The sequence below is a fragment of the Struthio camelus genome, chromosome 6 (genome assembly GCF_040807025.1).
Source record: "Struthio camelus isolate bStrCam1 chromosome 6, bStrCam1.hap1, whole genome shotgun sequence".
In the NCBI taxonomy this organism is placed as follows: Eukaryota; Metazoa; Chordata; class Aves; order Struthioniformes; family Struthionidae; genus Struthio; species Struthio camelus.
The window spans coordinates 16,688,879-17,806,217 of NC_090947.1; the positions used below are offsets into that span (position 1 = coordinate 16,688,879).

At 42.5% G+C, this 1,117,339-nt stretch overlaps 1 protein-coding gene and 3 long non-coding RNA genes across 5 annotated transcripts; 3 read left to right on the forward strand and 1 right to left on the reverse strand.

Moving 5' to 3' along the window:
• The first annotated feature begins 6,286 nt into the window (after positions 1 to 6,286).
• Positions 6,287 to 34,779, forward strand: LOC104145399 (uncharacterized). The gene is made up of 5 exons (XR_694317.2): positions 6,287 to 6,359; positions 25,518 to 25,740; positions 26,250 to 26,447; positions 28,824 to 28,971; positions 34,699 to 34,779. It is a non-coding gene; the product is annotated as an uncharacterized lncRNA (long non-coding RNA).
• Positions 34,780 to 34,882: 103 nt separating this feature from the next.
• Positions 34,883 to 90,561, forward strand: LOC104145398 (uncharacterized). The gene is made up of 4 exons (XR_694316.2): positions 34,883 to 34,951; positions 59,507 to 59,723; positions 67,562 to 67,694; positions 90,480 to 90,561. It is a non-coding gene; the product is annotated as an uncharacterized lncRNA (long non-coding RNA).
• Positions 90,562 to 101,563: 11,002 nt separating this feature from the next.
• Positions 101,564 to 121,687, forward strand: LOC138067708 (uncharacterized). The gene is made up of 4 exons (XR_011142087.1): positions 101,564 to 101,837; positions 109,377 to 109,568; positions 115,260 to 115,365; positions 121,602 to 121,687. It is a non-coding gene; the product is annotated as an uncharacterized lncRNA (long non-coding RNA).
• Positions 121,688 to 213,618: 91,931 nt separating this feature from the next.
• On the reverse strand, positions 213,619 to 752,646 carry ZNF804A (zinc finger protein 804A). 2 transcript variants are annotated; one of them, XM_068948362.1, is made up of 4 exons: positions 752,533 to 752,646; positions 623,925 to 624,068; positions 223,898 to 224,028; positions 213,619 to 221,544 (listed from the first exon to the last, which is right to left on the reverse strand). In XM_068948362.1, exons 1-4 carry the CDS (start codon positions 752,641 to 752,643, stop codon positions 218,256 to 218,258), a joined length of 3,675 nt encoding a protein of 1,224 aa, XP_068804463.1. In that variant the 5' UTR covers positions 752,644 to 752,646; the 3' UTR covers positions 213,619 to 218,255. The 2 variants fall into 2 exon arrangements, with proteins under 2 accessions (XP_068804463.1, XP_068804462.1); XM_068948361.1 differs by lacking the exons at positions 623,925 to 624,068; positions 752,533 to 752,646 and adding an exon at positions 237,940 to 238,015.
• Between the last annotated feature and the right edge of the window lie 364,693 nt (positions 752,647 to 1,117,339).

Sequence of the window (1,117,339 nt, forward strand, 5' to 3'; positions counted from 1 at the left end):
AGGACATACTAAAGAGGTTGAATTGGCATTTTTCTGTGAACGAATTGATGAGAAATTCAAGCTGTATACACAGAGATTCATTATGGAAACGGCAGGAAAAAAAAAGGGGGGGGGGGAGAGGGAGGAGGAGAAAGGGAATAATTTGACCATAAAGGTGAAATAAGGGATTGCCAGCTCTTACTCTAGTAACCGTAGCAATAGAAGCAAACAGGGCAGATTATGCTTTGATGTGACCTTTTAATTCTGATCCAGACTTGGAAGGTAAGTGGTCTAATCTTCTTCACCTAAATAAGTTCCCTGAAGGCGTGAAATAAAATGAGAGTTGTTGTATTTCAAATTTGGAGATTAATTTTTAAGATCAACAATACTCAACTGAATTGTTTTAAAATAGGCAATAATACTGTTTTGATCAGGACTCATTTTTCTGTTGAAACTGTTTTGATAAGGACCTTCACTCTTTGCTTCTCATAGTTAAGACTGTTCCTTATAAAATTATCATCCTTGATGTTATGAATAATTAATTTGTCTGGAGCCACAGGGCTTAATTTTAGCTGTTATATTTTCTAAACAATATGATATATAGTGTGATACAGAGAAACAAGACTTACTTAAGTACCCCTATGGTTTATTTTCTTTATTGGGGTGGGGGAAGAGTTTGAAGGAAAACAGAAAAGGTTTCATTTGGGAATGTTAACAAACAAACAAACAAAACCTACCTGTTCTTCAGACTTTCTAATTCCATGTATTCTTTCAGTACTGCAATAAAAAATTTCCTTTACCCTCAGTATCAGAGTTCTGTGTAGAGATAAATAACTTACAGAATAATCTGATGATAATTACACAAGATGGTTGTGACTCACTTTTTTATCTAAGAAAGTATTTTAAAACTGTTTTTAAAAAGGTGATTACTGTCCATTGACACTTGACATTTCTTACATTTAGATCTGAACTATATTCATTTAAAATGGTTGAATGAGAGAATATGAGTGTGCTGTGCAGGAATTTGTGCAAACCTTTGAGAACTGGCATGATGCTTGAGCTGTACTAGCTCTGTATTACTGGACTTGACTAAAATGGTGCTTCTTTGGTGAAGGTGTCCCAGGTTTTCTGATTCCATAATAATTCTGGATTTCCTAATGAGTCCCATGGATGTAATTCAGAAATAGTACATTTCTTACCGTTTTAGATTTACATAGCCAGGCCTGGTACAGTCTTCCTACATGTAATTTTAAATAAATTGCATTGTTTTATGAAAACAAAACTATGAGTACAATCTAATTCTGACCCTCATTTTCACCAGCTTTCCTTAAAGTCAAACAGCTGTCACAATTCATGATGGTTTCACAGGAATGGTAATCCTGTTTTTCCTCTGCAGTCTCTGAGAACATTTTCTCCAGGCGAATAAACGTAAGTCACCTTATGACAAAAGAATAAGCCAATCCTTACATTGTGAACGGTAAATATAACTTAACAATTTGTATTTAATGCAAGATTCACAGAACAGAGCTAAAAACTGAAAAATTCTACTAACCAGAAGTCTACAGTGAAGAGATATTGGAAGTCTTGTGAGCAGAGCTGCTTATGTATTTCTATAAGGTTCCCCCCAGCAAACAGTATAGAAAAATCTTGATTTCACATGTTGGTTTCAAGTGGGAATGGTTAGAACTAATTTTAGAGTAGCATGTGAGGGCACTGCACTGTTGTATTGATGCCCAAAACTTTTGGCACCTTAAAGAGCCATCCTTAAAGAGCTCTGCCTAACCAACACACTAACAGGATGAGGCCTATAAAATATGAGCGTGATGTGAATTCCCTCTGTTTTCATATTTCCTGGGAATTATGTGGATTTAATCTGTTTTCTATCTGTTTCATTCTGTTTTAGCTCTTTCTTTAGTCTTCTGTTCTGTTCAGCCTTCTCATTCCTGGGATCCCAATCAGCTGCCTTAAAAGTTAATCTTTTCTCTTTAGCCTATTCTTGTCATGATTACTAAGCATTTTGTGCCATTGGTATATGAAAGTGTCATATGAAAATAAAGCCTTTTGTATTAAACATTTAACAGATTTTTTTTTTTATAGTCCTGCTTTCCTAAAGCTAAATCTTATCTAGACAAAAAAGGCTAAGTGGAAAGATAACTGAAGGAACAAAGTCTTTTTCGGTTTGGAATGCATATCATCTGGCATGCTTTGTTCCAGGAAGCACTTGAAATCCGCTTCTTAGCTTGTCATCAAGGAAGCAGCCTGTTCACATACTTGGAATAGCTATGATTATCCCCTGCAAAGTTGGGCTTGTTTGATCTTACTAGGGCTAGTCTCGATATTTTATTACGCAGTTGGCGATTGCCACAATAAAGTAAAAGAAGATAAATCCCCTGCAGTTTTTCTAGTTAGCTAGCACCTGGTTGCAGAAAGTTATTGGTTCAAAAATCAGCTACTAATCTTATTGAAAGATGCATTTGCGCACACAGGTCTCTGAAGTTTGTCCAGTGATGCCCCTCTGCCTTCTCATTCATGTTTTTAGTCTTCATAATTACTTTCTCTCACTGTAGTATGATATTTATTTATCAGTAAGAAGGCCAATGGAATACTGAATCTAAAGACCTTTTCTAAAATAGTTCCATATCAATTTATTTTCTCCCACTTTGTTATTTAACTTGTAAGCAACGTAGTGACACTTTACACTCATTGCATGTTTTTTTTTAAAGGTCTTATGAACAAGTTCCTGGCCACATCAACACTTTTGTGCTTGCATATCCATTGTTTCATATGCAAGTTATAGTGTCCAGTGGCTGCAGTGTGTCCCTATCTCAATTTTTTTGTGTGGCTTTCAGTTTTTTTCAGCAATGGTCAGATTCTGCAAGAGTCTTGAAATGTGTTAAGCGCAAGATGATTGACTGTTCTTCAGTTCAGCTGTCTTCCCTCACTGATCTGCTTAAAAACAAAAGCCTTGACAGGCATATTCCAGATTCTTTTAAGTGAAACGTTTCATATAGGATAAATTGTTAATAGTACTGTGTAGAGAACTTCATTCCTCAATCCCTCCTCCCTTCCATTAAAAAGTCAAGGGAGAAAAACTTGAAGTTACTGCAGTCTAGGTTGTGGCTGGCCTCTGAAAATCAAGGTCAGGACCTTGAATTGATTGTCAGCACTTGTGTAATGGCTTGTATGAAATAAATAAAACAAAAAACATTTCCTGTGGAAACATCTATATCCCTATCTGTATGTGTCTGCCTGCCTGTGTGCTTCAAGCCCATAAACTTTTCAACTGTTAAATTTGCTGGCTGGTTCAGACAAGAATGACAGAAAATTAAAACCCCCAAAAAGAGAAGTTGGGTAAATAAAGAGGTTGTGTGTGTCCCATCTTTGGCATACTGCAGACTTTTACAGCTGTTGCAGTTGCTGGAAAAGCTTGGTTGTGTGAGCCCATAAGCCACAAAAAAAAAATTTATAGGAAATCCATGTGCTTACAGAATGATACCTCTGGTAGGGGGCACTGGAAAGATTGCAGTCTAAACAGGAAGTTTAGCGTACAGGAACTGGCATGTGCCGTTGAAATGTTCCTCCTCAAGCAAGATACAATTTTATCAAGCAATTTAGCATTCATGTGACTGAAAGACCTGTAAGCCATTGTTGTTATTCAAGTTGTCCCTGTACTTGTGTAATCACCCTGGCAATTGCAAATGGTACCACTGGAGAATATAATACCTTGCAACCTTTTAATCAAAACTTGCAGGGTACTCTATCCATTATAGCGTAGTTGGGCAGACAGGATATCACGTTAATGTTTCCACTGGTCTTTTAAGTCTTTTAATGTCAGGTAAAAAGGTTTTGGGAATCATTGTCAAGCATGATTCGAATGGCATGTTCATAGGTTGGGGGGGAAAAAGGTAACATTTAAAGAAACTGTGGAAAGAAGTAAATTTAGGCACCAAAGAAATGATCATTGGAGTAGATTGTTTGCAAATTACATCCAGCTTCTTATAACTTGAAACATTAGCTGCATATAGATAAAGTCTGTAGGTCCCAAAATGGATGGAGAAGTACCATAAAATCATAAAATTAATGCATGACTTGCTTTTTCTTGTCATCATATATGGTTGCTTAATTATTCTGATTTTGTTTACATGAAAGGTATTGAAACACAGGCAATGCTTGCTGCGACTGCCATGAGCATTCAAAGAGAAATCTGACCAACTGCAGACACCTTGCAGTGTCATAATACCTCTTTGTTTACTCGCACCAATACTATCTCATTTTTGTCTTTTTCCTTAGGTTGTTTATTATTATTAATGATCTTTTGCTCTGGTTTTGTTGTTTATGTCTGTTTCAACCTCTTATTGAACTGGTTTCATTGTTCTCTTTTATATTTTCTGCTTAATTCCTCTCAAAATAGGGATTATTGTCTCAGGTGTACAGCCTTAACCACTGTGCATGTTGCAGTCAGCTGCTATACTCAGGTGCACATGAGAGGTTCAAGAAATGTTACCTCTAGTCCTATTGTTATTAGAGTTGGTCAATGTATGTCACCAAGGAAGCAGCAGTAACTGGTTTTAGCTCATACCAGGGCAGTTTTTGCAATTTTCTATTCCCAGTTCAGCTGTATATTACATTATGTTACTTTCTTTGCTTTCCTAATCCAAGTAACTGAAAGTATTATAATCCTTAAAATGTGATGTCAGATATGTTTGAGGCTTTTTTCTGTACCTGGCAGATTAAAAACTGTCAGCTGCAGGGATTTACCTTTTGTTTTGCTACTGCTGTTTTTGTGGTGATTATGTCTAAATGCGTCTCTAATAGTAACAATGACAATTTCTCTTCAAAAAATCGTGGCAGTTCTTTTAAGTGTCTCTAAAATGTAGTAAGACGTTCTGAAAATATACCTTGTTTTCTGACACCTTAAATGGAATCTAAAGCCAACAGAAAACCTAGTGCCACGTGCCCATGTTCACCCCTTTAAAAATAGGCATTTCTTATTGCTATGAGGTTTTTAGTTTTTTGAATGAACTTGGAAAGAGAATGTACAAACACGGGCGGCAATTGTAGATTAGCAGTTTTTCCTTTCTCCGCTTGACTAAGCATAGTTGCGGCAGCTTGTGTAAACTTCAAAGAACAACAAACAAATGACTAATCTGGGGAATAAAAACCATCAACTAGTGATTTTGTAAAAATTATTCTACACAAAAATGAGCTCTCCAGGGCATGCATGCTGTGGGCGGTTATGTTCATGTATTTCTTAGAATGCTGATTTTGCCATTTCTGGACATTCTTCCCATGAGAGTCTTGAACATTTAACTAGTGTCATATGAGAAAAATGCATGATATCATCTAGAACGTAGATAGTACCTGGTTGGTAAATCTCATGGGATAAAGAACTTGTTATCTAAAGTCTGTTCTAGGCCAAGAAGAAGAATTCTGATGTTACCCTGTGTGAGGAACATTTTCACACTCTCGTTTCTCAGTGCATGCACTGTACATACAAGATCTTTCTAAGACGACAAATACATTACCCATATAATAACACTGATTAGACAAATACTAATTTATTTGCATTACCCTCAAATACAGTGCTTTGATGCCGACTCAGGAACTGAACTGCGCTGTGCTCCATCAGTGACTGAATGCAAGTAGGAGCACTGAATCTGAACCCTGATGGGAGAAAATACGGCTGTGCAGGAAAATTATCCCCTTGCAGAAACACAGAAGAGCTCATAATACTTAAGACGTAAGTTCTAGTGAAAGCAAAGAAAATGTGTGCTCTTGAAATAGTTTCCATTTAACAGTATGTAGCATGTTTCATTCTGATATGATGTATTGTAGCATATGTATAAAGAATTTTTAAATTAACCAGATAAAACTAAGTGTATACAGTCTATACTGTATCATGAAGCAAAGCGTGAAGAAGTAGATGCATTAGTGACTTCGTGCAGCCTATGTATTTCTGCCGTCCGAACAAAGTCCTTTAAGGCAACCTCTCCCAGGAAGAGGCACTTAGAAACAAAGCACGTTTGTGGGCAATATGTTACAGACGCATCAGATTATGTCCTAGTGTTGTCACTGTGTCAACTGTGTGGATCTTTTATAGATGGGTTTTTCCTGAGCCAAAGTAATATTACTTGCGTAGCATGTGTTTAAGATGTGTGTGTTGGGGGGAATGTTTTCCACAAAAATTGTTACTGGAGGGTAGCTTCAAGAACTTCTTCCTGTCCAGTAAGATAAGTAACCTACAGTGAGTATTTTTAAAGTGTAAGTAGCTATTTATTTCCTTTGTTTTAGCTCTGCCAAAATACACCTCCTCCCCCAGGCATAACACACAGATTGAACACCTTTGCTCTGGAGGTACTCTGCCAACGTAACGGTGAGAGGTAGGCCAAGACTCTGACAGAGATTAATTACGCTGTTCCTTCAAAAAGAATTGAGCAATAAAGTGTAGTTCATTTACAAAAGTAGTACTGAAGTGGCAGAATTGAGGAGAAGCTTTGTGTGCTCACGTATAAAGAGGAAGCCCTTTCTACTGATGGTACCTGCTTTTAGTATGTTTAGCCCATTGAAAGGCAGTTTCATGAATTTGTGTTTCGTCAGGATTGTAAGGTATGGGAAAGGGCGTTGCTGATCTTTGCCCTTTGTCTAGAAGGGAAAGGTTTTCTTTCTTGGAAAAAAGTGAGTCTGAGAGAATTCGTTAAAAGCTGGCCTGCAACCAGGAATTTGCTCTTTCAAATCCTTATTTCTCCTGTTGTTTTCATGCGCATCCAGACATGAAGTGACATTTCTAGATGCTGAGGTGTATTTGGAAAATACACCAAGATACACATTCTTCTTTGTAAAAAGTAGGTTTTTGTTCTTGTATGTTAGCAGGCAGCATATTATTCATAACAAGAGTAAATTTAGTGCAAAGTGTCATCTTTTCAGAATGTAAAATAAGGAGACTGGCTCTAGAGTTAGCATAGCACTGTAACTGTCAACAAACTCAACAGGGGTGCCAACCGCTGTCAGTACAGCTTGTTTTAGATCTAACCACTGAGAGAGGAAAAAGTTGAGACTTCGTTGTCTGTTCTCTGCTTTCTAATTTGATCATAAATAAAAGTAGAAGCCTCATATTAAGGATAAGTATTAGAAATGAAAGTATTTTATCCAAAACTGGGAGGAAATAAAATATAACAATTCCTTGCCCTTTATCTTAACTATTTGCTGAAATATCATTCATCTAAAAGATTAAAAGTATTTTTAGGTGTTCTGTTTAAATACAACTTGACTGAGAGGGAAGTCGTTCTGCTTTTCACTGTGCTTTGATCTTATAACCCAAATTATACTAGCCCTTAGATCGGGTAATACCCAAATCATCTAACAGAAGCTGTAAATTTTATCATCAGTCAGTTACTGTTTGCACTTGCTTAACTGTTAATCTGATAACTAGAATGATCAGACTGGCTTCTTAAATGGAATCTTTTATGAAGAAACCTTTATGAGTAGGAACTGACTTAGTAATTGCCCGCAAATACAATTTCATTACCATCTTGTACATCGTTTACTTCCATGTATGTCTTCATTGCTTGAGTTTAGATTTGATTTAAAAAATCAACATAGAAATAGAAAACAGCTTGAGTTGGGGATGGTTTAGAGAATTTTTTTCCTCTTTTAGAAAAGATTGCATATTTACCTTCTACGACTTTGATTTTTCAGTACTGATAACTTTTTTCATTTCTTTTCTTTTTTAACAATTATATTCAGTTAGCTCATTGAGTTCATTTACTTATCACATTGGAAAATAAAAAGATAAAATATATTTGGAGACTAGAATACAATTTGAAGGCAGATTTTAGTAAAGATAATGTTCTAATTTCTAACTCTTAATAACACAGTAATTGCACATCTAAGATTATAGGGGGAAAGTCAAGAGTTGTTGGGAAGGGGATTAAATAACATTTTTGACTATTTTGAAATGCTAGAATGATAAATTTCATGAAAATATATTGCATTTCATTTTTAATCATTTTAATTGGGAGTTTCAACCAGAAACACTATAACATGTTGTTAAAAGCCTGAAAAAAGAAATAAAGCAACTCTACTCTTGAAAGGTAACAGGAACTTTCAAAACAATCCTCAAAGGCTTAGTGTTCAGATCATGGCCAAAACTGCAAAATAAGAGCAAGTATCATCCTTTTAACACTTGGGAACCTATACAGATGCCTTTGTTCCGTTGAATTAATAAGACAGTATTGCAGAAGAGAGGAAAAAAAATTGTGGTAATTGTTTTACTGTAACTGAAAAGTTGGGCTTTTTACGGTTATTATATTCCTTTTTAAATACTCTCTGAAAACTGTTACATGATTTAGATACTGTTCTGCCCATCAGAAATTAAATGAGAGAGAGAGAGAGAGAGAGAATGTAAGGGATATAGTAAATGTTACGTCATGGTATTATCCTTGATGAAAGATAGTGAAAACACTTGATAGTGAACTATCAATAGAAATTTCAACTGAAGTATAATTGCTATTATATATCAGTAGCATTGACAATAACAAAGACTCTCTTCATTCAGGCTTAGCCATCTCTAGACAGTTCTGCAATCTTAAATTAAAGGGAAGGTTACATTTGGGTGGAAAGAGAGATACCTGATGTTAATGCTGCAAAATAAACTTTTTTGGTGTAAGAGAAAGGAATTCTCAAGGTAATGCAAAGTAAAGTAATGAAGTGGTGAAGTAATATGGCGCACATGAGTTGCAGAGAGGAATTTGTGAGCAGCACAAACCCTGATATGTTTGGTTTCTTCAAAGGTATTTGCAAAGTAAATACTTATAAAATGTGTTAGTTCTTATGAAGGTGTGCAGAATAACCTCTGAGGGTGGTCTAGTAAGCTGGAAACATGCAAACTGCTTCTCATCTTATAGGCTCAGGTAGAGGCAGTTGTTTGTGTAAACGTTTTCTTGGACAAGAGTACCTGTGTCTGCATTGTTTTAAAAATGACTTCTTGGTACTACGTGTTTTCCTACTATACCTCCATAGCATCTTTTATAGGGTTAGATGTTTCATAGTGGGCTTTCTGCTGTATTATGTACTTTGAAGGTCCCAGAACACCATTTGTACCTCTGACTGGAAGACTGATGTGAAATGTTTATGGTCATAGGGCAGCCCTTAGGCTAGAACAGACTGAATATGTTAAAAGTTGTATTAGGTTTGGTGCTGTAATTCAGTGGTCTTCATGGTAGCTCTTGGTGCATGAAAAGATAAAAGTCCCCAGGAAAATTTGATTACTTTGAGGTTGTGGGGGAAAAGTAATAACTGTATGTTATCAAAACATGCTACAGTTGCTTTTTCATAGCAATTTGGTAGTTTTCAATAGTTTAATAAAGAGAAAGAGAGTGTATCTGCAAATCTTTCCTTATCCAATGTGCAGATTTTCTCCTCTAGACCCTTCTTTATCCTTCTCTGAAGTACTATTTTGTTTTTTGCATCACACTTTTCAGCCCAGTCATCTCTGTTCGTTAGGAAGAAATGATGGAGGAGATAACTGGGTGGTGTTTACGTGCCAGTGAGCTCTATATGTCTACTGCTTTCAGACCTGCTGTGGAAATTGATTGTTTAACTACCAGAAACTGGGACATGTGGACACAGTGGGCAGTCATCAGAGACTGGGTAGATGGAAAAGAAATAATGCTCAGAGGTTGTGGAAAACAATTACTAAATATGGCAAACACTTTATTGGTTGCTTTCATAGGTGTTTGTCAGCCTTGTGTGAACAGCATGGTAAGGTTTTGACTAGATTCACAACCGCTAGCTATTAGAGGATCAAATAATAGCTGTGTCCAAAACAGCATTTTTCTGCCTTCCCTCAAATATGAGATTCTGACTGTTCTGTGTATCTGACTATTGTGATTCATGTCACCTTCATTCTGTCACCCTAAAATTAAATTGTCACAAATTAATCCACTGTATCATCTATATATGTTCAGAAAGAGAAACTAATTCAGAAAGAATAACTGCAACATTACCAGGTTGAACTTACTATAAAAGCATGACTTTAGAGGCCCATGTTATTTGTATCTTGCGTGTATAGATGTATATGGAGTTGAAAGTGGGTAGCTTTAGATCTACCGTTAAAATTGATATATATATTTGCACACTTGCCTACACTAGTCTGAATCATCTGAAGGAGTTCCATCTTTAATATGAAAAAATAGGGTATTTTTCATGTCTGTTTGTATAGTATCAAATAGAAAGATAGCTGCACAGAATGTAGCTGTGCTGCGTTATGCCTTTAAAACTGCGGTAACATTGAATGCCAACATTTCAATAAGCATAAGAGACCAAGTCCTAAACAAATGAGAACACAGAATCGAAAGAAATCTCTTAAATTACCCGTTATTATACGGCATAACTGCAGATGATATTAGATGATTTGCCTTGTTATTCTAATTCAGAGGTTATTCCAGAACTTCAGTGTTCTACTGGCTAGAAAACTTATTTTCAGTCTAAACTTATTGATGTCTAGTTAATAGTTCTTTGTTCTAGCGTTAATATTACCTTTTCCCACTCCCTCTTATTTATCTTCCTGAAGCACATCTTTTCTCTATTTTAACTCTGGGAAGCTAAAGCCCACTCTGTTTCTGCAATATTTTCTTATTTTTCATTTCAGCTTTTGCATACTCTGTCTAGTGGCAGTACAGAAATACTAAAGGCATATTTTTATAGTGATTTCTTCTAATAATAGTAGTAAAATCTAGCCTTCAGTGAGGGAGAAGGGAATTTAATTCAGATTTCATTTATTAGGGTGCGTTTTCTTCTCTCCATCAAAACTCTAAATTCAGATGAATTAAAGAATGCATGAAGACAGATTGGTATAAGGCAATTGTTAGCTCATATATCCTTGAACTTAATGGTAGCCAGCATTTCCAGTAATGGGGACGAGGGAGGAGAAGGAAGCTGAGGCCTTTAAAACAAATGATAGTTACTGAAATTTGCCCATGAAAGCCATAGAAAGCACTGAATGAAACTGCAGATTTTTTTTTTTTTTTTTTGTTCATTATAGCATCCCCTACATCCTGGCCATAGAATCACAGAATCATTTAGGTTGGAAGGGACCTCTGGAGATCATGTAGTGCAACCTCCCTGCTCAAGCAGGAACCTCTAGAGCACATTGTCCAGGATCACATCCAGGCGGGTTTTGAATATCTCCAGGGAAGGAGACTCCACCCCCTCTCTGGGCAACCTGTTCCAATGCTCTGTCACTCTCACAGTGAAGAAGTTTTTTCTCAGGTTCAGGTGGAACTTCCTGTGGTTCAGTTTCTGCCCGTTGCCTCTTGTCCTGTTGCTGGGCACCACAGAGAAGAGACTGGCCCCATCCTCTTGACACTCCCCCTTCAGATACTTATACACGTTGATCAGATCACCTCTCAGTCTTCTCTTCTGCAGACTGAACAGGCCCAGCTCTTGCAGTCTTTCTTCACAGGAGAGATGCTCCAGTCCCCTCATCATCTTGGTAGCCCTCCGCTGGACTCTCTCCAGTAGCGCCATGTCTCTCTTGTCCTGGGGAGCCCAGCACTGGACACAGTACTCCAGGGGAGGCCTCCCCAGGGCTGAGGAGAGGGGCAGGATCACCTCCCTCGACCTGCTGGCAACGCTCTGCCTAATGCACCCCAGGGTACCATTGGCCTTCTTGGCCACAAGGGCACACTGCTGGCTCATGGTTAACTTGTTGTCCACCAGCACTCCCAGGTCCTTCTCGGCAGAGCTACTTTCCGCAGGTCAGCCCCCAGCCTGTACTGCTGCATGGGATTATTTCTCCCTAGGTGCAGGACCTTGCACTTGCCAGAAGCTTCCTCTCTGCCTAATTCTCCAGCCTGCCCAGGTCCCTCTGAATGGCAGCACAGTCTTCTGGTGTGTCAGCCACTCCCCCCAGTTTAGTATCACCGGCAAACTTGCTGAGGGTGCACTCTGTCCCTTCCTCCAGGTCATTGATGAATATATTGAACAAGACTGGACCCAGGACTGACCCCTGGGGGACACCACTAGCTACAGGCCTCCAACTTGACTCTGCACCACTGACCACAACCCTCTGAGCTCTGCCATCCAGCCAGTTCTTGATCCACCTCACTGTCCACTCGTCCAGCCCACACTTCCTGAGTTTACCTATGAGGATGTGATGGGAGGCGGTGTCCAAAGCCTTGCTGAAGTCCAGGTAGACAACATCCACTTCTCTGCCCTCATCTACCCAGCCACTCACTCCATCAGAGAAGGCTATCAGATTGGTCAAGCATGATTTCCCTTTGGTGAATCCATGCTGACTACTCCTGATCCCCTTCTTGTCCTCCAGATGCTTAGCGATGACCTCCAGGAGGAGCTGTTCCATCACCTTTCTAGGGATGGAGGGGAGGCTGACAGGCCTGTAGTTTCCTGGCTCCTCTTTCTTGCCCTTTTTGAAGACTGGCGTGACACTGGCTTTCTTCCAGTCCTCAGGCACCTCTCCTGATCTCCAGGACCTTTCAAAGATGATGGAGAGTGGTCTAGCAATAACATCCGCCAGCTCTCTCAGCACTCGCAGATGCATCCCATCAGGGCCCATGGATTTATGGATGTCAAGTTTGGACAAAAGATCTCTAACCTGATCCTCCTCCACCAAGGGAGAGTCTTCCTTTCTCCAGCCTTTCTCTCTTGTCCCCAGGGTCTGGAATTCCTGAGGACTGGCCTCAGCAATGAAGACCGAAGCAAAGGCAGTGTTCAATAATTCTGCCTTCTCTATATCCTTTGTTACCAGGGCACCTGCCCCATTCAGCAGCGGGCCCATATTTTCCCTAGTCTTCCTAGGGAAGACATACAAGATATCTCCCGTACAAGGCTCCTATTGGAATGAAGAATGGCCACCATCCGGGGTATGCTCCTGGGTTTCTCCTGTATAGAAAAATATATATGTGGAATGCAGCAAGGGTTGGATGGCATGTAGAAGAAGTCTGGCCCTACAAGGATTAGGGTTGTGGCTATAACGGCTGATCAGCATGAGTTGAAATCCAGGCCGAATGAAGGCTGAAGGTAAAAATTAAGAAATCTGAAGCAAATAAGGACAGAGCTTACTATTTTAGAACTAAGACTTCTTAGGAAGATTAGGGAATTTCTATCATGTAGTGAGCAGTTTGACTCTTAAGAATAGTTTTGATACAGCTGAGGTACAGTGAAGGACTAAATGCCCTTTGAAGGTCCTGTCAGTCCTAAGATTGTCCTGAAGTTAAGAATTACCAAGGTTGTCAGAGATAAAGGTGTAGCCTTTTTTCCCCAGTTTACACTCTCATGAAAAAGTATAGATTTTAATTTCCAAAATAACCACTAAGCATTGTAGTACTGATTGATGGAATAATATCTTTCAGGAATTTAATACTCTCCCCTGTATACAGTGATTTCTTTTTTAAATTGTGTATTCATATTCTGTTCTTCTGCATAAGGTCTGGTTGGAAGATATTATGTGGCTGTTGGAAGCATCCAATTATATTATTTCCGTATTGCTGTAACCTACATAACTATTCTGAAAAGCTTGATAGTCATAACAGATGATTTTTCCTCTCTTAATTATTCATCCCTTTTAGGTATTTACTACTTAGAACTTTACTCGCTGATAAAGCAGAGCAGTTTCAGTATGATGGGGAAAAAAAAATCTAAACCATCTCAGTTAAAAGAAAGCAACTGTCTCTTCTTAATAGATTATGATGAGTTTGCGTTATTGAGGGGTTGGTTTGTACCCTGGCCTGTATGTTAACTATTGACAAAGTGGAAAAATACTTAAGGAGACGAAGAAAATTCACTCAGTAATGTAAAAGCTGCTTATAAAATGTATGCTGAAGTGCTCTGTGTGACAGATGGACTAAGCAGCATCAAAGAAGGCTCCTGCTGATTCTGTTGCACAACACGTGGCTGCATTGCACAGGCTTTACCTCCTTAAGCAATTATAAGAACTAACAGCACAGAGATACAAAGGCAGTTTCATATAGCTATCTAGACATGATGAACTCACCTAATTAACGAGTACCCTTTGATTGATTAACCCTGAGAAAGGCATCTGGCATTTGAGATTAAGGTAGACCAGAAACACCTGACTGTGACAAGGATACCATCAGTGACAAGACCTTCTGGAGAGTTTGAGTAAAGGTGTTAGACTCACTGTAACTGAACAGTTTATACGTTGAGGGTTTGTTATAACCAGCCATAATCTATTGTCCTTAGCCTGTCACACGCTTTCATATACCTTCTGTTTAGCCATGCTACAGGCAAAAAGTAGTTTGTCTAGATGTAAACTTCGTCATGAGATTTTTCTAAAACCTGTCACCTGGTCTAATTTCTACCAGGGAAAATAAGGGATCAGTTTCCTATCGACTTGAATAGATTTTGTGTTAGAGCATTTTGAAAACTTCCAACAAATAGAATTTTTTTTTCTTAATCATCTCCCTCCTCACCATGAGGAGGAAATGCATTAGGATGTCAGGATTCATATACAGACATATCTGTGCTAAGCCAGCCCTGTGGTGGTCACTGTACAGATTTGTACCTTCTTTACTGATATTTTTTTTTTTTCCTTGTAACCCCTGAAACACTATTTTCACTCAACATCTCACATTAACGTGTTTCCTCAGTGTTTGGAGTAAATCAGTATTTGTCATGAAGCCCTACACTAACTGTAGGCTTGCAGTAGCTTTTTGATAGCAAGCACCATCCATTCTTCTGTCATGTCAATGGGAGAAGATAGGAGCTTTCTGATCTTCTGAAGGGCAGGGGCAGAACCTTATGTGCACCGTGTTAGTCCACGATGCAAAGCCCTGTTGCTTACAGCTCCTACTTGCATGCTATCTATGTATACGCATTAAAATTTCATTGGTATCAGTAGAAATACTTCATGCAAAATAAATTCAGAAACGTGTCTCTTATTATGTGTGCACATTCAATGAAAGATGCTTCTTGTTAATTGAACAGTAGAAATAATGGCACTAATTACTCCGGATTCAAATGGTCCACTGTGACAGCTACTAGCTAGATTTATATACAGAAGTTGAAAGTCTTCACTTCCAGGAGGCACAGGCAAACAGAAGCAAGCAGAGTTTGCTTTTCCAGCCTTCTTCCTGGCTGTGGCCTGGACCCAGGCCCAAATGACAGCAGTGCTTGGGTGATCTGACTGCTGAGCTCATGATGGGGGGCTCCTCCTGCTGTGCTGTACTGGGGTTTGGGCAGCCCTGAGAGTAGGGATGGCGTTGGCAGGGTCCTGCAGAGGAATCGCCTCTGGGGTGGCGGGCGTTTGGGAGAAGGGGATATGGAGCAAAGTGGTGAAAGAGGAAAGGTTATACCTTCTCAGATTGAAGTCTTTGGAAATTCGCATGTTGTTTTTTTTTTTTTTCCACTACACTTTCTTTTCACTTAAAATAAAGGCAATGAAAAGTAGCTAAGAAGTAATGTGTAGAGAAATAATAAGTATTAAAAAGAGTTGGCAGAAAGCTGAAATGTGGAACCAGAAGTTGAATACAGTATGCTAATGGGCGCTTCATTTTTTTCAAAAATCTGGTCTTGAAATCTTCACCCAAATGAGCATCCTTGTCTTCCCTAAGAGCACTACTAGATCATTCACAGATCTAACAAAATCTGATTAGATTTTTGTAGCAGAAAAATTTCAATGTTTGTGTTCAGGATAGAGGGTGTCTGTGTATGTGGTTGCAGATATGTATGCATGCAGTAGGGTGCATGTATACAAAGTAGACTTATACTTTGTCTTTGCTGCAAAAGACTAAGTTTAATTCATTTTGATAAGTATTGCTTTTCCCTATTAAAGAGGATTGTACTCCACTGAAAAAGGATTAAACAATATCTCATTGTTAAAGAGAGTAGCTGAGAATGTCCATAATTAAAAACAAGCACAAATAAGTGTGGTCTAAATCCAAGTAAATGGCACATGCACAAACCGCGTTGCCTGTATTTTTAATTTAGAAACTTTAAGCCTTTTGTCAAGGTATTTTGATATCTCTCGTGTCATGTGTAAGCATGGATGAAAATATATATTCACTTGATAGCCATTTCATGTAACTAACAGAGCAAATCATATTTTTTAAATAGATATGGATGTATATCACTGTTTCTAAAAATCTTTTTTCCTTTTCTATCGGAAACTAGAGATGTACTAGTATGGCATTGGATAAATTTTGCCAACTACAGTGTCTGAATGACTGAACCAGCTGGAATACCTATAATAAATACTATATCTCTTGCAGTGATTGGCTGTGTAGGTTAAACCTAAGATGAAGAAATGAACTTTTTACATTTTATACCATAAAACCTCACAGACAGGTTTCTATTCTCAGATGGTGATAACGTGATTTTTCTGGCAGGTTGTATTGGCATACAGTTGTCTCTGAGGAACTCTTGACAGGCAGTTCAAAAATGTTTTTCAGAAATTAATCTTTGCTCAAAGTTTTGTACAACAGTGGTCAAACTTCCTGATTCAAGGTGCTATCCCAGGACAGTGTCTGTTACAGTACTGTGTTGCAAAGTTAATTACTGCAGGCTTAGTAATTAATATTTATTTAAAAAAATAATTGAAATTTGAAAGACAAATGTTGGCTGTGTTAGAAGTCCTACATGAGGTAAAGAGTACTGACTTAGTATTTTGTTACACAGTATTTTCAATTTTTTCTTCACTTTACCTGCATCTCATTAACCGTGGCAAAACCAGAAGTGTGTGTGTACGACCATATGGAATTCTCCTTTTGTTGTGTTTCTGGAAGCCTGCCTCCCATGCACGCACATCCCGAAAGGTTGGTGAAGGTCTTCCAATCAATCACTCTGTGTAAATACTTATTAGTTATGGACCTTGCAGGAAAGCCTACTGAGGCCTATTGTCTTTTCAGTGAGAGACAGTTTTGCCTGCTCATCTGTTTTATTGGCCTGCAGTGCTAACCTCATGCCAAAATTGTTATTGCTGTATAAATTAATGAGAACATGTTATTGCCTCAGCTTCTCAAAGCTGCATAATTGCAAGCACTAGAGACATAACTGAAATAACACTTAAAAAAAATTAGTAGTTTTCTGCAAATCTTTCATGACAGTGCTATTCAGAATAATTTCTGAAAACAGTAAAAGCTTGTAGCAAGCTTAGCTTTCTGCAGCTTAGCTGATAGAATTAACTTTTTTTTTCTTTCTTTCTTTCTTGCCTGGCTATGCAGACTAGTAGATTACATACAGATATACAGGTTGATAAAGGAACTACCAAAGTTCTCTGAAGTCATTGGAAGCACTTCTGATTAGAAGAAGGTCATCAAAAATGTCAGCTGTCTTATAGCGTTGTTTGTTTGTTTGGTCGTCCTATCCCCCTCTTCCCACCTTGGAGCCTACTGAAGGAACCGAGTTTCGTGCTTCACCGTGTCCTTGTTACTCATTAACCTTTTCCCCCCTGCTGTTTCACCCACTTAGCTTCCACTTTTGATGCCATCAGTTTCTTTGTGACATGACAAACAACAAGGAGAGTTTAAATCACTCTTATTGAAGTTTCTCTGCAAAGCATAAAAGCATCCATTCTCTGTTCTGGCCTTGCAAAGATTATTCGTACAGTTGGAGTGTGTGAATAGCCAAGTAATTGTTGAAATCTTTTGGACTGCTCAAACGTCCTGAAAAGTAAGCATCATTGTGAAAGTCTGTATAGTACCAGGGACGTGGTGGTGGTTGCTGAAGGTCAGAATGGAACTGCTTCATGTTCTTCGATAATGCACACCCTTGATACGGTTCAAGAAATCAATACAGGAGTTGCTCTTGAGAAAAGAGCAGGTCAGAAAGTCAGACAATAGTTTGGCCAGCTTCAGAATCAGACCACTGAGTATGTAGCTTTTGCTAAACTATAGGTAAGAAGGATGTCAGCAAAGGTGGGTGTCCAAAGCTCTGGTCAGCATCATTTGGGGGGGGGTTTGTGGTTTGATTAGTTGGCAACTTCGCTATGGCTGAAAAAGGAAAAAAGTTACAGGGAAAGTTACTGCTAGCTCTTGTCTGAGTATCTGTAACTGGTAAATGAATGACAAAGCGCAGCTTCTGCCACCACCTTCTTTAAGACTATAATGATGTAGAAATCAGAAATATACTAATTAAAAAAAAATTCTCTTTTAATTTAAAAGATTTTTTTCCACTGGAAAACTAATTCAGTTAGAAGGTGGGGAATGCTAGAGCACCCATCTAGAATGCAGTGGGGCTAGAATCCTGTAATGATAATAAACTTCTTCCCTACTTCTGGGATTTGCACTCCCAAATTTTGTGAAGGCATGTGTATAAAGCATGATGCCTGATTCATATTGATCTATGCCAAATCAGAAACCAAAGAAAAGCTCCGCAAAAATAACAACACAACCCAGGATGTTTTTTCACTCTCTGAGGAATCTGAAGGAGGAAATAGGTGTCCAACCTATGTCATCCTGAGCCTGCAAAATATGTTTTCTTCTTTCTCACTTAGAAATTCTTGACCCAAGTAATTTAGAAGTGACAGTGATCCTGGAAAGAAATATGAGGAGGCCATTTCCTTCCCACCCTTCCTCCAAATATTGTCTGTTTTAGTATATCATCCTACCTGTGGGCCTATTTCTCTGCTTTCCTGGCCAGCATAACAATTCAAGCTCTGTTTTAATGATGTTAGAAGAACACCTTTGTTCAGAAAATTCCTTAGTGACACTTTACAGACGCAACAGGTCCTCATCAAATATCCAGCACTATGATCGCTGGCAGAGTTGGAGAGAATGGAGTAGCAATATGAGTGACTACGTCTATATGGAGGCTTCTGCCAATGCTTTGCCATGAATAGAGAGACTGGATAGGATAGTAGGTTGACAACAAACCAGCCCAAGGATGGGGAAACTGCTTAAAATAAATGTTCTAGGGCCCTAGGTTTGATCTGGGCTTAACTTTAGTACGCTGAAGAACCTCAATCAATACTGATCAAAGTCGGTAGTTTAGTAAGTCTGTTTCTGCATGAAAATACAAGGAATGAAATAGTGGAAAGTTGTTACTGTTTAGCAGTACAAATCCTGATACTGATTCGTCAGGAGCAACAGAAAGGATTTCATGCAAGAATGTCTTTCACATTTCTGGACAAGTCCTGCAGACATGGACGGGCATGGTCTTAGTTCTGAAGCTGTGCTCAGAAGGCCTCTTCTGGCAGCAGCTGAGGAGGTTACTGGATCTGGTTGCTTGTTATAATCACCCTGTGGGGGGGGAGGGGGTTCATTGCCCTGAGCAGCTGCACCTGAAGCAGAAGTAATAAATCCCTGATCTTTCTTACAACTGCTCCCACCCCCATTTACCAGATTAAGCACTGTTTTAGTCAAAATTAGATCAACATATGATGAGTTTGAACAGGCCAGGGAAAACAGTTTGAGAACACCTTAAGAAGACTTTTCTATGGGATCTATACCATCAGTTCTTGCTATATCCTCACCTGTGAAGATTCTTATAGACTGTGTGATAGTAAACCCTAATAGTAATCATTTCACAAGATTGAGAAAGATCTCTGCAGTACGAATGATGTAGGAAAAAATTTATGCCCTGATATTACTGAAGGTATGGGATAATTGGTTGTGACTACTAAAATCATCTTTGTTTTCGTGATTATACGAGCTTTCTTGTAAATGTCTGTTCTTGTGAGTTTACCATTGATAGCCTCATTGCAGAGTGGTGCTGAGAGCTCTGCCCTGCCCTACCTGCTTACCTAAAATTTGTCTTTTCTCCTCCAGTCCTTTTGCTTATTCAAGCCTTGCAAGCAAGTCAGAGAATCTGCTCAAAACTTCTCTCCCTTAATGACTTTATAAGGTATCATTGGGTACTTCTGTTTACCCAACCCCAAAAGGTAGCAACTGTATAATCACACACCCACAACCTCCCACCCCAAGTGAAGCATGATCATCTGTGGAATTTGCTGCTAGGAACCATCATGAAAACTGAGTAGCATTGGGTTATGTAGAATGACATCCACAAATGCTCAAGAACATCAGAGAAAATTTATCTCTGAGTACATAAAGTAACAATCTAAATTTAGAGATGCATTTTCACATGGTTCTGTTGCTATATATCCTCTGTTTTTATCTGGAGATTAACAAAATTCAGGGCAAAGTGAGATTTTAAGGAAATGAAATGTTTAATATGGCACAGTGAAAACGTTCACATTCCATCTGCCCCTGGATTCAGTAATCCTAATATTCCTTTTTTTTCTAGTAAAGCAATCAGTCAAAACTATGTTTTCCTTTTGAAACTTTAAACTTTTGTACTTTTGCATATAACATTAGATTAAATCGTTTATGTTTAATATGATGTTTTGTTTAGCCATCAGAAACTTTTTTTTATGTGTTGAAGTAGTCCGTAGGGCGTGTTTATTTACATATGAATGTCCTTTCAAAATCAAGTCTGGAGAACAAAATTCTTGGTGACAATTATGGAACTAATGGTGTGGAACTATGTTAGTTGTAGGATCTAGATGAAATGGGTTGTTTGAAATACCACTTAAGGAGTAACTTGTCATGGATAACGTTAACGTATGTAAATATAATATTCTACATCTATTACAGTTCTGAAAAAGATCTGTAAGTATGTATGCAAATACAGACCATAATCCATTTTGCTTTTGGAGTTCTCCACTGCTGGCTATGAAAAGCTGGCTAACCATTTCATTAAAATTCTGTGCATACAGTTATCACTAACAGTAATGAATGCCAACCTTTCTTAATATTTTATATTCACTTATGAGCTCTGCTAATATACTGAAGGAAGGAGGGCTGAATGTATAGCCAGCGTTATACTGTCAATAAAATTTGAAGGAAGCATTTAAGCAAATTCACTGAGGCAATAAACTAACTAGAGTATTTTAACTAACTTGATAGAAGCAATTGTATCAACTAATGAGAGTCTACTTGAATATATTAGTATTTGGGTGTCACTGTTTTAACACAGTTTTTAATAATGTACAATTAATACTGGAAACAACATTGACTACCACAGCAAATACAGCTGGTCCAGTCACTGAACAAGAGCAGTGTCAACACATTCCTGTGTAATTTAAACAATAGCGTAGGCAAGTAATTAGCCTGGCAATAAACCGTGCTAAGTCTTCTGAATATTTGTTCTTAGACTGTTAATGAAATAATCAGTAAATGCGTGTTTGGGAATCAGTGATGACCTTTTTTAATTCACAAGTCCTCAGAATGGGAAGAATGATTTGAGGCTTGATAAATAAACTGTTTTCTTCAAGAGACATACAAGAATAAATTGGCCATTAGTGGAATAGATGATTAATCTGGATCTGGTTTGGAGAAGTATTTGAAGCTACAAAAACAGATTTTCTTGGGTAATGGAGATGATGTTCCTCTAAGCTTTCGTGGTGATGCTGCTCTTAGATAAGAATACTAGGTGTAGGAAATGTTTGAAACTGATTGTGATAGTGATCCCGATGGCTGAATGCAGTCTGTTTGGGATAAATGTTCCCTTCCTCACTTTTGAACTCCTAGATTCCTTATGAGAAAATCACTTCTACCCAAGCCCAGCAAGTTTTAAGTATATGCAAGCTGCAGGTGTATGCTAGCAGGGCTTTTGCTACAGGACGGTAAAGGGGGCTTGTATGCTGACAGTTGCAAGGGATTTTTTTGATGCTATTGAATGGCAAGGATCTCTGTTGTGCTGGACAATGCCAAAGTGTGCATCTTGCTGCAGGCATTTTAGAAGGAATTTAGGACTAGACTCCTATTTTGTCATCTTTACCTGGGGTCTTAATTTATATTTTCAATAGAATAATATTTTTTTTCCTCTGCTCTTGAGGATCATGGTAAATTTTTAGTTTGCTCACTGTAACAAGAGCATCACGAACCTCTAATATTGAATGTAATTATTCAGTTCTATGGCTCTGCCCACTGGATGCAGTTTAGCTGTTAAGAGACTTACACAGCAGGTTGAAAAAAGATGATCACAGAGAGAAAAATCTCTCTTGCATGAAAATGGGTTATACAAATCATTCTTAAAATAACTTCCAATTGTAACAATTGACATAAATCAAATTTTCTCTTACGTAAGTACATCTTGCACAGTCCGTAGTAACCTACTGAGGAAGGTGTATAGTTTCAAGTCCACAGTTTCCATTGTTTCTGGTAGACATCTACTTGACTCATTACTGAACAATCTAATTGGAAATCAGACTTGGTCTGTTGTTTAGGTCTTGCGAAAGGAGAGAGTCTGAGGTTTTCCATCATATTTCCAAAGTTTGTCCTTTTTCATGGATCAACCTTGATTTCCCATGGTTAATCATATTTCATTGAAATGGCAAATGAATATAATTCAGTTGTGAAATGTAGTCTCTTCTACATCCCCTTGGAGCATTGGGTAAACCTAGCTCAGGTCCCTCCGGCACCCCTTTACTGTTTTTGCTGAACTCCAGCAAATTATCTATTCCTGCTGCTCTGAAAAATCTCAAGTTGTATAACTCTACCAATTTCCTGGCAGCTGTTTCTAGGTGATTTGGAACCCATCTAATTCCTTTGGAGCAAGGAGCTATATTTCTGTTCTATTCCTAACTAGTATTTCATTACTGAGGCTGTCACATGTAGGCAATGTAAGCATTAAACACAATGACACCATACCTGCTGCTGACAGCTGTGCATATCTGTGCAGCATTCAGTGACATCTGCACAATTGCTCTCTTTCCTAGTTCTCAATTAATCTGATGAGGAAGGTGCACCATTCGTATTCTACAAATCATCTAGAAATGGTCTCGTTCTGTCTTCTGACTGCATTATAACAGTGTGCTCTTCATGTGTTCCAAACACTTGCATACTTTTTTGTGCAGCCAACAAAGGATGGTTTTTATGTCCTGAGAGCCCATCTGCCATACACCCACTGTATTTCTTTAATCGTTACTGTAACTGCCTCTGTGCAATGGGAAACTGCTCCCTTTTGTCCTTACTGTCTCCCCATGCTCCCTCTCCCCTGCTACCAGTTTGGATACAATTATAAGATTCCTTTATAGCAGAGTATAGCTCTGATTTGGAAGGGAAAATAAGAATTCCAATATAAAGAATTTTTCTATTCATGTGATGACTTCAGTAGGAGGATTTTATTGGTATTAAGTATCCAGGTTAAAAAAAAAAAAAAAAAAAAGGAGGGCGGGGAGGCCCAATGTGTTCAGTGTTACCTGAGATATTTAAAAATCTCTTTTTTTTTTTTTCCTTGAAAATTTTTAGGAGAATTAAAAAAAACCACTTCAGATGTCTTACTTTTGCAAAGCGTTATTTTGTTCAGAATGTCATTTTCTTTAGAAGCCCTTTTTAAAAATCATTGCAAAGCTTACTGGAAAGAACAAAAAATTTCATCTGCCTTTTTCTGAAAAACTTTAATTATATATATATAAAAAAATATAGTTTTTAATGTGTTACCTATAAACTGTTTAATTACACCACATAATTTATATATTATGTGTAAATACAAGATGCATATAATTGTATATAACTATATATTTAAAATTATATATAATTGTTATAGAAATATATATTATAAAGACTGTGTGTATGTGTATATATATATTTATAAAAACCTTGACAGGAACCACTAAATAATCCGTGATTTTTGTTAGTGGCTGAAACAGAATAAAAAGAATTCTACTGTGAGGAAAAAAACCCAACAACTTGTAATTCAATAGCTTGACACGTTCTGTCTCAATGCTGCTGTACAACAGATCAGTCACATCCTTATTTTCATTGATATTTGTGTAGTTGTAGAATGGATAAAGAATAACCCTATATCTATGGTTTGTATGTTTTGGAACATTTCTGAATATGGACTATAACATTGCATGCTTTTTGTACATGTTGGAGAAGTGAAGATCAGACACTTCTAAAGAAAAATTGAGCTCGGAAACAGAAGTTGGGCCTTTTGACATGTAGTGTTGCAACTTTTTTAGATACATGCCTGCTGGTAGAACAGCATGGCACTGAGCTGCTTGGTGGCAAATTTTGGTAAATCTGCAAGTAAATTCCCACTTGTTCCTCCCAGACATAGAGAGCACCCTTCTGTTGCCAAATATTTGGCTTTTCTGTGCTTGTTTTCACATTGTGTGACTTAATACTATTTTTCAGTTGAGTGTCAACACTGTTAGACCATACCCTGCCAGCTACTCTTCCTCTCACTCTGGTCTGTAGGCATGCAATGGGACACAAGGTGCTTAGAAGGGGAGGGCAAGTGCAACATGCTCCTGAAATCCCACGAGCTTCATGTTTGGAGAACTAGGACTGCAAGGCATGCTGTAAAAAGCAGCTGCCCTGTTAAACATTTGTACTAGTTGATTCTAAGTTTGGGGCAGATTTTTGCTTTCTGAAGCCAGATAGCTCTCCTTCAGGAATTTTTCTAAAGTCATTCCTAAAAACTCCTGTCAACTTCAGTCATTCCGACTGCAATTGTTTTGTCTGTATGGCATCACTTGCTATGTGGAATGTATACCTTATTTTGCTTTATGTGATCCTTAATGAGATATAGTGTGTAGGCAAATAAAGTGATCTGCAATTCAAAAAAAACAAATTTAAGGTAACTGTTACTAGTATAATTACTATTATTTTTATTTTATTGAAGATTTTTATTGACATCTTTCTCGCTATAGGAAGCTTTTGTTTTATCCCAATGGGATTATTGGGATGTCCTGATTTGCCTCTGTAGAGCTATTTATGTAACATCCATTGCTGTAGTACCAGACTACCATATTTCTATGTCCATTGAATACTTTTTCATCATTTCACAACAATCACCGTGTGAAAAAGCTGACCTGTGTGAATGCTGATAACGGTTAACTTCCTATTACACTAATGCGTGCCAGGTTAATGCTTACTCTAAGTAATTCTATGCTCTTTATGATTAAAACATCTCATGTCGTGAGCTCGACACTTGGAAAAGATGTTTATAAATTGACAAGTAAGGGGGCAGGGTTGGGGTGGGTGAAGTGGAAGGATCAAAGAAGAATTTGCATCCTGATTGAACTTTCATCTTGGAAATAACTTACATTGAAGCACGGAAATTCATTTAGGGGAATTCCTTATTTTTACAAAGGATAATACTCTTTGCATCACAATAATAGAATCATTAATTCTATGCTACTGGGTTTTAAATATTCCCCAGTTCAAATATATATGGGTTAATTTGTTTATATGGACAAGAAGTCCATACCAAAGTACAGGTTTTGGATGTATCAGAAAATGCACGTATAATGGGTGGTAGGTTTGCATAGGAGCTTATCCTTATTTAGAGACACTGCAGATGTTACAGTACTTCCCTGTTCTGTTTTGTTTCTCAAACTGCTTTCAAACAGCAGACATTTAAAATATTGTTTTGTATCCCTCTGCCATCACCTAGACTATATACTGTGACAGTATTTCGTGATCCAATCTGTCTAATAAAATTATTTAATGAAATGCAAATGTTCTGTGTCTTACTGAATTATCAAGATGTATAGAAGACTTATCCTTTCGCAGCAATAGAGGAAAACCACATTTTTTTTTTCCCTTCAGTTGCAATCCTCCGATGTGTGTAGCATCAACAGTTGTCAGTGCCCTCTGAGCAGCATCTGCAGTCAATGGACAGCTAGGAGGGAGCTCTCCAGGGCTCTCGGCGGGACTTCAGGGATCCTCTGGTGGCTCATTTCCTTTCACCAAGCTGGCAGACGTCCCCAGCCTGTGAATTGACTGCGTCCTATATCATCGTGGCCCAGCTGCTTGAGCTCATCCTGTGGGAGTACTGGAGGCTTTCTCTTTTTAACCTTTTGGCTAACAGCCCTAAATAGGATCCCTTTTTATTTTGGCCTGCTTGTGCTTTGGATAAAAACGGCAAATGTTCTTCCAGGGAGTCAATGGGAGAAGAAATAAGGGAAAAGTTTAAAGGCCATATACATCTGACTGTGATAATGACTAGCTTAATTAGAGCTGAGCCAGCATGCTGCTATTCAGTAGCAAAAGACTACTAATGATTGAATTAAACAAGGATAAACGTGCTTGTCTTGATATCAAGTTTTACTTTTTCCTTAACTTTGTCTAATTTAGCCAGCTGTTTCATTTAAAACTCTCCCTTTTCAGTGGAGTTCAGTTTAAAAATGTCGAAGATCTTTAACGGTCTAACTAGTATATTTCTGCACTGGCACTTATGGTCTTGAAGCACTGTAATTTTCCCACTGATACTCAGTTTATTCATCAGGATCTTGCATCAAAATGATGAATTTCAAATAAACAATTAAAAATTTTTTTCAGGGTTTACTGGCATCTTTCCCTCCTGGGTTTTAGAAACCTGCAGAAGTATCTGGAGAGAAAAACACTGAAAGACAGCTTTCCTCTGGGAACCCTAACTTGAAGTATTGAAGCAGAACGACGTTATATGCCACTGTGCTAAATGATATAGGGCCAAAGCTGAGAAATTGTGGTTTGTTGGCAAAACTCTGCAAGACTCAGGTACAGTGATTCTGAATGTCTTTCTGAAAAATGCTTTCCCCTGCTGCCTTTATAAGTTTTTACTAATGGGAAGCACAGATATAGCAATTGAGTTTTAGATATATTTCTTGTAAAAAAGTAATATCTTTAGCAAAAGTGTAATAAATTGAGAAATAATGCTATGTTATATTTACATAAGTGATTATATTTCAAAGGCTTAAAAAAAGCCTAAATATTTTAAGAGCTTAGATATGATTCATTAGTGCACCGAATGGCTGCTCTGAAGCACTTTTGAAAGCCAAGTATATTGCTCTGAGCATCGTAACATTTGTCTCTTTTGGTAAGATGAAGTTAAGGGAAGGTATTAACTTTAAGTAATATCATGACTCGCTATACAGCTATGAAAAGCGCAGAAACCATTTCTCAAGTTCCTTGTTGCTCAGTTTTTCAAGTGTTAAATGAGCTAAATCCACAAACTATTGTTATTTTCAAAGTGGAGAGAATGAACTGTAGCTCTCTTCCTTCTATCACTCTCGTTTTTTTGCAACTTCACAAATTCTCTACTTTTTATTAAACGCTGAACAGCGCATAAGATGCAATACAAGATTGACTGTTCTGTGACAAGTTTATATGGACTACAGACAGAGTGACGTTTGAGTGGATGGCTGGGACATGACTAAGATTGTGACTCCTTGTGTGTTTTGAACTCTTTTTAAAACATGAGTCTCCTTTGAATACTTGATTTGTGAAGCTCTGTGATATTTCAGGTGGGAGAATGTCTAACTTACATAAGTGAGTATTCCTTGGATGAAGGGCTTGAGTTTTACTCACCTGGGATGCCAGAAACCACTATGAAGGCAAGGAGGAAACTTAGGGTGGGAGAGGATAGTGTGGCTGGAGAAGTGGAAAGAGAAGGGAAAAGAAACAGGGAAGGCATTAATGAGGGGAATAATGCAGGCAACTGTTGGTTCAAAGGCTCGGTGAGTATGTGTTTGAGTGCCTGGAAGTGAACAGCAGTGAACACCAGTGCTCCCGTGGAGGAGGGGTATCACGCTGATCTGCAAGATACCAAGGCATCTGGTAGTATCGAATGTGTGTTACTTTTACACGTACAGATATAAGCACAAGTGCGCTTATGTGTACTGGAGCGCTTTTAGTCACAATGGCGCTCGAGTAAATCGAGTCATGATTTAGTTCATGGAGATGTCACTGTTCTTCAGGATCCAGAAAAGTATGATATAATATATTAAGTTAGTGTAAGGCTGAGTATTTGGGTGGAGGCCTTGAGCTGCATGTGATTTTATAGGGTTTTTTTTGAGTAGTCTTATGTAAACAGACTAAATGCAACACTGACAAACTTCATCTGCTATCTTTTCTTGATTTTAAAGATATACAACTATTAGCTTTCCTGAAACTCCAAAATGAAAGAAATAGTTCAATTATTATTTTTTCCTTCCACTGTGCAATAGTATTTTTTTTTTCAAAACTTTCCTTTGGCAGAGTACTAAAAAAAGTGCAAAAGAAATTTTGTGGTATAAGATAGAAAATTGATCTGAATAAATAGTAGCACATAAATAACGTTGACAAAAAAAAAAAAAAACCCTTGGTGTCAAGTTTTAGTAAGATGTAAATGAACAAGTCTGTTAGCTTCCTAAAATGGACCTTTAACAGGAAGTTGCAGACAGATTTGTAAATACAGAAGCAACATTAGTCACCTCTCTAATGGAAATGTCTAATAGCATGCATACATTTATCAGGATAATTACACTGCAAAAAGTTACCAGATGGCACAGAGGTTCATATACAGTTTCCAAGTGAATTAAGGTTGTGGAAGCCCAGAGAGAAGCTGTTAAAAGGCAATCCTGTACATAAGCTGTGAAATCTTTTTAAAAAAAAAAAAATTCTTGTTGAGGGAACAGTTAAAATAATTACAAAATAAATAATGGAACCTCTAAGAATCTGATTTTTTTCGAACGTGAGCAGTAATACAGTCTTGTTAACATGCTGTTTTCAAGAATATAGTGAAATAACCATTGAAAAATTACTGTCCCTTACTTTAAACGCATACAGAATATAAATCAGCTAGTGATCAGCCAGGTCTGCCTAAAACTGCTTTGCACTGTTGCTATCTGAAATTCCATATTAGCCCTTTCATTGCTGGGGATAACGATGAAATGTTAGCATCAGGTAGCCTGTTTTCTTCTGGTTACTGTGCCGAGAATCCTGTGCCACATCTTTCTGAATAATCTTGCATTGGTGAAGTAGATGAGGCAGTGAAAAGCTTTTGGTAGCTGATCAATCAGTGAGGGGTCATCAGAGTTTTGGTAACAGACATATGTCTCCTGTGTGCCTGCTATTGCCATAACCTAAGATAAAGGAAATATTTAATTTGTTTAGGATAAATTGTCCTGAAGGCGCTGGCAATGGGAACAGAAGATGAGTACGAGTGTGAGAATGCCTGTGTGTCTTTCAGGACACTGAAAGGAAAGAGTTGTTAGCCCTAGGCATTTTTCAGAAGGTGTTGATGAAACTTCTATGCTGTAAGGTAAGTGCTGGGAATCACTATAGTTGACTGGCACTTTCGTTCCTCCATCTGTAATAAGTCAAGTAAGTCTGAGTGTTTTTTCTTAATTTGGGTCAAGAATTCAGTAAAAGTGGAGGAAATCTTTGGGAAGCATTTATCAAAAACATTTTGTCAATATTTGCATTATTGTCCCTGTGGAAACTATTTCAGGACAGAAACATGGGCATATAGATTATTCGGATACTATTTCAAAATTGTGAATATAAAGGAGGAAGAAATCTCAAGTCGATAGGGGCCACTATCTTTTTGACAGATTCGGGTTATAATTCCACAGAAGTAGTAATCAATGAGCATGTCCATTTATTGTGATGGGCTTGATCGGCTGGTGTTAACAGAGATGTGAAGATCGATTAGTTATTGCCATTCTGTTCTGAGAGAATCATCTGAAGATCTGCAATGGAAATATTGACAGAGTGCCAGTTTTTTTTCTGTAAAAGCGTTAGGGGCACTCGCATTATTAGATGGTGGAAGAAAGCAGAATTTTGAACTGCGACTGAGATGCCAAGGGTTTTATTCCTATATCTTCTATTGGACTTACGTATGTCTGGAGACAAATCACTTCACTTCTGTGCTCCAGCTCTTTCATCTGTTAAAATGAAGCTAATGATAGTGATTTTATACATTAAACACTTTCAGATTACTAATCTAAACTGCTATTTAGGAGTTAAGTATTACTTATTACTAAATTCCCTATTACTTCAGTGATCCCTGTGCAGAATGCAAGCCTTGAGAACATGCTTCACTGACTCTCTAAATTGAAAGAGACTGAAGCATATGTTTAACATCTGTCCTTAGCTGGGGACCTGTAGATGGAGAAGAAGCCATGAAGCATTTTCAAGTCTCTGATTTCTAAATCTGCTTCCTTCCAACCCACACGAAAATTCATATTTGCTCATCCTCAGGGGAATATTGCAAAGCTCATCTTTCTAAGTAGTCATTTCCAAGACAAGTAGCGTGTGCTGTCTGAAAGGAGTTTTATTAACAAAGCCAGTTTATGAATGTATTTAAGTACTGTTTATACCTTTTTGTTTTACAAACTGGTGTGCCTAAAGACAATTACGTGTATTTTGAAATTATTGAAAAGAAGTTAAATGTATCTACTGTGGTGCAATAACAGCCCTGCCCATAAGATATTTAAAAGAAAAACTCTGCAATGTGAGAAGCACTTCTGAAACAGTTATCCTTATGAACTGTTGAGTTACTGTTTTCCTTCTCTATTCTGAACTAGCTAAACAGTTTTCTACTCTGTTTTTCAGATTGCATCCATTATCATTCTACTCATAAATTCTATTTATTAATTCTTAGTCATCTTCAAGCTACTGACTGAGTTGATACTGGTTTGTCATGGAGATTTTACCTTTGGATATATGGTCATGACACCATCTGGCCTCATTTCATGTGGTCAGTCTTCTCCTACCTTGAACATTTTACCCAAATACATCATCCCTAACGTTAAATAGGTTGCACAGTTCATAGAGTCTTGAATGAGTAAGAAATCAAATATTACTGTTCCGTTGAACTTTTCAGATTATATACAAGGTGGTTTCCAGCCCGCTCAAATGAGATGGAGAATTTCAGCAGTTCAAACTACTAAAAAATAGAAATAGTAGAAATACTTAAGCCTCAGTGGAGCTTTGCATCGCTCTCCACAAAACAGAAGTGCAGTGCCTTGGCTTGGAGGTGTTATCATGGTAGCTACCTTTGTGCCTCTAATAAAGAGAATATTCTGTAGTAATTACTAAGTATTTTATAGATTGCTGTATTCTGTGAATTAAAGAGTTCTTAAAATTATGATGTTTTTGTGAAAGATGGAAGACGACAAGTTTACTAAAATGCTAGAGTGCAGCTATTCCCTAACCTCTGATGTATTTTTGAGGGGAACATTGGCCTCTTCCTTTTAAAGAGTAATATGTACTTTTACCAGCAAAGTAATTGAGTGATACCAGTCTGAATGCTTGTACTAGACAAATTGGGGGTCAGGTCTGCACACAGGCTGCATGGGATCTGCACTTTAATCCTATTATGGCAGTATACTCGTGGGATTTTCTGCTGTTTATTATGAGGTTGCAGTAAACGGATGCTGTGTTTGCGCTAGCTTAAGGCGTAAGAGAGGAAAGTGAGGTTCAGATAGCTGTGTTTGTATATTACAACTAGGTTTATATCTGTATCTCTAGAAGCAAATTTTTAAAGAATTATTTGAAAATTGGAGCACATTTTAGACATCATCAGCATTTTTAAGGATAAAATACTATTTCAATATGAATATTAAAAAAAAAGACACCAGGATGATTGGTCTTGAGCGGAGCAAGGCTTACGATAGGAGGCTAAAAATCATGCTTCATTTGAATCCAAACTTAGCAAAGCCGGTACCGATTAGAAAGTAGCTGTCATCTTTCCTTTGAGGAATGACTGATGTGCTTGCTGTGTTTGCTAGCTTTTATGAAAGGAATTTACTGCTGCCTTTGAATATTTTGAAAGCACTAATCTAATTATTAAGTGGGTAGAAGTGTACGGACCATCATACTGCTTACTTAGTAAATGAATTTTTTTTCAGGGTTGCTTTTTGGAAACAGTACAATAAAGCTTATTAAAATTGCTGTAATGTAACAAAGAGATTAAATGCATTATCTTCAATGTGACAGCTACATTTTGTTCTCTAGGGAGTGTTTTGAGGCATTTATTCCCTGCCAGAAAAAACTTTTGGTCTGACACATTGAAGTTTCGCATAAGAAATAATAGTGTAAAATTAGTAGACCTCATCATGAATAATTCAAGATTTCTAATTTTGTCTGAGGCCTATCTTTACAAATTAATTTAATGGTATACTTAATGGTAAATACTGATTTGAATGAGATAATAGGCTTTTTTTCTTTATAAGAAATTTAAATACTAGGACCAATTATAAAAATTAGATGAAAGAGAGAGCCAAAGTTTTTTAACTATCCACCTATTCTTAGTTCTATCCAAACCATCTAGTAATGATGTGATCAGGAAAAATAATATCAATTGATTACAGAGAATGATTTGAAAGAGGAGAAGAGACTATCTAGTGACCATGAATATTCCCTGTGCAGTGTGATTTTTTTTTTAAAACCACTCAGTAGTCTTATTTGGATTAAAGCAACTGTTTGGGCAATTAAACATCTTAGCTACATATTTAGAAGAAACAGGGCTTTTTATGTTCTTCTATCATTTATGATACAATGTAGAATGAAGATATCCAAATACTGATGGTTCTCCAAACCAGTCTAGCCACTCCTCATCACAACCCTAAGGAATCACTCAGGAGCCTGGAAAACTTGGGGATTTGTAGCCACAAGCTTTCAGACGCTTAGGACCTGCACCATTATGGGAAGAAATACGTATGTTTCAATATTTCAAAGAACTCCAGCTACTTGCAATTCCAGAATTTGCAATTCAATTGGAAGTCTAAGTTGGAATAAGCATGGACTCCTAGGAAGGTAGCAGTAGAAGGAAGGAGGGAAAGTATCTCTAATCTTTATTCCTTTTGTCCTGAAAGTCAAGTCAACTCTTCTACTGTCCCTCACTCAGATATAGCTTAATAAGTGTATAATCTATCATGTAACATATATACCCTGTGTGTGTATGTGTATATATATGTATGTATGTATTAAAAAACCTGCCTCAGGGCATATTCTCGTTGAATTTGAGAGGATGGCAGAGTAAATGCTTACCATTGTGCAGAATGAAGGCCACAGAAGGCAAGCACAAAGTCTCAAATGTAAGAAATAAAGGTTATATGCCTGCTAACGTAGCTGAGAAGAAGCACAAAGTTCTGTTCAGGCCATTAAGATAGCCTAAATAGAGACCCTGCGCTTCTGTAGAGGCGTATGAGAATTTAGTTACTTGAATCACAGGCAAAGTGATGATGAGAATCCTAGTTAAATCCTGATGGGGACCACCATGTGCTAATGGAATGAAATCGTATTGCTAAAGCCCTGAACCTGTCTGAACCTGCTCTTTGAACCTTATGATAATTCCTGTTTATTTAAATCTGCAATCCTGGGGATACAGGCTGCAGCAAGTGACAGTAAGTGGCATGGATGTGAAGGCTAGCTGTGTTACTATTGAGGATTCAGTCTGAAGCTAACGTGTTGTGCTCTGTTGCTGGTATACCAAGTTCTGCGTAGCAAAGTTTCTAGGAAGATAGTTTTGTCGTTGGTTTTGTTATGCGTTTCCTTTTTTAGTAAGAGGAATGTTAGCTGTCTGTCCCGTTCTCTAATCTGAGTTAGTTTAGTCAGCAAGGTTATGAGCAGAGCTAGGATTTCAGGGAGGTAAGGTGCATATCTTTTGATTATCTTTGTCCTGCAACTGGTAGTTATTATGCAAAAAAGAACAAGTTGCATGCACAGTACTTCCCTGCCCTTTATTACTGATATCCCTTTCTGTAACAAGGTGACCTACAAAGCCTGAAAATCTGTTCATACCATGTAGAGGATAATGTTAATGTTAATGATAACATTGGTAATGATAATGTTATGATAATGTTAATGTCAGGATGTGTAGTATATACTTGATTTTAAATGTGGGAGTAGTCTCCTTGGAAGTTAATAAAATGACTTCTGTGTTTAAGCCTATAGATTAATGTGTAGAACTAACGCCTTAATTATTGGGTAGATGTGTATATAAAAATTTATATACTCATGGTCATGCACATACACATATAAACTGTTAGGCAGAGATAACTACAGAATATATTAATATTTAATATCCAAATGAGGGGGGGAAACAAATAGTCTCTAAGTAGTTAGCATAGCAAATGTACGAATAAACAAAAAATCAGACTTGTGAAACCTACTGGCAAGTATTTGAATTCTCTTTTGGGTCTTCTATATGCTGAGCATGTAACTGTAGTTTTGTTTATGCTATTCTCTGAGCCCTGTGCATTTTAGTATCCAGAACAGCAGCAAATTGAGTGTCTGACAGCTCTTGAAGCCCATGTTCTGTTGCTTTCAGGTTGAATACATTCTGAAATCAATGAAAGCAAATGTACGATTTTTATACATGTTTAATATATTTCTACAAGAAAAGGTCAAATGAGGTGGAACATTTCATTTTCAGTGATCGTGTGTTTGTGGTAGCAGATAGGAATTATGATGATCAGATCAAGCTGGTAGGCTGAGATACTCTTAAAATGGGTAAAAATGTTTGTGCCTCAGTTGGGGGTGGGGGGGAAATGGTATAAAACTATCATATAAATATTATGACTATATTAACCTATGCACTTAACATACTGCTTACTGATTCAACGGGCTCTGGTTAATTATGTATATGTTTAACTAAATGTTTTATTTTGTTAAAATTTAAGTATTACAGCCTTATTTTTTATTGCTTGGTATGTACGTAAAGTAACAGTAGGGGGGTGCATGCATGTATGTGTATATACACACACACAAATGTGCTTAAGGCATCTTCCTCTGGATGGCAACAACATCTAAAACATCTACTACTTAACGTAATGCTTGATAAATCTATTAAGTAATTTGATATCTAATGTATGCATGGAATTAAATGGACTTTAGTACTATAAAGAGAAAGTAAAGATAACTAAAATTTACTCTCTAATATAATTTAATACCCGTTTTAGCCAGTAAGAGAACTGATGCTAGCTATCTGATTTTTTCAATTATTATTTTTGTTTTATTTTTATCTTCTTTCTTCAAGAAGAAGAGAAAGAAACTCCCACTAGCTGCGGTTAGCAACAAGACTCCTGAAGACAATGATATGTGAATGAAAAAGACAGGAACTAATTTTACTCTATTATGTGAGTTACGATAAGCAGGGTCTCATAAACAAAATTAACAGGTATCGGCATAAAACACAGATGTTTTAAAATTCTCATCTCTTTCAGTTATTGAATGTCTGGGTGGATTGACTAAATGGAAAACATCCAAGTCCAGAAGATGAGAATTTTCTGAAAGTAAGCAATTTTCGTTTTCTGTGATTTATACTGCCTGTGTTTTGAATTTGGGTTCAGAACAGTTTTATTTCCTCAGTTGTGCTTGCTATTTTTAGATTCAAAGCAAAGCCCATCTAAGAAAGCTGAAGTTCCCTGCTGAGAAACCTATGCTAACGTTACAGAGCTAGGACCTCTACTTCAGATCTGTAACAGACTGTAGCTTAACCTATTACAGGGTAGACAGCTAGAGATTTTACCAATAATCTAACAACTCATCACGTTTCGCATGTTGGAAGTTGCAACATATCTCCTGAATGAGCAAAAATAGTTTGGTAGTTTGCCCTATATATTTAGGGAAGCAGACTGTCTTAGGAGGAGATACATGGTTTCTCTGTCAGACCAGCTCCATCAAAGTAGCAGTATAAACTTCTATCTTCAGTGACTGTTGTGATGACCTCTGGCTGCCCCTTTTCTGCCTGCACCAACAAATCACCTTATGCTGCTGAACAGATGTGACGGATGAAGCAGAAGGAAGGACAGTCGTCTGGAAGTCTTGGGTCCAATCTTAACTGTTTGTATCAAAGTTAAATTGACTTCCTGTGTACACTGAAAAAGGAAATATTTTTCTTCCTTTGAAATTTCTGCCCAGTTTCATTTGGGGAAAATTTTACAGTGTAAAGAGATAGATCACCTGCTATATTTCATTTTGTTGGTAAAAGGCCAGAGTATGACTTGTTATCTGAATTGTGCTGTGTGCTGCAGAAAACTGCAAAAGGTGCCAACGTTGGCTTAATAGATGCTTATTTTAGTCATAGCTACTGTTTAGTGCCAGACTAGCGTATTACCTATAGTTATACCACTTTGTCTATTTCTCTTTCGTGAAACAGTGTTTATGGCAGCTTTTCTGAGCCATGGTTTACCAAAGTATTTAATCACAGAGAGAGTAACCCTTTATTTAAAGCAGTAGTGGCCAACTTCTGCGTGTTTAGTGGTCACTTTTTTCTCTTAAACATCAAGTACAGTGGAGTCACCAGGTAGGTCCCAAACTTTACACCCAAATCTCTCTGTTTTCCAGACTAAAATTTGGTTTAGATCTCCTCGAGATCTTTAAGGTGTAGGATGCTTTGGGAAGCCTGCTGTAGAGATGCTGTCCATGTGGTTTCTGCTTAGACTGCTCAGGACTTATTACTCTGTTAATCCTCTGTACTTCCAGTTTTTGAAAGGTTTTATTAGATTGCAGCTTGGGGAAAATGCAGCGACTTAGCTTGAGCGTGGTTTGTATCCTAGTCCAGCTAAGTGATTTTGCTTGGGTCAGTCAAAGCTTATTAGTTTAAATGCTGCCCCAAAGAATGGGTTCAGCTGCTCCCGGAAGTAGCACAGCTGTGCATCTGACCTGAGAAGTCGTCCAGACGTGACCTTGCTTATTGCATCAGTTACAAGGGCTCCTGCTTGTGAATCTGCTCCCTGAAATTCTTCTTCCAGCCCTGTTTCCTAAGGCACAGGCTGTGTTACTCTTCGGCATATGTAGATTTGCGTAAGCAGCTTGTAGGCTGACGACTCATGGACTATGCTTGCAAAAACTAAAAAGTGCACATCAACAATAAAATATAGAAGTTGATTTTGGAGTTAAAGAGCAGATGATAGTATATCGTAACGTTTCATAAGAATAAAGCTTGATTCTTGTACATAGTATGAGTATGTAAGCTGCACCCAGGACTGCTACTAGAGACGCTAGAAAATGAAGGCGTGCTAGCACTACCACTATAGTTCATTAGTGTGAGCTAAAGGGACTGAAGGCCAGGTTGCAAGGATAGGCAATAGGAGTAATGTGATACAAAATAGTTACCTACAGTGAGCTTTAGTCTAGCTAAAGTAAAAATTTGAATAATGGCACCTTATTTATTTGGATAGTGTTGAACTGAACAGAAATATCAGAGGGGAGAGAGAGAGTCAGAAAGCAAACAAAAAAGAAAACACACCAAGATGAACAAGCAGAATTCTACTTCATAATCAGCTGATGCTCTGTTCAGTGCATAATGTGAACTCTGACAGATACATACTGCCTGGACTGGGGTTAAGTTTACCACAGTGTTGCATATGGCATTATTGCAAGAGTTTAAAAGACCTGGCAACGGAATGATAAATGAATACTATATGATAGTCAGGGAGAGGGCAGATCTTAAAATGACATCCATATTCATATCCAAAGAGCTTGAAGTAAGCAACATACACAAGATCTTTTGTATTTGTATATGCAGGCCGCATATCTGGCGTTATGTGGGTGGATCACAGTGCAGTTCTGGAGGGGAAAAGTGCCTGTAACCCAGCTCTAGTGAACGGTATTCACGTTCTTATGCTCCCTTTCTTCAGTGGTGGCAACTTCTGCTACGTGTCCTTTGACTTGCTGCATAGGATTTTGTGGCTACCTGTGGTTGTGAATGGGTATGACAGGACTTTCCATCTAGCCTGTATGTGATGGTTTTTAAACAAATTAATGCAAAGCAATATAAAGATCTTATTATAGGGAAGTGAAAGCGTTTACCCCAGGACTCAGTTCACCAGCTCTTTGAGGTATAATCAGTAATATTAATTGCAGCTTAAGTGGTATGAAAGGCTTTGTACTAAAGCAAATCACAAATTCAACTTTTTTTTTTCTTGCTTCTAAAACCTTTGCCTATCTTAAAGACCTTAAAAAAAGTGCTGAAGGGAGCTGCTGTTTAGGGCGGGGGGAGGGGGAAGCCTGAAGATTTCACTTGAGCTCTGAAGGCACTAAACGCTGAGCCTTCTGCTTAGTAGAAGGCTTTTGGTATACACCCCGTGCAACCGCTTTTGGTTGGCAAGAGTGCGTAACCCCTGTTCGTCCTCTGTAGGTGGAATTGTCGTCGTCTGCAATATTCTGTGGTGCCTGTATTACGTCTTGATATCATGACTGAGTTTTAACTATAAAGGAACTGGGCTTGATCCAAAATGTAATATAGCCAAAACAAGTTGCACTGATGACCGGAGTGCTGTGTTTCGCACCCTGGCAGCGGTGTCCCGGAGGGTGCGGTGCTGGCTGCTGGAGCAGATGGATGCTGACAGGCACCGAAGATCTTGTTGGAGACTTTGCTGTGTGCCCATGCATTTTTTCGGAGCAGAGGCCTCCGCCTGGAAGGTTGCCTGAGGTGAGGGAAAATTAGGGATATCATGGAACTTGTATGGCCCAGGGTAAGACTTTACTGTGACCGCAGTATTTGGAGAAAAAAATCTTTTAAATAACATCATTCAGTTTTTTGCATACTTTGCATTGAGAGCGAATCTTGTTTTAAAGTTGCCAGAGGCTGGGGCCTGATAACGTTTTTTATTCTAGTAGTATGTGTTTTGGTGAGCAGGAAGGTTCAAAAGTGCTCAGTTTTATTGTAGACTGGGTTAGGTTGTCTTCATAGGAAATAGCTGTGATTTAAGTAATTTTTAAAAGTACAGATTTGAATTATTATTCTGTCAAATCTTAAACAGCTTAAATTTCTGGATGCCACAGGTACAATCCCTGAAAACTTACCACTTCTCTTTTCCCTGAGCCCCTGACCCTCACATTAGGATGCATAGGGCCTCATTTGAAACAAATTACTTTTAAAACCAAAGCTCTTTTCAGCCCCAGGAGGCGTACATGATTAGAGAGTTACTAAGCACTTTAACACAATCACTCAGGCCATAAGAAAGAAATATATTAATGGAAAGAGATCAGCAAGAATCAATAATTTGCTGCAAGACCTCAGAGAGAGGCAAAAGAAGTCCCTCCGGCTTTTAATTTTGGAGTCGGCTTTAAGATGTGCTGAGTACTCATGATCCCCATGAGATTTGTCTTTCATTATTAACAGTGGTTAGAATGGTTTTGTTTGTTTAAAAAAAAAAAAAAAAGTGCACGTGACAAGCATGGAGGAAAACTCAAAGATGCAAGTCTTGAAATAATTTAAAAAATCCCTCTAAGTTGAAACATAAATGTAGCTGCCTATTCTGTGGCCATGAACTTTTTATGTCATACCAAAAATAACACAATATCTCTTCCTCCCATTATGATTACCAGTGTGATATAATAATTACACATCTGGATATAGTGCAATTTTGAGTTTTCTGAGAGTGAATTTCACAATGCTTCCACAGCTGTAAAGATGATCTTATAGTAGAGAATTTGTCTTGAATTTTCTAATCTGGGGCACACCCTGCTCAGTGCAAACTAGTCCCTTATTTGTGTTTTCCTGACTCTTGGAAGCACAGGGGATCCATTCATACGAATGTGTGTGTGTATGTGTATACACATACAAACTTTTTTTTAAGCTTACTGTCAGCTCTCTTTGGCCCTCAAAGCCCCTCTGGCGTGACGAGATTACAAAATGACTGCATGACTGCTGTGTCCAGCTTTGATACTGTATGATGCCTCATATCTAGTAGACTTCTTGCGCATTCAGCCGTAACCACTATGATTAACTGTAAGCCTTTTCGTTTGATATGTGAATAGGTTTATTTTTGGGAAGCAGCGCATAGGTAGTATTGCATTCTTTGTGTCCTGTTTTTATTTTTTTATTCATATTTTTGACCGTCTGTACAGTCCTGTAGGCTGTAGCTTGTGATTTTTAACACCTAAGATCAGTTTGTATTACATTCACTTACAAATCAGTGTGAATCCTGATGACCTGCATTAAACCTGATGACCCTTCTTGTAGTTGGAGAAAATCAAATCAATAAGAGGACATGCAGGAAGCACAAATTCCATTTTAGACTTGCATATTATAAATAGAAACAGATGTGTCACAGAGGTTACTGAGTTGAAGTTAAAATTACTGAGCAAAAACCTGGGAGCTCCAAACTGAATCTTACAACTCTGATTCCTAAGAAAGTGGAAAGAAATCGATAGAAAGTTAGTCATCCATTTTCACAGAGGCCCTACTTCATTTTCGTTCCTATCTTCCTGGCCAAGTTTCTGTCACTGTTAGGTGGATCAGACTGCCGTTTGTCTCCAAATATAAATTTTTCTTCATCTTATATCACTGAAAGCTTTTGCTTATGTTGTGTGTGATCTCCCTCACTCTGGTGTTTGGATGAATAGGCCACCCTCTAATTTAATAGATGCTCTAGCAGAAATGTTGTTGGTATGACATAGTTGACAGGTACTTAATTTCTCTATCTTTTCTCATTTTGTGTTGAAACACTTCTCTTCCTCTGCTTTTTCTCATGCAGGCAAACATGTACATATATGCCACTGTGCGCAGTAGAACGAGTGATGAGGTGGTGTGATATCAAGATTTTAAAAGTTTCATCACTGCATTTCTTTTGATTGGCAGGCATATACCATAATGCTTTGTGCATGCTAACAAGGTAGAAATACAGTCGCTAATCAAAACAAAAAATCCTCTCTGCCTTTCTGCAGAGTCCAAAAGGCCTTTGGCAGCAGGGAGAATGAAATACGGTGTGCAGTTCAAGTGACGAGGACCTCAGTGGAACGCGCTGTGGTGCAAAGTCAAGCTCTTTTATAGGTCTTTGTGTGCTGATGGTGTTATAGCAAGAGTAAGGCAGAGAGAGAGGGACTTGATTCACTGGTCTTTTCTTTCCATGGAGAGCTGATGTGAAAGCTGTTGCACCTACACAATTTGTTTTGGTCAAAATAATGACTAAGGCAGGTTTGTAGGTTTGGGTCAGGAGGAAATAATTTATTTTGGAATGCTAATCTGTGTGGAGATGGACACGAAGAACTGACTTTTAGAACAAAGTGTTTATAAATGGTTCTTCACTGTGTGCTGTGAATCATCACTGAATTTGCAGAAAGCAGGGCTGGAGCCTTATCTCTGTGAACTCCACTGAAATCAATAGATAATACTTGACATTGATAGGGCTTGATCAAGCTTCTGGTCTGTAATTATAGTGGCCAGCATAAACATATTCATGTAAAATTAGATATAATGGGAGATTCTCTTGTTTTCATTCTCTGTGGTGATGGCTGTTTCTGAAGAGTACTGAAGACATTAAAAGAGAAGAAACAAGTTAAAATAGAAGAAAGTGTGGCAAAGGTTCATTCTCAGCAGAGCATGAAGTAAAAAGTTCGTATTAACAGAAAGAAACCTTCTGAGAATGTATATTATTCAGCCCTAACAGTAACTACTGCAGTGCATCTTATCTTAATGCAGTAACCGTAAGTTTGCAGGAGAAGCTATATAAATTATCCCAGAATATCAGCTCCTACCTTATTTGTTTACTTAGCCAGAAATATCCTGAGCTTTGTGTATACAGGGCAGAATTCTGCTACATCTTTTCTTTCTAGCAGAGTTCATCCACAAAGCTGTGCATTTACAATTTGCCATCTTTTAACTTCTCTGAATTTTATTTCTACTTTTATTTTCTCACTCTATATTAAATATTCAGTATGAGGTTGAAGTTTTTTCCATTTTAGTTTTTTCCATTTTCTGTTTGTCCCTGAAACATAAAAGAATTAAACCTGAATGTTGCAGCAGTAGTAAGGAATGAATAGCATTTGGAAGGGGTAGGGGGGTGAGGGGGGGGAATCCAGTATGGTTAAAAATGCCTGTTATTACCAAGGCAATTGGTCTCTGGTCTTGTACTCAAAACCTAGAATAAATCAGTTACTGCTTTCAGGAAGGATTAGGAAAATCAAAAAGAATAAAAATACAAGATAAAACCTTTACAGCATGTATTTAGCATCTTAGAAACCGAGCAGGTGCTGAAAGTCTGGAAATTATTTTCCAAGTGGAGATGAGGTGGAACAAAAACAGTTTATATCTTCTCAGTTTCATTTACTTTCCACCCAACCACAAATAACCTATACGACTTAAAATTACTTGCAAGCTTGATTCATACTACCTCTGACCTCTTATTTGTCTATTCTCAATTGATTTGCTAATACCTTCTTTTCAGCTGATGCCTTTGGTTGAGAATTGAAGATTTCTTTCCTGTAGGTTCTGACTTCAAGGGAGAGCACAGCTCCGGCTCGAAGGAGGCAAAGCGATTGCGGGGAGAAGGGAACAGGCTTGGAAATTCGTGCAGCTGCTCCTTTGTCACCCAGGCTGGGACCAGCTGCACCGTGAGCTGCTAGTGCTGAAGCTAGGGCTGCCTTGGACTAGCCTTCTGGTTAAGTCCTTCAGTGCACATCTGCAGTTCTTGTCAGCTGTCTCTATCCCTGTTCTCCCCTCTTCAGAGCTATGGCTGGTTTCTGTTTTATTAGAAAAAGTCTGAATGTGAAGTTCTTTAAACAGAGAGACATCTGTAGAGGTGAAGATACAGCATAGGCAGCTGTATGCAATCTTTTTGGAACACAGTGAAGCCCTCTTGAAAGTTACTGCGCTCTCCTTTTCTCACGGGGGTGGGTAATCCTGCTGATCATCATGTGCTGGAAGCCCTGTGCAGCTTTGGCAACTCTGAACATAAAATTTAAACCTTCCTGAGTTAGGTCTGTCTTTTTAGTTAGTGTTATCGTATATACCCTTGAGTTTTACAACCATTTGGAAAAAAAAAAAAAAAAAACTACAGCTGTTAAAAGTTACTTAGCAGTTTCCCTGCTCTTTTTAACCTGAGATTTAATTATTCCCTCTGATGTTTTTAAATATTGAAGAGTTTGTGTATGTAAAGAAGGAGCTTTGAGCCCAAAAGCTATAAACCTGCAAGACAATAGTAATTCAAGACAGAGTAAAGGATGAATTTCATGTTGTTGCTATATGTGCTCTTCAGACCTTTGTAGTTTGGGTAAGTTTTCCATTACAAATTCAGATTTGAAGGTCTCTGAAACATAACATAGTTCATTCCAGGAGAATGAAAGCACTGATGGTAGACCTGGGGAAATAGATTTTTTTTTTGGTTTGGGAGTTTTTGCTTTTTGGTTTAATAAAAATATAGGGAGGATTGTTTAGTTTTTCTGTTTTTTATATTTGTTTTTAGTGAAAGTTTTTTTTGTGGAAGATGCATCTTGAATGTAAGTTTCAGGATTAAGCCCTGACCTTCTGAAGTTAGTGGCAAAAATGTGGTATTTAAAAAGCGTACCTCTAATTTCCTTTTGAAAAAAGTGTTCTTTTTATATCTCTAATGGTTCAGGCAAATGAGCTGGAAGAAGAGAGCTTGCTGCAGAGAGGTGAAGTTAACTCTGTAGCATCCCTTAAACATTATCTTATATATACTTTTCTTAGGCTTATTTTTATCATTAATATTTTAATGCTAGTTCTACTGATATGTCAAAATTTTTTGACATTCGAGAGGTTACTGAAGAACAATCAGCTTGTGCCATTGCTTTTATTTTAGGTGGCATAAAAAGCCATAGCTCCATTTAAACTTCAGGCAAGCTGGGCTTGACTTAAGCAGCAGAGCTGCAATGCTTTTGGTAATATGTAAGAATATGGCCCTCAGGATTTGCTGTATACAAAGAAAATTGTAGATAAATTGTAATTCTTTGAAATACTTTTGTATGAAGATACAAGATAAAAATAAGTATCCATGGCAATTTGACAGAGAAGCATAAAAAAAAGATGTTGATAGAATTTCAGTCTGAATTTTAAGCTGCTCTTCATGTGCAAGGTACGACGTTTTGAGCTAACTTCTCTTGAAAGAGAACTGATATTTGTGCTGCAGATGAGTAAAAACCTTTGAACTGTGAAGAAGATTGGAGTTGAAGTGTTTTAATATAGCATTGTGATATTTTCTATTAATTTATTCAGACTAGGAAACCCTGGGACTACAGATCTGCAAATGTATGAAGTACTTCTGTTTGGTCAAATAAAAAAAAAGTAATTTCAAGCTAAAGCTTTTGGGCTTATAAGCATTGCACTTTTTTATTTTCTTGTTGAAATGAAATCCTGAAGAAAAACTTTGATTTTCTTTTTTTTTTTTCCAAAAGGAAACTTTGGTTTTCCTTCTTTTTCTGTTTTTTCTTACCATTCCATTAAAAAAAAAATTGACCTAAAAAGAAAGATGAAACAAACTGTTTTTTTGTGGAAATTGCTAAACAAACATACTGGAATGGGCATAGTTTTTCCTAATCCACTTTAGGAGGAAAACATATTGACATAACTGAAGTATTTCAGAAAAATCCAGAAAGGTTGGTAGCTGGCAGAGAAAAGAGACCAGGCAGAAGAGTTGTTCAGTTAATGTCATTGCTTAGCGCTGCAGAGCGAGTGAATACGGAGGACTTGCACTAAGGGAGTCAGATGACTTTGCTGGGCAGCGAACTCGGCTTGTGGTTACGGTGTGTGTGTTTACAATATGTCAGTCTGTGGAATTAAACCAAATTAATAATATCTTCAATTTGAAGAAACTCCTTAATTGTTTAATAATATCTTTAATTTGAAGAAACTCCTTAAACAATCTTATCTGCTGAAATTTTTGCATGAATCTATAGAGCCCACACTAACAGTTGAGGGACAGTAGGATCTGTCACAGCAAAAAATAGATAAATTTGAAATGTGAGGAGAGGAGAAGCCTCCAAGTGAACTATAAGGATGCTTGCTTGATGAAACGGCCTTCTTACTAACCAACATCAGAGTGCATGTTTTTGCTAACATATGTTAAAATTGTTTGGCATCTGTTCAAATTTCTCCAGATCCAGAATGTTCTGCAACAGCTGATGTAAAAAGCTAGTCATTGGGTGAAATCTTGTTTCACTAGTATTGACAGTGTTTTCCCATCAACTTCAAGTGGTTATGTACTGCATTACTAACTTCGTTAATCAGTACCAATGCGATGGTGAATAGGAGAGCTAAATCAGAAATCTTTCTCCTCAAACTTTCACATATACTAAAGTAATATTCTTTTTTTTTTAGTTAATCTTTTTCCACCACTCATCTTTTCTCGAATTTCTTTTCCTTTTTTCATTTCAAGCTTTCAGATGTATGAGTTGTTACTTAATAGGCAGAATATCTTCATATATACGTATCATTAAAAGCCTATTTCTCAAGTTTTAGGTTTCAGTGTTTCCTTTCTGACACTATTGCACAGTGTAACGTAGTGTGGCTGGCAGACTTCATTTCAGTCTTTGGAGCAAAACCAGCAAGTGAACCTGTATTTTAATTGCTCCAAGCGAAGTCTGAGTCTTGACTCAGACTGAGTCCAAGTTAAGATGCTTATGGGTTAAGCAACATACCTCTAAGAAACTAACAATACCTTTACTAATAAGCACAGAACTATTGTGTGTTAATTCACAATTATATCACTGCAAGTAATACTGTGTTATAATGCTATTGCTTATCATTAGTATTGGTATTGATGCACGGTTTTATGCACATGAATGCACACAGACGTGCAAACAAACAATATTACTTTGTAATTCTGTTTCTTTTCCTCCTCCTGCCCTCAATATTAAGGTCCAAGTGTATCCCTTACAGATTTCCTTCCTTCTTACTCCACCCTCCCATGCTAGACTTTTGCACCTAGGCCTGATGGAGAGTCGGGTGGATTGTCTAAAGGGGTCCTTCCACTGTCCGGGGGGTTTGAGTCTGCAGGTCAGCCTCTCTGTGGTGAGGAGGGAGGGTGTCTGCCCTCCTGCCATTGCAGATTTCCCCCCCTTCTTCATTCTCCATCTGGTTTTGTACCGTATTCTCCAGTTTGCTTTTCCTGAACCCACCTTTTCACCACCCTGGCAGCTTCTTTTTTCCACTTGGACGCCTCCCATATAAACAACACACTCATAATTACTTTTTTCTCTTTGGTCCAAATTCATACCCACGCTGTAGCCTAGGCAATCTTGGCTTAGTGTGATATTACTGATACAGCTAGCCAAATGAGGGTGGCCGTACATCCCAAGACCTCCTTTCTGACCCTGTGGTTCATGCTAATTACCTTTCATCTACACCATACGCTCTTTGGATAGCATTGTCTGACTCTAGTGTTGACTCCCCTACCTGATTCTAATTAAGCATAAGCAGTTTCTTATCTTAAGGCCAGATAGCTTGTATATCAGAGCAACAATAAAACCCATTTTGAGCTCACACCGTATCTCTACCGTTAAATAGTTTTCGTCATACTCTGGCTAGTCTGGAGATCTGGTGTTTTCAGCAGGATGTGTTGCTCACTATTTTGTAAGCATGATATATTTTTAAGAATACTAGTTAACACCTACTTTTGAATGATTTAGTTTATTAATTTATATTGGAGACTAGATGATATAAAGTAATTCTTATGTTTGTTTTGAAACGGACTGAAGACTTCTAGGTATCCTTGTCATATAGCACCGGCTAAAAATGAAGGTGAAAATCAATATAGTTAAACAAGACTGGGTATATTAAGATCTTTACATGACTTCTCTGATCTCTGTGAATCTGAATGCATAATTCTCATTAATACTGATAGAAGTTGTCGGCTTTAGCTCAAGGACATAAGACCCAATAGCAAATTAAATATTCACAAAAGGGACTTCATAATTAGGATTCCAGACAGCATGTTATTAAACATTTGTAGCTGTTTAATGCCTGCTTTGGGTGTGATGGAAATCTTGCAACCTGTTGTGGGATGAAATGGTTGTATAGAGGGAGTTCTTAAAAAGAACAGTTTATCTTCAATCTGTAGCTCTCGTAATTACCTACTTCCTCCATCTGTCAGGTTCCCAGGACAGGTAGGAAGTGGGATTCCTGCAAAGATTTTCTTTTGCCTTAATCCACTTGGTTTTTACTAAAGGAGAAGAAATTCTGTTCCCTGTAATTTACATTTTTCTTTTTTTCTTTTTTTTTTTTCTTTGAGGTTGAAAGTGTATACTAGAGGGCATTAAGGGTTTTAGAAACAAACGTGGAGGTATTAGGTTGTCCAAGAGAGGCATACAGGGTAGGTCAAATTCATGGCATTCTCATGTTCCAGACTTTTTTTTAGCAGGCTATAACTCAGTTGCAGTATGTTTTGTAAGCTTTATTATTTTAAATACAGTTATAACAGACGAAAAGTTGGGAAGCTAACTTCTAGAGCAGACATTGAAGAACAAATAAGCATGTGAGAAGGAGAAAATAAATGCTATTTTGAAAAGGACTATTTTGCTTTCACTGAGCAACTTCTGTACTGGTTTTCTCCCTAACCCTTTCAAGTTAACAAGGGAGATGATCGCTTACTGTTCTGGCATTGCTAACTTACCTGAACCTTGAAGACCTCAGTGGTGGATAATGTCTTTACAGATCCCTACTGGCAGTCCCATTTTCATGAAAATAAGTTTTTCAATTTTATTTTTAATTAGTAAATGTTTATAATATATGGAGCTAAAATGTCTCCTGCTCTGACAAGTATTTCAGTCAGGGCATTGCACTTTATATGGTGTCCATGGAAACTAGATAATTTTAAAATACAGTCGCCTATGGTTCCTGGTCTTTTAAAAATAAAGCTATGCCTGACTCAAATAAGAAACCAGCAGTTTGGAAAATGTAGGCAAATGTATTGAGAGTCCCTACTAATATTGCTTGCATGGGGTGGTGAAACAACAATGTGTGATCTCGGGTTTCTGTTTGTTCTTTTTGGTTTAACTGACATGAATGCTAAGCATGTAATTTGTATGTATTTAAGCACTGTTAACCTGTAAATTATCCACAGGATTAAATGTTAGTGTTAAATGAATATCCCTAAAAATAATTACACCATCACACACTAAGAAGATAATGGAAAAGTTCAGTACAGCACAGACCACACAGGTGCTAGAACAAATAATAGAGTTCTTGTTTTCATATGAGTGACCTGCATTGCATCTATAGGTTTACTCTTTTATTGTTGTTCTATCATGTGAACTTTAAAAAAAAAAAAAAAAAAAAGAGCGTGATAGCTTGTGTTTTCCCGTTGTAAATGTGTGAACTCATCCCTTGTGGATGAACTGAGACATCAGTTCTTTGATCAGTCTCTGCATCTTGTTTTCAGTCCTCTATATAGGAACTAATTCCATCTAGAAGGAAAGGGAGTAGTCAGAGTTTTTAGTTTTGGACTCTTGTGAAAGCATATTGTAGAGATCTGTGGTAGAAATGGTAAAATTTGTATGAATGAGCTATGAATGGGACCCTAAGGGTGTGGAAGAAGGTTATAAGAGGCAAAGTTTGAAGGCACCTAGATCATCAGACCACCAAGATCACAGCACAGATAAATGAAAGGTTTTCTAGACCCCTAGATGGGGAAAACAAAGGATAGACAAAGGGAAATAAGGGGCAGATGGAAGATATTAGGACGATGGAGGGAAGATGAAGAACAGGAGTAAAAACATCAGACACCCCAATGAGGAGGCAGAGCTTAATCCCCCTAGGGACAAGACAGAATGGAGGGACTGAAGGTCACAGTTGCTGTCAACTCATAAAGGGTACATAAAGCATAACCACATGACAAAGTCTTGATAGTTGGTGTCTCTTCTCTCTGACGGCATAGTGAGAACGGACAGGCAAGTTCAGTACATGTGTTTCGCTGCTTGTGAATATGTGGATATGAGAAAATGAGTACAAATGGGGTTTTTTTGTTTGTTTTCATATGATCACCTTTCTCCCTTTATTGAGGTCTCACATTAAGCTTTCCTACGTTAGTTCAGCTTTGTTGCCCCAATATTGCTATGATATTCCAAGCAAATGTTAGTCCGCAGAATTGCCCTGGTTCTGGCAGCTCAGATCTCAGTACATGGTTCTGGATATGGGACACTTCAGTAAGGGTTTTCCATTTATGCCAAAGGAAAAATTATCCGTGATTTGTTCAGGATAGGTGAAAATCTTACAGATACAAGGCTGTAGAAATCTTCATCTAATTTTGTGTAAGCCCAAACTTTTCCGACAGGACTTAGGAAAGATTTGTGCAATATTTAAATTTTACCAGTTAAAAAAAAAAAATGTAAAGTTCATGTAACAAATGTAGTCCTATTCTAGTGCCACTCAACTTATACATGTTGTAATACATGTATAACATTATTTATGTAATACAGATAGGTTTCTGTTTGTATTGCATGTTGTTTATAGGATTACATCCATGCTTTGTTACAGATGGCACTTATTCTGACATAGACTTTGGTTACATAACTATGTACTCTTTTTATTAAAAATAGTGGTTTTACAATGTGTAAAACCATATCTCCCTTTGGATCAGGTTCAGGCTGAGTATGAAACAAGAGAAGACCAGAGAATGTGTATTTCAAAGCTACTATTACCACACTATTAGAAGTACAAATCAGAATCGTTATGTCTAAAGTGCTATTCCACATTCTGAATTAACTATTTTTTTAATCTCAGTGAGCAGACGGTGCCTAATTTTAATGCCATGTTGTCTCATGTTTAACATATGTTAATCTATCAAACCTTTATTAGAACTCTTAACATAATTTGCTTAAAAATTGTTTTTTATCTAGGTTTCTTTTGTTGTGGGCAGGATCAAGTGTTTTTTAAAATTTAATTCCCTAATACAACTTCTTCCAAGTTTATGGATTTTGTTGTTTTGTTTTTAGTTTTTATCCCCTCAATAATAGAAGTAATCCTGTCTAATCAACTAGAAGTGTTTATTTCTAATGGATTAGGGCAAGATCTAGAGTTTTCAGTGAAGCTTTGCATTGGGCAGAGTAAATAAATAAAAATGTGCATTTAAAATAATGGAAAAATGTATCCAACCCTTATAGGAGGTTTAATGAGGAGGGTGATCTTCCCTCTAGCTGGTAGCAATGCTGAAGATGCTAAAACTGTCTGTTCTAGACTGATATAAACAAACATGAAATTATTTTCAGTTTTCTTTAAGGCATTTCAGCCATCTTCTAAAGAACTCCTATTTTTGTCAGCTCACAATTTCAGTGAAGCTAAAAGAGCTCTGCCTGTGACTGTGAACTTTCAGAGTTTGGAGGATTAATATATTAATTATTAATTTATTTAAAAAGATAAAATTGGATTTACTGTTGTAGAATCGTGGCCTACAGAGACTCAATGCATCTGAGACAGGTTTCTGAATGATTTCTCTGTAATGCGTCTCCTGTAGTTGTATCACAATTACAGTTAAAAGGTGTGAAAATGTCAAAAGCTTGATACTCCTCTGAAGGCTGGCAAAACAGTCGTCCCCCCCCCCCCCCCATTTTTATTCAGTTGAGCTATTTGTTGAGCATCTCTAATTACAGTGACTTTTAAAAGTGTGCTCATTGTATAGCTAATCTACTGGCTTGTAGAATTTTCTCCTATTCAGATGCACAACCACGGAGCTTTCACTGTGAAATGTATCAAATATGAAATTGGGCTGTGCTCTTTGATTAAAATTCTCCAGTTACATGATAATTACAGGTTATGATTACAGGTATCAAAATTAATTACAGCATTTCAATTATACTGTTTTATACAATGATGGTGTTATTTACATGAAATTGTAAAAATGCTTGGAAATATATTGATGGAAAATATGACAAAATCTCCATCCTCCTAGAAGAGGAGATTTAATCATTTGGAGATTTTGATCAACACTTTGAGAGTGAGGATGCTTGAATAAAAAAAAAAAAATAGTGGCAGAGAAGACAAAAGATACATGTTTATCTGATTCAATTAATGGAATGGTTCAAAGCAGCTCCTGACCAGATCAGTGGGCATACTGTGTTTTATTGTAGGTATAGAACAGTGTTTTCTGGAATTGAATACTAGTTTGGTGAATGATGAATAGGGCAGGATGAAAAATTATTATTATAGCATCTCTGATTGTTCAAAGGGAGCTGCTGGAGCACAGGAAGGCTTTCTTTCTAGTTTCCTGGAAGTTTGACTTGGCTATGCTACTGTTTCCCTTCCTCAACTACTTTTAGGGTAAAATGTTCTTGTTTGTTTGATGGAATTACAAATATATCATCTGTAAATACACATAAAAGTGCATGCGCTTGCATACACGTATTTTTTATTTCTTTTCTGACTATGCCTATACCTTATCAAGTCGTTGATGTTTAAGCATGGCGAAGACCAGAGCATCACTATTTTTAGCATTTTATTTTTGTATCATGATTTCATTGATTTTTTTTCCCCCTCATTTATGATTTTTTTAAAGGTAGCTGTCATTAAAATAAATGGAGGTACTTTTCTGTTCATTTGAATGGCAGTTAATGTCAAAACAAAATTTGTTAGAATCTATTTTACCTTGTAATGAAATTTGCAATGCTATATTTGCTACATAACCAAGAACATTATGAAAATTAAGTACTGCACCTGCTCAGTATTTAATATTTATTCTTGCATAAAAATATCTAGCTCATTTCAGATGTTTTCCCTAAAACACCAAAAGGCTGCTTCTCTTTTAAGGACACTTAATATACAAACTAGTAATTTTTATTTACCATCTCCCTTTTATGTAGAGCAGAGAAACAACGTGAACTCAGGTTGTAGGCATGTTTTGCAAGGTTCCAGTACACAAAACAGATTAATGGGTCTGAAATGTTTATCCTGATTCCTTGTGATAAATTTTGGGCTGCGGAGGTTTGAAACCCTTAAGACAGTGACTCAGAAAATCTATGTTTATAATGAAAACACCAGCTCAGCCTTACATCTCATACTGCTACAAAAATAAACAATAGCATTTTGATGCTAATGAATCCTTTTTCTAAATGAGATGTCACTAAGCAGATATTAAGTATATCAGAGTCATGACAAGTTTTTATATGTTTTAATCTCAAACCGTTGTTAGTTGCAGAACACTAAAGATTACATAGCATTTCTAAATACATGTAATCCCCAGAGTCATTGAAGCTTGTGACACGTTATAAGCGTTCTTATTAAATCTGTAGAACTTCTGTCTGATTTTTGCTTTGCCAGACTCCAAAAGTAAATAATAGGCTGGAAGGGTGATGGTATATCTATAAAGAAAAGTGAATTCCAGGAAGAACTGGAATAATATGTGATGAAACAGAGATATACATTAGTGCTATATCTGTATGTTGTCTTGAGGTTAGATTATGTATGTATGTATGTGTTGTATAAAAAACCTAAATTGGATTACTGTGCTTGACTTAGCATATTTGAAATGAAAAGAGTACAAGCAGATTTTGTACATCAGCAGCAGCCTGCAGTGCAGTTATGGGGAAGACCTACCTGTATGGTATTATGGACCTGTTCAGTGGGCATGCATAGGGTCTTGCTTTAGGATACAGAAAGTCTTCTCAGGAAGATTTCTGGGTAGATTCTGGGAGAAACCAGATTTTCTTTTAAATGGTACCTTCACAGCTCTGTCAACGCAAATTTTGGGTTTACGATGCAGTATTCTCTACTATTTGCATTTTATTTTATAATGAAAACATTACTGTCGTCTTGTTAAGATGAAATATTTGTCTTTACCTCTTGCACCGTTGACTAGTACTCTTTTGTTTACAGATTTGCATGTGCTGCACTATAGGAAGGATGATTTGCTTTAATTCATATATATGTCAAACAGTTGTTAAACCTCCCCCTTTACCCTCTGAAAATGCTACTTTTGCCCTTCATTTTTCAGAGTGCTCCTCCGTTTTCTTTTGGATTGGTAGGGTTTTTTTTTTTTAATTTTTCTTTTTTCCTCTTTTAAATTCTGGTAGCTGTAGTAGCACCTTGCATCCCTTCTAATTCCCTGGAGTCTGGCTAATTATTAGGCCTCCTTTCCACTGTTAACTGGGGTCAGTTTGTACTCGGTTTGTATATGGCTACATCCACTTACTACAGCAGCTCTTACCTTTTGAGTCAACTGTTGCAGCTAGCTGCATTCCTTTTCCCCCAAGGTTTTGGTTCTGCAGGCAGGCTTTGACCCTAATGCTTCTACTGTCTTATGCAAATAAATGGCTGGGTACATTACTGTTAATTCATACCTGCCAGCAATATGGTTGAGGCCTGTAGTAGTAGTTTAAAAAAAAAAAAAAAAATCATAGCCAACCAGTCAAACCATTTATTTGCCTCAAGACCTAAATGACACTTAGAGCAACCCTATTGATTTTACTCAAGTTATACTGAGATTTCATTTCAGAATCTCTCTTTTGTTCTCCCTAATTCAGACTGTAATCCTTTTTCTTTTTATTTCTAATATTAGAAAGAGCACAGTAGTCTGTAGCATAGAAATTAATTTTGTAATTAATTTGTATTTTGTATTTCTTTAGTGCCTTCCCAGTCTACTTTTATGTATATTGGTAACAAGTGACAATGTAAACTGCAGCGTTTGGCTTCTTACAGGAAGCTGTAAATGCTATGCAGCCAAAAATGCACCCCATTTGTTCAGAGCAAACAGGTGAACTACTGTGAAGTTCGAGAAACCCTGCTTCTCTCAGGCCAAAGAGTGGGGAAGCAAACTGAGAGCTGCTTGAGGTCTTCTGATCACCAGCTGGAGGGTCTAGCTTATTTCAGGCACCTGTTGAAACAGGGAAAGACAGGAGTCAAACCTTAAAACTATGAATTTATTAATTACATGATTGCTTACACCTGAAGGTAATTAACAACCAGCTCAGTCCATGACATCTTATTAATTGCTGTGTAGCATCCCTACTGTAATGTGAAGTCACTCTTGTGCACTAGTGTTTGCAAGTTTTTAGAGTTCAGTTCAAGTTGCAGGATAGCTCTTTGTAGAAGTTAAATTCTAGTAGCAATAAAGTCTATGAAATCTGATGTGTGGTTCATAACTAAAAGACTGCAATTCCTTTTTCAAGCACCGGAGAGGAATTTGGGCTTTAGTAAAAACTAAATAGTATCTGTAGCACATTGCAGTCTAGGAAGCCGGGAAAATGAATATATGCTAGAGAAATTACGGACGTCCAACAATGGGCTTCCCTACTGCTACATGTAAAATATGTTATTAAATAGAAAGGATCACTGTGAAACTTCCAGAAAGGTTCTTGGGCACTGCTGGTTTGAAGTTCAATTTTATTGTGAGGTTCCTCAGCTGAGAGTGTTTGATGATGTTCTTTAGAGAAGCTCTTTAATGCATAAAGTACATAGAAGGAAATACTCCAAGAAATTTGCCTGCTCAGAAGATTGCATATTTCTTAGAGAAGGAGAAGGACAAAATAACTTGAGGAAAGAAGCAGTTTCCTGAATGTTTACTTAGTCCTGTGTGGAGATCTGAGTTACTTTTGGGAGCTGAAAAATAAACTTTTATTTCCCATAAGGGGAAAATATTTTCACTATGTTTCATGTTTTTAAAAAGCCTTAATGATACAAGTAGAATTTCTATAGAATTTCCTTTCTTATTTCCCCCTTTCTTCCCTCTTTTTAGTCCTCGTTCTTCCATTAAACTTGTATAGCAAATTACAATTTTGGGGTATTTTAATACATTTTTGTTGTAACGATCATCTATTTCTTAAGCCTAGGACATTTTAAATTAAAATATACTTGCTTTATACAGTGGCACACACACACAAAAATGCTGGCTGATTTGTTTTGAGGTACAGACGGTACTTGATTCGAGAGCAAAAATCACCTTATAACTAGTGGAAAATAAAATGGTTAAGGAGGAGAGGGAACTATTACTGGCCTAAGCCAGGAAAGCAATTAACATAATCATAACATTTTAAAAGGCATAAGGTTTTCTAAGAAAGTCTCCTTAGCTCTATTTAATCTGTTACCATTTGGCATACGAAAGAAACTGTGTTTTAATGACCCTATAATTTTGTGTGTGTGTGTGTGTGTGAATAAAGGGAACAGAACTTATGAGAGAAGTAAGCGTGGAGCAGGAGTGGACTTTGTAGCATCTGCCTAACCATAACTAGATTAGGAACAGTCGTCTTCATAAATTGGAGGGTTGTTGTAAGAAGTGTCCTTTGAATAGAATTAGTTTTTGCCTGAATTGAATTATGCACATGAAAAATGATTATAAGCAAGCCCCAAGACTAAAAAAGATTAATTACAGGCCTATTATTAGAAGCTTCTTTTGCATAATCCTATTAGCTTAATCACATGTTCATTTTCCCCATATTTATGGGAACACATTTACTAATTTTATGTAATTGAATACACTGCCTTTTCTTTGTTTTTATATGTTGATTTTTTTTAGCTTTTTTTTAACAATGTCATTTCAGTCTCTTCTCCCTCCTCAAAGAATGATTTACTTTAGATACAACGCAGAACAGTTAACAATGAAGAGCAATTTCCTATATAAAGTATTAGGCCTCTTTCCCAACAGTGAACCACTATATTGGAACATTAGACTTATTTTAAAAAAAAAAGTGTAAATGTTTGGTTTTGGTATTTTATCAGATTTATCATTATGATCTAAAAATTAGACAAAGTAACAGCTGGCTGTTATGTCGTCATATCATAATTATGATCAGCTCTGACTTCTGCCTTCAAATGGAAAACATTTTATTTGACTGATACAGTATGATTCTTAGAAATCATGCAGAGAGTTACTCTTCTGAAAATTAATTGCCCTGAACATTAGATTTTAAACCTTTGGCTGTCTCAAGAAAGGCAAGACTGAATCTATTGGCTTACTCTGTTCCTTCCCATGGTTGGCATACTCTGGCTGTCAAATCGTAGGTATATTTCATGGAAATTTTCTGTCTCAGATGCCGTAGCTTATAGCATGCTAATGCACTGGAGGCAGGTACATGTTTGTAAAGCATACTAATGATAGCACCGGGAGAAAAATGAGGGAAGTAATTTTTTTTTAATTCAGTGCAGGGTGTGGATGTGGACATGATGAACTGGACTGATAGTAGCTTCTTAGTGTATGGAAATCATCTATGGTGTGCACTCGCAGAGCCAAGACAAAAAATCCAGTCATTTAATGAATAATTGTGTCATATTGTGTACAAGAAAGGAGTAGAATTAAAGCAGCACAGATGCAAATGTTTCTTAGCTTCTGATGGAATTTTCAGTCTTAATCTCCTGGAAACATTTCTGGGAAGTAAACAGGAGATCATATGTATTAGAACCAAGCGCACCCACTGCTGAATGGCTGGCATGAATCAAGAACGCTCCACAGGATGTTTGAAGTAGTGCTGAAAAGGAGGGGACATATGTAAGTTGGGTGGGAGCTGCAAGCAGCGGAAGAATCGGTACCTTCTCTGCTCTTCCATCCAGAGCAAAGCCATGTGTGGACCCTCAGAGGTAACTGAAGACCTGTCTGTGTACTACCTAAATAGCTGTTTCATGCTAAATGTCTCGGGCTTTCCAAATCCCAGTCTGCATGTGAATGCTTTTCACTTGAAGCTGTCTTTGCAGGGTTTGGTACAAAGTTCTCCCCTTGAGAATAGTTATTGCTCTAGCCTGTAGCAGCACTAGTTCACGCTGGTGTGTTTTCTTTCTTCTGTGCTGAAGTAGAGAATATATTGCAGAAAATAGCTTTGTGGAACACATTTTTTCTTATCCTTTCTGTCCCCACATAAATAGCTTGTCTTCCTGTTTCTACTTAATAGACTGTGGGTACTTGCAGATGGAAATATTAAAAGATATAGCAGGAGGAATCAAAATGTAATAAATCTGTTTCTAAACGGTCATATGTTTGCCAGATTTTTATACATCAGGCAGAATACAAGCCATAGGTCTCTAGGTTTTGAAATTTCAATAATTTCTTAGGTAGTAAAGTAATAACTGAATCTTGTTAGCTCTGGGCCAGTTTGTTTCCTGAGTGCACTCTAATATTAAAAACAAAGCAAAAAAAACCCTCACTATAATCTAAAAAATGTTTAGAAAACTCACCTAGCTATCCATCAAACCAAGAAGTTTTTCTGTTGTGTTGCCAGTGAATAGAAACTGTTGGTTCATATAACAGGGAGAATAGCATTTAATATGTTTCTAGTTCCCAGCAGTAAACTCGAACAATTCCCAGCATAACCTCTGTTGCTGTCTTATCACTCTTCTTGGCATATATAAGTCACTGCTGAAAGAAGATACAGCTTCTTGCATTTTTTCAGGGCATAAATAAATATAGGTATATAATAATGGTATATTAGAGATATGTATTTATAGATACATACTGCTGGTATATATATGTATAGGTATGGACTGTTTTATGACGCTTATTTTGAAATGAAAATTGAAATTTGTTAATGCAGTAATAGAAATGAGATATAAAATGAGAGAAAACATAGGCTGTACTTTGTCGTCTTGAAAGAATTTGGGTTTTTTCTTTTGTTTGGCAGGTTTTGGATCGTTTTGATTTTTAAAAATCCTTTTTTCTTGTATATTTGGCCTGATGCAATGCAAAGCCAGCTTAACATGGTTCATGTTGGTAACAGTAGAATAAACAGTTCTATACAGCAGTATTTGCTTGTATGTAGTTTATTAAATCAAAAATGCTGATGTTCCCCCAAATTAGTCATACTTGCCTCCTTCAAAGCATTACCTTATTGTAACAGAATACTAAATAAAAGAGAAAGTATTATAGTAACGGAGAGATCCTACCCTGGCTGGTTTTGGTGATACAGTAGTAGTTGTCACACAGCCAGCAAACAGTAGAGCTGTTAACTAACCATCTGTTCTTCGAATACTGTCAACAAAAGAAGTTGTATTTAGGCGGCTGGATTTCCCCAAACAGTTGGAGGTGGTGGGGAAGATAACTTTTTTTTTTTTTTGGGGGGGGGGTTATTTCCATCTTGGTCTTTGTGGCAAGAGTTCCTGCTGTCTAATTGGGTGTAAAATGTTCCTATATGCTATTTTTTTGTCCTTTGTTTCTATCTGTCTGCAGTCTCTTTCTCCTGTTCCATTTGGTTGTGATTTTTTCATCTTTGAAATGAAGAGCTAGCTTGGGCTCTGCTCTGGGTAGTTAAGGAGGACCAAGGCTAGCTGTCCTAATGGCTACGTGTGGACTAGATGGGAATATTTAGTGCTGGAGGTTGGGGGAGAAAAACTTTCCCTTGGAACTTAAAGAGGAGGTGCTGTATGGAAGGAAGTGGGTAATTCCTGCACATGCAATACTGTTTCTGCTCATTTTTGTAAGCTGTTTTTTTTTGTTGTTGTTTTTGCTTTGGAGCTGTGTGTATGAAAATAGGACTATTGCTTCTGTCAATCTTTTGACTCAGGGTTTATATATCGTATTGGATAGAACCTGCTTGCAAGGTGTAGAGGCATAAGATGAGGGCAAATTGCTTTCTTCATTTCTCTGTGTTCACGGTCCTGAAGGAAGATTACTGCTTATCCTGAAGTCTGACTGAAGCCTCTTCAGTTTAGTGTTCAAAAGAGTTTTCCTTTTCTCCAAGTCTTGTTATAGCATTCCTTTGTAGCGGATGCCTCAGTTTTTCTGCCTGCCTAGCAAAAGTCCAGGCTCTGGGAGGATGATTTGTCTTCAGTTTGCTGTTCTTTCTCTTTAAAGCAAAAAAAGCTTTCATGTGGTGGTTTTTCAACATATGCATATATCCCCTGCTGTACCTAGAAATGCAACTTTAGTTAATGCAGCCACACTGAATTGGCTCTATGAATGAACTTTAGCTGGCCGAGTGGTGCTGTGGAACTGTAGCATAAGTAATCTGTATGTGGACTTTTAGGTTAAGACAAAAATGGGTTGGAGGGAGCAAAGAAAACAAAGACAAACACCTGTGGGTGCTCTCCTTGTCAGATCATGCCTTGATCTTGGATATGCATGTGTGTGTAGAGTTGAAGTCCTTGGTCTGCTTGGCCATAATGAGCTAGCAAAACCTGTAAGAGTGACCTTAAAACCTCCTGACGCAAATAATTACATCTATGCTGAAATGTTCTGATGAGTAAGGATGGGATTACTTGACAGGATGTGTTTTATACTTATTTTTCAAATAAAGCATGTCTTCAAAATCTTAGGAAACATTGCTGCAGCTGCTGTACAGTACCTTTAATAGGTAGGGTGGAATAATGATAATCTGTTTTTTTAAAAAAAAAAAAAAAAAAAGGCTTTGTGTTCCCCTAATCCTGGTGGGGCTGGAGAGTTTCCAGGCATAATTCAGGATTTTCTGGAAGTCTATTTTAATTTGATTTAATTACGGCAGTCTACTTAACACCTGCAACACAATAACAAAACCTTTACAGTATTGCATGACACACATGCCTGAGGCTAATGTACCCCTACAAGTTGTGCTTCCACTTGAAAGTTATTTCCTTACTGTAAGGAAAATGGCCTTTTCAGTATACTAAAATGACTGTTTCGCAAATTGTACATTTTAAATATTGAAGTTATGTGGGTTTTACTTTACCTTTTCTGCCTCATCTGTGATTGACTATGTAACTTAAGCTGAAATAACCAGAAGACTGTTTTTTTGTTTGTCAGTTGTATTTGTTCACAAATTAACGTGAAGATACTGTGCAGAGTAATGATAATTCACTTTCTCTGAGAGAAGAATGGACTCTGGCAGTAAAAGGGCAAGGCTCATCACCAGAGAGGAACTGGATCTTTGAAGTAAGGCATCAGGAAGCAAAACTGTGACTCTCTGCAGAGCGTTCACTAGAGGGGAGTCTTACCCCGACTATAAACATGACTTTTAGAACTGTTTTACAGCTCTTGCTTGAGTCACAGGATACACGGATGACAAAAAGAACTTTCAAATAAGAATTTGTTTTTTCTACGTCCGTTACATATTTTTAACTGATTTCTTGACGTCTTGGTCAAAAGGAAAAGAAAATTCTGTCAACAGTAGCACTTAGAGTTCTTACATTTGTTGACTTTTCCGTTCCTTAGTATGTGGGCACACAATATGAAATAATGATTAATTTTCATATCCCTTATACATTTTCATTTTTTTCTTCTCAGTCCACGCAAGGCAAAATATAAATGGGAATTATTCATTGGTGTTCAAATCCGTGCTGCCTTTTCCACATCTCATTTCTGAATTCCAAGGACAGTTTTCTGCAACAGAGACTTTGACAAAACTGACAGAAGGTGCTGCAGTCGGGAGGTACTACTGTAACATTTTGATGGCTTCTTTGCCCCTGAGTGACAGACAACAGTTTTTTCCAAGTGGGTCAAGGTGAGTTTGGCATTTATTGGTGAGTAGGAGTACGCGGCAATATTAAACATGTATCTCACAGGGAAATTTGAATGGCATAAAAGGAACGTGACACGAGGGGAGAGACTCCGTTTTCTAGGAACTGTCATCGCCACCAAATTGCCATGGTAGGTAGGATTCTAATGCCCCGATGCCTTTTCTGTTTAGTAAAAATATATAGAGCACATGTTTTATTAATTTGAGGTCATTCTAGGTATACCATAAAGAAATATGAGAGAAAACTTATTTTTCTTAATGCTACTTTCTTTGTGCATGTTTTTGTTCTGTACTTTGGGATTTTTAAAAGTGCTCAACTTGGCTTAACACTGGTATCAGTAGGAGTAGCAATAGATCGACATAAAGGGCTTCAAAAAATCTTTTCTGTATGGTATAAAATTTCTTCTCAGCTGGGTCCCATACTGCGATTAGTGCCTTACAAGTGACTTTTGTCTCTCACTTATGGCCTGAGAGACTTCCTTTCATATAGGCTTAGTCAGTGTACTCTGTATGGGTCTCCTCCGCAGTAATGTGAAAGAAGAATGGGAGGTTGTGCTATTTTAAAAAAACGTTTTAATATGGAAGTATAATTGTGAAACCTCATAATTTAACAGTGCATTTGTAGGCAGTGAAATATTACTTCTGTTTTAAGAAATTAAATTTTAGTTGATGTAACTGTAAGTTATGGGCTAACTGTATACCCATATATCTGCTTTGAAAATATTCTATTTTTTTATTAGGTAAAGGGAAGTGCCCTCCTCCCCGTCATTTGGCAAAGCAAAAATATAATTATTATGTTAAAGGACAGGCGAGCAGATTCTTGTGCCAGAAGTGGCAAATTTATCTTGAGATTAATTTTTTGTAGAAAAGTTGATGCTCCCAGAAAACCATAAGCTAGCAGTCTTTGTTAAAACTCCTAGCTTGCTTTGAAAGTCCAAATATACAAAAGTAGCAGCTTAGAAGGCCCTTGGAGATCTTCCAACTTACCCGTCAAATAAGCCTTTTATTCCTCTTAAACCAGCTGTTAGGAAGCAAGGAGAAACATGATGTTTTATGATGCTGATTAAAGCAGTAATCTAGAGTCTGCTTTGATTCAGCACATAAAGATGCGCTGATGAAACAGCGATAAGCAGTCAAATGACTGCCTCAGGTTAACAAACCTGCAATCAGCTCTATTTTTTTTTCTTCACCTCTCTAGAGGCGTTTTTTTTCTTAGCCTTCTTGAACAAATATATTTTAGTCTCACCAGATGTTCAATCATTTTAGTCGAACCATTGCTAAATATTCGGTGACAACAGAGAAATTTCAATGCTGGAAGGCCTGGCCTTGAATTCTTAAAAACACCCATTTCAATACAAACTTGGTGTGTAAGACGTGATAAATCAGATGCTAATTACAATTACTTTAACATCTGTGAACTGCAGTGAAATCTTTAAAAGTAAGCTGATTGCATTTCACACAAGTGCGGTAATCTGTCCAAATATATGAAATCGCAGGCTCATGGCCACAGATGTTTTAATTTAGTATAATATTTAGAGATGTTTAGAGGTCTTCCTTTATGTAGATTTCACTGTTATGGCAGATTTTTCTTCTTGGTACTAATTTCTCAGTAAAAATGTTGTTGAATTAATATTCTCTAACAGTGTTTATGTTTTAATGAAATTACTATTTTTATTCCTCATTAATGGGGGAAAATACATATCAGTATAACAAACACAGCTTGCTATTATATTTTCTTTTAAAAGTCACCTGGGGAAAAATTTGAAACCTACTTTTCATTCTAGTTACTTTGCAACTGCTGCACTTTTGTATATACACGGGCATTAAGTATTAATAATGGTGACTTAGAAGAATTCAGCCTATTCATATCAGCTGAAGTACTTGATACTTTTTAACTTCTTGAGGAAGAACTCTTTTTGAATTGATGGCCAGACACTGCTGAGAAGGTGGTTAGCTGAAATGTGTTATTTCCAGCCAGTCAAAGACTTTGAGTGGTTTAGCTGACTCTGTCCAAGAACTTTTTGCCACTGATATTAGAAGAACACATTCCATAAATTTCAAATGATTGCCCAGTTTCTCTTCAGAAATAGCCCTCAACACAAATGCATAATACCGAACTTCTTTCAGAAGCAAAGTAGTTGGAGCAGTCAACGCTCTAGTTAAAGCCTGATTAAGAATCTGCTTTAGTAAGATGGGAAGAAAGTCTTATTTCTAGGCATCTGCCAGTGCAAAAGCACAATGCGTTATCAACTGTTGAGTTAGGCATAGACTTCCACCAACTCCTATTTTAAACTTAATGGGCTAGACTGTGCATTAGCAGGCTCAGTCATGTTTACCTTTCCTGCTTATCAAAGGGAAATTTGATTAAAATGTCCCTTTAATGTAGAACAGCTGTTATAATTTACTTTAAAATGTCAGGACTGAAGAGTGCTCTGATATCTAGGTACTGCATAAGGTTATTACATTAGCATGTGGTATTAGCTAAGGACATACTTACAATTTCTATGAAAGAAAATTAAGCAATAGAAGATCACAGTCTTTATAGACTGCCATAAAGTCATATTTAGTAGCCCAGAAACCTTACTGTCCCAGATAGGCACTGAAAGTTTGTAGAACAATGGAAAAAAAGAAAAATAGCTTTGAAGGCTGACTAACTAGATTTTGTAGAAGCTTTGCATAGTTTATTTATAGTTCTTTTGTTTCATCAATGTGTTTGACTTTTACATTGTGTCCAGAATTGACCAAAAAATGTCATTTATCTTTATAGTATTTTGACTTTATTCGGTATAGTATAAACTCAGATTTTACATGTTTTTGTAGACACTTTGGTTCTGCTTTATTTCAAAGGTTTTTCAGAACATAATAGTAAATTTAAACTAATAAAATAACTTCTAGAATGTCAAATCCTCAGATATAACTTAAATACCACTGTAAAATTGCCCCACACAGCCAAACTATTGCTGTGTTAAAAATCTCATTCTACTGGGATGATGAAAAAGGTCAAGAAAAAACCCTAATTCAGTCTACAGCTTTTGTGCCACATGAGGATCTGATCCAAAGCTTTTGAAAGTTAATTGAAAGATTCTCAGTATTATTTGGTTCAAAGCAAGTGTTAGAGAAGTTAACCGTGATGTGAATTTGTCAGAGACTATGAATTGATTTCTTTGTAGTTTGCTAAATATCTAATAATTTTAGTAATTTCTGACTTGCCTATATTTGAACATAGGCTGGGTACTTTCAGTCACTGGTGAAGTGATTTATTACCAGTAATTGATTATTGCAGACTTCTGTACCCTAGCAATATAGAAGATCAAGGCTAGGAAATGGATCATGCTAAAGCTTTAGGATGGCTTTCAGAATTCAGACCTTAGGGCTACTTTTTGTGTTATCTTTCTTCCTGGGAATTATAACATCTTCAAACACCTTCTACATCTTCAAACTGTTCTTGGACAGAAGTCTGAGAGCGATTGTCTGATCTGATCTTGGGGGTGATCTGTAGTCTAGGGTGGCTCCAAAGTCCACTACAGTAATGAAAATATATAGAAAATCTGATAGGGAAGCCATAGACAATCTTTTCATGCCGGTATCTTAATGTCAAATGGAAACAGTACAAAGCAAACAGGTTAGTCTTAGTAAAGACCACCCATTTGAACAGGCATTCATGCTACTAACTACTCATTCTTAACTTCAAAGCAAAACATCGTTTAAGGTGTGGCAGAGGTGGATGGGAATCTAAGAAATTTGCCATTTCTTTTACTGGGATTGAGTTGCTCTATAGCAATTTCTTCCTGTTTGTGCTCTCAGACAGGTCAACTCTGGACATGTGGGAAATGTCAGACTCCTCCTAGCATGGGAGATGGAGAGTCAAAGTAAAAGTAAAAAACAAAACAAAACAAAACAAACTCCCAGCAAAAACAGAAAGACTTTCTGGAACAACAGAACAAAACACAGATAGTGTGAATGTACCTGGAAGGGCAGGCAAAAGCAGGCTGGTCTAGTTTTTATGCGAGGCATGGCTTTCAGTAGCCAGCCTTTTCAAAATAAAAAGGCAAGGTCAGGTTATGCTTCAGTACCTGGGGCCTGCCTCAGGAGCACGAGGAAGTTGTCAGGCAACAAACCCAGCTGGTGCTGGAAGGATACCGCGTGGGATAGTCAGCTTCCGTGGAGTCTCCGTCATCTCTCAGACTTGTATGGTTTCTCCAGTAACACGCGTAGGATGGCTGATACTATAAATGAGTAAAGCCAGCTTGTTCTTGGCTGCATTCCTTTTTGTGAATCTTGTTACTCCGGTATGAATTCCGATAGCCCTTGTCCTCACAATAGTACAGACAGCTTCTGTTGATGAGTAGGTAAAAAAGTCTATCTCCTACTACCCACTACCATACTACTTACATGCATTAATATAGTACAGTATTATACAGCGTATAACATCTGTGTGTATATATATGTAGCTGTAGTACACAGATCAGAGTCATCACAGACCACCCCTGGCAGTCATCTTTTAAGACCATATTACCTATGCAGGATTAAAGGAGGACACTTGTGAGGCGGTTAGATTTCCAGGCAATAAGATCAATCAAAGCTATGTTGGTTCTATATTAACTTGTTAGTTTACATAACCATGTCTTTTTTTAACAGAAATGAAAGAATATACATTTTTGGACCCTGAAAAGGTATAGTACAGGCAAACACTGTGGTGTTAGGTTATGTTTTTTATTGGAAGACCAAAGTCTGAGAACGTGGTAGTGAGGATGGTTAGTGTGCTAGAAAGTAAAACTGCAGATTTCCTAAGAATTGGAGAAGAACTGTTTGCAGGAAAGTCAGCAATATATTTCTTGTTTTCAAGGATATTGGCACCAAAAGCAGTCCAGTGTAGGAAGTCAGATAAACACTTCATTGTTATTCAATTTAGACTGTCCTGGAAATTTTTATATAGATGGAACATGTTTTCCCTGCAATGATATAATTTAATATGAAATGCTTTGCGCAAATGACTTAAAATGCGCTCCTTTTTAATGTAGCCTATATGAAAGAGGGTTTAAAGGAAGAAAAAAAAGAGATTGATTGAGGCTGACTCTAAAACTTTTTTGGTATATGCATTCACTTGTCTTTAAAACCACTACATTTAATACAGGGTACACACACACAAGAATGTGTGCGTGCACACAACAAGCAGCACCTGCACCTCCTTGTGGGGTTGCAGGGATGTAAATGAGCGTATGGAGAGTGGCGTGGGTAGGCAGAAAGCTGCTAGAGCACCTACATTTGCTATGCAAGTGGTAGGTATAAAACTCCCGGAAGAGGGGCTGCGAGCTTGTACCTCCCATTTCCTGGGAGGAGTTATGTGCACAGGGCTCTGTGTGTGACTACAGCTTCTTGGAATTAGTTATAGATGGGTGTTTACCATCTGTACCGGTGGTGTATGTATGGTGGTTTGTCTGTTTTACTGCCAGCATTGATCCTGAATGTGTAGTTCACTGATTCCAGTTAATAAATCAATAAACTGCTCTGATCCTGATTTGACTTCTTCAAACCACATGAAGAAAGCAGTTTTTCGCCTGCGGCCCCAATGAATCTTTCACTTGATTTTGTAAACGTGCACAGAGCAATGCTTTTGTTTTTAAAAAGTGAAAAATTGCTTAACAAAAAATGTTTACGCTTCAGCTTTCGTAGCTAGGCAGTGTGTTTGAAAAGAAGCCAACAAGTTCTAAACATCATCAACTTTAATGCTGCGTCCTGTAAGCTTCATGAGCCCAAGGACAGCCTTCAGACAGTCTTTTCACATGTGGTACCCTGTGTGACTAAGAAAAATAGGAAAAGTCAGTCACTTGAACAGACCGTTCAGTATAGTCATTTGTTCAAAGCATCTAGAGCCCATTGCTTCAGCTATATTAAAGTGTGCAGTATGTGTTAAATTGCAGTGAGCAGTGATGGTCACACTAGGAATTAATGGTAACAGAAATAAATGAATTAAATTCTAAATGTTATGGGTCACTAAAATTGTCCCTCATATCAGGAGAGAGTTACCTAGCAGTCATAAATTTTAGATGTATTGAAAAAAGCTGAGAATAAGCATATGACAAAATACTTGAAGAGCGAACAGGTCCTTTTTTAATTGTTTTACTTTTCATTCTAGCAACTGCTGTAAAAGTGCAAAGAACAAAACCCTAACCAAGCTTGCAGAAAAGCTAAGCTGAAGAACTCATTAACAAACACAATGCTGAAGAAGCCTAAAGAGTATATTCTGTGTTGGACCAGATAGTTCTGCCGCTTCTAAAACTGTAGGCTATCAAGGATAACCAGAAGCATCCACAGAGAATCTATGCAATTCGTATATGCTGCCACAGAGTCCCTTTCATAATAATGATAGTGAGGACATAAAATCATTGCAAGGGGCATACTTGCATACAGTTGAAGCACCATGCTAGAAGGCTGGGGTTAGTGCACTTCAATTGTAAACAGAAGCAGAATATACTCCCCCATTGCAGATGCATTGGTTGCATGATCAGTGTTGGCCTCTGCCGCGCAGGACATGATGTAGTTCCTTCTAGTAGGTAGCCGGTGAAGAAACAAAGGATTGGTAGGTGTTACCTGGGGTTTAAATCTCAGGGTGTGAGGGGCAGAGATGGAAAAGTGAACAAACTGGGAGCCTGAAAAAAGATTATTGCAGTAAAATCATAAAGCCTGCTTATATCATACTTTCTGACTACATGGCTCCCTAGAAATTCAGTATATTTAGCAGCTGTGTTATTAGTGGCCAGGCCTGAGGCCACAAAACTGCTCCAGTCTGGAGTTGTGCGTTCCTTGTGCGTGACTTCTGGGAGAGGCATGTATTTTTTGGCTATCTTTCATCTATTTATAGTCCTCCCACCTGCACTGCTGTCAACATCTGAAGCTGCCTCTTGTCTGTGCTGCTCTGACTCTGGACTGTAATTAAAATAATCTTTTTTTTTTTTTTTTAAAGTGGTCTGCCAGGGCCAATTGTTTGTATATATAAAACAACCTCTAAGTGTTATAAATAAAATTTTCTTTAGCTTTTGTTGTTTTTTCTGTTGCAGTATTTTAAGAAGAGCTGTTCCTCTAAATGAATTTACCCTTTCTGATAATCCAGTTGATGAGGCAAATGTATAAAAATCCCACTAATGTAGGCTGGGACATGTCCTGAAGTAGCTTGCTTCTCCAGTCAGAAAATCCAAGAGCACTTAATAATCCTTCAGTCTTCTTGAGAAAATGTATAATGATATTATGTTTGCTCAGACAGATTTTAGTTAATCCTTTCAGAATATTGCATTAGACGTAGAGGCTATATTTACTCTTGTGTGTTTCCAGTTAGCAAAGGATAAAGTTGGAAAAAGGAATTTAGGTTAAATTGACTCCTAATAGGAAACTATTCTACTGAAACTCAAAAGTGAATCTCTGTGTGTGATAAAGGACTGTGTCACCTTGACTTCCAGTCATGTGGCTAAATTCTTCTTCAAGACATATTTAGGGAGGTACCGTTTTCACACTACTAGGATATCAGTTTGCTTTTCGCTCTTAGGAGTTCATTCTAATTCTACATACACAGAGGCAACTTTTAAAAGTGGACATAATGAAATGATTGTATTTTCTAGGTTTTTTTAGAACCTTGTGTTTTCAGTTGTGTGAAATTAAAAAAAAAGTTTTGCTTTTCTAATGGATGAGTGAATGAGAGCTTCATACAGTCTCTTAGCTGAAAGTAGTTGGTAGCTAGTATCTGCTACAGGGTGAAGGAGTAGTATCATAAGTGCTTGCCTTTTTTTGTTTATTTAACCTTTCCCTTTTTTCTTTTTTGACTTCCCTAGCTATCATCTTCTGGCTAGTAACAGAGACAGGACACTGGGCTAGATGGTCTCTTCTTCTGACTCAACGCGAGTATTTCTTTCATGCTGATATGCCTTACCAAGAGATGAATCAGCCCTATCTGCATCATTCCTGGTAATCTTTGTCAAAATTGTTTTCTTCTACTGTTTTTGTAGCAGTGAACTTTGCCTGGATACACTTAGGGGAGCATCTACTTTGTTCTTGTCTTTATATTGTTAATTCATCAATTAACGAAGAGTACACAGTGATGTGCTAACAACCACAAATTTTGCCTGTCTCTGTGTTAAGGCCCTCTGTAATGTTTGCATTCCCTATTCTTTGCTGCTTTGTGAGCTGGAAAGAAAAATGCACAAATAAGCATCTAGTGAAAGAGATTCATTCTGGTTAGACTAAACTTGATGAAAATCTGCTTGGCAAAATTCAGTATTGCAGGGAATCAGTATGAAAAATAGTAATCTCTTGTTAGCATATTGTTATCAAGAAATCTTATTTTAAACAATAAAAGTCTTTTAGTCTTTTAGAAAAAAAAGGAAGTGAAAGTGAAGGGCTATGTCTGAACTGACTCCATGTTTGTTTCAGCATCATAGACTCTGTTATGCCTTTGAGGATTGAATTATTATTGGCAGTAAAGTTGTTATGCTGCAGTAAAATAATGCTTTAGAGGGTCCTCAGTTCATCCAATTTCTTGACTCTGCACTTAGATCTGGGACCAATTTCAAGGAACCATTTCCAGTGTTTACTTTCTGGAATATCTGCTTCTCTTGTATCCTTCCTACACCTTTTAGGTGAACAACTCATAATATACATAGGGATAGTCACTTTCTGGTCCTTCCGCAAATTTCTTGTGAATCCAGACTGTTCATCACTTCAGCAGTGGTCCTCATTTGTGTAATTTTCCTGGCCTGCAGTTTGTCTTTATAAGAAGTAAACATTAAATACATGAAAGTCAAGCAAACATTCTTTGCTATAAATGTTGGAAAATAAGGAGTGGAAGGGAAAGATTGGGGGAGACTGGATGTGTCTTCCTGTCTGTGGAGTTTTTAATAAAAATAAAAATTCTTGGGAAATTTTAAGTTAACATCAAGATTTGAGAAGTCTTTGCATGTGGGGGTGTGTTTTTTTTTTTTTTTTTTTGAGGGAAGTATATGTATTCTAATGAAAATGTGAATCAAGGATCTTTGAGTACAATACTTCATCACTGGTGTTTTTGTTAACTACCTTACAGAATTTATTGAATCAGTAGGCTTTTGTTATATTTTGATTTTTGCTTTTTAGTCAGAGGACTATATTAACATAAAATCTGTTTGGAAAGCCTCCTGGCACAGTGTTTCTCTGAATGAAACTGATAATGGAAATTGATCATGGAAAAATGTTGATGTGAGTAATAGGCTTTAAAACAATACAAGGAAATTTCAAACACAATTTTTTTTTGCTCATGTTTTTCTTAGGATGGTATCATATACAAAAGGAAATAGTACATTATTGAAGTCTATTGCATGTCTAACTCAACCCAACAGCACAATTTACCTTGTAAAATTATGTCTTATACAAATAAGCAGTATTTTCCCACAAGGGGAATATTTACTTCTACTTGAAATATGAAGTAATAAGTCCAATACAAGTAGGAAGGCATAATATATTGTAGAGCTATTTTGTGTACCAATAGAATTTCCAATAAGCTTAGCTTTTGCATTCAGAAACTCTGCTGTAAATAATTTACAATTGTAATGGATATTACAAGTTTTATCTTGGAGAGAAGGGGAAAAAATTATGGCTGTGACTCATAATTAGCACTGGATTTGATGTATGATTTTTTTTTAAGGTATGTGTGTGAATTGTCAAATAGAAGGTAAGAACTGTTGAAGTTTAATTGCAGTCTCAGCAGTGTGAGACTTGCTTTTAGTGGATAGATGCTTGGAGAATACAGGAAGAGTGTGATTCTGTTTACACTTATTATGAAAAGGTCTAACTCTGAAGTAAAAATGTCTATAGCAGATTTTTTACAAAAACAGGATGAGCTGATCTTTCCTTCCTATTCCTCTTGTGGCTTTTCAGCAGCTGGTGACCAGCTAGAAGGAATAGAGCTAGAGATGAGGCTTCTGTATTTAACAGCAAAAATAAGATGCTGTTTTGACTATTCAGGGGTTGATTTTATTTCATGTCCTTTAAAATATGTCAAAGAATAAACAGATTGTGGATTAAATCTGTCTTAATGAAACGATTTGATTTCTCCAAAATAAAACTCCTTATTATTGTAGTGTTCCTTTTTTTGCACAAGCTGATATCTCAGATCCATTTTTTTCTTGACTTGATTAGAATTGCATAAAGAGTTCTCAATAAGCTTTTAACAATACATGAATGTATTAAAATATCTGAAAAGTAGACCTGCTGCTTCCTAACATTTCTTGGAAATGCCTTAGCTGAGGAATCCTAGGACAACATTTGTTAACTCCTGTGACACTGTTGGGTCGTGGCTGGCCGCTGGTTAATTTGTGTAGCGGCCCACAGAGCAACTTTCCCTCTTCAGAGGTGTCCAACTGATTGTTAAAAAAAAACATTTTCCTGATTTCATTAACAACTTTGTCAAGGTTTGACTTACGGCAATTCTGATTTTTCATCATTATGGCAATAGAAGAGTGTCAATCCTATTTTGCTATTAAGAATAATAATCACATCTCTGCTTGTGCCAGATTTTACTTCTACACAGTACTATGGTAGCGTCATAAAAATATCTATAAAAACAGCTTGATATCTGTCTTTCTGTTTAGCTTTTCTAAATTATGCTGAAGTGTTAGAATGTGTCTCAAATCACTTCAGACTTTTTGTGGGCATAGGGGAAGCTATCCTATTTCCTTTCCCTAGGCAGGAACCTAAGCTGACTGATCACTATAGTAAATAACGATTTACTATACTAACTCTGGTAAAGGCAACGAATAAAATTAGATTCGGGAACGTTGGGGCCTACCATACCTATCATTACTTACATAAGCAAAGTATCCTCTAAGGAACATTTGCCTGAGTTCCTAAGTGTTTGTTTATTTAATGAAGTAAAGCGATTTGCAGTATCTCCCTCTTCCTCTCCCACTCTCTCTTTCTGTTTTAACCTCTTTAGATGTAGCAAAAAACTAGCAAAACCTGCTTTGCTGAATTGTAAACTATAGACCAAGCAAAGCATATCTGGGACAAGCAGATAGATGAAGGGTACTGAGAGATGGGTGTTTTATCTCCCAGTCGTGTGGTACTGCTGTTATGGGGAAATTAAATTTGTACAGATGCATGTGTGGATAAGCTAAGAGTAGGGACCTTGTTGGTGTTTCTGTGGTAGTCTGCCAAGGTTGGAAATGACTATGTTGAAAGGAGAACCTCGCATATATTTTCCGTGAAGAAGTAACAGGTAGCAAAACTAGTGAGAGGGGCTTGCACAGTAACATTGTTCGCTGGAGTCGTCTTTGAAGATCTTACTATGAAGGAAGCAACGTGATATGTGGAGCGTTTCAAGCTCAGAGGAATCTGAGAGCTGTATGAGCAGCTGAACCATAGCTAGCCATGCCTTTTAACTTTAGTTCAAGTAGCATGCTGTCCATATTTTTATAAAATGCGTTTGCATTTCCAGAACTCTATCTCACTGACCCTTTTCATCGTTTACTGCTGTTTCCATACCCTTTTTGTTGTCAAAATGATTATAGCCTCTTTCATGGGTATTTCTTTGCATTTATTTGAGGAAAACATTACGACTGTTTTCTTTAAGTGTGTGTGAAACACAGCTATTTCTCTAACAATTCAATGCCCTTCCTTTGAAGGGAAATCCAGAGGGGAAAATAGTGACTTTGGCAGAAAGTCTTGAAGTTTCATGTCTGTTTTGCTGTGACTTCACTAACAATCTCTCCTTTTTTAACCTTATAACTGGAAGAGAAGGAACCACCTTGCAAAAGATGGCAGAGAGAAATTGATGACTTTAACTCCCTGCTAATATCTTTGTGAATGAAAGAGCTCCTCTGAAGACAGAGTGCAGCAGCAAGTCTAATCAGACGACAGATTCTGCGGTAGTTGGGGCACTTTTTAATGACTTGGATCCTTGAGGGGTCATGACTCCACAGTTGGAAAAAAAGTAGCATTTATGAAGGGACGTGAGTTCTCCTGGCTTAAAAGTCATCTTCTATTCCTGGATGACTGCTCTGTAATTGAGTTAAAAGAGCAACTGTGTTGGTTCAATAGAAACATTTTTATAGAGAGTAGTACCATTAATTCCTCAGAGGAACAAATATTCTGCTAGCAGAACAATGTTCCATAGTACTGTCTTCCCAAATCAAGAATTGGGAACCAATTATGGAAGGAAAAAAAGGTGTAAGGAAGTGACTAACAGCTCAGTGAGCTGCAGTTTCATATACCAGAGTTATGAACATATTGACTTTGCCAGGTTCAGATAAAAAACAGGTCTAGAGTCTACACTTTATGGCTAGCCTCTCATGGTGGCTCTCTCCATCTATCAGAGGTGTTCATGATGCGCTGATTTAAAGTGAAATTTTCCTTTCTTCCTAGATCAAGCTTCAACACACTATTATCTCACACTAAGCACTTCTGTGGAAGTTTAGGACTTACCTTTTAATCCTGCTATTTGCTTTGCTACTCTCTCTGCCTCACAAGCTTTGCTCTTAAAAACTGACAACAGTAAGAACAGAGACTTCACTAACAGTAAAATAAAGTTCTAGATAATTAAGTAACAGTTTTACCAGAGTTTATATGTGTTGTTTCAGTCATAACTGATTTAGAGAATGTAATGACTGACTATGAGGGACCCAGGCTCTTAAACTTGTTACCTATTAGTGAAATGCCAAAAATTGTGGTTAGTTATGCACATTTCAGTACTTCCTATTTTCTTCCCTTTTCTGGGTTTGTGTTCAGTATCTCTATGATAGACGCCCTTCTGTTGGATACCAACAGCGGGAAATGACATCTTAGCCATGTCCTATCTCTGCAGACAACTCCAGAAGCTCCCTGCTGAAAGGTGCAAATATTTGATGATCAAACACTGATGACCTGACTGGCCCCAGGTGTCCAACTAGAAACCGGAATGTGAACTCATTGTAATACTGGTGACCACCACTCTGTTCCTTATGAGCGTACCTGGCTTTTGGATAGCACTCTGTTTTTTCTTTCTGTAGAAGGAAGCAGCCAGGGTATTAGTGCTGTGGGAGGATTACATAAACCATAGGGAGATTGGTCCAGCCCATTTGTAACTGGCTCTTCATAGTGCTGCTTTCCCCCCCCCCCCCACCCCGTTTTTATAGCTTAAATTACCAATTATTTTATAGATTGGAATCTGTCTGCTGTTCCTGAATAAAACTCCTATTCAATTCAGTTGGAGGTTTGACTACCAAAAGTTGAAGTAATGACAGGAAAAATTAATCTTAAATGCTTTTGAAAACACTGTCTCTCTTTTCAGATATGACTGTAATACACTTCAGAGAGTATAGTTTTCCTTTATGAAGTATGCATAATTTGTATTAGCCATTGTTTGTTGGGACTGTGGTTAGTACTCAAGTGGTAACTGAATAATTTAAAATTGCGGATGTGAGTCATTAACTTTCTACTCTTTTATCAGATGCTGACCTGTACTGAACCTGTCTGCAAGGTGCTTGAAAACCCAATACCGAAGCTTTGGTTAGCGCTCCGAACTGTTCTGTAACCAATTTCTCTTCACTTCTGTGATAAACATAAGTGTATTGGGAAAATACAATACAATTCTTCTAGGATTTCTAGACCCTCTTATTAAAAGCTTGGTCACAGCATGACACAGGGAAGAGATTGATCATTCTTTTTTAAGTGTTTAAAAACATTAACTGTAGTTTTGGGAGAAAAAAGAAAATCTGTTTTCTCTTGTTTCTGCCAGGAGGTACTGGTATTTATCGCAGTAAGAGGGGGCACCAGGTATTTGTGAACTCCTTACAGGACTGTACTACCATCTAGAGAAATGGTCTCGGCAGGTTGGTAACTGAAAAAATAAAATTGTGTGTCTGTTTATGGTAAACAGGAAAGCAGTTTTTCCATGGAAAACACTATATCTTGAGGGGGACAGAACATCTTTTTCAACTGCAAGCTGGTTTTGGTTTATGTATTTGTTTTTTTCTTGATAATGAAACATGCTCTAGAGGCCTGCAATAAGGCTTAGTTGTTGTAAATACCACTTAAGTGAAGTTTTGGAAGTTCCTACTCCATACTTTGTGCAAGAATATACCTGAAAGCGCGTTCACTAGGGAGAACAGCTGCATTGTTGGCCCAAGTGGGCACAAGTGTCTGCTGTGCTGGTTATCTGTATTTGCCTCTTTTAATATTCAACCTTTGTCTCAAAAGCAGCGAGCAATCAGGCAAAGTCCTGTAGCACTCAGTGAATCTCATCTGTCTAAGGGCAATCGTCCTGTGAGATATTATTCACCCATTATAAACTGTCAAATGGTGACACTGAGGTAAAGCCAGACTAAAAATCTTTTTAAGCAATAAATGTAGGCTACTGTATATTTTTATGTATTTCACCAAAGTAAGCACCTCTTTGGCCTCATTAACACGCATTACTAGTCTGTTATTAGTGTGGCAGGCATTGATTACAGGTAAGAGCATGTGCTTCGAGATGAATTTAGGAGTTACAGGTCTCCTATGACTTCAGAAAAATAACTTTACTCTTGATAGTGTTGTAATAATGATGCTTAGCAACCAAGGTGAATTATAATACTACAGATACGACTGCTGATGTGTTTGCTGAGCTCAGTCAGTGTACAGAACAGCCAGTCTGTCAGACCATATCTACTGGGGTCTCCTGGCTGACACACTTAGGAGTTGGAGAGGCGCAGAGCCCTAAATTGTTAGTCCTTGTCATGTACCATGAAAGGAGCACTCTGGGGATGAGAACAGCTCTGAACATAATGCTAATTCATGGTCACGTTGCTTGTTGTGGAAGCCTGACAAGATGGATATGAAAGTCAAATAGAACTACGATACTGAAATTTCCCAAGATCATTATTCTGTGATGTCTTGGAGACTGCTTAATACTGTTACTCTGCATTATGACAGCAATTTTACAAAACTGCAAGGCAAAGAACAGATTATGTTTTCCTGTGTGACTTTTTATAAATAAGATTCTGAATACATTTAAGCTCCATAGCTCAGTGTTTTATTCTTGCACCCAGTTAGAGTAGTGATCGCATATGAAATAGCGGAAAAGGCTGTTAAAAATAATGCATGGTGTTTTATCTTCTGAGGCATGATTAATGGGCAAAAAGGTTTCTGTCCTGTTATGTTCCTTTTCAAAACCATGTGTCACGTGGAAATTATTTTAAGAATTTGCAGTCTACAAAATGGTGGGTTCTATATATTATATACCTATATTTAATTTACTTTATAGGTATATGTACATATAAAATATAGATATATATGTATAAAACATATATATGATACTACCTTTATGTCACAATTAATCTATATTTAACCACCAGATTTTGTAGATGCTGTTTAACCATTCTGTTAAAAGGTTGCCATCTGTAAATCTGTACAGGACTTTTTCATAAAGGTGTCTAATCGTGGAGCAGAAATAAGATTGTATTAGCATTTGTATCGCTGATTTTCTTAGTCTTATGACTCACTATGTTGGTTGTCAGCATCTAGCACGCAACTTCTGACACAGTCTCAGATCTGGCCTCATTAACCTCCTTGGCCCATTCAACCTGATTCTAAATGGGAAAAGTGACTTCCTCTGTCAGGCTTTTGGCTCATATTGAGAACTTGCATGCATACTGGGGCACAAGGCCTATGTTATTGGTCATACATTATGTGTTTTTGGTATATAGGTAAGTATGCAGTGGAAAAAAAATACTAGAAGAAAAAGTAGAAAAGCATGCCATTTGCCATCTCATTTTGTGAGATGTGAATAATGTGCAAAGTAATCTAGATGTACATGAGCCAGTTATTCAGATAGGTCACTGAGAGGCCCTCAGGCAATAGCAGTTGAAGAGTACTGCAGAACTCTGCAGTTTTTAGTAGTTGAAGTTTTGGATCATATTTACTTTTTTGTTTTATTTTAAGTTCACGTCTTCCCTTCTTGGAAAGCAAATACTTAGCCAAGTTATTGCTTTTAAGGCCATGATTACAGAAGAGTTTGAAGTTCCAGGGTGATTCTCAGATCTGAAACGTAAGTAGCTTTTGTTAAAGATGTTTGGGAAGACTTTTGGGAGTACTGTCCTAGTTGTGACCTTCCGTGCATGAGAGATCTCAGTTTGGTTCGATAACTGGGGTTACTTCCTGATATTGATACTTCTGAAATGTCAGAATCTACCAGTCATAGAAGCTTGTTTTCAGATCTTTAGTGTGTCTTTGTGATGGCACTGAACCCCTAGTAATGTAAAAACTCTAAAAGCTTGTTTTTGAATCTTGCTAATTGTTTTGTGTTGTGACGCAAAAACAAAACAAAAAACAGAAAAAAGCCTTATAGCATTCTCAGAAATATTTTCCTCACTTCCTAGTAATTTAAATGACTTACTTAAACATAGCAAGTGATGCTTTTTGACTGTAAGGCAGTGGATTCAGAAATAAACCACTTCAGGAATGTATATAAAGATTATTGTATGTCAAGAATGACTTCTCAATAGGATGGGTGAAATAAACAATGCATGATAAAGATATGCATGATAAATTATACAATAAAAAGTTAGCTATACGTTCCCAGAATGGGGAAGCAACTGAATTACTCTAAGAATTTACAGTTATCCAAAGTAAAGATAACCTAGGGGAAATATTCTTTTACGTATAATGTGGTGCTTCAATTAAAGCAGAACTTTGTTCATGACAGGACAGAAATATACCTGCCTAAATATTTAGGAAGGAGAAGATGACATGCTCACCACACATTCCTGAATCGCTGATAGTGTATAATATTAACTTAATGGTGGATGACCTCCGTATGCTGTAATATCCCATTTTATTTTATCTGTATTGATTTTGAACTAACTAGAAATCCCGACGTCTAGTATACCTAGCTGCTTTCTCCACAGCTTGCATCCTACAGGTGAGTCTATTGGTTGAGAGGATAACTTAAACAACAGCTCATTCTCTTAAGAATTTATTGGTAAATATCAACAATTAATTAAAATGCTTCTGAGAGAAGGTGACTTCTAAATGAAGGTATCTTTCTGTACCACTTTAATAGGAAAACACAGGATAAATAAAACAATCAGCTGATGTAAATTAGCATCTCCCTTTGCCCGAGTGTAACTCTAACCATTTACATTGGTTGATGTTTCATCTCTTTAGCTTTATATCTCCTGTACCTCCCTTCTCTTAAAGATTAATTACTTTTAGTAAAGCTTTCGCCAGAGCAAAGACAAGGTAGCTATATGAAAGAAAACTTCAGAAAACTGCTTCCAAGAGTAAATAAGCTCAGTTTTCCAAAATGTCTTTCACAGTTATTAGTCTAAAAATCATAGAAAAAATCAATGGGTTCTAAATTTCTAAACACCAAAAAGTTGTGAAAAGAGTTGGGACTTAGTTGTGTAACTGCCACTTTCTATGTCTAAAGTTTAAGTAGGATTCTTCAAGTTAGGTCATAAGTGCCTGGACCATGTGTATTTATATCTTTTACCTGACTATCTTACCGTGAATATCTTAACTCATGAAAATATTAGAAATATTTTGTATTTTCCAAAGGTGAATACCAAAAATTCAGAAAGTGATTAGTCTGCTAGAATGTAGCATATTGTCTTTAGAATCTACAAAGAATAATTGCTGTCCTTACGCTGCAATAAATTTCAACATACAGCATTTTATGGAGGGGTTTGTATTTCATGCTGATATGTCATCAAGTGAAAAATGGAGCATGAATTTGCAAGGAGGGAGAAGCTGCCTCAGCTTTATCATAACAGTAGTTCACTCTGTAATATGGTAGATGCTAGAAAGGTCACATTTAGTTTACCTTAAGCAGCATGTTCATAAGACCTGCCATTGAATAGCCAGTTATTTATGGAATCCAACTGCCCTGGAAAAAATGTGTTCTGTTACTCAGCGGAGTCCTCGGAAATAACACTGACTTCCTACACTGGTATAATATACAGCAGATTTTGGTTCTTAATCTCAAGACGCTGGAGTTCTAGTATAATGTCAACATTACTCTGAGCTACTGGATTTTACAGAAGCAGATTATAATTCTTTTTAAAGAGAAGTCACATACCTTAGAAAATAACAAAATGTGGGCATTAGCAAACACTAAAAATAAACATTTTTGTTTACTCAGAGGTGCTGAGCTAAATGTAATTCCAGTAAGTGATACATGATAAAATTTAATTACATAGCAAAGATCAAGCTCAGTTACTGATTTAAAAAATGACTGGATCTGAATCAGTAGGTTTTGTGGTTAATTGTAGTTTTCCAAAAGCTACTAGTTACTGTATGTGAAAACAAATGTGCAATTTATTTTTAATGTAGAAGTGTCAAAGAGTGAACATAAACATGTCACAAAAAAATCCCTTCTGTTTTTCTTCTGAGCTAATATCCTTAAAGGTTTCCAATCCTAATTTGTCCAGTCCTTTCCATAAAGAAATGTTGGAGGGTGGGGGGTGGAGCACTTTTGGGTGTTTTGGGTGAAATTTTAAATGGATTGCCATTTTAAATTAACAGCTATAGTAGCAACGCTAATTTCGGTCTAGAAGTGCTGTTGAAATACGTACTTTAATGGAACAAACAAATGATCTTTTCATGGTTAGGTTTATGAAATGCAGATAAAACAGCTTGTAAAAAGTTGTTTGTATTGCAGTGACTTTAGATGAGAAACTAGTAATCAAAGAATGTGATTTCTTTGTCTATCTCTGCAACTTCTCAGGTAAATGATATCAACCTCCTTTGGAATTCTTAGCGTTCTTCGCAGTTTTGCCATCGTCCTCCTCATCAGAGTCAGAATTTTGCTCTTCCAGTCATGTAATAATGTAATCTTATGCATTATAGAGTAGGATATAAGCCACTTCTGTGAAATACTTAGAAATCCTTAGATGAAATGGTATAAATTAGTCGAAACAAAAATATTGTTACTTTTTACTGAAAGAATTTCATACAAAAGAGTTACCTTGGTATACTGCAATATTCTTAGTGATGTGAAACATTTTCTTTATGACTTTGAAAACATACTCCCGTAATATAAACCTCATAATTTCTTACTCCATTACTCAGCAGAGAAAACCTACTGTTTTGCTAACACTGAAACTTAATTAGTTTATTTGCAGCTGTCACTGTATATACATTTTGGGCTTTATCTTTAATCTATAGAAGAATCTATTCCCTGTTAAAGTCTGTACAACTGTTCTTGAAATCAAACTGAAATCATAACGATGTTTGGCTGTAAAATTTACCTTATACCATCAGTTCAGAAAATTCTTCTCTATTGTTTTTTAAAAGTTAGAAATAAACTTCTGAGTCAGGTAAAAATTACTTAGTTCTAAAGAAAAGTACTGAGAAAAAAATACTCTAATAAGAAAGGATGAGTTTTAAATATTAAGTTTAAAATTATATTTATTGCTTACCTTAATTTGGATCCGTTTAATCTGGAACGGTCAAATAACTAGTTTCGAAGCTTATCTCTCTCAATTGTTTAGTAAAATCGTAACTTGAGAATTCATTATATAAGGTCAAAATAGCAGGTGAACCAAAGACAAAATGGAACATTATGAGCAAATGTGCAGGATAAAATCATGCTTTCCAGAAGCAATTCTCATTTTGGGCCAGGGATATTTCTACTATATATTCATTAATTTCATGCATGCTAAAAAATGAATAAGAACAAGAGCAATGAATAAATAATTTTTTAAGGCTTTGCCTACAGTGAAGATAGAAATGTTTTATTTGAAATGATTTCTAGTTTAAATAGCTGTCTATGCTAGAACTTTATGTTTTGGTCTTATTCACTGTAATGTAGGTATTCTCTCTCAAGTAGCTTTGACATGTTCCATATAACCAGGATGTCAAGATAGAAATAATTATGATTTTATGAGAATAATGGAATTACTGGAAGTATTCACAGCTTTCAAAAGATACTTTACAATACTAGAATATCAAATAGATAATTTAGAGCTTATTTTTCTGTATATTTACAAAAATAAAAGAAAGAGAACAGACTTACCTGAGAGAAAATCTAATAACTTTCAGAGGTAACAAAGTTTGAAAAGTTTGAAAGTAATACTGATGAAAGTATTTAGGCATTATGAAGGTTATCTTAGTACAACCTTTTCAGCAGTCCAGTAAGAAGTAAGGACTTGATACAGGGCAATAATTGTGGGATGGCTTCTTGGGGAAAGACAATTTTAATCACCAACAGACATCTCTTCTTAAGAGATACTGTGACAACCTTCACATACAAGACAAGTCCCCAGATATCAGGAAAGGCATAAGTGCAAGCCCAGATTGCCTGTAGATCTTTTTTGTAGCTTCAGTATGAGAGGAGTTCTTTTTAGCTGAAAGTCTAAAGCCCAAGACAGACCCTTCTTTCTCTTAGATCTTGCTTTACCATCATGGAAGTAGACATTTACCCTAATTAGGGTTTTTTTTTTATCTCTGAAATAAGACCAGATTCTCTCCAGTGATGTCAACTGATTTAAATTAGTTACTGGTCTGAAGTAGTCTGTAGTTCAGAGTGAACATGTTGCTTGAAAACGCAGCCTTCTGGAGGTGTCATGGGAGCATCACAGCCTTCCCTTGGTCAAGAGCTGAGTTAAGTGAATACAATCTGCCCTGGCTGACAGGACAGCGCACACAAGAACTGGGTGTGATGAGCCTTGGGAACCGGCCCTGGCTCAGCAAGTGTCCGGAGAACACCACCTGGAAGTGCTGGAAAGGTACAGCGTGATATCACTGCCGACTGATTTGACTGGTGACCTGTACTGACATCTAGTTATAAACCTCCAGTAACAGCCAGTGGTGGGTGACGTTGTGCAGCCGTCTGACGCGGCGGGAAGCAGAGTGCACAAGGTGGGACGTTACAGGTTGGGGTCGAACTGCGGCCCAGAGCCTGGCGCTGAGACTGGCCAGAGCGAGAGCAACGACTGGGGCAGGTCTTCTCGGTTGCCTGTAGCTGTATATGTGTGCGAGTGAAAAGCTTTCCCTGATGCAGCCTGTCTTCTGCTTTGCACTCTTAGTAACTGAACTTAGGCATGTTGCGTTGTCTGGTGATCCTTTTCCCCCTGTGGCAGGAAAGAGAAAAAAACACCAAACTTTTCATGTTACATAGGGAAGATCAGCAAAATTGTGCTCAATTTTTCCCTTATGATAATGTGTTACACAGTATAAGAGCAATACTTTGTTTTGTTTTGTTTTCTCCTCTTAAATTGTTGGGATTGGGAGGCAGATTGGAATTCATACCAAAGCTTTAAAAATAATGAATTTAGCGTGTTTGATCTCTTTTTTCAGGCAAGTGATGGGTACATCACATAATCCTCGCATGAGGTGCGTACATATATGCATATCTGTGTGTATATGTGTGTGCCTATTTACATACGCACATAGGGCTGTCCGCAGGGGAGTAACAGAAATACAAACCCATAGAGAGATGAAGGAAAGCATTGACATCTTCAACACACAGTTAGTATAAAATGATTTTTGAAGTGCATTTTTAATGAGGTATGAGCTAGTTTGCTATTTTTGCCAGATACAGCTATCTAACATATAGGAAAAACAGGCATTTGCAGATACTGGTCTTGATCTGTAGCCAAAAACATTTGCATGTCAACACAAAGACAAAACATAAATATGTTACACAGTGCAAGGAAGGATTGGTGAAATAAGTATTTTTATTGTTCATTTAACAGGTCTATCATGAAGAAATACAGGATCTGCTCAGTCTAAAAATCAGAAATGTAGAAGACCTATTAAGGTTATTAACCTAACCTGTTGGCTATTGTCTATTATTTCATGCATAAGATTTTTGAGATTATATGCTTTGAGCAGTGGTACAGTAGAGTGATCACCTCCTTTAGGGTTTAACTGATTATACTGTTAAGCCTTTTCTCTGCGTTCTTAGCCTTTTCCTTTGCTTTTTTTTTGTTTATTCCCAGTTATACTTAAGTGGTCTACTAAATGCATTATTTTCAACAATACTCACCTCTTCTTGTTTTTTAATTCTTCTAAATATTTATAGATGGTTACATTCTCACTTAGTAGGCATTTGACTAATCTGTAAAAACTTTTCTGCTTTACAAATTATTCCTGTTAGCCCCTTGCCACATTATGTGTAACCGTAAATTAAATGTACTTCTAACTTCATCTGTCAACAATCCAAAAAGAAGAACTCAGCTTACTGAAGTACGATGACCTAAGCCAAAAGAACAGAGAATTTAGTTTTTCTAGATGAATCATGAGAGGATCTGGGAAATACACGTAAGTAGCAAAGCAAAATAAGCATCCCCTCCTGTGCTGATCAGCCATCCAATGAAGTGCTGAAGGTTACTGCTCCTTGCTTTGTTGGCTGCGTTTCAGCTCTCTTTGAGACCTGACCGCTGATTTGAAACTGACCCACACAGATGGGCAGCCATGTGCTGCCCAGGAGCATTTTAAGCAGAAGATTCCCTGAAGCCCGCAGAACAGATCAAGGGCCCAGACAAACTGTGTATAAGCAAATATAGAAGAAGACAGAGAAGAATCAAATGTTTGGCAGTTCTTTGAGCAATATTAGAGAGCTGGTGGTATTCTTCTGCCTGAGGGCAACCTGGAAACTTGCTAATTATTGTGATCCTTCAGAATTAAACAGAACAAAACCCAGCAACATTAACAACATTTTAAAAAGCTTTTCAGAATATCTAATTTTTAGTTTCAGATGCTTCAATCTTTTATCGGCAGCAGCAGAAAAATGTTAAGTGTTAAAGGTGTTTAAGCTTTTTGAAGTTTTTTTTATGGAGAGATTTCATATATCCACATGGATTTTAAAGGTTTGGAGGTTTTTCAATTTAAATTCATTTTCTGGAGAGAAGAAAAAATATACTGATTTTTGCAAATATCTACTGCAGGAGAGCATATCCAACAGTGTGATTCATGCTTAATTACATAGTGACTGTCAAGTATACCTCTTGAGATTATCCCTTCTTAGAGTATTTGGGCTTGACTTGATTCAGTATCAATTTTATTGTGATATACATGAAAGAAAAAATTAAACTTCTTGGTATTTAAGAGCAATGGAGAGATGTCTATGGTTTGGAAGTAACATCTGTGGTCAAACTCCCCGGAATCAGTGAGAAGATTCCAGAAAGATTTTGTGGCTTTGGATCCAACCTGTCTATATAAAGTTTGGGAGGAAATTTGCATGCATATCCATTTGCCCATGCAGATGTCTATTTCCATATTCAGAATAAAGAGTTGCACACATCAGCAACTGTTTTCACTTGCAAATAAGGGTTTCTGTGCATATGGATTTTATAGGAGCTTTATGAAAAAAGTCTCTTTAATAACATAGCTAGTAGTGCCTCCTACTTCAATGTCACTGTTCCGGAAGAGTCATTGCTATCACAGTTGCCTAACAGTTGTGAAATTTTATTTCTGAAAAGGTTCATTTGCAGATCACCTAAAGGACAGATTTGGAACAGAGTAAGATAAATAGTAGTTCAGTAATGAACATGATCCGTAAGTTTAAAAACTTAACGTTTTCTTAGCCTCAATGACCTTTAATTTTAACCATCTGAAAGTTAAACTTCTGACCTAATCTAGTCATCTCAACTCACTCAAGGTAACTGAATGAGTAAGGCATTGCCACTGGGACTTTATGGGCATTGTCGTAAGATAGAGCTGTAGGACATCTAGTGAGTTGTAGCTTCTTTTAGGAGGTGCCTATCTTTCTGTAAGTATCCAGAGGACTCAAGGGCATGAATTTTACCTTCGATCTTGAGTTGAGCCTAAAAATACTAATTTTCTCTAATTTTTGCAAAATGTTTTTCTATCAATCAGCATATATTCTGTGGAAGGCTGGAATTTTACCTGCTAGAATGTGGGAAGTGAAAGGGAATAGAATACGTAATAAGAAGCACAAAAGATCTTACTTAGTTTATTGGATGTGGTCTTTTGTTTTCCCTCATTGCAATATAGAAAGCTCAGCCTTACAAAAGTGATTATTATACAGCTTTTTGGCATTGCTGCTTAGATGAAAGGATCACTTGAAAGTATATTTTGCTTTTTAGACACGGTGGTAGGGAAGTCCTACACCACTCCGAGATGATTAGAAAGAAAGAGTAATCTATTTGAACCAGCCTCCTTCCTGTTTCCCCCCTTGCTTCAGGGAATTAGTACTTTACCGCTGGCCTAAGACAGCAAACAGCTCTGGTGCCTTCATTCCCCTGAGCTGCTGATTCAGCTGTGGGGAGGAGGGACTCGCTGGCATTGCAAGGCTTGAGAGATGCATGCCCAGACTGAGTGGTCGTCATGTTGCCTGCATTAGTGAGGGCTAACAACTGAGCCCCAAACACTTACAAATAGGTTTAGTTTGGATTCAAAATCCATAAATATTATATAAAATAGTATTTTTTCCTAAACCATCTCACAGCTGCTGTGGTTGAATATCCCTGATCAGGATGCAGACATGACATTTTTCTTTGTCTGTAGCATGCCTTCTGTCCATGAATCAGAGCAGAGAGAGGCTTTATATATCATTTTCTCTCTCTCTTTGCTGGAAGCACAAAGACTGTGCCACATTTGTCATATGGGCTGATGGAAAGCATATGGATATAGGTATTCCTTGTTGCGGGCAGGCATGTTCTGCTGACAGAACATAAGAAAAATCTCCAGGCTGCTGCAATTTTTCATACTATCTGTGTTTGGCATTTAATGCCACAATTATAGCAATTTGGTTTTATTATGCAGACTAGAGGAGGATGTTTAACTTCCTAATGTTTGGAATGGCTGCCTGTTTGAATCTAACACCTCAGGGACAGACTGGGAACCCTTTTTCCTCATCAGATCACAGAGAAGCAGCAGGTGCTGTATGATGCAGCCCGAACAATTGCTCAGCTCCTTGTGTAGCCAAGGCCCCAAAATGACATGGTCCTTCCTACAAAGGCTTTGATGCTTGCTGCTGTGAGTTACCTGAATATATGCAGGCTTTTGCCCCACATGTAAACGAACTTGTTCTCCTGTGAAAGGGTCATTCACAGGAAGGTAGATAAGCTCCAATAATATTATATATGCCACAAGATAGACAGTTGTACAGCAGAAGAGAGCTTTAGTTACTCTGACTTACTCCTAAGGGAAAGGACAGCTCTTGGCTTGTAGCTCACATGTCAGCTCAATAAGGGCTCCCGTGGCAGTGCTGGGACTGCACTTGAAGGCACATGCGAAGAGCTGATGGGATTTGAGAGGCAGGGCTTGGAGAGCTGGGATGTATAGCTGGAGAATGAATGCAGAAGATCAAGATCCTCATCTGAGGGGTGTGATATGTTTTAGAAGCATCAGAAATAGAGAACTGGTGGCCTATTTTGGCTAAAAAGCAGGTTAGTCTACTGCAATAACAGAACATATGACAGTGGCGGAAGAGAGGTTGAGAATTTCTGCCATCTTCCATTGTCAGGTAGTTGAGTGGGTCCTTCCATTATTTTTGGTGGGCCTGAGGGTAGAGTCCTAAAATTCTCATGCAGCACATTGCAGGTTGCAATGTATTTTACATAATCAGCATGAGGTATTGTTATTCAAAGAGTACTGGAGGCCATGAAACAACCCAGACAGTTGCCAAGCAAGGAGTTGAGAAAAAGCTGACTCTGCAGCAAAGAATGTATTCCTTGCGTTTAACCCAACTAACTGTTGAAATAAATTAGATTGAAGTAGTCTGAAGGGTGCAGAAGGTAGGAAAATGCAAATTGTCAGTGAGCATGGCAGATGTGATAAAGCCCTTTGCCGGATGGAAGAAATTAGTTCTGTTGAGCATTTCAGGGCCTATAAAGAGTGATAGGGGCTGGGAGGAAGGCAGGAGAAATGAGGAAGGAAACAGAAAGAAAGGCCTGAGTTAGGAATGTTAAGTATCAAGGGAAAAATGTCAGGACTTGAGAAGCAGCACAAGAACCCAGAATCTCTAAGGTGATGCATGAGCTGTGATCAGATCTCATTTAACTTTGCTCTGCTTTTTTTTTTTTCCTAAGAAATGTTAAGTTAATGTAATGTATCCTGAAGTTGTTGATAATAGTCACATTAGGCAGCTGGTGACATAGTTTGTCATTCTCTCTGCTTTGAGGAGTGTCATGGTAAGCTGCAACAGCTGTTGTCCCTTACTGTAAGGGATTCTCTTTCCCATCTGCTGTAAGAACAGCTGTTCAGTGAGGCTGGAATATTCTCTCCGTCAAGCTGGCCCCCTTGGTGAGTGGCAGTAGTCCTCAGCTGGTGTGTTACGGGAGCGTTGGGGTGAGTATGGTTATCGATGGTAAATATATAAAGTACGTATGTATCTTGCATACATTTCTAATGGGGCATATAGCTCCATATAGACTTTACCTGACTTATAAAGAGAAAATCAGATATCATTAAACTGAAATAAAATTATAAACTAAAAGCCTGAGGGAGAGCCGTAATGGTTTTTACCTTATCTTTAGATTCACTAACACTCTGATCCAGTCCAGTCAGGCAGATGATTAGGGTTGTAGCAACTTACTCTATAGTGGATGTTTACTTCATATAAGAGCATGTACAAAGACAGTGAGATACCACCAGTGCTCTCTGATTTCACACTGAAAACCCTTTCAGTTTGAAGGTGCAATCATATTTTGAACACTGGAAGAATTAGAAACGAAGAATGAAAATCAGACCTGAAAACAATATATGCCTCTCACTGTGTATCTACACATGTATTAATGCGATGGAGATTGAATTCTGCTCAGACAATTAGAGGTCTTTGTGTGGCTTTGTGAGTATTGGGGTCTTTGTGTGGCTAAAAGTTTCCAGTTAAGTGTTCCATATACATACTGATTAGGATATATCAAACTCGTGAAGGGAGCTGAGAAGGGAGTAGTTCCTTTGAATCCTCTGAGAGATGCCACAGAGAAAAATTACATATTTCAGGACTGTATGCTTTCTGTTTTCTGTTTTCTGTTTTTTCTCCCTTACAATTTGTGTTCTTTACGGAATCTATCTTCCTTCTGGGTGGTTTCAGTGTAATAAATAAATGGTATGATATTAAATGATTAGACACATTTGTTGGGAACCTGGAGCATTTATCACTAGTTATTTGGAACTTGTGACAAATTCAAACATATCAATTACCTAAATAGACAGGGTATTTAAAATCATCCTCCTGGAGGCAAATGTTGCATAACCGCAACTATCCAACTCTCTATAGACATGTTTCTACAGAGTCTAATCTTCATTTCTTTAAAAAGGCAGAGAGATAAGGAAATAATTTGAACTCAGGTAGCTCAATTTATTTCAGTATGCAGTATGATTGTGGAAGTTTGATCTGAGTTCCAGGTTTGTTTAGAATTAACAGGAGTTATCTGACCTATATGCTTATGATTTTCTTATGATTATAATTACTAGCAATGAAAAGCTAAAGCATAAAAATTACCCAAAGAATGAACACCAGCCTAGTGAGGTCTCTTTGATTTTCGGTGAGTATTCCACCAAACCCTCAAACAGAGCTGATCTGATATGCTCAATGTTCATGTTTCAGTCAATATCTACATCCAATCTCTTCTGTTTTTTTTTTTTATCAACCTACAATTTTTCATGAAATTATAGCTATAGAACTAGTCAGATAATGGAGTAAAAAATCTTTCTACCAACTGCTACCAAATTTTTCAAAGCCACCTCTGTAATATTTTTTATTCTCGACTGCATTGATAATTTCAGTCTAAAATACTTAATATTACTGTCTTACTCTGAAAATACTTTACAAGAAGACATATGTTCTTATCTCTGCTACAGATGTTGCTAATGAAAGCACTAAGGGTTAAAGTATTTTAGAATACAAAAAACCTTCAGTGATTTCATTTTGACATTAATTCAAACTAGCTAGTAGCTCAATGGATACAGGGATACAAGGAACCTGGGTCAAACGCTTCTCCAAGATACATCTGTGTATAAGACTAACTATGTGTATATGACTATACTATGAAGTATTCTGGATTGATCTTAATTACATCTGAAACCTTTCCTGATAGAAATTTGAACAAACTCTATTTCTCCCCATAGAAAATACTAGCTGATCATCCCTACAAACATTTTGTACAAGATAACAAAGCAACAGCAAGGAGTGAAGAGCAATATTGGTGCATACTTAATATGTCATCTCTAGAACTGAAAAGAATAGGTCACAAAAACCTCTAGCAGTGAAAACTACAAACCAATGAAATGGAAATATTTATTCATGTTTGTGGTTCTTATTTGTGTAAGAAATCATGTTAAGGAATATCAGGAACCTTACTGTCAAGGAAGAAAACCTTGCTTTTCTTCTTCATCATCTACCTTTTATTTCATATTGTAATGTTTGGGGTCCCTCCTGCCACCATTCTCTGTACCTTCTCATTATGAAAACTTTTTACAGCCTGAAGAAAGACAAAAAAGAAATTATAGGAAGCTATTAGGGTAATACATCAAGTGCCCTATAATGTGTCTGTACTACAGACAATGCACTATATTTAATTTGTGTGGGATTTATGGGTGATGACAGTAAGATTTTTGAAAAGAATAATAATTTCACTTTTGGAAGCTCAGGCATCTCAAGTTTTTTGGCCTGTGGACTTTATAGTAGACATTCTGTGAGGTAATGCTTCAAACACATTAGCACATCTGTAAGAGAAATGTTAAAAACATTTTATACTCAGTAGCGTGTTAATATTGTGAGTGCAATTAGGAAGATCTGATCGAGAGATACTATGAGAAATAAAAATGATGGCAGCATCAAAACTTGTCCATTTTTATTTGCATGCTGACAATTTTCTGGAATGTAGTGAAGAGACGAAACAAGCTTAATATTTCAGCTTGTGATAATTTCCCCCTATCTATTTTCTTCTGTGTGGGCTTTAAAAAAAAAAAAAATCCAATATTTGATTAAAAGTATAAGCATGTTAATAACTGCAGTATCATATACTTAGCTACTATTTAAGGATTTTTCCTTCCTAACTTTAGCATGTTAGTCTTTTTTAAATATGATTTGAACGGTTGAATTCAAATTACAGTAGTCTACAGGATTGTCATGCATGTGCTTTATTTCCAGTATAAATTACTATTTATTTTAACATCTTTACATTTTTGATATTGTTTGATATTGTGGATGGCAGCGATATTACAGGCGCACCTGTTTATATCATTAAAATTAGGGCTCTCTGTTTTACTTTAGCTTTTGCTTATTGTCTCCTTTATGAAATACTACAATATCTATTTCTAAGGCTTTTGTGTGTTACATACTTTAAACTCGGCATCAGAATTATCTCAGTTAAAAAAAAAATTTCTCATACATGTGCTCGCTTTTAAAACCATGAGCTTTCAAAAAGTCTGTTTTACTAGAAATGTAGTTGGAAATAACGTTGAAAAATCTAAGCTTTTATAAGTGGAAACATTTTAATATAATCACAATATAAATTCTGTTACTCAGCTTGTGCCAAAAGACCAAAGAGAAATAGTATTATATCTTATTATCTGAGAAATAGTTTTATCTGGATTTGTAGTCACTGTTTACAACTCAAATTAGTATTTTAATTTTAGACAATGTATGTCAGTCTTTGAAAACATAAAAACGGAGAGCCAGTCAACACTTGTAATTGCATTTCTTTACCATTTAAAGTCAGTTTTCTTCAGTCTTCCAATCTGTATGCAGATTAGTAAAGCTTACTGGAGTGGGAGTGTCTAATGTCATGCAGTAATATAGGAGCAAAAAGTTACAACCTTTTTTTGGAGTCTGTCTTGCAGTCTGCATATTATTGTGGTCTGGCTCCTCAGGACTGCGTTCTTTCTTTTTTAAGTTATTAATTAATCCTTAAAAGTATTAGGAAACATCCTGGAAAGGAGACTGTTTGGTGTATGTAAACTGTGTTTGTCACAGTATCACTGGGATACATTTACATGCTAGTTCAGAGGATCATCACTGATGAAGATTAGGCACAAAATGTAATTGGCACTGATTTGAGGAGAAGAGGCAACTTTACTTTTTAGTTCAAAAGTATTGATTTTAAATATATAAATGGTCAGACTGTTTGTTTGAAACCAAAGACTGCCCAATACTTAATGGATAACTTTTATATGTGCTATGTGTATCTAGTCAAAGGTCATTGTCTTATTGGGTGAAAAACTGTAAAAAAACATGCAGGGAAAGGAAAATGCTTGCCTCAAAGGACTTGCAGTTTAAATTTCTTACCAGAAACTTAACCAAGTATTTTTAATAAATTGTATAAACACAGGATAATATTAGCATAATGCAGTGTCCTACAGTGCCCTTCATTTTAATTGCTCTTCTTGATGTGTTTATCGTGAAATAAGAAGTTTTCCTTTAATGATAAATCTTTGCAATGCAAACTTTTGAAATCCAACTTGTGTTTGACGAAATCTAATCCCAGTATGTTACCATTAAAAAAATTGCCCCTAAGTAAAAAGAATTTGCACTTAATCTTCCTAATAAAGTCAGTAAAACAATGCCTCTCTAAGTCGTTGAATATAATTTAAGTTATGTGTTTGCATAATGATTAATAGTGCATTTTTACTACCTAAATATGGAGTGTTTAGACGTGCAGCCAGCTTCAGCAGGAAATGTTATTGTTACACCTGGCAATGGCTTTTGCTCTGCCCAAACACATTTTTATACAAATGTCAGTTGTAAAGTGCACCACATGGGAAAGAAAGCTAAACTTTCTTAATCATATCCTAAAACTTTGCATTCTGGTTCGGGGAAAGCTCCTGAAAAAGAGGAACGTTTTTCTTTCACAGAAACATCTGGACTTGCTTCTGCGTGCTTGGGAGAAGTCTTTAGTGAGAAAGAAGCAGTGGGAGATTCAGGAGAAAAGCAGGGAGCTATTAGGCAAAAGAAATCCTCTGAGGTCGGGGAAGGAAGTTTTTACCACTACAGAGGACTTTATGGAGTGTGTTGCACCCTTGAAAACTGCTGGACAAGAGGAGATAATCCGCTTGTCAAGGACAAATCAGGTAGGCAGTGCATTTTTTTCAAACTTTCAGTGCAGTTAGTCTCACTCGAAGTATTTGAGTTTCTTTAAAAATATATATATTTGATCTAAAAGCATACTTCTCTGATGCTACCAGGAATACCTTGTTCTATTTTGTGTTCAGAGGAGACAGGAAAAAAAAAAAAAAAAGAACTGAGCCATTCATGTGCCACAGCTGAGAGGAAAACTCATGCAATTTTCATATACCAAGCACAATATTTTTTGACATAGTCAGAGAAATATTGCAAAAGCCCTTGGTTAGCTCTCATCTAGAATACTGTAAGCAGTCACCTAAAAAATATATTGCTTTATTGGACTGGATGAGCAAAAGATTTGCTGTTCTGTTTAACAGAAAGGACAATCTAGCTGATGAAAAAATCTTGCAATAACTTTCCTAGGCTTGATTAGCTTAGTAAAATGAAAGTTAAGGAAATATAACAATACCTTATGATTATATCCATGCAGCAAATACCAAGATTAGAGAATAATTATTTAGTTTAAAATACTGGTACACGATTAAGTACATACAGCTCGATCATGAATCAGTTTAAACCTGATGTTAAGAGAAAGTTTCTGACCACCTGAAGAAGGTATCTCTTTCTAAGTAATTTGGGATTTCTGCGCAGACTCGTGACACCAGTGATTCTTTTGGATCTTTGCTTCCCAGGAAGCAGCCTGGGAGGGAGATGAGAAAGCAAAGGAGTGGGTGAGCTTCACAGCTCAGTACTGTGGAGGTCAGACAGGTGGGACTTGCCAAAGAGAGGTGTGCTGATCCAAGTGAGGTGCGTAGCACCGGGAACGTTTTACGTCTAAGCGGAGATTATGCCCTTTAGAGCATTTGTCTGCCAGGTTGTTTTTCAGCGCTGAATGTGGGCATTTCTGAGGCCTTTCATTAACGGTGTGACTTCCAGGCTGACTGCTGCTCGTTGGCGTGGGCAGTTATGATGCTAACCTTCGCCTGACTTAATGATCCTATAGCTGTATTGATCTAAGAAGGTTTTACTCAGATAAATTCATAGCTATGATATTTGCATATCTTAGTACCTAAACCTCCTATAGCTGGTGTGCATCATGACAAATCGTTTTGCTGGTCAGAATTTTCATTTATTCATATGCCCTTTTCTCTTTAGGTATAGCAGAGTTAATAACCCAGAGGCATACAGTCTCCCAGCAGACTTTAGGTCCATTTGAAAGAGCTGTGCCAACTTCCATACAAATTAAATGAAAGAATTTAAGATTGCTTTCAGTTGCACTTAAATAGTTGCACTGTTTTGTTAGTCCCTGGAGATGCTTACCAGCCCATGTTTGCACTTAGCAATGTACAAACACCTCTTCTTGTACAAACCCAATCATTTCTCCCAAATTAACTGATTTATTTATTCAGTAACATCTAACTTTAAATGCTTTTTCCTTAGCATCTTTTGGCATTGTCATTAGCTTTGATAGGCCTTTCCAGCAGTTTGACTGTAATTACTTGTGTCGTACATGTATCTATCAGGTGGCTTGTGTTTAGTGAAATAGGAAGATTTTAAAGGGCAGTGAGAATCACCAACTTATTTGAAGTGGTTTGGATATATTGTCTTCATGAGAGTCCAGCTGATCCGTTCATTGTGAATATATCTCACTTTGAAAGTGACAGCACTGTTTGCCAGACAAAATACAGCAGAGGTGCAGCTGGCATTTCTAAACAACCTTCAAATGAGCTTGCTATAAAGAGAAATCAGAAGCAACTGACTGGCCTAGGAAAACACCTCAGGGAGCGTGTTCTTTTGAGAATGTATCTGATTTACGTACTTAGAATGAAAAATCAGTAGACATAGTATATGTGATCTTATTTGTCAGTGAATCTTCAGTTAAAACATCGTTGACACCTGATTTAGGGCCAAATTCTGAGCCCTTCAGTTACATCAAAGAATAGAGTTGCGAGGAATGTTTTCAGACAATTTTATTTTCACAGATTTTTAAGAAATTATACTGTGATTCATCACCAAAGATACAAATACCACACCTGCACAATTACCTGGTGATTTAAAAAAATCTTTTTAAATTTCAAGAAATTATAACAATAAGATGTATTTAGTCAGGCATGGAAATAGGCACCCAAAAGGCGTTTGCCTGCATTAACAGTGCTTGGTATAGCATTTACTTTCTAGTATGATGGGGTCACATTTCTCCTGCCCTTCTAGTCAGATAAGGGCTGTGCTTTACCATGAACTGTTACAATCGTAATCATTCTGAAAGAAAGTGATAGAAATGCTTAAATGGTGCAGAAAGGCTGATCATCCGCTGAACTATAACTTCATACTTGCTTAGTTTCAGCAAACATGTTTGGCTAACCAGTTAGTGAGCATGTAGAACACAGTTTGATGACAAACTTTGCAGACCTACCTCTTTCTAGTTTTATAAAGATACCTGTCTCACTTTTGACGCTTAGAGACAGGTTTAATTTAAATTTTGAACTTGAAAAATTAGACTGGACAAAAATACCAACTGGGATTTGTATTCCATTACTGGCAAATGCCACAGGTCTTGTTTACTTGCAGTGGACTACACTCTTACTGGATTTTTTTTCCTCCTATGATTTATATGCATTCATATTACAGGTTTTATGGAGTGCCCCAACACCAGTTTCTACTTATAAGTCTGATAGTACCTTACATGAAATAACCTCTGTCATTTTGAAAATTAAACCCATTAATTCTGTGTTGTTCTTCCATTTAAAGACACAATTGCTCTAGCAGTCAGTACGAGGCAAGAAGGATGGGAACTGCACCCAAAACCTAGTTTCTGTAGTGCCTTCTGGACCTAAAACTATGTATTCAAAGACATATTTGTGTATGGTATAGTCCAGATTACACACCAGCTAAGTATGCTCTTGGAACAATATGAGGACATATAAACCAAAACAAAACTTTATCTCTGTTCATATCACTCACTTTTCTGGTCTAAAATATGAGTATGTGAATAAGTATTGAGCTTAATTGCAAATTATCTGTAACCTCTAAATCAAAAGATAAATTTTGCTAGAAAAACCAAAAACATCAGTCAGAATTGGAGCATAGAGATTGCATGTAACTGAGAGGGATATCTCTGATTCTAACATTAGAGGGAGGGCAAGGCACAAGGGCTGGAATCTGAAGGGTGGTTAAATTTGACTGTCAGGTGTCTCTCCATGGCTTTGTTTTTAACTTTTAAAAAGGATATGCCTCTTACATCACTTTAAGTATTTAAATCAGGTTAGAATATCTTGTAGCACTATCAGGTGTTATGCACCTGATATAAGGACCACTTAGTCAAATTCTACAGCTTGTGTCAGGTGCGGAAGTTAGATGAGAGCATAACATCTCTTCCAGGTTTAAAAATCTGTGAATTACTGATATAAAACAGGAAGATTGTCTTGCTCCCAATTTAATCCCTTGATAGGCTTGGATTCCAAGTCATAAACAAGCTTTCAAAATATCTTACATTTTATATAAAATTGATATATTTATTAGCAAATTGTGGGCAGGAATGTCTTGCTGGGCCATAACATGCTGTGCTTTGCCAGCATTTATGAAAAAGGAATTACTGGTACATTTATGGCTTTATTTTATTTATGGCTTCACTCTAGGCAGAGAGGTTTTGAACACTAAGAGTAGCTCCAAGAGAAAAAGATAAATTAGCCTTTTTCTTTGCCAAAAGCTAATAAATACGGGCATAGTGCATGTTCTTAAGGTATCCAATTTCTACTACTAAATAGGAATATTATTCTAAAAAGGTCAATAGATGGTACTTATGTTGCAAGATAATCTGAACACAGGACAACATGTTTTGACTCCTCTGGAAGGTGCTGGTGCACACTATTAAAGCATGAAGGTGAAGGAAGTTTATAAATTACCCACGGTGGATTTAGATGATAATAAAACTGAACAAAACCTCTGCAAGCTACTCGGAGAAAACCCTCATTTTTCCCACTAGGTCTCTTAGGACTACTTTGGTGCAATCCCACAGAACTTTTAATGGCCTGGAGGAAAAAAGATTACTTGGCTGTGACCAAGGTTTTTATTATTGTGGGGACATTCCAGCTAGAGCACAAGCTGCTTTCCAGCTGCTGTCGTGGAGGCGGTCTCACGTCACTGTGTGATCTGATGCCTCCCTCCTCATAGGCCAGCTAGACACAGCTCCAGGATACTGAGCCTGGACATCATCTCGCTGGGCCAAGACATCGCTCTCGGTGCCTATTTTGAAAAAAAGGGCACTTGAAATATGTGGAGAATGTCCCTCTATATTATAATAAAGGGAGGCTGCCTTAGTGATTAGAGGTACATGTGTTTAATTAGGACACACAATTTATGCTTGGCACTGTCCTTAATGTGCTGGTTTAAGGTATTCTTCACAGTAACCCGTAGAATAAAGCTGCTTGATTTCACTGGGTTCTTTTTCTCCTGCTTACCCTGCCTATCCTTGCTTTGGACACGAACCAAATTAAACAGTCTATAATTTCCTTGGAATTAGATGAATCTGTTTTGGCAGGCTTTACTGAAAAACTTGAGCCCCTCTAGATGAACCATTTAATTCATAGATTGCCACGCAAAATCTTGTCTGTATGCTCATCTCAAATTGTGCCACTGGAAGGGAACAGTTAAATTCTCTGTGCAGAAGAGAGACACCGCACCCCCCCGCCCCGACTTCACCCTCAAGGGGGCTTTGGCAGTTTGCTAGAAATACGAGCATCACAAAAGGGTATGTGGCCCATATGCAAAATCATCTTTCTTTTGTGACTGGGCTCTCTGAAGCCAGGGTCATACTGAATTTTCACTTTATATTATTTTCTCAGAAAAGTGGAAGATATTTTATGTAGCTTGGAAAGGCTCTTTCCAAGTTAATTCTAAAGATCAGTGCCATCTACATGGAGGAAATTGTTGGTGAAAAAAGGTAATTCTGAATTAGGCAAAAGATCTGTTTGATAATTAAGTTAGCATCAACTGCTGATGTTTACTTGCATAAAGGAAAATCAGTGTCATATAGAAAACAAATGACTAGACTGATGTAATCTCTTTCCCTAACAGTGGTGCCAAACGATGCTATTGTATAACAAGGTGTTACGTCTCTTTATGGCTTGGAACATCAGGTAGAATTCTGTGGTGCTTTTGTAGCCAGGAGATCCTGATTTTCTTTTGGAAATACCCCCTTTGCATCGTTCATAAATTACAAGAAATTAATATTTTGCTAGAAATAAATAGCACAAAAGGCTCCTAGAGACTTTGTTGGTGCGCTCTGGGAACTGTTGGATTTCTGTGGCCCGCATTTACGATCTATGTTGACTACATTCTTCTGCTGAATGTAAAAATTTAAAGCCTTTATTCACTTTTATTTCTACAGTGCCAAAGAAGTCAACAAATAATGATAAATAAAACGCAGATGAGTTTACTCCCAATGGCTTTAATTTAGATAAAATTTACACAGAAGGTCAGGTGCTCAGCTGATGTAAATCATCATAATTCCATGGACTTGATGGAGCTACAGCAATTTTATATCGGCTTTGTTTACAGTGGTATTTAAGTAACAGAAATGTAACAATTTTCATAAATGCTTTATTCACTGACTGTCCATGAAACAGATCAAAAAACAAAATAGGATTGACTTCCTCATTCTATACTTTACTTGATAGTGCACGTCTCTCTATGGGCTCAGGTTATGCAATGACTGAAGCACTATGTGTAATATTAAGTCTGGTAAAATCTAAAGGCCATACTGTGAGTCTGTTACACTATCAGATTGATGTTGCTCGATTGGTTTCAGTGGGACTGCTTATGAGAGTAGCATCCTCTTAATTCGAGGAACTGAATCAGAACCTTGCATGTTAAAACACTGGTAATGATTAGAAGAAATTTGTGGATCTTTTGATATAGTGTCAGATATTCACCTGTTACAAATCAAAGGAAATTCACAGAAAGCAAAAGAACTTTTCAAAATGCAGCTCCGTTGAGGGTGTCCACTTCTGGCCCTTATTCTAATTTCTTTCTATGAGTTGGTTAGTATGTTCCTTCACAGTTCTAAATTCATAGCTAACACTTACCAGAATTTGACCCTTAAGGCTGCTCTGCTTTCACCAATCTCCATCCAAGTCTCATGTGATTCTCACGCGCACACACACACACGTGCAGACACACACACACACGCGCGCTCTCTCTCTCTCTCTCTTCAGATTACTTTGTTGATAGAACCTCATTTCTTTTAAATGCACTTTTGGATCTCTGCTTCTGTGGAACAGGCTGGGAAACTGATGGTCTCACTGTGTAATCAGAGCAGGACAGATGAAAGCAAAGTGGAAAAGAAATAATGTCCAGATGATCGCATCTTCTAAGCCCCATGATGCAGGACGATGCTTAGATTTTAAGCAGATTAGTGATGTCAATCCACGTTTCTCCATCTGATGTTCAGCTTTGAGCAAAATAATGGTCACACAAAGAAATCACTCTTGATACATTTTAATGTCATTTTTCTGTGGTATTTATATCACTTCATTAAAGAATAATATTGATTATATTATCCAAATTAGACTTTCATATTTAAGAGCTCTAGTTTTGAACAAATCTCTGCACACCTTGTAAAACAGATTATGAAAATTGTATGTTAATATTATCCAATGTGTGTTTCTTCCTTAAACCACACAGATTAGTAGTTGCTTATATACCTTTCTTGGCTCTTGAAACTTGTCTTTTCCACAACTGCAGGGACACATATGGTGAAGCAGATGCACAAAATGAGGAAAGAACTGGCTCAAACAAGCAGAATGTACTGCTCTGTCATGGACAAATAAAGACTGGATTTTCTAAAACTATATGATTGTGAGTAAAAATAGCACTAAAGTATGAATTCATAACTGTACCAAATAGGCATTTTGTTAATTCTAGTGAAAGAAAATCTTATTCTAGTTTCTTGATAGAACCATATTCTTTTATACTTTCTGGCACTATTTCTTACTTTATTCAAGTAGAATTTACATGACAGTTCATAAACCTGTTGTAGAAGCTCTGTTCATGTTGACAGTTTATATTAAATTAGATTCAGTTCAATAAAAAACTCTGTGTAAGCAAATATTTAATAACCTGAATATTTAAGAGCTCTACAGTCTTGCCCTAGATGTTCATAATGTAAACAGAGCTGGTTAAAAAATTCTGAATACTGAATTTATGCCTATAATTGCCTAGGCTAAACCTTTAATGTATGTAAAACAAATTCCATTTTATCTGCTTTTGGTAACGAGGATAATACTTAAGCATTCTTTTTTTTGTTCTTCTTCTTTTTTCCAATTACAATGATTGCAGAGTTGCCGCTGCGGACTTTGTGTTCCTTTTGTTTGTGTGCAGCTTTAGGGGAGGATTGACACTGATTTTTTTTTTTCATCTTAAAAGCGTATAAGAATCCAAACATGCACTGTGTGAGTTCTGTGAGGCTGTTCGTGAGAAGGTGCGGCGGCTGAGTCTTCAGGGCTTAGCAGTCTGCCAGCAGCCTTCAGAAGTGGCAGGAGCGCTGAGCACTGGCAGCATCCAGAGCAGACTGTGTTGCGCCCTCCCACGCTATTTGTAGGCTAAGAAACCAATCTGTTTCTCTCCGCTCTGCCCCAATGATAGAGATTGCCTCTGTTGATAAATACAGTGTAAGGTTTAGAGTATACATTAAGCCTGGTCAAAATTAAGGAATTCCCTGAGCCAATATTTGAAATCTGTGCTTCTGTGGATGGCCAGCCAAATTCTGCCCAAATGCTTAAAAGCCATCATGCATCTCTTAGATTTCTTACGGAAAAACATTCTCTTTCCGATATCCCCTTCTGTCTGTCTGATTGGAGATTGAGACACATTTGCGTAATTGAAACGGTGATGATTTGAATTAAGGCATGTAGGCTGTAAATGAGATGCGACAGTTTGTAGTATCTCCCATTTTCATTACTGTTTTTGTCATCGTGATAATGAATACACGTTGTAGCATTTTCTCGTCTCATTACAAACTTTCACATAAAGATGATGCATTGGTATTTTAATACCTGTTTCTCTTTAATCATGAGACCATGGCATATAAGCTTGACCTTTCAATTTTCTGCTGCTTATTTTTCTTCTTTCAATTTGTTATTCCATTTTTTACCATACAGATTAATTATGCTCTGAAAAAAATGATGTTATTAAATATCAGACCATTCAAAAGCAAATACCAGAAAGATTAATACAGCACAGCCTTTTGCTAAGTTTCTATTTCTCTCTCTCTTTCCTCACTTACACAGAAATAAATATAGATCAAGCAGAAAAACATAAAACCATTTTAGAAGGAGCAGTAAGGAGAGTTAACATCCTAGGACTAATTAAGTGTGTTTTGGAGTCTGAAAGATCAAGTTCAAATGCCTCTAAAGGTTTTCATGTGCTAATCAGGGACTGGCAATAATGCAGAATGTATTGTATCACTAAACAGCACTTCATTTGGCCAATTGAGGAGCTACGCTGACAGATATTCTTTCATGTTTTACTGTAGCCTGAAGGATGGTCACCAATAAAATAAATTTTAAAAAAAGTGAATAATCAGGTCCCACAGATGTAATAGGAAAAAATATTCTGCAACTGATTATTTCATTCAATGAAAAGCATAGTTAAAGCTGAGCTGGATCTTCTAAACACTTTGGATACAGATTATATTGCAAAAATGTATGTGACTGAAGAGCCATGAATTGCACTTAAGAACATACTCATCACCTCACACAGTGTGCCAAAACTTGAGGAACAGAGTAATTTATTCCTAGTTTATTTCTACTCTCAGATTGGTGGTGTGATTATTATCTCTAAGATTCTGTCTAAGGGCTGGTATAACATGATTAGCCAAGACGGATAGAGATATTTGGGAGAAAGTTCTTAAGGAGAAACTGAAGAACTTGAGAATCACAAAGTAGAACACATAATATTTGCTACAGGCTTGTGCAGGCATGAGTGCAAATAGGGTGAATGATCTAGAAACAGATAGAAATAAGCCCAGATTTGACATCGCATGCCTTATGGGTGTGCATAGCCATAAATAAATAAAACGAATGTGTATATATTCTTACCAGGCTAACTATTCGCCTTCTCTATGCCTTTTTACCTTTTTGATTCACCAGTTTCAAACTCCTAAAGGACTAAGTATTAGGTGTCTCTGAGCTCCAGCTTCTGACAAATTTTTAATCAGTCGATCCTATTGCAGAGGCATTCTACGTTAAGAGAAGCAACTTGCAAAACTACCCATCTTGGAATACTTTGTAACACAGAATTATTGGAATGTTGTGCCTTTAGGTGGTATCCATCCATAGTGACAATCCTTGCTGAGAATCAGGAATAGGAAACCTGAAAGCATACTGTATGGGGCTCTTTATGGTGTTGCATTTAAGGCAGGATTCAGATACTGACTAAATCTAGTAAAGTATTAATATTGCTATAGCCAGAACAAAACTCTTTTTAGTGTTACTACTCTTTTGTTTGTCTTGCTTTCATTTTGGAACTTACCTGATTTTCTGTCAGATCTTTAGCTGAAATAAAAAGAGAAACTTTTTAATAAATTAATGTATTCCATGGCAAATGTGCAAATGTGTATGACATGATCCAAGCATGATCTTCGAAGCACAGAGAAGGAGAGAAACCATTAGCATTTGTACTGGTTAGTGACTAACGATTTAGATAGAGATGAATATAAGCAACTGAAGAAGAAAAGACTTGCTGTCATAAAACTCAGCTGGATGGAGTGAAGCTGGAGGCAATCTTTGCAGGTTTTGCCTGTTTTTTTCCCCTCTTCACACTATTAATAGGGAGAAGGACAATATGGTCCTAAAATAGTGTGTGAAGCCTAGCAAAACCTCTCGGTTTCTGGTCATTCATCATAGACAGTTTATACAGAAAACATAGAACTTTTGCCAACACTGTGGTCGTCTTGGCTCTCATCTACCTGAACCTTATTAAAAAGTTTCCTAGGTCCCTCTGAGCGTTAACTATGATCCGTAATGAAGGGTTCCCATCACTAAAGTTTTTTTGCCTGTATGTAGTTACATCTATTGCTGCAGTGTGGTGAGTATTACTTCCTTCTGCTTGCAGATCCCAGATTCTGTACAACAGAGTGAAAAACAGATGGCTGAGGTCTCCTGTAATGCTTATGGAAAGCAGGAGTGATCTAAACATAGGGAAGTTGACGGAGTCAGAATTTTCACTACCTGAAAGTTTGTTCTGATAATTTGAACCTGCAATCCTTGTATTTTCAAATGTAAATAAATTATGGGTACAAACCAGAGTTGAGGACACAACTTTCAGACCTACAATCTTGAAGAACAAATGGCGCTATTATAAACTTGAAGATGTGTCCTGAGGGCAGTTTCTAATTCTGTTTTGTGCAATAGTGGTTACAAATATAAACCTCATACTTTAGTGTTCAGAACTACTGATAAGATCTGACATACAAATAGTAGATGCTCGTTTGCCTTTTTTGACATATAAAGTGAGCAGAATAATAACATGCACAACTCTGTGCATTTATATAACTTCTATATAACTTTTGAACTGCACTGTAAAGACTAGAGGAACAAATACCGATCAACAGACTAGTGCTCTAGCCATTCTCGTGTTCCTGCTGGTATCACAGAACAGCTCATTGCTACCAGCTGTAGTCAGTTTACTGATTTTAATGCTTACAACCCACCTGGTTATGCTGGGAGAGAGCAGTAGAAGGAAGAACTTCCCTTTTATTTTCGTACAGTGTATCCGATGTTGCATTTAGATAATGAATGTAACAAAACGTGCATGCTGTGCTAAGTGAAATTAAGATTTTTCAAGAGTGCGTTTTCCCTGTCTCTCTGTTTAGGTAAACAGGTGTCTTCCTTCGTCCCTTCCTTGGAACTAAGTGCTGCATCCTTGGCATGGTTTTCTCTCAAGCTTTTTCCAGCAAGAAAAGGGAGGATAGGGAATAAGCCCAGGAGATGTGCAGCAAAGGACAATCTGTAACAAGCCAGGAGCAGCCTTCCAGAACAGAATGGCGAATAAGGAAAAACTGGAGAATAAGTGGAAAAAATGGAGACGTGTTAGAGGCAGGAAGTCAACGCACATCAAACAGCAGGAGCTTAAGAGACTGAGAAGCCAAAGAGGTAAAAGAAAGATTGAACCTTCAAAGGTTTTTAAGGTTTTGTTTCCTACTACTAGCTTCACTTCTACAGCTGAATTCAAACACACACCTTTGTAATTTGTGTGGTAAGTTTTATGACTTATTTATTGACCATGCCATCATACTTGGTAGTCATGTTCATTATGAATAGGAGGATAACATCAACTTCAAGTATGTATGCTTGCTGTTACTTATGCTGGGTACTGTTAAAGCTGCTGCACCTATCTTAAGCTCTAAGAAAGGTCAAATGGGGACTGGAACCGTTCAAGTTTTTTGTTTTTTTTTTTTAAGTTTGGAAAAAAATGGTGACAGAGGAAAACTATAATACGTAGGTACTTGCCAAACTTTATTCTGTGTTTCATTTATTGCAGAGATATATAGAAAAAAGGCTTAATTATAAATTAACTGTGAAGGCTTCAGAAAGCTAACAACCTTTAAAAGTCAGAGAAAGCTACTTTATATCTTATTCATGTTAATTAAATACATTAAACTGGACAAAAACTATGAAAGATCACAGAGAAGGATATATAGATGATGGAAGTCTGTACTTACCCACAAATTTCCAGACACTGCTGTCTAACTGCCTTCCTGTTGCTTTAATACAGCACTGCTTTAGTCAAACAAAACTGTTGATAAATCATAATCCATGTTTAATAGTGTTATGAAATATTTATGCTGACACTTACATGCCTGCTATCATCATTATTTTAAAATGCCAAAATAATTGTATTGCTGTTCCTTAACACAGTAGTAGATGCAGTCATATAAGAGGGTGCCACTTCTTTTTAAATCCATTAAAGGAGCAACAAAATACTTGCAAACACAACAGAAAGAAAAAGAAATATTTAAATTTAAATGCAATCTGATTTTTACTAGGGAATTTAGAATAATTGTAACTTATTCCAGTTGTGCATGGCACTTTACCAGTGTGGCTCCAAGGTCCCAGCCTAGTTACTGCTAGCAGTTATACAGATGAATAATGCCTTTGACTCTTCCTGAACTATGTTTGCTTAGAAGATACATATCTCCTTCCTGAACTGCTTCAACAGAAAGAGACAACTAGTGAGAAACTAGAGACATACTCAGAACTTGACTAAATTCAACAAAACTTACATGCCCCGTTTCACATGACTATTCTCACTAATGTCGATCCTTTTTTCAGTTGTTTAATATACAGTGTTGGACAGGTTTATTCGGGATAGATTGGGATAAAGATGCATCTGTGCAGTAAGGTTATACGCATGCCTGAGCAACGCCTGCAAGCACAATTGCGCCTGATGTTTATAAGCATAGCTGGCCTAATTATTGTTCCTGGGCTTTGACAAGAATAAAGGAGCAATTTAAAGAAATGAAAACTTCCAAGAAAAATTCTCCATTCTTAAAGCTCAAAGCAAAAACATTAAAATTTGGTCAGGTTTGGTCATTTTAAGCAAACAGAAGTTTTGGAGTTCTGTTCTGTAGTCTGAAAGGACACACATTAAAATAGGCTGATACTCCAAGAAGAAAAGCAAGGCCAGATAAAATGATCCTACCATTATGCATGAAGGAATGACTGTCATGAGATTCTCTAGAGAACTGCCTCACCTGAGTTTTACTGATGAAATAAAACCCAATGTAACTGATGAAGTGTAGTAAATGAAAGGATATTGCCATCAAAATCCTTCCTATTTGGAAGTAAACTTGGAAAGATATTGATTTTCCTATATACTGTGACGAAATGCCTGCATTAAAATACTCTTGAATCTTCAAGAAGAAACAAAGGAACAAACCTTAGTCATTAAAGGCCCTTGATGTGAATTGCACGGTGCTCAAGTGAGTTGAATGAAGTCAGAAAGTAAACCAGAAAAAAGCAGCTGAAGTACTATTTTGCATGGATAACTATGAGTAGCACATAGTTTGTGTCCCAATTAGATTTCAGTTTAGCAGATATTAACAGAGGGCAGAATAAAACATGAGTAAAAAGCCTGAAGACATTTTCAAGTATGTGTGCATGGGTAAGTTTTAAAGAAACTGTACACTTCTTGTCTCCAGTTTACTATTTAATAACCATTTTGAAATATGTATATATATTTTCAGATGTGTGTATTTGTGTATATAAATTATGTGTACAGTGTGTGGGCACATAGCAAATAATTACTAATGGCATCCCTTAAAACCTAATGTATAGCACAGGTATAGAGTGAAGAGGGAACAGCTGGTAATGACAGTAAGAAACTTTGGCAGTAATAAATCATTTTGAGTTCATTCTCTACAAACTTTTCGGGAAAGTTCTGCATCACTCATAACATACTATAAAAGATTTCTATGAATATATTTCTCAGTACTGTTAGGTAATTGAAAAGAAAAAAAACCTGGAAAGAGCAAGAACGCCATAGGAACTAAATGTGCTGAACAAAGGCAATAAAAATGAATTAGTTACCCCAGGTGCATTTCCTTTTTATTATGTTTGCTGATTATTATTGTTATTAAACCTAGCAGGTTTGTTTGTTTTTGTTTTATTTGGGAACACAGCCAATTTATGGCTAATTTCTATGGGCAGGAAAACAACAACCTTTTTTATGCATTAATAGTGCATGGTGAAAATGAATGCTTTTCTGCCTTCCTTTTCTTATTATCATTTCACCCAACCTGATCCATAGTGTAAAAAAGGCCTTCTTGGGTTTGTCCAGGTCAGCAAAGGAAAGTAGTGCACAATCTGAATAATATTTTCTAACAGAGCATTTTTTCAAAACTATAGCAGTGGCAAAAATATGAAATGTATGTAAATTGTGAAGAGCTATCTCCTTTTGTTTTATGTGCAAATCTGATCAATAATTAATTGTAAAACTACAGTATTTGGGTGCATTCTCTCATATAAACTGACATACCTCTAGTCATACCATTTTTTCTCAGTGGAGGGTTGGGCATATACAAATTACAGTAAAAAAGGAGTATTTAAAAAAAAAAAAAGAAGGGGGAATATATTTCATTACAACTAATGAGGAGAGGTCTGTTTAGGTCAAGATGCTTAACAAGCTGGTTTAATGCCAAGAACTGGCAAAATCTTCAGTTTTCCCACATTACTTAAGTTTGCCCTTCGAGAGCAAGAGAGGAAAAAGGGGAAAGTTTAGATGACTGATCTGGAGAGAATCCTCACCTTTGATGCGTGCTTGGCAGGCTTTGTTGGAGAAAAAGATTTGAGTCTACTTTTCTTCATCAGAGCCTGTTGGTACCCTGAGGCAAACTTTTCCTCAGTATAACTAAGAATAACCCAAAGTTATGACTTCATCTTGAATCCATAGGGATGTCTCTTTCTATGAACGTGCTTCCCTTTCATAACAATACGAATAGAAGGGAAAAGGCAAGGAATCTAAGGCAGGAAAAGAGTAAATCATCCACTTAATTCAAGTAGAAAGCTATATATAACACAGAGTTAGAAGAAAAGTTAAAAATCATACTGACTAACAATGTGACATTCCTACCCTCTCCCCAGCCTTCATTTGTGAACCTTTATGTTATCCCTGAATTGAGATCATAGGGAACAATTCTTTATTTGAATTTGAACAGCACCAGTTACTGTGTTGAGTAGTTAAATAACAATTATTGTGATGTGTAGAGAGCTTAAACCCCTTAGATTCACATCTAATTTTATGTCAAAGTAGGGTATTGCCAAAGCAGAGAAGAAAGTGAATACCTAATGACTTCTATCATTAATCCTAGCTGGCTCAGCTCAGGACTCAAAAATATACCATGAAAACCCGCCTCAACAATTTTCATGGACATCCAGATAATACAAAAAGTAAATAAAGGTCACATCCTACTTCATTAAAACCTATAGGAGACTAAGGGATTTCTAAAGAAACACTGCATGTTACTGGAAATTGCATGAAATGAGGGATGCTATAAGTGGCTGTTTTCAAGTATTCTTTGCGCTGAAAACAAAGATTTTACACAGATCTCACCAAGGACTAGTTTCTGGCAGTAGCAGAACATTAGTTTACATGCTACAGGGGGACAAAACAAATAAAATATCCATCAGAAAACAGAAGTACCTGTCAGTCTGACACTGGAGAAAATTTTCTTCACAGACTGGCCTCTGAGAAACAGTTAAGAGCCTGTTATGAACTAACAGTTCTATTGAAGGGCTGAGGAAAATCTCAGCTGAGGAAAACTGAGGGACTTAAAGGAGCTCAATTATTGTAGTTTATTTAAAAAAAAGATAATTGAGCTGTAACTTGATTTGCTTGTGTAAATACCTTTATTTGGGGAAAATAAAGTACCAAAGGGCTCTTTAACCTAGCAGAGAAAAGCTTATTTAGAGCCAGTAGTTGAAAGCTGGAGACAGACTTATTTATATGAAAATGTGTATATAAGCATGTATTTCAAAGTTGTTTATGTCTCTATTATTAGAAGCTTTTGCAAAGTCTTATTTTATCTTCTTTCATTCCTTTTACTTGGAAATTGGTTACAACTTGACGTTGTTAGGTTAGTTAAAGGCCAAATCTGAGGAAAAGAACAGAAGCGTCCATCCTCTAGTGATCATTAAAAATCTACCTAGATTCCCTCCTAATGTTCCTCTAGAAGTCCCATTTAGCCTAAAGAAGCCAAAACATAAAAAACCCTCTCTCTGTAACTCCTCAAACTTTCTAAATACCCAACTATCCCGATAAAATTATGTAAATTCTGAATTTAAACTAAGCCGTTTATTATTGATTTAGGCTGTTTACTATATGTTTTAGTTTTGGGCTCAAATCTTGGGTCCCTTGCGAGTTTTATGCCACTGACGTTAGTAAATGCTGAGGTGGGTTATAGAAATATAAATAGGTATCTCTTTAAAACAAGATTATCCATCTGTGGTTCAACAAATCAAACATTGTCAGTGAACGTTATGTCCCTAATTTAATCATGTCATGCTCGGGGTTTGATTTTATGCACTCCCTACAGTGGTTACGTTCTCATTTTATTTATTGTCGTGATTGCATACTGCAGCTAAGATCAATTCATTCTGGTGAATATTTACAATGTCACACTCAATACTAACATAAACCAACAGCTTAGAACTCAAGGGGAAGCAGATTAAGAAGCTTTCTCATTTGTTCTCTGGCAGAAAATGCTATCACAGTCTTTCTGACAAGAAAACAGTCATCTAGTTGTTTGCATCTCTTCTTACATATATAGCTAATGTTCTTAGAGTTCATATGTGCATTTATTAATCTACTGTCACTGAGAAAAACATCTAAAAACCTACCCATGACCCTGGAAACCAATGCTAAGACGACGTTCTTGCTGTATTTTAAGATGCAGTCTCAACCTCTCCTTGCCGCTGTTTTGGGAGAACTGTTCCATATTCTGCACTCTTCAGATGTTTTTCCCAGTTGGTATGATGCAAGCAAAAATAAAAAATCAATATTACTGGCAAGTTAGTGCAAACATACAATGACTAGTTGACAGAGCATATGTAAGTGGGCCTGAATTTTATAAGGGAAGCTTTACAAAACAGAGCTTTCTTGCTGTCGCTAAGGCTTGCTGTCCTTATGCTATATCTTTTGCTAGGAGTAATGAAAAACACTCAGATATGACACTATTCGTAACAACATGCAATTGGTCATACCGGAGCAGGGCAAACATCTGCCTAGCCTGTCCGTGGCAGTGACCATTAGCAGACGCTCAAGAAAGACTAAGATGAGCACAAGCACAAAGTAATATCTCCTTCCCCGGAAATCCTCCCAGCTTCCTGATGTCGGGATTTAGAATAAGGATGACAGTAGTAAGGGTAGCATTTGGTTGCTTGTTTGTGTTTAATTATTATTCGGAATAAAAATTATGTTCAGTCAGTTCCTAAGCGCTTGCTTCAGCTTGTTGTGACATGTGTGAAAATGCTCTTTTGATAAATGCAGATGGTTTATGTTCATTCAAACCTGCTGAATAATAACCAAGGTAGGTTTGTACATCATTTTCACGTCAAACTGACTTTAGTTGCTTTAGATACTACTCAGGACATCTGCAAGCTGAGTAATGGCCTCAATTATATGTTTTCATAACAAGTTTAGGCAGGTTATCACGATCACATAAATCCATTACAAAATAATCATTTCAAAATATTCACGTCCCACACAAACCTGTTTTTCAACGTGTTCCAACTGGCAATGGCTTGGATATTTTACTGGCCACAATGTCACAACAACGCCTGTAAGCTGCATGCACAGTTTAGTTTTCCAAATCTTACTGTGATATGGTTTTCCCCCTACCAGTCTGTGATACTTTACCTCTAAAATATTTTACTTAGACCCACCTGTTTTACAGATAGGTAAATCACCTCCGTTCTGTTTTGCTAGGAGGATTTATTCTTGTCCCAGCCCAAACAGCTGATGGGTTATGAGAAAAATCAATGAGCTCTACATTTCTCAGTATGTTCAACTCAGCTGAACAGTTATTCTCTTGTATCCATAAAACCAAGTCAAATTGCTTTAGGCAAATATCAGGACACTTGTAGAAGCAGCTACAATTGTCAGCACTGGTGACATTAACAACACAAACAAATATTTATGCTGACATCCTACACTATATGTAATAAAATGTCCTCTGCAATGCAGACTTTCTGAGATTTGTGATATCACAGTTTATCATCTAGTTGATAACAGTGGCCACAAAAAACAAACAAACAAACCTGAAAAACAAACATGTAACTTCTCTTTCCAGGATCTCCTCTTTGTATTCTGTCAGCAAAGTGATGCATTGTGTAACTTTGATAGGTCTGACATGAATGAACTCTGACAGGAGAGAGACTTTGCGAAAGGCTGAAGCTAGTAATATAACAAATTGATACATGACTCTGCATCACGAAAGAGTAGGAAAGAGCACTGATTACAGCCGTATCACTGAACCACTAAACAGTGCTTCTGAAACATCTGATATACAAGCTTTTTCCCCCCCTGCAAAATGGAGTATTTAAGAGCATACATAGTAAGTTAAGTCATCCAGTTACAGCCTATAAATTGTGACACGGAGTTGCCTCTTGGTTATTAAATATCTAATAGTACTGAATTAGAAATGAGGGAAACTTTGACCTATTCTCCCTGTATATTTGATTCCATCAAAAGGCGAAAATTCCTATATATTTCCAATTTCATCAGGGATTGAAATGAGTCAAGTTGGCCCTGCTCTGAGGAGGCAGTTGGACTGTATAACCTCCAGAGGTTCCTTCTAAGCAAAATTTTCTGTGATTTTTTAAATAAAATATGAAGTTCATGACACCATTGTCCTCACAGATTCCAGAGAAATTGATTTAAATGGAACTAAAATAGGTCTACTGATACTGAGAAGCCCCTAATAGCTTTTTAATTACACTTGGGAATGCTGCATTATTACTTCTGTTTTTTCCAGAGATTGTTTCAGCATTGAAGCTCTCTATCAGTTAAAATATATGCACCCACCAGAACAGGGTGTGGTTTTACTCTTCACATATCGCAGGCATGACAGAAATAACCTGTTCAGGCCAGAACTATCAATAGTAATTTAATTACAGACAATTTCATTTTTCCAGATGTATTCTTTTGAAGTGGGGAACAGTAAAGGCATCAGGGGCAACTATGCAGCTCATCTTACCTTCATTAAAACGTGCAGAAATTCTGCTCCTGAGTTCTACAGAGGCAGGAAGAGCTTAGCGGTTTGCAGCTGTGCACCGTGAAAAACGAAACGGTGTGGTTGCCCTGTTTTATATGAGGTGAAACAATAGGTAAGTGCCTAGCACTGGCAAAAGCTCATACAACCTTGTAAAGTAACCATTACTTGCACTTAGTTAAGTGTGTAGTTGGATGCAGTTGATAAAATCTGTTTTCTGACTGATAAACTTCTGATAAATGGCACGGCATTAAAGACCTAATAAGAACTACTTACTGCTAGAACTGCTAAAGACAGTAAGAACTGCTAAACCATTGCCCTTTGTAATCAGAAAATCAAAAATAAGTTAATATAATGATCTTGAAAAATCCTGTTGTTCTGAAAGGAGCAGCCATAAATACAGCTGATAAATTTACTTATCTAGATAATATCTTTCATAAATCTTATAACTGCATGTAGAATATAATAAGTCCTATAGAAAAAACACCTACATTTCAGAAATTCATTCAGTATGGAAGTCTGATTGACACCATTTACAAATCTCTATTATCAATTTGTCAAGCATATTTCTCTAGGATACTGACACAGGTGGCATGGACTGCTGTACCTACCAGACTCTGTGCCTATGGAAAATGACATCAGCTTTCCAGTTGTGCTTCCGTACTGACAGCAAGTAAAGAAAGACTCTGTGGGCACCTGGAAACTCTCTAGATGAGAACTCGAGCTGTATTTCCATAATTCCTTATTTCATACATCATCTGAGAAGTTAATTTACTTGCTTGCAGCACAGGCCCTCAGAAGTTACAGTATTCAGTCAATTCCATCAGTACCTATCATGCATCAAAACCTGCTTGCAACCTGCTAGCATTTGCACAATGACTTTACTTGGCCTTAACATTATGACCAGATTTCTAGAAATAAGATCTATCTTTGTGTGCTGGTCATTTTACGTTGCATACCATACCAGCCCTCCCCTCCTCACTACCTGTGATGAAGTGTGACTCATTCCCATATTGCCTGTAGCAGTCCTTCAGGAAAAAATATTCTCCATTTGAAGCCTAAGTTGTCTAGATGGTTTGATCTGCCTGAGATCCTAAGAGCAAACAAACCATCCGCAATGTGACCATTCAGTGGATGCTGGTACACAGGAGAAAATGAACCACAGTGATAGAATAAGGGATTTTCCTTTGTCATTTTGTATATTACCCGCCTGTTTAAAAATTAGAAGAAGCGGTATGCAATACTGTGGATAGTGGTGGCTTCTAGTTTTTTTGAGTCCAGTCGAAGAATAATGTTGAAAACCTAAATTGATAGTTAAATGAGAGACTGTATTTTAGGCATTCACTTATTGTTAGAAGCTGTTTCATGAAGAGAGCGATGGATTGTCCAACCAATATGTACCATACACCTGTCAATTCTCTATTAGCATTTCTATCTGTAAAGCTTTTAAAAGAAAATTTGAAATAGTTCCCTGTTTTATTACAAATTGTGGGCTGAAAGAGAAAAATTCTGCATAGAAGGGGGAAATTTTAAAGTTAAATCTGGACATCATTTGATCCATCTTCCAAGCTAGTAGGATCCACTGTGTTTAGAGAGCCATCCATACACAGACCAGTAAAACTCTGAAAGCAGAGGTTCTATAAGCAAATAGCAGCTGCTTGAACATTTTCATCATTTTTTCTTGCAGTTAATGATCTTTATTGATATTATTAACTTTTTCTGTTATTTTATGCCCTGTACTTTAACATCAACTTCTTTAAGTTTTTAGTATTCATTGCATAGTGTGACATTTAAAATACTGTTTTCTTGTAATTACCAACTATTGCAGAACAATAACTTTAGAAAAGCACTCCTATATAGAATATATTTTTCTAAGATTCATATATTATGATGCAATATTTCTCCTTATTTTCTGCAATTTTAAGCCATTTGTCTTTTTTTTTTTTAGCAAAAAACACAATAGGAAAAGATGAGCAGCATGAATCAAAGAGTAGATCACAGGCACATATTTATGTTTTTGCAACATTTTTAATTGAATTGTCTAGTTCCCCAAAATCACTCAAGAAAATGGATATTCTTGTTTGCTTGGATTCCTGCATTGCAGTTAGGCAAATACCAAGAAATAGAAATAGAAAGGCTAATATGATATTTCATTAGCAACAGTTCCCCCATAAAAGTCAATGGGAAAACGTAATCATATCCAATTGAATATGATTCACCTTGTTAATAATAATAATATCACCTTGTTAAGTGAAGATTTTGTTTATTGTACACATGGAGAAGAGAGTCTCAAGCAGCTGCATATGAAATCTGGCATCATTGAACTCCATAGCCTTACCTTTAGTCCCATATTTGCAAGATTATCAGGCCATATTCTGCCATCTTCATTATGTGGTTAGTTACCTAAATCCTTTTTTAAGGATAGTGCTCCTTAAATGGCGTCCAAGATTACAAAGGCTTCCAAACATATTCCTGAATATACATGTATGTCTACATGAACTGGTATTTGAAACAGTGCATTTTTTTCTCTGAACTCTCTTTTTTAAATATTAGAAAAGGTCCCAGAATGGCAAATAACAGAGGAATTGCAGCAACAGCCAGCTGCTGCACTTGGGCACAAAGATCAGGAGAGACTTTCTGCATCCTCTTCAGTGCACACTCACTGAGCAGCTGGATACGGCTTGGCCTACAGCGATTTGTCATTTTGTATGTGATTACTCAACTTAAGATACAAATTCATGTAAGCCTTAAGCTGTGAAGTCATAAAAATGATAAAATAGTAGTGAAAATAAGATTTATGAGATACACCTAAGGTGTAAATATGAATAAAATAACCCCAACACATACATAGTTAAATAAATTCTGCATTCCTACACTTATTCAAAATTGCCACAAAGTGAAAAGTCTAATTTATAGCTTGCTATCAAAACTATGTGAAAAGTTACCACATCACATTATTTGTATGGAAACTTGATAAATGCCTGCATTCTTTTAACTGTTTAGGCAGGGTTTGAATTTGATTCAAAGTTTTTTTTTTTGTTTTTTTTTCCCTGTGGACCCATAAATTTTACTCTAGGAAATCCTGCATAGAGATTTGCATGTATCTATCTAAAGTTTTTGCACGAAGCAAGATCTGTTGTGTCTGGGGCATATGTATTACATAAAATAAATATAAGGGCTATTTATAAAGGCTGTACTGTGACGCTTGAAATCCTGCACAAGGAAAGGGAACTGCCCGCTGAGGTACCTGGGTTCCTCATGAATGATGGCACGAAAGAACAAGACAGGCTACAAGCCTCTCTCGGCTACTCCGGAAAGTGGACATAAGCTGGAGAGAAAACGAAAGCAAGGGGATGAGGCTATGTGGTCAAGAGCCAGAATAAATCTCTGAACTACAGCTCCTTCTTTAAGATACTCCAGCGATGGCCCAAAGTGCTGCCTGATGAAAAAAAACTAGCACACCAGAACTGGTACTTAGTGGATTACACCCACAGCAATTTAATACCCCTTTTCTCTGCTAATCCTTCCAGATCTCCCCACAGGAGGTTTTGGAAATATATATTAGGGACAAATTGCTAGTCCCTCCTAATAGACTAGAAAGACATACTTATTCCTCAGTCTGCAGCTTAAAGAAACAAATCAGTCATAATGTGTCCCCGCTGTGCTGGCAAACTCCAGTTAGGCTGTAGTCAGGAACGCCATCCAGAATGCAGCTGAGTCAGGAATTCACCACCGCTAAAGTTGCTTTTGAATATCTTCCTCAGTGGAGTTTGCCACCCTGTCAACAGAGATATTGCACTCAAGAGTAACTGTATAGATAGCTGCTCCCTAGCCCACACTTGTCCAAATGCTGTAGGTTAAAAACATTTTCCTATTACATATTTTTAGAGCTAATCTAGATCATTTTGACATAACTAGGTTAAGGAGCAGTGATAACTGCCTTTATGTCAGCAGCTCTGAGCAGGATGGGGTGGGAGGGAGAGAGAGAGAGAGAGACAGGACATGCAGGCAGCAGCATGGTGAGGTGCAGTTGAACGTGGAATAAGAGCATTCATGTTTTACCCTGGGTCTGGCACAGCTGATCGCAGCGTTGGCCATTGAACACAATGAATCAATGTTTGTTGCAACTACCCTGTGAAATTCTTAGTTTTTAGCTAAACATCATTAGGATCTGCTATAAGGCTCAGTAATATTTAGATATGTGACAGATCTTTCGGTATGCAAACATTGCAACTTACTCCTGGTTCAGTATCAGTAATCTAGCAGTTGATCAGTCTGCAGGTAGAACTAACAACTAAAGGAGATGGAAGAAATGCTTGTTTCAGAGAATTAGGGGCTATTATGAATAGATGTATTTACCTAGTAGGGCTGCTCTGCCTTCCATCTCCAGGATCACCTCATTTCAAGAGTCATGATGGTGATTCTTAATAATGGTATCACAGCGTTAAATGAGCAATGACCAGTGACATTAATTCCCTGAAATATTTGAAGCCCATGACATACTTGCACCCAGCAGAGTGTGGCTCAGAGTTGCTTTTATGGTCTTGCTGTTGTATGGTTGGTAGCAACACTGTGGTGCCTGCGTTATCTAGTTATGTTTTATGAAACGCAAAAAATAAATTATAAAACCCTACAGAAGAAAATTTGAAACTAAATTTTAAAAGAAATTATTTGGTTTTGTCCTGATTTTGCAGTAAGCTTGACATGGAATCAGATGTATATCCGTGCCTAACTTGGTATCGGTATTTCACATAACCTGTGACCACAGCAAGACCACCGTCCTTCTGCAGTGGTGTTCATTGTTTTCTAATATGTAAAACTACAATTGAATAGTGAAATAAACAATAAAGGAAGTTAAAATTTCGTAGAGGAATAAGAGAATCCTTTTACGGAAGAGTAAAAATGTAGAGGAAGGCCCCTTTCCATAATGCTTCAAATTAATCCTCAAGACTAAAACTCATGCCCCCAGTCTCCTCCTCATGGTTCACCAATTTATAAACTTACTGGATCCCTCCTTCCTAGAAATGTATCTCTGAAGTTTTGAAACAATGAATACCATCAGAATTTCTGCCAATTAAGCTTTACCAGCCCAAAAGCTGCAATGTGTTCCTACCCATATAGATGAAGACAGACAACAAAAATTAACCACGTAACTGCTTTAGCAAAAGCATAGGCAGTGTGCCAAGGAAAGCGGTTAGTCCTCGTTACTGGGCACTCATGAAACCATTTCCAGGATGCTATCTTCAGGTTTGTGCCTCCCAGTACCACCTGGAGAAAGTATGCTGGAGGGCCATTAAGCTGGTGAAGGTTCTGGGACACATGACAGATGAGCCGAGGAAGCTGCATTTGATTAGCCTGGAAAATAGAAAGCTAACAGGGGCAACTAGATGCTGTCTTCAGCCTGTCCTTGAAGATTTTTAAAACTTGCCTGGACAAGGTCCTGAGGAACTTCGCCTTAGAAGTTGGTCGCTTTTCTATTATTTTAAATCACTAGCTGAAAGTTCTTCCTCCTCTCCCCTGATACGCATCATTAGGTTAAGAACGGATATCCCGGGATCTGTAGAATCTCCTCCTTTTATGGGGCCTCTGGGAACACTGGAGACAAGGCGGTACTGCATGTACCCTGATATAAACCCTGAGAAAGCTATATTACTTCATCTCTGTCTTCTGCTGGGGACACTGAACTTCATGAAGTCAGGCCTATATACTATAATATACTGTGCACTAGCTCTACATGACAAAACTAATATATTGTGTTCTTTAGTTTCTCTCTCACTGACCTATAGTCTTCCTGTCATGAGCTCAGATGCACTTTGGGAACAACCTTGAGAGCAGTGTTACAGGGACTGCAGCTGTTACAGAAGATTAGGAGTTGTCCTTCTCCTTTAAAAAACAGTGTTCGACTTGATCAGGTAAGAGTCTCATCTTTAATTCGAGGTTCAAATATCCCCTTCAAAGTTCCCTTTCCTGGTTTGCAATATCTCTCCTTTTCCTTCTTTTATTCTCAACATGGTTTGGGGGGGGGGGGGGGGGTTGATAAATAAATAAGCATTAAATCTGCTATAATAGATAATAATAAATCTGTTATGATCAACTTAAAAAAAAGGTTGGACTGTGAGCAAAGTAATTAAGGCATCAATTTCTAATACTTTTTTCTAATATTTTTAATAATTTCAATAACTTGTAATTACTTGCTAGCAGCTTTACAACATGAACGAAAAACATCCAAAATGATCAAAGGAACATAAGATTACTGAAGATTATTTCATCTGAACTGAAAATGTTTTGTTGCAGGACAAATATAAAGTGCAAATTAGCAAATTAATTTCCCCCATATAGTCTTTACTTTATGCTCCTTTTATCATTTTGTACATTTTTGGTTCCTGTTGTAAGGCTATCGACAAGTATGACAACTTATTTCATATGTGAAATAACATGTTCTGAATGTGTACCAAAATAAACTTACTGTTCCATATAGTGACTCTTCATAAATATTCATGTACTTCAGAAATATATTGGAACTGCAGAGTAATTAGGGAAGTTAGTATTCAGTTATATTCAACTAATAATCATAACAAATGCTTGAAAACTATTCATTATGTCTCAGACAAAGAACATGTTGCCTTTACATATTTAAACTAAACGTTAGCTTAAAAATTAAATATTTTAATTCTGCTGCAGGTTATCTAGTCATTTGTGTAGTGCTTTATTTTAAGTATCATGGGAAGATAATCTAGCATTATGGAAAATTAGGGTATTCTTTACAGAGCTTTTTAGCTATTTTTCTCATTATGACTTAGTAGAGATGGAATGAAACCACATATGCTGTTATGAATAGGTTCAACTTATCAAGAGTTTCCTGTATTAAAGACACAGAATATTTAGCCAGTGCCTTATGGAGCCCTGTCCTTATCACTCCTGGCCATGCAGTTCACACTTCAGCACCACATTTCTGCTTACGTGAATTAGCAATTAAAAATTGCAAAATGAGCAGTTTCAGCAGTGAAAACTTCTTATTCAGGAAAATGAAAACAGTGCATACATCTTCCCTCTTAATAAACTAGGACAACGTGGAGTAGACTAAATCACTGAGGCAAGCACACATACAAGAGAAAACGTGTATAAATGTTTTGCTATCAGTCTTGGAGCTTAGAAGACATTTGTTTAATGCGGCCAAATGAAGGCCAGAAGAGGATATAATTTCATTTCATAAATACATCGGGGAAACATCAGAGCAGCTTCAGCTCTTCAATAGCATCAAAAACAGTGCTGAAAACAGTGTGGACCCCAAACCTGAATAGTATAAGCTGACTCTGAGGTGAAGAAATCTTTAGGCTGAGAATTGCAAGGAGATTTCTAAAACCGGAGGAGGAGAAAGTCTGCAACGTTCTGCCCCGGAAGCAGGGGTAACAGAGAGCTGAGTGCGGAGTGGGACACGACAAAATTACAAAGGAGGACAATGTGATGGAGTCACACACCTGGCGGGTTGTAGTACAACTGATTGGGTCTTTTTCCTCTATGAAAACATCAGCAAGTTTGGGAGGGGAAACTTCATGCTGCACGGAAGAAACAGTGAAGACTACTCTGACTCACAAAGTTAATCTGCTTAAAAAAATCAACACGGAGAAATTTTGTAGTGAAGCAAAATTTCTACCAAAAATTGTGAAAATTCCCCCTCAGAATAATTTGATTGCTACAATGAATGTAAGTTACTCGTTGCTATATCACTACAATCTCATAATAAATTAACATGCTATGTTGCTTACTCATCAGCATCTGCCAAACTATTGACCCATACCTTCTCTAAGAGCTTATGGCCTCAAATTTCCATACTATAATTTTCTGAGATATAAACAAGAATTTATAAAATAGTTTTCAAAACCATTTAACCAGGACTTAACTCATGTATTTTGTGTGCAGTCTGGGGTAATTTAGGCATGTTTAATTATATGAACAGCTAAATATCTTTCTGCTAAGTCTATTTATTCTGACCTCCCATTGGGAAGTGTAGACCCTTTGAATGGAAATCATATCTACTGTCTTCATTAGTCCTCCATACACTTTGCTACTTCTTTCTCTGCCTTTTCTGGAAATATACTATTGTATCTATTAACATTTTTTGATTTAAGTTATTTTTTATGAACCTTTTATTTAGGAATTATGTAATCTTGAGGCACAACATCAGTCAATGAAATATGTTCCCTCCCACAGTAACTAAACTCCAAGGATTACTATATAGGTAAATTTTATTAACATTTAAGTATTAAATTAACCACGAAAGTATGAGCCTAATAGACAAATCACATTAATGAGCATATACACTGGCAAGATGTCAATGGAAGTTCAACTGAATTACTTTGCTTATTCATAGCTCAAGAAATTAGTGGTATAATTAATCCTTTGTCACTGCTCCTAGACTGGAAATATCAATAGTGATTACAACAATATTTTACAGTAGCCTGCAAACATTTGTTTCTTACATTTTATTACATTTTTTGACGTGAAGAAAACAGGCCTCACATAAGGTATTTTAATATGACAGATTTTCCTATAGTTTTTCCATGGGAACACATAGATATTTAGGAAAAAAGGGTAATCTGTAAAGAGCTCTAATAAGAACTCTCATTAAGTCTTTATGTGCGAATTCTTAAAGTTACCTTGTTCTCCAGTGTAATTTGCTGTATTTTCTACAATATCAGGAATAACAGAGGTTGAAAACACACTGTCAGTCCCTGCTCTTGGGGTTTACAGTATCTTACTCCGTTCGTAGTCACTCCGACCGCACCGCAGACGCGCACGAAGCGTAGCCCCTGGCCGGGCCTCGTACCGCGGCAGGCCGCAACCCCCTGGCATGTTCAGGCTTGCAGAGGGGGGAGTGAGGGACCCTCCGGCGCCTGCCCGACCCGTGGTGCCTCCCCTGCGGGTGGCCGTGCCGCAGCAACGCGGGGGCTTGCTGCGCGCGCAGGTGGAGCCGGGCAAGGAGGCCATCTCCGCAGGCCCCGCGGAAGCGGTACGTGTCTGCTCTGCAGTCATGGCCTTTGCATTGGAGCTGTTGGTTCATAACCCGTTACTAAGCATGAATTTAAACATCGGAGTCAGAACTGTGAGAGCTGCTGTGCTAAACTGGCTTGAAACCGGGAAGTTCGGGAAATCTTGGAAGAATAATTTTTAGCTCCGTGGTCTGTGAGGTCAGTCTGCACCAGAAGGTCTCCTGAGAGGAAAGCTGAGGGCATTCATCTGTTAAGACTCGTTATATTGGCAGAGGGAAATAGACATAAACTATATCAGGTAAAATGAAATCAGACATATCACTGGACTATAACTGCAATACCCCAGATAACACTAAGTAGCTTATTTGCCAATTAATTACTTCTCAAGACAACATTAACTTTTGTGAAAACTAAAAAATGCTCGTCACCCTTGCAGCCTAATGTGAAACTCGCATACAGCTCAGCAGAGGATATTAAAAAGCCAGACACTGGTTTCCTTCATACTGAAGCAATGTCTTTTTCTTCCTCTTAGTGTTTTACTCCCCCCTCCTATCTTCCACTCATGCCAAGTAACAACTGCATTAAATAAATAAATAAATAAATAGGAATAATAATATTTACTTGAACTTCAGTGCTTAAGTCGCAATTTCCATTGTGACCCTCTTCATTTTTATTCAAGAAAATAGAATAAAAACATAGTGCTGGTTATGGTGATTTCCTTTGATGAAAGAGGTGAAGAAAATATGTAGATTGTGCAAACTGATTATAGAATATAAGTGTACTGCAGATTAAAAATTCAAACCCAAACTTAGAGGAGTAAACCATCAACATTACTGCCTTGCATTCATTCATGGTCTGAAATGATTATGGTAGATATCACAACAGCCCAGCAATTTTAATAGAGGATTTAAGGACTGGGTAGATAAAAAGCAGAGTTAGACAACATATAGAATTAATTTTATTGAAAATTTCTGAGCGCAGTTTTAAAATATGGGCACTACCTTGTAATAGAGACCAGCTTCTTCAGAAAACAAAAAATCATCAACTCATCATAACTGTCATATAACAACTGACTCTTTGAATGAAACTGTAGACAGAAAAGAAGAGACAAAGAAAGATTTACTCATGAGAAGAAAGCTAAAAAGGAGATTAAAAAGACATCTTGAAAATTTGAAATGCCAGGTTCATCTAGTAATCACCATAGTAATCAGAAGGGGGAAGATAAGTTGGAAAATATATAGAAAAGAATATGTATATTTAAAATATGTGAAATATTTAACCTTGTAAAGATTCTCATGATACCTGGTGTTATGCGCTAGTTTTCCTTTCTGAAGAGTTTTGGATATTCTGCACACAAAGGATTAAATGGTATTTTTGGTTCATCAAATATTAATTCTAACTTGATCCAAAGGACTTAAGAGACCACAAATCTGTATGAATCTTACCTAATATGTTAGCCATTATTCTAGTATATACCATCAGCTTATACTAATTTGGCAAGGGAGTTTAAAAGAGATGTTCAAACATTTTCTTACCCTTTTTTTAACTATTAATTCTTCAAGAAGTAAGTAGTTCTCTTTTTTCCTTGTAGAAGCTGAAGAAACAAGCAGGAGATGAGCACATTCCTGATAAGCAAAAATATCTATTTAATTGCTATTTAAAGCCGTAACCAAAATATGCCTTTAGGCTTTACTAAATGGATGGTATGCAATACATATGCTGAAGAGATGCTTTTATTATGTGCTGGTGGCAGAATATAAGGGAGACCAGTCAGAAGCAGATCATATGGTGATGGAGAGTGCATATTGCTTTACAGCGTCTTTTCTGTTTTATACACAAACCCAAACTGCTCAGAACTGGCATAGGCGAGAGAGGAATCAGGACATTCTTCTACATTTTTATATTTACCATAAAGAAAAATTCTATATTTTGCATAACAATATCCATAAGCTTTAGAGAGCTATTAATATCTAGCATAGGCACATCTTTATTTAACAATGTTCTGTCACACATTTCAAACCCCTTCTTAGTGTGTGAGAAAAGGGATTTTAAAATTTCATTATTAGTACTGATTTTGTCTTCTTTCTTTTCAATGCATATAATAGATAATCTTGTTATCTACAAGATTATCAAAAAAAAGTTCACTTTACGCCTCTGACTTCTGAGCTGCAGGACTAATGGCAGATCAGATAAAGCAACTTCTTGCTTAATTTGGCTAATGTCAGGATGCTCTGAGAATTAGCTAATAGTTGGGCCTCAGATGCATTGCTCTTACACTTATATAAACATCCAGTAAAGGTTCAGAATTAGCTCCTAATTATAAGTGAGGCAATTAGTCCCTTTTCCAATCTTAATTATGTTTTAATCTTTTGAAGCTGGAGCTGAACAAAGATCCTTTCCCTTCTTCTTTTCTTCCTTCACCATGGAGAATTTGTCTAAACTTTGTTTAGTACAGTAATGGTCACCCACTGCCGTTCCTTTGCGTTGAGTTTTCAGCACATCAATCACCTAGATTGGACTTTCTGAAATAGAAGATGAAATTGCATACGTTGGTTGTCAGTGTTTAATGAGACACCCTTGTGATAGCTTCAGTTCTGCTCCCCTGTCTTGGATTCCACTTTTGTTTATATAATAACTAAATAGCTATACCCGACAGTCATTTCTGCTGACAGCTCTCATGATTTTAAGCCTCAAAATAATGCTTGTTTTCTTCACAACACCAGCACATTTGCCCTTGTGACCTCAGCTGTCATTGTTTTCAGAAGTTGTCCTCGCCTTCAGGATGAGAATTATGGAAATGGCATCTAAGCACCCCTTCGCTGAGTGGCTCAAACCAAAACCCACAAGAAAAGAGCCTGATTTTAATTTATTGAATAAAACACCCATCAAAGTTTTTTGGTTTTAGGTGCTCACTCTTTCTGGTTTGACTGTTTGAGGTTACTAATTCTGCTGCCCAGAAAGCAGGTGGAGTCAGGCAAATAATAATAATCTCTAAGTGTCACAGGCCTCTGCTTTGGCTACAGAAGCTTGGGAAAAAAGAGCAGATTGAAGCTGAATCCTATTGCCCTTTCCTCTGCCTACTCACACACTGAAGAGACTCCTTACTGTGATAACATAGCCACACATATGGTATAAGCACTTTTTTGCTTTTTGTATAGGTATAGTGAGCAATGTGACCTCCAAAAGCCTAGAAGATGTATAGCTGAACGGAGGAGACATGGAGAAACATGTAAGTATTCCCAGCGACGGAATTTGCAAGACAAAGAAAGACAAGCACAAGGGACTGCAAATATGCAGAAAATGCTGCAAATACAGAAGAAGGATGGATGGCAAAACTAAAAACATGCTCAGCAGCCTGGTGAGCAGATGAGATTTTCCCCCCCACACACACACTTACCTTTTTTAGGGAGGGGGAGTGGGCCAAGCAGCACAAAACACCAACAACGAAAGAAGAAAAGGAGACTCAGGGAAGCCAGCGGGTGCCCCCTGCAGTGCCCACTCGCCTGCTTCCAAGAGCTATCAAGGCAGGTCGCCTTGGGCTCAGAGCCCTCGAGGGTCACGGCCATCAGTGCCAGCTACATGGCGTCAGCTCCAAGGTATTGTATGCTCACAGCTCATGTAGGATATGAGTGTTGAGAACTGAATGGTTTATATATGAAGTGAAAAGCTGTGATCATGTGTAAGAACTATTAGCTTAGAGTGGGTTGTTAATGACTGTCAGTCTAGTAAAGTTTTCCCTAATTTTCTCCTTATCTTCCTATTATGGTATTTTTCTGTTCTGGCAAACCTGCAAGCAGGTGTGCTCCATGGGACTGACACAATAATATGAGATATCCATCCAGCTCTGTCAATTATAAGAAAGACCGGTAATGACAGGGGAATTGTCAGGTATTAAGTTGAGGTCAGAGCAACAAATTTCATGACTAATCTGCAGGCCGAGAACAATCATTTGTAACAACCTTGTATCCTGAGAAGATTAGTAAGAAGGATTGTATTTCCTGAAATTGCATTGTGTTTCCTTTCCTGTGTGTTTTTCTTATTTAACAAAGGTGGCAGAAATCTTTTTTTTTTTAAACATAGCTGAAATTTAAACAACGGAACTATTTTTATTTCCCCTATTCACTTGGCAAAGTAAGAGACTTAAACCAAAATCTTCCCATCAGACAAGAACTGTGATAAATAATGATTTAAGGTTATATTTGCCTAACTCTCTAATTTCCTTTACTTTAACCCATTTGTTTTCCTTTGTGTATTTATTTTAGATGTTTCTATTTTGATTAGACTATAATTCTCTAGCATACAGAAAAAAAGAGTATATTACACACTTACTTTTCCAGTATATTGACATTGGCCTAAGCAGGCTGAGGTCCCTGCAGAGAAAATATCAAGTAACTGTTTAATACAGAATAGTGACAGAGTCACAGTATTAATGTTGACACTCTGGGATCATGTATTTTGTAAATTTTTAACACAGCACTATTCCCCCCATACTGTTGTGATTAGGGTTTTGGCAATTCATTTCAGGACTAATGATTGTTGGCTGACTTGATATGTGCTGCTTTCTAATTTATATTTTAAATTAAGTTTTCTATTTTGATGTACTATTATAGCCAATAGCTATGCTGATTTTAGTCAGTACAGAAATAAATTATAGAGAGCACTTTCTCCATTCCCAAGTATTTTAGTAGAAATCAGGTCCTCGTCTGAAGATAAGTTAGCTGTTGGCCTAGTGCACAGCAAGTTGCGGTAATAAGAAAGCACTACAGCTTCTTGTGTACACTACAGCAAGGTTTGTACCTCAAAGTTATCAAAATCTCAAATTTTAGTTTCCTTTCTTTCCTGTCAAGTTGCTTAATAGAAAAGCTTGTTCTATCAGTAGGCTTCAGAATAATATTTAGCTGGGCTGGAATTTGAAATCTTTCTTCTTTATGATGTTGTATAATATCTGAAAATGCCTAGTTATTTTAGGTGATGTTGCTATGCAACCAGTTCACCTTCCTTTCATGCTTTTAAAGAGAAGCAGATAGTAATTCACGTCTAAACATTTTAACTAAACTTGCAAACAACCAAAAAAATATAGAAAGCTGTTTTTCTATTGCTTTTATAAGTACGACTTTATTTCATCTAAGTTTAAGACCTCTAAAAATAAAAAAAATCTCCGTGAAATATTTTAAAGCTTTTTTCAGTGAAATGGCATTTTCTTAGGAAAACAGCCCCATAAAAAAGAATAAGATATCCAAGTAAAAATATTACAAAAATAAGTCAACCCGTAGAAGGTGAAGAGAGAAACTCTTCCCATTAAAAAAAAAAAAAAGTTCATTTGTATACAAACACATGACTTCATGAGAGAGGTATTGAAAGATTTCATTTCAGCAAAGCATATGATTATGATTATGTAAGTTCATAAACAATATAAAATTAGTGATATAACAAAAATAAATGAAAGACAATTTGATGTGTGATCTGTATTTTTTTGTATCAAATGGTAGAGTTCTTGTTTCAAATGGTAGATGTGCCTATATTTAATAAAATGCTAGACAGTTATTTTAACAATGGTTAAGCATTGTATTTTTGTCTTTCTACTGTAGTGGTAGTAGTGAACATTTAACAAGACTGCCTATATTAGTGCTTAATACTGAAATGGGAGGAAAAAAACGTATAGGCAGAGGACATCTTTCTTTCAAGAAAATTAGCATCTTAGGAGTTTTAGCTATGATGAGTTTGTCTTTCCTGTCACTGATTTGCCATTGATCCATCTACTGAAATTATCATATAAAAATTCTTCTTTGCCAATACCCAATACATCCTTGCCAATTATTAATTAATACATTGCTAAATTAAGTCTTAATAGTTTATTTATAATAATAGATTGATAGAATAATTTAGGTTAGAAGGGACTTCTGGAGATCATTAGTACGACCTCAACACACAAAAGGGATAACTTAAAGTTAGCTGAGGGTGCTCAGTGCCTTGTCAAGGCACACTTTCAAAGAAAAATGTCTTCAGTTCTATAATCTCTTTGGGAAATTTGCTCAAGTTTTTAAGCAGTCTCATCATGAAATTTTTTTCCTTATGTTCATTTGAAATTTTTCTTGCTGGAGTTTGCACCTGTGGTTTCTTCTCTGTGCAGCCCTTCCCTCAGTGTATGAATTGCTCTGCCAGTAATTTAGGGAAACCATCTTCCAGGCCTCTTTTTCTAGCGTTTACCATCTGATCACTTTAGATGTCATAGGCAGCTTCAGACATGGTATTACAGACTGCATGTACCATAACTGTCTTTAATATTGGAAGAAAATGGTATACCTGGGCACATCTCAGGTCAGAAACAGTACATTTTTTGTCTTGCTATTCGTTTTCTAATCCTTTGGCAAAATTTCAAGGACGGCAGAAAAACCACTAATCTTTTTTGGCACTTCAGAAGCGTATTACAGAGCAAGGATAGTGTTTGTTCTTTTCATTCAGTATCCTATAATAACCTTTTAGGATGTGGCACTTCTCCTTTTCAAGACTATATCAGGTACATAGATCAGGTGCTGCACTGCTGCATTTTCTTTTATACAATAATAGTGCAATCCACTATTCCTGCTTCCATTTCATCCAATTCACAGTACCGTGCTTTTCTAACGCTTTGTCTCTCCCTCAGCTTTCTTGTGCCTGCTCTAATCCCTCTGATGGGTTTCATACTCTCAGCCTCCAAGTCTTTCACCTGACATGCTGTGGTGCCTTCTCCATCCCCTCTTATACTGTCATCTTTGCTCAGTAAAGGAAGGATTGAAACAAGGAAAAAAAAAAAGAATTAAAAAGAAAGAAAAATAGGGAAATATGAGAGCTGATTATTAATTTCCATTAAAAGAAAGAGTGCCAAAATGTTTTTAGTGCAATGTAGAGTACACACCTCCTTTTCAAATCAGTATAGGTGACCTTATGACAGTTGTAATAAAAATATATAAGGACCCTGACTGGTTCAGTTTCTTGTCTGCTATGGAAATACTGTTAGCATAAAATAAATTTATTATAAACTGACTTCCACGTAGTTTTTCAGTTGTGTTGTGAGATTTCATCTACTAAAATTGACCTTCCCATGTTTGGTACTTTTAATCGTATATAAGGTCACAAGCAACTGTATGTGCATATTTAAAATGTGCATGTTTAAAACCATAAGTTGTCTGAAAAAGCATTTCGTACTGTACACCCAAAAGTAGTAGATAATTTTTACCTATGTTACTACCTTAGTTCTTCATTGGTGTGTAATTCTACGCTGACAAAAAGATATTGCATAGATTAGTTAATTCATGTTTGAGAAGTACTTGGCTATTGTAGTGATGAGTGCCAAAGCAAGAGTGGGGAAAAAAATGAGAAAATTAAGTAAGTGCTTCATCTTCAGAGGGAGTTTGACTAGTGTGTAATAAAGCCTAGAAGCACTCAGTGAACAAGGCAGACCCCCCCCCCCACACACACATATGTATGTGCAAGGGACTACATTAAGATTACAGAGACAACCATAATTCAACTTCCGTACATGATCTGTGAAATGTCAATAACATCATTTGGTTATGCTCTCTGCTATGTAAATATGTATACCAATATTTTATGTTTTTTTATGGTTTGTAACTGTCACAAGTCTAGATCATGAAGCATATATTTTTCCAGTTCAGTACATTATTCTTGTGTCTTCTTCAGCACATACACGTGATGTTTGGTTATTAGTTTTATTAATAAAAAAGTTCCTGATGGTGTGTTATTATGAAGGAAAACCAAAGATCATTAGAAATAACTGTGCTGAGGCTGGATAAGCTTTTCTGTTTATATTAACGGTATGAGGTTAGCTTTATTTCTTTGAAGTTGAAGAGATTATTTGGAGAGGTAGATTAAAAAGGGTTTAATCTTATTTCTCTGTGCCTGTTTATTAGAATAAGGATCATCAGCTTAGTGCCTGTCTAAAGAGATTTCCAGGAAAATACAGAATTCCATCATCTGGTATCTCTTCAAAGAAAAAGGGCAGTGTTTCATTACTCTAAGTGGTTATTATTTGTGAGGCGCTATTAGTTTCTAGAATTCCTGCAGAAAGGAGATGACACTATTGTTAGTGGATATTCCATTCAGTCTCACTGCAACGTTCAGGCACGCATAAACACGAGTAGGGCTGATGCTCTTTTTGGTCCAGATTATACTCTACACAAACTCTTCTTTGTCTTTTCCGCAGCATCTCATTTCAAGATGCTTCCTGGAATAAGACTTGTGATTGGAGGATATTGGGTAGCTTCTATGAAATCTGCAGTATCTTGAGGTTGTTATTTTCATTAATTGCTCTAGATGTTAGTGGTCATTTAATTGTATGTTGTGTAATCCAGCAACCACTATTTTGTAAAGGTTAATGAAGCCTTTAGGCAATTATAATCTTTCTTTACAATATTCCCTGACCTTTGTATAATAGCTTGTTCCTCTAAAAATTGCTATTGACAGTAAGTGTTTCACTTAAAGGGGAAAAACCCTGCCTTTATAAAAGTTGGGCGCAAATATGGAAGCAGACAGAGGAAATAAAATTCATCATTAGACTTTTCAGGGTATATCAGCAGAAGCATTCACAGAAAATATTCATAAAAATTGATCACAAATGCTTCCAGATAATTGCCTAAAAACAGTGAATACAACCAGTGATAGCACATATGGCACAGGCCCACAGAGCTCACGTCCTGGACAGTCAGTTCAGAAAACAGCTCCACGGCCTGCTGCGGCCGACTGCAGCGTCTGAAAGGAGCCCCATGAGAGCTGCCGTGCGTTTCTCACGCAGGAGGTTTCTGCACGTGCACAGAACGCACCACAGTTCCTGCCGGAAACAGTGGCAGTGCAACAGGTTCAATCCATCTTCATCTATGCCGTATTTAGAAAAGCCCTAAATGTTAAGATGGCATTGAGTTTAGCCCTCTTTTTCATGTTCAAAAGCATTGTTGATGCATCTCTTCCAGCAATTTTTTTTTTATTTGTATGTTTTTATTTGCTGGCTCTCTCCGATGAGCAACCGTTTGTGCTTTGTTAGTTATGGTACTTATCACTACATGAATTAAAAATACAGTTGAAAATTCTGGTTTTCAGCAATGCGTATTTGTAGGTATTGCCCATTCAAATTTTGGGTCTCTACAAATGTAGAAAGCACATGGATCTGGAAGATGTAAATCACGCCAAAATTCACAGGTAGCATTTGGAAAAAAAAAAATGTAGTGCTGCTATGTTTCAGAAATGTAATCCTAGAAAGGAGCTGCAGCTCTCCCTACATGCCAGTTTTGCAAGATAGCCACAGTAAATAGATAAATAAAGGGAAGGGTGGAGAAGCAAACTGAGAAACATGCTTCAAAGCATGTTTAGTGGAATGACTCCTGTGATTTGTTGATCTTCCTTCTTAACTGGATGTTTTCCAAATGAATTACCAAATGTGGAGAAGTGTCTGCCGTTCTGACTGTTTTTTCCAGCCTTGTCTATTTGCTTCACTCCTTTTGATTTTTAAATATTTTCTTAAGTAAACTGTTGCACTATTTATAAATTTGGATATGTGCTTGCTTTATGCATTTCACAGGTAGGATCAGGACAGCCAGAATGAGATGGGATAAATACAGTATAAGAGTTTATTGCAGTCCCTACTGGACTCCATTGGTAGCATCTGACAACTATATAAGGCCTTGAGCAAGCAAAATTCATAAGGAATGTAGTTAGCATAAATGAGACTTTAACACATTACCATATTTTTAAGAGAGTTTGTGGATCTCAGCATAGATCGGCCATGACGTTCAATTTATTGACTTAATTTATTCATTATACATACCTTGTAAGGACAGAAGAAGCATGCTGTCAGAGCTGCATGTCTCTATGCCTACTAGTTTCGTATACAGAATTAGTTGACTAGGCAAGGTCCAGGCTGAGGGGAGCTGTTTGGCAGAAATGGCAGTATGCCCCATGGAAAACACAGCTGATGACAGGCTTGGCAGGCTGGTTCAGCACTAATGTGAAATACTAAGCGGGCTGCGCAAGTGGGAAAGACGATAGTGCGATTTAACCTGAGCACTGTGAGGCAACACATGGCAAATTGATGCTATTAACCTAAGCCATAAAGAGTTTCTTGTGTGCATGTGTCTGTCCTAAACGCTGCTGAATAAGAATGAAATGCAGCCAGGTCCAGTCCTGAGCCGAACTGCCATGGCTTCAGTGCCTGCCGTGCCCAGTGCCCGGCCCGAGCAAACAGCCTGTACCCCCTGCACTCAGGCAATCCAGGCACGCGCTGCAGAAACAGCTCTCGGCCTGTTTCTTTCACTTACGCCATCAGTAGTACTCAAAACGCAGAGTGTCACATCTGTGGGATCTGCATTTTCTTTTCATGCGATTGTTCTTTGTTCAGGATAATTAGACTTCTTAATACTCATAATGCAACATTTTATGTCTAGTGCCACTTATATGAGTGTCATTAAATCCCTTTTGAAAATAAGAATGCCAGTAATAAATTAATTTCAAACTTCAGTAACAGAAAGCTGTTCAACATATTGATAGCTGACCAGCAAGCCAATTTTACTCCTAGAGGCTTGTTGTTTGCATTTCTAATTTGTCATATGATCATAAAATATAATTACTATCCAAACTGCCTGAACTCCAGATTTCTGATTATTGTTATGAGGACAAGGGCCTTTTGTAAAATTATTTTTATATATACAAAATATACTACTGGTTAGAGGGGAGAGTGGTGACTGTAGTTCGGCTGTTTAACACACACTGCTAAAAATGGGTGTATTTTTTGAAATTATGTCATTAATGTATGGCACCTTTGATATATGCCAGACTGAATCCTCTTCAGTTACAGAAGAGCCTTTTCATTGTCCCATGTAATTAATCTCTCACCTCACTTGTATTCTCCACAGGAAAAAAAAAAAAAAAAAAGCTCTGTCAGTCTGCCAAGATAACAATTTCCTGGAAAAACATTTGTAGATCATCTCATTCCAATCAATGTTTGGAGTAATTGAAGCTGGAGAAGGTGGAAGGCAGCTGGGCTGGACCTAGGAGAAAAGGAAGGTATCATGTGGCAGGCACTCAACATATTCAAAATTGTTTAATTCACAACTGCAGGAAAGAAAAGGAGCTCATAACAGTCCACCTAGAATTTCCCAGTAAAACCTTTTCATGAAAAAATACTGACTTGTTGAAACTAAAATGTTTCGTGAATGTATTTTGTTTTGACAAAACTCCAGTCCAACACAGGCTGTTGAGAATTGCCTTGTTCCCTCCATTTCATCTGCCGTGCCACTTGCGAGTGCAAATATTTCAAAATTGGTGATTCTAAGCAAGAAAGCAGTTAAATTTACAAAATCCTCTGCGCGAGGGAAGTCTGAGTCCATCGCTGTATGGCACTTGCTCTGACTGAACGGCTCCAGATGGCCAGCCCTGGGACCTAAACCGCCAACACATTTAAAGTTTTGGAGCAAGCAAGGCAGGTTTTCAAGTCCTCACAGAGGAGCTGTTTGCTAGGCAGAAAAGAGGCAGCTGGGAACGCAGGAGGTAGAAAACTGACCTCTCCGGACCATCAGCCAATCAAACATTGTGAAAAGTATTTCAGGTCCTAAAATCTTGGGCTTCTAGCAGATGGCAGAAGAATTTCTGAGGAGCTGAGAGAGCGAGCTACAAGAACAAGGTAGGTTCTCACCCTCTCTGCTTTGCATCTCCACCAGACACTGTGGAGGAAAATGTAAGTTTTTGAAATGCTCTAATAAAGCCTATTTCATATACACGGTGAAATGTAACCTCTGAAGCTGAAAACATTTAGTTTAATTTGGCCTTGCAACTGTTTTGGTAAAACTTTTTTTTCATAGAGAAATAACCCTAGACCGAAGAGACCTGCTGTTGACAACTTTTTGTGTACACCAAACACTTCTGATCAAGTTTATAAATATTCATGGCAGAAAATCTTAAAGTCCTTCAGGGTATTATTTTTGCCTACTGCACTGATTTTCTACCTCTATAGAGCTAATCCAAATCTTGACCCGGTCACATACATAACATTTTTTTTTTCCACAGGATCACATCAGTTTGTTACATGACTCATTCATTTTAATAGCAGTACTCAAAGTACTGAAAAAACTAGTGTCTGAGCTCCCAAGTATGCTAAGCCGCTGCAGTAAACTTAAGCTACTTAACCAACATCTCTTACTGCTCTTTTTCTTACTTATTGAAAAGTGCCCAATCCAAGAAAGTTAAACCAATATCTTGAAAGATTTCTTGCTCTATTTAATGATTTTCATATACACACAAAAATGAAGAACATATCCAGTAAGTAGAATCCCATAACTTGCAATCTCACTGATCACCAAGAACCTGTCCATACTTACCAAGCTAATCTTGCTTCAGTGACTAGTGCCTTTGAAGGAAGTGAGACTTTTTAGTTGAGGACTATTTACGAGTTACTCTAGTACTCGGTATTTGAAAGAAAAATATTTTAAGTAAGTTTAATAAATAGTAAATTTACAAGCTACACATTTTTCCTTCAAATTCAATTCTACTAGGAAAAATAAAAAATGCTTAAAGTGGCTAGGAAACTGTAGCTTTTATAGCCTGTTATTCCCCAGGATTTCCTTACAGTTACCTTATACCTTTTCTTATACCGATTTGTTTCAGTCATTAAATATAACTTCTATATTCTTTGGAGCAGGGGATATTTTTCTTCGCTATGTGAGACAAGTTTGAGAAGAGAGTTAATATCTTTTATTAAAGAAATGGATCAAGGTAGGAGAAAAAAAGATGAATGTTCAGGCATACAAGCTGGCAACAGCAGTATTTCATTGCTTGTGCATTTATAGAGGAAGACAAAAACTTAAGTGGAGCCTTTGGAAACTGCTACAAAAATGGATTAGAATGTAAACTATACCTAATTTAAATAATGTTTCTCATATCTAGACTGCCAATCAAGAGTCTTAAACTATGCCTGCAAAGGCAAAGAACTCAGCACTGATTTTCACTTCATGATAACTGTAAATTTATTGTAAGATAGTATCTTATAATGATATTTAATTCAAAAATAATATTACCATTTTTAATCTACAAACTGTAGAAATGTTCAGAGACTTCAAAATTTCGTATGTATATGTTAAGGTTTTGAAGAAGTCATCTAAATTACTTTTCCTTGTGGCATTGTGCTAGCTCTACTGTACTTCAAAGCTAAAGAAAGTAATGGCATGCAAAGAAGTGCCACAGTAAACTAACTAATCATACCAAATATTTAGTCAGTTTTTTTAATGGGATGAAAGAATGCTTACCTTCTATGTCAGTGTTTTTCTTCCAATTTTTAGATAGGACTTTAACATTCCCAGATTAAGACATAGTACTTGAAAGGCCAAGTTATCTCCTCTAACAAGATCTAAAGCACTCCTAAAATAAAAATAAAACTAGCCTGAAGAACAATAAAACATGAAATCCCAATGAACTGCAGCAGGAATGCAATTTACTCAGATATTGGCTAAAGCAATAGTTCAGCTTACTACTACTGTAATGATTGTTTTTGTGAAAACAACAGAGACTGTAATTGAGAACATCAGAAGGGGAGGACAAATGAAAAGTGAGGAGTCAAAAAAAATATTGCATACTCATAAACCAAATAGGATTGGCCATTTTTGCAGCACAAAGCTAAGAATACCATTACTGATTTTCTCCTAATACTTTTATACTAGCAAATGACAACATCAAAAATGGACCAATCAGCTGACAAGAGTCGGTTGAATGCTCTTTATATCTGATTGACTTTTTCTCTTTCACTACTCTTCTTGTTCCAAAGCCATATGGGTTTTCATTTGTTTGATCCAGTCACAGAGTGAGCAAATAGAAGTATTAAAGATCTTTTTTCATATTTTCCGATTAGCTTATCTGAGAAGGTAAGAGGAAGAAGAAGAAAGGTTAATAGATAATAGCTAATGAAGAAGGAGAGAAATTGTGACCAAGTTGTACATGAGTAGATGCTTGTCTTGGCATGACAGAACTTTTAGGTCACCACTTGTCCATACCTAACAAGCACCAGCATAACAATCCACTGCTATGAATTATCATTAGTTACTCAGAAAAATGATAAGCATCCTTTCATATCAATTGCTGCAGATCTGTGCCTGTACTTGCGTGGGAAGTATATTGTGCAAAGGACTGTATTAATTTTGCAAAGAAAGGTTGCCTCCTTGTTGCCATGGATGAAAGACAAAAGGAGACAGGGCTGTAAAAAGAAATGGTTTGAATAAAGGTAAGTATACGAGTAGTAAAAGAAAATCGGAAAAAAAAATCCAGACACAAATGTTTAAGAAGTAGAAGTGTTCAGATAAGCTGAAGGATCAGGAGTATGCAGTTTATAAGCCTGTTCTTCAAATGTCTCTTATGTTGTGTTGTTCTTAATCTTGACTACGTTCTTTTCCAAGCCTGCCCCTTTGTTTAGCAAGAATTATATTGTGTGCTAATTTCAGCATACTTTGAACTGAAAATGATTTAAAATTGAGCACTGTAACAGAAGATTTTTTCCTCCTCCTCCACTCTACAGCTATTATAGTTGTTCCAGCTCATATTAGTGCGAACTGTGAAAGCCAAAAATGGTTGAACAGGCACAGAGCAGACCTGCCAGGTTAAGTTTATATCTTATTCTCTCTTCAGGGGAAAAGATCTGTGCTAGCTCTCTGCTAATTTTTAGGAATACCTTTTTTCTGTTCACCAGTTAATCTTAGATAATACCAAACAAGGTTTTCCCCTTTGGCTTTTACTTTTTTTCAATTTCTGGAGGGCTTTGACTTGAGTACATAAGGTGACACTGCTAAAGGACAAATTACTGATTGCTATTTTGCCCCTTTACCTTGAACTAGAAATAAGAAAAACAATTAACAATCATGAACTCAGAGAATTCTTGGAATGAACCTAATATTTTTGCAACCGCTACATATAGTTTCCTCAAGAGACGAGTCTTTTTTCAGAATGTGGCAATATAAAAAATGCTTAGTGCTACGAAACCGACAAATGGTCTTAATATGTGCTTATGCAAACTCCACTTTATACATAGAGTTTGCTCAGTGGTGGTAGCAACCCTCAAGAGTTAGTCATCCTCTTTCTTTGTATTTTAAAGTCTTTATGGAATTGGTTAATATTTCCTTTGGTTTATTACAAGCTATCTATTGTAAAGTATTGGTGTTAAGACTTTCAAAATGAGGTCCATATGCTTAACGTCTGTAATTATGCATCTAAAGAGAGAACTAGTGTTCCATAGTGCTGAGATAGAGAGCTTTAGTCTCTCTGTGTCTGTAATCACTGATGTACATATTGTTCTTACTGCTGTCCCTGTCATTTTTTTATCATTGCGCCACTATCATCTTTGGGTGGATGAAGGCTAGCAGGGAATATACTTCTGTATTTGTCGTATTGCATGCCAATTTTGTTTTTCAGTCGTAGGTATCAGCAAGCCTCCTTAAAGCATACTGTTCCTTTTGCCAATACTGTACATATAAGTCTGCTTCCAGAAAATCAGTTTCCATAAGGAGTTTCAGTAAAAGATCTTTCTAATGTGTATTTTTTGTTGTAATTTATTCTCCAAAATTGATCAGCTTTTGGATCAATCCTCAGGACAACACCAATGCTTTCTGGATGTGCAGTAACTTGACTTTCAAAAAGTTGTTTTCTTCCATTATTATTAGTATTGCTCCTATGCTACTGAAGACTGAGCCATGCCATGCATTTTCATTTTGCGCAAATGTCTAGATGTATGCTATGCAATGTCTGGTTTACAGCAGAAAGATGGGAATAAAGAAAGTAATGGCCATATTTAGTGGATGAAGAAGCTGAAGTGGATGAAGTTCACTGAAATCAAAAGAAATACATTCATGGGTCTTGGTAGGATGCAGATCAGACCCAGACTGGTTAATGGATTAAGTAAGATCACAATAAAAGTATTTGCTAAAGATGTAACTAAAATCAGATTTCTAGAGCCCCAGTCCGTTACTTAGTATAAGCCTTCTCCCAACTTACCACTATCATGTGAAGTCTGCTCACACCAATTTGGCCTCCTGACTGGTATGAATTAGAAAATGACTGTCTGGACAAAATGGGCATCTGCTCAGGAACAGTGAGAATTGTAAAAAAAAAAAAAAACATATGAAACAAAATGCAGCCAGTGTAATGATATCTGAATAAGCTGTGATGTTACTGCGGAGTTTGAGACCATTGTTGTAAAATATTTTGGATTTTTTTCCTAGGCTGTTAGAATAAAAGATTTTGTCACTCCAATCACAGTCAATAGAATAGAAATTTTAGCTAATTTAGATCCTGCTCACTTCTGATAAATAGGACGTAAGCAATAACAACATACAACTTTTGCTCTCTGTTATAGCCAACTCTAGGATCAGCAGGAAAAAAAGACTAAAGCAGTCAAACAGTGAAATGAATCAATAATACTGAAAAGGTAAGTCACACACACTTATTTTTGTCTTAGAAAGACACTATAGATGAAAATGGTATCTATTTTAACTGAAGTAATGCAGCAAACAGGGGTAACACCCACAGAGATAAGTGTCTACAGCAATCTCTCCCAATTACAGGCCAGCTGTTCTGTTCAGCACATCTCTACAAACGATTGAAACTGTAGACTGGAAGGCAGCAGCAAGAAATCAGACTTCAAATCTCGGAAGTGCATCACGAACCAGTCACACCAGCCTGACTTTTGAAAAAGGCCTTTGAAACGTTACTTGGAAGCCAATAAAGAAAATCTGAAAGTTTTCTACAGCATATAATTTTTTTTTTACATGCTTTGTTTCAAAGTGTTACATATGATCTTTAGATTTGAGAGCCTGATATTTTAACTTATGCATATTTAGTAATCTAAATTAATCAACAAAATAGTGAGAGAAGTTCAGGCTCGTAGCTCAGTCAATGTGTCACTGATGCAAGTTCCAAGTTTGCGTTTTTTCCATTGGCTAGATCAAAGCCAAGGGCAATTTGACACAGCGATGAGGATGCAGGAGGCACAGTGAGCAAGCATCAGGAGCACATCTAAGTGCAGTGAACACTTCTTCTCTCAATATTAGTCTTCCTCTTCCCTACAGCATATTCCTAAGGCCCCAGGTATTGCACCAGGTTAATGCTACTGAATATGTATAATTCCTTAGTGAAAAATTTAACCTATGTTTCTGATCCATAAATTTCAGGATCTGAGTACAATCTAGTGTGAAGATGATATGTTTTAATATGCAAGGATGTACAGGTTATTTCTGAGAATTTGCAAAGTTCATACTAGGTCAAAGTCAGATTTGTGTTTGGAAATGCTGAATGATAAATATATGGGAAAATGTGGCCACTTTTGGATTTGGAGGTTTGGGGATTTTCTTGTATATCTGTTCCTGGGGTAGAATCAATACCTTAAGAGCCAAGGATTGAAGTGATCCATCTGAACACGAGATTTTTGGTTTTGAAGCCTACAACTGTAGACAGTTGTAATGCATTTAAAAACTGATGTAATTTCGCCAAGTGAATTCACATCACAGGTTTCACTCTCCAGTCTTCATTTCCAAAGCACAAAGGTCACTGACAGCAGAGTTCTACCCAGACCTAATATTTTGCTGGAGCAAGAAGAAGCTGGTGCTTTTTCTTCTGAAGCTCAGCTGTCACGACTTTGGCTATGTTTCCAGGTACACATCCTGATCTCATCTTATAACCATAGATAGGGAAAGATCTGGGTGCACATAAGCCCGTTTCTTCTATGCCCTCTTTGTTACAGACCATCTGGATTATTAGGAAATTAGTGTTGAAGAATGTTACCCTCTGGACCGAACACAGCCATAGAGCAACTTCCTGGCAAAAAACCACTTTCTTTAATACCACTTAGTTTGCTCACCAAAAGAAACACTCCAGCTATCCTATGAAAGTTTTGTTAGCCTAGTTCTTTAAAATTGCCAGTTAAGACTGTTGTACTTAAAATCAACTTGTTGATCTGATTAGTTTTGATCTCCTCAGTCTGGATTAAGAGTAAGTTTTAGTTAAGTTTACTGAATACTCTCCTTTTGCTCTATCTTTTTTTGATTTCTGCACAGTGTGTGCACTTACTATTGGATTTCTTTGTTTTATCCAGCATAGCCTGAATCATCACAGGGAATCTGGATTTGTGACTTTCTTCTCCTTTGTCCTGGTGGCTGCTTAGGCAGATTAGCTTTTAGATCATAGAAGCTGGATGTCAAAGATTCAGCGATCCTGTCTTTATCTATCTCTGGCATCCTGGAATTTCATCACAAATGACACTATTTAACTTTGCTCAGATATTGTTTTGTTCATGACAATTTAAAATTGGCCAGTGAACAGTTCAAATCCATGAGGTGAAGGTAAAGATTGGCCAATCAGACACAGAATTCATGTTTCTTAATTGACTAGAGATACAAACATCATTCTGGATCTATACGTTCTGATATTGGTCAACGGTGATGGCACATATAAAATGTCCTTCACAGAACTAAAGCTAGGAGGAGGTTTTGTTTGAATGTCTTCCTCCACTTCCCCCCAGTTTCTTAAATATCTGCATGCCTGCAACCCAGTGTCAGTGGAGGAAGCCATTTTAAAAGAAATCCCTTAGCAAGACGGGGGACAAGAGCGCACAGGCTTTGTGCTCACTGTAATTCAACCCTGCTTTCATGGACTCTAATGAGAGCAACAATAAAAGAGACTTTAAAAAAGCAACTGTCACAATAGAGGCTTGTGTATTAATTTCTGTCTACATACTTGTGCTACATTTAGAAGTAACTCCAATTTCTGAGACGGTATATAAGATCATGCAAGAGCACTTGTCTGGTATGCATTTGCATACCTCCAGAATCTCATTTAATTTTAACCTTTGCAGAACTGAAGACATTATAGCCAGACTTTAATCCATAGGTTAGCTATCTAAGCTAATCAATCTAATAGATGTATCTAATCAATATACATTGCTTTTCCATGTAAAATATTTAAAAAAAATCCCTTTTTGTGATCACACAGTCTGTTTTTACTACCGTTTTCAGGATCCCACTGAAGTCCTCAGAAGAAAATTCACATGGGGTTATGGAGCTGTGCAGATTTCACCCTGGCTCTCACCACAGGAACATAGATGGCACCCAGCAGTAAATTCTCAGCCACTTGGCCCTTTTTTACTGATAGCTGCTGACCAGCTAGTACTGTGATTTTGCCATATGCAGTTCCCAGCCACTCACTTCTTTGCTGCTAAGGTAATAAATATATTTCATTCAAACACCTATAATGTTCAGGCATATAAACAGGGTTCTGAAAACTATCACCTAATTTGTACCAGACAGTATCTATGCATTTCACCGCTGTCATGCCTGCTTCATGAATCACACTCTAATATTCTAAAAAAAACTGATTTTGTCAGAAACAAGCAACAAGTATGCACATAGAAATACATAATTATTTCCATAATTATTTTTGTGTGGGTTAGTGATATTTGTCAGCATTTGCATTGTGCCTGTTGTGCATATCGAGGAATTTCTGGGGTTAAGAAAGATCAGCAGAGCATATCTCTGAAAAACAGGTTATCTCCTCAGCCATCTGAGAGTCAAAAATGCAGTTATGACAATTTAAAGCAGCTGAGTGGATTTTAAGTGCATTTTTTTTCTTACCATGTGAACATAGAAGTACTCCAACCACAGCAAATACATGATAGATTTGAAATTAAAATATACATATATAAAATCTCAAAACATTTCATCTCAGTTTCCAGTGTGATAGGCATTACTGTATAAGTAAGTCCACAAAATGTTGAGAAGTAAAATGCCCTCAACCCCCAAAACCAAAGACATTTCAAGATAATGTTCTTTGCTGTTGTGAATCGGCAAAGATAAAAGCATAAATAAATAAGTAAACAAACTAAAACCAAAGGGTTCTTTCTACTCACTTTTAAGACAATATTACCTGGGTGAATCTTTCCAACCATGCTAGATTTCCATCACAGATCAGTACTTTGTCATTTTGCCACCATTTTAAACACCATCGTTTTAAATTAAATGATAGTCACAAAATAAGTACCTGACGTGTCCAAATGATGAACCACCAACTCTGGCCAAAAACAATAAGGAGGCAACACTTACTATCTGCTGGGTAAACCACCCCACTTCTGTATTACAGAGCCATTGTTTCATACCTAAAAAATGACATGTCACCAGCATAGGAATGTTTGCAGTCTTGAAATTCTCCCTTCTCCGTCCCCTTTCTGTGCTCTCTCTTCCTCAGCCAGGTGTAAGAATTGGATGGGAGTAGAGACAGTTGGAACTTTTAATCTCTCTATTTTTTTCCAGCAATCTTTCCTAGTCATTCACGACCATTTAGCATGTACCTCTGAAGGAACTGTGGGGTGCACTATCTGCAAAAATGTTGCAAATTATACGGGCTGTGGAAACAAACAGGTGTTTGTCTCATCCTTTCACTGAACATTTGAGAGATGTCTGGAACAGCAGCAGCCCGTCGTCTGTGGACAAAACACCTCCTTGCCAATGGACTCGGCACCAGTCACGCGCTAACGTGAAGGAGGGGTGACTGCTGCGGAATACATGCTGTCAGGATCGGCAAAGGGCGTGATTTCATCCCAGACCATAAGGTCTCAGAAGCGTACCATTGGGTCAGATTGAATGAATTAAAAAAAGAGAATGGAAATAATCGAATTGTCCCTAGCATAAGTGCAAACTGCAGTGAAACGCTTGAAAAACTAAGTAGCGCCAAACAGACTGATTTATCTCATCCAGGAGGATTTTTTTATTTTCTGAACATGTAACATCATGTAACAATCGCTTTTTTACAATTTTGGCAAAATACTTTTATTCGTTTACTACACGCTTATAAACAACCCTACACCACACAGCTAGATATGTTTTACATGTGTTGGGTGGTGTCATTAATGCCAAATCCCATTGCCGCCTATGTTGCAGAGAGCGACCCTGTTGGACATAAACTGTGAGAAACCAGGATACCCTCATCCTTTGCCAGGACTCCTGGCAAAGCACAGAATGCCTGGGAAAACCAGGCTTCATAGTCCTCATAGCTAGTTATTCCTATGCTACATTGCTGCTACTGGCAATTAATGTATAGGTCAAAGATGTACTTTCCCTGGGGAAAGGCTGCCATGAAGTCCTTCCTCCCTTGGGGGAAGTGAGTTCAGATTTTTGGATGAGGGTGTTTCGAATGGAGGACTGGAAATGAAGAGCCTTCTTAAAGCAAGGCTCACATTAAAAACACATAATGTTTTTCACATTAAAAAGCTAGCCATGAGAAATATGCATCTCTATGGGGTTAACTATGTTTATACATTCCACTCTAGTAACTGGTTATTTGGAATTTCAGCAAAGACAGACTGACAGATTTTTTTTTTTCCTGTTTTAAGCAATTAGTACTTCCTGTGACATGTTAACCTTACAGGTGAATTTTGAAAATTGCCACTGCCAGCTAAAGCTAATGAGCATAAGCAGTAATTATCTTTTCTCTCCGTATAAGATTGAACGTAGGTAAATTAGTTAAAATACAAAATATCACTTCAGAAAAAATAGAAATCCTATAAAGTCTCAAAAAAATTTGCCTCGTGAAAGCTATGTTTGCCTTGTGAACTCCATATCAAAATGTGGTATCTTGACCGTGAAATACACTGGAGTTTTGGTCATTTGGCAGACACATGCTGTTTGGTTCTAAGGAAGATCCAAAAAGATCTAGGTTGAAAGCATATCCACAACTTAAAATTACCTCAAGAGGGTTGCCACTTAGTTCCTAAAAAAAAAAAATTGTTTTTTTTTTCTGTGAACAGAAACATAAGGCATCCTGCTGGTATCTGAAAGGTGACGGTAGCGGTGCGCCACTTACCAGCTCGACACAGTGCCCAGTTACACCTGAGGCTCCAGACCCTTTCACACAACTTCCGCTGAAGACGGTTCACACAACTTCCGCTGAAGACGGTGCTCTGCCACTTCAGTGTCCCAGTCAGGCTTTTTTCATCTTTCAAAGATCTTCGATGCCTAATCTGTAAAATACAGTGTAGGGTAAAAATACATGAAACTAGCTGAAGAAGTCAGAGCAGCACAAAGCAGCTAGATAAACGAGGCCGTGTGGCGCTCTGTGCTGCCTTGTCTAGGCTGGTTAAAAAACAGCACTAAGACTGTAGTGGCCTTATCTGTCAGGTCACAATATTTGCTTAAAAAGAGCAAAACTGTGTGGGAGGTTCCTGACTGAATTCAAGTTTTAGCCCATCATCTGTGGATTTGAATAATTGCCTCTGGCACTGAGCAATTACTCTTTCTTTTTGCTTAGCTGCTATGTCAGACCCAGTGCTGTAATCTTCTGCAAGTGGTTTTTTTTTTTTTTTGGCCAGATATTTTCTCTGCTGCTTTCTGAGAAATATTCATGCAACTGACATTTGCGCACTAATAAATGATTGCTCTTATATTGCCACCAAGCATAGTGATATAGCCACTCTTAACCAAAACCTGTTAAGGGGTTTGTACCTATCAAGGTTGTTTTATTTGACTTAATAGAGCCAAAAATTAAGGTGGCTGATAAAGGCCTCAGTTGTACCATGCACTTTGGAATATGTGGCACTCTTTGATTTCAGTCCAGTGCAGATATCATTAAGCTGTGAGAACACATCAAAGCAAGCTGTCCAGCAAAGCTGTGCTTTGTTTTCAAGGTAACATGAAGTTCAAAGAGATGGTCAAGAAAAAAAAATTGTACTTCTAAACAGAATTCATGATTCTAAACAGTATTTTCCTTTTTCAAGACCAGTGTACGTTAGCATGAAGAATAAAACTCATATACCTCCTGCCCATTTTATTACATGGAACTGAACATGTAAAAAATTTCATTAATGGAATTTTGGTAAAAGTAACCTTTTCCACAACAACATTTCAAGTCGCAGCCATTTCTTACCTATCACTGCTTCATACTGAATAGTGTAATGCTCCCAGTGGATGTTAAATGCTTCTTTATGAATGAATACAAGCAATGCATCCAGCACGGTTTTCCTGTTACTGAACATGTACCATCAGTGTAAAACCCAATGCATGTATGCATACATGTTTATATTATTTTTTTGTAGGAAGCATTCTAGTATATTTAGTGTAGCTTCTGCACATATCACCAGCTGGTAAAGGATAACAAAAGAAAACATCTTCTAATAGCTCATTTTTCAATATATATTCATATATGTATTCATTGATGGATAGTAGGAAATACTGCTGTTTCCAGATTTCCATAGCTGCAAAGAGCTTCTCTTGGCTGGTACTGCAGGCTATTTTTGACATCTGTTGTTTCTCGAATTCAACAGCAAAAGTATTTCCTTTAAGAAGTATTAAATCATGACACACTGTTACTTTTTCACTCAGCATTGCTGTCAGGGCTTTCAACTACAGTTAACAAGAGGTTTTTTGCAATTGTGTGAAGTTTTTTACCCTTAGCAATTCCATAATGGATATAAAAAAGTTGCTTTACAGCAGGGGTGAAATAGGCAATATTTTTTCTGTTTTCAGTTTTCTCAGGTGAAAACTCAAAAGAAAAAAAAAGCAAAAGAAGAGCACAGTTTTGCATTGAAACGTAGCTTTTTTTTTCTCTCTCAAAGTGTCAGTGGCTAGTTCCAAATACACATTACTGAAGTGAGTAACACAAGCTCTCCTGAGGATGCTGAACACTATCTCACCTGGTCCAAATTAAGCCCTCTGAACAAAGCTTTGTTCATTTTGCTTTGTTTCCTTTGATCATCCAATAGTAACATTAAAAATATATATATAGCAATAGGAGCTATATAGTCACTATCTGACTTTTTTGCAGTAGTGTAACTATCATGCACTATACCCCCCCGAAAAAAAACCCGTGCTCACCTTGACATTCTTTCTGTGCTTCAGCAGTGCAATCTATAGCCACTGAGGTACCATGAAGTATAAAAAGTATAAGACTAGCTTTAGGATAGTAGTTTAACAGCACATACTGGTCAGAACAAAATCAGCTCAGGGGAAATGTCATTTCTGCCAGCAAAAAGTGCTGGCATCAGTCAGGAAAATAAGTCAAACGACTGTTGTTGGTGGCATGGAGAAGTCTCCACAGAGCCCTGGAGCCCAGTCATCCAGTATTCTGACCTGGGAATCAGGCTCAAAGAGCGGCCAAAGCTGAGACTGGACTTCAGCAACCAAGTAGCAAATGATTGCCCCATTTAATCCCAGCTCAGAACTGATTTACCTGCTTTCTGCCTTGGTAGGAAATTTTATGCAGTTTTGGAAAAGCTTGAGTAGAAGGTTTTGGAGACAGCAATGAATACAGTACCCTTTAGCATGCTTAAGGTCCCTTTTTTTTAAAAAAAAAGGGGGGGGGAAGATTCTTATAGCATTTTGGGAGAGAAGAAAGATGATGACAATTTCAAGACTATTAGAAACATCTTCAAATAATGATTTTTCCACTTGACAACAACTTATGTATATCAGTCTATTAAACAAACTTTCAATCTATTTAAAAGCATATTTCCCTGATATGTGTATGACTCTATTGCCAAGAAAATGCCTAATAAAATAATGGTCCAAATGAGGCCCTTGCAGAATGCTGAGTGTATCTATTTTCAGGTGAAAGATTGAGGAGAAAATCTTTAAAAACTGACTCTGCACAATTTCAGTCACTGGGCATTTCTGCATGAGGTCCCCCGATCCCAGATTATTATGGAACCAGCAACTCTCTGTGCAGCCTCCAACACACATTCTGCAGCTCATTAACAACATGAAATAATGTTTTAAGCAATTTTTGAAGCTTATGGTTACAGAACAGATAGTCTTACAATTTTTCACCCACTCATTTTTGGAAGTCTGCACACTATAAGCACTCTTCCACAGAACAGCCAGGTGAAGGGTTATTGGTATAGTGCTAGTGTTTAATTTTGTTTGCATAGTCAGGGGATAAAAGATGTTAAAAGAAATTGCTTGCACAAATCTACTTGGGTGGGATGATCTAGTGAAACCTTAGCATCTAAGAAAAGCTTGTTGAAACTAATACAGTTATTTATTTGGAGGTCTATGCCTCTCCTGGAAATAATCAAAGGGCACACAGAAAAACTGAAGTTGCTAATATATTTCTGAATAATCCATTCTACAATAGCATACTAATCCAAGAATTTAAAGGTCTTCCTAGGAAGGTATCCAGGAAAGCTGTTATTTTATTCCATTGGTAAGTGGTGATGAAATGTTAATGGTATGTTAGTGGGGAGTGATAATGTACCAAATAATATTTTGACAATTTTAAGTGAACTACAAATGGGCTTCTATCCCTTTAGACTGAGTCTGAGCAAATGCAAATAGGGGAACCAGTGACCTTTAGATCAGATATTAGGACAATATAGTACTGTTGGAAGTTTTGCTTTTCCATTAAGCACCTGCAAGAAATTTGGCTAGTACTTTGACAAAATTTAGTATCCCTCATTTCCTCGTCCCCATCCTGCCCAGTAAAAAGCCCATGAAGACTAAAAGCCTATGAACTCTTATTTGTGATTCTGGAAGATGCTCTGATCAGATGATAAAAGGAAGATAGTGTACAATTCTCTCTGAGGTTTTTTTTCAAACTTATGTAAAAAATGTCTACTGTTAACTTTCTTAGTGTGTTTATTTTAAATCCAAAATGTTGTTCTTAGCCCTCCATCATTTTCTTTCCCTGTGTTGTATGACATGACTGACCCAGTCAGAATGAATTTCACCTTGCAAGACCTTTTTGTGACAGTTAAATACAAGGCAGTGTCTATGAATGAAAGGGTTTGCTTTTCACTAACATCACTGGAAAATAGGAACTAAGCGGCCATAAATTTTCTAGAGGAAGGCAGACAAAATTGGTGGCCAAGAATGACCATTTGTTTCATGTTTTGTACTTTTAGTCCTCCGGAACAGGAACTGACAGCCTCAGAGAAAACCATTCTGCCCTTCTCACTTCAGAATTCATTATTTTTTCTCCTCATAGTATGAATTTGTCAGCTTTTCTTAAATGAAATTTTAACAGCAAGAGTTATCAATGACTTGCTTTTCTCTCAAGCAGAATGTCTAAATAGGCCATTTCCGTGTCAGAGCACTAAAACAAACGTTGATTTAAGATTCTACTATCCTTCTTATATACAGGCAGGTTGAATTCTGCAACATATCTGGAATGAAAATTCTATAATTAATAAATATAGTATATTAAAACAGCACAGAGGAGTGTAAAGTATTACAAATTTAAGTCCCACTTGAATCCACTGTATTTTTAGTGTTTTTTACCTACCTTTCTCACTTATCACCTTCACCTTTGGTTTTATACTGTAGATCTACATTCTGAAGAAACACTTGGTCTGGCTTACCAGAAAATTTATGCAAGCTACTTTTGAGAAAAATTATGAATATAGTGAAATTTCAGTTTCAAATTAAAGTCACACTTGCCAACTAATCCATTAATATTTCAGACCCTAACAAGGTACCTACTTCCATTTTACAGAACACTACAATTAAGTTAAGACTTGGAACACAGATTGAGCTAGCAGTCACAACTCATGCAAATCCATTCTAGAGATATAACTGGCGTGCTGGGTTCAGTATCTCCAGATAAAAATGGAGAGCAAATGACTAATGTTGGTATAACTATCATAACACACAACCCACTATACTCAGCTGAGAAGAAGAAGAATGGAATTCTTGTTTATGATTGAGTACACTTAGCTTTAACGCATTAATATGTCCCTATGAAAAAATGCCAAAATAGAAATATTCTTAGTTTCTGTATTCGGGAATGTGTTTGGAAACAAAATACCAGGGATATTAAAAAGCTATAAACATGCAGCGAGATTTTAAAAGCATCAGTAGTAAGTAGGGCCATCAGTTTAGAGTAATTTGGGTTGGACGTTCAGTGCCGGAGGGTCAGCATAACAGTATAATGTGCTCTTCCCATCTCCTTTTTAAACTGTAGGGCAAGTCCTTTCTTGCTATAAATTGTCACTAGGTGTTTACTAACCATTAACTTAAAAGTAGCTATAATTTCTCAGCATGTGATTAGTGATGGTGACTAAATCTGATCAGGCATCATCCTGTCAGCTGTCTCAGATTATGAATGCAAGGCATCTCTCCTCCTTTCCCAGTCATGACAATTCATTAGTTCTGCTGTTTGAGAGCAGCTGTACCATTTGAGATGTAATTTATTCAGATTCCCTCAAAATTATTGCTGAAATGTGGGAAGATAAGTGATTTGATGAGGCTATGTATTTACTGTCAGATAACATTATAGGTTGGATGTGTGGTCAGAAGTGATAGGAGATTATGTTTTGTCAGAAATATTGCCCTTTTTAAGGCAAAAGATTAAGTTAGATGAAGCAAAGAACAAAATGCTCTAACATGTCAGTCATGTCTCATACTGTTAACCATAAAACACTCCTAAGGAAATCTTGTCAAGATCATTAAAATTTTACCTTTCCACCTCAGTTTATGTATGTGTTTTGTAAAAGCATCTGCTTTAGTTAAACAAAACCATTCAAGTGATAAGAATATATAAAATGTTCTGCTTCATTAATGAGTAGGGCGGGACAAGCAAAATTCAAAATTACTTAAATGCCAAGCCAAAATTGATAAATCTAGAATTTAGGGATTTTTGTCTGTGCTCTGAGAAGTAAGATCAATGTACAACTTCTGAACAGACAAATCTACAATACTTAGAAAACCCAAGGCTGTAACTTGTGTCTGTTTTTTAACCACCATGACAATACTCACTGCTGTACTTGGCAACGTAAAGCCTACTCAGTCAGATTCACCAAGCAGACTGAGGAGTTCTCCTAACCAGCTCGCTTCCCTGAATTGTCAGTTTCTAATTTCATATTAATAATATACCATAAGACTGGTCATACTGGCTCAGACCCATACCGGGTCAAACTGTCTCTGATAGTGGCAAGGGAGGATGCGAAGGAGGCGTACAAGAACAGGGTGAGCTTATTGTAGCACCTGCCAGGAATATCATTCAACTTGCACTTAATTGCAGCTAAGGAACTTCTTGAGCTTCAGGTGGTGTTTTTCTATTTAATCGTTCTCAATGAGTTTCTCTTTTGTCAACTTTCCCATCCTCCATAGGATTTTGCTACAGGAAATGCTGCAGCCTAAACACATGCTTCAGCAAAAACTGCCTCCTTGTGCTCGTTTTGAATCCAGCAAATATTTACTGTGGCCACTTACTTCTTATATAAGAAGATAGTGAACGTAAATCACGTATCACGAACATCAGTTAAAGGTCAACATGGTTGATTCATGCAAATTAAAGACTTTCTAAACCACATTTCCCATTAAAAGTCGAAGGGACGTAAAGTTCTCAGTGGCTAAAATGTCAGTGATTTTTTTTTGAACTTTACTAAACTGCATAAATTTATTCAGAATAAATATAAATGGAAGACTCCTAAATTCTGTTTCATCTGAATGATATTTCCTGTATTTTTTTCATAATATATACACATTCAGACTAGCTTTTGGTCCCCATGGTTGACTGCAGGCAGCTGAGGATGCTCAGTTGTCTAAAAGAACAAGTTTTGCTATGAATTTGACTTAGACGTTTGCCTAGCATTAGCATCCAAATATATATACACATCAAGTACAGTGCTATATTTTTCCAGCAACGAAATGTCATGAATGTTAACAGCATCTTCATGGTCTTAAATTCAATATCCTGTGGCCTCACTGACTTCTGCATTTTAATTTGCTATCCCAGTGCACAATAATTTCTGCGTATCTATGTCATAGTATTAAACACATTTCAAGCTGAAATTCTGACAGGTTGTCATGCTTGTAAAGAACAGGTGTTCTAACTTTTTTTGCTGTTGTTCTTCTATCTCCACTTTCAAGTTGAGTGCTCTGTGTATGGAAGTTTAATCTCTGACCGTCTGTAATATGTACATCTTCATATCTCCATTTCTTATATATACATGTATAGATATTAATTTTAATCAGGAAAAGGTAAGACAAAACACCAATAAAGGGGGAGTTGTTAGGCATGACATTTCATTTATGGATACAGCTGGGAAGATTAACGTCTGAGCCTGCAGCTTGTCCATTACTATCCTCAGCTACTCAGAAATGAAATGTCACGTACGGCAACTCGTTCCTCATTGCTTAAGAGAAATTCTTCCTGTCACTTCGTTCTATCTCCCTAGATTTATCTGTACAATAATAGTAATTAAATGATGAAATTAGATAATTTTAAAAGAAGAAATTCTGAATAAGCCTTTTCAGGGAACATGTGTAGGTGTGCATCTGTATATTTTCTTTTGATTAATATTTCAGATGTCTTTAACATATGACTTATTTGAAAGAAGACTAGCTTCTCAGGACTCTGCTTATTGAAAAGCTTCAAAGCAAATCAATATACCTATAACTTGCATTCACTAAAAGATTGAACTAATCCCCTTTGAATATTTTATTTGGCAGGAAATAACATTTTATGGTTTGATCATAAACAGCTAACCACACTTTACTAGTGATGTCCTTGCTTTGTAACATTATAAGCTACCTTTGGCTAGATACACAGGTATTTATTATTCGTCTACCTGGCCCATTAGCAAGAACAGAAGTGAGAAGCAAATACTAATAGTATCTGAACAACATGAAGATTAATTAATTGAAAATACTTAATGAATACCTTTAGTAGTGCATGCGTGTAGAGAGAGACAGACAGACAGACAAAGAAGGTACAGAATTAATATATTGTCTGTAATAACTTGACAAATTGCTTTGGCCAGAATTGATCACTGCTGGAATGCTTTCTGTTATGCCAGCTCTCATCTTTTGAAACCCATTCTAGAAATTGTGCAAGGATAGGGGTAGCCTGAGGGTTACTGATTCAAATACAAATAAGAAAGAAAATAATTTCATTTTTCATTCCAAGTAGCCACTACAGCCTCAGCACAATACAGTCTTCTTAATATAGTGATATTTGCTCAAGCTTTACCATTCATGAAACAAACAAAAAAAACCCCAACCCCCAATAGCAAAACTATAGCCGAGACGTAAACATCAGAGGGCTGTAGATTCCATCATTATTCCAATTCACATTGCTGTGGCATAATGATGAGTTTTTGATGGTGAGAAATGAAGTAATATTTTCTAACATAATTAAAAATCAAGTGGTGTGCATGTGTTCAAAATATTTTTCTATGGTTGGCGCAGATCAGAAAGAGGTAAATATATTTATTCAATTCTACTCTACCTCAAAACAGTTGAACTGCTGTGGTAGCTCACCATGTCAGGGAGGCCATTTCTAAATCTATGCTTAATCTGAAGTGGATTTTAAAAAGCTTTTGAAAGTTCAGTGCTGGAAAAGCATATTTTCTGAATGATTTATTCCTGAAGTCATAGAATATCTGTATTGCACAAAGCAGTATAGGCCACAGGCCATACTTCTCCCAGAGACCCCCAACACATCATCACTGGCTCACTTTAGCTGCTCACACAGAATAGCATAATAAGCATTAAATGTAGTGTAGAGTAAAGCCATGTCACTGCAAAAAAGTAGTTGAGCTAATTAATTACATGTATGTCATGTCCTAATTAGGCCTCAGTAGCTCAAAAGCAAATGCAGTGCCATGCTACATGCTTTCAAACGTGGAGTACTCTCATTCAATAACCCAGGGATCTCTGTACTATGTACTACTAAAACAAAATGAAAATAAAAGCTACAGCATTTCAAGCATGGAAACTTGCCTGACACCTGTGGTGTGCTCCTCAGAGCGCAGCATTGGCTCGTACTGTTCCAATGCGCCTGCCGGCAAGGCAGGGGGAGAAAACTCAGTGCAACACTAACCCTTAAAATAGATGCAGCTGTGCAGGAACCTGCAGTGTGTAAAAACATAGTCATTGCTAGAGAGTGAACGGCATGTGATTGCAGACTCCTTCTGGAAAGGAAACCCAAGTTACCCACTGATGGGACAGCTGTGGCCAGTAAGTAACCTGAGCTGCTTTTAAAAGCGTGGGTGTTGGCAGCCCATACCACTGTAGAGACACAAAAACAGGAATCGAGTTTGAAATGATACCACCCTTAATCTGCTCCCTGCAAACTCAGGTATAGTTAGATGACTCTCAGACATCATGGTTTAACCATAATTTTGCATGTCAACAGGAAGACTACTGTGTGCCAGAGATTTTTCATGATTTCTCTGGGCATAGGGGGCAGGGAGGCACAACAAAACCGGTGGACAACTCCACTGTCGTCCCAGGCAAACTCTAAAGAAATATATTTGGGGGCAGGACAAGAAAGGGGAAAGAACTGGGGGAAGCAGAAGCCAAGTGAGAGCATGGGTGAAAGTGCAAGTAGATTTGTTTGCATCAGAGATTAACCAGAGGTTAATTGCCAGTACAGTTATTTGCATTGTACCCCTCTCTAAAGCATGAAAATATCAATAGACAAGTCATTTTAGTAAACATTCTTGGAGGGAAACTAAGGCACAAAGCAAAAAAAAATCAACTGCTCAAGCTTGCACAGGATCAGTTAGGAAGTGACCTTAAAGCATCCTAGGTCCCTTTTATTCTCAAATCTTTATATTCATGTTGTTTAAAAAAAAAAAATCCTTCTATTAGTACGGAATGAGAAAATACACTTTTTAGAGAAAAGAGTGAGTAATACATAATGTAGAGCACATGGAAATGCAGAAAAATCCATTTTAATATCTCTTTAAACAGGGTGATGTCTTTCCATTTTATCTTATTTAGCTGATGAAAAATGTATTGTCTAACTTACCTAGCACATACGCATATACCCACATTGCTTTAATTCAGCCAACAGATTAGAAGGAAAGGAAAACCTAAGCAGATTTATTTGGAACAAAATTACCAAATGAAGCACTTCAGAATCACCACATGAATGTAAAGTAAAATAATGAAATAATACCTATGTGTGTGGGAAGAGAAAAGGGAAAAGTTAAAGCAGATGATCTTTTCCCCTGAATTTAAATAGATATTTAACTAATACATAATCCAATCATTGTAATGGTTATTACAGCTATAACAAAAATCTTTCTGTAAGTGCAGAGGTCAAGGGTATTTTTAACACAATCTTGTAAAGGTATATCTTACTGCTTTAGCATAGAACCATGCAAGTGCCATCCCAGTAGTCAGAGCTTCTTACTGACATCACATGTATGGCATGTTCACAACTACTTCAGCAGTAAGATTGGGATTTTTTTTTATGTTATTTCTAAAAATCATTTTATATATATATATATATATACACACACACACAACATTTGCATTTTTTTTATTACTCTACTTAAGTGAGGATGGAACCAAGGTATTTCACTGCTACAGAAGAAACTTCAGTGATGGGGGAACCTACTGTTTATTGTCAAACAATACAGTGGAACAATATGTATGGAACATAATAAGTTTTTTTATGGGGGCATCTTCGGGTCAGTCTAACACTCCTCGATGTCCATGGGAAAGACAACCGAAAGGACTTGTAACATAACTGAGCTACTAGCACTTTTGCGCATGTATTATAACATCATGTGAGCTGTTTAAAAACAGTCCTTAAACTTTTTCTCTGGAGAAAAAGATAAGAAATAAGAACTTTCTGCACCTGTACAGAGCCCAGCTCCCAGGACGACGGTCCGGCTGTCGTTGCTCCGGCGTCTAACAGGAAGCTGGAACAGAGACACCACTGCCGTCATTCATGCGCATCCCAGCACGCCACCAGAATGAGCTGCCACCGACACCACTGTGGGATGACGCGTTTTCCTTTCTATGGTTACCTGAAGAATCTTGATTTGGAAACCTCTGTGATGAAAGAAGTTCAGAGGTGCTGGGTGTTTTGAATCTTTGTCCAGGATTGCAGTCCTGTTTCATGAACGTTGTCTGGAAGATGGTGAGAAAATCCAGCTTGTTCAAATACACATCCATGCATCCCAAGTACCAAAAAGGCTGCCCCTGCCCTTATGAAACGTTATTTCTAAAAATATTTTGTAGATTTTATCTAAATATTTCACAACTGTTGTTCAGCTATCTAGCGTACATATGATAACTTGACATCTTTTGTGTTTTTCAGAAGGAGTAGTTTCACATAAGGCTAGCTAGGCTTGGAAAGTGGCATTACAGAAAAACCACTGGAGAATGAATGCTTACAGTGACTATGGGTTTCTTGAGCTTTTTCTCTTTAAGAAGATGCAATGGCTGCTAACTCCAGCTATTTCAGCATGCCGCTTTTTGTCCAGTCAAGAGCATTCTTCCTGGAAATCCAAGATGTTAGACGCTTGGCAGACACACTTTACATTTGCCTCATTCCTTGTTACTGGAATTGTTTTTAGTAATAAAAAAAGAACTCAAAGCCAATTTTTCCACTAGAAGTATTTGTCATCGTTTTGGACTTCATGTTCAATGCGTTTGGAAAATTCAGGGTAAACAGCCTGACTGACGTTCAGGTTGCTCCACAGTAGATATTTCATAACTTATTTGTGATGCCTATCACAGAAAAAGGTGGTTGTGCTGCAATCAGTTTGTGTGTGTGTGTAGGACTCCATGCGTCTGGAGAATTAAAGAAAGATGACAAACGAGTGATGATTCTAAGGAAAAGCTATTAACCCAGAGAAAACAAGGCACTTGCTCAGTAGCACTGCTTATACATTGATGCACTACTGGAAACAGATTGAATAGTCTCCATTTTTCACTTCATGTCTGTGTATAAGAATGAACATTTTTAGATGTAAAGAAAGTTTCTTCAGGGTTATTATACCAATACACCTTCACCCTTCTGATCTTTTAAATGTTAGCATCTCTAAGTCTTTTAATATACAATTAACATGGCAAAGGCAAGTGGTGAAGTGACTCCAATATCCTACTTCTGCAGCAATTTTAATTTATAGGGAACTTTCATTAATTTGAATGGGACACGGGACGGACAGACCAGCACACTTTCAAAAATAAGTCAGACTGCTACCAACAACAGCTGATATTAGCTGTCAGAAAACCACTTGTTTTTCTTCAAAACAAACACCAGGAAATTAAATGCAAGAGGCTAGTGAAGTAGAGTAAATTAATTTTTCTTATAACTCTTAAGCAAGACATTCTTACGGCAGTACCTATCTCCAACTCTAGATTCTTTCTTTCTAGAAGAGCTATCACTGAAGGTTGCTTTCTTTTTTAGCTTATTATCTAGAGACTTGTGTGCCCTCTATATGAGTCTGTACATGTAAGCTAGTGAAGAATAGTGGAAAAGAAGCTTTGTACCTCCTCCTGAAGAGGAATGAAAGAGGGACCATTGTGGAAGACTGTTCTCTGCAAGAAGTGCAATTAACGCACTTTCTCTTCCCTGTATCCGCAATATACTCCTCCTAACAGCATAGTTATTTATGATATTTTAAATTAATGCATATGTTCATAGTATGGTCACCATAAACACCATCACCAAGCCGGGTTCCTTTCTGCCCAGTACTGCACAAACATATAGCGTATAGGGAAAGATGAAAAACATAAAAGAAAAGACACGTGCAAGATTGCTTCCTATTGTTCATTATTAGTATTCCTTGACCAGGAGGGCTGCTTAAGTGGAAGCTCACTTTCAAAGACAGAATTCAAGGACTCTCGCTATCTAAGCCCCTTACCAGAAAGGCAGCCAGACCATGCCTGGATGTCCTGTATAGATAGTAGAAAAGAGGACAAAAATCGGGCTGGTACTACCAAGACCTACTTCTTTCTACAAAAAGGATAAGTATGGTCACGGCATAGATAAATCATCCCATTTCCCTACCAGGGAACTGCTGCGCATCTAATTCCAAGGAGGTTGTGGTCCCACTGTTGCAATAACATAATTCTTAGCTACTGCTGTAGAGCCAATGCCATCATATAGGTATCACTCACCTCAGCTGCCTAGTGGCTGGCACTTGGCCACTGTAACAGTGCGACTGTAGCAGTAGGGACGCACAGGATTTCTTTTCCTGCTGAGTCCAGACGAGAATAAAGAGACCACCAACCAACTAACCAGTTTAACTCCCAGGAATTTAGCAAGTGTGGAGGCTCATAGAGAATTTTGATTTTCTGTCCAAATTACTAATTTTAGCCTTTGGTACATTTATGGAGGGAGTTATTTTTAGAGTTTAAATAAAATGAACTGCTGAATTCTCCTGAAGAAACCTAGGACAACACCAAATTACATGTGTATGAGATACACAACTGTATTTGGACTCTCTAGGAAATGCTTAAATATTCTTTTGAGAATCAAGTCTTCTACTCTCAAATTAGTGCCAGGCAATGATTTTTGTGCTGTTATTGCAGTCAACACCTGCCAAGAGTCTGTCTTTATATATTCCACCCCATTACTGTGTCATCAATATCAAGTTGAAAGGGGAAACTCATAATTTTAGCCAGTGTGAGTCATCACAGCGCGTTTAGAAGCTGACAACTTCATAGTGTTCTGTAACCCTATAGTTTTAAAAATATTTCAAAACTTAGAAGCCCATGAGACTCCGTAGGATTTACCACCGTTTAGGAAGAATAAAATCAAAAAGCAAGCTACGCGCCACTAATATTTTTCCCTTTTAATACACTCTCAACTATTTCTGTTGACCAGGCAGTTAATTCGGTGGTTTGAGAACAGTCACTATGCTAACATACAGAAATAAATATGAAAATTATAAAACTGGTAATTTACTTCGCACTGAGACATCCTCACCAAAAACAACAATGTAGCGTTTCAGAGTTTTTCTGTACCAGCTTCCCAGTCCTAAGACCCTGTTTATATTGCTCTACAAACAACTCCTCCCCCTCCCCCAAGCCAGCAATTAGTTATCATTTACATCTAACATTCCTTTCTGGGAAAGCTCACCTTCCAGTTGTATCCCTGAGCCATACCGAGATGCTTTTCAAGTTACCTAATTACAAACTTTACTATTTCTACAGCTGCTTTCATGTAAGACTTGCAAAGAACTTCAATAAGAAATTGCATTAAAAAAATTTGAAAAGGGATTTTATTTTTGGTTAATCAAAGCATTGGGTCTCATAAGTTGCAGGCATCATTCTCATCCCTGTTACAGGCTTCCTGAGTAATTGTAGGGGAAATTACTTGTGTTCTTTGTGCTTTAGTTCTCTATTCATTTAACTGAGATAATATTTCCTTTCTCTGACCTTTTGTATATTTTCTGTAAGCCTATTGTAAATCTTACTGGGCATGTACTGTTTCTTGTTACGTGTAAATTCAGTATCTGTTAAAATAAGACCTTGATTTCAGCTGGGACTTCAAACAGCTATAGAAGAAATAATAACATTTGGACATTTCAGCTGGAAGAAGTCCCCCCCTCCAATACAACATACTTCTGCTGTGAAGTTTTAAGATGAATGAGGGTACAACACGGGTATTTTAATTCTATAATTTGTCTTGTAATGCCACTTCATCTTGCAGCCATCCAATGTTATACATGGAAATCTCTCACCATACATAAAATATTACTTCTAGCAACCAAACTAGCATTGATCAACTCGTATATCCTTTTTAAGCCCTTAAAATTTTATTGACTACGTAATTCATTTTTAGACATAATCTTGAGGAAAGTGACTTCTGATGTATGAACAGCACCAAGCCGCTAAAACAAAGCCTGCAGACAATTAATATTAATTATGTGATCTACTATTGTATCAGGATTGATTTACATCCCCCCCCCACCAAAAAATAATAAATAAATAAAGCCATAGGCAGAAGCATCTTCTACTTAATCCAGAGATGTGAAAATCAAAGGGCAAATTAGAAATGAAAGAAAAGATTTCTGACTGTTCTCAAGAGATGCATAGCACAGTTTCAGGGAAGAGATGACTTTCAAGGATAGACCATTAGAGCTAACTTGGTAATGCCATCCCTCCCCAACTATATGAATGCTAAATACTAGCCTTTTCAAGGGTTAATTGGAGTATTCTGAGGACAGATTTTGATCACGGAATAAGAAGTTTGATATACATCAAGGAAAGAAGAACGGTGATGATAAGCACTGTATTAACCAGCTGTCTTTAAGTGAATCATTTTCCTGTATTTCAGGCCCAATGTTATCTGGAAGGCCACTGGCAAGTTACAGTCACACAACAGTGAACTTTGGTGGATTAAATGTTCTTTAGGGCTGCTTTACACTACCGTAGAAATAAAGACAGTCTCAAAAACGATATTTTCCTAATGTCACCAGTCAGTAGGACTGGAAAAGAAATCACTGTTTCTGAAACCAGTCATTTCCCAAGACTTGTCCTTCTCTGTCCTACATTGCTAGTCTAAATAAGGTAAGATCTTTTTTCTCTCCTTTCATGAAACAGACTTTTCATTTCCCTTATTTTCTTAGTTGCTCATTTGCACCTTTGTCTGAACTCAATCATCTTAGACATGAAAGGCCAGAAATCATTTCCAGAGGCATCCACAGCAGTCAGCAGAGTTCTACTAGCATAATATGAAACCAGCTGCAGTAAATTAATTTTAATATTAACTTTTCTATTTTTTAATAAGCAGAAATATTTTCTGCAATTGTTTTTCTTAAGGATCAAAAAAAAGATAAAGAGCAAGGGGATGGAGAGTTTGCAGTGTTTGCTATGACAATCCTGGCTTGTAGCACACAATCTCCAGATGCAGGCTCCTGGATTCATGACTCTTTAAATTGAACTTAAAAATCTATGTTTATATAAAAAAGTGAAATCTCACTGAAAAGTTTACCATTTTTGTCACAGCCAGGCAGCGCTTTGACAGGAGTGAAAAGAGGGTTGAATCTGAAGAAACTACTAGAATATTCTATTCTTCTTGAGATAACACTGTTCCTTCTCCAATATTTCTCTGGAAAATTAAGTGGTTTTTGTTATATGACTACCTCAAGTCAGAACTTGTCTGTGATTATTTCGTACTTCAGAAGTATAGTACAAAGACTTACTAAAAACTTTTCTAATATTCAGTATAATAAAAGTCATTAATGTAACAGTATTGGGTATCCTCTAGGTTTATATGACTGGTTAGTATTTTTAATACTAATCTCCAAGAAAGTGTAAACTGCAAACTAATGAAATTCATGAATTAGAAAAAAAATTAGGACAGCTTCTAGGAACTTGAAAATATGAGTAATATAAGGTTGTCCTCTTGCAGCACAGGGGAAGCTAAAGATGTATTCACATAGAAAGCATTATTCAAAGACAATACACTCAGGAAATAAAAACATAGCTATTTGCATCTATGCTCTTGTCAATGTTTAATTAAGAAAAGAATTACAACCCATATTAGGTCTAGGTCCCTTATATAGTATTAATTTGTGGATGATCCACATATTTAACCTGACTATCAAGACAAATAACCCCACACTATTTTTGCCACCAAAGGAACAGTCCCCAGCCCTTCCTCTCTTGGAGGAAACCGTGTCCACAGAACTTCTAGGAGATAAAAGTCAAAGAAAAGCCTGCCAGATAGCTTGTGAATCACACACATATACATATTATGACTATTGAAAGGAAATGCTATTCTATCGAAAGTGGCCTGTAAACTTCTGGATTAAATAGCCCATCTGATTTTATTGTGCAGCTAGCCTAAATAAAAGACCAAAATAGTGCAAGTGGGGGCAGAGGGGGTCTCAATCAAAAAATATGAAAGCTTTACCTTTTAGGTACAAACCCCTACAAGTGTTGGAAGAAGTTAATAAAGTAAATTACAGAAAGACTAAATTAGTAAATAACTAAGCAAATTAGGAGGGGAAAAAAGGGTAATACATTGGGAACACTGTGGCAGGAGAGAGAAGACCCACTGAATCCCTTGACAGCTTATTATATATAAATTTGTAATCTGAAGTGGCAGCACAGGAACGTTAGTGTGATGTACACTGTATTAACAGCAGTTTCATTCTGTAGACAGACTCATTAAGTGTCTTCTCCTGGGAACAGGTGAGCCCAAATTTACCATACTGCACAAACATCAGATGCCACCCAAAAAAATACAGACAAACTGGAAGTAATTTGGCGGGGTAGGGGGAAGAGGAGAGAGGGAAGGATATGGCTAACTATACGTGAGGAACAACATTAAGGTGTGGAATTGTTTAGATGATTTAAGAGACAAGTAGCAGACTGAACATTTACCTTATAGGTGATGTAGCAGTACATAACAGCGAAATAAAGCAGAAAAATTACAGATAACATGTAGGAAAACGTGTAAGGAGAAAGGATGTTGTATCAGTCAGAATAGTCCTGTACCAACCCAAATCGTAAATGAAAATTTGATTCCCTCAAAAGCTGAAAACTCCAGTAATACTTCCAATTTAAGGACTTGTTGGAATATTCTTGGGAAAAATCTAGAAACTTTTCTTAGACTTATGAAGGGAATTCAGCCTAAATTAGCCCTATTCTGCCAGGAACAAGGGACAGGAAATATCACACGTTTTCTTCGTGCCTAACCTCTATTCATAACTGATTCTTATAATCACATTGGTCTGATTGCAATGCAAATCACTTTAAATTGGAAACATTTCTTTCAAGGCACACAGTTGAGAATTGCACAGCACTGTCGTGGCAAGCTTAATATTTACCTTCCATATCCAGGCCTTGTCTCTGTGTAACATGACAGGAAAGGAATTAGTCTGTTTAGACTATTGCGTGCAAATCTGAAACAACTGACACCACCAATAAGAAATACCCTTGAAGGAAAACAAAAATAACCCCACACAGAATCCTCTTTTGCTCCCTGCTCGCCTAGGAAGAGAACATTAGCATTTATTGCATTATGGGGAAGAAAGAGATAAAGCAGAAGATGGCTCTATTATCTTTCTCCATATTTGATATACTTTAATATTTCTCCTTTGAGGGATATTGCTGAACCAGTTGTCTTGGCAATAATCTAGAAAATGAGAGACTATCTGCTCTTCAGTTTTCAGAAAATCTCTTTCTTAATGCTACATTTTATTTCAGCCATAATTCTGTCCCTGTAAAAATCAATATAATCAATAATATATGTATAAGCATATATTTATGTATTTGAATAGACTGTCTCACTACCATTCCCATAGGTAACAGATTTGAACCTGAGCCTGAAGAGCAACAAAACACAAAGATGTTTCCAATTCAAAGTTTTGTGTTTGCTGTTGGAACACCCTTAGGAAAACATTTATAAGAGTTTTCATAAACTCTTATAGAGGGCATTCATCCACCATAGCGGCTGATCACAGCTCTGCGGAGAAGGACTTGGATGTCCTGGGGGACAGCAAGTTAAGCATGAGGCAGCAACGTGCCCTTGTGGCCAAGAAGGCCAATGGCATCCTGGGGTGCATTAGGCAGAGCGTTGCCAGCAGGTCGAGGGAGGTGATCCTGCCCCTCTGCTCAGCCCTGGGGAGGCCTCCCCTGGAGTACTGTGTCCAGTGCTGGGCTCCCCAGGACAAGAGAGACGTGGTGCTACTGGAGAGAGTCCAGCGGAGGGCTACAAAGATGATGAGGGGACTGGAGCATCTCTCCTCTGAAGAAAGGCTGAGAGAGCTGGGCCTGTTCAGCCTGGAGAAGAGAAGACTAAGAGGCGATCTGATCAATGTGTACAAGAAACTGAAGGGAGGGTGTCAAGAGGGCCAGCTGTGGCCCAGTGACAGGACAAGAGGCAACAGGCACAAACTGAAACACAGAAAGGTCCATCTTGTGCTCATCTTTCCTCAACATCAACATGAGGAAAAACTTCTTTCCTGTGAGGGTGACAGAGCACTGGAAGAGGTTGCCCAGAGAGGTGGTGGAGTCTCCCTCCCCAGAGATATTCAAAACCCACCTGGATGTGATCCTGGGCAATGTGCTGTAGATGACCCTGCTTGAGCAGGGGGATTGGACCAGATGATCTCCAGAGGTCCCTTCCAACCTTGGCCATTCTGTGATTCTGTAATCAGTGAGTTGTCTGTAGAAAGATCTTCTGCAGGCCAACACATACACCTTTATTCCTTGAAATGAAACAGTTTAATACTCGTTCCTAAGAAATCTGTTTAGATTTCGCTCAACTGTGAGCAAATTTTTGTGATCCATTGTGAGGTCTGAGAAACCCATATGTATAACTAAAATAATATCAGGTGCCAACCTTATTTATAATGACTGCAGTATCATGTCAATATTAAGAAATTAATTTTTCACTCTATTTCCCTTCTGCAATTTTTTTTAAGATTTAACTGATCAATCCTCAACTATAATTTTGAGCTCTGTTGAGCTGTTGCAGATGTTCCATTTTACATGTGTATATATAAATACACACATATATGAAAAATAATACAGAAAAAGAGCATGCGTGAGTTGAAGTCCTTCTGCAGTTGAATGGTGTAACTGATTGTGCTCTAACCTCACAAGCAGTCCTCAAATGCTAAGTTAATAAATTTGATTGTTGGGTAAAACTTAGTTAAACACTAATCTTAATTTTTGATTAAAAGGCCATCATAGTGAACAGAAAGAGAGGATGTGTGCGTGTATATATATATTCATATATATAGTATAATTACAAATTATGCAAATATTACACATGTGTAAGTACACGTGTGTGTAAAAATTTGTATTTTACCTGCTTACCCTTCAAATTACGTTCTTGTAGTTAAGAACTTAGAATTTCAAAACAGGAAATACAACTTCTAGTCTCATCTCTGCTACAAACCTTTTTGCATCTTAAGCAGATGCTTATTTTTCTGTTCTTTTTTCTTAAAAAGTGGACTAATGCAAGTTTGTAACTTTTCTGATATCCTCCAGTATAAGCAGCTATACAAATCTAAACCATATCATAAGCTGCTACTGCTTACTGGTTTTTGTTTCTCAGCCTATAAAAAGAGCTTAGTGAACAGGATCCTCCTGGAATTAACTCACACCAAATAACTTCTCCTTTAAAAATATAATTGGAAATGACATGAAAGCTCATCTATGATTTACCAAAATGAAATTGTTCTGCAATAGTCAACCTGCTTTGGTGTGAAGAACTAAATTTTAACATATTTATTAGATATTTTTTGATTTTAGTATAGGACTGTTTGTATCCTTCCTTTAAAAGTTTATGCAGTATTTCTATGATTATCAGAATAATTTAGAAAGCTATAATTTAATTACATATTTGTAAAACAGCCTTACTAATTTCATTAACCACATTGTGGATTTCTGCAAAGTCAGCTGTTTGTGTCTCTCTGTGTTGATGAAATTAATACACTTTTCGGTTCCGAGGCCCTTATGATTACAGGAGAGCAAAATAACTGTTATAAAATAATGAAACAAATAAATAGTTGCCTGGCTTTTAATGAATGTTAAGCTGGAGCCAGACTGAAGCCTGCTTCTTAGTTCTTGGAGCTCAAAACATAACAGCGGTACTTATCAGCAGTTTAGATGGAAAAGACACTACACCCTGCTCACAAACTCATGGTTCGCCTTTACCATCATGAAGATTATTGGAACATGCATTAGTTGGCGGCATCACTGAAATACTACAAACAAATCACTGTCTCTCCCTTTTTCAGGCTCCTGTACAAGTTTGGACACCTGACATGACAACGAAAAGAAGCTGGCTTGTACTTTTTCTTTGGCAAAGATTTCAGTTTATTGTGGAGCAAATGAACAGAATGCTTAAAACCAAGAAAACGCATATTATTAGGGGATGGAAAGCTCAGCTTTCTCTCTCTCTCTCAAAGTCTGGGGTTTTTTCCATCCTGTCCTCTCCTCACAGTGGACTGTAGGTCCTACCACATTGAATATGTCACCAAAGGTCAGTAAGTGAGGTAAAAAACTGGTGTACTTAACTTGCTAACAGCACCTTGGGGCTGTCACATAAGGACCAGAATTCTGTGTTTCCTTGCATTTGAAGCACTGTAGAGATTTATAAATGGCGAAGCCATCCAAAGCTCCAGCCAATGTTTTTTTCTAAGCTGAAAGGCCTGTAAGTGCTAGTGTGGAATCCATCTGCAGTCTCCACCAGTTGTTTAAAACAAGTGCTTTTGGATTTTCAGCTTGAGAAACACACGATGAAACAAAAGCAGTATAATAATATAGGTTAAAATAGCATAACAGGATGAGAGAAGTCCAACGACAGGGTTACAGATTTTTCCAGAGGGAAGATAAAGACATTCACCTTTAAAATATCTCAAATTACAAAACAAATTATTGGTTAATTAAAACTGGTAATATACCTCTCAGAATTAACCTTTGTTAATTCACCATCTGCCAGCCATACTTCTGCTTGAGAAAACACTTGCACAGTCTTAAAATTTGTCTTGACGCTTTTCAAAACCATGCTTCTTTGTAATGACATAAGCAGTAGTTGACAGTACCAAAGATGGAGAAAACATTAGAACTATGAATATTGTCAGTATAACCAATTAAAGCATTATAAGTCATCAATTTGAACTCAGCCTTGGCAGTGGCTGGAAAAACAAACAAACAAACAAACAACCACACACCCCTATTTTCTAATGGCTGATTAATCATACTGATGAAATAAGATGACTGCATTGGTTCAGCCTACCAGTATCAGCAAAGAGAAATGAGCACACTAGACCTCTTTGTAATGGGCAGACATTTGAACTAATGACCAACAAGTCTGTTCACCTTTAACTGCAGTTTTTCCTGTAGGGGACTGGCACAGCACACTGGCACATCAGTTGTGATAAGGACGGAAGTTTGTATTATTGCCACGGCTGTGCCCCTGCTGTTAACAAAGGCAACTTCCTATTCAGAATCAGATGGATACAGCTGTTACAAGGGCCCAAGTTGCTTTTATGAAAAAAGACAAAGCAAACACACACATGCACGTCCATGCTGGTTTTCTTCATCTGTTGTGCTTTTCACTAGGCGATGCTCAAACAAGAAGATACCCCACAAACATTTCGGTAAAAGTTTCTCTTTTGTCATTTCACCTACACATATACTTCTGTTAATTTTAGGTCAAATACTATTGGTTTAATAAGAAAGAATAAGTAATTAAGCAGAAAAATGTTAGATTATTTCATTTAAAACCATAACAAAATAACGGATTGTTCACCAGGATTTACAAGCAGATGCTGTCATTTGAAGCCAATGTTGTGCATTCATTACACCTCACAATACCACTGCCTAGATCCAACTCAAAGTACCACAAACAGCAATATGTTTTCGTACATCTGTACTGATTAAATTACAATTGAAATCTGTTTGCCAGTGCTGAAAAACACAGCAGCGGGGATCAAATGTATATCAAATTTCCAAGACAAAGGACTCCAGGACCTTGCCTAGGAGGCTAACCAACGCAGACAGAACTGCATGCCTCCATAGCTTCAGTTCCGTCAGCTTCTGGTTACCTGGAGAACCAGTAGATCACACATCAAGAACACCCTCATATGTAGTATAAGCAAATTCCTACATTTTGTAGCTAGCTATATTTGGTATATTAATCTGGAGCTCCAAAAAAAATGTAAATTGGAGGAAAAGACACAGCAGAAGATAAATTCTAAATTACAATGGAGAACAAGTTTTGCTCTAGTCTTTTTTTCTCCTGAAGCCTCAATTAATTGGTTTAAGAGACCTTCAAAACTGGTCACACCATTCAGAGATGGCACTGTGAAACCTGAGGGCTTAGCTGACATGTTCATATACATACCGCATACATACCACAGTCTGGCTATACACCTACATTCATATAAACACACTGCAAAGGTAACTCATGCATATGAGTTCAGACATACTATATGCGTTCCTGCCAGTTGTCTGAACAGTGGGGTGATACAGTTTTGTACTAACAACACCAGATCCATCTTTCCAAAAATTAGTCTTAGATGGCCAAAAAAATATGCCAGTGAAAAATTTCTTACAATTTTTTTCAAGCAACTGTAACATCTATCTGAACAGTCCAGATCCAGGACTAAGCCACCTAACCATATCTGTCAAAGGCATTTATGTATCATGAGTGCCTGTAGTACCTAGCCATTACAGAGAAACAATTACCGTAAAGAATCTAAATCACTGTTAGAGCAAAATTACTGTATTGTAATTATAAATTGAATTTCAAATACAGAGTACAGGGAATGAGCTTCTTTGGGACATAACTTTTGCTAGATTTATTGCCCTTCAATTTGTGTTTTATTAGAAAATGGCATTTTCTTTTTTTCATAAAACAGTCTTAATGTAAATGAATCTGTACAAACTTAATATACAATGTTATTTATGTAACGTTGGGTAAATGTAAATATATTCATACTTAAAAATAATGATCTGGGATATAATAGCATAAGAGATTTCTAAGCCAATATATTTTTGGATTTTATATCTGTACTCGAGCTCAAAAAAAAAATCAGTGAAGAAATTAATCACTTCAATGCTTTTTGAATAACTTCAGCCTTTTTCAATTTGCTTGAAATATATTAGATGATCTTTACTGATAAAAAATAATACACCTGGACTAATGAAGGATGCCATCCCTGCACAGCAGCAGCTACTGCAGGGCAAAGGAGAGGTCGGTCCCTCACAGAGGCAGCCGTGACAACTCCCACTGTCCCCCCCTTTCTCCTGACAGCAGCAGAAGCAGGAGGCCTGGCTCTCCATGGCTTTCTCACAAGTTGCCCTCCCCATTCCTTTCTCCTTTTCTCCATGTAGGAGAACTAAGCTTAATTTTGCCTCCACTTTTCAAGAAGCCTCAAGCATGAACTTCACTCTTCACAAACTGATGGCAGCTTTCACTGGCTTCAGTGCTGTACAACCATGTATACAATGAAAGCTTTTAATTAAGAATTTATGACCTTACTGTGGATTATTACTTTGATACATACAAACTTGTACCCATACCTTTTTGTAAAAGATCAGATTTTTTTTTTTTTTTTTAAGTTAGGCTTATTGTTGAGCAAATGAAGGGAAAAGCACAGATCAAAAGAAACAATCACGTTAGCATCACTGTTCAGCGTATGATCTGGCAATAATTCACGTTATGTTTTTCATCAACTTCTGTATTTCAATGCACTAGCCAGAAGAGCAAGTATACCTACACATACTACCAATTTGCCAAGGCTGAGGCATATGCATACTAGCTACAATTTTACTACTAATCCTATGCTCAGAAAGTTCAAGACCTCTATGTCTATTGCTAATGTCAAAAAAGTAGTCTTAACGTCCCAACTCATTGAAATCAATTTACAAAGTAAGTTTACACAAATATAGATAAAATCCAGACTATGTGAGGTATCTGTGAGAAATCATTAGCCAGGTGAACAGCAGCAGGTGATCTGTACAAATGTTATGCATACAAATTGTTGGAAATAGTTACTTTAACCTCTCCTTTCTACACTGAGAAACATAAATGCGATTAACTTGAATAGATTAGCAACCAGCATTAACTAGAGCACAAATAATAAGCGCATTACAAAATACAGAGAAGTTCCTTCTTCATGCCCTACTCTCTAGACGACACTTTTTAACTTGTTGATGGTAAAATTCATCCTTTTCTATCTAAGAGTGCATTTTAAGAAGTTGTATGGAAGAGTTCTTAAAAAAAGTGTAGGTTGATGGTGATGGATGGGTGATTTACCCTCCAGCAACTGAGCAACTGGAGCAAATATTTTTAGCTTGTAAAGAGTAAAGTCTTATGGGGCTTCCCTGTTCTACCATCAGCCCTTGTTTTTGGTGGCTTAAGCTTTGACTAATATACTACAGAGTTTTGTATCTAGCCAAGATAAATTTCAACCTTAGCTTTTAAGCAAGACTGTAGTCTTTTCCTCTTGAATTCAAATTCATTTAAAATAAAATGTGTTTATAGCCAGGAAAAGTTAATGCCCAGGTATAACAAAGAATGCTGCTCTAAAGAAGAAAATGTTTCTTCCAGCACACTATTGATAATTTGTTATTTCAGGACTGTTTCATGGAAGCACCAAATACAATGCCTGCCCTGCCAGGGTTGTGCTGTGAAATGTCTAGTGCTGTGCCATCACAAACTCCACTATAGGCCTCATGATCAAATCCTTCCTCTGCAATCACAGTAGTAAGATTAAATAACACTTTTTAGAAAGCTGGTCAAGCACTATCTTATGTGGAGGGATTTCTTTCCGACACAACTCTTTCAGAAGCATACATTAGAATCTCAGTCTGACAGGCAGCAGTTCTTTAATATCCAGCTTAATATTTCCCTGGCCTGTTTTTTCCCATTTAGTTTTTGCAGCTCTGTCCTCTGTCTCAAAGGGTTATTCATTCTACTTGCAGTGGAATTTAAAACAAAAAACACCCCACACCATTTGGGATGCAAGGACTCCCGAGCTCCTGACCCAACGTCAGGGACATGAGAGGGCTGGTCTTCTAGTTTGGAAACGTCTCCCTCTAAGTTACAGGCGAAGAGCTTTTCAGTACGACATCAGAAGTTTCAAAACTCAATTTCAATTTGAGTTGAGAACTCAAGTTTGAGCTAGAATTTCCTAACGCTTATAGCTTTTAGGACGGGGACCTGAAACAAAGACATTTGGACTGTATCAAATGGAGAAGACATTTGAGAACATTTAGGCTAGTGCTACAGTAGAGAACCACAAGTGCCCATTAAATTACAAAAGAGATGCTTCTTACCTCTGAATTGGAATATTTATTTAGGAAATAGGGCTGGTAGTCCTCATGACATGTTTATTATTCAAATTGCAATTTTCCCATAGCAATATACCAGCCTTTCTAATTTAAAAACAAGCAAGCAATTCTATTTCACCTGCTTACAACACAGACGTTGCCAAGATCTGTTGGGAGACTTCCAGGCATTCCTCATTCTGCCAGTTCTCCTGAGTTCTTTCCCTGAGTTACCAAAAAAAAAAAAAAAAAAAACAACTCCAGTTCTTATTTTTCCCCTCTTTGACTGTTCTCACTGGCTATGTTTATATGTTTATATTTTTTCTCTCACCTCTTCTTCAGGGAAAAGCTATAGTTTTTGCTACCTGCTTATTCGCAGGTACAAGAGTATCTGATGTGCATCTTTCTGGCGTGTCTGATTTCTCGTTAATTGGACTCAGAGGATGCCTCATGGTGCTATACTCCTATTATCTTTTACTTTACAGTACTAGTACAGTTAATACTAAAGGACATGTTAACAGTCTTCAGAATTTATTAGAACCAGATTTAAAATCTTATAATTATGCAGTTACTGATAATAATGCTAATGCTTCTTATTATTCCAACTGTCCTTTCAGAATTGAGTACTCCCAAGGCTAACATGGCAAAGGAAACAAATAACATGGAATAATTTATTTTATATTAACATCCAGTGCAGCACATATGTTCAAGTATCTTATGCTAGTAACCCAATCAGAGCTTCAACAGGGAGTTAATAATTGCATAATGCAGAGATGTTAAGCCCTCCATCCATTTGATCTCCTACGTGTTTTCTGCAGTCAAATCATACATGCAGCCTCTCCAATAGATTCAATAAGGATTGATTGTGTATAGTCAAGAGTGTGTATGCATGTTAAGTCCAGTATGCCCAACATATACCGCAGAATATGGGTTCTCAACTTTGGGTTTATTGGACTTTTGCTGTATATTGCACAGAAATATTTCTGTCAGTCCTCAGTTACATGAGCACGAGCATCTCATTTAGTTTAGGCGTTCTTGACTCCAAGTACCTGAGACCAACACTCAGTTCCACAAACACTGTCCTGCATGAAAAGCATTTTTAGTAGTATAATTTTACCTCATTTCATTCCTTGACTGTCTTCCACAGGACACAAAAGCGCCAACCTTTTTTTTTTTTTTTCTCCCCCCCCATGAGTAGTTAAACAACCTGCCCAAGTCACAGATCTGAAGAGCTGCCTCAAAGCAACCACATTATTGAAAGTGCCCCCACCAGTGACTGATGGCAGGTCCCTTGCAACTGCTGCTGTATTAGTAACTAATATTTCAAACCACAGTTTTATCTTAAATGGCACCTAATTCATAAGTCATATGATAGTTTTGAGAATACAATATATATTTCCTTCATATAAATAACTAAATCTACCTAACTGAATATTTAAAGTATGTTTTCTTAAAAGAAATACAGTAGAGTCAAATCACTGAAAGAATTGTTTTAATTCCATCATTTAGCAATACCTTGAAGGCACTGTTAAAGCTAACAAAGCAACAGTAACCTACATAAATAGAAATTAAGGCGGATGAGGAAGCTCAGCTCAGTGAAAAGGCTGAAAATCATGACATTGGACTTAGAAATTTGAAGTTAATGATAGAATGAGGTAACATGTTTTGAATATCAAGCTAAAACAGATTCAAAAGAAAGAACACACTCCATTCCTATAAACAAAATCCTCATAGTTACCTAATCTTGTCTGAGCCAGGTATTCACTCTGCACCAGAGTACATGCAATATCAGTATATTTTGAGGACGTTATAATCTGATATTGCCTGATATCTAAAAATATTTTCAATCTATTTTATACTACAAGCAAGGTATTTTGGATCAGCAAATATATAGATACAACAGGTAAAAGGGTGATAAATTGGAGATTAAGGAGTTATGGGATGACGGAGCATGTGTTAAGTAGGTACATACTAATAGAGTAACTAAAGACTTCAAGGCTCAGATCACCATAAATGCACACTGGCAGTAGGTAACTGTCAATGAGATTAATGAATTATCAATGCAAACCATGAATTTAATCAGGAAGAAAGAAGCTAACTTGAAAATGCAATTCAGCTTTAGTTTACATTCTTAACATGTCAGAGGCTGTATAAGTCTGACAATGTTTTGAAACATTAGAATGAAACATTTAAAGAATCCTCAGGGACAGATGGTACACTGATGAATGGTATATACAGACCTTGTAATCATCTGTTGCAAGCAACGCTCTATGGATATATGTTTCCTGCTGCTTCTTATACAGTATGTTCAATTAGGTCAAGTTCAATAGAATATACTTCATGCAAACAATTCATGAGTTACAAAATTAATTTCGTTATGATCCAAACTTTCCCATTTACAAAATTATTTGAGACCAGCCTATATATTGCATGACCATATGGTAGTAAAATAAACAATAAGTGCCTAAAGGTCTGCCTTAAAAATATAGCACTGTGCCCTGACAGAATCAGCAAAGACTGTCAGCAGAAGTGACCTCACTGATGGCTACTGTTTTGAAGGAAATGGAAGTCCTGGAAATGTCAGGCAGTGAAAAACACTGTGCATAAGTATAATATTGACTTACTACTAAGGGAAAAAGTCAGAGACTGTTGGTCTTTGTAGCTGATCATATAATTGATATGCGATTTATAGTTAACACTTTTCAACTTTCTCTTAATCTCTCTAATAGTATTTTTGCTCATTATTTAGTACTTGCAGCAATTACTCACTTAGAGCTAAACTTGTAAGCTGTATTAGTTCCACCAGGAAGTGCTTTATGGAGCAACAATAGAAAATACTATAACATCCTGAATATACAGTTTTGCTTCCAAAGGAGCTTGCTATACAATCAGATTACCTCTTTTAGAAGAGCTAGGCACTTATTTCTAGCCTACGAGGGAGTTACACATCTCTGAAAATCTTGTACTAACAATTCAATTGTTAAAAGTGCAAGCAGAAAAGTCACAAGAGGAATTTCACAGAAAAAAAAGTTCAAGTAGTGAACATTTTGGCTACTGCAAAACATTAAAAAAAGGAAAAAGCCCATTTTTCCCCAAAGGAAAAAATTATTTTCAGTTTCGCTTTTCCTCTTCCGTTAGTTCAAGAGTGCAAAATATGCTACCTGACTGAAAAATTCTCTGATACACAGCACTCTCCTTGCATGTATTGGAATGCGTGTGAGCAAGATAGTTTAGGCTCATTACAAAGAGAGCCAAAAAGACTGAACATAGAATGAAATACTACACACTGATGATGAAAAACATGTATAAGAACTATAGTATTTTCATTTCAGCAGTACTAACAGTGGTTATTTAATGTAGATTTGGAAGAACAGTTGGGAAGAGAATGTCAGAGAGCAATAGCACTACTAAAGAAATTACAGCAGTAATAAACTGATATTTTCACTGTCCTATTCATGAGCACAAAATAGGCATCAATGTTATAAACTTGCCAAGCTGCCAGGTAGATTTATAATGAAAATTTAAAATCTAATTGTGTCTGTTTGAAAAAGTATTTGTATTTTTAAGTTCTATACTATTCTCAGTGATTCCACAGCATATTACTTCCTGAAAAACCCAGGAGTGTCTATTCAATTGTTTCACAGAAACTCTGGCTATTCTAAATTTTCCAGTGCCGTCAATATATATAAAAAGTCTAATGAGAACTTAATGTAGCTTAGAAAACTATTCCAATGAAAAAAACATATCCTAGAAAAATTTCCTGTTATATTTCCTTGTAAAATTATTTACCAGATCTTTAATGTGTCTAGTATATTTATGATGCTTCAAATTATTGTTCCAAAGAACAACTTTGTACTTCTTCCTGAAAGTGATTAGCATAGTTCCTAACATTTGGTATAAAAGAATTAGTTTAAAAACATCAAAAAACTATTGCTCAAAGTTGTTATTTAAACACGCATTCTAGTATTCGGGCTTTGAAAAAAGTGCTTATGGAATTCCCTCCCCCCATACATAATTCCTACGAGCTGCCCAAGGAGGAATATAGATTTGTCTAGGAAATGTCAGTCACTTAAATACAAAGTTATGAAATCTCTGAAGGACTTACAATACAACAGAACAAATTAAAAACAAATTGGGAAATGGCACCTCAAAACTTAAGGGTGGCCACATTTAGTGCATCAAGCTTCAGAATGGTTGTTCAGGCTTCTTAACCTGTAAAACTCTTCGTCCTCCGCATCCCACAATGTCTTAGGCTGTTTTACTTATCATTCCTATGCCCAAATCTCTGCGACTTCATTGCCAGCAGTTAGAAGCAAAATGGCATCTCCCTTCCAACACTCCAGATCATTAGAGGCTCCTCTTTGAGTTTAATTACAGCTTGAATAGTTTAGCAATTGTCATAGACTTCATTATTGGGAAGCATGGACAATGAGCAAACAAGGAGCTGTCATTCACGTTACTGAACCCAATCCCCTCAACTACTTCCTGCAAAATATTGAGTAACAAGCATCGACAACTTCAGTTTGAGACTAAACCTGTTTAAGAGTCAAGTAGGTTAACTTAACTAGGTTAACGCATTTCCTAGAGTAGAAAAAGGCTGTGACTTTCTTTGCTAATGCCAGAGGGCTGGAGAAATAGGAATGTTTGTACTGCTGCCGTAAACTTGAGTTTGGGAGATATATGTGGGAAAGGCTTTACCACTAAGGAGAAGCAGCCTTTTCCACAAGACATTGCTTCCATCCTTTCCATGCTCCTCCAGCAGCTTGATTTAGCTAGTCCAGTTATATACTAGCTTGCATACCTTCCTCACCTTCTGATATTAGGAATGGTTCAGTTCTGGTGCATTATTGTCAGGGCAGCAAAAATGATGCTTTGCTCATTGTTGAGGAACCTTGAGCTGGATCTATATCACTTACTAACTGCTCAGGAACACCGTGACATTACGAGCAGTTCAGTCGAGACGAAATGAGGGATGCAACAAGGATTTAATAGCTGGCTTTCCTCATCTTCTGCATCACATAGAAGGAATCCTGCCCAGACTACCTGAGCACGTCTCAGTGCTTGTGAGTAGACAGACATGAGCGTGTGAGTGGGTACAGTCAACTAGCTTAGAAAATTAAATAAAATTCTCCTATGCAGGCTCTAAATGACTTTTGTTACCTCAATAGTGGCCTTTGGAACAGACTCCTAGAGAACAAAGTGCCGCTATTGCCTTCTCAAACACCTTTTTTTATGACCCTACATTTTCCTTATGGCTTTTCTCCCTTTGTGACTAGCAACAGAGTGGACACTGGAGTGTGGATGTCTATACGCAGACACGCTACAATGGCAGTAAATATGAACCATTAGCCTATGATTACATTCAAAGTCTCTAAGACCTTGCATATCGTAGGCCATACCCTTTAACCTTATTGGCCAGTGTGTTTGGACTTGATCTTCATTTCTAAAACCTTGGTTTTATATCCAGATGTGCTAAATGCTTAGCAGCCCTCATTATTGTTCAGACATCATGATTGCACAAATCTTGATAGGTAATACATTATTTCCTTCTAGGGCACCCATGTTTAATGGATTTTAAGCTTAAAGAAAAAAAAAGTCATATAAGATCACTCCTGTACCTAAGGCCATTAGCTATGCAATCCTTCATTGGAAGGAGAGGCAAAGTCAACACTAGCCTTCCATACACATTTTAGTGATGTTGTTAAAAGTCCCTGTAGGTTTAACCAGTTCCACTGCATTTGTGGACAGAAATGTTTTATCATAGTAGTGATAGTTTGGGAAATAAGCCTGTGCCCAGGTTTAAGTTTCATTTGGTTCTGTAAACACTAGTTGTAAATACAGCTGTCATTACATTTTATATCATGGCATAGCAGGCAGCTAACACATCTGAAAAAAGACTGCGTCTCGAAAACACAGCAGAGCAGCTGAAAGACCATCAACCTAGCTTCCTTGTGAGTGGAATTTCTTCCATGTGGAACTTTACATGCCCTTTCTTTTTAGAGTAAACCACTTGGGCACACTGACGCAGTCCTTAAATGATCAGGCAGGACAGTTTTTCCTTTCTCTGAGGAACATTCAGACTGGTTAAAAAGAATCTTTCTTCAAATCAAAGGCAACTGACAGTCCATAAGAGGTGTAAACAGCCTTTGCCAGAAAGAAGTACATTAACAGGGTCTTGTCTCTCAGTGAACTTGCATCAAATCTCCAGATCCATGAAAGAAGCTAAAATTTGGTGTGCAAGGATTGCCTCTACAAGATTAATACGCTTTCTAAATTTGTGTTTTTATGCTTATTTGCAAGTAGGTATCTTTCTAAAATTCCATTGCTATTCCTCTTAGCAACCCTTAGCCCTTGAAGGGTAGCCAAGCACTCAGGTAAAATTTTGAGGGCTGAAACATTTATTATCACATTCAGCGAGATCTTGTGTTTCGGCCGTCTGTAAAAAGTCTCACTACCATCCTGCCAGATCCTGAGCCAAAACTTGGGTGTGGGAAGAATCCACATTTAACAAACAGGCATCCAACACCATCCTAGCACTTCATAATAAACAAAACCATTAATAGCAATTTAGTTTCCAGGTGAAGAGCCATGCAGTATGTGATAGTACACAGTGTCTTTAAACGCTCTCTTCTTTTAAAGAGGCACTACCCCTTTTTCTGAGAATCACACATGCTCTGCTCATTCAGAAATGGTAAATTCCAGCTGCCTGCCATTCTGTACTCCAACAGCTCTCTGAAGAGAAAGCTCACAGCGTATTTTTCTACAGAATTAGATGTACTTAAGCGCGTGGTTTAATTGAACCTGTGCACGCTATGCTTGAAAAACACTTCAAGAGGGAAAAAACTGTGCAAGAGATCTGATATTTTAATATTCTTTACCCTACACTTATTTTGGAGTACCAAGCTATTATGCTTCTTCCATAGTAATACATTACTTAAAACACATTTGAATTCCCTACAGAATTCATGGCAACACATATTCCACCCAAGAAAGAGTGCTGTGCTACAGCACTACTGAATTGCCCCCAACTTACTGCTATTTAGTAAACAGACTGAAGTCAAAGCAAAGATTTAAAGTCTAAGCACTTTGGTAGATATGAGACACAACCATCTTAACAACTACAGTGCTTAGAAAAACCAGCAGCACATGGAGCTACTCAATAGCCCTACACTTACGAATAAAGAAATGGCATCCTGGTCACGTTGATAGTCCATCTAATCCACCATTCTCTCCCCAGTAGCGATGAAAGGGGATAGTGGGGAAAGCACAGGAGCCCCTGCTGCCCTGGCAGCATGAGAGATGCTGCAGGGTACGTTACTGACTGCCCTTTCAGTATTCATTTACAGACCCACACCAGGGAGCAGCAGGGGCAGGGCTGCTCCGCAAGGGAAGATGAGCCCAGAGCCAAGGGGTCCCAGCATAGGCTGGGTGACAACCTCACCGAAAGGGCGCAACCCCACACTGCCAGAGCCAGGCAAGCAGGACAGGAACAGCAGTTGCAACAAGCCCCACCAATGGTCCCAGGATCACCAGGCAAAAGCAGGGTAGTAGACAACACCTGAAGCCTATCTAGGAAACCTAAACAACCAAGACTGGGAAAAAGGACACCAACAACATAGCTCAGACCAATGCTGATGGCCTAGCTTAAATGAAGGTGTGGGTGGAGGTCCAGGTGAGGCTGTTCAGGGTAAATAATGCCACTCGGGGCCCAACAGGCAGGTGCTGGTGCATGGTTTTGTCTAATTCCCTGTTGAGCCTGCTGATTCTCACACTTGTAAGCAGCTGTTATCGGTCAGTGTCAGAGACCAGGGCTGGCTACACAGACTTTTGGTCTTGCTGTCAGTGGCTGTGCTCAGGTTAAGTGATTTGTTTTACAGCTATGCACATTGTTTGCATCTACCTTGCTTCAATTCAAGTAAAGACTGCGATGCATAAGTGCATAACGGGCTTGTACCTTCCTTGCACCTACACACAGCTGCTTCTTACACTGCCATTAGACTTTAACTCAGCCTCCTGCGCACACAAGGCAACGACCTGCAAGAACAGGCTGGAATTTTGCCCCACTTTTATGGCTACAGTTCTGTTGTTATAACCCTTTAAAACAAAACTTGTCTACAAATACCAGAGAGAATGTCTTTCAATTGCAAATCCAGGGTGAGATCTGAATTTCACAGCCACTCTCAATTAAGTAATTTGCAGATCTGTGCAAACCAAAGTCCTAAAATGGTTTGAAAATTCACATTTGGAAGTTCACTTGCAGCTCTACTGTAGTATCTTCTAAAAAGAGAGGTAATAAGATATTCAACTATAGAAATGAGAAGGCTAACATGCGGTGATATTGCCTCTGATGATACAAATAACTTTCATCTTCTGAGTGAAATAAAAGATCATATTTCTGCTACACAACTGGGAGCAACTATTAAAAAAAATTTTCATATACGCATGTGCCTTCCTTTACAGGAAAACAGAAATTACATACAAAGAGCTAAGTCGTCATGTTCCATTTGCCCCACCCCAAACAAGTCTAAAAGGAAAACAATGAATTTGTTCATTTTCCTCAAAAAAAAAAAAAAGAAAAGAAGAAAGCATACAGTCCAGTAACTTTATAACTAGTAAAAAGAAAATAAGCTTTCATAAAGCTTCCTTTTCAAAGTTCCTTTTAAAAGTCTCATTTTAAACAGGCACTATTTCAGAAAAGAGAAAAAGAGAAATTTTTATGCAAAGATGTGTCCTTCCCTTTTTTTTGTTATGCAAGAATATATTCCACAGCCTATCAGACATCGAAAGTGTAAGCTGAGATACTTAAAACCCTACAAGACTTACTGACTTTTGATATTCTTATGGATATTTTTTCTTAAGATATAAAGACAGTGAAAATAGGCCGCAGAGAAAAACAACCAATCAATTTCCAAATGAAGTAATCACAAACCACATAAGTGAAGGGAGGAAACAGTATTAAATGTCATTACAGTCATGTGAAAATTGGCATATTCTTTAAATATGGCAGAACTGGAGACCCCTTCCAGACTAAACGCTTCAGCTGACTGGATTTGAAGAATGGAAAATACATCTAGCAAGAATAACCAGGTAACGAAGTGGTACTATTGGTATAACACCGCTTAGTTGGTATTATAGCTAAAGCTGAATTTAACTGTTCAGCTTTCACAATATTTGTATATCAACTGCAGTGAACTACAGACCAAATTATGTACCTGCTGGGGAAGTCAAATACAAATGTGATGGAAGTGCCCTGTTCATCTAAGAAAGGGCTCCTTTGGGAACTTACGTGGCAGTGTGAGACAGACTAAAAAAAATGATTAATTAAAATAGATATGATTCTTGCCCAAGCACTGCCATAGTTTAACTACAACAATTGGCTTTAATTCCATTGTAATTATAAAAAGGATGCCATACAACCATTTTAGTGAATTATTTTTAGCTTCCAGGAACAAAATACTAGAGTATCAAATATGTTGTGCATTTGTATGATGACTTGATGTTTTTTAAAATTGACTCCATTCACCAGTAATATCTATCTTTGGAGAGTTTTTCATATGCTGTTACACATACCGTTAAGTACTGCAAACATTTTTAAAAGCTGCATATGTGCACTAGATGGGTATTTAGATTCTGTTTTATTAAACATACAAGGACAACAACATACATGAATTAAAATTTCAACCTGAAAAAGAGCTGTGTAATCAAATGTTGATATATGTATGTGTTTGCCTTTCTGCACACTTTGCACTTTTGTACACAGAAACTGTGTGTCTAGAAACATCGTCCGTGTCCTTTCTGGCTATTGCATGGCACCCTGGCAACCCAATATAAAGTAATTCCCTGCTTCCAAAAGTAACATTCATTTATATATTATGTCTTTGCAGATTTCAAAGCAAAGTTCTAAAACAAAGTTTCCCATAACTAATCAACACGACCAAGGCAGTCTCGGCGGCAATAATACAACCCTGAAGTTCTGGCTTGCAGTACATTGTCTGTAGGAAGTAGGACTAAAACACTTGTGTTAGCCCTGAAACAGCTATGTAGTTTAAGATCTGTCCCTCACGTGTTCATCAGCTAAGATAAACTAGCTGATTTTATGAGTGCTCCTACTTTATTTCCATAGAAACAGAAAACAATATGTTGGATTCATTGCTGAAAGTTTAGAGAGAATGTGTGGATAAATCATGACCTCAGAAGTGCAAATAGCAGTGTCAGGAAGCCACTCCAGCAGTATTTCGGGCTATGCTTGGTGTGATACATAGCCACTAAAGCTGTGTAAGAAAAGTTTTTTGTTTATTGCAACTATTGAATTAAAAATGGAACTGTTTAAGAGCAGGGAGAATTGAACTGTTGCTACTTCCTTTTTCCTGATGCAAATGTTGTTCAGTTCAATCACTATGACCTAGAGCAAAGCTTTTGGCTTTCAGGCTCATAAAATAAAAGCAGTAAAGGGCAGCAAGTGGATTTTAACCTTGGCTTGAGCTCTAATTCCCTGAGAGATTATATAGCCTTGTAAGTGGCGCTGTTCCACTTTGTACACATGATATAAAAAGTCATTGAGAACAAGGAAGCAGGTCTGACTCTCCAGTATGATAATGAGTGTGACAGAAATGGCTTCTTTGATGACTTGCTCCATAATTTTCTGAGGAACTGAGGTGAACTAAGGTAAGGCAAGGCTGACTGGCTGGTATTTTCACAGATCCCCCTTGCTTCCCTTTTGGAAGCTAGGGGTAACATTTGCCTTCTCCCAGTCACTAGGGACCACTCGCAATTGTTGTGGCCTTTCAAGGATGCTGGAAAGCAGCCTCACAATGGCATCACAGTCCTGCAGCACCTTCAGATGCACCCCACCTCATCTCATGGGCTCGTGGATGCACAGCTTGCCTACCAGCAACAGCAGTAAATGGATATGGCCAGTTCTTGATATTTTACAATGGGAACCACATGCAGTGAGTCTCACTGAAAACAGATTCTTATCATAATCAAAACCAGCTGCTAGAAATTATCTTACGGGCCCAGGAATAGGAAATAATCTAAATATTTTTACTGGTAAAATGGCCTCATTTAAAAAAAAAGAAGAAGAAAGAAAAAATTCTCAAGATCTTGAAGACTCCTTTAAAAATTAAATTGAAAAAAATTGAAGAAATATGCACTTTGGCATCTCTGTCCAGTGTTACACACCAGCTGATGGTGTACTTTTTTAGAAGCCACATCTAACATGCTGAGCATTCTCATTTTCTAGGCTTTACCATACCCTATACAATAATTAATACTCACTATAGTCATTTCTGATTAAGCTAGGGGGCAGAGATTCTGCATCATCAAATAAATATAAGCCAGAAAAATATTGCTGCTTGAATGGACACAATCAACAAAGGGTGGTGGAAACAGGGAAGCCTCTTATTGTTACAAGTAGCAACGGTTTTCTTTGTAACTACTAAGACATTTTTTTTTAATCATTGTTTTCCACTTTCTTTCTTCAGTGAAATGATCATCAATTTATGTATCGCTATGGCAACTTTCACAAAGTATGAAAAAATGGATAAAGCAGAAAAATAAGTTTACAGGGAGATTAGGAATAAATAAAACTAAAATTGTTTTTACTCTTTTTTCCAAAATCAACTGAGTTTCCACTTAATAATGATCCTCTTAAAAGGAAATTAATACTCAGGTAACATCCTGTTTTTTTCAGCCTTTAGTCAGTTTTCATAACTGAAATAAAGCCAAGGAAAAGTAAGTATTTTTTTTTTTTTTTTTTTTTTGCAGTAAGTGAAACAAAGAAGAGCTTCTACAAGAGATTTTTAACTACTTACAAAACCAAGCTTTTCATTCAGATTTGATCCTATAATCACACACAGTGTGCAGACAGAAGATGTTACAGCATTTACTTGTAGCTTGAATTGACTGAGAAAAACGTTACTGTTAGACACATTGCCTTATCTTCAGGAACAGTAAACCTGCTGGATGTGATGAAATCTTCTCCAAAGGGTTTATCAAACACTGTGAAAATCTGCAAGATTAGTAACAAGGCAATGTCATCATTTGTCTAGTCAAGGGTAAAAGGTTCTTGGAAACTGAAGAAAGAGAATATTTACTTCAGTGAATAACCTCAGAGAATTTTGACATATTGTGCTGGAAAAGCATGCGATAGTGACGCTCACCATGGAGCCATTTCTATACAGCAGCTCTCTTGAACGTCCTATTAAAAACTTCCCATAGCTTTCAGCGTGCTTTGGCCAGAGCCATAGATTGCACAGTCATTCATACGACTCACGCTTTGAAGCTACTGCCCTAAATATGGGCTCAGGCACACATGATGCTGAATGCCAGCTAAAGGAGGAGAAAACACCCACCCACCTGCTGACACAGACCTAGGGGTGATGTCCAGGCCCTCTGTCCTGCTTTCATAATTTGAATTATAAGAACAGATTAAAGTCACCTTGTTGTTTGCAGGGACGTACAAATGGCACTTGTGCACTCTGGAGGACTTGGATGGCTTCCTCATACGCATCATTATATATTATAGCCGTGTCAGAGATACTTTACCGTCCAAACACTACACAGCCACCAGCCAGTATTCTTGGGCAAAATAGCTCTTCTAACATTGCTCTGCATGTTACATATAGACAACCGTTTTCTGCAGCTTATTATCCCTCATTTGAGTACACCCTCAGGTGTGCAGCTTCTGGGTACAGGTAGATGATTTTGGAATTTGTGCTATGAGGCTATTCTGTATTTCATAACTATGGAGCAATTTCATCAAAATGTAAATCAAAACCATTCCTCTCATTCAGCTTTCTTTTTTCCTACTTGTTTGGGTGTCAGCAGCATTAGCCATTCACTGAAGTGTTTACCATAAAACCAGGGATCTAACAAAAGAAGAAAACTGTGAAAGCATAGGAGAAAGAGGGATCTATGAAGACATGAGTAAAATGTTATGTGTGAGTAAGAAGTAGCAGGGTTTGTCAGGAAAAAGGCCAAATAATGAGAAACCTTTCACGTGAAGACTGAATTGCTTGCTTTAAAATAAAGAAGGATTGAACAGAAACAGTGTATAAAACAGATCTCCTCTGTTTTTAGTTAAAAACCACTTCACTTACTTACTTAAAAATAAGGAATGCTGTTTGACAAAGGGAAAATTCTTGTCCAATTTTACCATCTACATCTCGGATTTGAGACCTTTTAAGAGCACATTGTGTCTGTCGTACAAAGGTAAGAAGTGTGCGTCCTTAGAAATCTGTGATATCAGACAACAATAAAAGCCTATGCTTTTTAGCGGAAACTGTGTATTTTCATTCCTTCCAAACCTGGTCTGCTAGTGGAAAATGAGTAGGAAGAATGAAATCAAATTCTCCTTCTTCATATCAGCTTGAGAAGTAATTATTTCATTAAACAGAGACCTCCAGGGTTGTTGAAAGCACAATGCTGATTTAACGTTCAAAAGACACCGCTGATCCTCATTCTGCTGACTCCACGAAGAGGAGGAACTTTATCCCTCTGCCTATTAACGCTCCTTACGGATTGTGCACGAGAGAGATGTGCAACGCAGTACTGCACGGGATGGATGGGGAGCAGACAGTGAAGCCCCCTGCTAAGTGATAGTTGAGCACTTTCATCATGGCTCATTGCCACAAGGCCTGATAACTTATAGCCCAGCTCTGAGTCACAGTGTGTGACAGTCCATTAGCATTTGTTAGATCGACAGTTGATTAGGCCTAGGAGAAATACAGTTGTGAAGCAGATTGGTAAAACTGTTTTTAACCTAATCACACAGCCTAGCTGTAATCTAATTTAATAGGACCCATGAACGATCTAGCTATATAATGTGCTATGATACGGCATGCAAAGGGACATGACAAAGTTAAGAACAAATAGAAAGGCCAGATCTAAAGATTTATCAACATCTTTCAAAATACAGATATACTGGCTGCAGTCAAAATGGGTAATTTGGAGAATAAAATCATTTAAAAAGACGTGGGGAACACATGCTGTTTTTAATCTGTAGGGATTTAATGCTGTGTAATGCAACACATACATAAACTGACATGAAGGATAACGGTAGTGACACAATGACCTATACTTCTGGCTAAAAGCAATACTTTCACTTCACCAAAGTATAATATTATTGTTTTATTTTCTCTGAAAAGCTTTTAAACAAAATTGAAAGAGTTAATCAATATGAACATTAGTATATGGAATAGCTAATGAATTAATAATCACCAATTTTTTTTTTAAAGTGAAATCACTTTGATGTTAAATGTAGAGCAAAGATATAAGTAAAATCCATCATGTATAAATAAAATTCCTTATAGCCGCAGTGCCTTCTGGCTGTACAGCTCTTTCCATTTTTATGGCACAGTTAGTATTTTTTAAATGAGTCCTCTGTCCATATTCAGCATAGGAATTCAGAATTAGTCTTTTGACTCACTTTTACTGTCCTGGAATTGAATGAGAAATTTCATGTTGTAAGTTCTGCCAGTGCAGTGGTGAAAATATAGTGACTTTTTCTATTCATCTGGAATGCTTGGGAGATGGCTGTCTTAAGACACTGTATAGTTTAAGGTGCCCATTGCAACACGTCTTGGCAGGTACAAGATCCCCCAAAGGCAGTTTCACTCATCTCTGTTCCTTTACTGACAAGTCAGTATCAACAAATGTCAACAAACCAGCGATGTTTGTCATGCTACTGCAGTCATGCAGAATGAGGGGCTCCTAATACAAGATACAGTGCTTGGTGAACTATACAATCTGCTCTTTTCAACCTCGTGCTCTTTGGCACCTCTAAAGTCCTAGTGAAATACTCCAACCTTCCTATGAGCAGCAATATGCCATCCAAACATATGGCTGCAGCAGTAGGCAGCCAAGAGACTACATTTTTTCCCATGAAGTGTGGATGTTGACAGCATTTCCAGACATAAAATCCAAAAGGCTGTGTCAGTTCTGAGCTTCTCTTATAAAGGGCATCAGTCTACCCCTGAGATGGGTTACCCTTCACAATAGAACATCTTCCCCTTATTTATTACTGGCTCACTCTGAGTAGCACAGATCTTTCCTTTCCTGACCTGTTTTGTACTAGTTTTTGGATACTGTTAGCTGGTAAACTGGATACGGCTTACCTCAGAGGTACATGGGTCTCAAGACTGAAAGATTAATTTGTATATGATTTTTTAGGGCTTTTTCCATTTAGTTTAATATATAGGGCTAATAACAAGCCGGTATAGAGACATGCATTAAGAAAATTTTCTGACTTCATGCTTATGCAAAAAATAGAGACATATACTTCTTGTTCTGTGTTTACAAACAAACGATTACACGTTTGGTATACTGCTGTGACATACTGCCGGTGTTGTATAAGGTACTTATGACCAGAAAGATTCATTATTCCCAAACAGTTCACAACGGCGCTGCTTCTTATTTTTTGAGGGGTGATGCTGATTTATAGAGTTTGAGCCCATGACCTGTCAAGATTTAGTAATGAACCATCAAAGTCAACCAGCTAAGGTTTAAGGCCTACCCAGTCTATCCATAACATTAAGTGGAAACTTTCCAACAAGCTTTAACTAGTAAAGAGGTGAACAGTGTTGCAAAAGGGTGATTTCCATTAAATCTACATACTAATAGCTGGCCTGGAATTGCCTACTAAATAAGAACACTCAGAACACTCAGAAGATCAGCTTATTTTTAAAGAAAGAATGAAAGGAACAGTAGAAGATAAATTCTTATCCTTAGGCTGTTTCAATACAATAACACAGTTATATTGTGCTTGTAATAAATCAGCGATGGAATGTTTCCATCAGCTTTAATTTTCACTTACCTCCTGTATTAGCTCACATTAGCCTTATAATAACCTTTGTTTACACATTATGTCCTGTAGTACATTAAATTGCCACGACATTATGCTAGCATCCCGGATCTCAGAGGGATCTTTGACAAGGCATGGTGATTCCAGGGAAACCATACCAGGTTAATATTAGTTAGCAGAAGGCTACAGGAAACCTCTCAGACAGTACAGTTAGTCCCAATAGGTGCAATGACCTTCCTTTTGACTCCAAGTCGAAGACATCCCATCAGCAAAGCATGTTATAAAGCTAACTTAAGACTGAGTTAATGAATATGGAAATCTGTGCATGGTAGTCTAATCTTTTTTTCCCCCTCCAAACAAAGGAAGAAGGGATTCAAGAATGCCTAAAACGCTTTTATCCTTGTTGGCCACACAGTATCTTTCATTCACATGCCATAACAACACTTGCCTTTCAGCTAGGCGATGGGAAGAGACAGAGCCTTCTGCAGTCACCGAAGCAGATAACCAGCAGGAGAAGCAAGACTATTGCCAGGGAGCCTTGGCTACCTGTCCCTCCTGAAAGCAGCAGCTCTAACAGCCCTGCTGTACTTAGATACAGCCCCGAGGCACGGGCAGGGGGTCCCAGGTGGGGCTGCTCAGGGCTGTTAGTGCCCTCAGGCCCTGGCAAAGGCTGAGGCTGGCTTTCTGTTTATTTGCCCTGTTATCATAGTACTTGCAAAGCTTTATAAGTCTGTTTGCTGAAGAGAGGATCATTAATATGAGGCCTCCTGGGCTCTCCGTTGGAAAACTAGTCACTGCAGAATGCCAGATGTTTATGCCTGTCTGTCTGTCTGTCTGTCTGTCTGTCTGTCTGTCTGTCTGTCTGTCTGTCAGGAGGAGGAGGAGGAGGAGGAGGAGGGGGGGGAGGTCACAGGCTTTTCCTTTCCTCCAGGAGCCCCTCGAAAGCCAGGCTTTGCGCACGCAATGACAGGCGCAACGTGCTCACCTGCCTGGGGGCACCGCAACTTCAGCTGCCGTATTGCTCTCGTAAGCTTGCAGGCGACAATTATATTTTCTCCTGCGGATCATAGAAGCTCTGTGTACAAGCTGTAGTTTCTACTTGCAAAAGGAGTCTCTCCCGCATAGATTATCAGCAGCTGCGCATGAGGTACTCATCTGAAATTCCCCCATAATTGTAAAGGGCCCCTTGAGAAGAGCAAATAAGCCCTGCCATGTTTCCTAATCTTGCTACACTAGTTATACAGAGAAACGTTCGCTCCTAATGATGACACAAAAGCTGCTGTAAGCTTTTCTTCTGCAATGTCGCTGCTTATATCAGCTATTATTCAGTTATTCCATCCTACAGTGGAGAACCGTTTTTGCGCTTTTCATTCTTCCTCCCAGAGGGCAACAGATGTAATAACTTATTCCCTGTCTGGCACATTAAGGCTTGAAAAATTAATGCAGTGCTGCTGAGATTTCCACTTTCAGCTTTATTTAAGTGCCAAAGCTTTGAATTTCAGTGAAAAAATATTAAGTAATAAAAAGCTTATTTTAAGTTTGTTAATGTACTTGTCTGCTTTAAAGTCTTTCTGAGTTTTCTGCAAAATAAGAATGCCAGTAACTAATCTTCCAGAATTTCTTTTGCTTCTGTGCTATTACTCCGCTTCTTAACTGGGACCTCTCACATTTCACAATTATCATCTACCAGCTAAAAGGTAAACATTGTTATCAACTGTATTATGTTAAAAATCAATTAAGAATATCAAATAACTGTCGATACACTTACTAGCAATATGTTTTATCAGGCAGCTTGCAAAATCTTCCCAGCCACAGAGAGCCTGTATGTGCCATTCCTACTTGAAATAGGCAGTGGGGCAAGGAGTTGCACCAGCTCTCTAAAGGCTTTTTTAACTGTCAATTTATCACCCTTCCTTTCTCTTGGCTGAACATCTGCAAACAGGCTACCTTTGTAAATGAGAAAATAACCAGTGCTACATCAGCTGATTATAGGGAAAGAAACAGGAAAAGAAAAGAAAAAAAAGGAAAAAAAAGAGTGCCTCTGGTCTAGGGAAAAAAAAGAGAGAGCTGGGCACTACTTTTCATCCAAAAATAATGCAGGATTCCTTTCCTCCCCCTCCTGGACCTTCACAGTAACAGAGATGAAACAAACCCTTGATTTAGATTTTATTTGTATAGAAGTCAGCTCATAGCATCAAAATTCTAACCCAGACAATAGGGTGAAAAGCCTCGAATTAAATACACAAATTCACACTAAATTTATTAGCAGCTACAGGAAGGAAAGTCCCAAGCAATTTTCCCTAATACTGTAGAGCATTTGCTTAGGGAGAGGCTGCTTCACGTAACCCAAATTTGCAAGCACGGAACTGGCATTAACCACACATCACGTCAGGCTGTCCTTTTACTCCTGCATGTAGCAGCCACTTAGCTCTCTTCTCCTCCTTCAGTAAAAATCCTCAAATAATTTCTGCTTTGTCCTTCAGGCGACTGGCCGGACCCCTGAGAGTACCGAATGTTAAAGAACACAGGCTTCACATTTCTAGTCTCTGGCAATACTTGTTACTTTATTCCACAGAGAGGGATCTCTGTTTCCTTAAAAGCTGGCTTTGCTGATTCAGGTTTCCTCATCTTGGAAGGTTTCAATTCAGAATTTGATCTATCAGCACGAATGACACCTTTCTGTGCAGAGTATGTCTCAGCAATCAGATAATAAGAAGCGAAAAATTTCAAAAATGGATAGTGGTTCCCCAGGAGACGGAAAAGAATTAATAAGATGCTTTTCCATGAGGAGCAAAGCTAATGAAGCCTTATTTCCTACGCATCTGAGATATTCATCTTCAAGCCTGTCTGTAAACTGTTACCCCGTTTACCACTGTAAACCTAGCTACTCTGTCTCACACCTTGCTAATTCCCTTTACCCAAGCCCTGCTGTATCTGAGTGTGATGAACAATCTTATTGCTTAAACAATCTTCCAGCTTCTTCTTGTTTCTTGCAAGACCTCCACAGAGCCCTCATGTTCCTCTAGCTACCTTTATCTGTCATTTGCGAGACAACACATGCCGTGGCTAGCCTGCACCGTGTGGGTGCTGAGTGGCCAGCAAGCTGCTGCCAGGCAGAATGAAAAATATTAGCTTTTTTCACAAAAGGAGTATCAATGCACATATGCCAAGCTCACAAATTTTAATGAAAACCATAAGCAGTTTCATTTAGCAGGCTACAACTAGGAGAAACAGCATAGTCTTTTGAGAGGTGATGCCTACCTTCCAGTCAACTGCTTTCTTATAGGTCACTGTGGGTAGTGGTTGCTGATGCTGCTGTGTCTGCAGGAACTGTTTGCAGTTTTCTATTTCTTCTTATCATGGAGTCCAGCAACCATACAGCTAAAAAAAGATTTAAGGTGCATAAGAGCATGGTAGTGAGGAATTTAGATCCCAGATTCAGATGAGTTCCACACATCACATTGTTGGGTTTTTTTGCAGATACAAACTGCTATAAGGCATAAACTAATTTTTCTAATTGCAGATGTTGAAAGCAAGGCAAATAATCGCTTTGTAGGGCCTACAGTAAACACCCTTATTTTCACTAATATTCTCAGACTTACTGTATTTATTAAATGCTGCATTGAACAGGACTGCATGTTTGGGCCTAATTTCTGCTTTCTGTAGTCAGTTAGAATTGAGTAAATGATTGTTGCTGTTCTGAGTAGATCATTTACACTTTTGCTTTTAGTGCTCTAAGCACAAAGCAGTATGGAAATGAGTCTTCTTCTGAGGGGACAAAATTTCTGGCATGATTCATTCACCATGGAAGACTATATTTCTTTTGTTCTCTCTACGTCTTTTAAGTGATCTACTTGGAATCTAATCATTTAACTTTCTTCTTCTTTTAACTTGCTGCTAAAAGTAACTTCTTCATGCCTTAAATTTAGACTAGCTGATCACAGCTGCAGGAAAGCAGTGTGTTTTGTGTTTCCTGAAGATGGTTGGAAAGTTTCCTGAAGATGGATGGAAATACCGTCAAAGGAAGAATGGTTTGTTTGTTTGTTTTATTTCAGATTGTGAACTAGTTCTAAGCTGAAGGACAGAAGAAAAATGCATCAAAAGGCATCACTGAGAAACAACTTAATAGCATAGGAAAAACACTTGGATAAAGAACCAAAAGAAAAATGAGCTGATAGAAGAAAGAAAGAGAGTGCAAATGAAATTGTTTGGTACGTTTTGGTCCGGTCCTAGGTTGACGTCTATCTAGTGCAAAATTGTGTTACATTATAGTCATTGACTGGAAGCTCTTTTATTTGTAGGAACTATAGGTTTACAAGAAAAAAGAGCTTATTTAATTTTCAAGAGAGTGAGTTTCTGCAGATGAATTTGCTAACGTCCAAAAAGTCATAGAGAAATATTTCACAGCAATAGTGATGGAAAAGCTCTGACTGAGGATTTACACACCACGTGTGAAACTATTTCAAACAGTTCTTAATTGCTAGCTTAAAAATCAGCACGCTCTCTGAATGTCACTGGTATCAAAGTGAATGCTACATATACCGAAAAGGATTTTTTTTTTAATTGGCAATGCTTTACGTGGATATCAGAAAGGTGTAGAAAATATAGAAGCAATAAAGCTCCAATGCTGCATTCATTGCAAGACATGCCCTTTCACAAAACATTTAATGAAACTTGGAAAATCTACTGAAATTTTATTTTACTAGAAAGTAAAATTATTTAAAAATTTAAATTAAATTTTTAAAATTAAAATTACTTTAAAATATTTTTTAAATTACTATTTTACTAATAGACTTTCATTTTCCTCAGATTTGGAGAGGGTTGAATCTGAAAGTCCACAAAAATGGAGTGGGAAGAGGAGAGGACACAAAGATGAAAAGAAAAAGGGGAGGAGACTAAAGCAATTTACAATGTTCTAAGAACAGATCCTCAGTGTGAATCACATAGCTCCACTGAAACCATGCGTGATGGAGTCCCAACAACCTCTTAATTTCCTAGAGAACATTTACTTTTCCAACACCTGCATGCTCAAAATCAGAATATTTCTTAAAATAATTCTTGGACCAGGCTCAACTGGAAAATTACTGAGTCTGATTATTCATTTCGGTTATACCCCATGAACGCATCAGCTTCCTCCATGGAGCGTAGCAGGCTGCAGAGACCAAGCTTCTATTCTCCATCATACAACTATTAGAAATTTATAGTAGCCACTGGAATGCCTGTTCAAAACAGAATGATTTCATAATGAAAGAACCTGTCAATTGCTTTGAAATTACACCAGCTTTCCTTGAAGGCCTTCTTGCAACAAAAATAAACAAAAAATATTTAACTGTCATTTCATTTGTTAAAGTAAGGTGACCATAGTTTCTCTCTCTCTTGGTCTCTGTCTTTCTCCACCTTAAAAAACAAACAAACAAAAAACCCCAAACCCAAAAAACCCCAAAAACAAATAAACAAAACCTCGAATACATAAAGCACAAAATCTATAACTATGTTCCTGGTTTTCCAAGGCAAAATTTGAAAATGTTACCTCGAACACCAAAATAGAAATGATTTTTACTTAGCATGTTTTAAAGAAGAATAAAACACTCTTTGGAAAGTGCAACTAGTTGTTTATGCAATCATTTGCAACGTATAGAGCATTAGCAAATAATTTATGTTTATTAGACTTTCTGTGAGATGCAATAAATCATTGTTTTCATTTGTAGAGCATTATTACAGGAGTGATTTAACTGAAGAAATTCTTCCTCACGGCCCATAGGAGTGAAAGGTTAATGGCATAATGAATTCCTATAAAACAAATAGTAGACTTTCACCATCCTTCAGCCAGCAGGTGGTAAATTAGCAGGTAATAAAGTATGTATGTAATCTGCGTTCACAGGCCAATAAACAATATTCAGAGCCTAGTTTTACTTGCTCCAGTTGACAGTGCATTACTGTGACTATATAGCTCCATAGCATGTAGGAAAGGTATAGAGAGCAGAAGGAATCTGATTTTGCAGTAGCCTGACTTTTAGCACTGATATATGTTAGATATTACTTGAGAGGCATATCTAGAATATTATAGCAACGCTCATAAATTACACATTGCGCTGTAATAAAGTATTGCTTCTACATGTGGCAAATACACATTCTTGCGGTCCCTTTAGCTTGTGACATTTACTCCGCTATCCTATTAATACTGGTGGCATTTAATTCTGGTAATGGAAGAGCTGAGGAAAAAATTTTTAATATGCAGCACCACTCTGAATGCCCCCCCTCCAAAACCCTCCTAAAATAATAGGCTGGCTCTCACTGTGAAAGTTAAATGTTTCATCAAGGTATTTTTTATAAATGGGCATCAATTATCCATTCAGCCTGAAAGAGTCCTGTAATGTGCTGATGCTCTCCAGTTATAAGGAATAACGTTGCATTGCAATGCAAAGCAATTAAATCAAAATATTATTAAAAAAGAAGTACTTTTTTAGCTGAGACTGTTTTGTTTTCCCTAAATAATCCCACCTTTCCCTTTTCATTCCAGTACTGGAGCAAAGCAGGTCCCCAGATAGTTCTTTGTTGTTATTATTGATGGTTGTGTACTACAAAAGCCAAGACGTAAGGCCAGCGTAAGGAGTATTGCAGTGACTCCCAGTACTGAAAGTAAATTCAGCAGCTTTGCTAGAGAAACAAATTTCTTTGTTTTGTATTTCCTGGGGTAATATGTTCTGACAGATAGCTGCAGGTTTAGAATAATATTTGAAAAACTTTTATCCTGAAGAGGAGAAGGTGGATCACGTTTCTGAGGGTAGTTGGATGTTGCTCTCCTGCTCCTGACTAACAAACAGGTCATCCTGTGAAGGTCAGTAAAAAACCCCCTCATTCTCTGAGCCCCATGCACCTTATAATATAATCAGTCTCACTGGCTTATCTATACTGCTAAACAAAACTGCCCCCTTTGGTCCTGAAGCCAAGTGGCACAGACTGAGCACGTCCACACCTGGCCCTGGGTCTCCTCAGGGCTGCTGTGGCCCTAAGATATAATCACTCTTTGTGTTTGATACTATTTTCCTGAGAAGTGCCTGCAATAACATGAGGTTAGTGCAGCAGCTATCCAGAGTGGTGACTTATAGCACGGAACAGAAAGTGTGTGTTGAATCCTGGGGTGAGGTATGACGGCAGGTCGAGGTGACCGAGGGAGCCAAGTCGGCTGGGACAGTGCTGGTGAGCTGTGGAGCGAGATTATGCTGCGGTCAGATTTACTGGGTGCAGTTGCTGGACGTGGGACCCCCAAGACATGCCCCAGTATTATCTTGGAGGGTAATAATTAATATGAGCCAAAAGTACATTATAACAATACAAATTTTCCAGGGAAGTAACACCAACTCTAAATAGCAAAACCCTCCTGAAGGGTCCTATAGAACTGGTTAAGCCTCCTCTTAAGCTGGTTTAATTATACTAAATTTTACTAATTTTAGTGACTGATTTATGTTAAATTCCAGGCAGTTACTTCTGAGCTGTATAAGATATTTGTTGAGAGAGAAAATATTCATATTTAAATACTTAGTTTTATCTCATGCAACATCCTCATGTGTGAACTAATTAAAAAAAATCAGATCAACAGTCACATCAAGCAGGCCCTGTGTATGAATATTTCTAATTTTAGGACAATTTTGTACAAGTAACATTGAAAAAAAAGGATTTTACTTTATTCTATTTGTTATCGTGTTTGAAGGATGGGATGAAAAATTCATCTTTTGAAATGGCAGAACACCAAAATAGGAAATAATGCTAGTGCACTGCTATCAATGCAATTAAATTGCTGTTTCTGTGAGCGTAGTAACCACCCCGTGCCACTACAAATGAACTGAGGAATACCATTGAGTTAGTCCCTACTTCATTTGTTTTACATTTCTAGTTTAATATTCCATCATTTCTGCCTCATTATCAAGTTAAGTTTATGCTTTTACTGGCTTAAGTAACCAAAATTGTGGTTGCACACAAAATAAGCAATAAGTTAATTGCTCTCTTCATAAAGCAAAATTTATCCCAGACAATCAGGAGGATTTGCCACTTCTCATACTCCAGTCTTATTGTAGAATGAGTGTCTCATTTCTTCCTTACTCACATCAGTGCAGATGCTGAAATTACTAATAGCTTTTAAACAGTATTTAAGCATTTATCATTTTTAACTAGATAACATTACTCAGCATGGGGATTCAGGGCTTTTATCTGGTAATAAAAAAGGACATTCAGGAACACTGCTAGGGAAACAGATATTTGCAGCTTCAGAAAATGCTTTATGTCTGCTCTGCTTCAAAGATACAATATTGTTTTGACTGGTATAAAAATAGACTGGTAAACGTGGATTGCAATGTTGCATTAATTTTGAACGTTGACCTTGGTAGAATGTCTGCTTTTCCATCGGGGCCACGCATCAAGTCTGGGTTTACAGTGAACGATACGCAGTTGCACGTGTTTTGTAACAGCTAGAACAACCCACCCCTTCTGTGACAGCTTCGGGTTTTTAACATTTGAGACACAATTTCTAACTTTTTTTGTTATATTGAGTGGAGTGGTTTCCATCACTTTTCAACAGTGGCAACATATTTCACAAGATATGAATAGGCTAATGAAGATATGAAGCCTAATGACATAGGCTTCATCATTTTTTCTGTAATGTCTACTTATTGCACAGAATATGCTCCAAAACATAATAAATAATGCATATTAGTTATGATAGCCTGTAGAAATATGATTTTCTGTTTCTTGCTTGCAATTCTAAGATCCACCTGCATAACTGCGGTACCCAGGCTGAAATCATTTTGTCAAGAATATAACTATACTGCTCCTTGAAACTATGACTGACATCTCAAAACCAATCACAGAGCCTTTTAAATGAGAGGCAGTTGCTCAGGACAGGGAACTGTTTTGACATTGCTGGCTTGGAAGCCTGCCCTCAGGCACGCGCACGCGGCGGTTAGACAAGGCTTCCTCAATGCCTACACTCAGACCCATCTGCTAAGATGGCATCGTGCCGGCTCGCATGGTCTGCTGCCAGTTTCACTCGGGTGCCAAGCAAAATGAGTTTAGATGGGCAGTTTGCGGGTGCCATCTCTTCTATGGAAAGTCCCTCCTCTGTGACAGCACTGATGGACAGGTGCCAAATGCTGCTTTATACTTGATTGCATCTGCTGATACTTATGTGCCAAGAATAGAACACCTAAATGGAGATGGTAATGAAGATAGGAATCTATATTTATGGCTGCCAAAAGACTGGCTATGCTCAAACATAAAATCATTAGGACAACATAGGATATCAAACTCGATGTTAAACAAGACCACAGCCTCAGAAGAGCCTGTTAAAGCTAATTCACAACTGATGATGACATTAGATATCAAAAAAACCCAACCCCCCCCAAAAAACAAAACGAAACTAAACTAAAAAAACATAATGCAGAAAGGATCTTAGGTCCAGAAGAGAGTTTTGCATTCACCTTAAGTATTATAAAGCACCTGCAGGCATATTAACCGCATGTGTTCTCTGTTAGGTTTACAGTGGAAGAATTAAAGATGTTCTGCTAAGTTAAAGCCAATTCAAATGCAAAAATGCATAGAAAATCAAGTGAAGGCTCAACAGAAATTCTGTAGCCTATCTTCCATTTGTTTGTATATCTGCTTATGCTCTGCTCATCCTTGAAATGAGTCAACATGTTAAATAATTGGCTATTCCAGACCTCATCAGCAAAAAGAAGTAACTTTCCTTTCCTTATAAGACAAAAGACTGCAGACATTTAAAGACTTTCTTCAAAAACCAATATGTTTATTGATAAATATTTTTTGTGGCTTCCTACTTGTCTGACCTCACTTACTTACAAGCTTCTAGGATTCATTTTTTTTTAAAGGCTATAAATCATAACAGATTATAATTAAACATTAGTTCGTTGTATTGTTTGTACATCAGGAATAGGTTTCTGTTTCATTAAGCACTGTACACAATGAGAAATAGTCTCTCCCATAAAAAGCCAACAGTTCTGGCTCGACAAGACTCATGAAAGTTGTTCCAGGTGCCAGGTACTTACTGGCTCTTTATTTTTCTCCTTCTGAGATTACTAAAACAGGAAAAGATGTGGACTCTGGCTTATCACTTATTTAAGGGGTTGTAAGTTCAAAAAAGTCTCCTGTTTTGTGTAGAGAATACAGTATACAAAAGTGTAATTGTAATAATTTTTTTGTCTCTGAGTGATACTCTCTAGGTTTCCTAATCTGTTTCAGATGCTTTGATTGCTGTAATCATTAATTTTCCCCAGTTCTCTCTGTCTCTCTCTCTTCTCTTCTTTCTGTCTTGCTCTGTTCCACAGGTTTAAATGCTGGCTACATTGCCCTATTAGTTAATGATGATTATATGTCTAAATCTTTAAGCAAGCTTTGACTTTCTCAGACTTTTTTTTTTTATGTTAAGCTTTTCAATCTAATTTGTCTTTAGCTAAGGTTATCACGAGTGGTTTCCACAAGAATTTTTACAAAGGATGTGTATTATTCTGTTAACACTTAATATTTCAAAAAACTCTAATAGTCTCTCTAAAATATCTGTACTATATTTAAAATGTTTGTATCTTGTCTGAAAGCAGCATTATCTGATTCACAGATTAGGTGGCAAGAACACACAGAGCACATTACACATGAGGTGGTTTTTTTCACCTAAATCATTAATGAAACTTACCTCTCAAAAAAAGGAATCCATCACATATTCCTCTCATTCCTCTCCCTCTCCTGGTTTTCTTTCCTTCAGCTGTATTTTCTGCTCTGCTAATACTGAATGACATTGGTTGTTCACTCAGGGGAAATGTTTCAGTCATTCACCAAGACTTCTGTAGCTTTATTGTCCTTTCCAAAGTATTTTCAAGAATCAGCCCTGCCATTTTCTTGTGCAGAAACTGCAAATCCTTAAATACGTAAAAAATCTTCACATATCCAAGTCATTCTACTAAGCCCCCCCTAAGTTATCTTTCTTCTTCAATCTGTAGTCAGGTCATTGTAGCCCCCCCAGCCTCAGATTCACCCAACCAGTCCTCAAAACAGCTAAATAAAAACAGCTACAATTACTAGCTCAGTTGCACCATTGTCCCCACAAATTGTGCTTCCAGACCCAAGCTGTGCTGTTCTCTGACTCCTGTTTCAGATCACAACTACTTCTCCTTTGGATCCCAGTGCGCAGTTGACCTGTCCTCATCCTGAATGCAACCTGCGTGGTCAGCGTTCCATTCTTATTAATAACATTTAACATTCTTAAACCTGCCATTTATTAATTCTGCAATCCCGTTTGAAAACCTGTTCCCCTGACCACATCTCAGTTGAGTCCATTGCTATTTAACTCAATGACAACATTAAAAAAAGATCTCACTAGGTTTACTGGGAATTGAATCAAGCCTATAATGTTGAAACTGGTGAAACACCTATTGCAACTAGCAAATGTCTCAGTTCCTGACAGCCCAACCATATTTAAGTACTACTTAAAAATTAATACTGTTTACTTTTAAACAAGCATTGCAGTCCTATTGCTCTTAGAAAGACTTCTGCACATACTTAAATTTGATGACATGATGAAATATTTTCCTCAGTCAGTATTACAAGTGCTTTTAATTACAATAATTTATAAATGTATCTTTTACACTATAGTATATATCATACATGCTTAATTGTCAATAATTGCTAACATTTTCCCACTTTCAGTAACCTGCATATTTCATCAGCACAGACTGTGTTGCTGTTTCTATTCTCCAAACCAGCTTGACTTTATGATTCTGTTCATTTCACACCTGGCAACACAGAAAATGCAGAGGTAATAGAGGGGAAATCCTTTAGCAATCAGTAAAACAACTAGAGCTGCAGTGGTGATGCGTGTTATTTTCTCAACCAGCAATAAAAAGCATGTGAATTTTCAAGGGAACTACAAGTCATTGTTTGCTACAGTGACATGCCAGCATATGCTCATGTTACCATTTAATAATATGGAAGACAGCAGTCATCATAACCATCACAAGGCAAAATACTAGGAAAATGGGTGCTGCAATAAAAAGTAACTCAATGTAAAAAATTTATTGTACATGATTTTACTCTGTTGCAATGTTTTCCACTAATTTCCTTAATTTCTTTTCTGGTGATGACACATATCTGCCCGAGATTTGAAAAATAAACTATATGCTATCCAGTATGTATTAGTAGGCAAGACAATGTACTAAAAATTTTCTATCTGAACTAGCATAACATTTGCAGTGTTTTCACCTAAACATGGTGGATGGCAGAGGAGGTGAGGAACCACAACCACAGAATGGGCCAGGCTAGAACCGCCTGAACCTGAATTTCTCCAGGACATCCCGAAGGATACCAGAAGATGAGTCTGAAACACAGGATGGGAGAGAGGTCATGTGTAGACAAATTCATGAGTCATTGACTTAAACAGCTAGCTGAGGACATGTACAGAGAAAAAAAGTCCTCAAGACAAAGTATGTGCAGTAAGAAGAACATCACCACAGAAAGGGGTATATCTAAGCCCCTTGAAAGACAAAGCAAAAGCAACCAAGACTTGGAAACTCCGCTCCAAAACTACTTTAAACATTCCAGACATTATTTCTGAACATTTTTTCAAATAAATTCTTCTGTATGTCTCACCAAACAAAGACACTTCAAAAAATCCCTCGTAATTTGATATAGTTTATAGAAAACGTTGTCATTTTATTTATGCTAGCTACTTTCTTTCCTGTTGTTTCATTTGCTGCTCCAATAAATAGTGAGATAGCAATGAAACAGGAGCTCTTTCCATAAAATACATGCTGAGGAACTGTTGCACAGTTAGCACAGAAAGTGTCCTTGAAAAATTATATTCGAAGAAGGAAGTCAAAGGATTAATTGTACAACAAAGATTAAGTGATTAATAAACATTGAATTATACTAAACAATAAACTATTTTTACATAAATATTTAGTAAATATTTATTAAGTTTTAATAAAACAGTTAACTATTTAAATCTGGTAATGTTAATTAAATTAATTCCTAAAAGCTCCAGACTGGTCACAGGACAGATATACGCAAATACATAAAACTTTTGGGAGAAAAATTTATTATTTTAGTAGCATTTTGTAAATAATCATTATCCCATTATTTCTACTAAAGGCTCTTGTTTTAAATACACTCTTCCAAAAATGTCATCAGTAGAGAAAAAGGGAAGTTTTAATAGATAAAAAACATATAGTCTAATAACTGTATGCCTTGTTTTTCAGGGAAGGGCAGGCCTGTAGGGACCCTAGAGAAAACAGGGAACAAATGTCATCTTTCTTTTTATATAATTGTATCCCCATGTGCTTTATGTAATCAAAATTAATACTCCAATTTGCTACATATTTAGCTGGAGGAATAGAAGGCATATGGAAAAAAAGCCCCAGGGGCAAATGATCTCACTCACCTGGAAAACAATGTTTGTGTTAATGGAGTAATTTGTTAATTAAAAAGTCTAAGATGTCCACCAAAGCTATTTATTTCTGAATTACCACTTCCTAGAGTTAAACAAGATCCTGGGTAAAATGTAATTAGAAACTCTATTTTTCCTCTGTCTCGGTTGTTTCTGAGCACAATCAATTTGACAAGTATCCCAAGAGTTACCTCAGTAGCAGATGGTCTACACACTAGCCCAATCAGCACAGTGCACCAAGTACAAAAGAGATAAAACAATTTCACGCCTGTCGCTAAAGCTCTGAGATACAGTGTTGTATCAAATTATCTTCAAATTAACCTTTTTACTTGCAATGGAACACAAAACACGGACAACTGCAGAACACAAATAAATACTCATTTATAAGACTTCAAGCACACTGGAAATTTTGGGGGGGAACAAAAATATGTGGTGACTTTTCAGCCCATGGTAGCAAATATGTGAACTTGAAGATCTATCCAGAGGCAGATTCCCCTGCTTTCTTGGAATACTTCCCATTTCAACCATGTTGCAGCCTACTAGACAACTGAGAGTTAATTTTCTTTTAAATAATAACAAAAAATTACCACGTTCCATGTTAAGACCCCTAACAACTCTGTGTTTTTTTTAATTGTCTCTTAAAATAGGAAGAAAGACAAATTATTACCTTGCATTTACAGTAATAACAGGAAACAATTAGATAACTAATCCATAGGTATGCATCATGCAGGAAAGTCCTCATATCCATGGCTTTCCAGGAGGCTCTATAGGTCGCTAAGGCAGGAAGAAGGAAGAATTGTTCAGGTTAGAAACACTCCGGCTCTGACTCCTATTGCTGTTGACAGTGTTGCCAGGTTTATCCCTCTACGTGATACTTGGTCATCCATCGTCCCTGATGCAGGAACCGAAAGGCTGAAAGAAATTCTTATTACAGAGTGATATGGAATGGGGAGTTATTGCTAGGAGTTTACTCCCAGGGGCATAATACAGCAGGAAGATAGGACTAGTAGGTTGCTAAGACAGTGGGGAATCACTGACAGCAAGGAACAATTGCTGTAGTTCTTAATGGAGGAATTTGCCAAAACCATTGGTAGATTATGTTTGAATTACAGGTAATCACAGCAGAACTTGAGAGAGTTCATGTTGCTAAGCGACACACCATACATTTCAAAAGCTCTAATATCGGATCCCCAGCAAAACCAGAAAAATATCTTCCAAAGAAAACTCACAGTATTTAGGGTAGAATTTAGGGATTTCTCAGATAACTGCATCAGTGAAGAGCTATTCCTTATAAACTCAGCTTACGTGTAAGAGCTGCTTATTGCATGGGTACTCTGTTACAGCAGGTGTTGATCAGTGGTTTTTTAACAGTTTGTTTTTAAACATTGTTCACTCTTGAGTTATTTACTGTTGATTTTAAGAACAGTTCTCTTTACTTAAGAAGTCCTTACTTTGCCATGTATGTAGTCATATTTATAAAAATATAGCTATATTTAGTGATTACTTATATAATCATAAAAACTATAGACGTTTAAAAACAAAACCTTACATCTTTCATATTTGAAGCAAAGGCATGTTATGTATCAGTCAGAGAACTGCTATGAACTAGATACTCCTGAACAGAAAGCCAGTGATAAGTCATTTTGCTGTAGTAAGCATTTAAAAGCACAGTAATTAAAGCTGACACGGAAATAACACAGCAGGGAGGAAAGTACTCTGAACTCAGCATGTGAGACCTGATATCCCAAGAAGATATATGGTAAATAATACTATTCTTTATGCCAAATAATCAGTATTTCTGGAAAAAAAAATGACTAAAGTCTCAGCATTGCAGCAGCAAAATGAGAGTTCATATTCTGGCTGTTCTATCAATATAGAGAGGTTTTATCTTTCTGTGTGAGCCATTGTACCTCTAATATTCCTCAGTTCTGATATTCTTCTTCTGATAAATAGTTACACTTACTTTTGTTGTCTGGCTTCTTTTCAGCCCTTGGGAACTTTTTACTTAGTTCATTTCATAGCTGTGAAAAGTGTATTTCTTTCCTGAAGAGCGTTTGCTTTTTCCTAATCTTCCAGAAAATTTTATCATATCTTTCTTAACTTTAAAGAAAACACACACATAAAATCCCCACAATACTCTCTGAACACAAGCAAACTAGATTTTTCTCTTCCAACAGTCAGACATGGAAGTGGATGCCAGTGCTCCCAGAATCCCCAAAGTCCACCTGCTTCTCTACATCAAAAATGCTAAAATGCTTTCCCCTCTTTTCCCTCATCCTGCCTAATGATCTCTCTAATTCCCATTTTGTTTCAGTCCATCCCCAATGCTGTGGCTAAACTTAAACTCTTCACCTGTCAAACTCACATTATCTCTTACTGTTTTGAATCTCCCCTGGCAGCAAGTTCAGGTTTCGCATCTCAATTCAGAGGTCCTGCATAATTCTGTGGCTGCCTGTTTCCCATCAGTTTCGAAGATGAAATGGAAGAAGATATGAAGGGTCATTTTCTTCAGAAAAAAACCTCTCTTTTCTTGTTCATTCCTTTGGAAGCTACCTTAAGTTATCAAAAAAAAAAACAAAAAAGAAACAAGAAAACCCCAAACAAATTAGAAGTTGAACTTCTATGGGCTGCTACAAGATCTATGCTCTTTATTGCTCATCAGGAAAAAAAAAAGATACTTGTTTCCTCTTCTTAATTAGTATTGTAAGACATACTCTCTAAAAAGGCTCTACTTCTAAAAAGGTCCTACTTTTTATGAATATTTTTCTCTGCTTCTAATTGTAGTAATTTCTTTCCAGGCCATATCCTGTTATCTCACAACAATTTTGCTTCCACTATAACATTGGTTCCAATATCTGTCTTATCATTTGTTTTATTGCTGTTTTGTGTTTTTGTCCTCACTATAATTTTACATCAGTATTGTATTTTGCGTATTCACCCTGGTGAGTATACAAGGTACTCTTTCAGTCTTGAATGTTTTTTCCTAAGTTTGCTCTGGACAGAGTAAATGCATTTAGTGCATAACTGAAACATTAAAATAACAGGCTGAAGATTTCTGGGTTATAGTCCCAAGGCCAACCAACAGGTACTGAGGAATTATTTTATTCTAATATATTTCTCTCTATCTTTGTGATGCATTGTGAAAGCATTGACAGCGAGCGCATCAAGGTAGACTTCTGTTTTAAAGCCATATTGCTCATATACATTAACATTTTGGTGAAATCATTTGCAAGATGAATAAAACAAAGTGATAGAGTGGGATTATGGCAAAGAATATGTTAAAGAAAAAGTTCAATCTTAACACCACAGTTGTAGAGACAGGGGCCTGCTTCAGGATAGTGTCTATGGAAAGCCTCAGCTTGCATCATGCCAAATTATATCTTAATCATTTACTACAGTTAATATATAATTATTATATAATAACCACTAAATGCCTATTTAGAATGTGAACAAATACTGAGTAATGAATAAAGTCTGTTAATTTTTGCCTATTATTTTATGTCCCTTTGCTGTACTGCAGCTGATAAATGAAGCGTACTTATAACAGCGCATAATTTATTGTGTACATAGCCTTGCAAATTTTCAGTTCTTTATTATCAAAATTCTATTAATCTGATTTCAAGTTTGTCCTTCCTCCCTCCCTGTCACAGATAAATAATACTAAATTTGCTGAAATATTATGGACCCAGAAGTGGAAAACTAGCCTATTAATTGTCTTGAATTATCTGAATAAAAGTCACCAGAGATAATTATTTAACATAGTAAGACTATGTAAATTAACCAGAACATCCCTTTATTTATTTCATTTCCAGAGTTACACAAGGACATTCAGAAAGAAATAAAAAAAAAAAAAAAGACAGGACCTTTTTACCAGTCAAATCTAGTTAAATATATGCATTCATCCCATTTGGAGCCATATTCATTCTATGAAGCATTAGAAATATTATCAGATAATGTTATAATTTTGCCACTATACTTTTCTATGTAGGTGAACATTTTGTCTGTAAAGTCTAGATGAAGAAATATAACATGAGAACAACTGATGTTATAGCTTTCTTGTCCTGCCCTTCTAAAACCTCTGCCTAGCATGATGTGTATGAAGTGATTAAATACATTTAGTCCTTACATGGGGTTATCAGGAAAGAAGAGATACTGATAGGTTAGGTATTGATTGTTCAGCAAGGACCTTCTTAAAGTCCTTGCATTTCAGTTCAGGTATGGGAATAAAACCACCCTCTGCTGTATTATTTCCCCCCTAAAACTTTCAGCTCATGCCAATACAAATTAATTTGTTTTTAGCTTGCATTATCATGAATGTCTTTCTCTGCTGGAGACTGGGATCTTTCCTATTCACAACTAGTTAAGAGTTTGTAGTAACCTGGAGATGATCAACAGCTATGCTGTTTTGAGAAGGATTATTGGAAAGATCGGAGAAGATCGCTCGCATTTATGTAGCTCCTCTATCCCTCCACTAGGAGAGGAACAAAGAGGAAATACACTTATAGAAACCTGAGAGGAAACAGAGCTAATGGAATTTCTAGTAACTTACATATTTCCTTGATTTCCTTGATTTTCCTTTCCATTTGCTGCAAAGGTCTACAAAGAATCCAATTGTATACCGCCAGTTCAGCACTCTCGGTCTTCCATATTTATTTTGCAAAGTAATATTTGCAAGTTCAGGCAAAAGTCTAAATGTATTAGGCTTACCCAAAAATCAAAAGGCTGAATACAATTACCTCTTCTAGAAAACTGATGTATGTGCAAACTAAAATAAAAAAGGAGAGTATATTACTTGACTAAGATGAATTGGTTAAATTCAGTTTCTTTGCCTAAGCTGTTTATCAACAGGAAATACATCCAACATTAAATACATTTTTGTTACTTCTATATCGAAGTATTTTTGAAGGAAAATCTGACTGAAAAACACAGAAGAGTTTAAGGGAGCAAACTTACTCTGTGACCAGAAATACTCCAAAATATATTTTAAGGCAAAAAAACAAACTGTTTTCTTATGGCTGCTGGCAGAGCAGTCTGTAAATCAATAGACAGGCAAATCAATAAGATAATCTAATGGGACCATGAGAACAACTTGAAAGTTTAGATGTTGAAGCAAAGTCCAGAACAGATGTGCCACTGTAACTGAACTGTATCTTAAATTACTTGGAGGAATGAAAGAGTTTTGAAAATCTTTGACCCACTCTATTTGATAAAACACAACTCAACTGTAAAATAATCAATAAAAGTAATCATTCCTTTAACATCTACAAGTGAAAAGGTTTCACTTGATGTAGTGAATAAATATATAGCATAATTGTATTTTTTAAAAAAATAAATCCATTCCTGAGGAAATCTGTAGAGATTAGAAAATGTCAGTTGTCAAAGAGGAATGTAAACTTCATTATAAGGAAAGTGTAAATAAAAATGTCATGTATCCCTCAAAATGCACCTAAGAAAGATAGAACGAAGTCATTGCCAACTACACAAAGAATGAAAATTTTCCTTTACAAGTCAAAAGAAAAAAGTAAACTTCAGTTGCCAAAGCAAAAGAGTTCAGTGGCTGAAATTACAAACTATAGCCGAACTTCTGTTTAAAGTTGTTACTTCAGTGAGTCTTGAGAGTAGTGAAATCTTTATGCATTTATTCTGCTGAAGTTCAGTTTTCAGGCTGTAAGAGGAAAAATAGTATTAATCACTGAGCAGAAATTAAAATTTATGTAGTGAAACTGTGGCCAGTAAATACAATACTGCCACTAGTAGGCCACAGGCTTTGTACTGAGTTTGCACGGCCTTGGGATTGAGGCTCGTCAGATTTACTTTGCACTTGTCTTGGCCTTCCTGCAGCTTTGCTGTAACAGCAATTTTTCTAATGACCAGGTGGCCATGCCTTGTTTGTTTTGCCTGTATAAAGTATGATATGACCACAGTTTTGTATAGACAGTAGTATCAACTTGTTACTCTGCGTAGAATGAGAGGCCGTTAGGGCTGGACAAAACCAGATTTGGGGGTAGCAGAGACATATATCTAACACAGGTCACTCTCTATGTATAGTACACTTGGACATAACATGGACTTGCAGAACAGTGAAAAAAGAACAAACTGTAAAATGTGTTAGCAAACATATCCAACAACTCTAGGTAGAGCCTAGAGTGAGGAGGAAGAAAGTATCAGTATCGACTTCAAGCTCCCCCCAGAGAAGGACATGGGACGGTGATGACTCTCCCTACCAAGCTTCCCAGCCCGAAGCCACGGATGCCAACGGCCAGCCCACAGGGACGGTGGAAGGGTCAGCATGACACCAGAGAAAGGGGCAGATAGGAGGAGTGTGCACATAACATTTTAACTGTACTGTTATTACCGAGAGCTTTTCTGTAATAGTGTTTTCCCTTTTCTCTTTTTTCTTCTTTTTCTGTAATTATTAAACCTGGACTAATAATAATTCTTTGATTAGGCTGTTAAAATTTCAATTATGCTAACAAAAAATTCTTAGTTTTTGCATATGAATTGTGTTTCCTTTTTGGACATAACAAGATTGTAAGTGCAACACAATATCTTTTACACAATATCTTTTAAAAAATATTACAAGGAGAAATTTAGCCCCAGTACAAAGGCATCTTAATTCCCTGGTTCATTCCAGCTCTGTCATTCTCCTTGAATCACCATTGTCTTTAATGCACGCCCCATGCAGAAGTCGAACTACCGCTGATTTTTTGGCAGCAACTAGCAACAGGAGAAGGCAATCTCTGTCATTGATTTTCTAACAATGAATTACAAGCTTTTGGTCAATATCTTATATTTCATTAAATAGATGAAATCTTGAGTTCTCATGGATGTGTTGTAAGTATCCAAGGACTCATTAGTTTATTATTGTTGATTTCAAAGTGATCAGGACCAAGGCTTTAAATATACCCTGTAAACTAGATCAATGGCAAAGGCAGCAAGTTAGTAAGAATCTGGCTGTGAACTTCAATGAGTCTGACGGGTAAGGCAGTGGCCTTTAAACCACCAGAGTATGTCTTTGAAATGAGGATAATGTTAAAAAATTTTTTTCATATGAAAATCTACCTCCAAACATGCTCACTGTATAAGCCTGAGACATACATCCTGCCAGTGTTTGTAAACATATCATTTAGTAATGATGTCACCGTCGTTTTTAACATGTACTCTAGGTTCCTTGCTTGTACCTCACATATTATGGGACTTGACACTTGTCTTTAGGTGTACCCATCTGCCATTTTTTGCTTCACAATTTCACAAATGATTTTTGTTCCAATGATAAAAGGTGAAGGAAGAATGCTTTGTCAAAGCAGAGTTTGACAAAACATTCTTTCAACTTGGAAAATAATCTAGGATATGAAAGCCACCCATCAAACCTGGACCTGGATTTTTTTCGAGATTGTTGTGAGAGGACCTCACAGAAATACTGACTCATCTGTGCTCCAAGTGTGTGATTTAGCCGTGCCTTTATAATCTGTTTGGGCTCATTTTTAACAGGGTTCCTCTCATAAAATCACCATGCATTTTGTCAGCTCAGCCACATCTGTGTCTAGCTGATTAAAGACCTCTAAGGATGGATACTCCAGCAATTCTCTGGATAATCTCTTCCACTGCCCTCTGAACTTAAAGAAAAAAAAAATGCTTTTTTTCTCACAGAAATTTTCATTGAAGCCCTATCAAAATGTTAAGACTTTATTTCCAGCATTTATGGGCAAGTGCAAAAACAGTTTATAATATTACTTTTCTCAATAAATTAAAATTTCAAAATTGATTTTGGCTTCTGCCATGCATGTCTAAATAAAGCTTTAAATTATATCGCCTTGCACCGTCGAGTAATGTTTCTTTATGTTATTGAACAACAGTTTTACATCACAGCAAAGAAAAAGGCATTATCAGGGAAATCTGGCTTTTCTCACATGTTCTGGGATGTTTGTGTTGAAAGGCACTCACTGATTCATTAATGCTCAACATCTGATAGCAAATTATATGAAACAGATATGAAATATTTACCAATATTTCTAATACATTCCAAAATCATTCAAGACTATTTTATCAATGACAGACAGTTTAAACTAAACCAGTATTAGCTACAGTACATTACAATTAATGTCATAACATATTTTATGACCTAACTTTTCCACCAACAAAGAGGTTTCTCTCTGAAGTCTTAATAGCAAGTCACTTAATTTAAGTAATGTAGAAGAAGGTGGGACATTACTCTATTCTGAATGCTGTTATACTAGGAAAAAAGTCAGGCATATGCAATATGTTTTATAGGTGTTTAATATATGTGTATTCTTTTGAGGCAGTTGTGCTTTTTTTTGCTTAAAGTTTTACAAAATTTTTAATGATCTGTTAAATTAATTTAAGAATTTATATCTAAATGTAAATATAAATTTGTGTGTGTGTGTGTGTGTGTGTGTATCTTTTTTTAAACATTCCATTACCACCACATGAGACTAGATGAAGCCCTGTCATATAGAACACCAGATTTCCAGAAGGAAGTGGCAGCAATATTCTTTACATTCATGTACAATATGTGCTTTATTACATATGCCCATTGCTTGATTTATTTTGAATGGCACCAAAATCTAAGAGCAGCCAAGTTATGTTCATGACACAATTTATTAAGGAAAGTGCTACTTACAGAGAATAAAATAATTACAATATAACCTAAAAGAGCTATGAAGAAACTTGAAACACTTTTCATAAAATGTTCTTCATTCACATGTAAAGCGTACTTACCTAAATTCACTCAACACAGAACTTTGTTAGACTTCAGCCATGCACAGGTCTTCTGCACACAGTGAATTCAATTCCTGGGCACTATTTCATCTTGAAGATTTTCATCTTTATTCTATCGCTGCTATTGTCTCTGTGCTATGAATTTCACAATGCAAACCTGAATTTGAGTTAAATTATCTAAGCGAAGTTATGCTCCTGGCTACATAAGTTGTATGCCTAGCGTGATGCGATTTCGGCGTGTTAGCTACCATGACCAATTGTTGCCCTTCTGTCTGTTTCCCCCGTTGCATCACCATGATACACATGTGAAAGGATTGCACGCTAATGTAAGTGGAAACACGAGTGGAAAGGAAAAGAACAAAAAGCCCACCAAAGGTGCAAAAAACAAGCAAGAAATGGACAGCAGGTTACTGTAGAAATATACCTCTCTAGTAAGTGAAGCCTAAATTCAAGCAAGCATTAGCAAGGTCTTCAAAACAAAAGTGCAACTAGGAAGGGATAAGAGAAATGAGGATATGCACTCTGTTAATAGATTGAATGCTAGTTCATGGCAAAGCACTCAGGAGAAAGTGGTCATCTAAGCTTCTGTTCTTATTAGCACCCATGCATTAGATAAGCATTTGAAAGACATTTTTGCAGATACTATATACTTTTTTTCTGGACCTCACATTTTTAACTGAATATTTGAATAATAGGTAAGGTGGATAGTAATAAGGGTAGGATATTCCCTCTGGTAAGGAAAGTTTCACATTAGGGGGTTTTCTATTTGAAACTGGAAACCATTGATTAAAATGTTCAAAATGAAAATTTTTGCCTGTAGTATAGTCTATTTGCAGATCAGAATTAAATTCATAACAGCTGTGAATATGATCACTCTTCTAACTCTCAAAAAACAATTAAGGTTGCTGCAAGGGAAAACATTATTCATGACAGCAAAACTGATGAAGAGTAGAATGCAATAGGCATGAAAAGCCTGTTCAATTCTCTCACTTAACTTCAAACTTGAGGTGTGCACAAGCTGACAAGTAACTGTATGAGCAAGTTATAGCAGAAACAAACAGAATGATGCATACCACCACTGAGTCACACTTTTACACACAGTTATACAATTCTTGTCTTTTCTTGAGGTACATATTAATTAGTTTTATAACTTTGATGGATAAAGTCTATTTACAAATAGCTGGCTTTTAAATATTATGAAAGTAATATGGTAGCCTATGGTAGCCGCACAAACTTCATACCATGATCCAGCACCTGCCTGGGACATTAAGATATAGTGAAATACATATCACATAAGTAAACATAATTTCATGTTCTTTCAATATGTCCTGATAGAAACAAATTTTTCCAGTTTTTATGAATATTTACTTATATTGACATTTTTCAGTGTGAAAGAAATTTCCACACAGCAATGACATGTTAAATAAAATCATTGGTCATCATGCTTATTGTAAGAAAAAGAATTGTGTACAATTACTATCTTATTTTATAGTAGAGCAAATAAAAATTTGAGGAAAAAAATATATAGTTACGTGACACACAAAAATGAGTCACTGATTTTTGATCAGGTCAGATGTGCCTTGGAAAACTGTTTTGAGAACCTTGAGACCCCAACTATATCAATGAGAACTGCTCCCCTATATCTAGAAGTATTTGGGTCTTGGATTTTGATTCATAGCATTATGGAATGCCTAACTGTAGGTTTTGAGTATACAGCCGAACTTTCTCAGAGCTGGGGATGCTGGATGAGGGATTTGGATCTATCTTTGAGAAGGAAACATTTGGATATACGTAGAAGCTGTTTAAGAGCAAAAGCCAGCACAGCATCTCTGAAATTCAGTCTGCCCTTTAGGGCAGCCCATCTACAAACAAAATACTGAAAATGACTTATGGGTTACTGTTAAGTCTCCTACTGCTTCAAGCAGCCATAAGCTTACTCACAAATAAATCTCGCTTCAGTTACAAAAATTGCTTATTGTGTTTTTAAAAATCACTGAGAATTTGGATTTGTCATGCAATCTTTTTATTGCAGCTTTTGTATTTAGCTTTGTATTTATTGCAGCTTTTGTATTAGCTGCATCTCACTAATAAATTTAAGTGCGTCTAAGACAGTTACACAGCACTGGAATGTGACTGGTTACAAAGTGCTAGTATACTCCCTGGCACAGACATAGCTTGTGCCAAGCAGCACTTTCCCAAACAATTGCTAGGCAGTTTTGCACCTTGAACAATCTGAAGACCATTCGCACGCACCCACCCACCTTTCCTGGGACAGTACAAAAGCTAACTGACATAACTAACTGCATTGTTCTGTATCAGCTGGCCTCAGCACCCAGAAACATTTGCAAGCACATTTAATTTATTTATATACATGGGGCCTTTGAGCCTCAAAGTACCACAGTCCAAACCCAGTGGGGGACTTGATTTTATTTATAATCATTAGTTCTTCATATCAACTGTATGCAATAAATCATTCACAACTGCAACTCAAATTTGTTACATTCAGAGGAAGTACAAATGATGTATTACATCGCAGTGAAACAGATTGCTCTGCTTATAAATACTGCTAGTCTATTAATTGTAGAGGGGTTTGTTTTGCTTATTTATTTCTTACTATATTGTTAAATAAAATTTGGGTTGAAAGGACAACTAATCATATTTTGTAATTTCTACTAAGCAAACAGACTTAATTTAAGAACTAGATTTTGTATGTTTTTTGTCTCATGCAACAAGCACACATGGAGATCATATGTAGATAGGGATCTGTTGTTTGTTTCATTTTACCAGTCCTTTCAGGCTGTTTTCTCACATTAATTTTTCTCACTATGTATAGAAAAAAACGGCTTAAGTCCCACGAAATAAGGAGAGCTTTGTCATGCAGATCATTTCCTTTCTAGGCATTTTATTATTTGAAATGAGCACAGGTTAAGAGTCAGGTTCCAAAAATTGCTTTAAAGCTACATTAGTAGCCCTGGTGAACATCATCACTCCAAACCTGTACAATGTTTATGAACCTTGGCTAGCGTTTATGGTCTAATGAGAATCTGGGACCAAAGTCACTTTTACAGTCTTTTTCTGTATTTCTGTCCTTGTTGAGTGACAGAAGATCTTGTGAAAGTGATCATAAACGAGGTACCCAAGTATTCCGAGTAATTGCAAACTGTCTAGCATAATGCCTTCCGGTTGCTTCTATTGTAAGGTTTATTCTCTGTATTTCTTTGCCTTTCCTGTTCATATCAGTTACATAATGTTACTGTGGATTGTGATATATTATTAGTTGGGGTTGCAGCTTATTATACTGATGAATGAAATGACTTGAAGAATGTATAGGTGTTTCTATAATGATTGTAATTGATTTGAGATCCTCCTTCTGGAAAAAGTACTATACATCAGAATTCATGAGCAATTTTAGACTAGTCTTACCTTTTCTAAAATAAGTGGACTAAACTTTCTATTGCTAATACGGACAAAAAATACTAGAAATTATAATCAATTGTACTTAATGTTGCTTTTGAATGCTAAGTTTAAAATCAACACAGAAAATTTTATGAAATAAATCTTTAGTATATTGTTTGCACCAAAACAGCAAATTTGATAAATATTGAAAATATTACCTTTCTCTTTTTCTAGTTGAAAACCTAATGAAACTTAGAAGTTAATAAAATGTATTTCATCTACTGATCTACTATACTAGAAGATGAGTGTATCCACTAGATTAGAAGATAATTGTAATTGTTCCAGTCTCTTAAAGGAAGCACAAGAAAATTATTTCTATCCTAAGTCACATACCATGTTTGTGACTGAGATAAGAATGGAATCATTTCTATCTTCATATACATTCTGCTGCTCATAATATAATAGCCTTTTTCAAGATCTTGCATGTGTTTTAGTGCGGATATCAAGGACAGTGTCACAGTAACAGAAATTCCTTCCTAACCTCCACAATGTAACTATCATGGCTTATACAGCAAACCTGAAATGTACGTCCGTTATAAGCAGGAAAGGATTTTTTCCTTTCCAATTTGCAATGCAGAATGAATGCCTAGAAACAAAGGAACGCTTTTAATCTTCCATTTTTGACGGCTTAGGTGCCAACTGCTTTAAAATACTCTACACTAATCTGACAAGGAGTATCACAAAACCACAGAGTTAGGAGGAAACAAGAACTGTGTCTAAACCCTCCAAAGAAGCAGAGGTTCCCCTGCTTCCACTCGCGGAATCACTTGGAATAGTAGTAATTCCTTTATTGCATAACAGAACAGGTATATTAGTATTTGTGGATGACTTGAAAGAAAAAAGAATTATTAAGATAAAATTAGTTTTTTGTGACAAATAGTAAGAGAAAGCAAGCTCTCAGATTTTCCCTTGCTTTCAAAAGGAGAATGACTGTGTGAATTACTGCACAGACTTTAAACTAAAACTAATATAACCAATGATGTTTTTTGAATGATCAAATTCATTTACTACAAGAAAAATTTAGTATGGCAATATGAAAATTGCCATACCCATGAAAATAATTTGATGGGATCCCACTTATGGTTCTTAGTACACAAATACAGTAATGCTTTTTTAGTTTACTAAAATTCGAGGAACGTGGCTGAGTTCATTAGACTAATAAACTGTGTGATAGCTTTGTGGAAGGAGAACATTCAGAATGGTTCTTATATGAATGAGTATTCTTCTTGAGTATTCAGAATCTGTCAATGGCTTCAGAAATTCCCCAGATCCACAAAGCTGTCAAACACAGACCCAGTTCAAAAGTTTGCTATGAAAGCAAATTATCTCAAATTCAAGGTTCAGAGCTTGGCTTGATATTTCTGAGCTAAATAATTCTCCATAAATCCAAAAACTTATTGTCATAGATTAGTTCAAGCTACAAATTTACATTCAGAGCAGCTCAGCCAGATACAGATGTTGAAGCAAGCAAACTTGCATTCATGATTTCAGGTCAAACCAGTGCCTACTTATTATTAATTTAATAGAATCTTGAAAAGAAAAGGCCCATATCCTATTCATATATTTGTTATCACATAATGAGAGAGTTACACTTCACTTGCTGGAATCATTAATTCAGTTTTAGGAGCATATAATTTTTCTGTGAAAGAAAAAGGAGTAATCATTTAATAGAATAAGCAAAAATTATTTTCAGTTGAATTATCCTAGACTGAACACAAATATTTGCAACTAAATCATGATGAAAAATAATTACAGTCATTAGAAGTTTGACAAAACATTAAACTGAAATGGTCTGTGTTTATAGTAGATACATGAAACTATAGGAAAAATTGAATACTTGTAAAAGACCAAATTCTCAGTTCATCTGGTACCTTAATATGTTCATAATCCACGGCAGAATAATACTCACTGGAAGAACACTTGCTGGACATGACACGACCTAGATGAGTGAGCCCTTACTGTTGTGAGGAAGATTTCAATAGCTGGGATTTGGAAAAAAAAATTCAGTCATTGCTGAATCTTCTATTATTCATTTTTAAGCATGAAATTTATTTAGTAGCTAAATACAGGAAAAGAGAAGTCTTGAGCTTGTTCTTAATTCCGAGGAAGCCCAGCAGAGCCAACTAAAACACATGAAAACTAGGCAGTTGCCTAAATTCACTAATGCTCAGAGGATGAAGACAACTTGCAACATTTTGCTTTAAGGCTACTAAAGTTTCCTTTTCCATTCCTCATAATTTTGCCCGCCCCTGCCACACACTCACTGACATCTCCTTAGTCTGTTCTTTCTCAACTATCTTGACGCTCTTTGGATCCTTTCCTCTGCTCTAAACTCCCCAAAGCTACTCTCCACCTCGTCATGTCACCTTAACCTACACAGTGACCCAGCACCAGACTGAGCAATCCTACCTCGTTTCTATCAGCACCCAGACCCAGACATCTACCACCACAAAACTGAATTTTGCTTCCCTATAAATTTAGTCCTAAATGATAACATTAAACTTCATCTTTACTGCTCATCTTGACGTGGACTGCAGCCAGCCTTGAAGGCTATCAAAGATAATGTGAGCACTTGGAATTTGGCTCTAGGATAAAATATGGATTGACTTTGCATATTTTTAGAATTATCTTACTTTTTATTTTCCCTGTTATTAAGCTGTAATGAATTTATTTGTTTATGGAAGTGTGCACCTCATCTCTAGTACTGTTCTATATTGGATGGATTTAGATGCAGACTCTCATTTCTATCCTAGACTCATTAAACAATTTATTTTCCATGATAAGAAAATGTGCTCTTGGGCAAGAGAGCTCCATTAATATGAATTATTAACAATATGTATATACATGCATTACAGATTTAAAAGATGAAAAGGAACTTTGCCAGTTATTCTATAGAGCTTTCTCCATCTAAAAGGCCACCACTGAATTTCAGACAACTGTCCGTGCAGAGCAGTCACAGTCACGGAATCTCTGATGACAACTAGGACTTTTATTTCCTGTTGCTAAAATTATACAAAATCTTTCAGGAAAAATTTCTCTATGGTTGCAATATCTGCTTAATCGTCCACTACTTCCTCCTCTTGTAAGAATGCACTGTAAAACAGCTGATAGCTTCCCAAACATCCACACTCGCTGGAAAGGGATCTCAGATCTGTCATCAGATGCAAATATATATTTTTATTTTAAAATATCTTACAAGGAGGATATTTCTGTAACTGCAGCATTTGAGAAAAGTGTCATTTTTAGATGTTCCTGCTGACCCATCTGCTTGTGACGTGTCAAATCACATCTATCAGCTATGTTAAGCTTCGTAACGCTGCGTGATAATGAAAAATGATGGAAAGAACCAGCTTTGATACAGTACATCACACTGTGACACAGCAGCAGAAAGATTCTCAAACGTTTATATCTCAAATAATACCTCTTAGACATGCAGCTGCAGATAGTCTCCATTCATGTTTTTACACAGCTTTGCGCCCTGTGAAAAATATTCTAATAGGTGTTTTGCTACTTAAACCCTTTTTAGGTAATTAGTCCCTCTGGTACTTCAGGATTCATATATCCTGCTGTTCATGCTAATACCACACAATACTGTATCAGGAAATCCCATCTTTTGGTATCCAGGGGTTAAAAAAGCAAAAGTACTCCTACGGAGAACTGAATAAAAGAAGATAAGGGGGTTTCTAGAGATTATCACTACTCTCCGTAGGCTCAAATAAAATTTATTAAAGCTCTTTGTTCCTAACTTAAAAAACCCTTTACAGCTTTTCCCCTTTCTGCTTAGCCTTCCTTGTATCCCTTTTGTGTTTTCTTCTAGCTCTGTGAATACCGTCAATTTCAAATCCCCATATTTCTCCTTCTCCAAAAATATCAGGGTAGAAATTAGTGCTGTCCAAAAATCAGAAATCTGAATTCAATAGAGTACCCTATTTATTAATAATACTCTGTCATATACAGCACTACCTCCATCAGTTACCTGGTGCCCCAGGATACAGTCATGCTTTCAATATGGGACTGATGACTGGTTACAGTTTACACAGATATTGCATGTTGAAGGATATCTTATATTTTATTTTTTTATTTTACATACCAAGAAGGGTTGAGTATTACTGCTATTATTCATCATTATCAATTTCTTATCTCCAAGAATTCCCTCATGATAGCTTTGTGATGGACATTCCTTATCTCATTCTCTCCTGTGAAGAATATGGTTAAGTCTCCAACACGTTTCTTTGCATCTAATACTGGGTAAACTGGTGTTGCTAGATGAAAATACCTATCTTTTTATTTGTTCTGCTTCTAGAGAATGACAATGTAGCAGAACCAAAGAGAACCCAGTGCAGTTGTAGGTAGTGGCAGAGAAAGTTATGTGCTTATTTTGCACACTGAAGCCTTATTCTATAGAAAAATTTCTCAAGAGAGAAAAAGGACATTATTTAGAGCAAATTGTATGCAAGTCTTCTCTTGTTATTCTGCCTACTTTTGACAGTGATGGATTGGCAGACAGACTAGCAGAAGACATACTAAGAAAAACAGCACTGTTAATGTAAGTGGTAAAAAGATACAAAATATAGATAAGCAATAAAAAGCAGATGAAGTAATGTCCCTCAACCCCAGAGAGAAAAAGATGTATTACACAATAATCTCTTTTCTTTCTTCTTATGTGTCAATATGCCTCAATTCCATGGTTTCTTGTCCTTCAGTACGTTAACTTCCAACCACCTAGTCGCACCACTACTTAATTACAGGTGCAAAATTACACCTGGAGAAGAAGAATCCTGACTGATAATCTGTTCTGTGGGCATGCCGACACACACACGAAATAAAATCCCTTCTATTGGCAATTATAATTCCACCTGCAAAAAGTATTATTTAGGCATTGGACAGATTCAGTTTCCTCCTTACAACATGTCTTACAGTGAATGTCTCCTTTTTATTTGAATAGTCATTATTAATGCAAAAGAGAAAAGATTGGATTTTACTCTTATTTTTGAGAGAGCTACAGTGACATAATAGCCATGTATAAAAGAGTCTGTTACCTACAAGAAGGTTTTGGGTCAAATTACCTAGACGATTAACCTGAGCTACATTTCAAGTAAAACTTTGGAGCTATACTGGCCTTTACTTTCTCTATACTCACAGTAATACAGATATACTAATTCAGATGGATTTTTTTGATTGATCTATTGCTGTATAAGAAGAGGATCATGCCCTTTTGAAGTAGAACTTCCTTTCTATGTTTTAGCCTAATCTCACTCCAGATTTCATTAGCCTAAATCATGTATATGACTGCACTACAAATGCAAGATGTTTCTTTATAAAATGTACAATTTTGAATGTGAAATACTCACTTGCTGTTTCTCATCCATGTCGGCACAGGTACTATCTACAACATATTAAAAAAATCTTTAATCAGTTCACAAAAGAACTTCTCTGTTTGCTTAAAATAAATAAAATATTATTTAATTATTATGCTTTTCTCTACATAGATTTGCATATTTTGATCCTATTCCAGTAAAAATAAAGATCAGTCTGATATCTCATGTTACCTAAATATTGTATGAATGTAGTCATGCTTACTAAAATCTTCTAAATGAGCCTGCACAGGTAGAAAACCCAGCATTTCAATTAACTGCATTTATTTCTTTGGAATCAGAACAGAAGGTACATGTATGTGTTTCAAAACACGGGTGAGATAGATAAAAGAGAAATTATTATTCAACTGAAAGGAGTTTTAGAGAGTTTTAATGAATAAAGTGCCCTAATGTCCTGAGTCAAATTAAATCCTTGCTAAAATTAAGGGCATAGCTTCCTTTGACCTCATTGGTTTCAAAATTTTACCCATGGGTCAAAATTCAGACTCACTGTAGAAATTCTACTAACCTCCTAAAAAATCCATAAAATAAAAAAGAAGTTTCAAAGAAATATAAGATGTCTTATAATTCTTACAGTTGGCATACTAATTTTTGCAGCTGTAAGTCAGAAAAACACTGATTCTTATTCATAGATATATAGATTCTAAGAAACTGATAACGTTACTCACAGATATAAACAGAAAAAAGCAAATTTTATAAAATTTCTGGAGTAAAGGGGAGAGGAAGAACATAAATAAAATAATATACAAAAATATAGCTGTTATAAACATTAAAACAAAATGACTTACAAAAATGTCTGTGTATACATTAGATTGGAAGCCATGTTAATTTAAAAAAAATCAACGATCTCTATACAATAAAAATGTCTTTACTTTCAATAAAAAGAGCTAATATAGCTTTTAAAGTTTTACAGTAGGCCAATATATTGCATAAGTATGCGCAATACTACATATTTACAGTTTTTTAGGCAACATACAGCAACGGAAATCAGAAAACTAATGTACGGAGTTTAGAATGTATAGTCTACGAACACCAGGTCAAAATACCCGACAGATTAAAACACATCACTATAGTTACAAACAAATAAGTGTCTCAAAATGCATTTATGTGACTATAATGCATTGCCTTAGTATTTAATCTGAGAAGGTTAATAAAATCTTTAACATTGCAGTATTAGAGATTTTCAGCTGATACAAATCAATGAATTTCCAGTGATGTCAGAAGATTTACATTGATTTACACCAATTAAGAATCTGATCAAATATACTTAAAGTTGTATTTCAAATGCCAAATGTCAAGTAAATGTTAACATAATGCCAAAAACGTACTTTTTAAAAAATGTATGTGATCATAGGAAAAAAACTCAGAAAAACTATAGCCATTCTGTAAATTGTATCTTTTATAAGAAGTATATTATCACATATACACATATACACTAAAGAAAAATCGATGTTCCTGTGGTTATTTAAAGCTTAGTTTGAATGTCATTCCCAAATGAATTTTTTATGAGTGTAAGAAGTCTATGAACTAAAAAGTTAACATTGCACATAAAGAAGACCCTTTGCTGCACAGTAATTTCATTGTCATTTAATTACACTAAATGATAAAAAGTATATTCTTATTCAATAATATGCAGGAAAAGGTGCTACAAGCTGTTTCTTTTACTAATATATCTGATCAGAGGTTTCAATATTCATGAATACCATTACTCACTCCCACAGAACCTTAAATCTCGTGATTTCTCCCAAGCAATTAAAAGCTTGGATAATGTATAGTTTGTGAACGAGACCATATAAACAAATTGATTCGTCTGCTTTTTGTAGGTATTGGTAGCATCAACAAAATTTTATGCATTTACTGGCAAGGCAACACAAAATACATGACTATGCTTAACAATGCAAGATGATTATGATTCTTAATGCCTGAAAGATCCTACAGAACATGATTCTATGGCTCACATTACCTGAGAAATGGTATGTCTCCAACAAGGCCATAGCTTGGACAGATTGCAACTTTCCAAGGACAAAAAATTACATTTCTCATCTCAATGGAACATATTAACTTTTCAATCATTTCTCTGCAGAGCTGTTCTGTGAAACCATTTAACAAAAATCTATAACCTAAATTAGGTTTATCGTTGCAGTCTGAAGATTCAATCCTTACAGTTCAGTTAGATTAAAGGAACAGAATCACTTGTAATTGTTTACACTATGAACAGAGCCCAATCATTCCATAAAGTTGCAAACTGGACAGGAAAATAGACTTTTAAAAAAGCACTAGATTTGTGCAAACTTTAAAATTCAAAAGTAAATTAATTCAATTAAATAAATTTGGTATAATTTACTTAGAATAATATAAAATTAAATTGTTTAGCATTTGCAATAATTTTTACTTACAGAGGCCAAGTCATAGGAAAAAAATACACTTTTAAACCTAAAATAGCAGATAACATGAAAAAGAACTACATTTAGATAGCATACTCACTAAAAGTTGTATATTTAGTAATAAAACAGAAACCCAAAAGAACATTGTATTAGGTAATTTAGTGTGTTCAATTTTAAACTTAATGTGTAATTTATTTTTATATTGTTTTTGCTTTTACATATGAAGTCACATATACAAACAGTTCTAGCACTAAGGGCAATAACATGTTAGAAAATAATTACATTTGGTAGTTATTAGTCTTTTATTCTAAGTAGTTTATACACTATTGAAAAGCAATTACAGCATATAATAAATAATTATGCAGTGTCTTAAAACTGTTTAACAACTTAAAATAGAATATATTTAATTTAAATTGTAGAAAAAACATAAAATCCAAAGCTTTTTGAGCATTTGTTGGAAAAATGTGGACATCTAAGTTAACAGATGAGATTTTTCAATGAACATTATAACTGAAAATTTGAAATTTTTACGTTTTAATTTCCTGCTAGATAAAAATGTATGGATGTGATAAAGTGTAACAATAACTGTCCTACATTGTTTCTTTTTTTTCTTTTGAAGCGTACTGTTGTATAACTAGATTGATTTCTTTGATAAGACATCAGAATCTAGGGGAAATGTCTGCACTGACTTTTGCAGAAGAGCACAGAGGTACAAAAAGCTGGCTTGAGTGAGCTAAGATATGAGATGAACTAGCATGCACCTTTTACTGCTGTTGCTATATGGAGTCCAGTGCCTGAGCAATGTGGCTTAGAGCCAGCTTCACACCTGTACATTACAGGGGGTAGTGGAGACATACAGATTACATAGGCATACTCCTGAAATAACAAAGAATAGGATGAGGCAACTTAAACTATATTTTCCATATATCAGACAGATAAAAATGGGTAGTCACTTGAAACTACAAGCTAGAGAAAAAAATATCCTCTTTATGGCATTATACGCATAGATGCTCAGCAACATCCTGTTCCATGCCATACTCTCAGACAGGGGTTTCAAGAGGCTTTCCATAACCAGATGACTCATGTGCTCTTATCTTTTTGCTTATTAACATAATTCTGCCCTTTATAGTGGCACAAGGAAAGCTTACAAACCTTAAGCATCTAACATTGTGATCATAATTGACAAAATGTTACTTCTTATAGATTTAATGCAATTCTATACTAAAACTGGCAATATTGATATAGTCAAGTTCTAAGGTTATAGATGCAAAAAATAACATCCAGACATATATTATTCAGAATATAATATTCCTTGTTAAATGGGTAATGTATGCATCTATTAATATGTAACGTATTTTAATAATCTTCAAAGTTACATTCTTTCAGTTCAACTGTGTATAATTTCATTATAATATATAAATGGTGAAAAGAAATCAGTAATTTCAGAGCTAGCTTACCTTTTATTACAGAGGGCCTACTGCTATCACTGAAGATCCTGCTGCAAATTCTTAGCTTCACTCACATGACTATTTCATTTTAAGTCAAAAAGACAGTTCTATTTCAGAATCACTTCTATATTGATTTTGGGCCATCACAGTTGTGGGCCTAATATATCTCATATTAAAGTAAATGAGAAGACTTCAGTAGCTAAAGTTGGATGAAGTTTGACAACAGTAAAAGGCTGCAGAGGTAGAGAGAATTCTCTGAATTACAGTTAGAAGTAATAGCTATATATTATTGTTATTTCTATTCTATATTATTCTTTTTATGGCAAAATGCTGCAGGAAATAGAGTGAAATGAGGTAAGAATTTGAATCAAACTGCTGTGGAATTAAAAGTTCCACATTTGAAGTTCTTCATTACCTCCCGTCATGCTTACATATTCTTGCTATTTCCATGTATTGCAAAAATGGAAAGGATCTTCATCTGACAGATTTGTCTCCCACTGAGGTAAATGTAAGATGTGTGTCAATCAAAGACAGCCTATAAGTATTTAGCTGATTCTTCTGCGTACACCTGCATTTTAAAGTAGGCAGTCTACTGCACTCCCTCTAATGGGGGGAGGGAGAGGCTACATTGTCTACCACCTAGATGAGTACCGAATTTGAGCTCTCTAAAACTAAGTATAAATGTGGGTTTCACAGAGCAAATTAGGCAAGACACCCTTTAAGTGTTTGCTCATGTGGACATGCAAAATTTAGGCATGCAAAAAAGGAGAACATTTGGAGGCTTGATGGAAATAAGGTCTTCCCTATGCTGCATGGTTTCAATATAAGGTAGCTGACCATTCCATTTTAAGTCAAACGGTCTTTGATTTTTTTCTTCTTTTTCTCTATCATTTATGTTATTTTTGTTACGTAGTCTTTTCATGGTTTAATATAAAAGAGATTAGCTCAAACAGTCAGCAGTTTGTGCACATACTCCAAGGAGGCAAAATTTGTCATGGTGACATCAAACCGCTAACACAAACAGATCTATTATCCTTTCTCTCTTGCTCAGTAAGACAGCTGTCCTCAAGGTATTAGCTTCTGAGCCTCTGTGATAAATCACTGAAGTACAGGAAACCTGATTATCCAAATACAGCAGGAGCAGAGGATGTTATTCAAATGCACAACAACATGGAAGAACTTCCATGAGGCTTACAATGAAAGATTTTTGATTTAATTAAGTAGTTAACAAAAATTTATTGCAAGAGATAGTTTGTCACTAGATTACAGTTTCAGAGAACATAGTACAAAACATAGTGCATCAGCTTTGTCTAAACAGTAAACAGGTGCAAATACATAAAGATAAAAACCAAAAAGTGAATACTTTACAACATAAGTTACAGACTATAAATATATTTTATGTACATTATACATATTCTAAGACATGATTTGCACTTATGTATATATAGTTCATAGTAGTATCAGACTATTCAGTGCTTTAATTATAGGATAGGTCTGAATTTTACATAAATATTTGCATCATTATACTTACAGTAAATCCTTCTAAATGAATGAGTATTTTTAACCTGTTTATTTCACTAATTCACACAACAGTTTTGCAAAGCTGAGGAGACTGTAGAAATAGCAAGTTTATTTGAAGGCTCCTTTTTCCCATTGCTTCTGCTAGAGATCTGTCCTAAAAGAGGGGCTGCAGTGGAATGACAGCTGGATGTGGCGACAGCAGGGAAGGAAACACTGTGTGCGGCAGTGGGGGAAAAGTCAGGTGCGTTGGATGGAGGACTGAAGTCGGAATCAGCGGCAAATGCGGTGGAGCAACAAAAGTTGCATGGCCTCCTGGAAAAAATCTAGGTCCTACTGATAGATGAGGTAAAGGTGTTCTGGAAAGAGTGGGGACCTGTGAGAGGAACTGCTGGTGGGGCTGAAGAACCTTAAATGTACTTGCAGCAGCTGCTGCTGCAGCTGCATGCTGCTGTAAAACAGTGTGATGAATTGTGGTAACAGAGGTAGAACACAGTGGCTGCTGCAAAGGTAAGGGCAAAGGAGAACTCGGGGGCTGGACTGCTGTAGGAGGAAAGGTAAATTTCACTTTGTTAGCCAGCATGTTTTGCTGCATGATCTGTTGATATGCTTCGGATTGGAGGTCTTTGAATTTTTCGTGATTATCCGGAGGAAACATCAATGTCTGATCTGGCAGGGTGAAGGGGGCAATTAACTGCTCAGTAGTTAAAAAGGTATGACTGTTTATATGTGTTTCTTTGAATGGCAAAGGTGGTGGGCTGTTAAATATGCCAGAATTACACCGTACCCATTCACTAGTCACCTCATTAATTTTCTCAAGCGGTACAGCCTCAGCCAATTCATAGTGGCAAAGAAATGATCTAGGGAAAACCTGTTCCAAATTGGTGATGGGCACTTTATAAGGAGCTTGATTTTCATGATTGTTCACATTTCCATTTTTCTTTTCATCTTCCAGAACGTCCTCTGTAGTTGCAGCGGCTGGAACATTACGCTCAGGAACAGAAGCAGCCGAATGTGTGACAACTTCTGAAAACGTACTCGAAGTGTTCTCTGCTGCTGAACACTCTGTCAGTTTGTCTTTCCCCAGCAAATGTGAGCTATCAGTTTGTAGAGATGACTTGTTTTCCACCAGCTGCATTGTTTCATCTGTATTTTTTCCATTAACAACTTCGGGATCCATATCAGTTTGCTCTATATTGCCTTGAACCAACAGTTCTCCCAAAATATTTAATGTAGAATTTGTAGAATTTTCTTCCAAAGCTCTGGAGGTCTCACTTCTTGCATCTCTGTCAATAAATACACGACGTATTCTAGTTTTCCTCCGCCTGCGTTTCCCTTTTGCCTTGTGATGTGCAGCTAAAGTACTTGTTTGCCTTAAATATTCTTCTGCTAAAAATGTCTGTCTGTACAAACTTTCATCTGATGAACAGGAATAGGTATGTTGTCTTCGTTTTCCGTGGGATTTTTCAGGTTCATCTGTCAGAAAGTTGTAACCTCTCTTTATGGACTGATTTTGACTCAGAATCTTCTCACTGCCGTGTCCTAAACATTTATGCTCTGGGCTACACCTTGATCTTCTGACTTTCCAACTACAAAATGCTCTAGAGCACATTAAGTTATGTCTTCTGGAATTCAGAGTCAGTTGTTTTGATTGTCTCCGAGAGCTTGCTTTGCTCTTCCTGTGGTTAGAATCAGTGCTGTGGTTACTATTTTTTGCATTCCAAATCTCACATGAGCCTCTGTCCCCATATGCATGAGCTGATGCAGCTATGGCTCTTCTATGAGTTTTGTTTTCAAAGCCAAGTTTTTGAGATGACTGTTGTATCTCATCTGTAGGTAACGAGATATTCCCTGCATCATATCTGCACTTCTCTGGATTATTTTGAAGGTACTGATGTTTATTTTCATCTATATAATTAATTTCCTGTTCAGGCACTGAGGAAATCTTCATTTCTGCCTTTGCTACTTCCCGACAGTGATGATGATGATGGCAATGACATAGTTTTCTTCTCTTTTTCCATTTTCTATTTTTGCAAAGCCGTTTTACATGACTTTCTTTGATCTGGACTTTGCTATGTTTCTTATCTATCACAGTGTTTTGTCGTAAATGATTTTTAGAAATGTGACACTTTTCTATTTTTCTTATCCTGAATGACTCATCCAAGCACATTTTATCTTGATTTTTTTCAAGATCACAATTTCTGATGAGGGAAACATCACTTATGAGAGGTATTGTATAGTTGCACACATTTTGATCCATTTCCATTTCATAATCACCACATTCGGAAGTGGATTTATTTGTAAAACCTAAGACTAGGCTATGGTTGGATTCAGTTTTATGGTGAGAATGAGGTATGTGTGGCTGATGCTTGGGCTTTTCTTGGCTATCACTTGCTTTTGATGACTTGAAGTCAAAATATAAAGGATTACAGCTATAAGAAATGGATGGGTCTGTATTTGTGTAAATTAACATTTCTGATGGCCACTGAAGTATATTTGATCCATGTTTGCTAAGAACAGGAACAAATGGTTCAGAGGGTCTTTTGTGTGTCTCTGATTTACTTTGTGGGGTTCTATTATCTTCTTCATAATTTGATGAAATCAATGCATCAGCCCCAAGTTGTCTTATTTCATTTTCAATTGTGGATGGATCAATGTTCCTGTCTTTATTATTTTCCCTTGCAATATCTTGCAGAGATAAACAATTCTCCATAGCAGTCTGAGCTAGAGATCCGTTTCCCAGCAGCTCATAAGTGTTACATTCCAGAGGCAGTACATGATTACTGGTTGCACCTGTGGACAGTGTTTGATCTGGTAAATCTGTTGTACTTACATTAATATTGTAGCCATCCAAATCAGAAGACACAGTTTTTTTTGAATGAGAAACATCAGGAAACAATATGGGACTCTCTAGCATTCTGTTTTCTTTACAGGCTGGCTGTTTTGAATCCTGAGTTTCAGGAGCTTCTTCTGTCACAGCGCATTTTTCTACCAGTGGGGGAAAGCAGTTACGTTTCTCATCAGGGCACAGAACCATTTCTGCTGATGGAGACTGAAGATTACAAGCTCCTGGAACAAATCTACTTTTTCTGCTAAAACCATGCTCAATAGATGTTTCATCATTATATTCATAGAAAGCAGCAGCTGAAGACTCCAGTTTGACTGCTGCTTTCTTAGGGAAAGCAAAAGAGAACCCAACTTTATGTCCTTGAGCTCCTTGAACTTGATCTCCAAATTTGTTAGTGTCGGATTTATTACTACATGCATTTTCAGGAGTGGAAGAAATAACAGAAGCAACATCTTCAGAATTCTGTGCACTATGCGTTAATGTGCAGTTGAAATCTTGTATGTTAGCAGAGTCTATGGCAGCACTTTGTGGGATATCACTGAAATTATCACGCACAGTTACTGTAGTGGATTTGAACATGGGGCCACTTCCAGGAGCACTAGAAAGGAAAATAAAACTCAGCGTAAGTACATTTCAAAGAAATGCAGATATTAGTACTGTATTCCTGCTAGAGAAACTTGGTGTTATGTTGGTATCTGAAAGTTTTTTAAGGAAATAGGAAGACTCTATATATAGAGTCTTTTTGGAATATTAAAAAAGTAATTATGTTTTAGTAAGATCAGTTGGGCTAGTTAAAAGAGGCGAGTAAATATTGTACCCAGAATTCTTTTATGTGAGGTTAGAAGACGCTAATTCTTATAAGGTAGTTCACTTGTCCTAGCTATACAAGCTGGCCTAATAAAAGACTATCTTTCTCTAGAAATCTTGCTTCTCTTCTCCCTGCGGATCATCACAGTTTCAATGCTATTACTACAAATAGTAGAGGTCTTAAATTCCTTTGTGCTGCAAAATATATTAAAACAGAGACCATCTCATAGATTACCTCCCTCTTAATCATAATCGTAGTGACTGCCTCTCCACCTACAGGCAATCACACCATCAACTCCCTTCTTATTTGTGTTCATAAATGTTAACTGTAGCAATCTCAGCAGCTTCTTTCATGAAAAAATAATTTCAGGAAACTAGTTCAGCTGACAGTAGTGCAATAAGCGATTCATCCTTCTTGGGAAAAAATTTATCACTGTCTACTTCTGTTCTGCATTTCATGTCCTCTTCCCATCTGCTCTATTTGACTTAATAGAAAGCAAGGAGAAGAGCAAAAATTGTTTAAGCTGCCAGTGTTCCAGGATTAAAAACCACTCAACATTAGGAGTAATAGTACTTTCTATGTTACAAATTTTTTTTTTGTTTCAACCAAATTTTCTAAATTTTATAGTGCAGAAAAATGCTGGATGACGGGTCATGGAAAAACTTGCAAGTGTAGTTCAGGATAGAGAAGTGCTGAGTTAAAGAACGACAAACTTAATCTATTTGGTCTAGAAAACAAGGTGGAGATTTTATAAGAAAGAATTTCCTCATGAGAAGTCCTGCGTTTTCCAGTTCTGCATAAGTTGAAAATATATTTAAAAAATTTTTCTCTAACAAAATAAAATGTTGACTTCTTCTATAAACCCAACCTCGAAAATGCTAGTTTAAAAAAATCTAGTATGTCTGCTTATATCACACCTCTAAGGACACAAAGTAGTAGCAGAAAGCAACTAGGAAATAGAGAAATAAAGCTCAGAGGCAATTTCTTCTTCAGAAACTAGAAGAAGGATATTTATAAAATAACAAAATCTGCGTTTCACTAATATTAAAAAGAGGAACAATACATTCCTGAACAAAGGAGGAACAATACTCCTGAAATTTACCAAATTCAGATTTTCAGGGAATAATATCTAAAGCTGAGAATATAAAAATCATGATCCTTGATTATTAAATTTGGAAAGTTAAAGTACTGATAGAGGGAAAGAGTCTCTACGTTACTTACCATAAACAGATAAAAAAATAAAAAATGGATGTTATTTTGCTCATGTCAAACAGACCTCCCAAGATTCATATCATGTCCACCTGCTTAGAGCGACTTTGTTTCTGTATGCATACAAACTACGGACGCTACCACTGAAATAGAAATAAAGGTCTTATGGTCTGACCTCTCTGCTAGTTCATCTGGTAAGATGAAGCCTGGATAAAAAGAAAATGTTTGTGTAAAGCAACTACTTTTGTGATCATCTGAGCATCCACAGTTTTTTTTCCTGAGACTCCACTGTGAAAAGTCAACCTGGAACAAATATTTTCAGTGGCTTATCAGTACATGATATTTTAATAAGAATACGGTCACAAACAGCAAGCTCAACACTAAACTCAGTGGTATGCCTAGATTAAACAGTAAAATGTGTGACTAGTGAGGAGTCACTCTTGCAATGAGAAGTAAACACTCTGTTGAGCTGGGAGAAGGAGCACTTATCTTTTAATATAAAGCATCCAGTTACTGAAATTTAAAACTACATTTCTGGATGCTTTCCCAGGCAAGTCGTTTGAAAACTAAATCACAGAGATCTGTTACACCCTAGAAAGATAGACTGTACTCCTCACCTCATCAATGAAGTAGTGTCAGCCTTCAAATGCATGACCTAGTTCACTAAGCTTTCAACCAGTATGTCTGCTTTTATGAAATATACATGAAACAATCTTTCCTTAAACTAAAAATACACGTCATTTTAGCTCCACTGAAAAACTAACGTTAAACATTTATTTCTTCACACAGTGTGAATCAAATTACTGTATACATACTGCTTCAAAAATGCCATAAAAATGCATGCTCGGCTCCAGCTGAGGATTCTAACAGCCATGTGTCCCAGAGCACCAGCTATTTAAAAGTATTTTCTACATTTCAGGAGCTATTCACTTACCAGGCTGCCTCTTTCCTTAGCTCAGCTAACTTGTGCAAACGTTGAAGGGCCTTTTCCTGTTTTCTTTCATCTTTTCTTGACTTAGAAGCTACATTTCGAGCAAACTCCCTCTGTTTCAGCTCCTTGAGCCTCTATGAGAAACAATCACATACACACAAGAAAGAAATGACAAACATTTATAATTAGAGTTATTTTCTGGTAAGCACATATAATGAGAGCTGTTTTCCAACTTAAACAAAGTGATTCATTCAATAAATTTATACATTTCAAGTGAATTACCAAAATTTACCATAGAGGTAACCTAGATAATTTTTACTGTAGCTTTTGTGATTAATATAGACAGTCTGAGTAGGACTAGGACTATGTTCGTAGCTAGTTACATTTGATGAAGATTTTACCAATACTAATTACTACTGATTAGGTCATTGCAAAAAATATACCATGGAACAACAGAAGGAAAAATAGACTTTCTTTCTTTTTCTATTCCTTTTAATGTTTATCCTTGAGAAAGTATCTGCAAGAAACAAACACACACTTCATTTTGTAATGATTAATGTCCTTTCTAGCACGATAACTCTTATGTTTAATTTGACATCATTCTGGTGTCTGAATGTGTTCTACTCCCTTACTGTATAGCCTTTTGTAGGATGCAGATAGCTTTATGGCTTGCAGTAGAACAAGGCCCCAGGATTTTGGCAGATAACACTTTCTGGAGCATAAATTAAGACTCTTGTGGTTTTTGTTTTAAGATAATTATGTTATCTAGAGCTGACTAAATCACCACAGCTTTGCCATTGTGCAAAACATTGTTTTAAATGTGTAAAATAGCTGACTGTTGCATACTGAATATTTCACCCAGAGAGCCAGTAACCATGTGCATAAGAACAGTCTGATCATATTGCAAGCTTTAGGATATTTTTTGTTAGCTTCAGCAAAAATCAGTAGAGTACTTCATAAATATTAAGGCCACAACCAAAGAAAACAGCATAAAAACACAGATTTAGCATTTTGCCTATCAAATTAATTTAAATAGATAATGAAGAGCTCAGAATGCTGAAACACATTTGTACATCTGCATGCTAGCCCACGATTTTAAAGGTATTTATTTTAATAACTCTAAGCCTAATTCTGCCTCTCTTTAAGTCAGTAGAGAAATGCCTGCTGAGTTCAAGAAGAGCCAACTTTTTAAATTAAATGTGGGAATTTCCAATAACAGTCAAAGGAGTTTCTTCAGTCACAAAGATTAAAGACAAGGTAGGTACATGCCACTTCTTTAAGGATCACTTTACCTTTTCACTCCCTTCTGCAGCATTTAAAATTCTAATTTAAAAAGCATATGCAATAGATCATTTTCAGTCCTGTTAAGAAATGGTTACGTCTAGCACAGTTAGAGAGAGGGGCTAAATTGTGGGCTTGACTCCAAACAGCTCAGAAAATGTAGGGCTGCTCTGAACGTGGGGCCGCCCTTGGAGGCAACAGCTTGTCCTTGCTGCTTCTTAATGGCAAGTGGAGTGACTTCATACACAGCATGGATCATTTCAGACATGATGCATCATTCACTGACCCCACAGCATTATCCACTACCCTCCCTTCACTCCACCACTGAACTTTAAGCATTTAGAATATTCCTTCTAAGACTATATAATATTTTCAAGTTCTGACAGTTCTGCTGTGACCAGAATATTGATTCTGTCAGTCACTGCCTCTTAATATTTTGAGGCGGACACTGGTCACTGAATGTTAAATGCTGATGACTGCTTCATTCCCCGGACAGTTACAATCTGTCAGGCATAACAAGAGCTCGACAACATCCCATCTAAACTCTATCTGTAAAGCTTTAAGCTGGTGGAAAAAAACCCATTTGAACCCCATTCAGCTTCCAAAAATCATTTCACAGGAACCATTGCTTCCTCACTCAGAACTCCTTTTAGAGAAAGGTCACTTCTACCTCTTAGTAAAGAATCACTTAAATAATTTTAGAATCACTTTTTAGAGTGAGACGATAAGGCAACAAAGCAGAATACTGTTTTACACTGTTCTTTCTTCAAATAAACAAAAAAAATGTGCGTATGTGATCGTATGTTATATGTATCACTGTGATTATTAAGGTGTGTACAGTGGGACATTTGTATAGGGAAGCTGGACACATAACTGTTGGATGACTCAGCCCTTAATGCTATCAAAATAGGTCAAAATGATTCATCGCGCCTTCAGCACTGAAGTTCTCTATCTGTTGTAAGATCATGCTGCTAACCTTAATCTTTTTCCCTCCTCTCGCCGAACAGCTTGCTCCAAGCACTTCTAGTATTATGCCTGGGGAAATAATTCCATGACGTCTTGGTTAGGTACACCTACCCAGTATACCTAATTCCGTGACTTACCTGTTAGGTACAAAGACCTGGTTAGGTTTACAGTCCTTGTTGAAGTCCTATTTTCTTATTTCAGCTTTTTAAAATCATTTCACATGTTAAACCTGACTAATCTTTTTATTATTTATTTTTTAAAGTACAAGGTTCTGAAGTTCCTCTCCGAGATACTTATTTTTCTTCATGCAGTCATCAATATGTTAAAAAAAAAAAAATTTTCTAAAAGCACATTAGAAGTTGCAACCATAAATTTTTAGACTAAGTTTTCTGGCTTCAGCCTCTTCAGTAACAGTTTAGGAAAACACCGCCATAAAGACTGAAATGAACCTAACAAACTTCTAAACTTTCCAGTCTTTACAATGTGTACAATAACTGAAAATGAGGAATGATGGTCAGGTCCTCTAAAAGATTTTTTTCATAATCCTTGGAGGATGCCCTAATAACTGTAATCAGAAGCAGCTACAGGAATTCTTTTTAAGTGAGCTCTTTATTTTAACTCTTTCTGTCAGTGAAATCACAATCACATTTTTATTTTGGTTAGATATTGGAGCATTGTTCAGGAATTGCTTCTCGGCAGCAGGATCTGGTCCTTGCCAGAGATTTTTGCCTCAGGACCATGACAAGCTTCTTCAAATAATATATAAATTTGACTAATGACACACAGCAAATAGGCCTTTGCAAATGTTGACACACATACCATAGCCTGGGCTAACTGACATAGACAAAATTTTAGTTACCCTTTAAGCCAACCTTTAATATTATTCGTACAGGGGCCCATGAGAAAAATATAAGATTAAGGAAAAAGAAGTGTTAAATATTAAGATTGCATATTGTGAAACAAAATTAATTAATAATGTTGTTTGACTTAGGCTTTCACTTTCAACAATCCAATTGAAGTATATTGTAAAGTAACTTTGATAACATACCAGTGGCACTACTGTAAATAGGAGATATCGGTAGCAAGTGGTTACAAGAGCACTGCCTGTGTTTGCATGAGTCTGCACTTACATGTGTCTTCTAGTGCATCGCTGTTGTTGCAGAGTGAACTATTAATAATGCTAGAGCAAGGATATATGTGTGATCAGGTTGTGCTAATAAAACATTACTTAAATTATCAGCAAGACAAAGCTTGAGACTACTGAAGGAAAGCAGGATTTTAAGAGGGAACCCCGAAAGTACAAGCACATGACTGTAGCAGAAACCTTGAAAACGCAAGCATAGGATGAAACCAGGGGCCCCAGGGCTATAAACAACTCACCAATGGTCAATTACTGCTTTTTAATGTAACTTTGGAAAAGGATAAAACTGGGTTTAGGGACAAAAAGAGAAAAAAGTAGTATCCAATACTTTAAAAAAAAAAAAAGAACTCAATAGAGCAAACATGGCTATAATACACAACTGTGAACCAACAGAGAAAGAGTAAGTGCTCTGTGTTAGCAACCGTTTAAAAATGACCCCAAACAGACTCTAGAGTGAGGAGGAAGAAACCATCAACATTAGCATCATCCTCTTCCTGGTTAAGAGGAGGAAGAAAACATCAATATCAACATCGTACATGAAGAACTCACGATGCTGAAAACTTGTGATGAACCTCCTTTTTCTTCTTAAGGAGCATTGGAGCAGGACCATAACACCGGAAAAGGGTTAAACACTGGCAAGTTTGTGTAGGTAAGCAATAATCAACATAGCAGATCAAGCTTTCTGTTTTAATACAGCCCAGAAGCAATTCAGTGCAATATACTCTTGCCTAAATCAGATATGAACTTTTCAGGAGACCATCTGTCCTTGATTAAGAATCATTAGGAAAGTAACAGAAATAATAATTAATTAATATGATAGAACTTGTTACTGAAAGGAAAAGTACTCAAGTCTCAGCTTACACTCTTAAGGTTGAAGGCAATTTCTAAGGAAAATTGACAATATCATATTTTCTTTTTCTTTCCTATAACAAAAGTCATACTTGGATAAAAATGCTTCCACTCTCACTATACAGGTTCTGATTAATGGATGAAGGTCACACTAGGAGGAAAGAATAAAGCAATATCTAGAGCATTAAACTCTGAAATCTAAACTGTTGTATGTGGTGCAAGCTTTGAAGAAAAGAAGGAAAAAAGCACATAAAAAGTTATACAGGTGCAATTAACTAGGTGGACCTTCTGTATAGCTCAACAGAAAATAGATTTAAAATGTCTATGCTCAATAGAAAGGTATTTCTGGATAAAATATTGCTGCAGAAAATGGAAAATAAGAGCAGTAGCTTTACCATTTCAAGGTCAACTTAACTATACATTTAGGGAAGTAAAAAAGAAAAGTTTTCACACTTTTTATAGTAGACATAAAGAAACAAACAAAACTGCTTTTCAGCTAAGAACTACAGGTGGTAGCTATGAAAACCTTGTCCATTCTTCTTATAAACATCAGAAAAAATCATCCTATTCTGAGAACTCTCCTACTTCTGCAAACAAACTTCTTACTGTCCCCAAGCACTATACAAGCGTTACTATACCACTCCCTGATTAATAAATATTTGGAGAGCAGCTGTTGTACTTTTGCGCAAGATTTAGGCTATTCAATTGAAACAATAATCCCTGCCACATCCTGTTCTTTTTTGCAGAATTGCCATAGAAGATGCCTGGGGAAGATTAAGAGGACATAATTTTACACAAGCGACACTTTTTTCCTTCTCCACATCTTGGATAGATTGCTGGAATTTTTATCGAGATTCCCTTTTTTTTAATGGCAGCAAAGTGACACATCCTTTACTGAAGTCTTTTATCAGTTCATCAAGTTGTCATCCCCTAAAACTATTTATTGCCTCTTTGTGTGGGACACAACTACACAGTCACAGAAGGACTCAGAAAGACTCAGAACACTTCTAAAGTTCCAAAGCTTAGAAAATTTCTAAAAAAATCTTCCACCCTTACCTCTAACACAAATATATACACATAAAAGGATCTTCTGGTTACAGTAGGAAATACAATTCGGTAGAGAGGATCATGTTTCCATTATTCTTTTAGCTGAAAGAACAACAGTCTTAGGAGCGTGGTACAAAACTAGGCTACATGAGCAAAGGAATGCATCATACACTGGGTGATTAATACGTTTGTAAATTAAAGGAAAGCAGGGTGAAACAGGTTCCATATAAGGATAGTGAGGAGATTCATACACAATTTCTGGTTCTGACTCTGACGACATCATGGGACTAAAGTAGCAACTACTTTACTTAGTTGTAATGAATGGGCTGGAATATTTGCATAGTGTTTCCAAATCTTAGTAACACGTAACACTTTACAGCACAGGGATTTTTAGTATCTTTTGAATAAAGATATCAATGTTTTGTAGTGTTAAAACGTCAAGCTCTTGTACACTGCTATTAGTGGTTAGAAGTTGGTGAAGTCTAAGAAAAAAATCACTAAATGTCTAAGTTTACATTGGCAGAACGACTTCTTGCCAGAAATTCGAAGTCTTCCCAGATACACTGAGCATACACTGAGCCACACGTAATACAAGCACAAGGTGGGTCTGTTTATCAAACCTGTACACATTTAAGGAATGAAAGGCCCCAGTACTTCTCACTACTGAAAACAGATCTAAGGTTTTCCAAAAGGCAAAAAAATTGTTCAGATGAGATTATATCTAACAGTCTTACACCCTTTAAGTAACTGCTGAACTGTCAACTGATCTGTTTAGACAGTCCTTGCAATTTGAAAACGATCTGTTCTGTGGGATGCCTATGTGTTACATCGACAGTAACACTGTCAATCAATTCTCAGGAAGAAATGACTCTGCAAGTCACAGAAGTGATGGCAAACAAATAAAATGTGATTTGAAGGTAAAGGTATATTTAGGAATGCATCCTACTTTGCCATGCTGTATAACCTTTTAGCTTTGTCAACTGATAACCTCAGAGACTAAATGGATGCTAGATTCCTACAAAATACAGAAGCACTGACGTTCCTAAGCAAGCAGATACATTTGCACAGTTTAGACTTGCCTTCCGTTTTTAACAGATGTTATGGAAGAAATCTTGTGTGCTTACAAAGAGAACACGTCACTTTGATGATGTGAACTTTTGCTTCTGCCTGTGGCAATACCACTAACGATAAATCATTCCACTTGGAATTTCTACTGACCCTTGAGATACCAGCTGGTGTCCTATATGCAGCACATCTGCAATCTGGTGTCCTATATGCAGCACATCTGCAATCTGTATCCAGATTTCAATTTTTCTGTATCCTGATTTCTTCTCTTTTAGTGCCAGTGAAAACATTGCCTTTTTCACTTTCACACTGAAGAAACTCTCCAGCAACTGACATTCTACAGAATACAGTTTAACAGACTTACATTCTGGTCAGCTCTTCTTCCTTTCATACTTCCCATCTCCTCTAGCAATCGTTTCCAGAGAAAGTACAATTACAAATTCAGAAATTTAATTTACCGTAACACAGAAGAGTGACTGAACTGGTGCAGAATCGGGCCTATCTAGCCCAGTATTCTGTCTTCACACAGATGACATGAGGAGATATTTCAAGAAGAATCCAGAGGCATGTATGAAACCTTCCCTCTTCTACTCTTCCAGACCCCAGCTATTTTTAGGTCAGGATATTTCCTAAGATTGTTGTGTCTTCAGTAACTGCCAGCAAGGTAGTTCTTCTCCAAGCCTTCACTTCATACTACTTATATTTTAGTATTTACATTATATTTTGACATAGATTTAAATATGTTTTATACGCATTGCATATGGAACCACCTCCTTTGCTTTGTTTTGAAGCTGGTTCCATTAACTTCATTTGATGGCTGTGGTTCTCATTTGAAAAATAGTGATTAGTCCTCTCAGTGAGCTCTCATTCTTACTCTCTTGAGCAACTATGTGCAGCAGCAGTCTTTGCTTCCTCACTGCTCACCCTTTTCCAGGTCACAGTTGAATACGTTAAACAAAACTCAACACTTCAGTAAGGGTATGTGGTGATGGTATCCTCTCTTTCCTGTCCTTTAATCAGTTACATATCCGTTCCAAGACCTTCCCCCTTTTCTCATGTTTAGTTCCTTAAAGCTTTTCATCAGAAAATCTGTCAAAAGCTTTTTGGAAACCCAAATAAACTGTATCAGTCAGATCACACCTATGTGCATTTATTGACACTTTCAAAGGTTCTAAAATGCTTGAAAGGCAGGATTGCCCTTTACACAATGGCTCTTTCCCTTCACATTCAAATGAGTTCTTCCTTCCTTTGTATAATTCTTGAACTATTTCTCATCTTCCATAATGGCCCTCTGAATTGGTTTCTGATGGAAATGTCTTCAGTTTTCTCACTCTTAATCTTAAAGATAATGACAGAGCCTGGGGTGACGATTATTTCTTCTAAAAACTGTTCTTTCTATATTCCCTGCTCTTTGAGGAGAAAGAATTAGCAGCTTGGTTTTCCAGGCTCACCCCAATGGGTACATTAAAATAAAGCTCTAATTATAACAGATTTTGATAGGTTTACCTTTCACTCTTGAAGATTCTGAACAGAGTGAAACAGTTAGTTATGCTGCCATCTTATCTGAGGTTATTAGACTTCAGAGTCAACAACTTCTTGAAGAGGAACAGCTCACACGCCTCTCTCAGACACTGCGGGCTCCCCACCTTAGTGTAATTTCACCATCTTCAAGGTCAGAGAGAGAAATATTTTTAAAACTTAGATTCTAAAGCATGTCAGAGTAGTCACTGGGGGGTGGGTGGGGGGAGAACCTCCCCCAAATAACCTCCTGCTACTTTAGCTTCAACAAGTGGAAGTAAAAACATTCAAATTCCATTCTCCTCAATTTGGTCTGATTAGTGCCAGGGTAATCACACTATTCATTCATCTACTGACATATAACTCAAATGCAGAAACCAGTGATTTCTGATAACTGAAATACTCCAGTACCAAAAGAACTATTTTTGTTTGCCCCAAACATATCTTTCCAACATCAAAGAATTTTACAGTGTAACAATTTATTTTCCAGGTGCTGAGATTCAGGAGTACATCTGTATCACTCCATTCATCAATGAAATACAACCAGTGCTGATAAAAGAACATGGCAGCTGTTTGACAGTGCACACCAATTATGCATAACAGCTAGGATGGGGAGGGAAGAAGATACTATAATCAGCTGAAGCTGCAGGGGGGATTAATGTAACAGAATCTAATTACCTGACTGGAATTTGGCCAGTGCACTAGAGCTAACATCCTTGCTCCTAAGAAGGAAGCCTTGGAACTTTAATTATCACAGTGGTCAAGGTCTTGGTTTTATGTCTCAGAGGCAGCAACTACAGCATCACAATTATATTGCTCCAATACTGACTCAAAGGCGAATGTGCCACCTGTTGAAGTACCGTTATGGCCTGTAGCACTTGGATGTTAATTAGCAGTCTTTCTTTAGAAATTATGAGTTGCTCTAATCCTACACAGTGTGAGATTTGATGAGATGAGAGCACTGGGTGGTATAGCTAATAAATCAGTTTACTGTACAACCTCATTTCTTTAATGAACAGAAAATATGTACCTGGGCCTTAGTAAAACAAGAGCCCTAGGTATATACTTGCAAAGTAAAATGCTGGATTTAATTTTTGCATTCTTTCTGAAACAGGGATTGCTAACCTACTGCTAGTCACTAGAGAACGTTCTCCTGTCAAGGGGGCAACACTGTTAGTGCAGACTTTGATGTAAGAATTAAAAAAAAAAAAAAAAGGAAAATGAGTGACAAGGCCATTATGGGAGAATAACCAGTAGAGGTACAGTTGACAAGAGCTGTCAAGGTGTCAGGACAGGAGAAGAGCCAGAACAATTAACATATACTAGACCTCAGTCTACTGGGAGGGAAAAAAGCTGGATTTGTTTTGGACAATTACAAGTTAATAAATGGAAGTGTCAGTTCCTCTACAGTTATTTCTAGAGCACCCATTAAAGCGTACTAAAGGCCAAAACCTTTTACAGTCTCTGTCATGGTAGACAACACACTGCCATTATTTCATATTTCAGGCATTTATACTGTCAATGACAGCAGTTATAAACATACAAGAAAATATTTTCCTTAGCAGTATACTAGGAAGTTTACTTTGCAGAAATCATCTGTGCTCCCAGAAGTGAGTAGTATTTTAGATTTTTTTTGTTATGAACACTATTCTTTTTTCAGAACATATGAATGAGTGCTTGAAGCTAAGTGCTCAGGAGGGCATGCCATACCACTTCTTTATATTTTTCAGTTTGGTATACTACTTGACTGGGAAATAAATGGGACCTGCTCAGAATGTCTACCGCTGCAAAGAACTGAGCAGACTTCTGCATTCCAGCAGCCACTTCCCTCAGGAAGATGAGCTCTTCCCACAATAAGCGCAAGGTCAGGCAGGGTATCACACCACGGCGCTCACAGGCTGTCCTGTTTTCCTTGCTCCAACTCCTGGTTCAACTCAGAACTTGCACAGCACACAGAACCACGAAAGAGAGATGTGAGACTCACCCCAAGAACTAACTGAGCTCAAAACCAACTTCCACTTTTTTTTCTTCTACTTTAGAAATAAAAACAACAATTAAGAACTGAGTTTTATTCATCTGTAGAATTGTACACCTCTCTGCAGTAGACCAATAAAAGTTATATGCACTACTTAAATCCTGTTAGTCTCAGCTGCCTACTTACAGATGAATTATATGAACTTACAGATCAAATATTCCCCTTCACATGGCAACTCAAGGGATTTGTAAAGGAATCAAACCTCTCTGTGCATACCCATAGAGGAATGCACAGAAGCCCCTTTCTAGTGATGGATCTACATTGTAAGATGAGCAAGTAATGAAGCTGTACTCAAATGGGCCATAAACCATGAATTTTTACTTAAATCCTTACACTTTTCTTATGCTGAAAGAAGAAAAAACTTCCAAACCTAGCACTTTTTAATACACAATCTCTCTCCTCAGCACTACTTCGGGAAAATCATTTGACACTATTTTTGCCTTGCTGATTTTCTTGTTAATCAAGTTAGAAAGATGAGACATTTGCTATTTTATTTTCCTTTGTTCATAGTCAGATAGGTGTACAGCAAAATACTAGAACACTATTTTGTTACAACAGGCTACTTGAAAAGAAAATCCAATAGATGTAGAGTTGCAGGTATCATTTGGAAAAGACTGTCTATCATTTAAGATGTTAAGATATTTAAAATAGCCCCCCACCTCATCATCATAACTGCGGCTATTCATACCTATCATTTTAAGACTGCCCAGGTTTCACAATTGTAAATTCTGTTTTCCAGTTGTTATGAACTTGAGAGCTCTGCTTGGACTGCCACTGCTCACTCTGAAGTTCAGGGAATTATTTTTGATTAAAAGTAAAGGATCCTAAAATCAGCTTCGGAATAACATCTGCCTTACAGGAATTCTGAAGCAGAGGTCCATCTACCACAGGCCTAACTTACTTCTAAGCACCTGAACCAAAAAAATCTCTTTGTGAACACTCCCTGCAGCATACTTTTTAGTTGTGAACCCCAATGAGGTTGCTTCTCCTTGACAAACTTTCTTTGCTCTTTCAGCTCTGAGCTGAATTCAGTTATGTTGGATCTGGTCATTTGAACTTTGTCATGTTAATAGTATTGGTTGCCAAGGAGTAACTCAGAGTAGAGCTTTCACTATGCAGAGCAAACACAAATGAGCCGGTTACAACCTTTATAGACAAAGCAGACATGATAGATTAGGAGCCAAACATGTTCTTATTGGTCATCTATAATGCTCACCAACGGACAATAGTAATTTATCTAAGATGGTATTTTAAATATATTTCTCATTATAGTATGCATAACACTCTACTAACCTTATATAGCAGGATGATGGCAGGAAAATATGCTAATTGTGGTATTCCTTAGCCTAAATAGCCTATAGCTAAGCCTATAACTATGGACAGGAACGAGGGAAGAAAATGAAGTAATCCACATCAGCAGCATGTGTTGTATCAGCCACCAAACAAAGCAAAAAAGAAAGACTCATTAAGCAAGAAATAAGTCTCGAGATGGCAGAGAAGAAAAGGCTCCTGCTGGCGCAGAGAAGAGGGACTGCAAAGAGAACAGAAGAGACAGAAGGAGAGGTGGCAGCAGCCTCTGTCTTACAAAATAGAATAAAAAGAGAATCACTCATGATAGTTTAATGCCTTCTTTGCAAAACTGAGTGAACACAGCAAAGGATGAGTTTGATAAGTATCATTTTAATGCTTCATTTAATTATTTTATCTTGTTGTAATTTGCTCCATTTGCGTGAATACCTTTCCATTCTTTATTATGCCTAGTGACAGCCCTGTCTCATACAACATCTTCTGTCTATGAAAGAAAAACGATCAAGTTTTTAAACTTAAGCAAGTGCCCTGCTTTCCAGTGCATTGCTCCACTGTTATAGGTGTGCCACCACAAAAGCTGTATTGGTGGTGGGGGGGGGGGGGTGCTGCTTATCTTACAGATCTCAGGAGAGGAACAATAATAACAGTAGGAGAGGAACACGCACAAAGGTAGTAGGGAGAAGAACTGATTTCTGAGCAAGTCTGTGATAATGGTACTGGTGTGACCTTTCTCTTCCATGCTACTGCTGTAAGCCTCAGGCTTTGTTCCTAGCTCTGAACGCAAGCAATTTGTAGACAGATACATTTCTGTGTAGTTATAAATGATAAAACACAATGAGATCCTGCACCAGATGTGAATATGCAGATGCCAGTGCAAGCAAGTATTTAATAGTTACACAAAAAATATACAGAAGAGGTGGTCCAGAAGGTGGGGTTTTATCAGTTAATAATTTTGTTAACAGGTTTTTTTCATTTCACTGATTCTCAGTACCAGAAAGGGGAAGGCAGGTTACACATGCAGAGCTAACTTTTTGTGTTAAATTTTGGTAGCATTAACATACCAAGACAACAGCAGTTAGTCGTATCAGAGAAGGTAGACATTTTAAAAGTAGTAGCATTAATCATGAATGAACTTGAATTAATATTATTTATTATTTATATTACTGTACTGCCAGGGGCCTCTGTCAGTTCTAGTTTAAGAGAAGATGCAACATGCTGTTGTAACACACAGTTCAAGGAAAGAGAAGGATGCCTGCAAGAGAGAGGCACAGTCAGAAACACTGGCTGTATTTCTGCCTTTTGCAGATTGAATTTCTTAAAAAACTAATTCAACCAAAAGGCATCAACATTTTCAACTGTTCGGTACTTAACCACTACTCTTCTGTCACACACGGAGTCTTCAGAAGAAATTGAAAGGTTCTTTACAAAATAATTCAGGTTTGTCATAAGGATGTTGTCCTGAAGAAAGCACAGGTGAAAGCACAGTGAGAAACCAGGGGATATTACTGGAACAATGGCATATGGTATCCTTGAAATGAAGGAAAGGACTAGGCTGAATCCCAAATACGAAAAAGACTAAAGGAAGAGGCATACTTCTAACCTTCCTTTCCACTGACTCTGGAAATCTTTAACAAGGGCTATTGTCTGTTTGGGCAGCGCTTACCAATGGAGTTCAAAACAAACTGCATCCCTTACTTAATCTGTCCCCTGAAATGCCCATGGAGCCCTTATTTAAGGGACTTCCTTATTTCATTCATTTGCTGCTTGAGGGTGGGGAAAGTTTAACTCAATGAGTGACTCAGGCCTTTGCAGGACAGCTGTAATTGTAGTGTTAATTAAAAATCATCACCTAACCACAGAAGCTCAAAACCAAAAAGCCGCACAAAAAAGGCTCTCCAGTCAAGTTTTTCCAAGACTGCATAGACTGCAAATGGAAAAAATAAGAAAAATAAGTATCCAAGTTCATAGTTTAGACTTTGACGAACATTTCTAGAGTGTTTTAGGAACTTGAAGACATTTCTTATAAGCTGCCACTTAACAGCAATTAAAATATTAATAATAACAGTAATTATAACGTCTAGAATAGCATTAGTCTGCCTAAATAAACTACAGCTACAGGCATCTGACCCAGGCATATAACCTTTCCATATATTTACTACAAGTTAAACACTGGCTCCATAGAGCACAATATCCTGGCTCCAATGTCCTGCTGTACACAGTGTGCAGACTGAATAGGGATCATTATCAAGTTGAAACTAAGTATCACTTGTTTATCAGACTACACCTTCTCACAAAAGGCAACGCTGATTGTAAGGGCATGTTCCATCAACAGGTCAGAATCGCAGCTTTAATAAGAATAAGTTCTTCCTGAAATGAACGAAGCATTGATTTTGCGTGGATCAGCAAAGAATGCAGTAATACCATGTGACTTACTGTTGCTCGTACTGAATAGGTCGCTCAGTTCTTCCCAATGAAGTCTCGTGTATCAAACAGCATGCAGATACAGTAGAGCACAAAATATAATTCTAGCAGAGCTCCTGAGAAAAACAATCCTAAAACTTTTTTTTATTGCTAGCAAATATGAAACTAAAAGCATTAACTATGGAGCATTAGCCATTCACATACAGCACTTAACTGCTTTAGCAAATTAAACAGTGTTTTCACCAAAATTATTCCTCTTGAGGTCAGAATTTCATATATTACTAGCAACATACTAGTTTCTTTTTCATCTGAGAAAACTTAAAGCTTTACTGTAAATAAAATTTTTCTCTATGATCACTGACAACTCAAAACGATGGAAGTAATAAAGTGCTTTTGATACTGTTTATTACTTACACAGCTGAAAGAAGACTAATCTATATTCTACTTGATTATTTTCAGGACAGCAATGGAACTGCATTTGGAATTTCTGAAAATTATAGAAAATGTATTCAGTTGATTGGTTGAACTTAGCAGCCATATAATGTTACTATTAACTTGAGATTAATTCTGTAAATAAATGAATGAAAATGAGAAATAATATTTTTCTTGCAAATAATTGCTCAGCTGATCTATAGCCTAATACAACAAAGCAGGCAATAAGTAAACTATCGTTTGATCTTGAAAATTGTATATCACAAGTTTTCAATTGTTTCTCTCCATCAAAACGGTTTGACATGAAAAGTAAATATTGCATGCCAAAAGGTGAACTGCAATCTGCATGATGTTTCAGGAATCAGGTACTAGAACATTACATCACTTCCTGTCTTCAAATCCTAATTATTACGGCCATTCCTGTCTTAGCACTGAATGGAAAAAAGTATTTTATTATATAACCATGTTGGCCAAACTGCAGAAACCTGATAAACACTGATACAGCAAAGTTAAGTTTAAAATTAGCCTTACGTTCAGCTAATTTACATGTAAAATGTTTCATGAATTGATTTTAAAAGACAAAGCTGCAATGAAGCTGATGAGTGCAATTTTAAATAAAGCAGTGAAACATACAACAGTAGAAATGCACCTTGGGGAGAAGTATGTACAGGACGTACTAAAGTAAAATGTTGAAAAGTAAATCATGTTTTCTTTCGTCCCTTATAAGTTATTCTTCTTTTTTTGGGTTACGGGTGGTTTTGTTTTTTGCTTCCTCCTTCCCTCCCCTGCCCCCAGTTGAAGTACAATAGTCAATCTAGACTTGGAAAATAACAATAAAGGAGTAGAGATACAATGCGGAACCCACGATAGGAGTGGCCTACAGATTTGCAGTAATAACATGTATTTGTCACTGCGTAGACAGGAATCTGTGCCTAAGGCTACATTACCAGTAATGTGGCACAACATAAGATCTTAGAGTGAAACAGTGCTAAGACACCAAAGCACACGCACTATATGCATGATGAAAGCTGAAGCATAGTTAAGTGGGGACGATCAGGACATTCAAAGGTGCACACTTCATCTGAACAAAAACCCGAACACAGACACACTTGAGGTGGTGAAACAAACACAGTGGGTGGCTGAATGGAGTACATACTTTGTCTGAACAGAAGTAGACAATCGGTGATCTAACAGGTTATGAGACTGAGCTGGATATTGGAAAGGTCAGAAAGGAGAAGGCTGCAATAATTCAAGACAGGAAAAATAAAGAACTGAGCATAAATATCAAGTTTCTAAACTCAGAAAGGGTTTGCAGTTGACTAAGTCTACTTCTCTATTAAAGAACAGGCTCCTTGTGTTATTAGAAGTGCAAGTGCATAGGGTTAACATTTTGGTTGCAGACTACTAGTGGGACTGAATATACTTTTCTAGTATAATTATGTTTGTTCTAAAAACACTGCTTCAGAAAAAATAAGTTAATTAGATAATCAAACATTATTATAGAACAGAATTTCTTACACTAGAAAAAAAGAAAATGATATGCAGTATTTTTCCAGTGAGTTATAGCTACAAAATAAGAACATAGTTATACAGCTTCTTTGGCAATGGGGAAACAAAATGTTGGCTGGCAACAAAATCACATTTTGCAGTATTTATATTTTACTCAAGAATATCCTAATCTAAACGATCAGTACAGGTTATGAGCTAAATAGTGTGTAAATACTCTGTGAGATTGATACCAATCAAGAAGTCACTTTTGGGGATTAAATTTATGGGTAAAATAAGTATTAGAAGGAAAATAAATCACAGTTTTTTCTTTGACTTGGGAAACACAGTATGACGTTTCTCTGTAAATAAGTTAAAATATTAATACATCGATAACAGAGACTATTTAATTGTAAAACTCTGCCAAGCAGAACAAAGGCTATCTTCTTCAGCATGTCAATGCAGACACATCATTAACAGAGATCAGCAAAACACTTTTTCATATGTTTGTGTCCTAATGTAAAGGCAGGATATTTCCTCTTTTTCCTCACACTTTCCACTTCTCATTAATTACATGTTTGCACTTAAGCACCACTTCACAGAGGGCATGTCAGAAGCATTATCATATCCCACCTGTCACTGATAGATGGCAGATGAGCACTGGAGTTTTAAAGAATGGCGCTTACATCATTTTTGAGACATGAAATGCATGAACTTCTGCTGTCACCCAGGAGGCATTATGCCTTACATTGCCATCTATCCAACCGCTGCATTCCCCCAGGCTCTCAGGAGCCAGAAGTATAGCTTCAGTTTCATTTACAACAAAACAACTATCTAAGGGAGGCAGGGTCAACAGTAAAATAAGTACTGTTGATAGTCTATCAACCATAAATAAACTCTCACTTGGGGATTTCTCTCTGGCTTTATGTTTTGGACACACTCTTAAACTTCAATAGAGCAGAGATCCTGATTTCTGTTTCTTTCCTTCCTCATGGCCCAGTGCTATGCTGTTAGGCTGGCAACTTTGCTTTTGGGGGGAAAAAACATTAACAGGTTATTTTTCTAAAATGGAACTGAAGGAGGAAGTAAGAAATTCTATCACAATATTCTATTCCCCTCCATTGTCACCAGAAGCTGTTACGAAGAGTTACAACTAATAGGCCTGGTGACCCTTATTGGTGTTACCGTCAGTTTAAGTGTTTAAATTTAAACTTACTTTTTGCTTAAAAAAAAAAACAAAAGACCATTAAATAATGTGATAGTCATGGAAAAAAATGGAATACAGGGATAATGCAGTGTGTGTTCAGAAGAGGAGGTGGTTGTCCTGTGGATGTATGTCTGAGTTACAAATATACATATATGTATATGCACACATATAGCTGAACATTAGTTAGTGTTCACTTAATACTTAAACGGGTTGAAAAGATGACCATTTTCTTCTAAGGAAAAAAATGACGTATATGAAAAGATGTAAAGTTACGTTCCGTAAAATTTAAAATAATAGCAAGAAAGAATTACACAAGATTCAATTCAAATGATAACTTTTAAATCCTAGTCTACGCTTTCTTAACATGCAGGAAAGTTAAGATTATGTGCATATAAGGACATACGAAAATGCTGCTCTCTTCTAACATGAAAAACAAACTGAAGTAAGGGAAGGAATATGAAATTTCTCCACTCCTGAAAATTCAACTGCAAGAATCCAGGACTATCTGACATTAAAAGTGGTAAGTCATTTCAGTACAAAGAAGAGAAAGTGCACTGAAAGGTATCGAAAAAATTATTTTCACTTGTAAAGAACGGAAAAAAAAATGCCTTAAGCGCTTCCCAATCCTTTTCAAGTTACATCCAACAACACGCACCAGAATTACATTTTCTTCAAGCAAAGACATGAAATAGCTGTACTTAGAACTGTATTTTTTTGTTTGCCCCCCTATTCCTGCAGAGGGCCCTCTCAGTCACAAAAGAGGCACGGGTTTTGGACTGAGGTATTTATACGGGCATTTTTGTGATCCAAAATTAGCCCTGATGATGCTTGGAGATGTGATTTATTTCATCACTCTCAGGGATTCTGATGGCCATAAATTCTCACTACAGTCTTCTTGTCTACCCTGTCATCTTAAACACCCCCTTCGGGTAGGGTTCAGTGTCCAGTAACGTCCAACAAAATGTAATGCTATTGCATTGCAGTCAGCATTCAGTTGTACCAAGGTTGCCAACAGGTGACAGAGTATACAACAGTCAAGAGTTGCTGACCTCAGGCTCTGCCTCCAGCCTCTTCTCTCATACAAGATAGAAAAAATAGATTAGTTCAAAGTGGAGCTCAGTTAAAGCAGAACATACATCACAAATAAATACTGTCTTGCTCTGCATCCCATGCAGGATTAGCTTGGTTCTTTGTGATCTGCTTCACTCTTATTTTATCAGTTCAGCATCTGCAGTTAACGCACATGAAGAATTAGATTTGCAAGTTGAGAAATAGAAGGTTTAATTTTTGTAGTTCATGAAATTCCTTAGTTTGAGCACCCCCAAAGCAATGTCCCATTAGACTGCGACTAGACTGTGGTTTTGCTTAAGAAGCAAATCTTGGGAACATTTTTGAAACTCTTGAGGTTGTATTCTGTACTAGAATAAAAAGTTTTTGACATACTGCTCAAAAACAATACACATTTTTGAGAATCATTGCTGCCACATTTCCAAGATGATATAAAAGATGAACTGTGGTCATTAGTTGTGTCTGTAACATTAGTGGCCTGACATTTTTTGCTTTTCTCCTAGTTTGATCAAGTAGCATTAGTGTGACCCAACCTGAAAAAATGCAGATCTGAAAAATTACAGTGTAAAATACTGTTGGCTCACAGTAAATAGTTAATTTCTTTCACTTTTACCAGGCGTGCGGATAGAGCTACTATAGTATATGTTTTTACTTATTTAAAATCTGTTCTTACTCCAGCATAAACTGATGTGAACACAGCTGCCTTTATAATTCTTCCACTATGTATCACATTTCCCTTCAAATACATATAAAATCTTTGGCTATGTCTGCAGTTAGAAGAGCAGCAGCAGGTTCATTATGAGCCCTCAGCTTATTTACTCACAATCAGCAGGTTCATTGCCGCACACCTTCTGCAGATTCTCTCCCAAGAGAATATTATGAAGTTGGCTTTTTTCACACTTTTTTCAACTGACTGTGCAGGCAACAGGAGAGATAATGCCAGGCTGGGGAAAATTCTTATTTCTGTTATGTATTTTGTGTCATTTGAAGTTATAGAGAATAAAAAGCAGTGAGGTGTAATAAGATCAAGTTTCAACAGAATATTGCTTCCAATGGCAACCACATATCTCCCCAGATTTCCTGGGGTACAGTAAACATAGTCTGAAAACTAAGTCGGTTCTTTCAAACAGGTTTTGTCAGGGTTTCAAACAGTTTTTTTCTATCTGACCAACCATGAGATTTCCACAGCACTGAAGAGGACTACATGAATTGCATAGGCATTCTTAATATATTGATAAAAAAATATACTTGAAGGATCACAAACTTTGTTGTAAAAAGCAGTTTAAAGGAAGGCAGAAAACCTTAAAAGTTTTTCAGGCTTTCACTAATGAAACAAGGATGTTTTGTGAACAGTAACTGGCAGTAGAAAGAATGCATAGTGCCAAGTAGAAGGGAGAAGATATTTTTTAAGAGGAGTAAATCTACAGTGAGATTTTTAAAAAGCTATAATGATGTCTGCAAGGATTTGTTGTTTTGTTTTTAAATTGCAGAGGCATCAAACAACTGATAGCATACAATTATCTTTGCTGAGAATATTGGCATCAAAACACGTGCTACCTGCTGTATTGCTCTCACCTTATATGCTAATATCTGACAAAAGGTATAAATCCAGTAAAATTATGGTTTTATTATTATTATGCCCAATCACACCTTTCCACATCAAAATTTCTTTTTCTTCTCCCATATTCCAAGAAATATTTATTCAAACGTATAAAGATGTTCAAAGTTCTGATTTCTGATTGGCTACAGATAGATCTTCTCTAACCAATTTGAGTGTAATCTCGAAAAATGTGCAAAGAATAAAAACAAGTAGAGAGAAAATAAAAATGTAGACAGGAAAAATCCATGCCTGGAATAGGAAAAAAGGATATCTACTAATGTAGTCTTTCTGTATAATCTGTGCTTTAGTATCTCCATGCAATTTTAAGCGCATTTTTAGAACAGGGAGATTACATTCACCTAGGGAGACATAGTTTAAGAAATGAGTTCTGATTCTGTGGGGAAAATTTCATACTTATAATTTATTCAGTTTATTGAATTTGCATCTCTAGGTGAAAATACATTAAGGCTATTCATTTTATTTTTCATCAGAGCTTCTTTTTTTCATTTTGATTTGGAAGAGCAGTCCTAGGAGAGGAAATAACCTCCAGCTTGGGTGCACTGCTGTGATGTTAGGTGATTAATCAGAAGTCCTGGGATGGGGAGAAACAGTTTTAAATTCAAGAATAAAATCACTTAATTTTTATAACAAAAGGAATGACTTGAGGAATGACTGATATAGGTGACCTAGCTGTGTCATCCGGGCTTCTTCACCAACAAGGCAATACAACTCACTGACTCTGAAAGACTATGAGATGAAGGTCATTCAGAGCTTTAGACTTAATGCTCAGCCACATTTATCAAACTGCAGCATTTCTAGGAAAAGAGGCCCGACTTTTTTTTTAATCCTGTATGACTACAGCACATTGGACAGCTCCTCACATGCTTCCAAATACTCAAGAAACTGCATTAAATCATATAAATGTTTCAAAGTCTTATTGTGGGTGTCAAAAGCTGGATTCCAGGCTTTTAGATCCTCATAATCAAATAGTTATTCTTGCATTAGTATATTAAATGATGCTGGTTGTGCCTTAGTTACAATCCTCTCTCTTTCGAATTGGGCTAAGAACACTCACATTTTCAAAAATCACTGTATCATATTTTTTTTTCTCTAGGTTTTCAAAAGAGATAAAAGAATTATTTTTTTCCCATTATCACTGACTGCTTGCAAGCTACCTTTCCAGCAAATTTCATAAATGCTACAGATATTACTCTCCAAACCATACTGTCATAGCTAGGAACAAGAACACATTAATAGAGGCAAGTGAGAGTCTAAAACATTCATCTGAACATTTTCAAGCCCTAGGAAAAAAACAGATGAAATAAAAAAAGATTTGCCCTAACCTTTCTTTCTGGGCAAGTCAGAAACTGTATAACACAATAAATCAAAACACAACCAACTCCTGACTGCCCAGTAAGCCCCCCATTCAAAGGAGGCAAATAATTACAAAATCTTAAATTTTAATCCTGGGAATTTTCTGTGCTAACAATCTTTGAATTCATAGGACGTTAAAAGTAAATCTTCTGTAAGTTGAGATACAGGAATCAGTAGTCTCCAGTAGCTTTACTGAAAATTATCACTTTGTTCAGACAAGCATCCATACAATTTGTTCTAGAGATGGAGTTAAACTGGAAACTTTTCCAGTTTCCTATCAGGGATATTAGATTTGCGATTGTCTTACAGAGGATGAGGATGAAATGCTCCATTTTCATCAAACACATTCACAAAGATGTGCGCACACACATACACGCTCTACACACAAGACACAGAGGCAGAACCTGTCATGCTTCTTCAAATGCTGGTGTAGAGTCCAGCATCTTCTATCTAAAACTACTAAAAGAAAAGAGCAATTATGCTAATCACTGAACACTAGGCCCTGTTCAGTCTCACAGCTGACTTCAGTTTCAAAATCCATTTTTCATCAATACTGAACAGAAAGAGAAATGAATACTGCAGTCTTCAGGTTCTCATTATTTAAAAAATGCTTCAAAATTCTGGCAGAGCCTGTGAAGGCTGATGACTCAGCTTGTTCTCATCCTATTGAGAGTGAAGCACAATTTATGGTGTCAGTTCCAACGACTATTATTTCTCAGCTTTTCTTTTCCCCTCAAGCTAGGTTCAGCTCCCTTTTTGAATCAAAAAAAAAAAAATGGAAGATTTAAATTTAGAATTATAGAAACACAGGACCTGCCAAAAAGACATAGGTTAATGCTTCATCTGCTGTAGAAAAACACTTGTGAAAACAGCTAGGAGAATAAGCAACAGTCCTGAGAGAGTTCAAGCGTGGAAAATTCTGCCCATCACTTCCTTTTTGATAGTGTCCATCAGCCAAATGTTGGCGAGTGACAAAAAGCACACGATGAAGAACCAGTTTCAGAAGTATTTTAACTAAAAATAGTTGAAACTCACAATAAATAACTACAGTATACAATAAAGATGCCTACGTATTTCTCATCTAATATATCCTGCTACCTGTTTCTAAAAGAATGTTATTGATAATGAGATACACATCTCAGTAGTTCTCAACACAAAATGTAAAACTGCGGCTAAAAAAATATATCAGTGTGAGAGAGACGAGAACCTCCAAACAGGACGCGACTCTTGGCAGCACACACCTTCCTTTGGCAGCCCCTTTCCACATGGAGTGCCCCAGCACCTCGAGGCTTTCTCTTTCTCCTAACCCTAACCCTAACCCTAACCCTAACCCTAACCCTAAAGCATTTTCAGGCTACGCCTTGGGAGTAAGACGCCCTTTTCTGGCAGAGACGACAACCTCCTCACAGGACACGGCTCTTGGCACCACACACCTTCCTTTGGCAGCCCCTTTCCACATGGAGTGCCCCAGCACCTCGAGGCTTTCTCTTTCTCCTAACCCTAACCCTAACCCTAACCCTAAAGCATTTTCAGGCTACGCCTTGGGAGTAAGACGCCCTTTTCTGGCAGAGACGACAACCTCCTCACAGGACACGTCTCTTGGCACCACACACCTTCCTTTGGCAGCCCCTTTCCACATGGAGTGCCCCAGCACCTCGAGGCTTTCTCTTTCTCCTAACCCTAACCCTAACCCTAACCCTAAAGCATTTTCAGGCTACGCCTCGGGAGTAAGACGCCCTTTTCTGGCAGAGACGACAACCTCCTCACAGGACACGGCTCTTGGCACCACACACCTTCCTTTGGCAGCCCCTTTCCACATGGAGTGCCCCAGCACCTCTAGGCTTTCTCTTTCTCCTAACCCTAACCCTAACCCTAACCCTAACCCTAAAGCATTTTCAGGCTACGCCTCGGGAGTAAGACGCCCTTTTCTGGCAGAGACGACAACCTCCTCACAGGACACGGCTCTTGGCACCACACACCTTCCTTTGGCAGCCCCTTTCCACATGGAGTGCCCCAGCACCTCGAGGCTTTCTCTTTCTCCTAACCCTAACCCTAACCCTAACCCTAACCCTAAAGCATTTTCAGGCTACGCCTTGGGAGTAAGACGCCCTTTTCTGGCAGAGACGACAACCTCCTCACAGGACACGGCTCTTGGCACCACACACCTTCCTTTGGCAGCCCCTTTCCACATGGAGTGCCCCAGCACCTCTAGGCTTTCTCTTTCTCCTAACCCTAACCCTAACCCTAACCCTAAAGCATTTTCAGGCTACGCCTTGGGAGTAAGACGCCCTTTTCTGGCAGAGACGACAACCTCCTCACAGGACACGTCTCTTGGCACCACACACCTTCCTTTGGCAGCCCCTTTCCACATGGAGTGCCCCAGCACCTCGAGGCTTTCTCTTTCTCCTAACCCTAACCCTAACCCTAAAGCATTTTCAGGCTACGCCTTGGGAGTAAGACGCCCTTTTCTGGCAGAGACGACAACCTCCTCACAGGACACGTCTCTTGGCACCACACACCTTCCTTTGGCAGCCCCTTTCCACATGGAGTGCCCCAGCACCTCGAGGCTTTCTCTTTCTCCTAACCCTAACCCTAACCCTAACCCTAACCCTAAAGCATTTTCAGGCTACGCCTTGGGAGTAAGACGCCCTTTTCTGGCAGAGACGACAACCTCCTCACAGGACACGGCTCTTGGCACCACACACCTTCCTTTGGCAGCCCCTTTCCACATGGAGTGCCCCAGCACCTCTAGGCTTTCTCTTTCTCCTAACCCTAACCCTAACCCTAACCCTAACCCTAAAGCATTTTCAGGCTACGCCTTGGAAGTAAGACGCCCTTTTCTGGCAGAGACGACAACCTCCTCACAGGACACGTCTCTTGGCACCACACACCTTCCTTTGGCAGCCCCTTTCCACATGGAGTGCCCCAGCACCTCGAGGCTTTCTCTTTCTCCTAACCCTAACCCTAACCCTAACCCTAACCCTAAAGCATTTTCAGGCTACGCCTTGGGAGTAAGACGCCCTTTTCTGGCAGAGACGACAACCTCCTCACAGGACACGTCTCTTGGCACCACACACCTTCCTTTGGCAGCCCCTTTCCACATGGAGTGCCCCAGCACCTCGAGGCTTTCTCTTTCTCCTAACCCTAACCCTAACCCTAACCCTAAAGCATTTTCAGGCTACGCCTCGGGAGTAAGACGCCCTTTTCTGGCAGAGACGACAACCTCCTCACAGGACACGGCTCTTGGCACCACACACCTTCCTTTGGCAGCCCCTTTCCACATGGAGTGCCCCAGCACCTCGAGGCTTTCTCTTTCTCCTAACCCTAACCCTAACCCTAACCCTAACCCTAAAGCATTTTCAGGCTACGCCTTGGGAGTAAGACGCCCTTTTCTGGCAGAGACGACAACCTCCTCACAGGACACGTCTCTTGGCACCACACACCTTCCTTTGGCAGCCCCTTTCCACATGGAGTGCCCCAGCACCTCTAGGCTTTCTCTTTCTCCTAACCCTAACCCTAACCCTAAAGCATTTTCAGGCTACGCCTTGCGAGTAAGACGCCCTTTTCTGGCAGAGACGACAACCTCCTCACAGGACACGTCTCTTGGCACCACACACCTTCCTTTGGCAGCCCCTTTCCACATGGAGTGCCCCAGCACCTCGAGGCTTTCTCTTTCTCCTAACCCTAACCCTAACCCTAACCCTAAAGCATTTTCAGGCTACGCCTTGTGAGTAAGACGCCCTTTTCTGGCAGAGACGACAACCTCCTCACAGGACACGTCTCTTGGCACCACACACCTTCCTTTGGCAGCCCCTTTCCACATGGAGTGCCCCAGCACCTCTAGGCTTCCTCTTTCTCCTAACCCTAACCCTAACCCTAACCCTAAAGCATTTTCAGGCTACGCCTTGGGAGTAAGACGCCCTTTTCTGGCAGAGACGACAACCTCCTCACAGGACACGTCTCTTAGCACCACACACCTTCCTTTGGCAGCCCCTTTCCAGATGGTGTGCCCCAGCACCTCTAGGCTTTCTCTTTCTCCTAACCCTAACCCTAACCCTAACCCTAACCCTAAAGCATTTTCAGGCTACGCCTTGGGAGTAAGACGCCCTTTTCTGGCAGAGACGACAACCTCCTCACAGGACACGGCTCTTGGCACCACACACCTTCCTTTGGCAGCCCCTTTCCACATGGAGTGCCCCAGCACCTCGAGGCTTTCTCTTTCTCCTAACCCTAACCCTAACCCTAACCCTAACCCTAACCCTAAAGCATTTTCAGGCTACGCCTTGCGAGTAAGACGCCCTTTTCTGGCAGAGACGACAACCTCCTCACAGGACACGTCTCTTGGCACCACACACCTTCCTTTGGCAGCCCCTTTCCACATGGAGTGCCCCAGCACCTCTAGGCTTTCTCTTTCTCCTAACCCTAACCCTAACCCTAACCCTAAAGCATTTTCAGGCTACGCCTTGGGAGTAAGACGCCCTTTTCTGGCAGAGACGACAACCTCCTCACAGGACACGTCTCTTGGCACCACACACCTTCCTTTGGCAGCCCCTTTCCACATGGAGTGCCCCAGCACCTCTAGGCTTTCTCTTTCTCCTAACCCTAACCCTAACCCTAACCCTAACCCTAAAGCATTTTCAGGCTACGCCTTGGGAGTAAGACGCCCTTTTCTGGCAGAGACGACAACCTCCTCACAGGACACGGCTCTTGGCACCACACACCTTCCTTTGGCAGCCCCTTTCCACATGGAGTGCCCCAGCACCTCTAGGCTTTCTCTTTCTCCTAACCCTAACCCTAACCCTAACCCTAACCCTAAAGCATTTTCAGGCTACGCCTTGGGAGTAAGACGCCCTTTTCTGGCAGAGACGACAACCTCCTCACAGGACACGTCTCTTGGCACCACACACCTTCCTTTGGCAGCCCCTTTCCACATGGAGTGCCCCAGCACCTCGAGGCTTTCTCTTTCTCCTAACCCTAACCCTAACCCTAAAGCATTTTCAGGCTACGCCTTGGGAGTAAGACGCCCTTTTCTGGCAGAGACGACAACCTCCTCACAGGACACGTCTCTTGGCACCACACACCTTCCTTTGGCAGCCCCTTTCCACATGGAGTGCCCCAGCACCTCGAGGCTTTCTCTTTCTCCTAACCCTAACCCTAACCCTAACCCTAAAGCATTTTCAGGCTACGCCTTGTGAGTAAGACGCCCTTTTCTGGCAGAGACGACAACCTCCTCACAGGACACGTCTCTTGGCACCACACACCTTCCTTTGGCAGCCCCTTTCCACATGGAGTGCCCCAGCACCTCTAGGCTTCCTCTTTCTCCTAACCCTAACCCTAACCCTAACCCTAAAGCATTTTCAGGCTACGCCTCGGGAGTAAGACGCCCTTTTCTGGCAGAGACGACAACCTCCTCACAGGACACGTCTCTTGGCACCACACACCTTCCTTTGGCAGCCCCTTTCCACATGGAGTGCCCCAGCACCTCGAGGCTTTCTCTTTCTCCTAACCCTAACCCTAACCCTAACCCTAACCCTAAAGCATTTTCAGGCTACGCCTTGGGAGTAAGACGCCCTTTTCTGGCAGAGACGACAACCTCCTCACAGGACACGGCTCTTGGCACCACACACCTTCCTTTGGCAGCCCCTTTCCAGATGGAGTGCCCCAGCACCTCTAGGCTTTCTCTTTCTCCTAACCCTAACCCTAACCCTAACCCTAACCCTAAAGCATTTTCAGGCTACGCCTTGGGAGTAAGACGACCTTTTCTGGCAGAGACGACAACCTCCTCACAGGACACGTCTCTTGGCACCACACACCTTCCTTTGGCAGCCCCTTTCCACATGGAGTGCCCCAGCACCTCTAGGCTTTCTCTTTCTCCTAACCCTAACCCTAACCATAACCCTAACCCTAACCCTAAAGCATTTTCAGGCTACGCCTTGGGAGTAAGACGCCCTTTTCTGGCAGAGACGACAACCTCCTCACAGGACACGTCTCTTGGCACCACACACCTTCCTTTGGCAGCCCCTTTCCAGATGGAGTGCCCCAGCACCTCTAGGCTTTCTCTTTCTCCTAACCCTAACCCTAACCCTAAAGCATTTTCAGGCTACGCCTTGGGAGTAAGACGCCCTTTTCTGGCAGAGACGACAACCTCCTCACAGGACACGGCTCTTGGCACCACACACCTTCCTTTGGCAGCCCCTTTCCAGATGGAGTGCCCCAGCACCTCTAGGCTTTCTCTTTCTCCTAACCCTAACCCTAACCCTAACCCTAACCCTAAAGCATTTTCAGGCTACGCCTTGGGAGTAAGACGCCCTTTTCTGGCAGAGACGACAACCTCCTCACAGGACACGTCTCTTGGCACCACACACCTTCCTTTGGCAGCCCCTTTCCACATGGAGTGCCCCAGCACCTCTAGGCTTTCTCTTTCTCCTAACCCTAACCCTAACCCTAACCCTAACCCTAACCCTAAAGCATTTTCAGGCTACGCCTTGCGAGTAAGACGCCCTTTTCTGGCAGAGACGACAACCTCCTCACAGGACACGGCTCTTGGCACCACACACCTTCCTTTGGCAGCCCCTTTCCACATGGAGTGCCCCAGCACCTCTAGGCTTTCTCTTTCTCCTAACCCTAACCCTAACCCTAAAGCATTTTCAGGCTACGCCTTGGGAGTAAGACGCCCTTTTCTGGCAGAGACGACAACCTCCTCACAGGACACGTCTCTTGGCACCACACACCTTCCTTTGGCAGCCCCTTTCCACATGGAGTGCCCCAGCACCTCGAGGCTTTCTCTTTCTCCTAACCCTAACCCTAACCCTAACCCTAAAGCATTTTCAGGCTACGCCTTGTGAGTAAGACGCCCTTTTCTGGCAGAGACGACAACCTCCTCACAGGACACGTCTCTTGGCACCACACACCTTCCTTTGGCAGCCCCTTTCCACATGGAGTGCCCCAGCACCTCTAGGCTTCCTCTTTCTCCTAACCCTAACCCTAACCCTAACCCTAAAGCATTTTCAGGCTACGCCTTGGGAGTAAGACGCCCTTTTCTGGCAGAGACGACAACCTCCTCACAGGACACGGCTCTTGGCACCACACACCTTCCTTTGGCAGCCCCTTTCCACATGGAGTGCCCCAGCACCTCGAGGCTTTCTCTTTCTCCTAACCCTAACCCTAACCCTAACCCTAACCCTAAAGCATTTTCAGGCTACGCCTTGCGAGTAAGACGCCCTTTTCTGGCAGAGACGACAACCTCCTCACAGGACACGGCTCTTGGCACCACACACCTTCCTTTGGCAGCCCCTTTCCAGATGGAGTGCCCCAGCACCTCTAGGCTTTCTCTTTCTCCTAACCCTAACCCTAACCCTAACCCTAACCCTAAAGCATTTTCAGGCTACGCCTTGGGAGTAAGACGCCCTTTTCTGGCAGAGACGACAACCTCCTCACAGGACACGTCTCTTGGCACCACACACCTTCCTTTGGCAGCCCCTTTCCACATGGAGTGCCCCAGCACCTCTAGGCTTTCTCTTTCTCCTAACCCTAACCCTAACCATAACCCTAACCCTAACCCTAAAGCATTTTCAGGCTACGCCTTGCGAGTAAGACGCCCTTTTCTGGCAGAGACGACAACCTCCTCACAGGACACGTCTCTTGGCACCACACACCTTCCTTTGGCAGCCCCTTTCCACATGGAGTGCCCCAGCACCTCGAGGCTTTCTCTTTCTCCTAACCCTAACCATAACCCTAACCCTAAAGCATTTTCAGGCTACGCCTTGTGAGTAAGACGCCCTTTTCTGGCAGAGACGACAACCTCCTCACAGGACACGTCTCTTGGCACCACACACCTTCCTTTGGCAGCCCCTTTCCACATGGAGTGCCCCAGCACCTCTAGGCTTCCTCTTTCTCCTAACCCTAACCCTAACCCTAACCCTAAAGCATTTTCAGGCTACGCCTTGGGAGTAAGACGCCCTTTTCTGGCAGAGACGACAACCTCCTCACAGGACACGGCTCTTGGCACCACACACCTTCCTTTGGCAGCCCCTTTCCACATGGAGTGCCCCAGCACCTCGAGGCTTTCTCTTTCTCCTAACCCTAACCCTAACCCTAACCCTAACCCTAAAGCATTTTCAGGCTACGCCTTGCGAGTAAGACGCCCTTTTCTGGCAGAGACGACAACCTCCTCACAGGACACGGCTCTTGGCACCACACACCTTCCTTTGGCAGCCCCTTTCCACATGGAGTGCCCCAGCACCTCTAGGCTTTCTCTTTCTCCTAACCCTAACCCTAACCCTAACCCTAACCCTAAAGCATTTTCAGGCTACGCCTTGGGAGTAAGACGACCTTTTCTGGCAGAGACGACAACCTCCTCACAGGACACGTCTCTTGGCACCACACACCTTCCTTTGGCAGCCCCTTTCCACATGGAGTGCCCCAGCACCTCTAGGCTTTCTCTTTCTCCTAACCCTAACCCTAACCATAACCCTAACCCTAACCCTAAAGCATTTTCAGGCTACGCCTTGGGAGTAAGACGCCCTTTTCTGGCAGAGACGACAACCTCCTCACAGGACACGTCTCTTGGCACCACACACCTTCCTTTGGCAGCCCCTTTCCACATGGAGTGCCCCAGCACCTCTAGGCTTTCTCTTTCTCCTAACCCTAACCCTAACCCTAAAGCATTTTCAGGCTACGCCTTGGGAGTAAGACGCCCTTTTCTGGCAGAGACGACAACCTCCTCACAGGACACGGCTCTTGGCACCACACACCTTCCTTTGGCAGCCCCTTTCCAGATGGAGTGCCCCAGCACCTCTAGGCTTTCTCTTTCTCCTAACCCTAACCCTAACCCTAACCCTAACCCTAAAGCATTTTCAGGCTACGCCTTGGGAGTAAGACGCCCTTTTCTGGCAGAGACGACAACCTCCTCACAGGACACGTCTCTTGGCACCACACACCTTCCTTTGGCAGCCCCTTTCCACATGGAGTGCCCCAGCACCTCTAGGCTTTCTCTTTCTCCTAACCCTAACCCTAACCCTAACCCTAACCCTAACCCTAAAGCATTTTCAGGCTACGCCTTGCGAGTAAGACGCCCTTTTCTGGCAGAGACGACAACCTCCTCACAGGACACGGCTCTTGGCACCACACACCTTCCTTTGGCAGCCCCTTTCCACATGGAGTGCCCCAGCACCTCGAGGCTTTCTCTTTCTCCTAACCCTAACCCTAACCCTAACCCTAAAGCATTTTCAGGCTACGCCTTGCGAGTAAGACGCCCTTTTCTGGCAGAGACGACAACCTCCTCACAGGACACGGCTCTTGGCACCACACACCTTCCTTTGGCAGCCCCTTTCCACATGGAGTGCCCCAGCACCTCTAAGCTTTCTCTTTCTCCTAACCCTAACCCTAACCCTAACCCTAAAGCATTTTCAGGCTACGCCTTGGGAGTAAGACGCCCTTTTCTGGCAGAGACGACAACCTCCTCACAGGACACGTCTCTTGGCACCACACACCTTCCTTTGGCAGCCCCTTTCCACATGGAGTGCCCCAGCACCTCGAGGCTTTCTCTTTCTCCTAACCCTAACCCTAACCCTAACCCTAACCCTAAAGCATTTTCAGGCTACGCCTCGGGAGTAAGACGCCCTTTTCTGGCAGAGACGACAACCTCCTCACAGGACACGGCTCTTGGCACCACACACCTTCCTTTGGCAGCCCCTTTCCACATGGAGTGCCCCAGCACCTCGAGGCTTTCTCTTTCTCCTAACCCTAACCCTAACCCTAACCCTAACCCTAAAGCATTTTCAGGCTACGCCTTGGGAGTAAGACGCCCTTTTCTGGCAGAGACGACAACCTCCTCACAGGACACGTCTCTTGGCACCACACACCTTCCTTTGGCAGCCCCTTTCCACATGGAGTGCCCCAGCACCTCTAGGCTTTCTCTTTCTCCTAACCCTAACCCTAACCCTAACCCTAAAGCATTTTCAGGCTACGCCTTGCGAGTAAGACGACCTTTTCTGGCAGAGACGACAACCTCCTCACAGGACACGTCTCTTGGCACCACACACCTTCCTTTGGCAGCCCCTTTCCACATGGAGTGCCCCAGCACCTCTAGGCTTTCTCTTTCTCCTAACCCTAACCCTAACCATAACCCTAACCCTAACCCTAAAGCATTTTCAGGCTACGCCTTGGGAGTAAGACGCCCTTTTCTGGCAGAGACGACAACCTCCTCACAGGACACGTCTCTTGGCACCACACACCTTCCTTTGGCAGCCCCTTTCCACATGGAGTGCCCCAGCACCTCTAGGCTTTCTCTTTCTCCTAACCCTAACCCTAACCCTAACCCTAAAGCATTTTCAGGCTACGCCTCGGGAGTAAGACGCCCTTTTCTGGCAGAGACGACAACCTCCTCACAGGACACGGCTCTTGGCACCACACACCTTCCTTTGGCAGCCCCTTTCCACATGGAGTGCCCCAGCACCTCGAGGCTTTCTCTTTCTCCTAACCCTAACCCTAACCCTAACCCTAAAGCATTTTCAGGCTACGCCTTGGGAGTAAGACGCCCTTTTCTGGCAGAGACGACAACCTCCTCACAGGACACGTCTCTTGGCACCACACACCTTCCTTTGGCAGCCCCTTTCCACATGGAGTGCCCCAGCACCTCTAGGCTTTCTCTTTCTCCTAACCCTAACCCTAACCCTAAAGCATTTTCAGGCTACGCCTTGGGAGTAAGACGCCCTTTTCTGGCAGAGACGACAACCTCCTCACAGGACACGTCTCTTGGCACCACACACCTTCCTTTGGCAGCCCCTTTCCACATGGAGTGCCCCAGCACCTCTAGGCTTCCTCTTTCTCCTAACCCTAACCCTAACCCTAACCCTAAAGCATTTTCAGGCTACGCCTTGTGAGTAAGACGCCCTTTTCTGGCAGAGACGACAACCTCCTCACAGGACACGGCTCTTAGCACCACACACCTTCCTTTGGCAGCCCCTTTCCACATGGAGTGCCCCAGCACCTCTAGGCTTTCTCTTTCTCCTAACCCTAACCCTAACCCTAACCCTAAAGCATTTTCAGGCTACGCCTTGCGAGTAAGACGCCCTTTTCTGGCAGAGACGACAACCTCCTCACAGGACACGGCTCTTGGCACCACACACCTTCCTTTGGCAGCCCCTTTCCACATGGAGTGCCCCAGCACCTCGAGGCTTTCTCTTTCTCCTAACCCTAACCCTAACCCTAACCCTAACCCTAAAGCATTTTCAGGCTACGCCTTGCGAGTAAGACGACCTTTTCTGGCAGAGACGACAACCTCCTCACAGGACACGGCTCTTGGCACCACACACCTTCCTTTGGCAGCCCCTTTCCACATGGAGTGCCCCAGCACCTCGAGGCTTTCTCTTTCTCCTAACCCTAACCCTAACCCTAACCCTAACCCTAAAGCATTTTCAGGCTACGCCTTGCGAGTAAGACGCCCTTTTCTGGCAGAGACGACAACCTCCTCACAGGACACGGCTCTTGGCACCACACACCTTCCTTTGGCAGCCCCTTTCCAGATGGAGTGCCCCAGCACCTCTAGGCTTTCTCTTTCTCCTAACCCTAACCCTAACCCTAACCCTAACCCTAAAGCATTTTCAGGCTACGCCTTGGGAGTAAGACGACCTTTTCTGGCAGAGACGACAACCTCCTCACAGGACACGTCTCTTGGCACCACACACCTTCCTTTGGCAGCCCCTTTCCACATGGAGTGCCCCAGCACCTCGAGGCTTTCTCTTTCTCCTAACCCTAACCCTAACCATAACCCTAACCCTAACCCTAAAGCATTTTCAGGCTACGCCTTGGGAGTAAGACGCCCTTTTCTGGCAGAGACGACAACCTCCTCACAGGACACGTCTCTTGGCACCACACACCTTCCTTTGGCAGCCCCTTTCCACATGGAGTGCCCCAGCACCTCGAGGCTTTCTCTTTCTCCTAACCCTAACCCTAACCCTAACCCTAAAGCATTTTCAGGCTACGCCTCGGGAGTAAGACGCCCTTTTCTGGCAGAGACGACAACCTCCTCACAGGACACGGCTCTTGGCACCACACACCTTCCTTTGGCAGCCCCTTTCCACATGGAGTGCCCCAGCACCTCTAGGCTTTCTCTTTCTCCTAACCCTAACCCTAACCCTAACCCTAACCCTAAAGCATTTTCAGGCTACGCCTTGCGAGTAAGACGCCCTTTTCTGGCAGAGACGACAACCTCCTCACAGGACACGTCTCTTGGCACCACACACCTTCCTTTGGCAGCCCCTTTCCACATGGAGTGCCCCAGCACCTCTAGGCTTTCTCTTTCTCCTAACCCTAACCCTAACCCTAACCCTAACCCTAACCCTAACCCTAAAGCATTTTCAGGCTACGCCTTGGGAGTAAGACGCCCTTTTCTGGCAGAGACGACAACCTCCTCACAGGACACGGCTCTTGGCACCACACACCTTCCTTTGGCAGCCCCTTTCCACATGGAGTGCCCCAGCACCTCGAGGCTTTCTCTTTCTCCTAACCCTAACCCTAACCCTAACCCTAACCCTAAAGCATTTTCAGGCTACGCCTTGGGAGTAAGACGCCCTTTTCTGGCAGAGACGACAACCTCCTCACAGGACACGGCTCTTGGCACCACACACCTTCCTTTGGCAGCCCCTTTCCAGATGGAGTGCCCCAGCACCTCTAGGCTTTCTCTTTCTCCTAACCCTAACCCTAACCCTAACCCTAACCCTAACCCTAAAGCATTTTCAGGCTACGCCTTGCGAGTAAGACGCCCTTTTCTGGCAGAGACGACAACCTCCTCACAGGACACGTCTCTTGGCACCACACACCTTCCTTTGGCAGCCCCTTTCCAGATGGAGTGCCCCAGCACCTCGAGGCTTTCTCTTTCTCCTAACCCTAACCCTAACCCTAACCCTAAAGCATTTTCAGGCTACGCCTTGGGAGTAAGACGCCCTTTTCTGGCAGAGACGACAACCTCCTCACAGGACACGTCTCTTGGCACCACACACCTTCCTTTGGCAGCCCCTTTCCACATGGAGTGCCCCAGCACCTCTAGGCTTTCTCTTTCTCCTAACCCTAACCCTAACCCTAACCCTAAAGCATTTTCAGGCTACGCCTTGGGAGTAAGACGCCCTTTTCTGGCAGAGACGACAACCTCCTCACAGGACACGGCTCTTGGCACCACACACCTTCCTTTGGCAGCCCCTTTCCACATGGAGTGCCCCAGCACCTCGAGGCTTTCTCTTTCTCCTAACCCTAACCCTAACCCTAACCCTAACCCTAAAGCATTTTCAAGCTACGCCTTGGGAGTAAGACGCCCTTTTCTGGCAGAGACGACAACCTCCTCACAGGACACGGCTCTTGGCACCACACACCTTCCTTTGGCAGCCCCTTTCCACATGGAGTGCCCCAACACCTCTAGGCTTTCTCTTTCTCCTAACCCTAACCCTAACCCTAACCCTAACCCTAAAGCATTTTCAGGCTACACCTTGGGAGTAAGACGCCCTTTTCTGGCAGAGACGACAACCTCCTCACAGGACACGTCTCTTGGCACCACACACCTTCCTTTGGCAGCCCCTTTCCAGATGGAGTGCCCCAGCACCTCTAGGCTTTCTCTTTCTCCTAACCCTAACCCTAACCCTAAAGCATTTTCAGGCTACGCCTTGGGAGTAAGACGCCCTTTTCTGGCAGAGACGACAACCTCCTCACAGGACACGTCTCTTGGCACCACACACCTTCCTTTGGCAGCCCCTTTCCAGATGGAGTGCCCCAGCACCTCTAGGCTTCCTCTTTCTCCTAACCCTAACCCTAACCCTAACCCTAAAGCATTTTCAGGCTACGCCTTGCGAGTAAGACGCCCTTTTCTGGCAGAGACGACAACCTCCTCACAGGACACGTCTCTTGGCACCACACACCTTCCTTTGGCAGCCCCTTTCCAGATGGAGTGCCCCAGCACCTCGAGGCTTTCTCTTTCTCCTAACCCTAACCCTAACCCTAAAGCATTTTCAGGCTACGCCTTGGGAGTAAGACGCCCTTTTCTGGCAGAGACGACAACCTCCTCACAGGACACGGCTCTTGGCACCACACACCTTCCTTTGGCAGCCCCTTTCCACATGGAGTGCCCCAGCACCTCGAGGCTTTCTCTTTCTCCTAACCCTAACCCTAACCCTAACCCTAACCCTAAAGCATTTTCAGGCTACGCCTTGCGAGTAAGACGCCCTTTTCTGGCAGAGACGACAACCTCCTCACAGGACACGGCTCTTGGCACCACACACCTTCCTTTGGCAGCCCCTTTCCACATGGAGTGCCCCAGCACCTCTAGGCTTTCTCTTTCTCCTAACCCTAACCCTAACCCTAACCCTAACCCTAAAGCATTTTCAGGCTACGCCTTGGGAGTAAGACGACCTTTTCTGGCAGAGACGACAACCTCCTCACAGGACACGTCTCTTGGCACCACACACCTTCCTTTGGCAGCCCCTTTCCACATGGAGTGCCCCAGCACCTCTAGGCTTTCTCTTTCTCCTAACCCTAACCCTAACCCTAACCCTAACCCTAAAGCATTTTCAGGCTACGCCTTGCGAGTAAGACGCCCTTTTCTGGCAGAGACGACAACCTCCTCACAGGACACGGCTCTTGGCACCACACACCTTCCTTTGGCAGCCCCTTTCCACATGGAGTGCCCCAGCACCTCGAGGCTTTCTCTTTCTCCTAACCCTAACCCTAACCCTAACCCTAAAGCATTTTCAGGCTACGCCTCGGGAGTAAGACGCCCTTTTCTGGCAGAGACGACAACCTCCTCACAGGACACGGCTCTTGGCACCACACACCTTCCTTTGGCAGCCCCTTTCCACATGGAGTGCCCCAGCACCTCGAGGCTTTCTCTTTCTCCTAACCCTAACCCTAACCCTAACCCTAACCCTAAAGCATTTTCAGGCTACGCCTTGGGAGTAAGACGCCCTTTTCTGGCAGAGACGACAACCTCCTCACAGGACACGTCTCTTGGCACCACACACCTTCCTTTGGCAGCCCCTTTCCACATGGAGTGCCCCAGCACCTCGAGGCTTTCTCTTTCTCCTAACCCTAACCCTAACCCTAACCCTAACCCTAACCCTAAAGCATTTTCAGGCTACGCCTTGGGAGTAAGACGCCCTTTTCTGGCAGAGACGACAACCTCCTCACAGGACACGGCTCTTGGCACCACACACCTTCCTTTGGCAGCCCCTTTCCACATGGAGTGCCCCAGCACCTCTAGGCTTTCTCTTTCTCCTAACCCTAACCCTAACCCTAACCCTAACCCTAAAGCATTTTCAGGCTACGCCTTGGGAGTAAGACGCCCTTTTCTGGCAGAGACGACAACCTCCTCACAGGACACGTCTCTTGGCACCACACACCTTCCTTTGGCAGCCCCTTTCCACATGGAGTGCCCCAGCACCTCTAGGCTTTCTCTTTCTCCTAACCCTAACCCTAACCATAACCCTAACCCTAACCCTAACCCTAACCCTAAAGCATTTTCAGGCTACGCCTCGGGAGTAAGACGCCCTTTTCTGGCAGAGACGACAACCTCCTCACAGGACACGGCTCTTGGCACCACACACCTTCCTTTGGCAGCCCCTTTCCAGATGGAGTGCCCCAGCACCTCGAGGCTTTCTCTTTCTCCTAACCCTAACCCTAACCCTAACCCTAACCCTAAAGCATTTTCAGGCTACGCCTTGGGAGTAAGACGCCCTTTTCTGGCAGAGACGACAACCTCCTCACAGGACACGTCTCTTGGCACCACACACCTTCCTTTGGCAGCCCCTTTCCACATGGAGTGCCCCAGCACCTCTAGGCTTTCTCTTTCTCCTAACCCTAACCCTAACCCTAACCCTAACCCTAACCCTAACCCTAAAGCATTTTCAGGCTACGCCTTGGGAGTAAGACGCCCTTTTCTGGCAGAGACGACAACCTCCTCACAGGACACGTCTCTTGGCACCACACACCTTCCTTTGGCAGCCCCTTTCCACATGGAGTGCCCCAGCACCTCGAGGCTTTCTCTTTCTCCTAACCCTAACCCTAACCCTAACCCTAACCCTAAAGCATTTTCACGCTACGCCTTGGGAGTAAGACGCCCTTTTCTGGCAGAGACGACAACCTCCTCACAGGACACGTCTCTTGGCACCACACACCTTCCTTTGGCAGCCCCTTTCCACATGGAGTGCCCCAGCACCTCGAGGCTTTCTCTTTCTCCTAACCCTAACCCTAACCCTAAAGCATTTTCAGGCTACGCCTTGGGAGTAAGACGCCCTTTTCTGGCAGAGACGACAACCTCCTCACAGGACACGGCTCTTGGCACCACACACCTTCCTTTGGCAGCCCCTTTCCACATGGAGTGCCCCAGCACCTCTAGGCTTTCTCTTTCTCCTAACCCTAACCCTAACCCTAACCCTAACCCTAAAGCATTTTCAAGCTACGCCTTGCGAGTAAGACGCCCTTTTCTGGCAGAGACGACAACCTCCTCACAGGACACGTCTCTTGGCACCACACACCTTCCTTTGGCAGCCCCTTTCCACATGGAGTGCCCCAGCACCTCTAGGCTTTCTCTTTCTCCTAACCCTAACCCTAACCCTAACCCTAACCCTAAAGCATTTTCAGGCTACGCCTTGCGAGTAAGACGCCCTTTTCTGGCAGAGACGACAACCTCCTCACAGGACACGTCTCTTGGCACCACACACCTTCCTTTGGCAGCCCCTTTCCACATGGAGTGCCCCAGCACCTCTAGGCTTTCTCTTTCTCCTAACCCTAACCCTAACCCTAACCCTAAAGCATTTTCAGGCTACGCCTCGGGAGTAAGACGCCCTTATCTGGCAGAGACGACAACCTCCTCACAGGACACGGCTCTTGGCACCACACACCTTCCTTTGGCAGCCCCTTTCCACATGGAGTGCCCCAGCACCTCTAGGCTTTCTCTTTCTCCTAACCCTAACCCTAACCCTAACCCTAAAGCATTTTCAGGCTACGCCTCGGGAGTAAGACGCCCTTTTCTGGCAGAGACGACAACCTCCTCACAGGACACGTCTCTTGGCACCACACACCTTCCTTTGGCAGCCCCTTTCCACATGGAGTGCCCCAGCACCTCGAGGCTTTCTCTTTCTCCTAACCCTAACCCTAACCCTAACCCTAAAGCATTTTCAGGCTACGCCTTGGGAGTAAGACGCCCTTTTCTGGCAGAGACGACAACCTCCTCACAGGACACGTCTCTTGGCACCACACACCTTCCTTTGGCAGCCCCTTTCCACATGGAGTGCCCCAGCACCTCTAGGCTTTCTCTTTCTCCTAACCCTAACCCTAACCCTAACCCTAACCCTAACCCTAACCCTAAAGCATTTTCAGGCTACGCCTTGGGAGTAAGACGCCCTTTTCTGGCAGAGACGACAACCTCCTCACAGAACACGTCTCTTGGCACCACACACCTTCCTTTGGCAGCCCCTTTCCACATGGAGTACCCCAGCACCTCTAGGCTTTCTCTTTCTCCTAACCCTAACCCTAACCCTAACCCTAAAGCATTTTCAGGCTACGCCTTGCGAGTAAGACGCCCTTTTCTGGCAGAGACGACAACCTCCTCACAGGACACGGCTCTTGGCACCACACACCTTCCTTTGGCAGCCCCTTTCCACATGGAGTGCCCCAGCACCTCGAGGCTTTCTCTTTCTCCTAACCCTAACCCTAACCCTAACCCTAACCCTAAAGCATTTTCAGGCTACGCCTTGCGAGTAAGACGCCCTTTTCTGGCAGAGACGACAACCTCCTCACAGGACACGTCTCTTGGCACCACACACCTTCCTTTGGCAGCCCCTTTCCACATGGAGTGCCCCAGCACCTCGAGGCTTTCTCTTTCTCCTAACCCTAACCCTAACCCTAACCCTAACCCTAAAGCATTTTCAGGCTACGCCTTGCGAGTAAGACGCCCTTTTCTGGCAGAGACGACAACCTCCTCACAGGACACGTCTCTTGGCACCACACACCTTCCTTTGGCAGCCCCTTTCCACATGGAGTGCCCCAGCACCTCGAGGCTTTCTCTTTCTCCTAACCCTAACCCTAACCCTAACCCTAACCCTAACCCTAACCCTAAAGCATTTTCAGGCTACGCCTTGGGAGTAAGACGCCCTTTTCTGGCAGAGACGACAACCTCCTCACAGGACACGTCTCTTGGCACCACACACCTTCCTTTGGCAGCCCCTTTCCAGATGGAGTGCCCCAGCACCTCTAGGCTTCCTCTTTCTCCTAACCCTAACCCTAACCCTAACCCTAAAGCATTTTCAGGCTACGCCTTGCGAGTAAGACGCCCTTTTCTGGCAGAGACGACAACCTCCTCACAGGACACGTCTCTTGGCACCACACACCTTCCTTTGGCAGCCCCTTTCCAGATGGAGTGCCCCAGCACCTCGAGGCTTTCTCTTTCTCCTAACCCTAACCCTAACCCTAAAGCATTTTCAGGCTACGCCTTGGGAGTAAGACGCCCTTTTCTGGCAGAGACGACAACCTCCTCACAGGACACGGCTCTTGGCACCACACACCTTCCTTTGGCAGCCCCTTTCCACATGGAGTGCCCCAGCACCTCGAGGCTTTCTCTTTCTCCTAACCCTAACCCTAACCCTAACCCTAACCCTAAAGCATTTTCAGGCTACGCCTTGCGAGTAAGACGCCCTTTTCTGGCAGAGACGACAACCTCCTCACAGGACACGGCTCTTGGCACCACACACCTTCCTTTGGCAGCCCCTTTCCACATGGAGTGCCCCAGCACCTCTAGGCTTTCTCTTTCTCCTAACCCTAACCCTAACCCTAACCCTAACCCTAAAGCATTTTCAGGCTACGCCTTGGGAGTAAGACGACCTTTTCTGGCAGAGACGACAACCTCCTCACAGGACACGTCTCTTGGCACCACACACCTTCCTTTGGCAGCCCCTTTCCACATGGAGTGCCCCAGCACCTCTAGGCTTTCTCTTTCTCCTAACCCTAACCCTAACCCTAACCCTAACCCTAAAGCATTTTCAGGCTACGCCTTGCGAGTAAGACGCCCTTTTCTGGCAGAGACGACAACCTCCTCACAGGACACGGCTCTTGGCACCACACACCTTCCTTTGGCAGCCCCTTTCCACATGGAGTGCCCCAGCACCTCTAGGCTTTCTCTTTCTCCTAACCCTAACCCTAACCCTAACCCTAAAGCATTTTCAGGCTACGCCTCGGGAGTAAGACGCCCTTTTCTGGCAGAGACGACAACCTCCTCACAGGACACGGCTCTTGGCACCACACACCTTCCTTTGGCAGCCCCTTTCCAGATGGAGTGCCCCAGCACCTCTAGGCTTTCTCTTTCTCCTAACCCTAACCCTAACCCTAACCCTAACCCTAAAGCATTTTCAGGCTACGCCTTGGGAGTAAGACGCCCTTTTCTGGCAGAGACGACAACCTCCTCACAGGACACGTCTCTTGGCACCACACACCTTCCTTTGGCAGCCCCTTTCCACATGGAGTGCCCCAGCACCTCGAGGCTTTCTCTTTCTCCTAACCCTAACCCTAACCCTAACCCTAACCCTAACCCTAAAGCATTTTCAGGCTACGCCTTGGGAGTAAGACGCCCTTTTCTGGCAGAGACGACAACCTCCTCACAGGACACGGCTCTTGGCACCACACACCTTCCTTTGGCAGCCCCTTTCCACATGGAGTGCCCCAGCACCTCTAGGCTTTCTCTTTCTCCTAACCCTAACCCTAACCCTAACCCTAACCCTAAAGCATTTTCAGGCTACGCCTTGGGAGTAAGACGCCCTTTTCTGGCAGAGACGACAACCTCCTCACAGGACACGTCTCTTGGCACCACACACCTTCCTTTGGCAGCCCCTTTCCACATGGAGTGCCCCAGCACCTCTAGGCTTTCTCTTTCTCCTAACCCTAACCCTAACCATAACCCTAACCCTAACCCTAACCCTAACCCTAAAGCATTTTCAGGCTACGCCTCGGGAGTAAGACGCCCTTTTCTGGCAGAGACGACAACCTCCTCACAGGACACGGCTCTTGGCACCACACACCTTCCTTTGGCAGCCCCTTTCCACATGGAGTGCCCCAGCACCTCGAGGCTTTCTCTTTCTCCTAACCCTAACCCTAACCCTAACCCTAACCCTAAAGCATTTTCAGGCTACGCCTTGGGAGTAAGACGCCCTTTTCTGGCAGAGACGACAACCTCCTCACAGGACACGTCTCTTGGCACCACACACCTTCCTTTGGCAGCCCCTTTCCACATGGAGTGCCCCAGCACCTCTAGGCTTTCTCTTTCTCCTAACCCTAACCCTAACCCTAACCCTAACCCTAACCCTAACCCTAAAGCATTTTCAGGCTACGCCTTGGGAGTAAGACGCCCTTTTCTGGCAGAGACGACAACCTCCTCACAGGACACGTCTCTTGGCACCACACACCTTCCTTTGGCAGCCCCTTTCCACATGGAGTGCCCCAGCACCTCGAGGCTTTCTCTTTCTCCTAACCCTAACCCTAACCCTAACCCTAACCCTAAAGCATTTTCACGCTACGCCTTGGGAGTAAGACGCCCTTTTCTGGCAGAGACGACAACCTCCTCACAGGACACGTCTCTTGGCACCACACACCTTCCTTTGGCAGCCCCTTTCCACATGGAGTGCCCCAGCACCTCGAGGCTTTCTCTTTCTCCTAACCCTAACCCTAACCCTAACCCTAAAGCATTTTCAGGCTACGCCTTGGGAGTAAGACGCCCTTTTCTGGCAGAGACGACAACCTCCTCACAGGACACGGCTCTTGGCACCACACACCTTCCTTTGGCAGCCCCTTTCCACATGGAGTGCCCCAGCACCTCTAGGCTTTCTCTTTCTCCTAACCCTAACCCTAACCCTAACCCTAAAGCATTTTCAGGCTACGCCTTGCGAGTAAGACGCCCTTTTCTGGCAGAGACGACAACCTCCTCACAGGACACGTCTCTTGGCACCACACACCTTCCTTTGGCAGCCCCTTTCCACATGGAGTGCCCCAGCACCTCTAGGCTTTCTCTTTCTCCTAACCCTAACCCTAACCCTAACCCTAACCCTAAAGCATTTTCAGGCTACGCCTTGCGAGTAAGACGCCCTTTTCTGGCAGAGACGACAACCTCCTCACAGGACACGTCTCTTGGCACCACACACCTTCCTTTGGCAGCCCCTTTCCACATGGAGTGCCCCAGCACCTCTAGGCTTTCTCTTTCTCCTAACCCTAACCCTAACCCTAACCCTAAAGCATTTTCAGGCTACGCCTCGGGAGTAAGACGCCCTTTTCTGGCAGAGACGACAACCTCCTCACAGGACACGGCTCTTGGCACCACACACCTTCCTTTGGCAGCCCCTTTCCACATGGAGTGCCCCAGCACCTCGAGGCTTTCTCTTTCTCCTAACCCTAACCCTAACCCTAACCCTAAAGCATTTTCAGGCTACGCCTCGGGAGTAAGACGCCCTTTTCTGGCAGAGACGACAACCTCCTCACAGGACACGTCTCTTGGCACCACACACCTTCCTTTGGCAGCCCCTTTCCACATGGAGTGCCCCAGCACCTCGAGGCTTTCTCTTTCTCCTAACCCTAACCCTAACCCTAACCCTAAAGCATTTTCAGGCTACGCCTTGGGAGTAAGACGCCCTTTTCTGGCAGAGACGACAACCTCCTCACAGGACACGTCTCTTGGCACCACACACCTTCCTTTGGCAGCCCCTTTCCACATGGAGTGCCCCAGCACCTCTAGGCTTTCTCTTTCTCCTAACCCTAACCCTAACCCTAACCCTAACCCTAACCCTAACCCTAAAGCATTTTCAGGCTACGCCTTGGGAGTAAGACGCCCTTTTCTGGCAGAGACGACAACCTCCTCACAGAACACGTCTCTTGGCACCACACACCTTCCTTTGGCAGCCCCTTTCCAGATGGAGTGCCCCAGCACCTCTAGGCTTTCTCTTTCTCCTAACCCTAACCCTAACCCTAACCCTAAAGCATTTTCAGGCTACGCCTTGCGAGTAAGACGCCCTTTTCTGGCAGAGACGACAACCTCCTCACAGGACACGGCTCTTGGCACCACACACCTTCCTTTGGCAGCCCCTTTCCACATGGAGTGCCCCAGCACCTCGAGGCTTTCTCTTTCTCCTAACCCTAACCCTAACCCTAACCCTAACCCTAAAGCATTTTCAGGCTACGCCTTGGGAGTAAGACGCCCTTTTCTGGCAGAGACGACAACCTCCTCACAGGACACGTCTCTTGGCACCACACACCTTCCTTTGGCAGCCCCTTTCCACATGGAGTGCCCCAGCACCTCGAGGCTTTCTCTTTCTCCTAACCCTAACCCTAACCCTAACCCTAACCCTAAAGCATTTTCAGGCTACGCCTTGCGAGTAAGACGCCCTTTTCTGGCAGAGACGACAACCTCCTCACAGGACACGTCTCTTGGCACCACACACCTTCCTTTGGCAGCCCCTTTCCACATGGAGTGCCCCAGCACCTCGAGGCTTTCTCTTTCTCCTAACCCTAACCCTAACCCTAACCCTAACCCTAACCCTAACCCTAAAGCATTTTCAGGCTACGCCTTGGGAGTAAGACGCCCTTTTCTGGCAGAGACGACAACCTCCTCACAGAACACGTCTCTTGGCACCACACACCTTCCTTTGGCAGCCCCTTTCCACATGGAGTGCCCCAGCACCTCTAGGCTTTCTCTTTCTCCTAACCCTAACCCTAACCCTAAAGCATTTTCAGGCTACGCCTTGGGAGTAAGACGCCCTTTTCTGGCAGAGACGACAACCTCCTCACAGGACACGTCTCTTGGCACCACATACCTTCCTTTGGCAGCCCCTTTCCACATGGAGTGCCCCAGCACCTCTAGGCTTTCTCTTTCTCCTAACCCTAACCCTAACCCTAACCCTAACCCTAACCCTAACCATAAAGCATTTTCAGGCTACGCCTTGGGAGTAAGACGCCCTTTTCTGGCAGAGACGACAACCTCCTCACAGGACACGTCTCTTGGCACCACACACCTTCCTTTGGCAGCCCCTTTCCACATGGAGTGCCCCAGCACCTCTAGGCTTTCTCTTTCTCCTAACCCTAACCCTAACCCTAACCCTAACCCTAAAGCATTTTCAGGCTACGCCTTGCGAGTAAGACGACCTTTTCTGGCAGAGACGACAACCTCCTCACAGGACACGTCTCTTGGCACCACACACCTTCCTTTGGCAGCCCCTTTCCACATGGAGTGCCCCAGCACCTCGAGGCTTTCTCTTTCTCCTAACCCTAACCCTAACCCTAACCCTAACCCTAAAGCATTTTCAGGCTACGCCTTGGGAGTAAGACGCCCTTTTCTGGCAGAGACGACAACCTCCTCACAGGACACGGCTCTTGGCACCACACACCTTCCTTTGGCAGCCCCTTTCCACATGGAGTGCCCCAGCACCTCTAGGCTTTCTCTTTCTCCTAACCCTAACCCTAACCCTAACCCTAACCCTAACCCTAACCCTAAAGCATTTTCAGGCTACGCCTTGGGAGTAAGACGCCCTTTTCTGGCAGAGACGACAACCTCCTCACAGAACACGTCTCTTGGCAGCACACACCTTCCTTTGGCAGCCCCTTTCCACATGGAGTGCCCCAGCACCTCTAGGCTTTCTCTTTCTCCTAACCCTAACCCTAACCCTAACCCTAAAGCATTTTCAGGCTACGCCTTGCGAGTAAGACGCCCTTTTCTGGCAGAGACGACAACCTCCTCACAGGACACGGCTCTTGGCACCACACACCTTCCTTTGGCAGCCCCTTTCCACATGGAGTGCCCCAGCACCTCTAGGCTTTCTTTTTCTCCTAACCCTAACCCTAACCCTAACCCTAACCCTAACCCTAACCCTAACCCTAAAGCATTTTCAGGCTACGCCTTGGGAGTAAGACGCCCTTTTCTGGCAGAGACGACAACCTCCTCACAGGACACGGCTCTTGGCACCACACACCTTCCTTTGGCAGCCCCTTTCCACATGGAGTGCCCCAGCACCTCGAGGCTTTCTCTTTCTCCTAACCCTAACCCTAACCCTAACCCTAACCCTAAAGCATTTTCAGGCTACGCCTTGGGAGTAAGACGACCTTTTCTGGCAGAGACGACAACCTCCTCACAGGACACGTCTCTTGGCACCACACACCTTCCTTTGGCAGCCCCTTTCCACATGGAGTGCCCCAGCACCTCGAGGCTTTCTCTTTCTCCTAACCCTAACCCTAACCCTAACCATAACCCTAACCCTAACCCTAAAGCATTTTCAGGCTACGCCTTGGGAGTAAGACGCCCTTTTCTGGCAGAGACGACAACCTCCTCACAGGACACGGCTCTTGGCACCACACACCTTCCTTTGGCAGCCCCTTTCCAGATGGAGTGCCCCAGCACCTCTAGGCTTTCTCTTTCTCCTAACCCTAACCCTAACCCTAACCCTAACCCTAAAGCATTTTCAGGCTACGCCTTGGGAGTAAGACGCCCTTTTCTGGCAGAGACGACAACCTCCTCACAGGACACGGCTCTTGGCACCACACACCTTCCTTTGGCAGCCCCTTTCCACATGGAGTGCCCCAGCACCTCTAGGCTTTCTCTTTCTCCTAACCCTAACCCTAACCCTAACCCTAACCCTAACCCTAACCCTAAAGCATTTTCAGGCTACGCCTTGGGAGTAAGACGCCCTTTTCTGGCAGAGACGACAACCTCCTCACAGGACACGGCTCTTGGCACCACACACCTTCCTTTGGCAGCCCCTTTCCAGATGGAGTGCCCCAGCACCTCTAGGCTTTCTCTTTCTCCTAACCCTAACCCTAACCCTAACCCTAACCCTAAAGCATTTTCAGGCTACGCCTTGCGAGTAAGACGCCCTTTTCTGGCAGAGACGACAACCTCCTCACAGGACACGGCTCTTGGCACCACACACCTTCCTTTGGCAGCCCCTTTCCACATGGAGTGCCCCAGCACCTCTAGGCTTTCTCTTTCTCCTAACCCTAACCCTAACCCTAACCCTAACCCTAACCCTAACCCTAAAGCATTTTCAGGCTACGCCTTGCGAGTAAGACGCCCTTTTCTGGCAGAGACGACAACCTCCTCACAGGACACGTCTCTTGGCACCACACACCTTCCTTTGGCAGCCCCTTTCCACATGGAGTGCCCCAGCACCTCGAGGCTTTCTCTTTCTCCTAACCCTAACCCTAACCCTAACCCTAAAGCATTTTCAGGCTACGCCTTGGGAGTAAGACGCCCTTTTCTGGCAGAGACGACAACCTCCTCACAGGACACGGCTCTTGGCACCACACACCTTCCTTTGGCAGCCCCTTTCCACATGGAGTGCCCCAGCACCTCGAGGCTTTCTCTTTCTCCTAACCCTAACCCTAACCCTAACCCTAAAGCATTTTCAGGCTACGCCTTGGGAGTAAGACGCCCTTTTCTGGCAGAGACGACAACCTCCTCACAGGACACGGCTCTTGGCACCACACACCTTCCTTTGGCAGCCCCTTTCCACATGGAGTGCCCCAGCACCTCTAGGCTTTCTCTTTCTCCTAACCCTAACCCTAACCCTAACCCTAAAGCATTTTCAAGCTACGCCTTGGGAGTAAGACGGCCTTTCCTGGCAGAGACGACAACCTCCTCACAGGACACGTCTCTTGGCACCACACACCTTCCTTTGGCAGCCCCTTTCCACATGGAGTGCCCCAGCACCTCTAGGCTTTCTCTTTCTCCTAACCCTAACCCTAACCCTAACCCTAACCCTAAAGCATTTTCAGGCTACACCTTGGGAGTAAGACGCCCTTTTCTGGCAGAGACGACAACCTCCTCACAGGACACGGCTCTTGGCACCACACACCTTCCTTTGGCAGCCCCTTTCCACATGGAGTGCCCCAGCACCTCTAGGCTTTCTCTTTCTCCTAACCCTAACCCTAACCCTAAAGCATTTTCAGGCTACGCCTTGGGAGTAAGACGCCCTTTTCTGGCAGAGACGACAACCTCCTCACAGGACACGTCTCTTGGCACCACACACCTTCCTTTGGCAGCCCCTTTCCACATGGAGTGCCCCAGCACCTCGAGGCTTTCTCTTTCTCCTAACCCTAACCCTAACCCTAACCCTAAAGCATTTTCAGGCTACGCCTTGGGAGTAAGACGCCCTTTTCTGGCAGAGACGACAACCTCCTCACAGGACACGGCTCTTGGCACCACACACCTTCCTTTGGCAGCCCCTTTCCACATGGAGTGCCCCAGCACCTCTAGGCTTCCTCTTTCTCCTAACCCTAACCCTAACCCTAACCCTAAAGCATTTTCAGGCTACGCCTTGCGAGTAAGACGCCCTTTTCTGGCAGAGACGACAACCTTCTCACAGGACACGTCTCTTGGCACCACACACCTTCCTTTGGCAGCCCCTTTCCACATGGAGTGCCCCAGCACCTCTAGGCTTTCTCTTTCTCCTAACCCTAACCCTAACCCTAACCCTAAAGCATTTTCAGGCTACGCCTTGCGAGTAAGACGCCCTTTTCTGGCAGAGACGACAACCTCCTCACAGGACACGTCTCTTGGCACCACACACCTTCCTTTGGCAGCCCCTTTCCAGATGGAGTGCCCCAGCACCTCTAGGCTTTCTCTTTCTCCTAACCCTAACCCTAACCCTAACCCTAAAGCATTTTCAGGCTACGCCTTGGGAGTAAGACGCCCTTTTCTGGCAGAGACGACAACCTCCTCACAGGACACGGCTCTTGGCACCACACACCTTCCTTTGGCAGCCCCTTTCCACATGGAGTGCCCCAGCACCTCGAGGCTTTCTCTTTCTCCTAACCCTAACCCTAACCCTAACCCTAACCCTAAAGCATTTTCAGGCTACGCCTTGCGAGTAAGACGCCCTTTTCTGGCAGAGACGACAACCTCCTCACAGGACACGTCTCTTGGCACCACACACCTTCCTTTGGCAGCCCCTTTCCACATGGAGTGCCCCAGCACCTCTAGGCTTTCTCTTTCTCCTAACCCTAACCCTAACCCTAACCCTAAAGCATTTTCAGGCTACGCCTTGGGAGTAAGACGCCCTTTTCTGGCAGAGACGACAACCTCCTCACAGGACACGTCTCTTGGCACCACACACCTTCCTTTGGCAGCCCCTTTCCACATGGAGTGCCCCAGCACCTCGAGGCTTTCTCTTTCTCCTAACCCTAACCCTAACCCTAACCCTAACCCTAACCCTAACCCTAAAGCATTTTCAGGCTACGCCTTGCGAGTAAGACGCCCTTTTCTGGCAGAGACGACAACCTCCTCACAGGACACGTCTCTTGGCACCACACACCTTCCTTTGGCAGCCCCTTTCCACATGGAGTGCCCCAGCACCTCGAGGCTTTCTCTTTCTCCTAACCCTAACCCTAACCCTAACCCTAAAGCATTTTCAGGCTACGCCTTGGGAGTAAGACGCCCTTTTCTGGCAGAGACGACAACCTCCTCACAGGACACGTCTCTTGGCACCACACACCTTCCTTTGGCAGCCCCTTTCCACATGGAGTGCCCCAGCACCTCGAGGCTTTCTCTTTCTCCTAACCCTAACCCTAACCCTAACCCTAAAGCATTTTCAGGCTACGCCTTGGGAGTAAGACGCCCTTTTCTGGCAGAGACGACAACCTCCTCACAGGACACGGCTCTTGGCACCACACACCTTCCTTTGGCAGCCCCTTTCCACATGGAGTGCCCCAGCACCTCTAGGCTTTCTCTTTCTCCTAACCCTAACCCTAACCCTAACCCTAAAGCATTTTCAAGCTACGCCTTGGGAGTAAGACGCCCTTTTCTGGCAGAGACGACAACCTCCTCACAGGACACGTCTCTTGGCACCACACACCTTCCTTTGGCAGCCCCTTTCCACATGGAGTGCCCCAGCACCTCGAGGCTTTCTCTTTCTCCTAACCCTAACCCTAACCCTAACCCTAAAGCATTTTCAGGCTACGCCTTGCGAGTAAGACGCCCTTTTCTGGCAGAGACGACAACCTCCTCACAGGACACGGCTCTTGGCACCACACACCTTCCTTTGGCAGCCCCTTTCCACATGGAGTGCCCCAGCACTTCTAGGCTTCCTCTTTCTCCTAACCCTAACCCTAACCCTAACCCTAAAGCATTTTCAGGCTACGCCTTGCGAGTAAGACGCCCTTTTCTGGCAGAGACGACAACCTTCTCACAGGACACGTCTCTTGGCACCACACACCTTCCTTTGGCAGCCCCTTTCCACATGGAGTGCCCCAGCACCTCTAGGCTTTCTCTTTCTCCTAACCCTAACCCTAACCCTAACCCTAAAGCATTTTCAGGCTACGCCTTGCGAGTAAGACGCCCTTTTCTGGCAGAGACGACAACCTCCTCACAGGACACGTCTCTTGGCACCACACACCTTCCTTTGGCAGCCCCTTTCCACATGGAGTGCCCCAGCACCTCGAGGCTTTCTCTTTCTCCTAACCCTAACCCTAACCCTAACCCTAACCCTAAAGCATTTTCAGGCTACGCCTTGGGAGTAAGACGCCCTTTTCTGGCAGAGACGACAACCTCCTCACAGGACACGGCTCTTGGCACCACACACCTTCCTTTGGCAGCCCCTTTCCACATGGAGTGCCCCAGCACCTCGAGGCTTTCTCTTTCTCCTAACCCTAACCCTAACCCTAACCCTAACCCTAAAGCATTTTCAGGCTACGCCTTGGGAGTAAGACGCCCTTTTCTGGCAGAGACGACAACCTCCTCACAGGACACGGCTCTTGGCACCACACACCTTCCTTTGGCAGCCCCTTTCCACATGGAGTGCCCCAGCACCTCGAGGCTTTCTCTTTCTCCTAACCCTAACCCTAACCCTAACCCTAACCCTAAAGCATTTTCAGGCTACGCCTTGGGAGTAAGACGCCCTTTTCTGGCAGAGACGACAACCTCCTCACAGGACACGGCTCTTGGCACCACACACCTTCCTTTGGCAGCCCCTTTCCACATGGAGTGCCCCAGCACCTCGAGGCTTTCTCTTTCTCCTAACCCTAACCCTAACCCTAACCCTAACCCTAACCCTAACCCTAAAGCATTTTCAGGCTACGCCTTGCGAGTAAGACGCCCTTTTCTGGCAGAGACGACAACCTCCTCACAGGACACGTCTCTTGGCACCACACACCTTCCTTTGGCAGCCCCTTTCCACATGGAGTGCCCCAGCACCTCGAGGCTTTCTCTTTCTCCTAACCCTAACCCTAACCCTAACCCTAAAGCATTTTCAGGCTACGCCTTGGGAGTAAGACGCCCTTTTCTGGCAGAGACGACAACCTCCTCACAGGACACGGCTCTTGGCACCACACACCTTCCTTTGGCAGCCCCTTTCCACATGGAGTGCCCCAGCACCTCGAGGCTTTCTCTTTCTCCTAACCCTAACCCTAACCCTAACCCTAAAGCATTTTCAGGCTACGCCTTGGGAGTAAGACGCCCTTTTCTGGCAGAGACGACAACCTCCTCACAGGACACGTCTCTTGGCACCACACACCTTCCTTTGGCAGCCCCTTTCCACATGGAGTGCCCCAGCACCTCTAGGCTTTCTCTTTCTCCTAACCCTAACCCTAACCCTAACCCTAAAGCATTTTCAAGCTACGCCTTGGGAGTAAGACGCCCTTTTCTGGCAGAGACGACAACCTCCTCACAGGACACGTCTCTTGGCACCACACACCTTCCTTTGGCAGCCCCTTTCCACATGGAGTGCCCCAGCACCTCTAGGCTTTCTCTTTCTCCTAACCCTAACCCTAACCCTAACCCTAACCCTAAAGCATTTTCAGGCTACACCTTGGGAGTAAGACGCCCTTTTCTGGCAGAGACGACAACCTCCTCACAGGACACGGCTCTTGGCACCACACACCTTCCTTTGGCAGCCCCTTTCCACATGGAGTGCCCCAGCACCTCTAGGCTTTCTCTTTCTCCTAACCCTAACCCTAACCCTAAAGCATTTTCAGGCTACGCCTTGGGAGTAAGACGCCCTTTTCTGGCAGAGACGACAACCTCCTCACAGGACACGGCTCTTGGCACCACACACCTTCCTTTGGCAGCCCCTTTCCACATGGAGTGCCCCAGCACCTCGAGGCTTTCTCTTTCTCCTAACCCTAACCCTAACCCTAACCCTAAAGCATTTTCAGGCTACGCCTTGCGAGTAAGACGCCCTTTTCTGGCAGAGACGACAACCTCCTCACAGGACACGGCTCTTGGCACCACACACCTTCCTTTGGCAGCCCCTTTCCACATGGAGTGCCCCAGCACTTCTAGGCTTCCTCTTTCTCCTAACCCTAACCCTAACCCTAACCCTAAAGCATTTTCAGGCTACGCCTTGCGAGTAAGACGCCCTTTTCTGGCAGAGACGACAACCTTCTCACAGGACACGTCTCTTGGCACCACACACCTTCCTTTGGCAGCCCCTTTCCACATGGAGTGCCCCAGCACCTCTAGGCTTTCTCTTTCTCCTAACCCTAACCCTAACCCTAACCCTAAAGCATTTTCAGGCTACGCCTTGCGAGTAAGACGCCCTTTTCTGGCAGAGACGACAACCTCCTCACAGGACACGGCTCTTGGCACCACACACCTTCCTTTGGCAGCCCCTTTCCAGATGGAGTGCCCCAGCACCTCGAGGCTTTCTCTTTCTCCTAACCCTAACCCTAACCCTAACCCTAACCCTAAAGCATTTTCAGGCTACGCCTTGGGAGTAAGACGCCCTTTTCTGGCAGAGACGACAACCTCCTCACAGGACACGGCTCTTGGCACCACACACCTTCCTTTGGCAGCCCCTTTCCACATGGAGTGCCCCAGCACCTCGAGGCTTTCTCTTTCTCCTAACCCTAACCCTAACCCTAACCCTAACCCTAAAGCATTTTCAGGCTACGCCTTGGGAGTAAGACGCCCTTTTCTGGCAGAGACGACAACCTCCTCACAGGACACGGCTCTTGGCACCACACACCTTCCTTTGGCAGCCCCTTTCCACATGGAGTGCCCCAGCACCTCGAGGCTTTCTCTTTCTCCTAACCCTAACCCTAACCCTAACCCTAACCCTAAAGCATTTTCAGGCTACGCCTTGGGAGTAAGACGCCCTTTTCTGGCAGAGACGACAACCTCCTCACAGGACACGTCTCTTGGCACCACACACCTTCCTTTGGCAGCCCCTTTCCACATGGAGTGCCCCAGCACCTCGAGGCTTTCTCTTTCTCCTAACCCTAACCCTAACCCTAACCCTAACCCTAAAGCATTTTCAGGCTACGCCTTGGGAGTAAGACGCCCTTTTCTGGCAGAGACGACAACCTCCTCACAGGACACGTCTCTTGGCACCACACACCTTCCTTTGGCAGCCCCTTTCCACATGGAGTGCCCCAGCACCTCTAGGCTTTCTCTTTCTCCTAACCCTAACCCTAACCCTAACCCTAAAGCATTTTCAGGCTACGCCTCGGGAGTAAGACGCCCTTTTCTGGCAGAGACGACAACCTCCTCACAGGACACGTCTCTTGGCACCACACACCTTCCTTTGGCAGCCCCTTTCCAGATGGAGTGCCCCAGCACCTCTAGGCTTTCTCTTTCTCCTAACCCTAACCCTAACCCTAACCCTAACCCTAACCCTAAAGCATTTTCAGGCTACGCCTTGGGAGTAAGACGCCCTTTTCTGGCAGAGACGACAACCTCCTCACAGGACACGGCTCTTGGCACCACACACCTTCCTTTGGCAGCCCCTTTCCACATGGAGTGCCCCAGCACCTCGAGGCTTTCTCTTTCTCCTAACCCTAACCCTAACCCTAACCCTAACCCTAACCCTAACCCTAAAGCATTTTCAGGCTACGCCTTGCGAGTAAGACGCCCTTTTCTGGCAGAGACGACAACCTCCTCACAGGACACGTCTCTTGGCACCACACACCTTCCTTTGGCAGCCCCTTTCCACATGGAGTGCCCCAGCACCTCGAGGCTTTCTCTTTCTCCTAACCCTAACCCTAACCCTAACCCTAACCCTAAAGCATTTTCAGGCTACGCCTTGCGAGTAAGACGCCCTTTTCTGGCAGAGACGACAACCTCCTCACAGGACACGTCTCTTGGCACCACACACCTTCCTTTGGCAGCCCCTTTCCACATGGAGTGCCCCAGCACCTCGAGGCTTTCTCTTTCTCCTAACCCTAACCCTAACCCTAACCCTAAAGCATTTTCAGGCTACGCCTTGGGAGTAAGACGCCCTTTTCTGGCAGAGACGACAACCTCCTCACAGGACACGGCTCTTGGCACCACACACCTTCCTTTGGCAGCCCCTTTCCACATGGAGTGCCCCAGCACCTCTAGGCTTTCTCTTTCTCCTAACCCTAACCCTAACCCTAACCCTAACCCTAACCCTAAAGCATTTTCAGGCTACGCCTTGGGAGTAAGACGCCCTTTTCTGGCAGAGACGACAACCTCCTCACAGGACACGTCTCTTGGCACCACACACCTTCCTTTGGCAGCCCCTTTCCACATGGAGTGCCCCAGCACCTCTAGGCTTTCTCTTTCTCCTAACCCTAACCCTAACCCTAACCCTAAAGCATTTTCAGGCTACGCCTTGGGAGTAAGACGACCTTTTCTGGCAGAGACGACAACCTCCTCACAGGACACGGCTCTTGGCACCACACACCTTCCTTTGGCAGCCCCTTTCCACATGGAGTGCCCCAGCACCTCTAGGCTTTCTCTTTCTCCTAACCCTAACCCTAACCCTAACCCTAACCCTAACCCTAACCCTAAAGCATTTTCAGGCTACGCCTTGCGAGTAAGACGCCCTTTTCTGGCAGAGACGACAACCTCCTCACAGGACACGTCTCTTGGCACCACACACCTTCCTTTGGCAGCCCCTTTCCACATGGAGTGCCCCAGCACCTCTAGGCTTTCTCTTTCTCCTAACCCTAACCCTAACCCTAACCCTAAAGCATTTTCAGGCTACGCCTCGCGAGTAAGACGCCCTTTTCTGGCAGAGACGACAACCTCCTCACAGGACACGGCTCTTGGCACCACACACCTTCCTTTGGCAGCCCCTTTCCAGATGGAGTGCCCCAGCACCTCTAGGCTTTCTCTTTCTCCTAACCCTAACCCTAACCCTAACCCTAACCCTAAAGCATTTTCAGGCTACGCCTTGGGAGTAAGACGCCCTTTTCTGGCAGAGACGACAACCTCCTCACAGGACACGTCTCTTGGCACCACACACCTTCCTTTGGCAGCCCCTTTCCACATGGAGTGCCCCAGCACCTCTAGGCTTTCTCTTTCTCCTAACCCTAACCCTAACCCTAACCCTAAAGCATTTTCAGGCTACGCCTTGGGAGTAAGACGACCTTTTCTGGCAGAGACGACAACCTCCTCACAGGACACGGCTCTTGGCACCACACACCTTCCTTTGGCAGCCCCTTTCCACATGGAGTGCCCCAGCACCTCTAGGCTTTCTCTTTCTCCTAACCCTAACCCTAACCCTAACCCTAACCCTAACCCTAACCCTAAAGCATTTTCAGGCTACGCCTTGCGAGTAAGACGCCCTTTTCTGGCAGAGACGACAACCTCCTCACAGGACACGTCTCTTGGCACCACACACCTTCCTTTGGCAGCCCCTTTCCACATGGAGTGCCCCAGCACCTCTAGGCTTTCTCTTTCTCCTAACCCTAACCCTAACCCTAACCCTAAAGCATTTTCAGGCTACGCCTCGCGAGTAAGACGCCCTTTTCTGGCAGAGACGACAACCTCCTCACAGGACACGGCTCTTGGCACCACACACCTTCCTTTGGCAGCCCCTTTCCAGATGGAGTGCCCCAGCACCTCTAGGCTTTCTCTTTCTCCTAACCCTAACCCTAACCCTAACCCTAACCCTAAAGCATTTTCAGGCTACGCCTTGGGAGTAAGACGCCCTTTTCTGGCAGAGACGACAACCTCCTCACAGGACACGTCTCTTGGCACCACACACCTTCCTTTGGCAGCCCCTTTCCACATGGAGTGCCCCAGCACCTCGAGGCTTCCTCTTTCTCCTAACCCTAACCCTAACCCTAACCCTAAAGCATTTTCAGGCTACGCCTTGGGAGTAAGACGCCCTTTTCTGGCAGAGACGACAACCTCCTCACAGGACACGTCTCTTGGCACCACACACCTTCCTTTGGCAGCCCCTTTCCACATGGAGTGCCCCAGCACCTCTAGGCTTTCTCTTTCTCCTAACCCTAACCCTAACCCTAACCCTAACCCTAAAGCATTTTCAGGCTACGCCTTGGGAGTAAGACGCCCTTTTCTGGCAGAGACGACAACCTCCTCACAGGACACGTCTCTTGGCACCACACACCTTCCTTTGGCAGCCCCTTTCCACATGGAGTGCCCCAGCACCTCGAGGCTTTCTCTTTCTCCTAACCCTAACCCTAACCATAACCCTAACCCTAACCCTAAAGCATTTTCAGGCTACGCCTTGGGAGTAAGACGCCCTTTTCTGGCAGAGACGACAACCTCCTCACAGGACACGTCTCTTGGCACCACACACCTTCCTTTGGCAGCCCCTTTCCAGATGGAGTGCCCCAGCACCTCGAGGCTTTCTCTTTCTCCTAACCCTAACCCTAACCCTAACCCTAACCCTAAAGCATTTTCAGGCTACGCCTTGGGAGTAAGATGCCCTTTTCTGGCAGAGACGACAACCTCCTCACAGGACACGTCTCTTGGCACCACACACCTTCCTTTGGCAGCCCCTTTCCACATGGAGTGCCCCAGCACCTCGAGGCTTTCTCTTTCTCCTAACCCTAACCCTAACCCTAACCCTAAAGCATTTTCAGGCTACGCCTTGGGAGTAAGACGCCCTTTTCTGGCAGAGACGACAACCTCCTCACAGGACACGGCTCTTGGCACCACACACCTTCCTTTGGCAGCCCCTTTCCACATGGAGTGCCCCAGCACCTCGAGGCTTTCTCTTTCTCCTAACCCTAACCCTAACCCTAACCCTAAAGCATTTTCAGGCTACGCCTTGCGAGTAAGACGCCCTTTTCTGGCAGAGACGACAACCTCCTCACAGGACACGGCTCTTGGCACCACACACCTTCCTTTGGCAGCCCCTTTCCACATGGAGTGCCCCAGCACCTCGAGGCTTTCTCTTTCTCCTAACCCTAACCCTAACCCTAACCCTAACCCTAAAGCATTTTCAGGCTACGCCTCGGGAGTAAGACGCCCTTTTCTGGCAGAGACGACAACCTCCTCACAGGACACGGCTCTTGGCACCACACACCTTCCTTTGGCAGCCCCTTTCCACATGGAGTGCCCCAGCACCTCGAGGCTTTCTCTTTCTCCTAACCCTAACCCTAACCCTAACCCTAAAGCATTTTCAGGCTACGCCTTGGGAGTAAGACGCCCTTTTCTGGCAGAGACGACAACCTCCTCACAGGACACGGCTCTTGGCACCACACACCTTCCTTTGGCAGCCCCTTTCCACATGGAGTGCCCCAGCACCTCTAGGCTTTCTCTTTCTCCTAACCCTAACCCTAACCCTAAAGCATTTTCAGGCTACGCCTTGGGAGTAAGACGCCCTTTTCTGGCAGAGACGACAACCTCCTCACAGGACACGGCTCTTGGCACCACACACCTTCCTTTGGCAGCCCCTTTCCACATGGAGTGCCCCAGCACCTCTAGGCTTTCTCTTTCTCCTAACCCTAACCCTAACCCTAACCCTAAAGCATTTTCAGGCTACGCCTTGGGAGTAAGACGCCCTTTTCTGGCAGAGACGACAACCTCCTCACAGGACACGTCTCTTGGCACCACACACCTTCCTTTGGCAGCCCCTTTCCACATGGAGTGCCCCAGCACCTCGAGGCTTTCTCTTTCTCCTAACCCTAACCCTAACCCTAACCCTAAAGCATTTTCAGGCTACGCCTTGGGAGTAAGACGCCCTTTTCTGGCAGAGACGACAACCTCCTCACAGGACACGGCTCTTGGCACCACACACCTTCCTTTGGCAGCCCCTTTCCACATGGAGTGCCCCAGCACCTCGAGGCTTTCTCTTTCTCCTAACCCTAACCCTAACGCTAACCCTAACCCTAAAGCATTTTCAGGCTACGCCTTGGGAGTAAGACGCCCTTTTCTGGCAGAGACGACAACCTCCTCACAGGACACGTCTCTTGGCACCACACACCTTCCTTTGGCAGCCCCTTTCCACATGGAGTGCCCCAGCACCTCGAGGCTTTCTCTTTCTCCTAACCCTAACCCTAACCCTAACCCTAAAGCATTTTCAGGCTACGCCTCGGGAGTAAGACGCCCTTTTCTGGCAGAGACGACAACCTCCTCACAGGACACGGCTCTTGGCACCACACACCTTCCTTTGGCAGCCCCTTTCCAGATGGAGTGCCCCAGCACCTCTAGGCTTTCTCTTTCTCCTAACCCTAACCCTAACCCTAACCCTAACCCTAAAGCATTTTCAAGCTACGCCTTGGGAGTAAGACGCCCTTTTCTGGCAGAGACGACAACCTCCTCACAGGACACGTCTCTTGGCACCACACACCTTCCTTTGGCAGCCCCTTTCCACATGGAGTGCCCCAGCACCTCGAGGCTTTCTCTTTCTCCTAACCCTAACCCTAACCCTAACCCTAAAGCATTTTCAGGCTACGCCTTGGGAGTAAGACGCCCTTTTCTGGCAGAGACGACAACCTCCTCACAGGACACGGCTCTTGGCACCACACACCTTCCTTTGGCAGCCCCTTTCCACATGGAGTGCCCCAGCACCTCGAGGCTTTCTCTTTCTCCTAACCCTAACCCTAACCCTAACCCTAACCCTAAAGCATTTTCAGGCTACGCCTTGCGAGTAAGACGCCCTTTTCTGGCAGAGACGACAACCTCCTCACAGGACACGTCTCTTGGCACCACACACCTTCCTTTGGCAGCCCCTTTCCACATGGAGTGCCCCAGCACCTCTAGGCTTTCTCTTTCTCCTAACCCTAACCCTAACCCTAACCCTAAAGCATTTTCAGGCTACGCCTTGCGAGTAAGACGCCCTTTTCTGGCAGAGACGACAACCTCCTCACAGGACACGGCTCTTGGCACCACACACCTTCCTTTGGCAGCCCCTTTCCACATGGAGTGCCCCAGCACCTCGAGGCTTTCTCTTTCTCCTAACCCTAACCCTAACCCTAACCCTAACCCTAACCCTAAAGCATTTTCAGGCTACGCCTTGGGAGTAAGACGCCCTTTTCTGGCAGAGACGACAACCTCCTCACAGGACACGGCTCTTGGCACCACACACCTTCCTTTGGCAGCCCCTTTCCACATGGAGTGCCCCAGCACCTCGAGGCTTTCTCTTTCTCCTAACCCTAACCCTAACCCTAACCCTAAAGCATTTTCAGGCTACGCCTTGGGAGTAAGACGCCCTTTTCTGGCAGAGACGACAACCTCCTCACAGGACACGGCTCTTGGCACCACACACCTTCCTTTGGCAGCCCCTTTCCACATGGAGTGCCCCAGCACCTCGAGGCTTTCTCTTTCTCCTAACCCTAACCCTAACCCTAAAGCATTTTCAGGCTACGCCTTGGGAGTAAGACGCCCTTTTCTGGCAGAGACGACAACCTCCTCACAGGACACGGCTCTTGGCACCACACACCTTCCTTTGGCAGCCCCTTTCCACATGGAGTGCCCCAGCACCTCTAGGCTTTCTCTTTCTCCTAACCCTAACCCTAACCCTAACCCTAAAGCATTTTCAGGCTACGCCTTGGGAGTAAGACGCCCTTTTCTGGCAGAGACGACAACCTCCTCACAGGACACGGCTCTTGGCACCACACACCTTCCTTTGGCAGCCCCTTTCCAGATGGAGTGCCCCAGCACCTCTAGGCTTTCTCTTTCTCCTAACCCTAACCCTAACCCTAACCCTAAAGCATTTTCAAGCTACGCCTTGGGAGTAAGACGCCCTTTTCTGGCAGAGACGACAACCTCCTCACAGGACACGTCTCTTGGCACCACACACCTTCCTTTGGCAGCCCCTTTCCACATGGAGTGCCCCAGCACCTCTAGGCTTTCTCTTTCTCCTAACCCTAACCCTAACCCTAACCCTAAAGCATTTTCAGGCTACGCCTTGGGAGTAAGACGCCCTTTTCTGGCAGAGACGACAACCTCCTCACAGGACACGTCTCTTGGCACCACACACCTTCCTTTGGCAGCCCCTTTCCACATGGAGTGCCCCAGCACCTCGAGGCTTTCTCTTTCTCCTAACCCTAACCCTAACCCTAATCCTAACCCTAAAGCATTTTCAGGCTACGCCTTGCGAGTAAGACGCCCTTTTCTGGCAGAGACGACAACCTCCTCACAGGACACGGCTCTTGGCACCACACACCTTCCTTTGGCAGCCCCTTTCCACATGGAGTGCCCCAGCACCTCGAGGCTTTCTCTTTCTCCTAACCCTAACCCTAACCCTAACCCTAAAGCATTTTCAGGCTACGCCTCGGGAGTAAGACGCCCTTTTCTGGCAGAGACGACAACCTCCTCACAGGACACGGCTCTTGGCACCACACACCTTCCTTTGGCAGCCCCTTTCCACATGGAGTGCCCCAGCACCTCTAGGCTTTCTCTTTCTCCTAACCCTAACCCTAACCCTAACCCTAACCCTAAAGCATTTTCAAGCTACGCCTTGGGAGTAAGACGCCCTTTTCTGGCAGAGACGACAACCTCCTCACAGGACACGTCTCTTGGCACCACACACCTTCCTTTGGCAGCCCCTTTCCACATGGAGTGCCCCAGCACCTCGAGGCTTTCTCTTTCTCCTAACCCTAACCCTAACCCTAACCCTAAAGCATTTTCAGGCTACGCCTTGGGAGTAAGACGCCCTTTTCTGGCAGAGACGACAACCTCCTCACAGGACACGGCTCTTGGCAGCACACACCTTCCTTTGGCAGCCCCTTTCCACATGGAGTGCCCCAGCACCTCTAGGCTTTCTCTTTCTCCTAACCCTAACCCTAACCCTAACCCTAACCCTAAAGCATTTTCAGGCTACGCCTTGCGAGTAAGACGCCCTTTTCTGGCAGAGACGACAACCTCCTCACAGGACACGTCTCTTGGCACCACACACCTTCCTTTGGCAGCCCCTTTCCACATGGAGTGCCCCAGCACCTCTAGGCTTTCTCTTTCTCCTAACCCTAACCCTAACCCTAAAGCATTTTCAGGCTACGCCTCGGGAGTAAGACGCCCTTTTCTGGCAGAGACGACAACCTCCTCACAGGACACGTCTCTTGGCACCACACACCTTCCTTTGGCAGCCCCTTTCCACATGGAGTGCCCCAGCACCTCGAGGCTTTCTCTTTCTCCTAACCCTAACCCTAACCCTAACCCTAACCCTAAAGCATTTTCAGGCTACGCCTTGGGAGTAAGACGCCCTTTTCTGGCAGAGACGACAACCTCCTCACAGGACACGTCTCTTGGCACCACACACCTTCCTTTGGCAGCCCCTTTCCACATGGAGTGCCCCAGCACCTCGAGGCTTTCTCTTTCTCCTAACCCTAACCTTAACCCTAACCCTAAAGCATTTTCAGGCTACGCCTTGGGAGTAAGACGCCCTTTTCTGGCAGAGATGACAACCTCCTCACAGGACACGGCTCTTGGCACCACACACCTTCCTTTGGCAGCCCCTTTCCAGATGGAGTGCCCCAGCACCTCTAGGCTTTCTCTTTCTCCTAACCCTAACCCTAACCCTAACCCTAACCCTAACCCTAACCCTAAAGCATTTTCAGGCTACGCCTTGCGAGTAAGACGCCCTTTTCTGGCAGAGACGACAACCTCCTCACAGGACACGGCTCTTGGCACCACACACCTTCCTTTGGCAGTCCCTTTCCAGATGGAGTGCCCCAGCACCTCGAGGCTTTCTCTTTCTCCTAACCCTAACCCTAACCCTAACCCTAAAGCATTTTCAGGCTACGCCTTGGGAGTAAGACGCCCTTTTCTGGCAGAGACGACAACCTCCTCACAGGACACGTCTCTTGGCACCACACACCTTCCTTTGGCAGCCCCTTTCCACATGGAGTGCCCCAGCACCTCGAGGCTTTCTCTTTCTCCTAACCCTAACCCTAACCCTAACCCTAAAGCATTTTCAGGCTACGCCTTGGGAGTAAGACGCCCTTTTCTGGCAGAGACGACAACCTCCTCACAGGACACGGCTCTTGGCACCACACACCTTCCTTTGGCAGCCCCTTTCCAGATGGAGTGCCCCAGCACCTCTAGGCTTTCTCTTTCTCCTAACCCTAACCCTAACCCTAACCCTAACCCTAAAGCATTTTCAAGCTACGCCTTGGGAGTAAGACGCCCTTTTCTGGCAGAGACGACAACCTCCTCACAGGACACGGCTCTTGGCACCACACACCTTCCTTTGGCAGCCCCTTTCCACATGGAGTGCCCCAGCACCTCGAGGCTTTCTCTTTCTCCTAACCCTAACCCTAACCCTAACCCTAAAGCATTTTCAGGCTACGCCTTGGGAGTAAGACGCCCTTTTCTGGCAGAGACGACAACCTCCTCACAGGACACGGCTCTTGGCAGCACACACCTTCCTTTGGCAGCCCCTTTCCACATGGAGTGCCCCAGCACCTCGAGGCTTTCTCTTTCTCCTAACCCTAACCCTAACCCTAACCCTAACCCTAAAGCATTTTCAGGCTACGCCTTGCGAGTAAGACGCCCTTTTCTGGCAGAGACGACAACCTCCTCACAGGACACGTCTCTTGGCACCACACACCTTCCTTTGGCAGCCCCTTTCCACATGGAGTGCCCCAGCACCTCTAGGCTTTCTCTTTCTCCTAACCCTAACCCTAACCCTAACCCTAAAGCATTTTCAGGCTACGCCTCGGGAGTAAGACGCCCTTTTCTGGCAGAGACGACAACCTCCTCACAGGACACGGCTCTTGGCACCACACACCTTCCTTTGGCAGCCCCTTTCCACATGGAGTGCCCCAGCACCTCTAGGCTTTCTCTTTCTCCTAACCCTAACCCTAACCCTAACCCTAACCCTAAAGCATTTTCAGGCTACGCCTTGCGAGTAAGACGCCCTTTTCTGGCAGAGACGACAACCTCCTCACAGGACACGGCTCTTGGCACCACACACCTTCCTTTGGCAGCCCCTTTCCACATGGAGTGCCCCAGCACCTCTAGGCTTTCTCTTTCTCCTAACCCTAACCCTAACCCTAACCCTAACCCTAACCCTAAAGCATTTTCAGGCTACGCCTTGCGAGTAAGACGCCCTTTTCTGGCAGAGACGACAACCTCCTCACAGGACACGGCTCTTGGCACCACACACCTTCCTTTGGCAGCCCCTTTCCACATGGAGTGCCCCAGCACCTCTAGGCTTTCTCTTTCTCCTAACCCTAACCCTAACCCTAAAGCATTTTCAGGCTACGCCTTGGGAGTAAGACGCCCTTTTCTGGCAGAGATGACAACCTCCTCACAGGACACGTCTCTTGGCACCACACACCTTCCTTTGGCAGCCCCTTTCCAGATGGAGTGCCCCAGCACCTCTAGGCTTTCTCTTTCTCCTAACCCTAACCCTAACCCTAACCCTAACCCTAACCCTAACCCTAACCCTAAAGCATTTTCAGGCTACGCCTTGCGAGTAAGACGCCCTTTTCTGGCAGAGACGACAACCTCCTCACAGGACACGTCTCTTGGCACCACACACCTTCCTTTGGCAGCCCCTTTCCAGATGGAGTGCCCCAGCACCTCGAGGCTTTCTCTTTCTCCTAACCCTAACCCTAACCCTAACCCTAAAGCATTTTCAGGCTACGCCTTGCGAGTAAGACGCCCTTTTCTGGCAGAGACGACAACCTCCTCACAGGACACGGCTCTTGGCACCACACACCTTCCTTTGGCAGCCCCTTTCCACATGGAGTGCCCCAGCACCTCGAGGCTTTCTCTTTCTCCTAACCCTAACCCTAACCCTAAAGCATTTTCAGGCTACGCCTTGGGAGTAAGACGCCCTTTTCTGGCAGAGACGACAACCTCCTCACAGGACACGGCTCTTGGCACCACACACCTTCCTTTGGCAGCCCCTTTCCACATGGAGTGCCCCAGCACCTCTAGGCTTTCTCTTTCTCCTAACCCTAACCCTAACCCTAACCCTAACCCTAAAGCATTTTCAAGCTACGCCTTGCGAGTAAGACGCCCTTTTCTGGCAGAGACGACAACCTCCTCACAGGACACGTCTCTTGGCACCACACACCTTCCTTTGGCAGCCCCTTTCCAGATGGAGTGCCCCAGCACCTCGAGGCTTTCTCTTTCTCCTAACCCTAACCCTAACCCTAACCCTAAAGCATTTTCAGGCTACGCCTTGGGAGTAAGACGCCCTTTTCTGGCAGAGACGACAACCTCCTCACAGGACACGTCTCTTGGCACCACACACCTTCCTTTGGCAGCCCCTTTCCACATGGAGTGCCCCAGCACCTCTAGGCTTTCTCTTTCTCCTAACCCTAACCCTAACCCTAACCCTAAAGCATTTTCAGGCTACGCCTTGGGAGTAAGACGCCCTTTTCTGGCAGAGACGACAACCTCCTCACAGGACACGTCTCTTGGCACCACACACCTTCCTTTGGCAGCCCCTTTCCACATGGAGTGCCCCAGCACCTCGAGGCTTTCTCTTTCTCCTAACCCTAACCCTAACCCTAACCCTAACCCTAACCCTAACCCTAACCCTAACCCTAAAGCATTTTCAGGCTACGCCTTGGGAGTAAGACGCCCTTTTCTGGCAGAGACGACAACCTCCTCACAGGACACGGCTCTTGGCACCACACACCTTCCTTTGGCAGCCCCTTTCCACATGGAGTGCCCCAGCACCTCTAGGCTTTCTCTTTCTCCTAACCCTAACCCTAACCCTAACCCTAAAGCATTTTCAGGCTACGCCTTGGGAGTAAGACGCCCTTTTCTGGCAGAGACGACAACCTCCTCACAGGACACGTCTCTTGGCACCACACACCTTCCTTTGGCAGCCCCTTTCCACATGGAGTGCCCCAGCACCTCGAGGCTTTCTCTTTCTCCTAACCCTAACCCTAACCCTAAAGTATTTTCAGGCTACGCCTTGCGAGTAAGACGCCCTTTTCTGGCAGAGACGACAACCTCCTCACAGGACACGTCTCTTGGCACCACACACCTTCCTTTGGCAGCCCCTTTCCACATGGAGTGCCCCAGCACCTCTAGGCTTTCTCTTTCTCCTAACCCTAACCCTAACCCTAACCCTAACCCTAAAGCATTTTCAAGCTACGCCTTGGGAGTAAGACGCCCTTTTCTGGCAGAGACGACAACCTCCTCACAGGACACGTCTCTTGGCACCACACACCTTCCTTTGGCAGCCCCTTTCCACATGGAGTGCCCCAGCACCTCTAGGCTTTCTCTTTCTCCTAACCCTAACCCTAACCCTAACCCTAACCCTAAAGCATTTTCAGGCTACGCCTTGGGAGTAAGACGCCCTTTTCTGGCAGAGACGACAACCTCCTCACAGGACACGTCTCTTGGCACCACACACCTTCCTTTGGCAGCCCCTTTCCACATGGAGTGCCCCAGCACCTCGAGGCTTTCTCTTTCTCCTAACCCTAACCCTAACCCTAACCCTAAAGCATTTTCAGGCTACGCCTTGGGAGTAAGACGCCCTTTTCTGGCAGAGACGACAACCTCCTCACAGGACACGGCTCTTGGCACCACACACCTTCCTTTGGCAGCCCCTTTCCACATGGAGTGCCCCAGCACCTCGAGGCTTTCTCTTTCTCCTAACCCTAACCCTAACCCTAACCCTAAAGCATTTTCAGGCTACGCCTTGCGAGTAAGACGCCCTTTTCTGGCAGAGACGACAACCTCCTCACAGGACACGGCTCTTGGCACCACACACCTTCCTTTGGCAGCCCCTTTCCAGATGGAGTGCCCCAGCACCTCGAGGCTTTCTCTTTCTCCTAACCCTAACCCTAACCCTAACCCTAACCCTAAAGCATTTTCAGGCTACGCCTTGCGAGTAAGACGCCCTTTTCTGGCAGAGACGACAACCTCCTCACAGGACACGGCTCTTGGCACCACACACCTTCCTTTGGCAGCCCCTTTCCACATGGAGTGCCCCAGCACCTCTAGGCTTTCTCTTTCTCCTAACCCTAACCCTAACCCTAACCCTAACCCTAAAGCATTTTCAAGCTACGCCTTGGGAGTAAGACGCCCTTTTCTGGCAGAGACGACAACCTCCTCACAGGACACGTCTCTTGGCACCACACACCTTCCTTTGGCAGCCCCTTTCCACATGGAGTGCCCCAGCACCTCGAGGCTTTCTCTTTCTCCTAACCCTAACCCTAACCCTAACCCTAAAGCATTTTCAGGCTACGCCTTGGGAGTAAGACGCCCTTTTCTGGCAGAGACGACAACCTCCTCACAGGACACGGCTCTTGGCACCACACACCTTCCTTTGGCAGCCCCTTTCCACATGGAGTGCCCCAGCACCTCGAGGCTTTCTCTTTCTCCTAACCCTAACCCTAACCCTAACCCTAAAGCATTTTCAGGCTACGCCTTGGGAGTAAGACGCCCTTTTCTGGCAGAGACGACAACCTCCTCACAGGACACGGCTCTTGGCACCACACACCTTCCTTTGGCAGCCCCTTTCCAGATGGAGTGCCCCAGCACCTCTAGGCTTTCTCTTTCTCCTAACCCTAACCCTAACCCTAACCCTAACCCTAAAGCATTTTCAGGCTACGCCTTGGGAGTAAGACGCCCTTTTCTGGCAGAGACGACAACCTCCTCACAGGACACGGCTCTTGGCACCACACACCTTCCTTTGGCAGCCCCTTTCCAGATGGAGTGCCCCAGCACCTCGAGGCTTTCTCTTTCTCCTAACCCTAACCCTAACCCTAACCCTAACCCTAAAGCATTTTCAGGCTACGCCTTGCGAGTAAGACGCCCTTTTCTGGCAGAGACGACAACCTCCTCACAGGACACGTCTCTTGGCACCACACACCTTCCTTTGGCAGCCCCTTTCCACATGGAGTGCCCCAGCACCTCGAGGCTTTCTCTTTCTCCTAACCCTAACCCTAACCCTAACCCTAACCCTAAAGCATTTTCAAGCTACGCCTTGGGAGTAAGACGCCCTTTTCTGGCAGAGACGACAACCTCCTCACAGGACACGTCTCTTGGCACCACACACCTTCCTTTGGCAGCCCCTTTCCACATGGAGTGCCCCAGCACCTCTAGGCTTTCTCTTTCTCCTAACCCTAACCCTAACCCTAACCCTAAAGCATTTTCAGGCTACGCCTTGGGAGTAAGACGCCCTTTTCTGGCAGAGACGACAACCTCCTCACAGGACACGGCTCTTGGCACCACACACCTTCCTTTGGCAGCCCCTTTCCACATGGAGTGCCCCAGCACCTCGAGGCTTTCTCTTTCTCCTAACCCTAACCCTAACCCTAACCCTAAAGCATTTTCAGGCTACGCCTTGCGAGTAAGACGCCCTTTTCTGGCAGAGACGACAACCTCCTCACAGGACACGGCTCTTGGCACCACACACCTTCCTTTGGCAGCCCCTTTCCACATGGAGTGCCCCAGCACCTCTAGGCTTTCTCTTTCTCCTAACCCTAACCCTAACCCTAACCCTAACCCTAAAGCATTTTCAGGCTACGCCTTGCGAGTAAGACGCCCTTTTCTGGCAGAGACGACAACCTCCTCACAGGACACGGCTCTTGGCACCACACACCTTCCTTTGGCAGCCCCTTTCCACATGGAGTGCCCCAGCACCTCTAGGCTTTCTCTTTCTCCTAACCCTAACCCTAACCCTAACCCTAACCCTAACCCTAAAGCATTTTCAGGCTACGCCTTGGGAGTAAGACGCCCTTTTCTGGCAGAGACGACAACCTCCTCACAGGACACGTCTCTTGGCACCACACACCTTCCTTTGGCAGCCCCTTTCCAGATGGAGTGCCCCAGCACCTCTAGGCTTTCTCTTTCTCCTAACCCTAACCCTAACCCTAACCCTAAAGCATTTTCAGGCTACGCCTTGGGAGTAAGACGCCCTTTTCTGGCAGAGACGACAACCTCCTCACAGGACACGGCTCTTGGCACCACACACCTTCCTTTGGCAGCCCCTTTCCACATGGAGTGCCCCAGCACCTCGAGGCTTCCTCTTTCTCCTAACCCTAACCCTAACCCTAAAGCATTTTCAGGCTACGCCTTGGGAGTAAGACGTCCTTTTCTGGCAGAGACGACAACCTCCTCACAGGACACGGCTCTTGGCACCACACACCTTCCTTTGGCAGCCCCTTTCCACATGGAGTGCCCCAGCACCTCTAGGCTTTCTCTTTCTCCTAACCCTAACCCTAACCCTAACCCTAACCCTAACCCTAAAGCATTTTCAGGCTACGCCTTGGGAGTAAGACGCCCTTTTCTGGCAGAGACGACAACCTCCTCACAGGACACGTCTCTTGGCACCACACACCTTCCTTTGGCAGCCCCTTTCCAGATGGAGTGCCCCAGCACCTCTAGGCTTTCTCTTTCTCCTAACCCTAACCCTAACCCTAACCCTAAAGCATTTTCAGGCTACGCCTTGGGAGTAAGACGCCCTTTTCTGGCAGAGACGACAACCTCCTCACAGGACACGGCTCTTGGCACCACACACCTTCCTTTGGCAGCCCCTTTCCACATGGAGTGCCCCAGCACCTCGAGGCTTCCTCTTTCTCCTAACCCTAACCCTAACCCTAAAGCATTTTCAGGCTACGCCTTGGGAGTAAGACGTCCTTTTCTGGCAGAGACGACAACCTCCTCACAGGACACGGCTCTTGGCACCACACACCTTCCTTTGGCAGCCCCTTTCCACATGGAGTGCCCCAGCACCTCTAGGCTTTCTCTTTCTCCTAACCCTAACCCTAACCCTAACCCTAACCCTAAAGCATTTTCAGGCTACGCCTTGCGAGTAAGACGCCCTTTTCTGGCAGAGACGACAACCTCCTCACAGGACACGTCTCTTGGCACCACACACCTTCCTTTGGCAGCCCCTTTCCACATGGAGTGCCCCAGCACCTCGAGGCTTTCTCTTTCTCCTAACCCTAACCCTAACCCTAACCCTAAAGCATTTTCAGGCTACGCCTCGGGAGTAAGACGCCCTTTTCTGGCAGAGACGACAACCTCCTCACAGGACACGGCTCTTGGCACCACACACCTTCCTTTGGCAGCCCCTTTCCACATGGAGTGCCCCAGCACCTCGAGGCTTTCTCTTTCTCCTAACCCTAACCCTAACCCTAACCCTAAAGCATTTTCAGGCTACGCCTTGGGAGTAAGACGCCCTTTTCTGGCAGAGACGACAACCTCCTCACAGGACACGTCTCTTGGCACCACACACCTTCCTTTGGCAGCCCCTTTCCACATGGAGTGCCCCAGCACCTCTAGGCTTTCTCTTTCTCCTAACCCTAACCCTAACCCTAACCCTAACCCTAAAGCATTTTCAGGCTACGCCTTACGAGTAAGACGCCCTTTTCTGGCAGAGACGACAACCTCCTCACAGGACACGTCTCTTGGCACCACACACCTTCCTTTGGCAGCCCCTTTCCACATGGAGTGCCCCAGCACCTCTAGGCTTTCTCTTTCTCCTAACCCTAACCCTAACCCTAAAGCATTTTCAGGCTACGCCTTGGGAGTAAGACGCCCTTTTCTGGCAGAGACGACAACCTCCTCACAGGACACGTCTCTTGGCACCACACACCTTCCTTTGGCAGCCCCTTTCCACATGGAGTGCCCCAGCACCTCGAGGCTTTCTCTTTCTCCTAACCCTAACCCTAACCCTAACCCTAACCCTAAAGCATTTTCAGGCTACGCCTTGGGAGTAAGACGACCTTTTCTGGCAGAGACGACAACCTCCTCACAGGACACGTCTCTTGGCACCACACACCTTCCTTTGGCAGCCCCTTTCCAGATGGAGTGCCCCAGCACCTCTAGGCTTTCTCTTTCTCCTAACCCTAACCCTAACCCTAACCCTAAAGCATTTTCAGGCTACGCCTTGGGAGTAAGACGCCCTTTTCTGGCAGAGACGACAACCTCCTCACAGGACACGTCTCTTGGCACCACACACCTTCCTTTGGCAGCCCCTTTCCAGATGGAGTGCCCCAGCACCTCTAGGCTTTCTCTTTCTCCTAACCCTAACCCTAACCCTAACCCTAAAGCATTTTCAGGCTACGCCTTGCGAGTAAGACGCCCTTTTCTGGCAGAGACGACAACCTCCTCACAGGACACGGCTCTTGGCACCACACACCTTCCTTTGGCAGCCCCTTTCCACATGGAGTGCCCCAGCACCTCTAGGCTTTCTCTTTCTCCTAACCCTAACCCTAACCCTAACCCTAACCCTAAAGCATTTTCAGGCTACGCCTTGGGAGTAAGACGCCCTTTTCTGGCAGAGACGACAACCTCCTCACAGGACACGGCTCTTGGCACCACACACCTTCCTTTGGCAGCCCCTTTCCACATGGAGTGCCCCAGCACCTCTAGGCTTTCTCTTTCTCCTAACCCTAACCCTAACCCTAACCCTAACCCTAACCCTAACCCTAACCCTAAAGCATTTTCAGGCTACGCCTTGGGAGTAAGACGCCCTTTTCTGGCAGAGACGACAACCTCCTCACAGGACACGGCTCTTGGCACCACACACCTTCCTTTGGCAGCCCCTTTCCACATGGAGTGCCCCAGCACCTCTAGGCTTTCTCTTTCTCCTAACCCTAACCCTAACCCTAACCCTAACCCTAAAGCATTTTCAGGCTACGCCTTGCGAGTAAGACGCCCTTTTCTGGCAGAGACGACAACCTCCTCACAGGACACGTCTCTTGGCACCACACACCTTCCTTTGGCAGCCCCTTTCCAGATGGAGTGCCCCAGCACCTCTAGGCTTTCTCTTTCTCCTAACCCTAACCCTAACCCTAACCCTAACCCTAACCCTAAGCCTAACCCTAAAGCATTTTCAGGCTACGCCTTGCGAGTAAGACGCCCTTTTCTGGCAGAGACGACAACCTCCTCACAGGACACGTCTCTTGGCACCACACACCTTCCTTTGGCAGCCCCTTTCCACATGGAGTGCCCCAGCACCTCGAGGCTTTCTCTTTCTCCTAACCCTAACCCTAACCCTAACCCTAAAGCATTTTCAGGCTACGCCTCGGGAGTAAGACGCCCTTTTCTGGCAGAGACGACAACCTCCTCACAGGACACGGCTCTTGGCACCACACACCTTCCTTTGGCAGCCCCTTTCCACATGGAGTGCCCCAGCACCTCGAGGCTTTCTCTTTCTCCTAACCCTAACCCTAACCCTAACCCTAAAGCATTTTCAGGCTACGCCTTGCGAGTAAGACGCCCTTTTCTGGCAGAGACGACAACCTCCTCACAGGACACGGCTCTTGGCACCACACACCTTCCTTTGGCAGCCCCTTTCCACATGGAGTGCCCCAGCACCTCGAGGCTTCCTCTTTCTCCTAACCCTAACCCTAACCCTAACCCTAAAGCATTTTCAGGCTACGCCTTGGGAGTAAGACGTCCTTTTCTGGCAGAGACGACAACCTCCTCACAGGACACGTCTCTTGGCACCACACACCTTCCTTTGGCAGCCCCTTTCCACATGGAGTGCCCCAGCACCTCGAGGCTTTCTCTTTCTCCTAACCCTAACCCTAACCCTAACCCTAACCCTAAAGCATTTTCAGGCTACGCCTTGGGAGTAAGACGCCCTTTTCTGGCAGAGACGACAACCTCCTCACAGGACACGTCTCTTGGCACCACACACCTTCCTTTGGCAGCCCCTTTCCACATGGAGTGCCCCAGCACCTCGAGGCTTTCTCTTTCTCCTAACCCTAACCCTAACCCTAACCCTAAAGCATTTTCAGGCTACGCCTCGGGAGTAAGACGCCCTTTTCTGGCAGAGACGACAACCTCCTCACAGGACACGGCTCTTGGCACCACACACCTTCCTTTGGCAGCCCCTTTCCACATGGAGTGCCCCAGCACCTCGAGGCTTTCTCTTTCTCCTAACCCTAACCCTAACCCTAACCCTAACCCTAAAGCATTTTCAGGCTACGCCTTGCGAGTAAGACGCCCTTTTCTGGCAGAGACGACAACCTCCTCACAGGACACGGCTCTTGGCACCACACACCTTCCTTTGGCAGCCCCTTTCCACATGGAGTGCCCCAGCACCTCGAGGCTTTCTCTTTCTCCTAACCCTAACCCTAACCCTAACCCTAAAGCATTTTCAGGCTACGCCTCGGGAGTAAGACGCCCTTTTCTGGCAGAGACGACAACCTCCTCACAGGACACGGCTCTTGGCACCACACACCTTCCTTTGGCAGCCCCTTTCCACATGGAGTGCCCCAGCACTTCTAGGCTTCCTCTTTCTCCTAACCCTAACCCTAACCCTAAAGCATTTTCAGGCTACGCCTTGCGAGTAAGACGCCCTTTTCTGGCAGAGACGACAACCTCCTCACAGGACACGTCTCTTGGCACCACACACCTTCCTTTGGCAGCCCCTTTCCACATGGAGTGCCCCAGCACCTCGAGGCTTTCTCTTTCTCCTAACCCTAACCCTAACCCTAACCCTAACCCTAAAGCATTTTCAGGCTACGCCTTGGGAGTAAGACGCCCTTTTCTGGCAGAGACGACAACCTCCTCACAGGACACGTCTCTTGGCACCACACACCTTCCTTTGGCAGCCCCTTTCCAGATGGAGTGCCCCAGCACCTCGAGGCTTTCTCTTTCTCCTAACCCTAACCCTAACCCTAACCCTAACCCTAACCCTAACCCTAACCCTAAAGCATTTTCAGGCTACGCCTTGGGAGTAAGACGCCCTTTTCTGGCAGAGACGACAACCTCCTCACAGGACACGTCTCTTGGCACCACACACCTTCCTTTGGCAGCCCCTTTCCACATGGAGTGCCCCAGCACCTCGAGGCTTTCTCTTTCTCCTAACCCTAACCCTAACCCTAACCCTAAAGCATTTTCAGGCTACGCCTTGGGAGTAAGACGCCCTTTTCTGGCAGAGACGACAACCTCCTCACAGGACACGGCTCTTGGCACCACACACCTTCCTTTGGCAGCCCCTTTCCACATGGAGTGCCCCAGCACCTCGAGGCTTTCTCTTTCTCCTAACCCTAACCCTAACCCTAACCCTAAAGCATTTTCAGGCTACGTCTTGGGAGTAAGACGCCCTTTTCTGGCAGAGACGACAACCTCCTCACAGGACACGGCTCTTGGCACCACACACCTTCCTTTGGCAGCCCCTTTCCACATGGAGTGCCCCAGCACCTCGAGGCTTCCTCTTTCTCCTAACCCTAACCCTAACCCTAACCCTAAAGCATTTTCAGGCTACGCCTTGGGAGTAAGACGTCCTTTTCTGGCAGAGACGACAACCTCCTCACAGGACACGGCTCTTGGCACCACACACCTTCCTTTGGCAGCCCCTTTCCACATGGAGTGCCCCAGCACCTCGAGGCTTTCTCTTTCTCCTAACCCTAACCCTAACCCTAACCCTAACCCTAAAGCATTTTCAGGCTACGCCTTGGGAGTAAGACGCCCTTTTCTGGCAGAGACGACAACCTCCTCACAGGACACGGCTCTTGGCACCACACACCTTCCTTTGGCAGCCCCTTTCCACATGGAGTGCCCCAGCACCTCGAGGCTTTCTCTTTCTCCTAACCCTAACCCTAACCCTAACCCTAAAGCATTTTCAGGCTACGCCTCGGGAGTAAGACGCCCTTTTCTGGCAGAGACGACAACCTCCTCACAGGACACGGCTCTTGGCACCACACACCTTCCTTTGGCAGCCCCTTTCCACATGGAGTGCCCCAGCACCTCGAGGCTTTCTCTTTCTCCTAACCCTAACCCTAACCCTAACCCTAAAGCATTTTCAGGCTACGCCTTGCGAGTAAGACGCCCTTTTCTGGCAGAGACGACAACCTCCTCACAGGACACGGCTCTTGGCACCACACACCTTCCTTTGGCAGCCCCTTTCCACATGGAGTGCCCCAGCACCTCTAGGCTTTCTCTTTCTCCTAACCCTAACCCTAACCCTAACCCTAACCCTAAAGCATTTTCAGGCTACGCCTTACGAGTAAGACGCCCTTTTCTGGCAGAGACGACAACCTCCTCACAGGACACGTCTCTTGGCACCACACACCTTCCTTTGGCAGCCCCTTTCCACATGGAGTGCCCCAGCACCTCTAGGCTTTCTCTTTCTCCTAACCCTAACCCTAACCCTAAAGCATTTTCAGGCTACGCCTTGGGAGTAAGACGCCCTTTTCTGGCAGAGACAACAACCTCCTCACAGGACACGTCTCTTGGCACCACACACCTTCCTTTGGCAGCCCCTTTCCACATGGAGTGCCCCAGCACCTCGAGGCTTTCTCTTTCTCCTAACCCTAACCCTAACCCTAACCCTAACCCTAAAGCATTTTCAGGCTACGCCTTGGGAGTAAGACGCCCTTTTCTGGCAGAGACGACAACCTCCTCACAGGACACGTCTCTTGGCACCACACACCTTCCTTTGGCAGCCCCTTTCCAGATGGAGTGCCCCAGCACCTCTAGGCTTTCTCTTTCTCCTAACCCTAACCCTAACCCTAACCCTAAAGCATTTTCAGGCTACGCCTTGGGAGTAAGACGCCCTTTTCTGGCAGAGACGACAACCTCCTCACAGGACACGTCTCTTGGCACCACACACCTTCCTTTGGCAGCCCCTTTCCAGATGGAGTGCCCCAGCACCTCTAGGCTTTCTCTTTCTCCTAACCCTAACCCTAACCCTAACCCTAAAGCATTTTCAGGCTACGCCTTGCGAGTAAGACGCCCTTTTCTGGCAGAGACGACAACCTCCTCACAGGACACGGCTCTTGGCACCACACACCTTCCTTTGGCAGCCCCTTTCCAGATGGAGTGCCCCAGCACCTCTAGGCTTTCTCTTTCTCCTAACCCTAACCCTAACCCTAACCCTAAAGCATTTTCAGGCTACGCCTTGGGAGTAAGACGCCCTTTTCTGGCAGAGACGACAACCTCCTCACAGGACACGGCTCTTGGCACCACACACCTTCCTTTGGCAGCCCCTTTCCACATGGAGTGCCCCAGCACCTCGAGGCTTTCTCTTTCTCCTAACCCTAACCCTAACCCTAACCCTAACCCTAACCCTAACCCTAAAGCATTTTCAGGCTACGCCTTGGGAGTAAGACGCCCTTTTCTGGCAGAGACGACAACCTCCTCACAGGACACGTCTCTTGGCACCACACACCTTCCTTTGGCAGCCCCTTTCCACATGGAGTGCCCCAGCACCTCTAGGCTTTCTCTTTCTCCTAACCCTAACCCTAACCCTAACCCTAACCCTAAAGCATTTTCAGGCTACGCCTTGGGAGTAAGACGCCCTTTTCTGGCAGAGACGACAACCTCCTCACAGGACACGTCTCTTGGCACCACACACCTTCCTTTGGCAGCCCCTTTCCACATGGAGTGCCCCAGCACCTCTAGGCTTTCTCTTTCTCCTAACCCTAACCCTAACCCTAACCCTAACCCTAAGCCTAACCCTAAAGCATTTTCAGGCTACGCCTTGCGAGTAAGACGCCCTTTTCTGGCAGAGACGACAACCTCCTCACAGGACACGTCTCTTGGCACCACACACCTTCCTTTGGCAGCCCCTTTCCACATGGAGTGCCCCAGCACCTCGAGGCTTTCTCTTTCTCCTAACCCTAACCCTAACCCTAAAGCATTTTCAGGCTACGCCTTGGGAGTAAGACGCCCTTTTCTGGCAGAGACGACAACCTCCTCACAGGACACGTCTCTTGGCACCACACACCTTCCTTTGGCAGCCCCTTTCCACATGGAGTGCCCCAGCACCTCGAGGCTTTCTCTTTCTCCTAACCCTAACCCTAACCCTAACCCTAAAGCATTTTCAGGCTACGCCTTGGGAGTAAGACGCCCTTTTCTGGCAGAGACGACAACCTCCTCACAGGACACGTCTCTTGGCACCACACACCTTCCTTTGGCAGCCCCTTTCCACATGGAGTGCCCCAGCACCTCTAGGCTTTCTCTTTCTCCTAACCCTAACCCTAACCCTAACCCTAAAGCATTTTCAGGCTACGCCTTGGGAGTAAGACGCCCTTTTCTGGCAGAGACGACAACCTCCTCACAGGACACGGCTCTTGGCACCACACACCTTCCTTTGGCAGCCCCTTTCCACATGGAGTGCCCCAGCACCTCTAGGCTTTCTCTTTCTCCTAACCCTAACCCTAACCCTAACCCTAACCCTAAAGCATTTTCAGGCTACGCCTTGCGAGTAAGACGCCCTTTTCTGGCAGAGACGACAACCTCCTCACAGGACACGGCTCTTGGCACCACACACCTTCCTTTGGCAGCCCCTTTCCACATGGAGTGCCCCAGCACCTCGAGGCTTTCTCTTTCTCCTAACCCTAACCCTAACCCTAACCCTAAAGCATTTTCAGGCTACGCCTTGCGAGTAAGACGCCCTTTTCTGGCAGAGACGACAACCTCCTCACAGGACACGTCTCTTGGCACCACACACCTTCCTTTGGCAGCCCCTTTCCACATGGAGTGCCCCAGCACCTCTAGGCTTTCTCTTTCTCCTAACCCTAACCCTAACCCTAACCCTAACCCTAAAGCATTTTCAGGCTACGCCTTGGGAGTAAGACGCCCTTTTCTGGCAGAGACGACAACCTCCTCACAGGACACGTCTCTTGGCACCACACACCTTCCTTTGGCAGCCCCTTTCCAGATGGAGTGCCCCAGCACCTCTAGGCTTTCTCTTTCTCCTAACCCTAACCCTAACCCTAACCCTAACCCTAACCCTAACCCTAACCCTAAAGCATTTTCAGGCTACGCCTTGCGAGTAAGACGCCCTTTTCTGGCAGAGACGACAACCTCCTCACAGGACACGTCTCTTGGCACCACACACCTTCCTTTGGCAGCCCCTTTCCACATGGAGTGCCCCAGCACCTCGAGGCTTTCTCTTTCTCCTAACCCTAACCCTAACCCTAACCCTAAAGCATTTTCAGGCTACGCCTTGGGAGTAAGACGCCCTTTTCTGGCAGAGACGACAACCTCCTCACAGGACACGGCTCTTGGCACCACACACCTTCCTTTGGCAGCCCCTTTCCACATGGAGTGCCCCAGCACCTCGAGGCTTTCTCTTTCTCCTAACCCTAACCCTAACCCTAACCCTAACCCTAAAGCATTTTCAGGCTACGCCTTGGGAGTAAGACGCCCTTTTCTGGCAGAGACGACAACCTCCTCACAGGACACGTCTCTTGGCACCACACACCTTCCTTTGGCAGCCCCTTTCCACATGGAGTGCCCCAGCACCTCTAGGCTTTCTCTTTCTCCTAACCCTAACCCTAACCCTAACCCTAACCCTAAAGCATTTTCAGGCTACGCCTTGGGAGTAAGACGCCCTTTTCTGGCAGAGACGACAACCTCCTCACAGGACACGTCTCTTGGCACCACACACCTTCCTTTGGCAGCCCCTTTCCACATGGAGTGCCCCAGCACCTCTAGGCTTTCTCTTTCTCCTAACCCTAACCCTAACCCTAAAGCATTTTCAGGCTACGCCTCGGGAGTAAGACGCCCTTTTCTGGCAGAGACGACAACCTCCTCACAGGACACGTCTCTTGGCACCACACACCTTCCTTTGGCAGCCCCTTTCCAGATGGAGTGCCCCAGCACCTCTAGGCTTTCTCTTTCTCCTAACCCTAACCCTAACCCTAACCCTAACCCTAAAGCATTTTCAGGCTACGCCTTGGGAGTAAGACGCCCTTTTCTGGCAGAGACGACAACCTCCTCACAGGACACGGCTCTTGGCACCACACACCTTCCTTTGGCAGCCCCTTTCCACATGGAGTGCCCCAGCACCTCGAGGCTTTCTCTTTCTCCTAACCCTAACCCTAACCCTAACCCTAACCCTAACCCTAAAGCATTTTCAGGCTACGCCTTGGGAGTAAGACGCCCTTTTCTGGCAGAGACGACAACCTCCTCACAGGACACGTCTCTTGGCACCACACACCTTCCTTTGGCAGCCCCTTTCCACATGGAGTGCCCCAGCACCTCTAGGCTTTCTCTTTCTCCTAACCCTAACCCTAACCCTAACCCTAAAGCATTTTCAGGCTACGCCTTGGGAGTAAGACGCCCTTTTCTGGCAGAGACGACAACCTCCTCACAGGACACGGCTCTTGGCACCACACACCTTCCTTTGGCAGCCCCTTTCCACATGGAGTGCCCCAGCACCTCGAGGCTTTCTCTTTCTCCTAACCCTAACCCTAACCCTAACCCTAACCCTAAAGCATTTTCAGGCTACGCCTTGCGAGTAAGACGCCCTTTTCTGGCAGAGACGACAACCTCCTCACAGGACACGTCTCTTGGCACCACACACCTTCCTTTGGCAGCCCCTTTCCACATGGAGTGCCCCAGCACCTCTAGGCTTTCTCTTTCTCCTAACCCTAACCCTAACCCTAACCCTAAAGCATTTTCAGGCTACGCCTTGGGAGTAAGACGCCCTTTTCTGGCAGAGACGACAACCTCCTCACAGGACACGGCTCTTGGCACCACACACCTTCCTTTGGCAGCCCCTTTCCACATGGAGTGCCCCAGCACCTCGAGGCTTTCTCTTTCTCCTAACCCTAACCCTAACCCTAACCCTAACCCTAAAGCATTTTCAAGCTACGCCTTGGGAGTAAGACGCCCTTTTCTGGCAGAGACGACAACCTCCTCACAGGACACGTCTCTTGGCACCACACACCTTCCTTTGGCAGCCCCTTTCCACATGGAGTGCCCCAGCACCTCGAGGCTTTCTCTTTCTCCTAACCCTAACCCTAACCCTAACCCTAAAGCATTTTCAGGCTACGCCTTGGGAGTAAGACGCCCTTTTCTGGCAGAGACGACAACCTCCTCACAGGACACGGCTCTTGGCACCACACACCTTCCTTTGGCAGCCCCTTTCCACATGGAGTGCCCCAGCACCTCTAGGCTTTCTCTTTCTCCTAACCCTAACCCTAACCCTAACCCTAACCCTAAAGCATTTTCAGGCTACGCCTTGCGAGTAAGACGCCCTTTTCTGGCAGAGACGACAACCTCCTCACAGGACACGTCTCTTGGCACCACACACCTTCCTTTGGCAGCCCCTTTCCACATGGAGTGCCCCAGCACCTCTAGGCTTTCTCTTTCTCCTAACCCTAACCCTAACCCTAACCCTAAAGCATTTTCAGGCTACGCCTCGGGAGTAAGACGCCCTTTTCTGGCAGAGACGACAACCTCCTCACAGGACACGGCTCTTGGCACCACACACCTTCCTTTGGCAGCCCCTTTCCACATGGAGTGCCCCAGCACCTCTAGGCTTTCTCTTTCTCCTAACCCTAACCCTAACCCTAACCCTAACCCTAAAGCATTTTCAGGCTACGCCTTGGGAGTAAGACGCCCTTTTCTGGCAGAGACGACAACCTCCTCACAGGACACGTCTCTTGGCACCACACACCTTCCTTTGGCAGCCCCTTTCCACATGGAGTGCCCCAGCACCTCGAGGCTTTCTCTTTCTCCTAACCCTAACCCTAACCCTAACCCTAACCCTAACCCTAACCCTAAAGCATTTTCAGGCTACGCCTTGCGAGTAAGACGCCCTTTTCTGGCAGAGACGACAACCTCCTCACAGGACACGGCTCTTGGCACCACACACCTTCCTTTGGCAGCCCCTTTCCACATGGAGTGCCCCAGCACCTCGAGGCTTTCTCTTTCTCCTAACCCTAACCCTAACCCTAACCCTAAAGCATTTTCAGGCTACGCCTTGCGAGTAAGACGCCCTTTTCTGGCAGAGACGACAACCTCCTCACAGGACACGTCTCTTGGCACCACACACCTTCCTTTGGCAGCCCCTTTCCACATGGAGTGCCCCAGCACCTCGAGGCTTTCTCTTTCTCCTAACCCTAACCCTAACCCTAACCCTAACCCTAACCCTAAGCCTAACCCTAAAGCATTTTCAGGCTACGCCTTGCGAGTAAGACGCCCTTTTCTGGCAGAGACGACAACCTCCTCACAGGACACGTCTCTTGGCACCACACACCTTCCTTTGGCAGCCCCTTTCCACATAGAGTGCCCCAGCACCTCTAGGCTTTCTCTTTCTCCTAACCCTAACCCTAACCCTAACCCTAAAGCATTTTCAGGCTACGCCTTGGGAGTAAGACGCCCTTTTCTGGCAGAGACGACAACCTCCTCACAGGACACGTCTCTTGGCACCACACACCTTCCTTTGGCAGCCCCTTTCCACATGGAGTGCCCCAGCACCTCGAGGCTTTCTCTTTCTCCTAACCCTAACCCTAACCCTAACCCTAAAGCATTTTCAGGCTACGCCTTGGGAGTAAGACGCCCTTTTCTGGCAGAGACGACAACCTCCTCACAGGACACGGCTCTTGGCACCACACACCTTCCTTTGGCAGCCCCTTTCCACATGGAGTGCCCCAGCACCTCTAGGCTTTCTCTTTCTCCTAACCCTAACCCTAACCCTAACCCTAACCCTAAAGCATTTTCAAGCTACGCCTTGGGAGTAAGACGCCCTTTTCTGGCAGAGACGACAACCTCCTCACAGGACACGTCTCTTGGCACCACACACCTTCCTTTGGCAGCCCCTTTCCACATGGAGTGCCCCAGCACCTCGAGGCTTTCTCTTTCTCCTAACCCTAACCCTAACCCTAACCCTAACCCTAAAGCATTTTCAGGCTACGCCTTGGGAGTAAGACGCCCTTTTCTGGCAGAGACGACAACCTCCTCACAGGACACGGCTCTTGGCACCACACACCTTCCTTTGGCAGCCCCTTTCCACATGGAGTGCCCCAGCACCTCTAGGCTTTCTCTTTCTCCTAACCCTAACCCTAACCCTAACCCTAAAGCATTTTCAGGCTACGCCTTGGGAGTAAGACGCCCTTTTCTGGCAGAGACGACAACCTCCTCACAGGACACGTCTCTTGGCACCACACACCTTCCTTTGGCAGCCCCTTTCCACATGGAGTGCCCCAGCACCTCGAGGCTTTCTCTTTCTCCTAACCCTAACCCTAACCCTAACCCTAACCCTAACCCTAACCCTAACCCTAACCCTAAAGCATTTTCAGGCTACGCCTTGCGAGTAAGACGCCCTTTTCTGGCAGAGACGACAACCTCCTCACAGGACACGTCTCTTGGCACCACACACCTTCCTTTGGCAGCCCCTTTCCACATGGAGTGCCCCAGCACCTCGAGGCTTTCTCTTTCTCCTAACCCTAACCCTAACCCTAACCCTAAAGCATTTTCAGGCTACGCCTTGGGAGTAAGACGCCCTTTTCTGGCAGAGACGACAACCTCCTCACAGGACACGGCTCTTGGCACCACACACCTTCCTTTGGCAGCCCCTTTCCACATGGAGTGCCCCAGCACCTCGAGGCTTTCTCTTTCTCCTAACCCTAACCCTAACCCTAACCCTAAAGCATTTTCAGGCTACGCCTTGGGAGTAAGACGCCCTTTTCTGGCAGAGACGACAACCTCCTCACAGGACACGGCTCTTGGCACCACACACCTTCCTTTGGCAGCCCCTTTCCACATGGAGTGCCCCAGCACCTCGAGGCTTTCTCTTTCTCCTAACCCTAACCCTAACCCTAACCCTAACCCTAAAGCATTTTCAAGCTACGCCTTGGGAGTAAGACGCCCTTTTCTGGCAGAGACGACAACCTCCTCACAGGACACGTCTCTTGGCACCACACACCTTCCTTTGGCAGCCCCTTTCCACATGGAGTGCCCCAGCACCTCTAGGCTTTCTCTTTCTCCTAACCCTAACCCTAAAGCATTTTCAGGCTACGCCTTGCGAGTAAGACGCCCTTTTCTGGCAGAGACGACAACCTCCTCACAGGACACGTCTCTTGGCACCACACACCTTCCTTTGGCAGCCCCTTTCCACATGGAGTGCCCCAGCACCTCGAGGCTTTCTCTTTCTCCTAACCCTAACCCTAACCCTAACCCTAACCCTAACCCTAAAGCATTTTCAGGCTACGCCTTGCGAGTAAGACGCCCTTTTCTGGCAGAGACGACAACCTCCTCACAGGACACGGCTCTTGGCACCACACACCTTCCTTTGGCAGCCCCTTTCCACATGGAGTGCCCCAGCACCTCGAGGCTTTCTCTTTCTCCTAACCCTAACCCTAAAGCATTTTCAGGCTACGCCTTGGGAGTAAGACGCCCTTTTCTGGCAGAGACGACAACCTCCTCACAGGACACGTCTCTTGGCACCACACACCTTCCTTTGGCAGCCCCTTTCCACATGGAGTGCCCCAGCACCTCGAGGCTTTCTCTTTCTCCTAACCCTAACCCTAACCATAACCCTAACCCTAAAGCATTTTCAAGCTACGCCTTGGGAGTAAGACGCCCTTTTCTGGCAGAGACGACAACCTCCTCACAGGACACGTCTCTTGGCACCACACACCTTCCTTTGGCAGCCCCTTTCCACATGGAGTGCCCCAGCACCTCGAGGCTTTCTCTTTCTCCTAACCCTAACCCTAACCCTAACCCTAACCCTAAAGCATTTTCAGGCTACGCCTTGGGAGTAAGACGCCCTTTTCTGGCAGAGACGACAACCTCCTCACAGGACACGTCTCTTGGCACCACACACCTTCCTTTGGCAGCCCCTTTCCACATGGAGTGCCCCAGCACCTCGAGGCTTTCTCTTTCTCCTAACCCTAACCCTAACCCTAACCCTAAAGCATTTTCAGGCTACGCCTTGCGAGTAAGACGCCCTTTTCTGGCAGAGACGACAACCTCCTCACAGGACACGGCTCTTGGCACCACACACCTTCCTTTGGCAGCCCCTTTCCAGATGGAGTGCCCCAGCACCTCTAGGCTTTCTCTTTCTCCTAACCCTAACCCTAACCCTAACCCTAACCCTAAAGCATTTTCAGGCTACGCCTTGCGAGTAAGACGCCCTTTTCTGGCAGAGACGACAACCTCCTCACAGGACACGTCTCTTGGCACCACACACCTTCCTTTGGCAGCCCCTTTCCACATGGAGTGCCCCAGCACCTCTAGGCTTTCTCTTTCTCCTAACCCTAACCCTAACCCTAACCCTAACCCTAACCCTAACCCTAAAGCATTTTCAGGCTACGCCTTGCGAGTAAGACGCCCTTTTCTGGCAGAGACGACAACCTCCTCACAGGACACGGCTCTTGGCACCACACACCTTCCTTTGGCAGCCCCTTTCCACATGGAGTGCCCCAGCACCTCGAGGCTTTCTCTTTCTCCTAACCCTAACCCTAACCCTAACCCTAAAGCATTTTCAGGCTACGCCTTGGGAGTAAGACGCCCTTTTCTGGCAGAGACGACAACCTCCTCACAGGACACGGCTCTTGGCACCACACACCTTCCTTTGGCAGCCCCTTTCCACATGGAGTGCCCCAGCACCTCGAGGCTTTCTCTTTCTCCTAACCCTAACCCTAACCCTAACCCTAACCCTAAAGCATTTTCAAGCTACGCCTTGGGAGTAAGACGCCCTTTTCTGGCAGAGACGACAACCTCCTCACAGGACACGGCTCTTGGCACCACACACCTTCCTTTGGCAGCCCCTTTCCACATGGAGTGCCCCAGCACCTCGAGGCTTTCTCTTTCTCCTAACCCTAACCCTAACCCTAACCCTAAAGCATTTTCAGGCTACGCCTTGGGAGTAAGACGCCCTTTTCTGGCAGAGACGACAACCTCCTCACAGGACACGGCTCTTGGCACCACACACCTTCCTTTGGCAGCCCCTTTCCACATGGAGTGCCCCAGCACCTCGAGGCTTTCTCTTTCTCCTAACCCTAACCCTAACCCTAACCATAAAGCATTTTCAGGCTACGCCTTGCGAGTAAGACGCCCTTTTCTGGCAGAGACGACAACCTCCTCACAGGACACGTCTCTTGGCACCACACACCTTCCTTTGGCAGCCCCTTTCCAGATGGAGTGCCCCAGCACCTCGAGGCTTTCTCTTTCTCCTAACCCTAACCCTAACCCTAACCCTAACCCTAAAGCATTTTCAGGCTACGCCTTGGGAGTAAGACGCCCTTTTCTGGCAGAGACGACAACCTCCTCACAGGACACGGCTCTTGGCACCACACACCTTCCTTTGGCAGCCCCTTTCCACATGGAGTGCCCCAGCACCTCTAGGCTTTCTCTTTCTCCTAACCCTAACCCTAACCCTAACCCTAACCCTAAAGCATTTTCAGGCTACGCCTTGCGAGTAAGACGCCCTTTTCTGGCAGAGACGACAACCTCCTCACAGGACACGGCTCTTGGCACCACACACCTTCCTTTGGCAGCCCCTTTCCAGATGGAGTGCCCCAGCACCTCTAGGCTTTCTCTTTCTCCTAACCCTAACCCTAACCCTAACCCTAAAGCATTTTCAGGCTACGCCTTGGGAGTAAGACGCCCTTTTCTGGCAGAGACGACAACCTCCTCACAGGACACGGCTCTTGGCACCACACACCTTCCTTTGGCAGCCCCTTTCCACATGGAGTGCCCCAGCACCTCGAGGCTTTCTCTTTCTCCTAACCCTAACCCTAACCCTAACCCTAACCCTAAAGCATTTTCAGGCTACGCCTTGGGAGTAAGACGCCCTTTTCTGGCAGAGACGACAACCTCCTCACAGGACACGTCTCTTGGCACCACACACCTTCCTTTGGCAGCCCCTTTCCACATGGAGTGCCCCAGCACCTCGAGGCTTTCTCTTTCTCCTAACCCTAACCCTAACCCTAACCCTAACCCTAACCCTAACCCTAAAGCATTTTCAGGCTACGCCTTGGGAGTAAGACGCCCTTTTCTGGCAGAGACGACAACCTCCTCACAGGACACGTCTCTTGGCACCACACACCTTCCTTTGGCAGCCCCTTTCCACATGGAGTGCCCCAGCACCTCGAGGCTTCCTCTTTCTCCTAACCCTAACCCTAACCCTAACCCTAAAGCATTTTCAGGCTACGCCTTGGGAGTAAGACGTCCTTTTCTGGCAGAGACGACAACCTCCTCACAGGACACGTCTCTTGGCACCACACACCTTCCTTTGGCAGCCCCTTTCCAGATGGAGTGCCCCAGCACCTCGAGGCTTTCTCTTTCTCCTAACCCTAACCCTAACCCTAACCCTAACCCTAAAGCATTTTCAGGCTACGCCTCGGGAGTAAGACGCCCTTTTCTGGCAGAGACGACAACCTCCTCACAGGACACGTCTCTTGGCACCACACACCTTCCTTTGGCAGCCCCTTTCCACATGGAGTGCCCCAGCACCTCTAGGCTTTCTCTTTCTCCTAACCCTAACCCTAACCCTAACCCTAAAGCATTTTCAGGCTACGCCTTGGGAGTAAGACGCCCTTTTCTGGCAGAGACGACAACCTCCTCACAGGACACGGCTCTTGGCACCACACACCTTCCTTTGGCAGCCCCTTTCCACATGGAGTGCCCCAGCACCTCGAGGCTTTCTCTTTCTCCTAACCCTAACCCTAACCCTAACCCTAAAGCATTTTCAGGCTACGCCTTGCGAGTAAGACGCCCTTTTCTGGCAGAGACGACAACCTCCTCACAGGACACGGCTCTTGGCACCACACACCTTCCTTTGGCAGCCCCTTTCCACATGGAGTGCCCCAGCACCTCGAGGCTTCCTCTTTCTCCTAACCCTAACCCTAACCCTAACCCTAAAGCATTTTCAGGCTACGCCTTGGGAGTAAGACGCCCTTTTCTGGCAGAGACGACAACCTCCTCACAGGACACGTCTCTTGGCACCACACACCTTCCTTTGGCAGCCCCTTTCCACATGGAGTGCCCCAGCACCTCTAGGCTTTCTCTTTCTCCTAACCCTAACCCTAACCCTAACCCTAAAGCATTTTCAGGCTACGCCTCGGGAGTAAGACGCCCTTTTCTGGCAGAGACGACAACCTCCTCACAGGACACGGCTCTTGGCACCACACACCTTCCTTTGGCAGCCCCTTTCCAGATGGAGTGCCCCAGCACCTCTAGGCTTTCTCTTTCTCCTAACCCTAACCCTAACCCTAACCCTAACCCTAAAGCATTTTCAGGCTACGCCTTGGGAGTAAGACGCCCTTTTCTGGCAGAGACGACAACCTCCTCACAGGACACGGCTCTTGGCACCACACACCTTCCTTTGGCAGCCCCTTTCCACATGGAGTGCCCCAGCACCTCTAGGCTTTCTCTTTCTCCTAACCCTAACCCTAACCCTAACCCTAAAGCATTTTCAGGCTACGCCTTGGGAGTAAGACGCCCTTTTCTGGCAGAGACGACAACCTCCTCACAGGACACGGCTCTTGGCACCACACACCTTCCTTTGGCAGCCCCTTTCCACATGGAGTGCCCCAGCACCTCGAGGCTTTCTCTTTCTCCTAACCCTAACCCTAACCCTAACCCTAACCCTAACCCTAAGCCTAACCCTAAAGCATTTTCAGGCTACGCCTTGCGAGTAAGACGCCCTTTTCTGGCAGAGACGACAACCTCCTCACAGGACACGTCTCTTGGCACCACACACCTTCCTTTGGCAGCCCCTTTCCAGATGGAGTGCCCCAGCACCTCGAGGCTTTCTCTTTCTCCTAACCCTAACCCTAACCCTAACCCTAACCCTAAAGCATTTTCAGGCTACGCCTTGCGAGTAAGACGCCCTTTTCTGGCAGAGACGACAACCCCCTCACAGGACACGTCTCTTGGCACCACACACCTTCCTTTGGCAGCCCCTTTCCACATGGAGTGCCCCAGCACCTCTAGGCTTTCTCTTTCTCCTAACCCTAACCCTAACCCTAACCCTAACCCTAAAGCATTTTCAGGCTACGCCTTGGGAGTAAGACGCCCTTTTCTGGCAGAGACGACAACCTCCTCACAGGACACGTCTCTTGGCACCACACACCTTCCTTTGGCAGCCCCTTTCCACATGGAGTGCCCCAGCACCTCTAGGCTTTCTCTTTCTCCTAACCCTAACCCTAACCCTAAAGCATTTTCAGGCTACGCCTCGGGAGTAAGATGCCCTTTTCTGGCAGAGACGACAACCTCCTCACAGGACACGTCTCTTGGCACCACACACCTTCCTTTGGCAGCCCCTTTCCACATGGAGTGCCCCAGCACCTCTAGGCTTTCTCTTTCTCCTAACCCTAACCCTAACCCTAACCCTAACCCTAAAGCATTTTCAGGCTACGCCTTGGGAGTAAGACGCCCTTTTCTGGCAGAGACGACAACCTCCTCACAGGACACGGCTCTTGGCACCACACACCTTCCTTTGGCAGCCCCTTTCCACATGGAGTGCCCCAGCACCTCGAGGCTTTCTCTTTCTCCTAACCCTAACCCTAACCCTAACCCTAACCCTAAGCCTAACCCTAAAGCATTTTCAGGCTACGCCTTGCGAGTAAGACGCCCTTTTCTGGCAGAGACGACAACCTCCTCACAGGACACGGCTCTTGGCACCACACACCTTCCTTTGGCAGCCCCTTTCCAGATGGAGTGCCCCAGCACCTCGAGGCTTTCTCTTTCTCCTAACCCTAACCCTAACCCTAACCCTAACCCTAAAGCATTTTCAGGCTACGCCTTGCGAGTAAGACGCCCTTTTCTGGCAGAGACGACAACCTCCTCACAGGACACGTCTCTTGGCACCACACACCTTCCTTTGGCAGCCCCTTTCCACATGGAGTGCCCCAGCACCTCTAGGCTTTCTCTTTCTCCTAACCCTAACCCTAACCCTAACCCTAACCCTAAAGCATTTTCAGGCTACGCCTTGGGAGTAAGACGCCCTTTTCTGGCAGAGACGACAACCTCCTCACAGGACACGTCTCTTGGCACCACACACCTTCCTTTGGCAGCCCCTTTCCACATGGAGTGCCCCAGCACCTCGAGGCTTTCTCTTTCTCCTAACCCTAACCCTAACCCTAAAGCATTTTCAGGCTACGCCTCGGGAGTAAGACGCCCTTTTCTGGCAGAGACGACAACCTCCTCACAGGACACGTCTCTTGGCACCACACACCTTCCTTTGGCAGCCCCTTTCCAGATGGAGTGCCCCAGCACCTCTAGGCTTTCTCTTTCTCCTAACCCTAACCCTAACCCTAACCCTAACCCTAAAGCATTTTCAGGCTACGCCTTGGGAGTAAGACGCCCTTTTCTGGCAGAGACGACAACCTCCTCACAGGACACGTCTCTTGGCACCACACACCTTCCTTTGGCAGCCCCTTTCCACATGGAGTGCCCCAGCACCTCTAGGCTTTCTCTTTCTCCTAACCCTAACCCTAACCCTAAAGCATTTTCAGGCTACGCCTTGGGAGTAAGACGCCCTTTTCTGGCAGAGACGACAACCTCCTCACAGGACACGGCTCTTGGCACCACACACCTTCCTTTGGCAGCCCCTTTCCACATGGAGTGCCCCAGCACCTCGAGGCTTTCTCTTTCTCCTAACCCTAACCCTAACCCTAACCCTAACCCTAACCCTAAGCCTAACCCTAAAGCATTTTCAGGCTACGCCTTGCGAGTAAGACGCCCTTTTCTGGCAGAGACGACAACCTCCTCACAGGACACGGCTCTTGGCACCACACACCTTCCTTTGGCAGCCCCTTTCCAGATGGAGTGCCCCAGCACCTCGAGGCTTTCTCTTTCTCCTAACCCTAACCCTAACCCTAACCCTAACCCTAAAGCATTTTCAGGCTACGCCTTGCGAGTAAGACGCCCTTTTCTGGCAGAGACGACAACCCCCTCACAGGACACGTCTCTTGGCACCACACACCTTCCTTTGGCAGCCCCTTTCCACATGGAGTGCCCCAGCACCTCTAGGCTTTCTCTTTCTCCTAACCCTAACCCTAACCCTAACCCTAACCCTAAAGCATTTTCAGGCTACGCCTTGGGAGTAAGACGCCCTTTTCTGGCAGAGACGACAACCTCCTCACAGGACACGTCTCTTGGCACCACACACCTTCCTTTGGCAGCCCCTTTCCACATGGAGTGCCCCAGCACCTCTAGGCTTTCTCTTTCTCCTAACCCTAACCCTAACCCTAAAGCATTTTCAGGCTACGCCTCGGGAGTAAGATGCCCTTTTCTGGCAGAGACGACAACCTCCTCACAGGACACGTCTCTTGGCACCACACACCTTCCTTTGGCAGCCCCTTTCCACATGGAGTGCCCCAGCACCTCTAGGCTTTCTCTTTCTCCTAACCCTAACCCTAACCCTAACCCTAACCCTAAAGCATTTTCAGGCTACGCCTTGGGAGTAAGACGCCCTTTTCTGGCAGAGACGACAACCTCCTCACAGGACACGGCTCTTGGCACCACACACCTTCCTTTGGCAGCCCCTTTCCACATGGAGTGCCCCAGCACCTCGAGGCTTTCTCTTTCTCCTAACCCTAACCCTAACCCTAACCCTAACCCTAAGCCTAACCCTAAAGCATTTTCAGGCTACGCCTTGCGAGTAAGACGCCCTTTTCTGGCAGAGACGACAACCTCCTCACAGGACACGGCTCTTGGCACCACACACCTTCCTTTGGCAGCCCCTTTCCAGATGGAGTGCCCCAGCACCTCGAGGCTTTCTCTTTCTCCTAACCCTAACCCTAACCCTAACCCTAACCCTAAAGCATTTTCAGGCTACGCCTTGCGAGTAAGACGCCCTTTTCTGGCAGAGACGACAACCTCCTCACAGGACACGTCTCTTGGCACCACACACCTTCCTTTGGCAGCCCCTTTCCACATGGAGTGCCCCAGCACCTCTAGGCTTTCTCTTTCTCCTAACCCTAACCCTAACCCTAACCCTAACCCTAAAGCATTTTCAGGCTACGCCTTGGGAGTAAGACGCCCTTTTCTGGCAGAGACGACAACCTCCTCACAGGACACGTCTCTTGGCACCACACACCTTCCTTTGGCAGCCCCTTTCCACATGGAGTGCCCCAGCACCTCGAGGCTTTCTCTTTCTCCTAACCCTAACCCTAACCCTAACCCTAAAGCATTTTCAGGCTACGCCTTGCGAGTAAGACGCCCTTTTCTGGCAGAGACGACAACCTCCTCACAGGACACGGCTCTTGGCACCACACACCTTCCTTTGGCAGCCCCTTTCCACATGGAGTGCCCCAGCACCTCTAGGCTTTCTCTTTCTCCTAACCCTAACCCTAACCCTAACCCTAAAGCATTTTCAGGCTACGCCTTGGGAGTAAGACGCCCTTTTCTGGCAGAGACGACAACCTCCTCACAGGACACGGCTCTTGGCACCACACACCTTCCTTTGGCAGCCCCTTTCCACATGGAGTGCCCCAGCACCTCGAGGCTTTCTCTTTCTCCTAACCCTAACCCTAACCCTAACCCTAACCCTAACCCTAAAGCATTTTCAGGCTACGCCTTGCGAGTAAGACGCCCTTTTCTGGCAGAGACGACAACCTCCTCACAGGACACGTCTCTTGGCACCACACACCTTCCTTTGGCAGCCCCTTTCCACATGGAGTGCCCCAGCACCTCGAGGCTTTCTCTTTCTCCTAACCCTAACCCTAACCCTAACCCTAAAGCATTTTCAGGCTACGCCTTGCGAGTAAGACGCCCTTTTCTGGCAGAGACGACAACCTCCTCACAGGACACGTCTCTTGGCACCACACACCTTCCTTTGGCAGCCCCTTTCCACATGGAGTGCCCCAGCACCTCGAGGCTTTCTCTTTCTCCTAACCCTAACCCTAACCCTAACCCTAACCCTAACCCTAAAGCATTTTCAGGCTATGCCTTGCGAGTAAGACGCCCTTTTCTGGCAGAGACGACAACCTCCTCACAGGACACGTCTCTTGGCACCACACACCTTCCTTTGGCAGCCCCTTTCCACATGGAGTGCCCCAGCACCTCTAGGCTTTCTCTTTCTCCTAACCCTAACCCTAACCCTAACCCTAAAGCATTTTCAGGCTACGCCTTGGGAGTAAGACGCCCTTTTCTGGCAGAGACGACAACCTCCTCACAGGACACGGCTCTTGGCACCACACACCTTCCTTTGGCAGCCCCTTTCCACATGGAGTGCCCCAGCACCTCGAGGCTTTCTCTTTCTCCTAACCCTAACCCTAACCCTAACCCTAAAGCATTTTCAGGCTACGCCTTGCGAGTAAGACGCCCTTTTCTGGCAGAGACGACAACCTCCTCACAGGACACGGCTCTTGGCACCACACACCTTCCTTTGGCAGCCCCTTTCCACATGGAGTGCCCCAGCACCTCTAGGCTTTCTCTTTCTCCTAACCCTAACCCTAACCCTAACCCTAACCCTAAAGCATTTTCAAGCTACGCCTTGGGAGTAAGACGCCCTTTTCTGGCAGAGACGACAACCTCCTCACAGGACACGTCTCTTGGCACCACACACCTTCCTTTGGCAGCCCCTTTCCACATGGAGTGCCCCAGCACCTCTAGGCTTTCTCTTTCTCCTAACCCTAACCCTAACCCTAACCCTAAAGCATTTTCAGGCTACGCCTTGGGAGTAAGACGCCCTTTTCTGGCAGAGACGACAACCTCCTCACAGGACACGTCTCTTGGCACCACACACCTTCCTTTGGCAGCCCCTTTCCAGATGGAGTGCCCCAGCACCTCGAGGCTTTCTCTTTCTCCTAACCCTAACCCTAACCCTAACCCTAACCCTAAAGCATTTTCAGGCTACGCCTTGGGAGTAAGACGCCCTTTTCTGGCAGAGACGACAACCTCCTCACAGGACACGGCTCTTGGCACCACACACCTTCCTTTGGCAGCCCCTTTCCACATGGAGTGCCCCAGCACCTCGAGGCTTTCTCTTTCTCCTAACCCTAACCCTAACCCTAACCCTAACCCTAAGCCTAACCCTAAAGCATTTTCAGGCTACGCCTTGCGAGTAAGACGCCCTTTTCTGGCAGAGACGACAACCTCCTCACAGGACACGGCTCTTGGCACCACACACCTTCCTTTGGCAGCCCCTTTCCAGATGGAGTGCCCCAGCACCTCGAGGCTTTCTCTTTCTCCTAACCCTAACCCTAACCCTAACCCTAACCCTAAAGCATTTTCAGGCTACGCCTTGCGAGTAAGACGCCCTTTTCTGGCAGAGACGACAACCTCCTCACAGGACACGTCTCTTGGCACCACACACCTTCCTTTGGCAGCCCCTTTCCACATGGAGTGCCCCAGCACCTCTAGGCTTTCTCTTTCTCCTAACCCTAACCCTAACCCTAACCCTAACCCTAAAGCATTTTCAGGCTACGCCTTGGGAGTAAGACGCCCTTTTCTGGCAGAGACGACAACCTCCTCACAGGACACGTCTCTTGGCACCACACACCTTCCTTTGGCAGCCCCTTTCCACATGGAGTGCCCCAGCACCTCGAGGCTTTCTCTTTCTCCTAACCCTAACCCTAACCCTAAAGCATTTTCAGGCTACGCCTCGGGAGTAAGATGCCCTTTTCTGGCAGAGACGACAACCTCCTCACAGGACACGTCTCTTGGCACCACACACCTTCCTTTGGCAGCCCCTTTCCACATGGAGTGCCCCAGCACCTCTAGGCTTTCTCTTTCTCCTAACCCTAACCCTAACCCTAACCCTAACCCTAAAGCATTTTCAGGCTACGCCTTGGGAGTAAGACGCCCTTTTCTGGCAGAGACGACAACCTCCTCACAGGACACAGCTCTTGGCACCACACACCTTCCTTTGGCAGCCCCTTTCCACATGGAGTGCCCCAGCACCTCTAGGCTTTCTCTTTCTCCTAACCCTAACCCTAACCCTAACCCTAACCCTAACCCTAACCCTAAAGCATTTTCAGGCTACGCCTTGGGAGTAAGACGCCCTTTTCTGGCAGAGACGACAACCTCCTCACAGGACACGGCTCTTGGCACCACACACCTTCCTTTGGCAGCCCCTTTCCACATGGAGTGCCCCAGCACCTCGAGGCTTTCTCTTTCTCCTAACCCTAACCCTAACCCTAACCATAAAGCATTTTCAGGCTACGCCTTGCGAGTAAGACGCCCTTTTCTGGCAGAGACGACAACCTCCTCACAGGACACGGCTCTTGGCACCACACACCTTCCTTTGGCAGCCCCTTTCCACATGGAGTGCCCCAGCACCTCTAGGCTTTCTCTTTCTCCTAACCCTAACCCTAACCCTAACCCTAACCCTAAAGCATTTTCAGGCTACGCCTTGGGAGTAAGACGCCCTTTTCTGGCAGAGACGACAACCTCCTCACAGGACACGGCTCTTGGCACCACACACCTTCCTTTGGCAGCCCCTTTCCACATGGAGTGCCCCAGCACCTCGAGGCTTTCTCTTTCTCCTAACCCTAACCCTAACCCTAACCCTAACCCTAACCCTAAAGCATTTTCAGGCTACGCCTTGGGAGTAAGACGCCCTTTTCTGGCAGAGACGACAACCTCCTCACAGGACACGTCTCTTGGCACCACACACCTTCCTTTGGCAGCCCCTTTCCACATGGAGTGCCCCAGCACCTCGAGGCTTTCTCTTTCTCCTAACCCTAACCCTAACCCTAACCCTAACCCTAAAGCATTTTCAGGCTACGCCTTGCGAGTAAGACGCCCTTTTCTGGCAGAGACGACAACCTCCTCACAGGACACGTCTCTTGGCACCACACACCTTCCTTTGGCAGCCCCTTTCCACATGGAGTGCCCCAGCACCTCTAGGCTTTCTCTTTCTCCTAACCCTAACCCTAACCCTAACCCTAACCCTAACCCTAACCCTAAAGCATTTTCAGGCTATGCCTTGCGAGTAAGACGCCCTTTTCTGGCAGAGACGACAACCTCCTCACAGGACACGTCTCTTGGCACCACACACCTTCCTTTGGCAGCCCCTTTCCACATGGAGTGCCCCAGCACCTCTAGGCTTTCTCTTTCTCCTAACCCTAACCCTAACCCTAACCCTAAAGCATTTTCAGGCTACGCCTTGGGAGTAAGACGCCCTTTTCTGGCAGAGACGACAACCTCCTCACAGGACACGTCTCTTGGCACCACACACCTTCCTTTGGCAGCCCCTTTCCACATGGAGTGCCCCAGCACCTCGAGGCTTTCTCTTTCTCCTAACCCTAACCCTAACCCTAACCCTAAAGCATTTTCAGGCTACGCCTTGCGAGTAAGACGCCCTTTTCTGGCAGAGACGACAACCTCCTCACAGGACACGGCTCTTGGCACCACACACCTTCCTTTGGCAGCCCCTTTCCACATGGAGTGCCCCAGCACCTCGAGGCTTTCTCTTTCTCCTAACCCTAACCCTAACCCTAACCCTAACCCTAAAGCATTTTCAAGCTACGCCTTGGGAGTAAGACGCCCTTTTCTGGCAGAGACGACAACCTCCTCACAGGACACGTCTCTTGGCACCACACACCTTCCTTTGGCAGCCCCTTTCCACATGGAGTGCCCCAGCACCTCGAGGCTTTCTCTTTCTCCTAACCCTAACCCTAACCCTAACCCTAAAGCATTTTCAGGCTACGCCTTGGGAGTAAGACGCCCTTTTCTGGCAGAGACGACAACCTCCTCACAGGACACGTCTCTTGGCACCACACACCTTCCTTTGGCAGCCCCTTTCCACATGGAGTGCCCCAGCACCTCGAGGCTTTCTCTTTCTCCTAACCCTAACCCTAACCCTAACCCTAACCCTAAAGCATTTTCAGGCTACGCCTTGCGAGTAAGACGCCCTTTTCTGGCAGAGACGACAACCTCCTCACAGGACACGGCTCTTGGCACCACACACCTTCCTTTGGCAGCCCCTTTCCACATGGAGTGCCCCAGCACCTCGAGGCTTTCTCTTTCTCCTAACCCTAACCCTAACCCTAACCCTAACCCTAAAGCATTTTCAGGCTACGCCTTGGGAGTAAGACGCCCTTTTCTGGCAGAGACGACAACCTCCTCACAGGACACGGCTCTTGGCACCACACACCTTCCTTTGGCAGCCCCTTTCCACATGGAGTGCCCCAGCACCTCGAGGCTTTCTCTTTCTCCTAACCCTAACCCTAACCCTAACCCTAACCCTAACCCTAACCCTAAAGCATTTTCAGGCTACGCCTTGCGAGTAAGACGCCCTTTTCTGGCAGAGACGACAACCTCCTCACAGGACACGTCTCTTGGCACCACACACCTTCCTTTGGCAGCCCCTTTCCACATGGAGTGCCCCAGCACCTCGAGGCTTTCTCTTTCTCCTAACCCTAACCCTAACCCTAACCCTAACCCTAACCCTAAAGCATTTTCAGGCTACGCCTTGGGAGTAAGACGCCCTTTTCTGGCAGAGACGACAACCTCCTCACAGGACACGTCTCTTGGCACCACACACCTTCCTTTGGCAGCCCCTTTCCACATGGAGTGCCCCAGCACCTCGAGGCTTTCTCTTTCTCCTAACCCTAACCCTAACCCTAACCCTAACCCTAAAGCATTTTCAGGCTACGCCTTGCGAGTAAGACGCCCTTTTCTGGCAGAGACGACAACCTCCTCACAGGACACGTCTCTTGGCACCACACACCTTCCTTTGGCAGCCCCTTTCCACATGGAGTGCCCCAGCACCTCTAGGCTTTCTCTTTCTCCTAACCCTAACCCTAACCCTAACCCTAACCCTAACCCTAACCCTAAAGCATTTTCAGGCTATGCCTTGCGAGTAAGACGCCCTTTTCTGGCAGAGACGACAACCTCCTCACAGGACACGTCTCTTGGCACCACACACCTTCCTTTGGCAGCCCCTTTCCACATGGAGTGCCCCAGCACCTCGAGGCTTTCTCTTTCTCCTAACCCTAACCCTAACCCTAACCCTAAAGCATTTTCAGGCTACGCCTTGGGAGTAAGACGCCCTTTTCTGGCAGAGACGACAACCTCCTCACAGGACACGTCTCTTGGCACCACACACCTTCCTTTGGCAGCCCCTTTCCACATGGAGTGCCCCAGCACCTCGAGGCTTTCTCTTTCTCCTAACCCTAACCCTAACCCTAACCCTAAAGCATTTTCAGGCTACGCCTTGCGAGTAAGACGCCCTTTTCTGGCAGAGACGACAACCTCCTCACAGGACACGGCTCTTGGCACCACACACCTTCCTTTGGCAGCCCCTTTCCACATGGAGTGCCCCAGCACCTCTAGGCTTTCTCTTTCTCCTAACCCTAACCCTAACCCTAACCCTAACCCTAAAGCATTTTCAAGCTACGCCTTGGGAGTAAGACGCCCTTTTCTGGCAGAGACGACAACCTCCTCACAGGACACGTCTCTTGGCACCACACACCTTCCTTTGGCAGCCCCTTTCCACATGGAGTGCCCCAGCACCTCTAGGCTTTCTCTTTCTCCTAACCCTAACCCTAACCCTAACCCTAAAGCATTTTCAGGCTACGCCTTGGGAGTAAGACGCCCTTTTCTGGCAGAGACGACAACCTCCTCACAGGACACGTCTCTTGGCACCACACACCTTCCTTTGGCAGCCCCTTTCCACATGGAGTGCCCCAGCACCTCGAGGCTTTCTCTTTCTCCTAACCCTAACCCTAACCCTAACCCTAACCCTAAAGCATTTTCAGGCTACGCCTTGCGAGTAAGACGCCCTTTTCTGGCAGAGACGACAACCTCCTCACAGGACACGGCTCTTGGCACCACACACCTTCCTTTGGCAGCCCCTTTCCACATGGAGTGCCCCAGCACCTCGAGGCTTTCTCTTTCTCCTAACCCTAACCCTAACCCTAACCCTAACCCTAAAGCATTTTCAGGCTACGCCTTGGGAGTAAGACGCCCTTTTCTGGCAGAGACGACAACCTCCTCACAGGACACGGCTCTTGGCACCACACACCTTCCTTTGGCAGCCCCTTTCCACATGGAGTGCCCCAGCACCTCGAGGCTTTCTCTTTCTCCTAACCCTAACCCTAACCCTAACCCTAACCCTAACCCTAACCCTAAAGCATTTTCAGGCTACGCCTTGGGAGTAAGACGCCCTTTTCTGGCAGAGACGACAACCTCCTCACAGGACACGGCTCTTGGCACCACACACCTTCCTTTGGCAGCCCCTTTCCACATGGAGTGCCCCAGCACCTCTAGGCTTTCTCTTTCTCCTAACCCTAACCCTAACCCTAACCCTAACCCTAAAGCATTTTCAGGCTACGCCTTGGGAGTAAGACGCCCTTTTCTGGCAGAGACGACAACCTCCTCACAGGACACGGCTCTTGGCACCACACACCTTCCTTTGGCAGCCCCTTTCCACATGGAGTGCCCCAGCACCTCTAGGCTTTCTCTTTCTCCTAACCCTAACCCTAACCCTAACCCTAACCCTAACCCTAAAGCATTTTCAGGCTACGCCTTGGGAGTAAGACGCCCTTTTCTGGCAGAGACGACAACCTCCTCACAGGACACGTCTCTTGGCACCACACACCTTCCTTTGGCAGCCCCTTTCCACATGGAGTGCCCCAGCACCTCTAGGCTTTCTCTTTCTCCTAACCCTAACCCTAACCATAACCCTAAAGCATTTTCAGGCTACGCCTTGGGAGTAAGACGCCCTTTTCTGGCAGAGACGACAACCTTCTCACAGGACACGTCTCTTGGCACCACACACCTTCCTTTGGCAGCCCCTTTCCACATGGAGTGCCCCAGCACCTCTAGGCTTTCTCTTTCTCCTAACCCTAACCCTAACCCTAACCCTAAAGCATTTTCAGGCTACGCCTTGGGAGTAAGACGCCCTTTTCTGGCAGAGACGACAACCTCCTCACAGGACACGGCTCTTGGCACCACACACCTTCCTTTGGCAGCCCCTTTCCACATGGAGTGCCCCAGCACCTCTAGGCTTTCTCTTTCTCCTAACCCTAACCCTAACCCTAACCCTAACCCTAAAGCATTTTCAAGCTACGCCTTGGGAGTAAGACACCCTTTTCTGGCAGAGACGACAACCTCCTCACAGGACACGTCTCTTGGCACCACACACCTTCCTTTGGCAGCCCCTTTCCACATGGAGTGCCCCAGCACCTCTAGGCTTTCTCTTTCTCCTAACCCTAACCCTAACCCTAAAGCATTTTCAGGCTACGCCTTGGGAGTAAGACGCCCTTTTCTGGCAGAGACGACAACCTCCTCACAGGACACGGCTCTTGGCACCACACACCTTCCTTTGGCAGCCCCTTTCCACATGGAGTGCCCCAGCACCTCGAGGCTTTCTCTTTCTCCTAACCCTAACCCTAACCCTAACCCTAAAGCATTTTCAGGCTACGCCTTGGGAGTAAGACGCCCTTTTCTGGCAGAGACGACAACCTCCTCACAGGACACGTCTCTTGGCACCACACACCTTCCTTTGGCAGCCCCTTTCCAGATGGAGTGCCCCAGCACCTCGAGGCTTCCTCTTTCTCCTAACCCTAACCCTAACCCTAAAGCATTTTCAGGCTACGCCTTGGGAGTAAGACGTCCTTTTCTGGCAGAGACGACAACCTCCTCACAGGACACGGCTCTTGGCACCACACACCTTCCTTTGGCAGCCCCTTTCCACATGGAGTGCCCCAGCACCTCTAGGCTTTCTCTTTCTCCTAACCCTAACCCTAACCCTAACCCTAACCCTAACCCTAACCATAAAGCATTTTCAGGCTACGCCTTGCGAGTAAGACGCCCTTTTCTGGCAGAGACGACAACCTCCTCACAGGACACGTCTCTTGGCACCACACACCTTCCTTTGGCAGCCCCTTTCCACATGGAGTGCCCCAGCACCTCTAGGCTTTCTCTTTCTCCTAACCCTAACCCTAACCCTAACCCTAAAGCATTTTCAGGCTACGCCTTGGGAGTAAGACGCCCTTTTCTGGCAGAGACGACAACCTCCTCACAGGACACGTCTCTTGGCACCACACACCTTCCTTTGGCAGCCCCTTTCCACATGGAGTGCCCCAGCACCTCGAGGCTTTCTCTTTCTCCTAACCCTAACCCTAACCCTAACCCTAAAGCATTTTCAGGCTACGCCTCGGGAGTAAGACGCCCTTTTCTGGCAGAGACGACAACCTCCTCACAGGACACGGCTCTTGGCACCACACACCTTCCTTTGGCAGCCCCTTTCCACATGGAGTGCCCCAGCACCTCTAGGCTTTCTCTTTCTCCTAACCCTAACCCTAACCCTAACCCTAAAGCATTTTCAGGCTACGCCTTGGGAGTAAGACGCCCTTTTCTGGCAGAGACGACAACCTCCTCACAGGACACGGCTCTTGGCACCACACACCTTCCTTTGGCAGCCCCTTTCCACATGGAGTGCCCCAGCACCTCGAGGCTTTCTCTTTCTCCTAACCCTAACCCTAACCCTAAAGCATTTTCAGGCTACGCCTTGCGAGTAAGACGCCCTTTTCTGGCAGAGACGACAACCTCCTCACAGGACACGTCTCTTGGCACCACACACCTTCCTTTGGCAGCCCCTTTCCACATGGAGTGCCCCAGCACCTCGAGGCTTTCTCTTTCTCCTAACCCTAACCCTAACCCTAACCCTAAAGCATTTTCAGGCTACGCCTTGCGAGTAAGACGCCCTTTTCTGGCAGAGACGACAACCTCCTCACAGGACACGTCTCTTGGCACCACACACCTTCCTTTGGCAGCCCCTTTCCACATGGAGTGCCCCAGCACCTCGAGGCTTTCTCTTTCTCCTAACCCTAACCCTAACCCTAACCCTAACCCTAAAGCATTTTCAGGCTACGCCTTGGGAGTAAGACGCCCTTTTCTGGCAGAGACGACAACCTCCTCACAGGACACGGCTCTTGGCACCACACACCTTCCTTTGGCAGCCCCTTTCCACATGGAGTGCCCCAGCACCTCGAGGCTTTCTCTTTCTCCTAACCCTAACCCTAACCCTAACCCTAACCCTAACCCTAAAGCATTTTCAGGCTACGCCTTGGGAGTAAGACGCCCTTTTCTGGCAGAGACGACAACCTCCTCACAGGACACGGCTCTTGGCACCACACACCTTCCTTTGGCAGCCCCTTTCCACATGGAGTGCCCCAGCACCTCTAGGCTTTCTCTTTCTCCTAACCCTAACCCTAACCCTAACCCTAACCCTAACCCTAACCCTAAAGCATTTTCAGGCTACGCCTTGGGAGTAAGACGCCCTTTTCTGGCAGAGACGACAACCTCCTCACAGGACACGGCTCTTGGCACCACACACCTTCCTTTGGCAGCCCCTTTCCACATGGAGTGCCCCAGCACCTCTAGGCTTTCTCTTTCTCCTAACCCTAACCCTAACCCTAACCCTAACCCTAACCCTAAAGCATTTTCAGGCTACGCCTTGCGAGTAAGACGCCCTTTTCTGGCAGAGACGACAACCTCCTCACAGGACACGGCTCTTGGCACCACACACCTTCCTTTGGCAGCCCCTTTCCACATGGAGTGCCCCAGCACCTCGAGGCTTTCTCTTTCTCCTAACCCTAACCCTAACCCTAACCCTAACCCTAAAGCATTTTCAGGCTACGCCTTGGGAGTAAGACGCCCTTTTCTGGCAGAGACGACAACCTCCTCACAGGACACGTCTCTTGGCACCACACACCTTCCTTTGGCAGCCCCTTTCCACATGGAGTGCCCCAGCACCTCGAGGCTTTCTCTTTCTCCTAACCCTAACCCTAACCCTAACCCTAACCCTAAAGCATTTTCAGGCTACGCCTTGGGAGTAAGACGCCCTTTTCTGGCAGAGACGACAACCTCCTCACAGGACACGTCTCTTGGCACCACACACCTTCCTTTGGCAGCCCCTTTCCACATGGAGAGCCCCAGCACCTCTAGGCTTTCTCTTTCTCCTAACCCTAACCCTAACCCTAACCCTAACCCTAACCCTAACCCTAAAGCATTTTCAGGCTACGCCTTGGGAGTAAGACGCCCTTTTCTGGCAGAGACGACAACCTCCTCACAGGACACGGCTCTTGGCACCACACACCTTCCTTTGGCAGCCCCTTTCCAGATGGAGTGCCCCAGCACCTCGAGGCTTCCTCTTTCTCCCAACCCTAACCCTAACCCTAACCCTAAAGCATTTTCAGGCTACGCCTTGGGAGTAAGATGTCCTTTTCTGGCAGAGACGACAACCTCCTCACAGGACACGTCTCTTGGCACCACACACCTTCCTTTGGCAGCCCCTTTCCACATGGAGTGCCCCAGCACCTCTAGGCTTTCTCTTTCTCCTAACCCTAACCCTAACCCTAACCCTAAAGCATTTTCAGGCTACGCCTTGGGAGTAAGACGCCCTTTTCTGGCAGAGACGACAACCTCCTCACAGGACACGTCTCTTGGCACCACACACCTTCCTTTGGCAGCCCCTTTCCACATGGAGTGCCCCAGCACCTCGAGGCTTTCTCTTTCTCCTAACCCTAACCCTAACCCTAACCCTAAAGCATTTTCAGGCTACGCCTTGGGAGTAAGACGCCCTTTTCTGGCAGAGACGACAACCTCCTCACAGGACACGTCTCTTGGCACCACACACCTTCCTTTGGCAGCCCCTTTCCACATGGAGTGCCCCAGCACCTCGAGGCTTTCTCTTTCTCCTAACCCTAACCCTAACCCTAACCCTAAAGCATTTTCAGGCTACGCCTCGGGAGTAAGACGCCCTTTTCTGGCAGAGACGACAACCTCCTCACAGGACACGGCTCTTGGCACCACACACCTTCCTTTGGCAGCCCCTTTCCAGATGGAGTGCCCCAGCACCTCTAGGCTTTCTCTTTCTCCTAACCCTAACCCTAACCCTAACCCTAAAGCATTTTCAGGCTACGCCTTGCGAGTAAGACGCCCTTTTCTGGCAGAGACGACAACCTCCTCACAGGACACGGCTCTTGGCACCACACACCTTCCTTTGGCAGCCCCTTTCCACATGGAGTGCCCCAGCACCTCGAGGCTTCCTCTTTCTCCTAACCCTAACCCTAACCCTAAAGCATTTTCAGGCTACGCCTTGCGAGTAAGACGCCCTTTTCTGGCAGAGACGACAACCTCCTCACAGGACACGTCTCTTGGCACCACACACCTTCCTTTGGCAGCCCCTTTCCACATGGAGTGCCCCAGCACCTCTAGGCTTTCTCTTTCTCCTAACCCTAACCCTAACCCTAACCCTAACCCTAAAGCATTTTCAGGCTACGCCTTGGGAGTAAGACGCCCTTTTCTGGCAGAGACGACAACCTCCTCACAGGACACGTCTCTTGGCACCACACACCTTCCTTTGGCAGCCCCTTTCCACATGGAGTGCCCCAGCACCTCGAGGCTTTCTCTTTCTCCTAACCCTAACCCTAACCCTAACCCTAACCCTAACCCTAAAGCATTTTCAGGCTACGCCTTGGGAGTAAGACGCCCTTTTCTGGCAGAGACGACAACCTCCTCACAGGACACGGCTCTTGGCACCACACACCTTCCTTTGGCAGCCCCTTTCCACATGGAGTGCCCCAGCACCTCGAGGCTTTCTCTTTCTCCTAACCCTAACCCTAACCCTAACCCTAACCCTAAAGCATTTTCAGGCTACGCCTTGCGAGTAAGACGCCCTTTTCTGGCAGAGACGACAACCTCCTCACAGGACACGTCTCTTGGCACCACACACCTTCCTTTGGCAGCCCCTTTCCACATGGAGTGCCCCAGCACCTCGAGGCTTTCTCTTTCTCCTAACCCTAACCCTAACCCTAACCCTAACCCTAACCCTAAAGCATTTTCAGGCTACGCCTTGGGAGTAAGACGCCCTTTTCTGGCAGAGACGACAACCTCCTCACAGGACACATCTCTTGGCACCACACACCTTCCTTTGGCAGCCCCTTTCCACATGGAGTGCCCCAGCACCTCGAGGCTTCCTCTTTCTCCCAACCCTAACCCTAACCCTAACCCTAAAGCATTTTCAGGCTACGCCTTGCGAGTAAGACGCCCTTTTCTGGCAGAGACGACAACCTCCTCACAGGACACGTCTCTTGGCACCACACACCTTCCTTTGGCAGCCCCTTTCCACATGGAGTGCCCCAGCACCTCTAGGCTTTCTCTTTCTCCTAACCCTAACCCTAACCCTAACCCTAAAGCATTTTCAGGCTACGCCTTGGGAGTAAGACGCCCTTTTCTGGCAGAGACGACAACCTCCTCACAGGACACGTCTCTTGGCACCACACACCTTCCTTTGGCAGCCCCTTTCCACATGGAGTGCCCCAGCACCTCTAGGCTTTCTCTTTCTCCTAACCCTAACCCTAACCCTAACCCTAACCCTAAAGCATTTTCAGGCTACGCCTTGGGAGTAAGACGCCCTTTTCTGGCAGAGACGACAACCTCCTCACAGGACACGGCTCTTGGCACCACACACCTTCCTTTGGCAGCCCCTTTCCACATGGAGTGCCCCAGCACCTCGAGGCTTTCTCTTTCTCCTAACCCTAACCCTAACCCTAAAGCATTTTCAGGCTACGCCTTGCGAGTAAGACGCCCTTTTCTGGCAGAGACGACAACCTCCTCACAGGACACGTCTCTTGGCACCACACACCTTCCTTTGGCAGCCCCTTTCCACATGGAGTGCCCCAGCACCTCTAGGCTTCCTCTTTCTCCTAACCCTAACCCTAACCCTAACCCTAAAGCATTTTCAGGCTACGCCTTGGGAGTAAGACGCCCTTTTCTGGCAGAGACGACAACCTCCTCACAGGACACGGCTCTTGGCACCACACACCTTCCTTTGGCAGCCCCTTTCCACATGGAGTGCCCCAGCACCTCTAGGCTTCCTCTTTCTCCTAACCCTAACCCTAACCCTAACCCTAAAGCATTTTCAGGCTACGCCTTGGGAGTAAGACGCCCTTTTCTGGCAGAGACGACAACCTCCTCACAGGACACGTCTCTTGGCACCACACACCTTCCTTTGGCAGCCCCTTTCCACATGGAGTGCCCCAGCACCTCTAGGCTTTCTCTTTCTCCTAACCCTAACCCTAACCCTAACCCTAACCCTAACCCTAAAGCATTTTCAGGCTACGCCTTGCGAGTAAGACGCCCTTTTCTGGCAGAGATGACAACCTCCTCACAGGACACGGCTCTTGGCACCACACACCTTCCTTTGGCAGCCCCTTTCCACATGGAGTGCCCCAGCACCTCGAGGCTTTCTCTTTCTCCTAACCCTAACCCTAATCCTAACCCTAACCCTAACCCTAAAGCATTTTCAGGCTACGCCTTGGGAGTAAGACGCCCTTTTCTGGCAGAGACGACAACCTCCTCACAGGACACGTCTCTTGGCACCACACACCTTCCTTTGGCAGCCCCTTTCCACATGGAGTGCCCCAGCACCTCGAGGCTTCCTCTTTCTCCCAACCCTAACCCTAACCCTAACCCTAAAGCATTTTCAGGCTACGCCTTGGGAGTAAGACGTCCTTTTCTGGCAGAGACGACAACCTCCTCACAGGACACGTCTCTTGGCACCACACACCTTCCTTTGGCAGCCCCTTTCCACATGGAGTGCCCCAGCACCTCTAGGCTTTCTCTTTCTCCTAACCCTAACCCTAACCCTAACCCTAAAGCATTTTCAGGCTACGCCTTGGGAGTAAGACGCCCTTTTCTGGCAGAGACGACAACCTCCTCACAGGACACGTCTCTTGGCACCACACACCTTCCTTTGGCAGCCCCTTTCCACATGGAGTGCCCCAGCACCTCGAGGCTTTCTCTTTCTCCTAACCCTAACCCTAACCCTAACCCTAACCCTAAAGCATTTTCAGGCTACGCCTTGGGAGTAAGACGCCCTTTTCTGGCAGAGACGACAACCTCCTCACAGGACACAGCTCTTGGCACCACACACCTTCCTTTGGCAGCCCCTTTCCACATGGAGTGCCCCAGCACCTCTAGGCTTTCTCTTTCTCCTAACCCTAACCCTAACCCTAACCCTAAAGCATTTTCAGGCTACGCCTCGGGAGTAAGACGCCCTTTTCTGGCAGAGACGACAACCTCCTCACAGGACACGTCTCTTGGCACCACACACCTTCCTTTGGCAGCCCCTTTCCACATGGAGTGCCCCAGCACCTCTAGGCTTTCTCTTTCTCCTAACCCTAACCCTAACCCTAACCCTAAAGCATTTTCAGGCTACGCCTTGCGAGTAAGACGCCCTTTTCTGGCAGAGACGACAACCTCCTCACAGGACACGGCTCTTGGCACCACACACCTTCCTTTGGCAGCCCCTTTCCACATGGAGTGCCCCAGCACCTCGAGGCTTTCTCTTTCTCCTAACCCTAACCCTAACCCTAAAGCATTTTCAGGCTACGCCTTGGGAGTAAGACGCCCTTTTCTGGCAGAGACGACAACCTCCTCACAGGACACGTCTCTTGGCACCACACACCTTCCTTTGGCAGCCCCTTTCCACATGGAGTGCCCCAGCACCTCTAGGCTTCCTCTTTCTCCTAACCCTAACCCTAACCCTAACCCTAACCCTAAAGCATTTTCAGGCTACGCCTTGCGAGTAAGACGCCCTTTTCTGGCAGAGACGACAACCTCCTCACAGGACACGGCTCTTGGCACCACACACCTTTCTTTGGCAGCCCCTTTCCACATGGAGTGCCCCAGCACCTCTAGGCTTCCTCTTTCTCCTAACCCTAACCCTAACCCTAACCCTAAAGCATTTTCAGGCTACGCCTTGGGAGTAAGACGCCCTTTTCTGGCAGAGACGACAACCTCCTCACAGGACACGGCTCTTGGCACCACACACCTTCCTTTGGCAGCCCCTTTCCACATGGAGTGCCCCAGCACCTCTAGGCTTTCTCTTTCTCCTAACCCTAACCCTAACCCTAACCCTAAAGCATTTTCAGGCTACGCCTTGGGAGTAAGATGCCCTTTTCTGGCAGAGACGACAACCTCCTCACAGGACACGTCTCTTGGCACCACACACCTTCCTTTGGCAGCCCCTTTCCACATGGAGTGCCCCAGCACCTCTAGGCTTTCTCTTTCTCCTAACCCTAACCCTAACCCTAACCCTAACGCATTTTCAGGCTACGCCTTGGGAGTAAGACGCCCTTTTCTGGCAGAGACGACAACCTCCTCACAGGACACGTCTCTTGGCACCACACACCTTCCTTTGGCAGCCCCTTTCCACATGGAGTGCCCCAGCACCTCTAGGCTTTCTCTTTCTCCTAACCCTAACCCTAAAGCATTTTCAGGCTACGCCTTGGGAGTAAGACGCCCTTTTCTGGCAGAGACGACAACCTCCTCACAGGACACGTCTCTTGGCACCACACACCTTCCTTTGGCAGCCCCTTTCCACATGGAGTGCCCCAGCACCTCTAGGCTTTCTCTTTCTCCTAACCCTAACCCTAACCCTAACCCTAAAGCATTTTCAGGCTACGCCTTGGGAGTAAGACGCCCTTTTCTGGCAGAGACGACAACCTCCTCACAGGACACGTCTCTTGGCACCACACACCTTCCTTTGGCAGCCCCTTTCCACATGGAGTGCCCCAGCACCTCGAGGCTTTCTCTTTCTCCTAACCCTAACCCTAACCCTAACCCTAAAGCATTTTCAGGCTCCGCCTTGCGAGTAAGACGCCCTTTTCTGGCAGAGACGACAACCTCCTCACAGGACACGGCTCTTGGCACCACACACCTTCCTTTGGCAGCCCCTTTCCACATGGAGTGCCCCAGCACCTCTAGGCTTTCTCTTTCTCCTAACCCTAACCCTAACCCTAAAGCATTTTCAGGCTACGCCTTGGGAGTAAGACGCCCTTTTCTGGCAGAGACGACAACCTCCTCACAGGACACGTCTCTTGGCACCACACACCTTCCTTTGGCAGCCCCTTTCCACATGGAGTGCCCCAGCACCTCTAGGCTTTCTCTTTCTCCTAACCCTAACCCTAACCCTAACCCTAACCCTAAAGCATTTTCAGGCTACGCCTTGCGAGTAAGACGCCCTTTTCTGGCAGAGACGACAACCTCCTCACAGGACACGTCTCTTGGCACCACACACCTTCCTTTGGCAGCCCCTTTCCACATGGAGTGCCCCAGCACCTCTAGGCTTTCTCTTTCTCCTAACCCTAACCCTAACCCTAACCCTAAAGCATTTTCAGGCTATGCCTTGGGAGTAAGACGCCCTTTTCTGGCAGAGACGACAACCTCCTCACAGGACACGGCTCTTGGCACCACACACCTTCCTTTGGCAGCCCCTTTCCACATGGAGTGCCCCAGCACCTCGAGGCTTTCTCTTTCTCCTAACCCTAACCCTAACCCTAACCCTAACCCTAAAGCATTTTCAGGCTACGCCTTGGGAGTAAGACGCCCTTTTCTGGCAGAGATGACAACCTCCTCACAGGACACGGCTCTTGGCACCACACACCTTCCTTTGGCAGCCCCTTTCCACATGGAGTGCCCCAGCACCTCTAGGCTTTCTCTTTCTCCTAACCCTAACCCTAACCCTAACCCTAACCCTAAAGCATTTTCAGGCTACGCCTTGGGAGTAAGACGCCCTTTTCTGGCAGAGACGACAACCTCCTCACAGGACACGTCTCTTGGCACCACACACCTTCCTTTGGCAGCCCCTTTCCACATGGAGTGCCCCAGCACCTCGAGGCTTTCTCTTTCTCCTAACCCTAACCCTAACCCTAACCCTAAAGCATTTTCAGGCTACGCCTTGGGAGTAAGACGCCCTTTTCTGGCAGAGACGACAACCTCCTCACAGGACACGTCTCTTGGCACCACACACCTTCCTTTGGCAGCCCCTTTCCACATGGAGTGCCCCAGCACCTCTAGGCTTTCTCTTTCTCCTAACCCTAACCCTAACCCTAAAGCATTTTCAGGCTACGCCTTGGGAGTAAGACGCCCTTTTCTGGCAGAGACGACAACCTCCTCACAGGACACGTCTCTTGGCACCACACACCTTCCTTTGGCAGCCCCTTTCCACATGGAGTGCCCCAGCACCTCGAGGCTTTCTCTTTCTCCTAACCCTAACCCTAACCCTAACCCTAACCCTAACCCTAAAGCATTTTCAGGCTACGCCTTGGGAGTAAGACGCCCTTTTCTGGCAGAGACGACAACCTCCTCACAGGACACGTCTCTTGGCACCACACACCTTCCTTTGGCAGCCCCTTTCCACATGGAGTGCCCCAGCACCTCGAGGCTTTCTCTTTCTCCTAACCCTAACCCTAACCCTAACCCTAACCCTAACCCTAACCCTAAAGCATTTTCAGGCTACGCCTTGGGAGTAAGACGCCCTTTTCTGGCAGAGACGACAACCTCCTCACAGGACACGTCTCTTGGCACCACACACCTTCCTTTGGCAGCCCCTTTCCACATGGAGTGCCCCAGCACCTCTAGGCTTTCTCTTTCTCCTAACCCTAACCCTAACCCTAAAGCATTTTCAGGCTACGCCTTGGGAGTAAGACGCCCTTTTCTGGCAGAGACGACAACCTCCTCACAGGACACGTCTCTTGGCACCACACACCTTCCTTTGGCAGCCCCTTTCCACATGGAGTGCCCCAGCACCTCTAGGCTTTCTCTTTCTCCTAACCCTAACCCTAACCCTAAAGCATTTTCAGGCTACGCCTTGCGAGTAAGACGCCCTTTTCTGGCAGAGACGACAACCTCCTCACAGGACACGTCTCTTGGCACCACACACCTTCCTTTGGCAGCCCCTTTCCACATGGAGTGCCCCAGCACCTCTAGGCTTTCTCTTTCTCCTAACCCTAACCCTAACCCTAACCCTAACCCTAACCCTAAAGCATTTTCAGGCTACGCCTTGGGAGTAAGACGCCCTTTTCTGGCAGAGACGACAACCTCCTCACAGGACACGTCTCTTGGCACCACACACCTTCCTTTGGCAGCCCCTTTCCACATGGAGTGCCCCAGCACCTCGAGGCTTTCTCTTTCTCCTAACCCTAACCCTAACCATAACCCTAACCCTAACCCTAAAGCATTTTCAGGCTACGCCTTGCGAGTAAGACGCCCTTTTCTGGCAGAGACGACAACCTCCTCACAGGACACGGCTCTTGGCACCACACACCTTCCTTTGGCAGCCCCTTTCCACATGGAGTGCCCCAGCACCTCGAGGCTTTCTCTTTCTCCTAACCCTAACCCTAACCCTAACCCTAACCCTAAAGCATTTTCAGGCTACGCCTTGGGAGTAAGACGCCCTTTTCTGGCAGAGATGACAACCTCCTCACAGGACACGTCTCTTGGCACCACACACCTTCCTTTGGCAGCCCCTTTCCACATGGAGTGCCCCAGCACCTCGAGGCTTTCTCTTTCTCCTAACCCTAACCCTAACCCTAACCCTAACCCTAACCCTAAAGCATTTTCAGGCTACGCCTTGGGAGTAAGACGCCCTTTTCTGGCAGAGACGACAACCTCCTCACAGGACACGTCTCTTGGCACCACACACCTTCCTTTGGCAGCCCCTTTCCACATGGAGTGCCCCAGCACCTCGAGGCTTTCTCTTTCTCCTAACCCTAACCCTAACCCTAACCCTAAAGCATTTTCAGGCTACGCCTTGGGAGTAAGACGCCCTTTTCTGGCAGAGACGACAACCTCCTCACAGGACACGTCTCTTGGCACCACACACCTTCCTTTGGCAGCCCCTTTCCACATGGAGTGCCCCAGCACCTCGAGGCTTTCTCTTTCTCCTAACCCTAACCCTAACCCTAACCCTAACCCTAACCCTAACCCTAAAGCATTTTCAGGCTACGCCTTGGGAGTAAGACGCCCTTTTCTGGCAGAGACGACAACCTCCTCACAGGACACGTCTCTTGGCACCACACACCTTCCTTTGGCAGCCCCTTTCCACATGGAGTGCCCCAGCACCTCTAGGCTTCCTCTTTCTCCCAACCCTAACCCTAACCCTAACCCTAAAGCATTTTCAGGCTACGCCTTGGGAGTAAGAGGCTCTTTTCTGGCAGAGACGACAACCTCCTCACAGGACACGTCTCTTGGCACCACACACCTTCCTTTGGCAGCCCCTTTCCACATGGAGTGCCCCAGCACCTCTAGGCTTCCTCTTTCTCCTAACCCTAACCCTAACCCTAACCCTAACCCTAAAGCATTTTCAGGCTACGCCTTGGGAGTAAGACGCCCTTTTCTGGCAGAGACGACAACCTCCTCACAGGACACGTCTCTTGGCACCACACACCTTCCTTTGGCAGCCCCTTTCCACATGGAGTGCCCCAGCACCTCTAGGCTTTCTCTTTCTCCTAACCCTAACCCTAACCCTAACCCTAAAGCATTTTCAGGCTACGCCTTGGGAGTAAGACGCCCTTTTCTGGCAGAGACGACAACCTCCTCACAGGACACATCTCTTGGCACCACACACCTTCCTTTGGCAGCCCCTTTCCACATGGAGTGCCCCAGCACCTCTAGGCTTTCTCTTTCTCCTAACCCTAACCCTAACCCTAACCCTAAAGCATTTTCAGGCTACGCCTCGGGAGTAAGACGCCCTTTTCTGGCAGAGACGACAACCTCCTCACAGGACACGGCTCTTGGCACCACACACCTTCCTTTGGCAGCCCCTTTCCACATGGAGTGCCCCAGCACCTCTAGGCTTTCTCTTTCTCCTAACCCTAACCCTAACCCTAACCCTAAAGCATTTTCAGGCTACGCCTTGCGAGTAAGACGCCCTTTTCTGGCAGAGACGACAACCTCCTCACAGGACACGTCTCTTGGCACCACACACCTTCCTTTGGCAGCCCCTTTCCACATGGAGTGCCCCAGCACCTCTAGGCTTTCTCTTTCTCCTAACCCTAACCCTAACCCTAAAGCATTTTCAGGCTACGCCTTGGGAGTAAGACGCCCTTTTCTGGCAGAGACGACAACCTCCTCACAGGACACGTCTCTTGGCACCACACACCTTCCTTTGGCAGCCCCTTTCCACATGGAGTGCCCCAGCACCTCTAGGCTTTCTCTTTCTCCTAACCCTAACCCTAACCCTAACCCTAACCCTAACCCTAACCCTAAAGCATTTTCAGGCTACGCCTTGGGAGTAAGACGCCCTTTTCTGGCAGAGACGACAACCTCCTCACAGGACACGTCTCTTGGCACCACACACCTTCCTTTGGCAGCCCCTTTCCACATGGAGTGCCCCAGCACCTCGAGGCTTTCTCTTTCTCCTAACCCTAACCCTAACCCTAACCCTAACCCTAACCCTAAAGCATTTTCAGGCTACGCCTTGGGAGTAAGACGCCCTTTTCTGGCAGAGACGACAACCTCCTCACAGGACACGTCTCTTGGCACCACACACCTTCCTTTGGCAGCCCCTTTCCACATGGAGTGCCCCAGCACCTCGAGGCTTTCTCTTTCTCCTAACCCTAACCCTAACCCTAACCCTAAAGCATTTTCAGGCTACGCCTTGCGAGTAAGACGCCCTTTTCTGGCAGAGACGACAACCTCCTCACAGGACACGTCTCTTGGCACCACACACCTTCCTTTGGCAGCCCCTTTCCACATGGAGTGCCCCAGCACCTCGAGGCTTTCTCTTTCTCCTAACCCTAACCCTAACCCTAAAGCATTTTCAGGCTACGCCTTGCGAGTAAGACGACCTTTTCTGGCAGAGACGACAACCTCCTCACAGGACACGTCTCTTGGCACCACACACCTTCCTTTGGCAGCCCCTTTCCACATGGAGTGCCCCAGCACCTCGAGGCTTTCTCTTTCTCCTAACCCTAACCCTAACCCTAACCCTAACCCTAAAGCATTTTCAAGCTACGCCTTGGGAGTAAGACGCCCTTTTCTGGCAGAGACGACAACCTCCTCACAGGACACGGCTCTTGGCACCACACACCTTCCTTTGGCAGCCCCTTTCCACATGGAGTGCCCCAGCACCTCTAGGCTTTCTCTTTCTCCTAACCCTAACCCTAACCCTAACCCTAACCCTAAAGCATTTTCAGGCTATGCCTTGGGAGTAAGACGCCCTTTTCTGGCAGAGACGACAACCTCCTCACAGGACACGGCTCTTGGCACCACACACCTTCCTTTGGCAGCCCCTTTCCACATGGAGTGCCCCAGCACCTCGAGGCTTTCTCTTTCTCCTAACCCTAACCCTAACCCTAACCCTAACCCTAAAGCATTTTCAGGCTACGCCTTGGGAGTAAGACGCCCTTTTCTGGCAGAGATGACAACCTCCTCACAGGACACGGCTCTTGGCACCACACACCTTCCTTTGGCAGCCCCTTTCCACATGGAGTGCCCCAGCACCTCGAGGCTTTCTCTTTCTCCTAACCCTAACCCTAACCCTAACCCTAACCCTAAAGCATTTTCAGGCTACGCCTTGCGAGTAAGACGCCCTTTTCTGGCAGAGACGACAACCTCCTCACAGGACACGTCTCTTGGCACCACACACCTTCCTTTGGCAGCCCCTTTCCAGATGGAGTGCCCCAGCACCTCGAGGCTTTCTCTTTCTCCTAACCCTAACCCTAACCCTAACCCTAAAGCATTTTCAGGCTACGCCTTGGGAGTAAGACGCCCTTTTCTGGCAGAGACGACAACCTCCTCACAGGACACGTCTCTTGGCACCACACACCTTCCTTTGGCAGCCCCTTTCCACATGGAGTGCCCCAGCACCTCTAGGCTTTCTCTTTCTCCTAACCCTAACCCTAACCCTAACCCTAACCCTAACCCTAACCCTAACCCTAAAGCATTTTCAGGCTACGCCTTGGGAGTAAGACGCCCTTTTCTGGCAGAGACGACAACCTCCTCACAGGACACGTCTCTTGGCACCACACACCTTCCTTTGGCAGCCCCTTTCCACATGGAGTGCCCCAGCACCTCTAGGCTTTCTCTTTCTCCTAACCCTAACCCTAACCCTAACCCTAACCCTAACCCTAACCCTAAAGCATTTTCAGGCTACGCCTTGGGAGTAAGAGGCTCTTTTCTGGCAGAGACGACAACCTCCTCACAGGACACGTCTCTTGGCACCACACACCTTCCTTTGGCAGCCCCTTTCCACATGGAGTGCCCCAGCACCTCGAGGCTTTCTCTTTCTCCTAACCCTAACCCTAACCCTAACCCTAAAGCATTTTCAGGCTACGCCTTGGGAGTAAGACGCCCTTTTCTGGCAGAGACGACAACCTCCTCACAGGACACGTCTCTTGGCACCACACACCTTCCTTTGGCAGCCCCTTTCCACATGGAGTGCCCCAGCACCTCTAGGCTTTCTCTTTCTCCTAACCCTAACCCTAACCCTAAAGCATTTTCAGGCTACGCCTTGGGAGTAAGACGCCCTTTTCTGGCAGAGACGACAACCTCCTCACAGGACACGTCTCTTGGCACCACACACCTTCCTTTGGCAGCCCCTTTCCACATGGAGTGCCCCAGCACCTCTAGGCTTTCTCTTTCTCCTAACCCTAACCCTAACCCTAACCCTAAAGCATTTTCAAGCTACGCCTTGGGAGTAAGACGCCCTTTTCTGGCAGAGACGACAACCTCCTCACAGGACACGTCTCTTGGCACCACACACCTTCCTTTGGCAGCCCCTTTCCACATGGAGTGCCCCAGCACCTCTAGGCTTTCTCTTTCTCCTAACCCTAACCCTAACCCTAACCCTAACCCTAAAGCATTTTCAGGCTACGCCTTGGGAGTAAGACGCCCTTTTCTGGCAGAGACGACAACCTCCTCACAGGACACGGCTCTTGGCACCACACACCTTCCTTTGGCAGCCCCTTTCCACATGGAGTGCCCCAGCACCTCGAGGCTTTCTCTTTCTCCTAACCCTAACCCTAACCCTAACCCTAACCCTAAAGCATTTTCAGGCTACGCCTTGGGAGTAAGACGCCCTTTTCTGGCAGAGACGACAACCTCCTCACAGGACACGTCTCTTGGCACCACACACCTTCCTTTGGCAGCCCCTTTCCACATGGAGTGCCCCAGCACCTCTAGGCTTTCTCTTTCTCCTAACCCTAACCCTAACCCTAACCCTAAAGCATTTTCAAGCTACGCCTTGGGAGTAAGACGCCCTTTTCTGGCAGAGACGACAACCTCCTCACAGGACACGTCTCTTGGCACCACACACCTTCCTTTGGCAGCCCCTTTCCACATGGAGTGCCCCAGCACCTCTAGGCTTTCTCTTTCTCCTAACCCTAACCCTAACCCTAACCCTAACCCTAAAGCATTTTCAGGCTACGCCTTGGGAGTAAGACGCCCTTTTCTGGCAGAGACGACAACCTCCTCACAGGACACGGCTCTTGGCACCACACACCTTCCTTTGGCAGCCCCTTTCCACATGGAGTGCCCCAGCACCTCGAGGCTTTCTCTTTCTCCTAACCCTAACCCTAACCCTAACCCTAACCCTAAAGCATTTTCAGGCTACGCCTTGCGAGTAAGACGCCCTTTTCTGGCAGAGACGACAACCTCCTCACAGGACACGTCTCTTGGCACCACACACCTTCCTTTGGCAGCCCCTTTCCACATGGAGTGCCCCAGCACCTCGAGGCTTTCTCTTTCTCCTAACCCTAACCCTAACCCTAACCCTAAAGCATTTTCAGGCTACGCCTTGGGAGTAAGACGCCCTTTTCTGGCAGAGACGACAACCTCCTCACAGGACACGTCTCTTGGCACCACACACCTTCCTTTGGCAGCCCCTTTCCACATGGAGTGCCCCAGCACCTCGAGGCTTTCTCTTTCTCCTAACCCTAACCATAACCCTAACCCTAAAGCATTTTCAGGCTACGCCTTGCGAGTAAGACGCCCTTTTCTGGCAGAGACGACAACCTCCTCACAGGACACGTCTCTTGGCACCACACACCTTCCTTTGGCAGCCCCTTTCCACATGGAGTGCCCCAGCACCTCTAGGCTTTCTCTTTCTCCTAACCCTAACCCTAACCCTAACCCTAACCCTAAAGCATTTTCAGGCTATGCCTTGGGAGTAAGACGCCCTTTTCTGGCAGAGACGACAACCTCCTCACAGGACACGTCTCTTGGCACCACACACCTTCCTTTGGCAGCCCCTTTCCACATGGAGTGCCCCAGCACCTCTAGGCTTTCTCTTTCTCCTAACCCTAACCCTAACCCTAACCCTAACCCTAAAGCATTTTCAGGCTACGCCTTGAGAGTAAGACGCCCTTTTCTGGCAGAGACGACAACCTCCTCACAGGACACGGCTCTTGGCACCACACACCTTCCTTTGGCAGCCCCTTTCCACATGGAGTGCCCCAGCACCTCGAGGCTTTCTCTTTCTCCTAACCCTAACCCTAACCCTAACCCTAACCCTAAAGCATTTTCAGGCTACGCCTTGCGAGTAAGACGCCCTTTTCTGGCAGAGACGACAACCTCCTCACAGGACACGGCTCTTGGCACCACACACCTTCCTTTGGCAGCCCCTTTCCACATGGAGTGCCCCAGCACCTCAAGGCTTTCTCTTTCTCCTAACCCTAACCCTAACCCTAACCCTAAAGCATTTTCAGGCTACGCCTTGCGAGTAAGACGCCCTTTTCTGGCAGAGACGACAACCTCCTCACAGGACACGTCTCTTGGCACCACACACCTTCCTTTGGCAGCCCCTTTCCACATGGAGTGCCCCAGCACCTCGAGGCTTTCTCTTTCTCCTAACCCTAACCCTAACCCTAACCCTAAAGCATTTTCAGGCTACGCCTTGGGAGTAAGACGCCCTTTTCTGGCAGAGACGACAACCTCCTCACAGGACACGGCTCTTGGCACCACACACCTTCCTTTGGCAGCCCCTTTCCACATGGAGTGCCCCAGCACCTCTAGGCTTTCTCTTTCTCCTAACCCTAACCCTAACCCTAACCCTAAAGCATTTTCAGGCTACGCCTTGCGAGTAAGACGCCCTTTTCTGGCAGAGACGACAACCTCCTCACAGGACACGTCTCTTGGCACCACACACCTTCCTTTGGCAGCCCCTTTCCACATGGAGTGCCCCAGCACCTCGAGGCTTTCTCTTTCTCCTAACCCTAACCCTAACCCTAACCCTAACCCTAAAGCATTTTCAGGCTACGCCTTGGGAGTAAGACGACCTTTTCTGGCAGAGACGACAACCTCCTCACAGGACACGTCTCTTGGCACCACACACCTTCCTTTGGCAGCCCCTTTCCACATGGAGTGCCCCAGCACCTCTAGGCTTTCTCTTTCTCCTAACCCTAACCCTAACCCTAACCCTAACCCTAAAGCATTTTCAGGCTACGCCTTGGGAGTAAGACGCCCTTTTCTGGCAGAGACGACAACCTCCTCACAGGACACGGCTCTTGGCACCACACACCTTCCTTTGGCAGCCCCTTTCCACATGGAGTGCCCCAGCACCTCGAGGCTTTCTCTTTCTCCTAACCCTAACCCTAACCCTAAAGCATTTTCAGGCTACGCCTTGGGAGTAAGACGCCCTTTTCTGGCAGAGACGACAACCTCCTCACAGGACACGTCTCTTGGCACCACACACCTTCCTTTGGCAGCCCCTTTCCACATGGAGTGCCCCAGCACCTCTAGGCTTTCTCTTTCTCCTAACCCTAACCCTAACCATAACCCTAACCCTAAAGCATTTTCAGGCTACGCCTTGCGAGTAAGACGCCCTTTTCTGGCAGAGACGACAACCTCCTCACAGGACACGTCTCTTGGCACCACACACCTTCCTTTGGCAGCCCCTTTCCACATGGAGTGCCCCAGCACCTCGAGGCTTTCTCTTTCTCCTAACCCTAACCCTAACCCTAACCCTAACCCTAAAGCATTTTCAGGCTACGCCTTGGGAGTAAGACGCCCTTTTCTGGCAGAGACGACAACCTCCTCACAGGACACGTCTCTTGGCACCACACACCTTCCTTTGGCAGCCCCTTTCCACATGGAGTGCCCCAGCACCTCGAGGCTTTCTCTTTCTCCTAACCCTAACCCTAACCCTAAAGCATTTTCAGGCTACGCCTTGGGAGTAAGACGCCCTTTTCTGGCAGAGACGACAACCTCCTCACAGGACACGTCTCTTGGCACCACACACCTTCCTTTGGCAGCCCCTTTCCACATGGAGTGCCCCAGCACCTCGAGGCTTTCTCTTTCTCCTAACGCTAACCATAACCCTAACCCTAACCCTAAAGCATTTTCAAGCTACGCCTTGGGAGTAAGACGCCCTTTTCTGGCAGAGACGACAACCTCCTCACAGGACACGTCTCTTGGCACCACACACCTTCCTTTGGCAGCCCCTTTCCAGATGGAGTGCCCCAGCACCTCTAGGCTTTCTCTTTCTCCTAACCCTAACCCTAACCCTAACCCTAACCCTAAAGCATTTTCAGGCTACGCCTTGGGAGTAAGACGCCCTTTTCTGGCAGAGACGACAACCTCCTCACAGGACACGGCTCTTGGCACCACACACCTTCCTTTGGCAGCCCCTTTCCACATGGAGTGCCCCAGCACCTCGAGGCTTTCTCTTTCTCCTAACCCTAACCCTAACCATAACCCTAACCCTAAAGCATTTTCAGGCTACGCCTTGGGAGTAAGACGCCCTTTTCTGGCAGAGACGACAACCTCCTCACAGGACACATCTCTTGGCACCACACACCTTCCTTTGGCAGCCCCTTTCCACATGGAGTGCCCCAGCACCTCTAGGCTTTCTCTTTCTCCTAACCCTAACCCTAACCCTAACCCTAACCCTAAAGCATTTTCAGGCTACGCCTTGGGAGTAAGACGCCCTTTTCTGGCAGAGACGACAACCTCCTCACAGGACACGTCTCTTGGCACCACACACCTTCCTTTGGCAGCCCCTTTCCACATGGAGTGCCCCAGCACCTCTAGGCTTTCTCTTTCTCCTAACCCTAACCCTAACCCTAACCCTAAAGCATTTTCAGGCTACGCCTTGCGAGTAAGACGCCCTTTTCTGGCAGAGACGACAACCTCCTCACAGGACACGTCTCTTGGCACCACACACCTTCCTTTGGCAGCCCCTTTCCACATGGAGTGCCCCAGCACCTCGAGGCTTTCTCTTTCTCCTAACCCTAACCCTAACCCTAACCCTAACCCTAAAGCATTTTCAGGCTACGCCTTGGGAGTAAGACGACCTTTTCTGGCAGAGACGACAACCTCCTCACAGGACACGGCTCTTGGCACCACACACCTTCCTTTGGCAGCCCCTTTCCACATGGAGTGCCCCAGCACCTCTAGGCTTTCTCTTTCTCCTAACCCTAACCCTAACCCTAACCCTAACCCTAAAGCATTTTCAGGCTACGCCTTGGGAGTAAGACGCCCTTTTCTGGCAGAGACGACAACCTCCTCACAGGACACGGCTCTTGGCACCACACACCTTCCTTTGGCAGCCCCTTTCCACATGGAGTGCCCCAGCACCTCGAGGCTTTCTCTTTCTCCTAACCCTAACCCTAACCCTAAAGCATTTTCAGGCTACGCCTTGGGAGTAAGACGCCCTTTTCTGGCAGAGACGACAACCTCCTCACAGGACACGTCTCTTGGCACCACACACCTTCCTTTGGCAGCCCCTTTCCACATGGAGTGCCCCAGCACCTCGAGGCTTTCTCTTTCTCCTAACCCTAACCCTAACCCTAACCCTAAAGCATTTTCAGGCTACGCCTTGCGAGTAAGACGCCCTTTTCTGGCAGAGACGACAACCTCCTCACAGGACACGGCTCTTGGCACCACACACCTTCCTTTGGCAGCCCCTTTCCACATGGAGTGCCCCAGCACCTCGAGGCTTTCTCTTTCTCCTAACCCTAACCCTAACCCTAACCCTAACCCTAAAGCATTTTCAGGCTACGCCTTGGGAGTAAGACGACCTTTTCTGGCAGAGACGACAACCTCCTCACAGGACACGTCTCTTGGCACCACACACCTTCCTTTGGCAGCCCCTTTCCACATGGAGTGCCCCAGCACCTCTAGGCTTTCTCTTTCTCCTAACCCTAACCCTAACCCTAACCCTAAAGCATTTTCAGGCTACGCCTTGGGAGTAAGACGCCCTTTTCTGGCAGAGACGACAACCTCCTCACAGGACACGGCTCTTGGCACCACACACCTTCCTTTGGCAGCCCCTTTCCACATGGAGTGCCCCAGCACCTCGAGGCTTTCTCTTTCTCCTAACCCTAACCCTAACCCTAAAGCATTTTCAGGCTACGCCTTGGGAGTAAGACGCCCTTTTCTGGCAGAGACGACAACCTCCTCACAGGACACGTCTCTTGGCACCACACACCTTCCTTTGGCAGCCCCTTTCCACATGGAGTGCCCCAGCACCTCTAGGCTTTCTCTTTCTCCTAACCCTAACCCTAACCATAACCCTAACCCTAAAGCATTTTCAGGCTACGCCTTGCGAGTAAGACGCCCTTTTCTGGCAGAGACGACAACCTCCTCACAGGACACGTCTCTTGGCACCACACACCTTCCTTTGGCAGCCCCTTTCCAGATGGAGTGCCCCAGCACCTCGAGGCTTTCTCTTTCTCCTAACCCTAACCCTAACCCTAACCCTAACCCTAAAGCATTTTCAGGCTACGCCTTGGGAGTAAGACGCCCTTTTCTGGCAGAGACGACAACCTCCTCACAGGACACCTCTCTTGGCACCACACACCTTCCTTTGGCAGCCCCTTTCCACATGGAGTGCCCCAGCACCTCTAGGCTTTCTCTTTCTCCTAACCCTAACCCTAACCCTAAAGCATTTTCAGGCTACGCCTTGGGAGTAAGACGCCCTTTTCTGGCAGAGACGACAACCTCCTCACAGGACACGTCTCTTGGCACCACACACCTTCCTTTGGCAGCCCCTTTCCACATGGAGTGCCCCAGCACCTCGAGGCTTTCTCTTTCTCCTAACCCTAACCCTAACCCTAACCCTAACCCTAAAGCATTTTCAGGCTACGCCTTGGGAGTAAGACGCCCTTTTCTGGCAGAGACGACAACCTCCTCACAGGACACGTCTCTTGGCACCACACACCTTCCTTTGGCAGCCCCTTTCCAGATGGAGTGCCCCAGCACCTCTAGGCTTTCTCTTTCTCCTAACCCTAACCCTAACCCTAACCCTAACCCTAAAGCATTTTCAGGCTACGCCTTGGGAGTAAGACGCCCTTTTCTGGCAGAGACGACAACCTCCTCACAGGACACGTCTCTTGGCACCACACACCTTCCTTTGGCAGCCCCTTTCCACATGGAGTGCCCCAGCACCTCTAGGCTTTCTCTTTCTCCTAACCCTAACCCTAACCCTAACCCTAACCCTAAAGCATTTTCAGGCTACGCCTTGGGAGTAAGACGCCCTTTTCTGGCAGAGACGACAACCTCCTCACAGGACACATCTCTTGGCACCACACACCTTCCTTTGGCAGCCCCTTTCCACATGGAGTGCCCCAGCACCTCTAGGCTTTCTCTTTCTCCTAACCCTAACCCTAACCCTAACCCTAAAGCATTTTCAGGCTACGCCTTGGGAGTAAGACGCCCTTTTCTGGCAGAGACGACAACCTCCTCACAGGACACGGCTCTTGGCACCACACACCTTCCTTTGGCAGCCCCTTTCCACATGGAGTGCCCCAGCACCTCTAGGCTTTCTCTTTCTCCTAACCCTAACCCTAACCCTAACCCTAAAGCATTTTCAGGCTACGCCTTGGGAGTAAGACGCCCTTTTCTGGCAGAGACGACAACCTCCTCACAGGACACGTCTCTTGGCACCACACACCTTCCTTTGGCAGCCCCTTTCCACATGGAGTGCCCCAGCACCTCTAGGCTTCCTCTTTCTCCTAACCCTAACCCTAACCCTAACCCTAAAGCATTTTCAGGCTACGCCTTGGGAGTAAGACGCCCTTTTCTGGCAGAGACGACAACCTCCTCACAGGACACGGCTCTTGGCACCACACACCTTCCTTTGGCAGCCCCTTTCCACATGGAGTGCCCCAGCACCTCTAGGCTTTCTCTTTCTCCTAACCCTAACCCTAACCATAACCCTAACCCTAAAGCATTTTCAGGCTACGCCTTGCGAGTAAGACGCCCTTTTCTGGCAGAGACGACAACCTCCTCACAGGACACGTCTCTTGGCACCACACACCTTCCTTTGGCAGCCCCTTTCCACATGGAGTGCCCCAGCACCTCGAGGCTTTCTCTTTCTCCTAACCCTAACCCTAACCCTAACCCTAAAGCATTTTCAGGCTACGCCTTGGGAGTAAGACGCCCTTTTCTGGCAGAGACGACAACCTCCTCACAGGACACGTCTCTTGGCACCACACACCTTCCTTTGGCAGCCCCTTTCCACATGGAGTGCCCCAGCACCTCTAGGCTTTCTCTTTCTCCTAACCCTAACCCTAACCCTAACCCTAAAGCATTTTCAGGCTACGCCTTGCGAGTAAGACGCCCTTTTCTGGCAGAGACGACAACCTCCTCACAGGACACGGCTCTTGGCAGCACACACCTTCCTTTGGCAGCCCCTTTCCACATGGAGTGCCCCAGCACCTCGAGGCTTTCTCTTTCTCCTAACCCTAACCCTAACCCTAACCCTAACCCTAAAGCATTTTCAGGCTACGCCTTGGGAGTAAGACGCCCTTTTCTGGCAGAGACGACAACCTCCTCACAGGACACGGCTCTTGGCACCACACACCTTCCTTTGGCAGCCCCTTTCCACATGGAGTGCCCCAGCACCTCGAGGCTTTCTCTTTCTCCTAACCCTAACCCTAACCCTAACCCTAACCCTAAAGCATTTTCAAGCTACGCCTTGGGAGTAAGACGCCCTTTTCTGGCAGAGACGACAACCTCCTCACAGGACACGTCTCTTGGCACCACACACCTTCCTTTGGCAGCCCCTTTCCACATGGAGTGCCCCAGCACCTCGAGGCTTTCTCTTTCTCCTAACCCTAACCCTAACCCTAACCCTAACCCTAAAGCATTTTCAGGCTACGCCTTGGGAGTAAGACGCCCTTTTCTGGCAGAGACGACAACCTCCTCACAGGACACGGCTCTTGGCACCACACACCTTCCTTTGGCAGCCCCTTTCCACATGGAGTGCCCCAGCACCTCTAGGCTTTCTCTTTCTCCTAACCCTAACCCTAACCATAACCCTAACCCTAAAGCATTTTCAGGCTACGCCTTGGGAGTAAGACGCCCTTTTCTGGCAGAGACGACAACCTCCTCACAGGACACATCTCTTGGCACCACACACCTTCCTTTGGCAGCCCCTTTCCACATGGAGTGCCCCAGCACCTCGAGGCTTTCTCTTTCTCCTAACCCTAACCCTAACCCTAACCCTAACCCTAAAGCATTTTCAAGCTACGCCTTGGGAGTAAGACGCCCTTTTCTGGCAGAGACGACAACCTCCTCACAGGACACGTCTCTTGGCACCACACACCTTCCTTTGGCAGCCCCTTTCCAGATGGAGTGCCCCAGCACCTCTAGGCTTTCTCTTTCTCCTAACCCTAACCCTAACCCTAACCCTAACCCTAAAGCATTTTCAGGCTACGCCTTGGGAGTAAGACGCCCTTTTCTGGCAGAGACGACAACCTCCTCACAGGACACGTCTCTTGGCACCACACACCTTCCTTTGGCAGCCCCTTTCCACATGGAGTGCCCCAGCACCTCTAGGCTTTCTCTTTCTCCTAACCCTAACCCTAACCATAACCCTAACCCTAAAGCATTTTCAGGCTACGCCTTGGGAGTAAGACGCCCTTTTCTGGCAGAGACGACAACCTCCTCACAGGACACATCTCTTGGCACCACACACCTTCCTTTGGCAGCCCCTTTCCACATGGAGTGCCCCAGCACCTCTAGGCTTCCTCTTTCTCCTAACCCTAACCCTAACCCTAACCCTAACCCTAAAGCATTTTCAGGCTACGCCTTGGGAGTAAGACGCCCTTTTCTGGCAGAGACGACAACCTCCTCACAGGACACGGCTCTTGGCACCACACACCTTCCTTTGGCAGCCCCTTTCCAGATGGAGTGCCCCAGCACCTCGAGGCTTCCTCTTTCTCCTAACCCTAACCCTAACCCTAACCCTAAAGCATTTTCAGGCTACGCCTTGGGAGTAAGACGCCCTTTTCTGGCAGAGACGACAACCTCCTCACAGGACACGTCTCTTGGCACCACACACCTTCCTTTGGCAGCCCCTTTCCACATGGAGTGCCCCAGCACCTCTAGGCTTTCTCTTTCTCCTAACCCTAACCCTAACCCTAACCCTAAAGCATTTTCAGGCTACGCCTTGCGAGTAAGACGCCCTTTTCTGGCAGAGACGACAACCTCCTCACAGGACACGGCTCTTGGCACCACACACCTTCCTTTGGCAGCCCCTTTCCACATGGAGTGCCCCAGCACCTCGAGGCTTTCTCTTTCTCCTAACCCTAACCCTAACCCTAACCCTAAAGCATTTTCAGGCTACGCCTTGGGAGTAAGACGCCCTTTTCTGGCAGAGACGACAACCTCCTCACAGGACACGGCTCTTGGCACCACACACCTTCCTTTGGCAGCCCCTTTCCACATGGAGTGCCCCAGCACCTCTAGGCTTTCTCTTTCTCCTAACCCTAACCCTAACCCTAACCCTAAAGCATTTTCAAGCTACGCCTTGCGAGTAAGACGCCCTTTTCTGGCAGAGACGACAACCTCCTCACAGGACACGGCTCTTGGCACCACACACCTTCCTTTGGCAGCCCCTTTCCACATGGAGTGCCCCAGCACCTCTAGGCTTTCTCTTTCTCCTAACCCTAACCCTAACCCTAACCCTAAAGCATTTTCAGGCTACGCCTTGGGAGTAAGACGCCCTTTTCTGGCAGAGACGACAACCTCCTCACAGGACACGGCTCTTGGCACCACACACCTTCCTTTGGCAGCCCCTTTCCACATGGAGTGCCCCAGCACCTCGAGGCTTTCTCTTTCTCCTAACCCTAACCCTAACCCTAAAGCATTTTCAGGCTACGCCTTGGGAGTAAGACGCCCTTTTCTGGCAGAGACGACAACCTCCTCACAGGACACGGCTCTTGGCACCACACACCTTCCTTTGGCAGCCCCTTTCCACATGGAGTGCCCCAGCACCTCGAGGCTTTCTCTTTCTCCTAACCCTAACCCTAACCCTAACCCTAAAGCATTTTCAGGCTACGCCTTGCGAGTAAGACGCCCTTTTCTGGCAGAGACGACAACCTCCTCACAGGACACGGCTCTTGGCACCACACACCTTCCTTTGGCAGCCCCTTTCCACATGGAGTGCCCCAGCACCTCGAGGCTTTCTCTTTCTCCTAACCCTAACCATAACCCTAACCCTAAAGCATTTTCAGGCTACGCCTTGCGAGTAAGACGCCCTTTTCTGGCAGAGACGACAACCTCCTCACAGGACACGTCTCTTGGCACCACACACCTTCCTTTGGCAGCCCCTTTCCACATGGAGTGCCCCAGCACCTCGAGGCTTTCTCTTTCTCCTAACCCTAACCCTAACCCTAACCCTAACCCTAAAGCATTTTCAGGCTATGCCTTGGGAGTAAGACGCCCTTTTCTGGCAGAGACGACAACCTCCTCACAGGACACGTCTCTTGGCACCACACACCTTCCTTTGGCAGCCCCTTTCCACATGGAGTGCCCCAGCACCTCTAGGCTTTCTCTTTCTCCTAACCCTAACCCTAACCCTAACCCTAACCCTAAAGCATTTTCAGGCTACGCCTTGAGAGTAAGACGCCCTTTTCTGGCAGAGACGACAACCTCCTCACAGGACACGGCTCTTGGCACCACACACCTTCCTTTGGCAGCCCCTTTCCACATGGAGTGCCCCAGCACCTCGAGGCTTTCTCTTTCTCCTAACCCTAACCCTAACCCTAACCCTAACCCTAAAGCATTTTCAGGCTACGCCTTGCGAGTAAGACGCCCTTTTCTGGCAGAGACGACAACCTCCTCACAGGACACATCTCTTGGCACCACACACCTTCCTTTGGCAGCCCCTTTCCACATGGAGTGCCCCAGCACCTCTAGGCTTTCTCTTTCTCCTAACCCTAACCCTAACCCTAACCCTAAAGCATTTTCAGGCTACGCCTTGCGAGTAAGACGCCCTTTTCTGGCAGAGACGACAACCTCCTCACAGGACACGTCTCTTGGCACCACACACCTTCCTTTGGCAGCCCCTTTCCACATGGAGTGCCCCAGCACCTCGAGGCTTTCTCTTTCTCCTAACCCTAACCCTAACCCTAACCCTAAAGCATTTTCAGGCTACACCTTGGGAGTAAGACGCCCTTTTCTGGCAGAGACGACAACCTCCTCACAGGACACGTCTCTTGGCACCACACACCTTCCTTTGGCAGCCCCTTTCCACATGGAGTGCCCCAGCACCTCTAGGCTTTCTCTTTCTCCTAACCCTAACCCTAACCCTAACCCTAAAGCATTTTCAGGCTACGCCTTGGGAGTAAGACGCCCTTTTCTGGCAGAGACGACAACCTCCTCACAGGACACGTCTCTTGGCACCACACACCTTCCTTTGGCAGCCCCTTTCCACATGGAGTGCCCCAGCACCTCGAGGCTTTCTCTTTCTCCTAACCCTAACCCTAACCCTAACCCTAACCCTAAAGCATTTTCAGGCTACGCCTTGGGAGTAAGACGACCTTTTCTGGCAGAGACGACAACCTCCTCACAGGACACGTCTCTTGGCACCACACACCTTCCTTTGGCAGCCCCTTTCCACATGGAGTGCCCCAGCACCTCTAGGCTTTCTCTTTCTCCTAACCCTAACCCTAACCCTAACCCTAACCCTAAAGCATTTTCAGGCTACGCCTTGGGAGTAAGACGCCCTTTTCTGGCAGAGACGACAACCTCCTCACAGGACACGGCTCTTGGCACCACACACCTTCCTTTGGCAGCCCCTTTCCACATGGAGTGCCCCAGCACCTCGAGGCTTTCTCTTTCTCCTAACCCTAACCCTAACCCTAAAGCATTTTCAGGCTACGCCTTGGGAGTAAGACGCCCTTTTCTGGCAGAGACGACAACCTCCTCACAGGACACGGCTCTTGGCACCACACACCTTCCTTTGGCAGCCCCTTTCCACATGGAGTGCCCCAGCACCTCTAGGCTTTCTCTTTCTCCTAACCCTAACCCTAACCCTAACCCTAACCCTAAAGCATTTTCAGGCTACGCCTTGCGAGTAAGACGCCCTTTTCTGGCAGAGACGACAACCTCCTCACAGGACACGTCTCTTGGCACCACACACCTTCCTTTGGCAGCCCCTTTCCAGATGGAGTGCCCCAGCACCTCTAGGCTTTCTCTTTCTCCTAACCCTAACCCTAACCCTAACCCTAACCCTAAAGCATTTTCAGGCTACGCCTTGGGAGTAAGACGCCCTTTTCTGGCAGAGACGACAACCTCCTCACAGGACACGTCTCTTGGCACCACACACCTTCCTTTGGCAGCCCCTTTCCACATGGAGTGCCCCAGCACCTCTAGGCTTTCTCTTTCTCCTAACCCTAACCCTAACCCTAACCCTAAAGCATTTTCAGGCTACGCCTTGGGAGTAAGACGCCCTTTTCTGGCAGAGACGACAACCTCCTCACAGGACACGTCTCTTGGCACCACACACCTTCCTTTGGCAGCCCCTTTCCAGATGGAGTGCCCCAGCACCTCGAGGCTTTCTCTTTCTCCTAACCCTAACCATAACCCTAACCCTAACCCTAAAGCATTTTCAAGCTACGCCTTGGGAGTAAGACGCCCTTTTCTGGCAGAGACGACAACCTCCTCACAGGACACGGCTCTTGGCACCACACACCTTCCTTTGGCAGCCCCTTTCCACATGGAGTGCCCCAGCACCTCGAGGCTTTCTCTTTCTCCTAACCCTAACCCTAACCCTAACCCTAACCCTAAAGCATTTTCAGGCTACGCCTTGCGAGTAAGACGCCCTTTTCTGGCAGAGACGACAACCTCCTCACAGGACACATCTCTTGGCACCACACACCTTCCTTTGGCAGCCCCTTTCCACATGGAGTGCCCCAGCACCTCTAGGCTTTCTCTTTCTCCTAACCCTAACCCTAACCCTAACCCTAAAGCATTTTCAGGCTACGCCTTGGGAGTAAGACGCCCTTTTCTGGCAGAGACGACAACCTCCTCACAGGACACGTCTCTTGGCACCACACACCTTCCTTTGGCAGCCCCTTTCCACATGGAGTGCCCCAGCACCTCGAGGCTTTCTCTTTCTCCTAACCCTAACCCTAACCCTAACCCTAACCCTAAAGCATTTTCAGGCTACACCTTGGGAGTAAGACGCCCTTTTCTGGCAGAGACGACAACCTCCTCACAGGACACGTCTCTTGGCACCACACACCTTCCTTTGGCAGCCCCTTTCCACATGGAGTGCCCCAGCACCTCTAGGCTTTCTCTTTCTCCTAACCCTAACCCTAACCCTAACCCTAAAGCATTTTCAGGCTACGCCTTGGGAGTAAGACGCCCTTTTCTGGCAGAGACGACAACCTCCTCACAGGACACGTCTCTTGGCACCACACACCTTCCTTTGGCAGCCCCTTTCCACATGGAGTGCCCCAGCACCTCGAGGCTTTCTCTTTCTCCTAACCCTAACCCTAACCCTAACCCTAACCCTAAAGCATTTTCAGGCTACGCCTTGGGAGTAAGACGACCTTTTCTGGCAGAGACGACAACCTCCTCACAGGACACGTCTCTTGGCACCACACACCTTCCTTTGGCAGCCCCTTTCCACATGGAGTGCCCCAGCACCTCTAGGCTTTCTCTTTCTCCTAACCCTAACCCTAACCCTAACCCTAACCCTAAAGCATTTTCAGGCTACGCCTTGGGAGTAAGACGCCCTTTTCTGGCAGAGACGACAACCTCCTCACAGGACACGGCTCTTGGCACCACACACCTTCCTTTGGCAGCCCCTTTCCAGATGGAGTGCCCCAGCACCTCGAGGCTTTCTCTTTCTCCTAACCCTAACCCTAACCCTAAAGCATTTTCAGGCTACGCCTTGGGAGTAAGACGCCCTTTTCTGGCAGAGACGACAACCTCCTCACAGGACACGGCTCTTGGCACCACACACCTTCCTTTGGCAGCCCCTTTCCACATGGAGTGCCCCAGCACCTCTAGGCTTTCTCTTTCTCCTAACCCTAACCCTAACCCTAACCCTAACCCTAAAGCATTTTCAGGCTACGCCTTGCGAGTAAGACGCCCTTTTCTGGCAGAGACGACAACCTCCTCACAGGACACGTCTCTTGGCACCACACACCTTCCTTTGGCAGCCCCTTTCCAGATGGAGTGCCCCAGCACCTCGAGGCTTTCTCTTTCTCCTAACCCTAACCCTAACCCTAACCCTAACCCTAAAGCATTTTCAGGCTACGCCTTGGGAGTAAGACGCCCTTTTCTGGCAGAGACGACAACCTCCTCACAGGACACGTCTCTTGGCACCACACACCTTCCTTTGGCAGCCCCTTTCCACATGGAGTGCCCCAGCACCTCTAGGCTTTCTCTTTCTCCTAACCCTAACCCTAACCCTAACCCTAAAGCATTTTCAGGCTACGCCTTGGGAGTAAGACGCCCTTTTCTGGCAGAGACGACAACCTCCTCACAGGACACGTCTCTTGGCACCACACACCTTCCTTTGGCAGCCCCTTTCCAGATGGAGTGCCCCAGCACCTCTAGGCTTTCTCTTTCTCCTAACCCTAACCCTAACCCTAACCCTAACCCTAAAGCATTTTCAGGCTACGCCTTGGGAGTAAGACGCCCTTTTCTGGCAGAGACGACAACCTCCTCACAGGACACGGCTCTTGGCACCACACACCTTCCTTTGGCAGCCCCTTTCCACATGGAGTGCCCCAGCACCTCGAGGCTTTCTCTTTCTCCTAACCCTAACCCTAACCATAACCCTAACCCTAAAGCATTTTCAGGCTACGCCTTGGGAGTAAGACGCCCTTTTCTGGCAGAGACGACAACCTCCTCACAGGACACATCTCTTGGCACCACACACCTTCCTTTGGCAGCCCCTTTCCACATGGAGTGCCCCAGCACCTCTAGGCTTACTCTTTCTCCTAACCCTAACCCTAACCCTAACCCTAACCCTAAAGCATTTTCAGGCTACGCCTTGGGAGTAAGACGCCCTTTTCTGGCAGAGACGACAACCTCCTCACAGGACACGGCTCTTGGCACCACACACCTTCCTTTGGCAGCCCCTTTCCACATGGAGTGCCCCAGCACCTCTAGGCTTTCTCTTTCTCCTAACCCTAACCCTAACCCTAACCCTAAAGCATTTTCAGGCTACGCCTTGGGAGTAAGACGCCCTTTTCTGGCAGAGACGACAACCTCCTCACAGGACACGTCTCTTGGCACCACACACCTTCCTTTGGCAGCCCCTTTCCAGATGGAGTGCCCCAGCACCTCTAGGCTTCCTCTTTCTCCTAACCCTAACCCTAACCCTAACCCTAAAGCATTTTCAGGCTACGCCTTGGGAGTAAGACGCCCTTTTCTGGCAGAGACGACAACCTCCTCACAGGACACGGCTCTTGGCACCACACACCTTCCTTTGGCAGCCCCTTTCCACATGGAGTGCCCCAGCACCTCTAGGCTTTCTCTTTCTCCTAACCCTAACCCTAACCATAACCCTAACCCTAAAGCATTTTCAGGCTACGCCTTGCGAGTAAGACGCCCTTTTCTGGCAGAGACGACAACCTCCTCACAGGACACGTCTCTTGGCACCACACACCTTCCTTTGGCAGCCCCTTTCCACATGGAGTGCCCCAGCACCTCGAGGCTTTCTCTTTCTCCTAACCCTAACCCTAACCCTAACCCTAAAGCATTTTCAGGCTACGCCTTGGGAGTAAGACGCCCTTTTCTGGCAGAGACGACAACCTCCTCACAGGACACGGCTCTTGGCACCACACACCTTCCTTTGGCAGCCCCTTTCCACATGGAGTGCCCCAGCACCTCTAGGCTTTCTCTTTCTCCTAACCCTAACCCTAACCCTAACCCTAAAGCATTTTCAGGCTACGCCTTGGGAGTAAGACGCCCTTTTCTGGCAGAGACGACAACCTCCTCACAGGACACGGCTCTTGGCACCACACACCTTCCTTTGGCAGCCCCTTTCCACATGGAGTGCCCCAGCACCTCTAGGCTTTCTCTTTCTCCTAACCCTAACCCTAACCCTAACCCTAACCCTAAAGCATTTTCAGGCTACGCCTTGGGAGTAAGACGCCCTTTTCTGGCAGAGACGACAACCTCCTCACAGGACACGTCTCTTGGCACCACACACCTTCCTTTGGCAGCCCCTTTCCACATGGAGTGCCCCAGCACCTCTAGGCTTTCTCTTTCTCCTAACCCTAACCCTAACCCTAACCCTAACCCTAAAGCATTTTCAAGCTACGCCTTGGGAGTAAGACGCCCTTTTCTGGCAGAGACGACAACCTCCTCACAGGACACGTCTCTTGGCACCACACACCTTCCTTTGGCAGCCCCTTTCCACATGGAGTGCCCCAGCACCTCGAGGCTTTCTCTTTCTCCTAACCCTAACCCTAACCCTAACCCTAACCCTAAAGCATTTTCAGGCTACGCCTTGGGAGTAAGACGCCCTTTTCTGGCAGAGACGACAACCTCCTCACAGGACACGTCTCTTGGCACCACACACCTTCCTTTGGCAGCCCCTTTCCAGATGGAGTGCCCCAGCACCTCTAGGCTTTCTCTTTCTCCTAACCCTAACCCTAACCATAACCCTAACCCTAAAGCATTTTCAGGCTACGCCTTGGGAGTAAGACGCCCTTTTCTGGCAGAGACGACAACCTCCTCACAGGACACATCTCTTGGCACCACACACCTTCCTTTGGCAGCCCCTTTCCACATGGAGTGCCCCAGCACCTCGAGGCTTTCTCTTTCTCCTAACCCTAACCCTAACCCTAACCCTAACCCTAAAGCATTTTCAAGCTACGCCTTGGGAGTAAGACGCCCTTTTCTGGCAGAGACGACAACCTCCTCACAGGACACGTCTCTTGGCACCACACACCTTCCTTTGGCAGCCCCTTTCCAGATGGAGTGCCCCAGCACCTCTAGGCTTTCTCTTTCTCCTAACCCTAACCCTAACCCTAACCCTAACCCTAAAGCATTTTCAGGCTACGCCTTGGGAGTAAGACGCCCTTTTCTGGCAGAGACGACAACCTCCTCACAGGACACGGCTCTTGGCACCACACACCTTCCTTTGGCAGCCCCTTTCCACATGGAGTGCCCCAGCACCTCTAGGCTTTCTCTTTCTCCTAACCCTAACCCTAACCATAACCCTAACCCTAAAGCATTTTCAGGCTACGCCTTGGGAGTAAGACGCCCTTTTCTGGCAGAGACGACAACCTCCTCACAGGACACGTCTCTTGGCACCACACACCTTCCTTTGGCAGCCCCTTTCCACATGGAGTGCCCCAGCACCTCTAGGCTTTCTCTTTCTCCTAACCCTAACCCTAACCCTAACCCTAACCCTAAAGCATTTTCAGGCTACGCCTTGAGAGTAAGACGCCCTTTTCTGGCAGAGACGACAACCTCCTCACAGGACACGGCTCTTGGCACCACACACCTTCCTTTGGCAGCCCCTTTCCACATGGAGTGCCCCAGCACCTCGAGGCTTTCTCTTTCTCCTAACCCTAACCCTAACCCTAACCCTAAAGCATTTTCAGGCTACGCCTTGCGAGTAAGACGCCCTTTTCTGGCAGAGACGACAACCTCCTCACAGGACACGGCTCTTGGCACCACACACCTTCCTTTGGCAGCCCCTTTCCACATGGAGTGCCCCAGCACCTCGAGGCTTTCTCTTTCTCCTAACCCTAACCCTAACCCTAAAGCATTTTCAGGCTACGCCTTGGGAGTAAGACGCCCTTTTCTGGCAGAGATGACAACCTCCTCACAGGACACGTCTCTTGGCACCACACACCTTCCTTTGGCAGCCCCTTTCCAGATGGAGTGCCCCAGCACCTCGAGGCTTCCTCTTTCTCCTAACCCTAACCCTAACCCTAACCCTAAAGCATTTTCAGGCTACGCCTTGGGAGTAAGACGCCCTTTTCTGGCAGAGACGACAACCTCCTCACAGGACACGTCTCTTGGCACCACACACCTTCCTTTGGCAGCCCCTTTCCACATGGAGTGCCCCAGCACCTCTAGGCTTTCTCTTTCTCCTAACCCTAACCCTAACCCTAACCCTAAAGCATTTTCAGGCTACGCCTTGCGAGTAAGACGCCCTTTTCTGGCAGAGACGACAACCTCCTCACAGGACACGTCTCTTGGCACCACACACCTTCCTTTGGCAGCCCCTTTCCACATGGAGTGCCCCAGCACCTCGAGGCTTTCTCTTTCTCCTAACCCTAACCCTAACCCTAACCCTAAAGCATTTTCAGGCTACGCCTTGGGAGTAAGACGCCCTTTTCTGGCAGAGACGACAACCTCCTCACAGGACACGTCTCTTGGCAGCACACACCTTCCTTTGGCAGCCCCTTTCCACATGGAGTGCCCCAGCACCTCTAGGCTTTCTCTTTCTCCTAACCCTAACCCTAACCATAACCCTAACCCTAAAGCATTTTCAGGCTACGCCTTGGGAGTAAGACGCCCTTTTCTGGCAGAGACGACAACCTCCTCACAGGACACGTCTCTTGGCACCACACACCTTCCTTTGGCAGCCCCTTTCCAGATGGAGTGCCCCAGCACCTCTAGGCTTTCTCTTTCTCCTAACCCTAACCCTAACCCTAACCCTAAAGCATTTTCAGGCTACGCCTTGGGAGTAAGACGCCCTTTTCTGGCAGAGACGACAACCTCCTCACAGGACACGTCTCTTGGCACCACACACCTTCCTTTGGCAGCCCCTTTCCACATGGAGTGCCCCAGCACCTCGAGGCTTTCTCTTTCTCCTAACCCTAACCCTAACCCTAACCCTAAAGCATTTTCAGGCTACGCCTTGGGAGTAAGACGCCCTTTTCTGGCAGAGACGACAACCTCCTCACAGGACACGTCTCTTGGCACCACACACCTTCCTTTGGCAGCCCCTTTCCAGATGGAGTGCCCCAGCACCTCGAGGCTTCCTCTTTCTCCTAACCCTAACCCTAACCCTAACCCTAAAGCATTTTCAGGCTACGCCTTGGGAGTAAGACGCCCTTTTCTGGCAGAGACGACAACCTCCTCACAGGACACGTCTCTTGGCACCACACACCTTCCTTTGGCAGCCCCTTTCCACATGGAGTGCCCCAGCACCTCGAGGCTTTCTCTTTCTCCTAACCCTAACCCTAACCCTAAAGCATTTTCAGGCTACGCCTTGGGAGTAAGACGCCCTTTTCTGGCAGAGACGACAACCTCCTCACAGGACACGTCTCTTGGCACCACACACCTTCCTTTGGCAGCCCCTTTCCACATGGAGTGCCCCAGCACCTCTAGGCTTTCTCTTTCTCCTAACCCTAACCCTAACCATAACCCTAACCCTAAAGCATTTTCAGGCTACGCCTTGCGAGTAAGACGCCCTTTTCTGGCAGAGACGACAACCTCCTCACAGGACACGTCTCTTGGCACCACACACCTTCCTTTGGCAGCCCCTTTCCAGATGGAGTGCCCCAGCACCTCTAGGCTTTCTCTTTCTCCTAACCCTAACCCTAACCCTAACCCTAAAGCATTTTCAGGCTACGCCTTGGGAGTAAGACGCCCTTTTCTGGCAGAGACGACAACCTCCTCACAGGACACGTCTCTTGGCACCACACACCTTCCTTTGGCAGCCCCTTTCCACATGGAGTGCCCCAGCACCTCTAGGCTTTCTCTTTCTCCTAACCCTAACCCTAACCCTAACCCTAAAGCATTTTCAGGCTACGCCTTGGGAGTAAGACGCCCTTTTCTGGCAGAGACGACAACCTCCTCACAGGACACGTCTCTTGGCACCACACACCTTCCTTTGGCAGCCCCTTTCCACATGGAGTGCCCCAGCACCTCGAGGCTTTCTCTTTCTCCTAACCCTAACCCTAACCCTAACCCTAAAGCATTTTCAGGCTACGCCTTGCGAGTAAGACGCCCTTTTCTGGCAGAGACGACAACCTCCTCACAGGACACGGCTCTTGGCACCACACACCTTCCTTTGGCAGCCCCTTTCCACATGGAGTGCCCCAGCACCTCGAGGCTTTCTCTTTCTCCTAACCCTAACCCTAACCCTAACCCTAAAGCATTTTCAGGCTACGCCTTGGGAGTAAGACGCCCTTTTCTGGCAGAGACGACAACCTCCTCACAGGACACGGCTCTTGGCACCACACACCTTCCTTTGGCAGCCCCTTTCCACATGGAGTGCCCCAGCACCTCTAGGCTTTCTCTTTCTCCTAACCCTAACCCTAACCCTAACCCTAACCCTAAAGCATTTTCAAGCTACGCCTTGGGAGTAAGACGCCCTTTTCTGGCAGAGACGACAACCTCCTCACAGGACACGTCTCTTGGCACCACACACCTTCCTTTGGCAGCCCCTTTCCACATGGAGTGCCCCAGCACCTCTAGGCTTTCTCTTTCTCCTAACCCTAACCCTAACCCTAACCCTAACCCTAAAGCATTTTCAGGCTACGCCTTGGGAGTAAGACGCCCTTTTCTGGCAGAGACGACAACCTCCTCACAGGACACGTCTCTTGGCACCACACACCTTCCTTTGGCAGCCCCTTTCCAGATGGAGTGCCCCAGCACCTCTAGGCTTTCTCTTTCTCCTAACCCTAACCCTAACCCTAACCCTAAAGCATTTTCAGGCTACGCCTTGGGAGTAAGACGCCCTTTTCTGGCAGAGACGACAACCTCCTCACAGGACACGGCTCTTGGCACCACACACCTTCCTTTGGCAGCCCCTTTCCACATGGAGTGCCCCAGCACCTCGAGGCTTTCTCTTTCTCCTAACCCTAACCCTAACCCTAACCCTAAAGCATTTTCAGGCTACGCCTTGGGAGTAAGACGCCCTTTTCTGGCAGAGACGACAACCTCCTCACAGGACACGTCTCTTGGCACCACACATCTTCCTTTGGCAGCCCCTTTCCACATGGAGTGCCCCAGCACCTCGAGGCTTTCTCTTTCTCCTAACCCTAACCCTAACCCTAACCCTAACCCTAACCCTAAAGCATTTTCAGGCTACGCCTTGGGAGTAAGACGCCCTTTTCTGGCAGAGACGACAACCTCCTCACAGGACACGGCTCTTGGCACCACACACCTTCCTTTGGCAGCCCCTTTCCACATGGAGTGCCCCAGCACCTCGAGGCTTTCTCTTTCTCCTAACCCTAACCCTAACCCTAAAGCATTTTCAGGCTACGCCTTGGGAGTAAGACGCCCTTTTCTGGCAGAGACGACAACCTCCTCACAGGACACGTCTCTTGGCACCACACACCTTCCTTTGGCAGCCCCTTTCCACATGGAGTGCCCCAGCACCTCTAGGCTTTCTCTTTCTCCTAACCCTAACCCTAACCCTAACCCTAAAGCATTTTCAGGCTACGCCTTGGGAGTAAGACGCCCTTTTCTGGCAGAGACGACAACCTCCTCACAGGACACGTCTCTTGGCACCACACACCTTCCTTTGGCAGCCCCTTTCCACATGGAGTGCCCCAGCACCTCGAGGCTTTCTCTTTCTCCTAACCCTAACCCTAACCCTAACCCTAACCCTAACCCTAAAGCATTTTCAGGCTACGCCTTGGGAGTAAGACGCCCTTTTCTGGCAGAGACGACAACCTCCTCACAGGACACGTCTCTTGGCACCACACACCTTCCTTTGGCAGCCCCTTTCCACATGGAGTGCCCCAGCACCTCGAGGCTTTCTCTTTCTCCTAACCCTAACCCTAACCCTAACCCTAACCCTAAAGCATTTTCAGGCTACGCCTTGGGAGTAAGACGCCCTTTTCTGGCAGAGACGACAACCTCCTCACAGGACACGTCTCTTGGCACCACACACCTTCCTTTGGCAGCCCCTTTCCACATGGAGTGCCCCAGCACCTCTAGGCTTTCTCTTTCTCCTAACCCTAACCCTAACCCTAACCCTAAAGCATTTTCAGGCTACGCCTTGGGAGTAAGACGCCCTTTTCTGGCAGAGACGACAACCTCCTCACAGGACACGTCTCTTGGCACCACACACCTTCCTTTGGCAGCCCCTTTCCACATGGAGTGCCCCAGCACCTCTAGGCTTCCTCTTTCTCCTAACCCTAACCCTAACCCTAACCCTAACCCTAAAGCATTTTCAGGCTACGCCTTGGGAGTAAGACGCCCTTTTCTGGCAGAGACGACAACCTCCTCACAGGACACGTCTCTTGGCACCACACACCTTCCTTTGGCAGCCCCTTTCCACATGGAGTGCCCCAGCACCTCGAGGCTTTCTCTTTCTCCTAACCCTAACCCTAACCCTAACCCTAACCCTAACCCTAAAGCATTTTCAGGCTACGCCTTGGGAGTAAGACGCCCTTTTCTGGCAGAGACGACAACCTCCTCACAGGACACGGCTCTTGGCACCACACACCTTCCTTTGGCAGCCCCTTTCCACATGGAGTGCCCCAGCACCTCGAGGCTTTCTCTTTCTCCTAACCCTAACCCTAACCCTAACCCTAACCCTAAAGCATTTTCAGGCTACGCCTTGGGAGTAAGACGCCCTTTTCTGGCAGAGACAACAACCTCCTCACAGGACACGTCTCTTGGCACCACACACCTTCCTTTGGCAGCCCCTTTCCACATGGAGTGCCCCAGCACCTCTAGGCTTTCTCTTTCTCCTAACCCTAACCCTAACCCTAAAGCATTTTCAGGCTACGCCTTGTGAGTAAGACGCCCTTTTCTGGCAGAGACGACAACCTCCTCACAGGACACGTCTCTTGGCACCACACACCTTCCTTTGGCAGCCCCTTTCCACATGGAGTGCCCCAGCACCTCTAGGCTTCCTCTTTCTCCTAACCCTAACCCTAACCCTAACCCTAACCCTAAAGCATTTTCAGGCTACGCCTTGGGAGTAAGACGCCCTTTTCTGGCAGAGACGACAACCTCCTCACAGGACACGGCTCTTGGCACCACACACCTTCCTTTGGCAGCCCCTTTCCACATGGAGTGCCCCAGCACCTCGAGGCTTTCTCTTTCTCCTAACCCTAACCCTAACCCTAACCCTAACCCTAAAGCATTTTCAGGCTACGCCTTGGGAGTAAGACGCCCTTTTCTGGCAGAGACGACAACCTCCTCACAGGACACGGCTCTTGGCACCACACACCTTCCTTTGGCAGCCCCTTTCCACATGGAGTGCCCCAGCACCTCTAGGCTTTCTCTTTCTCCTAACCCTAACCCTAACCCTAACCCTAACCCTAAAGCATTTTCAGGCTACGCCTTGGGAGTAAGACGCCCTTTTCTGGCAGAGACGACAACCTCCTCACAGGACACGTCTCTTGGCACCACACACCTTCCTTTGGCAGCCCCTTTCCACATGGAGTGCCCCAGCACCTCGAGGCTTTCTCTTTCTCCTAACCCTAACCCTAACCCTAACCCTAACCCTAAAGCATTTTCAGGCTACGCCTTGGGAGTAAGACGCCCTTTTCTGGCAGAGACGACAACCTCCTCACAGGACACGGCTCTTGGCACCACACACCTTCCTTTGGCAGCCCCTTTCCACATGGAGTGCCCCAGCACCTCTAGGCTTTCTCTTTCTCCTAACCCTAACCCTAACCCTAACCCTAACCCTAAAGCATTTTCAGGCTACGCCTTGGGAGTAAGACGCCCTTTTCTGGCAGAGACGACAACCTCCTCACAGGACACGGCTCTTGGCACCACACACCTTCCTTTGGCAGCCCCTTTCCACATGGAGTGCCCCAGCACCTCTAGGCTTTCTCTTTCTCCTAACCCTAACCCTAACCCTAACCCTAACCCTAACCCTAAAGCATTTTCAGGCTACGCCTTGGGAGTAAGACGCCCTTTTCTGGCAGAGACGACAACCTCCTCACAGGACACGTCTCTTGGCACCACACACCTTCCTTTGGCAGCCCCTTTCCACATGGAGTGCCCCAGCACCTCGAGGCTTTCTCTTTCTCCTAACCCTAACCCTAACCCTAACCCTAAAGCATTTTCAGGCTACGCCTTGGGAGTAAGACGCCCTTTTCTGGCAGAGACGACAACCTCCTCACAGGACACGGCTCTTGGCACCACACACCTTCCTTTGGCAGCCCCTTTGCACATGGAGTGCCCCAGCACCTCTAGGCTTTCTCTTTCTCCTAACCCTAACCCTAACCCTAACCCTAAAGCATTTTCAGGCTACGCCTTGTGAGTAAGACGCCCTTTTCTGGCAGAGACGACAACCTCCTCACAGGACACGTCTCTTGGCACCACACACCTTCCTTTGGCAGCCCCTTTCCACATGGCGTGCCCCAGCACCTCGAGGCTTTCTCTTTCTCCTAACCCTAACCCTAACCCTAACCCTAAAGCATTTTCAGGCTACGCCTTGGGAGTAAGACGCCCTTTTCTGGCAGAGACGACAACCTCCTCACAGGACACGTCTCTTGGCAGCACACACCTTCCTTTGGCAGCCCCTTTCCACATGGAGTGCCCCAGCACCTCGAGGCTTTCTCTTTCTCCTAACCCTAACCCTAACCCTAACCCTAAAGCATTTTCAGGCTACGCCTTGGGAGTAAGACGCCCTTTTCTGGCAGAGACGACAACCTCCTCACAGGACACGTCTCTTGGCACCACACACCTTCCTTTGGCAGCCCCTTTCCACATGGAGTGCCCCAGCACCTCGAGGCTTTCTCTTTCTCCTAACCCTAACCCTAACCCTAAAGCATTTTCAGGCTACGCCTTGGGAGTAAGACGCCCTTTTCTGGCAGAGACGACAACCTCCTCACAGGACACGGCTCTTGGCACCACACACCTTCCTTTGGCAGCCCCTTTCCACATGGAGTGCCCCAGCACCTCTAGGCTTTCTCTTTCTCCTAACCCTAACCCTAACCCTAACCCTAAGGCATTTTCAGGCTACGCCTTGGGAGTAAGACGCCCTTTTCTGGCAGAGACGACAACCTCCTCACAGGACACGGCTTGGCACCACACACCTTCCTTTGGCAGCCCCTTTCCACATGGAGTGCCCCAGCACCTCGAGGCTTTCTCTTTCTCCTAACCCTAACCCTAACCCTAACCCTAACCCTAACCCTAACCCTAAAGCATTTTCAGGCTACGCCTTGGGAGTAAGACGCCCTTTTCTGGCAGAGACGACAACCTCCTCACAGGACACCTCTCTTGGCACCACACACCTTCCTTTGGCAGCCCCTTTCCACATGGAGTGCCCCAGCACCTCGAGGCTTTCTCTTTCTCCTAACCCTAACCCTAACCCTAACCCTAAAGCATTTTCAGGCTACGCCTTGGGAGTAAGACGCCCTTTTCTGGCAGAGACGACAACCTCCTCACAGGACACGGCTCTTGGCACCACACACCTTCCTTTGGCAGCCCCTTTCCACATGGAGTGCCCCAGCACCTCGAGGCTTTCTCTTTCTCCTAACCCTAACCCTAACCCTAACCCTAAAGCATTTTCAGGCTACGCCTTGGGAGTAAGACGCCCTTTTCTGGCAGAGACGACAACCTCCTCACAGAACACGTCTCTTGGCAGCACACACCTTCCTTTGGCAGCCCCTTTCCACATGGAGTGCCCCAGCACCTCGAGGCTTTCTCTTTCTCCTAACCCTAACCCTAACCCTAAAGCATTTTCAGGCTACGCCTTGGGAGTAAGACGCCCTTTTCTGGCAGAGACGACAACCTCCTCACAGGACACGTCTCTTGGCAGCACACACCTTCCTTTGGCAGCCCCTTTCCACATGGAGTGCCCCAGCACCTCTAGGCTTCCTCTTTCTCCTAACCCTAACCCTAACCCTAACCCTAACCCTAAAGCATTTTCAGGCTACGCCTTGGGAGTAAGACGCCCTTTTCTGGCAGAGACGACAACCTCCTCACAGGACACGTCTCTTGGCACCACACACCTTCCTTTGGCAGCCCCTTTCCACATGGAGTGCCCCAGCACCTCTAGGCTTTCTCTTTCTCCTAACCCTAACCCTAACCCTAACCCTAAAGCATTTTCAGGCTACGCCTTGGGAGTAAGACGCCCTTTTCTGGCAGAGACGACAACCTCCTCACAGGACACGTCTCTTGGCACCACACACCTTCCTTTGGCAGCCCCTTTCCACATGGAGAGCCCCAGCACCTCGAGGCTTTCTCTTTCTCCTAACCCTAACCCTAACCCTAACCCTAAAGCATTTTCAGGCTACGCCTTGGGAGTAAGACGCCCTTTTCTGGCAGAGACGACAACCTCCTCACAGGACACGTCTCTTGGCACCACACACCTTCCTTTGGCAGCCCCTTTCCACATGGAGTGCCCCAGCACCTCGAGGCTTTCTCTTTCTCCTAACCCTAACCATAACCCTAACCCTAACCCTAAAGCATTTTCAGGCTACGCCTTGGGAGTAAGACGCCCTTTTCTGGCAGAGACGACAACCTCCTCACAGGACACGGCTCTTGGCACCACACACCTTCCTTTGGCAGCCCCTTTCCACATGGAGTGCCCCAGCACCTCGAGGCTTTCTCTTTCTCCTAACCCTAACCCTAACCATAACCCTAAAGCATTTTCAGGCTACGCCTTGGGAGTAAGACGCCCTTTTCTGGCAGAGACGACAACCTCCTCACAGGACACGTCTCTTGGCACCACACACCTTCCTTTGGCAGCCCCTTTCCACATGGAGTGCCCCAGCACCTCGAGGCTTTCTCTTTCTCCTAACCCTAACCCTAACCCTAACCCTAACCCTAACCCTAAAGCATTTTCAGGCTACGCCTTGGGAGTAAGACGCCCTTTTCTGGCAGAGACGACAACCTCCTCACAGGACACGTCTCTTGGCACCACACACCTTCCTTTGGCAGCCCCTTTCCACATGGAGTGCCCCAGCACCTCGAGGCTTTCTCTTTCTCCTAACCCTAACCCTAACCCTAAAGCATTTTCAGGCTACGCCTTGGGAGTAAGACGCCCTTTTCTGGCAGAGACGACAACCTCCTCACAGGACACGGCTCTTGGCACCACACACCTTCCTTTGGCAGCCCCTTTCCACATGGAGTGCCCCAGCACCTCGAGGCTTTCTCTTTCTCCTAACCCTAACCCTAACCCTAACCCTAACCCTAAAGCATTTTCAGGCTACGCCTTGCGAGTAAGACGCCCTTTTCTGGCAGAGACGACAACCTCCTCACAGGACACGGCTCTTGGCACCACACACCTTCCTTTGGCAGCCCCTTTCCACATGGAGTGCCCCAGCACCTCGAGGCTTTCTCTTTCTTCTAACCCTAACCCTAACCCTAACCCTAACCCTAACCCTAAAGCATTTTCAGGCTACACCTTGGGAGTAAGACGCCCTTTTCTGGCAGAGACGACAACCTCCTCACAGGACACGTCTCTTGGCACCACACACCTTCCTTTGGCAGCCCCTTTCCACATGGAGTGCCCCAGCACCTCGAGGCTTTCTCTTTCTCCTAACCCTAACCCTAACCCTAACCCTAACCCTAAAGCATTTTCAGGCTACGCCTTGGGAGTAAGACGCCCTTTTCTGGCAGAGACGACAACCTCCTCACAGGACACGGCTCTTGGCACCACACACCTTCCTTTGGCAGCCCCTTTCCACATGGAGTGCCCCAGCACCTCGAGGCTTTCTCTTTCTCCTAACCCTAACCCTAACCCTAACCCTAACCCTAACCCTAAGCCTAACCCTAAAGCATTTTCAGGCTACGCCTTGCGAGTAAGACGCCCTTTTCTGGCAGAGACGACAACCTCCTCACAGGACACGGCTCTTGGCACCACACACCTTCCTTTGGCAGCCCCTTTCCAGATGGAGTGCCCCAGCACCTCGAGGCTTTCTCTTTCTCCTAACCCTAACCCTAACCCTAACCCTAACCCTAAAGCATTTTCAGGCTACGCCTTGCGAGTAAGACGCCCTTTTCTGGCAGAGACGACAACCCCCTCACAGGACACGTCTCTTGGCACCACACACCTTCCTTTGGCAGCCCCTTTCCACATGGAGTGCCCCAGCACCTCTAGGCTTTCTCTTTCTCCTAACCCTAACCCTAACCCTAACCCTAACCCTAAAGCATTTTCAGGCTACGCCTTGGGAGTAAGACGCCCTTTTCTGGCAGAGACGACAACCTCCTCACAGGACACGTCTCTTGGCACCACACACCTTCCTTTGGCAGCCCCTTTCCACATGGAGTGCCCCAGCACCTCGAGGCTTTCTCTTTCTCCTAACCCTAACCCTAACCCTAACCCTAAAGCATTTTCAGGCTACGCCTTGGGAGTAAGACGCCCTTTTCTGGCAGAGACGACAACCTCCTCACAGGACACGTCTCTTGGCACCACACACCTTCCTTTGGCAGCCCCTTTCCACATGGAGTGCCCCAGCACCTCTAGGCTTTCTCTTTCTCCTAACCCTAACCCTAACCCTAACCCTAACCCTAAAGCATTTTCAGGCTACGCCTTGGGAGTAAGACGCCCTTTTCTGGCAGAGACGACAACCTCCTCACAGGACACGGCTCTTGGCACCACACACCTTCCTTTGGCAGCCCCTTTCCACATGGAGTGCCCCAGCACCTCTAGGCTTTCTCTTTCTCCTAACCCTAACCCTAACCCTAACCCTAAAGCATTTTCAGGCTACGCCTTGCGAGTAAGACGCCCTTTTCTGGCAGAGACGACAACCTCCTCACAGGACACGGCTCTTGGCACCACACACCTTCCTTTGGCAGCCCCTTTCCACATGGAGTGCCCCAGCACCTCGAGGCTTTCTCTTTCTCCTAACCCTAACCCTAACCCTAACCCTAACCCTAACCCTAAAGCATTTTCAGGCTACGCCTTGGGAGTAAGACGCCCTTTTCTGGCAGAGACGACAACCTCCTCACAGGACACGGCTCTTGGCACCACACACCTTCCTTTGGCAGCCCCTTTCCACATGGAGTGCCCCAGCACCTCGAGGCTTTCTCTTTCTCCTAACCCTAACCCTAACCCTAAAGCATTTTCAGGCTACGCCTTGGGAGTAAGACGCCCTTTTCTGGCAGAGACGACAACCTCCTCACAGGACACGGCTCTTGGCACCACACACCTTCCTTTGGCAGCCCCTTTCCACATGGAGTGCCCCAGCACCTCTAGGCTTTCTCTTTCTCCTAACCCTAACCCTAACCCTAACCCTAACCCTAAAGCATTTTCAGGCTACGCCTTGGGAGTAAGACGCCCTTTTCTGGCAGAGACGACAACCTCCTCACAGGACACGGCTCTTGGCAGCACACACCTTCCTTTGGCAGCCCCTTTCCACATGGAGTGCCCCAGCACCTCTAGGCTTTCTCTTTCTCCTAACCCTAACCCTAACCCTAACCCTAAAGCATTTTCAGGCTACGCCTTGGGAGTAAGACGCCCTTTTCTGGCAGAGACGACAACCTCCTCACAGGACACGTCTCTTGGCACCACACACCTTCCTTTGGCAGCCCCTTTCCACATGGAGTGCCCCAGCACCTCGAGGCTTTCTCTTTCTCCTAACCCTAACCCTAACCCTAACCCTAACCCTAAAGCATTTTCAGGCTACGCCTTGCGAGTAAGACGCCCTTTTCTGGCAGAGACGACAACCTCCTCACAGGACACGTCTCTTGGCACCACACACCTTCCTTTGGCAGCCCCTTTCCACATGGAGTGCCCCAGCACCTCTAGGCTTTCTCTTTCTCCTAACCCTAACCCTAACCCTAACCCTAACCCTAACCCTAAAGCATTTTCAGGCTACGCCTTGCGAGTAAGACGCCCTTTTCTGGCAGAGACGACAACCTCCTCACAGGACACGTCTCTTGGCACCACACACCTTCCTTTGGCAGCCCCTTTCCACATGGAGTGCCCCAGCACCTCTAGGCTTTCTCTTTCTCCTAACCCTAACCCTAACCCTAACCCTAAAGCATTTTCAGGCTACGCCTTGGGAGTAAGACGCCCTTTTCTGGCAGAGACGACAACCTCCTCACAGGACACGGCTCTTGGCACCACACACCTTCCTTTGGCAGCCCCTTTCCACATGGAGTGCCCCAGCACCTCGAGGCTTTCTCTTTCTACTAACACTAACCCTAACCCTAACCCTAAAGCATTTTCAGGCTACGCCTTGGGAGTAAGACGCCCTTTTCTGGCAGAGACGACAACCTCCTCACAGGACACGGCTCTTGGCACCACACACCTTCCTTTGGCAGCCCCTTTCCACATGGAGTGCCCCAGCACCTCGAGGCTTTCTCTTTCTCCTAACCCTAACCCTAACCCTAACCCTAACCCTAAAGCATTTTCAAGCTACGCCTTGGGAGTAAGACGCCCTTTTCTGGCAGAGACGACAACCTCCTCACAGGACACGTCTCTTGGCACCACACACCTTCCTTTGGCAGCCCCTTTCCACATGGAGTGCCCCAGCACCTCGAGGCTTTCTCTTTCTCCTAACCCTAACCCTAACCCTAACCCTAAAGCATTTTCAGGCTACGCCTTGGGAGTAAGACGCCCTTTTCTGGCAGAGACGACAACCTCCTCACAGGACACGGCTCTTGGCACCACACACCTTCCTTTGGCAGCCCCTTTCCACATGGAGTGCCCCAGCACCTCGAGGCTTTCTCTTTCTCCTAACCCTAACCCTAACCCTAACCCTAACCCTAAAGCATTTTCAGGCTACGCCTTGGGAGTAAGACGCCCTTTTCTGGCAGAGACGACAACCTCCTCACAGGACACGTCTCTTGGCACCACACACCTTCCTTTGGCAGCCCCTTTCCACATGGAGTGCCCCAGCACCTCTAGGCTTTCTCTTTCTCCTAACCCTAACCCTAACCCTAACCCTAAAGCATTTTCAGGCTACGCCTTGGGAGTAAGACGCCCTTTTCTGGCAGAGACGACAACCTCCTCACAGGACACGTCTCTTGGCACCACACACCTTCCTTTGGCAGCCCCTTTCCACATGGAGTGCCCCAGCACCTCGAGGCTTTCTCTTTCTCCTAACCCTAACCCTAACCCTAACCCCAAAGCATTTTCAGGCTACGCCTTGGGAGTAAGACGCCCTTTTCTGGCAGAGACGACAACCTCCTCACAGGACACGGCTCTTGGCACCACACACCTTCCTTTGGCAGCCCCTTTCCAGATGGAGTGCCCCAGCACCTCGAGGCTTTCTCTTTCTCCTAACCCTAACCCTAACCCTAACCCTAAAGCATTTTCAGGCTACGCCTTGGGAGTAAGACACCCTTTTCTGGCAGAGACGACAACCTCCTCACAGGACACGTCTCTTGGCACCACACACCTTCCTTTGGCAGCCCCTTTCCACATGGAGTGCCCCAGCACCTCGAGGCTTTCTCTTTCTCCTAACCCTAACCCTAACCCTAACCCTAAAGCATTTTCAGGCTACGCCTTGGGAGTAAGACGCCCTTTTCTGGCAGAGACGACAAGCTCCTCACAGGACACGGCTCTTGGCACCACACACCTTCCTTTGGCAGCCCCTTTCCACATGGAGTGCCCCAGCACCTCTAGGCTTTCTCTTTCTCCTAACCCTAACCCTAACCCTAACCCTAACCCTAAAGCATTTTCAGGCTACGCCTTGGGAGTAAGACGCCCTTTTCTGGCAGAGACGACAACCTCCTCACAGGACACGTCTCTTGGCACCACACACCTTCCTTTGGCAGCCCCTTTCCACATGGAGTGCCCCAGCACCTCGAGGCTTTCTCTTTCTCCTAACCCTAACCCTAACCCTAACCCTAAAGCATTTTCAGGCTACGCCTTGGGAGTAAGACGCCCTTTTCTGGCAGAGACGACAAGCTCCTCACAGGACACGGCTCTTGGCACCACACACCTTCCTTTGGCAGCCCCTTTCCACATGGAGTGCCCCAGCACCTCTAGGCTTTCTCTTTCTCCTAACCCTAACCCTAACCCTAACCCTAACCCTAAAGCATTTTCAGGCTACGCCTTGGGAGTAAGACGCCCTTTTCTGGCAGAGACGACAACCTCCTCACAGGACACGTCTCTTGGCACCACACACCTTCCTTTGGCAGCCCCTTTCCACATGGAGTGCCCCAGCACCTCGAGGCTTTCTCTTTCTCCTAACCCTAACCCTAACCCTAAAGCATTTTCAGGCTACGCCTTGGGAGTAAGACGCCCTTTTCTGGCAGAGACGACAACCTCCTCACAGGACACGGCTCTTGGCACCACACACCTTCCTTTGGCAGCCCCTTTCCACATGGAGTGCCCCAGCACCTCGAGGCTTTCTCTTTCTCCTAACCCTAACCCTAACCCTAACCCTAACCCTAAAGCATTTTCAGGCTACGCCTTGCGAGTAAGACGCCCTTTTCTGGCAGAGACGACAACCTCCTCACAGGACACGGCTCTTGGCACCACACACCTTCCTTTGGCAGCCCCTTTCCACATGGAGTGCCCCAGCACCTCGAGGCTTTCTCTTTCTTCTAACCCTAACCCTAACCCTAACCCTAACCCTAACCCTAAAGCATTTTCAGGCTACACCTTGGGAGTAAGACGCCCTTTTCTGGCAGAGACGACAACCTCCTCACAGGACACGTCTCTTGGCACCACACACCTTCCTTTGGCAGCCCCTTTCCACATGGAGTGCCCCAGCACCTCGAGGCTTTCTCTTTCTCCTAACCCTAACCCTAACCCTAACCCTAACCCTAAAGCATTTTCAGGCTACGCCTTGGGAGTAAGACGCCCTTTTCTGGCAGAGACGACAACCTCCTCACAGGACACGGCTCTTGGCACCACACACCTTCCTTTGGCAGCCCCTTTCCACATGGAGTGCCCCAGCACCTCGAGGCTTTCTCTTTCTCCTAACCCTAACCCTAACCCTAACCCTAACCCTAACCCTAAGCCTAACCCTAAAGCATTTTCAGGCTACGCCTTGCGAGTAAGACGCCCTTTTCTGGCAGAGACGACAACCTCCTCACAGGACACGGCTCTTGGCACCACACACCTTCCTTTGGCAGCCCCTTTCCAGATGGAGTGCCCCAGCACCTCGAGGCTTTCTCTTTCTCCTAACCCTAACCCTAACCCTAACCCTAACCCTAAAGCATTTTCAGGCTACGCCTTGCGAGTAAGACGCCCTTTTCTGGCAGAGACGACAACCCCCTCACAGGACACGTCTCTTGGCACCACACACCTTCCTTTGGCAGCCCCTTTCCACATGGAGTGCCCCAGCACCTCTAGGCTTTCTCTTTCTCCTAACCCTAACCCTAACCCTAACCCTAACCCTAAAGCATTTTCAGGCTACGCCTTGGGAGTAAGACGCCCTTTTCTGGCAGAGACGACAACCTCCTCACAGGACACGTCTCTTGGCACCACACACCTTCCTTTGGCAGCCCCTTTCCACATGGAGTGCCCCAGCACCTCGAGGCTTTCTCTTTCTCCTAACCCTAACCCTAACCCTAACCCTAAAGCATTTTCAGGCTACGCCTTGGGAGTAAGACGCCCTTTTCTGGCAGAGACGACAACCTCCTCACAGGACACGTCTCTTGGCACCACACACCTTCCTTTGGCAGCCCCTTTCCACATGGAGTGCCCCAGCACCTCTAGGCTTTCTCTTTCTCCTAACCCTAACCCTAACCCTAACCCTAACCCTAAAGCATTTTCAGGCTACGCCTTGGGAGTAAGACGCCCTTTTCTGGCAGAGACGACAACCTCCTCACAGGACACGGCTCTTGGCACCACACACCTTCCTTTGGCAGCCCCTTTCCACATGGAGTGCCCCAGCACCTCTAGGCTTTCTCTTTCTCCTAACCCTAACCCTAACCCTAACCCTAAAGCATTTTCAGGCTACGCCTTGCGAGTAAGACGCCCTTTTCTGGCAGAGACGACAACCTCCTCACAGGACACGGCTCTTGGCACCACACACCTTCCTTTGGCAGCCCCTTTCCACATGGAGTGCCCCAGCACCTCGAGGCTTTCTCTTTCTCCTAACCCTAACCCTAACCCTAACCCTAACCCTAACCCTAAAGCATTTTCAGGCTACGCCTTGGGAGTAAGACGCCCTTTTCTGGCAGAGACGACAACCTCCTCACAGGACACGGCTCTTGGCACCACACACCTTCCTTTGGCAGCCCCTTTCCACATGGAGTGCCCCAGCACCTCGAGGCTTTCTCTTTCTCCTAACCCTAACCCTAACCCTAAAGCATTTTCAGGCTACGCCTTGGGAGTAAGACGCCCTTTTCTGGCAGAGACGACAACCTCCTCACAGGACACGGCTCTTGGCACCACACACCTTCCTTTGGCAGCCCCTTTCCACATGGAGTGCCCCAGCACCTCTAGGCTTTCTCTTTCTCCTAACCCTAACCCTAACCCTAACCCTAACCCTAAAGCATTTTCAGGCTACGCCTTGGGAGTAAGACGCCCTTTTCTGGCAGAGACGACAACCTCCTCACAGGACACGGCTCTTGGCAGCACACACCTTCCTTTGGCAGCCCCTTTCCACATGGAGTGCCCCAGCACCTCTAGGCTTTCTCTTTCTCCTAACCCTAACCCTAACCCTAACCCTAAAGCATTTTCAGGCTACGCCTTGGGAGTAAGACGCCCTTTTCTGGCAGAGACGACAACCTCCTCACAGGACACGTCTCTTGGCACCACACACCTTCCTTTGGCAGCCCCTTTCCACATGGAGTGCCCCAGCACCTCGAGGCTTTCTCTTTCTCCTAACCCTAACCCTAACCCTAACCCTAACCCTAAAGCATTTTCAGGCTACGCCTTGCGAGTAAGACGCCCTTTTCTGGCAGAGACGACAACCTCCTCACAGGACACGTCTCTTGGCACCACACACCTTCCTTTGGCAGCCCCTTTCCACATGGAGTGCCCCAGCACCTCTAGGCTTTCTCTTTCTCCTAACCCTAACCCTAACCCTAACCCTAACCCTAACCCTAAAGCATTTTCAGGCTACGCCTTGCGAGTAAGACGCCCTTTTCTGGCAGAGACGACAACCTCCTCACAGGACACGTCTCTTGGCACCACACACCTTCCTTTGGCAGCCCCTTTCCACATGGAGTGCCCCAGCACCTCTAGGCTTTCTCTTTCTCCTAACCCTAACCCTAACCCTAACCCTAAAGCATTTTCAGGCTACGCCTTGGGAGTAAGACGCCCTTTTCTGGCAGAGACGACAACCTCCTCACAGGACACGGCTCTTGGCACCACACACCTTCCTTTGGCAGCCCCTTTCCACATGGAGTGCCCCAGCACCTCGAGGCTTTCTCTTTCTACTAACACTAACCCTAACCCTAACCCTAAAGCATTTTCAGGCTACGCCTTGGGAGTAAGACGCCCTTTTCTGGCAGAGACGACAACCTCCTCACAGGACACGGCTCTTGGCACCACACACCTTCCTTTGGCAGCCCCTTTCCACATGGAGTGCCCCAGCACCTCGAGGCTTTCTCTTTCTCCTAACCCTAACCCTAACCCTAACCCTAACCCTAAAGCATTTTCAAGCTACGCCTTGGGAGTAAGACGCCCTTTTCTGGCAGAGACGACAACCTCCTCACAGGACACGTCTCTTGGCACCACACACCTTCCTTTGGCAGCCCCTTTCCACATGGAGTGCCCCAGCACCTCGAGGCTTTCTCTTTCTCCTAACCCTAACCCTAACCCTAACCCTAAAGCATTTTCAGGCTACGCCTTGGGAGTAAGACGCCCTTTTCTGGCAGAGACGACAACCTCCTCACAGGACACGGCTCTTGGCACCACACACCTTCCTTTGGCAGCCCCTTTCCACATGGAGTGCCCCAGCACCTCGAGGCTTTCTCTTTCTCCTAACCCTAACCCTAACCCTAACCCTAACCCTAAAGCATTTTCAGGCTACGCCTTGGGAGTAAGACGCCCTTTTCTGGCAGAGACGACAACCTCCTCACAGGACACGTCTCTTGGCACCACACACCTTCCTTTGGCAGCCCCTTTCCACATGGAGTGCCCCAGCACCTCTAGGCTTTCTCTTTCTCCTAACCCTAACCCTAACCCTAACCCTAAAGCATTTTCAGGCTACGCCTTGGGAGTAAGACGCCCTTTTCTGGCAGAGACGACAACCTCCTCACAGGACACGTCTCTTGGCACCACACACCTTCCTTTGGCAGCCCCTTTCCACATGGAGTGCCCCAGCACCTCGAGGCTTTCTCTTTCTCCTAACCCTAACCCTAACCCTAACCCCAAAGCATTTTCAGGCTACGCCTTGGGAGTAAGACGCCCTTTTCTGGCAGAGACGACAACCTCCTCACAGGACACGGCTCTTGGCACCACACACCTTCCTTTGGCAGCCCCTTTCCAGATGGAGTGCCCCAGCACCTCGAGGCTTTCTCTTTCTCCTAACCCTAACCCTAACCCTAACCCTAAAGCATTTTCAGGCTACGCCTTGGGAGTAAGACACCCTTTTCTGGCAGAGACGACAACCTCCTCACAGGACACGTCTCTTGGCACCACACACCTTCCTTTGGCAGCCCCTTTCCACATGGAGTGCCCCAGCACCTCGAGGCTTTCTCTTTCTCCTAACCCTAACCCTAACCCTAACCCTAAAGCATTTTCAGGCTACGCCTTGGGAGTAAGACGCCCTTTTCTGGCAGAGACGACAAGCTCCTCACAGGACACGGCTCTTGGCACCACACACCTTCCTTTGGCAGCCCCTTTCCACATGGAGTGCCCCAGCACCTCTAGGCTTTCTCTTTCTCCTAACCCTAACCCTAACCCTAACCCTAACCCTAAAGCATTTTCAGGCTACGCCTTGGGAGTAAGACGCCCTTTTCTGGCAGAGACGACAACCTCCTCACAGGACACGTCTCTTGGCACCACACACCTTCCTTTGGCAGCCCCTTTCCACATGGAGTGCCCCAGCACCTCGAGGCTTTCTCTTTCTCCTAACCCTAACCCTAACCCTAACCCTAACCCTAAAGCATTTTCAGGCTACGCCTTGGGAGTAAGACGCCCTTTTCTGGCAGAGACGACAACCTCCTCACAGGACACGGCTCTTGGCACCACACACCTTCCTTTGGCAGCCCCTTTCCACATGGAGTGCCCCAGCACCTCGAGGCTTTCTCTTTCTCCTAACCCTAACCCTAACCCTAACCCTAAAGCATTTTCAGGCTACGCCTTGGGAGTAAGACGCCCTTTTCTGGCAGAGACGACAACCTCCTCACAGGACACGGCTCTTGGCACCACACACCTTCCTTTGGCAGCCCCTTTCCACATGGAGTGCCCCAGCACCTCGAGGCTTTCTCTTTCTCCTAACCCTAACCCTAACCCTAACCCTAAAGCATTTTCAGGCTACGCCTTGGGAGTAAGACGCCCTTTTCTGGCAGAGACGACAACCTCCTCACAGGACACGTCTCTTGGCACCACACACCTTCCTTTGGCAGCCCCTTTCCACATGGAGTGCCCCAGCACCTCGAGGCTTTCTCTTTCTCCTAACCCTAACCCTAACCCTAACCCTAACCCTAACCCTAAAGCATTTTCAGGCTACGCCTTGGGAGTAAGACGACCTTTTCTGGCAGAGACGACAACCTCCTCACAGGACACGGCTCTTGGCACCACACACCTTCCTTTGGCAGCCCCTTTCCACATGGAGTGCCCCAGCACCTCGAGGCTTTCTCTTTCTCCTAACCCTAACCCTAACCCTAACCCTAACCCTAAAGCATTTTCAGGCTACGCCTTGGGAGTAAGACGCCCTTTTCTGGCAGAGACGACAACCTCCTCACAGGACACGGCTCTTGGCACCACACACCTTCCTTTGGCAGCCCCTTTCCACATGGAGTGCCCCAGCACCTCTAGGCTTTCTCTTTCTCCTAACCCTAACCCTAACCCTAACCCTAACCCTAAAGCATTTTCACGCTACGCCTTGGGAGTAAGACGCCCTTTTCTGGCAGAGACGACAACCTCCTCACAGGACACGGCTCTTGGCACCACACACCTTCCTTTGGCAGCCCCTTTCCACATGGAGTGCCCCAGCACCTCTAGGCTTTCTCTTTCTCCTAACCCTAACCCTAACCCTAACCCTAAAGCATTTTCAGGCTACGCCTTGGGAGTAAGACGCCCTTTTCTGGCAGAGACGACAACCTCCTCACAGGACACGGCTCTTGGCACCACACACCTTCCTTTGGCAGCCCCTTTCCACATGGAGTGCCCCAGCACCTCAAGGCTTTCTCTTTCTCCTAACCCTAACCCTAACCCTAACCCTAAAGCATTTTCAGGCTACGCCTTGGGAGTAAGACGCCCTTTTCTGGCAGAGACGACAACCTCCTCACAGGACACGGCTCTTGGCACCACACACCTTCCTTTGGCAGCCCCTTTCCACATGGAGTGCCCCAGCACCTCTAGGCTTTCTCTTTCTCCTAACCCTAACCCTAACCCTAACCCTAACCCTAAAGCATTTTCAGGCTACGCCTTGCGAGTAAGACGCCCTTTTCTGGCAGAGACGACAACCTCCTCACAGGACACGGCTCTTGGCACCACACACCTTCCTTTGGCAGCCCCTTTCCACATGGAGTGCCCCAGCACCTCGAGGCTTTCTCTTTCTCCTAACCCTAACCCTAACCCTAAAGCATTTTCAGGCTACGCCTTGGGAGTAAGACGCCCTTTTCTGGCAGAGACGACAACCTCCTCACAGGACACGTCTCTTGGCACCACACACCTTCCTTTGGCAGCCCCTTTCCACATGGAGTGCCCCAGCACCTCGAGGCTTTCTCTTTCTCCTAACCCTAACCATAACCCTAACCCTAACCCTAACCCTAAAGCATTTTCAGGCTACGCCTTGGGAGTAAGACGCCCTTTTCTGGCAGAGACGACAACCTCCTCACAGGACACGGCTCTTGGCACCACACACCTTCCTTTGGCAGCCCCTTTCCACATGGAGTGCCCCAGCACCTCTAGGCTTTCTCTTTCTCCTAACCCTAACCCTAACCCTAACCCTAAAGCATTTTCAGGCTACGCCTTGGGAGTAAGACGCCCTTTTCTGGCAGAGACGACAACCTCCTCACAGGACACGTCTCTTGGCACCACACACCTTCCTTTGGCAGCCCCTTTCCACATGGAGTGCCCCAGCACCTCGAGGCTTTCTCTTTCTCCTAACCCTAACCCTAACCCTAACCCTAAAGCATTTTCAGGCTACGCCTTGCGAGTAAGACGCCCTTTTCTGGCAGAGACGACAACCTCCTCACAGGACACGTCTCTTGGCACCACACACCTTCCTTTGGCAGCCCCTTTCCACATGGAGTGCCCCAGCACCTCGAGGCTTTCTCTTTCTCCTAACCCTAACCCTAACCCTAACCCTAAAGCATTTTCAGGCTACGCCTTGGGAGTAAGACGCCCTTTTCTGGCAGAGACGACAACCTCCTCACAGGACACGTCTCTTGGCACCACACACCTTCCTTTGGCAGCCCCTTTCCACATGGAGTGCCCCAGCACCTCGAGGCTTTCTCTTTCTCCTAACCCTAACCCTAACCCTAACCCTAACCCTAAAGCATTTTCAGGCTACGCCTTGGGAGTAAGACGCCCTTTTCTGGCAGAGACGACAACCTCCTCACAGGACACGTCTCTTGGCACCACACACCTTCCTTTGGCAGCCCCTTTCCACATGGAGTGCCCCAGCACCTCTAGGCTTTCTCTTTCTCCTAACCCTAACCCTAACCCTAACCCTAAAGCATTTTCAGGCTACGCCTTGGGAGTAAGACGCCCTTTTCTGGCAGAGACGACAACCTCCTCACAGGACACGGCTCTTGGCACCACACACCTTCCTTTGGCAGCCCCTTTCCACATGGAGTGCCCCAGCACCTCTAGGCTTTCTCTTTCTCCTAACCCTAACCCTAACCCTAACCCTAACCCTAAAGCATTTTCAGGCTACGCCTTGGGAGTAAGACGCCCTTTTCTGGCAGAGACGACAACCTCCTCACAGGACACGTCTCTTGGCACCACACACCTTCCTTTGGCAGCCCCTTTCCACATGGAGTGCCCCAGCACCTCTAGGCTTTCTCTTTCTCCTAACCCTAACCCTAACCATAACCCTAAAGCATTTTCAGGCTACGCCTTGGGAGTAAGACGCCCTTTTCTGGCAGAGACGACAACCTCCTCACAGGACACGTCTCTTGGCACCACACACCTTCCTTTGGCAGCCCCTTTCCACATGGAGTGCCCCAGCACCTCGAGGCTTTCTCTTTCTCCTAACCCTAACCCTAACCCTAACCCTAAAGCATTTTCAGGCTACGCCTTGGGAGTAAGACGCCCTTTTCTGGCAGAGACGACAACCTCCTCACAGGACACGGCTCTTGGCACCACACACCTTCCTTTGGCAGCCCCTTTCCACATGGAGTGCCCCAGCACCTCGAGGCTTTCTCTTTCTCCTAACCCTAACCCTAACCCTAACCCTAAAGCATTTTCAGGCTACGCCTTGGGAGTAAGACGCCCTTTTCTGGCAGAGACGACAACCTCCTCACAGGACACGGCTCTTGGCACCACACACCTTCCTTTGGCAGCCCCTTTCCACATGGAGTGCCCCAGCACCTCGAGGCTTTCTCTTTCTCCTAACCCTAACCCTAACCCTAACCCTAAAGCATTTTCAGGCTACGCCTTGGGAGTAAGACGCCCTTTTCTGGCAGAGACGACAACCTCCTCACAGGACACGGCTCTTGGCACCACACACCTTCCTTTGGCAGCCCCTTTCCACATGGAGTGCCCCAGCACCTCTAGGCTTTCTCTTTCTCCTAACCCTAACCCTAACCCTAACCCTAACCCTAAAGCATTTTCAGGCTACGCCTTGGGAGTAAGACGCCCTTTTCTGGCAGAGACGACAACCTCCTCACAGGACACGTCTCTTGGCACCACACACCTTCCTTTGGCAGCCCCTTTCCACATGGAGTGCCCCAGCACCTCTAGGCTTTCTCTTTCTCCTAACCCTAACCCTAACCCTAAAGCATTTTCAGGCTACGCCTTGGGAGTAAGACGCCCTTTTCTGGCAGAGACGACAACCTCCTCACAGGACACGTCTCTTGGCACCACACACCTTCCTTTGGCAGCCCCTTTCCACATGGAGTGCCCCAGCACCTCGAGGCTTTCTCTTTCTCCTAACCCTAACCCTAACCCTAACCCTAACCCTAACCCTAAAGCATTTTCAGGCTACGCCTTGGGAGTAAGACGCCCTTTTCTGGCAGAGACGACAACCTCCTCACAGGACACGTCTCTTGGCAGCACACACCTTCCTTTGGCAGCCCCTTTCCACATGGAGTGCCCCAGCACCTCGAGGCTTTCTCTTTCTCCTAACCCTAACCCTAACCCTAACCCTAACCCTAAAGCATTTTCAGGCTACGCCTTGGGAGTAAGACGCCCTTTTCTGGCAGAGACGACAACCTCCTCACAGGACACATCTCTTGGCACCACACACCTTCCTTTGGCAGCCCCTTTCCACATGGAGTGCCCCAGCACCTCTAGGCTTTCTCTTTCTCCTAACCCTAACCCTAACCCTAACCCTAAAGCATTTTCAGGCTACGCCCTGTGAGTAAGACGCCCTTTTCTGGCAGAGACGACAACCTCCTCACAGGACACGTCTCTTGGCACCACACACCTTCCTTTGGCAGCCCCTTTCCACATGGAGTGCCCCAGCACCTCTAGGCTTTCTCTTTCTCCTAACCCTAACCCTAACCCTAACCCTAAAGCATTTTCAGGCTACGCCTTGGGAGTAAGACGCCCTTTTCTGGCAGAGACGACAACCTCCTCACAGGACACGGCTCTTGGCACCACACACCTTCCTTTGGCAGCCCCTTTCCACATGGAGTGCCCCAGCACCTCGAGGCTTTCTCTTTCTCCTAACCCTAACCCTAACCCTAACCCTAACCCTAAAGCATTTTCAGGCTACGCCTTGGGAGTAAGACGCCCTTTTCTGGCAGAGATGACAACCTCCTCACAGGACACGTCTCTTGGCACCACACACCTTCCTTTGGCAGCCCCTTTCCACATGGAGTGCCCCAGCACCTCGAGGCTTTCTCTTTCTCCTAACCCTAACCCTAACCCTAAAGCATTTTCAGGCTACGCCTTGGGAGTAAGACGCCCTTTTCTGGCAGAGACGACAACCTCCTCACAGGACACGTCTCTTGGCACCACACACCTTCCTTTGGCAGCCCCTTTCCACATGGAGTGCCCCAGCACCTCTAGGCTTTCTCTTTCTCCTAACCCTAACCCTAACCCTAACCCTAAAGCATTTTCAGGCTACGCCTTGCGAGTAAGACGCCCTTTTCTGGCAGAGACGACAACCTCCTCACAGGACACGGCTCTTGGCACCACACACCTTCCTTTGGCAGCCCCTTTCCACATGGAGTGCCCCAGCACCTCGAGGCTTTCTCTTTCTCCTAACCCTAACCCTAACCCTAACCCTAAAGCATTTTCAGGCTACGCCTTGGGAGTAAGACGCCCTTTTCTGGCAGAGACGACAACCTCCTCACAGGACACGGCTCTTGGCACCACACACCTTCCTTTGGCAGCCCCTTTCCACATGGAGTGCCCCAGCACCTCGAGGCTTTCTCTTTCTCCTAACCCTAACCCTAACCCTAACCCTAACCCTAAAGCATTTTCAGGCTACGCCTTGGGAGTAAGACGCCCTTTTCTGGCAGAGACGACAACCTCCTCACAGGACACGGCTCTTGGCAGCACACACCTTCCTTTGGCAGCCCCTTTCCACATGGAGTGCCCCAGCACCTCGAGGCTTTCTCTTTCTCCTAACCCTAACCCTAACCCTAACCCTAACCCTAAAGCATTTTCAGGCTACGCCTTGGGAGTAAGACGCCCTTTTCTGGCAGAGACGACAACCTCCTCACAGGACACGTCTCTTGGCACCACACACCTTCCTTTGGCAGCCCCTTTCCACATGGAGTGCCCCAGCACCTCTAGGCTTTCTCTTTCTCCCAACCCTAACCCTAACCCTAAAGCATTTTCAGGCTACGCCTTGGGAGTAAGACGCCCTTTTCTGGCAGAGACGACAACCTCCTCACAGGACACGTCTCTTGGCACCACACACCTTCCTTTGGCAGCCCCTTTCCACATGGAGTGCCCCAGCACCTCGAGGCTTTCTCTTTCTCCTAACCCTAACCCTAACCCTAACCCTAAAGCATTTTCAGGCTACGCCTTGCGAGTAAGACGCCCTTTTCTGGCAGAGACGACAACCTCCTCACAGGACACGGCTCTTGGCACCACACACCTTCCTTTGGCAGCCCCTTTCCACATGGAGTGCCCCAGCACCTCGAGGCTTTCTCTTTCTCCTAACCCTAACCCTAACCCTAACCCTAAAGCATTTTCAGGCTACGCCTTGGGAGTAAGACGCCCTTTTCTGGCAGAGACGACAACCTCCTCACAGGACACGGCTCTTGGCACCACACACCTTCCTTTGGCAGCCCCTTTCCACATGGAGTGCCCCAGCACCTCGAGGCTTTCTCTTTCTCCTAACCCTAACCCTAACCCTAACCCTAACCCTAAAGCATTTTCAGGCTACGCCTTGGGAGTAAGACGCCCTTTTCTGGCAGAGACGACAACCTCCTCACAGGACACGTCTCTTGGCACCACACACCTTCCTTTGGCAGCCCCTTTCCACATGGAGTGCCCCAGCACCTCGAGGCTTTCTCTTTCTCCTAACCCTAACCCTAACCCTAACCCTAAAGCATTTTCAGGCTACGCCTTGGGAGTAAGACGCCCTTTTCTGGCAGAGACGACAACCTCCTCACAGGACACGGCTCTTGGCACCACACACCTTCCTTTGGCAGCCCCTTTCCACATGGAGTGCCCCAGCACCTCTAGGCTTTCTCTTTCTCCTAACCCTAACCCTAACCCTAACCCTAACCCTAAAGCATTTTCAGGCTACGCCTTGGGAGTAAGACGCCCTTTTCTGGCAGAGACGACAACCTCCTCACAGGACACGTCTCTTGGCACCACACACCTTCCTTTGGCAGCCCCTTTCCACATGGAGTGCCCCAGCACCTCTAGGCTTTCTCTTTCTCCTAACCCTAACCCTAACCCTAACCCTAACCCTAAAGCATTTTCAGGCTACGCCTTGGGAGTAAGACGCCCTTTTCTGGCAGAGACGACAACCTCCTCACAGGACACGGCTCTTGGCACCACACACCTTCCTTTGGCAGCCCCTTTCCACATGGAGTGCCCCAGCACCTCTAGGCTTTCTCTTTCTCCTAACCCTAACCCTAACCCTAACCCTAACCCTAAAGCATTTTCAGGCTACGCCTTGGGAGTAAGACGCCCTTTTCTGGCAGAGACGACAACCTCCTCACAGGACACGTCTCTTGGCACCACACACCTTCCTTTGGCAGCCCCTTTCCACATGGAGTGCCCCAGCACCTCGAGGCTTTCTCTTTCTCCTAACCCTAACCCTAACCCTAACCCTAACCCTAAAGCATTTTCAGGCTACGCCTTGGGAGTAAGACGCCCTTTTCTGGCAGAGACGACAACCTCCTCACAGGACACGGCTCTTGGCACCACACACCTTCCTTTGGCAGCCCCTTTCCACATGGAGTGCCCCAGCACCTCGAGGCTTTCTCTTTCTCCTAACCCTAACCCTAACCCTAACCCTAAAGCATTTTCAGGCTACGCCTTGGGAGTAAGACGCCCTTTTCTGGCAGAGACGACAACCTCCTCACAGGACACGTCTCTTGGCACCACACACCTTCCTTTGGCAGCCCCTTTCCACATGGAGTGCCCCAGCACCTCGAGGCTTTCTCTTTCTCCTAACCCTAACCCTAACCCTAACCCTAAAGCATTTTCAGGCTACGCCTTGGGAGTAAGACGCCCTTTTCTGCCAGAGACGACAACCTCCTCACAGGACACGGCTCTTGGCACCACACACCTTCCTTTGGCAGCCCCTTTCCACATGGAGTGCCCCAGCACCTCGAGGCTTTCTCTTTCTCCTAACCCTAACCCTAACCCTAACCCTAACCCTAAAGCATTTTCAGGCTACGCCTTGGGAGTAAGACGCCCTTTTCTGGCAGAGACGACAACCTCCTCACAGGACACGTCTCTTGGCACCACACACCTTCCTTTGGCAGCCCCTTTCCACATGGAGTGCCCCAGCACCTCGAGGCTTTCTCTTTCTCCTAACCCTAACCCTAACCCTAACCCTAAAGCATTTTCAGGCTACGCCTTGGGAGTAAGACGCCCTTTTCTGGCAGAGACGACAACCTCCTCACAGGACACGGCTCTTGGCACCACACACCTTCCTTTGGCAGCCCCTTTCCACATGGAGTGCCCCAGCACCTCGAGGCTTTCTCTTTCTCCTAACCCTAACCCTAACCCTAAAGCATTTTCAGGCTACGCCTTGGGAGTAAGACGCCCTTTTCTGGCAGAGACGACAACCTCCTCACAGGACACAGCTCTTGGCACCACACACCTTCCTTTGGCAGCCCCTTTCCACATGGAGTGCCCCAGCACCTCTAGGCTTTCTCTTTCTCCTAACCCTAACCCTAACCCTAACCCTAAAGCATTTTCAGGCTACGCCTTGGGAGTAAGACGCCCTTTTCTGGCAGAGACGACAACCTCCTCACAGGACACGTCTCTTGGCACCACACACCTTCCTTTGGCAGCCCCTTTCCACATGGAGTGCCCCAGCACCTCGAGGCTTTCTCTTTCTCCTAACCCTAACCCTAACCCTAACCCTAAAGCATTTTCAGGCTACGCCTTGGGAGTAAGACGCCCTTTTCTGGCAGAGACGACAACCTCCTCACAGGACACGGCTCTTGGCACCACACACCTTCCTTTGGCAGCCCCTTTCCACATGGAGTGCCCCAGCACCTCGAGGCTTTCTCTTTCTCCTAACCCTAACCCTAACCCTAACCCTAACCCTAAAGCATTTTCAGGCTACGCCTTGGGAGTAAGACGCCCTTTTCTGGCAGAGACGACAACCTCCTCACAGGACACGTCTCTTGGCACCACACACCTTCCTTTGGCAGCCCCTTTCCACATGGAGTGCCCCAGCACCTCTAGGCTTTCTCTTTCTCCTAACCCTAACCCTAACCCTAACCCTAAAGCATTTTCAGGCTACGCCTTGGGAGTAAGACGCCCTTTTCTGGCAGAGACGACAACCTCCTCACAGGACACGGCTCTTGGCACCACACACCTTCCTTTGGCAGCCCCTTTCCACATGGAGTGCCCCAGCACCTCTAGGCTTTCTCTTTCTCCTAACCCTAACCCTAACCCTAACCCTAACCCTAAAGCATTTTCAGGCTACGCCTTGCGAGTAAGACGCCCTTTTCTGGCAGAGACGACAACCTCCTCACAGGACACGGCTCTTGGCACCACACACCTTCCTTTGGCAGCCCCTTTCCACATGGAGTGCCCCAGCACCTCGAGGCTTTCTCTTTCTCCTAACCCTAACCCTAAAGCATTTTCAGGCTACGCCTTGGGAGTAAGACGCCCTTTTCTGGCAGAGACGACAACCTCCTCACAGGACACGTCTCTTGGCACCACACACCTTCCTTTGGCAGCCCCTTTCCACATGGAGTGCCCCAGCACCTCTAGGCTTTCTCTTTCTCCTAACCCTAACCCTAACCCTAACCCTAACCCTAAAGCATTTTCAGGCTACGCCTTGCGAGTAAGACGCCCTTTTCTGGCAGAGACGACAACCTCCTCACAGGACACGGCTCTTGGCACCACACACCTTCCTTTGGCAGCCCCTTTCCACATGGAGTGCCCCAGCACCTCTAGGCTTTCTCTTTCTCCTAACCCTAACCCTAACCCTAACCCTAAAGCATTTTCAGGCTACGCCTTGGGAGTAAGACGCCCTTTTCTGGCAGAGACGACAACCTCCTCACAGGACACGTCTCTTGGCACCACACACCTTCCTTTGGCAGCCCCTTTCCACATGGAGTGCCCCAGCACCTCGAGGCTTTCTCTTTCTCCTAACCCTAACCCTAACCCTAACCCTAAAGCATTTTCAGGCTACGCCTTGGGAGTAAGACGCCCTTTTCTGGCAGAGACGACAACCTCCTCACAGGACACGTCTCTTGGCACCACACACCTTCCTTTGGCAGCCCCTTTCCACATGGAGTGCCCCAGCACCTCGAGGCTTTCTCTTTCTCCTAACCCTAACCCTAACCCTAACCCTAACCCTAAAGCATTTTCAGGCTACGCCTTGGGAGTAAGACGCCCTTTTCTGGCAGAGACGACAACCTCCTCACAGGACACGGCTCTTGGCACCACACACCTTCCTTTGGCAGCCCCTTTCCACATGGAGTGCCCCAGCACCTCGAGGCTTTCTCTTTCTCCTAACCCTAACCCTAACCCTAACCCTAAAGCATTTTCAGGCTACGCCTTGGGAGTAAGACGCCCTTTTCTGGCAGAGACGACAACCTCCTCACAGGACACGTCTCTTGGCACCACACACCTTCCTTTGGCAGCCCCTTTCCACATGGAGTGCCCCAGCACCTCTAGGCTTTCTCTTTCTCCTAACCCTAACCCTAACCCTAACCCTAACCCTAAAGCATTTTCAGGCTACGCCTTGGGAGTAAGACGCCCTTTTCTGGCAGAGACGACAACCTCCTCACAGGACACGTCTCTTGGCACCACACACCTTCCTTTGGCAGCCCCTTTCCACATGGAGTGCCCCAGCACCTCTAGACTTTCTCTTTCTCCTAACCCTAACCCTAACCCTAACCCTAACCCTAAAGCATTTTCAGGCTACGCCTTGGGAGTAAGACGCCCTTTTCTGGCAGAGACGACAACCTCCTCACAGGACACGGCTCTTGGCACCACACACCTTCCTTGGGCAGCCCCTTTCCACATGGAGTGCCCCAGCACCTCGAGGCTTTCTCTTTCTCCTAACCCTAACCCTAACCCTAACCCTAAAGCATTTTCAGGCTACGCCTTGGGAGTAAGACGCCCTTTTCTGGCAGAGACGACAACCTCCTCACAGGACACGGCTCTTGGCACCACACACCTTCCTTTGGCAGCCCCTTTCCACATGGAGTGCCCCAGCACCTCGAGGCTTTCTCTTTCTCCTAACCCTAACCCTAACCCTAACCCTAAAGCATTTTCAGGCTACGCCTTGGGAGTAAGACGCCCTTTTCTGGCAGAGACGACAACCTCCTCACAGGACACGTCTCTTGGCACCACACATCTTCCTTTGGCAGCCCCTTTCCACATGGAGTGCCCCAGCACCTCGAGGCTTTCTCTTTCTCCTAACCCTAACCCTAACCCTAAAGCATTTTCAGGCTACGCCTTGGGAGTAAGACGCCCTTTTCTGGCAGAGACGACAACCTCCTCACAGGACACGGCTCTTGGCACCACACACCTTCCTTTGGCAGCCCCTTTCCACATGGAGTGCCCCAGCACCTCGAGGCTTTCTCTTTCTCCTAACCCTAACCCTAACCCTAACCCTAAAGCATTTTCAGGCTACGCCTTGGGAGTAAGACGCCCTTTTCTGGCAGAGACGACAACCTCCTCACAGGACACGGCTCTTGGCACCACACACCTTCCTTTGGCAGCCCCTTTCCACATGGAGTGCCCCAGCACCTCTAGGCTTTCTCTTTCTCCTAACCCTAACCCTAACCCTAACCCTAAAGCATTTTCAGGCTACGCCTTGCGAGTAAGACGCCCTTTTCTGGCAGAGACGACAACCTCCTCACAGGACACGGCTCTTGGCACCACACACCTTCCTTTGGCAGCCCCTTTCCACATGGAGTGCCCCAGCACCTCTAGGCTTTCTCTTTCTCCTAACCCTAACCCTAACCCTAAAGCATTTTCAGGCTACGCCTTGGGAGTAAGACGCCCTTTTCTGGCAGAGACGACAACCTCCTCACAGGACACGGCTCTTGGCACCACACACCTTCCTTTGGCAGCCCCTTTCCACATGGAGTGCCCCAGCACCTCTAGGCTTTCTCTTTCTCCTAACCCTAACCCTAACCCTAAAGCATTTTCAGGCTACGCCTTGGGAGTAAGACGCCCTTTTCTGGCAGAGACGACAACCTCCTCACAGGACACGTCTCTTGGCACCACACACCTTCCTTTGGCAGCCCCTTTCCACATGGAGTGCCCCAGCACCTCTAGGCTTTCTCTTTCTCCTAACCCTAACCCTAACCCTAACCCTAACCCTAACCCTAAAGCATTTTCAGGCTACGCCTTGGGAGTAAGACGCCCTTTTCTGGCAGAGACGACAACCTCCTCACAGGACACGTCTCTTGGCACCACACATCTTCCTTTGGCAGCCCCTTTCCAGATGGAGTGCCCCAGCACCTCTAGGCTTTCTCTTTCTCCTAACCCTAACCCTAACCCTAACCCTAAAGCATTTTCAGGCTACGCCTTGGGAGTAAGACGCCCTTTTCTGGCAGAGACGACAACCTCCTCACAGGACACGTCTCTTGGCACCACACACCTTCCTTTGGCAGCCCCTTTCCACATGGAGTGCCCCAGCACCTCGAGGCTTTCTCTTTCTCCTAACCCTAACCCTAACCCTAACCCTAAAGCATTTTCAGGCTACGCCTTGGGAGTAAGACGCCCTTTTCTGGCAGAGACGACAACCTCCTCACAGGACACGGCTCTTGGCACCACACACCTTCCTTTGGCAGCCCCTTTCCACATGGAGTGCCCCAGCACCTCGAGGCTTTCTCTTTCTCCTAACCCTAACCCTAACCCTAACCCTAACCCTAAAGCATTTTCAGGCTACGCCTTGGGAGTAAGACGCCCTTTTCTGGCAGAGACGACAACCTCCTCACAGGACACGTCTCTTGGCACCACACACCTTCCTTTGGCAGCCCCTTTCCACATGGAGTGCCCCAGCACCTCTAGGCTTTCTCTTTCTCCTAACCCTAACCCTAACCCTAACCCTAAAGCATTTTCAGGCTACGCCTTGGGAGTAAGACGCCCTTTTCTGGCAGAGACGACAACCTCCTCACAGGACACGGCTCTTGGCACCACACACCTTCCTTTGGCAGCCCCTTTCCACATGGAGTGCCCCAGCACCTCTAGGCTTTCTCTTTCTCCTAACCCTAACCCTAACCCTAACCCTAACCCTAAAGCATTTTCAGGCTACGCCTTGCGAGTAAGACGCCCTTTTCTGGCAGAGACGACAACCTCCTCACAGGACACGGCTCTTGGCACCACACACCTTCCTTTGGCAGCCCCTTTCCACATGGAGTGCCCCAGCACCTCGAGGCTTTCTCTTTCTCCTAACCCTAACCCTAAAGCATTTTCAGGCTACGCCTTGGGAGTAAGACGCCCTTTTCTGGCAGAGACGACAACCTCCTCACAGGACACGTCTCTTGGCACCACACACCTTCCTTTGGCAGCCCCTTTCCACATGGAGTGCCCCAGCACCTCTAGGCTTTCTCTTTCTCCTAACCCTAACCCTAACCCTAACCCTAACCCTAAAGCATTTTCAGGCTACGCCTTGGGAGTAAGACGCCCTTTTCTGGCAGAGACGACAACCTCCTCACAGGACACGGCTCTTGGCACCACACACCTTCCTTTGGCAGCCCCTTTCCACATGGAGTGCCCCAGCACCTCTAGGCTTTCTCTTTCTCCTAACCCTAACCCTAACCCTAACCCTAAAGCATTTTCAGGCTACGCCTTGGGAGTAAGACGCCCTTTTCTGGCAGAGACGACAACCTCCTCACAGGACACGTCTCTTGGCACCACACACCTTCCTTTGGCAGCCCCTTTCCACATGGAGTGCCCCAGCACCTCGAGGCTTTCTCTTTCTCCTAACCCTAACCCTAACCCTAACCCTAAAGCATTTTCAGGCTACGCCTTGGGAGTAAGACGCCCTTTTCTGGCAGAGACGACAACCTCCTCACAGGACACGTCTCTTGGCACCACACACCTTCCTTTGGCAGCCCCTTTCCACATGGAGTGCCCCAGCACCTCGAGGCTTTCTCTTTCTCCTAACCCTAACCCTAACCCTAACCCTAACCCTAAAGCATTTTCAGGCTACGCCTTGGGAGTAAGACGCCCTTTTCTGGCAGAGACGACAACCTCCTCACAGGACACGGCTCTTGGCACCACACACCTTCCTTTGGCAGCCCCTTTCCACATGGAGTGCCCCAGCACCTCGAGGCTTTCTCTTTCTCCTAACCCTAACCCTAACCCTAACCCTAAAGCATTTTCAGGCTACGCCTTGGGAGTAAGACGCCCTTTTCTGGCAGAGACGACAACCTCCTCACAGGACACGTCTCTTGGCACCACACACCTTCCTTTGGCAGCCCCTTTCCACATGGAGTGCCCCAGCACCTCTAGGCTTTCTCTTTCTCCTAACCCTAACCCTAACCCTAACCCTAACCCTAAAGCATTTTCAGGCTACGCCTTGGGAGTAAGACGCCCTTTTCTGGCAGAGACGACAACCTCCTCACAGGACACGTCTCTTGGCACCACACACCTTCCTTTGGCAGCCCCTTTCCACATGGAGTGCCCCAGCACCTCTAGACTTTCTCTTTCTCCTAACCCTAACCCTAACCCTAACCCTAAAGCATTTTCAGGCTACGCCTTGGGAGTAAGACGCCCTTTTCTGGCAGAGACGACAACCTCCTCACAGGACACGGCTCTTGGCACCACACACCTTCCTTGGGCAGCCCCTTTCCACATGGAGTGCCCCAGCACCTCGAGGCTTTCTCTTTCTCCTAACCCTAACCCTAACCCTAACCCTAAAGCATTTTCAGGCTACGCCTTGGGAGTAAGACGCCCTTTTCTGGCAGAGACGACAACCTCCTCACAGGACACGGCTCTTGGCACCACACACCTTCCTTTGGCAGCCCCTTTCCACATGGAGTGCCCCAGCACCTCGAGGCTTTCTCTTTCTCCTAACCCTAACCCTAACCCTAACCCTAAAGCATTTTCAGGCTACGCCTTGGGAGTAAGACGCCCTTTTCTGGCAGAGACGACAACCTCCTCACAGGACACGTCTCTTGGCACCACACACCTTCCTTTGGCAGCCCCTTTCCACATGGAGTGCCCCAGCACCTCGAGGCTTTCTCTTTCTCCTAACCCTAACCCTAACCCTAAAGCATTTTCAGGCTACGCCTTGGGAGTAAGACGCCCTTTTCTGGCAGAGACGACAACCTCCTCACAGGACACGGCTCTTGGCACCACACACCTTCCTTTGGCAGCCCCTTTCCACATGGAGTGCCCCAGCACCTCGAGGCTTTCTCTTTCTCCTAACCCTAACCCTAACCCTAACCCTAAAGCATTTTCAGGCTACGCCTTGGGAGTAAGACGCCCTTTTCTGGCAGAGACGACAACCTCCTCACAGGACACGGCTCTTGGCACCACACACCTTCCTTTGGCAGCCCCTTTCCACATGGAGTGCCCCAGCACCTCTAGGCTTTCTCTTTCTCCTAACCCTAACCCTAACCCTAACCCTAAAGCATTTTCAGGCTACGCCTTGCGAGTAAGACGCCCTTTTCTGGCAGAGACGACAACCTCCTCACAGGACACGGCTCTTGGCACCACACACCTTCCTTTGGCAGCCCCTTTCCACATGGAGTGCCCCAGCACCTCTAGGCTTTCTCTTTCTCCTAACCCTAACCCTAACCCTAACCCTAAAGCATTTTCAGGCTACGCCTTGGGAGTAAGACGCCCTTTTCTGGCAGAGACGACAACCTCCTCACAGGACACGGCTCTTGGCAGCACACACCTTCCTTTGGCAGCCCCTTTCCACATGGAGTGCCCCAGCACCTCTAGGCTTTCTCTTTCTCCTAACCCTAACCCTAACCCTAAAGCATTTTCAGGCTACGCCTTGGGAGTAAGACGCCCTTTTCTGGCAGAGACGACAACCTCCTCACAGGACACGTCTCTTGGCACCACACACCTTCCTTTGGCAGCCCCTTTCCACATGGAGTGCCCCAGCACCTCTAGGCTTTCTCTTTCTCCTAACCCTAACCCTAACCCTAACCCTAACCCTAACCCTAAAGCATTTTCAGGCTACGCCTTGGGAGTAAGACGCCCTTTTCTGGCAGAGACGACAACCTCCTCACAGGACACGTCTCTTGGCACCACACATCTTCCTTTGGCAGCCCCTTTCCAGATGGAGTGCCCCAGCACCTCTAGGCTTTCTCTTTCTCCTAACCCTAACCCTAACCCTAACCCTAAAGCATTTTCAGGCTACGCCTTGGGAGTAAGACGCCCTTTTCTGGCAGAGACGACAACCTCCTCACAGGACACGTCTCTTGGCACCACACACCTTCCTTTGGCAGCCCCTTTCCACATGGAGTGCCCCAGCACCTCGAGGCTTTCTCTTTCTCCTAACCCTAACCCTAACCCTAACCCTAAAGCATTTTCAGGCTACGCCTTGGGAGTAAGACGCCCTTTTCTGGCAGAGACGAGAACCTCCTCCCAGGACACATCTCTTGGCACCACACACCTTCCTTTGGCAGCCCCTTTCCACATGGAGTGCCCCAGCACCTCTAGGCTTTCTCTTTCTCCTAACCCTAACCCTAACCCTAACCCTAAAGCATTTTCAGGCTACGCCCTGTGAGTAAGACGCCCTTTTCTGGCAGAGACGACAACCTCCTCACAGGACACATCTCTTGGCACCACACACCTTCCTTTGGCAGCCCCTTTCCACATGGAGTGCCCCAGCACCTCTAGGCTTTCTCTTTCTCCTAACCCTAACCCTAACCCTAAAGCATTTTCAGGCTACGCCTTGCGAGTAAGACGCCCTTTTCTGGCAGAGACGACAACCTCCTCACAGGACACGTCTCTTGGCACCACACACCTTCCTTTGGCAGCCCCTTTCCACATGGAGTGCCCCAGCACCTCGAGGCTTTCTCTTTCTCCTAACCCTAACCCTAACCCTAACCCTAAAGCATTTTCAGGCTACGCCTTGGGAGTAAGACGCCCTTTTCTGGCAGAGACGACAACCTCCTCACAGGACACGGCTCTTGGCACCACACATCTTCCTTTGGCAGCCCCTTTCCACATGGAGTGCCCCAGCACCTCTAGGCTTTCTCTTTCTCCTAACCCTAACCCTAACCCTAACCCTAAAGCATTTTCAGGCTACGCCTTGGGAGTAAGACGCCCTTTTCTGGCAGAGACGACAACCTCCTCACAGGACACGGCTCTTGGCACCACACACCTTCCTTTGGCAGCCCCTTTCCAGATGGAGTGCCCCAGCACCTCGAGGCTTTCTCTTTCTCCTAACCCTAACCCTAACCCTAACCCTAACCCTAAAGCATTTTCAGGCTACGCCTTGGGAGTAAGACGCCCTTTTCTGGCAGAGACGACAACCTCTTCACAGGACACGGCTCTTGGCACCACACACCTTCCTTTGGCAGCCCCTTTCCACATGGAGTGCCCCAGCACCTCGAGGCTTTCTCTTTCTCCTAACCCTAACCCTAACCCTAACCCTAACCCTAAAGCATTTTCAGGCTACGCCTTGCGAGTAAGACGCCCTTTTCTGGCAGAGACGACAACCTCCTCACAGGACACGTCTCTTGGCACCACACACCTTCCTTTGGCAGCCCCTTTCCACATGGAGTGCCCCAGCACCTCGAGGCTTTCTCTTTCTCCTAACCCTAACCCTAACCCTAACCCTAAAGCATTTTCAGGCTACGCCTTGGGAGTAAGACGCCCTTTTCTGGCAGAGACGACAACCTCCTCACAGGACACGTCTCTTGGCACCACACACCTTCCTTTGGCAGCCCCTTTCCACATGGAGTGCCCCAGCACCTCGAGGCTTTCTTTCTCCTAACCCTAACCCTAACCCTAAAGCATTTTCAGGCTACGCCTTGAGAGTAAGACGCCCTTTTCTGGCAGAGACGACAACCTCCTCACAGGACACGGCTCTTGGCACCACACACCTTCCTTTGGCAGCCCCTTTCCACATGGAGTGCCCCAGCACCTCGAGGCTTTCTCTTTCTCCTAACCCTAACCCTAACCCTAACCCTAACCCTAAAGCATTTTCAGGCTACGCCTTGGGAGTAAGACGCCCTTTTCTGGCAGAGACGACAACCTCCTCACAGGACACGTCTCTTGGCACCACACACCTTCCTTTGGCAGCCCCTTTCCAGATGGAGTGCCCCAGCACCTTTAGGCTTTCTCTTTCTCCTAACCCTAACCCTAACCCTAACCCTAAAGCATTTTCAGGCTACGCCTTGCGAGTAAGACGCCCTTTTCTGGCAGAGACGACAACCTCCTCACAGGACACGTCTCTTGGCACCACACACCTTCCTTTGGCAGCCCCTTTCCACATGGAGTGCCCCAGCACCTCGAGGCTTTCTCTTTCTCCTAACCCTAACCCTAACCCTAAAGCATTTTCAGGCTACGCCTTGAGAGTAAGACGCCCTTTTCTGGCAGAGACGACAACCTCCTCACAGGACACGTCTCTTGGCACCACACACCTTCCTTTGGCAGCCCCTTTCCAGATGGAGTGCCCCAGCACCTCGAGGCTTTCTCTTTCTCCTAACCCTAACCCTAACCCTAACCCTAACCCTAAAGCATTTTCAGGCTACGCCTTGGGAGTAAGACGCCCTTTTCTGGCAGAGACGACAACCTCCTCACAGGACACGTCTCTTGGCACCACACATCTTCCTTTGGCAGCCCCTTTCCACATGGAGTGCCCCAGCACCTCTAGGCTTTCTCTTTCTCCTAACCCTAACCCTAACCCTAAAGCATTTTCAGGCTACGCCTTGGGAGTAAGACGCCCTTTTCTGGCAGAGACGACAACCTCCTCACAGGACACGTCTCTTGGCACCACACACCTTCCTTTGGCAGCCCCATTCCACATGGTGTGCCCCAGCACCTCTAGGCTTTCTCTTTCTCCTAACCCTAACCCTAACCCTAACCCTAAAGCATTTTCAGGCTACGCCTTGCGAGTAAGACGCCCTTTTCTGGCAGAGACGACAACCTCCTCACAGGACACGTCTCTTGGCACCACACACCTTCCTTTGGCAGCCCCTTTCCACATGGAGTGCCCCAGCACCTCGAGGCTTTCTCTTTCTCCTAACCCTAACCCTAACCCTAACCCTAACCCTAACCCTAAAGCATTTTCAGGCTACGCCTTGGGAGTAAGACGCCCTTTTCTGGCAGAGACGACAACCTCCTCACAGGACACGTCTCTTGGCACCACACACCTTCCTTTGGCAGCCCCTTTCCACATGGAGTGCCCCAGCACCTCTAGGCTTTCTCTTTCTCCTAACCCTAACCCTAACCCTAACCCTAACCCTAACCCTAACCCTAAAGCATTTTCAGGCTACGCCTTGGGAGTAAGACGCCCTTTTCTGGCAGAGACGACAACCTCCTCACAGGACACGTCTCTTGGCACCACACACCTTCCTTTGGCAGCCCCTTTCCACATGGAGTGCCCCAGCACCTCGAGGCTTTCTCTTTCTCCTAACCCTAACCCTAACCCTAACCCTAAAGCATTTTCAGGCTACGCCTTGGGAGTAAGACGCCCTTTTCTGGCAGAGACGACAACCTCCTCACAGGACACGGCTCTTGGCACCACACACCTTCCTTTGGCAGCCCCTTTCCACATGGAGTGCCCCAGCACCTCGAGGCTTTCTCTTTCTCCTAACCCTAACCCTAACCCTAACCCTAAAGCATTTTCAGGCTACGCCTTGGGAGTAAGACGCCCTTTTCTGGCAGAGACGACAACCTCCTCACAGGACACGGCTCTTGGCACCACACACCTTCCTTTGGCAGCCCCTTTCCACATGGAGTGCCCCAGCACCTCGAGGCTTTCTCTTTCTCCTAACCCTAACCCTAACCCTAACCCTAACCCTAAAGCATTTTCAGGCTACGCCTTGGGAGTAAGACGCCCTTTTCTGGCAGAGACGACAACCTCCTCACAGGACACGTCTCTTGGCACCACACACCTTCCTTTGGCAGCCCCTTTCCAGATGGAGTGCCCCAGCACCTCGAGGCTTTCTCTTTCTCCTAACCCTAACCCTAACCCTAACCCTAAAGCATTTTCAGGCTACGCCTTGGGAGTAAGACGCCCTTTTCTGGCAGAGACGACAACCTCCTCACAGGACACGGCTCTTGGCACCACACACCTTCCTTTGGCAGCCCCTTTCCACATGGAGTGCCCCAGCACCTTTAGGATTTCTCTTTCTCCTAACCCTAACCCTAACCCTAACCCTAAAGCATTTTCAGGCTACGCCTTGCGAGTAAGACGCCCTTTTCTGGCAGAGACGACAACCTCCTCACAGGACACGTCTCTTGGCACCACACACCTTCCTTTGGCAGCCCCTTTCCACATGGAGTGCCCCAGCACCTCGAGGCTTTCTCTTTCTCCTAACCCTAACCCTAACCCTAAAGCATTTTCAGGCTACGCCTTGAGAGTAAGACGCCCTTTTCTGGCAGAGACGACAACCTCCTCACAGGACACGTCTCTTGGCACCACACACCTTCCTTTGGCAGCCCCTTTCCACATGGAGTGCCCCAGCACCTCGAGGCTTTCTCTTTTTCCTAACCCTAACCCTAACCCTAACCCTAACCCTAAAGCATTTTCAGGCTACGCCTTGGGAGTAAGACGCCCTTTTCTGGCAGAGACGACAACCTCCTCACAGGACACGTCTCTTGGCACCACACACCTTCCTTTGGCAGCCCCTTTCCACATGGAGTGCCCCAGCACCTCGAGGCTTTCTCTTTCTCCTAACCCTAACCCTAACCCTAACCCTAAAGCATTTTCAGGCTACGCCTTGGGAGTAAGACGCCCTTTTCTGGCAGAGACGACAACCTCCTCACAGGACACGTCTCTTGGCACCACACACCTTCCTTTGGCAGCCCCTTTCCACATGGAGTGCCCCAGCACCTCGAGGCTTTCTCTTTCTCCTAACCCTAACCCTAACCCTAACCCTAAAGCATTTTCAGGCTACGCCTTGCGAGTAAGACGCCCTTTTCTGGCAGAGACGACAACCTCCTCACAGGACACGTCTCTTGGCACCACACACCTTCCTTTGGCAGCCCCTTTCCACATGGAGTGCCCCAGCACCTCGAGGCTTTCTCTTTCTCCTAACCCTAACCCTAACCCTAAAGCATTTTCAGGCTACGCCTTGGGAGTAAGACGCCCTTTTCTGGCAGAGACGACAACCTCCTCACAGGACACGTCTCTTGGCACCACACACCTTCCTTTGGCAGCCCCTTTCCACATGGAGTGCCCCAGCACCTCGAGGCTTTCTCTTTCTCCTAACCCTAACCCTAACCCTAACCCTAACCCTAAAGCATTTTCAGGCTACGCCTTGGGAGTAAGACGCCCTTTTCTGGCAGAGACGACAACCTCCTCACAGGACACGGCTCTTGGCACCACACACCTTCCTTTGGCAGCCCCTTTCCACATGGAGTGCCCCAGCACCTCGAGGCTTTCTCTTTCTCCTAACCCTAACCCTAACCCTAACCCTAAAGCATTTTCAGGCTACGCCTTGGGAGTAAGACGCCCTTTTCTGGCAGAGATGACAACCTCCTCACAGGACACGGCTCTTGGCACCACACACCTTCCTTTGGCAGCCCCTTTCCACATGGAGTGCCCCAGCACCTCTAGGCTTTCTCTTTCTCCTAACCCTAACCCTAACCCTAAAGCATTTTCAGGCTACGCCTTGGGAGTAAGACGCCCTTTTCTGGCAGAGACGACAACCTCCTCACAGGACACGTCTCTTGGCACCACACACCTTCCTTTGGCAGCCCCTTTCCACATGGAGTGCCCCAGCACCTCTAGGCTTTCTCTTTCTCCTAACCCTAACCCTAACCCTAACCCTAAAGCATTTTCAGGCTACGCCTTGGGAGTAAGACGCCCTTTTCTGGCAGAGACGACAACCTCCTCACAGGACACGGCTCTTGGCACCACACACCTTCCTTTGGCAGCCCCTTTCCACATGGAGTGCCCCAGCACCTCGAGGCTTTCTCTTTCTCCTAACCCTAACCCTAACCCTAACCCTAACCCTAAAGCATTTTCAGGCTACGCCTTGGGAGTAAGACGCCCTTTTCTGGCAGAGACGACAACCTCCTCACAGGATACGTCTCTTGGCACCACACACCTTCCTTTGGCAGCCCCTTTCCACATGGAGTGCCCCAGCACCTCGAGGCTTTCTCTTTCTCCTAACCCTAACCCTAACCCTAACCCTAACCCTAACCCTAAAGCATTTTCAGGCTACGCCTTGGGAGTAAGACGCCCTTTTCTGGCAGAGACGACAACCTCCTCACAGGACACGTCTCTTGGCACCACACACCTTCCTTTGGCAGCCCCTTTCCACATGGAGTGCCCCAGCACCTCTAGGCTTTCTCTTTCTCCTAACCCTAACCCTAACCCTAAAGCATTTTCAGGCTACGCCTTGGGAGTAAGACGCCCTTTTCTGGCAGAGACGACAACCTCCTCACAGGACACGTCTCTTGGCAGCACACACCTTCCTTTGGCAGCCCCTTTCCACATGGAGTGCCCCAGCACCTCTAGGCTTTCTCTTTCTCCTAACCCTAACCCTAACCCTAACCCTAAAGCATTTTCAGGCTACGCCTTGCGAGTAAGACGCCCTTTTCTGGCAGAGACGACAACCTCCTCACAGGACACGGCTCTTGGCACCACACACCTTCCTTTGGCAGCCCCTTTCCACATGGAGTGCCCCAGCACCTCGAGGCTTTCTCTTTCTCCTAACCCTAACCCTAACCCTAACCCTAACCCTAAAGCATTTTCAGGCTACGCCTTGGGAGTAAGACGCCCTTTTCTGGCAGAGACGACAACCTCCTCACAGGACACGGCTCTTGGCACCACACACCTTCCTTTGGCAGCCCCTTTCCACATGGAGTGCCCCAGCACCTCGAGGCTTTCTCTTTCTCCTAACCCTAACCCTAACCCTAACCCTAACCCTAAAGCATTTTCAGGCTACGCCTTGGGAGTAAGACGCCCTTTTCTGGCAGAGACGACAACCTCCTCACAGGACACGTCTCTTGGCACCACACACCTTCCTTTGGCAGCCCCTTTCCACATGGAGTGCCCCAGCACCTCGAGGCTTTCTCTTTCTCCTAACCCTAACCCTAACCCTAACCCTAAAGCATTTTCAGGCTACGCCTTGGGAGTAAGACGCCCTTTTCTGGCAGAGACGACAACCTCTTCACAGGACACGGCTCTTGGCACCACACACCTTCCTTTGGCAGCCCCTTTCCAGATGGAGTGCCCCAGCACCTCGAGGCTTTCTCTTTCTCCTAACCCTAACCCTAACCCTAACCCTAACCCTAACCCTAAAGCATTTTCAGGCTACGCCTTGGGAGTAAGACGCCCTTTTCTGGCAGAGACGACAACCTCTTCACAGGACACGTCTCTTGGCACCACACACCTTCCTTTGGCAGCCCCTTTCCACATGGAGTGCCCCAGCACCTCTAGGCTTTCTCTTTCTCCTAACCCTAACCCTAACCCTAACCCTAAAGCATTTTCAGGCTACGCCTTGGGAGTAAGACGCCCTTTTCTGGCAGAGACGACAACCTCCTCACAGGACACGGCTCTTGGCACCACACACCTTCCTTTGGCAGCCCCTTTCCACATGGAGTGCCCCAGCACCTCTAGGCTTTCTCTTTCTCCTAACCCTAACCCTAACCCTAACCCTAACCCTAAAGCATTTTCAGGCTACGCCTTGCGAGTAAGACGCCCTTTTCTGGCAGAGACGACAACCTCCTCACAGGACACGGCTCTTGGCACCACACACCTTCCTTTGGCAGCCCCTTTCCACATGGAGTGCCCCAGCACCTCTAGGCTTTCTCTTTCTCCTAACCCTAACCCTAACCCTAAAGCATTTTCAGGCTACGCCTTGGGAGTAAGACGCCCTTTTCTGGCAGAGACGACAACCTCCTCACAGGACACGTCTCTTGGCACCACACACCTTCCTTTGGCAGCCCCTTTCCACATGGAGTGCCCCAGCACCTCTAGGCTTTCTCTTTCTCCTAACCCTAACCCTAACCCTAACCCTAACCCTAAAGCATTTTCAGGCTACGCCTTGGGAGTAAGACGCCCTTTTCTGGCAGAGACGACAACCTCCTCACAGGACACGGCTCTTGGCACCACACACCTTCCTTTGGCAGCCCCTTTCCACATGGAGTGCCCCAGCACCTCTAGGCTTTCTCTTTCTCCTAACCCTAACCCTAACCCTAACCCTAAAGCATTTTCAGGCTACGCCTTGGGAGTAAGACGCCCTTTTCTGGCAGAGACGACAACCTCCTCACAGGACACGTCTCTTGGCACCACACACCTTCCTTTGGCAGCCCCTTTCCACATGGAGTGCCCCAGCACCTCGAGGCTTTCTCTTTCTCCTAACCCTAACCCTAACCCTAACCCTAAAGCATTTTCAGGCTACGCCTTGGGAGTAAGACGCCCTTTTCTGGCAGAGACGACAACCTCCTCACAGGACACGGCTCTTGGCACCACACACCTTCCTTTGGCAGCCCCTTTCCACATGGAGTGCCCCAGCACCTCGAGGCTTTCTCTTTCTCCTAACCCTAACCCTAACCCTAACCCTAACCCTAAAGCATTTTCAGGCTACGCCTTGGGAGTAAGACGCCCTTTTCTGGCAGAGACGACAACCTCCTCACAGGACACGTCTCTTGGCACCACACACCTTCCTTTGGCAGCCCCTTTCCACATGGAGTGCCCCAGCACCTCGAGGCTTTCTCTTTCTCCTAACCCTAACCCTAACCCTAACCCTAAAGCATTTTCAGGCTACGCCTTGGGAGTAAGACGCCCTTTTCTGGCAGAGACGACAACCTCCTCACAGGACACGTCTCTTGGCACCACACACCTTCCTTTGGCAGCCCCTTTCCACATGGAGTGCCCCAGCACCTCTAGGCTTTCTCTTTCTCCTAACCCTAACCCTAACCCTAACCCTAACCCTAAAGCATTTTCAGGCTACGCCTTGCGAGTAAGACGCCCTTTTCTGGCAGAGACGACAACCTCCTCACAGGACACGGCTCTTGGCACCACACACCTTCCTTTGGCAGCCCCTTTCCACATGGAGTGCCCCAGCACCTCTAGGCTTTCTCTTTCTCCTAACCCTAACCCTAACCCTAAAGCATTTTCAGGCTACGCCTTGGGAGTAAGACGCCCTTTTCTGGCAGAGACGACAACCTCCTCACAGGACACGTCTCTTGGCACCACACACCTTCCTTTGGCAGCCCCTTTCCACATGGAGTGCCCCAGCACCTCTAGGCTTTCTCTTTCTCCTAACCCTAACCCTAACCCTAACCCTAACCCTAAAGCATTTTCAGGCTACGCCTTGGGAGTAAGACGCCCTTTTCTGGCAGAGACGACAACCTCCTCACAGGACACGGCTCTTGGCACCACACACCTTCCTTTGGCAGCCCCTTTCCACATGGAGTGCCCCAGCACCTCTAGGCTTTCTCTTTCTCCTAACCCTAACCCTAACCCTAACCCTAAAGCATTTTCAGGCTACGCCTTGGGAGTAAGACGCCCTTTTCTGGCAGAGACGACAACCTCCTCACAGGACACGTCTCTTGGCACCACACACCTTCCTTTGGCAGCCCCTTTCCACATGGAGTGCCCCAGCACCTCGAGGCTTTCTCTTTCTCCTAACCCTAACCCTAACCCTAACCCTAAAGCATTTTCAGGCTACGCCTTGGGAGTAAGACGCCCTTTTCTGGCAGAGACGACAACCTCCTCACAGGACACGTCTCTTGGCACCACACACCTTCCTTTGGCAGCCCCTTTCCACATGGAGTGCCCCAGCACCTCGAGGCTTTCTCTTTCTCCTAACCCTAACCCTAACCCTAACCCTAACCCTAAAGCATTTTCAGGCTACGCCTTGGGAGTAAGACGCCCTTTTCTGGCAGAGACGACAACCTCCTCACAGGACACGGCTCTTGGCACCACACACCTTCCTTTGGCAGCCCCTTTCCACATGGAGTGCCCCAGCACCTCGAGGCTTTCTCTTTCTCCTAACCCTAACCCTAACCCTAACCCTAAAGCATTTTCAGGCTACGCCTTGGGAGTAAGACGCCCTTTTCTGGCAGAGACGACAACCTCCTCACAGGACACGTCTCTTGGCACCACACACCTTCCTTTGGCAGCCCCTTTCCACATGGAGTGCCCCAGCACCTCTAGGCTTTCTCTTTCTCCTAACCCTAACCCTAACCCTAACCCTAACCCTAAAGCATTTTCAGGCTACGCCTTGGGAGTAAGACGCCCTTTTCTGGCAGAGACGACAACCTCCTCACAGGACACGTCTCTTGGCACCACACACCTTCCTTTGGCAGCCCCTTTCCACATGGAGTGCCCCAGCACCTCTAGACTTTCTCTTTCTCCTAACCCTAACCCTAACCCTAACCCTAACCCTAAAGCATTTTCAGGCTACGCCTTGGGAGTAAGACGCCCTTTTCTGGCAGAGACGACAACCTCCTCACAGGACACGTCTCTTGGCACCACACACCTTCCTTGGGCAGCCCCTTTCCACATGGAGTGCCCCAGCACCTCGAGGCTTTCTCTTTCTCCTAACCCTAACCCTAACCCTAACCCTAAAGCATTTTCAGGCTACGCCTTGGGAGTAAGACGCCCTTTTCTGGCAGAGACGACAACCTCCTCACAGGACACGTCTCTTGGCACCACACACCTTCCTTTGGCAGCCCCTTTCCACATGGAGTGCCCCAGCACCTCGAGGCTTTCTCTTTCTCCTAACCCTAACCCTAACCCTAACCCTAAAGCATTTTCAGGCTACGCCTTGGGAGTAAGACGCCCTTTTCTGGCAGAGACGACAACCTCCTCACAGGACACGTCTCTTGGCACCACACACCTTCCTTTGGCAGCCCCTTTCCAGATGGAGTGCCCCAGCACCTCGAGGCTTTCTCTTTCTCCTAACCCTAACCCTAACCCTAACCCTAAAGCATTTTCAGGCTACGCCTTGGGAGTAAGACGCCCTTTTCTGGCAGAGACGACAACCTCCTCACAGGACACGGCTCTTGGCACCACACACCTTCCTTTGGCAGCCCCTTTCCACATGGAGTGCCCCAGCACCTCGAGGCTTTCTCTTTCTCCTAACCCTAACCCTAACCCTAAAGCATTTTCAGGCTACGCCTTGGGAGTAAGACGCCCTTTTCTGGCAGAGACGACAACCTCCTCACAGGACACGGCTCTTGGCACCACACACCTTCCTTTGGCAGCCCCTTTCCACATGGAGTGCCCCAGCACCTCGAGGCTTTCTCTTTCTCCTAACCCTAACCCTAACCCTAACCCTAAAGCATTTTCAGGCTACGCCTTGGGAGTAAGACGCCCTTTTCTGGCAGAGACGACAACCTCCTCACAGGACACGGCTCTTGGCACCACACACCTTCCTTTGGCAGCCCCTTTCCACATGGAGTGCCCCAGCACCTCTAGGCTTTCTCTTTCTCCTAACCCTAACCCTAACCCTAACCCTAAAGCATTTTCAGGCTACGCCTTGGGAGTAAGACGCCCTTTTCTGGCAGAGACGACAACCTCCTCACAGGACACGTCTCTTGGCAGCACACACCTTCCTTTGGCAGCCCCTTTCCACATGGAGTGCCCCAGCACCTCTAGGCTTTCTCTTTCTCCTAACCCTAACCCTAACCCTAAAGCATTTTCAGGCTACGCCTTGGGAGTAAGACGCCCTTTTCTGGCAGAGACGACAACCTCCTCACAGGACACGGCTCTTGGCACCACACACCTTCCTTTGGCAGCCCCTTTCCACATGGAGTGCCCCAGCACCTCGAGGCTTTCTCTTTCTCCTAACCCTAACCCTAACCCTAACCCTAACCCTAAAGCATTTTCAGGCTACGCCTTGGGAGTAAGACGCCCTTTTCTGGCAGAGACGACAACCTCCTCACAGGACACGTCTCTTGGCACCACACATCTTCCTTTGGCAGCCCCTTTCCAGATGGAGTGCCCCAGCACCTCTAGGCTTTCTCTTTCTCCTAACCCTAACCCTAACCCTAACCCTAAAGCATTTTCAGGCTACGCCTTGGGAGTAAGACGCCCTTTTCTGGCAGAGACGACAACCTCCTCACAGGACACGTCTCTTGGCACCACACACCTTCCTTTGGCAGCCCCTTTCCACATGGAGTGCCCCAGCACCTCGAGGCTTTCTCTTTCTCCTAACCCTAACCCTAACCCTAACCCTAAAGCATTTTCAGGCTACGCCTTGGGAGTAAGACGCCCTTTTCTGGCAGAGACGAGAACCTCCTCCCAGGACACATCTCTTGGCACCACACACCTTCCTTTGGCAGCCCCTTTCCACATGGAGTGCCCCAGCACCTCGAGGCTTTCTCTTTCTCCTAACCCTAACCCTAACCCTAACCCTAAAGCATTTTCAGGCTACGCCTTGGGAGTAAGACGCCCTTTTCTGGCAGAGACGACAACCTCCTCACAGGACACGGCTCTTGGCACCACACACCTTCCTTTGGCAGCCCCTTTCCAGATGGAGTGCCCCAGCACCTCGAGGCTTTCTCTTTCTCCTAACCCTAACCCTAACCCTAACCCTAAAGCATTTTCAGGCTACGCCTTGCGAGTAAGACGCCCTTTTCTGGCAGAGACGACAACCTCCTCACAGGACACGTCTCTTGGCACCACACACCTTCCTTTGGCAGCCCCTTTCCACATGGAGTGCCCCAGCACCTCGAGGCTTTCTCTTTCTCCTAACCCTAACCCTAACCCTAACCCTAAAGCATTTTCAGGCTACGCCTTGGGAGTAAGACGCCCTTTTCTGGCAGAGACGACAACCTCCTCACAGGACACGTCTCTTGGCACCACACACCTTCCTTTGGCAGCCCCTTTCCACATGGAGTGCCCCAGCACCTCGAGGCTTTCTTTCTCCTAACCCTAACCCTAACCCTAAAGCATTTTCAGGCTACGCCTTGAGAGTAAGACGCCCTTTTCTGGCAGAGACGACAACCTCCTCACAGGACACGGCTCTTGGCACCACACACCTTCCTTTGGCAGCCCCTTTCCACATGGAGTGCCCCAGCACCTCGAGGCTTTCTCTTTCTCCTAACCCTAACCCTAACCCTAACCCTAACCCTAAAGCATTTTCAGGCTACGCCTTGGGAGTAAGACGCCCTTTTCTGGCAGAGACGACAACCTCCTCACAGGACACGGCTCTTGGCAGCACACACCTTCCTTTGGCAGCCCCTTTCCACATGGAGTGCCCCAGCACCTCTAGGCTTTCTCTTTCTCCTAACCCTAACCCTAACCCTAACCCTAAAGCATTTTCAGGCTACGCCTTGCGAGTAAGACGCCCTTTTCTGGCAGAGACGACAACCTCCTCACAGGACACGTCTCTTGGCACCACACACCTTCCTTTGGCAGCCCCTTTCCACATGGAGTGCCCCAGCACCTCGAGGCTTTCTCTTTCTCCTAACCCTAACCCTAACCCTAAAGCATTTTCAGGCTACGCCTTGAGAGTAAGACGCCCTTTTCTGGCAGAGACGACAACCTCCTCACAGGACACGTCTCTTGGCACCACACACCTTCCTTTGGCAGCCCCTTTCCAGATGGAGTGCCCCAGCACCTCGAGGCTTTCTCTTTCTCCTAACCCTAACCCTAACCCTAACCCTAAAGCATTTTCAGGCTACGCCTTGGGAGTAAGACGCCCTTTTCTGGCAGAGACGACAACCTCCTCACAGGACACGTCTCTTGGCACCACACATCTTCCTTTGGCAGCCCCTTTCCACATGGAGTGCCCCAGCACCTCTAGGCTTTCTCTTTCTCCTAACCCTAACCCTAACCCTAAAGCATTTTCAGGCTACGCCTTGGGAGTAAGACGCCCTTTTCTGGCAGAGACGACAACCTCCTCACAGGACACGTCTCTTGGCACCACACACCTTCCTTTGGCAGCCCCTTTCCACATGGAGTGCCCCAGCACCTCTAGGCTTTCTCTTTCTCCTAACCCTAACCCTAACCCTAACCCTAAAGCATTTTCAGGCTACGCCTTGCGAGTAAGACGCCCTTTTCTGGCAGAGACGACAACCTCCTCACAGGACACGGCTCTTGGCACCACACACCTTCCTTTGGCAGCCCCTTTCCACATGGAGTGCCCCAGCACCTCGAGGCTTTCTCTTTCTCCTAACCCTAACCCTAACCCTAACCCTAACCCTAACCCTAAAGCATTTTCAGGCTACGCCTTGGGAGTAAGACGCCCTTTTCTGGCAGAGACGACAACCTCCTCACAGGACACGTCTCTTGGCACCACACACCTTCCTTTGGCAGCCCCTTTCCACATGGAGTGCCCCAGCACCTCTAGGCTTTCTCTTTCTCCTAACCCTAACCCTAACCCTAAAGCATTTTCAGGCTACGCCTTGGGAGTAAGACGCCCTTTTCTGGCAGAGACGACAACCTCCTCACAGGACACGGCTCTTGGCACCACACACCTTCCTTTGGCAGCCCCTTTCCACATGGAGTGCCCCAGCACCTCGAGGCTTTCTCTTTCTCCTAACCCTAACCCTAACCCTAACCCTAAAGCATTTTCAGGCTACGCCTTGGGAGTAAGACGCCCTTTTCTGGCAGAGACGACAACCTCCTCACAGGACACGGCTCTTGGCACCACACACCTTCCTTTGGCAGCCCCTTTCCACATGGAGTGCCCCAGCACCTCGAGGCTTTCTCTTTCTCCTAACCCTAACCCTAACCCTAACCCTAAAGCATTTTCAGGCTACGCCTTGGGAGTAAGACGCCCTTTTCTGGCAGAGACGACAACCTCTTCACAGGACACGGCTCTTGGCACCACACACCTTCCTTTGGCAGCCCCTTTCCAGATGGAGTGCCCCAGCACCTCGAGGCTTTCTCTTTCTCCTAACCCTAACCCTAACCCTAACCCTAACCCTAAAGCATTTTCAGGCTACGCCTTGGGAGTAAGACGCCCTTTTCTGGCAGAGACGACAACCTCCTCACAGGACACGTCTCTTGGCACCACACACCTTCCTTTGGCAGCCCCTTTCCAGATGGAGTGCCCCAGCACCTCGAGGCTTTCTCTTTCTCCTAACCCTAACCCTAACCCTAACCCTAACCCTAAAGCATTTTCAGGCTACGCCTTGCGAGTAAGACGCCCTTTTCTGGCAGAGACGACAACCTCCTCACAGGACACGGCTCTTGGCACCACACACCTTCCTTTGGCAGCCCCTTTCCACATGGAGTGCCCCAGCACCTTTAGGATTTCTCTTTCTCCTAACCCTAACCCTAACCCTAACCCTAAAGCATTTTCAGGCTACGCCTTGCGAGTAAGACGCCCTTTTCTGGCAGAGACGACAACCTCCTCACAGGACACGTCTCTTGGCACCACACACCTTCCTTTGGCAGCCCCTTTCCACATGGAGTGCCCCAGCACCTCGAGGCTTTCTCTTTCTCCTAACCCTAACCCTAACCCTAAAGCATTTTCAGGCTACGCCTTGCGAGTAAGACGCCCTTTTCTAGCAGAGACGACAACCTCCTCACAGGACACGTCTCTTGGCACCACACACCTTCCTTTGGCAGCCCCTTTCCACATGGAGTGCCCCAGCACCTCGAGGCTTTCTCTTTCTCCTAACCCTAACCCTAACCCTAACCCTAACCCTAAAGCATTTTCAGGCTACGCCTTGGGAGTAAGACGCCCTTTTCTGGCAGAGACGACAACCTCCTCACAGGACACGTCTCTTGGCACCACACACCTTCCTTTGGCAGCCCCTTTCCACATGGAGTGCCCCAGCACCTCGAGGCTTTCTCTTTCTCCTAACCCTAACCCTAACCCTAACCCTAAAGCATTTTCAGGCTACGCCTTGGGAGTAAGACGCCCTTTTCTGGCAGAGACGACAACCTCCTCACAGGACACGTCTCTTGGCACCACACACCTTCCTTTGGCAGCCCCTTTCCACATGGAGTGCCCCAGCACCTCGAGGCTTTCTCTTTCTCCTAACCCTAACCCTAACCCTAAAGCATTTTCAGGCTACGCCTTGGGAGTAAGACGCCCTTTTCTGGCAGAGACGACAACCTCCTCACAGGACACGGCTCTTGGCACCACACACCTTCCTTTGGCAGCCCCTTTCCACATGGAGTGCCCCAGCACCTCGAGGCTTTCTCTTTCTCCTAACCCTAACCCTAACCCTAAAGCATTTTCAGGCTACGCCTTGGGAGTAAGACGCCCTTTTCTGGCAGAGACGACAACCTCCTCACAGGACACGTCTCTTGGCACCACACACCTTCCTTTGGCAGCCCCTTTCCACATGGAGTGCCCCAGCACCTCGAGGCTTTCTCTTTCTCCTAACCCTAACCCTAACCCTAACCCTAACCCTAAAGCATTTTCAGGCTACGCCTTGGGAGTAAGACGCCCTTTTCTGGCAGAGACGACAACCTCCTCACAGGACACGGCTCTTGGCACCACACACCTTCCTTTGGCAGCCCCTTTCCACATGGAGTGCCCCAGCACCTCGAGGCTTTCTCTTTCTCCTAACCCTAACCCTAACCCTAACCCTAAAGCATTTTCAGGCTACGCCTTGGGAGTAAGACGCCCTTTTCTGGCAGAGACGACAACCTCCTCACAGGACACGGCTCTTGGCACCACACACCTTCCTTTGGCAGCCCCTTTCCACATGGAGTGCCCCAGCACCTCTAGGCTTTCTCTTTCTCCTAACCCTAACCCTAACCCTAAAGCATTTTCAGGCTACGCCTTGGGAGTAAGACGCCCTTTTCTGGCAGAGACGACAACCTCCTCACAGGACACGTCTCTTGGCACCACACACCTTCCTTTGGCAGCCCCTTTCCACATGGAGTGCCCCAGCACCTCTAGGCTTTCTCTTTCTCCTAACCCTAACCCTAACCCTAACCCTAAAGCATTTTCAGGCTACGCCTTGGGAGTAAGACGCCCTTTTCTGGCAGAGACGACAACCTCCTCACAGGACACGGCTCTTGGCACCACACACCTTCCTTTGGCAGCCCCTTTCCACATGGAGTGCCCCAGCACCTCGAGGCTTTCTCTTTCTCCTAACCCTAACCCTAACCCTAACCCTAACCCTAAAGCATTTTCAGGCTACGCCTTGGGAGTAAGACGCCCTTTTCTGGCAGAGACGACAACCTCCTCACAGGATACGTCTCTTGGCACCACACACCTTCCTTTGGCAGCCCCTTTCCACATGGAGTGCCCCAGCACCTCGAGGCTTTCTCTTTCTCCTAACCCTAACCCTAACCCTAACCCTAACCCTAACCCTAAAGCATTTTCAGGCTACGCCTTGGGAGTAAGACGCCCTTTTCTGGCAGAGACGACAACCTCCTCACAGGACACGGCTCTTGGCACCACACACCTTCCTTTGGCAGCCCCTTTCCACATGGAGTGCCCCAGCACCTCTAGGCTTTCTCTTTCTCCTAACCCTAACCCTAACCATAACCCTAAAGCATTTTCAGGCTACGCCTTGCGAGTAAGACGCCCTTTTCTGGCAGAGACGACAACCTCCTCACAGGACACGTCTCTTGGCACCACACACCTTCCTTTGGCAGCCCCTTTCCACATGGAGTGCCCCAGCACCTCGAGGCTTTCTCTTTCTCCTAACCCTAACCCTAACCCTAAAGCATTTTCAGGCTACGCCTTGCGAGTAAGACGCCCTTTTCTGGCAGAGACGACAACCTCCTCACAGGACACGGCTCTTGGCACCACACACCTTCCTTTGGCAGCCCCTTTCCACATGGAGTGCCCCAGCACCTCGAGGCTTTCTCTTTCTCCTAACCCTAACCCTAACCCTAACCCTAACCCTAACCCTAAAGCATTTTCAGGCTACGCCTTGGGAGTAAGACGCCCTTTTCTGGCAGAGACGACAACCTCCTCACAGGACACGGCTCTTGGCACCACACACCTTCCTTTGGCAGCCCCTTTCCACATGGAGTGCCCCAGCACCTCGAGGCTTTCTCTTTCTCCTAACCCTAACCCTAACCCTAACCCTAACCCTAAAGCATTTTCAGGCTACGCCTTGGGAGTAAGACGCCCTTTTCTGGCAGAGATGACAACCTCCTCACAGGACACGTCTCTTGGCACCACACACCTTCCTTTGGCAGCCCCTTTCCACATGGAGTGCCCCAGCACCTCGAGGCTTTCTCTTTCTCCTAACCCTAACCCTAACCCTAAAGCATTTTCAGGCTACGCCTTGGGAGTAAGACGCCCTTTTCTGGCAGAGACGACAACCTCCTCACAGGACACGGCTCTTGGCACCACACACCTTCCTTTGGCAGCCCCTTTCCACATGGAGTGCCCCAGCACCTCGAGGCTTTCTCTTTCTCCTAACCCTAACCCTAACCCTAACCCTAAAGCATTTTCAGGCTACGCCTTGGGAGTAAGACGCCCTTTTCTGGCAGAGACGACAACCTCTTCACAGGACACGGCTCTTGGCACCACACACCTTCCTTTGGCAGCCCCTTTCCAGATGGAGTGCCCCAGCACCTCGAGGCTTTCTCTTTCTCCTAACCCTAACCCTAACCCTAACCCTAACCCTAACCCTAAAGCATTTTCAGGCTACGCCTTGGGAGTAAGACGCCCTTTTCTGGCAGAGACGACAACCTCTTCACAGGACACGTCTCTTGGCACCACACACCTTCCTTTGGCAGCCCCTTTCCACATGGAGTGCCCCAGCACCTCTAGGCTTTCTCTTTCTCCTAACCCTAACCCTAACCCTAACCCTAACCCTAACCCTAAAGCATTTTCAGGCTACGCCTTGGGAGTAAGACGCCCTTTTCTGGCAGAGACGACAACCTCCTCACAGGACACGTCTCTTGGCACCACACACCTTCCTTTGGCAGCCCCTTTCCAGATGGAGTGCCCCAGCACCTTTAGGATTTCTCTTTCTCCTAACCCTAACCCTAACCCTAACCCTAAAGCATTTTCAGGCTACGCCTTGGGAGTAAGACGCCCTTTTCTGGCAGAGACGACAACCTCCTCACAGGACACGGCTCTTGGCACCACACACCTTCCTTTGGCAGCCCCTTTCCACATGGAGTGCCCCAGCACCTCGAGGCTTTCTCTTTCTCCTAACCCTAACCCTAACCCTAAAGCATTTTCAGGCTACGCCTTGCGAGTAAGACGCCCTTTTCTGGCAGAGACGACAACCTCCTCACAGGACACGTCTCTTGGCACCACACACCTTCCTTTGGCAGCCCCTTTCCACATGGAGTGCCCCAGCACCTCGAGGCTTTCTCTTTCTCCTAACCCTAACCCTAACCCTAACCCTAACCCTAAAGCATTTTCAGGCTACGCCTTGGGAGTAAGACGCCCTTTTCTGGCAGAGACGACAACCTCCTCACAGGACACGGCTCTTGGCACCACACACCTTCCTTTGGCAGCCCCTTTCCACATGGAGTGCCCCAGCACCTCGAGGCTTTCTCTTTCTCCTAACCCTAACCCTAACCCTAACCCTAAAGCATTTTCAGGCTACGCCTTGGGAGTAAGACGCCCTTTTCTGGCAGAGACGACAACCTCCTCACAGGACACGTCTCTTGGCACCACACACCTTCCTTTGGCAGCCCCTTTCCACATGGAGTGCCCCAGCACCTCTAGGCTTTCTCTTTCTCCTAACCCTAACCCTAACCCTAACCCTAACCCTAAAGCATTTTCAGGCTACGCCTTGGGAGTAAGACGCCCTTTTCTGGCAGAGACGACAACCTCCTCACAGGACACGGCTCTTGGCACCACACACCTTCCTTTGGCAGCCCCTTTCCACATGGAGTGCCCCAGCACCTCGAGGCTTTCTCTTTCTCCTAACCCTAACCCTAACCCTAACCCTAACCCTAACCCTAAAGCATTTTCAGGCTACGCCTTGGGAGTAAGACGCCCTTTTCTGGCAGAGACGACAACCTCCTCACAGGACACGGCTCTTGGCACCACACACCTTCCTTTGGCAGCCCCTTTCCACATGGAGTGCCCCAGCACCTCGAGGCTTTCTCTTTCTCCTAACCCTAACCCTAACCCTAACCCTAACCCTAAAGCATTTTCAGGCTACGCCTTGCGAGTAAGACGCCCTTTTCTGGCAGAGACGACAACCTCCTCACAGGACACGTCTCTTGGCACCACACACCTTCCTTTGGCAGCCCCTTTCCACATGGAGTGCCCCAGCACCTCGAGGCTTTCTCTTTCTCCTAACCCTAACCCTAACCCTAACCCTAAAGCATTTTCAGGCTACGCCTTGGGAGTAAGACGCCCTTTTCTGGCAGAGACGACAACCTCCTCACAGGACACGGCTCTTGGCACCACACACCTTCCTTTGGCAGCCCCTTTCCACATGGAGTGCCCCAGCACCTCTAGGCTTTCTCTTTCTCCTAACCCTAACCCTAACCCTAACCCTAAAGCATTTTCAGGCTACGCCTTGCGAGTAAGACGCCCTTTTCTGGCAGAGACGACAACCTCCTCACAGGACACGTCTCTTGGCATCACACACCTTCCTTTGGCAGCCCCTTTCCACATGGAGTGCCCCAGCACCTCGAGGCTTTCTCTTTCTCCTAACCCTAACCCTAACCCTAACCCTAAAGCATTTTCAGGCTACGCCTTGCGAGTAAGACGCCCTTTTCTGGCAGAGACGACAACCTCCTCACAGGACACGTCTCTTGGCACCACACACCTTCCTTTGGCAGCCCCTTTCCACATGGAGTGCCCCAGCACCTCGAGGCTTTCTCTTTCTCCTAACCCTAACCCTAACCCTAACCCTAACCCTAAAGCATTTTCAGGCTACGCCTTGGGAGTAAGACGCCCTTTTCTGGCAGAGACGACAACCTCCTCACAGGACACGGCTCTTGGCACCACACACCTTCCTTTGGCAGCCCCTTTCCACATGGAGTGCCCCAGCACCTCGAGGCTTTCTCTTTCTCCTAACCCTAACCCTAACCCTAACCCTAAAGCATTTTCAGGCTACGCCTTGGGAGTAAGACGCCCTTTTCTGGCAGAGACGACAACCTCCTCACAGGACACGTCTCTTGGCACCACACACCTTCCTTTGGCAGCCCCTTTCCACATGGAGTGCCCCAGCACCTCGAGGCTTTCTCTTTCTCCTAACCCTAACCCTAACCCTAACCCTAAAGCATTTTCAGGCTACGCCTTGGGAGTAAGACGCCCTTTTCTGGCAGAGACGACAACCTCCTCACAGGACACGTCTCTTGGCACCACACACCTTCCTTTGGCAGCCCCTTTCCACATGGAGTGCCCCAGCACCTCTAGGCTTTCTCTTTCTCCTAACCCTAACCCTAACCCTAACCCTAACCCTAAAGCATTTTCAGGCTACGCCTTGCGAGTAAGACGCCCTTTTCTGGCAGAGACGACAACCTCCTCACAGGACACGTCTCTTGGCATCACACACCTTCCTTTGGCAGCCCCTTTCCACATGGAGTGCCCCAGCACCTCGAGGCTTTCTCTTTCTCCTAACCCTAACCCTAACCCTAACCCTAACCCTAACCCTAAAGCATTTTCAGGCTACGCCTTGGGAGTAAGACGCCCTTTTCTGGCAGAGACGACAACCTCCTCACAGGACACGGCTCTTGGCACCACACACCTTCCTTTGGCAGCCCCTTTCCACATGGAGTGCCCCAGCACCTCGAGGCTTTCTCTTTCTCCTAACCCTAACCCTAACCCTAACCCTAAAGCATTTTCAGGCTACGCCTTGGGAGTAAGACGCCCTTTTCTGGCAGAGACGACAACCTCCTCACAGGACACGTCTCTTGGCACCACACACCTTCCTTTGGCAGCCCCTTTCCACATGGAGTGCCCCAGCACCTCTAGGCTTTCTCTTTCTCCTAACCCTAACCCTAACCCTAACCCTAAAGCATTTTCAGGCTACGCCTTGGGAGTAAGACGCCCTTTTCTGGCAGAGACGACAACCTCCTCACAGGACACGGCTCTTGGCACCACACACCTTCCTTTGGCAGCCCCTTTCCACATGGAGTGCCCCAGCACCTCGAGGCTTTCTCTTTCTCCTAACCCTAACCCTAACCCTAACCCTAAAGCATTTTCAGGCTACGCCTTGGGAGTAAGACGCCCTTTTCTGGCAGAGACGACAACCTCTTCACAGGACACGTCTCTTGGCACCACACACCTTCCTTTGGCAGCCCCTTTCCAGATGGAGTGCCCCAGCACCTCTAGGCTTTCTCTTTCTCCTAACCCTAACCCTAACCCTAACCCTAACCCTAAAGCATTTTCAGGCTACGCCTTGGGAGTAAGACGCCCTTTTCTGGCAGAGACGACAACCTCCTCACAGGACACGTCTCTTGGCACCACACACCTTCCTTTGGCAGCCCCTTTCCACATGGAGTGCCCCAGCACCTCGAGGCTTTCTCTTTCTCCTAACCCTAACCCTAAAGCATTTTCAGGCTACGCCTTGTGAGTAAGACGCCCTTTTCTGGCAGAGATGACAACCTCCTCACAGGACACGGCTCTTGGCACCACACACCTTCCTTTGGCAGCCCCTTTCCACATGGAGTGCCCCAGCACCTCTAGGCTTTCTCTTTCTCCTAACCCTAACCCTAACCCTAACCCTAAAGCATTTTCAGGCTACGCCTTGCGAGTAAGACGCCCTTTTCTGGCAGAGACGACAACCTCCTCACAGGACACGGCTCTTGGCACCACACACCTTCCTTTGGCAGCCCCTTTCCACATGGAGTGCCCCAGCACCTCAAGGCTTTCTCTTTCTCCTAACCCTAACCCTAACCCTAAAGCATTTTCAGGCTACGCCTTGGGAGTAAGACGCCCTTTTCTGGCAGAGACGACAACCTCCTCACAGGACACGGCTCTTGGCACCACACACCTTCCTTTGGCAGCCCCTTTCCACATGGAGTGCCCCAGCACCTCGAGGCTTTCTCTTTCTCCTAACCCTAACCCTAACCCTAAAGCATTTTCAGGCTACGCCTTGCGAGTAAGACGCCCTTTTCTGGCAGAGACGACAACCTCCTCACAGGACACGTCTCTTGGCACCACACACCTTCCTTTGGCAGCCCCTTTCCACATGGAGTGCCCCAGCACCTCGAGGCTTTCTCTTTCTCCTAACCCTAACCCTAACCCTAACCCTAACCCTAAAGCATTTTCAGGCTACGCCTTGGGAGTAAGACGCCCTTTTCTGGCAGAGACGACAACCTCCTCACAGGACACGTCTCTTGGCACCACACACCTTCCTTTGGCAGCCCCTTTCCACATGGAGTGCCCCAGCACCTCGAGGCTTTCTCTTTCTCCTAACCCTAACCCTAACCCTAACCCTAACCCTAAAGCATTTTCAGGCTACGCCTTGCGAGTAAGACGCCCTTTTCTGGCAGAGACGACAACCTCCTCACAGGACACGTCTCTTGGCACCACACACCTTCCTTTGGCAGCCCCTTTCCACATGGAGTGCCCCAGCACCTCGAGGCTTTCTCTTTCTCCTAACCCTAACCCTAACCCTAACCCTAACCCTAAAGCATTTTCAGGCTACGCCTTGGGAGTAAGACGCCCTTTTCTGGCAGAGACGACAACCTCCTCACAGGACACGGCTCTTGGCACCACACACCTTCCTTTGGCAGCCCCTTTCCACATGGAGTGCCCCAGCACCTCGAGGCTTTCTCTTTCTCCTAACCCTAACCCTAACCCTAAAGCATTTTCAGGCTACGCCTTGGGAGTAAGACGCCCTTTTCTGGCAGAGACGACAACCTCCTCACAGGACACGTCTCTTGGCACCACACACCTTCCTTTGGCAGCCCCTTTCCACATGGAGTGCCCCAGCACCTCGAGGCTTTCTCTTTCTCCTAACCCTAACCCTAACCCTAACCCTAAAGCATTTTCAGGCTACGCCTTGGGAGTAAGACGCCCTTTTCTGGCAGAGACGACAACCTCCTCACAGGACACGGCTCTTGGCACCACACACCTTCCTTTGGCAGCCCCTTTCCACATGGAGTGCCCCAGCACCTCGAGGCTTTCTCTTTCTCCTAACCCTAACCCTAAAGCATTTTCAGGCTACGCCTTGTGAGTAAGACGCCCTTTTCTGGCAGAGATGACAACCTCCTCACAGGACACGGCTCTTGGCACCACACACCTTCCTTTGGCAGCCCCTTTCCACATGGAGTGCCCCAGCACCTCTAGGCTTTCTCTTTCTCCTAACCCTAACCCTAACCCTAACCCTAAAGCATTTTCAGGCTACGCCTTGGGAGTAAGACGCCCTTTTCTGGCAGAGACGACAACCTCCTCACAGGACACGTCTCTTGGCACCACACACCTTCCTTTGGCAGCCCCTTTCCACATGGAGTGCCCCAGCACCTCGAGGCTTTCTCTTTCTCCTAACCCTAACCCTAACCCTAACCCTAAAGCATTTTCAGGCTACGCCTTGGGAGTAAGACGCCCTTTTCTGGCAGAGACGACAACCTCCTCACAGGACACGGCTCTTGGCACCACACACCTTCCTTTGGCAGCCCCTTTCCACATGGAGTGCCCCAGCACCTCTAGGCTTTCTCTTTCTCCTAACCCTAACCCTAACCCTAAAGCATTTTCAGGCTACGCCTTGGGAGTAAGACGCCCTTTTCTGGCAGAGACGACAACCTCCTCACAGGACACGGCTCTTGGCACCACACACCTTCCTTTGGCAGCCCCTTTCCAGATGGAGTGCCCCAGCACCTCTAGGCTTTCTCTTTCTCCTAACCCTAACCCTAACCCTAACCCTAAAGCATTTTCAGGCTACGCCTTGGGAGTAAGACGCCCTTTTCTGGCAGAGACGACAACCTCCTCACAGGACACGTCTCTTGGCACCACACACCTTCCTTTGGCAGCCCCTTTCCACATGGAGTGCCCCAGCACCTCGAGGCTTTCTCTTTCTCCTAACCCTAACCCTAACCCTAACCCTAAAGCATTTTCAGGCTACGCCTTGGGAGTAAGACGCCCTTTTCTGGCAGAGACGACAACCTCCTCACAGGACACATCTCTTGGCACCACACACCTTCCTTTGGCAGCCCCTTTCCACATGGAGTGCCCCAGCACCTCTAGGCTTTCTCTTTCTCCTAACCCTAACCCTAACCCTAAAGCATTTTCAGGCTACGCCTTGGGAGTAAGACGCCCTTTTCTGGCAGAGACGACAACCTCCTCACAGGACACGGCTCTTGGCACCACACACCTTCCTTTGGCAGCCCCTTTCCACATGGAGTGCCCCAGCACCTCGAGGCTTTCTCTTTCTCCTAACCCTAACCCTAACCCTAACCCTAAAGCATTTTCAGGCTACGCCTTGCGAGTAAGACGCCCTTTTCTGGCAGAGACGACAACCTCCTCACAGGACATGTCTCTTGGCACCACACACCTTCCTTTGGCAGCCCCTTTCCACATGGAGTGCCCCAGCACCTCGAGGCTTTCTCTTTCTCCTAACCCTAACCCTAACCCTAACCCTAAAGCATTTTCAGGCTACGCCTTGGGAGTAAGACGCCCTTTTCTGGCAGAGACGACAACCTCCTCACAGGACACGTCTCTTGGCACCACACACCTTCCTTTGGCAGCCCCTTTCCACATGGAGTGCCCCAGCACCTCTAGGCTTTCTCTTTCTCCTAACCCTAACCCTAACCCTAACCCTAAAGCATTTTCAGGCTATGCCTTGGGAGTAAGACGCCCTTTTCTGGCAGAGACGACAACCTCCTCACAGGACACGTCTCTTGGCACCACACACCTTCCTTTGGCAGCCCCTTTCCACATGGAGTGCCCCAGCACCTCGAGGCTTTCTCTTTCTCCTAACCCTAACCCTAACCCTAACCCTAACCCTAAAGCATTTTCAGGCTACGCCTTGGGAGTAAGACGCCCTTTTCTGGCAGAGACGACAACCTCCTCACAGGACACGGCTCTTGGCACCACACACCTTCCTTTGGCAGCCCCTTTCCACATGGAGTGCCCCAGCACCTCGAGGCTTTCTCTTTCTCCTAACCCTAACCCTAACCCTAACCCTAACCCTAAAGCATTTTCAGGCTACGCCTTGGGAGTAAGACGCCCTTTTCTGGCAGAGACGACAACCTCCTCACAGGACACGTCTCTTGGCACCACACACCTTCCTTTGGCAGCCCCTTTCCACATGGAGTGCCCCAGCACCTCGAGGCTTTCTCTTTCTCCTAACCCTAACCCTAACCCTAACCCTAAAGCATTTTCAGGCTACGCCTTGGGAGTAAGACGCCCTTTTCTGGCAGAGACGACAACCTCCTCACAGGACACGGCTCTTGGCACCACACACCTTCCTTTGGCAGCCCCTTTCCACATGGAGTGCCCCAGCACCTCTAGGCTTTCTCTTTCTCCTAACCCTAACCCTAACCCAAAAGCATTTTCAGGCTACGCCTTGGGAGTAAGACGCCCTTTTCTGGCAGAGACGACAACCTCCTCACAGGACACGTCTCTTGGCACCACACACCTTCCTTTGGCAGCCCCTTTCCACATGGAGTGCCCCAGCACCTCGAGGCTTTCTCTTTCTCCTAACCCTAACCCTAACCCTAACCCTAACCCTAAAGCATTTTCAGGCTACGCCTTGGGAGTAAGACGACCTTTTCTGGCAGAGACGACAACCTCTTCACAGGACACGTCTCTTGGCACCACACACCTTCCTTTGGCAGCCCCTTTCCAGATGGAGTGCCCCAGCACCTCGAGGCTTTCTCTTTCTCCTAACCCTAACCCTAACCCTAACCCTAACCCTAACCCTAAAGCATTTTCAGGCTACGCCTTGGGAGTAAGACGCCCTTTTCTGGCAGAGACGACAACCTCCTCACAGGACACGTCTCTTGGCACCACACACCTTCCTTTGGCAGCCCCTTTCCACATGGAGTGCCCCAGCACCTCGAGGCTTTCTCTTTCTCCTAACCCTAACCCTAACCCTAACCCTAAAGCATTTTCAGGCTACGCCTTGGGAGTAAGACGCCCTTTTCTGGCAGAGACGACAACCTCCTCACAGGACACGTCTCTTGGCACCACACACCTTCCTTTGGCAGCCCCTTTCCACATGGAGTGCCCCAGCACCTCTAGGCTTTCTCTTTCTCCTAACCCTAACCCTAACCCAAAAGCATTTTCAGGCTACGCCTTGGGAGTAAGACGCCCTTTTCTGGCAGAGACGACAACCTCCTCACAGGACACGTCTCTTGGCACCACACACCTTCCTTTGGCAGCCCCTTTCCACATGGAGTGCCCCAGCACCTCTAGGCTTTCTCTTTCTCCTAACCCTAACCCTAACCCTAAAGCATTTTCAGGCTACGCCTTGGGAGTAAGACGCCCTTTTCTGGCAGAGACGACAACCTCCTCACAGGACACGTCTCTTGGCACCACACACCTTCCTTTGGCAGCCCCTTTCCACATGGAGTGCCCCAGCACCTCGAGGCTTTCTCTTTCTCCTAACCCTAACCCTAACCCTAACCCTAACCCTAAAGCATTTTCATGCTACGCCTTGGGAGTAAGACGCCCTTTTCTGGCAGAGACAACAACCTCCTCACAGGACACGTCTCTTGGCACCACACACCTTCCTTTGGCAGCCCCTTTCCACATGGAGTGCCCCAGCACCTCGAGGCTTTCTCTTTCTCCTAACCCTAACCCTAACCCTAACCCTAAAGCATTTTCAGGCTACGCCTTGGGAGTAAGACGCCCTTTTCTGGCAGAGACGACAACCTCCTCACAGGACACGTCTCTTGGCACCACACACCTTCCTTTGGCAGCCCCTTTCCACATGGAGTGCCCCAGCACCTCTAGGCTTTCTCTTTCTCCTAACCCTAACCCTAACCCTAACCCTAACCCTAAAGCATTTTCAGGCTACGCCTTGGGAGTAAGACGCCCTTTTCTGGCAGAGACGACAACCTCCTCACAGGACACGTCTCTTGGCACCACACACCTTCCTTTGGCAGCCCCTTTCCACATGGAGTGCCCCAGCACCTCGAGGCTTTCTCTTTCTCCTAACCCTAACCCTAACCCTAACCCTAAAGCATTTTCAGGCTACGCCTTGGGAGTAAGACGCCCTTTTCTGGCAGAGACGACAACCTCCTCACAGGACACGGCTCTTGGCACCACACACCTTCCTTTGGCAGCCCCTTTCCACATGGAGTGCCCCAGCACCTCGAGGCTTTCTCTTTCTCCTAACCCTAACCCTAACCCTAACCCTAAAGCATTTTCAGGCTACGCCTTGGGAGTAAGACGCCCTTTTCTGGCAGAGACGACAACCTCCTCACAGGACACGTCTCTTGGCACCACACACCTTCCTTTGGCAGCCCCTTTCCACATGGAGTGCCCCAGCACCTCGAGGCTTTCTCTTTCTCCTAACCCTAACCCTAACCCTAACCCTAAAGCATTTTCAGGCTACGCCTTGGGAGTAAGACGCCCTTTTCTGGCAGAGACGACAACCTCCTCACAGGACACGGCTCTTGGCACCACACACCTTCCTTTGGCAGCCCCTTTCCACATGGAGTGCCCCAGCACCTCGAGGCTTTCTCTTTCTCCTAACCCTAACCCTAACCCTAACCCTAACCCTAAAGCATTTTCAGGCTACGCCTCGGGAGTAAGACGCCCTTTTCTGGCAGAGACGACAACCTCCTCACAGGACACGTCTCTTGGCACCACACACCTTCCTTTGGCAGCCCCTTTCCACATGGAGTGCCCCAGCACCTCGAGGCTTTCTCTTTCTCCTAACCCTAACCCTAACCCTAAAGCATTTTCACGCTACGCCTTGGGAGTAAGACGCCCTTTTCTGGCAGAGACGACAACCTCCTCACAGGACACGTCTCTTGGCACCACACACCTTCCTTTGGCAGCCCCTTTCCAGATGGAGTGCCCCAGCACCTCTAGGCTTTCTCTTTCTCCTAACCCTAACCCTAAAGCATTTTCAGGCTACGCCTTGGGAGTAAGACGCCCTTTTCTGGCAGAGATGACAACCTCCTCACAGGACACGTCTCTTGGCACCACACACCTTCCTTTGGCAGCCCCTTTCCACATGGAGTGCCCCAGCACCTCTAGGCTTTCTCTTTCTCCTAACCCTAACCCTAACCATAACCCTAAAGCATTTTCAGGCTACGCCTTGGGAGTAAGACGCCCTTTTCTGGCAGAGACGACAACCTCCTCACAGGACACGGCTCTTGGCACCACACACCTTCCTTTGGCAGCCCCTTTCCACATGGAGTGCCCCAGCACCTCTAGGCTTTCTCTTTCTCCTAACCCTAACCCTAACCCTAAAGCATTTTCAGGCTACGCCTTGGGAGTAAGACGCCCTTTTCTGGCAGAGACGACAACCTCCTCACAGGACACGGCTCTTGGCACCACACACCTTCCTTTGGCAGCCCCTTTCCACATGGAGTGCCCCAGCACCTCGAGGCTTTCTCTTTCTCCTAACCCTAACCCTAACCCTAACCCTAAAGCATTTTCAGGCTACGCCTTGCGAGTAAGACGCCCTTTTCTGGCAGAGACGACAACCTCCTCACAGGACATGTCTCTTGGCACCACACACCTTCCTTTGGCAGCCCCTTTCCACATGGAGTGCCCCAGCACCTCGAGGCTTTCTCTTTCTCCTAACCCTAACCCTAACCCTAAAGCATTTTCAGGCTACGCCTTGCGAGTAAGACGCCCTTTTCTGGCAGAGACGACAACCTCCTCACAGGACACGTCTCTTGGCACCACACACCTTCCTTTGGCAGCCCCTTTCCACATGGAGTGCCCCAGCACCTCTAGGCTTTCTCTTTCTCCTAACCCTAACCCTAACCCTAACCCTAAAGCATTTTCAGGCTATGCCTTGGGAGTAAGACGCCCTTTTCTGGCAGAGACGACAACCTCCTCACAGGACACGTCTCTTGGCACCACACACCTTCCTTTGGCAGCCCCTTTCCACATGGAGTGCCCCAGCACCTCGAGGCTTTCTCTTTCTCCTAACCCTAACCCTAACCCTAACCCTAACCCTAAAGCATTTTCAGGCTACGCCTTGGGAGTAAGACGCCCTTTTCTGGCAGAGACGACAACCTCCTCACAGGACACGGCTCTTGGCACCACACACCTTCCTTTGGCAGCCCCTTTCCACATGGAGTGCCCCAGCACCTCGAGGCTTTCTCTTTCTCCTAACCCTAACCCTAACCCTAACCCTAACCCTAAAGCATTTTCAGGCTACGCCTTGGGAGTAAGACGCCCTTTTCTGGCAGAGACAACAACCTCCTCACAGGACACGGCTCTTGGCACCACACACCTTCCTTTGGCAGCCCCTTTCCACATGGAGTGCCCCAGCACCTCGAGGCTTTCTCTTTCTCCTAACCCTAACCCTAACCCTAACCCTAAAGCATTTTCAGGCTACGCCTTGGGAGTAAGACGCCCTTTTCTGGCAGAGACGACAACCTCCTCACAGGACACGGCTCTTGGCACCACACACCTTCCTTTGGCAGCCCCTTTCCACATGGAGTGCCCCAGCACCTCGAGGCTTTCTCTTTCTCCTAACCCTAACCCTAACCCTAACCCTAAAGCATTTTCAGGCTACGCCTTGGGAGTAAGACGCCCTTTTCTGGCAGAGACGACAACCTCCTCACAGGACACGTCTCTTGGCACCACACACCTTCCTTTGGCAGCCCCTTTCCACATGGAGTGCCCCAGCACCTCGAGGCTTTCTCTTTCTCCTAACCCTAACCCTAACCCTAACCCTAACCCTAACCCTAAAGCATTTTCAGGCTACGCCTTGGGAGTAAGACGCCCTTTTCTGGCAGAGACGACAACCTCCTCACAGGACACGGCTCTTGGCACCACACACCTTCCTTTGGCAGCCCCTTTCCACATGGAGTGCCCCAGCACCTCGAGGCTTTCTCTTTCTCCTAACCCTAACCCTAACCCTAACCCTAACCCTAACCCTAAAGCATTTTCAGGCTACGCCTTGGGAGTAAGACGCCCTTTTCTGGCAGAGACGACAACCTCCTCACAGGACACGTCTCTTGGCACCACACACCTTCCTTTGGCAGCCCCTTTCCACATGGAGTGCCCCAGCACCTCGAGGCTTTCTCTTTCTCCTAACCCTAACCCTAACCCTAACCCTAAAGCATTTTCAGGCTACGCCTTGGGAGTAAGACGCCCTTTTCTGGCAGAGACGACAACCTCTTCACAGGACACGTCTCTTGGCACCACACACCTTCCTTTGGCAGCCCCTTTCCACATGGAGTGCCCCAGCACCTCTAGGCTTTCTCTTTCTCCTAACCCTAACCCTAACCCAAAAGCATTTTCAGGCTACGCCTTGGGAGTAAGACGCCCTTTTCTGGCAGAGACGACAACCTCCTCACAGGACACGTCTCTTGGCACCACACACCTTCCTTTGGCAGCCCCTTTCCACATGGAGTGCCCCAGCACCTCTAGGCTTTCTCTTTCTCCTAACCCTAACCCTAACCCTAAAGCATTTTCAGGCTACGCCTTGGGAGTAAGACGCCCTTTTCTGGCAGAGACAACAACCTCCTCACAGGACACATCTCTTGGCACCACACACCTTCCTTTGGCAGCCCCTTTCCACATGGAGTGCCCCAGCACCTCGAGGCTTTCTCTTTCTCCTAACCCTAACCCTAACCCTAACCCTAAAGCATTTTCAGGCTACGCCTTGGGAGTAAGACGCCCTTTTCTGGCAGAGACGACAACCTCCTCACAGGACACGTCTCTTGGCACCACACACCTTCCTTTGGCAGCCCCTTTCCACATGGAGTGCCCCAGCACCTCTAGGCTTTCTCTTTCTCCTAACCCTAACCCTAACCCTAACCCTAACCCTAAAGCATTTTCAGGCTACGCCTTGGGAGTAAGACGCCCTTTTCTGGCAGAGACGACAACCTCCTCACAGGACACGTCTCTTGGCACCACACACCTTCCTTTGGCAGCCCCTTTCCACATGGAGTGCCCCAGCACCTCGAGGCTTTCTCTTTCTCCTAACCCTAACCCTAACCCTAACCCTAAAGCATTTTCAGGCTACGCCTTGGGAGTAAGACGCCCTTTTCTGGCAGAGACGACAACCTCCTCACAGGACACGGCTCTTGGCACCACACACCTTCCTTTGGCAGCCCCTTTCCACATGGAGTGCCCCAGCACCTCGAGGCTTTCTCTTTCTCCTAACCCTAACCCTAACCCTAACCCTAAAGCATTTTCAGGCTACGCCTTGCGAGTAAGACGCCCTTTTCTGGCAGAGACGACAACCTCCTCACAGGACATGTCTCTTGGCACCACACACCTTCCTTTGGCAGCCCCTTTCCACATGGAGTGCCCCAGCACCTCGAGGCTTTCTCTTTCTCCTAACCCTAACCCTAACCCTAAAGCATTTTCAGGCTACGCCTTGCGAGTAAGACGCCCTTTTCTGGCAGAGACGACAACCTCCTCACAGGACACGTCTCTTGGCACCACACACCTTCCTTTGGCAGCCCCTTTCCACATGGAGTGCCCCAGCACCTCTAGGCTTTCTCTTTCTCCTAACCCTAACCCTAACCCTAACCCTAACCCTAAAGCATTTTCAGGCTATGCCTTGGGAGTAAGACGCCCTTTTCTGGCAGAGACGACAACCTCCTCACAGGACACGTCTCTTGGCACCACACACCTTCCTTTGGCAGCCCCTTTCCACATGGAGTGCCCCAGCACCTCGAGGCTTTCTCTTTCTCCTAACCCTAACCCTAACCCTAACCCTAACCCTAAAGCATTTTCAGGCTACGCCTTGGGAGTAAGACGCCCTTTTCTGGCAGAGACGACAACCTCCTCACAGGACACGGCTCTTGGCACCACACACCTTCCTTTGGCAGCCCCTTTCCACATGGAGTGCCCCAGCACCTCGAGGCTTTCTCTTTCTCCTAACCCTAACCCTAACCCTAACCCTAACCCTAAAGCATTTTCAGGCTACGCCTTGGGAGTAAGACGCCCTTTTCTGGCAGAGACGACAACCTCCTCACAGGACACGGCTCTTGGCACCACACACCTTCCTTTGGCAGCCCCTTTCCACATGGAGTGCCCCAGCACCTCGAGGCTTTCTCTTTCTCCTAACCCTAACCCTAACCCTAACCCTAAAGCATTTTCAGGCTACGCCTTGGGAGTAAGACGCCCTTTTCTGGCAGAGACGACAACCTCCTCACAGGACACGGCTCTTGGCACCACACACCTTCCTTTGGCAGCCCCTTTCCACATGGAGTGCCCCAGCACCTCGAGGCTTTCTCTTTCTCCTAACCCTAACCCTAACCCTAACCCTAAAGCATTTTCAGGCTACGCCTTGGGAGTAAGACGCCCTTTTCTGGCAGAGACGACAACCTCCTCACAGGACACGGCTCTTGGCACCACACACCTTCCTTTGGCAGCCCCTTTCCACATGGAGTGCCCCAGCACCTCGAGGCTTTCTCTTTCTCCTAACCCTAACCCTAACCCTAACCCTAACCCTAACCCTAAAGCATTTTCAGGCTACGCCTTGGGAGTAAGACGCCCTTTTCTGGCAGAGACGACAACCTCCTCACAGGACACGGCTCTTGGCACCACACACCTTCCTTTGGCAGCCCCTTTCCACATGGAGTGCCCCAGCACCTCGAGGCTTTCTCTTTCTCCTAACCCTAACCCTAACCCTAACCCTAACCCTAACCCTAAAGCATTTTCAGGCTACGCCTTGGGAGTAAGACGCCCTTTTCTGGCAGAGACGACAACCTCCTCACAGGACACGTCTCTTGGCACCACACACCTTCCTTTGGCAGCCCCTTTCCACATGGAGTGCCCCAGCACCTCGAGGCTTTCTCTTTCTCCTAACCCTAACCCTAACCCTAACCCTAAAGCATTTTCAGGCTACGCCTTGGGAGTAAGACGCCCTTTTCTGGCAGAGACGACAACCTCTTCACAGGACACGTCTCTTGGCACCACACACCTTCCTTTGGCAGCCCCTTTCCACATGGAGTGCCCCAGCACCTCGAGGCTTTCTCTTTCTCCTAACCCTAACCCTAACCCTAAAGCATTTTCAGGCTACGCCTTGGGAGTAAGACGCCCTTTTCTGGCAGAGACGACAACCTCCTCACAGGACACGGCTCTTGGCACCACACACCTTCCTTTGGCAGCCCCTTTCCACATGGAGTGCCCCAGCACCTCTAGGCTTTCTCTTTCTCCTAACCCTAACCCTAACCCTAAAGCATTTTCAGGCTACGCCTTGGGAGTAAGACGCCCTTTTCTGGCAGAGACGACAACCTCCTCACAGGACACGTCTCTTGGCACCACACACCTTCCTTTGGCAGCCCCTTTCCACATGGAGTGCCCCAGCACCTCGAGGCTTTCTCTTTCTCCTAACCCTAACCCTAACCCTAACCCTAACCCTAAAGCATTTTCATGCTACGCCTTGGGAGTAAGACGCCCTTTTCTGGCAGAGACAACAACCTCCTCACAGGACACGGCTCTTGGCACCACACACCTTCCTTTGGCAGCCCCTTTCCACATGGAGTGCCCCAGCACCTCGAGGCTTTCTCTTTCTCCTAACCCTAACCCTAACCCTAACCCTAAAGCATTTTCAGGCTACGCCTTGTGAGTAAGACGCCCTTTTCTGGCAGAGACGACAACCTCCTCACAGGACACGTCTCTTGGCACCACACACCTTCCTTTGGCAGCCCCTTTCCACATGGAGTGCCCCAGCACCTCTAGGCTTTCTCTTTCTCCTAACCCTAACCCTAACCCTAACCCTAACCCTAAAGCATTTTCAGGCTACGCCTTGGGAGTAAGACGCCCTTTTCTGGCAGAGACGACAACCTCCTCACAGGACACGTCTCTTGGCACCACACACCTTCCTTTGGCAGCCCCTTTCCACATGGAGTGCCCCAGCACCTCGAGGCTTTCTCTTTCTCCTAACCCTAACCCTAACCCTAACCCTAAAGCATTTTCAGGCTACGCCTTGGGAGTAAGACGCCCTTTTCTGGCAGAGACGACAACCTCCTCACAGGACACGGCTCTTGGCACCACACACCTTCCTTTGGCAGCCCCTTTCCACATGGAGTGCCCCAGCACCTCGAGGCTTTCTCTTTCTCCTAACCCTAACCCTAACCCTAAAGCATTTTCAGGCTACGCCTTGGGAGTAAGACGCCCTTTTCTGGCAGAGACGACAACCTCCTCACAGGACACGGCTCTTGGCACCACACACCTTCCTTTGGCAGCCCCTTTCCACATGGAGTGCCCCAGCACCTCGAGGCTTTCTCTTTCTCCTAACCCTAACCCTAACCCTAACCCTAACCCTAAAGCATTTTCAGGCTACGCCTCGGGAGTAAGACGCCCTTTTCTGGCAGAGACGACAACCTCCTCACAGGACACGTCTCTTGGCACCACACACCTTCCTTTGGCAGCCCCTTTCCACATGGAGTGCCCCAGCACCTCGAGGCTTTCTCTTTCTCCTAACCCTAACCCTAACCCTAAAGCATTTTCAGGCTACGCCTTGGGAGTAAGACGCCCTTTTCTGGCAGAGACGACAACCTCCTCACAGGACACGTCTCTTGGCACCACACACCTTCCTTTGGCAGCCCCTTTCCACATGGAGTGCCCCAGCACCTCTAGGCTTTCTCTTTCTCCTAACCCTAACCCTAACCCTAAAGCATTTTCAGGCTACGCCTTGGGAGTAAGACGCCCTTTTCTGGCAGAGACGACAACCTCCTCACAGGACACGTCTCTTGGCACCACACACCTTCCTTTGGCAGCCCCTTTCCACATGGAGTGCCCCAGCACCTCGAGGCTTTCTCTTTCTCCTAACCCTAACCCTAACCATAACCCTAACCCTAAAGCATTTTCAGGCTACGCCTTGGGAGTAAGACGCCCTTTTCTGGCAGAGACGACAACCTCCTCACAGGACACGTCTCTTGGCACCACACACCTTCCTTTGGCAGCCCCTTTCCACATGGAGTGCCCCAGCACCTCGAGGCTTTCTCTTTCTCCTAACCCTAACCCTAACCCTAACCCTAAAGCATTTTCAGGCTACGCCTTGGGAGTAAGACGCCCTTTTCTGGCAGAGACGACAACCTCCTCACAGGACACGGCTCTTGGCACCACACACCTTCCTTTGGCAGCCCCTTTCCACATGGAGTGCCCCAGCACCTCGAGGCTTTCTCTTTCTCCTAACCCTAACCCTAACCCTAACCCTAACCCTAAAGCATTTTCAGGCTACGCCTTGGGAGTAAGACGCCCTTTTCTGGCAGAGACGACAACCTCCTCACAGGACACGTCTCTTGGCACCACACACCTTCCTTTGGCAGCCCCTTTCCACATGGAGTGCCCCAGCACCTCGAGGCTTTCTCTTTCTCCTAACCCTAACCCTAACCCTAAAGCATTTTCAGGCTACGCCTTGGGAGTAAGACGCCCTTTTCTGGCAGAGACGACAACCTCCTCACAGGACACGTCTCTTGGCACCACACACCTTCCTTTGGCAGCCCCTTTCCACATGGAGTGCCCCAGCACCTCTAGGCTTTCTCTTTCTCCTAACCCTAACCCTAACCCTAACCCTAACCCTAACCCTAAAGCATTTTCAGGCTACGCCTTGGGAGTAAGACGCCCTTTTCTGGCAGAGACGACAACCTCCTCACAGGACACGTCTCTTGGCACCACACACCTTCCTTTGGCAGCCCCTTTCCACATGGAGTGCCCCAGCACCTCGAGGCTTTCTCTTTCTCCTAACCCTAACCCTAACCCTAACCCTAATCCTAAAGCATTTTCAGGCTACTCCTTGTGAGTAAGACGCCCTTTTCTGGCAGAGACGACAACCTCCTCACAGGACACGGCTCTTGGCACCACACACCTTCCTTTGGCAGCCCCTTTCCACATGGAGTGCCCCAGCACCTCTAGGCTTTCTCTTTCTCCTAACCCTAACCCTAACCCTAACCCTAAAGCATTTTCAGGCTACGCCCTGTGAGTAAGACGCCCTTTTCTGGCAGAGACGACAACCTCCTCACAGGACACGTCTCTTGGCACCACACACCTTCCTTTGGCAGCCCCTTTCCACATGGAGTGCCCCAGCACCTCGAGGCTTTCTCTTTCTCCTAACCCTAACCCTAACCCTAACCCTAACCCTAAAGCATTTTCAGGCTACGCCTTGCGAGTAAGACGCCCTTTTCTGGCAGAGACGACAACCTCCTCACAGGACACGGCTCTTGGCACCACACACCTTCCTTTGGCAGCCCCTTTCCACATGGAGTGCCCCAGCACCTCGAGGCTTTCTCTTTCTCCTAACCCTAACCCTAACCCTAACCCTAACCCTAAAGCATTTTCAGGCTACGCCTTGGGAGTAAGACGCCCTTTTCTGGCAGAGACGACAACCTCCTCACAGGACACGTCTCTTGGCACCACACACCTTCCTTTGGCAGCCCCTTTCCACATGGAGTGCCCCAGCACCTCGAGGCTTTCTCTTTCTCCTAACCCTAACCCTAACCCTAAAGCATTTTCAGGCTACGCCTTGGGAGTAAGACGCCCTTTTCTGGCAGAGACGACAACCTCCTCACAGGACACGTCTCTTGGCACCACACACCTTCCTTTGGCAGCCCCTTTCCACATGGAGTGCCCCAGCACCTCTAGGCTTTCTCTTTCTCCTAACCCTAACCCTAACCCTAACCCTAACCCTAACCCTAAAGCATTTTCAGGCTACGCCTTGGGAGTAAGACGCCCTTTTCTGGCAGAGACGACAACCTCCTCACAGGACACGTCTCTTGGCACCACACACCTTCCTTTGGCAGCCCCTTTCCACATGGAGTGCCCCAGCACCTCTAGGCTTTCTCTTTCTCCTAACCCTAACCCTAACCCTAACCCTAATCCTAAAGCATTTTCAGGCTACTCCTTGTGAGTAAGACGCCCTTTTCTGGCAGAGACGACAACCTCCTCACAGGACACGGCTCTTGGCACCACACACCTTCCTTTGGCAGCCCCTTTCCACATGGAGTGCCCCAGCACCTCGAGGCTTTCTCTTTCTCCTAACCCTAACCCTAACCCTAACCCTAAAGCATTTTCAGGCTACGCCCTGTGAGTAAGACGCCCTTTTCTGGCAGAGACGACAACCTCCTCACAGGACACGTCTCTTGGCACCACACACCTTCCTTTGGCAGCCCCTTTCCACATGGAGTGCCCCAGCACCTCGAGGCTTTCTCTTTCTCCTAACCCTAACCCTAACCCTAAAGCATTTTCAGGCTACGCCTTGGGAGTAAGACGCCCTTTTCTGGCAGAGACGACAACCTCCTCACAGGACACGTCTCTTGGCACCACACACCTTCCTTTGGCAGCCCCTTTCCAGATGGAGTGCCCCAGCACCTCGAGGCTTTCTCTTTCTCCTAACCCTAACCCTAACCCTAACCCTAAAGCATTTTCAGGCTACGCCTTGGGAGTAAGACGCCCTTTTCTGGCAGAGACGACAACCTCCTCACAGGACACGGCTCTTGGCACCACACACCTTCCTTTGGCAGCCCCTTTCCACATGGAGTGCCCCAGCACCTCGAGGCTTTCTCTTTCTCCTAACCCTAACCCTAACCCTAACCCTAAAGCATTTTCAGGCTACGCCTTGGGAGTAAGACGCCCTTTTCTGGCAGAGACGACAACCTCCTCACAGGACACGGCTCTTGGCACCACACACCTTCCTTTGGCAGCCCCTTTCCAGATGGAGTGCCCCAGCACCTCTGGGCTTCCTCTTTCTCCTAACCCTAACCCTAACCCTAACCCTAACCCTAAAGCATTTTCAGGCTACGCCTTGGGAGTAAGACGCCCTTTTCTGGCAGAGACGACAACCTCCTCACAGGACACGTCTCTTGGCACCACACACCTTCCTTTGGCAGCCCCTTTCCACATGGAGTGCCCCAGCACCTCGAGGCTTTCTCTTTCTCCTAACCCTAACCCTAACCCTACCCCTAAAGCATTTTCAGGCTACGCCTTGGGAGTAAGACGCCCTTTTCTGGCAGAGACGACAACCTCCTCACAGGACACGTCTCTTGGCACCACACACCTTCCTTTGGCAGCCCCTTTCCACATGGAGTGCCCCAGCACCTCTAGGCTTTCTCTTTCTCCTAACCCTAACCCTAACCCTAACCCTAACCCTAACCCTAACCCTAAAGCATTTTCAGGCTACGCCTTGGGAGTAAGACGCCCTTTTCTGGCAGAGACGACAACCTCCTCACAGGACACGGCTCTTGGCACCACACACCTTCCTTTGGCAGCCCCTTTCCACATGGAGTGCCCCAGCACCTCGAGGCTTTCTCTTTCTCCTAACCCTAACCCTAACCCTAACCCTAAAGCATTTTCAGGCTACGCCTTGGGAGTAAGACGCCCTTTTCTGGCAGAGACGACAACCTCCTCACAGGACACGTCTCTTGGCACCACACACCTTCCTTTGGCAGCCCCTTTCCACATGGAGTGCCCCAGCACCTCGAGGCTTTCTCTTTCTCCTAACCCTAACCCTAACCCTAACCCTAAAGCATTTTCAGGCTACGCCTTGGGAGTAAGACGCCCTTTTCTGGCAGAGACGACAACCTCCTCACAGGACACGGCTCTTGGCACCACACACCTTCCTTTGGCAGCCCCTTTCCAGATGGAGTGCCCCAGCACCTCGAGGCTTTCTCTTTCTCCTAACCCTAACCCTAACCCTAACCCTAAAGCATTTTCAGGCTACGCCTCGGGAGTAAGACGCCCTTTTCTGGCAGAGACGACAACCTCCTCACAGGACACGTCTCTTGGCACCACACACCTTCCTTTGGCAGCCCCTTTCCACATGGAGTGCCCCAGCACCTCGAGGCTTTCTCTTTCTCCTAACCCTAACCCTAACCCTAAAGCATTTTCACGCTACGCCTTGGGAGTAAGACGCCCTTTTCTGGCAGAGACGACAACCTCCTCACAGGACACGTCTCTTGGCACCACACACCTTCCTTTGGCAGCCCCTTTCCAGATGGAGTGCCCCAGCACCTCTAGGCTTCCTCTTTCTCCTAACCCTAACCCTAACCCTAACCCTAAAGCATTTTCAGGCTACGCCTTGGGAGTAAGACGCCCTTTTCTGGCAGAGACGACAACCTCCTCACAGGACACGTCTCTTGGCACCACACACCTTCCTTTGGCAGCCCCTTTCCACATGGAGTGCCCCAGCACCTCTAGGCTTTCTCTTTCTCCTAACCCTAACCCTAACCATAACCCTAACCCTAAAGCATTTTCAGGCTACGCCTTGGGAGTAAGACGCCCTTTTCTGGCAGAGACGACAACCTCCTCACAGGACACGTCTCTTGGCACCACACACCTTCCTTTGGCAGCCCCTTTCCACATGGAGTGCCCCAGCACCTCGAGGCTTTCTCTTTCTCCTAACCCTAACCCTAACCCTAAAGCATTTTCAGGCTACGCCTTGGGAGTAAGACGCCCTTTTCTGGCAGAGACGACAACCTCCTCACAGGACACGGCTCTTGGCACCACACACCTTCCTTTGGCAGCCCCTTTCCACATGGAGTGCCCCAGCACCTCGAGGCTTTCTCTTTCTCCTAACCCTAACCCTAACCCTAACCCTAACCCTAAAGCATTTTCAGGCTACGCCTTGGGAGTAAGACGCCCTTTTCTGGCAGAGACGACAACCTCCTCACAGGACACGTCTCTTGGCACCACACACCTTCCTTTGGCAGCCCCTTTCCACATGGAGTGCCCCAGCACCTCGAGGCTTTCTCTTTCTCCTAACCCTAACCCTAACCCTAAAGCATTTTCAGGCTACGCCTTGGGAGTAAGACGCCCTTTTCTGGCAGAGACGACAACCTCCTCACAGGACACGTCTCTTGGCACCACACACCTTCCTTTGGCAGCCCCTTTCCACATGGAGTGCCCCAGCACCTCTAGGCTTTCTCTTTCTCCTAACCCTAACCCTAACCCTAACCCTAACCCTAAAGCATTTTCAGGCTACGCCTTGGGAGTAAGACGCCCTTTTCTGGCAGAGACGACAACCTCCTCACAGGACACGTCTCTTGGCACCACACACCTTCCTTTGGCAGCCCCTTTCCACATGGAGTGCCCCAGCACCTCTAGGCTTTCTCTTTCTCCTAACCCTAACCCTAACCCTAACCCTAATCCTAAAGCATTTTCAGGCTACTCCTTGTGAGTAAGACGCCCTTTTCTGGCAGAGACGACAACCTCCTCACAGGACACGGCTCTTGGCACCACACACCTTCCTTTGGCAGCCCCTTTCCACATGGAGTGCCCCAGCACCTCTAGGCTTTCTCTTTCTCCTAACCCTAACCCTAACCCTAACCCTAAAGCATTTTCAGGCTACGCCCTGTGAGTAAGACGCCCTTTTCTGGCAGAGACGACAACCTCCTCACAGGACACGTCTCTTGGCACCACACACCTTCCTTTGGCAGCCCCTTTCCACATGGAGTGCCCCAGCACCTCGAGGCTTTCTCTTTCTCCTAACCCTAACCCTAACCCTAAAGCATTTTCAGGCTACGCCTTGGGAGTAAGACGCCCTTTTCTGGCAGAGACGACAACCTCCTCACAGGACACGTCTCTTGGCACCACACACCTTCCTTTGGCAGCCCCTTTCCAGATGGAGTGCCCCAGCACCTCGAGGCTTTCTCTTTCTCCTAACCCTAACCCTAACCCTAACCCTAAAGCATTTTCAGGCTACGCCTTGGGAGTAAGACGCCCTTTTCTGGCAGAGACGACAACCTCCTCACAGGACACGGCTCTTGGCACCACACACCTTCCTTTGGCAGCCCCTTTCCACATGGAGTGCCCCAGCACCTCGAGGCTTTCTCTTTCTCCTAACCCTAACCCTAACCCTAACCCTAAAGCATTTTCAGGCTACGCCTTGGGAGTAAGACGCCCTTTTCTGGCAGAGACGACAACCTCCTCACAGGACACGGCTCTTGGCACCACACACCTTCCTTTGGCAGCCCCTTTCCACATGGAGTGCCCCAGCACCTCGAGGCTTTCTCTTTCTCCTAACCCTAACCCTAACCCTAACCCTAAAGCATTTTCAGGCTACGCCTTGGGAGTAAGACGCCCTTTTCTGGCAGAGACGACAACCTCCTCACAGGACACGTCTCTTGGCACCACACACCTTCCTTTGGCAGCCCCTTTCCACATGGAGTGCCCCAGCACCTCGAGGCTTTCTCTTTCTCCTAACCCTAACCCTAACCCTACCCCTAAAGCATTTTCAGGCTACGCCTTGGGAGTAAGACGCCCTTTTCTGGCAGAGACGACAACCTCCTCACAGGACACGTCTCTTGGCACCACACACCTTCCTTTGGCAGCCCCTTTCCAGATGGAGTGCCCCAGCACCTCTAGGCTTTCTCTTTCTCCTAACCCTAACCCTAACCCTAACCCTAACCCTAACCCTAACCCTAACCCTAACCCTAAAGCATTTTCAGGCTACGCCTTGGGAGTAAGACGCCCTTTTCTGGCAGAGACGACAACCTCCTCACAGGACACGTCTCTTGGCACCACACACCTTCCTTTGGCAGCCCCTTTCCACATGGAGTGCCCCAGCACCTCTAGGCTTTCTCTTTCTCCTAACCCTAACCCTAACCCTAAAGCATTTTCAGGCTACGCCTTGGGAGTAAGACGCCCTTTTCTGGCAGAGACGACAACCTCCTCACAGGACACGGCTCTTGGCACCACACACCTTCCTTTGGCAGCCCCTTTCCACATGGAGTGCCCCAGCACCTCGAGGCTTTCTCTTTCTCCTAACCCTAACCCTAACCCTAAAGCATTTTCAGGCTACGCCTTGGGAGTAAGACGCCCTTTTCTGGCAGAGACGACAACCTCCTCACAGGACACGTCTCTTGGCACCACACACCTTCCTTTGGCAGCCCCTTTCCACATGGAGTGCCCCAGCACCTCGAGGCTTTCTCTTTCTCCTAACCCTAACCCTAACCCTAACCCTACCCCTAAAGCATTTTCAGGCTACGCCTTGGGAGTAAGACGCCCTTTTCTGGCAGAGACGACAACCTCCTCACAGGACACGTCTCTTGGCACCACACACCTTCCTTTGGCAGCCCCTTTCCACATGGAGTGCCCCAGCACCTCGAGGCTTTCTCTTTCTCCTAACCCTAACCCTAACCCTAACCCTAACCCTAAAGCATTTTCAGGCTACGCCTTGGGAGTAAGACGCCCTTTTCTGGCAGAGACGACAACCTCCTCACAGGACACGTCTCTTGGCACCACACACCTTCCTTTGGCAGCCCCTTTCCACATGGAGTGCCCCAGCACCTCGAGGCTTTCTCTTTCTCCTAACCCTAACCCTAACCCTAAAGCATTTTCAGGCTACGCCTTGGGAGTAAGACGCCCTTTTCTGGCAGAGACGACAACCTCCTCACAGGACACGTCTCTTGGCACCACACACCTTCCTTTGGCAGCCCCTTTCCACATGGAGTGCCCCAGCACCTCGAGGCTTTCTCTTTCTCCTAACCCTAACCCTAACCCTAACCCTAAAGCATTTTCAGGCTACGCCTTGGGAGTAAGACGCCCTTTTCTGGCAGAGACGACAACCTCCTCACAGGACACGGCTCTTGGCACCACACACCTTCCTTTGGCAGCCCCTTTCCACATGGAGTGCCCCAGCACCTCGAGGCTTTCTCTTTCTCCTAACCCTAACCCTAACCCTAACCCTAACCCTAAAGCATTTTCAGGCTACGCCTTGGGAGTAAGACGCCCTTTTCTGGCAGAGACGACAACCTCCTCACAGGACACGTCTCTTGGCACCACACACCTTCCTTTGGCAGCCCCTTTCCACATGGAGTGCCCCAGCACCTCGAGGCTTTCTCTTTCTCCTAACCCTAACCCTAACCCTAACCCTAACCCTAACCCTAAAGCATTTTCAGGCTACGCCTTGGGAGTAAGACGCCCTTTTCTGGCAGAGACGACAACCTCCTCACAGGACACGGCTCTTGGCACCACACACCTTCCTTTGGCAGCCCCTTTCCACATGGAGTGCCCCAGCACCTCTAGGCTTTCTCTTTCTCCTAACCCTAACCCTAACCCTAACCCTAAAGCATTTTCAGGCTACGCCTTGGGAGTAAGACGCCCTTTTCTGGCAGAGACGACAACCTCCTCACAGGACACGGCTCTTGGCACCACACACCTTCCTTTGGCAGCCCCTTTCCACATGGAGTGCCCCAGCACCTCGAGGCTTTCTCTTTTTCCTAACCCTAACCCTAACCCTAACCCTAACCCTAAAGCATTTTCAGGCTACGCCTTGGGAGTAAGACGCCCTTTTCTGGCAGAGACGACAACCTCCTCACAGGACACGGCTCTTGGCACCACACACCTTCCTTTGGCAGCCCCTTTCCACATGGAGTGCCCCAGCACCTCTAGGCTTTCTCTTTCTCCTAACCCTAACCCTAACCCTAACCCTAACCCTAAAGCATTTTCAGGCTACGCCTTGGGAGTAAGACGCCCTTTTCTGGCAGAGACGACAACCTCCTCACAGGACACGTCTCTTGGCACCACACACCTTCCTTTGGCAGCCCCTTTCCACATGGAGTGCCCCAGCACCTCGAGGCTTTCTCTTTCTCCTAACCCTAACCCTAACCCTAACCCTAACCCTAACCCTAAAGCATTTTCAGGCTACGCCTTGGGAGTAAGACGCCCTTTTCTGGCAGAGACGACAACCTCCTCACAGGACACGTCTCTTGGCACCACACACCTTCCTTTGGCAGCCCCTTTCCACATGGAGTGCCCCAGCACCTCGAGGCTTTCTCTTTCTCCTAACCCTAACCCTAACCCTAAAGCATTTTCAGGCTACGCCTTGGGAGTAAGACGCCCTTTTCTGGCAGAGACGACAACCTCCTCACAGGACACGGCTCTTGGCACCACACACCTTCCTTTGGCAGCCCCTTTCCACATGGAGTGCCCCAGCACCTCGAGGCTTTCTCTTTTTCCTAACCCTAACCCTAACCCTAACCCTAAAGCATTTTCAGGCTACGCCTTGGGAGTAAGACGCCCTTTTCTGGCAGAGATGACAACCTCCTCACAGGACACGTCTCTTGGCACCACACACCTTCCTTTGGCAGCCCCTTTCCACATGGAGTGCCCCAGCACCTCTAGGCTTTCTCTTTCTCCTAACCCTAACCCTAACCCTAACCCTAACCCTAACCCTAAAGCATTTTCAGGCTACGCCTTGGGAGTAAGACGCCCTTTTCTGGCAGAGACGACAACCTCCTCACAGGACACGTCTCTTGGCAGCACACACCTTCCTTTGGCAGCCCCTTTCCACATGGAGTGCCCCAGCACCTCTAGGCTTTCTCTTTCTCCTAACCCTAACCCTAACCCTAACCCTAATCCTAAAGCATTTTCAGGCTACTCCTTGTGAGTAAGACGCCCTTTTCTGGCAGAGACGACAACCTCCTCACAGGACACGGCTCTTGGCACCACACACCTTCCTTTGGCAGCCCCTTTCCACATGGAGTGCCCCAGCACCTCGAGGCTTTCTCTTTCTCCTAACCCTAACCCTAACCCTAACCCTAAAGCATTTTCAGGCTACGCCTTGCGAGTAAGACGCCCTTTTCTGGCAGAGACGACAACCTCCTCACAGGACACGTCTCTTGGCACCACACACCTTCCTTTGGCAGCCCCTTTCCACATGGAGTGCCCCAGCACCTCTAGGCTTTCTCTTTCTCCTAACCCTAACCCTAACCCTAACCCTAAAGCATTTTCAGGCTACGCCCTGTGAGTAAGACGCCCTTTTCTGGCAGAGACGACAACCTCCTCACAGGACACGTCTCTTGGCACCACACACCTTCCTTTGGCAGCCCCTTTCCACATGGAGTGCCCCAGCACCTCGAGGCTTTCTCTTTCTCCTAACCCTAACCCTAAAGCATTTTCAGGCTACGCCTTGGGAGTAAGACGCCCTTTTCTGGCAGAGACGACAACCTCCTCACAGGACACGTCTCTTGGCACCACACACCTTCCTTTGGCAGCCCCTTTCCAGATGGAGTGCCCCAGCACCTCGAGGCTTTCTCTTTCTCCTAACCCTAACCCTAACCCTAACCCTAAAGCATTTTCAGGCTACGCCTTGGGAGTAAGACGCCCTTTTCTGGCAGAGACGACAACCTCCTCACAGGACACGTCTCTTGGCACCACACACCTTCCTTTGGCAGCCCCTTTCCACATGGAGTGCCCCAGCACCTCTAGGCTTTCTCTTTCTCCTAACCCTAACCCTAACCCTAACCCTAAAGCATTTTCAGGCTACGCCTTGGGAGTAAGACGCCCTTTTCTGGCAGAGACGACAACCTCCTCACAGGACACGGCTCTTGGCACCACACACCTTCCTTTGGCAGCCCCTTTCCACATGGAGTGCCCCAGCACCTCTAGGCTTTCTCTTTCTCCTAACCCTAACCCTAACCCTAACCCTAAAGCATTTTCAGGCTACGCCTTGGGAGTAAGACGCCCTTTTCTGGCAGAGACGACAACCTCCTCACAGGACACGGCTCTTGGCACCACACACCTTCCTTTGGCAGCCCCTTTCCACATGGAGTGCCCCAGCACCTCTAGGCTTTCTCTTTCTCCTAACCCTAACCCTAACCATAACCCTAAAGCATTTTCAGGCTACGCCTTGGGAGTAAGACGCCCTTTTCTGGCAGAGACGACAACCTCCTCACAGGACACGTCTCTTGGCACCACACACCTTCCTTTGGCAGCCCCTTTCCACATGGAGTGCCCCAGCACCTCGAGGCTTTCTCTTTCTCCTAACCCTAACCCTAACCCTAACCCTAACCCTAACCCTAACCCTAAAGCATTTTCAGGCTACGCCTTGGGAGTAAGACGCCCTTTTCTGGCAGAGACGACAACCTCCTCACAGGACACGTCTCTTGGCACCACACACCTTCCTTTGGCAGCCCCTTTCCACATGGAGTGCCCCAGCACCTCGAGGCTTTCTCTTTCTCCTAACCCTAACCCTAACCCTAACCCTAAAGCATTTTCAGGCTACGCCTTGGGAGTAAGACGCCCTTTTCTGGCAGAGACGACAACCTCCTCACAGGACACATCTCTTGGCACCACACACCTTCCTTTGGCAGCCCCTTTCCACATGGAGTGCCCCAGCACCTCGAGGCTTTCTCTTTCTCCTAACCCTAACCCTAACCCTAACCCTAAAGCATTTTCAGGCTACGCCTTGGGAGTAAGACGCCCTTTTCTGGCAGAGACGACAACCTCCTCACAGGACACGTCTCTTGGCACCACACACCTTCCTTTGGCAGCCCCTTTCCACATGGAGTGCCCCAGCACCTCGAGGCTTTCTCTTTCTCCTAACCCTAACCCTAACCCTAACCCTACCCCTAAAGCATTTTCAGGCTACGCCTTGGGAGTAAGACGCCCTTTTCTGGCAGAGACGACAACCTCCTCACAGGACACGTCTCTTGGCACCACACACCTTCCTTTGGCAGCCCCTTTCCACATGGAGTGCCCCAGCACCTCGAGGCTTTCTCTTTCTCCTAACCCTAACCCTAACCCTAACCCTAACCCTAAAGCATTTTCAGGCTACGCCTTGGGAGTAAGACGCCCTTTTCTGGCAGAGACGACAACCTCCTCACAGGACACGTCTCTTGGCACCACACACCTTCCTTTGGCAGCCCCTTTCCACATGGAGTGCCCCAGCACCTCGAGGCTTTCTCTTTCTCCTAACCCTAACCCTAACCCTAACCCTAAAGCATTTTCAGGCTACGCCTTGGGAGTAAGACGCCCTTTTCTGGCAGAGACGACAACCTCCTCACAGGACACGGCTCTTGGCACCACACACCTTCCTTTGGCAGCCCCTTTCCACATGGAGTGCCCCAGCACCTCGAGGCTTTCTCTTTCTCCTAACCCTAACCCTAACCCTAACCCTAAAGCATTTTCAGGCTACGCCTTGCGAGTAAGACGCCCTTTTCTGGCAGAGACGACAACCTCCTCACAGGACACGTCTCTTGGCACCACACACCTTCCTTTGGCAGCCCCTTTCCACATGGAGTGCCCCAGCACCTCTAGGCTTTCTCTTTCTCCTAACCCTAACCCTAACCCTAACCCTAACCCTAAAGCATTTTCAGGCTACGCCTTGGGAGTAAGACGCCCTTTTCTGGCAGAGACGACAACCTCCTCACAGGACACGTCTCTTGGCACCACACACCTTCCTTTGGCAGCCCCTTTCCACATGGAGTGCCCCAGCACCTCGAGGCTTTCTCTTTCTCCTAACCCTAACCCTAACCCTAACCCTAACCCTAAAGCATTTTCAGGCTACGCCTTGGGAGTAAGACGCCCTTTTCTGGCAGAGACGACAACCTCCTCACAGGACACGTCTCTTGGCACCACACACCTTCCTTTGGCAGCCCCTTTCCACATGGAGTGCCCCAGCACCTCTAGGCTTTCTCTTTCTCCTAACCCTAACCCTAACCCTAACCCTAAAGCATTTTCAGGCTACGCCTTGGGAGTAAGACGCCCTTTTCTGGCAGAGACGACAACCTCCTCACAGGACACGTCTCTTGGCACCACACACCTTCCTTTGGCAGCCCCTTTCCACATGGAGTGCCCCAGCACCTCGAGGCTTTCTCTTTTTCCTAACCCTAACCCTAACCCTAACCCTAACCCTAAAGCATTTTCAGGCTACGCCTTGGGAGTAAGACGCCCTTTTCTGGCAGAGACGACAACCTCCTCACAGGACACGTCTCTTGGCACCACACACCTTCCTTTGGCAGCCCCTTTCCACATGGAGTGCCCCAGCACCTCTAGGCTTTCTCTTTCTCCTAACCCTAACCCTAACCCTAACCCTAACCCTAAAGCATTTTCAGGCTACGCCTTGGGAGTAAGACGCCCTTTTCTGGCAGAGACGACAACCTCCTCACAGGACACGTCTCTTGGCACCACACACCTTCCTTTGGCAGCCCCTTTCCACATGGAGTGCCCCAGCACCTCTAGGCTTTCTCTTTCTCCTAACCCTAACCCTAACCCTAACCCTAACCCTAACCCTAACCCTAAAGCATTTTCAGGCTACGCCTTGGGAGTAAGACGCCCTTTTCTGGCAGAGACGACAACCTCCTCACAGGACACGGCTCTTGGCACCACACACCTTCCTTTGGCAGCCCCTTTCCACATGGAGTGCCCCAGCACCTCTAGGCTTTCTCTTTCTCCTAACCCTAACCCTAACCCTAACCCTAAAGCATTTTCAGGCTACGCCTTGGGAGTAAGACGCCCTTTTCTGGCAGAGACGACAACCTCCTCACAGGACACGGCTCTTGGCACCACACACCTTCCTTTGGCAGCCCCTTTCCACATGGAGTGCCCCAGCACCTCGAGGCTTTCTCTTTTTCCTAACCCTAACCCTAACCCTAACCCTAACCCTAAAGCATTTTCAGGCTACGCCTTGGGAGTAAGACGCCCTTTTCTGGCAGAGACGACAACCTCCTCACAGGACACGTCTCTTGGCACCACACACCTTCCTTTGGCAGCCCCTTTCCACATGGAGTGCCCCAGCACCTCTAGGCTTTCTCTTTCTCCTAACCCTAACCCTAACCCTAACCCTAACCCTAAAGCATTTTCAGGCTACGCCTTGGGAGTAAGACGCCCTTTTCTGGCAGAGACGACAACCTCCTCACAGGACACGTCTCTTGGCACCACACACCTTCCTTTGGCAGCCCCTTTCCACATGGAGTGCCCCAGCACCTCGAGGCTTTCTCTTTCTCCTAACCCTAACCCTAACCCTAACCCTAAAGCATTTTCAGGCTACGCCTTGGGAGTAAGACGCCCTTTTCTGGCAGAGACGACAACCTCCTCACAGGACACGGCTCTTGGCACCACACACCTTCCTTTGGCAGCCCCTTTCCACATGGAGTGCCCCAGCACCTCTAGGCTTTCTCTTTCTCCTAACCCTAACCCTAACCCTAACCCTAACCCTAACCCTAACCCTAAAGCATTTTCAGGCTACGCCTTGGGAGTAAGACGCCCTTTTCTGGCAGAGACGACAACCTCCTCACAGGACACGTCTCTTGGCACCACACACCTTCCTTTGGCAGCCCCTTTCCACATGGAGTGCCCCAGCACCTCTAGGCTTTCTCTTTCTCCTAACCCTAACCCTAACCCTAACCCTAAAGCATTTTCAGGCTACGCCTTGGGAGTAAGACGCCCTTTTCTGGCAGAGACGACAACCTCCTCACAGGACACGTCTCTTGGCACCACACACCTTCCTTTGGCAGCCCCTTTCCACATGGAGTGCCCCAGCACCTCGAGGCTTTCTCTTTCTCCTAACCCTAACCCTAACCCTAACCCTACCCCTAAAGCATTTTCAGGCTACGCCTTGGGAGTAAGACGCCCTTTTCTGGCAGAGACGACAACCTCCTCACAGGACACGTCTCTTGGCACCACACACCTTCCTTTGGCAGCCCCTTTCCACATGGAGTGCCCCAGCACCTCGAGGCTTTCTCTTTCTCCTAACCCTAACCCTAACCCTAACCCTAACCCTAAAGCATTTTCAGGCTACGCCTTGGGAGTAAGACGCCCTTTTCTGGCAGAGACGACAACCTCCTCACAGGACACGTCTCTTGGCACCACACACCTTCCTTTGGCAGCCCCTTTCCACATGGAGTGCCCCAGCACCTCGAGGCTTTCTCTTTCTCCTAACCCTAACCCTAACCCTAACCCTAAAGCATTTTCAGGCTACGCCTTGGGAGTAAGACGCCCTTTTCTGGCAGAGACGACAACCTCCTCACAGGACACGGCTCTTGGCACCACACACCTTCCTTTGGCAGCCCCTTTCCACATGGAGTGCCCCAGCACCTCGAGGCTTTCTCTTTCTCCTAACCCTAACCCTAACCCTAACCCTAAAGCATTTTCAGGCTACGCCTTGGGAGTAAGACGCCCTTTTCTGGCAGAGACGACAACCTCCTCACAGGACACGTCTCTTGGCACCACACACCTTCCTTTGGCAGCCCCTTTCCACATGGAGTGCCCCAGCACCTCTAGGCTTTCTCTTTTTCCTAACCCTAACCCTAACCCTAACCCTAACCCTAAAGCATTTTCAGGCTACGCCTTGGGAGTAAGACGCCCTTTTCTGGCAGAGACGACAACCTCCTCACAGGACACGGCTCTTGGCACCACACACCTTCCTTTGGCAGCCCCTTTCCACATGGAGTGCCCCAGCACCTCTAGGCTTTCTCTTTCTCCTAACCCTAACCCTAACCCTAACCCTAACCCTAAAGCATTTTCAGGCTACGCCTTGGGAGTAAGACGCCCTTTTCTGGCAGAGACGACAACCTCCTCACAGGACACGTCTCTTGGCACCACACACCTTCCTTTGGCAGCCCCTTTCCACATGGAGTGCCCCAGCACCTCGAGGCTTTCTCTTTCTCCTAACCCTAACCCTAACCCTAACCCTAAAGCATTTTCAGGCTACGCCTTGGGAGTAAGACGCCCTTTTCTGGCAGAGACGACAACCTCCTCACACGACACGGCTCTTGGCACCACACACCTTCCTTTGGCAGCCCCTTTCCACATGGAGTGCCCCAGCACCTCGAGGCTTTCTCTTTTTCCTAACCCTAACCCTAACCCTAACCCTAACCCTAACCCTAACCCTAAAGCATTTTCAGGCTACGCCTTGGGAGTAAGACGCCCTTTTCTGGCAGAGACGACAACCTCCTCACAGGACACGTCTCTTGGCACCACACACCTTCCTTTGGCAGCCCCTTTCCACATGGAGTGCCCCAGCACCTCGAGGCTTTCTCTTTCTCCTAACCCTAACCCTAACCCTAACCCTAAAGCATTTTCAGGCTACGCCTTGGGAGTAAGACGCCCTTTTCTGGCAGAGACGACAACCTCCTCACAGGACACGGCTCTTGGCACCACACACCTTCCTTTGGCAGCCCCTTTCCACATGGAGTGCCCCAGCACCTCGAGGCTTTCTCTTTTTCCTAACCCTAACCCTAACCCTAACCCTAACCCTAAAGCATTTTCAGGCTACGCCTTGGGAGTAAGACGCCCTTTTCTGGCAGAGACGACAACCTCCTCACAGGACACGGCTCTTGGCACCACACACCTTCCTTTGGCAGCCCCTTTCCACATGGAGTGCCCCAGCACCTCGAGGCTTTCTCTTTCTCCTAACCCTAACCCTAACCCTAACCCTAACCCTAACCCTAAAGCATTTTCAGGCTACGCCTTGGGAGTAAGACGCCCTTTTCTGGCAGAGACGACAACCTCCTCACAGGACACGTCTCTTGGCAGCACACACCTTCCTTTGGCAGCCCCTTTCCACATGGAGTGCCCCAGCACCTCTAGGCTTTCTCTTTCTCCTAACCCTAACCCTAACCCTAACCCTAATCCTAAAGCATTTTCAGGCTACTCCTTGTGAGTAAGACGCCCTTTTCTGGCAGAGACGACAACCTCCTCACAGGACACGGCTCTTGGCACCACACACCTTCCTTTGGCAGCCCCTTTCCACATGGAGTGCCCCAGCACCTCGAGGCTTTCTCTTTCTCCTAACCCTAACCCTAACCCTAACCCTAAAGCATTTTCAGGCTACGCCTTGCGAGTAAGACGCCCTTTTCTGGCAGAGACGACAACCTCCTCACAGGACACGTCTCTTGGCACCACACACCTTCCTTTGGCAGCCCCTTTCCACATGGAGTGCCCCAGCACCTCTAGGCTTTCTCTTTCTCCTAACCCTAACCCTAACCCTAACCCTAAAGCATTTTCAGGCTACGCCCTGTGAGTAAGACGCCCTTTTCTGGCAGAGACGACAACCTCCTCACAGGACACGTCTCTTGGCACCACACACCTTCCTTTGGCAGCCCCTTTCCACATGGAGTGCCCCAGCACCTCGAGGCTTTCTCTTTCTCCTAACCCTAACCCTAACCCTAAAGCATTTTCAGGCTACGCCTTGGGAGTAAGACGCCCTTTTCTGGCAGAGACGACAACCTCCTCACAGGACACGGCTCTTGGCACCACACACCTTCCTTTGGCAGCCCCTTTCCAGATGGAGTGCCCCAGCACCTCGAGGCTTTCTCTTTCTCCTAACCCTAACCCTAACCCTAACCCTAAAGCATTTTCAGGCTACGCCTTGGGAGTAAGACGCCCTTTTCTGGCAGAGACGACAACCTCCTCACAGGACACGTCTCTTGGCACCACACACCTTCCTTTGGCAGCCCCTTTCCACATGGAGTGCCCCAGCACCTCTAGGCTTTCTCTTTCTCCTAACCCTAACCCTAACCCTAACCCTAAAGCATTTTCAGGCTACGCCTTGGGAGTAAGACGCCCTTTTCTGGCAGAGACGACAACCTCCTCACAGGACACGGCTCTTGGCACCACACACCTTCCTTTGGCAGCCCCTTTCCACATGGAGTGCCCCAGCACCTCTAGGCTTTCTCTTTCTCCTAACCCTAACCCTAACCCTAACCCTAAAGCATTTTCAGGCTACGCCTTGGGAGTAAGACGCCCTTTTCTGGCAGAGACGACAACCTCCTCACAGGACACGGCTCTTGGCACCACACACCTTCCTTTGGCAGCCCCTTTCCACATGGAGTGCCCCAGCACCTCGAGGCTTTCTCTTTCTCCTAACCCTAACCCTAACCCTACCCCTAAAGCATTTTCAGGCTACGCCTTGGGAGTAAGACGCCCTTTTCTGGCAGAGACGACAACCTCCTCACAGGACACGTCTCTTGGCACCACACACCTTCCTTTGGCAGCCCCTTTCCACATGGAGTGCCCCAGCACCTCTAGGCTTTCTCTTTCTCCTAACCCTAACCCTAACCCTAACCCTAACCCTAACCCTAACCCTAAAGCATTTTCAGGCTACGCCTTGGGAGTAAGACGCCCTTTTCTGGCAGAGACGACAACCTCCTCACAGGACACGTCTCTTGGCACCACACACCTTCCTTTGGCAGCCCCTTTCCACATGGAGTGCCCCAGCACCTCTAGGCTTTCTCTTTCTCCTAACCCTAACCCTAACCCTAACCCTAAAGCATTTTCAGGCTACGCCTTGGGAGTAAGACGCCCTTTTCTGGCAGAGACGACAACCTCCTCACAGGACACGTCTCTTGGCACCACACACCTTCCTTTGGCAGCCCCTTTCCACATGGAGTGCCCCAGCACCTCTAGGCTTTCTCTTTCTCCTAACCCTAACCCTAACCCTAAAGCATTTTCAGGCTACGCCTTGGGAGTAAGACGCCCTTTTCTGGCAGAGACGACAACCTCCTCACAGGACACGTCTCTTGGCACCACACACCTTCCTTTGGCAGCCCCTTTCCACATGGAGTGCCCCAGCACCTCGAGGCTTTCTCTTTCTCCTAACCCTAACCCTAACCCTAACCCTACCCCTAAAGCATTTTCAGGCTACGCCTTGGGAGTAAGACGCCCTTTTCTGGCAGAGACGACAACCTCCTCACAGGACACGTCTCTTGGCACCACACACCTTCCTTTGGCAGCCCCTTTCCACATGGAGTGCCCCAGCACCTCGAGGCTTTCTCTTTCTCCTAACCCTAACCCTAACCCTAACCCTAACCCTAAAGCATTTTCAGGCTACGCCTTGGGAGTAAGACGCCCTTTTCTGGCAGAGACGACAACCTCCTCACAGGACACGTCTCTTGGCACCACACACCTTCCTTTGGCAGCCCCTTTCCACATGGAGTGCCCCAGCACCTCGAGGCTTTCTCTTTCTCCTAACCCTAACCCTAACCCTAACCCTAAAGCATTTTCAGGCTACGCCTTGGGAGTAAGACGCCCTTTTCTGGCAGAGACGACAACCTCCTCACAGGACACGGCTCTTGGCACCACACACCTTCCTTTGGCAGCCCCTTTCCACATGGAGTGCCCCAGCACCTCGAGGCTTTCTCTTTCTCCTAACCCTAACCCTAACCCTAACCCTAAAGCATTTTCAGGCTACGCCTTGCGAGTAAGACGCCCTTTTCTGGCAGAGACGACAACCTCCTCACAGGACACGTCTCTTGGCACCACACACCTTCCTTTGGCAGCCCCTTTCCACATGGAGTGCCCCAGCACCTCTAGGCTTTCTCTTTCTCCTAACCCTAACCCTAACCCTAACCCTAACCCTAAAGCATTTTCAGGCTACGCCTTGGGAGTAAGACGCCCTTTTCTGGCAGAGACAACAACCTCCTCACAGGACACGTCTCTTGGCACCACACACCTTCCTTTGGCAGCCCCTTTCCACATGGAGTGCCCCAGCACCTCTAGGCTTTCTCTTTCTCCTAACCCTAACCCTAACCCTAACCCTAACCCTAACCCTAACCCTAAAGCATTTTCAGGCTACGCCTTGGGAGTAAGACGCCCTTTTCTGGCAGAGACGACAACCTCCTCACAGGACACGGCTCTTGGCACCACACACCTTCCTTTGGCAGCCCCTTTCCACATGGAGTGCCCCAGCACCTCTAGGCTTTCTCTTTCTCCTAACCCTAACCCTAACCCTAACCCTAAAGCATTTTCAGGCTACGCCTTGGGAGTAAGACGCCCTTTTCTGGCAGAGACGACAACCTCCTCACAGGACACGGCTCTTGGCACCACACACCTTCCTTTGGCAGCCCCTTTCCACATGGAGTGCCCCAGCACCTCTAGGCTTTCTCTTTTTCCTAACCCTAACCCTAACCCTAACCCTAACCCTAAAGCATTTTCAGGCTACGCCTTGGGAGTAAGACGCCCTTTTCTGGCAGAGACGACAACCTCCTCACAGGACACGGCTCTTGGCACCACACACCTTCCTTTGGCAGCCCCTTTCCACATGGAGTGCCCCAGCACCTCTAGGCTTTCTCTTTCTCCTAACCCTAACCCTAACCCTAACCCTAACCCTAAAGCATTTTCAGGCTACGCCTTGCGAGTAAGACGCCCTTTTCTGGCAGAGACGACAACCTCCTCACAGGACACGTCTCTTGGCACCACACACCTTCCTTTGGCAGCCCCTTTCCACATGGAGTGCCCCAGCACCTCTAGGCTTTCTCTTTCTCCTAACCCTAACCCTAACCCTAACCCTAACCCTAACCCTAACCCTAAAGCATTTTCAGGCTACGCCTTGGGAGTAAGACGCCCTTTTCTGGCAGAGACGACAACCTCCTCACAGGACACGGCTCTTGGCACCACACACCTTCCTTTGGCAGCCCCTTTCCACATGGAGTGCCCCAGCACCTCTAGGCTTTCTCTTTCTCCTAACCCTAACCCTAACCCTAACCCTAAAGCATTTTCAGGCTACGCCTTGGGAGTAAGACGCCCTTTTCTGGCAGAGACGACAACCTCCTCACAGGACACGGCTCTTGGCACCACACACCTTCCTTTGGCAGCCCCTTTCCACATGGAGTGCCCCAGCACCTCGAGGCTTTCTCTTTTTCCTAACCCTAACCCTAACCCTAACCCTAACCCTAAAGCATTTTCAGGCTACGCCTTGGGAGTAAGACGCCCTTTTCTGGCAGAGACGACAACCTCCTCACAGGACACGGCTCTTGGCACCACACACCTTCCTTTGGCAGCCCCTTTCCACATGGAGTGCCCCAGCACCTCGAGGCTTTCTCTTTCTCCTAACCCTAACCCTAACCCTAACCCTAACCCTAAAGCATTTTCAGGCTACGCCTTGGGAGTAAGACGCCCTTTTCTGGCAGAGACGACAACCTCCTCACAGGACACGTCTCTTGGCACCACACACCTTCCTTTGGCAGCCCCTTTCCACATGGAGTGCCCCAGCACCTCGAGGCTTTCTCTTTCTCCTAACCCTAACCCTAACCCTAACCCTAAAGCATTTTCAGGCTACGCCTTGGGAGTAAGACGCCCTTTTCTGGCAGAGACGACAACCTCCTCACAGGACACGGCTCTTGGCACCACACACCTTCCTTTGGCAGCCCCTTTCCACATGGAGTGCACCAGCACCTCGAGGCTTTCTCTTTCTCCTAACCCTAACCCTAACCCTAACCCTAACCCTAAAGAATTTTCAGGCTATGCCTTGGGAGTAAGACGCCCTTTTCTGGCAGAGACGACAACCTCCTCACAGGACACGTCTCTTGGCACCACACACCTTCCTTTGGCAGCCCCTTTCCACATGGAGTGCCCCAGCACCTCTAGGCTTTCTCTTTCTCCTAACCCTAACCCTAACCCTAAAGCATTTTCAGGCTACGCCTTGGGAGTAAGACGCCCTTTTCTGGCAGAGACGACAACCTCCTCACAGGACACATCTCTTGGCACCACACACCTTCCTTTGGCAGCCCCTTTCCAGATGGAGTGCCCCAGCACCTCTAGGCTTTCTCTTTCTCCTAACCCTAACCCTAACCCTAACCCTAACCCTAAAGCATTTTCAGGCTACGCCTTGGGAGTAAGACGCCCTTTTCTGGCAGAGACGACAACCTCCTCACAGGACACGGCTCTTGGCACCACACACCTTCCTTTGGCAGCCCCTTTCCACATGGAGTGCCCCAGCACCTCTAGGCTTTCTCTTTCTCCTAACCCTAACCCTAACCCTAACCCTAAAGCATTTTCAGGCTACGCCTTGGGAGTAAGACGCCCTTTTCTGGCAGAGACGACAACCTCCTCACAGGACACGTCTCTTGGCACCACACACCTTCCTTTGGCAGCCCCTTTCCACATGGAGTGCCCCAGCACCTCGAGGCTTTCTCTTTTTCCTAACCCTAACCCTAACCCTAACCCTAAAGCATTTTCAGGCTACGCCTTGGGAGTAAGACGCCCTTTTCTGGCAGAGACGACAACCTCCTCACAGGACACGTCTCTTGGCACCACACACCTTCCTTTGGCAGCCCCTTTCCACATGGAGTGCCCCAGCACCTCGAGGCTTTCTCTTTCTCCTAACCCTAACCCTAACCCTAAAGCATTTTCAGGCTACGCCTTGGGAGTAAGACGCCCTTTTCTGGCAGAGACGACAACCTCCTCACAGGACACGGCTCTTGGCACCACACACCTTCCTTTGGCAGCCCCTTTCCACATGGAGTGCCCCAGCACCTCGAGGCTTTCTCTTTCTCCTAACCCTAACCCTAACCCTAACCCTAACCCTAACCCTAAAGCATTTTCAGGCTACGCCTTGGGAGTAAGACGCCCTTTTCTGGCAGAGACGACAACCTCCTCACAGGACACGTCTCTTGGCACCACACACCTTCCTTTGGCAGCCCCTTTCCACATGGAGTGCCCCAGCACCTCTAGGCTTTCTCTTTCTCCTAACCCTAACCCTAACCCTAACCCTAAAGCATTTTCAGGCTACGCCTTGGGAGTAAGACGCCCTTTTCTGGCAGAGACGACAACCTCCTCACAGGACACGGCTCTTGGCACCACACACCTTCCTTTGGCAGCCCCTTTCCACATGGAGTGCCCCAGCACCTCGAGGCTTTCTCTTTTTCCTAACCCTAACCCTAACCCTAACCCTAAAGCATTTTCAGGCTACGCCTTGGGAGTAAGACGCCCTTTTCTGGCAGAGACGACAACCTCCTCACAGGACACGGCTCTTGGCACCACACACCTTCCTTTGGCAGCCCCTTTCCACATGGAGTGCCCCAGCACCTCTAGGCTTTCTCTTTCTCCTAACCCTAACCCTAACCCTAACCCTAAAGCATTTTCAGGCTACGCCTTGGGAGTAAGATGCCCTTTTCTGGCAGAGACGACAACCTCCTCACAGGACACGTCTCTTGGCACCACACACCTTCCTTTGGCAGCCCCTTTCCACATGGAGTGCCCCAGCACCTCGAGGCTTTCTCTTTCTCCTAACCCTAACCCTAACCCTAACCCTAAAGCATTTTCAGGCTACGCCTTGGGAGTAAGACGCCCTTTTCTGGCAGAGACGACAACCTCCTCACAGGACACGTCTCTTGGCACCACACACCTTCCTTTGGCAGCCCCTTTCCACATGGAGTGCCCCAGCACCTCGAGGCTTTCTCTTTCTCCTAACCCTAACCCTAACCCTAACCCTAACCCTAAAGAATTTTCAGGCTATGCCTTGGGAGTAAGACGCCCTTTTCTGGCAGAGACGACAACCTCCTCACAGGACACGGCTCTTGGCACCACACACCTTCCTTTGGCAGCCCCTTTCCACATGGAGTGCCCCAGCACCTCGAGGCTTTCTCTTTCTCCTAACCCTAACCCTAACCCTAAAGCATTTTCAGGCTACGCCTTGGGAGTAAGACGCCCTTTTCTGGCAGAGACGACAACCTCCTCACAGGACACATCTCTTGGCACCACACACCTTCCTTTGGCAGCCCCTTTCCAGATGGAGTGCCCCAGCACCTCTAGGCTTTCTCTTTCTCCTAACCCTAACCCTAACCCTAACCCTAACCCTAAAGCATTTTCAGGCTACGCCTTGGGAGTAAGACGCCCTTTTCTGGCAGAGACGACAACCTCCTCACAGGACACGTCTCTTGGCACCACACACCTTCCTTTGGCAGCCCCTTTCCACATGGAGTGCCCCAGCACCTCTAGGCTTTCTCTTTCTCCTAACCCTAACCCTAACCCTAACCCTAACCCTAAAGCATTTTCAGGCTACGCCTTGGGAGTAAGACGCCCTTTTCTGGCAGAGACGACAACCTCCTCACAGGACACGTCTCTTGGCACCACACACCTTCCTTTGGCAGCCCCTTTCCACATGGAGTGCCCCAGCACCTCGAGGCTTTCTCTTTCTCCTAACCCTAACCCTAACCCTAACCCTAAAGCATTTTCAGGCTACGCCTTGGGAGTAAGACGCCCTTTTCTGGCAGAGACGACAACCTCCTCACAGGACACGTCTCTTGGCACCACACACCTTCCTTTGGCAGCCCCTTTCCACATGGAGTGCCCCAGCACCTCTAGGCTTCCTCTTTCTCCTAACCCTAACCCTAACCCTAACCCTAAAGCATTTTCAGGCTACGCCTTGGGAGTAAGACGCCCTTTTCTGGCAGAGACGACAACCTCCTCACAGGACACGGCTCTTGGCACCACACACCTTCCTTTGGCAGCCCCTTTCCACATGGAGTGCCCCAGCACCTCGAGGCTTTCTCTTTCTCCTAACCCTAACCCTAACCCTAACCCTAAAGCATTTTCAGGCTACGCCTTGGGAGTCAGACGCCCTTTTCTGGCAGAGACGACAACCTCCTCACAGGACACGGCTCTTGGCACCACACACCTTCCTTTGGCAGCCCCTTTCCACATGGAGTGCCCCAGCACCTCGAGGCTTTCTCTTTCTCCTAACCCTAACCCTAAAGCATTTTCAGGCTACGCCTTGGGAGTAAGACGCCCTTTTCTGGCAGAGACGACAACCTCCTCACAGGACACATCTCTTGGCACCACACACCTTCCTTTGGCAGCCCCTTTCCACATGGAGTGCCCCAGCACCTCTAGGCTTTCTCTTTCTCCTAACCCTAACCCTAACCCTAACCCTAACCCTAAAGCATTTTCAGGCTACGCCTTGGGAGTAAGACGCCCTTTTCTGGCAGAGACGACAACCTCCTCACAGGACACGTCTCTTGGCACCACACACCTTCCTTTGGCAGCCCCTTTCCACATGGAGTGCCCCAGCACCTCTAGGCTTTCTCTTTCTCCTAACCCTAACCCTAACCCTAACCCTAACCCTAAAGCATTTTCACGCTACGCCTTGGGAGTAAGACGCCCTTTTCTGGCAGAGACGACAACCTCCTCACAGGACACGTCTCTTGGCACCACACACCTTCCTTTGGCAGCCCCTTTCCACATGGAGTGCCCCAGCACCTCGAGGCTTTCTCTTTCTCCTAACCCTAACCCTAACCCTAACCCTAAAGCATTTTCAGGCTACGCCTTGGGAGTAAGACGCCCTTTTCTGGCAGAGACGACAACCTCCTCACAGGACACGTCTCTTGGCACCACACACCTTCCTTTGGCAGCCCCTTTCCACATGGAGTGCCCCAGCACCTCTAGGCTTCCTCTTTCTCCTAACCCTAACCGTAACCCTAACCCTAACCCTAACCCTAAAGCATTTTCAGGCTACGCCTTGGGAGTAAGACGCCCTTTTCTGGCAGAGACGACAACCTCCTCACAGGACACGGCTCTTGGCACCACACACCTTCCTTTGGCAGCCCCTTTCCACATGGAGTGCCCCAGCACCTCTAGGCTTTCTCTTTCTCCTAACCCTAACCCTAACCCTAACCCTAACCCTAAAGCATTTTCAGGCTACGCCTTGGGAGTAAGACGCCCTTTTCTGGCAGAGACGACAACCTCCTCACAGGACACGTCTCTTGGCACCACACACCTTCCTTTGGCAGCCCCTTTCCACATGGAGTGCCCCAGCACCTCGAGGCTTTCTCTTTCTCCTAACCCTAACCCTAACCCTAACCCTAACCCTAAAGCATTTTCAGGCTACGCCTTGGGAGTAAGACGCCCTTTTCTGGCAGAGACAACAACCTCCTCACAGGACACGGCTCTTGGCACCACACACCTTCCTTTGGCAGCCCCTTTCCACATGGAGTGCCCCAGCACCTCTAGGCTTTCTCTTTCTCCTAACCCTAACCCTAACCCTAACCCTAACCCTAAAGCATTTTCAGGCTACGCCTTGGGAGTAAGACGCCCTTTTCTGGCAGAGACGACAACCTCCTCACAGGACACGTCTCTTGGCACCACACACCTTCCTTTGGCAGCCCCTTTCCACATGGAGTGCCCCAGCACCTCTAGGCTTTCTCTTTCTCCTAACCCTAACCATAACCCTAACCCTAAAGCATTTTCAGGCTACGCCTTGGGAGTAAGACGCCCTTTTCTGGCAGAGACGACAACCTCCTCACAGGACACGTCTCTTGGCACCACACACCTTCCTTTGGCAGCCCCTTTCCACATGGAGTGCCCCAGCACCTCGAGGCTTTCTCTTTCTCCTAACCCTAACCATAACCCTAACCCTAAAGCATTTTCAGGCTACGCCTTGGGAGTAAGACGCCCTTTTCTGGCAGAGACGACAACCTCCTCACAGGACACGTCTCTTGGCACCACACACCTTCCTTTGGCAGCCCCTTTCCACATGGAGTGCCCCAGCACCTCTAGGCTTTCTCTTTCTCCTAACCCTAACCCTAACCCTAACCCTAAAGCATTTTCAGGCTACGCCTTGGGAGTAAGACGCCCTTTTCTGGCAGAGACGACAACCTCCTCACAGGACACGTCTCTTGGCACCACACACCTTCCTTTGGCAGCCCCTTTCCACATGGAGTGCCCCAGCACCTCGAGGCTTTCTCTTTCTCCTAACCCTAACCCTAAAGCATTTTCAGGCTACGCCTTGGGAGTAAGACGCCCTTTTCTGGCAGAGACGACAACCTCCTCACAGGACACGTCTCTTGGCAGCACACACCTTCCTTTGGCAGCCCCTTTCCACATGGAGTGCCCCAGCACCTCTAGGCTTTCTCTTTCTCCTAACCCTAACCCTAACCCTAACCCTAAAGCATTTTCAGGCTACGCCTTGCGAGTAAGACGCCCTTTTCTGGCAGAGACGACAACCTCCTCACAGGACACGTCTCTTGGCACCACACACCTTCCTTTGGCAGCCCCTTTCCACATGGAGTGCCCCAGCACCTCGAGGCTTTCTCTTTCTCCTAACCCTAACCCTAACCCTAACCCTAAAGCATTTTCAGGCTACGCCTTGGGAGTAAGACGCCCTTTTCTGGCAGAGACGACAACCTCCTCACAGGACACGGCTCTTGGCACCACACACCTTCCTTTGGCAGCCCCTTTCCACATGGAGTGCCCCAGCACCTCGAGGCTTTCTCTTTCTCCTAACCCTAACCCTAACCCTAACCCTAAAGCATTTTCAGGCTACGCCTTGGGAGTAAGACGCCCTTTTCTGGCAGAGACGACAACCTCCTCACAGGACACGTCTCTTGGCACCACACACCTTCCTTTGGCAGCCCCTTTCCACATGGAGTGCCCCAGCACCTCGAGGCTTTCTCTTTCTCCTAACCCTAACCCTAACCCTAACCCTAAAGCATTTTCAGGCTACGCCTTGGGAGTAAGATGCCCTTTTCTGGCAGAGACAACAACCTCCTCACAGGACACGTCTCTTGGCACCACACACCTTCCTTTGGCAGCCCCTTTCCACATGGAGTGCCCCAGCACCTCGAGGCTTTCTCTTTCTCCTAACCCTAACCCTAACCCTAAAGCATTTTCAGGCTACGCCTTGGGAGTAAGACGCCCTTTTCTGGCAGAGACGACAACCTCCTCACAGGACACGTCTCTTGGCACCACACACCTTCCTTTGGCAGCCCCTTTCCAGTTGGAGTACCCCAGCACCTCTAGGCTTTCTCTTTCTCCTAACCCTAACCCTAACCCTAACCCTAACCCTAAAGCATTTTCAGGCTACGCCTTGGGAGTAAGACGCCCTTTTCTGGCAGAGACGACAACCTCCTCACAGGACACGGCTCTTGGCACCACACACCTTCCTTTGGCAGCCCCTTTCCACATGGAGTGCCCCAGCACCTCGAGGCTTTCTCTTTCTCCTAACCCTAACCCTAACCCTAACCCTAACCCTAAAGCATTTTCAGGCTACGCCTTGGGAGTAAGACGCCCTTTTCTGGCAGAGACGACAACCTCCTCACAGGACACGTCTCTTGGCACCACACACCTTCCTTTGGCAGCCCCTTTCCACATGGAGTGCCCCAGCACCTCGAGGCTTTCTCTTTCTCCTAACCCTAACCCTAACCCTAACCCTAACCCTAAAGCATTTTCAGGCTATGCCTTGTGAGTAAGACGCCCTTTTCTGGCAGAGACGACAACCTCCTCACAGGACACGTCTCTTGGCACCACACACCTTCCTTTGGCAGCCCCTTTCCACATGGAGTGCCCCAGCACCTCTAGGCTTTCTCTTTCTCCTAACCCTAACCCTAACCCTAACCCTAACCCTAAAGCATTTTCAGGCTACGCCTTGGGAGTAAGACGCCCTTTTCTGGCAGAGACGACAACCTCCTCACAGGACACGTCTCTTGGCACCACACACCTTCCTTTGGCAGCCCCTTTCCACATGGAGTGCCCCAGCACCTCGAGGCTTTCTCTTTCTCCTAACCCTAACCCTAACCCTAACCCTAACCCTAAAGCATTTTCAGGCTACGCCTTGGGAGTAAGACGCCCTTTTCTGGCAGAGACAACAACCTCCTCACAGGACACGTCTCTTGGCACCACACACCTTCCTTTGGCAGCCCCTTTCCACATGGAGTGCCCCAGCACCTCGAGGCTTTCTCTTTCTCCTAACCCTAACCCTAACCATAACCCTAACCCTAAAGCATTTTCAGGCTACGCCTTGGGAGTAAGACGCCCTTTTCTGGCAGAGACGACAACCTCCTCACAGGACACGGCTCTTGGCACCACACACCTTCCTTTGGCAGCCCCTTTCCACATGGAGTGCCCCAGCACCTCTAGGCTTTCTCTTTCTCCTAACCCTAACCCTAACCCTAAAGCATTTTCAGGCTACGCCTTGGGAGTAAGACGCCCTTTTCTGGCAGAGACGACAACCTCCTCACAGGACACGGCTCTTGGCACCACACACCTTCCTTTGGCAGCCCCTTTCCACATGGAGTGCCCCAGCACCTCTAGGCTTTCTCTTTCTCCTAACCCTAACCCTAACCCTAACCCTAAAGCATTTTCAGGCTACGCCTTGGGAGTAAGACGCCCTTTTCTGGCAGAGACGACAACCTCCTCACAGGACACGGCTCTTGGCACCACACACCTTCCTTTGGCAGCCCCTTTCCACATGGAGTGCCCCAGCACCTCGAGGCTTTCTCTTTCTCCTAACCCTAACCCTAACCCTAAAGCATTTTCAGGCTACGCCTTGGGAGTAAGACGCCCTTTTCTGGCAGAGACGACAACCTCCTCACAGGACACGGCTCTTGGCACCACACACCTTCCTTTGGCAGCCCCTTTCCACATGGAGTGCCCCAGCACCTCTAGGCTTCCTCTTTCTCCTAACCCTAACCCTAACCCTAACCCTAACCCTAAAGCATTTTCAGGCTACGCCTTGGGAGTAAGACGCCCTTTTCTGGCAGAGACGACAACCTCCTCACAGGACACGGCTCTTGGCACCACACACCTTCCTTTGGCAGCCCCTTTCCACATGGAGTGCCCCAGCACCTCTAGGCTTCCTCTTTCTCCTAACCCTAACCCTAACCCTAACCCTAACCCTAACCCTAAAGCATTTTCAGGCTACGCCTTGGGAGTAAGACGCCCTTTTCTGGCAGAGACGACAACCTCCTCACAGGACACGTCTCTTGGCACCACACACCTTCCTTTGGCAGCCCCTTTCCACATGGAGTGCCCCAGCACCTCTAGGCTTTCTCTTTCTCCTAACCCTAACCCTAACCCTAACCCTAACCCTAACCCTAACCCTAAAGCATTTTCAGGCTACGCCTTGGGAGTAAGACGCCCTTTTCTGGCAGAGACGACAACCTCCTCACAGGACACGTCTCTTGGCACCACACACCTTCCTTTGGCAGCCCCTTTCCACATGGAGTGCCCCAGCACCTCTAGGCTTTCTCTTTCTCCTAACCCTAACCCTAACCCTAACCCTAACCCTAAAGCATTTTCAGGCTACGCCTTGGGAGTAAGACGCCCTTTTCTGGCAGAGACGACAACCTCCTCACAGGACACGGCTCTTGGCACCACACACCTTCCTTTGGCAGCCCCTTTCCACATGGAGTGCCCCAGCACCTCGAGGCTTTCTCTTTCTCCTAACCCTAACCCTAACCATAACCCTAACCCTAAAGCATTTTCAGGCTACGCCTTGCGAGTAAGACGCCCTTTTCTGGCAGAGACGACAACCTCCTCACAGGACACGTCTCTTGGCACCACACACCTTCCTTTGGCAGCCCCTTTCCACATGGAGTGCCCCAGCACCTCGAGGCTTTCTCTTTCTCCTAACCCTAACCCTAACCCTAACCCTAAAGCATTTTCAGGCTACGCCTTGGGAGTAAGACGCCCTTTTCTGGCAGAGACGACAACCTCCTCACAGGACACGGCTCTTGGCACCACACACCTTCCTTTGGCAGCCCCTTTCCACATGGAGTGTCCCAGCACCTCGAGGCTTTCTCTTTCTCCTAACCCTAACCCTAACCCTAAAGCATTTTCAGGCTACGCCTTGGGAGTAAGACGCCCTTTTCTGGCAGAGACGACAACCTCCTCACAGGACACGTCTCTTGGCACCACACACCTTCCTTTGGCAGCCCCTTTCCACATGGAGTGCCCCAGCACCTCTAGGCTTCCTCTTTCTCCTAACCCTAACCCTAACCCTAACCCTAACCCTAAAGCATTTTCAGGCTACGCCTTGGGAGTAAGACGCCCTTTTCTGGCAGAGACGACAACCTCCTCACAGGACACGTCTCTTGGCACCACACACCTTCCTTTGGCAGCCCCTTTCCACATGGAGTGCCCCAGCACCTCGAGGCTTTCTCTTTCTCCTAACCCTAACCCTAACCCTAACCCTAAAGCATTTTCAGGCTACGCCTTGGGAGTAAGACGCCCTTTTCTGGCAGAGACGACAACCTCCTCACAGGACACGGCTCTTGGCACCACACACCTTCCTTTGGCAGCCCCTTTCCACATGGAGTGCCCCAGCACCTCTAGGCTTTCTCTTTCTCCTAACCCTAACCCTAACCCTAACCCTAACCCTAACCCTAAAGCATTTTCAGGCTACGCCTTGGGAGTAAGACGCCCTTTTCTGGCAGAGACGACAACCTCCTCACAGGACACGGCTCTTGGCACCACACACCTTCCTTTGGCAGCCCCTTTCCACATGGAGTGCCCCAGCACCTCGAGGCTTTCTCTTTCTCCTAACCCTAACCCTAACCCTAAAGCATTTTCAGGCTACGCCTTGTGAGTAAGACGCCCTTTTCTGGCAGAGACGACAACCTCCTCACAGGACACGTCTCTTGGCACCACACACCTTCCTTTGGCAGCCCCTTTCCACATGGAGTGCCCCAGCACCTCTAGGCTTCCTCTTTCTCCTAACCCTAACCCTAACCCTAAAGCATTTTCAGGCTACGCCTTGGGAGTAAGACGCCCTTTTCTGGCAGAGACGACAACCTCCTCACAGGACACGTCTCTTGGCACCACACACCTTCCTTTGGCAGCCCCTTTCCACATGGAGTGCCCCAGCACCTCGAGGCTTTCTCTTTCTCCTAACCCTAACCCTAACCCTAACCCTAACCCTAACCCTAAAGCATTTTCAGGCTACGCCTTGGGAGTAAGACGCCCTTTTCTGGCAGAGACGACAACCTCCTCACAGGACACGTCTCTTGGCACCACACACCTTCCTTTGGCAGCCCCTTTCCACATGGAGTGCCCCAGCACCTCGAGGCTTTCTCTTTCTCCTAACTCTAACCCTAACCCTAACCCTAACCCTAACCCTAAAGCATTTTCAGGCTACGCCTTGGGAGTAAGACGCCCTTTTCTGGCAGAGACGACAACCTCCTCACAGGACACGTCTCTTGGCAGCACACACCTTCCTTTGGCAGCCCCTTTCCACATGGAGTGCCCCAGCACCTCTAGGCTTTCTCTTTCTCCTAACCCTAACCCTAACCCTAACCCTAACCCTAAAGCATTTTCAGGCTACGCCTTGCGAGTAAGACGCCCTTTTCTGGCAGAGACGACAACCTCCTCACAGGACACGTCTCTTGGCACCACACACCTTCCTTTGGCAGCCCCTTTCCACATGGAGTGCCCCAGCACCTCGAGGCTTTCTCTTTCTCCTAACCCTAACCCTAACCATAACCCTAACCCTAAAGCATTTTCAGGCTACGCCTTGGGAGTAAGACGCCCTTTTCTGGCAGAGACGACAACCTCCTCACAGGACACGGCTCTTGGCACCACACACCTTCCTTTGGCAGCCCCTTTCCACATGGAGTGCCCCAGCACCTCTAGGCTTTCTCTTTCTCCTAACCCTAACCCTAACCCTAACCCTAACCCTAAAGCATTTTCAGGCTACGCCTTGGGAGTAAGACGCCCTTTTCTGGCAGAGACGACAACCTCCTCACAGGACACGTCTCTTGGCACCACACACCTTCCTTTGGCAGCCCCTTTCCACATGGAGTGTCCCAGCACCTCTAGGCTTTCTCTTTCTCCTAACCCTAACCCTAACCCTAACCCTAAAGCATTTTCAGGCTACGCCTTGTGAGTAAGACGCCCTTTTCTGGCAGAGACGACAACCTCCTCACAGGACACGTCTCTTGGCACCACACACCTTCCTTTGGCAGCCCCTTTCCACATGGAGTGCCCCAGCACCTCTAGGCTTTCTCTTTCTCCTAACCCTAACCCTAACCCTAACCCTAACCCTAAAGCATTTTCAGGCTACGCCTTGGGAGTAAGACGCCCTTTTCTGGCAGAGACGACAACCTCCTCACAGGACACGGCTCTTGGCACCACACACCTTCCTTTGGCAGCCCCTTTCCACATGGAGTGCCCCAGCACCTCGAGGCTTTCTCTTTCTCCTAACCCTAACCCTAACCCTAACCCTAACCCTAACCCTAAAGCATTTTCAGGCTACGCCTTGGGAGTAAGACGCCCTTTTCTGGCAGAGACGACAACCTCCTCACAGGACACGTCTCTTGGCACCACACACCTTCCTTTGGCAGCCCCTTTCCACATGGAGTGCCCCAGCACCTCTAGGCTTTCTCTTTCTCCTAACCCTAACCCTAACCCTAACCCTAACCCTAAAGCATTTTCAGGCTACGCCTTGCGAGTAAGACGCCCTTTTCTGGCAGAGACGACAACCTCCTCACAGGACACGTCTCTTGGCACCACACACCTTCCTTTGGCAGCCCCTTTCCACATGGAGTGCCCCAGCACCTCGAGGCTTTCTCTTTCTCCTAACCCTAACCCTAACCATAACCCTAACCCTAAAGCATTTTCAGGCTACGCCTTGCGAGTAAGACGCCCTTTTCTGGCAGAGACGACAACCTCCTCACAGGACACGGCTCTTGGCACCACACACCTTCCTTTGGCAGCCCCTTTCCACATGGAGTGCCCCAGCACCTCGAGGCTTCCTCTTTCTCCTAACCCTAACCCTAACCATAACCCTAACCCTAAAGCATTTTCAGGCTACGCCTTGGGAGTAAGACGCCCTTTTCTGGCAGAGACGACAACCTCCTCACAGGACACGGCTCTTGGCACCACACACCTTCCTTTGGCAGCCCCTTTCCACATGGAGTGCCCCAGCACCTCGAGGCTTTCTCTTTCTCCTAACCCTAACCCTAACCCTAACCCTAAAGCATTTTCAGGCTACGCCTTGGGAGTAAGACGCCCTTTTCTGGCAGAGACGACAACCTCCTCACAGGACACGGCTCTTGGCACCACACACCTTCCTTTGGCAGCCCCTTTCCACATGGAGTGCCCCAGCACCTCGAGGCTTTCTCTTTCTCCTAACCCTAACCCTAACCCTAACCCTAACCCTAAAGCATTTTCAGGCTACGCCTTGCGAGTAAGACGCCCTTTTCTGGCAGAGACGACAACCTCCTCACAGGACACGTCTCTTGGCACCACACACCTTCCTTTGGCAGCCCCTTTCCACATGGAGTGCCCCAGCACCTCGAGGCTTCCTCTTTCTCCTAACCCTAACCCTAACCCTAAAGCATTTTCAGGCTACGCCTTGGGAGTAAGACGCCCTTTTCTGGCAGAGACGACAACCTCCTCACAGGACACGTCTCTTGGCACCACACACCTTCCTTTGGCAGCCCCTTTCCACATGGAGTGCCCCAGCACCTCTAGGCTTTCTCTTTCTCCTAACCCTAACCCTAACCCTAACCCTAACCCTAAAGCATTTTCAGGCTACGCCTTGGGAGTAAGACGCCCTTTTCTGGCAGAGACGACAACCTCCTCACAGGACACGGCTCTTGGCACCACACACCTTCCTTTGGCAGCCCCTTTCCACATGGAGTGCCCCAGCACCTCGAGGCTTTCTCTTTCTCCTAACCCTAACCCTAACCCTAACCCTAAAGCATTTTCAGGCTACGCCTTGGGAGTAAGACGCCCTTTTCTGGCAGAGACAACAACCTCCTCACAGGACACGTCTCTTGGCACCACACACCTTCCTTTGGCAGCCCCTTTCCACATGGAGTGCCCCAGCACCTCTAGGCTTTCTCTTTCTCCTAACCCTAACCCTAACCCTAACCCTAACCCTAAAGCATTTTCAGGCTACGCCTTGGGAGTAAGACGCCCTTTTCTGGCAGAGACGACAACCTCCTCACAGGACACGTCTCTTGGCACCACACACCTTCCTTTGGCAGCCCCTTTCCACATGGAGTGCCCCAGCACCTCGAGGCTTTCTCTTTCTCCTAACCCTAACCCTAACCCTAACCCTAAAGCATTTTCAGGCTACGCCTTGGGAGTAAGACGCCCTTTTCTGGCAGAGACGACAACCTCCTCACAGGACACGTCTCTTGGCACCACACACCTTCCTTTGGCAGCCCCTTTCCACATGGAGTGCCCCAGCACCTCGAGGCTTTCTCTTTCTCCTAACCCTAACCCTAACCCTAAAGCATTTTCAGGCTACGCCTTGGGAGTAAGACGCCCTTTTCTGGCAGAGACGACAACCTCCTCACAGGACACGGCTCTTGGCACCACACACCTTCCTTTGGCAGCCCCTTTCCACATGGAGTGCCCCAGCACCTCGAGGCTTTCTCTTTCTCCTAACCCTAACCCTAACCCTAACCCTAACCCTAAAGCATTTTCAGGCTACGCCTTGGGAGTAAGACGCCCTTTTCTGGCAGAGACGACAACCTCCTCACAGGACACGGCTCTTGGCACCACACACCTTCCTTTGGCAGCCCCTTTCCACATGGAGTGCCCCAGCACCTCGAGGCTTTCTCTTTCTCCTAACCCTAACCCTAACCCTAACCCTAAAGCATTTTCAGGCTACGCCTTGCGAGTAAGACGCCCTTTTCTGGCAGAGACGACAACCTCCTCACAGGACACGTCTCTTGGCACCACACACCTTCCTTTGGCAGCCCCTTTCCAGATGGAGTGCCCCAGCACCTCTAGGCTTTCTCTTTCTCCTAACCCTAACCCTAACCCTAACCCTAACCCTAAAGCATTTTCAGGCTACGCCTTGGGAGTAAGACGCCCTTTTCTGGCAGAGACGACAACCTCCTCACAGGACACGGCTCTTGGCACCACACACCTTCCTTTGGCAGCCCCTTTCCACATGGAGTGCCCCAGCACCTCGAGGCTTTCTCTTTCTCCTAACCCTAACCCTAACCATAACCCTAACCCTAAAGCATTTTCAGGCTACGCCTTGGGAGTAAGACGCCCTTTTCTGGCAGAGACGACAACCTCCTCACAGGACACGTCTCTTGGCACCACACACCTTCCTTTGGCAGCCCCTTTCCACATGGAGTGCCCCAGCACCTCTAGGCTTTCTCTTTCTCCTAACCCTAACCCTAACCCTAAAGCATTTTCAGGCTACGCCTTGGGAGTAAGACGCCCTTTTCTGGCAGAGACGACAACCTCCTCACAGGACACGTCTCTTGGCACCACACACCTTCCTTTGGCAGCCCCTTTCCACATGGAGTGCCCCAGCACCTCGAGGCTTTCTCTTTCTCCTAACCCTAACCCTAACCCTAAAGCATTTTCAGGCTATGCCTTGGGAGTAAGACGCACTTTTCTGGCAGAGACGACAACCTCCTCACAGGACACGTCTCTTGGCACCACACACCTTCCTTTGGCAGCCCCTTTCCACATGGAGTGCCCCAGCACCTCGAGGCTTTCTCTTTCTCCTAACCCTAACCCTAACCCTAACCCTAAAGCATTTTCAGGCTACGCCTTGGGAGTAAGACGCCCTTTTCTGGCAGAGACGACAACCTCCTCACAGGACACGTCTCTTGGCACCACACACCTTCCTTTGGCAGCCCCTTTCCACATGGAGTGCCCCAGCACCTCTAGGCTTTCTCTTTCTCCTAACCCTAACCCTAACCCTAACCCTAAAGCATTTTCAGGCTACGCCTTGGGAGTAAGACGCCCTTTTCTGGCAGAGACGACAACCTCCTCACAGGACACGTCTCTTGGCACCACACACCTTCCTTTGGCAGCCCCTTTCCACATGGAGTGCCCCAGCACCTCGAGGCTTTCTCTTTCTCCTAACCCTAACCCTAACCCTAACCCTAAAGCATTTTCAGGCTACGCCTTGGGAGTAAGACGCCCTTTTCTGGCAGAGACGACAACCTCCTCACAGGACACGTCTCTTGGCACCACACACCTTCCTTTGGCAGCCCCTTTCCACATGGAGTGCCCCAGCACCTCTAGGCTTTCTCTTTCTCCTAACCCTAACCCTAACCATAACCCTAACCCTAAAGCATTTTCAGGCTACGCCTTGGGAGTAAGACGCCCTTTTCTGGCAGAGACAACAACCTCCTCACAGGACACGTCTCTTGGCACCACACACCTTCCTTTGGCAGCCCCTTTCCACATGGAGTGCCCCAGCACCTCGAGGCTTTCTCTTTCTCCTAACCCTAACCCTAACCCTAACCCTAAAGCATTTTCAGGCTACGCCTTGTGAGTAAGACGCCCTTTTCTGGCAGAGACGACAACCTCCTCACAGGACACGGCTCTTGGCACCACACACCTTCCTTTGGCAGCCCCTTTCCACATGGAGTGTCCCAGCACCTCGAGGCTTTCTCTTTCTCCTAACCCTAACCCTAACCCTAACCCTAAAGAATTTTCAGGCTATGCCTTGGGAGTAAGACGCCCTTTTCTGGCAGAGACGACAACCTCCTCACAGGACACGTCTCTTGGCACCACACACCTTCCTTTGGCAGCCCCTTTCCACATGGAGTGCCCCAGCACCTCGAGGCTTTCTCTTTCTCCTAACCCTAACCCTAACCATAACCCTAACCCTAAAGCATTTTCAGGCTACGCCTTGGGAGTAAGACGCCCTTTTCTGGCAGAGACGACAACCTCCTCACAGGACACGGCTCTTGGCACCACACACCTTCCTTTGGCAGCCCCTTTCCACATGGAGTGCCCCAGCACCTCGAGGCTTTCTCTTTCTCCTAACCCTAACCCTAACCCTAACCCTAAAGCATTTTCAGGCTATGCCTTGTGAGTAAGACGCCCTTTTCTGGCAGAGACGACAACCTCCTCACAGGACACGTCTCTTGGCACCACACACCTTCCTTTGGCAGCCCCTTTCCACATGGAGTGCCCCAGCACCTCGAGGCTTTCTCTTTCTCCTAACCCTAACCCTAACCCTAACCCTAACCCTAAAGCATTTTCAGGCTACGCCTTGCGAGTAAGACGCCCTTTTCTGGCAGAGACGACAACCTCCTCACAGGACACGTCTCTTGGCACCACACACCTTCCTTTGGCAGCCCCTTTCCACATGGAGTGCCCCAGCACCTCTAGGCTTTCTCTTTCTCCTAACCCTAACCCTAACCCTAACCCTAAAGCATTTTCAGGCTACGCCTTGGGAGTAAGACGCCCTTTTCTGGCAGAGACAACAACCTCCTCACAGGACACGGCTCTTGGCACCACACACCTTCCTTTGGCAGCCCCTTTCCACATGGAGTGCCCCAGCACCTCTAGGCTTTCTCTTTCTCCTAACCCTAACCCTAACCATAACCCTAACCCTAAAGCATTTTCAGGCTACGCCTTGGGAGTAAGACGCCCTTTTCTGGCAGAGACAACAACCTCCTCACAGGACACGTCTCTTGGCACCACACACCTTCCTTTGGCAGCCCCGTTCCACATGGAGTGCCCCAGCACCTCGAGGCTTTCTCTTTCTCCTAACCCTAACCCTAACCCTAACCCTAAAGCATTTTCAGGCTACGCCTTGGGAGTAAGACGCCCTTTTCTGGCAGAGACGACAACCTCCTCACAGGACACGTCTCTTGGCACCACACACCTTCCTTTGGCAGCCCCTTTCCACATGGAGTGCCCCAGCACCTCTAGGCTTTCTCTTTCTCCTAACCCTAACCCTAACCCTAACCCTAACCCTAAAGCATTTTCAGGCTACGCCTTGCGAGTAAGACGCCCTTTTCTGGCAGAGACGACAACCTCCTCACAGGACACGGCTCTTGGCACCACACACCTTCCTTTGGCAGCCCCTTTCCACATGGAGTGCCCCAGCACCTCTAGGCTTTCTCTTTCTCCTAACCCTAACCCTAACCCTAACCCTAAAGCATTTTCAGGCTACGCCTTGCGAGTAAGACGCCCTTTTCTGGCAGAGACGACAACCTCCTCACAGGACACGGCTCTTGGCACCACACACCTTCCTTTGGCAGCCCCTTTCCACATGGAGTGCCCCAGCACCTCTAGGCTTTCTCTTTCTCCTAACCCTAACCCTAACCCTAACCCTAACCCTAAAGCATTTTCAGGCTACGCCTTGGGAGTAAGACGCCCTTTTCTGGCAGAGACGACAACCTCCTCACAGGACACGGCTCTTGGCACCACACACCTTCCTTTGGCAGCCCCTTTCCACATGGAGTGCCCCAGCACCTCGAGGCTTTCTCTTTCTCCTAACCCTAACCCTAACCCTAACCCTAACCCTAAAGCATTTTCAGGCTACGCCTTGGGAGTAAGACGCCCTTTTCTGGCAGAGACGACAACCTCCTCACAGGACACGTCTCTTGGCACCACACACCTTCCTTTGGCAGCCCCTTTCCACATGGAGTGCCCCAGCACCTCGAGGCTTTCTCTTTCTCCTAACCCTAACCCTAACCCTAACCCTAAAGCATTTTCAGGCTACGCCTTGGGAGTAAGACGCCCTTTTCTGGCAGAGACGACAACCTCCTCACAGGACACGTCTCTTGGCACCACACACCTTCCTTTGGCAGCCCCTTTCCAGATGGAGTACCCCAGCACCTCTAGGCTTTCTCTTTCTCCTAACCCTAACCCTAACCCTAACCCTAACCCTAAAGCATTTTCAGGCTACGCCTTGGGAGTAAGACGCCCTTTTCTGGCAGAGACGACAACCTCCTCACAGGACACGGCTCTTGGCACCACACACCTTCCTTTGGCAGCCCCTTTCCACATGGAGTGCCCCAGCACCTCGAGGCTTTCTCTTTCTCCTAACCCTAACCCTAACCCTAACCCTAACCCTAAAGCATTTTCAGGCTACGCCTTGGGAGTAAGACGCCCTTTTCTGGCAGAGACAACAACCTCCTCACAGGACACGGCTCTTGGCACCACACACCTTCCTTTGGCAGCCCCTTTCCACATGGAGTGCCCCAGCACCTCGAGGCTTTCTCTTTCTCCTAACCCTAACCCTAACCCTAACCCTAACCCTAAAGCATTTTCAGGCTATGCCTTGTGAGTAAGACGCCCTTTTCTGGCAGAGACGACAACCTCCTCACAGGACACGTCTCTTGGCACCACACACCTTCCTTTGGCAGCCCCTTTCCACATGGAGTGCCCCAGCACCTCGAGGCTTTCTCTTTCTCCTAACCCTAACCCTAACCCTAACCCTAACCCTAAAGCATTTTCAGGCTACGCCTTGCGAGTAAGACGCCCTTTTCTGGCAGAGACGACAACCTCCTCACAGGACACGTCTCTTGGCACCACACACCTTCCTTTGGCAGCCCCTTTCCACATGGAGTGCCCCAGCACCTCTAGGCTTTCTCTTTCTCCTAACCCTAACCCTAACCATAACCCTAACCCTAAAGCATTTTCAGGCTACGCCTTGGGAGTAAGACGCCCTTTTCTGGCAGAGACAACAACCTCCTCACAGGACACGGCTCTTGGCACCACACACCTTCCTTTGGCAGCCCCTTTCCACATGGAGTGCCCCAGCACCTCTAGGCTTTCTCTTTCTCCTAACCCTAACCCTAACCATAACCCTAACCCTAAAGCATTTTCAGGCTACGCCTTGCGAGTAAGACGCCCTTTTCTGGCAGAGACAACAACCTCCTCACAGGACACGTCTCTTGGCACCACACACCTTCCTTTGGCAGCCCCGTTCCACATGGAGTGCCCCAGCACCTCTAGGCTTTCTCTTTCTCCTAACCCTAACCCTAACCCTAACCCTAAAGCATTTTCAGGCTACGCCTTGGGAGTAAGACGCCCTTTTCTGGCAGAGACGACAACCTCCTCACAGGACACGTCTCTTGGCACCACACACCTTCCTTTGGCAGCCCCTTTCCACATGGAGTGCCCCAGCACCTCTAGGCTTTCTCTTTCTCCTAACCCTAACCCTAACCCTAACCCTAACCCTAAAGCATTTTCAGGCTACGCCTTGGGAGTAAGACGCCCTTTTCTGGCAGAGACGACAACCTCCTCACAGGACACGTCTCTTGGCACCACACACCTTCCTTTGGCAGCCCCTTTCCACATGGAGTGCCCCAGCACCTCTAGGCTTTCTCTTTCTCCTAACCCTAACCCTAACCCTAACCCTAAAGCATTTTCAGGCTACGCCTTGGGAGTAAGACGCCCTTTTCTGGCAGAGACGACAACCTCCTCACAGGACACGGCTCTTGGCACCACACACCTTCCTTTGGCAGCCCCTTTCCACATGGAGTGCCCCAGCACCTCTAGGCTTTCTCTTTCTCCTAACCCGAACCCTAACCCTAACCCTAAAGCATTTTCAGGCTACGCCTTGGGAGTAAGACGCCCTTTTCTGGCAGAGACGACAACCTCCTCACAGGACACGGCTCTTGGCACCACACACCTTCCTTTGGCAGCCCCTTTCCACATGGAGTGCCCCAGCACCTCTAGGCTTTCTCTTTCTCCTAACCCTAACCCTAACCCTAACCCTAACCCTAAAGCATTTTCAGGCTACGCCTTGGGAGTAAGACGCCCTTTTCTGGCAGAGACGACAACCTCCTCACAGGACACGGCTCTTGGCACCACACACCTTCCTTTGGCAGCCCCTTTCCACATGGAGTGCCCCAGCACCTCGAGGCTTTCTCTTTCTCCTAACCCTAACCCTAACCCTAAAGCATTTTCAGGCTACGCCTTGGGAGTAAGACGCCCTTTTCTGGCAGAGACGACAACCTCCTCACAGGACACGGCTCTTGGCACCACACACCTTCCTTTGGCAGCCCCTTTCCACATGGAGTGCCCCAGCACCTCGAGGCTTTCTCTTTCTCCTAACCCTAACCCTAACCCTAACCCTAACCCTAAAGCATTTTCAGGCTACGCCTTGGGAGTAAGACGCCCTTTTCTGGCAGAGACGACAACCTCCTCACAGGACACGGCTCTTGGCACCACACACCTTCCTTTGGCAGCCCCTTTCCACATGGAGTGCCCCAGCACCTCTAGGCTTTCTCTTTCTCCTAACCCTAACCCTAACCCTAACCCTAAAGCATTTTCAGGCTATGCCTTGTGAGTAAGACGCCCTTTTCTGGCAGAGACAACAACCTCCTCACAGGACACGTCTCTTGGCACCACACACCTTCCTTTGGCAGCCCCTTTCCACATGGAGTGCCCCAGCACCTCGAGGTTTTCTCTTTCTCCTAACCCTAACCCTAACCATAACCCTAACCCTAAAGCATTTTCAGGCTACGCCTTGCGAGTAAGACGCCCTTTTCTGGCAGAGACAACAACCTCCTCACAGGACACGTCTCTTGGCACCACACACCTTCCTTTGGCAGCCCCGTTCCACATGGAGTGCCCCAGCACCTCTAGGCTTTCTCTTTCTCCTAACCCTAACCCTAACCCTAACCCTAAAGCATTTTCAGGCTACGCCTTGGGAGTAAGACGCCCTTTTCTGGCAGAGACGACAACCTCCTCACAGGACACGTCTCTTGGCACCACACACCTTCCTTTGGCAGCCCCTTTCCACATGGAGTGCCCCAGCACCTCTAGGCTTTCTCTTTCTCCTAACCCTAACCCTAACCCTAACCCTAAAGCATTTTCAGGCTACGCCTTGCGAGTAAGACGCCCTTTTCTGGCAGAGACGACAACCTCCTCACAGGACACGGCTCTTGGCACCACACACCTTCCTTTGGCAGCCCCTTTCCACATGGAGTGCCCCAGCACCTCTAGGCTTTCTCTTTCTCCTAACCCTAACCCTAACCCTAACCCTAAAGCATTTTCAGGCTACGCCTTGCGAGTAAGACGCCCTTTTCTGGCAGAGACGACAACCTCCTCACAGGACACGGCTCTTGGCACCACACACCTTCCTTTGGCAGCCCCTTTCCACATGGAGTGCCCCAGCACCTCTAGGCTTTCTCTTTCTCCTAACCCTAACCCTAACCCTAACCCTAACCCTAAAGCATTTTCAGGCTACGCCTTGGGAGTAAGACGCCCTTTTCTGGCAGAGACGACAACCTCCTCACAGGACACGTCTCTTGGCACCACACACCTTCCTTTGGCAGCCCCTTTCCACATGGAGTGCCCCAGCACCTCGAGGCTTTCTCTTTCTCCTAACCCTAACCCTAACCCTAACCCTAAAGCATTTTCAGGCTACGCCTTGGGAGTAAGACGCCCTTTTCTGGCAGAGACGACAACCTCCTCACAGGACACGGCTCTTGGCACCACACACCTTCCTTTGGCAGCCCCTTTCCACATGGAGTACCCCAGCACCTCTAGGCTTTCTCTTTCTCCTAACCCTAACCCTAACCCTAACCCTAACCCTAAAGCATTTTCAGGCTACGCCTTGGGAGTAAGACGCCCTTTTCTGGCAGAGACAACAACCTCCTCACAGGACACGGCTCTTGGCACCACACACCTTCCTTTGGCAGCCCCTTTCCACATGGAGTGCCCCAGCACCTCGAGGCTTTCTCTTTCTCCTAACCCTAACCCTAACCCTAACCCTAACCCTAAAGCATTTTCAGGCTATGCCTTGTGAGTAAGACGCCCTTTTCTGGCAGAGACGACAACCTCCTCACAGGACACGGCTCTTGGCACCACACACCTTCCTTTGGCAGCCCCTTTCCACATGGAGTGCCCCAGCACCTCGAGGCTTTCTCTTTCTCCTAACCCTAACCCTAACCCTAACCCTAAAGCATTTTCAGGCTACGCCTTGGGAGTAAGACGCCCTTTTCTGGCAGAGACGACAACCTCCTCACAGGACACGTCTCTTGGCACCACACACCTTCCTTTGGCAGCCCCTTTCCACATGGAGTGCCCCAGCACCTCTAGGCTTTCTCTTTCTCCTAACCCTAACCCTAACCCTAACCCTAAAGCATTTTCACGCTACGCCTTGGGAGTAAGACGCCCTTTTCTGGCAGAGACGACAACCTCCTCACAGGACACGTCTCTTGGCACCACACACCTTCCTTTGGCAGCCCCTTTCCACATGGAGTGCCCCAGCACCTCTAGGCTTTCTCTTTCTCCTAACCCTAACCCTAACCCTAACCCTAAAGCATTTTCAGGCTACGCCTTGCGAGTAAGACGCCCTTTTCTGGCAGAGACGACAACCTCCTCACAGGACACGGCTCTTGGCACCACACACCTTCCTTTGGCAGCCCCTTTCCACATGGAGTGCCCCAGCACCTCTAGGCTTTCTCTTTCTCCTAACCCTAACCCTAACCCTAACCCTAAAGCATTTTCAGGCTACGCCTTGGGAGTAAGACGCCCTTTTCTGGCAGAGACGACAACCTCCTCACAGGACACGGCTCTTGGCACCACACACCTTCCTTTGGCAGCCCCTTTCCACATGGAGTGCCCCAGCACCTCTAGGCTTTCTCTTTCTCCTAACCCTAACCCTAACCCTAACCCTAACCCTAAAGCATTTTCAGGCTACGCCTTGGGAGTAAGACGCCCTTTTCTGGCAGAGACGACAACCTCCTCACAGGACACGGCTCTTGGCACCACACACCTTCCTTTGGCAGCCCCTTTCCACATGGAGTGCCCCAGCACCTCGAGGCTTTCTCTTTCTCCTAACCCTAACCCTAACCCTAAAGCATTTTCAGGCTACGCCTTGGGAGTAAGACGCCCTTTTCTGGCAGAGACGACAACCTCCTCACAGGACACGGCTCTTGGCACCACACACCTTCCTTTGGCAGCCCCTTTCCACATGGAGTGCCCCAGCACCTCGAGGCTTTCTCTTTCTCCTAACCCTAACCCTAACCCTAACCCTAACCCTAAAGCATTTTCAGGCTACGCCTTGGGAGTAAGACGCCCTTTTCTGGCAGAGACGACAACCTCCTCACAGGACACGTCTCTTGGCACCACACACCTTCCTTTGGCAGCCCCTTTCCACATGGAGTGCCCCAGCACCTCTAGGCTTTCTCTTTCTCCTAACCCTAACCCTAACCCTAAAGCATTTTCAGGCTATGCCTTGTGAGTAAGACGCCCTTTTCTGGCAGAGACGACAACCTCCTCACAGGACACGTCTCTTGGCACCACACACCTTCCTTTGGCAGCCCCTTTCCACATGGAGTGCCCCAGCACCTCGAGGCTTTCTCTTTCTCCTAACCCTAACCCTAACCCTAACCCTAAAGCATTTTCAGGCTACGCCTTGCGAGTAAGACGCCCTTTTCTGGCAGAGACGACAACCTCCTCACAGGACACGTCTCTTGGCACCACACACCTTCCTTTGGCAGCCCCGTTCCACATGGAGTGCCCCAGCACCTCTAGGCTTTCTCTTTCTCCTAACCCTAACCCTAACCCTAAAGCATTTTCAGGCTACGCCTTGGGAGTAAGACGCCCTTTTCTGGCAGAGACGACAACCTCCTCACAGGACACGGCTCTTGGCACCACACACCTTCCTTTGGCAGCCCCTTTCCACATGGAGTGCCCCAGCACCTCTAGGCTTTCTCTTTCTCCTAACCCTAACCCTAACCCTAACCCTAAAGCATTTTCAGGCTACGCCTTGGGAGTAAGACGCCCTTTTCTGGCAGAGACGACAACCTCCTCACAGGACACGTCTCTTGGCACCACACACCTTCCTTTGGCAGCCCCTTTCCACATGGAGTGCCCCAGCACCTCTAGGCTTTCTCTTTCTCCTAACCCTAACCCTAACCCTAACCCTAACCCTAAAGCATTTTCAGGCTACGCCTTGCGAGTAAGACGCCCTTTTCTGGCAGAGACGACAACCTCCTCACAGGACACGGCTCTTGGCACCACACACCTTCCTTTGGCAGCCCCTTTCCACATGGAGTGCCCCAGCACCTCTAGGCTTTCTCTTTCTCCTAACCCTAACCCTAACCCTAACCCTAAAGCATTTTCAGGCTACGCCTTGGGAGTAAGACGCCCTTTTCTGGCAGAGACGACAACCTCCTCACAGGACACGGCTCTTGGCACCACACACCTTCCTTTGGCAGCCCCTTTCCACATGGAGTGCCCCAGCACCTCGAGGCTTTCTCTTTCTCCTAACCCTAACCCTAACCCTAACCCTAACCCTAAAGCATTTTCAGGCTACGCCTTGCGAGTAAGACGCCCTTTTCTGGCAGAGACGACAACCTCCTCACAGGACACGGCTCTTGGCACCACACACCTTCCTTTGGCAGCCCCTTTCCACATGGAGTGCCCCAGCACCTCGAGGCTTTCTCTTTCTCCTAACCCTAACCCTAACCCTAACACTAACCCTAAAGCATTTTCAGGCTACGCCTTGGGAGTAAGACGCCCTTTTCTGGCAGAGACGACAACCTCCTCACAGGACACGGCTCTTGGCACCACACACCTTCCTTTGGCAGCCCCTTTCCACATGGAGTGCCCCAGCACCTCTAGGCTTTCTCTTTCTCCTAACCCTAACCCTAACCCTAACCCTAAAGCATTTTCAGGCTACGCCTTGGGAGTAAGACGCCCTTTTCTGGCAGAGACGACAACCTCCTCACAGGACACGTCTCTTGGCACCACACACCTTCCTTTGGCAGCCCCTTTCCACATGGAGTGCCCCAGCACCTCTAGGCTTCCTCTTTCTCCTAACCCTAACCCTAACCCTAAAGCATTTTCAGGCTACGCCTTGGGAGTAAGACGCCCTTTTCTGGCAGAGACGACAACCTCCTCACAGGACACGTCTCTTGGCACCACACACCTTCCTTTGGCAGCCCCTTTCCACATGGAGTGCCCCAGCACCTCTAGGCTTTCTCTTTCTCCTAACCCTAACCCTAACCCTAACCCTAACCCTAAAGCATTTTCAGGCTACGCCTTGGGAGTAAGACGCCCTTTTCTGGCAGAGACGACAACCTCCTCACAGGACACGTCTCTTGGCACCACACACCTTCCTTTGGCAGCCCCTTTCCACATGGAGTGCCCCAGCACCTCTAGGCTTTCTCTTTCTCCTAACCCTAACCCTAACCCTAACCCTAACCCTAACCCTAACCCTAAAGCATTTTCAGGCTACGCCTTGGGAGTAAGACGCCCTTTTCTGGCAGAGACGACAACCTCCTCACAGGACACGTCTCTTGGCAGCACACACCTTCCTTTGGCAGCCCCTTTCCACATGGAGTGCCCCAGCACCTCGAGGCTTTCTCTTTCTCCTAACCCTAACCCTAACCCTAACCCTAACCCTAAAGCATTTTCAGGCTACGCCTTGGGAGTAAGACGCCCTTTTCTGGCAGAGACGACAACCTCCTCACAGGACACGTCTCTTGGCACCACACACCTTCCTTTGGCAGCCCCTTTCCACATGGAGTGCCCCAGCACCTCGAGGCTTTCTCTTTCTCCTAACCCTAACCCTAACCCTAAAGCATTTTCAGGCTACGCCTTGGGAGTAAGACGCCCTTTTCTGGCAGAGACGACAACCTCCTCACAGGACACGGCTCTTGGCACCACACACCTTCCTTTGGCAGCCCCTTTCCACATGGAGTGCCCCAGCACCTCTAGGCTTTCTCTTTCTCCTAACCCTAACCCTAACCCTAACCCTAAAGCATTTTCAGGCTACGCCTTGGGAGTAAGACGCCCTTTTCTGGCAGAGACGACAACCTCCTCACAGGACATGTCTCTTGGCACCACACACCTTCCTTTGGCAGCCCCTTTCCAGATGGAGTGCCCCAGCACCTCGAGGCTTCCTCTTTCTCCTAACCCTAACCCTAACCCTAACCCTAACCCTAAAGCATTTTCAGGCTACGCCTTGCGAGTAAGACGCCCTTTTCTGGCAGAGACGACAACCTCCTCACAGGACACGGCTCTTGGCACCACACACCTTCCTTTGGCAGCCCCTTTCCACATGGAGTGCCCCAGCACCTCGAGGCTTTCTCTTTCTCCTAACCCTAACCCTAACCCTAACCCTAAAGCATTTTCAGGCTACGCCTTGCGAGTAAGACGCCCTTTTCTGGCAGAGATGACAACCTCCTCACAGGACACGGCTCTTGGCACCACACACCTTCCTTTGGCAGCCCCTTTCCACATGGAGTGCCCCAGCACCTCTAGGCTTTCTCTTTCTCCTAACCCTAACCCTAACCCTAACCCTAACCCTAAAGCATTTTCAGGCTACGCCTTGAGAGTAAGACGCCCTTTTCTGGCAGAGACGACAACCTCCTCACAGGACACGTCTCTTGGCACCACACACCTTCCTTTGGCAGCCCCTTTCCACATGGAGTGCCCCAGCACCTCGAGGCTTTCTCTTTCTCCTAACCCTAACCCTAACCCTAACCCTAACCCTAAAGCATTTTCAGGCTACGCCTTGGGAGTAAGACGCCCTTTTCTGGCAGAGACGACAACCTCCTCACAGGACACGTCTCTTGGCACCACACACCTTCCTTTGGCAGCCCCTTTCCACATGGAGTGCCCCAGCACCTCTAGGCTTTCTCTTTCTCCTAACCCTAACCCTAACCCTAAAGCATTTTCAGGCTACGCCTTGGGAGTAAGACGCCCTTTTCTGGCAGAGACGACAACCTCCTCACAGGACACGTCTCTTGGCACCACACACCTTCCTTTGGCAGCCCCTTTCCACATGGAGTGCCCCAGCACCTCTAGGCTTTCTCTTTCTCCTAACCCTAACCCTAACCCTAACCCTAACCCTAAAGCATTTTCAGGCTACGCCTTGCGAGTAAGACGCCCTTTTCTGGCAGAGACGACAACCTCCTCACAGGACACGGCTCTTGGCACCACACACCTTCCTTTGGCAGCCCCTTTCCACATGGAGTGCCCCAGCACCTCGAGGCTTTCTCTTTCTCCTAACCCTAACCCTAACCCTAACCCTAACCCTAAAGCATTTTCAGGCTACGCCTTGCGAGTAAGACGCCCTTTTCTGGCAGAGACGACAACCTCCTCACAGGACACGTCTCTTGGCACCACACACCTTCCTTTGGCAGCCCCTTTCCACATGGAGTGCCCCAGCACCTCTAGGCTTTCTCTTTCTCCTAACCCTAACCCTAACCCTAACCCTAACCCTAAAGCATTTTCAGGCTACGCCTTGGGAGTAAGACGCCCTTTTCTGGCAGAGACGACAACCTCCTCACAGGACACGTCTCTTGGCACCACACACCTTCCTTTGGCAGCCCCTTTCCACATGGAGTGCCCCAGCACCTCGAGGCTTTCTCTTTCTCCTAACCCTAACCCTAACCCTAACCCTAACCCTAAAGCATTTTCAGGCTACGCCTTGGGAGTAAGACGCCCTTTTCTGGCAGAGACGACAACCTCCTCACAGGACACGTCTCTTGGCACCACACACCTTCCTTTGGCAGCCCCTTTCCACATGGAGTGCCCCAGCACCTCTAGGCTTTCTCTTTCTCCTAACCCTAACCCTAACCCTAACCCTAAAGCATTTTCAGGCTACGCCTTGGGAGTAAGACGCCCTTTTCTGGCAGAGACGACAACCTCCTCACAGGACACGTCTCTTGGCACCACACACCTTCCTTTGGCAGCCCCTTTCCACATGGAGTGCCCCAGCACCTCTAGGCTTTCTCTTTCTCCTAACCCTAACCCTAACCCTAACCCTAAAGCATTTTCAGGCTATGCCTTGGGAGTAAGACGCCCTTTTCTGGCAGAGACGACAACCTCCTCACAGGACACGTCTCTTGGCACCACACACCTTCCTTTGGCAGCCCCTTTCCACATGGAGTGCCCCAGCACCTCGAGGCTTTCTCTTTCTCCTAACCCTAACCCTAACCCTAACCCTAAAGCATTTTCAGGCTACGCCTTGGGAGTAAGACGCCCTTTTCTGGCAGAGACGACAACCTCCTCACAGGACACGTCTCTTGGCACCACACACCTTCCTTTGGCAGCCCCTTTCCACATGGAGTGCCCCAGCACCTCGAGGCTTTCTCTTTCTCCTAACCCTAACCCTAACCCTAACCCTAAAGCATTTTCAGGCTACGCCTTGGGAGTAAGACGCCCTTTTCTGGCAGAGACGACAACCTCCTCACAGGACACGTCTCTTGGCACCACACACCTTCCTTTGGCAGCCCCTTTCCACATGGAGTGCCCCAGCACCTCGAGGCTTTCTCTTTCTCCTAACCCTAACCCTAACCCTAACCCTAAAGCATTTTCAGGCTACGCCTTGGGAGTAAGACGCCCTTTTCTGGCAGAGACGACAACCTCCTCACAGGACACGGCTCTTGGCACCACACACCTTCCTTTGGCAGCCCCTTTCCACATGGAGTGCCCCAGCACCTCTAGGCTTTCTCTTTCTCCTAACCCTAACCCTAACCCTAACCCTAAAGCATTTTCAGGCTACGCCTTGGGAGTAAGACGCCCTTTTCTGGCAGAGACGACAACCTCCTCACAGGACACGTCTCTTGGCACCACACACCTTCCTTTGGCAGCCCCTTTCCACATGGAGTGCCCCAGCACCTCGAGGCTTTCTCTTTCTCCTAACCCTAACCCTAACCCTAAAGCATTTTCAGGCTACGCCTTGGGAGTAAGACGCCCTTTTCTGGCAGAGACGACAACCTCCTCACAGGACACGGCTCTTGGCACCACACACCTTCCTTTGGCAGCCCCTTTCCACATGGAGTGCCCCAGCACCTCTAGGCTTTCTCTTTCTCCTAACCCTAACCCTAACCATAACCCTAACCCTAAAGCATTTTCAGGCTACGCCTTGGGAGTAAGACGCCCTTTTCTGGCAGAGACGACAACCTCCTCACAGGACACGGCTCTTGGCACCACACACCTTCCTTTGGCAGCCCCTTTCCACATGGAGTGCCCCAGCACCTCGAGGCTTTCTCTTTCTCCTAACCCTAACCCTAACCCTAACCCTAACCCTAAAGCATTTTCAGGCTACGCCTTGGGAGTAAGACGCCCTTTTCTGGCAGAGACGACAACCTCCTCACAGGACACGTCTCTTGGCACCACACACCTTCCTTTGGCAGCCCCGTTCCACATGGAGTGCCCCAGCACCTCTAGGCTTTCTCTTTCTCCTAACCCTAACCCTAACCCTAACCCTAAAGCATTTTCAGGCTACGCCTTGGGAGTAAGACGCCCTTTTCTGGCAGAGACGACAACCTCCTCACAGGACACGTCTCTTGGCACCACACACCTTCCTTTGGCAGCCCCTTTCCACATGGAGTGCCCCAGCACCTCTAGGCTTTCTCTTTCTCCTAACCCTAACCCTAACCCTAACCCTAACCCTAAAGCATTTTCACGCTACGCCTTGGGAGTAAGACGCCCTTTTCTGGCAGAGACGACAACCTCCTCACAGGACACGTCTCTTGGCACCACACACCTTCCTTTGGCAGCCCCTTTCCACATGGAGTGCCCCAGCACCTCTAGGCTTTCTCTTTCTCCTAACCCTAACCCTAACCCTAACCCTAACCCTAAAGCATTTTCAGGCTACGCCTTGCGAGTAAGACGCCCTTTTCTGGCAGAGACGACAACCTCCTCACAGGACACGGCTCTTGGCACCACACACCTTCCTTTGGCAGCCCCTTTCCACATGGAGTGCCCCAGCACCTCGAGGCTTTCTCTTTCTCCTAACCCTAACCCTAACCCTAACCCTAACCCTAAAGCATTTTCAGGCTACGCCTTGGGAGTAAGACGCCCTTTTCTGGCAGAGACGACAACCTCCTCACAGGACACGGCTCTTGGCACCACACACCTTCCTTTGGCAGCCCCTTTCCACATGGAGTGCCCCAGCACCTCTAGGCTTTCTCTTTCTCCTAACCCTAACCCTAACCCTAACCCTAACCCTAAAGCATTTTCAGGCTACGCCTTGGGAGTAAGACGCCCTTTTCTGGCAGAGACGACAACCTCCTCACAGGACACGTCTCTTGGCACCACACACCTTCCTTTGGCAGCCCCTTTCCACATGGAGTGCCCCAGCACCTCTAGGCTTTCTCTTTCTCCTAACCCTAACCCTAACCCTAACCCTAAAGCATTTTCAGGCTACGCCTTGGGAGTAAGACGCCCTTTTCTGGCAGAGACGACAACCTCCTCACAGGACACGGCTCTTGGCACCACACACCTTCCTTTGGCAGCCCCTTTCCAGATGGAGTACCCCAGCACCTCTAGGCTTTCTCTTTCTCCTAACCCTAACCCTAACCCTAACCCTAACCCTAAAGCATTTTCAGGCTACGCCTTGGGAGTAAGACGCCCTTTTCTGGCAGAGACGACAACCTCCTCACAGGACACGTCTCTTGGCACCACACACCTTCCTTTGGCAGCCCCTTTCCACATGGAGTGCCCCAGCACCTCGAGGCTTTCTCTTTCTCCTAACCCTAACCCTAACCCTAACCCTAACCCTAAAGCATTTTCAGGCTACGCCTTGCGAGTAAGACGCCCTTTTCTGGCAGAGACGACAACCTCCTCACAGGACACGTCTCTTGGCACCACACACCTTCCTTTGGCAGCCCCTTTCCACATGGAGTGCCCCAGCACCTCGAGGCTTTCTCTTTCTCCTAACCCTAACCCTAACCCTAACCCTAACCCTAAAGCATTTTCAGGCTACGCCTTGGGAGTAAGACGCCCTTTTCTGGCAGAGACGACAACCTCCTCACAGGACACGGCTCTTGGCACCACACACCTTCCTTTGGCAGCCCCTTTCCACATGGAGTGCCCCAGCACCTCGAGGCTTTCTCTTTCTCCTAACCCTAACCCTAACCATAACCCTAACCCTAAAGCATTTTCAGGCTACGCCTTGGGAGTAAGACGCCCTTTTCTGGCAGAGACAACAACCTCCTCACAGGACACGTCTCTTGGCACCACACACCTTCCTTTGGCAGCCCCTTTCCACATGGAGTGCCCCAGCACCTCGAGGCTTTCTCTTTCTCCTAACCCTAACCCTAACCCTAACCCTAACCCTAAAGCATTTTCAGGCTACGCCTTGGGAGTAAGACGCCCTTTTCTGGCAGAGACGACAACCTCCTCACAGGACACGTCTCTTGGCACCACACACCTTCCTTTGGCAGCCCCTTTCCACATGGAGTGCCCCAGCACCTCTAGGCTTTCTCTTTCTCCTAACCCTAACCCTAACCATAACCCTAAAGCATTTTCAGGCTACGCCTTGGGAGTAAGACGCCCTTTTCTGGCAGAGACGACAACCTCCTCACAGGACACGTCTCTTGGCACCACACACCTTCCTTTGGCAGCCCCTTTCCACATGGAGTGCCCCAGCACCTCGAGGCTTTCTCTTTCTCCTAACCCTAACCCTAACCCTAACCCTAAAGCATTTTCAGGCTACGCCTTGGGAGTAAGACGCCCTTTTCTGGCAGAGACGACAACCTCCTCACAGGACACGGCTCTTGGCACCACACACCTTCCTTTGGCAGCCCCTTTCCACATGGAGTGCCCCAGCACCTCGAGGCTTTCTCTTTCTCCTAACCCTAACCCTAACCCTAACCCTAAAGCATTTTCAGGCTACGCCTTGGGAGTAAGATGCCCTTTTCTGGCAGAGACGACAACCTCCTCACAGGACACGTCTCTTGGCACCACACACCTTCCTTTGGCAGCCCCTTTCCACATGGAGTGCCCCAGCACCTCGAGGCTTTCTCTTTCTCCTAACCCTAACCCTAACCCTAAAGCATTTTCAGGCTACGCCTTGGGAGTAAGACGCCCTTTTCTGGCAGAGACGACAACCTCCTCACAGGACACGTCTCTTGGCACCACACACCTTCCTTTGGCAGCCCCTTTCCACATGGAGTGCCCCAGCACCTCTAGGCTTTCTCTTTCTCCTAACCCTAACCCTAACCATAACCCTAACCCTAAAGCATTTTCAGGCTACGCCTTGGGAGTAAGACGCCCTTTTCTGGCAGAGACAACAACCTCCTCACAGGACACGTCTCTTGGCACCACACACCTTCCTTTGGCAGCCCCTTTCCACATGGAGTGCCCCAGCACCTCGAGGCTTTCTCTTTCTCCTAACCCTAACCCTAACCCTAACCCTAAAGCATTTTCAGGCTACGCCTTGTGAGTAAGACGCCCTTTTCTGGCAGAGACGACAACCTCCTCACAGGACACGGCTCTTGGCACCACACACCTTCCTTTGGCAGCCCCTTTCCACATGGAGTGCCCCAGCACCTCGAGGCTTTCTCTTTCTCCTAACCCTAACCCTAACCATAACCCTAACCCTAAAGCATTTTCAGGCTACGCCTTGGGAGTAAGACGCCCTTTTCTGGCAGAGACGACAACCTCCTCACAGGACACGTCTCTTGGCACCACACACCTTCCTTTGGCAGCCCCTTTCCACATGGAGTGCCCCAGCACCTCGAGGCTTTCTCTTTCTCCTAACCCTAACCCTAACCATAACCCTAACCCTAAAGCATTTTCAGGCTACGCCTTGGGAGTAAGACGCCCTTTTCTGGCAGAGACAACAACCTCCTCACAGGACACGGCTCTTGGCACCACACACCTTCCTTTGGCAGCCCCTTTCCACATGGAGTGCCCCAGCACCTCGAGGCTTTCTCTTTCTCCTAACCCTAACCCTAACCCTAAAGCATTTTCAGGCTACGCCTTGGGAGTAAGACGCCCTTTTCTGGCAGAGACGACAACCTCCTCACAGGACACGGCTCTTGGCACCACACACCTTCCTTTGGCAGCCCCTTTCCAGATGGAGTACCCCAGCACCTCTAGGCTTTCTCTTTCTCCTAACCCTAACCCTAACCCTAACCCTAACCCTAAAGCATTTTCAGGCTACGCCTTGGGAGTAAGACGCCCTTTTCTGGCAGAGACGACAACCTCCTCACAGGACACGTCTCTTGGCACCACACACCTTCCTTTGGCAGCCCCTTTCCACATGGAGTGCCCCAGCACCTCTAGGCTTTCTCTTTCTCCTAACCCTAACCCTAACCATAACCCTAACCCTAAAGCATTTTCAGGCTACGCCTTGGGAGTAAGACGCCCTTTTCTGGCAGAGACAACAACCTCCTCACAGGACACGGCTCTTGGCACCACACACCTTCCTTTGGCAGCCCCTTTCCACATGGAGTGCCCCAGCACCTCTAGGCTTTCTCTTTCTCCTAACCCTAACCCTAACCATAACCCTAACCCTAAAGCATTTTCAGGCTACGCCTTGGGAGTAAGACGCCCTTTTCTGGCAGAGACGACAACCTCCTCACAGGACACGTCTCTTGGCACCACACACCTTCCTTTGGCAGCCCCTTTCCACATGGAGTGCCCCAGCACCTCGAGGCTTTCTCTTTCTCCTAACCCTAACCCTAACCCTAACCCTAAAGCATTTTCAGGCTACGCCTTGGGAGTAAGACGCCCTTTTCTGGCAGAGACGACAACCTCCTCACAGGACACGTCTCTTGGCACCACACACCTTCCTTTGGCAGCCCCTTTCCACATGGAGTGCCCCAGCACCTCGAGGCTTTCTCTTTCTCCTAACCCTAACCCTAACCCTAACCCTAAAGCATTTTCAGGCTACGCCTTGGGAGTAAGACGCCCTTTTCTGGCAGAGATGACAACCTCCTCACAGGACACGTCTCTTGGCACCACACACCTTCCTTTGGCAGCCCCTTTCCACATGGAGTGCCCCAGCACCTCTAGGCTTTCTCTTTCTCCTAACCCTAACCCTAACCCTAACCCTAACCCTAAAGCATTTTCAGGCTACGCCTTGCGAGTAAGACGCCCTTTTCTGGCAGAGACGACAACCTCCTCACAGGACACGGCTCTTGGCACCACACACCTTCCTTTGGCAGCCCCGTTCCACATGGAGTGCCCCAGCACCTCTAGGCTTTCTCTTTCTCCTAACCCTAACCCTAACCCTAACCCTAACCCTAAAGCATTTTCAGGCTACGCCTTGCGAGTAAGACGCCCTTTTCTGGCAGAGACGACAACCTCCTCACAGGACACGGCTCTTGGCACCACACACCTTCCTTTGGCAGCCCCTTTCCACATGGAGTGCCCCAGCACCTCGAGGCTTTCTCTTTCTCCTAACCCTAACCCTAACCCTAACCCTAACCCTAAAGCATTTTCAGGCTACGCCTTGGGAGTAAGACGCCCTTTTCTGGCAGAGACGACAACCTCCTCACAGGACACGTCTCTTGGCACCACACACCTTCCTTTGGCAGCCCCTTTCCACATGGAGTGCCCCAGCACCTCTAGGCTTTCTCTTTCTCCTAACCCTAACCCTAACCCTAACCCTAAAGCATTTTCAGGCTACGCCTTGGGAGTAAGACGCCCTTTTCTGGCAGAGACGACAACCTCCTCACAGGACACGTCTCTTGGCACCACACACCTTCCTTTGGCAGCCCCTTTCCAGATGGAGTACCCCAGCACCTCTAGGCTTTCTCTTTCTCCTAACCCTAACCCTAACCCTAACCCTAAAGCATTTTCAGGCTACGCCTTGGGGGTAAGACGCCCTTTTCTGGCAGAGACGACAACCTCCTCACAGGACACGGCTCTTGGCACCACACACCTTCCTTTGGCAGCCCCTTTCCACATGGAGTGCCCCAGCACCTCGAGGCTTTCTCTTTCTCCTAACCCTAACCCTAACCCTAACCCTAACCCTAAAGCATTTTCAGGCTACGCCTTGGGAGTAAGACGCCCTTTTCTGGCAGAGACGACAACCTCCTCACAGGACACGTCTCTTGGCACCACACACCTTCCTTTGGCAGCCCCTTTCCAGATGGAGTGCCCCAGCACCTCTAGGCTTTCTCTTTCTCCTAACCCTAACCCTAACCATAACCCTAACCCTAAAGCATTTTCAGGCTATGCCTTGTGAGTAAGACGCCCTTTTCTGGCAGAGACGACAACCTCCTCACAGGACACGTCTCTTGGCACCACACACCTTCCTTTGGCAGCCCCTTTCCACATGGAGTGCCCCAGCACCTCGAGGCTTTCTCTTTCTCCTAACCCTAACCCTAACCCTAACCCTAACCCTAAAGCATTTTCAGGCTACGCCTTGGGAGTAAGACGCCCTTTTCTGGCAGAGACGACAACCTCCTCACAGGACACGGCTCTTGGCACCACACACCTTCCTTTGGCAGCCCCTTTCCACATGGAGTGCCCCAGCACCTCTAGGCTTTCTCTTTCTCCTAACCCTAACCCTAACCCTAACCCTAACCCTAAAGCATTTTCAGGCTACGCCTTGGGAGTAAGACGCCCTTTTCTGGCAGAGACGACAACCTCCTCACAGGACACGTCTCTTGGCACCACACACCTTCCTTTGGCAGCCCCTTTCCAGATGGAGTGCCCCAGCACCTCTAGGCTTTCTCTTTCTCCTAACCCTAACCCTAACCCTAACCCTAACCCTAAAGCATTTTCAGGCTACGCCTTGCGAGTAAGACGCCCTTTTCTGGCAGAGACAACAACCTCCTCACAGGACACGTCTCTTGGCACCACACACCTTCCTTTGGCAGCCCCTTTCCACATGGAGTGCCCCAGCACCTCGAGGCTTTCTCTTTCTCCTAACCCTAACCCTAACCCTAAACCATTTTCAGGCTACGCCTTGGGAGTAAGACGCCCTTTTCTGGCAGAGACGACAACCTCCTCACAGGACACGGCTCTTGGCACCACACACCTTCCTTTGGCAGCCCCTTTCCACATGGAGTGCCCCAGCACCTCTAGGCTTTCTCTTTCTCCTAATCCTAACCCTAACCCTAACCCTAACCCTAAAGCATTTTCAGGCTACGCCTTGGGAGTAAGACGCCCTTTTCTGGCAGAGACGACAACCTCCTCACAGGACACGTCTCTTGGCACCACACACCTTCCTTTGGCAGCCCCTTTCCACATGGAGTGCCCCAGCACCTCGAGGCTTTCTCTTTCTCCTAACCCTAACCCTAACCCTAACCCTAAAGCATTTTCAGGCTACGCCTTGGGAGTAAGACGCCCTTTTCTGGCAGAGACGACAACCTCCTCACAGGACACGGCTCTTGGCACCACACACCTTCCTTTGGCAGCCCCTTTCCACATGGAGTGCCCCAGCACCTCTAGGCTTTCTCTTTCTCCTAACCCTAACCCTAACCCTAACCCTAACCCTAAAGCATTTTCAGGCTACGCCTTGGGAGTAAGACGCCCTTTTCTGGCAGAGACGACAACCTCCTCACAGGACACGTCTCTTGGCACCACACACCTTCCTTTGGCAGCCCCTTTCCACATGGAGTGCCCCAGCACCTCGAGGCTTTCTCTTTCTCCTAACCCTAACCCTAACCCTAACCCTAAAGCATTTTCAGGCTACGCCTTGGGAGTAAGACGCCCTTTTCTGGCAGAGACGACAACCTCCTCACAGGACACGGCTCTTGGCACCACACACCTTCCTTTGGCAGCCCCTTTCCACATGGAGTGCCCCAGCACCTCGAGGCTTTCTCTTTCTCCTAACCCTAACCCTAACCCTAACCCTAAAGCATTTTCAGGCTACGCCTTGGGAGTAAGACGCCCTTTTCTGGCAGAGACGACAACCTCCTCACAGGACACGGCTCTTGGCACCACACACCTTCCTTTGGCAGCCCCTTTCCACATGGAGTGCCCCAGCACCTCTAGGCTTCCTCTTTCTCCTAACCCTAACCCTAACCCTAACCCTAAAGCATTTTCAGGCTACGCCTTGGGAGTAAGACGCCCTTTTCTGGCAGAGACGACAACCTCCTCACAGGACACGGCTCTTGGCACCACACACCTTCCTTTGGCAGCCCCTTTCCACATGGAGTGCCCCAGCACCTCTAGGCTTCCTCTTTCTCCTAACCCTAACCCTAACCCTAACCCTAAAGCATTTTCAGGCTACGCCTTGGGAGTAAGACGCCCTTTTCTGGCAGAGACGACAACCTCCTCACAGGACACGGCTCTTGGCACCACACACCTTCCTTTGGCAGCCCCTTTCCACATGGAGTGCCCCAGCACCTCTAGGCTTTCTCTTTCTCCTAACCCTAACCCTAACCCTAACCCTAACCCTAACCCTAACCCTAAAGCATTTTCAGGCTACGCCTTGGGAGTAAGACGCCCTTTTCTGGCAGAGACGACAACCTCCTCACAGGACACGTCTCTTGGCAGCACACACCTTCCTTTGGCAGCCCCTTTCCACATGGAGTGCCCCAGCACCTCGAGGCTTTCTCTTTCTCCTAACCCTAACCCTAACCCTAACCCTAACCCTAAAGCATTTTCAGGCTACGCCTTGGGAGTAAGACGCCCTTTTCTGGCAGAGACGACAACCTCCTCACAGGACACGGCTCTTGGCACCACACACCTTCCTTTGGCAGCCCCTTTCCACATGGAGTGCCCCAGCACCTCGAGGCTTTCTCTTTCTCCTAACCCTAACCCTAACCCTAACCCTAACCCTAAAGCATTTTCAGGCTACGCCTTGGGAGTAAGACGCCCTTTTCTGGCAGAGACGACAACCTCCTCACAGGACACGTCTCTTGGCACCACACACCTTCCTTTGGCAGCCCCTTTCCACATGGAGTGCCCCAGCACCTCGAGGCTTTCTCTTTCTCCTAACCCTAACCCTAACCCTAACCCTAACCCTAACGCATTTTCAGGCTACGCCTTGGGAGTAAGACGCCCTTTTCTGGCAGAGACGACAACCTCCTCACAGGACACGGCTCTTGGCACCACACACCTTCCTTTGGCAGCCCCTTTCCAGATGGAGTGCCCCAGCACCTCTAGGCTTCCTCTTTCTCCTAACCCTAACCCTAACCCTAACCCTAACCCTAAAGCATTTTCAGGCTACGCCTTGGGAGTAAGACGCCCTTTTCTGGCAGAGACGACAACCTCCTCACAGGACACGGCTCTTGGCACCACACACCTTCCTTTGGCAGCCCCTTTCCACATGGAGTGCCCCAGCACCTCGAGGCTTTCTCTTTCTCCTAACCCTAACCCTAACCCTAACCCTAACCCTAAAGCATTTTCAGGCTACGCCTTGGGAGTAAGACGCCCTTTTCTGGCAGAGACGACAACCTCCTCACAGGACACGTCTCTTGGCACCACACACCTTCCTTTGGCAGCCCCTTTCCACATGGAGTGCCCCAGCACCTCTAGGCTTTCTCTTTCTCCTAACCCTAACCCTAACCCTAACCCTAAAGCATTTTCAGGCTACGCCTTGCGAGTAAGACGCCCTTTTCTGGCAGAGACGACAACCTCCTCACAGGACACGTCTCTTGGCACCACACACCTTCCTTTGGCAGCCCCTTTCCACATGGAGTGCCCCAGCACCTCGAGGCTTTCTCTTTCTCCTAACCCTAACCCTAACCCTAACCCTAAAGCATTTTCAGGCTACGCCTTGGGAGTAAGACGCCCTTTTCTGGCAGAGACGACAACCTCCTCACAGGACACGTCTCTTGGCACCACACACCTTCCTTTGGCAGCCCCTTTCCACATGGAGTGCCCCAGCACCTCTAGGCTTTCTCTTTCTCCTAACCCTAACCCTAACCCTAACCCTAACCCTAAAGCATTTTCAGGCTACGCCTTGGGAGTAAGACGCCCTTTTCTGGCAGAGACGACAACCTCCTCACAGGACACGTCTCTTGGCACCACACACCTTCCTTTGGCAGCCCCTTTCCACATGGAGTGCCCCAGCACCTCGAGGCTTTCTCTTTCTCCTAACCCTAACCCTAACCATAACCCTAACCCTAAAGCATTTTCAGGCTACGCCTTGGGAGTAAGACGCCCTTTTCTGGCAGAGACGACAACCTCCTCACAGGACACGGCTCTTGGCACCACACACCTTCCTTTGGCAGCCCCTTTCCACATGGAGTGCCCCAGCACCTCGAGGCTTCCTCTTTCTCCTAACCCTAACCCTAACCCTAAAGCATTTTCAGGCTACGCCTTGGGAGTAAGACGCCCTTTTCTGGCAGAGACGACAACCTCCTCACAGGACACGTCTCTTGGCACCACACACCTTCCTTTGGCAGCCCCTTTCCACATGGAGTGCCCCAGCACCTCGAGGCTTTCTCTTTCTCCTAACCCTAACCCTAACCCTAACCCTAAAGCATTTTCAGGCTACGCCTTGGGAGTAAGACGCCCTTTTCTGGCAGAGACGACAACCTCCTCACAGGACACGTCTCTTGGCACCACACACCTTCCTTTGGCAGCCCCTTTCCACATGGAGTGCCCCAGCACCTCGAGGCTTTCTCTTTCTCCTAACCCTAACCCTAACCCTAACCCTAAAGCATTTTCAGGCTACGCCTTGGGAGTAAGACGCCCTTTTCTGGCAGAGACGACAACCTCCTCACAGGACACGGCTCTTGGCACCACACACCTTCCTTTGGCAGCCCCTTTCCACATGGAGTGCCCCAGCACCTCTAGGCTTTCTCTTTCTCCTAACCCTAACCCTAACCCTAACCCTAAAGCATTTTCAGGCTACGCCTTGGGAGTAAGACGCCCTTTTCTGGCAGAGACGACAACCTCCTCACAGGACACGGCTCTTGGCACCACACACCTTCCTTTGGCAGCCCCTTTCCACATGGAGTGCCCCAGCACCTCTAGGCTTTCTCTTTCTCCTAACCCTAACCCTAAAGCATTTTCAGGCTACGCCTTGGGAGTAAGACGCCCTTTTCTGGCAGAGACGACAACCTCCTCACAGGACACGGCTCTTGGCACCACACACCTTCCTTTGGCAGCCCCTTTCCACATGGAGTGCCCCAGCACCTCTAGGCTTTCTCTTTCTCCTAACCCTAACCCTAACCCTAAAGCATTTTCAGGCTACGCCTTGGGAGTAAGACGCCCTTTTCTGGCAGAGACGACAACCTCCTCACAGGACACGTCTCTTGGCACCACACACCTTCCTTTGGCAGCCCCTTTCCACATGGAGTGCCCCAGCACCTCGAGGCTTTCTCTTTCTCCTAACCCTAACCCTAACCCTAAAGCATTTTCAGGCTACGCCTTGGGAGTAAGACGCCCTTTTCTGGCAGAGACGACAACCTCCTCACAGGACACGGCTCTTGGCACCACACACCTTCCTTTGGCAGCCCCTTTCCACATGGAGTGCCCCAGCACCTCGAGGTTTTCTCTTTCTCCTAACCCTAACCCTAACCATAACCCTAACCCTAAAGCATTTTCAGGCTACGCCTTGGGAGTAAGACGCCCTTTTCTGGCAGAGACAACAACCTCCTCACAGGACACGTCTCTTGGCACCACACACCTTCCTTTGGCAGCCCCTTTCCAGATGGAGTGCCCCAGCACCTCTAGGCTTTCTCTTTCTCCTAACCCTAACCCTAACCCTAACCCTAAAGCATTTTCAGGCTACACCTTGGGAGTAAGACGCCCTTTTCTGGCAGAGACGACAACCTCCTCACAGGACACGGCTCTTGGCACCACACACCTTCCTTTGGCAGCCCCTTTCCACATGGAGTGCCCCAGCACCTCGAGGCTTTCTCTTTCTCCTAACCCTAACCCTAACCCTAACCCTAAAGCATTTTCAGGCTACGCCTTGGGAGTAAGACGCCCTTTTCTGGCAGAGACGACAACCTCCTCACAGGACACGTCTCTTGGCACCACACACCTTCCTTTGGCAGCCCCTTTCCACATGGAGTGCCCCAGCACCTCGAGGCTTTCTCTTTCTCCTAACCCTAACCCTAACCCTAACCCTAAAGCATTTTCAGGCTACGCCTTGTGAGTAAGACGCCCTTTTCTGGCAGAGACGACAACCTCCTCACAGGACACGGCTCTTGGCACCACACACCTTCCTTTGGCAGCCCCTTTCCACATGGAGTGCCCCAGCACCTCTAGGCTTCCTCTTTCTCCTAACCCTAACCCTAACCCTAACCCTAAAGCATTTTCAGGCTACGCCTTGGGAGTAAGACGCCCTTTTCTGGCAGAGACGACAACCTCCTCACAGGACACGGCTCTTGGCACCACACACCTTCCTTTGGCAGCCCCTTTCCACATGGAGTGCCCCAGCACCTCGAGGCTTTCTCTTTCTCCTAACCCTAACCCTAACCCTAACCCTAAAGCATTTTCAGGCTACGCCTTGGGAGTAAGACGCCCTTTTCTGGCAGAGACAACAACCTCCTCACAGGACACGTCTCTTGGCACCACACACCTTCCTTTGGCAGCCCCTTTCCACATGGAGTGCCCCAGCACCTCTAGGCTTCCTCTTTCTCCTAACCCTAACCCTAACCCTAACCCTAACCCTAACCCTAAAGCATTTTCAGGCTACGCCTTGGGAGTAAGACGCCCTTTTCTGGCAGAGACGACAACCTCCTCACAGGACACGTCTCTTGGCACCACACACCTTCCTTTGGCAGCCCCTTTCCACATGGAGTGCCCCAGCACCTCGAGGCTTTCTCTTTCTCCTAACCCTAACCCTAACCCTAACCCTAAAGCATTTTCAGGCTACGCCTTGGGAGTAAGACGCCCTTTTCTGGCAGAGACGACAACCTCCTCACAGGACACGGCTCTTGGCACCACACACCTTCCTTTGGCAGCCCCTTTCCACATGGAGTGCCCCAGCACCTCTAGGCTTTCTCTTTCTCCTAACCCTAACCCTAAAGCATTTTCAGGCTACGCCTTGGGAGTAAGACGCCCTTTTCTGGCAGAGACGACAACCTCCTCACAGGACACGTCTCTTGGCACCACACACCTTCCTTTGGCAGCCCCTTTCCACATGGAGTGCCCCAGCACCTCTAGGCTTTCTCTTTCTCCTAACCCTAACCCTAACCCTAACCCTAAAGCATTTTCAGGCTACGCCTTGGGAGTAAGACGCCCTTTTCTGGCAGAGACGACAACCTCCTCACAGGACACGTCTCTTGGCACCACACACCTTCCTTTGGCAGCCCCTTTCCACATGGAGTGCCCCAGCACCTCTAGGCTTTCTCTTTCTCCTAACCCTAACCCTAACCCTAAAGCATTTTCAGGCTACGCCTTGGGAGTAAGACGCCCTTTTCTGGCAGAGACGACAACCTCCTCACAGGACACGGCTCTTGGCACCACACACCTTCCTTTGGCAGCCCCTTTCCACATGGAGTGCCCCAGCACCTCGAGGTTTTCTCTTTCTCCTAACCCTAACCCTAACCATAACCCTAACCCTAAAGCATTTTCAGGCTACGCCTTGCGAGTAAGACGCCCTTTTCTGGCAGAGACAACAACCTCCTCACAGGACACATCTCTTGGCACCACACACCTTCCTTTGGCAGCCCCTTTCCAGATGGAGTGCCCCAGCACCTCGAGGCTTTCTCTTTCTCCTAACCCTAACCCTAACCCTAACCCTAAAGCATTTTCAGGCTACGCCTTGGGAGTAAGACGCCCTTTTCTGGCAGAGACGACAACCTCCTCACAGGACACGTCTCTTGGCACCACACACCTTCCTTTGGCAGCCCCTTTCCACATGGAGTGCCCCAGCACCTCTAGGCTTTCTCTTTCTCCTAACCCTAACCCTAACCATAACCCTAACCCTAAAGCATTTTCAGGCTACGCCTTGGGAGTAAGACGCCCTTTTCTGGCAGAGACGACAACCTCCTCACAGGACACGGCTCTTGGCACCACACACCTTCCTTTGGCAGCCCCTTTCCACATGGAGTGCCCCAGCACCTCGAGGCTTTCTCTTTCTCCTAACCCTAACCCTAACCCTAACCCTAAAGCATTTTCAGGCTACGCCTTGGGAGTAAGACGCCCTTTTCTGGCAGAGACGACAACCTCCTCACAGGGCACGGCTCTTGGCACCACACACCTTCCTTTGGCAGCCCCTTTCCACATGGAGTGCCCCAGCACCTCTAGGCTTTCTCTTTCTCCTAACCCTAACCCTAACCCTAACCCTAACCCTAAAGCATTTTCAGGCTACGCCTTGGGAGTAAGACGCCCTTTTCTGGCAGAGACGACAACCTCCTCACAGGACACGGCTCTTGGCACCACACACCTTCCTTTGGCAGCCCCTTTCCACATGGAGTGCCCCAGCACCTCGAGGCTTTCTCTTTCTCCTAACCCTAACCCTAACCCTAACCCTAACCCTAACCCTAACCCTAAAGCATTTTCAGGCTACGCCTTGGGAGTAAGACGCCCTTTTCTGGCAGAGACGACAACCTCCTCACAGGACACGTCTCTTGGCAGCACACACCTTCCTTTGGCAGCCCCTTTCCACATGGAGTGCCCCAGCACCTCGAGGCTTTCTCTTTCTCCTAACCCTAACCCTAACCCTAACCCTAACCCTAACCCTAAAGCATTTTCAGGCTACGCCTTGGGAGTAAGACGCCCTTTTCTGGCAGAGACGACAACCTCCTCACAGGACACGGCTCTTGGCACCACACACCTTCCTTTGGCAGCCCCTTTCCACATGGAGTGCCCCAGCACCTCGAGGCTTTCTCTTTCTCCTAACCCTAACCCTAACCCTAACCCTAACCCTAAAGCATTTTCAGGCTACGCCTTGGGAGTAAGACGCCCTTTTCTGGCAGAGACGACAACCTCCTCACAGGACACGTCTCTTGGCACCACACACCTTCCTTTGGCAGCCCCTTTCCACATGGAGTGCCCCAGCACCTCTAGGCTTTCTCTTTCTCCTAACCCTAACCCTAACCCTAACCCTAAAGCATTTTCAGGCTACGCCTTGCGAGTAAGACGCCCTTTTCTGGCAGAGACGACAACCTCCTCACAGGACACGGCTCTTGGCACCACACACCTTCCTTTGGCAGCCCCTTTCCACATGGAGTGCCCCAGCACCTCGAGGCTTTCTCTTTCTCCTAACCCTAACCCTAACCATAACCCTAAAGCATTTTCAGGCTACGCCTTGGGAGTAAGACGCCCTTTTCTGGCAGAGACGACAACCTCCTCACAGGACACGTCTCTTGGCACCACACACCTTCCTTTGGCAGCCCCTTTCCACATGGAGTGCCCCAGCACCTCTAGGCTTTCTCTTTCTCCTAACCCTAACCCTAACCCTAACCCTAACCCTAAAGCATTTTCAGGCTACGCCTTGGGAGTAAGACGCCCTTTTCTGGCAGAGACGACAACCTCCTCACAGGACACGGCTCTTGGCACCACACACCTTCCTTTGGCAGCCCCTTTCCACATGGAGTGCCCCAGCACCTCGAGGCTTTCTCTTTCTCCTAACCCTAACCCTAACCCTAACCCTAAAGCATTTTCAGGCTACGCCTTGGGAGTAAGACGCCCTTTTCTGGCAGAGACGACAACCTCCTCACAGGACACGTCTCTTGGCACCACACACCTTCCTTTGGCAGCCCCTTTCCACATGGAGTGCCCCAGCACCTCTAGGCTTTCTCTTTCTCCTAACCCTAACCCTAACCCTAAAGCATTTTCAGGCTACGCCTTGGGAGTAAGACGCCCTTTTCTGGCAGAGACGACAACCTCCTCACAGGACACGTCTCTTGGCACCACACACCTTCCTTTGGCAGCCCCTTTCCACATGGAGTGCCCCAGCACCTCTAGGCTTTCTCTTTCTCCTAACCCTAACCCTAACCCTAAAGCATTTTCAGGCTACGCCTTGGGAGTAAGACGCCCTTTTCTGGCAGAGACGACAACCTCCTCACAGGACACGGCTCTTGGCACCACACACCTTCCTTTGGCAGCCCCTTTCCACATGGAGTGCCCCAGCACCTCGAGGTTTTCTCTTTCTCCTAACCCTAACCCTAACCATAACCCTAACCCTAAAGCATTTTCAGGCTACGCCTTGCGAGTAAGACGCCCTTTTCTGGCAGAGACAACAACCTCCTCACAGGACACGTCTCTTGGCACCACACACCTTCCTTTGGCAGCCCCTTTCCACATGGAGTGCCCCAGCACCTCTAGGCTTTCTCTTTCTCCTAACCCTAACCCTAACCCTAACCCTAAAGCATTTTCAGGCTACGCCTTGGGAGTAAGACGCCCTTTTCTGGCAGAGACGACAACCTCCTCACAGGACACGTCTCTTGGCACCACACACCTTCCTTTGGCAGCCCCTTTCCACATGGAGTGCCCCAGCACCTCGAGGCTTTCTCTTTCTCCTAACCCTAACCCTAACCCTAACCCTAAAGCATTTTCAGGCTACGCCTTGGGAGTAAGACGCCCTTTTCTGGCAGAGACGACAACCTCCTCACAGGACACAGCTCTTGGCACCACACACCTTCCTTTGGCAGCCCCTTTCCACATGGAGTGCCCCAGCACCTCGAGGCTTTCTCTTTCTCCTAACCCTAACCCTAACCCTAACCCTAACCCTAAAGCATTTTCAGGCTACGCCTTGGGAGTAAGACGCCCTTTTCTGGCAGAGACGACAACCTCCTCACAGGACACGGCTCTTGGCACCACACACCTTCCTTTGGCAGCCCCTTTCCACATGGAGTGCCCCAGCACCTCGAGGCTTTCTCTTTCTCCTAACCCTAACCCTAACCCTAACCCTAAAGCATTTTCAGGCTACGCCTTGTGAGTAAGACGCCCTTTTCTGGCAGAGACGACAACCTCCTCACAGGACACGGCTCTTGGCACCACACACCTTCCTTTGGCAGCCCCTTTCCACATGGAGTGCCCCAGCACCTCTAGGCTTCCTCTTTCTCAAAACCCTAACCCTAACCCTAACCCTAAAGCATTTTCAGGCTACGCCTTGGGAGTAAGACGCCCTTTTCTGGCAGAGACGACAACCTCCTCACAGGACACGGCTCTTGGCACCACACACCTTCCTTTGGCAGCCCCTTTCCAGATGGAGTGCCCCAGCACCTCGAGGCTTTCTCTTTCTCCTAACCCTAACCCTAACCCTAACCCTAAAGCATTTTCAGGCTACGCCTTGGGAGTAAGACGCCCTTTTCTGGCAGAGACAACAACCTCCTCACAGGACACGGCTCTTGGCACCACACACCTTCCTTTGGCAGCCCCTTTCCACATGGAGTGCCCCAGCACCTCTAGGCTTCCTCTTTCTCCTAACCCTAACCCTAACCCTAACCCTAACCCTAACCCTAAAGCATTTTCAGGCTACGCCTTGGGAGTAAGACGCCCTTTTCTGGCAGAGACGACAACCTCCTCACAGGACACGGCTCTTGGCACCACACACCTTCCTTTGGCAGCCCCTTTCCACATGGAGTGCCCCAGCACCTCGAGGCTTTCTCTTTCTCCTAACCCTAACCCTAACCCTAACCCTAACCCTAACCCTAAAGCATTTTCAAGCTACGCCTTGGGAGTAAGACGCCCTTTTCTGGCAGAGACGACAACCTCCTCACAGGACACGTCTCTTGGCACCACACACCTTCCTTTGGCAGCCCCTTTCCACATGGAGTGCCCCAGCACCTCTAGGCTTTCTCTTTCTCCTAACCCTAACCCTAACCATAACCCTAACCCTAAAGCATTTTCAGGCTACGCCTTGGGAGTAAGACGCCCTTTTCTGGCAGAGACGACAACCTCCTCACAGGACACGGCTCTTGGCACCACACACCTTCCTTTGGCAGCCCCTTTCCACATGGAGTGCCCCAGCACCTCGAGGCTTTCTCTTTCTCCTAACCCTAACCCTAACCCTAACCCTAAAGCATTTTCAGGCTACGCCTTGGGAGTAAGACGCCCTTTTCTGGCAGAGACGACAACCTCCTCACAGGACACGGCTCTTGGCACCACACACCTTCCTTTGGCAGCCCCTTTCCACATGGAGTGCCCCAGCACCTCTAGGCTTTCTCTTTCTCCTAACCCTAACCCTAAAGCATTTTCAGGCTACGCCTTGGGAGTAAGACGCCCTTTTCTGGCAGAGACGACAACCTCCTCACAGGACACGTCTCTTGGCACCACACACCTTCCTTTGGCAGCCCCTTTCCACATGGAGTGCCCCAGCACCTCTAGGCTTTCTCTTTCTCCTAACCCTAACCCTAACCCTAAAGCATTTTCAGGCTACGCCTTGGGAGTAAGACGCCCTTTTCTGGCAGAGACGACAACCTCCTCACAGGACACGTCTCTTGGCACCACACACCTTCCTTTGGCAGCCCCTTTCCACATGGAGTGCCCCAGCACCTCTAGGCTTTCTCTTTCTCCTAACCCTAACCCTAACCCTAAAGCATTTTCAGGCTACGCCTTGGGAGTAAGACGCCCTTTTCTGGCAGAGACGACAACCTCCTCACAGGACACGGCTCTTGGCACCACACACCTTCCTTTGGCAGCCCCTTTCCACATGGAGTGCCCCAGCACCTCGAGGTTTTCTCTTTCTCCTAACCCTAACCCTAACCATAACCCTAACCCTAAAGCATTTTCAGGCTACGCCTTGCGAGTAAGACGCCCTTTTCTGGCAGAGACAACAACCTCCTCACAGGACACATCTCTTGGCACCACACACCTTCCTTTGGCAGCCCCTTTCCACATGGAGTGCCCCAGCACCTCTAGGCTTTCTCTTTCTCCTAACCCTAACCCTAACCCTAACCCTAACCCTAAAGCATTTTCAGGCTACGCCTTGGGAGTAAGACGCCCTTTTCTGGCAGAGACGACAACCTCCTCACAGGACACGTCTCTTGGCACCACACACCTTCCTTTGGCAGCCCCTTTCCACATGGAGTGCCCCAGCACCTCGAGGCTTTCTCTTTCTCCTAACCCTAACCCTAACCCTAACCCTAACCCTAAAGCATTTTCAGGCTACGCCTTGGGAGTAAGACGCCCTTTTCTGGCAGAGACGACAACCTCCTCACAGGACACGGCTCTTGGCACCACACACCTTCCTTTGGCAGCCCCTTTCCACATGGAGTGCCCCAGCACCTCGAGGCTTTCTCTTTCTCCTAACCCTAACCCTAACCCTAACCCTAACCCTAACCCTAAAGCATTTTCAGGCTACGCCTTGGGAGTAAGACGCCCTTTTCTGGCAGAGACGACAACCTCCTCACAGGACACGTCTCTTGGCACCACACACCTTCCTTTGGCAGCCCCTTTCCACATGGAGTGCCCCAGCACCTCGAGGCTTTCTCTTTCTCCTAACCCTAACCCTAACCATAACCCTAACCCTAAAGCATTTTCAGGCTACGCCTTGGGAGTAAGACGCCCTTTTCTGGCAGAGACGACAACCTCCTCACAGGACACGTCTCTTGGCACCACACACCTTCCTTTGGCAGCCCCTTTCCACATGGAGTGCCCCAGCACCTCTAGGCTTTCTCTTTCTCCTAACCCTAACCCTAACCCTAACCCTAACCCTAAAGCATTTTCAGGCTATGCCTTGTGAGTAAGACGCCCTTTTCTGGCAGAGACGACAACCTCCTCACAGGACACGGCTCTTGGCACCACACACCTTCCTTTGGCAGCCCCTTTCCAGATGGAGTGCCCCAGCACCTCTAGGCTTTCTCTTTCTCCTAACCCTAACCCTAACCCTAACCCTAAAGCATTTTCAGGCTACGCCTTGGGAGTAAGACGCCCTTTTCTGGCAGAGACAACAACCTCCTCACAGGACACGTCTCTTGGCACCACACACCTTCCTTTGGCAGCCCCTTTCCACATGGAGTGCCCCAGCACCTCTAGGCTTCCTCTTTCTCCTAACCCTAACCCTAACCCTAACCCTAACCCTAACCCTAAAGCATTTTCAGGCTACGCCTTGGGAGTAAGACGCCCTTTTCTGGCAGAGACGACAACCTCCTCACAGGACACGTCTCTTGGCACCACACACCTTCCTTTGGCAGCCCCTTTCCACATGGAGTGCCCCAGCACCTCGAGGCTTTCTCTTTCTCCTAACCCTAACCCTAACCCTAACCCTAACCCTAACCCTAACCCTAAAGCATTTTCAGGCTACGCCTTGGGAGTAAGACGCCCTTTTCTGGCAGAGACGACAACCTCCTCACAGGACACGGCTCTTGGCACCACACACCTTCCTTTGGCAGCCCCTTTCCACATGGAGTGCCCCAGCACCTCGAGGCTTTCTCTTTCTCCTAACCCTAACCCTAACCCTAACCCTAACCCTAAAGCATTTTCAGGCTACGCCTTGGGAGTAAGACGCCCTTTTCTGGCAGAGACGACAACCTCCTCACAGGACACGGCTCTTGGCACCACACACCTTCCTTTGGCAGCCCCTTTCCACATGGAGTGCCCCAGCACCTCTAGGCTTTCTCTTTCTCCTAACCCTAACCCTAACCCTAACCCTAACCCTAAAGCATTTTCAGGCTACGCCTTGGGAGTAAGACGCCCTTTTCTGGCAGAGACGACAACCTCCTCACAGGACACGGCTCTTGGCACCACACACCTTCCTTTGGCAGCCCCTTTCCACATGGAGTGCCCCAGCACCTCGAGGCTTTCTCTTTCTCCTAACCCTAACCCTAACCCTAACCCTAACCCTAAAGCATTTTCAGGCTACGCCTTGGGAGTAAGACGCCCTTTTCTGGCAGAGACGACAACCTCCTCACAGGACACGGCTCTTGGCACCACACACCTTCCTTTGGCAGCCCCTTTCCACATGGAGTGCCCCAGCACCTCGAGGCTTTCTCTTTCTCCTAACCCTAACCCTAACCCTAACCCTAAAGCATTTTCAGGCTACGCCTTGGGAGTAAGACGCCCTTTTCTGGCAGAGACGACAACCTCCTCACAGGACACGTCTCTTGGCACCACACACCTTCCTTTGGCAGCCCCTTTCCACATGGAGTGCCCCAGCACCTCTAGGCTTTCTCTTTCTCCTAACCCTAACCCTAACCCTAACCCTAAAGCATTTTCAGGCTACGCCTTGGGAGTAAGACGCCCTTTTCTGGCAGAGACAACAACCTCCTCACAGGACACGTCTCTTGGCACCACACACCTTCCTTTGGCAGCCCCTTTCCACATGGAGTGCCCCAGCACCTCTAGGCTTCCTCTTTCTCCTAACCCTAACCCTAACCCTAACCCTAACCCTAACCCTAACCCTAAAGCATTTTCAGGCTACGCCTTGGGAGTAAGACGCCCTTTTCTGGCAGAGACGACAACCTCCTCACAGGACACGGCTCTTGGCACCACACACCTTCCTTTGGCAGCCCCTTTCCACATGGAGTGCCCCAGCACCTCGAGGCTTTCTCTTTCTCCTAACCCTAACCCTAACCCTAACCCTAACCCTAACCCTAAAGCATTTTCAGGCTACGCCTTGGGAGTAAGACGCCCTTTTCTGGCAGAGACGACAACCTCCTCACAGGACACGTCTCTTGGCACCACACACCTTCCTTTGGCAGCCCCTTTCCACATGGAGTGCCCCAGCACCTCGAGGCTTTCTCTTTCTCCTAACCCTAACCCTAACCATAACCCTAACCCTAAAGCATTTTCAGGCTACGCCTTGGGAGTAAGACGCCCTTTTCTGGCAGAGACGACAACCTCCTCACAGGACACGGCTCTTGGCACCACACACCTTCCTTTGGCAGCCCCTTTCCACATGGAGTGCCCCAGCACCTCGAGGCTTTCTCTTTCTCCTAACCCTAAGCCTAACCCTAACCCTAACCCTAACCCTAAAGCATTTTCAGGCTACGCCTTGGGAGTAAGACGCCCTTTTCTGGCAGAGACGACAACCTCCTCACAGGACACGTCTCTTGGCACCACACACCTTCCTTTGGCAGCCCCTTTCCACATGGAGTGCCCCAGCACCTCTAGGCTTTCTCTTTCTCCTAACCCTAACCCTAACCCTAACCCTAAAGCATTTTCAGGCTACGCCTTGGGAGTAAGACGCCCTTTTCTGGCAGAGACGACAACCTCCTCACAGGACACGTCTCTTGGCACCACACACCTTCCTTTGGCAGCCCCTTTCCACATGGAGTGCCCCAGCACCTCGAGGCTTTCTCTTTCTCCTAACCCTAACCCTAACCCTAACCCTAAAGCATTTTCAGGCTACGCCTTGCGAGTAAGACGCCCTTTTCTGGCAGAGACGACAACCTCCTCACAGGACACGTCTCTTGGCACCACACACCTTCCTTTGGCAGCCCCTTTCCACATGGAGTGCCCCAGCACCTCGAGGCTTTCTCTTTCTCCTAACCCTAACCCTAACCCTAAAGCATTTTCAGGCTACGCCTTGGGAGTAAGACGCCCTTTTCTGGCAGAGACGACAACCTCCTCACAGGACACGTCTCTTGGCACCACACACCTTCCTTTGGCAGCCCCTTTCCACATGGAGTGCCCCAGCACCTCGAGGCTTTCTCTTTCTCCTAACCCTAACCCTAACCATAACCCTAACCCTAAAGCATTTTCAGGCTACGCCTTGGGAGTAAGACGCCCTTTTCTGGCAGAGACAACAACCTCCTCACAGGACACGTCTCTTGGCACCACACACCTTCCTTTGGCAGCCCCTTTCCACATGGAGTGCCCCAGCACCTCGAGGCTTTCTCTTTCTCCTAACCCTAACCCTAACCCTAACCCTAACCCTAAAGCATTTTCAGGCTACGCCTTGGGAGTAAGACGCCCTTTTCTGGCAGAGACAACAACCTCCTCACAGGACACGTCTCTTGGCACCACACACCTTCCTTTGGCAGCCCCTTTCCACATGGAGTGCCCCAGCACCTCGAGGCTTTCTCTTTCTCCTAACCCTAACCCTAACCCTAACCCTAACCCTAAAGCATTTTCAGGCTACGCCTTGGGAGTAAGACGCCCTTTTCTGGCAGAGACGACAACCTCCTCACAGGACACGTCTCTTGGCACCACACACCTTCCTTTGGCAGCCCCTTTCCACATGGAGTGCCCCAGCACCTCGAGGCTTTCTCTTTCTCCTAACCCTAACCCTAACCCTAACCCTAAAGCATTTTCAGGCTACGCCTTGGGAGTAAGACGCCCTTTTCTGGCAGAGACGACAACCTCCTCACAGGACACGGCTCTTGGCACCACACACCTTCCTTTGGCAGCCCCTTTCCACATGGAGTGCCCCAGCACCTCGAGGCTTTCTCTTTCTCCTAACCCTAACCCTAACCCTAAAGCATTTTCAGGCTACGCCTTGGGAGTAAGACGCCCTTTTCTGGCAGAGACGACAACCTCCTCACAGGACACGTCTCTTGGCACCACACACCTTCCTTTGGCAGCCCCTTTCCACATGGAGTGCCCCAGCACCTCGAGGCTTTCTCTTTCTCCTAACCCTAACCCTAACCCTAACCCTAAAGCATTTTCAGGCTACGCCTTGGGAGTAAGACGCCCTTTTCTGGCAGAGACGACAACCTCCTCACAGGACACGTCTCTTGGCACCACACACCTTCCTTTGGCAGCCCCTTTCCACATGGAGTGCCCCAGCACCTCTAGGCTTTCTCTTTCTCCTAACCCTAACCCTAACCCTAACCCTAACCCTAAAGCATTTTCAGGCTATGCCTTGTGAGTAAGACGCCCTTTTCTGGCAGAGACGACAACCTCCTCACAGGACACGGCTCTTGGCACCACACACCTTCCTTTGGCAGCCCCTTTCCAGATGGAGTGCCCCAGCACCTCTAGGCTTTCTCTTTCTCCTAACCCTAACCCTAACCCTAACCCTAACCCTAAAGCATTTTCAGGCTACGCCTTGGGAGTAAGACGCCCTTTTCTGGCAGAGACGACAACCTCCTCACAGGACACGTCTCTTGGCACCACACACCTTCCTTTGGCAGCCCCTTTCCACATGGAGTGCCCCAGCACCTCTAGGCTTCCTCTTTCTCCTAACCCTAACCCTAACCCTAACCCTAACCCTAACCCTAAAGCATTTTCAGGCTACGCCTTGGGAGTAAGACGCCCTTTTCTGGCAGAGACGACAACCTCCTCACAGGACACGGCTCTTGGCACCACACACCTTCCTTTGGCAGCCCCTTTCCACATGGAGTGCCCCAGCACCTCTAGGCTTCCTCTTTCTCCTAACCCTAACCCTAACCCTAACCCTAACCCTAAAGCATTTTCAGGCTACGCCTTGGGAGTAAGACGCCCTTTTCTGGCAGAGACGACAACCTCCTCACAGGACACGGCTCTTGGCACCACACACCTTCCTTTGGCAGCCCCTTTCCACATGGAGTGCCCCAGCACCTCGAGGCTTTCTCTTTCTCCTAACCCTAACCCTAACCCTAACCCTAAAGCATTTTCAGGCTACGCCTTGGGAGTAAGACGCCCTTTTCTGGCAGAGACGACAACCTCCTCACAGGACACGGCTCTTGGCACCACACACCTTCCTTTGGCAGCCCCTTTCCACATGGAGTGCCCCAGCACCTCGAGGCTTTCTCTTTCTCCTAACCCTAACCCTAACCCTAACCCTAACCCTAAAGCATTTTCAGGCTACGCCTTGCGAGTAAGACGCCCTTTTCTGGCAGAGACGACAACCTCCTCACAGGACACGGCTCTTGGCACCACACACCTTCCTTTGGCAGCCCCTTTCCACATGGAGTGCCCCAGCACCTCTAGGCTTCCTCTTTCTCCTAACCCTAACCCTAAAGCATTTTCAGGCTACGCCTTGGGAGTAAGACGCCCTTTTCTGGCAGAGACGACAACCTCCTCACAGGACACGGCTCTTGGCACCACACACCTTCCTTTGGCAGCCCCTTTCCACATGGAGTGCCCCAGCACCTCGAGGCTTTCTCTTTCTCCTAACCCTAACCCTAACCCTAACCCTAACCCTAACCCTAACCCTAAAGCATTTTCAGGCTACGCCTTGGGAGTAAGACGCCCTTTTCTGGCAGAGACGACAACCTCCTCACAGGACACGGCTCTTGGCACCACACACCTTCCTTTGGCAGCCCCTTTCCACATGGAGTGCCCCAGCACCTCTAGGCTTTCTCTTTCTCCTAACCCTAACCCTAACCCTAACCCTAAAGCATTTTCAGGCTACGCCTTGGGAGTAAGACGCCCTTTTCTGGCAGAGACGACAACCTCCTCACAGGACACGTCTCTTGGCACCACACACCTTCCTTTGGCAGCCCCTTTCCAGATGGAGTGCCCCAGCACCTCTAGGCTTTCTCTTTCTCCTAACCCTAACCCTAACCCTAACCCTAACCCTAAAGCATTTTCAGGCTACGCCTTGGGAGTAAGACGCCCTTTTCTGGCAGAGACGACAACCTCCTCACAGGACACGTCTCTTGGCACCACACACCTTCCTTTGGCAGCCCCTTTCCACATGGAGTGCCCCAGCACCTCGAGGCTTTCTCTTTCTCCTAACCCTAACCCTAACCATAACCCTAACCCTAAAGCATTTTCAGGCTATGCCTTGTGAGTAAGACGCCCTTTTCTGGCAGAGACGACAACCTCCTCACAGGACACGTCTCTTGGCACCACACACCTTCCTTTGGCAGCCCCTTTCCACATGGAGTGCCCCAGCACCTCTAGGCTTTCTCTTTCTCCTAACCCTAACCCTAACCCTAACCCTAAAGCATTTTCAGGCTACGCCTTGGGAGTAAGACGCCCTTTTCTGGCAGAGACGACAACCTCCTCACAGGACACGTCTCTTGGCACCACACACCTTCCTTTGGCAGCCCCTTTCCACATGGAGTGCCCCAGCACCTCTAGGCTTTCTCTTTCTCCTAACCCTAACCCTAACCCTAACCCTAAAGCATTTTCAGGCTACGCCTTGCGAGTAAGACGCCCTTTTCTGGCAGAGACGACAACCTCCTCACAGGACACGGCTCTTGGCACCACACACCTTCCTTTGGCAGCCCCTTTCCACATGGAGTGCCCCAGCACCTCTAGGCTTTCTCTTTCTCCTAACCCTAACCCTAACCCTAACCCTAACCCTAACCCTAAAGCATTTTCAGGCTACGCCTTGGGAGTAAGACGCCCTTTTCTGGCAGAGACAACAACCTCCTCACAGGACACGTCTCTTGGCACCACACACCTTCCTTTGGCAGCCCCTTTCCACATGGAGTGCCCCAGCACCTCTAGGCTTTCTCTTTCTCCTAACCCTAACCCTAACCCTAACCCTAAAGCATTTTCAGGCTACGCCTTGGGAGTAAGACGCCCTTTTCTGGCAGAGACGACAACCTCCTCACAGGACACGGCTCTTGGCACCACACACCTTCCTTTGGCAGCCCCTTTCCACATGGAGTGCCCCAGCACCTCGAGGCTTTCTCTTTCTCCTAACCCTAACCCTAACCATAACCCTAACCCTAAAGCATTTTCAGGCTACGCCTTGCGAGTAAGACGCCCTTTTCTGGCAGAGACGACAACCTCCTCACAGGACACGGCTCTTGGCACCACACACCTTCCTTTGGCAGCCCCTTTCCACATGGAGTGCCCCAGCACCTCGAGGCTTTCTCTTTCTCCTAACCCTAACCCTAACCCTAACCCTAACCCTAAAGCATTTTCAGGCTACGCCTTGGGAGTAAGACGCCCTTTTCTGGCAGAGACGACAACCTCCTCACAGGACACGGCTCTTGGCACCACACACCTTCCTTTGGCAGCCCCTTTCCACATGGAGTGCCCCAGCACCTCGAGGCTTTCTCTTTCTCCTAACCCTAACCCTAACCCTAACCCTAAAGCATTTTCAGGCTACGCCTTGGGAGTAAGACGCCCTTTTCTGGCAGAGACGACAACCTCCTCACAGGACACGGCTCTTGGCACCACACACCTTCCTTTGGCAGCCCCTTTCCACATGGAGTGCCCCAGCACCTCTAGGCTTTCTCTTTCTCCTAACCCTAACCCTAACCCTAACCCTAACCCTAAAGCATTTTCAGGCTACGCCTTGGGAGTAAGACGCCCTTTTCTGGCAGAGACGACAACCTCCTCACAGGACACGGCTCTTGGCACCACACACCTTCCTTTGGCAGCCCCTTTCCAGATGGAGTGCCCCAGCACCTCTAGGCTTTCTCTTTCTCCTAACCCTAACCCTAACCCTAACCCTAAAGCATTTTCAGGCTACGCCTTGGGAGTAAGACGCCCTTTTCTGGCAGAGACAACAACCTCCTCACAGGACACGTCTCTTGGCACCACACACCTTCCTTTGGCAGCCCCTTTCCACATGGAGTGCCCCAGCACCTCTAGGCTTCCTCTTTCTCCTAACCCTAACCCTAACCCTAACCCTAACCCTAACCCTAAAGCATTTTCAGGCTACGCCTTGGGAGTAAGACGCCCTTTTCTGGCAGAGACGACAACCTCCTCACAGGACACGTCTCTTGGCACCACACACCTTCCTTTGGCAGCCCCTTTCCACATGGAGTGCCCCAGCACCTCGAGGCTTTCTCTTTCTCCTAACCCTAACCCTAACCCTAACCCTAACCCTAACCCTAACCCTAAAGCATTTTCAGGCTACGCCTTGGGAGTAAGACGCCCTTTTCTGGCAGAGACGACAACCTCCTCACAGGACACGGCTCTTGGCACCACACACCTTCCTTTGGCAGCCCCTTTCCACATGGAGTGCCCCAGCACCTCGAGGCTTTCTCTTTCTCCTAACCCTAACCCTAACCCTAACCCTAACCCTAAAGCATTTTCAGGCTACGCCTTGGGAGTAAGACGCCCTTTTCTGGCAGAGACGACAACCTCCTCACAGGACACGGCTCTTGGCACCACACACCTTCCTTTGGCAGCCCCTTTCCACATGGAGTGCCCCAGCACCTCTAGGCTTTCTCTTTCTCCTAACCCTAACCCTAACCCTAACCCTAACCCTAAAGCATTTTCAGGCTACGCCTTGCGAGTAAGACGCCCTTTTCTGGCAGAGACGACAACCTCCTCACAGGACACGGCTCTTGGCACCACACACCTTCCTTTGGCAGCCCCTTTCCACATGGAGTGCCCCAGCACCTCGAGGCTTTCTCTTTCTCCTAACCCTAACCCTAACCCTAACCCTAACCCTAAAGCATTTTCAGGCTACGCCTTGGGAGTAAGACGCCCTTTTCTGGCAGAGACGACAACCTCCTCACAGGACACGGCTCTTGGCACCACACACCTTCCTTTGGCAGCCCCTTTCCACATGGAGTGCCCCAGCACCTCGAGGCTTTCTCTTTCTCCTAACCCTAACCCTAACCCTAACCCTAAAGCATTTTCAGGCTACGCCTTGGGAGTAAGACGCCCTTTTCTGGCAGAGACGACAACCTCCTCACAGGACACGTCTCTTGGCACCACACACCTTCCTTTGGCAGCCCCTTTCCACATGGAGTGCCCCAGCACCTCTAGGCTTTCTCTTTCTCCTAACCCTAACCCTAACCCTAACCCTAAAGCATTTTCAGGCTACGCCTTGGGAGTAAGACGCCCTTTTCTGGCAGAGACAACAACCTCCTCACAGGACACGTCTCTTGGCACCACACACCTTCCTTTGGCAGCCCCTTTCCACATGGAGTGCCCCAGCACCTCTAGGCTTCCTCTTTCTCCTAACCCTAACCCTAACCCTAACCCTAACCCTAACCCTAACCCTAAAGCATTTTCAGGCTACGCCTTGGGAGTAAGACGCCCTTTTCTGGCAGAGACGACAACCTCCTCACAGGACACGGCTCTTGGCACCACACACCTTCCTTTGGCAGCCCCTTTCCACATGGAGTGCCCCAGCACCTCGAGGCTTTCTCTTTCTCCTAACCCTAACCCTAACCCTAACCCTAACCCTAACCCTAAAGCATTTTCAGGCTACGCCTTGGGAGTAAGACGCCCTTTTCTGGCAGAGACGACAACCTCCTCACAGGACACGTCTCTTGGCACCACACACCTTCCTTTGGCAGCCCCTTTCCACATGGAGTGCCCCAGCACCTCGAGGCTTTCTCTTTCTCCTAACCCTAACCCTAACCATAACCCTAACCCTAAAGCATTTTCAGGCTACGCCTTGGGAGTAAGACGCCCTTTTCTGGCAGAGACGACAACCTCCTCACAGGACACGGCTCTTGGCACCACACACCTTCCTTTGGCAGCCCCTTTCCACATGGAGTGCCCCAGCACCTCGAGGCTTTCTCTTTCTCCTAACCCTAAGCCTAACCCTAACCCTAACCCTAACCCTAAAGCATTTTCAGGCTACGCCTTGGGAGTAAGACGCCCTTTTCTGGCAGAGACGACAACCTCCTCACAGGACACGTCTCTTGGCACCACACACCTTCCTTTGGCAGCCCCTTTCCACATGGAGTGCCCCAGCACCTCTAGGCTTTCTCTTTCTCCTAACCCTAACCCTAACCCTAACCCTAAAGCATTTTCAGGCTACGCCTTGGGAGTAAGACGCCCTTTTCTGGCAGAGACGACAACCTCCTCACAGGACACGTCTCTTGGCACCACACACCTTCCTTTGGCAGCCCCTTTCCACATGGAGTGCCCCAGCACCTCGAGGCTTTCTCTTTCTCCTAACCCTAACCCTAACCCTAACCCTAAAGCATTTTCAGGCTACGCCTTGCGAGTAAGACGCCCTTTTCTGGCAGAGACGACAACCTCCTCACAGGACACGTCTCTTGGCACCACACACCTTCCTTTGGCAGCCCCTTTCCACATGGAGTGCCCCAGCACCTCGAGGCTTTCTCTTTCTCCTAACCCTAACCCTAACCCTAAAGCATTTTCAGGCTACGCCTTGGGAGTAAGACGCCCTTTTCTGGCAGAGACGACAACCTCCTCACAGGACACGTCTCTTGGCACCACACACCTTCCTTTGGCAGCCCCTTTCCACATGGAGTGCCCCAGCACCTCGAGGCTTTCTCTTTCTCCTAACCCTAACCCTAACCATAACCCTAACCCTAAAGCATTTTCAGGCTACGCCTTGGGAGTAAGACGCCCTTTTCTGGCAGAGACAACAACCTCCTCACAGGACACGTCTCTTGGCACCACACACCTTCCTTTGGCAGCCCCTTTCCACATGGAGTGCCCCAGCACCTCGAGGCTTTCTCTTTCTCCTAACCCTAACCCTAACCCTAACCCTAACCCTAAAGCATTTTCAGGCTACGCCTTGGGAGTAAGACGCCCTTTTCTGGCAGAGACAACAACCTCCTCACAGGACACGTCTCTTGGCACCACACACCTTCCTTTGGCAGCCCCTTTCCACATGGAGTGCCCCAGCACCTCGAGGCTTTCTCTTTCTCCTAACCCTAACCCTAACCCTAACCCTAACCCTAAAGCATTTTCAGGCTACGCCTTGGGAGTAAGACGCCCTTTTCTGGCAGAGACGACAACCTCCTCACAGGACACGTCTCTTGGCACCACACACCTTCCTTTGGCAGCCCCTTTCCACATGGAGTGCCCCAGCACCTCGAGGCTTTCTCTTTCTCCTAACCCTAACCCTAACCCTAACCCTAAAGCATTTTCAGGCTACGCCTTGGGAGTAAGACGCCCTTTTCTGGCAGAGACGACAACCTCCTCACAGGACACGGCTCTTGGCACCACACACCTTCCTTTGGCAGCCCCTTTCCACATGGAGTGCCCCAGCACCTCGAGGCTTTCTCTTTCTCCTAACCCTAACCCTAACCCTAAAGCATTTTCAGGCTACGCCTTGGGAGTAAGACGCCCTTTTCTGGCAGAGACGACAACCTCCTCACAGGACACGTCTCTTGGCACCACACACCTTCCTTTGGCAGCCCCTTTCCACATGGAGTGCCCCAGCACTTCTAGGCTTTCTCTTTCTCCTAACCCTAACCCTAACCCTAACCCTAAAGCATTTTCAGGCTACGCCTTGGGAGTAAGACGCCCTTTTCTGGCAGAGACGACAACCTCCTCACAGGACACGTCTCTTGGCACCACACACCTTCCTTTGGCAGCCCCTTTCCACATGGAGTGCCCCAGCACCTCTAGGCTTTCTCTTTCTCCTAACCCTAACCCTAACCCTAACCCTAACCCTAAAGCATTTTCAGGCTATGCCTTGTGAGTAAGACGCCCTTTTCTGGCAGAGACGACAACCTCCTCACAGGACACGGCTCTTGGCACCACACACCTTCCTTTGGCAGCCCCTTTCCAGATGGAGTGCCCCAGCACCTCTAGGCTTTCTCTTTCTCCTAACCCTAACCCTAACCCTAACCCTAAAGCATTTTCAGGCTACGCCTTGGGAGTAAGACGCCCTTTTCTGGCAGAGACGACAACCTCCTCACAGGACACGTCTCTTGGCACCACACACCTTCCTTTGGCAGCCCCTTTCCACATGGAGTGCCCCAGCACCTCTAGGCTTCCTCTTTCTCCTAACCCTAACCCTAACCCTAACCCTAACCCTAACCCTAAAGCATTTTCAGGCTACGCCTTGGGAGTAAGACGCCCTTTTCTGGCAGAGACGACAACCTCCTCACAGGACACGTCTCTTGGCACCACACACCTTCCTTTGGCAGCCCCTTTCCACATGGAGTGCCCCAGCACCTCTAGGCTTTCTCTTTCTCCTAACCCTAACCCTAACCCTAACCCTAACCCTAAAGCATTTTCAGGCTACGCCTTGGGAGTAAGACGCCCTTTTCTGGCAGAGACGACAACCTCCTCACAGGACACGTCTCTTGGCACCACACACCTTCCTTTGGCAGCCCCTTTCCACATGGAGTGCCCCAGCACCTCGAGGCTTTCTCTTTCTCCTAACCCTAACCCTAACCCTAACCCTAAAGCATTTTCAGGCTACGCCTTGCGAGTAAGACGCCCTTTTCTGGCAGAGACGACAACCTCCTCACAGGACACGTCTCTTGGCACCACACACCTTCCTTTGGCAGCCCCTTTCCACATGGAGTGCCCCAGCACCTCGAGGCTTTCTCTTTCTCCTAACCCTAACCCTAACCCTAAAGCATTTTCAGGCTACGCCTTGGGAGTAAGACGCCCTTTTCTGGCAGAGACGACAACCTCCTCACAGGACACGTCTCTTGGCACCACACACCTTCCTTTGGCAGCCCCTTTCCACATGGAGTGCCCCAGCACCTCGAGGCTTTCTCTTTCTCCTAACCCTAACCCTAACCATAACCCTAACCCTAAAGCATTTTCAGGCTACGCCTTGGGAGTAAGACGCCCTTTTCTGGCAGAGACAACAACCTCCTCACAGGACACGTCTCTTGGCACCACACACCTTCCTTTGGCAGCCCCTTTCCACATGGAGTGCCCCAGCACCTCGAGGCTTTCTCTTTCTCCTAACCCTAACCCTAACCCTAACCCTAACCCTAAAGCATTTTCAGGCTACGCCTTGGGAGTAAGACGCCCTTTTCTGGCAGAGACAACAACCTCCTCACAGGACACGTCTCTTGGCACCACACACCTTCCTTTGGCAGCCCCTTTCCACATGGAGTGCCCCAGCACCTCGAGGCTTTCTCTTTCTCCTAACCCTAACCCTAACCCTAACCCTAACCCTAAAGCATTTTCAGGCTACGCCTTGGGAGTAAGACGCCCTTTTCTGGCAGAGACGACAACCTCCTCACAGGACACGTCTCTTGGCACCACACACCTTCCTTTGGCAGCCCCTTTCCACATGGAGTGCCCCAGCACCTCGAGGCTTTCTCTTTCTCCTAACCCTAACCCTAACCCTAACCCTAAAGCATTTTCAGGCTACGCCTTGGGAGTAAGACGCCCTTTTCTGGCAGAGACGACAACCTCCTCACAGGACACGGCTCTTGGCACCACACACCTTCCTTTGGCAGCCCCTTTCCACATGGAGTGCCCCAGCACCTCGAGGCTTTCTCTTTCTCCTAACCCTAACCCTAACCCTAAAGCATTTTCAGGCTACGCCTTGGGAGTAAGACGCCCTTTTCTGGCAGAGACGACAACCTCCTCACAGGACACGTCTCTTGGCACCACACACCTTCCTTTGGCAGCCCCTTTCCACATGGAGTGCCCCAGCACTTCTAGGCTTTCTCTTTCTCCTAACCCTAACCCTAACCCTAACCCTAAAGCATTTTCAGGCTACGCCTTGGGAGTAAGACGCCCTTTTCTGGCAGAGACGACAACCTCCTCACAGGACACGTCTCTTGGCACCACACACCTTCCTTTGGCAGCCCCTTTCCACATGGAGTGCCCCAGCACCTCTAGGCTTTCTCTTTCTCCTAACCCTAACCCTAACCCTAACCCTAACCCTAAAGCATTTTCAGGCTATGCCTTGTGAGTAAGACGCCCTTTTCTGGCAGAGACGACAACCTCCTCACAGGACACGGCTCTTGGCACCACACACCTTCCTTTGGCAGCCCCTTTCCAGATGGAGTGCCCCAGCACCTCTAGGCTTTCTCTTTCTCCTAACCCTAACCCTAACCCTAACCCTAAAGCATTTTCAGGCTACGCCTTGGGAGTAAGACGCCCTTTTCTGGCAGAGACGACAACCTCCTCACAGGACACGTCTCTTGGCACCACACACCTTCCTTTGGCAGCCCCTTTCCACATGGAGTGCCCCAGCACCTCTAGGCTTCCTCTTTCTCCTAACCCTAACCCTAACCCTAACCCTAACCCTAACCCTAAAGCATTTTCAGGCTACGCCTTGGGAGTAAGACGCCCTTTTCTGGCAGAGACGACAACCTCCTCACAGGACACGTCTCTTGGCACCACACACCTTCCTTTGGCAGCCCCTTTCCACATGGAGTGCCCCAGCACCTCTAGGCTTTCTCTTTCTCCTAACCCTAACCCTAACCCTAACCCTAACCCTAAAGCATTTTCAGGCTACGCCTTGGGAGTAAGACGCCCTTTTCTGGCAGAGACGACAACCTCCTCACAGGACACGTCTCTTGGCACCACACACCTTCCTTTGGCAGCCCCTTTCCACATGGAGTGCCCCAGCACCTCGAGGCTTTCTCTTTCTCCTAACCCTAACCCTAACCCTAACCCTAAAGCATTTTCAGGCTATGCCTTGTGAGTAAGACGCCCTTTTCTGGCAGAGACGACAACCTCCTCACAGGACACGTCTCTTGGCACCACACACCTTCCTTTGGCAGCCCCTTTCCACATGGAGTGCCCCAGCACCTCGAGGCTTTCTCTTTCTCCTAACCCTAACCCTAACCCTAACCCTAACCCTAAAGCATTTTCAGGCTACGCCTTGGGAGTAAGACGCCCTTTTCTGGCAGAGACGACAACCTCCTCACAGGACACGGCTCTTGGCACCACACACCTTCCTTTGGCAGCCCCTTTCCACATGGAGTGCCCCAGCACCTCTAGGCTTTCTCTTTCTCCTAACCCTAACCCTAACCCTAACCCTAACCCTAAAGCATTTTCAGGCTATGCCTTGTGAGTAAGACGCCCTTTTCTGGCAGAGACGACAACCTCCTCACAGGACACGGCTCTTGGCACCACACACCTTCCTTTGGCAGCCCCTTTCCAGATGGAGTGCCCCAGCACCTCTAGGCTTTCTCTTTCTCCTAACCCTAACCCTAACCCTAACCCTAAAGCATTTTCAGGCTACGCCTTGCGAGTAAGACGCCCTTTTCTGGCAGAGACGACAACCTCCTCACAGGACACGTCTCTTGGCACCACACACCTTCCTTTGGCAGCCCCTTTCCACATGGAGTGCCCCAGCACCTCTAGGCTTCCTCTTTCTCCTAACCCTAACCCTAACCCTAACCCTAACCCTAACCCTAAAGCATTTTCAGGCTACGCCTTGGGAGTAAGACGCCCTTTTCTGGCAGAGACGACAACCTCCTCACAGGACACGGCTCTTGGCACCACACACCTTCCTTTGGCAGCCCCTTTCCACATGGAGTGCCCCAGCACCTCTAGGCTTTCTCTTTCTCCTAACCCTAACCCTAACCCTAACCCTAACCCTAAAGCATTTTCAGGCTACGCCTTGGGAGTAAGACGCCCTTTTCTGGCAGAGACGACAACCTCCTCACAGGACACGTCTCTTGGCACCACACACCTTCCTTTGGCAGCCCCTTTCCACATGGAGTGCCCCAGCACCTCGAGGCTTTCTCTTTCTCCTAACCCTAACCCTAACCCTAACCCTAAAGCATTTTCAGGCTATGCCTTGTGAGTAAGACGCCCTTTTCTGGCAGAGACGACAACCTCCTCACAGGACACGTCTCTTGGCACCACACACCTTCCTTTGGCAGCCCCTTTCCACATGGAGTGCCCCAGCACCTCGAGGCTTTCTCTTTCTCCTAACCCTAACCCTAACCCTAACCCTAACCCTAAAGCATTTTCAGGCTACGCCTTGGGAGTAAGACGCCCTTTTCTGGCAGAGACGACAACCTCCTCACAGGACACGTCTCTTGGCACCACACACCTTCCTTTGGCAGCCCCTTTCCACATGGAGTGCCCCAGCACCTCTAGGCTTTCTCTTTCTCCTAACCCTAACCCTAACCCTAACCCTAACCCTAAAGCATTTTCACGCTACGCCTTGGGAGTAAGACGCCCTTTTCTGGCAGAGACGACAACCTCCTCACAGGACACAGCTCTTGGCACCACACACCTTCCTTTGGCAGCCCCTTTCCACATGGAGTGCCCCAGCACCTCTAGGCTTTCTCTTTCTCCTAACCCTAACCCTAACCCTAACCCTAAAGCATTTTCAGGCTACGCCTTGGGAGTAAGACGCCCTTTTCTGGCAGAGACGACAACCTCCTCACAGGACACGGCTCTTGGCACCACACACCTTCCTTTGGCAGCCCCTTTCCACATGGAGTGCCCCAGCACCTCTAGGCTTCCTCTTTCTCCTAACCCTAACCCTAACCCTAACCCTAACCCTAAAGCATTTTCAGGCTACGCCTTGGGAGTAAGACGCCCTTTTCTGGCAGAGACGACAACCTCCTCACAGGACACGGCTCTTGGCACCACACACCTTCCTTTGGCAGCCCCTTTCCACATGGAGTGCCCCAGCACCTCGAGGCTTCCTCTTTCTCCTAACCCTAACCCTAACCCTAACCCTAAAGCATTTTCAGGCTACGCCTTGGGAGTAAGACGCCCTTTTCTGGCAGAGACGACAACCTCCTCACAGGACACGGCTCTTGGCACCACACACCTTCCTTTGGCAGCCCCTTTCCACATGGAGTGCCCCAGCACCTCGAGGCTTTCTCTTTCTCCTAACCCTAACCCTAACCCTAACCCTAAAGCATTTTCAGGCTACGCCTTGCGAGTAAGACGCCCTTTTCTGGCAGAGACGACAACCTCCTCACAGGACACGGCTCTTGGCACCACACACCTTCCTTTGGCAGCCCCTTTCCACATGGAGTGCCCCAGCACCTCTAGGCTTCCTCTTTCTCCTAACCCTAACCCTAACCCTAAAGCATTTTCAGGCTACGCCTTGGGAGTAAGACGCCCTTTTCTGGCAGAGACGACAACCTCCTCACAGGACACGGCTCTTGGCACCACACACCTTCCTTTGGCAGCCCCTTTCCACATGGAGTGCCCCAGCACCTCGAGGCTTTCTCTTTCTCCTAACCCTAACCCTAACCCTAACCCTAACCCTAACCCTAACCCTAACCCTAAAGCATTTTCAGGCTACGCCTTGGGAGTAAGACGCCCTTTTCTGGCAGAGACGACAACCTCCTCACAGGACACGGCTCTTGGCACCACACACCTTCCTTTGGCAGCCCCTTTCCACATGGAGTGCCCCAGCACCTCTAGGCTTTCTCTTTCTCCTAACCCTAACCCTAACCCTAACCCTAACCCTAAAGCATTTTCAGGCTACGCCTTGGGAGTAAGACGCCCTTTTCTGGCAGAGACGACAACCTCCTCACAGGACACGTCTCTTGGCACCACACACCTTCCTTTGGCAGCCCCTTTCCAGATGGAGTGCCCCAGCACCTCTAGGCTTTCTCTTTCTCCTAACCCTAACCCTAACCCTAACCCTAACCCTAAAGCATTTTCAGGCTACGCCTTGGGAGTAAGACGCCCTTTTCTGGCAGAGACGACAACCTCCTCACAGGACACGTCTCTTGGCACCACACACCTTCCTTTGGCAGCCCCTTTCCACATGGAGTGCCCCAGCACCTCGAGGCTTTCTCTTTCTCCTAACCCTAACCCTAACCATAACCCTAACCCTAAAGCATTTTCAGGCTATGCCTTGTGAGTAAGACGCCCTTTTCTGGCAGAGACGACAACCTCCTCACAGGACACGTCTCTTGGCACCACACACCTTCCTTTGGCAGCCCCTTTCCACATGGAGTGCCCCAGCACCTCTAGGCTTTCTCTTTCTCCTAACCCTAACCCTAACCCTAACCCTAAAGCATTTTCAGGCTACGCCTTGGGAGTAAGACGCCCTTTTCTGGCAGAGACGACAACCTCCTCACAGGACACGTCTCTTGGCACCACACACCTTCCTTTGGCAGCCCCTTTCCACATGGAGTGCCCCAGCACCTCTAGGCTTTCTCTTTCTCCTAACCCTAACCCTAACCCTAACCCTAAAGCATTTTCAGGCTACGCCTTGCGAGTAAGACGCCCTTTTCTGGCAGAGACGACAACCTCCTCACAGGACACGGCTCTTGGCACCACACACCTTCCTTTGGCAGCCCCTTTCCACATGGAGTGCCCCAGCACCTCTAGGCTTTCTCTTTCTCCTAACCCTAACCCTAACCCTAACCCTAACCCTAAAGCATTTTCAGGCTACGCCTTGGGAGTAAGACGCCCTTTTCTGGCAGAGACAACAACCTCCTCACAGGACACGTCTCTTGGCACCACACACCTTCCTTTGGCAGCCCCTTTCCACATGGAGTGCCCCAGCACCTCTAGGCTTTCTCTTTCTCCTAACCCTAACCCTAACCCTAACCCTAAAGCATTTTCAGGCTACGCCTTGGGAGTAAGACGCCCTTTTCTGGCAGAGACGACAACCTCCTCACAGGACACGGCTCTTGGCACCACACACCTTCCTTTGGCAGCCCCTTTCCACATGGAGTGCCCCAGCACCTCGAGGCTTTCTCTTTCTCCTAACCCTAACCCTAACCATAACCCTAACCCTAAAGCATTTTCAGGCTACGCCTTGCGAGTAAGACGCCCTTTTCTGGCAGAGACGACAACCTCCTCACAGGACACGGCTCTTGGCACCACACACCTTCCTTTGGCAGCCCCTTTCCACATGGAGTGCCCCAGCACCTCGAGGCTTTCTCTTTCTCCTAACCCTAACCCTAACCCTAACCCTAACCCTAAAGCATTTTCAGGCTACGCCTTGGGAGTAAGACGCCCTTTTCTGGCAGAGACGACAACCTCCTCACAGGACACGGCTCTTGGCACCACACACCTTCCTTTGGCAGCCCCTTTCCACATGGAGTGCCCCAGCACCTCGAGGCTTTCTCTTTCTCCTAACCCTAACCCTAACCCTAACCCTAAAGCATTTTCAGGCTACGCCTTGGGAGTAAGACGCCCTTTTCTGGCAGAGACGACAACCTCCTCACAGGACACGGCTCTTGGCACCACACACCTTCCTTTGGCAGCCCCTTTCCACATGGAGTGCCCCAGCACCTCTAGGCTTTCTCTTTCTCCTAACCCTAACCCTAACCCTAACCCTAACCCTAAAGCATTTTCAGGCTACGCCTTGGGAGTAAGACGCCCTTTTCTAGCAGAGACGACAACCTCCTCACAGGACACGGCTCTTGGCACCACACACCTTCCTTTGGCAGCCCCTTTCCACATGGAGTGCCCCAGCACCTCTGGGCTTCCTCTTTCTCCTAACCCTAACCCTAACCCTAACCCTAAAGCATTTTCAGGCTACGCCTTGGGAGTAAGACGCCCTTTTCTGGCAGAGACGACAACCTCCTCACAGGACACGGCTCTTGGCACCACACACCTTCCTTTGGCAGCCCCTTTCCACATGGAGTGCCCCAGCACCTCGAGGCTTCCTCTTTCTCCTAACCCTAACCCTAACCCTAACCCTAACCCTAAAGCATTTTCAGGCTACGCCTTGGGAGTAAGACGCCCTTTTCTGGCAGAGACGACAACCTCCTCACAGGACACGTCTCTTGGCACCACACACCTTCCTTTGGCAGCCCCTTTCCACATGGAGTGCCCCAGCACCTCTAGGCTTTCTCTTTATCCTAACCCTAACCCTAACCCTAACCCTAACCCTAACCCTAAAGCATTTTCAGGCTACGCCTTGGGAGTAAGACGCCCTTTTCTGGCAGAGACGACAACCTCCTCACAGGACACGTCTCTTGGCACCACACACCTTCCTTTGGCAGCCCCTTTCCACATGGAGTGCCCCAGCACCTCTAGGCTTTCTCTTTCTCCTAACCCTAACCCTAACCCTAACCCTAACCCTAAAGCATTTTCAGGCTACGCCTTGGGAGTAAGACGCCCTTTTCTGGCAGAGACGACAACCTCCTCACAGGACACGGCTCTTGGCACCACACACCTTCCTTTGGCAGCCCCTTTCCACATGGAGTGCCCCAGCACCTCGAGGCTTTCTCTTTCTCCTAACCCTAACCCTAACCATAACCCTAACCCTAAAGCATTTTCAGGCTACGCCTTGGGAGTAAGACGCCCTTTTCTGGCAGAGACGACAACCTCCTCACAGGACACGGCTCTTGGCACCACACACCTTCCTTTGGCAGCCCCTTTCCACATGGAGTGCCCCAGCACCTCTAGGCTTTCTCTTTCTCCTAACCCTAACCCTAACCCTAACCCTAACCCTAAAGCATTTTCAGGCTACGCCTTGGGAGTAAGACGCCCTTTTCTGGCAGAGACGACAACCTCCTCACAGGACACGTCTCTTGGCACCACACACCTTCCTTTGGCAGCCCCTTTCCACATGGAGTGCCCCAGCACCTCGAGGCTTTCTCTTTCTCCTAACCCTAACCCTAACCCTAACCCTAAAGCATTTTCAGGCTACGCCTTGGGAGTAAGACGCCCTTTTCTGGCAGAGACGACAACCTCCTCACAGGACACGTCTCTTGGCACCACACACCTTCCTTTGGCAGCCCCTTTCCACATGGAGTGCCCCAGCACCTCTAGGCTTCCTATTTCTCCTAACCCTAACCCTAACCATAACCCTAACCCTAAAGCATTTTCAGGCTACGCCTTGGGAGTAAGACGCCCTTTTCTGGCAGAGACGACAACCTCCTCACAGGACACGGCTCTTGGCACCACACACCTTCCTTTGGCAGCCCCTTTCCAGATGGAGTGCCCCAGCACCTCGAGGCTTTCTCTTTCTCCTAACCCTAACCCTAACCCTAACCCTAAAGCATTTTCAGGCTACGCCTTGGGAGTAAGACGCCCTTTTCTGGCAGAGACGACAACCTCCTCACAGGACACGTCTCTTGGCACCACACACCTTCCTTTGGCAGCCCCTTTCCAGATGGAGTGCCCCAGCACCTCTAGGCTTCCTCTTTCTCCTAACCCTAACCCTAACCCTAAAGCATTTTCAGGCTACGCCTTGGGAGTAAGACGCCCTTTTCTGGCAGAGACGACAACCTCCTCACAGGACACGGCTCTTGGCACCACACACCTTCCTTTGGCAGCCCCTTTCCACATGGAGTGCCCCAGCACCTCTAGGCTTCCTCTTTCTCCTAACCCTAACCCTAACCCTAACCCTAACCCTAACCCTAAAGCATTTTCAGGCTACGCCTTGGGAGTAAGACGCCCTTTTCTGGCAGAGACGACAACCTCCTCACAGGACACGGCTCTTGGCACCACACACCTTCCTTTGGCAGCCCCTTTCCACATGGAGTGCCCCAGCACCTCGAGGCTTTCTCTTTCTCCTAACCCTAACCCTAACCCTAACCCTAACCCTAACCCTAAAGCATTTTCAGGCTACGCCTTGGGAGTAAGACGCCCTTTTCTGGCAGAGACGACAACCTCCTCACAGGACACGTCTCTTGGCACCACACACCTTCCTTTGGCAGCCCCTTTCCACATGGAGTGCCCCAGCACCTCTAGGCTTTCTCTTTCTCCTAACCCTAACCCTAACCCTAACCCTAACCCTAACCCTAAAGCATTTTCAGGCTACGCCTTGCGAGTAAGACGCCCTTTTCTGGCAGAGACGACAACCTCCTCACAGGACACGGCTCTTGGCACCACACACCTTCCTTTGGCAGCCCCTTTCCACATGGAGTGCCCCAGCACCTCGAGGCTTTCTCTTTCTCCTAACCCTAACCCTAACCCTAAAGCATTTTCAGGCTACGCCTTGTGAGTAAGACGCCCTTTTCTGGCAGAGACGACAACCTCCTCACAGGACACGTCTCTTGGCACCACACACCTTCCTTTGGCAGCCCCTTTCCACATGGAGTGCCCCAGCACCTCTAGGCTTCCTCTTTCTCCTAACCCTAACCCTAACCCTAACCCTAACCCTAAAGCATTTTCAGGCTACGCCTTGGGAGTAAGACGCCCTTTTCTGGCAGAGACGACAACCTCCTCACAGGACACGTCTCTTGGCACCACACACCTTCCTTTGGCAGCCCCTTTCCACATGGAGTGCCCCAGCACCTCTGGGCTTCCTCTTTCTCCTAACCCTAACCCTAACCCTAACCCTAAAGCATTTTCAGGCTACGCCTTGGGAGTAAGACGCCCTTTTCTGGCAGAGACGACAACCTCCTCACAGGACACGTCTCTTGGCACCACACACCTTCCTTTGGCAGCCCCTTTCCACATGGAGTGCCCCAGCACCTCTAGGCTTCCTCTTTCTCCTAACCCTAACCCTAACCCTAAAGCATTTTCAGGCTACGCCTTGGGAGTAAGACGCCCTTTTCTGGCAGAGACAACAACCTCCTCACAGGACACGTCTCTTGGCACCACACACCTTCCTTTGGCAGCCCCTTTCCACATGGAGTGCCCCAGCACCTCTAGGCTTTCTCTTTCTCCTAACCCTAACCCTAACCCTAACCCTAACCCTAACCCTAACCCTAAAGCATTTTCAGGCTACGCCTTGGGAGTAAGACGCCCTTTTCTGGCAGAGACGACAACCTCCTCACAGGACACGTCTCTTGGCACCACACACCTTCCTTTGGCAGCCCCTTTCCACATGGAGTGCCCCAGCACCTCGAGGCTTTCTCTTTCTCCTAACCCTAACCCTAACCCTAACCCTAAAGCATTTTCAGGCTACGCCTTGCGAGTAAGACGCCCTTTTCTGGCAGAGACGACAACCTCCTCACAGGACACGGCTCTTGGCACCACACACCTTCCTTTGGCAGCCCCTTTCCACATGGAGTGCCCCAGCACCTCGAGGCTTTCTCTTTCTCCTAACCCTAACCCTAACCCTAACCCTAACCCTAACCCTAAAGCATTTTCAGGCTACGCCTTGGGAGTAAGACGCCCTTTTCTGGCAGAGACGACAACCTCCTCACAGGACACGTCTCTTGGCACCACACACCTTCCTTTGGCAGCCCCTTTCCACATGGAGTGCCCCAGCACCTCTAGGCTTTCTCTTTCTCCTAACCCTAACCCTAACCCTAACCCTAACCCTAAAGCATTTTCAGGCTACGCCTTGCGAGTAAGACGCCCTTTTCTGGCAGAGACGACAACCTCCTCACAGGACACGTCTCTTGGCACCACACACCTTCCTTTGGCAGCCCCTTTCCACATGGAGTGCCCCAGCACCTCGAGGCTTTCTCTTTCTCCTAACCCTAACCCTAACCCTAACCCTAAAGCATTTTCAGGCTACGCCTTGCGAGTAAGACGCCCTTTTCTGGCAGAGACGACAACCTCCTCACAGGACACGGCTCTTGGCACCACACACCTTCCTTTGGCAGCCCCTTTCCACATGGAGTGCCCCAGCACCTCGAGGCTTTCTCTTTCTCCTAACCCTAACCCTAACCCTAACCCTAACCCTAACCCTAACCCTAAAGCATTTTCAGGCTACGCCTTGGGAGTAAGACGCCCTTTTCTGGCAGAGACGACAACCTCCTCACAGGACACGTCTCTTGGCACCACACACCTTCCTTTGGCAGCCCCTTTCCACATGGAGTGCCCCAGCACCTCTAGGCTTTCTCTTTCTCCTAACCCTAACCCTAACCATAACCCTAACCCTAAAGCATTTTCAGGCTACGCCTTGCGAGTAAGACGCCCTTTTCTGGCAGAGACGACAACCTCCTCACAGGACACGTCTCTTGGCACCACACACCTTCCTTTGGCAGCCCCTTTCCACATGGAGTGCCCCAGCACCTCGAGGCTTTCTCTTTCTCCTAACCCTAACCCTAACCATAACCCTAACCCTAAAGCATTTTCAGGCTACGCCTTGGGAGTAAGACGCCCTTTTCTGGCAGAGACGACAACCTCCTCACAGGACACGTCTCTTGGCACCACACACCTTCCTTTGGCAGCCCCTTTCCACATGGAGTGCCCCAGCACCTCTAGGCTTTCTCTTTCTCCTAACCCTAACCCTAACCCTAACCCTAACCCTAAAGCATTTTCAGGCTACGCCTTGGGAGTAAGACGCCCTTTTCTGGCAGAGACGACAACCTCCTCACAGGACACGGCTCTTGGCACCACACACCTTCCTTTGGCAGCCCCTTTCCACATGGAGTGCCCCAGCACCTCGAGGCTTTCTCTTTCTCCTAACCCTAACCCTAACCCTAAAGCATTTTCAGGCTACGCCTTGTGAGTAAGACGCCCTTTTCTGGCAGAGACGACAACCTCCTCACAGGACACGTCTCTTGGCACCACACACCTTCCTTTGGCAGCCCCTTTCCACATGGAGTGCCCCAGCACCTCTAGGCTTCCTCTTTCTCCTAACCCTAACCCTAACCCTAACCCTAACCCTAAAGCATTTTCAGGCTACGCCTTGGGAGTAAGACGCCCTTTTCTGGCAGAGACGACAACCTCCTCACAGGACACGTCTCTTGGCACCACACACCTTCCTTTGGCAGCCCCTTTCCAGATGGAGTGCCCCAGCACCTCTGGGCTTCCTCTTTCTCCTAACCCTAACCCTAACCCTAACCCTAAAGCATTTTCAGGCTACGCCTTGGGAGTAAGACGCCCTTTTCTGGCAGAGACGACAACCTCCTCACAGGACACGTCTCTTGGCACCACACACCTTCCTTTGGCAGCCCCTTTCCACATGGAGTGCCCCAGCACCTCTAGGCTTCCTCTTTCTCCTAACCCTAACCCTAACCCTAACCCTAAAGCATTTTCAGGCTACGCCTTGGGAGTAAGACGCCCTTTTCTGGCAGAGACGACAACCTCCTCACAGGACACGGCTCTTGGCACCACACACCTTCCTTTGGCAGCCCCTTTCCACATGGAGTGCCCCAGCACCTCGAGGCTTTCTCTTTCTCCTAACCCTAACCCTAACCCTAACCCTAACCCTAACCCTAAAGCATTTTCAGGCTACGCCTTGGGAGTAAGACGCCCTTTTCTGGCAGAGACGACAACCTCCTCACAGGACACGGCTCTTGGCACCACACACCTTCCTTTGGCAGCCCCTTTCCACATGGAGTGCCCCAGCACCTCGAGGCTTTCTCTTTCTCCTAACCCTAACCCTAACCCTAACCCTAACCCTAACCCTAAAGCATTTTCAGGCTACGCCTTGGGAGTAAGACGCCCTTTTCTGGCAGAGACGACAACCTCCTCACAGGACACGTCTCTTGGCACCACACAACTTCCTTTGGCAGCCCCTTTCCACATGGAGTGCCCCAGCACCTCGAGGCTTCCTCTTTCTCCTAACCCTAACCCTAACCCTAAAGCATTTTCAGGCTACGCCTTGGGAGTAAGACGCCCTTTTCTGGCAGAGACGACAACCTCCTCACAGGACACGTCTCTTGGCACCACACACCTTCCTTTGGCAGCCCCTTTCCACATGGAGTGCCCCAGCACCTCTAGGCTTTCTCTTTCTCCTAACCCTAACCCTAACCCTAACCCTAACCCTAAAGCATTTTCAGGCTACGCCTTGGGAGTAAGACGCCCTTTTCTGGCAGAGACGACAACCTCCTCACAGGACACGGCTCTTGGCACCACACACCTTCCTTTGGCAGCCCCTTTCCACATGGAGTGCCCCAGCACCTCTAGGCTTTCTCTTTCTCCTAACCCTAACCCTAACCCTAACCCTAACCCTAAAGCATTTTCAGGCTACGCCTTGGGAGTAAGACGCCCTTTTCTGGCAGAGACGACAACCTCCTCACAGGACACGTCTCTTGGCACCACACACCTTCCTTTGGCAGCCCCTTTCCACATGGAGTGCCCCAGCACCTCTAGGCTTTCTCTTTCTCCTAACCCTAACCCTAACCCTAACCCTAACCCTAACCCTAAAGCATTTTCAGGCTACGCCTTGGGAGTAAGACGCCCTTTTCTGGCAGAGACGACAACCTCCTCACAGGACACGGCTCTTGGCACCACACACCTTCCTTTGGCAGCCCCTTTCCACATGGAGTGCCCCAGCACCTCTAGGCTTTCTCTTTCTCCTAACCCTAACCCTAACCCTAACCCTAACCCTAAAGCATTTTCAGGCTACGCCTTGGGAGTAAGACGCCCTTTTCTGGCAGAGACGACAACCTCCTCACAGGACACGGCTCTTGGCACCACACACCTTCCTTTGGCAGCCCCTTTCCACATGGAGTGCCCCAGCACCTCGAGGCTTTCTCTTTCTCCTAACCCTAACCCTAACCCTAACCCTAAAGCATTTTCAGGCTACGCCTTGGGAGTAAGACGCCCTTTTCTGGCAGAGACGACAACCTCCTCACAGGACACGGCTCTTGGCACCACACACCTTCCTTTGGCAGCCCCTTTCCACATGGAGTGCCCCAGCACCTCTAGGCTTTCTCTTTCTCCTAACCCTAACCCTAACCCTAACCCTAAAGCATTTTCAGGCTACGCCTTGGGAGTAAGACGCCCTTTTCTGGCAGAGACGACAACCTCCTCACAGGACACGGCTCTTGGCACCACACACCTTCCTTTGGCAGCCCCTTTCCAGATGGAGTGCCCCAGCACCTCTAGGCTTTCTCTTTCTCCTAACCCTAACCCTAACCCTAACCCTAACCCTAAAGCATTTTCAAGCTACGCCTTGTGAGTAAGACGCCCTTTTCTGGCAGAGACGACAACCTCCTCACAGGACACGTCTCTTGGCACCACACACCTTCCTTTGGCAGCCCCTTTCCACATGGAGTGCCCCAGCACCTCGAGGCTTTCTCTTTCTCCTAACCCTAACCCTAACCCTAACCCTAAAGCATTTTCAGGCTACGCCTTGGGAGTAAGACGCCCTTTTCTGGCAGAGACGACAACCTCCTCACAGGACACGGCTCTTGGCACCACACACCTTCCTTTGGCAGCCCCTTTCCACATGGAGTGCCCCAGCACCTCTGGGCTTCCTCTTTCTCCTAACCCTAACCCTAACCCTAACCCTAAAGCATTTTCAGGCTACGCCTTGGGAGTAAGACGCCCTTTTCTGGCAGAGACGACAACCTCCTCACAGGACACGTCTCTTGGCACCACACACCTTCCTTTGGCAGCCCCTTTCCACATGGAGTGCCCCAGCACCTCTAGGCTTCCTCTTTCTCCTAACCCTAACCCTAACCCTAACCCTAACCCTAACCCTAAAGCATTTTCAGGCTACGCCTTGGGAGTAAGACGCCCTTTTCTGGCAGAGACGACAACCTCCTCACAGGACACGTCTCTTGGCACCACACACCTTCCTTTGGCAGCCCCTTTCCACATGGAGTGCCCCAGCACCTCTAGGCTTTCTCTTTCTCCTAACCCTAACCCTAACCCTAACCCTAACCCTAACCCTAAAGCATTTTCAGGCTACGCCTTGGGAGTAAGACGCCCTTTTCTGGCAGAGACGACAACCTCCTCACAGGACACGTCTCTTGGCACCACACACCTTCCTTTGGCAGCCCCTTTCCACATGGAGTGCCCCAGCACCTCTAGGCTTTCTCTTTCTCCTAACCCTAACCCTAACCCTAACCCTAAAGCATTTTCAGGCTACGCCTTGCGAGTAAGACGCCCTTTTCTGGCAGAGACGACAACCTCCTCACAGGACACGTCTCTTGGCACCACACACCTTCCTTTGGCAGCCCCTTTCCACATGGAGTGCCCCAGCACCTCTAGGCTTTCTCTTTCTCCTAACCCTAACCCTAACCCTAACCCTAACCCTAAAGCATTTTCAGGCTACGCCTTGGGAGTAAGACGCCCTTTTCTGGCAGAGACGACAACCTCCTCACAGGACACGTCTCTTGGCACCACACACCTTCCTTTGGCAGCCCCTTTCCACATGGAGTGCCCCAGCACCTCGAGGCTTTCTCTTTCTCCTAACCCTAACCCTAACCCTAACCCTAACCCTAAAGCATTTTCAGGCTACGCCTTGCGAGTAAGACGCCCTTTTCTGGCAGAGACGACAACCTCCTCACAGGACACGTCTCTTGGCACCACACACCTTCCTTTGGCAGCCCCTTTCCACATGGAGTGCCCCAGCACCTCGAGGCTTTCTCTTTCTCCTAACCCTAACCCTAACCATAACCCTAACCCTAAAGCATTTTCAGGCTACGCCTTGGGAGTAAGACGCCCTTTTCTGGCAGAGACGACAACCTCCTCACAGGACACGGCTCTTGGCACCACACACCTTCCTTTGGCAGCCCCTTTCCACATGGAGTGCCCCAGCACCTCGAGGCTTTCTCTTTCTCCTAACCCTAACCCTAACCCTAACCCTAACCCTAAAGCATTTTCAGGCTACGCCTTGGGAGTAAGACGCCCTTTTCTGGCAGAGACGACAACCTCCTCACAGGACACGGCTCTTGGCACCACACACCTTCCTTTGGCAGCCCCTTTCCACATGGAGTGCCCCAGCACCTCGAGGCTTTCTCTTTCTCCTAACCCTAACCCTAACCCTAACCCTAAAGCATTTTCAGGCTACGCCTTGTGAGTAAGACGCCCTTTTCTGGCAGAGACGACAACCTCCTCACAGGACACGTCTCTTGGCACCACACACCTTCCTTTGGCAGCCCCTTTCCACATGGAGTGCCCCAGCACCTCTAGGCTTCCTCTTTCTCCTAACCCTAACCCTAACCCTAACCCTAACCCTAAAGCATTTTCAGGCTACGCCTTGGGAGTAAGACGCCCTTTTCTGGCAGAGACGACAACCTCCTCACAGGACACGTCTCTTGGCACCACACACCTTCCTTTGGCAGCCCCTTTCCAGATGGAGTGCCCCAGCACCTCTGGGCTTCCTCTTTCTCCTAACCCTAACCCTAACCCTAACCCTAAAGCATTTTCAGGCTACGCCTTGGGAGTAAGACGCCCTTTTCTGGCAGAGACGACAACCTCCTCACAGGACACGGCTCTTGGCACCACACACCTTCCTTTGGCAGCCCCTTTCCACATGGAGTGCCCCAGCACCTCTAGGCTTCCTCTTTCTCCTAACCCTAACCCTAACCCTAACCCTAACCCTAAAGCATTTTCAGGCTACGCCTTGGGAGTAAGACGCCCTTTTCTGGCAGAGACGACAACCTCCTCACAGGACACGGCTCTTGGCACCACACACCTTCCTTTGGCAGCCCCTTTCCACATGGAGTGCCCCAGCACCTCGAGGCTTTCTCTTTCTCCTAACCCTAACCCTAACCCTAACCCTAACCCTAACCCTAACCCTAACCCTAACCCTAAAGCATTTTCAGGCTACGCCTTGGGAGTAAGACGCCCTTTTCTGGCAGAGACGACAACCTCCTCACAGGACACGGCTCTTGGCACCACACACCTTCCTTTGGCAGCCCCTTTCCACATGGAGTGCCCCAGCACCTCGAGGCTTTCTCTTTCTCCTAACCCTAACCCTAACCATAACCCTAACCCTAACCCTAAAGCATTTTCAGGCTACGCCTTGGGAGTAAGACGCCCTTTTCTGGCAGAGACGACAACCTCCTCACAGGACACGTCTCTTGGCACCACACAACTTCCTTTGGCAGCCCCTTTCCACATGGAGTGCCCCAGCACCTCTAGGCTTCCTCTTTCTCCTAACCCTAACCCTAACCCTAAAGCATTTTCAGGCTACGCCTTGGGAGTAAGACGCCCTTTTCTGGCAGAGACGACAACCTCCTCACAGGACACGTCTCTTGGCACCACACACCTTCCTTTGGCAGCCCCTTTCCACATGGAGTGCCCCAGCACCTCGAGGCTTTCTCTTTCTCCTAACCCTAACCCTAACCCTAACCCTAACCCTAAAGCATTTTCAGGCTACGCCTTGGGAGTAAGACGCCCTTTTCTGGCAGAGACGACAACCTCCTCACAGGACACGTCTCTTGGCACCACACACCTTCCTTTGGCAGCCCCTTTCCACATGGAGTGCCCCAGCACCTCTAGGCTTTCTCTTTCTCCTAACCCTAACCCTAACCCTAACCCTAACCCTAAAGCATTTTCAGGCTACGCCTTGGGAGTAAGACGCCCTTTTCTGGCAGAGACGACAACCTCCTCACAGGACACGTCTCTTGGCACCACACAACTTCCTTTGGCAGCCCCTTTCCACATGGAGTGCCCCAGCACCTCGAGGCTTCCTCTTTCTCCTAACCCTAACCCTAACCCTAAAGCATTTTCAGGCTACGCCTTGGGAGTAAGACGCCCTTTTCTGGCAGAGACGACAACCTCCTCACAGGACACGTCTCTTGGCACCACACACCTTCCTTTGGCAGCCCCTTTCCACATGGAGTGCCCCAGCACCTCGAGGCTTTCTCTTTCTCCTAACCCTAACCCTAACCCTAACCCTAAAGCATTTTCAGGCTACGCCTTGGGAGTAAGACGCCCTTTTCTGGCAGAGACGACAACCTCCTCACAGGACACGGCTCTTGGCACCACACACCTTCCTTTGGCAGCCCCTTTCCACATGGAGTGCCCCAGCACCTCTAGGCTTTCTCTTTCTCCTAACCCTAACCCTAACCCTAACCCTAACCCTAAAGCATTTTCAGGCTACGCCTTGGGAGTAAGACGCCCTTTTCTGGCAGAGACGACAACCTCCTCACAGGACACGGCTCTTGGCACCACACACCTTCCTTTGGCAGCCCCTTTCCACATGGAGTGCCCCAGCACCTCGAGGCTTTCTCTTTCTCCTAACCCTAACCCTAACCCTAACCCTAAAGCATTTTCAGGCTACGCCTTGGGAGTAAGACGCCCTTTTCTGGCAGAGACGACAACCTCCTCACAGGACACGGCTCTTGGCACCACACACCTTCCTTTGGCAGCCCCTTTCCACATGGAGTGCCCCAGCACCTCTAGGCTTTCTCTTTCTCCTAACCCTAACCCTAACCCTAACCCTAACCCTAAAGCATTTTCAGGCTACGCCTTGGGAGTAAGACGCCCTTTTCTGGCAGAGACGACAACCTCCTCACAGGACACGGCTCTTGGCACCACACACCTTCCTTTGGCAGCCCCTTTCCACATGGAGTGCCCCAGCACCTCGAGGCTTTCTCTTTCTCCTAACCCTAACCCTAACCCTAACCCTAAAGCATTTTCAGGCTACGCCTTGGGAGTAAGACGCCCTTTTCTGGCAGAGACGACAACCTCCTCACAGGACACGGCTCTTGGCACCACACACCTTCCTTTGGCAGCCCCTTTCCACATGGAGTGCCCCAGCACCTCTAGGCTTCCTCTTTCTCCTAACCCTAACCCTAACCCTAACCCTAAAGCATTTTCAGGCTACGCCTTGGGAGTAAGACGCCCTTTTCTGGCAGAGACGACAACCTCCTCACAGGACACGTCTCTTGGCACCACACACCTTCCTTTGGCAGCCCCTTTCCACATGGAGTGCCCCAGCACCTCGAGGCTTTCTCTTTCTCCTAACCCTAACCCTAACCCTAAAGCATTTTCAGGCTACGCCTTGGGAGTAAGACGCCCTTTTCTGGCAGAGACGACAACCTCCTCACAGGACACGTCTCTTGGCACCACACACCTTCCTTTGGCAGCCCCTTTCCACATGGAGTGCCCCAGCACCTCGAGGCTTTCTCTTTCTCCTAACCCTAACCCTAACCCTAACCCTAAAGCATTTTCAGGCTACGCCTTGGGAGTAAGACGCCCTTTTCTGGCAGAGACGACAACCTCCTCACAGGACACGGCTCTTGGCACCACACACCTTCCTTTGGCAGCCCCTTTCCACATGGAGTGCCCCAGCACCTCTAGGCTTCCTCTTTCTCCTAACCCTAACCCTAACCCTAAAGCATTTTCAGGCTACCCCTTGTGAGTAAGACGCCCTTTTCTGGCAGAGACGACAACCTCCTCACAGGACACGTCTCTTGGCACCACACACCTTCCTTTGGCAGCCCCTTTCCACATGGAGTGCCCCAGCACCTCGAGGCTTTCTCTTTCTCCTAACCCTAACCCTAACCCTAACCCTAACCCTAAAGCATTTTCAGGCTACGCCTTGGGAGTAAGACGCCCTTTTCTGGCAGAGACGACAACCTCCTCACAGGACACGTCTCTTGGCACCACACACCTTCCTTTGGCAGCCCCTTTCCACATGGAGTGCCCCAGCACCTCTAGGCTTTCTCTTTCTCCTAACCCTAACCCTAACCCTAACCCTAACCCTAAAGCATTTTCAGGCTACGCCTTGGGAGTAAGACGCCCTTTTCTGGCAGAGACGACAACCTCCTCACAGGACACGTCTCTTGGCACCACACACCTTCCTTTGGCAGCCCCTTTCCACATGGAGTGCCCCAGCACCTCTAGGCTTTCTCTTTCTCCTAACCCTAACCCTAACCCTAACCCTAACCCTAACCCTAAAGCATTTTCAGGCTACGCCTTGGGAGTAAGACGCCCTTTTCTGGCAGAGACGACAACCTCCTCACAGGACACGTCTCTTGGCACCACACACCTTCCTTTGGCAGCCCCTTTCCACATGGAGTGCCCCAGCACCTCTAGGCTTTCTCTTTCTCCTAACCCTAACCCTAACCCTAACCCTAAAGCATTTTCAGGCTACGCCTTGTGAGTAAGACGCCCTTTTCTGGCAGAGACGACAACCTCCTCACAGGACACGTCTCTTGGCACCACACACCTTCCTTTGGCAGCCCCTTTCCACATGGAGTGCCCCAGCACCTCTAGGCTTTCTCTTTCTCCTAACCCTAACCCTAACCCTAACCCTAAAGCATTTTCAGGCTACGCCTTGGGAGTAAGACGCCCTTTTCTGGCAGAGACGACAACCTCCTCACAGGACACGTCTCTTGGCACCACACACCTTCCTTTGGCAGCCCCTTTCCACATGGAGTGCCCCAGCACCTCTAGGCTTTCTCTTTCTCCTAACCCTAACCCTAACCATAACCCTAACCCTAAAGCATTTTCAGGCTACGCCTTGTGAGTAAGACGCCCTTTTCTGGCAGAGACGACAACCTCCTCACAGGACACGTCTCTTGGCACCACACACCTTCCTTTGGCAGCCCCTTTCCACATGGAGTGCCCCAGCACCTCGAGGCTTTCTCTTTCTCCTAACCCTAACCCTAACCCTAACCCTAAAGCATTTTCAGGCTACGCCTTGGGAGTAAGACGCCCTTTTCTGGCAGAGACGACAACCTCCTCACAGGACACGGCTCTTGGCACCACACACCTTCCTTTGGCAGCCCCTTTCCACATGGAGTGCCCCAGCACCTCGAGGCTTTCTCTTTCTCCTAACCCTAACCCTAACCCTAACCCTAAAGCATTTTCAGGCTACGCCTTGTGAGTAAGACGCCCTTTTCTGGCAGAGACGACAACCTCCTCACAGGACACGTCTCTTGGCACCACACACCTTCCTTTGGCAGCCCCTTTCCACATGGAGTGCCCCAGCACCTCTAGGCTTCCTCTTTCTCCTAACCCTAACCCTAACCCTAACCCTAACCCTAAAGCATTTTCAGGCTACGCCTTGGGAGTAAGACGCCCTTTTCTGGCAGAGACGACAACCTCCTCACAGGACACGTCTCTTGGCACCACACACCTTCCTTTGGCAGCCCCTTTCCACATGGAGTGCCCCAGCACCTCTGGGCTTCCTCTTTCTCCTAACCCTAACCCTAACCCTAACCCTAAAGCATTTTCAGGCTACGCCTTGGGAGTAAGACGCCCTTTTCTGGCAGAGACGACAACCTCCTCACAGGACACGTCTCTTGGCACCACACACCTTCCTTTGGCAGCCCCTTTCCACATGGAGTGCCCCAGCACCTCTAGGCTTCCTCTTTCTCCTAACCCTAACCCTAACCCTAACCCTAACCCTAACCCTAAAGCATTTTCAGGCTACGCCTTGGGAGTAAGACGCCCTTTTCTGGCAGAGACGACAACCTCCTCACAGGACACGTCTCTTGGCACCACACACCTTCCTTTGGCAGCCCCTTTCCACATGGAGTGCCCCAGCACCTCTAGGCTTTCTCTTTCTCCTAACCCTAACCCTAACCCTAACCCTAACCCTAACCCTAACCCTAAAGCATTTTCAGGCTACGCCTTGGGAGTAAGACGCCCTTTTCTGGCAGAGACGACAACCTCCTCACAGGACACGTCTCTTGGCACCACACACCTTCCTTTGGCAGCCCCTTTCCACATGGAGTGCCCCAGCACCTCTAGGCTTTCTCTTTCTCCTAACCCTAACCCTAACCCTAACCCTAACCCTAAAGCATTTTCAGGCTACGCCTTGCGAGTAAGACGCCCTTTTCTGGCAGAGACGACAACCTCCTCACAGGACACGGCTCTTGGCACCACACACCTTCCTTTGGCAGCCCCTTTCCACATGGAGTGCCCCAGCACCTCGAGGCTTTCTCTTTCTCCTAACCCTAACCCTAACCCTAACCCTAAAGCATTTTCAGGCTACGCCTTGGGAGTAAGACGCCCTTTTCTGGCAGAGACGACAACCTCCTCACAGGACACGTCTCTTGGCACCACACACCTTCCTTTGGCAGCCCCTTTCCACATGGAGTGCCCCAGCACCTCGAGGCTTTCTCTTTCTCCTAACCCTAACCCTAACCCTAACCCTAACCCTAAAGCATTTTCAGGCTACGCCTTGGGAGTAAGACGCCCTTTTCTGGCAGAGACGACAACCTCCTCACAGGACACGGCTCTTGGCACCACACACCTTCCTTTGGCAGCCCCTTTCCAGATGGAGTGCCCCAGCACCTCGAGGCTTTCTCTTTCTCCTAACCCTAACCCTAACCCTAACCCTAACCCTAAAGCATTTTCAGGCTACGCCTTGGGAGTAAGACGCCCTTTTCTGGCAGAGACGACAACCTCCTCACAGGACACGTCTCTTGGCACCACACACCTTCCTTTGGCAGCCCCTTTCCACATGGAGTGCCCCAGCACCTCTAGGCTTTCTCTTTCTCCTAACCCTAACCCTAACCCTAACCCTAACCCTAAAGCATTTTCAGGCTACGCCTTGGGAGTAAGACGCCCTTTTCTGGCAGAGACGACAACCTCCTCACAGGACACGGCTCTTGGCACCACACACCTTCCTTTGGCAGCCCCTTTCCACATGGAGTGCCCCAGCACCTCGAGGCTTTCTCTTTCTCCTAACCCTAACCCTAACCCTAACCCTAAAGCATTTTCAGGCTACGCCTTGTGAGTAAGACGCCCTTTTCTGGCAGAGACGACAACCTCCTCACAGGACACGGCTCTTGGCACCACACACCTTCCTTTGGCAGCCCCTTTCCACATGGAGTGCCCCAGCACCTCTAGGCTTCCTCTTTCTCCTAACCCTAACCCTAACCCTAACCCTAACCCTAAAGCATTTTCAGGCTACGCCTTGGGAGTAAGACGCCCTTTTCTGGCAGAGACGACAACCTCCTCACAGGACACGTCTCTTGGCACCACACACCTTCCTTTGGCAGCCCCTTTCCACATGGAGTGCCCCAGCACCTCTAGGCTTTCTCTTTCTCCTAACCCTAACCCTAACCCTAACCCTAAAGCATTTTCAGGCTACGCCTTGGGAGTAAGACGCCCTTTTCTGGCAGAGACGACAACCTCCTCACAGGACACGGCTCTTGGCACCACACACCTTCCTTTGGCAGCCCCTTTCCACATGGAGTGCCCCAGCACCTCGAGGCTTCCTCTTTCTCCTAACCCTAACCCTAACCCTAACCCTAAAGCATTTTCAGGCTACGCCTTGGGAGTAAGACGCCCTTTTCTGGCAGAGACGACAACCTCCTCACAGGACACGGCTCTTGGCACCACACACCTTCCTTTGGCAGCCCCTTTCCACATGGAGTGCCCCAGCACCTCTAGGCTTCCTCTTTCTCCTAACCCTAACCCTAACCCTAACCCTAACCCTAAAGCATTTTCAGGCTACGCCTTGGGAGTAAGACGCCCTTTTCTGGCAGAGACGACAACCTCCTCACAGGACACGGCTCTTGGCACCACACACCTTCCTTTGGCAGCCCCTTTCCACATGGAGTGCCCCAGCACCTCGAGGCTTTCTCTTTCTCCTAACCCTAACCCTAACCCTAACCCTAACCCTAACCCTAACCCTAAAGCATTTTCAGGCTACGCCTTGGGAGTAAGACGCCCTTTTCTGGCAGAGACGACAACCTCCTCACAGGACACGTCTCTTGGCACCACACACCTTCCTTTGGCAGCCCCTTTCCACATGGAGTGCCCCAGCACCTCTAGGCTTTCTCTTTCTCCTAACCCTAACCCTAACCCTAACCCTAAAGCATTTTCAGGCTACGCCTTGGGAGTAAGACGCCCTTTTCTGGCAGAGACGACAACCTCCTCACAGGACACGTCTCTTGGCACCACACACCTTCCTTTGGCAGCCCCTTTCCACATGGAGTGCCCCAGCACCTCGAGGCTTTCTCTTTCTCCTAACCCTAACCCTAACCATAACCCTAACCCTAAAGCATTTTCAGGCTACGCCTTGGGAGTAAGATGCCCTTTTCTGGCAGAGACGACAACCTCCTCACAGGACACGGCTCTTGGCACCACACACCTTCCTTTGGCAGCCCCTTTCCACATGGAGTGCCCCAGCACCTCGAGGCTTTCTCTTTCTCCTAACCCTAACCCTAACCCTAACCCTAAAGCATTTTCAGGCTACGCCTTGGGAGTAAGACGCCCTTTTCTGGCAGAGACGACAACCTCCTCACAGGACACGTCTCTTGGCACCACACACCTTCCTTTGGCAGCCCCTTTCCACATGGAGTGCCCCAGCACCTCTAGGCTTCCTCTTTCTCCTAACCCTAACCCTAACCCTAACCCTAACCCTAAAGCATTTTCAGGCTACGCCTTGGGAGTAAGACGCCCTTTTCTGGCAGAGACGACAACCTCCTCACAGGACACGTCTCTTGGCACCACACACCTTCCTTTGGCAGCCCCTTTCCAGATGGAGTGCCCCAGCACCTCTGGGCTTCCTCTTTCTCCTAACCCTAACCCTAACCCTAACCCTAAAGCATTTTCAGGCTACGCCTTGGGAGTAAGACGCCCTTTTCTGGCAGAGACGACAACCTCCTCACAGGACACGTCTCTTGGCACCACACACCTTCCTTTGGCAGCCCCTTTCCACATGGAGTGCCCCAGCACCTCTAGGCTTCCTCTTTCTCCTAACCCTAACCCTAACCCTAACCCTAAAGCATTTTCAGGCTACGCCTTGGGAGTAAGACGCCCTTTTCTGGCAGAGACGACAACCTCCTCACAGGACACGGCTCTTGGCACCACACACCTTCCTTTGGCAGCCCCTTTCCACATGGAGTGCCCCAGCACCTCTAGGCTTCCTCTTTCTCCTAACCCTAACCCTAACCCTAACCCTAACCCTAAAGCATTTTCAGGCTACGCCTTGGGAGTAAGACGCCCTTTTCTGGCAGAGACGACAACCTCCTCACAGGACACGGCTCTTGGCACCACACACCTTCCTTTGGCAGCCCCTTTCCACATGGAGTGCCCCAGCACCTCGAGGCTTTCTCTTTCTCCTAACCCTAACCCTAACCCTAACCCTAACCCTAACCCTAACCCTAAAGCATTTTCAGGCTACGCCTTGGGAGTAAGACGCCCTTTTCTGGCAGAGACGACAACCTCCTCACAGGACACGGCTCTTGGCACCACACACCTTCCTTTGGCAGCCCCTTTCCACATGGAGTGCCCCAGCACCTCTAGGCTTTCTCTTTCTCCTAACCCTAACCCTAACCCTAACCCTAACCCTAACCCTAAAGCATTTTCAGGCTACGCCTTGCGAGTAAGACGCCCTTTTCTGGCAGAGACGACAACCTCCTCACAGGACACGTCTCTTGGCACCACACACCTTCCTTTGGCAGCCCCTTTCCACATGGAGTGCCCCAGCACCTCGAGGCTTCCTCTTTCTCCTAACCCTAACCCTAACCCTAAAGCATTTTCAGGCTACGCCTTGGGAGTAAGACGCCCTTTTCTGGCAGAGACGACAACCTCCTCACAGGACACGTCTCTTGGCACCACACACCTTCCTTTGGCAGCCCCTTTCCACATGGAGTGCCCCAGCACCTCTAGGCTTTCTCTTTCTCCTAACCCTAACCCTAACCCTAACCCTAACCCTAAAGCATTTTCAGGCTACGCCTTGGGAGTAAGACGCCCTTTTCTGGCAGAGACGACAACCTCCTCACAGGACACGGCTCTTGGCACCACACACCTTCCTTTGGCAGCCCCTTTCCACATGGAGTGCCCCAGCACCTCGAGGCTTTCTCTTTCTCCTAACCCTAACCCTAACCCTAACCCTAACCCTAAAGCATTTTCAGGCTACGCCTTGGGAGTAAGACGCCCTTTTCTGGCAGAGACGACAACCTCCTCACAGGACACGTCTCTTGGCACCACACACCTTCCTTTGGCAGCCCCTTTCCACATGGAGTGCCCCAGCACCTCTAGGCTTTCTCTTTCTCCTAACCCTAACCCTAACCCTAACCCTAAAGCATTTTCAGGCTACGCCTTGGGAGTAAGACGCCCTTTTCTGGCAGAGACGACAACCTCCTCACAGGACACGTCTCTTGGCACCACACACCTTCCTTTGGCAGCCCCTTTCCACATGGAGTGCCCCAGCACCTCTAGGCTTTCTCTTTCTCCTAACCCTAACCCTAACCATAACCCTAACCCTAAAGCATTTTCAGGCTACGCCTTGGGAGTAAGACGCCCTTTTCTGGCAGAGACGACAACCTCCTCACAGGACACGTCTCTTGGCACCACACACCTTCCTTTGGCAGCCCCTTTCCACATGGAGTGCCCCAGCACCTCGAGGCTTTCTCTTTCTCCTAACCCTAACCCTAACCCTAAAGCATTTTCAGGCTACGCCTTGGGAGTAAGACGCCCTTTTCTGGCAGAGACGACAACCTCCTCACAGGACACGTCTCTTGGCACCACACACCTTCCTTTGGCAGCCCCTTTCCACATGGAGTGCCCCAGCACCTCTAGGCTTTCTCTTTCTCCTAACCCTAACCCTAACCCTAACCCTAACCCTAAAGCATTTTCAGGCTACGCCTTGGGAGTAAGACGCCCTTTTCTGGCAGAGACGACAACCTCCTCACAGGACACGGCTCTTGGCACCACACACCTTCCTTTGGCAGCCCCTTTCCACATGGAGTGCCCCAGCACCTCGAGGCTTTCTCTTTCTCCTAACCCTAACCCTAACCCTAAAGCATTTTCAGGCTACGCCTTGTGAGTAAGACGCCCTTTTCTGGCAGAGACGACAACCTCCTCACAGGACACGTCTCTTGGCACCACACACCTTCCTTTGGCAGCCCCTTTCCACATGGAGTGCCCCAGCACCTCGAGGCTTTCTCTTTCTCCTAACCCTAACCCTAACCCTAACCCTAAAGCATTTTCAGGCTACGCCTTGGGAGTAAGACGCCCTTTTCTGGCAGAGACGACAACCTCCTCACAGGACACGTCTCTTGGCACCACACACCTTCCTTTGGCAGCCCCTTTCCACATGGAGTGCCCCAGCACCTCGAGGCTTTCTCTTTCTCCTAACCCTAACCCTAACCCTAACCCTAAAGCATTTTCAGGCTACGCCTTGTGAGTAAGACGCCCTTTTCTGGCAGAGACGACAACCTCCTCACAGGACACGGCTCTTGGCACCACACACCTTCCTTTGGCAGCCCCTTTCCACATGGAGTGCCCCAGCACCTCTAGGCTTTCTCTTTCTCCTAACCCTAACCCTAACCCTAACCCTAACCCTAAAGCATTTTCAGGCTACGCCTTGGGAGTAAGACGCCCTTTTCTGGCAGAGACGACAACCTCCTCACAGGACACGGCTCTTGGCACCACACACCTTCCTTTGGCAGCCCCTTTCCACATGGAGTGCCCCAGCACCTCTAGGCTTTCTCTTTCTCCTAACCCTAACCCTAACCCTAAAGCATTTTCAGGCTACGCCTTGGGAGTAAGACGCCCTTTTCTGGCAGAGACGACAACCTCCTCACAGGACACGGCTCTTGGCACCACACACCTTCCTTTGGCAGCCCCTTTCCACATGGAGTGCCCCAGCACCTCTAGGCTTTCTCTTTCTCCTAACCCTAACCCTAACCCTAACCCTAAAGCATTTTCAGGCTACGCCTTGGGAGTAAGACGCCCTTTTCTGGCAGAGACGACAACCTCCTCACAGGACACGGCTCTTGGCACCACACACCTTCCTTTGGCAGCCCCTTTCCACATGGAGTGCCCCAGCACCTCTAGGCTTCCTCTTTCTCCTAACCCTAACCCTAACCCTAAAGCATTTTCAGGCTACGCCTTGGGAGTAAGACGCCCTTTTCTGGCAGAGACGACAACCTCCTCACAGGACACGTCTCTTGGCACCACACACCTTCCTTTGGCAGCCCCTTTCCACATGGAGTGCCCCAGCACCTCGAGGCTTTCTCTTTCTCCTAACCCTAACCCTAACCCTAAAGCATTTTCAGGCTACGCCTTGGGAGTAAGACGCCCTTTTCTGGCAGAGACGACAACCTCCTCACAGGACACGGCTCTTGGCACCACACACCTTCCTTTGGCAGCCCCTTTCCACATGGAGTGCCCCAGCACCTCTAGGCTTTCTCTTTCTCCTAACCCTAACCCTAACCCTAAAGCATTTTCAGGCTACGCCTTGGGAGTAAGACGCCCTTTTCTGGCAGAGACGACAACCTCCTCACAGGACACGTCTCTTGGCACCACACACCTTCCTTTGGCAGCCCCTTTCCACATGGAGTGCCCCAGCACCTCTAGGCTTTCTCTTTCTCCTAACCCTAACCCTAACCCTAACCCTAACCCTAAAGCATTTTCAGGCTACGCCTTGGGAGTAAGACGCCCTTTTCTGGCAGAGACGACAACCTCCTCACAGGACACGTCTCTTGGCACCACACACCTTCCTTTGGCAGCCCCTTTCCACATGGAGTGCCCCAGCACCTCTAGGCTTTCTCTTTCTCCTAACCCTAACCCTAACCCTAACCCTAAAGCATTTTCAGGCTACGCCTTGGGAGTAAGACGCCCTTTTCTGGCAGAGACGACAACCTCCTCACAGGACACGTCTCTTGGCACCACACACCTTCCTTTGGCAGCCCCTTTCCACATGGAGTGCCCCAGCACCTCTAGGCTTTCTCTTTCTCCTAACCCTAACCCTAACCCTAACCCTAAAGCATTTTCAGGCTACGCCTTGCGAGTAAGACGCCCTTTTCTGGCAGAGACGACAACCTCCTCACAGGACACGGCTCTTGGCACCACACACCTTCCTTTGGCAGCCCCTTTCCACATGGAGTGCCCCAGCACCTCGAGGCTTTCTCTTTCTCCTAACCCTAACCCTAACCCTAAAGCATTTTCAGGCTACGCCTTGGGAGTAAGACGCCCTTTTCTGGCAGAGACGACAACCTCCTCACAGGACACGTCCCTTGGCACCACACACCTTCCTTTGGCAGCCCCTTTCCACATGGAGTGCCCCAGCACCTCGAGGCTTTCTCTTTCTCCTAACCCTAACCCTAACCATAACCCTAACCCTAAAGCATTTTCAGGCTACGCCTTGGGAGTAAGACGCCCTTTTCTGGCAGAGACAACAACCTCCTCACAGGACACGGCTCTTGGCACCACACACCTTCCTTTGGCAGCCCCTTTCCACATGGAGTGCCCCAGCACCTCGAGGCTTTCTCTTTCTCCTAACCCTAACCCTAACCCTAACCCTAAAGCATTTTCAGGCTACGCCTTGGGAGTAAGACGCCCTTTTCTGGCAGAGACAACAACCTCCTCACAGGACACGTCTCTTGGCACCACACACCTTCCTTTGGCAGCCCCTTTCCACATGGAGTGCCCCAGCACCTCTAGGCTTTCTCTTTCTCCTAACCCTAACCCTAACCCTAACCCTAAAGCATTTTCAGGCTACGCCTTGGGAGTAAGAGGCCCTTTTCTGGCAGAGACGACAACCTCCTCACAGGACACGTCTCTTGGCACCACACACCTTCCTTTGGCAGCCCCTTTCCACATGGAGTGCCCCAGCACCTCGAGGCTTTCTCTTTCTCCTAACCCTAACCCTAACCCTAACCCTAACCCTAAAGCATTTTCAGGCTACGCCTTGCGAGTAAGACGCCCTTTTCTGGCAGAGACGACAACCTCCTCACAGGACACGTCTCTTGGCACCACACACCTTCCTTTGGCAGCCCCTTTCCACATGGAGTGCCCCAGCACCTCTAGGCTTTCTCTTTCTCCTAACCCTAACCCTAACCCTAACCCTAACCCTAAAGCATTTTCAGGCTACGCCTTGGGAGTAAGACGCCCTTTTCTGGCAGAGACGACAACCTCCTCACAGGACACGTCTCTTGGCACCACACACCTTCCTTTGGCAGCCCCTTTCCACATGGAGTGCCCCAGCACCTCTAGGCTTTCTCTTTCTCCTAACCCTAACCCTAACCCTAACCCTAACCCTAAAGCATTTTCAGGCTACGCCTTGGGAGTAAGACGCCCTTTTCTGGCAGAGACGACAACCTCCTCACAGGACACGTCTCTTGGCACCACACACCTTCCTTTGGCAGCCCCTTTCCACATGGAGTGCCCCAGCACCTCTAGGCTTTCTCTTTCTCCTAACCCTAACCCTAACCCTAAAGCATTTTCAGGCTACGCCTTGGGAGTAAGACGCCCTTTTCTGGCAGAGACGACAACCTCCTCACAGGACACGGCTCTTGGCACCACACACCTTCCTTTGGCAGCCCCTTTCCACATGGAGTGCCCCAGCACCTCTAGGCTTTCTCTTTCTCCTAACCCTAACCCTAACCCTAACACTAACCCTAACCCTAACCCTAACCCTAAAGCATTTTCAGGCTATGCCTTGTGAGTAAGACGCCCTTTTCTGGCAGAGACGACAACCTCCTCACAGGACACGTCTCTTGGCACCACACACCTTCCTTTGGCAGCCCCTTTCCACATGGAGTGCCCCAGCACCTCGAGGCTTTCTCTTTCTCCTAACCCTAACCCTAACCCTAAAGCATTTTCAGGCTACGCCTTGGGAGTAAGACGCCCTTTTCTGGCAGAGACGACAACCTCCTCACAGGACACGTCTCTTGGCACCACACACCTTCCTTTGGCAGCCCCTTTCCACATGGAGTGCCCCAGCACCTCTAGGCTTTCTCTTTCTCCTAACCCTAACCCTAACCCTAACCCTAAAGCATTTTCAGGCTACGCCTTGGGAGTAAGACGCCCTTTTCTGGCAGAGACAACAACCTCCTCACAGGACACGGCTCTTGGCACCACACACCTTCCTTTGGCAGCCCCTTTCCAGATGGAGTGCCCCAGCACCTCTAGGCTTTCTCTTTCTCCTAACCCTAACCCTAACCATAACCCTAACCCTAAAGTATTTTCAGGCTACGCCTTGGGAGTAAGACGCCCTTTTCTGGCAGAGACAACAACCTCCTCACAGGACACGTCTCTTGGCACCACACACCTTCCTTTGGCAGCCCCTTTCCACATGGAGTGCCCCAGCACCTCTAGGCTTTCTCTTTCTCCTAACCCTAACCCTAACCCTAAAGCATTTTCAGGCTACGCCTTGGGAGTAAGACGCCCTTTTCTGGCAGAGACGACAACCTCCTCACAGGACACGTCTCTTGGCACCACACACCTTCCTTTGGCAGCCCCTTTCCACATGGAGTGCCCCAGCACCTCGAGGCTTTCTCTTTCTCCTAACCCTAACCCTAACCCTAACCCTAAAGCATTTTCAGGCTACGCCTTGGGAGTAAGACGCCCTTTTCTGGCAGAGACGACAACCTCCTCACAGGACACGTCTCTTGGCACCACACACCTTCCTTTGGCAGCCCCTTTCCACATGGAGTGCCCCAGCACCTCTAGGCTTTCTCTTTCTCCTAACCCTAACCCTAACCCTAACCCTAAAGCATTTTCAGGCTACGCCTTGGGAGTAAGACGCCCTTTTCTGGCAGAGACGACAACCTCCTCACAGGACACGTCTCTTGGCACCACACACCTTCCTTTGGCAGCCCCTTTCCACATGGAGTGCCCCAGCACCTCTAGGCTTTCTCTTTCTCCTAACCCTAACCCTAACCCTAACCCTAACCCTAACCCTAAAGCATTTTCAGGCTACGCCTTGGGAGTAAGACGCCCTTTTCTGGCAGAGACGACAACCTCCTCACAGGACACGTCTCTTGGCACCACACACCTTCCTTTGGCAGCCCCTTTCCACATGGAGTGCCCCAGCACCTCTAGGCTTTCTCTTTCTCCTAACCCTAACCCTAACCCTAACCCTAACCCTAAAGCATTTTCAGGCTACGCCTTGGGAGTAAGACGCCCTTTTCTGGCAGAGACGACAACCTCCTCACAGGACACGTCTCTTGGCACCACACACCTTCCTTTGGCAGCCCCTTTCCACATGGAGTGCCCCAGCACCTCTAGGCTTTCTCTTTCTCCTAACCCTAACCCTAACCCTAACCCTAAAGCATTTTCAGGCTACGCCTTGGGAGTAAGACGCCCTTTTCTGGCAGAGACGACAACCTCCTCACAGGACACGGCTCTTGGCACCACACACCTTCCTTTGGCAGCCCCTTTCCACATGGAGTGCCCCAGCACCTCTAGGCTTTCTCTTTCTCCTAACCCTAACCCTAACCCTAACCCTAAAGCATTTTCAGGCTACGCCTTGGGAGTAAGACGCCCTTTTCTGGCAGAGACGACAACCTCCTCACAGGACACGTCCCTTGGCACCACACACCTTCCTTTGGCAGCCCCTTTCCACATGGAGTGCCCCAGCACCTCGAGGCTTTCTCTTTCTCCTAACCCTAACCCTAACCATAACCCTAACCCTAAAGCATTTTCAGGCTACGCCTTGGGAGTAAGACGCCCTTTTCTGGCAGAGACAACAACCTCCTCACAGGACACGGCTCTTGGCACCACACACCTTCCTTTGGCAGCCCCTTTCCAGATGGAGTGCCCCAGCACCTCGAGGCTTTCTCTTTCTCCTAACCCTAACCCTAACCCTAACCCTAACCCTAAAGCATTTTCAGGCTACGCCTTGGGAGTAAGACGCCCTTTTCTGGCAGAGACAACAACCTCCTCACAGGACACGTCTCTTGGCACCACACACCTTCCTTTGGCAGCCCCTTTCCACATGGAGTGCCCCAGCACCTCTAGGCTTTCTCTTTCTCCTAACCCTAACCCTAACCCTAACCCTAAAGCATTTTCAGGCTACGCCTTGGGAGTAAGAGGCCCTTTTCTGGCAGAGACGACAACCTCCTCACAGGACACGTCTCTTGGCACCACACACCTTCCTTTGGCAGCCCCTTTCCACATGGAGTGCCCCAGCACCTCGAGGCTTTCTCTTTCTCCTAACCCTAACCCTAACCCTAACCCTAACCCTAAAGCATTTTCAGGCTACGCCTTGCGAGTAAGACGCCCTTTTCTGGCAGAGACGACAACCTCCTCACAGGACACGTCTCTTGGCACCACACACCTTCCTTTGGCAGCCCCTTTCCACATGGAGTGCCCCAGCACCTCTAGGCTTTCTCTTTCTCCTAACCCTAACCCTAACCCTAACCCTAACCCTAAAGCATTTTCAGGCTACGCCTTGGGAGTAAGACGCCCTTTTCTGGCAGAGACGACAACCTCCTCACAGGACACGTCTCTTGGCACCACACACCTTCCTTTGGCAGCCCCTTTCCACATGGAGTGCCCCAGCACCTCGAGGCTTTCTCTTTCTCCTAACCCTAACCCTAACCCTAACCCTAACCCTAAAGCATTTTCAGGCTACGCCTTGGGAGTAAGACGCCCTTTTCTGGCAGAGACGACAACCTCCTCACAGGACACGTCTCTTGGCACCACACACCTTCCTTTGGCAGCCCCTTTCCAGATGGAGTGCCCCAGCACCTCGAGGCTTTCTCTTTCTCCTAACCCTAACCCTAACCCTAAAGCATTTTCAGGCTACGCCTTGGGAGTAAGACGCCCTTTTCTGGCAGAGACGACAACCTCCTCACAGGACACGGCTCTTGGCACCACACACCTTCCTTTGGCAGCCCCTTTCCACATGGAGTGCCCCAGCACCTCTAGGCTTTCTCTTTCTCCTAACCCTAACCCTAACCCTAACACTAACCCTAACCCTAACCCTAACCCTAAAGCATTTTCAGGCTATGCCTTGTGAGTAAGACGCCCTTTTCTGGCAGAGACGACAACCTCCTCACAGGACACGTCTCTTGGCACCACACACCTTCCTTTGGCAGCCCCTTTCCACATGGAGTGCCCCAGCACCTCGAGGCTTTCTCTTTCTCCTAACCCTAACCCTAACCCTAAAGCATTTTCAGGCTACGCCTTGGGAGTAAGACGCCCTTTTCTGGCAGAGACGACAACCTCCTCACAGGACACGTCTCTTGGCACCACACACCTTCCTTTGGCAGCCCCTTTCCACATGGAGTGCCCCAGCACCTCTAGGCTTTCTCTTTCTCCTAACCCTAACCCTAACCCTAACCCTAACCCTAACCCTAAAGCATTTTCAGGCTACGCCTTGGGAGTAAGACGCCCTTTTCTGGCAGAGACAACAACCTCCTCACAGGACACGGCTCTTGGCACCACACACCTTCCTTTGGCAGCCCCTTTCCACATGGAGTGCCCCAGCACCTCTAGGCTTTCTCTTTCTCCTAACCCTAACCCTAACCCTAACCCTAACCCTAAAGTATTTTCAGGCTACGCCTTGGGAGTAAGACGCCCTTTTCTGGCAGAGACAACAACCTCCTCACAGGACACGTCTCTTGGCACCACACACCTTCCTTTGGCAGCCCCTTTCCACATGGAGTGCCCCAGCACCTCTAGGCTTTCTCTTTCTCCTAACCCTAACCCTAACCCTAAAGCATTTTCAGGCTACGCCTTGGGAGTAAGACGCCCTTTTCTGGTAGAGACGACAACCTCCTCACAGGACACGGCTCTTGGCACCACACACCTTCCTTTGGCAGCCCCTTTCCAGATGGAGTGCCCCAGCACCTCGAGGCTTTCTCTTTCTCCTAACCCTAACCCTAACCATAACCCTAACCCTAAAGCATTTTCAGGCTACGCCTTGGGAGTAAGACGCCCTTTTCTGGCAGAGACGACAACCTCCTCACAGGACACGGCTCTTGGCACCACACACCTTCCTTTGGCAGCCCCTTTCCACATGGAGTGCCCCAGCACCTCGAGGCTTTCTCTTTCTCCTAACCCTAACCCTAACCCTAACCCTAAAGCATTTTCAGGCTACGCCTTGGGAGTAAGACGCCCTTTTCTGGCAGAGACGACAACCTCCTCACAGGACACGGCTCTTGGCACCACACACCTTCCTTTGGCAGCCCCTTTCCACATGGAGTGCCCCAGCACCTCGAGGCTTTCTCTTTCTCCTAACCCTAACCCTAACCCTAACCCTAACCCTAAAGCATTTTCAGGCTACGCCTTGGGAGTAAGACGCCCTTTTCTGGCAGAGACGACAACCTCCTCACAGGACACGGCTCTTGGCACCACACACCTTCCTTTGGCAGCCCCTTTCCACATGGAGTGCCCCAGCACCTCTAGGCTTTCTCTTTCTCCTAACCCTAACCCTAACCCTAACCCTAAAGCATTTTCAGGCTACGCCTTGGGAGTAAGACGCCCTTTTCTGGCAGAGACGACAACCTCCTCACAGGACACGTCTCTTGGCACCACACACCTTCCTTTGGCAGCCCCTTTCCACATGGAGTGCCCCAGCACCTCTGGGCTTCCTCTTTCTCCTAACCCTAACCCTAACCCTAACCCTAACCCTAAAGCATTTTCAGGCTACGCCTTGGGAGTAAGACGCCCTTTTCTGGCAGAGACGACAACCTCCTCACAGGACACGTCTCTTGGCACCACACACCTTCCTTTGGCAGCCCCTTTCCACATGGAGTGCCCCAGCACCTCTAGGCTTTCTCTTTCTCCTAACCCTAACCCTAACCCTAACCCTAACCCTAAAGCATTTTCAGGCTACGCCTTGGGAGTAAGACGCCCTTTTCTGGCAGAGACGACAACCTCCTCACAGGACACGTCTCTTGGCACCACACACCTTCCTTTGGCAGCCCCTTTCCACATGGAGTGCCCCAGCACCTCTAGGCTTTCTCTTTCTCCTAACCCTAACCCTAACCATAACCCTAAAGCATTTTCAGGCTACGCCTTGGGAGTAAGACGCCCTTTTCTGGCAGAGACGACAACCTCCTCACAGGACACGGCTCTTGGCACCACACACCTTCCTTTGGCAGCCCCTTTCCACATGGAGTGCCCCAGCACCTCTAGGCTTTCTCTTTCTCCTAACCCTAACCCTAACCCTAACCCTAACCCTAAAGCATTTTCAGGCTATGCCTTGTGAGTAAGACGCCCTTTTCTGGCAGAGACGACAACCTCCTCACAGGACACGTCTCTTGGCACCACACACCTTCCTTTGGCAGCCCCTTTCCACATGGAGTGCCCCAGCACCTCGAGGCTTTCTCTTTCTCCTAACCCTAACCCTAACCCTAAAGCATTTTCAGGCTACGCCTTGGGAGTAAGACGCCCTTTTCTGGCAGAGACGACAACCTCCTCACAGGACACGTCTCTTGGCACCACACACCTTCCTTTGGCAGCCCCTTTCCACATGGAGTGCCCCAGCACCTCTAGGCTTTCTCTTTCTCCTAACCCTAACCCTAACCCTAACCCTAACCCTAAAGCATTTTCAGGCTACGCCTTGGGAGTAAGACGCCCTTTTCTGGCAGAGACAACAACCTCCTCACAGGACACGTCTCTTGGCACCACACACCTTCCTTTGGCAGCCCCTTTCCAGATGGAGTGCCCCAGCACCTCTAGGCTTCCTCTTTCTCCTAACCCTAACCCTAACCATAACCCTAACCCTAAAGCATTTTCAGGCTACGCCTTGGGAGTAAGACGCCCTTTTCTGGCAGAGACGACAACCTCCTCACAGGACACGGCTCTTGGCACCACACACCTTCCTTTGGCAGCCCCTTTCCACATGGAGTGCCCCAGCACCTCTAGGCTTTCTCTTTCTCCTAACCCTAACCCTAACCCTAAAGCATTTTCAGGCTACGCCTTGGGAGTAAGACGCCCTTTTCTGGCAGAGACGACAACCTCCTCACAGGACACGGCTCTTGGCACCACACACCTTCCTTTGGCAGCCCCTTTCCACATGGAGTGCCCCAGCACCTCGAGGCTTTCTCTTTCTCCTAACCCTAACCCTAACCCTAACCCTAACCCTAAAGCATTTTCAGGCTACGCCTTGGGAGTAAGACGCCCTTTTCTGGCAGAGACGACAACCTCCTCACAGGACACGTCTCTTGGCACCACACACCTTCCTTTGGCAGCCCCTTTCCACATGGAGTGCCCCAGCACCTCGAGGCTTTCTCTTTCTCCTAACCCTAACCCTAACCCTAAAGCATTTTCAGGCTACGCCTTGGGAGTAAGACGCCCTTTTCTGGCAGAGACGACAACCTCCTCACAGGACACGTCTCTTGGCACCACACACCTTCCTTTGGCAGCCCCTTTCCACATGGAGTGCCCCAGCACCTCGAGGCTTTCTCTTTCTCCTAACCCTAACCCTAACCCTAACCCTAACCCTAAAGCATTTTCAGGCTACGCCTTGGGAGTAAGACGCCCTTTTCTGGCAGAGACGACAACCTCCTCACAGGACACGTCTCTTGGCACCACACACCTTCCTTTGGCAGCCCCTTTCCACATGGAGTGCCCCAGCACCTCGAGGCTTTCTCTTTCTCCTAACCCTAACCCTAACCCTAACCCTAAAGCATTTTCAGGCTACGCCTTGGGAGTAAGACGCCCTTTTCTGGCAGAGACGACAACCTCCTCACAGGACACGTCTCTTGGCACCACACACCTTCCTTTGGCAGCCCCTTTCCACATGGAGTGCCCCAGCACCTCTAGGCTTTCTCTTTCTCCTAACCCTAACCCTAACCCTAACCCTAAAGCATTTTCAGGCTACGCCTTGGGAGTAAGACGCCCTTTTCTGGCAGAGACGACAACCTCCTCACAGGACACGGCTCTTGGCACCACACACCTTCCTTTGGCAGCCCCTTTCCACATGGAGTGCCCCAGCACCTCTAGGCTTTCTCTTTCTCCTAACCCTAACCCTAACCCTAACCCTAACCCTAAAGCATTTTCAGGCTATGCCTTGTGAGTAAGACGCCCTTTTCTGGCAGAGACGACAACCTCCTCACAGGACACGTCTCTTGGCACCACACACCTTCCTTTGGCAGCCCCTTTCCACATGGAGTGCCCCAGCACCTCGAGGCTTTCTCTTTCTCCTAACCCTAACCCTAACCCTAACCCTAAAGCATTTTCAGGCTACGCCTTGGGAGTAAGACGCCCTTTTCTGGCAGAGACGACAACCTCCTCACAGGACACGTCTCTTGGCACCACACACCTTCCTTTGGCAGCCCCTTTCCACATGGAGTGCCCCAGCACCTCTAGGCTTTCTCTTTCTCCTAACCCTAACCCTAACCCTAACCCTAAAGCATTTTCAGGCTACGCCTTGGGAGTAAGACGCCCTTTTCTGGCAGAGACAACAACCTCCTCACAGGACACGTCTCTTGGCACCACACACCTTCCTTTGGCAGCCCCTTTCCAGATGGAGTGCCCCAGCACCTCTAGGCTTCCTCTTTCTCCTAACCCTAACCCTAACCATAACCCTAACCCTAAAGCATTTTCAGGCTACGCCTTGGGAGTAAGACGCCCTTTTCTGGCAGAGACGACAACCTCCTCACAGGACACGTCTCTTGGCACCACACACCTTCCTTTGGCAGCCCCTTTCCACATGGAGTGCCCCAGCACCTCTAGGCTTTCTCTTTCTCCTAACCCTAACCCTAACCCTAAAGCATTTTCAGGCTACGCCTTGGGAGTAAGACGCCCTTTTCTGGCAGAGACGACAACCTCCTCACAGGACATGTCTCTTGGCACCACACACCTTCCTTTGGCAGCCCCTTTCCACATGGAGTGCCCCAGCACCTCGAGGCTTTCTCTTTCTCCTAACCCTAACCCTAACCCTAACCCTAACCCTAAAGCATTTTCAGGCTACGCCTTGGGAGTAAGACGCCCTTTTCTGGCAGAGACGACAACCTCCTCACAGGACACGTCTCTTGGCACCACACACCTTCCTTTGGCAGCCCCTTTCCACATGGAGTGCCCCAGCACCTCGAGGCTTTCTCTTTCTCCTAACCCTAACCCTAACCCTAAAGCATTTTCAGGCTACGCCTTGGGAGTAAGACGCCCTTTTCTGGCAGAGACGACAACCTCCTCACAGGACACGGCTCTTGGCACCACACACCTTCCTTTGGCAGCCCCTTTCCACATGGAGTGCCCCAGCACCTCTAGGCTTTCTCTTTCTCCTAACCCTAACCCTAACCCTAACCCTAACCCTAAAGCATTTTCAGGCTACGCCTTGGGAGTAAGACGCCCTTTTCTGGCAGAGACGACAACCTCCTCACAGGACACGGCTCTTGGCACCACACACCTTCCTTTGGCAGCCCCTTTCCACATGGAGTGCCCCAGCACCTCGAGGCTTTCTCTTTCTCCTAACCCTAACCCTAACCCTAAAGCATTTTCAGGCTACGCCTTGGGAGTAAGACGCCCTTTTCTGGCAGAGACGACAACCTCCTCACAGGACACGTCTCTTGGCACCACACACCTTCCTTTGGCAGCCCCTTTCCACATGGAGTGCCCCAGCACCTCTAGGCTTTCTCTTTCTCCTAACCCTAACCCTAACCCTAACCCTAAAGCATTTTCAGGCTACGCCTTGGGAGTAAGACGCCCTTTTCTGGCAGAGACGACAACCTCCTCACAGGACACGTCTCTTGGCACCACACACCTTCCTTTGGCAGCCCCTTTCCAGATGGAGTGCCCCAGCACCTCGAGGCTTTCTCTTTCTCCTAACCCTAACCCTAACCCTAACCCTAACCCTAAAGCATTTTCAGGCTACGCCTTGGGAGTAAGACGCCCTTTTCTGGCAGAGACGACAACCTCCTCACAGGACACGGCTCTTGGCACCACACACCTTCCTTTGGCAGCCCCTTTCCACATGGAGTGCCCCAGCACCTCTAGGCTTTCTCTTTCTCCTAACCCTAACCCTAACCCTAACCCTAACCCTAAAGCATTTTCAGGCTACGCCTTGGGAGTAAGACGCCCTTTTCTGGCAGAGACAACAACCTCCTCACAGGACACGTCTCTTGGCACCACACACCTTCCTTTGGCAGCCCCTTTCCAGATGGAGTGCCCCAGCACCTCTAGGCTTTCTCTTTCTCCTAACCCTAACCCTAACCATAACCCTAACCCTAAAGCATTTTCAGGCTACGCCTTGGGAGTAAGACGCCCTTTTCTGGCAGAGACGACAACCTCCTCACAGGACACGGCTCTTGGCACCACACACCTTCCTTTGGCAGCCCCTTTCCACATGGAGTGCCCCAGCACCTCTAGGCTTTCTCTTTCTCCTAACCCTAACCCTAACCCTAAAGCATTTTCAGGCTACGCCTTGGGAGTAAGACGCCCTTTTCTGGCAGAGACGACAACCTCCTCACAGGACACGGCTCTTGGCACCACACACCTTCCTTTGGCAGCCCCTTTCCACATGGAGTGCCCCAGCACCTCGAGGCTTTCTCTTTCTCCTAACCCTAACCCTAACCCTAACCCTAAAGCATTTTCAGGCTACGCCTTGGGAGTAAGACGCCCTTTTCTGGCAGAGACGACAACCTCCTCACAGGACACGGCTCTTGGCACCACACACCTTCCTTTGGCAGCCCCTTTCCACATGGAGTGCCCCAGCACCTCGAGGCTTTCTCTTTCTCCTAACCCTAACCCTAACCCTAACCCTAACCCTAAAGCATTTTCAGGCTACGCCTTGGGAGTAAGACGCCCTTTTCTGGCAGAGACGACAACCTCCTCACAGGACACGTCTCTTGGCACCACACACCTTCCTTTGGCAGCCCCTTTCCACATGGAGTGCCCCAGCACCTCGAGGCTTTCTCTTTCTCCTAACCCTAACCCTAACCCTAACCCTAAAGCATTTTCAGGCTACGCCTTGGGAGTAAGACGCCCTTTTCTGGCAGAGACGACAACCTCCTCACAGGACACGTCTCTTGGCACCACACACCTTCCTTTGGCAGCCCCTTTCCACATGGAGTGCCCCAGCACCTCTAGGCTTTCTCTTTCTCCTAACCCTAACCCTAACCCTAACCCTAACCCTAAAGCATTTTCAGGCTACGCCTTGGGAGTAAGACGCCCTTTTCTGGCAGAGACAACAACCTCCTCACAGGACACGTCTCTTGGCACCACACACCTTCCTTTGGCAGCCCCTTTCCAGATGGAGTGCCCCAGCACCTCGAGGCTTTCTCTTTCTCCTAACCCTAACCCTAACCCTAACCCTAAAGCATTTTCAGGCTACGCCTTGGGAGTAAGACGCCCTTTTCTGGCAGAGACGACAACCTCCTCACAGGACACGGCTCTTGGCACCACACACCTTCCTTTGGCAGCCCCTTTCCACATGGAGTGCCCCAGCACCTCTAGGCTTTCTCTTTCTCCTAACCCTAACCCTAACCCTAAAGCATTTTCAGGCTACGCCTTGGGAGTAAGACGCCCTTTTCTGGCAGAGACGACAACCTCCTCACAGGACACGGCTCTTGGCACCACACACCTTCCTTTGGCAGCCCCTTTCCACATGGAGTGCCCCAGCACCTCGAGGCTTTCTCTTTCTCCTAACCCTAACCCTAACCCTAACACTAACCCTAACCCTAACCCTAACCCTAAAGCATTTTCAGGCTATGCCTTGTGAGTAAGACGCCCTTTTCTGGCAGAGACGACAACCTCCTCACAGGACACGTCTCTTGGCACCACACACCTTCCTTTGGCAGCCCCTTTCCACATGGAGTGCCCCAGCACCTCGAGGCTTTCTCTTTCTCCTAACCCTAACCCTAACCCTAAAGCATTTTCAGGCTACGCCTTGGGAGTAAGACGCCCTTTTCTGGCAGAGACGACAACCTCCTCACAGGACACGTCTCTTGGCACCACACACCTTCCTTTGGCAGCCCCTTTCCACATGGAGTGCCCCAGCACCTCGAGGCTTTCTCTTTCTCCTAACCCTAACCCTAACCCTAACCCTAACCCTAAAGCATTTTCAGGCTACGCCTTGGGAGTAAGACGCCCTTTTCTGGCAGAGACAACAACCTCCTCACAGGACACGGCTCTTGGCACCACACACCTTCCTTTGGCAGCCCCTTTCCAGATGGAGTGCCCCAGCACCTCTAGGCTTTCTCTTTCTCCTAACCCTAACCCTAACCATAACCCTAACCCTAAAGTATTTTCAGGCTACGCCTTGCGAGTAAGACGCCCTTTTCTGGCAGAGACGACAACCTCCTCACAGGACACGGCTCTTGGCACCACACACCTTCCTTTGGCAGCCCCTTTCCACATGGAGTGCCCCAGCACCTCGAGGCTTTCTCTTTCTCCTAACCCTAACCCTAACCCTAAAGCATTTTCAGGCTACGCCTTGGGAGTAAGACGCCCTTTTCTGGTAGAGACGACAACCTCCTCACAGGACACGGCTCTTGGCACCACACACCTTCCTTTGGCAGCCCCTTTCCACATGGAGTGCCCCAGCACCTCGAGGCTTTCTCTTTCTCCTAACCCTAACCCTAACCCTAACCCTAACCCTAAAGCATTTTCAGGCTACGCCTTGCGAGTAAGACGCCCTTTTCTGGCAGAGACGACAACCTCCTCACAGGACACGGCTCTTGGCACCACACACCTTCCTTTGGCAGCCCCTTTCCACATGGAGTGCCCCAGCACCTCGAGGCTTTCTCTTTCTCCTAACCCTAACCCTAACCCTAACCCTAAAGCATTTTCAGGCTACGCCTTGGGAGTAAGACGCCCTTTTCTGGCAGAGACGACAACCTCCTCACAGGACACGGCTCTTGGCACCACACACCTTCCTTTGGCAGCCCCTTTCCACATGGAGTGCCCCAGCACCTCGAGGCTTTCTCTTTCTCCTAACCCTAACCCTAACCCTAACCCTAACCCTAAAGCATTTTCAGGCTACGCCTTGGGAGTAAGACGCCCTTTTCTGGCAGAGACGACAACCTCCTCACAGGACACGGCTCTTGGCACCACACACCTTCCTTTGGCAGCCCCTTTCCACATGGAGTGCCCCAGCACCTCGAGGCTTTCTCTTTCTCCTAACCCTAACCCTAACCCTAACCCTAAAGCATTTTCAGGCTACGCCTTGGGAGTAAGACGCCCTTTTCTGGCAGAGACGACAACCTCCTCACAGGACACGGCTCTTGGCACCACACACCTTCCTTTGGCAGCCCCTTTCCAGATGGAGTGCCCCAGCACCTCTGGGCTTCCTCTTTCTCCTAACCCTAACCCTAACCCTAACCCTAACCCTAAAGCATTTTCAGGCTACGCCTTGGGAGTAAGACGCCCTTTTCTGGCAGAGACGACAACCTCCTCACAGGACACGGCTCTTGGCACCACACACCTTCCTTTGGCAGCCCCTTTCCACATGGAGTGCCCCAGCACCTCTAGGCTTCCTCTTTCTCCTAACCCTAACCCTAACCCTAACCCTAACCCTAAAGCATTTTCAGGCTACGCCTTGGGAGTAAGACGCCCTTTTCTGGCAGAGACGACAACCTCCTCACAGGACACGTCTCTTGGCACCACACACCTTCCTTTGGCAGCCCCTTTCCACATGGAGTGCCCCAGCACCTCGAGGCTTTCTCTTTCTCCTAACCCTAACCCTAACCCTAACCCTAAAGCATTTTCAGGCTACGCCTTGGGAGTAAGACGCCCTTTTCTGGCAGAGACGACAACCTCCTCACAGGACACGGCTCTTGGCACCACACACCTTCCTTTGGCAGCCCCTTTCCACATGGAGTGCCCCAGCACCTCGAGGCTTTCTCTTTCTCCTAACCCTAACCCTAACCATAACCCTAACCCTAAAGCATTTTCAGGCTACGCCTTGGGAGTAAGACGCCCTTTTCTGGCAGAGACGACAACCTCCTCACAGGACACGGCTCTTGGCACCACACACCTTCCTTTGGCAGCCCCTTTCCACATGGAGTGCCCCAGCACCTCGAGGCTTTCTCTTTCTCCTAACCCTAACCCTAACCCTAACCCTAAAGCATTTTCAGGCTACGCCTTGGGAGTAAGACGCCCTTTTCTGGCAGAGACGACAACCTCCTCACAGGACACGTCTCTTGGCACCACACACCTTCCTTTGGCAGCCCCTTTCCACATGGAGTGCCCCAGCACCTCTAGGCTTTCTCTTTCTCCTAACCCTAACCATAACCCTAACCCTAAAGCATTTTCAGGCTACGCCTTGGGAGTAAGACGCCCTTTTCTGGCAGAGACGACAACCTCCTCACAGGACACGGCTCTTGGCACCACACACCTTCCTTTGGCAGCCCCTTTCCACATGGAGTGCCCCAGCACCTCTAGGCTTTCTCTTTCTCCTAACCCTAACCCTAACCCTAACCCTAAAGCATTTTCAGGCTACGCCTTGGGAGTAAGACGCCCTTTTCTGGCAGAGACGACAACCTCCTCACAGGACACGGCTCTTGGCACCACACACCTTCCTTTGGCAGCCCCTTTCCACATGGAGTGCCCCAGCACCTCTAGGCTTTCTCTTTCTCCTAACCCTAACCCTAACCCTAACCCTAACCCTAACCCTAAAGCATTTTCAGGCTATGCCTTGTGAGTAAGACGCCCTTTTCTGGCAGAGACGACAACCTCCTCACAGGACACGTCTCTTGGCACCACACACCTTCCTTTGGCAGCCCCTTTCCACATGGAGTGCCCCAGCACCTCGAGGCTTTCTCTTTCTCCTAACCCTAACCCTAACCCTAACCCTAAAGCATTTTCAGGCTACGCCTTGGGAGTAAGACGCCCTTTTCTGGCAGAGACGACAACCTCCTCACAGGACACGGCTCTTGGCACCACACACCTTCCTTTGGCAGCCCCTTTCCACATGGAGTGCCCCAGCACCTCTAGGCTTTCTCTTTCTCCTAACCCTAACCCTAACCCTAACCCTAAAGCATTTTCAGGCTACGCCTTGGGAGTAAGACGCCCTTTTCTGGCAGAGACAACAACCTCCTCACAGGACACGTCTCTTGGCACCACACACCTTCCTTTGGCAGCCCCTTTCCAGATGGAGTGCCCCAGCACCTCTAGGCTTCCTCTTTCTCCTAACCCTAACCCTAACCATAACCCTAACCCTAAAGCATTTTCAGGCTACGCCTTGGGAGTAAGACGCCCTTTTCTGGCAGAGACGACAACCTCCTCACAGGACACGTCTCTTGGCACCACACACCTTCCTTTGGCAGCCCCTTTCCACATGGAGTGCCCCAGCACCTCTAGGCTTTCTCTTTCTCCTAACCCTAACCCTAACCCTAAAGCATTTTCAGGCTACGCCTTGGGAGTAAGACGCCCTTTTCTGGCAGAGACGACAACCTCCTCACAGGACACGTCTCTTGGCACCACACACCTTCCTTTGGCAGCCCCTTTCCACATGGAGTGCCCCAGCACCTCGAGGCTTTCTCTTTCTCCTAACCCTAACCCTAACCCTAACCCTAACCCTAAAGCATTTTCAGGCTACGCCTTGGGAGTAAGACGCCCTTTTCTGGCAGAGACGACAACCTCCTCACAGGACACGGCTCTTGGCACCACACACCTTCCTTTGGCAGCCCCTTTCCACATGGAGTGCCCCAGCACCTCGAGGCTTTCTCTTTCTCCTAACCCTAACCCTAACCCTAACCCTAACCCTAAAGCATTTTCAGGCTACGCCTTGGGAGTAAGACGCCCTTTTCTGGCAGAGACGACAACCTCCTCACAGGACACGGCTCTTGGCACCACACACCTTCCTTTGGCAGCCCCTTTCCACATGGAGTGCCCCAGCACCTCTAGGCTTTCTCTTTCTCCTAACCCTAACCCTAACCCTAACCCTAACCCTAAAGCATTTTCAGGCTACGCCTTGGGAGTAAGACGCCCTTTTCTGGCAGAGACGACAACCTCCTCACAGGACACGGCTCTTGGCACCACACACCTTCCTTTGGCAGCCCCTTTCCACATGGAGTGCCCCAGCACCTCTAGGCTTTCTCTTTCTCCTAACCCTAACCCTAACCCTAACCCTAAAGCATTTTCAGGCTACGCCTTGGGAGTAAGACGCCCTTTTCTGGCAGAGACGACAACCTCCTCACAGGACACGTCTCTTGGCACCACACACCTTCCTTTGGCAGCCCCTTTCCACATGGAGTGCCCCAGCACCTCTAGGCTTTCTCTTTCTCCTAACCCTAACCCTAACCCTAACCCTAAAGCATTTTCAGGCTACGCCTTGGGAGTAAGACGCCCTTTTCTGGCAGAGACAACAACCTCCTCACAGGACACGTCTCTTGGCACCACACACCTTCCTTTGGCAGCCCCTTTCCAGATGGAGTGCCCCAGCACCTCGAGGCTTTCTCTTTCTCCTAACCCTAACCCTAACCCTAACCCTAAAGCATTTTCAGGCTACGCCTTGGGAGTAAGACGCCCTTTTCTGGCAGAGACGACAACCTCCTCACAGGACACGGCTCTTGGCACCACACACCTTCCTTTGGCAGCCCCTTTCCACATGGAGTGCCCCAGCACCTCTAGGCTTTCTCTTTCTCCTAACCCTAACCCTAACCCTAACCCTAACCCTAAAGCATTTTCAGGCTACGCCTTGGGAGTAAGACGCCCTTTTCTGGCAGAGACAACAACCTCCTCACAGGACACGTCTCTTGGCACCACACACCTTCCTTTGGCAGCCCCTTTCCAGATGGAGTGCCCCAGCACCTCTAGGCTTTCTCTTTCTCCTAACCCTAACCCTAACCATAACCCTAACCCTAAAGCATTTTCAGGCTACGCCTTGGGAGTAAGACGCCCTTTTCTGGCAGAGACGACAACCTCCTCACAGGACACGTCTCTTGGCACCACACACCTTCCTTTGGCAGCCCCTTTCCACATGGAGTGCCCCAGCACCTCTAGGCTTTCTCTTTCTCCTAACCCTAACCCTAACCCTAAAGCATTTTCAGGCTACGCCTTGGGAGTAAGACGCCCTTTTCTGGCAGAGACGACAACCTCCTCACAGGACACGGCTCTTGGCACCACACACCTTCCTTTGGCAGCCCCTTTCCACATGGAGTGCCCCAGCACCTCGAGGCTTTCTCTTTCTCCTAACCCTAACCCTAACCCTAACCCTAACCCTAAAGCATTTTCAGGCTACGCCTTGGGAGTAAGACGCCCTTTTCTGGCAGAGACGACAACCTCCTCACAGGACACGGCTCTTGGCACCACACACCTTCCTTTGGCAGCCCCTTTCCACATGGAGTGCCCCAGCACCTCGAGGCTTTCTCTTTCTCCTAACCCTAACCCTAAAGCATTTTCAGGCTACGCCTTGGGAGTAAGACGCCCTTTTCTGGCAGAGACGACAACCTCCTCACAGGACACGGCTCTTGGCACCACACACCTTCCTTTGGCAGCCCCTTTCCACATGGAGTGCCCCAGCACCTCGAGGCTTTCTCTTTCTCCTAACCCTAACCCTAAAGCATTTTCAGGCTACGCCTTGGGAGTAAGACGCCCTTTTCTGGCAGAGACGACAACCTCCTCACAGGACACGGCTCTTGGCACCACACACCTTCCTTTGGCAGCCCCTTTCCACATGGAGTGCCCCAGCACCTCGAGGCTTTCTCTTTCTCCTAACCCTAACCCTAACCCTAACCCTAACCCTAAAGCATTTTCAGGCTACGCCTTGGGAGTAAGACGCCCTTTTCTGGCAGAGACGACAACCTCCTCACAGGACACGTCTCTTGGCACCACACACCTTCCTTTGGCAGCCCCTTTCCACATGGAGTGCCCCAGCACCTCTAGGCTTTCTCTTTCTCCTAACCCTAACCCTAACCCTAACCCTAACCCTAAAGCATTTTCAGGCTACGCCTTGGGAGTAAGACGCCCTTTTCTGGCAGAGACAACAACCTCCTCACAGGACACGTCTCTTGGCACCACACACCTTCCTTTGGCAGCCCCTTTCCACATGGAGTGCCCCAGCACCTCTAGGCTTTCTCTTTCTCCTAACCCTAACCCTAACCATAACCCTAACCCTAAAGCATTTTCAGGCTACGCCTTGGGAGTAAGACGCCCTTTTCTGGCAGAGACGACAACCTCCTCACAGGACACGTCTCTTGGCACCACACACCTTCCTTTGGCAGCCCCTTTCCACATGGAGTGCCCCAGCACCTCTAGGCTTTCTCTTTCTCCTAACCCTAACCCTAACCCTAAAGCATTTTCAGGCTACGCCTTGGGAGTAAGACGCCCTTTTCTGGCAGAGACGACAACCTCCTCACAGGACACGGCTCTTGGCACCACACACCTTCCTTTGGCAGCCCCTTTCCACATGGAGTGCCCCAGCACCTCGAGGCTTTCTCTTTCTCCTAACCCTAACCCTAACCCTAACCCTAAAGCATTTTCAGGCTACGCCTTGGGAGTAAGACGCCCTTTTCTGGCAGAGACGACAACCTCCTCACAGGACACGGCTCTTGGCACCACACACCTTCCTTTGGCAGCCCCTTTCCACATGGAGTGCCCCAGCACCTCTAGGCTTTCTCTTTCTCCTAACCCTAACCCTAACCCTAAAGCATTTTCAGGCTACGCCTTGGGAGTAAGACGCCCTTTTCTGGCAGAGACGACAACCTCCTCACAGGACACGGCTCTTGGCACCACACACCTTCCTTTGGCAGCCCCTTTCCACATGGAGTGCCCCAGCACCTCTAGGCTTTCTCTTTCTCCTAACCCTAACCATAACCCTAACCCTAAAGCATTTTCAGGCTACGCCTTGGGAGTAAGACGCCCTTTTCTGGCAGAGACGACAACCTCCTCACAGGACACGTCTCTTGGCACCACACACCTTCCTTTGGCAGCCCCTTTCCACATGGAGTGCCCCAGCACCTCGAGGCTTTCTCTTTCTCCTAACCCTAACCCTAACCCTAACCCTAAAGCATTTTCAGGCTACGCCTTGGGAGTAAGACGCCCTTTTCTGGCAGAGACGACAACCTCCTCACAGGACACGTCTCTTGGCACCACACACCTTCCTTTGGCAGCCCCTTTCCACATGGAGTGCCCCAGCACCTCGAGGCTTTCTCTTTCTCCTAACCCTAACCCTAACCCTAACCCTAAAGCATTTTCAGGCTACGCCTTGGGAGTAAGACGCCCTTTTCTGGCAGAGACGACAACCTCCTCACAGGACACGGCTCTTGGCACCACACACCTTCCTTTGGCAGCCCCTTTCCACATGGAGTGCCCCAGCACCTCTAGGCTTCCTCTTTCTCCTAACCCTAACCCTAACCCTAACCCTAAAGCATTTTCAGGCTACGCCTTGGGAGTAAGACGCCCTTTTCTGGCAGAGACGACAACCTCCTCACAGGACACGGCTCTTGGCACCACACACCTTCCTTTGGCAGCCCCTTTCCACATGGAGTGCCCCAGCACCTCTAGGCTTCCTCTTTCTCCTAACCCTAACCCTAACCCTAACCCTAAAGCATTTTCACGCTACGCCTTGGGAGTAAGACGCCCTTTTCTGGCAGAGACGACAACCTCCTCACAGGACACGTCTCTTGGCACCACACACCTTCCTTTGGCAGCCCCTTTCCACATGGAGTGCCCCAGCACCTCTAGGCTTTCTCTTTCTCCTAACCCTAACCCTAACCCTAACCCTAACCCTAACCCTAAAGCATTTTCAGGCTACGCCTTGGGAGTAAGACGCCCTTTTCTGGCAGAGACGACAACCTCCTCACAGGACACGTCTCTTGGCACCACACACCTTCCTTTGGCAGCCCCTTTCCACATGGAGTGCCCCAGCACCTCTAGGCTTTCTCTTTCTCCTAACCCTAACCCTAACCCTAACCCTAACCCTAAAGCATTTTCAGGCTACGCCTTGCGAGTAAGACGCCCTTTTCTGGCAGAGACGACAACCTCCTCACAGGACACGTCTCTTGGCACCACACACCTTCCTTTGGCAGCCCCTTTCCACATGGAGTGCCCCAGCACCTCTAGGCTTTCTCTTTCTCCTAACCCTAACCCTAACCCTAACCCTAAAGCATTTTCAGGCTACGCCTTGGGAGTAAGACGCCCTTTTCTGGCAGAGACGACAACCTCCTCACAGGACACGTCTCTTGGCACCACACACCTTCCTTTGGCAGCCCCTTTCCACATGGAGTGCCCCAGCACCTCGAGGCTTTCTCTTTCTCCTAACCCTAACCCTAACCCTAACCCTAAAGCATTTTCAGGCTACGCCTTGGGAGTAAGACGCCCTTTTCTGGCAGAGATGACAACCTCCTCACAGGACACGGCTCTTGGCACCACACACCTTCCTTTGGCAGCCCCTTTCCACATGGAGTGCCCCAGCACCTCGAGGCTTTCTCTTTCTCCTAACCCTAACCCTAACCCTAACCCTAAAGCATTTTCAGGCTACGCCTTGGGAGTAAGACGCCCTTTTCTGGCAGAGACGACAACCTCCTCACAGGACACGTCTCTTGGCACCACACACCTTCCTTTGGCAGCCCCTTTCCACATGGAGTGCCCCAGCACCTCGAGGCTTCCTCTTTCTCCTAACCCTAACCCTAACCCTAACCCTAACCCTAAAGCATTTTCAGGCTACGCCTTGGGAGTAAGACGCCCTTTTCTGGCAGAGACGACAACCTCCTCACAGGACACGTCTCTTGGCACCACACACCTTCCTTTGGCAGCCCCTTTCCACATGGAGTGCCCCAGCACCTCGAGGCTTCCTCTTTCTCCTAACCCTAACCCTAACCCTAAAGCATTTTCAGGCTACGCCTTGGGAGTAAGACGCCCTTTTCTGGCAGAGACGACAACCTCCTCACAGGACACGTCTCTTGGCACCACACACCTTCCTTTGGCAGCCCCTTTCCACATGGAGTGCCCCAGCACCTCTAGGCTTTCTCTTTCTCCTAACCCTAACCCTAACCCTAAAGCATTTTCAGGCTACGCCTTGGGAGTAAGACGCCCTTTTCTGGCAGAGACGACAACCTCCTCACAGGACACGGCTCTTGGCACCACACACCTTCCTTTGGCAGCCCCTTTCCACATGGAGTGCCCCAGCACCTCGAGGCTTTCTCTTTCTCCTAACCCTAACCCTAACCCTAACCCTAACCCTAAAGCATTTTCAGGCTACGCCTTGGGAGTAAGACGCCCTTTTCTGGCAGAGACGACAACCTCCTCACAGGACACGTCTCTTGGCACCACACACCTTCCTTTGGCAGCCCCTTTCCACATGGAGTGCCCCAGCACCTCTAGGCTTTCTCTTTCTCCTAACCCTAACCCTAACCCTAACCCTAACCCTAAAGCATTTTCAGGCTACGCCTTGCGAGTAAGACGCCCTTTTCTGGCAGAGACGACAACCTCCTCACAGGACACGTCTCTTGGCACCACACACCTTCCTTTGGCAGCCCCTTTCCACATGGAGTGCCCCAGCACCTCTAGGCTTTCTCTTTCTCCTAACCCTAACCCTAACCCTAACCCTAACCCTAACCCTAACCCTAACCCTAAAGCATTTTCAGGCTACGCCTTGGGAGTAAGACGCCCTTTTCTGGCAGAGACGACAACCTCCTCACAGGACACGGCTCTTGGCACCACACACCTTCCTTTGGCAGCCCCTTTCCACATGGAGTGCCCCAGCACCTCTAGGCTTTCTCTTTCTCCTAACCCTAACCCTAACCCTAAAGCATTTTCAGGCTACGCCTTGTGAGTAAGACGCCCTTTTCTGGCAGAGACGACAACCTCCTCACAGGACACGTCTCTTGGCACCACACACCTTCCTTTGGCAGCCCCTTTCCACATGGAGTGCCCCAGCACCTCTAGGCTTTCTCTTTCTCCTAACCCTAACCCTAACCCTAACCCTAAAGCATTTTCAGGCTACGCCTTGGGAGTAAGACGCCCTTTTCTGGCAGAGACGACAACCTCCTCACAGGACACGTCTCTTGGCACCACACACCTTCCTTTGGCAGCCCCTTTCCACATGGAGTGCCCCAGCACCTCGAGGCTTTCTCTTTCTCCTAACCCTAACCCTAACCCTAACCCTAACCCTAAAGCATTTTCAGGCTACGCCTTGGGAGTAAGACGCCCTTTTCTGGCAGAGACGACAACCTCCTCACAGGACACGTCTCTTGGCACCACACACCTTCCTTTGGCAGCCCCTTTCCAGATGGAGTGCCCCAGCACCTCGAGGCTTTCTCTTTCTCCTAACCCTAACCCTAACCCTAACCCTAACCCTAAAGCATTTTCAGGCTACGCCTTGCGAGTAAGACGCCCTTTTCTGGCAGAGACGACAACCTCCTCACAGGACACGTCTCTTGGCACCACACACCTTCCTTTGGCAGCCCCTTTCCACATGGAGTGCCCCAGCACCTCTAGGCTTTCTCTTTCTCCTAACCCTAACCCTAACCCTAACCCTAACCCTAACCCTAAAGCATTTTCAGGCTACGCCTTGGGAGTAAGACGCCCTTTTCTGGCAGAGACGACAACCTCCTCACAGGACACGTCTCTTGGCAGCACACACCTTCCTTTGGCAGCCCCTTTCCACATGGAGTGCCCCAGCACCTCTAGGCTTTCTCTTTCTCCTAACCCTAACCCTAACCCTAACCCTAAAGCATTTTCAGGCTACGCCTTGGGAGTAAGACGCCCTTTTCTGGCAGAGACGACAACCTCCTCACAGGACACGTCTCTTGGCACCACACACCTTCCTTTGGCAGCCCCTTTCCAGATGGAGTGCCCCAGCACCTCGAGGCTTTCTCTTTCTCCTAACCCTAACCCTAACCCTAAAGCATTTTCAGGCTACGCCTTGGGAGTAAGACGCCCTTTTCTGGCAGAGACGACAACCTCCTCACAGGACACGGCTCTTGGCACCACACACCTTCCTTTGGCAGCCCCTTTCCACATGGAGTGCCCCAGCACCTCTAGGCTTCCTCTTTCTCCTAACCCTAACCCTAACCCTAACCCTAAAGCATTTTCAGGCTACGCCTTGGGAGTAAGACGCCCTTTTCTGGCAGAGACGACAACCTCCTCACAGGACACGTCTCTTGGCACCACACACCTTCCTTTGGCAGCCCCTTTCCACATGGAGTGCCCCAGCACCTCTAGGCTTCCTCTTTCTCCTAACCCTAACCCTAACCCTAACCCTAAAGCATTTTCACGCTACGCCTTGGGAGTAAGACGCCCTTTTCTGGCAGAGACGACAACCTCCTCACAGGACACGTCTCTTGGCACCACACACCTTCCTTTGGCAGCCCCTTTCCACATGGAGTGCCCCAGCACCTCTAGGCTTTCTCTTTCTCCTAACCCTAACCCTAACCCTAACCCTAACCCTAACCCTAACCCTAACCCTAACCCTAAAGCATTTTCAGGCTACGCCTTGGGAGTAAGACGCCCTTTTCTGGCAGAGACGACAACCTCCTCACAGGACACGTCTCTTGGCACCACACACCTTCCTTTGGCAGCCCCTTTCCACATGGAGTGCCCCAGCACCTCTAGGCTTTCTCTTTCTCCTAACCCTAACCCTAACCCTAACCCTAACCCTAAAGCATTTTCAGGCTACGCCTTGCGAGTAAGACGCCCTTTTCTGGCAGAGACGACAACCTCCTCACAGGACACGTCTCTTGGCACCACACACCTTCCTTTGGCAGCCCCTTTCCACATGGAGTGCCCCAGCACCTCGAGGCTTTCTCTTTCTCCTAACCCTAACCATAACCCTAACCCTAAAGCATTTTCAGGCTACGCCTTGGGAGTAAGACGCCCTTTTCTGGCAGAGACGACAACCTCCTCACAGGACACGTCTCTTGGCACCACACACCTTCCTTTGGCAGCCCCTTTCCACATGGAGTGCCCCAGCACCTCGAGGCTTTCTCTTTCTCCTAACCCTAACCCTAACCCTAACCCTAACCCTAACCCTAAAGCATTTTCAGGCTACGCCTTGGGAGTAAGACGCCCTTTTCTGGCAGAGACGACAACCTCCTCACAGGACACGGCTCTTGGCACCACACACCTTCCTTTGGCAGCCCCTTTCCACATGGAGTGCCCCAGCACCTCGAGGCTTTCTCTTTCTCCTAACCCTAACCCTAACCCTAACCCTAAAGCATTTTCAGGCTACGCCTTGGGAGTAAGACGCCCTTTTCTGGCAGAGACGACAACCTCCTCACAGGACACGTCTCTTGGCACCACACACCTTCCTTTGGCAGCCCCTTTCCACATGGAGTGCCCCAGCACCTCGAGGCTTCCTCTTTCTCCTAACCCTAACCCTAACCCTAACCCTAACCCTAAAGCATTTTCAGGCTACGCCTTGCGAGTAAGACGCCCTTTTCTGGCAGAGACGACAACCTCCTCACAGGACACGTCTCTTGGCACCACACACCTTCCTTTGGCAGCCCCTTTCCACATGGAGTGCCCCAGCACCTCTAGGCTTCCTCTTTCTCCTAACCCTAACCCTAACCCTAAAGCATTTTCAGGCTACGCCTTGCGAGTAAGACGCCCTTTTCTGGCAGAGACGACAACCTCCTCACAGGACACGTCTCTTGGCACCACACACCTTCCTTTGGCAGCCCCTTTCCACATGGAGTGCCCCAGCACCTCGAGGCTTTCTCTTTCTCCTAACCCTAACCCTAACCATAACCCTAACCCTAAAGCATTTTCAGGCTACGCCTTGGGAGTAAGACGCCCTTTTCTGGCAGAGACGACAACCTCCTCACAGGACACGGCTCTTGGCACCACACACCTTCCTTTGGCAGCCCCTTTCCACATGGAGTGCCCCAGCACCTCGAGGCTTTCTCTTTCTCCTAACCCTAACCCTAACCCTAACCCTAAAGCATTTTCAGGCTACGCCTTGGGAGTAAGACGCCCTTTTCTGGCAGAGACGACAACCTCCTCACAGGACACGGCTCTTGGCACCACACACCTTCCTTTGGCAGCCCCTTTCCACATGGAGTGCCCCAGCACCTCTAGGCTTTCTCTTTCTCCTAACCCTAACCCTAACCCTAACCCTAAAGCATTTTCAGGCTACGCCTTGGGAGTAAGACACCCTTTTCTGGCAGAGACGACAACCTCCTCACAGGACACGGCTCTTGGCACCACACACCTTCCTTTGGCAGCCCCTTTCCACATGGAGTGCCCCAGCACCTCTAGGCTTTCTCTTTCTCCTAACCCTAACCCTAACCCTAACCCTAAAGCATTTTCAGGCTACGCCTTGGGAGTAAGACGCCCTTTTCTGGCAGAGACGACAACCTCCTCACAGGACACGGCTCTTGGCACCACACACCTTCCTTTGGCAGCCCCTTTCCACATGGAGTGCCCCAGCACCTCTAGGCTTTCTCTTTCTCCTAACCCTAACCATAACCCTAACCCTAAAGCATTTTCAGGCTACGCCTTGGGAGTAAGACGCCCTTTTCTGGCAGAGACGACAACCTCCTCACAGGACACATCTCTTGGCACCACACACCTTCCTTTGGCAGCCCCTTTCCACATGGAGTGCCCCAGCACCTCGAGGCTTTCTCTTTCTCCTAACCCTAACCCTAACCATAACCCTAACCCTAAAGCATTTTCAGGCTACGCCTTGGGAGTAAGACGCCCTTTTCTGGCAGAGACGACAACCTCCTCACAGGACACGTCTCTTGGCACCACACACCTTCCTTTGGCAGCCCCTTTCCACATGGAGTGCCCCAGCACCTCGAGGCTTTCTCTTTCTCCTAACCCTAACCCTAACCCTAACCCTAAAGCATTTTCAGGCTACGCCTTGGGAGTAAGACGCCCTTTTCTGGCAGAGACGACAACCTCCTCACAGGACACGTCTCTTGGCACCACACACCTTCCTTTGGCAGCCCCTTTCCACATGGAGTGCCCCAGCACCTCTAGGCTTTCTCTTTCTCCTAACCCTAACCCTAACCCTAACCCTAAAGCATTTTCAGGCTACGCCTTGGGAGTAAGAGGCCCTTTTCTGGCAGAGACGACAACCTCCTCACAGGACACGTCTCTTGGCACCACACACCTTCCTTTGGCAGCCCCTTTCCACATGGAGTGCCCCAGCACCTCGAGGCTTTCTCTTTCTCCTAACCCTAACCCTAACCCTAACCCTAAAGCATTTTCAGGCTACGCCTTGGGAGTAAGACGCCCTTTTCTGGCAGAGACGACAACCTCCTCACAGGACACGTCTCTTGGCACCACACACCTTCCTTTGGCAGCCCCTTTCCACATGGAGTGCCCCAGCACCTCGAGGCTTTCTCTTTCTCCTAACCCTAACCCTAACCCTAACCCTAACCCTAAAGCATTTTCAGGCTACGCCTTGGGAGTAAGACGCCCTTTTCTGGCAGAGACGACAACCTCCTCACAGGACACGTCTCTTGGCACCACACACCTTCCTTTGGCAGCCCCTTTCCACATGGAGTGCCCCAGCACCTCTAGGCTTTCTCTTTCTCCTAACCCTAACCCTAACCCTAACCCTAAAGCATTTTCAGGCTACGCCTTGGGAGTAAGACGCCCTTTTCTGGCAGAGACGACAACCTCCTCACAGGACACGTCTCTTGGCACCACACACCTTCCTTTGGCAGCCCCTTTCCACATGGAGTGCCCCAGCACCTCTAGGCTTTCTCTTTCTCCTAACCCTAACCCTAACCCTAACCCTAAAGCATTTTCAGGCTACGCCTTGGGAGTAAGACGCCCTTTTCTGGCAGAGACGACAACCTCCTCACAGGACACGTCTCTTGGCACCACACACCTTCCTTTGGCAGCCCCTTTCCACATGGAGTGCCCCAGCACCTCTAGGCTTTCTCTTTCTCCTAACCCTAACCCTAACCCTAACCCTAAAGCATTTTCAGGCTATGCCTTGTGAGTAAGACGCCCTTTTCTGGCAGAGACGACAACCTCCTCACAGGACACGTCTCTTGGCACCACACACCTTCCTTTGGCAGCCCCTTTCCACATGGAGTGCCCCAGCACCTCGAGGCTTTCTCTTTCTCCTAACCCTAACCCTAACCCTAACCCTAACCCTAAAGCATTTTCAGGCTACGCCTTGGGAGTAAGACGCCCTTTTCTGGCAGAGACGACAACCTCCTCACAGGACACGTCTCTTGGCACCACACACCTTCCTTTGGCAGCCCCTTTCCACATGGAGTGCCCCAGCACCTCTAGGCTTTCTCTTTCTCCTAACCCTAACCCTAACCCTAACCCTAAAGCATTTTCAGGCTACGCCTTGGGAGTAAGACGCCCTTTTCTGGCAGAGACGACAACCTCCTCACAGGACACGTCTCTTGGCACCACACACCTTCCTTTGGCAGCCCCTTTCCACATGGAGTGCCCCAGCACCTCGAGGCTTCCTCTTTCTCCTAACCCTAACCCTAACCCTAACCCTAAAGCATTTTCAGGCTACGCCTTGGGAGTAAGACGCCCTTTTCTGGCAGAGACGACAACCTCCTCACAGGACACGTCTCTTGGCACCACACACCTTCCTTTGGCAGCCCCTTTCCACATGGAGTGCCCCAGCACCTCGAGGCTTTCTCTTTCTCCTAACCCTAACCCTAACCCTAACCCTAAAGCATTTTCAGGCTACGCCTTGTGAGTAAGACGCCCTTTTCTGGCAGAGACGACAACCTCCTCACAGGACACGTCTCTTGGCACCACACACCTTCCTTTGGCAGCCCCTTTCCACATGGAGTGCCCCAGCACCTCGAGGCTTTCTCTTTCTCCTAACCCTAACCCTAACCCTAACCCTAAAGCATTTTCAGGCTACGCCTTGGGAGTAAGACGCCCTTTTCTGGCAGAGACGACAACCTCCTCACAGGACACGTCTCTTGGCACCACACACCTTCCTTTGGCAGCCCCTTTCCACATGGAGTGCCCCAGCACCTCGAGGCTTTCTCTTTCTCCTAACCCTAACCCTAACCCTAACCCTAAAGCATTTTCAGGCTACGCCTTGGGAGTAAGACGCCCTTTTCTGGCAGAGACGACAACCTCCTCACAGGACACGTCTCTTGGCACCACACACCTTCCTTTGGCAGCCCCTTTCCACATGGAGTGCCCCAGCACCTCGAGGCTTTCTCTTTCTCCTAACCCTAACCCTAACCCTAACCCTAACCCTAAAGCATTTTCAGGCTACGCCTTGGGAGTAAGACGCCCTTTTCTGGCAGAGACGACAACCTCCTCACAGGACACGTCTCTTGGCACCACACACCTTCCTTTGGCAGCCCCTTTCCACATGGAGTGCCCCAGCACCTCTAGGCTTTCTCTTTCTCCTAACCCTAACCCTAACCCTAACCCTAAAGCATTTTCAGGCTACGCCTTGGGAGTAAGACGCCCTTTTCTGGCAGAGACGACAACCTCCTCACAGGACACGTCTCTTGGCACCACACACCTTCCTTTGGCAGCCCCTTTCCACATGGAGTGCCCCAGCACCTCTAGGCTTTCTCTTTCTCCTAACCCTAACCCTAACCCTAACCCTAAAGCATTTTCAGGCTACGCCTTGGGAGTAAGACGCCCTTTTCTGGCAGAGACGACAACCTCCTCACAGGACACGTCTCTTGGCACCACACACCTTCCTTTGGCAGCCCCTTTCCACATGGAGTGCCCCAGCACCTCTAGGCTTTCTCTTTCTCCTAACCCTAACCCTAACCCTAACCCTAAAGCATTTTCAGGCTATGCCTTGTGAGTAAGACGCCCTTTTCTGGCAGAGACGACAACCTCCTCACAGGACACGTCTCTTGGCACCACACACCTTCCTTTGGCAGCCCCTTTCCACATGGAGTGCCCCAGCACCTCGAGGCTTTCTCTTTCTCCTAACCCTAACCCTAACCCTAACCCTAACCCTAAAGCATTTTCAGGCTACGCCTTGGGAGTAAGACGCCCTTTTCTGGCAGAGACGACAACCTCCTCACAGGACACGTCTCTTGGCACCACACACCTTCCTTTGGCAGCCCCTTTCCACATGGAGTGCCCCAGCACCTCTAGGCTTTCTCTTTCTCCTAACCCTAACCCTAACCCTAACCCTAAAGCATTTTCAGGCTACGCCTTGGGAGTAAGACGCCCTTTTCTGGCAGAGACGACAACCTCCTCACAGGACACGTCTCTTGGCACCACACACCTTCCTTTGGCAGCCCCTTTCCACATGGAGTGCCCCAGCACCTCGAGGCTTCCTCTTTCTCCTAACCCTAACCCTAACCCTAACCCTAAAGCATTTTCAGGCTACGCCTTGGGAGTAAGACGCCCTTTTCTGGCAGAGACGACAACCTCCTCACAGGACACGTCTCTTGGCACCACACACCTTCCTTTGGCAGCCCCTTTCCACATGGAGTGCCCCAGCACCTCGAGGCTTTCTCTTTCTCCTAACCCTAACCCTAACCCTAACCCTAAAGCATTTTCAGGCTACGCCTTGTGAGTAAGACGCCCTTTTCTGGCAGAGACGACAACCTCCTCACAGGACACGTCTCTTGGCACCACACACCTTCCTTTGGCAGCCCCTTTCCACATGGAGTGCCCCAGCACCTCGAGGCTTTCTCTTTCTCCTAACCCTAACCCTAACCCTAACCCTAAAGCATTTTCAGGCTACGCCTTGGGAGTAAGACGCCCTTTTCTGGCAGAGACGACAACCTCCTCACAGGACACGTCTCTTGGCACCACACACCTTCCTTTGGCAGCCCCTTTCCACATGGAGTGCCCCAGCACCTCTAGGCTTTCTCTTTCTCCTAACCCTAACCCTAACCATAACCCTAACCCTAAAGCATTTTCAGGCTACGCCTTGGGAGTAAGACGCCCTTTTCTGGCAGAGACGACAACCTCCTCACAGGACACGTCTCTTGGCACCACACACCTTCCTTTGGCAGCCCCTTTCCACATGGAGTGCCCCAGCACCTCTAGGCTTTCTCTTTCTCCTAACCCTAACCCTAACCCTAACCCTAACCCTAAAGCATTTTCAGGCTACGCCTTGCGAGTAAGACGCCCTTTTCTGGCAGAGACAACAACCTCCTCACAGGACACGTCTCTTGGCACCACACACCTTCCTTTGGCAGCCCCTTTCCACATGGAGTGCCCCAGCACCTCTAGGCTTTCTCTTTCTCCTAACCCTAACCCTAACGCTAAAGCATTTTCAGGCTACGCCTTGGGAGTAAGACGCCCTTTTCTGGCAGAGACGACAACCTCCTCACAGGACACGTCTCTTGGCACCACACACCTTCCTTTGGCAGCCCCTTTCCACATGGAGTGCCCCAGCACCTCGAGGCTTTCTCTTTCTCCTAACCCTAACCCTAACCCTAACCCTAACCCTAAAGCATTTTCAGGCTACGCCTTGGGAGTAAGACGCCCTTTTCTGGCAGAGACGACAACCTCCTCACAGGACACGTCTCTTGGCACCACACACCTTCCTTTGGCAGCCCCTTTCCACATGGAGTGCCCCAGCACCTCTAGGCTTTCTCTTTCTCCTAACCCTAACCCTAACCCTAACCCTAAAGCATTTTCAGGCTACGCCTTGGGAGTAAGACGCCCTTTTCTGGCAGAGACGACAACCTCCTCACAGGACACGGCTCTTGGCACCACACACCTTCCTTTGGCAGCCCCTTTCCACATGGAGTGCCCCAGCACCTCGAGGCTTTCTCTTTCTCCTAACCCTAACCCTAACCCTAACCCTAAAGCATTTTCAGGCTACGCCTTGGGAGTAAGACGCCCTTTTCTGGCAGAGACGACAACCTCCTCACAGGACACGTCTCTTGGCACCACACACCTTCCTTTGGCAGCCCCTTTCCACATGGAGTGCCCCAGCACCTCGAGGCTTTCTCTTTCTCCTAACCCTAACCCTAACCCTAAAGCATTTTCAGGCTACGCCTTGGGAGTAAGACGCCCTTTTCTGGCAGAGACGACAACCTCCTCACAGGACACGTCTCTTGGCACCACACACCTTCCTTTGGCAGCCCCTTTCCACATGGAGTGCCCCAGCACCTCTAGGCTTTCTCTTTCTCCTAACCCTAACCCTAACCCTAACCCTAAAGCATTTTCAGGCTACGCCTTGGGAGTAAGACGCCCTTTTCTGGCAGAGACGACAACCTCCTCACAGGACACGGCTCTTGGCACCACACACCTTCCTTTGGCAGCCCCTTTCCACATGGAGTGCCCCAGCACCTCTAGGCTTTCTCTTTCTCCTAACCCTAACCCTAACCCTAACCCTAACCCTAAAGCATTTTCAGGCTACGCCTTGGGAGTAAGACGCCCTTTTCTGGCAGAGACGACAACCTCCTCACAGGACACGTCTCTTGGCAGCACACACCTTCCTTTGGCAGCCCCTTTCCACATGGAGTGCCCCAGCACCTCGAGGCTTTCTCTTTCTCCTAACCCTAACCCTAACCCTAACCCTAACCCTAACCCTAACCCTAACCCTAAAGCATTTTCAGGCTACGCCTTGGGAGTAAGACGCCCTTTTCTGGCAGAGACGACAACCTCCTCACAGGACACGTCTCTTGGCACCACACACCTTCCTTTGGCAGCCCCTTTCCACATGGAGTGCCCCAGCACCTCGAGGCTTTCTCTTTCTCCTAACCCTAACCCTAACCCTAACCCTAAAGCATTTTCAGGCTACGCCTTGGGAGTAAGACGCCCTTTTCTGGCAGAGACGACAACCTCCTCACAGGACACGTCTCTTGGCACCACACACCTTCCTTTGGCAGCCCCTTTCCACATGGAGTGCCCCAGCACCTCGAGGCTTTCTCTTTCTCCTAACCCTAACCCTAACCATAACCCTAACCCTAAAGCATTTTCAGGCTACGCCTTGGGAGTAAGACGCCCTTTTCTGGCAGAGACGACAACCTCCTCACAGGACACGGCTCTTGGCACCACACACCTTCCTTTGGCAGCCCCTTTCCACATGGAGTGCCCCAGCACCTCTAGGCTTTCTCTTTCTCCTAACCCTAACCCTAACCCTAAAGCATTTTCAGGCTACGCCTTGGGAGTAAGACGCCCTTTTCTGGCAGAGACGACAACCTCCTCACAGGACACGTCTCTTGGCACCACACACCTTCCTTTGGCAGCCCCTTTCCACATGGAGTGCCCCAGCACCTCGAGGCTTTCTCTTTCTCCTAACCCTAACCCTAACCCTAACCCTAAAGCATTTTCAGGCTACGCCTTGCGAGTAAGACGCCCTTTTCTGGCAGAGACGACAACCTCCTCACAGGACACGTCTCTTGGCACCACACACCTTCCTTTGGCAGCCCCTTTCCACATGGAGTGCCCCAGCACCTCGAGGCTTTCTCTTTCTCCTAACCCTAACCCTAACCCTAACCCTAAAGCATTTTCAGGCTACGCCTTGGGAGTAAGACGCCCTTTTCTGGCAGAGACGACAACCTCCTCACAGGACACGTCTCTTGGCAGCACACACCTTCCTTTGGCAGCCCCTTTCCACATGGAGTGCCCCAGCACCTCGAGGCTTTCTCTTTCTCCTAACCCTAACCCTAACCCTAAAGCATTTTCAGGCTACGCCTTGGGAGTAAGACGCCCTTTTCTGGCAGAGACGACAACCTCCTCACAGGACACGTCTCTTGGCACCACACACCTTCCTTTGGCAGCCCCTTTCCACATGGAGTGCCCCAGCACCTCGAGGCTTTCTCTTTCTCCTAACCCTAACCCTAACCCTAACCCTAAAGCATTTTCAGGCTACGCCTTGCGAGTAAGACGCCCTTTTCTGGCAGAGACGACAACCTCCTCACAGGACACGTCTCTTGGCACCACACACCTTCCTTTGGCAGCCCCTTTCCACATGGAGTGCCCCAGCACCTCGAGGCTTTCTCTTTCTCCTAACCCTAACCCTAACCCTAACCCTAAAGCATTTTCAGGCTACGCCTTGGGAGTAAGACGCCCTTTTCTGGCAGAGACGACAACCTCCTCACAGGACACGGCTCTTGGCACCACACACCTTCCTTTGGCAGCCCCTTTCCACATGGAGTGCCCCAGCACCTCGAGGCTTTCTCTTTCTCCTAACCCTAACCCTAACCCTAAAGCATTTTCAGGCTACGCCTTGGGAGTAAGACGCCCTTTTCTGGCAGAGACGACAACCTCCTCACAGGACACGTCTCTTGGCACCACACACCTTCCTTTGGCAGCCCCTTTCCACATGGAGTGCCCCAGCACCTCTAGGCTTTCTCTTTCTCCTAACCCTAACCCTAACCCTAAAGCATTTTCAGGCTACGCCTTGGGAGTAAGACGCCCTTTTCTGGCAGAGACGACAACCTCCTCACAGGACACGGCTCTTGGCACCACACACCTTCCTTTGGCAGCCCCTTTCCACATGGAGTGCCCCAGCACCTCTAGGCTTTCTCTTTCTCCTAACCCTAACCCTAACCCTAACCCTAACCCTAACCCTAAAGCATTTTCAGGCTACGCCTTGGGAGTAAGACGCCCTTTTCTGGCAGAGACGACAACCTCCTCACAGGACACGTCTCTTGGCAGCACACACCTTCCTTTGGCAGCCCCTTTCCACATGGAGTGCCCCAGCACCTCGAGGCTTTCTCTTTCTCCTAACCCTAACCCTAACCCTAACCCTAACCCTAACCCTAACCCTAAAGCATTTTCAGGCTACGCCTTGGGAGTAAGACGCCCTTTTCTGGCAGAGACGACAACCTCCTCACAGGACACGTCTCTTGGCACCACACACCTTCCTTTGGCAGCCCCTTTCCACATGGAGTGCCCCAGCACCTCGAGGCTTTCTCTTTCTCCTAACCCTAACCCTAACCCTAACCCTAAAGCATTTTCAGGCTACGCCTTGGGAGTAAGACGCCCTTTTCTGGCAGAGACGACAACCTCCTCACAGGACACGTCTCTTGGCACCACACACCTTCCTTTGGCAGCCCCTTTCCACATGGAGTGCCCCAGCACCTCGAGGCTTTCTCTTTCTCCTAACCCTAACCCTAACCCTAACCCTAACCCTAAAGCATTTTCAGGCTACGCCTTGGGAGTAAGACGCCCTTTTCTGGCAGAGACGACAACCTCCTCACAGGACACGGCTCTTGGCACCACACACCTTCCTTTGGCAGCCCCTTTCCACATGGAGTGCCCCAGCACCTCTAGGCTTTCTCTTTCTCCTAACCCTAACCCTAACCCTAAAGCATTTTCAGGCTACGCCTTGGGAGTAAGACGCCCTTTTCTGGCAGAGACGACAACCTCCTCACAGGACACGTCTCTTGGCACCACACACCTTCCTTTGGCAGCCCCTTTCCACATGGAGTGCCCCAGCACCTCGAGGCTTTCTCTTTCTCCTAACCCTAACCCTAACCCTAACCCTAAAGCATTTTCAGGCTACGCCTTGCGAGTAAGACGCCCTTTTCTGGCAGAGACGACAACCTCCTCACAGGACACGTCTCTTGGCACCACACACCTTCCTTTGGCAGCCCCTTTCCACATGGAGTGCCCCAGCACCTCGAGGCTTTCTCTTTCTCCTAACCCTAACCCTAACCCTAACCCTAAAGCATTTTCAGGCTACGCCTTGGGAGTAAGACGCCCTTTTCTGGCAGAGACGACAACCTCCTCACAGGACACGTCTCTTGGCACCACACACCTTCCTTTGGCAGCCCCTTTCCACATGGAGTGCCCCAGCACCTCTAGGCTTCCTCTTTCTCCTAACTCTAACCCTAACCCTAACCCTAAAGCATTTTCAGGCTACGCCTTGTGAGTAAGACGCCCTTTTCTGGCAGAGACGACAACCTCCTCACAGGACACGTCTCTTGGCACCACACACCTTCCTTTGGCAGCCCCTTTCCACATGGAGTGCCCCAGCACCTCTAGGCTTCCTCTTTCTCCTAACCCTAACCCTAACCCTAACCCTAACCCTAAAGCATTTTCAGGCTACGCCTTGGGAGTAAGACGCCCTTTTCTGGCAGAGACGACAACCTCCTCACAGGACACGTCTCTTGGCACCACACACCTTCCTTTGGCAGCCCCTTTCCACATGGAGTGCCCCAGCACCTCTAGGCTTTCTCTTTCTCCTAACCCTAACCCTAACCCTAACCCTAACCCTAACCCTAACCCTAAAGCATTTTCAGGCTACGCCTTGGGAGTAAGACGCCCTTTTCTGGCAGAGACGACAACCTCCTCACAGGACACGTCTCTTGGCAGCACACACCTTCCTTTGGCAGCCCCTTTCCACATGGAGTGCCCCAGCACCTCGAGGCTTTCTCTTTCTCCTAACCCTAACCCTAACCCTAACCCTAACCCTAAAGCATTTTCAGGCTACGCCTTGGGAGTAAGACGCCCTTTTCTGGCAGAGACGACAACCTCCTCACAGGACACGGCTCTTGGCACCACACACCTTCCTTTGGCAGCCCCTTTCCACATGGAGTGCCCCAGCACCTCTAGGCTTTCTCTTTCTCCTAACCCTAACCCTAACCATAACCCTAACCCTAAAGCATTTTCAGGCTACGCCTTGGGAGTAAGACACCCTTTTCTGGCAGAGACGACAACCTCCTCACAGGACACGTCTCTTGGCACCACACACCTTCCTTTGGCAGCCCCTTTCCACATGGAGTGCCCCAGCACCTCTAGGCTTCCTCTTTCTCCTAACCCTAACCCTAACCCTAACCCTAACCCTAAAGCATTTTCAGGCTACGCCTTGGGAGTAAGACGCCCTTTTCTGGCAGAGACGACAACCTCCTCACAGGACACGGCTCTTGGCACCACACACCTTCCTTTGGCAGCCCCTTTCCACATGGAGTGCCCCAGCACCTCGAGGCTTTCTCTTTCTCCTAACCCTAACCCTAACCCTAAAGCATTTTCAGGCTACGCCTTGGGAGTAAGACGCCCTTTTCTGGCAGAGACGACAACCTCCTCACAGGACACGGCTCTTGGCACCACACACCTTCCTTTGGCAGCCCCTTTCCACATGGAGTGCCCCAGCACCTCTAGGCTTTCTCTTTCTCCTAACCCTAACCCTAACCCTAACCCTAACCCTAAAGCATTTTCAGGCTACGCCTTGGGAGTAAGACGCCCTTTTCTGGCAGAGACGACAACCTCCTCACAGGACACGTCTCTTGGCACCACACACCTTCCTTTGGCAGCCCCTTTCCACATGGAGTGCCCCAGCACCTCGAGGCTTTCTCTTTCTCCTAACCCTAACCCTAACCCTAACCCTAAAGCATTTTCAGGCTACGCCTTGTGAGTAAGACGCCCTTTTCTGGCAGAGACGACAACCTCCTCACAGGACACGTCTCTTGGCACCACACACCTTCCTTTGGCAGCCCCTTTCCACATGGAGTGCCCCAGCACCTCGAGGCTTTCTCTTTCTCCTAACCCTAACCCTAACCCTAACCCTAACCCTAACCCTAAAGCATTTTCAGGCTACGCCTTGGGAGTAAGACGCCCTTTTCTGGCAGAGACGACAACCTCCTCACAGGACACGTCTCTTGGCACCACACACCTTCCTTTGGCAGCCCCTTTCCACATGGAGTGCCCCAGCACCTCGAGGCTTTCTCTTTCTCCTAACCCTAACCCTAACCCTAACCCTAAAGCATTTTCAGGCTACGCCTTGGGAGTAAGACGCCCTTTTCTGGCAGAGACGACAACCTCCTCACAGGACACGGCTCTTGGCACCACACACCTTCCTTTGGCAGCCCCTTTCCACATGGAGTGCCCCAGCACCTCGAGGCTTTCTCTTTCTCCTAACCCTAACCCTAACCCTAACCCTAAAGCATTTTCAGGCTACGCCTTGGGAGTAAGACGCCCTTTTCTGGCAGAGACGACAACCTCCTCACAGGACACGTCTCTTGGCACCACACACCTTCCTTTGGCAGCCCCTTTCCACATGGAGTGCCCCAGCACCTCTAGGCTTTCTCTTTCTCCTAACCCTAACCCTAACCCTAACCCTAACCCTAAAGCATTTTCAGGCTACGCCTTGGGAGTAAGACGCCCTTTTCTGGCAGAGACGACAACCTCCTCACAGGACACGTCTCTTGGCACCACACACCTTCCTTTGGCAGCCCCTTTCCACATGGAGTGCCCCAGCACCTCGAGGCTTTCTCTTTCTCCTAACCCTAACCCTAACCCTAACCCTAAAGCATTTTCAGGCTACGCCTTGGGAGTAAGACGCCCTTTTCTGGCAGAGACGACAACCTCCTCACAGGACACGTCTCTTGGCACCACACACCTTCCTTTGGCAGCCCCTTTCCACATGGAGTGCCCCAGCACCTCGAGGCTTTCTCTTTCTCCTAACCCTAACCCTAACCCTAACCCTAACCCTAAAGCATTTTCAGGCTACGCCTTGGGAGTAAGACGCCCTTTTCTGGCAGAGACGACAACCTCCTCACAGGACACGGCTCTTGGCACCACACACCTTCCTTTGGCAGCCCCTTTCCACATGGAGTGCCCCAGCACCTCTAGGCTTTCTCTTTCTCCTAACCCTAACCCTAACCCTAAAGCATTTTCAGGCTACGCCTTGGGAGTAAGACGCCCTTTTCTGGCAGAGACGACAACCTCCTCACAGGACACGTCTCTTGGCACCACACACCTTCCTTTGGCAGCCCCTTTCCACATGGAGTGCCCCAGCACCTCGAGGCTTTCTCTTTCTCCTAACCCTAACCCTAACCCTAACCCTAAAGCATTTTCAGGCTACGCCTTGCGAGTAAGACGCCCTTTTCTGGCAGAGACGACAACCTCCTCACAGGACACGTCTCTTGGCACCACACACCTTCCTTTGGCAGCCCCTTTCCACATGGAGTGCCCCAGCACCTCGAGGCTTTCTCTTTCTCCTAACCCTAACCCTAACCCTAACCCTAAAGCATTTTCAGGCTACGCCTTGCGAGTAAGACGCCCTTTTCTGGCAGAGACGACAACCTCCTCACAGGACACGTCTCTTGGCACCACACACCTTCCTTTGGCAGCCCCTTTCCACATGGAGTGCCCCAGCACCTCTAGGCTTCCTCTTTCTCCTAACCCTAACCCTAACCCTAACCCTAAAGCATTTTCAGGCTACGCCTTGGGAGTAAGACGCCCTTTTCTGGCAGAGACGACAACCTCCTCACAGGACACGTCTCTTGGCACCACACACCTTCCTTTGGCAGCCCCTTTCCACATGGAGTGCCCCAGCACCTCTAGGCTTCCTCTTTCTCCTAACCCTAACCCTAACCCTAACCCTAACCCTAAAGCATTTTCAGGCTACGCCTTGGGAGTAAGACGCCCTTTTCTGGCAGAGACGACAACCTCCTCACAGGACACGTCTCTTGGCACCACACACCTTCCTTTGGCAGCCCCTTTCCACATGGAGTGCCCCAGCACCTCTAGGCTTTCTCTTTCTCCTAACCCTAACCCTAACCCTAACCCTAACCCTAACCCTAACCCTAAAGCATTTTCAGGCTACGCCTTGGGAGTAAGACGCCCTTTTCTGGCAGAGACGACAACCTCCTCACAGGACACGTCTCTTGGCAGCACACACCTTCCTTTGGCAGCCCCTTTCCACATGGAGTGCCCCAGCACCTCGAGGCTTTCTCTTTCTCCTAACCCTAACCCTAACCCTAACCCTAACCCTAAAGCATTTTCAGGCTACGCCTTGGGAGTAAGACGCCCTTTTCTGGCAGAGACGACAACCTCCTCACAGGACACGTCTCTTGGCACCACACACCTTCCTTTGGCAGCCCCTTTCCACATGGAGTGCCCCAGCACCTCGAGGCTTTCTCTTTCTCCTAACCCTAACCCTAACCCTAAAGCATTTTCAGGCTACGCCTTGGGAGTAAGACGCCCTTTTCTGGCAGAGACGACAACCTCCTCACAGGACACGTCTCTTGGCACCACACACCTTCCTTTGGCAGCCCCTTTCCACATGGAGTGCCCCAGCACCTCGAGGCTTTCTCTTTCTCCTAACCCTAACCCTAACCCTAACCCTAAAGCATTTTCAGGCTACGCCTTGCGAGTAAGACGCCCTTTTCTGGCAGAGACGACAACCTCCTCACAGGACACGTCTCTTGGCACCACACACCTTCCTTTGGCAGCCCCTTTCCACATGGAGTGCCCCAGCACCTCGAGGCTTTCTCTTTCTCCTAACCCTAACCCTAACCCTAACCCTAACCCTAAAGCATTTTCAGGCTACGCCTTGGGAGTAAGACGCCCTTTTCTGGCAGAGACGACAACCTCCTCACAGGACACGGCTCTTGGCACCACACACCTTCCTTTGGCAGCCCCTTTCCACATGGAGTGCCCCAGCACCTCTAGGCTTTCTCTTTCTCCTAACCCTAACCCTAACCCTAAAGCATTTTCAGGCTACGCCTTGGGAGTAAGACGCCCTTTTCTGGCAGAGACGACAACCTCCTCACAGGACACGTCTCTTGGCACCACACACCTTCCTTTGGCAGCCCCTTTCCACATGGAGTGCCCCAGCACCTCGAGGCTTTCTCTTTCTCCTAACCCTAACCCTAACCCTAACCCTAAAGCATTTTCAGGCTACGCCTTGCGAGTAAGACGCCCTTTTCTGGCAGAGACGACAACCTCCTCACAGGACACGTCTCTTGGCACCACACACCTTCCTTTGGCAGCCCCTTTCCACATGGAGTGCCCCAGCACCTCGAGGCTTTCTCTTTCTCCTAACCCTAACCCTAACCCTAACCCTAAAGCATTTTCAGGCTACGCCTTGCGAGTAAGACGCCCTTTTCTGGCAGAGACGACAACCTCCTCACAGGACACGTCTCTTGGCACCACACACCTTCCTTTGGCAGCCCCTTTCCACATGGAGTGCCCCAGCACCTCTAGGCTTCCTCTTTCTCCTAACCCTAACCCTAACCCTAACCCTAAAGCATTTTCAGGCTACGCCTTGGGAGTAAGACGCCCTTTTCTGGCAGAGACGACAACCTCCTCACAGGACACGTCTCTTGGCACCACACACCTTCCTTTGGCAGCCCCTTTCCACATGGAGTGCCCCAGCACCTCTAGGCTTCCTCTTTCTCCTAACCCTAACCCTAACCCTAACCCTAACCCTAAAGCATTTTCAGGCTACGCCTTGGGAGTAAGACGCCCTTTTCTGGCAGAGACGACAACCTCCTCACAGGACACGTCTCTTGGCACCACACACCTTCCTTTGGCAGCCCCTTTCCACATGGAGTGCCCCAGCACCTCTAGGCTTTCTCTTTCTCCTAACCCTAACCCTAACCCTAACCCTAACCCTAACCCTAACCCTAAAGCATTTTCAGGCTACGCCTTGGGAGTAAGACGCCCTTTTCTGGCAGAGACGACAACCTCCTCACAGGACACGTCTCTTGGCAGCACACACCTTCCTTTGGCAGCCCCTTTCCACATGGAGTGCCCCAGCACCTCGAGGCTTTCTCTTTCTCCTAACCCTAACCCTAACCCTAACCCTAACCCTAAAGCATTTTCAGGCTACGCCTTGGGAGTAAGACGCCCTTTTCTGGCAGAGACGACAACCTCCTCACAGGACACGGCTCTTGGCACCACACACCTTCCTTTGGCAGCCCCTTTCCACATGGAGTGCCCCAGCACCTCGAGGCTTTCTCTTTCTCCTAACCCTAACCCTAACCCTAAAGCATTTTCAGGCTACGCCTTGGGAGTAAGACGCCCTTTTCTGGCAGAGACGACAACCTCCTCACAGGACACGTCTCTTGGCACCACACACCTTCCTTTGGCAGCCCCTTTCCACATGGAGTGCCCCAGCACCTCGAGGCTTTCTCTTTCTCCTAACCCTAACCCTAACCCTAACCCTAAAGCATTTTCAGGCTACGCCTTGCGAGTAAGACGCCCTTTTCTGGCAGAGACGACAACCTCCTCACAGGACACGTCTCTTGGCACCACACACCTTCCTTTGGCAGCCCCTTTCCAGATGGAGTGCCCCAGCACCTCGAGGCTTTCTCTTTCTCCTAACCCTAACCATAACCCTAACCCTAACCCTAAAGCATTTTCAGGCTACGCCTTGGGAGTAAGACGCCCTTTTCTGGCAGAGACGACAACCTCCTCACAGGACACGTCTCTTGGCACCACACACCTTCCTTTGGCAGCCCCTTTCCACATGGAGTGCCCCAGCACCTCGAGGCTTTCTCTTTCTCCTAACCCTAACCCTAACCATAACCCTAACCCTAAAGCATTTTCAGGCTACGCCTTGCGAGTAAGACGCCCTTTTCTGGCAGAGACGACAACCTCCTCACAGGACACGGCTCTTGGCACCACACACCTTCCTTTGGCAGCCCCTTTCCACATGGAGTGCCCCAGCACCTCGAGGCTTCCTCTTTCTCCTAACCCTAACCCTAACCCTAACCCTAACCCTAAAGCATTTTCAGGCTACGCCTTGGGAGTAAGACGCCCTTTTCTGGCAGAGACGACAACCTCCTCACAGGACACGTCTCTTGGCACCACACACCTTCCTTTGGCAGCCCCTTTCCACATGGAGTGCCCCAGCACCTCTAGGCTTTCTCTTTCTCCTAACCCTAACCCTAACCATAACCCTAACCCTAAAGCATTTTCAGGCTACGTCTTGGGAGTAAGACGCCCTTTTCTGGCAGAGACGACAACCTCCTCACAGGACACGGCTCTTGGCACCACACACCTTCCTTTGGCAGCCCCTTTCCACATGGAGTGCCCCAGCACCTCTAGGCTTTCTCTTTCTCCTAACCCTAACCCTAACCATAACCCTAACCCTAAAGCATTTTCAGGGTACGCCTTGGGAGTAAGACGCCCTTTTCTGGCAGAGACGACAACCTCCTCACAGGACACGGCTCTTGGCACCACACACCTTCCTTTGGCAGCCCCTTTCCACATGGAGTGCCCCAGCACCTCGAGGCTTTCTCTTTCTCCTAACCCTAACCCTAACCCTAACCCTAACCCTAACCCTAAAGCATTTTCAGGCTACGCCTTGGGAGTAAGACGCCCTTTTCTGGCAGAGACGACAACCTCCTCACAGGACACGTCTCTTGGCACCACACACCTTCCTTTGGCAGCCCCTTTCCACATGGAGTGCCCCAGCACCTCGAGGCTTTCTCTTTCTCCTAACCCTAACCATAACCCTAACCCTAAAGCATTTTCAGGCTACGCCTTGGGAGTAAGACGCCCTTTTCTGGCAGAGACGACAACCTCCTCACAGGACACGGCTCTTGGCACCACACACCTTCCTTTGGCAGCCCCTTTCCACATGGAGTGCCCCAGCACCTCTAGGCTTTCTCTTTCTCCTAACCCTAACCATAACCCTAACCCTAAAGCATTTTCAGGCTACGCCTTGGGAGTAAGACGCCCTTTTCTGGCAGAGACGACAACCTCCTCACAGGACACGGCTCTTGGCACCACACACCTTCCTTTGGCAGCCCCTTTCCACATGGAGTGCCCCAGCACCTCGAGGCTTTCTCTTTCTCCTAACCCTAACCCTAACCCTAACCCTAAAGCATTTTCACGCTACGCCTTGGGAGTAAGACGCCCTTTTCTGGCAGAGACGACAACCTCCTCACAGGACACGTCTCTTGGCACCACACACCTTCCTTTGGCAGCCCCTTTCCACATGGAGTGCCCCAGCACCTCTAGGCTTTCTCTTTCTCCTAACCCTAACCCTAACCCTAAAGCATTTTCAGGCTACGCCTTGGGAGTAAGACGCCCTTTTCTGGCAGAGACGACAACCTCCTCACAGGACACGGCTCTTGGCACCACACACCTTCCTTTGGCAGCCCCTTTCCACATGGAGTGCCCCAGCACCTCTAGGCTTTCTCTTTCTCCTAACCCTAACCCTAACCCTAAAGCATTTTCAGGCTACGCCTTGGGAGTAAGACGCCCTTTTCTGGCAGAGACGACAACCTCCTCACAGGACACGTCTCTTGGCACCACACACCTTCCTTTGGCAGCCCCTTTCCACATGGAGTGCCCCAGCACCTCGAGGCTTTCTCTTTCTCCTAACCCTAACCCTAACCCTAACCCTAAAGCATTTTCAGGCTACGCCTTGGGAGTAAGACGCCCTTTTCTGGCAGAGACGACAACCTCCTCACAGGACACGGCTCTTGGCACCACACACCTTCCTTTGGCAGCCCCTTTCCACATGGAGTGCCCCAGCACCTCGAGGCTTTCTCTTTCTCCTAACCCTAACCCTAACCCTAACCCTAAAGCATTTTCAGGCTACGCCTTGGGAGTAAGACGCCCTTTTCTGGCAGAGACGACAACCTCCTCACAGGACACGGCTCTTGGCACCACACACCTTCCTTTGGCAGCCCCTTTCCACATGGAGTGCCCCAGCACCTCGAGGCTTTCTCTTTCTCCTAACCCTAACCCTAACCCTAACCCTAAAGCATTTTCAGGCTACGCCTTGGGAGTAAGACGCCCTTTTCTGGCAGAGACGACAACCTCCTCACAGGACACGTCTCTTGGCACCACACACCTTCCTTTGGCAGCCCCTTTCCACATGGAGTGCCCCAGCACCTCGAGGCTTTCTCTTTCTCCTAACCCTAACCCTAACCCTAAAGCATTTTCAGGCTACGCCTTGGGAGTAAGACGCCCTTTTCTGGCAGAGACGACAACCTCCTCACAGGACACGTCTCTTGGCACCACACACCTTCCTTTGGCAGCCCCTTTCCACATGGAGTGCCCCAGCACCTCGAGGCTTTCTCTTTCTCCTAACCCTAACCCTAACCCTAACCCTAAAGCATTTTCAGGCTACGCCTTGCGAGTAAGACGCCCTTTTCTGGCAGAGACGACAACCTCCTCACAGGACACGTCTCTTGGCACCACACACTTTCCTTTGGCAGCCCCTTTCCACATGGAGTGCCCCAGCACCTCGAGGCTTTCTCTTTCTCCTAACCCTAACCATAACCCTAACCCTAACCCTAAAGCATTTTCAGGCTACGCCTTGGGAGTAAGACACCCTTTTCTGGCAGAGACGACAACCTCCTCACAGGACACGTCTCTTGGCACCACACACCTTCCTTTGGCAGCCCCTTTCCACATGGAGTGCCCCAGCACCTCTAGGCTTTCTCTTTCTCCTAACCCTAACCCTAACCCTAACGCATTTTCAGGCTACGCCTTGGGAGTAAGACGCCCTTTTCTGGCAGAGACGACAACCTCCTCACAGGACACGTCTCTTGGCACCACACACCTTCCTTTGGCAGCCCCTTTCCACATGGAGTGCCCCAGCACCTCGAGGCTTTCTCTTTCTCCTAACCCTAACCCTAACCCTAACCCTAAAGCATTTTCAGGCTACGCCTTGGGAGTAAGACGCCCTTTTCTGGCAGAGACGACAACCTCCTCACAGGACACGGCTCTTGGCACCACACACCTTCCTTTGGCAGCCCCTTTCCACATGGAGTGCCCCAGCACCTCGAGGCTTTCTCTTTCTCCTAACCCTAACCCTAACCATAACCCTAACCCTAAAGCATTTTCAGGCTACGCCTTGGGAGTAAGACGCCCTTTTCTGGCAGAGACGACAACCTCCTCACAGGACACGTCTCTTGGCACCACACACCTTCCTTTGGCAGCCCCTTTCCACATGGAGTGCCCCAGCACCTCTAGGCTTTCTCTTTCTCCTAACCCTAACCCTAACCATAACCCTAACCCTAAAGCATTTTCACGCTACGCCTTGGGAGTAAGACGCCCTTTTCTGGCAGAGACGACAACCTCCTCACAGGACACGGCTCTTGGCACCACACACCTTCCTTTGGCAGCCCCTTTCCACATGGAGTGCCCCAGCACCTCGAGGCTTTCTCTTTCTCCTAACCCTAACCCTAACCCTAAAGCATTTTCAGGCTACGCCTTGGGAGTAAGACGCCCTTTTCTGGCAGAGACGACAACCTCCTCACAGGACACGGCTCTTGGCACCACACACCTTCCTTTGGCAGCCCCTTTCCACATGGAGTGCCCCAGCACCTCTAGGCTTTCTCTTTCTCCTAACCCTAACCCTAACCCTAACCCTAACCCTAAAGCATTTTCAGGCTACGCCTTGGGAGTAAGACGCCCTTTTCTGGCAGAGACGACAACCTCCTCACAGGACACGGCTCTTGGCACCACACACCTTCCTTTGGCAGCCCCTTTCCACATGGAGTGCCCCAGCACCTCGAGGCTTTCTCTTTCTCCTAACCCTAACTCTAACCCTAACCCTAACCCTAAAGCATTTTCAGGCTACGCCTTGGGAGTAAGACGCCCTTTTCTGGCAGAGACGACAACCTCCTCACAGGACACGTCTCTTGGCACCACACACCTTCCTTTGGCAGCCCCTTTCCACATGGAGTGCCCCAGCACCTCGAGGCTTTCTCTTTCTCCTAACCCTAACCCTAACCCTAACCCTAAAGCATTTTCAGGCTACGCCTTGCGAGTAAGACGCCCTTTTCTGGCAGAGACGACAACCTCCTCACAGGACACGTCTCTTGGCACCACACACCTTCCTTTGGCAGCCCCTTTCCACATGGAGTGCCCCAGCACCTCGAGGCTTTCTCTTTCTCCTAACCCTAACCCTAACCCTAAAGCATTTTCAGGCTACGCCTTGGGAGTAAGACGCCCTTTTCTGGCAGAGACGACAACCTCCTCACAGGACACGTCTCTTGGCACCACACACCTTCCTTTGGCAGCCCCTTTCCACATGGAGTGCCCCAGCACCTCGAGGCTTCCTCTTTCTCCTAACCCTAACCCTAACCCTAACCCTAAAGCATTTTCAGGCTACGCCTTGGGAGTAAGACGCCCTTTTCTGGCAGAGACGACAACCTCCTCACAGGACACGGCTCTTGGCACCACACACCTTCCTTTGGCAGCCCCTTTCCACATGGAGTGCCCCAGCACCTCTAGGCTTTCTCTTTCTCCTAACCCTAACCCTAACCCTAACCCTAAAGCATTTTCAGGCTACGCCTTGGGAGTAAGACGCCCTTTTCTGGCAGAGACGACAACCTCCTCACAGGACACGGCTCTTGGCACCACACACCTTCCTTTGGCAGCCCCTTTCCACATGGAGTGCCCCAGCACCTCTAGGCTTTCTCTTTCTCCTAACCCTAACCCTAACCATAACCCTAACCCTAAAGCATTTTCAGGCTACGCCTTGGGAGTAAGACGCCCTTTTCTGGCAGAGACGACAACCTCCTCACAGGACACGGCTCTTGGCACCACACACCTTCCTTTGGCAGCCCCTTTCCACATGGAGTGCCCCAGCACCTCGAGGCTTTCTCTTTCTCCTAACCCTAACCCTAACCCTAACCCTAAAGCATTTTCAGGCTACGCCTTGGGAGTAAGACGCCCTTTTCTGGCAGAGACGACAACCTCCTCACAGGACACGGCTCTTGGCACCACACACCTTCCTTTGGCAGCCCCTTTCCACATGGAGTGCCCCAGCACCTCGAGGCTTTCTCTTTCTCCTAACCCTAACCCTAACCCTAACCCTAACCCTAAAGCATTTTCAGGCTACGCCTTGGGAGTAAGACGCCCTTTTCTGGCAGAGACGACAACCTCCTCACAGGACACGTCTCTTGGCACCACACACCTTCCTTTGGCAGCCCCTTTCCACATGGAGTGCCCCAGCACCTCGAGGCTTTCTCTTTCTCCTAACCCTAACCCTAACCCTAAAGCATTTTCAGGCTACGCCTTGGGAGTAAGACGCCCTTTTCTGGCAGAGACGACAACCTCCTCACAGGACACGTCTCTTGGCACCACACACCTTCCTTTGGCAGCCCCTTTCCACATGGAGTGCCCCAGCACCTCTAGGCTTTCTCTTTCTCCTAACCCTAACCCTAACCCTAACCCTAACCCTAAAGCATTTTCAGGCTACGCCTTGGGAGTAAGACGCCCTTTTCTGGCAGAGACGACAACCTCCTCACAGGACACGGCTCTTGGCACCACACACCTTCCTTTGGCAGCCCCTTTCCACATGGAGTGCCCCAGCACCTCGAGGCTTTCTCTTTCTCCTAACCCTAACTCTAACCCTAACCCTAACCCTAAAGCATTTTCACGCTACGCCTTGGGAGTAAGACGCCCTTTTCTGGCAGAGACGACAACCTCCTCACAGGACACGTCTCTTGGCACCACACACCTTCCTTTGGCAGCCCCTTTCCACATGGAGTGCCCCAGCACCTCGAGGCTTTCTCTTTCTCCTAACCCTAACCCTAACCCTAAAGCATTTTCAGGCTACGCCTTGGGAGTAAGACGCCCTTTTCTGGCAGAGACGACAACCTCCTCACAGGACACGTCTCTTGGCACCACACACCTTCCTTTGGCAGCCCCTTTCCACATGGAGTGCCCCAGCACCTCGAGGCTTCCTCTTTCTCCTAACCCTAACCCTAACCCTAAAGCATTTTCAGGCTACGCCTTGGGAGTAAGACGCCCTTTTCTGGCAGAGACGACAACCTCCTCACAGGACACGGCTCTTGGCACCACACACCTTCCTTTGGCAGCCCCTTTCCACATGGAGTGCCCCAGCACCTCTAGGCTTTCTCTTTCTCCTAACCCTAACCCTAACCCTAACCCTAAAGCATTTTCAGGCTACGCCTTGGGAGTAAGACGCCCTTTTCTGGCAGAGACGACAACCTCCTCACAGGACACGGCTCTTGGCACCACACACCTTCCTTTGGCAGCCCCTTTCCACATGGAGTGCCCCAGCACCTCTAGGCTTTCTCTTTCTCCTAACCCTAACCCTAACCATAACCCTAACCCTAAAGCATTTTCAGGCTACGCCTTGGGAGTAAGACGCCCTTTTCTGGCAGAGACGACAACCTCCTCACAGGACACGGCTCTTGGCACCACACACCTTCCTTTGGCAGCCCCTTTCCACATGGAGTGCCCCAGCACCTCGAGGCTTTCTCTTTCTCCTAACCCTAACCCTAACCCTAACCCTAAAGCATTTTCAGGCTACGCCTTGGGAGTAAGACGCCCTTTTCTGGCAGAGACGACAACCTCCTCACAGGACACGGCTCTTGGCACCACACACCTTCCTTTGGCAGCCCCTTTCCACATGGAGTGCCCCAGCACCTCGAGGCTTTCTCTTTCTCCTAACCCTAACCCTAACCCTAACCCTAAAGCATTTTCAGGCTACGCCTTGGGAGTAAGACGCCCTTTTCTGGCAGAGACGACAACCTCCTCACAGGACACGTCTCTTGGCACCACACACCTTCCTTTGGCAGCCCCTTTCCACATGGAGTGCCCCAGCACCTCGAGGCTTTCTCTTTCTCCTAACCCTAACCCTAACCCTAAAGCATTTTCAGGCTACGCCTTGGGAGTAAGACGCCCTTTTCTGGCAGAGACGACAACCTCCTCACAGGACACGTCTCTTGGCACCACACACCTTCCTTTGGCAGCCCCTTTCCACATGGAGTGCCCCAGCACCTCGAGGCTTTCTCTTTCTCCTAACCCTAACCCTAACCCTAACCCTAACCCTAAAGCATTTTCAGGCTACGCCTTGGGAGTAAGACGCCCTTTTCTGGCAGAGACGACAACCTCCTCACAGGACACGTCTCTTGGCACCACACACCTTCCTTTGGCAGCCCCTTTCCACATGGAGTGCCCCAGCACCTCGAGGCTTTCTCTTTCTCCTAACCCTAACCCTAAAGCATTTTCAGGCTACGCCTTGGGAGTAAGACGCCCTTTTCTGGCAGAGACGACAACCTCCTCACAGGACACGTCTCTTGGCACCACACACCTTCCTTTGGCAGCCCCTTTCCAGATGGAGTGCCCCAGCACCTCTAGGCTTCCTCTTTCTCCTAACCCTAACCCTAACCCTAACCCTAAAGCATTTTCAGGCTACGCCTTGGGAGTAAGACGCCCTTTTCTGGCAGAGACGACAACCTCCTCACAGGACACGGCTCTTGGCACCACACACCTTCCTTTGGCAGCCCCTTTCCACATGGAGTGCCCCAGCACCTCGAGGCTTCCTCTTTCTCCTAACCCTAACCCTAACCCTAACCCTAAAGCATTTTCAGGCTACGCCTTGCGAGTAAGACGCCCTTTTCTGGCAGAGACGACAACCTCCTCACAGGACACGTCTCTTGGCACCACACACCTTCCTTTGGCAGCCCCTTTCCACATGGAGTGCCCCAGCACCTCGAGGCTTTCTCTTTCTCCTAACCCTAACCCTAACCCTAAAGCATTTTCAGGCTACGCCTTGGGAGTAAGACGCCCTTTTCTGGCAGAGACGACAACCTCCTCACAGGACACGTCTCTTGGCACCACACACCTTCCTTTGGCAGCCCCTTTCCAGATGGAGTGCCCCAGCACCTCTAGGCTTTCTCTTTCTCCTAACCCTAACCCTAACCCTAACCCTAACCCTAACCCTAAAGCATTTACAGGCTACGCCTTGGGAGTAAGACGCCCTTTTCTGGCAGAGACGACAACCTCCTCACAGGACACGTCTCTTGGCACCACACACCTTCCTTTGGCAGCCCCTTTCCACATGGAGTGCCCCAGCACCTCGAGGCTTTCTCTTTCTCCTAACCCTAACCCTAACCCTAAAGCATTTTCAGGCTACGCCTTGGGAGTAAGACGCCCTTTTCTGGCAGAGATGACAACCTCCTCACAGGACACGTCTCTTGGCACCACACACCTTCCTTTGGCAGCCCCTTTCCACATGGAGTGCCCCAGCACCTCGAGGCTTTCTCTTTCTCCTAACCCTAACCCTAAAGCATTTTCAGGCTACGCCTTGGGAGTAAGACGCCCTTTTCTGGCAGAGACGACAACCTCCTCACAGGACACGTCTCTTGGCACCACACACCTTCCTTTGGCAGCCCCTTTCCACATGGAGTGCCCCAGCACCTCGAGGCTTTCTCTTTCTCCTAACCCTAACCCTAACCCTAACCCTAAAGCATTTTCAGGCTACGCCTTGGGAGTAAGACGCCCTTTTCTGGCAGAGACGACAACCTCCTCACAGGACACGGCTCTTGGCACCACACACCTTCCTTTGGCAGCCCCTTTCCACATGGAGTGCCCCAGCACCTCGAGGCTTTCTCTTTCTCCTAACCCTAACCCTAACCCTAACCCTAAAGCATTTTCAGGCTACGCCTTGCGAGTAAGACGCCCTTTTCTGGCAGAGACGACAACCTCCTCACAGGACACGTCTCTTGGCACCACACACCTTCCTTTGGCAGCCCCTTTCCACATGGAGTGCCCCAGCACCTCGAGGCTTTCTCTTTCTCCTAACCCTAACCCTAACCCTAACCCTAAAGCATTTTCAGGCTACGCCTTGGGAGTAAGACGCCCTTTTCTGGCAGAGACGACAACCTCCTCACAGGACACGTCTCTTGGCACCACACACCTTCCTTTGGCAGCCCCTTTCCACATGGAGTGCCCCAGCACCTCGAGGCTTTCTCTTTCTCCTAACCCTAACTCTAAAGCATTTTCAGGCTACGCCTTGGGAGTAAGACGCCCTTTTCTGGCAGAGACGACAACCTCCTCACAGGACACGGCTCTTGGCACCACACACCTTCCTTTGGCAGCCCCTTTCCACATGGAGTGCCCCAGCACCTCGAGGCTTTCTCTTTCTCCTAACCCTAACCCTAACTCTAACCCTAAAGCATTTTCAGGCTACGCCTTGGGAGTAAGACGCCCTTTTCTGGCAGAGACGACAACCTCCTCACAGGACACGTCTCTTGGCACCACACACCTTCCTTTGGCAGCCCCTTTCCACATGGAGTGCCCCAGCACCTCGAGGCTTTCTCTTTCTCCTAACCCTAACCCTAACCCTAAAGCATTTTCAGGCTACGCCTTGGGAGTAAGACGCCCTTTTCTGGCAGAGACGACAACCTCCTCACAGGACACGTCTCTTGGCACCACACACCTTCCTTTGGCAGCCCCTTTCCACATGGAGTGCCCCAGCACCTCTAGGCTTTCTCTTTCTCCTAACCCTAACCCTAAAGCATTTTCAGGCTACGCCTTGGGAGTAAGACGCCCTTTTCTGGCAGAGACGACAACCTCCTCACAGGACACGGCTCTTGGCAGCACACACCTTCCTTTGGCAGCCCCTTTCCACATGGAGTGCCCCAGCACCTCGAGGCTTTCTCTTTCTCCTAACCCTAACCCTAACTCTAACCCTAAAGCATTTTCAGGCTACGCCTTGGGAGTAAGACGCCCTTTTCTGGCAGAGACGACAACCTCCTCACAGGACACGGCTCTTGGCACCACACACCTTCCTTTGGCAGCCCCTTTCCACATGGAGTGCCCCAGCACCTCGAGGCTTTCTCTTTCTCCTAACCCTAACCCTAAAGCATTTTCAGGCTACGCCTTGGGAGTAAGACGCCCTTTTCTGGCAGAGACGACAACCTCCTCACAGGACACGGCTCTTGGCAGCACACACCTTCCTTTGGCAGCCCCTTTCCACATGGAGTGCCCCAGCACCTCTAGGCTTTCTCTTTCTCCTAACCCTAACCCTAACTCTAACCCTAAAGCATTTTCAGGCTACGCCTTGGGAGTAAGACGCCCTTTTCTGGCAGAGACGACAACCTCCTCACAGGACACGGCTCTTGGCACCACACACCTTCCTTTGGCAGCCCCTTTCCACATGGAGTGCCCCAGCACCTCGAGGCTTTCTCTTTCTCCTAACCCTAACCCTAACCCTAACCCTAAAGCATTTTCAGGCTACGCCTTGCGAGTAAGACGCCCTTTTCTGGCAGAGACGACAACCTCCTCACAGGACACGGCTCTTGGCACCACACACCTTCCTTTGGCAGCCCCTTTCCACATGGAGTGCCCCAGCACCTCTAGGCTTCCTCTTTCTCCTAACCCTAACCCTAACCCTAACCCTAAAGCATTTTCAGGCTACGCCTTGGGAGTAAGACGCCCTTTTCTGGCAGAGACGACAACCTCCTCACAGGACACGTCTCTTGGCACCACACACCTTCCTTTGGCAGCCCCTTTCCACATGGAGTGCCCCAGCACCTCGAGGCTTTCTCTTTCTCCTAACCCTAACCCTAACCCTAACCCTAAAGCATTTTCAGGCTACGCCTTGGGAGTAAGACGCCCTTTTCTGGCAGAGACGACAACCTCCTCACAGGACACGTCTCTTGGCACCACACACCTTCCTTTGGCAGCCCCTTTCCACATGGAGTGCCCCAGCACCTCGAGGCTTTCTCTTTCTCCTAACCCTAACCCTAAAGCATTTTCAGGCTACGCCTTGCGAGTAAGACGCCCTTTTCTGGCAGAGACGACAACCTCCTCACAGGACACGTCTCTTGGCACCACACACCTTCCTTTGGCAGCCCCTTTCCACATGGAGTGCCCCAGCACCTCGAGGCTTTCTCTTTCTCCTAACCCTAACCCTAAAGCATTTTCAGGCTACGCCTTGGGAGTAAGACGCCCTTTTCTGGCAGAGACGACAACCTCCTCACAGGACACGTCTCTTGGCACCACACACCTTCCTTTGGCAGCCCCTTTCCACATGGAGTGCCCCAGCACCTCGAGGCTTTCTCTTTCTCCTAACCCTAACCCTAACTCTAACCCTAAAGCATTTTCAGGCTACGCCTTGGGAGTAAGACGCCCTTTTCTGGCAGAGACGACAACCTCCTCACAGGACACGGCTCTTGGCACCACACACCTTCCTTTGGCAGCCCCTTTCCACATGGAGTGCCCCAGCACCTCTAGGCTTTCTCTTTCTCCTAACCCTAACCCTAACCCTAACCCTAAAGCATTTTCAGGCTACGCCTTGGGAGTAAGACGCCCTTTTCTGGCAGAGACGACAACCTCCTCACAGGACACGTCTCTTGGCACCACACACCTTCCTTTGGCAGCCCCTTTCCACATGGAGTGCCCCAGCACCTCGAGGCTTTCTCTTTCTCCTAACCCTAACCCTAACCCTAAAGCATTTTCAGGCTACGCCTTGGGAGTAAGACGCCCTTTTCTGGCAGAGACGACAACCTCCTCACAGGACACGTCTCTTGGCACCACACACCTTCCTTTGGCAGCCCCTTTCCACATGGAGTGCCCCAGCACCTCGAGGCTTTCTCTTTCTCCTAACCCTAACCCTAACCCTAAAGCATTTTCAGGCTACGCCTTGGGAGTAAGACGCCCTTTTCTGGCAGAGACGACAACCTCCTCACAGGACATGTCTCTTGGCACCACACACCTTCCTTTGGCAGCCCCTTTCCAGATGGAGTGCCCCAGCACCTCTAGGCTTTCTCTTTCTCCTAACCCTAACCCTAACCCTAACCCTAAAGCATTTTCAGGCTACGCCTTGGGAGTAAGACGCCCTTTTCTGGCAGAGACGACAACCTCCTCACAGGACACGTCTCTTGGCACCACACACCTTCCTTTGGCAGCCCCTTTCCACATGGAGTGCCCCAGCACCTCGAGGCTTTCTCTTTCTCCTAACCCTAACCCTAACCCTAACCCTAAAGCATTTTCAGGCTACGCCTTGGGAGTAAGACGCCCTTTTCTGGCAGAGACGACAACCTCCTCACAGGACACGTCTCTTGGCACCACACACCTTCCTTTGGCAGCCCCTTTCCACATGGAGTGCCCCAGCACCTCGAGGCTTTCTCTTTCTCCTAACCCTAACCCTAACCCTAAAGCATTTTCAGGCTACGCCTTGGGAGTAAGACGCCCTTTTCTGGCAGAGACGACAACCTCCTCACAGGACACGGCTCTTGGCACCACACACCTTCCTTTGGCAGCCCCTTTCCACATGGAGTGCCCCAGCACCTCGAGGCTTTCTCTTTCTCCTAACCCTAACCCTAACCCTAACCCTAAAGCATTTTCAGGCTACGCCTTGGGAGTAAGACGCCCTTTTCTGGCAGAGACGACAACCTCCTCACAGGACACGTCTCTTGGCACCACACACCTTCCTTTGGCAGCCCCTTTCCACATGGAGTGCCCCAGCACCTCTAGGCTTCCTCTTTCTCCTAACCCTAACCCTAACCCTAACCCTAAAGCATTTTCAGGCTACGCCTTGGGAGTAAGACGCCCTTTTCTGGCAGAGACGACAACCTCCTCACAGGACACGTCTCTTGGCACCACACACCTTCCTTTGGCAGCCCCTTTCCACATGGAGTGCCCCAGCACCTCGAGGCTTTCTCTTTCTCCTAACCCTAACCCTAACCCTAACCCTAACCCTAAAGCATTTTCAGGCTACGCCTTGGGAGTAAGACGCCCTTTTCTGGCAGAGACGACAACCTCCTCACAGGACACGTCTCTTGGCACCACACACCTTCCTTTGGCAGCCCCTTTCCACATGGAGTGCCCCAGCACCTCGAGGCTTTCTCTTTCTCCTAACCCTAACCCTAACCCTAACCCTAAAGCATTTTCAGGCTACGCCTTGGGAGTAAGACGCCCTTTTCTGGCAGAGACGACAACCTCCTCACAGGACACGGCTCTTGGCACCACACACCTTCCTTTGGCAGCCCCTTTCCACATGGAGTGCCCCAGCACCTCGAGGCTTTCTCTTTCTCCTAACCCTAACCCTAAAGCATTTTCAGGCTACGCCTTGGGAGTAAGACGCCCTTTTCTGGCAGAGACGACAACCTCCTCACAGGACACGTCTCTTGGCACCACACACCTTCCTTTGGCAGCCCCTTTCCACATGGAGTGCCCCAGCACCTCGAGGCTTTCTCTTTCTCCTAACCCTAACCCTAACCCTAAAGCATTTTCAGGCTACGCCTTGGGAGTAAGACGCCCTTTTCTGGCAGAGACGACAACCTCCTCACAGGACACGTCTCTTGGCACCACACACCTTCCTTTGGCAGCCCCTTTCCACATGGAGTGCCCCAGCACCTCGAGGCTTTCTCTTTCTCCTAACCCTAACCCTAACCCTAACCCTAAAGCATTTTCAGGCTACGCCTTGGGAGTAAGACGCCCTTTTCTGGCAGAGACGACAACCTCCTCACAGGACACGTCTCTTGGCACCACACACCTTCCTTTGGCAGCCCCTTTCCACATGGAGTGCCCCAGCACCTCGAGGCTTTCTCTTTCTCCTAACCCTAACCCTAACCCTAAAGCATTTTCAGGCTACGCCTTGGGAGTAAGACGCCCTTTTCTGGCAGAGACGACAACCTCCTCACAGGACACGGCTCTTGGCACCACACACCTTCCTTTGGCAGCCCCTTTCCACATGGAGTGCCCCAGCACCTCGAGGCTTTCTCTTTCTCCTAACCCTAACCCTAAAGCATTTTCAGGCTACGCCTTGGGAGTAAGACGCCCTTTTCTGGCAGAGACGACAACCTCCTCACAGGACACGGCTCTTGGCACCACACACCTTCCTTTGGCAGCCCCTTTCCACATGGAGTGCCCCAGCACCTCTAGGCTTCCTCTTTCTCCTAACCCTAACCCTAACCCTAACCCTAAAGCATTTTCAGGCTACGCCTTGGGAGTAAGACGCCCTTTTCTGGCAGAGACGACAACCTCCTCACAGGACACGGCTCTTGGCACCACACACCTTCCTTTGGCAGCCCCTTTCCACATGGAGTGCCCCAGCACCTCGAGGCTTTCTCTTTCTCCTAACCCTAACCCTAACCCTAACCCTAAAGCATTTTCAGGCTACGCCTTGGGAGTAAGACGCCCTTTTCTGGCAGAGACGACAACCTCCTCACAGGACACGTCTCTTGGCACCACACACCTTCCTTTGGCAGCCCCTTTCCACATGGAGTGCCCCAGCACCTCGAGGCTTTCTCTTTCTCCTAACCCTAACCCTAACCCTAACCCTAAAGCATTTTCAGGCTACGCCTTGCGAGTAAGACGCCCTTTTCTGGCAGAGACGACAACCTCCTCACAGGACACGGCTCTTGGCACCACACACCTTCCTTTGGCAGCCCCTTTCCACATGGAGTGCCCCAGCACCTCGAGGCTTTCTCTTTCTCCTAACCCTAACCCTAAAGCATTTTCAGGCTACGCCTTGGGAGTAAGACGCCCTTTTCTGGCAGAGACGACAACCTCCTCACAGGACACGTCTCTTGGCACCACACACCTTCCTTTGGCAGCCCCTTTCCACATGGAGTGCCCCAGCACCTCGAGGCTTTCTCTTTCTCCTAACCCTAACCCTAACCCTAAAGCATTTTCAGGCTACGCCTTGGGAGTAAGACGCCCTTTTCTGGCAGAGACGACAACCTCCTCACAGGACACGTCTCTTGGCACCACACACCTTCCTTTGGCAGCCCCTTTCCACATGGAGTGCCCCAGCACCTCGAGGCTTTCTCTTTCTCCTAACCTTAACCCTAACCTTAACCCTAAAGCATTTTCAGGCTACGCCTTGGGAGTAAGACACCCTTTTCTGGCAGAGACGACAACCTCCTCACAGGACACGGCTCTTGGCACCACACACCTTCCTTTGGCAGCCCCTTTCCACATGGAGTGCCCCAGCACCTCGAGGCTTTTTCTTTCTCCTAACCCTAACCCTAACCCTAAAGCATTTTCAGGCTACGCCTTGGGAGTAAGACGCCCTTTTCTGGCAGAGACGACAACCTCCTCACAGGACACGTCTCTTGGCACCACACACCTTCCTTTGGCAGCCCCTTTCCAGATGGAGTGCCCCAGCACCTCGAGGCTTTCTCTTTCTCCTAACCCTAACCCTAACCCTAACCCTAAAGCATTTTCAGGCTACGCCTTGGGAGTAAGACGCCCTTTTCTGGCAGAGACGACAACCTCCTCACAGGACACGGCTCTTGGCACCACACACCTTCCTTTGGCAGCCCCTTTCCACATGGAGTGCCCCAGCACCTCGAGGCTTTCTCTTTCTCCTAACCCTAACCCTAACCCTAACCCTAAAGCATTTTCAGGCTACGCCTTGCGAGTAAGACGCCCTTTTCTGGCAGAGACGACAACCTCCTCACAGGACACGTCTCTTGGCACCACACACCTTCCTTTGGCAGCCCCTTTCCACATGGAGTGCCCCAGCACCTCGAGGCTTTCTCTTTCTCCTAACCCTAACCCTAACCCTAACCCTAAAGCATTTTCAGGCTACGCCTTGGGAGTAAGACGCCCTTTTCTGGCAGAGACGACAACCTCCTCACAGGACACGTCTCTTGGCACCACACACCTTCCTTTGGCAGCCCCTTTCCACATGGAGTGCCCCAGCACCTCGAGGCTTTCTCTTTCTCCTAACCCTAACCCTAACCCTAAAGCATTTTCAGGCTACGCCTTGGGAGTAAGACGCCCTTTTCTGGCAGAGACGACAACCTCCTCACAGGACACGGCTCTTGGCACCACACACCTTCCTTTGGCAGCCCCTTTCCACATGGAGTGCCCCAGCACCTCTAGGCTTCCTCTTTCTCCTAACCCTAACCCTAACCCTAACCCTAACCCTAAAGCATTTTCAGGCTACGCCTTGGGAGTAAGACGCCCTTTTCTGGCAGAGACGACAACCTCCTCACAGGACACGTCTCTTGGCACCACACACCTTCCTTTGGCAGCCCCTTTCCACATGGAGTGCCCCAGCACCTCGAGGCTTTCTCTTTCTCCTAACCCTAACCCTAACCCTAACCCTAAAGCATTTTCAGGCTACGCCTTGGGAGTAAGACGCCCTTTTCTGGCAGAGACGACAACCTCCTCACAGGACACGTCTCTTGGCACCACACACCTTCCTTTGGCAGCCCCTTTCCACATGGAGTGCCCCAGCACCTCGAGGCTTTCTCTTTCTCCTAACCCTAACCCTAACCCTAACCCTAAAGCATTTTCAGGCTACGCCTTGCGAGTAAGACGCCCTTTTCTGGCAGAGACGACAACCTCCTCACAGGACACGTCTCTTGGCACCACACACCTTCCTTTGGCAGCCCCTTTCCACATGGAGTGCCCCAGCACCTCGAGGCTTTCTCTTTCTCCTAACCCTAACCCTAAAGCATTTTCAGGCTACGCCTTGGGAGTAAGACGCCCTTTTCTGGCAGAGACGACAACCTCCTCACAGGACACGGCTCTTGGCACCACACACCTTCCTTTGGCAGCCCCTTTCCACATGGAGTGCCCCAGCACCTCGAGGCTTTCTCTTTCTCCTAACCCTAACCCTAACTCTAACCCTAAAGCATTTTCAGGCTACGCCTTGGGAGTAAGACGCCCTTTTCTGGCAGAGACGACAACCTCCTCACAGGACACGTCTCTTGGCACCACACACCTTCCTTTGGCAGCCCCTTTCCACATGGAGTGCCCCAGCACCTCTAGGCTTTCTCTTTCTCCTAACCCTAACCCTAACCCTAACCCTAAAGCATTTTCAGGCTACGCCTTGGGAGTAAGACGCCCTTTTCTGGCAGAGACGACAACCTCCTCACAGGACACGTCTCTTGGCACCACACACCTTCCTTTGGCAGCCCCTTTCCACATGGAGTGCCCCAGCACCTCGAGGCTTTCTCTTTCTCCTAACCCTAACCCTAACCCTAACCCTAAAGCATTTTCAGGCTACGCCTTGGGAGTAAGACGCCCTTTTCTGGCAGAGACGACAACCTCCTCACAGGACACGTCTCTTGGCACCACACACCTTCCTTTGGCAGCCCCTTTCCACATGGAGTGCCCCAGCACCTCGAGGCTTTCTCTTTCTCCTAACCCTAACCCTAACCCTAAAGCATTTTCAGGCTACGCCTTGGGAGTAAGACGCCCTTTTCTGGCAGAGACGACAACCTCCTCACAGGACACGTCTCTTGGCACCACACACCTTCCTTTGGCAGCCCCTTTCCACATGGAGTGCCCCAGCACCTCGAGGCTTTCTCTTTCTCCTAACCCTAACCCTAACCCTAACCCTAAAGCATTTTCAGGCTACGCCTTGGGAGTAAGACGCCCTTTTCTGGCAGAGACGACAACCTCCTCACAGGACACGGCTCTTGGCACCACACACCTTCCTTTGGCAGCCCCTTTCCACATGGAGTGCCCCAGCACCTCGAGGCTTTCTCTTTCTCCTAACCCTAACCCTAACCCTAAAGCATTTTCAGGCTACGCCTTGGGAGTAAGACGCCCTTTTCTGGCAGAGACGACAACCTCCTCACAGGACACGTCTCTTGGCACCACACACCTTCCTTTGGCAGCCCCTTTCCACATGGAGTGCCCCAGCACCTCGAGGCTTTCTCTTTCTCCTAACCCTAACCCTAACCCTAAAGCATTTTCAGGCTACGCCTTGGGAGTAAGACGCCCTTTTCTGGCAGAGACGACAACCTCCTCACAGGACACGTCTCTTGGCACCACACACCTTCCTTTGGCAGCCCCTTTCCACATGGAGTGCCCCAGCACCTCGAGGCTTTCTCTTTCTCCTAACCCTAACCCTAACCCTAACCCTAAAGCATTTTCAGGCTACGCCTTGGGAGTAAGACGCCCTTTTCTGGCAGAGACGACAACCTCCTCACAGGACACGTCTCTTGGCACCACACACCTTCCTTTGGCAGCCCCTTTCCACATGGAGTGCCCCAGCACCTCGAGGCTTTCTCTTTCTCCTAACCCTAACCCTAACCATAACCCTAAAGCATTTTCAGGCTACGCCTTGGGAGTAAGACGCCCTTTTCTGGCAGAGACGACAACCTCCTCACAGGACACGGCTCTTGGCACCACACACCTTCCTTTGGCAGCCCCTTTCCACATGGAGTGCCCCAGCACCTCTAGGCTTCCTCTTTCTCCTAACCCTAACCCTAACCCTAACCCTAAAGCATTTTCAGGCTACGCCTTGGGAGTAAGACGCCCTTTTCTGGCAGAGACGACAACCTCCTCACAGGACACGTCTCTTGGCACCACACACCTTCCTTTGGCAGCCCCTTTCCACATGGAGTGCCCCAGCACCTCGAGGCTTTCTCTTTCTCCTAACCCTAACCCTAACCCTAACCCTAAAGCATTTTCAGGCTACGCCTTGGGAGTAAGACGCCCTTTTCTGGCAGAGACGACAACCTCCTCACAGGACACGTCTCTTGGCACCACACACCTTCCTTTGGCAGCCCCTTTCCACATGGAGTGCCCCAGCACCTCGAGGCTTTCTCTTTCTCCTAACCCTAACCCTAACCCTAAAGCATTTTCAGGCTACGCCTTGGGAGTAAGACGCCCTTTTCTGGCAGAGACGACAACCTCCTCACAGGACACGGCTCTTGGCACCACACACCTTCCTTTGGCAGCCCCTTTCCACATGGAGTGCCCCAGCACCTCGAGGCTTTCTCTTTCTCCTAACCCTAACCCTAACCCTAACCCTAAAGCATTTTCAGGCTACGCCTTGTGAGTAAGACGCCCTTTTCTGGCAGAGACGACAACCTCCTCACAGGACACGTCTCTTGGCACCACACACCTTCCTTTGGCAGCCCCTTTCCACATGGAGTGCCCCAGCACCTCGAGGCTTTCTCTTTCTCCTAACCCTAACCCTAACCCTAACCCTAACCCTAAAGCATTTTCAGGCTACGCCTTGGGAGTAAGACGCCCTTTTCTGGCAGAGACGACAACCTCCTCACAGGACACGTCTCTTGGCACCACACACCTTCCTTTGGCAGCCCCTTTCCACATGGAGTGCCCCAGCACCTCTAGGCTTTCTCTTTCTCCTAACCCTAACCCTAACCCTAACCCTAACCCTAAAGCATTTTCAGGCTACGCCTTGGGAGTAAGACGCCCTTTTCTGGCAGAGACGACAACCTCCTCACAGGACACGTCTCTTGGCACCACACACCTTCCTTTGGCAGCCCCTTTCCACATGGAGTGCCCCAGCACCTCGAGGCTTTCTCTTTCTCCTAACCCTAACCCTAACCCTAAAGCATTTTCAGGCTACGCCTTGCGAGTAAGACGCCCTTTTCTGGCAGAGACGACAACCTCCTCACAGGACACGTCTCTTGGCACCACACACCTTCCTTTGGCAGCCCCTTTCCACATGGAGTGCCCCAGCACCTCGAGGCTTTCTCTTTCTCCTAACCCTAACCCTAAAGCATTTTCAGGCTACGCCTTGGGAGTAAGACGCCCTTTTCTGGCAGAGACGACAACCTCCTCACAGGACACGGCTCTTGGCACCACACACCTTCCTTTGGCAGCCCCTTTCCACATGGAGTGCCCCAGCACCTCGAGGCTTTCTCTTTCTCCTAACCCTAACCCTAACCCTAACCCTAAAGCATTTTCAGGCTACGCCTTGGGAGTAAGACGCCCTTTTCTGGCAGAGACGACAACCTCCTCACAGGACACGTCTCTTGGCACCACACACCTTCCTTTGGCAGCCCCTTTCCACATGGAGTGCCCCAGCACCTCGAGGCTTTCTCTTTCTCCTAACCCTAACCCTAACCCTAACCCTAAAGCATTTTCAGGCTACGCCTTGGGAGTAAGACGCCCTTTTCTGGCAGAGACGACAACCTCCTCACAGGACACGTCTCTTGGCACCACACACCTTCCTTTGGCAGCCCCTTTCCACATGGAGTGCCCCAGCACCTCGAGGCTTTCTCTTTCTCCTAACCCTAACCCTAACCCTAACCCTAACCCTAAAGCATTTTCAGGCTACGCCTTGGGAGTAAGACGCCCTTTTCTGGCAGAGACGACAACCTCCTCACAGGACACGTCTCTTGGCACCACACACCTTCCTTTGGCAGCCCCTTTCCACATGGAGTGCCCCAGCACCTCGAGGCTTTCTCTTTCTCCTAACCCTAACCCTAACCCTAACCCTAACCCTAAAGCATTTTCAGGCTACGCCTTGGGAGTAAGACGCCCTTTTCTGGCAGAGACGACAACCTCCTCACAGGACACGGCTCTTGGCACCACACACCTTCCTTTGGCAGCCCCTTTCCACATGGAGTGCCCCAGCACCTCGAGGCTTTCTCTTTCTCCTAACCCTAACCCTAACCCTAAAGCATTTTCAGGCTACGCCTTGCGAGTAAGACGCCCTTTTCTGGCAGAGACGACAACCTCCTCACAGGACACGTCTCTTGGCACCACACACCTTCCTTTGGCAGCCCCTTTCCACATAGAGTGCCCCAGCACCTCGAGGCTTTCTCTTTCTCCTAACCCTAACCCTAAAGCATTTTCAGGCTACGCCTTGGGAGTAAGACGCCCTTTTCTGGCAGAGACGACAACCTCCTCACAGGACACGGCTCTTGGCACCACACACCTTCCTTTGGCAGCCCCTTTCCACATGGAGTGCCCCAGCACCTCGAGGCTTTCTCTTTCTCCTAACCCTAACCCTAACCCTAACCCTAACCCTAAAGCATTTTCAGGCTACGCCTTGGGAGTAAGACGCCCTTTTCTGGCAGAGACGACAACCTCCTCACAGGACACGGCTCTTGGCACCACACACCTTCCTTTAGCAGCCCCTTTCCACATGGAGTGCCCCAGCACCTCGAGGCTTTCTCTTTCTCCTAACCCTAACCCTAACCCTAACCCTAAAGCATTTTCAGGCTACGCCTTGGGAGTAAGACGCCCTTTTCTGGCAGAGACGAAAACCTCCTCACAGGACACGTCTCTTGGCACCACACACCTTCCTTTGGCAGCCCCTTTCCACATGGAGTGCCCCAGCACCTCGAGGCTTCCTCTTTCTCCTAACCCTAACCCTAACCCTAAAGCATTTTCAGGCTACGCCTTGGGAGTAAGACGCCCTTTTCTGGCAGAGACGACAACCTCCTCACAGGACACGGCTCTTGGCACCACACACCTTCCTTTAGCAGCCCCTTTCCACATGGAGTGCCCCAGCACCTCGAGGCTTTCTCTTTCTCCTAACCCTAACCCTAACCCTAAAGCATTTTCAGGCTACGCCTTGGGAGTAAGACGCCCTTTTCTGGCAGAGACGACAACCTCCTCACAGGACACGTCTCTTGGCACCACACACCTTCCTTTGGCAGCCCCTTTCCACATGGAGTGCCCCAGCACCTCTAGGCTTTCTCTTTCTCCTAACCCTAACCCTAACCCTAAAGCATTTTCAGGCTACGCCTTGGGAGTAAGACGCCCTTTTCTGGCAGAGACGACAACCTCCTCACAGGACACGTCTCTTGGCACCACACACCTTCCTTTGGCAGCCCCTTTCCACATGGAGTGCCCCAGCACCTCGAGGCTTTCTCTTTCTCCTAACCCTAACCATAACCATAACCCTAACCCTAAAGCATTTTCAGGCTACGCCTTGGGAGTAAGACGCCCTTTTCTGGCAGAGACGACAACCTCCTCACAGGACACGTCTCTTGGCACCACACACCTTCCTTTGGCAGCCCCTTTCCACATGGAGTGCCCCAGCACCTCTAGGCTTTCTCTTTCTCCTAACCCTAACCCTAACCCTAACCCTAAAGCATTTTCAGGCTACGCCTTGGGAGTAAGACGCCCTTTTCTGGCAGAGACGACAACCTCCTCACAGGACACGGCTCTTGGCACCACACACCTTCCTTTGGCAGCCCCTTTCCACATGGAGTGCCCCAGCACCTCGAGGCTTTCTCTTTCTCCTAACCCTAACCCTAACCCTAAAGCATTTTCAGGCTACGCCTTGGGAGTAAGACGCCCTTTTCTGGCAGAGACGACAACCTCCTCACAGGACACGTCTCTTGGCACCACACACCTTCCTTTGGCAGCCCCTTTCCACATGGAGTGCCCCAGCACCTCGAGGCTTCCTCTTTCTCCTAACCCTAACCCTAACCCTAACCCTAACCCTAAAGCATTTTCAGGCTACGCCTTGGGAGTAAGACGCCCTTTTCTGGCAGAGACGACAACCTCCTCACAGGACACGTCTCTTGGCAGCACACACCTTCCTTTGGCAGCCCCTTTCCACATGGAGTGCCCCAGCACCTCGAGGCTTTCTCTTTCTCCTAACCCTAACCCTAACCCTAAAGCATTTTCAGGCTACGCCTTGGGAGTAAGACGCCCTTTTCTGGCAGAGACGACAACCTCCTCACAGGACACGTCTCTTGGCACCACACACCTTCCTTTGGCAGCCCCTTTCCACATGGAGTGCCCCAGCACCTCGAGGCTTTCTCTTTCTCCTAACCCTAACCCTAACCATAACCCTAACCCTAAAGCATTTTCAGGCTACGCCTTGGGAGTAAGACGCCCTTTTCTGGCAGAGACGACAACCTCCTCACAGGACACGGCTCTTGGCACCACACACCTTCCTTTGGCAGCCCCTTTCCACATGGAGTGCCCCAGTACCTCGAGGCTTTCTCTTTCTCCTAACCCTAACCCTAACCCTAAAGCATTTTCAGGCTACGCCTTGGGAGTAAGACGCCCTTTTCTGGCAGAGACGACAACCTCCTCACAGGACACGTCTCTTGGCACCACACACCTTCCTTTGGCAGCCCCTTTCCACATGGAGTGCCCCAGCACCTCGAGGCTTTCTCTTTCTCCTAACCCTAACCCTAACCCTAAAGCATTTTCAGGCTACGCCTTGGGAGTAAGACGCCCTTTTCTGGCAGAGACGACAACCTCCTCACAGGACACGTCTCTTGGCACCACACACCTTCCTTTGGCAGCCCCTTTCCACATGGAGTGCCCCAGCACCTCGAGGCTTTCTCTTTCTCCTAACCCTAACCCTAACCCTAACCCTAACCCTAACCCTAACCCTAAAGCATTTTCAGGCTACGCCTTGGGAGTAAGACGCCCTTTTCTGGCAGAGACGACAACCTCCTCACAGGACACGTCTCTTGGCACCACACACCTTCCTTTGGCAGCCCCTTTCCACATGGAGTGCCCCAGCACCTCGAGGCTTTCTCTTTCTCCTAACCCTAACCCTAACCCTAACCCTAAAGCATTTTCAGGCTACGCCTTGGGAGTAAGACGCCCTTTTCTGGCAGAGATGACAACCTCCTCACAGGACACGTCTCTTGGCACCACACACCTTCCTTTGGCAGCCCCTTTCCACATGGAGTGCCCCAGCACCTCGAGGCTTTCTCTTTCTCCTAACCCTAACCCTAACCCTAACCCTAAAGCATTTTCAGGCTACGCCTTGGGAGTAAGACGCCCTTTTCTGGCAGAGACGACAACCTCCTCACAGGACACGTCTCTTGGCACCACACACCTTCCTTTGGCAGCCCCTTTCCACATGGAGTGCCCCAGCACCTCGAGGCTTTCTCTTTCTCCTAACCCTAACCCTAACCCTAACCCTAAAGCATTTTCAGGCTACGCCTTGGGAGTAAGACGCCCTTTTCTGGCAGAGACGACAACCTCCTCACAGGACACAGCTCTTGGCACCACACACCTTCCTTTGGCAGCCCCTTTCCACATGGAGTGCCCCAGCACCTCTAGGCTTCCTCTTTCTCCTAACCCTAACCCTAACCCTAACCCTAAAGCATTTTCAGGCTACGCCTTGGGAGTAAGACGCCCTTTTCTGGCAGAGACGACAACCTCCTCACAGGACACGGCTCTTGGCACCACACACCTTCCTTTGGCAGCCCCTTTCCACATGGAGTGCCCCAGCACCTCGAGGCTTTCTCTTTCTCCTAACCCTAACCCTAACCCTAACCCTAAAGCATTTTCAGGCTACGCCTTGGGAGTAAGACGCCCTTTTCTGGCAGAGACGACAACCTCCTCACAGGACACGTCTCTTGGCACCACACACCTTCCTTTGGCAGCCCCTTTCCACATGGAGTGCCCCAGCACCTCGAGGCTTTCTCTTTCTCCTAACCCTAACCCTAACCCTAAAGCATTTTCAGGCTACGCCTTGGGAGTAAGACGCCCTTTTCTGGCAGAGACGACAACCTCCTCACAGGACACGTCTCTTGGCACCACACACCTTCCTTTGGCAGCCCCTTTCCACATGGAGTGCCCCAGCACCTCGAGGCTTTCTCTTTCTCCTAACCCTAACCCTAACCCTAACCCTAACCCTAACCCTAACCCTAAAGCATTTTCAGGCTACGCCTTGGGAGTAAGACGCCCTTTTCTGGCAGAGACGACAACCTCCTCACAGGACACGTCTCTTGGCACCACACACCTTCCTTTGGCAGCCCCTTTCCACATGGAGTGCCCCAGCACCTTGAGGCTTTCTCTTTCTCCTAACCCTAACCCTAACCCTAAAGCATTTTCAGGCTACGCCTTGGGAGTAAGACGCCCTTTTCTGGCAGAGACGACAACCTCCTCACAGGACACGTCTCTTGGCACCACACACCTTCCTTTGGCAGCCCCTTTCCACATGGAGTGCCCCAGCACCTCTAGGCTTTCTCTTTCTCCTAACCCTAACCCTAACCCTAACCCTAACCCTAAAGCATTTTCAGGCTACGCCTTGCGAGTAAGACGCCCTTTTCTGGCAGAGACGACAACCTCCTCACAGGACACGTCTCTTGGCACCACACACCTTCCTTTGGCAGCCCCTTTCCACATGGAGTGCCCCAGCACCTCTAGGCTTTCTCTTTCTCCTAACCCTAACCCTAACCCTAACCCTAACCCTAACCCTAACCCTAAAGCATTTTCAGGCTACGCCTTGGGAGTAAGACGCCCTTTTCTGGCAGAGACGACAACCTCCTCACAGGACACGTCTCTTGGCACCACACACCTTCCTTTGGCAGCCCCTTTCCACATGGAGTGCCCCAGCACCTCGAGGCTTTCTCTTTCTCCTAACCCTAACCCTAACCCTAACCCTAACCCTAAAGCATTTTCAGGCTACGCCTTGGGAGTAAGACGCCCTTTTCTGGCAGAGACGACAACCTCCTCACAGGACACGGCTCTTGGCACCACACACCTTCCTTTGGCAGCCCCTTTCCACATGGAGTGCCCCAGCACCTCTAGGCTTTCTCTTTCTCCTAACCCTAACCCTAACCCTAACCCTAAAGCATTTTCAGGCTACGCCTTGGGAGTAAGACGCCCTTTTCTGGCAGAGACGACAACCTCCTCACAGGACACGGCTCTTGGCACCACACACCTTCCTTTGGCAGCCCCTTTCCACATGGAGTGCCCCAGCACCTCGAGGCTTCCTCTTTCTCCTAACCCTAACCCTAACGCATTTTCAGGCTACGCCTTGGGAGTAAGACGCCCTTTTCTGGCAGAGACGACAACCTCCTCACAGGACACGGCTCTTGGCACCACACACCTTCCTTTGGCAGCCCCTTTCCACATGGAGTGCCCCAGCACCTCGAGGCTTTCTCTTTCTCCTAACCCTAACCCTAACCCTAAAGCATTTTCAGGCTACGCCTTGGGAGTAAGACGCCCTTTTCTGGCAGAGACGACAACCTCCTCACAGGACACGGCTCTTGGCACCACACACCTTCCTTTGGCAGCCCCTTTCCACATGGAGTGCCCCAGCACCTCGAGGCTTTCTCTTTCTCCTAACCCTAACCCTAACCATAACCCTAACCCTAAAGCATTTTCAGGCTACGCCTTGGGAGTAAGACGCCCTTTTCTGGCAGAGACGACAACCTCCTCACAGGACACGGCTCTTGGCACCACACACCTTCCTTTGGCAGCCCCTTTCCACATGGAGTGCCCCAGTACCTCTAGGCTTTCTCTTTCTCCTAACCCTAACCCTAACCCTAACCCTAAAGCATTTTCAGGCTACGCCTTGGGAGTAAGACGCCCTTTTCTGGCAGAGACGACAACCTCCTCACAGGACACGTCTCTTGGCACCACACACCTTCCTTTGGCAGCCCCTTTCCACATGGAGTGCCCCAGCACCTCGAGGCTTTCTCTTTCTCCTAACCCTAACCCTAACCCTAACCCTAAAGCATTTTCAGGCTACGCCTTGCGAGTAAGACGCCCTTTTCTGGCAGAGACGACAACCTCCTCACAGGACACAGCTCTTGGCACCACACACCTTCCTTTGGCAGCCCCTTTCCACATGGAGTGCCCCAGCACCTCTAGGCTTTCTCTTTCTCCTAACCCTAACCCTAACCCTAAAGCATTTTCAGGCTACGCCTTGCGAGTAAGACGCCCTTTTCTGGCAGAGACGACAACCTCCTCACAGGACACGTCTCTTGGCACCACACACCTTCCTTTGGCAGCCCCTTTCCACATGGAGTGCCCCAGCACCTCGAGGCTTTCTCTTTCTCCTAACCCTAACCCTAACCATAACCCTAACCCTAAAGCATTTTCAGGCTACGCCTTGGGAGTAAGACGCCCTTTTCTGGCAGAGACGACAACCTCCTCACAGGACACGTCTCTTGGCACCACACACCTTCCTTTGGCAGCCCCTTTCCACATGGAGTGCCCCAGCACCTCGAGGCTTTCTCTTTCTCCTAACCCTAACCCTAACCCTAAAGCATTTTCAGGCTACGCCTTGGGAGTAAGACGCCCTTTTCTGGCAGAGACGACAACCTCCTCACAGGACACGGCTCTTGGCACCACACACCTTCCTTTGGCAGCCCCTTTCCACATGGAGTGCCCCAGCACCTCGAGGCTTTCTCTTTCTCCTAACCCTAACCCTAACCCTAACCCTAACCCTAAAGCATTTTCAGGCTACGCCTTGGGAGTAAGACGCCCTTTTCTGGCAGAGACGACAACCTCCTCACAGGACACGTCTCTTGGCACCACACACCTTCCTTTGGCAGCCCCTTTCCACATGGAGTGCCCCAGCACCTCGAGGCTTTCTCTTTCTCCTAACCCTAACCCTAACCCTAAAGCATTTTCAGGCTACGCCTTGGGAGTAAGACGCCCTTTTCTGGCAGAGACGACAACCTCCTCACAGGACACGTCTCTTGGCACCACACACCTTCCTTTGGCAGCCCCTTTCCACATGGAGTGCCCCAGCACCTCGAGGCTTTCTCTTTCTCCTAACCCTAACCCTAACCCTAAAGCATTTTCAGGCTACGCCTTGGGAGTAAGACGCCCTTTTCTGGCAGAGACGACAACCTCCTCACAGGACACGTCTCTTGGCACCACACACCTTCCTTTGGCAGCCCCTTTCCACATGGAGTGCCCCAGCACCTCTAGGCTTCCTCTTTCTCCTAACCCTAACCCTAACCCTAACCCTAAAGCATTTTCAGGCTACGCCTTGGGAGTAAGACGCCCTTTTCTGGCAGAGACGACAACCTCCTCACAGGACACGTCTCTTGGCACCACACACCTTCCTTTGGCAGCCCCTTTCCACATGGAGTGCCCCAGCACCTCGAGGCTTTCTCTTTCTCCTAACCCTAACCCTAACCCTAAAGCATTTTCAGGCTACGCCTTGGGAGTAAGACGCCCTTTTCTGGCAGAGACGACAACCTCCTCACAGGACACGGCTCTTGGCACCACACACCTTCCTTTGGCAGCCCCTTTCCACATGGAGTGCCCCAGCACCTCGAGGCTTTCTCTTTCTCCTAACCCTAACCCTAACCCTAACCCTAAAGCATTTTCAGGCTACGCCTTGGGAGTAAGACGCCCTTTTCTGGCAGAGACGACAACCTCCTCACAGGACACGTCTCTTGGCACCACACACCTTCCTTTGGCAGCCCCTTTCCACATGGAGTGCCCCAGCACCTCGAGGCTTTCTCTTTCTCCTAACCCTAACCCTAACCCTAAAGCATTTTCAGGCTACGCCTTGGGAGTAAGACGCCCTTTTCTGGCAGAGACGACAACCTCCTCACAGGACACGTCTCTTGGCACCACACACCTTCCTTTGGCAGCCCCTTTCCACATGGAGTGCCCCAGCACCTCGAGGCTTTCTCTTTCTCCTAACCCTAACCCTAACCCTAACCCTAACCCTAACCCTAACCCTAACCCTAAAGCATTTTCAGGCTACGCCTTGCGAGTAAGACGCCCTTTTCTGGCAGAGACGACAACCTCCTCACAGGACACGTCTCTTGGCACCACACACCTTCCTTTGGCAGCCCCTTTCCACATGGAGTGCCCCAGCACCTCTAGGCTTTCTCTTTCTCCTAACCCTAACCCTAACCCTAAAGCATTTTCAGGCTACGCCTTGGGAGTAAGACGCCCTTTTCTGGCAGAGACGACAACCTCCTCACAGGACACGTCTCTTGGCACCACACACCTTCCTTTGGCAGCCCCTTTCCACATGGAGTGCCCCAGCACCTCTAGGCTTTCTCTTTCTCCTAACCCTAACCCTAACCCTAAAGCATTTTCAGGCTACGCCTTGGGAGTAAGACGCCCTTTTCTGGCAGAGACGACAACCTCCTCACAGGACACGTCTCTTGGCACCACACACCTTCCTTTGGCAGCCCCTTTCCAGATGGAGTGCCCCAGCACCTCGAGGCTTTCTCTTTCTCCTAACCCTAACCCTAACCCTAACCCTAACCCTAAAGCATTTTCAGGCTACGCCTTGGGAGTAAGACGCCCTTTTCTGGCAGAGACGACAACCTCCTCACAGGACACGTCTCTTGGCACCACACACCTTCCTTTGGCAGCCCCTTTCCACATGGAGTGCCCCAGCACCTCTAGGCTTTCTCTTTCTCCTAACCCTAACCCTAACCCTAACCCTAACCCTAAAGCATTTTCAGGCTACGCCTTGGGAGTAAGACGCCCTTTTCTGGCAGAGACGACAACCTCCTCACAGGACACGGCTCTTGGCACCACACACCTTCCTTTGGCAGCCCCTTTCCACATGGAGTGCCCCAGCACCTCGAGGCTTCCTCTTTCTCCTAACCCTAACCCTAACCCTAAAGCATTTTCAGGCTACGCCTTGGGAGTAAGACGCCCTTTTCTGGCAGAGACGACAACCTCCTCACAGGACACGTCTCTTGGCACCACACACCTTCCTTTGGCAGCCCCTTTCCACATGGAGTGCCCCAGCACCTCGAGGCTTTCTCTTTCTCCTAACCCTAACCCTAACCCTAAAGCATTTTCAGGCTACGCCTTGGGAGTAAGACGCCCTTTTCTGGCAGAGACGACAACCTCCTCACAGGACACGGCTCTTGGCACCACACACCTTCCTTTGGCAGCCCCTTTCCACATGGAGTGCCCCAGCACCTCTAGGCTTTCTCTTTCTCCTAACCCTAACCCTAACCATAACCCTAACCCTAAAGCATTTTCAGGCTACGCCTTGGGAGTAAGACGCCCTTTTCTGGCAGAGACGACAACCTCCTCACAGGACACGGCTCTTGGCACCACACACCTTCCTTTGGCAGCCCCTTTCCACATGGAGTGCCCCAGTACCTCTAGGCTTTCTCTTTCTCCTAACCCTAACCCTAACCCTAACCCTAAAGCATTTTCAGGCTACGCCTTGGGAGTAAGACGCCCTTTTCTGGCAGAGACGACAACCTCCTCACAGGACACGTCTCTTGGCACCACACACCTTCCTTTGGCAGCCCCTTTCCACATGGAGTGCCCCAGCACCTCGAGGCTTTCTCTTTCTCCTAACCCTAACCCTAACCCTAAAGCATTTTCAGGCTACGCCTTGCGAGTAAGACGCCCTTTTCTGGCAGAGACGACAACCTCCTCACAGGACACAGCTCTTGGCACCACACACCTTCCTTTGGCAGCCCCTTTCCACATGGAGTGCCCCAGCACCTCTAGGCTTTCTCTTTCTCCTAACCCTAACCCTAACCCTAAAGCATTTTCAGGCTACGCCTTGGGAGTAAGACGCCCTTTTCTGGCAGAGACGACAACCTCCTCACAGGACACGTCTCTTGGCACCACACACCTTCCTTTGGCAGCCCCTTTCCACATGGAGTGCCCCAGCACCTCGAGGCTTTCTCTTTCTCCTAACCCTAACCCTAACCATAACCCTAACCCTAAAGCATTTTCACGCTACGCCTTGGGAGTAAGACGCCCTTTTCTGGCAGAGACGACAACCTCCTCACAGGACACGTCTCTTGGCACCACACACCTTCCTTTGGCAGCCCCTTTCCACATGGAGTGCCCCAGCACCTCGAGGCTTTCTCTTTCTCCTAACCCTAACCCTAACCCTAAAGCATTTTCAGGCTACGCCTTGGGAGTAAGACGCCCTTTTCTGGCAGAGACGACAACCTCCTCACAGGACACGGCTCTTGGCACCACACACCTTCCTTTGGCAGCCCCTTTCCACATGGAGTGCCCCAGCACCTCGAGGCTTTCTCTTTCTCCTAACCCTAACCCTAACCCTAACCCTAAAGCATTTTCAGGCTACGCCTTGGGAGTAAGACGCCCTTTTCTGGCAGAGACGACAACCTCCTCACAGGACACGTCTCTTGGCACCACACACCTTCCTTTGGCAGCCCCTTTCCACATGGAGTGCCCCAGCACCTCGAGGCTTTCTCTTTCTCCTAACCCTAACCCTAACCCTAAAGCATTTTCAGGCTACGCCTTGGGAGTAAGACGCCCTTTTCTGGCAGAGACGACAACCTCCTCACAGGACACGTCTCTTGGCACCACACACCTTCCTTTGGCAGCCCCTTTCCACATGGAGTGCCCCAGCACCTCGAGGCTTTCTCTTTCTCCTAACCCTAACCCTAACCCTAAAGCATTTTCAGGCTACGCCTTGGGAGTAAGACGCCCTTTTCTGGCAGAGACGACAACCTCCTCACAGGACACGTCTCTTGGCATCACACACCTTCCTTTGGCAGCCCCTTTCCACATGGAGTGCCCCAGCACCTCTAGGCTTCCTCTTTCTCCTAACCCTAACCCTAACCCTAACCCTAACCCTAAAGCATTTTCAGGCTACGCCTTGGGAGTAAGACGCCCTTTTCTGGCAGAGACGACAACCTCCTCACAGGACACGTCTCTTGGCACCACACACCTTCCTTTGGCAGCCCCTTTCCACATGGAGTGCCCCAGCACCTCGAGGCTTTCTCTTTCTCCTAACCCTAACCCTAACCCTAAAGCATTTTCAGGCTACGCCTTGGGAGTAAGACGCCCTTTTCTGGCAGAGACGACAACCTCCTCACAGGACACGGCTCTTGGCACCACACACCTTCCTTTGGCAGCCCCTTTCCACATGGAGTGCCCCAGCACCTCGAGGCTTTCTCTTTCTCCTAACCCTAACCCTAACCTTAACCCTAACCCTAAAGCATTTTCAGGCTACGCCTTGGGAGTAAGACGCCCTTTTCTGGCAGAGACGACAACCTCCTCACAGGACACGTCTCTTGGCACCACACACCTTCCTTTGGCAGCCCCTTTCCACATGGAGTGCCCCAGCACCTCTAGGCTTTCTCTTTCTCCTAACCCTAACCCTAACCCTAACCCTAACCCTAAAGCATTTTCAGGCTACGCCTTGGGAGTAAGACGCCCTTTTCTGGCAGAGACGACAACCTCCTCACAGGACACGTCTCTTGGCACCACACACCTTCCTTTGGCAGCCCCTTTCCACATGGAGTGCCCCAGCACCTCGAGGCTTTCTCTTTCTCCTAACCCTAACCCTAACCCTAACCCTAAAGCATTTTCAGGCTACGCCTTGGGAGTAAGACGCCCTTTTCTGGCAGAGACGACAACCTCCTCACAGGACACGGCTCTTGGCACCACACACCTTCCTTTGGCAGCCCCTTTCCACATGGAGTGCCCCAGCACCTCGAGGCTTTCTCTTTCTCCTAACCCTAACCCTAACCCTAACCCTAAAGCATTTTCAGGCTACGCCTTGGGAGTAAGACGCCCTTTTCTGGCAGAGACGACAACCTCCTCACAGGACACGGCTCTTGGCACCACACACCTTCCTTTGGCAGCCCCTTTCCACATGGAGTGCCCCAGCACCTCGAGGCTTTCTCTTTCTCCTAACCCTAACCCTAACCTTAACCCTAAAGCATTTTCAGGCTACGCCTTGGGAGTAAGACACCCTTTTCTGGCAGAGACGACAACCTCCTCACAGGACACAGCTCTTGGCACCACACACCTTCCTTTGGCAGCCCCTTTCCACATGGAGTGCCCCAGCACCTCGAGGCTTTCTCTTTCTCCTAACCCTAACCCTAACCCTAAAGCATTTTCAGGCTACGCCTTGGGAGTAAGACGCCCTTTTCTGGCAGAGACGACAACCTCCTCACAGGACACGTCTCTTGGCACCACACACCTTCCTTTGGCAGCCCCTTTCCACATGGAGTGCCCCAGCACCTCGAGGCTTTCTCTTTCTCCTAACCCTAACCCTAACCCTAACCCTAAAGCATTTTCAGGCTACGCCTTGGGAGTAAGACGCCCTTTTCTGGCAGAGACGACAACCTCCTCACAGGACACGTCTCTTGGCACCACACACCTTCCTTTGGCAGCCCCTTTCCACATGGAGTGCCCCAGCACCTCTAGGCTTCCTCTTTCTCCTAACCCTAACCCTAACCCTAACCCTAACCCTAAAGCATTTTCAGGCTACGCCTTGGGAGTAAGACGCCCTTTTCTGGCAGAGACGACAACCTCCTCACAGGACACGTCTCTTGGCACCACACACCTTCCTTTGGCAGCCCCTTTCCACATGGAGTGCCCCAGCACCTCGAGGCTTTCTCTTTCTCCTAACCCTAACCCTAACCCTAACCCTAAAGCATTTTCAGGCTACGCCTTGGGTTTAAGACGCACTTTTCTGGCAGAGACGACAACCTCCTCACAGGACACGGCTCTTGGCACCACACACCTTCCTTTGGCAGCCCCTTTCCACATGGAGTGCCCCAGCACCTCGAGGCTTTCTCTTTCTCCTAACCCTAACCCTAACCCTAACCCTAAAGCATTTTCAGGCTACGCCTTGGGAGTAAGACGCCCTTTTCTGGCAGAGACGACAACCTCCTCACAGGACACGTCTCTTGGCACCACACACCTTCCTTTGGCAGCCCCTTTCCACATGGAGTGCCCCAGCACCTCGAGGCTTTCTCTTTCTCCTAACCCTAACCCTAAAGCATTTTCAGGCTACGCCTTGGGAGTAAGACGCCCTTTTCTGGCAGAGACGACAACCTCCTCACAGGACACATCTCTTGGCACCACACACCTTCCTTTGGCAGCCCCTTTCCACATGGAGTGCCCCAGCACCTCGAGGCTTCCTCTTTCTCCTAACCCTAACCCTAACCCTAAAGCATTTTCAGGCTACGCCTTGGGAGTAAGACGCCCTTTTCTGGCAGAGACGACAACCTCCTCACAGGACACGTCTCTTGGCACCACACACCTTCCTTTGGCAGCCCCTTTCCACATGGAGTGCCCCAGCACCTCTAGGCTTTCTCTTTCTCCTAACCCTAACCCTAACCCTAACCCTAAAGCATTTTCAGGCTACGCCTTGGGAGTAAGACGCCCTTTTCTGGCAGAGACGACAACCTCCTCACAGGACACGTCTCTTGGCACCACACACCTTCCTTTGGCAGCCCCTTTCCACATGGAGTGCCCCAGCACCTCGAGGCTTCCTCTTTCTCCTAACCCTAACCCTAACCCTAACCCTAAAGCATTTTCAGGCTACGCCTTGGGAGTAAGACGCCCTTTTCTGGCAGAGACGACAACCTCCTCACAGGACACGTCTCTTGGCACCACACACCTTCCTTTGGCAGCCCCTTTCCACATGGAGTGCCCCAGCACCTCGAGGCTTTCTCTTTCTCCTAACCCTAACCCTAACCCTAACCCTAAAGCATTTTCAGGCTACGCCTTGCGAGTAAGACGCCCTTTTCTGGCAGAGACGACAACCTCCTCACAGGACACGGCTCTTGGCACCACACACCTTCCTTTGGCAGCCCCTTTCCACATGGAGTGCCCCAGCACCTCGAGGCTTTCTCTTTCTCCTAACCCTAACCCTAACCCTAACCCTAAAGCATTTTCAGGCTACGCCTTGGGAGTAAGACGCCCTTTTCTGGCAGAGACGACAACCTCCTCACAGGACACGTCTCTTGGCACCACACACCTTCCTTTGGCAGCCCCTTTCCACATGGAGTGCCCCAGCACCTCGAGGCTTTCTCTTTCTCCTAACCCTAACCCTAACCATAACCCTAAAGCATTTTCAGGCTACGCCTTGGGAGTAAGACGCCCTTTTCTGGCAGAGATGACAACCTCCTCACAGGACACGTCTCTTGGCACCACACACCTTCCTTTGGCAGCCCCTTTCCACATGGAGTGCCCCAGCACCTCTAGGCTTTCTCTTTCTCCTAACCCTAACCCTAACCCTAACCCTAAAGCATTTTCAGGCTACGCCTTGGGAGTAAGACGCCCTTTTCTGGCAGAGACGACAACCTCCTCACAGGACACGTCTCTTGGCACCACACACCTTCCTTTGGCAGCCCCTTTCCACATGGAGTGCCCCAGCACCTCGAGGCTTCCTCTTTCTCCTAACCCTAACCCTAACCCTAACCCTAAAGCATTTTCAGGCTACGCCTTGGGAGTAAGACGCCCTTTTCTGGCAGAGACGACAACCTCCTCACAGGACACGTCTCTTGGCACCACACACCTTCCTTTGGCAGCCCCTTTCCACATGGAGTGCCCCAGCACCTCGAGGCTTTCTCTTTCTCCTAACCCTAACCCTAACCCTAACCCTAAAGCATTTTCAGGCTACGCCTTGCGAGTAAGACGCCCTTTTCTGGCAGAGACGACAACCTCCTCACAGGACACGGCTCTTGGCACCACACACCTTCCTTTGGCAGCCCCTTTCCACATGGAGTGCCCCAGCACCTCGAGGCTTTCTCTTTCTCCTAACCCTAACCCTAACCCTAACCCTAAAGCATTTTCAGGCTACGCCTTGGGAGTAAGACGCCCTTTTCTGGCAGAGACGACAACCTCCTCACAGGACACGTCTCTTGGCACCACACACCTTCCTTTGGCAGCCCCTTTCCACATGGAGTGCCCCAGCACCTCGAGGCTTTCTCTTTCTCCTAACCCTAACCCTAACCATAACCCTAAAGCATTTTCAGGCTACGCCTTGCGAGTAAGACGCCCTTTTCTGGCAGAGACGACAACCTCCTCACAGGACACGTCTCTTGGCACCACACACCTTCCTTTGGCAGCCCCTTTCCACATGGAGTGCCCCAGCACCTCGAGGCTTCCTCTTTCTCCTAACCCTAACCCTAACCCTAACCCTAAAGCATTTTCAGGCTACGCCTTGGGAGTAAGACGCCCTTTTCTGGCAGAGACAACAACCTCCTCACAGGACACGTCTCTTGGCACCACACACCTTCCTTTGGCAGCCCCTTTCCACATGGAGTGCCCCAGCACCTCTAGGCTTTCTCTTTCTCCTAACCCTAACCCTAACCCTAACCCTAACGCATTTTCAGGCTACGCCTTGGGAGTAAGACGCCCTTTTCTGGCAGAGACGACAACCTCCTCACAGGACACGTCTCTTGGCACCACACACCTTCCTTTGGCAGCCCCTTTCCACATGGAGTGCCCCAGCACCTCTAGGCTTTCTCTTTCTCCTAACCCTAACCCTAACCCTAACCCTAAAGCATTTTCAGGCTACGCCTTGGGAGTAAGACGCCCTTTTCTGGCAGAGACGACAACCTCCTCACAGGACACGGCTCTTGGCACCACACACCTTCCTTTGGCAGCCCCTTTCCACATGGAGTGCCCCAGCACCTCGAGGCTTTCTCTTTCTCCTAACCCTAACCCTAACTCTAAAGCATTTTCAGGCTACGCCTTGGGAGTAAGACGCCCTTTTCTGGCAGAGACGACAACCTCCTCACAGGACACGTCTCTTGGCACCACACACCTTCCTTTGGCAGCCCCTTTCCACATGGAGTGCCCCAGCACCTCGAGGCTTTCTCTTTCTCCTAACCCTAACCCTAACCCTAAAGCATTTTCAGGCTACGCCTTGCGAGTAAGACGCCCTTTTCTGGCAGAGACGACAACCTCCTCACAGGACACGTCTCTTGGCACCACACACCTTCCTTTGGCAGCCCCTTTCCACATGGAGTGCCCCAGCACCTCGAGGCTTTCTCTTTCTCCTAACCCTAACCCTAACCCTAAAGCATTTTCAGGCTACGCCTTGGGAGTAAGACGCCCTTTTCTGGCAGAGACGACAACCTCCTCACAGGACACGTCTCTTGGCACCACACACCTTCCTTTGGCAGCCCCTTTCCAGATGGAGTGCCCCAGCACCTCGAGGCTTCCTCTTTCTCCTAACCCTAACCCTAACCATAACCCTAACCCTAAAGCATTTTCAGGCTACGCCTTGGGAGTAAGACGCCCTTTTCTGGCAGAGACGACAACCTCCTCACAGGACACGGCTCTTGGCACCACACACCTTCCTTTGGCAGCCCCTTTCCACATGGAGTGCCCCAGCACCTCGAGGCTTTCTCTTTCTCCTAACCCTAACCCTAACCCTAACCCTAAAGCATTTTCAGGCTACGCCTTGGGAGTAAGACGCCCTTTTCTGGCAGAGACGACAACCTCCTCACAGGACACGTCTCTTGGCACCACACACCTTCCTTTGGCAGCCCCTTTCCACATGGAGTGCCCCAGCACCTCGAGGCTTTCTCTTTCTCCTAACCCTAACCCTAACCCTAACCCTAACCCTAAAGCATTTTCAGGCTACGCCTTGGGAGTAAGACGCCCTTTTCTGGCAGAGACGACAACCTCCTCACAGGACACGTCTCTTGGCACCACACACCTTCCTTTGGCAGCCCCTTTCCACATGGAGTGCCCCAGCACCTCGAGGCTTTCTCTTTCTCCTAACCCTAACCCTAACCCTAACCCTAAAGCATTTTCAGGCTACGCCTTGGGAGTAAGACGCCCTTTTCTGGCAGAGACGACAACCTCCTCACAGGACACAGCTCTTGGCACCACACACCTTCCTTTGGCAGCCCCTTTCCACATGGAGTGCCCCAGCACCTCGAGGCTTTCTCTTTCTCCTAACCCTAACCCTAACCCTAAAGCATTTTCAGGCTACGCCTTGCGAGTAAGACGCCCTTTTCTGGCAGAGACGACAACCTCCTCACAGGACACGTCTCTTGGCACCACACACCTTCCTTTGGCAGCCCCTTTCCACATGGAGTGCCCCAGCACCTCGAGGCTTTCTCTTTCTCCTAACCCTAACCCTAACCATAACCCTAACCCTAAAGCATTTTCACGCTACGCCTTGGGAGTAAGACGCCCTTTTCTGGCAGAGACGACAACCTCCTCACAGGACACGGCTCTTGGCACCACACACCTTCCTTTGGCAGCCCCTTTCCACATGGAGTGCCCCAGCACCTCGAGGCTTTCTCTTTCTCCTAACCCTAACCCTAACCCTAACCCTAAAGCATTTTCAGGCTACGCCTTGGGAGTAAGACGCCCTTTTCTGGCAGAGACGACAACCTCCTCACAGGACACGGCTCTTGGCACCACACACCTTCCTTTGGCAGCCCCTTTCCACATGGAGTGCCCCAGCACCTCGAGGCTTTCTCTTTCTCCTAACCCTAACCCTAACCCTAAAGCATTTTCAGGCTACGCCTTGGGAGTAAGACGCCCTTTTCTGGCAGAGACGACAACCTCCTCACAGGACACGTCTCTTGGCACCACACACCTTCCTTTGGCAGCCCCTTTCCACATGGAGTGCCCCAGCACCTCGAGGCTTTCTCTTTCTCCTAACCCTAACCCTAAAGCATTTTCAGGCTACGCCTTGGGAGTAAGACGCCCTTTTCTGGCAGAGACGACAACCTCCTCACAGGACACGGCTCTTGGCACCACACACCTTCCTTTGGCAGCCCCTTTCCACATGGAGTGCCCCAGCACCTCGAGGCTTTCTCTTTCTCCTAACCCTAACCCTAACCCTAAAGCATTTTCAGGCTACGCCTTGCGAGTAAGACGCCCTTTTCTGGCAGAGACGACAACCTCCTCACAGGACACGGCTCTTGGCACCACACACCTTCCTTTGGCAGCCCCTTTCCACATGGAGTGCCCCAGCACCTCTAGGCTTCCTCTTTCTCCTAACCCTAACCCTAACCCTAACCCTAACCCTAAAGCATTTTCAGGCTACGCCTTGGGAGTAAGACGCCCTTTTCTGGCAGAGACGACAACCTCCTCACAGGACACGGCTCTTGGCACCACACACCTTCCTTTGGCAGCCCCTTTCCACATGGAGTGCCCCAGCACCTCTAGGCTTTCTCTTTCTCCTAACCCTAACCCTAACCCTAACCCTAAAGCATTTTCAGGCTACGCCTTGGGAGTAAGACGCCCTTTTCTGGCAGAGACGACAACCTCCTCACAGGACACGGCTCTTGGCACCACACACCTTCCTTTGGCAGCCCCTTTCCACATGGAGTGCCCCAGCACCTCGAGGCTTTCTCTTTCTCCTAACCCTAACCCTAACCCTAACCCTAAAGCATTTTCAGGCTACGCCTTGGGAGTAAGACGCCCTTTTCTGGCAGAGACGACAACCTCCTCACAGGACACGTCTCTTGGCACCACACACCTTCCTTTGGCAGCCCCTTTCCACATGGAGTGCCCCAGCACCTCTAGGCTTTCTCTTTCTCCTAACCCTAACCCTAACCCTAACCCTAAAGCATTTTCAGGCTACGCCTTGGGAGTAAGACGCCCTTTTCTGGCAGAGACGACAACCTCCTCACAGGACACGTCTCTTGGCACCACACACCTTCCTTTGGCAGCCCCTTTCCACATGGAGTGCCCCAGCACCTCGAGGCTTTCTCTTTCTCCTAACCCTAACCCTAACCCTAACCCTAAAGCATTTTCAGGCTACGCCTTGGGAGTAAGACGCCCTTTTCTGGCAGAGACGACAACCTCCTCACAGGACACGTCTCTTGGCACCACACACCTTCCTTTGGCAGCCCCTTTCCACATGGAGTGCCCCAGCACCTCGAGGCTTTCTCTTTCTCCTAACCCTAACCCTAACCTTAACCCTAAAGCATTTTCAGGCTACGCCTTGGGAGTAAGACACCCTTTTCTGGCAGAGACGACAACCTCCTCACAGGACACGTCTCTTGGCACCACACACCTTCCTTTGGCAGCCCCTTTCCACATGGAGTGCCCCAGCACCTCGAGGCTTTCTCTTTCTCCTAACCCTAACCCTAAAGCATTTTCAGGCTACGCCTTGGGAGTAAGACGCCCTTTTCTGGCAGAGACGACAACCTCCTCACAGGACACGTCTCTTGGCACCACACACCTTCCTTTGGCAGCCCCTTTCCACATGGAGTGCCCCAGCACCTCGAGGCTTTCTCTTTCTCCTAACCCTAACCCTAACCCTAAAGCATTTTCAGGCTACGCCTTGCGAGTAAGACGCCCTTTTCTGGCAGAGACGACAACCTCCTCACAGGACACGTCTCTTGGCACCACACACCTTCCTTTGGCAGCCCCTTTCCACATGGAGTGCCCCAGCACCTCGAGGCTTTCTCTTTCTCCTAACCCTAACCCTAACCCTAAAGCATTTTCAGGCTACGCCTTGGGAGTAAGACGCCCTTTTCTGGCAGAGACGACAACCTCCTCACAGGACACGTCTCTTGGCACCACACACCTTCCTTTGGCAGCCCCTTTCCAGATGGAGTGCCCCAGCACCTCGAGGCTTCCTCTTTCTCCTAACCCTAACCCTAACCATAACCCTAACCCTAAAGCATTTTCAGGCTACGCCTTGGGAGTAAGACGCCCTTTTCTGGCAGAGACGACAACCTCCTCACAGGACACGGCTCTTGGCACCACACACCTTCCTTTGGCAGCCCCTTTCCACATGGAGTGCCCCAGCACCTCGAGGCTTTCTCTTTCTCCTAACCCTAACCCTAACCCTAACCCTAAAGCATTTTCAGGCTACGCCTTGGGAGTAAGACGCCCTTTTCTGGCAGAGACGACAACCTCCTCACAGGACACGTCTCTTGGCACCACACACCTTCCTTTGGCAGCCCCTTTCCACATGGAGTGCCCCAGCACCTCGAGGCTTTCTCTTTCTCCTAACCCTAACCCTAACCCTAACCCTAACCCTAAAGCATTTTCAGGCTACGCCTTGGGAGTAAGACGCCCTTTTCTGGCAGAGACGACAACCTCCTCACAGGACACGTCTCTTGGCACCACACACCTTCCTTTGGCAGCCCCTTTCCACATGGAGTGCCCCAGCACCTCGAGGCTTTCTCTTTCTCCTAACCCTAACCCTAACCCTAACCCTAAAGCATTTTCAGGCTACGCCTTGGGAGTAAGACGCCCTTTTCTGGCAGAGACGACAACCTCCTCACAGGACACAGCTCTTGGCACCACACACCTTCCTTTGGCAGCCCCTTTCCACATGGAGTGCCCCAGCACCTCGAGGCTTTCTCTTTCTCCTAACCCTAACCCTAACCCTAAAGCATTTTCAGGCTACGCCTTGCGAGTAAGACGCCCTTTTCTGGCAGAGACGACAACCTCCTCACAGGACACGTCTCTTGGCACCACACACCTTCCTTTGGCAGCCCCTTTCCACATGGAGTGCCCCAGCACCTCGAGGCTTTCTCTTTCTCCTAACCCTAACCCTAACCATAACCCTAACCCTAAAGCATTTTCACGCTACGCCTTGGGAGTAAGACGCCCTTTTCTGGCAGAGACGACAACCTCCTCACAGGACACGGCTCTTGGCACCACACACCTTCCTTTGGCAGCCCCTTTCCACATGGAGTGCCCCAGCACCTCGAGGCTTTCTCTTTCTCCTAACCCTAACCCTAACCCTAACCCTAAAGCATTTTCAGGCTACGCCTTGGGAGTAAGACGCCCTTTTCTGGCAGAGACGACAACCTCCTCACAGGACACGGCTCTTGGCACCACACACCTTCCTTTGGCAGCCCCTTTCCACATGGAGTGCCCCAGCACCTCGAGGCTTTCTCTTTCTCCTAACCCTAACCCTAACCCTAAAGCATTTTCAGGCTACGCCTTGGGAGTAAGACGCCCTTTTCTGGCAGAGACGACAACCTCCTCACAGGACACGTCTCTTGGCACCACACACCTTCCTTTGGCAGCCCCTTTCCACATGGAGTGCCCCAGCACCTCGAGGCTTTCTCTTTCTCCTAACCCTAACCCTAAAGCATTTTCAGGCTACGCCTTGGGAGTAAGACGCCCTTTTCTGGCAGAGACGACAACCTCCTCACAGGACACGGCTCTTGGCACCACACACCTTCCTTTGGCAGCCCCTTTCCACATGGAGTGCCCCAGCACCTCGAGGCTTTCTCTTTCTCCTAACCCTAACCCTAACCCTAAAGCATTTTCAGGCTACGCCTTGCGAGTAAGACGCCCTTTTCTGGCAGAGACGACAACCTCCTCACAGGACACGGCTCTTGGCACCACACACCTTCCTTTGGCAGCCCCTTTCCACATGGAGTGCCCCAGCACCTCTAGGCTTCCTCTTTCTCCTAACCCTAACCCTAACCCTAACCCTAACCCTAAAGCATTTTCAGGCTACGCCTTGGGAGTAAGACGCCCTTTTCTGGCAGAGACGACAACCTCCTCACAGGACACGGCTCTTGGCACCACACACCTTCCTTTGGCAGCCCCTTTCCACATGGAGTGCCCCAGCACCTCTAGGCTTTCTCTTTCTCCTAACCCTAACCCTAACCCTAACCCTAAAGCATTTTCAGGCTACGCCTTGGGAGTAAGACGCCCTTTTCTGGCAGAGACGACAACCTCCTCACAGGACACGGCTCTTGGCACCACACACCTTCCTTTGGCAGCCCCTTTCCACATGGAGTGCCCCAGCACCTCGAGGCTTTCTCTTTCTCCTAACCCTAACCCTAACCCTAACCCTAAAGCATTTTCAGGCTACGCCTTGGGAGTAAGACGCCCTTTTCTGGCAGAGACGACAACCTCCTCACAGGACACGTCTCTTGGCACCACACACCTTCCTTTGGCAGCCCCTTTCCACATGGAGTGCCCCAGCACCTCTAGGCTTTCTCTTTCTCCTAACCCTAACCCTAACCCTAACCCTAAAGCATTTTCAGGCTACGCCTTGGGAGTAAGACGCCCTTTTCTGGCAGAGACGACAACCTCCTCACAGGACACGTCTCTTGGCACCACACACCTTCCTTTGGCAGCCCCTTTCCACATGGAGTGCCCCAGCACCTCGAGGCTTTCTCTTTCTCCTAACCCTAACCCTAACCCTAACCCTAAAGCATTTTCAGGCTACGCCTTGGGAGTAAGACGCCCTTTTCTGGCAGAGACGACAACCTCCTCACAGGACACGGCTCTTGGCACCACACACCTTCCTTTGGCAGCCCCTTTCCACATGGAGTGCCCCAGCACCTCGAGGCTTTCTCTTTCTCCTAACCCTAACCCTAACCTTAACCCTAAAGCATTTTCAGGCTACGCCTTGGGAGTAAGACACCCTTTTCTGGCAGAGACGACAACCTCCTCACAGGACACGTCTCTTGGCACCACACACCTTCCTTTGGCAGCCCCTTTCCACATGGAGTGCCCCAGCACCTCGAGGCTTTCTCTTTCTCCTAACCCTAACCCTAAAGCATTTTCAGGCTACGCCTTGGGAGTAAGACGCCCTTTTCTGGCAGAGACGACAACCTCCTCACAGGACACGTCTCTTGGCACCACACACCTTCCTTTGGCAGCCCCTTTCCACATGGAGTGCCCCAGCACCTCTAGGCTTTCTCTTTCTCCTAACCCTAACCCTAACCCTAACCCTAACCCTAAAGCATTTTCAGGCTACGCCTTGGGAGTAAGACGCCCTTTTCTGGCAGAGACGACAACCTCCTCACAGGACACGTCTCTTGGCACCACACACCTTCCTTTGGCAGCCCCTTTCCACATGGAGTGCCCCAGCACCTCTAGGCTTCCTCTTTCTCCTAACCCTAACCCTAACCCTAACCCTAAAGCATTTTCAGGCTACGCCTTGGGAGTAAGACGCCCTTTTCTGGCAGAGACGACAACCTCCTCACAGGACACGTCTCTTGGCACCACACACCTTCCTTTGGCAGCCCCTTTCCACATGGAGTGCCCCAGCACCTCGAGGCTTTCTCTTTCTCCTAACCCTAACCCTAACCCTAAAGCATTTTCAGGCTACGCCTTGGGAGTAAGACGCACTTTTCCGGCAGAGACGACAACCTCCTCACAGGACACGGCTCTTGGCACCACACACCTTCCTTTGGCAGCCCCTTTCCACATGGAGTGCCCCAGCACCTCGAGGCTTTCTCTTTCTCCTAACCCTAACCCTAACCCTAACCCTAAAGCATTTTCAGGCTACGCCTTGGGAGTAAGACGCCCTTTTCTGGCAGAGACGACAACCTCCTCACAGGACACGTCTCTTGGCACCACACACCTTCCTTTGGCAGCCCCTTTCCACATGGAGTGCCCCAGCACCTCTAGGCTTTCTCTTTCTCCTAACCCTAACCCTAACCCTAAAGCATTTTCAGGCTACGCCTTGGGAGTAAGACGCCCTTTTCTGGCAGAGACGACAACCTCCTCACAGGACACGTCTCTTGGCACCACACACCTTCCTTTGGCAGCCCCTTTCCACATGGAGTGCCCCAGCACCTCGAGGCTTTCTCTTTCTCCTAACCCTAACCCTAACCCTAACCCTAAAGCATTTTCAGGCTACGCCTTGGGAGTAAGACGCCCTTTTCTGGCAGAGACAACAACCTCCTCACAGGACACGTCTCTTGGCACCACACACCTTCCTTTGGCAGCCCCTTTCCACATGGAGTGCCCCAGCACCTCGAGGCTTTCTCTTTCTCCTAACCCTAACCCTAACCCTAACCCTAACGCATTTTCAGGCTACGCCTTGGGAGTAAGACGCCCTTTTCTGGCAGAGACGACAACCTCCTCACAGGACACGGCTCTTGGCACCACACACCTTCCTTTGGCAGCCCCTTTCCACATGGAGTGCCCCAGCACCTCGAGGCTTTCTCTTTCTCCTAACCCTAACCCTAACCCTAAAGCATTTTCAGGCTACGCCTTGGGAGTAAGACGCCCTTTTCTGGCAGAGACGACAACCTCCTCACAGGACACGGCTCTTGGCACCACACACCTTCCTTTGGCAGCCCCTTTCCACATGGAGTGCCCCAGCACCTCGAGGCTTTCTCTTTCTCCTAACCCTAACCCTAACTCTAAAGCATTTTCAGGCTACGCCTTGGGAGTAAGACGCCCTTTTCTGGCAGAGACGACAACCTCCTCACAGGACACGTCTCTTGGCACCACACACCTTCCTTTGGCAGCCCCTTTCCACATGGAGTGCCCCAGCACCTCGAGGCTTTCTCTTTCTCCTAACCCTAACCCTAACCCTAAAGCATTTTCAGGCTACGCCTTGGGAGTAAGACGCCCTTTTCTGGCAGAGACGACAACCTCCTCACAGGACACGTCTCTTGGCACCACACACCTTCCTTTGGCAGCCCCTTTCCACATGGAGTGCCCCAGCACCTCTAGGCTTTCTCTTTCTCCTAACCCTAACCCTAACCCTAACCCTAAAGCATTTTCAGGCTACGCCTTGGGAGTAAGACGCCCTTTTCTGGCAGAGACGACAACCTCCTCACAGGACACGGCTCTTGGCACCACACACCTTCCTTTGGCAGCCCCTTTCCACATGGAGTGCCCCAGCACCTCTAGGCTTTCTCTTTCTCCTAACCCTAACCCTAACCCTAACCCTAAAGCATTTTCAGGCTACGCCTTGGGAGTAAGACGCCCTTTTCTGGCAGAGACGACAACCTCCTCACAGGACACGTCTCTTGGCACCACACACCTTCCTTTGGCAGCCCCTTTCCACATGGAGTGCCCCAGCACCTCGAGGCTTTCTCTTTCTCCTAACCCTAACCCTAACCCTAAAGCATTTTCAGGCTACGCCTTGGGAGTAAGACGCCCTTTTCTGGCAGAGACGACAACCTCCTCACAGGACACGTCTCTTGGCACCACACACCTTCCTTTGGCAGCCCCTTTCCACATGGAGTGCCCCAGCACCTCGAGGCTTTCTCTTTCTCCTAACCCTAACCCTAACCCTAACCCTAAAGCATTTTCAGGCTACGCCTTGGGAGTAAGACGCCCTTTTCTGGCAGAGACGACAACCTCCTCACAGGACACGGCTCTTGGCACCACACACCTTCCTTTGGCAGCCCCTTTCCACATGGAGTGCCCCAGCACCTCGAGGCTTTCTCTTTCTCCTAACCCTAACCCTAACCCTAACCCTAAAGCATTTTCAGGCTACGCCTTGGGAGTAAGACGCCCTTTTCTGGCAGAGACGACAACCTCCTCACAGGACACGTCTCTTGGCACCACACACCTTCCTTTGGCAGCCCCTTTCCACATGGAGTGCCCCAGCACCTCGAGGCTTTCTCTTTCTCCTAACCCTAACCCTAACCCTAACCCTAAAGCATTTTCAGGCTACGCCTTGGGAGTAAGACGCCCTTTTCTGGCAGAGACGACAACCTCCTCACAGGACACGTCTCTTGGCACCACACACCTTCCTTTGGCAGCCCCTTTCCACATGGAGTGCCCCAGCACCTCGAGGCTTTCTCTTTCTCCTAACCCTAACCCTAAAGCATTTTCAGGCTACGCCTTGCGAGTAAGACGCCCTTTTCTGGCAGAGACGACAACCTCCTCACAGGACACGTCTCTTGGCACCACACACCTTCCTTTGGCAGCCCCTTTCCACATGGAGTGCCCCAGCACCTCTAGGCTTTCTCTTTCTCCTAACCCTAACCCTAACCCTGGTTAGGAGAGAGAGAGAGAGAGGGAAGTGTTTCAGGGAGAATCGCTGAAGGAAAGAAAAGCAAATCATTGGTTTATGTAATATGGATGTGAATTGTATGTGTAGCAGCTTATCGGCTTTCCCTCTAAATAGAGCTACAGGGCAAAGGGCGATTCAATTAGAATGAAAAGCAGTCAATCCAAAATTACTACCATGCAGTTCTCTAGTATCTACACCTCCATTTGATTTGACCAGATAAAAAAGATAATCACCCGCTGAGTGGACTAGGTAGAAACTTCCTGTTTAATTTTAACATTATATATCTCTTTGTTGGAGGTAACATGCATTGCACTTTCCTCTGATTTATATAGTTCTTACCACTCCAGATACCATGACATTGTGCTGGTACGCTATTGTCTTGTAGCGTACCTTGACAATCATGCTGTCTCTCTTCTCATGTGGAAGTGCTACTTTTATGACATAATAGTAGGATGCTGGATACGGAGCTGTGGTGATATTAAAAATGTAAACACCAGGGTTCTACAGCTTACGCATATCTTACTGTTAGCTGAACCAAAAACTTCATTACTTCAGTTTTTTTTTCTCCTCAGTGCATTTAAGTAAAATTATAACCCATTTCAGGACTGTATCTGTGCCAAAAGAAGGTTTACCAAAGAATATGTTAAACTTCCTACATTTATGGCAACAAACGCTTCTCAGTAATCTGTTAGGTATACCACAGTATGTATTTATATGCGAAATTAAACTGATAGTGATTTTGCATTTACATTTTTCATTATATATTTCACCGTTCTTTGTTCCTCTTCACAATTCAGCTGTTCACATTTCCCTTGGAGTGTTTCCCATTCTTTCCATCTCAGAATTTTTGGCTGTAAAAATCTTTATTCAGGATTTGTTTCTAAGAAAACTACCTATTTTGGTTCCCAGAAAAATTTAGACACAATTGACAACTGTGATGTCCAAGTCAACCTGAAGGATATGGGCACCAGATCATATTTCAATATTCCGTCTGGAATGTTTAAGTAGTAATTCCTCTTACCTGTTTGTGAGCATGATCATATGAGTTAATGTGATTGTCAAACTCCTGGTGTTTATAGTACTGCTTGTCACAGAGTTCACAGTAGAAGTTGGCTTTAAGATCTTCCAGAGCTTTTGCTATCGTGTTTTTCTTTTCAGCATAATCCTGGAGGGGGGGGAAAAAGTCATTTTAGTTTTCCCTCTGATGCTGGGAATGGATTTTGTGCTCTGCAGTTAATCATATTTGTAAACATTTACACATCCCCAAAACTAAAAGCCTTCACATATTTGCTGTGTTACACTGCACATATTTACTGTATCTGCTGAGAGGCTCACGATTTGCACACTTCAATTTGCTATACAGTTGACAGCTTCCCTTAAGGGCTCTGTCAGATGCTACACTACAGAAGGATTTCCTCAGGTTCTGTCCAAATACAAATATTTATCATACTGAAGGTTTTTTTCAAGTTAGTTTTTATCAAAGAGCACCTACTCGAAAGATTTGGCAGCTAATACACCTACGCAAAACAAGCACAAAGATACACATTCCAACAACTTATTTATCACATTTTTACAATGAATTATGCTTATTTAAAAGAAAATATATTAAAGAAACCCTGTTAGGTCATATACAGATGAAAAATGATGAACATTTTCATAGCTGAGATTCAATAAATGTTTGTCATACCTTTGTTATTTGTCAACTAATATTAGAAGGAGAGACACACATCTCTGTTTACCGTACATTAGCAAAAAAGCATTACAAACAGCCTTGCTTATTAGTTAGGAATACATTCATGCAATATTTATTAATTTCCTAAATACATTGACCATAACATGACATGTTCTGAAAGAGCATTGACAAGGTCTGTCATCCTGAGTTAGTTTAACACCAGTTGAATATATTTAACTTCAGTGAAATGACTCCTGTTTTTGAGAAGTCAGTGTGAGATAGAATTGCACCCTAAAATCCCTATTGCTGTAAACATTGTTTAAGAAAATACACCCAAAGGGGTGTATCTCTTTATTATTATTTACTTCAGAAAACTGAATCATTGTGACCTCTCTGAAACTGACTGTAATGCCTGCCTGTTTCCATCCTCTTCCTTGTTCAATTAGATTAAGACAAAAGCTGATCTCATACCATCAAACCTAAAATCGAGTTAATTTTGGAAAAGAAAGCCTATTTGCTAGCAAATTTTAAAGCTTGTTTGCTTGTTCACTTTCAAGTACATTTCAGGAGTTTACAATGGAAATTTTATTTTTATCACATTTTTATATTTCTCTAACAATGATGTTTATTAAAAAAAGAGGAACAATAGTCATATCCACAAGGCACTTATTTAAACTGGTACTTTAAATATAATTCAGTGTAACTGGACTGCTAGCAAACACCGTTGATTCATATCCAGAGGTATTCCCCTCATACAACTTTGTTCATTAACACTGCAGAGTAGAATCATGGAAAGAGTAGCAAAAACCATTTCAGAATTGTATTTCGAACACAAGCTCACAGGTGAGGAATATACATATTTCAAGAACATTTTTATATGATGGCTCATAAAATCTAAGTTTCATATAAAAACATATTAGCATATTAGTCAGTTAGCATATTATTTCAAGAAACAGAAATATTTCACACTTTGAAGTATATTTACGGTATATGGAAATCTATCCTGGAAACTCTGCATTTAGTTCTCTATACTAACTGGTAAGAAGGTATAGCTTTTGAGTCACTTCAATTATTACTAAGGTGTCTATGCAGCAGAGACAGCATATTTAGACCCTAAGCATATTTAGACACTCTCCTGAAACAGCTTAGAAGTAATGCTTGCCGTCCCCAAAGGAATCCCATCTAATTTTGCACAAATAAGAAGAATTTGTGGAATCTGCAATTATATTTGACATGCTCAATGTATCATAATAGAGCAGAGACACCATAACTCAAATGGTTTTACTGCAAAGTAACAAAATCTCACAGTGGTCTGTTAAATCCTTCAAGTAGGGTTCAGGGAGAGCAGACTAATTTTATTTTACAATTTTACATTAAAATTTCAGAGGCAATGTAGAACATACCACCATATTCACCTAAAGTAGATTCAAATAAATATATAGACTATAATAATGGAATTTGATCTTGCATGAGGGAGGAATGCCCCCTCCCACTTTTAAATGATAACATCTGCAAAATCTTGAAAAACTAGAAGTATCTGAACCTTAAAAACATATGAATGGCATTATTGGATCAGATCAACTTTTTGAACCTGTGTAAATTGTTTCTTTTATACAACTGAGGCAAAGTGATCGTTAGATAAGGACCTTGCCCTTCTTTGTTTTGAACCTGCATTCTGCCAGCTTCATTTGTTCTTACATACTCACTCTTTATTCCCTTTGTGCCATTCGTAACTCTACAAATCCCTACCACATTGTCTGTCAGGTATCTCTCTCCAAACTATATAATTCTAGTTTATTTAGTCATTCCTCATATGCAAGCCATTCATTATCTTTGCTTGTCCTTTTCACAGCCTCCAAAGCTTTTTGCATTATAATCTGTCTGTCTGAAAAGAAGACATGGCGAAAGGCTATACGACGGTGCCATGCAGTCCTACATTAATGTTCTCTATTTTGTTCCTTATACTTTTTTGTAATAATTCTTAGCATTTGATTTTTTTTAAATCACCACAGAGCACTAAGCCAACATTTTTAGAACTACTAAAGAACTACTTTATCATCTACATCATTTGCTGCTGCATAATACTTTGCTGGCAGGAGAATTTTCTTATCCAATTACTAATCCTCACTTGACTTGTGAAACTGTGTGTATGAAATACAGTAATCACTAAGCACTATACACAGCATGGGAGAATGCAATGCCACTTTAAAAATGGTGGCAGATGATCATTAGTATGACGTATGTGAACACTCCAAAATATGTTCATCAGTTTCTGCAGTAGGAGCAATGGCTGTCAATCAGCCTAAACGTTGAGATACTCTGTTTGTGATCTAAACATGGACAAAAGGCATTAACTATTAATTGTGGACTGTTAGACATCTATCTGCAACAGTAACGTATTTGCACCCAATAATTTCTAACAAAAGAGTAGCACAAGTGTTTCCACAAAATTTTTTAAACATTGGGGAAACATGAAAAAGGTAGTTTCTTCATGTTAACCTCTAAAAATACCAGATGAGACTTTAATTTGGTGGAAGATGATACTGAACCATCTCACCGAATATCTTTTCTCTTTTTACCGCTAGGTCTTTCCAAGACTTCAGACTGTTTTATTGCACATATGCACACAAAAAACCTCATCCAGTTCCCAGCTGCATGAAAGCCACTACTGAAAAAGAACTCTGAACTCTACTGATGGATCTCTTCTTGTGTAACCTATACCTCTCTCTGGTGCTTAATAAACACTTAATGCAGAATTCTAGAGATTTTCTACAGCTCTTGTATTCTCCAGGCTAGGTAAGAACCATTGCTGGATGGCAATGGGAACTAAGGAATGTCAGAGAGAAAAAGAGAGAAGGAAAACTACAGAAGTATTTATTTACCACTACACATAGATAACTCTGGAAAGTCAGCTGGATCCCTCAAACTAGTGGACATTTTTATGGAGCACGCTTCAGGCTCATACTTCTACCTTTGCCTGTAGAAAGATTAAACAGAGAAATAATATAATGTGAATTTACACTGTATAATCCACTCCATGTTGACTACCAGTGTGAATATTCTTGCTCCACAATCAATGTGAGCTCCTTTTATTGGACGAATAAGGTATTTTGCATTTATTATCGGCTTAAAAAGGTCAGGCAAGCAGTTACTGCAAAGTAAAATATGTTACATAAACAGACCCCTTCCTACTTTGTGATAACCTACCGGTAGAGTTATCCCCTGGGAGGATTAGATTACTCTGGTCTGATCCTCTGGATTTAACCACATTAGATCTGACAGATGTTCCAGTGTAACCTCATCTCACAAAAAAAGTATTTAAAGCTTTTTTTCTGTTCCAATACCCCAAAAAAGCAAAATCATATTTTGAAAGTTACCACAAAACTCCAGCTAATTCCCTTGCTTTTACAAAATCATTCTATATAGTTGCTGGATATACATGAAAGGATGCTGCTTACAAATTTGCTGTTACCAAAAAAGAAAAAAAGAAAAGAAAAAACCCAGGGAAAAAGAAACAGTCACAGATTAAGAGTAGATATCTCTATAGCTGAATAACTGGAAAAGCTATGGACATAATTAACAGTGATTCCTTAATTTCTGGTATATTCACTACAGTATCATAAAGACAGTACATAGAAGCAGATTTCACTGAATAAAATGTAAATTTTACTGATATCTCTTCTGCTATCTTGGTATTCCTATGCACATATAATTTTTTTAATATCTTCACATACCACTTTTTTCTCCTGTAAGCAATCTATATATCATCCACAAATACAGTTGAAGGAATAAATAAAAAGTCAGAATATATTAATGATATTAATGCACCCTAACACTAAATCTAGTTATTTATAAGGTTCTTGTCTTTACTAAGGCAGTGAGGCGAAAGCAAAAGGCAGCTAGATACATTGATCAAATTATTCATTGATTTTAACAAATTCATTTCCTTGCAGTGTATAATGAGTTTTAGCTTCAAATCAAAGTTTAAAAAGAGACTGGCTGTAAGAATAAATACCAACAATATTGTCAGATCTTTTTGGTTATCTTATTCCAAACTTGCCCATTAACTGTGAGATGTGATAACGACTCAAGAGGTCACAAACATCACATGATATTTCCTTTATTTCTTGATCCCTTCTGGCACTCTCCATTCAGGCAAAGGAGGAAGTTTCCACTAGCAATGTCCCCACTATTTCATTGCTCTACAGTCCCAGATAATTATGGGCCCAATAAGGAAATAGTACCTCCAAAGACCCCTATGTTGAAGTCCTCCCTCCTCTCTTCAAGATTACCTGCAGAAAAACCAACTCCATCCATATCAAAGCACTTATTATATATGAAGGAGCTAATGAGTATTCTGGTATGTGCTTGAAAATGCTATTGGAGAGGTGCAAATAATTATAAAAATCTTTCCTCAGCTTCCTAATAAACACAAAGATAGTACGTCATGTTTAAGTACACACCCTACTATTAAGATAAATAACAGTGAAATTAAAAGGAAATATCAAAATTGATTCCAGTTAGCACTGTCTGCTTTCTAATACCATTCTGATTTTTGAAACATTAGATTTCTAACAATACCTAGTAATGCAAACACTTATACAGCCGAATTCTGCCTTCCTTGCACTTTATCTGAACTTAATGGAGTGAGACGGATGATGGAGAACTGGGACAAAGCTGGACTTAGCAGAAAGCACGCAACATAGAACATTGTCCTGCAATGTTAAGATTGAATTAAGTTTAAAGGAAGCTTATGATGAGACAGCAAATTGTTATTGGATTTCTCTCATTAACTTACTTAAAGCATTTTCAAATATATAATTACTTTTAACTGGTACTCAGAATCACTATTTTTGCCATTAAAACTAACTGTTGTGCATATATCTAGAATTATTTCTATTCTAGTGCTTTAAAACTTATTTAGTTAGAGCAAGCACTTAAAAAGATGTCAGTGCTTCTCACAATTTTTTTGCTTGGACACTAGTATTAAAATGGGGCTCCTCATTACTCTTTATGAGAAAACAAACCTAATTCCAGTTGTAACGGAGGAAAAGTAATCTATCCCGTCTCTACTTCTGATCCTCTGAAGTCCATATGAGACAGAACTGAAGAAGGTTTTGCTGTAGAAAAGAAAGATTCATCCCTAGAGGGTGAAATAGCTTTCTCAGATCTGCCTTAAAAAAAAAAAAAACAACTTTTTCACTGAATGTTTATCATTGCTACGCAATACAAAGGGAAGAGCAAGACTAATATTAATCTCCTTTACTCCTCACCTAAACTAGAATAGAATTTTTGTTTAAAAAAATCTTGGGGTTGGTTTTTACAGTTTACTTTCTTTATATAGATATCTAAAACTTTTCATAGCTACTTATTATAATTTCATTGACAGGTTAAGCATCTAATGTAATTAGGCTCTTCTGAAAATCAAATTTTCACATTAGATCCTCACAATATCATTAAAAAAAGTGTATTTAAACTCCACAGAACTTGCACCCTTGAAGACAGACTGAAAATCAATCTTTAGCACAAAAGCCAAAACAGCAACAGATTTAAATTTTTATGCCTAGCAGGCCTCAATACAAATACAGTATGACAACACTGCATAAGTCATTTCATAAACTGATAAAGGGCACAGGATAGGGAAAGAGGAGTTATTTGTTTATTTTACCTCAAGACTGCCAGTTGACTGGTAGCCATTAACTTGAGTAAAAATGTTGCTCTAGAGCTCTTCAAGCATAAATTTGTTTGTGGAGCTACTTTTCAGCCCAGTAAAAGTTGCCAGTTAAGTGGGCTACGACTTCATCTTGAACTAAATGGCGGTCCAGATTATGAAATAACACTGCTCACCAAATGGTACCTGTGCCATTCACTCAGAATCTTCTGTGCTGCCGTTGGCGCCTTGACCTCCTTTAAGCCAGTTCTGCTACGAACAGGGTATCCTCATTTAAGAGATTTTTTATGTCTCCCACAAGCACACACTTTTATTTTAAATGTTACACAAACCCAATTATCAGGCACAAAAATAATTTAAATAACAACAACAATACAGAAGAAATCAACAACAAAAGAAAAAGAAAGCTATGGAAACAGTTGTATAAATACTTTTGTATAAATTGTATAAATACTTTTAACTTTAAATATGTGATTGATCAATGGGACAACTCACACACTGAAGTCTGCTTATCTATATTTCCAGAATTAGAGCTCTTGGTGATTATCAAGTTCATTTTTCCTAATCTTGGCTGATCTGTTTGATTGCAAAAACTTTTTTTTTTTCCTGCAAAGATAAGGTTTTTTTCATGACCCTCCATAGTGTTCCTCTTGCATTCAAAATATTATTTTTCCTGTATTTCTTCTTTTCTGTTTCTACATATATTTCTATATATATTTTAATTTTTTTTTTTTTGCTAAAAGAAAGCAAAATGGAATATAATGACCTTTTGGATGGAATTAAAGATCTTTCCCATTTCATTCCTGTCAAGAACACTAATTCTTGATGACTGGTCAAAATTGCAAACCATTCTTGTTTTAAATAGAGAACTTTATGTTATTTAAATAAAAAACGACTCCAAAATGTGGACATTATATTGTACATTTGCCTTACTGGAAAAGTTTCAAAACCATATATTAAATTATATATGTCCCCCGAGCTTTCACAGTCAATGTGTTTGTTACGAACAAAGCACTACAGAGCTTAGAAAGATGCCTATTGAAGTAAATGCTCACTGAAATCCTGACAGAAGTCTCAATACGGTTTTTTTTAAAGACCCTTTTACCAATTCCATTTTACTATGGTTTTCCAGCCCATTAAACCTTTTCATGCAAATTTACTATCTTTTTATAGCTTCAGGGACCCATCATTACTAGCCTTACTTTATATGTTTTGAAGTTATGTGCCACAAGCACTTAAATATCAAGTCATTGAAAAGATACCTTAGAACTGGGCAGGTCTAAAACAATCACATGCAGGGTTGTATGCTTCTGCCCTAGAAGTATGGGAAGCAGAAAGGAAACAGTTCCAGCTGGAACGTAAACCAGAAGGAGATTCTATTTGCCTGTCTCAGAATACTAAAATCCCACTTATCCCACTGAAAAGGAGCCTCTCCCACACAGATATCTCGTTAAATAAATGGAAATCATCATATAAGGCAGTACCAGTGTACTTTAAACTTTTAGGAGTTGTCTCATGAAAAATAAAAATCTAAGAATTAGACTACTCAACTCCTTCAGCTGACTAACTATGAATATGTATGAGCTTAAGGTTTGCATTAGGTTGCACTATGATGCACTTCATATTTATTTTCCTAATAGTAATCCCCAATGTCTTAGTGCCACCATAGTCAGAAAAAGACTACATCTGGGCAGGAAAAAAAAGTGAAAAAATGCATTATTACTTTTGGTATCTTTAAATGATATGAATAAATCTTTTCTCCCCCACCATCCAAGAATCTCTTCTTCTGCACAGTGTTGTCTGTCCAAGGGAGTGATAAAATTACTCAGAAGCCCACGGAAAAGGTCTGTACTAACTAGAAATGGAATTATGTTTATACTTCACATAGAGAAAAATTCCTTAAAAAAGCACAAAAAATACCAACTTATAATGTTGAAAATAGAGGTTGCTAATACCAGATAGTCTGGAATTCTATCCTTTGGAATAAAAAAATCAACATTTTTATGTTGTCATCATGGATATGCATGACATTTCTTGGTGCAAGGGGATTTGGAAGTATGGAAACACAGTAGGTTTTGGATATTACTTTTTCTATTGTAAAAGCCTACTGTTTTTTTCTAATGTAAGAGCTGTTGTTCTGGCTTTGCGATGCTATGCAAACACATTTCACTCATCATATGCACATACACTCCCAGTAACCCAGTCTCCCTCTTTCCCACACAGCTAGAAGAAATGGGATCAACTGACTGTCAGCTTTCTTGGCAGTGGAAAATGTGGGTGTTTGAGAACAGAGGTACAGCTTAATCACAGCATGCATGGCAATGAATCTCCAAGAACTGTAGTTTTTACTGTAAATATCCACCTTCTAATTTAGGGTTGATTCAACTTATTTTTCATAAGGGTAATCAGGAGATGGTCAGTCTAACTGAAAAGACATAGTAAGGCTACCTAGAAAAAGAAAAATGATCAGTGTTTTCAAATGCACGGATTATTTTTGAAGATAATGTTCTTTGCATTTCAGAGACTGTAAAAGTTTTGCAAGCTCACAAAGTATGAGAAAAGATCTGTAAGATCCTGACTTACCTTGGGGGATCTAAACTATCTAAATTATAAATGAGCTGATTGTATTCTTAAACGCAGATATATTGTCTTCAAGATGAGATGGACCTGGTCTTTGTCGAGTGACTCTAGGTAAAAGTCTAGCTGCTGACGAAGCAGCAGCCTACACACTAAATGCAGTATCAGAACATACCAGAGGAGTTGACGCAGGAGGATTTTCTGGAGGAGGATTGTTCAAGTCTAGGCAGGCCTTACTTAGTCTGACCCATGGCAAATCTCTTTTGTCCAATAATTTTAACTTAGTTTCTCATACTTTTTTAGTTTTGTGAGAAACGAGTGGCAGACAGAGCATTTATCATTGCTATGACCCTTACTTACTTACTTACAAAGTTACATAATAGATGCAACTCATGAGAATAGCTACTTTATGTGAATCATAATACTTAAGTTTTGAAGATTTCAGGTCATAAAACTGAATAGTTGATACCCAATAATTATGATAAAAGGGAAAGACAGACGGTACAAGCTTAATAAAAACACCACTTAAAACTCTTAAGTGCACAACAGCCTGAAAGCACACTGCTTTTAACTCCATCTTCTGGCCAAAGGGAGGGAGAAAAGACTGATGCTGATTAGGAGCGCTTCACCCTTGCCTTGGAAAAAGGGGAGAGAACAAAGAACTGTGGTACGGCCATGTGTCACGATATACTATGGGCCAGAAGGTTCTCAAGTTGAGAGCATCAGGTACTAAAAAGGCACGCAAAGGCATTTTTATCTGTATTGTCTATGCAGTGAAGTGTTCAGTAACAGCTAGCACTGGAGTGAGGATAGCGAAACCGAAATTTCTTACACACAATATATGTAACACAAGAGCGTTGATGGAAAACATGAAAAAAAAACTGCCTATTATCACCAGTAACATTTTCAAGGAGACTTAAAAAGGGTGTCAGGAGTGTGGCAGTATTCTATACTGCTTTATTGCCTGAAGTGAGATAAATGAATGATGAATGACACTGAGATAAATGCAGATACAGTATTTACACTGCATTGTCAATAAACATGCACTGAAACAGACACAGAGAAAATAAGCCATGTCCACAGAATATTCAAAACTTCACAAAAAAACATATTTTAATTGTATGTTAGCGTAAACAATACATTTAGGGTGGTCCTTAGTCACACTTCTCCATTTTTCTCTGTTTTCTGTCCTATTTTGTACATAGGGATTTGTCAAAAATACCTAAAATTCTGTAAAACTGTAGAGAATGTCATATTGCCATGCTGTCAGTCACAGAAAAATTTTGTTAAATATGTTTTCAATAAAGATTCACACAAGTTCAAGGCAAGACAGGAGACTGAGATCTGACCAAAGTATTTCTGTCAGTCTGTCACAAACCTGCAGCGCTCAAAGCAACTATTAGAGAGAGAGATGCTAAAACACAAAGCTAATGTAAGCAGTGGTAATAGAGCTGTATCTAGTTTTTCTGGTAAAAGATCAACAGCAATAAAACAGGTCCAATTTGAAACTTCAGTATATGTATTCCACATACCTTAATTATTAACCATTTCTATTTGAGCAGCGCCTAGAGGTTCCCACTGTTTTAGGGACTATCAGCAAAAAACAAAAGACAGACAAAAGTTTTAAGAGTATGATTCTCGGTATCTTCTCCTCAATAGCAAGGCTTCTTGCGTATCTCCAGTTACTGCTCCTCCTCTACCAATTGTGTCAGCAGGAGCACACATTTACAGTTAGATCAGCAAGCTGACTTAGACTAAAAATACTTCTTTAGGGGAAATACATATATATTTAATTTAAAACTGAATCAGTTCACATATCTAGTTAAGTGATGGGCAGATCCATCATCATCATGCCAGCACAAATGATAGGGTCGTCACATGAGTGCAGAGAAAGTGAAAGCGCTGGCAAAGAAAGGCTACCAAGGAGGGGGTCAAAGCTCAGAGCAGAAGTATAAGGTCCAAAAAAGATTAGTGTGAGAACTAAAAATAAAATCCAAGTCTCCTAAAACTTTGTGCTTCATTTGAAAAATGTGCAATTTCAGGTTTCCATAGATCTACAGGTCCTTATTTAATCCTCACGAAGGAGGAGCAGCATGGGCTGTAAACCACTCACCAGTTACAAAAAAAGCATGACCTTGAAGATCAAGCATCCTGCAATGCAATTAGAAAAAGACTTGAAGGGAGAACTAAATAACGACACAACACGTTGGACAGAAATGTATACTGAGGAGATTCTAGCATTAATGCTGAGCTCAAGGCATTCAGTAAGAAAAACAGATTTTTTACATACAAGCACTGACTTTTTTCAAAGGCTTCATATTCTTGGATTGCTCAGTTCTTAGCCTTAAGCCATCCCTGCCCAGCCAGAAGTTTCCCCTTTCTAGCTGAAAGGAGCTGCAGCTGCCATGAAGAAATAAACAAAAGAAAAATTCTCAGCACCATGGAAACTAGTTGATGCACAACATGCTTTTTCAGCATGAAGAATCTGTGAAATGTGTGTGAAATTAGCATTTCTGAACCTGCTAATGACAGAAACCATTTTGTTAAGAAGCCAGAGTATGTGTAGCATTGCTGATACAGGAGTCAGATTTTCAGGACTGCAGTTTATCTACACTTAACAGCATGATAACGAATATTAATATTGCAGTAACATAGTTATTTACAGAAGAAACTAATTTTACCTAATGCCAAAATGAGATGGCTTAGAAAAACGACATCTGGATACACAGACTAGTTAGGAGTACTTAAAATATTGATCCCGAAGTAGCAATAAGCAGATATACAGAGAAATGATAAAGTCTCTCTCTCTATACATACATGTATCTGAGCTTTCCCAAACCTTGAAGGTCTTTAGATCTAGGACTTTGGTGTTTTGCAAAATAGAGAATTCAGCCAGCAATGGCACCAGTGAAGTCTAATTTGTTTCGGACTTTTGTTTCAGGAGTAAGTGTGGAACAATGTGTTCATGCTATAGTCTTTTCCTCTTTCTTGGTGTTTGTTAGATCTCTGTCCTCTGTGGTCATGTGTAAAACTTAAAACTTTGAGATATTTGCTTTTCTATTATTTTGATTGCAATAGATTTTCTATTTTATGTTTACACACATGTATGTTAACTTGTACAAATACATAAAATGGCAATACAAACCTCACTTTGGAAACCAGCCTTAAAATATGCTGTTTTGTAGCTAAAATGATCTATCATCTTGACGAATTTCCTGTGGTAATAGAAATGGATTTGGCAGACTTTCAGGGCCATGTTCAATCTTACAAATCTCTACGTATAAGACCCATGAAAAATACTGAAATTAGGTAAAACCAGTATTAGAAAAAAATGTCAGCACAGTGGATAGTCTTGGGTTAATGACTAAAATCTAGACGGTTTTAATTATAACCTTATCAGAAAGGAGTGTCAGGCCTGTCTTCACTGTCCAAATGCCATGGAAAAAAAGAGCATGAAAGTGATAACAGCTTGTGGTCAGCAATACTCATAACAGCATACCTAGTGCTTCCTCCTATCCCCACTATTCAGTCTTCCAGCTATTTCAGATCAATATTCCTGTGGTATTCTAAAATATGTTAATTTAGCACAGGTTTACCACACAGAATAACTACAAACCAATGCCTTGCTTCTTGAAAAAATGTGCTAAAGAGCTGGAGCTAAAGACTACAAGAAATTTATATTTTGTCATTGCAAGATAGTATTTTCTGTGCCTCCAGGGAAAAGTTATAATCATTTGTTCAAATTGGATTCCATCATCTGGTAAAATACTTCATGCTGCTGAGTCTTTTAACTACTTCAGACAACCAATTTGCTTCTTAAGAACAGGGTGGAAGGTTACTCAGTAGAGAACATTCATAGGAAAGTTTTGTGTCTAGATGCTGCCGGGAGATGTTAAATGAAGATAAAGCACTTCCTTTTTTTTTTTCCAACTTCATCTACAACAATGCTGGTGAACTTTTAAAGCCTTTATACATATTTTAATGGCTCATCTCATTTTAAGTGTTCTTTTATCAAGTATTTTGCAATATTTTGACCCGTTTGCCTGTCATAAATTTTACAAACCAAAGCTTGAAATTGTATGAATTGCATATAATAAATTAGTAACTGGATTTATCACAAGTAATATCATAATCTTGTTTTTATAAACTGCTTTTAAGTTTTTTCTATGGAATCATATTAAATCAACTAATGGCAATATCCCTGTGTACAATAGGAATGTACTGATAGCAAAACACAAGCTCAGTCAGGTCTCATAACTTGAGTCAGCAATTGTTCTGTGATATCTTCAATTTGTTACAAGTTAAATCCTCTTAAGACCACCAACTAGAATTCAAAAGGGCGGACACGAAAGTGGCAGAAAATCAATACTGTCCTTCTGTCACCCTCCAGAATCTATAAAACTCTTTATAAGCTTCATTGTTTCTTTCTAATCTTTGGTTTCTTGAGATTTGCTTATGTAATATTAAAAAAAAAAAAAGTCCAGAACAGAAACTTGTTACTTTTAGCATTAAAAATCAGACCTAAACTGGTTCTTTGTTGGGGTTTGTGCAGATACTATTGTGAACAAAAACCGGACTGCACTCCTTTTTTTATCAGACAGAATAAATCTGAGCTGGATTAGGCCAAAACTTTAAAGGCACATTAACACTAGTTTTGTCTGTATTAGTTTTATTTTAGTTCTTCAAAAAGTACAGTGCCTCTATTTACATAATTATAAGGGTCATTATATAATGCAGTGAAATAAAGAAGCCAAAGAGCTTTAGATCAGTCTTTAAAAATGGTTTTCTTGCCTACTGTATTTTCAATTATAAACAAATACCTGGCAACTGCCCAGCAACTAATAATCAATAAATGAATCCTGGAAGAAAACATTAATTTTTCAAGAAAGGGATTTTAATAAGAAGCCAAGAAAAGGTCATTCTAATCAAAAATAGATCAAAATTAAAATAAATGCAAAATCCAAAACTTTGATATGAGAATTTAATGGGTGATATATCTGTTATCAATCTTCTCTTAAATAAAGATCCCTGAACATAAACAATAGGGCAAAATATAGATTTTGGCAGACTGAAAATGACAGTTGGTGTCCTTGGAAATACATAGAAAAGAATTAGTGCTCAGCAGTATCCTGTTTTTATTTAGAGTCTTTCCTTGAGAATGCTAGACATGTCTACTGAGTATTTTGTATACAGTTTCTTCTGCAACCTGAACCTGTGCGTTTTTCAAACAGTTTTTCAGGATTTTGCACCTTTCACATTAAAATTTGATTTTATAGCTCAACACGCACAAGCAAGGAAGTGATGGAAGTAGAAAAGTTGTAATGGTGGTCATCATTTTAGTCTTTAACAACTATTTTTAAATACTTGCTATCCAAATAATTTTTGTCTTTATTATTAAGACTTTTCTTTGTCCAACTCAATTCATACAGAACCTCTCTGATGGAAATGTATACTTCAACATCTACAGTTAATAGAAATAAAGAAAATAATCCTACAATACCCAGTATCTCATCAAATAAAAAAGACTCCCTGATGCATAGGATCAGTTATGCTCCCAGGTAGTAACTCCAGCCAATCAACCAGCCGACAGCCACTGGTCTCTAGGCCACCCTCAAACAACGTTTTAACCGAACGTCTTTTTGGCAGTAACAGAAGGTGAACAAATTCAGTTTCAGGCTAACTGAGGCCACAAACAGCTCTGTAATCATCCCTTAGAGCTAATCACAGGTGTGCCAGCTTTCCAGAGAGTGTTGAACATTGAGATCTCAAGAAACGATATGCAAGTGCTGAGGGAAAAAGAACAGAGCAACCCCAGTTTTCCTTCAGATTTCACCTACAGCCCCTACTATTCTCATTGAGGTCAATAATTCATCTTTCTTCCTTCTCCATATGCAACTTCCTTCTTCAAAGGCTTCAGAACAAAAGCTGCAATATTCTATCTCAAAGACATTTACGTGGCCCCACTATGTAAAATGCCATGCATTGTGATAATCATTGGCTTATAATTACAAGGGTGCTTAAAAAAATTGCCTGAAATTTGAAAAACAGACAGCAGCTCTACATGTTGTAGGATCACCACATAAAAGCCAAGGAGACTATGTTAACTGAACCACAAAATGCAAAAATGCCCATGCTCATGAATGGCCTGGTGCACTCAAAACCGGGGCCTTCCCATATTAAACCAGAGGATGGCAGTTTTTGTTCTTTGAACAAGTGTTTCACTGCTGACGTATAACACTGCTGAGAAGAAAAATACTGAAGAGCCCTAACTGATATGAAGTACAGAAAACCCTATAACACAGCATGATACTGGAAGGTTATGTATTTTCCCCTGACTTCCTTTAGGAGATACCAAATACTCAAAACTGCCATCCAAATCTTTAGGAAAATAACCTAGATAAGACTGACAAAATCTCACCTTCTATGAGGTTAGTTTAGATGCTTTATATACGTATATTCTCTATATGAAAAATATTTTCGATTTGAAAGTGTCTTACAAGAAGGAGTTAGAGTTAAAATTAACACTTCTAATAATAGCTCCTGGAGAAGTGGTAAGAATGAGTAAGAGTTTGCACTCTTTTCTGTTTATTGAGCCTCAGTGTTCTACTATTGCTTTAAAGGACAAATCAGAGCCAGAAAATAAGAAAATATGGGGCTTTTAATGATGACCTTGCATACTTAATTTTAAAGGCAAAGAGAATAGAATAATCTAATAGAAATTCATTTACTTTTTAAAAAGCTTTCCTACACTATTTTCTCTCATAAATTGGTGAAAAATTCATTAGCATGAAGCTTTTTTTTCCACTAACAAATACTTTTCCCCCACCCAATTCTAGTCATAATCTTGTTCTTTATGACATCGTAACTACTTACCACACAAAAAATCATGAAATAAAATATTTTCAAATTCCATTTAAAAGTTATAAAGTCATAAAAAGTAGCAGAAAGAAAAGCTATAAATTAAGAACTGTTCAATAGTATAAGTGAAAATAAAAGTCCTTTTAATGTATATTTGAATAGCTGTTTGCATCTAAAAATATATCCCGCAAAATAAAAGAGATATTTTGGAGCATGACTGGAAAATTATTGCCTGAATAATTATACCAATCTCCAAAAGAAACAAAACTGAACATTATTGCTCTGTGCTGGTGTGTAAGGGTGTGTGTGTGCACGTGTGTGTGTGTGTGTGTATGTATACATACACAGGAAAACAGGAGTTTAAAAGCATGCTTTTTGTCCTTCTAGTTTTTTTCAGCAATCACAAGCACTGTTTTACAAACCAGCATGGACAGGATGCTTCCTGGTGTTGAATGCTTTGCATGTTGCTTAGCTACATGCTTAGCTACATTTCTTGAATGGATACATAAATATCACTCATAACAGTTTCAAAGCTCTCTGCCTCTTGCTTCAGTCTTTATTTTGGACAACCAGCAAAAGATGGGTACAGGAGAGAAAATCCCCTGCACTTCCTCAGAAAAAATGAACAGAGGAGGGCTGAGTCACAGCAGAGGAAATCTCGTGTGCAAGTAACAGAGGCAAAGAGAGTGCATCTGCTATATTTTAGGGCCTAACCATTACCGAAGTAGTATCTAATCTACCATTACCACTTATGACATGACATCAAAAATAGTAACATCAATGGGATTAACGGAAGTTTCTACTGGCATCGGGGAGCCAAACAAGTTCTCCCGCAGGAATTTCCAAGCAGAAAGACATGACTCAGGACTGCTGCCTGTTAAGTGTGAAAGTCTAAGAACAAAAACAGTATAACAAGTTCAATTATTCTCCTTACAGACTGACAAAAGACTCTAAAACGTTTCTTTGACTCTCATTTATCACTGCTCAATAGATTTTGTCCTACCACTGTTTCTAAGCAGAAAGGTAGGTCATAGTGTGATGGAGAATAAGAAATAAGCAAGAATTGACCTTAGTGAAACTGTTTTTCTCTCCTCTTCTCCCCCCAAATCTTTTGAAGTCATGAAACACATTTCAAATGTAAACTCCAACACATTCTCCAATTTCAGGAAAGAGGATCCACATAGCAATTTTCCTGAAGAAAGGCTCAGTGAAAAATGTTTGCTGTCCAACAAAGCATGGCGTTTTCTATCCTCAATTCAATAAATATTTTTAAACTGAAGTTTGTTTTGTTTTCTTTGTTTTTTTTGTTAAATGAGTGGATTGTTTTGGATTGAGTTAGTAGGAAGTCTTTGCAGATATTCCGAAACATTTGAGAAAAAAAATAGAAAGACATCAATCAATTGATTCTGAAACATTTACAGAGAAATAAATAGCCTTAGCTCTGGAACATTACCAATATTAAAAAAAAAAATCTCTGATTAGATATCCCAATACAGTTGGAACCATGAAGTTTTAGACTTTCAGGTATTGTTTCTTCTCTAAACATCTGGGAGTTTTAAACTGTATCACTTCAAATTTAAATAATATGATTCTACAAAGAGACTATAGCCTTTATATATTATTTTTATATTATATATAAGATTATATATTTTTGTACTTGTGGTGTTTCATTCAGGGGTTCTCAGTTATCCCACACCGAGTCCATCAGTAGAGCTTTGGTGGGGAATTTTTGAACAGAACATTCTAAAATATATGTGCGTTTATTAATGTTAAAACAGACCTTACATTTTTCCTGCAGCCCAGTGTACACCAACATACAGTGCACTAGCTGTATCATAGCACAAAGGGACCAGAAGGCAAAGCTGTACTATTGTATTTAATTTTTCCAGTGAGAAGGGAACAGCTCCTATCTACCACTGAATGTACTGAGTTGATGTCAACGGTGGCATCAGTGGCATCAGTGGAAAGGCTAAGAACTCAAACAGCCTCATGTAAATATAAAAGGCCCACATTAAAGCCACTGTAAAATCAAATAACGCTATGATTGAACAGCACATCACCCAGGATGCAAAAAAATGATATACTGGGCTAAGACTTAACTTCATTAACCAATTTAAAAAAGCGTCCTTCAGATTTCGTTATCACCATAACTGGAAATACACATCATTGCAAAAAGAGCTGTATAGAATCTCCTTAGCGCTATGTAATTAAAAGCAAACATTGACAATTTGACTGTTGAAGCCAGAACTTCTGTCAAATATAACTTTATTCTACAATAAATTCAATTTCTTATTTGCTTGTTATTTTAAGATTAAGACAGGACATATTACACACACAGAGCTGCGCACTCAGAATACGAGCACAAAGTATTCATTACAATAGTAGTCATGCTTCAGTGACAGCAATTATCATCTCGCAGTTGTTAAATGCCAAACAAAATGTCCAATCACGATCCCTTCAGAGAGTTTTGCTTTAGCCAATCTGACCTGAATCAAATTAATGACCTACTGCAAAAAGTACTCTGATAGCCAATACTATCAACTGAATTCTCTCTGGACCTTTTATGGGTCTTGGTACAAAAACATATGAGTGAATACAAAGAACAGTCTTGTATTTTATCTTTCTTAAAGAACAACGACAAGAAATCCATGCTCACCTTCATCACAGGAAAGTAGTTTTATAGATTCCATTTCAACTGATGTAGCTTAGTATCCTTCTAAAGACCACGTTGGGCTTCCAAGTTTATAATATTGAATTAATAATATATATTTATTAACAACATTGATCAGCACTGATGTCTTCAAGATGAGTTTGATAAGGTTTATTTGTCTGTTTAAAATTTGTGAATACCACCACATATTCTCTAACAGCATCTAGAAAAGTGGTGTGAACTCAAGGATACGCAGGGACACTTACAATAACACTTCTCCAGCCTTCCCAATTCATGCTGAAAAAATGGTTCTACATAGACTCTTTTCATCTGATTTAGCTATTTATGTTACAGGCTGCAAGAAGCCTTTTTCAAAAACCAGTGGATGAGATTGCGAGGATTTTCATGCCAAATACATCTGTCAATTTTTCTACCAAAGTTTCAGAAGAACTCCAATTATGTTGCAGCTCTCTCAAAAATAACAACAGAAAGCAATATATGAATGAAAGGCTGATTAACTGCTGAAACCTACCTGTAAAAAATCATTTATCTTCCAACTAATTAAACAAAAAAAACTAGCTATGTTCATACTTGTCTTAAGAAAACTTGTATGTAAGTGGGTCCTCAAGTAGTTTTTTTCTGAAATGCAAACTAATGTTGAATTAAGGAGATATTTTGACAATATTTCTTCCCTCACTTTACATATTTTTTTAAAGTCAGCTGAAGTCACTTTTTCTTTGCCATTTTTATCCAGGTAACAGAGCAGAAGTAAGGCCTATTCTCTCATCCCCTTCCTATTTCAATTGTCTGGGAATCATTGTAGAGCACAGGCTTTTGTCCAGTTTGAATACCAAAGAAAAGGTTCTCAACAGAAGAAAAACAGACTTGCACTTAGTGGAACAAGATGCTGTAGATGCTTTCAAAACTTTCTTGAGCATATTATAATAGATCTTCTCATGACTGATAAAGTCCTTAATACTTTAACAGAATCTCTAACCTCTATAGGTTTTGTTGGATGACAAAAATTCTATGATGTTTCCATTTTCTGCTCAGTTCTATGTATTTTAGAGTAATCTTATGAAATACTTTACGTAACTTTTACCTTGGGAAGAAAATTCTGAATTTGTAAGCACAATCTGTGGCCTATTTCAACCTTAGTCTAAATATGAAGGAAATAATTGAAACAAAATATTCCATTTCTAAAAGACTCTCCAGACCTAACATAATAACAGCATTACAGGGCAATACTACTCCCCTGGAACACGATGTTCACAAAAGCAGTGAACTGGTTAAGAATCTTGTCTGAATTTCACTTTCTGGAGGCAAGCTTGAGTACCAGTATCCAGTCCCTTTTCTTTTTTGCTGCATAATATACAGCATAACATACAGTTCATTACATAACTGAGAAAATGGCTGCAGCTTTGGGAGGTTTAAGATTATTTTAAAATATAATATCAGGCTGCTTTCAGTCAGAAGTAAAAACTGATTTTGTTTTGGCAGATTTCTGTATAAGCATCAACTTGATTATGGAACGCAACAGTATTTTAAAACACATGATTGTGTTAAAATGCTGATAATTTTCTGAACTCTTTCTGAAAGGGCATTTTGTGTTTGCATAACAGTGCAGAATGTTTGTACCACTTGATCAGCAAAAATTCTTTTACAAACCTTGTCAAAACACCTCTATTATAAAACAGTAAATTCACTCAATAAATGGCACAGCTTTGCAATCCACGGTTCTGTAGCTCTGGAAGTACTGATCATTAATCATCTGGCTGAAGAGTTCACTCTTTTTCTTCTTTCTCTTTTTTTATCTATATAATTTTGTGTCTTTTATATTCCTGCCGCAAAGAAATCAGTAGATTTGTTATTAGACCACAGTATAGCTAGAAATTGGTGCAGCAACCAATTTAGATCTGATCACACTAATGTCCCATTCTATTCGATGTGTTTGACCTTAGTAAGAAACAAGGAGAGAGGCCATTGTCTTTAACAACAGCAAGAATGAAAGGAGGACATGCCTGCTCCAAAATGTATAGGGGTCAAGTGGTGTGGAGGAGGTTGATATACATAATCAACTTCATGCTATTTGCCTTAGACAGCTACACTAATCCTTCAAAAGCTACTGCTCACCTCTAGTCATTTATTCATAAGCATTTCTAACCAATGCTTAAGGGAAAAAAAGCAAGCATCTTGAAAGCTGACACTCAAAATGAATAATTTACTGTGAGAACACTTCTTGCTCTAAAGCAAGTATGTTTTGTGATTGTTTCATGAGTATCATATTACATATGCTTTCAAACTTGGGAACGTAAAATTAACAGACAAAAGAAAATTGAAAATTCTCTACCCCTTTTCTTTCTCCTTTCCCCAACACTTCCAGGAAGTGCCAATCAGAACGAGTAAAGGCTTCAGAAGTGTGAAAGTTCCCATATTCAAATATCTCTTCTTTGCTAAGAAGTCAGAATGTCACTGAAAGTCAACAGGTCTTTGAAAATGTAATTTAGATTCCTACAAGCAAGACTTACAAAGGCATTCAGGAACACAGAGACTGATACTATCATTTATCCATCTGCAAATGCAAATATCATGTTTTGGGCAGTGAATTTTTTGAGCAAATTCACTCTTAAGCAAATTTAAATTTTTTTTTATCAGTAATCTCTGATCACATAAACCAAATGCTCTGTATCAATCAAGCTTTCCTAATATCATCTGCTGGTACTATTGAACTATCTGTTATTTGCTGAATAACTTCCTATCCCCCAAATTCAGTCATGCCTTTCTACTTACCACCTTTTCCTCACAGAAATGGAAGGCTAACTTTTCTTCTTGCTTTCTTGGTTTTTATGATTTGTTAGGTATCAGCTCAAAAATGCCTACTGAACGAATCTGTTGACATGACCTCCACATGAGAAATTACATACTTAATGCATCACTCAGAAAAAGGGTGGAATGTGTACTGTAGTCATGAAGTAACATTATACTCCTAGTTACTTTATTAAAATATATTTTGTTTAATCTCCGTAAACATCAATCAGCACATTTTCATGTCACTTCTGAACAACTAATACAAAAAATGTAGTTTGACTCTAATTATAACACATCTTCCAAACACTGAATTTCTCTGAGTGCTAACGAAAGAAGATGGGCAACATTTTTCAGTTATTTGTTTCTGTAAAATTATAATCTTCACATGATTTTGTATTAGAATTAAGTTTCATATCAGCTGAGAGATAAAGGGAAAATGTTATCTTTGACAGCTACTCACGGGATCTGTGAATCAGCTTTCTTAAATACACGCCATATAGAAAATGGATGAATTTACTGTGCAGTGATCATGTCTGCAGTTTTATAAGAAATGTCTGATACTTCAGTCACTTCAATAATAGGAATAATTTCACATCTATACTGATGTAACAACGAAAGATCAGTAATTCTATCCATTGGGTTCAGGGCTGTACAAATATACAGAAAAAGACAGCTTGTGCAGAGAGAGATCTAAACAAACCATGTAATTTCAGATAAAAAAAAGACATGAAGCTTCATGTATATGGTGACACAGTAGTGAAGTAAACAGAGAGATTAGTTTCTAAGGCAATGCATGTAGCATATCACTAAGAGATACAATCAACTCATATGCAATTACTAAACACACATAAAAATCTAAATGAAGACCTAGCATGAGAAGAGTTCTGCTACGCCATACTATTAGTGGCTTTTCAGTGATCCAGCTCATTCTTTTTTCAAGATATAAGAGAACTTCTGAAGAATATGGAAATGGTCCCCAAATAAGGAGTTGTTATTGCTGTCCTTAGGTGATTTTTTCAGAGAGCAAAGCGAGCATCTTTGATATCAGAAATGCTGGTACTGTGGCCAGCTTCTAACAATCATCATTGCTTCCTGCATTTCATCAACTATTTTCCAAATAGCACGTTTTTCTTTGAAATGTGAACGTGAATATGTAGCAGTCCTCATCTAGCAAAACTAAACATGAATTCAGGCCTGACTAGTGTCTTATACTGTGTTTTTTATCACAGTTCACAAGCATTTCCTATAGTCAAAATAATAAAAGCAAGCAAGAATTTATCCTGTGGGAAGTTCTGAGAGGTCACAAAACTGTAATTTGAGTCAAATTCATTTCTCCTTCAGAAAAAATGTCCACAAATTCTACCTCTACATCTGTAGAAAATCTTTCTCTGCAGAAAATTAAGCAGCTTGGAAGCCCTGCCTCGGTCCAGTTTAAATCATCTATGCATAGACATAAATGGTAATTCTTATATTAAAATTTCGTCATTACAATATAGAATTTTGGTCAATACAGTTAGATTCTGAGAGCCCCTTAATAAGTAGAAAACTGGGTACACAGATGTTTGTCACACATATTCGGAAAACAAAAAAACTAACCATCCAACCCAGAAGTGCTTGAATACATTTGGGTTGGATGTGTACAACATCCGGTCCTCCAAAGTACAGTTAAAAAGGGCTTCAGAAATCAAAAGGACTGAAGGCTTTTATTTCCTTCCAGAATCTGCATCATTGGATTCAATTATGCTTTCTCTGTAGTACTTTATAACGTACTCTGATGATGTATGCAGAATATTATCTACTACATGCACATCTGAGTTACTTCGTCAACCCAAACAGAGCCAGTTACATTCTTCTCTAGCCTCGACAGCCATGGGCTGTAATGAGAACCTGCATATGAAACAGCCATTTTCGTGACTGTTATGTCTTAACGTAACATTGTAGTAGGCAATACGGTCACATGCATAAGGCTGTAAAAGTAAGAAAACAAGATTCTTCACTGGCTTTAATACCAACTTGCTCAGTGATTTCAACAACCACTGCGACTGCTTTTGGCTTTTGTGTATTTCATTTTGCTTAAACAGGTCACTCTTCAGGGTCAGACTGGACACCCATTCGAATCTCAGCAGATGTCTGAATAGTGCATAGAAGATAAGCAATAACCTACCTGAGGGTGGTCTCTATTCAATACCCTTAAATGTCCATTTTTGAAGTATCTTTATAAAAAGGGGAAAAGGTATTTCCCTTAGAATGTGTAAGGAAAATAAATCATATAGCTAACAGCTATAATAAAGATGATAATGTCCACTCTGCTTATTTCTACCTCTTACTGCTTCTGACACACACAAACGTAAGTCCTCATTAGAATTTTTAAGATAAGCATTCCTGTTTAGGCACAGGAGATCAACCAGGCCTTGTAGATCAGGCATATACAGAAAGAAGTAGTAATTCATCTTTTTCCCTGCCATGGTCAGTTCAGAGCAACCTGGAAAATGAGCAGTTTTTAAAATGCATAGATATTCCATTGCTTCCTTATGCATTTTTAAGAATATAGTCTAGGATAAGTCAAATATAATCAGAATACAGGCTATGCAAAAAATAAAACCAACAAATAGGTACATCTGGACAAGGACACATCTAAATTTTGTTGCTGAACTGACTATGAACTTCAGGCTTCAATGTTATGGTTCTGTCTACGATAAATAAGGGAATGATAAAATGGAATGATTTCATTAAGTGAGCTAATGTGTTAGCTTGGTGTTGGGACTTCGGATTTTTTTGTCTCCACCCCCCAGAATTATCTTCTTTACTTCCAACAAGAACATTGTTGCTATGAATATAAACATTTGCTTGAATTAACTATAATAGCATATCACAGAAGGTGAGTATCCAGAATAATTTGTTTGGACTCATGGATATATTAATAATGAATACCCATATGTGTTAACTGGTTTAAAAGAGAGAAACAAAAAATTTAACCATAGATTCATAGAAAGTTGAATTTCTTATATGCAAGAAAGGATGAATTAGCGTAAAACATTTCCTTGTGGGAGAAGGACAAAATTACAAGAGCTCTACTGCATAGTCTTATGAGAAAAACAAAAAGCTTTTCCTGAAAATAATGTTAGCTCAATATCAAAAAAGAGAACAGAGAGAAGGAAGTAGATATTTTTTACTCTACAGGATGCCTAATTTTTAATCTCCTCACAAACCAACCCACTAACTGGCAAGTAAGGAAGACATGAAATAAATATCTGTGATGCTACATGTTCCCACTGGACAGAATAGCTTATCTAAATTTCCTTCACCCTTGTAATTCTAATAACATCCCATTATACTATTGTTAAACTCAAAATCAACTTCCATTCTTTCAAAAAAGGACTTAACAAATCTACAGACACATCTACAGAATGTGGTCTCAGTGACTCATTTACCCAGACAGAAGGAAGGGATAAGCACTACAAAGATACTTTGAAAGGATGAAAAAGAACGCTTTGATATATGCATCTCCATATTCTCTTTAATAACGTATCCTCAGAAGAGTATATGATGCATATTTTCTTTGACTCAGATCTTTCACCAAAGTGTGTATATCTATCTTGATAAATCATTTTGGGCTACATTGAGAATTTCCAGTCAGAAGAAAAAAAAATAGAGAATGCTCATATCTAGCCACATTTCTCTAATGTCCTAATTTCTAGGTTTATATTTTTTCTCAAATTTTATATACATAGCAGAACTTGCAATAACATCCACAGACTGCAGAAATATTCACAACAAAGTATTTCTGTATTTGCGGCTTATTTTTCTGTTTGCAAATCAAATTGATTTGTTTCTCTTATTACTCCATTAGGTATGATTATTCTGTTGGTGCAATAGTTCTCAATATATGCATTGTTGTCTATTCATTTTCTACTCTTAATTTTCCATGATTATGATTGGTCACCTAAATCACGCATTTTCACTCCTTTTCTTTTTAGGTAAAATTCTGAATACCAAGAGTTCTCATTGATTTACAAATACCAAAGCTCATGCAAAGAAACAAAACCAAAAACAAACAAGAAATTGCAACATGCCCCATTCATGTGAATAAAGCCAATATAAATGTTCGCAAGTAAAAATTAAAGAGAATGGTAACTAGTTGCTTGAAATGTCAACATGGCCTATGTACTCAGTAAAAATACATTCATGGTAAGAAGCTTTTGGAATTACACTTTACATTGAGCTTTTTAATCTAAAAATATAACAGGCAAGCAAGAAAGCTTATTTGTTCTCCAGTTTTTAACCAAAACTGAATCCAAACGGCATGTATTTAACAGTAACAGAAAAGAGGTTATTTTGTGTAATACATGTGGAAACCTAAAGAAGCTTGGCTACCAGAATATAGGTGACTTTTGTTATTATTTTCTTTTTTTGCATCAGGAATTGCTCTCCACTTATTCCACTTATCATGCCTTACCAGCAGTAAGAATAAGTAAATATATGAAAAACTGGTACATAGCATTTTCAAAGAAGTCCTAAAAAAATCTCAGTTGACCATTTCTCAGTCCAGATATTTTCAGCTGACCAAATGTTTTCAGCTAAATTAACCTGCTAAGGCATTGCACAGATCTAGAACCTTGCTATTTTTTTTCTTATACACACATCCATTCCAGGGCTTTCTACACCGGTTCCTGGCAGAGAGATCATGAACACGTTGCTCTTGCTTGTTCACATATGCGCTAGCACAGCACAGCCACTTAACACATGTATCGTGGTTTGATGAACAGGAATATAGCATCTCTTAATGCTAGGCTCTTCTAGCTTCTAGACTATGTGGAGATTCTTTGCTTCATTCTTTCATGTAGCCACCAGGTGTCAACAGACTGGAGGTCATTTAAACAAATTTCTAACCATATTGTGCAAAAATTTGTCACTAGTATCCTACCAGCAAGAAATGATCTTGTGATATGCAGACCTTAACAACTGACATTTATTATTTTCTATTTGAATTCTAGCTTTCAGTAAGGATACGACTTGATTTGTCTGCTTGGATTCTGAGGCTGAGAATAAAGAAAAACTCCAGATTACATGAATGAAGTTTTCTGCTTTATAAAGCAACTACCCTCAAATTAGTGATTGGATGAGTTTATTTAAAAGTCTTGATACTCCAGAGAAATACTAGGGCAGTGTCATTACTGAAGTTACTGTCTTGTGAAGTTACCACAACCAAATCAGTAAGGGTGCGGCTCCTGGTAGGTTCTGCATCAAAAGCCTTAAATTCTTCCCTGGGCAGAGGCAAAAAAAAATCCTAGTTTTGGATAATCAGAGAAAGACACTGCAAAGATATAATGCATTTAGAACTGTATGATATTGGAAAAATTAAGTTTTTTCCTCATTCCTCACTTTTTTACGGAGACAATGTAAGTAATTTGAGGAAGATTAATTCTTCAAAACTAAATGGCTGTTCTTTTCTCCAATTTATATTTTCTATCCTCTCACTGACTAGTTTATGTAGTTACTGTAGCAATGCTGTATGTTGCTGTTTTAGCCTAAAATCATATTTCAGACTTTTACTGACCAGTCTCTATAGTAACCGAGAACCAAATTGTTCCTTATACAAATACATATCTGAAGTAACTTCATCTGACTTACTTCGGCTTTGCCCCAATGGGAAATCAAATCTTGATACTTAATTCTTAAGTATTTTAAATACTCTTTGTGTATATAGCAGCTCATTTTAATTTAAGCTAATTCCTCAAGTAAAAAAGCAATGTCAACAATGTTATTAGAGCTGCAAAGTCATGTCAACATGCATTGTGCTGTACTATTAGAAGATCTCAATAAAACCTTTATTGTGAACTACATAGACAGGTAGGCAGCTGCATTTGTAATATCATATTCTATATTAAAAGACGGATTTTATTGAGCAATGTATGCTTAATTTCTTCCACACTTATGCTCAGAACTTGGTTTGTGTATGCGTATCTGTGTTGCATTCTGATGGGAAAAAAGACTTTTCAAGGTACTTGAAAACATACAGTGTTCTCAACTCCTACCTCCCCTTATGCCACTCGTTCACTCACCGTAAAATAGCGAGCAATTAACCAAGTTGTTATATTTGGTGTATCTAAACTTCACGAGTTGATAGCATAATGATTTTAATAACTACTTTAAATGTAACAAAGTGACAAGTTGACACGTGGGTTTTGCGTCCTGCAATTTTATTTTTCCAGCATTCTTTTCATTATGCCTCAGGAATAGTAATATAATTAGGAATAGTTTCTTGTTAGCACTTCTTATTGTTAACTCTTTTTTTCCCTCTTTTTCATTTTAAACATTGCAAGTCTAAGTACAGGCTCTCTGGTAGGTGAAGAATATATTGTAAACACAGCAGAACTGCATTTATAAAAGCTGTAGACTCTTCTACAAATACTTTTGGTACCTGCTTTACCAAAAGGCACAAACTAACATTACTAGAGACATACAAATCACCAAGTATTCATATTCCATGTGAGAGATAAGACCAGAAATACAAGTTCACAATAACAGTATTTCACTTCTACAATACCCATCTGCACAGAATCTCAAAAAACTTTTTCAAGAACTTGCAGAATCCTGTTAGCAGAATCAGAACATCAGAATCTGTCTGCATTCCTAACAAGCAAGATGCAGACCTCACAGGGAAAGGAATGACCATGTCCACTCGCTCTTAGAAGAAAAAGCAGCAAGGAATTCTTCAGTACTTGAGCCATTTAAGAGCGCACGTAAAACCCACCGAATCAGTAAACACCATTTCCAACACCAATTTTACATATCCATCTCAGTCATTTTCCAGCCTCTGAATAACAATTAAAATGTTCTGAAAATACATGCTGTTTACGTTTGCTAAGATAGATGCTGGTAATTTTGCTTGCTTGCTGTAGTCAAGTCAGAAGAACTTGAATATTTTAGAGCTACTGAACACCACTTAATGAAATGTTTGTTTTGCTATGATTTTAGATAATGCATATTAATGACTAAAGAATTAGTCATCAATTTTTCAACATAAATAAATCTTCATCGAATTTACAATGTCAAAAATTTTATCACATACAAGGTAGGTAAAATTTCAAAATTGTATTGTAAAAAACATGGCAGATGCTGAAACAATGTAAATGGTATCCAGCCACTGAAAGCATCTTTTCATCATCCTAATTTTCACCATCCTTAACAGATTTAAAAATGCAGCTGAGCAAACCTCAGTGATGTGTTAAGGTAGCTTATTGAAAACACTAAGATACTTTAACTACGGGATATAGTGATAACCATCTTTCTATCTTGTGGAAGGACGTATCAGCGTTTTTGTGTATCCAACCTTGACAAAGTTACATCTCTGGTAATGTCAAGTTTCCTGACAGATGCAGAAAAGTGATAAAAAGTACTTTTATGCTATTTTCAAGATCAAATTACTATTATCTAGGGCTCTTCTGTATGCAGTATATGATCTGAGAAATTAGTAAAAGAACATATTTACTCAAAGTAGCATTTTCGTTCTTAGTTGCATATAATGAAATACCACCCCAGTTTAAACCACTCACTTTTTCACACACTTTTAACATTTTGAAATATTCTTAATGGCATGTCATTGCTGCTTTGAAAATAACCAGGCAGACATTAATAAATCCCTTTAAACTGTGTTGCAATGAATTAAGGAAGTATTTCTCTGCTTTGAGAAGAACATTTTTAAAACATAGTGGGATTCAAGTGTCTAAACCTAGAAATCAGATGTAATTTTTGACTCTCTAGAGTGCCAAGACATGACGGGACCTAGAGTACACCTGCACATTTATGGAGCAGCTGCCGGTAGCCATATCTTGACTAAATATCTTGAAAGTACCGAGTATGACGTTAACTCTCTATTTAGGCAGCTGAATCCATGCAAGTCTATTTGTTACTTTGGAAGCAAGTTAAACTGTGTCTGGAAACTCAAAAAAATTTGGAGGACAATGTTTGTCTCAAACAAAATAATTGCAGCCCAGTAGCCTGAGATCTTTTGCAACTGGGATTATTCTCTTTCAACAGACTGCTAAGGCTAGATGAACCTTTCCTCAGGCTCTAGCAAGGCCTCTGTCTGGAAAATTCCAGCCTGAACACACTGCTCATTTAACTTTTGCAATTAATATATTAATGCCTATATGAATCTTCCAGGGATTATCTGCCTTCTATTTCATGTATACTTACCTTGGCTTATAAATGTAATAAAAATATTATACTATCTGAGGTATTTGTTAACAGGTGAGGTCTCCAGTACGAACTCACACTCCATGTCTTTCAGATTTGCAAAGTTGGCCAGTTTTACAAATTTAGAAGTTCTGGTGGTTGTGTTTTCTTAAAAATTCATGTTACTTCAGGTTTAAAACAACAGTTACACAACATTTACATCGCTGAATGGTTTTGCTGTGCAAAGACTTGATTGATTGATACAGACTTTCTTCCTGTGCTCATGCAAATACACTGCTCCTCAAGTTAGAGACAAGTGGTCAACCCAATTACATGAAAACATCCTTTCAAGTCAGCCTTCTGCATTCCAGAACATGAGCATCAGGTAATACAAATATTTCAAATTCCCACTTTCTGTCAATCAAAATTTTCAAGTATTTCTGATTTGGTCAGTTCCAGTCTAGAACTATCAAACAAAATACAATATTTTGCTAGCATAAATGATTCTGCTAAACCCTTAATGCTGATTTCTCTCCATGTGTCACGGGAAGGAACTGCAGTGCGTCTAAATGATAAGTAAGTTCAATCTATATCCATGCAATCCAAAACGATATTCACTATATTACACATATATCAAGTAAAATCTGACCACTGTATTTCTTTAAAATACTTTGCTGTCACACCTTCCTTTCAACTGAATAATGCAGGTCTACCATAAAACTACAAGTTTATCTAAAAAGCCTGTATGTATCAGAAAGAATTAGAGCTTGGAGAAATGTGAATGGTAGTTCAACCAAGAGAGTTATACCAAGAGAACCTTTTCATAGAACAATGCAGACTACATATGAAAGAATTAAATATCCTACAATCTCAGAAATCATTGTGAGACTGTAGCATTTGTACTCAAAAGAAAGTAAAATACAGAAAGCCTACCAATTACAAACATATGAAAAGTACAATTAGAGGTAGTTAAGGGTATGTTTCTCTGAGGATAAATGAAAATCAAAGACCAAAGATACCGGTGTACCTACCGATGTTAAAACAACAGCGACAGCTGTATTGCAGCATAATCGTAAGCTTGCCATAGATGAAGGACAAAGTAACTACTCACTTCTCTAACATTCTAAAAATCTATGAAAGAGTAAAAGCAGAAGACATGTATAGCAGAACACTCAAAAAACATGATTACAAGGAATATCTGGCAGTGGAAAGATGCAAAGTCTTGCAACCAGTCTAAAATGTTGCAGGCATCTGGAGTATAAATTAGAATTCAGAAATGACATGATGGCTGAACTTCATCTAAGTACTGCTGCACTTTGAATTAACTGCAACCTATTTGGACTCACATCCTCCTATTTAACAGCAAGAGATTGTGACTATGGCAGAGGATCAGCATCAGACCTCCAAAGAACACAACATCTACGGGTCTGATTCCTGCAAACTGCTGGACATTAATCTTAATGAGATCTTTCAAGAGGGTAATACTGTTTACATGTTTGCAGTATCAGATTGATACAAGCTGTAAGAAAAAATAGTCTATATCTATTTAAAATATAATAATATAATAATAATAAAGTTTAAAATACTCTAGACTGCAGATCTAATAATTATTTTAAAAGGTTACCTGAACATGTGTATTTTGAACCGCACAGGAGGTAGCATGCAGTTCATCTTCTTACACCTATGAAACAACATATCATTCAGCATATCTGAGCACTACCATCTATCAAGCCTACAGGAAAAACGTCTCTGTGTAAGTAAAAGAAATTACAATACAGAGGAAAGAAAACATTACAAGTAAAAGGTCCAGCAATTAATTTGCTTCCATCAATAAAACCTTGCTTATCTGAGCGCAGCACAGGAAAACGGCTGTGAGTCACGGAAGCTTAAGCATCAGCTGCTCAGAGACTACAGAGCTATAAAATCAACCAGAAGCAAAGGTTGCCCACTCTTCATATTCATTTATTTTCATCCGTGTGGTGGTGAAGTCTCCAAACTAGAGCAACCTATAACTCCAGACCAGCACAATGTAAAACCTTTTGTACATACTCCTTTAGCACTGACAACAGAAGAAAAAGGAAGACAATCTGCATTGCAACGTTTCTTGTTCTGTTTTTTCATTTTTAATTTCAAGGATTTAGAATTATGCAGGAATTTAAAAAAACCATCATCATCAAAAAGCGTGCCCTTCCTCCAAGCCTAGCTTCCTTAAAATACATAACGGATGAAACTATGTTTGCTTTTCTGCAGAAAGCTGATTAATCTGTTATGAATTCAGGTTTTAAAAAACTTAACAAATAAGCTGTATGACTATAAAGAAATGTAGTTTATTAAATAGTATAATTATAATGCTACTCCAGGCAACTAATTATACGATGCATTTTAAAATAAAGATATTATAACTAGATGGCAATTTCAAACTATGACTGTTTTAAAGTGAGAGTTACAGAGAAAGCTACCTAAACGTTGATGGAGAGAATTCTAGGATTTTATTTAGCCTAGGCTTGTGTAAGCATCACAGAAAACATCTGAAGTGCTTTCCTGTCATAACAACTTCTCCCTTCTCGCCTGAATTTCCATCGGATGCATTCTTTTAGCAGAGCATCAATATCCCCTTAACAAACACGAATCAGTTCTTTAACGTCCAACGTTAGATTCTAATTAACGTCAGATTCTAATTTATTGCAGGATTCTAGTGTTACTTACAGATATGAGAAGTACGTAAACTGAAGAAATAAAAATAGAATATGATTCAGTATAAACATTATAAAATTGACTTAAGTTCTAAAGGTAGTTTGACAACGAAGTCAATTGCTTTCAAAAAAACTTGCTGTTAGTTAGCACTACAGCACAAGTAGATGATATTTTAGAAAAACGTGGAAGAAATTCTTTCCCAGATCAGGAGTTAAACATGGTGTTTCTTCATCTTATTGGCTACAATGAACTGCTTCATTTAGGCCTAATACATTGGGCGTGCAGACAAAAATCAAAACTTTATTATTTGTGTTATCCTAATGCTTAGGAGATCTAATGACAACTGCAACATCAGTCGAATAACACTTAAATGACAGGAAATACTAGATAGCAAATACATCATTTTTCATATGTCATTTTTCTTAGAAGTTTTTAATAGGATCCTATAAGAAGCACATATTTATATATACTCAGATTTAAACTATTTTAAATGAAACATTTGCAGGTTAGATTAACCTAAGCCAATAGTTATGCTTTAAATGTTTAGGTACTCTGTAGGAGGAAAAGACTATTCATAGAACAAATGCAGCTTCTCATTTAATAATATCATCTTTGAAATTGCAGTTATCTCGCCACACAAAAGCTTTTTCAGTAAAATAACACTATAGTTGCGGTTTTGCTCTACGTATATGAATACTGGTTTAGAATTGGAGAGTCTTTACTTTAAAAAGTCCTGACAAAAACTGAGGAACTGAAAAAAATACAAACTTCAGACACTCAGTTTGATCCTATTCCTTCCCTTCAGAGTGGGAAACTCATGGGCACATCGCCAGAAACCTTCTGAGTACACATTTCTTTCTCCCAGCTGGGACAGACTGGTGAGGAAGACAAAGCGCGTACAGAGAATTTAGTTCTGTGCTATATTAAGAATAGAGTAATTTATACAGCAATAAAATAAGAGTTACCAAAATGGCAAATTTTAAAATCCTCAAACAAAATGAAATAAAAGATGGAAGAGACAAATAGGAATAGATGTAAAAAAGAAATGAAAGAAACAGAGAAGAGGTGGAATGAAGTACAGAAGGAACAAGCAGAAAAGGAAAATTAAATAGTCAAAAGAAGAAAGGAAGCAGCACTGCAACCTTTTTGTTCACCACTATTTTAGAAGGGGAATGTCAGAGCCAGAAGTTGAGTACAGAAGAGAGGAATGCTTTTTTTTTTTTTTCCCCTCTCTCTCCTTAATAAAAACACAGTTTACTTGGTTTCCAGCTCTAGCTTTCTACAGTATTAGGCAATCGATACGGAGTGGATGATACCTTCTATCTAGAAATCTACCTGATTCAGCTACACTGCAAAATGACTACTGCAACAGTGTTCACTGTGATAGTACTCCTTAGAAAGAGAATACAGCCTATGCATGAGAACAGCCAGCCATAGCAAAACCATTCTCCAGATAAGAACCACAGATCATCTAACACATACTAATATAGCTCACACAATCATAGTACATAAAAACAACAATCTATTCTGTTCCTGCTTTCCCAATTTATACAATGTATATTTTTGAAAGTTTTCTTCCTTAGTCTCTCATATAAAAGTTGAAAAAACAAAGGTCTTCTCAATTCTTTGCAGATAGAAAATTAAGGCATTTTGCTTTAACTTCATTCTATTATAATTACGATCACAAATTAATCTAGCTTCTCTACTTTTCTTCATAACAATATTACTATATAGAAATCTAGGTAACTTTCTTGAGCTGAGTTAATGCCTAGGGAATTAGTACACTTAATGTGAACAGTTCAGTGAGTTTAGTAAGTCTCTAGATAATTGCCTTCAGCAACACTTCTAACTCACTTCTCTCTTGAGTCTCTAACATTAAGAGTATAATTCTGTACTTTGATTTCTAAAACAGTATGTCCCTTTATTCCCTCTGTTTCCAAACACACATACACAATCACTCTACTCCACTGAAACAGACCCCAAAATTATAATGCCTGCCTTCCCTTTCATTTTCCAGTCAGCCATTGAAAAAATAATAAAAAGGAGACTGGAGATGCTATATATACAAACTTTGAGAACCATATTTTTAATATATCAATTCGCTTTACTCATTCTCCCAAATATCTGCAATATTTTTAGCTATATGTAACAGTACTTAGAATATATTCTAAGCCTCATTATAATTTAGAATAATTAGAAATTATTATTGGTTACAATTATTGCTAAATCATCCTAGAATATTATATTATTTCAACAAAAACAGATGTTTTTGTTTAGTATGAACATTGAAACACCTCAGATATATTTATTTTTGAAAATGTATGAAAAGGCTTTTTTGAATTAAAAAAACAGACTATTTTAATCATTACTGTATTTTAGATTATTTCCTTATTTGAGTGTCTGATTTTCCACAAGTAAACCCCAGAAAAATAGTATTATATTGCATCCAGCAATGCACATCAGAAATATTTGAGTATGATCAGGTTAAAGTGGTATTACAATTACAATTTAAAAATTCCAAGTTTTATGTACCTCTATGTATTTGGAGACACATTCTCAGATCAGGTTTCATGGCCAAGGTTTTGCTAGAATCTGTAAAAGATACACACCTATTTTATCTAGTTTATATGTCAAAAATCTGTATTTGCACTGAAAAGCACTGATTGCAAACTACTTACTGCAAAGCTAAATATAAGTATCTATTTTTTCTTGGATATAATTACAAATTCTGTAATTTTTAATAATTTTCCTGAAAATCCTCTACTTCTCTGCCACGTAACTTAATTAAGGGAGATAAGAGTAACCACATCAAGATAGACCAGAGATACCTTTAGTTTAACATCTTGCCTCCAACAGTAACAGATCTTTTCAAGAACATTAAAAGTGATTCATGACGGATGGTGGAAAAATAACCATTTCAAAACAAAATTTCTTTCTCACAAGGAGGTTTGGGGTTTGGGGTTTTTTGTTTCTTTTTTTAAAAGGATGAGGTGTTTTTCCCCTCTTCCATTTACAAATTTTTTCTCCAGTAAATGCAGATCCAAATAGATCCCCTGCTTTTTCTTTAACCATGCCTAAGTGGTATTGTGTCACACTGAATTCTTCATGACTTTAAGTTTCTTCTCTCAGTTTTAGATTTAATATCTTTATTAGTTCACTATTGGAGTCCAAAAAAAATATTAAACAGGCCTAACTGATTTACCCTGAGGAGAGAGAGGGAACACTCATTATTTGTGGGGAACGGAACAGTTTCTTTTGTTCCCTCTGTCTTTAACAAAAACCACAACCTTTTTACATCTTCCTATCTAAAACTACTTTCAAGCTTTCTCACTTTTCATGCCTTTTTTACAGATTAAATAAAAAACATAAACTGTTAGTGTGATAGCCTTTTAGAAGTACCAGGAGTTCTAATGTAACTATATCAATATAACTAATATAACTAGCATAATTATATAAATGAGTAAATGGGAGTGTCTTATTAACTTATATAGTTTATTTTAGTATCAAACAATACCCATTTTAAGAATGATGGCACTAGAGTTTTATAGTAGCTCCTGACACATGAATGTAATATCACTTTGTTCTTTCAGTTTAATCTTAAGAATGTTTAATTTTAACCATGTACCCTTTCTTAGATGGCAAGGAGAAAAAACTAAGTCATGTAGGGCTGTGAAGAGTCAAATTAAAGTTGATTCCCAATCAGAAGGGTTCACTGGAGAAAATCCTGCCAGTAAGGTCCACAAAATTTGAAAAGTCTGCAATATTTCTATTAACCATCAAATTATCTTGTTGTCAATAAAAATCTTATCACATTTTTGCTTTTTTTTTTGCCTATTTGTTCTCAGAAAAAGATTCATTAAGTTATGAAAATATTTTCATTTTCATGAATCTCCACAAGGACATCAAGATCTTTTCAACCCATGATATATATAAACATATACCATATTGTGTGAGGACCAAACACTCACCTTCAATATAACTGATTTGCCGTGGATGGATTTTACCATATAAGTTTTATTTACCTACACCTAAAAATCTGTATGTCTATAGATTAAGTTAAAAGATGGAAAAAAAAGCTAAATGACCAACATAGCAAAATTAATTATTCAAGATCAATTATTCAGTCAACTAAATTATATGTGATTAGAGAAGTCTTATTTACAGCTCAGTAAGATCTCCATCAACTTCAAAAACTCTTCTTGCTCTTTTTGTTTTCCATTTTCACATTGGAAAAACCTTATAAAGGTCACAATGAGCAAATAGCTGCCTCGAACATTTCTTAGGTGATTTTTCTAATGGAGAACATGAATTCACTCATCCTAAAGTTTTCCAGTAGAATGCAGCTGGGTGTTACTGGTGTCCAATAAAAACTTTTGGGAAAGACAGGTTTATGAATTACTCTTGCCAAATTTCTAAACAAGTTCTTCATCAATTTGGGCTGACAGTATTATATAACCTTGGTATTATATAGCCTAGGTATATATAGCCTTGTTTCTATTCTCTGCTTCCATTCATAGAAAAGTTTTAAGATCTGAATTCCCAGAATACCACAAATTATTATTCTCCAGGAACATAACAAGCAACAGGTATAGAAGAAAAAATCTGATTGACCTGTAATTAATCAATCCTTAGAAAGCAAAACCAATGATTTATTTAAGAAGAAAATATTATAAAAAGGAATTGTGATAGAACACAATAAAAAAGGATTTAAAATTTTTTCTCCATATATGCCAACTACAAATTGTTATCTGTCAGCCTTTGTACAATTTTCTCTCACAGTAAGGGCCTCGAGAAGAAAGTCACTTTTATCATGCCGGTCAAAAAAATTACAAAGTTCCGAATTACAGGAAGCATGATGTAGTTGTGCCTGGAATCCACTTCTACAACCTTTTCTTTTTTTTTTTTTCCAGGGGGTCTTAAGATCTCTTTCCCGTTTGTTCATAAATCTTTCAGCTGAGATATATTTAAAATATTCTGCTAAATGTACTCTTGTTCACATGGTTGCTAAAAACATTTCATCGAAGAAAAACTCGAACTGAAAAGGCAGGGAATCATATATCATGTAGGATTGTCCTATTTCTGCTCTGAGAAACTTGAAGAAACGCTACGACTTGGCTTACAGGTCAGCATGTCTATAGCTGTCAGAGAGCACCACCTTTTGCTTGGTCACTGTGGTATGAGAATACTATTTTTTGTATCTATACCACTTACATATTTTAACCACATCAGAGCTTGACTGTGCTAGATGCTGCACAAACACAATAGCTGGCATATCCAAAGAAATCAATAAAAGCACACAGTTGGTCAATAAAGCAAGAGGAGGAAAGAATAAAAAGATGATTTTTTGGGCATAGATTGGTAGTCTGGAAGATGTCAAAACTAAAGAACCACCATGACTACTTTGACCTCCTGGTCATAAGGCTTCTCCCAGTTAATGTACTCAGAAAAATCTCTTAGAAAAATAACTAGTCTTTGTTTTAAAATTTCCAGTGACTAACTCCTCCTCTGCACCACACATAAACAGTTCTAATAATAATTACCTTTACTGTTAAACAGGTCTACTTTGAACTTCCATTGGATATCATACATCCCACTAACAGATTAGGAGCCCTTATTAACAGGTTTCTGATGTTACAGATGATTGCATATGGTTATGTAAATACTATTACCCTTAACCCTTCACCCAGCACACTTTTCACTCTTTAACTAACTGTCCTTTCAAACTAAGGACTACTCACAGCTTGTAGCCATTTAAGCTTCTTATTCCTTATCTTGAACTTCTCCATTTATCAACATCTTCCTAGTGTGATGAACACCAGAACTAGAGAAAATGATCACATTCTTTGCTCACATGCAACGAGCTGATGCTAGTCTGATGCACCTACTACATGTACATAGCCAGCAATTTGATTAATCTTTCTGCTGTGACATCATGCCGGAATCTCACACTTGGATGATAATCAAAATGAATTGCAATACTTTTAATAATTATTTTCCTAGGACATGGGACAACTTGCCTTGTCACTAAAATTCCCAGTTGGGGAGCGCAGATGCAAGATGGAAAATGCAAAGTGGGATTCAGTATACGTAATTGAAGAGAAGATTGAAAAATACAGACTGTAACAGGAAAAAATTGAATCTGAGTTATATTTATTTTAGAATTTAATTTGCTGTAAATTTTTAAAGAAAGTGGATAGAAACCATTAAAAATAAGAAGACTCAAACGATAAGAGATCCTTGGAGATGGGGCCTGAATGCACTTGTCTACTGCAAGTCCTACACGACAGGGCTTATCTCCAGTACACGCCCTTTTCCCTACCAATAGTGTTGATATCAGACAGTATCCAAACACATTGCTCACAGTTTACCATCCAATCCAAACTGGTTTTAGCAGTAACTAATTGTCTTCACTATTTTTGGAAGAATTCTGGAGTACATTATACATTATGCTCTAGGGAAACAGCACTGTCCAGGAACTAAGTACAATCTCTGGCTCAGTAGGAAATGAACCAATGTCTACATTTCCAATTTATGTTTGTTCACCATCTAAAACACAGCAGCAGTAAAAAATAAAAATAATAATACTGTTAACCATAAAACAGTGAACTTACTCATCTTACTTTTATTCTGCAAAATAACTACCTATGTTTTCTAGATTTTCGCCAACCTTTTGTACAGTAACAAGTCAGTGCCCTACAGAAGTTTATTACATCAGCCAAATTCATAACATCATAAAAAATTATACCAAGTTAATTTGACAAGGTCTGTTTTTCATAAACCCATGCTGATTAGCAATAATTATATTATCCTTGTTTAATTCTTTATTAATTGAGTCCTTTAGAAACCATTCCATTATTTTGCCTGAGATCAATGTCAGGCTGACAGACTTATAATTATCTGGGTCATCCCATTTACCCTTTTATTGGCACAACATTAGATTTCTTCCAGTCGTCTGGAACTTCACCAATATTCTAAGACTTACTAAAAATCAACGTTAATGATGCAGAGAATGACTCAAGCAGATTTTTTAAAACTCTCAGAGACTTGCAATTCAAATCTGTTGATTACAAAATGGCTACAGTTACTATCAGTTATTAAATATAGTTAGTTATTATTGAAATGAAAGGTATGTTGTCATGCTCTTACATCATCTTTCTTTTCTAAATACTTTCGATAAACACTTTTGCAGAACTTCTGATATTTCTGCATTACCATTTAGAACTCTATTATTTTTGATTTCTATGTTATTTAAACCTTTCCATTTTCATTACTAGTGAAGTAATCACGCTTTAAGTTTATATTTACTTATTTGTATTCTTTTTCTACATAATATCTTTAATATAACCAATCTTTTAGGATGTTGATTTTACAAAGTCCATTTAATTATTTGGGCGTATGATGTGTTCTTTAGTAGCTTTCTACAAAATCTAGATTCTGATTCATAGTCAGATTCATAGCATCACCTTCTCCTTTCATTTATTTATTTATTTTTAGCCACTCTCCCTTGCCCTCAGTGAGTGCTCTTTTTAATTAGAAGTGTTTTGATTATTCTCAAAAGTTGGCCTCTTTAGTGCGTTAAACACACAACATATAACTTTTCCGAAATATTTTTCTTCTTGCTGTTCAGAATTTAGCCAAGTCATGTTATTTTGTACTTTTGGCAATTACTTCTTTTGTTACTACTATCACTAATTTTTTCTCCATCTATGAAGATGAGGCCTAGTACAGAATTCTGTCAAAATCAGAGAGATTTTGTAAAAAGAATTATCACCTACTTTTTTTCTTTTTTAGAAATACAGAGAAAGCTTTAGAAGGCAGTGTGATACCAATAACATCATATAAACTGAAGTCTCGTAAAATAGTGGGTTTTCTTTCCCTATACATCATAGAATGCACTTAAGGAGCTGGTCATATTGCTTGCTGCTGCTGATTTCCCGCGCAAGGTGAATTAGTTCCCCTTTGTGCAAAATTACATATTAGAAAGTGGAGCTGTAGGCATTCAAGACAATTTGTTCATAAATTATTAGTAACATAGACAAATTTTATATATTTAGAGTCACTTTTTCTCCTCTTCTACCCTCCCTGTGTTATTCATATATGTTTTTAGTATCTCAAACATTTGAATTTTCCCATTAAGCTACATTATTAGCAACCTGTTTGATTTCACTATAAATGAGCAAATTCATTCATTTTTGTTTATTGCAGGCAAATTTTCCATGCAGGCAAAGAATTCCTTTTTTAAAATATCTTTTGATGCATTGATTACTTTTGTTTTCCAGTATCTTGATTTTTTGCTAAATTAATTGTGTTTCTCCCTTTGCATCCATGGTTGTCACTAAAGTCTTGACCACTCTTCCCCATTTCTAAAAGACTACTTCCTCTTATAATAAAATGCAGTAATTCTCTTCCCCAGAGACCAATCCTATCACAAACTCCAAATCCTGTATCTTAAAATACTGTGCCGGATTAGAGTTCACATCAAGAATCTCTTTTTCTATATTCATATGAGAAAAGTTTCTTTGAGTGCTATTTTTATTTGCCATTTTCCCAATTTTATTGTGTATTCGCTTGCATGAGTAATTCACCAATATAGTAGGATAAACAGAAATAACAATCTTGGCTTTCTAAAAGCTCATGGAAGACGTAAGTTTAGGAAAAGGTTAGTCAACAGTTTTGAAGATGACTAACTGATCAAGCTAGATGAGGACGGAGAAGATGACTAGATAGCTAAAAGCAGGTCATTAGAAAATTTGGTAAGATAGTGCAGAGAGGTACTACCTGAAGTCTGGAAAGGGGTGAGAGAACAGTTTAACAGGTGAGAAAATCTAAAAGATCAGTTTGGCACATGAAGAAGTTCGTGAACATGAAATAAAAGGGGAAATTGAGGTTTGAGGAAAAAGTAAGATTCATTATTCTTTTGGGGTTTTCTTAAGATGATGGAATAGCTGATGGCAATTTTTTTTAATGAAAGAAAGTGAAATGCTAGTGAATGGTTAAGGACAAGTGAGAGTGGGAGGTGGTGAGGGAGCAGAAGGTGATAGCTTGGGCAAGTGAAAAGATTGAATAAGAGCAAAAGGAACTTCTCCACAATGGTGGCATAGAAACAGACATAGAATTTAAAGAAGAGGAAAAAGGAAAAAGGAGATTAGAATAACTAAGTAGTAAATAGATTACTCTTAAAGGAAAAAAATATTTTATGGTACAGTAAGGTTTTACTATCTTTAATACCATTGCAATAACCAAATAGGTTAATGAAAATGATTCAATACTGAATTAAAAAGTGTTCAACTGGGACAGGTAATATACTACTAGTGTCCCTTCTGAATATAATGGTTGACATTGGGTTTTGATCCTGTTCCCCGAAACACAGCACTAAAAATACAAAACCTGCATACTGGTATTAAACACAGTAATGCCAGCTGGGTGGGTTGGTTTGTCGTGGCATTTATTTTTCCCCTTTTCTTCCCCCCCCACCTCCCCTTGTCCTGGAAAGATAATTTATTTAAATGCCAAGACATTCACCCTGTTTGAGCATGCCACTAGGCTAGGTTGACAACTAGGCTTAGGAATATCAGTTAACAGCTTGTTTCCCTTGTCACAAGATTTACTTTAATCTTTTTTACAATTCTATACAGGTTCATCAACGACTGTGATAAATGAAGACCCAGATAAGATTTTAGAATTTCCTCAATCACATTAAATTATTGTATTTTAGAAAAGCAGTTATCAAAACACCATGCAAGTAAAAGATAGTCTTGCTTTTTCATATAAAGTAACTATGGAATCTGTAGAAAACAGCTAATGCCCAGGATACATTAACGTGGTGATGGAACCTTCAGCTATAGGCACAATTCCCTTTAAGGACCAGTCCCTCTGCTAACAAAACCATGAAAAAGCCTGCCAAATAGCCCCAAATGCAGCCTGCATTAAGTGCCTTAGAATACATTCTAGGTGAGTTAATACTTGAGAGAGTTGTTGTGATACGCTGTCACAAGTCGCTTTCTGCTACAATTTCATATTTGCGCTGGAAACAAAAGAATAAGATACATCTGAATTATTCAATTTAGATATCAATAAATGGGTTCTGATGCCCAACAGAAAAAAAATCTGGGGTATTAGCATAAGTGCACTACTCTTGTCTGCTGTCGCAAGTAAAGCCATTTCAAGTTTTCTCCATGTCTTCAAAAATGTTGTATAAGCACTTCATTACAACAAAAGTACACATGGTATCAAGATAACAAGGGTGACAGGCTTGCAAAAAACGTTATCTCATTAGATCACACATAACCACAGATAAACTCATTCACACACTTTAGAGAAAAGCTGTAACACACTATAAATCATCACATATCCAATCACGATGCTACCAACCAATTTTAAATTTAGAATATAGCCAACATAATTTATTTAGATAAACTTAAGGCAGGAAAAGTGTGTTATAAAAACAGAAACGTTACTAGAGGGAAACTGGAGAGCTTATTATTAATGTACAGAAATCTACCTATCAAGGTGCTGCAAAAATTCTTTTTCTTCTTACATTGCTTTATTGAACACTAGCTAAGAGTGTTTTTTGCTTTTCAATAGTCATTTTCTTTGCAGAATACAAGGCATGCTTTATGCTTTATTTGTAAAACTGTGATCTTTAAAACAAAAAAAATCACCCTAATTCTGGACAGCAGATCCTACATACACCAAAAGGAAAAACACTAATTCAGATGCAGGTAAGATTTGCATCACAGACATTGCATAAATGCATTTGTTTAACAGTTGTAAACAAACAGACTATGAAATTCAATCCTTATCTAACAGTAGAAACAGTCTATCTAGCCTCCAGGCTGTTTGGATGAATTTCAGATGTTTCCTTCTGTTCTAGACTCAATATATTTTGCAGATATTTCAAATTCTGCTGCTTTCATGTAAAAGGTACATCATCTAAAAATTAGTCTATTTATTTTGAATGATTTTATTTTTACCATTTCAGCTGCAAAGTATTTGTAGTTCTTTTTTCCCGTTACTGAGAATGTATGTATAAAATGTCAAAGCTACATGCTTTGTTCACTTCCACTTTAACACTACCACTTTAACCCATGTAAGCAGTATTTTATTAAGGAGAGGTGAAATCATAACTACTCAGTGTAGAAATTAAGAAAATTCAACCTTACAGTTTTCCTCACAGAAATAGGAGAAGACGTATATGACACAAGGATTACAGAATATGGAACAAGATCTTAAGGTATATAAATGCTGTATGTCTGTGCTTTAGTCATTCCAACTATAATCAAGAGGGCAATTGTTTTAAAATCATGAATAACTCAGAGAGGAAGAACAGGGATCAGTTATTCAGTATTCTAACACAGGAACCAGTCAACATTAAATGAAATTAGTATTAGCCAAAGTTAAGATCAAGAAAAGGGAGGTAGTTCACCACAGAGGGTGTAGTTGAACTGTGAACACCATGCCACAGGATGCTGTGGATGCTAAAATTTATGGGTCCATGGACAAATTAACTTAAGATAAATCTGCCGAGGTTTAAAAATTGATACGAATTATACCTGACTTGGGAAGCAGCTAGGTTGCAAAGGATTAAGAGTTTGGACTTCAAAAAGTGTCTTTGGCCACTGACAGAGACAGAATACTGTGCTTCGGGATGACTCAGAATAGTCTTTCTAAGGTTTATTTTTTTAAAGTGTTGATCCATTTTACAAAATACTTAAAAAAAAAAACCTTAAAAATAAAACTTTTGCATACATACAGAGTATTATTATTATTATTACTCGTGAACAATGAATAACTGCATATTTCAAGTATCTTTGACAAACCATCAGAAAAAGTATCTTGCTCAAAAAGATTAATTGTGATATATCTCAAGAGTTCTCTCTCTGTTCTGATATGAATAGCACACATTATCTGTGACTTACCAAGAAATATATACAGACAGTAACTAACTTTCTAAGATACACAACATTCTTCCAGCTATCCATTCACAGAGCTGTGGGTCGTAATAAATTGCCTGAGACTTTCCACAAATATAATCTGACAAATTTCAACACCAGTCAGAACAGACAAAAATTTGCCTATCTTTTCTAGCTTTTGGAGCCAACTAGGATTATTATTAAATTAATAGAATCTGAACTTCAGTTTAATGCCAAGCTGAGACCGACCACTCAAAGCCATAAAGCAGTATGAAAATGGGTAAACATGCACTTGAGCTTTCATAGAATCACATTATATCATATACTATATATCAAAAGCTCTTCTTTGAAGAAAATCAATCTAATATTGCAAAAAAAAAGTCTGTAGTCAAACTTCTTTCATTTTTTTTCACTTTTAAATATTAAAAGTAGGCAAAATTTGACCTACTGACTTTTAAAAACAAAAGAATTATTTTATTTCTCAATCTACTTAATTCTTCTAGTAATTGACTGGACATAACAATTTTTATCCAGCTGTTTCTTCCACATTAATAGTGAATTTCATCTCTCATACTGCACATACAGCACTTTATAAAGTGTTGCTATTTAAAACTCTCCTCCCTCATTGTTCACATGCAAAAATTCTGACAAGATTTAGTTAATAAACTTCCATGTATTTGCTACGTAGTCTGACTAAATACAGTTCAGTGCGGGACTGAAGAGTGCCACTCACCAGGAAAGATGACAAAACCCGTAAACAATCCATTTCCAACAACTTTCCTCTTTACTATTACAAGCTTCACAGACAGGCAAAGTTTCTACTACAAACACATCTGACTTTCACAGTTTTTTGAAAACTTCTACAATTTCTCCAAATTCGTCTATCTGATTAGAAAAGAAAAATTAGCTTCTACTTAAACGTGTTTATGCAAGAACCAAAGAAGTTTCTTACTCTTCTCATTTCTTAGTCTTCCCCCCAAAGACTACAAAGAATTTATCAGTCCTAAGATTCTGAGGGAAAGATGAATGTCACTTCACTGGGAAGGGGGAAGTGTGATAAAGAGGATCAGAGCCAAGACAACCCTAAAATTGAGAGTAAACAAAGGAAAAATATGACGTCAGAATTAATTCTATCCCTTGATATTTCAAAGTATACGATATAACCTAATAAACAACCAAGGGATAGTCTAAGATACTAGGTGACTTGACCTAATTTTAGTCACCTCACATTAAGGCATCTAGTCTAGGGTAATCATCTATTCTTCTCTGCAGTTGATGAAAAAATTAGGTAGTGTCAGAGGTCTGAATTCATTCCCTTTAATACAGATGGCTAAAATAGGATTGTCCACTCCAAGTACAGGAAATGGAGCATAAATTACATGTTCAATCTTTAGATGGCTAGAGTTAGAGATGAATCTAACCCATTGTGTGCCCAGACATATATTTGCACCGACATTTTTTCTTCCCATTTGTGAGTGAATTTTGACTCATTTTATACCAAATGCAACTCCATTCCTTCTGTAGGAGAAATATTTGAATCTGACCCAACATATGCTACATTGCTCTTTTTCTAAAGAACGCAGTGTGTGCTGTTCCAATTTCTTTCATAGATTTTCTCTGTAGTCTTGGACCTATCACATAACATCTTTCTTGTCCATCTGATAATATTGCTGTCTTTCTGTCTTACGATGTGTTCTAGGATGTTTTGTGTGCCTACTAAGTGGTCCAGATCCCTAAATTTCTGTTGCTGTAGTAAGAACAGAGATCAATACTTTAAATAACTGAGCTCAACACATGGAAGATGGTTAGTCATCTTTGGCTGGACAACAATTTATAGACATAAATCAGCATTATAATAATGTGAGATTTGAATAAGGTTCAATGGCTATTAGATGGATTGCTGGCACGCATTACCAGACTGGTGATAGTCCAGTACTTTGATAGCCATTCCCTGCAATTTGGAAACTCTTAGCTGGAAATCAAAATGGCAGCCACACCTGAAACTAAGCAGTGTATGACAACTAGCTTGCCTGTGAAAGTAGCAAAATGACTGTGAAGCAAAAAAAGGGGACAAAATCAAAACTAGCCTAACATTAGAGGGAAAATAAAATAGTATCTAAAATTAGATGCTCTAGAATCCACAGTTTAAAAACTTTCAGCACAAGCATTCTACCATTATCTATTGCAACTCTGCTGACTTTGGAGAAGGTATAGCAAAATTTGACCCAGTATCTCGTTAAGTATTTTAACGCTCACTCTTACACAACCTGTACTTCAAACCAAACCATTCTACTACTTTTATTTTCCATCTTTTTCTCCATGTAAATATCCATCACTAACTACAAACTACATTACCTACACTTCAACTTTTTTATTTATAGTTCTCCATCACAATTTTTTCTACTCAGAGACACTCCTATTCAGCTTTTTCTACTCAGAGACACTCCTATTCAGCTTTTGTGTCTTTACTTTTTTCACCCTCTTTAACACGATTACCCTTTAGGGTAGCCCAAATGTTTCAGTTCCCACAGAGAAACCAAGTTTTCAAAGCATTGGCCTAACACATGCTAAACATTCACCTTACTTTCCCTAATCCTAAAGTGTTATTAAGACTATTCTCACAACACATGCTTTTTGTCCCTGTGCTGGCTGGCAGAAGAACTGAAAAATCAGCTGAGTCTCGCCAAAGTCTGACATGTAAATTGTCAATCAGCGTGAAGAAAGGAAGCAGCTCAGTAGGGAGCACCCTTCAGAAAGTTCTTAAGTTCGTACAATCTAGCTAAGAGAATCGGGTGAACATTTCACTCCCTTCTTCCAACCTTCTTTTAGATGCAGCAACAAGACAGCACAGGGACAAGGCCACATTTAAGCTCCTTATTACCACAGTAAGACATCTGGCCTAGACTGAGCATGTGCTATGTAGCTTCTTCAAATATTCTTTCTCTAAAATGAAGGGCAAAATAAGGAATCTTCTTGAAATTGTCTGAAGTGGATTGACATTTTTCAGTGAAGACTGTTGTTAGTATCACAGCAGGTCTAATTTTTAAATTTAATGTTCTAGCGCATATAAAAAGGAAAGCATCCTAGGGGGATAATAACTTTTAGCAATCAATTGATTGCATATAGCTGCTGTTTTTGCAGGTACAATCTCCTCAAAGAGGCTGTAAAATAGGAAAATTGTAGCCTTCAGATGCACAGATCATCTGAGTTTGCAAGAAAACACTAATACCAGGACTGCTTGCTGCTACGTTTTAGATTTTTTTTCATAATAAATATGTTACAGTAAATAAAGCAGTAGCAAACGGTCATTTGGTCAGAACGCATCACCTCCATTTGCTATTACCAGTCTATATTTTTGGTCTCGGAAGTCACTTCAGAAGAAAACTTGTTTGTAATTCAACTCAGAAAAAGATAATCAACATTAATCTGCACTATTTTAGCTACATATCTCTATTCAGTCAACTAAGATTGCCTAACATGATATTAATTATATATTATAATACATTCCTGCACCAGTTCTTTCCAAATTTTCATGAAGTCATTTACTTTTGCTCTTTTTTTCCATAAATATTTACACACACACATAAGTACATAGAGGACAAGATAACATTATAATTTAATGGCAGAATATAATAAAAACCCATATCATATTTTTCATACAAAATAAAGCCTCTGAGAAGAAAAAAAGTTTGCTGAAAGCCATCTTCAGGTCTTTTTTATATTCATCAAATACGATTCAGTACAGTAAAGAGAAATTGAGTGATTAAAGAAACTATTTTAATTTATGTTACCATGTGGTTTTTAAATATACAGTCTAATACCCATTGTATGAAATTTGGCCACTAGGGAAAAAAAATAAAAAAATAAAGCTATATGAAGAAGATGATGCAGACATATAATCCCCATTACCACATTTTCTTTTTTTAACTGCTGATTGATATTCTTACTAGAGATTTGATTGCAAAACCCAAAAGGAAAGGTAGTTTTCAGATATGCCCTATGATTTACTCTCTTCTCATTTTACATAGTTTGTAACCTACAGGCATATAAAAGCTAAATATGCACTAGTATAACATGCTGCAGCAATTCATTTGCCAAAAAAGTAACAGTCCTGAAAAAGTTACATTTTTCACGTATGGAATTAGTTGAAGAATAGCTAAGTTATACATAGCAGAAAGCTAGTCACGAACAAACTGTATTACACAAATATTTTCCTAGTGATGTGCTTGTACAGGGGTCATACTGGCAGATAACAGCTTTGCTCAAGCTTTCCAAAATTATATATAGCATAGAAAATTCCAGGCTTAAAAAAAAAATCGTGTAAGTCTGGGTAAAAGGAAAAAGGACAATGAAAACAAATGGAAAATAATCTTTATTTGAACACTATAAACCAAGGTCTGCAAATATTCAAGTTTAGATTTTCAGCTTCTTTACATGCCCTAAATTGGAATATCATTTTTCATGAGACTAAAAGACTGAATTGCAATCTCACCTTAAAATTTCAGTATGGCAGGCTTAGTCACATCACCATAATCAAGATTATTTCCTAAATGATTTGTTTCAATATTACTTTGAAGGTAATTTCATACCAGTTTGCTTATAGAAATGTCATCAGATAGGACATTTACTATATATATTATAAAATAATACCATAAATGTATAGCTATATTATACATTTCTATAAAACATTTATATAGTATTTTACACTTTACATACAAAATCTGAGTTTTTTTTTTTAATAAATAATGCCATAAACTTACCTTTAATTCATAAAATAAAAACACTTGAAAATGAGTATTAAAACTACAGGAAGACTTCAAAGCTTTTACTAGAGTCCTGAAGAAAGTGAGGTGTTTTTTTTTGCTTGATGCAAGTCTAGACTTCTCAGCATCAACAATTTGAGATTATCTTAAAATATTTTGCCTTTACAGTTCAGGCAATGACAATATTGAATTTGAGAAAAACTGGTCTCAAAAACACAAGGTATGCATTTATGCAAAAGAAAATAACATCTTCCTGGGGTTTATTGCCATGGAGTACTTATTTTACATGAACGTTGATTTTAGAATTAGAAATTAGAGTTAGTAGGCACCATTCAAAAACATGGAATAAAGAAATGTGAAATTCATTAGCGATGGATCTCAGATGAAACCTACCTAATTTGTCTTGCATCACAAAAATAGGGAAACCTGAACACCTGCTACAATCTCAGAAATATTCCGTGATTTCATTTAGTTAATAATGGCTCCTCACAAAGAGAAATGATGAGTTAGCAATACAGCTACCCTCATTTATGAAAAGTGGCTTTCAAGATAAACATTCATATTTATAAACTAGTTATTTAGAAGCCTATTAGCCTAAAAAGCAAGGCTTCATTTTAAATTTATATTTATACACAATGGATTATGGAATATATGCATAATACAATCTTGGGAGTGGCTAATTTCTCACAGTTTAGAAGCTCACTGCAAATACTACATAATTTGCAAGTTTTTAGGACAATTCATAACGGTATAATGTCTGATCAGTTCCTTCCTATTTATCTTGCAAAAGCTGCCTAGGTATCTATTAGACCTAGAATAACAGGACACATTCTCACTAACTTTTGCACTTACTGCTATTAGCCAGGCATATAAGCAAAAATGAGAGATAATGTACCTCCAGGTCAACTAAGCTCAATGAGAAGTCTGAAAGATCTCCTAGCAATGTCTTTAATATAAGATTGCCAGTCAGATTTTTATATGAAAGCAATGTAGGTATAACAAAACCTCAAGCCTACAGATTTTAACTATAACCAAGCAGTGAGATAAATCCACATTATTAAAAATATATTGCTGCTTTTTATCCAATTATTTCATTACAAATACACAACATAGGAGATGAACTTGGTTTTAAGAACTCAAGGTTCTGGACTGTTCGAGCTTAATAAAGACGAAATAATCACTTGCAGATGCTTTCACTTAACATTCAAAAATACCCCATGGGACAGCAAGATTTAATTTTATGGTCATCTGCCATTTCAATGATGTGTTTGTTATACAGCAGAACATCTCTGACCTAGTTGCCCTGGTTATAGAAAACATACTGAACCAAATTGGGAATGCATTTAGCTGTACTAACTTTTATCATGAACACACAATTTATGTCCTTAGAAGATGAACTACTATTGGACATAGTTGTTTTTTTTTTTTTTTTTTTTTTGGGGGGGGGGGGGGGTGGAAGGGGACAAAACCCTGCCATTTGAGCATCTTTTAAGTCTTTTACTCTTAGTTGCATCTTTTTTGCTTCCACAACCTTGAATTTCATCTCCCTTAAAACATCTTACATATCTTTAATTCTTATCATTCTGGTGCATTTCTTTCATTTACTTTCAATTACTTCCTATTTGGGATGTGATCAAATATAGAAATGTTCAGAGAGAACATGCATGTTTTGGTTGGAACAGCATAAACTATTTGATTAGGAAGCTAATTTACATATCTACAAAGAAGCTGAGCTTTTCACCTACCATTACCTGCCAAGGAATCTGTGACTCTTAAGCAAATCTAAAACGAAACCATGAAAGTAGAATTATGATTCATTTACACAGTATGTTACAGATGAGATTCTCTGAAGTCCTTATATATAAAAATGCTAATGTCTGCTGAAGATGGTAAAGTAACCATTGCAAAAAAAAAGTCAGAAAAAATCTCTTTTAATGGTAAAACATATGTTCATGGACATTTTCTGTTGCCTCACAAAACCTCCACTTGCAAAAACAAATATAGTATGCAGAGGGAGATAAAAAGAAATGCAACTGAAGATATTAAGCTTTTACTCTAATGGGTGTAACAGACCAACAGACAAAAGGAGTACAACTTTCCCAGAGGAGGGGGAAAATGTCATACAAATGAGTGCATTTTTTGGTCAATATCTACAATAATACTCACCAACTTTGGAAACTAAATAGTAGTGACTCCCCATATTTTTGTCCAGGAAGAAATTAACGCAGGAAAGGAAAAGACAATCCGTGCCTATAAAGAGGCCATTTCAGGTTTCTAAAGTCCATCTGCAATTACTGCTTGGACTGGAATCCCAGTCAACAGAGCACAAACAAGACCAAAACAGTCTTCCAATAAAAGGACTAAAATTAGTATATATGCTTTCTCTTTCTCTCTCTTTCTCTCTCTCTCTCTCTCTCCATATATATATACATATTTAATTTATATCATTTACAATTCTTTATATCATTTTGATATTTTTGTATTTTTCTTCTTTTAACTTCTCATAAGCTATTCATCTGAAGATTAAAACTTTTTAAGGTTTTAGAGTTTTTTCTAAAGATTTTTCAAACTTAAGAAAGAGCTGAACAGCACTTACAAAAAATGCAAATGAATTTCTTTTTTTTTTTTTTTTTTTTTTTTTGCTTTCTTCTTCCTTCTATGTTAGAAATTGACCTTTAGGATTCAGAGTATAAAATCATTATAGAATATATAGAATAGCTGGCAGAAGACCAGTTTTAGAAGAAATATAAGAATGTTACATTCTCCAAATATTTAGCAGCTTTTAGGAATTTGATGCAACATACAAATACCAAAGTACCTTAGAATAAATATACAATTATCACAGCTGGTAGTATTATTCCTGGTGTCACTATATCACTTTTACACATAATTAAATCGGAAAACAGAGGTGCGAAGTAATGTGCCTAGATTCATAAACTAAAATAGCAGAGACAGCACAGAACTCATATGTTCTGATTCTTAGTCCTCTGCTCAAAACAAAAAATTTAAGCAAATATTTTCTTGAAATGCCACCTCTTTCCACTGCGATAAAAGCATTGCAGCTACCAACACTTTACAGATGTGCCCATATTTCCTTGTAGGGCCTCTTATGGCAAACTACAGGGTGCTTCCTCCAAAATCCATTGATACTATACTATACTTCATTTTTCATATATAAATTACAACAGAAAATCCCATATGCTACAAGTCATCCCAAAGAACTGCCTCAAATCAGCATCAGTGTGCCACAAAATATCGAGAGCAGCAATGTGAATGCGAAACAAAAAGTAATGACAGAGACACGTTCACTTCTGAAGGACAGTAATCCCCGCAGGCAGTCAGGGGCATGGATGCTTCCTCCTTGTTTACACTGAACTTGAGCGTTCATACTCTTCTACTGGAATGAAATTTAATTTAATCTTTTTCTGGATAGTAAGACTTTATATATTATACAGTCTTTCTAATTAGCATTTCTATCCCCCTTATATTAAAGAATTCAGCTCAGTTTTACAGCAGCAGCTTAAAACAAACAAACTCCTCCCCTCCTGGTAAAACATGGTAGCAAATATTATTTATTCTCCTACAACATGTTATTGCTCCTAAGTTCCTCTTCTCACTAAACCTGATGGTAGGCACAACAGAGAAAATTTCAACATTGCCATCTGTCTCCTTGGCACTTCACACCAAGAGAGTTGCTGTCACTTTGCTGGTAATTTAGAACTTCCCTTATTACGCCACAGGCGGCTGATAGGTTGCCCTCTCTTCCTCGGTGCCATTTTCCCTTAAGTCTATTTTTCCTATTGAATGACCTGAGGATTTTAAGAAAATAATTCTACATAACATGTATTAAATTACAGAATCATCAATAAAGGAATAATATGGCTTGTAAAAATCCTTCCATAGCTGGAGAAGAAAATATCATTAGGTTTATTACAGTATTTCTAGTACATCTTAGACATTCTCACTAAAGATGGTCACAATGCTTGGGAAGGAGCAGAGGGACATGATGCTCAGATATACCAACTTGTAGAGAAGTTGAAAATAAAACAGTAAAATGAGGCCACAACTGTTTCAGTTACTATGTTTCAGTACGTTATTTTAAATTTAGTTCTCATCCAAATTCCAGGATGCTGGGAAGATAAATCACTATAGCTACTTTAAGAAAGTTATAGTCCTAGTTTCACAATACCGAATAGACTCTTGCCTGAGACAAATCGATTGTTTCCTTGATTTTCCATTTTTTGTGCTTTAAGATGCAGGTTTCCATTTGACACATGAACGAAGACCAGACCTGCAAGCTTTCTTCCACTTCAGTATTGCAGGGGGAGTCTGTAGATATACCTTCCAGAAACCAGAACGTGTGGAGAATATGGTTCTTTTTGTTGTGAGGTGGGCAAAAAAAGGGCCTCCTGAGGATTATCCATTTTAACATGCAGAAAACCATATTTCCTAGCATATTTTAAGCCAAATTTCTCAGGTCATATATGTTATATACACTAATAATTCCAAATAAAAAATATTGTAAGATTGTAAATTACTTAGTGGGACATAGAATATTTAGGGCAAGCAGTCAGAAAGTGATTCATTCAGAACCAAGACAAGTAAGAGAAATAGTACTTTGGAAGGACAGGAATCCTCTTTCCAGCAAAATCTCTTGGAACAACAGTGCCAGCCCTTGCAGAGGAAAACAATATAATTCACATACTGAATTTAGATGATGAATAAATGAACTACAGAATGACATTTAATATGTAATATCAAGCTACTTAAAGAGAAAATGGAACATAACACCCATTTCTAGCCCGCTGCTGAGATAACTACAGGTTAGGTATCAAACCAATACTATTACCAACAATTTCTGTTCCTACCTAAACAAATTATAAATGAAAATTTCATAGCCTACGAAACACTCTTCAGTCTTTCAACAAAACTAGTATTTTCATGACTACCTTATATTTCTTACACTGAAAGACTGCATATAACACTGCAACAATCCAAGATCATTTGTTTGTAAACAGGAAAAATAAGAGAGATTTATCTTAGCATATCCTAGGCAGATAAGTGACTCTACTTACATGAGTTTAAAAAAAAAAAAAAAAGCTATTAAGTTTGTCATATGCAGGCTGTCAGGAAGGTGGCTGTCTCCAAAGGACAACTCTTCTCCAACAGATACTCTCATTGTAATAGTCACTGCAACTACAAAGCAAAGTTTACAGTAAAAAAAAAAATATTTACTAACAGTATTATATGGTAAACAGCCAAAGTAATTATTGTTTACCCTGGGCCATTATTTACATAGGCGTCTTCCTATTCTGAAACGGTACCTAACTGCTTTGGAAGAAGCTGTAAATGCCTTTGCTCATTGACTCAGCCCAGTGTGATCTCCATGTATGCCAGTTTGGCATATTACATAACACAACATGTTATTCAATATATTTTAAGAGCAGAGGATTTTTTTTCTGTTTGGTATTAGCTACCCAGATACAAACCTTAAAGGAGTTGTCTGATAATTTCACTCAAATACAGAATGTGGCAATGCGGCCTTGCCAGCACTGGAAAGGAAGACAGTTTTCCTTTATGACTTGAAGCAGTATATTGTTTTTCCTTATGACCTTGGAACATAAGGCCCTCATTGGGCCTATATCTAGATTCCCTCTTCCAAATAAAAGGACATTCTTTATGACTTCTCTCTGGAAACAATCTTCCTAGATTTTTTAAAAAGGACATTAATTTACAAGACTCAAATTTGGGGGTTTATGTTTCAAGACTCTATCACCAAACACTGTGCCTTTGAAATTGAATTTATTGATACTAGAGAGGGGTAAGAAATAAATTGCTATAAACTATTAACTCCATGCGACAAGTACCAGGAAGTATAAGTAATCCCTTACCTTATTAAGTTTACAGCGGCAGTGCTGATCAAAGATAAATACAAAATAAGTTAAACTTTCTCTTATATACACTCCATCATTCATCAGGTCTAAACTCTCCGGACACGTCTCTAATTTCTGCTTGGCTTAGTATGATGCTGCCTAGCTCTTCCTGTTATCCACCAACATCCATGCTAGGAGACACATGACCCCAGAAGCATATTTAGTTCCTCTGCCTCAGGGGCTAAAATTGCAAAGGGAAATACTGGTAAAATATCTTCTTTCACAAGATTTCCTTCATTCTTATTTATTGTGTTCACAGACTGACAATAGGAATTGTTCCTCATAAGAACATCAAAGTTTTTACAACAACTTGGGTCATATTTGCATCAGAATCTGAATTAAAACACATTTAATGGTTAGAAACATTGGGCTTGCCTTCCTACACCTTGGATTTTGATTAGTCTCTAACACTCAAAGAAAGTAAGAAAGCAAAAATGTAGCCAAGGAAAAAGTCTAAGAAGGAGGGAGAAAAATAAAGAGGAGAGACTTTTCCATAATCCTTTCAAGCAACTACAAAATAAAGTAAAAACAATGTTTATTATAATTCTTCAATAAAAATGTTTTTTTCTTTCTCAATAAAAGATTTCTGTGTATAGTTACAGTTAAATAACATTAGTGTTTGAATCAGCATGATTTGAATAGTTTGCAATCATATTCATTCAATCTGAGGTCATTATTTCTATCCTCATTGCTTCTAGCATTTTGCAATGTGCTTGATTTCTCCAGTTTTCACTGAACCTTTATCCTCCACTACCAGCACAACTATTTAATTGTTATTAAATGTTATTACAGTGTTCATACAGACAAATGGGGAAAACCGGGCAACAGAAAACATCTTAACAAAACCACGAATGTCTCTAATTCTCATTACTTGTGTCTTAAAAAATAAACAAACCAAAGCCTTCATTTTTTGTGCTGCCAGTAAAATCCATAACGCATAACAGTAGAAAGAAAAAAGCACAGAATTCAGGGGTTTGCATCTAGTCAAGTCAAGCCTCTTTAATAAGCTTGCTGAGATGCTGTGTGGAGAACATAGTATATGTTAAAAAAACCCACCAATCTCCCCCACCAAAATCACTGACATTCAGAGAGCATTCATATTTATCCTGCCACTGCTCTGGACACAGTTTAGCATCCAAAGAATTCCCTCCTTTGTCTGGTGCACCAGTAACACTGTATTTGTGCTAAAATGATGCTCCTCTTGTTCGCCCCTGCTATTCTCTGACACTGTAACAGTCCTTGGTTGGGTTTATAATTTACTTGTGCTATGTTTTGTTACAAACTCTGGTGGTCCATCCTGAGTTATTTCACTTTAAGTGGAAGACTGGGATTACTTCTCTGTTTATTTTCTGAAAATACATAAATCTCAGAAGAAAATGTGTGCTCCCAAAATCTAAGATTTTGATTCAGACACAGTATTTTGGAGCGTGAGCAGAACTACAGTTTGATTATCTAATAGATCCTGCAGACTAATCTCCCAGCCAGACTCTCTTAGCCTGTGCTACACCTAAAGCATGAGAGCTAGTACTGCATCTCCTTCTTGTAGCCAGGATGAAGACCAAGACCAAATAAGGGCAGAGTCTCCACAAGGAAGCCAACCTGTTGAGACTAGGAAGCAAAATCACAGGGAAAACAAAATAAACTGGACTGTTTTTAAAATCACAAAAAACAACAATAATAACAACACAACAAAAAAGACAAAAATCCCACAAATCCACCAAAAAAACACAAAAATCCCCCAAAAACCCACATCGTCCAACTCTCTTTTTCTGACTTAAAATAATAACTCATTTAATAAGGCTGTGACATTTGCTTTTAGAACCATCTGGGACCCATAAATAAAGCTTAGTATCTAGCCTGCAGTCAGGTCTACTACTACAAAAACCAGAGACCATTTCTATATGTCATAGCAGTGTTTTTATATTCAGAGTTTTGCAATAATCTATTTTCTCTGCCATGCTGTTGAACATATAAGTGACATCCTGGCAAAATCTTTTCTAACCTAAATTAGATCATTGTAGATATAGCTTCAGATAAGATTTATAATTATACCTCTTTTTATATTGTAAATTTGGCTTCCTCTAAAGGAACATAGAAAACAGGATCAAGCAAATGCTTCAGGGCTACATACTAGCATCAGGAAACAAGACAAAGGTGGAGAAGGCAATCTGCCATTTCCTCTGATTAGAAATAGATATCGTTAAGATTTGATGACTTTATCTAAAGTTCCTTTTTTGGATGAAAAACAATTTAATAGAATTCTTTTGACTACAAGGTGACATGAAATCTAGAACTTAATTTCAACAAATGTAAATGTTGTACCTCTTGCCAGGCTTGTTTCTGAGCCTAACCACTGGAATTATGGCAGAAGTTACAGTTCTGTTTACTTAAGTAGAAATTTAAATATAGAATAATAGTTCTACTATAAAAACTAAATCGTGTATTTACTTATCTTAATATGATTTGAAAAAGCAGCATGGCATCAGAAAACATTCACTTGGCAACATTTGTGAACACCTATTTTAAAAATGATTTTTATACCTTATTTTAATCTACTTTGCATAATTACTTCCAAAATATTTCTCAGCTAAATACATTAAAGAATAATCTCACTGGTTGGATAAATCCCTTTAATCAGTTCACTATCAACTCTCATTATAAAGTTAGTATGCTGATATTGAACTTTCTGTTTCATCAAAAGCAAACCCAAAAAATTAGGTAAACAAAATAATCAGATCGCTATGAAAGCTCTGAATAATATGATAACTTCCAGAACAATCTGCGCACGGACAATGCAATTCACTTATCTCAAGCAAACTACTCGGGCACCCTTGCATGTCGGCAGTGCTAAAAAAATTCAATTGTGCCAGAAGATTTCAATTTTTTTTTTAATTTGTATTTTACCCACACTGTGAGCGTACTTGCTCTGTGTGGTCCACCTACACTATGTCATTACAGCAATGACTCACAACCTGGATATTTCAAGGTTTGATTGTCGTAAACCCTTTCTGAATGACTCTGAGATCATCTTGATCACCTCAGCTGTATGAGGGCACAGCAATACTATATTTGGAAGAATCAGCCCTAAGAAATTTAGACTCTGAAGTGTGCTCTGCTCACTGAAAAATTTGTTGTGCATTCTTAGGCCACCAGCCCACTATGCTTCTGTTGCCTAGGATCATAAAACGTGAAATTTAATCCCATGCATTCAACTGAGAATAAATTCTGCAACTTCACTTTATATTTTTAACGTAGGAAACCCTGTCCCTCAACTGCTTATTTTCCTCCTCATCTCTAAGTTTACTTTTGTTATGCAATTACAGGAATGAAACTTGATTTCTGGATTCTTATTCTACAGATGTACTAGAACATTAGCTGCCTGGTGAACTGTGTGTGATGGATTTTATAAATTACTTACTGTATGATGATGATTAGAAACAGATGTGAAGAAGCCACATCTTCAATTCCTGATCACTATGATATTGTGTAATTAGAATTCTAAACTGGCTGTGTCAAACTTAAAATGCAGAAACTGTAACAGACCTTACATAAAGAATGTACCATAACACTGTGATAAGCCTACACTTTCCATTTCAATGAGCAATTTAAACACAATAGAGAATAGTGTAAGGAGGTCTGAGCTGCAGCTATCCAAGCTTGCTCTGAAACCCAAAGCAATAGAGCCTGCTCAAACTGGCAGAACTGGTCAGAGCAACTCTGGGCTTGAATTAATAACCTCTGCTTAGCGAATTTATAGCTTAAAGGCAGCACTATACTGATGCAACTATATTGCTTTTGGGACCTGACCTAGAATATCAACATAGTGTTTAGAACTCCATGTGGATACACCAGCTCAGGTTACCCTTTATCCATGTGGCACATGTCCCCATGAAGCGGAGCTATTCTTCACATTAAAATCTTATAACTTGTAATATGTTTGGTTTATTCAGGGATTGAAAACATTTTGAAAATTTCTTTTTAAAACATTTCTTTTAAAACTTTTTAAATAACTATACAAGTACATGAAGTGATATGACTAACAATTATTCTAGGATTATCAGATTGAAACACACGTTATTTACACTTCAGGATACATTTTGCCCTCACTTGAAACTATATTAACATGCTAATGCTGAAGCAAAACATCTCTTGCTCACACATTAGAACCAACGGTAACAATTAAGTGTTTGGTGAGAAATTTTGAACGTGAACATTTTTCTTCCCTTCCCAGCGCTGTCCTTTAACTGTTGGCCACCTGGCTAATGTAAACACTTAGTTTTTTTTACTAAACCTTTAGAAGTCAAGAAGAGTGGACACTGCCTGCTCTGCTCAAATGCATGTTTGGAGATTGCAACCGTTTTTTCCTGAAGGAATTCCAAGTTTTTTAATGATTACATGCTAAGAAACTATTAATACACGTGCCCATAACTGTCTTGATTCACTTTTAATATTCAGACAATTCTTTCATGTAATATCTACTATTTACTTAATGAATAATACATTATTCTATAAAATATATCTTCTGTGTAACACTTAAGTCTATTAGAAAGGTTAATAGAGCATTTTATAACGTTCAGGCTTACAAGAGAGAGTAAAAATGCTATTCTCAGAAGCAGAAATGTCAACACATCTCTAAAGACATAAAATGGCACGAAATGTTACCAACTGCTGAGTCTGAAGACAGCTTTCTTGAAGTTAAGGTATGAAACAAACAATAGGACAAATAATATTTTAAGAGCATAATAAACTACTTGATGAAACTTTTTGGAATGCTTTTTACACTCATTAGCTTCTAGAAACACTGTTCATGTCCCGTTGACTAAATAATTTCAAAGAGTCCAAAAACAGATGTCCACAAACGGTGATCATTAATCCTGGAACTTTTAGTAAGTATCTGAGCATTTAATAAGTACCTTTTCCACATCTTTTGGAAAATGAGAAAATGATCAACAGAACTTCATTTTTGGAAGAATGTTTTGTAAAATGAATAATGAATGTACATTTAGTTTAATTGCACAAACAGGGATGGGTGTGTACGTATACATTGTACGTATACATACACATACATGTCCATATCCGTACTGTCATACTATATATTTAAACACACATTTACAGAGACTATAAATTAACATCACTGTCTATGTATCCATACACATATAAATATATATAGATATTCTGCCAATATATAATTTCAGATATTCAGAATAAATTACATTCATTGAGTTTGCCTGATGTAATCCTCTCAAAACTTCTTCAAGGGAAGGATAAGGTTATTCTGGAATGCAAAAAGGAAAGGGGGGAGGGAGAGCTCGGTCTCCTTTTTATGTACTAGGATGCAAGAATGATAAGTGATATTTGTTCAAAGTAATTACTAACACTTTAAACAACTAAGCATCACAAACCTTCAATTAGTCCAAGCAAAAATATCAGTTAAATATAAAACGAGGAGAATCGTTAACGTCCTATTTTCCCCAATTTAGTCTATCAGTTAGCTTTAGGAAGGTTTAGAAAGCTAGAAAGGTGCAACCGTCTATATTTTATCAACAACAATAAAAGGCAGCTGCAATAAGACAGCTATTCCTATCACACTATTGATTCCTGAACTATCAACATTAAAATTGGAGCTCCTTCAGTTTTCACTGGTTGCTTTTCAACTAACTGATGTCTAAGGGCTAACATCTGCAGACAATAGCATAGTCCAAGGTGTTGCGCTGCAAAGAAGTATAAAACACAGTAGCTTACACACTCAAATACTAAAAACCCACTGAGAGCAGTTTTCCAGAAGCATAGTAACTATGTGTCAGTGAAAGCTGTAGCATGTTTTTATTATTCGCTCTGTACTGGGTCTCTGAGACACCAAACTGGCCTTGGGAAAATGTCAACAGTGGAGCTCACTATCTGGATCTGAGAGGTAGGAGGACAGTAACCATCTGACTTTATTTACAAAGGGAAATTTAATGCTGTATAGTTTCTGAAGTCCCGGAACAGTTTCTGATTTCAACTTTGAACTACACTTGCCCAATAACAGTTATGCAGCAGTTAATTTTAATCATAATACAGCTACTTTTTCTTCAGGTTACTATTGGAACACCTAGGTGGTTAGTGTCACTTATGAAACCAGATATTTTGTGATGTTTTTCAGAACATATACTTTCAGAAAGTATATGTTAACTACAGGGAGAGGCATGAGAAGATGAGTACAGTCCTCATTGTTTCAGTGTAGTTTCTACACAACGTGCAAAATACACTCCTTTACACTATCATTATGACACTATAATGACTGTTTTCCTATCAGATATTTAGCAAAACGTGAAAGCCAGTTTAGCCCTCTTCCTTTATAAGTTTGAGCTAATCAAAACAAAATCTCAGCCAAATGGAACAGACCAGTTAATAAAACCTCATCTACCGCACTCTAGAAGAGCTCTACCTGAAATTCATACTTGCTTGCTCATTTCAAATCTCTAATAATGAGCATGGCTACATTTTTCACTCTGTGACAGAAATGGAGGCAGAAAGGAGAAAACAAAAAAGGACAAATGATGAAGGTAATGTCTCTGCTTGATGTTACTAGTCATTATAATGGAAAATGATGGGAAAACATTTGAGAGACAAATCCATCCTAGGATATTTAATCCAATTTTTCATTACAATATTGGAGAAAATTTCATTTCTGTAAGACAAATACTGTACGTGAAAGTATTTTTAGAGACAGATAAAATCAATTTGAAGGAGCATGGATATGTACAAACACAGATGTCTGTACAGGTTCCAGGAGAGGAAGAGTATGCTAATCTAGCCAATTTCCTATCAGCAGCCATGAAGCTGAATGGCTCCACGGAATAACATTCTTCTTCTTCCTTCCAGAAAAGTGCTAATTATGAGATGGCCCACTAAACCATTGACAAATATTGTGGCAATTTTTTAAAACTACGCTCTTTGGCTTCTGTGTATTTCTTCCCTGAATACTGAATGGATCAAAACCCAGGAAGGGGACATTGACAGGCTTCCAGGCTAATTGTTATTTCAGTGAACAATGCTCAGAAACAATTAATATTTTTAACTTATATTTTAATGACAAAGATATTTTTCTTCCTGTCAGTGCCCCTTCCAATTGTTCTAACTCACACAACCCATGAGTAAATGGTAAAGGCTTACAGAGTAAGAGCGGCAGCAGTCATTCAGTCCTGCTAGTTTAGTCCTTTCCCATGAAAAGGATCGAGAATATACTACGTGTACACAGCTACCTTTCCACAGAGAATACAATTAAACACTATTTTGAAATTCTCTAAGTAATCACAGATATTGTATAGATGTTCAGACACAGATCTGTGTTAAGACTAGGGTTTTCCATTTTGAAGGTCCATCCAGATAATTATTAGCTTTGACAAAGTTAAATTAATAAATTAAGTATTAAGTTAATAAATTTGGTATAGTTAATAATACATTTTTTGTTTTCATTTTTCCTACAATTTTCAAGAGAAATATTTCCAATGAAGACAGAGGTAGGAATACTATGTTATTTCCACTAATAAAAGTACATTTTAAAAAGTTGTTTGAGACTATCTGGGCACTTGAAAAACATCTAGAACATGTTCCTCATGTCACACATATACTTCCTTGAAGGCTCAGCAGGTAAACAGATTTAGTTCACTAAAGATGTCCATTGCAAATGCACATATGATTCCACTGTTGCTGAAGATTCCCAGTCTACCACTATTATACTATCATCATACGTAAGTCTCTAAGTTATGCAGATGTATTTCTTAAAAAAAAAAAACCAGCAACAAAAAAACCCCCACGTTAGATTGTTCAATATGGGGTGTTCACAGGTATGTGCACTGCTTTTGAAAATAAAATTAAGACAAAAGTTGTAGATTATATTGCAGTTTGTGATTGCCACCACTATTTTCCCTAGAGAAGAAAAGTCTTACTTCTTAAGTTTATTAGGCCACAGAGATTTTTACTTAGATCAGTGGAAGTACTGGAAAAAAAGACTGTACTTAGTACAAGTTTATAGCTTCAGTGTCTTAATCTGTGACATTAACTGAATCTGCAACACTTTGAAAATAATTATTAAAGTACTATGATTTTAAAATGGCTAAATGACTCATGTTTCTTGTATGATGTGTGGAGCTGCTTAAAATTTCATACTTAGGGTGGATTGCCCACAACTTCGAAATGGTCAAGGTAATATAAATAAATGTTCCATCTTTTTCAGCACTTTTAGATATTCCTTCGTAGTTGTCAGTACCTGCACAACCTCTTAGTTTACTGGACACATTTCTGCTAAGCTCTGATCAGTGCCATAAAATATTAATGCTTCTTATCCCAACGTACTGGCTACGTGCAACCCCAGTCACAGGCTAATCCCTGTTTATCGTATTAACACCAGGTATGTTAACTCCAGCCTGGCCATGGACATTCTTAAAGATAGTATCATTGTCACCTTCCAGCAGGTATCTTCCAGCAGGTCTGCAACAGCTGGTGAAGCCACAGACTGAATAACGCCCAAATTGATGTATATTTTCCAAGACCCTTGAAAATTCTTTCCAATTCTTGCTGAGTCAGAGATCTTCCAAACTTACTCACCAAAGCAGAGGATGAGCAACATACTTATTAATATTTTAATTAACAGAAAATAAAATGTCTAGTTTCCTTCTTGCCAGAGATCTCTTGTAGTAAACCAACTTTGTCCTCTAATTTCACCTTTGTTTCCTTCCTAGCTTACGCTATGCCAGCTGGCTTGCTTAGAGCAATAAGCTGTTCAGTAAGATGACATGTTTTTAATAAGTCGGTCTAGTACAGCAGTTTTGAATAGCTTCACAACACATAGATGTCTAAATTGTCTTTAGAATAACATTAATACTAAATGGTAAAAACAGAGTCTTACGATCATATATATGTCAAGTACTCAAGTGACACATACACATCTTCTCAGAGTAGCTATTCTCTTTTAATTAGTGTTTAATTAGTCTTCAAATGCAATTTCACATTCATATAGCATTAGGAATCATTTTAAGCAAATTAAAGGTTAATATGAATAAAGCATTCACCTGAACTCAGAGCTAAATTCAAAGCACAGAGATATGTAATCCCTAGCTAATGGTGAATAAGGAGAATTTATGCCATAAGGAGAGCTTCATTTCCCAAACTACTCAGACTTTTTCTGATCCTGAGAAAACAGTCCGTGAAGACCTAACCTTGTGGCAAGAGGTAAGCTTAGGAGCTCCGTATACCCCAGTATGCACCTCTAAGATTACTACTGCTAAGACACACAGACGTACGGGGAGAGAGAGAGTCTCAACTGAGGATTTTATTGTTGCCAAGGTCCTTGAGAGAGAAAGGATAGGGTGCAGTGAATAAAGGTCTCCTCACTGAAGCCACAGAGGACAGTAGCAAAGGTGCCATGAGTTACAGAGCTTTAGAAAAGGGTCAGCAAGACTTTACACAGGACATCAGCTCACTAGACCTTCACATCGCAGGGAAGCACGGTAACAGAGAAGGACATTTTACTAGCCTTCCAAGCAGCTTATTAGTACACTGAGAGAATACCAGCTTCAGCAGATGCCTGCCGTATAAACCCACTGTGATATTCAGGGGTCCCGCGAAGCTGACTGAGTCTTTATTCATGACCCAGGAAAGAACAAAGGCAAGCAAGCTCTCCATGAATAGAGTGGCATCGTGGCGCTTCCCAAGTGAAAGCCCTGGCCACTCCAGCTCCGAGCCCACGTACAGATGCGCAGTGACAGGGGTATAATGGCACAGAAATGTAGCAGACAGGGCCCACCCGGCTCAAAAAACTTCCCTGAGACTAACAGGACTACTGCTGATGTGTGTGCCTTTTAACTTTCAGATGCTATTGTGTTTAAAGTGTTTTAAAGAGAGTCAAGAAAATATTTTGACATTTCCTGTGTACATTTTCATAAAGTTTTCATTAGTTTTCAGGGGGTTAGTTAAATTCTTTTCATGACTAGAACTTTAATTTGAATTTACAAAACCTAAGTTGGAAATGCTTTGTACTCTGTACTACTAAAAAAAAAAAAAAAGCCTTATAAGCAAAGAAAATATGCATTTCTTCCTTTCATAGCATAGTACTTCCAAAATAAATTTCAAACTTAATCTAAAGATATAGTTTGCTTTATTTTGTATATATTTTTTTGTTTAATTGATTGCACCTATATAATATTTTACAATTCAATACATCAACTTTAATTTAAAAAGTTCGTTTACAACAACTGGACAGGTTTATGGTATTTGCTGACCTGCATGAATAACCTCATTTGAATAACTTAATAAAAATGAAGATGTTAGATATCATACAATATGCATTTAAATTCTTACTAGTTCACCACAACTTCTCAACAACCATGACAAGGATCGTCTCCACAAAGCCAGTCCTTTCAGCATATTTGTTTGTCCTCTTAGCCTCACCAAATTGTGAAGGCAAAGTTACTTTTGCCTATTAGCTATGAAGGCGACCCTAACTATTTATGTAAAGTGACTCCAAAAGGGAAATTCCATCTTTGCAGGTGCGTTACTTCATCAGATTCACAGACATTCAGTATGGTAGCCTTTGGGGCCCGGTTTAAGTTCTACCTTAGGTAGTTGTATTCTCATGCAATTATATGTTGCACGTTCCTACTTTGTTAACCACAGTGAACACAGCACTCTACATTTAACACACGCTATTACTAAAGTCAATGGGAAAATTCTTATAGTTTATCATGAGAGAAAATAATTAAGCTCCTGATGAACGGCTACACATAAATGGTGCCTACGTGTCTATTTTGGCAACTTATACAGTTTCTATAACATGTAAACATGCATTTAAATCCTTCAAAGTGAAATATTGATTCACTTTTATTACTGATCAGCTAACCCAGAACCATTTTTGAACTATGTCATAGCTGTAAACTCCAAAAGAAATCCATCTATTTTTAACTGACAGTTAAGTAACTGAAATCAAAATCTATCCCATTGACATCCTTAACGGACTGTAAATCAGAACTGAATTTTCCCAAGACATTTACTGTTAAATGAGTAAAATGGACAGCTTCACTTCAAGAATTTTAGATGACAGTAAATACAGAGAAGACAAAAATGCACATAAAGAAAAGGTGAGAGAAAAATGATAAGAGTATTGAATTCTGTAGTAAGATTCTAGATTTGATGTAAGGATTTAAGCTGAAGGGAGTTATTGGACTTGCAATGGTCAGTTCCTTCCCAAAATTTACTTCACAATATATAGAAATACCCTACGGTATACAACCCATCCAAATGCACCAAAACAACTTTGAAGCGTTACAAATGTTCTACTGCATTCTTAGAAAATACAATTCTTCCTTTCATTGTATCTAAGAATTTCAGTATTTTATTGATTGACTTTAGACTAATATCCAACTCTGCTCAAAGTTTAGATTATCACTAAATTAATTTTAAAACGTTTAATGCACATTAGAAGTACCACACGTAATAATTAAGATAGAAATCACAGGTTTCCTGTACACTAAAGTAGATTTTATGTCAAATAATCAAGTTAACACAATGTATTTAGTAAAGAGGTACCTCAGTCAAGAGGAACACCAGGGGTTTTATTAATTTATTTCTCAGATTGCTAATTCTTCAAGTCAGTTCCTAAAGGAGTTTGAGATTAAACAAAAGTCAGAAGAAGGAGTAAATCTGTGGCTGAGAGATGTTATATTTCCTGTACCAAATGAAAAGTCAAATAGAGAATAAATTTGACTTCAGGACAAAATAGACCCATTGATCAAGCTGACAAATTGATCGAAGTTGTTGAACTGAGCTAAAAAACTGTCTCAGAAATGTGCTAGAATGGAGTAGAAGCTTATAAAGCCTCCAAGCAAAAGACAGATAAACTACCATTTAAAAGAAGGGGGGGGGGAAGTAATGACTTACTAAATTACAGATTGAAAGTCTTTGTTTTTGGCTCATAGTTATGACTCTAAATCACCAAAGGTTTTTAAATTTGAATAACATTATGAAGTATGTCTTGCATTTTTTTTCTAGATAATGAATATTTAGTACACATGACTTTGAATATGCTTAGAACTTTAAATATTGTTAGTAGTTATCAAATGATTTTCCAGTAACCGAAAGATCAGTAAAGTCTAAATCATCATCCTTAGCCAATGGAGTTCACCTAAACCCCATTCATATTTCATTATAAAAAGATTCAGATACATCCAGAAGTATTTGGATTTCAGAGCGGTTATACAAATTGAACCAAATCCATAGGGATTTCTCTACCGCACTAAAAATGGATGCTCTCTGAGCATTAGAGGAAGAGATTTTAATACACTGCTTACAGCAGTTTATTTCTGTAAATGAACTTGGAAAGTAATGTTGCAAAATATGTTAGAATAAGGATTCTCGTAGACATTTTTAAACTTAGCTCCTAAATCATCTTTTTGTGAATTGCCATGGATACCAGCTCCAGAAATATAATGTAGATGAAGAGAAGGAAATGCCAGTCCTCAAAGAATAAAACAATTTTTAGTCTGTTGTTAAATTCTGCCTAATCATTGGAAATGCAGATGTACAGACAAAGAGATACCACATTAATTTTTGTTCTGGCTTATCACATTTGCAGCACTTTTACAGTTCCATACTGTAAATAATTCAAGAGAAGCTGAACTGCAAACCCTTCGTGTTGTTCCAAGTTCAAAAACAGGCTTGCTTTTTAATACTGCAAAGTCCTTACACACACACCCAGTCCTTACACACACACACACACAAGCACACGCAATGTTCTGGTATCTCTGCTGGCAAAAAACAACATGCAGCATGCCTAGGCGTGCTATGCATGTGTGTGTAATACCATAGAAGCGTTTACTCTGAAATGTGCCCAGTTCAATAGTATCTGAACTGTTTTCACTGTATTTTCAGCTTTAAATTATTTTACAATTAATTATTTTCCCTTTTAGCCTTATTCTATGGATATTTTAAAGTTATAGAGTGATATGAATCTATCAATATCATTATCTATTTAAATTTCTATTAAAATCTGTTCTTGGATTGAAATTGCAGCAGAAACCCCATGCTTACAGCTTCTGTAACTCCTAAAAGCTACCACTGGTGTTGATACCTGTAATTTTGTTTTTGGAAGCTGTAAAGAAGCAAGAAAAATGTTGGTAATAATGGTTTCAGGGAGATAGAAGCTCAGTCATCCAGACTAATATATATTTGGCAGCTGTATTTAGAAAGACTAAGGATGAACGCTGGCATACTAGACATTAACATGGAAAAGAGACAAATACAGGGCCTTTTAGTATTTTCTAATGAGGCAATAAACTATACATAAAAGAATCATTTTCTTGACTAATGCTGCTTTTGCAGATTTCACATAGTATTTCAGATATTGACCAGTATATGTTTTTATCTTTGCATGATACCGCAGAGCAAGATGTGCACCCTATTTCACTGTCAGCTTTGGAGACTGTGGTAACTGACCATAGCAGAGATGGAAAGATTTGATTCATGGGATCCAGTTATGAAGCTCTTGGCATACATATAGATAGCAGAGTTAGCTGAGTTCAAGAGAAGTCCTGCTGAGATCAGCTGCGCTTTGTAGACCCGAAACTCTCAAAAAGGAAAGACGCACTGTAAGCGTATTTGTGAAAGCTGCCTACCACATCATGAGGAACTTAGCCTTTAAAATGAGAAAGAAGGTAAACGCATGGTATACAGAATTTTGGATAAGCCTCAACTTTAAAATATTATCAATAAATTTAATAACATTTGTTGAATTTTACTAATCTCCTGTTATGAGATTCACTTGAAACTGAATCATTCCCTCAGCAAAGCCGACACTCCAAATTATTTTTTCCAACTTTCACTCCAAGCTGTAAAGAGATTTAAAAAATTTCAATTGAAGAAATAGTTCAATTACATGCAATTTAAATAGTAGTAACAAAAGTCTGCTTATTTTGCAGAACTATGATGTTATATTTATCACTAAACATAGATTATAGTTCTAATAGTATTCAGTGCTCTACTCAAAACATATAATTATATACCAGAACCATAATTTGCACATGTCCTTACTTCATTCAACACAAAGAAATTAATTGTCTTTTTTCTAAAGAGAATGAAAACTTTGTATATGGGTCTTCGAGCAACTCTCAGAACGTTAACAATGTTAATAGTATAATACAACAATATATAACATAATACTAGTGGTAAACTTTACACTTCACATTAATAGCTATCAGAACACTGCCAGGGCAATTAAGTACTCTCATGTAATCAACCACTGCCAGTGTCCTTCCAAAATAAACTGAAGTTACTGAAAAAACATTATGAACGTAATACAGACCTATCTCTTTGCAGTGGATATCAGCAATGCTCTAACTCCTTTTTACTACAATGTATTGTAAACTCCATAACCTTTAGGAACTGAATTCAAAGAGGCTGACTCTGCAAAATTCTCTAATGGGTTGATTCTGACATCTGATACTTACTTGCAGTCTATAAGAAAACAGGATTCTCCCAGTTTTAAAAAACACAAAATAAAGCAAAAAAACACAAACAAACAAAAAAATCAAAATGGCTCTCCTCTGCCTCCCCATATTTCAAACTAACATATTAAACCTCATTCACATGGGCTCATCATACAATATGCCTAGACTATTTAAAAGTTTGGCATGAGAACGGAACATGAGCATCTCCATTTCAAAGTCGTATCTAAAATCTTCAGTATGTGATATATACGCACTCTTGGAGCTACATTCTAGCAAGTCGCATTTCACTGTGGCTATTTCAGTCATTTGGTAAATGGCTGACTTTCTGGTCTTCAAGATAAAACACATAGTTAGCAGCTTCTCTTTGGCTGCAGAGGATCACTTGGAATACTTCCATGAAAAGCAGTCTTGAGTGCTTAAAGTTTTTCTGCGCTGTCTCAGAGCCTATTTTTCTTCAGTTCTGTATAGAGTTGAGCTGCTTTCTAGAATCACAAAATAAACCTGCTGTTATGCTGTCTCAGTTCCCTTCTGTACTCATCACTCTTTTCAGTCATATTATACAGTTCATCTTTACTTCACTTACATGATTGTAATATCTGACCCTCCCAACCAATCATTTTGGCAATTTACATTACAGACCTAAAATGGGGTTGCAATAAGTCTACTGGATTTTATTTCTATTTCTGCATCAAAAGGGACAAAGTAATTTTACTTTTCCGCAAGTGATGTTCCCATGTCCTTCCTCTATTACATCTTAACTCTTCCATCATAAATTGTATATTTTATAAAATAACTATTACAGTGGGGATTTTTTGAAATAAATTAAGCTATAAATAACTACCAAAAAAACATATGTATGTTGCAAGACATGCTACATACATACAGCTACACATAAAAGAAAGACCCATTGACCTCTCAATGATACTGGGACACAATGAAAGATCAAATATTTACATTTGTACTTTTGCTCATTCTCAGGTTAAAAATACATTGATTATTTGGCCTACAGTGACTGCCTTGGTAGTGAGTGGGTTCCTTTCTAAGATGTGTCACATTAGTTTATATTGCTGTTCTGCAAAACTAATGCTTATTCTGCACAAAACCAACAAGATAAAACAGAAACAGAAATTATCACCAGTAAGCCTTAAAGGCCACTTCCTAAGTCAGTTGGTAATGTTTTCCAAATGCCTTGAATTCTGTTTCTGGGAACAGCTTGATGTCATTCAGTCCTGAGAGTATTGCAATAACTTCTTTTCTCTATTATGTTAATTCTTGAAGAGTTTAGGCAAACTATACATTTTTGTGCCTCAATTCCATATCTTTAAGAGAGTAAGACACATTATTCCACACTTCATAGACACATTGTAAAATAAATGCTTTGTAGATGTAAGCACTCCAGTACTAGACTATTCAGGATTACAGCAGACCCCAGTTCTTTAACTCGGACAAAGGGATCCTCATTCTCCATTCTCGACCAGGTTCTCAGCCTGCCAAAAGCAGCATAATTCTCTGATCACTAGAGACAACATTTTTTATACCAGCTGAGGATCCTACTGACTTAACAGCTTTGACAATTATTTTACCACTTCATGCTGCATAAGGAAATACTTTCAAATTCATACTTGTGATGGTAACAAGGTTAATAAATGGCCTTTTACCCTTTTTTCATGTTGCTGTAGTGAGCGAGAATGCAAATGTGACAATGCAAAGGAAAAAAAAAAAGTCTATGCTACCTTTATTAGCTTTATATTTTACACTTCTACTCCTTTAAAGCTTTAGTTCTATTTTACTGGAAGCAGGTTATAAATACTGTCACTTACACTCAGCTAAATAAAAACACTAGAGATTAACCTTGCTTTATTCTAGTGACTTGTAGTTTCTAAATAACTTCTTTCCAGTAGCTTTGGACAGCAGCATAAATATGAGTAAGAATAAGATAGTCCGAAAGGACAAAAGTCTGCAGCAAGAAACATGAGAGCTGAACACACAGGAGAGAAAAAAAATCACAGACAGAACTCCAATTAAGATATTGTCATTTTCATAAAACAGAACATTTCATTCAAGACAAATTATTTTCCAAAAGCATGAATTTTGAGTGAGAAATGGCCTGTCATTCTTATCAAGATATTTAGGCTCTGTTTATGCAAATCTAGGTGAACGTCAATGAAATCCAACTGAAAAATAGCAAAATATCTCATAGCAAAAGCTAGCTTCAAACTACCATTTAGTTTCCCTAACACTTTCCTTTATTTACATTGTTTATCCACTTTTCAAAACTTTGCCAAACTTCACTCTTGGGATTTCTCTTTTTCCAGCTGGTGCTTACGGCAGAGGAAATGTTATGGAAAGTTTCAGCAGAAAGGGTTTTGAGAGCTATACAGAACTATTTTTGTAAAGAAAGCTAAGTGGAAATAAGTTATTTTGTCCATACAACAATAATTACTGTATTTTTTCATTGTGAAGCTCAAGTCACTTTATAGTTTAGGCCTCTGACTGAAACTTTACAAAGAATTGACCCTGGTATCAAGATGCACTTTTTGCCATCCCATGAAAATGGAAGCCACTGAAAATATCAGATTTCATGTATGTTTCTTACACGCTCATCAGAATCAGCAGTTAATTCTTTGAAATTCCATTTTACAGTACACACCACCTATAGATGGTAAGATAAATGGGAAAGGATTTTTATTTAAAACAAAAAAAAAAGAATATTAAAGATAACAAAAAAGAGAGGTAGAATTCAATTTATATCTTATACCTTAATTCCAACAACTAAACATAAAAATAACAAACAACTTTTTGGAATATGGCCGACAGAAATTCTGTTTCACTGTTCTGTATGAGCAGCGGCGTTGGAAGAAGTGTTTTTTCACTAGCATCCTGTAGCAGAACGGTCATAAGCTTAAACAACATATTTGAGCTAGATAGCTGAGGAAACATTAGACCTCTGCATATGTCTAGCCTAAGGAAGACATAGGAAGCATAAGTAAGACTAAGGAAGCATTCACAATTTTGTCAACGCTTCACACAAATTTGCCTCACTCGCACTTGAAAGTGATGATCTCACCCAACAGATGCAGCTAACAGTGTAAAATGACGCTGAGGAAGAGCTCCCAGCTTTATGAGAGAATCTCTTCTGTGATCAGGCAGCTCAAAGTGGATATTCCTGCATGCTCAGAGCAGTGGACAGAAAGAAGCTTTTGTAATTCTGGATGATAGGAAAGGCTGTGCTGCAAATCTGATTCTGTTAACCTTCATTTTCAGTCTAATTGAGTAAAGTTAATTCTCTTGGCACATAACTAGAACAGAGAGTAAGAAATTAGCCTTTAGAGCCTGTGGCTTAGTTTGAGCATATTTTTATAACACACAAAGGTTAAAAACTTTGTAAGCTGAATTTGTTTTGGGGAAGGTATTGCTGTAAAACTTGCCACTGGAGTGGTTGGTTCCCGTAACCAAGTTTCCTTCACCTTCCTTTTTCATAACAATAAGCTCTAAAACATAGAGGACATTGCAGCAGATAGATCTGCAAGAACTACTGAAGCAACCGAGTGCATTTTCTAACTTTTTTTAGTCCTTACTCAGCACTGAGTTGATGTGCTACCTGAAGAAAATATTGACAGGGCTTTGGGAATATCTAAAGGCAGTACAGCATCTCTTCTTGCAAAATGTATACATTCAGTAGTTTTAGTGTGATCCTAATTGATCAAAGCAATTAACTTTACTTGCGAGTAAATATAGGTATCTATGGAAAGTTCAGTAAAATGAACATTTGGTGCCATCAATGCAGAAAGAAGTCTGAAGCGGTGAATTTTCTGGAGTTATTGCAAGCTACAAAGGGGAGATAAGGTACTGCTTATAAATCCTGAAGGCTGCCACAGAACTGAAGTCAGATGTCACAAGCTATAAACTGATAGCGATGGCAACTCAGAATAATCCTTTTGTGGTTTAGTTGCACTGTAATGAATTATTTCTGCTGTATAGTTTCATCTTCTTGCATACAAGTAGAGCTGAACAGATTCTTGTGGGCATGTAGTAGCAGGCTAGCATCTGTGATGAAGGTCTCCAGGTATCTCTGCAAATCTTCAGTGAATTCGAACACATGGTGCTAATCCTAAGGATACCAGAAGTCTCACCATAATAAAAGACTAAGTTGTTTCTCAAATAAAAATTAAGTGCTGAACTGGTATCTGTGAAGTCCTGCAATGACTAATTACTATGTACAAAATAAAATCATTAACTCAGTGCTTTGCAGTAGTTCTTTCAGTATAATAGTTATTCTCTTTCACATTCTCTCCGCCCTTTTGAAACTACATTTTCCTATCCAACTTTTTTTTTTAAAAAAGGAAATTAATTACATCTGAAGTAATTAGAAATTTAAAAGCCTTTAATTCACTTCTCTCAGACACACAGCTTTAGAATATATTAAGATGATGTTAGGTCTAATACTCTCCTCAGAAGCCTGAAAGACTAATTTATTTTGATAGAAGGCACATGTGCCTCTGAAAGCAAATACAGCCATTCACTCTTTTAATCCTTCCTATCACAAATGATCTACTTGCTATTTAAGTTTTAATTAGTGAACCATCACAATGTTAATAAAGAAAGGTTCCTATATACTCGCACCCATGTGCTCAAGACATACAGACTGAAAGCCTACTTTCCTCTAACACGTATTTCGTCCGAGCAGGCAGCAGTAAAGCATATTGCAATGTTACTACACTGTCTGGAAACTATTCCATAGCCTGAATAAGTACTGTCAGAACAGACTAAATTCTTCCCTGGTACAAATTTTACTAGAGTTCTTTAACTCAATGCAACAAGAGAAATATAGCACACTATTAAAAAAACAATAGGCTTGAAACATTAAACTGATTATGAGTTTCCTGAATTATGTGTTTACAAAAATATTAATTTTGAGTGTAATGTATGCACTCACAACTGAAAAAAGGTATATTGGAATATTATACTTTTATTTCCTGATTCTAAGAACATTAATTCATCTGACAAAAATGTAGTACAATAAGATGGTTTTACAACACATTGCTGAAGTATGTTGGATTTTTCCAACATCCAATGGCAAATTAACAAACAGCACAAGTTCAAGTTCTGACCTTTTCCAAAGAGGATATATTGACAATGTACAGCGCACACTAGGATGGAGGAAGAAAGAATAGAAACTTTTAATTTACATGGATTTTCACATCAGACCTGTCTTCTGTGCATTTTGGCTGCGTTAGATAATTTAGTCTGATGGCTATATACAGTTAATGGTCACAATCAGTTTAAAAACATAATCCTAATAATCAAAGGAGTACAATAATTTTTTTCTAATGCTACAAGTGTTATGTGATATAATAGCCTATGGTAGGTTACTTGACATTTCAGAGATTATCTATATGAATATTAAATCATAAATATGTGGTTTTGCACAAATACATAGACTGCAAAAGAAACAGGAGCTGGACAGTCCAGAAACAAAACATTTGAGAAGAGAAACACTGATGCTTCAGTAAAACTACCTGGGAAAAAATATGTAGTGTTCTTACACCCAGACCGTAAGTTTCAAAGTAGCACTCACACTTTATGAAATGGATCAACCCTCAGTATATATTTATTTCACAGACCACCTACAATAGGCCTGGAATGATCTTTTCTGGAAGTTTTGCACAAAAGAACTGCAAGTGTTCAATTTTTTTTTTTTTTTTGTTAAAGCAAGGCACGCAGCCAAATCAGCTTAAAAATGAAAATTTAAAGGCATGTAAGGACACTTTAGGAAGCTTGATGATTAATGGCTTGCTTCGTTGCAAAGCAGTCAACACATCTGAATTCAAGGAGGGGATAATTTTTTCCAAAGGAGTAAGTGAGTGGACAGGAAAATACATGATTAATAATTATCCTAATTTACTTTCACCATTCCTGCACAAAGAACTGCGATTTAACAGCAAAGCAGGATAATTTGACTTTGTATGCAGGGGATGATAGTGAAGATTTTTTTTTCCCCACTACATGCTCTCAAGTCAGGCCTATCTTGTTAAAGCTCAAAGTCCCTTCCCATATGCAGCCTTCTCTTCTCTGGTAAGAGACGTGCTGACACCCATCCGCATGGCAAAAAAATGTGCTAGACACTGAAACCATTTTGCAAAACACTAGAGAATGATTTTCAAATGTTACATCTCATGCATAATATCCAGCACTAGCTAGACACTAGCAGGTTACCTTGAAAAGTACGTAAAGCTTGAAGTGTTTCAAAAGTGTTTCAGAACATGGAATGATATTTACTGACAACAAAAAAGGAAAGAATTTTGTTTTACTCTATTTTATGTTACTAAAAAGGGGCCTTTGGGGACCTTCATCCTGCCTGACTACCTCAAGCAGAGGAATAGGGTATATACGGTGTACCCCGTTAGGACTCTGCATGGTTCTCCCTCTTGGGGGCAACCTGCTGTAAAGTTGAATTAGGAATATATGTTCTTTGTAGCCTGAATCTCCTTGTTACTCGATTTATAATTCCAATACTCTCCGAAAAGATTTGGTTGCCACAGTTTTGTCATACTAAGCAATCTGTATACTACTTTTATATCAGGTATTGTTTTGCTATTTATATCAGGTTGCGATAGCCTCATTTTCCTCAATAAACTCCCATTTGTCATTCAAGCACATCCTCATGTTAAATGCACTTAGCAAGTTTTAATTTAAACTATCAGTTTCAAAACACCAGTCTTATATTCGCCGGGACTGGCCCTGCTCTGTATGAACACAGGGAGCTACCTGGACAGCTTCTTTGGGCCGCCAGCGTGGAGATCAAGCTGGAGGTAATCTGTTCTCTCCCTCGCTCAGTCTGGCACACGCTTTTCCTTTCAGCAAACCACTAGAGCGGAGCAGAGCTACCGTGCGTTTCAGGTCAGTGGGCAAAAGGAGAGTGGGTAGGAAAGAGGCATGTGCTTGCCTCAGAGGGCACCAGAAAGGAATAACCAGTCCCTAAAACATGAGGGAAGAAGGACAGCATCCCAACAGTCCCTGTGTCTACCATACGTATCTTCAGTTTTGTTGCAAACAGGCAGTATTTGGGTCAGGCCAAGGTGAATATTAATATCTCCCCCAGCTTTGATATGTAAAAATCCATCTTACCATGTAAAACTATTTTGGGTTCTCAGTTTTCCTTTTCTAAATTCCCAAGCATTGGTTTTACACACTGCTTTTCCTGTCTTGGCAGTTTAGCATGACTGAACGATCAGTGCATAATGGCTGTCTATAGTCAGGCTTTCTGAAAGGCTTTACTGCTTATTAAAGCTGAGAGCTAAAGTTTCTTTGTAGTCATGACTGAAGATGATCAAAGACAGAGTACGCAATAAGGAGGTAATAGAATAGGAATTGGGATTTTTAAAAGCAAAAGTTTATTGTTATTTTAAAATAACATAACTTGTAATAGCTCAATAAAAGCAGGATACTGCAACATGGTAACCACCAGATTCAGGCCTGTCATATTTGCAGCAGCTTGAACAACAATTTTGAAATATTTGGAGTCTGTTTTGATGTGCTGAATAATAAAAGTCACCTGTGTTTCTCATAAAGGGAAAGAATATAAACAGTTCTAAGTTTTATCAGCTGAAGTATTAAAAAACTTAAAAGAAACAAAGCTCCTCTACAACGAATCACCAAAGGCGAGGAGTAAACCCTAGTAAATTGGTAAACTGACTTTAAAAGTCAAGCTGAATTATAACGGGAACCATTAGGAGACTACTGAGTTTGCTTGAGAGATGTTAGACTACTGAAGGTGGTTTTCACGCAAGCTTCACACTATAGTCACCTATGTTAAAGAGGCTCATTAATATGCCTTTGCTCATCAGAGAGTCTTCTCCTATCCTGCTGAGAACAGCTACTTCTGAGACCCACGCACATCTTCAGAAAATTGTAACAAAGACCTATATCGGTAGTCAAAAGGAAAAACTGCACAGAGTTAACTATTCCTGTATGCCATAAGTAGCACAATCCCTCAACAGATGTAGACACAATCCCCTCAGGAACCTATACACAGCGACTGTATAAAAGGTCAGCCAAAGGCCAGGTAAGGCTACTGAAAAATTATTTGTCACAGCTGGTAATAGCTGGGGGAGGGGAGTCAAATTAGAAAAGCCCTATCGGATTAAGAGAAGAGGAAGAAATGAAAAATGACAGAGCTAACAAATGGCATCTTTCCAAAGGATTTTATGTAACATTTGAAAATAATTCAAATAGAAATATTTAATAGAAAAAAAGATCCATTTTTGGAAAATAAATTCATATGAGAATTATTATTTTGAAGGTTTAATACTTAGATGCCAGTACTTGCCATATACTTGCTCTACCCAGACATAGCTGTGAACATTGTTTGATACACAGTCCTGGGACTTTCCGTTTTGCAGCAACAACTCAATTGAGATCCAGATGTCTTACTGAAGCAGCAAAGAGGGAATAGAGCAAATTCTGTTCATGACATGAATTAGATTACATTAACAAAAATTTCATTTTCTCATTTTTATGACCTTGGAATGGGTAGAAGATACTATAAAAAAAACTTAAGACATGACCTTTATGATGGATTCCCTGTGCTGTACTTTCTGCTTTCATAACTACACGTAAAAAGAGCAGTGGCAGAGGGGAGCAGAAGAGGCATGCAAATCCAAATAACTTAACTTTAAGAAGAAGCCACAGTTAACTTCTCTGACATTCAACTGTATCAACACACTTATTTAGGGAAGTGTCATTTTAGATATGATGCCAAAACATATTTTTTCATTTATACTTTTATTTTTGATTAATTTTCTACTATTCCTCGCCTAGACTTCGACCAAACTGTTGATCCAGTAAAGTTATGAAGATAAAAAATCACCATTTCATATCAACAAAATCATTCCAACTCCATTATTATTCCTTGTTTTACTTGACATATGTATTAGATGCTCTGGAATACACTCTTATATTCTGCAATATTCTAAATAAGTAAATTTCATTCATTATACTTTCCAATATGTTGATGGTTACCATACACTTAAGAGTAAATAATGCTATATACCAAGAATTCCGTAGGTTAAAAAAAAATCCAAATATCACAAACATGAAAACTATTAAAAGCAGAATGAAATCTCTAGAATACACTTTATACATATCTCCTTTCTGTGAGCTGTCTTGCTATCATCCCTATCAGCATTTGTAGCTCCATATTTAACATTCACAGAAGTTGACAAGCTATGCAAATTCTCTGGGCTCTGTACAGTCATCGGCCATGAAAATCAGCTTGCAGATACGTATTTAGAAGAATCTCCATATTTAAATGTCTGAATTTCAGAAGAAATCTTAAGAAACACAATGAGGATAACCAAAACCAGAACAAGATCCAGCCAAAATTTGCTGTTTATATAAAGGCTTTCCAGATCTTCATAATTCTGATCTTTCCACAGTTGCTAAACAGATAGTTTTAACATAATAGCTGATGTTAGAGGTCATACAATCATAACAAAACAGGGAATAGTGAGCGTGCAGATAAGAAATTAGGGTTAAAATTGTTGTGAAAAGGCAGAAATTTTAGCTTTGGCATAAACAACACATAGAAGATCAGAAGGTCATTTTGCCTGCTTGTAAGAACAGAGAAACTAGAGTAGTGAAATTTTGCCAGAGTCTCAGGGATAAGAACAGAGGACTCTTCTGCATTCAGGCTTTCATTTTTCTGTCAAGTCTTATAGCATATGATGATAAGCTTAGCAGAGGGACTGTCTTTCATTCTCTCATTAAAAAAACAAACAAAAAAAAAAAACCAACACACACACACAAGCACCCACGTTTTGGGCATCATAATAGTTACTACGGTCACAGGAAATGATGGGGTATTTTTACAATGGTCAAAAAAATAGCACCTAGCTCAGACAACATTTAAGTTACTTATGCCAAAAGTCTGCAAAAAGATAAATTCAATATCTGAACAAAAACAACAACTCTCACAACCTGCAAGCTCAACAGCAAAGTAGCTGGAAAGCAGCACAAGACTTCTCATTCCTCATATAATCCAAATTCCCAGAACAAAGATGCTTACTCTATATTTAGGTTGTTCAGTGCTCGTGTCAGAGAAGTTGTGTGTGCTATAAAGGCCACTGATCCTAGTGAGAGCAAAGCGAAGACTATTGAAATCTCAGCCTTACAGACAGAAAAAAAGACAAACTTTTAAGATAATCACAGGTTCTTTCGTGATGCTGCTGCTTCTTTTCTAAGTCACATAGGGCTTGTGATCTTCAGGAAAGAGTGAAAATCAGAAAATAGTCATTGGCTATTTGGCTGTTGCAAGACACTCCTCACCACTCTAAACTGTGCTCAATACCTAAATAACATATCTGTAATCAAACAAGGCATAAGCATATATCCATAAATAACATGCTTATATATGATACGGACAACTGTTAGCAATCAGCTAGGACTGCGTTCCAAAACTGGCTTAGAGTGAGCCCTATTTCTTTGTTTTCCCTAAGTATACAGTTAGTATGAAACTTCACACTTGATTAGCTTTTACAGGTGGTGTGTGTGCATGTGACTTCTATTTATTTTCTGATAATAATTCTGTAAGAAAAAAATACACCAAGTATTTTTGGACGAAGTAGCTATTTTTGGACAAAGACTAAACTGGGCTCGAAGTCTGGGCCACTCCATGCAATGTGAACTCCATTATGAAATAGTTTGGGTTGAAAAACATACACAGACCTACATATAGACCAGGTTCCTGCAATGAGAAGTTAAAACATGCAAGAACGTACACTGTGTTCATTCATTACTACATATCCCTAAACATCCCTGGCTATGTGCCACTCAAGGCCTCTGTTCTCCAACATTACACAACCCATATAACTTTTCTTCTGCACACCATGCCTTATATCAATCTACTTACTAATTACAGTTAATAAGACATGCATATGAGGTGTTGGTGTTAACTATTAGGTAAAAGCATGGGGAAAGAGACCTTAACAAAAACAAATTAAGGGAAACTTTTCATGGACCAAATACCCAACTTGTTCATGAACTACATGAAAAAGAGTTACTTGAGAGCCTCTCCCTTGACAGAGGGAGCAGTTCCCAGCTAGGACTGAAACCGAATTTGCAACAGTCCCTTTTAGTAAATACCTGGCAGATCCTTAATGCAAGTGAATAATTTTATAATCATGAATAATTCTCACTATGATACTGCACTTGCCCAATACAGGGTCCAAACAGAGTGAGAAGTCAAAGAAGTTTTGACAAAAAAAGTCTTAAAAATAGTGTTCAGACTTTACTTTATACAAGATACCTCATTTTTATAACATTTCCATTGCATTGAAAAGACAGATTGAAGTAGCAATTGAAAATCTATGTTGCCAAAATTAGTTGTGCCAATAACTTATTTTCAGACAAGGTTTAATAACTATATTCTTGGTTTTGATAAAATAAATTAAAATTTCACTCATTTTAAGTTAAATTATTTTAGAAATAAAATTTAAAAATACATATGAAAAAGTTTTAAATGTTTCTTCTTGGAATTGTTGTAGGGAGTTTGGGGGCAGGCATTTTGGGTGGGTTTTTTTGTTTGTTTTAAGAAGCTCTTTAATATAATCCACAAATAAGCATTGTATTGAAATATAAAAATTAGGAGGACTTCAAATACTACGTTCATATATTTTTAACTAAATAGTAAAAGAATCAGTATAATGAAATACATAGGGAAAGCTAAGCTAGACTCTGCAATCAACTTCCATATTGCTAATGTAATACTCCAAAACAATATAAACTATATTAGGACCTTTAAAGTGTACAATTGAAAATGGATGAAATTCTACTTTTGAAAACTGACCTGTTAAGTTGACAAAACTGCACACGCAGGTAAAATCTTCACATGTAAATAGTATGAGACTTGCAACCCAGACATTAGGTAAGCTGTGGCAAAAACATATGTAAAATAAGATCCGAAAAAAAGGAAGATGCAAAATGATTATACAAGTAAAAAAGCATCAAATTTCTTAATCTGCTTCACATATATTTTAGAGACACTTGTCACTAAATAGAACAGAATTTAACCTATAACTTTCATATATAAAATATTTTGTCATCACAGTAATCAAATATCAGGAAATAGTAAAAAGTACAGCTATCCCAAAAAACAAAATTTGTTCTCTTTTCGATGAGCATTATAACACATATTGAAATTAAAGGCTCACAAGACATATTCTGCACAGAACCCCTGCCTAAATCACTGCTTTGGATGGATGCTATTCAATGACGATATGTACCTTTTTATTCTCAACATTTACTTTGTATTTTCAGGGCCTAACTGCAGCATATAATATAAATCGAGTACTAGACAGAGCATTATTAATTTCTTCAATGGCTTTTCTAGAGTGATTAATGCTAATACATTAACTCTCAAACCATCTCTCAGATTTTAAGTTAGATCCATTTTTCTGACAAGAAATTAAAGTGCTGAAAGATTAAGGCCAATAGTATAAAAAGTAAAAATAATAAACAAAACAAACAAAAACACTGATTATTTGGAGACCCAAGCACAGATGCTTAAACACTGATATTCAATTTTTACTGCTTGGAAGAGTAATCTTCTTATTGGAGTCATGGCAACCACATTTAATACGTTTACATAGTAAATACAAGTATATTCCTAGAAAAGCTGTATGTTGTCCTTTTTAAACTAAAAATCATGTTCTCTTTCATTTGCAGACAATATTGCCAATAAGAATTCTCAGGGCAGTACTTTACTCAACGTAAATGAATGCAAGATTACACTTCCAATTCATTTCCAGAACTCCCTTCTGAAACTAACTCAGAATTAAAAAAAAAAAAAAGAAAAAAGAAAAAAAAAGAAAAAAGAGTCATTGCAAAAATATAGCTTATACTATTCATCTATAACATAATCAGGAAAGAAAAGTTTGGTCTTCTGTACTATTGAAGAAAGACTCTTTGGAGTAAAATCTGTGAGAAGTTTGCATATAAAGATCAAGATGTTCAAGAATCTGTCTCTAAACTTTTTATTAAATATCAATCTCAGTATCTTCAATTTTTTAAAATTATTTTGCATATTATCAAATGTCACAGAGAGAGCGCTGAAAAGTAAATGGCTATTTAGTTTCTTCCAATACAAGAACTAGTAAGCATAGTATAAAATCAGAAGCTTTAGAAGACCATTTTGAGATGATATCCAAGTTAGTTGTAGGACTCTGTCACAGAATGCTGTCAGTACTTTAAGTTTCATATGATTAAAAGCAACTAGAAAATAAAATGGGAAGGGTAAGGAAAAAAAAAATCAAGAGCTATTAAATATAGATTAAATGAAGATCAGTCAAGGGATTTCTGGCCCAGGACATACATAGGAGTGGAGGCTGGAAGAGTATTCGGTAGAAGTATTGCAAAAGCCTGCTCCATATGTACTCTTCCCCAGCTGCCACTTATCTATGGAGATAAGATACTGGACTAGCCATATTTATTGTCAAATGAATATACATCTTTATACCTTGAAGAACAAAAGAAAACTGTAGATCACCAAGTGAGCCAGGAAGCCTAAGAACACAGTTCCAACAAGGGTGTCACTAGGCAGCAGTATCCAAAGCGCATGAGCTAGAGAAATACAAGAGCACTCTGCAAATGGTTTTCCCAATACATAAACGGTTGTCATGAATCCCCATACTCAACAGCAGAGAAAACACACTGCTGTAGATCAGGAGAATCGTGAGCTTGAAGATTAATGTTCTGAAGCACATCAGAGGAGAGACAGAAACAGACTCAGAAAGGATGAGTGAGGTAGAGATTACCTACTTGAAGAGAACATTTTAGAGAATCGGTGTGTCCGCATAACAAATGCTAACTCTTAGAATGTATGCACAGAAACCAATATGGCTATCAAAGGCTGTGACAATAGTGAAGACACGGCAGTCTTTAGGACAAGACTTCTAGTATGTTTCTTAACCGAACCATTTTTCCCCAAGCAAATGTACTCATCTCAAAGTGCTGAAGCCACCTTATTGAGAAACCCCCATCTTCCTTAAGCTAAACTAAGCGTAAACAGTAATTACATATGTCTACCTAGAGAGGCTAGAGTCATGGCAGTACTTTAGATTGACCTATTACAAAGAAATGGTTGGAAGATTCTAGTTCTTCAAACAAGGGGCCTTCTCCCTTCGCTCTCTGTACATGCAACTATTAACATTTTTCAGCAAATGAATCCTCCAGAGTGGACTGATGAAAATATCTAGACTGTTCAGGAGAAAAAAAAAAAAAAACAGGCTCAAAAACTTGGCAAAAGTTTAGTCTGGCATTAGCTATTGAAAATTTTACATGTAACACAGAAAAAAAAAGTGGTTATGTTGAAAGAGACTTGTAACAATAGTTTCCGAGTCAAGTCTTGGGCCTGTTCTTATACCATTCATCCTCCAAAGTTTTTTAAAAATCTATAGTTTCCATTGATTTTACCTTGTTTTCTAACAGTTAGAGGCAGGTCAGAATCAAACTCTGAAACCTTGCTGTATTTATTTTTTTCCAAGCCTCTCCATTAACACACACAGCAATTTAAGGCATAAACATATCCTTACAAATTTCGTTCCTCATAAAGCCACACACTTTTTGCATACATGCAGTTGCAATACTTGACACAGAACTCCTACTGAAAGGATGTAAGGTCACTTCCCCATTAGGGAGTATTGAGCATGAACATCTGTCACTTAAACAAACGTTACCAAGCACATCAACCTGAAGAATTCATTTATCCAGACAGAATGGAAGAAGAGAGTTATGCTTCCAGGTTTGTGGGATGACATCTGTTTGAGTGACAGATGTCTGTGCCACAACAATGCTGTATACAGTGTTTTATTGAGAGAGCAATCACCTCCAAAAGACTTTACTCAATACAATAAATTAAGCATTCTTTCTTTTATGATAATCTCTCTTTATATTTCTAAAATCCCATTTATCAGGGATTCAAGCTGCAAAATGCAAAAGAGCTCCATATGTTACATTAAGGCAGCCTAAAGCATTTAGTGACATCATGTTATTTGTGCCTAAGCTTAAATCCTTGTGTTTATATCTCATTATCTTAGTTTGACCATGAGATTGCAAACAAGTCATGCAAATTTGTAAAACGTTCAATGCAATTTGTATTAGAATTAAATATTGCTTTGGTGTGTTCAGTTTTATTTTTTTCATCCTGAATATTACACTAATCTGTAACTGAACTGATCATTGTGTTGAATTTACTATTATTAGATGGCCTTCTCAGGCAGGACAGAACAACCCCTAACTAGTGGGGACTTTAAAATTGCAAAACATAGGATTTATGTTTGTTTTTTAATCTGCATAATTTAGCAATTATTATCTTTCAGGGATACTTATGTGATACTATAAATTACTCTGTCAAGAATACTGTTTTCTTCAATAATTATCTATTAATCCCTCTGATAATATATAGGATTTTATACCAAAATATGTAGTAAATTTTATATTCCCTTACTGAAACAATGATTCGGGGGGGTGGGGGGAAATCACAAAATAAAACACACACACACACACACTCCACAGCCTATGAAGCAGGATCAGAAGATTTTGCCAAATACAAACTAAAAGATGCCCTAGGCAGAATACGTGTCGAATAACTGAGTCAAATCCAAATGCTCTCTTGGAAGAAATACTAGAACTATTACAGAATTCTCCACCAGAATGACCGAAAATGATTTCTTTGTAATACCTATCAGACAATTCAATGTTTCTTCTCCTTTTGCTTTGTGTTAAACTGGAAACCTTCAGTAAGAACTAAAGCATTTCATTTCTTAAAGTGTAAGAAAATACTGAAGAGCATCTATCCTACTCCTTTCTATGGGTGGGTCTCCCCAGAGAAACAGTAGTTCCATTAAAGAATTCAGTATATTTTTAGCTATATGATATATCATATGAATTATACAGGACTGGTAGGTCTGGAAACAGTAACGGAAAATTACCTTGCCTATTTGGAAACTGGATCGCCAGAATGTGCTACTGTGATAGGGAAAATATACCTTGGCAGGAGAGTGTAGCTGTATATGAAGTGTTTTAGCAGTTGTTCAGCAACCTCAAGAAAAGCATTTATAGTTTGAAAACATTTAAATATTTAGTTTTCAGCACGCCTATCAAAATCATATATATTTTGCCTTTCTCCAGATGATTTAAAAAAAAAAAAAAAGGAAATTTCAAATTTTTCCCTGGTACGGGGCAAAAAAGTAACACTGAGGCACACAAACGTTACACAGTTCATTAATTTTCCTCAGCTCTAATTTTTGCAGAAATCCAATACATCTGCCGTGACTTGTGAGTCTTATCATCAGAAGTGCTGATTGTTTTCACAATGGCTGTCTGGACACCCTGAGTGGATCTACCTCTTCTCACTTCAGTGAGAAAAGGGACAAGGTTCACGAGAGATACCAGAATGTCAGGCAGACAAGAAAACCCCTGCTGCCAAGAACGCCTGCAAAGAGGGAAAGTTTGCCAAGGAAGAGCAGTCTACAAGCACAAAAAGATGACTATTTGCCCTGAGCATAGGGGAAATGGCACCTCCTGCCTGTGACAAGCAATCTGCCCATTGGAGGAAGCTGAGGCCAGGAGGAGTAAAGCATAAATCAGTTACTGAACTGCAGTCTTCTACTTGCTCTCAACATGAGAGCATGTACTGCACAAGTATTTTCTCCAGAACAAATTTAGTGCTGCATCTCTATAAACTGAAAGCAGAACAAAAGACAACTGTCATTGGTTTGAGTGCATTTCCACTCAAAAAGGATCATTTTCCAGATTCCTACAATTTAAGTCTTTTTTTTTTTAAAGAGAATTTTAGCACATTCTTACTTTCCAATTTATTGTGAAAGCTTTGAAATAAAAGTGATTAGAGCAAAAATATGGAAAAAATCTTGCTTATCAGTATATATTTATGTGCAATTACTCAGATACCTTTTTTCAATAGCTGCTCAAAATGTGAAAACTGGCAGAACATACCCTTTAGACTACTGCTGAGTCTTCTGATTGACAAAAAATAGTTACTGCATTTTCTAATTTCTTCTTCCGTTTCATTATTTTATATTCTATTTAAAATTTTGAAAATATATAAACTGTGGAATATATTATTGCAGTATGACGTTTAGCATACACAGCACATAGGACGTACTGGATTAGCACCTGAAGTTGCTAAACAAAAACCGTGGTTCTATTCCACTAATCTCTATACTGGTATGCCACAAACAGTTTTCTTTTCCAAACACACAAGTTAAAGAAAAGAATATGCAAAGGAAACAATGTTTCTCTTTATCTTGGTCCTACAAACAGTTGAACCAAGGCAGAGTCCAGGATTTTTGATAAAGATTAATAGCATTCATGTATAAATTTTTCAGTTTCCTGCTCAAGGTCAAAGAGAAATTAATGAGTTCAATTCAGACCTCCTGCATCCAGGTAAGTCACTAAGCCAGAGAAATCAAACAGCCTTTCAAGACAAAAGTCTTCTTTGAAGCACAAAATAGTTTTACATTGCCAAAGGCTCAGTAGACTGCTACAAATATTAGTATGTTATTTAATTATTTGTTACTACAACACAGCACCCATATGTATTACATTAAACACAGATACCAGAAAAACGATATTGAAATAGAACTTGACCATATGCCTTTACAACCAAGTATAGAAAACTTATTTCTGTTTTATTTTAGAAAATATTAGAATAGTGTTTTGTTTAATTAAAGAGAGAACAATAAAGCATGAGAGACCTGATAAGAAGCTCAGTAGAAGTAAGTAGTTCAGTACAGTGAAATCAGCATGACTAGTATTATAGGTGCTTTTCATGGTGATAAGTTTACTATAATGTATGAGAAAGTCATGCTGAAAAAAAAAATTCAAACCCACTTTTTTTTAATCCTCAACTTTCAAATGTCACCTTACAGACTACACTGACATACTGTTATGGTTACTTGGATAATTACAAATTATATCCCTTATAAAACACTTGGAAAGCCTTTAGAATGAAAGAAAACTATTTCACTATAAATATTTTACTGTAAAAAAGATAGGATTAACTTTGCTTTATAGTCAATTAAATTAGTTCATGCTAACTTGGTTAGAAGAGTTAATTATTTTGATTATGTTATTACTAGAAATTACTGAAAGAATAAAAAAAAAAAACCTTTCTAACCTCTTCTGCCCTTCTCCTTGTTTTCAAATTATTTCAAGTTTTTCCCCTTAACTGCGTATTTCACTTTTTTCCAGTTACTGTGACTTTAAAGTGACAATTCTTATACTTCGAAGTGTTTTAAATTACTAGCATACAGAAATGAATGAAGGATATCAGTTTATTGTATAGAAAGAAATTTGAATTTCATGGTAAACTAATATAAATTAAATTAAATCAAACTAATGGGTTTCTTAAAAGTGTATTTTATGTTAATGATTTTATTTATTCACATTAGTTCAATGCATCCTAAACACTGTGTGACTTATTAACACAGTAGCTCACAGCAATAAACTTATATCAAAAGTTTGCAAATGAAATTTAAAGATTTGTGAGAACTAATGAAATGAGACAGTACACCCTAAAACAATCAGGCCACAACTGTATTGTACCAAAGAGCATCCTATCTCAACTATCCACATGCCAGATTACCTTATGCAATGCATTCTAAGCGCTGGAATTGAGACAACTGTCCAAATTAGATCCGCTGTACACAAACTTCACAGATATTTGCCTGGTTCTAATTCTAGGTAGCCTTCTGTCTCACCCCAAAACCAAGTTCACAAAACTACAACACATTTACTGCCTCTCCTTGCAGAAATCTTTTCGATATGTTCTTTTAATTAAAATTATATATGCCTGTAAGAACTTTTAAGGACTATCTAATATTCAGAAAGGTTTCCAATAAGTTACAGAGCTAAAAGCAGACATACTTAGTCCAAGCATGGTACTGAAAGTATTTTTCTTCTATGCCTTGGCAGTGATCTCTCCTTAATCAAAGATATATTAAATGAAAGTTGGCATTCCAAAACATACAGGAGCTTTAATGTCCATAGGGAAAACATATCGCCAGATAGTTCATTATTAATTTCCTCTCTTTACACCATCCTTGAAAACTTTTAGTTGGCAGCACTAGGAATTGGGATAGGACTCCCTTTGTCTTTGTCAATAACAATTGTTAAATTATCTAAAAGAGAAGTTACTACACTAAAGCATTGTGGATGCACAAGAACTGCCCTAAGATATCTTTAATTAAAGTTTCACATTGATAAAATACAAAATAAAGAATTTTAAGAGCGAGGGATATCACAACTGTTAAAATAACTGAAGTGCATTTCCCTTGTGAAGCCCATACTGCTCTACTGCAACAACTTAACTAGAAAAATGAAGGAAACAAATAAGCAAAATTATAGCTAGATCTTATTCCTCTGAGACCAGTAGTGAAACTCTTATTGATTTCACTATTCTAGAAATGGGGCTTTAGTAAAAATCACTCTTTGCCAAGAGAAAAACAATAAATTCTAGGAGTTACGAGCTTTAATTGTGTAAGTCAAAGCATCACAGAATTTACCAAAATAAGGAAATACTTTACGACGCACTGGTAGAACCAAAAACTGTTTAACTAAAGTGATAGCATACTGATGTTTTGAATACTAAAATTGTTTCTGCTCCAAGTAGAAATGTTAAGACCGAGAACATTATTATAAAACAATAAAAGAGGTGAAAATTACAATTTTTTAAGTGATGTATTGCGAGAAAAACTACACACGAAAGATGTCTTTTATTTTAAATGAAAAATACATGCATTTTTCCCATTCCTCTCCCCACCGCTCCCAATTTCCAGGTACTATTTGTAAGAGCCTGTAAAAAACACCCTCAAAATTCACTTTGCCTTTCTGCTGAGAATATATTTATTCATGGTGAAAAAAATGCAAGGTTATCGGTTTTTGTATTTTCAACTATCTTGAAAAATTAAACTAAGTTTTCCTAAGCATTTTGCAAACTCCTTTTCTGCATCGATATCGTTTTGTGTTATGTTTACTGTAACTTTTTTGAAAAGCACGTTGAATTTACAGTTTTAAATTACATATTCAAATATCCCAGTTACGAGGATTTCACGATCATGATGATAACAAAAAACAAAGCAGTAAGCACAACTGGTGCACTGTTTTAGGCAAACCAAGAAACTTAGGTTCAGTTCACTTGGTTACCACTGATGTGATAAAACTTATCCGTAGTTAACTCATTTTTTAAAACCTGTGCACAAAATTGAAACTATTTCTTCCCGTATTTTAAACAGAAAACCAGTCTTTTGATCTACCCATGGACAAACTAATACCTTTAGGAGGAAATCTGGGATTTAATAATTCATTTAACTCACAGAAGAAAACCTCCAATATGACTATAGAGATTATAGAGCTCTCCAAAGCCCCACAAATCATTCATTTCTGTGCTGTTTCAAAAGATACACACACACACGATATACTATTATATTTAATACACATCAGCATAGAAACAGAGAAGGTGAAAATTTACTTCAATCCAAAGATGACAAAGCTGTGTGCTCACAACGATGAGCGACAAACTGACTAAGTTTGGGTCAGGGCAAGGGAACTGGGCACAAGCCACTACCACCTTCTGCTTTCTAAGAACCATGTTATTATGCGTTACACACATGATAGAAAAGTTATACACTCGCAGCATGCACTCCAACACATCAGTGCAAAACATCGGAGGTTTAAGCTTAAGGGAAAACAAAGAGAGGCAGGAGAGAGAGGGAAAGAGAGGTTTCTTCATAGCAATCCTTCAGAGAAGCCTTGAGAGAATTTCCAAGGAACCACAAACCATGTTAATATCAGCTCCCCACCTGACTGCTATGAGCAACCACAAATTTATTCGTAACCTTTATTATAAGATGTCTGCTGTCAGAGGACCTGAGCATGGAGCAGGTGCCTATAGCCCCCCTAACACTGAACGGTATGCAGAAATGGCACAAACCTCTTATTTCTGTGTCTCTTGATGGTCCATGAACATGGCCAAGGATTTGACCCTAAACAAATAAAAAAAAGTGAATGCTGTAGTACACGCTGATAAAAGCCAACTGCCCGTCAAACCAAAACAAATAAAAAGCCCTCCCCACAAAAAAGTGTTATTCAGAAAAAAAAAGAACCACTGAAATTCAGACAATGAAGTCAGATCAATATAAATATAGGAAAAATATGCTACTGAGTTTAAACAGAATATTGAAGCTCTAAGATTGCCTTATCTTCTTTGTATTTACAAATAAATAAATTAAACTTCAATAGATCCCCAAAGGATATAGTTACAACCACTTCCACAGGCCAGTGGACACAGCATTTAATGTCATTTGAAGGATAACATGGTTTACAATAAAGAGGAGCACTCAGAAAAGCAGTGAGGAGAACAATTCCAGTAGAACTAATTCACTAACCTATAGTTTGCAGTGGGTGGGAGGTGGAGGAAGCTGGGGTGGGGTTATGGGTTTTATTAAACTGCATGTCTACTCATAATCCCAAGATCATCTTTACGACAAAATTTGAAAGACAGATTTCAGTCTGTCCAAGTCTCACCTTGAAACAGATTGGATAGGCCTAATCTATCCTTTCTCAAGCTTTTGATACAGGACTGAAAGCATTAAGGGCACTAGTTGGTACTAAATGTTTTAGAGGAAAAGTCATTCATTTTACTTCTGTACTGTTGCCAAAGAAACTAAGAAACAGTCAAATTTCCAAAAGGTGTTTAATGACCTCAATTCTATTTTATAAATAGCAAGTAGAACATAACTCCTCAGGGCTATTTAGCAGAGCCAACTGAAGATAAGCATGCAAAGATAACGCTACAGATCAACCAATGCTAAAATTGTAAATGTGAGGAGGAAAAAAGGAAAATAGTAAGTATCAAGAGTTAGGCCAACTACTTGTACAGAACAAATTTTTAATGAAACTGTTTGGTAGAAATGGCTGAGCATCACTGCATTAAGAGGAGGCCAGGCGAATTTGAGTTGAAATTCCTGGCAGGAGAACCCAGGACCTGCCAGAAACTGCAGGACGTACATGAATAATATCTTTACACAAATGTCTCAGTGAAAAAAGAAATATCCTGCAAAGTGAAAACCAACCTGTTTGTGTGACTATCACAGGACATTACATTTTTTAATATTTTTAATATAAAGCTTTGAGAAAAAGTAGCATCTATTTAATAAAGATAGCTCTTCAATAGAGCTATTCACTATTAGATCACAAAACACTGTATGCAGACAGTCTATGACAATCTCCTAATCTCAGAGGTGGATAATAGAATGAGACTTGTAAGAGGATATGAGTTGCCTAATACCAAGCAACATAACGTGAAAAGGGTATAAAACAGACATGGGAAAGTTACTGTAATAAGTAAAAACAACAACAAACTTGTTGAGAAAAATAACCTTTGTTCCATAACGAGCATTTTGGTCCTTTTATTCAGACAGGCTTTTAATGTATACTATTATCTAGTAAAGTTTAATTCCAACCCTTCTTAGAATGCAAGTAGCCAAGTCTAATCAATACAATTATACTAATAAGGAAAGTACAAAGTTTTCTTGCTGAAAACTAACATTTTCATTACTAACCAATGCTACTTGTATCACAAAAGTTGCACTGTTTCTTGGAAAGGAATCAAATTAATACAGAGAAATACAGGGTGTCTGCACTTACTCAGAACAACAAAAACAAACCTTGGACATGTAAAAGAGAAGAATTACACTTGTGAAGCAACTACTGGCACATATTCATCATAAGAGATATTGACTGGCCATGCACAATAGACAAGACAATAACAATGCCCACGTAAAATTTGAATTAGCTCTTCAGACTTCCAAAAAAAATTAAAAAAAAAATCACTTACTATAAAACTCTATTTCATGACAAAATTGCAATTATTAAGTGAGTTATCTTACTACAAAATAATTTTAATAATATGTTTAGCTCCTTGAAATTGTCTTTTTAGTTTCCTAGTAAAAATATTTTTTAGCAATAAATTCATTTACCAAAAGCCAAATTGCTTTGCTCCTATTAGGGTTTCCCCTATACCTATTTCAGTTTTGTCTTGACAAGGTATTTTAAAATCAGTAAAGCAGAAAGCAGTAAAAGAAGCAATAATGAAGGAAGAGACACACAAAGTGATCCTTAATGGATTGTCAGCTCACGAAGGCAATTCACAAGCTGCAGCAAAATGAGTTCTATGCACAAAAGAAATCAATACTCATTGTAGCATCCTTCCTGCTACACTGCAATTTATCAGCTAAACAGAATACTGTCACATCTCATCGGCCTCAGAAAACTAGCTGGTTTCAGAAGCAACAGTTATTGCACTGTTTTCACCGCAGCTGAATCTGATTCATGCACAGCATTCGTTTGTTGACCCTCAGAAGATCAGATCAGAATAGTGCAGCTTCTGTCCGTTTTATAAGATGAGCTTGAAACGTATACGCATCACAAGAAATCCATGGAATGAAGTCTAAAACTGCCTCTTCCCCATCACACCAGGTAAAATAAGACTGACTAACACAAACTGTTACTGCTGGTAAGTCTAGGTGCAATAGTGTCCATTTAGTTACCAGACAGATATTTACACAATTAAAATCATCATAATGGTTAATTTTTAAAACTAGGTACAGATTCAAACTCCACAAAGTTATCTGCATTATCTAATGTGTTTCCAAGGCAGCTGGTAGAGTAGAAATGCCTGGGAAACACTTTTTAGAAAAAATAAATACAGAATTAAAATAAAACTAATTAAAAAAAGAACGCAGGACCATCCATATTAATGATTAAACTTATGAATCAAACATTTTGAAAGTTGTAAGGAACAGGAATAATTTCACCCTGGGAAAAACTCATAGTTATAAACCTACTACATCTAACCTTGAAACAAACAAATACTTCCCACAACCCCAAGTCCTAAAATTTGTCTTATTAACTATTCCAGCTTAGGAATATTAAACTTGTAGAGTCCAATTCATATTCACAGATGCACAGCTCTGCATGCCTATTAATGTGGTCTGAATAAATAAGAATATAGAATCAAGCCATAGGAAGGTCATCAGCTCATCATCTAGCTAATGGAGCATATTTCTACATTTCAGATTATACTAAGTCTTTTAATGAAACATAATGGCATTAAGTAAGATAGCCCCACAGTTAAATATGTGATCACACCAATTCATTGCTGAAAGAAGTAGTCTCAACCTTCTAAATGCACCAATCAACTTCAGTAGCATGTGAGCACTGCCATTAATTAGCAGAGAAATGAAACAGGAACGAGTAGGCAGAATCCTTTTCAAGGAAAGTAATGATTTTGAACCACCTGTTCTTTCATGGGGCAGATTGCAAGAATCTTGGAAAAACGTGGCTATGTGTTTGGAGACAGTGCATTTGATTTCGAATTGCTCGGGGATCAATCTAAGAGCGTTAATTTGGTAACTACAAATCCAGTTAGGAAATCTGTCCCTGTGCAATTGCAAAGCACCTCACGCGTCCACCCCCAAACTGCATGGGCAATATTTAATATAACTTTGGCATAAGTACACTTTTCACTTCATTGCTAGCTGAATAGGAAAAAAATTGTGTGAAAGAAAAAAAAACAACAGAACCGAAATAGTAGAAATGGGAGCACACCATTCTGCTTCATCAGTCAGGGCCTTCCATGTACACAGTTGGCTACCTGCTGCTGAAGGTTACCTGTGAGACTTGTCAGACATTAAAACACAGGCTGCAGTAATGACGGAACCAGCCATTGAGGATTTGTTCAACTCTCCAAAAAGGTAATATTTACTGTTCCTTCTGGAGAGAAAAACAAAAGGAACCATAAAACCCCGAAAAACCTCTTAAAGGTAATCACTCAAAACCACGTTCATTTCCCACCTCCAATACTAGCTATAAACTTTTGGAGTTGAATGCTTTTTTTTTTTTTTTTTTTAAATATCCATTATAAACTGCATAGTAAAAGCATGCTTTTGATTGTGCATTGTTAGTGGCACACAGGAGAATTCAGACAATAAAAAAACTCAAGCTTTTTCAGAAGAAATTGTGGTGACACTAATTTCTCTTCTCTTCCTTTTTATTAGCAAAAACAGTACCAAAAAAATGAAACAGAACTGAAAAGTAACACTGAACCTACATATTTTAAAAACTCCCCCTGAGCAAACAGCTCTCTTTAAGAACAGATCAGGTTTTTCCCTGATACTTTGCCCCTCTCTCTCAAACAAAGGAGAGAATTTGATCAGAACACATAAGAAACAGTAACAACAGCCAGAGCACATTAGGCAAAAAAAAAAAAAAATTCTCCCTTGGCAAAAAGACGCTGACTATTCTGGCAACCTCGGTGGTTTCTTTCTTCCAGATGCCCCACTAATCGCACTGGAAATACTTAGAGTAAAATACTAGTTAATGCAGTAAATCTAGGTCTAATCATCCAGCATTTCATAATAACACACAAAAAACAAACCTACTACAAAATTTTCTCTTGAGCTCCCACCAGCTAAAAGAGCATTTAAGCACTTTATATTAATATAATGAAGACCACAGAAATTAAGTGGAGTGTAAGACTGAACATGAGAGCGTGAAAGAGAGGGCATACGAGAGAGACCTCCTCCTAAAATTATGCCGAAAAATACTAGGATAAATATTGCTGATGTGCTTACAAAAATTTTTTTTTTTTTAAAGGAAGCTTCATATAAAAATGTAGCAGATTGACATCTTTTCCTAAATTATCAACACTTAGTAATACTTGCAATATGCACATAAAACTGAATGTTTTTGTTTGGCAAAAGAAAATATAACTATATATTTAAAAGTAGACTCTATAATTTGCACACACACATTCAAATATGCATATTTACATAAGTATTTATATATTTTGTGTACACATATGCACACACGGAGTGCATGGAGATGAATGATAATCAATGGCCAACCTAGTGTAGCCATGCACTGAAAGATTAAGCTCCCACAATAAATTCAGGAAGAAAAAACAAAGCTGACCTGGGTAGCTCATCCCTACTTGTTAAAAGTTTTTTTAAAATCAGTCACTTAGGAAAGAATAATACTTACACAATCTGTAATAGACTGAACTAGCTGATCACCCACTAGTAGCAAATTATGTTTGTTTTTTTAAAGAAAAATTCCTAACCCTAAAGTCAATATAATTTAATTGACTTCAATATAAACCTTATTCCACCTTCAGTGCAAAATCCAGTAAAATCACCATACATTCTCAATATTTTGAAATTGAAACCTACTTAACCTACTAATCTAATATAAAGGTTTCCCCAGCGAGATCCATAACGGGGTAGTGTGACCTAACTTTCTTCTAGAAAAAAATTCATTATTTTTTACAAGGAAGTTGGTCCTTTTATGACATGTAGAGATTAATTAGTTTGTCTATATTACCACATTTTTTGCACCTTTTTACACTACATTTTAATCAATAAAGTTCTTACCAAGTGCTTCAGTTCTACTCGGTCAAACTTTTTACTGGCTCCTTGCTACGCACACAAAATATGTGTAAAAAAGTGAAAAGTTTATACATAGGAGTTACAAAATCATCTATCTTCTGCAACATGATGAGCATGGACAAGAAGTTGGTATATGTCACTGAAATGAAATCCAACCATGCACATCGTAAGAATGTGCACGTGTACCAAAACTAGGACCGTACCCCATAAATGATCAACAAGTCTAGTGTTGCCTTTCTGAAATAGGGAAAAAAGACGGAGTAATTTCCCTCTGGTTATCAGAAGACTCGATTGACTTTTTACCACTCAAGAGACACAGATATTCTTTCTTCAGACACGCCAAGAAAGCATCTGGGGTATATACAGAAAACAAAATTTTGCAGTGTCCAACCTTGCCTCTGCCAGGTTTTCAGTGCTGTCAGCCAGAGGCAGACTTGAATGCACAGGGCAAGATCATACCCCATTTCAACAGTCTGCCTACCCCTTTGAGGCATCTACCATCTACCTCACCTTTCTTCCCCTAGCTCTGGAAAACTCCATCCACTGCTGAAACTCCCACTTTCTTCGCATGTTACTTTGTACAGAAATAATATTTTGATATTGCAATGTGCGTGCAGGGTACTGAGGTTTTCCATTCCAGGATGGGGTATGTCAGCAGCCACACAGGAACTAAGCAAGTGACTTAAGAGATAGCTCCCCCTCTTTTAGCACCTCAAAGGGATGCATGAAGAAGACTTAGCCCAATACTTGTTGTCTTCTGTTAGAATCGTTCACGGTTTAGAAATAGCATGCAAGATTCTCCTCCTCCGTCTCTCCCTACTACCACCCAAACATATATATCCCGTTTATGTATTTTAAAAGGACACACGTAGGTGCGCTCAACTAGTTAAAATTTGTTACCAGAAATGATACATATATTCCCTAGTATATAGACAATGAGTAAGTATTCCTAGTTAATATTTTCAAAATGTATCTATTATATTTTACTTTTACAATATTCCAAAGTATTACAACTTTTAGTGGACCCTGTCAGTGCTCAGTATTTCTAATAACCACTGATATCTTTAGCTTTACATATCACTTTTCAGATTCTTATTCATTTTACCCCCTTCATCTGTCTCCCATTTACTTCCACTACATACCCAAGTCTACCAGCTGAGAAAATGCTGGGCATAATCATGAAGTTCCCAAAAGGAATTATTACAGATTGTAAGAAAATTGTCATCTTAATGGGATCTGTCATTCAGTATTTTAAATAAACTCGTTAGATCTATAGAGGATAACAATTACTTTAAAATATAAAGACCCAGTCAGTCATAAGATACATAATGAACTCTTTCATCTCACATGTAAATCACAGGTAGCATACTCATGAGCCTAAGTGTTTTGCAGGTTCAAGCCAGAAAGCCAATGCTGTAAAACACACTCCACCTTAGCCTTTAACTTTTCTCATGTAATTATTTAAATAATATTACAGAAGTGTCTCTTGTATTAAGGCACCTTCTACATCACAAAGATTTATAATTTGCTATGGTTTTTTAGGAAAAAGAAGGTCTCTTTTACTAGACTAAAATCGGTTCTAAAAGGATCAAAATAATTGGTTCATCTCATACATGAATGATACTTTACTGTCAATTAGGTTAACAGAAAGTTAGCAGTCTTTGAAAATTATCACTCACACACACACCACTTGCTGATATCCTGGCCTTTTCTCAGCAAGGTCTGTGACTTGATAACCAGCAAGAGGAATGAAAAACAAACAAATAAAAACAAAAACAAAAAAACACCCACAAACCTCTTGATAGCTGTGGAGTCTGTAAGGCATTAACAATCGATCAGATTTCCATGAGGTTTGTTCTAAATGGTGACAGCTGTGGGCTTTTCCAGCAGTTAACAATATAAAGATTTTGCATTCATGGAAGTAATACGACTCTTCCAAGAAAAGGACTATTTCCTGTAATATTTGAATTTATGACTTCATAACTTGGACAGCCAATATTGATAAATTTCTGGTCCTAGAAACACCAAAAACAATACCTGAAAAACACTCAGAACTATTAACAGGCCCACAAACCAAAGAAAGTAATACTTCTCATGGAACAAATGCTTCTTGCCTTTTAATTTTTTTTTTTAAATTTATTTTTCTCATACAAAATATCCAGATTATGATACTCCAAGCAAAGAAGAAATAATTCATTGTAGGTTAACAGAATGTATAAACATTTGATAAGAGCACTATCTCTGTATTACCGTAATCTGCAGAGAGAAAGATCATACCAGTATCTGGCTTTAGGGCACACTGTCCATAATCTCCCCCTTCCCAATGCACATTACAGTGATAAAATTACCTTTTCCAATCTGAAATCTGGAGAAAAAAAAAAAAAGAAAGAGTGGGGGAAACTAAAATGGAAAAATGTCATCAGTAGACAACACATATAGCTAATTTACTATGGGCATATTCCCAAAATGCTGTTCAAAACGTATATCAGAAAAATATAGCTAGAGATGCTCATAGGAGCATCAATGGGGAATATATTTCTATTTTAACCTTTTCTCCCCTTCATACATATGTATCAACATAAGCAGCTAGCAACTGCTACTTAAATCAAATCAGAAGACACAGAACAGAGTGTGTTTCAGAAGTAACCACAAAGCCCAGCAAACGCAATTGCCAGCCTCCACAAGAATGCCAAATATAAAACCTGTGACATTAGATCAGAGCTCAGACAACCTATACTTGCTAACTGCTGCCCCAGTGTGGTGTATGTTTTAACAAATGTAAGTATTTGGATTACAAAGAAAAAATTAATCCTGCATTTTCTCGTATTTCATAATTCTTCTGTGTTTAAAACCCCTACATAAATAATAGAAAAAAATTGCGCTTACTTAAGATTGTTAGATATCAGATTTCCCCTATACTGAAAATAAAGAATCATCTGAATGTACATTTCTTTTACTTACCAATTCAATTGTTTATTAATTTCACCTCAGGTTTGTCAAATCAGATACACAGCCATTTTAGTTCATCCCCCTTCCCCTTCCCTCAATCAATCAAGGATGCGGGAAAAGACAACTTAAAGAGCACAAGAAAAAAGGGTGAAAAGTAGAAAGTTCAAGGGAACAAATAAATACTGGGGAGAAAAGAGAATATGAGTCTACGGCAAAATCCAAAACATGTCAGTCACAGAGGTAAAGTAACATACAAAACCTGTAAGAAGAGGCACCCGAGTTTGTGATGATCTGGAAACTAAGAGTCTGCAGTGGAATTGTGTAGTCTGCACAGTATTTTACAAACTAGTTTCTACATTAAATAATAGACTACCTATCCCAAAATCCCTTATCCTGAACTATGCTATGAAATAATCAACCTAGACTGCCTCAAATTATGGTGTCAATGACAATATAAAATAAACAGAGTGAAATTTAAATTCCTCAGGGTTTCTAATTAAAGTCTGAGCTCACTACTACATTCTGCTAATATCAGTCAAGTAAGCAACTATGGTTCATCTCAGCTGTGGTTCCCTCTCTTAGGAAAGTACCGCTCTGGCTAAACATATGATTAGACCTTTATCTTCCTTCTTCTTCAAAGTACTGTACATACACTTCATTTTTGGTTAAATCAGCCTGTTCTTTCCTGGAATCTCCATATTCCTGCTCTGTTAAAACTAACTGGTGTAGCAAGCTCTCAGACTTTTGAATTACCCTTTTCACGAGCCTTCAAAGAAAAGAGAGTCCCTTTCCTCTTCCTTTCAAACACAGAGGAAGAAAAGGAACAAAAGTTGCAAACGGATGCAAGTTTTCTCTCAAGTCCCTAACACGCTGATAATAGCTACAAAGTCAGCTCCCCCAGTTCGTTTTCACATACCCCATCTTATTGCATTACAAAACCTAACACTAGGCCTACTTTCTCTTACACTTGCCATACTCTCCCAAACCTTGCCTCTAATCCAAACCTTTGTGAGAGCTCATTGATTCATTTTATAAAGCCTACACAAATGATTAATATCAAAAGCAAGTATAAGATATGGATACAAAGTCAGAATAATTATGGATCTCCTCTTCAACACAAAAATCTTTCCCATCTCCCAGAAACAACCAATATCTCTTGCCGATTTCATCAAGTTGTATACTTGGCCATAGCACAGATGAAGATAAACCATAACAGTCCTCAACAAAATAAGCTCCTGTTTCCAATCTTCCTCTACTACTCAGAAATTAACCCTCTACTTTCTTCTCTTGTACTCTTGGTAAAATGAGTATTGCATCACAGATCACTTCCAAAGCAATTAAAACAAACAAATAAAAAAAAAAAACACAAAGATTGTGTTGCTAAATCACTGACAGCTTAGGTCAGATACAAACACAATCATGTTCCTGTTGAATGGATTTTATGCTGGATTCACGCTGCTGGCGGGAGGACAAATAACATCAACTCTAGTTTAACATTAGAGTGGCACAAACACATTATGCATGTTCCAGTTTAAAAGTCTACTGGCCAAAGTTATCCCTTCACATTTAAATTGACAGTGAGTTCTTTGCTATATCCAAATGTTTTCCTAGATTTGGCAGCTAACCCAAAGGAAGTGCAAATAAACTAGCAATAGAAAGCTACAGAATACTCCACCCAACAGGAAAATTCAATTTTCTGTTTGCAAGCACTTGACTTGTCCTCCTGTACTACAATTCTGTATCCTCCAGTCCATTTTTCATCCTCACTGTGTTACAAATAAATTATATTCAAATAGACACATCAATGTGCAGGTAGAGAGTCCTCTATATGCTGTCAAACTAGGATGGTTAATGATTTTCTAATGCACACAAAAACCTTTGGATGACGTGCATTGTATATACGTTAATGACTTAATAAAAGGCAGTATTGTAAAGATAAGCATCTTTCTTAAAAAAAAAAATGCTTTAAGCTCTTCAAGGTTCTTTAAAATTCTTTAAACTTTAGTTTTAAAGAGCGTGTGCCTCTTTAAAGAGCTGTGTCACAGACGAGTGGCACTATGCCCGCATAATAGGTTTCATGGAATACTTATTACAGACTCACAGATTTGAACTTCTAACATTACCTTCTAGGCTTACTTCTTCATAAACTCTCACTGCAATGTTGTAAATACCAGCAATACTAAAGTGTAACATATTCACTATTATCTTGAAAATAACTATCTATTAAAATTTTCCTTCCTTTGTAGACCTACATGAAATCATTGAAATGTTATGCAGTACTCTTATTAGGTAGTCCGATGTTGCAAAAACAGATTTTGAAATAGGAGTAAAATGATGACTTTCCTGACTAAATTACTACGCCTGGAAAAGCTCTAGATAAAATAATCTATCCTTCTTATAATTACTGAGGAACCTGGAGAGTGGAAAAATAAAAAAGCCTACTGTAAGTAGAAACTAACTGTATAAATGGCAGATGCCCTCAACTCCACAAGAAAATTTTGAATTAAAAGTATATCAACCAGAACAAAAAGCACAAAACAGAATAAAGCAACTGGAATAGAACAACTAACACTTTGAGAGAAAATATACACACATCAAACCCAACACTGGTGCATAATGATAAATTTAAAGTAATCCATACTTCAGCTGATGACACTGTAAAACAGAGAACTTGTTTAAAAAAAGAAGTGATAAACTGTGAAAGTCATACCATTTTGCATGCTTCCAAACTCATTTTTTCAGCAAGAAGTCCTCAATCCATGCTCAAATGCAAAAGGAACGTACCCTGTAGTAGCACTGTTATGAAGTAGTGTAAAAAAAAAATAATCTTAATTTCATTGTCAGTTTCAAAGTGCTTCCCCAAGGCTGGGAAACACATCACACACAGAGCTCTTCATATTAAGTCATTTCATTGCTGAAAGCAGCACCAGATTAGGAAGGCAGTGACACCTCCATGCGTCAATGGGGTACACACAGGATTGAACAAACCAAGGGAAGGTCTCCTCATAGCAGACTGCAGAGCTCACATCCAGATGAGCCTCCCTGTATTCAGAGAAAAGAGGGAAATCTCTGCCTTTTTTGGCCCAATCAGCTGAGATTAAAGGAGCCGACTAGCTCAAACATTTTACTACACTCCAATTTAAAACATCCTATAGTATGTAATGCACCATCCTGGTTTCATTGTGCCTCCTGTCCTACTCTTAAAAAAAAACCACTATCTGTGACCTGTTTTTCCTAGGAACTATACTATCTAAGCAACTGCCTGGGTTGGATACGTATCACGAATTTGGGGCCAAATTTGTAGAGGACAAGATCATTTTCCTCTATCTCTAATGAACAGTTTCAGTTTAGATGAAAAGAGGTGAAGAGAAAGTAAAGTAACATTCAATTTATCATGGCTTTGCAGCTTGTTAACTATCAAGGAAAACGGCGAAGTTATTTGGTTTTCATACTTAACTGCCTGTTTGCATACTCCCCGTACCATGAAGTCAACGAGGAAAAAGCATTTAGTAGCACCTCAGAGGAAAGGAGGATTCTTTGCTTCCTTAGCATTTTGATTGCAAGTGGATTTTCAAAGTGTTACGTTGCAGAGTACGTACCCAGCGTTACTGATCAGGTATCAGGAATCCCTATTCTCTCAAAAACACTTCGGCCAATTACGTTTCTAGTATTTGAAAAGATATCGGAAACTTATAAGAGAGGGAGAAAATAAAATTAAATTGGGTCTGTTGCTTAAATACAGCTTTTGCCTTTTTTATGTCCTGATCAAAACTTCCATTCAAGAAAAGTATAGACCAACCCACTGGCAGAACAGATGAGCATTCAGAATTATCTCAAAGTCTCAAAAAACCCTCAACATTTCTTTCTTAAAATATATTATATTCTTCCCTGTTGCCTTTTTCTCTCCTGCATGTTACTTCTAAGACACATTATAGATTTTTTCCCAAAATATGATTATCAAAAAATACAAAGCAATTAACTTAATTAGCTTTCCTCTAATTAACTTTTCTAAATCTTTTTCCCCACTCTTTCTCAAACTGAACATCAAACAGATGTATTCAGAATACAGACCAAAGTTACTTAATTTCAGTTCCAGGACTTTTCTAATTGAATTGCCAAAATTGCAATACAAAAGCACAAAAATACCCTACTTTTAATAAACCACTTTTTGGCAAATCAGATTAGATCAGATCAAGGTTTCTCCAATGTCATGCAACAAAATTGTCCCCGTACCATCCCACAGAAGAGTCATCTGATTCTCACTTATGTCTGCCAGGACTTAGCTAATGGCTATTTCCAGGCTTCGGCTTCCCACTGCTGTACCCAGCTGTGCTGAACTACTCTTGTCCTTATGGTATCTTTGAGTGAAAGCCAACTAATCTTGGTCAGAGGTACCTGGCAAAAGTAAGCCTAAATCACAACTCTTTTTCTATCAAAATCCAAAGCTAGAAACACAGGAAAAACTTTTTTTTTCAGAGCACATATACCAAATGGGAGAAAAATGAGAAGAGAGGTCACAGTTCTACAAAAATGTATATACATATACATGCATATACATATACAATATTACTTGTGGCTTTGCACTGGAAAAGTGCATTTATGACCCACAAAATATCTACCAAAGGCAAAAGGAATTAATTAGGTTTTGTTCTGTTTAAGAATGGGAAAGATGATTATAGGTCATTAAGATGATTATTAATGATTATAGGTCAGGTAACATTCGGAGAGAAAAAAATCATTATGTCATATCATCTGTCTATAATATCATCTATATTATTTGTTTGAAGATGAATGTTCTTGCTATTCCACTATTTGCCTTCAAGATAAGATTAAAACCTACATATTTATTCTTTTACCTTACACATCTATTTGAAAATTAGCTTGATCACATTCCTTTACAACTGAGAAAAGTCCATTTATTTTCTTTTCCTCTAACTTCAACTATATGGATAATACTATTGAGCCAAGGCACATCCATAAATATTGGCGGTAAAATACGGAAAGTAGTTGGAAAGAATTTAAAAAGTGATCACTATATGCCTATATATTTTATTCAAATTCTATTAAGTAATTTATAAATAGGCAAAATGCCAGCTGGACAGAAGGACTCAATTCAGGCAACTAATGCTCACACCATTTGTGGCCATTATGTCCAGTTGCTAAGGGGAACTGTCATCTCAGGTTATATGCCAGTAGCAAAAGGAAAATACATCACCACCAACCCAGCTGCCTTTTAAATTAAAGTATAAAAAGTAAACTGTGTGTATACAATTCTATAGGAAAAGGGCTTTATGTAAACCCTGTGCAAAATATTTACATATGCTACCAAAAAAAAGAAATGCTTGGTCACTTACATTTTTCCTTTAATAGGTTAGGAGTCTGCAGAAATACTAATCTTGATTTTACAAGTATAAATCTTTTAATATACTATAACATCAAAATTCTAACAGTTGTTATAGCAGCTTACCCACATCTCAATATTTTGTTACAGCAGAAAAACGCAATGATGTCCTGAAAGTTGGTGCAATATGCACTTAATGATCTATTACAAGAATTTGCAAATATTTTACATAATTAGAAAAAGAAGAAAAAAGTCAGTCTCATCCAGATAGTCAAAAATACGGGGAGAAAGCTCTGACATGAAACTCAATAGGAATTTAGCTACCAACTCTAATAAGAAACCTTAGACATTCAGGTTACCAAAGGGGAAATAAAGCTCTCAGAAGCAAAAGAGTTTATCCGACTGGTAACATTAACTCCTTTGACCATGTGAGGAGCGCCATTTACAAGAGAAGTCTCGGCCATGTCCCATATGAGCATAATATAACTGATATAGGTCATGAAAAGTACAAAAGAAAGAGCAAGTCCAAACAAAAGATTCAGAAAGCCTGAGCTTTAAACTGAATGACTTCTTCCCCATGCTATTTCAGATGTCTAGATTTAAACAAGTTGATTACAGAATGCTGAACAGAAGTAATTTTTGATGTAGTGATATAGTAATAACTGCTAAAGAAACGCAAAAAGGCAGCTTTACTATGTTGGTGCCAAGTTATTCTTTTATATGTGAAGAACAGCATTTGATTTGACTTATTTGCTGAACTTCTACAACAAATTCTTCTTAGGGTCAGATGAAAAGTATTTAGGGTTTTAATTACTTCTAAATAGCTTTTATAAATAATGTTTTATTTTTCTGGCTTTTTGAATTTGTAAAGACCTGAATTGAAAGAGATTATTAAACTTACACAGTGTTAAAAACCACAAGCTTTTGTTTGTGAACTTTGTTCAATAAAGTGAAATAAAAAGGATAAACTACTTAAAGATGCAATCACTGAGCAGAAAAACCAAGAGAAATCATGGGAAAAAAAAAGAAATAATGAATATATAATTCCCCCTGCCTATGTATTTACACCTATTGAAGTCTGCAAGACTGTTTCCATGATCTGATGTTCACAGATAATCCATGATCTGATGGGTGTGTGGGGGGGTGAGGGGGTGACAGGACACTTGAAGGTGGGTCTCTCAACTATTCAAAAGTAACTTGCACTTTTCATTGCAAGTCCAATTCTTGAGCACTTACTTGAATGGTGCCTCTGCCAATTTCAATGAGTGGACCAATTAATTTCAAAGGCGGTGTGACTATGCAGCTGGGGAAAACAAAAGCCAATGGCTAATACAAACCTACTTAAAAACATTAAGTGCTTCCTTAGACATAGCATGAACCTCTCCCATATTTTCTTCTCTCACCTGAAAAAAAGCCTACTTCTAGTGAATTTTGTTTAGCAGAACTACATCTACAGTAGTAGATGCATCTGCATTAGTGGTTTAATTCACATAAAGTTGGGCACTTCTGAATCTCCCAACTGCTCCCATTTACTATGTTTTGATTCATACCTTGGAGTACACATAAAATCAGAAGATGTACTCCAGGACTTGCTTAATACACTGCTAACGGACTTTCAGTCCACTGGACCAGATTAGAGCTAACCAAAAGGAAAATACCTGAAATTTATACAATACGCACACTGGGTCTTTTGACACACTTTTGCTATACAGATCTGCTTCGATAGTGCCTCATTACTTGCTAACACCGACAGAGCCAGTCATTTGGGGAAGAAATTATATGTGCATTTGTCCATGAGAGAACGTTTGCATATAAGCACATAACATGGAAAAATTGGAAATAGTTTATTCTTGTCTTCCTTTATCACCTTATATACTGCAAAAGATGCAGTACGCTGTTTAACTATAATTGGAATATCTAATACCTTACAGTAAAATCCAGATTCTGGAAATAGCTCAGTTCTGAGGGCCTAAAGACAGTTATGGTCATGTCTACATTAAAAGTAAGGACACTGTAACAGTGGATCTATAGTCTGATGCAGTTAGTATAAGTACATGTACACCATGAAAGAATCAGGGAGTTTACTTCTAATTAGACTTTATTCTGATTCCCTAGATCCAATGCATGTGTTTCAAAGCTATCCAAAGGTCAGTCACTGGTTTGGACACTGATGTCCCTCTCTGGGCTTAACATACATTTTGGTAGACTTCTGCAGTAGAGTTTTTCCTCTAAGAGAATCCAGTTCATTTGTACCAATACTACTCTGTAAATCAAAACATTGCATGGTAAATTGGAAAGGAGATTCACTTCAGAACTACAATATCCCTCTGAAATAAAATATTACATAAAATGTACATAAGAAATATTCTTATGGAATTTAAGCCAGGGCTCAAACAGACAATCCAGACTTAACAAATTAGTATTTGTCAGCTGTGCTTATTCTTGCCCTTAACTATAAGCAATGTAAGGTGATTCCAATTAGCTTAGCCTAGAAGGAAAAAAAAGCTAAGCTAAATCAATTTACTCTTCATCTCTCAGGCTAAAAGCATGCTCAGATAACACATGCTAACATTTTTAAGTGAAGTTAATGTGATCATTCTTACATCCCCATGATTAACTTAACATTCTCCAATTACTGCCATAGCAGGCATAAATAGCTGTCTTCCCATCCAATTTCCATTCATTGGCATGGATCATTAAAGGCCATGTGAAGATAGATAAGAACTAGAGCAATCTTCAGGCTATTCCACAGGTCAGAAACATGTAAAGTTTCTGAATGAACCTTTGCTTTTTCCTAATATGCTCTATATACACTGACATCTTAAAAGATAGAAATATCTGGATCAGTTACCACTGTCCATTTAAGACAGAATATATACAATAACTCATTTCGAGTTTATTTTATTTTTGGAACAGCAATATATGACACTATTTTAAAATATGCCACTTACTGATAACTTGTAATGTGCTGCTATGAACACTTAAAAATGAGTGAGATGATAAACAAATGTTTACAAGATTGAAACATATGCTTGACAGTTAGGTATTTATAGGATTGAGCACACACATGAATTTACTATGAGATTCATTTTATTTACCACTGATACGCAAATTAACATTAAAGGAAATAGAAAAGCTACAAAATGCATTAAGAAATGAACTACAACAATGAAAACTAGGAATTAAAGTTTAAATAAGCATCATATTCACTACATGAGCAGGAATCTTTCCAAAAAATCTCAAGTTTTGTTTTCATGTGAAGAGAGTCAAGAGATCTCTCTTAAACAAAAAAAAATCAGCAGTGTTAGAAAAGCTTTTTATAATTCCCACTTGCCTGGCAATTTGAAGGTATCAAACTATTCTTGTATATGCCTTAATACAATGTAATGAAGCCAGTTCTTTTATGACATCTGACACCTTTAACAATTAGTATATTTCAGTATAGGCTGTATTTCCAGGTAGTAAATAGATTTAAGTATAAAAATATCAAGAATTGGTTTTCCTATCAGTTGAGTAACTGTAACATTAAACTCAGCAACTATATTGCATAAGAACTGCTCGTCATTCTCCTAGAAGAGTCTAATCTTTAAATATTTCAAAAAATTGCTTTTTCAGGCCTCTAGTGGCACTAAATATTTTTAGTGATGCTACCTCCTTGTTGAATGTCTCATGAAATGGCTTTCTTAAACAGAATAGCTGCTTTCCAGTCTTTTAGGTTTTCGGAACATCAACTTGATTAATGGGTAATTTGGTCACCTACCTCTTTACAGCTTATTTTAAAAAGTGTGCATGCACTTATCAACAAGCACATGAATGTGTATGGATATGTTTATTCAAGTATCTTATACACGTTGTCATTTAGAGAGATTGTTCTTTTGGGAGACAAAAGAAGAGAAACTGAAAAGCTTCGCTGAGATTTGACATTTAAAAGCAGGAAATATTTGACAAGACTTTAAAAAAAAAAAAAAAAGACAGAACCGTGGAGGTTGGAAAGGACCTTTAAAGATCATTCAGTACAATCCCCCTACTCAGGCAGGGTCACCTCAAGCAGGTTGCTCAGCACCCTGGCCAGATGACCACACAATATATTCTTGTATAACTTTCAACACCAAGACGTTTAAACAATATTACATTTTCAAATATCTATTTTTTATACTTTATGTAGATTGCACAGCTACAACAAAAGAAGCAATTTGCAACAGTTTGTTACACATCTAAGCAAAATTACATTCTACCACAGATCCCTAGGATCTGTTCATTTAACGCCCCGTGAGTCACAGACCTCTCCTAAAAGTCTATCTTTCTACCAATATGAATGTTGCCCTCTTCTAGCTATCAGAGAGTTTAATGCTCCTTAGCATTTCTAGTAATGCTACTTAAACAATCCATATATTTCTTCCTCTGTTATCAGCCAAATCCTCCTCTCCCTTGCCCCTTCTTTAAAATCACTTTTGCATTACTTTTCAACATTTTTGTTTTGAATAGCAGCTCAGGTCTTTCATAAAGACATGAAGGTTATCTCAGTTCTCATTATATATTACACAACATAACAAGGAACACTTTAAAACAGTAAACTTACGTTTTGCCACAATTTCCTCATCCAAGGAAATCGAAAAACGTTACTGCAAGATAATTTTTACACAGGATCTTTTTATTTTGTGAGCAGAGCCTACTTATTCATCTACCTAAATACAACTTTCACCACAGCGCTCATGCTTTGATAGTGACGATTTCTTTCATGAAATTATACATATCATTACACACACATATTCACACACTCTGATATTCCAGCTACTTTTTAGCCAAAAAAAAAAAAAAAAAAGCAATTATCATGTGCTCATTTAGAAATACAAGCTTTTCAGTTTTGTCTATTCAAGCTTTATGAGGGTTTTTTCCTCACTTTAACTGTTCACAAAAATAAATGTAAAATTTTATAATAATCAGAGAAAGAGTAGCATAAACAATTTTCACCACTCTCTCATCTGCAATATCTAAATACAAAAACTCATGTGTTTCAAATCAATTAAATGCCAGCTGCAATGGTATCATTAAATCTGTACTAATTCTAATAAATGAATGAGCAAAGCAATTAAGATAATATTAGGGACCTTATTCCCATTACACAATCAAAAATGCTTCTTCACTTTTAACAACAACAACAACAGCCAAAACAAAAGCTCAGAGCTTGAATTCTCATTATCTGATTGACCAAAAGCAATTAATCTATTTCTAAAATGACACCTGTTTTCAAAGTGTAACTTGCACAGATTTGAGATCTCACATAGAACAAAGTAAAGGGGAGGTATAGGCAGGAATGAAAAATAAGCAAGCAGAGCAAGTGGAAAAAAGAAAAGCAGCAACTGTACCTTACTCTAGCTCTAAAGGGTGAAAGTTACCCATCACAAACAAAATGTAAAGGTCGATCCAGTTAGGGAAGATTTCACAGTAAGAATATTATTGAACACAACTAGTCTGGCATTTGTAGGAAATGGATGCTGCGAAAGTGGTCTGATTATTTAGACTGAATATATGCACATTGCTGGTTCTCATGATTTCTTAAAAGTAAAAATTAACCTAAGAGTATTAAAGATCAGTTCTTGTGAGCTTCACAGAAGATAGTTTCATTTAATTTATATTTGCTCTTTTAAGAATTCAGAGTCTTTTAAAAAATAAAAAAAAGAAAGAATTAAGTGATGAAAATTATGATCTAGTCAGAATAGAAAAATTTAGAAAATTAAATTGTACAACTGCTTAAGAATTAGCAGTGAGATCTAAGTTCAATACAGACTAAGTATTTCCAAATATTTGCAGTGAAAGGAGCTCAGCTTTGACACCATGCTTTTCAAAAAATCCAGCACATTCAGATCATCTCACATAGCAAAAAAGCATGAAAGGACAGTCAGCTAAAGTGGATTGAGAGTTCAAAGAGCTGAGACACAGAAAACGAAAATATCCGGTGAGTTTAGGGTTGCACAGAGCAAGACGACAGTAAAATGAGTTAGTGCTAATCAAGAAAGCTAGATTTTCCACAAATAGAAAAATGAAAAAGAATAAAAAGGGAAAAGATAAGATATAGATTCAAAGACAAGAAGGTAGAAGTAAAACTCATGATGCATCTAATTTTGTAAGAATAATTGATTTTTTTTTTCCACAAGGGAAGGAACATGTACAAACATATAACAAAGTCTGAGCACTTAATAGCACAGAAGAAATAAATCTGTCATGTCATTACTGATATGGATCACATTATTCTTATAAAATGCAAGCAAGGCTATCCTACAAATATTATAATAAAGGATTTATCTAAACACCTTCCTGTTGAGAGTAAACTTTCTCAGTTGCCTTTGATATCTCAATTCTGGCAAAACTAAAGAATCCAGAACACTAAAAACTCTCCCCACAGCAGAGCACTGACTTTGTGGCAAGGGATCTGAGGAGACGAGGAGGGAAGTAAGGAAGCAATAAGAACAGGATACTGAAGTCCTTACTCATGTTGGTGCCACTTATCTTAGCAGTGCCAATGATGTTACTGAGACTATGTACGGACTAAGCACCTGTAACTATAAGCAGAGACTTCATGATACATCCTCAAATAGCTATACCTTAAAGAATCACTAGCAGTGTTCACAGAATTCTTATAATTTTACCCTTCGTACGGCCTACTGGGAACCATTTTGAGAGATTCACTTCGAAATGCTGGAGAGGGAAAAAAAAATAAATAAGAAAGGCCACAACATAATCAAGACTAGAGAAACTGATGTACAAAGAAAGATTAAATTGGCTAAATGCACCAAGCTTGGGAAAGATGCAAGTAATGAGAACTGTTACAGCTTACAAATATCTGAAGGATATAATGATCAAGAAGTGCCAGTAGTTATTCAGGTTAGGGTGGGCTTAACTTCAGATAACAGAAGGGAAATACAACAGTGAGGGGGAAACAAAAATTAAAAAAAAAAAAGCTTTAACAAGTATTGGGAAACGTTTCATGGTAGAAAAATGCAAGAATAACTTAAGTGATTTCAAATTAGGTGGATCAAACAGTAGGCAGTGAACAGAGGGGAAGAGAAAACACCTTTTCTAGCGCTAATTGCACCTTTCTAAACATCACATAGTTCACTTACGATAACAATGCTTAACTGTTAAATGCAGTTCATCTGGCTCTTTTCTGTCAGATTAAACCCATTCTCGTTTCTGCACCTGAGAAGTGATTAAACCAAATCTTTTTGCACAAGTTCTCACAGTTCCTGACTAACGCTGCAGGTGCACAGACACGGGCGACCAGGCCACTCGCACAACTAGCGCTCTTAGGCCACTCGCACAACTAGCGCTCTTGAAAGCGAAGGGAGCCGGCGGAGGAGCTGCGCGGGCATCCCGCGAGTCACCAGAGCCCGAGCCTCGCTGCAGCGCTGACCGCCTGAGACACCGACAAGATAACAGCCCAGAACGGGCAAAAACTTACTGGTTCTTCACTTCTATGCCTTGCTGTGTAACGATTAGAGTGTAATATTTCATGTACATACAGGTACTGCTCTTGACTTCCTAGTAAAATGTTTTCATCTCTTCTTTTACACTTATGATACACATTTTCCTACATAGATGGGCATGTTGGATTACGCTACCCGAAGCACAGTGGTAATCTATGAAAGCAGAAACCTATGACAGTCTAGTAATGATCCTACTAGACTGCTGCTAACACAGGGGTTGACTAAAACCTTTTACAATTTTTAATTATGATGCCTTCTTATTTTAAACCAAACTGCACAACAGCTTTGCTAGGTACTAACTATGTTGAGTACTTATGGCTATTCATTCAAAATTTTAAAGTAATTACAGCTCATAAACATGTTATTTCTAAACCTCTGAAGTGATATTACCAGTACGACAGACCATATGCTTTCAGTGTATTTATAACGCAATGAGCTCCTTAGGGCCTTTTTTACGTTAGTTGTTACTAAGGAGCAGTATTGGGCATAAATGGCAAGGTTTCGGTAGCCGGGGGGCCAGTAGGGGGGTTACCTGCGGGACGAGGCCCCCAACTGCCCTGAGCTGGCCGCAGCCGGTGCCAGCCGGCCGCGGCCGGTTCCAGCCGGCTCCAGGCAGCCTGCCTAACCCAGCTGCCGCCAAAACCGCCCCCGGTCAGGGCAGCCCGTGCCAGGGCAGGGACCCGTCAGGGGACTGCAGCTGAGGGAAACGGGTAAACGGCACCAAGCAACAGAAAGAAACCAATACGCACGCTACCCCAACCTCTCGCGCTGCCTGTGACCCCACTGATGGGATTTGGATGGGCTTAGGTAACGCATAGCGAAAACAAGGGAAGTTGAGCCTAGGAAGGCCAGAGGAGATGACCGAGACTGAAGCTGAGCCTGCGGGAGCAGGAGGAAAAGGGTTTCCCGGAGAGTTTAATTCCTCGTCCCCTCTCCCTGACCCTCCATCACTAGGGTGCTGACTGGCAATAAACAAAGTAAAATTCCCCAAGCCGAGGCTCTCTTGCCTGCAACGGGAGCAGATGCTACTCTAAAGGTCAGTATTTAATTTACTAAAAGCCTGTTCACTTGCTAAAAGGAAGAGCGAGAAGAGGGTTTTCCGGCTCCAGCACGCGACTGGGACAGGCCAGTGTCCAGCTCCCTCCACAGATTTCTCCTGTTGCACTGGGAAAGTGGTAACGGCCCAAAGATTCCTCACAAGTAAACATGAAATATTCCTGAATAATACACCCTGTCATTCACTTTTTGTAACATCAGCCCTATTCTTTACGTGGATAACAGGAGAAACCTTGAAGAAACTGGGCATTAAGTATTTCTTTATAGGTCACCGACATACTAATATTTGTTACTTGTTGTCACTGTGTTCACCTAGTGTAGAGTTATGTCAAGAAATAGCAGAAGTACAATTACATTAACCCTATTATAATGCTGCCATTTGCTTAAAAACGTGACCTATTAGTAATTAATCTTAAAACTTGAGGTAATATAGTGCTCTCCACTTCACTGATAGCAATGCTCATCACACATTTATAGCTAATACAAGGACCCTTGACAGGCTAGAGAGAACTAGTGGGATGCGTTAGCGACTGCAAAAATGAGATAAAAGCTACTGACTTTGTAACCTGTAATTCACCAAAAGCTGCTTCTTCACTTTTCTTTTGTTAAACACACACTCTATGAGACAAAAGGTCCGTTTTCTATTCTTGATGCACACGTGAGACTCATTAATGTTAACAGGATTTATGAATGCCCGTTGAAAAGAGAAGAAACTGCAAAGATTTCACATTTGCAGAGAAACAATCAAAAGAACAATTTCTTATGTGTCTAGATGATGAAGAGATGAGGAAAGCAGGGGTGAGTCATTTTACATTATGATTCAAAATTCTTAAAATGATCAGAAAAGATGAAAACACTAATTTCTATATGGTTATTTGTATAAGGGACTTGAAGAATCTAATTTGAGGCATAATCCATTTGTGCCTCTGACTACCTGATGGAATAAATTATGTCCTCTGAATTGTAATTCTGCAGATGTGTAGCTGTAATTCAATTTGGTAGGTGTAAAATACAGGTGTATTAACCCCCTCGCCCCTGCAGTCTTCTAAGAGACGCTAAATTTAGCCATTTTTAATTTATTCCATATTGTAGCTTTCATATCTACCGTACATCAAGTTTCTGATAGATTTTTTTGGAGGAAAGTGATAATATATGGCTTTGGTTACTCTACCATTTCAAAGTAAATCCAACATTACTTGCATCTTGACTACAATGTTGCTGGTTACACCCAGTGTGAGGCCTGCAGTGAACAGAACGGAAGAGTAAGCTAAAAATTTAAGCTATTCCATGATAGGAGGGAGGAGGGGAAAATATAAAGTATTTGTTTAGATTTTACTCTCTGGGGAATTTCGCACACTTGGTCTTCTGCTCAATCAGAAGCCCCACTGACTTAATTGGCAAACAGGCAGTTTGTATCACATCATAGCTCCCTTTTACAGATAAGGCATTCAATCGTTTTTAACTAGACAGTGCCAAAGCATAGCTTCCTGCTATCTCTAAGTCATATTCAGTCTAAGTAAACCATGAACAATAAGAAATTTATATAATGCCATACCCCTAGGTCTAAATGCCACAACAGGTCTAAATATAGAGCTTATACTTAACAATACTGCATGAAAGGATGCAAAATACCAAGTTCCTGGAAGTACTCAAAGTATGGAAGTATACACTACCATTGCATAGTGTGTGGTACTTACAGGCTGAAGAGAAGATAAATGTATGGCTTGTTCCTTATTTTTCCCTCTTTGCAACAATCTGCATCTCCAGTAATACTGAAAAAGAGCAATTGGTATGCGCTCCAAAATCTGAGGACTACACCTGGTTACTGCACACACAGAGTAAAGGAATGAATACAGGCATGCTGCTTACGCTTTCCTAAATCCACCCACCCACATAACAGACTGACCCATATTTAGAAAAAGATGACAAATCAGTAGATAAATGTATATCTTAACATTATGTTTTCTACTTCAAAAGCACATAAAACCTTCCCTCCTCCTTTCAAAAAACACTAGAGAAAGAATGCTCTGTATTGTAGGATCCGGAAAACATGAGGACCACTGTAGGTCACTGCTTCACAGATTTCTGCACATGACAAAGAGTAACTCTAGCTGAATAATACCAGATTTCCTCATCTTTTTGGATTTCAGACAATCAGCATATGGTTTGATCCTTTTTTGACCAATGCTATTACAACAAAAACAAATCAACACCTTTATTGGTAGTTCTCTTGTATATCTTTTAAAAGCCTTTCCAAAAATTAAGATCATATTATCTACTAATTTTTAAATGAAAAAGTGTAATCAAAAAACCACTGCTGAATACTCATAAGATTCGGGGGATTAAATCAACAAATTAATTGAATGGAGAAATTCCGAGGATTACATCATCTTTCTTAATTATAAATTGGGTCACTGACTATGAATTGTATGACTCAGCTTGGGAATCCCTAAAAAGAAATTTTTAGTTGCTACAACAGTTACATTTGATTTATTTGTTAATCAGAGCTACAAGCGCTATATTTTGGACCTCTGAGAGATAAGGAAATCGTAGAGAAAATTAGTAGAGGTATCACTCCTGTCAGCTATATATCATCTGGTACAAAGGGAGGTGAAAGTATCTCTACTCAGTCAAGTTTCGAGTATCTCCAATCTCTCTGGCAACCTGTTCCAGCCTTTGACCACTGTTGTTGTGATTCCCCCTCCCCTTCATACTTAACTGGAATATCCCATGTTCTAATTTGTGTCTGTTGCCTCCCACCCTACCACTCTGCACATCTGGAGAGGAGTCTAACTCCATCTTCTCAATGCTCCCATTAGCTGGTTGAATACAGCAACAAGACTCAAAGTTTCTCTTCTTAAGGCTAATAAACCCAGTTCTCTCAGTCTCTCATTTCACTTGCAGCAAACCAAGCACCTTGATGGCCCTTTGCTGGACTCACTCCAGTGTGTCAATGTCTTTCTTGGATAGACCAAAAAAAAAGAAAAGAAAAAAAGGGACACAATACTCCAGATGGAATCTCTAATGCTGAACAGAGGGGAATAATCACTTCCATTGATTTGCTAGCTACACTCCTAATACAAACCAATATGCAATCAGCCTTCTTCACTGCAAGGGCATGTAACTTCACTCTGGGTAACAAAGGAAGGGGAGGGAAAAAAAATTCCTTCTTTCAGTTGAGATTTCTTGTCATTTAAGCCATCCTAACAAAACACATCTGCAAAAGCCTGCTCATGTGAAATACTCAGCAAGAATTCTCAGAATTTGTCAAGTTGCTCAATGCAAGAGCTTAAATAAGAAATAAGGCAGATACTGTCACTCAAATGTGCTAAATGGGATCAACATCATAGGCAAAACTTTCATATCGAACAATAGTTATCCTCTTCCTCTAATTCCATCTTATCATTAATTACTGCAATTGTTAGCTATCACTTGGTAACATTTCATTTTCTCTGTATGAACTGGCTTGGGTATTTTTAGGTTTCTTCTGCATACCTAGTTGTTTTTTCCCCCTCAGATAGAATCTCACTGGAAAACTCCGCTTTGTGTGTTTACTTCTCAGTTATTTATAAAACAGGTCCACTCTGGGCACATTCTATCACCATCTGTAGTTGCCAGCATAATGCTACAGCAACCGTAATTCAGTAGACTTCTCCTAATTATACTGCCTTGACACTTTTACACCCAAGAGCATTCAAAGGTGTTTCATAAAGAAACTCAAGTATTTTTGACATCCTGTTGGTAACAAGCCCATCCCTCCACTCAATACACCAAAAGACGTTAGTATTACAATACCAGAAACCTATGCAAGTGTGCCTTTAAAACTGTTTCAATCTCTTACTAATCTTTAATTCTACTGGCTGATTCATTCTCATTTGATTATTTACCAAAATATTTTACAGATATTTTTCACTTCTCTCTATACATACATAGAACCATAACCTTTAACTGGTAAACTGCTCAGCAGAGTCAATAGAGAGAAGGTGGGGGGCGAGGGAGAAGAGAGTGATAAAAATTTTGGCTGCACTTTCAAATGGCTGTTAGATTATTTAGTGGCTTATTTGCACAGTAAAAGGACAACCAAATATCTTTTTGATTTTTCTCCCTCCTGAGGAATTTTCATTAAAATTCACTATCAGAAGATCACCATCACTATCAGAAAAATCTGTGCAAATAACCAGCAAAACCCAAATCTATTCAGTAACATATTCCACTGTTAACCAGATAGTATTCTAAAGCATCAACAAGCAACTACATTTTAAGAAGAAAAAAATTTATCAATGAGCATCATAAAAGCCTTATTGCTTTAAAAAGTGTCTAGTCTATTGAACAAAGTTTCTGATTCATATAAACATTTGTTTACTGTTCCATGTAAGACAACAAAACGTTCTTTAATTTTCTGAACCAAATCATTATCTAATTGGGTTAAGATTCTAGAGTATCACTTGTAGGTGAACCTAAACTTTGTATCAATCAGTTTTTCCACAATAAACAGTATTTTGTAAAAATGTGGTATTTTTAAAAGTTTCTGGAAACTGTGGTGTAGTGTCCTATGCTGCTAATATATAAGAAGCTCAACATCTCTGGTATAAAGTTATTTCTCCCACTGCTTTACTTTGCTGGTTTTTTTAAATTCAGAAACAAAACCAGGTGATTACACAGTCAGTACTTAACATTATCCAGATAAACACCTCCCTATGCTATCAAAAGCAGATGGTAAAAACAGGTTTTGCACTAATGGGTAAGTTATTCTTGATATCTTCTGGGAGTTTGTTTTCCTCATTATTAATATTTGGGGTTATAAAAACAAGTTATTCAAACACATACAAAAGAACTAACAAAAAAATCAAAATGTCAACATAAAAGTTACCTTCACTGATTAATTCATACCTGTTGGTCCAGAGAAGTTTATTACCATAGCCACAAATGCATTTATGAAGTCTTTCCTTTTTCAAAATACTTAACGGATAACGACTTTTACTCTTTGTGTACTCTGAGTGACGATTGCTCTCCTGCAGCTACTACCAATATCCTGTTCAGATTTCTTCCTGATTACTCCCCGTTCACACATGACAAGGCATTCTTCAGTTTCACCCTTCTACTCCTTTGCAGTGTAGCCAGCAATTAGCAGAAAATAAGTTTAGAAGGAGGAGAAACTAACTCGACAAGCTAAATTTTTTTTCCTGCCTTCCACAGAAGAGCAGTGTTCCTGAAAAGGACAGCAAGCAAACCTGCAAATTGGAAACTGCCTGGGACCTAAGTGTCAAGCATTAGAAAGACAGGTTTAGAGACTGGTAAGGTTAGTCTATTAATTCTTTATCCATACTATTCTCTTTTATATATCCATACTATTCTCTTTATTCCCTCTCCAATGGAGCAAGTCTGACTAAATATTTTATACAATTAAGCATCTTTATTTAGGGAAGATCTCTTAATTATAAGGTTCAACAACAACCAGTTTGAGAAATATTTCTGGTGTTTAAGTGACCCACTTAATTGCTCTCAGTGACAGAACAGTCAGCATGCAGCTGTCTTGCCGGAATCTCAGCAAATAAAAGCCAGAGTTATGTGCCTGCCTACTGAATTACCTTTCTCACTTCTTGAAAAACAATCAGTTTCTGCAGATTGTAACAGAGACACACAAATGCACCTAACAGAATTGCTTCCATTTGGTTGTGCATTTTCCATTTCTACCCAAGACTCCATGTCTGCCACACTTACACATGGGTCCTCTAGGTCCGTCAGTATTACTCACATCACAGATATTAGACCAGCTACAACTAAAAAAAAAATTCTGACTAAGAAAGAGATTTAGGTGTTTATGATGCTGAAGGCAGCTACAATATGTACTGTTCCTGTAGCTTTTGTTAAGTACCAGAAGATTCACCCACAGTGGACCCAAGTGACTAGATTCACATCTTACCATTAGTGATAAACACCTTTGACATTCCTGAGTTTCTAATTCCTTGCATAGGAAGAGAGAACTGCAGTTACAACAATTGGAGCTGTAAGCCCTCTATAGGGCATACCTAAAAACATGGTGACAGAAGGGGGTATTGCAGAAACAAAGACAACAAAAGAATACTGCATGTATTATCCAGGATAGTGACTAGCTAAAGTTGATAAAAATGACTGTAAACTAGAACAGGTAGGAGCATATTTTAATCTTAAAATGTCAACTCAGTAACACCATCAATCCATTCTCCGTGACTGCCCCTTTACTGCTATCCTCTACTCAAATATGTTTATTTTCATGCTTCTTTGTGACGCCTACTAATGGTAGGCATTAGAAATTCCAGTGTTTGCCTCTATGTAATAAGGGAACAACCAAGCAAAAAATTTTGGAAAAATCACTGGCAAACAAAGATATAGGAAAGAAAAAAAATAGCACATTAATCTACAACTGAAGAACTCTGTTCACCTAGTTTTACGCACAGCTTTGTACAGCTATGATTTGCTGTAACTTCACAAATTATCACACAACAGCATCAGTACTACCAAACTGGAAACGATACTGTGACTATAGCACACGTAAATCAATTTGTGAGCGTACTTGCTGAAAAATCAACCTCTCTGGACACCTAACAGACACTAAGCTTTTTTTTTCCTTATTTAAGCAGTCTTCACAAATCTCAGATCCATATCTGCTGTGGAAGTATATTATCATTAATGCTGTAAAGGAAACAATTTTCCTTTTCTTGGAACTTATTTCTGCCATGTAAAGAGACAAAATCTAGAAGGCGTTTTACGCTACAAAGTTTTAGAGAGGAAGGCCTGACCAGGCCTTGGCCAATGAACAAGCGATAAGGCTATATGCAAGAGACCTAGTAACTTGAATATTTAATTGAGTTGAATTCGATAAGTAGCCTGATCACTTGCTATTTGAGAAAAGGATTCTCTCTAAAAAAATACCATTTATAAAATAATTCATTTTTAGTAAATGAAAACCAGCATAGTCATACAAAAAGCCTGAACAGTTAAAATTATTTTCCTAAATCATTTATACAAACCAAGGATATTGATAAACTACTAAGAAATCTCTCTCAGTTCCTCAAACTGAACCTAAGCATTTTTCAAGACATTTCAAGAATCTGTTAAGGCAAAACCCTGTTCTTTTTCAAATACTATTAGGATACCAATGCCAGGCTGAAGATCTGGAGATTACTCACCAGGCATTATTTAAGGATTTGTTCTTAAAACAGTGGGGCAAGAAATTGCTTTTCCTTCCTGTCTGTATAACTACCATCACTTAAAATTACATATGGTTGAAACTTGGATTTTCATATTGAAAATACCTGGAAATTTACTATCTGAACAAATTTAACAGTATTCAAATGACTGAATCTTTGTGCAACTCAGATGTTAAGAAAAAACATTCTCTGCCAAGAGAAGAATGAAATGTTCTACCCAATACGTACCCCTGCAATAGCTAGCTATTTCCCTCAAGGGGAGCGAGTTGTAAATGTATTTTAACAAAATAAATTAATTATAAGTTATAAAATTCCCAGTTTCCAGTCACTTCAGGCAGTTTCTTATCTGTGCCGAAAAACAAGGTTAACTATGACAAGTATTGTGCCTACTTGTGAGTAAATATTGTGTTTCTTTTTTGTTTAAACAAAACAAAATTTTGTTTAAACAACATTAAGTTACAGCTCATCACATAAAAGTCTCTGAAGAACGCCAGAGAAATAGCATTTGTTCTATCTCTGAAAGCATTAGAAAAATAAAGGGTCTGACTAGTACTTGTTTATAGTTATTGGCCACATATGGCTAGATTAGGAAGGGTCACTACCTCTCCCATATTTGCATTTGAATCACAAGTGAGCAGACAAAAATCAAATCACTTTTTCCCACCACAAAGCAGTTACAGAATCTATGCTATAAATAAGACCACCAGCATTATTAACTATTCTAAAAACTAGAAAACATTGTGGATTGACTTTATAGGATCATCTAATCCATCCCTATATCCTAAGGTGCATCTATTCTATAGTTTTGATTTCAGCAGAGATTAATTGTTCCTGTTCGTATGCACCAGTGCCATTCAGAAAAAGGAAGTATTTACAGTTGTCACCAGTTAGTAGCATCCATTATCTTGCAGTTACATAATCAAGTGTCCCAACCCAAAACTCACTGTGCTAAACTAAAAGACTGCTTTTGATTTCAATGTCCTCTAGATCTGGTCCTTAAATAATTAACTAGATTTTTAAGCGATAAGTCCTTACTGGTGGGAAGACTCGGAAAACTGGAATGTTCCAACAGGCTACAGGAAAGATGAGATTTAGGGAATTATAACCTGTATATTAAGAAAGTTAAATAAGATAGTTTAGAAAGGCACAAATATTAATGGTTATGAATATACAAAAACCTACTTTCTATTTTCAAGATGGTATATCTAAGCAATGTGTTAAAATTAGTATCCTGTATCTATGTGTGAGAGATTACTACTGATACTTGTCTCAAAAAATATTCAAGGTAAAGGCTCTCCTCAAACTTACTCTTTAAGGCCTTCATCTGAAAAAACTGAGCAAGTGTACTAATTTAACCATGGTAATAATCTCATTACATTCAACAGGATACTGATGTGTTTGAAGTTTTTCAAGCATTTAATAAGCCTTAACTATATAAAAGTTCACCTCAGGAGTAATTATTTAAATGAGAGAAGTTGTTCCAGTGTAAGCCTGCTGCATATGTGAATCCAGCTCCTACTATTTTTGATTAGAATATGCATTTGTACAAAGTCTGATATATATGAAATTGCAGACTTCATGCTCCACTTCAGTAAAGCATAGCATGTCATAGCAAGAGTAACTGGAGCAGTTAAGCAGTTTTTTCCACAGTCAAACCTGAAAAGCAGACATATGTACCAACCTCAGTTTTGAAAAGCCTCATGATTAAATGAGTATAGTGAAAGTATTTTATACTCACTGTATAAGACTTGTGACCTCTCAGGGCTGCTTTAGAAATGCAATTAAGTTATAATAGCTGCCTGTTCACTCCATTCACTGAAGCAATCCTGTTGATGATGCTTAGAATCAGGACTATTGCCTTTATGTTTATAAGGCTATATGCATAGGTATCACTTACATTAATACAGACGATCTGGGGAAGAATTCTAGGAGTAGAGTATAGACACAATTTAACTGCTACTTTCATTTTATTAAGTGATTTTATGTTCTTAATAGCTGCATTTCAATTGTTATTTAAAAGACATTGTGATTGTTCACATTCAACTAGGTAGAAATTATATTTTTTGCTGTTTTAATGAGTTTTGGCTGTTCAGCTTCTCATACAGAAAAAAATTGAATATTTTGGTGTTTTAAAGTCAGATTACAAGCATACCAAAATGCCAAGGGCATTAAGAGTTCCACATGATACAAACAACTTAAGGAAAAACTATTACTTTTGTAAGTAAGCAAATTTTAATACTTGGCTTGACCTTTTGCAAGTCACATAGCCAACTAACTTCTGGTTAAAATGTTAAGACATACTTCTGGCGAGACTGTGGCACTGATGCTGCTACATTAGTACAGTCCTGCCGATGCACGCTGTATTTGTGTAATACTGACCGCTCTCAACTGTTGCGTAGAAATACGCATTTGCATGGGGTCCAGTTTTAAATGCCTGAATGCTCCCCTCCAATCACTGGGATGCAAATTTATGCTTAAGAGGTTTGCTGAATTAGGTCCTGGTCAGCTAGTATCCAGTGTTGAGGCTCCTGTATTTGTAAATCACTTAAGTTACTCAGATACTTATTTAACTGCTTGTAGTATAGAAGCTACATATAATTGTACCCTAACAACTGAAACACATTATGTACAAACTCAGTAACACTAAAAATGGAAAATAATACATTGCAATGGTTTTTATTAAACTTGACATGTGTAAGAACTAAAAATATATATATCCTCAGCTACCAGCAACATACAGTATGGCAAACGAAACTGCATGAGATGTTTTTCCTAGTATTTAAAATAAAACAGTGGTAAGTGTTGTTTATATTATGTTTGTATTAGGAGGCTGAAAATCAGCACACATTTCCACCTGATCATTCAGGAAGCAGGATAGTTTCTACAATAGGAAGTGTGTTTACAGGTAGATTACTACTTTCTCACTGTAGTAGGACACAGATATTTATAATAGAAATTCTCAATATATTTTCATGTCCACCACAACATATTTACTTTAGTTGATCTGGGAATACAAAAATATTCTACAAAATGTAAAAGAAATAAGGACAACAGACAGCCTGAACAACAGATGGCATTTTTCAGAATACACCAGTTTATCAACATCTGAACTCCATGGAATGTTTATAAAGCGTAACTAAACCCTGGGACTTAAAAACACTTGCTGTATTCACATACATACACACATAAGTAAATCTGTATGCATGCATGCATGTGTATTCAGAGCAGGTTTGTTCACTCGACTCTTTAAGAAAAAAAGGCCAGATAGCTGTTAGTAATTGTTGATTAAAAAACTGTTGATTAAAATAATCAAGCACAATCTAAGTGGATGTCTAACAGTTTTTTAAACAGAAATGTACCTACAGAATTCTAAAGAACAGGTGTTCTCTGTGCCCATGCTCCAAGCTGACTAGAAGTCATGATGCTATATTAGCATGGTTGCAGCCTGCAGCTAATGTGAGCTTCCTTTCCACAAAGCTTATCAAATTGAACTTGGAGTTGTTTTAACCATGGCAACACAGGCTCCAGTTTGGAGATAATTTGTGCCTGCCTTTCTTAGAGCAGGGGAGGGCCAGTTCACTTTTACCCCTGAAATACCCTGTAAACATAAATATATATAATTATTTTGACTATAACCAAAATTTATATATACACACACACACACACACAATGGAGATAGCGCTCTCGCTCTTCTGCATACTCTATCATACATAATGGAAGATTACTGTATTCAGTCCTTTTTAAACTGCAGCTCTTTAGCAGAGTACTTCACAGGAAACTTTTGATCGTGCCAGCTCTCTCTAATATCAATGAGCCCAACTTAAAGTTAGGGTGAATTACGGTAGCAATACCTTTTAAGGATCTAAATCTGTCAGTGACCTCCTTCAGCAAGTAATAGGACCTTACTCATTCTGATCACTGATGGAGAAAAAGTATTTCTCCATTTAAAAAAGTAGACAAGCCCTACATGGCCAGTTCCCCATCACTGTAAATCTTGATGAAACAGATATAGAGTTATTTACATGAATAGAGTTTCTAAGGGTGAAACAGCAGATATTCAGCCACTAGCAACATATCAGTTATTTAGAAGACTACAGTGAAAAGTCAGGTCTCTTGCTGACCAACTAGGAATCATATATGTAACTAGGATAAAGCCTTAAAATATTTTGGTTTATGCTCTGAAAGACATTTTAATAGTCATCTGTGGATGTGACTCCAAATACCTGATTTCCTTCTCCAGAGAGGTATCCTTCCTTACAATCTTCAATGCCTCCTGAGATTACAAATTGCAAGACAGTAAGTAGCCACAGCAAGGAAGATAAATTACAAAGGAAGTGTAATTTGACCTCTGTAACATATGGCATAAAAAAGAAAAAAATAATAATATAGGAAAACTTTAGAAGATCCATAGACATATGGAAGAATTTGAAAATTTATATGAACTGCACCTCATTCTGCTTTAGAATACTACTGCCAGAAGAAAAGAATAGTCTTGGGAAAAGCTCCATCAAAGTCACCGATTATGAACCCTAACCATAAAGGATCATACAATCAGGCCCATATTCATTGATTAAAACACAGGCATTAATACATAAACACCTAGAAAGAGCATTAAAACTTTGATTTTGTTAGCTTGTATTGACACACATCGATGATAAGCTGCAAGTTTCCTGTCCACAAAATCATCTGCCACACAAAGAGCAGAACAGCAATCAATTCATTCAGACAGTATTCCACTAACAAATCTAATCATCATATCAGTTCTTTAGAATGGATGTTAAGTGGTGTATATAAGTAGCAGAATAGCTATCATTAAGAGATTGTACATATTTGAAGAATGTTTCAGACAGTAGAAATTGCAAAGCGAGGATAAATAAAGCCTTATTGAATGGCCCAGATGCCACCAATTTCTTTTAACTAGACTCCTGTATTTTCTGAAGAAGTTTTAAGAGTTCGGATGGTATTCTTCCAAATATGTTGAGCCACTTTTCCACTAATTCCTAATTCCAATTTATTTTCCTGATCAGGAGTGACATCAAAATTAAGTGTGCCCCCCCACACACACTCAACAGCTATTTATGCCCACCAGCCTGTGTGCACACTGCAAAACTGTAAAGCTTCTCATCAGATAGCCAGAACTGTAGAGATGCATTCCTTCATTTTTCCCATTGTCCCACTGAAGGTTCATTAAACAAAACAAAGAAACAAGCAAGCAGTTTTCAGAGTAATCTGTTTTCTCAGTTTGACTAAATCTACTCTTTTCTTTGTAACTCCTGCCTTTCACTTCTCTCCACGCTCAGGTTTTCCATATATCTCTTCTGTTGGCTTACTGAACCGTGGCTTTCTTCCCTTTCTCCATTTAATGTTGTCACCTCTCACCCACTTTCTTCCAGCTTCTCAATAAACCTGTCTTAAAGCCCTGTTATGTATACATGCACTCAGAAGGCCTTACTGCTATATAAGACCTATGGAAAGGATGTATCCTGTGGCTGAGTCAATGGAATCATTACTGTTCCTCCTCTTCTCCAAATGATAACTTTCTGATCCTTTCCACTGAAAAAGTAAGGATTATCCTCCACATTCCCCATACCCACTTGAAAGTTGTGCCTGTCTCAGCCTCTTCTCCAAAAGAAGACTTAGGCAGAAAGATGTTAGCTGTTACATCCTTTGCAAACTCGGGCAAAAGGGGCTCTGAAATGGCTAACTGGGAAATTTGTGTAGAGCTATTAAAAAAGAGGAGGGAGAGCAAACCTTTGTGCGTCACGTTCCTTTCCCTACTTGATAAGCAGGGATTTGTAGCCTTTTCTTCCTACTAACTGGTGGGAGCTTTAAACCAAAATATTTTAAAGCTTTAAGCCACTTTAAATCTTGGTGAAACAAGACATAGGCAAAGGATGAACATGTAAGGAACAGCTACAGGGACAAACAGTCAGGAGAAAACGTTTCTTGGTGTCCTCCTTTGGAGGGTAGGAAAAAAAAGTTTCCAGATGAATACCAAATTGTTCAAGAGTAAGACAGTAACCACAAGCTCCAAGGACCTTCTTCCCTGTAAGTCTCACGACCTTCGATTTTGCAGACAGGCTAACATTAAGTCATCTTTGAATTCAGCCTTGTCAGTCAGGTTGTTTTGGCAATACCAGAGGCACAGATGCTAACACAGTGGGGGAGGGGGGGGTGAAAACAAACAAACAAAACACATACAACAACTTCATCGGTTAACTATGTCCCACACCTTTGTACTTCCTATGAAATTCAATTATAGCATATATAGTCTTGTTTCTTTCTAATAAAGCATCATGTCAGAGCTCTCCATAGTACAGAAGAAGTAAAGCTTAATAAATATGCTGAGTTTTTCACAGAAACAATCCTACGTTGTATAAACAAAGGGCATTTTCAGGTTCTCCATTTAAAAGGAAGCAGTAATTTTAGCAGTCTTGAATTAGGAGCATACACGAATATGGACTGAATGCTTTAAAGCAAAATGGAAAGATATGTCTGAGCCATAGCTTCTCCAAAACACTTGTTTTTTTAGAATTAGAAGTCACTGTTTTTCCTAGTCATATTCTAGGATGGAAGATGCCAAGAGTATATTAAAAGGTTATATTCTTACCAAAACTTCTACAGACAAAATCTACAATGTATCAATATCTCCATCTTTTTAAGTTTGAAAGCCTATTTATAGTAAAAGTGATTAAATCATTTCAGCGGATCAATGTTTGATTTTCTAAGAGAAGCTGTCTGAAATGTACTTTAGCACCTCAAAGCTATTAGTTTGAACTATCTTATCAAATCATGCTACATCACAACTAAGCAGTATTTTTACCTATTTTAATTTAAAATTACTCAAAGATAAATAAAATCATAGTCTTCATGTCTGTATATAATGCATTAGTTATTTCACAGTGAAGGAATTTCTTATGCTGTCCATAGAACTTTCTCTTTTTAACACAGTGAGAACTTTGAGGGTTATACTGCTCAGCATCTATAACAAAAGCTTTTAAAGGCAAGGTTTCTGATGGCAAATTCATAACCAATACTGTCCTGGTTTTTCACATCTGTTCTATCTCACTGAAGAGCAGAGTCTGAGTAAGATTTCCTTCCAGAGTAATAGCGTTCCAAAGCCTATGCAATATATTTTATTTGAAAATTTTAATTTAACACCAGTCTCCCTAAGTGTATTTTGGTCAGTATTGTTTTTACAAGAAGATCTAGACTGTAAGTAAAAGAAAAGAAAGGGGGGGGGGGGGAACACAACTGAAACAATCTATTATGAATAATGATACACAGTTCAAAAGTTGCATCAGACTATTCTCAGTCTTGCCAAATCCACCTTTCCTTAAATTGTTCAGACAATGTATTGTGCAATTATTTAAGTGCATCAAACATTTCTACAGTAGGTCCTGGGTTCACAACTGTAATTGTGAAATATTACATGCATATTGCCATCTCATGGATATTATAAGTATTTAGGTATTTTTAAAATATAGTATTTCCTAATAGATCAATATGCAGAATTCATAGTAAATTAAATTATCAGATTTACAGTGTGAAAGCAGCAGCTTTACATTTGAAACAGTCCAAAGATATGCCTCAGATTCTCTCGTAGTAGTTACTATTTTTATGACTTGGCTCAGACTTGCTTTAATTTCTTTATTTAGGGAGAAACTGCAAGCTTGCCAACTCTAGCAAATGTTAAGTACTTCAGTAAATTCATCATCAATATAGGTCATGCATTCGAGGGAACAAGAGTATGGCAAGTTAAGTTCTGTTCCACCTCATCCAAAGGGAATTTCAGAATAAGACAGTGACAGAAGAGAGTGATAAGCAATATGGCTATGCCCCTCTTTCAGTTCCCTGGTATTCTCCAGGCATCTGTCCACACTTTGTTGCACCGTGAGCAGCAGCTACACGATGTAGCTCACCCAGGCTGCTGTTTTTCTACATCAGTTATATCTCAACAGGCAGAATGGCACATGTATTGCCAATACTATCATGTCATACCTCTTCCATTAAAGTTCAGAAACAATAGCAAGGGAGCCCAAACAAGTCAGCACAACCACAGGAAACCCAAGAGATGCAAAGATAACAGAAAGTGTGGCACATCTATACAGTAATAATTTTAGTGTTCTATGCAGACTTTCCAGCGCATCAACCCCAATCACCTAAATAGTTCAAGTCCTTTCAAAACTGGGGTTTGGTTGCCAGGCTTTAAAAAACAAAAACAAGAAAAAACATTGCAGATAATTTCTGAAGCTATTCTGGAACAAATGAATCTGTCTACCCACAAGAATTCAGGCCTCAACTAAACAAGTTTCTGCCTCTTTCTTCACTTTTTAAAACCTCTAGTTGTCCCTGTCGCCTGAAATGACTGGAATCACCTGGTGACCCAGACCAAGTTCTTCTTGCTGATAAACATGTATCAGCTGCCTCACCAAAGAAGTTGATAGCTTTTTTCAGAGTTTGCTCCCAAGGTTGAAAGCAGTTAAACCCCCCAACCATGACACTTGCAGATCCCAGCCAAGAAGGGTCTCTCTGGGACTTCCATTCCCAGTATTTCCATGACCAGACTAAAAATTAGCAGCCTCAGAAAGGACATTCAAGCAGCTACTCTGCTAGTGCACAGAGAGCTCCAGCAAATACTCAAAGCCATTAATAATTCCTCAGTAAAAAGGGAGAGACCCGGTATGTGGGAGAAGTGCCTTCAAACCACTCCGCCAGTAAAAGGACTTGATCCCCATTACGCTAGAAGCACCATCAAACACACGCAAAACTGGCCAGGACTCCAGCTCACTGCACCAGAGGTAATGCACACGCAGCAATTTCCATTTAGCCGGAGACACTGATAGGAAGAGGAGAGAAGGAGAAAACGGGCGGGGGGAGGAAGCCATTACCAGAGTTTTGTTCCCGTTCTTGCTGAGGGGACCTCGGAAAACTCCCTTGATGTTGCGAAAGTGCCCGTTGCTGAGGTGCGCGGAGCTGATGACAATGTAGTAGCACTCCATGGGGCCGGGGCCGCCGCGGCCCCGCGCCCGGCGGCGGCAGCGGCGCGCTCAGGCGGCGCGGCGCAGCGCGGGGGGGCCGCGGCCGCCGGAGCCGCGGGGCATGTGCCGCGCTGCTGCCGCTGCCGCCGGCGAGCGGGCACCGGGAGCCGCCGCCGCCCCCTCCTCCCGCTGCTGCCCCTGTCCGCGCCGGGGCGCGGGAGCCGCGCTGCTCGGGGATGGCCAGGAGCCGGCACCGAGAGCCCCTCAGCCTCAGCGCGGCGCTGGCTGCTGGAGGAGGAGGAGGAGCAGCAGCAGCGGCGGCGGCGGCAGCAGCAGCATCTCCCTGGCTTTGCTAGAGCCGTCTGAGCTGCCGCCTCTCGCAGGCATAGTGTTATTATACTGTGCAGCGTTGCCGGTCCATTGCACTGAGCCAATGGCAGGAAGCCACTAGGCTGATACTGAGAGCTGTCAGAGGAGTACATCTGTCACACGCCGCCTTCCCCGCCACCCCCGAGCTCCCCCACCCCGCTCCCCCCACTATTGTCTCAGCCCCGCCAGCCTCCCACCGCCCGGCGGCGACGGGGCCGACCCGCAGGTCCAGCGACAAGGTGGGCCGGGGGCGGCAAGGGAAGGCCGAGGGGGGCAAGGAGCAGGAGCGCGGCCGGCCTCCGACCGCCTGGGAAAACCCGTCACTTCAGCTGCGGCGAATTCCCGGCGCAGCAAAAGCCCAGCATGTGACCTCGGCTTCCCACCCAGGCCGGCTCTGCCAAGTCCTCCGGCTCGGCAGCCTCCTCACAGGGGGCTCCCCTCCCTTTTTTGGATGTGGGGCGGCTACGGAGGGTGCTCGAGTTTGTGGTTTCTCTAGGATTTTGGAGGGGGGGGGAGGGGGTGAGGCAGGGAGAGCCAAGGGCTCATCACCGCTATCCCACAGCAGCAGCTCCTGCTCTCTCCCGCCCCTCCTCCTCCTCCCCACCTCTTGAGGTGCCTGCGACCGGCCTTCGCTTCCCGGCCGGGCCCGGCCGCACCGCGCCGCACCGCGGCACCGGCCCTTCCCCGATCGATACGGTGCTCCGAGCCAAGAAGCGATGGGCTTTCTTCGGACGAGGCCGCCGCCGCCGCTCTGCTGATGCTGCCTTTTTTTTTTTTAATAACTTGGCAGGCCGGGTTAACCCTTTGAGGGCAGAGTAACAGCCACTGCCCCTGCGCGGGGCTGGCGGGAGAGCGCGCTTTGCGCGCTGCACAGCGCCGCTCCCCCTTAGCTTCCTCGGCCGGGGTTTGTGGCGATCCCGGCGAGCACAGCCGGGACTCATAAGCAGGCGCTTAGCGAGATCAGTAACCGCCAGCGGAAGGCCCAGCGACCCAGCCCTCCCTGCGCCGAGGGGGAGTTTTCGTCTCTTCTTACCCCAGACGGCTGATCTGGGTAACAGGGGTTTCTCTTCCTTCACTTAGGGCAAATTCCGTCTCACATGTCACTTGGCTGGACGCGGTATAAAACCCCCTTTTAGTTGTTCAGAGCAGCGCAGGCGCCTCTGCCGCGGGAGCCCCGAGAGCGCCGCCCGCAGTGCCGGGGCTGCGCGGCGGCGGCCGGGGCTGCGCGGGGCTGCCCGCCGGCCCCCGGCAGAGGCGCGCGGCCTTGGCACGCGCCGTGCTCTGTTTTCCCGTTACCCGCTTGGGGGAGACCGGGAATCTTGAAAAGAAGGAGCCCGTTCACAAAACTTGTAGATAGCGATCTGTCATTTTAGGGGAGCGTAGGAGAAGCTACGGGGAAACGTGAGAACAAACCCCCTTCATCGTCTGCCGTTTCCCTGGGTAACCACTTCAGTCACAACAGTCAACAACTCTCGCGGTTATTCACTGTTCTCTACGTGCGGCTGCTGCTGGGTCGCAGCCCGCAGCGGGCTGCTTTGGGTCTGCTCCTGCCTCCTCTGGCCTGCAGTCGCGGTGGGGTGGTACTGGCCCTCGAGCACTAACGGGAACACGAGAAGAACCGTGTGCATTGCAGGCTCTGACACTTACTCTGCAGTCCTTACCCTCAACCTTGAGATGTAAATAATGCAGTCACTCAGTTTTGTAAAGCACCTTGCAAGCTATGGATTAAAAAACATTACCTCATATTGATGTACGTAACTAGAGTGTACATCGTACTCCTTATTCTTTTTTTTTTTTTTTTAAACAACACACAGCAACTCAGAACTCACTGTCAAAACAGAACTGGTCACAGTTTAACACATTTGTTCATTAAAAATGCTTAAATCTTTTTTTCCCCCCTAAGGAATCCATGATTTGCAGCTTTATTACCTAAGACATTAAATATTCTTAGCTGGCTCATCTTCTAGCCTATTTCACCTTTTTTTTAAGCAGTCAAAAATAAAGATTTATGGTGTGAAATTCCAATCGTAAAAGAGGGAATACCTACAAACAATAAACTCAGAGCCATGATGCAACAACACAAAATGCCTCCTAGCCAGTGTTTACTGCTGGCAACAAAATATCATGATCCTATCATCTTGTCCTCAAAAATAAAGGAACTGCTTCCAGGAAATTTGGATGGGTGTCACTTTCCTGTCAGAATTTCCTGGCTTTGCTATTTGTATCATTGATATAGGAAGCAATGATTTATGATAAGTGCCTTCCTCCGATAAGAATTTTCTATCTTCTCCACTTCCCTCCTGACTGCGGGTAGTACATTTTGGCAGGTGTCACTCCTCCTTCAGAATGTTCAGTCTCTTGAAGGAATCATGCAAATGATAAAAGGAGTAAGTTTTGACAGCTGAGACACAGGTGAGACAGCAGAACTTGCCACTTCTCGTTATAGCCAAAAAATAGAGTGAAAATGTACAGGCACATGATACTACACTATTTTTCTATTTACAAGTATATACATGCATATCCAGAAATAGTCTGCAAGATTATTAAAGTGCAAACATGAAGTTAGTATCATCAACATTAGATAGATTTAGTAACACAGCACATATAAGGCCCAGTTCCTGTTTCTGACAGCATCAAGGGTGTAAATAACACTGATGGATTAGATCATTAATAGCATAAAGTTGCAGGAAACTGTAACATTATGGTGGACCTTTTTTTGTTTGTGGCAGTGAAAAAGCTGCCAGCTGGAAGGTTTAGCCAGGAAGTCTTTTTAGGCAGTGAGCCTATGCCTTTCAAAAATTTCTTAAGGTTAGGTGTACTAGTATAATGAAAAGACAGAAACGAGAACAAAAATGAAAATAAGTTTATGCAACTCTTTTGGAAATAGCTTATAAAACTTTTACAGACTCGGACTAGAACAACATTTTTTTCCAGCTTCTAAGTAGTATAATGTTACCGATATGTCAGGAACCTGCCTGGAAGTGAAACTCCTTGCAGACAATTTACTCCCCAAATCCACCATTTAAGAGAATCTTACATTTTTCTCAGAAGTACCTGCACTGACCGTTTCATTACATATCACTAACATAGTTGATTAACTATTAAAATCCATACATTCACATTTTCAGTGTTGTATGGCTGCTTTCAGATCTTTCAGAGGCACACAGAGACCGCTTCCATGCTCTTGCTAGATTGTGAGAATATGCTAAACTTATTGTAGCAAAGTGGAAGCAATAGATGAGTAATCTACTGTTAGCTCAAGTTTGAAAAGATCAGTGTTGTGCTTTGTAACAAATTGGAGTGCCTGAAATAACTTTAAAAGCTACTATAGTTTCTGCTGATGAACATAAGGGTTGTCCTCCTCTATTAGACAAAAAACTAACTAGTTAAACAAGGCCACTCAATTCTTCCAAAGCCCTGTATAAAGACGTAATTAATTGTATTAAATAGCACCTAATAAGCCATATATTTGTATTCTATTCCTCCTCCTTCTGGTAGGCTGTTCTGATACTCTGTTATCTCCAATTTTCTTTGTATATCTTCCTTTAATCCATTACTCTACTTTTTTAATATCTCATTCTACTTCTCCGTAGCCTGTTGTTTTAAAGTCAGATGCTTCTTCCTTCCCAAATCTTTCTTTTTTTCCTTCATCTTAATAAATTGCTAACTTCAAAAGTCCCTAACCCCATGGCTCCTACATACAATCAATCTTGCCTCTTTCTGTTTCTGTCCTATTCCCCTGGCATTCTCTGTCTTATTTCTCTGAACATATATCTGTTTCTTGATCTATTGATGAGTCTATTTAGACTGCTATTTATTCAAATCTCTGCCATATAATAATAGCCAGTGTTGCTGATTTACTCATTCTTTTTTCTACCTGATACTCCCTATTTGAAAAAAAGAAAAAATTTTCAAGGAGTTGTTCCTATACCAAACTGGAAATATCAACTCAAGAAACAGGATATTGATTTCAGACACTTTCTGAAAAGTTTCTGAACTTGAAGCCAATGAATGAATTGCATTAGTTCATATACATTGTTTTTTCTGCCAGTCACAAATATAATACTCAGTATTCTGCAGTTTAATATTTAATAATGTTCATCATACAAGAAATAGTCCTGGCATGATTTAGAAGAAAATATTGAATGGTATGAACAATCCCCTTTTGTTTAATGATCTTTAAAGCATGTCACAAACTATACAATACCAAGTCAATATATTCTGAGAAATCATTTCACTTGCTGCTGAAACACATCCGTCAAGGATAGAAAGAAACATCTGTACAATAGGCTACAAGAAACTCAAGTCAGCTCCCATGGCAATTCTTACTGAATTCACTAAAATTCAGTTTATCCTAAGAATCTCCCCCTCTATGTAACCTGCTGTGTGAGACACACCTTTGAACCCTTTTTTTCATGTCCTGTACTTCCAGTCTCCTTGTATCGTCCTCCTTCATATCTTTTTCTACCTCTTTCACTTAGCCCTCCGTATTTTCCTCTATTCTTCAGATATATGTCATCCTTGCATTAAGCAGAAGGAAAAATAGGAGTATCCTCTTTACCTTTTAAATGTCATTATTGTGTAATATACTTTGTGCACTTTATTACACATACATTCATCCCCTATGAGTGTGGTGAAACTAGAAAAAGGGAAACGGGGACACTCTTACACCCTAGTTCCTCAGTACATCCTTCACTGTAACTGAGGAGCATAGAGAGTATAGGGAGTGGGTTCCCAATTTTAGCTGTACCAGCTAAGTGGAGGGCTGGTATCACAGAAGCTGAGGAAAGGCAATAGTGTCCTCCTGGATCTGATGGTGACACTGCAAGCTCTGTGGCATGCAGTAAGAACTTGGGCTATACCCTTCAACCCTCAAAAGTTGCAGGAAGAAAATATAGAGGCTTATCCTAATATTTCTGCCTGTCTAAAAAGAAGCAAAAAAGGGTTAAAACACACTGTTGGACTGGGCTGATGAAATAGGTAAAAAATTTATGTTGAAGAAGCCAGCTTTCTAAGTGCCTGTTCTTAGATATTTACTGAAATAATATTCCATGTGCTAGGGTATGTTCACCCTCTCCCTCAAGGAATGGTTCAATCTGTCCATGTATGCATGACTGACAAGTAGCAGTGCTTCTATACGCTGCTTCAGGCTCTTCCCTGATTTTCATTTGGCAGAAAAAGGAGGTAAGGTCTGGAACTGCTGTGGGAAGTCACGGAATTAAAAGTAGCGTGGGAGCCTGCCTAATTCACCTTGTTTTTCCACCCAGTCCATGTATAGCATACGCAGAAGAATTTTTTTTCTTTGCTCCTTTCCAGCACTCCAAAGTCTAATTTATACCGTAGCGCTTGCAGAACAGTTCTTGGGAGATGCAGTCTGGCAAGACAAGAATGACCCCCTCTTATTCTTTCCCTTAAATCCACAGAGCATCTATATCTAGCCCTGAACAATTTCATGTGATGAGAGGTGCAAAAAGTTTTCCTCCTTGTTCAAATTACCAATGTTACCACTGCCTGCCTTAGGATACTACTGGGAGAAAAACTTCTGTCTTTTGTAAATCAAATACAATGTTCACTTTACCTTCTCTTCTTAATGTTCATGCTGCAGAATTTCCCCACCAGCTCATGCAAACTCCTGGGATGAGTTTTGTTGCTTTCCCCCCTCCCCCCAACCTCTCCCTGAAAAAAGATGTATACATTTGTGAAAAGTCTTGTACTATGTGGTCATCTAGATCTCCTAGCACAGTTCTCAAGCTACAGCTTTAGGAGCATGAAGGATGCTAGTCGCATTTGACTGAGAGCATTGTTTTATTCCATTCTTTCAACTTGCAAATGGGGGGGATGAAGATACTCTGGATATGACATGACTGAAAAAATCAATGCATCATGAAAGAGTGAAATAGAGGGAGACTTTTACAAAAGTCATAAAACACTGGACAGTCCAGCCAAGGTGAAAGAGTCCTCTTCAAAAGCAACTGTTGTCTGTTTCAAACATGAAAAGTACAGTTTACTGTGCTATGTTAAACGATACAGCACGAGTCTTGCAAGCAAGTCCTCCATCACACACACTTGAAGAGTGATTCTACATCAAAATCAAATGCAGCCCTGCAACAACAGCTTATAAAAGAGTGCTAAGAACAATCTGTGATGGAATTAGAATTTCCTAACATCCAGTCAAACTAAATATCCAAGTCAAAATGGAACATAAATAAAATCAAATTAAACTAAGTAACCAAAACGGAGGACATATAAAGTCCTTATATGATCTCACTGGTCTCACTGCTTCATTTTTAATAAGTGATTGCTATATAAAACTCCTCTTCAGTTTCACTCCTATAGTAATCTAGCAAAACAGTGCAAGGAGCACTATTCCAGGCATAGCATTGAAAAATTCAGTAAAAAAAAAAATACATATATATATATATATATATGTATATACACACACACACTACTCCCCTACAATAGCTCGAAATGAAGTGCAGTGAGACCACAGAATTTGTGCACTTCCTTAGAATCACCTTCTTCAGTATGTCCAGCAAAAAGCTCCTAAAATCCTGAATGCAAATTGCATAGCTAGCACAATTTTAAAGCCAGTAGGACATTAATTCCATAAGCAATATCCTAGGAGATTTCAAGCTGAATTTCAACGTCTTGTACTTCTCTGAAAAAGAAGCTGACTAAATAATGAGCATCCAGTTTTAATTTTTACCAATTAAAATTTTTTACTAATTACATTTTAATTTTAACCAATTAAAACTTGCTCTATTAAAAAACACTTCAAAGATGCTTAAGAAGCTAAATGCTTGTAACCAAAATAGATGAGGCATCAAAGAGGAAACCCAGCAACTAAAAGCAAATAGATGAATAAATATGAAAAGCATACATTTTGAGATCTAGAATAGCAGATGGGTTGTGCTTATTTATCAGAAGCAGATTATTTTCCTTGCTAATGTCCATGCAACTTTTTCCAGAGTTAAAAGATCTGTAGCCTAAAGAATTGATCAAAAGCTTTCCATAGTTGATAGGAAACTTCACCTTCAGTGAGCTTTGGTTCATTTATTTAAGTAGATATTTCCACAGGGAGAAGTCCTAAAGTTCACATCACGACTTGGCACTAGATCCAAGCTTTTCCACTGGGTGGAGGTAATGAGATCAAGAAGTTCAGGAGAACTAATGTTAGAGGAAGTCAGAATGGAACTAGTATTCATTCATTTTCTCTCTCTCCATGTATATAGGTATGTGTGTGAATATATGTATACACTGGAAATGTATATATTCATTGGTCTTTATACCACACTAATGAAAGGATGAGTAAAATAGCTTCTAGTATCTTTGAACACCTATTCAGCATTTTAAAAAAAGAGGATAAAAAAAACTTAAAAACATTTTTGGACGGGCTAATGTACTAATTCTAAAATTAATCTTAAACACCACTCACTTCATTATTATTCAGTTCAACAACATAATGCTCTCAATGAAAATAACTGAACAGAACCAAGGATTACACTGTGACAGGTCAGAAGGTAGTACTATATTATTCCTGAATAAGCCAATATAAATTAGAGACCCACTGGGAAAGAAAATAGTGTATAATATTTTAAATAAAATTCATCAAGTTCAACATGTGACACATTATTATGGATTATAGAGGATATGATCTGTGATGGTCACAGAAAAGAGTGAAAATGAAATAAAAAATGATATATTATTTCCCTAATATTAAACATTTAAGTGAGATCTAATTTTTAGAAGAGGAATGCTTGGCATCATCTTACAATCAAAACCCTTTACACTATTTATGGTTGCAGCCTCCCAGTTTAAGACCCATAAATCAAATCAGACATTAATTGGTTCACTTTCGCAGAGTGCTTGCTCTAACAATACCAAAACACAGCAGAATATTAAGTATGTGCTGGGGACAGATATTTTCAATATTATATGATATGACATATTGCTAGGTATGATTTGTATCATATCCCTTTACACCATAGCTCATATAAAGAGCATGTAATACAATTACATACATAAATAACCAAAAGCTTTGTTTTAAACATCAAAAGTGGTGAAATTCATTATGAATATTTAATTGAAACAGTCATCTCTTTACACTATGTTTCCTAGGCTTTAAACCGCATGACACATTTTGTCAATTCCATTTTAAGGCTTGCTCGAGGGCACTAACATAAGATTCAGATGTTTTCAGAGCCTCATGTCTACATTGGTTTACTGTTCTAGACTTAAGCTTCATGTCTCATCTTTATTTGAATAGACTTTTATGGTTAATTTACCTTTTTTTGCTGTACAAACTTAAAAGACTCTAAAACTCCTTGCAGGAAAAGTATGAGCTGTATTATACATGAGAAAAATTAAAAAAAAAAAATCTATGCTTTAAATATGGGTAGATACATGCAGTACTTTAGTATTTTTAGGCACTCATTATGGTCCTTATCCTGAGTGGTGCTTAACACTATCAACTTACTGTGTGAAAGGCCCTGTTTACTCATTAGAAGTTATATAGGTTTTTTTCCTTACTATCTTAGGACTTACCTTATCTGTCTGTCTGCAGAATTACCTATCAAGAAAGAATATTAATTAGAAATAGGCATGCTAAAAATACTGTGAAAAGAATTCTTTCCAGTTTTCAAAATGTTAATAATTTATGTGCTTAATTAAAAGTAGCCATATCAAAATGGCCTTGAGTATATTAAAAATTTCTGGCCTGAAAATTTTCATTACAAGAAACAGTCAATTTTGTTCTAAAAATAGAGAGGATTTCCAAAGCCCAGTGTATCCTTGTTGGCATTTTGACAATTAAAAAATATCTACATAATTCATTTAATTAAACAACATCTTACTAGCAGAAACTAAATAAAGCATATTAAGTTTTACCTAGAAAACACATTTCCTTGGGTATCTGTAAAACCTATGTAATCAGAAGACAAGCCAGAATACTATTTATAGTAATATCAAGAAAACAGCCAAGAAAACCTGTGCTCAAGCAGCGACACAAACTGCTTTTTTTCATCCATCTTTTCAGTTGCCTTAGAGCTATTGCTCTTGTATTGCTGAACCCTAAATTAAAATCATCCCTTCTTGTTCCAAGATGGAAGGGAGGATGAAATACTTTTACTTTTAACAATTAGGCATTAATTTAATGAAAGTGATGGGCATTCTGACTTCATTTCTTTATTATTTGAGTCAAATAAAGTTTGTGCAGTTTAAAGATTTCTGTGCTCTACAGCTATGTTCAATTGTCCCTGTAGAACAACAGTTCGTGGTGATAAAGAGCATCTCCCACTTGCTGCTTTGCATAATTGTGATGCAAGGTATATATTTATAATGTTAGGAGCTTAATTTTGCACTTTTATTTAGTGCTATGTACACTCCAGTAACACCTGACATACTTGCACAATTGTATTTTACTCCTTATCCACTCAGACTTGGACTTAATATAGAATATCTATTAATCAAATATAAAAACTCAAAATTATGCATTCTTACTTTTGCAGAACTTCCACACTGACATCTCTTAAGCAAGCACTTTAGCCTTGAACTGACCTTAACATGAGCATTCTCATTAGAATCAGTGCTGCTAATGTATTTGAAATGCAAAAAGAAATAAGAGGAAAGTGAAGTATAAAACATTTTAAAAGTCAAAACAAAAATAAAACTCAACTATTCCGTAGTAATTGATGTATTGTATACTTTTTACAGGAAAATGCATTTTTTTGCCAAATTAAAAATGAACAAACAAAAAAACAAGTAGCAAACATATACAGGAGAAAAAAAATCACGTGCATTCAAATTCTCATGACTGCAGAAGAAGAAAGATTTATATAAACCTGCTGATGGAATCAGCTTGAAAATAAGCAAAAAAACCCAAAAAACCAACCAAACAAAACACACCCACACACCCTATTTCTTTTGAAGCAAATTGACTTGAGACTTGTTCCTTGTATTTATTAAGACAAATCCTAGGCCCTTTTTGCTTGAAAAGATGAGAGTTTGAAATGGAAAAACAAAAGTATAACTTCACTATCACATCTATCTCTCTTCATCTTACATATCTTCCAGAATGTTGTCCATTCTATTTTTAAAAAAACATCACTAGGTAAAGTTTCTATCTTAAGGTTCTGAGAGACTGAGCCTGGTAGACTGCCATTGCCAGGGTGCTCCCTCACCACCTTACGTTGTCTAAACTTGCCACTTTTAATTAAGTCTTCATTGCTACACTCTTCTCTTTTGTCAGCTTGAAATCTCCTTCATTTATGTGACCCAACACTGAAATCAATGCCCTCCAACCTTCTCTTTATCTTCACAGATACTTTTGTATTACTATGAGACCCTGAAGTCCCAATGTCTCTGTATTTTCTGCTGGTAAAGCTTTATTATCATTATTTTAATTCTTTAATTCAATCATACATTGATTCTTTAAGGTTCCTAATCATTTTTGGATGTCTTCTCTAAATTCCCTTTGCTCACTTCCAGAGTAGAACATTCTCTTAAAGTAAAAAATTTATTTTCATATCCAAATGTCCAAAAGTGTAATCTACTTGCAGGCAGATCATATCAAATGAAGAGCTCTTAAAGGCAGCAATTTAAATTCTTTGGCTGGGTATCTCCATTATGTCCTCCACATTCTTTTCAGAAATCAAAACATTTATTAATTTCATAATAACAACTAATAACACCATAAAGATTGAAAAACAAGAATTGCAACAAAATTATCTCATTGAGACACTTTGAGAATAAAAGTCAGAGCATACCGTTGCAAAGTAAGATCGAATACAAGTACGCAGGGCTTATGTCTATCTTACTATCTCCTCGTGTAGACATGTCTAAGATGGGCATTCCCTCGTTTAAGTCTAGCAAACTAAAAGTTAGGTGTTGTGCATGATGCTGTCTTTGGATGGGATAAATTGCACTATGGATGAAGCTTTCTTTCTGTCTGTTGATTACAGAAAATCAAGACAATACCATCATCATCTGAAAATTAAGCATCTAATCTAAGGGTAGGTGAGGAAAGTTGTATCTTCAGCCTGCAGTAGGAGGAAGTTTACAAATCTTTGATAGTTGGCATCATCGTTTTTGCTTTTTACTCACAGAGCTTGTCTGGTAAGCGCTAACATTGATAATTAGGTCTAACCTTCTGCTGTCTCTTCAATGTTGGCAAGCCCATGCTATCTTTCATATTGGCATCACAGAATCCTAACGTTCACAATTTGTTTTCTTCATTGCTTAATTTTTAGTACAGTCCATTCTTTGACTGCAATTGATGCTTCATTTTGCAAACTATGTTTTCTTATAATTTCTCATCTGCAGTTTACTCACTGTTCATAAGAGAAACTAATGAGAAATCTACAAAAAATCAAATACTATTTGTTTTAATTTATTAGCAAGAAGCCAATATTCGCTCTATATTTCAACCATGTATTTTGGATTTCATTTAACTTTCCTTGAACTGAAGACTGCCAGCGATTTAAATGAGTTGGACAAAGTCTTTTCTGACTTTATGACAACAGCATGAAAGCAATTCCAGTGGTCAAATTTGGATCATAAAAATGAAAAAAACATATGTAGTTCTGACCCTTAAATTGCTATTCTACAGAGTGACAAGAGACATCATAGAGAATCTTATCAGGATTTAATTTTCTAACAGAAATGAGAAAGGAACGTGCAATAGTTCCCCTTAGATTGCTGTACATGACAAAAATATCTCATCAATAGACATATACCTAAGGAAGATAATGTTCTATGTAGTGTTCCTGAAGGTGCTTTTTATATATAAATATATTTAAAAATTGCATATTTCTATTTTTTCCTGTGCGTGATTGAATTCTTCAGGAAATAAGTTCAGCAAAATCTGCTTACAGTAACTGTATCTTTTTAGTGCTTCTATAATGATATCTCATAAAACATTGTTCATATACTAGATTTATGAATGAAACCCGATGAAGTATACATAGTACAAAAATTGATCAATTTCTTTATAGTGTAATTCCTAACTACAGCCTAACCCTTTATGACAACAAAGGGTCCATACTAGAAGAACATCACCAGTGTACAAAATAGAGTATATACATCTTTTCTATGTCATTCTGTATGGCTTCACTATCTCTTGTATCATAAAACTAAAAATATTATATATACAATTATATTTCCAAGCTCTACCAACTGCCAGATCAAGCCAAATTTTGGAAGATTTCACTGTGAGCAATATTTTCCTTTTAATCAACAAACTGAGTAAATGTTACCACAAATTCCTTTCATATTACAATATATTTATTGCAATGTATATATTTATGTATTTTTACATATATATTATTTTTATATATGCACATATCTTTATATGATATATATTTTATATATATAATTAAATATATATATATATAATATATATATAAACACAAAAAATTTTCTACAAATGGTGCAACTACAGCACTAACCAGTATATTCAGAATCCGTGAATGGTCTCTGGGAATAATGGAGACAAGCAGTGATCTGAATTTGCAAGTATTTCCTCTACTGAGTAATCGTCAATATTTTAAAACGAGTTGATCATATGAGATGAGGGCTGTACTCCTCAACCTTGGCATTTTTTCCATTTTGCAGATCTTGCAGCTTGACCTCCTAATGTTTGTACCTTTTTTAATGATGAGATTAAAAACTAAAATAATTGTTAGAACTATTCTAACTAATTGTTAGAAAATAATAGTCAGAACAGGATTACTTCTGTAACTATACTGACACATATATGTGGTATTCTCATTTTGCAGCATTACTAGTACAATTCAGATAAATAGTTTTCTATGGTGTTATTATGTTTTTGCTGGGTAAATAAAGGTAAATTGTTAATAAAATGCCATAACAGATGCATTCCTGAACGCACTAAGGCTATGCGTATTCTGTTTTGTTTTAACAATTTCTGAGCCCCACCTGCCATGCTTCCAAAAAAATCCACAAAAAAACATTTATAGTACATGTTCATGAAATAGCTTCCTAAAAACAGCTCAGAAAAGGCTTTTTTCTCTCCTCATTTATTGGAGGATGAAGCAGATAGGATTTCCCACGTTTATCTGCAATATGTCTTTTGTGTCAGTCTGTTATGCAAATCTGTAGAGCATAGTATATATCTTGGTTGCGTGCCAAGTCTGCTTGTGAATCCAGAATTAAAAGAAGGTCTTTATGCCACAATGAAAATTGCTTGATTTTGTAAGAATACATAGCAGACAATGCTGTTAAATATATTTGGGTCTGAAAAAGCTTCAGGTAAGAAGTTTCAGCAAAGCATGACCTTTCCTTGGACATACTTCAAGATCTACTGCCATACTATGTTCCTATATTACAAACTCCCAAAGTGAGTAAACAAATATTTAAATTTTACAGATATCACCCTAAGGAAATTTTTAGTTATACATAAATGGCATGGTTGCCTAATGGGCATAATTGAAATGTTAGGAAACTGGAGTGTTTGGATAAAGCAGCTACGATTAATTTTTCATTTAATTTTTTTCTTAAATATAACATGCTTCTGGAGATCATACTTACTGAACATTCTCATGGTTCCAGGCCCACACAAAATTTCAATTCCATAAGGTGTGTGGGAGGCTTTTTAAAATCCACATAATTTTATGTGTGTTTTTTTTGTTTTTTTTTTTTGTTTTTTTTTTTAATGTTAAATGATTATCATCAGATGGAGGGGAAATTCAGCATTCTGAATGTGTTAAAAACCACACTCTTCTTGACTCTTATTACCAACTGCTAACTACTGCTAAAACTCATCCATTTTTGGAACGTGAACAACCTTGATAACATCAGATGAAGACAAAATAAAAATAGCACTTTGGCAAACTCTGTGAATTGAATTCCGGTATTTTAGAACACCGTGTAAAGCTCTGTATTGCTTTAACAAATGTAACTCACTACATTAATATTTTAGCTAACTCATTTCCTAACTTCTCTTTTAATAAGAGGAGCCAGAATTATGTCATATTGGAAAAGAAGGGAACAAAATAAAATCTAATCTATGTATCTGTGTAAATAGCCGAGATGTGTTTTTCCTGATGGATAACGAGAAAGACTGTAAACTGACAGGAGAACTGTAAACTGACAGTTATTCCAAAACCACCTTATAGCTAGTTTTCCTTTCTTTTCTGAATAGTATGTATGTTACATTTCCCTTCTTTCCTTTTCCTATGAGAGGATGGCAAGAGTGAACTTCTGTATTGCCTTACTTATTCAGCTTTTAAGGGATTAGAAATAAAATACATGCTGTGTATTCTTTTTCTGCACATAGATTCTATTTTGACACATGGTCCTTTATATAGCGTTGGGATTTTATCAGTGTTCAGATGTGAGGTAATAAGGGTTCTTACTGAGCAGCAAACTCAGGTTTTGCTGTGTTCTGTTTATACGATGTTATGTACATAACCGTGCATCTGATACACTGAAATTTGAGATTGTTGAGTAGGATAGTGCTGTCCCAACCGTAGCCTAACACCCTGGATGTGTTCAGAAGGCACCCGAAGTCTCAGCCCATCTGTACTCCTTCGTTGCTTTCTTATATATGTAACATGTTAAAACCCATCAACATCAACAACATCAGCGAAAACATCATAAACTTCAGTGACATCATCAGGAAGAGGTAGATGTAAGTTTATATTTAGAGGAGAGTAATTCATGTTGATCTACGTACAACAAAAGCATTCTAGTTCATGCATTACTAGCCAAAATAGTACTGCTGGTCCTACCAGGTCTAGAAAAGCACATACACAGTGTCAGCAGTGGATACTGTCAGAGGGTCCGTCTTCAAGTGTAGCACTTCATAAAGCAAAACAGTGCCAAGCTACAGCCACGATCTAGTCTGCATTTGGGGTGGAGAGACACAAAGCAAAGTTCTAACTTCTGCGGTTGTGGAAAACGGGGTAGAGATTCAATAAGACATTCATTACCCCTTCCTCCCCCGGCTCTTTGCTTATTTATCTTCTCTTCAAGATGTAGGGACGTACTGAAACAAGTCTGCTGATGACAGGAACTGTGTTACTTGCTGCCAGTGGCAACTGAAAGAACAGTGAGTTGGCAAACAAAACCTGCAGGACCAAGAACTGTAATGGCTATAGCTCCATATGTAGAATAAATAGGAATGAGTATTGGTGCATGCATAAAGCAGGTAAGTTGTAGAAACTGTGCATTCTCATAGGCTGCCAAAGGCTGTGGGATAGCTATCATATCCTTGTTCACTCCTGACAAAGGGTCTCATGTGGCTACTATCAACAGGTGCTAAAGAGGAGCAAGGATGGATGCAACTGGGGAGCATCCCCTGGTCTGGGAATGGTTGTGGGTCCCCAGATGCAAAGATTAAATAATATGCGAGAGCCTTTGAGACTATAAAGGGGCCAGAATGAGGAGCCCTTTTACTACATGCTTCTGCATTCCAATCAGTTATGTAAAAACTTTGGATCAACAGGAGTTTTTTTTTTTTCCCCTTCTGACTATATATTTATATCACATCATGTTGATTATACAAGATTGAATTTGATTTCTATTAGCATTTGTAACTATCGCCTAACATAGAGCTAGATTGAACAACTGTTTTCTGATGGACTCCTTTCAAGGTATGAAATTCATTCTTTAATTTACATATTTCTAAAAATGCTAAAAAGTAATAGTTACATGATCAATGCTATTTAGGGAACTTTACTAGTAGCTTGTCTTTGGTATAGCTCTATATAAGTCTTCTTGCTACAGGGGGAGAAGAGAGAATAGATACTTAAAAAAACAAGATGGAATGCTTTAACCATCTACAGCCAAAGGCCCTGGTTTAATTTAATTTTAGATTTTAAAAAAAAGAGAGAGAGAGAGAGAGAGAGAGAGAGAGAGAGACCTGAATGGCAGTCAGTCTCACTACTGGTCACAAATATCTGAAAGTTGTGGGATTATTTAAGGCTTTCTTCTGTTCATAAGCCTCTTAAAACAGCACCACATTCTCCAGAGATCATTGGCTTAATGTGTACCAAAGAATTTAAGCTATACCTAAACTATGGTAAATATATTTGATTCCCCCTAGGAATAGCAAGATATCAGTGCTTCAGCTCAAATAGTTGCTAAATTAAAAATAATAAAAAAGTAAAAAAAAGTTACTTAACCTCTAACATATCTGGGCCCTTACCTTGCTCAGCTTTGCAAGAGTATCTGTCCTAACAGCCAGTGTTGAAAACAGTATTTAGAGTATATAAGTTTATTCTAATTTAAAATCCATTTTTAAATCCTATCTTTTAACAATCACCTTTCATTCAATAGCCATGGATTTTCTGGAGTTTTTAAAATAGAATTAAAAAATAAATTAAAATAAGCAATATGCAGCATTTATTGGTATCCATCTGTGCCTTTGTAACAGCAGAACAAATAGGTACGGAGTAGCACGTATATTACCACACAACTCAACAGCAGAAGGGATTAGAATCGGTAAACATATCGTGTTTTTACTAGTTTTTTTCATCCCTTTTCCAATTTTATTTCCATGCAATTTTGATGTAGTTCCTTATTACAGTAAGTGAGGTTTATAAGCTGTAAGAGGAACCACATCTTTCAACATTTCTTTTAAAGTTTCTACATTTTGAGTATTACACTGGATAATAGCTTTGCTGTTGCTGGTTTTGCTTTCATTAAGTTGTGCTTCTAATGATCCATCAAGATGTTGAGGCCATACATCTGGAAAACATTCCCAAATCCTTTAATGTATACCAGCAAGTGCCCCTAATGAAGTTAGTGAGACCACCAATATACATGAGTTTAGATAAGCAAGTCTTAAAACCCTGAAGAGGAGTTTGCTGAAACCGAGATACATAAATGCAAATATACTGCTAGTAAACAGAATCAGAAACCTGGAGAGCCAAACAGCTTTACTAACTGCTTTAAAATTAAGATTAATTCAAAGGTAGTCTAAGAACAAGAATACCTGCTCTATTGACAGAGTACAGTAAATCAGAAAGCAATTATATCAAAGACCTTTGGGATTATTTTTGTTTAAAATGCAGTCAGTACTAGCCATTGACCAATAATAACATTCAAATAGAAATCAAGTAGCATCAATTTTGTGCAAGAAAAATGACCCAGATTAGGAAATACATTGTAGCGGGAGGATAGTTGAGCATTAGAATCACTTATTTAGGGACATTGTAGTGCCTGCTGCACACAACAAAAACAAAATTTCTAGAAATGAGCTGTCTGGCAACAATATAGTTGTAATTTCAAACCTTGCTAGAAGATTTTGGCTTAATTACTCATAATCCTTTTTCTTAGCACTGACACCTAGACACAAAATTTGCTAACCTTATGATAAAAGACTGATTCATGGCTTTGTTAACAGGGAATCTGGAGTCCTCCCTTTTCTCTAAGAAGAGAGTTTAGATTTGAAAAGCTTCACTCAAGTAGTTGAAATGCTTGAAAGCAGCGCTTCAGCTATTAAATCTCCTTCCAGTTCAGCTACTTGGTGTAGGCCATAGACAACTACATATTATTTCTTATGGTCTGTGCTGGGAGCCTGCAAATCAGTAAAAAGTCTTTTTCAAGTACATTACCATGTGTTTATTACATCATATTGCTCCTGGAATTAATCAGGACTATAGCATATGTTTCTATAAGGCAGGAGCTTCAATTTCTCAGCTGAAATGCTGGGATATATATTTATATAAATATATAGGTATACACAATAGAGTTATATAGGAGTAAAATAGGATCATGCAAGTTATGATATTGCTTTAAAAATAAATCTTTGAACGCAATTGACAAAATGAGTCAAATACAAATATTATCAGGACTAAAAATACAAGTTGGGTCTTCTTCTCCAGAGTAGTAGAATCCATTTAGAAACTAAAATTTTAGTCCAAAGAAAAGCAGTTACTATTGGCAAAATTCTTTTTTAATGGCAAACAGTGCCAGATTGTGTGAGCTGGTACAGCCTCAAAAACATAAATTAGTGCTATATCAACTTAAACCACATGAGGTTCTACACCAAAAGCTGTGGTGTAAAGGAGCAGACTTCTTTACATATTATTGAAATTAAATGAAAAGGAAAAGGTAAGACAAATAGATTATAAATGAGGTTGCTAAGAAACTCTAACACATGGAGTTAGAGTTCCCTCTTCTCCTCCTTACCTTCTGACTACTTTTTGTCAGTTTGTTGCTCACATCTGTCAGGGCTACCTTCTGCCTACCTGAAATGGCCTTGACTTTTTACACCCTCTGACTAAGCCATTTCTGACAGCCACTTCACTTTCCCATTTTATTTTAATGAAGAACCTTCTTAGGTATCAAGAAGGTATTTTCCATAAAACATTAAATTGACTGGTTAGTCAATATTTAAGAGAAACAGAAACTATATGCATGAAGAACAAGGTATAAAAAAAAAAAAACCACTCTGTGCAGTCCACTATTTGTTTTTGCTAAACAGTGACAGTTTGCACTGCTCTTCCTCAAGGTACTTTTAAATGGGCAATACTGCACAATTTCCTAATATTTAAGTATAGGAAGTTTGCTGATAGTAAATAGTTAGACTTAATGGAGAACGGATGAACAATATCTCAGTGGACATCTAAGAAGCGCACTATGCTCCCAGTTCTCATTGCAATTATAGTATTATAAATGTATTTACAAGCAAACATGATCTAATAGGTCACATTTGTGATGCAGGGTGCTGTTGGGGTAACAGAACATAAAAAAATAAATGCTAAAAAACAATCTTTCCACGTACCTAAGTTATACAATTTAATGTAGACACAGATGTACAACTTCTTTATTTTCTATTATGTTGTGTTAACATAACACCTTTCTCTGCTCTAACATACAAATTATTGCTTGATCATACAGCTTCTGTACTTCATTCCTTGCTGATCCATACATTGCAAAATAGAATAGAACATATGCACACTATGTTTGCAACATGATGCCTATAAGTAAGAGGTATTTATGGGGAGAACAGAGATAGCTGTAGGGGTAAATGTGCAGTCTTTAACCCAATTTCATATAAGCTGAATGAAATTACTACTGTAGAAAAACTGCTGAAAATGTAATCAGATGCAAAGGATGAGGAAAACAGGGTTTAATTGGTTTTTGTTTGTTTCATATCCAGGTGAACACCTTAAAAAAAGGCAGCTGCAAAAGCAGAACTCATATGTACAATTTTTCCAGGCAATTCATTTTCAAATCTGCCTCCATTCTACTCCAGTAATTTCACAGAAAAATTCTTCTGCATCAAGAATGAATGAGCAAAAGTTACAAATAGGGTATGGATTCAGACAAGACACTTTTCTGCAAGAATTAGTGCCACATAAAGGAGTTACAGAAGCACTACAAGCAATCAAGGCATAAATCTCTGACTTTGAAACCTGTGACATAGATCTTTCTCCCTCCTTCAAGATAAAAGAAACTAGTGAAAACATGTAGACCTTTTAGTGAGAGATTTCCAAGTCTTCATTTGAGTAGGGAAATCTGAATGGCACAGAAACATTGTGTAAAGGTTTGAAATACAGAAAGCTGCTACATAGTTCTATATACAGGAAATCGTGCTGTATGGTTAGTTCCTGGTTTCAGTTGGTTAATTTGGATAAGAGATTTTTAAAAAATTAATCTACCTAACAAGACAGAGTCAGGATTGACCAGCTCAGTCTAAACATGTCCACTTAGTGCCTGGGGCCCATGTAGCAACTAAGCTATTAGCTGATTGACGGAGAGGTGAATTTGTGTGAAACCCACTTTTCTTCTTAATGGATTAGACCTTACTGTAGTTATCCTTTGTCTGTTATCTTTATTTTCTTCATCTGATCAGGGAGGTCTTTAGTAAAAATAATCTTTGACATTCAGTAAAATAATATTCAGTTAGCAGCTTACAAAGAATGGCTTTATGAAAGGATCACTTCCACTATACAATTTCTAGCATCAGAAGCCAATAACACTTTCTTCTTCCCATTCCTCTTTTTCTCACAACAGAAATCCAAATTTATGTCCTTTACAAAGGGAGAGATTCTCCTACATGATCTTAGGCCAATAATAAATTGCCTAAGAAGAGAGAGAAGTTCCATGGAGAGAGCTTCCTTTTTACTGGTGGTCACTCCGTATTCAAAGAGTTGTCACTGCCAAACCTCTCCAAGACTTGAAGCACATAGATTTAATTTCTATTGCTATGAAAGACTTCCAAAGTTATACAGGAGACAGTACTTTACTCTGGACAAGCAAAGCCCAAAGAAATAGACTTCAAGTTCTTGGAGAAAGGACTACTAGTTACTATGTGTGCATCTACAGTATCTGAATTTCACATTTACATAGTGCAACGCTCTCATACCACCCGAGAGTGCTGCCCCTCTGCAAAGCATCTCAAGATTCAAACCAAATTGAAAATATAGCTTTCAGTAATGTTAATGCTTCTGCTTTTTATTTGCATCAAAAGCATGTGCACTATATTTCATGTTGAACATAACAGTTTTTCCTTCTGTTCAGTGAATGGATCATAAAAAATCAGCTGTAAACCTTTACAGCCAGCAGATGGAAGTGTGCTTTCCCCTCCAATTGAGCTGTACCTGTGTGCCATGAAAGTACAACCTGTTCTTCTCTTGCCTCACACAAATGAAAATAAAGCGATATCAGCTGCTTTGGAACAAATAATAATGACATTAATTTTTCTCAGACAAATATAATTTCTACACTGCTAATAATGTTTTCTCATTTTTATGCTATTGTAATGTCTCAGCATAAAAGAATCTCACATACAGCATAGATAATGTAGGAGGGAGATGTATCCGTTACCACAGGTAGGCAAAGAGCTAGCAAGACGGGGCTAAGGGGTTGAAAGCATCAAAAATCCATCTATACTTAGGTTAAAGAGAAAAAGCAACAAGCTGGAACGTCTTCTCACACCAAATTCTCTCCACTCCACTTTTTTTTTTTTTTCTCCCCTACTACTTATGCCTACTCACAGCCTCAGAAACCAAATGCTGTTGGTCAGTTCAGATTTGTCTGTGCTTCCCTTTGTCTCCGCTTACTGGATTAAAGTCAGTGACATCAAAACTGCTCCCCACAGCCTGTTAGAATTCAGGACAAGCAGCAGCCAGCCCTTGGCATCGTATTCTGCAGCTGTCAGCACATTCCAAGAATAAAAGTGGAAGAATGAATCAGCTATTTTAGCATTACATTATCTTGACCATTAATAGAATAAAACTACAGGGGATAAATATGCTCTTCCTTTTTTTGTTTGTCAATTTATCATTTAAAGGTTTTTGTTAATTCCCTTTCTTTGAAATCCTGGCATACAAGGAATTCCTCATATCATAATTATCAAAATGCTTTTAAAAAAAGAAAAAAAGGTGTTCTTGCTCTTCAACATCAATAGTATTTGAAGAGCACATTATAGCTCAGGGAAGGGACAAAAGAATAATAGGTCTGTGACAGCAAGGACAGTATTCAAACAATACTGTTCTCATAAGCACTAACAGCTTTTTTTTCCCCTACCAATATCAATATAAAGTTGTACTATAGGTATCAAAGGAGCTTGAGGAAAGGGGGAGTGAAACATCACATTTTCTCCTCCTTCCTTAGAAGGATAGAAAGTCTGACTTTAGGGGATCAGTCAGGATTTCAGCATGACTGCTGTTCACCCACTGTCATGTGCGAAATGGAAAAATACTAAAACATCCATTACTCCTCCAGCCAAGTTACTTAGGACCTAGAAATTTGTTACATATTGTGACAGAACCTTCTCCTTTTCTTCTTCCAAGCGTGGCTGAGGTTGTTGGGAATTTTCAGAACAATGCGGGTCCAGGTGGAAGTTAACAGGGCTTAGAGGGGAGAAACAGATTTGGTAACCAAGCAGAATCAGGCACTAAGCTCCAGTAGCTCAAAGTGTATCATTAGATTGACTCACACTGAGGACGAATTGTAGTATCTGGTGACTCACATAATGGCTAGTTTGGAGCTTAAGCTCTGGGTTCAATCCTTAGCCTAAGATCCTTTAAATCTTTAATATGAAGTTTAGTTCATATACTGGGCCAGCAGAGTTCCCTTTGCTAAAATTATTTGGAAGCGGATTGTGAAAAGCCACTTACATTAATCACTGTGAATGGCAAAAAGAAAATATACTTCTTAGGCTTTTTTCACTTTACCTTTCTCAAGCATATCAGAAGTCCTGCTAACCAAAGTCAGAGTGATTCAGTCAAAATATGCAAAAGCTTTTCAGAAATCTTTGTAAGCATATACTGTACTTATGTCAGCTGATGTAACAAATATCCTGACTGAGGTTCAATCAAATAAAAACTTTCCACAGAACATGTTCCCTCCTCCGTCAATCCAACTTTACCTTCTTTCCTCCCCACAAACTAGCTATATGGCTTCACAAATTTGTGGAATATGACATTTTGATTATAGATCACCTTCAGACAGAAAGTATGAGGTCTCTCTAAAGACTAGAAAGAACAATAAAAAAATTATAGGCTTGATTCTAGTTTTATGTATTCTCAGATAGCATGGTGAGAAACAGGAACAGACAACAGACCAAAAGACAGGCCAATTAAAGCAGTTCTTTGAGTCTGGGTGGTATTGGCGTTGGGCCTGGATCTTAAGCTACTGGCATCTCTACTGCATGTACAGCATGCTCTGTCTGAAGGGAAGCAGTTCTCCTTACATCCCAACAGAGTGAGCGAGCTCAAGTCTTCTGCAGACTACTCGCATTCTTAGAGTCTGACATATGTTCCAGTGCCTTGTTGTACTCAAAAGCTGCTTCCACTAATACTAACGAAAAGATTTCAGTAAAAAAGGAATTAGCTCAAAATATGCATGCCACAGCTGATCCCAAAAATGATCCTTAATGCATTTATAAAAATGTGAAAAGATTTGCGCTGTCTGTGGACACAACAGACCTTAGGTTTAATAGGTATCCATCCATGTGTCTAAAGATGCTGTTAAACAACATTAGATGAAAACTTTGACCTTTAATAGATTTTTGCTGCCTGCTTTTAGTTAAATTGGCATTATCTTATCATTTCAATATGCAAATTTTTATGTTACTAGTAAATGATTTCTTTTCATTCTTTATATTAAATGGTTATTTGAATTCTTTCAGTTCTGAAGTGCTCCAAATCAGTCTCCTTAATTCCATCAATAACAACCTAATAAACGAACTTTAATCTTGCAGTAATGAATACTACTGGCAATTTGCTCTAGACTAGCCTTTAATTAAAGCAATTTAGCCTCAATACTGGTCACAGCTGAATGATAGTCTGCACCACTGAGGGTTTACAGTTGAGATTCTTTAGCTCAGGTCTTCAGAGCAAGCCATGTAAGGGGGAAAAAAATTGTATTTGTGGATTGAAGTGGAAAACTACTCCCAAAGGTTGGGGCAAACCACCTTGCCACAGATTAGAGTGAAAGCTGGTGAACGTTAACAAGTATAGCTGGCTTTTCTGGCTGCCCTATGGAAGATAATGCTGATGTCAGCAGTTTTGCTTTCAAGCAGCGGTAGAAACATTAGTAACGTTGGAATTTTAACCTTGCATGTCTATCCCTGTCCTGCTCAATATTCCTGCAGCTGAGGGGCTTTTTTCTTCCCATTATCAGATGATACTAAAGTGTTTGTTAACGTGTGACTTACCAAAGGTTTCTGAAAGTTTTCTTTAGCTCTCAGTAGCAAAATGATTCCATACTACTTTCTTTACACAGTTTCATTAAATAATAAATTGTGTAAAGTGAGATTTTGGGATAAGAAAAGCAGAGGATTCTCTATCACAGATACTGATATAGGTTTAAGAGATAATACAAATGAACAAAATGTCTCTGATCTTTAATACATCCTTGGAATTCACTTGTTCCTTGAAAGAGATGTGGCTTTCAAACAGGGTAAATTGAAACAGGAATTAAAAATTCCTGTTCTTTTCTGCGCCTCTTCAAGAGTTCTACATGAAACAGACCACGTGACTGCTTATCATTATTCTCTGCTACTGTCCAAGACTTTCTATCCTTTCATGTTCAAAAGACGCACAATTAATTAATTTCTCTCTGTATGATTTGCTTATTTTAAAAATCTTTAACAAATATTACACTGAAAAAGAATATTAGAATCCAGATTGTCATGGTGGACTGGGCAGTCTTTAGCAGCCTAAACAAGTGACTACTCTAAGACAACTCAAAAGCTGCCAACATAAATGCACTACAAGTCTGGAAGAAGACAGATGCTGCCATTTTATTAATATCTTCTAAAAATGAAGCTTGTCATTAGATGCAGGAAGAAAAACAAGGACTGATACAATGTGAAAAATGAAAAGGCATGAAGTATTTTTGGAAAAGCAATTTATAATGAGAGCAGAGCTATTGTAAATTTAAAGTCTCAAACTAAGTTAAAACTGCAGTTAGATTTAATTTAAGATATTGTGAAGAAAAACCTTAATCTTTTGATCAAAGATGCACATCTCAACATTTTCTTGACTGATGATGTATTTAACCTGTGTTAAGTGATTAGATGATAAAATATTTAACCAATGAATTTCTTAGTTACAAACATTTCCTAGCCAGAGCAAAGCAGCCGTGAGTTATAACAGTTATCACCTTTTTAAAATTGAATTAAAACAGGGTCAGTGTTTAAATTTCAAAGCATTTCCATTTGGGGAATAAAAACAAGAATGTTAACATCCAGGTATTTCTGTCACCAAAGGAAAGCGATAAACTTTTCAAAACAATATTCCCATGGTAACTTTGTTACTGCCAACAATGAATTTGAGAAAAAGGGTTATATCAGGTTCATAGGATATGAGTAAAAAAGATACTGCCCAAATGTTTGGTATTAACTCACAAAATACCAGAAAAATAATAGATATACCCTTACAATGAAGAAAATGCACAGTTTATAATAGGAACTGTTTTACATCCATTAGAATAGACACACACTGGAAAAGGTTACTCAAAGGTTACAGAATCACTTCTATTAGATTTTTAAGTTAGAGAAGATAACCATCTCTCTGGAATTGCCTAGGAAGAGTGTAATCTCACACAACACTAGAGTATGGGCTAGCCAACGCATCTCTTCCAATTTTAGAATGCTAAATTACTTGGACCTCTTGCCCTCTTGTTATTTCCACTGACAGAGTCCTGTCTGCTCCTATAGTCTTTAAAAATGGAAAAAATAAAGAGCAACTCAATGCATTACTAAATTTTCTTCATGTGTATGTTTTATGTTTGTATAAAACATGCAAGAACATTTTAGGAAATATTAGAAAATAATAATAAAAATGGTATTAACAGACATTTTCAGAATGCCTTTTGCTCTAAGACTTCTGTTTCTCCCAGCTTTATAGTCTAAGAGATTTACTAACAGAAGAAAATCACTTGGCTGCTTGGCAAAGTCTTTTGATCTTCTGTCTGATAATTAAATTAACTTTCTCTTTCCCACATTACTCTAAATCCATTTCCCTCAAGACTCAAACATAATTACCTCATGCTGTAAACTCAAGACATTTCAGCAACAAAACTGTTAAGTGAATTCATTGTCTAAAGATGGATGCATGTATCTACTTCAAAAATTATAGTTTTTAGCAAGTATCTGTGTGAAAAAGATCATAAAAATTGAAACATTTCCTCCTTGTCTTTGGATATCTGCCTTCATATACAACAGTCAATCTTTTGTTCCAGTGAAAATATTTGTGTTTTTTTTTTTTATTAAAGAAAGATAATAAGCCAATAGTAAATTAAATTAATGTAGGTCCTTGAAGGAACTTGTTAGAAAATGGGAAGTGTCTGTGTGCCTGGACTGGCATTTTGAAAAAATTTACATATCACATCGGAATAGCCTCCGGTGAAACCTAGCCAGACCAAAGAAACAAACTTACACATGATGCAGGGAATAATGGCAGAAACCGTACAGCATAAACTATAACCATTTTCTCCTTGAATACAGGGAGAGTGGAGAAATGAAGAAAATTTCCATTTGATGTGGCTCCACATGGTAAGGAACTACTATCAAAATAAATGCTCAGGGTTCTCACTCTGATACCACAGAAGTTAACTGAGAGTTAGGCTTTCAGACAGAACTATGCCTAGCAAGCATCTGCCCTATCTTTTCAAGTGAGGAAAAGAAGGTCAAGAAACTTCCACTGAGATCTCCAGATTGTCTTATGAACCACTTCATAAGGATACATTCCGTCTGGCTTTGAATGTCCTTACTATCACAAGCATAAAAGTGCAGAGTACTTAATTCTCGGCCACAGTTTCCAGATTTAAGGATATTACTCAAGATCTACATGATTAGGAATCAATATATTCAATAGCTTACAACTCCTGGCATATTCTGGTAGTTTAACTGCTGGGTATCCTTCTCAAGCAAGTCGCTACAAGGATTTAGGCAAGCGCTTAAGTATCTTATGTTTCTAACTAAAACAGAGGGAAAAAAAGTTCTTAAGAAACACTGCAGAGTCCTGTATCACCTGACAACATTAAACATAAACATAAAGTATGGTAATATATGCCTAGACAGTAGACCTCAAAGTGTGGTTCCAGTCAAGGTCAAGGACTGCCTTCAAGAACGGCAGTAGCTCAGTGTGTTGCTAACACGGCTGCATGGCTATGGTCTACTGCATGCTGCAGGACCACTCTGCATATAAGTACTTAGCAATTCTGGAAGTGGTGCTCCCTTGCCCTCTGCAGAGCTATTCTTTAAAAGCAGCAGGCACCCAATATTTCCTGCAGCCTAGCAGTATTAAGCAGAGTAGGCAAACAGTCTTCAAGACTTTAAGAGTTTTAGCTATCCAGATATGCTCTTGACAATCAGCACTTAGGTTTACTTAAGCAATTACTAGAATAAGTTGTTAACGTTAGCTGTAGCGAGATTAGTCTTCACTTAACGATCTTTCCTCTTAAAAAAAAAAAAAAAGTAGTAGCAATGAAGATTGGATAGAAATGTTAACAAAATTATAAAGATAATTTTAGGCCAAAGTATACTTTTTATATATGCACACATTTCTGAAGGGGGTTTCAGCTTACTTTGGAAGGAAGAGGAATTGGAAAATTGTTTTCTTTAATAAATAAGCCTTTCCAGTAATCTCTACTCATTCATGTAACACTTCATAAAACTACTATGCTTGATGTACTCCTTTAGAGGTAAGGTAGATGTAACTACAGACAAAAAGAAAAAAAAGAATATTTTTCTTACGACTTGCAGCTAAGTATCATACTATGTTTTCTCTTCCCCCCCCCCCAATAATATCAGTAAAACAGTTTCACGATGAATAATATTTAGATATTTTTCACTATTGGTATCTTCAATTTTAGGTGGCAACACATAGTTCAGACTAAAACAGTATTTCATAGTACATTTTTGGCTCATTACTTGACCTTTAGATAACTCAGCACAAAGACTGGACTCCAGAACACACACCCATGGGGTACCCCCATTCCCTCACAGGCAGCTGAACATCCTGAACTTCACATTCCTGTGCAAAGTTTCTTCTTTCTGTCACTATTTCCTGTGGCACTATGATATCTATTTCCAGGTACTTTTGAATGAGTGCTCCAAGCAGTGGCTAAACACGATGAGAGGAGAGGCACTGCAGTTTACTTAACCTTTCTAGAATAAAAATTAAACAGAGGACAAAGTCCACATAAATGGAAGACCCTCGACACAATCTAGCCTCATGCACGTATCTGAAAATACAGCCCGACCTGAGCTATGACACAGGGCACCATTCCTCCATTGCTTCTGAAGAAATCTAGCCTGAATAGCAGAGGGTGTGCTGCACCTTTTCAGTCATGACCCTCCTGAGCTAGTTTACGGGTTCATTCATAGAGAACTAATCTAGAATCCAGACATGGAATATTTATGTCATAATTTTTTTCCAGGAACTGTGAGAGAGTATGTGTATTAAGGCATACACCCCACACAAGATAAGAATTGAAGACCACTATTTGGATCTCCTGCCATTCCTCCTTCTGAGCTGATCATATAACCAACGACTATCCATCACATTTTAGGTATGTTATGCCACTGTATCTTACACAAAAAGAAAAAAGTATTTGTCATTTATTTTAGTGTCCTAAACAACAATTTTACTGAGGTACTTTCCTTATCTTCTACTTCAGAAAATAGGGTGAATAAACAGGCTTCACTACTGAGAGTTAAAGCTACTGTGGCTAAAGCAGTGAGCCAGCATCATAACCATTATGACTGCCAGTCTTTGCTGTTGATTTGCCAGGCATCTTTGATACAGTACTTAGCACTTCTTAGTTTCTTCTACTTTCAGAAAGGGAGGGGGAAAAAAATTGGAGTACCAACCCATACTGATGCAAATTTAATTGCATTTGTAATAATAGATATTGTCCTTTTTACTTTCCCAGTGAATGTTTTCTGGGTACCCGCCTCCTTTTCTCCTGCATCAAAAAAAAAATTACATTTGAAAGTTCTTTTCTCATAGCTTATTCAGTGCTTTGAATCCTAATATGAATGGAAAGTATCATTATGCACCATTGTTATGGTTATAATGGGACTAGCTTCAACATTGTATAGCTTACCTATGATGTTTTTATATTAATGCACCAGTCAGAGCATATTACATATTTGAGGAAGAAAGTAATTTCTTATTATGAAATATTCCACGCAATAACACAAGATTTCACTCTCTTGATCAAAACTCCAACCAAATAATTTCTATATTTAAAATATCCAGAGTAGTTATTATCCATTTACAAAGATATTTATTCCCCAAAATATTAAGTGACCTTTATTTGGTCCCCTCCTATCCCAGCCCCCTGAGTTAAATGTCATCGTATGACCATAAGTGAAAGCTCTAGTTTTTAGTGTTCCAGCATCTTATGAAAGTAAAATTTTATTGCAAAAGCCAGGAAGTGTTTCATGTTAATATATGATATTGCACTCTGTTGAGAATCTAAGTATTTTGCATAATAAATTACTTCATGATCTAGCTACTTCCAAAGTTGACATGTTATCTAGATTAATACTCACTTTTCCATGCTGAAATACCAGAACAAGAGCCAGCCCTACACACTGCGCAACTTCTCTAGCTGTTTCTGTAGCCATTGGCAGGGCAAAGTAATAAGCACATATTCCAGTATTATACTTTCACAGTTAGAAGTAATTGTTTTTGCATATTATACCTGTAAGAAGGTATTGTCTAGAACCACTCTGTCTCTGCTAACAGGGTGAATTCAGGGTGAATTCCTAACACAGAACAGAAGGGCTGTGGTAATATAAAATATACATCCCCCCCACCCCCAACCAGTCACATATTCATATTCTGTTCCCTATACGTTCACACAAAGTCATTGACAGATTTTTTTTCATCAACGGCTTTCAAGACAGTTATCCAAAATAGTATAGTTCATAGGTATCCCAAGGATGTTTAACAACCTGGAAACAGAGGAAAATGTGAAGCAGAAACAGGGAAAAATACTTCTGGAGGCAAGTATTTTCAAGTTTTTTTATGTATCAGATGAAGTTAATAGTGATAGCAATTTACACGTTATCCGTGAGGACAGAATATATAAGCCTGCAATAGTCTATTATAATTTCAGTGTTCACTTTGCTATATCAAATAGACACCCTTTTCTGTTGACATCAGAAACTGTTGGGTCTATTCTGTGCGTAGCAAACATACCAAAGCAGTGAGTGATCATCTGAATTACCTTATTTAGGATGTAGTGTTGGTGAGGGAAAAAAAAAAGTTTAAGGAGGGAAGTAATACACCATGTAGGCGGAAATGTCTTGTCTTGTTGCATATTGTATTTTTCTTTTTTAAATGCAAGACTTAAGAATTAGGTCAAATCAGCATTAAAATATCCTATTTGCAGTCAAATCAATCTTATTGGTAGCTATGATTTTCCTAAGAGCTTCCAACAATTACTTTTTCTTTGCAATCCTCTGTATTAGACTTCAGAATTCTTGCATTTATAAATTTATCTGGTTTTGCACTTCAGCAGACTTTTTTTTTTTTTTTTGACTTCTACATTGTTACTCAAAAAAAAAAAAAAAAGCCCTTTAACATTTATATTATCTACACAGTAAAATAAAAATTCAAATTACTGTCACAAACTCTAATGGGATCACATTATTTAAGTTCACTGAAAAACCAAGGTCATACCATTCAGCCAACAAAATGCTTAAAGTAGGAACATTAAAAGAAGTAAACCAGAGTGAAAACGGGCAGTAAAACATTCTGGGGAGAAACATGGATTGTTTTCTTTTTTTCTAACTGGGAAAACATAGGTCGCAGTAGGAAATGTATAGTAGCATGGGAACAACTCTAGGGATTTTGTCATTGGCTTCAGCAGAGGAAAAGTTATGGTAATGACAAATGAAAAAAATCCCTCATTACTACAGAGCTGCTTTTATGTCCTAACTTCCCTTTGGGCTAAGATTTTGAAAAAAAATCATGGATAAGGAAAAATGAAAAAGATTGACCTCCCACTAAGACAACAAGCAATCAGTTCTGAATGGCTCAGTCAGGGACGATGCCTCCTTACAAGTTTTTCTTGTAGAGTGCTGATTTTGCACTCCAAGAACAGCAGTACTAGGTGATATTGGTGAACATATAGAATATACAGTTTCTGTCCAGCTGCTCACTATATATCTGCTTTGCTATTCAACATAGGATGGTATATGCATTAGGACCATCTTAAGCCCCATACCTCTTGAACAGCACCTCAGTAACAGCTTGAAAGATCACAATCTACTACTGTTCATCTAAACTCAATATTCCCAAAGCCCACAGTACCAGGAAATTAAGGAATGCAGTTGATATTCTTATTTTAATAACCATCAGGAGGCAGAGCCTCTCCAGATATTACTCCAATTCAAAGCTGTCAGTTCTCTGCCAGAACTTACAGCAAAGAGTAGTATCATATTTCTTGTAAATGAAGAAAGATTGCCTAATTCTTCTCCAGTACCTTCACATACATTAGGAGAATGCAATATAGGGGTGACAAGTGACGAAAAAAAAAAAAAAACCCAAAAGTTTTTAAAGTAATAATCCAACCAACAGGAAATAAAAGCTCCACATGCCTATCTTGGAGACTAAAAGAGTATGTTCTGGAATATAAAAATAAATTAGAAATATCAACACTGGCAGAAGAGCGAAGAAGAAATCGGGTTCAATAGAAATAATAGTTTTAATCTTTCCTTTCCTCAGAAAGGATCATATTATCACATACATTTCCCAAATAGTTACAATTCTTACTTTACAAAGACACCTAAGGGCTCATTCCATTTTAAACATATTTTATTAATGAGTTAGTCCTCTGAACAGTTTGATAATACCTACTTTTCCTGTGAAAGCACAGTAAGGAGTTCTCAAGCTATTTTGCAAGACAACCTCAGTCAATATACTTTCAAGGGTTTTTTAATGTGTAGTGTCAGGAGATAAATCTCTTTTTCTCCACTAAGTCACATAAAAAGCCAAACACTTCAATGAGATTGTTTGATATTTGCGAACTTTGAAAAATAAATGACAACACTTAAACTGTACCTAAACAGAAGAATTTAACTATGTAAATAGTACAGGCTGTTTTCAAGGTATAACACTCAAAAATGCAAATTTTTATTTCCTGGAAAAAAAAAAATTCTCAGCTCCTACTTATTTTGGGTCATGAGTGACTTTTTCCCAGATGACAACACTCCTTTTCCTATTCACAATATAACACATCGGGACACTAGCAAATCAAGATAAATAGCAAAAAATTCTTTAAGTAGCTAGTGCAAAAGCAAAATTGATGGAGTTTTATAATCGTCACTTACTTACGTGGTCTTGTAAAAAAATGAATTATTTAGATACTCTGATTAATGCATCAGTATAGTTGATGAATTGACAAAAATAATTTAAAAAGGGAAGGGAGGGAAAGGGAAGAAAGTATTCATTCAAACTTAAAAATAAACTTCTCTTGAGCCACATTTACGTTCCACAAGAATTTATGGGGTCATATTATAATAAACCCTCAAAAAGCATGTATTATCATTTCTGAAATTCATCAGAATTCTTACTTTCAAAATTGTTTGATGATAACATGTAAACAATCTAAACTACCAAACAAATCAGTACATCTAGGACAGGACAGAGCTAACCTGAGCAACAGCTTCAGTCAGGATTGCATGTTATTCTTTTGTCTTCAATAAAGGTTAAGAATTGCTGATGGTTTTTCTGTTATAGCAGTGCTGAGCTGTAGGTAGTTCAGAAAAGGTAAGTTATGGACTTGGAATTATCAGAACAGTCCAGTTTTATTAAGATTATTTTATTAAGATTATTAAGTTATATTAAGATTATACCAAAAGTAGTCTGAGTTTCCTCAATAAAAAGTTCATATGATCATCTAAGAAATTAGTGGATTAAAGTTAATATTTTACTCATCCTTCCTCATAGACCTCCTATTTTTATTCAAGCATTCATGTCTCTGTCATGCTGTGTTTCTATTATAGTTATAGGCTGCATTGTATGTATCTGCTGTCATCTCAGGTAAATTGACATCTGGCTGACATCTCGGCCTGTCTCCACCAATAAAGTAATGTATTTTTTGTTAGCTGTACTGTGAAAATGAAATACTGACAGGAATCTAAATTGCTGTACTTCATCTTTAAATATTTCTGTCTATTAAGAAGTGATACAGAGAGTGTCCTCAATTCAAAGGCAATAAAATCCACATGTAGGCTTATCAGTCTGGGACCACGAAAAACACAACCACGTGCATGCAGTGTCACATACAAATTAACTAGATCTACAGAAACCTTTTTTCAGTTTTTAGTTTGGTGCATCATAACTGAAACTACACATACAACTTCCAGATTTGAGCCAGCAGAGAGTACAGACCTGTAGCATGGAGAGGAACAGGAGGCAGGATCTCAAGGGAACTCAAAGATTTGCCTGTGGAAGAGGTAGATTTGAAGGTACTGTCTGGAATTCCTATCCCAAAGCTTCTGAAAACAGTTTGTGGGAAGAAGCTTCAGACATAATTGAATGAATAACCATGCCAAAGAAAGAAATAAGGAATAAATAAGAGACAGCTAGGAATAGAAAATATTAGTCATCAGAACTGAAGCATTAGGCATAGATGTCATGCCATATAGGGATAAGTGACAAATGCCAAGGGTCACACTGAGCTAGACATTGTAAAGAAATAAAAACAAAGGGGGGAAAAAAGGCTTTTCAGATACGTATTTATAAAAGACGGACATCAAGGAAGAAACTTTTTCTGCTTACTAGGCATAGGATAAATCATGCCCTGAAAATAAGACAAGTAATTTGCTGCAAATAGGATGAAGATGATGATGTCTGGAGCAGGAACAGATGAAATAATAGAAATATGGGAATAGAAAAGGTTATTACACCTGAAGCATAAACAACGTTCAGAGCATTATAAATCCTAGAATCTAGGGAGAACTGGAACACGATACTACAGATCTGGCAAAAAGGATTTTTAAACAAATGATCAAAATCATAGATAGCTCCATATGGCTAGAGACTAACAAAGTGAGGACTCAAGTTGAGGTGGAAAGAGGGACAGAAGAATGATCTGGACTGTGTACATGGCTGTTCAGCTGATCGTACTAGTATATAACAGCAGCTCTTCGTTTCTCAAAGAAAAGGATGTAGGTTTCCATACTATCAAGCAGAACTTAACTTTGATAAATGGTGTACTAGGTATTGTTTGCTTATATTACAATTCTGTGTGCTAATATCACAAAATAGTTTTACATTTACTACTCAGTTTTACAGCTGAGATTTTATCTTATGTAAACCAAACTACAACACAAAAGGTATCCTGGCAAAAGTAAATGTTGATATGATAAAATTGGTGCACTGGTAAATGTTTATAATTATAATCAAAATATTAATGGCAGGTTTTAAGAAGAAAGTAAGATAAAAAACAGAAGAGCCTGACTTGATATCTAGGTGTTTCTGATATTAAAACAAAGCATATATTTATGTTAGTCAGCTTTCATTTTAGAAGGTTACTTCAATGAAGAAAAGTAGAAGGAAAAAAGGTATGAAGTCTTATCAACCAAACTGTATTCGAAGACTATATTGAAGTTTTCTCAAATTGCTGAGCTCCTCAGAGCTTTATTTTCTCATTTTGTAATCTGAACAAAGTAAAACATGATTGCTGTGCCTTGCAATGGTGCTACCCTTCATTACCCCAAATGAAAGCATTTAAATAACAGAAGGAATGCATATTCACATGGAATTTGATAGGCATAAATTATTTTTGACTCAGATATGGATGATCCTGTGGTACAGGAAATAGAAAGTGATTTTTCCAGTCAGTTCAAGAAGATAGTTTTATTTGCAGTGACACATTTAATAGTAAGTATTTAATATAATCTTCTGCAAAAGATTCTTGAAGGATACAGTAGGTTTGAAGTTTCTGTGTGGATGGTTAACAAAAGTAGCCATAGGCTTTTTTTTTCTTGAACATAAGTTGTCATCTAAAGTTTAAAAAAAAAAGGCACAGTACTTTAGATGGATATTCCACTGCTCTACTCCACAGATTTTTTTTTATTTCTTGGAATGAAAATATGTAGACTTATGTGGTTTTCATACTCAAATATGAGATGTTGCCTCTTGTATATTTTTACTATGAAAAATAAATAGTTTAAAGCTAAAAAAAGAATTACCCTAACTTAACCAAAATAACAAATCAGACTGTCTGGGTTGCAGATCTCAAATAAGCATCCTGTCCCCCTACCTTGAGCAAGTATTGGTGACGGTTTTGCTACATTGGCATTCATTATTGGCTTTAGGCACTAGATTTTTTTCACCATTGCAGTTGATATGGCAGATTTAACCTGAGATACGATAAGCTAAAATAAACAGGGTGTGATGGAGCTGACAAAATGTGCATCTGGAAAAGATGCACATTAAGATGATGATAAAAAGGATATTATCCAATACAAACCTTCAAAAAGACTGTGTCCTTCAAAAAACATGTATTGATAGATCTCAGCTTTACTAGCTAAACTAATTTGCTGGTACGGAGACAGAGTTTCAATGTTTACGATTAGATTTAGCTATGACTGTTATTCTGCAAATCCAGCCACTCCCATCAACGTTTCTTTTGCACAGTATATGACCAAAAGTCAAAAAATACATTAAATTTGTACAGCATATGACTAAAAGTCAAAATACATAAAACTGAATCGTCAGAAGTGTTTGGAAAGTTCCCTAGTAACTAAAATCTGAACTCAGCTTCCTCCCAAGTCAGTGTATAGTCTTTCTAAATGGTGCAACATCTGACATTAGGTAAAGAAACAATGTTTTGATCATTCTCACCAGTTATGCCAGTGCTGCTAATATGATAAAGTTTTCCATCTATCAATGCTGGCCTGGGAAGTCACCAAATAATTCAGTTACATGGACCTATGCTTCACGACAAAGCATGCATTTGGCAGCGTGGGAAGATACTACTAGATGTTTACACATCAGCTGCATTAGGGCTTTTTATAAGTACTCTGTTGGCAAGCTGTAATTTGCCTATCTTGAAACTCGCATTTCACCTAATTACTTAGAATTGGTATAAGTTACAGAAATCTCAGTCAAAAGGGTCATAATTTGGATACAACCCACTGTGATTTCTAATATAATAGTCTTAAAATGAGAATCACCTGGGAAATCCTTTTTGGGGAGACTATCTTTGGAATTTTAATTCTTTTGGTGAAAGTTGTTTCTGAAAGCATCATCTTCATAAAACCACTGATATATAGGACAATGTATATGACAGTGTAGACAGATCAAGATTTTCTACATTTTCCTAGTTGAAGGTGATTCTTTGTTACTGGTATGGATGACTCAAAAGATCTGAAGCACTGTGAAAACTGCATATTCAAGAGGTCAAGGGTATGAGATCTCATCAGCAAAGATAAGTAAATAAATCTATAAAAATAACATTCACAGAGATGTACAGTTACAATCACAGGTACTTTTCCATTAACATTTCTTATTCCAGTCAGTCACGTTATTGATTAAATAAAGCTGTGCATAAACACCAGTTATGATGGATGCTACAGTTGAACAGTAACAGCCCAGGAACAGTCTTAATAAATTGCAAATGTAATTTATTTTATATTAAAGTTTAATCAGATTAGCTTATTTCTAATACTATATGCTAACAACCTGGGCCCAGAGTCCCTCCCATTAGATTACTATCATTGCCATAATGCTACTTGATTTATATGATATTAAACAGCAATTGAAATACAGGCACATTAGAGACGCAACTGTCTCTAACAGCAACTTTAAGAGAACTGAGTCTTTTTTCAAGTACATTGTAAAATTTCTATCAGACCTTTTATAGCTAAGGTGCTAGAGCTAAAATACAAGTGATATTGTGCAGCTGAGCAATAAATGCATCTTTCCCTCTATGCAGCATGTAGCAGAATGGGACCCCAAATGGGACTTACACGGTAGCCTTCATGAACAAGACTTCTGCAACTTGAGAAAAAACACTATATACATACAGCTGATATTCGAAGTAATGAGAAAAGAGGTTAGGAAGTGTACATTTTAATTGCTTGCTTTATCTATTATTGTAAAAGAAGGAATAAAAAAATAGGAGGCACATGGATAAACACACTATCTTTCAATATTTGCCTGGATTTATTTGATACCACCTCTTTAGGACTAGATTGGATTTCGCTTTATGACTACTTAAGATAGGAGAGAAAAAAAAAATTACTTCTAATGAAGCCACATTAATGTCTCCAAAGCCATTGTGCCACACTAACAAGAAAAGTCAGCACGGAAAAGGACTCAGCCCTAGCTGAGTAAGTGGTGAAAGGAAAGAAACTGGCAGAGGGTAGGTTTCTGCAAAAGGGGAGCACCAAGAATCATTTTACTTCTCAAAATAGTGACACAGGGCAGAGTCACAGAGCCACCATCCAGATTTTGGATCTCACTTAAGATAGATAAATCTTATTTTCAAAAGGGATCAGTGTTGGAATTAATTCACAGGCCATGGTGCCTTCCTAACACAGTTCCCACCCATTTCTGGGTAAGGGTTCCAGTTCATCCTCTGCAGGAAGAACAGAGAATGGTGTTTGCTCTCCCAAAAACCAGGCATTTCAAGGTTTATAGGTTCAAATCAACATTTAGAGCTGCACTTTGAAGCCAGCACATACCCTTGTGCACACCACTGTTTTGTAAGTAAGCACTCACCTTCTGCACAAACCCTCCAGCCCATAATCCATATTACAATAGCATGGTTCCAGGCCAACAAAAGCATGGAGCTTAAGACAATTACTACAAATTTGAAGGAAAAGAGTGCATTCTTCCCTTCAAATTCAAATAGAAATAAGCACTCCTGCCTAACACTGAACTTGAGTATCCACAAGTAACACAGATGTCCACATGCTAAACTACGGTCAAAGACAGCAGATATATTCCTTTAGTTGGGAGTGCCAAGGACTCTTGCCAGATTTGCCCACTGCTTTTCCCAGTCTAACACTAGCGCCACCCAAACCCCAAACTCTCAGAGGCACTTGGTAGTTCATCCTGGTGAGCCAGCTGGCCAGGCAGCATGAATGCACCACAGCCTTATTAAGGCTTCCACTGGGCTTCTACTATTTTGAGCTAGTGGAGTTTCTGGCTGGAGAGGATTCACTGTCCAAAACTCAGACAGAAGAGTGGGACTGTTCAAGAGAAGCAGCATCTATACCTCTGCTTGGCATGAACATGTTCCCCTCGCTCCCTGAAGTGATTGGTAGATCTACAGCGCAGATTAATCCGTTCTCCACAGATTATCACTGGAGAATGTTACCACTGTAGTCTGTAAATTATTTTTAGGATTGTATCTATGGTAATCACACAATTGCCAATAATTAAAGACACTGAAGATTTTTAAAAATGCTAAGTACCACCACATTCTTATTTTTCAGGAACTAATCTTCTTGTAACCATCTAGGGAGATCTTCAGTGTAACTCCCACACTGCACATGGAAATATTACTATAATGTGCAGCTTCAGAGAAAAGATTTAGGATTTATTTTAGTTGAAGGTACTAATCTACTTCGGTGGTAACAAATAGACTGGCCAGGTCTGAGCCACAAGATAACAAGACAATTCTTCATTTTAAAAATATTTGGAGAGAGAGGGAGAGAGAGAGAAGGGAAAAATGCAGATTAATAATGCTATTAATAAACCAGAACAATCCTGTTTAATTTCTGCATATGTTGTGGTGTGTAAATGAAGACTCCTTCTCCACACCACTCATACTGCTAACCTAGAACGCTTTAGTGAGTCTGTTAGGATAAGAAGGCTGCTGTAAGAGCCATCTCCCTCCCTGGTTTAACTATTTGTCACAAGTCATCTATAAAATAAGGTGACCCAGGAGAACAAAGCCAATTGACAAAGGGCATTTAGACATCCCTTATATTGATAGATGAAGGTAAAACATTAAGAAAACAGCCTAACAAACATTTAATACACAGCTAGCTGGTCTGATAGCGCTCTCAATCATGGCTGCTTCTCTGAGCCCTTCAGAGTAGTCTTTCACAGGGAGTACTTGACTCTAGACTCAGACTGGATGAAATACCTTTCAATGGCAGGTGTTACAATCTGTTCATATTCAGTCCTAATTCAAACATCCATTAACCCCTTCTCCCCCCCCCCTTTTTTTTTTTTCAAAAAAGGGTAAAAAAAAAAAAAAAAAGGAAACACTAAAAACACTTGAAACACTAAAAAAAATTGTGCTTTACAATCATGATAACTTCCTCCAGAATAGAAACACTTCCACTTTATTTTTCCTGTTTCTCTGACTCACAGATCAGTTTACTGATTTAGCAACAGCTTTAGTTTAGTAAGCCTTTCTTCTTTAAAGAAATTTCCTTTTTCCTTAACGAGCCTACATGCTCTCACTATACTGTCTTGTAGGTACATTTCAACTCTGAGAGAGGTAAAATTGTTAGTTCCCCAAAGCCAACCATATGGCCATGGTAATGTAATGTAAACACTCACTGTTGCATCTGTCTCCACATAGGCAGCAACCCTAGATCAACAATAATACCTAGAAAAATATCCGTAAAACTAGAAAGTTGAATGTATCTCAACAAATGTCAAAATTTGTATTTTCACACACAGGATGTTACAATATCTTTACATGCAGAAAGATAATACCTATTAATTTCAGTTTTTATTTTCATTATTAGACCTCAAACTACTTAAAATGGAGAACAGCAACATTTTTTCCTATTATATCTATCAGAAAAGCCATAGCACAGTCAGGAAAGTGACCTACCCAAAAGCTTAAATAATGAGCTAGAAACAAGACTCAGATTCCTTAAGACTGAGGCCCTATCCACACTTCAATACAGAATAAGAGGGAACTGTGGATTCTCTGGGTGTCCATTGTCATGGTACCCTAAGTAGTCAGTGGAGGTCTGAAGTATGAATTTGGTAAAAGTGTCTGAGCAGATGGATGTGACTGTGATATCAGAGCCCTTTTCATCTCAGTGGAACTTCTACTTCAGTAGAATTTCATGAGACAGCAGATTATAAAAGCACAGGTATCATTAAAAATAAGTGGATTTGTCCGAGTATAAGCACTTATTTCACAACACTATTTAAAGAACAATTTTCTTCTTTCTAGTTCAGAAGATTTTTTTTTTATTGTAGCTCATAAAACACCTTTCAAAAATCCGTAAGATGCTATGGAAGCTGACATGTTCACGATAAGTAGTTTCTCCTACAGCTTAATTTCCATTTTATTCTCTAAGTGGAGAACATGGCAATAGGCTTTATGTAAAAGTGAGTTAAAAAGTAAATGTTTTTGAAATGAGGAGTGCTGTCATGTACAGCTCTGAAAACAATTGTAAGTCTACTTTCTAAATAGGGATAGATGGGATTTAAAAACAAAAAAAAAATCCTCAAGACACAACCCCCCACCCCAAACCCTGGGTCATGTGATATGTCAAGAACACTTATGAAGTATTACATGTAGTTAAACAAGTGAATGACTTCACTCTTTTTTTGAAACAGAATACCAGAAGTAATTTCATCAAGTTTTGGACTCACAGTCATGCTCTTGACTATACATATATATATTTTTAAATGAAGGCTGGTTTCAAGTGGTATTCAATTAAACATTTAAAAACATAATGACAGAATGACCATATCACACTTCAGAAACTATGCTTAAATTAAAAAAAATTGAGTATCATAAGCCTCCTGAAATAGAGTCCAAGTAGAAATGCTGATACCAATATTAAAGAGGTTTGTGAGGACTATAATACATTTTTACTTACTTCAGTTGTCAAATCTTGAAAAATGGACTTCAAAGTGACATGGGAAATGGGAATTAGTTATATTGTGTTCAAAACAGCTATTTTTAAAGACTTCTTTATTGGTGGCTAAGTGTTAATTCTTTTTATTAATCTTGCTGTTAATAACATTATCAATCTTCAATGTTTATTATTATTGTATTAATAAAATATTCTTGATCTTTATTATTAGTTTTACAGTGATAACAAAGTCTTCCTAATAAGCCTCAAAAAGCTGCATGGATGAAGAGAAACTCCCTGAAAGTCCATTTTCTGAAAAGGCCATCCTTATTGGCAACTCTTCTATATACTTTAAAGTGATTGTGGAGTTCAGTAAGTTTCATTCTTCATCTAAATTATTCAACACCTGTAGGAAGCCATTCCAAAAGCTTTTTTCACAGCATGAGATGAAACATAAATGGCACATGGATGCATAGCTGAAATAGAATAGTTCCTAGAATAGAATGAATAGTTCCTAGGCATCTGAACATCCAGCCAAAATTAGTGCCAAAAAGAAAAAAAGTTGGCTAAACTCTTGACAAGAAAGGCAGAGTTGGTTAGAAGACAGGTTCAATAAATGGTATCAGCTGTAAGGTTTAAGGGCATCTCTCCTCACACTGGTATATCACTTTTAGATCATTCTCTTCTGTTTGCTAACCAACTTGTTTGGTTATCCACTGAAGTCTGCAACCTTCCAGATCCTGACCTCCTCTTAGCAATCCACAGCCCTGGTCCTGCAGTATTTCTTCTGGTTCTACTTGAAAGAAGGTCACACATCCAGAAGTGTTCCATGGAGAAATAACACAGCAGCCCACATGTTTCACTAGGCAAGATTTGGTCCATTACTCAACATGCACTGAGGATGAGGACTGCTTCCATGTGTGTTAACAGATGATTTCTCATTTCACAGTCATGATTTTTCAGAATAGCTATGGTCTAGTGAAACATTGCAGTTAATGTGGTTAGAGCCATAAAGCAAGTGACAATGCTTTAACAGAAACTTCATCAGACTATGAACTTGCCTCAGGAAGAGAACTAGACCATAAGAAATGGAGACCGTCAAATGCCTCCACAAGTCTAAAACTGTAGGTACAACATAAGCACCTGAGAAAGTAATTATTACCCATCTACTTAATAGGGAATTTGGTTCAAAATGGAAGTTTCCAAAAAAAAAAAAAAAAAAGAAGTATCACTTATATGACTAAAGAAATATAGTATTTGTTACAGTATACAGAAATACTTCTATTTCTTAATGAAATTACATACACAGCACTAGTAACAAATATGAACTTAAATGTAGTCCTAGCTATTTACCATAATAAAGCAAAGTGACATTGCTTTTCATGGTAGAAATGATAATATGAGTAAACAGAATGGGATCCTCTTGCCAAGAAAAAAAAAATATCGTTATTAGCAGTTCAATTTTCTTCACAGCAGATTTCTAACTAAAGCAATACAACACTAACCTCCTCCCCCTAAAAATGATACAGACATATACAAACACACACACAAAATCTGTCCCAGGTATATTGTATTATCTCAACAAGATTATTCAAAAATATTAAATCTTAAGAGCTCATTAAGACAGCACAAGAGATATATTCACAAGGGAGGATGCAAGTGGCTCAAGCTGCACTCTTCTTTTGTTAAGCTATCAGATACTAATTATAATCTATTAGCTAATGTTATTTTAGGATAATCTTTCTTTAACATTTTCAGAAACCATTCTATTTGGTAAAAGCATCAAGTGAGAGATCAGACTTTATTTGCAGTTATTACAGATAGTTATGATTGTAAAAATATCATTTTAGGCTAATCTTTTCTTTGACATGTTTATGAAAAGATAGGCTGCTTATATTTTTTCCTTCCTTTCAGTGCCTTCCCCCCCCAATAATAAAACAACAACAAAAAACCCCAAAAAGCAAAGGCATAAATTGCAAGCAGAATGTTAGTTTCCTTCATTTAAAAATACAAACGGCACAGCAGTTCAGAGTTCTGATGACTCTTCAAGTGTGCTCCTATTTCTGGATTCAGACTGAACAGTGTTTTAGGGAAATTGATACATCATGTTTATAGGTGTAATATGAAAGTCTCACACTGCTATTTCATTAAAATTTTAAACTTCAGATGATACACAGCTGGGCAAGGGCTTTTACAGATGCTTTCCTATATATAAAACCAATTGCACATATCAGTTCCATTACCAGATTATACAACAGAGAACTTGATCTCGCTATTTTAAATATACGCCTATAGACAACTGCATGGAAGAGTTAAAGTCACAGTGGCAGTTTTATGTTTGTATCTCTAGCCTTTTTGGAGGTTCTGCTATAGCCATTACTTTAACTCATTATTTCCTAAGTTTTTGAAGTAGTGATGTCGACCCCTGCACTAAAGTGCTTAAATGTTAAAAACACTTTCCATAGTTACTTAAGAGAACTTGTATGACCTATATAAACTAAAGTGACTGAGAATAAAAGGTATGCCAACTGCTTCATTACCTCAGAAGAGCCTGTCATGTTCATTGAACAAAACCAAGTCCATCCCTAGGATGAGCTAGTTGTGGATAAAGTCAGGGTACAGAGTTGAGATCACAACAGTAACATTAAGTACTTAGATTTGAAGTGATAGCAGTCTTTCCCCTCCCCCCCAAAAGGGTTTTATAGAATATAGATGCATACATAGTATATTTTCTCCACCTTCTTTTACTAAAAAAATTTCCTATTATAAATTTCACAGAGTGAGAACAATACTTCAGTTTCTAATTTGTTTGAATCTACGCACTAATGAAAACAGACATTCTTAAAACAAGGTGTTTTAATATCAAAAAGTATCAAAGCGAAACACTTCTGGAATTAACTAATCTTAATTTCTGTTAGTAAATAAGGGCAGTATGAGGGAAAAGGGCAGAGTTTCTGAATTTTTATAGTATTCATCTTTGGAAAGCTACTGAAAGATACTAACAGCTACTGTCACTATTTTACAGTTGGTGCACCAAAGCAGAAGAGATTAAAGCTTATGTCACACTGCCTAAGATAGAAGCATTTACTGCCATATCCAACAGAGCTACTCAGATCATCATGGTTATCTCATCTGAGAAGAACCTAATACTTAGCTACACCTCTGCTTTGGTAGGGGCCACAGTGCGAATATGGTGTATATTAGAAACAAAATATTAGGAATATGACAAATATTAGGAACAGAAATAACCCCAAACTTCCAGCCTTCCTAGAGCAGTATTTTCTAGGAGTTGAGGCACAGAATAGATTCCGTCCTGCTCTTTCTTTAGCCTCACAAATCTTGGATTCCTCACAGCACATTGCCCATATTCAACCAGAAGGTTGGAGGGTATTTCTAGTTCATGCTACTGCTGGTCAAATAACGTAATCAAAAGTGATATTTGTAGAGTCAGACATACCCAGCCTACCAAGGATATGGTATTCAGGTGTACCATGCTTTGCAGAATTATTCCAACCATCAGGCTAGCTGTTAAGCACTGTCTCCACTACTACACAGAGAGATTCTGAGTGGATCCACTCTTTATTTACATGTTTATTAGTTCTCTAATCAACAGAGGAGAACATTGATTATGCCTGTAATACTACACTGAATTCAGGTTTGCATTCAGAGACAAACGCCCTCAAGTAGGAGCAATACAACTAGTTCGAGCCAAGAGTTGAAGTGAAACCATCTTTACCTTGCATGTGCTTGGTGATGCAACCAGCTTGCTCCAAACTGGAATCATAGGTAACACACAAATTAAGGGACTAGGGCTTTCTGAGAGATAGGAAAGACAGGACTCACCTGCTTTGCATCATTCAGCTGAGGCTTGTGCTTTCTAGGTGGTTTTTCTGCTGCAGTACTAAGATAGGCACCAATAGTTCCATACTTTATATGTAAAAGGTAACACAAGAAGCCCACAGTGCTGCTACTGAACAATCCTTGCCCTGCAAAAAGAAGAATATCACTTTCTCTTTTAACTAGCTTAAAACAACAAATCAGCAGTGTACTTCAGTTTAAGGAACCAGCTCCGTGTGCACAGAAACTAGCTCTCTAGCAAATATCACCAGTGAAATAACATCTAGTATAACCTCACCACAAACGTACATTGAAGATGATATGTAAGAACCAAAGCAGCAATGAAGAAATGTTAATTCCTAGCCAGCACTGAAATACTGCTTTTGTACTCCCCCAGTCACGGATAGTCTGGGTTGTTGCTAGAGTAAATGAGAGTTATTGCAAGGTGGCTCCAATCTTCATTAGATGCCAATTACCTACAGATGCAGGCGTAATCTTTGAAAGCAGGTGGGTAAAAGGGTGTCACAATCACTGTACAGGGCACACAAGGCTTGTTTTAGGAGCTTCTTATTGCACTACTCTTTTGAGACTCTGAAATATCCCTGCTTGGCCATCCCACTAGCTTTGGATAGCTTTGTGATAAGATCATATAGAAGTTATTTGCAATTAATATGGGCATTTCAAAGCTATTATTAGTATTGACTTATTCTGCGCAATGCTCTGTGTCATTTAATACGCTATAAAAATTTTTTCCTTATCCTATATGAATTCACATATATGTGCACCTTCTTCACATAATCCATATTGTTATTTGGTCTTTATTTTACGGATCAGCTTGGGCAGAGATATTCAAATAATATTTAAAACTTAGGGGAAGTTTTTTTTTAATGATCTCCACAGATTTTCTGTCTCTTTATAGGACATACAACTTTACTGCATTTTTATCTCATAATGCAGTCTGGATTGTTTTCTTCAGGGCAAGAGGAAGGAGGGTGGATTTTTACAGAGACCGCTCCATCAGCTTCTGAAAAGCTGAAATTCTGTGGTAGCATGCAATTTCTACCCTAGAAGATATGCTTAAGGAGTATGTAGCAAATGGCATTTAGTTCTTGCTGTGGGAAAGCAACATCGAAAAAATGAAAAAATCACAACTTATTGTTATTTTGGTTCTACTCTTACACATGCAAAATTTAACACAAACTTTTTGCTAGAGAAAGTAACACATCTCACATCAAAGTAACTAAACTTACCTGTGGTGAAACTGTGGCTTACATTCGTACTGGTATTGACACATCCTCAGGATTCATATCCCCTCCTTCCTCAGGAGGTGGTTTCTGCTCATCTAAGTCAGGTGGTGAGACAGAGTCAACCCAGCTGGTGAATGTGCTGAGTGAGGACAGCAGGGCATTAATCTTGTCATCCATAATGGAGTTGCTTATATTTATTCTTATCAAGTCCCAATACACATCAGTATAAATATACTTAACCAGCTTCTTTGTTTTCATGACTACATTTTTTTCAAAGGCTTTCTTCACTCCTCAGAAAATTCTGCTAAGCCTCCTCCCCTCCAGCCCTAAAATAAAGTGTAGCAGTGCAAGAATACTGTTTTGGTGTCTAAGAGTAACTGTAGGTCTCTTAAAAATAAAAATCCTAATATTTCAGAATACTAAAATTAGATCATCATTAGTTAAAATTGACACATTATCACGAACATAAAAAAAATCAAACTGCTTTGTGTTCTTCTGGAAATTGTCAAGACCAAGACAGAAGTAATCAAATGTGGTTAAAATAATGAACATATTGAATGAAATTCTCCTTCCACTGAACTCAGTGGTGAACCTCTCATTTTCTTTTCTTATGTTACACAGAAGACTTGCACACTCCATGCATGAAGTGCATGAAACCATGAAAAATTTGAGTACTGTAGTATTTGTATTAGTAAAAACACAGGTAGTAAAGTAATGAAAAGTCAGTATTATATTTCTGCAAGAATGGTAACAGACAGAATAATCTAAATTTAAATTTCCTCAGCAACTTAAAATATATTTTTTATTTGCCCAAAATCTCAAAGCTTGTATTCAGATAACTAGTTTGATGGTAGTAAGTTAGTTTTTGTTTTTGTGTGTGGCATGTCTGTGGAACAGTTCAAATTTTTAATGTTTTGTCCATGTTTATAGTCTTGAGGACACAGGCAGAAACATATGGACATAATCATTTATAAAATAAGGGTTATGTTTAATTTTACATAGGACATTAACATTACATCTCACTAATAGGAGAAGTTTATCTGGACTGCAGCTTATTGTGCTAGGTTAAGTGTGCTGAGGATAGAAACGCTGCTGGAGGAAGATGGGTACGTGGAATTTCTGGATTGGACGGAAATAAGCAATACAATGCGGGAACATGACAAATGCTATCTCTTCAGATTTACAGCCCTATTTCCATATCAAATTAGTATAGACAAGCATCCACGCTTCTAGAGTACTGGCATTTTTGGAACTGCTTTACTCTCTGAACACTTCTTCATTACTTTATATCTGATAGTAAACCAGAAATCTCTTTCTGGCCAGCAGTTCTTCGGTTTCGAAGGTAAAAGGCTGCTTACAGTACAGTCTATATTTAAAAACTATTAAGATTCCACCTACTAGCTTTATGAAAATGCCGTGTTGATATTTGAGTTTCATTTTTCACATCCCGCCTCCTGGCCCTCTTGTCTGGGACAAGAGATATCTTCAGGATGAGGTGCCAGGGAATAATTTCATGACTTAAAACACAAATATCCAAAGATCAACATCCTAAGATGTGGATACTTCCTAGAACACAGTACTGATTTCAAGAAACAGAAGGGAAAATAATAAGCAAAAGAAGTAAGGGAGGGTATGTGGACAGAGGAAGGAGCAGGCAAGCAAAAGAAAGAACAGAAAATGGCAACATACTGAAAAACAACAAAAAGGCAAGTGATACAAATTTAATTTGCTATAATTTAGTAGCACAGTACAGTTTACTTTTTGTCCTCTGAAAGACCTTAGCTAAACCTCAGTGGAGAGGATCTGGACCTGAATTTACACTACGTATAATCAGACTAGAATTTACACTATTGGGAAACTGCTCATAGTCACAACAGTAAAAGCACCAGGATGCACAACATAATTAGAAGTATACTGCTCGTTAAAATGATACTAGAATTTATAGGCACCCTCAATAGCACAGGAAATCTTTCAGTCATGACTTGCAGTAGGCAAGAGTGTAGAGATACTTCTGATGGAATATGACTATATTTGTCTCATTTTTATGTTCTTCCTTTGGCATCCACTGCTGGCAAGTGTTAGAAACAGGATATCAAATGAAATGGATCTTAAATAATAACATTATAACTGCTACAAAGAGAAAGACCACAGAAGCAAATCAGAAGAATAAATTAATCAAGAGTAATAACATATTTTTTTAATCAAAGCGCTCAAAAAGCCCTGTCTCTTGTTTCTGCAAATATTTTTGTTATAAGTTACATGACAGAATAGTAGCTCAGTGTAATTTAAATATACTTGCAGGAATTGTTGTGTGTAGTTCTCTACAATTTAGGAAAGTATCAGCCCTTTCCTTAGTGTAAAGACTGAGCTTTTCCTCCTGAAGTAATATAATGACAAATATTATCATACAACATACAGGAGAAAATAATAATATGTAGGCACTTCAAAAGTCTGAAGATTTGACTTAGGTTTTACTATGCACAGAGAGAAGAGCTAGCAGCCCTCAAGGAACGTATGCTTACACTTTTGCACAGCATTGGAGGGATGAGGCCTCAAACCCTTATTTCACTCTAAAGTTTATCAGTTCTTTCTCTTTACTATTGAAAGTGTGCATTTCTGAGTCTGGGGCAAGTTATCCCATCTCTCTGAAGTAAATATCATTTCGTACCTAAAAGGAACATCGATGTGTAAAATGCAGGTAAGTGCAATTGTGATAAGCACTACGCTATGCAGCACAGGGAAGCATACAGCAGCGTACACAAGCATCAACATAAAATACTTAAATTCTCCAGCCATGATGTTTCCCAGTGAATTATTCTTAAACAGCAGTCTTAACTCTCAGGAATTAAAAGGGTTTCTTAATAATGTACTCTACCGCATTTAAGCTACATTGAAGTGTCATAACTGACAGTTTTATAATTTCTTCTGCCCCAAATCAAGTATTTCAAAACTTTCCATTTATTCTAGCATATAGTATTTTTAATAGCACATATGAACTGTCCTAAGGCAAAAATTCTGTGAGGAAAAATAAATTTAGTTTTAACATGAGGTAAACTTGTTGATGTCAACCTCTGAGACCTTTTGTCTTTTATCCTTTTTTCCCTCACAAAACTAAAATTTGACTAAAATTGTCTTTTCTTTTCTTCCCGCTATACATTTATGCTCCCATGAACAAGAAAGCATTTTTGACCTACAGTCACTGGAAATTATGAACTAAATATTCAAGAAGAATATGAACCCTGCTGTAGTAAGATTCTGTACTTTAAAGAATCTTCATGACCAATATAAACCAATGAAAACATTAAAGAAATAAGTGTAAAATATACAAAGAACCTTATCTGTGACTGCAAGTTTTCTTTAAAAAGAAATTGAAATAATTTTTGTTACTATAAATTCAAGAGACAAATCATTAGATAGAAATCTTTTAAAGAAATTTGTTTTCTTAAACACAGAAAACTTCAGAGAACTAACAAGTAATCTGCATCACACAGCTGCACCCTCTTACTCGGAAGAACTGTATTAATGGATCTTTAAAATAGATATTCATCTTGCCTTGATCCAGCAAAGCATTAAAGTAAACAAATGCTTAACCTCAGACACCTGATTAATCTCACCGAGTGCAAATACAAGCTTAAAGTTAGGAAATATGTAAATATTCTTCTAGACCACTCCTATAAACACTTCACATCAGGAAATACACTGACATATCATGCAACTTTCCTCCGTATAGTGTGAAATTTTCAATTATATTAGAGTTTGTTTTAAATTCCTTATGGTCGAATTGGACCATATCACAAAAGTTAAACTATTTTTGTTTTACTGTTACAAAAACATTGAACTATTGCTCTGACCACTGAGTTTCTAAATAGTGAAATAACAATAAGTTTTAGCCATCAGGTACCAGCTACTAATATCTCATGCACTGGAATACACACAAAGAGGTATTTCTATTTTTCAGCATCCTCATTCTTATCTCACACTTATGGAGCAATCTAATATCGACAAGAAAGAACTTGATATTTTCTGTTAATATTATAATAGTAGGTACTGTACTCCAGGTGAGTGAAGGGATTCCATCTCCCTATAAAACCTATCGTCCTTTCTTACTCTTTCAGGGAACATGACAGCCAGATGGGATAAAAAAGGTCAATAAAATAGACTAGTATATATTTTTATGGCTTTCTGAAACAATAGGGGAAAAAATAACCATCAGGGTTAAAGACTAATTTTGTATGAAACGCTTAGAGACAAATAGATAGGATAATTGCATTAAAGACTAGTAAATCATATACTGCTTGTTTTTAGCATGCTTTAGAAGGGACATTGAATTTTGCACTCAAATCAATTTCTAAATCCCATTTTTAGGTATGTTATTTTAAACAATCTATTCAAACAGTTTGCAAATAGCAAACACACCAACTAGACATCATAATGTCATCAGTATTTCATTTTGATGTTAAAAAAGTAGATGAAGGCTTAGAATAAGTTTCTTATGCTGAACCCTTATTCACAGATAAATAAAATAGTCATAGGGCATTATTCACATTTGCATGGGCAGGAAAGATTTTCATGACCGTATAGTGAAGGAACTGCCTCTTGTATCTTGTGGTACTAAATTTAGGGATGTGCATATATGTTACATGTCATGCAGTTTTATCCGAGGAAATACATTTGATATATACAGATAGCACTGTGCACTTGGAAGAACTGACCAAAATCCAGTATGACTAATGTAGTATCCCTACTGCTATTTTACTATAGACTCCTATTCTGATGTCCTTGTTCTACTTCTGCAGGACTTTCCTTGGCATGTGATGAAGTCAGCAGCATAAAAAAGACAGAATTTTGCCCTGGCTTTGAGTGAGCCTTACTAGGATCTGGGAATTACAAATAAAAAATTTAAGTCTTCCTAGACTTCACGGGAAATGGAGGAAGGGATCAGTTTCCATCACTACTGACAACAGCAAAGCTAAACAAGTTACAAAGCATATACTAATGCATTCCATATATATGGATCCACAATCTATTCTGAACTGCTGGCAGGAACAAGGGACACAGGCTTATCAAATTTATAGCTAGAAATTCAAATTCGAATTCTAGCTAGAAAATTTAAATATTTTTAAGGCAATTCTGTTAACGTCATGCATGCCATTTCAAATATCCCTTTTAGAGAAACTGAAACACACCGTATATTCATAACAATGTAATTCTTTAAGGTGAGTAATTACATACAATTGGTGCCAACTGTTTGTACTGATGTTTTCAGGACCACAACCCTTCTACTTGGAAAAAATTTATTATCTTATTACTTCAGTGGTTTGCTCGCTTTAGGCCTATGCAATGCAAGGCTTTCCTGAACTTCTGGGCACTCCTCACAAAACATCGCAAATTCCTGTGGCAACAGCCCAACCCCAAATGACTCACTCATCTTTTTGGCCCCTAAGCCTGTTTCCAAATAGGATTGCACACTGTTTTACAGGAACATTCTTGTAACACTGAAGTTTGTCTAGTGCCAGTAACCCATTATAAACCCCTACTTTAAAAGGTGTAACTTCCTAAGAGGTCTTGACTGTATCTGAGTAACAAAGATTTTGGAAGAAGCAGCGTTTTTTCATTGACCGACTCAGGGAAGCAAAAACTAAACCACTCTGCTACTATTTTAAAGTTGTGTCTATAAAGAGAAAGATGGTTACTAAAGTTAGACACAATTATACTCCTATGCTAAAATAGGAATTCTTAAAAAAAATATTCAAGGTTATATATTGTATCTTTTTTATACTAAGCTAGTCAAGTTCTTAATACTCAGAAACTGGCTTCAGCACATATACATTAATTCGCACCTTCATTTAATATCCCTAGCCATAATAATAAAACACTCCATGCTTCTAGCTGTCTACAACAGCTCTTTGAGAATTGTTACAAACTGTTTTAACGATATGCACTAAATATTTCTCTTTAGAACTGCAAAGAATAGTTCATAGAACAGTGCACAAAACTCCAAATTCTACTCAGATGTGTCCTTTTAAGGCCTTTTAAGTCTCTAAGGACTACTTTTTCTTTAGCAAATACAAATATGTTTATCTGGGATGATGCTAGAATGGAAAATTTTAGGCTTTTTTTCTGAAAAAGATTAAGTTGAAACTATCTACTTACAGTAAAAAATATGAAAGCTGAGATATAAACCAGCAGGCATAATGAAACAATTCATAAGCATCATAGATTTTTTTACAATAGCTTTTGTAAATTTGCATGAAAATGTCAGCATTTAAATGCAGAAAGATGACGTAAACAATCCATTTAGAGGCACTATAATGCACATTTTTGAGTATACACTTTCAGGGACGCGCAGTGCTCTCAATCCGTGTGTGTCTGTCTCATATACATCCTAGGGCAGGCACAGGGTGCCCAGATCAAGGACGTTATTACTATTATATCTCTATTTATGCAAAGAGGCACTCATTGATAAGGCCTTTGGGTACATTCACATTAATAGGGAAATATAATTTATAATAAAAATAACAGGCTGCCAACAATCAGTACTGTCAACAAAGAAATTCCTTGAGATCCATTTCTCAACTGCCATAATAATATCATAAAAAACAAGCATGGTAGAATTTCTTTGCCAAAAGGAACACAAAATTATCCCACAAAATTATCCTTTAATTGCCTTTTATATTGAACTTAAAAGGAGGAACACTTAAATGAGTAAGACAGCTTTGAGCCATACCCTGAAGGTCAAGCAACTGACTGTGATGAACCACAAGAAAAAGTAGCTTTAGGGGCATTCAGTATGTACCTGTTGGACTTCATTTCTAACCCTCTATTTCCAAACCCTCCAAATCTCTTTTCCCTCCTTCAAAGAGAGGCTATTACACTGTTCTTCCTTGCCATCGATCTTCCCCTCTCTGCTGGCTCTGACAGCCAAATTTCCTTCTTCTTCCACTCATCCACAACCAGAGTTATAACAAAACAGACTTGCATCAGTTTCCTCCTCGCTTTCAACCGCTCGCCTGTCCCCAGGCACCTCTCCACCACTGCCAGCGCCGACCTGCGCACCGCTGCCGCAGCGCCGCGGTCCCGCTGGAGACCCGCTGCTGGATTCGCCGCCGCAGCCGGAACTGGGGCATAGCTGCCCTCCCTCGGCCGCTGCCTGCGGGTGTTCCACCCAGCCTCATATTCACGTTTTCTCTTCTTCTCAGAAAAGGTAATACAATCATAAAAGCTTAAAAACAGAGGGTAATGCTTTAAAACAGAGTTCCTCGGCTCCTCAGTTCTAATTTACGTGCTGTAATTGCTCGCTGTGTGGGAGGCAGCCTGCCGCACTGCTTTCACCCTTCTTGTTTGATTTGCAAACTTCCAGTAATTCTTCACTTCACTGAAATGGCCATTTTGTTGCCTTTTATTTCTGATTACTAGTCATACAAAATTCTTCTTCTGTGAAAAAAATTCTCTTTATTGATCTGGTTGTGCCTACTCACATGACTTTAGCACACAAAACCATGCTAACTTTGACAGGATTAGGACTGTGTAATCCATAAACCCACCTCAACAAAAGAACAAACTCATCTTTTGTTTGGCCTTTTTCTTTCAACATTTAATACAAAATACATAATTTGTACCAAATTCATAATTTAATGTGCATTTTTACTTTGCTTCAGGCTAGCAGAAACTGCATGTCAAATCCTATTTTTAAAGAATTGCAAAAAATCTCTTTCATTTTGATGAGTATTGGGGGATTAAGTCCAGAATCTGGAAATTAAAATTAAGGGGCCACGACAGAAAGATAAATTTAAAGACTTTCCCTCCATTTTTAAGCTTTTATGATTTTATTACCTTCACTAAGAACGAAGGAAAATGCAAACATAGCAGACAAATAGCTTCTGTTTATGCTGCAAATCTGATTCTTGTCTCCTTAAATTAGTCTTTCCAAGGCAAAGTAAAAACATTTTCCTCTTACTGTCCCAGTAGGGATGAATGGACATGAATTCATGCATCAAGCAATTCTCACATAATATATGAGAATATAATGCACCAGGCTTTCTCGTATAAATTAACCAGCCATTTGTTACGTTCAGAAAAGCATCATGATGCCCACCATGGCCCCTCCTGGTCAGGCGGAGACTGAGGCCACGTTGGAAGGTTCTGTAAATCTAAAGAGCAAGAAAATGTTACAAGAAGTTACATCAATATTGAGGTTTAACTGATAAAACTTTGTAAAATGACTTAACAACTTTTGGTTGTTTATTTAACAACCTTGGGCTGTTTATACAGAAACAACCTTTTGTTGTTGACAAATAGGTCTGAGCAAAAGCTGTTTAGAAGTGTTTACAAAACTCCCGAGGCAAATTTTGTACATTGCTTTTAAAATCTTTGTACCATATCATCTTATTTCCAATCCTACGTTCTTTCTCTGTAACTCAATAAACCAGATAATTTTTCATTTACCTGGACACAAGACTCTTCTCCCAACCAGTACTTCTGATGATAGAAAGAAATATTGTCATCTGTAGAAAGAAAAACATCTTCTTTCAAACTTGTGGAATCATTCATTTTTGTATGAGGAAACTGAAAAGCCTTTGCTAAAAATTTTAGAAGAGAAAAACTCATAAATATCTGAAAAGAAAAAGCTAAATGGTCAAAAATGATTCCCGTATTAACATACAAAGATTTTTTTAGCATTCTCTTTGCAAGTCATGCCCTATCTTTCCCTCTATAAAAGACCTTCATTGTCATTTATTATTTTGAAAATAATCAGCAGTACTGCAACTTCAGGAGTAAGCACAAAAGTCTGAGAGTGCTGTGCATTTTTATAATTTCAATTTTACTCCATAAAGGGGAAAAAACACATTTTTTGTCATTTATTTAAATCCTTCAGCATCTGCTTATTTATTTGGAATTTACTATAATAATCGTCTTCTGACCTACTTGCAATTTCAATGCATATTTTAAAGAAAATATATGAGTTAGCCAGCGAGCACTTTAGAGATGTCAGTTACAGTTAATTTTATCTTGTTAAATTTTCATCTCGACCAATGACCAAAATAATCTGATTGTTCCAACAGAAGCAGTACGGAACTCAAAGGATTTTGGATTAATTTTAGATATAATAATATATGTTAAGTTTATAATAATATTTCCATATTTATAGCCCTTCTGTCTTTAAGCTCTTAAAAAAATAAGTACCGTCAATGACGCTAGTGAAAGGTCATTAAAAAAATGTATTTTTGTCTTCTACAATGGATTAGCTTAAATAGTGGAAATGCTAACTTTGGAGTTCACTAAAGCAGCACAGAATTGCACGCTAAGGAACTGCATTAAGCTTATCCCAAATGCTATTTTTTCCTCTTAAAAATGTAACATCGATAATCCTTTTTTTCTACATCCAATGCCGTCTTTGAAAATATGAGTGCTAGCCTCAAGATACATATTAGAGAAGAGACTGAACTTACTGTATGTATAACTTGCTATACACTCTGTTTTATTCTACATACCTGCACTCTCCTTCTGAACACAGAATTCACTAAGGTTTCCTGATGAACCCAGGCAAGGGAGACAATACTAATTTTCGTCACTATTTTCCATTTCTTAATAATAAATGCCTCATTCCATATCTGAAGTGAGGGTCTATTGTTTCCGTTGCTATTTTGTTATATATGGAGCACTTCACTCTCAAGGGACTAAATTATATTTATATAGTTTATACACTTTTATTATTTGTGCATTTGGTAACTTATATAAAATTAAATCAAAGGTATCCTACATGAACAGAAACCACCAGCTTGGCTAGTACTAGCTCATATTCATCTGAAACACAGTGGGCAGGTTGAATAATTTTTCACTAACAAGACTATAATCAGCCGTCACAACAGAGCCGTTTGCTACCATGGTGGAGCTCTAAGTCCACACACACTGCACATTTAACCGAGCTGAGCTACTGTACATCTTGTACAATGTTGTACTTCTATCTGCATTTAACTGGAGTGGGTACAGGTATGCAGCTACTACGCCTGATAAATGCCCTTAATACCCTTTACAACGTAACTGGTGTCTGTGAGCTTATCAACTACTGTTTCAGTAGTTGAGTAGAAGCATTTGTTTTTGTTATCTTGCAGATAGTCAAGGCAGGCATGTTCCTTCAGCTGTCTCCTAACGCTCAGCGTAACGCTCCGCAGAAATGTTTGCATATTTCCCTTCTATCTTAAGGCTAGAGATGTCAGACACCTGGCAAGTGCTTTTAAAGTTAAGAACAGGCGATACTGAAAAATAAATGGGAAGCAGCCTGCGCTGACATCTGACCAGAGCTACTAAAAGCAGAGCAGCTTTAGGCAGGGGTATTGCAACGGATACAGAGCTAGCATAGGCTTGCCTCACCGCGCTCTGGCTGCTAAACCAGAGGGAACTGTAGGCTTTGGTGCAATGGGTCAGAAAAGCAAAGAACCTGGTTTGGGAGTTCAACAGTTTAAATATGATTGATCCCAGGCATCTTAGATATGGGATCAGCCTCAGATTGCATCACGTGAAATGTACATATATAAATAGACATGAGCGCTGGAAGAACATTGAACTTTACTTAGCTGACACAGGTCAATGTTTTACAGATTTATTCCAAGAAAAACCATTATAAATAACTGATGAATCTCCATTGCTTTCTCCAACTTTTATTGTTCCTACCACATTTTTGCCACGTCTTTATCTTGCCAGCATATAAAATTCTACAGTTTCTCCATGCTATGTCTATGAGAACAGGACACTCTCCCTTGTTCAGGAAGACAACACTTCAGATGATTTATATATTTACTCTTTTCTCCATGTGTTTAACTAAAAGAGAAAGGAGAGGGAATACCCCTCTCAAAAACCTACTGGGATAAGAACTGCCACATAAAATCCAAAAACGTTCACTTAGATTAATTCTATGTCTCCAACAGTGGCCAGTGGCTGTTTAAGAAGAGCATAAAAAATATAAATCCCGGAAGCTCAAGACTATTGGAATGTTGTCTCCCACCATCAACTTCAGGCATTCAAAACCCCTAGAAAGGCTTGCACCTGATAAATACTGCTAAATTTTAATGTGTGTGAAATGTTTTCTGTTCGATCTGACTAGCTTATCCCTGATTTAGCTCATAACCCATCAGCTGCGTTAATGGTGTTTTGACTGACATAATGTGGGAGTTAGAATCCAACTACTATCCAGCCCGTAGACCACTAATAGCTTCTTAATTATAAAACTGTTGTAGGATGCCTGTGTAGCTACACTGTAATGCCCATTGCCCTTTTAACCTACTTTAACTTCTTCGTATTAGTGATTGCTTTAATCTCACAATTACTCTGTTCAGATATTTCTTTGACAATGTCTTCCTTTTCTTATTTTGAGTAACTCAGTTATAGTTTTGAGATTCATACTAATGAGCCTCTTCTGGCATCTGCAGTTTCAGTTTGGAACTGTTTCAGGAAAAGGCCATAACATGATAACGCTACTGTTTCTGTAGTCTTCTACTATTTAGTATGCATATAACTCCATTTTAGAGCTTTTAAAGAAGCACCTGTAATGTCTTCCATTGTCATTTTGAGAAAAAACAGAAACCTCAAACCACATTTGTGTTCATGATGTACAAACAATTTGTTTCCTTCCTCCGTTTCTACTAGCACACAGTATTTCTGCCTCATAACTGTGACAAAAGAAAGCTCCAGAAGAAATAAAACTGAGATATCAGCTCCACTGATTTAGTATGTTGTATCTACCCAGTTTCCTTTTGTGGACCACTATCATCCACTACAGATATCATCCATAAAACAGCACAGCCTGCTCATTCTCTCTCTCTCCCTCCCTCCTTCTTCCATAGAATACATCAGAAGTATCTTAACTGAAGTCAAGTGTGTTACACTTCGATAAAAGCATGATAAGAATCACAAAATACAATAACCACCTCAAATATCTATTTCTTCTATTCCAGAAACAAACAAGATCACAGATAACACAATATGACAAATATTGGTAACTTGACTTTCTAAAAACAGTAAACATTCAAATATTTGAAACCAACAAGGGAAGCAAAATCAAGAGACAAATATACCTTCTGTCTTCCGCCATCAGGATTCAGGAATAGGAAGCATCACTAAATGAATCTCAGCTGTCATAACGTCTGACTAGGAACAGAAAAAGAGCATGAACAAAAAGGATGTGTTTACATAGCAAGGCCCAGACTTTCAGTTTTAATCTACCCTTTGCTTTTCAATATGAAAATAAATTGAAAACCACCCCCAATACAAGCACAAGCTAAGTAGGCAGCTGTGTCCAGTCAGCAAAACGGAACACACTGTGGAAATCCAGCTGAACTTCCAACGTCTGAGTAGCTGCAAATGGGCCCAGCAGCAAGCACTAATTTTAAACTTTTTTCATATCTCATTGCTGTTACTTTGGTCTGTAAATTACTTCAGCTAGCTGTCAGACAAAGTGAAATTACTGCTTACCCAAAGAGATGCAGAAACAAACACTTTCATTATTTATATTTTTGCGCAGTGTTCTGGGTCGGCTTTGTGTCCTGCTATGGCAAAGGTTACAGCATTCGGCACTTGCTCACTCCTACAGCAGAAGCAGGAGAAGATCTATTGTTCTGCTCCTTTGTGTCCAGAAATGGATTCCCATGAGAATGGAAAGTTCTCTGCTATTGACTTTAAGATCATATACACTGCACATGAAATTCAGACCTTGCTTAATATCACCGTTGACTAATATTCTTGGGAGAGTGTTTCCATCAAATCATTGAATTCTGATTGATTTTATTAACTTTACATTCAAGTCTAAACGTTTGTATATATCCTGTTAGTATGAATTGAGACCACGTCAATAACACCCCCAAGACTGAAGGCAGCTGTAGGACAATTATTTCAGTTTTTAACAATCACCTCAGTAAAACGATGGATATGGTATGGAAAAGAGTCAACTCAAAGGAAGCTATTCAAATGTCAAAGCTGATTAAACTAAGAACTTTAGATAAGAGAAAACTGTACCAGACTCAGTTGAATCGGATTCTTGGAGTACCAGAGTATGTGTCAGAGAGAAATTTTTTTTGGATTTTGAATAGGCCTGTAAGTCTGAGGATTGAGTGTCTGTGTTTAAGAAGATATTTAACACAACTTCTGAAATAACTGTCTAAATTCTACATACAAACTAGGCTGCCCACATGACTGGAGCTCCGGGAAGGGTTTGTTTAAATGACTGCTTGGACTTTAACTGAGAGGGTACCAATTCAGGACCTTGAACTCAGACCCTGCCTTCCCAGACCCTCAACAGAAGCCTCCACTACCAATTTCAACAGGCTTATAAACATGTATGGACTAAACACTGAAGCAAGAAGAGCTTATCTGGGTCTGTGACAACAGCAGAATCTGATGACAGCAGTAAACTATTCTTATAGGAAAATTGTCTTTGTTTTTTCTGCAGAGCTCTCTCACTCTCAAGATTATATAGCTCTTGCTATTATTTAAAGTCTTGGATAAGAGGTCTAATTTTTTTTCTATTCTATTAATGCAAATTCAAGTTAGTGGCACTAAATAGCAAATATATTACTTTTATTTTAATCTCATTGATTTATAGCTAAAGAAATTTCTAATGCACAGACATGGTTTAAGTCAGTCTATCATAAAGATCGCATTCTTTTTGGTAGCTGCTGTGGCAGTTGCATTTTTCCTCAACCATTTTTGAAACTACTGTTTTAAGAAATTGGTGTAGAAATTCGCATCATGTCTTGAAGTGTTGGAAACAGTAAACGTGAACAAGGTTTCAGTACAGCTTCCTAGGCAGGAACTTTTCAGCTTCACTGATTCTTTAATATCTTCATTTATCCATGCATTTTTACCTCTGCTGGGTACCACTACAGGAAAAAGGAACTTCAGCAGAATTACTTCATACGGTTAAATTTAATTCATTTTTTAGTGCTTCTTAATAGAAAACTAACCATTTTTCTGACACCTGCTTGTTATGAACAGCATAACATTCTATTGTGACTGTTATTTAACCATACTCCAATTTATAACGCTACATGTTAAATGCTAAAAACTGCAGGGCTCCACAGCAACAGTATGCCCTTCCCACAGGCTTCCTGTTTAATTGCATGAGCAACTTGCACCCAGCTCTGTGTATGCACTCACTTTCCCACCAGCCAGCCAGTAACTTGCAGTATGTAAAATTCTCCCTACAGTTGTTTCTCTTGAAATTTGTGTTCATGTAAAATGTCCATTCTGTTGTAAATGCTGAAACTCCAGTTCCAGGGCATGAAGATCATTTTGAATCTATTACATGTTTCCCAAATGCGTCTCACATCATCTCTTTTCTCTAAGTCAGTTTAGTGCCCATTAAAGGTGCCAGACTGACCAAGACTTGTGGTTGTCCTTTATTTCCCAAAAGCTCCAGCAGAGATAAAAGCATTGCAACCTCCTACCTATAGGTGCCAAACTGTGTCCATCATGATTTGGCAGAAACTGAAGAAACCACTAAGGGTGGTTTATGCGGCATGAACATGTCTCGCTGCAGCTACTGCTGCTGTGTGTGAGCTGTACTGTGGACTGGAGCAAAGCAATCAGTTTCTAGCACGCAGGCCACACAAACAGAATGCTTTTTGTCATTTTGGACTGAGAGGCAATCCAGGAGCAAAAGGCTTTGTATTGTTTCATGAACTCTCTGACCCACCCTGGCCCCTGAGAGCGTTCTTTGCTCAGTTTTCCTGAATCACACTGTTTGGAGGAAGTGGTCAACTGGGTCATTTCTTGTGATATGGGCTAGTTTTAACTAGATTTTAGATGTATAAAAAGTTAGCAGGCCCTGCTTTCCTCAAGGGATTTATGGTTTTCTGTCCGGTATCACCCTATAAAAACACTGAATGGAATGCAAACACCTTCTACTACTGCAACAAGAAATCTGCACATAGCAAATAGCTGTCACATGCTGTACATGCACATGTCTGCACTGCTCTGAGAGAAATCTTTCGCAAGTGGTAGGGAATAAAATAAGATTTCCTGAATGCAGGCTCTTTCATCTCGTGCATCATAAAGCAAGCACCAAGGCCTTCAAGCTAAGCTTCCCATAGTCTATCCCCTCTTGCAGATGAAGAGAAATGAAGAGAGGGGACTAATCATGCTGAGGTGCTGCAGCAGAACCAGATGGTCTGACTCTCTCAGGCCTTGGCATTGTTTCTTCTTTTATAACTTCAGTACTTCTGTCCTCTTTTTTTCCCTTCTCTTTTAGGACCATCCTCCTCTGCCTCTTTGTCTGTCAGGTCATTTTTTAGTTCGGTTTTCCTGCAAAAAGACGCTTATGTCATCACACTGTCCGTGTGTTCCTTGTAATAAACCGCACTGGACAATCTAGCCATATTGCACAGAACAACAGAGTTCTTAAATATCGTTAGATTCCTCTGAATTTCATGCAAAGAGCAGAGACATCCCATTTTGCTTCCTATTAAGGGAAAGGCTGTGGAATAATCTTATAACTGAACCCACATGGGAGAGAGACCTTACAAAGTGACCTGTTTGGCAGTTCATAGGCACTCAAGTCAGTCACATCAAAAAGCCCTGAAAGGAAGGCACATGCTATCACTGCTATGAGGAAGAATCAGCTACAAACTGTAGGAAATCAGACTTTAGCAGTTCTTATAATCACCTTCTACACAGTTTGAAAATATTTACCCACAGCTTTTAGTTTCCATGTTTTCCCTGTTGTGCATTTTGGGTGATCTTTACATCTTTATCTGTCCATAATCCATCCAGGCTGGATCTCATCTCTCCTGTGCATTTTGATCTCCTCCTGCAAGTCCCGTCTCACAAGCCGTTCAAGAACAACAGGCAGGGGAGATAATGAGCACAAGGCAAAGAGTGCAGGGAATTCCTTTCTTTTTTATTGTGTCCAACCACGTATCATGAAAAACCACAAAGAACAATTATTCCACTGCTCTGAGTTGATAGCCATCCACTGACTTCAGTGCGCAGACATCTCTTTACCCCAGCTGATGATCTGGTAGTGAGACCTACAGCTGTCAAAAACCATATTAGTTTCAGCCGCAAATAACATTATAACAGTAGAACAATGAAAGTATGTTATTTTTTAGCTGCATGATAAATAGTTTATACCAGAAAATCACCAGATTAATTGCCAAAGTGCTTTTAATTTAAGCTATATTTTATCACTGAGTTTGTTCATATAGTCAAATATATACTCTATATTTAAATTTAATTTCTATGAAATTCTGCCTTCATATGGATATTCGTGTGCACCAATGACAAGCTCTCTTTGAACTCTCTAGCCTTTATACTCAAATTTAAATTAGTGTTTTGCTTTTAATTCTCACTATGCTTTTATTGCTTTCAGGGAACAATAGGGAAGCCCTCTTGTAGTTAATTTACCCCCTGAAGACACTAAATAAAAGTTGTGAAGCCTCATTTATTAAATCTCCCCCTAAGATTGGAAACATTAGGCATCCAGTTGAGGCTGTGTTTTATTAAATATTTCCATCAGTGAAATTAGAGCATTACTCCAAACAAACATAAAGGAATCCAACATAAAACGGCTGGTGATCATTTTAATTGGGGTTGGTAGTGCTGCCCTGTTGTGGTGGTCTGAAATACACCATTACATTACCTCGGTTTTGAATACCAATGGCTGTACCAGGCTTTTTGGTAAGGTATCTGCTTTGGATTATATTTTCATTTTCTAGCTTTTACTAAAGCTAGGTCTTTCTGAGGGTACTGCTATGGGAAAAAATAAATTTGCCCTGGGAAAAAAATAAATTACCCAAGTGAAAGTATTCCATGCTCAGCATGCTTAAGTTTCTTCCAGACTCTACCGCTGACACGAGACTACTTCCCTCTATAATGAGCATGTAAGGTCAGGTGCTATTCTCCGTGAACATGGATTTAGTGCTTGCAAAGTCACCTTACTTGCACAACCACATCGTTGTTTGGGAATGACACCAAAGGAAGTGAAAATTGATGTCTAATATTATTTGAGATACCCTAGAGGTACAGTTGACATCTTCAAAGGGCTAGAAGATATGCCCCAGAGCTACCAGCAAGACACTTTTCTGGAGTGGCAGGACTAAAAACCTATGATTAAGAAACCCAATTTAGTCTTACATTTACCTGGGCTCACAAGTTTCAGGCCAGTGATAACCCCACCAGAACCTACAGGCCTTTGCACATCCTGGAAAGCAGCTTCATCAGCACAATGCCAAGAGATATCCTCCTCAGAGCAATTCTCAGAGAGACAGACCAACTGTAGCAGGCCTTGAGCTGTCTCTGTGTTGTCTTACTGTAGGCTTATAGAGACTACAGGCTCAGGGATTTTTCTAATATTCATGATAATGAAGATCCCAAAATAACAGAGACTGCATACCAATCACAAGCTATGAAAACTTGAAGTTTCCTGTTTATTTACACAAAATGCAAAGGTTACGTTTCTTAATGCTCAACTTACGATTTTTAAATTCAGAAGTCTCTGCATGTGTCGCCATTATGATTTCTGACTGCATGATCACTCCTTTCTCTTTTACCTCACAGGCTCCCTCCCGCTTCTGACCATGAGTGGCCTGTTCAAACGAGGAACAAGAATTGCAAGCAAAAGGCTATTTTCTTGCAAAAATTAGAGGATATATACTGAACAGACATGACTGACATGAAGAAATTTTAGTTTACAAGAGATTTTGACATGAAGAAATTTGGTTCTGTTTGAACTCATAATATAGTATTTTTAGGTTTCCCACAGAATAATCAGTACAACATTCATTTTTTTCCTCTTTTTTAGCACACAGTTTTCAAAAAGAGCTAGCTCCCTCAAAACTCAACAGCTACTGACTGAAACAGAAATATTTTATGGTCACTTTCAGTGCAACCTTCACTTACATAGAAACAAGTACATCAAAGAAACCTAGAGAATAAAAATATGTGTCCTTAAAACGATTTATTCTATTAAATATGATTTGGAGTAACATGATATAATAGCATACTGTACACTATTACAGTTGAATTCTCAAACGATTTGTGTCAGACAATGTAAATGAAATATTGTTTTTACATTCTGATTTTTTCCCTTAAAAGAAAATTCCAGCCCTCTTCAAACTTTCCCATTAATTCAGAAAAGACATTTTCCAAAGACATGGCTGTTATTGTTTATGAAGTGTTAGTTTTCTATGGAACACATTCCATTTTTCTCAACATCTTTTTTTCAAACTTAGCATAAGAAGTATTCCTGAGCTCCTAATTCTATCATTTCAAATTCATTTCTCTAACAGTGTGTAAAATGGCTCCATAAAAAACAAATATTTTCCTAGCTCAATAGAAGTATAGCAAACGCTGAAGAGCAAGTGGGCAATGACATGCCCATGAGTTTCATGCTATTTTTCAATATCATTGGTAACCAGCTGTTGGTATATGCATACATATGAACATTTCTGCCATGGTAAGCATAACTTGAGACAAATGAGAGTAAAGCACTTACCCACTTTGGCAGAAGGTCAGTATAATGCAACCAGATTATTCTGTATATCTCAGGGGGATGAACAATATATCCAGAAATAGGTAGCTTGGTTCTGAGTTGTTTGCCACATGTCCAGTGACCTAGAACAAGCGTTATGTTTACTGTCACAGAAGCAGTCCTCCACAGGACTGTCCTCTGTACAGGACAGAATGCACCAAGAATCATGATACTGATTTGACTAAGCTGCTAAAAGCAGAGTTAGATCTTGCTTGCTCTCTCCTGACATACAAATTAATGCAACAAGCAGCGAAATAAAGTCTGAAGGATAGTGTCTCAAAACTCTGAAGTTCATAGAGGACAGACACTCATTTTTGTTTATTAATGGGATACCGTTTTGCAGACCTACTGAGCGTGATCTTTTATCTGCACTTGTGTGAAGTTCAGCGATATGACATGCGATAGCGGAGGTTCTATAGCACATAAATATATGGTTATAAACAGCATTAACAAAAAAAATTGACTTGGAAAAAGATGTACAGAAGAAATTCATTGATGTGACCTCTCCACTTCCTGATTGGCTTAGCCATCTTCCCTGGGTTAATAAAAGATTTTTTAAATAGCTTTATCTTTCTGGCTGAATTACTACTAAATTAGGCAGCTAGGCTGAAAGCCAACTTCCTTGACCTCTGCACTTTGAAAACTGATGATATATTACATATGCACCACATAAGTAGGTGCACAAAAATAAGCACATTCATATATGTTTATGTCATTAAAAAACCCAAACCTTTAAAATTTTAACCCTGACTGTAAGAATAATACAGGGAAAACTGTTGAAACAAAAACAGTCAGATATAAACAATGTTGTTTATTCCAATTCATGTAAGCCAAAAAACGAAAATAATGCAAATATATATTTTGCTTGCACCTTAGCCCTGCCAATATGACATCTGCAGTGAAAAGCGTACAATTACTGGAAGGACTAGCAATAGTAGGCAAACAACAGCATTGGTTTGTTGATACAACAGTTAATACTATCCTTGATACAATCTTATCCCAGCAGGAAAGGATAATGGGACTGGATAGAAATTTATAAGGAGTTTGCAGTAGCAACACGGGCTTATTATAGTAATAACCTATTCTATCTTTTCAATTATATTTACTCTGTTAGCAAACCTGCCCTTGTACATTCAGGTTCATTTATTTATAGTGATTATTTGTTGTGTCAAATCTGAGTATAAAATCTAACCCTAAAACAACTGTGGATGTGAGTATTTTCATTCCAGTTCAGTAGGATTACTTGAGGGCTTAAAGGCATGCTGGATAGGTGGCTAATACCTTCCTGCCTCTGAGTAAACAGTGTTTTTGCTTGTTTCTGTGAAGCCCTCACATATACTGGGTCTCTCAGAAATGAAAAATAGAAATAAATGAATATGACTTCATCTTTTCACTTTCTGGAATGAACAGTAATTAAACTAAGGATTATTTAATTAGAATAATGTATTCCATATGTTTTTTTGAAAATGAAACAAGCAAACATTATTTATATCCATTTTTGCTACCAGTGATAATAAATCAAAATATTTTTTTAAACTCCTGCAATAAATTAATGTTAATTCAGCTATCCCAAATGTGAGTAAAAAAGAAAAATTATTTTCATGGTAACAGAACCATCATAATCTAATTCAAGTAAAACCAGCAATTTCATACTGATATGAATTTTGTTTAAAAGGTGACCTAGACAATGAAGCAAATATAATTAAATTGGAAAGAGCTAATTCAATAAAGTATTGATGACAAAAGTAGTAATAAGAGGAAATTTTAGTGCAACACTCAACTGCAGAAAGGATTATTTTGGAATAATGATATACTTAGGTGAAGAAATGCAAAATATAAAATGGATGGCAATGGTTGACTAAAAATTCAGTATGAAAAAGTGGTCTTATTTTAATAGAGAGATTACACAACAGAAGTGAAAAATGAAACAACCTTGCAATCATTAAAATGGTATTACTAGTTTCAACGTAACACAGAAATTTAGCAGATTTTATAAAAATATGCTTCCTAGTTCAAAATGGTTAAGTATAATTTAGTGTCATCCAACTCAAGCATTAAAAGGTGTTCACTTTAAATTCACATTATATTTTCCACAAGAGGACTGTTACTGCATAGGTATTCCGTGAAATATCAACCATTGCCACTGTGTGAAAAAAGGGAGAGGATCCAGCTAGCACAAAAGGCTACATCTCATCTGCTAACGGTATGGAACAGGTCAAGGCTCCCAACACACCCTTCGTTTGCTTCTGTGGAAAGTCAAGACTAGGTTAAAGTCAACTGAGTATGAAATCTTGATCCTCTGGTCCACTGTGCTAACTGGGCTCAGCTCACTATGGATAACAGATCCCTTGAGAGCTCTGTAGCAAAGGTCATTGCGAGAGACCGCATGAACCACAACACACACTTCAGCACTGACACGCACGGAGCGATGGTCCAGCCTCTGAAGCTGTAGGGGCTTTATTCAGTTTTGAAACCCTACTGACAATTCTCCCTGAAAAGGAGGCAGCAGTCTGGGAGAGACCTTGCTCTAACCCCAGCTGTTCCTCCCAAGTACGTGCGGCAGCTCAGCTCAGCTCTAAGCGCTTTGTCATTTGCAGCAGGGAGCGTTTGGCTTTCCCGGCAAGCAGCCCTGCCCAGGCAGCCGTCCCCGTCATCCGCTCCAAGCGCAAAGTGTCATGCTGGACGGAAGCATCCTGTGGGCAGATCCAGCTTCCCGGCTGCCAGCTGGATTAGGAGGCATTAATGCAGTTCTGGAAAGTGGTCAGACAGCGCAGCACCGACAGCATCAGACACTGAGGAGGAGCCTATATCCTCTAACGCAGTCTTCTCCTTTCTGACCTTGAGCCACAAGCCACTCTGCTAACCTACCAGCTTAGCCCTCCTCTGGACCTCTACCAAATTTCCTCCCCAAACCAATTCTAAGCAGATTTTTCTTTTTGGCTTTCTAAAATAGCTCATTAACTGCGCTTATTCTCAGATGACATTTCTATAGTCTCTAGTCAACGACTTGGACAGGTTTCTCAGCAGATTCCTGCTCCCTACACCTTATTGTCTTCCCCATTGCTGGTTACCTCCCACCTTTACAACAGGAAAGCAGGAAAAAGAGGTGAAAAAGTAGTAGCAAATGGTGAAGAACTTGTTTAAGCAGAAGTAGCCGAATTATGTCAAGAAAGATTTTCATATTACATACTTAATGTGTTTCTAAGTTTGAAATTATAAAGTCCCAGAAAATGAAAACAACGAGTTATTTCAAATAAGGATCAATATAAATTAGAGAAGGTAGATTAGAGAAGTAAAAACAGACTAAGAAGCCATGGCTTCTGAATTTGACTGGCCTTCACTATACAGAGCTTGTAAGTGCCATTCCCACACAGAAGCAGGTATATATATAAGAAATATATATATATATTTTATGCTTCTATATATATCTATATAAGAAAAATATATCCACTGAGGTACAGCAGATCAGTCTTAGAGAGCCGACCTCCTAACACGCAGGCCCAAGCATTTCCTATTAATTCACGACTGAGAGTTCACTATAGAGTTTTTCAGTTGCATAAGATGAAGCTGGATTTGGCTTATGCATCATAAGCAATAATGCCATCTAGGTTTTCATGACTTTCATGACTTTTATCACTAGCACTGAAATAAGTGAAAGAAAGACCACAGCTTGATTCTCAGCTCCCATATTGAGTTGAAACGACAACAGTTAGAAAATCATTGACTGACTTGTCAGCTTAGCAAATTGGATCTGGAAGTCCCAGAGAAAGAAAAATATGGAATCCCACAATGTCATTTAGCCAAAGTCACTTTTCTGACTATAACCACACTTCAATTTGTCAGTCAGAGTCTCTCAGTCTCGCATAGATCTTGTTTCCCTGGAGACGAGTCTTTTAAATAGCAGTTCAAAACACCAACCAGATTGGAAGTGGAATTCAATTAAAGAAAAACCATCTTGTTGCTTTTGGGGTCTGTCCTAGTAAAAGCTTCTGGAACACATATTTCTAGTTTCCCTGGTTGCATATCTGAGCTTTTTTTTTTTTTTTTATTTGTTACTTCCTATGTAATTATTGCTGTATTATAGGCATGGATGAACAAAACAAGATTTTATCTGACAATTCGTTTTACTGATGTTTGCTATTTTGAAACACAGCTAATAACTTGGATTGGTACTATTTTTCAGCCTCTGTGTAATTTAAAACATTTATTTATTGATGATTTCTTGACAATGGTTTTATTCATATAATGTTGTTTCTGCTCTTAGATCAAATGAGAAGCTTTTAGTAGACAAAATTAAATAATGTATAGTATTAATCACATACCTTTAGACTAAGCCTAGCTGAAGAATGTCATTTAACTGAATTTCATTCTTAGCAGTACTTCGTGGTATGAATTTTGAGAAAATTGGTGATTTCTCATGTGATATAACTCAAAAATAATTATTTTGTCTGCAAACATATCACTTCCATACATTCAGACACCAGTCCCAATCACCTCTTTAAACAGAATCTGTTTCAGGAAGGAAAAATGCATATGAGCATGCTTGAAACATAGCTCTTTGGGATTTAAACCCACATTAATAAACACTGATTTTGTAACTTTCAGTCAGCTGTAGAGCAGTCATGTGGGCAGTTACTGATGGAGAGAAAACAGTAAATCACTTCCAGGGACTAATGCTTAGAGAAATGATGGGCTGTAAAAGCTAGACTTTGAGAGCTAGAGAAGCAAGTGTAATTAAACCTCCTTTTTCTTCTCACAAGCTTACACTTTTCAAATACAATTTTCTCCTTTCTTTGTAAAGTTAGCAAACTAAATTTGATGGTGCAAACTGCCCCAAAAGATTTTCAATAAACTCATGCTACCCATCCCAAGGAACAATAAAACAGAAAAGAACTGAAAAAATTGAAAGCTAAACCACTCTCTTTTCTTGCTATGGCATTTGACAAGAGCACAAAGGATACTCTACACTCCTGCAATGGATCCTACAAATGCAGTCTCTTGTGAAAGGCCACATCATGGCATAAAATTAGGTCTCTGTATTGCTGTGTGATAACTTATTTGCACAAAGTTAACTGGAGACCAAATAAGAACAAGAGTAAACTTTTTCTGCTGCCATTTCAATCAAGTAAAAGATAATACACTTCATATTCATCTTTAAAGTCTAGCCAAAGCTACTATCTCTCAGTACTTTGAAGGATCAGCATTGCTTGCCGTGGCATTGTGTTGTATATTCAGTGGCGAGTACTTATTCTCACTGGTGAGAAAGGTGTCTAAAGTGTCACCAGATATTTGGAGGATTCCCTCTCCTTGCACAGATCTAGAATTGAGAAATAATTTCACCTCTGGGTGAAGAAATAAGTTTCACCTTTGGGCCACAGCAGATACTGATCAATATAGATCACGCTTGGTCTATTATTGCAAAATTAGGAGAATGTCAACTCTTTCCTCTGCAGGTCACATACTGTGAGGTAACATACTCCTTTATATGCTTTTAAATAGTAATAAGAAACAGTATCAATGACTGTGTTCATGTCAGCGCCTGTGGAAAGATGAGACATAAGCACCTGTAAGGAGCAGTTTCCTCAAAAGATATTTTCAGTAGAAGAAATGTAATACCTGATCTAGCAAAGATTTATATATTTTACGTAAGCTAAATAATTTCTTGCATGACTGTGATACCGTTTTTCAAAGAAAATTTAGACCACTGAATGGTTACAACTTTAAACAGTGCCTAGCACAAAGCAACTTACAGATTCAGATAAGACTTTATAGGTTGTTCAGTTGCAATTACTGAAAGACAGTATTTGACCTCCTGTAGTTAGGAAGATTTGGTAGTGCTTAAACAATACTGAGAAAATTGTATGATTATGACAATAAAAAGTCTTGTGGTAGACATCTAGTAGTGAACAACACAAATCATGTAAATAATTTCTGTCTAGTAATCGCAATAGCATTATCACACCTTTATAGCTTCAACACAAGCAGTATAAGTTCACCCACACTTGTAGCTAAGGACAGCTTACTGAATCTAAGACCAATAGATTAATGGTATTTGACTTCATCATTTAAAAATAGCCTAATCATTCTTGATATGAATACTGATCTCCAGAAACAGCCTTTTTATGATGAAAATAATTATATTTTTTATCATACAAAAGTATATTAGTTTATTCTTGAGTATGTTAAACTTATTTCAACTATTAGGGCTAGGGGGTTTGCTTTTGTTTTTAACATAAAAGATATATCAAAATCGTATAGCTCTTCCAGTGCTGGTAGCAGTGGGCCACATAGTAAATAATTGTAAAGGTAATTAAAGCTGGTGGGATCTTATTTAACATAAGGGAAGAACTGGATACTGTAACAGATCTCTGCAGTGAACGTCATGGGGTTTTCAGAATGTCTCCTCCATCAAAACTGGTCTGAACTTCATCTAGACAGGTTTGATTCTTTATAAAGTTTGCTTTTTTAATTTCTTCTAACAACAAATGCATAAGAATATGCTAGGACCTTACCAAAACAACCTAGAGAAAAAAAAGATTGAGCACTTTAACATCAGTATTTGAAACCAGCACATATTTTCCAAGGCTTTCTCTGGCTCGCTTCACCTCCTTCCTGTAGGCTTTATACTGTCTAGAAAAAAGGACATTGGCAGAGTAACATATTCAAAAGCAGTCACCATCTCTAAATTGATCCATTGAGTTTAAGGAGAATGCAAGGCAACTGTAAATATTGCTGGGTAAAAGTGGAACAGCACTCCTGAGCAGTTCTGTTACTGTTCGCTTTCTCTTCTACTCTGCTCCTAGGGAAACGTTCAAACAAAATGCAAAAGCAAGATATAGAGTTGGAATTCCTCCATTTATATCTGCGCCTACTTCCTTGGATTTTACTACCTTCCACATGTAGGAGATTCATAGTTTTTATTACGCCACTAGGAAAGCAGAATGTAGTGGAGCATCAACATGTTGATACTTGTTTCCAGAAATCCAAGCTCATCTCTGATATCCGAATAGGTTTTCATAAGGGGATAATTAATAATACTAACTGTATCGTTCTCTGAAGTATGCTGGATGACATAGAATAATGCTTCATAATGCATCGGGCACAGAAAAAAAGAATCAGGCATAAGAGAAAATTATATTTTCAGAGCAACTCATAATTGAAGAATACTGTTTTTCTTTTAAGTAGTATTTATGCTATATTATAAAAATGGAATAAAGCAGTGCACCTCTCTAATGTACAACTACATGTATATTATTTCAATTGTAAACATTTATTACAGACTCAGAGTCCATCCTCTTCAGCTGAGGGAACTGTAGTGAAAAATGAGAAAAGCATACTCCCAAGAAGGATCCTGAATCACTGGATAGCCTGGAGGAAAACTCAAATCATTAAGAACTAGATTCTCATGCAAGACTTCCTGCACAATCTTGAACTCATCAGGTTTAATGTTTCTGTCACATGATGCAGAAGGCTATTCTACTGGTCTTTATTCTCTGACAAGCGTATGGTCTAAATTCATTGCTAAATTATATTGCTAAATTCATAATTCACACATCTTAGTTTTACTCAAAAACTCTAAATTTAGCAATGTATGGATTTAAACACATGTAAACTAATAATTTAAATCCAAAGATTTTGCATTACTGTGCATAATAACTGTTTTCTTGGAAAAAAAATGCTTAGTTATTTTTCCTTCCGAAAGCTAATGGAAATATGTAAAAAATTCATAATTAAGGACAGTACTGGCCATTTGGAATATTACTCAAATGTACCACAAACTGTGCCAAAAGGAACCTTTCTTGTAATATTCTTTGGAAATTGCCTCCAACCTACATAGAAGATCCATTGGGGGAAGAACACTGGCAATTAACATTTATCCTTTCAGCAGATCTTTACAGACTTGAACGTCAGTGAGATTCAATTCTCACTTCTATTGGCATTTAAGATTTATGGTGGTCATATTCTGGCACGATCTTTGAGCTGTTGAACAAACATCTCCTAAGAGAAGTCCTGATATATTAGTAGGCAGGCCTAATAGTCCTTTTGATAAAAGGAGATTGCAATGGGTTTTTGAGAGGTTTCTTATCATTTCTGCCCTCTCCTTTCTTCTCACATAATTCTTCATCAATGACAAACCTTGATCTTAGCTGTATTATGTTTCAACAAACTCCTGTACTCATGTGCTCTGCTCACAATAGAAGTTAGTGTGTACCGACCAGATTTGAAGGAGAACCTTTTCTCCCACAGCCCTATCTGTCATTTTCCCATACTAATAAATCTTTATTTCCTTCCAAAGTGAAGTGATCAACACTGCAGAAAAAAGACATTTTATTACCTTTAACATGCTTTGCCCACAATCAGCAACTTACTAACTTGCATCAGGGCCAGAGCTCAGACTTCACTTTATGCCCCTTGTAGAAATCTCTTCCTCATATTCTATTTACTTTGTCACTTTCCATAAACTACTTTGTTTCTCAAATTTTGCCCAGACATGTCCTTTTTCAGCCTTTTGAAAGCATACTGTCAGATTCATGGTAAAAGACACAAAGCTTGGAGGAGTCCCTAATGTCCCGCATTTCATGGCTTCCACTGGCAGAGCCCTTCTGGAATCCATAGTAAATGCCCAAAACTACAAACATGATGAACAGATCAGTATCTCAATTAGAAAAAAAAACATAGTAAGAAAAAAGCACAGTGAGGGACGCTCATGCCCACTAATGATAGTCCTCAATTTCCTACAGGGAATTTAGACATTTTCCTGTATTGACAAAAACTGTTCAGAAAACATTGCATTCAATTCTGATTTCATTAAAACATTCAAAATGAATTTATTTCAATTTCACTGCTTCTATATAATAGGGAAAAAAGATGATATATTTAGGTTACACATTTTGAAGATTGAAAATTTTTATTTCCAACGTAGAGTGAGAAACGGAGGGATAAAGCATCTACATAAGAGTTGTTTAGTAGAAACTTCTCATCTTAGAAGTTAACAAGAAACTTTGCGAAGAAGGTCAACTACCTGCAAGAAACAAAATAAACAAGTTCTCAAGAAGTTAAATGAAAAATGACAAAAATAACATGCTCATATCTCCATAGAATTATATCACACTTTAAAACACATGTGCAAAGAGAATTATCATTATTACCATTATAACTGGATAGAAAAAGTGAGGCTAATATAAAGACTAGTATTGCCTGTTTCCTTGAATAAGGAAAAACGTATACGTTCTCTATGCACGCTACTGAAAGAGAAAAATCTGAAAATCAGTAAAGAAAGGGAAGAGATGCATCTAGTTTGATTTATGCCTGCTCTTCTTTTTATATGTAGCCTGGGGAGCCTCATGACGATATGTAATGAGTCAGAGTGAGACGTGTATAAATAAATGCACTGCCAATTTACAAAGGCTTTTTAAAGCATCTTTTCTATACACTCCACACTGAATTGTGTTTTCTTGGGTAGAAATGGAAGATGTCAAGAAAAGACAGAGTTGACACAGTAAGAAAAATCTCCACTTTTATTCCATTTCTTTTCTTGCCTTTGCATTTTCCTTTTACCTTTTTTAGAAGGAAAAATGGTTCCAATATTTCACGTTGATATAATAATAATAACCTAGTGGATAAAGTTCCAGGTGTATATCTTTGACGGATCTCTGCATACTGATATACTGGTATACATGTGCATACATAAACCTCCCCAGAAAATACTGCATTCTGGACTGGATCATTATGCTTTAGAGAAATATAAGCATGTTTTATTTTTTAAACTCTTTAAATGATATTCACATCTTCAAGTACAATTGTTTTAGAAAGCTGAGCATTCTGCTTCCATAGAAGTCAATGAGAGCACAGTATGCTTGGGATATGCCTCATGAAGTAGACAGCCCTACTTCACATTCATAAGAATTCATCAAGTTTATTCTCAAGTTCACCAACCATATTTACTGCAGTTAGTCAAGCTTGCTTCTCCTTTGCTCCAAATCTGCTAAGAGAGGTTAATCCAAGGAGGCTCTCTCCCAAACCAAAAGTCTCTCTGTCTCCATATTCTCTTACAGATAGGTCAGAGTGCATTACCAAGAAGAAATAAGTGGCATGCCTTTTCCTCCCTAGAGTTAGGAAGAAAAGTCCTCTAAGAAGGACTGATCCTCCACGGGACGAGTTCATTGTTAGCTCCACTGAATAAGGACCAGAATACCTTTCCTTCCTCCTTTTTCCCTCTGCCTACTCCCCCCCCACCCCCACCTTTCAGTTCATTCTGTTCTCCTATAATATTTGGTGTGGGAGTTTAGTGTTCTGTTTCACTGGCCAAGGAAAATATGGAATATCCTAAAGAAGAAGGATTAGAAGGAGAAAAGGAAAGCCCAATGGTTCCATCACTTTACTTCCTACTCAAGAAATAGAATAACCCTGAATCATGTAACTTATCCAAGTATCCTTAACTATAAAGAGTAGAAGGACTTCAAGTTTCCTTGGTCTTGGTAAATTTTCATTTGATCTTAATCAGCTAAGATAGGCAATCAAACATTTTTTACAAAGGCAAATGCTTATTCAAAACTCCATCAGTAATATCACTAACAAAAGATCAAGAACCATTCACCTACCCATATTTTTCCTTTTATATCTCAAAAAAAATCCTTACTCATCTAAAAATAAGAAAACTTCTAGAAGTGCTGATAATACCAACATGAGTAATGATGTACTATAATTCTGTTCCAAAATAAAATAACCCCTTCCCCCATTACAAGGTAGAGACATAAAATTGGGAACTTTGAATTCATTTTTTCATCTTCACAAGCTTGCTTTCCAAATCTGTTCCTTCCAATGATAAGGAAATTTATTTTTTTTCATTGAGATTATTTATTTACAGGAATCAAAGAGCAATGGTTTTAAAAATAAAAATCAGTACTGTGAAATTCAAAATAAAAGTACAAAAGCTGATAACGCACACAGAGATATGTAATTCTTTTGTTTTCTTTGTATTCTTTTATTGATGAATTGTTACAGGTAAGTTATCATGTGACTGTAATAATTTTCAGTATGGGATGGTAAAAATTGCTAAAATTAGTTATGATATTCATCAACTGGTGAAAGTTGCTAGGAGTTCCTTGAAAAGAAACATTAAGTTAAATTACCCTCTGTGCTCCACTGCTAGCAATTCCCACTTAAACTAGCTTTATATGAATAAGCATGTTGCCTACTTCTCAGAAATCTCCGTTATCTAAGGAAATTAGAATAAGTAGCCCTCTTAGTTGGGTAAGTACCTACTCTGCTAATGTACTGCAGACGCTATCGATTTTAATTGTTAAGAGTCACTAATATATTACAATCTCCCAAGATAAAATGCATCTCCCTCTATGAAAATAAACACCTTTGCTTAGGCTCACTGTTTATCTTCTGATAAATGTCTGTGCTTTCCTTCCATATTTATCATCCTAGGAGGAGGAGACCATTATCTGCAAGAGCATTCAATTCCACTGACATTACTATCACTTACACCTCCTCTGTCTTACACCTCTTGGCTCTCTCAGCATTTTCATGTTTAGAGTAGTATTTATCACAGGAAGTTGGAAATTACCAGTGTCTCAATTTTGTTTTTCATCTGATTCATGAAGCACTTCTCATAATGTGAAAAGCAGTTCATGAATTGCTTGAGAGCCAGAAAAAGAATAGTAGTGCATCTATTTCCATATAAATGGCCTCATTACTATGCAGGCTTGTGATAATTTATGAGATGGGATCCTTTTCTGAAAACAGGGGTCCTACTGGCAATGTCCTTCTGTTTATACAGAAGGAAATACAATTTCAAAACTATTTAGGAAATATAACTTCTAAATTGGTAAGGTGCACCTCACTTTGACCCACAACAAAAGCACCGATTAGGCATCGGGTTTCGGAAGACAACCAGTGGCATTTTAATACTAGCACGCATTTTTTTCACTACTGTATAGAGCATTAAAATATTATCATCCAGAGAGAAGTAAAATGAAGTTTTAAGAAAGTCTGAATATCATATAATAACATATGTTAAAAATACACAGATAAGATAACATAAATTAATATGCATGTAAGAATAGGATCCAAAACATTATGAGGAATGCTTGTACCTAAAACAAATAAAAAAATAAAATTATTCCTATAATTGCATTTGAAATTGAAATAACTATAAGAAAAAAGGCTGTCAGTGATCCATTTCTTCCATTTATAGAGTTTTGTCTGCATGTTAATTTTTGCTGTTACGCTTCATCACCTATTAATTAGAGAAATGTTATCCACAGACAAAAGTGTAAGCTTCCTTTAAACTTAGAGTAAAATGCTTATGTATTCTCTCAAAGTTTCTGTTTTACAACCTGTCTTACAAAAGCACATTGCGAATATCAAAGAAATAAGGGCTTGCGTACAAGTTTTTTTGCTATTTTTCTGTCCTAATCAGTCAAACAACAAAATTGCTCACAGTATTTTGCTAATATTAGTTTTTAACTGAACTTTAATTTGAAAGGAGAAATATTCTAGTCTAGTTCTTTGTATAGGTATAAAGAAAAAAATCTCCTTATTTTTAAAAAAGTTTTTTAAAGGAAAGCAAATGTTCAAAGAGGGAATTTTTAAGAATATATCCATTTAGTCTCTTATAGAGAATGTAGAAGGTACTTCTCAAAATTTTACCCAGTAAATACAGCAAATCTCAGCTTTCAGGGAGAATGCAGAATTCTAGAATGTGAAATAAGCATTTATTTATTTTTTAGTTTAGTTATTTATCTGTGTACTTCTAATTGTAAGTGCAATGAGGTAATAGTATGGTAAAGCTGCTACTGCTTAGCTACTTCACTCTGTATGATGCTTAATTTTGAATTTTAATTGCAACTTAAATTATGATGCAAGTAGATGGAGAAAATGTGAGTACCACAGGGTATGAGCAAAACATTCAGAGATCACACAGGATGAAGAAAGTCTTGACATTTTTAGATAGAGACTGTAAGAAGACAGATACTCTAGCCTTATCGTTTTCACACCTTCTGTGTCAAAAGGAGTCTAAGGCTGAAATGAATTCACTAATTAGCATATACAAGTTGTTCCAGAATGTTTTTGCTTTATCTCCGTAACGTAAAATATTCTTTCTTAACAACTAGCATTGTATCAACATACATTTTTTGAGGTGCCGTTGACTTCACAGTTGCAACAGAACACCGCGTCCTGTAACATCCTTTTGGCTATCACTGCTTGAAGCTCAATCACTGCAGAGCGTCTCAGCTCTAGAGGGCTGAGGCTTCTGCATATCGGCATATTGTGGGGACAGAGGCGTTGCTTGCATCTCCAGCCTTCCTAAAGATTAGCATACACACAGGACTTGTGTTGTAACTGAAACCGGTCTGTTTTCAAGTGCTGTACCAAAACGCTTCTAATATTAAAACACTTCCACTTAATACCAGTGTTTTTCTGTGTAAACTTTGGCTTTTTGCACTAACAAGTTTCCTGCTTTTTAAAAAGAGTTACCTCAAATGTACCTATTATACGAGCTGAAGGATAAAATTCATTATGAGAGTCTCTGCTCATAGTATGAATAATGAACTGGAAAAGATGTAAAGTCCAATTTCAAAAAAATCAGGAGCAGAATTTTTCTGTGATACCATTATGAAATATATTTAAATTTTAAATTCTATTTTCTACTTTAACAACTTCTTCACTGATAACTTCTGAAATAGCAATTTCTGCCATTTTTACGTTAACATTTATTTATTATAAAGTTATATGTACACACACACACACATAGAGAATATTCCTTAGAGATCTGGGAAGTTCCACCAAAGCAGCATAAATCTTCTCATCACTCACATTAGAGGTAACATTGCCAGCTGACAGACTTTGAGCAATCTATCGTGCTTAAGGAGATACCAGCGAAAACCTTCCTTTCAAAAGCCAGTTCTCCTCACCAATACTTAGAAGAAAACAAAACTATAGGCTACATTTGTAGGTATAACCAATTTTGTAAATGTGAAGAACTGAAGATACCATATAATAGAAAAAGAAAATGACAAAGCCATCTGGAAATCACCACAATTTTAAAAATTTTTCTGCTTTTTTGCAATTTATCTGAAAATATCTACCTTTCATAAGATGCTGCATATTGGGAGGGGATATTAGAATGTTTCTAATAAAACCGGGCACGGATAGGAATTAGGTGGGAAGGAGTTATTTAAAAATCCTCAAATATCGAGTTCAGAATAGCAAGCTAGTTTCAACTTCAGCCACAGAATTGCTGCTTTAGCACCATAACACTTCACCTTTGCATCTAAAAAAGTGTATCTTTACCAAAATAATTAACAAAGTAACAAAACCCAAACAACTAACTCACTTTTCAGATAAAGTCAAAAGGAGTACTGAATATAAAATGGAAATCCTGACTCTCAGACTCATGTTCCCAGCATAAATAAAACTTTTCCTCTTTTATTAACCATTTAAAGTTTCAGTGCTCACCACGTTTTCCCTCATTCTAAATGTTAGTACATCAGCCAGTAGAGGCATCATATGATCCACAAATTTTGACATTTGTGAGGGAGATGGTAGTGGCGAATGTATCTACAGCCAGTTCTGAACACCTAAATTCTGGTATAGTTCTCTAACAAAACTGAAATAAGCCAACAATTTTCAAACTTAAAATGCAAATTCAGAGGGGCATCATTTGTCCATTATATCTAGCTTAATTCCAAACTATATATGCCTGTGAGGATCGTCAGCAACACTGCTCACTGAAGAAGCATTAAAATATTTAGTAGATCATTTTTACTCTTGGGGAAACATAAACCCCTATAATTTATAAATGCTTCTGTTAGCTGAGTCTGCAGAAGGGTTATAACTGAACATAAACTAGCAAGAAGTGAAACTAAATGGATTGTAATTGTGAGACACGGCAGGCTCCACATACCTCTCTTGAAACTACTTGTTTGTGGCCTAGAAGCCTGTTGTAAATATGGTGATAAAGCAAGTGCCAGAATAGGGAGCAATCATGCATGTGATAGGAAAATTCACTAGCGTAGCTTGGTAATATATATGAACGCTTGCATTTATTTGTCTGCTTCCTTGTATTTTTATAGCAGACTGACTCATATTGGATGCTCTGAAATACTTCTAAAATATGCAGGTTTTTACAAAGTGTCTTTGTAATTATAAGAAAGAACTGTTTTTGCTTTCTTTCAAGAATGATTACAGGAAATTGGTGATGACAATTTAATATCCTGTGTTAGGTCACTTCATCTCTCCTGATTTCTCCACAAACTTGCTGGAAAAGGTTGCTGTTCATTTATGCTTTTGTCTGTGAATTACACTGAACTATATCAGAACCAGTAAGAGCTAGAAAATTGCTTCTTACTGTCAATGACCTCCTTGTAGTTTACTGCCTTGTTTTATCATAATGGAGACATATGCACATGATGAAGATTTCCATACCAAAGAGAGGGCTGTGATCCTTGACCTCAATGGTGGTGTTTTTCTACCTGCTCAAAACATTATCACTAGTTTAGTAACAACGAACTTTCTGAGTAGTTTTAAATATGGTTTGCTATTCAGTGGTAGAAGTGCAGTCTAGTGAAATAAGTACTGCTGTTAATAAAACAGTGGTTTATCCATTGGATTACAGTACCTCTTACAAGCTTTCATTTCTCTTGACTAATTCATCCTCTAAACATGACTAGTATTGCTTGATCACCCCTATTAAGACTATTTATTTGTACCTCAGAATGAAATAGAGCTGTCTAATAAGGGCCCAAAGACAACTGAAATCAGTGCGAGTCTTTTCCTTGACTCCAGGAGGATCTTCTCAATCTCCGTATGCACAGAGTTACTACACTTTTCAGAGGACGTACAGAAGGCCTGCTTCCCTCGTCACTGACTTTCGTGTAAATTAGGATTAACTCCAGTGTAGGTGAGCTAATGGAATTACACTGCTATATGTGACAACAGGATCGGGCAGGGGCATCTTCTGGGTGAAGGCTGGTAGTCAGTCATTTGTTGTGAAAACAAGACATACAGAGGCGTAACATCACATTTACTATACGCTCTTGCTACTAATCGGAAACTGACTGTTGCCATATGCACAGATATGTGTTAAGCCAGTTGGGATCAAATTGCGCATCTTGAACGTGGTTTAGTAATTTAGTGTTATTAATCAAGTGATTGTTCACAGCAAAACATGCACATTTCTAGAAAACTGTGTGAACCTACTACAAGAGTGGGTTTCATTCCCTAATCCCGGCTAAGGATTCCCAGCTTCCTTAGAAAACAGAGTTCATGTGTTCACATCGTCCATCATTCTCCACCCTATAATTCTCCAAATAACACCAGCCTTGAATCCATACTTAGGTCAAGGTCAGCCCCATCTGACACTGGGACTGTAGTATTAAAGATGCAAAGCTCCCATATTTGTTAGAAAAGGCAGCACGACCAGATTAATACTCTCCCTGAACAACTGTTTACAGAACAGATTCAACCGCTATCAGAGATCCCGCACAACAGATGGCATCGGAGAAAATCAAGCGTCATACATTCTGCCACTCACACAAATACTTGTTAAACAGGATGCAGAATAGTCACTAATGAAGATAACAAGTAAGAGAGCATTACTCTGCTCTAAGGCTTGATTTGTCTCAGAGGGAGCGTTCCATCTATCCCAGACTGCCATTTCTTTTTACAGAATTTCTTTGATGCCTTTTTCTTTTAACATGTTTTATTCTGTTACCTTGATGATATGGCAGTAAACAGTGGAATGAGACCTCTTCTAGGTTTCTTGGTAAATTTCATTCCCTAAAAAAAACCTTAGGTTGAAAAGTCAGTTTTCATTGCGCTTCTTGCTGAGCCAGTCCAATTACCGTCACGCTCTGTTGATGAATTCTTGCTTGTCTCATCTTGTTAGATGTCAAAGTCTTCATACTAAACATTTTTTATATACAGAGTTTTGATGTCTGCTTAATTTAAATATGTATTGTCTTTCAACAAATTTAATAACCTATTATTCAGTCATGCCGATGCTTGCTTTATTCTGATTTGTATATCTCAGTTTACAGATAATTTCAGGTAGTATAGAAAGAGTTTAGGGAGGCTGGAGTGAAAGAAAATGCTCAATTCCTTTTTAAGGAAAATAGGTGTGAAATTACTGTATATGAAAGCAAAAAAGAATGTGAAAGTTCCACTCCCTGCACATCTAGGCTGGTGGGCTAATGTGATATAGGTATATCAATTACTGTACTGAAAAAGATACAAATGAATAGGGCAGATGCATTTACTCTCTAGTTATGGCTCCCCAATTTAAATTACCAGTTAATCCCCTTAAGTCCAGAATGACTGAAAATGAAATGTGAATCACTGGTTGATGGCCCAATGAAAGTCCAATTTTAGAAATGACATGTTTAAAAAGTTTCAGTAGAAGTGCAGAAAAGTACTTGCATCAGGGTAGTCCTAGATGTTCGAGCAGTCTCTTGGGAGATGCAGGTTTAGTTCTTGGAACTGAAACAGCAGCAGAGGTCAGATCTCCCACTTCAAAAGCACGCAGCTATGATTACACTGTGCGAGGACTCTCCCTTTCCTCACAGAGATGACATGTTCTCAGATTACTCACCGAATTGAGCTCCTTTATGAAGGCACACCTACTTTTCCAGATCCCAGCTGGGTATAGGCTTTCTCAGAGCCTTCAGAGAAGACCTGTATCTTCAGCCTGAAGATACAGAATGGAGTAACTCCAGGTTCCTGTGAATATTAAAGAAAATAGTAACGTACCTATGGAATGAGGACAGTAACAAGCTGAAGGTTTCTTTTGATATGAAATAAAATTCTTTTGACTTACATTCTGCCCACTCTCCTTTCAAATATTGAAGACTCCTGTTGGACCCAGCCTAAGATTACTGTTCTCTCATGATTAATGGTGCAAATGAGAACAAAATCTCAGGGAGATATAAAATAGGATAAAAAGTTTCTGTAACTTATGTCCTTCCCATTTCTCAGGAATCTTCCAAGAAGTTGCCACACTGCTGTGCAAGAAGAACTGCAGATGTGAAACTAAATGTATAGTCACAAGAACGTTTATATTATTGCTGGGATACAAAAAAACCCAAAAAACTGTTGGATCATTGCCATCACACTGACAGCAATAAACTAAACTGCACTAACATGCTGGACTATTTTTCCAGTTATTACGATCCCTGTTATAAGGCAGGGGAAATTATGTTCATGCTATCAATAATGTAACCAGTGAACAGTTGTGACATGTTAGATTAGAATTTATTTTAGGACTTACTTCTAACTTTAATTTGAGGTAACTCAGTGGAATTTACTTCATTTATAACAAGGCAGAGGCGCAACTAGCATGCAGGAGTAGGTCAGGAGCTGTGGAGCTGAGTCCATGACGATAATCAGAGATACAATTAATTCAGTCTTTAAGTTCCCTTTCTAACCCAACCATGCTTTTGTCTGTCTTCTCTTTCCTTATTACCTATCAGTTGTTTTTATAGACGTTCCTGTTTTATAAACATATGAATATTTGTCACTTGCTCTCTTTATTTTTATTTTTTCTCTACACTCACATAAACTTCCTTTAATACTCCATTAGTAAAAAATATTTCGTCTTCAGTCTTTCTCTGAGCAGCATAAACCCATTCTAGAGATTAGCTCTTTTTATGTAAAGTGACTTAATTACATACATCTAAAAAGACTATCTATTGATATCAACCTGTAGTGCAGTCATAGCTGTCCCAGACAATTACAAGGCATCATATGTTCTTCAATATGTCCCATTTCAGAGAATAAGTGACCGGTAAAATCTTCTGTGAGAACTATAAGACTTTTCTATGACATCTTAGGCTGCATTTATTGAGTTCGCTGGATAGTAACCTTTTGCTATTTTCTCTTTTTTATAAACTAAGCCATGCTGTCTTGCTCTGGAGATTGTTGCCAACTTTTACTTCAAAATTGAAATTTTTCTGCCATTAAAAGGGATAGCAAAATTCTTGCACTGTTCTTTATGTCTTCGTTGACCTAAATATTAGGATAAACAGAAGCATTTTATATGCTCATCATAAACCTTCTTTTTGTTCTAATGAGATTGCCTTTGCTTTTCAAGGAGAGGAAATAAAATGCACATTTCTGTGAGGTATTAAAGAAAGACAGCCAAGTTCTTACAGTGGAAAATATTAGTACATTCACAACCATTATGTAAAATATGATATATATTTCTGCTTTTCATAAAATAGAGTTTATTTCTGTTCTCTACTAAGGGGCATTAGGTATCTGGGATTTCAGGAAAAACAAGAAGAATGCATTTAAAGCCTATCTGGATTTTAACTTATTTTATTTATACAGAAAGCAATCTGCAAGGAAGGAAGATGAACAGCGTTCAAGAAGACAGCCTACTTTTAAGATTTTTTTGCCTAAAGGAAGGCTTAAGGAAGTCTTCTTTGGAAGCGCAGACAAAAACAGTGAATAGTTCTCCTGCAGCAGACTTTCCTGTAGAAAAATACATGCATCTGACAGTTTTTTGACAAACTATATGGAATTCTACTGCTGTAGGAAAAATCATCTATGAGCATGATCAGCTTTCTGCTGTATGCTACTAAGAATAAATAAACATACAACCTCAATTCCTAAAAAGTACAGCATAATGAAAAGTAATAATATAGTCAGTACTCTAAACTTTCATTACACTCCCTTAAGTCTTATTCTCACATCTCTTCAGCGTATTTCATTCCTCATGCAGGGAATGGGTGAACAGACAGCTTTGCTTAATTGTAATTATTTAATTAGAGATTCATCCACATTCTGTCAGTGCTTCAGCAACAGCCTGAGACAATTCTTGCTTTATTTGCCCCTTTCTTTTTCAGTCTTGTCCCTTTAAATTTTCTGCTGTCCTGTAAGGGGGACTTCCTGCCCTAAAGGGTGAAGTCTACTTAACAACGTAGAGTTCACTTGTGCTAGGGTCTGTTCAAAAACAGATGGAGTATGTTTCTACTACTACAAGTTTATGTCTTGCATCTAACATCTCACCTCTGACAACATCTGCTTCAATCCTCAGTCCTGACTCCTCCATCCTGATGAGTGATTCTTCTTTTGTGTTCCTAAAATGAGGAATAATAGGGACTGCAATAGCAAAGTATAAAGACGTTTTGCCAGCTTTATACCAACAGCAGAATGCCTCAGAGAGCAGTTTTGCCTGCTACAGAATTACTTTATGCTGCTCCAAGAGCACAGAGGTCGCAGGGAATCAGAAATTCGGGCCTTCCACTGCTGTGTGACAGTGCGAGTTTAGAAGGCTCTATTAAACTTATTGTAATATAGATACTTTGTAACATCAAATAAACTTTAGCATGTAATATAGACAAATTCAGAAAGACCAGCTTTGGCTTAGAGCTCCCAGTCTAGGTTCCCTTCCTAGACAACAGAAAGCAAAGAGTTCCTCGAGGAGACAGTTCAGAGTCAGGTTTTAGCTCAAGCTGCTCTGCCGGCTCTTATCTTTAGCCTTCCTCTTCTCATTTAAAAGGCAGGAAATCCAAGGAGAGTAGTTTTCCTGAAGTTAACGGTTGTGAATAACCTCTCCCACCTCCATCTCTAAACCAAAACACGATGGAAACGATGTTCCAAGACATCTTTGGAAACCACACCCTCAAATTAAGTATTACCTAACGTGATTTTACTACACCACATGAATGCCACTAAATAACGCAATTTCCCCCAGACTTACCTCAGTCTTCTCAAGTTCTCCAGGTACCAGACATCTGAAGCCCTAGATTTTTTTAAATCATCTCACTAGTAACTGTTGAATACAAATCTTATTGTATGCGTATTCAAATCTATTTAAATACCAGTTTATAGACTGGCACTGTGTATACTGTGCTAGACTTATAGGCTGATTGTAGAGATAATGGCTATTGGTTTCAATGTTTCTTGGAATCATTGCACTATGTGGGTTCAGGAAATTCACTTTTTTCTTTGTGTTTCAGCTTTCTCTTCAGCTCCTCTAAAATGGGAGTAATAATACCACTTTCCTCATACAGAAGATAAGAACCTTGACAAAAATGGCAATTACTATGCATTATTAGTAAATTCGCATTAGCATTACTGAATACTAAAAATATCACTTACATTTTGACAGATTATTGGATATCATAGCCTAATTGCCAGAAATTATTTTTGCAAATGAACAGCACATAAATGCTCATAACTAAATAACATTTTTACCTCACTTTGAGTCCTAAGTCTCTGAAGACTGAAAGTCTTCCTGGAAAGTATCCAGATATGTTTATTCCCTTCCCCAAGCAGCTATAGGTAGGCACTGTTGGAGACAGGATAAAAAGCTACAAGACTTTTTGTGTGACCTGGTCTAGTTTTTAAAAATTATATTCATATTACATAAAGGAATTTTATTTAGCTCTTTCCTGAATCTGGTGGGTTTCAAGTAGTTTTACTTAGCTGAGAGACATAGTTGTCCGTAACCTACGTTCTCAGTTGCGCAGATATGATGTGGTGCCCCTCATGGAATCATAATCTCACGGCAGAGAAACATATTCTGTTAGATTAACCCTACAGGGCAATGTGAGAAGGCCTAGGAATTCTTGCTGCTATTTCAAAGACGCTTTCTTTGAAGTGTACCATCTAAACGGGAGAAGTGTCCACAAGACAGGTATGGGGATTTTCTCCTGAGAATAGAGGAGCCGAATGTTAAAATTCTTAAGTCAAGTCATGGTTTGTAAGGCAACAAGCAGTCCCTGGCAAACTGCTCCTGCCTGTAAGCAGAAAATCTTTTAAATAATGAGCCTCTGATCCAGTTCCCTAGTTCGCCTCCTTCTAGAAGGTGGAGCACTCCAAGGCATGGTGGAATCAAAATAATACTACTGCAGGGTGTTACGTTATCCAAAATAGAAAGGTGGAAGTAAATCTCAAAGTCTCTGCTTTCCAAAAGAAAAAGCATTCCCAGAGGTTTTCTTGAGGTCCTTAGCCAGGGGATATGCCCGTAGGTCAATGATATCATTGAGCTCTTAGAAAAAACAACTATATTATACTAGAAATACCATGAAAATGATAGGCAATGAAAGGAGAAAAAAAGAATTCAAAATGATAAACTACAATCATATTCCTGCTAAAATTTAATACTGATGCTGTGAGGCTTTGCAACCACTGCATTCAGGTTGAGATTGAAGGTATGAACTCCAGAGGCCTCACATTGTTTTCCAAACATGCTTGAAAATCGTTTTAAAGCAACTTATCTCTTGCCCAGATAAAGATGATATTCACGTCTCACAGTGAACAGAAGATGATTTAAATATCAAAGTTGTCTTTGAATGTCTCCAAGTAGTTTAGTTAATTATTTCAGTGTTCCCTGCTTGAGGAATGCAACATATACCTCCTCACCCACTCTATGGCAGCCTGCAAACTTTGATTCAAAGCAATTAAAAATAAGGGCCATCTTGTCTTACTCATCATCATTTCACTCAAAAAAGATGCTATATAATGTAATATCAGAAAGTGATGTAATTATATGTGATATACAATGCAAACCATTAGTCTTCAGAAAACCAGAATAAATTCAATACGCTGAAAATCAGCTTTTAAGAATTTTCTTTGCTATTCATAAATCTCTTACAAACACTTGTGCCATAAAAACAATTTAACATTTTTTTAAATGAGAAGTATGGCAGTCTTCTTAACTGTTGTGTTGGGACACAGTAGGAAACATGAAACAAAAAGTAAGCTGGAACAATCAACTGTGCTTACATGTAAGTCCGAATAAAAGTATGAAAAAGTATGAAAAAGTTCCAAAGCTTGGATTAGTGCTTAGATTGAAAACTAATTGGGCTGTAATCCTCTATCACAGAGGAAGACAGGAAAATTAAAGACTGCAAATGACAGTACTGCTAAGCTGCAATGAGTGTAGTGCCTTCTTAAAAAACACTGTAGGGATGCGCATTACACCAGCATAAACCCATTAGTTTTTTCATTAATTTGCCTATACTAATTTTTTTTTGAAGAATCTTCACATAAAAAAGGCAAAGCAAAAAGAAGGAAAAGCTTAAGGTAGAATATTTCTGCTACAGAATATAACATTTTGGAGTTTTGCAGATGTCCTTTCATATTCTACTGATCTGCAAATTCACTTAATCATAGTCAGTGAGGTATCAGGTTTCATGCACTACAAATCTCTGAAATGAAATAGATGTATAATCACAGAAATCCTGATTGCGAAATTCACTACTGTATAGGATACAGAAATGCATGCTTACCTCCACTCATTCTTTCATTTTCATTCATTCATCGTATCAAAACACATAATAAAGAGACACCAACCTGTGAGTTTGGAATTCAAATTCTGCTCTCATTTACAGTTTCAGCGGAGCTTGTCTTGTAACAAAAACATAATGCATCTACTGAAAAAAGGTAATAATATTAAGGAAATGTTCTAACTTTGCTTTTTTCTCAGTTCCATTTTGAATTTGTGCATTTGACTTTTCTTGTGCATATCTATGGTTTATGCTTACTTTTACTGACGTTAGCCTTGTTGATATCAGATAATTTCTCCACGCTATCTTCCAAGTGTTAGAATTTGCAACTCCAAAGCCAATCTGCCTTCTGGTGCTAGCACAGTAAATTTGTTCTGTACTCCTCTGTATAAACAATTAAAGAAAATATTAGGTATTACTAGGCACCGGCACAGAACCCAGAAGAAAAAATCCTCTTAGGATGAGAGAGAAATATTGGTATCTAGATTTTTAGGGATTTTTTTTTCTACTTCCTCTATAAAGTGGTTGTTTCTTACCGCAATTTTACTACAGCCATGTGTTTGTTGTTTGCTCATGAGAACATCATAGAGGATGGTGTCCAAAGCTTTACCAAAGTCGTATTTCATCTGCTACTTTACCCTATCTCATACCCTTTTCACCTTAACCATATGGGCAGTCAGAGAAGATGTATGATTTTTTTCTTTACAATCTGTTATGGCTGTACTGGTGCATGTGATTGCACCTTACTCTCATTTTCTGCACATTTACATATTGATCATTTAACAATTTTACAGTACCTTCTTTGCACTTTGAAATTAGGCTGTCTTCCTAATATTTCCTGAAAGTCCCTCTCTGTATTCCATCTTTCTCTAGAAAAAAGGCTTATTTTGGGCCTTCTCAAGTTCTTTGGGATTTTACCCAATTTTCTTAAGTGCAGACATTACTTTTGTTAGTTCTGAAATGCCCTAGAGTAAAATAAATCAGATCCTGTTGACAGCATCTAATTGAGCTAAGAGCTCCTGTTCAGTTGAAAGCATCTAATTGAGCTAAGAGTTCTTTTACCTGTTCTTCCTTATTCGGTTCCTATCCTTTGCTGTTTACTTTACTTGTATTAAAAATAATTAACTTTTATTGGAAAAGTGAAGCAAAATAGACAGTTAATATTCTGTATCTGCTGCTGTTCACCCACCTTTCTCATGAAGCAATTTTGCACTAGTTCAACCATAATTTAATTCAAAATCCTTCTTTAAATAAAACGGCCACATATTTTCAAATCAACAAAGTTTTTATTCTACAGGGCAATAGACTCTTCTTCTAAACGTTAGGATTCAAAGGTAATAGCTTTATAATAAATTCTGCTAGGATTCAGTAAAATATGAAAACCTTTCGTGCCATTATACTTCTTTACAACACTGAATGCAACCAGTAAGACAAAAGCCAATCAGTACTATGAGTTTTTTCACAGGACAGACCTATACGGAAAAGACGGACACACATAATCAGATTAAGTCTATATATCCCAGCATCTCTCAGTTAGCAACAGTAAGTTTAGGGTCATTAATCCTCATTCAGCTTAAACTACCATGACAGCCTAATGTCCGTTTACTTTTGCACACACCTGTTGGTTCTTCTGGACTTGCATTACAATGGAAAACGGCTGTCTTCTCTAAGACTTCGCTATAAAACTTAATGAAAATAAATAAATGAAAAAGAAAACAAATACATGAAAACAAATGATTACTGCTCGGGCAGACCCTTGCTCCTTCCTTCTAATTTAATAGTCTGGTGTTTGGCCATGAAGTTGAAAACCAAATCCATCAAGGAATTGGCAACTTTAGGAGCAAGCAAAAGTTAAAGAGAGAATTCTTGACTACAAATAAGGTATTCCAAACAAAATCCTAGCAGCTACTACTTTTGAGTTAAGATAGCAGTTTCGGTAACAGTGAACAACAACATTGTAGGCAAAAATTAGAAGCTGGGTTTTTTTTTGGAAATTTGACCACTGAATCGCCTACAAACATCTCAGCAATTCTTTTGCAATGCCTTGTATGTGACAGAATAATTTTGTTGTTAAGTAGAAATACGTTTAAATGGCTACTTTTCCGTTTCTTAAAGTAATGGAATGTCAAGTAGCTAAAAACCTTTGTCAGATACCAGCTATTGCCTATTGATAATAATCACTTATCTCTTCTATACTGTCTAAGTCAGGCCCATATCATTATCATCATTACACACAGAGGCAGACGTAGTAATGGTTCTATGAATGTCAATTCACATAAAATCGAACTCTCAGGTTTCACTTGGACTCTGTTTCACATATCACCTCAATTCAAAGTTTCTCACTGATTCAAAGTTCCTTCACTCAAGAATGTATCTTGTTTTTTTTTTTTTTTTTTTTTTACCAAATTTGACAGTAGTGAATAGCTATATATTTTAATTTGCTTCCCTTACTGCTGCAGTTTGCATTTGTGACCATGTTCTCCCACATCTATGATTCTGGATATAACTCTTAAATGAGGATGGAGGACAGAGTATTTGATTATAAACATTGGATAAGAAAAATGTATAATTACAAAAAAATCAATCTTCAACACAAAATGAATGTTCAATTTTGACAGAGGAAAAAGTCCTTGAGGCTGCCTATTCTCGTTACAACACCATTTCAGGAAGTACTCTGCATAATTATCTATTTCTCAGCCTTTCTTTCGCCAGATATCTGATCTTCAGCTGGCAATCATCAACACTGGTCCACTGACTTCCAGGTTCTAAAGTATTCCCGCAGATGTTTTGCCTGCTGAAGACTCAAATGTAACGTGTCAAGAAGATATTACAGGAGTTTACACTGTGGCTGGCTGAAAGAATGATTAAACATCTTTCCTTCTAGTTTTACCCCTAAACAACAGGCTCAGTGTTCTGTGTTTTACTTAGACTAAACCTCAAAGATGTCAAGTAAAATTTTTACAGTGATTTTGAAATCCCATTAGGACAATCTTTTAATTTACTCTCCTTTTAATTCAGTAAGAGGGGTGGAAATGGGAATAAATCCTATATGTCCAGAAAGAGAAAGAAAAAAGTTGTTCACAGTGACTGGTTACTTCACATTCAGCAATTAAAGGTCCTTTTCTCCCTAGCAAACAATCTTATCACAGGAATTATTGGTGTTTGCACAATATTGCTCCTAAACTAAAGTTTGAAGAACATCACTACCATGAAAAGAAGTAGTGTTACAACTTCTTAGATTACACATTGGAGCGATTAGCTCTAACGTAGATCAATAACATCAATATTTTGAGCTCCAGGATAAATAAAACCTGATATTGGCAACAGATTAATTGTGTTTCAAGCTGTTCCCACCAGTGAAAAAAATATGATAAGACTTGAGATTTCCCAGGCTTTTTTTGTTCTTGTTAAACGAGGTCTAGAACGTAACTCAATTAGGTTGCAAGATATATATGAACAAGAAAATAAAAACAAGGAATTTAATCTTATGAAGAGTGATCCTAACTCTGCTACAGCGACAACCCAATTCTGCAAGCATGGGATCAACAGTAGGAGAGTGTTTCACTGTTCCAGCTTAATATGAGTTTTTCAGCTTAAACTCTTGCTGTTTCTAAAGGTTGCATAGCAGATAACAAGGGACAGATTTTGACCTCAACAGTCAAGCTAATTCTATACCTTGGTGATCTTCAGCACCTGAAGTAGATTGTTTTATGCTTTCTATGAGAAATGCTGTAAATAATATGTCTGTGTGCTGCCAAGCTATAATAAAGCACTCACTAGAGGTAAAATTATGCCTTATTAAATGTTCAAGTCACTAACAAGCAATACAGATGTATCCAATAGATGCGATTAAACGTGTCCTTTAACACGGTGTATTATTGACATCAGAATTTTGTCTCTCATAGATCTGCTCTGTGTTTTGGAATGTCTCCTAAACAGATATGCTTTGAACATAAGTACTCAACTTGCTGTAGAGTTAAAGAAAAGGAGAGAAAGGTTAACATAAGTTTAATCTCATTTACATGTGAATTTCTCTATATTTTCTAATCACTGGAAACTGTTCCTGGCAGCAGTGCGTTAACAGAGAAAGGTACATTATAAATGAGTCATATAGAGTAAAAAGGACTATTTTAATGATGAATGTGATTTTTCTCATTTAAATGATCTTTGAATACAAAGTAATTCTGTCATACGCTAAATCCACGGTGGTTTAGGAGTAAAATTTAATCACAGAAACTCTCGCTGCTTGCTTTTCGGTATTCCTAATCATCCAGCTATTTGTTCAATAGCGGTTCAAAACATTTTTCCTTGTTTGCCTGTCACTCTTGCTTACTGGATGATCAAGGTTACAGCCATACGTGGTTGTACTTATTTACTTATTTACACAAGTACGCACATTCAGCCCACCTCTCACTTATGTTTTCCCATTTACTGATTAAACTCCAGGAAGGATATTCTTAAAGGCTGGGGATAGATGCCTGACTTTCACTGATTTCCAGAAACATAAGTTTTTTGTAGGAATTAATTCCCCAGCTAACATTTGCACATTTAAAAAGCCTTGGCTACCACCACCAAAAGTGTTGCTGAACTTCTATGTTTTTAGTCCTAACAATCATATATGCTACTGTACAATTTCTACATGTATATGTAGACAGACGTGTTATATAACTGTGTGTGTAGCTGGCTTTGAAAACTAGGCTAACAAGAAAATCACCATCTTTCTCTCTCCCACATACAAAATCCCTAATAAACACTGCTTTGCAATTAATGTTTTTTAGATTTTCTTGTGTTTTCCTCTGTAGAGCTCTCCAGATATATTCAAGGCAGGAATGAAATGCCTTTCACTTTAAATGACCTTCTAATTCCACCTAACCAGATGCCCAAGATAAAATTTCAGTATTACTTAAGAAGCCTCATGATAAAACTCACTATAATAGAAAAGATATAGCAAGAAGAACAAAAATAAGACACTCATGCTGCCATAATTCACTAAATAAGAGAAACAAGGCTAACTGAAATTCTATCCTCTTTCAAAGGGAGGATTATGATTCACCACCTCATTATGATTCAGTTTTCCTAATCTGTATAAATAATTGTGAAATGCAAATATTTATCAATTTATGCTTATTACAATCAGCATTTTTTTTTCAAAATAAACGATAAATGTGGAAGTCAGTTCTAGCAAGAGTCCCTGGACTCAGCAAGAGAACTATCTGGCCAAAGAAGTGGACAACATGCCAGTAGCATCAGCACTTTGGGGGTTCATCAGCTGTCAAGGAAGAAATAGTTTCCAAAATCATCCTTATCCCATGAGCGCTGGCTAGGAAAGGAAGTTTTTCACCACATAAATTTTTTTATTTGTAGGTTTCATCTTGTGCCTTAGATATATAGAGGCACTGGGGTACCTTTTAGCAAACTACATATCCTACTGTTTAATGTCACTAAGATTTTGTAGATACTGGGGAGCATTATTTCAAAACAGGTGATCTGACCTTTAGAGTCTTTCTGGGGATTCCAGTCATATTTGTCTCAGGCAGAAATATTATTTTGTTCTTGATTTTATTTGATAATGGAAGGTTAGGCAAATACAAACAGCCAGAGCAACAATTGCCTGTTCCTCTAAAGATACAAGCACAGAATGTCCTGGATGTACTTTAAGCATCTTCCTAATATTTCCACATATGTTAGCTTGTAGCTTGGCTGTTATCTTTTTAAATTTCAGCTTTTACAGAATGTGATTGTTGCTGCATTAGAGCTATATTTTGCTACTGGCGAAAAAAAAAAGGCCAACCAAAAACTGGCAATAAAATTTAAATAGACCATATGCTAGATTGTCTCATTGTAATACTGCACATAGTTTGCAACGGTTTTAATCCCAGCTAAGTCAGCAGAAGGCCAACCCTCTTCATTTTTTAAACTTTGCTAGTTTTAGGTCTCTTCACAGTGCCAGAGTAGTGCCTTATGCAAATGTGTGTTTGGCATTTTGAATTAAGTATGCGTGCAATTGTGTTGCAGGAGGCGGGACAGAGAGGTCGGCATCTTTCAAGTGCAAGTTCTAACCCTGCCCAGTGAAGCTCACGGAAACTTTGTGTCTTTCAAACGGCAGCTTGTACTTCAGGATCACCTAAATGCAGATGTAAACTTAAACTGATGAATCCCAGTAGCAAGAGAAGAATGAACGGCAACATAAAAGAATAAGACATACATCAGAAATCAAGTATTTTAATTGGCCTGAGCCATTTGAATGGAATGCTTGAAAGGAATGAAACATTATTGGTTATAACCAACACAGTCACCAACCTAGAATGCTTTTAGAAAATGAAAGCGACCTACATTTTCTGCTGAAACTAGTCCTGAGGATAGGTCCTTGCTTTCGAAGGAATTCTGCACCAGAACTTATCTCTTGATCTTCGAGTACCTTATGATCAAGATAACATATTTGTTGTTGGTCAGAAACAAGTTAATTCGTAACAAACATAGAAGCTACTCATAAAAATGTAATATACTGGATGTATTGAGTTTGACCTCTGGAAGAATCTCCTACCAGACACCCTTCTACCATGTCTCACTGATTCACTTAAATGGCTCACTTGATATATATATATATACACTAATTATAGATATGCTCTGCATGTTTTATACAGTCTCTCTCCAAAAACAAATAAATCTGTTAGGGATTTAAAAAGCGATGTTGGTTAACTTGTTAAACTAGAAATAGGACCTATTGATAGTCAGAGAAAGTGAGAATTGAAAAAACACCAAGGAGGAGGATTTACATAAGCCTATTTATAAGAAGATATTCCTGACTATTCAAGAATATACAAGGAACTTAAGAAAGGATGATTACGTGGCTGAACATCAAGAAATGTTCTTGAAAGGAGTATGCAGGCTAAGCATCAAGAATTATTCTTGCCAGTAAAATTTGCCAGTCTCTGAATCAATCCTCTGAAGGAAGAGCTTGGTAACCTGAGAATTAAGTGAAGCAAGATGGGACATGCAGGATTTTCAAAGCCTTGGGGTTTACATTAACTGTCCAGACACAAATGGGCAAGATCTACTCTGAATAAAATAATAAATCTGTTTGTCTCTCACTTCGCTAGCTTAGAGGAAGACATCAGCATTACATTATGTACTTGTCAAGCTGGTTCTTTTTTCTTAATGTTTACTATGAAGGAAGTTTTTTTCTAAATTATGTACACAACATATAAAAAGTGTATAAAAGATATATCACTAATAAAAATAATAATGTGGAATTCCAACAAAGCCTAGAGTAAAACAGTGTGCATTTATCTATAATTAAAGTTTCTGCCTTCATCACAAAAATTACTTCGTCTGTACAAATCTCATCAGAATAGTCATCCTGTTTGCACCTAGCTGTGAGACAGAAAGCATCTGCAGTAAAAGCAGTATTAAAAGCATTCCTTAAAAGAATTCCTAGTTTCTTTCTTTTTTTTTTTGTTTTACCTGAGATACTATTATTATTACGATTTCTAGCAATACCTAACAGGTATGGAAGGAGAAGAAAGGTCAAATTTCTTTTTTAAAAAAATGTAAATCTTTAAAGATATTAGCTTTTCTAAAAGCTTGTGAATCCTGGCTATTATTTTAGGAGGAGTTGGTCCTGTAGGAGGGAGTCAGTGAATGGAGCAGAAGGCCCAGCTGCATGAAGAACTGTGAAGTATACAAATCTGTTCCCAGCTGTATGGCAAAAAATTCATTTAGTGAATAAATGAAGCATTAGAATTACGAGAATAGGGAGGAAGTCCCTTAAAGATGTTAATGGAATCTGTAAGGCATGACAGTTTGCATTTTGTAATTGGCATGACAGTTTGTATGTGAGAATGTCTTCAACACAGCGCACAGAACAAACGTCTGCACTTATACTACAGTGATTCCCCGCTGACCTCCAGTAGTAGAATGGAGCTAACATACATTGACATTAGTACAAAGTTTAAGCAGGCCTTTAAATTTGAACAGTTGGTAGGTGCTTTCTTTCTTTTTTGTCCAATTCATTTAAAGCAGCAACAAATACAATAAAATGTGTTACCTTTTCATTATTGGCTTTGTGGATGTGAACCTGCAGTTACTCTTGCAGGAGTAATGGTGGGTAAAGATTTTCTGAGTGCCTTTGTTTTTGCTCAGTGCAGCACATACATCAAAAATTGTTATCTACCCCTTGAACGTTATTCTGACTGCACTTTCACAAGTTTAAGTTCAAAGCAGCTCTAAAGAGAACTTTAGACACTTCAGGTCCCATCATTTTCATTAATGAGAACTAAAGGTATATAGTGACCTATAACATAGTTTTGAGCTCATCTGTACCAGTGATTCATAGATGACAACGTAGTGATAAGGTTGCTCTTATCCTACAACTGATACCATCACAGCAATCATAATACAGTTGGGGATGAACCATGTTCAATTTGCTGAGGTGCTGGAATTCTGAAGGGAATACTACCTTGAGGAAGAAAATTCAAAATAGTTTGATTTCTTAAAAAAGAATCTGGCATTCTTCTTATTTAGAGATACACAGAGTATCTTTCAAGACAGAAGGCAGGCAATTTGAAACAGGGGATTAAAAATCAATAGCTAGAGGAAAGCTTCCTTGATTAGAAAAGCTACTTTTCTTCAGTGATGAAAATTCAGCACTGAATCCCTATGGTAATCTATTGAGGGGAGAGAAGGGAACAAAAAGTGCTTGCTGTAGGCCACACTGGGAAGACAACTGCCTACCATTTTCCATGCTAATTACAATTTTAGTAAACACTTCCTACGTATGTTCAGTAGACGTCTCATTGATAATAACGATTTCCTCCTACAACACATTACCTATGTCAATTCAAAGCTCAGAACCTTCCAGCAGGGTTATGCGTTCCACACCGTGAAATGTATAGGAATAATATGTCATCAGAATATGTTAGACCACTCCACAGCTCTTGCATTTCACCTCCAAAGCAATACCAATATATTACACACATGCAAATAATAAGTGACAGATTTAAGATCTTCAGACTAGGCTGATTTGTTTTTATCAGCGTCTTCCTAGTATTATATACCAGATATCATCAAGCAGCTTGCTTCTGAAGATGTTTTTTGGTGTATCTGCATAACATACTACAGCATATAAAATAAAACAGAGAGAAACTCACATCGAAAAATTACCTCAAGTGATCAGAGATGAGTATATGTGAATTCTACCCATATTTTAAATAGCTTTAATAAACTCAGTCACTTTTTTCCTAAAAGAGCACATCCACAGTTTTGGATCAAATTTTCCTTAGGACTGCACATCACCAAAATGATGTTGAAATGAAATGAAATAGGCTGAAAAAAATGTGCCATTTTCTGGTTCGCCTGTTACAATATTCCCATTTTCTGTCCAACATATGTGGCAAATTAGCACTTACTTGCACACAGAAATCATTTCAATTCAAGTAAGTTCCAGAAAAACTGGAGGAACAAAGAGTTCTTATTTCTGTGAAAAAAATAAGAGCAAAGAGTTAATTAGCGATTTACTTGCAACTCTAACCAGTTGTAATTTTTGCCTCAGCTCTTCAGCAACGGGATGTAGTTTCTTCCTACTGATTTCCTCAAGTTTTACTGAGTTCCTGACTTCTTCCTTTGGCAGGTGGCTGTCCAGCTCCAGCTCTCTGTTTACACTGTTCTGTTAGGTTCCATTAAGCTCAGGTTCATAGTCCTCTGAGTCTCTCTCCAAATTAGAAGAGCTCATTCCTGCTATGAACACGATGAAATGCTCTGTTCCCTACCATCTCTTCTCAGTTCTTCCTGTTTTTGTCTTTTCTATTTGGAATTATCTCGAGTATTTCTTCCTTGGTTGTATTACGCATTTCTGTATTGCACACCTGAGCTGCCATGCTAACACTCAGCATTCCTACACACAAGAAAGCAGAAGTTAAAATCCAGTCCTCCAGTCAACTGCCCTCTAGCCTCATGAGATACTAACTATTTTCCCGAAATATTTTACACCGACTGTCAGCAATGGATCAGTGGTAATGTAAAGTAGCATTTCTCATTTTAGCTTTTTGCATATGACTTCTTGAAACAATCTAGAGACCAAAATGATTAGTGGTAGACAGCTGAAGACCTGGCAGCAACTCTTGATCGTTCTAATTGGAGAACAATCAATACTTCAGAGTGATGATCGATAATTATTTGAATAATTATTTTCAGTCAACTCAACCACACATCAATGTGCACCATTTACATGTTTTTACAGCAAAAATTATGATTACTCTACAGCACATAGGAATAGGGCAGGATCCCTTTTATCAGCTTGTGAGCCCTCCAGGGGCACCTGCCATTGCAGGAGCAGCCACTAAACTGTTAAAATAGACACACAAAGGCACGTATGCAGCTATGCCTTGGCTGCCACGTTATTTAGCAAATAGATTGTTGTCAGCACAGTATGTTCATGCTGGTTTAGCTTTGTTAAGACTTGATAACATAAGGGGTGATGCCTGGATGCACGATAAAGTTACCGGTGCTTGAGAGGGCTTTTAGCTGTGACACAGGCAGTAACAACCTGTCAGTTACTATGCAAAAGAGCAAGTCTGGACAATGATGTATTGCAAAGCTACTGATGCGAGTTGATGAGTGGGTCCCAAGTAGTCTCAAACTAGATCTCAAACTCCTGTCAGCATGTATCAGATAATGTGACTCAAAGTGTTTTTAATGCCATACATTCCCATACATAAAGTTTAACTGAAGCAAAACGCATTTCAGACTTTCACTGATTCATACTCCAGAGTTTAACATCCAATCTGACTCTGTAGTTAAACAGTCTCATTGACTTCAGTGAGACTTCTCACACACGTAAAGTTAAACCTGTGTGTTCAGGCTTTCCTGACTAAGCAATCTCTGAGAGATCAAATGTAATAAAATGGTTTTAGATTATGGAAACAGGAAAAACACATTGGAACAACTCAAGAGGTGTTTTTAAAATTACACGGGGTGACAGCTTAAGCCACTCAGTTAAACATTTAGTAGCAGAAAACAAAATCCAGAGCTAGCAACTGACCTATGTTTTTGGAAAGAAATGAAAGCTACAAAGCTGGTGAAATTTAAGAAAAGCTTTACTGTATTTTTCAAATTAGCAATGACTGAAATTGCCAAATATTTAAACCCCACTAAAAGCTTACATCACATTAGACTGCTGGAGGCTGTAAAGAATCTTAGCTTTGAATCTGAACAAGAAAGATAGATGGGAATGTTAGCAGAGTCAAAATAATCCAGCCCATGTAGAGTCAGTAACATTGAAACAGGAGAATCAAACAGCCTACTATTTATAAATAGGAAACCATCTTTAGTTACACCTACTTTTGCTATATAGATGGAGTATGAAACTAACGTGTTGCAGTCAAGTTCATGAACTCTATCTGCTTCAAATATTTTAAATAGCATGACTTCATTTCTAGCCTTAATTCTTAAATAGTGCCGTAATATTTACCCACAGAAACATCAGCTGTCATATCTAGATACAGTTTTGCTGTTAAGCAAAGGTTCTTGTTAATTAAAGGAGGAAAAGTGGGAATAACTAAAAGATTGCAATACCTCACGGTAGATAATCTAAGACTTAGTAAGATTTTTTTTTTCTCATAAATTATCACTTATTATTATTATTTATGGTGCTCCATGTACCTTGCAAAATGTACTGCTGATAACGGGTTTTACAGGATAAGGCACAACTGGACAAGGATGGGAATGGAAAACCATGTGGTTGATTACTATGTTACTATCTGTAATCTTTATTGATTGGAATCCTCTAAACTGTTACATTTAAGGTAAATTTCACCAGAAAAAAAAGATCAACATCTTCAAATTAAAATTGTCTGCCTTGGTCTGCAGCTGGAAGGATTGCCAAAGAGAGAAATGGATTCAGATGAGAGTGAGAAAGAGAAATAATTCATGGTATTCCCACTTTCCCTACTGCTTTGTATCTTAACCTGGCTTTTCACAAAAAATATTCCTTCACAGACTCTGCTGGGGAGATCTTACTACAAGCATAAGGACAGAGCAGATCCAGGAGAGAGTGCAGAGAGTTCTTGCACAGCCTTATACCTTTTATTTGTCTTTTACTTTTTTGTCACAAAAAATTATTCCATTTTTTACTTCTTTGTCATTTTCTTGGCAGCTTACATCAGCTCACATTAGTTTCACCGCTTTTCCTTTTTCTTTTCTTCTTTGCATTACGTTTTGGGCATTGCCATCAATTTTACACAGTACTATACATTTGCCAATGGGGAAATCCAGAAAGAATTAATCTGAATAAACATCCAAAAGTTCAACTGCACAAATGTACTGAGAGCTGTGTTGTGGAAACAGAGCTGGGAGTCTGTACAAACAGGCCACTTCATGAGCTTACTTACAGTTTCTTATTCTAACAAATGCAAAAGGAGGTAAGAGAAGAAAACAGCTACTTTTGTCATTTGTCCATACACCTCTGCTTTGATAGTCAAGCTGAGAGATGTTCATGTTCTTTCATTTTCAATTTTTTTCCATCTATTTCTACATGGCATACCTTTTAGGAAACCCTACATTGGATAAAGGACTCAAAAAAAAAAAAAAACCCTTTAAAAAATTTTGTGCAATTTAATATGATTAGCTGATTTAATAGACTACTTAAAAGCGCAGAAAAAGAAGAAACAAAAGGTAAAGGATTGTTGAGCCCCGTGACAAGAAACCAGCTAAAAAACCAAAAAATATTTTAAAACAACAAACAAACAACCAAACACAAGACTTTTTTGGTCTCTTTTTACTATCATATCCAGGCAGTTGGTCAGTGTCAGTGCTGTAGTTTGAATGCAGCACAGTGAGACTGCCATCGCGTATACTTTCCAAGCCTTCTCTGGCAGTTGCATGCCTGATACGGAAGAGCGATGGAAGGTGAGAAGTTAAATTTATGCCAAAACTCTGCTTCTTCTACACGTTACACAGAGGTACAAGAAGCCATTCCAGTGAAGCTGGCGTGAACGGGAGACGTCAGTGATCTGACGCTAGGAGTTGGATTACTGGCTGGGTTATGTTTTACTTACTGCGCTGCCCCACAAGAAACAGGCACTAATATCAAAGACAGCCAGAAATCTGAATGCGTTATTGCCTAAACAGAAAACTCTGAAGGATGCATGGATTTAACGAGGAGTATAAAATCATCAAACCCCAGGAGAAGATAAGAGAATTTTCACACACGTCCTTGAAAATACAGTTATCTACCTAACGGTGTAGATAGAGTTTGACTTTTACATTTAAAGATGACACAGGCTGACTCATCACAAATCCATTTTTACGGACTCCCCAGTTTACATGGAGCGACTGGTGGACAGAGGGGGATGAGACACGACCGCTCTCTCTTCTGCCTTTCCCTCCTTCCACCCTGCAACCAGACCTCCTCCAGACCTGTGTTCCTGCGGGTAGGGGCAGCGAACCGCTGCAAGGGAGCTGAGCGCACACCACCATCTCTCTTCCCTACCCTCCGGGGTCTAATCCTGCTGTAAATAGAGAGAGGCTTGTACTCATTCTGCTAAATATCCCAGTTTTATAAAGCTCTCTCTCCGGATGCAAGGATGATTTGAGAAGTGAAGACTTTGTTTAAGTAAATGCTGATGCTAAGGCTTCATGTTTACCCAGGAAAACAAATGGAAAGGTCAGTAGCTTTACCACACCAAACAGGGGCTACATAGCAAAATAGACTCAGAAAGGCTGTTCGTAAGACAAAACATTCCACTATTTCGGAACAAAAGAAAATGATATAACAGCAGGCACTGCTACACCTCCCTGAAGGTTAGGGGACACTACAGTTTGTTTCCAAGGCTTGTACTCAGGTCTCACAGCCAAGCCTTGCGTTAGCTTTAAGATCTTACAGGCAGGGGAATCATATGATCTCACTTTTCCATAAACCATTGCCTCTTGAGTCAACTATTCCAGCAGACTATATCACTTCATGAAAGGTTTGCAAAAGAAAAAAATAAACATTAATCAATCCAGAGAACAAAATCCTTGTTTAACACTTTGACTTCTCAGAAATGTTGGAGGCTAAAAAAAAAAAAGACCCAGACTAAACAGGGACATTGCCCAGTTAAACTAACCTTTCCTTAGTTCACAGAAAATACCATAGCTCCTATTAAATATTTCAAAACCTCTTCATGCAAATTTCTGAATGGATTACTTGAACAGGCAAAAAAGAAAAATGAGAAAAATTCAAGTAGAAGCCAAATTTTAGACAGCGAGCACCAAATCAAAGTTAAAAATAGATGTATGGAATAAAAACTTTTTTCATCCTGAAGTGCAAAGAGTCATGATTTTTTGACACAATGCAATAACATACTCTGCATTAGTGCTACCAGAAAGACTTCCATACCAGCCAATTTAAAGGCTTTAACATCTTTGTACTGGCAGCAGACAGCCCATCGCTGCTGCGCCCTCCAGTTGCATAAGTTGTGAGCAAGTACCAAAGCTGATGCTCACCTCGGTTTTGGCCTGCTGCGCTGTTTGTCCGCCCCACCCTGCACTTTCCTGTGCTGCGCGCTGCTCAAGGCTAACAGAGAAAGCAAAACCTTTTCTTTGAAGAGTACACAAACATAGATGGTAACAAGGGCTGAGAGAAAAGTATGGCCTGCTTCCTCTCTCGCACTGCCTCATGCTGTTGTATCATGCATAGATTGGATCACTGTGGCAATGAGGTTCCAGAAACCATTGCCAAAATTTAGTGAATATTTAAGTGTAAGTAGAAAATTTCAAAACCAAACACTTATGGCTAAAATGTGTTTTTTCTTCTCTTTCAACTGATGAACTATTTTGAATACCATTATGATTTTGCTGTGTTCATTCATCACAGTTATCTTCAGATTAATTTTAACAAATAATTGATATTATTATGAATGCAATTGAATTACAGCAACAATACAGAGCACAAAATTGTGGAACAAGACCATATTCTAAAAAATATAGAACAAAAAGATGGTTATAGCCCCAGTAAAATTGCAAGTATCACAAGTTATTCATCAAATATTCATCATATATTCAATAATGATTTAGTTTAATTGGAAATGGAGGTCAAAATTCTGCTCCCTGCCTGAAGAAATAGAGGCATTTTTTGTGCAGACTTGGCATAATTATCCTGTAATTTTTGTCTAAGACAAAGCGGAGAGGAAAATAATTTCCAGAATGACTACCAAAAGTCAATATAATAGGTATATAAGTATTGTCAAAAAACATTTTAACAGTCTCATAAGTAGATTACACAACAGTGAATGTGTTATGATGTTTTAGAGATCATCTAGGCTTCACTTAGCCAGCGCTCTCCCAGAGCTCCAGACTTGCCAGCCCAAAAGAGAAGCCAATACTAATTTACCATATTAACAGTACGACATAGCTATTTCTGACTGGACCAACACCTGAAATTTTCTTTTTTCACTCACCCTTCAACTTTTATCTCTTCCCTTTTTTTCTTGATTTCTATTTTCTTGTCTGTCCTGCCTTTGGGAAAAAATCAGCAAAATCACAGCTTTATAAATTCAATGAAAATGTTTTGGTTGTAATCTAGCTAATGTCTTCTTTATTTAAGAAAAAGTGTAAGAAACAAATCTGATTTTGTAATTTGTATACAGACCCAGTAATAACAGACACAAGCCTTCTAGTGTTTTTCCTTCTATAACTAAACACCAAGTTTCCTCCACCATAAATTTAAAGCAAATAACCATTACCATACTTTCAATATTTGCTGTTAAAGTAAATGTAAAAAATCTGAAGTGCCTGAACGTCTTTCAAAAGATGATATTGTAACCTTTACAAAAGAACTACAAAAGTAAAGAAAGAAAATTATATTTCAGCTATCATGTGCTTCTGCATTGTGAAATGTATAATTAGTTTCCGAGTCTTCCTGAAAGAAAAATCCAAGCAGCAAATTCAATTTCATTCTGCCTTTTAGTCTGAATCCTTACATTTACTGTATCTGAGTAGGGAGGCCTCTTTAAACCAAAATTCAGCCTCATTGAGCCAGCACACTGAAACAGTTCTTCTTATAAATCTCTAGAGCTTGCCATGAGCTGCTCTGAATAATGCCACAAGAACTCTCCAGCGCTAAAGCCAACAGAAGACCAAATTTTCCACCTCACCAGAAAGTGCCCATTCCTTTCCTACTCCTGTACTGCTGTACAGTTTTATAACACTTGAAGCTGCACCTTCAAGTAATAAACAATAAAATTCCTTTCTTTTCCCCTAAGGTTGTCCAATAGCTGGAAGAAAAGCCAGGTCTATTATGTAATTAAAAAAAGAAATCATATATCCATACCAGATTTTTAAGGCCTAGATATATATCTTATATATTTACAGCCTCTATACATGTCATATATTTCCTGAACTTTAAACAAATGCCCAGTTTTTCAGCAGGCAGCACTTGCAAATAGCCACACACAGATCAGAAGTGCTAGTGGTGGTGTAGCCATAATGACCTAAGGACATAAATAAGGCAAAGTTTGGAGGGAAAGGTAATATTTTCAACTAGTATTTGAAAAAAAAATCTTTTGGACACAGAAGCTTTCTTCGGTTTGAGTTAGAAGCAGAAATCTTTAAAGCTAAAACAGATGGAGAACAATTTCTCAAAGCTGATTATAGCAATCGGTAAAAGTCTAATAGAAGGTTCTACCTCTTCCTACAGAGATTTCCCCCTTGGCATAGAAGCCAGCAACTGATGCTGTGCCAGGTTGCTCCCAGCTATAAAGTCTCACCGTCCTGGGTCCCAGGAGTGCATTCAGAAGGCAGGAGCGCTCCAGCTACATCCTTTTCAACAAACCACAGCGGAAAACAGCATAGACTCAGCTTTACACCATGATTCCTTAACTAACCTTAATTTGGGGTTTAAACCCACTTTGTGCCACAATCCACATCAATGTGCTGGGATTCAGGTCTAGAAAATTTCAAATGGAAAGTCCATGTTTGCCTTAAACAAATATAGATTAGTTCTTTAAATAACATTTCATTTCTTTTACATGAACTACTATTGTAACGAAAAAAGTTTACTGCCTCTCTGTTTCCTGGACTACCTTTGACAAGAAAATTGTTAATAAGACTCTAGAAAGTAGAAAACAAGGCATCAGGCCAATGTATTCTTTGCCAAATTTAATCAGTGTCTCTCTTAAACATGATTTGTCGAGAAGAGAACAACAGCAGCAAATTAAGAAGAATTCTGCTCATTTTAACCAGAATGTTTGAATACATTATTATTTTCTGTAGGTGTGAGCCACCGACCCCTCTACAATCAACTGTTCATAAGCATTTTTGCACTTATGTTTCGGTTATAGTCCAGATATTGGTAATATTAGTAGCAATAATAATAAAGTTGGTACAATTCAGATCCATTCAGAATTGACAGCAAAATTATTTGAATAAATGTAAAATTATTAGGAAATATAACCTATTTATTTCCTCAGAAAGTGGAAATTTATTTCCCTATTGCCTTCTTAATATAATATATCCTCTTTTGCTCTTCTGAAAAGTGGAATTTCAGGTCTGCACTGTGTATCGATAGTAGAGATCATCAGAAATTTTAAAATGTTATTTTTCCCTCTAGAAAATCAAAATTTGGACAATCTGAAGCACTTGCTCCTGTGAAACTGCTTTTCTTTTCGTAAAATCCAAAAACAATTTTGCTTAAAGTTCAGGGTTTGGGCTTCCTTGCATATTTGATAGACCACAACTGAATAATTCAAATTTAATCTTGTAATTTTTTCCAGACATGGAAATGAATTTTCCCTAATTCTATATTCTGCCTTTGGATGCTTAAATTAATGAATAAAAGACAATCTTCTGGAAGGAAACATATCACTAAGCTGCACGAGAAGCCTGACTATAGCAGCGTAACGCATTGCAATGTTGAGGTGCATATCAAAGGATCGAATTCTATCTAAAGCAAATAGCAGGTTCCTACACATTGTAATCAATATTTGGAAGTTCTTACAACTTATGCATTTACCAAATTAAATATACGTTATAGGTAAATGAAAATGCAGCCACTCCCATTTGCCTGTCATCTGTTTCAGCTGCTTCTACCAAGTAAGGCATTCAGTGTTTGAGAAAGAGACTTTGGACCTGACACTGGAAGGTATTCCAGAAGGAGAGAGTGAGAGAGCTAGTCGGGTTTTCTTGCTATTTGTCTTTTTTTAATGTTTATAGAATATTTATTTCAAATATCATCCTTCATACCATTCCTCCATTTTAGAGACTGGTTTTGGGGGCAGTGGATTATGTGAATTTTAGAGGAAGCAGATCTGTTTACGTCCAACAAATAAAATCCCTGCTTTTGCAAGAGAATTTTGATTAGGATTTAGCAATAAGCACTGAAGCAATGTGCATTGCAGCTCTCATTGTTTAACATGTAAAGTTGAACAAATTATTCAAAATTTAGTAAGCCACTGCACACTGCTGTGTTTTTTACATTCAGCTAACATATTTGATATTTGCAGCTGTTTTAAGATTTGATGTGAATATATAGTTCACTGTTAAGATTTTTCTTTAATCAAATTATTCACTTCAGCTATGACTTAACTACTTGGCAATTTTAGTCTATGATTGACCATGTAAACTGTCACACAATTGTCTTGGCAGCTTTATTGGATGAGCTTTTGTTGCCCCATCACTCTTTGCAGCCTTTCCAAAAGGGAAATTAGGACAACAGATAAAGATTAAATGAGGTGTGGGGGGGACCTAGGTATAGGACTGGTGGTTTGGGGAACAGGAGATGTGAATGTAGCAAGACTCATTTGTTCCTCCTCTACAAAATATATTCCAATCTTCCATGCTCCACAGCTTTTTTCACTTTCAGAATAAAATTCAACCCATGTTAACAGGCACAATTGTGTAAGAAAAAATATGGATACTCTTCTTTCACTCTTCACAAAGTTACGGAGTTTTCTAGTCTATGTCTAAAAATCCAGCTCCTTCCTATTGTACGTGCCCCAGACCCTTCTATCTAAAGACAGTAGAGCTACAGTTCCCATCCTACTTTGTCATATTACCTCAAAGATTTTTTTTTTATTATTTTGTAAACAGAGAAACTGTAAAATTCTTCTATTCCTTTGAAAAATTCAAAGAAAGAGACTGACAAATGAGGCAATTCAACTCTTCCGGATAAGGACTAGTATATTTTTCCCCACCCTTCATCTCTTTCAGCTATCCTTATTCACCAGTGATTACAGTATCACCTGAAATATGAGAATTACAAGGTCAATAAAATGAGCTATGTATACTTTTTGCCCTTGTCAAGGATCTAAAGAAGTCATAGGGAACACTAAAATATCTGCTATTGTCTAAAATTGTAAAATTCTGTTGCTATAAATTCAACACAGCAAACAAGTGCTTAACAATGAACTCACTCTGTGTGACCTATTTCAATGTATTACCAGGCATTAAAAATATTAGACTCCTTACCTGTGTGCCTGCATTCACCTCTTTCTATGTAGGGTTTTAGAACTGTTTGGCAGCACAGCTTTACACGTGCTAAATGCACACCACTTCAGAGATCATCTTTTTCCTTATGGCACATTTCTGCAGATCATCACTGTTGCTCTTAAGAGATAGAGCAATACACCTGTGACCATTACTCATTTTCCTAGTCCAATCAAATTCAAAAATGTCCTTTTTTTTTTTTTTTAAGGAGTATGACAAAATATATTTATTTCCCCAGCCTTCGTGAAGCTGAATTTTTGAGCAGTCGTATCACTGTCCCTACACAAGTTAGATAGTTGTGAAATCATTCCCTGAACATAATTTAGAAAAAATATTTCTTGAAAAGGCCTCCACCTGTGAAATCCCAGCGCAGGTCTGACAAATTCAAGCAGTGGATTTCAAAGTTGCACTTTGAAGAGCAAATAATTAGAACAGGTTGGTCAGCATTGCTGCGGGAGAAGTAAACAGCAGTGTCCCGTTTGCAGTGGCTCAGCATCTCAGGCAAAACCCTTTATGACAATCAGCTCAGACGGAGAGATAGAGTTAAGAGAAAAAATAAATAGTAGGCATAGCATATGATACTCACATAGCTCTAAAATTATACCTAAAAAGATAAGGAAATCCGTACTCTGTACTGAACTAGCTACTACTAATTCTAGTCCTAAATAAGAGATTTATGCAGTTAGAAAATTAGAAAACTTATTGAGAATATTTAGAGATTAAGCCTTCTAGGCAGCTGTATGATTTCGGAGGCAAAAATGGACCAAACCTATCCACTGAGTTTATTATTTGAGTAGCATATAATGGCTGCCTAGGATGAAGCTTTCCAGTCTATGCAAGCTGCTCCTTTTTACATGTAACAGTAACATTCTTAATGTGAAGCTTTGTTTAGCATCCCAACAGGTAGCTTCAGTTATGACACCTTATCGATTAGAAGGCTGAATCCAGCCCATCCCTCCTGTTGCTCCTTCCAGCAACAAAATCCACTTCTGACGAGCGTGCACACTCATCATCATCATTTTACAGCACATTTCCATTTCAGCCAGATCCAAGCTGCAAAAATCATATCTTGAATAAGCATATATATCATTTGGGCCTATAGCTTTGTATCAGCTTAAATCTAACTTCTACGTATGAATATATTTGCATGTGTGTTAATTTAAAAACACGCAAACAAGCACCATCTAGTCTCTAGAACTTCCAAAGTCCTTAATATGAACTATGTACGGACCTAAAATTAAACAAATCAGCAGGTGTAATTGTTAAATCACCACATGGACGTATTTTCGTACATGCTCCCTGTTTTGCACATCTTAGGATTTTTGGACATTATCTTTCAAACCTACATTAGCGTTTGTTCCTTTATACAGTTATTACATACTCTCTAGTACGGTTTTATCAAAAGAAAATTCACCATTAGTTTGTCCTAAACTTTCTTTAGTCTAGTTCTAACTAAACTACTTCCTATATATAGCATACTGTAATTAGCAATGAAAAAACAAGAAGGGATCAACTGAAAATAGAAACAATTTAAAAAATTCAGTATTCCAAACTCTTTCTGAGGTTAGCTCCTTTTCAGCACAGTTTATGTATTTGAGGGAGGAATCTGCCAAGTGTATTTATGTATTCAGGTTCCATCCTCATGGCTATTACTATTCTCATGAGTTCAGCAAATCCACTTTGCTTTGCTCCCGGTGTGTACTGCAGGCAACGCTTTACATCTTTTGGCAGCTTACATGTTACAGACTTTAGACTAAAAAGAGATGCATAAGACATATTTAAGGGTTTTCCTTTGGCACTGAGTTGTACATTTGCATGTACACTTTCAAACACAATTCTACACATCCACTTTTTTAGTCATTTACAGATTGCACTACAGATATTTCTATACTTCATAACTGGCATCACACAAGATGGCTGAGGGCAATAAATTCTTTTTACGTTTACGTTAACCCCCACATGGATTTCACAGATTTTATCGAGAACCCCTAGGACAACTCTTATGGCAGTCAGAATTGTTTGTGAACTGTTTATTTTGTCTCACTATTAAGTATTTTTGACACATAAAACAGCAGCATGAACCTTGTACATGACTGTGGCTTAAGACAGAAGCACTTATAAATCTGATTTTAATTTGTGCTGTGATTAGCCCTTGAAGCCCTTGTTACTGATGAGACTTTTACATGGGCTACTGTAGAGCCACAACACAGAGAACAGTTTCTGCTAAGCTAACGCAGTTCTACAGTCAAAACAAGTGAGAGGCTATGAACACACTTGTGACACGCAAAAGAATATCTGAATAAGCCCTTATCTATATGTTTTGTAAATAGTTCACATTCTCCTGCAAAGTATTTCCACACTTTTTTTCATGACTCATTACTATATTTTCACTCTGTAAAATTGAATTAGTTTGTAATTCAAAGAATACATTGAACTGCAGTATAATGGGAATGTAGCTATTTTTCACGTGAAAAAATGCATAAGAAAACCTGCATCCTACTAGAAACATCACACACCCGTTTTTTAGTGAAACAAAGTGGTATAGCAGACTTTTGAAATGTTTGCTTTGTGCAGGACAGTACTTTTGGACTAGACATGGAAAGGGATTTGGATCAAATGCCTGTCATAAGAGATGCATTTAGCATTTTTGTTTCATCTGTAATTTTCATCTGATTAGAAAAATAAGATCCATTTTCCCTCATCCTGGACAGGATGAAAGAAAGAAAGCATGCAAAGCCCCTAAATAAAGATGATTCATTTAAATATAATAGCTTGGAAAGTCATTTGGGAATCTCATTTCTTCGTATGACTGAGTCTGTTTTCCCTGTAAATAGGAATATTACATTTAGCTATAAATCCTCACATGAAAGCAACAATTGCCTGTCTTTGCTCTTATGAAGTGGTGCCTGATCCATCTAAGATGTGGAAATCGAAAGTGTTTCCAAGATACCACATCCTGAATTTGGTTCAGATGAGAACCGGGCCCATATTTTCCTCCTCCCTCTACCACTCCCCAGATCCCCGTTTCTGCATAAAGGGAGGCTGGCACTGAGGCTGCAGAACCAGGCACAGAATGACGGCAGACAAGGACTCTGAGCCATCCCTGGAAGGATGCTTCTTTCAGAATAGTTTGCATTATTTTACCTGCTTGCATTAGTATCTCAACTATATTATACTATCATTCAAGGTTCTATTTTAAGAAAGATTAAGGCTTATTTTTATAGTCTTAAAAAATAAGGCTAAAATAACAAATTGAAATTTTTTTAGCTAAGAGGTCATTTGCAAAATAACAAATATCTCCTGTCAAACCTGTACAACGATTATTACTTTCAGTGCTTATATTTCTCTTTAGCTCTTTCAGAGATGCTATCTACTAAGCAAAAGTTTCCTATAAATTAGGAGTTCAAGGGTACAGGAAATAATTTTACACACTAAAACATATTCTTCATGTATAACAAACAAAATCTGAACTAAGCTTTATATTTTAATTGCATTTACATGATACTGGGAGTCACGCAGCATATTTTTAAGGAAGTTCACAGGATAGGAGGTATTATCTATAGGCTATGCAAATTTAACTGAACATTGGAGAAAGGATAAAAGAGAGATCAAACTAAAACAAAGAATCAGTACTTTAAGGGATAACAAGTAGAAATACACCCACCAAGGAAAAAGGACGTTTGGGGAAAGAGTCACAAAGGGCCTTGAGTTCTTACTGAGAGAGAAAGAGAGCAAGAGCGTGCGTGCACGCAGGCGCGCAGCAAACCAGACCAGCTGAACAGAGGGTTGTACGCTCCCAAACACTGATAAACACATCCGATGCGAGATGCACCTTTCACACTACAGGTGCTCTCAGGCACTTGCATTCTGCTACCTGGAGTAACTTCAACACTGCTTTGATGTATGTCTTCATAGGAAAGATTTCTCCTTCCTCTTCACTTTTTGGATCTAATTATTTAAGATGAAATCATAAAAGGAGTTGGAGAGATGGATTTTAGAGCAAAGGGAATAAATACCTCACGTATTCAGGTGTGACTTGGATGTTATCTATACGAATGTCTTTTAGTCTACAAGTATTTTTAAGCTGCGGATGAATAAAGGTTCTTATTTTACAACAGTAATTTTCACTGAAATCAAATCCTTTTTAAGGATTTAACTGTGCAAAAAATCACCACCAGAATGCGGTATGAAAGAGGCAGAAGGAGGAAGAGAGACAAAAGGATTTTGGTGTCTGGCTAACTTAATTTGGTTTTCATTTGCATTAGGATAGAATTTAGTGTGTTGACAGAAGAGATCAGGTACTTAGCAAGTAATATGTTAGACACAAAATTAATCTGGCAGTGTTGCATCAAAGTGCCCAGAATAGTTTTCTTATTTTTCCTCCCTTGTTTAAAAAAACAGTATGGATGGTATTTAGGTAACCTCTAAACTTTTAGCACTGAACTCCAATAGTTGCCTGTACATTGCTTGAGGCATGCTGCTTATATATTGCTGCTGGCAGAGTATTCACTGGGGCAAGTATTTCGCAGCTAATCAGCTACCTAGCTGTGCATTTCAAACCACAGACTCACAGAACGGTTGTGGTTGGAAGGGACCTTTGGAGATTATCTAGTCCGAACCCTCTGCTCAAGCAGGGTCACCTACAGCAGGCTGCAAATCGCAAAGTATAACTACCTACCTACTCCAAAAATACTGTAGTGTATTCATTCATAAGGTACATCTGATGGAAGAGGGCTCTAAAAATGACCTTTCAGGTATAGAGTTACATGTTTGCATATTTATGTTTCTATTCTCAAGCAGAATCTATACATTTCTAGTTTGTCAATAAAGATTTTATTCTCTTTTTATACATACAAATCAGGATTTACTCACTTTTCCTTCCCTACTATACCACCGGAGTACAATGACTTCTCCTTCTTTATAGTACAGTGTTTTCAATTGACTCATGAATGGTAGTAGCACACCAGAATGATGAGTTAAGTGCAACCACAGAGACTCATATAGAGGAACATATGGCTCAGAATATTGCTACTTAGATTACTTACTGTTTATTGTGCTTTAAAAATGGAACACCAAACCTCTTTATATACATCAATACACAAAGAATAAAATACCTAATAGGATTCTCTAGTATATAGCTCCTGCAATTGGAAAAGCCCAGTTCTTTTGAAAGCACAGTAGCCAAGTAACATTTTAAGGAGTCTGAGAAAGAAACATGGGGAACCTGCACTAATGCAAGAAATTGCAACATATTGATATTTGTGTTGTCTAAAATCCCTGTCATTGCACATGGCGATTGTACCAACCTACCGTCAGGAAGAACTGCAAACAGATTTGGTTTATGCACCTGAATTATCTCTGAGAAATGCAAATCTTAAGCTGATTTTTTGACCTGTATATTAAGAGTGCACTGTTTTCTGTGGAAAGCTTGGCCTTAAATAAAATGAATTTCAAATTCTATGAGATAAAGTTTCCAAGCTACTAATTATTTTGATGACCCAGTAGGTTATCTGGTTCCAGAGGGAAACAGACATTAATTTCAGTCCAGAGACAAATGGGAATAACATTTGCATACACATTTTTTCAGTAAGTTAATTCATTCTTTCTATAGCCCGTCCACTTTTTTGGCTAGATGAAGTGTAATAAATTAGGAAAAAGTCCATTCATAAAGCAAAAAAGTTAACAAGAATGTTGAATATGTGTTTGATTTGGGTTGTATAATTCAACCTGTACAGTTGCTAAAGCAGTATCTGGAGAATAACAAACTACATTATTATGCAATGCTGTGTTTAACCATCACGTACTTATTCAGGGGACAAATTTAGTTTCCCTAGATGTAAATTAACATAGGATGTATACCTCTCCTGCCTTATATCAGACCAAACATAGGATTTCCCCTGTATGCCATATGGACACAACAGTCTGTTAAACCAACATTTCACCTTTTATACTTTCACCGCTAATGCGAGTGGACCACTGTTCACCTACATCCTGAAGCTGGGCCAGTGTTCAGAAATCTTATGGTCTGACAAAGAGGATAAATGGAAGCATGCCCTACTCTTGCAGTTGTGACACTCACCTGAGACTTGGCAGACCTTTGCACTGATCCTCGCTCCCAGGTCAGAATATCCCAGGATAGTCAGTGTCCACTAACATTTATGAATGAACACAAACTAGTTTCTGGTAACAAGTATGAATAAAATTACTTGTCCTCAATTCGCCTTGAAAGACTCCTAGAGAGACTTTATTTTCACATTTCTTTTATCACTGCTAATATCACTTATTTGTCTTTTTTCTTTTTACACCTTATGTTTGCTAATTAAGCATACAATATAGCACTAACCTCTGCTGGCAGTTTTGAAATAGCATTCAAAACCATTCAGTATTTTCTTCAATAGCAACTGATTTTCTTAATCCAGTTCTTTAACATACGCATCCAGATTCTTCCTGCTGAAAGACTCATGTGAAGGAAACTGAACTACCTTTAAACTAAAAATTAGACACTGATTAGAGCTAGTTTACAGCTAGTTCATGTCAAGCTGCACAACCAAAATCTGTACAGACATCCTGTACACATACAGCTAAATTTTTCATAATCATTATAGTGCAACAACCAACTGCAATGACAGGTCATTACATTTCCAGAAAAACTAACTCCTGGTGTGAAAAGTGACAGGAAGACACGAAATAAACTGTCAGCTTGTATGCCATTACTCATATTTTTAGGAACGTCCACTGTGATTAATAGGATGCAGCTCTCAGTAAATTTTGAGTAAAGAGAAATATCTATCACTGAATTCAGTATTTGAATGGAAAGATAGATGGAAGAATATTAAAACAACTAAAAGTGGTTCAGTTTCAGAACTTACTCTCTATTTTCCGCTAATGTTTAACAATGTATATAACACCCAGGGAAGGAACCTAAGGAATGTTCATCTATGCAAAGCTGTGTATTTTCTCTTGATTTTTCACTCTGGTTGTATCAGGGGAAGGAAAGCAAAAGTACACAGAGGGTGCCTTCAGCATAGGAGACAAGGAACAGCCTGACAGCAGCAAGACCTTTGGGACTCTAATATACCTACTAATATCTATACTATTCTGCACACATTTGATCCATTGCATTAACTAGCATCAGCACGGGCAAGGAAAGTTCAGCCCCTGAGGGGTCAAGGAATAGAGATGAGAACAAGCACCATCAAAAAGTAAAACGAAGAGGAGAAAGTGTCCTCGATCTGAGAAATTATTAAGAAAATTATCTTTCCAACCTTGAGGTTGTGAAGGGAAGGGAAAAGTTTAAATGAAACAGTTTAAGGAAAGAAGAGATTCCTAGGAAGAAAAAAATCTTTAAGGTAATCCCTCTCCTCAGCTTGTAAGAAAGAAAAAGAAAACCCTTCAAATTTCTAAAATCCTAACAGTACTTGGAACAGTATGCACCGTTAATATAATATTGTAACTTATCATCAGAATAATGGAAAACAGGAATATGAATGTTGAACACAATTCGTTCATGAAGTTTCTTAACAGATTAGCTGTGGGAAAACAGAAGAGGAAAAGAGAAGAGGAAAAAGTGAACTAAAACTGAACACATAAAGTAGCCGATAAATAACACATGAACCTAGTTGTGCACATGCTGGTCAAATGGACATGTTTAGATTATCTTAGCCTGCCTACTTTTAAATCTATAAGAAATAAGGCAATAAATTTCAAGGAGAGTAGCGATACAGTTTTCTCCACAGAATGGCACAAAAGTGATAAAAGACAGAATCACGGCAAGCAAAGTCCTTTTCAAACAGAAGTCATACAAATACAATGGCATTCAGTATGAACACAGAAGTCACCATGAGAAGTGAACCTCTCTCAAAGTGTTCCTCTATGTTTGTCATTGCTTGATTAATTAGACAGTAAATGCGGTATTTCCAGCAGGGGAAGACTTACTTATGCATATAATTACGTCTTGGCAGACTCACTTTCAAAAATTTAAATGCTCTGCATTTTCTGGTGGCAATCTGTATCAGCAGCTGAAAGCCTTTGACAAATATCACATCAGTAACAATCTGTAACAGGAGTTTGGGACTCAAAGAGGAGAGTAAATTTCTTTGTAAGGCTACAGGAAGCAGTTCATTAACAAGCCATACAACTATTTTCTCTGACTCAGTAATGTTAAGTCACTTGAGCTAGCTTTCCTGAAGCTCCGTTGTCGAGAAATACAATGGTAAAGAGCATAATGAGAAACAGTTCCCAAGTTTTTGTGTCAGCACACATTAGGAAGAATTTCGGTAATATTTTTATCGGACCTTACTTCCTGCTTTTCATCCGAGGAAAATCAAGAAGTCTACAAACAAACTGTATTCTAAGTGTAGGGTAACCACAAATACTGGAAAACTATTGCATGAATTAAGAAAGCAGCACTAACATGATAGGCAAGTAGGAAAAAATAAAACAGATCGAATGACTTCTCGTGAGGAAGATTTGATTACAAACTGTCCCATTTCATATATTGCATATGTGGTAAATAAATAAGTACTCTTATAAGCAAGAGCCTTCTTTCCATACAGTTATGTTACAAATTTAGGATTCTAGCTATTAGCTTACTTTGATTATTTTTATATTCTTAGAGAGAGTGGAAGATAGCAATTAACAATGTATTTAAATCTCCTCTACCTACCTACGCACATACTAATTCTCTCCTAGGTATGGAAAGTACACAGCAAAATATGCAACTGTGATTTAACATAAGCTGGTTGAAAAATATACATTTTTTATTTCTTCAGAGATCTTTTACCAGTAAGATTTCAAACTGCGATTGGACAGAATTAAAGAATAAAACATTACTCTCTTCATGCGAATTCTTTGAAAATTTCCAAGAAAATGGTTTGATTTTGAAAAACACCTTTTGAATGAGATGGTTTTTCAGGATGAAAAGAATATATATTTTCCTGGCATATTTTTATGTACTTCCAACTATCTAAAAATAATGCCTAGCTGAATCTTTAAAAAGAAAAACAAAACAAAACAAAAATGATTCAAAATTTACATTGAAAACTGACAGAAAGCTATTGTGCAAAATTTCCTGTCGAGCAGCTTCAGAGTTGTTTGGGACTCAGAAAAGATGACAAGTCAAATACAGTTTTTTCCCCCTAACATAAAGCTTTTGCAAGTGGCTTTCATTTTCAGAGCTGTTGTAACATATCTCAGCCATTTGGGAATCCAATCTGTTTAACCAAAGCAAACACTATGATTTTATATGTTTATCTATCTATATGTGTATACAGATATATATATACATATATATATATATATATACACAGGTGTGTGTGTATATACCTGTATACACACATATGTATATATAGCTATGCACACACACATTCCCTTCTGACTTGAAAGTTCAGTGCATCTTTTACAAAAAATATTATTGACAGCAGCCACTAAGTTGAAGTGCAGAAAGAGGGCTTACGGGGTCGTGCAGTCTGAAGCATACTTATAGTCCTTTTCTCCTGGGACCCTATTGGAGGGCACTAACTCCAGGAAGAAATACAGTTTCACAAGGACGGTACACACTCAGGGTTTCCTCCACCATGGAGCTGCATGTAGCAAGATGTGCCCCAGGAGCTGAACCATAAGGCACATCTTATCTAAGCAAAGCCCTTTTCTTTCCCCCAACCTCTTCTCGTGGTGGCATTTCATGTTTTTCTTTTCATCTTTTCAGGAAGTAGATGAGCCCTTCATACCTATGCCCACCTTGCTAAGTGTTTCCTCATCTGTAGGAGACCCATGCAGGAGTTAACTCCTTATTTCACGACCTTCGTAGAGGTGTTTCAAAAAGAAACCAAATCCTCTTGCACCTGTGAACTGCAGTTAACACATTGGTGGTTACTTTTAGCTCTTTTTTGTAAGACCTGCAAAAGGAGGAGTTCTGTGGCTGGAACTCGCTACGTATGGTTCAGCTTTGGCTGAACATAAAGAAGAATCAGCAGAAAGTGATTATTAAAAATAATAGAGGAAACCTTTCATGTGACTATTGTACAAAGGAGCAGTCAGATAAATATAATTATGTCGTGTCAGAGAGACAGCTAGCTGAAAAGTGAAAAAAAATCATTCAACAAAAAGTATTGAAGTAGCATTCAGTGCACTGCAAAATCCTCACCACACAAACTATCGTAGATCCAGTGGTTTCAACTTACACCACCGTTAATAACTGCTCAGAGAAAATAACATCTCCCTTTATCTCCTTTCCACTGTATAACACTCTGTTACAGAGCGTGCATTATATCTTTCTTGAAATAGACTGTTTTTATGGAACAGATCTTTAGCTGAGGTAAATCTGCATGTGGCTCTGAAGCTTCTGTATATTCTACCAATACATTAAAATGACTCATTAAATTATGAGAAAAATGAACACTGAAAAAATAATATTGTTGAAGATCACAATTTGCAACACATTCTCTAGAATTAATGCCAATGGGGAACATGATTATTAGTTCCAATAATTCAGACTCTTAGCACCAGTAATCAAGATTTTGAGCTTTATATGATTATTGGAGAGAGTATCTTCAGTGAATATCTGCTTCTGCTTCTATTCATTTATGCTCTTAAATGAATGTGGTGCTACTGTATTCCAGAAGAACCATAAGCATACGATTCTTTGCTTCTTAAAACATCTTTACTAACAAGTTGCCTGTTTTACTTTTTTCAGCAAGATGGAAATAAACATATTTTCATTTGCGTTTCATTAAGTTATTCTGGAACCCATACGCAATGCCTTGATGTAGTTTGAAAGGTGAACAGATGGGATTTTATTTTTAGCTCATATTAGCACAGTCCATCAAACACGCATTTGCCTGATATACTATCATAATATAGCTTACTACTCAGCCTTTAAAGTATATCTTTGCCTGCCTTGTAACATTCAGATGACAAAAGAGAACTGTGTGATAAATATTTAATTACAATCATGATGATCACTTTGTCACTGAAAACTAGCAATTGTGAGTGAATGGAAGAACTTTGATTTTAAAGAGGATCATTTGGCGCCTATGCATTACTGAAATCAAAGCAGATTTTTCAGTTAGAATCTTTCAAATAGCAATTCTTTCAAGACTGGAAAAATGTTTGTCAGAACAACTAAATATAAGTTTATATATTGATACATGAGGTAGTTACAACATCTATTTAAGTAGGCAGAAACTTTCTTTTAATAGCAAACTGTACGTCTTCAATTGCATTTTGGACACAAAATTTAATAGAGGGTGTAGTAAAATATTTTCTAGAAAAGTATAGCAGAAAATGATAAAATGGATTTTAACGCTGAAGCTGGCTTTATTTCCTCAAATATTTCACAAAAAATAGAGAAATGCACCAATTCAGGCTTTTGAACTTTTTTTCTGACTGTGCACCCATGCTGTACACAATCGTACTTTGTTCTAAAGAAAAAACTGGAGTTTTCAAGGTTTGTGCGGTATGACTTCATATTTTACATATTGTCAGTATGTACCATTCTACAGCCCTTTTTCCAGGCAAATTATTCAGCCTCTCCAATGGGAATTTATAAGACACAGGACAAGAGAATCAAATCCCAGGCCACCACTATAGAAATTACACAGTTCTTTCACGTAAATATCTCACCAAATGATAATTGCAGTTGTGAGAAGCTACAAAGATGGCTACATGTTTATTATTAACATGTTGGTTCCTGGTCTTTTTGCAAACGATGTTGAAAAAACCTCTTCATAAACTTGTATCTGTGATGGAGAGAACAACTGCCTTATTTATGTAACAAACTTCTACTGTATATGATGCTAAAAACAATGTCTCTGACAAGAGGGAGGATGGCTGCCTGTTTGCCTTGTCCCGGTAAGGCAATTCACCACAGAGCCTTGCCTGCCTCAGGGTCCTGTTACTGTGACCATTTCACGTATTCTAGGAAAATCATAGCAGCTGCTGAGGAACAAAGAATCAAGACTGTGCAGTAGAGCTGCAGCAAGCTAGTCTATACACAGTAGAAATAGCCATCAGTTTTATAGCAATATATCATTGACATACTTATCAAAAATATATTGAAAGCGTACACGCCTTGCAAGCTTTACTGGAACTACTAAAGAAAGCAACAGACTGAACATCTAAATTTCCAAATTGGGTAGTCACCTTAAATAACACCCAAGACTGTAACATCCCTTTACCAAAAAGGGCAAGCACTGATATTATGATACCAAATAACATTCCTTGTCAGACTGCTATGCTCCCTTCTCCCTTCATATTCAAAATCCGTGATGCGAGTCCCCAAAATCATTAGGTTGCTTAGAACGAGATTGCAGAAATGGTGCAACCTGCATATCATTTTACTCATTCTCTAGTCTCAGAACGTTTAGATAACATGCTTTCCAGTAGCTAGAAAAGCTATGAATTTGCATTTTAACGATACGAGTTCGGAGATAACCATTTATACTCAAATTCAAGGAGACAAAAAGGAACAGAAAATTCTGAGACTCAGGCTGTAATCATGATAGGTTAAACAAAATATTATGCCAAACCATGGCAAATAGCAAACATCAGTGAGTACTGAAAACCCTCATCTTCTGCTGATAGCAGAATCTGGGCCAATTTTCTTAGTCCTTAGACCTACATCCGGCCTATGTTCTTTTTTCCGTGATAATATTTTATTTCAAGAGAATTATCCTTCTGCACCAGAGCTGTTAAGGGCAACAATACGTTCTATTAGTACTGGTTGTTGTTAGAATCTACACATCAGCTTTTTCTCCAAATAAAAGAAAAGTCTCCGTGGAGAAATGGCTAATAATTTTCATATGACCCAAACACCGCCTCTCATTTTCAAGTCTGATGCTCACTGTGAGGAGGCAAAATTGAAGCTTGACTTTCATATTTGACAGGAAAGGCTATATGAGCTTATACACCACTTACTGCTAAGTCAACCGATGATAAGTGGATGCTGCCCTGTCCCTCAATCCTTGCTCATCTGCTCACACCCATATTATGAATGTAATATGGGTGTGAGCAGAATGTAAGAGACAATAGTGATAATAAAAAACCCAGAAACATTAAACAACCCCATGTGAAGCAGACAAATCAAATGAGACAAGTCAGCTAACTATAAAGGCCCTGAATTATTCAGGCTGCCTAAACATCCAGAAGTGCGTCACAGCTTTATACTATCAAGTACAAATTCTAAATAACATTGGGGCATTTTTTCTATTTTCTTTTCCTTATATGGTTGGGCACATAGGAATGAGGTCTTTAAATCTTTATTTAGTCAACAGACACTCTGTGCTAATTAACATGGAGAACAATGACCATAGGAAAGAAGCAGATGGCTTCAAGATAAGAGAGGGAACGAAGATAAGCTGAGAGAGATGTGTGTGAAGATACCAAGTGCATACTCAAACCTTTCTTAAAGACTGATAACCTGCAGTGTAACTCTTAATGGACAGATTTCATCTGAGACAATATTTTAAGTGGAGAGGTCATGAATGTCCAAGTTTAGTCAGCAATAAACCTTTTTCCAGATCACATGGCAGAAAGATTTTTTCTCACAAGATGCTGATCACTGTGACATCTGGAATAGTCTTATCATGTAATAGTATCTGGAAAAATTTCTTTAGGCTCTGTTGGCAACTTTTCTAACATAAGAGTTAAACATGAAACAGGGAAGGGAGGAAAAATGAAGCTAGCATTTTCGAGATATTAAAATGAAGCATTTTGGTTTCCTGGATCATATTTCTGATACATGGATTCAGAAAATAAAAGAAGGAAAAATATCTTGATAATTTTAAATATGAAATATGAGCATTGTTCCCTCACATGAAAACGGAGCGTTACTGACTTCAGTGAGAACAGGAATGGGATCGTCAGAAAACTGTAACAAAAGAAGTCTGATTCCAAATTCTTTTGATTTTTATATTACTCTTAGTAGGCCCACTGCAGCCTATAGCCATAAGTAAAGTATCTGTATTTCTATTAATTTATTAGTTCAAAAATTAAAGGGAGAAGAGCTGCAGTCACCCACTATTCATAACTACTAATCAGGGAACAGATTGGCAAGCCGACGTGAAACATCAGATTTTAGCTGTGCTGGGTTTATTTGCCTTACCTCATTAACTGAACTCATTAGGAACAAAGGGAGGGACAGGTGTCTTGAAATGCCTGTCGGTGGCTGTTGAAGTAGCAGTAGCATTATTTGAAGGACATAATTAACATAGGACTGAAAGGGTACAGGAACGTTTTAGAAGGCGGAGTTTGGCTGAAGGGACTCCAAGGGCAGCAACATCAGGAAGGACAAGCCCTGATTTTTCAGGTAGGAACTGTGAGCTTTACTTAAGTACTGAGGAATAAGAGGTGTGGTATAGAGGAATAATATAGGAAAACAGAAACCTGATACAAGTAAACACCTCAGAGCCAGAGGTGTTAACCTGAAATGATTCAGGTTAAAATTCATCCACCCCCACCTCACGTAACTACAAGCTTCATCCTAAATCTCAGTGAGGGTAAAAAAAGATGTAATGAAGTTTTATATCTGTGAGGAAACAAGTGGAAAGGAACAACTACAAACATTATGTTTTAAACTTCCTACATAAAAAAAATTCATAAAAACAAAACGAGAAAAAATTTAACAAATTTTAAAAAAAACCTACACAATCTTATGAAAAGAAACATAACTTTCTGCACGTTCTTTATTTTCTTTTCTCACCCAAGAAAATCTTCTCCTGGGTAAAATGCACAGTATATTTTGAACAATGTTTCTTGGCATAAATGAGAAACTAAGTTGCAGATAATGATATTCCAGAACTTTTACGCTGCAGAACTTACAGCTGCATTCGGATGTTGTGCGTTGCGCACCGAGCTTTCAGCCGCTGGCTGTGCATTCATACTTTGTACATCTGTGTACATCTCTGATCTCTGTATTGATACTCAGCTTTCTTTGGTTTTCTTTTCAGACGCAGAATCAGCAGCACGAATTGTCATCAATCTTCCTCATATACAGGCTCTGTAAATACTGTCATACTCATACGTAATGAATGATCACGTTAATGCTACATTAATGCTGTTAGTTCTTTTTGTTCATTAGTAGTCCCTGTCTTCCAGTATTTGCAGCATCTGTAAGGTGCCTAGAAGTTTAAATCTCTCCACATGATTCTATTCATGGCAAAGTACTTCAAAATTTTCTTTAAATTGCTAATTTTATGCTGTATTATTAAGTTCAGATTCAAATTCAAGTTCTTTGCTATTTCATGTTTTTATGCTGTGATAATCATTTGATCTTTGCTGCATTTTTAGCACTGAAGACAGAAATTATTCTAATGAATGTTAGGAGCTTCTCTAAGAAAGAAATTAGGATTTTTTTTCATCACAGCTGCACTTCAAAAACAGTAACCACATTGCAAACTCTAACCCTAACTGCTTTTTACTAAAGGTCTTTGTCTACCTTATCTTCCAGAACCTTCACATTCAGCCTCCATTCATCTTGCGTGTAACTCCTTAATTAGTTTGTAAGGTACACTGAAACAGGTAAGGTCTCGACATGCCAGATGAAAGGAAGAGGGAAGACAGAGAAAAGGAAGGTAGTTCTATTCTTGACCAAGGAAAGACAACTTCTGTATTACCCAGGGGTGTGTGTCACTGCATATGATTAGCATACAAACATAGTTAATTCTATTCATGAATGCCATTCCCTCTAATTAACAGGAATTTTTTCCCTCTTGACTTCTTTTCCTTTAGACTACTTTTCTGGTAGATGTAATAAAACTATGATTTTCTCAGTGCTTATATTTTACCACACGATAATGAGAGTTTTACATCCCCAGAGTCATGTTCAAATGAGTTTACTTCTTATTTATGATTTTTCCATCAGCTTTACATCTAATTTTATAATGTTGTTTCAATTGATTGCCAGCTTCATGGTTTTACAGACATACTTTCTTATTAAAATAATTGAAACCAGGAAATTATGCACCAGGAAGGTTTTGTGGGCATAAGTACTGCAGTGTAATAAAGAATATACATGTAACCCTCACATAAAAAACACAGCCTTAAAAGTGGTCTACTCAAAGACTCATTACATTTCAAATTATTTCTATTACATTTCTGCATACTAAAATATAACTGTTTTACATCTTTAAAAGGTGAAAGGTTAAATTAGCAAAACCGACACTTGCAGGATATAGGTTTAAAAATGTCAGGAGGGGAAAATGAAAAACTAGAAACAGAAGAATATTTATCAAATACAAGGACTTGACCATGATAAATGCAAACATTAACACTGATAAAATTATATACCTGAAAGTATTTTTCTCTTCAAAATAGAAGTTTCTGTATTTCTGGTGGGTGACATTTATATAAAATGGATGACAAGAATTACTACGGCAACAAAAATATATATAAAAAAGAAAAGATTTTTTTTATTTCTCTTTCATTTTTCTTTTGAAATGGATAATCCCAAGGCATGAAGAAATGAATATTTGTATTCATTTTCCTTGACTCTCCTACTGAACCCTCTTACTGACCTTGGTCAGAGGTGGTAGAGAGTCAAAGAATCTCAGCATTAAGAGGTGTTATGCTGCTTAGCATTTCAGATGCTAAGACCTACTGCTAATCATGATCGTAATACAAAATGATTCTATTAGAGAGAGACACTTTTAAAAATTGCATACTAAAAATAATAGGTGTATTAGAAGGGATTATTAGAAAGTCCATCTCTCAGGATATTTAAATTAGACTGAAAAAAACCTTCATTAATAAACATACCAATACAGTAGAGAACAATGCCAAAGGAGATGGAAAATACCTATTAGTTCTACTTTTATTCATCTACAACTTAACAGGACTCTGTGATTACAGACATATAGCTCCATTCCACTGAAATAAGAATATTTTATTGATTTCAAACTCTCTCATAAACTTGAAATATTTTAATTACCAAATAATCCATTCTGCATTTCATGGACAGCAATCTGTGGAGCAACATACACAGAACAATATCTGATTGAAAAAATGAAATATATTCCTGTAAATAGAAAGTAGCTGGTATGTCCTTAAGTCCATCGTTTTGGGAAGATGCTAAAGAAAAATATTAAAATCTATAACACAAGAGAGGTTTGTTCTGCTTCTAATGAATCAACTTTTGAAAGTCTCGGAGATTATCATGAGCAAGAAACCCCCCAACATCTCCACATCAAAAACGCTCAGAAAATGGGATAGGAGGATAAAAGGCAAGTATCTGCTATAAGGTGTACCCTAAAGAAGACAGGCAAAAGGGAGTTCAAAAGGCGCTCCATTCAGCAATGTTAAAAAAGAAAAAAATCAGGATTGTTCTCAGTCTAATGTGAAGTAATTCCTACCAAGTTAACATTGGCCAAAAGCCTCTTTCATTAGAGTCCAATACTCCTCTTAACACTAGTATAGTAGCTTCAAAGCTGCATTTGGCAGTGCTGTAGTTTACATACAAACACATGCCCAGTCTGTCACAGGAATGGCTCCAGCTTTTATGAATCAGGTTTTCTTTTGAAGACCTGAAGACGATCTAATTATAAGAAAGTATTGATATCCCTATTTTACAAATGGAGAAATAGATTAACAAAGACGTCATTACACATCCATAGTGAATATGAGATATTAAAATCAGATCTTTATCCCAAAGACCATATTGATACACTGCAGGGTCCGCCATTTTTCTCTTTCATTAGCACAAATATTTATTGGTTGTGTCCTCAGGAGTGCGAGTGTATATACTTTTCAAAACTTTTTATGTTTCTGTGTGGTAAACAGAAGTAATAGAAAAATTGAAATCTGGCCTCTCTCTATTTTCTTCGTTACACTTTTAAAATTAAGCCAAATTCAAAAAGCGTATATACGAATTCAAGAGTACTCATTTCCCATACTATAGAGCTCTACGGACCCAGCATTTTTGCTTAAAGCTCTACATTACATATGATAAAAAGACTTAGATTCAAAATGTCAACCGATGCTCAAAGTAGATATGTATCTTCATTATGATATTCAAATGACAAATCTGCTATAACAAAGCAGTCTTAAAAACTGCAAGAATGACAGAAGCAGAAATTAATCACCATAAAGATAAAGCAAACTGCAGATCCTTTTCTAAGGACTTGGGATAAGTTATGGTCATTTCTCAAGATAAATAATAAATCACAACTGATCTCAGTTTTAATGCCCTCCTTTGGCTTACTTTCGTTTCCAAGTTCACATTTAATCTGAATGAATATCTACAATGTTCTGAAAGATACTGTGGGTGGCTCTTCAATAAAATTCCAGTTTTCTGTAAAATATTTAAACATTTTTTCTTTCTTTTTGTTCATATCAATAGCAGGGAAAAAGAGAGAGAAATCTGAGAAGCTGGCTGGTTTTGCTGAAAAAGGCATTGGGGTTTTCTTTGAGCAAAGTTTACTAAAACCACACCATCAGCAACCATCAATACCACTGGCATGAATAGTAAATTAGAGATATTAACAATACATAGATCAGATAAAACTGCATTTGCAAAAAACTTAAGAAATAGAAAGTCATCATCCTATATCGCTCACAATGTTTTCTGCTGCCATCACTACAAGTATGTGACCATCAGGCATTAATTCTGAACATATCAATCATTTTGAGTAAAAGTTTTATATCAATAGGCAAAGTCATTTAGGTGAACTCTCTCATCACTACAAAGTTCTAAGTGCAGATATACAACGTGCACAAAAGAATACATCTTTGTTCCCAAGTTTGGATGCTAGCGATATTTTACTGCATTGTGTCTGCCAATTAATATTCAAGTCCAAGCCTAGCTTACCCTTGTATTTCAGTTTTTTCCCAATGTACTGACTCCCACTTCTGTACCCCTGACATTTCTTCTAGGGACAAAGCAGTATTTAAGCACCACAATGAAAATACACTGTGAGAGACACCCTAAATCACATTCTTCCTTTTTATGCCACAAATTGTACTTGTCATCTTTAAGTTCTTCTAGAATTTGAAATGTGAATCATAAGTTGAATCTTTGCTTTTTTTCAGCCTAAACTACAAGTACTATATTGCTAGTAGCTTAGTTTTGGAAGCAACTTGCTTTCTTGGTTATGCATCTGAAATCTTCTATTTAAAAATCCAACTTAAAAAAAAAAAAAAAACAGCTCTAACTCCCAGGCAAGAAGAGAGGAGATTTCCCATTCAATCAACAAGGATATTAAGAGGCAAATTTCATAACCAGATCTTTATCATTGGACTCTCACATACTGATTTCACATAAAAGTACCTTTGTCATTCACATCCTCACTCCTCAAATTCTCCAGACTATGAGGAGTGTTCAAAGGAAGGGATTCCAGTGCCCCAGGAAGAAAAAAAAAAGTCATCTACCCTGTACTCTTTGGTGGGTTAAGCATTGCAGTGACAGAAGGTAACTCAATTCTTGGCACAGCAGAAAATTTTTAGTCTCAGGGTTGGACATAAGAGCAAGAGAAACCTTACAGGATAGGAAGGGAACTCGAAGGACAGCCAAAAGCCATGGATACGCTGGCTGAACAGAGTGGCATGTCTTCCCAGATGCGTTTCAGGTCAGAGGGGTACAACAGGGCTTTTATTAGAGCATGGAAGACACATTGCAGAATTTTCCGCTTCTTGGGTCTCACTTGGGACACTGCCCACTAGTATTTGAACTGCACTGAGAAGTCTCAACAAATAGCAAAATGTAATCATTTTCTACAACTCTTATTTCCACTTTGGAAGACTATTTTCTGATGCTTTTGGAACTTCAAGGTTTTGGAATAATCTGGCCTACCATCTCACACAAAATCCAATAAGCTTTTCAAGAACAAAGTTCTTGATTGAACATATACAATTAAGTCACATTATCCAGGAGGGAGGAGAACTGTGGGAAGAGAAAAAAATGAATGAGTCCCATGTAAAATGCATGAGTCTTGATGGTTTTCTCTAGTCCACCATATACATATTTCATGAATTCATTACAACAACTCCTGCACCCATAAGTCAAATAAGCCCAATTGTTCAAATAAAATGACCAGCTTGATATACAGAAAACACATACTGTTGGAGGAATACTGACAGTCTCCAAGCTGAAATTACTATGCAGCTGCCAAAATTACTGAGTTTCCTCTAAGCTTGACCAGCAGGAGAAATAGAAGAATACAATATTTCCAAAGCATTTGCATGAAAGCAAACGACCACCAAAAAACCATGTTGCAATACAGAAACATAAATCCTCAAAACAACTATAGTAGCTGAGCTATAAACTGTATTTTCAGTCATTATTAACATGTGTTCAAAATAATACCTCACGAGGAAAACTTTGATGTGTAGCTGTATTAAGAGAGATAACAGCTGACATTCAGAATCTGGATCTGAATGCTACATGAAGAGGACAAACACTAAAAAGAAGGTAAGGATGGAGAGAAAGTATCAGTACAAAAAAACTCGGTAGTTCCTTCTGTCAGATTGAGTGCTATATGACCTATATGTGAAAAGGGCTCGAGAATAAAATGGGAACGAAAAAAATCTCAGAGTGCCACACTGAAAAAAAAATAGATGCTTGTTCTGCACTTTCTCTAACGGTGTAACAATATTTGTTTCAAACAGTACTATGCTGGTTTCATTTCCATATGGGAAACTATTTTTGCTTTTCTGCAAATCCACTGTAGTAGGCGCTAACTACAGATAGGACACCTTCTCACATCCTGAAAGGTGACGGAAAAGAGATGGGAACTCTTGGGACACAGCTGTGAGAGCAGGAATTGTAAGAACTATGTCAAAGTACAAAGTGTGACCATTAACAAAGGAAATTGTTTTTCATCTAAAAGCATCAGCAGAGAGAGACCTAAGAAAGGCCCAATTCGTTTTTAGCACTGATATACAGACATTCAAAGTATTACTGTTGATTAGACTCATCTGAAGTCTAAACGATAAAGAACAATAATTTAAATACCTATTCTTCCTTGTGAGTCAGATAAAAATGGAATTTAGGCTCAAACTCCTCTAAGTTTTGAAACAGCAAAACCCAATTCCAAGTTCTATAAATTGAAACTCAAAAGGAGTGTCATAGGAGCATTGCAGTTCAGATCAGGAAGGTGCTTTCAAAACAGGTCTCTCAATCATCCACACTTTCCATTCTTCAGGTCATGCTATTGAGTGATGATTATCTTTGGATTGCATGAATTGGATTTCTTTTGGGTGAAATGAAGCCAAAAGGTATGTTCCAGAAGTGAATCTAAAGTTTTTCTGACGGTAGCAGGCATTCAGTTCATGGCATCAGACAAGAGCTAGTCCAAACTAAAATCCCTGAAAACATACAGTCTCAGGTACCGACACTGCTTCACTCTTGCGAAAACACTGATGCAGCCCTAAAGCATTCTCCTTCTCAATGTAGACACAGGCAAATAACATGTTAGTCTTTCTTTATAGGAAGAGCTAAAATAAATAATTTGATTATTAGGTTTTGGAGTCCTGGAAATTAAATGTTTTCATCTCTTAACCTGTTTGATAGCCATTCACAACCAAAGCACAGTTTTCAAGAGCTGCTTGCACTTAGTAATCTTTCAACTTGTCACTGTCCAAGTTCCACCATAAAAAGAGGTATATTTAACCTTTCTTCTCTGGATAGAAAATAAATGAAAGTTTGTGAACTTTATACAGTAACATTTGTGCTTTGAATGAGCTTCATGTGCCTCCAGCAAAGCTCTACAACATTCACCACTTCACAGTTTAAATGTGTGTTCTCATAAAAGGTCAAGAGAAAGGAAAAAAAGAAAAAAGGAAAGTCCTTCCAGATTATAAATACATTAGATGGGAAAAACATTTCTGCTTTGCTAAATGCCGGTTTAAATATACTTCTATTAGTCTGATGAGGTTAAGACCCTAGAATGTAAATTTATGTCTAAATTTATTGAAAGGGTAGTGGTGGTGTGTCCTCATTTTCCATCTTTCTTTCTTTTCTGATTCTCTTTCCCTCCTCTGTATTTTCTAAATCCTTTAAGGTTCCTAAGTTTTGGAACCTTCTAGATTTAAAAATAAAAACACATAAGATTTTAAAAAATCTTATCGCCTGAAACACAGTTAACTTCTTCTTGGGTATATTTTGAATAGACAGATAAACTATATGTCTAGTCATAAAAAGAAAATGAGGGAAAAAGGCATACTTTTTTCTTTATGTACTCTTCCGATGTTATTCCAGTTACTGGAATTCTAGTTATTCCAGTCAGTGGAATAACTATAATGGAATAAAGGTTTTATTTCAGAATAGCATTTCCACAGAGGACAGCTTTCTGGAACTAGTAACATATTAGGGTTGCTGCTCCACAGCCATTAGGAGTATGCTCCCCATTTTAGTACTTATGTCTTCAGGGGAAAGAGCATGCTAATACAGCTAACACTACTTCCTGTTTCAGAACTAGCTAGGTTTTGGTAATCTCTCCCTCATACTCAACTGCATGATGTAGATAAACTTCACGTTTTCTCACAATATGAAGCGCGGTAGAGAGTATTTTCAAGTACTGTGGTAAGATAGCATGGGATTTTTTCTCCCCCCAGCTTGGAACATGTTCTGTTTGTCCGCGTGTTTCAGCAGGACAGAAAACTAGTTTATATACAATTAGAACAGTTCTCCAATCACAAAATTAATTCTCAGTTCAAAATTTTAGAGAGGGTCTGAAGCAGATGTACAACTTAAAAACTATTCTCTAGGCTACATATTATAGACTGACCGGTCTGGCAGTTACAGTATGAGTCAAAAGTAGAGATGTCTGTTTCGTTTGTTTGTTTGCGGCTTGTGAATTAACAGCCCTGCTTAAAAAAAAAAGTGCCAAACTGGACTAAATAGCTTGTGACCAAGAAGCTACATCCAAGTTCCAGGTCTACGCTGTATCAGAGGCTAAGCTGATGATCCTGCAGCTGAATCACTTTTGCCCATCTCCTGACTCCATGCTGAGCTGAACTTAATTAAATGTTCTTAGTCAAAAGAATTAGCCTGATAAGAATTTCGAGCTTAATTTTCTTTAGATGAGAGCTATCAACAAATATTAGATATGTTTTCAGATATTTAAAGGTGCTATATGTTCCACCTCAGTACGAAATACACTTTTATATAAAATTTTACATTGTCTAAGCTCCTGTATTACATTATCTAATCCATGATTTTTATTGCTGAAAGGAACTCTAGCATTTGTAAGAGGAAATACTCATTTATATTAAACTATATATCCATTTTAAAAATATCACGTACAGAATTGAACAACATGAAACTTATGTTGCTCTATTTTTTTGGCTCATTTTTTAACCTTGTTATATATTTTCATGTTTATATTGTTTCAGTTGAAATATTATAATTTCAGTGTTTGCTATCACAGCAGCATCTGTGATCACCTTGGCATTTAGGTTTATAAGTTTTTCATCTTGTATTAACAAAAAGACCTGAGCCTGCAAATTCTTACTTACATGGTAACCTCTTGCATCTCCTGCTTAGATTCCCGTGGAAAACCAGTGATTAACTATACCAATGAAATTTGGTATAGTTTTTAAAGATTAAGAAAGCAGTAATTACAAAATCAATAAAGTTATGCTGATTTATAGGATATCCAGGAGCTGATATTCAGGATTTATCTGAAAACTAGCCAATAACAAACAAATCTTTTCTTTTTTTTCCCATTTTTTAAGCAACATTACAAGGAATAGAAAGAGCATATCCAGTAGCCTGCTATGTTTACGTTTTCTGATTTCACTATGCTGATGATTTACTACAGCATTCTCCTCTATCTTCTCAAACATGTCTTGGATGATGCAAAGACATAGGCAATTTACCTTAGCTCTATTTGGATTAATATATAAGCTTGGATGAAAAAAATAGTTTCAGGATTTGATGAATGTAATATTTTAAAGCAATAATAACAGAATAATAATAGTATATCTAATATTATAATATAATATTCAGTAGCATAGCCGGCAATCCATTGGTTAAGTGATCAAAGAATGTGGAGTTTGAACTCCTAGCAGGCACTAAAGTCTAAGATCAAGCAGTGTGATGCTGTAGGAAGTAGTGAGTCCACTTAATCTGTAGTAATATTTAATAGAGAAAAATATCTATATTTTGATAATAATTCAAATACTAATTCAGATAGAATCTGCACATATTATACAATGCTCATTCCCCCCCCCAGAATCAAAATCTTAATTGAATGGGGGAAAATTTGCATTAAAATATTAAAATAGGCAAATTCTACACTGTTGTCAACCTTTTATGTGGCAGACTCGCATTCTGGATGGCAACCTTCACCTCACTGAAAAATTTGTCCATCACTTCTTTGGGCTGTACAGTACTATTGTAAAAAGACCTTCCGATGTCACCTTGAAGGGTCATCTTCTATAATGAGAACTAGTTGGGAATTGTTAGATGAATCACCACTTTAACAAATTATAATAAGGTCAGTTTGTCAGAACCTACAATTTTACATGAAGTACAATTTAATGAGCATGTTTCCTGACCAATATATTTTTATGCTTTCAAACATTCTATTTTCATATCTCCACACCGGTTTCACTTAAAAAAAAAAAAAATCAAACAATGGACAAAAGCAATCTAGGGGGGGCTTGTAAAAATTTACAAGATTTTGACATATCATCCTGGTTCAGGATACAGTTTTTCAAATATAAAAAGGAGTCAGAATATCATTTTCTATTTGGTGCTCTTACACAGGGAGTAGAACAATCTGTCATGATAAAAACTGAACATGATAAAAAGAACGGAACACAAGAAGTCAATACAAATTTCAGATAGGAAAATTCTTTTTTACCCTGAGAACTTCATAGATTCATATTTATGAAAATTATCTTACTTAACACTAGTTCAACTGCACTCTTAGATGTAACTAGCCAGATCATATAAATACGAAGAACAATCAAGCATAAAGTTTTTTGAGGGAGGATTTCAGCTTCTACAGCTTTTTAGTATGACGTTCAAACACATTTCTATTTCTAAAAGGTGCAAAACTACTTTTTCCACAAAAACTACTTTTTCCACTTTAAAGCAGGGCCCTGAATGGAAAGTCAAATTTGCCTGGCTTCCTTAAGGAAACAGAAGTATTCATGGCTATAAAAAAGACTGTGTAGCCACTGACTGTACTAACAGTAAACGCCTATCAAATGCTTAATTCACCTTCCTTTGCTTAATCATCAAGCATTATATGCTTAATTCACCTTTGGTGACATGCGCTAGTCTTTCATTAGCTCTTCACAAATGATTGTTGAGTAGTCATCTTCATATTGATCACCCAGTTTCATGCAAACTTGTGAATGTTACATCTTTAACTCTTTCCAGGTTCCAAAACTGGAAATGTCTTTACTAGGTCATTACAAAGAGTTCACAGAGTTTCTGCTGATCTTGTAAACTGTCCTATGAGGTTCTCCACAGAGACCTAACAATTGCTTAATATTAAAATAAACTCTCTAAAGACTGAACCGCATAATTGTAAAATACATTCGCTATGTATAAATTTTTTTCACACAGTTAATATCTTTACAGCAATACATGCTTGTCTCTCTATTTCTGTCCATCTCCAGAACAGATATTAGAGTCTATTATTTTGACAAAAGGTGAGAGATAATGAAAGTCTCTACTGGTTTCAGTCACAATTAGGAAAGAACGCAACACTTCCAAAATGTGCAATACGTGTAATATACCACAGCAAGTACTATCATTGTAAAAGTTCTATATGCTATTTATAGTGTAATATTAGGTAAAACAGAGGAGGATGCATATAAGTATTTATATCTCTAAGATAACAGATAATAGATAACAAAGCAGAAGGTAAAGAGCATGGAAGACCTGTAACCATATACTTAATATTGCTGCTTAATATTGTAAGGCAAAAATGGTTGTTTAAACAGTTTTTAGAATCTTTGACCGCTAACTAACAATTTAGAATCACTTTCTTAATGTGTGTCCTGTGTTATTTCATAACTTTTCTTATGATACTACAGGACAGAATCCCATCCTCTCGCTGCAGCTTTCCAAGGTTTTCAGTTGTAAACTAACAAAGGAATCACGCAGTAGTGGATTATTTCTCAAGCTCCCTTGAAAGAAGTTCGAAAAACCAAGAACTAATGTAATTACATAAGGCTAAAATGTACTTTAGTTTCTCACATTTAATGAATTGTTAACCCTTCAGTAATTCCCCTGGGGAGCAATGAAGAGATATTAACCCCAAATAACAGAGGGCAATAAGCTAATTAAGTGACAAAAGCCCAGGAAAACCAACTAGCCATTTATATATAAAATAATTCTAACATAAAATGGCTATACTGAGCCATATCAATGGCTTATCCAGCCAAGAACCCTGTCTCTGACAGTGGCCAGCAACAAATGTCTAGGAAGGTATGTAACAACCAGGAAAGCATATAGGGCTCATTCCATATAATACTATTTTGGGTGCTAGTCATTTCTAGTTCAGGGGCTTCCAAAACCAGGGATTGCATTTTAGATTGCAATCATTAGATTAGACTGCAAGCCATTACATTGAATTTAATACTCTGCTGGATTTTTTTTTTTACACAGATATGTTTGCTAATTTTTTGAAAAATGGTAAATCCCCAAGAAATTGATTACACCAAATCACCAATAATTTCAAGTCAGAAAAGCAGAATATTATGAGAAACTGGAAACATCCTAAGGGAATTTATAGTTCTTTACAACTAGTAGAAAAAATAGGAGCTTATGACACTGCATACAGTTATAACAACTCAATTGAATGAAACAGCCAAAATACATGCATGGTTATTATAAGCAAGATTCATTCACACCTACGTACACACACATGACTATAGACGCTCAATTGCAAGATCTGAACAGTAGCCTTGTGAGTTGTGGTAGACAAAGCTTGAGCCTGTACTGCATGTGTTTCTAGGTTACTCTCAAGTTACTAGAAAGTATGTAAGTAGCTGAATCTTTGAGGGCTTACTTCATCATTCAGTTTTAATTCCTCCATCAATAGTGAATAAATTACAATATATGAAAACAGCTTACTTTTTCAGCCTGTAAATCACAATTTTTAACAAGTTGCAGATAATCAGAATAGCAGGTGACAGTGCTCTAACACTACTCTGAAACTGAAAAATCCTGCAAAAGCGTTATTTCTGCATTTTTGTTCCACGTTTTTTGAAAAGTGTTTTGATTGCTTGCTCCCTTGTTTTGAAGTCATTCACGATGTAAGTGTATCCAAGCAAACAACTTTGCTGACAAAAGTATTTACTAAAATCCCTAAAAACAGATACTTCAGAGCAATTTATTATCTCTATGCAAATTAAAAACAGGTCACACGTGAAACTATAAGTAAAAAATATTTGAAGCAATTCCTATAGTAAGGAACCTGAAAACAACGCACCGGCTGAACCATTCTTATAAAATAGACCAAAAAAATGAATAATTGAAAACAGAATAAGTTCACTGCAGATTTGCAACAGGACAAGAGCTAAATTCCATGAACATGTTCTTTGCTGTACAAAAAATTGTAATATCAAATAAATGATCTCCTTTTGCTTTATCGTTCTTTTAATTTTCAATGCTATTGACACCATTAAATCTGAAAAGGAAAAAAATGGCATATTATGAATTGGTACCTCCACCGAAAAACTTCCAGAATTCTGTTCACACTGAACTCAACGGCAAATTCTAGTTTCACCAGGTTTCCAATCTGTGCACAGTCAAGGTAGGCATCTAGTCAACACATTGGTAGGTCAGCAGGGCTCGAAAGGCCTCTTGAGGGAAGCCAGCAATATACAGGAACCTACCAAGTTTGGGGCTCTCACTTGAAGCACATTTTTGACAGAATCTGTCGTTATCTACATGAACAATAAGAGTAATTTATAACAAGTTTCATATGAGTTTCACTCAGGTACACCCAGGTGTCTGTTGAACACATCTCAATTGGACCACAGAATGAAGTCCACCCTATACCATATGTAGAAGACATGCACAGAGGTTGTTTTAGAATAACATGACCTGAAAATGACACATCTGACTATGCCACCAAACATCCCCTTCCTCTTCTACATGTTCAAACTGACTGAGAAGGTATTGCAACAGAGTTTTTTTTTGAAAATATCAAGTTAATGGCAATTGTTTAACTTCTTCAGGATGTATCTAAGTCAAAAAATTTGTTGTCCGTTAGATCTGGTCCATGAACTTTATGTGTTACTTTTGAAACTATTCCTTTTACAATCATTTTCCCTTGATAAATGATCAAGAGGAAACTTGAAGATATGCAGGATATATCCACTTCTAAAAATGCAGCAAACAACAAGCTATTATAACACTAAAAGTCAACAGAAACAGATTAACATAGCAGAATAATAAACTTTGCTATCTATATAGGTGTATATGTGGGCAATTATGGAACAGTACAGCCCTAGTAAGGACCACAATTTTGTCTTTAAAGTTTGCTCATATATTAATCTCTCATAGAGAGTTTCAGATAGTGACTGCCAACATGCCTTATAGGACAATTTCAATATTCTCATGTATTAAGAAAGCAAAATGTCGTAAGAAACTATCAGAATTACTAGTTAATTGTGGAGTGCTACTGTCACATAATTAACAGGAGACTGAAAGATCACAGTTCCAGTCTTGTCTATGCAAATGCAGAGGCAGATGTATCTGATGCATGTACATTCATGACAGATCAATGCCTAGCAGACACATCTGTGTACCTCTGAAACACAGACGACAAGATTTACCCAGCCAGCAGTAGGATGTACGCGAAGTTTCCTCAGTGCACTGAGCAGCCCTTTGTGATCTGTTTTCAGAGTTAGGAGAAAGGGACTCACTAAAACTGTGCAGAATTTGAGATGCAACTGGGTAGCTTTAGATTATTAGCTCCTTTCTGCACTCAGCTTCGATCTTATCAATATTTAAATGATAAAATTTTGTAATATCTTTCTGAGTAACAGATGTTATTTGCCTTATACAATGGCCTCAAGTACCAGATTGCAATGGCTTATAAGAATCCAGAGTACAGTATGTTTTTCTAATACTTGGCAATGCATGAAGTTGGAAATATGAAATATCACATAGAAATCAATGTACGACTGTAATTTTTGGATGGTAAATTGCTATATATAGGAAGCTGTGTTTTTCTACTTGGATTTTTGTATTTAAGAAGTATCTATTTATTAACTTCTAAAAATGCAGATCTATAAGTTGCATATGAAGCTGGCAGGTTTATATTCTCCTTTCAGAATCTTTACATGGGCAGATCCCATTTGTAGGCAGGCCTTCCATGTCTCTCTTCACAAAGAAGAGCTCAGATTTTCATACCTGAAATTCTTGTATTGCACAAGACAAAGAAAGATGATTCAAGGTAAATTCACAGAAGAATAAACGTATGACATACATGAATAGCTTTTTCAATCTCTGGAAGCACCCTAGAAAGACAGAGGCAAGAGGACAGCTTGGGGTTTTATCTGGTGGCTTAGCTCTACCAAATCGAACGTGCTGCAAAAAGCCAGGCTGCGCAGAGCTGGTTGTTACTTCAGAGGAATCCCATAGAGCAGGAGAACTGAAAGCATCTCTGTGCTTTGGAGGTGAAATTCCTGCCTCTTCTAGCAGCGTTTTTCCTAGTCCTTCTCCCGCACACCATTCCTGCATCAGGACTTTATTATTCAGAAGTAAATACTACAGGGGCTACAAACCTATCTGCATTTCAATTCCTAGCTAGAGGACTCTCTAACCTCTGTGCACCACGCAATTCAGAGCATAGCTGTGCTCTAAACAAAGAGATGCGTAGCCACTGGATTTGCATTGTGTGGAAAGAACGTAGCAGTTTAATTAGCATTTAAATTCCACTGGTTCAGAATATAACAGAGTGCTGCAATGTTTACTTAGGCTGCATTGCGCATTCTGTATATTTTATGACATAGTTGAAATAACATAAATAGTAATGTATTAAAAATTGTATACAGGGAGTATAGGACCCTGCATTGTGCCATACAAGCATGCTCAGGGAACAAAAACTAACGTGAACTTGAATTTAGCAGTTACGTTATTTTACTTTAAGACTAAAAATTAAGCCTAATTACAAGCAACTTAAATGTTGTGATAGAGGTATTATAAAAATGTGGACACTTTGTGGACTCCTGATCTGAACAACCAAAGTATCCGTAAGCTGGCATATATATTAAACTACAGAATACTGTTAAAATGCATCATATGGTTGTACCAGCAGAAGTGAAGGTGCAGGCTGCATGACTGAATGGAAATTTGCATGTCGTAATGGTTTCTACAGAAGACTGAAAAGCTGTCTTTTTCTTTATTCAGCAGTCAGCAGATAACATTCTTTCAAAGCATTTTAAGTTATCCATGATCAAATGTTTAAATTTTCACATGTAGGTAGACAAATGTATTTTTCTAATTGCACTGGAAATTTTAAACTTCTCTTAGGAAAGGTATTCATTAGTAACATAAAATGTCATGCTACTAATTGTGCGAATATTATGAGGCCTATTGGAATAGCTTGATTTTTATTAGACAGATTTTTAAGTAATATTTTCTTTGCCTGTGATAAGCATACTTGCATATATGTAGATTTGGTACCTGAATATACAACAACTGGAAAAACTACAGCTCTCTATCCAATTTTTGAAGATAGGTATATTTCCATCAGAAAAATTTTGCAGTTTTGCTGGAAAGGAAGCAGCCCATTAGGCAGAAAGCTGCCTTTGTCGTTATCTTAGTCGCAGTAAAATTCCTACTTAGGACCTACAGAAGCCACCAGAACATGAAGAGAAATAGGACTTCAGAATATAACAGGGGCTTCTCAGCTAGCGCAGAGCAGCTAAGGTAACCTCATCCGAGAATCTCATGGAGCGAGAACATATGCAGCAGGATCGCACAGAGATTCCTTATTGTTCATATGTCAAGGCTAAGGACAAGTATATCCCACTGAGGTTGGCGGCTTTGTTCAAAATTTAAAGGAGACAAAAGTTTCCTTCACACTCATTGCCCAGCTTTTCGCCGTACAGTACCTTAAGCACATTTCTTTCAGATCAGAGATGCTGACGCGTTTTTGACAGCCACAGCTGACGTGGCACTTATTATCCTCAGAATCTAGAAACAAATTTGCGGTTACTACAAATAACAGCATGCGCCAATTAGCTCTGAACATATTTTAAAAACATCAAAAAGTTAGAAGTCCTGCGTCAAATGTAAAATTGTATTTAAACATTTGGCTTGACTATACAATTTACAGAGACAAGAACAAAGAAATGATACCGAATTTTGAGCCTGTGAACATGATTTTAACTCACAGTACTAAATGGACAAAATAGCAGTGAGATTAGACCAAGTTTGTATAGAAACAATTTCAGGGTTTAAAATAAGTGATATAGAAAGATTGCTGCTTTTATCCATGCTATTAATACTACTTATTAATACTGATGGTGCTACAGTACTTTAAGTTATATATGGAAATCCTAGTACTTTGTTCTAACCAGGCTTGTCATGTGCCATGAAAAATGTTGATTTATTATGATAGAAAATTACTAAAACATTTCATTCCTTGTTTCATTTTATACTGCGTAACTACTAAGGGCTTAGCAGTCATTATTAAAAAATACCATGAAAATATAATAGTGTGATATATTATTAGAAATCAGTGGTTAGCTTATAATAGAAAGTGCCTTAAAAAAAGCAATAAAATGGAATGAGTGAGCATTGCTCACCCATCCATACAGTACTGCTGAACTCCTATAAGAAAGCTGCAACTGTGAAGACCTATAGACTATTTGTAGGGGCCATTTGTTGGAAAAATTTTCTGTAGAACTATGCCAAAACACCTCCTGATATTTAGTAAGCAATCTCGCAAGACACATTTTTTCCTCTGTAAGGCCCTCACACCACCTAATTGATATATTTAATATTCAAAAGTAAAATAGTTTTCCTAAAGTGCTCACTTAACCAGGATTTTACTCACCAAATAGCTTTAGCTCTATTATATTAAAGAAAAAGATAATTATTTGAAGCTATACAGCTTTAACTAGTACAAAGCCTTCTATAATCTCCTGCATTTCCTCTTTCTCTCTCACCCTACATACCAATAAAGAATATAGGGATATGTCATAATAAAAATACTGAAATCAAAACTATACATCCTTCCTTTCTTTATATACTTTTCTAAGACGCCCTTTACCATGAGAATTATGCACATCTAACAGGAATTAGCTAAAATATGGCTCTCCTTACAAGGTTCCATGATGTAATGTACTATTTATACACTGTACTTCACTCCCAATATACCTTTTAACACTGTTTTTTTCTCTTCAAAATTTTGATGAGCAACTCTGCTCACTACGTAATGTGAGAAAGGTTTGTGGTGAACAGGACTTTGATCGTGAGCACAGGAGCATTTAAAGTTAGATCTTTGCTCTTCTTTCTGCTTCCTTAGTGCAACTGCAATTATTTAATTATTCAGGAAAGTAGCAAATAGATGTGTTTCACCTTGAAAGCAATGGAGGCTTTCCACCTACATGAGCCAGCTAGAAAGACTACCTCCCTCACTCTGGCTCAGCCTAGGGAACAACTGACACAAGAGGTTTTCATCATCAAAAAGCCAGCATTTTAGAATTGCCTCTGTCAAATTCTGAACTGGATGCCAAACTGACTACAGTTTCAGAAGACAAGGTATGTTGGGGTATACGTATTCCATTTCTTGGCAAGGCAGGTAGTAGCATTATTCACCCATTCTCTGCCAAAAAAGAGAACAAATCTCAAGAATTGTGCATGGGGACAAAACGTCCAAGGCAAAATGACACTGAGCTAACCATAATTAAGGGAACTATGCAGTTTCTTCTTTCTTTTCACCAGACAGTGGTGACAACTTCTCTCTACTTTTGGAAGAAAAACTATTAAAGGGCAAATTGACATTTCTCCTGGGCACTACTAGAATGGCAAATAGACGGAAAGAAAGGATCTGGCTTTTTTTTTTTTTTTTGAATAAAAATAATGAAAATATGAGCAATTCTATATTTCGGGGATTTGAGGTTTTAAAATGTACACAAAAACAGGTAAACATGGGTTTCTTAAAATATGACAAATTCTTAGCAAGAGTAAAGTAAGTTAAACATTCATTAAAACATATTTATCTAACTTTTGTTAATTAAGCTATTTTTCACATAAAGTGAATGTGTGCAAGTAATATGAGATTATCACAGGGAACGACAAAAATGGCAGATTTTATCAAGCTGTTACTTTAAAAAATTGAGTCAAAGAGTATATCTAGGCATTCTACTGTGAAACCAAACATTTTTTTTGCTTATTCTAAAGCATCTGCTGAAAAAAAGATGTTAATCTGCTAAGCTGTTCCAAATCAGCATTCACTGTATTAAGAAAATCCTTGTTCTTAAATAACAAAAACATTTACAACATGTGAAAACGTAAAGCACAAAAAAAAAGTGTGATTCCAATATCTGGCTTTATTTTCACTCTCAGATTCATTTACTTTTGCAGTAATTTCATATTCAATTTAAACAGGGACAATTTAACTTGGAGTCAGTGTAATGGGACTTTACATACAACATTATTATACCAACTTAACATAGGATTTAATCTTGTTAGAAATATCCTATTTTTGCTAGCGCCTCAAAACATCTATTTTAAATTGCAATATTTTCTAATACTGTTTGATTCTAATAGTAAGGTTCCTTAAGAACAGTTACATGCATTACAACCCTAGCAAAGTTATTCTTTAAGATTGAATGGTGGAAGCTGAAGCTATCAGCATTTTAAACCTTTTTATTGCATCACATGGCTATTTCTACTACAAAAGCTTTGTTAGCGACCCTGGAAAAATCTTCTTTTCCATTGTCTCTTTTTCCATGTAAATTTACTTACAGTAAGAACAGCAGGACTACTATACTAGTCCGCAGTGTAACCACAGCTGTGAAATATAATTCCATCGAACCATTAGTTAAATGCCTGAAACAAAAAGGTCATTCTAGTGAAATCTGAACTGATGTAATAGGCATTCATCTTCACATTCTGCACACTTTGTAAATCATGAGTGAACAACACCTTGCCTACAGCCAACCGACAGGAATTCTAACCTGATTAAATGTCCCAGTATGTTTTAATACCTTTAAATGGAATTTTTATGGCCTATTCTGCATGCATATTATTAATACAGAACCATCAAAGAAACCACAGACATGCATAATAGCTCATCAATTTGTATGTAGGCACTTTTGACCTTGAAAAATCAGCTGTCTTTCAGATTAATGTAGCTATGTTTTGGGCAGAAGAAAGAAGCTATAAAATTACCATGCTTATTTTTGTCACATGTCAGCACTGGAGTATGGAATAAAGGCCATGCTGCTGGCTTTTTATTGATACTGCTGTCAACCTCTGACATCTGAATTAGAATTTCAGAGACCTATTTCTATTAAAAACCCACTTAGACATTAACATTTCGGCTATAGAAGATCACAAGATTTTCTGCTAGCAGGAAGATAAGTTTAGTCTAACTTCCACTCCCCAGTCACTCAATTTTCATTTTTCCTGTCCTTTACAGAGACCCTAAAGCACTTAAAAATCACCTCTGCTAGGGACACATAATCTAGCCAGAGCATAGGTCAAAGGCTCTTCTGGGGGAAAGGACAGTGAAGACAAAGGACAAAGTGGTGGTGAAAGATATGAATTCCAACCCCTTCTTTAAAAAAGGTGGTAGCAGATTGCATTGGTGATGAAATAGTCACGGTTATAACACTCTGAGAAAAGAAACATACACATAGCTTGGGGAATCAGTTCTTTCCCAGCATATCAGTTTTTAAACTTGATAAAAAGAGGATGAAGGCTGTTTCAGAAAGAGAACTTTCATATTAGTGAGAAACTACTAGTGGGCTTTCTCAAGGATTGGCCTTAAGATGTGAGACATGTACATGCTCTTTAAGGTAAGAGCAATTAAACAAAGAGACCTTTCAAATAATTCCAGACTGCAGGACATTTTCTTATATGGAAGAGTGAAGATCCAGGGAAGACAGTCTTAGAAACAGAGATATTTTTTTCTTTCATTATCAATTGGGTCACTACTGGATATTTCTAAGTAGTCTCTCCTCTTGGAGCTGTTCTACTTATGTAAATAACTACCTATATAACAACTGAACCCCATTTTTCAGGAAAATATCCATACTATAGGGGTATAGCAACAATCTCTTATACCTTCAAAGAAATATTCATCACATCACTAGAGTTAAGACAGATACCCAAAGTTCCAGTTCACCAAGGTGTTTAACTTAAGGAATTAAGCGGAATTGATTTGGGCCTGCTAACTTTAGTATTTACTTAAATACTTTAAGCAGGATAGGCTTACAAAAGAATTGATTTTTGACCAGGCTTCTGAATACTTTTAGTTATCCTGAGTCTGCATTTTTTGCTGCATAAATAAGTTCCTTGAGAAGGAATTAAAAATCATTCTCTGCCGCTTTCAGTTCTTTCTGTCAGATTTGTTTGAGAAATTAAATAAGTCACAATTCATGTTTATGCTTATTTTTAACACAAACGTTCTGTTTCAGTATTTTTTTTTTTTAACCTGATTTGTTGGGAAACAGTGAAACTGAAAAGATTCTGCTTCTCCTGTCCTGGTCTTCTATCCTTTGTTCTTTAGAGAAATTAAGAAAAATAAATGTCAATAAAACAAGAAACTGGAAACAGTAGGAGAAATATTCCAACACAGGTTTTTAATGCTCCCTGTCGCTTGACTAACAACCTGTACTATTCAATCAATTAAAAGCCCAGTCAAGATACATGTCATTCCTTTTTCTGTATAATTGTAATGTGACAACCCAGTAGAACTGTGATCGAAAGAGGTGACAGAACCTTTCTAATACATATCATTATTAACTCTACCCACAGTTTTACAATGCAATTGTAAAACTACCAAGTCTGACAATTCAAACGACTAGTACTACAAACCATCACATTTTTGCCAAAAAATTATAGCTATTAAAAACCAAAGGAGATACTGATGTTTTCCCTCACACTCTACAGTCTAGCAGGTATAGACGGGAAAATTAAATTAAAAGTTTAGGGTGCCATTCTGAAATATATTCAGGATTTTCTTTGTGATCTGCAAAGGATTTTGAGTGGAGGCCATTATGTGGCAAGGATAAGCTCGAGGCAGTAAAGATGGAAGAAAAATGAGCAACCAAACACAGACTCCATCAAAACTATAAACCAGCAAAATTAAACAATCTGCATAATAACCAGAGATGGGAAAAAAAATTGATACAAACTGCTACTTTGTGATGTTCCTAAATTTTGATTTTAGTTAAATTTTAGTCTCCTCAAGACATGAAGTGACTAAAGTCACAGAGTACTCCAGCAACCATCTCAAAACCACCCTTATCAGGAATGGCCCCGAAACAACACCTGAGCAATTTATCCTTACCACAGCAATCTTCAATTTGTGTTCAGCATAACAGGAAAGAGGATCCAAGGCCACTCCTATTTTACCCTGAAATACCAAGCTTGTTCGCACACATCATGGCAGGCTCTCTAAATGCTACCAGGCCTCTGTCTCACCTCAGAGGATTCCTCAGAGACCACTCTCCCAGAGCAGACTGGTGACCACCCCTTTGGTGAAAACACTTGCACTCTGTTAACGAGACAACATATCAGACTCCGCCGTGAAATACACGACACCCTTCCAAATACAGGTGTACTGCTCCAACTAAGCCACCTGCCATCTTACACCATTACTTCTGGCAAACCAAAAATGGCACCAAGGTAAACGATGACAGAACTCAGGTCTCAGCGATGCAGTAAGAGATTACAGACAACGTTGGCTGCATTGCCGTTTTAGTTAGGATCAAAAGTGTGCGTTTGACGAGACGTGCCTGTCTGTCTACGCTCACCGTGTTTTGTCTTGCCTGATGAAGTGGCCGTGGAGTACACGAGAGGAATTCCTTTCGGATGAAACCGAACAGAAAGGCCAGACTAAAGCACTTCTCCCAGTTGACAGGACCCGGCTAGACACACTACAAAATAATCTCCCCTGCAGCGTACTTAATGTGCATGTCAGGTCGTCAGGATCAGCAGTTTCACTCTACAGACCCACTTCTATCGAGTCATGCCACTTCCTAATGTGAATATACCCTAAAGGCATTGATTTGAAAGAGGGGGTTGAGTAATACATAGCATCAAAAAATCTCACTGGGTACTTTCTCTAGCAGCTGTGTTGTAGTGTGGCGTTTTCTACAGGTTCGAATTTCTTAAGTTTTCAAAAGTTAAGCCTTGAAAAGTTTATCAGCTTAACCCAGAGATTTCAGCTCAGCTGAATTCAAAAGTCAGACTGAGGAAAGGGCACAGTAAAACCGTTTAATATCAGTGTTAAAGAATTTTGAAGCTCAGAGAGTAGGTCCCCATTACGAGCTCATTAGTGAGTACCAAAAGGGGGTGGGAAAAGTAGCTAAATAGTTCTGTAAATAAGTTCCATACTTTATAATAAAAAAAAAAATTGTTTATAAGATTTATCCTCCTTTTCATTCATCTTGTGGTAGGCCAAATAAAGCTGACCATGGCTTGTGTGTTTCCTTAAACACCTATTGGTTCTGATATTTGCACCCATCTGAGAGATGACTGGGAAGGTGTAGATAAAAGCCTACACAGCCAACGGTTTTTTGGATTTCACAATAAATAAACAAGGACTCATTTCCAGATTTAGCCTCATTTGTAAAATGGTTTGGGGAGTTTTTTTCCTCATTTCAGCATGCCTTCCCTAGCTAAAGTCTAGACCACAGTTAGCATTCCTGCAAATAAAAGAAAATGCAATTTTTCCAGGAAAATTAACCAGTGCTGCCTTTGATCCTCATTATTCCAAATTCAATCCCAAAATTGTGGCCAGAAGTCACAACTAGCCGGTGGCAAGCAACTCTACACAAATCTTCAGACTACTTTTCCAGTTTTCAGCATCTATTTCCCTTATATCTCTCAATGACTGTTTGGAAGCAAACGCTGGATGGCGTAAACATGGCTCAGAAATGTATCTGTATATAAAGGATCAAGGTTATAAAGGAACCACTGGAAAGGCTGGACCACTTGAATAAACAACTCTGATTCTTCAGTAGCACAAGCAAACTAGGCAACTGGCATCTTGTTCAATAGGGTCCACAGAATGTCTTCTCCAAAAACCAGTAGAGTCCAGGAAACTAACTGCAACTGGCTTCCCAACACATGGTAACAAAATTAAATAGTGAAGGACCATAATTACTAACTCTAACATTTTACAAGAAAGCAGGAGACATTGCAGAGACAAGCAGAACCATTAAACCTTCCCTGGATGCAATACATTATATTGCCAGCATAGAGTTGGCTCAAAGCTTCTGAAGCATAAAGACAACTGCATTTTGTCACCTGAAGGAGTGACCCAGCTAGGCTTCAGGATTTTTTCACCTAAACCAACTGATATAGAAAAACAAATTTAGTAGATGAAGTTAGGTCACCACTGGGAAGCAAGTATTCTTCTGACCTTTGCAAACATTAGGCATAAGATAGTAGTTCAGCCTCAGCCTAGTCTTGATTAATCTGTTCATGGCTGTCATATTGAAGAATTTTCTATTGTACTTCTGGGCAGACACAGAAGGTCAAGGAAATAGAGGGGGAAAAACAGGTCCTGTGAAACAAACTTAATGCCAGAAAGCAGATTTTTGCTTCTACATCAGATTCTTGCACCTCAAATCAAAGCCCCAGAGTTTGAGACAGAGACAAAACAGAGAACATGTGTACACAAGCTCTTAGAAAACCTTCACTTACCATCATAACACTTCCTTAGATTTCAGAGAACTTTCTAGCAGACATTAAGTTACTTTAATTATAATATAATTTGTTAGCAAACTCAACATAAGCTATCTGAAGTGCATACTTTCTTCTTCCTCTTTCCTATAGCGTCTATACTAAAAGCAAAATATCTTAAAACACATACAAATCAGTCACTTCCAGTTTACTGAAATGATAAAGGTGCAAGGAAAAAATTTTTATTATTTCAAGCCTGCCAAAATAAATGATTATAAACACGAAAGGAACTTAACTGCAGACCTGTGACGGGCAAGATGAAGTAAACAATAACCTGTAATGCATCTGGATACTCAGGTTTGCTTAAAAACAGTGAGATTTGAGCTCTTACCTACTTGATTGTATTTCATACACATGTTCTTCTTTCCAGCGTCCCAATCTAAATAGTCAATGTGTAGAGGCATAACATGTGATCAGCTTCATTATTTGGTGGTTCTATCTCATACCCCTTTATTAATTGGAGCATTCAGGATGTGTGACTATTGTTTAGCCTAGGTTTTATGGAGCTAGCTTGCAGCTAGTCAGTAACAGGTCAATTCAGGACACTCACCTGTGCATACGCATACATCTAATTACCTGTCCACCACATCAGCGTTCACGATTCAAGCTTTTTTTTTTTTTGCCTAAAGACTTCAGTTACATTCTAAACAGCAGTGATATTTACGATATAAATTTTTGATGGTGAATTCTTTGGTTGCTTTTTTTTTCCCCCCTCTGGCATTACAGAGGAACCACAATGAAGTTCCATTTTTAATACCAACTTTAGCAATTCAAAATAAAATATAAAACACTTGTACTGGGCTCAGTGCAATTTTAAAATAATTTTGGACTCTGTTTGGATAAAACTAATTAGATTAGTGCTTTATAAAGCAGTTGATTTCTTTTCAAAGCTAAATACAGATGACTCTGTAGTTATAGAGGCAGTGAAAGTGTACTTCACTTTTTGTCTACAAAGCAAGCTCTGTTGCCATTATTGACAGAACAATATCTTAGCAAGGCTCTAAAATTGTACAAGAATTTCAAAGGAAGCAGGTTAAGAGAGAGATTTGCCGAAAATACTCAGGCTAAAGTAAGTATTTATCCATTGGTTTAATCATAAATTGTCTGACAATTCAAATATGTATCTTCCTCTAGAGATACCACTGTGGTGAACACATGCGTGATTTATAATAAAAAACACTCTTAGGCTTAGAAAGAGACAGAAAAGCGTTGCTGACAAGTAGTGAAAATCACAGGGTATAAGAAATGCATTCTTTGAACAGGAAAGAGCTTTTTGGAGCACTGACAGATCCTGTCTTTCTTTTTAGTTATATCAGCTATACACCACAGGAGCCTTCTTGACTTCACTGGTGTTATTCCTAATTCATAGCATTTAAAAAAACAAACAATAGCAAAAAATCAGAAAAATGCAATTAACTATAGCCACTGTTAAATACACTAAATAAACTAATATTATTAGGGTGACATAGCTAAAGAACGTTCAGTTCAATGCCATTTCACATCTTTCTTGAGTCTTCTGTAAGTATACTCTAAGGAAGTAATATATGTGCAGCAAACAAAGCTGAACTTTAATGACTTTATGCTATAATCATCATGAATTCATTTGTATGGCTCAGTATCTTGAATTAAATATTTTGGGGAATTTTTTTCCACACAGTCTCCTTAAGAACAAAAGACAAATTTATTTTACTATTGACCATTGCGTTTCTTAACACTGTTAGAACATCCAAACCACCTGATATAGCGGACCTCTCTATACACACAGTGTGATATAACAGCCTACTAGCACTAAGAAAGAATTTGGGTTGACCTTACTTCTAGACAAATGCACAAAAACTGTGTAGTAGATCTTTAAATTTTGCACTTCCTACAAAGAGACTATATCAACAAATAAGATATATAACTTACGTTATAAACGCTATATGAGTATAAATGCTCAGTCTTTCATTTACCATTTAGTCCAAGAGTATTTCCTCCTTTTGGACCTCTTTTAATGATATGCCTGTTCATTCTAATATGAGTTATCAAAACTGTCTTCCCATGTTCGTTTCTCCCAAATACTTGCAGCTACCAGTAGTATGGTATGCTGTGTAGTTTTCCCCATGTGACAGGTATTACTCCTTTGGTGTTTCAAGGATGAAAACCAGGATAAGAAAATGATAAAACTGAAAAATAATAAAAATAATAAAAGGCTGCACTAACTTTCCCACTTCCTTTATAAAATATTTACCAGCAAATGTATACCTTATAAGTAAAGAAAAAAAAACACAAAGAAATGATCTAAAATATTTGAAACCTAACGTGGAGAAAAGGTATTGTTTCTTACTAAGGACAGAGATTTAGCACTCATTTTGCTATAGGTCATAAGATATAATGTTTATTCTAAGCATACCAAATATGCATAGATTCGGTTGTTGTGATGATAGTCATCCTGTCATCAATGCTATTTAACTAAATATGTAGCTTAGACAGCTGAATGAATAACACAAGCTAAAGGCATGATTTTTACCTCAGTCAAAGGAAGTGTGTTAGTTCTTATGCTTAATTATTAAGAATAGTGACCATCTGCATTCACAGATGTGCAGAACAGATCATTGTTCAATTTCAAGAAAGAACTCGTGGTTTTGTACTCCAAATTTCTTACCTGGTTTTTGAAAGAAATCAAGACTAGAAAAGCAGACCGTGATTTTACGTTGCTTTGTGTTGGTGCTGCTCCCAATCCACAGTCTATCCATTCAGCTATTGCCAACCCCACACCCATGCTGCTTTGATCCTTTTCTCCTGTCCTGTGCTTGCTTCTTTTTGAGATTCAGTACTATTTCTTGCCCCCAGGATTTGGGGAAAAAAGATTAATTCCTACTCCTTGCAGAGCCAGTCTTATTGGTTTAACTGAGTCATTCAGTAACGGTATGCTTCACTGGCTACTTGCCAGGGCTATGGCTACCTTTCACAGACTGAGGCTGAGTTCAATAACACAAAAAGAAATGCTGACTAGTAATAGTAATAGTATGATGAAGACTGAAAGCATTACTTTCATAAATTACTCTTTCAGATAATTCAAAGCAGATATTGGATAACAGGATAGGAAAAGGACAGAAGACTAAAAATACTTTTAACATACAATTAAGCACACGTAGAGCTAAATTACAGATAGAGCTCCCAAAATTTGAGACCTGAATCCAGACTTTGAACCTCTCCAGGGTTCCTGTGCATTTGGAGTAATGTTTTTACACAGCTGACTGCAGACATAGGAAGAGAAATGTGAAGTGCAGTGCAAGGTCTGGTTTGGCTTCTGCTAAAGCTAACAGAAATGAAAAGCATTTGATTTGGTAGTTTTATTCTGCATTATAACTAGTTTTTATTGTGCTTGAAATACAATGTGTCCAGTTTCCTGTTCTCATGTACTGTAGCTGTGTTTTGTGTATTATATTTATATAGATCTGTGTGTGTGAATATATATATTTGAAATATATCTAAACAATTAAAATGAATTAAAATATTTTTTCACACTAGTACCAAACTACAGTTTAAAGCTTGGAAAAAAAATGATGTTACAGACCATAACTCAGGGTCCCAGAACACAGCCATTAACAGTTAAAGGAGAACACTTAAATCTGGCTAACAACACTCCAGCAAATCAGCACTTAGGGAAGCACATATGGTTCTGCCTTATGCTTGATTGCAGGCTGCCAACAGGAAGAATAGGAACTTGATTGTAACGTTGGCTCTTACTAGGAGTCATTTTTTTTGTTAGTAGGAAAACCTTATTGCTTGGCATCTCTGGCACAAGATGGACAAAATTTGAGTAGGGTGACTAAGCTCCCAACACGAATAGGAAGCTGCATTAAAAATATTAACAAAGATTCGTACACCCCATTGGGATCAGTACATCAGCTATTCATTGGCTCGGTTTAAATCTGAGAAGTGTAGTAGCCAGTTCACCACTTTGCTGGTTTGGAAGAGGTAAGTAGATACTTTTACTTTTGTAATGTAGAGAGCCATTCAGATTATGATTGCCTCTTTGGGAGATTTATGGCAACCCCTACAGACCAAGCCAAATAAATCTTCTCATCTGGCTTTAAGAAGAGCACAGCGTTTTGGTCACGGCCATCTTGCAGAGAAAGGAGAGAGAGATGAATCTCAATGAAATACTTTAGGATCAAAAACGGTATTGACACGCATGAGCTCTGATCCCACTCTCTTCTAGTAAGGACATGCATAACCAGCAAAAGTAGTCAAGTCCACAGAGGAATTATATTCACATAAGCCCTTAGCAAAGGCTGCTTGCACACTAAGAGACTGGCACTGCTACCGAAGCTGGAGGAGCAGGCTTTCCTCCTGCCCCAGAACCACGGGCACTAACACTTTATCTTCCCTCAACCCTGCTCTCAGCATATGCAAGCTTCGCTGACACATAGCACTACTTACCTGCACACTAACAACAGTTAAGGAAGTTAACATTTTTGATGTAGGGAAGGCTTGCCCAGGAATAGCATGGGGCAGGGGAGGCGTATACTTTTTAATATACTTGACATTCTTATTCAGTGGAAGCTTAATACCTTAATGCTTCTGGGATAAGCGGAGCAAATCTGACCATGTAAACTAATCCTCTGTGTCTCATCAATTGCACAAAAGAGTAACTGTGTACCCATCATGCCCACAGTCATCACAGCCCTTGTTTTTCCATGCCAAACTAAGGTATATCAATGGTACAATGATGCTAGGAGGGGAAGATTTCTTATAAGAACAGCAAAAAATCATAAATTCAAAAACTATTTGTCTGAAAAGAAATTGGATGACAACTAGCAACAATTTTGTAATCTACTACCACTCTGTGAGGAACTTTACCCTAAATGAACTTTTTGTACAAGCACTTATTGGCAGTGAAATCTGTGTGACTGAACAATATAGAAACATTTATGCAGAACTTACATTAAGGTTTTCGGTTTTCTGTGTCTTCCCCCAAGCTTTGAGATGAACAAACTTATTTTTGGAAGTTTGAAGTTGATAGCTGAGATTAAAAAAAAAAAAAAGAGGGGAAATTCTATATGGAGATACATTAATATTTGTTATTTAAATTGGCTCACAGGTGAATATCCTCCTTTATCTCTTCTTCTCTTAAATAATCAACTTAAATATTTATGATCCATCAAAGGATTAACTGAATTGAGCCAAACCTGCTACAAGGCTTTATAATGCCATCTGATTTGTCAGAAATTTTAAAATAACCTGACAAAAATGAAAGAATTTCAGTTAATGCTGGATCACTGTCTGAGTGCTTAAAGATCCTTAATTCTGTCACTGAGTTTACAGCTTTGGAATGGACATATGGGAGTTCAAGCTCTGCAAGAATCCTGGCAGACGTATTGGTTATGATTTAAGTTCTAACAAGCTCTGCTCCCTGATGACTACATACACTGTGTATAGAAAAAAAAATTATTTAATGCAACAAGATAGGTTAAAGCAAAGCTATTATTCTCCATAACCTGACTCAGACATGACTTCTTTGTTATATTCTGTGAGGTATACTTTGCATGCCTGGTTCTAGTTCTAATTAACACTTCTGGCAGCCGCTGATTTTAATTGTGCTGTACTATTTTAGCACCTTTAGCATCTATAGTCCAAGATGCCCAAGAGATTTTTTTCTCTTTTCTTTCCCAAATTAATTAAGGGTGGCTGCTGCCTTGCTTGTGGACCACATTTTCATTTGCTGCTGTTTCACCATCCACATACGCAGCTCTGAATTCCAGTGATTCTGTTGGGGTGACAGATCACACTGGTTCTGAAGAAAACTAAACATTCTAGCTGGTTTTTATTTATTTTAAATTAACCTTCACACATTAATAAACTGCTGTGTGGGCGGCAATATGAACAATCAAAGAGAATTGCTGTTACTGGACAAGAACGCAACACGTTAATGAATAAACTGTAGATCTGCTTATCTTGTGGGAGAAGTGTTTGAACCTGTGATACCAACATACAGCTGTATTTAATGTTACAACCCATGTGCATCCTGAATCATTGCAGAAGATGACACAGTAGTTTAGGTCTGTGTGTAAACAGGGATCTGAAGGATCAGGGCCAAAGAACAACTACAGAGTTGAGAACTGATTTACACCAATCTTCTCAATATCCAGTATTTCCAGAAAAAGCAAGCATTTCATTGTTATTGTTTTATCCTTAAATGGTATTTTCCTTTCATAGAACAATATAATTATCTTCCAAACGTAAGGTTCAGTTTGAACAATGTCCTGCTTCAAAGAGCTTACAGCAGCTTCGGCAGCAAGCACGTGACAGTGCAGACCTTGGCCTGCTGCCACCTATTTATTCTGCACACCTTTTCTCTACCTCTGGGAACTTTCTTCTTTCCCCACCTGTGATAGTATGTTCAAGTTTTTGACACAAAAATATCTCTTTCCTGAACATGTCATAGATCACATTCCCAGAATCATCTCGTCCCTCCCATACTAGGCACAGAATAGGACCTTTTGGAGATCTCCTGCCTGGATCTGCTATGGTAATGCTGTGTTAAAGGCTGCAGTGTACGCCCTTCTTAAAGGATGGACAGTTGTTCTCACTGGGTGGGAAAAGGTCTGATTTTTCCCTGCCTCATGAACATCATTCGTGACTCTTATTCCATGTAGTGTTGGTACTCCATTAAAAAAACAGATCACAGCTCTCCTTGACTCTCCATTTCATTTTTGTTTTAAAGTTTGCTTTTATATGTTTTCCACCGCTCACTTGAATTGTGCTGAACGTTCTTCTGCGTCCAGCCTCTTGAAACACAGAAAAGTCTTGAAACTAGTGAAAAGTCTTTTAGTTGGGCAGTACTGTATTAACACTTCATCTATGGGTGGGAAAAACTAAAAAAGAAGCAACCATAGGGTCAGAAAGAACAATAGCCCTAAAAATGGAATAATAGAGTTCATCTTGGCATAAATCTTTTCAGAACCTACAGTTAGAAAGAAGTATCGTTTTTCAAAGTAGGAAAACACTGCAGGTGGGACAAGTTAAAAAAAAAAGTCAACTTTTCTGCAGCTCGCTTAATTGCTTAGTTCTGCACTTCAGATATGAAGATACAAAAAAATAGGAGAGCTTGCAAATTTTTTCAAGTTAATGCAATGCCACAAAATTTTACCATTAAATCATGCACAGTCAGTTTCTACATAGTGGCTGCTTCTAGGAGCTCTAGTAGAGAAACATTCCCAGAACTCAAGACTATTATTCAAGTGCCAGTGTGAATCAACAATTAGTGCTCTATCTCTTCAAGAAATTTCACTAAGAGAAAAGAAAAAAGACAATAACCAAGTAGTGGTCATTTGATCCTTAGTTTTAACTAGCACAGTGATCCATGCTGATTTACTCTGAAAACTTTCTTTCCAAAGCCAAACTGAGACTCATTATAGGTATTAAGGTTATATGGGTGATCTGTAGACCTCATCGACTTCAATTCCAATTTGCTCATTAGTGGCCACAATTTGCCATTATATATAAACTATCTTTACACCTTCTCCTCCTTATAAAAGAGAAATTTTTTCTAAGGTTCTTTTATCTCTATTTGATTTGTGAACCTTGGTGGAGAATATACCACACATCCAGAGAGTCTTGCACTTGGGTTGCAATTATCCAATGATGTATTTTGGGGTTATTTTGCATACAACAATTTTATTTTCTTATTCCAGGAAAATGAAAGCACTAATGTTTTGTCAGACCCTTTCAAAGATGACACAAGCTTCAGATGAAAATCAAGAGCTTATTCTAACAAAGTCAAGCCTTAACTTCTTGATGAAAACGTTAGAAATCTGTCCCACCTTATGAAGAATTCTAATGTGTTAGGTATTGGCCATAGAAACCCATTGTGCCTCACAATCACCTTCTGAAGTTAGCTGTGACTATCAGCCTACCTTTCTGTCTTTCCTGCCCCTCTTGCTCATCTCTTTTCCCTCTGCAACTAGGACTAGCTTGCTCTGGAAAACTTTTTGTAGTTCAAACTTTATTACAATTTATTCCTTTGTAAGAATATAAGGATCTCTCACCTCCATTGCTTCAGAATTCTCTTCCTCACCCATGTACCCATCAGGGAAAACATTTGCTAAAGAATGTTTTAGCAAATATTCTTCCTACTAGTTTGGAGTTAAGAGTCTATTTTTTTTTTTTTTAATATTTTTTAACATACCTAAAGCCTTAAATACTGAGAATTAAACTAAAGAAAGCAAAGCACTCAGGTCTTCTCTCATAATGAAATTTTAAAATATTTCAATACTGCTGTAATACTTCATAAATCACATATCATAAGAAATATTCTAGTATGTGCACCTTATCAAATTTAATTTTTCTAGGTTATTTTTAAGCTCCTTTTAGGTAAAAAAAAAAAAAAAAAAGAAAAGAAAAAAAAGAAAAAGAAAAAAAATCCATCAAATTTCTTTTTCCTTCCATTTTGCACTCTTTTGTTACCTTAAGCACCATATAGAGTAAAAGAAGTAGAGACATAAACATGAAAAATATACTTTAATATCTCATATTATAAGATAGAAAGAAATATCTAGACTTTAGAGGAGAAAAACATTTAAAACAGCAATATATGAAACTGAGTCATACCCCCATGGCAAATTCTGATTGCTCACCAAGTACTGCAATAGGAGATACATGTAGAAATAGAATAATTACTAGCAGAGTAAAAAAAAATAAAAAGGGGGGGAAGAATCATAGACGAACATATAACTGTCATTCAGAGACATGCATATAGATTTCCTATATCTGCAATTAACAGATTTGGTTTTTTGTGCAACTATAGATATATACATGCATGAGAAACGTGAGCACAGTTGTACCTGTGCCCTTTAAGCCTACCTGTGCTTAAAATGAACCAATAAAAACAGCTTGTTTATTTCTACATATCCCTGAACCAAAAATTCTTGGCTGGCAACAAGAATTCTACTTATTCTAATTTGGGTAGTTGTAGCACAAATAATACGGTCCTCATTTCTTTCACATCAATGGTTTCCTATAGTTCTATGTTTTCATAATTTAAAAATTAACTACAAGAACTTTATCCTTGTTCTGCCTAGCAGCTTAAAAATAGTTACTAGCAGCATATTTGTTAATTAAGAATTTTCTCCAGTTTAGATTACTGTCAGAGTATTATGAGATAAGGTACCACGTAGAAAATAACATCTAATAAATATTAAATTATTAAAATGTAAATGAAGCAAGAGTAAATGAAACTAAGGAAGGAAATTATAATTTTGTATTTCTGTTATGATCATGTCTTTAGTCCTAGCTGAAAAATATTATACTTTTTTTCTCATTATGGCTTTCTCTTCTTACTACTCATCTTCGCTGTGAACCTTCACTTAGAAAAAGTACCCAGAGACAGAGGACATGAATCATTTTTGTGATTATCATTCCATCTGCAACTGGAAAAACAGAAGTCTTTTACTTCTTCAGAAATAGAATACATCAGAAGTTAAAGAATATAAATAGTAAATTGTGTACCTTTCTTTTAATTATCACCTCTGCTTTTGGGATTTAGTTTAGAGCTAGAAAACATTCCTCTTTCGGTCAGCCATTTGAATTTTTTTGTTACAGTCAGAAACACTGATCTTTGAGACATACTGTGAAAAGGAAAAGGAGAGAAAACATAGTTCATCCAGAGTGTTTGCCGTAAACCTGAGCACTGGAGTCAGACTGTTTTGTCTTGAAGGATATGAACAAATCATAGGTATTTCCTGATTGTTCTTGTGGCTAATATCAACCTATCTCTATACAAGAATAAGTGGAATATGTTGCCCAGTACTAATATTAGTTATCTATCGAGTACCCAGAAGAAAGATAGGTGCTTTACAGCAGAACAGTAAGATAAATTCTTGAACAGCAAATTAATGCTCTCATTGTCCAGTTATGAGAGCGATGGACTACACTGGAGAGGTGAAGCAATCATCAGTTCTTTTTCAACAATAAGGTGAAGTCTACTTCAGCCAGATACTGTCTAAACAGTCTCCAGTCCACCAGGATGATACTTTATCAGCCTCTCCAGACAGTAAAGAAAAAAATATAAAGAATATAAATAATAATTATATAGACATTATTACATAAAGAAAAAAAAAGGCAATAACTAGGCATTTAGGACATACCGTTTGCTCACTTACATATGAATAACTTTGCTCCAAGAGATACTAAACAATGAATTAGCTAAATCCAAGCTAAATCCCTTTAATTCAAATAAGCAAAGATTGGGTCAAAAGTGCTGGTAAAACTCCATTCATGTAGTCAGAAACATTATTCACATACAGCTCTTCAACATTAATTCCTGTCTGCACTTTCTTGTTTTAAAAATAGTTTCAAAAACATTGCTGATTTCTGGGAAATGTTTCTGTAGTACGATATGGTAACAAGAACCTAAAAGAATCCTGAAGTGAATTTTGCTGAGACAAGGAGAGAATGTCATCTTGCTAATTAGAAGAGGTTCTATCATTTAAGACCTTGGAACTATTTTCAGGCTGTTTAGTAATTAGGGAAAACTACTGAACACTTCTCAAAAAGTTATAAATAGACTACTCGACTGCATTTAATTATTAAATCATCCATCTACCGCACAGCAGCAGCATGGTTCCACCAGTCTAACACTTTTCACATGTATAGTTGATGAACTCCACAAGCTTGCTGCTCCAGAAGCACACAGGTAAAAGGTTTTATACAGTAAAATATTCAGAGTAGAACTAAAAGCAAAGGAAAGCACAGTGAAAAGAGGAAAAACTTCACTAAGCCTAAGGGGATCATCATAACTGGAAAAAGCCAAGCTTCTTCTTGAGCCTCACTAAATCTGTAGCTTTTTATCTACAACAGGGACATGGAAAACACGGAGTCCACTGAAAGAAGAGTGGAAGTTGTGGAGAGTCAGGCCTGGATCTTTCTCATTTACCAGGGAAAACAGCATTCTATTCTCTGCACTTTGCCTTAGCTTGCAACACAGACTGCTGTGGACCTTACATATGGGGAAAACTGGTTTTGCTCTATTATTTTATATCAGCTTAGCATTTGGCCCAGTCCAACGCATTGCATTTCAATGCAATATGAAGCTATGTTTTGGAAAAATGTGTACATATACAAGCTATTTAGGAAAATCTTAACTGCTAAATGGAAGATGACCAAATTGCTTTATAGCTTGACAGCCAAGTGCTGAGTCCACACTACATAACAGAAGGCCTTGGGTATATTCTGATCTCTGGGTGTTACCTCTGCAGCCCTGAGGCGTATTTATCATCCTGGAGGGGTTTTAGTTCAAAGTTTTTAGCCAATAGAAATGATGCGAGAATTATGTTGCAGCCCACTCATGTAGGGTTTCTACTGTATACGTGAAGCGAGGGCATGCGGTGGTACTTTGGGGTACAAAGCCTGATGAGTCTGTGTTGTAAGATTAAGGAGAAAGCAAACGTGGCAGCATCTTATCCACACTGCTTTTTGGGAGTGGTCCCTGAAGTGCAGTATGCCTTGGATTGTGTCTGGTCTTTGGTCCAGAGAGGACTAGAGGGAATAATCCAAAATAAAGCCAAAAAGTGATTGCACAATTAAGTAGCGCAGATGATCCAGGGGTACCGTTCAAGTGCTCTCTGACCTTGCTTGAGCAGTGCAGACACAGCCCGAGTTTCTCAGGGAAGCAGAGGCAGATAGAAATTAAGAATTTGCTAGGCAGTAAGCCTTTTTACAGAAAAACTTCACTAAAGCAGTAGTTACCTATGATACGATTTATAGTAGTGTAACGACATAGTGTGGTATATATGTACTTTGTCAATGTCCGTGATTATCTTAGCAGCTTATTCTTATTTGGTGCAGAAATGAAACACTTTCCAGTTCTGTTCTGTACAGTTCTGGGAATATAAGTCTCTTCTGACTTCAATAATGTCAAGAAATTCTTGGATTTTAAACGGGCAGTCTCCCAAGGAGATGAAGTAGGTGATTTATGGTAGAAGACAGCTACAGAAAGCCCTTATTTTCTTCAGTTTTAATTGACTGCAGCACCTTCTGCCTTTTGGAGTTACTTCTCCTCAGTTAAGATACAACATGGCTTTTGCAGAGTGCAGATCAGCGCGCACGTGTTTGTTTTGCCTTTTCTCTTCTAAAAGAAAACCTTAGAAATACAAATAATGAGAATGCAGAAACCACCGAATCATTTTGTTGACGTTTGAAGCAGCCCCGAACGTGCCTGTGAAGGGATTTCTTTGCTATTAACACTTCCTATTGAAACTGTGGTTCCTAACTGTGGAACCTGCAGTATATCTGACACTGAGTATATATGAATACTTGCAAGTCATGAGTCTAAGCCTGCAAACACCAAGTAAACTGTTTAATACTGATATTAACACCTGTGAAGCATCTTCCCAACCAATATAAAATACTTTTACCTTGACTACAGGAGCAAAATAGCAGACTCCTCTGGTTCTTTCGGAGGTGAAGTGCTCAGATCCTAGCATAAAATCCTAGCCTAAAAGATGGACAGAGTCATTCTCACCCTTAAATCCAGATGTACACATGAATTCAAGGGTAAACTACTGAATAATTATGCAATCTGTAAACCTGCTAAACCCCTTTATCACCTGCTTGGGCTGCTGTATGAAGAAATTTCAAGATGGCATAAAACATCCTTTCTGGGTCCAATGTGACTGATTATGCTTCAAAGCAACCTTACAGTTATGTCCTTCTCTACGATATTATTCTTTGTATAGAAATGCTGTTAATCAAATTGCTACTGCTGTTGAGAGACATATTATTTGCCTTCAACACTGAAGCAAAGGTACTGGTAAGCAAACAATCACAGCTACAGAGAAATGCCTGGATACAGTATTGAAGTGATCAGAGAGCCATCCAGTGGACCAATAGGAAATGGAAGAAAATGTCACCTCGAAAGGAAAATTAAGTCAGATAAAGAGAACAAAGTAAACATCAGTCCCCTCTGCTAGATGTTTTTTTATATTTATTGTTATCTTAGACAGTGACTGACATACAAAAGAATCATTGTTTATAGAGCAGGAGAACGCAGAACCTGAAATATGTGCAGAGTCCATCCAGCAGTGAAAGGGTATGTTTTTCCACCTAAAGCATCAACCTCACTTTCCTGTACTTCTCCTTCTACAGTGAAAACTGGAGGGAAAGTAAATGCATGTTTTTTTTTTCTTTTCAGATGTCTTGATCCTCATGTTTTTTGTTCATTTCTGCCTCTGCTGTTTTATTTTTGCACTGAAAACCCCTTCTTGATGGATAAAATGAGTATAAGCAGTTATTCTTGATCAGTTTCCACCCACCTCCACACCCACATCAGTGCAAAAACAAGCTTTCTTTAAACAGCTTTTCCTAATGCAGAGTCTACATTTTAATCTAAAATAGCACACATTTCAGATAGCATTGCATAGAAAGCTCCATGCACTTTGAAAATATTTACTTCATAAACTCCTCCCTTCTGACTTCTCCGTCTTTAGCAAAATGGGATTTATTGTTGCAATCAGTAAAGGTTTTCTGTAGCAGGAAACAGCACTCAGTTAACAGAGATGATAGATGAAATAAAAGACCCTCTCTTGATTTGCTAATGAGATACGTGAATATTTATACTGGAATTTATTTCATTTTTTTCATCCTTTTAAAAATGTATTTCAGTCTGAGCAATGTGGTATTTCTTTTCACCATACATGTCATGTAAAGCATTCAGATGAACAAAAAGACTTGTTTCACTCCAAAAGATACGGGATTCTATCTGTAACTTTGCATTAAATTTTTAAATAATGTAAAAAGTTAGACACATCATCCAAGTTTTTATCATGTCTACCAAATAGGAAATAGTTAAGATTTACAGCTGATTAGATACCCTGATGGGAAAAAGACTGCATGGAGTCCCTGGACGTTGACGAACGCTAGTGGTGCTCTCCCATTGGTGGCTGCAGATTATGGAAAAGACATAGTTTGCTAGAACAAACAAACGTTCTGGAAATCTGTGGGCCAGAAACATAAGCTATAGCTCATCATCCTGTTAAAACTGATAGCGTCATCACTGTTACTGAAATAAGTTGCAGTTATAATTAGGTCTCTCTTTCAGGTTACCCAGTCTTGCTAGAACATCATGTTAGCTCACCTTCGACAAAATAAATGGCATGCTTTTGCACCAACCTGAACTGACAAATTACTCAAACAGCACTATTGTTAACTCAAAATGAGCATTTTAGAGAAGTGATTGAAGTATTTTGACCTCGATACACTGCTCCATATGGATTTACGCTTGCAGGTCTACTACTGTATGTTTACTTAGGGAGAGTAAGAAAAAATGGAAGCACCAACTAAAAAAAAAAAAAAAAAAAATCAACAGTCATGTTATTATGAATTAGCTGATTATCTAAAGATACCTACTACATTCATACTGTATCACGTTACTCTTTAAGGAGTGCAGTTCTGTACCTAAAAACAAACCTCCACAACGTCTGTAAACTGCTGGAACATTCCTACTCAAATATAGAAGGAAAAAGACACAGAGCTTATTGTTTTCTCATGTAACATGTAAAGACAATGGCAGAAGGGGTTTTACATTAAAATAAATCATTTGGGTTAAGGTATACCCCTAGAGGACTGAATAAAGTTAAGGCTGTACACTTATAAATATTACTATGAGTCATTCTGTATTTCATGCACATTTTGCAGATAAAGTAACTTCTTGTTTTGTTTTGTCTGTTAGTCTTCTTAAGACCAAATCAGTGGTCTGTCATCTACGGCATTTCTTTCACTTTCAGAAGCTCAGTGCTTGTCTGAGGAATTCTACCTCATATCTGGTGTAAGATAATTTTAAATACTGTTTTAAAACTATACAACTATTTGTGATTAAAATACACATATTTGTATGCTGTTTATCTAATTACTGAAAATATATGGAGGACTGAAATAAATGGATTTAGGTAGAGATGGTATTTGGCCAAAAGGTACTTATGAATTCTGACTGTTATTTTATTTAGTTTACCCTACACTATGTTTAAGGAGCAGACAGTGTGATTTGATACAATTATTTCAATATCATTAGATACTTACTACTTATTTTATAGCGATTATAGTATACCCACAGCTATCTGTTGTTTTATTATCTGACTGAATTAATGATACCTTTCTACAGAAGTCTGTGATGGTTCAGGAAAAACTCAGGAGGGTAGAAAAAGCTGTAATGTGTCGAAAGGCCTCTTAAGCTTGGTGAAGCGAACTAGAGCAGTGTGGCCTGGTCCAATTCCTCTACGCCCAAAGTATGGATACCATTCTCTCTCCATGAAGATTGCTCAACAGCACTATAGCATGCTGAAATTAAATGAGATTTCTCAATTTTAAAAATGGAGGATAATGATTCATATTAAAATATCCCTTCAGATGTCCTTTGAAAAGATAGCTAAATGTGAATATGATTGCAATAATTCTTCGAATTAGTTTAATAGAATCATAGCAAAAATGTAAAAAGGGTCAAGAAGTCAGCTAATCCATTTGGGTTCCCAAGGTATATCAGCTGTATGCAAACCATTCCTGCTACTCGTTTTTCTAACCTTTGCTTAAGTATCTCCAGAGACAGAGACTTCATAGACTCCCAGGTCTTTTCACTTAATGCTCATGTTTCCTAATGTTAGATTAGGATAAAATGCAACAAAGACAACAATACAATAAAAACAAATACAACAAAACAAAGAAAAATATATAACAAAAAAATAGACCAACTGTACATCCTTGGAGCTCTGGACATCTGAAAAGCAGAATGTACTATTTTATTCAGCTGATAGCTGGCATAACAGCCACTCAGGACAAATAGAGAATGCTGACATCTTAAAGGCACGTTCTCATCTGTAACGTTTTCTGCAGAGATATATAATGTGAATGTAATGTTTTATTAAAAAATTCAGTAATATCAAAACACTAGTGCATAATCAACTTTTATCAGCATTTCACTGCTTTATGAAATATATACATACGTGTGTATGCATAAAAGCACAACATTTGATCCAAAGGTATAAATGGGGGAGACGGTATCTATCATAGCACTAGAGAAGGAAAGTGAAAGACGGGTGTATTTTGCATACACATAAAAGGTGAACATTTTAAATCAAGATAACCTCAAGAAAAAAAAACTAAAGGTATAATAATTTCTAAATTAATGTACTTTCATAGGAGAAAAGTATTTTCCATGTGTTTTGTTCACTAAGTCTAGAGATTGTTTCTAGTTCATTCGTGTTAATGTCAGGAAAAAAAAATCAATATAGTAATATATATCAACCTTCCTTTCATCAATACAGGCAAAGAAAGTCATGCAACAGATTTAGACCTCTACCAGAAAAACAAGCTGCAATGGAAACAACGGTTCACCTCACTGGAGGACAGACACCGAATTGCTTATATAGAAATAAGACAAACTTAAAGAACATCTCACATAAATACAAAAATCAGATAAAGAAAGGAGGAGAAATATAATTTCTTTGTAGAAAGAAATTCTACAAAGTGGTAGAAAATTGGGAGTGATATCACCATTTAATTCACCATTCTTCTTTATATAGAGGAAATAGCCATTGCAAGTTGTAAGATTATGTGCACTGTGGTGTTACTCAATGCCAAGATCCTTTCATTTCACAGGGGTAAGCATAGTCTATGAATGTTTCACAAAACCTATTCCACTGTTTGTTCTGCATTCAGTAGTGGTTAACATGCAAAAAATCACACAAGTTTAGTAAAGATTAAGACTCACATGTACTTGTAAAACACACAGCTGTATATGTTATAACACCTTCCCACACTATGTCAACTTCCCATTACCGATGACTGCTGTTCCCAATGCTATTCACTAAAATAATCTGAATATTCCAGCTAAATAATACAAGAAAAACATAAAAGTAAAGCAAAGGAAATCATCAGTCGTGTATTGAAATCTTATTCATGTTCAAGTAGATTAAGATGGCAATAAATAAGCACTATATATGTGCCTGTAGAAAAATGTAGTGCTGCTTTTTATCCTTGTCTCCTAAAATAAGTTTATGTCAAAGAAAAACCGCAGAGTCAACTATATAAGAAAACACAAAGAAACTCCATTCCTATACATTATAATACAGACAAAGGAATAGTATACAGCAACTGCTATGGTAACAGCCTCTCTAAATAGAAAACAAGTGAACAATACGGATATCTAACCTCCCACATGCACACTGTTACAAATGGATTCTTCCATTATCCCTTCAATATAATTAAAAGTGTAGGAACTGTTCCTGCCCTGCCATATGCAATAACCTGTCTAAAATAGTGGAACAAGTTTTACATTCTAAGGGAAGTTACCAAAATCATCATAATGAAGAATTAACATACAGCCTGCCCACAGGGAAAATTTACTTTCAGTTCCAAGTACTTAGTGATTGATTTATAACATGACACTTGTGATTTGATATCCTTTATAAAAATTTTATCCTATCCAATGAAACTACAAAAGGATTCAGTCTGGGTATGGTTCAATCACCTGTAAGTTCTTCATTTTATTCATTTGTCTTACCACAACATATGCACAGATTCGGGGTGTTAAGTCCTCCCTTTAGAGGTCTTTTCCCCACAGCAATAAAAAGAACCTGGAGCTGACAGACACCTTTTACACATCAAGTCCATCCTGCTACCACTGTAAACACCACATTCCATAGAGATTTTAATGCACCTATCAACCCTCACTTTCAAAAAGCAATTTAATTATTCACTTCCACCATTCCTCTGGCTTGCTCTCCAAGAAATTGACTTTAGACACCGTGACTGGTATTTGAAGACAATACAGAAAAGTTCACCGTTTGCAAAGCGCTGCCTTCTCAACAACAGATATAAATGTTCCTATAACACAGTTCTGGGTGTGTATAAAGCCTACTCTGTAGCATAAGAAAAGGCAAAATACCAAACTACAAAAAACCTTCACCTATGAAAACATAATATCTACTTCAAGGTACTATACACCAGAGTAGTAGGGACAAGAGAGAACAAGCAGATAAAGAACTGAGAAATCATACATATTTCCTCTTCAAAGTAATATAAAAACAAAGCAAAATTGCCTTATATTTTAAATCAAAGCTGACTTTTCAAATCAGTACTCCATCCCTTGATTAAGACAAAGTTCAGGAATCTGACTTGTAAAACTCAGATGGATGGTTTTGAGATTAGGAGCTGGAACTTACTGAGACTAGCTTCTTTCAGTGTTCAAATTCTATGTGCAGAAATCTTTTATTCATAACAAACTTGTACAACGGACAAAAAGCCAAACTTACATGCCCCTCTCCCCACGCACATCCTACTTGGCTTTCACTTTTCATGCAAAGGAGTTTCCCTTCCAAGAGAAAGCCTAAATTGCAATGGGCTAACAAGCATCACATTTTTCTTTATGAATACAAGATAAAACTGACATTTGGGGTAATATATTTCATTTCAGTAAACTGCAGCCATCGTACTTACCAAATGAGACCCCCAAATGGTAAGATGATTTCAGAATCCTCAAAGCCATACGTGTCAAGAATTTACAAAACATCAAGAAATGAAATAGCAGCACTGGTAAGGCAAGAAATCCTCGATAAAAATGACAGTAGTTTAATGTTATTTCGCTGTTTTGCAACAGTAGACTGCAGCCACAGCTGCTGTGCAAACTGATGCACGCTTTTCACAGAGGAAACAAAAGTAGACATCTTATTTTAGAAGACACATTGTCTGGAGAAGTACTTTCAGATGTAACACCATACACAATACATTTCTTATATTGATGAAGCAGAGGTAACCAATCCTGCACAAATGACATGTTTCAAAAGCTTCAGAGGCACAGATGAGTCCTTACAGACTCCGCTTGTTGAGGATTCTAGGTGTTTTAATAAATCTTCTAGGAAATCTACTGGAAAAAGGATGGTGATTTGTCTGGCTCCGCTGTGGGAGGTGAATGGCAATGTACCACCTAGAGAGGATTTCAGAGAGTGATGCATCTAACCACAGTGGTTCAGAGAAGTTAGGCTGTTAAGGAAGAATCTATTCAAGAACAAAACATCCTGGCTTATGCGCTAGATGCTCATCTTTGCCTAAAACAAAAGGCTCGTTTTAATCATGCCTTCCCCCCTCCACCCCCGCCATTCCCTAAAACTACTTGACAAGTGATAAAATGCTTTGATGTATATCATATGTCAAACATAACATAACTACCTCAGGTTGAGGAAATCCTCCAGCTGAAAACAGAGCCTGGGAAAGTATGAGGGAGTAGAAGTATCATATGTGCTTGTCCTAATCTTACTCTTACCTATGAATCCATTTATGGATGTGTATAGATACAATACAGCTATTCTTATGTAAAATGGTAAATTTTTATATAAATAGTAGTTGCATGCAAACTCTGACAAACTTTACCTAACCATTTTTTCAAGTGTGCATTTCTGGATACGTTGTTATGAACTTGGCCTGAATTTAAACTTCCTTTCTGGAAGAGCTTCTCGTTACATTGGTATAAGTTGCATGTACATATGACCAGTAATTTACTGTGACAAGTAAATATTGTCAGTAATCTTTCCTATAAAAATTAAAACAAAAATATTCAGATGAGGGTTTAAGTCTCTCGGATTAGAAGCACTTTACAATTATATAGCTTTTCCTTTGATACCCATAGGAAATACTATTTCTCAAAGGATCTTTAAATAGATGCATGACGAATTACATTTTAAAAGCACAAGAACCTCTGCAGAGGCAGAACCTCTGTAGTTTGCCATTTCCTCTCACGATCTACTGTTTTGATTATTCCTTCCTCAGAAAATGAAAATTTATTGTCAGTGTAGTAAGCAGAAATGAAGGCAAACTTTATGACAATAGGTAATAGATTCAGAAGACAATACTTGGAATGACTACGTGATAGAGGTTTTTTTATTTTCTCTTTTCACTGTAAAAATATAAACTTGACCCTCAGCTGATATAAATAAGTGTAACATCACTGAAATCAATAATATTTTGCATTACTGTGGACCCACAGCCCACAAATTTTTCTTTACCTCATGTCCACTTCCTCAGATGAGGATATTTCATTTATTATTAACTCTGAAATGAAAAGTTGCAGAAGTAGAGTCTATTGTTACTTATTCTTGGTGGCCCCAACTGTCTGTGTCTCACAAGAAAAGTCCAAAACATTGTCAAAAGAGCATTCTTTTCAAGGCCAAGAGATTGACTTTTTATTGATAAATATCAAGTAATGGAAGCACTAACATAAAAGCATAATTTGCTTAAAATGACAGATTTAATTTATCGAATCAGCAGTTCATCCCTGGTTAGTAAAAATGCTAAACCTCACCTCGAAGTCCAAGTTGATCATCATGCTGAATAGGGATGAATATATATATGTTTACTGAATTAGAACATCCAGCATTGCTCAATTTGTTCTCCATGAAGTAGTAAAAGTACCCTTCTGAAAAGTAATAAACCATACCTTTACCATTTCTCTGTTGTTAAACCGATGGCATATCACACTGCTGCAGTTAGATTATGAGCAGCATGCACAAGATTTCAAACAGAAAACAATTTTCTTCTAATCTGTTTAAAGAAAAACAAAGACATAAAATGCATGTGTTGTTATTAATTTTCAAAATGATCTCTAGACTGCTTGCCTTAGAATAATGTTTCACCTGATTGCTTATGTCAGACATATTACTGTTATGTCACAAAACATACTGCATTCCAAAGTAGATTAATGATAGGTATTTGGTTAGAGATGAGAAAACAACACTGCACTGATTTTGGAACGCAAGATCCATGCAGAATTAATAAGGCAATCTACATAGGGTAGAGATTTACTTTGCACAGCATTAAAGTTAACCATAGAATCTGTTGGTTTATTAGCCAAAAAGGCAGATTGATAGGATAAATATTTTCTAACAACCCAATTTTAACAATTATTTTCTATTGTTAATAGAAATTGTTTGGAAGTCAAAGTATCAGTGCAGTGGATAGTACACTGTATAGTGTGCTGTAGTATACTGTATTTCACATTTTGAATTGAATGCATGCACTGAATGTAAACAGCTATCAGTGGGCCAAATCTGGAAAACATTACCTAGAACTTTGTGATTCGGTACCATTATAAACAGAACGTCACACTGAACTTAAGGAGAATTTTTCTCAAATTTTCACCTTTTCACTTCTTTTAGGTACTTATTCCAAAACCTTTTCTTCTGTTGAGCTGAATTTAAGCTGATTTTGAGCTGAACTGAATTTAAGTCCTTATACTGAATTTAGTGCTACTTCTATCTCTGTCCTTTAAAGAATTTCATAGCAGGAAATATACCTGTTTTAAAATACTCCTACTTCAAGATTTCCACTTACTTGGAAAAGAGTTCACTGAAAAAATTCCATTATACAAGTTATGATACGTATGCATTTAACAAATGTTGCTCTAGAAGTATATTTTCTTAGAATCATCACTAACCTGTGACAAGCTGTCCCAAACAGCACTCCAGTCTTTATTCTTACACAGTAAGCATGAGAAACTAATGTTTTTGATGAAATCAGATGAAGAATAAACAGAATTATGTCTCAGTGTTTATAAATTCAAACGTGGCATGCTCCAAACCATAATTCCCTTTCTCTTTTGCAGCTTCCCTGTTTCAAATCTGCTAGTCCACTGAAGAGTGTCAAACCCATTCCCAGACCTGCTTCTTAATGGCAGTGCAGCATTCAATGGTCAGCTTGCAATGTGCTTGCTTTAATTTAACGTTATGAAATGGAATTTCTTTGGCAGGAAAAAGAAAAATAGTCCCTAAACTATTGCTCATATAATTTGTTTAAAAATTCTGCAGCTAATCCTGGTTTCTTTGAAAATGGCGGAATATTATTTCTAGTGCTTTAAAGAGTGACAGATTTAAGCTGATTATCTACAGAGACTATTATAATTTTCATAAATATTAATCCTCATTTTTTTAAATTCTTTTTCCTCAAACACTGCAAATATCCTATACCTATGCTGTAAATCATATCTCAAATGCAGAAGACATCCTAAATAGTACTTACTCAGAATTTACAGTGGCAAACTAAAGCAACCACTTGCCTTCTGTATCTGAAGTCATCACTGTCGCATAAAGAAAATCATTCTACCAATGCATATGAAAATATCTTTTGTTACTTATTGTGTCTGTCAACCTTCATTCAGACACTAATTTTCTCTTTCAAGGTCTGTCAAAAATCTGTGACTGAATATTAATGGACTATTGAAAAGCTTTAAACAATTTGATACTTGATTCAGTTGGTATTTTGTCCTCTGAACAAACAAATTGCAACTTGTAGAACATGAATAAAGTAAAAAGTCATGTTTGAGCCACATGCTTTCTCCAAAAAAATTCCAGTGAACACAACTTAGTTAATACTTTTTTTTTTGGCGCTATTTTTGAAACAACAGAAATAGCAGCACATAATTATAAAATGATTCAATGTCAGTGAATAGAATCCACAGAGCGTCTTTGTTGTTAAAGGACACTTTTCCCCTTTCAGGTAACTTTGAATAGGTATTTTTAAATTATTTGATGTTCTTCTAATAGCTTTATCCAGGAACAAATTTTATATTCCATTTGTCTGGATGATAGGTTTTCCTTTCCAAAATAATTTATTCACCAAAAAATGCCTGTCATCTTGAAAATACAAATTTTGGGCAAAGTTTGGACAAATTAGGTTTAATTCAGTTTGCAGCAGGAGAAGAGAGAAGACGACATGAGGTCGATTCCGAGAACATCTATCATCATATATTCATCTAGTAGTTCAGTTAGAAGGACATTTACTCCAGAGTTGATTGTCTGAACAGAGCTGAACTCCTAGCACTCAGCTTCCAGGATAACGCCAGAATAATTGAGTTTCACATCCTCTGGAATAGATTCTCTAAATACATTATGCTGGTGTCATTCCACTTAGCATAAAATCATAAAATACTCATTAGAAATATTTATTCCATCTCCAGGTGAAGGTCAGCCATGAGACTATGTCAATAAATATTTGGATACATGTGACAGTGAATACCATGCAGCCTGAAGGGTGAAAACACCCAACATCTGTATCTCAGCTGCAAGCATAGTGTAAATTTAAAGATAGGCCCTCATATATAACTGCCATATTAAAGACTCATTCTCTTGCTTGATTTCTCTAACATAATAAAAGCTTAAATATTTTACATAAGTCAGTACATTGGGTACACAAAGTAAGGCAACCCTACCTTCTAGCACAGACACTCTCTGAACAGAGCAGTGTCATAGATTACTTTGAAGCAGAATAAAAGTGGTAAAAGTCAGTAGCCCACAATCTAGGTAAATGTCCTAACTGCTGGGCTCAAGTGAAAATAACCTTCTACAAGAAGCAGTTTTAGAAATCTGTAATCCTCGTTGGAGATGATGGTTTGAAGAACTCCGGTAACACACGCCACCAAGCAACATAAAATACTGATCTCTCAAAAATATATGGAATACAAAACATTACATTGCATTTATCTAGGTTCAGAGGTAGTACTATGAATCACTGGCTGAGCTTTAATACAAAACTCTGATGTCTTTTGTTCCCAAGCAGAAAATCAAATCATAATATCTACATACTGACTGTTGTATTTAGATCTCACTGAAATAATGATCTATTACCATGAAGCTGTACACTCTCATCCATTTCACCAGAACACTGCAGTTCTATAGTTGACAGTAAGTTGTAATACAAAGAGGGCCACGAAAGAAAACACCATACAACCACACATTGCTTGTCTATGATGCTAGAAATAGAATCCTGTCTGCCAGCTTTCATGACCACATCCTACAATTTTGACTACTGCTATCAGTTACATTGTATGTTGTTACGCCAAAAACGTTTTTGTTCTTTTACACTATTTCTGTTGATTTTCATTATGATATGCAGCTGGAAAATTTTTAATACAGCAAAGTAGACCATTATCATTTTTAATTAATTCCCCTATGCTCCCCCCCCTTTACTACTCTACAAAACGTTAAGGTGACTTGTTAGGTCAAATTTCAGACCAGCTTCCAGGTTGTTCTTGAGAAACGCTTACAGATATGACCATACTTCAAATGAAAATACTTCAGATTCCTAAAACATAGGTCCAGCAGTTAGAGAGGTGGAAAAAGTGATCCAAAGATTCATTATACTGTCAAAAGTTTCTTACTGACCAAGACATAATACATCTAGATTAAAGAACGTATAGAAATTATCTGATTTAATTTACAAAATAAGCTTTTTGTCTAAAAATTGCTCACCATTCTCTTTGCTTTAATTTTGCTAACAAGTAATTTTGTGCTGTGTCTAGGCTGATAAAAACCCAGCACCATTACACTTGCAGTATTGTATACTGCCACTTTTAATATACAAAGTGTGGAGCAGCATAAGGAAGAGTAATAGGATGCATAATCATATACAGATATTGAATTAGCTAAAGTAACCTACAGCTGTTTGTGATAAAGTTTCATGTGAGGTTAATAAATCATCATTCTTTTATTTCATCAGAAAGGATAACAAAAAAGTAAATGAGCTTTATTTACATCCAAGAAGGATCCATAGCTCACTTTTACAAATAGTTAGATGAATATGGAAAGAAGTGTTTATGAAAAATTCATTTAAAGATGCGTACCGTTAACTGTTCCATCTCCTGTTGCATTTATTTTATCCAAATATTCCAGAGTAGTTTGATGCCAAAATGTTTATACAAACATAAAATTTCAGATAAATTCCTTTCCATACATATTCTGACAATGCTAACACATATATTAATGGAAACAGCAAAGAAAATCTCCATGTAATTCTTCCGTCGTAGCAAAAAGCTTCAATTTCAAATGACAAATATTTGGAAATAATTAAGCACAAGAAAGTTATACCCCAAAAAGTCTCCACTTAGACTGTTTGATATAGACTGCCAAATAAATACTTTGGAGGACACCCTCTGGTTTTTGTGAGATTTAAGAAATAAGAAGAAAGTTACTGAATGATTCATTCATAAGTTATTCATGTATCACTTTTTTTCAACATTAAGAGTAGGTCTGAAGTATGGCACCTAAGTAGTAACAGTAGTAAAAGAATGATTTTTAAAATGATCACAGTAACACTAAAAGCTTAAGTTGTAATGCCGAAAAAAGTGGTATCCACCCCAGCATAAACTGGAGAACAGTTATGTAGACTCAAATTTTAAAATTCCTGTAGAAAACAAATTACTTAGAAAAACCTGGCAATAACACAAGTCTCATAAATGCTGATGTTTCCAAATACAGATCATTAGCTACAAAGGCTGTAAGTATGAAAACAGTATTTCTGTTTTCTTACCTGCCATTTCAGAAAGACGCTTAGTTCAACGGGAAACTTCAACGCTAGATGTGAAGCTTTTCAACTCTTTTTCCCTTATTTTTAGAGTAAAAAATGATTCTATTTTAGAAAACAGGAAAACTCCTCCTATATCTAATTACATGTGTTACGAGATAAGTAATCTTTTAATAATCTCATTAAAAGAGAAACTCATTGTTATAATCAGGCAGAAATAGAAAACGTGCATTCTACAGTTTTGAAAAGACTCCACGTCAAGAAATATTTAAAATATGAGGAAACTTAAGTTCTCATTTTAGAGCTTTATAATATTAACTCTTAAGGTATGTTGTCAACTACACAACGATCCTGACAAGTTTTTATCAAAGATAGAAAGCACATCCCAAATTTGACATTAACTACCATGATCCATTTGCTCTTGACACCAGTGGAAGATTAGTATCAAATTCCAGGGGCATTTAATTAGTCTTTAAAATAATTAACAGATAACTAAATATGACCAGAAAAAATGGAATTAAAGAGAAAGTACATATCTTTCCTACGAATCCATACACTCAGTCTTACTGATTTGAGCTTCCCTGCAGTTAACTCTACCAGGGTACCTCATTATATAACGATTTAAATAGATCTAATGCTTTGTGGTTTAGCACTGCAGAAACTGGAAGGAAACATTTCATACATGATCATTAATCACTTTTTTTTAATACCTTACATTAAAAACAAAGCAATTACCAGTGGGTTTCTAGAACCAAAAGTTCTAGCCTTCATTTTGTGGGACAAAATGAATTTTATTTCATAAAATTCAATTTCAAAATGCCTCTTATAAACTAATCTGCTTAATTCTGACAATAAAATATCAGCTAACCTTCTGTACAGGTACCTAGTTTTTTCTCACAACACTTATCCAAGTGAGACTTGGTTTTAACAGGAGAAACATGAATCAGAAATGGCCTAACAGGGAGATTCAACATATTTCTGGAATATATTCTTACACTTTACAACTTCATTTATCTTAAGGGCTAGGAAAGGATTTCCACTCTTTACAGGGGGTTCTGCCTATCAAACTTCTGCGTGTTCTCCATGAAGTTCTCCAGAAGGTCTGCAGAAAGCCAAAAACAAAAACCACCACACAGAATCTTGCTTCGTGTAGAGGTAGACTGGCCGTTTGCTGTTGCAGCCAGAGCCTAGGTTTGTACTCTCTCTGACAAAAGCTCGTAGAAGAGCACAGGGAAGATCACTTAAAGGAATATTCTCAGACCACTACTAAATCTGCTGTTGCATGTAGAATTATAACCCAGCAGACAGCAAAAAATAGCTAGCTACACCTGCTGACCTCTGCCTCGCACAAAACTGGAATTCATCATTTCTCTGGTAAAAGCAAAACAAAACCCTACGGCACAGCTTATTTTATTTAAATTGCAGCAAGTCCATTAAGGTATAGACCTTTAACTCTTAAATGCACAGGACCTTTCTTTACAGTTATGCAAATCCACAGTTATCCCTTTGACTTTTATGGGTTTGCTGCAGATTTCCTCCATTCTCATTTTTTGATGACACATGTCTTTGCATAGCACCACAGTGCTTTAACACATAAGGTATCATACTGCATTTCATACTCAGAGTAGAAACATCAACGCTTTGATGCGTGACTTGTTTTCATATTTGCATAATCTTACACATCCTGACTATGTTAAGGAATCAGTTTTGCCATCTTGATAGAGGACCCCTCAGCGGGATCGGGACTGGAGTAAGAGCAGGAACCTTTGAAACACGGATTCCATAACCAGCCCCCCAGAGGCTTCAATTCACAGCCTTCTGCTGCAATGGAGCATTACGCTCTTGCCTGGTGCACGTGAACTGATCAGTTTAAGAGAATCCAGAATAAAATGACAGCAAAAAACCCTAAACCTCCTTCTTTTAATAAATTAACTTGGAAAGGTGTAAACCCGGCTAGGCAGCTCTAGTGCAGACCTCGCAATTGTTCTGCTTCTCCGTATTGTGCAAGCGACCTGTACGAAGCGCTGTTTGGGAACTCCTGTTCAGTCATCTTTCTGTGCCTTATTTCAAGTGATATATTACCTAGAATATAAACGTCATCAGACCAAATATTTGGCATTGCTGTTGTACACATATGTAACAGCTAAATATCTCAAAAAAATCTAGGATTAAATATCGATTTGACAAATTAATATTGCAATTTGCTAAGCAGCATTGCCAGACCTTTGCTGCTGGGGAGAATCGCGACAGAACAGCTCCACTGCAGCTTGTTTTTCAAAGATCAGTAATGAATTTGTCCAAGTTTTTCTCCTGACCAGAGAACAGCTACTGAGCGCTCCTTTTTCTAAAGCTGAGGAAAAAACATTTCTGACAGTTGTGCCGTACGTGCTCTGCGGGGAGGGGACACGGGGCTTTCCTCAGCCTCTCCGTACCAGGGCCTACCTTAGAAGTAGTGCTTGCTGCTTGGCAACCATTTTCTGACAGTTTACGCACTGAAAACTGAAGTTTTAGTATCAAGAAAAAGAAACAGCAGTCTGGAAAAGCTCAAGCACTTCAACAGGATATTCTCAAAATGAGTCATCTTGCAATTAATTTTTGCTAAACATACCATGGACTATTAAAGGAAACAAACCCCCAGCCTCCTCAGTTACTTGTGACGTATAAAACCCTTTTGAGATCTGAGGTGAGCGTATTCATCTGAGTAGTAAAACGGTCACTTTTCCGTTTGAGTCACCATGAAATGTTTTTTAATCCAACCAACTATTAAACTGAAAAAAAGTTTTCTCCACTGCTCTGTTTATGCCACGCAAACAGCCACTTTCTCCCTCTGGTCTGAACAAGGCCACCAGGACAGGGATCACATGCTTTTTTGTGTGTGATCAAGTAAGTACTGAGAAAATCAAATGCAGCTTAAATGGAACAGCCTTAATTTGTTTTAAAATGAGAATAATCGTGGAAAAGATAATCTTGGCGTTACACACGTTGGCATTTGCACCACACCTTGTGTATGTTCAGTAGCTTTGAACTGCACTGAGCTCCGAATCACACAAAGAACTGCAAATTTTATAACCAGAGAACAGGACCATCATTTTGAAACAATACCAAGTCAAAGCAATGACTTCTGTTTGCAGGAAAAGGATTCAGAAAATTCTAAAATCTACCTGAAATTATTTTCTTTTCCTTGTAGGACAGATACTTCATTTATAAACATTATAACAATCTATTGGAAGGGGAGAAAAAAGATTTTTCTGTCTTTATAGATTTAATGAGTCTCCAGCAAGCTGTATGATTCAACATAAAGAGTAAGACAAACACCTTTGTTTTCCCCCACACGTTTATGGCAAAAGCTTTTAAACAAAGAAGTCTACATAAAGCAAATAAATTGAAGTACTTAAAAAGAAAAAAAAAAACCCAAACAACTCAATCCTTTTACTAGCAATTCAATACGCACTCAATCAATATCGGGTATAATAAGTATCTATCACAATTAACAATAGGAGAATTTGGAAAAGATCTCATTGTGATCCTAGTTCTGATCTGAATTAGAAAAAGAGTAACAGGATAAGTAAGGGATTGTTAAATGTCAGTTGTTACTGGTCATTGTTTATTCCAAGAAAATAGAATTAAAGAAATAAAGGAAAAGAAGCAGCTGTTGGACTCTGATCATTCAGTTGAACTCATTTTGGTTCAAATTTGCAAGAATTCTAAGGCTAAATGATCTGTAATAACTTACTCTTGATGATCTGGCCTCTTCAGCAGCACTTTACTTCATTAACTCTAATTGCATCGTCATAGACAAAGATAGTATTTGGCTTGAATACTTGCATCTAGAACTATACTGTCAGTCTGGTTTCCTCAACCAAATTCTTAAGATAAAATTCCCAAGTAGACAAAAGAAAACACAAAAGAAGGACTGGAAGTAGACTACTATAATTACTTTGAAGATACATCCTGGTTGTATATTTTAAACTGGATTCTGAACACAATAGGACTATATTCTAGTTTTACTCAAACCTCAAGATTCTCACTGAATTCAACAGAAGTTTTTCTATGTAACTTAAGTTGGTTTTACAAGTTCCCCTTTCTGTTCCTCAGCCCAGGAAACATAAAGCATCTCCACACTATGCTAATGAAGTGCTGTTTTTATCAAAAAGTTCTTAATTTCTGTGCTAATGATAAAGTAAACAAATATTTGCATGTACAGCTTATAGAGCTATATTCAGTACTCTGTGTGGGCAATGGCTGAACGAAAGAAATCAATAATTATGACTATTTTTGAATTAAAATCTGTTTTAATTGATTATATATAATGCACCAAGAAACAAATATATGTATTTGTTATCAGAAATGAACTGGTCTAATTGAGAAATAACTGTAAATAATCCCTTCAGTTAGGCATACTCTTGATAGAAGACTGTAACGCTTTAAATACAAACTATTATCCCAATGGTTTGTTTCTTTTTGGACTAATTAATCCTACAGAACACCTAGCCAGCAAAAATCCCCACATATGTGACAGATTGAAATTAGGCTTAATCATTAAAGTTCAGCATCCGAAGCTGAGAGGCAACAGGTCTTGAATCTTGTGGCCCCAGCATGTTATAGCTTACTGTCAAAGCTTGCCGAGGCACTTTCGGGGAAAAAAAGGCAGCTAAATGTTTTGAGAGATTGAATTGAACCAGGAAAATAGCTGCAGCACTTTATTTGAATTACGTTGCCTTGGGTAAACCAGCTCTTTGAAGCAGATTCCTAAGTTATGAACAATTGGTGTTGTTACATCACTAAGTCAGTTAAAAGCAGTGTATGTCCTCTACTAGTAACTGCAGGATGAGCAGAGGCAGCACATGTAGCAGCACCTCAGTTTGACTGTCATTGAGTAGAGCTGGATACCAAAGTATGTCTGAAAAGAGATAAGATAGGAGTAACGTAACCTAATTTCGCTAATTCGGTACTTGTATTCATTGCTAGAAAATGGAAAAGGTTTTGTTGTGTGGTTTATGTGATTCAAAGTATACTTCAAGAAAAAGAAACAGCTGTCACATAGCAGTTGGAATTGTAAACATATCTACAAGAAAATGGCCATATCAGCAGTTTATATGAACATGGTAGCATATGGGAAGAAGGTAGGATTTAAAAAAAAAAAGTCAGAGATTTCAGGGGGAAGCCCACCAGCTACTCTGATTACACTGAAAATAGTTCGTCTGGAAAACTGATTTGTTTGTTCCTCCAGCAGGTAGAATAAAACACTGTAGAGTATTGTAGAATACAATGTAGACAGAACAGTGAAAAAATGATTTTATTCCATGAATAGCCTTAAAATAGCCTAAGTTACTTGATATCCATTTCACAAAGAGAAATTTAGGCATGAAGAAAGAATGCTTTTTTGTACATTTTGTACAAAAGTTGCAACTACCTTGGGCTGAACAAGAAGCACATAAGTACTACGATAGGGAGAGTTTATTTGGGACAACACAAACCAATGAGCTCACTGGCAGAAAAGGTTCCTGTATGCTTTTTAGTCAGAGCTCAAATGGAATTAATTGCTTATATGGAGATGCATTTGATGGACACGGCTTGATTCTATAGATTTTAATTCCAAGCTTTGGGAGAAGTAACGTATATATGCAGTGATTGCCTTCACTTCACTGGAACATCTCTGGACTAACAGTAGAACTGGGAGCAGAGGCCACCCTCTGTCCTGACAAAATTAACATTTAAGTTCTGCCCTTGGGTCATATAGAAGTTTTCCTGGAGCCTAACAGAGAAATAAATAATCCTAATAATACATAACACTAAACAGCATCAACAGCCCTAAATTGAGCTCAAAGTAGAAAGAGAGCAAAATCAATCATTTGCACACTGCTTTCATACATTTATCTAGTGCAACAGAATCTAAGACCGCAGATTATTTTAAGTTGCATATTTAAATGTAAATTACTCACCAAAAGTTAAGCAGCACCATTTGTCAGTTGCATTGAAATATTCCCCCTTGAAGCAGCAGAGACTAAAAATTTTATTGGTTTTACTTCTATCCCTGGGGCAAAAACTTGTTTCTGATCTCAATTAAACTATGAAACCAAGGAACAACTCTCTAAAAAACAGTAAAAATACAATTGATTCAATTTACTCAGAAAGGAACTGAGGTACATCCTTTCACCATTTTAGTTCTAAACAATATAATTCTCATAAACATTAAATATTTTTGCCTAGATTCTACCATACTTACGTATATAAACAAATGATACAGCATACAAGCTCCCTCTGCAAAATATTTCAGTGGAGTTACTGTGACTATGCATGCAGTAAAAAAGTCAGAAACTGCTCTTAATGATGGGCTGAATAATAACTAGGTCCTTCCTCCTTTGCATCCTACCCCCACAAACTCAGCCACAAAAAAAAAGCATCCAACTTTGGATCACTAAAATATTTTGTGTTATTACTGCAAGAGAAATAAAGAATAAAAAATAACAGATACATTATTAATAAGCAGAATTGGTTTGAATTTTATCGATACAGATAAACTTACATAATCCCTTCTAAAAACTCAGTACTGTAGATATATGTATTTTATTAGAGTGGAATTACACGCCCTTTAGCCCAGCATCATATTCAATGAACAGAGGCAGTGAAAGTTGAAGCAATGTCATTAAAAAAGATTCTTAATATGCATTTCTTTTTAAAGTTCCAAGAAAACTATAATGCAGTATTATTCAGTTTCTTGTACTGTAAATGTACACTAGAAATATTAATTGATCATAATCTTATAAGGAGGATAAAATTATTTGGGCCATTTTACAGATGTGCAAGGTGTCATTTTTAGTCAAACAAATATCAGTAACAGAATCAGCAAGCTAAATTGAGGTTCAAACCAATTGCTTGCATGTTATTTTTATATTATTATTTTGCTTGGATAACCAGATTATACCTGCCTTTCAGTTTTTCACAATTTAATTAGGCAAAACCTTCCTTCATTCAAACCACTTGCACCGTTACGACAGATAATTTAGGGGTGTAGGCAAACACGAAGAAGAAATCAAAAATGAAGCGACGCAGAGAAAATTGAATTAACATTTTCTCTTTGTCAAAGAGGCTCCTTTTCCACCTGCTCTCCCTCTCCTCCTCTTGGGCATCCCTCCAGGCAGCAGTGCTCACAGGTGTTGACAGGCTGGCAGCTTCCTGTTAGTTTTCCAGATCTGTAGACATCTATTCTTTATTCAGAAGAGATGCCCACCAGCTACAAACAGCTTTAAAGAGCTGTGGTTCATAATGCGGTCTAGGGTCATTAGCTTCGATATAGCTTTTTCAGAGCCCGTACTACAGAAGAACATGGTGGTTTTGTGAAAGTCAGATGAACATTTTCAATTTCTAGTTGTTAAAGATCCAGGCTGAAAACTTTGGGAAGTCTAGAAAGTGCTGCCATTGTTACTTTTTAACCAAAAAAAAAAAGACAGCAATGTTAACACAAATGCTTTTGCTATTTTTGCGCATCCAAACAGAGGGGAAAACCTGTTATTCAATATGCAATTCAATGTTTAGTTTTATATTCCATATGTAAAATCTGTTAGTCTAGTTTCTAGTGTACTACTTTTTGTATGCGAATGGCAGACAAGTGAAAGAGAAGGAAGGCAGTGTAAAGCGTGAAAGTAATTACCTATGAGGTCTGTTATAGCAGAGTCTCTAGAGGCAATATTTGTTGACACAGCAGCTACTTAAAAAGCCATGTTTGCATAGGCAACCAAAACACAGACAAATTCAAAACACTGCTCAGAAACTAAGCATGCTAAGCATCATAGGAGAGAGCTGAGCTTCTTGTTGAATTTATTGTCAATTCTGACGATATTTTAGAAGTAAAAAGGAAAAAACAAATTAGGCCATTTCTGATTTCAAAAGTAATTACACAGAGCAAATACTATTTTCATGCGTTTTTAGAGATCATATCATGAAAAATTATCAGGATTAAAGCTCCTAATATCGAAACTGTGTGGCCCCAAAGATACACAAAAGCTTATTGAATTTCAGGTTGTTGTATTATAAAGCAAGCAAACTACTGAAAAAATACAGAATCACAGGGTCACAACTACAGCAAATACACTTGTGTGCACTGTCCTCAGGGAGGTGCTAAATAAGACATAACATTTTCACTGTCAACTTACACTAATGATGCACAGTATAAGTGAAAAGATGAAGCAAAAAGCACACAGATACTGCTGAATAAGTTACGCTTTAGCAAGGAATTATAAGACAGGTCTATCAAAAACAGAAAAAAATACTAGAAGTAGTAAGCCTCTTCAGATTTAATAACTAAAAGAAATGAATATAGCTTCAGGGGCCTTTAGGGCCACTAAAAACAAAGAATTTGGCCCCTGCCCACAAAGCTGTATCACTGGTATGTGGGCGGCTGCATGAGGGACACACGTATGTAGGTATATTCATTCACAAAAGAAATGAGCATGTACAATTCTCCATTTCCATGATTCTCCAAGACTTCAGTGCTATAAGCAGTCCCTTGCGGTTGATAACCAGAGTCTGTCACTGTCTGACCTAAGCACTTCTTTAAACATTATGACTTCAAGAGTACCCGAGTTAAAACAGGTCCTTACTGCCTGTGTCCCTAGATAAGGGTTACAAAACACGCTCCGTGCCTGCTAGGACGTTCCATTCTCATCGGGGATCAACTTACAATCTGAACAGCAGAGTTTTGTAACAACCTCTCCTGTTTTTCCTTCCCATTTTCTCTGAAGCTTTCATTTTTACACCATGCTCCCTGCTTACAAATAACACCTCTGTCCTTCAAGCAAACTGCTTGTTATTTGTGTTTATTTTCATCTCCATATTTCTTGTACTACCAGAAGGTAGTACCAGTACTTCTAAAGAAGTCAGATATTCAGATGAGTGCATAGAGTTCAGATGTAATCTAAAATAAACTTTCTTTTTCAGTAGTGAGAAGTTCAGCAGGTGCTTGATGAACAAGAAAGGTACTGAAGAAATTTATGAAGAGCTGCCAGATGAGTAGGACTGCTGGAGAAAAATAGATCTTTGAAAACCTAATGTTACAGGAAATCACTGCCAGAAAGCTATTCAGTTAAAGATCTTTTTAATTACAGATAGTTTCCCTGGCCAGTTCCTGGATCACTTTTTATATCAAAATAGTGACTTGCAACTCTCATCAAGGTCATGAGAAATGACCGGGAAGAAAATGGATACATCTTGTATTTCAGCACTGGGCATGTTTCCTTAGTCCTGCTGTTACGCTCAGTGGAAATATCAGATATTCTTTCTAAAGCTTCTTCCACAACACATTAATAGAACAGGCAGCCATCATCACTGGAGTCCAGAATTCAGTACAAAAAGTGAAAAGGTTCAAGCATGCTTATCACATCATTACTTGTTTTATTTGGAGGGAAACGCTCAGCAGATGAATCAAACTTTGGAATTTTGTTTCCCAAATGCCTGAGCAAGTGGACAGATTTCTGGTGTTAGCAGAAATTAAGAAGAAATTCAGGCCATTTATACATTGCTTAAAGCCATCTAGAATTACATAAATACTAGTGTACTATAGTATACCATGTCATGTGACTAAACAATTCTACAAATCTTCCATGATGAAGTAACATTTCATTTAGATCATCAAGGTCTTTTTTTAGTTCAGAAGTTCATTTCCTGATTTAGTATTTGCTCCAGTTCTATCTAAAGTTAGTATGAAAAGATCCTGGATTTTCAAAAAACGTCCACTTTGGGCTGGGCACAAGTTTAACAGGCTATGTAAACCTTTAACTGGAAATAAAATAACTTTATAAAAATACACGAGGAAGTATAAGGAGCTGCATTTAAGCCGCAACACTGACTAAATGTTTTTTAAAAGATTGGATGGGAAGCAAGAAGATAGATAAGAAAGCTGGATAGGCAAATCAGAGATTTGCAAAATCAGAGATTGAAAGGACTAAGTTTCCAAGCACAATTAAGGCTTGCACTTTCAAAAATGTATCAGCATCAAAAGTTCTTTGGCAACTAACCTCCACTATTTGGTGGATCTAGCTCTTAGGCATTTAAGCAGCATAAGCCTCTTTCAAAGCCCCAGGAATCTAGAGCGCTCAGCGATCTTTAGCACTGGTACATTCAGTGCTGCACTGTTAGATTAATTTGCTTAGATTCTTGATATTAATGCTAGTGATATCAAACTATTCCTTTTAATGACAAAAAGGAGAATGTGTGATGAAAGGAAAATATTTGAATTCATTTTGTTACTGAGGGTTGCATGAAGATCAGTGAGGGTCAACATGAGATCATTAAATGATGGCAACTCTGTAAATGTTGATTTCAAGGAAAGCGTTACTTTTTTTTTTTTTTTTAAGATACCACTCAAAGTGAAACTGACCTTGGCCCTAGGAGTTAGACCTCTCTTCACTGTACGCAGCCAAACAGTGCGATTCAACTGTTCAGCTCCAAAAAAGCTTGCTATGTTTATGAGAAATTAAAGCTATAGCACTTCAAAGTGATACAGAACATGTGTAATAAGAGTCAGTGAGCTCATTTCTATAGCCTAACATACTGACAGGGTTGACAGTGACTGTACTGAAAGTTTCAAATAAGCAGTAAAATTTAAAAAGTATAACAAATTCACAAAACACACAGTACAGAAAATTTGGGTATTATCAGTAGTCCAGGCAAGATACATTCACATTAGGGACTTTCATTGCTATGTCTTAAGAGCTAAACTGGGCAATCTGGCACTTCCCTATGAGGAACAGTATTACTCTTACGCTATTTCTATCATTTTTACTTGAATCATCTTTTCTTTCAAAAAGCTTAAAGGCTTTGGACTTTGGCTTCTTCTGACCCAAATACATGATACTGCTGAGAATGTTTCACTGGGAGACACTAATAGAAAGACTCTTTATAGCATCAGAGATCCAGGTGAAAATTTAAGGTCTAATTCTTCTAATGTCTTTCAGAAAATAGCATAATAGTTGGAAAGACACAGAAATGCTACATTCCATCATTATACATCATATATATTATAGTCACACCTAGAAGATTTGGGATAGGATTGAATGAAACTCAGCAGGTATACATAGCAAGGAAAGTATTGAATCTGTAGAGTTTGCAATTTAAGAGACAAGAAGCAACAGTAAGAGCCAATGTTAAATATGTTAGACGCTACTGTAGTCAAGCGTGACCTCCTGATATCCTTTCCACCCCCAGTTTTACTATGATCTTACATAGTAAGATGCTCACATCTTACATGCTAAGATGCATTCTGTTGTTAGGCATGTAGTTACAGGAAATAAACAGTGTCGTGCAAGTGTTTTCTCTCGCTGTACCAACACAGTTCTTCAAGAAGACATTGAATTACTGATAAAAGTATTGCCATGGGCATTCTGATATTGTTAAAGTGTGAACACTACAACCTATTGTAGAGGTTTTTGTTCTCTTTTGGAAGGAGCAGAGGGAATCTCCAGATCTTGTAATTAATTTAGTAGTACTGGTCAATAGGCTGCCCTTGTTAAGCAGAAGTTCTACATGTCTTCCAGGAACCAAGGCTGTCTACAGGGCACCACAGTCACACTGACAAAAACGCTATCTTGAATTGTTTTCAGGTACAGTAGAGACTTCCCAGACATCAAATAAGTGTTGTAGACTATATATGCCTAATATCACAAGGCACATCTACAGCCTACTTAGCTGCTTTTGAGATGCAAAGCAAACATATCCCGTTACCTCAGTTACCGTTCATGCAGGAGAAAAACCCACGCTTTAAAAAAGAGGATTAAGTGTGATCTCTCTGGGCTTCAGTGATTCACAGCGACTGCAACAACTACACTGAACATGAATAGCTGGCACAAAATGGACAGTATTTTGCACTCAGGCTTTGACTTGCACTCATATCTGGACCATGTCCTGTTAACATGCAAGCCCCTTTTCATTTACATCCTAGCTTCTAGGCAGTATAAACTCAATGACCTTGTTTCTTGTGCATTATCAACAGTATTTCTTTGTGAGTTTTCATTTCCAGGACCAAACATTTAGGTCAGTTCATCAACTAGATTAATTTCAGAAGGCAAATATCAAGAGGTGACAGTTACACAGCTCACAATACCAGTTCTACAGTATAAAGCTGTATTAAGGATAAAGATTGTAAAACGCAGGGAAAAGGAGAAACTAAGGAGTACCTTAGCATATCTGTAAAAAGCTGTTCAATGACTAAAGCATTGACACAATTAGTCTATTATTCTTAGGCTGTCTATATTACTTCATGGTTATCAAACAACTGAAGTAATGGTATAATATTACAGTGACCACTAATCTGAGTATCAGTCATACATGAGTAATAAGTAAGAATTTATTTGTAAATACACATTTGCCAGTTCTAGCAATGTAGAACTGTGTTTAAAGAAAAAAGTTCCTGGTGAAGCTTGAAGACTTATCAAATAATCTCTTTAGTTTTGCCTTGTGACATTTAGGACCCTGGAAGGGGATCCGTCAGCTGTTTCACTTGTAAAGAGATGAGAATGTGATGTAGACTTTGATGTAGACTTTACCCTTCCCTTTCCAAGAGGGAGAGTGCTTTAAAATAGTGTTCTTTGCAACTATGCAAGATTAACATTTCCATTTGGTCTGACATTACTGATTTAACATTTCTGTAATGCCACTCCTACTCATTCACATTTGCAATTATTGTTATCAGGACCTTAAATTTTGCACATGAAGAAATAGTTCCTGCTAAAAAAAAAATCTTTCCTCTGTCTGTAATAAGTCCTGCTTATAAATTTGTTCATCCTGCTTATTCTTTTTAGTTTCTACCAAAAGTAATTGGAAGTTATCAACAGAAGACAAACTGATCAACACAGAATCTAAAAAGAAAAAAAAAGTGATATTATTAGGAATAGGAAAAGTCTGGTGCAAAATGAGGCAAAATATCTACATGTCTCTGCCAATTATCTTCCAATACGGTTATGCTAACATTTACAGGAAAAAGACAGGCAGGCTATGAATCATGACAAAGTGAAGAATAAAAAACCCACTGGCTTTAGACTGACTCACATACAGTCCATAAAAAAAGAAATTACTGCACAGAGCAGAGCAATTTGTGAAACTGATGAAAACCAAAAGTTAGGAGAGAGACAGTGATTGACTGAATTTTTCTGACATATTACATATATTTCAATTGATCTTGCAGATAATATCCAACTCTTTGCTAGAAACTAAGAGAAGAAGGCACAATAGGAGTTATCTAAACAATCTTCAGCATATGCAAGCAGTCATAAAGAAGCTATTTAGAGACATCTTTAACAACAAGTCAGGGAAACACTGCATGAACACTGAATTAAGAAGGGTTTCTTCACCCTCCATACTCCCCCCCCAAAGCAGAAAATTGAGAAAAATTTGAAATTACCAAATAAATAGAATAAAAGTAAATAATGAAGCTCCACTAAAAGAAAAGAGGTCATAACCTCACTGGCTTTACACATAATTCTGAAAACAAATCTGAGGGAGAAAGATGTAATACATCAGCTAGACTCAGAATATTTTTAAAGGAAATACGTTCTATTAGCAGGTCAAAACCCCAGAACAAATGGTGATGGGATAACTACAGTAATTTTTCTGTCTGAGATAAGAGAACAATAACTGATGATAAGAATGACATCTAGAAGAAAAGTTTTATTGGCAGTAATTCAATAACTCATTTTTCTAAACATGAAAAAAGTCAATACGCAGTTAAAAATAATGAATTTTCCAGTTAAAGCAAAAAATATTTAAATAATCTTAAAATGGTATCAAATCAAAAAGAATAAAGATTTCAAAGTCACTTCTAAAAATATCAATACAAATATCAAAAAGTTCTATGCTTAATTTTCCTAGATGCTCCATACTAATTCTGCAAAACAGGGCTGGACATTCAATTTTCTTTTGCTTATTTCATATGTAATTTCAAGCAGCCTTAAGTCTAGACATACAAGCATCACATTGCTTAATTTCTCTGTGCAAACAGCATGTTCATAAATGGGGTTGACCTGCTGGAAAACAGTTCTGCAGAGAAGGACCTGGGAGTCCTGGCGGACAACAAATTAAGCGTGAGGCAGCAACGTGCCCCAGTGGCCAAGAAGGCCAATGGTCTCCTGGGGTGCATTAGGCAGAGTGTTGCCAGTAGGACGAGGGAGGTGATCCTGCCCCTCTACTCAGCCCTGGGGAGGCCTCCCCTCAAGTACTGTGTCCAGTTCTGGGCTCCCCAGTACAAGAGAGACATGGCACTACTGGAGAGAGTCCAGCGGAGGGCTACCAAGATGATTAGAGGGCTGGAGCATCTCTCCTATGAGGAAAGACTGCAAGAGCTGGGCCTGTTCAGCCTGGAGAAGAGAAGACTGAGAGCTGATCTGATCAACGTGTACAAGTATCTGAAGGAGGAGTGTCAAGAGGATGAAGCCAGTCTCTTCTCTGTGGTGCCCAGCAACAGGACAAGAGGCAATGGGGCACAAACTGAACCACAGGAAGTTCCACCTAAACCTGAGAAAAAACTTCTTCACTGTGAGGGTGACTGAGCACTGGCACAGGTTGCCCAGAGAGGTGGTGGAGTCTCCTTCCCTGGAGATATTCAAAACCCGTCTGGATGTGATCCTGGGAAACATGCTCTAGAGGTTCCTGCTTGAGCAGGGAGGTTGGACTAGATGATCTCCAGAGGTCCCTTCCAACCTTGGCCATTCTGTGATTCTGTTTATCATTAATTGATAAGCTCCAGGATTAATTTAACTCACTGATTTACATTACATTTCCTTGTTCTGAAGGCTATATGGCAAATGGATGCATACTTATTAAAAAACAAAAACCCTTCAAGGCTAATCTACTAATTGTATTTGTTGAAATATATCATTGAAAAATGTCTATTGTAAAACTTTCCAGCAAGGAGTGAAGTCAGTAGTTATTCTACTTTAAGTCTAACATTTTGCTACATAGTTCGATTTCAAAACCAATTTTACTCAATGATTACCTCAGTTTCATTTTAAGCAAACAGCATAAATACTTGAACTACTCATCTGAGGTTTTTCTTGCTCTTAAGTACTTTTTCTTAGTTCTTTTAATTGCTACCTGGCTTATTCAATTGATCAGCTGAAAGACTTATACAGTCTTATACAGTATTTCAGAATTATAGACTGTACTGTGAGATATGTACCGTTTAACTGAAGAAGAATCATACAATTTGATATGACGTGGAAAAATAACATATATGTTAAAGCAAGTTAAAGAGACAACTAGAACTCTTACTGAACATATGAACATTTATATTTTTGGATAGCTTATCAACTTTTAAAGACTAAATCAAGAGAATAGAAGAATGGATAGTAACTCATACAGGGACATGAAAGGTGTTGTTAATAGCTAACTTTGCTCTTAAAAAAAATTAGTTATCAGTACTTAATCTGCTGCCCGGCTCAGAGGTTTTTTTCATACTTATCAGGAGGAGAAATACAAAGATAGTATCAGCAGAAAATAAAGAATAAAATCAGCAACTGGACTAATGGCATCTTATGATAGAGAAATTACTAAAATGTTTTTGGGAAAGATAAAAGGGAAAAATTAAAAAGGCAAATTATAGAAAACAAATGATATCAGTGACTACCTGAAAGTGATAAAGGAAAAAATATTTGGCAAAGAAATATGTTTGAGGCATAGTGCAGGCACACAAAGAAATAAGTGACATTTATTTTTGTTAACTTAATGGGAAAGCTGTAGGTGATTACAATGGTGATTTGTATGTCACAGCAATTTGATTAAGTCATATAAGTTCAGCAAAAGTTATACAGAAAAAGAAGTATGTCAGACACAGTCTAGTGTAAGCTACACATGAGATTTTTAGTGAGCAGGTGATAAACTTAGTATTTTTCCCTTGAAAAAGAGAAACAGTCTATTGCAATGTGTTTGCAGCCTCCCAAGCCTTACAGAGTGGAAGTTCATGGAGTGTGGTTTTCAATTTATTAAAGGAAAGTGTCAGCCAGCAATAAAACAATTTTCTCTAGGGAATGGTAGAGCTGCCTAAGGAAGGGAGAATTCATATGAATAAACTATTTGCCTCCAACACTCTGATGCTCAGTACTCTTGTTCAGTCCTTTGCCTTCCTCTTAAGGCAGTGCATTTTTGGGGAAGGCTCAATCTCATACCTGCCAGCCAAATAAAACCTGCTCCAAGGCTACCATATAAGACTTCTTCTGTTGACTAATAGTCACTCGGACAGTTCTGATCTATTTCCAGCAATATTGTTGTACAAGAAGCTGGAACAGGTAAAGTCAGAACATCCGTGTCACTGGGAATATGATGCACTATGGCAGTGCTGAAACAAATGGAGATTATCTGTTGTGGATATTATACCTTATGGAAGATATACACCAGCCACACAGTGCAGGGTAAGCAGCCTTACTGTAAGATACTGAGAATACACTGAGATTTGGCTTCAGAGATGCAGTGCGTCACCATTTGAAGATGAAAATGAAAACAAGCCCCGCTCAAATGTAAATATTTTGCTTTCATTAAAGAAAAAACCCATTGCAATTATAAAATAGTATTTTTAATTAAATGTCTTTTCTAAAAAAGTAAAATTTGATAAATTCCATTTTCCAGTGGGAAAATATGAATTAAAAAAATAGCTCTAAATGGTATATTTTGCCTCCATATTAAATTAATTAAAATACCAAAAAATATTGTTTTTGACATGTTAAAATAGGGTCCCCAAGCTGTCATATTTTTCTAAAGCAAGCCAAGCCTACACAAATATTATTTATAAACATACCATATCCCAAACAAACAACAATCACTACAGACACAACCACCATTAAGATAAACAATATGAAGGAGATAATAGTGTATCTGTCATAAGAGACAATTTCATTACGAAGCTTATTTTAAACTTATGAAAAACTGGGTGAGAAGTTATTTTTGCTCATATTTCTTATGCTTAAAAACTAGTGGACTACAAGTATCAAAGATACATATTGAAAGAACAGCTATGAAACAGACAGCCTGTGTCTACCCTGCTTATTAACTGACACTTCGTTAGTCCACACTGAAAACTGAATTCACATGAAATACTTCCTCCTTACTTAGCAGCCCTTGAAACAACTGTTATTCCCTGGATATAGTTCGATAATGTTTTTGACTGTCCTCTATCAACTCTGCCAGCCCTGATGTTTTTCTAGCTGCTTCTTCAACCTTTGCAGTGACAGCAAATAACCTTGCAAGTCTATTCTTTATCAAGCTTTCTTTCTGGAAACAGATATTTATCATACATCTGAAGTCTAGTTTGGGACTCTTTAAATTTAACTGGAGTCATAAGTACATAGGCATGAACATGTGATTCTCTCTTTTTTTGTTCTGTCTCCAGTTTGCCTCACACCCTATGAAAATCTGTAATGCAGTACATCCTTTCTCTCAACCTACTCCATTTCTGGTTTTCTTAGGCTCCTGACTACTCCTCCTCTTTACTCCGTGTTAAACTGCTCAGCCCTCCTACACGTTCCCTTTGAAATTAATAGCATCTACCCCATTTCCATATTTCTGCAAGGAACAAAGCACTGCTCAATGAAGGCAGAATGCCCAGTCTGCTCTACCGGAGTTTGGGTAGTCATTCATCCTCACTGCTCTCCCCATCTGCATCCACGGCAAGGTTCAAACGCTATGGTATACTCGTATGGCACCTCAGTGGCTTCATGCCTCAGCTTCACTCATCTCATTCTCTAGCAGTAAACTTTTACTAACTGGTATGGTACATAACACAGATGCAGGAGAGCTAGACAAGAGGAGATTCAAGGGATAAAAAATGAGAGTATATAATGACGGCTCCAACCACACTGGGAGATATTTTGTATTGTTCTGTTGGCTACCCACTTTTGCAACTACTCATATGAGCAATCTCATAGCATTTATTTAAATATCTATCAATAGGGTCATACAGTAAACATGTGTCCTCCTACATTTTTCCTCAAACCATATACCCCCCGCCGCTGTATTCAAGAGTCAAAAAGAAAAGTTATATTCCAGTCATGAATTAGTACTTAAAGAGCAAAAATTATGAAGCTTTCTGCATTCAATACTTTGTAAAGTATCAGAAAACCATAAAGGTTATGGATCCACCACTTGGGATAACCAGACTTAGCTCATTAAAGGTCTACAAACAGGCAAGTGTCTTCTGAAAGAGTACGACCATCCTCTAAGTGCAGTTATCTTTTCTTGAAAATGGTGTTCAGATCAGTTCTTAGACCTACCAGAATACACTGAAGAGCAGCCCGACTACCATTTTCCTCAGTGCAAGTAGTGCTCTTCGGTTGTGTCTATACTGCATCACACTGCCTACAAGTCCAGTCTCTGTTTAAAATACATAACTACACTTCAAACTATGATGCATACTATGCCTCTCTTGTACAGCCTTTTGGAAAACAAATCTGTTCGTGTATGGAAGGACTGCAGTGCACTGGAGTAGGTTCTTCCATGCAGATGATTTGAGGAGGTCATCTTCCCAGACTTTGCCTTCTTGATACTACAGATACACCTAGTGGATCTGGGAGGAGATAGGAATATAAACTTACCAAAATTTCTTCCCATGCTTAAGTGCCAGCATGAAATCTGGAGAAAGATATATGATTCTAAATTAACTAAGGACTGATGCATCAGTCCTTCAAACCATTCAAAGAGTAAGGTGGACAATTGATAGTAGGAATCAGCAGAGAACCTAAAAGTACACTTCGGTTTTTGGAACCTTGATTAGGAGCCAATTTTGCCCAATTGCAAGCAAAAAGCACTTTGAACAGGCAGATATACTGCTGTCTGTTGAACGTTAACTAAATTGTCTTATGCTGTGTTACACAGCAGGCAAGATTTCTATCACAGCCAAGAAAGGGGTAGCAATGAGGGAGGTGAACTAGGAAGAAGTACTTAAGAAGAGAGTACTTAACTCCAAAAATAAACAATATTTGTAATAAACATTCTTGTCAATTTTTTTATTTTTAAGACAATTAAGTCACCCTATGTCTGTTAGTTGTAGAGAAAATTAGATAAACAGCTGTCTAAAGATTGTAACCAGTCACCATCAACTCACTACAAGAAAAAAACTATATAGCATAAATACACAGTTCAACCATTCTCTTCTGGTTTACTTCTGAGAGGGAAAAAATAATATGAAAACCTAGTTTCAGCATAAATAAACTGCATGAGGGATTAGAAGATATGTGCTGCTGGCTGAATAGAGAAAAAATCTTTAGATATCATGTTAAATGCTATAAGAAAATTTTTCTATTGAAAATTCTTTAAGAATAGTCTCCACAACTAGACTTGAGCAAGTTATTTGCAGGGAACAATTTATTCATCAAATTTAGCCTGGATTTGCCCCTAAATGAAAATGAGCTAAAAAGAATTATATTACATGAAAATAGCTTCAGCTAATCCTTTATAATGCACCAGGGATGTATGCAAATTAATTTGCTTCTCAGAGTTTAAAACACTGCACTGTGTAAAACCATAAAATAATTGCCTGGCAAATAGTTGTAATGTTTTTGTCTGATAATACATAACACAAAAATGGGAGAATTTAACAACAGTACGCTAAAGGGACTTATAAAAACACTGTAATTTGTTCAATGCAAAATAATCAAGTCATGTAAAGAATGATTATAATAAAAAATTGAGAAATATTATTTATAACTTCTATACCCAAAACTCTACAGGGAAATTTCATCTAATTTCTCTATAAAGAGGGTTTTTTTTAAATAAAAAAAATCAGGAGTTCATACAAAAACTGCTCTCTAGAGCTCTTGTAGAATGTTTTCCTTTGGGAGCTATCTGCAGTAAATATTCCTGATGAGGACCAGGTTTACATAACAATGTCCGCTCCTCTCCTGAGCGGAATGCCTCTGATACATGCTATCCTGAGAATCAGGGTCATTATATAAACTATTGCCCTTACACAATTTAGATCTCTAAATTGCACAGGTACTGTAATGAAGAGGTTAAAGTTTTGCGTATACATCATTTCAACCACTCATCTGTCCTAGTGTATTGGAGACGTTGGAAAAGAAACTAGTCAGCTGGAAAAACAAATCATCCAGTGCCTCACCTATAATATAAGGTCTGGTAATTTCTGTGTTTTTAATATACAGTTGTACTGATGGAATGCGTCTGAGGAACAAGTGTACTAAGATCACCCATGCTAGTTGACATCAGGCTTGAGTTTATGTAAGAGATGTTATTTAAACCCTGGCACATATACCTTTAAAACAGTATATGACAAAAGCCAGATGAATAAAATCCTCTGCTCTCCATATCCTGGTAAGGGCCCTCTATATCTGACAATTCTTCTATCTAAGCAATTTTGAACTACCCTCAGTACTCCTAGAGAAAAGTACCCTTTTTTTCTACTCCAGGACAGACAAGAACAATCTTCCTTTAAGATAGATGGAGTATTAAAAAAAAAAAATCCTTAAAATAAAGTAGCCACAAGACAAAATTTAGTTTTCCAAGAACATTGGGTTACCAGTTGAGAAGAACTATCATCTTGTTTCTCTCAGAGATCTCCAGAGTCAAAAAATTAACACTTAATCATAGCTCTGAAAAAAAAAGTAGTGTGTTATAGATTCTCTGAAGATTCAGTCATAGATCAACAGCACTTATAAACAATATCATCTCTGCTATATGGAGGGGTGTATTTTTTTTTTTTAATTCTTTAAACACTTGAGTTTGATAGTCACGTCTCCAGGATCTAGATCCCTGCAGACTTTGCCTTGAAACTAGCCCTGATGTTTAAAAGTCATGTTTCTTAAATGCTCAAAACAGGTATAATTCCCAAAAGTTAGACTGATGTCATTCTTTACTTGATTGTGAAAGGAACAGGAAGAAAACTGGAAGTATAGTCTATCCTCAATTATAAGGATATAAGGATAATCAACTGCAGCACTCACTACAGGCTGCTTTCCTGACGCTCTTCTGCTTGAACAGGAGGATGAGGAGTAGTAACAAAGGCAAACGGAGAACTTAAATATTAAGATCTCTAGCTAAATCAGTCAGGAGGCTGGCATGCTCATGGGTTCACATGCAGAGAGCTGGAAAGGTGGAAATGGGGTAAGATAGATGCTAAGATGGCGAAGTATCCCACAGCTTTCCTTAAGGCAAGCAGCAAGCAGAAAAGGAACCCTGTATTTCTGAACTACTTCCACAACTTCCTTTCCTGAAATATTCTTACAGCAGAACCACAGCTAAGTACCACTGTCCATTCTGGGCTGCCCTGCTAGTTCCATTCAGCTGGAAGTGATTCTCTAGTATACAACGTACTTCACTGTTAAAAAAACCTAACTGACATTATCAGTAGTTAGAGCTAACCCTTAATGGAATTGACAACTCTAAATGCTTGATTACTGTTTAAATCATTTCATCTTTAGAATGCAAATCACCCCTGCAAATGACCATCAGCTGCAGAGTCAACTATGAACCCAGATCACTTAATATTCTTTGAACTAATCCCCTTCAATAAAGTCATACTGCTCTCCCACTGAACTGAAAGGGAGCCTTTAGATTTTTCTTGTGACATGCAGTACAGCAGTAAATAATTGTTTTGTAAGCACCACTGCTCCAGGAACCTTTTTTCATATAAACTGAAGTACATAAACATCAGAATGTCAAAAATGGCCACCGGAGGCTCACCGATACATTTGTCTTAGAGAAAAGAGTCAGACATCATGTGCAGTCAAAGATCAAAGACAATAAAAGAATCTGATCATGTGTTATATACTAATTCATATTAAGTCTTTGTTTTGGCTAATCTTTGCACTTCTAAATCAGTTTGATATCTAAATATTTTGCAGTAATGTTTTTATCGTTATGCATCTGTGATACACAGGAAAAATCCCACAGAGCACTGTGTAGCCAAAAAATCTTTACTACTTCTACACTACTTTGCAAACACATCAGAAACAGAGTGTGTCTGTGTAGGTCTAAAGCATCTATTAGACATTACTGAAAACAAATACCCTGGTGTTCATTTTGTAAAATCTGGGGAAAGCACAGCAGGATATTCACTTACTTTCCAGAAAACAACATCAGCACAAACAGCTTGCACTACGATCCTCATGTTTCTAACAGCTCCTGCTTGCACATTTATGGCTTTAACAAATCATTTATACACCAGCAATATAGATTCAGTTCAAAAATCAAAAAGAATTAAGGTAAGTGCACGGGTATCATTCTGAGGCAATATCTGAACTTAAGTGTCCTTGGGAGACTTGCTTACAGTACCCAATTCAATGTAGCGGACAACTCTTGCTCCTGCTTTACATGTTTCTCTCCTTTTTTATCAGTACATTTGGTTTTAGTGTGGTTTTAAACTGAAATAAAACTGAAGTAACTGTGGGCTATTCCATCTCAAAGCCAGACTAACTCCATTTATTGTCATGAAATTAGCTCTTTACTAGTGAATTGGTTAATACTTATCAGGTCAACCTCTAAAACAGAAGAGTTTTCCATGAGAGCAGCAAAATCTTCTTACCACCATCTCCTCCCTCTCCCCCTCACCTGTTCTGCTTCCATGGCTATGATTTCAAAGCTACACTTTAAATTACAACTATAAAATTGTATAAAATGTTTGTATAAAGAAATGAGCAAAAGCATTCAGATATTAAACAGAGAACATAACCACCTTCATTTTGCCATTTATGTCAACATCTGCTTGGGCATCTTCTCCTCCTGAGTCATTTCAAGTTGATGAAATACAATTTATTCTACATGACATTTTCTTCTGTGCCAAGTGTCACACAATGATTATGATGAAAGCAAAGACTGAATATGTACTTATATTAATTAGCAATTACTGAAAGACAGGTCCCTGTGATTACTGCTTTACAGACATGAAAATGAATTCATTATTAAAAGACCATTGCCACCAAGTAAATATCCGATCCGCTTTGACAGATCAAAAACATTAAATGAGTAATCAAATGATAACTTGTATCATTTGTATAAATTACCAGAGGACAACCTCTCCTTCTGATTGAGATGCTCAGCTTTACAGATTATTTGTGTGATTTCACACCACAGGTAAATCTTTTGTTAGTGAGTCACACTTCTGGAAGGAATGCCTGTTAAGGCAAAGATTGGAAAAAATATTTACTTGAATAACGATTTCTGAGGTTTCTGTATTCTACCTGATGGTTCCATAGCACATTAGTACAACCTGTTCACAAAGTTGCTTGCATTTTAACTGAATAATTTTCTGAATCGCACCATTTTTTAGGTGACATTACACTAGCTGTTCTGATTGCAAAGTGGCTTAGCAAAGCTGATTACTAGTAAAGACACAGTTGTGCCCTGATCTACCATACTTTGATCTTGCTATCTACTCTATCCCATTACCTTTTTTTTTTTTTTCTAAAAAACTAAAAAACCTCTCAGTGTTGGCAAATAAGTTACCTCTAATCATCTAAGAAGGTAATTTAAGATATTCTAGAAGATCACATTCAATAGTGCATGTCTACTTACTGTGATTTTTTTTTTGTCAGATAAAAAAAGTAACACATTATCAGGGAGTTTTGTACAGAAATACTCAAGACACAGGTAATGAACTGTCACTATACAATAATAAAATTTTGTCAGACCCCAAAATATATTGGTCAGTTAATATTTAGATACTTTGCTAAAAAGACAGTTTTTAATAATTGAAATTATTATGATAATCAATAACCTATTACTGGAGAAGTAGAGGGTTTTATAAATAGGCAACATAAAAAACAAAGTTCAAAGTTCAAAAGTATAAAAGACTTGGAGTCATATAGCCAGGACTTGCTGACTGCTAACCAGGAATAAATAAAATGCTGAAAAGAATTCTGGAGTATATGCAATAACTATTTTAATTCAATTTTCCAAGAAACTAAAGTTTTGTTTTTACTAGTCAGTACTTCAAATTTGAAAATTAACTTCTTTACTGTCAGATCTGTCTTTTCTCTCTGATATGATATGTGAATAGGTAAAGCTATATGCCCTTTGACTTCATTTGTTACCATTCTACATATACACTTAATTTCATAGCTTCAAAATTATCTAAATATGTTTTGTTCATTGTAAGTTTTCATATATATTTTCATTTCTCAGCGCATTCCTTTAAGTTTTCATCTTTAAATATGTTCACAATTGGCAGTCTCATGTACTTATATTTATAATCCCAATTGCATAACTGAAGCAGAAGCCAAGGTGAATGTTTTTGTCCTCCCATGCTCAGAATAAAGTCATAGTCAATAAGGTCTCAAAAATTATATGCAAAAGTGTTATTTACACTGAACCAAAACACCCCAAATGAGGTACCCAGCAAAGTACACAGAGAAAGATATTAGGGAATAAAAAAAGTTTTCAATTTAACACATCTAATATTGATATTATATCATTTTCTTACTAGTTTTACTAAAAAATTACTAATAAACATGCACATCTCCATGCATATTAATGTGTGGAGATAAGCACAAGGAAGTAAAAATTATGAGGATTTAGTGGAAGTGCTGGACTTGAAGATCTTTTTAATTAGAAAATGGATGTCCTGTTCTGAACAAAAAACCAAAACCAGAAGATTGTAAATCTACCTTCCACTGTGACAAAGAATTTTAACTGATTTGAGAAATACAGCCAACTCTGTGCACCTTACTTGCTACCCTACAAAACAAGAAAAAGTATGTGTACGTATCTGTGTATATATATGCATATATATATATGCTGCTTTGCAACATTTATTTCATTAGTGCTTGAAACAGATGGAGGATTCTTACAAAGTAATTTCCAGTAGACAGATAGCATAAAAATTGTAAGAGGTAAGAAAATCAAGAAAATTCATATTTGATTTTGTTTAACTTACTAATTATACAGTCTGACAATAATCATTTTCATTAACACTAAATATATTCACTGGAATTAAAGACTTATGCATGAGAGACTTACAAAATAAAAACTCTGGAAGACAATTTATGTTAGGAAGTGAACAACTTCTAAATTTAGATTCATTAGAAATACCAGTCCTGCTGAAGTTTTGATACTGATTTCAATGGGTTAGATTATGGTTTAGGGTCAGGCGACTGCTGGTTTACTCCTTTTAACTAAGATGTGACTCTTCAGGTCTATCTGAAGTAGCCTCAGCATGGTTCTGATGCCTAAGAGCAATTTATTTCCACAGTTGTAATCAGTTGTGGAACTGAGACTTGTGTATAATAAAATAAGGACCTTATGAATAGCTTTCAATAAAGATAATCTCTATCCCCACCACTGTTTGGCATATATATGTTTTATTTAAAGGAGCCAATATAACATTTTAGCAGATACTTATCAATTACAATAATTCCCACAGCCCCTCAAACAGTGCTAACTGCTATGGTGGTTCATTACAATGCTCCACAGGGGAGACAAAGGCCAACACAGGAAATTCTATATAATTGGCATGATTTTTGATAGGAGCTTTCAAATTTTTAGAATAATAAGCTGCAACCAAAATTAATGACACCAGTAGCACAGAGTTTCAGAAGAACTGAAAGACAGTAAAAGGCTTTCCTTACAAAAGATAACATATAACATTATAGGTGAGTAGTCTACTCATATTTCACTGAGCAGAAATAGTGTCAAAGTGATATCTATATAAGCATTGCAATGAAGATTAACTGTATAATCAGCTCCATTAGCAAGACTACAGCCAGGAGGTCAAGTAGTTATTGTCCTCTAATCAGCTGTGGAAGAATACTGTTGTCCAGTTGTACGCTACCTAGTACAAGAGTACTCCATCTCTAGGGAGAGGGAGTCCAGAGCAGGGCCACTAAAATGGTTACAGGGCTGGAGCACAAAAGAGCATGGGGAGAGGCTGAGGGAATTGCTTCCATCTGGTCTCAAGAACAGAAGGCTGAAGGGAATCCAATTGCTGTCTTCTGCTACCTAAAGAGTTGACGTCAAACTCTTCCGAGACACACATTGGAAGGACAAAAAGTAACAACTGGTAGTAAAGAAAATTTCAACTGGGCATAAGCATTTTCAACATGCAGCTGGACAAGGCCCTGGAAATTGTTCTGCTTTGCGCAGGAACTGCACTAGAAGACTTCCAGAGATCCTTACAGTGTTATGATTATGTAATAAAAGCATGCACGAGCAGATGCAGAAGTCCTTCACAGGAAATCAATATTGCTGCTGTTTCCAAATCAGAACCTATACACTTAAAAAAACAAATCATTGATCAGCAGACCAGATGATTCCTCATTTCTGATAGGTTTGTTTCGAGCTCCCTATTTTACTGCACTAATCCCAGCCTCCCCTACCTTTTCCACTTTCATATATCTTAATGCTAGTTTCCCCTACATGCCCTAAATGTCACTCCAAAGACCCCCATTTTTTCCCCAAATCTCTCAAGTGCAAGAGGCAGCATGTATTCTATTGATTTTAAACTGGCTCATCAAGACACACTTCCTGACTGGCTGGCAGCAAGCAGAATAGAATAGGTAAATTAAAGTGAACTGAGGAGCTTTACTTTACAGCACATTCCCCAGTGGAGCTGTAATTACATCTCCTCTACGCAGCTGCTGATTTTCACAAAGTTCATACATTTGTTTCGAGGTCTCTGTTAAATGTAGCTGAAAGTGGTCAAATGCATCAAAATTTGCTACAGAGACTCAGAGACAGACTGATCATGTGAGTTTTGTTTCCTTATGAAGCCAGCCTAAAAAATCAAATTTTTTCAGTAAGTTTTAAAAACTTTTTCAAACTTTAAATGATAGCATATTAGTACTCTTGACATGATCAGAGTTAGACAGCTCTTATTGGCCTTGGCTTATCTTTGCCACATCAGAAAATGCAAATGTTCTGTTACAGATGCACTAAACAGTATCAATTAAGTTTACAGAATGTGAATTATAAATAGGCATCCCAGAATGGCTTTATAATGAAGACTCCAGTTGTAATCAGTCCCTATAATCTCAAAAAACCCACGGATTTGAAAATATTAGACCAGTTATGTTAGGGAATCTTGGAATAAGCAGTAACAATAGAAATGTAAAGCAGGTGTTGAGATGAATAGGTGGCTGGAAATCAACTGATTCCTAGCTACAGAGATACAGCTCCTCCTGACAAAATATTCTGCTGGTATTTCTTCAAAGGAAGATGCATATGGTATGGATAAAATAGCTATTGAGATTTTGATCTGCCTAGCAGTCATTCAAAGCCTTAAAGGTTGGCCATGCTTTTAAACATACACTTTACATTACAAATGTTTGATGTGACAAAGGGCATAAGCATAATCCTCCCAACACTTGTAACAAATCTGTATAGTTTTTTTTGTGCAAGGAAAGTGCCTTTAGCAGATCGAAGAATTCACTCAGTTCCTTATGGATTGGCTGCTAGGAGTTATGCATGCTATGTTACCCGCCCACAGACTTCAAGTATCTCATTACAATGTTAAATATACTTATGTACTAATAAAACCTGTGTAAATCAATTAAGTTAACAAAATTCTGGCCTAATAAAGCTGCATTGCTTGCATCATCCCTTTTCTTTACACTTTCAGGAAGATTCAGCCACTAGTCACTAGAATGATGATACCTTGTCTATATTTACTGGAAAAATGAATAGTAGCTCATTTAAGGTCATGTCTCCCTTAAATTGTAGGATGAAATCAGTTTTCATGCTACCAAGTGCCCTCCAACTTGAGCCTTCTGACATTTTCAGATGAGCACTCTCACCTTCTGACTGGAGATTGGAAGGTATGACAAAGCTGTTGGATCTCCTGAAGTTTTTGAGGGAATGAGAAGTAATTTTTCACTGTCAGAATAGAACTAGATAGCTTGTTTTTGCTTCTCTACAAAATCAATATGGAACTAACTGGGGAGGTTCAATTGGTAAAGTTCAATTATTTCAAGTATTCAGTTATAAAACTCAATTAATTGAAAGCATTCAATTATTGTTTGGTATAGGACTGTTTCACCTGGTAATCCAGTCTTGGAAAAACATTAAAAAAAGATTAGAATAAAGTTTCCATTTTTTTTCCTTTGTGCCCAGGACCATCATATGAAGCCAAATCACTGACTTTGGCTTCTTCTGATTAGTTATGTTCTATACCAGACCATTAGCTGTCACATGAAACATCTTATTTGCTAGCCTACTGGTGAAGCAAATAAGTGTAGCAGAAATTATGGCATAAACAATGGTAGGACTTACAGCTTTACAAAAAACAAAACATTGTTTGGTGAATAAAACCAGTATAGTTTATAAATTATACATAAAATGATGCACATTGAAAGTCTTGCTTTGTGAGAACAATGGCAAAAACAGTGACGGTCATTTAGTAGGTATTCTTCAAGCCAGTATTCTTCAACACATTTGAAGTACTTGTGTTTCAGGAGCTGTTCTTGAATTTAGGATCATCCACAGATTTGTCTTTAAAGAGAGAGGACACAAGTTGCAGTACATCATAATTCCCCCAAAATATATACTTGGGAGCTGCACAACTGCTTCTGGAATGTGCTGATTGAGATAAAAATGTAACAGCTTTAAATATTTTCAGAAACGTTCAGTTCTAGAAGCGTAATAGGCACAGAGTTCCTTTCCCTTTGGTTACAATGTAATTAACCATGTTGTATTATATGGTTTTGACAAATATTTAATAAGTTATATATTCTCCCATACACCTATCAATGAAATCTAGATGCTTCCGATATCCTAACTTTAAACTATATATGTAGCACTTTCTATTAAATCATAACCTACCCATTATAAGTAGAACTAGAGCATATACTTGAAAAAAATCTTTCTGTATCCACCCATATATTAATGTAAAATGCTTATGCTACTCATCCTTTATTCCAACATCAGGATGCTGGAGCATAACTAGTTCTGTGAGATACAGATATAAAATGAAAGAGACATACTGAACAGTCGGTTAGCAGACAACTGGTCTCCCTAGCAACAACAAACATGTGAAAGCTCGCTACACTTATCCACATACATACTAATCAAAAAATTTATTTCAAGTGATTGCATGCAGTGAGGTATTCAAGAATTCTTTAGAGAAGATTTTCTGGAAGCCTGGTTATTCAGCGGATGTCCTATGTCTTCCTGCTAAAATAAAGAGCTTTTCCTTTCACACCAAAGGCTACTTACTCTTCTCTAATACTCATTACTTTTGTTTGATCTGTAGCCCAGCATTGATTTTGTTTCCTTAGAAAGGGTGAGAATCACAGACTTTAGGCACAGAGAGTAACAATTAAGCTTATGGTCCCTGCAGTATTTGTAGAGAAGGTGGCTCTAACTACTCAGTTGAAAGCTTACTTTTATTAATTTTATCCTGAAACTCTCCTCTATCTTCCAACATTATAATTTTGTCTTACTTAGTCCTCATCTGATCAAACTATACGTACATAATGTTTCCTCTTAAACTAAATTTGCAGCATTCCTCCTGAGTTTTGTTTTTCTATGTACCTCATGGCAAAGCTCCTTTCTCACAGAGACGTCTAGATACACTCACAAATATAATCTGTAGCCAGGGCTTCATTATATTCCTACAGCTTTCTGTTCAGTTTTAGTGTTTATCTTTCCAAGGTCTCCCACCTGTGCCCGCAAGATCATTTTTCTAACATGAATAACATATGCATATGCCTGTAATACTACAGTGATGCAAAGGGATTATTAACCATATCAACAAATACACACAAATTCAGTAAGCTGGAAACTGGCTCAAAAGTTCTGAGTTTGACTGACTACTTGAGAACATTTTTATGAGTGGAAGATAGTTAAGGAAAGCTCTACTTTCATTTGAGTAAGTTTCTTTGTTGCTGTTTTTGATAAGTTGCCAATCAAGTTCACAAAAATTCTACGTTACAAAATGGCATTCTGGTTTGAAACTATAGCAATGTCTTATTTTCCTCATTTCAGTAAAACTGGAATAAATAAGCAACCTCACTAAAGGCAGACAACTGTAAAAGTGATTAATATGAACATTTCACAGACTGAAAGGTGTGAGACATCTAGCAAACGTTGGCCGCATGAAGTTAAGTGTACAGTCAAAGCTAATCACCTGCGCTCTCAGTCAGTGGAGGCTGATGGACACCTTCAGAAGACAATTCTTGCTTTTCTAAGATGGGTAATTAGGTAGATTGCATCCACCTCTGAAAATGCCTAATTTTCTCCATTAAACAAAGGGAACCCAGCCAACAAGCTTAAACTACTCATTTAACTTCAGACAGCTAAGGCTAAGAAAGATGAACGCTATCCTACTAGTATGACTTAATTCTTAAGTTACCCTACTCTTCCTAAAAATCACAAGTGATTACTATTAGTGATAACACTTAGATTTTTCATAAGAAAGTAACTTTTTTCCAAAATCCTGAAAGAGTGGAAAAACTAGCATATACCTTCACAATTCAAACAGAGCTTCCAAAGCCCCTGGAACACAGGCAGTTTCTGGACAAGCGCCCTACAAAAAGTAGTTTCATGATTTAACCATTGGTAATTACTACTATAATCAGTCTTATTTTCATGTTAAATGACTAGAAATAAACTTTGCTTATTGCTAAAGGAAACATGAAAACATTTTCCCACAATAAATTCTATCCATTTGTTGCATTCATGCACAAGAGAAAGCAGTGTCTGGTAATAAAGTGTAACAGTTATTGGATTCAACACTAACAAATTTACAGATATAAACTTACACTTGAATAGTGATAGTGTGTGGAGAAAAATAATTCCAGAAAATCTCATGCCATCACCCTATCACAAAGCAGAAAAACTGTAGCTTTCAAAATACTCCCACTTTGCCAATTAGTCAATGATTATTCAAGAAGGAAATACACTGACTGCTGTCAATACCAAAATGTCATTCTTGCATTTAAATAGATCTAATTAGATTAAAATACAGAAGCTCTATTGTTTACATCTAGAGCTTATACCAAGGCACAGTTTATAGATGATAGTTGATTCTCATTAAGAACTAAGGAATTTGCACAAAAATAGCAACCTGCTTTGACAAAAAAGTGTTAAATTAAAATAGATGCTCCTTTGTAAATGTATATCATCCCATTTACAACTTCTATGCATGCTCCTTTTCTAAATAGGAAATACAGATACCAGTATTCCCTAAAGCAAGAAGGGCCAATCTGACTAGAATAACCCTATCCATTGCATGATTGATTTCTAAGGAATCCTAAAAACCCACTAGAAATGTCTCTCATTGAACTAGAAGTGATACTTCCTTAAGGAAAATAGGAAGCAACTGACAAAATCAGAATCGATGTCTGTATCAAAGGCAAGACTTCTATTCAACATGGTTAAAGTATACTGTTGCTGTACGAGAAGCTTACTGCAGCTTCAGGGAGCTCTTTTTGTTGCTACCAGATCCTAAGGCAATAGTCACCTCCTGGTTTATTTCTTCTATGAGGAAGACACCTATTCTAGTCCAGGACAAGAGTCAAGACAGACAAATCTTTACAGGCAGGATTCAAATCTCATTCAATTCTTATCTAAATGTGGAAGATATTTAGTCAAACTTACAACTATGCTTGACTAAACAAGGATTTCTATTTTAAGATTCATTTTGAATTAGAATTTAGTACTCCCTACTCTCTGCATTAGGTATAAATCATGCCAGAACTTTATATATCATTCAAAAATGCTGGAAACTTCCACGAGCTCCATATAAGACCCTTGTTTTTGACATCTCTCTCAGGTATGTTTCCATAAATGCATCAGAAAAGGTTTTGCAGATAAGCTTGTTTCAAACAGATAACAACCCACAATAAAGTTATCATAGTGAAGCTTTCACTAAGCTTTTTTGTCAAAGCAGGTTTCACTAACAATACTTTCAATACTTTCACTAATAGCCATTGTAATAGATGCTGACACTTCTAAAGCAATAAGACTCAAGAAGGAAAAACGTTGTTCAGAAGCTTGAGAAAGCCATATCTGGTCCTCAAACTTCATATTTCAAATGTCAAAAATATCTTGTGGAAACAAGCATGAGAAATCAAGGGCTCATAAAAGATGTGCATACAAACTTAGGAAAGAGGGAGATATATATCTTAGAGTGTTGAATTAGCAACAAAAAAAATTCAGTATATAATCAGTTGTTGTATATCCGTCAGGATTCTTCAGCAAGGTGCTTATTTCCAGATAGCATCCAGATACAGCTTTGTAAAGCAACCAGTTAAATTGGTAAATTAGTTAATTGATTTAACATCACATCACCTTAAGTGACTCTGCAGAGAACTGTCAATCCAAGGACATAATTCCATCCCTTACAAAATTACACTATGGCATTAAGTCCTCTGTAGAAGGCAGCCACAGATTGGTTCCACTGAAATTGTAAATAATTTTATACCTATAGTCATCAAAACTCTCATGAATTACATGAAATAAATTAAACTGCATGTACATAGATTTGTAAAGCTGCTTCCCTCTTCCAAAAGAGGAACTGAGCAGTTGTTTGGTTCATCATAACTTCTCTTCAATCCTTCAAGAAAATTTAACTATAAGCTTTCAAGAGGTATGAGGGCAAGCATTTTAAACTATTAGCATGATTAACTGTAGCTGTATTGTAGTTTTCCTGTATTTTGCATTTACAGAAGCTGATTACCTTTACAGAAGATTCATCTTTGACCCTAAAAACCAAGGTAGCATTAGCTAGATATAATAAGGCCAATAAATTACAGGAACAAGAGAGTTAAAATTTAAGAGATTTTGATATATTCCACCAGCTAGATGATTTTGTGGTTCCTTCCTGCTTTAAATTCCATATGGCCATTAAATAAATTACAAAAGTGCTTAGACTCTTCAAGCTTGTCAGAACTTGATAATATGGAGAATTATTTTGGAATAAACTTCTAGGCAGTGATAACTTTGCCATTGGATTAAGTTAAACCAGTCACATAATTCTCTTTCTAGTATATGACTGCCTGCGCAGGAAGTTTATATCAAAACAATTATTCAGAAAAATTATGCAGAATAGCTTATTTAGTACATTGGTAAATGCCGATAAATCACTAATCTCTGCTAGAATGAGGGGGAAAAAAATTTTTTTTAATCAAGTTAGGCTGGACACAAGTTATACTGTCTTTACCTCTCATTAAATTAAGACAGGTTAATTGAATAGAGGTGAATTCATCTCATTGCAGCTTCAACTTCTAATTCACTTACTAAGTGCTTCTTGAAATTGCCTGATTAAGTGTCTGTTAAACAACTTTGGCATCTAGCAGCACCAAAATGAACAATAAATAAAAAGTGGTTTTTAAGGGAGGGGAAAAAACACTGCATAAAATGAGGGATTGAAAAATTGTAAAATGATATAATGAAATAATGCATGATTGAATAAAATAGCATTTAGTAATTTAAATGCCCTGACTGGAAAAAATTTGAGCTGATACTCATCTTTAAACAAGTTACACTTGATATCATTTTCAACACTTTTGCTATAAATACTCAGTGTACAGTATGGTACACTAACAAGTTCTAAAACTGGAACTAGAAATGAAAATTTCTAAATCTGCCCAACATGCATCTTTTATCAGAAGTTAAGTGCTCCAACATAACTAGAAATGTTAGATTAGCCCTCAAGAGCATAAATCTAAAGCTTTACATACAATTTGAAAATAGCCTTTAATTGTGCACAGTTCAGAGAAGTGTTTTCATATGTAAAATTATTTCTGTAATGCTTCTTCCACACAAACCTTCAGGTTGTTCAAAGAGATTTACAAATATGTAGCTTCACACTTACATTTACTTCATTTCTGAACTCGACCAAGAATACATTGTTAGAGTTCTGCTTTCAAATCATGCCTGCAATGTTACTCCCAGTTAAAAATAAGTCTGCTAAAGTAACAACAATACCTAATTATTAGGAATATTGAGCATGTACAATTTCCATTGAGGACTGGGAGTTTAGAACACAAAAAACACACCACAAGTTTAAAAAAAAAAGTCAATCTAGCTTGTTACATCAGTCGGGGTGTTTGGGTTGCAGCACAGGCAGTGAGGAACAGATTGCATGAAAAAAAAATTATGATTTCCTTCTATTTCAGAACACAATGTCCTAAATGCTTGTTCTCAGCCTCAGAACACAGTAATAGGAATTATCTCAAACTCATGCTCTATTAAATTCTGTAAAAGCAGTCTTAGAACAGTTGTAAGTTAATAAGCTTCAAACGATGCAGAGGTGTTTCTTCCATTCTCCCCTACTTGCTCTAGGATTGGTATTTTAAAAAGATTACTATCCAAACCATTAATTAAAACTAAAGCTAGATTTAGTCAAAAAAAAGAATGTCATTGGTAAAATAATTCCAGTAAGTGTATCTGACCATATGTGCAGTCACAAGGTAGGAAACTAATTTTCATGGACCTCTGTTCAATTATTGTGAGCTGGCACACTGCTGTCAGTTCAATAGGTTAATAGAGTAATGAAAGTTGACAGTCTCTTCTAAGCGATTTCTAAGTGCCCAAACAGGTATTCACATATTAAAGGTGCTCCAGGCAGCCTGAGAATATAGAAGATTTTTACCAAAGTGTCTACCATAGCCCGTGTAAGGTGTTAAGTCAAGCTCAGCTACTGTCAAGGATCATACACAGCTCAGATGCCAGGAAGCTGTACAAGACGAGTACAAGTAGTTAAGTCAAGCTCAGCTACTGTCAAGGATCATACACAGCTCAGATGCCAGGAAGCTGTACAAGACGATGGCAAAGCCCGTAATGCAACATCCTGCCCAAAACTGGCTCAGAAATTTACATCAGCTGAACCAATACTCTCCAAATACAGAATTTCACTGTGATTTTTCAGAAGAAAACTTTTGGGTAGTTGCTTATGCCTAATGTTGATCAACAGTGTTTTCTAGAATCTAACTTAGATTTGGTGAGCTGTATGAAATAATTGGGGAAATAGCTTATAAATTAACAATCATAATTGTATTTCTCCTTTTAACAGCCTGTACAGGCAAATCTGAGCTCACTGACAGCCATGATATATTTATCTGGAGATAATGCACTACAGGGACAGAGTCAATCTTGAATTATCCAGCACGCTACACCCCCAAACAAATGCTCCATTAGACACCCATAAATCCCAGACAAATTTCCTACATATGATGGAGTTAACAGGAGGAGGAGAAGGACTAATATCCTTTTACCCTCTGGTAAACTCACGCCCGCTGAAGTCTTCATTATGCCATTCGTAAATAAAAACATAATTAAATGAGAACATTAACGAACTAGAGGGCTGCTCATGCATACATTTCAGCTTTATCTTCAGCCCTGTCAGTAATCATGTCACCATAACGGACTGTAAGCCATCTCAGCTTTAAACAAAGCAGTGTTATCTCACGTTCATAGATATCTGTAACACGGACAAGATTTTGCTAAGTCCTGAGTAATTCACACGAGGTCAAGAACAACAACGTTGTCAAATGACTTTGAAGGTGAAAGTAGTCTGTAATTAAATAGGTAATACAAAAATCCTGCTTAGATCATTTCTTGCAAGTCTTGGGTCATTTTCAAATCATCTCTGCTGCTGAAATCTTATTTTAGAGTTGTGTTCTAAGTTTAAAACTATGAAAAGTAACCTTGAAAGTAAACTTTCCTCTCCCCATCTACTTAAGAGAAGGAATATAAAAGATAATTTATTTTTGAGTGAAACTGTGGTTCTGTTATGAAGCTTTCAAGATGGCATAAGACAAGACATTCAGAAGTTATCCAAACAGAAGATATGAAATTTAACAGAGAAGTAGCTTAGCTTGTAGCTTTTACTGTTTCATAGATCTTGGCATTAGTAAACAGTGAGTTCTAGCTGGAAAGCAAACCAAATAGAGATAATACACTCTCCATACTCTTGGACAGGGAGTTACAGAGCTAGAATATATATGAGCTAGAATATATTTGCTCCTGGAAATGGAAACAAATGAGCGTGCTCTAATACTACTCAGATTGTTAGGAAGCAGAAAAAGTACTTCTCCTAGCTTCCTTTAAGTTTTAATGAGATTTTGATTTCTAAGAATGAGCTGCATGGCATTATGTAAACTTAGGGGCAGGAGCTAAGGCAAAGTTATGAAGTTATGATTTTGAAGTCACGAGGCCTTTCGTTGCCAGAGGCAACAGCAAAATGCTTTGATGCAAAGAGAAAGCAAAAGAGCACACCAAAAAGAAAAGACTCGGGAAGGCAGAAGGATATTTCTTGAATGACTGAACTACTAAAATAAACTTGTTTATGGAAATACAGCCTTAGTCATAACATTTCATCAGAAAGCATTTATCGATGTCCATTTAGCTAAGACATGCGCAGGTGCACTACTATGTGATACGGTCCTGACACAGGAGGAATGCTTTCTCCTCTGTGAAGCCTAGTCTGTACGCCTCCTTCCCTAAGGGAAGGTCAAAGTCCCAACTGTGACCATTTTCAAGACTAATCCCTTTCAGATCATTTTGTGTGTAGCCATAACAATCTTCCTATTTTTAGCAACATGCACATAACTGTACATGTCATGAGGGGCAGAAGGCTATTAAAGCTATGTCATTTGAGATAATTTAGGATGGACAATTATTTAATTTTAGTTCTCATTCATGTTTTCAGCAACATGAAAAAAGTTTTCTACAGTAACAGCTTTGGTCAAGAGAAGCTGAGACAAGAACAGAGATAGTATTAAACCAAAGCATCCATTAAGTGTATCAAATTTGCAGAAGTGTAAAAGTATTGTGAGCTTTTTTAATGACATATTGCAGCCAAAAGTTTATGTAATACCCAGAAGCGTTCATAATTTTTTGGTGGGGAAAACACACCAAAAGGAGAGGTAAGAGACTAAAAATATTTTCAGTCAAACCACTGAGATTCACCTATCACATTTTAAAGCTGTATGCTTCACACTACTTGTTACCCCACTCTTTTCTTCAAAAGAAGTGTTCCTACATTCAGATAGTTTTATTTATTTTACACCTGTTAAACATTTACTATCACTGGGCACAAAAGGGTTTCAATTCCAACTTGACAGGAAAAGATTAAGTCTAGGGTTAAACACTAAATGAATTCCTACCAGCTGTCATTCAATAAATTGAACACATTGGATTAAGAAATAGAAAACTGACTTCAGGTGCATGTAAGATTAAAAAGTGCTTTGGTTTTAAATATACATTTTAGGCACACTATGCTTTAAACTAATCTCTGTTATGCTTTGCAACAGTTTTACAAGCAAAGCAGTAAGCAGCTTTTTTTTTTTTACAGTAATTACAAGTGGTATCATAATATTTTTATTGCTTATACTTTTCCTCTTAAACAACACTGATTGTTGGTAATAAAACAGTCAGGTTTGAAAGGGTCTGTATTTTACAGAATATTATTTGCGTAACTCTGCTCCTAGGTCAAGGTCACAAGGGGAAATACTGTTCTCAGACTCTTTATAGTCTCAGTGGTCTCCCTAATGGAGTAATTAGAGTTAGCTGAGCCTGACTACAACACCACACTGAGTAGATCCATTTGTAGTCCCAGCTGGCACAAAGGGCAGATTCTATTCTGCTTTTGCTGGAAAAAGGTTTTTAAATCCTTCCTTAGCCAAACACAGCTCAAGGCTTATAGAGTGAAGAACTAGCTCAAAAAACATATCTCTGAAAAATACAGACATAGCAAAATTGACCAATGTTATGCTGCTTTCCTCTAATTATGTAAAGGTCCTGAGCAAAATGATACAGAGGTGGCATTTTTGTACAGTGATTTTCACTTGTAAGATTATTACAGGCTCATATATTTTGAATCACCTCAGCTCTGGACAGTGAGATTGTGCATAGAATTCGGATGTTTCAGCAGCAAAAGTACAAGCCTTTAGCAGGTTAGGCAAAAGGATAAACTGACATTTAATATAATCCTAGAATATGCAAAACTGCTACATTCCTTAGCTCATCTCACAGAAGACAGCAATAAGCCTGCAAACTGCTGTTCTACAGTTATATGGAGCAATTAAACAGTCTTAAAGATGCACTAAAATTGCAAATGATTAAGAAATGACAAAAGTTATATTAGTATATAGTTGTATTACCCAGAGGATAATATATCATTTAATTAACAAAATTAATTAATTACTCAAGGAATCATTCATTGTTACTTTATGGTTCTCATCATCCACAGTCCTCTGAGACGCTGCAAATCCCTCACTGCATCCTACAACTGTAGTTATACACTCTGAGAATTTTATATATAGTGTGAATTATAACAAAGATGAAAAATTTTTTTCATATTCCTGCATCTAAGAGCTATTTTGCCATAACCAGAACCATATTTTTATGTTTGCCTAGCACGTGAATAATGATATAGAAATAAAACAATAAAAAAATCAGTTCATATCATCAGGGTGGAAAAGGCTCCAAACAAGGTCTAGTTATAAAGGGCAACCTTTTCTTTTTTACTACAAAATGCACTAATTTCATTGCTATTACACAAGTCCTTCAAGGCCATCCTAAAGTATAGCAATCCTCCAGTAAAAGATTGTCCTTTTATTCATAAGCCTTTGTCTGCCAGTTGCAGATTATATCACATCCATTCTTAAATAATATTTAAAGGTCAAACCAATAAGGCATGGAAAATGTTGAACATCTTGTTAAATTCAAACAAGGCAGTGGTAGAAGCCACAAGGGGGTGGCTGCTAAAACGATCAAGCACTTTTTAACATATTTATTCAGTCATTAGTAGGGGCACAATAATGCACTTCTAATGGAAGCACATGGGAGAGAAATTCCACTGAAAAAAGTGTCTTAAAAAACAACATTTCAGTCAGAAACCACATGAATGTTATAGTTCAGAAGTCTCAGAATCTCTCTACACTACAGTTTATTGTAAAGATGCCCAAGCTAATTTTAAATGAATTGCTTCAAGGTACCCAAAAAAAGCTTTTGGCAACATGGAGTTCAAAATGGTCTCAGTTTATCAAACTGAGATGCACATTAGTCCACAGGGCAGAGAAACCCTATCAAGTCTTGGAAGATTCATAGGATATTCAGACCGTAACTGTGAATGTGGGCAATTTCTGATATAGGATAAGCTTCAAGGTCTTTTTAGTGACAATACCTTTCTAAGCAAGTCATAATCTCACTGGATAATTGCAGCTTTGATTTGCATACTATTACCTTGACCCTGAAGTGCAGAAGATACAGATGGGAGAAAATACTGATCATACTGATTCTGACTAGCACAACACCAGTGCAAAACTTTAGATCACCATAGCAGTACCTGATAGATAGTGGCTAGGCCCCATGCAGAGGTAGCAAAAGTGTAGATATTAAAATATAATCTGTTTTCTATTTTAATTTGAGATTTTGAGTGTGCTTGTTTTCTGCTCATTTCAATGAATCATAGAATCATTCAGGTTGAAAGGGACCTTGGGAGAGCATCTAGGCCAACCTGCTCCTTAAAGGATCAGCACTGAACTCAACCAGGTCAGTCAGGGCTTTGTACAGTCTAGTATTCATGGTCTGCAGTTCCACGTTTCAGGGATCTAGTCTGCAGCAGCAATCCCTGAAACCACAGAATCCTATACAGCACATGAAGAACATCAGAAGTATGTCAAAAGAGTATTCAACACCAAGAGACTTGAATGTACTGACTTCAAGACACATTCCACTCTTGTGAGAAATATGGCTTTCAGTTCTTTTGAGAAGAAGCATTTAAACCCATATCTCACTTCATGGGCAATTGCTACAATCTATAGGCTGTTACATACAGAGTCGGACACATTTCTCCAATCACATAAAAATAGAGGGAGATAGCCTTGTTTTTCACAAGAAGCAACATCTTGTCGGAACGCTACACAATGGGCCTACTGTAGATTTAGAAGAATGCCCAGGTGCTGACAAGAAGCTAGTTACCAAGGTACCCTGGCTTTTAAAAAAACTGAGATAGTTTTGCCCATCAGCAGAAATAGAACTTTTGGATGCAAAGGGTTAAAGGACAGCTTCAGCAGGAGTCAACTGGTTTTAACTTCCACTGGTTTTTTTGCCCATAAAAATCAAAGGTGTTTACAGAGATCCCACACACTGTAAGTGGTTAAAAATAGGTCAGCATTTGAAATACAGAGCCTGCTTAATACAAGGGCAAGAACTTCCTTAAACTAGATATAAAAATTTTACTGAAGGTATGGAGAAGGAAGAAACAGTAAATTCTTAAAATAAAGCAGAACTTTTCTTTTAGTAATATTCCTTTTCTCCTTCCCTTTCCCCTCACAGTTCATAAGGAAAATCTCCTGCTTGACAGACTTCTGGTTATTAAAGATGGTATTAACTATTGTTTTGGAGGAAAAATGAATAAATTATTGAAAAAGGTTTGAAGCTCTTGCTGGTGTTTTTGAAATGTTAATCCTATAGTGGAAGAGGTTTGAAGCTCTTGCTGGTGTTTTTGAAATGTTAATCCTATTCTGGAAAACCAGAGATAGAAAAGAACAGTACAATAGAAGACAACTTCACTTCTGGAGGACAGAGAATATGTTCCAATCAGCCACTCCTAGACTGTTTATCAGTTTGTTTCCAGCTTTTTGCTGGCTAGAAATCCTCAGCCATGCTGGAAGGGAGATCAAGGTAAAAAACTGGAATGTAGATGGGTACTGCAGTGAAAAATCAACTGTCAGAAACCGTTCAGAATGGGTTAACAAAAAAAAAATGAACACATCAACTGATTTTCTCAAACATTTGCAATTCTTGACCAATCAAACACCTAGCTGTACACAAGCTCCCTGTCTTCCACTTTGGAAGACTTCTCTACTACCCTACTCAATCTTTCCCTCATCTTACGGTTGGGGAAAACTGTCTGTTTTCTTTCCATTTCTCACTTAATTAGAATCCCCCCCACCCCGGTTTAGAAAGTACAGACAGAAGAGGGAGGCTGTTACAATTGCAAATACTTTCACTTTTAACTGTATTTTGAAAAGTGAAAATTATGGTGACAATTTCAAATGTAATATTGCTGTTGAATTCATAAAAATCAATTGAGTTAAAAACTTTGTGGCAGCAAGGTTTACATTGACTTCCTAACAAAAGTTAAATCTACAAACCACTGTATCTCAGAAGTAATCATCAGCTTGATGATTCAAAAAAGCAGATCTTTTGCCAAGTGTCACTAGCTAATAACAGCTCTGTCAGATTTTATAACTTTCCTGTTGGAAATTTTTGAAGAAAATAATGCAGATTGCCTCAACTGGCAAGTTCTAGTGGGATCTCAGCATGAAAGCACTGAGTGAGTCATTTTTTGTTTTTAAACTAAAACCCTCTTTTTGTGTTCATCCACCATAAAATACAACAATGAACTATGCTATTGAAGATATTTCCACATTTCTGTTCTTTGCTATTAATTGTGATCAGGGATTGTTTGTAAGGTACCCAGCAAAATAGGAATCTTGCTTCAGACAATGAGATGATTAGCAGCAGAATAGTTCTTAGTGGTTGTTTACATTTTTATGAACCACCAGGGTTGACAAGTAATTGGATGGCTCCCTTTGTGAAAGGAGCCCTGGATTGCTATTTCTCCTCAAATATGTCAAAGCCCCACTAAGGTGGGGAGTTTCAATTCTATACAGTAGGAGAGCTCTTTAGGCAGAACTCTTTTCACATACAGATTTCATTATAAACCTCATTGTCATGTTATGTTTCACTTCACTACTTGCTTGCATAAAAATACCTTTTTAGAGTTGTTGTTACCTAGAACTGCAAATCTAATTTTAAACCTTTTCTTAAACCCAACTGCACCCCTAAAGAAGCAGGTTTTCTTTAACTAATGAAAAATTCACAATGAAATTTAACAAACTTGGTAGAAGTTGCTGTTCTTTCTTAGGATGCATTTTATAAATATAATTTATTCTACCTACAAGGCTTTGCAGTTCAGAGAACAAGAATGTGACCACGCCACATACAGAAGACCTAGTGCACATATACAACTGATCTGCTGGGTGTGCACAGTGCAAACATGTCCCTGACAGATGGTGGCGCATAGTACTGTACTACATGTACAGTGAGTTTGACCATCCCAGCTACATTTTCTGGGAGTTCCTTCCTATAAGATTTGGGTGAAAAAATTAGAAATAGTGCATTATTGTTTCACTAAACACTAATATAAATTTAAGTGTTTTTTCAGTATGTTGATTGCACTCAAGATTTTCCTTGTTCTTGAAGCTGCCAATTTCTTTTAATGAAATCTGTTGACAGGACTAAACAGCAAATTTTTTTTTTTTTTTTTTTTAGAAATACTTCACTATCTCAGTCAGATCTACTGTGGGTTCAAATACCACCACTTCATTACTTGCTTTCATGGATCTTTATAATGAAACTTTCTTCAGTATACTGGATGACTTTGCTGTGTTAAGACCCAATATGCACATTGATCATGTAGCTTAATCTAGTTCTCATCTGACCTTGGTTTAGTAAAATCACAGCATTGCAAAGAAATTAGGTCCTCTAGAGGTATTTTATCAGATTTATAAATCTTTATTGCTACCTACTTTTTCACTTTGCAAAAAGATTGAAAGGTTATTGGGTATTTTGCTCATATTCTGCCTTCATACTTTATCACATCTTGTCTCTGGTTATGACTTCTTTTCAGCTGAATGTTTGTTTTATTTTGTTTTTTTTAAACTGAGGATTTCAAAGTAGTGAAAATAAAAGTCTTTCCCAAGACTGAGGTTTTCATTAATAGACTCAAGTAAGGACAAATATATATTAATAAAACTGAAGGTACAAGACCGCATAACCAGATCATAAGCTACTCCCATAATCATGCCACTTCGGCATATTTGATATTAAAAAGACTTTTAAAGTAAGGAGAGTCTGTATATTTATATAGTAAGATCATTGGGGGAATATGTATTTTAATTATTATAATACAGATATAAATATTCCATGTCCCCTAATCTTTCTGCTGTGAATATATATATAACCTAGAAAGTATCAGTTCAAAGGGAAGTGAGAGATGTGACAATTCACATGGCTTCTTGTGGACTGCAGAACTAGTTATTAAAAGCCCTACATATAAAAGTCATGAAGAGAGTAACTATTACCGGACAGATCAGATATGGCATAGAATAAGTGTTCCTTAACACAAGGTGTTTCAGTTAATCAGTCCCTTTTCTCCCATTGCAGCTGAAGTGACTACGCTAGTGGGCTGTATGAGCACTTCCATGGCCCTTCTCTCACCAGTGAAATTCCCTGTTCCTGGCCTGTTTCCCAAGGATTTATGTAACAGAGGAGAGAGCAGCTATTAAAATGCTTTGAAAATTGTTTCAAACTAAGATTTTTTTGACCTTTTGGTGATGAATGTGAACTGAGAGATGTTAAGGTTTGCCCTTCCATGATGATAATCCTCTTGGAAATCTGACCAGTATTCCTCCTTGCCTCAGGCAGGTGACAGTTGCAGTGACGACATGTGGTGTCATGCTATCAAAGTTACCCAACTAACTTGACACTGGAGGGCAATCTTTAGGCTTAAATCACTGTAGTTTAAGCCTATGTACATTCTCACTGCTTTATCCTACAGAGGTTTATCCATTAAATACAGCAGGAGTACTAATCCCTTGTAACAATATTCCAGTTTACCTCGATGACCTACCATGTACAGCTACAACAAAAACTACAGGAGAGATGCCAAAGAGGATAACCATTGAAAGCAACCACACCCCAGAAAAATAACATTTCAGAACAGGAGGGGTGCAATAAAACAGAAATGAACCTGCTTACAGATAATTGTTCTGAACTGAAGCCATGTATTTGAACATGGTCATCTTCTTCCACATTATGCTTAGCCTCCAGCCTCATACGTTAGCTCCATAGCCTTTTACTAGAAAATTCCAACTGTATGGCAGCTTTTCATCTATCTTAGCGTAAACTCAAAAAAGTGCACTCGGACACCAATGGAGAAATTGCTCTAAAGCTTGTGGTGAAAGGCACAGTCAAATAGAAAAAGCAGCATGAGGCAGAACTGAAATATCCTGAAAGCTCTGCAGGACTAAAAGCTGGGTCAGAAAGCCCAGATAATTTATGAAGTATGTCACCAGTGATCTGCTTATATTAAATGGCAAGCCCACGTTTAGTTTTTTCTCTCTCAGCAGCACAATGTCCACAAGTAGCCTGTCTCTTCTCACCGCTTTGAACACCTCACCAAGGCAGGCTTCAGTCTGTGTGCTGCAAATGCATAAGCCTAACTTATAAGCTTGGTAAATATCTGATTACAAATATCTCTAGCGAGAAAATAATGTTTGTTTCAAAGTTTACAGAATTAACAGATATTTTAAAATGTACTTCCCTGAGTCATCCCATAAATATGCAGTTTAAAAAAGAAGTATATCTGAACAAAGCCATTCCAGTCTACTACTTTTCAGTAGTCTTAAAGTAAAGACACCCGCTAAGTGAACAGGTCTTTCAGCATGTCATCAAGAAGTCCAGTTTATTAAAACTAGACCTACAAAAGCCAGGGAAAAAAAATGGCATTGTAAGATGTCACAGACATGCTGTTGCTATTGTCATTTAGGTTGATATTTAACATTGTGTACCTATTCAAAAAGAATAAAATTGTTTTTATTGTATCTACAAATAAATTCCCAGTCCTTTTTTACTGCATCTATAATACTTCTAAATTCTAATACATATTTGCATGGATAATTAAAGGTAGTGACTTAATAGATTTTTTTTTTTAAATGGTAGTTATCAACTAGCATTTTTCCCAGAAATAATCTGTGGAACTGCATTTGACTAAGCTTAGCGCTGTGTAGTTTCTTACTTTTAGCTGAAAAGTAGATTACAAAACTATTTGATCCAGACAAAATTGCTATAATAAACAAACTATGGCTTTTTGTGACTAATACTGCTCTCCTGACAGTTGCAGAGAAAAAACTGGCAATATAGCTAGGACACTGAATATTAGCTGAGAAATCTCACTGCAGTTTGAAAAGGAAAAGCCAACAAGCACACTCACCCCAAAATTATATAGTGTAGAACAGTGCAGTCAAAATACTCCAAAATATCAGGAACTGGAATTTCCTTTACTTGCATGTACATGAAAAGCTTATTACTTCTCTAAAATTGAACAGTCTATCGCACCTGAATTTACAAACTTGACACTCATAATAAACTAAAATTATGTATCTAGAGTTCACTTGCATGTCTTAAAATGGTCAGTCCTTTCCTCAAAGGTCATGTTTTACTGACAAAGTTTTATTTGCAAATTGTGCTAATTAATTTGGTCTTAACATTACAAAGTTAATAATTAACATTTTCAATTAAAAATTATTTTGACAAACTTCAAATTCTCCTGCAGCATCTGACAAAGACAAGGCACAGTTTAGGAAGTTAATGGTGCTTACAAAGCAGGAGGCAAACAAGTAACATTCATTTACAGGTCATTAAATGGACAAGCAGGCAGAAGGTTCTCTGCTGAAGGCTCCGGAGAAGTTTCTGCTGGTAGTAAACAGCATAGTGCCTTGATATGATCCCCTGATAACCTCAAGAGAGCTAATTAAACTACCTTTTTTTTTTTTGGAGGTGGGGGAGGAGGTGGTCTTATAATGTTGATCAAATACTAAGCATTGAGAAGCAAAAGAACCTGATTCATCTAATCCTATGGATTTGTGATTTAACATACTTTCTACCACCAGAATTAATAGCAAACTCCGAGAAACTTGAAGATTTTGCAAGTACAAGCTAAAAGCCACAGAACAGCTCCAAAGCTGAGTGTCAGTATAGTTCATCTTTACTGCTTCTCATACGGTCCTTTTTCTCTAGATGTGCCTCCTTGGCTAAAAGAGGCAAATAGCAAGGAAAACTGCTTATACCCCCCAAATCCTCCTACTGACCCAACACCTGATACACATTTTTAGTAAATCTATTAAAGTTTAGTTCACCTTTTTAGGTGATGTGTCAGGTTCTTTCACTGAAGTTTAAGCTAAGCCTCTTTATCCCACAGTTAGAATTAGTTAAAACCAGCGTGACACGAATAACCTTGCCACAGTTTCAGTGAAAGACAAACACAGCCCTTGTCCTTCCTTCATTACCCAGGCAAGCGTGTACCCAATAATGAACCAGTTTGGGGATCCTGACAGTTAGTTAGCTAATAAAAACCCACTAATCCTGCTTGCTGTCAGACAGCAGAAAATGTTCATTGCTGGCCACAAGAGGGATGGATATCTGGAGAAACAAGTGGATGCAGATGGTGGGAGACTGGAGTGTTTCAACCAGCCTATGTGGACTTGCAGCACCTGGGCAATAGCCGAAGAACTCTAAACAGAGAGCCACAGTGGTTCTTTTCAGGCATATCCACCATAATTCAAGTGTGTTTAATGTGGCATCAAACCTAGAAAATGCTAGACTACTTTTGGTGCAAAAAACCCAACAGTGGATGACAGCCAGAAAGGAAAATGCCTTATAAAGGAGTGGAAAGCAACCAAAAACAGGATTTCAGAGCAGAAAGGTACACTCCACCATAATCACAGGTATCTTAACACTTGTCTTTCTATTAGAATTGTTCCCCTCTAATGATTTTCCTGGGAAATAGATATTTTACACCTCTGTTTGCAGTAGCTCTTTGATATGAGATGATTCCAGACTCGAGTATAACATCTGTTCTTCATTCTGTGAATTTCTTTTTGGATTGAATACATATTACAATCAAGTCCTTATCCACATATTTTCACAGAATTCCTATGTCATTTGGTGTAGTTTGGATTCAAAAGAAAAGATATAAATATTGCTTAGGCCATTGTAATTTTGCCATTTCTTAAATTTCAGTGCTTCACTCTGCAATCTAAGTAACATTCTTTAACCCATTTTTTGCATGAAACATCACTACATAATTACTTGAAATTACACTATTGTTTCTTGATAAATATATGCATTTCTGGCAATTTATTAGTGCCTGCAATAGCTTACTGTACCTCTGATCTACATAATTAGTAATTTCATAGTAATTACTAGCCTCACAATAATTAGAAATGAGTGACACTCACATTGCTTAGAAAGATGATTCACCTGTTCCACTAGATTTTTTCCACATCTGAAGGTAGGCCAGAGCTCTCTAAACACAGAGCTTTTTCCTCAAGACTAGAGTTAACCATTGATATTGGTATAAAATCCATTAATAGCATCCAAGTCAGTAGTTATGGCCCAAAATAAAATCAGGAAAGCTCTGAAAGCAATAAAACTATTCCACACAACTCTGCAAATTGCTGCAATTGAACTGATTTCTATTTCTAATGAGAAATTAGGTTACTTGTTATTTACTCTGAAGGAACACTGGCATTATGGCACAACCACTCCCTCTCTTCTTTGGTATCACAGTACGCCTTCCCACGCACGCACCAAGGAGAGAACCACCAATGGTGAAGGGTAGAGGTGATCCAAGGGATCACAAATCACAGGTATCTTTCTACCTACTTTCTTGCCATTTCTTATGCATTTCCTATGCATGAAATACACAGTACAATTTCATCCTCCTGTAGACCCTTCCCAAAGGTCAGCTAAGTCACCTAACACAGTATAAGAAAGTGAACCAGCAGCAAATGTTAGTTTAAGGAAGCACTTCTAGAAAAAATGTGTTAAGGCATACTGATCGTCTCCTTTTTCCCCACACCCCTCCAGAGGCTAATCAGTTTTTTAGATTATAAACTTTCCAAGAAAAGAATGCGTTTTTATAGAGTATTTAACATCTATACATCCTAACTTTATCCTCGACCCTACCAGTACAATAGCCAGCCTTTAGTCTTGACAGCAGCCTTGGAATAACTTTGCTTCTACTCTGCAGCCAGAGTGAAGAATCTCATCTAGAGCTGTGGTCAGAAGACAGGATTTATATCTAAGCATTGGCTTTGTTAGCACAGCTTTCTGTATAAAGGACATTCTTATCTGAACACTGGCTCCTATGTTATTGGAAAGGAATTGACATCCTGATGGTTAGGCTTTTGTATGGTTAGCTAAATTACATTTACCAAAAAAATGAAGTGCAATCCACTTTGAATAGAACCCTTAAGTGCTATTATGATTCATAGCTTTTTCCTCACAATATTCTGGGTATATCACAGTACATTAAGTAGTAGAAAGATTTTTCTGGCTACAAAATTAACTGATTGTTAATTACTCCTGCTCTTTCATTGAGCTGGTTTGTGGGTTGCTTTCTTACTTTGTGAAAGGCTTCATTTAAGTCACTTCAACACATGATCAAATGAAGCAGATTTTAAGCAGCACTTTAAAAAGCTTTAAAAAAAATAGCTTCAGGATGTCCCCCAATTCTGTGGCTTACAAGCTCTCAGGGTGAATTCCATATAGCTCACGTGAATTCAGTGTTCCAACTTGAGACCATAAATGACCATATAAAGCATATATTTCAACACTTCTTTCATTAGATCACTTCAATTTCCAGATTTTGTTGGTGTCCTAAAACATATTTCACCAAGTGTCTCAATAATAAGCAGTCAAACAAGAACAAAGAAAATATACTGATTAGCTATTCCAGTTTAGCAATATAAATGCTTTGATAGTTCTAAGGCCTCTTTGTACTCAAGTCTCAAAATCCAACACCTGCTTTCATGTAATTTTTCCATTGATTTTAGAGATAATTACCTTTTGTTATTTTAAGCTATCAGGCAAGTATATATGCCAAAAGGTTATGTGTATCCTTGGGGTCACAATCTTAAAGGACACCTGAAAAACTGAACAGAAAATTGCTGAAGATACATTCATTTGTACTTTGCTGTGGGCAAAAGAGCAGCGTAGTCTCCAACAAATCAATGCAAGCCAAACCAAAATTAGCAAGTTGTCTGATATGACAAAACCAAGTTGAACACTAGCCTTCAGAATGAGAAAGCTAGCAAAGCTAATACAATTTAGTCTGCTACTAACAATTTGTCATGGCATAACATAGACAGTTCATTTTGAGAAAAAAACATTAAGAAAACTTAAAGTAACAGTTTCAAGTATCTTTGCTCTTTATAGCTCGCTCCTCTTTCTCCTACTAGGATTATATGACCAATAAGTTCCCAAGATCACCTATGAGCTCTAGAGGCCATTGGTCAAGTGGACAGATAAGTCATCATGTAAGCCAAGAGGAAACCTCAAATGGAAGGTATGTATTGAATGATGGTGTTTGTCTGTGCTCTGCTACCACTAAAGGAGAAAAATATTACAAATCAATAGTAATGATGCCTTTCCCAGATAACAGACTTCCCAATCAACTATTCTGCAGAAGCAACACCACAGCCATGTGACCACAGCAGATGCTTGCTGAGGCAAGAGCACAGCGACCTTGTTGTTAGAAGTATTAGTGCAGCATCTTACAGGCAATGCAAGAGCAGAGCTCTGTGGAACAGGATTTGTGCTATTCACATCTCTGGATGACTTTTATCGAGCCAATTAAACATCTGTACTTTGACATGCCACTCTAATTACAAGCAAATCAAAACTCTACTTGGCAGAAGTTGAGCCACAAGTAGCATTCCTCCAATACTACTAACATCACAGTTGTCACTCATCAAGGCCCAGAATCTAGATAAGTACAAGCCTTGAGTCAGCCCAACATCCGCATTCACATTTCCCATCTCATTTGTCCTTTTAATACAGCCTGCCAAAGTCATATGTTAGCAAACATCTACTGGGGGTAGATCTTTATTTCAAACTTCAAATAACCACCATTCCATGGGACTTAGTTTTTTTTTTTTCAGGATTCACTTTCTCCAGACACTTTCTAAAGCTATATTTGGTCAATATAAATAATCTGCATTATTCACTTAAATTTACATGAAACCTCTATTAATGCTTATCATACTACCTTCATGTTATATCAATATTTTAGCATAACCCTGCACTTGGTTACTAACCAAAATTAATCCTGGCAATTAAGGCAAACAATTAAGTTAGTAAAATAGCAAGATCTATTTTTGTTCCTTAATTAACCCACAGTCACATGCACTTACTGCAACATCATAATTTATAGCCTAGCTTTCATATATCAGCACATCTACAAATTACTCAATTACAACAAGTAGCTATAATACTTATTCTCTCCAACTATGCTTTAGTAAAATTAAAAATCAATACAGTAAACACAGCATAAGATCAACTGAAAAAATTCCCTGTGGATGAATGGTAAAATGTTGGACAAAGTAAATTTTACTTATAGAGCACTATATGAAGACTAGATCTTTATATTGCATATTTTGGTTCCATTTTTCAAGCCAATTATGGCATAAATAGAACATCAAGATAAATTCAGCAGGTAACATCTCAGAAGGATTTTCATCCTTCATCTTTCGTGGCTGAGCTAAGCTGAATAACAGCAAACAACAAATTTAGATTTTTGCCTCCTTTTAATTGTTGCCCGACTAACCCTTCTTCATCTGGTCCATTAAAACAATCCTTAAGGCAACATTCTAGTGTTTTGCTAGAAAGAAGGGACTGGATTTTTAAAGTTTGGTCTGTAGAAGCTTTTGTAGCTAACAGTGATATTTTTCAGCCGTCATGGTCATACACACAGATGGGCCTTTCCCCTTCTTACCGTGTGCACACGTATATACTGGTATGTGACAAGTAGAAGTGCTTATGTCTCCCAAAGCTTCCCTGTTTCTCCTCCCTATACCCAGCTATACTACTTGATTTAATGAAAAGATATCACCTCTGTCAACCCTGCTTTATTTTTGTGAATATTTGCATATGGTAGGATGCTACATTCTAAATAAATATTTAATTTAATGCCATCTTTTTCATAATTTCACTGTAAAAAAATCTTCTAAAAGCACACCTGTTTTAGTGATGACCAGGGACAGATTCTCAACTTGTGTAAACAGAGAGCACCTTTAAAATTAGCTAATTATAGCAGTTTTTCCTCTAGATAATTAGTATCTGGCTAATTAGCTCAACCCACAGCTAAAGAACCAATAATGTCCGTGAATATAAGCCATTTCTACTAACTGTCAAACTTCAGTTGTCATTGCAAACTGAATCCATAAATTGTCTCTCCTTGTCCCACAAAGAGAATAAGATGCATAATAAGCATTTTACTCACAATTGTCAGAGTAACTCTTTCGCCACTCATTCAAGCTAACAGATCCAAAGCAGTGCAGTGATGTAACCTAATGCTCATTAGTCACATGAGTTCGTATTCTTATGACATGCAATTCCACCTGGGATTTGAGTCCCAGCCATTTTAATATTCCTCCGCTTATTTTGTGATGCATGTATTTTTCCACACTCCTCCAGTCAGAGAATGAGAACAAACATGGGGAAAAGGACGAAAGTACTGGAAATAAAGTTTTGTTCAGAGAAAGCTAATTGTTGATTGGGTAGAGACCAGGCACCTCACAGTAAAGTACACTTCACCTGGTTATAGTTCACTTTTTTGGCAGTGTGGTCCCCTAGAAACAAAGCTCATTCTTGTCACGCTGAACAAAGAGCTAGGAGAGCAACAAGGGTTGCAATGTAGAGCTTCAAGAACAGATTATTTAACCTTTTAAAGTCTGGAGACTCATCATATTCCTGATATAGCTGGAATTGGACCCTGTAAAAATTACAGCTTCAACAGTCAGCTGCTTCTACTGAGCATGATCACAGTGGTCTCCAGAGACAGCCTGTTCTCAGGCTTCAAAGTGTTATCAAAAGGCTATGACAATAGTACTCAGTAACACAGATAACCTGAATTGTAGTAGTATCCAGTAACCCACATCAATCTGTTGCTACTAGTAGCAACAGAGTCTAGGAATGAATATCACCCAGTGATATCCCCCAACACGTCCACCCAGCTGCTAATAACCTGCCATTCAGGGAATTCATGAACCAAAGATAGCAACTTTACCTTTAGTTGCCATTTATGAAGGTTTATTCTATTGCTTATTTTTAAACACTCATTTGACATTTAGCATCCAAAAATATCTTGTTTCAGTGGGTTCTATTTTTAACTATACTTGCACAAAAGAGTGCCTTTTCTTGCTTCTTTTGGGCTGGTAGTTCTTACCTAATTTAATTCACCCTGTCCTAGCACCATTAATACAGGAAAGAATAAACATCATTCTTTTGTCATAAATATTTTAGAGGGTGAATAATCTAAGCTGTCTTTTCTGACTAGTGTGAGTTAGATTGTTGGGTATGCAAAGCTGGTATTGTAGATAAAGTTGAAGTTTACCTACGTGGAACTTATACCTTTAGCTTTATCTCTCACTAGGGTGTAATCCTTCCCCACTTCTCAACCAGCTTTTGTTTTTAGTCTTTAATCCTTAATATTACTTGCGAAGTGTCACCAGTATGTTAGCTCCTTTTCCAGATCACTACTGAACACAGTTCCCTAGCCCAGTTCTCTGAGGGGCTTCCCTGGTGACCATCTTTTACTGCAGAAAACTACTAATATTCCTATTTTTGCCTTAGGCCTGTGAAATGTACTTCAGAAACCCTTGTACTAGGGCACAGCTTTATCCCCTTGACACTTGGCTGTTAAGGGCTTTGGCTCAGACCCCAGCTGGAATCCATTATAAAGCTAACAAGCTGAGACTTCATTGTCCAGCCTCAAGGTACTTTTAAAATACTTTTCTGGCTGACAAACTGCCAGTCAAGGAAGTCGTCATATCTCTTGTCATCTGGCCCTTGTGCTAAAATATGAAAACAGGTAGTGAAATAAAGAGAGGTACTGAGCACGCAGATAAAACATTTCTGGAGCATGACATCCCCTGCAGAATCAGAAGGTGCCTATGGGGCTCGTAAGTCAGCAGTCAGGAGCCAGACTGATGCTGTCCAGATAGGTGATTGTACCCAGCTCATCACAGCAGCAGGAGACCTTCCCTACAGTCTTTCTCAGAAAAAAGTTTCTAATCACTTGCTAAGTATCCAGGTGTTTGGAGATGTTTTTCTCCCACATACACATGTGAACAAGATATGCACAAGCCTAAGTTAATTACTTGTTTCAAAGCCCTTTTTCCTCTGATTTTTGCGCCTCATACTGAAACCCTTCTGGACACAAGAGGACACAGAAGCATACTATGAGATGAAACATTTCTTAAAATTATGAAAGGAAGTTATAAATGTTGAAGCCTGTCATAGCTCTTGAGACTACTTAAGAGATAAATATGCTAAAGAGCAAACAAATACAGACAATAATGGCAGAGGTTTCAATAAAACCAAAATATTGCTGAAATAAGATCACAGACCATACTTTTGCTTATATTTTAAAATAAGCTAGTCTCCCACTCAAAGAACGTCTCAGCCTGTCAAAAGTCAGATGTGTTCTCAACACCTTTTTCAGGTCATCCTTTGCAAGGTTCAGTTAAAATTTTTACTGTAATGCTAATTGGCATCTCAGACTTCATAATTAAGCAGTCAAGTAGATAAAATGCTTGAACTTACCTAAGCATAATAGCTGACCAAACTAGATTATAAAGTGAGGTTTCCTTTTTGGTAACTTATTAAAACAATATTGAAATACGTAATTATAAACCTAATGAAAAATGAAACTAGGCTTTACTCTGATTTGGGGAAAAAAAAAGAGTATGAGTAGTAACTTTGACTAAGTCAATGACAAAGAATTATCGCCAGTTCATACATAGGGCTATAAACTTCCAGTAGACTCAGGGCTTTGACAGACAGATGACAGCAGATGACAAATAGATGCCTGAGACAGTCACTGCACCTTGCCCTGTGCCTCACCCCTCACAAGGTCACCTCAATGGCAGGGCTGTTTGACCTACTCCTGAATCAGCCCTGGGACCATAAATGTTTCAGCTGAACATATTCAGATAAAGTTGCTACAATTTCAAAATACACATGCAAAGGACCCCAGTCATTCCGTAACTGATTCACCAGCAGATTCATACCCTTCTCTGGGGACACTGCAATGGACAGTGTTAGTACTTTTAATATTTTGCTACATGTACCTCAGAGCCATGAGCTAATAGAGGTTCAAGTAGAGTTTATTGTTTATAATAAGCAATAGAACTTGCATAGAACCGGGTCACAGCTCTGGAATTCAGATCACAGCATACTTAACATTGAGTATTCGGAGTCCAGTGAAACCAATAGCCCCAAAACACAGTGACCAAGTCTAGCTATCGTTCTGTATGTGTGTCTGCATCTGCTCTTGGTCCCTGGGTGTTGGCGGTGAAATGATTTGGAGCTACAGTTTTTTTTGTTACGTAGTGAAATAAATACTCCTAGTATTTAACTAGAATAAGCTGACAACCAAAACTGAAAAAAACAATCCTTCTTTGGTTTTTATCCATACCTTGGGGGTGGAGGGGGGGGGTGGGAAGGAGTAACACAGGGTAGCTGTCTCCTGCCATTTCTTCTCTCACCAAAAGAAAAATTGGTTTTGTGGCTTCACTTCAAGTAAAGTCAAAAGTACTTGATGTCAGGATTTTGGCCTGGCCAGTTTAATATAAAGTGTTCTCAAGTCAAGGAGTCTCTGGCTTCTGGATAATGACTCATGCGTCTCCGCTGTTCTCATCTATGCTGCTGACATTGCCAGATTCATAAAGGGACCATTCTAACATGGTCTAGAAAAATACATGGCAGAGCACTCCTGATACTGTAGCAACTGAAAGGATGCTCAGCTGCAGAGCAACGTTTTTTGGTGTACAAGTACCTGGCCACCACTGTAATTGGGATCTACAGAAAATGCAGAACTTCTAATTTACTAGATCCAATCCAACAGGAAGGTACAAGTTTTGATGCAGATTTCCTGCAAAATACGTCTGTGCAAAAGCATTAGGCAATTACTCTTGTACTGGATATGCAGTTGTTGCACAGTATCCATGATTGCTGATTGCTTATTCAACCCATTTTTTGTGATGGAATTGGAGAATCAGATCCTGGCATCCCTTCTGAGCATGACAGCAGATAAATTTCAATATGCTTTCCAAACTAGAGGAAATTTTCCAAGAAAGAAGCCACCACCTTCCTGTTGTTCCACTGAAATCATCTTTTATGGTCAAAAATTGAAGTATACCTTTTTCTGTATATTTTTTACATATGTATATAGGAAGATATTTAGATATAGATATGCACCAAGAATTTATTGTTAGCATAACTGAAGTCTTAACAGTCTAATCATTATTAGTCCAGATAACTGTATTACAATTCGTTCTTTTTCTTAGTGAAAACTGTTATACACATGCTTAGTTTCAGTGTGTTTTCCCAGTGGTAGCTCACTCTTGCTCTGCTTCCCTGAGTCCTAAAGTCAGTAGTTTCATTTTGCTGCTGGTGGTGTTGAAGTGAGTTGTCAGCATCTGGAGTCCTTCACTAGAGAGATATGATGTTCCTGTTAACGGTTTGTTCTTCCTGAAGCTAGGATCTGCTTGGGGTCTTTTTTGTTTGCTAGCATGCTTTTACACCTTGCTCTCTGATTGCTCTGCAGCTCCATGTTACATCCAAGTGTTCTTATACAGTGTTTTTTACATATGTCAGTTACCATTATTTTGTTGTTTTTGTTAAACCTAAAATCAGTTCTGTCCAGCTCCAGGTGGTCTGGATTTCTTTAAATGATCATTAGTGGGGTGCTTATAGCCTCTGGGTCTCCAGAGCAAGCCTGTGCCCCATATCTTATCATCCCATGCCTGTACTCCTCTACACATCACCCTCTGCCTTCCCTTTAAGGCCTCTTTCCTTATCAAGCTTGTATTTCTCTATACTACATTGTTAGCATCATAAAACCATAGTGGTCGCATACAAAGATAAAAATAAAACAAATTAGCTATAAGCACTTGGTCAATTAGAAAAACAGCTGTTACAGCTAAATCAGATAAAGCCGTAGGTAGGTCAAGAAAAGTTCAGACACAGCAAGCATGACAAACCTCAGTCTTGAGGCCTTGCAGACTGGGTACAAAGCTTATGGCCTATTACTAGCAGTGGCAATCCCATACAAATGGTCTAACTGTGTAGCTGTGTAGTATTGCCTTCTGTCAACTACATGACAGTCTATAAAAATGTGGAGAAAGCGTAGAGGAAAGAAATTGGAAGTGACTCATTACATGGCTCTTTAAGGCAGATGCATTCAAGCCATTTCATATAGCTTGAACTTGACATGCATGAAATGGCAGAGGTTTCAATAAAACTAAAAGTATTGCTGAAATAAGATCGCATAGAACATACTTGTGCTTATATTAAAGAAACATCTCATTTCCAAACTCTAAATTAATGTTAAAATAGCCAACTTACAGATTTTACTTAAATGTGAGAAATCTGCTTTGATTTTCAAATCAAAAATCAAGTTCCACACTTGGGCCTAATTTTACTGACAGACAAAGGCACCTTTAATTCACTGAGAATTTGACCAGTACTAAAGTGAAAATGTATTCCCTAGGAGAAGAGTTCTTTTATTAGGTATTTAATAAGATGAACATAGTAAATTTCACTAGCAGTGTTTCAGGAATTCATCACCAACAGCAGGAGTGAACAGTAATGCACTTCTCCGCACACCAGTCTCACAGCTGCTCATTGTCTTATCTGTGATGCTTATTGGTCTCTAGTACTGCACAGAGTCTGTATTACTGTGTAATTCACATTATATATAAAGTATGATTCAAATGAGAAGTCTTTCATAGATGCAAGAGACAAAAACAGAAGCTTCTCCTTTACAGATACCATCATAAGTATAGCTTGTACAGAACAATGTTCTGAAACAAAAGCAAGACTGACTTCAAACATAAGCAGCAGCACAATATAGCAGCAAATATAAGGAGTATAAGGGACTAAAAAAGTTAAAGGTTAGTGGGGTATTTAAGAAAATTGAAGCTCTTCTCAGAAGAGACAACAGTAACATACCTGAAAATTTTCAGGTGATAAAATACTATGAACTTTCCTGCATACTAAGTGGAACCCCAGAGATACGAGGAGACCTACATGAATCTCACCCTCTCATTTTTCTGCCACTATCTTCTATTATACTCTATATTTCTATAGAATTTCTTATATTCTTATAGAATTATTCTATATTCTAGAATTATTCTTATATTCTGCCCTCTTCCTCCTACATGTGGTTCCCAAAACAACGTTAGAGGCCAGCAGAGCTATACTTGACTACAGTGCCTTGTCCAACTGGGGCCTGAGGATCAAATCAGAATCTAAATTAACAAAAATTATTCTTTGACTGAACCATTTAGGGTGCTGTTTACACTATAGCACAGTCTGATCATCATAAAGGTTCATTAGACATTTCTACATGATGCTTATTTGCCAACCTGTAATTTACATGCTCTAGTACTGTCATATTCCTAGAAATCATAAATTAAAATCCATTTTAACCCAGCAGTGAGCTTTACAGAACAACTTTAAGCCCACTATACTACTGCTTAGTAAATATTCAGGATGAATGCAATATTTTGGCCTGTGACATGATATCTTTTCAAGTAACAAAGATTACAAACTAGTGTAGATTTGTTTAGTCCTGCTAAGTGCTACAGTGCACCAGCTGCAAAAAGTATGTGTGATCCTTCATGCTCCTCCGGCACAATTAGAATTGTATTTCCCAGAACCAGCAATGTTTACTTAAGTCTTTTGATCATCTTATCTTGATTTGTCATATAGAAAGATACTGCATAGCGCTTGTATGCATGTTTCTGCAACTCTGCCAAACCATAGCCATCTAGATCTCAACATTAGGCTTGCTCAGTGAGATTGTCAGATATGTACCAGAAAAGAGTGCAAGAGACAGTGGCAACAGAAAGATAGCCAGCTCTTCTAACAGACCAAGTGATTAAGGTTTATGGATTTTGTATAAATCAGACCTCAACAAAACCATACTAAAGGGAATAATATTTTCTACCTGGAGAGATCTGGTCCTTTCAGGTTAGACTGGGAAATGGAAGTCTGACTACATGTCACTCAAAATTCAGCCTAATGAAAAGTGAACATAGACACAGCACTTGGCTTCCAGTGATGGCTGGCTTTTAGTTTAACCCAAATTTTTCTTTGTTTGTCTGATACACACAGAGGTCAAAAACCTGTTAGAGGTTACAGAACAAATGAATAGCTCTCAGATCTGTTCTTGAACTGCAAGGTTGCAATGCCTTCCAATTTTCTTCCTCTAATTCTATGAGAGTATAAGTACCCTAATGATATCTAGACCATACCTAAATCTCATCATTTAAGATTCATCTACTGAAAGAATTAAATAGCGTACTGCTCCAGTTACAAAGCAGCTTCAGGCCTTTACAATGGGGGAGATACCATTCTTGACCCTGTCAGTGCAATTTGTCAATTGCTCATGGTATTCATTATCTGAGATACCCACAGGGGACAGCTCTAAAGAGGTCTCATGCTATACTACATAGAAGCAACATCATTCTGTCAATTACTGGATATAATGGACCTGTGAGCCATTCATATCAGATTACTGCTGAAGCATGAAAAAGAACATTCTTCCTAAATGGAGGCTGACTGAAGACAGGAGGTACTTTTTAACACTGGCAGAAAGCCTGCTGGGTCTGTACTAAACCTGTAGAACAATTGTGCAATGGGGTATAGAAAGGTTATTAGCAGCAACTAGTTCTAAGATTAATTTGAGAATTCATAGGTGCACATTTGAAATCTCCAAACAGCCTACAGTCCTCTAGAGGTAGCTGACTGATCTTCAAAATAATCTAGAAACACTGCAGTGAATTGTAATAGAGTATTTTAACATTGTTTTTGTTTACATACTAAAACAATGTTAAGATTTAATTGCATGGATGTCTGAGAAATAAAATAGTAAAAACATAATATATTCATAAATGCCATAAGTATATTATAGGTTTGCTTGCATAAAAGGAAAAATAAAATAGCACATAAGTATTCCTTAAATCTTTACCAGTTAGTAAAAAAAATACTCTGATTTGTATTCTACATATGCTTTGCACAATTACTTTTACAAGAAGAATGGAGATGTTACAGACAAAGGAAAATGAAGCAAATGTAAATGAAATTACCAACCAATCAATCATTTCTTGGCAAGAAAAACACCCAAATCAATCATACTAGGCTTTTACCTTAACTATTATTTCCTGTCGAGTTTAAGGAGTTAAGAAAACTATTAAAAATGCTTAAAATTATTTGAATGTTTATAAGATTGATATGTGCTAACAAAAGAGCATGGAAATAAAAAACAAGGCTAGGATTTACTTGAAGAGAAGACTGATATCAAAGTTTATCTTCCAAGTGAGGATTTAGCAATGTGTGTTGTTATAAAGTATGTTACTCACATTGTTTAAAAAGTTAACTTCAGATCTAAGTACAAAAGGAAACAGGAGAGCACATAGCTAGTTTAAATTGCATTCAGAACAGAAGTTAGGCACATGCTCAAGAACTTTGACTAGGGGTGCTTTCCTGAGTCCAACCGCTCTCAGACCTCACTCTACCCATTCCTAAGCGCAGAAGAAAATCTGACCACTGTGCCTTTACTTATTACTTTTTCCACACAGGTAACTTCAAATCTTTGAGAAAAGACGAGGGAAAAAACACTGACTGCCAGTCTTCCTCTTCCATTGCAATTCTGTTACCTAACACCAAGTAAAATATTCAGAAAGGTTCTGGGCATGTCCAGAGCCTTTACAGTAAGTTTTATAAGGAAAATATCCCATTTGAGTTGTACCCTCATGCTCCACTTGATCTTCTTTCAGAGATATGCATGTACAGTAATCACACACTAACTTACATTACTGTATAGCCTATGGTGAAAGATCTGTAAATGAAGTGTTTGAAGAAAATGTTCCTTCAACTTCAAGAAGTTTGAAAGCCTTAGGCAACTAAATCAGATTCATTCACAGAATTACAGAGAGGCCTTTAATACCTGCCAGATTATAACATATTTTGTTATCAGTTATGGCTGTATAGAATTTGTTAAAAATCTTAACCAAATCACGTATGCTGCATAAGTTTCAGGAGCTGCTTTCCATTGAAGTAAGGAGAAAAACATAAGTTCGTTACCACTGCAAACAAGAACTGACCTGTTCTTCCCTACTGCATAAAAAAATCACAGAAATCATGCCAGTTTTTATTATTTCTGGAGTGATTTTAACTATAACATCATGAGTTGCTTTGCAATAATTTATAGACTTTGAGAAACTTGCAGCAGTCTAAAACTAGACTGCTAAAACAGTGACTGCCCCACTGCATCCTTAGCAGATGTTGCTGCCTCCGAGGAGGTCTGGTCTGCTGGCAAAACAGCTATTGAATCACTGTTTAGTCCCCTGTAGTAAGGTGCTAACAATGCCAGACTGAAAAATGCTATTTCTCAGAACCTGATTCTTGAGTATGATCAGGCATCTCTACCCTGGGGACAGAAACATCCAAAGACAGTGGAGCAAAGGGTTGGGGACAGCAACAGTATCTGTCTTCTCTGATCCTAATCCACATTGGGAGTAAGATCTGAGGGACACAATGGGGATCGATAACATAGTTGAACCAGAACGTGATTTGTCCGCATCACAGTAAAATTACTATTTTCAGAAGAGCTCTCTTTGTTGAGCAAAATTACAACCAAACTATTGAAGTTTATGGTCATGCCTTTGCACACTGTTTCAATGTTACATCAAAGGAATAAATTCAACATGATTTTTTACAATGATTTCTAGACCAGGTAACTGACTACTAGAAACGCTTAGAAGCTATTTCTAGTGGAAAATTAAACAAGTGTCAGTGACCACACATTAAAGTAACTTAAAAAAATTGGCTAGGAGTAGAGAGCAAAAAAGTTCAAAAAAGTTCTAAATTGCATTTAGATACCTTCATTTTGAAATCCAACATTTTACCAAGCATTAACACTAAATAACCTAGGAGACAGTGAAACAGGGTTGGGGGGGGATAATATTTCTGAGATAAATATGCTAAGTGATAAGATGATTAGCACACCTTAATGAACCAAGGGGATTACCAAGAGGAGCAAATAGCAGCTGGCATGTCAAATCTCCTGGTTCTGACTCATAATAAAATACCAGCTAGAAAACATCTTTACAGGAAAGAAGTTTACTGTGTTACCTTTCTGGTTAAGCAGGGGCTGACTGGTAAGAGGTAGTATTTGGTACCTAGCTTTTGACCAAAAAATAAGTGAGTACATCCACATAAGAATTTAACTCTGCAAATTAATAAATAATTGGTTTGACTGTCTTTAGTTGTTTATTTTGGCCAAAGCTGAGTATCAGATTCTAATTTAATTTTAATAAGTTAAGATTAACTCTTAATGGCTTTAACATGCAAGTGAAAAAAATCATGCATTAACCCTAAAAAAGGACAAATGCAGTGCAGTCTTAAATCATTTTCTTGAAACAGTTCGTGTGATGATGGAAATTGCATCTTGTGCTAACCTTCAATTTTATCAAGCTGAGAGCCTGCAAGTCTGGGTCATTCAAAGATGAAGGACTGACAATGCAAATATCAGTTACAAATATACGGATGACTAGGTCATTGAAAGATCCAGACATAAGAGGTACCACCAGTGAAGACACAGAATACAGACTGCTGTACCTAAAGCACACTGCACAGGGGTAGATGCATGACCCCTGAGAACATGTTACAGAGATGGAATCCCCAGGGGACAAGAATTCTGCAGACCTTAATCTCAAAGAATATATATTTGGGAACCATTGTTTCCTAAGTATGTTATTCAGTGCAGTCCTTTATTATTCTCAGCCTTCATTATTTTATATATTTCATATTTTGATCTTTAGAAAGCCTCTTCAGTGTTGTGGTCAATGCTACTTGTAATCTTCCCACTTACTGAAGCAGTAAATGATTAAAGAGCTCAGCCAACATGCAAGAAATACATTATACATAACTTTTTGTTAGAACAAAGTCATGGCAAATGGCACATTTTTCCTAGATGCAAGGCCATGAGTTGGGTGAATTCAGCTGTAGGTGGCAAGGTCAGAATTTTGCTGCTGCTCTTGATGAGTTTTACATGAAATAGGTTTGACAGTAAAAGCTGCTGCAAATACTTAATGTAGAACCATCATGTAAACAAAGAATGATAAAGGATTTGTACAGTGAAAGCTATTTTTAGCAGTGGGAAAGTTTGAAGGAAACAGCCAGAAAGTCATTGGAAGGTCCTAACTTAGAACAGAAGTCTCAATTTCCAGTCACTTTTTTAATAGTATAATCCCTGATCTTTTGACTCAATAAACTCCTAATGGCAGAACCAGAGCATTATTTTATTCAGAGCAGTCCATGCACCTTATAGGCCAAACAGATTTGAGATCACCACCAGCAGGCCAGAGGCAGCCTTTCCAGATTCTGATGGGTCACACAGGGGACAGTCACCACCTGCCACCCTCTGCACACTCACAGCAACAGCTCTTGCTCCTGACATGCTCCTATCCTGTTCTGTCCCTCACGGAGCAATAGCTCTTCCTTTCTCTTCTTGCACCTCACTAAGTTAAGGCAGCAGATTTAGCTTCCGATCCAATAACTTGGAAAAGGACATACTGAAGTACTGTTTTGATGCTTTCCTTACCTCCTACAGAGGTAAGAGCATGGATAAGTATTGTCCCCATGCTTTCGCTTGGTCCTATAAGGTCTTCTTGTCCCTCTGTTCTGCTTTGTGGGACAACTGTTTGTCCTCTTAGCATCAACTCCACAAGTCATGCTATTTAAATATCTAAACAATAGAATAAGTGTTAATATAGTATACGATGAATTTGTTGTATTAATAACTACTGAAACACTATTTGGATTAGAAAACACTGAAATTCTGAAATTTACTTCTGCTACTACTCCTGCTATGAAATTGAGGAGTCACAACACAGAAGGGAAAAACCTGGGCTACAAAAACCCTTAAAAATCAATCAGTTTCACCCCAGATAAAGTCAATTGCAGTTTTAAGACTTCTAAGACTTTAAGATGTTATTCTTTCTTTTTTGCATTGAAAACTTTTGAGCAGGATGTTCTCATATCCTCATTTGCCCCAACATGGTTTTTTTGTGTTTTGGTTAGTTTCTTCATGGTTTATTATCAACTTATGTTAACTGTAATGATTATTTCCTCAATACAATACCCAAGGAAAATTCAAGATGACAGAGCTGTTATTTTCACTTTGAAGAGAGCTTATGAAATGCTGCAAGTTAAGGAAATTACCCAAAATGGAAATAAAGTCAGTGGGGAACCAGCTCACATCATTAGACAGCTGCATCAGAAATCTGAGACTCATACAGAAGTTAAATTCATTCACTGTAGTTCATAATATTTACTGCAGCATGCTGTCTCTTGCTCTCCAATATAAAGTGCTAAACACAAGATTAAACCATCCTTCTTCCATAAGAGTTTCCTTTATATTTCATTTATAAATCATTAAAAAAAAGAAATCATTAAAGGGACTAAGGTATATTTCTACCCCTGGCTTCTGCAAGGATTGTCCTAGTTTTATTTACGGTATTCCTTAATACCTTCACTTCCACCCAGTACTGCAAAATACTAAATACACACTGACATCATAGACTACATAACAAAGCCAAGCTTTTCTTCATAACCTAGTTCTTTCATATCAGAACCTAGTTCTTTCATATCAGTTGGCCATAGCAGAGTATTAGCAAGCATTGCAACAGCTAATACTAAACCAGTCTGTTCTTCCCTGGGACTTGACACATTGAAGGCCAAAGACAACATACTGAAAACTGCCTATAATTTTCTTTTGAAAGGAGATGAAAACGTTGTAAAGAAAACTAAGTTTCAAATAGAAGACCTACTAAACACCTGTCTCTAGAGATTTTAAGACAGTTGTCTGCAGGTATATCCAGCGATAAGATCCCCTTAAACTATTCAAAGGAGCTACTTAATTGGCTGTTTCCCTCCATCACTTCCCTGTTCATAAAAACTAAACTCTGCATTTCCATACACCAATCACTTGCTGACAATAGTGAGATTTAACACAGCATGAAAACTGTATTAGATACATATTGGTCTTTATCAAAGAACAGATATTCAGCAATAGCTTGGCTGAAACCCATTACTTTGTATATTTGGTGCTAGAAACGTCTTGCTCTAGCGAGACTAAGATATTTGCTATTGAATTTCACACGATACAAGACCACATTGGAAGGAAGTGGAAAAAATAAGGTGCCTTGCTACTACCATATACTGACTGTCCAGATACTAGGTGGCAGAGAAAATTCTTGACACTGCCATGTTTTGCTTCTCAAGCAAAGATCTTGGAGATGAAAAGTCTAGGCTTTTCTCTCCTCTTCTAAATTACCATCTTCTCTAGTGATACCCAGGTGTAGGTATAGACCTGACTTTGGCTAGGATCACAGGACTGAGAACAGACTTGTGAGTAGTACTTCTGACTCCAAAGACAAACCAAGATATGAATCATGTTACTCTGAACCACAGTAGTTTCAGAGATTTTCCTCCAGCAGTGTATGGGCATGTTGCCCTTTCCTTTCATGCAAAAATCACAGCTTAGCCCATATAACTTCGTAACCACTTCCATATACAAACAACCCAAAGAGTTTGCCCAGAAACAAAAAATAGTCTCACATTGTTTTGCCTTAACCAGCATATAGCGCTTCCCATCCACAGGAAGGGAGCAGAATCCTGTTACTCCAAACTTCATATGTAACAAGGGAACACCATAATAGCAACACCTGTTCCATAGATAAATTCAGTTCCTGCCTTCTCAGTAGAACACAAATTTAAGGCCTAAGAGAGAAATTCTTCTGCCAAGAAAAAGTGTAAATTACCACTACACAGTGCTAAAATTTACCCCTAATGAGTTGTTTCAGTCATCTACAGCTTAGTCTTGCTAAAACCCCAAGGTAAGTATCCTCACTGAACATAAATACCATCAATCTCAGTTACCATTACCACTAAGTGTTATTGTAGCCCACAATAACATTTTTCACATACTTTTTATATGCTTCTTTCAAAATTTGTCCTAATCAGGGTGCTGTATGAATAACAACTATGATACAGCATTACCATCTTGTTTTACCGCTCCAAGAGAAATGCAAGCCACAGTGTGCGTTATTCTGGAGTTTCCAGGACAGTTAGGGATCACAGTTCTGACTAGTGGTCAAACCACAGGGGTTACAGGAGGTTAACTACTCCATTTCTCAAAAACACACTCAAGCCATTGTTGTAGCTGACTGATGCAGGCACTGAGGGAGAATAAAGCAGTTTTCACTTAACCTTGGAGGAAAGTAATTCTAATCAGTTAGCACTCTGATAGCTGATCAAGTCTTGATATTTGAGATAAGGCAAAGAACAGAAAGAAAACAAAGTGCATAGACAATGTTAGGACTGTCACTGACTAACATCAGCACAAAAATCAGCAGAAATCACATGGTCAGGTACTAGTTTTAACAATACAAGTAAAAATTCACAATATAAATGCTATACTAAGTGCTATGAATTGGATATGCTAAACAGAAGTAACGGAAAATTTCTAACTGTTTTCTGGCCTCATTTCATATCTAAAACTTAAAGTGTTATTAAAGAACATAGCAGGAAAAGCCTTATGAAGTCCTAGTGAAAGAAAAAGGTAAAAAGGACAGAGGAAGTAGGAGAGAGAAAACAAATGAGAACAAACTGGAATCATTGAAAAGCAATGGAGCAGAAAGGATGCTACAAAAAAAAATTTTTGTATTTTGTTTCTTTGCACTCTTGCATAGCAGGCCTAAGTATCTGTTTGCGTAAGTGAAACGAGCAAAATAGAGTAGCAGAAATTAAAGTGCACTGATTTTTGCAAAATAAGTTTGTTTTAGTGAAAAATCTATTGCAATTATTTAACATATCCTTTTTCAATGCAAATTAATTTAAAAATCATACAAACTGGTTATAGTGGCAAAGCAACCCCAACGCTTACTCTGTATAAAATGACAGATCTCATGAGGCAATGCTCTTGAGTTTTGTCCTTTAGAAAAACCTCATTAAGTATTCTGCAGATATTTCATATTGTTTTTGCAATATCATTCCCAAGCAAGTTTTGTCTATGTTTTAATGCTTCCTGTGTATAGCTGTCTCCATGGCTATTTCTTGGCTTTCTATTGTTACTTGAAATTGACATAAATGTGATCAAAATTCTTTACCCAAAGTTTGATTGCTTCTATGACTTTGAAAACAAGAGCTCCATTTCAAACAACCTTTTCACCATAGGTTTTAGTTACATAGAACACAACAACTCTGAAGCAACATCCTCACAGCAGTATCACCAGCTTCTTCCACATAACTATAACTCAGTGTCTAGGGTTGATAGCGTCTCCTATAGAACCTAGCAGGCTGAATGTTGCCACTAATATTTGCTTTTTATCTATTGTGAACATTAGAGTATCAGTGTCCTACCCAAAGCAGTAAATAAGCACAGTGGCAATTACTTCATTTACACTAGTTCATACCTTTGTATGAAGTCCATATCCAACATATGCTCTTCACCACTGTGAAGAGTTAAGAGTGGAGATCTTGGATGTGTCATAATTAACAAGGATAAAAAAGATAAGCTTATTCTAAATAAAGATCCAAGCCTCTCCACTTAGTAAGCCAAAAAATCCAATCTTGACCAACTTTTTAGTTAGGTAAATAACTATATTATGGTACTCCCAGTTTCCTAGATTTGTAGTCAAGATGCATCCAAGCCACTTATGCACAAAAAAGGCAAAAGCACTCAGTAGCAATATAGAATCTAATGACATGAAATCAAATCTGTTGATCCTTAGCTCTTGAATCAACTTATGATTTTTCCTTCTTTGACAAATTAGCATAGTCTTAATGTTCCACCATTATTCTCAAAACCCTGTGAATCAATATTCTTAAAGAGACTGAGTGTAAAACTCCGCTAGGACCCTTACAACCCTCGTTCTCTCAGCTTTGTCCTGTATTAGTCTCACTGATTGCACCGAGATTACTTATAAAGGGCTAGAATGTGAAACTTAGTGAAAATGAAGAATATGTGCTTATTTGTAACCTACTTGTGAAGCAAATCTCTGTTCAACTTTCAGTGCATCAGAAACTATTCCTGCAAGTTTATTGGTATACACTGTTCTAGGTGATGCAGTTTTCATCCTCTATTCCTATTACCCAATTAAAACCCATTCCAAAATGATGGCTTGAAGTGTTATCACTTACAATTTAAAATGTAACTAGTATCATATTTAATGACTAGTTCTGTATCACATTGCAACAGTTATTATCATATGAAGTCTGATGTTTTCATGGTGCTTTTAAGTTCTAAACTCACTTCACTAACAAATCATGAAGCAAGTCCTCTTGGAACATTTCTGAGCACATGAAAGAAAAAGATGAACAGTCAGAATGGATTTACCAAAGGTAAAAGTCATGCCTGACAAATCTGTCTTCTATGATAAAATGACTGGATTCATGAACATGGGGAGAGCAGATCATTCACTTCAACTTTAGCAAGGCTTTCAACACTGTCTCATTCAACACTGCCTCCTATAGTAATCTTGGATCCAAGTTCAGATATCATGGTCTAGATGGATGGATGGACAGTTGAGTAAAAACGCCTTGCTGGATGATCAGGCTCAGAAGGTAGTGGTTAATGGGTTGTTCTCTACCTGGAGGCCAGAAACAAGTAGATGTCTGCAGTACTCTACAATGGGACATGCCCTGTTTAATACTTTTACCAGTGATCTTAAGGAGGCAGAGTACACTCAAGTTGGCAAATGACATTAAAACAGGTGGACCAGTTGACATACTCAAGCACAGAGCTGTCATTCAGAGACCTAGACAGGCTGAAGGAACAGGATGACAGGAACCTTATGAAATTCAACTGCAACAATGCAAAGTCCTGCACCTGGGAAGGATGAGCCCTCTGCAACAATACAGGCTGGAAGACTGACTGGCTGGGGAGCAGCTCCATAGAAAAGAAACCAGGTGTACTGGTTTAAAAAAAAGCTGAGCATGGACCAGCAGGGTGCCTAGCAGCAGTGGCAGCCAAAATCAGCCCAGGACACATCAACAGAAGCACAGCCTATGCAGATCAAAGGAAGTGATTGTCCTCTTTTACAGTCTGGAGTATTGCACCCAGGTATTAGTTCCTAAAGATAAAAAAAGACATTGACAGACTGGTGCAAATTCAGCAAAGGGCAACCAGGCTGGTCTGTCCTGGAGTACATGTTCCTAGGAAGAGCTGTGGCGTGGACTGGACTTGTTGAGCCTGGGGAAAAAAGGCTTCAGGGAGTATAACAGCAGCCTCCTAGTACCTACAAAGAGGTTATCAGAAAGCTGGAGCCTGGCTCTCCACAATGGCTTATGGGGAGAGGACAAGAGACAACAGGTATAAGCTGAAACCCAAGAGGTTCTGAGTGGATGCAAGGAAAAACTTACTCACCATGAGGACATTCATGCACTGCAACAGGGGTCCAGAAATGCTGTGCACTCAACCGTTGGAGGTTTTCAGGCTAGACCGGAAAAGGCCTGAATAACCTAGTCCAACCTCATAGCTGACCTCGCTTTGAGTTAAGAGGTTAGACTAGACAACCTGAGAAGTTACCTCCAACCTGAAGTGTCATATGAGACCAGAGTAGAATTAACTCACTGAAAATTCACTAGCAGTGTTATACATGCAACACAATCATCTTCTGTTTCAATTCCATGCCATATACCTGAACTCTTCTGGAAAAGAGGAGTAAGATATCTGAACGCCTTTTAGACAAGGACAAACCAAAAGGAGTTGCAGCTACAGTTTTAAGGTCAAATCTAAATGAAAATTAGTTTTACTGATTACTGTCATTTAGATTAATTTCCAAAACATATATGAATACATATGATGAAGCCCTTCAGAATTCAAAAACAAGACTCCTTTTCCTTCAGTTAAATGGGAATCTCAATGAGAAAACACACCTTAATTAGGCCTAGCATAAGCAGTTCTATTCTTTTCAGCTTGCTGGCAGAAGAGCCTTATTAATCATGCATACCTGCAGCAAGATCAGGCCTAAGGCAGTAACTGTGAGGGCAGCAAAGGTTCTAAATGGAATATTCACCTGCAGATTGTGAAGAAAAGATGAGAAGTTATTAGCATTGAACTGTGCTTTGCAGTTTTCCCAAAATTCTGCTAGAGATAGAAATATTCCTTGGGTTACAGTTCCTTTGCATCTGAAAGGCAGACTTCATATTGCTCTTAAGTAATTCAGGTAAATAATCAATCTGAGAAAGACCTATTTTTACATTCACTTCTCTGCATCTTCCCTATACAGTGACACAGCAAGATTAGCTCAAGTTGCATTAATACTCAATGTGTTGAGGTTTGCCTGAAAGTTTTAAGAAACAGGCCATGGTAAATCCTGTATCTACTAGATGTGGATCCAAGCTTGTTCTAAGTTTATTACAGATTTTTGACCAAGCCAAGTTTCAAGCTAAGAGATTGACCCCATTTTTGGCACTACTCCCTTTTGAATCTCACTCCACAGCTTTCTGGCAAGGCACAATCTTATATCATGCAGCTCTGTTCACTTGATCTCAATAAGAATAATTTCAGAGTAAATTTTGGTAACATTTTAAAAAGTATTGGCACAATATGCTTAGTAACAGTTTGTTAGAACTGAATAGTCATTTTCCACTAATTAAATACTAATGTATAAATAACTGAATTTTTATTGAATTACATTAATAAGGAGCACAGTAATAAACAGCCACTTGCTTACTATGCAAATTCTTTATAGTAAATTTTTAGCTCATTTGTATTTTGCTATTGTAATTGCCTCTGTAGAATAGAGAGATGTTAAACTGTATTACAGCCCACAAATAGGTGATACACAGGCATTTTCTCCTGGCATAAAGATTAAGAGTTTATGCTACAAAGTTAGAGAACATTTTTCTGTGAATAGAATGCACCTCTGATTGAAGACTTATCTGCTGCACAAACTTTGTATTATCCCTCTGCATCAGTAAAATCAAATTTTTCAGATGCCCGTCTATGAATCACAGGCTGCTGTGAAGTTCCAGTTGAGCAATGGTTTATATTCTGTCTAAATATTAACTGACATTACACAGGATTCTTGCAGTTCCTGTCTGTAAACCATTACCATTTTGTGCCTAAGGAAAGATTTTTATTAACAGGTTTAATTTTACCTGTGCACAACAGTATGCTTACAGTATACACTAAGAGATTCATCACAGTTGCTAATTTTTATCATTATATTTCCTTTGTGTTAATTTACAAAATAATATACCAGTCGGGGGGAGAAACAAAGCTGTAAATGGAAACTAGAAAAAGGACAATTGACAGCAATTCTACCACAATCACTCTACCTGAAGAAAGAACTTCTACAAAGTGTAGTTGCATTTGCGTTTTTCATTGCTGACATTGCCATTATTAATCTGTCTCCTTACATTACTGGCACTTTATTGAAGTTAATGACCCATTTCCCATGCTACGTCACTTTTAATCTATGTCTTTCTTTATTAAATAATTAGTAAGTGAGCAAAAAAGTACTGGTTGCATTATCACTGGGAACCTTCTTCATTAACACCTTCCAGCAAAGATGATTAGGTGTTGTATTGGCTTAAACAAAAGCTGCCTAGAACCTTAAAAATATTCTTATATGGATAAGTTATCCATAGAATTCATCTCTCGAATATTCATAACTTCAAAGGCTCTTCAATGTAGAAATTCATTTTCAACCTACACCTTATTTTACACTGCAAATAAAATAGACCCTTATGTCCATTTTTATTCAGAGTCATCAGAACAGTATCTAAGGGCATAAAGTTTCACAGATTAGAAATACCAATACTATTTTCCCTACTTACTACTAGTTTAATAAAGTCAAAGCTATTTATTTTATAAACAGTCAAATGAAATACTGAAATTGTTGTTCTACCTGCTAACATAAATTATCCATAAAAAAGCTGATTTACACATGCATTTTTCCAAGATGGACTAAAAGCATTTAAGAAGGAAATTAAGGAACACAGGCTAAAATGTGAAAAGCTATCTTAAGGGTTTTGTTTATTTTTTCACACCTAATTAAAAAACTAACCATAATTCACTGTTTTATACAAACAGAACAAATGAGAACTTAGTTCTCAGACTTCTCCCCCACCTTCTTCCGCACCTGTGTTCCAGGAAAACAGTCACTGATTGAGTGTGCAAATGAGAATACTAAGTCAGTAAAAGTCTATCAGCAGATCTCTGCAAATAGGTTAGATGAAGGTTCAAAAGACTGCCCAAGTATTTTCCTTTGGGCTGATGATATTGATATGGGAAGGTTAATCTAGAGACCTACCTTTTTCCTGACAGAGTGAGGAAGGAAAAAGGATAGGGACAGACACTTTACATCAGAAATAACTATTCTTGGCACAAATACTTCAGTGAAACCATTCCAGATTACAGAATTTTTTGCTGGGATAAGTCAAAATGTCTGCTCTGTAAGTGAAAAAGGTCATGCTTACAAGAGTTCTGATGACAATTTTCTAGCATCTTTTGTAATGCAAAGCTGCATAAAGCCAGCCACTTTTTCCTACAATAAAGGCATCTCTTGATACATCACTGCAAATTATGAACTGCTAATAAAAGTATTTCTAGTCTGCTCTAACAATGATAATTCAACTGCATTTCAGAACAAAAATATCCTTTGATAGCAACAGCTGTTTGAATAAGCATAGCTGGAAGTCTGTGCTCAGTCTAAGATCATATAGACCTGACTAGAACAGAATAAGGGAGTGCAGGTTTCATGTCCATCTGTTTTTCCCCTGTAGAAGAGGTAATCACCCAAACATTCTATCTATTAAAAAAAACATGACTGCTCCATTCAATTTATTTGAGACTTAGATCAACTGTGATATGTCATTTGACTTTGCTAGGCTCAAAGTCATCCATCACATTCTTTAAAGTTTATATCACCTTGTGCACAGAAAGAATATGCTCAGGAGATCAAGATGATGCTATGTCATCCTTTCAAGTTCCACCATCAACATAAGCTTCAGGAGTGTTATCTTTTATCCACCAGTTACACATATAATGAGAAAGAAGAGTAAAATAAAGACATACTTTCCCCTTACTGGGTACTTCTCCAGGAAGGGCTCTCCTGGAAAACACTTCAGTCATTACAAACGTTACTTTTGAGTTTTCCTACCTTCCAGTTATGTCTAAAGTAGCATACAGAATCATTCAGGACAACCTGTTTGTGCATCCAGTTTTCATAACCCATATAACACTCAAATCTTCAGTTCCTTCCCAGTTAAAAAAAAAACCAAACTCCTTAACAGCAACAACATAGCACCTATATGTTCAAAACCTCAAAGGTTCTTCTGAGCAGCCTTTCTACACCTCTATTTTGTTTCTGAGATTGGAGAAGTTACACTACAGAGCTGAAGTGAGGAACTGATTCAACTTCAGTCTGATCACATAATCCTTTGTGAGGTCATTGGCCTAGGTATTGAGGTTTGAAGGGGAAAGAAAGGACAGCCTAATGCATGATACAAGTTTATAACAAAATAGTAATCATTCAACAAAAAGTAATTTTTTCCTCTGTAGCATCCCAACCAAGGGTCAAAATTGAAAGCAGTAACTTTGTTCAGTCATCTGACAAATGAAAAGTTACCCTAGAATTTATTTAGGAGATGAATTTCTCTGCCTTGGCTGTCTGTTCAGAAATGTGTGTTCATGATGTATATAACACCACCACTACTGAAGGAGTAACTGATCACAAGACAGCTAGAAACATAGCTGTCATAGCTAGAAACATCACAAAGAAAGGTTTCCATAAATACAAAACAAAAAATAAATCCAGCACTAAACCTAGTTGTGCAAGCATATTTACTGATTAGTACCATCTAAATTTAACTATCAACACATTTCTCCCCCGTTGCATACCAGTCTGCAGACCACTTGCAAATAGATTTGTTTTAAACATATATTTGTCAGCAGTAGGGCTAGCATTATCTTCTTCTTCATGAGGGCAAAACAGAAACCTTAAAACAACTTACATGCATTTAAGCATTATTTTTAGTCTTTTGAACAGTCCAGTCTCTCCAACTAGTGGTTAATTCCAAGCAAGTTTTAGTCAACTAATGCCTGTCTAAAAGCCAAACAAGCCTAATATACTCTTGCCTTTTATTTCATTTACAGATATAATTGTGTTCTAGCAAGGATATTTTGGGCAGAAGAATGGCAATACTCAGAATTCCCTGCTATGGCTTCAATGTTAACTTAATGCAGACTTCGGTCCTAGCGTTCACATACCTAAAGCCAAAACTGATTCTCCCTCCTCCAACACACACATGGAATTCACCCTTACGTGGAACAGTTTTTAAATTACTGAAAGTGGCTCTGATAGTAAGAATGGTACCACTGAATCTTTTGATCCAAGTCTTTTATTTATTAACTTATATGAAACAAAAATGACAATTCCCTCCATTCTGAATGTCAGAATTAGGAAAAAACACTCAAGTAACATGTTCTGCAACAAACCTCACAGGAGACTACCTTCTGGTGTGGAAGTTTTACTGACTTTAAGAATTAACATAAATAGAGCTCACAAAAGAATTCTTGGCCTTCTTTTAGTCACTCAGCAGTTCAACCCTCCTCCCGCACGCTGGCAACTCGAGTGCTACGTTTGCCATTTCTCCCACATTATCTCAGAGCACTGTTTCCCTCTACAGTCTTGTGTTGCTACATGTCCATTGCCTTTTTCATCATACAGAGCTCAGACATTCATCCTGCAAATCTTTTTTGCATAACATACAAACTGACAAGTTGTCCTATTCAATTTTTAAGTTTAACAGTCACTTTTACAGAAGGCCATTAATTATCACATATTAACAGGTAAAATGAGCAGTCTAAGTCATATTATGCACGCTCAGCTATTAAAGGACAATGTAAAGTAGCAAATCATATGAAAGCACAAAAAAAGGTTTCTTTTCTAAAACAACATCTCACTAGTTGAACTCTGACCAAGTTAAAAAGCTTCTTGTAACAACCTATACAAGAAAAGCGCGCACTCGCACGCCACAAGGGACGAAAAGCGCGCACTCGCACGCCACAAGGGACGAAAAGCGCGCACTCGCACGCCACAAGGGACGAAAAGCGCGCACTCGCACGCCACAAGGGACGAAAAGCGCGCACTCGCACGCCACAAGGGACGAAAAGCGCGCACTCGCACGCCACAAGGGACGAAAAGCGCGCACTCGCACGCCACAAGGGACGAAAAGCGCGCACTCGCACGCCACAAGGGACGAAAAGCGCGCACTCGCACGCCACAAGGGACGAAAAGCGCGCACTCGCACGCCACAAGGGACGAAAAGCGCGCACTCGCACGCCACAAGGGACGAAAAGCGCGCACTCGCACGCCACAAGGGACGAAAAGCGCGCACTCGCACGCCACAAGGGACGAAAAGCGCGCACTCGCACGCCACAAGGGACGAAAAGCGCGCACTCGCACGCCACAAGGGACGAAAAGCGCGCACTCGCACGCCACAAGGGACGAAAAGCGCGCACTCGCACGCCACAAGGGACGAAAAGCGCGCACTCGCACGCCACAAGGGACGAAAAGCGCGCACTCGCACGCCACAAGGGACGAAAAGCGCGCACTCGCACGCCACAAGGGACGAAAAGCGCGCACTCGCACGCCACAAGGGACGAAAAGCGCGCACTCGCACGCCACAAGGGACGAAAAGCGCGCACTCGCACGCCACAAGGGACGAAAAGCGCGCACTCGCACGCCACAAGGGACGAAAAGCGCGCACTCGCACGCCACAAGGGACGAAAAGCGCGCACTCGCACGCCACAAGGGACGAAAAGCGCGCACTCGCACGCCACAAGGGACGAAAAGCGCGCACTCGCACGCCACAAGGGACGAAAAGCGCGCACTCGCACGCCACAAGGGACGAAAAGCGCGCACTCGCACGCCACAAGGGACGAAAAGCGCGCACTCGCACGCCACAAGGGACGAAAAGCGCGCACTCGCACGCCACAAGGGACGAAAAGCGCGCACTCGCACGCCACAAGGGACGAAAAGCGCGCACTCGCACGCCACAAGGGACGAAAAGCGCGCACTCGCACGCCACAAGGGACGAAAAGCGCGCACTCGCACGCCACAAGGGACGAAAAGCGCGCACTCGCACGCCACAAGGGACGAAAAGCGCGCACTCGCACGCCACAAGGGACGAAAAGCGCGCACTCGCACGCCACAAGGGACGAAAAGCGCGCACTCGCACGCCACAAGGGACGAAAAGCGCGCACTCGCACGCCACAAGGGACGAAAAGCGCGCACTCGCACGCCACAAGGGACGAAAAGCGCGCACTCGCACGCCACAAGGGACGAAAAGCGCGCACTCGCACGCCACAAGGGACGAAAAGCGCGCACTCGCACGCCACAAGGGACGAAAAGCGCGCACTCGCACGCCACAAGGGACGAAAAGCGCGCACTCGCACGCCACAAGGGACGAAAAGCGCGCACTCGCACGCCACAAGGGACGAAAAGCGCGCACTCGCACGCCACAAGGGACGAAAAGCGCGCACTCGCACGCCACAAGGGACGAAAAGCGCGCACTCGCACGCCACAAGGGACGAAAAGCGCGCACTCGCACGCCACAAGGGACGAAAAGCGCGCACTCGCACGCCACAAGGGACGAAAAGCGCGCACTCGCACGCCACAAGGGACGAAAAGCGCGCACTCGCACGCCACAAGGGACGAAAAGCGCGCACTCGCACGCCACAAGGGACGAAAAGCGCGCACTCGCACGCCACAAGGGACGAAAAGCGCGCACTCGCACGCCACAAGGGACGAAAAGCGCGCACTCGCACGCCACAAGGGACGAAAAGCGCGCACTCGCACGCCACAAGGGACGAAAAGCGCGCACTCGCACGCCACAAGGGACGAAAAGCGCGCACTCGCACGCCACAAGGGACGAAAAGCGCGCACTCGCACGCCACAAGGGACGAAAAGCGCGCACTCGCACGCCACAAGGGACGAAAAGCGCGCACTCGCACGCCACAAGGGACGAAAAGCGCGCACTCGCACGCCACAAGGGACGAAAAGCGCGCACTCGCACGCCACAAGGGACGAAAAGCGCGCACTCGCACGCCACAAGGGACGAAAAGCGCGCACTCGCACGCCACAAGGGACGAAAAGCGCGCACTCGCACGCCACAAGGGACGAAAAGCGCGCACTCGCACGCCACAAGGGACGAAAAGCGCGCACTCGCACGCCACAAGGGACGAAAAGCGCGCACTCGCACGCCACAAGGGACGAAAAGCGCGCACTCGCACGCCACAAGGGACGAAAAGCGCGCACTCGCACGCCACAAGGGACGAAAAGCGCGCACTCGCACGCCACAAGGGACGAAAAGCGCGCACTCGCACGCCACAAGGGACGAAAAGCGCGCACTCGCACGCCACAAGGGACGAAAAGCGCGCACTCGCACGCCACAAGGGACGAAAAGCGTTATTGTTCCTGCAAAACCCAAATAGATGCTAAAGCATCATTTGTCAACACTTTATTAACTATTCATAGAAACAGACATCTTACAGATCATTCCCATTAACAATTGCTCTGCTATAAACGTGATGGAAAGATGTAGGTGAACTGTACAGTTAGTGAAATAACTGACCATACCTATTGTTCTGCCATTTCATTCAATCTTATTTCAGTCCCCTCCTCATATCCTCAAGTGATCACTGAGCTGCTAGTTTTCCGATGTAATTTTTGCTAGCTACTGAGGGCAACTTCTAGGCAGAGCTTCAGTTTGGTATATCTGCCCTTTAGAGAAGCGAGTCTTCCACCAGGTCTGGTATGGAACCTGAATGCTGCTAAGATTACAACCAAGCTATATTTCCAAGCATTAGAAAGATTCTGTTGCTGTTCCAGAACAATAAAAACATGACAAAAATTAAACTTTTAGTAGACCCTACTTTCTTCTATTTTGAGATATTAATCTTCTTTCTTAGCCTCAAAGCTAGAATATGTTCTCAATGATATATAAGCCTAGTGTATAAGCAACCAGATATAATATCAAAACAATTCACTGTTAAATACATCTGAGAAATCTGCCCATAATCCCTAAAATAAGGGCAACAGGAATCACATTTACATGTGCAACATACAATAATTAACCATCATCCTGTCAAAAAACATATTGCTAAACAGGCAAGAATAACATTTTTCATAGTTCAAGTTTTCTCTTCTGGTGCAATTAGATCAAAATTTATCCCTGGGTAGATTCAAAAATATAGGTTATTTTAAAATAAGGTATTTGTTTTCACTGGAATCTGAACGACTTGCTAGGTAGGGATACCTTTTTACAAATTGAATATTGATGAATAGATGTTTTCAGAAAAACCAAGCCACTGTTTCTGCAGTAATGACTGGGAATGTGACAATTTCCACTCTGGTCTGCGGAGAGCAGCGTCTAGCCTTTTAACATTGTTGAAGCTTTGGATCTGCAAGCTGAGATAATGCAGGACCACTTCCAAATGAAGATTTAGTGATCAAAGCATTAGGGTGTGATGACTTCTCTACCACTTCTGCTGAAAAGGCTAAACTAGCTATAAATGAAGCATCTTGTACTTCAACAACTGCTGATCTTACAATGAGTACACTGAATACTGTGTATGGCTACAACTAAAAACTTCTCATCTTTGAGAAATAACAAATCTATAACCTTCAAATAGGAATCACAGTTAAGCAGTATGCCAAGTGCTTTGAAGGAACAAAACTTCACTGAGTCCTTTTGAGCCGTAGTTTTTTTCCTCCTTTTACTTGAACTTCAATGAAGCATTGTTTTTTTAGTTAACAGTCTCTAAAATAGGATCTTAAAAGACCATTGTTTTGATACTGCATATGGTGGATCACAAACTACAATTTATAGGCGTATATGACAGAATAGAGGCAATAGTACTATATGAAACAGTGCCAATGCTAAACAGGTAAAAGATGCAAATATTACCTATACATAGTTCACAACCAACAGTAAGTTACAAGAACAAACAAGATCATGCTATTGGAAGGATCAATGACTTTCAGAACAATACTGAGGGAAATGACCATATGGGCTAGTCAGACACTGACTTTTACAAACTCTAGAATTTTTAAATTAACAAGGTATATAAAGTCTGGAAGACAGTAGTATCTTCAAGATTGCTACCTAACTCAGACATGAAAAATTCTCTTCACAAGTCATCTTAAACAGTAGCTAAGAATAAATGCATGATTTAAAAAAAGATGCCCTAGAATTAAATATTTGGGATTTATTCTTAATTTGGAATTTATTACTATTCAGAAGGGCTACCTACTACACAGGGCAGTGCTAACAAGAAACATATCCTCATTGTCTAGAAGTAGGTCTGTGTTCTGGAAAGGATTAGGTGGTAGAGTACCATTTTTCAACTAAAAGAACAGCTCTACATGACTGCTTCTTGGCCTTTGCTCTAATTCTATTTTAATGATTTAACTTGTTCTTTAGGTCAAGCAACTGAAAATTTTTGCTAAGAATTAGTTACTTTACTGCCTCTGTAAACCATTACACCACAATTGTACTTTTAAAAGCTGAATTTATATTGGTACAACATCTGCATATCAATACTGAGAATAGTTTCTATTGAAACAGCCCAACAGCACAAGGGTTGGAATATTGGTACCAAGGTAGTAGGTGGAGCAAATTTTGGTTTGGAGAGGGTTTTTTGTAAATCTTACAATCAGCAGCAACCTAAATGCCAGTCCACTAGAGAGGACCAGCACCAATCTCTAGCCAGGTATGGTTTTATAGTATCTAAATCATATTTCTGAGGTATTCCTCTTTCCTATGGAAGCATCATTTAAAAAAGCCTTTAATACACTTTCCATTGCAAGTTTAACTTAAGAAATGGTGATATTTTCCTTATATAGTCTACTGAAGATAAGAGTAGGCTGGGCACTGAAGCCCATGAAGTGACCCTACACTAAGAAAGGATCTGTTCGCACTGTAACCCCCCTTATGGTTCTACTGTAAAGTGACCAAGGCTGAAAAAAACACTTGCATACATGTCTCTACTACGAGACAGGAAGCAAACAAGCTCAAACTGAAATCAAAATACCAAATAAAAGATACATAAAAATAAAGGAGAAATATTCCAATTGTTAAAAATAATCCTGAACTTCAGGCACAATCTTTGTTAATAATACAAAAATAAGTTGAATGATTATATTCCCATAAGTTGCAACATAAAAATTTGCTTCCAAGCACAAATGCATTCTTTCTGCATACATTTAAATATCTATTAAAAAATCATATTAAAAAAATCTCTTGGACAAAGACCATTTCAGTTCACTAAAAATCTTTCTAAGTACGCCTTTTCCAGATACACGGCACTAAACTCCTATGTTTACTACTTCTGAGCACAAGTGACACAGGATGTCAAGATTGCATTTTACAAGTATTTCGATACAGCAGACAGTGGATCACAAAAATTTATACCATCGTGCAAATCCTTCACTCATGCAGAAACTACATGGTAATTTATCAAGGAAATTATTCAGTATACTACTGGACTTACTGACAGTCTTCCGCATATCTGATGAAGAAAGAATCCAGTCTTCAGAGGTAATAAATTTAAAATCACATCATTTTTCCTTTTACCTCTCACACTATTCTATTCTTATGGCACCTGAACTACAAAAAATTTTGAATACCTGTCTGTTGTGGCACAAACAAACAGAGTATGAGACCTCTAGTTGGAAAACATTTAAGAGCACCATGTACCAACATTAGGACCAATGATTCTTGCAGGACAGTGATAAGAGTTTAGTACAACCTCTCAGATTTCTAGGAAATACAAATTAGGACCAACTACTGTTACTCAATGTAGCACTTGTTTAATTCACTAAAACTCACCACCCATTCTTGCACACATTAAAATATTTACCAAGCTAAACTTTAGGTTATTTAAGTATTTTACAGGACTTTCCAGACAAATTTAAGTAGCATTATAATGATATCAAATCACTGTTTCTATCTGTTCTGTTCATTACTTTCATATGAAAGTCACAAGATCCCCTTTGCCTTCATACGGAATACTTTAGTTATTTAATCCCAGCATTTCTCAACTGCGCTACATTAGAGAAAAGTTCCATAGTTAGTTGTCCTGAAATTTGCATTTTCCTTTGCATGGTGCTTTAGTCTAGCATTAGTACATCAGTAAATTGTGTAAGAGTATTAGCTAACCAAAGACAGAGTGGGGAAAGTCTCTAGAAGTCTGTATTTATAGTACCTTTTCCTTTCACATGAATGCCTATTAACTTAATATAGCATCAACATGGGGAGCGGAGAGAATATGGGGAAATTAAATAGAGGGTTTGGTGTCAGGGAAATTTCAGAAGTTTGAGAAAGCTTCAAAAGCTAGGACTGAATAAAACTCCACACATCCTGAAAACCCACAGGAAGCAGATAATGAAACAGAAGAAAAAGTATAGTGATAATTGAAAGAGAAAGTTTTAATCATTCTTCCAAGGGAGAAAAATACATACAGAGCCACTTTTACCTTTGCCTTAAAGGCTTTAAGTCTGTCATTAAAGTCACATGGTGATCTTTACCTCCTGATCATCACTAGCTTTCAAGCAACACTAAAAAGCAACTAACAGAGCATATCCAGTAATCCTAGACACCCAGCCATCATGCAAACATATGGTCACCAGCTCCTACAAGGAACAGCATTCCCTTCTCCAGTCATGTTTTAGCATGTTATTTTCTAGCTTCTAGCAATGTTTTTCATTCCTTTCACATTTGAAGATATTCCTGCTTGTGCATTCCTGCTTCACTTCTGAAAACTTCCCGATAAAATTCTGTGAGGTTCTGTTCCAATCTGTAATTACTGCTCCATAATTGCACCAAAGAAAAAACATCTGTTGCTGCTTATTATCATTTCTCACTGCTATGCATTTTAAATGTACTTTGAAAGCATGTTTGACTACGTAATCATTAAAGGTTTTTGATGTCTTCAGCAAGAGAGCCAAGCCTGTTAAAATAATTCACAAGAGACCAGCCATGAAGGTATTCAGCAGAACTGAAGATTTAAAGGGATTTTAGGATACCTTTATTCAAATTGCATATACTACTGCCAAGTTTTTCATTCCACATGTGTAAAAACAGCACCTGAAGGAGAAGGAATCAAAAGATAGAGCAGCACTATACAAACTGATTAGCTGGCATTCCTACATCATTCACTAACTGCCTCTCAAAGAGAATTTTCCCAATTTTAATACTGCCGCGCATGGGGATTAGAACACTTTTAGCATGCCAATAGTCTCCATACAGCTGTAGTATTGGAAAGTAGATATTTTTGGCCAATTCATTAATGCTAACTCATTAGACTAACCAAATAATTAAGTGGGCATAGCATTGTCTAATAAATGCACTAACTTATTTAACATGTCACTGTTGCTACTTAATCTTTTACATTAAGTTCCACTACTCCTTCTGGTAGATATTTGACATACAACTATATCATGTTTACTAACAGTTTATCTATTTTTAATCCAATTTTATATTTACATGCTTAGCTCAGTGTAGTTTTATGGGGTTTTGTTTCTGTGACCAACTAGAGCTATCTTTTTCAAGCTTGAACTTTTCCCCTTCAGCAGGTACCTTTAAGTGGACTTAAGCGGGCTTTTAGGTTGATTTGTTATCTTGTGGTTAATTACTTTAGATTTTTCAGTTATTAAATATTAGTTTCCAAATGGCAACAGTTCTTATCAAAATGCATGCTGAAAACCTTATTAAAAATAGATATTACTTCTAACTTACACATTATGTTGAAATTATTTTTGAAATATTTATGGTGGTGCAAAACCAATTTGTTAACTGGAGGTTTCAGCTAATTAGACATTTATTTTCAGTTGTAGCTTTATAGCAGGCAAAACCAGTAGCAATGCTAGACATCACAAGTCTGACCTATGCATTCAAGTGTCAGACTTGCATAATGATTCCTGCAAAAACAGTTGACATTCCAATAATTTATCTTCTAATCCATTTCAGGAAAGATCAGGAGGAAGATATGCAAGCAGAAAAGGTTTAAAAAGTATGTATGATGTTACCCTGCTAAGGAAAGTAGTGTACACATTACTTCCTTAGATAAAGATAATACAATTCAGCCATTAGCTAAAATATAGGCTTTGTTGCTGGACTATGACCTGTAAGCATGAATAGCAACCAATATGCAGGCCTGAGACACAAAGGAAGTAACCAAACACATGCTTGCAGATGTTTCAGCAAAATATTCCCATGAGCTATAGGCTGATGTTATTTGGGTGCTTACATATATTTCTTCATGTTTTTCTTTGTAGTTTGGTTCTATAAATGCTATAGCATATCAACAAATAAGTACTGATAACATAGGTGTTGTCTGTACTAGTTTAAGTTATTTTCTACTTTTACTTAACTCTCCTGAAATTTACTAACTGTTTTACAAAAGACATTATCTAGACTAGGTCTCCATATTAAGTCTGCATGACATTGGGAATCTTGGCCACTAATTGGCATCTCAGGATGCTAAAGCTGTGTGCATTAGCTTGGATCAGAATTATAGAATACAAGAATCAAAAGCCTGGTACACCAGCTGCAAATTCAGAAAGAGAGAAGTACTGTTCTGTAGCTATTTGTTCATCTAAAAGTTTTCTAAATGGTGCAAATATGTATGCTTCTACTGTATACACTGTTTCTAATACTTTATCTTTGAACATAAAAGCCCTCAAAAGAGCCTCTCTACTACACAAGCAGTTATCTGCACTGTACCACCTGTACAGGCAATCAGCATCTGACCCTTTATCATGTATGTAAATCCCAGACATACAGGAATAGTCTGTATATGTAGACAGATGCCTTAAATTTGCCTGGAAGGGATTTCTTGATGGAAATAACAGGTCTGCAATAAACAAGCACAGTAGGTTTCTGTATGTGAAGGTGGAAAGAAATCTCATTTTCTCTCTGAAAGTGTTCTTCATTGCAGATCAGCACTGCACAGGGCAGAGAAGGTCTCAGTTAAATCAAGTGTTGTGATACTATACTGTCCTGTTATATTCCAAATATTGCCCTCAGAACAAAAACTGTTGTAACACATGTGGCTCTAACCACAGCTCTGGCTTGTTGGTATGCTTGTGATGTCCTTGTTGTATTTTGTTTTAATTTAGCTGTTCAGTAACCAATGTTAAATAAACATTTACAATTAATCAGTGCCAGTCAATGAAATATTGAGCTATGAAACAGTTTGTAGTAGCAGCAGACTTCCCTAGAATATTTGAACAAAAAATTGTTTTCATTTAGAATTTCTTACAGGTTTTATTAAAGTGATAGTTAGCAATAGCACCTATTTTTCCATTGTCTATTGAACTCCAGTTCCTTAAACAAAGATTTGTATTATGTATTATTTACACATAATTCTTCCATTTCTTTTAAACATTAATGGGGTGCTACTTGCAGCCACTCTGCTGCACAGATTTCCCTTTTATTGTATAGTTTTAGCAAATGTTTAAAGGCAGAGGAATATGTGGATTTTTCAATAATATGATCAGCAGTCTATTCATCTCCAATCTCTTCCACCCATTCTACAGCAAAACCCAACCCTCTCTAGGGTAGCTATTAGCAAAGTATTTCTGAGCTAAGATTTTGACATTTTGCCTAATGGCAATATGTTATCAATTGAGTTACTTCAGACACCACAAGAAGGCCTGTAACACTTAACACTAACATTGTTTCTGTAGGGAAAAATATGCAAGCCTGAGTAGAGTTCTCCGCAGCACATAAATATTTTATAGATTGAAAATGCTTTTGATGAATATATATGTCCCAAAGAGATTTTAAGCAGAGATAGCCACAGTTAATAAATGAATTGCAGTCACTTTCACTAAATGGGGGCTTCTGCTCTTCAAAGCAGAAGGTACTTACAGTATATTAATGTCTTTCAAGATGTTACCATGTAACTTCACAAGAGCATCAAAAGGACAAACTCATTACAGCATATCTTTTTTCTATTTTGTTGCAAACTAGCCTGGAATAAAATTCAAAATAAGTTATTTTGTTCCTTGGAAGCATAGTGATAAAAAAGTAGAATTTTATTCATACTCCATAAAACGGTACTTGATTTTATTGAAGTGAGATTAACTTCATATGATTAAAATTTACCATATGCACATTTTTAGTTGATTATCATACTCTTCTCAGATTCTGCTTCCCTTTTGTATAGTTACAGTAGGTGACACATACTGCTACATAAATAATTCAGTACAAGCCATGGCCTGAAGGAACATACTAGCAAATTATTTAAATCTACTTACTCATCTCAAGAGTGGTCAACTGAGTATGATTTACATCTAAACAATGTCATATGACTAAGACACACAACACAACATAGCACATGAAGTTATTTCAAGTATGTCATTTTGTCCCAGTCAAATCACTATAACATGCTACAGTGGTGGAATTAAGAGATTTTCAAAGTTAAACTTCTGCAAACATATATGAGCTCCTGTGCCCAGTAGCTCTGTATCATACACACACATTTAGGAACAAAGCAAATCTTATTATGCCTCTTTAAAATGCAAGCATGTTGAATTTTGAGAGCTGAACAGAGAAAGTAAACCTGAGTTCAAAAACCTTCCCGCCTGCCAAAGTTTCTGGGACATGGAGAGCATCAGTTGATGCTTCAAAAATTTCAGTAAGAGTTCTTAAACTGTAAGAGGCAAAAGTTAGAATACCAGCCTCTATTCTGAGCTTTCTTCTTCAAAATCCATATTGAAGTACAGAAAGATCCAACTGAATTGTCCGGCTGTCTGCATGTGAAACAGTGACTCTAAATGCAGATGAAGCTGTCCTACATATTCATGCCCTGACTGTGAAGGCACATTCCTTGCTGGCATGACCTTTTGTCACAGTATGACTGGTAAGCTGACCAGTCAAGGCAGAACATCCATAAACTCAGTAGAGATCTTAAAACCATGGATTAGATCCACATTGAGTAGCAGACAAACGCTTTCAAGAATTTGTAGGAGTGGCAAGGTACAGGCTTGTTAGAAATAAAAACAGTATACATTTCTGCATTAAAGTTCCCCTTCAAATACTTCAGAAGGAATATGCTAAGTCTCATTGCTGTACATAAAAGTCAATTGTTAAGATACAGCAATAAGAGCAGGAAACTTCTGGTCTTTTATCTAAGTAAAAAGCCTGGCAATTTGCCAAAGAACCTTCATTCCTTGTGATCACACTTGATTAGTGTCCATGATTCCAGGTAATTATTGGTGAATGATATGAGACCAGAAGTAATCTATGGGGCTGAATCCAGTGTTTCAGATGTGACAGGACTGGGAAACAACTGTAGAGTTCTTTCACTTTGGAGTTTCAGCTTCAAGCAGAACAGAGATAACTGGCAGTACTCAATGCACTTAAAGACAATAAAATTGCTAGCTGTTCATTAAATGAGTTTCCTCCTCTGCTTATCATGCTTCGACATGAATTGAAAAACCATTGATTAGAATGTTATCCACTGCTCTGACTATTCCATTGCTGTCATTGATTTGCAATAGCAAATTCCAGTGCAAAAATGCTTGCTTGATTTCAGACGGAAAGGAAAAAATTACACAATGAATGCATAACAATAAAAAACTTAATTTTATCACAGTAATTGGCATTCCCCTCAAAAATCCCAGCTCTGAAAATAAACAGCTTGACTTCTAGATAATGGTGAATGGTGATATATGCAATGGACATTGGCTCAAGGCTTTAAAGGCAAAATAGAATTGCTAAAAAGAGCTTATTTAACACAATTCAGAACATTCTAACAAGTATTCTCAGGACCTGGATAAGTAATTTGGGGAAGTGAACTCTATAAAGGAGATAGCATTTTTAACCCTCCCTCCTCAATATCAGAGGATCTTCTAAAAACTGAATTCCCCTCCAAAGGCAGGATTAGAACTCTAGGAATGCTACAGGACTTGGCACCTCTTATTTTTGTCTCTGGCTGATCTTACCTAGAAATACAAATGCAACCATGAGTTCTGTGTGCATGATTCATATCTCAACTTTCTATTCTGACATCTCCTTGGGGATGCTGATATTTCAGCTATAGCTCAACATTTGCAAAAGTGGAATTTCTAATCCTCCCACTCAAGTTAAAATTCTTCAGTCATGCTAAGTAGCACTCTTCTCCCTGTCACAAGTTCATCACTTGCACAATATCCTCAATTCTCCCCTCTATCCAGCATCTGTTTAGACCTTGGGGTTTATTCTTGCTTTAACTTCTAGGCTTCCATATCCATCTATACAAATTTTTAGAACTCCTTCTCATCACTAAAAATATTTATATTACTGTAATGTCCTCATGGCCTAGAGAAATACTGCCTTGCTTCACTGATAGACATTTAAAAGCTCCTGTAATCACCACTTCTGATTTATTGTTTTGATCAAGGTTAAAGGGTTTTCTCAATTCTTTGCTCACATTAAAAACGTGTTACACGCCCAAGCTTTATGCACAGTACTTGTTACTAGTCATTCACCAACTACTACAACTACTACTAGAACATTGCTTATAAGTCTGTGAAGCCAATCTTCACCAAATCACTTGTTAGGATTTCTTATAAATACTCTTTTCTCACATATTGCTCTTCGTAGTAGGGAGGAGTGCCCTGAACACATTCGCAAGCTAGTTCATTGACTGTCTTCAAATCACTCTAAAATTTTTCTATGTATAAAATTTGGCAAGTGTTAGTTTTCACATAAAGATCAGGCCTCCAAATTCGCTGGTATCTCTTTCCTTAGGCTTGCCTTCATCATCTGAAATAGGTATTTGAGAAAAACTTTAAATGCAGGTTTGGATAGTGCAAACAGATTCTATTCAAGGTGCACCAAACTTCATGGATCTCAGCTGTTACTGAGCCAACTGAGGTCCCCATTGCCACACATTAAATAATGCAAACTACGGCAAGACTGCTGGGCAAACAGCTTCACATACAGTAGACAAGACAAAGTAGATGGAAGAGAACAAAAGGCTGTTCTCAAGCAAAAAAATATTTGCAAGAAACAAGGACATGAAGACAAGAAATTGGGCAGACGAGCAATGAGTGTATTTTCTGATATAAAGTGGGGGGAAGAAGGAAAGTGAGGAAAACATGCTAATGGCCGCACAGAGAAATTAAATCGAAAGAAAAGTTAGTTCAGCGTTTGCTGAACTCTCCACTTCCATGGGATCACAGATCAAAGTAGTTTTAAGCTGAAACTGTTTGACACAACAGGAGCCAAAAGAAATGGAAAATGCAAAGAAAAAAGCCAAGACATGATTGAAAAGTGTTTTAAATGCAAAGATCCATCAGGGTGAGAGAATATTGAAACTGGAGATAAGTTACATAGAAAGGCAAAGGTATAGCTTTGAGCTACTAAAATTGATAGCAATCTTTTCAGTAACTTCAATCAACAAGTCAGGGTTTTATTTGGAGAAAAGGGTAAGGCAGGAGAAGAATCTAAAAGTAAAAGGCAAAAAATGAATTGGTTAGAAAGAAGAATCTATCATAAGAGTAGAATCAGTCTGGAAATTTGATTTTAATTAGTCCCATCTTTCTTATTGCTAATTTCATAAATGTCAGAAGTTGCATCTTCTACAGTTAATATTTCAACTATAGTCTTTCATCAATAAATGCAAAAATAGAAACATGCAGTAACAGCGTAACATGTTATCACTATGTCAATTAAAATACATTTACTCAGCTGGACAAGTCTTTCTTGCTCCCTCCCACATAAAACCAGTCAGGACAAAACTCTGAATACCAAGCTAAAGTTTTAAAAACCATCTTCATATATGCTCTTAAATTTAATCACAATCTCAATTCTCAAACAAACAACCCATGGATATTAACTGTTACATTCAAAACTAAAGCTTGAAAATGAGTTAAAATTTGAAAAAATGCCTAGAACCGAGTTTTTATTTAAAAACTATATCTGCTACATGCATTCTTTATTTTATAAGCTTTTGTTCTCAGGACTTCCTGGAACTTTGTAGTTATATTTTACTCTAAAAAACCCAGAATTTTCCTGTAACAGAAGCTGAATGAAATGCTGCATAATCATCCTGAAGAAAGCTGACATTTTAGTACTTGTGGATTAAAATTGATCTTTTTAAATTAATGGAACTAGAAATATCAATTTGAAAATGTCAAAGTATTTCAAACAAGTAGTTTGATATTCCAGAAATTGAGGTGTTTCAGCACACTGAACTGATCTGAAAGCTTTCTTTCAAGTCCAGAGAGAATGGCACGGTCTACAGTGAAACTTAGAAGTCTGTTATCTTAGAAGTCTGAATTGTTACAGCCACTGTAACTGTATTTTCCTTCATACACTATCAGATAACTGACAGACTGGATAGAATTTAGGTAGATAACTGGTGAAGAAAGGTGTTCTTCCATAGTGCTCAGCCTACAAGAGAACAGATTTAGTCTGAGCTGCCAAAGCATAAAAAGATTCAGTGTCTCATGGAATTCACTTGAAGCAGCATATTTTGGCTCAATTCAAAGCTAAGTTTTTATACTTTTGAGTGTAACAATGAAGTCTTTCCCTCTTTTCTTGACAGCTAAGTACAAACAGACTATTACTGAAGGATCTTGGAAATTTGGTTCTAGTCTTAGAAGTGCAGGTATATTTTGGCTTTATGTACATGAGAATGACTTTGCTTCAGATACATAAGACTAAGCATTACATTGAACCTACAGGCTGAGCTCCTGGGAAAGTTCTGCAGGCTTCTTATTCAGGAAATTACTTTTATTTGTTCCCCTAGAAGTACTGGTATAGCTAATATTACTCATGTCTACAAATATTTGTAGGCTTCAGATACAGACAAACGAATATACTATGCTCCGCTAAAGTGCGGACATGATTAAAATAATTTGGAAATGGATGTATAGCACAATGAGTATAAAAGTCAAGTTAGAGTGAAATATTGTTTTATGGGAAGAAATAACTGATCCTCACAAACCCCAATATTAACTGATGAGGAAAAGCCTGTATTTTGAGAAACCTCCATGATTAAAGTTTCCTAAAGTTTAGCTGAAACAGTAGCAGTACAAACCAAGAATTACCAAGGCCATCCCTTGCAGCAAGGCAAGTTGTCTATAGACATATCATAGTTATCTGCCAGCAGCATAACCTAAACAGCATCTGAGAATATAATGGCACAAGTACAGTTGTACAGTACATTAGACTTTTTTGCTAGTTGAATCATGTTGAATCATGCTGAACTTGTTTCTGTGAGAAAAAACTGAATTTTAGTCACTTATTTGCAGTTCTAAGCAGGAAAGTGTTTTGAACAGCTAACATGTAATCATAAACTATGCTTCCGATCATAAGTTATATGGCTTTCGGGATAAAGGAAACATTGCCCACTTGTACTGAAACTGGCATGAAGTTTCTCTTCCAAGGGGACATAGCAGGGCAAAAAGGGGAATTAAAGGATTTTATGCTTGTTCTTCTTCCTTGACTTGCCCTTGAAAGGCTCTATTTCAGTAAGAATAACAACGCCACAAATCAATGCAGTTGCAGCACACAATGTTGGTGCTTCAGCCAACACAATCATGTAAGAACCTTTACCACGCACAGCAAGCTCAGTAAGAAAGAGCCTTCCAACTCTAGAATTTTAAAGTTACATTCTAGCAGTTGAACAATATTACCTAGGGTACACTATATTTAGCAGGCACTGGGCTTTTCAGCTACCCCATGCTACAGATAAATCCATGTAGTGCAGCCTCAAATTCATTAGCAATTCATTTTTCGCTATTAGAAGGGAGCCAGACTAATTTGACTACCACTTAATTGAATCCTTTAAACCTGCCAGCTAAAACTGCCCTTCCCCCTGCGAGTTGCTTACTCTGGAATTCCTGTGTTCCTCTATGAATATTTCATTCATCTTTAGAGTACTAGATCAACAGATCCACTTCCGTACCTTTCATGAAATAGGCTCAGTTCCTCATTGTCTTGAGAGTTTATTAATACATTCAACTCATTGCCTGACACAAGGAATACGTCTAGTAAGACTGAAAAGCTTTAAAAAAGCTCAAAAGGAAATACCTGATCACACAGCTCTGAGCAACTATAATCCTGCAGAACTAAGCACAGGCTCTATTCAACTTTACCTAAACTGGCAGATTCAAAGGAACAGCTGGAAACATGAGCTTTTCCAAGATTGAACTGGGTGTCCTTGTAAGCATGAACTTGAGTGCAGGCTGCCCACAAATTTTTGCTGTGTTGAGAGAAAAAGATATGAAAGGTTTTCACAAAAGTCACTGCAAGTAAAGATGTGATACTCAGAAGCAATAAGGAACAATCCTCTGTCCCAGCAGTACTTATCCTCGCTAAGTCTGTCAACAAGGTATGCTAAAAAACCTCTCGCAATAATGAGACACAGGTACATTGAAATTAAGTTTTTAAAGATCTTGCATTATAAGCAAGTTTCATAAAGTGGTACAAACATGCAAATTTCCTCATGTGATGGTTAGATCTTCACCTTAGTAAAAATACACTAAAACATTCCACTATCTATCAACTGAACTGGCAATAGAATTGCTGCAGAAGTTTGTTTGGTACAGCTCACATTTAGAATGCACTTAATATTTCTTTTCTTTACATTTTGTTCTGAACTAAGTTGCAAGACAGAAGTGTTACTATGACTCGTGCAAAACAGAATTTGCTACAAAAATCTGAGCAGAAGCTCAAGTGTGGCTTGGGCTGTGATATCTATGCAAAACTAACTGCAAACTAGGAATGAGTACTTCCCCCCCAACCCAAACAACCTCCCTGCAAACAGCTATATCCTTCTCCTTTCAGGACTCAAAACTGTTAGTTCACTTTTAATTTAGTTTGATCACCTTCAAAAGCCTGACATCAGCTCACAATTTGCATTTCTGTTTTCTGAGTAAGACTGAATGAGCATTTAAAACATTTTCACATGGAACCCTTTTGGGGGGGGGGGGGGGCAAAAACACTGGAGAGAAGACACTTGGTGACATGATAAATAGAACACACATGTGATGCCACTGCTTAATCCCCATCAACTCTGAAGGTCAAACAGCACATTCCAGAGGACTCAGGTGAGTCCAGGTCAGTTGCCTACACACCAACTTTTGTACTGAGCAAAAATAACTGGATACTTAAGTAAATTATTGAAGCATGAAGACTTAGGCTTTTTTTTAATCAAGTGCATTTTGTGCAATCACCTTAAGCTATTCTCACTACATACCACAATCATCTCTTCACTTATTATGGGACTGAGCTATGAGGCTTTTGCATATTTCTTAACAGTTGGAAATATCTATTAGTGCCCTACAATAAATTATAATCTTCTAAAGGACACTAAGTAGCCTGTTGTAACAGACTAATGAACAGGTCACATAAGCAGAAGGCCTAGTGTCTTTCTGAGCCAACTTACTCTTGAGGTCTTGCTTCTGTCACATGCACCATACTTTATGAACTTGCAATATTAACAGGCCTACTTATGTTCTTTGAGAAAGCCATCAACATCAGAAAGAGGTATGAACAAATTCAGGTCAGTGTTCTCCCCCATCCTGTTCCCTTTATTCTCTGCTCATCTTTAACAATAAAGAAGAAAGCAAGCCCTTCATACATCTAAGCTAGTTTCAGTTTTCAACTTCTGCTCTTGCTTCCAGAGGAAGAGAATAAAGACCCAGTGTATCACCTTATCTCCTTAGAGAAGGAACAGGGAAAGATTTGACACTCCACAACAGCTCTATCTAAACAAGAGCTGGACAGCTCATTATTCCCTTACAGCTTAAAAAAGGCAACATCAATTGGCCTAGAGCGATCTTGCTCTTCTGTTAAGCTGGTTTAAAACAGTTTTCTGTCCCATCCTGATACTTCCACACACCATCCTTGCTATCCCTGTTCATCATATTTTGTTGTGGGACATACAAGGATACTTAACAATCACCAGCCAGTTCAGAGATCTGCTGAGATTTATCAGCATCAGTATCACTGAAGGATGATGCTGACAAGGCATCTTCTCACAAAAGAGTTTGACAAAATTACTGAAGTAAACACAATGATTCAGATTAACGTTTCAAAGTCTACTCAGAAATGAAGACTTGAATTCATAAGATATTCTTGGCTTGGGTGCAGACAAGCTAGAAAATGCTGCAAAGATTTCACATACCTTCTGTAAAAGTTATTTAACTATTTATAAAGAAATTTGTTAGCTTCCTGTAGTGGAGGGCTAATAAAACTAGCTGGATTTATTGGATAGCACTTCTCTGCTGAAGGAGAACAATACATTCTCCCTATCATAGAGTGTGACTATTAAACTTTTGTTGTGATTACTGTCTCTGTACAATACTTTTTGGTCTCTAATTTACTGTAGATTTTAAGTGGGGAAAATTTGAAGATGTACACTCAGGAGTAAGATATAATCCTCAGTTCCAGTTATTTAATGACAATCCTGGATTCTGATTTTGATTAGAGGTTAGATTTAGACACAAGCCAAGTTTTGTAAGCAAATGCTTTCAAAATATGAACAAAAATAAAAGTTTGACAGGTCAAAATAAACTGGATTTACTTTATTGTAAACAGTTTTCATTCACTGTTTCTAAGTAGAAAGCTATTTACATGAGCAGTCCAGTCCAGACAACACTGAATACTGGAGCTGGGCATATCCTGAGGAAAGCCAATGTTCTCCAACTATCAGATAAATAGAGACATATCAGTGAATTTAAAGAAAAGCTGAATATTATTTAGAAAAAACATATTTGGAATTTCTAGACATTAGAATTCACAGAATCACAGAGCAGCTGAGGTTGGAAGGGACCTCTGGAGATCAGCTAGTCCAACTCCCCTGCTCAGATAGGGTCACCTAGAACACATCGCACAGGACTGCATCCAGATGGCTTTTGAGTATCTCCAGGGAAGATGACTCCACAACCTCTCTGGGCAACCCTGTTCCAGTGCTCTGTCACCCTCATAGGAAAGAGGTCTTCCTCATGTTCAGATAGAGCTTCCTGTGCTTCAGTTTCTGCCCGTTGCCTCTTGTCCTGTCGCTGGGCCCCACTGAGAAGACTCTGGCCCCATCCTCTTGACACCCTCCCTTCAGATACTTGTACACATCGATCAGATCCCCCTTCAGTCCTCTTCTCCAGGCTAAACAGTTCCAGCTCTCTCAGCCTTTCTTCATGCGAGAGAAGCAAGATTAAAAGATCCAGTTTAAAAATGGAGAATGCTGAAGTACACTGACATTTTGACATTCATACCTTATGAATTTATCTCCAAATTAGACTTACTTTACATAGTAGAATTTAGTGGCATGGTACAATCAGTGGGATTCTTTAAACAGAAAGAAGTCCCTCTGAAACAGGAATAGGCACACAGAATTGATGGTAAATACACACAAATTGTCTTCACAAGAGAAGTCTTGGTGGAATTTATTTTGATTACTTCAAAGCTTGGCCATCTCCTGCTATGTTATACAATACCAACTTCTCCAAGTACAGCAGATTAAGGCCTAGAAAAGGGTTCAGGCCTCAAATTATGTAAATTACCACATATGTGAATTCCCAACACTGAAAACTACTCATTGCCCACTTTGAACTACCAGTACCTTGTTCACAGATCATTTGATTAGAAAATGACGACAATGACAACCTCTTATGTACATTGGTAAGTTATCTGCCCTCTATTACAAATTACTCATTCACCTCTAAGCACCACATTTGAATTGGTAAGCCTTTTCACTATCTGTACTAGTGAAGAGCATCATTATATTTATGTTTTGGACTGTTTGTCAGGTTCTTTGGGGGCAGGGAACTGGCAACTGGTACACTCTGAACTAAGATTAGCATGAGTCATTATGTTTTGACATAACTATTTGGCAAGTAACAATAACTTAACAATCAAGAACATCTCAATTCTGGCATAGACATGATACATATTTTTCAGAGGAAAATCATGCTGCTCTCTTCCAACAATTAGCTATTCCCTAGATGACAATGTTGGGGCAATAAACTCATAAGTCTTAAGGAGGGAGATAAAATTAATTTACAATCATTACAGCTGGAACAACAAGATGTACCCTCATTAAAGAGTGTTTAATATGCTATAACATGTTACTTAAGTCATGAAAACATGTTTAATTCTGCACAAAGCAGAAAAACAGCCACTGCTCTGAAAATGACACGTTACTTGTTCAAAAGGAACACATTCAAAAACCCAACAAGTCTCCAGTAGAAAAACTTAAGTGGCAAACATGACATCTCCCAGTCCCTAAACAGAAATTTTGGGGCTCTCGCATTGAAAGTCAGCACAACTTGTTTCAGAATACACAATATACTCATTTATGTCCCACAGAAGGATGGGGGGAATGCAAGTTAGTCTGATTAATCATTCTGAACAATGATGTATGTGTTGCTTCAAACTAAGTAATACTAACTCTTATCCACCAAATAAGACCACTTGCCAGTGAAATAGCATTCACAATAAATTAAATGTTAGGAAAAATTGAATTAAGGTACAATGTCAGCCTTCAGCTGTTTGGGTTCAGTAGTTCAATGATAGTGTTTTGGCTTTAAGAGCTTGCTTGTTTTGACCTATTTGCAAGATTTGTATGACAGGGAAAAATCCTTCTGAAAGTAGGCAGTAGTGCATCAAGCTATGAACATTATAGAAAGATATTCTAGTCCAAAATTCATTAATTCCAGGGTTTGAGGTTTCTTCGGGTTTATTCTTAAAAATTTTAGTGCTGGAATGACAGATGCACTCAATTTTTACAGATGTGTCTTTCTAAAGAAAGTAAAAAGCTCAGCTATCATAACCCATACCTTCATTACCTCTACTCTCCAATTTTTTATTTTTAATATCAGTTGACATATTTACATAACATCTAAACTACAGACCACATCTAGTGAAGCTTAAAGATAGGTTAAAAAACAATGAAGCCTGTTTTAATCAGAACATTTGGTTCATGATGCCAGTCAAAACTGGCAGATATTTCAAACAGTAAGCAAAATGCAAGTTTGGTGTGGAAACTTCATCTTACTGATAGATATTCAGGCCCACTGTTGAAGGGTAAAGCAAATTAGAGAAGTTCAGCTCAGTATCCAAAGGAAGTGAATGAGCCATACATACATAGAACAAGAACACTTTCAAGATATCAGTGTAGATGACTTGCACTCAGCAATTTAAAGAGCTGAGCAATTTAAAAAGCTTTCTGGATCATTACATTTGATTTTTCAGAGCTTCAAAACACTGAGCATACCACTAGAAGAAATGTCATTCATGACTACACTTAAGAGCAGTGAAATAGGATGACACAGGAGCCAAGGAAATGATGGAATGGCCAACATATAGCTCAATTTATAATAATTAAATCATAACAATAACCTCTACTGTATAGATAAAACTAGATTGGGTCACAATAGTCTAGTAAAATACTTGGTTCTACTACAGCTAGAACCATATCTGATAAGAGATAGTTATAACATTTGGTTGTTTGATATCAGATTGTTAGACTGTCATAAGGCACTCGGCACAGTACACAATGAGCTTTTGACTAGAAAAGGGTTACAAGTTACTCTAGTATCTAAAATGGTATATTCACAGATGTAGCAAATAACTGAAAAGTGGAAACCAGACATGTGCTGCTGGCCAAAGGTTCCAGAACAAGTGCTTCCTCAGCTTTGCATTATTTACTTTCATCCATGCCCAGAAGAAATGAACAGAGAGTTTCTGCTGATCCTATGTGATCAAATAGGATCTATTCATTTACTTCAAATAAAAGCTAAGGTACTTGGAAACAAAAAAGCTTCTTGCTTTCATATGAAAGACTTACTGCTATCATGTCTCATATCAGACCTTTATATATCTTCATTGCATGCTTCCTATAAGGAATGTTTTGCATAGAAAGAATATAGATCCTTATTTTCCTCTCAAGCAGCTTTTAATATCACAGAATGGTTTAGGTTGGAAGGGACCTGCGGTCCATCTAGGTTGGTCCAACCTCCCTGCTCAGGCAGGGTCCTCTAGAGCATATTTCCCAGTATACATATATTCACTTCAGTTTCACTGGAACACAAGAGCACTGCTAAATCAATCTGATACTCCTTCCTTACAAGTCCAAGCTATCCCAAATTCTTGATCATTCACAGAACTCTAAAATGATGACTTGTGCTTGAACTTGGCTTAGAGCTTCCCTACAAAAAACCTGTAACTCCACAGTCCTCATTCTGAAAATAGTAGAAACATCCTGATATATTTGCCAAAAAGGATTTTATCTTAAGCAGCATGCCAAAGGGAATCATGAAAAAAGCATATATTTGAGCTGCGTGGGAGAAAGGGTCTGGTCTCGCTGTTATAGTTTGAAATGCAATAGCAGTTTTAAAAGATTCAATTAGCTCACGCTTTTATTGAGAGTAGGAAGTCTCATTGGGGTTGTCAGAGGAAGTGATATTTAATCAACATGATGTCATTCAAGGGCTTGTCATAAGCCTACTACAATTTTTCAAAATCCAAAATGTTTTATATAGTAATTGATGAAAAATTACATGTAGAGATCTGGCCACTTTAAAATAAATTACAACATTCAAACCTTTTTTCAAGACTCTGGCAGGAGGCATTGTTACTGTATTTATTTTAAAAGCCTCCATTTCTCTGGTGTAGAGGAAAGTTTAGTATCCTTCTATTTTTCCATCCAGAAGAGTATGATTTGGACTATCTGCAGGCATATTTAGTTATGTAATTATAAAATTATAGCAGAAAGGTATAAATTTAAGCTATACTGTTTTCTAGAGCTGCATTTCTACAGTTGCATTACAGCAAGAGTTTCTGAAGAGGATACAAACTAGTCATCTAGAAATAGACTGCCCACTTAGAAATAGTACTTTGGAAGTGTGCTGTTTACTCTTGTGGAATTTGAACTGGTTACTGGACTTGCTTAGCGTCAGACAATTAACTACCTTATGCAATTTTAGCAACGTTACCTGGTCCACTGGAAGCCTAGGCTTAGACTTAAAGGTTCCAATTACGAGAAAAACAGAAGATACATTTCAAAAGATTCAAGAGGCTGAAAGAGTCAGCTGAGGGCTAATGCCAAAAATCAGACAGAGCTGCTGAGACAGACTGAAAACCTGGGCTTTGATGTCAGACTACGGGCCATAGAAAAAGGGACAATCTACTTTAAAGCTGCACTTTATAAAGCACCCCATAACTAAACAAAGACCAGGATCCAGACCTAATCTTTAGCTTTGGGGTGGAAAGTTTATACTCAGCCTAAGTGCCAGAGCAGGGCTTATCTAAGAGATAAACATTCAGACAAGGCAAAAGCCAGGAGAATTGCAGAGTTACCTTTTGGTAATTCATTACTAATTGCAAAAGACTTCTCCACTGACTTATACTAAGACTGATCTGCTATGGAGCAGTCTAGAAAGTCCTGGACCACTTGCAAAGTCCTGTTCTGCCCTTCCAGGAGGTGTCTGGATGGTCAAAATTCCCTATGAGGCCCAGAGCAAGCAGCTGAGACAGGAGTAGACAGAACTCTGTATGAAAAGCTCTGAGCAACTTGGCTTGTCCAGAAGTGACAGTTATGAGACACTAAAGGTTAACCTGGTATCAACAGCAGTTCTCCACTGCAGTTAGAGTTTACCACAAGGAAGGGTCTCTACTTACATTTTAAAAGATTTGAGGCTCTAAGTAGAAAAAGTATTTGGAAATATGACAGTTTCCAGACCTTTGTGTTGCACTAGGATGTAAGTTAGTAAGGCTGGACTACAGTGAGTGGAGACCACAGAGCTTAATCATTAAGAAGCTATAAATGCCACTTCACAGATTACTAAAACCTCTATATCAGCTTTTCCCAGTGAAGAGCAAGTTTGCCTAACATTAGGGTCAGGGTACACATGAGAGCACGTTCCCCAATTTATTGAGGTACATAAACATTTCATGGATGAAATTGCTTCATAAGCATTTGCAAGCTCCAGCAGGAGCTCTCAGCATGAATAAAGCACTGCAAGTTCAAAGGGATCAGTCACAGGAGCTACAGACATTCCCGCAGCAGCAGATGAACAAACTGTTAGCCCCGAATCAAACGAAACTTCTTTTAAATTTGATACATTGGGTTGCCAGCTCCCTTCCCATCTAATTGATAGGATTTTATAGTGACAACCAGAGCCCCATTAGCAGACTAGAGTAAAATGGATACTCCAAAAAAAAACTGGAAGAGAAACAGATTTGCAGTATTAGTGATACTGCAGTGAAAACCCATTCAAAGTAAATATTTAACATTAAAAAGCTTAGTTTTTGGTAAGTGTTTGGAATTACTGCGTGCATGAGAATTCTTCACCGTCTCCTGCAAAGTTTGTTATAAAATATGAAGTTACACTTCTCAGTAACATGTATTTCTTAGCTCAGGAGAATGACAATCTGGGGATGGGCTTTTTGAAATCAATGTTTTGCAGTTACTGACAGAATTGGCCAAGAATGAAGACAACCTCTTTCAATCATACTGAATCCAAATTGCTATTAAGGCAGCATGCCCTTCTGCAAACTATGTTCCAAAGTTATTGTCTATATGTATAGATTTCAGAAATTTCTAGCAATGCATCTACACTTTTAGTGATACCTAACAAAGAAACTTGACAGCTTCTTTATTGGGAAAGAGAACAGCACTTGATTAGTAACATGCCTCTTAAGGCTGCTAAGATTTGAAAAGTCACTAGGATACTCTTAATTCTCAAGAACTACCATACACAAGCTTTTTCTTTCAAAAAGTTCTTTGCTAAATCTAAGCTAACTGAGACAAAAAAATAGTTTTAAAAATGCATATAAACACATTATGGCTTTATTTCAAGTTTTCCTTACTGCCAAGTTTCCCCTACATCAGAATGAATGAATGTTTCAATTAGTAGTGGCCCAAGCTATGCTTTTGCTTCTTTATGGTTATTTGCTACTCTTTGAAATACACTAAAATGCAATTTTCAGAATTTAATATAGCTTATTTTTAGCAGTGGAGAGAGTCCAATTATGATTTTTCCCTCCTCATTTTACTGTTTGGTATAAGATGGGCATTCACATTTAATCACATCCATAGATTACCTCAATGAATACAAATGTGTTACATTATCTTTAAATAAATGAATGTCAATATGTTCTAGGATAACAGAAGTAATTGCATATTGATAACAGTCATTGTCATAAGTCATGGTTGCTGGCAGAAAATCCACTTGTATTTTTTAATAAGGTGCAATATTAGAGTCTGTTGAGATGACAGCTTTCTATTTCCCCATACATAATACAATATCACTTCAATATAGCTAGCAGACCCTGGGAATAGATAAAAATCCAGAATGTAAACCTGCAAATTAAGATTTTAGTCTTTCGAAACCAGGGTGGATATTCCTAGTACCCTCAGCAAAACTGATACGAAGGATTCATTATCTGTGCCAGGCTGCTGTACCTTCCATTCCACTCCCCACAGCTGATAACAGCAACTAGCGTATTATCCTGAGCACATACAAGCAGATATTTCAGATTTTGTATTGTAGTTTATTGCAGTTCACAAAACAATCTGAAAGACACTTGAGAAAGGGACCTCTTCTCCTTACTTTTAAGGGGTATGAAACTTTAAAGCTAACCAAGAGGTTCTGGATTTATCTGCTAGGGTAAAGTAAGCAAGTTATAGTACCCAGATATCAAAAGTGGGGGCTCTTGTTCTACACTGTTGCTCTGTTTTATTGCTTTAACTAGTAGAAGGACAGAATTCAAAATAAGCAAACAAATGCAGAGCCCTGCACCTCAGACAGGACATCCCCATGAAACAGTACAGGCTGGAGATCGAATATGCAGCAGCTTTGCAGAAAAAGCATCCAGGGGTCCTGTATGCATAGAAATTTTAACATGAATCAGCAGCTCATCCTTGCAATACAAGAGCCTCAACATATGAGCCTGCATTAGCAAGGGGGTCACAGAAAGCAGCAACTGCACACTTGGCACCTGTGAAGCTATATCTCAAATACTGTGCCTAGTTTTCAACCTCCTTGTATAAGATATTGAGAAAGTACACACAGAAAAGAACCAGACTCTTCCCAGATAGAGCCAGTGAAAAGAGAAGAAGCAGTAATCACAAGTTGGGAAGCTTGTGGAAAACAAGGAAACTCCAACTACAAACAAGAAAGGAAAAATAAGTTAGTGGGAGCGGTTAAGTGCAAGGGCAGCCTGCTCAGAGAGGGCCAAGCAGAAAAAGGATCCCCATCCCTGAAGGCTTTCCAATTCCAATGGACAAAGCCCTGAGCAATGGGATCTAACCCAGGCGTTAGCCTTGCTTCAGGCAAGAGCCTGGACAAGACGAGCTCTAGCTACACTGAGCGCTGTGGAGAGACCCTCATTTAGAATTACTCATCACATTATACAATAAATACACAATACAGTTGCTTCATATTACATTTATGCAGCTTTATTGAAGCTTCTACACAGGCAAATGGAAAGCATCAACTCTAACTTCTTACTCTTGAGCAGACAAATATAATGTTCCCTGTTACAATCACTGATTATTGCACCTCTCTGTGTATTAATCACACAAACTTTCTCCTGAAGATTCCTGGAAAAAAGTTATCTTGTGAACTCCTTAATTACATTTGATTAACTTTCTATCAAGCCCTAAACTTTCTATTCAGCACCCAAAGTACCTCATTTGAAAGAAAAAGTTGAATATTTTAAAGTATTAAGGCAAAAAAGAAAACACATTCACAAAGGAAAGCCTTAAAAGCAGGCCGTGCTGTCCCAGAGGGCTGCAGGGAGCACATCCCAGAGCACCCTCACCTGCAGCACCCTTGCCTACCAGAACACAGCCCACAAAGCTGCAGACTAGAGGCTTATAGCTACCCCTTGCCATTTGTTTACACACACTGCCCACCCTCACAGCACAAACACAGCTTCCCACTGGGCCCAGACTGCCACCAGCACTGCTGGGGCCAGGCCACCCACCACCACAGCAGCACCCCCACTGGCTGCCCAGGCCCTCCACACAGGCAGGGCCCGGGCAGCCAGTTGCCAGGCAGCCCACATCTACCCAGCAACCAGCTGCAGCAGCCAATGGCAGCACACCACCACCCACCCACCATTTTGTCTGCAGCACAATGCAGCAGCAAGACATTTGCTAGAAACTCCTCAGTGTATTTCAGAGACCTCAGTTGGGGCCTTCTCTCTGAATTTCTCCAGGTGTCCACTGAACCACTGCAAACATGTAATATTCACAATGTTGCCACCATGACCTGCTGTGAGCTGGTGAGGGCAGACTTGGGTTCTGCCTCCCTCACAACAAGGGCTGGTAGTTAACTGAACAGTGGCCTTCTTGCACATGCAGGAGGGTAGGTGCACTTGCTTGCAGCCAAGGCAACAATTGCTCCCAGCCTACACAGGCAAAGCAACTTGATAACCTTTCTCTAACCAGCCAAAGAGCAGGGCAATACTGGTTCATAACCACAGCAGAGACCATACCTGTCTTGGAGCTGAGTCACCAGGAGCTGCCTGTCTTCCTGCAGACATCAAAAAAGGTGTTCACCTCCTTCATGACTAGTACTGCAAAAGGTATTCCTCACCAAGAGCATGCACTGCCCCCACACTCCAGTTTTTATGGGCTGGAAACCTGCCCTAATTTGCCAGAGCAGCACCAGAGCCTTTGCTTGGTTAAGGGGGACCAGCTGGTGGGTGCTGCCGGCCCTCAGAGGCGCAGGTGCGGCAGGACCACAGCTGTGGCGGGCACTGGCACAACCGCACGCGGCACCAGCAGACCCTGCGGACAGCACCAGAAGGCCCACGGGACCTGGCCATGGGGCACCGTGTGAAAACACATCCTGAAAGCCCCAGAGATCTTACCAAGCCTCCAGGGCTACGCAGACCCCAGATCATCCCCAGCTTCTTGACATAAATAAAACAAAAAATCCCGTTCCTCTGTGCGCCGTGTTGCAGACATCAGCCTGAAGGCAAGGGAGCAAGGGGCAGCGCCAGTCCTGTCCTTCAGTAGGCAGTTGTGGCTGACTATATGAACTTGAAAAAGGACTTCACTATTCACACACTGAGCTATTTTAATGGTCGATGTCTGCCAATGTTGATATCACTGCAAGTGTAGTGTATAGGCAACACGAAACTGTGCATATAAAGATACTGAATTTGGAATGTTTTACTGCCTCATGAAAAGCATCTAATTTATACACAGAACATTTTTTTGCAGTGAGTAAGCATTTTTAGGAATTTCAATATACATAGTTTCCCACAGATTGAAGTTTTTATGGGAAGCTGCACACTTCTGAGCTGCAAATACTGTGTGTGCTTAGTTAACAGTTTTATGAGCAGCAAAGTCGTGGTTGCTATCAGGTATCATTTTCTGCTGTGTGCTCTTCTTTAACTTCACAGCGAGTATAAAGGTTGTTGTTAGGAGAGAATCGTCTTTCCGCTGAGAATTAATCATTTTTGGTATGCACCCTATATCTCGCTTCCACTATTCTGCTACTGTCAATATTCTTCACTACAAGGTGACTTACAGATATGGTACCCTTTTCTTCTTTCATTTTAATATTAAGGAATCTACAAAAACAATTGTTTGTTCACATTCCTGTGTGTTTTCTGGTGAAGTATTTTTTTCTTCTATATGACTACTTTTCTCCAATCTTACTAAATTTTTGCAAATGTTCCAGTTGCAATTAAGGCTGAAAGGGTTCACACGTGCATCATTTTTTCTGTGGCCAAACAACTGCTTAATCAATTCTTTGCAAAGTAAATGCAGTTATGCATAGAAACAAAAAGAGCAAGGCTGTTAAAAATGTCCAATTAGACCAAAGATGGCAACACTTAAGACCAGCCTGTCCAGTCCTTACATTCTATTTCTTGCAGTTTCCAGAGTTCTTAAAATTTCAAAGGATTATCAATTAACTGTAGCAACTCTGAGATCAGAAGAAGCTATCATGGATCGTTCAGTAAAGATTTCTATTCAATGAAAACAAAAGAACTGATCAAGATATTAAGATTTGTAGGAAATGATACTAATATGGTTAAACTTTATAATGCTCTTACGTATATTAATATTAGTAATGCTATGCTCAATATTGATCAGTATCGGAAAAGTTATGCAGCAAAAAGTTATTTTAAAAAAGCTATCATAGGAAAAGAAACTTAAAAGATAGGATTGTTTACATTCAACAGGAGACACATGGCACTACTATAAAAATAAAAATATTTTGAATATTTCTGTGCATGTCAATCTTAAAGGAGATTTGCTTTTGTGTATATACAGAAGCTATTTTTATAATGTGCATGGGAATTAACACAATAAAAATAAATACTGCTGGGGTGGGGGCTTAGAAGCAACAATTCTAATGGATTTTCAGCACTGAGAGCTGGTAACTCTTTTACTGGATGATGTAAATGAGATCAGAATTTAGTCGAAGGATCTGTTTTGCATTTCTAAACTGCCTACCTCCCACTATGACAGATGTGAATACATATGGAAGAAAGAACAGAACAGATCCATCTAGTGGGAGGACAGGAACAATATACATATTGCTGTGTTGTATGTGACCATGAAGCAGAGTTAATTTTTTTCTCAACAGACATGGATATATGTATATGTTTTATGTATGACATTTTGCATTTTTAATGAGCATTACACTTAAAATCAGATAAAGTGTTACCACAGAAAGATATAATAAAGGAAAATCAGAAGTTAAATTGTCAGTTATTCTTTAAATCAAGACATTTTACCTCTTTTTTTTAGTTTTCTCAAATTTTTTTAGGATTAGATATTAACTTGAATATTTTTCCTGGTTTGAGCTTGAACTCCATTAAATATATCTAATATGAACTAAAATATTTTTAATAGGCATTGGGGCACAAGGGAGCTAGGGCTTTCATGTGCTGAATCAATCTAGAGAATCATCATTATACAAAGGAAAAAAATGCTTCCTTTTTATTTTTTCTACTTCTTTATTTCTCTAATTCTTCTTCCTTTCCCTGTCTGTATTCTTATTCTTATACCTGTATTTTTTGTTTAATGGTGATGACTGTTTTTGCAGAACACATTTTACCAAGTGAGTTAATGATGATTGTTTATTGCTTTGGGTATTTGTTGATGTTTGTTTGTTTTGACTGTTTGTGGGACAGTAACAAGCTATCTTTATAACAAAAGAGCTGAACGTCATGATTGGACATCATCCAGAAATGTAAAATGTATCAAATGTACAAAACTGGTGTTCTGCCTGAAGGGTGAGAGACAAGAAGCCTTAAAACATTGAACTGAGGTTGTGAAGTGAGAAACAGTCCTCATCCTTGTGCAATTTTAAAAATATTAGGAAATTCCAAAGAGAAAAGGCTACTTAAAGTGAAAATATCATCATTCCACTAATCTGAAATAAACATATAGTGGAGTGATTAATTTTTTGATGTAAATGTCCAGCAGCTTGGTAAATGAGTCTGCCATATCTAGTTGAAGGTTTAATGTCATGTGGTTTTCATAAATATTTTCACTAAGCTGAGTTTTCCCAGATTTTCACTTACCAACTCAGCAGAAATATTAATCCAACTACTTAGCTGATTTCTCTATATATTGTATTCCATTGCAAAAGGTGTTCTCAGAAGAACTTGCTCCTGCTATGGCTTTCAAAGGATTGTGGAAATTTTCAGCACCACGGCAAGAAGACAGAAGAGTAAGGGAGAGGTTGAAAACCTCATTCAGCTATCCTCTCCCTAAAAAATCTTTGCTTAGGCCTATAGGTTGTTTTTCACAATTTCTTTTCTGAGAACTGGAGTATATTCAGCAGTAATCAAAACTCTGAAATGTTTAATGCTCACCTGAAAACTAGTTATTATTTGGTTGCAGTTTCACCTAGGTACTTTAGATCTTTGACCACAACGACATTGTGCTAGACAGTATATGAAGAAAAACAAAAAGATTGCAACAAAATGATGCATTCATTTTATTTTCTGAGTCACGGCACTTCTTTTTTAAAGGTACTTACTATGAAATAGAAGTTCAGAAGAATGCAGCAACTGGTCACAAGGTAAAAAGAAGACTGGAGAAAGGGAAAGAAATGCTTTAAGCGTATATAAAGCTGAAGAGTATTTAAGCATGTCATTCTCAAAATTCATAGTCTTTAGACTATATTGAATGTGTGGCCTAAGGAAATGGTTTCCTGATACGAGTGTGCAAAAGAAAGTTTTCTGTTTAACAGCTGGCTTGTGTACAACTGGGATCTGCAGTTCTGTGACCCACTGTTGAAATGTTGGCCCCTTTTGGTACTTATTTTCTAAAAAAGGAGGAAGGTACACATGCGTTCTGGATGGTCATTGGACAGCTTCCCGGGCTCTGGCAGACAAAACAAAAGACAGCTGAAAATGACCCAGAGGACAAAGCTCAATAATGGTCTAAACTGGAGTAGTGCCTTAGAAACAGAGAGGAGGCAAAAAAGCAAAAACGAACAGAAAATCTAACTAAATCTAGACCATCTCAGCTCTATGGAAGGAATAGATTTGCTGAGATGCCGCCAATCTCTCATGCATAGGGCAAATTATGTATTGGTAAAAGCTGATGCAAAAATGATGTAAAACACCAAAATAAAGACCGCTGTAAATTAATTGGCAAATACTCACTATATACATTTTGGGTGTACATTTTTTATAGTACTAAATTCTCATAAATGGTTGAATTGAATTATATCCACTTATGATTAGTTTATTTGTCAAGACCTCGCATCAGGAATTCTTCACAGTTCTATATTGGCTGCTCATATGGTATAATAATGTGCTGTTCCCTAGAGTTTACGTAAAAAGTAAGCCAACTTCCCAAAATCTTAGCTGATATAAATTAGGATAGTCCCCCAATTTCCTTAAGGACAGTTCAGTAGTCTGCTGTATCTAGTAGCCTCATAAGAGTAAAAAGAGGAAGAACTCCTCCTGCATCCATTTTCCTGTAGACAAATATTGAACTAGCCCTATTAAACTAACCGAAACGGTTCCCCCACAAGTGACCAAGCAGTTGAAGAAACAGTACATGGTGTTCCATAAGCAGATTTGCAGCATACGTTTCTATTCACTGCTCCCTTTTTTACACAGAATTAGTACTCTCAGTGACTGAAGAGAATGACTGAAGCAAAAGAATAGCCCTGGAAATAGCAATTTAATCACTTACCGAATCAACAATTTAGCTAAACAAATAGGATCTTCAAACTCAGTTATTAATGGAAAAAAAAGTTGTTTGAATTTTTCTTAAATAGTTATTTAAAAGTTCCAGAAAAAAATTCATGTATATTCTTTCTATAGAAATTCTCCCTGGTCTGCTTCAAGTGCTTCTCACTTGTCTCTACAGGGAAGATGATGTTTAAATTAGCTAGAGACTGATGAGATCCCCTTCATTTGAGATATTTTATTTGATTATTTACATATTCATATGTATAGCCTGTATGCTATATTTATGTGTTGAACTGTTAACCCATTTGATTAACTAAACTTTTGATAAAAAGATATTATTGCATTTGTGTTTATGATAGAAATCAGCAGATTTCAGAATGCAGGAAGTAGAAAAAACAGAAGAGGTCAATGAAAAGGGAAAAGACTGGAGTCACTCTGAAACAACTAAAAGTAATAAGAATAAAGCTTATCTTCAGCATCTGATATCTGGCCCAGGAATGTGCAAAATGAGGAGAGCAGAACTCCTGTTACAAAGGAATGCAGTCATATCTTAAGCCATGAGTAGTTCCATATGCAAAACATTGGTTAAGAGGGCAGATAATTTAAAAACCTAGCTTCTACAACAGATGGCTTTATTTACCATGCTTAGAAACTTTACACAGGGGAATCACACTACCACTGGAAGCACAGTTGTGGATACTGCAAAATGAACAGATCTGGGTCAAAAAATCAGACTGCCCTAACACTTTGTGGCAGTGTTTATGTAAGACTGTCACAACCTTTCCAAAGTGGAAACTGATCCAAATAATTGAACATATTTAATGAGTGATGTTCCCTGCTAAAATACTTGTGACTGTGTTAGCCATTGTAACAGCTCAACTGTAACATCCATAAGGGAGTAGGTTTCCAGTGCTGCTTTTTCAACTTGATACAGTTCTTCTAATGGGATTTTCCTAATGCTCTTTCTTGCCACAACAATCTAGAACCATTCAACCCATCAGCCTTGTGATAAAACTCTGAAAACCTGTAAAAATCATAGTCTGCTGAAGACTGAAGAGTGGCTTGGGAACAGAAACACTGAAGAACAGCTCCAAGAGACTCAAGAGTGTTGCCAAGAAACACTGTGTTCTACCACAGAAAATACTACTTGATGTTCTGTAAATTTGATCTTGCTAGTGAATGTCTAGGACCTATGCAACTACCTACTGTTTCTCTCCCTTCTTGTTTTTGCCACTAAGAACACTGATGACCAGAGGAAAAGTAAAAGGATGTTTTAGCACAAACATATCTAAATGAGCAATCAAAAGGAGAAACTGGAATCTTTTTTTCTATACATCCTTCTAATAGTAAATAGTAACAGAAAAAAAATGCATGTATACATGCACGCACGCGCACACCCACCCACCTATAGTTAGTTTATGGAACCTGAGCAGTTTTTTCCAAATTTGCCTGAAAGCAGAAGTAGCTTCTAATGAAATTAAGGTTATTGACCAGTTCCAGAGTGTGATTTGCTATTAACAGTACTAGAAGCAAGTTTCCATTGCAGTTCAGTGTTAAGCCTTTCCTAAATTTAATTTTCCTATTGTGTGGTCCAGAGGAACATCATTAGTACAGTAGAAATGCACTGGTCTTATTGGACTTTTCAGGCAGAACTTCAAACTGCGAACTCAGAACAGAAAATACAATATTAATTATTCAAACGCAATTGGTAGGTAAAATAGAAAGAGAATTGCATTATTTCTCCACATTACCAGTTTCTAAACAAACCCAAAACCAAAACTGTTACTAATTCTGAGTAGGAATGAACCACACAAGAGTTTGAGAGTTCACCAAAAAATTATTTAGAGAAAGAAAAAAGAAGATAAAAGAAGTTACACCAGCACTTTCTTATCATAAGATTCATTGTCACTGTACAAGAAACCGAAAAGAAAAGCCTGCTCAATACTATTGCCTGTCTTAGGCTAGAAACAGTATTTATTTTATGTAAACGTTTATAGAATGACATAATCAGGATCTTGGGAGCCTTCAAAAAAAGAAATTATGGAGGACAATTTTAAATGCATAAATAAAACTAGATGTATGTTGCGAGGGCTGGCAGCGTGATTAATGTTACTTTGGATTTTAAGGCTTGATTAGCTGTAAATTTTATGCTGCTGCTACAACAGGGAGGGTAAATTTCTTTACTATAATATTTAAAAAATCTGTGGCATTAATTTCTATGTCTGATTCTCGTTTGTAAACCTAAAGTTTCATGACTCACTGATCTTTATGCTGTTGATTGTCCAAGCAGTGCCTGACTCCAGTGCACAAACATGATATCTTGGCTCCATTAAGTCAAATGTCAAAATGACTTTCAGTGGGAGAAGGATTTCGTGTGTTCACAGAAGAATGTTGTAAACTGTTTTCAGGGCAATCTCACTAGAAAAACAGGATAATACAGTAGGGTTTACTGTGTCTAGCTGATACGTGTCAATTGCAAAAGTTGCCAGTCCAACACTTTTCATGATGTTTGCTAGAGAAAGAGATCTAAAAGTCAGGAAAATATACAGGAAAAGTGCTGTGCAAATTGCATATCTTTTGACCTCAGCGAACTCCTTTGAAGTGTTGGTGTACAGAACTTGGTTTGTTACTCCATAATTTTAAGGGTATTAGTCCTTGCCAGGAGGCAGCTAGAGCACTGTGACGACAGATTTTTCAGATAAGAAATTTGGTAACACACCTAAAACAGAATGGTCTTTTTTTTTTTTAATTGAGGATAACTGTGTGCCATAAATGTCTTTGTTAGGAATACTTGGGGCTATCAGTATGAGATAAGTTTCTCATTACGAGAACTTTATGTAATTAAATTATGTGTACGTTTCTAAAAAGGCAGACAACCTGATTATATTATGGCCAAAATGCTTTGGATATCTCTCTGTCAGAATGGTGGATAAAATTGGAGAGGAAAGAGAAGCGAGAAGAGGAGACAGTGATTTTCATGTATCTAGCACCATCAATGTTTATTTGGCTTTTGAAGTTTTTATGACAGTGGTATTGTTTCTTGAAGTGAGGAACGGTAAAAGGTACTTACATAGTTCCTGTACGTAATTTCTCTGTTAATACCACTTGCAACAAATTTCCTGTTGAGTTGGGCTCTGTGCCTCTCCTAGGCCGTGTCTGCAATTTGTGCTCAAGCGTATGTGCAATATTTGTAAGACTGAGGAAAGTCAGTTAACTGACACTACACTCATTCTGGGCAGCCAAGCTGGAAGCTGGACGCAGCAAAACAGTGGTCCTTTTCATACGAATGATCTTTGAAGAGCAGTCTTTTAAACCACAAAACCTTGGCACTGCCCCTATAAAGACTGAAAGTCTCTTTACAGCTGTGGGTCTGGGATAATAAACTTACGAGACGCAGACTGCACAGATGAGTTGAAATTTCCGCTTTGTGGGCTTTGATATGAGTTAAAGTAGCAGCAAGTAAAACAGGCTTGATTTGTTGAGAAAAATGCATCAATATGATTGTGAAAGTAGTCATAGGAAAGACGTTATTCTGATCTTTGTTGTGAGACACCTCTGTATATGTTCAGAGCATTCACCAAGATCCCCAGACCCTCCAGAAAGTTATAGATATTGACATTGCTATCATGATATCAAATATATACTAGCTGCTAGCAAAAGCAAGAGAATATGATGCCATGAGCCCTGTATCAAAAGCAAATGACACTTCTTGATTTCCTGGGTCATTTCTGGATACTGCTTAATAATTGATTAACTAAAAGGTTACATATTGCCTCATTATCTCATTAATAGTTTTTAGCAAAAGCATAGAATTTTGCTTGACGCTGGCACTGTGCCAATAGGTACGAAAATTCAGAACAATTTTGAATGACTTAAAATCATTGAACTATCATCTGAAAGTGTCCTAAGCAAAGTGTGTTTGACCGTTTGGTGTGTGCTGATAGTGATGGATAACTACGTCCCATCTGTGGCCTTCTGAAGAATTGCATTGAATTATCACTCTTTCAGAAAGTCGCCGTTAGCAGGTGGTGAGTAGGGAAAGTCAAGTCGCCTGGAAGAGCTCACTGCCTCGCTCCCAGTGGAAGTACACCGCCTCCTGAAGGGACCTGGGGAATTCTTTCATACCTGGATGCAACATTAAAGAACAATATTTTTCCTTTCCATGAACTAACGCTAATGTATTGCTTAGACATCAAAAAAGGGGGGGGGGGGGAAATGAACATTTCTATTTTTAGGCAGATATGGTTAATCTTAACCATAATATGCACGTAAGGCAAAAAGTCTGATTTGACTGTATCTTGAATGGATATGACACTGAATACATCTGTCTGTAATTAGGAAGGTATGTAGATCGACAGTTGTTTTTTAGTTTAACACATCATTAACAAGTAACGAGCTTTGATTTGGAAAAAAGCGAAGAATAACTTAAACATTTAAAATGATTTTCAATCATGTAAGTCACATAGTGCACACTCCAGAAGCTTTGATCATGTATAATCCTGTTGAAAGGCTGAATTGTAATCAGCCTGACATACATTATGTTGCAATACTGTGTCACCAGTGCATGACAGAATTTTATTTTCCATTAGTTCATTCTTTGCTGGAAATATAAACACTCTGTATGCTTAATAGTCCAAAAAATGAATGTTATTGCTTTTTAAAATTGCCTGTTAATGAGAATTTTGCTTGCTATTAAAAAATCTGCATGCCTGAAGGACCGTCTTTCGAATGCTGACATAGCTATTTTCAACATCAACAATGTTGAACAACCGAAACAGAATCGTCCCAGACTGCGCTTTTAGTAAAAGCAACCATGTTTTTTTAACTGATCAAAATGGATGTTTATAACATCTGAGCAACCAGGACTGATTTTAAAATGTCTTTTCACTGAACTATGAACAATTTCATATCTAGTCCAGTACAGCAGTGATAGCTATGCAAAAACGTATGTCGAACAAAGAGAATTATTTTCTAAGGACTAAGAGGTTTTTAAGAGGCTGCCTTTAAGTAGAAAAGATGGTAGGAAAACTTTGCATTGACCTGAATCATAAAGTCCATGAAAATACCAACAAAAAGTGAATTCCTCAAGCTATAAATAGACAGTACTCTGCTTTCTGTGCTGAGCTCACACAGGGTCTGCTGTTCAGACCTCAGCTGGAATTAAGGATGGCTGTCATTTCTAGAAGTCAGGACCACATCTTGTAACTCTCATCATACACCCGCCGAAACAGAATGATTTTCATTGGCTGCTAATACATATCTCATAGGAAACGGACGTTTAGTGGAAGCAAAACGAACTGAAGAAAAGGGTGATTTGAAAACATTCAGTAAATCAAAAGTGTTGTTAATTTGGTGATCTGTATACGCGACAGGGTCTGACAGAGCTGACTGTCATCGTTTACAGAAGACCCAGGAAAAGGGCCTTCCTGACTGCAGGAGAGGGTTGCACACACACCGTCGCGTAGGAAAGGCTCCTAAGAATCCTGTCATACTCTTACCTGTCCCTACCAGAAGACCGGGGATATTTTTAAGGACTTCTGTATGGCAACATGCCGCATAATTAGTAACAACTGTAGGTGCAGCTACGTGCTCCAAGGAAAGAACGGAATTCATACAGTCATCACAGTTTTATAGAATTTGAAATAAACCTAGGTTATCCTACCTGCAGTTTTCCATGTAATGAAAGACATGCTTATTAAATAAATTATTTTATTTTCTATTATATTTGGGAAAAAGATAATATGCACATAGGCACACTCAAAAATGAACTGATGATTAAAGAATCTTAAGCTAGAAAGGGTCTTTCAATTATCTTCTGGTAGGATACAGATACTACATTAGCTGATGTTAACCTGGCATAGTTCCTAAGTAGCTAACTGTGATGAGGGGTGCAGGGCAGGAGGGAAAGATATAAAAGAAAAAATCTCCTGAGTTTATCACGTGCTAGTGCATTTTAGTTTTTTGGCTGCATATTTGAATACTTTTTATTTTGGCCACTTGCAGTTACTGTGGAACAAGGTTTTCTTTTTTTAAATCAATATTAGGCAAAAGAATACAAATAAAACATTTTCTGAAACTCAGTTGCCCTAAATGAAAAGAACACTCAGTCCTAGAAAAAAATAAATTTCTGCAGGCAAGCATATCATCTACTCTGCTTCTACCCAAAACCTCTGAAGCTATTGCACACAGCTAACTAGCACATCCACAAGAAAAAAGTGGGGTTTTTTTATTTTATCTATTTACTTCTTTTCCCATCATGGCTTGGAAGCCAAGGAATGGAATGTGGCAGCAAAGAAAACAATGTTTTCTTTGTTACCATTCATACTGAAAACTGAAAATAAATTGAAAATAATGCAAGATAAAACTATGTTCTATTTTAAAATAACAGTTCATTGAAGTTGTATTTATAATGTCTTGGGTTTTTGCATAGCCAATTAAGTTCTTTATGGAACACTTAATAACCTGTTAATGTACCTATTGAAGATGCCTAGGTGTAATTTAGGAAACCGTGTATTCCCAAAACACCACTGAGAATAGAGAAATACTTTCTTTCACTGTTTAATTTTCAGCATATCTCTTTGTATGTACTGTACACTGCTTTGATATGTATAAAAATATACATTTTCCCTACAAGCAATCAGTGCATAACACGTAGAGGGTGCAGACCTATTAGTAACACATACAGAAACACTCCCAAAAGGGTTTGCTGCTGAGGCTGTATTTTCTGGAATTCAAAAACGCATTCGCATGATCTTTTGTTAGCTCATGGAATCTCTCTAGCTTCATTATGCACCTAAAAAATACGGGACAAGGAACTAGGCCAGATTCTCACAAATTAGGAAATAGTCATACATTTACTCCACAGCAGATGGAATTAATGGTTCAGAACGTACTAGAAAGGTTTCAAGTCACTAACACTTCATTTGTAGTACTGGTATATGATACCAATGCACGTATATCAGGCATAAATAGTAGCTGTGGTGTAAGCTGCCCTGCTTAATAGTTTGTCCCCAATACCCCTATGTTGGTTCGAAAGTTGAACCAAAAATTAGATCAGTTCAATTTGAAACATGCATATTTGTTCCATATTCCTTGCTTTAAAAAATGATTTTTTTATCCTCAGATTAAAAATGTGTAAAATATGAGGAGAGACTGTACGAATTGAAGCTACATCATCATAAAAATGACCTGAGGATGAAGGTGGGGATATAATTAAAGTATTTAAATTTTTAATAGAATAAAGTCAACTCAATTTGTTATTTTCACCGGAACAAAAGATCAAAACAATTTAATAGGTAATTAAACAGAAAACAAAATCAGAGAAGATGTTTCTAAATACTTTTTCGTTTATAGAATTAAACTGAAGTAGTAGCCTTACTAATAAGGTCACTCCGATTCCAAACACGGAAAAAAATTATGAGTTCATTCAAGAAAGAGCTAAGAAGCCGCAAAACAATAGGCTATACTCAAAAGAACCAGGGTGTTTTATTTTCAGATGCCTCAATTACAAGCATTAATCTTTCCCAAATTTCTCCTTGCCTTTAGTTTCCGTAAATTAATAATAAATTCTAGCAGCAACAAAAATAGGTTGCAACTTGCTTCAGGAGACATGGGTAAAACTTGTCTCCTTAGCCACGCAAAGCCAAGCTCTCGGTATACCTTCTGTAACAACAGTGTGTGAAAACAGATGGTTTTTCAAGCGTTCCTGGTCAAAATAATTATTATGCTTCTCTGTGTGCTATATTTCTTCCTCAAAAAAAGGGCTTCTAAAACAGATACCATAACAAAGTTAAATTCCATGAACAAACTTTTGGAAACTAAGTCAGCATCATCAGCTTCAGCTCATTTTCTGTGCCAAACTCCATGGCAATTCTTTCTTTATTTTACATTAAAGTCCTACAATGTCATTAATGTCCATTTAGAATGGTTTAGAAGACTAGATATCGTCCTCCCCAGAAACGGTGGCACTTTCCAAAGGTATAGTTTAATTTTCAGTACACATGAAAGCACAAATGAGTCTTTTAATGACAGAGCAGATATTCAGATTAAGCACAGCAGGTTAGTGACACCAGCTTGGATTTCAAAAGGACAGTGCGTGAACTGCGTTTCTAAGGTTTCAGTAGACTTCGTTTCTCTCTGATGTCCCTGCATCAAGAATCAGAAAATGTTCCCTTTGACTTTCATGCCCCACTTTGTACATCTACTACCCAATAACAACACTAAATATCAAGCGTAGCAAATACTAAACAACATCAGGCACTGTTACTGTTTGCCGGTTACTCCTAACCATAGGTCAATCTCTCCCTGCAATTTGATCACGTAAGAAAGGAAGCAATGCCAAAGACGTTTCCTGTATCTAGCTCACTTCAGATCATTCCTTGGATCAACCATTTTTGTCAGTCACACTTGGCAGAACGGACTGTGGCTCTTCTGCCAAATTTTTGGGTCCAGAAATGCAAGAGGGCCAGCACGACAGACACTATCCTGGACGTAGCACTGCCTCTGTAATCCTTGGCCTTCCATGTTATAGCCAACACAGCGGTAATACAGAATTTTCAAATAACAATTCCCTAGTGTCTTTCTTTGAAAAGGAGTTCTCTTTCCCTAGACTAGCAATGATATTCTGACATACAGAAGACTTTACCTGGGGCACTATATGCACTATATAGTGCATATATTAGTGTCTATGCAAAAAAGAAAAAATTCATTTAAAAATTAAGTTTTTTAATTTTCCAATTTACCTGCAGAGATGCGAACCAACAAACTTTATTGCCTGAAGGAGGTCGAGAGCATTGTTGTGACTGTTTTTATTTTATTCCTCTCAACAATTACCCTCTGGCAAGCTTTAACGATGATTTCAAACAGAATCTGAATACCTAAGGGCACAGCTCTATTACAGTGTAGGAAGCTATGCTCAGGCCATACTCTTGGTGCACTGCTCACCAAATTTTTTGCACCTACCATGTCAGGGGAAGGTGATTATTTCTTTAATAAATGATTGATATGTGATTCAAAGAGGTTCCCCATAGTTTAAGTGCCCACAGTATAATTATTAAAACATTAGGCTACAAGAAGCACTTTATACTAGATTTTTTTTTCTGATAGATTTTATGTTTCTTCATTTATCAGACCTCGATCTGTGTCTTTTTTCCACATTTGAATATTCCTGATTGCACATGGGCTGTCTGCATGGCTGAAGCATGTCTGGGTAGTATGAATGAAACTATTCAGCAGATTGAGACCATTTCAAATTTAAGATTCCCCATAAGCAGTTAGGTACCCGACTCCTTAAGTAATAATTTTTGAAGTAGTTATTCTGAGTGGAGAATATTCTTCAGGTTTCTTCATGATAATTATTCTATATTTAAATGATTTCCCTTTTATTTGCTACATTTTATTTGTTGTTGCTAATAACAGCAAGAAGTCAAACAAAAATGGAGGTCTAGTACTACTTGCATCTACTAATACAGGAGCTGATTATGTGCAAGATGACCCTAACATGGTCTTTTTCTAGTTCTCCAGAAGAAACAGAAACCTCTTATATGCCTCTCAATGTAATTTGGAGAACCAGGACTTTCAAAACGATCAAGACTTTATTTAAAAAGTCTTAATTCATATAATCAACAGCTATGCAAACTTTATATCCTGTTTCTCTGCAGGCATACCTGCTTATTAAATATGACAGGAATTAAGACAGGTGCATAATATGGCTTCGACATAGGCGTCAGAAATGTGATCTGCTTTCTCAGCAATTATTCAAGACAATATAATGTCCACATTTTCTATTGTGCCTGTCAAATGTGTCAAAGATATGATCCGTCCACTCCTGATTGCCCTCCTCATGTTACCTTTCCAGGATGCAAGGCAACGCATACGAGGTATCAAAGCAGCTATCGGCGCAACACATCTCAAGCACAAGCTTTACCAGAAAGCGGACCGTTCAGGGCAAAAGAAAGCCATAAACTAATGATCCTTTCTCAGGGTTAGAAGTGTTTCTATTCAGATGAAATCTGAAACACAGACTGTTTCCTTGCCCTGAAGTAACTGTTTTCATCTAGACCACATTACACAGTCCTACAGGAATTGAAAGGGTGAAAGCAAAGACAATTTCAATTAGTGTTTTCAGTGTTTATTTCTTTGTTCTGTACCATTAATAATACGTATCATGCATCTGATCTGACTATTTTTCAGTGCTTTGCATCTTCAGTGAATCCTTTCCCCAGGAGGAAGGAAAGAAATTGAAAACTTCTCAGGGTTAAAACTCAGGAGAAAAACTCACTTGTCAGGATAACTTTTTATTGAAGCTTATGCAGTTGCTGACCACAATCTTCAAAGCCATGTGTCTAATGCTAGGACCCTAAGCTCACACTTCAGAAACTTAAATAAGAAGCTTGATTTAGTGCCAAGCAGCTAATAATCTCAGAAACTACAGAGAACTGCTGAGTGCTACGCAGTTTGAAAATACAAGCCAGGTAACTGAAAATATTAATTTTTCAGATTTTCATGAAGAGGCAGTTGTTGAAAAATCTGTTGAATTGAATGTTGAAAGGCTGGAGAACCCAGCTCTAGTTATCATACAGGAGGAAACGAAGATGGGCAGTTTGAGACTTAGATGCTAAACTGATGTCTAGGAAAACTTGCTTTCCATGTGACTCTCAAGCCCTCGAAGTTTTGGAACTTGATCTGTAAAAAGGTAATAACATTTTCTCCTATCTGCTGGGCTCAGAAGCTCTTTGAAGGCCCAATTCCATTAATCTCTGTTTGTTAAATACTTTGGGATGCCCAGACACTACTTTAACATATACCAGAACAGTATAACAGCAAGATAGGGAACATAGGTTAGTGCCGTGTACCTGCTGCTAAGACTTCAAATCTGGTTATTATGAGAAGGAAAACGCCTTAGTTCATCATCTCATGAGCCCTCCCTTTCCCCCTCCTTGCTCTCTGCGTTTGGTCAGTGTTAAGGCCTTGGCACGTGAACTCCAGGTTTCTTCCAGGAAGTAAGTTATTCCATCTTATTCCACGTACACAACAATAAGTGAAATACTGCAGCTCTGCGACTTCTGGTGCAAGGGTGACTGTGGGCTTTGATTCTTTTATTTGTCTTACTACTTTAAACTTGAGGCGAATCAAACATTAGGCTAAGCATTTTCCCAGTGCCTCACAGACAAGGTCCTCTCTCAGCCAGTTTCCACCTCTACTGATGTATGGATTTATGGGAGAGATTTTAGGCTTCTTAACTCGCCTCCCCCCCGCCACCAACGTGAGCCTTCTTGTAATAGGAAGGTCGATGATCAGCAGACTCCTGCCTGAGATCTTTATTTAAGTCTTTCTTCCTCCTGTATGTTCCACAGCACACCCAGCACCCTGGAGAAGCTTCTGGTTTGCAAAGCACACGAGTTAGCTCAGGCGGCAGTCACTGCTAATGAGGGTTCGCACTTCTTCCCTTCACCTTGTTGCTAGCGTTGAAGCCTGGCTTTTGAAGCATCTAGCATCAACCTTCTGTACTTGTCCCTCGATGAATTTAACAAGTATCTTTTGTTTCAGCAGCCTCTCTGCTAATCTTGCGCTTGTATGAAATTGTTGTTGACGAGGTGAGACCCTTTGCAGAGGAGCCGACTGCTGCAGAGGACCTTTATCTTAAATGAAAATGACAGCACTTCAGCAAGGCCTAACGTAAGTTCTTTGACAGAATATAGATTCACAAAGAGAAGTAATTCTTGCTGCTGTCATAAAACATTGCTTTTTTTCAAATGTCAGTACCATCATGAGTGGAGCAATTACTAGCACCATCTATTGGTGAAGGTGTTGAACTGAAAAAGGAGGGTTTTTTTAATTTCTTCGAAGTGGATTTCAAAAGAAAATACATAGTATATGATCATCTTTCAAAGGTGCACTAGCCAGTGCCACACTAACAACAGCTCTCCAGTTGCATTTCCAGAAAAGAAGCCTGCAGAAGGAACTACACAGTAAAGCGTAGTTGTGCACACAAGCCCGTGGAAGATACCTTATTTTTCAGTTGCTGGCTTGTATTAAGAGAAAAGAAAGCATAACTACACCTACTGTCCACCCCTCTTTTCCTCTTCTCGGGAAAACTGTATCAGGATGTGGTGCAACATGAGAGTAGCCAGAGCGCTGCAGCCGAATACTAGAAGTGTGTAGAACGCTGCAAGAGGACTTATGTGCCAGAAGGAACTCGTCGTAGATACAGCTGTACCAACGAGACGGAGGAACTGGGAATTGCAAAAGAATTTAAAAGAGATTGTGCTGTAATACTCGGATTCACTGTAAGTCTGATCCAAACATTACCAAATGGGAAGACCTTATTTTACTCTATTGGCAATTACGCTAAGCAGTACGTGAAATACATTAGCAGGGAAGTTGGATACTTTGTACAGCTTCTGTGATTTAACTATAAAACTGTCTTTCCTCCAAGTGACAGTGGTATAGTTGACTGAGAGACACTAGGCACAGCCTCCTGTGTTTTGAGCCTGGGCTGAGTCAACGTGACATGCGGATATACAGCATCTTAGTTTAAGAAATCACAATGAATTCCTTCATTTTTCATTGAGCCAGATTAAAAGATAATTGCAGATCTTGGATTAAGACCTAATATTGGAAAAACAGATGAACACTGTCATGTTTAATCAACTCAGGTTGCGTTTTCTGAATAAGTCAAGTCCAGATGAGGTCTTAGCTAAGACATTTCATTCCAATCCATTCACATGCGCCAGGCCTAGATGATTCATGGTCATTTATAGATTATTGCAGAGGATCATGAAGAAACGCACTGAAACCTATGTCAGAATATTCCAGACTCACAACCAGACAAGCCAGGAAATGTAGAAGTCAAATTCCTTCCTAAAACGTGCACAGGTCATCTCCATTCTCACATACAGAGTAAGCATACAGAACTGCCTGGATCTGGTCTTCTGACTAAATGTGAACATACCTGACAACCAATCACTCTCGAGAATAAACTCTCCTTTTTGAGGCAGTGGTCAGCAGCTTTCAAGCTTCCAAGCAATGATGCTGATTCATCACCATTAAAATCTTCTCAATTTCCTGTTATGCTTTACTGGATAGAGGGCAGAAACTTCAACTAAATGCCAACAAGCAAGAACTGGTACAAACATGATGTAAGAGAGTTAACTCCTGAGCCAAGATCAACATCTACTGTGTATGCCAAATTGTATCCCAGTGATCTATTTGAGACCATAAACCTATCCGTTCTGAGGAGCTGTACTTTCCTTAAATGCCAGACACCAAACACTGCCAAGAATTCTTACTCTATTTCACATTAAGGAAGACACTTTTGGGAAGCTTCCTCAGACCGACATTAAGGAAGACACTTTTGGGAAGCTTCCTCAGACTGCATGGAACCACTTTGCCTGTTTCCATCAGCTGAGAACCAAACTGTATTCCCACAGTTTGTTATATTCACTCACTGAGAGACACTTATGACCCTTTGCAGAAATTTTAACCAAAGAAGTCATAATCCAATTCATGCTTCTAGGGTCTCAGGAAACAACCTCTTGAAATGTCATGATGCTTCCTTCAGGAAACAATTCTCCTTTTCTTTCTTCAAGTGACCTGATGTTTGTTGAAGAAACCCAGCTTTGAGATGATAGTTGCAGGACTGGTATTGGAATGACTCACCTCTAAGGTCATAAACCTTGACATCCTTCATTTTACACAAAAAGTACATATCTTTGCCATGCAATATATGGCTTAAATTTGGAGAGTTCATTAGTAAAACAATTTGAACAACTACTAAGCTTCTGATGTGAACTATTTGCACTGTCTATGCCTTGCTTTCCTTTGCTCCACTCTTGGCTTACCACTAGCTCTTGAACTCAGTCATGTCAGCTTTGCTACCTTAATTTTTTTCTTAAATTTTGCTTTTTAAACTTTATTTTAAATTTAAAATTTAAATTGTTATTACTCTCTCATATCTCAGCCAGGTGCTTGGTATACACTTCTATTTCTATCTTTGTTCCTTCTCTTCACTATTCTAAAAATAAATTATCCTTAAAAGCACTTCCCAAGCCTTACCCTGGATATTATTAATCTATGATTTCAGGAAGATTGTTTTGTGATTAAAGTGCAGGCATGGTTCTTACCTTGACTCTGACCTTGACTTACTATGCAAAGTTCAGTGACATCATATTTCTGAGCCTGATTCTGACCATATGAATCCTGTAAGATGCTATATTGCTTTGTTGGTGCCAAAAGCTCCCAGTTGGATGGGAAAATAGAATCAAGCTCTCTATTTTTGTATCTTCCTTAATAAAATAAAGACAATTGGGAGGAATTAAAAGCACCTAAATGATTTAAGTGTTGAATTCTCCTTTTCTGAGATGACTTGGAAATTTGACTGCCTAGTTACCATAGGGTCAGTAGGACTTGAATGTTCTGATACTTTTATGCAATGACAATTTCTTCCTTTGTAGCAGAGCAGCAATGTTTATAAATTGCTTTGAGAGCCTTAGATGGAAAGGCTTTATATTTGTAAATATAAAATACATTATGTTTCTAATTAACTAATTCCATAAACTACCTCTGTGATCTCCTCCTGATGTCCTTCTTAAGTTGCTGCTGGATCGGGAATCTATTTCCAGTTATAGTTAGGGATGCATATTAGACAAAAATGCACTGAGGTGTATTTAGTCTAAAGGAAAATAAAACATAGTCCCATAGTCAAAATCCTATTTATGCCTTTAAAATTTGAATAACCTAGTTATGAAAGGGTAAAGAACAGGCTGTTCACAAGATTTTTATCTGTTACTATGTATTTTAGTTTTTACATGTATCCTGTAAATATTAATAAACTTGAAAAATGTTGACTATCCATCTACGTTCTTTGTGGTTAATGAATTTGCTCATTTTAAGCTACAATACTTTATTGTTTGTTCAAATTCTGTTGCCTGAACTATTCATTATATTCCAGTTCAAGCACTTCTTCAATTAACTCTTTTGCATCTTTATTACTTCTTTAACCATCCAAAGAGTGCTAGACTAGTACCAAAGAAAGAAACTTCATTATAGAAACAGGAAATTTATATTTATTCACCAAAAAAAAGCAGGCTGGGTCATCTAAAACTTAGCTAATTAAGTAAAACCAATAAAAATACTATCATGGGTTCAAAGTGTGTGTGATCAGTTACAGCTTCTTTAAAAACATATCCTTTTTTTATTTCTTCAACAAAGAACACAAAATCTTGAGGGTAAGATTATCACTTATTTAATGTAAGAGAAAACAGTTCACTGTAATCATTTTTCTTCATCTCACTAATGAGTAAGTCAAATTCATTTCAGGGACGGATTAGAATCTCTCTCGTGATGTGTCATACTGTGGAACGTCATTAATGTTTTGTGCCGTGCATGTCGTGTTCACTTTGAACTACCTATGCACTGTTCACAGCACTTTAAATGATTACATAGTAACTATGTGTTTATATATAGTATGTAATCATCTGAAATGCTAGGAATGCAATATGAATAGGTAATAAGAAATAAACTTTACATTTGATTTCATAGCTCTGTGATTAATTGTTTGAACTTTGGTAATTGAAAAAAGCTCTAATTAGTGGGGGAAAAAAAAAATCCTGACAACGGGCTGTTACTATTTAAGGTTAATACATATGATGTGATTTTTGTTACGTGCCGAGTATAGCACTTTTGGGAGTTTGTTTTGTTTTTTATTTGATTTAGTTTATTACTTTATTCATTGATTTCCCATAATAATGTTTGTGCTTATATACTGCCTTTCCACTGAGGCTCATAAAGTATTTTACAAACATTAATATATTTTTCTTAACCATTTTTATTTACACTGCCCGTCTTAGGTAACTGTTCCAGCTGCTAGATTGCCTTCCTGAAGGAAAGGTGACATTGTAGACAGAAGGCTGCTTTAGGGCTGGGTCAACTATGTAGCTGTCACTCTCCCAGACATTAGTCTAGCCTGTTCTTAACAATTTCTAATTATGGAGATTGCCTGGGGAGACCATGGGATCTGTTCTCATACTGATCTACCCACATTGTTAGAAAGTTTCTCTTAATGTCTAATCTAAATCTTTCTTGCTTCAGTTTTAGCTCATTACTTCATGTCTTATTCCCATAGACATGGAGAAAAATTATCCCCTGTCTTTGCAATAGACTGTTATGGATTTGAAGACAATTATCATGTATCCCCTTTGTCTTCTCTCTTTTTTTTTACAGATGAAATAACTCCAGTTCATTAAATCTTTGCTAGTACAGTCATTCTTGTTGCATTGCACTTGTCATTCTCCATTCTCATCTTCTATGAATGTAGTGTTGAAATGGACATAGGATCCCTTCAGAAAAATTAGCAGAGCTCGGTAGCGTGGAAGGACGCCTTCGCTCGTCCTCCAGGCCACATTTCTTTTCATACCTCCGGTGGAAGTTTGTGTCTTACACAACAATTTGATGGTGTTTAAGCATATTCAGCTTGGGTTGCGAAGGTCCCAGATCTTCCCCTTCAGATCCGCTACCCACCTTCTCCGAATCTGCACTGCTGATTTTTGCAGCACAAGTTCAGTACCCCATGTTTATCCTCATTCAGTTCCACTCTACTTTTCAGACCGTTCCTCTAATTTATCGAGTTCTTTGGAATGCTGACTCAGTCCTGCAACAGGCCTGCAGCTCTGCCTGGGCTGCGATTTTCTACACATTTAATAAATTTAATAATTTTCTACGCCTTTAATATTTTTTGTTTCATCATCCAAGCTGTTGATGAAAATGTTGAGTACTGCTGCAACCAGAATACACAGGCTCCTGCTTGGTACTTTGGCAGAGTGTCATTAATAACCTCTCTACGCATGTGGTTTTCCAGACAGTCTTGTCTAGAACCTTAGAGCCGTTTAATGTAGACACGTTTTTCCCAGGTTACCTTTGAAGCTGTCACATTACACTTTACTCAGGTCAACTTACATGACACGGACTACTTCTATCACAGCCACTCTATTATTTCTTAGGAAAAAAACTAGTTTGAGACTCAGATAATTTGTTTTTGACAGATCCTTGTTGTTACACACTTCCTTGATTGTTTTTTTTCCCTCCCCCTTCAGAATGATTTATTTGATTGTTTCTTTTGTAATTTTTTTCTGGGACATCTGGATGGTTTTTAATTTCTCTAGTCCTCCATTTTCCCATTTTAAAGATAAGGATTTCATTTGCCCTTTTCAAGGCTCTGGGACTTATAAATTCTCCACACTTTCTCAAAGATAACCTTTAATGGCTCCATTTGATTCACCTCATTCTCGTAGTTTCCCAGTGAAGATAGAGCAAGCTCAGCCAATTTCAGACATCGAACTTTGCTTAGATCTCTCTAATGAGTTCTTCCCCTGCCGTAGCCCCAAAACTTGCCTCTTTGCCGCTGGTAACGTGCAGTTGATCTTCCTACTGACAGTTGAACACCAATCCAGAAGAAAATAAAAAAATTATGAAGTACTTTGGCTTTCTCAGAGCTGCCTGTAAAAAAAATTGCTTTCTAAAACAGTAGACTAGCATTCTCCAGCATTCTCGATACCCAGTGCTTGCTCCCAACCTATCGTATTTTATGCCATAATGAAAATGCTGACTACTATAACAACCATGATGAACTCCTGCAGAATCTTACTGGATACATCCTTTTAGTTTTATCTTATGTTTTGTGATATATCATTATTAAACCATCCTTATCAGTATAAAGGTCTATTTGTAAGATACAAAAAAAACCTTTGGGCATTCTCATATTCCTTCTACTCCTTGTATAACGTTGTTATAGAAATATAGAGTTGACCGGAATCTAAAGCAGGTTCCTTAAAAGGTTCTTTAACCACAGGTACTCACCACTTTCATTCTGAGATTGCATGACATTTAACAGATTTCACTTACACAGTTATAATACATATGGCCGTGATATAACATGACATCAGGAGATTTCAAAGCACTTTCCACATTGAACTTTTTAATATGGCAAAAGTAGGTAAAGTGACTTTCCTAAGGTCACCCAGCAAGTTATTGGCTGAGCCAAGAACACGATCCAGAACTCCTGAATCCCAGGCCAGTGCTTTATCATTATGCTATCCAGTCTCCCTTGTAATTAATGTTCAGCCTAAATATATTCTTGCAGCAATTGATTCAATGCCATTAGTTTCGGACAGCTAATCCAAAACTCCTTCAGTTACCCAGCCTCCTGGGATTTTTCTGGAATGAAAGACTGTAGGACTGATCCAGAAAACTGCATTGTAACTTTTTCAGGAAGCCTAGCTACTTTTTTATTTTAAAAGTTATTTCAAAGAGAAACAATCACCTAATTCTAAATCTACTGGAATTCAAATGGAAAGATTCCATTTTACTGAGTAGGGTTGTGGTCAGGCCCATAAGGTTTTTCTACATTTCCTTTTCAGATTATTATTTTTAATAAAGATGTTTGGTAGTAATTAATGGGGTAAAGGCAAGATAATGATCACACTACATGAAAAGGGAATTAAGTGAAAAAGCCCTTAGGGTCTTGCAGAGATAATCAGAGTGGGTGGAAGTAGAAGCTGCGGGAAAATTACATTCATCCACAACCTCATGTGCACAAGAGCAGATAAAGATCTGTGTGAATAATAGAAATAGACTAGATTAGGAGAAAAACAACAAAAGAGAGATAGATAAAATATCTTCACATAAAGATATGAAAATGACTTAAGAGTGCTTCAGTCCTTTGGGAATGCCTGCAGGGTTCAGTTCAAAGAGCTCTGAAGGAGGCAGAAAAGTTAGAAAGATCAGAGAGTGTTACATATTCATTAATCATGTGTGAGAATGTAGACGAATTCAGGACAGTTAGAAAAATATTCGCTAAGAGAAAGATCAAGAAATGGTCCAGAAATCTTCCTATCAAGTAAACCACTTACTTAATCTTCTATGCTTTTGACTTTCATAATCCGTGTTGTCAAACTAGCTGGAAGAGCAGAAGGTAAATACACATTTCAACCTATCATCTCATACCTCTGTATAGATTTTCTCTCTCATTTGGATTTCGCTATGGCATAGTTTCAAATCTGAATAGCTTTCAGAAAGCTTTGTTTATACTGTGTATATTTCAGGATTGTATATCAAATAATAGAATTTGCTTGTCTTTGCATTTACATTGCATCTTTCCTTCGCAGGACATTAGGTTTTCATATAAAGCTACCCCAGTCAGTAGTCTTCAAATCAGACCTTACTCTTTATACTGCTTTTTAATCACCAGCATATAGCAATACCAAATACCAGCCAATGAAATCTGCTATATCTTTTATAATTTATAATAACTTATTTTTATTATCTTTAGTACAAAAGGGATGCCAACAGTGTTCTTTAAGGCAAAGCTAGAACTGTAAACACTTCTGTTTTCTACAACTGATTAGATTAAGAGAGTGCTCTGTGCTTCATATATGTTATCCTGGACAAAATAACCATTTTTCGCAATTGCATGCATCTTTTTTTTTTAACAAAAGCATTTCTATTACAAATTGGCTTTATAGCTCTTTAAAATCCTTTTCCCTTCCTACTTCTTCACTAGCCGGCAGAGACCAAGTCTGGCAGTATGTTCACTGTACAAAGTAGTAAGCACCTTATGTATCATGCATTTTTCCACATGCATGCTACTTTCAGTGGTGTTATAAATTTATTAGGTAAATATAAAATCAATGATTCAAAAGTAAAATTTTTTCAAAAATTAGTAATATAGAATGGAAAACTAAGATTTTGTCACTTCTAAGCAGAAATAGCCCCCAACAAAAGGAAAAGATAGTGATACCAGATTTATTACACAGATATAGACAGGCTGACATCTGAATTTTTATTTACGTTCAACATTCGTGAAGTTTCTTGTGATTTTTCTGCAGCCCTTCAAAAGAAAAGGATGCACAAATATTTCTCAAAGCTTTTACAACTATAAACACAGAATACATTCATTTCATATATTTATTACTAAGTTTTATTATATCTTAATAACGTCAGCTAGATCAAAGATAAAATGTTCCAGGTCCTTAGTTCCGGTTCTGCAAAATTTCAAGCTTTTTACTCTCAGGTAGAAATAGTTACAGTTCATTTTAAAAGTCTTCTTTAAATGTTTAAGTGTCTTCTGAGCCTAAAAGACATTTTTACCTAATTTACTGTCATATCTAGCCCCCTCTTCTCTCATCCTCTCATCTCTCTCTTATCCTCTTCTCCTTTCCTGTGGGGAAAAAAAACCTAGAGGAAACTGTTTTCTTTGTGAGCTGAATTCAGCAACGAACCCCTTATTATATTATTTTGCAATTCGATACTGATTGCTGGCTTGCCTACCTAAATGTTGTTTTAAAAAAAGTGCTATTTATAATTTCAGAGAGTAAATGCAGCATTTAAAACTTATCAAAGTATAGCATAGATCTATCTTTCACCTCAACAGTTACTCTTTTTTCATTTGTCCATTAACCAACAGATACATACTAATACTAATTGTGTGAGAATTATATTTTTAAGCTTACTTTGACCTTTTGACATAATGTTATATCTTTTCTGATTCTTTTTCCCCCATTTAAATTGTCAGGCAACTATTCTCTTGTAGTTCTCCAAAACAGCCAAGTGGCCAATATTGCTGAAAACTGTTTTTGTGTATTTATTCCTAGCTCATATTTTACATCCAGGTTATATAGAATGCCTAGACGTCATTCCAGTGCTGATAAGCTTAAAAAGTTAGGAGGAATTCTTTCTATAAATAAGCTATCTTCCAGAGTATGTTAGCAGGTAACAAACTGGTACTTTAAGAAATGACGTTGAGAAAGGAGGTGGAATGGATGCTAACAAAGATCAAAATGTAAGTGGTCCTTTATATAGAATTATAGCAGAATCCAGACAGCCTAACTCATTAAAAATGGATTTCTGTCACAATTGCCTGTGGGGGAATAGACACCTTAAAAAGAATAAGGCTACCTGTTGATAAAAGACACTATTCCCTGATGGCGTGCAAAGATTTTGATGCAGAAAGAAGGGAAGGTTTTTAACCTGTATTTTCAACCAATATACTATGAATAAGATTTCCATTTTCCTTTTTGTTAAGCATCCATTAGTGAGAAGTCGCTTAAAGTCAAGAATTTCATAACAGAAATGAAACCCAATTTAAAAATTATGCAGCATGATAGAAATAAAGTTGTTAAATCACCCCCTCTTTCTAGCAGAGATAAAAAGTAGACACCACTGAATTAACAAATTGTCTAACAAAGATCCTCTTGTATTCAAAAGAGAAAAGCTATCATACATATATCTACAGTACTTAAGAAGAGACAACAGAATCACATTAAATGCAATTCAGCAAAATTTCCACGAGAAACTGAGAACAGCTCTACATTCAGATCTCATTAGAGTTGATTGCAAAACCACTTCCAATTTAAATGTGATCAGAATTAGACCTAGGTTCTTTCTTGATAAATTCCTGTTTATTTAAAATTTCTTCTGTGGAACGAGTTAGCGAGAGTTGACTGAATTACTCAAAGTGGACAATACATCCTTTGACTGTAGCCTTCTTTTCTGTTAAGACTAGATGATGATGATCTGATGATGTTTGTGAGGCCAAGCATGGAAGCAATGATCAGATTCGTGCAGGAGGATGGTCCCCATGCACAGTATTGTGATGGCCATGCATGGAAGTTGCTGTCATTGTGAATCCATTATTCAGAATCACTCAGTGGGCAGATAGGGTGCAGTTGTATTTCAGGCTCTGGGTTGGCCTTTTATAAAAACTTTGCTGAAAATAAATTATTGTTTATATAAGAAAATTTCATTTAAATAGCTGCTTACACTTTTTCGTGATTAAGCAAAAAAGAAAAGCCCCTAATTCATGTTTAGGTTATAGAGCAGATTTACATGCAGATCTCTCATGTCATTCACAGGGGATTTTTATTTGCAGGTGGAATGCAAACACTGTTCAATGCAAATCTCACTTGATTGACACCTTAGTGTCAGAGCTGTAGCTCTGAATCTTCAGTAAGCTGATCATCCCACATATAATAATACATTTTGGTATATATCTGCCATGTACCTGGTTTGAATCCACTGCTGTCCATTTTATGATAGACTTTTTGTCGCTGTACTGGTCTGAAATCACAGGAGCAGTCAAACATCTACTTCATACGCTCAGCTGCCAGGTTGAACTCTGAGTACTTGAAGAAAATCATTATAAATCTCACACACAGTAATTTGCAGCATTGTATCACCATTTAGTAGCCAGTGCTCATCATATCACAGCAGTCCACTCTACTTCAAGCCTTAATCCTTATTTGCACTAGTAGCCCATCGGCAGGCTATCCGCTGTAGTCACCTCCTGTCTCAGCAACATGTGACTCCACGTATGCATTGCTTGTGTCCCATCCAGTAAAAGATAAGCATTTTAAGAATCATAATTTTTCCTTCCCAAAAGTATGTGGTATCTCCTAACTTTGCTCATATTTCCTAGCACTCTCTAGTAGTATTTTCTGAATCATATTCTAGGACAAGTGTCAACTGGACTAGTTACAGCAGACTTGACAGTGAGATTTCTAAGAGGTTCTTTTGCTTATTTTTTTCATTTTCACCTTCAATAATGAGCAACAAAAGGAAAGGAAGGTCACTTTTATGGTCTTATTGGACAACTGTAGCTCAAAGATGGAAATTAAAAATTAGAAAAACAGCTGCACTTCTATATGTACTAAAATATATTGTTTCTGGTAAGATCTGAGTACAAGTATGATTTTAGAATGGTGTGCTCTTTTGCATCTCTGCTGTGTTAGTGATTAGCTGTTGTCTTCTCTTAGCCAAGTAACCTGATAGTCTTGTTCTAACAATTTTCAGTGGAGCTCATTCTGCCATTCAGATCAATAAAATCCATGCCTTCTTTCACCTGCCAAGACTGACACTTGTGCAAAAACCTGAATATGCCAAAGGTCACAGAATGTTTTTAGAAAGCATACAAATCTCAAAAATTCACCAGAAGTATAAAAACCTAAATTTCTTCATTATGTAAGAAAAAAATAAGAGTTTCGTTTTCTGTTTTTCTTTAGCAACAATAGGTGTTGCTTAAGTATTACTTAGCATTAAGGTTAAGGCCAAAAGAAAGATATTTACGACGATATTATACTTGCTGAGCCATGTTCAGCAACACAGAATGGTGGAGCTACCGGCAAATAGAATGTCTGAATTTTACTGTCAGGGTTACCAAATCGCTTTTATTGACTACATTAAACTATTGTTTATTGATTTGTAGTAAAGCCATTATAAGAAGGATGCAAAAAAAATCACTTTAGAAACACAAAAAGATTGAAAAGAATGAAAGGAAATCATCTCTACCAATGACGAACGTTACTGAGGAGAAGCGGGTGAGCTCAGTCATTTCCATAGCTTTTATACTGCAGTAACTTCAAAAGGTTAAGAAAAGCTGTGCTATAACTCATGGAAAATCAGGTCTGCTGAATGTGCACTTTTGGATATAAAATCATGGTCTCAGCTGAAATATCTGACTAAACAGCAGGATCATACCACACGACTAGACATACAGAAGGTCAAGAGTTATCACATGCTTTCAGTGCCAAATGAGCTATAATTGTACCTTCAGTTACACAGCCTGCACCATTGAATTCAGTTTGCATGATAATACCTTTCTTGTATCTTCTCAAGGTTCACTGTTTAACTCATAGACATGATTGTCTCTCTTACTGGATAAGATATTGAATATTGTCCATACATTCATCAACACAGGGGCTAGGGAGCCCCATGTGTATGTATATACTAACTTGAGCTGAAAACAGCCATAGGTGGCTATGAAGTAGCAAAAGCTTTGTGTAGCATAGCTGTGTCTGAACACACTCTTTTGGCACTAGTCGCTACCTCCTATAAGAAGTTGTATTAGTCTTTTTTCAACTGTTCTATGTTAATGGAAAATTTATATTACATCAGGCTGATGCATCCCATCTGCACTGAGTATTGAATCAGTTCATGCTGGTAGGAAATATTTGTATTACACTACAGAAACTAGCCCAAAGAAGTAAAAAAAAGCATTGCCTTCATAGAAGGATACATTACCTAGCATCAACATAAGCTCTGAATAAAGCAGAGTCTGGTGCTTGGTAAAAACTTAAAATAGCTAGGATGTACTTATATTCTTTTGTGAATATTTTTTATGGGTCAAACTCATCAAATTGTCCTGAAAGAATTCAGTGAATTCTCCTGAATACATTTTTTCGAATAGCAAACCACCACCCTACCTATGCATCTGCACACTCTCTGTTAAGGATTGTGTTGCATGAACATGAATTGTTTATTTCTACAAAGCTGAAGGGTGGTGGCATCAGCATTGTGAGCTCTGTTTATGAAAGGAAAATGATAAAGACAAACTCTTTTTGTGGAAATATCTAAAGGACCACTGAAAAGAAAAAATGATACTCGATTTCTCTTTTGAAACTTGCATTTATAAATGCCATACATCTGTTCAGCAATTGAAAACATAATGATAGTAGAACATTTCCTTTACAAATTACTTCAGCATTTTTTCCGCTGGAACTTCTTTTTCAGAGAGAGCTGCTGAAATGTTTTAAGTATACTAGCTTTCAGAGTTTCGTCATCCCCCACAAAACCATCTCTCTGACTCTACCATCATAGGTGCCTATGGCCAAACACAGTGAAAGAAAACATAAATGCCGAGAGATCAAAATGATGGTGTTTGATACTATTTGAGATATGCTTGTCATAAAAGCCAACCGCCTGTGGGTTTTGTTTAGATGGACTTTCACAAAATACATACTTGTAATACTAAATCTTGAGCCTAAAAATCTATGAGAGAAATGTTAACTCAAGACATGTAGCCTCTCTTAACAAAACTTTAAAAGAGTTTTACGTATTATTGCTATACTCCTTATCGACAGCTTTTGACAGTTCAATAGTATTCTTGATGAACCAGAACGGATATGTTCATAAAATCCAGGAGAGTCTCATACAGCTGATGAACCACTTAATGCTTATTCTAGTACAGGCAAAATTTTACCTCAGGCATCATGACAAGTTTAACTTTATGAGTTCATGTAGGCTGAAGAAAAGACAAGAAGACATGAGTCAAACATAATACTTATATAAAGATCTAATACTTAGATCAGGTGTTCTCATACATCAATTGAGACAACTTCCTAAGGACTTTCAAATAGGTTTCATAGCAATAGGACATCATAAATATTCTTAGAATTCTTTGTTTCCGCTTCATTTCAAAATATAACCCTGATGGAGCATCTCTTCAGATAGACATATCACACTGAATTTATCAGTAAAATGTATCAGCCAAAGAAGTCTTCCAACTAGTCTGTTGCATTGACAGCTGACAATTTGTATCATATTGGAAGGACAAATTGTTTTACCATGACAGGTATTTTTATAATTAAGTCAAGGCCTGATCTCACTATCTGCAAATGAAGTCAAGGCCTGATCTCACTATCTGCAAATGTAATATACATTTTCAAACTAAATTATGAGAACAAAATTCAGTAATTGCATCTCCAAGTGCTTGATCCACACTCTGATGTTTAGAAACAAAGCAAGATCTGTAAAGACAACTGAAAGTGCAAAACTGTGGGCAAAATATTTTTTCACATAAAGAAAGTCATCATTCTTCTGAATGTATATGGCTTACCTGACAAGTAAGTGCAAGGATTTAATGTCCAAACAGCATGCCATCTTATGTGTAATTGCTAATATTACTAATTTATTTGTTCATACCGAAATATTTAACACTGTGATAGAATTAAGCTCTTAATACATTCATAGCTTTTTGGTTAAACAATAGACGGAGCATGCAAGACTGTGACATTTGTTATTTTTGGCAAAACACAGAGGTTTATAAATGTTTGCTATGTGCAGTGAATTAAAATGCAAATCTCCTTAGTACCATATTGAAAGGCATATTGTAGACAGGGTTGCAAATTCACTCCAAAGCACAAAATTAAACTAATAAATGGTTGCATTCTTAGCCTATTCACTGACTTTTTACTATTCTAATTTTGTCCTGCTGTTGCTAGAGGAGCCATTTTTTGAAAGCCCATTTCATAAGAAGGACCACAACTATTAAGAAAGAAGCAATTCCTTCTACTCTGTTTTGAAAGATAGCTTGACCTGCCGTGTATACTGCCTGAATCTCAAGATACGTGGTTTGCCTTTCAAAAGAAAATAGTGGCAAAGCTGTCTTAACCTAACCCCTGTCCTTTAATCACATGTTACAACAATCATGACATGGGACATCCCTGGCTTATTTCTACTGTAGTTGGTGTAAAATGCATGCAGTCATGGCGGGAAAATTAGATTCGATTTCCCATTTGTCTGCAGTATCAGATCATCTGGTAACGCACAATCTGATAAAAACACCACACGTTGCAACTTGTAGCTCAGGCTTCAGATTGCAGAATAATGGTATGAAACAATAACTGACACATTTAAGCTTTGGATCATTCCAAAAGTAGTTAATGCTGAATATTGTAAAAAAAAAAAAAAAAAAAAAACTAATAGAACAGGCCACTTTAAAATCATAGCACCTGAGCTGTCTGTCACTGCGATTTGGCATCCTCTACCTTCACAGCAATGAAATAAATCACTTAAGACATACTCATATTTTCTTATATGGAAGCAGTCTATTCCATTTAATTTTAAAATGCGATTCAACTCTTAAGTAAACCATGGAAAAATTACTTACCATTCTCCAAATTTATTTCTGTGTCTGGTTTTATCTGCTATTTTACAGCATGAAGTCCTTCCTCCCCCTTTCCCGTCACCTCATTCTTACTCTTACCAGAACAGAACCAGTAGAGCAAAAGGTGGGCAGGTTTCTTGTCACTGTAATCAGCAAATCTGTTCACTATGTTCTGAGTAATTATACTCATTTAAACCCTTCAAAGGTAACGCATGCATGTTAGTTCATTGATGATGAATGATGCAAAAGGACAGAAGAGTTTAGCTGGGCTCTCAAGTATCTATTTGAATTTCTACGAGGAAAGCAAATAATTCTGTGAAGAGTGAAACTACTGAAAGCGAGTTTCTGTGGATTTATGCCCTGTGGTTCAACTGCCTGTTGTCTAAAGGTGCAAATTCTTGTTGACGTGTCTCAGTCAGTGAGAGAAAATTTGAGAGAACTTTTCTGCGTGGATCCTCTGGTGTCTAATAAGAGCTAAACTACTAATAAACTGTCTTGGGTGTTTGGATGCCTGTTTTCATTGAGCATGTAGCAACTTAATAGTTCTGAGACATTTTCAAATCCGATTGAAATTGGCTCATAGATAAGAAGTTCCTCCAGAAGGACTGGGTGGACAGAGAGGCACACATGTACGCATCTACATACAGACACGGAACAGATCAGAAACTCCATGGTCCTTCACGAAACTGGTTTGAAAATATGACTGGAAAACAGAGTATTTACAGGCTGAGTACTATTGTAAGGCAACCCTGCAAACCAATAGTATTTTGAAGGTCGTATTCAAGAAGCTGGAACAATCCTATGAGACAAGCTTACAGTTCTAATACTCACGATCAAACCTGTTGTGCCATTCAGAAAAGTCTTAGAATGAGTCCCTCTCCTGATTTTAAGCCAGAAAAAAGGGGGAAAAAAAAAAAGAGAGTAACTGGAAGGAGAGGAATAAATAAATATATAATAGATCTGAAATTCCACTTGGTAGGAGAAAACCATGAAACACATTTTGGAGGCAACATAGAAGTTATAGAACTATAACATATCTTACAGATTGTCTTTTTGTGGTTAATACTACATGAAAGAAAAAGCTTCACTAATAAAGCGTTCACACATCATAGAAGTTCTACACTCTTTTCCTCTCTTTCTAAAATAATGTTTTATATAAGCTAAGCCAAATTCTTTTACTGGCAGCTGGGAATTTGGAAGAGACATTTTGAACTTAGAAGAAGTATAACAGAAGCCTGTCCAAGTTTTATCTTCTGCAGTATTAATCCTGCACCTTGACGCAGTTTCTGCAGGTTTTTTCATTTGCATTCATGTTGCAGAAAACATAGGTAACAGTACAATCCACTAGAAGACAGCTAACTTTTTAAAGAAAAACATCCGATTCCTTTGTCAAATATATTCTGAGCTTTTGTAAGCAATTTTGTCACCACAGCTCAAGACCAGTCTGCCAGAGTCCCTGTCTTTGAATATTATGATAAGCACCTTGGACAGTCAAATATTCAACATAAATTAGTTTAATCATTTCTTTATTAATAAATTTTAACTATGTGCAACTAGTGCACCTGATTTTCGTTCTCACACATTGTGAAACATCACAAGTTCAGCCAAAGCTAAGGCTGTCTATGTGACTTCACGCTATTTTACTATGAATATAATTGATATAATAATTGAAATTTTTTAAACCAATTATGTTTAAGCTACAAGGATATGAAGCTATTTTTAAAAAGTGCAAAGAGCTCATAATTCATTCTTTTCCACAGCAACATGGAAAATAGCCTTTTTTCAAGTAAAAAGTGAAGAAGATGAAAAAAATCGAGTAGTAGGTGTCTACCGTGAAAACTGAGCACAAATATACATTTTTGCCACAGAAAAAGATTAAATTAATCATATCAAGCATTCGGAAAAATGATTAAGACGATAGCACATTTTCATCACTTCAACTGCAAAACTGCAGGACAAACAACAAAAAGTTGATGTCCTGGTGACGACTACATGTCTCATTAATTTACAGCTTTGCTTATTTCAGACCTTTTGGTGCTAATTTGCATAATAGCAGCACAAAAACATTCTTTAATAGTTTCGCAGACCAAAATGCCTCATTGGACTTGTTTCTAAATATATCTTCGAAAATGAGACTCTTGTTTCATTGCACGCACAAAGTGTTACATAGATTCTGACAACGTGGAACCAGCTTTTGTTAAAGATTGCATTTCCAACAAATATATTGTCACTGTTGGCAGAATGATTATGGACCAGGAAAGAGTTCCTCTGATTATAAGAAAACAATTTCCCCCTGAGTTTGTGATAGAGCCCCCTGTTATCTTCCTAAAAATGTAAAAATAAACCAGATAACTTTTCATATATTTGAAGTTACATTTCACTGATTTTTGACCATTAATAAATAATTTAAACTTATATTTTCAAATACATAGCACATATATGAAGGTAGGTGTAGCCATATTTTATACACAAAACTTACACACTGAGAAGAGTGAATAGTTGAAAAAATTTTATACACACGTGCCCATATATTTATATCTATATAAAATATACAACACACACATAGATGCATAGTTCTCCTCCACAGCTAGAACAGTGAAACACGATAAATCCATTCATTATCATGCTCCAAGCACAAGAAAAGTTTCCCATAAATGTTGTCATTTGACCTTTTCAGCAAAGGTCACCAAAAAGGCATTGATTTCTTACTGGACTTCAATTACACACACTTTTGAATTTAGAATCTTTACGTTTACTGCTCTCATTTATCACAGAATGTTGATTACAGGAAACATCCAAATTCTGACATTTTAAAGGTCAGTTTGTGATTTTTAAGAATTTCCCTCTGTTATTCATTTTAATGCATATCCTGCTCCACAAGTAATCTACTGCAACTACAAGTTTACTTCTTGATCTAAATATTTTATAGCAGAAGCTAAGACTTGAGTGGAATTAAAAAAAATACTGAAGAGTAAAATGAAAGTCAACAGAGTACAATAGTAATTTATTAGGGAAAAACATTTTTCTCAACATAAATCTCTTCAAGTGTGTATACACATAATTTTTTTTTTGTTAGTTGTAGTCTAGATGCAGGTGTGGTACCAAACTTGAAAACTTAAGCGGTGCATATGATCCTAATTCCTGAGTTACAACACTGCTGTGCCCAGCATCAGTAGCATTACTTCTCCACAGCGTTCTGTCGTTTTCCAAGTTTGGGCTTAGACAATATGGCAGATGTGTCTAATCAGTCCCTACACTCTGCTTCAACATTTCACTGAGTACATTCTCTTTTAAATGCTCATAAAATTAATATCTTTTCACATACATCTTAAGCATTTAAACTGTAAAAAATGCCATGGGGTACATAGAAAAAATTATAAACCTTCCCAAATTTGGTGTTCTGTTGCAATAATAAACTGGAACAAATTTTGATAGTCCTGAGTATTAGCATGATGCCCAATTCATTGGGAAAGAGGCACAGTGCCCTGCAATTTATTTATTTCTTAATGAGACATATAAAGCTACTTGCTTCCTTTACCAATAGTAATTCTGGGATCTTTGTGCACATGTTTTTCCAAGCAAGCTTGAAAAATACACAAGGGTAACTCTTCATATAAACACAGCTACTGCGATGACCTGCAAAAGGGTATTAGCATATGAGTGGCCATTTATGTGCTTCATAATTATTTGACATATGCAAAGATGATTAAGTATGTACATTTGCAAGATCCCCTCCAGATTCTCTGTTTCCACCTATCCCCTACTCCCCAGGATTTTGCCACAAAAATGATATCATTATCTTAATTAACTGTGGATATTTAACTTTGAGAAAAGGACTGATAATTTCTGAAGTGGTAGGTCTCTCATTCTATAACTAGAATCAATAAATGAATCCTGTATAGCTACTGGCCTTGATGGTCATGCTTATAAGTGCTTTTTCACATAACTGATCTAGTCCAAACTTCTCAGCCCCACTGACGTGCATTAACCAGGCATTTATATGCATCTCAGCAGGTATACTAAGAGAAAAGCTAAGGAGCAGGAGCAGAAGTTTACCATTCTTCAACTCTGAGACTAACAAAACATGAAACCTAACAAATTCCCTCACAGCTGTATTTAGGAATCATAAAACATATTTTTGGCGCACATTTTCATAGGTTGAATTGATCAGTGTTATTATGTTTTAACTTTATTTGGAGCATATAATTATACACTGAGATATATTTTGATACAGACTGCATCAGATATCACAGCTTTGCATAATGCAGTGTTGTCAGAGTAATGACATATTTTATTCAGAACAGCTGAATAAATACCAAATAAAGTCGATCTTATAACTCTACTATTGCCCCAGGACTGCAATAACATATGCTCTTTCCCATTGGAGTATTCGTTCAGTGCACTTCAAAATGTATAACACAGATATTCTCAGGAGTGATGTTATGACTTTTTGCGTAGGAAACAGTTTCTACATCAACCCTTCATACTGGCTGCCATTCCTGAAGGCCATTTTTATTTGATCGCCAAGCACACAGTTAAGGTCCAGAATTAATGAAATCTCTCAACAGTTCTAATGCCATAGGAGACTGTGAGAACCGTGAAATGCAGTGACCAAAACAGGTGTGAACTGGTGCTTCTGAACATACAGACTCACAGATTCAGGAGCAGACCTCTGATCTGTCCATGTAACTTGTCTTCTACAAGGCACCCAAGAATTCCCCTTGCATTAGTAAATCCCTGCGTATTAAAGATCAGAACAAAAGAAGAAAAACGTGTCCCTTCTTTTCCCACAGTCCAACTTGTCTGTCTTTCATTTTCTGGAGAGCTATGGCATGTCAGAAGGCTGCTCTTGTCTAAAACAAGAAGCAAAGTGGTCCCTCAGGGCCTTCAGATTTGGGAAGTGAGAGAACTGCTTTAAATTACTTACTTCTCCACCATTTTGATGTGCTGCACTGAATATGGGTTTCCCTGCTTCATAAGGCAAGTAAAAAAGGAAGCAATTCTAAAACACAGCTGGCGGGTTATCAGGCTCCCTTTCATCAGTCTTTTTTTATGCAGATCTCTATTCTCTCCTCTTGCGATGGCAGCACCTGTTTTAAAAGGCATTATCCCACTTCGTTATCCATAAGGAAAAGCACTTTCTCTAGACTAAACTCAGATTTGTGTTGCATGATCACCCAGGAGGAGGCACTAGGAGTTGCTCGTTTCTCTGCGTTTGATAGACATATGGTAAGTATACAGTAACATGAGCAGGAGACCACACGCAGCTCTCTCTCCTCCCATAAACTGTCCTTTACTTTCCTCCTACCCTGGGCCGTGCCACCCCGCTCAGCACACTGAGATGCAGGGAGAAGAAAAGTAGGCATTACAGCTCTTTTTCCAGTTTGCTGCTTCAAGGCCAAAGCAACTAATTGACACTAATCCAGTGACCTTTACAGTAAGCAGAGAAAAAGAATACAGCATAGCTCACTGGAAGCCCTGGGACTACCGCATATCAAAACATCACACAGCGTAAGCATTAGCACCTACTGTTTAGCGCTGTTTGTCTTAGCAGAACTGTGACTTGCCACACGTCATTCCCCGTTTGGTCAAGACAGGTGTCACACATTTAGAGACATTGTTTAGGAGATTATGAGATTGAAAGAAGCTATATTTTCTATTTGCAGATAACATTTTATTCATACATTAGCCAGGATGTACTTCACATAGGCTGAATCTTTATTAATTTTTACTCAGTCCTCATTCAGAAATATTTAGTATTTTGTAGTGTTTGCAATATTGTTTAGATTGCTGTTAATCTTAACTATGCAAACATATAGCTAGGCAAACACTAATGAGCTATGTTTCAGTCGTGATATATATTTGAGCAATATATTTATTCATAGAATTACAGCTCTTAATTACGCATTAGATTAAGTCTGGCTTTACTAACTAAAGCTTGATACTGTATGAAAAGTTAACTTTAGAACTGAATGGGCAGTTATATTTTACCTAAATTAATTTCATATGCCATGCTAAATGTAGTTGAGCAACAGGAACTTTTTCTACATGTAATATTCTCAGGAAAATTACAAATACAAACTTCCTAAAATGGCTGTTCAAGATTCACTGCAATAACATCATGCAATTCTTTTTGTGTCTCTTAACTTAGTCCACTTCCCAAAGTGAATTAATTCATGCTGTAGATGCATTGGCCCTCTTGCATTATGTTCTACATGAAAATTATTTGTAGTTAGCTGAGTAACTTTTTCCCCTCTTCCTGAAACATTTTTATGTACTTAACTGGTTTCAGCATATTTTCTTAGAGTGTTTGATGGGTACTGGCTTTGATCTCATTAACTATTTACAAGATGAGGACTTCTTTGGAAAACCATGCCTCGAAAGATGTATTAAAGATGTATTAAAACTATTGTAAGGAGTACATTAAAAGATACATTAAAGTAGACACTGAAGTGTCAGCTATATAACAATGGAAAGCATACAGTGTTATAATAACATGAAGTACTCCAAAAATATAATGCCGTTTGAATGAGCTAATTTACCCACTCTATTTTGCATAGTTCTATCCAATCATTATTACAATTAATTAAGGATCATTTTAAAGAAACCTAGATACCTTTAAGATACACAGATACAACATATAACCAACTAAAGATGGAACAAATATGCCAGTTCTCCAAACAGATATCTTGTAGGTCTTAGCTGAAGTACAAGTCACTGCCGGTTGTATAAAACCCAAATCTGAGTTCTGCTAAACATGGCAATATCTGAATGTGCAGCTAAATTCTATAACTTAAATTTACTTCTACTACAGAATAAGGCAGTGAAACTAACTACATTGAGAAATGACTATATAAAAAGCTATACTTTCCTACTCAAAAGTATGTCCTATTTCTCTATTCAGAACAGAATTTCTGCTGACTCATGAAAACTATATATTATTTTCAAATATCAGTAAGTCCAAATGAGATAATATCATTAGGAAGAGAGGATGAGCCAGACCCTCTGGAACATAATTTTCTACTGTTTTCAAAACACTTACTGCTCTGATAAAACCCCTGGTTTAAGGCAGATGTTCAAATGTAAACATTTCAGTAAGCTTTTCTTCAGTCCAGCATGACCCAAAAGCTCTTAGGGAAGCTTCACTCATTGATAGCGAATTTGGCCCAGTGTTATAAAAAAATGGGAATTCAGCATGAACTGTTACTGTAAAGGTTTCTGGCAGTTTCATAAACAGATCCTATATATTGAAATTCCAAGTTAAAAAAGATATATATATATGTATATCTTTTCATAATCACTCCAACTGATTGTCTTTCTTTCTCAGTGAACTCAGCTTAAAACAGCACAACCAAATACATGCTATTAAAGAAGGAGAAAAGTTCTCATTTAAAAAAATCCCTCCTTGTCTTAAATGACATCATCATAAGAACTTTCACTCTCTGATCAGCAATCAGCTGCTTAAAATTGATTCTTCATAGCCAAAGGCTGGATACAATTTTCTAATTGCATTTATGCTCTGCCTCAGGACATAATAGGTATATGCAGGGGTTATGTTGAGCGAAACTCCTATATGCCGCTTGGGTTTAGTTCAAAACTTTTATTATTTAATAGGAACTTTTTGGACTGGTTCAAGAGTTCTTGTGAGAATAAGCGTTTTTTGAAGCAGAGACACCCTCCTGCCACTGCTCTATATGTAATAGAGAAGCTGGATGTATAACACAGAACTTGCCAACTACCAGTTTAAGCCAAGATATTAGCACTGTTTGTACCAACGAACATCGAGTGCCAGCATTAGATAAAACATTTAAGAGATTATTGCAGAGGATAGTCATTCACCATGCTGAAAGGGGACAGATTACAAGACAAAGGATATCTTTCAACTTCGACTGCTGTGTAATGATGTTTTATCTATTGCACCCTTTTCCTTCTGCATTTTCTGTTCTCAGCTTTTCATTTTGTACCACAGAAAGGAAAAGCTTTGAAAAAGGAATCAAGCTGAGGCCAAAGATGGCTGAGCTTTGAAAGAGAAAGAGAAAATTTTGCTTCCAGTGAGGTAATTCCAAAACTGTCTTTACTAGATCTATCATTTTCGAATTTAAGGACTTTAAGGATTTTGGAAGTGTACAAGGACTTAATGTGAAGCTCAGGAGGCTTTGCACCTGTGCTGGGAATTTTATGAGAACACAACCTATCTGCCCTCCTGCTCTCTGTTAAGCAAGAAACATTGTCAGAATTGCTTTTTTTGGTAACATTTGGGAGCTGCTCCTTCAATAAAATTCTAAGCTCTAAGTACTAATAGTACAAGTGTTAATTCAGCCTGCTGTATATTGCTTACTATATGGCTTGATTGCGGCACTAGCCAGGAAAATCACAATTGCCTTGTCACCGAGGCAGCGCTGACTTCTAAAAGGCCAGGAAGAGTTTCTTACCCGATGGGATTTTAGAAGACTACAAACAGAAATAGCGGGTTCCACCCAGGGACAGGACTGCTTACAGGCGTCGTAAGCTTCCCACGTTCTGCTGGCAGCCTTAGCTGAGCAAAAGAGCAAGGAAAAGGAACTCCAGCCACAGATAATTATATGACTATTCTGCATAACAAGGACAAAGAATCCAGACTTGCAGACTTCCAGCAGTAGCTGTGTTTCACCGATAGTAGTACCACTGTTAAACGTGAGCTGTGAAACACTGTTTAGTGGAAGGTTAATTCCATTTATTCTTATATAACCTGCTATTGTAAAGGAATAGAAGTAAATCTGAAATCAGAACAGTGAGCTAAATAGTCTACTTTTCCCACATTTTGTATATTTTTATCTAAATGGAGAGCTGTGGTTTTTCTTGTGGTTCAGCCTTTGTTACTTTACCAAATGTAAGACTCTATATTCAGATATCCCAAGAATAAGTCATACTATGCACTTTCATTATACGGCCATCTCTGATACAAGGTGTCTATATACTTTGGCTTTCAATTCTATTAAAGTTTATAATAAACAATGCTATATAACATCCCCTCACAGTGGGAAGAAAATTACTAAGCTCCAAAGAACAGTTTTTCAGAGATGGTGTGCGTACTTAAACCAGCTGTGCTGAGCAGCATGTCTAATAAGTTTGGAGTTCTTTACCATTTCAAGGGTACTCACAGGCTGCGGTAGCACTATTTTCCATTTTCACTACAGTAATTGACCCAAAGAATAGATTCATGTTGTGCCACTTGCTTGTTCTCACAGCCTTTGTCAGAAAAATACTCAAGAGTACAGTATCTCCTTTATCACAAAATGGGTATAAATGCAGCACACTTTACGCTTCTCCCATATTCTATAATTTGACTGTCATCAGTTTTGATTTTTAAGTTAGCAAGGCTATAAAGGGAACAGAAATGGTAATCAGAAGGAAATAAAGATTTCACCCTATGAAATATCTTGCGGAGGAATATATTACAGTAGCCAAGACCACAAAGACAATGAGGAAAATGAATAAAAGCATTTTTCTTCCAAATCTAAAAATTTTCTCCTTAATCATCTTCCTTAGAGGTAGTCTCTTCACCAAAATCAAAACCATTCTGTTTACATTTAATGTTCATTCTTTATATGCTGTCAAACCATGATAAAAATGTACTCCATTAACTTTATAAAGATCAGTAGTAAAATGAAGAACAAGGTACAATTAGCTAACATTAAAAATTAACGGCTAGTGTATTTTTAAAGCAATTTATGCTATACTAATACAAGAAAAAAAGGATACTTGAAATTTATTCAGATTTTATGTCATAAATTAACTGAACTGTTGAAGAGCAAAGGAAGGTGAGTCACTCATGGACTGAGACTACATAGACAAACTTTAGCCAAAACAAATCAGGGCTTTCATTTATACAGAATAGGGATTTAGGACAGAAAGATGGATCTGGCCTTAGGACACTGCCATTGTAACAAGTACAGCTCAATATGACACTGATGGAAATCAATTCTGATGATGTACATTAGCATGAGCCAAAATTAAAACCTCCATAGGATACTCTGAATAGCCAGTGGGCTCATTTACACATTTACATTTAATCACATTACAGAAATTGTTGCTAACGGCATGAAACATTTGCTGTCGTCAAATGCTAGAGTGGAAGAGGAAGAAACTGCCAAAACTGTTGTTTCACCTCTGATCGAAATGGTCCATCAGGTCACCATGAAAGGGGCCCAAAGCTCTTACCCACAGGAACAGACTTAATAATCTACAGCGTTACCTAGAATCCACAAAACTGTCTACTGCTCTCTTCACCTTTTCCAGTCTTTCCCTTTCCTTCTCCAATATTGTAGATATTTTTTTTCTTCACTGACTCTCACAAAGAGCCAGTATATATAGCAGCCTTCAAATATTTGCTTTCAAAGTAACCTTGATGTGAAAGAAAACACTGGCATTTTATGGACAAAGAAACTTTTAAAACTTTCTGCAATCATTTGTATTGTTTACTGAATCCACTGTCTCTCATGTGATTGGCTCATTGTTTCCTATCCATCTTATGGGTGTCAAAATGATTTCCAATATTTTCAGAAAAAAATACAATGTCAGTAGAGCGCAATCAACCCCAACAGCAATGAATAAGTCAAATTGAATGCTCTTGCACAATTCTTTTTGCCCTGCTCCAGAGACATTGCAATATCAATTAGGTTCAAACAGCTTGTTTAAAGTAAAGAAATGGAAGAGTAATAAATTTCCTTGGAGCATGGTACTAGCATAGTTAACAGCAACACCAGAAAGAGAGAAATGGTCTGGAAAACTCATTTACCTAAGAAGTTCTACAAAATTACCTTATCAATATATTAGTAAATTGCAGATGTGCCCATGTATAGTCACATATTTATTGTTCTTTCAGATATCACAGAACTGTTTTTCAAACAATGATTTTTATTAGGATCATTGGGTTGTGGCTTTCCAAGAAAACTTAAGGAGGGTGCACCAGGCACAGCAAGAAAGATGACAGAGAGGGTAACAAATTGAGATGTGGAAGGCTAGCATTTCCAGTCTACAGTATGTGGAAGGAATATTGCAGAGATACAGAATGAAGGAAAGGTGGGCAAACTGGAAAAAAATTAAGGGAAAATCTTGAGCTTAGGTGAAAAGTTTCAGGTGGTATAGGTAGCAACAAAAAACAGTCTGCAGCTGATACGGACTCAAGGATATAAGATGAGCACCTTGAAGTTAATGGGGAATAAGAGTATCCAATGACAGTACAATGGAAACATTGTTTAGTGGAGACCCCCCCTTTATTCTGAGATAGTCAAAATATACCATTTGTCAGTTGTTTCCTAGGCTTTTTAGCATATTATGTTGCGACGTGCACAGATATTTCCCCTGTGATTTTACTGCAACATGCAGCCATAGGTCTTCAGTAGCCCTCCAGTAAAATGATTTTCTCTTTGCAGCGATAGCATGTAAAGAGATAGTGCCATGAACTTCAGCAGAAAACAGTTCATCGTACACTGCCAAATCTAAAATGGCCAAATCCAAAACGCCGTTGTCAGAAAGGATGCAACTAACTAGCACTGATTTATTTCTTCAAGAGCTAGGTGTTACAGAAACAGAGGGCTTCTTAATAAATGTGCCTACTTTTGAGACATGCCTCCATGTGTCTCCTTTTCCCATTCTTCAAACCAATTCCACATTCTAAAATAATCTTTTTCTCAATCAGCTTATATTATTCTACAGTGAAACATATATCTCAGTCATTAATGAGTATTTCTCCAACCTTTGAGTACGTTTATAATATTGCCCAAACATATAAACACAAATAATACGTGCTCTATTTTTTTCATGCTCATATCTTGGAGCACTTCATAATGGAAAATACCATTAGCTCCAAGGAGCCCCCTTCTCACTTTGCAGCTTGAGGGATGATTTCATCCTCTCTTTCATTCTGGAAACACTACACATAAAACCTATTTTCTTTGGCTTTGTGGAGGGGAAGGAGAGGGGGAAAAAAGTTTTGATCTTACAGGAATAAAAGTACTTTTTCTATTGCGTTTCCAGCATATAATAGCCATATTAAGATGAGTTGGTTCATTTCATGGAGATACAGTATTGTATTGTCATATACTGATGATTCAGTTTTCTGTTTAAAAGCATGATGTCATTACCCTCTAGTTCAACTGTGTCATCTTCTAAAGTGAGTCATATCTTTAATGATCTTCCACTTCATCCTGGGATTGTACATATACTCAAGCCACAGCTTGTTTTGACTTCACTAAAAGTGTCTGCATATCCAGGCATGAATTATTTAGTAACTATTATTTAAATCTATAAGAGTATTTACATCCATATATCACATTCGCTACATGCTCTTTTCAGCATTGGAATGAGAACTTAAGTGCCAGACTGTTTATATTGCAAATTGATCCAGACCAGTCTCCTGACTTCGCTGCCGGCCAGCAGTGAACTGTTTGCTTATGGCTTAACAACTTCGGCATCATTCTTAAAAATATCACCTGCAGGTAGTTTACATAACATCATTGCAGTGGCAGAAAAGCACAACATGGATTACACCTTTGAAAAGAAGATGCTACTGAAAAAAAAAATCCCCCCAAATCAGTGACAAAGTTCAGAGGCCAAACATATTTACGTACACTAGAACAGCCTACGTCTTCACATTAGGCTCAGGCTTAGGATAGCCATGAATAGCAACTCAAGGTAAGCTCTGGGGGAGATATGAGAGAATTAAGACAATTAAATACTAAGATTAGACATTGGAAATGTCTAGTCTTCTGCAACTGGGGTTCTGAAAAAATATCATTAAAAAATCTATTTCCACAGAAAACTGAATATTCATCTGATAAAAACTGTAACTTAGCCAAAATGCTTCTTTACTTTCTTGACTGGATACAGCAGATGACAGGATTCTTCAGAAAACATAGGAAAATCCTGGATGAATTTTCAGCCTGCCCTCTCAATAAAAGAGTGACTTTGCTAGCAATCTGAATATATATACACACACACACATACATATACATATATATAGATACATACAGAGAGAGAGAGAGAAAGAGATCAATCACAGCTTCTTGAACCAAAAGGTAGAGCTTTGGATCCTACAATCACATGAACGAGCACTGTTATTACAATTAATAGAATAAACCATAGGCATAAGCCCACTGTTTATCTACAACTTTCATTAATAAAACTCTTCATAATAGAGATGCCAGGGTGAACAGAGTGCTCAGAGCTGTTAATAAATACACTGAATTGGAAAATATCTCTATATGAGCAATGCATCTGAGCTAGACAGATTAGAGGATTATGTTTCCCACTGCAGCAGTTTGCATTATGGTGATGCAGAAATATCGAGGATAACAGAAATTACTGCTGGGGCATTTGAAAAGCTCAAATTAAAAAACCTAAACCTATGAATTTAAAACAAAAAGTAACAGAAAGATTCACAAAACAAATTAAGCAAGTCACTGAAGAAATAAAGAAATAAATCTGGGAGAAATTATTCAACTGAGTTGAAAAAGAACATTAAATGGTCAGGTCTTATATCATTCTTAATGCAACATAACAAAAAATAGGGGGCCCATTTTCTAGCCTGCAAAAAGTGGTATTTTTAAGATAAATTTCCTCTAATTTAGCTCATTTTATAATTCAAAACTGTTTAGAAATATACTTGCCTCTAGGGAAAGTTACAGAATGTCTCTTTGTGAGGAAACAAATTATTCATATTAGTTTCAAAAGTCCAGCTTTTCACAGAAAGGAGATCCTCACGTGAAACAAGCCAAATTACCTAAAAACAGAAACATCATTATCTTGTTTTGAAAACTTATTTAATTTCCTGAACCTATGTTCTTGTCCATTTTTACTGCGCTTATTGTAAGTTGCTATATATTCAGTCTTTCAATTATTTTTAAAAATAATTGTGCAATAAATTGTGCAATAAATGATCACATCAGCAGCATAGAAGATAGGACTACAAGTTAAGGCCTTTTATCCCTGCCAACTACAAAAATCTAAAATATGCAGAAAGACAAATATAAGTAGAATAATAAAAGAAAAACCCTTATCTAAAGACAAAGCTCTAAATCCTTACTTATTGTTAATTCTTTAATTCTATGTCATATCCTTTTTGCTATTGTCCTGGAGAATCATCGCTTCCTTATTCTTTTTTCCTTTTGCCTCTCCTCTGTGTCTCCATCTCCTGGCTTACTTAATTCCCAGTAACAATTTCCTTTCCTTATATTCCATTGCACCGTATTTCCTCTCTTGCTTTATTTCTTCCTCCACTATCTCCAACTGCATCAATTTTCTACTTCCACACATAACCTACCTAATAACTCTTACCCTTCTTTCCCTTTCCAAACTTAGCAATTAATTTTTTCACTTTGAGTCCATGTAAGCATGGAAGAAACAAAAGTCAAAGTCTTCTTCCTTACCTTTCCTTCTCTCTGACTTCTTTCTCACGTTAATTGTCCCTGACTGTGTTGTCAGATTAACTCTGTGATTTCCAAACGCCCATTAAATCCTTCATGTTACCCTTCATCTGAGATTCACCGAGCGCCTGGATCTTCTTTACTAATCCTCGCACTGCAGACGAAGCTTTTCCTGCCAATATGCTTTACCTAGACTAGAGCACAGGCTGCTTGCCGCTGCCTTTAGAGGCCTAAGCCAAAGGTTACAATTAAAAATGGGGGTACCACAAGCTGTTCGTCTCCCCTCTGAAGTGCACAAAGGCTGTTACCGGCTGAAACATGCAGGCTGTGGAGTGAAAAAACACCAAGATGTTTCGAAGGTGCCGCTCCCCGCAGGGCACGCACGCTCCTCAACCTCAGGTTAAACTCGGAAATCCATTTCTCAGACTAAGGGCAGAATGTAATTTATTTAGTCTCAAGAGAGTCACAGCTGTTAGACTTTTCTATTCTAGACTATAACTTTTTTTTTTTTGTTAAGGTTAGAAATATGGATTACAGTAGCAGTCTGTGTTACACATGTGATAGAGAGCAATGTGGAGGAGAAAGGCTAATCATTCAGTTGCACTTTATTTATTGCTCTAGTCTGCCTTAATTAGATGATTATTAATAAATGAATGTAATGACTTTAATTTGATATAAGGATTACAAAACATTAGAAAAGCTACAAGAACTACCAGAGTATGGATTTTTTTCAAAAATTCAATCTATCCTGGGGTTTTTAGAAACTTCTTTTTTCCAAAAAGGTAGGATTTACTTTCACCTACTAGGTTAATTACAGAGTATAAATGAGATGGCTATGATGCCTTATGAACTACTCTGAATCTAATACAAGCATTTTATTTCAGTTTTCTTAGAGCTGATGTTTCCATTGGGCTTGTTTTGCATTGTTGAAAATAGCTTTTAAAACCTAACAATTATGTTTGGGTGCTTGTTATTAATATGATCTTAAGTAACATAAAAATACTTATGATCACTAAGGATCAATTCTCAATAGTTAGTAGAATGAGGAGTGACCCATTTGCATTAGATACTAGGGAAACACAGGGAAAGCGATAAGGCAGCAGCCTCCCTTAACCACCAAGACTTCAGATCCTAGTGCTTGTCTGGAGGAACATACCACCATATTCAGCTTTGACACCAGTGAAGTCTGTCCTGGAGAGAGACGGCTAAACCAAGGCAGACTTTTCTCACCCCACAGATTTGTAGTAAAAAGTTGAGGAGCATCTACCTCGGCCTGTTTCAGAACCATCTACAGCATCTCCAGGTAACCGTGTGAGCGCTACGTCTGCCTCCCCTGTTAGCATCATTTGTTTAAGGAAAGAGGGAAGCTCTGCCCCTTTCAGTACACACAGAAGAACATGAGGCTTGGAACAGATTAGGCATATTTGGCAGATTTTTTTAAACTAAGTAGAACCTGAAGATATATAAAAAGCATGTTTGGAATCTCCTTCCTTGAGCATTCCTTAAGTGTATGCTAGTGAATCGACTGGATTACAACTGCACTTACTAGGTGTGATTTTGTATTACCTCATATTGTTTAACAGGATGTTATTCTTTTTTCATTGTGTATTTTGTCATGGTTGCGCTGTCCCTCAGCAAGACACGTAGGATTTTGCCGAGAGCTAAGAAACCTGAGAGTTACCCTGAATACCCACCAATACAACCTGGTTACAGGTAAGCTTACATAGCTTATTCCTTACTCCATCATGAAGGTCTGCATTAGAAAAACCTGTGAGTTGAATTACTTTCTTTTGATACCTCTGAATTAGTATTTTCTTCCATTTTGAAACAACAGCCTTTTCTCCGCAGACGTGGCAAATTGCTATGGAATTTTTGTGGCAGCCTGATCAGGCCCCTGTTGCCGCACTTGCACCCTGGTGCAGCAGCGCTGGATTTTAACTCTTGTACATTAAGAGTCACAGCTGGGGACGCAAGCTGTATGGGCCGGATGCCTCTTGGCCTTACTCAGCAAAACGCCTGTTGACTTCAATGAGTTTTTTTGCTCTGTTAATGAATGTAAAATGCGACTCTATTTTATTGAGGTTTCCGTTACAGTCCTGAATGTGCAGACACTTACACATATGCTTAATTTTATGCATATTGGCTCTGATTTAGTGAGGTAATTAAGCACATGCTCAACTTAGAGCTCACGAGTGTTCCCATTGAAGCTGACAGAACAAGAGTGCATACAGTTAAGCAAATGCATTTGTGCTTTCAGGGCTGAAGTTCTATTTTCTTTTCACAGGCAGCAGACGCAGCAGAGGTAAGCTCTTAGGGCTCTCTCTCCGATTGTGCCATTGCAAACTACAGACAAAGATACAGTGAGGAAAAAATAAAATCATGAGCTAGACAGGTAATGGCTGAAAACCACTGTATGATGTTAAAGTAAATTGGAACTGTTTGAAAAATACCCAGCCCGTCATAGAAAGTGTAGAGCACATGTCTATAAAGACACAGTTACTCTTGCTCCCTCCTAATCATTTCTCATAAGTTAAAGATTTTGGGGCTCAGTTAGACAACTGGCTTCCAAGGCTCGTGACCAAAATTCTGTCCCTCTGAGCAATACAGGGTAGAAGGGTATTAGCAGCAGTAGAGGATACTGCTTTTGGAAACCATTCTCAAGGCAGGCTTATTTGAAAGACCAATAGTAGCACGCTCAAAAACACTCCTATACAATTAACTAAAGAGAGCTGCGTGCACTTCCTACCACATTTCTAATCAGTGTCATAAGGACCCGGGGAACTTGGCCATGCCTCTAAACCTGCTGACCCTACTGCTATCTGCCATCTCACCTGCCCACACCAATAAAATCTTCCTCTAGAAAATCTTTTTCTCTCTCACCTCTCAGACACATACACTGTTAATATGAGATTATGCTTGTATTAGGCTGGGCTGCAGATGTCTTTGTATGAGTTTGTTGTGAGCTAGGAAACTTGTGAGTTACTCCAGATACTCACTGATACAAGCTAACTGGTTACAGGTAATTTTATACATCTTATGCCTTAGACTGTAGCTAGAGACAACCTTCTACCACTGCTATCCTAGTCAATCTCTTTCATGGACAAAGTACAAATATATCATTACATTCCTCATCTGAAAGGATTCTAGCTAGAAAGTCTTTCAATCTTTTCAAGTGACTTATTTTGCCAGCATGATGTCACCTCAGAATCCTTTGTTTTCAAAAAGTTATACTCTAAGGTTTTAGACAGAGATACTGGGACAAACTCTCCCTGAGCTGAGATTGCCTTAGGCTACAGACTAGAAAAGAAGAACACTAAAAAGTAAATCCCTCTGTAGCAGGAAAGAGTATAGGAAGATCAGTGACACACAATCCATATATGAACTTTTACCATAGCAATCACCTCCACGGCTGACATAAGGAATTGGCTGAGACAATAGGGACCTCTCTGGTAGCCAGAGTTTGACCTAGCAGCCCTGTAGGATCCCCAGTGTGGACATATGCCCTTTAGAGCAACACTGTCTGCTCTGACAACAGAATTGAGTGACATGCAGTGACCTCTGGAATAGAGGCTGTGTGAATAAGTACTGTGTAATACAATATTCTCCTAACCAAATGATTAGGGTGACAATCCCTCCTCAGCTCCACTTTTGATTTCCCCTTTGCTTCCTTCCTTTTGAAGCTGTAAACAAATACTATTCTGGAAACTGTGTCATTGCTGCCCAGTCATCATCTTACCGTATGTGACTCATGGAAGTCTACTCTGTGTCTGGGGAGGAGCAATTATTTCTGCTTTTCTTTCTCCTCTCAGTCTTTGACATGCTCTTCAAATTAATGCCCTGTTCTTGAGCTGGTATCAAGTAAATCTGTTCAGATGCCATGCCAGTATAATTTCACAGACTCCAGGAAAGTAACACCTCGTAGCCCAGCATAAGAGCACTCTGGTCGAGGGAATTACACTGGTTTTCAGAAAGAATCAAACTCTAAGTGCAGGCAGTTTCAGAAAGCCTGGGAGGTGTAAGAATGGATAAAAGCAACAGATTTGAGTGCACCACATGGCACATAAATCAGCACAGCCAGTTATAAGCTACCTTTTTACATTTTTCAACATGGATGAAAACACAATGAAAAACAGGTCAACCTATTTATGCAGTTAATCATGAATCTGGAGAGCGCGCCTCTCCCTAGGTAAGGGTACTGAAGCAAAACTACTCAAATCACTCAAGAAACAATTAGATGATCCTATGGGGAATGAGACACTACAAAGGTAATGAGCCACCCTACTTTCATAATAACATTCTGCTGTTCTTACAGAAATACTCAGGGGAACTCAATGTCCAGTAGGCATATCTAGATTTAAAAAAACACTTTAGAGAAAGTTAGTTGGCCTTTTGATACCATAGACCCCTACTGTATAAAATATACCACCCATATTTAGAAGCCACACGCTTTACTACGGACATATATTTAAGCTCGATTTGACTTTTTAGACACTTAGGTATATGTTAAGTGCCTGCTTTCACATTGCTACTCTTCTGAGCTGAAGAAAAACAATCACTAGGCTAAACAATACTTCAGATCACCAAATAGACGCAATAATTTAGTCTTTTATTACTAAGGATGTGTGATTTTAAGAGCTCAGCTTTATCTGAACGAGAAACTGATATTTATTTGGCTAGCAAGAGCACCTAATTATAGACATTAACCTAAGAACAGAAACAGTAGGTTTTGGAAGTTTTTGAAAGCTTCAGACTAGAAGTTTCTAGTCATAAGGGGTTGGGATGAGGCAACCCAATGATTGTCCAGGGTCCTGGGAGGTGACCTGGCAGGCTCGCCCCGAGTTCGCAGGTACCAGCCTCTGTAAGAAGTCACTCAGCAGACAGCTGCTGGGGAGACGTTTGCATTCTCACCACAGGCATGCTTGGTGCCAGAGTTTCACTATGGAAAGAACCTGGGAGAGAGAAAAGCGTTAGCTTAAAACTCTGGACCCCTGTTGAAAGCCTTGTCTGACCTACCTGACAGTTTTGCTCTCCGGAAATTGGGAAGCGCTAGAGCCTGTCTGGATCAGAAGGAAGAAAGGGGTTAGGTGCCTCAGGGAGATAACCCAAGAGAGCACAGCAGAAGACTTTAATGAGTTACATGAACATATGTTAATATCACTTATTGTTAGCTTGCGCATTCCTTCCTCAGATGATGCAAATTTTGCCCATTTTAAGACGCTTATTTTGCCCGTTTTAAGACACTTGAACATAACTGACTTGTTGCAACACTGCATTTGTTTTTCTGACCGCAACAGCAGAAACCCCTTATGGAAAGTAATTTGTTTTAATAGACGGAATTTTAAGAAGGTATCTTCAAAACTTGGGAACGTTAAACATGGGCATGAGGCATCAGTATCTATGTGCCTAAGGGACAAAAAGCATTACAAATTTTAGTGAAGTGCATCAAATTTTTACGTAGGGCATAAATCAAAACCTATTGAATGAATTTTGGATCTGGCTTTGATCGTGTGGCAGCTATGGTTGGTTAATGACTGCTAAAATTTTCAGGAGGTAACTGCAGTATTTTGTGCATTACTTAGTAATTTTGGTGACAAAAAAACACAATCCTACAACCCTGCTCGAATGACAATGGAACTACAACCTAAGTATGCATAAATGTATATATTTTAACTAAATCCAGAAAATGATTTTAAAGAAATATAAATATCACATGTATTAAGATAATATGCAGGTAAATGAAAGGGTAAAAAGGTCATTATTAGTTGTAGCTCCATCTAATTTTACATATAATAAGCAACCATTTTCTGTAAGTAGTATCTGTCATGAGGGACAAAAAGGAAAAAGTAAGCGTTTGTCTCCTAAGTTCAGAAATAAAATTACTGAAAAGCAAAACAACTGCATTTTGCTGATGGTGTATATCACTCAGCAGAATTTAGTTCCGTTTTTAAATAGTAACAACATTTATTTGCTTTACTAAATGCCATTATCTTTTGTTGTAACTGTACCTTTGCTGAAGTCATCCAGGTTATGATATGAGAGAAACTGCTGTATGTCTGCAGTCAGTATAGCATTGGTTTATGTTTTTCTTATAAAGGCGTCAGTGCATCTCAGTACCTTTTGCAAGAAGCCCATGGGCTTACTTAGAAACTAGCCATATCAGCACTAGTCTGATATGCCTGGAGAGGAAGACTGAAGATTTTAACTGTTTGTAAGTGAGAATGAAGAGAAGGTAGAAGAATGCCACAATTTCTGATAAGTTAAAATGAATAGTTATTCATTTTAAGATCTCAGTTATGCAAACATTTGATTACATACATAGTTTCACCACGTAAGGAATACCCTTAATTTCAGTGAGACCTGGCATGTGAATAAGGCTGTACTACTGCCTGATTTTTTGAAGGATTGGTACCAAATCTGAACTGTTAGCCTCTGATCCCTGTCGCTTGTTACAGATGTGAGTAAGTAGCACTGCTCACCTGTACTGGTTGAATAACACCCATTGGATTTTATGTTCATCAGCGCCTCAGAGACATGATCAACTCTAGTGGAGATTGAAACCTCAATTCCACTAATTTAATAGAGTCTGACCTCGATTCATTTATATGTGTGTGAGACCCACTGCCTTCAGTTAGCATATGTTTGCACAAGCAAATTTCTGAAACGCGTTTGCAAGATTCCAACCTGAGATTCAGTTATTTCTTAGATGTCAGTGCAAAACAGGCATTTGCAGCAATATAAATTGACTTGAAAATGAATAAAAGGCACCTAGCTTTAGGCCTAAAAGATTCATGTATTATTTAAGCACTGCTTTAAAAGTGTCTCACATTTGACACATGATTAACCACTGGAAGAAGCAAGTTCTGTTACATAAACATTTTTATATGCTATTTGTAGGGTTTATTTTGTAAATCTTTAGTTGACAAGAGACTGCCTGAAAAAATAAGTGCCTCACCACCCGAAGCCAACAGGGAGTCAGAGCTCTCTTTCACATTATTGTGAAATGCAGTGGAAGAGAAAACCCCCTACAGAGTGGCTTCTTGATGGAGGGTTGTGCCAGACTGCTGATTACAGTACGTAGGCTCAAACGGTTATTTTCTTTGACCTGCCAAAGTTAGATTTGAAATAGCATGGAAGAATGGTTCAAGGAACTGAAAGTTTAATTGTTCTGTCAATTATATTTCTAACTCTGGCAATCAAATGCACATTCTGAGAACCAAGTTCTCCAGCCTGTTTCATTATTTTTCTGTTTTGTTTTCTCCCTGGGAAGGAATAACACTGTCTCATTTGTATAATTCACTAAAAGGGAAAAAAACATTTTTAATAGGAAATGGTAGGTTCTGAATTAGTTCACTTCATAAACACTCACCAGCAGTTGCTACAGGATGGGACCGAAGAAGGGCTTGCGGACTGGCTGGCAAAGCAATGCATATGAGGTGGCTAAACGTTATTCTGCAGTGAGAACACTGCACACAGCAGTGAATAACGCCCCCAGGACAGCCAGACTCTGTTAACTCTAACACTTCATAACATTGATGAATGTGTTTCAAATGAATAATAAGTTTTGATTTAAAGGAAGAACAAAGCCCCCAAAACAAAGCAAAATACAGTGATTACTGAAACTTAGTTTTAAGCAATATTTTCCTTCACTGAAAATATGATTTGAGTAAAGCAATAACACATTTGCTTTTAAACAGAAAATTTTCCTTTACTCTCCTCTCCCCTTTCCAAAAAATCAGATTTGTTACTGTTTTTAAACCTACTTTGATTAATTTTCAGTTCTACAAAACAGAAATAAAAGTTTGAACGTTTCTCAGCTGTCTCTAATCACACACAGATATTAGAAGATGCAATTGAAATCGCTAACAGCAACTTTCCCTTAGAAGAAAAACAAGTTTGTGGTGAACACTAAACTATTCCAGATTAGCAGTAACTTAAGAAAACCCACAAGCACAATGAAGTTTTATTTCTGTCTTGCTTTTTCACACTAGAAACACTTTCCTTCCCTATTAGAATGAATTATCTTTTTAAGAAGCAGAAGTCCAATCTCTCAACCATTTATTGCTAAGATGCTGTATTAAATAATATTAGCAAAGGCAGAGTTTACAAATACATTAGAGGTTACATATGGGCTTGAATCAATTCTGGTAGCTTAGGGAAATGAAACCTTTTCTCTGGTCATTTTAAGCCTACGATGACACTATAACGGTGGTGGAATCCTTGACACCTCCTGAAGCTGTGCAGAGTTCGGCCTGAATCTCACCATAAGCACAAATACGTTCGCTCGTGTTGCCTTCTGTTTACGTTCTGGGTGTAGAAGTCTGCTGATTGCGTTACGTTTTGTCATTGACCACAACAAACATATTTCCTATTTTTACGCCTAGGCAGGTGGGGTCTTGAAGGAGCTGGGAAGAGGTGAGAGGAAGGTTAAATTGCATAAACAGAAATAAACCTTCCTATTTTTATTTCGGGTGGCTGCAGAAAATTATCCTGTGCTTCAGTAAAGTTATTTGTATACTAAGTTTCCAATAGTGATTGTAGCACATAAGGGACTTAGGACTGGAGAAACTCTGATTATAACCCTAAATGAAACTAGCATTTTGTACAAGATAATGTACTTTGCACTGGTGCCGTTCTCGTCTTCTATAACTCACTAAGATCATCATCGCCTTGAATGTCAGGAAAAGGATCAGTTCTACTGCATGATAATACCCGATATACTTAATCCAAATGGAGTTTCCAAATATTACTCCCATACAAATGAATAAAAAAGCTAAATGAAGATAGCATTCCCCCCGACACCCCGCCATTTAGCTGCTCTTTCTTTTCAAATTAAAAGGTAATATTCAAAGGCAGTACCTAAACATCAAGTAGTTCAAATAGTCTAAAAGGACAACAGGATTTAAGACTATACATAGAGCCCAGTATAGATTCACTGCCAAATACATTAGTGAATCATTTTACTTGGCAATGAACAAAATTTTAAAAAAGTAATTCCTAAAATTAGTAGCATTTTTAAAAGTAACTGGTGAGGACAATGTGTTGACAACATTATGTGAAACCAGAAAAGAAGCTAACTCTGAGAGAATGATAACTGGCATAATTTATCTAGGCTCCTGTTACTTTTTCAGGGTTGTCTGAGGCCCTTCATGCACATAATCATTTCCATTTCAATTCACAGTAGAAATTAGCCAGCAGGAGAGAAAGCGCTGCTCTAGACAAAGCAAGTTTCAGAAACTATCTTATATGCTTCCTTAACTGCAGAAAAAAAGTGACATTAGAGTTGTTCAACTTCTGAAAGCCCTAGAAGAATAATAGAATTGACCAAACCTTTTTTTCAGTCAACCTGTATTCTAATTTGTAATTAACTTCTCTTACTGTCGTTGTGAAAGTTGCTCTTGCTTCTTCATAAGCACGTCTAAAACCAGAAATAGTTTACTCATCTGTCACCCTACTTGGATTATTTAACTTAAATCCTCTGCTTATCAATGCCTATTCGTTCTTCTGAGTTGATATTTAGCACTAAAATTAAGGGACACTCATTTGTTTGTAGGAAACATAGTATAACAACACGTCACAGTAGTGCAGTATTTCAGCACACCTCAGTGAGTCCAAAATGTGTTCAACAGAATTAAAACAGGCTTGAAATACCTTTATCCAGAAGAGCAAACCTCAAAACCTTGCTCAACAAGGGCCTGATCCTCATGCCTCCTGAATCTCATTTTCTGTTTTGTTTCCCAGACACCTAAAGTGTTACTGTTGCGCTTACAAAGAAACACTTAAGTTTTGAGCATGTTAAGCAATATCCTTCCTGGTCAGGCATTATCTCCACCTATCTCATCTACTAGCTCTATCCAAGGGCAAAATACAATAGCCACAACTTACCTTGGTAGTAGCTGCTCTTGTGAAGCTTCACCCTTCCCCTCACTCGTTTCCTCTCACATGATATCTTGATGGTTAATGAATCTAGCAAAAAAAAAAAAAAAAAAAAAAAAAAAAACTTCCACATTCTGGAAAAGTGCTCTTAAACAAACAGTACATTTTAGTACAGACAGACCCTTCCTCAACAATTTTAGAAGGCCTACCCATACATAATGGTGCACTACCAAGCAGAATGAGGTACCTCCCTGAAGCTGTGGGTAAAGTCTTTTGAGACAAAACTTGCCTTCAGCATTTCCATTATTGCTGATTTATCTCAAAGACACCACTGTATACTTCCTAACTCTCTCCACACGCTGCGTAGGCATCCTACACACCCCATTCAAGGTTCTGCTTCTGTGGCAACAATGTGTCTACAGAGCTGGGTTCATTTTACATGACCCAGAAACCCTACTGACCCACCATTGCTGTTCAGAGTCAGGTGTAGGACTCCCCTGAAAGCCTGGCATGTACTGGTGCATGACAGGGTTGTTTTCTCTTCCTCTTCCTTACCAAGGAGCAAGTTCCAGGATGAGTGTGACCCAGCAGCAAACAACACTACTACTACTTAGCCGATCCAGGATTTTGTTTTGCAGACATGGAGTGGAGGAGAAGCATCACTAAGGGCTTGGATCACCTGAGAGAAAGTAAGAAGATTTTCCTAAACTGTGTCTCACTTCTCATTCAAAAATGCATGTCACAGGTGAGTAGGAACTTTGGAGTCCCTAAGAGTATCAACATCACAGTCAGAAGATACTGTGCTCTTCAAACCATGCTGTTCCAACAATTTCAAAAAAAGAGGAATGATCAAACCCAGGGTTCTGACCCAAGCTTGAGATATGCTGTAAATGAAGCCTAAATCAGCTGCAGTGAGTTAATGTTTTAAAAAAGCATAACTTTCACGGGTTACCCTCAGTGTCATCATTAAAAAGGTATACAGGAAACTCCACTGTCCTCCAAAATGTGAGGATATCTCATTATTTTGCATTTTAATAGCAGGTTTCTTTCCTTGAGAGAAAGAAAAGACAAAGGAAAAGAGGCCCATAGGTGACAGAAAAAGAGTGATTTGGGGGCTAAGCTGGCATAAATTTATGTTTGAATTTCAATGGTATAATGTGCAGTAGCCTGCTAGGTTTAACAGGGATTATTCTGGATTTGGAAACTGAGATCATAATCTTAAGAGCCCAAAGTGTGTAGTTTCAGTTAAGCTAGGAAAAATAACTCCCAAGGGGCAATAACGCAAAAAGGAAGACTAAATATATATAATATCCTAAGAATTCCAAGTATGAACTTGAAAGTGCCAGTTCCTTCCCCTTGTTAATTGCACATGCCAAGGGCTTCATTTTGATCAATATCAGCTCCATAATAGATATGCAAAGTTAGCTGGCTCAGCAAGACCAAGGAACCACTCTGCTTTATTAAGTTTCTTTACTGTTTCCCAAAACTTACTACTTAGTCTTTTGACAACTGTTCTGATTGCAGTAAAAATACGTAATGCAATTTATTAGTACAGAACGGTTTCTTGCTCGTTTTCAATTCCAGACGCCTGAGATTTGCAGGTGAGACGCCTGCATTACAGATTATGAAGCACTGCAATGGTGGAACCTTCCTCGCAGCATGAGACCAAGCATGGAGATTACTGCACAAGGCTTGTGAAACCTTCATTAGGCAATGCTATATGAAGTCTGACTGTAATTTGGACTAAATTTAAACTGTCAGTGAAAATCTTTCTTCCCCTTACTACCTAAGACAACCAATAATTTCTGCCTGACTATCCCCAAAGAAGTTATTCTTAAGCTTTCTGGACCATAGAAGCACCAAGAATTGAAGCCCCAATCTTCTTCCTTCTCTACCTTTCCTTACTAAATGAGGATAACAAACCACATTCTGGTTTACCAGGTATTCCAGTCCAGAATCTTAGTTGTTTCCAAATTCTATTTGAATGCAACAAGAGCTTATCATGAGGTGGTAACAGCCATTTGACCACTGGCTTGCCTGTTCCTTCTTACCTTTGCAGGTCTAATTCAGACCAGATTTCATGGGCCTGACATCAGATGCAACTACATTGTTATTTCTAATAATGTTTTATGGGTGGAAAAGAATTCTCCTTGGGTTGTTTTTGGCCAGTTTCTATCTATCATACAAAATGAAAATAATAAACTGGAGAATTCTGTATTATCCATCTAAGCTCATTATTAGAATCTCTCTCTGCTTCCTTTCTCTCAAAAACTCACTGAAAACATCCCTGTTTTCATGCCCATCACACTCTCTTGCTAGTTAGGTAGAATTTGCAGCATTTTCTCTTTTGTGATACCTAATGTTTCTATCCTGAATACATTATGCAAAAATAGAAAGAAAAAAATTCCAAAGAGGAAAGTGAGAAACACAATTAAAAATGTTTTCCTGTTCACCAAATCTTGTTTGATTACTTGCCTTCTCACTGTTTGAGACAATTTCACCAGCTGCATGAAAAGTCTCAGGGCTCACTTTGACTTTAGCAGTAGCATTTCTAAAGGGTGGGGAGGTCTGTTATTTTAAATCTTAACAAGTAGCTGAACTCTGATGCCTTTCCCCCCCTCCCCCACTAATTTAAAATGCAGTCATCTGCCAGTTGACTTAGGGGTTTAGGTTTCTTATACAGGCTTTGCCTTCAACTTGTCACCTTTCATTTGGAAATTAAACCCACAAAAAAAACCTATCCATAAACATAGTCTTTATTGCCTTCTGCAATGGAATCAAATGATACATAAATTTTTCTCTCATCATTCCCTTTGCACAAATTAATCAATTGACTGGAGTTGACAGTTTTCAGTTCTTCTTGCACACAGGCAATGCCTGAGACTTATCAGTTGGAAGTCACGGAGAGCTTTAAACTGTTCCCTGTAGTTGTTCTGGCTCAATGAATCAGCAGTTGTTACTAAAGGTAAAGAATTACAGAGGATGTTATTTTTTCCTGAAAAAGGAACTTTATTATACTAACATTCATATTGATCCCTTCAGCTTCTGTTTCTGATCTCATCCACGCTCTCTGGGTTTTCTTACAATCTCAACTAAAAGAATACACATAACATGAGATAAGAAAAGGGAATTGACAAAAACTGAAACTGCAACTTTTATTTCCCAAGAAAATCAAATAAACAGGCACTTATAAAGCAGACATTTCTCAGCCAGCTTGCTGAACACCATTAAATTCACTTTTATCTGCAAATATACCACACCAACACACCCAAGACATGCCAGCAAGCCGAACCACGAAGGAGTTTCTGTGAACATACCCAAGCATCTGAAAACTAGCCTAGTGACTGTTGTTTATGTTTTATATCTTTGACAGACATAAAATAAAATTATTATTTGGTGCAATATATGCAAATGTGCTGTCAAACACTGGTGCCTTTCAGATTTCAAAGCACGTATTTTCTTGCACTGTTTTCTACATAATCTAGCCTCAAATAAAGGCATCAGTAATTTTGACTTGATTACACTATAATTATTCAAATATCTTTAATTTTATGCTCTGGACTAATTTCCATATCCGTTGTTACCATTAAAAGGGATTGTTATAGATAATGTATCTCATGTATTTCCCCTAATTGAAAAATGCAGTTCTTGAACAATAGCAGTTATGATAACAACAACAATCCAGTTTAAAGGCTACTTCGGCAATACAGCTGTAATTACTGCAAACAAACTACGGCACGCCATAGTAATCAATAGCAGAGCAAAAAGACCAGCTGCAGGCACCTAACTTTGTTCTTTCGCCTAGATCCTATTTCTTCATCACGATCTAATAAGAAACGTTGGGATTTTCTTAGGGAACTCACAAAGTAACTTCATATTTGTAAATCTGTATATCCAGGGCTGTATCCCAAGTGCACCTGGTGCAGTTGCCTTCTTGTACTGAAGACCCTGCAGAACGAGCACCCCCAAGCTGGATCCTCCAGCAATCAGCGACACCCAGCACAGTCCCAAATCATGATGCAACATCATCTTCTCTACTAAAAGATATGCTTTGTCCAAATAACATTTCTGGTGGCCAACTCTCCCTGGATGTGAAAAATGAAGAGAAAGATGAAAGAGTTCACCAGAAAAAGTGCAGCTAGGACAACGGAAGGAAAATAAGAATCATCTTGCCCTGAAATCTCCCAAAAAAGGGAAAGAATGGAAGAACGTCAGACAAAAAAAAAGTGCATGGAAAAGATGAGAGTAAATTGAAGAATACAAAAAGAACAGAAAAGGAAGACTGATACAATGGAAGAAATAGCAGAAAAGGAGGCAAGAAAATAGAAGAAGAAAATTAATCACGAGAAGAGGAAGCACGTGCTGAGAAGAGGAAACCTGAAGACCAGTCAGAGACATAAAAGGGTGAAGATGCATGAATTTCATATTTGCCAACACAGCTCTGTGGAAAAGGTTCAAATGCTATGAACCAAAATGCAAGAGGATGGAAATATCAAATGAAATAATGAAAATCAGGAGAAGAAAAACAGTGAGAACAAGGAGTGACATTAAGATTAAAAGCTCTTCAGGGAAAAGAGTGTCTTTTTATTGTGTGCTTTACAGAAGACAACAGAATAGGATTTTTAGCATAACTCTGAGTGCTACTTCAGTACAAATAATTAATAAGAATTAACAGTCAAAATAATTAATAAGACTAATGACTTTAATGATTTTGTGCAGTTCTCAAGAGCAAGTGATCCTTTCCCTTAACTCACTACCTAAAATCATCAATCTAGCTGATTCCCATGACAGCTCATCTTACCTCACTTTTTCCTTTCCTTATTTCAGCTTGAATTGTGGGCCAGTTAATATACTTTCTAAGTGGAGCCAAAGAAACCCCCTACAGGAAGCTCAGCACTGAAGCTGACTGCGTGTTGTGTTGAATTTGTAATGAACACCTCTCTATTGGCACATGGCATTGCTTTTTCAAAGCCAAGCATTTTGGATAGGTAAATAACAAATGTTGGATTTGTCAGAACTCTAATGTTGGCATTTTACCATGAATATTGCAGTGTGATTACCACACTACAATGTTAATATCTCTTTTTAAATATATGCTCTCAAGAAAATGAGTTTCCCCACAATTACATTTGATTATTAGCTTATACTTACAAAATATGGGCCAGTTCCAGCAAAGCCTACTCACTCATCTTTCATACTGTTGGTCTTCTCTTCCATTATAAACATTGGGCTGCGTTTTTAGCCAGGACAAAACTACAGAGCATGAAAGCCTAGAGAGCACTATCATGGTTGCAGATGTGAGCTTTGCTCTGAGCCGTCTGGATGTGAATCAGCTCCAGTCCAGGCGCACGTAGCCATGTCAGCACGGCCTTCGAGCCGTGACCTAACAGCACCACCTTCCTCAAACAGGAAAATGCCTGCACCAGTCGGGAAGGGTCCGTCTCGTATCCTGCATGTCTGGCAGCGAGTTATCAATGGAACACAGGAGCAATCTTATACATCCAATATCCACTGCCTTTTCCACGTTCTGAATATCTAACACCACTGTATATTGAGAGAAAAATAATAGGGAGAGCTGGATAACCTCAGTCTTGAAAGGCTTTCTGTTAGCCTTCTCTGAGCTCCTTCTAGTTTCTTACTGACTCTATTTTGAAAGGATCATACTCTCCAGGTGAAATTTCACCAAAAAAATACCAGCGCCTATCATCACTCACTCGGATGGCCTTTTCAAAGTAAAAAAAGAGGACTAGCAAGGACTGTAGATAAAGTCACTTTAAATAATCTTAGATAGAATCAACATAGATTTAAAAAAAGGGCAGGCTGCTAGACCAATCTTCTCCAGGATCCTCCTCCACAGTTCTTTCAATACTTTCTCTGTTGATACCTATTGACTAAGCTGTAAGATTCTGGGGAAAGCAGAGGGCACTAGAGACTTGTGTTTACAAATTCAGTAAGTTAGTGTGTTTGCCTGTGCGTTTTCCAACATTGTGGCATCTCGTAATTCTCGAAAAACTGGTGGATGCATTTTTAAGAGAATCAGAGAAGAAACAGTAACTCGTATCACCTGTGCTGGTCTGTTACTAAGATTTTACCTTTCTGCTAATTGTGACCCCAGCACATACATATTTGGAGAGCGGTTTGGCTCAAATTTGGCTGAAATGTCACCAATACATGCACTTTTAAGTCACAGTTTTGTTAATTCTAAATAAAAACTTACCAATATCTCTGAAGAACACATACTTGTGCTAGCAGCAGCTACACTGCAAATAAGCTTTTACTAATGCGAATGCTGATGACTCAACATTTGAATGAACAAGGCTCCCCTGTAATTGCAGTTTTATTATAAATCCAATAAATAATAATGCAACATGAAATTACATTTGTTCTTTATGCTATTATATCACATCACAAATTCATATGGAATGATTTGTCTAATCTGAAACTAAAGGACCCACTCAGCAAACTGCTCTTCAGTTTTTCCTTCTGTGTTTCTAAATAGGGTTCCCTAATACTGTAGGAAGAGCTAAAAACAAGCTGAAGGAAAAAAACATGTTACCTAGGAGGCAAAACATTCTCACGTGTACATAAAAATAAGCAAAAACAACAAATCTGCATCAGCTTTCCTTAAATAACAGCAGTCACACAATGGCAGGCAGCAGTACTCAGAGACAGCTGGTCCTTTTTGAAGTAAAGGGAGGAAAGAAGAGAAAACAGGAATCGGCATCCTTCAATAGCTGTATGGCTGTTTTTGCACATGTCTCTAAATAGCTCCTACACCCAGGGACACATTTTTAGAAAAACCTATGACAGAAAAACATTTCTAACTTTTCCTAAATTGGGAGAAAATATGGTTTGTAGCAGCTTCTAGCAATACTAGCACGAGCTAGTACCACTTATATTCAGCAAGTAATTTAGCTAAGCCGGACTAACACTTCAAGAAGTACCTCTCAGCAACAAGAAGGAGCTAGTCAGTTTGAGGAAGATTCTTAAAACCAGGTCCACTTTCCCACTTTCAAAACTACCTTCTGATGTAAAACTCCAGCGTATGATTGATCTGACGCTGCGTCCTGACAGTTCTTGACAGCCTCCCGCATCTGCTGTAAGCAGCCTGCTGTCTGCTCTTTAGAGGTTCAGCAATTAACAATTCATTTTACTACGCAGTGTTTTACATCTGCAATAACAAGGCCAGTCAGAACAACAACATGAATAATAACAAAGGAAAAACCCAACCCGAGAACACCCAGAAGACAACTAAAAGCAGCCAGTTCAGAAGAGTGATAGCTGGCTATTCAGGGATGAGAATAGGGAAAGGGAGTAGAAAGGTTGCCTCCCCACATCAGATTCTGGGTTGAGGAGACACAGCTAGTCAGACTTTCCTTAAATAACAGCAGTCACACAACAGCAGGCAGCGGTACTCAGCTGGTCCCTGTTGAAGTAAGGAGAGAAAATAAGAAAACAGGAATCCGCATCCTTGAGTACCAGTATGGTTAAAACCAAACACGGGAACACATTTACATTCAACTCAAAACAGCTACACGTACCAATCCTGCAGTTCCCCGTGCGCTTCGCACAGCTACCCCTGTGCCCCGCCACCATGGGAAATGGGCCGTGTGCTCAGAATTACACCTTTAGCCGACCACTGAGGCAGCCTCGTTGATGAACGGGATTTCTCAAGCAACCTGGTAGGGGGAGAAAAAAATAAAATAAAACAAAACAGAAAGGTGGGAGTAGGAGAGCTTGGCCAGTTGGCTCGTTAAAGGAGCTCATTTGACCCTTGAGCAAAAATCACAAAAGGGAAGGGTCTGAACATGCCACAGATGGCCACAAGGCTACACTTGCCTCATGGTTTCTATTGCAGATTACATTACCATTTTATTCCAAATTTGGCAAAGGTTACAATAAACTATTGAGGGAGCAGGAGGTTCCTGGTAGCTGTCTCTTCAGGCTGAAACAACCAGAGGTCTGAGACTGGGAAGAAGTGCCTAACCATTATCCAGTATGGTGAACGCCCCAACAAGCAATACCAAGCCTTTAGTGGAATAAAAGATGCAAACAGAATATTATACGTTTATGTGTAACATACATGGGATCCCATAGCTGAAGTTACAGAACTGCCCTTTTTAAAGATACAGATCTCAGTTTCCGTCACCTCACTGCAGAACTCTACAGGCATTCTCAACTTGTTTCCCATCCTGAACTCCTCCTGGAAATTACTCTCACAGACCAAACGCTGAACAGAACACACGTGATCTGCATTGCAGATAAGGAAGCTAAAAGGCAAGTTTGAGAAGGAAAAGTTTAAACGATTGGTTCAATTACTTGGCTTGAGTATTTGTCTCCAGCGATCATATTATTTAATCCTGTTGATATTTGCATAGCAATAGCTAGGTTTTATGCTTTAATCTGTCTTAAGTAAAGTGAATAAATTGGGTGATAAATTTTGACAATCAAGCTGGGCCTCCTCCCTCACAGGTTTTATCTTTCCTTTGGGAGTCAATGCTATTTTGATTAGATACTTGCCCTTTTCCTGGAATTCTGTATTATACCAAATTCATTACGATTATTGCTGTAATCTGTGTAGCGCTAACTGCAAGCTTCTTCAATAAATCTCTTCTACTGTGTTGCTGCCAGGGTCTCTAATGGTATCAGAACACGTAGGAGAAGACTCAGCCACCAAGACTGCTTTGACCATTCCATCCCTGACCGAGCGCCGGCAGAGCTGAGGAGTCACATTGTCACTCTCCGTGCAAGGCTATATGACTGATACAAAGGAAAAGGCCTTGATCTAAAAGGCCATCTTTGAAAACCCTCCAAAGGTCTTTAATAGCTTGCTACTCTAAGATATAAGGAAAGTGCCAGTTCTCTGTTGTCTGGGAAGGAAAAAAGGGAAGGGGACTTTGTGAATGCAATAGACATTTTAGTTACAAGAATTCAGATATTCAGAAAAAAAAACAGTATAGTTTCACAAGGGGAACATTTTAAAATATTTCCTGTGAAGAAGTTGGTTAAGATTTATTTAAATAATTACAAGGCTAACTCAGTTGCCATCAGAAGAGTTATATAAAATTTGCATAGTAAATCAAATCCTTAAAAAGAGAAAAAAGGGTTCTAGTCCTACAGCACTGCCACTTAGTCAAAGCATTTCAGAATGCAAATCAGACTATTAAGCGCAAAAAGATAAAGATGCACAGCAATTATTTTTGTTAACTGTTTCCAGCTTTAGCTTTACAGATATAAAATATACTTAAAACTATTCTACTTTATTATCTATTATCTTACCATTCATTTATATTGAAATTATAGATACGCTCTCCTAGCCATAACTGGGGCACGGCAGAGAGGTGACCTTGGCTGACAGTGGCACGCTTAAAGTTTCCTATGTATCCAATGTATAAATTTTATCAGGGAATAGTGGGCTTAACGCACCCACCTCTCCTTCAGTGAGCAGACATATCAGCAATATTTCTAAACCTTAAAATCAAGTAGGTAAATAATCTGTTTTATTGTAATAATTTGCTAGTGTTCGCTAGTGGCATTAATATATGAGATTAAGACTACTAAATTCAGAGTATTAGATTGGTATTTAATAACTAGTGCAACCACATAAGGCTCTGACTTTGTTTTGCTCTTCCTGATCAACTTCAGTGAATTGCTCCAGTGACTGTTACATGTTCATTGCACTGTATGTAAAACAGCAAGTGCTCTTTGGCTTACTGCAAAGTATGGGAAAACAGCCTGCGCAATAAAAGAGCCCATAAGCTTCCATTGGGCTTAAAAAGCAGGAACGCCTGCTGCAGTCATCCTGGGTGAGTTGAAAAGGAAGGAGCTTGTAATTGATTGGTCTGTGCCGACTTTCGCGAAGACTTGTGCTCAGATTCCAAGGAGGGGGATAAAATGAAACAGTTCCTCAAATCCTCACTCACAAAGGAGAAGTCAAGACTATCTGCAGTAACCTGCATTTTCCACAATACTGACCTATTTCAGCATAATACTAGCCTGCATAAACATTTCTGCAGCTCCAGGTATACTGCATATCTCTTTGCAAAGTCATGCAAAGAACGAGAAACAAGATATTTGGGAGAAGGGCATGTTCCAGGCTTTTCCTAAAAACTGCACAGATCATTCCTTTTGACATGAATTCTTTGCACTGCTTCTAGCCTAGCAGACAAAACAGAAGGAAAGAAAATGATGACTTGTCTGCTATTAAACTACCTTAAAGACTTCTCAGATTTTATTTACTAGGATCACTGGGTATTTTGTCTGCATAAGGACAGAATAAACACAGTCTATGTGCTTTAGGATTTGACTTAGTAATAATTACACATTGAAAAGCACAGTTACATCTAAAATATTTCAATAGTTTCCACAAGAATTCTAGCTCTATGGACTAGCGCCTCCTGGCAGCAGCCACAGAAGAGTACGTCCTGTGCTCTGAATCAGGCAGACCCTAGCCATTCCCAGTCAAGAACTTATGTCACTGTATTTCTGTAGTATTCTTTTTCTCATCAATCTTTATTAGCTTGGACAAAGCCTCATGCTAATGCAAATATACACTTTCCAGTTTAGACAAAGCATGCATCTGAATGGCTTAAAACGCAAATAGAAGAATGCATACGTAACTGGAAAAAATATATATATATAATATATATAACTATAGGTCTTAAAGGTGTAAGCCAGTCATAAGTATAGAAACTGATAAAAATCTAGGGAAGACTTTTTCCTTGTCCTTTCATACATGTTATTACTCAGGTTCAATCTAGCAGGGAAACACTTTTAGAAAGCATATCAGTAAGCAAATCTCACATAGCATGTCACTCTGTAAGAGACTGTATGAGAAATTCCCTAACTTGAAAATAGTCACAGAATTAACGGGTAGAGAGCAGTTCAAAATTAAGTAACATCACATACTCCGTACCCGCCCGAAAGACATGGTAAATGTACTGGACACATTTGCTCTACTCCCTCATTGCTGAGCCCCAGTAAGACTCCTTCCAGGTAAGATGCATCAGGCTCAGTGATTTATCATTCATATGCAGGGGAGCTGGATCAAAGCCTAACAAGCGAGAAGATCTCTGCACAATGACAACTATCTTTCCTCCTACAAGAGCTAAGCTAACTGCTTCTGCCATGTTTCCAACCCCCACCAGCCTAAATAGTTAATGTCTGAGCTCAGGATGTGAATTTGGGTCCTTGCATTCATGTTTGTTAAAATAAACACTAAAGGGGCCTATGGATGATTTACTACCAAAAACCAGCAGGCACAAAAAAAGAGGTAGGTATTAAATTGGTTTTGATTGCATTTCTCCGGGTTTCCCAGAAGCATTTTGCTTGCATTAGTGCTGCATTCAGGAGCCCACAAAAGGAAGAGATAGAAACACAATTTTAAAAGATTTAAAATATTTATAGACTGCGGTTTCATGATTAACAGTAAACCCTATTGCGCTTTTGGGGCAATCAACAATTGATCTCCCTTGTCCAGGTCTTCAGTTCTATGAGGAGTTTTCCATTATTAACAGGAGATGGCCAAGTAATTTAAAGGTTCTTTTGGATATTATGAGCAAATTGAAGTGAGCCCATATAACTCAAAGAAATTTGTGCATGCCTTTCTAGATACAGTTTTACTTGTATCTCCTACCAAACAATCTTGGTCTTATGCATCACTTTTTTATCCAAAACTAAATTTGTGTAGCTCTCAGGAGGAATGGACTGAAAAGGAAGAGAATGCTTAGGAAAAGCATGTGCTATAAGGAATTTAAGCCTTTCTAAAGCTTTACAACTTCTCTTGACTCCTCAGCATGTGTTTTCCAACTTTATGGGCTCTCATAATTCTTGACAAACCAGTGAGCACATTTCAGAAGAATCAGAGAAGGAAAACTAATTCATATCACATTTACATTGGACCATTATTAAGATTTTGCATTTCTGCTAATTGTGACCTCAACATAATATTTACAGGTCTTCTAGTTTTTTGGGGGCTGGAAGAAGAGGGGGTAGATTTGGAAAGGGGCCTGGGATGTCATCTGCTCATAATCAGAAGTGAGGATATTTTGCCTATATCTTCAGCTATTTTGTAGAAAGTTTGTCACCAGCATATTGGCATGGAATTCCCAGTACTAAGTTAACCCTTTGATTTTGCCTGAGATAGGCAGTACTAAGAATAAGCAGGCAATTGTGTGCCTGTACAAAAAAAAAAAGTCTTCCAATTAAGACTAGTTGCTATTAGCTAGGAAGCTCTTGTCCAGCACCAATTAACACCAGGACAAGGCAAGGCGGGGGGGATAACTGGTTTTAACTAGGAGTAGATGACTGACTTGCTCTCCTGCAGACACAGTGTGAAGAAACTCGCATGGGAGAACTCCTGAGGGAGGCAAAGGTGCTAAACAGCACTCATTCTGTTAGATGTGGTGATAGTCACGGGCAGCACACATGGCACTCTTCCATTTGGGGAGCTGAAACAAATTCACTACTTCCCCAAAGATTTGGTTCTATGTTTTCAAAAGTGTTTATAAAGGCAGGGGAGACATTACAAAAATGTGCATCTACGAAATTCAACTGATTTATCTAGCAAAAAAGGTTAAAAAAACTTGGTTTTTTTTTAGAAAAAAAATAAATACTTTGAAATGTTAACCTCAGATCAGAGAATATAAAATTACTTTATTTAATTTCAACCAAAAGCAAAATCTTGGAATCTCAGCATTTCTGTAAATTAAAAAAGAATACATTGCACCATCTGCTGGACACTTTTTAAGCCAAGTTATGAAAAAGAAAGCACTACCCACAGGTATAGCCTGTTTTTTCATACCCTGACCTCAAACAAGCACTATCTCAACAGGCAGTAATTGCAAGTCTGTAAAATCATTCTGAGCTTTGAGCTTTCTGCTAAAGATAGAAATGAAGCTGGAGTTTACTAACACGCAGGACAACTCTTCTGCGAACTTTCCTCTTTGATATGACAGTCTGGTAAAATCACAGATGAACGAGCTGCCCAAACTCCATTTGGTAACGCACCTGTAAAGCGGAAGACTGGCTTGCAGTAGGCTTGTTAACCTTTTCTTTAGCAATAGTTGCCTACCACTTCAAACATTTTTCCACCTCTTTAAAAGGGTTTTGGCACTGTCAATTGGTATTAGTAGATGGCCGATACATAAACAAATTTTTTGCATCGGTTTTAAAATTTGAAATTGTTCAAATCCAAGGTTTCAGCAAACAGAATTTTTCCAAGTTCACTAACAGGGTTACAACAATTTGTATAAGCTTCTAGTACAATTGTATCACTAAAAATCCTGGGTCTAAAAAATCCTTTAACCCTGCAGATAACTTGAATCTGGACATCTAGGATGTTGGCTAAACAGCTATACTTTCTGACTGTAGGAATAAAATCATCAGTGTCATGGAGAAGGTGATTTAGCTTTTGCCTAATAAAAATCTTATAACCCTTGCAGCTGATTTATAGCTCATATGTTGGTGTTAGTTCTACCCATAAAACCCTAAAAGGCTTGGAACTCCAGTTCCAAGCTTGATTGACATGTTCCTTCCCAGTGACAGACCACATCAATCCATCCAAAATGCTCAGACTAATAACATTTTACTTTGAAAAGGACAGAAGGGAAGGATTATTATAATTTTACATTTAAATTTGTCTAGCTGTTACATTTCTGTTAGAAATTCATTTCAGAGCCAACTTTTCAGCTGACAGAAACAATGATAGCACCTTGAATTTCATGAAAATGTGCTTATCACCTGCTTGCTCATTTTATGCCTTCTCTGTCCTCAACAGAGGGACAAGTCTGAAAATACATGAACCAAGTATTACTATATTCACAGGGTTTGCATTTAAATTTGGACTTTTGAGAAGCAGATAATAAAAAGACAGCACAATTCATGAGGAAGAGTAGCAGAAAACTCACTTAAGAACTCCTGAAGATCACATCATGAAGACTAAACTTCCTTGTAAAACTGCTTAAGCATCAGTGATGGATGCTACAAATAAAGCAGTAGATGGTTGACACATTTGGACTTTAATGTAAGATTTTTCCTTGTATTTCTCTTTCTTGATCCTAACCAAAAATCACTGATCTCATCTTACTATCTGATATTAAGGGACTACACCTTGCAACAGGAAAATTAAATTCACCTTTCAAAAAAATTCTAACTTCAGTTCTGGCTATGAATTACTGTGGGCAGTGGCTAATTGTAAGCAACAAGATGGACAGATGTGTTTGTCAACAAGCACTGGCCAAATCCGTGTAATCTTTCAGCAGCCAAACAAGGTGTCTGGCTTGCACAGTGAATTTTTCTTTTTCTGCTTTGCTTGCTCCCTTTTCTTGAAAGATCTCAGATATTTCATCTGCTCGGTCCTAATATCTCTGCTTATGGGTATTCGTTACAGTTCCTGCATCCAAAGGGCCAAGTGAACATGGTTTTTGCCAGAGGTGTCAAAAAGTCAGTTTGTGGCAAAGCACCCATAAAGCTTTCATTCTGCTTCTAGACTACGGAGAGTTCATGCTTTCTTCAAAGCCATAGATATAAAACTCAATAGCTCATATACAACTGGCCAAATAATAGAACAAAATAGCACCAAGTAATACTCCAAACTGTTTTTCAATGACAGTAACAGCATTACCCAAAAGCTATATTTCCTTTACTCTTTGTGAGAGTCCCCTGTTGTCCTCACAGAGAGATGTTCTGTAAAGGGGGGGGAAAAAAAAAAAGAAAAAAAAAAAGTGTTCTTTCTGGCAATTCCGGGGTATTCGAGATGTCAGTCAAAATAATCTCTTCCAAACCTAACCTGTAATTTCATTCACCTGCAATTCAGCTGACACCATTGCCCTGAATTCCTCCTCCTTGTTAAATTTGTAGGGATTAAGATGGATGAAATCAAACATCAAGTACTATGCTATTTCTAAATCTGTTTGGGAATTCAAAACCCAGGGACAACTGGACTGTGCAATAGCTTTTATGCCGTAATGACACTTTAAACTTCCTTTCTCCCTTCAGTCTCAGCAGTAAAACTAGCTCTAAAACATTCTCTCCACTTTCTACTGTTTTAAAGTAGTCTGATTTCTGCTGACACTTGATTTGCTGAAGTGTCTTTACCCTCTCCTTCCCTCCTCCTCCAGTTACAACAAGATTACAGGCAGAGAAAGGGAATATGGAGGAGTGAGTAAGAAAGAGAAGTCTAGGAAAAACTAAAATCCTAGTTCTGACTCTGTCTCATGCAGACACTGACAAGGTAAGCATGGAAAACCTCCTGAAAATTCAGGTTTCCGCAATTTTCCAAGTGGCCCCTCCAGAAATGCCCTAGTAATCATACTATTCCTAGATTTTCTGGAACTTGCTAAGAAACACATCTGTAACCAAAAGCAACAAGGCTTCTCTGACTACTGCTTTATCTCAATGTAGATTTGTTGGATGCAGATCCTAACTGGTTATGGAGATGTCTCCAGAGGCTGAAGGACTCCACTGCTGTGGCAAGCATGAAATAGCTTCCTGGGCTTATGAATATTAGACTGAGGGCACTCAAAGGAGCGAAACAAGCCAAAATCATACTGCAATACATCAGCAGTCACTAAGTACAGGTTCTCTGAGAAATAAACTGTGTAGAATGAAATAGGTGAGCAACTATCATTTCAAACACCTTTTTATCCTGATATCCCTTATGTGTACATCAGAACACATGGGTATAGTTTGGCACTAAGTAATATGATCCAGCTAGGAATTATAGCTGGACAGAATACAATACAAAATACTTTTGGCTTGTCTGAGCTGCAAAATATTAGTTTGGGCTTATATTAGTAAAGCCGGAGAACTGGGCTCCATTGCTGCTAATGACTTCATATCCTAAAACAAAAGTATTAAACACAAAATGTATTTCATTAGAATAGACATCATTGTGGTTATGGGTGTAGAAAGCCCCAGCTGATTCTTAGCATGCAGCACTGTTGCTGGAAGACAAATCTAGAGTTAAGGATGATGGGGAAATAAAGACACTGAACTGCAGCTCTCCTGCACGTGAGGGTATTCCTAACAGCCCGAAAGAGATCCAAATACCAAACACTGCCCAGCTATCTGGAGAAAGAGATGCTAGTATTTTCTCTCAGATTTGCTCTGGCTGCTTGCCAATATTTGTATACTATTTCCACATGGATTTCCATACTTCACATATGTACAATACATATATAAATATATAGCTATTATACGTACATAACTGATATTCTTTCTCAGCAGTAGAAAAAAATTGCTCATCAGCTGAACTCTTCCTCCAAAGAAAGATTATTCTCAAAGGGATCCAAAGACCATTGAGATAATGCAAAAAAAAAATCTCAAACTGGCTGAAGAAGAAGATGTATCAAGTGCCAGGTCCCTGTGAGGGAACAGCAGGCTTGGACCGCGCTCTCTTCTGGGCATACGCACATCGCTGCATTCTAACAGATGGCCAACAACCCGAGCCATTACTTGAACACTTTCAGTCACCTAACCTAGGGAAAGCAGGCCATAAACATGCTGTTATAATAAATCATCCTTTTCCAAGAAGGAATCTTTACACACAAATAAGCTAAATAAAACAATGCAGGCTGAAAGTCTTCTCATAGCTAGAGCAGTATAGCTGATGCAATTCCTTTCCACATACAAAATGGTAGCTAATTCTTGCCAACCAGTAGACATTCAGATAAGAAACCTTATTCTGTCTCGTGATATAAAGGCATTTCTAATCACTTGCCCATTAACATATGGTAAAACTATCACGGTCATAAGATTAATTATTCTATTAATGTGAAAAAATATTGTCCTGTGTCCAAAACCTTTATATTTATATATAGTTCAAGAGTACCAAAGATAAAAAGCTATCCAGGAATCCTCTCCAGAGGCCAAAAGCTTCTTCCCCCCCCCCCCCCCCGCCCCCCGCCCCATCTGGTAAAATAAAAAGAAACCAACTGACTTTCTTCCAGAAATGGATTCCCATACCGCCATTATTTAATCCTCAAGGTGACCCAATTTAGGCTGAGAGTGCCCACAGATTACCAGGAGGAAGGAATAAAAATAGCACAGAAATGGTATGTGCTGTTCTCCTGAGACTCACAAACATGAAGGACAAGGACAGAATCTTGCTATCAGTTTGAGCAAAAAAAGAGATTAAAATAGAAGGAAAAGAAAAAAAGCAGACTCCAACCCCCCTCTACCCTTCAAAGTATAGTCTTCCCAAAAAGTCAGGTCTGATGTGCAGACAGGCTTTGCTTTCATTGACAGAAATGCTAGCAGGACTTGAAATTAACCTGCAGATATAAGGAAATAGCATTTTCTGTAGTTTTGGTTTACAGTAGGAGGTAATTATGAATCATTAGAGAAAACGATTAGCATGGCCCAATTTCTTCATATCTAGATCAGCAAACAAACATACTAAAAAACTCCACATAGTCCCTCCTCCAGGAGCTGTTACTGTTAAAGCTTCACATTTGCTCCTTTTAGGACATCCAGCACAATTTCCAAGTAATACATTCTAAACTTACATGAATCGTCTTTTTTTTTTCTTTCTTTCTCCCCACCCTTTTCCCCAGGCATTTTAAGGATCCTAAGGGACACAACACCCATAGCGGTAATCACTTGTTGAAAGACTATTTTCTAACAGAACCACTGATACCAAGAAGAGGCAATATCTGGTTTTGTCCATAGCTCAGCATCTGGTTTATTTTGCTTTCCAGAAGGTTGCCCTTCCTCTGATGTCACAAAGGGGGAGAAGGCAGAGTCGGAACTCCAAAACAGATAGTAGTTGGAAAGAGTGCACTGGTAGTAACCAATTCTTTTTTTTTTTTTTTTTTTAATTTGCTACACAGCTAAAAGGATAAGGCAGAATACAAAGACCTTGTGGCATGATCTTGTTTTCGCTCTTAGTATTACACCAGCAGGAGCTAACCTCAGTCATTCTGTGCGCAACGATTTTCAGGAAAAGTATAAAGTGGTTTTAGTTTCCAGCAGCGAAACAGAGTGCATATTGTAAGCTCTTGCTCCCACCACAGTCACCTCAAATTACATGACGAGCACAGCAGGACTCTGATGAGACCCACGGTGTACTCCTGCGCTGGCAGTCTCCTCAGCGCTGGGGAGGACTCCACGTAAACGCGCCAGGACCGGCCCAGCAGGGAATTACAGCCAAATTCCACTCTGCGGCTAGTGGTTAGACCTCACCTTCCGTCTTCAAGCACAGTGGGAGTGGGTCTCCTTCCCATGTGGTAGGACCTCTGGAAGTCGGCTTCCCTCCCAGACAGCTCGGTGTTACCTCACTGCAGACGGCATCCCGAGCACACCGAGACTGGACACCACCGTGCCCACGGCTGTGTCACTGCTGGGGACAGAGGTTCGATGTAAAGAACGGACTGAGAGAGGGGAAGTTTCTGCATACAGACTGCACTCCACCCACTCGCTGAAGAAAAAAGTGATTACTTGCCATAGTTATACTAATAAAATAGGATTTACAAAATGCAGGAAAGTGTATGTACCTTACCTGTATGACTGCACTGAAAAGAACTCCGTTAAATACATTATAAGATTAAAGATTTGTGTTTGGGCACCAAGCAGAACTTGCCAGTCAGCATAACCAGTCAAGGAGAAGCTGGTCTTTCACGGTGGGAAGCGTCATGTTTGCTTTGTTTTTGTATTTTTTACAAAGCAACACAAAACAATCTTTTGAGAACATACTGAAACCCAAAAATAGGCATAGCTTCCCTAAGGATCAAATCAACCTTCAAATACGTACACACTGTTCACTCTGAATGCTTTTCATAAATATCTAGGAGGATAATGTAGCTCTCAGTGAGGGTTTACTTTTTAACCATATTTAGACCAGATTTTGTTACATGGTGTGAGTTCACAGTAAAGCCTGTTCTAAGATCTTATGCTCCAGATAAGGAAAGAATCAAAGCTACTTACAGCAATAATTCCACAAAAGTCAATTTGCTCCACTGATTTGTAAAACAAGCTAAGAGACTTCAGAACAAATTTTCAGATAGACAAATATAAATCCTGTTCACTGTCCTGATATAAACACTGAGTGGAAGATTACACCCTTAATTACAAGCAAAGCTTGGTAAGTCAAAGCAGATGAAAGATCTTGTGCTGTTAAAGTAATTATATTTGCATGAAGCTTTTCATTTGTTTGTGGAATTTCATGGCTATACAGAGATATTGTTGGTACACCCAGATATGAACATCAAGAGTGCAAAGGACGAGCCTAAAGGATTGTGCTCACAGCCGGCACACTTTGACACTTTGATCCTCCTGTGTTTCTTCTACTCTACTTGGTTAAAAATTGAATCCTTCCACGTTGCCACTTCTTTAAGAATGATTTCCATTGATGAAGCCTAATCCAAATCACCACCTAAAATTAAGTAACTTGGGTGTAACAGCTCAGCCACTGAACATGAGGCGTAAAATACATATGTGCACCTTTCCTTTTTTTGGTTATCATTATGTACTGCCCTACCTTACCATAAAACACACAGCATATCACTGCCACGTTGCCATCAGGAAAGCGACGTATGCACTCAGAAGAGAACGTGCGATCAAACGACAAAGTCCTAGCAAGGCAGGCTGCAGTGAGCATCGCTGCGGCGGCTCCAGCTGGGACCGCCCGTGGCCACCCAGCCTGCAGTGGCTGCGCTGCTGGGGCAGAAGAGGAGCACGTGCAAGCCGCAGCCCTCCCGTTTCACAGGCCCGTGGCTTTTGCTTGCATCTCTGATGGAGCAGCTCACGTCAAGATGCAAGTCCATGAACAAGACGTCATCTCTGCTGCGGGGACAAAAAACACTCAGTGGAAGCAAAGTAACACCTTGAGCTGCTACAGCTGTGTGCTCAGCGAACACGAGTCAGAGCCCTAGATCTTTAGCAGCAGGTTTGAGGATTATTCCAGCTTTTCCACCATACAGTCTGATTCAACTCTTAGATCTTCCCCCACCCCTAATCCCTTCTGCTCTTCTCATCTCCTTTGATGTCTGCCTTTTGCGGAGGGATGGTGAAGCTCTCAGTCTTCTTGTGAGCCCCTAACTGCTATCATAACAACATTAATTCTTAATGAAAGTTATCACAAATAAAAGCAAATACACAAGTGGAAAAATGAATAATTATCCCAATATGAGAAAGCTTTTTTTAAAAGCAGAAAAGGAATACTTTGAAATTGCAATAATCACCCCCAAAATCAGAAAGCTTATGTATTTACAACCTAACTGCCAGGACTACCACCAGCTGTGGTACTGTCAGTGGCCTTTAAGTCCTCCTCACAAACCGCTGTTTAGGTTACCTCCTGACACCGGTGGGTTTGCACCACGAGAAGCTTTCTGAGAGCAGGAATAGTATTCTCAGCCAGCTTTTCCTTCTTCAGTCCCAAGAACTGCTAACAATTTAGAATGTAATGGTCATGTTTCGATTACCCAACACCAACTGTACCTGCCTTTTTTTTTTTTTTTTTTTTTTTTTTTTACTTGCAGGGTTCTTTGTAATGAGGTGGAAGGAAAATACTCAGTCAAAAGATAAACTAAGTATGAATTTCTGTTCTTAGGTATGCAGCTACAATGGTCCCCAAGTACTATGGAGAAATATCTAAGAGAAAAATACAACCATGAATTCTACCACCATTCAAATATACTGTTTCATGGAGTTATGTATACTCAGTTCCTCAGTAGTTACAAGAGTTTTTATTTTAACTGGAAGACGACGCCGTTTCTCAATGGAATTCTATCCACAGCACAGATCAGAACGGCACTGTGGATATTTGCTTTCAAAATTGGGAGGGGAAAAAAAAAAAGCCGATAGTGAACAACTCATCCCACTTGTATATTGCCTGCAATAGCTTTCTTTTTCCTTAAACACACAGAAGGAAAAATAAATGGCCCCGCTGGCTGATAACGTTCCCCTTTCGTAAGGGACTCTGAGACTAACATGCGGCTCTGGGACCCAGAGCCCAGGCTGCAGGCGCTCTCAGCTCTCACAGAAGGACTCCCTCCCTTCTGGGGTTTTGCTAAGAAGGTAGCCTGACTCTATTTCTCTCTCCGTTTTGTTTTTTCCTAACACTCAAACAAACAATTAGCTAAATGGTCTACTGCTGATTACAGCCTGTTTGGAAAGAGTGAAGCACAATCTCTTCAGCTGCAGGGTAACCTGCCTGACATCTCCCATAAATACAAAAAGGAAAGGGGAATCCTCCACTTCAGCAGTTCCTGCCCTCTCCCAGGGTCTTGCAGTAGCTACTGTCTCTGCCTTAAAAAGGCCGACAAACACGCAGTCCCGGTGGCAAGCGTCTCCCCCCCACAGATCAGTACCTCTAACCACAATTATACTACACAGCAAAATGCCTTTTGCCTCACCATGCCAGTCTCTCTCTGTATTTTTCATGCTCTTTTTTAACTAGTTAACAAAGTTTACAAAACTTATTTTTTAACCCATACTTTTTTTTTAAAGGCTCCACCACGCTGTTGGAAAAATTACTCTTGCCAGATTGCTGTGCTGCTTTAGGACTCTTCCCCTGCTCGGGCTAGCGACTGAGCGCTGCCTCTCGCGCTCCTCAGCGCCCCAAGCTCTCTGCTTTACAGCACGACCGCCGATGCAAGCGGTACCGTACGCCTTCAGAAAGCTGCTGTGGGAACAACAGTCTCAATAGGGATTTTTTTTTTTTTTTTAATATCCAGCGATATTTTTAGTATCCAGTCATAAATAGTATTTTCCTAAAACAGCAAGTATCAAACACATTCCACGATATCATGCAGAAGGATAACTTTCTTAGATGGAAGTTGGTATATATTCCTGATCTAAAAACAACAGCAACAAAATCCACCATCTACTGAGACACCTTCACTCTGCCCAGAAACAGACAATATCCAAGTTCTTATTTATCTGCTTCCTGGAGGAACAGGTAAGCTAAAACTGCTGAGAATTTAGAGATTAAATACACTGTGAGGAGAAGAAGGTACGTCAGTCATCTCGGAGCTTAAACCGCGCAAAGTTTTAAAATTGATTGCTTTGTGTTCACAGACAGTAAGTGTACAGCATTTGTAAAAACAAGCAAACGTTATCCACGAAGAACAGAGGAGCTCCGTAGCACAAAGCCCCATCTGCAGCAAGGCTCGGTTTCTGTGCACCTCTACACAGAAAGCGCTTATTTAACTGCAGGTTCAAGGTAAAGCATCCTGCAGGCCATTAACAGTGCATTTCTGAAGTCTGAGTACTGTATCCCTGCCAAACACAGCAGCTACACATACCAGCTAGTAATCACAATGCAGTAATGATCAATAACATTCATCAAAATTAAGCCAAACCTTTAATTCCTTCTCAAAGGAAAGGAGGAAGGAGGCTCCTTATTTTAGGATAGCACAAGCTGCTGAACAACGCCTGGAAATTCTGGGAGCCTCAAAAGGTTATTTAGACACAGACTTCATGCAGGACATGAAGTTTCTTAGCACTTCCAGAAATTACTCTGAATTTTGCAGGATCAGATCCTGAAGAGAAGTCCTAAGACAAAGGCTAAGGGACTTTTTCCCTGTTGTATAAAAATTCTCTGCTCACTGGGCAAGTCTCTGCTCACAGCTGTTATCAGTCACATTTAGCTCATATTTCTAATTTTCACAGTCTTCCCTACAGCTTTTCTGACATTTGCAAGCAGCAGGTTACAGGAAAGCCCTTGACTGGTACATCACCATCATCCCATTCAATGCAACGGTACTACCTCGAGTAGCGTAGATGAAAATTTTCCTGTTTCTTCTGGTCTCTTCTATTATGTTAATTTATCTTGATCCAAGCTTGAAAGCAAATAGATAGTTGTCTCTTGTACAATTTCTTTGATATTTTTCTATCAAAGCAGAATTAACTCCTCTCCAAGAAACTGCATCTCTCTGTGACCTTTCAGCCTTACAATGCCTACAAGTTTGTTTTTCTTTCACCTGTAACAGAGAGAAACTTAGGAACTACATCACCAATCTACTACTGTTAAAGCCATATAAAACAGTGACATAGACTTTAGGGGATGCTTCCACAGTCAGCCCTGCCAAACATGCCTCAAAATGGAAAAAAAAAAGATACCATTGACTAGGAGGCAGAATAACATACTCATTCCATAGCAGTCACAATTTTTTTTTTTTTTAAGTCAAAGTACAGACAGAGAGTGATTATAAACATCTAAATGCAGCAGTTGTTCTAGCACTGCTAACACCCGCTGCTCAGTTATACTTCTTTCTGCTAAAATCTGCGCTTTATCAATAGGATTTTATTTTCACTTGTGTATTTATTATATTCTTGTACATAAATGAAACCACTTTTAGTCAGCTGGCAATAGAAGTAAAACGTGAAATAAAATAGTTTTTGAAGCCAGTATGAGATCTCAGAAATAGTAGGGAAGAACGGCAATAGAGTGCAGCCCTGTAAGATTTTGCTCATCAGAAGTAAAGAACAGTAGTGGTTGTCAGTGAAAATGCTGAGTGAACTGATGTTTCATTAAAGCAACTTTTTTTGTATTAATTTAGGTCTTAACATATCACATATTCACCATTACCAAAGATCAGGGCTAAAATATGCCCACAGTCCAGCTTTCTGTATATATATTTAATCAAAGCTAAAGCAGTTCCCTTGGGATCTCACTGTGCTTTAGAAAACAACTACAGCAAAAACAAGGTACTGATTACATCACTTAAAAATAAAGTTACTTGGAAAATCAAGAAGCACAATAAATATAGTCTTCACAATCCGTAACATTAACCCAGAAAAGACAAGTAAACTTGGAATTTAAAGAGAATTGCCTGTTAAATTTTTTCCATAATCAGAGATGTTGCTCATGAAGTGCGAACTCTCAGTTCACCTACAATATAATTTTGCATTACTTGCAAGACTCAGAAGAATGAAACAGTTGTATTAGTTAAAAAAAAAAAATCGAAATGAAGAAAAAAAGAAGGGAATGGTAAGGGAAAAAAGCTTACAGTACACATTTCCAATTCTGGGGTATGGACGAGCATAAAGCAGTGCAAAAGGGAAGTATTTTAATATGGTTAAAGATAAGAGCTATAGTTTTCTTCAATCTGTTTTCAGACTGCTCTGTACAGTCCATTCATTATTCATGAAGCTGGCCATTTTTTCTTCCAGTTTAATAAAGGCCTAGTGAACAATTTATGGACTTTCATGAAACCCTTCTATCACGAGTGTCCCTATCCTGGAAATTTCTAGACACACAACTAGAAACAGTCTTACTGAGCTAGGAGAAAGTCTTTTCATCTCTTCAAATTATGTATTTGGTTGGTAGATTGTTAACATGAAACTACAATCACCAATGACATCACTGACTTCTCAAAAACAAAACAAAGAAATTAAGTAGGCCCCATTGTGCCAAGATGATATGGTGTTCAGCAAGACGTACCTTGTATGCAGACATATTTCAAGTTCTTCCCCAACACAGTTGATCATACTTCCATTCTAGCTTTTAGGTTTCTCCTCGAAACATAGTTTTGGGTTAGGACTAATCCTTCCACAAGGAAAAGGCCCATAAAATAGCAACAATTAAGATGAAAAGGAGAAACAGGAAACTAACAAATTTGCAGTCATCTCTCGCATCTTGAGACATCTCACCTCTCAGTTCTCCAAGTCTCAGCTCCCCAGCCAAAGGGATCTCCCCCCCCGCCTTGTCTACACATAAATTATACACACATTATGGATGTAATCAAGCACATAATTATTTAATCATTATAATTTATAATTGCTGTACCCGCTTCAAGAAGACAGACGCTCCACTAAGCGTGCATATTCTCCCTCCATGCAAACCAAGTATTTATCTGCTCTAGAACTAGCTATAACCAAGTTGCACTGTCAAGTGCAAGAGATTGGTAAGAGGTTGAGAAAAATTGAATAGGTTTGAGGCTGATTTCAACTGCATATTACAAGCAGGATTACATTAAAACGAATGGAAAAAAAAAGTGTTCAACTACACCTTATTTTTCGTGCTTAAACTTCCGCAAAAAATTACTTACATCTGAGAAACACTACTGAAATCCTTGCAGTTACATGCACCTAACTAAGAGATGGCTTCTGTTACAGAGAGGGAGACACACATGACGTTCCTCATGCAAAGGCTGGCTGCTAACCTGCTTTGCGTCACAGCTACCTATCTTACATGCTTTCAGACTACGGAAGCGTCTGATTTTCCACAGCATGATTTCCTCCATAAGTCTCCCAGCTAAAGCTTCCTATTAAATATTCTGGAAACAGATCCATTTACTTATACCTTTTTCCTGTTTTACTGAATACTCTGTGATCTTGAATCCTTTCTGGATTTAGGTAGTTATCCACACACCTATTCAGTAATAACAGTGGGAAATCTCTACTCGCAGGGTCACAGGCGCGTACTGAGCGCAGCCCGCAGCGTAGGGCTCCAGGGGTGGACTCCTGATCACATCGCAGGCAGTGTTTTACCAACGATCATTTTCAGTGGTGGCAGAGTTTCTCTCTGTATTCTTAAAAAAGGCTGAAAAGAATTTGAGAAGAGCCATATTTCCAATAAATAAATATTCCTAGGACCACTGGAGATGGGAAAATCCCTTCTCCCCCCTGCCCTCTCTCCCAACATTTTACATATGTTTTGCATTGCTGCCCCCTTCGCCCTATGCCACGACTACATTTGTCAAACGCTGTTACTGTAACCAGTAGAATTTATGTGGGGCCATAACTTCACTGGTAAAAACAACAAAAAGTTGGCCTCCAAAAACTAAACTGCAAAAACATTGTATTCCATATTGACCTGTTATAGAGCACAAATTATTCTTCGAATTGTTTTCAGCCTCATACAGAATACACATTACAGATATCACTTCAGATTTTAAGAAGCACAGTAGACTTTTCTTTAGAGAAATTTTCATTACAGCATCACAAATAAGACTGCCACTTTTCTAAATGGGTAATTGTTGACAAGAGCCATTTACAGTGTCACACGTGGTAACAAATAGCCATGCACTCTGCAGGCTTTTGCAAACGGAAAAAAAAAAAAGTGCTTTTAAGCTATAGAAAAAGCTGAACTGTGTAAGTGGGAATAGCTTGTTTCCAAGAGCAGGGCAGCGCTCTAAATAAGAGTAATGCCAGCCCACAAACACAGTGGGACAATTACATACTGCAGCGAAAGCGAGAAGTTCAAAGTTTGTATCAAGCTCCCAAGGACAACTGGAACTCTGCTGATGCAACTTTCAAGTTGAAAGTGTATTCTGAAAAACTGACCTACAAGAGTTCTTGAAACAGCTACTGATACTGAAAATTTCTATCCATTTTATTGTCTGCTGCTGCCAAGGAGTCCATCAACTCAAAATAAAAATACTGTACAATATGTCCTTCAGCATGAAATCACCAATTGTTATTAGTAACAAGTACCTTTATTATTCACAGGAATTTTCATTTTGATGCTTTTAAACTGAAGAGGGTTAACTTGCCAAAATGTCCTCAATTCCTTGCTTAACTTTGATTCTTAAAGCTCACAGCATTTCCAGCTGATGAATACAGTAACAGTTTTCATTTTCAGAACCAACATTAGTTTGCTGCACCATTGGTTGAAATCCAAACACTTAGTCAAGCTTGTTTCCCTTGCTGCCTGGCTTAGCACATGTAATGAGAATTGTCTTTCACATTCACGCCAACTTGAATATATTAGGTGTAAGAATAACAGGCTCAGCACTACGTTCAAGATAGACAGCACTGCAGAAAATCTAACTCATTCTTACCCAGGTGGCTTTCCAATTCCTAGCATTAGAACGAATGAACCATAAGGAGCTAACGATAGACTAGAGTTTACTTTTATAGTCATAAAGCTAGTTTAGTTTAAACTGTTGCCAAATGTATTATTAAAAAAATATTACCTTGAGAACATACCCTGTTCTATACAGGTTAGATCTTGTCATTATGTTACTTTAATAATGAAATTATAACATAGTTTGTCTTGTCATCTAGCATTCAGGCTGCAAAATGAAAAAAAAAGAATCTCAATATGAAACACTATCTTTAGGTTAATTTTCACAAGAGACTGCAACCCAGTCTCTGCTTGTACATGTTATCTTGCATACATGTATTTTCACAATCCTAATCTGAAAACTACAAAATAACAAATGAATTTTGCGCATGTACACATATAAGCATATAGAGGTTTTGCACTTTGTTACTAGCACAGGTATGCCAGTTCAGTAAGCACAAAAGAATGAAAAAGATTTTTAATGTATTTTCCTGTTACCAAAAATGATATTCTAATTTTAACACATTTCTGATTTGCACTGTTGTGAAATATATGATATAGTAGAATAAAGTATTCTCCTCTCAGTTTCTGGAGAAGCTGAACTGAGCCAAAGCTCAAGTCTGGTTCAGCAGTTTTGCACAATATTTTTTTCAGAAATTCTTGACTTCTCATAAATAGTCTGGAAGTGTCCTGAACTTCAGTATTTGCTATACAAGATGATGCACAAGTAGTTAACCTAAATTAAGAAGCCAGTTTAAGTTACACAAATTGTTTTGAACTGAGGAAAAGAATCTCATTGCCAACTTTGTCTTGCTCCCAATTTGTGAGAAGAAGCTGAAGATCATGTCCTTTCTATGATTCTGGTTGAATTATGACTCAAAGTTTTAATTCGTCAATGCCTTCTCATTCAGCAATGCTTTCATGCAGAAGCTGAGCTTTAGTCTGTGAAGCCTACATAAGTCAGCACTATTTAAGCACGTGGCTCAGATGAAACACATCCTTGAGTAATTTACTAAACAGGGATATCATTAGAATTTACATATTCCTTCCCTGAATTGGGACCCTTATCCTCACACTGGCTGAAGTGATTATTGCGAAGAAACTATATTATCCAGTAGAGTTGTCAGGCTGCTCTACAGTATGTTTAGACAGGAAATAAAAAAACAGCAGTAGTCAACCTAGTCAGTAGTGTTAAGGGATAAAATACCCTGGTGATTTTATACATCATTTTGAGAATATATTAGAATAGCCTCAATGAATTTAAATAATAAGACAGAAGAATGCTGTATTTTAAAAACCAGAGACGTGCAGTGAAAATAACTGAAACCAGTACTGGGTGCAGGCAGTTTGCTGCCTCCCTGTCTACCCATAGTCTTCAGTGTGAATCGTGATGCTCCTAGTGCTACCTCCCCCTCCTTTATTGTAACTTGTTTCCTCTTCCATTTGCTTTCATTCCTTTGTTCTAAATTTTCCTAGAAATAAAGCAGGCTCACATGCGGGTGAATTACTATACATATATGTATATAAAAATATAAAATCTTACATATAATACATAAAAACACCTCTCACAGAACTTACCTTGATGTTCTTATACAATTATTCTTCCATTACTTGAGGTACTAGGTTGGCAGGATAAACTAAACCTAGATACTCCACTGCCCATACAGAACTGGGTGCCTCTGTGCCTCGCTCTCCTGCATGCCCAGCACAAGACGACTTACTAGTTCAGTATCTCTCTCAAACATGTGAGGTTAGCTGAGATCCTGAAGTATATTAACACAGTGTAATGCCAGAACTAATAATCCCAGTTGAACAAAGGCACTTCCATGAAGCTGGTCCTATACTCACAGCACAGAATATCTGTAAATTGGTCAGGAGATACCAGGTCAGGAGATGCCAGTCAGGAGGTAGCAGAACATAAATCATTTTGAACTGTAGGTTTTCTGTTTTATTGAATGAAAACATCTTATAATTTAATAAATGGGCACTTTATTTTGGTGAAGTTATCCGATATCTCCATGCATAGGAGAGTTCTCTGTCCAGTTCTAAAAGGAGAAAGGACAGCTAAGGAAAGGGTGTGGAGCTGTTCAACTGCATTACATGACACAGGACAACATAACAGACTAATTAAGCTATTGTCCCTTTACTAAGACTGCGTCTGTAATTTCCACTTTTAAATTCTTCCCCATCAATCAGTTATTTTCCTTATCATGAATTCATCAAATACTTGAATTCTGGTTTGGGTCAAGAGTAGACTTCCCATTTCAAAATAACAAACAGAATTTTGTAAGCTGACATTAGACAGTGTGCTGTTCTAGTCTGTTTTTTACAATAACACCCTTGCCCAAGGAATGACCTTGTAGAAGTACTTCTTCAAAGAATTAGGTTCCAAGTCCCCTCATGGTGATGTAGAAGCAAAACAAGAGCTTACATTGCCAATATCTAATAAAAGAAAATTAAAATCTAAGCAACATCACTATAATGATCACATTATGGGGGGACAGATGTACACATAGTTTAGATTAACTAAGTCAATCTTATAAAAAGTTCGTTTGTTTCACTACAAAAGTGGATACCCTAATTGTAACTCCCACACTGACCTAGACCTAGTTCCAATTTTTATTGTGTCATGGTTTGTGTTATTTGATACAATTCTTTGGCTCCAAATGATACAGGACATGCAATTCAATATCAGTCTAATATCACTGCTATTAATATGAACTAGCTCTTGAAGTCAATACAGTAATGTTGGAGTAAGCTAAATTAGACTGACATCATTATCAAATAAAGCAACATCCTTTTCTTCCTCATATTTCTAATGGGCAGAAGTGAGAATAATGTACGACCAGAAGATGTGAAGGGGAAAACGTGCAAATATAGGCAATCAGTCGGTAAAGCCTACTGCAAACTTCACTGGTGCCTCAGGTCCTAATGACCGATTTACATTTCACAAAGTTCTTCCTCATCCTGAGATTCTTATTTCTTTACCTAAATCCTTTGCTCAAAATCAAAATGCCAGGAGAGAGCCCATGTGGAACCTAGCAAAAATCTTAGCTGAGGCATCACTTGAGTTCCCAATTAGACACATTTGAACCAGTATCTGAGTCTCCTGCACTACTTCAAAATCCTAGGTCAGAGCTCATTACCTTGTGCAATCATCTCTGCCAACTTTTCAAACCACTTTTCAAACCCCAAGCCCCCTCCAAGGTCAAAGCCTGCAAAGCTTGCGATACACACAGACACTTTCTATTGGTACAGACTGTACAGAAAATACTTTCCTTTCTACTGCCAATATTTTCATTTTAAGTTTACCCTCCTTATCCTTGGAAAGGAAATACATATAGTAATTTATATAGATTACTGAAAACAGGAAGAGGCATGGAAAATGTGTAACATTACTTTTTTTTTTTAATCAAAATTTCAATCTGCCAAAATATTCCTATCAGGTTTATGTTTTCAAAAAAAAATCAGTAAATCTTTGATACAATTGCTGCGGATATATGAATTTTGTGGGGTACCTTGGATATTTAAATCTCAGACTGACAGAGATTCTGGGGAGGGGCAAGCAAGCTTGCCTCTGCCTCCCCCCAACACTTACATAAGCAGTATTATGCAGTTAATACTTCAAATATGGGAGTATTTTTGTCTTCTCTCCTTTGTGTAATGCAAGATTTCTTTATTCTTTTTTATTGAGAGATTTCTATTGTTCATGCATAAGAGTGGGACTTAACCTTTGTGTATGTAATATTTGTCACTGCTGTGACACACCGACCACCCTTTGCTATTACCATTCTGTTCTTTGCTATTATTCTGCAAAAATAGCTGCATCACAGTGACACCACTTGTGCATAGCTCTTGATTTTTAACAGATAAGAGGTGCTATACGAGTTTAAGAGGACAAGGTAAGACCTAGCACGAAGGCATTATTTCTAACCCTCTCAAACTTGTCTCCTGTTTGCAAAAAGAAAGCAAGCATAAAAGCAAGAGGGGGGTAGGCATTTCCATCTTCCATTTTGCAGCAAAAGAAAGGGAGCATTAATACACCTTTAAACCATATTAATTTTCTACTGCAAGATACTCCGCACTGAGGTCTCTGAAAAGTTTGCTAGTTCCATAGTGACATTAGCAACAACAGGAAATGAAGAATGCTCTGCAGTACACTGCTAAACCATACTCTGGACTACATCTGTTACACAGCTCTATATCTGTGCACCCTGGAATCAGTCATTTACTCTTCCAGTTCATTACTTTCCCAATCTATACAATGAAGACAATAGTACATTTCTCCCAGTGTCCATCAGTCTCTCACTTCCGGGTTGTAAATCCTGCAGAATAGTACCTACTTCTTGCAAAGTGTTTATCTAGTGCTTACTAAAGGCATTATCACAAGAATAGGCGTCTAAAGACAGTATGGCACCCAGGCTCCAGAACAAATAGTTCTGCTTTCCAGAAGATCAGACACCTGAGTGGTATTTGAGACATTTATAACGCATCAGATGAATCTAGGTGTCTTCAGCAAACAGGAAAGGAGATCCCTGGGTTCTAAACAGATTCTCCTGCAAGAGCAAGATCCTTTATACATAATAAAGAAACTCTGGGAACATACTATTTTATAGTCATGTAAAGCTTCTAGACCATCATGTTTAAATATCATTTGCTGTTCATATACTTTTTTCCTCCTTCACCTGTTATAGAGATCATGCAACTTTTTCTCCACCTAGCTTTATGCATTTAAACTGGAAAGACACTAATTCACTCAGTGGTGTATCATATGAATTGCCAGGCACTAGTCTCTTTTTATATTGTCATAGGCTTTTCCTGCTGTGCCAAGGTCAACCTGAGATATAATGGGAACAGATGTGATCAGTGAATCTCTGAACTCTCTGACACAATGCAAAGGGCAAAAAGCTTCATATGCACATTGAAACGCCTTTGGGAAAGACAAATGTAGCACAATGGTGGGCTTCATTTTCAACTTCAGGACCTTTATTTGTATTCCACAGGATACAAAGTTATTTCTTTTTCCCAACCTATTGCATGCTAAAATTCAAAACTGTTACACAGAAATAATGGAGAAGAGGAAATTATGATCAAGGGAAATTATGGGAAACTATGATCAACCATGCATAGCAATAGTGTGTAAGTTAATAACAGATCCACTTCTCTTTTGCAACTAGCTGTAGGAAAAGACGTTCAGATATAACCCCAATGTGTTCAACTCTAGAACACATCTAAGCGAACACTTTATGATCAAATATGCCAGAACATGTTGCAGCTTGAGTTTGCAGATCTAAATATTTCTTTTGCTTTTACAATGGCTATTTGTATTCCTGAACACAAAGTCTACAGCATTAGCTCTAACACTGCTGTGCTACAGTTGCAAAAAACATTTTATAATGAAGGTTAGGGCAAACTTAAAATGAAGTATTGAAAGTGTGAGTCATTTTTCCTTTAGCTTGTGAGTTGCATAGCAGCTTACATCACTTCTACTGAACTTTCTTGGATGTCAACAGTATGTTTGTTTTGTATGATGTCATTAGAATAATAAAATATATCCTCAATTCATTTAACAAACATTGCTGAGCTCACTAGTTATTTAGGAACTGGAAAGTCCAATTTAAAGATTTCCATCAGCTTTAGGAGAGAAATTTGAGGAGAATATTCTTCTCATTAAAAACAAAACATATAATATTAAATATAATAGTGTAAGATTTAAAATAATTAGAATTACAGTGGAAATAAAATCATTTTATGGCTCTTAGCTTAAAAGAATAATTACAATATGTACTGCAATTAGAATTTTAATTGCAGTAAGTTATTGAGCAAGCATCAGTACTACCCAAAAAAATCAAAGTCCACACACATTACTTGCAATAAATAAGATTGCATTTTTTAAAAGAACTCTGTTCCTATTGACTAACATTTGTGGTAGTGTTCCTCAGCTTTCTAATCCAGTATCTTCAGGAAGTCCCTCCTGCTATCATATCACATCTCCATTTTTTTCTGCCTTGTATAATTTAAAAAAATGTTTTGATAAGGTAAGTCTGTAAGCTGTTGGACAAGCTCACCACAATATAGCTTTCCTTTCTCTAATACTTAGAAGAAAAACCACAATACGGAGTGTTATTCACTTTTAGTAAGAACATTTGTCCCAACGCTAACAGAGTGACTACTGTTATTTACATCGATAGCTCAAACTTCAGTGGGCTAACATACATGTACAGCAACACTTCTGCAAGGAAGCTTTGAAGAGCTTCTGTATATTGTCTGAACAAGTCACTATTATCTCATTTCTTTCTGTTCTACAAAGCTGGCACATCTTTCAGTGAAAAAGGCCTCTCCCAATTCACAATCCAGAATTTTTGAGAGAGAAGACGGAAAAACGAAACAGAATCTAAACGAGAGATTGTAGAATCAATTCCCTATGCAGAATTTTCTTCCAGCCCAAAAGCTTCATCCAAACCACACCTAGCTGTTCCTAGTCCATCCTACAGGGACTCGAGTGTCAGCTCTCCCAGATGGTCAGAGAATGATATCCACAAAACCACTTCTAGTTGCTAATAAGAAATCCTTCACCCAGCATGTAAAGAACTGGCACAGAGAATACCACTCAAAGATATGATCACTAGAGAAAACACTGCATGCACTTCACTATGAGCATCTAGATCATTGTTATTTCAATCATCTTTCATGTACTTCCCATTTGACAGAATAGAGAAGTGGCATTTTCATCATGCTACTTTAACTGCACAAGAAAAAAGGCAAAGGAAGAGACAGTGGGAAAGTGCTGCTGAACCATGCTGCTTATTCTTTTATTCTTGTGATAGGCCTGAGAGCAAGCGACAAATTTATGTCACCTCATTTTGTCATGTGAGGTATTGAGGTTCAGTGGCACGTGCACCATTGTTATAGTCATATGCCAAAGTTAAATTTAAGTCAGAGCTTTAAATTTTTCAAACACATCTGAAATGGCAAAAGATAGATTTGAACACAAGGTAGTAACCCCTGTTGAATTTTACAGTAGTTTGATGATAAATATTTGGGTAGCAGAAAAATTTCCTAATCATTTTTTCAGACTATTCTTCACCTACAGATTTTGTTATTGCTTCTGAAGACATATAATTATACTTAAAGACCTGTTCTTTGTCACATTATGCTGAGTTGATAATACTCTGAATAGCTGTTACACACACATAATATTTATCAAGTTTCATTACATACCCTTCTATCCAGGGCATCATTCAGCAGAAGTCTTGTAGAAATGAAGAAGCAATGCAGCTGCTTTTGCATCACATTTTGATACAATATCACAACGTTAACTCATGCTGCAAATAAACTTGTTTTAATTTGTTGATGTCTACTGCCACCACTGTACTGTGACTAGTAATTACTTGAAGCACATACTAATGACCTATCTTACAAGACGTTTTCCACTGGCTACTGTATATAGAGCTGGAAATGTATTTCCAGATCTAACCAGTAAGATGCTCAGCAAGGGCTATATGGTCAAAGCAGCCAAAAAAACAGGTCATTACCATTACCTACTCCGCTAGAACTCTAATACTACAGTTACTTATTGGACATCTATTAGGCTAGCTGTCTCCATAACAAAATAACTAAAGATATATTGAAAATGTATGAAATTACATTCTTAATTATGCAAACATAATAAGATTATTTTATAAAGGTTCTTTAAGCCTTTAAGCCAAGACATACGCTCACCCTATCCCATTCCTACAGTTCTTGGAGCAAAAGCTGTTTGATACTTCTTGTTATGAAGAACTCCATTTGCTAGAAGGTCAAAAGTTAGAAAGTCTAAAGAGGTGCATAGGAGTAACTACTAATCTGTTTTTTTCAGTTTATCACTAGCAAGACCAAAAAAATATACTATTCACCACCTATGCAAACTGCATTATTAATAGCGCAGTCATTTGGAAACAGTAAGGTAACACTGTTCTCTAGCCTGTATACGAAGTTGAGCTCTGCATTTTTTACTTTACCAGCTTCACTCTGCAAATGAACATTTTCATATGTTCAAAAGCACAATTCAATTACAACTAAACAGAAAGCATGGCAACTAAAATCAATAGCCCATTACAGTACCTTATGATGGGTAATTTTAACTGCATTTCATCTATTGAAATGTGATACTATCTGCTATTATATTCCATGCTTGGAAAATATTGCAGGCCTTAGCTCAATTTTATTGAAGTCAGAGGCAAGATCTTGTCCCCTGGTGCATCCAGGGGATTAACCCCACATGTTAAATATCAGATTTGCACACTTTAGATAGAGAACTGAGGGTATGCAGTGTGAAAGCGCAGTAAGTCGAAATATTTGCTGTCCAGAAAGTATGCTATGCCAGAAAAATTTGTCACTGCAAATTTTTTAGAGTAAGTTTTCATTAAAGTTTTTCTGAAAATAAGATAACAGCGATCATATAGGGAAAAAAAGTCAGTAGTGGCAAGTCATAACCACATTTAAGGCTTCGTGGAAGCAAGATCTCAGTTCTGTTGCATCTTGATTGCTGCATATTCTTGACTAACAGACAGAAAACTGACACTAGTTAAACTAATAATGTATGCTATTAATACACTAAAAATATAAACTGCTTAATAAGTTCATTTTACAGTGCTTTAACTCATGATATCCAGGGTTGCAACCAGCATCTTCAAACCCAACTACACGCTTAGTTGAAGAAGCCAGAAAAGTGAGGAGTGGGAGTTTTGGCAAAGGGGCAAAAACCAGTTAGCATGCTAGCACTCAGAAGAGCCAGTCTGGGCTGCCACTAAAATATTCAGTTAAAGGGCTTTATCTGATAACTAATTTAGAAGAAAATATTTTGTCTATCTTTAGTTTTGAAAACAAGTAATCCATTGAGATTAAGTGGATAATCCAAACTCCAGAACTATTGTTTTCAGGGTCTCCACAGGCATCACCCTTGCCTCACGCTTTCAAGGTTACTTTCTTAACAGTAGGGGTTTGGAAAGATCCTCCAAAACAAGAAAAAAATATGGTGTTTTTTGGAACATAGTTCTGCAGCAGTGGACAGATTCTCACAGAACACAAAGGGCTCCAATGGCAGCTAAACAAGATGCTAATTAGGTGGCTGACACACACGGAGAGGGAAAAAATACAATGTCATTGAAAAGTTCTGTATTTTTCCTACTGAAAATTAAAGTCATCCCTACAATGAACAAGACATTCGGAAGATTTCTGCAGTAAACTATACTGAAATCTCATGAAACCAAATATAACCGAAGCGTGATGAACAGTTGAGCAAATAAAAACGGTTCCAAGCAATTCTTGACTTTCATGCTGTTTCTGATAAGAGATTCTCCACCTCCATGCACAAAAGGACTGGTATTTGAACAAAAAACAGTGCTTCATCTACAGAGACCAGCATCTGCTTACATCAGCAATAAACTCCTTATTTAAGCTATATATCCTCACTTATAAAACTGAGGAGCTTGAATAATAGTGAAAATATTTGAGGACATTAAAGAGGATGTACGAATTACAGCTTTTCTCAGACTAATGTTTTTCATTTTAACATGAGTTTTACTTGCAAAAAAAGTGGAAGATAGGATTATTGATGGAAACACAATGTATACACATTAGACAAGAATGTAACTGAATTGAAGGACTTCTTAAACATAAGACTAAAAATATTTTAAAATTTTGCATGCATTTATTTCTAAATGTCCCTTCATTAACTTAAGATGTTCCATCAAGCTGTCACTGCCAGTTTTTGCTTCATTATTATTAAACTCATACCTGTTTTTCCTCCTGGAATGCTGAATTCTCATTTGTAAACATTAACAGAAGTTTGACAGTCAGAACTGTTTGCACTTTGATACTCACCATGAGACACACCATCACATCAAAAGAACACCTTTTACCCTTGCCCACACAACTGAAAAAAGAAA

What these genes read in the sequence shown, in the direction of transcription:
- ZNF804A (XM_068948362.1), bottom strand. Translation starts at nt 752,643, where the DNA reads ATGGAGTGCTACTACATTGTCATCAGCTCCGCGCACCTCAGCAACGGG. An exon ending in AGAACGGGAACAAAACTCTG is followed by an intron (nt 624,069 to 752,532) that starts GTAATGGCTTCC and finishes CCCCCCCTCCAG; the next exon opens with GATTATGCTGAAAAGAAAAA. An exon ending in ATGATCATGCTCACAAACAG is followed by an intron (nt 224,029 to 623,924) that starts GTAAGAGGAATT and finishes TGTTTCTCATAG; the next exon opens with AGGCTCAAGGAGCTGAAACA.